The sequence below is a fragment of the Mastigoproctus giganteus genome, chromosome 11 (assembly GCF_048544385.1).
Source record: "Mastigoproctus giganteus isolate SK-2022 chromosome 11, ASM4854438v1, whole genome shotgun sequence".
Lineage (NCBI taxonomy): Eukaryota > Metazoa > Arthropoda > Arachnida > Uropygi > Thelyphonidae > Mastigoproctus > Mastigoproctus giganteus.
Genome location: NC_143585.1, coordinates 81,102,879 through 82,236,540, shown reverse-complemented (window position 1 = coordinate 82,236,540; position 1,133,662 = coordinate 81,102,879). Strand labels below are relative to the sequence as shown.

The 1,133,662-nt window shown below is 37.2% G+C and overlaps 4 protein-coding genes across 8 annotated transcripts; 2 read left to right on the top strand and 2 right to left on the bottom strand.

Moving 5' to 3' along the window:
• Positions 1–48,494: 48,494 nt before the first annotated feature.
• LOC150078194 (3'-5' RNA nuclease TATDN2-like) lies at positions 48,495–81,837 on the bottom strand. The gene is made up of 5 exons (XM_090384764.1): positions 81,251–81,837; positions 75,788–75,957; positions 68,642–68,771; positions 60,761–60,973; positions 48,495–48,696 (listed from the first exon to the last, which is right to left on the bottom strand). The coding sequence occupies exons 1-5, from the start codon at positions 81,707–81,709 to the stop codon at positions 48,556–48,558; spliced, it is 1,113 nt and encodes a 370-aa protein (XP_090240890.1). The 5' UTR covers positions 81,710–81,837; the 3' UTR covers positions 48,495–48,555.
• Positions 81,838–117,710: 35,873 nt separating this feature from the next.
• On the top strand, positions 117,711–284,799 carry LOC150078193 (G-patch domain and KOW motifs-containing protein-like). Its single transcript, XM_090384635.1, has 10 exons — positions 117,711–118,087; positions 145,100–145,260; positions 153,836–154,040; positions 183,754–183,931; positions 197,009–197,141; positions 199,448–199,622; positions 223,926–224,028; positions 248,346–248,415; positions 250,360–250,445; positions 284,661–284,799. The coding sequence occupies exons 1-10, from the start codon at positions 117,927–117,929 to the stop codon at positions 284,793–284,795; spliced, it is 1,407 nt and encodes a 468-aa protein (XP_090240761.1). The 5' UTR covers positions 117,711–117,926; the 3' UTR covers positions 284,796–284,799.
• Positions 284,800–304,649: 19,850 nt separating this feature from the next.
• LOC150078192 (uncharacterized) lies at positions 304,650–398,559 on the top strand. 3 transcript variants are annotated; one of them, XM_090384933.1, is made up of 6 exons: positions 304,650–304,741; positions 343,285–343,367; positions 361,023–361,067; positions 371,205–371,240; positions 382,167–382,354; positions 398,456–398,559. In XM_090384933.1, exons 1-5 carry the CDS (start codon positions 304,687–304,689, stop codon positions 382,308–382,310), a joined length of 363 nt encoding a protein of 120 aa, XP_090241059.1. In that variant the 5' UTR covers positions 304,650–304,686; the 3' UTR covers positions 382,311–382,354; positions 398,456–398,559. The 3 variants fall into 3 exon arrangements, with proteins under 3 accessions (XP_090241059.1, XP_090241058.1, XP_090241060.1); XM_090384932.1 differs by lacking the exon at positions 398,456–398,559 and having other exon boundaries at positions 382,167–382,401; XM_090384934.1 differs by lacking the exons at positions 371,205–371,240; positions 398,456–398,559 and having other exon boundaries at positions 382,167–382,401.
• A 52,491-nt stretch (positions 398,560–451,050) lies between these two features.
• Positions 451,051–1,114,717, bottom strand: LOC150078191 (voltage-dependent calcium channel subunit alpha-2/delta-2-like). Of its 3 annotated transcripts, XM_090384688.1 has the most exons (37): positions 1,114,652–1,114,717; positions 1,066,917–1,066,976; positions 1,050,839–1,050,974; positions 1,050,180–1,050,311; positions 1,034,801–1,034,861; positions 1,029,415–1,029,465; positions 986,418–986,517; positions 973,595–973,663; positions 957,184–957,273; positions 943,506–943,625; positions 929,177–929,255; positions 918,663–918,712; positions 914,542–914,625; positions 900,473–900,529; positions 886,596–886,670; positions 862,087–862,161; positions 860,549–860,635; positions 834,735–834,806; positions 820,151–820,212; positions 798,547–798,614; positions 762,623–762,668; positions 739,694–739,782; positions 727,827–727,920; positions 707,501–707,563; positions 683,950–684,053; positions 657,262–657,354; positions 639,057–639,151; positions 632,796–632,870; positions 615,779–615,849; positions 597,833–597,905; positions 570,765–570,823; positions 556,468–556,494; positions 523,148–523,306; positions 508,652–508,767; positions 503,188–503,285; positions 462,501–462,639; positions 451,051–451,328 (listed from the first exon to the last, which is right to left on the bottom strand). In XM_090384688.1, the coding sequence occupies exons 1-36, from the start codon at positions 1,114,700–1,114,702 to the stop codon at positions 462,502–462,504; spliced, it is 2,979 nt and encodes a 992-aa protein (XP_090240814.1). In that variant the 5' UTR covers positions 1,114,703–1,114,717; the 3' UTR covers positions 451,051–451,328; position 462,501. The 3 variants fall into 3 exon arrangements, with proteins under 3 accessions (XP_090240814.1, XP_090240815.1, XP_090240816.1); XM_090384689.1 differs by lacking the exon at positions 914,542–914,625; XM_090384690.1 differs by lacking the exons at positions 451,051–451,328; positions 462,501–462,639; positions 503,188–503,285; positions 508,652–508,767; positions 570,765–570,823 and having other exon boundaries at positions 523,214–523,306.
• Between the last annotated feature and the right edge of the window lie 18,945 nt (positions 1,114,718–1,133,662).

Here is a 1,133,662-nt window from a genome sequence, read left to right as displayed (position 1 = left end):
CTTGTTTAGTCACCTCCTTGTACCTGTTGGCAAAATTCCTGTATATCATTGACAAAACAACATAAGCTCTGCATGTCTGTACTGCTAAGAGAAATGTCTTATTGTACAGTTACCTCCAGGTCTTTTTTGTTCTCCACTTTGAGTGTGATCCTACTCGTTCGGTAAGTTATTCTGGTATTACTGCTGCCTGTATGCAGTACCTTGCAGGCGCCTCCATAGCCAGGTGGGAAGGAGCAGCAGTGCTTAGCACACGCTTTTTGATTAGACTGGGGTTCGAGCCTGTCACCACCAAATACGGAGGATGCGGAAAGTTCAGGGAATGACCACCGCATATCCCGGAGCAATATGGCCTTAGTTGCTAATGCTCCTAAACAAAAACAACAGCAGTACCTTGCATATGTCAATGTTAAACCTCAAATGCCACTTTTCAGTTCTCTGATTCCTGGCAATTAATGTGGTATTCCTACCTTGCATTTGTCAATGTTAACCCTCAAATTTCACTTTTCAGTTCTCTGATTCCTGGCAATTAATGTGGTATTCCTGCCTACCGTTATAAGTGATATATTATAAATGGTATTCTTGCCCACAATTTATATATGCATATAAATGTACAGTTGCAGTTTCACCTATTCCCAAAGTAAAATGTTGAAACCTTTAATTATTTATCTAAATTAAATAAGTGAACAATATATAATGTATTAAATAACATTTTTAAAATTATGATTATAAATTAAATCATAATAAAATTTTATTATGATTAAAGTTTGATATTGTGGGTCTTGTTTAGAGGTAGGAAACTGAATAAAATGAGCACACCGACAATAAATTTTGGATTTCCTCATTGCATTTTGTTAGGATACTGTATATTTACTAAAATTAAATTGAGTCTACTTTGGCAACATCATTCATCTGAGAAATAGAAGAAATATGATTCATTATGTGAAAGAGAATTATTAAAAATAATTATTAAAATAAAATAAAGCTTTCTAAAACTTATAACTGGGTGTCATTGCATCATTAGCTATATGGTAGGTTTCATTAGTAGCTGTGCTGTGCCTTTCTTTATCTGGTAAAAGCTGAAGTGAAATGATTGTGGTATAGCATATCTATAGCAATGTTTTTTTGAACATTACTGCAGATATGCTATGCCCCAAGTTGCAACTAGGCAGGCAGGCAGGCACTGTGGATGGAGGCAGGAAAGGCTGTCATGGGAAGAGCTACCACACACCCCCACCATATGCCTTTTGAGTTAAATACAAAAAATGTTAAATTTTAACACTTTAGCTGGTGTACACTATTGTTTACAAGTATGCGCAAGATATTCAAACCCCATTATAGGACAATTATAAATCAGGCATGCACCATTAACACCTGTATTAATAGTGCATGGCTGTCTTATAAACATGTACATAAACACCTGAGTGTGTAATACTATAATGTTAATTCATGCTTATTCTCCGAACCATGCTGTCTGATGTGTGTGTGTCGGGGGGGAAGAGATCTGAGTTCACAAACTGGAGGAATTCTTCTCTTTAAATGGAGCCAGAGTTAAGCAATGTTGGGGAGGAAATGAGATTTTTCCTTCATGAGTTATTCTAGATTTTTCAGTTTGCACAACATGCAAATTGACCTATCAGTCCATACTTACTTGTAGACACATAATACACAACCAAAGATTACATCATTGAATTGATGCACCATGACTAGAACAGTCAGTATGCCAAGGAGCCCTCGAGACAGCCTTATCCACTAATGTATCAAAGGTTTAGTGTCAGACAATGTTAACTACAAAATCATTTTGTAGTAAACGTTTTTGTAATTAATCAAAAAAAGTCATTTGAAATTTTCTTGGTTTACTGAAATGTGCTTTAAAACCAATTTGGTTTAATGGAACTTTTTGTCAAACTGGTAAGCCATGTAGCCCTCAAATGTTTTTTTGCAGTTTAATGGTTGTCGACTTTTACAGGTTCACAGTATGTGAAAATAATTGTGAATTGTGATACTTAAAGGAGATATACTAATATAAGATTATATATTTTTTTTAATCAAAAAATATAATTTTAAAAAATTGAAGTTTCATAAATTGCTAGCCAGGAGATTGTGTTGTGCGAGGAGAAATATATAAAAATACAAGGTCAAAAACAAAAGGCAATTCAAAAATACCAAAAGAATATATTTATATTTCTTTAATAATACATATACTGGTATGCATGCTAGTGAGAACTGTGAGCTGTTGGTACAGCTCATACCCGTCCACCCCAAGAAGCATCTTTATGGCCGATAAGCACTTATGAGCTTGACACTGCTACGCTAAAAGACTTATAGGAGATAAAACTCTATAATGGAGTTTACTTTTTAACCATATCGCATAAGTCATATTTGGATTGTTTCGATTCGTATTATACATTTCTGTGTGCTGAGTCGTTTAAGTAGAAATATGCTTTGCATCCAATTATCATTCACTGATCCTAGGACATACTAGAAATTTTCAATTCAAATGGAATTTGTTTATCTAATCTAGATCAAATATTGATTGAATTTTACCCTAACCTTTTCTCGGTGTTTCATTTTGTTCTTCCATCGTTTTGAGGTATGCAGCAGCCATGCAATGGAATTGCCATGTGCATTATCCAGTGATTGTGTCTATACTGGTCAATTTTTTTAGACATAGCAATCATGTTGGAAGGTGGGGGGGGGGGAGAGAGAGAGAGAGAGAGACCCTTTGGTATATTGTAATTCAACAAAGCATTGCGTGCCTTGCTACCATTTTTAAAAGTTATGCTTGGTGAACGAGTCACAATAAATTCACTTTTCACATTAATTATGCTTGGTCAATTGATTTATAAACTAGTGGTGTTTTTTCTTTCTTTTTTTTATTTATTTTATTATTATTTTTTTTATTAATACTGTGTATAACTTTGTTTTCGACTAGAATTTGTTTGCTTAATTTTTTTTTACTTAATGTGACTCATCCATCCTCCAGATATTTTGTTTTTACAAGGAATTACCCTTTGGTCTGGAAATAAGCTCTGCATAATTTTGGAAAACATATATTTAGAACTCTTTAAATGGTACTGTAGAAAAGTGTATTATATAAATATAAGTCTTTATTGGCATATTTGTGCTAGTATATGTAAATTTAATCTTTGCTTAGGGTGACAAAACTGAATGCACTGTATTCCGTATTTATGAAACTAACAGAGAGAAAATGTGAAAACATTTTGTGAAACATGTGAAAATTATCAAAAATAGCTGAGTGAATGTGTGATATTAAATATATAATCCTTAAATAATTTTAGCATTCTTTCAAAAATTGCTTTAGGAAGTACTGTGGCCATTGAATCAAAAATTCACTATGCATAGCATATTTATTATAAAACTGAATCAAGCTATGACAAATGGAATTATTGTTTTTAAAGTATGTTGAAGTTGACTATAAATTTGTTTGTTGGCAAGCAGCATATTAAAATATTTTATGCTTAATAATAGGGGAAAAGGTAGTCATCTAAATCAATGAAAGATCAAATGAAGCTCCTAAGTCTCTGTTGCAGATGCTTTAAATAACTAAAATTAAATTATCTTGAATATTTAGCTGGGTCTATCAACATTATAATGTAACACGTTAATATTTATTTTCAAGCATGATGAACAAGTTGTTCTTAGTCATGCAAAGATCATCTGAACAATGTTGAGAAATCTCCTTGTTATGAAGTTAAAAGAAATGAGTTTTGTAATATATGTTTAAATTGGTCAGATATTTTATTTAGTAAGAAGTCTTGAACACAATCAAGAAATAAAAAAAACTTAACTCACTTGTTTTGTGGCAAACAGGAATTTTTAGATGGAATGATGATTATGTTAATTTTGTAGATTAAATATTTCTCTATTTTTCTGTGATCCTTTCTTAAAACTCTTAAGTTTCTCTTTTATAGAAATTTACCAAAGGATGAAATCCTTCATTTACTCATGAGTTTCATGAGAGAAAAAAATAAACTTTATTTTAGAGTATGCAATGCTTTCAATGTTGTCTTCATTTCATTCCTCAATAAAAATGAATTGCGATTATTTGATTAAGTGTAATTTAGATGGAAATAAACATACTAGTGAGTAATTAAAACTCTTCATATCTTTTACAACTGTAATAAGGTTTTCCTTCTTTCCTCTAAAAGCCATAAATTAAAACATTTGAACAGAAAATGTACTTATTGGTTATTTGTTCAATGTTTAATATTAAACAGTAAAATAAATATGTATATATCTCCAAATATTTGGGTAATCTCCCTGACGTGTTGATACTGGTCTTGAGAGTTACTGGACAGGCAATTTGGATCAAGGCAGGAATGAAATTTTAATGAGTAGCTGTCAGACCCCCCCCATGCATACTCTTGGATTAAAAAAAAAAGTTACATTTAACTTTTAGATGGTGCACACTATTATTACCAAGAATGCACAAGATTATATATTTACTCAACTACTGATAAATACAGGGCATTCATAAAAGATTTACATAATTTTAAATTGTAATAAAAAATAAAAGCTAGATATGATAAGAAAATAGTTTAGTAATATCGTACAACCAATCAAAAAGTTTTATTTACATAGTCAGTACTCTTCAACATGTGCACCCTTGGTTATACATATGACACCTAATCAGTTTCTCTCCATGTGCATTTCAGAGTTACCATTGACAATTGGTGCAGCATTTCACTTCATGGTTATTTGATATGCAAAAGTTTTATCTGGTATGGAAAATCTTTATGAACCTCTACAGGAAAAAAAATTCAGAGGTGTGTGATGTCTGATGACTACGGTGCTAAGGGATAAGACTATCATGATCAACATGGGAAATTTTTGTGAAGGAAGGACTGTGCAGACTGTTGCAGTCCAGTGCAGTGGTTCTCTATATCTGTGGAAACAAAATGCTTCAGCGTATCTTGATATGCTGATATGCCTCAGCATATGAAGATAACAGTGGAGGTAACAGTATTTTCAGTGAAAAAGGGGATGGATGACAAGATTATGCATCAGGCCATATCAGATTTTGAGGACTGCATGGAAATTTTCTGAAAGTGCAAACATTGTCAGTTTACCATCAACAATACAGTACATGAAAAATTGCTTTATTAGAGAACAGAATATGTTGCAGAAACTGTCATCACTTTAGTTCAAAATGTTTGCAGAAAAAGACATCCACTTAGGCTTTTCGTCTGGTTTCAGCACTTGCACAAGCTGAATCTTATAGGCATGTATTCTTAGTCACTTGTGTAAAGATGTTTTTCCAATTCATTCCACTTTTGAGTTGAATTGAAAACTTTTTCAGTTACTGCATTATGTATGTCAAATAAATATATTTTTTTTTTATCATATGTAGTCTTGCAGGATTAGAACATCTTAATTTTTCGTATCTCTTGTGAATGGTGAGAAATAGCCTAAGTGCTATATTTCTCAGTAGTTAAGGCAAAATACATTTAGAATGAAGGATTTCTTTAATGAAGCTATTTTGTAGTAGTTTTTTTTTTTTTTTTATTATTTTATAATTCATCATTGCAAATTCTATGCTGATAATAGAAAAATTCTTGTGTTGTGGGTCTTATGGGTATTACATAAGGTATATAGTACCCTACCATTCTTGCAATTTACAGTGCAACCTCAAAATAATGTGCATGTCTGGGTACAGGAATGTAGCATGCATTACACAGAAACTTATATAACAAAGACTTATATGATGAAAAGTCGCTGAATTTATCGATCCAACTATTCCCTCTTGCAACAAAATTACAAACCATTATCAATAAATCAAAATCTTTTAATGATGACGTTTTGTAGAACAATTTTTTTATTATTATTCATTTTTATAATTCATTTGCCATACACAAACTTCAGTACTGGAAAGATACTTCCATCAATTTATGATGGACTTACGATTGTCTCTGACTGGACCACGCGATCCTCTCATCCAATAGCAGCATTTGTAAAACCTTGGCTGCGTGTTTTGTTTTTGCATCCTTTAATTGAAGTGATTTTTTTGTGTTGTGCTTTAATCAATGTATTCGTTTTAATCAATGTGTACAATTTTCATTATAAAAATCACCTTTTAGAGAAATAAATAGCTTAGTTATAAACTTCCAAGGTCTTGGAACGAATTGCTAAAAAACAATGTTATTGGGTTCGCATTACAATATTTTCATGATACAATGGTGTCTCTGGAACAGATTAGTGTTGTAAAGCAGGGGTCCACTGTATTCACTGTGATAATCTTTTGAGTTCAACAGTACTGTATACATTTCTCTTTGAACAGTTTCACCTGCAATATACCAGTAATGGTGGTATAGTGAGTCACATTATTTTGAGCTTGCACTGTATTAAAAAAATGTAGCTAATAAATTTGTGTATTAAGCTATCTGTCATTTGCCACATAAATTTCGCATTTTTAATTCAGTAGAAATATTTGTGTTAAAATACTACATGGATTAAATGCAGCACTGCAAAGTGAGTTTTGGCAAAACAATTTTATCTGTTTATAAATAGCATTATTAGTTAAAATTTAGTGAAAATCATGGAAATGTACAGTAAATAACAATGTTTTGTCCTCTGAGACGTACAGTATGCCATTTTGAAATACTAACTAGTACTACCGTTCTCTAGTAGAAAATTAAAATTTAAAAGAAGCACAATCAAAGAAATGATTATTTTTGTTACATGTACAGATGTGTGACCAATATGCAAGTTAAATAGGAGGCTAAGAATTCCTATAAAATTATGGAAATAGAATACCTTTTTCATATGTTAATGTTGAATTAATTCGAGTGAGTACATACTGAAACTTAATTTATTAACAGCAAAAGTCCTCTTTCTGCCATTAATATGTGCTACCTTTTCTAAATTTATTATTAGTGCAATGATTGTGCCTACTTATATGTTGGTAGTTTATTGAAGCAGTAATTCTCACCTATGCAGAGAATTATTTTTCACGAAACAGCTTGCAGAATTCAAAAATAAAAGTGACCTGAACCCTGTGTTTAGCTGGTTAAAAAAAAGTTATACTTTAGGCATAAACTTACATAATGTAAATTTTAGTCGAGGCCTGTCTTTGGACTAAAAATATAAAAATTTAAATGAAGTTGAGAATTAAGCATTCTTGTAGCAAAACATTGAGTAGCAATAAATTACATATAAAATGCTGTTAAAGGGTGATTATAGTATCCTATATACCTGCCTGTGTGTTAACAACTCTTCATATTAATGTTTAAATCTTTCTGCAGTTCTCAAATGTATTTGATTCATATTATTCTGATGAATAAGGGAAAATTGGGAAAGGTGTTTAAGAATAACTTTATAAAATTACTGAATATTTGTATAAATCAAACCACGACAGATGGAACCATGGTACAAGTGATGCTACAGCACCATTTCAACTGAAGTGGTTGGAAGTGCCTTCGTGTAACATAATAAATATACCATTCTGCCTACCTTTTGATAATGAATTTTTTTTTTTATTACTCATGCTAAGTTTTTTTTTTGTTTTGTTTTGTTTTGTTTTTTGTTTTCCTTATAATATTACATTTTTAATGTATTGGTCTTCCTGTTTATTTTAAATGTCATTTTAGTTCATGATATATATATATATATTCCATTTTTTTCCAAATGGAAGTTGGAATATATTCCATAAGTTCCAACTTATGGAATATATTCCAATATATTCCAACTTCCATTTTTTCAGGCTACATGGTGTCCAGAAGTACAAATCAAGTTTAGAATTTTTTCCTGTATCATTTAGAGGAATTGTGATATAACTAGTGTAATTTGGGGTGGGGGAAGAGCTTTTAGGTTGCTGTTAAAGGAAATGTTGATTAAATTTATTACTAAAAAATTGGGCATAATGACAAAAGGTTAATTTTTCTTTCAACTGTGGATACATGCTGACTAATATCACTTACTGGTAATAAGGCTAATGTTTTTCACTTGATTTGATATTTGAAAACAGCTACATATTGTTGTTAATTATGTTTAGTGCTTCCATTTTAAAGAAATGTTGATAATGATCAACATTTCTTTAAAAAAAGTGGCTACGAGAAAGTATTCTACATCTGCTCCCCCCCCCCCCCCCAAAAGCATGCATAGAAGGCAATATTTGCTGAAAAAGGCAATATATCTGGTTTTTGAAACTTAAATAAGCATGAGTTGTTTTCTTCATGACACTCCATATATGTATGAACTTTCTGGAGTGTTGAGGTGGGAGTGAGAAATTCTTCTTTTAATATTAATATAATATTCATATGTGCAAAGAAGCTAGACTTTGCTGCCTCAGCCAAAACATAATTATTAATAATAATAAAAAAAAAATTGTGTGTGCCAAGCAGAAGTTAAGTGAAACTTCTTTAGGCGAACATTTATCACTTGACCAAGGATCCCATATTGACCATATGAATGCCACAGGTGACGAATCCACATGAATGGGAGCCTCGGAGATATGACGTTCCATTACCTACCAAATCTAGTTTCGGCAAGTGCTGTGGCATCGGTTGATATTTAAAACCATTTTACTTCAATAGAGCTCCAATCACTTTGTTCTTGAGAGGAGCCATGACAGCTGTTGCAGGCTGCCATTTGACTTATATCCTCATTTTGAAATGCTTTTTAAAGAAGAGTGTGATCTCGAGATCATGCTCTTCTTCAAACACTAGCTTCAATAATGTGAAGCTAGTTTGTGATCGGCTGAAATCCGATCACACATGGAAAAGACTGAACCGAAATCATTATCCAGGAATGTACAGTTTAAACTGTGCGTGGATGCTTCGGTGTTTCTTAAAATCCTGTTACTGCTCCAGCTGTGTATTACGTGTTGAACGATTTGATAGAGTACTTCTGGCAGTCAGTTTTGGCTTCTTCACTTTTCGTTGATGACTGGGCTTCGAGGACTCTTCATCGTTTTCATTGCAGTATCAACTTCCATGACTCCTTCCAAATTCACTTCTAACATTTCATGGGAAATGTAAGACTTTCTCCGATTTCTTTGTTCAACTCCATTGCTCGCTGTAATTTCTTCCGCTGTAGAAATAGTTCGGATCTCTCCATTGTACTCACTGGAGGTGGTTTCGATGGTTGCATTGCACGTATACATGCTCTATATGCCTTACAACACTCACTATTAGTCTTCCACATGTTGAATTATAAATTTTTTCCATCGATTTTTTATTAAATATGTTAGAGAATGACGAAAGAAATAGCATGATGCAATCGGTAGGGGTACTGATTGGGCCATGTGTCACTTGTGCCTGGTATGGAATGGTACAATGGTGTAGGGGGGAGGTTCACTGTATGGTCAAATCACGTTACGATGGACACTCCATAATAAAATACCATTTGCTATACGATGTGTATCCTTATATCCTCATTTTGAAATGCTTTTTAAAGAAGAGTGTGATCTCGAGATCATGCTCTTCTTCAAACACTAGCTTCAATAATGTGAAGCTAGTTTGTGATCGGCTGAAATCCGATCACACATGGAAAAGACTGAACCGAAATCATTATCCAGGAATGTACAGTTTAAACTGTGCGTGGATGCTTCGGTGTTTCTTAAAATCCTGTTACTGCTCCAGCTGTGTATTACGTGTTGAACGATTTGATAGAGTACTTCTGGCAGTCAGTTTTGGCTTCTTCACTTTTCGTTGATGACTGGGCTTCGAGGACTCTTCATCGTTTTCATTGCAGTATCAACTTCCATGACTCCTTCCAAATTCACTTCTAACATTTCATGGGAAATGTAAGACTTTCTCCGATTTCTTTGTTCAACTCCATTGCTCGCTGTAATTTCTTCCGCTGTAGAAATAGTTCGGATCTCTCCATTGTACTCACTGGAGGTGGTTTCGATGGTTGCATTGCACGTATACATGCTCTATATGCCTTACAACACTCACTATTAGTCTTCCACATGTTGAATTATAAATTTTTTCCATCGATTTTTTATTAAATATGTTAGAGAATGACGAAAGAAATAGCATGATGCAATCGGTAGGGGTACTGATTGGGCCATGTGTCACTTGTGCCTGGTATGGAATGGTACAATGGTGTAGGGGGGAGGTTCACTGTATGGTCAAATCACGTTACGATGGACACTCCATAATAAAATACCATTTGCTATACGATGTGTAGTAAATGCTGGTCATTGTGACCGTGTTTACGATTTGAATTTTAATTCTGTTAATGGCAATTCTAATAAGCAAAAACAGGAGGAATATTATCCACTGGCTATAAAAGTAAAGCTATAAAGCACAGATTTAGACTTTATTATCTTACCAATTAACAAAATTAAATGATATGCAAAAATTGGAAGAATATTTTCCACAGGTTTAAAAAAAAGAAAAAGAAAGGAAGGCAAAGTCAACTAAGCAGTATTCTCAGGTGGTCGCCTTCCCATTTACTAACTGGGCCTAATGCTAGTACAATAGTTGGCTTTTCAGAATGCCTATAATCCGTGAATGCAAGTTACTCCCATCTAAAAACTGCCTGGAGCGTGCCTAAAGAAGTTTCACTTCAAAAAATTACTTGTCCATATAACTTGTATCCCCACCACAAGATGAATACAGCTGGTCCTTGAATTTTATCAGCCTTTCGACCTTAACCACTCAGGAAAGCAGCCTATATCAGTGGGCAACAGGCACATTGACTAAATGTAAATTTCCTGAGGTCTGATCTGCTAGTTTTTCCTCAACTGTTTATATTTATTCCCCTCACATTGCTTTACATACTTCAGTCAACCTCTCCCCAAAGATGCCTAGTTTCCAAGCTCCTACATTTTTGTATTCTCTCATGTGGACATCCCTTTGCTATGCTCACTAAGCAAAGGACTTTAGAATCTATCAAGCTCATTGTCTATTTTACATGAGGCCACCAAACCTGAAAACAATATCTAAAATGCAGTCTTGCCATCTATTTGTATAATATAACTATAACCTCTTTCTCCTTAGTTGTAACCTTTGTTTCTGATTGTATCATAACACCCACAGTTTCTCTTCTTATTTACATCCTTAAGCTTTACTCCACCTAGTGTATAAGTTATTCTCATGTTGACAAGTAGTAAAGGTTGCAGGGTTATATTTCAACACAGGCTGTGAAATAATTTAAATTATTTCAAAGTATTCTCAGGTTATTATTTCTCAAATATAGAACTTTAAATTTGGCTGACCATTTGTGAAGCTTGTTCAAATTATTCTAAAGCTCACCCTGATTTGCATCGGTCTCGTGTTCTTCAGCAATCCTTCATTCAACCTCAGAATCATAACCCTGGGTTATGAAATAACATGCCATGGTCACCAATTTCTATGTGACCATGGCATGTTATTTCATCAGGTTGGCCATTGCAAAAAATTATATAAAAAGAACATTGTACTTTTAAAAATGATCCATCCATCTTTGACCACTGACTCCATGACCTTCCCTGCCACTGGGGTCAAACTGACTGGTCTGTAGTTACCCGTCTCATCCTTAGCCATCCCACCTACTTTATGGATGGGCAAAACTTTATCACCATCGAAACCAAAGGGAGCTTAAATCCAATAATGTTGAACTTAAGGATTACCCTATACTCTTTTGCATCCTCTTTCAGTATGGCCTAGTAAGTGCCATCAGTATCTAGGGTCATGCCAATTTTCAAGCTTAATAGTTTGCTGGTGGACTCTCCTGTAATATCACTATCGCATACCGTATAGCTCAGGTTTACTAGCACAATATCCGAGTCCAAAAAGGACTTTCTGCTGTGATGATTGATACAAAGTATAGTCAACTCGTCAGTGACATCAGCTGGATTACCTAGAATTTTGCAATTTGCACTGAGCAATGGTCCTCTTTGCTTTCTTCTTTGTATTTGCATACAAATATAACCCCTTGTTCCCATACTTGGCTCTCTTAGCTGGTGATTTCTCATACTCAGAATTTGCCTGCTTTAACCACTCTGCAGTTGTACTAAAAATCACTGTTTTTTATATGAATCTAATGTGTGCTGCCATCTGTTAAATGTACTAAATCCGTTTTCTAAAAAGGGATTTAGGAGGCTGCCCTCATCTTGGCAGCCTCCTTATGTAGCCCCTTAATGGAGGTAGTATATAAGGTTTTGATGATGATGAAAGAGACTTGACTTGTTAATTCAAATAATTTAACTGTACTTTCTTTCTTGTATATTTTGTCTCAGTTGATGGGCTCTGAGAAAGCCCTTTGTCATCATCTACTTTTAACATACTATGGAATTTTCTGCTAACAGTTCCTGAGTAATATTTGTAATATTACTCAGATTTCTGGTGATGACCAGATCAGGGATATCAATGTTCTTATTTTTTGACAAAAAAGATAAATCATTAGGTTGGTTCCAAAAATGTTCCCTACAGATCAAGTTACCAGGTTATGATATCCAGTTTGTGAGTGGCAAGTTGAAATTTCATATAAAAAACACTCAGACTTATCCATTCAAGTTGCATGTAAGACTTATTGTACTCATCACTGTCAGCAGTCTGTAGGATAATCTTGCTGTCAACTCTTCCTTACCACGAACTGTTACGACACACAGACTTTAATGCTCTCTTGAAATTGTTCTGAATCAGGGTATAATCCTACCGCATTTAGTCAGAAACATATCCCCTCTCCCATCCTCCTCTGTTTCTGTTTATTCCTCTTACACATTGTATGTTCCAAAATGACTTCTTCTATATTAGGATGGCAGCAAGTTTCAGCTTTACTAGCACAATACTGATATATTCCTTATATAATCATGGAAATGTCCTATTGCTTGTCTGTTGTACATTGATTTTGCCATATTCTTTCACATATTTAACTGACTAATCATCACCCATGGACCTTCGAGACCATATTTTAACCTTGACCATGGAAGTTTCTTATTCAGACCCTCAAGGAGTGTAAATGCAACCTTTACCCATAACCACTAACTAATTGCATATCTGTGCCTACTTCATTCTCTCTAACAACAGCTCCTCTGAACCATTTAAGCCCCTTCAATGACACTGGCAAAGACTGTTGTGCCTCCTCTGTTCAAATGTTACCATTGGTCCAATGGCAGAAGGAGTTTATATTATGATATAAACTCCTGCCAACTAGGGTTAACCCCTCCTCCTCTCAAAACCTTATAGGCCCTCAAGCCTACAGTTATCAACAAAGCATAAAATCTCTCCCAATTTTCCTGGTCAAGATTGCAGACATAATTACATTTTGCTCTAATGCCTTAATATTTATTTTGTTAATCATATGAGTTTTAATGATTTGCAATAAAATTTTCATATTTGGCTTAATAGAGATGCTGTGTTGTGGAGACTGTCAGTGGTATTAGGTGACCATTTGTTAAAAGTAGTGAGAAAGCTGATTGACTTGAGTCTCATCCTACCCACAATCTAATTTAATTAATAAAAAATTAAAAATATTAAAAGTAATGTCCAAAAATATAAAAATTTAATATTTATAATTGATATATTTACCAATTCTTCTTTCACGAAAGTCGCTCGTTGTGACTATTGGCTTCACCTTGTTCTCATATTAATATTTTATAAATGACAACTAGGGACGAGGTAGTGCACTTCTTCCCTGAGCAAATTTTAATTACAGGTTTTTAACAATTCCGTCTTTATTTTAACTTATTTTAAACTTCATTTCCACTTCAATACCATGTAACTAAGCAGATCAATTGAGGTGAATACTGTCTAAGCTCTTATTGCTATTATTATTAAGTCAATTACATAACGGTACATTAAGAAGCTTTATAAATCAGCTAAATTGATATATTTATAATTGATGTGAATTTAAAATATTTACCTTTAAAAGACCAAAAGTTATGCGTAATGAATGTAATTTATAAATAAATGACAACTTTGGTGTTCAAATTAAACAAGTTTACCTATTACCAGTATTCCTACATAGAGAGCTGGGTACCAGATATGGATGTGAAGTATAGTATCCTCTAAAATATTTGAGAACTAATGTTGAAGAAAATAGATTTTTATTAAATAATGGAAGTTTAAGCTAGTTTTTAGTAGTAGCTTGCTGAAATTGGACTCATTCCTCCAATAGGGAAGTAAATGTATCTGTATGTCCTCCGTAGCCGAGTGGTCAGGAGCGGGAGTGCAGTAGCGCACGCTCTTTGAGTAGACCAGGGTTCACGCCCCTGACTGCTGAATACGGTCAATCTGCCAACCCGCACTGGACCAGCGTGGCAGATTATGGTCCATTTCCCTCAGCATGAATTGTTGAGGAGGCTTCCATCCTGCAGTGGGTTGATAATGGTTGCACTTTACCTTTATGTCCTTGCTCCGATGTTGAGGGCAGGGACAAATAATTCGGTAAACCCAGGAATGATCACTGGGGAAATAGTTCCTGTGTCTGAGATCAGCTAACTATAGCTCCAGCAGTTGAAAGCCCTTTAAGAATTCTTCCAGTCCCAAAGAGAGCATGCAACATTTGTCTTTATCTAGGATTTCAATATATTGGCCTTTTTTCACATTGAAAAATTTTCCCTTTACATTTGGCTTTCAGTGAATGATACATTAACTTGCTGCAGCAACAGTGAACTTGACACCCATGTATACTTTTTAGTTGTCCCATAGTAAAACCTAATTACCATCCATACACTCTTCTGATTAGAATAATTCTCTCAATCAAAGGTTTGGATTCAAAGAGCCTGTAAATTTCCAGTAGATGAAAGAGGCCATATAAAGTTTAGTTGCACTGGCCTTTATGATATCTGAATGTATAAAGGCAGACAAACTTTATTTATGACTTCTGCTATAATTAAGGTTAACAAGCCACAAAAAAAAAAATGTATCGTAGCTTAAGAGAAGTGTAGTCCCATGTTATAGAGGGGAGTAAGCCATGTTAACATGCTTACTTTCTCATTTAGGGGAAGCATTCAAATTTAACAGATTGATTAGAGTCTCACTACATTAAATATATAACTGAAAAGAAAAAGTTTGTAGTTTCAGAAATATGATAGGTCATGAAATTATTGCTGTGAATGCAAGTGGGTTGGTTTCACTTGAATGGTACCTCTTAGCATAATGCATTATTCAGCTAGACCTTGAACGTTTCAAGGTCTATGGCCTGTTTGCTGACCATGTTTTCCTGCCTTAAGAAATTTTATGCCTTAGTTATAAGAATTCAAACTATGCAATGTGTTGAAATCGTATTATTAGAAAAATGTTTTGTGAAATAGGCAATGCATTTTGAATTAATGCAAATCAGAGTATTATCTGCCACACAGCCACTTATTTTATTATGAAATTGTTCATTGTGTAGATCATGTATTATCTCCATTTTTAAATGTTTAGGCTTTGGTCATGTTTTGCTATTTTGCAGTGCATACATTAAGATTTTGTTGATTTAGTTTTTATTTGTAATACATTTTATATATACATGAATTTTAAGCAATCTTAATGGTGCTAGGCATTTGTTTTTTGTTAAATAGTAAGGTTGCTATTATTTTTGTATATGTGGACAGTTTTTTTTTTTTTGGTATATAACACACACAGCATTCTTAAAACACTACTGCTTTGTGCTTGGTCTAGTTTTATTTACTCTTCTTTACTGTGTTGGTATTACATTATTTCAGTCTGTTTCTTCAGTTATATATAATGAACATGGAGTTTTAGAGAAGAATGGGAGAGTTAGTAGAATGCTGTTATATTATGGCAATATTTGTCAGTTATACACTTAAATATGCACAGGTTTTTTGTTTTTATACCCTGCATATACATTACAGGACTTGCCAAACTGGCTGATTTATCTCACTAGTCAACCTAATTCTGGTTGTTATTTGGTTTTTAGGAGCATTAGCAACTAAGGCCATATTGCTCCGGGGATATGCGGTGGTCATTCCCTGACCTTTCCGTATTTGATGGGCATTGTGCTCGAACCCCAGTCTAATCAAGAAGTGTGTGCGGCTGCTCCTGCCCATCTGGCTATGGAGGTTCCCCCCCCCATTCTGGACTTTCAGCTGTATGCTGTCATCCAATTGCCATACATAATTATAGGATTATTAAGCATAGTAATACATATATAGTACTATGTTATTATTACATTATATATAATATAGTAATCCAGTGGATAGAAAATCCTTCCCCACTTATAGACAATTTCCCTGTACCTTTACTAGTTTGGACATGTGGTTATGCTAACATAATGCCAGATTCCAAACCGTATACCACTTCTTTAATAAGCTTTTAACTTTATATGTAACATTATCAATAATTGAAATCAAGTGCATTTCCAGCTATAATTCTTCTGCAGTTTTTGCTTCTTTAGCTATAGCTTTAGCCTTCTGATCTATCCATTTTCTTAACCCACATACCTGCAGTTTTACAGGGCCATCACTAACATGGATGGTAAGTTATAGCCAGATACAGACTTCAAAACTTTCTTTTACTTTAATTTACTGTTATCTATTAATTTTAGTGCTCTGGCCATTAGAGAAACTCTAATGCACGTGTCTATTTCTGTCTTAAATTGTTTAACTGTTTTTGCCTTCATCCCGTGGAAATAAAAACTTAGATTAAAGAGTAAAAATTAGAGTAAAGAGTAAGATAAAAAGAGTAAAATTATGCGTGTGTGTGTGCATGCACGCACACATACACGCATAAAAAATCTCCATTACTTCACTTATTCATTGCAAATATATGCTAGCAAAATCTAGTCCTTGCTGCTTTGCAGAGGTTAGTGTCTGTTTTGTTTCTCTATTTCTGCAGTCTTTTATTTCATGTTTTAAGTTATATACAGGTAGGACTCAGTTTACACCGGGGTTAGGTTCCTGAGATTCCCTGCGTAAAATGAAGCAAAAATATAATGCCGTTTAAGAAAAATTCTTTTCTGATGTTATAGTATGGCTGTAGAACTGTTTCAATTCCTCTCTTAACGGTTGAGCTCCGCTCGTAAATTGAAGCAAAAATATAATGGGAACATATGTAAATATTAGATTCCACTCCAAGATTTTCAGTAATCAAGACAAAATACTTGAAAAATGTTTTATTTTGAAATTTACGTTTAATTTGAAAATTGTATAATGTTTAAGAAAAAGAAAGAAATTACTGCTTTAAAAATGATAGAATATGTCTGTTTGATTTCTTCTTTTCTGATAATAAGTTATAGTATGGCTGTAGAACTGTCTCAGTTTCTCTCTTAATGGTTGAGCTCCTCTCCCAGTTGGGGTCGTTGCTACAAAAGATCTCACATCCCTTATTAATAAGAGCAATAGCCTCTTGCATTGATTTTACTGTTAGTGTCCTAACCGGCATTGCAGAGTCAGCTTCACTTTCCTGTGTCTTCTTTGGACAGTTGTTCAGCTAACTGTTCTAAATCTTCCATTGAAAGCTCTTCTCCATGACTCTCAAGGAGCTCATTTATGTCACTAACTTCCATCATGTAGTCCTATAAGCTGATGCCATTTGTACATGATTTTGACACTTCCTCCATGCTGCTGAAATGTTGGAGATCCCTTTCATGACTTCCAGTAGTCTCATAGATATTATTGGACACTTGCATAACCTGAGAAATTCCCTTGAGTCCGTAAGTAATAAGCCTTGAAGGTGGATATTGCTCCTTGATCCATGGGTTGTAAAAGTGAGGTTGTGTTTGGTGGAAGGAAGGCAATCTTGTGATCTCTAGGCCATTGGTATTAAAATCACTGAAAATTGTTTGTGTAGCCCAGGCCTTTTTGTTGGAATGCCAGAAGACAGGAAGCAGTGTTTTCACGATTCCCTTCATAGCACGTGGGTTTTCTGAACGGTAAACTAACATAGGTTTTAATCTAAAAGTTCCTGAAGCATTGCCACCCAATAACAAAGTTAAACGGTCCTTGGCTGCCTTGAACCCAGGGGCAGAACATTCTTCATGAGCAATGAAGGTACAATTGGGCAGCTTTTTCCAGTAGAGGCCCGTTTCATCTACATTAAAAACTAAGTCTGGGGTAAGCTTTTCTTCATCGAGTTTTTGAAAATAAATTGGAAATTTATTTGCAGCTGTAATATCAGCACTAGCTGCTTCTCCTGACATTTTAACATTGTGGATTTTTGTTCTGTTCTTGAATATAAAAAACCATCCTCTACTAGCATAAAATCATTAGAACCATCCTCTTCACCACTTAACTCATCAAAGATTTTGCTTTATACCTGATAAGTGCTTCTGTTAGAGGAAGATGATGCTGGGTCATGTCATCAATCTACAGGACAAGCAGCTTTTCCGTTTTTTCAACTGTTTTATTCTGGGAATAGGTGTAGTAAGAGGGTCCCACACCAATATTGACTGCTGACTGGGAAGATTGCTTTGTGGTCTCAGCATTTTTCATTATAGTTGTTGCAGCTGATGGTGCTAAATTGAAAGCATAACACACATCTGACTGAGTTTCACCTTTCTCCATTCGCCAAATAACTCCCAATTTTTTTTCTTTGATTGTCAATGATTTATCTCTTGTCCAGACGCACTTGATAACACACGTTTAGGGGGCATGGTGGTAAATATGTACGGTATCTGTAATATTTGAAAATACGTATTAATAAAAAGAAGACTGCAAGAACTGAAACATGAACACCAGTTCATGTTTCAGTTCACGAAGTCCGTGGTTAATGTAATTTGCTTTTTCTCGTCGCATTTTATATTCTGTTTTTTTGTTTAATTATTTATATTTTAGGTCGTAGTTTATCATTTAGTAGTATAGTTTTATTACAATGTCGGGAGCATCTGTGTCTAGGAAGTCTGGCAGAGTCACGACTCGTCATCCCCTCCATTCGTGATCTATGAGAGGCACAAAAGTGAAGTGCCGTAAAAGAGTCCTGCCTGTATACATATAAAACAAAAGTAGAATATGTAAATAAATACGTTAGCAGAATGGTAAGCATTGGGAATAGTATGTTGCAGAAAGAATGTTCCTAAAATAATTAAAAGAAGAAAATGCCAGGTAACATAAATTTAGTTATGTTACCTGGCATAAATTTAGTTATGTTACCTGGCATAAATTTAGTTATGTTACCTTGATGACACCATGGCTTAAATTGTATGAAATATCACTATAAATGAAAACGAAAAACCAACCACATCACCATTACTGTGAAACAAATTAAAATAGACTGACCAGTGAGCCCCCATCTCACTGGAGGCACAAGGCTAATAGTGGCCATGAAATCATGGTACTTTAAACAAATCAGTGCATTACTGATATGACAAATCATTAGCTTGCTAGAAATAAGTACCTATGGCCCTTATGCAGTGAGAAATTATAAAATAACAGATCAGCAATACCAAACTGCTAACAAAGGAAAGAAAGGTTAAATAAGCATAAAATAAGAACCTATAAGCTACTATCACATTTTTACATTTCTTTATTCCTTCCTTTCCTTTGCTGTTTATTCAATTAAATTTTTATACATACACATTATTAGATATACCCACCCTTTCATGAAATGGAGTATTCCTTCAGTAGCCTCATGTGTTTGTACCATGCAGTATAAAGCTGAGAATTTATAGTGAGACGGTATGTGTGCAATTCAGTGCAAGAATGAGCAAGGCAAAAGTGATGAGACTTTGAATGGCATGGTAGTTGACACCAGATGTGCCGGTATGATTATATTGGAAACTGCAACCCTTCAGAGGTTTCACGTTCATCTAGTGGTAATTGTGTGGTCAGAAACAGTTCATCGATATAAGAGGCTAGTGGAACCTGTTATGACTTGTACAGTTAATGGAAAGGCTAAAGTCAGTCAAATAACCCATTACAACAGTAGTAACCAAAGAGGCATTTCAGAATACACAATTTGCCATACCATGTTTGCAAAAAAAAAAGTATGGTGGGATCAGGAAAGACACTGGACAGTGAGGGAATAGAAAATGTTTTGGCACTGTTTCACTCTGATGGGAGGATCAGGAGCTACAACAGCATGAGTCATGGATTCCATTTACCAGTTATGAGTCTTATCAGCATGGATGCTGATAGGGGGGGGGGGGTTGGCTCAATACTTTTAAGAGTTCAAAATGAAAGTTATTATACAGTAGTGCTACTACATAAACCACATAGGTAAAAATGAGTTTTTAGCAACGTGCTTTAAATGCATATACATACAAATCTTTGTTTTGTATGTAAAATAAAATATTTATTTTACATACAAAACAAAGATTCATAGTTGCTAGAAGGCTATAATTGTTTTACTATATATATATATATAGTAAAACCTGCACAAGAACATTTTATTATATATATATATATATATATATTATCGCTTTTTACCGACAATCTAGATGACTTCAACTGGGGCCAACCACCCAGAATGAAGGCAAAAAACGACAAGAAGTTCTCTGTTTCTGTGATGATCAATATATGCTAAGTAATTTAAATCTAACCAAATATAAACCAGAATAGGCCGGATGTAAATCGAATATAAATAAATCGAAAGAAGATAATAAAAGTTAAAAAAATTTAGAAATATTAGAATCAAAGGTAAGAAATATAAGTAAAATATAAATGTAAGCATATATTAATCATTTCTAATATTTTACTTATATTTCTTACCTTTGATTCTAATATTTCTAAATTTTTTTAACTTTTATTATCTTCTTTCGATTTATTTATATTCGATTTACATCCGGCCTATTCTGGTTTATATTTGGTTAGATTTAAATTACTTAGCATATATTGATCATCACAGAAACAGAGAACTTCTTGTCGTTTTTTGCCTTCATTCTGGGTGGTTGGCCCCAGTTGAAGTCATCTAGATTGTCGGTAAAAAGCGATAAAAAATATATATATATATATATATATATATATTTTTTTTTTTTTTTTTTTGCGTTTTCTTAGATCCCTGATGGTATTATTATTGGATTGATTTACTTATTCTAATTGTTCTTTATATTATCCTTAATAATATATATATATATATAAAAACCTGCACAAGAACATTTTATTATTTTGTAGTTTTAGAAAAATATTTTTGAATAAGTAGTGGCAAATGATTGCAAGGAAGCAAGCTTATATAGCAAAAAAAAAAAAAAAAACCCTACATTATTTGTCAATCTCGTCAAATGATTTTTCTAATCCTTAAATTTATTCAAACTACCCACTTCCACAACACCCAGTTGAAGTTTATTCTAGCAGCCAATTACTCGCTGACTAAAAGTGAATTTTTACATCCGCAACCATCCTCTTTCATTGACTTATGGGCACCATTAGAGAAAAGGTGAATGGATAGAGTAAACTAAATGTTATCAGCATTTAGTTTACCCAGTCCATTCACAGCCTTAAATCCTTAATTGAGATTTCCTTGCAGGTGTAGTTTTCAGAGACTACAATTTACAAATTCGAGTCTCTTTTTGAGAATACTCCTTTCTTGACCCTGATTGATCTTGTTACTCTTCTCTGTATCTGTTCTAGCAGATGCAGAGAAGAGTAACCCACATCCTTTTTAAAATGAGGCTACCAGACTTGTATGCAGTGCAGGTGCTTGCTGGTAGCTTCATTTGATGTTGCCATTGCCTTATACAACAAGATAATCACCTTATCCCTACTGGCAAAGTTATTCTTGTATATCATTGACAGAGCCCCATGAGCTGCTCTGGCATTTTGTCTGTACTGCGCAGAGAACTTCATATTGGACTAGACAATTACTCTTAGTTCGGTTTTGTTCCCCACCATCTTGAGAGTGGTAGCACCCAATTGGTATGCTATTCTAAGATTATTACTACCCCTATGCAGTATTTTGCATTTATCATCAGTGTTAAACCGCTTCTCAGCTTTTCTGCCTAATTTGTCTAGGTCTTATTGCAATAGTATGCCGTGATTCCTCTCGTTAACCACCTTGCCAACTTTATAACATCTGCAAACTTAAGAAGCACTGCAAGAATCAGTTTAAAGTCTGCTTGTGGCTGCTGTCGAACTGTCTGGTCTGCATTTCATAAGCATAAATTCAGTTCCTGAACTTGTTAAACGTCTGTTGTTAAATATGAACCTGAAAATAAATAAAATTAACATGTTCATATTTATTGTTATATTGAATATTATTTTCCTAACATAAAATTGTATGCTGCTGTTGCTGTCTGTAATTCAACTGGATATTTGAATATAAAAATTGGGATTTATGTGTTATAACTGAAAGCTGTAAAACGATTTCCAGAAGTTGAACTTTGTACAGAATAATATTAATTTAATATATTAATCAAAAATCTGGCTCAATGTTTCTGCTTAGTTTTTTTTTTACATATTTAAATAAATTCATAACTGTCAGAAAGAACCATCATAAATTAAGTATAACTTAATTGTTTTATACTCTGACGTGATTTTTCTGTCTCCTTCCACCTCTGATTTTAGTAAGAGTAATCGGCCTTTTCAAATAGTTTGTCAAATAAGAGAAAATGTATGTTCCCCCCCCCCTTTAGATAGTTTGAATTTAATAACATTACTTGGGCTTGCATGTCTACCATAGTCATAACTATGTAATAAAGTTGTGTGCTATCTTAGTTTGTGAAAATTCTCTGTACACTTGATTAAGATTTCCACTCAGCTGCAACATTAAGAAAAATTTATTTTTAATAGATATATTTTGTTAAGAGTTTATTTTAATTTTTTTTTTTTACCTTAGATTAGTTGCCTAAGGTAAAACTGGAAATAAAAATTTGCACTTACAAGGAAAACAGATTGCATCACTTTCAAGTCTCTAAGACAGTAATGTCTGATTTCTTGACAATGGTTAACATAGATGACTCTCATCAACCAGTGTAATACCACGACTTTGCTTATTTGGAGGCTTGATTTAGTCACCAGAGCAAAGTTTCCGGCATCATCTCCATCAACCCATACATGGTACTAAGTACAATAGGTTTGATACCTTTCGTGTTTGGGGTTTTCATATATATATATATATATATATATATTTAAAAAAAAAAAAAAAAAAAAAAAAATCCATGATCAAAAACGATGTGGGGGCTTTTTCAGGTAGCACAGTGTTGGTTGAATCAGTCTTTACCACACCAGGTGGTAAAGACCTGAGTTCGAATCCTCTTGATGACTGAGGAATTTTTATGGGTTTTTTTCACAACGGGGGGTGAGGGTAGTCTCAGGTGAGGATAGCGGTTTTCCTCCAGGAAACTTGGGTTTTTAATCCAGCAAAACTGTCAGTTTGCTGTTTTGCAGGAAAAAATAGAGATATGACACATGCCATTTGCTGATGTGCTTAATATCCTACAACAAACAAAATTGAAAAGGTGGGGGTAGATTTTGTAGTAATAAGACATTTTGCAACACTATGGGAATTTAAACATTAAGCAGTTATTAAAATAGTAGGCTTTTAGAGTTGAAACTTCAGAGATTGTAAAAATTTCCTTGCCATAATTATTGAAATTCCTTTTGTAAATTAGGTAGAAAATAAGGTGCATGTGAGTTATTTCACTTGCTTGAATTTCATTGCTGTACCATAACCAGGAATATTAAATAAAATTAATTCTTTGTGAAGGAAAATTTTAAATAGTTGAGGTGGAAGTTTCCTATTTCTAAAATTGAAAGCTCTCCTTGGTGTATCATTAGTTACAACTGGATGTGCATTTTTTGATTATAAAAATTTCTGTAATTAATAAAAAAAAAAAAGTGAAATCACAAAATATGACAAATTTTTAGTCTTAAATCATGCAAATATGCATAGCACACTTTTGTGCCTCAGTTATTCCTTGGGAAAATTGCTCAACGTAGTTATGAAACAAGAGTTGCGAGAATAATAATAGCAGGTATAAAAAGTTCTCTGCCCTTGAATTTATTAACATATGATAGGATTAATTTTATACAACTTTTTTTTAAAGCAGAAAGTACTCATGTTTGTATTTTCTGACAACTTAAATGAGAAATAAAACTAAACATGAAGTTTGAGAACATTCCATGTTTTTCCAAAAGTAAAGCATCTTTTTTAGAATGTTTATGTTTAAAACAATTTTATTAAATTAGATTTAATAAATTTATCAGAATTCAGTGATAGATCCTCTAGCATTAGTATATATTCACAATCAAAAAATTAAAATTGCTGTTATTTCTGTTAAATTGCTGTTAATATAAATTCAGTGAGAATTTTAGTATTTCTACAGATTGGTCTGTAGTTGTTTCAATATGTATCATTAATTATTTTTGAATTGCAGAAGTCTATTGGACTATTTCTGTACAAAATGTGATGTGTGCTTGCTTCTAATATTGATTTTATGGTTTTGGCTTTCTTTTTCTGAATTTCTGTGCTAGAAGTGAGATGGTAAAGGAAGAAATATATATATATATATATATATATATGTTGTTTTTTTTCTTTTTTTTTTTATAATGAGACTGCTGAAAAAAAATGAAAGATTATTTTCTATTATCTCAGGGTAAAAAAAAAAAAAAAAATTAAGTGCATCATTTTACTATTTCTTCCGTCCCCATTTTTTTCTGCAAAAATATTAAAGTGGTGTACGGAATGCACCGTGACACTTTTTTTTTTTTTTTGATAGATCCACTGGAGAATTTTTTTTTAAATTATAAGCATTTACTATTTTACTCTGAAACATTTTTCTCCTGTTCCATTTTGATTAAATACATGAACTTTTATTACAGATGGATATTGATGTTATAAAATAAATTAAAACTGTTGCTTTGTTATTCCAAATATAATTGGAACTTCATGTTTAAAATGTATTTCCAAAAGTTCATGGGGGAAAGATAGTAATCTTTCTCTGATCTCTGTTCAGTGGTTTCTTAAAATCTTTTAAGTGTTCATTGAATTAAAAATTTGAGTACTGCCAAAATATGTAAGCTGTTTTGTTTTGTTTTGTTTTTACTTGGATTGTTATTACTGAATTTATTGATGTGCCTAAAATTTTCTTTAAAATTCAAATTTTATGCTGTTTAGCTATTTAAATTATTCTTGAGTGCCTATGCATATATTCTTGTGAACCAAGAAAGTATGATTACCCAGAAATCCTAGAAGTGTATGAAACATTTTTAATTTCTTATTTTATTGTAATCTTTTGCTTTTTAAGGTACTTTTCATATGTAATGAGGAAATTGTGGGTAATGCAATATTTTTATTAAGTGAAATATAATGAAATTAAATTATGTAAAATTTTGTATTTAGTCTCTTGAAGTTTTGCTGAAAGTGGTGATAATGACAATTATGCATTGCCTTGATCTGTTACTTTTTACCACATCTGTATATAAATATTATACCTGTTTATTGATAAAGAAGTAGTGTCCTTCCAAAGGATAAAAAATATTCTGTAAATTATAAAAACTGCTACTCAAATGTGTTTGTCTTGTTGAGATTTGAGTAGGTTCAAAAACAAGACATATCAATACAGCTTAAGGCTGTACTGCTCAGGTGTGATTTTGAAAAATCAAGCCATTGTTCCCTATTAAGACAAGTCCAGTTCATACAGATATTGGGCATATTTACTTCTTTGTACATAGTTAATAAAGTTTAAACATGGACACTGTTTTTTGTCTTCTTGAGATATCTTTTTACCTTTAGGCTGAAATTTAATTTATAAATAATATATAAAACAACATCAGATAATTATAACATTTAATTTTCTGCTTTAAAAATTCTAAAGAAATATTCAACATGTGAACTATGCCAAAGCACTTCAGAGAAATCCCCACAAAGTTCAAGCCACATCGACTGTGTCCCAGTGTATTAAATTTTCTATTAGTCTTCACTTGCTGTTTCCTTACAATTTGGGCAATGCTTCTTATGATATAACAGTAGTTTTTTTTTTCTTCATGTTTGTTTTTCCTTAAATTAAAACATCAGTGCAAGTACTATATCTGCCTAATTTAATTTTCCTTTACTGAAGAAAAATTAACACTTTAGATATCACATTCTTTTGTAATCCAAATGCCAGATCTAATCGACTAGCCTAGTTGCCTTCAGTGATGCTTCTGTGCCATTGCTTCTAATGCCTGGGCCCCTCAACAACAGCAAGCTTTTCAATCATATCATCCAAATTTGATTTGATAAAATGAGTGTGAAAATTGTAAAGGTTTAGAGATATTCTTTACTGTTCAAAGTTTCAGTTCTTTACAGTATCTGCTCTTGCTGTTGCTTAGAGACCCATGCATTAGAAGCCTAAAGTTCTGTCAGGTATTCTTTTCAATAACAATTTTTATCTTCCACTTTTTAAGATGCCATCTTGTGCTTAACTTGTAGTTTAGTGAATGATTCCTTTCACTTTTGCTTCAGACAATTTTGGAAGCAATAATTGAATAACACTTATGACCAGAAGTATTCAAATGTCTTGTTGAGATTGGAGTAGACTCAAAAACAATACATCAATACCTTCCACTCTGCTACTGTTGTGTATTGTGACTACTTACATGTGTATCAGCTCAGACATAACTAGTATAAATGTGGATCTGGGATCAAAATATAGATCTTCAGTATGTGATAGTGATTGGATGTCGCATTACTAACTTGTCTTAACCTCCAAAAATCTATTGGTGGATGGTATTCAAAGATAGACTAGGTGATACCACAATGAAAAACAAAAGTCTAAAAATCCTTACAAACCCTCAGACATTTGATGTTTTATAAAGAGGATTAGTGCCTCATGTGTAGTTTCCAAAAACATCACAATGCAGGTCCAAGAGGCATATGCAGTTAATGTACGGTTAGTCCCTGACTTAAATAAGCCCGAGTTGCGTAACTTTGGACTTATGTTTGTTATTTGGTTTTTTGGAGCATTAGCAACTAAGGCCATATTGCTCCGGGGATATGCAGTGGTCATTCCCTGACCTTTCCGCATCCTCCGTATTTGGTGGTCATGGGTTCGAACCCCAGTCTAATCAAGAAGCTGTGCTATACACTGCTGCTCCTGGCTATAGAGGTGTCTCAGACTTATGTAAAAAAATTTGGTAAAATTGCAAAGATACTGTATAATTTTTAAGAGTTGAATGAAGGAACAATAGGTATAAGTTTTTATTTTCATTCCCATACAAACTATGTTGGATACCTGCAGCGTAACTAGAATCTAGATAAATGACTAGAGTAAACATTTAATTTTCTGCTTTAAAAATTCTGAAGAAATATTCAACATGTGAAAGAGACAGGTGAACTATGTCGAAGCACTTCAGAGAAATCCCCACAAAGTTCAAGCCACATGGACTGTGTCCCATCGGCTATTTCTTCGGAGAATTACACTCTAGCTCTTCGTCTCTACATCCTTTCTTTCTGAATTGTAGAGCCAGTTCAGTTTTGTTTGAGAGCAAAGTGGGAGCTTTTGTTTGCATTTTGTATGTAATATCTGTTACACATGTCAGGTTATTGTGGTGAAGTAGATATTTACATTGTCCTACCATTTTCAACCATTTCACCTCAAACTCTCATTGTGTAGTGCAGGGTTCATTCGGATGTTGTAAGGTGTGACAGCATCACTTATAATATCCCTGTGAAGTTCTTTACAGAAAATTTCATTTTGACTGTTAGCATGGTGCCAATAAGTATAATTTTTTATTTTTCATGATTGTATTGATCCATGAGAGAATGACAGCGGTACTAATAAATCTACCAAGAAAAGGAAAGCAATCGATTTGGATCAGAAAATTAAAATAATAAGCATGTATGAAAATGGTCTAACATTTAACAAATATCGTGTGGAATTTAGATTTGTCAGTGTCAACAGTGGACAGAATATGTGAAGGGATTATCACCAATGAAGTCAATTATAATAATCAAGGCTAGAACAGCACTAATCAGCGAGATGGAAAAGTTACTTATTGTTTGGACGGAAGACCAGAATCAAAAATACCCTTAAGCCTCCGCCTCATCAAAGCAAAGGCTCATGCCATTTTTGAGGATCTTAAGAAGAAGAAGAGTGATGATACTGAAACCACCTTTATTGCAAGTCATGGTTTGTTTGATAGGCTCTGCAAGAGACGTGGATATCATAATGTTGCCATAAGTGGTGAAGCAACAAGTGCAGATGGTGGGACTGCTGAAAAATTCAAGGACAAATTGGATGAGATAAGAGGTAGTTATTTTCAGCAACAAATATTTAATGTTGATGAGATGCCTTTCTTGGAAAAAAAAATGCCTAGTATTTTTTTCCAAGGACATATTTCTATTGAAGAACAGTTGATATCTAGATTTAAAGTTTCCAAAGACAGTAATGCTCTTAACTGGGGGTAACATGGCAGGTTATAAACTTAAACCTTTAGTGGTTTATCACTCAGAAAACCCGCAGGCTTTTAAGGGCACCAACAAGAAATCGCTTCCTGTACACTTCAACGCTAACTCAAAGGCCTGAGTGACATTGTCCATGTTCGAAGAATGGTTTCTAAATGTGTTTGTCCCTGAAGTTGAAAAATATTGCTTATATTGTCAGTGCCTTTTAAGATATTGTCCATGACAACGCTCCTGTCATGGACAATGTCTAGGTGATGTGCACAACGTCAAGGTGATATACTTCCCTCCAAATACAACAGCTTTGATTCAACCAATGGATCAGGGAGCTATTGGGGCATTCATAGCTTATTATGTATGGAGAACATTGTCTGAGGCTGTAAATGCAACAGAGCAAGGGAAGATGGATATGGCAATTTTGGAAGACAACATTCTTGATAGAATATGCAACATTTCAAGAGCCTGGAATGATGTGACAACTTGTATGAGCGGAGTTTGTGGGGGGCGGGGGGTTCTAAAACCTTCCGAACTTAACAAGGAAGATAAGCTGATGTCTTCTGTTACCAAAGAAATTGTAAACTTAGCCCAGGAGTTGCAGTTGGTCCTGGAGGACGAAGATGTAGATTTAACAAGGGAGAGCTGAATCTATTGAGGAATCAAGGCAACCCAAAAAGCAGTTCAAATTAAAAGAAATAGCAGAAGCATATCATGAAATTCAGGAAGGTTTGATGGAATAGATGAGAACACCGAACATTTCTTGGAAATAGAAGAAAAGTTCAAGATTGCTTGTTGCAAAATTTATGAAGGGGGGGAAGCATACGAAACAGATGAAGATCGAAGAGTTCATATCACGTACTATCTCCCTGACCTCTACTCAGCCCACAGCACTCTGTGATTAATATTTCTTATTAATGCTTCAGGTTCATTTTAAGTTACATGAAGTGTTTAGACTTTGATTCATTGTGTGTGTTTTAGACTAATTTTTTTTAATTAAGTACACTTTGGTTTTGATTCCCTTATAAAGCTTACACCATGTACGAAATACATATCGGTTTTTACAGTACAATACCATGCATTTTTCTTCCTTTTATGTAGTAGTGGCATGTGATGCAAGAAAGCAAGTGTATGAGCTTATGCAGCATCAGCCAAAAAAAAAAAATTTACAAAACAATTCCCTCTAAATGTTTGTCCAGTTCATCCTTAAATTTATTTAACCTATCAACTTCCACGACAGATGGAAGTTTGTTCTAGCAATTAACCACCCGCCGGCTAAAGGCAAATTTCTGCACATCTATTCTACATCTGTCTTTCCTCAATTTCAATTTATGCCCCCTTAGGTTCGTAATCTGAACAAGTGGAAGAATCTTATCAGAATTCAATTCAGCATGCTCAACCCATTCAAGGCCTTATACACCTCAATCAGATCACCTCGCAGGTGCTTAGTCTCCAGCCACTGTAATTTGCACAACTTAAGCCTCTCTTGATAAGAGGATCCCTTCATTCCCCTCACCAGTCTTGTTGCAATTCTCTGTACACGCTCAAATCTATATCCTTCTCCTAAAATGAGGCCTCCAGACCTGTACACAGTACTCAAGTCTTCAGCTTGAGGCAATGGCTTGACCATTGCATTATACAGAGGGACAATCACCTTTTCCCTGCTAGCAAAATTCCTGTATATTTCTGACAAAACCCCATGACCTGCCCTGTCTGCATTACTCAGAAAACTTCATATCTGACTGAACAATTGCTTCCAGGTCTTTCATTTTCTACCACCTTAAGTGTAGTACCACACAGTTGGTACGTTTCTCTGGGGTTACTTCTACCAATATGCAGTACTTTGCATTTGTCAATGTTAAACTTCAGTTGCCAGTTCTCAGCCCATCTGCCCAAATTTTCTAGATCCTATTGCACTGGCACACTGCCATTACTGTCTTTAACAACCCTGCCAACCTTTGCATCATCTGCAAACTTCGACCTGATATACCTTCATCAATATCATTGATAAATATACAAAACAACAGTGGACCCACACCAAACCCTGTGGGACTCCACTAATAACATTAGTGCATGAAGAGCAGCACCCATTGATTACCACAGTCTTCTCCCACTCAACCATCCTTTTATCCATTGTAGCAACTTACCCTTAATACCATTCTGCTCCAATTTGTACAGTAGTCTTCCATGTGCAACAGTGTCAAAAGCTTTCCTGAAATCCAAGTATGTGATATCAAAAGTATTTTTTGCATCCAGTTCCTTTGTAACCACATCATAATATCCTATAAAATTTGTCAGACAAGACTTTCCCTTAACAACCCATGCTATGTCTGAATTATTGCTGCAGTCTTGTCTAGATAATCCTGCAATGCATCTTTAACCAGTGACTCCATTCTTTTACCTGGAACAGAAGTTAAACTAACTGGTTTGTAATTATTCGTATCGCCCTTTGATCCCCCTTTGTGAATTGGGGATACATTTGCACATCTCCAGCCCGTGGAGACCTTCCCTGAGTCCAAGGATGCTCTCATAATTATGACTAAGGGTTTGCTTACTTCCTTTGCCACCTCCTTTAATATAACTGGATGGATCACATCCACCGCAGGTGACTTTCTTATGTTTAATTTCAACAATTTCTCCTCCACTTTGGAGTTATTACAAAATCGCTAAGCTACAATTTGATAACCTGGTATTTTCAAACCTTAATAACTCCACATGTGTGAATGTAGTGCAAAATACTCATTCAGTTTGTTTGCTATCTGAGCAGGATCATTTTCAACAGTCGAACCATCGATATCAATTGGATCAATCAGATTCATCCCCTTCCTTTTAGAGTTTATATAAGTAATGAAATCCTTGCTGTTTTTCTTAGCATCCTTTGCCAAAGATTTCTTGTAATCTGCTTTCACCCGTCTAACATCCTTTGTGACTTGATTACAGACTAGCTTATATCTGCCATAGGCTTCTGTGTCGCCTGATAATTTATATACATCCCATGCATTTTTCTTCTCCACCATGAGTCTCAGTTCATTTAACAACCATTTAGGCCTAAGCCTAACCTTGAACAATATTTCTTAATAGGTATGAAACTTTTAGTAGCTTCAACGATTAATTTCTTGAATGCTTCCCACTTAGAATCTGCTGTTGGTAACACCATCAGTTGATCACACTGTACAGAATTTAAAAACTGTCTGAGACTACTGTAGTCACCTTTACGTTTTATTTTCTTATGTGCCACTCCTGCTACTTCGCTGCTCTCCCCAGATAAAGATTTTAATTATTATGGTATATAATTTTTCTGGGGATATGTTTTTTTTTGTAATTTTGGTATATCAGGGATATAGTAGCAAAAATTTTATTAATCATTCCCAAGTTACGTAAAAATCTACTTATGTAAGACGTCCTGGAACGTCAGGGACAGACGGATGTTCCTTGGGTTCAGTGGTAGAGGCACTGCAAAAACCCAATGTTATGGTCATCAATGCAAAACAGCATGTGGAATGCTGTCATTCCTGATGTTCATAGACTAGCACACTGAGTGAGAAATCTTTTTACACAATGAATTGTTCTAGTAGGGTGTTTGAGTGAAGAGCTTGCATGGAAAGTGCTTCCTGCCAATATATCATCTCGATCATGAAGTTTGAAGGAGGTCAGCTAATATAGGACTCACTTGGTTTGGACTTAAATTTAGTGATAATGCCTGAAACCATGAATTCCATTATCAACTTGGAGTTACTCACCACCTACACAGTCCTTGCACGTAGCCCGGTGGTTATAATCATCCCATACTGGGTGGAAAAAGGTTAATCCCATTAGTGACACAAGGAACTTTATTTTGTTTTTTTTTTTAACTGAGTGGCTGAGTTAGTTGTTCTCATGTGAGGATAGCAAGGTGTTTTCTCATGGAAACTCGCCCCCCTTCGGAAAAACAGGCAAACTAAGCAGAGACCACATGCAATTTATGGACATAATATGCAAGGGTGAATGAGTTTGTTCACAAGTAACCGGTGGGGGAACTACCTATACTGACTTGAGAAAACAGGCCCTGTTAGTTCAAAAATGATTTAACTGTTTATATGCTAGAACACCTATATAAGGTTAGATAATATATCATAATGACAAAATGATGCAAGAAAGCAGACTTCTTTGCATCTACCAAAAGAAAAATTTTCTATCTTGCCTTACCCATCAGCAAAAAGTCGCTATCAAAACTATTCACCTTGCCAGGTAATTCATTCCAGCCATCTGCTACCTTCCAAATATATTTTCCAGTGAAAATATAATTCCCTCATTCATTTTAATGATTTTGTTCAGATCCCCCCTCTTCTAAAACGTCTATTTGCCAAGCTTGTAGTCTGCACCTTCTAAGTCATTCTTCATATGGACATTGATTAGTGCCCTAAACAAATCTGTATGCTTTTTTTTTTTTTAAACGATTCCTAGAAGCTCTGTCTCTTTTCTCAAGTGTGGCCGCCAGAGCAGAACACAATATTCTAAATGTAGTCTCACCATCTTATAGTGACAATAACATCTTTTCCCTACTTGCGAAGATCCTACGTAGCAGACAGGACACTATAGATTCTATTGCATTTACATTCACATGATGAATCCTTTAGGAGTGGGGATAATGTCATGAAGAGACTAAAATTTTCCCAATGGCATGGATTCAAGAGAAAAACTTTGTTTTTTATATATCCTCATGAAAAATATTCATTGATTGAGAATGGAGGAATTCTATAGTCGTCCTAACCCACCACTATGGATTCAACAAAAGCGCTCTGTTAAATAATGATAGGAAAGTTCTCATGCAAAAGAGACAACATAATCATGACTGTGTGTGACCTTCCTCCATATTATTAAGACTGACTGCAATTTCACATCAGGACTTGATAGATTTTAAAAGTATATTAAATAACTGTGATACACTAAAAATGTAAAGAGTTTAACAGCAACACATTATTTCTTTTAATATTTAAAAGTGTTCTCTATGTGGCTAAAGAGACAGAAATGTTATAAAAAAAAAAACTGTAATGTTTGCATAACTGTTGACATATTAACTTGCATGTCAATAACTCAATTTTACTCTCTCTTTCTATGCCATACTTTCTAAGGGACATGAACAGGTAAAACCAAAAACATGTAATTCAAAGTTTCTTCCATATCTCACTTGAAGTTAAAAAAAAAAAGTTAGTAATGTATGTGACTGTGATAACTGAAAGGAAAGTGGAAGAGGAATTGTTGAAGCTGAACATAAAAGGGTGATCAAAAGGTGACATGAGTAACTGAAGACCTGTTAGCTTAATGTATTTTTCAGTGAAAATAATGGAATCACTGGCTAAAGAAGAAATGCAGGCCATCTGAACAAGAATGCAATTATACTGCAGTCACAACATTGATTTTTAAAGGGCAGTCTTGTCTAATCAATCTGATAGGTTACTATGATGCAGAGAACAAGGAACTGGAGTCAAAAAAATAACTTTGATATCATATGCTTGGATTTCAGGAAGGCTTTTGAAGACTTTTGTACATAAGACTGCTGTACAGACTGGAGCAATATGACATTAAGGGCAAGTTACTGCTATGGATAAAGGGATGGTTAAGTAGAAGACAAGGGAGTGGTTGTCAATGGGCACTGCTCTTTGTGGACTAATGTTATTAGTGGAGTTCCCCTGGGTTCAGTACTGGGCTCATTGTTTTCAGTATTTATTAATGATACTGATGAAGGTATATCAGGCTTAATGTCCAAGTTTGCAGAATGATACAAAGGTTGGCAGGGTGGTTAATGACAGCAATCAGGGTGAGCTACTGCAACAAGGTCTAGGAAAATTGGATCAGTGGGCTGAAAAATGGCAGTTGATGTTTAACATTGACAAATTCAAGGTACTGCACAATATGGGTAACAGTAATCCCAGAATAACTTATTAACTGCATGATCTACACTCAGGGTAGCAGAAAATGAAAGAGATGGGAGTAACTGTGCAGTCAGATATGAAATTTTCTGAGCAGTGCAGACATGCTGCCAGGATAGCTCATGGGGTTTTGTCAATGATATATAGAAACTTTGCTAGCAAGGATAAGGAGGTGATTGTCCCTTTGAACAAGGCCATGGTTAGGCCACATCTTGAGTATTACATACAGGCCTGGAGATCTCAGTTTAGGATGTAAATCTGCTGGAATGGGTGCAGAGAAGTGCAACCAGATTGGTAAAGGGAATAAAAGGGTGCTCTTACCTATAAAAGTTTCCACTCTACAAATTGCAGCAGCTAGAGGCTAGGCACCTGTAGGTTGATCTGATTGTGGTGTTTAAAGCCTTGAATGGATTGAGTAAGCTGAATGCATATGGCATTCTTCCTCTTGCTGAGACTACATCAGGGGACATAAATTTAAGTTGAGGAAGGAATGGTTGCAGGGTAGATGTGCAGAAGTTTGCCTTCAGCCAGTGGGCAGTTGATTGTTGAAACAGGCTTCCATCTGTTGTTGTGAAAGTGGATACTATGAATAAATTAAGGATGAACTAGACAAAATCTTGGATGGGTGAAGTGTGTAGTGTTTTTTTTTTTTTTTTTTTTCTCGCTGCTGCTGTATAAGCCTGCTTTCTTGCATCATTTGCCACTACTACCACCATATGCCTTTCCTAGCTGCCTGTTTACACATCATGGAAAATTTAATCTGACTGAATTCTAACCCTTGAATTAATGTGTCCCTAAACGCAAAATCTTACATTTAGAAGCATTAAAGTTTAGTTGCATTTTTCAGATATTTTTGCAACCAATCTAAATCATTCTGAAACAAAATGGCCTGGTTCTGGTTGTTAACTACCGTTCCTACATTTAAGCCACAGGCAAACTGACAATTTTCATTACACCCTCCATTAATGTCATTAAAGGTAGATGAGAAACAGAAGTAGCCCCAGTAATAATCCCTGAAGTGCTCTGCTTGCTACAGTGGTCCACCCTAAGCAATGTATCCCTGTGTCGTATCTTTTAGACATCTGTGAATCCACAAAGGAACTTCCAATAATGCTCCATTGTATATAATAGCCCTTTGTGGGAAACCATATTAAGCTTTACCAAAGTCAAGGTAAATAATGACAGTTATTTGTTGTATCCAGCTGTGTTATGATTTCATAATTAATAGATTGGGCAGGCAGGACTTCCTTCTTCACAAACCCATGCTCTAGTCCATTAAGGGTACCATTCTTATCAAAATGGTTCTGTCAAAGATTCCACGATCTTGCTTATCATGTGTTAAGATCATGGAAATCTTTTTGGATTTCTACAGGGCATCCTAAAGTCTAATGATCTCATTAACACCCCAAAGGGAATGATGCACTCATATGTTGCCTTTTTCAGCATAACAGGATGCGTACCATCCATTCTTTTTCATATAATCGCTATATCACTTAATTTAACAATAGTATAACTCTTTACCACTGTTCCCTTGTGGTTTGAATATGCATGTTACAGCATAGCAGCTGAGGCGGCAGTATATTGCATGTACTCTTTGATCAGTCTGCTGAACAAAAAAACTTGAGAAACCATGCAACCCTTGTCTTGAGACTTACCAACTCAACCATATTGTGAAAAAGCCAAAAAAATTCTTTGTATCAGGAATGGGATTTGAATCTGAGCATTTTCCAGGAAGATGGTGATTGTGTTCGCTATAATAACTGCAAGGGGTGGTTCGAAGTCATTTCAAAGTTTTTTTGCCGCTTCTGCTAAGATTTCTGTGGCTTTTTTTTCAGTCTAATAAAGTAGAGTAATCAAGTATGCTTCACTCCTTTTTGTAATTACATGTGAAAAGAACTGTCAGTTTTTAGCTCTTACTTATCAGTGGTTTTGCTACACATATGTGTATAATACTCATAAATTAGGATAATAGTGTCTCTTGCTTTTTTTTTCTTTTGTTCAATTAAACTCAACCTCCCTGATGCTTGGAAATGTTTATTTTGTGAAACCTCTCCACTGGAACAAATGCACTGGTGGGTACTGGGATAAATCCCTTGAATACTTCCCATAATAAACTCATGTCCAACAGCTTATAGTTGTCTCTAGTAATAAAGCCCATAACAGAGCCCAAGATATATCTCAATCCACTAAAATCTCCTCTTTTGAAACTGAAGCCTTACCCTTTGAGTAAAAAAATCTCTTTGGATGCTACCCATTTTATGATGTGGTGCTAACCCCTCCCTATGCCTCCTAAATATGTTATACTCACTCCCTCTCTAGATAGCACTGTCTCTGTTAGTCCTGTTATTTCAGCATTGGTTGATCTAATCAAAAGCTGAAATTTTTTTTACTTTCAGTACTTTTGGAAATCTATATAGACAAATTTACCCACATGGATTACCATACACCCTTTATTACTCTTAAGGACAGACCTGTCCTTAAGAGTTGCATTTTTGCACCTGGTGGAAATGCTCTTCTGTTCTATTTCTATTTATTACAAAATATATATATCTGCAGCATGATAAATAAGGATCTCAGCTTGACATCATCTGCAACATTTGAACCCCAAACAAAAGGGTTAGTCTGTCCTTTCTTGGTGTAAAACCTGCACTATTTTTTCTTTCTGGTTAGGGTAAAGCAGGAAGGAAAATGTAAGATGGGATGTTCTGACAATGCCAAACAGCTAATAAAAATAAACCAACCACTTCTCAAAAGAAGGCCAGTTTGCTTGGACTGGAACTTCAAATAACAGAAAGTTATCTTTTAATATAACCTTGAGTTCTCTGGTGTTTAACAGCATGATAAACAAAGATCTCGGCTTGAAAATCATTTGCAACATTTGAACCAAGGAAATGAGTTTATTCTGTCCTTTCTTGGTGTAAAACCACACCCTGATTTTTTCCCCCCTGGCTAATGAAGAATCTTCCAAGTGCAGTCTCATTGACAATTGAAGCCTTGTCTAAAATACTAAAACATTCTTCAATGATTTTTGCCAGTTTCTTGGGAATATCTTCAGTCCTGTTCATTAGCACTACTGCTTTGAAATGCATATAGGCCCTATAAAAGAGGGAGTCATGAACCTAAAATATGAAGTCTATCTGTCACAGTGCCTGTATGTTTTCTTATTACTATTGATTGCAATGAAACTGCACTTTTAATTTCAGCATTAATTCTGATCTTTAAGAATTGGTTGCACAGTTGTGCACTTGATTATTCTTTACAACTCCACCAGACCATCCAAATATTATCACTTTTGGTGTAATGACCTTTCTACTATATTTCTTTACAACAGCATCATCACTTAGATACTTGTCCAAAAGAAAACTGACTAAAAGTTTATCCCATCATCATCATCATGGGAGTACTAGCATCCCTCACAGCTTCTCCTCCAGAGCTTTTCATACAATTCTGTATGAAAAGCTCTGGAGACATACCCACACTACTACTTTACAGTTAAAACTCTGTTCCTCCAAAAAAATTTGTCTGAAAAGAAAATCTGGAGATTTGATTGAACTGTGAGGTTTGTTGGGGACAAAAATTCAAGATTCCCACATGGTGTTGAGTATTGTGATGTTCTGGTAGTATGACATTGAGCATTTTTGAATTCTATTTCTTGACCTTTTTTGTGATGCTTTTTTTCCTCAATGCTACTTTCACCTGTGTTCTTAGGAAATTGGTGTGATATTGGGTCTTCTCCATTCCAAGGTAAACAGAAAGATCATGTCAATCTTCCAGCAATACTTCCCTTAACAAGGTTATTACAAAATAACACTACATTATCCAGAAGTCAGTTCCAAAGTTCTAGAAGATTGGATCAAGATTTATTTGTATCAATATATAAAAAGTGAATGAAAATTAGATATACTCCTTTGGGTACTAGTTAGTCTATGCAAAGTTTAGAGAAGAGTATTAGAAGTGTTGTTAATTATAACATCGGAGAACAGTTGGGATTTAGGCCAGACAGGACACGGTAGGATCAAATATTCAGTATTCAGACTAAGGCAAATTATATAGAAAATCAGGGAGACAAAATACAGGCAGTCCTCGTATAACACGATAGTAGTGTTCCTAGAAACCCTCATGCAACATAAATAACAGGCCTTATGGGGAAAAATAGAGTTAGGTGACGACGACCCAAGATTGAACACGCTTGTAATCAAAACATTACCAAACACAATACAGCAGGCCCTCGTTATAATGCGGTTCGCTCTACGCTGTTCTTATATTATAACCCATATCTCACTAATGCTGTCACAACTCACTATAACGCTCTTTTACCAGTGTACAGATTAAATTTTTGGCATGTTTAATGAAAACATTTCATCCGATGTAGTCGATAGCTTGAAAATGAATAGCAAAACAGCATTAAAAAGTTTCCCCATGCTGACTTGCAAAATTTTCTTCCATGCTAATTTAATTGCAGTATGGTGGCTTGTTACATAGTTCCGAGATCAACATTTAAAAAAATGATCAAGCATATTGCTTGTAATATTTGCATTATATGCATTTATCTGAAGTCTAGTCATCACTTAGTACAGTGTTAGGTAACAGACAGTTTACTCAAACATTGTGTAATAATTAAGCCTACTAAGGTAAGAAAAAGACAATTTGAAAATTAAATTATACGTTTTAAAGCGAATCGATTCCATTCAATGACAAGATGTGTGCAATCATTTAGGAATGGCAGATTCAACTATAAGAACAATTATAAAAAATAAAGAATTAATTTTAGCAGCAGGAAAGACAGCCGTTCCACTGCAAACAACTAAATTGGTTATGGCTAGGCCGGCTATTATAATTGAAATGGAGAGACTTCTAAATAATTTTATTGAAGATAACATCCAAAGCACAATTCTGTTAAGTTAAATATTATTAAATAAAAAGCAATTAGCCTATATGATGATCTGAAGAAAGCTCACCTTAAAAAAAAAAAAAAAAAAATGCAGAACTATTTAAAGCTATTAAGGGCTGGCTAGTTCAATAGATTTAAAATTCAGGGAGAAGTTGTAAGTGCAGATCAAGGAGCCGAAACTTGCAAAAGAGAACTTGAGAGTTGCTACATTTCTCAAGTTTTTAACATAGATGAAACGGGACTGTTTTTGGAAATGAGTGCCTAAAAGAAGTTTCATATCGAAAGAAGAAAAAAACATGCCAGGCTTCAAAGCAGCGAAGGATCGGTTGACTTCATTGTTGAATGGTAACGCTGCAGGGGAATTTCTAAAAACCTCTTAGTTTACTAGCAAGAGGGCCAAAGTACAACTCAAAATCGACCAAAGATATGAAAACTTGACAGCCCAGGACCATCGGATTCATGATTTTAATTGGCATTTTAAGTTTAATTTTGATACATAATGTAGTTATTTACCACATAATTACAATAGACTCTCGATTTTCCAGGATAGATGGTAAAAAACAAATTCCAGATAATCGATTTACCGATTAATCCAAAAATACAAGTCCCTGGTATACGTAAGAGATACGTTCCAGGACTTCTTACTTTGTGGAGCTCGGGAATGAGTAATAACATATTGCTACTATATTATTATTGACAAATCTGAATTCTGCGCAATACTTGTTAATATCTGGCCATTTTCATACATACTTATTAGTTTAATTTTCTGATCCAAATCAATGGCTTTCCTTTTCTTGGTAGATTCACTAGTACCGTTCTCTTAGTCGGCACGGCCAAAATGAAATATTCTGAAAATAACTTCACAGGGTTAAGGAGGGAAACACACTATTATCACCTCATGCGAACTCACATGTTACTAAAGCACATTTCTGGAAGTCACTGCATTTAAACAATTTGCACCTTCCGGGTTACTGGGCATTTCTGTTCATGCATCTAATTATAAACGGGTAGTAAACTCGATCTTATTGCATTTGCAATAATACCAATAGCTGGAATTGCGTGGGTTTTTATGTTATTATGGTGAAATGTTTGCCCTTCACTGAAATCTTCATTTATATTAAAAAAAAAAAAACCATAAATAAATTGTAAGAATTTTCTCCTCTTTCCTATTTTTTTGCTTATTACTCCATATCTCATTGTTTTTTTTTTTATTTATTTTTGCTTATTTTATTTATTTATTATTTTTGTTTTAAATTTTACAATCCTTAAAAAAAAAATTTACGTAAATCCATAGTTGCGTAAGTCGGGGACTTACTGTATCGAAAAATGTTCAGCAACCTATGTAAAAAATGAAAAACTTACCACGCACTACTCGCATGTCCAATACGATGCGCCTTATATTTTTTTACAATGTCGCGTATGGTTTGGTTCACCAACATAATGGTTCTTTAGAGATGTAACAGATGCACTAATCATTTTTTTTTTTTTTTTTAGCTGCAGGTGTGAAGACAGCAGGGATTGCAAGATAATAGGTACACTAATCTCCCAATGACAACTATAATGCTACTTGTCGCTTATTTACGACTTGCAAAATATCTGTTTATACCTATTCTAGTTATTTGAATTTTATGATTTCTGGTTGATTTTTTTTTTTTTTTCCCCTTTTTAAATTTGAAGTGTTCCGGTTAATCGAGAGTCTGCTGTATATACATATGTAATGGAGAATATTTTATATGTACAGATTTGCTATCTTTTCACTGCCGATTATTATTTGTGAGTTGCTTTTTTTTTTGGTTTTTAGGAGCATTGGCAACTAAGGCCATATTGCTCCAGGGATATGCAGTGGTCATTCCTGACCTTTCCGCATCCCTCCGTATTTGGTGGTCACGGGCTCAAATTTGTGAGTTGCGTTGGTATAGACAAATACATGTTACATTATGGGAATATGGCACTCCCTTAGTACTGATTCACTTTTTTCCGGAACGAATTATCAGCATTTAAGCAGAGGCCCCCTGTAAATAATCATAATAAAATATTTTGCATTTTATTACCCAATAAAATATTGCTAATGCTTTAGCTTCTATCATAGATAAACTTGTTCTTCGTTTGATCTTCTATCCAAACAGATGACAGACATTCCATCTCATCCAATTCTTTGTCTTGATCTAAAGAATTTTGTTACACTGAGTTGTTCCTGTTATGAAAGTTATTTTCTCTGCATTCTTTCTAATTGTTCTCAGCATTGCCTCATTTAGGCCTGTAGCACGTGCAATATCACGTTCTTTCATTTTGCTCAAAGCGTTTCACAATTTCGTATTTTTCCTCTATCAACATAGGCAGACTGGACTGGCTTTACTAGGGAAACCCCATTTGGCCAGTGTGATTTTGGCCATAAATGCTAGTATGAGGTGGCTACAAGTTTTCCCCAGTAAGAATTTTTTACCAAGTCTTCCTCTGTCTACCAATATTGCTTTTCTTTTTCTCTCTAAATGTGTAGTATCTTCACCAGGATACTTCCTTTTCAAGTATTTTACACATTTTTAGGGAATGAAGCACAATTACAAAATGAGGAAGCATGCTTGATACACATAAACAAAGCTGTGCACATGTAGCAACTGAATAAACAACACCCTAAAGGCAGAAACACTGCATCACCTCACTAGCACACATTTTACTAAAGCACATTTCTGGAGGTCACTACTATAAAACAATAAAAGCAATTTCCAGTTGCATTTCTACTAGTGAAATCTGTTATAAACAGGTAGTAAACCCGATCTAATTGCATTTGCGATAATACCAATAGTTGGAATTGTGGGTTTTTACGTTATGGTGAAATGTGTTTCCTCTTCAACCATAAAAAACAAATACATTTTCAGAATCTTCTCTTCATTCCTGTTGTGTTGCGTTCAGTTGGGGGTGATTCCCGCGTTCGATTGCCATTTCTTGTCAACACAAAGGCGAATCATGCATAAGCGAATTCAGTTCGTGTTATATACGACATTGTGAATGATCGAATTCATGTAGTGTAAATGTGTTATACAAGGACTGTCTCTGTACAACGAAATCTGTTATTCAAATTGTAGAAAAATATAACATCAAAGATAATCTTTTAAAGGGAATAAAAAGTTTGTATAAAAATGTACAGTGAAGCAGGGGTTAAAGTTTTTGCCACTCCTTTTTATAATTTTCATGGACCATTTATAAACGTTTCTGACAAAGCTAGAGGAGAGGTGCAGGAGATGTAAAAATTGAATGATTATTATGTGAGTGATACTATGCTGTTAAACAGTAGCCTGCATGATCTTCAAGAATGTGAATAAATTAAAGATTGAGAGAATTTGCCAAATTCTCTAGAACCATAAAAATTAGTTGCACAAAAACAAGTTATGAAAGCTGGGAGAAACAAGGAAAATTTATATTGTACACTAAAAAAAAATTGGAACAATTTTATGTAGTAGGTGTGGCAATAAAGCTCCTGGACTGGTGCTAAAATAAAGAACAAAGTGAAAGAGCTCAAAAATAGTTTTATTTTTATTCAAAGCAATCACCACCTGATTGAATGCACTTACAAAGGGTACTAGGAAAGTTTTGCAATATGACGCAACAATGAATCACAGGAAGCTGCTTGTTGCTGCATGTTGAGACATGTTCATACGTGCATAGTAGCTGCCGCGCCAAGTCGATGGGCTCAGTTATTCATTAGTAGTGAGAGTGTAAAGTGCTTGCGATGGCATCGTGGTCACGAAATGAGATAAGGACAGTTTTGCGGTATAATTTCGTGCGTGGTTTAACCATAGACCAGTGCTTAGAAGAAATGACTCTTGCACTAGATGATGATTGTCCACATCGTACAACGATATTCAGGTGGTATAGAGAATTCCAAAGGGGAAATTTCGCTCTGGAGGATTCTGAGAGGCTGGGAAGGCCACGAACGTCAGTTACAGAGGAAAACGTTACTGCTGTGAGGAAAATGCTTGACGAAAACAGGCGAGTGACCTACCAACAGATAGAGGATACTTTGGGCCTAAATGCACCAGCAATTCGTTCGATTCTGCAAGATCATTTGCACGTGAAGAAACTTTGTTCTCTCTGGATGCCGCATCAACTGACTGAAGAGCAGATGACATGACGTGTGACTTGGTGCCGGGAGATGTTAAAAAAGTTTGATAAGGGACAATCTCGGTATGTGAACAACATCGTGACAGGTGACGAGACTTGGCTGTACTATTACGATCTGCCGACCAAGGCTCAAAACAAAGTTTGGGTCTTTGATGATGACGACACACCCGTAATTGTCAGAAAATCCCGATCTGTAAAGAAGAAAATGATAGCTGTATTTTTCAAATCGAGTGGAATTGTGGAACGTGTCGTTTTCGACACGCAGAAGACAGTCACAGCTAAGTGGTATACTGAACAATGCCTGCCTAAAGTCATTGGATCTATGAAGAACCTGCGGCCAAAGTCAAGAATGGACACCTGGTACCTCCATCACAATAATGCTCCAGCTAACCGCGCCAAAGCCTGCACCGAATATTTGACCACGACAGGACTGAAACTTCTCGAGCACCCTCCCTACAGACCAGACCTTGCTCCCTGTGACTTTGCACTGTTCCCGCATGTGAAAATGAAGCTAAAAGGGAGGCGGTTTTCCAGTGATGAGGACCTTCTACGGGCTTGGGACAACGAGTGTGCTTTACTCCCTAGTGAAACTTAGCAGAACTGGTTTAAAGATTGGTTTCGGAGGATGGAGAGGTGTATTGAATGTAGAGGAAATTACTTTGAAAAAATTAAATAAACAAAGCTGTATTGCAAAACTTTCCTAGTACCCTTTGTACTATACCATTCCAAAAGTTTTCTGAAAAGTCAGCAAAGACGTCCAAAGAGATGTTCAGTTTGGCAGTTACATTTTTCTTATGTCCCCAACATCCTGAAATCTCTTTCCTTTGAGAACAGTTTCGACCTTGGGGAAGATGTCCACTGGTGCTAAGTTATAAGATTGTGATTGATCTGCACAATGCCATGTTTTGTCAGAAATGTGTTCTCAACAAATATAGAATGGGCAGCAGCATTGTCATGCAAAAAGAACCAGCTGCCCTTCTCTCGAAATTGTGGCTTAGCCTGGGAAATGTGCTTTGAAGCACCTGTACATGGGATGCAACACTGACTTTCTCCCCTCTAGGTACAAATTCTACGTGAATCACACCGTTTGTTAAAAAACATAATCAGCATTATCTTGATCCTGGATGTCTGTAAATGAAACTCTGTGGGCCTTGGTGATGATTTTGAAGTCCACTGTGTGCTCTGATACTGTCTCTGGGTTATACTGAAACACCCAACACTCATCTCGAGTGACAATACAGTCAAGGAAATGAGGATTGTCCTGACAAGCGTGGAAAGTCTTTGAATGATGACACTCTTCATTGCTCCTGCTCATCCACGAGGCACAAATTTTCACAGACCTTTTTCCCTAAATCTTCATGCAGAATTTGATGAATGTCTCCTTATTCAAATACAATTCATCGGCCATCATTCTGAGGGTCAAACAACAATCTCTTGCCACAATTTCCTGAACTTTTAGAATTCTGTCCTTGCTTTGAGAGGTTGACAGATGCCAACTTTTGGATCATCATGACATCCTCACATCCTTCTTTGAACTGCTTATACCATTCAAACACACTGGTATCGCTTAATGTTTCATCACCATAAAGTATTTCACATGTCTGTTACAGATTTTCCTAGTTTAAAGCAAAATCTGGTATTTGTTTATTGCTCCATTGCAAATTTGTGACATGGAATGTTAACGCTACTAAAGAAACTGGTTGCTATTTGCAACCTGTCAGCGTATTGGACAACCTCTGTGTCACCATCTTCCATTTATTTTCAAACTCAAACATAACCACAACAGTACAAGTTGAGGAACTTTATTGCCATACCTCATATATAAAAATAGTCTTGAACAAAGGTGGAAAATTAGACATGGAAGTGAGCAATAGAATAAGGGAAGTATAAGAAATTACTTAAATTCATTTGGAGCAGAGGAGAATTAGTAAAAAGACAAAATTAAATGTTTATAAGTTTTTAAACCTAATTTAACTTACAGAGCTGAGTAGGAAAAAGGAATTAATCAAATCAGTTAAAATAAATAAATGGAATTAACTGATCAAATCAATAGCAAGACCATTATGGGTATCTTTCCCCTTCCTCTAATAAATTAGAGACTGGGAATATGACATGGGGAAAGATTTTGAGCCATCTCCATGATTATTTATTACACATCAGAAAAAGTACAAGGAGATCATATCTTCAAATTGATTCTCACCAAGGATCCAAACTGTATCCAATATTTGACAGTGCAGAATCAAAAGCAAGTAGCAACCAGTGTCATAAAATGAGTAGCATCAAAAGAAAATTCTGTGGTCAAAGTGGAGGGCTTCAATTTCAAGATAGAACTATTGTGGATTAAGGTATTTCTTGGGCTCTATTAGCTGGATAGACAACTGTGCTGTTGGATGAGTTCATTATGGCAATTCTTCAAGGATTTATCCTGGAAGCTATAAACATTTGTTCCAGTGAAGTTTCACATGAAAAAAGGAAAAATGCCCAAGTGTGAGCAAAAGATGATGATTTTATGTTTTATGGTGCATTGGCAACCTAAGCTAACATAGTGGCAAAAGAAAAAGGCATGGGGTAGTCATAGGCTATCATGAGTATTAAAAGTGTTATGTAACAAAACCACTGATGGGGTAAGTCAAGCAAAAGCAGAGTATGAGAGATTACTGGCAAAGGTAGCTTAAAATGGATCTGCTAAGCCCCTTAGTTAACTGAATTAGAAAACCCACAGACAGCCCAGCAGAAGTGGCAGATGAGATGAATAGATGATATGATACTTTTTGGATCTTTTCAGTTGAAAGGCCATTCACAAACCATGCAGGATTAGTGACAAGACTGAATCAGACAGTTGTAAATCCCAACATCCTACTTATTTAAAAAAAAAAAAACTGCATGTGAGTCTGTCATTCTTTTTGGGGATATTAACAAGATCATCATTAGACTCCCGAATTATTTACCTAGGCTGGAGAAGCACTCTCTCCCCAATCTATAAAGGTGCAAAAGATATGATGGTCAACTAGACCAGTAAGTGTGACTTCAGTTGTGTGCAAGGGTCATGGACCTGATATCTTTAATGGATCACAGCATGAATTTGTTAAAGGGAAGTCTTGCCTGACCAATCTACTTAAGTATTATAACAAAGCTATAAAACACTTAAATGTAAGAAAACTGACATTATTTAAAAATCTATCACGTCTTCACTAAGACTTGGTAGTTTTCCATAAAAGAGTATTATATAAACTAGCAAATAGGGATTACCAAACAGATGCACTCATTGGATCAAGGGCTGACTAAAAGATTGGAGATAGAATAGTCATAAATGGATATTCCTCAGGGATCAATATTGTGCCACTTCCATTTCTCATCTTCCTTAAACAACGTTGATGAGCGATTAGGGGTGAGTTGAGAAATAGTCTAAAAAAATAGCAACAGATTTATTTCTTCTAAATGTAAGGTTTGGCACCTAGGGAACAGAAATCTAGGAGTTGATAAGCTTGGGAGTGTGTAAAGATGGTTTGGGATAAAAGAGAATTAAGGGTTACAATTCAGTAAAACAAGTGGTCAGGAAGGCACAAGGTGTCTCATTTATGATATACAGGACCTTTGCATGTAAGGAAAAGATGTCATGTCCTTTCTCTTTTCAATTCTCTTTTATCCCAAACCATCTTTACACCCTCCCATGCTTATCAACTCCTAGATTTCTGTTCCCTAGGTGCCAAACCTTACATTTAGAAGAAATAAATCTGTTGCTATTTTTTTAGACTATTTCAGCATTTAGAATATTGTGTTAGGTCTCCAGGCCACACTTGAAGAAAAACAGAGTATCTAGAAAGGGCAACCAGACCAGTAAAAAAAAAAAAAGGCAAACTGCAGCCATTATTAACCCACTGCAGGATGGAAGCCTCCTCAACAATTCATGCTGTGGGAAATTGACCATAATCTGCCATGTCCAGAACAGGGTGCAAACTGCAAAGCTTGGCAACTAGACATCTTAGGGGAAACCTTAGAGGGATACAAGGTCCTGAAAGGAATCAGTAAAAATGAATGAGGGAGGTATATTCTCAATGGTAGAAGAATGAAGAACCAAATTACATAAATGCAAAATTTTGAGAAGTAACAGAAGACTGGATCTCATGAAATTTACTTTTGGGCGGTGTGTTATGTGCCAGTGTAATGTATTGCAATGTTATGACTCATTGGAATGAATTGTCTGCCATGGTGGAGATTTTGGTTACATTCAAAGTTAAATTGTATAGCCACTTTTCAGTGACAGAAGGTATGAATAATAGAAAAATAATGTTTCCTTACATCATTTAGCCATTACAGTATTAAATACTAGGTGAGGAAATGAGAAAAATCTTGGGGTAACAAATTTCTAATCAAAAATAAGAAACAAACTTAAAATAGCATGAACATGTAGGAAGAATGAGAAGTGAGATTAGCTAAACATATATTCAAAGAAAAAAATGAGGTAATAGGATCAGTGGCATCAGGGATCAGTTGATGCCACTGATCCTATTAACTATTTAAAAGAAGGCTAGGGCTAAAAATCTAATAGGAAATAGGATAGCATGGAAGAAAACAGTGAATGGAAGGACAATGGTCCAAGACTGATTTATACACAAGCGGCCTGTACACCCACTGGAATTAGTTATTTGGAGCATTAGCAACTAAGGCCATATTGCTCCAGGATATGCGGTGGTCATTCCCTGACCTTTCTGCATCCTCCATATTTGGTGGTGACGGGCTCTAACCCCAGTCTAATCAAGAAGTGTGTGCTATGTACTGCTGCTCCTTCCCACCTGGCTACGGAGACGCCTAATACACCCACTGGATATAAGATTTGGATGATGATGAAAATTTGCACTTGATTTTCAAAATAAACTGATATTAATAACAGACATTAGTGATAGCTAGATAAGAGATACACATTGATCAGATACTAGAATGTTTTTATTTGTTATATTAATGTTTATTACAAACATACCAGAATAGCTAAAAGTTATGCCATTGTACGATGTACCAGTACATATGAAGTGATACATATACAGATGAAGATTTTTTTATGCAGTAATTATAGTGCACAGAAAAATATACAAGTAAAAAAATATTAATCAGATAACATAAGGATCTATTAGAATTCCCTCTAAAATTAAGAGTTATGTTTTTGCAATGCTGATAGCAAATTTATTTATGAATTCATGCTGAAAAAGAATTCCATACAATATTCATTTTGCACAAAGCAGTAATCTCTCCTCTATAAAATACAACACTGAGATTTTAAAATCATTAACAAATCACATGTGATCAAAAATGTTTCTCTATCCATAAACCATCATACTTTTGTTTTTAAAAAAAAAAAAAAAACTGAACAAAAATCTACACTACACATTTCTCACATTTTATACAAATGTAATGAAATATTCTAGTACCCTTGTCTATACAATTAATTTTTTGGATTAACATATCATATTGGCAATATTCATTATAAAATACAAAATCATATACCATAAATTCTCTGTGTATTCTTCCTCGAAGCAACCAAAACTTCTTCTATAGAAACCCCAGATTTCAGTACGGCTATCTGTGCAGCAACATGTATTGCCATTCCAGGATGTGATGACCTTAGTTCATGGGGCATCTGAAATGCAAACCAATAAATAGTAATTATTGTGCAAATAAATAGTAATTATATTTAGAATTCAGAAGCAATTCTAAACATCCACAGAATTATTTTTTTATCCTCCATCCTGGTGACAATCATTAATACAGTGGATTCTGGTTATTTGGGCCACCAGTTAATCGGGGCAAATCTTAAAAAACAGAAACCAATCGAGAAAATAGCCAGGGTTTACTTCACTTAATTGGGACAGCATGCCGTTTAATCGGGGCAGGAGACCGCAGCACTGGAGATTACCCTACAATTGTCTCCGATGATACCTCGTGGTTCGGTCGAAATTCTGGAGGTCACAACCATAAAACAATTAGCAGGCACCTGTTTATTGGGCTTTTCTGTTATTGAAATCTATCATAAACGGACAGTAAACTCAATCTTACTGAATTTGCGATAATACCGACAGCTGGAATTCCCCACCCACAAATGTCGGTGAGCAGAAATGTCAACTAGTTAGTGTGTACACATTACAGTACTATTAATTATTCTGATTATCATGTATATTCTTCCGATTTTCACGTATCATTTAATTTTAATTGGCAAGGTAATCAAGGGTAAATTTGTGTTTAATATATCTTTACTTTTATAGCCTGTGGATAATATTCCTCCTATTTTCTCTAATTAGAATCGCTGTTTAATAGAATTAAAATTAATTTCACAAACTTGATCACAATGACCGGCGCTTACTGCACATCATATAGTGAACGGTACTTTACTATGTTGAGTTCGTCGTAACGTGATTTGATTGTACAGTGAACCAGTTGTAAGGGGGGGGGCATTTATGTAAGAATTTTCTAGGTCTAGAAATCTTCACAGGTGTTGCTAATCTTATGTGTGTTTCCTTTCCAAGTAGATAGTGGTAAGAAAATAGCTTTAAAACTTTGTCTGATTTGAGTACATGAAATCTGAAATTGAATAAACGATTGGGAATTCTGTTCTATAAGTTGAAACTGATTCTTGTGATACATAAGTAGATGAAGAGGATTACTACATCAAAAAAATAAAATAAATAAAGTAACAAACAGCTTATTTTTTTTTTTTCATGATTTGATTTATGTCCAACAGAATAATTTCAATCTTGATTTCATTATTTTTGATATTGTCTAACATTAGAATAATTTCGCTCTATTGGACAATTGCCAAAATAAGAGAAATTAATGTTTAAAAGGTTATGTACAATGTGTTTATTTTAAAATGATGAGCTTGGGCATGTTGAAAAACTCACTTGTAAAAGGGTTAAATATTTATTCAGTAAAGCTAGTCCATAAATTCATAATACATATATATTTTAATACTTTGTATACATATATTCTTTCAAATCCTCTGTTGTCTGATACTCTGTGTTTATGCATATTGAAAAGTTGTAAAAGAAGGTTGTAAGTGTAAGGAACAAACTAATCTATGGTATACCAAAAAATAATTAAAAAAGTGTCATATCTAGTCAATCACTGAAACTGTGAGAAAAGACAGCAATGTGTAGGTCTCTGTCTGACATAAATGTTGTGCAAATAAATAGTAATAATATTTAGAATTTCTAAAATAAGTAGGGTTAAGGCCAAAAACACTTACAAAAGGAGAATATGTTGCTTGACAAAATGAACAGAACACGTAAACGAATGCAGCTTGCATTGAAGCAGGACAAAATTTGGTATGGTAGTGTACCATAGAATAACAATGAAATGAGGAGACAGCAAGTAACTTCAGACAGGTATAAGAGGCATTTATAGGAGTTGTATAAGAATTACCAAAAAGGTCAAATTACAGAAGTTAATAAAAGATGCTTGAAAATATGATCACATGACATCAGTGTGGCATCTGATCCCCTCCAATGGCTAAACAGGCCTGACAGCTGTGAAACATGCTTGATATAAGATTCTGTGGCAACATATCCCATTCTTCCACCAGTGCAGACTTTAGCTCACCAAGTGACCAAGGAATTGGCTATAAACATGCAATGCAACATCCCACACATGTTTGATCAGATTTAAGTTCAGTTTCTGATGGATGTCTTGTTTCGAGGTATTCCTCTTTAGCTCTGTGCAATGACATGCACCTTTTATTTAAAATAACTCCCTAAAATTTTGGTGCATCTTGTACACCGGAATAAACAGAGCATGGTACAAATTAAAAAAAGAAAGAAAAAAAAAGATAAATGCTGACAGTGCCACACATTTTTACTTATTCCCCCCCATGTTGTTTAAAATGATAATTGATAATTATAAACATTAAAAAAACAAAAATCATAATTTTCATTTAACTTACATTGGAATGAAAAATCTTAATTTTCATTTAATTTACTTTGTTCATTCATACATTGTTTCCTTTTCTGTGCTGGACTGTATTTATCATGAACTTAATATGCATTAACACACTCTTATTTCCGTTTTCTTCTCGAATTTACTGATTACTCCTATTTTCTCTGCTTGAGGTTGTTATAGTCTTCTCAGTTTAGGTGCTAATATTTCTTACATTTTTAGATATATCTTTGACATTAGAAATAGTAGGTTCTTTTTATTTATTTTTACTTATTCTGTTTGCTCTTCTTTGGATCAACTGTAAACCATATGCTTGTTTTTAATAGTACACTGCTCGACAGAATTAACGGAACAATGTTTTTCATAAATATTTTATTGTGAATAGTGTCGCTGAAGGCGAATATTTGAGATAATAGGCATCCTGGCATGCAAATTCCGAGCATCCAATAGAAATCAATCTAACAACTTACAAAGATGCACACAAATTATTCATGCCTATAAAATCATGGGTTGCGACCACGTCACTTCATACTCATTTTTTGGCTTTCTCAGTGGGATAGCCGCATCTCCAGTACTAAGAATGGCACTTCGTTGTCATTTAGATGATTCTTTGAGATTGCGAGCCAGTGGACGACTTGAAGCCAGGCAGTCGCAGGCAGAAGTGGCACATTGGCTGAATATGTCACACAGTATCATCTTGCTGGCCAAGGTCACCTTAGGGCTTTTGTCAACCAGAACAGACCACTATCTGGCTCTAACAAGAAGAGCCAGATAGTGGTCTGTTCAACAAGAAGAGCATGGAATCCAAGATGTCCTGTCAACTGTCTCTTGAGATTGCTGCGGCCACATGAAGACATTTCCAACTGGACTGTGTTAAGAAGGCTCAATTCAAATCGACTCTATGCAAGGAAGCCAGTGGTTTTCTATCCCATTAACCCCAAACCACTGCAGAGACCATCGAAATTGATGTCATGAATATGTGACTTGGAGCCCTGACAATTGAGGTATAGTTTTATTCTGTGATGCAGACCGGCTAGCCAGGTGGGTAAAGTGCCTGCCAAGCACCCAAAGGTCACGAGTTCGAATCCTGCCTCGGGTTTGGATCAGAGTAAAATGCAAAAACTTTGGGAAGTGCATTATGGCCACAGAAATCGATGCGCCAACAACTAACAAAAAAAAAAAAAAAAAATTTATTCTCTGATGAATCCCATTTTAGCCTTCAAACAGGTTCTAGACATTTCATCAGGAGACGAGGTATATGGTACCATCCCTCCAACATCAGAGAAAGGGCCACTTATGGTTTAGACAGTGTTCTCATGTGGGGTGGAATAATGATCAATGGCCACACCCCTCTTCATGTTTTTGATAGGGGTACCATAACTGCACAGAGGTACCACGAAAATATGGTATTCAGTATTCTATATAAAACTAATACAATTTCTATTCTAAAAATCACCTTTTATAGAGATAAATAGCTTAGTTATTCAGCAAAAATTTCAACTTCTGAGGACTTGGAACGAATTATCAAAAAACAGTGTGTTATTGGGTTCACATTACAATATTTTCACAATACGGTGGTATCTTTGGAACAAATTAATATCATAAAGAGGGGGTCCATTGTATCATTTATAAGATGAAAAAGATGTCTGGACTTAAAATTCAAAGGTATAAATGATCCTATGTAAGGTAAGTATTATGTTTAACACTGAATAATACATTACGTATAAATTATACATAGATGCAATTATTATCCCAGTCTTTAATTGTATGAACAAAATTACCTACTGCAAATATGTTTGTATTTTTATTTTTATTATTTTATAAGAGCTATTATTTTTAAGTTTGATAAGGAAATAGGTCTCAATCTTGTCACTTGAGTCACACTTAAAAGATGAATTAAAATTAAAAGATGAATATTCATGGCACACCTAAATAGTGATTGCCATTGAACTCAATGGTGTTTTCCATAATTTTGTAGCACACTTTAGCATTAGTAGAGGCATTTGATGCAAGAAAGCAAGCTTATGCAGCATCAGCCAAAAAAAAATAAATAAAATAAATAAATAAAAAATAACCACTTCCACTTCACCCCTCTGTTCATTCGAAATACCTGTCCAGCTGAGCCTTAAACTTATTTAGGCTATAAACTTCCACGACAAGGGATGGAAGTCTGTTCCACCAACCAACAACCCGCTGGCTAAAGGCAAATTTCCTCACATCTATCCTACATCTGTCCTTCCTCAATTTGAATTTATGCCCTCTCAGGTGATTATTCTGAGCAAGAGGAAGAATCCCATCAGTATTGAGCATGCTCAAACCATTCAAGGCTTTATACACCTCTATCAGATCACCTCGCTAGTGCCTAGTCTCCAGACACTAATTTGCAAAACTTAAGCCTTTCTTCGTAAGAGCACCCCTTTGTTCCATTCACTAATCTTGTTGCCCTTCTCTGTACTCGTTCCAGCATCTCTACATCCTTCTTGAAATGAGGCCTCCAGACCTGTATACAGTGCTCTAGGTGTGGCCTGACCATTGCCTTATACAAGGGAATAATCACCTCCTTATCCCTGCTAGAAAAATTCCTATATATCATCATGAGCTACTCTTGCAGCCCGTCTGCACTGCTCAGAAAACTTCATATCTGCCATACTCCCAGGTCCCTTTCATTCTCTACCACTGTCAGGGTAGTACCACAGAGTTGATACGTTGCTCTGTGGTTGCTGTTTCCCATATGTAGTTCTTTACATTTGTCAATGTTAAACTTCATTTGCCACCTCTCAGCCCATCTGCTCAACCTTTCCAGATCCTGTTGCAGTAGCATAGTGTCAGTAGTGTCCTTGACAACCCTGCCAACTTTCGTATCGTCTGCAAACTTGGACATTAAGCTTGATATACCATCATCAATATCATTTATAAATACAGAAAACAATAAGGGACCCAATACTGAACCCTGAGGGACTCCACTAATAACATTAGTCCACGATGAGCAGTGTCCATTGATTACCACTCTGTCTTCTCCCGCTCAACCACCCCTTTATCCATAGCAGCAATTTGCCTCCAATGCCACTCTGCACCAATTTGTGCAGCTGTCTTCCATGAGCAACAGTATCAAAAGCCTTTCTAAGATCCAAGTATATAATATCAAAGATATTCCCTGCATCCAGTTCTTTTGTGACTGCATCATAGTATCCAATCAAATTGGTCAGGCAAGACTTCCCCTCAACAAAACCATGCTGTGTCTGAGCTATAACTGAAGTCTTGCCTAGATGATCCTGCAGTGCTTCTTTAACTAGTGCCTCCATTAATTTTCTGGGACAGAAGTTAAACTAACAGGTCTATAATTACTTGTGTCGCCCTTTGATCCTAATTTGTGAATTGGGGTCACATTTGCACATCTCCAGTCCATGGGTACTTCCCTTAGTCCAAGGAAGCTCTCATAATTATGGCTAAGGGTTTGCTTACTTCCTTTGCTGCCTCCTTTAATATAACTGGATAGATCCCATCCACCCCAGGTGCCTTTCTTGTATTTATCTTCAACAATTTCTCCTCCACTTTACTCACAGTTATTACAAGATTCTCTAACTTACCCTAGCTTACTGCCAGAGTTGAATACACCTCTGGCATTCCCCTCGCTGAATAACTCCTCATGTGTGAATGTCGATGCAAAATATTCATTTAGTTTGTTAGCTACCTGAGCAGAATTATCAACAGTTGATCCATTGATATCAAGTGGACCAATTGATTCATCCCCTTTCTTCTAGAGTTTACATAAGGAAAGAACTCTGCTGTTTTTCTTTGCATCCCTTGCCAAAGATTTCTTGTAATCTGCCTTCGCCTGCCTAACCTCCTTTGTAACTTGGTTACAGATCAACTTGTATCTATCATAGGCTTCTGTGTCATGTGTTAATTTGTATGTATCCCATGCATTTTTTTTTTCTGCCATATGTCTCATTAGTTCATCTGACATCCACTTAGGCCTAAACCTTGAACAATATTTCTTAGTTGGTATGTAAAGCCTAGTAGCTTCCAAGATAAGTTCTTTGAATGCTTCCCATTTTGAATTTGCTGTTGGTAACATCGTCAGTTGGTCCCACTGTATAGAATTTAAATACCGTCTCAGTCCATCGTAGTCGCCTTTACGAAAGCAATAACCCTTCCCTTTACCCCTAATGGTAGCTACCTCCTTGAGTAAATCCCACTTCAGCACACTGTGATCACTGCCACCTAGTGGTTCATTTACCTGCAGATTCTTAATGCATGAAGAATCACTACTGATAATCAAATCAAGAGTATTACTCCCTCTAGTTGCCTCCCGAACATGCTGATGTAGAAAACAATCATCCAATAAATCCACAAAAGCCTTGCTAGTGTGTGAGTGACCAGCCCCCAAATTCCAGTCAATATCTGGGAAATTAAAATCCCCCATTATAAGACTCTCTGATTTACTGGCCCACTATTTCCCCGTACAGTTTCTTATTATACTCATCAGAGTCATTAGGCCTATAGCACACTCCTACTCTCAATTTTGATCTCCCAATGCTTATGTCACACCAAACTGACTCGACACTGAACTGTCCAGCAATGTCGACTGGCTTCACTTCCTTGGATTTTATGTATTTCTTAACTAATAGCATAACCCCTCCTCCCTTCCTATCCTGTCTGTAGACATTGTACTCCCCAAATTCCAGTTCTGCATTCCTTATATCTGTGTGACACCACGTCTCTGAAATCCCCACTATATCTGCCTTTGATGTTTTGAGCAATACCTCAAATTCATCAAATTTATTTACTAAACTCCTAGCATTGGCATACACGCAAGTATACATGCACCTGTTCTTTTTCTTAACTACCCTAACACAACCGATGTGTTTATTTGTACACCAATGATTCCCAGCAGTCTCTGAAATATCCTGCATTTTATTTTCCAGGCTGCGGCTCATTCCAGTAGAAGCAGTGCAAGAATCACTTTCACCTCTGCCAGTGGCTACTGTTAATCTATTAGTCCTTGTATCCCCCCAATCTAGCAGTTTTCCGACCCACCTAACACTGCCTCGATAGCATCAGCAAACATTCTTGCACCCTTTCTATTTAAGTGTATCCCATCCCTGTAGAAGCAGTCTCTCCTGTTAACAAGTACAGACCAGGCTGAAAAAAAAAATCTACCACTTGATATGTTGTTGTTGTTGTTGTTTGTTTTTTAGGAGCATTAGCAACTAAGGCCATATTGCTCCAGGGATATGCGGTGGTCATTTCCCAACCTTTCCGCATCCTCTGTATTTGGTGGTCACTGGCTCGAACCCCGGTCTAATCAAGAAGCGTGTGCTATGCACTGCTGCTCCTGCCCACCTGGCTACAGAGACACATGGCACACTTGAAAGGGCTACTAGTTGAGATACAGTGATAAGGAATTTAACCAGTTTGAAATTTGTCATGTATACAAATATCTAATATATTAGTAATAAACTTATGATTAAATTTGTTGTTAAGTCCATATGGGTTGGGTATAAGGATTTAAATTTAACATAAAAGCTCTTCCTAACTTATTCTCATTTTTATTGTTACTATTAATATGCACAGTACTATTAATATGTACACCTGTATATATGTATACATAAAAATAAACTGTAAATAAGTAATATAGAAAATAATAAAGGAAAGAAAAACAGAAGAAAAAGAAAGAAAAGGATGTCAGTAGAATAACCATCATCAGTGGCTGCAAAGTATTACCTACCACAATGCAAAGATATAATTAGAATATAAAATAGGTTAGTCTTATGGAAGACTAAGTAAGTGATGAATAGAAAGTAAGCCAGTATGTAACTACAACAACGGGGGGGGGGGGGATAAATCAAAATAAGGGTGTTGCAAAAGGGATGCAAAATTTTTTGCAAAATTCAAATTTAGTGGCACCCCCCCACCCTTGATGGCAACTGGTCCAAATTAAATGAAATATCACTATAAATGGAAATGAAAACCAACTACAAAAACGTGACCAATAGCATGAAACAAAAATAAATAAAATAGACCCACCATTCTGCCCCATTTCATCAGAGGACCACAAAGCTAAGAATAGTTGGGGAGTCACTGCATTTTGAATATTAAACAAATCAATGTACCGCCAAACTGAAAGACATACTAATCAACCTGCCAGTGCAAAAGATATGAATAATGGTGGTCCTCATGCAATTAAAATTAATGATAACAGCAACGCTAAACTACTGACACAGAATAACAGTTAAATAAAAATACATTCAAAAGAAATTGAACTATACATGGCAGTATGAGTGGTGAATTAGCATTACTCACTACTAACCATGCAACATAAACTTTAAATAAATAAATAATAAAGGAACAAGTAATATAAAAAAAAAATTAAGTCAATTCCTAATTAGGTCAACAAAGAAAAATTTTATTTTAGTTACTTTTTATTAAATAATTACAATTAATATAAATATGTATATACATATGACAGAATCACAATATTAAATGGCAAAATAGAAAGCCAATTTCCTTGCAATTTTCCATTTTCCTTTCTATATATGGTGTTGGACTATTATTTTTATTCACATGTTTCATTTTCCATTTTGTTCCCTCCTTGACTCAGACTAGAACCCAGAATGAAAAAAGAATCTGAAAAAGAAATTTTTTTCCAGCGATCTACACGCTTCGCCACTGACGGTATTTATTCCTAAATTTATATCCTGCTAAATATCTTATAGAAGAGAAATTTTTTTCTCCCATATAAAACTAAAATTAATTAATGAATTAATATTTGAAAAAACTGTATTAACATCAAGTGTCATCCACTACAAGTTTAAAAAAATGTATCTGAACTTGAGTTACAGAATAACAAAAATTTATCAAAAAATTATTGATTTTCGCAAGAATTGAACTCGCATTCTTCACCTTCACGTGAAAAATACTGAAATCCTTGCATTTTACCGATTGAGCTACTGCCTCTTGATTTCAATTTTATTCCTAAATTTATATCCTGCTAAATATCTTATATAAGAGAAATTTTTTTCTCCCATATAAAACTAAAATTAATTAATTAATATTTGAAAAAACTGTATTAACATCAAGTGTCATCCACTACAAGTTTAAAGAAATGCATTTAAACTTGAGTGGATGAATAAAAAGTATTTTATTAACGATTGAAAATTTGAACAAGATATAAAAATATATATGTAGGGAGAGTGTGAACTAATAGTAGGAATTGAAAAATAGGAAGAAAATCAGTATAACAAGCACTAATGATATTTCAGGCAATTTGAACCATTGAAAGGTACCACTAAATTTGAATTAATTGGGATTTTTTAAAAAATTTTTTAGCACATTCCTTCTGCAGCACCCTTTATCTTGATTTATTCCCCCCTGCTTCAGTTACATATTGTTTCACTTTCTATTTGCCACTTACTTGGCCTACCATACAACTGGAATACAGCCACTCCCTGGCTTACGTAACACTAGACTTACGGAAATTTGACTTTACATGTTTTTGCTGGACGGTGAAACCTTAAAAAAATTGTGGAAACATTTTGCATCCTGTAGGAATAAATGGAGGTATCAGGAAAATATCGTAATATCAACCCAATAACGTTTTTTTTTTTTTTTTTTTTTTTGGTAATTCGTTCCGAGACCTCGTAAGTTGAAATTTTTGCTATATAACTAACCTATTTATCTCTCTAAAAGGTCATTTTTATAATGGAAATTGCACTACAACATTCATCATTATCATATATTCCGTTATAAGAATCAATTTTGAACGCCTTTTGATATTTTTCAAAAACACGTTTCTGGAGGTCACTACCATAAAACAATTTGCACTTTGTGGTTTATTGGGCTTTTCTGTTAGTGCAATCTATTATAAACGGGTAGTAAACTATCTTATTGCATTTGCGATAATACCGATAACTGGAATTCTGCCGGATCTTACATTACAGTATTATGGTGAAATGAGATCCCCTTCACCGAAATCATATAAAAAACAAATAAATTTTCAGAATCTTCTCTTCATTCCTATTTACTTATAACAATGGTGAAGGGAAAGGGACCAATGGAAAGTGCAAGTGCTGGCAGTGCTAGGAAACTAAACAAAATTGATTTAGAAAATGAAGATGATTCATGAAAACAAAGCAGGACAAAGTTTGTCATCTATTGTACGGAATTAGGTCTCACTGCTTCAACAGTGAATATTATTTTAAGGGACAGTGCACGTATAAAAGAACATGTTAAAGAATCAACGCATTTAAGATCAACAGTGATCACAAAACAGTGTTCAGGTGCTATATCGAAGATGGAAAAGCTATTAATAATATGGATGGAAAATCAGATTCAGAAGCAAGTGAACCTGAGCCCAATGGCCATTCCATTCAAGCAAAAGCAAGAAGTGTTTATGAAGATATTAAGGATAAGTACAGCGAACCCCAAGCCAAGTTCATGGCAAGCAACGGGTGGTTTGATAGGTTCAAACATTACGCTGGTTTCCAAAACATTAAAGTATGTGGTGAAGTCGCCAGTGCTGATTCTGTAGCTGCAGAGAAATTGTGATGTGTTGGAAAAAACCCCTTCTAAATCTCCACAGCCCACAACTTCCGTAGCGGTGTGCTTATTTATCAGCTGGAGACGCTGATTCTGGCAACAATGCTCAAAAGGTAAAACTTGCTGATGTTTTGCCTGTCTCCTCTCTCTTTTTGTAATTTTATAATTTTGAAATTTTTGTAATTTTGTACACTTTTGTAATTTTTCCTGCACTTGAGATTAAAAAAATTGAATAAATTCTATATCTGCAATAAGGCCTCTAAGGTTGGGATTATTCATACCACAAATTTAAACATATACACCAACCGTTTATAACTGATTTAAAAATAAAATAAAATGATACAAAAGACTAATATAATATTTGCAAAAAATATAATTATTTACAAAAAATTAATTTACAACAAAAATAAAATAAGTTAAAATGCATTAAAATATAAATTTAAAATCGATAAAAACACTATTAAAGCTTTCGGAGGTGTCTACCTCCGTCCTCAGCAATAATGAATATTTAAGCGACACATCCTTAAGTACCAGGTTCACGGCACACGTGGATGACCAGGTGCATATTTACATGTTCGTCAAACATTTCTTTTTTGCTTCAATCAAATTTGCGAGTGCTGCATAAGCATTTAGGGAAATTCCGACTTATATAGAGTTCCACGAAATGCAACCCTTACGTAAGTTGGAGAGTAGCTGGGCCAAATTCAAATTATAGGAAAGAGGTTCAGACTGGTCTGAGGAAATTATTTTAGCTAGAGAGTTGTTAATTACTAGAAGAAAAATTGTCTTTGGGGATGGCTGAGGCTATCCAAGGTGAACTGGATAGGTACCTACATGGAAAGGGAATCACAGACAATATATACATATTTTTTAATTTTAATTTAATTAATTTATTTACTTTTTATTTTTTTTAGCTGGTGTAGAAAAAATTTGGGCTTCCTTGCACCACATGACTAATACCAACTTGATTAACATCTATAACTCTGGCACATATTAAATGAAACATTCCTAAGGTTGGTAAACTGCTTAACGAAGAAATGAAGTTTGTAAAATTTTATTTAAATCCATGCTAATGTCCTTGAATCTCATCTGGAACCCTTTTAGTGCCCCTCCCATGTGTGCATGCACATACATGTGAGGGGGAAGTGTTAGGAATTAAAATGAAAAATCTTATATACATTTTATTGCACTATAACTTATTTTCATTAACAGTAAAAAAAAAAAAAAATACTTACAGCTCTAGGAAGAAAATAAGGTGCATCTGTTTCTAGCAACAAACGATCCAGAGGAATCTGCCTAATGACTTCATGAATCTGTTTTGCTGTTGGAAAGGAAATTACATTTGTAAAGCCTAGACAGAGACTTGGAAATGCTTCTAACCAAACTTTAGCCTCTTGCCAATTTCCAGTAAAGCAATGCCTGTGGATACGATAATTTTTGGGGACAAGCTATATTTTCAAAAAGAAAAGCAAAAATTAGTCTTATTAAACTTAAGTTATTTAAAAATTTTTAGTTTTTTTTTTTTGATTAGCCAGGCAGTTTGCAAATAAAATATTAAATTAAAAACCAGTTTGGTTAAATAATGTCTTAAAACAGATAACTTTTTTTTTTGGGGAATTCAATCTAATCAACTTCTTATAATAAGGGTTCCGTTTAGGAAGCCTGTCCTTAAGTCAAAATTTCACGTAATTGGGAAACCAACCAAAATCTGTATATAAACACAAACTTAAGTTCCTGATTTAAAAAATCACTATGTCTTACAGCATTTGTATATTACAATTACACACTCATAACATGTGCATTCAAATATTATTTAAAAAATAAAACTTTTAAAGCATGTATACATCAACTTATTTCTGGTTTGTGTGTGGGGGGGGGGGTATATACGACACTGATATTAGTTGGAGGAGGAGGATGAGGCTCAATAGGGAGCTATCCACATTGTCAATATCAGACTCGTCTTCCAGCTCTAAAAAGCTAAAGAAGTAGAAGGCCCGTAGAAGTATAGTGCAGAAGATGGATATGGCAAAGAAGTTGGAGTCAAGAGAATCTGCAAGTTGAGGAGGTTGCTCTCTCACAAATTTATCGAGGGAGGTTTGAACAAATGCCTTCTTTTTTCTCACAGTAGACTTTAATAAAGGCTAGGAACTTTTTTCATGTTCTTTTATTAATTTCATTCTCTATCTTTTACTATTGTATTCAGTGGATGTTGCCAGCCTTAAATCACGTGAAATGGTCATTATTGTTTTGCCACCTTCATACATTTTCACAATTTCTAATTTTTGCTCTAACATAATTGTATGCTGCTTTTTCAAAATACTGAGAATTCCAGGTCTGCTCACATGCTTTCCTGCCATACTGACTAGGATAACACACAAAAATAAAAAAATAAATAAAATATTGTGCGAGGCAGGGTAGTAGTTCACTGACAATTTAACATCTTCAATTTGAAGCCAACATTTAAGAAAATCTCTTCTGCCTTGTGCCCATTTTATTACAACTACAAATTAAAACTGCTGTAATCATGAAACAGAAATATGAACTATCAAACAGATGTTTTCCTCTCCCCACTATTCATTAATTTATAGAAAGGGTTACTGATTCTTGAAAGTCACAGATAAGGCCAATTAAATTATTACTAATGCCAGTAACTCAAGGCTGATCACACTGCTTATTGTTACAGATGTAGATCTCACTGGGAAGAAGCAGGGAAAGTGAGATGGGGATTGGTGTCTCATATACTTGAAAGGCAGAGCTACATGATAATTCCATGTAATTCTTTCTAGGAAAAAGAATTCTAGAAGGAAGTAGAGTTTGTTTGTTTTTTTCATTGAAATAAAGGAAGAGTGTTCTAGTGAGGCATATAAGATTTCACTTAAATATTCTAAGCAATAGCCAGGGGTGGCCAACCTTTTCCTACAGTGTGCCACATGCTACCTGCATGCACCAAGTATTTGTTTGGACCATAAGGTGCAGGGGAACTTTAGGCAATGTTTTACAGTTTAAAAAAAAAAAAAAAAAAAAAAAGCATCTTATGGCCAGGCAAAAACTGCAATTCCTTCTATCCATTTTTTACTGGCAACCTCATAGTGGGTAATTATATTAGCCAGACATGATCTGCCCCTAAAGCCATATTGCAATTCCCTTATAATTCCATACCTGTCCAGATAAGTTTCTATTGCACCCTTAAATAAGGACTCCATAATCTTCCCTGGCACAGAAGTCAAACTAACAGGTCTGTAGTTACTCATTTCACCATCTGAGCCACCTTTGTGAACAGGAGACACATTTTATACCTCCAATATATATATATATATATATTTATAATTATATTAGTGATAAAAAAGGAAAGAAAGTTAAAACGACAGTAACTGTAACTAATAATAAAACTGCTGTAATCATGAAACAGAAATATGAACTATCAAAAGATAGTTTTCCTCTCCACTATTCATTGATTTATAGAAAGGATTACTTCTAGTGACTTTCTTGAAAGTCACAGATAAGGTCAATTAAATTATTACTAATGCCAGTAACTCAAGGCTAATCACTATATATATATATATATATATATATATATATAGGGACACTGCCCAAAATCAAAAATGCTCTCACTATGACAGTGAAATGTTTGCTTGAATCTTTTGATGCTTCCTTAGTATATATAACTGGATATATATATATATAGGGACACTGCCCAAAATCAAAAATGCTCTCACTATGACAGTGAAATGTTTGCTTGGATCTTTTGATGCTTCCTTAGTGTATGTATATATATTCTGTCAGCTCTTGGTACCTTGTTCTTTTTAATTGTAATGACTTCACTTCTAGTCTCTTCACAGTTATCATAAAATTATTAAAATCCTAATTAGCTAGCCCACTGGTATCCTTAACTTTAAAAACTTCCTCACAAGTGAATGTGGATGCAAAATATTTATCCAGCTTATCAGCAACCAGTTCAGGATCACCATTACCACAGATATTGAGTGGACCAATATGATTGATTGCTTTCCTTTTACTATTAATATAAGTGAAGAATGATTCTATAATTACAGGCATACCTCGATTAACGAATAGGATGCGTTCCACGAAATTACTTCGTTAAGCGAAACTTCGTTTTCAGAGGTAAAAATACTATGGCCAGAATAGGGATACGTTCCTACGTAAAGAAAATGAAAAGCTTTTTTTCCAACAAAGAAAAGTTTTATTAAATAAACAGTCAACTTACATACAAAGTGAAATCTCATTTTAAAATATGAGGTTAAAGTTGATTGTTGTGCTTTTTTTCTCTTTCATTTAACAATTGCCTATACGGAGTTATTGCATTTAACACTGATCGCTTAACTATAACACTTCTTCCTAAATCAGGATCATTTTCATTAAAAAAATTTAAAACGTTTTCAATGTCATTTAAGCACCTTTTTAAATCTTTGGTTGTTAACACTTTTTCGGCAGGAACTTCTTTAACTTCACCTTCATTATCTTTGTCTTCGTTGCTAACAAGGTTTTCTAAATCTTCCACTGAAAAACAATCATCTTCTGGATTCAATAAATTTCTAACATCCTCTTCATCGACATTTTCGAAACCTATTGATTGAGCCATCTGGATAACTTCATTTCTAATTTCTTGGATGTTATTTTCTTCTTCTAGTACAACTTCTGGTCATATTTTGCGCCAAACTCCATTTAAGCATTTCTTAGTGACTTCTTTCCAAGAACTATCAATGTTTTCAATTGTGTTTTTAATGGTGTAGTTTTTCCAAAAAATTTTAACTGTCATTTCCTCTTTATCCTCTACTTCAGTTAAATTGCTTAATATTCGACGCAGATAATAAGCTTTAAACGATGCTATTATTCCCTGATCCAATGGTTGAATCAGGGAAGTTGTGTTTGCTGGAAGAAACACAACTTTGACAGGAATGCATGTGTCCAACGTGTTAAGATCAGTAGGATGTCCCGGAGCATTGTCTAACAACAAAAGAGCTTTTTCTTCAAAGTTGTTTTTTTGACAATACCGTTTTACTCCAGGACAAAAGTGGTTAACAAACCAATCAGTAAATAACTCCTTGGTAACCCAAGCTTTTCTATTTGCTTTCCATATTACAGGTAAATTCATTTTTATGTTACCTTTTAACGCCCTCGGATTTTCTGAATGGTAAACTAATAACAATTTTAATTTATAATCGCCAGAGGCATTTGATCCAAAGAGTAACGATAAACGGTCTTTGGCTGCTTTGAACCCAGCAGCTGATTTTTCTTCAATAGAAATGAAGCGTTTTGTTGGTAGCCGTTTCCAGAACAAACCGCTTTCGTCAACATTGAACACCAAATTTGGTGGAAAATTTTCACGTTCAATTATTTCCTTTAGTTTTTCTGGAAACTTATTTGCAGCTTCAACATCTGCACTTGCAGCTTCTCCTGTTAATTTTACACTATGAATCCTGGCCCGTTTTTTAAATTTCTCGAACCAACCACAAGAAGCCCCAAAGGTTTCCGTAATTTCTTCAGTTTGTTTAGATTTCAGGTGATTAAACAAAAATAATGCTTTTTCTTGAATCACCATTTGACTTAAAGGCATATGACATTGTGACACAAACTTAACATTTTCTCCATTTTTTCTAAAATTGGATTCCTTAAGCGAGTTAATTTTGCCGCTGTAACATCTGTACAATTCTGAGCAGACTGTTTTATTTTTTCTGATTGACTTAGTATGGTTGTTAAAGTTGATTGCGCTAATCCTAAAGAATGTGCCACATCAGATTTTCTTTCGCCGCTTTCAACACGTCGTACGATATTTAGTTTAGTTTCCAAAGAAATTGCTTTTCTTTTCTTTGATTCTGACATTTTAATTAACTAACACAAAAATATTTCCAATAAAATTTACAAAATCTACGTTATGTAATGCTACAAAGAACCTACGTCAATTATTGCAATGCGCCACACTGAAACAACGTCAATCATGTAAATAACAACTAAATTAAGCTATTGACGTGCAAAACTGTTATAACAGACACGCCCACAGCTCGGGAGCACTCAGGAATACGTAACGAATCGCCGTCAGTCACCAATCGGATGATTGTCAGGCGTTGGCATTAAATTGGAATATTTTTTTATGTTAAATGGGGCCTTGAAATTGCGGACTTCGTTATATCGAGGCTTCGTTATCAGAGGTAACGTTAACCGAGGTATGCCTGTATTCTTTAATTTTTTTTTTTTATCCATTGTGCTTCTATAACTTGAACAAAGGAAAATGTTTAAGGAAGCTATCATTTGGTCTTACTTAAAAGAACTTAATTGTCTACAACCATTGTAATCCCCCTACGAAAACAAAAACACTTTCCCTTTCCTTTGACAGTAGTTACTTCTTTAAATAGATCTCACTTCAATTCAAATGTGATCACTGCTTGTCAGTGGTTACTTTATTTGAAGGTTCTTAATATCTGACGGAGCCTTACCAATGACCAGATCAAGATTATTTCTCTCTCTCTTGTGGCATCTCCAACATGCTGCTTAAGAAGCAGTCATCCAGCAGTTCCAGAAAGGCCTAAATGCTAGGTGAATGACCAATCCACAATTTCCAGTCAATCTCTGAAAAATCAATGTCTCCCATAATAAGACATTCTGATTTGCTGGCCCATTCTATTTATCTGAAGATGTTCACTGTAGTCAAACACAGCAAGACAAGTTGCTGTGTTTGACAAGTTGCTGTGTTTCACACAGCAAGACAAGTTGGTGGAGAAGGATTTGCCAAGATGCTTGATGAAGAAGTGGAAGCACATATTGAAGGCCATCGAGAAGTGTTAACAAATGAGGAATTGGAAGAACTTGAGTCATCTACAGAAGAAGATGAAGTAACTGAAGCTGAACCAGCAATGTGGGCATTACCAAAATTTTCCGAAGTGTTTCTGATTTCACAGACATTAAAGGGCAAAATTATGGAATACGATCCTCAGATGGAAGGAAGCATTAAAGTCACCCATATGATCACTGAAGGATTGCAACCTCAGCAGCAACACTTTGACGAGTTAAAAGGAAAGACAACTTCCAAAAGGCTTCGGCATCCTCCTCCTCATCCTGCCGTATCGTCAGGTCAATAGTAGCCTAATGCTACATCACAATGCCTACGTCATTCACCTCACTTCATCTCATCATGTAGGCTTGTATCATAATCACAAGAAGGGTGAGTACAGTACAATATGATATTTTAAGAGAAAGAGAGACCACATTCACACAACTTTTATTACAGTATATTGTTATAATTGTTCTATTTTATTATTAATTATTGTTGTTAATCTCTTACTGTGTCTAATTTATAAATTAAACTTTATCATAGGTATGCATGTAGTAGTTGTTGTTATTTTGGTTTTTAGGAGCATTAGCAACTAAGGCCATATTGCTCCGGGGATATGCGGTGGTCATTCCCTGACCTTTCCGCATTTGGTGGTCACGGGCTTGAACCCCGGTGTAATCAAGAAGCGTGTGCTATGCACTGCCGCTGCTGCCCACCTGGCTACGGAGGCGCCTATGTATGTAGAGAAAAAAAACATAGTATATATAGGGTTCGGTACTATCCGCAATTTCAGGCATCCACTGGGGGTCTTGGAACGTATCCCCCACGGATAAGGGGGGGAACTACTGTATTTTTTTCTAAACAGCTCCTTCTATACAAATCACAAATCTGCCCTAACGTGGAATACTGTTTCCACATCTGGAGTGATGCCCTCAAATTCCTTGACTCTATCCAAGAGAGCAGTTCAAGTTGATTAATGATCTTCTCTAGCTTGCAAACCCATGCCACTTTCTATCACAGATGTTTAGTTTCGGTTGTATGCTTTTTTTTTAACAAATATTTAAAAGACACTGCTTGTCTCAACATCTGTAATTACACCCTTTTTTTCCAAACTGGTCACCTTCACCTTTCTTTTTCTGTATTTTCTGAAAATCACAATCTACAAAAATTCAAGTTCAATATCAACAAGTACCTTTTGTTTTCTCAACCTTCATTCCATACATGGTACTAGAATATTAAAAGTTTCAATAACTCTCTATATTTGGAAAAATATTGTTCATTTTTTTAGCTTGCATGACCACTTGAGTTATGAAAATTTAAAAATAAATTTTCCGGTGATGATATATGTCATATTCTTAATAGCAGTAGTTGGTGGGGATTAGCATTAGTAGAGGCATACAATGCAAGAAAGCAAACATCAGCCAAAAAAAAAAAAAAAAACACTCCCAATTCATCCCTCCATTAATTCCAAATACCTATCCAGCTTAGCCTTAAATTTATTTAGGCTATCAATTACATACATAGGGCAATATTAAAAGCTTCTAAAGTAGGGAAAAGACACACCCCCAGTGGAATAATTAACAGTATGTAGCTGCATACATTTATTTAAGAATTAAGGTAGTGCAGTATTTAACAGACTTCTTTACAGAAGGTAAACATTAATATAGATTTGCTGATGCATCTTGTGATGGTTCTGTTTCATAACTAGTATTAAATAAAATGAAATTAGGAAGAAAGACATTAACCATGAAGTAAATTTTATATCAAACTTAAGATTAAAAAAAAAAAAAAAAGCGCAGCTAATATGCAGTGCATTACATTTCTTCTTAAATTAACTGAATTTTCTTTTTCTGTGATTAATAGAATGGAAAACTTATCTCCTTTCCAATCAATTACAAAGATTATAACTTTATAGAACACTTAATAAAACTATGGTTTTATATTCACTAAACTTAACAGTTCAGCTTAATTACAACTGTATAATATTTATTATTCTTTGCCATTAATGTCTTTTGTTTTCTTTAAATTTTCTCTCTCTCTCTCTCTCTCGCTCTCTCCACAAGCAACACCATGTTCACAAGTCCTACATAACATACATGGGCTGTGTAAAGCTAACAATACTGCATTGAAATTACATTTAATCCATGAAAATCTCTTTGCTGGAACTCAAGCTGTTACATGCAGGTGGACACACATGGTAAAGACAATAGGCACTTATGTCTTTATATATGCAAACACACTTAAAAAGCAGCAGATTCTAAACAATAAACATAAAGGGAAAAAGAATGGCAGTCAGATAAAATTAAAGGATAAATCTTTAGCTACTTACTTCCTTGAGAATATTTAAGCAGTCCTCATGAGCATCTCGACAATGAATTACTAGGGGAAGGCTCCGATGCAATGCAATCTTTAGTTGTTTCCGAAGTACCAACTGTTGAATCTTTCTGTTGCAGGAATTTCTAAAAAAATAATGATAAAATAGACAATTCAAAGAATAATTAAATCCACAATTAAAATTAAATAAATTTCCTGTAAAAATAAAAAATAAAATATATATATATATATATAATTTTGATATTTGCTTATATAAACCCCTGGCAACATTCCCATATTTACTTATATTAACTGCTGGCAACTCACCGTGGTGGGTTGTCAGACCTTGGTTGAGGATTTTGAGCACTCAGGTATTGTATGACTGCAAGCCAAATTTCTGGAATGACCAAATGGAGTGCAAATCACATGTAGTATAATAGTGCACCATTAGATACTGCTGAACTAATTCAGTGTGAATAAGTTCAATGAGTTACATGCCAACAGGACGATATGCTTTTGTTCAATTGGTGCATGTCTTAATTTTTGTAGACAAGATGGCAAATACTAAGGAACAGGAAATTTACATCAAATTTTATCGTAAACTTGGGAAAAGAGCTTTGGAAACTTAAGAAATGCATAAATAAGTATTTGGTGATTCAATGATATTTGCATTTACAAGGCAGCCAAACCTCTGTTGAGGATTTTGAGCGCTCAGGTTATTATTCATCATCAGACCTGATGAAATTGTTGGAAAAGTGCATCAAGAAAAAGTTCATGATGAAATTGTCAAAAAGGTGCATCCAGTCAATCAAGAGGCCAGATGGCATAAGATTAATGATATTTGTAACACTGTTGGCCCATTGAATGGTATGTGCCAAGCATTTGTAATGAAAATTTAAACATGAAGCAGACTGCTGCAAAATTTGTGCCCAATTTGCTGAGTGATGAACAGAAACAAAACAGGCTTTCTATTTGCAGAGACCTGCAAGCATAGGTCAGAAAGTGCAGAAACTTTGTTTTCAAGGTCATAACAGAATGAAAGCTGGGTTAGTGATTATGACCCAGAAACAATAAAGTAGTGGAAAAGTCCATTATCGCTGCAAAAAAGGCAATGCAGCCAGATCAAGCATCAAGAGCATGCTGACTGTTTTATTCAACAATGAGAGAACTGTTCATCAGGAGTTCCTTCCATCAGGCCAAACTGTAAATCACCAGTTCTACATTGGGGTTCTGCAGAAAACACCCAGACAAATGCCACACTCAGGATTGGTTTCTGCAGCATGATTGTCATGATGCAGAAACCAATCCTGAGTATGGTATTTGTCTGTGTGTTTTCTGCTGATATCCTTCCTTAAATGCCTTAGCCAAGAACAAAAAGGTAATGGTCCCACGTTCTCCTTGTTCTCCCAACTCGGTCCCCTATGACTGCTTCCTGTTCCCCAAAATGAAAATACAATTAAAAGGATGAAGTGATTCAAGCAGAGTTGCAGAAAGTGTTGGGTAGCATCACGAAACGAGAGTTGCAGAGATGCTCCACACGCCTCCGTAGCCGAGTGGGCAGGAGCGGGAGTGCAGTAGCACACACTCTGAGTAGACCGGGGTTCAAGCCCCTGACTGCTGAATACAGTCGATCTGCCAACCCGCACTGGACCAGCGTGGCAGATTATGGTCCATTTCCCTCAGCATGAATTGTTGAGGAGGCTTCCACCCTGCAGTGGGTTGATAATGGCTGCACTTTACTTTTTTACTTTTTCACACGGTGGAAGAAGTGCTGGGATTAATATATAAACTCTTGGGATGGGGACAACTTTGAAGGGAATACATCAACAAGTAAATAACCTAAGTCAAAATTAATTTTACTGCCCCAGTCTGGAAACTTTTGGCTTGCATCTTGTATCTTCCATATCTTTTACATGCAGTAAAGCTACACTTGCATATTTTAGCACTCCTCATTTTTATCAGGAATGATTTCTGTAAGGAGCATAAGAACAGGACAAGAAAAAATTCAATTGCATCTGAACATAAATACATTACTTCTCTACAAACTGTTTTCTTTTTTCATTTTAAATCATCTTTGCAGTAATTCTGTACTGTAAAAAACTGTTCTCAATAAGATTATGATGAGAGCCTCTACATGCAAATGGAATAAGCAAGTAAGCGTGAATGTCTTATTGTGAGTGATTTTAATTTGCCTCTAACTGATTGGAGAAAATGGGAAGGAACCTATATGGGAGACAAAATTGTTAACTAGATCAGCATTCCCAACCTTTTTTGACTCAGAAACCATATAATAGTTCTGAATTTTTATTATAAAATATTTTCTGTACTACGTTTTTATAAGTGATATTGCATAAAAATATAAAATTATTAAGTATGGTCTTACATAACAATGGTCTTTGATAATGAAAAAAAATTTAGTATGGAAACATTTATTTAACACGACATACTCTAAGATAGTAAACTAGTTTTATAATTAATTGTGGAAGATGTGGTATCTTTCGTTAGCAATTCTTTACTATTTTGTAGTTTACAAAAATATATCTATGTAAATCTAAGCAGACACCATTACAGAATTTTTAGTATGGCTCTCCCTGGAACATTTTTGCAAACCCCTAGGCGAACCACCGGTTGGGAACTGCTGAACTAGATTTGTATCAACATGCCAGGGAAAAGAATATTCTAGAACCGATCATCACCCATGATTGTTGGTGGTGGTTGTTTTTTTTTTTTTTTTTTAGGAGTATTAGCAACTAAGGCCATATTGCTCCGGGGATATGCGGTGGTCATTCCCTGACCTTTCCGCATCCTCCATATTTGGTGGTCATGGGCTCAAACCCCGGTCTAATCAAGAAGCGTGTACTACACACTGCTGCTCCTGCCCACGGAGGCGCCATCACCCATGAACCAGATGACATAATAGGACTGATAGTACAGGAACCAGCAGGTTCCTGTACTATCAGGTAGAACAGAACTAGCAGGAAATGATAGCAATAGTTAAAGGCAAAGGAATGGCTTATAATTTCAGGAAAGGAAAGGAAAGGAAATTGACAGCTTAAGTGCTACATGGCCTCCATTAACTGGGTAGATATCTCACAGAGAGGGAATGCAACTGAATTATGGTATACCTTGAAAACATTAATCACAGAAGCCTTGAATGCCTATATACCATTAATAAAATACTCCATGAGGAGGATTCCAAGTTGGCTGAAGTTGGCTGAATAAAGAAGTTGGCAGATTACTTGTGCAAAAAAAGACGGCATGCATGGAAAAGTTACAGAGAAATAAAAAGTACTGAAGCCTAAATTGCTGGCAAAGAGTGGGGATAAGGAATTCTTCATATATAAATGTAAAGAAGAGAAGGACAAATCAGATCAGATCTTTGTGTAATGGATGTGGGATAGTATTAGATACCCCAGCTCTTGCAGATGAATCAACAGTTACTTTGCATCTATATTTACAGAAGAAAACCCTTTATGTCAATGGGAAATTACAGGAGTGAAGTTGAAAAATATGTAATTAATGATATTGAAATTTCACATGATTATTTAATGAAAAAACTTTCAAGCCTAAAGACGAGTAAGGCTCATGGAGGTATACCCTATGATTTTAAGGGAGGTGGCACGTGAGTGCACTGAACCATTAAAGCTAATTATGAGAGCATCATTGGACTCAGGATACATTCCTTTGGATTGGAAAAGTGCCAACGTATCGCCAATACATAAAGGCAGTTCTAAGAGTGTAGTGGGAAATTACCAACCAGTCAGTCTAACTTCAGTAGTAGAGAAAATCATGGAGGCAATAATCAAGGGTGGAATTCAGGACCATTTAGATAGAAATGGAATTGTGAAGGACATACAGCATGATTTTGTAAGAGAAAAATCATGTTTAACAAATCTGGTTAGCTATTTTAACAGGGTCACTGGTGAGCTGGATTTAGGGAATAATTTCAACATTGTTTATTTTGATTTCAGCAAAGCATTTGACTCAGTTCCACATGAGTAGTTACTTTATAAGCTGGAACAAGTTGGAATCACAGAGAAAAATCCTTAAATGAATAGCAGGATGGCTTCAAGGCAGGAGGCAGAAGGTTGTGATAAATGATTATTCTTCAGATTGGGTTAAGAAGTGCAGTTCCCCAAGGATCAGTATTAGGACCACTGTTGTTTTTGATTTTCTTAAATGACATCACATTGATGAAGGGAATAGAGGGCATGATGTCTAAATTTTCAGATGATGTAAAGAGTAGTAAAGTAGTTAATGATCACTGCCAAGCAGAGCTTATTCAGAGTGACCTAGATAGACTTCAGGGATGGTCAGAAAAGTGGCAGCTATGCTTTAATTCAGCAAAATGCAAGGTCTTACACCTGGGGAACAGCAACCCCAAAATAACTTACACTTAGTGGAGTTGAACTAAAGTCAGTAGTAGAAGAAAGGGACTTGGGAGTTACAATACAGTCAGACATGAAGTTCTCCGAGGATTATAGACAGTTTGCATGGAAGGCCCATGGTGTCCTATCGATGATTTATCAAACATTTTCTAGTAGAGATAAGGATGTCAAAGTCCCTTTATATAAGGCTATTGTTAGACCACACTTGGAATACTGTGTTCAAGTGTGGACACAGCATCCAAAAAAAAAGACAGAGCTTCTTGAAAGGGTCCAAAACAGATAACTCATGTGGTGAGATCGGCGAAAGGGCATCCATATGAGGAAAGATTTCGAATATGTGGGTTACACAGCTTAGAAACTAGGCACCTTAGAGGACACTGGATTGAAGTGTTTAAGGCTTTGAGAGGCAAAAGTAAAATGAATGAAGATGAAATTTTCAAGTTTATAAATGATTCTAGAACTACTGGCCATAAATTCAAGTTACGGAGGAAATGTTTAGACTGGATTGCAGGAGTTTTATTTTAGCCAGCAAGTTATAAATTACTGGAATAAGTTACCTACATGGATGGTTGAGGCTGAGTTTGGGGAGCTGGATAGTCAAAGGTCAGCTGGATAGTCACTTATGGGATGAGGGAAATGCTTAGGTTATCTATTTTCTTTTCTTTTATTATATTTCATTATTATTATTTTGCTTTTTTCTTCTTTTTTTTGCTGGTGCAGCATAAGCCTTAGGCTTCCTTGCACCATATGGATATGTCAGTAAATGTTGACCAAGGCATCATGGCACAGCTTGTTTACAGGGAGAATCTACTCAAGAAACTGCTGTTATAGAGTTTTGACTATTACTAGACTGCTGTTTCTCAGGGATTTTTTTGGTGCATCAACTACTTTGCACTGGTTATATGATTTATGGAGTTTATGGAGTATCGTGTCTTAACAAGTGTGTTCACTAGGCAATGTGATAATGTATGCTTATTGTTTGTCATTTTGAGTTCCAGTAAGGAAACTAAGGCCATGAGGTATCTGTATAGTGTATGTATTATATGGTTAGTTTGACTGTTTTACTGGCTAAAAAACCAGAGGGCTTACAGAAGAAAAGTATGTGCAACTCTCATCCAAGATTAACTCAGCCACAGTCTGAAAAATGCCCATTAAAGCTCCTCCTATTGAGATAAGATTCAAACCTTTGCCACTTAGTGAAGAAGGACAATGATTATAATCACTGTGTTAGCCACAAGAAGTACAAATTGAAGAATTTATCCAGTCTAACAAGATTTGAACCCAGATTTCTTCAAATGAGCAACAGCAGCGAACCAACTATCATAGGCATCACTATTAGAGACACTACTAATGTCCAACATTACACATCACTTAACCAATGACCACTGTTCTTTTTGGTTCTTTAATACAGTTTATGCTAATTCTGGTATCCAGGATTTTGAGTAACAGACATGACAACAGTGATGAGCATGTAATCCAGAAGGGCCAGGCTACAAAGGTTTCATACAGTTCCAGAGCCAAAAACTTATTGGTGTGAGATCAGACAGAAGTGGCTGAAGTTACTATGGTACACAACATGCTTCTTTCCTGTGATACCGGCACAACATTATGAATATGTACACATCTGCAGTCTCTTGATGCTGTTCTACATCAAAGAACATAAGATGAATCATATTGATGCCATCTGTACAGTTGCTTTAGTATTTGCCCTGATAAATATATTTGGTCCTCCTATAATGTGAATTCAATAGAGCATGGTTTGTTTTTTAGAATATCAAAACTTCAAAGGCAGATTATAAGTTGCATTAATCCTTTCACACATGAATGTTCCTGAATGTGTGGTGTGAGCTTTCAGCAGTGAATTTTTGATAGGGATAGAAAGTTTATGAAATTTTTGTTAAAATGAAAACTTTGTAAATAAATGCTTTTAAAGATTAATTTCATTTTATTTTGACTTGATTGCTCATCACCAAAGTAAAATTACTGAAAATAAAACAATAAAAAAAAAATTATCAGCACTGTTTTTTCCCTGAAGCAATAACACCTACACACAATGGCCAAAAAAATATGAACCTTTATTCAATAATGAATCAGGCCACTTTATTATCAAATAACAGCGTGTGTGGTGTGGCATGGATTCTATAAGGCATTATAGTTTTGGTCTAATTATAGCCAATTTTCTAGCAAAATATGCAGCTGCAACAAAGTTAAAGGAAGATGACTTTGTTGCCGAATAGATCTATCCAGCATCTCCCACACATTCTCAATAGAATTGAGATCAGGTGAATGTGGAGGCCAAGGTAAGATGCTGGAAATCCATTTCATGTTTTCAGAACCATTTTTACATGATTCTGGCATGATGCACTATTATCCATAAAATGGCCATCACTTTTGGGATAAAGGTGTAACATTGCACCTTTATCCCACTGGTATATTTCCTAAACCATAGGCTACTGTTAGCTAATTGATAAAGCAGCAACAAGAAAAAGGGCAAAAGAGTGCCAGGATTACTAACAAAGTCCACATAAAATGGGCAAAAAAAAAATACCCCTTCAGTGACCAGGTAGATCAGATCCTACCTGGTCACTGAAGGGTTGTCACTGTATTCTCACCAAACAGGATCTGATTCCAATGCAAAACACTATATAGAGATGTTCAAATAATTTAAGTCAGGTCTCTCTCTCTCTCTCTCTCTCTCTCTCTCTCTCTCTCTCTCCCCCCCACACACACACACACACACACAACAAAGAATGAAATTATTCAAAATAGCTTACCTTGATGAGTAGTCTAATCCAATTTCTCCAAAAGCAATAACACTAGGATGATTAAGGGCAGTCTCAAGAAATCTCTCTATCTGAGAAGTGTATTTCTCAGCCATATGGGGATGGCAACCAAATGCACCCCATACACCTTTTTCATTTAAAATACCGTCCCATATATGTTTCTGAAAAAAATAAAAAAATGGAACAAATCTAAAATCCATACAGAAATTAAAATATATACTGAATATACCAGAAATAACATTAACATTAGTAAATGTGTGCACAGCCATTTATATTTTAATAATAAATATATATTATTTATATATATATACACACTGAAATTTCACGATTATTTAATGCAAAAGCTTTTGAGCCCACAGGCAAGCAAGGTTCCTGGGGTTGATGGCATATACCCTATAATTTTAAGGGAGGCTGCAAGTGAGTGCATAGGTTATCTACAGTAAACCCCCGCTATTCGCGGGGGTTACGTTCCTGAGAAATGTCGCGAATACCGAAAACGCAAATACTGAGTTATGGCGCCCATAGTAATAAAGGGGTTCTGTTCCAAAGTATGAAATATAAGAAAAACTAGTCTAAAATTTTGTCTATGTATGTATTATATGTACCTTCATAATATGACTATGTACATAGACAGTACATAGTGAAATGCAAGCATACGGCATCGAAATGAAAATAAGTAACAATTTAATATTAAATGTAATATTTATTAGAAATTTCAAACAAATCTTTCAAACCAGCACCTTTCCTAGCAAAAAAAAAAAAAAAAAAAAAAACTTATCCCGCCAGTGCTATCACCAGTTTCACTAAAGTGTTGATAAAGGAGTTTTGCCTTTTCACGAATGATGAGTAAACTTAATGGAATTTTATTTTGAGTTCGGTCTTCTATCCACAGATTTAAAGCGTTTTCCATTTTTTCTAATTTAACATCACGAATTACAGAGCAAATTTTTGAAGCAATTAGCACATTTTCACGGACACTACAGCAGATTTTTTCTTCTGATTTTTTGATTGATTGTACCATTGACTCATTGATTTTATAATGTTTTGCCACTGAGGAGACACTTTCACCATTAGAAATTTTGTCTAATAACTCAATTTTATTCGCTAATGTCATCACCTTCTTTGATATTTTCACATTTCCCTTGTTATTGGTAGCCACATTTTTGTACGGGTTAGAAAGAACTTGTCCACAATAAAGTCACTTTCATCCGTTAACACTCGAAAAAGTCTATTTTACACTGCAAAACGGTAGATTTATCACTTTTTTAAGCATATCAATTTATAAATTGATAAATTTATTCAATTTATAAGCATATAAATTAAAAGCAAACGACGAAAACTTCCATTACAAGCGCATAACACATACTGAACAAGGATTAGTGAAAAACATCCATGCTCGCGATTTTGTCACCCCTCTCCCCCATCCACTGAGCGCTGTTTTGACCAGGAAAGATAATTTTAGCCCATGATTTTTTATGGCGGATAATATTCACAGCGCTTTAAAATTCACATTTTTTTAGGTTTCATTTTATATTAAATCAGCGATCGCGAATACAAGAAAACCGCGAATAGCGGGGGTTTACTGTATTTCCTTTTCTCTTATTATATATTTTATTTTATTTTATTTTTATTTATTTATTTTTTAGCTGGTGCAGCAGCATAAGCCTTAGGCTTCCTTGCACCATATGGCCATTACTAATATTAATACTAAATACATATATATAAATATGTATTTGAACTTGTACTTATTGTATATGAATATATACAATAAGTGCAGATTTTAATAACAAATACAGTAAACCCCTGCTATTCGTGGTCGCCGATTTAATATAAAATGAAACCTAAAAAAAAATGTGAATTTTTAAGCGCCGTGAACATTTTCCGCCATAAAAAAACATAGGCGTGGCTAAAATCATCTTTTCCGGTCAAAACAGCACTCAGTGGGTGGGGGGAGAGGGGTGACAAAATCTTTTTTATGCGCTTGTCATGGAAGGTTTTGTCGTTTGCTTTTAATTTATATGCTTATAAATTTAATAAATTTATCAATTTATAAATTGATATGCTTACAAAAGTGATAAATCTGCTGTTTTGCAGTGTAAAACAGACTTTTTCGAGTATGTTAACGGAAGAAAGTGACTTTATTGTGGACAAGTTCTTTCTAACCCATACAAAAATATGGCTACAAACAACAAGGGAAATGTGAAAATATCAAAGAAGGTGATGACATTAGCGAATAAAATAGAGTTATTGGACAAAATTTCTAATGGTGAAAGTGTCTCCTCAGTGGCAAAACATTATAAAATCAATGAGTCAACGGTACGATCAATCAAAAAATCGGAAGAAAAAATCCTCCACAGTGTCCGTGAAAACGCGCTAATTACTTCAAAAATTTTCTCTGTAACTCGTGATGTTAAATTTAAAAAAAAATGGAAAAGGCTTTAAATCTGTGGATAGAAGACTGAACTCAAAATAAAATTCCGTTAAGTTCACTCATCATTCGTGAAAAGGCAAAACTCCTTAATCAACACTTTAGCGAAACTGGTGATAGCACTGGCGGGATAAGATTTATTTGAAATTTCTAATAAATATTACATTTAATATTAAATTGTTTCTTATTTTCATTTCGATGCCATATGCTTGCAATTCACTATGTACTGAATATGTACATAGTCATATTATGAAGGTACATATAATACATACATAGACAAAATTTTAGACTAGTTTTTCTTATATTTCATACTTTGGAACGGAACCCCTTTATTACTATGGGAGCAATAACTCAGTATTCGTGGCATTTCTCAGGAACGTAACCCCCACGAATAGCGGGGGTTTACTGTATATTTACATTTTAGTTCCTACTATATAGAGTCAAAATTACTGGCAAATACAGTATATATAAAATATACTTTTACTTCAAGAGATAAATAATAATATATAATGATATTAATATAATAATAATAAATAAAGTTAGACAGATGAATGATGGTTACTCTATACAGTAATGAAACAATCTCTATTTTGTGGATGTCATAGAATTATGCATTATTTTATAACATAAACAGTAATCATACTACTCTGCATTTTGAAAAAAAATTCACTAATGTTTGCCCAGAAAAGTTTCCTGAATCATTTTCTAATGCTGATTTCAAAAATGACTTCTGTTTGTTTCCAGCATGTCAGGTTTCTTCAAAAATCACACAAGAAAATTGATTTTTCACTAATTTTTATTAATTTTGGCAGAATTGGTGCATTTCAAATTATAACAGAATTCTACTTTTACTAGGCTTTTATATATTTAAATACAAACAGTAATCATACTACTCTGCATTTTGAACAGTAACGAAAATGTTTTCTACATGTATTTAAATACATGTAGAAAACATTACTTTACTAGGCTTTTATATATTTAAATACAAACAGTAATCATACTACTCTGCATTTTGAACAGTAACGAAAATGTTTTCTACATGTATTTAAATACATGTAGAAAACATTACTATAGAATTATAACAAAATTCTACTTTTACTAGGCTTTTATATTTAAATACATGTAGAAAACATTATTAAAAAGGGTAGTGTAGTAGAAAATCCACTAAATGCTCGCCTCTCATTTCAAAAACTGATCTACAATGGGTCAAATTTTGATTTTCTTGCAGATCCTTCTGCTTTACTGTCCCCCTTCAGTATCCAGCAATAGTCAGCCATTCCACCTCCCCTGGTACCTCATCTCCATGTCTTTATTGTCCTGGTGAAACTTCTCACCCTGTTCTTTAATAAGGCTTCCTAAAGTTTCTGGGAAGTAGTCAATGTGGTAGTGTAAAAAATGTACTTTGGCACTTATGTTGCAGCCCAGTTTATTGAAATTTGCCAATGTATTTTCAATTATATTCTTGTATACTGGATCCTTGTTGTTCCCTATGAAGTTCTAGACAACAGACTGGAAGCTAATCCATGCCTGTTTTTCTCTTTTATTCATAGTTCCTTCAAAATCTTGGTCCCTGATCAGTTTTCAAATCTGAAGTCCAAAAAAAAAAAAAAAAAACCCTTGTTTTAGCTTCTCTTGGGTGATTGATGAGAATTTAGTACAAAAGCAGTTGAAGCAGGGACCTTCCTGAGGTAAAGATTTCATAAACTGTTTCATCAAACCCAGTTTGATGTGGAAGGAGGACAATTTGGAGTCTACCAGTGGTTTATGAACTATGTTCTTTGATCCAGGCAACAAACTGCCACTCTTTGGCCAGACCTCAACACCCCAGTGTTTAATCCTTGCCCGACTGCCCCACTCACACAAAAAGCAAGGCATTTTTGTGAAGCCAGATTGCTTCACAGACCAATCATGGTTGATTGGTCATCACAGACCATGTTCTTCATACTTAATATTACAACTTCTTGAAGTTCTCAGAGGTTTCTTTCAAATGCACAGAGTGAGCTACTAGACTTGACCCATATTTATTTCCATTCTGGAGCAACAAACCTTTGAGACTCCTCTTTGATGAGTCAAAAAGTCACCACTGTGTAGGACTGTAACTAATTCCTAATTATTCATTGTCATTTATATTACTGCAAAACACTATAGAATCATCCTCAGAAAAGTAGGGGATTAGTTATCATTCTGTGTCTGCACCATAAGGAAAAACATCCCATGTGCTAGATTTTTTGACTTAAGTCTAGAACCAAGGAGTTCTGCAGATTCCTTTGGTAAATGTAAATCTCTTAACAGATCACTGAATACATGCTGAGGGCTGGATTCAATATCTACAGGCATGTTATTTCAGCTTCATCTTCAGAAGCTTCACTTTCAGCACTCTGCTACTACATTCTCCAATATAAGTAGAGAGCATGGAATAGGCAGGTTATCTTCATGTGGCTGTTTAAGGTGGATGGTATATTAAGATATACAATGCCCTTCTTACTCTTTACATTGTATCCCTCTACATTAACTAAGCAAAACACAGTCACAATGTTTTGCAGGCTCCCACCAAATCATGGAAATTGCAAATAGCACAGATTTCTTTTTACCATTTTTCCACAATCTCAATGCTTCAACACAGGTTTGGCAAACTTTATGTGGAGCCCATTGTTTACCTTGGCCACTGAGTTTCACTCCAAAACAAACACAATACATATTTTTTTTTTACAAATTCTGTAATATCTTGTCTTTGCTCAAAGACTATACAACTTCTACGAATACAATAAAATAAGTTCAGATTGTTCAAATACTTGTGTGAAAACATTTACCCAATTTGTTCTTTAATTCACACTGTGTGGCTAGTTACTGATTTTTGTTCACAGTTTGTGTAGTGTCATTACTCCATAAAAGAAAGTACTACTGTGTCTCTACTCCTTATAATAAAGCTTTTACTATAGTTAATTTTTTGTTACTGCTTCCAAGAAAAATTTACAAATTCCAAACAGCTGAAAAAAATATAATAATAAAAAAAAAAAAAAACTTACCATTTGAAAAGTTTCAGGATCACAAAAAATTGCAATACACCCTTCGTAGCATTGTGGATATGTGTCTGCATGCAAAGTTCTGTACTCTGAATAGGTCCCTTTGAACTTTTCTTTGCGAAAAAGAAAGTCTATATGGCAGTGGGTATCAACAAGTCCAACACCAGGTTTAATAGTTCTAAGGCTTGTAACATTATATTTTGGAAGGAATGTTCTACTGAATATTCTGTTTACATTTGGCTGAGGTGTTAAAAATACAGGTATATTTTCACTTCTTAGTGAACCACCTGACCAAGTATAACTTTTCTTGTGAAAGGAATGTTGATTTTGGTAAGAGGGAGATATACAATTTGAAGACTGATTAGTTATCTTATGAGCAATACTATTCAATTTTTGCCTTTTCACATCACAGTGCTCATCAAAAGGATAAGACGTTCTTGTATTCTTGGAAGTAGAAGGCATGGAAAAACCTAATTGAGAATCATAAATTTTTCTCTTACGTACAGAACTATTAGGTGTGACAAAACTTGATGGAGAATTATTACCAATTTCCCTTTTATGTATGGGAGTAGAAATTGTATTTGTATTACTTGTGGTATGATTATCACTCAGATGAGAAAGGATCATTTTAAAAAATTTTTGATCTCTGGATATTTGTGGAGATGTATCATATCCGTGTGAACTGCTTCCAGGAGAAGATTTAATTACATTTGGCTGGATAGAATAATATCCAACTTTGGAACTGACTATGTTTTTGTTCAAACATATGTTTTTTTCAAGGGAAATATCTCCAGTCTCTTCTCCTATATCTTCCTCTTCCACTGTGCTCTCTCCTTCTGTCTCTCTCCCTTCCACTGTACTCTCTTCTCCTGAACTGTCTTCTGTCTCTTCTACTGTACTCTCTTCTGTCACTCCCTTCTCTCCTTCCATCACAGTCTTCTGTGGTTGAACTGCTTTAGTATCCAAGTGGATACAACTTTTGTATAACAGGTGGAAGCTTCAAAAGAGAGTTCCTGAAAATTAGGAAATAAAAATAAAGCTGGATTCATTAAACTTTAAATCATAATATAATAACATTTTAGACCAATAAAGAATACCTTGTGTCTAATAAAACAATTTTACTATTTATTACTATACTTGTTAGTAATATATAATTTTATAGTTATTTTTTAGCAGTATATAACACAAATAATTCATTATTTCCATATAAATAAAGATCAATTTAGTAACATAAAATAAGTACAGGCCAGGTTAAGCATTACTATTACACAACTCATTAATATGTTCAAGATAATAATATTGTGAGTTCAACAGATGTCACTCCTTTGGAAAGGTCTGGGTTTGTATTCCATTTGAGATTACAGGAATTCTTAGGCCTCTTCAATTGAGGCTGCAGTTAGTCAATTTTGGGCAAAAGTAGAGGTTTAGCCTGATGGCTATTCCAGGAAAGGCATCTAAATGTGAGAGTGGTAGAGGGGAACTAACAACTTGAGGTATAGGAGTAAAGAGTATTTACACATAGACCATACTGACTCTAGATTTACTGGGCAGTAAATGTACCACTAAACCATCAAAAAATACTATATCAACGTACGCTGAATAATATATCAAAATTCTGAGAAAAAGTCCATTATCTTGTCTCTCTTTTCATTCATGAAAACAAAGATAGGGGCATTTCTTGCCTCTGTTATTTCCCATGAAAAATTGGCAATTCTGAAAATTTTATTTGCAGCTGCATGATGTTGAAAAGATGCATAGCTGGTCAAATTGCAGTTAACAAGGGCCAGAAATTCTACTCTTGAGGTATAACTTTTATTTAACCAAGTCCTTGAAAACAACACTGTTACATAACCTTTGTGGTGTGAAAAATCCATATGCAACCTACAGGTTTTGAAAGTTTAAAGAATTAATGCAGTAGCCACGTTATTTGCTATTATCGAAAATGATATTGTATTTTAATTTTATAGTGCTTAGCTTATGCAGTATCACTGGCCATAATTTTTTTTTTTTAAATTAAAGAAATATTCATAAAAATATCTGTAAATCTTCTAATTCTGGTGATTAAATTAACCTTTGAATGCCTCTAATGTTAAAAAAAAGGGCAAAAAAAATTCACGACAGATGAAAGTCGAGGCTAGTTGAGTTAACTAGACTATTTCAATAATTCCAGCAATAGCCTTAATTTTTTTTTAACTGCTGAACCTTCAAGCACCTTTTATTAATGGTCAACCTTGCTATTGATGGAAAACATTCATTCGTTTATATATATAATGGAAACTCAAGGTATGTAGGCAAAAAAAAAAAAAAAAAAAGAGGGTGTCACTGAACTCAGAGGAGAAACCTTTGGATTGGAGAGGTGCCAACTTATTGTCAATCCATAAACATGCTTCAAAGAACAAAGTGAGTAACTACAGACCATTCAGTCTGACTTCAGTCTTAGGGAAAAAGCAATCATTAAGAACGCAATACAGGAACATATAGGTATTCTAAAGGAAACACAGCAGTTCCAAAAATGGAAAATGAATGTCATTCAACTCGTGAGTGAAAGAGTCAGTTGTGAGCTAGATGTAGAATATAATTTTGGCACTTTAATATTAGTAGTGGAAAATTATGCAAGAATGCAAGCTTATATAGCAACAGTCAAAAAAAAAAAAAAATTCAATTTCACCCAATCATCCTCACCAACGGTTTTGTCCAGTCCTTCCTTGAATTTATTCAAACTATCTACTTCCAAAATGGATGGAAGCTTGTTCCAGCAATCAACCACCCATTTGCCGAATACAAACTTCTGCACATCTATTCCACAACCATCCTTCCTGAATTTATATTTACGCCCCATCCATGTGCATAGCATTAGTAGAGGCACGTGATGCAAGAAAGCAAGCTTATAATACAGCATCAGCCAAAAAAAAAAAAATAGTCTGAACAAAGGAAAAATCCCATCAGCACAGAGTTTGCTCAAGCCATTCAAAGCCTTAAACACTCAATCAGAACCCTTTGCAAGTGCCTAGTCTCCAGACACTGCAATTTGCAAAACTGAAACCTTTCTTGGTAAGAGCCCCCATTTGTTCCCCTCACAAATCTTGCCATTCTCTATACCCATTCCAGCAGCTCTACATCCCTCCTAAAATGAGGCCTCCAAGACCTGCATGCAGTATTCAAGTTAACTTGAATCTGACTTTGACACTCATGAGACATTATTATTAATGAAGGAACATACTGACATTGTGAGTACAATCTTTAGTGGATTCTGGAATGGCTAGGAGATAAATAAACACAGTTGTGCCTCCGTATCCACTGATTCAGTTACCCGTGGTTAACCACAGAAAAAAAATGAAAAAACTTAACACGTACTACTCGCATGTCTAATACGATGATTCCCTTTATTTTTTTACGATGTCATTTTAAATCCCTTTATTTTTTATTTTACAATTTCCCTTTATTCCCTTTATTTTTTACAATGTTGCGTATGGTTTTGTCGCCAACATTATAATGGTTCTTTAGAAATTTAACGGATGCACCGTTTTCAAACTTTTGAATAATTTCAAGTTTTTGTTTAATTTGACAGCACAACTCTTAGTGTTTGCCCTTCATTTTTGCGATTTCTAAAAAAAAAAAAATCCGACATCCCTGATAATTTGACCTTTTTTGCAGTGCAAAATCACAATCGACATGATGCACTAAATCAAACTAAACATTTGGTCTCTTTTTGTTTTGAGAGGTAGGTGTGAAGACAGCAGGGTTTTCAAGATAATAGGTACACTAATCTCCCAATGACGACTTATAACGCTGGTTTTTGTCGCTTATTTACAACTTGCAAAATATTTACACCTATTCTAGTTATTACTTGAATTTTATGATTTCTGGTTGATTTTTTTTTTTTAATTTGGAGTCTTGAAGTGTCCCAGTTAATCCCATCCCAATAAATAGAGTCTGCTGTACTTATTGTATTTAATGTCTTACTGTGTGTTTATAATTTATCAATTAAACTTTATTATACATATGTATGTAAAAGAAAATCACTTTATATATTGGGGCAGGTGTTTGCTTATATCCGTGGTTTCAGCCATCCACGATAAGTCTTGGAACATATTCCCCGTGGATACAGGGGTCCTACTATATATATAATATTATTATAATGGCACTGAAACATTTCCATCTGTGCATTTGCCTCTAGCAGTATGTATACGTTGCAATCAAAAAGTTCTGGGACAGGCACCTCGGTAGCCAGGTGGGAAGGAGCAGCAGTGCGTGGCACACGCTTCTTGATTAGACCGGGGTTCGAGCCCGTCACTACCAAATACGGAGGATGCGGAAAGGTCAGGAAATGACCACCACATATCCCGGAGCAATATGGTCTTAGTTGCCAATGCTCCTAAAAACCAAATAACAATTAGGGCCTCACTAACACTATCCCCAGCAAGCTGCTTTTAATTAATCCAAACTAATCAGCTTGGATTAATCAGCTAATTTTTCTACTTCTTCTAACACTTGAGACCTTTGCTTCGTTAACATAGTCACTCCTTTAGCCACATCAGCCGTCTTTAGCACATCTTTGTTCTTTAAGATAGTACAGATCGTAGATTTAGCCATGTCGTACTGTTTGGCAAGATCAGAAACATGAACACCATTCTCATGCTTAGTTATTATTTCCTTCTTCGTTTCTACTGTAATACGCTTAGGCTTCTTTACACCACTGTCACTAACACTTTTCACTTTCTTGGGAGCCATAATGAGGGTTAATTTAATGCAAAAAGCAAAAAAAAAAAAAATTGTATCAAGAACAACGCAATGACAAATAATGTTCACAGCGCACAAACCTTAGTACAACTGATGCTGTTCGCGAGCCAAAAACATGGCACCAAAGCCATGTTTGTGCGTTCGTGCACCTAGGCATTGTTCGCGGGTCGAGTCAAAATTTGTTCGGAAATTGTGTTCGCGGGCCGATTTGTTCGTGACCCGAGGTACCACTGTATATATATTCATTTTTAAATTAATTTGTTTTTAATGCGATGGATGTGCTTGTTTATTAGCACAAAGTTTATCAAATCTAGGTGTCATTGAGGAGAATGCTACTCGTAGCTCTTTTTCTATTACTAAACGGGCTCGATATTTGGATTTCATTGCAGCTAATGCAGAAAATCCCGTTTTGCATATGATGTTACGAATGGCAGCAATACTTGCATTGCTTTGCTTGACAAAGTATTATATTCTTCACTTCGATTCAACCAAAATTGAACTAGGGTTTCACTCTGAAATTTTTGTTTCAATAAAGTATCGCATGATAATGCGATCAATTTTTCCTTTTCAAATAGTTGTCAATCCAAATTCATCATCTTGTTCATCGGCAAATGGATTCTATATCCACGCGAACTTTGTAAAATCAAGATCTTCGAAATAATGTGAAAAGTGCTTTAGCAACTCATCCAAGTGTTCAGTAAATAGATTTTTGTTTGCTTCAATATTAACTCTGGTACAGAAATCATTTAAAAGTGGAAACATGTTAAACTTATTTTTTTGTAAATCTGATTTCCACAGCTCCAATTTTTTTATGAATGCTTTCACTTTGTCTTTTTGAATCAATGAATGCATTTGTGGTCCTTGCATTGGTTTATTCAAAACACTCAATTTTCCAAAAATTTCAACCAAATAGGCAAGTTTAACAATAAAGTTATCATTCCTAAATAAATTTGCCTCTTCATTATGATTTTAATCAAGAAAAATTGCAATCTCTTCTTTGAGTTCAAACACCCTTTGAATCACTTTTGCACGAGATAGCCAGCTTCACAATAGTATAGAAGTGAGGTAATTAGCTTCCATATCTTCACACAGCTTTGCAAACAACCTAACTTTTAAAGGATTGTTTTTTATGTAGTTTATAACTTTTGTAAAAATGTTGTTAAGTTCCTCACTCATATTTTTTGACACGAGAGCTGCTCTGTGAAGCATGCAGTGCGCCCAGATAACTTTGGGTGCTTTCTTTTTAAGCAATGCTTGAAGACCTGCCTTGTGTCCTGACATTGACTGTGCTCCGTCAGTACAGAGTCCAATGCAGTTATTCCACTTTATGTCGTTCTCATCAAAAAAAGTGTCAATTATATTAAAAATTTCATTGGATGTGGCCTTTCCAGGAATGGGTTGCAAAATAATATATCTTCCATTATATTAGTTTCTGCAACCTATCGAACATATGCAATTAAATGAGCATCTTTAGCTACATCAGTTGCCTCATCTACTTGTATAGCGAATTTCGAAGTACGCAGTCGAGAAACTAACTGATCGCAAAGACTGGATATATCATCGATTCTTCTGTCAACTGTATTATCAGCAAGCGGTATTTGTCGCATATGATTCGCCGAACATTATTTTAACCATATCAATAGCTGCTGGAAAAACTAGAGTTTCTCCTATTGTATTAGTTTTTTACATTTCGCAATTCTGTATAAGAAACTTGGTAACGACGCTAGCAATGCATTTGATGGAACAGAAACTATGTTTTTTGAATGTTTGCTTTTGTTTATTAAACTCATCTAATTTTCTTTGAAAAAATTCTTTGGGCTTACCAACGTATTCAGAATGCATAGTTTTAAGGTGCCGTTTTAATTTGCCTGGTCTCATACTATCTGCAGCCAAAACTTTCGTACAAAACAAACACATTGGTTTTTCCAAGCCATCTATAATAACACTTGTGAATCCTAATGATAAAAAGGATGAATCGTATTTTCTTGTCTTGGGAGTTCTACCTCCTTGTTGCTTGTATTCCCACTACCTTTACTTGTATCAGCATCAGTATCTTCATTATTAGTGGATTTTCTCTTATAACCAGTCAAAACGTTATCCATTTGTCTAAATTTAGGATTAAATTTATATTCTTAAAAAATACAACTTCTAAATTACTAACGATTATTATCAGTAAGTAATCACGCCAAAAACAATAAAAAAAACAATCGCATACCGCTGAAACCATATTTTCAACCATGCAGCTAATGCTATACTATGCAATCTACTTATATGTCATACATAGTACTCACTAAATTATATATATTACATTACATCATATCAATCATAATTCATCAATCCATTTCAGCAAAATATTTTTTTTCCAAATAAATGTTTATCTCATGTTTATATCAAAGTTAGAGTGAGATAGGTGGCAGTAAATGCTTGAAAAAATAGGTTATAAGATTTAATGTTATGTTATGAAAGTTTATTTATATGTATATATTTTTTTTTATTTATATGCTATGTTATGAAAATTACATTTCTGTTAAACTTTTTGCGCCTCCTTTTGCACTAGTCCACGCCTCCCAGTTTGGAAATTGCTGATCTATACTATCTAAACCAGCATTTCCCAAACTTTTTTAGTCACAGAACACATACGAAAAACAAGCTTAGCGGGAGCCAAAGAACTGTTTATAATATTTTATTATATACGACACATTGTGCATCAGGAGCATCTTTATTTCCAACACATGTAAAGCTGAAATTCAAATAACTGTCTTCATACTTTAGTTTTGGTCTTTTATTAGTTGGTTCCTGTTTTTTCACTTTAATTTTTTGGGGAACAAAAGGCTGCAACTGTTCATCCTCACTTTGAAGTGAGACAATATTGTGTTCGTTTTCCTCGACCATAGTTGCAATACTAGAAGTACTTGCTTCTCATTTTAAAGTTCCTTTTTTCAACCACAAATCCATGGTCATTTATTTTAATGATATTTCGAAATACTGATAATTATCAAAAAAAATTTATACAAGGAAGTAAGTTTAGTTATGATATCAGTTCGCTTCCCCATCTCCTTCAACCCATGTACTCCAGGCTAAATCGCATACGAATAGCACATTAGATCACTACATTGCTACCTTTTCGTAAATGCCATTACCTGTACGCATACTTCTCTATGCAAAGCCCACCAAAATAGCGTTCCGCGGTCTATTTGATTATTAGTCTATGCCAGTATATTAATAACCAAAAAATAAATAAATAAAGTTAAAAATTATGAGACAAAAGTGGTGTCCGCCACAAATATGCAAAATTTATTTATTTTATTTTTTTAATTATTAATTACGATTTTCCATGGAACACTAGTGTTCCACTGAACACAGTTTGGGAAATGTTGATCTAAACTAACATTAAGATATATCTGCTGTACTATGAATAAATTACTTTTTTTTATGAGTTATGATTTGCAAATGTTTATGTAACTGTATTGTATAATTCAGATGTTTCAGTAATTCTGACTACCCCTATCTAGACTGGAGGGAAGGCTTCCAAGACTTCTTATTAAAAAAAAATTGATAAAATGTTACTGAATATTTTAACCATTTAATCCTTAGCTGAAATTCTTCTCAATCCCCTTGTTAAAAACAGTTTTGTCCAAATTACTCAGGTTTTACTGTACATTTGTTTTCATATTTTCTGTTAAAGTGATGGCATGGACAAAAGGAAAAATACTGTTATTAATACAGCTAATTAGAGAAAGTAATGTTTGGAATACTAAAAACAAGTTAATCACTGTACACAAGTGGTGTACATTTCAGGGCACATTACAAAATAATAATCCATGTTTTGTAATGACAATAACTAATAAATAAAAACTAGCAAAAAAAAAAATCTTTATATGCAAACTGAGAACATCTTGTATCTGTGCATCTGCCATATTGCCCATTCATTCCTCCAAGCACCACACAGCAACAAACATTATCTTGTGCTTCAGCTGCAATATACATTGTATGGATATCACTTAGGCTATCCACATACCATATATGGTACATGGATAGCCTATGTGATACGTATGAGAAAAAGGAAATAAGGCAAAGGTAAAGAAAGCCTGCACGAGAAGCACACAAAAGTACGATGAAATTTACCAGTAAAAAATTTGCATCATTGCTCGCTCAGTAAACAGACAGTGGGTGTTATCAATCTCACATGGGATTCAATTTCTATAGGAGTAGAAATTGAATCCCATGTGAAATTGAAACCCTCCCAAAGTGGAGGGGGTAACCCGACCTTTTTTCTTTAGAATCACTGGTGGACTAGTGGATAAACTGTTTATTAAGGAAAAAAAAAGGCAAAGGAAACCATATTTTCAACCATGCAGCTAATGCTATACTATGCAATCTACCTATATATGTCATACATAGTACGCACTAAATTATAAATAACACAGTTTAAACATAGTTTTCAGGTGGACAAGTTAATTTATACCAAAAATTTTGGAAAGTAGATAATTCTAGATTTCAAATAAGTCTACACCTGACAGAACTAGTGATTAGTCAATATACACAAAATATATAAATAGAATACTAGAAACAGAATATATAAATATTGAGAGCCAAGAACAAAAGTGCCTTTTCCATAGGTCTCAAAAACCACACTGTTTGCACTTTTGACATCTTTCGGAACATAATTTCTGTCCCCCAGCAACCAGTAAGTTTCTCCTAAATATCAAGGGGCGCCATATTTTTCAGACTATCTCCTCCACCCAAGATGCATGGTTCTTTTTTTTATGCAACAATACTGCTCATGCATTACATAAGTCATTTCCTGATTAAATATCAATCAGTACATTTCGACAGGTGTCGTACATAAAAGATTTCACTTACTCTATCGTACCTCTACATTTTATGTAGAAATATGTAGCATGCGAGTTCGCGAGCAAGGGGCGAAGCTCCTTAGTTATTATTATTTAAATATTGACCTTGCTTGAAGATGAATTGTCCAAAATTGAATTGTTAGTTTTTGGTGTCTTACAGTTTAATCTTTCAAAGAAAAATTGTGAGCATTCCTTTGGGAATCTCCTTATCTTTCTTATTTGCTTCTTTAACCATTCAGCAGTTGCGTGACATTTCATAACTTTTTAGGGTGTGGATAACTACTGTCCTCCAGTTTAAAGTTCATTTTTTTTTAAAATTGTGGGTTTTTTTGTCGCTTTGTAATTTCATAATAAATGTTCTTATTTATCTATTCAGAGACATTATAAACTGGTTTTAGGTTTCTGGAAGAAAAGGATGCCCATAAATAATCATCTAATGCTAAACATTGATAGAATATTTGTAATGAGCATCAATGGGGAATATTTTATCAGTAATGATAGAAATACTGAATATTTGTATCGATTATGATTATTCTATCAATAGGTAGTTTACTATTTATAGAAAGTTCATCATGAAATAATCTGATGCTCGATGCTAATAGAATATTTATTACTATTTCATGTGCGTTAAACACAGTAAAGATATTGGTTTCCATGATATGTGTATTGGTTTCCGTGATAAAATATTATTGAGAAATATAATATTTTATTAAGGTAATAAAAATATACAGAACATTTACTGTACTGTATATATAGACTTATTTATCCACTAACAATTGTACAAGAGAGCATAATCCAAACTAATAGAGACCGGGGGTGGTTCGGACTTCCAATTTACTTAGATTTTTGAACTTATCAAAAATATTGTTCTGGAGACTAAAAAAAAAAAAGTTTAGTAAGTCTAGAAATAAAAACACTAAGTTGTACTTACGTATTTTTATTCATAGGTAATAAAACAAATGGAACTTGCCACAATAGCATATGTATAGGCCTTTAACAACAATAATTACTTATTTTTTGCTGTACCTTTTTCAAACTTTGTTTCTATGCTGCTAAATCTCTCACTCTTTTCAGCAAGAGTAGTTGAGTCGGATGGCATTCAGTTTGTAAGTTTTCATGTATTATTTAATTTTGTTAATTGGTAAGGTAACACAAGTTTACATTTATGCTTTATACCTTCATTTTTTATAGCCTGTGGAATAATTTTCCTCCAATTTTCACTTATTAGAATTATCATTTAATAGAATCAAAATTCAATTCACAAATGTGATCACAATAACCAGCGCTTACTGTATTTATTTTATGGCACCAGCATAAAAAAAAAAATTAATGCTGGCTCGTTCAGATTATTGACTTTCAGATTTTCAATGCTCTACCATACCTTCATTCTCAATTACTAAACTCACCTATTCAAATTCTTTTAGAATAAAAGATGGCAAAATCTACTTACACAAATAAAATAGGAGCAAGAAAGGCATCTGAGCTGTAAAATCTAAGCAAAAACTGAATAAAATAACTGTGGGAATCAATAGTGCACCAGAATGCAGCGATATAAAATGGAGAGTAGAATTGTAACATGATTAGTCACGTGAACAACTATTGTCCTCCAGGCCAATTTGCACGCAAAGTACTAAGAAAACTAACTGCCAGCTGACTTTGATTCACACAGAAATAAATTAGATTAAGATAGGAAGGTATTGAGAGCTGCGCAGCTGCAAGTGTAATTACCATTTATTGACACCAATTTAAAATTCCGTGGATGGCTATTGTCACCCTGTCACCCACTACTGAAGGGCTAAAATGGTTTTAGGTTTTTAACAATTCACTTCATCTCGATCCATAGTTTGTTCTATAGTTTATTTCTCACTGCATAAGGACCACCGCTATGCAAATCCTCTGCATTTGTGGATCGATCGGAGGATGGAGTGGTGGTTTGCCAATCAGTTTGCCTTTGCGACAATTTGTCTAGCGATTGAAATGCAGCGATTCCATGACCATTATTGGCCTCATGGTCCTCCATCGATATGGGACACAATGGTCAGTCTATTATTTTGTTTTGTTTTATTTTAGTAGTTCGCTTTAGTCCTGTTTTGGTGATATTTCACATCTCTCAGAACTGGTACTTGAGGGGTGCCGCTAAATTATTATATAATTGGCTTTATATTTTAAATGGATTTATTATTATTAATTGGATTTAATTCAACTTCTAAATTATTTGAAGACATTCGGCTACAGTTTCAGTCTTGTTACCTTTACTTTCCCCCTCCCTGTTGATTTAATTGTTATGTTAATTTTTCGCTCTACAGTTTTGCCGTGCTACTGGCATATGTATTAATTTGATTTTTATTTTAATTATCTTTTTATATTAATTATGTGTGCATGTATTTTTTATATTAATTGTGTGTGTGTGTGTGTGTGTGTGTGTGTGTGTATTGTTTTAGAAAGGAATATGGTAGAAGAAAGAGTAGGCTTGTATTGAGGCGAGGCAGTCAGTGGAATCCCTGCAAGTCAGTGGAGTCCCTGAAAAATTAAAGAAAAAATGTCTATTTCTGGTTGTTGAGGGAGCACCACCAGTTGAGCGTAGGTAATAGGGGTGACATTAAAGGGGAAAGGAAATAAATGCTTTCAGAGTAAACTGCGGCATACATAGTAAACATGAGAATTAAAACCTTTGGGCTAAATGGTACCTTCTGAGGACCTTCAAGCAAGGAAAGTATTAGGTAGTACAGTGGATTCCAGTTATTTGGGCCACCGGTTAATCAGGGCAGCCGTTTATTTGGGGCAAATCCTAAAAAACAGAAACCAATTGAGAAAATAGCCAGGGTTTACTTCGCTTAATTGGGACAGCATGCCATTTAATCGGAGCAGGAGACCGCAGCACTGGAGATTACCTTACAATTGTCTCCGACGGTACCATGTGGTTCAGTCGAAATTCTGGAGGTCACAACCATAAAACAATAAAAACAATTAGCAGTCACCTGTTTATTGGGCTTTTCTCTTAGTGAAATCTATTATAAATGAACAGTAAACTCGATCTTACTGAATTTGCAATAATACCGACAACTGTAATTCTGTGGGTTATTATGGTGAAATGTGTTTACACTTCCATGAAATCTTCAATCATAAAAAAATTAATTTTAGGATCTCTTTATTTGTATTTTTAAAGCTTTGTAACTCGTTACTCGGTTCCACTTGCGCATATTGTGTTACTTGCAATTTGTGTGTGCAGTGTTCTTTGTTATTAGCATTAGTAGAGGCATTTGATGCAAGAAAGCAAGCTTATGCAGCATCAGCCAAAAAAAAATAAATAAAAAAAATAAATAAATAATAAATAAATAAAAAATAACCACTTCCACTTCACCCCTCTGTTCATTCGAAATACCTGTCCAGCTGAGCCTTAAACTTATTTAGCCTATCAACTTCCACGACAAGGGATGGAAGTCTATTCCACCAACCAACCACCCGCTGGCTAAAGGCAAATTTCCTCACGTCTATCCTACATCTGTCTTTTCTCAATTTGAATTTATGCCCTCTCAGGTGATTATTCTGAGCAAGAGGAAGAATCCCATCAGCATTGAGCATGCTCAAACCATTCAAGGCTTTATCCACCTCTATCAGATCACCTCGCCGGTGCCTAGTCTCCAGACACTGTAATTTGCAAAACTTAAGCCTTTCTTCGTAAGAGCACCCCTTTGTTCCATTCACTAATCTTGTTGCCCTTCTCTGTACTCGTTCCAGCATCTCTACATCCTTCTTGAAATGAGGCCTCCAGACCTGTATACAGTGCTCTAGGTGTGGCCTGACCATTGCCTTATACAAGGGAATAATCACCTCCTTATCCCTGCTAGAAAAATTCCTATATATCATCGACAATACACCATGAGCTACTCTTGCAGCCCGTCTGCACTGCTCAGAAAACTTCATATCTGCCTGCACAACCACCCCCAGGTCCCTTTCATTCTCTACCACTGTCAGTGTAGTACCACAGAGTTGATACGTTGCTCTGTGGTTGCTGTTTCCCCATAGGTAGTACTTTACATTTGTCAATGTTAAACATCATTTGCCACTTCTCAGCCTATCTGCTCAACCTTTCCAGATCCTGTTGCAGTAGCATAGTGTCAGTAGTGTCCTTCACAACCCTGCCAACCTTCGTATCGTCTACAAACTTGGACATTAAGCTTGATATACCATCATCAATATCATTTATAAATACAGAAAACAATAATGGACCCAATACTGAACCCTGAGGGACTCCACTAATAACATTAGTCCAGAGCAGTGTCCATTGATTACCACTCTGTCTTCTCCCCCTCAACCACCCCTTTATCCATAGCAGCAATTTGCCTCCAATGCCACACTGCTCCAATTTGTGCAGCAGTCTTCCATGTGCAACAGCATCAAAAGCCTTTCTAAGATCCAAGTATATAATATCAAAGTTATTCCCTGCATCCAGTTCTTTTGTGACTGCATCATAGTATCCAATCAAATTAGTCAGGCAAGACTTCCCCTTAACAAAACCATGCTGTGTCTGAGCTATAACTGAAGTCTTGTCTAGATGATCCTGCTGTGTTTCTTTAACCAGTACCTCCATTAATTTTCCAGGAACAGAAGTTAAACTAACAGGTCTATAATTACTTGTGTCGCCCTTTGATCCTCCTTTGTGAATTGGGGTCACATTTGCATATCTCCAGTCCATAGGTACTTCTGCTGAGTCCAAGGAAGCTCTCATAATTATGGCTAAGGGTTTGCTTACTTCCTTTGCTGCCTCCTGTAATATAACTGGATAGATCCCATCCACCCCAGGTGCCTTTCTTGTATTTATCTTCAACAATTTCTCCTCCACTTTACTCTCAGTTATTACAAGATTTTCTAGCTTACTGCCAGAGTTGAATACACCTCTGGCATTCCCCTCGCTGAATAACTCCTCATGTGTGAATGTCGATGCAAAATATTCATTCAGTTTGTTAGCTACCTGAGCAGGATCATCAAGAGTTGACCCATCGATATCAAGTGTACCAATCTGATTCATCCCCTTCCTTCTAGAGTTTACATAAGGAAAGAACTCTGCTGTTTTTCTTTGCATCCCTTGCCAAAGATTTCTCGTAATCTGCCTTCGCCTGCCTAACCTCCTTTGTAACTTGGTTACAGATCAACTTGTATCTATCATAGGCTTCTGTGTCATGTGTTAATTTGTATGTATCCCATGCATTTTTTTTTTCTGCCATATGTCTCATTAGTTCATCTGACATCCACTTAGGCCTAAACCTTGAACAATATTTCTTAGTTGGTATGTAAAGCCTAGTAGCTTCCAAGATAAGTTCTTTGAATGCTTCCCATTTTGAATTTGCTGTTGGTAACATCATCAGTTGGTCCCACTGTATAGAATTTAAATACTGTCTCAGTCCATCGTAGTCGCCTTTACGAAAGCAATAACCCTTCCCTTTACCCCTAATGGTAGCTACCTCCTTGAGTAAATCCCACTTCAGCACACTGTGATCACTGCCACCTAGTGGTTCATTTACCTGCAGATTCTTAATGCATGAAGAATCACTACTGATACTCAAATCAAGAGTATTACTCCCTCTAGTTGCCTCCCGAACATGCTGATGTAGAAAACAATCATCCAATAAATCCACAAAAGCCTTGCTAGTGTGTGAGTGACCAGCCACCAAATTCCAGTCAATATCTGGGAAATTAAAATCCCCCATTATAAGACTCTCTGATTTACTGGCCCACTATTTCCCCGTACAGTTTCTTATTATACTCATCAGAGTCATTAGGTCTATAGCACACTCCTACTCTCAATTTTGATCTCCCAATGCTTATGTCACACCAAACTGACTCGACACTGCACTGTCCAGCAATGTCGACTGGCTTCACTTCCTTGGATTTTATGTATTTCTTAACTAATAGCATAACCCCTCCTCCCTTCCTACCCTGTCTATCCTTTCTGTAGACATTGTACTCCCCAAATTCCAGTTCTGCATTCCTTATATCTGTGTGACACCACGTCTCTGAAATGTCCACAATACCTGCCTTTGATGTTTTGAGCCATACCTCAAATTCATCAAATTTATTTACTAAACTCCTAGCATTGGTGTACACGCAAGTATACATGCACCTGTTCTTTTTCTTAGCTACCCTAACACAACCTATGTGTTTATTTGTACCCCAATGATTCCCAGCAGTCTCTGAAAGTCATCTTATTTTCCAGACTGCGGCTAATTCCAATAGAAGCAGTGCAAGAATCACTTTCACCTCTGCCAGTGGCTACTGTTAATCTATTAGTTCTTGTATCCCCCCAATCTAGCAGTTTTCTGACCCACCTAACACTGCCTCGATAGCATCAGCAAATATTCTTGCACCCTTTCTATTTAAGTGTATCCCATCCCTGTTGAAGCAATCTCTCCTGTTAACAAGTACAGACCAGGCTGAAAAAAATTCTACCCCTTGAGCCTTGCACAATCCTTCCAGGGCCGAATTGATCGACAGGGCTCTCATCATATACTCCCTCCTATCGTGTCTGGGCAGAATTGCAGACATTTTCAAATTCAACCCTAATTCACGGCTTGTTTTCAACAGTGACCTGTACTTGGTAACTAATTCCGCCGGTCTCCTACTCTTAATATCATTAGTGCCAACGTGTACAACTATATCACCTTTTGTGCCCTTAAAAGATGATATCTGCTCTACAACGTCATCAACCTTTGCCCCTGGCAGACATACCCTGGTCCTGTTCCACCTATCCTTTTTACAAAGCATGTTTCCCTGACAATAGAGTCACCAACAACTACTAGTTTCTTTGGGACCAGTGCATTCTGCCTTGGGGGCTGCCGCTGTGTTGCGTGATGACCAAGTGCAAGCTCTGGCATTGGTGTGGTCAGCTGAGAGCTTGATGGGCCCCTCACTTTTAATCCTTCGAGGGCATCCACCCTGTCCTTCAAGCTCTCATATAGGCCCATAACAATGCTGAGTTGTCGCCTGATTTCCTTACACTCCTTGCATCGCGCACAAACAAAGACATCCCCCATGGCAGTATCATGTCCCGTACCTGACTGCTCCACAAACATCAAGCAAGTGGTGCATTTTAATAGGCTGTGATTCAGAAGGCAACTGCCCCCCCTCAGTTCTCCCCTGAGCCACAGCACTCCCATTAGCTTGAGCCTTTTGCTTTGCTGCTCTGGTCAGAGTCATGATTTCGATTTAATTTCAATAAAATTTCAATTTCAGTACAAAATTAAAAACTCTAAACTTATATCTCAACACAGTTATAACGCTATATTTATGTTTCAGTATCGAGTGTTATCTACGAAATCCCTTTATATAACTTCCGTATCAAGTTAAGTATTAATTATTTATTTTTTACTAATTATTTATGTTACGTAACCCTAGTCGTTATATGTATAGTGAAAAGTACAATTTAATTGACAATGAAGTTCAACAAGATTAATTTACAATATTATGTACTATTCTATACTATATTAAGCTTATGCTATCTAGTTCGAGATATTTTGTATCGCGTTACAATGGCGGCTATTTACGAACAGTAAACACGTGGATTTGATACCCTTTCCGATACTAAGCAATACCTACTAAATCTCTATCTAAGTTACTTTAATCCAAGTATCGTAAATAAGAATATAAAACTACTCCAGAAAATAAGTTAATATGCCAATTTAAGCTAATAAAACAGAAAATAAATGAGAAAAAACTTCTCTGTTCCAGGAGCGGCAAAAATGTACGTTCGCTTGATTGCTTATGTTTTTACTGTTTTAAATTTTAACCCCCACCCACAAATGTCAGTGAACAGAAATGTCAACTAGTTTAGTTAGTATGTACATATTACAGTACGTATTAATTATTCCCATTATCACGTATCATTTAATTTTTTAATTGGTAAGGTAATAAATGGTAAATTTGTGCTTAATATATTTTTGCTTTTATATCCTGTGGATAATATTCCTCCTATTTTTGCTAATTAGAATCGTTTAATAGAATTAAAATTCAATTCATAAATGTGATTACAATGACCGGTGCTTACTGCACATCGTATAGTGAACGGTACTTTACTATGTTCAGTTCGTCATAACGTGATTTGATTGTACAGTGAATCAATTTACCCCCACCCACAAATATCAGTGAACAGAAATGTCAACTAGTTTAGTTAGTATGTACATATTACAGTACTTGGAAAATTAAATGCACTAGGCATAATCCTTATGGGTTTTGATAATTAACTGTATAATATCGGTGTAAATACACCATAGTTAACCCATAGATTTGAGCTATGATTGTAGCGTAGAAGGCATCGTTTTAATTGTATCTCATAATGTGGTTGCCTTCACAACAAGATAGCTACTATTGAATTACTTCAAATAAATAACGCTTCTCTAGTAGAGAAGACTACTGTTATTTATTTTCAGCGTACCACCACCCAGACGATTGTTTCGAAGCTTTTTGGCTTCGTCATCAGTGGGCAGGTAGGTAATACAACAAGCCATCTCAGTTGCGAAGTTATATCCACATTATGAGAGATGCCAGAAGGGTGTGGTGGTAATGTATTTGGAAAATTAAATGCACTAGGCATAATCCTTATGGGTTTTGATAATTAACTATATAATATCGGTGTAAATACACCATAGTTAACCCATAGATTTGAGCTACGATTGTAGGATTTGAAGTAATTCAATAGTAGCTATCTTGTTGTGAAGGCAACCACATTATGAGATACAATTAAAACGATGCCTTCTACGCTACAATCGTAGCTCAAATCTATGGGTTAACTATGGTGTATTTACACCGATATTATATAGTTAATTATCAAAACCCATAAGGATTATGCCTAGTGCATTTAATTTTCCAAATACATTACCACCACACCCTTCTGGCATCTCTCATAATGTGGATATAACTTCGCAACTGAGATGGCTTGTTGTATTACCTACCCGCCCACTGATGACGAAGCCAAAAAGCTTCGAAACAATCGTCTGGGTGGTGGTACGCTGAAAATAAATAACAGTAGTCTTCTCTAGTAGAGAAGCGTTATTTATTTGAAGTAATTCAATAGTAGCTATCTTGTTGTGAAGGCAACCACATTATGAGATACAATTAAAACGATGCCTTCTACGCTACAATCGTAGCTCAAATCTATGGGTTAACTATGGTGTATTTACACCGATATTATATATTACAGTACGTATTAATTATTCCCATTATCACGTATCATTTAATTTTTTAATTGGTAAGGTAATAAAGGGTAAATTTGTGCTTAATATATCTTTGCTTTTATAGCCTGTGGATAACATTCCTCCTATTTTTGCTAATTAGAATCGCTGTTTAATAGAATTAAAATTCAATTCACAAACATGATTACAATGACCGGTGCTTACTGCACATCGTATAGTGAACGGTACTTTACTATGTTGAGTTCGTCGTAACGTGATTTGATTGTACAGTGAATCAATTGTAAAGGGGGGTACATTGTATTTTTAACAATTTACGTGAAACTTCGGATAATTGGGGCAGCCGCTTAATCAGCCCAAAATGCACTAGTACCGATGTGTCCCAAATAACCGGAATGGACTGTATATGAAAATAGTGAAAACAAAACGAAACAAAAGAGACCAAGCAATTTCAAATTATAACATAAATATGCTTTTTTTTTTTTTTTTTTTAAGGAGCATTAGCAACTAAGGCCATATTGCTCTCTGGGATATGCGGTGGTTATTCCCTGACCTTTCCGCATCCTCCGTATTTGGTGGTGACGGGCTCAATTCCCGGTCTAATCAAGAAGCGTGTGCTACGCACTGCTGCTCCTTCCCACCTGGCTACGGAGGCGCCTCATAAATATGCAAAAACCCCCTACTACACTATCAGAGTGTAAATCTATTAGACAGAGAGGTCTACAGTGGGGAACCTTTGTTCTCGAGCTTCGGGGTACGGTGGTGATATGTTGAAAATGACAGATAAAAGGAACTGCTAACGAGTGTTGCTAGTTTGCTAATAGTGCTAGCAAATGAAAGAAATGAAAAATAAAAATAAACAAGTAAATACCCCACTGTTTTAATGCTATTTTGCTATTCGTTCTCATGCTACTATTGACTACATCAGATGAAATATTTTTTATTAAACATGCCAAAAAGTTAAATCTGTTATAAAACTTCATATGGAATCTTGCATTGCCAATCACAGAAATAAACATTCCATGCAAGGCAAAATTCCAGATTGACCAACATGTGAAAACAACATCGCACATTATGGCCATGCAAAGGAAAAATTTCCAGAGCAGTCACTTTAAATCAAGTCACATAACTTCAAAAGAAGATAAAAGTGATTTTCAAAGGATTTGTCTCACCCTGGCAATATCCCTTTCAATAAGTTAAGCAATTAAGTCTTCAAGCAATTTTCAAAAATTGCTTGAAGACTTAATTGTATAAATCAAAATATTCCAGACAAATATACCTTCAGAAAGCATTACCTTAACACTATTTGCAAAATTTGTCAAGATATTATAGAAAACTACATTTGGATGTCTGTTGATGAAATAACATGTTTGTGGTGGCTATATTGCCGGAAAATTAGATGCAGAGCCATCACATTCGAATTTACTTGCTTGTAAAGCCTTCGAAAAAGTGAATTACTCTACAATAGCAAAATTTTGTAACAATTCTTTGCAGTTATTATGGCCAGAATCAACCCATAACAAGTCTGCATTTTTGTTAGCAACTGCTTCATATATGGTAAAAGCTGCTTCTGCATTACAAGTTTTCTATACAAATCTGATCCATGCTACTTGCTCAGCACATGGCTCACATAGGTTGACAGAGGTGAATCAGGAGAATTCTGGTAAAATTAACAAACTAATTTCTATTATAAAAAAAGGTTTTGTCAAAAGTGCCATCAAGAATGACAACTTACCTACTCAGCCTCTCCCACCTGATCCTGTTCTCACAAGATTGGGAATATGGTTACAAGCAGCATCATTTTATGCTAAAAATTTTGATCAGCGGCTATTGGTAGTGATAAAGCAATGCTTTCCAATTCTTTGGCTAGAAACCATTCATTGACCATCAAGACCCATTTCAACTGATTACCTAGTTGTATAACTGAACTTGAAATGTGGCATTGCAATTAGAGAGATGGGAAAAGTTCAATTCCAAATTTCAACCATGCCTGAATACATAGAAGAAATAAGAAAATACAATGTTTTAGAAAAGAACTCAGGATTTCACACTAAGGAAAATAGGCGAATTCATAAGTGAGAAAGGAAATGAACTTCCATTTCGAGTAGAGGCTTCAAAAGCTCATTTTTAAATAGAGCCCAGTAGCCTCCATACAAGTAGAAAGATCATCCCCTGCATATAAAATAATCTTGGACGATAAACAACAAATTTGCAATGGATCATTTTGAGAAATTTATTATTCTGTATTGTAACAAAAATTATTCTAGGTGTGAGTTTGAAAGTTAAAACTTTTCATAAACTGTTTTCTTGCTTTAGCACATTGAATACAAAGAAATTGTGGCTCAATTAATTGTAATAAACAATAAATGTAAAAATTGTAGTGCATATTAGTGTTTCGGTGCACATATTTTAGCCCATATAATCCGATGTCTATTGATTATAAAGCAGTAAACAAAGAACAGACAATATTGTGTGTATTCTTTCCTATCGAGTTTTAGTGACCCCTAAAACATGATATAAAGGTGATTTTAAGAGACCATAATTAGCATAGTGTTTCGGCAACCTCAGTTGCAAACTCTACATCCTTCCTAAAATGTGGCCTCCAGACCTGTACATAGCATTCAAGGTGTGGCCTAACCATTGTCTTGTACAATGGGATACTCCGTGACCTGCTCTGGCAACCCGTCTGCACTGCTCAGCAAACTTCATATCCAACTGCACAATTACCCCCAGGTCTTTTGACTTTCCTGAGTGTAGTACCACACAGTTGGTATGTTTCTCTTTGGTTACCCATATGCAATACTTTGCATTTGTCAATGTTAAACTTCAGTTGCCCCTTCTCAACCCATTTGCCCAATTTGTATGAGTGATACTCAACACATCCTTATCCCTGCTAGTAGATTTTTGCTATATATATATATATTAGTATTGGTTATATAATACAAGGAAGCCTAAGGCTTATGCTGCATCAGCCAAAAAAAAAAAAAAAAAAAGAAAAAGTAAAATAATAACAATAATAAAATTAAAAATAAATACATAAATAATAAAAGAAAATGAAAAAGACAACCTATGCATTTCCCTCCTCCCACAGGTAACTATCCAACTGACCTTTCTCCAAACTGTCAGCCTCAACCATGCATGTAGATACCTTATTCCAGTAATTTATAACTCGCTGGCTAAAATAAAACTTCCTGCAATCCAGTCTAAACATCTCCCTCGTAATTTGAATTTACGGCCCTAGTTTTAGAATCATTTATAACTGAAATTTTCGTCCTCATTCATTTTACCTTTCTCTCAGAGCCTTAAACCACCTCAATCAAGTCTCCTCTAAGGTGCAAGTTTCCAAGCTGTGAAACCCGAAGTTTTTCCTCATAAAGACGTCCTTTTGCCGATCTCACGAGGCTCTGCACCCTTTCAAGAAGCTCGATGTCTTTTTTTAGGTGCGGTCTCCCCGCTTTAAGGCAGTATTCCAAGTGTAGTCTAACAATAGCCTTATATAGTGGGTTTATTACGTCCTTAGCTCTACTAGCAAATGTTTGATAAATCATTGATATATACATAAAGTACACAATTCTTAACACAAATAAATTTAAAATCAATGACGTCTCATTCATCAAAAAAGCTACTCAAAATTCACATTTGCAAAATACATTCAAATCGCTATAACTTACCAGAAGAACCTTCACATCCGTTAAATACCCCGCTAATGTTCTTAACCTCGGTAACAATTCTAATAATAATAGAGGGCAGGGCGAGAATTTTCTACATACCGAGCGTTACGAAATATATATTCAGTAATCAATCAGATATAAATATTATATGAATTTAATTATCTATTAAATATCATGTTATGTGAAGTTGTCCTTGTTGCTGTGATTGGATTTTAGGAGCATCAGCCATTAAGGCCATATTAGTCCTTATATACTGTCTGTAATTTCCATGTGTTAGGTGGTCAATTTTTTTTTGCGAAAGGAAAAATCGCGTTTCCGGGAGAAAAATCATTTGCACTCGCCGGAGACGATTAACTCAGCCACTTTGTGAAAAGGCCCATTAAAATTCTTTACGACATTGATAGAACTTTATGGGTCTCTTCTACACGGTATGAGGGAAGACAGCGATTCTACAAAATGTGCTGCCCACGATGGCAACACGTGAAGTAGAAAGTTCTATTAGTATTTGTATTAATATTAATAGCGGCAAATGATACAATAATTCAAGCTTCAAGAACATCAGCTAAAATTTTTAAAAATTTAAAACATCCCTGTGCATCGTAAATTTTGATATCATATACTTGGATTTCAGGAAGGCTTTTAATACTATTGAACAGGGAGACTACTGGTGCAGTAGTCTTCCATGTAGAAGTAGCAGTAGCAGTAGTGAACTAATTGGAGCAGTATGGCATTAAGAGAATGTTGCTGCCATGGATAAAGGGGTGCGTTAGTAAGGAAAGATAGCGAGTGGTTATCAATAGACACTGCTCTTCTTGGATTAATATTACCAGTGGAGTCCCCCAGGATTCAGTGTTGTGCCCATTGTTGTTTTGTATTTTTATCCATGATATTGATGAATTTTTCATGCTTAATGTCCAAGTTTGCAGATGATGCAAAGGGTGGAAAGGTTGTTGACGATAGTAATGAGAGCATACTACTGCAAGAGGATCTAGAAAAGATGGGCAGATGGGCTGAGAAGTGGCAACTTAAGTTTAACATTAACAAATACAACGTACAGAACATTGGTAGCGGTAGCCCTCACAGGAACGTACCAACTGTGTACGCTCAGTTAAGCGGAAATAAAAGAGACCTGGAGAAATTGTGAAGACAGGTATGATTTTTTTCTGAACAATGCAAACAGGCTGACAGACCTGGTCATGAGGTCATGTCAGTGATATAGAGGATTATGGCTAGTATGGAAAAGGAGGTGGTTATCCCTATGCATAAGACAATGGCCGGGCCGCGCCTTGAGTACTACGTACAGGTCAGGTGGTATCATTTTAGGAAGGAAGAAGGGTTGCTAGAACGAGTACAGAAAAACACAAGATTAGTGACAGGAACAAAAGGTTGCTCTTATCAAGTAAGGCACTCTGCGCGAGCAGAACAGTGGTATCATCACCGTTCTCCGCACACCGGGTGTGCGGGGATGGGATCTATCCAGTTATATTAAAGGAGGCAGCAAAGGAAGTATGCAAACCCCTAGCCATAATTATGAGAGCTTCTTTGGACTCAGGGGAGGTACCCATAGACTGGAGATGTGCAAATGTAACCCCAATTAACAAAGGAGGATCAAAGGCTGACACAAGTAATAATAGACCTGTTAGTTTAACTTCTGTTCCAGGTAAACTCGAGAAGGAAAGGGATGAATCAGATTGGTCCACTGGATATTGATGGTTCAACAGTTGAGGATCCTGCTCAGGTGGCTAACAATCTAAACGAGTATTTTGCATCTACATTCACGCATGAGGAGTTATTCAGGAAGGAGAATGATGTAGGTAAAGTAAACATTGGCAGTGAGCTGGATGATTTTGTAATAACTGAGAGGAAAGTGGAGGAGAGATTGTTGAGGATAAACATAAAAAAGGCACCTGGGGTGGATGGGATCTATCCAGTTATATTAAAGGAGGCAGCAAAGGAAGTATGCAAACCCCTAGCCATAATTATGAGAGCTTCTTTGGACTCAGGGGAGGTACCCATAGACTGGAGATGTGCAAATGTAACCCCAATTCACAAAGGAGGATCAAAGGCTGACACAAGTAATAATAGACCTGTTAGTTTAACTTCTGTTCCAGGTAAATTAATGGAGGCACTGGTTAAAGAAGCACTGCAGGATCATCTAGACAAGAATTCAGTTATAGCTCAGACGCAGCATGGTTTTGTTAAGGGCAGGTCTTGCCTGACCAATTTGATTGGATACTATGATGTAGTCACAAAAGAACTGGATGCAGGGAATAATTTTGATATTATATATTTGGATCTTAGAAAGGCTTTTGATACTGTTGCACATGGAAGACTGCTGCACAAATTGGAGCAGTGTGGCATTGGAGGCAAATTGCTGCTATGGATAAGGGGATGGTTGAATGGCAGAAGACAGAGAGTGGTAATCAATGGACACTGCTCAACGTGGACTAATGTTATTAGTGGAGTTCCTCAAGGTTCAGTGTTGGGTCCATTGTTGTTTTCGGTGTTTATGAATGATATTGATGATGGGATATCAAGTTTAATGTCTAAGTTTGCAGATGATACAAAGGTTGGCAGGGTCGTTAAGGACACTACTGACGCTATGCTGCTGCAACAGGATCTGGAAATGTTGAACAGATGGGCTGAGAGGTGGCAAATGAAGTTTAACATTGATAAATGTAAAGTACTACATATGGGTAACAGTAACCCCAGAGCAATGTATCAACTCTGCGGTACTACACTGACAGTGGTGGAGAATGAAAAGGACCTGGGGGTAATTGTGCAGGCAGATATGAAGTTCTCTGAGCAGTGCAGACGAGCTGCAAGAGTAGCTCATGGTGTCTTGTCAATGATGTACAGGAATTTTTCTAGCAGGGATAAGGAGGTGATTATTCCCTTGTATAAGGCAATGGTTAGGCCACATCTTGAGTACTGTATACAGGTCTGGAGGCCTCATTTCAAGAAGGATGTAGAGCTGCTGGAACGGGTACAGAGAAGGGCAACAAGATTAGTAAATGGAACAAAGGGTTGCTCTTACGAAGAAAGGCTTAAGTTTTGCAAATTACAGAGTCTGGAGACTAGGCACCGGCGAGGTGATCTGATAGAGGTGTATAAGGCTTTGAATTGTTTGAGCATGCTCAATGCCAATGGGATTCTTCATCTTTCTCAGAATAATCACCTCAGAGGGCATAAATTCAAATTGAGGAAGGACGGATGTCTGATAGATGTGCGGAAATTTGCCTTTGGCCAGCGGGTGGTTGGTTGGTGGAACCGACTTCCATCACTTGTTGTTGAAGTTGATAGCCATAACAAATTTAAAGCTCAACTGGACAGGTATTTCGAACGAACGGAGGGGTGAAATGGGAGAGGGTTTTTTTTTTTTTTTTTTTGGCTGATGCTGAATAAGCTTGCTTTCTTGCATCATGTGCCTCTACTAATGCTAAATGCTAATGCTAATGAAGGGTGCCTTGCTTCTTCTTGTTTCCGCCAGGTACACATGGTCCTGTCCGCTCAAAAAAAAAAAAAAAAAAAAAAAAGGAAACGGGACTCATCGGACCAGGAGACCGGCCTGCAATCATCCAAGATCCAGTGCCGATGTGCTTTCGCCCAGTTGAGGCATAGAGTCCAATGTCGTAGTGTTAGCAATGGGACTCTGATAGGTTGTCGGCTTTCATAACCTATTGTGGCTAATGATCGCCTGATAGTCTTGGGGGAAACGTTTCTGCCACCTCCCTCGTTGAAGTCGGCAGTGATGTATGCCAGTTTCACTCTCCGGTTGGCTAATATAATGCGAGACAGATGTCGACGGCCACTTTCATCCTCCTCCGCCTTTCTCCGCTCGCAGCTGGCCACGATGAGATGTTATTCCGGAAATGCTTATTCCTGATACGCTCTTGATACTGTCGAACGTGGATAATACAATTTCTGTACAACCTTCGCTTGAGTGACCCATGCGTCGGGAACCGTTTATCGTCCGTCTTCCAAACTCGGTTAACTCACGACGTTTATCCATACTGACATTGAATTACCGTGTACGTGAATGCAGTGATGCAGTGTACCTATATATACCTGTCAAGGGGTGGGTTCGTCCACTACGAGAGGAGTGACAGCGTCCTGTTGTCAAGGAACCATGTGTCCCATGAGTTCTGTCCTTTCAGTATATTATGTCTTGAGCATATATATTTTATTTCAGTATTCGCCCCAATCGTTTGTCCAATTCTTCGTTGAATTAATTTAATCTATCAATTTCCACAGCGACATTACCGGAACATTGGACGTGTGTTCCGGTAATCAACCACCCGCTGGCTATAGGCAAATTTCCACTCATCTATTCTACAACTGTTTTTCTTCAATTTGAATTGTGCCCTGTCAAGTGAGCAATCTGAGCAAGAGGAAGAATGCCGTCTGCATGGATCTTTCTGAAACCTTTCAAGGCCTTATAAACTTGAATCTTATCATCTCGGAGGTGCCGACTCTCTATACGCTGCAATTTATAGAACTTTAGCCTTACTTGATAAAAAAAAAAAAATCAAATTATTATATTAAACTTATCCATAATTGATTACATAAACCCGAATTTGTGTGTTGTCTGGTCGATTTGCCCGTTTTTCTAGACGAAAAAATCACAATCTGTGAAAGCGAAAAAAATCTTGCTCTCTTCTCCTGAGACCGACTAACTCGGCCAGGGAGGGAAAAAAGGCCTATCAAAGTTTCTCGCGCCATCGACGGGATTCGAACCCGGCCCTTTCACCCGGTAAGGGCCCAGGTAAAGTGTGTTTACGGTCAAACGGCAACAGAGGTTTCCCCCATCTCCGCGTGGTATAAATTGTATTGGGATACAGAACTGTCTAAAGGCCAGAGGTTATTTTTTCCATTCCATTCCATTTATTTACACACACAATTTTATGTACATTCTCATGATATAAACAATTTATATACAAGATTATATACAGTTTTATAGACATTATCATATATATATATATATCCATTCTATATCATGGTATCAAGGTACTGTGTGTGTTTGCATGTGTGTTCTTATATCAGGGTGGCTCCTAGGCCTTAGCCCATCTCCACCTTTGTACTCTGTTATGGTGCAGAAACTCTGCATAATGGGCCTGAAAAGTGTCAGTGTATGTATGTTGCTTTGTTTGTGACAGGCTATTATGCCACCAGGGTGCAGCCAACGTATGGGCAGCTGCTGCCTGGTGCCCATCCCTAGCACCGGGCCTGGGTTAACAGTCCTTCTATACCGGTGTTATTACCACCGAAAATCTCGCACCCGCCAGAGGGAGTGCAATACTGGCGAGTGCCTGCAATCCCTCTCCCAGGTTGCCCTTACCGGAGAGCCAGCTTAAAAAAAAAAAAAAAAAAAAAAACTAGTAGTTATATACATGATGTTCTAGCAAAACAATTGTAACAATTATATTAACATATATACATGATTTCCTAGTCTTAGTCTTTTTCACCACAGTTCATTTATTGTCAGTACATTTTCTTATTTCAAATGAAGTCACAAGTTGAACTGTCCAGTTTGATTTCATTCAAGAAAAAGAAGTCAGTTCCAGTAGTCTTCCCCGGATTTCAGCTGGTTGGAAGTCTCAGATTGGATGCCTCGATAGAACTCTAATGGGAGGATATACAGGGACCCTCGGGTGTTAACAGGATTCTCATAAGAATGTTGATTGATTCTGGGGCGTTACACCTGAAATCAAAAACTAAGGAACTAGATGGAAACATAGTTTACAAGCACAACCTCCTCTGAAACTTTTGGAGTTATACCTTGTGTGGTCTTAAGTTACATCTAGATCTGTGACCATATAGATATGAACTACATTCTCTTACCCATGGACTGTCACTGGAATTCCAAATCATACACAAGTTAGGACTCTCGGGAAAAAGAATAATTAGAAGTCTTCAGCAACTAGAAGAGAACTACCTAAAGAAGAGTTTTAAGAGATGGTGGCACAGAACGGAGAAGACCACCTGGACTTTATTAATTAATCTGTACATCCTACATCTAATTTCCTCGAGGGTGAAGGGATCTTATTTCTAGTCTACTTTTAAAAACAGTCGCTGAAAATGTCTGTAAAGCATTAAAATTCCTACAGCTTTCTACCAAGGGACTTACGTTATCTTCTGTCAGATCCGATACACTGCTAAACAACACTAAACGTGCCTGAAGATACTGTGGGCAGTGAAATAAAACATGAGACCAAGTTTCCACACCCCCACAAGTGCAGTAAGGGTCTGGCTCAAGTCCACGTTCATGTAACTTGGCTCTAAGGGATCCATGTCCCGTTAATAAGTATGTTGTATTCATCGAAGGAGCAAACCAAGGATTTATTTCCTTGGCGGCAGTAAAATCCACTTTGGTTATAAATTGCCTCGTAACTGTTCCATGTTCGCTGGCATTCCACCGATCCTGCCACACAGATGTCAGATGTTCCCACAATCTTTTCTTTTCTTGTTTGACCTCGTTCACTGGATCAGATGTTATTCCCATTAGTTCCGAAGCCAAACCTTTCCTAAGCCGACCTGTCATCCCCTTGAATACGATATACAGATCCAGGGGAATGGTTCCTGCTAAGACTTGTAATGCGTTGTTTGATACAGTTCTGGGAGAATTTAAAACAGATAATAACATGGATCTTTGAAGAGAAATAAGTTTCATTTTCATTGTAACCGTTATGACTCTGTGATACCAAATGGTTGTAGCATATGAGACTATTGGCAGAAATATTGTTTTATAATATAAAAACAAGATTCTTTTACTAAGTCCCCATTCTTTCCTTGATATTCTTATGATTGAGGCAGTAAAATTCCTTATTTTATCTCTAAGTTGACATACATGTGGCAGAAAGCTTAATTTATCATCGATTAGGATGCCTAAATATTTGTTTTGGGATACATATGGGATTTGAGAGTTGTCTATCAAGATCTTAGGAGGTCGATTATAGTTAAAATGAGCTTTGAAGGTCATAAATTTGGTCTTTGTTGGTGATATTTTTAGTTTGTTAAGTTTGGTCCATACAAATAGATCATTTAATATATTTTGCATCTTTTCCTCGAGTATCCTCCTCGAACAGCCCTCTACAGCAATTACTAAGTCGTCGGCATAAGCGATTTTCATAGCCTCCTCGTGGTATTTTGTCATCCACTGATCTAAGACTGCGTTCCAGAGGAGAGGCCCCAGTACCGACCCCTGAGGGCATCCTCTGGAAACAGTAGCTGAATACACTAGGTGTTTTGCACAAATTCTGATGGATCTGTCTTGGAAGTAGGACCTGATGATTCTATAAGTATAGTTGTCACATCTTCCCAAGCGCAGTGACACAAGGACACTCTCCCACCATACCGTGTCAAAAGCCCCCTCAAAGTCAATAAACACTGCCAACACGTACTTAGCTTGGGAGTTTTCTACATAGTTCTTGAGGGTGGCAATGGCAACTTCTGTTGAAGAGCCTTTTTTAAACCCGAACTGATTAATTGAACATAGATGGTTATCCTGTAACGTTTTTTGTATTCTTGGAGAGAGCAGCCTTTCAAAAAGTTTCCCCAAGTTTGCCAATAGGGAGATTGGTCTGTAAGCCCTGGGATTAGATGTCGACTTCCCAGGCTTATGTAAAACTTTAAGTAGGGCAATCTTCCACGGTCTTGGAAAGACTCCCTCGATATAACACTTGTTCATGAGATTGAGGAGGATATTGGGAAATAGGTCATAAAATTTGACTATTATCTGGTTTTCTATCAGATCCATCCCTGGACATTTTTTACTGTTTAGTTTGGAGACAGCTGTTCCTAGTTCAACAAGAGTGAAAGGATTGATGTCACATGTTCCAATATATTGTTGATTGTCTCTCCTAATTTCTGCTTGTTCGGGAGAATCATCCTCTGAATTGTCTTGAGGAAAAAGCTTATTTACAATAGTACCAACAGTAGAGTACCAGTCGGTAGTTTCTTGTCCGTCCACTATAACAGTGTTATATATGTCTCCGCAGATTAACTTGTTCCTGGAAATCTTGTACACTAGACCCCATGGTTCGGTGTTTCCCGTGTTACGAACAAAGTTTTGCCAACATTCAATTTTTGCATCTGCGACGGCTTTATGTAGCCTTTTCCTGAGATTATAAAAGAGGTTATAAAACATATGGGTATTGTTTACGCGTAATGTTGTACCGTTGTTCCTCTGGCCATTTAGCGAAGAATAACTTGACTGCACTGTACCGCCGCCTTCCTTGATAAGAGCAACGTTTTCTTCCTGTCACCAATCTTGTTGTCTTTTTCTGTACTTGCTCTACCTTCTGCGTGTGTAGCACAGTTATCGTGCTACACACTTCGTCACCGTCCTCCCCCCAACAGTTGGAAAAGGTCCGGGTTGAATCCCGTCTATTACGAGAGGAACTTTAATGGGCTTTTTTCACTTCGTGGCTCATTTAGTCTCAGGCGAAAGTAGCAAGGTTTTTCTCCACAGAAACTCAGGTTTCTTCGGCCAGCAAAACAGGCAAATCGACCTGAGAACACACCCGATGTACAGACACAAATACGGGTTTATACAGGGTGATTCACTACCAGTGCGACAAACTTGCAGGAGGTGTAGGGGGCAAAAAAGACGAATCGGATTCACAGCATTGCAGGATCCGAAATGCCTTCGTCATGCGGTAGAGGACGTTGAACGGGAGGTCGCGTGAACAGCTATCCCTCTGGAACCGTTTCTGTTGAAGAAACCAAGTAGCAAAAGTCCTCCGGAGTGGATTATCCGCAGGCTCCAATGATTGGACGCGTTGTAGATGGTATGAACTCATTTAGTTTGTTGACAGTATCCTCCATACAGCGGATTGGGAAATAACCAATCGCTTGCCTATCGCTCGAGTTATCGTACTCGGATTGTCTTCTGCAAGACGTAGGACATCCTGCTCATTGTCTGGCGTCCTCGTCGTTCGCTCTCGATTCATGGTACCTCTCGTGAAACAACCAGTCTCACGTAACCTTCTGTGCACACGTGCGAAAATCGTATAATGAGGAGCACGCCTGTACGGGACATGTTCCTGGTACAAGCGCAGAGCGGCGCGCCCGTTACAGTCCGCAGCTCCATAAGCGAGGTGCATGTCGGCCAGTTCAACGTTTGAATACTCGTCCATCCTACTGCCTCGGGAACCGGTTCGCAAATGCTGACTTCCAGTGGAATCGCTGTTCACACGACTTCCCGTTGAACGTCCTCTACCGCATGACGAAGGCATTTCGGACCCTGCAATGCAATGTGATTCCGATTCGTCTTTGTACCCCCTACACCTCCTGCAAGTTTGTCGCACTGGTAGTGAATCACCCTGTATAGTCAATTACAGGTGGCCCTAAAATAATAATTTGATTTTTTTGTATTCGTTCTAGCAACTCTACATTCTTCCTAAAATGAGGCCGCCAGACAAGTACGCAATACTCAAGGAGAGGCCTGACCATTATCTTATACATAGGGATATTCACCTCCTTTTCCCTAATAGCAAAATTCCTGTATATCACTGATAATACCCCATGACTAGCTCTGGCAGCCTGTCTGCACTGTAAGAAAAATTAATATCCTCAGTTCGTTTTCATTCTCTACCACCCTGAGTGTTGCACAACAGAATCATTACGTTTCTCTGGGTTTATTAATAACAATATGCAGTACTTTGCATTTGTTAACATTAAACTTCAGTTGCCACTTCTCGACAGATCAAAGTGAACGAAGAGCAACAATTTATTCTATTCAATAATCTTGTTGCCCCTCTCTGTACTCGTTCCAGCAGCTCTACATCCTTCTTCAAATGAGGCCTCCAGGCCTGTATACAGTATTCAAGGTGTCTCCTGACCATTGCCTTATAAAAGGGAATAATCACCTCCTTATCCCTGCCAGAAAATTTCCTGTATATCATTGACAAGACACCATGAGCTACTCTTGCAGCCCATCGGCACTGCTCAGAAAACTGAATATCTGCCTGCACTATTATCCTCAGGTCCTTCTCATTCTCTACCACTGTCAGTGTAATACCACAGACTTGATACGTTACTCTGGGGTTGCTGTTTCCCATATGTAGTACTTTACATTTGTCAACTTAAACTTCATTTGCCACCTCTCAGCCCATCTGCTAAACCTTTCCAGATCCTGTTGCAGCAGCATAGCGTCAGTAGTGTCCTTAACAACCCTGCCAACCTTTGTATCGTCTGCAAACGTGGACATTAAGCTTCATATACCATCATCAATATTATTTATAAATACAGAAAAAAATAATGGACCCAACACTGAACCCTGAGGGACTCCACTAATAACATTATACCACGATGAGCAGTGTCCATTGATTACCACTCTCTGTCTTCTTCCCCTCAACCATCCCTTCATCCATAGCAGCAATTTCCCTCAAATGCCAAACTGCTTCAATTTGTGCAGCAGTCTTCCATGTGCAACAGTATCAAGAGCCTTTCTAAGATCCAAGTATATAATATCAAAGTTATTCCCTACATCCAGTCATTTTGTGACTGCATTATAGTATCCAATCAATTTGGTCAGGCAAGACTTTCCCTTAACAAAACCATGCTGTGTGCGAGCTGTAACCGAAGTCTTGTCTAGATGATCCTGCAGTGCTTCTTTAACTAGTTCCTCCATTAATTTTCCGGGAACAGAAGTTAAACTTTATGACTATAATTACTCTTGTCAGCCTTTGATTTTCCTTTGTGAATTGGGGTGACATTTGCACAACTCCAGTCTATGGGTACCTCCCCTGAGTCCAAAGAAACTCTCATAGTTATGGCTAAGGGTTTGCCTACTTCCTTTGCGCCTCCTTGAATATAACTGGATAGATCCCATCCGCCCCGGGTGCCTTTTTTATGTTTATCCTCAAAAATTTTTCCTCCACTTTTCTCTTAGTTATTACAAAATCACCTAGCTCACTGCCAGTATTTACTTCACCTCTGGCATTCCCCTTCCCGAATTACAGGAAGGGGAATGCCAGATATTACAAAATCATCTAGCTCACTGCTAAAATTTACTTCACCTCTGGAATTCCCCTTCCTGAATAACTCTTCACGTGTTAATGTGGATGCAAAATACTCGATTAGTTTGTTTACCACCTGAGCAGGATCATCAATAGTAGAACCATCAATATCCAATGGACCAATCTGATTCATCCCTATCCTTCTAGAGTTTACATAGGTAAAAAACTCTTTTCTGTTTTTCTTTGCATCCTTTGCCAAGGATTTCTCATAATCTGTCTTTGCTGCATAATCTCCTTTTTGACTTGACTTGGTTACAGACCAGCTTATATCTATCATAGGCTTCCATGTCACCCATTAATTTATATGTATGCAATGCATTTTTCTTCTCTGCTATATGTCTCATTAGATCATTTGACCTCCATTTAGGCCTAAACCTTGAACAATATTTCTTAGTTGGTATGTAAAGCTTAGTATCTTCCAAGATAAATTCTTTGAATGCTTCCCATTTTGAATTTGCTGTTGGTAACGTCGTTAGTTGGTCCCACCGTATATAATTTAAATACTGTCTCAAACCACCGTAGTCACCTTTACGAAAGCAAAAACCCTTCCCTTTACCACTGATGGTAGTTACCTCTTTGAGTAAATCCCACTTGAGCACACTGTGATCACTTCCACCTAGTGGTTCCTCTATCTGCAGATTCTTAATGCATGAAGAATCACTACTGATAATCAGATTAACGGTATTACTCCTTCTAGTTACCTCCCGAACATGCTGATGTAGAAAACAATCATCCAATAAATCCACAAAAGCCTTGCTAGTGTGTGAGTGACCAACCCACAAATTCCAGTCAATATCTGGGAAATGAAATCCCCCATTATAAGACTCTCTGATTTACTGGCCCACTCTATTTCCCTCTATAGTTCCTTATTATACTCATCAGAGTCATTAGGCTCATTGCGTACTCCTACTCTCAATTTTGATCTCCCAATGCTTATGTCACACCAAGCTGACTGTACACTGCACTGTCCAGCGTTGTCGGCTGGCTTCACGTCCTTGGATTTTACGTGTATCTTAACTAATAGTTTAACCCTTCCTCCCTTCTTATTTTGTCTATCCTTCCCCTACACATTGTACTCCAAATTCCAGTTCTGCATTCTTTACATCTGTGTGACACCACGTCTCCGATATCTCAACAATATCTCCCTTTAAGGTTTGGGGCAATACCTCAAATTCATCAAATTTATTTACGAAACCCCTACATTGGTGTACATGCAAGTATACATGCACCTGTTCCTATTCTTAGCTACCCTAACACAACCCATGTGTTTACTTTTACTGCAATGACTCACAGGAGTCTCTGAAGTACCCTGCATCTTGTTTTCCAGGCTGCTGCTCATTACAATAGACGCAGTGCAAGAATCACTACAATTGAGCAGTGAAAGTACAGGTCACTGTTGAAAAAAAAGCCGTAAATTAGGGTTGATTTTGAAAGTGTCTGCAATTCTGCCCAGACACGGTAGGAGGGAATATGTGATGCGAGCCTTGTCGATCAATTCGGCCCTGGAAAGATTGTGCAAGGCTCAAGGAGTAGAATTTTTTTCAGCCTGGTCTGTACTTGTTAACAGGAGAGACTGCTTCTACAGTGAAGGGATACACTTGAATTGAAAGGGTATAAGAATATTTGCTGATGCTATCGAGGCAGTGTTAGGTGGGTCGGAAAAATGCTAGGTTGGGGAGATACAAGGACTTGAAGTAGCTTGAAGTCTTCGTCAAGCTGCTCAAACCACTCGCGGACAATTCTCGTGACATGGCATGGTTCATTGTCTTGCTGATATGACTTGGCTCAATGTCTTGCTGATAGATACAATCGACCCCAAAGAACACAGTCAACATGTACGGGTGTACCTGATCGGCTACGGTCGATAGATTAACATTTGCGTTTAGGGTGCCGTCCAGAGGTATCAGGGGACCGAAGCTTGCCATGAAAACAATCTCCAGACCATAACGCCGCCCCCACCAGCATGCCTTCTGACGACAATAGTGTCCGTATGTCTGTTCTCGGAATTTGCGCGTTTAGTACAGTGATATCGTCACCGTCCTCCCCACACCGGGTGGAAAAGATCCGGGTTCGAATCCCCTCGATGACCCGAGGAACTTTATTGGTCCTTTTTCATTCTGTGGCTGAGTTAGTCGGTCTCAGGCGTAGATGGCAGGGTTTTTCCCCCTAGACCAGGGATTTTTTGTCCGGCTAACACAATAAAATCGACCAGGGCACGCACGCAAATTTATAGACAAAACAAATATGGGTAGATGTAATTATTAACAGGGGACGCAAAGGTCATATATTTTTTTTTTTTTTGCATTGTTAGAGACCTTTTTGGTGGCTCCACGGTTCATTTGGTCGGCGATTTGAGCAACAATAGCACGCCGATCCGTCCTGACCAACAGTTTCAGACGACGTTCACCTCTGGGTTCAATAGCCCATGTGGCTTTACATTTGGCACATCGGGTCGTCAAAACTGTCCCATACGTCCAGGCTCGAAACACTTTCACCACTGTAGCACGTGAGCATTTCACAAAGTCCGCTGTTTCGGAAATGCTGGCACTCCTGGCCTGATTGCTGATGTTCATGCCTTTTTCCAGGTCTGATGTGTCGCGTGCTTTGATCATGACAAAGGCTGTTACTATGTTCACTGATGCCGAACAGCGAGCCTTATATGCTTGCGTTGTGTGAACTTGACACGTGCGCTATATGGTTCGCAAGGCGTGTGTGATGGCTGCATTGGGGAGAGTAATAATATTGTGACTAGACTCTATATATTTTTTTTTCATTAGAGACACAAGAGCTGCCTTTACGACCACTGACAAACTTTACGGATTAAGCATTGGTAGTTATGGGTTGTAATACAAGTAGACCAGCTGGTGTGCCGCCGCCTAAAGAGCCGCGATGACTTTGGGCTGGATGTGGCGGGTTTCTTGATGATATCGCATAAATCTTTCACTTCGCAACCAGACGTGTTCTTGTGTGCATTGCTATAGAACTATTGCTCTGTACTTTTGATTTTTATAGTATAATAATCATTTTCGTTTATATATGTATATATGGTTAATTTAGTGGTCTTGGTTAATTTTTTCATTTAATCCTGCATTATTAATGAGCCATGTGGTGTATTTATCTTTCTATACCATGGTGTTTTGATGTGTGAAATTTAAGTTTGGTGCAGTTAGACCGACCGATCATTTATATCTGCATGTAGTTTTAAAGGGACAATGAGTAATAGGGTTGAAGATGAACGGAAAAACATTAGTTTCAAATTTATAAAAAAAATTGAGTTGCCTAAGTTTGGTGACAATGTACTGAATGAAGAGCCTATAGAAGACAGCAAGTCCGAGGGTTTTGAACCCGTGAAAGATACTACGACGATTTTAAGGTATATAAATCACATTTTATTTATAAATTTATTTACATTACTTCTAGCCGAAGTGTATATATACATTAATAAACAATGCTGCAAATTAGTTAGCTTTTCTCATACAAACAGCGAGTTTTTAAGTTTCGTTAAGGATTTGTTCTGTTTGGTTAAGGATTACAACAGAGATATGTACCTAGTAGGCTGTAGAATATAATTACCCCCACCTGTCTTCTTCAGGTTAGGTGCGTCGCTTTGCAGAGGTTGGCCGTCATCTTCGCAGTGGACGAACGTGAGGTCGAAGCCCTAAACAAACTCTCGTTACTCTGATCATACCACTCTCTGAGGTTTGCTGATCAATATTTCCTTCTTTTCCCTTGACTTCTTTTTCCATTGATCTTTCTCTGGATTATCAGTTGCAACATCTTATATTTGTCATTCCTCATCAAATGTCCAAAATATTTTAGCTTCCTCTCCTTAATGGTATTAGTTATTTCTGTCTTTTTCTTCATTCGTCTTGTGATCTCATTATTCTTTATCTTATCAGTCCCTGACACTTAACATTCATCTGTAACACCACACCTCAAAAGCATTTAACTTATTCTGGGTCTTCTTTGTCAGTGTTCGGGCCTCAGCTCCATAAAGGAGGACAAAAAAGACAAAACATCCTAATTTCTTGTTCTTAAAGGAAGCATAAGAACACAGTGTTATAGAAGATCCTTTATCTTAAGGAAGGCTGCACATGCTTGTTCAATTCTTGAGCATACTTCAGTAGAATAGTCCCAGTCCTCACCCAGCATTTATTCAAGTTAGCAATAACTTTTAACTCTTTCCATTTTTTTCATTAACGATTGTAATTTTTGTTTTGTTTTGTTTTCTTGATGTTTAATTTCAGACCAAAATTTTCACTTATTCTATTAACTCTATCCATTAATGCTTGTAAATCCTCAGAGCTGGCCAGCAATATAGTATCATCTGCATATCATATGTATTATATTGCCATTAATCTTTCTCCCTTCTGTACATCCCTCTAAAACTTCTTGAAAAATTTCTTCAGTATACACATTGAACAATATGTGATAGAATACAACCTTGATGAACTCCTCTCTTTTTCTATCTTTTCCGATTCTACTCCTTCTCTGCATACCTTTAATGGGTTGGCCAGCCCCCCCCCCCCTTAAGGGTGTGCACGGGTCCTGCGTGGGGATGGTGCAAAAAAAAAAAAAAAACTATGAGAACAGCTAATGACCCATCCCTCGAAGATGCCGTTTATTTGTAGTTCACACAGAGATGAAGTTTAGGAGAACTCATATCTGGATCTTTATTGTGTGAAAAGCTGCTGGATTTTAACAAAAAATGAGGCGATCCCTCAGATTTTAAAGCCAGTGATTTTATTTCTAAACTTATTAAACTTTTTTTTAGTCTCCAGAACAGTATATTTGATAAGTTCGAAAATCTGAACAAATCGAAAGTCTGAACTATCCCCAGTCCCAGTTAGTTTGGATTATCGACGCTCTGCTGTATTTGTTTTTCATCATAAAATGTTAGAACATAGCTGCAGTTTTTTTTAATTCTAAAATGTATTTTGTTATGTGTTCATTGATCATTACAAAATATATTAAAATACTCTTGACAATTATTTGTGTTCTGTTTTTTGGGGGAGGTAGGCACCAATATAACTTTGCACAACAATGTCTCATAAGCACATGGCATTCCTGGTTCTGGCTTTGAATTTCATTGATGAATGGAGGAATAGTATTAGTAATGGAGGCATGTGATGCAAGAAAGCAAGCATATGAGCTTATGTAGCATCAGCCAAAAAAATATATAAAAAAAATATATAAACATTTGTCCCGTTCCTCCTTGAATTTATTTAAGCTATCAACTTCCACAATGACAGATGGAAGTTTGTTCCAGCAATTAACCACCCACTGGCTAAAGGCAAATTTCCACACATCTATTCGACAACTGGCTTTCCTCAATTTGAATTTATGTTTCCTCAGGTTCGTAATCTGAGCAAGCAGAAGAATCCCATCAGAATTCAGTATGCTCAACCCATTCAAGGCCTTATACACTTCAATCAGATCACCTCGCAGGTGCCTAGTCTCCAGCCACTGCATTTTGCAGAACTTAAGCCTTTCTTGGTAAGAGGACCCCTTCGTTCCCCTTACCAATCTTGTTGCCCTTCTCTGTACATGCTTGTGCAACTCTACATACTTCCTAAAAATAACGGCACCTTTCCATCCTTTCCATGAAGGGTTAAATTGCTGGTCTGTGGTGGTGATTTCTGCTGAGGTCTTGTTTTTCTATTCCGCAAATGTCCCATGAACATATGTGTACAGAGTTTTTTCATTTTAAAGGAAACCATACATTAAGTGGTTTGAAAAATGCTAATTTTAATTTTGAAATTTTATACAGATGTATGTGAGTGAATCATTCTGTTATAAGTGGTGATGAAACAAATGCAGGTTCTGAAAATTGATCCTGCATTTGTTTACTAGTTCTTATTTTGTTGTTGAGCATTCCAAACATTTTTTCTGAAAAAGGTGGTGTGTAATAAGTCCACACCATATCATAGTTTGATAAGTAGTTTTTGAATGATTGGTAGCATTCATGGCAACACACACACACACACACACACACACACACACACACACACACACACACACACACACACACACACACACACACACACACACACACAGCTATTCTAAATCAGTGTAAATGGTGGAAAAATTAAACATCAAATTACAGTGAGTATTCTTCAAAAAAGTCAATAAGTAAGCTGGAACAGCAGTGTCAGTTGTTATGTGGGCATGCTTGTATGTAGAAGAATAAATAAAAAAAATCAGGCTTGAATGCATATTGCATTCTGGTGGTCTATGAACTCAATGAAATGGACAAAGGTGCAATAATGCAACTGACTACATAATTTTACCTATAACAAAAGCTATACCCTAAACTGTTTTTTCTCTGACAAGTTTCATTTCTGGTTATAGAAATGGTCAAAGTAATGTTATCTGGAGTTCTGCAAATCTCCATACCAAAATTAAGTTAACATCTTTAAGTAAATCTCACATCCCATACACTCTGTTCTCTGCCACATAGTGGTTCTTATATCTGGTCCCCCTTGACATGGGCACCTGGTGTGGTGAGGGGACTCCCAGTGATGCTGCTGAACTCCCAGTAATGCTCCAGTTAGCATCATCAGGATCCAACACCCACAGCCTAGGTTCCAGGCTAACATCATAGGAATATGGCATTTTTGCTGCACATTATGACCCATGTAAGTTTGGAAAGGGAGATACTGGAGGTTGAAGGGCCCAGCTTCAGCACACTACTTTGGCCCCTGCTTTGAGAAAAGATGAGTGGTCCTGGATGGCTCAGCCAGGATCAATTGGCTAGTGGGTTCCCCTGCATAGGTCAACCGCATCAATGCCATGCCCCTGCCTCATGGTCCAAGGGACAGGGTTCAATCTGGGTGGTCCTGGTGTCCCATTCCTGAGCACATTTATTGCTTTGCCAGGTAGTGGGCATCTCATTTTGGCTCTGTGGTGAGTGGGGAGCCTGGGCACTGAACCAAAACAAAATCTCCTTGAATCTTGATAAAATAATTTCTTCTGGTGCCCCAACCCAGTCCCTTTCTACAACCCAGACCCAGATAATGTCATTTCTGGAAAGGAAACAAAGAACTGAAGAAATATCAAGTCTAACACCTCGATTCCTGATAATTCACTCCACTAGTGAGAAGCCCTTAGGAAAAGTGTCACCCTTCTTTATCCAGAAGGGTTTGGATTGGGTGGCAGGCTGTCTTAAATCAGTCAAATGGCTTTGCTCAGGTGACATACTTGTAGAGACCAGAAGTGACAGACATTCAGAACAGCTCCTCTGAGCCACATCTATCGGGGGAATGCCTATCATGTTACCCCCTACAAGACACTTAACTCATGCTGTGGTGTCATCTCCAAATTGGATCTAATGGAAGTGTCTGAAGAGGAAATCTGTTCTGAATTAAAACCTCAAGGAGTGACAGCTGTGAAACAAATATTCATGTGTAGGGATGGAAAACTTCCCATGTTGAACATTAGGATGTGATGTTCCCACTAGAAACATCACATCCTAATGTTCAATTCAACAACATTTCCTAATTAAAGCTGGCTCTATCAACTGTCCAGTGCATCCATATGTCCCAAATCATTTCAGGTGCTTTTAAGTGCTAGAAATATGAACAATCACAAATGACCTGTTGTGGAGCCCTGCATGCACTTGATGTGTTGAAAAGGACCGTGAAACCACATCATGTTCAGCTACAAAACCCACCTGCATTAACTACCAGAGAGAACAACCTGCTTACTCACAGCAACCAGAGGTGGAAAGAATAAAAATAAATCCAAAAATTTAAGACAGAGTTGAACATATATCAGAGGCAAGAAAGCAGTCAAACCTATAAATACAAACAACCCTATCTATGTTCAGAAGGTAGCAGGGAGGTGCTCCATTGGAACTCAGACTGAAATTACGATCCCACCAACAGAGTCATTCAGTCCCACTGCATGCTACCAGTTTAAGTAAGTGTGGGTTAAGTTCAACTTAACCCACACAGAAGGATCAATCAGTTGCCACTACCATATGCATGGCGCACTATGGCCATAGTTGCCGATGCGCCCAATAAATTCCGAAACAAACAAACAAACAGTTGCCACTCCTGTATTTGTACCTCCTAACACTCCACCAGTAACAAAAAGAAATTGCTGGAGAAAAGAATAAGCCTGAAGTACTCCCTAGTTCCCATGAAGATGTGGAGGAGGAGGAGGTACCAGATTATTCAGTCTTGGAACTCTTTGTGGAAGAAGAAATGGACACAGGACAGCATCCATACATCCCCAAAAGAGAAGAATCGCAGACTGAGAAAAGTAAGCTCTCAGCATGTCAGAAGCCACCTGATGGACCCACCCAGCCAAAATAATGGCTAAATTCCTAGAATGGAATTGTTATGAATTCAGAAAAATACTGACATCTTGCAAAAGCATGGACCAGTTTGCTTTTGCTTGTAGGAGACATATTTGAAGCAAATGAAAACCCATCATTTCATAATACAGTGAAACTTCTCCTAACGGACACCTCTCTTTAACGGACATCTCTCTACAACGGACATTTTCAAATTCCCCAACTCTCCTCTATTGGTTTTAACGTGTTTTCAGCTTCTGTCTAGCGGACATTCTCTGTAACGGACATGGACAGGCAATCTGCACTGTTTCGTTTAGATTAGCACTTAATTTGATCTCCCAATAATGGACAGCAGGCAAGCTCATGGCCCTTTTTCTAGGAACGTTTCTTCCACGTATTGCCTCAATTGTGTGTTTATTTTCTATTTCCGATTCTCTGAATTTTATCAAGGTTTACGTCACGGTTCTAAACCCTTTGTCAAGAATCCCGGGGGGGGTGGATTTTGTCAGCCTTTCGTCTTTTGAGTTTGAGTTTTCAGTTTTGTTCAGTGTCGTGTGAAGTGCACAAAGTCGAACTCATTAATGCATATGATCGGCAAAAAAATAGTGTTCACAATCTTGCTGCAAAATTCAAAATCGGGAAGACGCAGGTAAACGACATCCTAAAGAAAAAAAATGAACTGCTCAAACAATTTTGGCAACACATAAATGATCAGGTTCAAAAATCATTCCCGAAAACTGTTGGACTTCAAATTGACAATGTTACGTATGAGTGGTTTTGTCGCGTATGTGCTAAACAAATTCCCATTAATGGGCCTATTATTAGGGAAAAGGCTTTGGAGGTTGCGAAATCTATGGGAGTAAATGAGTTCAAAGCTTCTGTGGGATGGCTAGACAAGTTCAAAACTCGGCATAAAATTTCTTGGAAAACCGTAAGTGGTGAAGGTCCACTCTGTTACAACCACAGGATCTGTTGATACTGGGGTTGTAACAGAGTAGACCATCAAATTGGAAGATTTATGTTGTGATTTTGAAGATAAGGATATTTACAACTGTGACGAAACAGGGTTGTTTTTTAAAGCTCTTCCTGAAAAAACAATGAGTCTAAAAAACGAAAAGTGCCAGGGCAGAAAAATTTCTAAGGAACGCTTGACTGTACTATTGTGTACAAATATGCTGGGAGACTTTGAACAACCTCTTGTTATAGGAAAACCACAAAATCCTCGTTGTTTCAAGAGCATAAAGTTGAATCTTTTGAATGTTGACTGAAAGTCTAATAAAACAGCGTGGATGACACGAGATATCATGAGCGAATGGATAAGTCACTTTAACCAAAACATGATTCGTCAAAACAAAAAAATTATTCTTTTCATGGATAATGCTGCATCTCACCCACACATTGAATTGTATCATTCAAATCGTTTTTCTGCCACCAAACACATCTGCAGAGTGTCAGCTCGTGGATCAAGGGATAATAAAAAATTTTAAACTTCACTACAGAAAACGTGTTTTAAGGCATCTCATTGCAAACATGAACGATGTAACATGTGCGAATGACCTTGCAAAGACACTCAGCATCCTAGATGTGATTCAATGGATTTCCTCTTCAGTAAACGCAATTAGAAAACAAACTGTCGTGAACTGTTTTGTAAAGTCTGGCTTCTCAAACGCAAAAATTGAAGTTGTGAACAGCAATGTGGAGCACCAAGAAGAACAAGAACTTCAATATCTATTGATAATGTACGATACTTCCGCTACAAGTGACCCTGGCTACAAAGATATAGACTCGAACCGCACTATAGAAGATGGTGCTCTAGATATCAATGACATTATCATCGATATTTTTCAAGAAGTTCCTCATGAGGATGAAGAAATGGAAGGAGGTCATTCTGTCAAAGAATATATTAACGACGAACCACCAATGAAAATAGAAGTGCTCATACAAATCAACCGTTTAAAAATATTTTTCGCCACTGAAGAAGATACTGAAGGACTTTCGATGGTTTCTTCACTCCAAACAAATGTTGAAAACAAAATTATCAGCCGGAAGAAGGTGCAGAAGAAAATAAGTGATTACTGTATGTATTTTTCTTAAGATAAAGTCATAATATGCATAGCACAATTGTATGTATATTATTTACAAAAGTATTGTGCAAAATCTGTATATAATTTAATTTTAATTTTACATTAAACGTTTAACAATTTTTCTTTATCTCTTGTGTATGTAATTGTATATTATTTACAAAAATATTGTTCAAAATCTGTATATATTTTAATTTAATTTTACCTTAAACGTTTAACGATTTTTCTTTCTTTCTTTTTTTTTTCTCCCTCAGACTTCTTGTTAGCGGACACTTCTCTCTAACAGACACATTTTCGTTCCCCATGGCTGTCCGTTAAAGGGAAGAATTCCCAGTTCTGTCCTTATCATACATAAGGACAGAACTGGGAATGGACCTACCCATTCCTCCTCTTGTGGGCAACCAGACCCCATTCCAACCTGTGCCACTTTCCACTAACTTAATCGTGTGCAGTAAAGCAGTAGCAATTTGCCTTAAGGTTGGGTTTTTATTAACAGTCTGTTTTGATTTATTTTCCACCTGGGACTGACATCTTCCAGACAGACCTTGATGATATCATTGTGCAGATGCTCATTCCTATCTTACTCCTTGGACATTACACCCTATGGGGTTAGTGTCGACATTAATGGCAGGGGACGTGGCATAGAACATATGCTCACCAACAATGAGCTTTCCTTCCTAAATATCGGAACTAGCACCTTTTTCCAGACACTTACCCATACATTCTCTGTTCTTGATCTTTCTTTCTGATCTGCCTTCTCTACTCCCTTCATTTGCTTGGGAGGTACAGGAGAATCCCTATGAAAGTGATCACTACCCTGCTTAGTGGGGCACTGTGTCTTCCTTTTAGGGTACTGAGGTGGAGGATTGATCATGCTGACTGGATTACCTTCTTACATCTGGCAGAGTTTAATATCACTCCAGTCAGCGAGCAGCCTTTCAATGATGCAGTAGCGTACATCACAGAAAACGTCTACTCGGTTCCCACCATTTCCCAAACCTTTGTGCAGTAGAGAAAACAAAGCTTGAGGGATATTTTGAAGATGCCCTACATTGGCTAATCTCTCAGCATTTAAATGTGCATGCACTAAAGCTCACTACATACACCATCAGAGCCGGAAGGAATCGTGAATCCACTTTGCATCTGCTATTACCCTGTCAACCAGCACTAAAGCTGTCTGGGACAAGGTCCGAGACAAAATCTGGAAAATGAAAGGAAAATATACATCATATTCTTCATCAGTCCTGGAACATAATAGATGTGTTATTGCAGACCCAACTGCAGTAGCCAATGCTCTTGGAGATACCTTTTCTACAACCTCTTCATCATCTTCTTACTCCCCAGAATTCCTTTTTTTTTTTTTATGAAAACCCCAAACACGAGAGGTATTAGAACCTACAGTACTTAGTACTGTGTTTGGGTTGGAGGTTGAGAAGACGAAAGGAGATATTTGTTGACATTAGACTTGAACTTCTGTAGACTGTAATATTCAGGAAATACGTATGAAGGAAGGTTGTTCCAGAAATTGGCAGCTGAATGAATAAACGAGGAAGATGAAAAGTTGGTTCTGTGAGTTGAAGTTGGAACCGTAAATGGATGTTGGGTGGTGGCGGCAAGTGTTCGGACTGTTTTAAAAGAGTGGGAATTATAGAAGCCAATTCAGAAGAACAGTGCCCATGGAAGTATCTGTTGAAAAGGCATGCAGCAGAAACAGTACATCTATGAGACAGCAAGTGGAGAGACTCTGTTCCTGGTCCCGAAACAAAAATGAAAAACAGCCAATTAACTTAGATCTAAGGATTCCCTTCCTTACAATAGGTCTTTTACTATACAAGAGTTAAAAACAGCTCTAACTCTTACAAAGGCAAGTGCTTTTGGATAAGATCCAGTCCAAAAACATCGCATCTTATCCATTATGAAATGATCACTACCACAGAAAAATCCACGAACCACCTGTTCTTTCTGTATATTAAAATCTTCCTAGAGGAGAAGTTTCCAGATTCTTGACAAAACAAAATCTTTCTTGCCTTTCCCAAGCCAGGAAAAGATCCCAAAGTCCCAACAAACTACTGACTAGGATCCTGTGCTCTGACTAGCACAGGATCCTGGAGAGAATGATCAATGTCTGCCTTATATGTATTTGAAGGCAAATGGGCTCTTCTCCAGAGGTGCAGTGTGGCTTCCGAAGGAACCGGTCCACTCTGGACCGTTTAATTAGACTGGTAAAATCCATCTGGGATACTTTCCTAAAACTGGAATATCTGGTGTCTGTATTTTTTTATATGGAAAAATTGTATGACACAATTTGGAGATTTGGCATCTTAAAAGACATAAACTCAGTCTTAGTGGGCATCTACCTGTTTTTATTAAAAATATTTTAGCCAATTGGTCTTTCCAAGTTCATGTAGGATCCTCACTCTCTCATCTCTTTTTCTAAGAGGAGGGAAAGGGGCTACCTTAAGGATCAGTATTCAGTATGCTTTTTGTCATCAAAGTAAATGCCACACAGAACAGCTTACTCCAACTGTAAACAGCACCACCAATGTTGATGAGAAAATGACTTTAGCATTATTTTCTGAGTCATACAACATGAAGGTTGTATTTAGCATTATTTTCTGAGTCATACAACATGAAGGTTGTATGACTCAGAAAATAATGCTAAAGTCATTTTCTCATCAACATTGGTGGTGCTGTTTACAGTTGGAGCAAGCTGTTCTGTGTGGCATTTACTTTGATGACAAAAAGCATACTGAATACTGATCCTTAAGGTACCCCCTTTCCCTCCTCTTAGAAAAAGAGATGAGAGAGTGAGGATTCTACATGAACTTGGAAAGACCAATTGGCTAAAAAAATTTTAATAAAAACAGGTAGATGCCCACTAAGACCGAGTTTATGTCTTTTAAGATGCCAAATCTCCAAATTGTGTCATACAATTTTTCCATATAAAAAAATACAGACACCAGATATTCCGGTTTTAGGAAAGTATCCCAGATGGATTTTACCAGTCTAATTAAACAGTCCAGAGTGGACCGGTTCCTTCGGAAGCCACACTGTACCTCTGGAGAAGAGCCCATTTGCCTTCAAATACATATAAGGCGGGCATTGATCATTCTCTCCAGGATCCTGTGCTAGTCAGAGCAATAGAGCAGTAGTTTGTTGGGACTTTGGGATCTTTTCCTGGCTTGGGAAAGGCAAGAACGATTTTGTTATGTCAAGAATCTGGAAACTTCTCCTCTAGGAAGATTTTAATATACAGAAAGAACAGGTGGTTCGTGGATTTTTCTGTGGTAGTGATCATTTCATAATGGATAAGATGCGATGCTTTTGGGCTGGATCTTATCCAAAAGCACTTGCCTTTGTAAGAGTTAGAGCTGTTTTTAACTCTTGTATAGTAAAAGACCTATTGTAAGGAAGGGAATCCTTAGATCTAAGTTAATTGCAACTGCAACAAGCCCTCAATTGTTTTAATTCTTGGGCACTTGCTAATGGATTTAGGTTCTCGCCTCAAAATGCCGATGGCCACAGAAGCCGATGCGCCAACAACTACCAAATCAAAATGCTGTTTGCGTACATTTTTGCCATAAGCCTAATCTTCATCCTGAACCTGAATTGAGGCTCTGACAAAATGTAGGCGCCTCCGTAGCCAGGTGGGAAGGAGCAGCAGTGCGTAGCACACGCTTCTTGATTAGACCGGGGTTCGAGCCCGTCACCACCAAATATGGAGGATGCGGAAAGGTCAGGGAATGACCGCTGCACTGGAGCAATATGGCCTTAGTTGCTGATGCTTCTAAAAACCTAAATAACAAATAACAATCTGACAAAATGTTATTCCAGTAGTGATAAATACAAAATTCTTGGGACTTGTATTTGATAAAAATTTGACCTTTCTCAGACATATCTGTCAACTCTGTACAAAGTGCACAAGAAGCTTGAATGTTCTCTATGCTCTGGCCTCTACATCTTGGGATGTGGACTGATGCACCTTACCACGCATCTACCATGCACTTGTGCGATCTAAACACGATTACTGGTCCCAGGTATATGTCCCAGACAGAAACAGTGTACTTTGATGGCTGGACCTGATCCATCATTGGGCTATCCATATTGCTATTGGAGCATTTCAGGCATCTCCTATCCAAAACCTCTATGTAGAAACAAATGAAGAATCATTATCACTCCAACATGAGCAGTTGTCTCTAAAGTATGCTTTAAAACTAAAATCCCTGCCAGACCATCCTATATGGACATCAGTTTTTCAGTCGCATTGGGAAATTTTGTGTCACGCCTGCCAGACTGCCAGTTGTCCTTTCGGTATTCGTGTCTAAGAGTTACTCAGTCATCCTTTTAGTATTCGTGTCTAAGAGAGTAACATCATGGTAGACAAGGTTTCCCAACCACCAAATCAATCCCTTCCACCCTGGCATGCTCAAATACCAACATGTGACTTTTCCTTACGAACTGGGTGGCACCTCCTTAGCCAGGTGGGTAGGAGCAGCGGTGCGTAGCACACACTTCTTGATTAGACTGGGGTTCGAGCCAGTGACCATCAAATACGGGGAATGTGGAAAGGTCAGGGAATGACCACTGCATATCCCCAGAGCAATATGGCCTTAGTTGCTAATGCTCCTAAAAACCAAATAACAACAACCTTATGAACTGGGCAAAGTATGATGCTCCTTCATCTGTCTACCTGCAGCTCTATTCAGCACACTGAGCTGAACATTCTGACTTCTTGCCAGTCTACACAGATAGCTTGAAGTCGGAATCGTATGTAGGATCTAGTATCTGAGCAGATTCTCCCCGAATGCAATATATTTACTGTTAAACTGCACGGTATGGAGTTATCCTTGGACCACATCAGTAATTGCCAGCACCACTACTTCAGTATATACTCCGATTAATTGAGTGTCTTGTAGACTTTTTATTATTATTAGCCATATGATACAAGGAAGACTGAGGCTTATGCTGCACCAACCAAAAAAAAAAATTTTTGAGTTACTCTGAGAGAGAGAGAGAGAGAGAGAGAGAGAGAGAGAGAGAGAGAGAGAGAGAGAATGAATCACCAAGAAAGAGAATGATGATGATATCCAGCTCGGGACCTTGGGTGTGCCAAGCCCATACTCACCAGATGTGAGCTGGTAACTTTATCATCAATGAGATATATCTCTCATCCAGTCCTATCTCAAGTTCAGCAGATGATTCACTCTCTCTCAGAGCATGAATGTGATATCTGCTACTTTTATCTATCCGATTGAGCCTCATGCACTCAGTGAGATGCTTTTAAATTTTTAATATTAATATTTAGAAATATATATAGTATTGAGCATTTATTATTACTTTTATTATTTTTTACTGCAGTATATATATTTACATATTTTTGACATTGTAATCTTTCTGAAAAGTTACAAAAAACATTTTTTCTCCTTTTATTCTATGGCGTGGTAATGGCACATCATAGCCCCAGTCATGTGCCAGTATATTCTAAACCAAACCATTCGTCCTTGAGGTTGTCACAGACATTCTCTCAGACATGCCGGACAAGCTGTACTTGTTACCTGGGAGTCTTAAATGCTGATGGAACTGATATTCAGGTGACATTGAAGTCAAGTGGACCCAATTTCAGCAAAGTACAGATGGTCTGTGACAGCCAAATCCTCTGCTTGCACCTTCACGATGGTTAAACTGTTAGTAACACTGGGTATAACCACCATGCACATGCACACTGTGGGTGACCACCCAGGTGTGAACCAACGTAAGTAGGGGTCAAGGTGTGGCGCCCACACCACATGGAGGAATGCCACCCCTCTGTGTTACCAGGCAATACTAGGTGGTAGATTACTCTCTTCAACTGGTGAAATACCACCACTTTGCATATTGGAGGCTTGAAGTGGTGGAACCCATGTTTAGTCTCCAGAGCTAAGTTCTGGTCAACCCTTCCCCATCTCTTCCATCATGCAGTATGACTGATGACTTTCGAGGTTATGACGAACATTATGGCGAGATCTAATCTTCCTTACATTTCGAGGGTACAGCTCTAAAACAGTATTTGCAAGCTAGCCGCTAGTTAGTACACCGGACCGAACCTATTGGTAACTCTTTAGGAGGCTTCCAGATCAGCTAGTGTATAATCTTGCTACCTTTACTCTGCCAGATAATGACTAGAGGAAGTCCGAGTAGTGTGTATGCAGGGGACATTGTCAAGGCCATGTTATGTCAAGGATCTGGGTATATTCTTACCATATGTATGCCATATCCAAAAATTTCATTACTTCATACAGCATGCCCCCCCCCCACTTTTTCTTACCATCGAATACACCATAAATTGTCAAACTAATAGAGTAAGCTTATCTGTGAAAAAATCTAAACCTCCCAAACACTTGCTAGTTCATTTCACAAATACACGTGGTCTCAATTCTAATCTCAACGATGTCCATTTCCACTTGCAGTCTGCCTTCTGACAGAATCTCAGTTATTGGTTGATTCAACTACTGCTCATCTCAGTTGCCCAAATTATTCGCTGTATGATTCCTTTCGCCTCAAAGGTGGTACTTGTGCATATGTCCGTTCTGATATTCCCTGTCAGAGACTTGGTAATTTGGAATCTCGTTTCGATCTTCTCTGGCTTAAAATCTCTCCACCTCATTGTGTAAAATTCATCTGTGGCAACTTGACTTTCTCCAGTCCAACTTTCCTAACAGTGTGATAATTTTCCTTCGTGATTTTAATGCTCACAACTAAAGCTGACTTCCATTTTCTAGTCACACTGACCCAGCATTCTTGTAGATAAATGAACAATGAACAGATTGTTCATTTATCTACAAGAATGCTGGACAATCCTAACCATACAGCCAACACGCTTGATCTTTTTCTCACAAACAACCCTTCTAAGTACACGGTTGAAGTGAGTGGTCTGTTAGGCACCTCAGATCACAACTTGGTGATTGTCTCTTCTCCAGTGGAACCTTTATCTCATGGCTGTTCCCAACCTCGTATTGTTTGGCATTACAAGAATGCAAAATGGGATGACCTGCGAGATTTCTTTTCTTCTTTTCCTTGGTCGGATTACTGTTTCAAAACTTCTGATGTCACTGTTTGCTCAGATCGTGTCAGTGAAATTATTCTTGTAGAAATGGAATACTTTATTCCACACTCCGCTTTAAAATCTCGTCCTTTATCTAAACCTTGGTTTTCCAATAAATGTGCTAAGGCTGTTCAAGAGAAGAACATTGCATATCGTAATTGGCTTGTTTCCAAATCATCAAATTCATTTTCTGCCTACACCAAAGCTCGCAAAAATTGTAAAGCAGTTATTAATCAGTCCAAACTAGATTTTGAACAGGCTAAGAGTAGAAAACTTGCTTCTTGCCCTAATGGTAGCCAAACATTGCCAAAGCTATTGGCCAGATAGTTGTGTTGTCATTTCAGCCAAATATAAAGCTGACCTGTAGCATCCCATTTTTCTTCCAACTCCTGTATCAGTGATCTTGGTAAAACACCTCTCACCATTCCCAACATTCTCCATTCAGTGCGTGCTGTGGTTTTCTGTCAAAAGGATGTCAGAAGGATTTTGACGAATCTTGTTGCTAAGAAAGCTCCAGGTCCTGATGGTATTTCTCCACTTGTTCTCAAAACCTGTGCTTCTGAACTTACTCCTGTTCTTTGCTGCCTTTTTTCACGTTCTTATTCCAAAGGTGTTTTTTTTCCTTCTGCTTGGAAATTTGCTCATATCCAGCCAGTTCCTAAAAACGGTGACAAATCCCTCCCATCCAATTATCATCACATTGCAGTTACTTCTCTTTCTAAAATAATAGAGAAATCAATTAACCGCCAACTATTAAACTGCCTATAAACCTTCTGTCTGATCAATGATCGCCAGTATGGATTCCGTCAGTGTCAATCCACTGGTGATATTCTGGCTTATGTTACCCATTTATGGACAAATTCAATGGAAAAGTATGGGGAAACACAGGCAGTTGCTCTTGACATCTCAAAGGCTTTCGATCGTGTTTGGCATATGGATTCCGTCAGTGTCGATCCACTTCTGATATCCTGGCTTATGTTACCCATTTATGGACAAATAAATGCTAATTGCTCTTGACATCTCAATGGCTTTCAATCGTGTTTGGCATAAAGATCTCCTAAACAAACTTCCATCTTATGGTTTGCCAACTGTTTTTTGCAATTGGTTGTTCAGTTTTCTCTCTGATCGCTGACTGAGGGTGTTGGTAGATGGCTCTCTGTCTTCTAACTTTTCCACTAATGCTGATGTCCCCCCAAGGTTCAGTTCTTTCCCCCACTCATTTCCTTTTGTATATTAATGACCTTCCATTGACTGGAAATTCTATCCATAGTTTTGCCGACGATAGCATGTTACATTCTACTTTCCATCTTGAGAAACCTTGCCCTGCTCAATCAACTTCAACTTCTCGAATATCTGCTCCCAATTCCTTAAATGCCGATCTCCAGGTAATTAGTATTAGTAATGGCCGCATGGTGCAAGAAAGCCTATGGCTTATGCTGCACCAGCCAAAAAAAAAAATAAATAATAATAAATAATAATAGAAATGGAAATTAAACCTATCATCCTATGCGTTTCCATCGCCCGAAGGTACTATTCAGATGACCTTTGAATTTCCCCAAATTGTCAACCTCTATCACCCATGTAGGCAACTTATTGCAGTAATTTATAACTCGCTGGCTAAAATAAAACTTCCTGCAGTCCAATCTAAACATTTCCCCCTTAACTTAAATTTATGTCCCCTAGTTCTAGCATCATTAATATAATCTTGAAAATTTCATCCTCATTCATTTTACTGATGCCTCTCACACGAAATTATTCCCTAATTCCAGCTCGTGGGTGACCCTTTCAAAATAGTGAACCAGATTTGTTAAACATGATTTTCCCTTTACAAAACCATGCTGAGTATCCTTGAGAATTTCAATTCGATCCAGATGATCCTGAATTCCACCCTTGATCATTGCCTCCATGATTTTCCCTACCACGGAAGTCAGACTGACAGGTCGATAATTTCCCACTTCACTCTTAGAGCCACCCTAAGCCACCCTAATTCTCCAGTGGGGTAAAGACAACTTAGTTGATTTCAATCCTTCTAAAACTCATTCTTGTCTTATATCTCGCAAAAAGGATTCTTCTGCTCATATGCTTATCTTTGGTGACACTCCAGTTTCTAGGCAAAATTATGTATCTCTTTTGGGGATTACCCTGACTTCTAATCTCTCTTGGCACAAGCACATTACAAATATTGCTTCCTCTGCATGCAAAAATCTTGGTTTTCTCTTTCGCTCTCTGCATTACTTTTCTTCCAAACAGCTGTTCTCTGTACAAATCGCAAATCCGCCCTACCATGGAATATTGTTCCCACATCTGGGGTGGTGCCCCTAAAACCTCTCAGGCTTCTAGATTCCATTCAGAAGAAGTCAGTTAGGTTAATTAATGACTCCTCTCCACTTGCTGTCTCATAGATGTACTGTTTCTGCTGCATGCCTTTTCTACAGATACTTCCATGTGCACTGTTCTTCTGAATTGGCTTCTATAATTCCAGCTCTCTCTCTTTCAAAACAGTCTGAATGTGTGCCGCCACCAGCCAACATCCATTTACTGTCCAGCTTCAAACTCACAGAACCAACTTTTCATCTTCCTCGTTTATTCATTCAACTGCTGTTTTCTGGAACAACCTTCCTTCGTACGTATTTCCTGAAAATTACAGTCTACAGAAGTTCAAGTCTAATGTCAACAAATATCTTCTTTCGTCTTCTCAACCTCCAACCCAAGCACAGTACTAAGTACTATAGGTTCTAATACCTCTTGTGTTTGGGGTTTTCATAAAAAAAAAACATTATATCTGCACTTTATTAATGCATGTAGTCAGTGTTGATTATCAGAACAAGAGCTTTGTCTCATTGCCTCTGTCACATTGTGAAAGTTCCAGTCAATATATGGGCTATTAAATTGCCCATTATAAGACATTCTGATTTACTGACACACTATATTTATCTGTATAGTTGCTTGTTATGCTTGTCACAGTTTTTTAGCCTATAATGCACTCCTACTCTCATTTTTGTTTTCTTGGTGCTTATATCACATCAAACTAACTCAGTATTGCACTGGTCACCTATTAAATGGATGCGCTGCCTTAAATTTTGTTTCTTAACTAGAGCATCACTCCCCCTTCTGACCTTTTTGTACACTTTGTGGTCCTGTTCACATTCTGCATCCATTGTCTAGGGTACAACATGTTTTCAATATTCCTACAATGGCTTCATATGATGATTTCAGCAATTCATCAAATTTATTCATTGTGCTCATTTTATTAGTGTTCATGGATAATCATGCACCTGTTTTTACTGTTAGTAATCCTAACACAGCCCATGCATTTTCTTTTTTCAGAGAACCCCAGGCAGGCTTCAAAATCCCCAATATTTTGCTTTCTGTGCTGCTCCATGTATCAATAGAAGCAATGCATGAATGACTTATACCTCTGTCTGTGGCTGCTATTTATCTATTAGTCTGTGTATCCCCCTTCCAAGCTAGCAGTTTTATGATCTACTTAACACTGTCTGAGAGCATCAGGAAATATTTGTGCATGCTATCTATTTAAGCATATCCCATCCCTGTAAAAACTCCTGTTAACAACACAGACCATGCTAAGAAAAATTCTACTTCATAGGCCTTGCACAGTCTCTCCAGTTTTGAAATGATTGACAAGGCTTCATCATGTATGCCTTCCTATTGTGTCTGGGCAGAATTGCAGATAATTTCAATCCTAACTCACAACTTTTTCTTAACATTGCCCTATACTTTTCAAGTAAATCATCAGATCTTTTGATATCATTATGGTCGAGAGAAGTGCTACAGGTGCATCAAGGCCACTCGTTAGGTCCCTCCTCTTTCTTTATGTATATCTTTCACATGCATAATTCATTGTGCCAGCTGCTGGAAGAAAAGATGGTCATTTTTAAACCAAAAGTTTTTTACTGGGTAGATTGTAACCTTCCCCCACAATGTGTATATTTTAAATATGTTTAAATTACTGCACTAATTTCTCTTAAAATAGTTAGAAACAAATATAATTATAATCGTTTACAGAATTCCAAAAATTATGATGTATAGTATTGTCGTAGTGTTCTTTTTATTTTTGCATTTGCTTTAGCACAAATCCTTTGATTGAAAGGGTTTGTGCTGAAGATATGATTTCATTAAAAACTCTCCTAATGTCATCACAAGTGTAAAGGTCTTTTAGAAATAGCAGTAGTAGAGGCAAGTCATACAAGAAAGTAAGCTTATGTAGCATCAACCAAAAAAAAACACTACACACTTCTCCTCTCCATACCCTTCAAGAATTTGTCTAATTCTTCCACGAATTTATTCAGTCCCACTTCCACAACAGATGGAAGCCTGTTCGCAAACTTTCGCACATCTATCCTGCAACCATCTTTCCTCAACTTAAATTTATGTCCCCTCATTTGTATACTCGGTTAGGATAGGAGGAGGAGGAGGAAGAATGCCATTCACATTTAGCTTACTCAATTCATTCAAGACCTTAAACACCCCAATCAGATCACCCTGTGGATGCCTAGTCTCCAGAAGCTGCACTTTGCAGAACTGAAACTCTTTCTAGGTAAGAGCACCGTTTGATTCCCTTTGCCAATCTTGTTGCCCTTCTCTGCTACCATTCCAGCAGATCTTCATCCTTTGTAAAGTGAGGCCTTCAGACCTGTATACAATACCCAAGATGTGGCCTAACATGACTTTGTACAAAGGGATAATCACCTCCTTATCCCTTCAAGCAAAGTTTCTATATATCATTGAAAAATATTCTGGTAACATGTCTGCACTGCTCATAGAATTTCATATCTGACTGCACAGTTAACCCCAGCTCTCTTTTAATTTTCCACTACTCTGAGATTACTGCTATCCATATGCAGTACATTGCATTTGTCAATGTTAAACTTCATCTGCCATTTCTCAGCCAATTGACCCAGTTTTCTTAGATCTTGTTCCAGTAGATCACCCAGATTACTGTCATTAACCAACCTGTCAACCTTTGTATTATCTGCAAACTTTGACATTAAGCCTGGTATACCTTCTTCAGTATCATAATAAATATTGAAACCAACAAAGGGCCTGCACTGAACCTTGGAGGACTCTACTGATAACATTAGTCCATCAACAGCAGTGCCCATTGATAACTACTCTGTCTTCTTCCACTTAATCATTCCTTTATCCGTAGCAGTAACTTGCCCTTAATGTGACATTGCTCCAGTTTATACAGCATTCTTTATGAGCAACAGTATCAAAAACCTTCCAGAAATCAAGTATATGATATCAAAATTATTTTTTGCATCCAGTTCCTTAGGCACTGCATCATAGTAATCTATCAGATTGGATAGACAAGACTGCCTTAACAAATCCATGCTGTGACTGCAGTAATGTATGTCTGTACAGATGGTCCTGCATTACTTCTTTAACCATAGACTCCTTTATTTTCCCCAGAACAGATGTTAAGCTAACAGGTCTGTAATTACTCATGTCATCTTTTGATTCCCCTGTATTAATTCGGGATACATTCACACATCTCCAGCCCATAGCAACCTCCCATGAACTGAATCCAAGGATACCCTTATAATTATGGCTAAAAGCTTGCTTATCTACTTTGCTGTCTCTCTTAATATGATTGGATAGTCCCACCCACCCACCCACCCACGTGCCTTATTTATGTTCAGCTTCAACAATTCCTCTTCCACTTTTCTTTCAGTTACCAAAAAGTCATGTAGCTCACCATTGAAGTTTGTTAAACTTCTGGTATCCCCCCCCTAAATAATTCCTCATGTGTAAATGTTGATGCAAAATACCTGTTCAGTTTGTCTGAAACTTGAGCAGGGTCATCAACAGTTAACCCATTGGCATCAAGTGGCCCAATGTGATTCAGTCCCCTCCTTCTACTCATAATATAAGCATAAAGTGTTTGCTGCTGTTCTTTTCATTCTTTTCCAAAAGCTTCTCATAATATGTCTTATCTTGCCTAACCTCCTTTGTGACTTGATTACAGACTAATTTATTTATATCATAGGCTTCTGTATCACCTAATAATTTATATGCATCATATGCATTTGTTTTCTCTGCAATAAGTCTCATCAGTCGAAATGACATCCATTTGGAGCTAAACCTTGAACAGTATTTCTTTAAAACTCTGAGAGCACTGTAGTCATCCTTGCAAAAGCCTTTCCCTTTACCCTTGATAGTAGTTATGTCTGTAATTAAATTCCACATTAGTACTTTGTGATTACTGCAACCCAGCAGGTCTTTTACCTGCAGATTTTTAATGGATGTAGAATCACTGCTGATAACCAGATTAAAAGTATTGCTTCTTCTTGTTGCCTCTCTAACATTCTGCTGTAGAAAACAGTTATTCAAGAACTGTCAAAAGTCTTGCTGGTGTGTGAGCGACCAAAGCCATAAATTCTAGTCAACATCTTGAAAGTTAAAATCCCTTATTATAAGACATTCTGATTTACTGCCCCCTCTATTTTGCTATAATTTATATGCATTGCAATATAATTTCTTTTGACTTATGTGAATCATGATCAGAAGGAGTGGCTGTAGGAGGAGTACATTATAGCATGAATGTGTAGTGTAGAAGCCACTGAGTGACCTAGAAGTGCCTGTAGATTTTCTCTCGACCATTGTACCAATGTGTACAACAGTATCACCTTTTATGTGCATAAGAGATGACACCGTAGCCTGTTTTTTTTTTTTTTTTTTAACTATCCATTTTACAAATCATATTTCTAGCTTTTCTGACAGTAGAGTCTTCGATAATAGCTACCTTAAGTAATAGTAATAGTATTCGCTATATAGTGCATGGAAGCCACAGTCTTTTGCTGCTCTGACAAAAAAAAACCAAAAAAAAAAACCACGTAGATAAGAAAATACAAATTATATGATTCCCTACTTACACAGTTAAATGATCCAGTTGACCTTCGAATTTATTCAAACTGTTAGCCTTAGCTACCTGTGAGAGCAACTTATTCCAACAATCAACAACTCACTGGCTAAAAGAAAACTTCCTACAATCTAATCTAAACCTCAAACCCTGTAATTTGAATTTATGGCCCCTAGTTCTGAAATTCTTTATAACAGTGAGAATTACACCTTCATTTATTTCACTAATCCCTCTCAGATCCTTATGAACCTCAATTAGGTTATCTCTGAGATGCCTGGTTGCCAAGCTCTGTAGCCCACATAATTAGTCTTTCCTCATACGGTCGTCCTACAATCGCACCATTCGAGTTGGACTCATTTAAGAAGCTCGATGTCTTTTTTTCATATGAGGTCTCTATACTTGAACACAGTATTCCAAATGTGATCTTACGTTTGCCTTAAACAGTGGAATTATGACCTCCCTATCTCTACAGGATAGCATTCGATAAATCAAAAGGACACCATGGGCTTTCCTGGCTGCCTGCTTACACTATTCAGAACACTTCATATCTGCCCAATTGTAACTCCCAGAACCCTTTCCTTCTCCAATGTTTTTAATTCAAACCCACCAAGTGTATAATTTATTTGTGAGTTTCTATTCCACAAGTGTAAGACCTTGCATTTAGCAGCATTAAAACATAGCTGCCACTTCTCTGACCATTTTTGAAGTCTATTTAAGTCATCCTGAAGGAGTGCTGCTTGGCACTGATCATTAACTACTCTGTCAATCTTTACACCATCTGCAAATTTTGACATCATGCCGTCTATCCCTTCATTGATGTCGTTTATGAGAATGAGAAATAACTGTGGTGCAAGAACCAATCCTTGAGGAATCCCACTCCTGATGTTACACCAATCTGAATAATATCCATTAGTCACAACCCTCTACTTTCTGCCTTGCTATCACCGAGCATTCCATCTTAGAATCTTACCAGTAATCCTAACATGTTCAAGCTTATACAGTAACCAGATGGGGAGCAGCAGTGCGTAGCACACGCTTCTTGATTAGACCGGGAATCGAGCCCGTGACCACCAAATACGGAGGGTGTGTAAAGGTCAGGGAATGACCACTGCATATCCCCGGAGCAATATGGCCTTAGTTGCTAATGCTCCTAAAAACCAAATAACAATATTATACAATAACCTCTCATGAGGGGCTGACTCAAATGCTTTGCTAAAATCCAAATAAATTTTTCTCCAAATCCAGCTCATGAGTAACCGTGTCAAAATAGCCACTAAGTAGGTTAAGCATGATTTTCCCTTAACAAAGCCATGCTGTGTGTCCTTCAGAAGACCATATCTATCTAAATATCCCTAGATTGCACTCTTAATCACTGCCTCTAAGATTTTTCTTACCATTGAAGTCAGACTAACCAGTCTGTAGTTACCAACTTCACTCTTAGAGCCACTTTTATTTATTGGTGATATAGTGGTACTTCTCCAATCCAAAAATGCCCTCATAATTAACCTCAATAGTTCAATCCACTCCCTATCAGTCTCCCTCAAAACTACATGGTCTATGCCATCAACTCTGGGAGCCTTACTTGCCTTTATGCCGAAAGATTTTTCTAACAAAATATCATATAATTACGACATCATTAATTTCATATGGCTTAGCCCTCACTCGCACAATGTCTTTTCAGCGTGAAGAGTTCTTCATCAGTAAAGACCAATGCAGAGTACCTGTTAAATTTGTCCGCAACATCATCTAGGTTATCTAAGCCTTTCCCACACCCAGGGTCCATTCTGATTAGCTTTCTTCATCGTTGTATTCATATACATGAAAAATTCTTTGTTCCATTCTTTACTCTCTTAGCCAATGCTTTCTCATATTCAACCTTGGCCTCCCTGACCTGGCGCCTCCGTAGCCAGGTGGGAAGGAGCAGCAGTGCGTAGCACACACTTCTTGATTAGACCGGGGTTCGAGCCCGTCACCACCAAATACGGAGGATGCAGAAAGGTCAGGGAATGATCACCGCATATTCCCGGAGCAATATGGCCTTAGTTGCTAATGCTCCTGAAAACCAAACAACAACAACAACCTCCCTGACCTTATTTGTGGTACTGTTACAGATTAACTTACCTGTTGTAGGCTTCAGTACTTTTCATTGCTCTGTAACTCTCCCATTCTATCTTTTTCTGCTCTATTTGACCAGCCAGCTCCACAGTCCTTCATTTCAGCATCCTCCTCCCGCAATATTTTTCTAAATTTATGTATGTGTTCATGGCTTCTGTGATTTTTTTTCTTTAAAACTATTATATAATTCAAATGTATTCGCCAACCCTCAGATTGGCAAATACATTTGAATACTACCTGTTGTTAGGCGTCAGTGCTTTTCATTGCTCTGTAACTGCCCCGTGCTGTCTTTTTCTGCTCTATTTGACCAGCCAGCTCCACAGTCATCCATTTCAGCATCCTCCTCCTGCAATATTTTCTTAAATTTATGTATGTGTTCATGGCTTCTGTGATTTTTCTTCTTTAAAACCATTATATAATTCAAATGTATTCGCCAACCCTCAGGGATCCACCCAATTCACAGGTGACATATAGTGCCTTAAACTGTCACAGTCCCCTCTTCCGAAGTTAAAAACTGTGCCTTTAACTACTGCTACATCTTTCTTCATCATCCAACTGACGATTGCATGATCACTTCCTGACAATGGTTCCTGTACTTTTAGCCCTATGATTTCATCTGTTTCATTAGTTATAATGAAACAGATGAAATCATAATAATCACCTAGTTTGTTTAAAAAAAGTTTCTCCCCCATTGTGAGTTTCCCTTCAACTTATTCCATTCAATCTTGGGCAGATTAAATACCTGTAATAAGACATTCATGCTTGCTTGCCCATTCATCTGCTTGTAAAGACTCTTGTAAAGATTCTTCACAATATTCTGGTCTGTAGATTATTTCCGCTCTTATTGTTCCTTTTCTTCCAACTAACTCACACCACACAGATTCTATGTTGGCAGATGTAACTTCAGACTCAGCAGAAGCTCTTTTCGCACTTAGGCTGTTTTTGATAAGAAGCATGACCCCCTCCACCCCCTCTGTCTTTCCTAAATACATTATACATATCTTAGTGGAACTCATCATCGCCAATTTCCAGGAATCGTCACGTTTCTGTTAGCCCTATTATATCAGCATTAGTAATCCTAACCAGGATTTCAAATTCATCTATTTTATTGACAACACTCCTGAAATTACTGTAGACACAATTAAGACTAAGAAATCTTCTATAGTTCACTACCCTGATACGCCCCTTGAAGTTATTTAGGTTTGTGTCCCAAGCTTTAACTTATCAACATCAGCTGTTGTGGGAACAAACAAGAATTCATTAAGTGATTGCAAGCATAACTTTGACCTGTATCATCAGATAAATGCGGATCTAAATTACCTTTCTTCTCCCCCCATTAGCAGTTTCCCCGAACCCTTGGGGTATACTTAATTATACCAGCAAAAATTCTTGCACTACCTATGTTAAAATGAATACCATCTCTATAAAATAGATCCCTTTTACCTACAAATGCAGGCCACCCTGATAAAAATTTCTTCCCTAGAGCCTTGCAGATTCTCTTAAGAGAATCTGTAAGGCTCAGGGGAGAAATTTTTAAATCCATCCTATCGTGTCTAGGCAGAATTGCAGACACATACACATTCTGACCTAACTCACAACATTTTTTTCAGCATAGTCCTATATTTATCCAACAGATGGTCAGGTTGTGTACATTTAATACCATTAGTCCCCGCATGAATAATAATTCTCTATGTGCCTCCCTTGAAATTTGACAATCTGTTTGTAACGTCATCAGTTGTTGGGTCCAGGCAAACACACTCTGGTTCTGGACCACCTGTCTTTATTACAGAAAATGTTGCCTGTTTCCCTGACAATAGAATCTCCCAATAAAAGTACAGTAGATCACCTTCAACCAGAGCAGTGTGCACTTGAGTATCCTTTTCTGGGACCTGAATTGGGGGTGCATTACCTGGCAGGTCAGGAGATCCTTAAGTCTCTGACGAGCTTCCAGTTACATTTGTTTCTAGGGCAAACACTCGTTTCTTCAGTGACTCAGATTCTTTTCATAACGCACCAAGTAATTTGTAATTTGAGATTGGTACACTCCTTACATCAGTTGCAAAGAAAAGAATCATCAGTTGAGCTAGGTCTGTCTACTAGACCAGCCTTAGAATACATACTGCAGGCTATACAAATGACGAAGTCATGACACACACCAGGAATGCCCACAGGCATTTCCATTTGAATCCCAATATCCCTGGACATTGTATTGTAAGTGGATCTTGTAGCAACCATAATTTAAGTAAAATTTGAATTTTAGAAAGATTACTAAATTTAAATTTACAGTATATTACTGAAATGACATTAACAAAATATTGTAGAAATTAAGCTGTTGACTTAAATTACTAAAGGAGTTAAATTTAAGCTACCAAATGAAAGTTAACAGAATTCCTGCAAAAATATCGGGCTATCTGAATATTAAGCTGTAGCTTTCCAAATACTTTGCAAATTTAAACTTACAATATACTGCAGAATTAAAATTAGCAGAGTATTACAGAAATTATGCTGCTGACAAAACTTTTAACCACTAGCGAAATTAAATTTAAGCTATCCAACAAAAGTTACAAAATTTCTGCCAAAATATCGATAGCAAAGGCTATCGATATTTTGCTGTAGCTTTCCAAATACTTATCAAAATACACAAATAAACTAACCTATGTGACCACAGGAATTCAGACTATATATTAACTACAGTTTAGTATATAGCGTATTAGTCCTACAGAAGGTGGGACTAACACATACTTCTGTGGAAGGATATCGTACTTGTGTTGCACTAGTGTAGTCTCCATTGTGTTGCATAGCTGAGTGCTTTCAGGGTCTCTCTTTTTAATTTCATAGAGGTACAAAAAGGCCACAGTTAGCATAACAAATGTAGCTATAATTGCAAGAGAGCCACCATCAACATTTCCCTCCTGAGCCAAAACATTCCAACTACTTTGAGTACTTTTTGCTCTAATGCTAGTGTTTGAGACATGATTCTAGTCTAAATTTAATATTTAAAATTACCACACACAGAGAGACAGAGAGAGAGAGAGAGAGAGAGAGAGAGAGAGAGAGAGAGAGAGAGAGAGAGAGAGAGAGAGAGAGAGAGACGCCACCGTAGCCAGGAGCAGCAGTGCATAGCACACTCTTCTTGATTAGACCGGGGTTTGAGCCCATGACCACAAATATGGAGGATGCGAAAAGGTCAAGGAATGACCACCGCATATCCCTGGAGCAATATGGCCTTAGTTGCTAATGCTCCTAAAAACCAAATAACAACAACACAGAGAGAGGGGGAGGATAAGAATATAACAACACATACTGTTACCAGATTTTTTTACATATTAAGCAATTGTGTTTTACATAATGCCATTGCCTTTCTAATTTATTAGCTAAAAACAAAAAAAAAAAAAAAAAAAGCAGCCTGCATGATCAGAACCTTCAAGCTACTTATTTACTACAATTATTGCTACTGTACACTACACTATGCTAAGATTTACTAATTTGTTTAAAAATTACCAATAACAAAGGCTCTATGAATATCAAAAAAGCTAAATTAGCTAAATTTTTCACTAGCTAAATTTAAAAATAAGCAATGTGAACTAGGACTATTAAAACTGTTTATTGAACATAATTGTATGTTAAGTAAAAAATGGTAGAAGTTTTCAAAAAAACATCCATTTTCAAGAGCTCAATTTTTCAGCTGCACTGTTCATAGCGTCAAACCACATTTGTGTTGTTTCATTGTTTTGTTGTTAGTCTTTTTGAAAAAAAACATTTCTTACCTTTACTGTTAATGCAATAATTGGAGTTAACATATACTACAACTCAATGTACTACTTAATGTATTATTATAATAATTACCCTACCTAGGACCACCTGATAATTGCTAATTCACTGTCATGTTTTAAGTCTATGTATCTTTTTTTTTTTTCTTTAATTAGTGCAAAAGAAGAAAAGGAGGAACTTATTATACCACTCATTAAAAATGAATGGAAAATAACTAAGAAAACACTTTTAAATAAAGCACAGGATAAAAAAGGTGAAAAAGTGGATAAACATGAAATGTCATTGGATGAATTAGCAACTAAGGAATTATTGCAAGGTAATTTTTAGATTTTTTAATTATGATAAATGTTGTAGATCATAATACTTATGCAATTTACTTATTTTTTATTTCATAATTCTTATTTAATAGATAGGATTCATATTCATATATTCAGTAATAATATAATTCATATCATTAATCATTGTGTGACACCTGTGTTTAATATACATGGGGGGGGGGGGATTCCAAAAAGATTTGTATTCACCCAGAAGTAGTTGTGATAGAAAAATAATTTTTTTATTCATTTATTTTTTTTTTCTATACATTAAAATAATTTTCCTCCTAGTGATATTTATTCAGCCAACGGAAGAAGAGGGATGCAGATTACGTGATAATACGCAACAGAAGTTTGTTTTACGGTGGTAAAACAAGCTTCTGTTTAAGTGTGTTCATGCTAGATAAACCTTGTGCACGCTCTTTGTCTAACATGATCACGGGGTACCATTCTTGATTTCCACATGTAATGTATTTATGTATTCATGGCTAAGGAAGAGATGGATAAATTATGGATAAGACTGCCCAGGTTAGAGTGGTGTTGTTGTTGTTGCACATTGGTATAAATAACTCAAATTGTAGAAGAACCTCAGTGCATGATGAAGAAATCCCAGGATGCCCAGCAACTGCTGTAACAGAAGAGTGTTGCAAAAATTGAGGAATTAATCCTCGAAGATTTCTCTATTAGCATAAAAAAAAAAAAACTAGCTACAGAGCTCTAAATTAGTGCAAGGTCTGCAGAGAACATCATCCATCAATGGTTGCATATGAATAAAGTGTCTGCTAGATGGGTTACCAGACTTCTGACCCCTTGCCAGAAGAAGAAGGAAAGGGCACAATGTGCACACGAAATGAGGTCATTATGCCAGCAAAAGCAAGAGGAGTTTTTTTCATGTCTAATCACTACAGATGAAACTTGGATCCATCACTATGATCCTGAAACTAAACAAATGTGAAAACATTGGAAGCATGCAGAATCACCACTACCCCAAAGAGGCAAAAGTTAAACCAAGTACTGGCAAGGTGATGCTGTCAGATTTTTGGGATCAGCATGGTGTAATACTAACAGATTACCTCCAAAAGGCCTGTACTGTGATGACAAAGTATTGTTCTAAACTCTTACTGTGTTCTGTTATAAAAGAAAAAAAGATGGGAAAAGCGTGCACCTGCTTCAAGATAATGCCCCTGTACCTTCCTTGCATGCTGCAGTGAGGTGTGTTTGAAATATTGCTAGATCCTGCTTATTCCCCACACCTTTCAACCTTGGATTTCTTCCTCTTTCCTGACCCAAATCTTTTCTTCGTGGAAAACATTTTGCTGCTGATGATGAGGTGATTTCTGCTCTCGAGGCATGGTTTGAAGGACAGTCAGAGGACTTCTACAAAACTTGCCTGTAAGTGTATTGATAGGTGGAAAAAAGTGTTAATTTGTATGGTGACTATGTTGAATGTAATACGTGGTGTTTCTTTCAACCTTCTATCAGAACTACTTCTGGGTGAATACAGACCTTTTTTGAACTCCCCTCATACAGTGGACACCACTTATTGTGATCTTTGGGACTCAACTAAAGTGATTACAATAACCAGTAGAATAAGAATAAAGTTGTTTGCTGATGCAGAATGGAAATGTATGCATAAAAATGATGGAAGTGGACAAAAGGGAAGTGTGAAAAACAATATAAAACACTTTAATTTGACAGTCCATTTTTACAAGAATAAAATTTAATTTGACAGTTCATTTTTACAAGAATAAAAATGAAACTGTTATTATGTTTCTGTAAATCTATACAAACAATTAAAAACTGATAGAGAAAATATTCAAATCAAGAATTAGAAAAGGTTTATTGCTCTACTGTAAAACAGCAAAATTGGTAGGAATAGATATACAGTACGGATGACTCCCGCCGAGCGTGGCTTCACTGTGTGCGGATTCACACTTACGTAGAAGTCTGTGCGACATGGCCCAAGATTTACAGTAGCACGGTGTATCTGACTTAGCCATGCTACCTTATTACATAGTTTGTAGTTGCTTTTGCGTGATTGAATTTATAGTGTCATCGATTTCATTCTGAGTGACTTTGTTATCAGAGACAGCTGTTTTGTGGCACTTTGCAGTTTCACGATCAATTAAAAATTTAGCCTCTCTACATTGTATCTACTTTTTTATTACAATATATTTTTCATTATGTATCTTTCAACTCAGCAGTTCTCAGAAATAGGGTGACGTAATACTTAAATGACCCCTTAGTTGGCTTGAGTCTTTGCTGTGACAATGTCAGTGTGAGTTTCCGAATTGAGTGAAAAGTGACTTCATTGTGTGTGTTTTGAGTTGAGGGTATTTATATTTTATTTCAATAGTAACCCTAGCATAATGGCTTAAAAGCTTGTCTCTACATCTGAATATGATTCCGGGAATAAAAAAATCCAGAAAATTTCTGTTATTGCATGAGAAAATGATTATTTTGGGGGAAATAGAGCAAGGAAGAATGTATGCATCTTTAGCTAAAGAATATGAGTGCAATAAATCATCGATACGAACAATTAAAAAGCGTGGGGACAAAATTAAAGCAAGCATTAGGTTGGCAACAAACTCTGCAAGTGAAAAATTCACCTTTGTTAGTTGACGTGATACGCTTACTGAGAAAATTGAACAGTTGTTGAATGTTTGGATCGAAGACCAAAGGGATAGAAATGTGCCTCTCAGTTCTAATATGATTAGGCGCAAGGCCCAACATATTTATCATCACAAAGTCTTATGCTGCTAGTGCAAATGGTGAATCAAGTTTCATTGGATCCAAGAGATGACCAATAGATTAAAAAAATGAGCAAATCTACACAATATTAAAGTTGTTGGTGAGATTGCTTCTGCTGATATGGAGGTAGTGGAAAATTTTTTACCGGAATTGAAAAATGTAATAGAAGAGAGGTGATACATGGCAGATCAGATTTTTAACTGTGATGAAATTGGGACTCTTTTGAGGAAAAAATGCCTGACAGGACATATTTATCTAAGGAAGAATGAGTTGCACCTGGATTCAAAAGTGTCAAAGGACAGAATCGCTCTCCTATTTCGTAGTAATGCTTATAAATGTAAGCCTTTATTAGTGTATCATTCAGAAAACCCAAGGGCTTTGAAAGGCAAAAATAAATCCTCTCTTCCCAATAACTGGCAATTGAATAGAAAAGCATGGATGACTGGCTCACTGTTTAGTAACTGGTTAGAGCATTGTTTCTTACCTGAAGTTGAAGGATATCTGAAAAATAAGAATTTATCATTCAAGGTGCTCCTTATCTTAGACAATGCTCCAAGTCACCCAGTGTCACTTCTTGATTGCATTCCAAATGTAAAACTTGTGCTTTTTCCTCCGAACACAACATCAATTTTACAGCACTTGAACCAAGGGATCATTTCGAATTTTAAATCTTATAATATAAGGAGAAGCTTGGCAAATCTTGTTGATAAAATCGAAAAATTTCCAGATAAAAACGTGTCCATTTTGGGCTGAATTCACAATACTAACCGGTACTGAAATAATTGAACAGTTGTGGACTAAAATGAAGAAGTCAACTTTGAAGAACTGTTGGAAGAAGCTACTCCCTAAAACAGGAAGTGACTCACAAGACTTCAATATTATTCAGACAGAAGTTGAGAAAATTATTAAACTTTCAAACATTATTGGAGGTGAGGCATTTAATGATATAGGGCAGGAAGAAATTTTAGAACATTCATTCCCATCAGGAGGAATTAAAAAATGAGGAGTTAGAAGAACTACTGGACTCTAATAAAGATGTTTGTTGTTATTTGGTTTTAAGGATCATTAGCAACTAAGGCCGTATTGCTCCGGGGATATGCGGTGGTCATTCCTTGGCCTTTCCGCATCCTCCATATTTGGGGTCACGGGCTTGAACCCCAGTCTAATCAAGAAGCGACCGGGCTAGCCGAGTGGGTAAAGTACCTGCCCGTCAACCCAAAGGTCGCGGGTTCGATTCCCGCCTCGGGCTTGGATCAAAGTACTGCAAAAACCTTGGGAGGTGCAATATGGCCACAGAAGCCAATGCGCCAACAACTACCAAATCAAAAAAAAATCAATAATCAAGAAGCGTGTGCTATGCACTGCTGCTCCTGCCCACCTGGCTATGGAGTCGCCAAGATATTTGTGAAGGAGAAGAAGAAAATGAAGAGCAGAAGAAACCTGAACTAACAAACAAGGGTATATATACGAGATTCTAAAAGCAGCCGGGTTCCTGAAGAAGAAGATTATGCAGGAAGATCCCAACCTGCATTGGAGTATGAAAATTAAGAGAGGCATTGATGATATTATGGTTTCTTATGTTGACATGAGAAAGATTGTTACAAAACAGTGCCAGACAAAAATTACGGATTTTCTAAGTAAGTCAACTTCAAAAGCATGTTGTTGTTGTTATTTGGTTTTTAGGAGCATTAGCAACTAAGGCCATATTGCTCTGGGGATATGCACTGGTCATTCCCTGACCTTTCCGCATTCTCCGTATTTGGTGTTCACGGGCTCGAACCCCGGTCTGATCAAGAAGCGTGTACTACTCACTGCTGCTCCTACCCACCTGGTGACGGAGGCGCCTCAAAAGCATGTTCACCCTCTGCTAGCAGTTTCATCAATTGAACGTTTCTTTAAATGTACTGGTAAGTCATGGTCAATTAAAAGTTTTATTTCATTGCTTTACTGTGTGCAGTTTTATTGTAAATTTAGGTAGGAATTCGTTTAGATTCCATAATGGAAGCATATACCTGATTAAATTTCTGTTTTTTCCATGATTTAGTTTTGTTTTTTTTGGGATTTAGTTTTCTTTCATTGTGTTTTCTTTTAACATAGGAGCCCTTTACATTTATGTTAGGGACACGAACTCGCTGTCACTCAATTGGATCAATGGAATGAGAGATGAGAAATTATGCAGGAAGTCAGTCTTGCCATTCATTTTTGAAATCCCCATCCCAGTAAAAATTAGCATAGAAAAGTATTACTTCCATATATTTTGTGATGTTTTTAGTTGGAATACATATTAAATTATAAAGTAAAATTGTTAATTTCTTTTAAAAATAAATTATACAATTTTTAACACAGATTATGGTTTTAATTTCCTACATAAAAAGTTTCAGAACCTAACCCTAGTTTTTCCATAACAACAGTACCCCGCTGAACACAGCATCGCCATGCACGGAAGTTGGTCAGAAAGTAACCCTCTGCCCTCGGTGGGGATCACCTATACTTTCTTTCACACAGTGACTAGCTACACAACATGTTGTAGTTCAAGAACAAATTGGGATGTTACTTAATCACTTCCACTGCACATGTGTAAACTACAGTAAGGCAAAAAGGTGATAATATAAACTGAAGCCTGATTACAGTGAACAGCATTTTTCTCTGTATTCGTATACATCTGTCAGGACTTCATAAAACTGTAACATTATCTGAATGATAACATCATCCATGATTACAATAAGCAGCATGAATTTTATATATTTGACACATTTGTTAGTAATACAAGATTGCATCATTATTGCATTCCAACAGCTAGAAGGGATTGTTTAAATTAAATCCATCATCAGATGGATTGTTTAAATCCATCATCAGTTTCTTTTGTTTCTTTGAAAGTTGTTTCTAGTTTGATAAGAGAACCAGGTCTACTAAAAAGTTGATTCTTTTACACTGTTTTCAAATTCAGTTCTGGTGCCCATCTTTTTTTGTATTAGAATGGCTAAATGATGCAGGCAGGTAGATTTTTCTGCATCTATCAAAAAAAAAAAAAAAAAAATCTCCAGTCAGTCACACTTTCCCCAGCTGCTATAAAATGACAGTCCAGTTATACTATGATCTTTATAAAGTTCTCTGCCTCAACAACCTTGGCAGGTAATTTATTCCAGTAATCAAAAACACACTACCCAAAAGCAAACTTCATGAAGTTGAGCTTTCTGTTATTGCCTAAGATTTTATATTTATGCCTCCTTGCTCTTAGCTCTCCTCCATTGTTCATTTTACTGTCAGTGTCACTTAAGAAAATCAGAAACAATGTGTCCCAATACTAACTCCACTTCTAACCCCAGTCCAATTTGAAGAGTTGCCATTGATTGCAACCCTCTGCTGGGGTTGCGATTAATGGTTACTGCTGCTATCCTGCAACTCATCTAAGTACTCTGATACCAACATGTTTTCCTTCTTAAATAGTACAGAACTTGTGTGGAACAGAGTCAAATGCTTTGATCAAGTCCAATTAAAATAAAAATTATTTTCTACATCCAACTCAAGTGACTTAAATTAGCTAAAATTTGAGTTCTCTTTTTTTGTAGTCTATGATGAAATGAACCAAAAAATTAAAAATAAGTAGGTTCAAAATAAGTTGTTGTTTTTTTGGTTCGTTTCACCACAAACAATGATCTCAAAAAAAGAGATTGTAATGGTTTTAAACTTGAATGTAGGATTCAGAATTTACGTTTAATGTAAACTGAACCTTTTTTCAAAGTGTTAATGTTTTTGACCTGAAATTTTAGTAATATATTTTTTATTGCACACAGTCAAATGATTTCTTTCCACATGGATTGACGTAGTGGTATACTATATTGATGGGACATTTTAAGTAGTGCATACTTACTATCATTAATGGCTAATTAAATGACACTTTTCCACATGGGTAAATGAGAAAGAGAGAGATGGGTGGGGAGTTGTTAATGCAATAGAAGAACTATCCTGCTGAGCTTAAAATTAAATTTATACATAGAGAATTTTCTTCTGGGACAATTAGATATGATAACATTTGTTTTAAAGTTAATAGGCAAATAGTTTAGATCTTTTTTTCAGCTCTTAAAAAATTGCAGATTAAAAATTTCTAATAGTTTACATGATTAGCTGTTGTTTGTTTGTTTGTTATTTGGTTTTTAGGAGCATTAGCAACTAAGGCCATATTGCTCCGGGATATGCGGTGGTCATTCCCTGACCTTTCCGCATCCTCCGTATTTGGTGGTGACGGGCTCGAACCCCGGTCTAATCAAGAAGCGTGTGCTATGCACTGCTGCTCCTTCCCACCTGGCTACGGAGGTGCACATGATTAGCATCACCTGATGGGAAAACATGGTTTGTTCCTGTCTTCATCTGAAGAAAGGGTAGCATAAAATTGTAGATCCAAAAGATTGTAATGGAACTGTGCATATTAGTGGATTTATGTCATGTCATGTGGTGTGGGGCCATATGTCTGGGTTGTACTTTGGCCTACTTTTGGGTGGCTGCCCTTCTAGCCACAATCCTTTCAGATCTTTTAAGGCAGATGGGCACTGGTGGGAAAGAGAGAGACTTATTGCAATTGGAGCTGAGTTATTGTATTTGATTGTAAAATGCTATTTGATGTATCTAAAAAGGGTAGCCAGCGGTATAGAGAATGGTGTCATTGTTTCTATTTATATTGGTTCCTGGGTTATGTTAAATGGTTCCAACCTCCTTGAAAATGTTTCTTTTTGCTATGCCATTGTATGATTAGAATACTTGACTGCTTTAAGTTGAATAGGTGTCCTCTGTTGATTCTGTAGGGAAATCAATGTCACCTCCTTTCATGTTTTCAAGCTGGCATCACTGCTGTGTTCACCAGTTCATTCATTAGATTAACTACTGTGTATAGATAATATTTTGGAATGGTGGATGTAGATAACATTTTAAAATTTTTTTCTCCTTATTTTAATTCATTTCCTTGCCTTAGTATTTTATTTTTTCAGTACTTGGTGAAAAATGTGTCAGTATTATAAGTATTTAAATTGGATCAAAATGTCCTTCCCTTTCCTTCATGCTACTACTACTAGTATTAACAGTTTTGTGTGCTGTTAACTGGTGAAGTACTGCTTATTGAATTCATTGGAACAAGAAATTCCAATATATATATATATATATACATGTGAATACTACAAACTGTTTAGCATTTAAAGGATTGTTTTCTGTCAATTTCCTTTAAAAATCTTTCCCACTAACTCAACTGATAATTTCTTTCTCTTTTATGAACTCTAATATTGTGATTTCAGCTCTTATTTTTAGCATATTTTCATCAAGCATGTTTATGATTTTAGTTTGTTTATCTATACAGGTGGATTCATCAGTTGAAATATTTAATTTAGAAAGATTATAAAAGTGCATAAAAATAAACATAAAAAATAAAAAAACTGATTTTTGATTTGGGAGAGGTGGAGAAAATGAGGGCTTATTTTTTAAATTGATGTTTCTATCTCTTATCTCAATGGCAGGCATATGCAGGATCCTGGTGAGAGCTTAGTGGTATGAGGATTTAGAATGTTTCTTGCTCAGAAATTAAGTTCTTTATTTTATTGATCATTTGACTCTATACCTTTTTAAGGACACTGAGGATTGGTTAGCTAGCAAAAGACTGAACCAATTAGCAAATATGCTATTCAAGCAGCAATTGATGGAAGTTCAAGAGGCACCACCAGCATTCTGTATGCTCAGTTATATACCTTTTCATAATTTTTTATTTTTATTTTTTTCTTGGTGGTTCCTGATTAAAAAAAATACTCTGTCTTCTTACTTGTATAATTTTTTTTTTATAAATAGAATCCTCTGAAGCTAATAAGTTATGGAATGAAAGAGATAATAAAGGTGGTGAATCTTTATCAGTTTCTCTACCGACCAAAAGTGGACCTGATGCTGATGCATCAAGTTTAGCTGATTATGAAAATATACCAGTTAATGAGTTTGGACTTGCTGCACTTAGGGGAATGGGCTGGAAACCAGGAAACAGCATAGGATTAAGAAACAAGTAAGTTCAAATAATGTCTTGAAATAGCTGCAAGAAAACTTAATGTGTTTTCTTATTATTGGTGAACATGGTAATATATATTACTAGGCAAAACTTATATGCACAGGGACTGTGCATATAAGGTTTGATTTTTTTTTGACAGCAAGCCAGGAATATTTCCCACATCTAGCAGTGTATTTAGAACAAGTCTGTAATACCTTATGCTTGGCCATGCGCCATTAAACCTCAATACAAACAAACAAACCTTATGCTTGTTATCCTCTTGGACCATTGATAAAAATTAGTGAGCTCAGTTTCTGAATTTATGCTACAAAGTAAATGTGATTCTCGCTGCTGGTGACAGTGGTGTGCAACTTATGGAAACATATATGGGCAGTATAACTAAGCTGCCAGATGGAAATGTTTGTACAGTTGTCTCAAGATTTATGCAAAACAAAGAGCTCCAACAGCAGATATTTTGGTTTGGTAATTTACACATTCAACAGAGGCTGCCATGAATAATGATAGCTATGTAAAAACTAATATGTCATATCCTAGCAGCCTGTTAGGTTATCTCTATCTGGTTGATGAGCAAGATGATAAATTGATCTGCAAAGTGATTCAGACCAATGAGCATATAGCAAGAAGCAAGGCAATGGAGATTTCCAGGAGTCATAGTGGAACTAATAAATACATGGGCTGTGTTAAGGTAACTAAGAGTAGAAACAGGTGCATGTACAGTCAGTCCTCGTATAACACGTGTTTACACTACACGAATTCGATCATACACGATTTATAAATAGGGGAACGATATCTTATATAACACGAACCGAATTCGCTTATGCACGATTCACCTTTGTGTTTACAAGAAATGGCAGTCGAACGCAGAATTACCGCAACTGAATGCAGCATGATAGGAATGAAGAGAAGATTCCGAAAATGTATTTGTGTTTTATATCAGTGAAGGGGAAACAAATTTCACCATAATAACGTAAAAACCAACACAATTCCAGCTATCAGTATAATCGCAAATGCAATTAGATCGAGTTTACTACCAATTTATAACAGATTCCACTAGCAGAAACGCAACTGGATTTTTATTGTTTTATGGTAGTAACCCCTAGAAATGTGCTTTAGTAAAATGGTAATAGTGTAACTCTGCCTTTACAGTGTTGTTTATTCAGTTGCTACACGCGCGCAGCTTTGTTTATGTGTATCAACCGTGCCTTGCCTCCTCGTTTTGTAATTGTGCTTTATTCCCTAAAAATGAGTAAAATACTTAAAAGGTGTGAAAAGAAAGCGTCCTGCTGAAGACACTGCAGATTCAGAGAGAAAAAGAAAAGCAATATCGATAAACAGAGGCATACTGGGTCAAAAATTCTTACCTGGGAAAATTTATAGTGGCCTCATACTATGGTTTATGGCCAAAATCACACCGGCCTCCGGCCCAGCGGAGTTTCCCCGGTAAGGCTTATGGCAAGTCCGCCTCTGTTGAGAGAGAAAAAATATGAAATTGTGAAACACTTTGAGCTAAATGAAAGACCATGTGATATTGCATGTGCTACAGGCCTAAATGAGGCAACGCCGAGAATTAGAAAGAACACAGAGAAAATAAAAACAACTTTCATAGCAGGAACAACTCAAAGTGTAATTAAAATCCATTAGATTAAGACGCAAAGAATTGGAAGAGATAGAACGGCTGTCATCTGCTTGGATAGAAAATCAAACAAAAAAACAAGTTTGCTTACGATAGAAGCAAAAGCATTAGCAATATTTTTTTATGTAATAGTCGTAATAAAATACTTACGTATTTTATTACGATTTTTTATTGTGTTTGGTAATGTTTTGGTTACAAATGTGTGTTCAATCGTGGGTGGTCAGCACCTAACCCTATATTTCCCATAGGGCTTGTTGTTTATATTGCACGATTTTGCATTGCACGAGGGTTTCTAGGAATACAACTATTGTGCTATACGAGGACTGACTGTACACCAATGCTAGGAGTATAGTTAATAAATTTGATGAGCTTGAGCTAGTCAAGACATTAAAGGCAAATATTGTTGGGATATCAGAGACGTGGTGTCACACAGATATAAGCAGTGCAGAATTGGAATTTGGGGAGTACAATGTGTATAGAAAGGATAGACAGGACAGGAAGGGAGGAGGGGTTATGCTGTTAGTTAAGAAACACACAAAATCTAAGGAAGTGCATCTAACTGATGTTGGTGGACAGTGCAATGTTGAGTCTGTTTGGTGTGACATAAGCACTGGGAAAGGAAAATGAGAGTAGGTGTGTGTTATAGGCCTAATGAATCTGATGAGTATAATGAGCAATTGTGCAGAGAAAATAGAGTGGTCCAGTAAATCAGCATGTCTTATAATGGGGGATTTTAACTTCCCAGATATTGACTGGAACTTGTGGTTTGGTCACTCGCACGTTAGTAAGAGTTTGTGGATTTATTGGATGATTGTTTTCTGCAGCAGCATGTTCGAGAGGCAACCAGAGAAGATAATACTCTTGATCTGGTTATCAGCAGTGATCATTCATGTATTAAGAATTTGCAGATAAAGGAACGGTGGCAGTGATTACAGCGTACTTATGTGGGATTTACTTAAAGATATAATTACCATCAAGGGTAAAGGAAAGGGTTTTTGCTTCCGTAAAGGTGATTACAGTGGTCTCAGACAGTTTTTAAATTCTGTACAGTTGGGACCAACTGTGATATTACCAACAGCAAATTCTAAGTGGGAAGCATTCAAAGAATTAATTGTGGAAGCTACTAAACATTTCATACCTATTAAGAAATATTGTTCAAGGTTTAGGCCTAAATAGTTGTCAAATGAACTAATGAGACTCGTTGTTATTTGGTTTTTAGGAGCATTAGCAACTAAGGCCATATTGCTCCGGGGATGTGCGGTGGTCATTCCCTGACCTTTCCGCATCCTCCGTATTTGGTGGTGACGGGCTCGAACCCCGGTCTAATCAAGAAGCGTGTGCTACACACTGGTGCTCCTTCCCACCTGGCTACGGAGGCGCCACAATGAGACTCGTGGCAGAGAAGAAAAATGCATGGAATGCATTATCAGGCGACACAGAAGCCTATGGCAGATATTAGCGAATCTGTAATCAAGTCACAAAAGAGGTTAGGCAGGTGAAGGCAGATTATAAGAAATCTTTAGCAAAGGATGCAAAGAAAAACAGCAAAGAGTTCTTTACTTATGTAAACTCTAAAAGGAGATGAATCAGATTGGTCCACTTGATATGAATGTTTTGACTGTTGATGATCCTGCTCAGTTGGCAAACAAACTGAATGAGTATTTGCATTCACACGTGAGGAGTTATTAAGGATTGAAAATGCCAGAAGGTTATCAAATTGTACAGGCTGCTTAATGATTTTGTAATAACTGAGAGAAAAGTGGAGGAGAAATTGTTGAAGTTAAACATAAGAAAGGCATCTGGGGTGGACGAGATCTATCCAGTTATATTAAAGGGGGTGGCAAAGGAACTAAGCAAACCCTAATTATGCCATAATTATGAGAGCATCCTTGGACTTAGGGGAGGTCCCCATGGACTGGAGATGTGCAAATGTATCCCCAATTCACAAAGGGGATCGAAGGGTGACAAATGTAATTACAGACCTGTTAGTTTAACTTCCATTCCAGGTAAAATAATAGAGTCACTGGTTTAAGATGCATTGCAGGATCATCTAGACAAGACTGCAGCAATAATTCAGACACAGCATGGGTTTGTTAAGGGAAAGTCTTGTCTGACAAATTTAATTGGATATTATGATGTGGTTACAAAGGAACTGGATGCAAAAAATAATTTTGATATCATATACTTGGATTCCAGGCAATCTTTTGACACTGCGCATGGAAGACTACTGTACAAATTGGAGCAAAATGGTATTAAGAGTAAGTTGCTAATGGATAAAAGGATGGTTGAGTAAGAGAAGACAGAGGGTGGTAATCAATGGGCACTGCTATTCGTGGACTAATGTTATTAGTGGAGTCTCACGGGGTTCGGTGTTCGTTCCACTGTTGTTTTGTATATTTATCAGTGATATTGATGAAGGTATATCAGGCTTAGTGTCGAAGTTTGCAGATGATACAAAGGTTGGCAGTGTTGTTAATGACAGAAATGACAATGTGTTACTGCAACAGGATCTAGATAATTTGGGCAGATGGGCTGAGAAGTGGCAACTGAAGTTTAACCTTGACAAATGCAAAGTACTGCATATGGGTAGAAGCAACCCCAGAGGAATGTACCGTGTGGTACTACACTTAGGGTGGTAGAAAATGAAAGGGACCTGAGGTAATTGTGCAGTCAGATATGAAGTTTTCTGAACAATGCAGACAGGCTGCAAGAGCAGATCATTGAATTTTGTCAACGATATACAGGAATTTCGCTAGCAGGGAAAAGGAGGTGATTGTCCTCTGAATGGTCAGGCCAAACCTTGAGTACTGCATACAGGTCTGGAGGCCTCATTTTAGGAAGGATGTAGATTTACTTGTGCATGTACAAAGAAGGGCAACAAGATTGGTGAGGGGAATGAAGGGATCCTCTTACCAAGAGAGGCTTAAGTTCTGCAAATTGCAGCGGCTGGAGACTAGGCACCTGCGAGGTGATATGATGAAAGTGTATAAAGCCTAGAATGGGTTGAGCACGCTGAATTCTGATGGGATCCTTCCACTTGTTCAGATTACGAACCTTAGGGGGCATAAATTCAAGTTAAGAAAAGACAGATGTAGATTGGATGTGCGGAAATTTGCCTTTAGCCAGTGGGTGGTTAATTGCTGGAACAAACTTCCATCTGTCGTTGTGGAAGTTCATAGGTTGAATAAATTTAAGGAGGAACTGGACAAACATTTAGAGGTAATGATTGTGTGAATTGTGTTTTTTTTCGGCTGATGCTATATAAGCTCATACACTTGCTTTCTTGCATCACATGCCACGATTACTATTACTACTATTGATGACTTTTCAAATGATGGAAGAACTACTTCACATTAATAGAGAAACACTGAAATGATATTAATAGAGAAAAATGCTGACAAGATGAATAACCTCTCTCTCTCTCTCTCTCTCTCTCTCTCTCTCTCTCTCTCTCTCTCTCTCTCTCTCTCTGTGCTGCAACAAAGTAACTGACCATCACAAATCATTCAAAGGCAACTCTCTGAAAGTTTCCATATTAAATAGGGCATGCACAAGAATTGGAAAAATTCCATCTCACCCTTGAACAGAATTGCCTCCTTCCAAGCTATGAGGAATGGAAGGAGGCAATAAAACTTCACTTAGAGGCCACCATAAATAAGGGGAGGCCCTTTCATTGAAGCCAACCTGAGGATGCTGTTAACCCACTCTATTTTAGCAGTTAGATTGACTGTATAACTAGGTTCTCTGATCAACCAGAATTCACTACACCAGTAGAATTTCTGCTCAATCCTATTTTAATAGACTCCACAAATTCCGCTCACCTTGCCAAATTCCACCTGATCAATGCAATAAATAGCTTAACAACCCATGCCCACATCTGGAGCTGATGGGATTCTTCAGTTTATGCTGAAATGCCGGAGTACATTTTTTGTTGATCCAATCCTGTAACTGTTTAATAAGGTCCTTCATCAAAACCTTTTCCCTCCTATATGGCATGTCTATCTGTTAAGACCACCAGCTTAAATTTGTTTTACTTCCAAACTCATTCACTTCTGCCCAGTTTCTTCTGCATGAAGCCTATTAAAACTCTTTGAGAAATCTCTGCTGAGAATGCTAATGACCCAAATACTGCCACAATAGTTACTGCAGGTTCACTGTGCTACTCGGTCAAGATTGTAGTAGTAGTAGTAGCAGTGGCATTTGATGCAAGAAAGCAAGTGTATGAGCTTATGCAGCATCAGCCAAAAAAAAAATATATAAATAAAAAATATCACACCATTCCCTCCAAATGCCTGTCCAGTTCCTCCTTAAATTTATTCAACCTATCAACTTCCACAATGACAGATGGAAGTTTGTTCCAGCAATTAACCACCCGCTGGCTACAGGCAAATTTCCGCACATCTAATCTACATCTGTCTTTTCTTAATTTGAATTTATGCCCCCTTAGGTTCGTAATCTGAACAAGTGGAAGGATCCCATCAGAATTCAGCGTGCTCAACCCATTCAAGGCCTTATACACCTCAATCAGATCACCTCGCAGGTGCCTAGTCTCCAGCCACTGCAATTTGCAGAACTTAAGCCTCTCTTGGTAAGAGGATCCCTTCATTCCCCTCACCAATCTTGTTGCCCTTCTCTGTACACGCTCAAGTAAATCTACATCCTTCCTAAAATGAGGCCTCCAGACCTGTACGAAGTACTAAAGGCGTGGCCTGACCATTGCCTTATACAGAGGAATAATCACCTCCTTTTCCCTGCTAGCAAAATTCCTATATATCATTGACAAAACCCCATGACCTGCCCTGGCAGCATTAGCATTAGCATTAGTAGAGGCATATGATGCAAGAAAGGAAGCTTATTCAGCATCAGCCAAAAAAAAAAAAAAAAAAAAAAACCAACCACTACTCCCATTTCACCCCTCCGTTCGTTCGAAATACCTGTCCAGCTGAGCCTTAAATTTATTTAGGCTATCAACTTCAACAACAAGCGATGGGAGTCTATTCCACAAACCAACTGCCCGCTGGCTAAAGGCAAATTTCCGCACATCTATCCGACATCCGTCCTTCCTCAATTTGAATTTATGCCCTCTCAGGTGATTATTCTGAGCAAGAGGAAGAATCCCATCGGCATTGAGCATGCTCAAGCCATTCAAAGCCTTATACACCTCTATCAGATCACCTCGCCGATGCCTAGTCTCCAGGCCCTGTAATTTGCAAAACTTAAGCCTTTCTTCGTAAGAGCAACCCTTTGTTCCATTCACTAATCTTGTTGCCCTTCTCTGTACTCGTTCGAGCAGCTCTACATCCTTCTTGAAATGAGGCCTCCAGACCTGTATACAGTACTCAAGGTGTGGCCTGACCAATGCCTTATACAAGGGAATAATCACATCCTTATCCCTGCTAGAAAAATTCCTGTATATCATTGACAAGACACCATGAGCTACTCTTGCAGCTCGTCTGCACTGCTCAGAGAACTTCATATCTGCCTGCACAATTACCCCCAGGTCCTTTTCATTCTCTACCACTGTCAGCGTAGTACCACAGAGTTGATACATTGATCTGGGGTTACTGTTTCCCATATGTAGTACTTTACATTTGTCAATGTTAAACTTCATTTGCCACCTCTCAGCCCATCTGCTCAACCTTTCCAGATCCTGTTGCAGCAGCATAGTATCAGTAGTGTCCTTAACAACCCTGCCAACCTTGGTATCGTCTGCAAACTTGGACATTAAGCCTGATACACCATCATCAATATCATTTATAAATACAGAAAACAACAATGGACCCAACACTGAACCCTGAGGAACTCCACTAATAACATTAGTCCACGTTGAGCAGTGTCCATTGATTACCACTCTCTGTCTTCTGCCACTCAACCGTCCCTTTATCCATAGCAGCAATTTGCCTCCAATGCCACACTTCTCCAATTTGTGCAGCAGTCTTCCATGCGCAGCAGTATCAAATGCCTTTCTAAGATCCAAATATATAATATCAAAGTTATTCCCTGCATCCAGTTCTTTTGTGACTACATCATAGTATCCAATCAAATTGGTCAGACAAGACCTGCCCTTAACAAAACCATGCTGTGTCTGAGCTATAACTGAATTCTTGTCCAGATGATCCTGCAGTGCTTCTTTAACCAGTGCCTCCATTAATTTTCCTGGAACCAAAGTTAAACTAACAGGTCTATAATTACTTGTGTCAGCCTTTGATCCTCCTTTGTGAATTGGGGTTACATTTGCACATCTCCAGTCCATGGGTACCTCCCCTGAGTCCAAAGAAGCTCTCATAATTATGGCTAGGGGTTTGCTTACTTCCTTTGCTGCCTCCTTTAATATAACTGGATAGATCCCATCCACCCCTGGTGCCTTTTTTATGTTTATCCTCAGCAATTTCTCCTCCACTTTCCTCTCAGTTATTAGAAAATAATCTAGCTCACTGCCAATGTTTACTTCACCTACGACATTCCCCTTCCTGAATAACTCCTCATGTGTGAATGTAGATGCAAAATACTCGTTTAGATTGTTAGCCACCTGAGCAGGATCCTCAACTGTTGAACCATCAACATCCAGTGGACCAATCTGATTCATCCCTTTCCTTCTTGAGTTTAAATAGGTAAAGAACTCTTTTCTGTTTTTCTTTGCGTCCTTTGCCAAGGATTTCTCATAATCTGCCTTTGCCTGCCTAATCTCCTTTGTGACTTGGTTACAGACCAACTTATATCTATCATAGGCTTCCATGTCACCCATTAATTTGTATGTATCCCATGCATTTTTCTTCTCTGCCATATGTCTCATTAGTTCATCTGACAACCATTTAGGCCTGAACCTTGAACAATATTTCTTGGTTGGTATGTAAAGCCTGGTAGCTTCCAAGATTAGTTCCTTGAATGCTTCCCATTTTGTATTTGCTGTTGGTAACATCATCAGTTGGTCCCACTGTGTAGAATTTAAATACTGTCTCAGACCATCATAGTCGCCTTTACGAAAGCAAAAACCCTTCCCTTTGCCTCTGATGGTAGTTACCTCCTTGAGTAAATCCCACTTCAGCACACTGTGATCACTGCCACCCAGTGGTTCCTTTATCTGCAGATTCCTAATGCATGAAGAATCACTACTAATAATCAGATCAAGAGTATTACTCCCTCTAGTTGCCTCACGAACATGCTGGTGTAGAAAACAATCATCCAATAAATCCACAAAAGCCCTGCTAGTGTGTGAGTGACCAACCCACAAATTCCAGTCAATATCTGGGAAATTAAAATCCCCCATTATAAGACTCTCTGATTTACTGGCCCATTCTATTTCCCTGTACAGTATCTTATTATACTCATCAGAGTCATTAGGCCTATAGCACACTCCTACTCTCAATTTTGATTTACCTATGCTTATGTCACACCAAACTGACTCGACACTGCCCTGTCCATCAATGTTGACTGGCTTCACTTCCTTGGATTTTATGTGTTTTTTAACTAATAGCATAACCCCTCCTCCCCTCCTGTCCTGTCTATCCTTTCTATACACATTGTACTCCCCAAATTCCAGTTCTGCATTCCTTATATCTGTGTGACACCACGTCTCTGATATCCCCACAATATCTGCCTTTGATGTTTTGAGCAATACCTGAAATTCATCAAATTTATTTACTAAACTCCTAGCATTGGTGTACACGCAAGTATACCTGCACTTGTTTCTATTCTTAGCTACCCTAACACAACCCATGTGTTTACTTGTATCACAATGACTTCCAGCAGTCTCTGAAATATCCTGCATCTTGTTTTTCAGGCTTCTGCTCATTCCAATAGAAGCATGTCTGCATTGCTCAGAAAACTTCATATCTGACTGCACAATTACTCCCAGGTGTTTTTCATTTTCTACCACCTTAAGTGTAGTACCACACAGTTGGTACGTTTCTCTGGGGTTACTTCTTCCCCTATGCAGTACTTTGCATTTGTCAAGGTTAAACTTCAGTTGCCACTTCTTAGCCCATCTGCCCAAATTATCTAGATCCTGTTGCAGTAGCACACTGCCATTACATTAACAACCCTGCCAACCTTTGTATCATCTGCAAACTTCGACATTAAGCCTGATATACCTTCTTCAATATCATTGATAAATATACAAAACAACAGTGGACCTAACACCGAACCCTGTGGGACTCCACTAATAACATTAGTCCAAGAAGAGCAGCACCCATTGATTACCACCCTCTGTCTTCTCCCACTTAACCATCCTTTTATCCATTGTAGCAACTTACCCTTAATACCATTCTGCTCCAATTTGTACAGTAGTCTTCCATGCGCAACAGTGTCAGAAGCTTTCCTGAAATCCAAATATATGATATCAAAATTATTTTTTGCATCCAGTTCCTTTGTAACCACATCATAATATCCTATCAGATTTGTCAGACAAGACTTTCCCTTAACAAACCCATGCTGTGTCTGAATTATTGCTGCAGTCTTGTCTAGATGATCCTGCAATGCATCTTTAACCAGTGACTCCATTATTTTACCCGGAACAGAAGTTAAACTAACTGCTCTGTAATTACTCGTGTCACCCTTCGATCCCCCTTTGTGAATTGGGGATACATTTGCACATCTCCAATCTGTGGGAACCTCTCCTGAGTCCAAGGATGCTCTCATAATTATGGCTAAGGGTTTGCTTAGTTGCTTTGCTGCCTCCTTTAATATAACTGGATAGATCCCATCCACCCCAGGTGCTTTTCTTATGTTTAACTTGACCACCACAAATTTTGTGACCACTGATATCAAGATCCTTCAGGCCTTTGAGCATGGTTCTGAGGTCACAGTTATGATGTCTATGATGTCTATGTCCAGGCTGTATTTCATGCCATATCTGTTCATATGCTGAGAAGCTTACTACATGAGTATTACCTCATTGGCTGAGACTTGGGATGGTAATCAGAGCTGCACTAGGACAATTACAGCTGGAGTTCCACAAGGTGGGGATCCTGTCTGGTGTCTTCTTCTCAGCTGTTCTTGTGCCTTTTTGTGATGGGCTGGACTGGCATCATTACCTTTGCCGATGATATAAAACTGTTCACTCTCATCAACTCTGTGAAAACTGCTGACTATATCAGTGTCTTGATCCAATAAAAAATCCAGAACTTTGAGGCCTACCTGTCCAGTTTTTGTCTCTGCATCAATCTTGTTAAGTCTAAACAGTTGACTTTCTCACTTAAATGCAATCCAACAATGGTGCAATCCATTTTAAGGGGATCCATAATCTCTGTGCCTTGCTGAAGTGACTAACCAACAACATGATGATTTGAGGATTATTTTTTTTTGACCAAAAGAGGCCTCCATAGCCGAGTGGTCAGGAGTGAGAATGCAGTAGCACATGCTCTTTGAATAGACTGGGGTTCAAGCCCCTGACTGTCAAATATGGTCGATCTGCCAACCCACATTGGACCCATATGACAATTTTCTTCAACATGAGCAGAAGAGGAGACTTCCATCCTGCAGTGGATGCAGTTTACCTTTTTTTTTTTTTTTTTTTTTGGCCAGAAGCTTTGCTGTAAATCAGGTTCTGCTGACTCCAGTGGTTAGTAAGGAAAGCAAGACTTTCATATGCCCATGACCAAGCTGTTGGTTGCAAATACATTAATACCTATGTCTATACCAGCATTTCCTAAACTTTTTTAGTCATGGAACACTTTTCATCTCACAACATATTCACGGAACACTTATGAAACACAAGTTTAGCAAGAGCCAAAGAAACGTTGCTAATATTTTATTACATATGGTGCGCTGTGCATCAAGAGCATCTTTATTTCCAACACACGTAAAGCCAAAATTCAAATAACTGTCATCATACTTTCATTTTGGTCTTTTATTAGTTGGTTCCTGTTTTTTCACTTCGGATTTCTGAGGAAACAAAAGGCTGCAATTGTTCATTCCCACTTTGAAGTGTTCGTTTTCATTGACCATAGTTGCACTACTAGAAGTACTTTGCTTCTCGTTTTAAAGTTCCGTTTTTTCAACCACCAATCCATGATCACATATTTTAATAATAATATTTCGAAATACTAATAATTAACCAAAAAAAATGTATACAAGGAAAAGTTTAGTTATGATATCGGTTCACTTCCTCTTCTCCTTTAACCCATGTACTCCAGGCTAAATCGCATACGAATGGCATACTAGATCACCACATTGCTACTTTTTCGTGGTGTCATTAACTCTACACATACTTCTTTGTGCAAAAGCATGCCAAAATAGTGTTCCGCGGTCTATTTGATTATTAGTCTATGCCAGTATAGTATATTAATAACTGAAAAAAAATTATGTTAAATATTATTATAATGATACAAAAGTGGCATACACTACAAATATGCAAAATTTATTATTATATTTTTTAAAATTATTAATTACAATTTTTTGCGGTACACTTGTTCACATCTCTCGGAACACTGTTTGAGAAACGCTGGTCTATGCTGCCATTCTTTATGGCACCAAAGTCCGGACATCTACTGCCACGATGCACTTAGATGGATATTCTCGTAGGAATTTTGGCTGTTGAGTGGGCTATTTGGAAATTTTGGCTTCCCACAGCACTAAAGATCATCCAGATGACAGCTACTCTTATCATCAGATGTCTTTTGGCTTTCATTCATGAGAGATGGCTTGTCTTTGCTGTCAAAGCGATTGTCAGAATTATTTCTGACAATCATTTCAGTGATTTCTGGTCTCACAATAACAGGAGGATTCTGGTCCCAAGCCTTAGGGCCAACCCAGTTCTTCAGGCCACCCAAACCAGTTAAGGTTACCTGATTGATTCCTACCCATGCAGGTGCTATGGTACATAGACTCTCTGGATGGTAATTTCTAGAAGTTCGCAGTGGATAAAAAATATAGGCAGACTCTACTCCACAGATTTCCTTCCCAGACCTATGTCACAATGCAGTCAAAACCTGCTCCTGAGTACTTTTTCATAAATGCCACAGTTACATCATTCTAGTGATTAGCATTAGCATTAGTAGAGGCATTTGATGCAAGAAAGCAAGCTTATGCAGCATCAGCCAAAAAAAAAACCCACTTCCACTTTACCCCTCTGTTCGTTCAAAATACCTGTCCAGCTGAGCCTTAAACTTATTTAGGCTATCAACCTCCACGACAAGGGATGGAAGTCTGTTCCACCAACCAACCACCCGCTGGCTAAAGGCAAATTTCCGCATGTCTATCCTACATCTGTCTTTCCTCAATTTGAATTTATGCCGTCTCAGGTGATTATTCTGAGCTAGAGGCTCAGAATAATGCTCAATGCCCATCAGCATTGAGCATGCTCAAACCATTCAAGGCTTTATACACCTCTATCAGATCACCTCGCTGGTGCCTAGTCTCCAGACACTGTAATTTGCAAAACTTAAGCCTTTCTTCGTAAGAGCACCCCTTTGTTCCATTCACTAATCTTGTTGCCCTTCTCTGTACTCGTTCCAGCAGCTCTACATCCTTCTTGAAATGAGGCCTCCAGACTTGTATACAGTACTCTAGGTGTGGCCTGACCATTGCCTTATACAAGGGAATAATCACCTCCTTATCCCTGCTGGAAAAATTCCTGTATATCATTGACAATACTCCATGAGCTACTCTTGCAGCCCATCTGCACTGCTCAGAGAACTTCATATCTGCCTGCACAACCACCCCCAAGTCCCTTTCATTCTCTACCGCTGTCAGTGTAGTACCACAGAGTTGATACGTTGCTCTGGGGTTGCTGTTTCCCATGTGTAGTACTTTACATTTGTCAATGTTAAACTTCATTTGTCACCTCTCAGCCCATCTGCTCAACCTTTCCAGATCCTGTTGCAGCAGCATAGTGTCAGTAGTGTCCTTGACAACCCTGCCAACCTTTGTATCGTCTGCAAACTTGGACATTAAGCTTGATATGCCATCATCAATATCATTTATAAATACAGAAAACAATAATGGACCCAACACTGAGCCCTGAGGGACTCCACTAATAACATTAGTCCACGATGAGCAGTGGCCATTGATTACCACTCTCTGTCTTCTCCCCCTCAACCACCCCTTTATCCATAGCAGCAATTTGCCTCCAATGTCACATTGCTCCAATTTGTGTAGCAGTCTTCCATGTGCAACAGTATCAAAAGCCTTTCTAAGATCCAAGTATATAATATCAAAGCTATTCCCTGCATCCAGTTCTTTTGTGACTGCATCATAGTATCCAATCAAATTGGTCAGGCAAGACTTCCCCTTAACAAAACCATGCTGTGATCCAACCTTTCTGTGCCTTGCTCAGATGAGTGGCAACCAAAGTATGACAGTTCATGGCTACCTTTGCTTTACCAGACATAAACTGTTCATATCTGTGCCTGTTTGGATCCCATGATAAATAGCTGTGAAAGTAAGAGTAAAGTATTAAAGATCGACAGACTGGTATTGGATTGTTGCCACACAGTGAGTCTACAAATGGGCTTTACCCAAGATAATAATTGGGCAGCTGTTTATTTGGGGCAACAGAACCCAATTGAGAAAATAGCCAGGGTTTACTTCGCTTAATTGGGACAACATGCTGTTTAATTGGGGCAGGAGACCGCAGCACTGGAGATTACCCTACGACTGTCTCCAACCGTACACGTGGTTCGGTCAGATTTCTGGAGGTCACAACCATAAAACAATTAGCAGTCACCTGTTTATTGGGCTTCTCTGTTAGTGCAATCTATCATAAACGGATAGTAAAGTCCATCTTATTGAATTTGTGATAATACCGACAGCTGGAATTCTCTGGGTTATTACGGTGAAATGTGTTCAGTGTATTCCATGGAATCTTCAATCATATAAAAAAATTAATTTTCAGAATCTTCTCTTCACTCCTATTTTTAAAGCTTCGTAACTTGTTACTCCATTCTCACTTGCACGTATTGTGTTACTTGCAATTTGTGTGTTGTGTTCTTTGTTATTGATTGCTTACCTTTTTATTGTTTTAAATTTTAATCCCCACCCCACAAATGTCAGTGAACAGAAATGTCAACTAGTTTGTATGTACATATTACAGTACGTATTAATTATTCCGATTATCACGTATATTCTTCCGATATTCACATACCATTTAATTTTTTAATTGGATTGGTAAGGTAAGGTAATAAAAGGTAATTTTGTGCTTAATATATCTTTACTTTTATAGCCTGTGGATAAATTTCCTCCTATTTTTGCTAATTAGAATCGCCATTTAAGAAAATTAAAATTCAATTCACAATCGTGATCATGTAAACCCCTAGCTTGTAGCCACGAAGGGTGTTATGTACAGTGATGTGCCTTATGCATACAATAAAGGGTTTTTCTTCTTCAATTCATACAATTCTGATAGAAGATTTGGGCAAGAATGTGAACTCTATCAGTTTTTTGCATTGCTTGACTGATGGATTTCAAAGATTTGCTCATGTTCAAAGCATGTGAAGAGGGATCCCTACTTTCTCAGTTCATTCAATCATAACAGGTGAGTCATGGTTTTTCAAATAGAATCTACTACCAAAGAGACAAAGCATGAAATTGAAATCAACGTGCTTTTCAAGATGCAAAAAGTTTTATTTTCTAAAATAAAAAACAAAGTGATCACTTTCTTCTATAATAGGGGAATCGTTCACATCGAATTTGTTCCACAAGGTAAGACAATGATAAAGAGTACTATACATAAGTTTTCGATTGTTTGGTTAAAATAATTCTCCTGTTTCAAGAAAAAGGAGCTATTTCCTGTTGTATGAAAATGCTCTGTCACTGCACCGATTATCAAATTTTTGGCAAATTGTGAGACTGTAGTGCTAAATCATTTCCCCCTTTTCCTCCTAATTAATTTCCTCCAGACTATGTCTTGTTCCCCAAAATCATATTCATGCTAAAATGACAAGTTTGGTATAGGAGACGATAAAAGAAATGTGACATTGGATTGGATGCAATCAGCCCAAGTTCATTTAAAAAATGTTTCCAACAAGTGATGCATAAGTGTATAGCTGCCTAACTTTAAAAAATGTTAAAGGTCTATTTTATTCTAATATCTGGTTTTCTTTAAATTGATTCGGTTCTGGAACTTAATTGCCAAATTTTTATATATGGTATGGGTCAGCCCCTTCAACCAATCATAAATTGTGCCAAATATTTGCAAGATATAGACACTGCAATCATAAACCAAATTTCTATATTCAATCATGTTACCTAAAAATCCTGTTCCTAATGCTTTCTTGTCTCCACAGCAAATTTTTTTTAGGTGTCATTGACTACTCAGAATATGTCTTACCTTAGGTAGTAGTAAATCTTGTTTATACACTGGTGTGCAAAATTTAAGGACCTGTCAGATTTTCACTTGTAGCTTCTCATAGGAGTGGCCTGGATATGAGAAAAGCATACCAAAGGAACCTCGTGAAATACAGAAATGAAGGAAATAACACCGACACAGCAATGGAAACAAAATGGTACAGAGGGACTTTATTGAAAAATGGCAACATAGCACTGGCTGCCATGATACAGATGCATCACTGCCAAAGCTGGAACAAAGGGAAGAGGTGTTCCTCAGTAGGAGATGTGGCCATCCCTAATGTCGATGCAGGCTTTGCACCGCCTATCCATACTTAGAACAATGTTGTTAATAAGTTCTTGTGGTAACGTCATCCATTCCTCTGTCAGTGCCATTCAGCTGGTGAACATTTTCTAGTGGGTGTGGACGTGCCACTAGGCATCTCCCCATAGCATCCCATGTGTGTTTGATGGGATTTAGATTGGTGGAATGGGCAGGCCAATCCATATGAACAATGTCCTCACTTTCCAAAAGCATATCAACAGCTGCAGTGCGTTGGGGTGTGGTGTTATCATCCATAAACACGAACTCGGGGCCAATGGCAGTGCAGAACAGATGCACATGGGGAAGGATTACTTCAGTACAGTAGTGTGCACCGGTAACAGTACTGCCTTCCAGTATCTGCAGTTGTGTACATCCATCCAAAATAATGCCTCCCCAGACAAGAACACCTCGACTGCCATATTGAACCCTTTCAGTGATGTTTGCAGGGTGATACCATGTACCAACCTCTCGCCAGATTAGCTGACGTCCAGAATCACTGCTGAGACTGAATTTACTCTTATCAGTAAAGAGTATCTTAAGTAAAGATTTTGTGGTTGTAACCTTTAGAAATAGTGTTGGTCCTTAAGTCTTGGTCCAGTGTAGTAAGTTGAGAGAGCAATGTCTAAATCAGCTCTTTTCAAATGTTTTTTGTCCAAAGAACCCTTTTGCAAATATAAATATTTTGAAAACCCTGATATCTTTAAAACCAATAATAATTAACAGTTAATGAAAAACAGTAATACATGCATGGTAATTAAAATAATAATAATAAAAGTTAATATTAATAAAAAAAAGATTAAATTGTGATTTTTTTTTTTTTTTTTTTATCCGTTACTATGCTGATTGTCCAGAAAAAGAAGAGTTTTGAGCCTTTTGGCAGTCTTCTGCTATGAATCAGCAGCTGAGTGTGCTTTATAGTAAATTTGACCCTTTTTACCTTTTCACCTTTTTAGCTGTTTCTAATTTGAGAATTTTCTACTGAATATGTTCAGAATAAAACCCTCAGTGATAATATCTTATATCAACAGGTTAATATTTTTTAACATTTTGAGTATATTCAATCATGATTATAATTACATTTCTGATGTTATTTGCTCAGTGCTAAGTACCCTCAGCACTGAATTGCACTTTCTAAACTTAATATAGACTAGATTTACCTATTAATACTGGAACAGAATTTCAAAATCTATACAGAATAACTTTTGTACAGGTTTTTTGCAAAACTTGGGTACCACATCATACAGTGTTGGGTGGATTTTAGAGGCTTCAAAGTTCTCATGGACTACTGTATGGAACGTCATGTGGAAGTAGAAAACTCAAGGAGATGTGAAAGTTGAATCATGAAGCTGTTAATTATATATTTAGACATAAAGTGGCCTCAGAACAGTGTTGGGTGGATTTCAGAGGCTTCAAAGTTCCCATGGACTACTGTATGGAACATCATGTGGAAGTAGAAAACTCAAGGTGATGTGAAAGTTGAATCGTGAAGCTGTTAATTATATATTTAGACATAAAGTGGCCTCAGAACAGTAAAATGTGTTGCCAGACAAAATGACTTAGGAGATCCAGGAGCATACAGGATAGACTATCGATGTGATGAACTGTAGTACACAAACCGAGGATAAAAAAAAAAGTCAGTGCTCAGCAGCAGTTATACCATGGTGCTGTATGTGCAGAAACTTGATGCTGTAGTGGAAATGCCTTCTGTATAATAAAAAGTGTTGCTTCAATTTTGTATAGACGGGGAGATTCTTCTATAGACTGCACACCCCCAACTATGAACTACAGTGATGGTGCAGATGCACCATCACTGGCATTGGACTCCTGATTTTTATTGACAGTATAATGAATAAAATGTCTCACCATTATATTCTAGACCAGTGCTTTACGTACTTTTTTTTTTTTTTTTTGCTGAACTGTAAATATAAGAAAGAATCCTTCCCTAGAATCCTTTTACAAATTTAAAGTTTCTGTGGAACTTTAATATCTTTAAAAACACTAATAATTAATAATAAATTTAAAACAATGATACCTGTGTACAAATTAAATAAATAAAGAAAAAAATTAGCAGAACATATGTAGCTTTTCAGGAAACCTAGGGTTCTGTAGAACACACTTTGAAAACTACTACTCTGTGTAGCTCCATAGTTGCCAACTCTGAGTTTACAGTGGCGCCAGTTATTTTGACCCATTTTCCTGTTCATCATTTTTATTTATTGAACAGCTTTCATCTTTATCACAAAAACAAAAAACTGTAAAAATGTGGCTTCAGCGTTAAATTTAGAATTTAAAAAATTTCTGTATGAAATTTTGTGTTTGTCTAGATTTATTCAATTAACCATCAAGTTTGCTAGTGTGTGTTATATAAAATATGTGGTGAATATGCAAAGTGAAATGACAGATGTGCTGTAAAGCTAAATTTTATTTAACAATGTCCTTCAGTAAGATTTCAAATAATAAGACATAATGTTTAAAAGATCCCAAACTTTTCCATGTATAAAAAATCTGGAAAAGGTAACGTATAATGTTTGCTTTGTGTACTGTATGTAGGTGTAATTTTTTTCAGTTTCAAGGGGAAATGCTGTAATCGGATATTTGTGAACAAATAAGCATAATGTGCAGCACATTGAAAGAAATAAAAAAAAAAAATAGATCTAGTGTTGCAAAGTGAAGGTGATAGTATCATACATGTTGAAAGCTTATTCACATTATTTATCCTAGAGTATAATCTTCTGATGAGCTCTGCTGATCAAGTAGGTGTAGTGTTCAGAAATTTGTTTCTAATGAAATAGCTAAAACAATGGATGTGGAAAAACAGAAACAGTAAGCATTGTAGGTAAAATTGTACAGAGAGGAAAAGAAGTAGTGGTTGATGTGAATGGTTTTGAAAAATGTGCCATTTTTGATTGCTACAGATGGCAGTAATCAAAATGATTCCAAGATTTATCCCATTACAATGATATTTAATTTTTAAAAAAATCAAATTAAAAGACGCTTGCTCTCAGTGCCAATTGGAAGGGGACTTTACACTGTACAGTATTGGGCATCATCATTTTGACCAACCTGAAAGCATGTAAGCTTCTTTGAGAAAACTATCTGGTACTTCCCAATGTACCTCTTCAGTCAAATGTGTCCCATCAATACTGTGGTCATTACACCTTGATTTGTTGAAGAAGTGATGTGCAGTTTGACCAGTGATTGTTAAATCTTCTGCTTCCCTTTTGGAAATTTATTACCATATCAGAATTAATCAGAAGAATGATTGTGACATAGTTGTAGGTTAGCTCTACTGCCAAGGTTGTTGAGAGTGAAGGAGAGAAGGCGATTTTGTTCAATGAGGAAATAAGTTTATTGCTTCATGTGACTACATAGCATACAAGTTCCCACTGAAAAAGATGTTCCTACAGATGTGGTGGTAGTACAGATTTCATTTGGCAGTGTATCATTTTAAAATTTGAAATTTTCTGTGAGCAGGTTTTCAGTGCTTCTTAGTTTCAATGAAGATAAAGAAATGGAGCAGTAAATGTTTTGCAGTATCAGTTTTGTTTATTTTAACGTGTGAACCCATCAGAAGCTATTATGAAAGAAGAATGAATTCAGGACACTGGAAATATAGCTAGTTTCTGGTGATATTTTGCATTTTAACAATTCCTCATAGCAATGTTGAATGTGAGGAATATTCAACCAGGTGAAAAAACAAAAGCTTAGTAGTTCAGATCTCATTCTGAGAAACTTTAGAAACGTCCTTTACAGCCAAATCTAGACTGCAGGGCCATTGTTATTAACAAAATTTTGGTGCAGCATTGCTGAAAAGGGACAGAGTATGAATATTAACCTCCTTGAAGAAATGATAATCAGTTAGTGGTGTTTAGCAGGAGATCCAAGATAGATGTGTGAAAGCATACTGTACTGCTAAACAGTTCTATGGCTATATCTATATAAAATATGTATGCTGACAGTGAAATTTAAATTCTGCAAAAGCTTGTTGGGATCCATGAAATTTTTAATGATGGTGAGGTGATTTCACAGCTCTCTCTCATGAAAGAGGAGCAGATAATGTAGAATCAAAAATCTTATATCTGGATTTTCGAAAGTTGTATTGTGTTCCACAGGACCCTGGGGTTCTGTAAAGTGATCCCAGAGGTTTTGTTAATATTTTATTTCATGATATACGTGTATTACTGTTTTTAATATATTGTTAATTATTACTGTTTGGCTTTTTTTTTTTTTATTTTATTTTTTTTAAGATATTAGGGTTCTGCAGAAGGTTTTTTTTTATTTTATTTTTTTTTATGTGAACCCCAAACACAAGAAGTATTAGAACCTATAGTACTTAGTACCGTGCTTGGGTTGGAGGTTGAGAAGACGAAAGAAGATATTTGTTGACATTGGACTTGAACTTCTGTAGATTGTAATTTTCAGGAAATACGTATGAAGGAAGGTTGTTCCAGAAAACGGCAGTTGAATGAATAAATGAGGAAGATGAAAAGTTGGTTCTGTGGGTTTGAAGTTGGACAATAAATGGATGTTGGCTGGTGGTGGCACATGTTCGGACTTTTTCGAAAAAGAGAGAGTGGGAATTATAGAAGCCAATTCAGAAGAACAGTGCCCATGGAAGTATCTGTAGAAGAGGCATGCAGCAGAAACAGTACGTCTATGAGAAAGCGAGTGGAGAGACTCTGTTAGAGATGAATCATTAATTAACCTAACTGCCTTCTTCTGAATGGAATCAAGAAGCCTGAGAGAGGTTTTGGGGGCACCACCCCAGATGTGGGAACAATATTCCATGGCAGGGTGGATTTGCGATTTATACAGAGTGAGAAGCTGTTTGGAAAAAAAGTAACGCCGAGAGAAAAAGAGAAAACCAAGTTTTTTAGATGCAGAGGAAGCAATATTTGTAATGTGCTTGTGCAAAGAGAGATTAGAAGTCAAGGTAATCCCCAAAAGAGATATATCATTTTGCCTAGAAATCGGAGTGTCACTAAATATAAGCATAGGAGCAGAAGAATCCTTTTTGCGAGATATAAGACAAGACTGAGTTTTAGAAGGGTTGAAATCAACTAAGTTGTCTTTGCCCCACTGGAGAATTATCTGAAGATCGGCATTTAAGGAATTGGTAGCAGATTTTCAAGAAGTTGAAGCTGATTGAGCAGGACAACATTTCTCAAAATGGAAAGTGGAACGCAATGTGCTATCATCGGCAAAACTATGGATAGGATTTCCAGTCAATGGAAGAAGGTCATTAATATACAAGAGGAAAAGAGTGGGGGAAAGAACTGAACCTTGGGGGACACCGGCATTAGTGGAGAAGTTAGAACACAGAGAGCCATCTACCACACCCTCAGTGAGCGATTGGAGAGAAAACTGGAAAACCAATTACTAAAAACAGTTGGCAAACCATAAGATGGCAGCTTGTTTAGAAGACCTTTATGCCAAACACGATCAAAAGCCTTTGAGATGTCAAGAGCAACTACTTGTGTTTCTCTGAACCTTTCCATTGAATTAGTCCATAAATGGGTAACATAAGCCAGAATATCACCAGTGGATCGACACTGGCGGAATCCATACTGGCGATCGTTGATCAGACGGAAGGTTTCTAGGTAGTTTAAGAGTTGGCGGTTAATTGATTTCTCCATTACTTTAGAAAGAGTAGAAGTACAGTAAACCCCCGCCATTCGCGTATTTGCGATCACTGATTTAATATAAAATGAAACCTAAAAAAAATGTGAATTTTAAAGCGCCGTGAATATTTTCCACCATAAAAAACATGGGCGTGGCTAAAATTATCTTTCCCGGTCATAACTGCACTCGGTGGGTGGGGGGAGAGGAGTGGCAAAATCGCAAGCATGGATGTTTCTTGCTAATCCTTGTTCAGTATGTGTTATGCGCTTGTCATGGAAGGTTTTGTCGTTTGCTTTTAATTTATATGCTTATAAATTGAATAAATTTATCAATTTATAAATTGATATGCTTACAAAAATGATAAATCTACCGTTTTGCAGTGTAAAACAGACTTTTTCGAGTGTCTTAACGGAACAAAGTGACTTTATTGTGGACAAGTTCTTTCTAACCCCTACAAAAATATGGATACAAATAACAAAAGAAATGTGAAAATATCAAAGAAGGTGATGACATTAGCAAATAACATTGAGTTATTAGATAAAATCTCTAATGGTGAAAGTGTCTCTTCAGTGGCAAAACATTATTAAATCAATGAGTCAATGATACGATCAATCAAAAAATCGGAAAAAAAAATCCGCCGTGTTTCCGTGAAAACGCGCTAATTGCTTCAAAAATTTGCTCTCTAACTCATGATGTTAAATTAGAAAAAATGGAAAAGGCTTTAAATCTGTGGATAGAAGACCGAACTCAAAATAAAATTCCGTTAAGTTCACTCATCATTCGTGAAAAGGCAACTCCTTTATCAACACTTTAGCAAAACTGGTGATAGCACAGGCGGGATAAGTTTTTTTAGCTAGCAAAGACGCTGTTTGAGAGATTTGTTTGAAATTTCTAATAAATATTACATTTAATATTAAATTAAATTGTTTCTTATTTTCATTTCGATGCCATATGCTTGCATTTCACTATGTACATAGTCATATTGTGAAGGTATATATAATACCTACATAGACAAAATTTTAGACTAGTTTTTCTTATATATTTCATACTTTGGAACGGAACCCTTTTATTACTATAGGAGCCGTAACTCAGTATTCGCGTTTTCGGTATTCGCGACATTTCTCAGGAACGTAACCCCCGCGAATAGTGGGGGTGTACTGTAATTGCAATGGGACGATAATTGGATGGGAATGATTTGTCACCATTTTTAGGAACTGGCTGGATATGAGCAAATTTCCAGGCAGAAGGAAAAACATATTTCAAATAAGAAAGTGAAAAAAAGGCGGCAAAGAACAGGAGTAAGTTCAGGAACACAGGTTTTGAGAACAAGTGGAGAAATACCATCAGGACCTGGAGCTTTCTTAACATCAAGATTCATCAAAATCCTTCTGATATCCTTTTGACGGAAGACCACAGGAGGCATTGAATGGAGCGTGTTGGGAATGGTGCGAGGTGTTTTACCAAGATCATTAGTACATGAGCTGGAAGAAAAATGGGATGCTAGCAGGTCAGCTTTATCCTTGGCTGAAGTGACAACAGAACCATCTGGTTTGGACAGAGGTGGGAGCAGAGATGGGCAAAAGTTGCGGCCAATAGCTTTGGCAAGAGACCAGAATGCTTGGCTACCATTAGGGCAAGAAGCAAGTTTTCTACTCTTAGCCTGTTCAAACTCTAGTTTTCACTGATTAATAACTGCTTTACAATTGTTGCGAGCTTTGGTGTAGGCAGAAAATGAAACTGAAGAATTAGAGACAAGCCAATTACGATATGCAACATTCTTCTCTTGAACAGCCTTAGCACATTTATTGGTAAACCAAGGTTTAGATAAAGGACAAGATTTTAAAGTGAAGTGTGGGATAAAGGATTCCATTCCTGCAAGAATAATTTCACTGACATGATCTGAGCAAATGTTGACATCAGAAGTTTTGAAACAGTAATCCGACCAAAGAAAAGAAGTCTCGCAGGTCATCCCATTTTACATTCTTGTAATGCCAAACAATACGAGGTTGGGAATAGCCATGAGATAAAGGTTCCATTGGAGAAGAGACAATCACCAAGTTGTGATCTGAAGGCCGACCGGGCTAGCCGAGTGGGTAAAGTACCTGCCCGGCAACCCAAAGGTCGCGGGTTCGATTCCCGCCTCGGGCTTGGATCAAGTACTGCAAAAAACCTTGGGAGGTGCAATATGGCCACAGAAGCCGATGCGCCAACAACTACCAAATCAAAAAAAAAAAAAAAATCAGTGATCTGAAGTGCCTAAAGGACCTCTCACTTCGACCATGTACTTAGAAGGGTTGTTTGTGAGAAAAGGATCAAGCGTATTGGCTGTATCATTAGGATTTTCCGGTATTCTTGTATGTAAATGAACAATCTGTGCTAGGTCATTAGTAATTGCAAGAGCCCCAGCATCTCGACCTGCTGGGTCGGTGTGACTAGAAAACGGAAGCCAGCTGGAGTTGTGAACATTAAAATCACCAAGGAAAATTACCTCACTGTTAGGAAAGTTGGACTGGAGAAAGTCAAGTTGCAAAGAAAGGAAGTCAAAAAGCTCCAAGTGATTAGTGGAGTTGGGAGAATGGTAGAGACAACAGATGAATTTGACACAATGAGGTAGAGAGATTTTAAGCCAGAGAAGATCAAAGAGAGGTGATTCCAAATTGCCAAGTCTCTGATAGGGAATATCAGAACAGACAAATACCACCTTTGAGGCGAAAGGAATCATACAATGAATAATATGGGCATCTGAGATGAGCAGTAGTTGAATCAACCGATAACTGAGATTCTTTCAGAAAAAGTACATGGGGTTTGGCAGACTGCAAGTGGAAATGGACATTGTTGAGATCAGAATTGAGACCACATATATTTGTGAAATGAATTAGGAAGTGCTAGGGAGGTTTAGATCTTTTCGCAGATAAGCTTGCTCTATTAGTTTGACAATTCATGGTGTATTCAATAGTAAGAAAAGTGGGTGGGACATGCTGTATGAAGTAATGAAATTTTTGGATATGGCGTACACGTGGTAAGAATATACCCAGATCCTCGACAATGCTTCCTGCATACACACTACTTGGACTCCCTCCAGTCACTATCTGGCAGAGTAGAGGTAGCAAGATTAGCTGATCCGGAAGCCTCCTAGAGAGTTACCAATAGGTTCAATTTGGTGTACTAACTAGCGGCCGGCCTGCGAACACCGTTTTAGAGCTGTACCCTCGAAATGTAAACAATATTGGATCTCGCAACGATGTTCATCATAACCTCAAAAGTCATCAATCATACTGCATGATGGAAGAGATAGGGAAGGGCTGACCGGGACTTAGCTCTAGAGACTAAACATGGGTTCCACCCATGTTTAGTCTCTATGTTTAGATTTAGATTTGCAAATACAAATCTAAATCTCTTGCACTGAGAAGAATGTTTTGTTGATTTTAAAGTAATAGCTCCACCTAACAGTATATCAAGAAAGGTTTTATTAGACAATTAGTAAAATGAAAACACCAATCACAATCAGAAATAAAACACCTGGGAAATGTTAGAGTGCTGACCAAGAACAATTATAGTCTATTTACTGCAAAGTCAAAATGATCAGTGTCCATTATTTCATAAATATTGAATACCATTTTTCATTGTTCAGAATTGCTGGCCAATTGGGGAGAAGCAGTATGAATGATATGGTCATTCACTGATGATGGTATATCAGGCTTAATGTCGAAGTTTGCTGATGATACAAAGGTTGGCAGGGTTGTTTATGACAGTAATGGCAGTGTGCTACTGCAACAGGATCTAGATAATTTGGGCAGATGGGCTAAGAAGTGGCAACTGAAGCTTAACCTTGACAAATGCAAAGTACTGCATGTGGGTAGAAGTAACCCCAGAGAAACGTACCAACTGTGTGGTACTACACTTAAGGTGGTAGAAAATGAAAAAGACCTTGGAGTAATTGTGCAGTCAGATATGAAGTTTTCTGAGTAATGCAGACAGGCTACCAGGTGTTGCGGGTGTTGATGATATACAGGAATTTTGTTAGCAGGGAAAAGGAGATGATTGTCCCTCTGTATAAGGCAATGGTCAGGCCACGCCTTGAGTACTGTATGCAGGTCTGGAGGCCTCATTTTAGCAAGGATGTAGATTTGCTTGAGCGGTGTACAGAGAAGGGCAACAAGATTGGTGAGGGGGAATGAAGGGATCCTCTTACCAAGAGAGGCTTAAGTTCTGCAAATTGCAGTGGCTGGAGACTAGGCACCTGCGCGGTGATCTGATTGAGGTGAATAAGGCCTTGAATGGGTTGAGCATGCTGAATTCTGATGGGATCCTTCCACTTGTTCAGATTACGAACCTAAGGGGGTATAAATTCAAATTAAGAAAGGACAGATGTAGAATAGATGTGCGGAAATTTGCCTTTAGCCAGCGGGTGGTTAACTGCTGGAACAAACTTCCATCTGTCATGGAAGTTGATAGGTTGAATAAATTTAAGGAGGAAAGTGGACAGGCATTTGGAGGGAATGGTGTGTTTTTTTTTTTTTTTTTGGCTGATGCTGCATAAGCTGATACACATGCTTTCTTGCATCACATGCCACTACTACTACTACTACTGGATTCAGCTGCTTTTGTAAAAAGGTGGAATATTCCTATAAGATTGATAAAGATATTAAAAGTCGCAAAAGAATAACCACTTTTTTATCAGCATGAATCTTATTTCGGTTCATACCAATCAGTAGCTGTAACTTCAGGGGGGGGGGGCATTCAAGTATACCTAAAAGTGTTAATGATCTGAAAGGATTGTATGCTGATCTTCCAGTAAAGCAGTAAGCAAAACTAGCAGTTTAAAACAATTCTGCTCAAATGCTGAGGCAAGAATGTTTTTGAAAATTTGTCTTTACAACCAACAGGAAGGAACAGACACAAAGAACTTGATGACAAATGTGTTCATTTAGAAGATTATTCACCATGAATATTTATTTATATATACATATATATATATATTTTTTTTTTTTGTGAAATTGTTTATTAAATTTTGGTGTCAGTTTATGAAATGCATCATGTTTTATATTAGTTTATTAAATTTGTTGCATTTTGTGCCATTTGGTTAAATTTTTTCAATAGGTGATTTAAGTATACAGTAAACCTTCATTAATCTGGATTAATTGGGGGGAGAATAAAAAAAAATCACTGTAGAGCCTTTATTTAAAAACTATAAAAAGGCAATACATATCCATTGATAGATGGATAAATGTATTGTCTTTTTATACATTTCTCAAGTGGCGCTGGCATTGCATGCCAATGCCACTTGATCGTTGCTGTGAATACCACTTAAATACAGCTTCTTCCAGCAACACTTCTTTTGGCCTTTTTTAATGTCTGTCTATTTGATGCACTGCTTTTATTACTTTCCATGTCGAATTTTGAAGAAAATGTCTTTATAGATTCTTTTTGTTTTTTAATATCTGACGCAGTCTATTAGCCAATACTAAATTCGTCAGCAATTTTTTCTCCAGGAATACAATTTTCAAGTTGTTCTATCACTTTGAGCTTGTTAATGATAGCGAAAGTAACATGTTTTCTTTTTATTCCACTTTTAAATTCTTTAGATCCCATACTTGTATAAAATATGTTAAGTTATGTACATACAGGGTGTCCCAGGATGAAAGGTCAATATTCCAGGAGGTGAAAGGATAGGTCATTTTAAGCAAAAAAAGTTTATATAAACATGTGCCCTATCCTGGATGGTTTCCAAGTTAGAGGTATTTGAATATTTATTTTTCAAGTGACAAATTTGGAACAGTTTATAATAAATTTTCAATAATGCCACCATCAACTTCATTGCACTTTTCTACTCTCATGAGAACACGGCATGTTGCTTGTCTAAGTGTATCTTCACTTTCCTTTATAGGAGCAACAACATTCATTATTCAACCTAGCAGATCATCTCTTGTTCATTATTCAAGCTAGCAGATCACCTTTCTTCTGTACACTTCACTCTTCATCCAACCCCATAAACAAAAATCTAATGGGGTTAGGTCTGGAGATCTTGGTGGCCAGTTAATGGCACCACCACTACCAATCCACCGATTAGGGAAAATTCGGTCCAGATGTTGCTTCACATGCCTGATAGAATGGGAAGGGGCCCCATCATGCTGAAAGCACATAGCACACCGTGTGGCCAAAGGAACGTCCTCTAGTTGTTCACCTAATGTATTTTGCAAAAACTGAAGGTAATTGTGTCCTGTCATTCGATGTTCTAAAATAACGGGACCTATCAACAGGTTATCGATCATACCGCACCACACATTGATTGAGAAACGAACTTGGAAATTTGTTTCCACTGTACCGTGTGGATTCTCGTGCAACTATTGATGAGTGTTACGTGTGTTGTTGATTCCATTCTGGGTAAACGTGGCTTCATTAGTAAATAGTATTGATGGAAGCACTTCACGATTGGCATTTAACCAATAACAAAATTCAAGACCCGTGGAACTGTCCCCTATGTGAAGATTTTGCACACGCTGTGGGCGAAATGGGTACAAGTTCTCTTCATGTAGTGTTTTCCCTACACATGTTCGTGAAACACCGAGACATGCAAATAGTCTCTGCATGCTAATTGTAGGACTACGCTGAACCATGTTCAGAATGAGTTCCCGTTCCTGCACATTTTCTTGACGTCCTCGTTCAGATGAAACATGAGTACTAGGAAGCATACCACTTTCACCAGTGTGTTGAGAACTTTGGAAAACACTATGATCCAGAATTCGACGTGTAGGAAAGCGCTGATGCTACTCACACTGATTCACTTCTACAGTCATAACAATCAACTGATAACTGGCAACTGACAATCAAATGGTGCAGTCTGATGGGAGGGAAGGAAAATATTGCGCGCCAATTTCAAAAGAAATGTACATTAAAGTAGCTCTATCTCGGAAACCATTTGGGATACATCACATGTTTATATGAACTTTTTTGCTTAAAATGACCTATCCTTTCACCTCCTGTAATATTGACCTTTCCTCCTGGGACACCGTGTACATACGTATAAAGAAGTATGCAAATGAAGCGATATAAGCAATAACATCTGGCCGACTCGAAGTCAACAACGATACTGAACAACATGCAAGACAACGTAATGTATGTTCTGTCTCACTCTCTGCGTAATCAGAGTGATTCATCTGCCTTCCTAAATCCCATGTCTTTCAAAGTACCCAAATGCGAACAGAATTTTTCATATTTCGATCCGGATTAGCAAGGGTTTACTGTACTTGAAATAATCGAGTTAAGTCAAAATCTCTTGTTCGTAGGCAATAACATTCAGAATCGTGAATCTTGGACAGAAAAAAATTACATTATTCACTTCTACAGTCTTAACAATCAACTGATAACTGGTTATTTTTCAATCAAGATTTTATTATATATGTAGTAAAAAATGTCATTAAGTTTCAAGCAACAAGTTTGAACAGTTTGTTTTTTGAATTCTGGAAACTACTCTCTAGTGACTGATTGTTCCTCCTGTGCTCTTCAAATGGGTTCTGAAACTGTGTATAACAAAAAGTTTGAAAATCTTTGTTATAGAACATTGTGCTTCTGCACTTATGGAATTTATATTGAAGAGCTGTGGACACATCAATGCCACAAAGTTTAATAAGTAATAATGTGGTTTTAGGAGAACAGATGAAATAACCATTTTAGAACATAGGCATTAAACCCATTGGGAATCTGTGAGATGAATTGGAGAAGTCTGTAACATTGACCATGCGAATTGACTGCAAAGACTGTTTTAAAATATTAATGTCTCTAGGCGTCCCAGTACTTTTGATAACAGTGTGTGTGTTTGTTTGTGTTGATGTCTATGTTTTATATGACTTTTTTAAAACTCTTGACAGGCAATTTGAATATAGAGAAGTAATACCAAGGCCTCAGGGTCTAGGACTGGGAGCAGATAAAAAAACTCTAGCGAAAGTACTTCAAAAAGATAATAGAGAAGAAGAAAAAGAATCTGCACTTGCAAAAGGAGCTTACGTCTATATTGAACAAGGTTTGAATAAAGGAATGTATGGTCAGGTATGTTATTTTAATAAGTATGGTACCAATCAGAGATATGGGTGTCATTTTATATGAAATATGTATAACATTAATATAGATATTTCATAATCTTTTAAACAACAGAAAAATTTTTCTCTGCGTTGTAAAGGAAATTAATTTTTTTATTTTTATATGTAGAACTCACATAAGAAACACAGTGCTGGTACTGATAACTGTATGGAAAAAAGTAAAATAACCTGTGCAAACTGGTAAAATAACCATTACATAGATTAATGACTTTTCTAATAGTGATGAAAAGAGGCAAAATTTGTGTTATTGTTGTTGAGCACAAGGGTATGTTTTTTAGAGTAAAATCCAGGGGTTCACATCTGGTGAGTATGGGCTTGGCACACCCAGGGTCCTGAGCTGAATATCATTATTCTTCTCTTTCTTGGTGATTCCTCTCTACCTCTGACTCTCTCTCTCTGTCTCTTCTTTAAAATCCTGCTCACATTCATGCAAACTGTATTGTTATAATGATCAAGAATTTTAATAACAAAAAAAAAAAAAAAAATTAACAGAGTACTTAGCCATGATAAAAGACAGAAACAGTCTTTCTTCTGTTTACATTGCTATATATTTAAACTTGCAATTAGAAAGATGTTTGTTAGTCACCACTGTTAGCTTTAATTCAAATAATATAAATTCTAAATTGGTTTTTAGATATTTTGTAATTTTAAATTTTATTTTGAAAGAGATTACAGAATCGCCTAGAAAAGTTAGTCATAATATGCCAAATAATATTGACTAATAGCAGAATTTCCACTGGTGATTCTCCTGTGAGTTATGGCCTTTATCTTGCACTCATTGTTGCACGTATGCTGATCTGTCTGTAGCTGATGGAGAATCATTTCTTTGTACAAGATGTCAAGGGTGTATAAGGAACTGAATTCAAAACTCAACATGCTGCTAGGCATGGTTGCATCTTTGAAGAAGCAAGTTGATGCTCTGCAGCAAATTCAATCTGGGAGATCATCAGTGACTCAAGTGTTTGATGTTCTGTTGGGTTCTGTCGGCCCAGAAATGGAGCAGCTGGTATAAAATATCAGGTTATAATGTTTATTGTCAAGCAACACCAGGAGTCTCCCATAAAACTGCATAGTATACTCTGTGTCGCAGTAAAAATTGTAGATGTCAGAAATAGTGAAAATTTTGGTGTTGGTCTGTTGTACCTCTGGCATTGAGCTGTGGGATCCCAAGTTATTGATTCACTGTCCCAAGGAGGCAGCTGGTTATAGTAGGAGATAGATATGGTCTCTGGGCTTGCTCAGGTATTTGAGCAAGCCCAGAATAATATTATTATTTTTATTTTTTTGTCTTTTTATGAGAACTCCAAGCATGAGAGGTATTCAAACCTTATAATATGTAGTACCATGCAGGGGTTTTGGTGGGGAGGGGAAGCTCTGGAAGATGAAAAGAGAATGGGAGAGATAGTGAAGGTAGGAGGGAACAGGTAAAGATAAAGAAGTTGGATGATAGGAAGACTGTCCACCTGTAAATAGGAAGTTGTGGGGATAGAGGGGGCACTCATGTAGAAGGAGCCCATTCTCTGTACAGGGAAGGGGATTGTCAAGAACAGTAAAAGTTTTGTGGTGGTAGAGTCCACCAGGTGAAATGTATGGTTGGGGAAGGGATATGGGATTGGTTGGCAGTAAAGTCATAGGGCCAGGGCACTCTATGTAGGGGGGTGGAGATCGCACAGTGGCTCTCTGTATGAGACCCCACATCAGCCAGACCAGCTGGAGCCAGTGTCAGCAGTTCCCATACCATGTCTCAAGGAGGGAAGAGGCATGATGTCAGCATGGCAGGAAGGCTCCTATTAGGTTGTCCCTACTGCAGTCTAATTTGGGAGTCTGTTAGAACACATACTCCACATATATTCGTCCATCTATATATCAGTCGCATATACATATACACATGCACTTTTTATATATATATATATATATATATTAACTTTTTAGGGGCAGACTGAATAGTAGCTTGCCCATTCCAGGACGTATGGAATGGGCAAGCAATCGTGAGTGTCTTATTATGGGTGACTTTAATCTGTTCCAGATTGATTGGAATAAGTGGGAGGGAAACTCACGATGGGTAAAAAAAATTTTTTTATATAAACTTTATTATTTGCACCAGCATGTTAGAGAAAGTATTAGGGGTGAAAATATTCTTGACCTCATCATTACTAATGAATCAGATGACATCACAGAGTCAGATGACATCACTTAATGTAGGAACCATTATCAGGAAGTGATCATGCAGTTGTCAGTTGGAAGTTGTAGAAAGATGTTGCAGTAGTTAAAGGTAAAGGCATGAGTTTTAGCTTCAGAAGAGGAAACTTTGACAGTTTAAGGCACTATGTGCCATCTGTGAATTAGGCAGATCCCTGAGGGATGGCAAAAACATTTGAATTATAGAATAGTTTTAAATAAAATATCACAAGCCATGAACACATACATACCTTTAAGAAAATATTGCAGGAGGAGGAAGATGCCGAAATGGATGACTGTGGAGCTGACTGGTCAAATAGAGCAGAAAAAGATAGCATGGGACAGTTACAGAGCAATGAAAAGTACTGAAGCCTACAACAGGAAGTGAAGCCTACTACTACAGCAAGTGATCTGTAACAGTACCACAAATAAGGTCAGGGAGGCTAAGGCTGCATATGAGAATGCATTGGCTAAAAGAGCAAAGAATGAGACAAGGAATTTTTCATGTATGTGAATACAAGGAAGAAAAGGGTGAATCAGATTGGACCCTTGTGCACTGGGTGTAAGAAAGTCATAGACAACCCAGCTGATGTTGCGGATGAATTAAATAGGTACTTTGCATTGGTCTTGACTGACAAAAGGCCCTACATGCTGAGAAGCTCTGCAAGTGAGGCTGAGCCATATGCAGTTAGTGATGTTGTAATTACAGATGATTGATTATTATAACAACTTTTGAGCATAAATGCAAGTAAGGCTCCCAGAGTTGATGGCATATACCCTTTAGTTTTGAGGGAGAGCATAAGGGAATGTATTGAACCATTCAGGTTAATTATGGGGGCATCTTTGGACTTGGGAGGTTCCTTTGGATTGGAGAAGTGTCAATACATGAAAGTGGCTCTAAGAGTGAATTTGGTAACTACTGTTTAGCCTGACTTCATTGGTAGGAAAAATCTTAGAGCAGCAATTAAGAGTGCAATCCAAGGAATTCAGATCAATATAAAGATTTTTCTGAAGAACACACAACATGGCTTTGTTAAGGGTAAATCATGTTTAACCTACTTAGCATTAGCATTAGAAGAGGCATATGATCCAAGGAAGCAAGCTTATATATCATCAGCCAAAAAAAAAAAAAAAAAAAAAACCCCTTCCTGTTTCACCCATCATTCACAACAAAACTTTGTCTAGTTCAGCCTTGAATTTATTTAAGCCATCAACTTCCACGACAGATGGAAGCTTGTTTCAGCAATCAACCACCCACTGGCTAAAGGCAAATTTCTGCACATTGATTCTACAAGTCTTTCCTTAATTTGAATTTATGCCCCCTCGTGTGCGGAATCTCACAAGAGGAAGAACGCCATCAGCATTGAGCTTGCTCAAACCATTCAAGGCCTTATATACACTTCAATCAGATCACCTCGTAGATGCCTAGTTTTCCAGATGCTGCAATTTGCAGAACTAAGTCTTTCTTGGTAACAGTAACCCTTTGTTCATTGGTAAGAAAAAATCTTAGAGGCAATAATTAAAAGTGCAATACAGGGAATTTAGCATTCTGATAGATATGGCATTCTGAAAGACACAAAACATGGCAGTCTACTTAGTAGGCTATTTCAACACAATTACTTGTGAGCTGGATTTAGAGAATAATTTGATATAGTTTATTTGGATTTTAGCAAAGAAATTGACTTGGTCCATCACTGAGTGGTTACTGTATAAGCTTGAACAGGTTGTAATTACTTTTAAGATTCTAAGGGGGATTGCTGGGTGGCTGCAGGGCAGAAGGTAGAGGGTTGTGATTAATGGATATTCTTCAGATTGGTGTAACGTCAGGAGTGGGGTCCCTCAAGGATCAGTTCTTGGACTACTGTTTCTCATTTTCATAAATGGCATCAATGAAGTAATAGGATGTGTGATGTCAAAATTTTTTGTAGATGACGTAAAGATTGGCAGAGATGTTAATGATCAGTGCCAAGCATCACTCCTTTGGGATGACTTGAACAGACTTCAGAGATGGTCATATACTAAATTATACACTTGGGTTGTATAATTTAGTATAATTATACACTTGGGTTGAATTAAAAACAGTGGAGGAGGAGGAAACGATCTGGGTATTACAATATGAAGATATGAAGCTTTCTGAACTGCGTAAAGAGGCAGCCAGGAAAGCCCATGATGTCCTATTGATGATTTATCGAATGCTATCCTGTAGAGATAGGGTAGTCATTATCCCACTGTATAAGGCAATTGTAAGACCACATTTGGAATACTGTGTTCAAGTATGGAGACCTCATGAAAAAAGACATCGAGCTTCTTGAAAGGGTCCAGAGACGGGCAACTCAAATGGTGAGATCGGCAGGAAGATGACCATATGAGGTAAGATTCCAATTATGTGGCTACCAATCTTGGCAATCAAGCACCTCAGAGATGACCTGATTGAGTTTTATAATGCTCTGAGAGGGATTAGTAAGATGAATGAAGAGGTAATTCTCATTATTCTAGAGAATTCCAGAACTAGGGATCATAAATTCAAATTATAGGGCTTAAGATTTAGATTAGATTGTAAGAAGTTTTCTTTTAGCCAACAAGTCATTGATAGTTGGAACAAATTTCTCTCGCAGGTAGGTGAGGTTGACAGCTTGAATAAATTCAAAGGTCAATTGGATACTTACCTGTGTGAGGAGGGAAGCACATAAAGACAATGATGATTCTCTAGCCTCCATATACAGCAAGTGCTGCTCCTTAAACAAAGAAAACTTACCTTTATTAAAAATTTGACAGTGGGAAACCAGTAGCAGGCAGTGACCATAATATCCTAAAATGGGCTGTACCTGAATAAGCCTATGTGATCAAAGGTAAAGGTGCAAACTTTAATTCCAAGAAAAGGGGCCATAATGGATCGATATTTCTTGAGCTTGATTAATCAGCATTCTGCCATGAGCAGATCCAATCAGCAACCACATTTCTATATTTACTGTCTTCAGCCTTCCTCTTCATCTTCCCATAACTGCCATGCTCCCTCTCAATTCATCCGTCATAGTTTTCCCCAAATTTTGCCTCTTCCACTCAACTTTTCCTTCCATCACATTCTTCTTCAGTCCCTCACTTCACAACACATGACAAATTCAATTTGTCTTCATTGTTCTGATTATTTCAAACACCTCTTCTCACCCACCATTCTCAAAGCCGCCTCATTTCCTAGTGTACTGACCCATCTTATCTTTTCTATCCTCCTCCTCCATACTCACATCATTCCATTAATATCTTTCACTCTCACTGTCTATGTCTCTGTTCCATAAAGTGTCATTTTCTATATTAGAGATTGAGCAGTCTTTTATTCCAATTCCTAATTTCCCACATATTCTTCTTCTTCACTTTTCAGAAGCATTTTTACCAATTGCTATTTTTATTCTTATTTCTCTGTTGCTCTTTGCAAAAACCATTTGCAAATATCAGTATTTATGCTCATTTCAATCCTGTCACAACTTTTTTTAGCCTATTAACTAATTTCTGCATTCCTTCCTCAGAATCTCTGACAAATGCTATATCATCTGCAAATCTAGCACTCACTGACCTTTCTTCCTATCTTCACCCCATACAATTCTCCCTTATCCATATTTACTTTATCAAATACCTCCTTAACCATTTCTTCAATAAATGCCGGTGTGAAGTGTAGCATGTATAGCGCCATGCACTGTGACCAGTGGATGTCCTGGTGATTTAGTATTAGTAGTGACAAATGATGAAAGAAAGAAGCATTAACCAAGAGAAAAAAAAAAAAAAAAAAAAACACATCACCCATCCATACCCTCCAAGAATTTGTCTAGTTCTTTTGTGAATTTATTCAAACTACCCACTTCCCCAACAATGGATAGAAGTTTGTTCCAACAGTCAACCACCCGCAGCCTGAAGGCAAACTTTTGCACATCTATCCTGCAACCGTCCTTCCTCAACTTGAATTTGTGCCCCTTCATGTGTGTAGTCTCAGAAATAGGAAGAATGCCATCAACATTAAGCTTACTTAATCCATTCAAGGCCTTAACCAGCTCAATCAGATCTCCCTGCAGGTGCCTAGTCCTAGATGCTGCAATTTGCAGAACTGAAGCCTCCCTTGATAAGAGAACTGTTTTGTTCCCTTCACCAATCTGGTTGCCCTTCTCTACACCCATTCCAGCAGATCTACATCACTTCCTGAAGTGAGGCCTCCAAACCTGTATACAGTACTCATGATGCAGCCTAACTGATCTTGTACAATAGGATAATCACCTCCTTATTCCTGCTAGCAAAGTTTCTGTGCATCATTGACAAAACCCCATGAGCTGTCCTGGCAGCCTGACTGCACTGCTCAGAGAACTTCATATCTGACTGCACAATTACCCTCAGATCTTTTTCATTTTCCACTACTCTGAGTGTAGTACCACACTGTTGGTATATTAATTTGGGATTATTGCTACCCATAAGCAGTACCTTTCATTTGTCAATGTTAAACTTCAGCTGCTATTTCCCAGCCTATCAACCTAATTTTCCTATATATTGTTACAGTAGCTCACCCAGATTACTATTATTTACCCCCATGCCAACCTTTGTATCATCTGCAGACTTAGACATTGAGCCTGATATGCCTTCATTACTATTATTAATAAATATTAATAACACTGATGAGCCCATTACTGAACCCTGTGGGACTCCTAATAACATTGATCCACAAAGAGCAGTGCCCATTGATAACAATTGTCTTCTCCCACTCAGCCATCCCTTTATCTGTAGCAGTAACTTGCCTTTCATTCTTCATTCCTCCAGTTTGTACAGCTGTTGTATGTACAACAGTATCAAAAGTCTCCCTGAAATCCAAGTATATATCAAAATTATTTTTTGCATCCGGTTGTTTGGTCACTGCATCATAGTAACCTCTCAGATTGATTAGACAAGACCGCCCATTAACAAATCCATGCTGTGACTGAAGTATAATTACATTAATTCCCAGATAGTCTTGCATTACTTTTTTGACCTCTTTGACCAGACTCCATTATAATTTTTCCCTGGAACAGATGTTAAGCTAACGAGTCTATAATTGATCATGTCATCTTTTGATTCCCCATTGTGAATACATTTGCACATCTCCAAATCATAGGGACCACCCCTGAATCCAAGGACACTCTTATCTTGTTTGCTTACCTCCTTTGCTGCCTCCCTTAATATAATTGGATAAAATCCATCCACCTGAGCCATATTTTTTATGTTTAGTTTCAAAAATTTCTTTTCCACCTTCCTTTCAATTATCACAAAATCATTTAGCTCCCCATCAGTGTTTGATAAACTTCTAGCATCTTCTTCCGTAATGAATTCCTCATGTGTGAATGTAAACGCAAAACAGCTATTCAGTTTCTCAGAAACCTGAGCAGGGTCATTAACAGTTAACCCATTAACATCAAGTAGCCCAGTGTGATTCAACCCCTTCCTTCTACTGTTAATATAAGCATAGAGGTTTTTGCTGATGTTCTTTGCATTCTTTTCCAGAAACTTTTCATAATATGCCTTAGCTTGCCTAACCTCCTTTGTGGTTTGATTACAGACTAATTATTTATATTATAGGCTTCTGTAACACCTAATAATTTAAGTACATCCCCTGCATTTTTAACTCTGCCATAAGTCTCATCACTTGATCTGACATCCATTTTGAGATAAGCTTTGAACAGTACTTCTTTGTTGGTATGAAAAGCCTAATAGCTTCTGTGATTTTTACCAACAGCAAATTCTAAATTTGCTGTTGGTAACATCATCAGTTGGTACCACTGCATAGGATTTAAAAACTATGAAAGCAAAAGCCTTTCCCATTACTTTGACAGTAATTATGTATTAAATTAAATTCTACATTAGTACCTATAGAGTCGCACACTATATCTTTTACATTCCAGATTTTATTAAATCTCCTTACATGGGAGCTGTTCTTCTTTTAAAAAGTATTTGAAGAGAGCAATAACTAGACATGCTCTGATCTGGAAGCCACTGATAAAGACCGTGAGACTCCTCAACTGAAAAAGATAATAAAAAGTGACATCTTTTTGACCAGATGTCTCCCCCCTCCTTTCTGATACTTCATTTCTGGGCACGTTGCCCCTAAATAAACATTCTTACAAAGAAAATCGTTAGGAATTCTCTCAGATGTATGAACTATGATAATGCTTGAGCTGTTGTGATTTTCTATTACCAGATCTCAAAAAAAAAAAAAAAAAAAAAAAAAATGACTGCCCTGCCTCCCGATGTCATTCAGTTATGTTAATCTTTCCAAAGACAGAAAAATTCTTCTTACTCATAATTCTAGGCCAGTTTCATTTACTTCTTGCTTATGCAAAATGGTATATTGGAGGCTGATGGAAAAAACTTGTGAGAAAAAAAAATCTAGAAATACATAGTAGTAGTAGTGGCATGTGATGCAAGAAAGCAAGTGTATGAGCTTATGCAGCATCAGCCAAAAAAATTACAAAACAATCCCCTCGAAATATTTGTCCAGTTCCTCCTTAAATTTATTTAAGCAGGAACTGGACAAATTCAAGGCCTTATACACCTCAATCAGATCACACCGCAGGTGCCTAGTCTCCAGCTGCTGCAATTTGCAGAACTTAAGCCTCTCTTGGTAAGAGGATCCCTTCATTCCCCCTCACCAATCTTGTTGCCCTTCTCTGTACACGCTCAAGCAAATCTACATCCTTCCTAAAATGAGGCCTCCAGACCTGCATACAGTACTCAAGGCGTGGCCTGACCATTGCCTTATACAGAGGGACAATCACCTCCTTTTCCCTGCTAACAAAATTCCTGTATATCATTGACAACACCCCATGACCTGCCCTGGCAGCCTGTCTGCATTGCTCAGAAAACTTCATATCTGACTGCACAATTACTCCCAGGTCTTTTTAATTTTCTATCTCCTTAAGTGTAGTACCACACAGTTGGTACGTTTCTCTAGTGGACCCAACACCAAACCCTGTGGGACTCCACTAATAACATTTATCCACGAAGAGCAGCACCCATTGATTACCACCCTCTGTATTCTCCCACTCAACCACCCTTTTATCCATTGTAGCAACTTATCCTTAATACCACTCTACTTCAATTTGTACAGTGGTTTTTCATGCACAACAGTGTAAAATGCTTTCCTGAAATCCAAGTATATGATATCAAAATTATTTTTTGCATCCAGTTCCTTTGTAACCACATCATAATAACCAATCAAATTTGTGAGACAAGACTTTCCCTTAACAAACCCATGCTGTGTCTGAATTATTGCTGCAGTCTTGTCTAGATGATCCTGCAATGCATCTTTAACTAGTGACTCCATTATTTTACCCAGAACAGAAGTTAAACTAACTGGTCTGTAATTACTCATGTCACCCTTCGATCCCTCTTTGTGAATTGGGGACATATTTGCACATCTCCAGTCCGTGGGGACCTCCCCTGAGTCCAAGGATGCTCTCATAATTATGGCTAAGGGTTTGTTTAGTTGCTTTGCTGCCTCCTTTAATATAACTGGATAGATCCCATCCACCCCAGGTGCCTTTCCTATGTTTAACTTCAACAATTTCTCCTCCACTTTGTTCTCAGTTATTACAAAATCATTAAGCACCCTGTTACAGTTTGATAACCTTGTGGCATTTTCTAACCTTAATAACTCCTCATGTGTGAATGTAAATGCAAAATACTCATTCAGTTTGTTTGTTATCTGAGCAGGATCATCAATAGTCGAACCATCGATATCAAGTGAACCAATCAGATTCATCCCCTTCCTTTTAGAGTTTATATAAGTAAAGAAATCCTTGCTGTTTTTCTTAGCATCCTTTGCCAAAGATTTCTCGTAATCTGCCTTCGCCTGCCTTTTGTGACTTGAATAGTAACATATTCTGAAGTAAGAAAACAAATCTTGATGGTAACTGCCATGTATGCTCACATGGATTTGCTATCAAGAGCTATGGAACTGATGATCCATGCAAAAGGTGACGTGGTTAAAAACCACTCTGATTTTCCAAAGAAGGAAATATAATTTCACTTCCTGTGAAAAACAATCAGGTGAAACAAAAAAAACAGTAATGTAGGCCTTGGTACAGTGGAATTGACATGATTTGTGCAACAGTAGAGATGAGTTAGATATGATGACTTCTATGAGGTCATATCTAGCTTGCCTACAAGATGTGTCTCTACAAGAACCTTACCTCAACTCCAGGCATTTCTTTCCAATCTCGGAACTATACCATTTATAAATATGATATAAAGTTATAAAGGCGCCTCCGTAGCCAGGTGGGAAGGAGCAGCAGTGCGTAGCACACGCTTCTTGATTAGACCGGGGTTCGAGCCCGTCACCACCAAATACGGAGGATGCGGAAAGGTCAGGGAATGACCACCGCACCGGAGCAATATGGCCTTAGTTGCTAATGCTTCTAAAAAAAAAAAAAAAAACCAAACAAACAATAAAGTTATAAGTTTGCACAGGAGCTGATGTTTTTGTTAGGTATAATATCCCCTCCAGATTTATGTTTCTTCTAACTGCCTTAGAAGTATTGGGATTGATTTAATCATAGCCTATATGTTCTACCAAATTTTTTAAGTCCACATAGTGATCTTGATCGTGGAGTAGTTTAACTCAAATCTCCATTTTCTATCATAGAATATCTGATTAGCCACTATTCATTATGGTGACCCCCCTTATATGGATACCAGGAGCCAACTAACAGAACCTTTACTTGATGATTATCGGCTTATGCTGCTGAATGGTGGGATCTCATACCTATATCCATTTACCAATAGCTACTGCCTCTGCTCTGTCACTCAATGCTCTTCATCTGTATGTCTTAGTATGGAATGGTCAGTGCTGAGTGATCCATGCAACAGTGATCACTTTCTTTAAAATTCAAATACAGTTAATTCTCTTGCCTGACGAAAGTTGCATTACCTGTAACTTTCATAAGGATGATTGTAATGAACAAATTGTTTGGCCCTTCCTCATTGAAGATGTTACTGTACATATCACCAATCAAATATTAGCAGCTGCTACTGTGGCAGTACCAAAATTGTGAAGAGATAGACTAGTCTGTGACAATTGGTCAAATAGAGACCCCTCACTTGCAAAATCGGGGAGATTAAAGCATGGAATCAGTTCTGTAAATGTCCCACTAGAGTTAACCAATATATATCCAAGGCTAATATGGAGATGAGTACAGGCTTTGAATAGCAAATATTAGTGGACTCCCTTACCAACCCTTCACTGGAAAAGTATTGATCTATCCACCTCCCTGCTAAGATAAACAGAAGCACTAGTCAATTTTCTCTCTAATATATCTCTGATATATTTTTTTTGCACATAATTCATATTTGCAGAATGTTAAAAGTTGTGCTGAGTGGCTTAAGGTAAGTTTTGTTACTACCACTTTCTATTCTTGTAATAAACCTTTTACAACAGTTAACTCTGCTGGTAGTGCTGCAGGACCAGGTGGCATCTGTTACATCATTCTGAAACACCTAAATGATAATGCTTTGAGCTACCGTTCTTATACTGCCAGATCTTTAACAGAAATGACTATCTGTCCACTCTTCTAGTGTCATCTGATTTCATTAACATTTTCAAAACCAGTGAAAGATGCCTCTTTACCATGTAATCATAGGCCAATCTCATTTACTAGCTGTGCTGCTTTTGGAAAAATAGTACACTGGAGGTTGATCTTAGAATCACAAAACAAGATTGAGCATCAGTATGGTTTTAGAAAGAACAGATTCACTTTAGATATCCATATCAGACATCTGAAACAAATTTGTAAAGAGAGAACATCTGGTATTGGTATTTCTAGATATTGAAAAGGCCTTTGATATCAAATGGAAATATGGTATTCTTCACGACTTTCATAATATAAGGCTTAAGAGGATACTTGCCACAACTGATCTAAAACTTCCTCCATATCAGAACTTTTAAGGTCCATTACCAAATCCTGTTATGCTCTCTTGCGTGTTCTAGTGAAGAATATCATGGGGGTCTGCTCTCGGTGCAATCTTATTTGTCATGGTGGAAACATACCTGTATGCAGATGACCTTACTGTCTCCTGTTTCGCTCAGAACATGAATACCATAGAAAGACAGATCCAGCTTGTGATAAGTAAGTTAGAATGTTGACTCTGCAAAATGGCTATTCAATTTTGAGCAAAAATCCACTTCCATCCATTTCTGAAAGTGATGTGTACTCCTGATCCCAAACATATGATAAAGAACAATCTGATTCCAGTTTCAAATACCATTAACTTTTTGAACTGATAATGGACAAACAACTTCAGGCATGTATGATGTCTGCACTACTTGCTTATAGAAACTCGATATCTTTTCATTAGTATTGGCAACATCATGGAGTGCAAACAGAGATTCAATATTACAATTATACAAAGCATTAATGAGATTGTGGATAGATTATGATTTCCCAGTATGTACCTTGGTTAGGAAGCATTTTACAATGTCTTAATGTCAGTCAATATATTGGATAATAATTGAGCTTTAGAGTTTGCGTATAGTGGAAATTAACCCCACAATATTTCTCAGGAGACAAACTGTCTTATATCTATGTGTCCAAAACTTGTACAAAAATACAAACTATTCCTATACATCCAGCTGGAAATATCTGAAGCTCTGTTAATTCTTTCCATGTGCTCATCATTTGGCAGACATGGTTGAAATGAATTCTGGGCTAATATTTGGTATATTGCGTATTTTGTAGTTATCAATTTCCAATGGCTTTCATGTGGGACTTAAAAGCCTCTGTTTTAAATAATTATGGCAAAAATATTATTTATTTTCATTTCTTTTATATTTTTCTCTGTTTAATAGGTTGAGGGATTGGATGTTGAAAATGCCAGAGTTTATGTAAAACTTATCAATACTGGACAAATTTTAAACCTGTCGGAACTTTTTGTACGAGTGGTTAGCCAGAAAGAAGTCAAGAAAGATGGTATATTAATAAGTAAGTGTTTTTTATATATTTTTATAGTAATTATTTTTTCAGATAGCTGGATAATGGTTAAGTTGGATAGCAAATTAATTGATGATATTGCTTCACAAGTATATTGATGTATACAAGGTGTCATTCAGCTTTCCAATCTGTGTTGAAAATTTTTTATGGCATGATGTAACAAACTTTGATCACTCATTCTGATTCCTAGTGGAACCTTCCCTCTTAACTTAGTGATATTTGAAGCCCAATAATAAGAAATTCTTACCTTCAAATAACTCTGCAGGAAAATGTCATTTGCATTGAGGCCATGCAGTGTTGCCAGATCTTGAAACAACAAGATTAGAAAACACATTACTTAAGACTTGAATAGTGGCATGAGAAGTGTGAGCTGTATGTAGTCTTGTTGGAAATAAAGTGCTGCTCTGGTCTAGTCTTAGGTCTTCATGACTCATTTTGTAAAAAAATTCTGCAATAAATTAATGTAGCACCCTACATTTGCTATTACCTTTAGATTTTCCTTTTTTTAGAAAATATAGTCCTTTGATTCTAAGTGTTACAACCCACTGTACTGCAACCTTTGGAATGTGTAATGGTTTTTTATGCTGGGATTTCTTTCAGACCAATTGGAATGATAGGAACAGCTGAAAGAGAGAGTTTTTTTATGATTGACTTCTGAATATCACTGAATTAAAAATTATAAGAGAAGATTCCACAAGAAATTGGGATGATTGATGAAAACTTGTAATATCATATCATATCATGGAAAATATTTGGCATAGATTAGAAAGCTGAGTGACTAATGGGGAGCACATTTACCTGAACTTGGTTTTTAAGGACTAAAATTGCAATATTTGTACTGTTAAAGTTCCCCCCCACCCACACACTAAATTATGTCAATTCGTTAAATTATATTTCAAAATATAATAATTACATCCTATATAATAAAATATATAGGATGTGGTGCTTCAATAATTTGCAGCACTACATATTATATATCCTGTAGTGGATGATTTTAGTATGTAAGAGAAGCCTTTGAAATTTCAAGAAAATGTTGCTTAACTTTTAATATTATTTTGAGAGGAGAAAATAAAATTAACTTTGTTGAGAAGAATAAAACTGTAACATCTAATAATATATTTGAATTGTTTATTTTAGTTTTATTCTAACCAATAAATATTGTATTAAACACTGAATATTAAGATAATGCTCTTTTTCAAAATTCTTACCCATTGCCAACTGCAAGACTTGAAAATACTGAAATCTTTTCGTAAGGCTTAGTTCTTGTATATTGGAGCACTTTAAAAAGAGTTAGCCTGATATTGTAATATTTTTAAATTAAACAGCACATCTCAAAAGAGGAGTATTTGCTATTTATTAAAAGGTGGATGTTACCATCACAATTGCTGCCTTTTCAGGACAGTGGGCACCAGTTACTTCAAGCCTGACAAAACAGTCATAAAAGAAATTATTGTATAACCGATTCTGTGTAGTGTTTAAAACCTACACTTTAAAGAAAGCTGCTTTTTGGCTTACATGATATGTTAAACTGGTTAAACTTAGGAATATTAGCATAATGATGTCCTCTTTAGCACTTCTGATCTGATACAGACTAAAGAATTAAAAAGATTAAGATGTTTATACACAGACTTTTCATTGCCACTTTGTCACTGAACTCTACCTATTAGAATTAGGTAGATTAGTTACTTGAATTCTTCATCCATTGCTTCAACCTTTTTGAGCAAATACTGAAATTCTTTAAAATTTAATGTTGCTGTTCAGATGGTTTCAGTTTTGTCCTACTCTTTAGCTGCAGATGTCTATAACATGTGCATGCGTGCGTGTGCGCGTGCACACACACACACACACATTTTATGTAAAAAAGTTATAAAATTGTGACATCAAGGTTATGATTTCTTGTTGTTTTTAATAAAATGTCAGTTTTATTCTCAAAAAAATTTGTTGCTGTGATAAAAAAAATTAATATTATTTTATCATTTTCTCATGCAGTTAGTCATATATTGTTTTAAGGTTTGATTTTCTAGGAAATAAGGCTAATTTTATAGATATAATTCGATTTGAAAATGAAATTGACATTCTAAAGAAGGTTTTAATTCAAATTTAGTTGATGATCTAAATTTGACTTAAAGCTAAAATCATCAAACAAAAATAATTAAAAAGAAGTAGAGAAAATTTCAGCAATAAATAACAGTGATCATTTTGTATAATATAATGAGAATATGGGGAGGACTCTAAGTTACTTAAAAAGAACATAATAATCCTGGGTTTCAACAAAAGAAAAAGTATTTTTGCTTTAGATAAGGAAACATATATGGAGGGCTGCAAAAGGGAAGAAAAAAAAAGGGAGAGAGAAATGTCTAAAGAAAAAAGTCACACAGCAAGATCTGAAAAGTGTTCCAAAAGAAAGGATGTGTTTAAAGATCCCACAGATTTAGAGAGCCATGTAAAAAAGACATGCAAAGATGACTTCGAGTAAGTCAGTTTTTGTTAATGTTATTTAATGTTTATTATATTTTTTCTTTACTTAAAAGAGAAATTAGAAATTATTAAAGAATATTAGATGATTTTATATCATAAACATCCAGTATAGTGGATTTTTTTTTTTTTTTTTTTTAATATTATACAAAATATTTAAAGGTGGTCTAGAGGTCATTCTTAAATCTTCATTCTCCAAAAATACTGCCATATGTTGCACATATATTTATATTACATTGATATTTATATAGTGAATTATCTTGTAAGATATTTTGCATCTTATCTCTCTCTCTCTCTCTCTCTCTCTCTCTCTCTCTCTCTCTCTCTCTCTTTGTGTGTGTGTGTGTGTGTGTGTGTGTGTGTGTGTGTGTGTGTGTGTGTGTGTGTGTGTGTGTGTGTGTGTGTGTGTGTGTGTGTGTTATTCATGCCCAATTTGCATGTTCAGTGGGCTTAAAGTACTCAGATTACACATAGGAAAACCATACCCCTTCTGTTTAGGTTGGCTTGCTACTCAGTTGATATAGATGAACAGTGCACTATTGAGTCAGTTTGGTGTGACAAGCACTGCGAAAGCAAAAATACGAGTAGGAATGTGTTAGAAGCCTAATGACTTGAATGAGTCATTAGACCTATAATATAATTAGGCCTTAGCCATAATTATGAGAGCATCCTTGGACTCAGGGGAGGTTCCCACAGACTAGAGATGTGCAAATGTATCCCCAATTCACAAAGGGGGATCGAAGGGTGACACGAGTAATTACAGACCAGTTAGTTTAACTTCTGTTCCGGGGAAAATAATGGAGTCACTGGTTAAAGATGCATTGCAGGTTCATCTAGACAAGACTGCAGCAATAATTCAGACACAGCATGGGTTTGTTAAGGGAAAGTCTTGTCTGACAAATTTGATAGGATATTATGATGTGGTTATAAAGGAACTGGATGCAAAAAATAATTTTGATTTCATATATTTGGATTTCTGGAAAGCTTTTGACACTGTTGCGCATGGAAGACTATTGCACAAATTGGAGCAGAATGGTATTAAGGGTAAGTTGCTACAATGGATAAAAGGATGGTTAAGTGGGAGAATACAGAGGGTGGTAATCAATGGGTGCTGCTCTTCGTGGATAAATGTTATTAGTGGAGTCCCACAGGGTTCGGTGTTGGGTCCATTGTTATTTTGTATATTTATCAATGATATTGATGAAGGTATAACAGGCTTAGTGTCGAAGTTTGCAGATGATACAAAAGTTGGCAGAGTTGTTAATGATAGCAATGGCAGTGTGCTACAGCAACAGGATCTAGATAATTTGGGCAGATGGGCTAAGAAGTGGCAACTGAAGTTTAACCTTGACAAATGTAAGTACTGCATATGGGTAGAGGTAACCCCAGAGAAACGTACCAACTGTGTGGTACTACACTTAAGGTGGTAGAAAAGGAAAAAGACCTGGGAGTAATTGTGCAGTCAGATATGAAGTTTTCTGAGCAATGCAGACAGCCTGCCAGGGCGGGTCATGGGGTTTTGTCAATGATATATAGGAATTTTGCTAGCAGGAAAAGGAGGTGATTGTCCCTCTGTATAAGGCAATGGTCAGGCCACGCCTTGAGTACTGCGTACAGGTCTGGAGGCCTCATTTTAGGAAGGATGTAGATTTGCTTGAGTGTGTACAGAGAAGGGCAACAAGATTGGTGAGGGGAATGAAGGGATCCTCTTACCAAGAGAGGCTTAAGTTCTGCAAATTGCAGTGGCTGGAAACTAGGCACCTGCGCGGTGATCTGATTGAGGTGTATAAGGCCTTGAAGGGGAACAGGTATCCTGTGTGTTATCAGACACTCAGCCTAATACACTGATGGATTCAATATATCTCTATTACAGAAGATTTAGGAGAAGTCCGGTTGGCCTGCCTCCCTTAAATCCACTCATGCACACCTTCTCGATGGTAAGCCTGTTACGTCACTTAGGTGGCAACGAACGTGTAGAGTGGTTCTCTTCAAGATGCCTGGTCAGCATGAAGAGGAAGAGACCAAACCCTCCAGCATATGACAGCATGACAAAACAAATGGCCCTCAGTCCCCAGCGGCTTTCACTTACCCTCTTACAGCAGCGAGAGGACCAGAGTGGAAGCAGAGGTTGCTAAGAATCTCTGGGTACGACCAGTCTGCCATGCACGGAAACTGAATTTGGCCTGTTACAACGTAAGATCGCTCATCGGTGAAGACAGGATATTAGAGCTGGAAAAGGAATTGGAATATCATCGGTTTGGCTGAAACAAGAAGAAGAAATGAATCACTTATAAGTTTATCAAGTGGAAATCTGCTGTACACCAATGGAAATAGTGAAAGGGGTGAAGGTGGAGTTGGGTTTCTGGTCCATAAAGATTTTAAAAACAACATTTTGGAATTCAAAAGTACATCACCAAGGGTATCAAGACTAATACTCAAGATTTCTAAGAGGTACAAGCTAAAGATTATAATGATTTATGCACCAACATCGAGCCATGATGATGAAGAGTTTGAAGAAATGTACACCGAAATTTAGAGTCTTCTAGATGAGCAGAAAACCCACTACACTATACTTAAGAGGGACTTCAATGCTAAGGTTGGAAAAAGGCAAAACAGTGCAGAAAGGGGAACTATAGGAAATTTTGGAGTTGGTGAAAGAAATGAAAGAGGTGAAAGACGTGGAATTTGCAGAATCTCAAGGACAGTCAGTAATGAACACTTTTTTCAAGAAAAGGGTGAACAGAAAGTGGACATTGAAGAGTCCAAATGGATTAACTACTAATGAAATCGATTTCATCCTCACTAACAGAAGATATATTGTGAATGATGTTACCGTCCTGAATAAGGTAAATGTTGAAAGTGATCACAGACTGGTAAGATGTACACTTGATATAGATGTAGGAAAGGAAAGGAAAAAACTGACTCGAGTAAATAATACAAAGGTCTTTGAGATAACAGAAGAGGAGAAAAAGCAGTATGTACTGGAACTTAAGAACATGTTTGAGCTTCTGCAGACTGCCCAGGACCAAGATATCGACGAGAAATATTACAACTTTCTGAAAGTGATAAAGCCCAAGAAACCTACAGGGAAAAAGAAATCCAAAGAAGAAAAAATTAGTCAAGAAACACTTGTCATGATGAACCAAAGACGACAAATGAAAAGCAAGAAAAACACTGACAGGGAGAAAATTGAGTATACTGAGTTATGCAAAGCCATTAGAAAGAGACTCAGAGAGGACATAAGAAGATTTAACACAAGAAAAGGTGAATACGCATTAAGGGAAAACAAAGGATTTAAATCAGCAGCCATGAGCAGTAATACAGAAAGACAAATGATACTGAAACTAAAGAATAGCGATGGTGTACTTATAAACAGCAGAGAAGGCATAATTCAAATAGCAGAAGACTACTATAGAGAATTATACAAGGAGCGAGGGAATGATGCCAGTAGTGGGGAAGATGGATTGCAAATTACCAACACGTATGACATACCCGATATTCTTCCTGATGAGGTAGAACATGCGTTGAAGAAAGTGAAGAATCAGAAAGCCCCGGGGGAAGATGAAGTTACTGTAGAGTTGTTAAAATTGGGAGGAAGAGACATAACACAAAAACTGGCAAGGCTCTTCACAAAGTGCATTAGAAAAGGTGTGATGCCTATTGCAGTGGAATAATGCAATCATAGTTTTGCTGCATAAGAAAGGAGATAAATTGGAAATTATAGACCAATTAGCTTGTTGTCCCACATCTACAAGTTCACAAGGGTCATTACTAACAGATTTGAAAGAATACTTGATGAGAATCAACTGAAAGAGCAAGCTGGCTTTAGGACAGGATTCTCAACTATGGATCACCTTCACATAATATCACAGCTAATGGAGAAAGCAAATGAATATAAAACACCATTATGCCTGGCATTTGTGGATTATGAAAAGGCATTTGACTCCATACAGCATAAGGCAATGTTTTGGACACTGCAAAGACAAGGCATAGACACCCCATATATTATGATTTTTAAGAAAATATATGAGAGTGCTACCTCCTTTATTAGACTAGACAAAGACTGTGGGAAATTTAAAATTGAGAAAGGAGTTCGACAAGGAGACACAATATCTCTGAAGCTATTTACTGCTGCCCTTGAGGAAGCTTTCAGAAGATTTGACTGGTCACAGAAAGGAGTCAATGTCAAGGGAGAGTACCTAAACCATTTACGATTTGCAGATGACATTGTGGTCATAAGCCACGATCCCAAAGAATTAGAGGAAAATCTTAAGTTATTCACAATTAGTAAAGACTTTGGACTAAAGATGAATACGGTTGAAACAAAAGTAATGATGAACAAGTATGCCACAGAAAGGGACATATTGATTGAAGGAGCAGTAATCGAAAAGGTGGAGTCATATATTTATCTGGGACAAGTTATTAGCTGTAATAATGATAAATGGCTGGAAGTCAAGAGAAGAATAAATTTTGGATGGATTGCATTCAGGAAATATAGTCACATACTGAAGAGCAATATCCCTGTTTATGTGAAATGTAAAGTAATGAACCAATGTATACTCCCCACCATGACTTATGGAAGTGAAACTTGGGCACTCACCAAGAAGCTGAGAACTACACAGCGAAGAATCGAACGAATTATATTGGGAATCAGACTGTTAGATAAGAAGAGAAACACATGGATTAGGCAGCAAACTCAAGTAAAGGACATTCTTATCAAAACTAAAGAACTAAAATGGTCTTGGGCAGGACACATAGCTCGAAGACATGACAGATGGACTAAGAAAATAACAGAATGGTACCCAAGAGGAGCTAGAAGAAAACCTGGAAGACAACAGCGGAGATGGATAGATGAAATTCATGAGTTTATGGGTAGAAAATGGATGGCCATTGCACAAAACAGAAGGAACTGGAAAGTTGCTGGAGAGGCCTTCATCCTGCAGTGGATTGAAAATGGCTGATGATGATGAAAATGTCATGTTGTGTGAAACCGTGTTATATGGGACTAAGAAAACGTACAAAAAGGAAGGGGATTATGTTCCAAAAGTTAGCAAAAATACACTATTTCGTTAACAAAACTAACAAAAATATGCCATTCTCGATTTCGTGTATCTGCTGCTCTCTTTAAAAAATCAGTAATCTGTGTTCGTTTGCTTAATAAATCTTTGTGAATTTCATCATACAGAACTAAGCATTTTTGAAGCTCCTTTTTGAACTTTGGGCTCCTTTCATTCAAGAATCTACATTCAAAAAATAAGATTCTAATTGCTCGGCTAACTTTGCCTTTTAGTATAAAATTTTGAAGTTTAGAATTTTCATGTGTACTATCATCCTCAGAATTGATTTAGTTTTACCTCAAATGCCATTTCCACCAAATCTGCTTCTCCAGCCTCTTTTTCTGCCAGTAATTCTTTAATGTCTTCAGTAATCATATCTTTATTTATTTCTTTAGGAACATCAGTGACTAAGGCCATGTTACTCTGTGTATATTGTCTATAAATTGCATGTGTCCTGAGGTTAATTTTCTAGTTTGCTGGATGAAAACCATGCTACCCTCGCCTGAGCTCTACTAACTCAGCCATGTTGTGAAAACGACCCATAAAAATTTTTATGGGTCGTTTTCACAATTCGAATTCAAACTCAGGTCTTTTCCACCTGGTGTGGGGAGGAGGGCGATTCTATCAACTGTGCTACCTGGAGGGCTTCAGTAGTCATATCATCAAAACCTACCCCTCGTACTGACGTAGCAAGTTCTACTATTGCACCGATTCCATTTTCTGCCAGTTCAACCATATTTCCTGAATGAACCGACTCTGGCCATACATTTTTCCACATGAATTTAATGTTGATTGTTTTACTTCTTTCAGCGATAAAGCTATGATTCTGATGCGGTCCACAAATGAGATATGTTTCTATACCTCCATTACTTCAATAGATTTGGAATAAATTTTTTCCAAAATCCATTGTAACGATTTTATGATGTAATGAGTTTTAAAGGTGGATTATAATGCCTTGATCTAATGACTGAATTATAGAAGTTTTATTAACCTAGTACAACTGTGGTGGCAGGAACATAACTTCAACGTTTGTATGACTTAAATCTTTTGGATGGCCTGGTGTGCTATCCTTATAATAAAACTTTGAAATCTAGATTTTTCCACACGTTCGATAGCACAGGTTGTAACACAAGGATTGCCCAACAAAATAAAATACAGGGATTTCTCAATAATTTTTTTTTGACTCAGTCAACAGCGGGAATTCAAAAAGAGTGGAAATGTTGAAAAATTACATCCAACATAATAGTAGGATTTACCCCACACAAAAGCTCAAAAATACCCTGTTGGGCAAGGTTTAATCTCTTCTCGGCCTTTTGGCTAAGATCAAAGTGTAATGCGAGGTTTACCGAAATTCTCTAACTGTGTTATGTAAGTACCATGTTGTGTGAGGATTGCTGCAATTTATCAATTGTGTTAGAGTGAAACCATGTTGTAGAAGTACCATGTTATATGGGGGTTGCCTGTAGTCAATCCTCATATAGTTGAAATTATCATCATAAGATAGGCTGTGAAGACTACTTTTATGCTCCAAATCCTTTATATATGGGTCCAGAGGATTATGGAGCACACTGAAATTACCTTGCCTTTAGACCATAGCAGATATACTTTGATTACTCTCCTAAGATCTGGAATGTCAGAAAGGTTAAATGCAATTACTTTTAGCAGTAACAAACAAATAAAAATATGTTGAAAGTCCTTCAGGAATTTAGTTTGTATATTCAACAGTATAACCTCAGTCAGTTTTAAAACAGTCCCCACTGATCTCAAAGAATTCCTTCAGAAGGAGAACTGAGTAGTCAGTCCTGAGTAGTTGTCATCATAAAATAGGCTTTGAAGACTACCTTTATTCTCCAAATCTAGACCAGCAGTTTCTAAACTACTGAGATCTACGGACCCTTTCAAAAATCAAAAAAAAGTTTGCGGGCCCCCTTCAAAAATAAAAAAAGTTTGCAGAACCTACATCTATATATATATATATATATATATGTGTGTGTGTCAAACAACTTGACGTTATTATTATTTTTACATAGAATGAATAATTTGAAATATGTATACAATTAAAGGTAAAAAAATAATAAAAATAAAGATATAAAATAAATTACATATATAACAAATACAATTAACACTTCAACTAAATATGTTCATATTTATAATTTTTTGTATAAATTTAACTAATGAGAAGGATGATGCTGTTTAAAGAAACCAGTTCCAAAATATTGGCTCAATGGTATTAACTTGTACTCTCAAACCAGGTTCTAAGTTTAACTAATCCTGTATTTTGATTTTGTGTATAAGAGAGCAGAGGATGTCTTTTCACACAAATATGTTGTGGGAAAGAGTATTGAATGTTTGAGTCGCTTCAGTCTGCAAGTCACAGAATAACTCTGCAAGCTGTTTTCTATTAGCTGACCACGTCAAGGATTCAAATATGCACTGGTGGTGGGGATTGAACTCCCTCTGTTAGGGAAGTGACTTGTATATACTAATCGTATTGAAAATAAGTAATGGTCTATATTGAAACTCATTGTGATTCTATCAGTATATTTTTAAAAAAAAAAAATGCATTACTTGATAGCTTCTGAACATTTCGTGGATCCTCTGGAACTGGTCTACAGACTTCCAGGAGTCCGTTAACCTTAGTTTGGGAAATGCGGCTTTAGACCATAAGGGATATACTTTGATTACTCTCCTAAGGTCTGGGAGGCAAAAAAAGTTAAAAGGAAGTAATTTTAGTGGTACACAACTAATAAAAATTTGTTGAAAGTTCTTCAGGCAGTTAGTGTGTATATTCTTTGGGGCAGGTAACACCCTGTAACCTAACCATTCGTTAGAGATATAGGCAGAAGTGATTGTCTGATTAAACAGGATAACTAGAGTATCGAGCACCCAGTAACTAGTCATTGTATCGTGAACTAGAACTTTTGTCCTCTCCCACAAAACTTCTGTTGGTAACTTATCATATTATAATACTGTTCAAAAAACATTTTGTTCATACTTCTCTAACAGAAGTTGCAAATTCTAAAGGAAATTACCACTGATTTCAAAAATACCAAGATTGTATCTGTCATGCCTCTCTTGAAAAGTATACTGAAATTTTAGTAATTAACAACTAGTTTGAAATATCATAACTATAATATATATTCTATCTTAAAAATGAGTCTTATTCATTTTAAAATACTTTAATCAAACATATAATGTACTACATATATTCTGTTTTTTTGTAAATGTTTACCACCCAGAGAGTTTTTTGTATAGTCCATTTTGCTTTCTCTTTTAAGAAACCATCAATCTCCCATTATGTCAGTATCCCAGCAACCTTGGTACAGCTTTTCCATTGTAGATATGTCCCTGTGAAAGCATTCCCCTTTGCTCATCATTAACATCTCCCAAATTTTGAGGGAAAGTCTGAGTTGGGAATGAAGAAGATGAAATTTCAAAGACATTCAGCAACCCATATCTTTATAACATTGCAGTAAGTTGACATCAGAGATTCATAATTACCTTATTTCATTCTTCCAAGAAATCCATGTACATCTTCAAACAATTGCCACACTGCTAGTCAGTATCCTGTAGCTTTGGTTCAAATACATCATCTTTGAAGAACTTCTTTATTTGAGGTTTCTTCATTTATTATCACTGAAAATTCCTTATTTCAGTTTTCATTTGTGAAATTGTGAAACACTTTCCTTAGATAGCAGAATTCACTTTCTTCTTTATCCAGAGCAATAACAAAATTCTTCATTAATCCAAGCTTTATATGCAAAGGTGAAAGAACTTTTTTTTTTTTTTTTTTTGTTTAGCTAGTGGAACACATTTTACATTATTTCTCTCTGGTAAAAATTCCTCTTTTTCACTACTACACAATATAATGCTTCTCTGTTGTACAGCTGTCACAAACATAAACAACAGCATTTTGTGAAAACTTACTGTAGACCATTGAGTAATCCAATTACCTTAATTCAACAGTGGTGGCACCCAAAATGTAGCAAAAATGGTCAGGTCACTTAACAGGTGCCTAATTTTTTGAAAATGTTTTTTTTTTTTTTTTAAATTTATTTGTACTTATTATATGTACTTTGAGTTTTTGTTATCAGTCATCCACATGTAGCCGAAATTGTCAAGGTGATTCATATGCTCCTTTTCTTCTGCCTAAACATTTTAACAATACAAAATTTAAAAAAAATACAGAAGAAATAAATAATATGCAGTAGGTAAGCAGATAAACTGTACATGGACTCACACTACAGCTCTCTTCTTTACTGAAAGAGAGATGGGGAAGAGGGATGTTGTCTGGCAGTATCAGAGTTTCTCCTAACTCCACGATGTTTTTCTGTGACACAATATTCTGTGAAGGCCAGATTGTGTAAGTTGCGTGTCGTTTGTGTATGTAATGCAGGGCTGGTATGTTTTTCATCTGGCCACTTAGCCATGAGGCCCATGGAATACTGCTGACCTCTAGTTACGGTCCATTGGTGCGGGGAGCCGGGCCAAGTAAATAGGGCAGTTTTGTGGTAGGCTGTCCCCAGAGTGACCTGAACTTTGGGGAGATCCAAAAAAATCAGATTTTTATTGAAATAGAGTGCAGGGGGGATAGGTTTAGGGTTGGGAGGTGGAAAGGCTAGAATATACAGGTGGATTGGAGGACAAGTCACCCATCAGGCAAAACAAATATAGGGGTCCCCTAGGATAGGAGTAAAAGGGCAAAGTACCTTACATAAAAAAGAAAAAAAGATAAGGTGTACATGTACTCATATTACAACTGTCTTTCCATTACCGAAAGAGAAAAAGAAGCGGGACAGAAAAAGTTTAACATGTTATCCCTTATTGCTCATTTTGAAGCTAGTAAAAGAAACGTGGAACATGGCTGAAAACAATAAGAACAATTGTAACTGATGAACACAAATATAAATGTTCTGAAAAATTAGCAGGTACCAATGACACAATTAAATGTTTGTGAACCTGAGAAAATATTTTGCCAGAAGTGAACTTATTATTGATTTTATTTGAGATGAGGAAGCTAAGGGAATTAATGTAATTTCCATTTTTATAAAGAAGACTTAAGAGTATTTGAAACATTTTCAAGGTAGTCAAAGAAAATTGCAGGTAGTATTTTCCACAATAAGGGCTTGTTCAAAAATGTAAATTAAATATTGATAAGATTGCTATTGGAATATTGTGTTCAGATCTGTAGGCCGCATCTAAAGAAAACATTGAGCTCCTTGAAAGGTCCAAAGATGGACAGTTCATTTGCAAAGAAACTACAAAGGTATTGTTACAGAGAGGGGGAAGGGAGGATTAGGCATAATTTTGGAGGAATCTGATTGAGATTTGTTTATATTTATGTCCCCAAAAAATCTGGGGACATAAATATAAACTGGAATAGAACACTTATCTGAAATAGTTGGAATGGAGGGTTTTTCAGATCATTGGGGTTTATTTTTATTTTTTGAACAGTCAAGTCTTATGTGTTCTATCTACATATAAAAGGGAAGTGAAGAAAATTAATGAGAGAAAATTACAGTAAATTATATATATATAATTTACTGTAATTTTATATATATATATATATATATACTATCATTGAATTATATTAAATAAAGTTAAATTATAATAAAATGAATAAATAATTAAGCATTCATTAGAGGCAGCGACATGCAATTCCTCCATATGAAGCTGAAATACATCCATTATTTTAAATTAAATAAAACATAAGCCAGTAGTATGGCAAAAACTGTAGAGCGAAAATTAACATAAAAATAACCCAAATAAACAATCGAACGAAAAGAAAGAATAGATATAAATAGTAGCCCAGAAACCCTAGTATAATTTCGATCTTTAAATCCAATTAAAAAAAACTATACAAATTTTAGGATAATGCCAATTAGTTATTAATTTAGCGGTACCCCCCCGAGAGGTACCAGTTCCGAAAGACGTGAAATATCACCCAAAGAGGGTTAAAGGAACTACCAAACGATAACAAAATCAAAATAAACTAAAATAAAATAGACTGACCATCATGCCCCATATCGACAGAGGACCACGAGGCCAATAATGGTCATGGCCTCGTGGTCCTCTGTCGATATGGGACATGATGGTCAGTCTATTTTATTTTAGTTTATTTTGATTTTGTTATCGTTTGGTAGTTCCTTTAACCCTCTTTGGGTGATATTTCACGTCTTTCGGAACTGGTACCTCTCGGGGGGGTACCGCTAAATTAATAACTAATTGGCATTATCCTAAAATTTGTATAGTTTTTTTTAATTGGATTTAAAGATCGAAATTATACTAGGGTTTCTGGGCTACTATTTATATCTATTCTTTCTTTTCGTTCGATTGTTTATTTGGGTTATTTTTATGTTAATTTTCGCTCTACAGTTTTTGCCATACTACTGGCTTATGTTTTATTTAATTTAAAATAATGGATATATATATATATATATATATATCATAGTGTCTTCTCTTCATTTTCGTAAAAAGTTTGGATGTGTCTGTACATAGCACAAAACAATTAGAAATGCCAAAATCAGAAAATAACCTAGAAGAAGAAATTTCCGTACAAGAATTAAATGAAATATTAACAAGTTTTAAGAACAAAAAATCACCACTAGAAGATGGTATCAACATAGAATTATTCAAATATACTGACTATACTTTAAAATTAAGACTTAAGAATTTCCTGAACCAAATATGGCATGGTGAAGCCCAACCAGAATCTTAGCCGAAAGTCATAGTCATTCCAATATATAAAAAAAGGCAATTGCAAAGACAATAAATTACAGAGGAATAAGTCTCCTTAATAATAGCTACAAAATATTTGCAAAAATAACAAAAAAAAAAAAAACAAACAAAAAAACAAACTAGAGAGGTACTAAAGTGATAAAATTAGAGAAGAACAAAATGGATTTAGGAAAGTTAGATCTTGTGCAGATGGGTTTTTCCTCTGAAATTACTAATTGAAAAACACAAGGAGTTTAATAGACAAACACACATAGCATTCATTGATTATAAGAAAGCCTTTGATCTTATGGAAAGAAATAAACTTTTAGAAATACTAGCTGATGACTAAACTCCCATTCAAATAATAGTCACAATCTATAATGTATATATAGACAGAATTCAATCATAGTTAAATTGGGAACAGAAATATCAAACTGGAAACCAATAAATTGTAGCATCTGACGAGATTGTCCCCTGTCTCAGCTAAATTTCAACATATACATCAATGTCATTGTCAGACACTGAAGTATTACATTCCAAAATGGTAATCACCTTAACACTTTACTATGTGCTGACAACCAAGTGCTCCTGGTTAATAATGAAGATGAGTTACACCATTGTACTGCAAAAAAATTTAACATGGAAATATCAACTGCAAAAACAAAAATCATGGCTTTTCAAGGAAAGGAACCCATCCAAAGTGAAATTTGTATGGCAATACAGTTCTTGAACAAGTAAATTGATTTTAAATATCTTGTGTACAGCCTGACTTATGAAAAAGAAAACAGTATTAGTAACAAAATTCAACACTATGACAGAACACTTAGAATAATCAATCGAGTTTTTAATCCAACAAAAATGCAGAGATATACCGGAATAAAAGTATACAAGACAATTAGCCAGACCAATACTCATATATGGAAGTGAAGCCTGGACAATTAGAAAACAAGATGAATGCCGAATCACTTCAGCTGAAATGAAATTTATGAGAAAAACTACAGGATTTATGTTGGTAGACCACGTAAAAGACAAGAACATACTAAAAATAACATCCATAACTGAATACATCCAGCGGCACAGACAGAAATGGCTACAACATGTGAAAAGAATGGATAAAACCAGGATACCTTGTCAGACTCTCCAATGCATCCCTATAGGAAAAAAAAGTAAAAAAGTAAAGTGCAGCCATTATCAACCCACTGCAGCGTTGAATCCTCCTCAACAATTCATGCTGAGGGAAATGGACCATAATCTGCCACACTGGTCCAGTGCGGGTTGGCAGATCGACCGTATTCAGCAGTCAGGGGCTTGAACCCCTTTCTACTCAAAGAGCGTGTGCTACTGCACTCCCGCTCCTGCCCACTCGGCTACGGAGGCCCGTATATAGGAAAAAGAATGCCAGAAAAGCCAACCAACAAATGGCTGGAGATGATAACAGGCCAATTAGGCCTACTACCTTATAGGATGATGATATAAATTTTTATTTGCAGTAATCATGTCATCTTGTTTTGTTCTTTAATGTCTTATGTTATATAATGTTATTTAATACCTCTTATCTGTAAACCCTTGGCTTTTTGGCCGTGAACAGAAAGTACAAAACTATCTATTTAACCTTTTAATCAGTTACAATCAAAGGCTGTTGCAATAAAAATTTTCTCTCTCTCTCATGTGATTGTAATTGTAGCTTTGCTTTTTTTTCTTCTTTTTCTTTTTTCAGAGTGAACTTTTTAGTCATCATATCAATGTGGTTCGGTACAGAAGTAAAGGATGAAGTTCATTCTGTGTGCATTATATAATGCAATCATTATTTTATTATATTCATTTGATAGTTTCTCTTCTTAAATATGCAACATGTTGGTTTCTTTGAGTGAAATTAAGGGAAGAAATAAAAACAACAAAAAAAAATTTGAAAATTTTTTTAGTAATTGAAATTCTAATACTGGGGAACTAACAAAGTGGCCAGCATGTTATTGATTACTGGAATAAATTGCATCACTGAGCGATTGATATTGAGAGTCTGCCAAAATTTAAAATACAACTTGATTGGTATCTTCTGAAGGTGGGAAGAGTATGAGTGGATAAGGTGGTTTTTTTTTTTTTTTTTTTAGCCGATTCAGCAAAAGAGATCATTGGTAATGCTCTGTGTTATTGTTAAACTAGTTTTAATTGGGTGTTTGTCTGAAAACTGAGTTTAGTGCACAAGTTTATGATCCCATGAACCACTTATAACATATGAGTTTATTTCTCCACATCCATCACACTTTTAAGGAACCAATTCATCCCAGAAGTTCTTTGTAGGATTGAGATAAGGGCTCTGAGCTGACCAGCCCATTACAGCACTAGCAGTACAACATAGAACATTGTTCTGCTGATACAGAGAGTCTGATGTGTTGCCGCAACATATGTATTGCATTATTGTCCAGGATGTCTCGACAGACCTAAACATTCATGATTTTATCCAAAACAACCACAATGGTTCCAGGCCACACCATAAAAAATAGTCCCCGAATTGTGCTGCTTCTTCCAAACCATGTCGGGATGATACAGTCAGGCAGGTAGTTTCTCTGGGCATCTGCTACACCTAGGCACAACCTTCAGACTGGTGTACCATGTATCATGACTCATCACTCCAAAAAACAGCATTCCATTGGTCTATCAGTGCTGACCTATGTACCAATCATCTCACTGAGAGTCTGTCTGTGTTGTGCTGTGAGCATTGTCAACTTTGGAGGTTTTCTAAATCATTTCAAGATGGTTTCAGCACTAGTTCACTTCCATTTATGGATATCACTTCACCATTTGTCAGCCTAGAGATCTTCAGTGCAGTTAATGTCACATTAATGTTATGTGGCATCCTGTGCTGCAAGTTTAACTCTGTTGATTTTAGCATCTTGCATTCACAGTAAGACTGTATTTATATACCTATGCAGTATATAGTATATAAATATTTATATATTTGTTATTAGACTATAAAATATTTGTTATTATTATTTAATTTTTGTCTGGTGCAGCAAAATCATGTGACGTCCTTGCACTATATGGCTAATGCTAATTAGAATTAGTAATTCTAATAATTATGAAGGTTGAAAAAATTTCTAATTTTTAGTCATTAACTCACAGTTAATGCAGAATTGTTATTTTAGAGGGTCACCTATGTTATGATCCACAACTATTGGGTTAACTTTAGCATATAGAAAACATAATGTTTCTGATCTGTTCATAAAGAGGGAACCCTAAACCTTACAATGAGCAGTTTTTACTTTATATTTAAAGAAAATGATTGATTATTTTATTAAATAGTTTTGTCTCTTCTATAAAATATTTAAGAGCAAAGGCCTCATGCTACGAGGTAGAATGACTAACGTATGGTTAGTGCAAAAGCATCATTTTAACGTAGCCATCTACCAAAGTAGTTAAATTAATTAATTAAATTGGCATCATTTTGGTTATATGTCATATTGTGAATGCCTTCACGAGTTGCCATGGTATTGTACTACCTCGAATAAGTAACACTTCACCAGTGGAGAAGACTACTGTTACTTATTCTCAGTGGATACCACCACCCAGGCGGCACCGTTTCAAAGCTTGTTGGCTTCTCCTTGGTGGGTGGGCAGGTACCATGGTGTTGCAATAGTGAAAACCCAGTTATGAAGTATAACTTCACAATATGAGAGATACCTGATGATGTGCAGTGATATAGACTATAAAATATTTAAGGGCAAAGGCCTCATGCTACAAGGTAGAATGACTAGCATATGGCTAGTGCAAAAGCATCATTTTAACTTAGCCATCTACCAAAGTAGTTAAATTAATTAAATTGGGTACCAAAATTATGTAAATTTGGGTGCATCATCTTGTCAGTGAGAGCAGCATAGTATACTATGCTGCTCCATGTAGTTAAGTAGACTCATTAAAACTGACACTTCAGCACCTTTTTCTTGTTCTGAAGTTTTGTTCATTAGAAAGAACAGAAAAATTCTTTTCTGTTTTATGTTTCATGTTAAATGGAATATTCTTTTCCATTTTAACTTATTGGATACACGTGAATCCAAATTTAAAAATCTTTAAAACAAGATAATAGGCTCAAAAACTCAAAAAAACTAGTTTTTTGAGCCTAAAATATACTGTTTTTATAGCCTATACAAAGATTGCACCCAAAATTAATAAAATAATTTTTATAAATTAAATTATTATAATAACATAAATTCCACACTAAAAAGTTATGAAATAAGTTTTGTTTTTTGTTATTATTTGTTATATGGTTTATTATTATTGTTATATATATAATATCAAAATTATAATTATTAAAGTTTAAATTAAAATTATTATCATTATAAATTATATATATATATGAGATAAAAAAGTAGTATGCCATGCTTTGGGAAATATAATATTTGTATTTTGCAACTTTCTAACAATGCATTGCATTACTTGATTAAGCATGCCATAGCAAAATGATTAGAATATATTAAAAATTAACAAATCAGTAAATCTAATTTATTTAATTATAATAATAATTAATAAATAAAGTGAACATATTGATATTTATATTTAATCTGAGATATTTTTATCCATTAAATCCACTTAAGTTGATCTTGTAGCAGCAAATTTCCATGTTTAAACCTGTAAATATAAAATATTAATAAAGTTAAATCAATATTTAATAAAACTTATATTTCAAAGAAATGTCAATAATTATTTAAGACCAGAGATAATATTTTACAGATCATGATTAAACTATTCTCATATTTTAATTATTTGTGTAATATTTTTTGTAATACATTAATAACTTTATTATTTTATATCTTATATATCCCATATAAATATGCAAAATATATTTCTTCCATAGATCTATCTCAACTTAATGCTACTTATGCTTGACCTCTAGCAAATAGTGATCGATCTAAATTAATAACAGCTTTATCAATGGTGGTATCTTGCAACTTATGAATTGTTATTTCCCAACAATGTGTAATTAGATTCATATACCATGATACAGTGCCAGAATTTCTAATGGCATCAGATTGAACAGTTATTATAGGTTCAATTATGAGTGCCAATTCCATTATCAAATTCAATTTCAATATTAGGCATTGAATGGGGATCAAGTTGCATTTTTTTGTCTAATATTACATTTTATCTCTTTTGTGCCAGTGTTACCATTTATCAATCCCTTTACAACATTCACATTCCGGTCAACCCTTTCCCACCTCTTCCATCACGCAGTATGACTGATGACTTTTGAGGTTATGATGAACATCATGGTGAGATCCAATCTTCATTACATTTTGAGGGTATAGCTCTAAAATAGCATTCGCAGGCCAGCCACAAGTTAGTACAGCGGACTGAACCTATTGGTAACTCTTTAGGAAGCTTCCAGATCAGCTAGTGTATAATCTTGCTACCTCTACTCTGCCAGATAGTGACTGGAGGGAGTCCAAGTAGTGTGTATGAGGGGATGGGGGGGCATTGTTGAGGCCACATTATGTCAAGGATCTGGATACATTCTTACCATGTGTACGCCATATTCAAAAATTTCATTAATTCATACAGCATGTCCCCTCACTTTTTCTTACTATTGAATACACCATGAATTGTCAAACTAATAGAGTAAGCTTATCTGCGAAAAGATCTAAACCTCCCAAACACTTCCTAGTTCATTTCACAAATATATGTGGTCTCAATTCTAATTTCAACGACGTCCATTTCCACTTGCAGTCTGCCAAACCCCATGTACTTTTTCTGACAGAATCTCAGTTATCGGTTGATTCAACTGCTGCTCATCTCAGTTGCCCAAATTATTCGATGTATGATTCCTTTTGCCTCAAAGGTGCTACTTGTGCATATGTCCATTCTGATATTCCCTGTCAGAGACTTGATAATTTAGAATCTCCTCTTTTCGCTTAAAATCTCTGTACCTCATTGTGTCAAATTCATCTGTTGTCTCTACCATTCTCCCAACTCCACTAATCACTTGGAGCTCTTTGACTTCCTCTCTTTGCAACTTGACTTTCTCCAGTCCAACTTTCCTAACAGTGAGGTAATTTTCCTTGGAGATTTTAATGTTCACAACTCCAGCTGGCTTCCATTTTCTAGTCACAATGACCCAGCTGGCTTCCGTTTTCTAGTCACACCGACCCAGCTGGTCGAGATGCTGAGGCTTTTGCAATTACTAATGACCTTGCACAGATTGTTCATTTACCTACAAGGATACCGGACAATCCTAACCATACAGCCATACAGCAAGGTTGATCTTTTTTCTCACAAACAACCCTTCTAAATACGTGGTCAAAGTGAGTGGTCCTTTAGGCACCTCAGATCACAACTTGGTGATTGTCTCTTCTCCAATGGAGCCAATATCTCATGGCTATTCCCAACCTCTCATTGTTTGGCATTGCAAGAATGCAAAATGGGATGACCTGCCAGATTTCTTTTCCTTGGTCGGATTACTGTTTCAAAACTTCTGATGTCAACGTTTGCTCAGATCGTGTCAGTGAAATTATTCTTGTAGGAATGGAATCCTTTATTCTACCCTCCACTTTAAAATTTCGTCCTTTATCTAAACCTTGGTTTTCCAAGAAATGTGCTAAGGCTGTTCAAGAGAAGAACGTTGCATATCGTAATTGGCTTGTTTCCAAGTCTTCAGTTTCATTTTCTGCCTACACCAAAGCTCGCAACAATTGTAAAGCAGTTATTAATCAGTCCAAACTAGATTTTGAACAGACTAAGGGTAGAAAATTCGCTTCTTGCTCTAATGGTAGCCGAGCATTCTGGTCTCTTGCCAAAGCTATTGGCTGCAACTTTTGCCCATCTCTGCTCCCACCTCTGTCAAACCAGATGGTTCTGTTGTCACTTCAGCCAAGGATAAAGCTGACTTGCTAACATCTCATTTTTATTCCAACTCATATTAATGAACTTAGTAAAACACCTCCCACCATTCCCAGCCACCCCATTCAATGCCTCCTGTGGTCTTCCATCAAAATGATTTCAGAAGGATTTTGACGAATCCTGATGCAAAGAAAGCTCCAGGTCCTGATGGTAATTCTCCACTTGTTCTCAAAACCTGTGCTCCTGAACCTACTCTTGTTCTTTGCTGCCTTTTTTCACTTTCTAATTCAAAAGGTGTAAATCCCTCCCATCCAATTATCATTCTATTGCAATTACTTCTACTCTTTCCAAAGTAATGAAGAAATCAATTAACCACCAACTTTTAAACTACCTAGAAACCTTCCGTCTGATCAATGATCTCCTGTATGGATTCCATCATTGTCGATCCACTGGTGATATTCTGGCTTATGTTACTCTTTTATGAAAAATTCAATGGAAAAGTATGCTGAAACACAAGCAGTTGCTCTTGACTTCTCAAAGGCTTTTGATCGTATCTGGCATAAAGGTCTTCTAACGAAGCTTCCATCTTATAGTTTGCCAACTGTTTTTTGTAATTGGCTATCCAGTTTTCTCTGTGATCGCTCACTGAGGGTGATAGTAGATGGCTCCTGTCTTTAACTTCTCCCCTAATGCTGGTGTCCCCCAAGGTTCAGTTCTTTCCCCCACTCTTTTCCTCTTGTATATTAATGACCTTCTTCCATTGACTGGAAATCCTATCCATAGTTTTGCTGATGATAGCACATTGCATTCCACTTTCCATTTTGAGAAACCTTGCCCTGTTCAATCAGCTTCAACTTCTTGAATATCCACTACCAATTCCTTGAATGCCGATCTCCAGGTAATTCTCCAGTGGGACAAAGACAACTTAGTTGATTTCAATCTTCTAAAACTGAGTCTTGTCTTATATCTCGCAAAAAGAATTCTTCTGCTCCTATGCTTATCTTTGGTGACACTCCAATTTCTAGGCAAAATGATATATCTCTTTTGGGGATTACACTGACTTCTAATCTCTCTTGGCACAAGCACATTACAAATATTGCTTCCTCTGCATCTAAAAAACTTGATTTTCTCTTTTGTTCTTGGCGTTACTTTTCTTCGAAACAGCTGTTCACTCTGTACAAATCGCAAATCTGCCCTACCATGGAATATTGTTCCCACATCTGGTGTGGTACCCCCAAAACATCTCTCAGGCTTCTAGAATCCATTCAGAAGAGGACAGTTAGGTTAATTAAGGACTCCTCTCTAACAGAGTCTCTCCACTTGGCTCGTAGACGTAATGTTGTTTCTGCTGCATGCCTTTTCTACAGATACTTTCATGGGCACTGTTCTTCTGAATTGGCGTCTATAATTCCCCTCTTTCTTTCAGAATAGTCCAAACACCTGCCGCCACCAGCCAACATCCATTTACTGGTCAACTTCAAACTCACAGAACCAACTTTTCATCTTCCTTTTTTATTCATTCAACTGCCGTTTTCTGGAACAACCTTCCTTCATACTTATTTCCTGAAAATTACAGTCTACAGAAGTTTAAATCTAATGTCAACAAATATCTTCTTTCATCCTCTCAACCTCCAACCCAGTTAGTTAGTTATTTGGTTTTTTTAGGAGCATTAGCAACTAAGGCCATATTGCTCCGGGATATGCGGTGGTTATTCCCTGAATGACCTTTCCGCATCCTCCGTATTTGGTGGTGACGGGCTCGAACCCCGGTCTAATCAAGAAGCGTGTGTTACGCACTGCTGCTCCTTCCCACCTGGCTACGGAGGCGCCCCTCCAACCCAAGCACGGTACTAAGTACTATAGGTTCTAATACCTCTCGTGTTTGGGGTTTTCATAAAAAAAAAAAAAAAAAAACTTACTAAGTATTACCCTAAAAACTTATCTTTGATGATTTCAATGATTTTTGTAGGTTTAGATGAGAACAGTCTTCATCATCATCTTCATTTATCTTTACTTTTTTCTTCTTCTTGGTTTCATCTTTAAGGGTTACCTCATCTTTAGCATTAATTATAAATGTAGGCACTTTTTTTTTTGCATATTTTATGATAATCTAATACACAATTATTATATTCATCAACAAGGTGATTAAACCTCCAAATAACTCATTAGAATTTTTAAGGTGCTTCAATCTCATATCTGTCTGTGTGAATATTTTATATGAAACTATAGAAATCTCATCTTTGCTAATAAATTTAATTGAGTGCCCTCTTCCTCTGGGTTTTTCAAGAAACTCACCATACAAGACTGCAAAACCTGCAGATCATCTATTATTTTTCAATTGGCATCTTTAAGAGGGAATGGAGCATTTAGCTTTTTATTTTCTGTTTATGTACCACCTGTAGGCATCGGACCATTTTACAATTAACTAACAAAGCTACGACTCCTGTATGTGCAGTAACCTTGACAAATATGGCATCTGAATTAGACCAAAGGTAACTTTTTTTGTACCATTTCTCAGATCATTTTCAAGGTAAATGTTTTACCGGTTCTAGCTCTGCCTGTAATAAAAAGTCTCTTAGTTTTCATTTTCTCTCTCAGCTCTTATAAGCAAATATATGTTTTAATAACTCTTTTTGACCAAAATTGGCATTTTTACATTTTTTTTTTTTTTTTTTTTTTTTCAATGTCCATTCTTACATTATATGCCTGGTTTTCTGGAACCTCAAAGTTTTCAACAGGTAGATCTTCTATCTTGTCATCACCTTCCATTATAGCATTCAAATAGTTAATGGCATTAGTTAAAACTTTGTCTAATTCTACTATTCCAACAAACTATTTCTTCTAAGAATATCTTCCTTGGCTTCAAATGATTCATTTATAGTCACAAAACCATCTGTTAATATATTTTCATTGTCGAACAGACAGAAGAGAATTAAGAATTGTAAAAGTCGGGTTCAAGATCTCGTCTAGCTGAAAATAATGGAGTTCTTATAATAGCTGCATGAGATCTTTTTCTCATTCTTGAGAAAAAGATCTCCAACCCTGGACCTCCTGCACGCCCCGGCATCCCATCCCTGGGCTGCACTCAACACAGCCCCAGATTTATTGCCACATGTATATCGGCAACTGACTGGACTGGGCAGGCATCTGAATACTTGCCCAGAATAGATGCTTAATAATTGCAAATTATGCTTTGAAGTAATCATTTTGTAATGTTCATGAAAGTTGGATTAACAGACATGAGGAGGAGAATTTTTTATTATCTTATTATTGTTGGTAAAGTGCCTCTTTAGAAAAATTAATTTTTTAATACAGTCAGTCCTCGTATAGCACAATAGTTGTGTTCCTAGAAACCCTCGTGCAATGCAAAATCGTGCAATATAAACAACAGGTCCTATGGGAAAAATAGGGTTAGGTGCCGACCACCCAAGATTGAACACACATTTGTAACCAAAACATTACCAAACACAATAAATAATCGTAATAAAATACGTAAGTATTTTAGTACAACTATTACGTAATAAAATATTGCTAATGCTTTTGCTTCTATCGTAAGCAAACTTGTTTTTTGTTTGATTTTCTATCCAAACGGATGACAGCCGTTCCATCTCTTCCAATTCTTTGTGTCTTAATCTAATGGATTTTAATTACACTTTGAGTTATTCCTACTATGAAAGGTATTTTTATTTTCTCTGCATTCTTTGTAATTCTCAGTGTTGCCTCATTTAGGCCTGTAGCACGTGCAATATTACATGGTCTTTCATTTCGCTCAAAGCGTTTCACAATTTCATATTTTTTCTCTATCGACAGAGGCAGACTGGCCATAAGATTTACCGGGGGAAACCCCGGTGGGCCAGTGTGATTTTGGTCATAAACCATAGTATGAGGCCACTGTAAATTTCCCCGGGTAAGAATTTTTGACCCAGTCCGCCTCTGTTTATCAATATTGCTTTTTTTTCTCTCTCTCTCTGAATCTGCAGTGTCTTCGCCAGGACGCTTCCTTTTCACACCTTTTAATTAAGTATTTTACTCATTTTTAGGGAATAAAGCACAATTACAAAACGAGGAAGCACGCATAAACAAAGCTGCACATGTGTAGCAACTGAAGGAACAACACTGTAAAGGCAGAGATACACTATTAACACCTCACATTTTACTAAAGCACATTTCTAGGGGTTACTACCATAAAACAATTTCCAGTTGCGTTTCTACTAGTGGAATCTGTTATAAACTGGTAGTAAACTCGATCTAATTGCATTTGCGATTGTACCAATTGCTGGAATTGTGTTGGTTTTTACATTATTATGGTGAAATGTGTTTCCCCTTCACTGATAGAAAAAACAAATACATTTTCAAAATCTTCTCTTCATTCCTATCGTGTTGCATTCGGTTGGGGTGATTCTGCGTTCGACTGCCATTTCTTGTAAACACAAAGGCGAATCTTGCATAAGTGAATTTGGTTCGTGTTATATAAGATGTTGTTCCCCTGTTTATAAATTGTGTATGATCGAATTCGTGTAATGTAAACACGTGTTATACGAGGACTGACTGTATTTTAATAATTTTTTACTCTGCTGTTTGGGCATTTTTTTTTACATTCCATTGTTCTACACAAAAACAATAATTTATTTATTTACTACATTAATAATAATAGAACAAACAGCATTGCAAAAATCAGCCATAGAGCTGATTTTTGGAGGATTACTGAAATTTGACTTGAGTGAGCAAGTAGTCAGAAAGCAAAGGTAGGAATGAGGTCACTGAAAAAACAGGAACATTCCAAAATGTAAACAAACAATACTAATAGATTTCACATATGTCTTTTTGTTATTTAGCTTAGACTGATTTAGACTTCTGTGCTGTACAAACCCTAACACTAGTACAAGTCCTTTAGTTTACGTAAGGCACAAGATTTTATTTCACTTCCAAAATATAATACTGTACTTGCAATTTAAGCATGTTATATAAAGATGAAAATCAGTAATTGGCATTTTATTCTAAAGCCTAATGATGCTATTCAGCAATCCAAGAGTAAAAGTCTATTGTTTATCTGTTATTGAGAAGCTTCTTTTGGCCTGTTTTTAATTTGCCACTGCCACACCACTACTCTTGGTAACTGCTGTTTATAGGTCATGAACAACATTTTTTAAAAAGCAGCAAATGCCTGTGTTTATTGTTATTTTAATCCTGGATGCAAAGCATGCATATGCACTAACAATTTCACCCCATTTTAATTAATTGATGTTACTGGATGTGTCCATCATGACACCCAGTGTGTAAGTCAAGACTACTCTGTACAGGTCTCACTACCTGTACCGTAGTGTAATCTTGAGAGATGTATTAGTAATGGCCAATAATGCAAGGAAGCAAGCTTATCATCAGCCAAAAAAAAAAAAAAAAAAAAAAATTACCCACTCCATCCATCTATCTAAAAATTTGTCTAATTCTTCCTTAAATTTATTCAAACTACCTACACTATCAGATATAAGCTTGTTCGAAACATAAATCACCCTCTGGCTAGAAGTGAATTTTTGAATGTCTAATCTGGAAGCCATATGTTTTCAATTTTGTGTTCAATATGTTGAGGGAAAGTGTATCCCTGATGATCACGTTTCATTCATATCCTATTTATATAAAGCAAATATAATCCTTTCCCAATTAGTTTTTGAGAAGAAATTTTGCATCTTATTTGTTACAGAAAGCATTTAGAGAAAAAGAGAGATTCTCAATGGGTTACATCTGAACTTCGGGTTCGTTTTATTGATGCAAATTTCAAGAAAGGAAAGTACTTCAACAAAAAGGTATTTTATTATTATTTTTAGGTTCTTGTTTTAAATAAATAATTTTACTTGGAAATTAATTGAACTTAAGATGAACTAGATGGAGCAGAAAATATACAAGTGTGGGCTGTTGCTCACTGCATTACTGCAAAGGGAGATTTAAAAGCAGAGATGGTTTTTTATGATCCTTGTGAAATACCAATACCAGATGCTTTCCACAACCTGTAGGCAACTGCAGCCCCAGTTTTCTCAAGATGACAGCTCCAATTCCTCTTCCTTCATCACATACATCGCTGTTCAGATCAACAGTAATTGTGACTGGAAATCTTTCAAAGACTTATTTCTGGTTGGAAATATTGCTAATCTTCTAAGTAATGCCACAGGTAGCAAAGGAAGCAAAAAGTCATTGTTTGCATTGTTCCATTATCCGTGGAAGTCAGCCAAGAATATCAGTAGCTTTCTCCCCACGTGTGCACACCTCCTCCAGACTCAGATACTTGTTCCCATCCTTCACTGAGAAAGTGAAGGAAGGGAAGTAATTTCTGTTTCCCACAAATGTGAATTTATCATGTTATTTGTGCTCATTAGAAGTTTCTGAAGTTAACTAAATCAATTGTGTACTTTAATGTCTGTTCTCTGCAGTTTTTGATGTGGAGTACTTCAATTGTTTGGCCATCCATTTAGGTTGAAACACTGAATATGGTTAGTAGTGTACAGAATTATTGTCCACAACAATTTTCATTTAGCATGTTTATTTCCTAGAAATTTCAGGCTTTTCTCATTGAATAAAACTCAAATGATGTCTATGGTGAATATGAGGGAGGGGGTTCAAAAAAAGGTTTGTATTTGCCTAAAAGTAGTTGTAATAGAAGGTTGAAACAAACACTATGTATTACACATTTTCAACATAGTCACCAAACAAAATGGCACTTTTTTTCAACCTCTCAATACCTACTGCAGGTAAGTTTTGCAGAAGTTCTTTGACTGTCCTTCAAACCACGACTCAGCAGCATTAGAGTGCTTTCCATGAAGAAAGGACTTCAAGACAGGAAAGAGCAATATATCCAAGGGTGCAAGGTCCAGGGAATAAGTAGGATGCAGCAATATTTCAAACCCGCATTTGTCGGCACATCTCACTGCAGCATGTGAGGAATGTGCAGGGACATTATTGTAAAGCAGGCACACTTTTTGACAGTTCCCCATCTTTTTTTTTTTATAGCAGCTCTATGAGGATTGGAATAATACTGCATTGTCATAGTGCAGCCCTTTTGAAGGTAATCTGTTAGTATTACACCATGCTGATCCCATAAAACTGATAGCATCACCTTGCCAGTACTTGGTTGCACCTTTGACTTTTTGGGGGTGGTGGTGGTGTTTGATTCTGCATGCTTCCACTGTTTTGACATTTGTTTAGTTTCGGGATCATAGTGATGGATCCAAGTTTCATCCATGGTGACTAGCCATGAAAAAACCTCCTAGCTATTCCTAGGACATCAACCACATTTCATGTAGTAGTAGTAGTAGTAGTGGCACATGATGCAAGAAAGCAAGTGTAGGAGCTTATGCAGCATCAGCCAAAAAAAAAAAAAAAAAATCACACCATTCCCTCCAAATGCCTGTCCAGTTCCTCCTTAAATTTATTTAACCTATCAACTTCCACAACGACAGATGGAAGTTTGTTCCAGCAATTAACCACCCGCTGGCTAAAGGCAAATTTCCGCACATCTATTCTACATCTGTCCTTTCTTAATTTGAACTTATGTCCCCGTAGGTTGGTAATCTGAACAAGTGGAAGGATCCCATCAGAATTCAGCGTGCTCAACCCATTCAAGGCCTTATAGACCTCAATCAGATCACCATGCAGGTGCCTAGTCTCCAGCCACTGCAATTTGCAGAACTTAAGCCTCTCTTGGTAAAAGAATCCCTTCATTCCCCTCACCAATCGTGTTGCTCTTCTCTGTACACGCTCAAGCAAATCTACATCCTTCCTAAAATGAGGCCTCCAGACCTGTACGCAGTACTCAAGGCGTGGCCTGACCATTGCCTTATACAGAGGGACAATCACCTCCTTTTCCCTGCTAGCAAAATTCCTATACATCATTGACAAAACCCCATGACCCGCCCTAGCAGCCTGTCTGCACTGCTCAGAAAACTTCATATCTGACTGCACAATTACTCCCAGGTCTTTTTCATTTTCTACCACCTTAAATGTAGTACCACACAGTTGGTACGTTTCTCTGGGGTTACTTCTACCCATATGCAGTACTTTGCATTTGTCAAGGTTACAAAGGGCACAATGTGTACATTGTGCCCTTTCCTTCTTCGGGTAAGGGGTCAGAAGTCTGGGAAACATTCTAGCAGACACTTTACTCATATGCAACTGTTGATGAATGATATTCTCTGCAGACCCTGCACTAATTTGGATCTCTACAACTAGTTCTTTAACAGTAATAGGGTGTTAAAGAACTTTCAGGATTAATGCCACAATTTTTGTGGCATTAATCCTGAAATTACAGCAGTTGCTGGGTGTCCTGGGATTTCTTCATCATGCATTAAGGTTCTTCCACAATTTGAATTGTTTGTACCAATGTGCAACAACACCATAACCTGGCAGTCTTCTCCATAAACAGCAACCATTTTTTTGTGGATTGTTTTGGGTGTTTTCCCTAGCAGAAAGAGGAACTGAATCACCGATCTGTATTCCACTTTTCCATGATGCTTCACGTCATTCAGGGAAAAACAAAGAAGGGAAAAAAATTAACTGTCACATCAAAACCAAAATTTGTGTGGTTATTATAGAGATTTCAAGGTATCAAACAAAAAAAAAATTCATATTTCTATCACAACTACTTCTGGGTGAATACAAAACTTTTTGAAACCTCCCCTCCCCCCATACATAACCATATACAGTGGGGGGCCACAACATCTGATGGTAATTCGTTCCACAAAACCCATTGTATGTTGAAAATATTGTAAGTTGAAACCAATAATACATTGATTTCCTGTAATTTGTTCCCCAACGACACATAAAATAGGTATTTCTTACATGTTATACTTCATTTTTACATTAAAAATTAGGGTTTTTTTAAAGATTATTTAATAAATAGTCAAAAAAAATCTTAAAATAAAATAAAAAAATTATGTACCAGGTATATAATGAGTTGCTGCCACTCTACTCTGAGACAGATAGTGTCACTGATAATGTCACAGCGGCAGCTTAAAAAATGTCTTTACTGCAGGAACTCATTATGAAACTGGTACAGTAAAATAAATAAAAGTATTGCTGCATTATTTTTATTGAAAAAATTATTTCATTGTACTAGTGTACCGTGAAATAATTCGTATAAAATATATTATAATAACACTAAAATTATTGGTCTATGGTAACTGAAATAAGATATATAATTTTGACACTCAAATGATTTTAATTCCCGAGTGAATACTCCATCGATTGTCGTTCCATTATGTGTAGTATTTACTAAAGTATTTGACTTAATATCTAAATTGAAAACATCTTTCATAAATTTACAAAACTTCTTTTCAGCCTCAGAATTTAATTCTAGATTGAAATCACCAACGAGAACTATAGGTATACGATCCAGTGGCACTTCCAATAATTTTGCACCTTTAATGGAATATGTCATCAAATTCTTGTTTATGAATTTTTGAGTTATATCTAATGACATCCCTGGAGTGATGTATATGGCAACGATGAAAATAGATTCACTATTGAATTTGCACAAAGATCCACAAATGTCTCCAATTTCATCTGATACCGCTGTTGCATTGCTATTATGTTGTGCAAAGATATGTGGTGTACTGATGATAGTTGAACCTTCACGTTGATATATCACAACACTTCCACTACGAACATCCGACCTTTTAAATTGAGTCACACATTGGAATGGTTTAAGCAATATATGTTCATCATTATCCAACCACGTTTCACTTAATGTCAATATTTTGGATTGCTGTAAGATTGTGTCCATTTTGATATCTCGAACATGGGCCCATAAACTTTGTACGTTCATTGATGATATAGATATTTCATTTTGTATGAAATCTTGCAGTTCGTCCTGTAGAGATGGTAGCTTATTATTTTTCAAGTGATCTAGTTCAGCACGAAGTTCTATATTACTAGTAGCTTTGCCATGCGAAATGTGAAATCGTTGTGGGGATTTGTAATATATAAACCTTGCAATAAGGTCACTCAAGATAACGCCACATATACAAGTTGCTGTTGATGATCTTTCTCATAATTATATACAACTTTGTTATGTATAATCAAAGCACAAGCACATACTAAAGGAAATTGTGTACGTCTACATGTTAATTTCCTATTGTTCTTGAATGGAATCATAGTTGATCGTGTTATAATAGATACAGATTGACTAGTTAAATGTTCATCTTTCACATATTGTTTATAATGAGATTGAAGGTTATGTCCTATTTTTGACTCAGGAAATTTCATCCATACTTGTTTAACTGTTTCGTCGTCCTCAAATTCTAAATATACTAAAGTACCGATTGCACCATTTACCAATCCATTGACCACATCTATATTTGTAGTAATCACATACAGTTTTCCTTTCAATAATGGTAGAATGTATGGAAGTCCTGCAGTTTCAGACACTGACATTTTATGAATTTTATTTCGCATACTTGCTAATTGTTCTTCAGAATGATATCCGTGGTATAAATCTTGTGCAACCCCTTCATGGGTTTCATCTGCAACTAAAGCATTTATATTATAGGTGTTTACATCACTATTTCTTAAAAATAGTCGAATCCCTTGCGGACATAAATCTCGATTCTATAATTTTAAGTTCTGGTAATAATGCTTCTCCATTGCCTATTTTTGTAAGAATTTTAGAACATGTACTATCAGACTGTCGAACAACTTATCTAATTCATGAAATTGTAGTGAATGCCATAATTCTGGAGCAATCAATGAGTTCTTCAGGCATTTATATATAGGTGTAGCACGCACTGAAGGCAATTGCCGTAAATCTCCAATGAAGTATATATTCATACCTCAAAATGATATTTCATGAACACCAGTTATCTGCTTTAAACACATATCTATAATCGATAATAGTTCTGCACTAATCATACTAACTTCATCGATTATAATAGTACATATGTATTGAAATGCAGTTCTATATTGTTGAAGAATTTCATTACCAAGTTGAAGATTATTTTAGAGATATATATGGAAAGCAGAATGCACTGTTGTACCATCGATTGCCACAGCGGCTTGCCCGTGAAGACACAAGTAACATATGCATCATGAATATTTAATACATTACAAAAGCAATTATACATTTCCATCACTAATTTAAGAGTAATAAATTAATTTATTTTTCTTCTAATGGTGCATAGGGTGCATTGTTCATCCATAATAATATATGTGCATGTGGACTTCCTCGATGTTCAAATTCAATGCATTTAAAGAAATTCACAACATAATATTTCCCAAAAGGACTATAGGTTTTCAATTTTAAAATTGAGTATACCCTCAACAATTTTATTAAAGTATATGGCACACGTTACAGGGTCTTAATTTATTAGTGTAGCTCTTTCCATGTAAGGTAGATCCATAACTTCATTAGTTGTAATTTCTCATTTATATCTGAATTTGTATAACATACGTAGTAATATGGGCCATGTTGGTTCACACGCACTCAATGTCAAGAACGTTGTAGGTTTTCCTAATTGACGAATCATGGCAAACACATCTTGTTTACGTTGACTCCAATAATATGCTGAATTGCAAATTGATTTTAGAAATGCCAAGTTAAGACTAATGATTTGTTTATAAATTTTTTCGATTCCAATATAGAACTAGTAATGTTAGCTATTATTCCTACTGATTTAAATGCAATTTGCAAATTTTCTGCGGTACGCATTTGCATAATTTTCATTGCCATATATAGCAAATGTTGGGGAGTTACTCCACGATGATCAGATCTACGAATTTCACTCGATGCCATCATAAAGGGAGTCATTTTCAATCCATTTTTAAATTTTCGTGCATGTCCCAAATATATAGTTGGAAAAGAAAGTTCTTCTGCATGTATATCAAATATGAAACTTGGAGATGATTTCTGACCCGGTGCTATTCATAAATATTTATCTTCAGACTATAATGTTTGTTGTGGAATTACAATAGTTCATCATCATTTTTGACAGGTTCCTCAATTTCATCTGAATGTTCCTGTTAACTATCATTATTTGTCTCCAAGAAATCGTCACTCACTTTTATGCCGTAGAATTTATACAAAGGTGAATTTATCAAATACCATAACCATATTTTCACTATTTTCTTCTGCACACATCCTTGTAGATATGATGTTTTATGTATGAGTCTTTGTTTTATATATACATTAATGGCATAATCATCATCTAATTCTCTAGATAATTGATGAACCATCGTATTTACATTAACTGATACATTTATTACTTGTCCAATGATCCCATATTGTCAATGTTCATAATGTAAACAACCAATTTGCATAAAGGGTAATCAAACGCTCAGCTACAATAGCCAGTGGAGCCAAATGAGTAGGATATGTTGGATGTGTAATCCATTTGACGTGGCTATAGTTGGTATCTGTCCCTCTTTTTAATGAAGTATGACATGTAATTACACTCACTTGTGAATGAAATTCATTTTGAAGTAATTCATATGAAGTTCATTGGAAGTGGTTTCAATATAATTGAAACTATAAACGATCACAAACATTACAACTAAATCCAAATGGGTTTTTGTACACTAGTTTTTCAAACTCACTGTCAGTTCGTGTAGACACTATAGGGATGTAATCAGGAATCTCATTATTAGCCATTTCTAATTTCGCTTTTTTTCGTGCATGATATTCCTTCATTCGTTCTGCTGGAGCTTTAGATTCCTGATAAGTATCAGGCATAGTATAGAACTCTGTGGTTGAATTTCATTATGATTCGGAATAGTTTAAATTTCTAATTTCCTTTTCTTCCATTCATGGTATTCCTTCATTATTTCAGCTACAGTTTTTTTGGGTGCAGTTTGAGTTTTGAGAACCCCCCAGGCATAACAAAAACACTCTTGTTGAATTTCATCTGAATTCACATTTCTGTCCAACTTCCCTCTCTTTCTTTCACGATATTCATTCGACTGCTGGGCTTAGATTTTGGCACATTCACTCGCGTATTAATCATTGTACTGATATAATGGTATAATGTAGCGCGTCACTGCTCAATTGTACTTGTGTCACTGCAACTTGTTGCATCACTGCACTTGTTGCGTACAATTGAGTTTTCTTGGATGCATGCATTGTACTTGTTGCATCACTGCACAAAACAAGTATAGCACATGCACATCAGGTTTTGTGACGATTTCTAGGTAACATAACACTTTTTTCCAAATAACACCGGTAAAAACATTTTTAAAGTCAAAAACAAACAATCAATTTACCTTAGACTTGAAGTGCAGAGCTGATGAAATCAATGGTGGCATAGTGGTGGTGGGACTATATCAAGCATCAAGTGTCTTTTCAGTCCAAAGAAACTGTCCAAAGTGGACTGTTTTTACGACTTTTTTTGTAGCTTCCTGAAATAAGAAATGACTTTGTCTTCCATTTTGCACATCATGAGTTCAGTGTTTTCAATGTCTGGGTTTTTTTACTACTTCTCCTAAACACTCTCAACAAGAAATGACAGTCTTGAACTCTTCAGCTGACACTTTTTGGGTGTCTTTTTCTTCCTCTTCCTCTCCAGTGTCACTCTTTGTAATTTTCTCCAACTCTTGTAGCTCCTCTGTTGTTAGCTCATATCCATGAGCGTCAATGAGGTCCTCCACATCCTCTTTGCCAACCTCAAGACCCATTGGTTTACCAAGAGTAACCTAATCTAACCTCAGGGGCTCACATCTTGTGAGTATGGCTTGGCACACCCAGAGTCCTGAGCTGGATATCATCATTCTTCTCTTTCGTGGTGATTCCTTTCTACTTCTTTCTCTCTCTCACATGCGTGCAGGGTAACTCAATTTTTTTTGGCCTGTGTAGCATAAGTCTCAGGCTTCCTTGCACTATATGGCTAATAATAATTTGTTGTCAAAGCACCATAATCTTCAAATCTGTCAATATTATGGATAATTAAAGGCCAGATGTTTTTCAAGGCTGAATTTAAGCGCCTGGTGAAAACATCATTCCAAGAGCTTACAATCTGCCTCACTCAATCCAGCATGTTGAACTTGACCTCCAAAAATCTTTGATGGTGACAGCATTTTCACCAGCGGTCGCTGCAAGGCAACTTGCAAACATTTTCGTGGTGTAGATTTTCTTGAAGTTTGCAATCACTTGCTGGTCTATTGGTTGAAGAAGAGGAGGTGGTGTTGGGTGGCAAAAATTTGACTCAATCAAAGTCAAATTGCGCCCTCGAGATATCGAACAAAGTTGGGAATATGGCCTGGTGCATTATCTAGCAGGAGCAGTGCCTTCACAGGAAGCTTATTTTTCTCAAGATAATTCTTCACTGAAGGACAGAAAACTTCACGCTCTCATTCATAGAAGACATATCCTGTAACCCAGGCCTTCATGTTACTGTGCCAAAATACTCCCAGCATGCCTTTGTAAACCTTTTGTTGTTTAAATACTCTGGGGTGTAAGTGATACACAAGCAAAGGCTTCAGCTTAAAATCCCAGCATGCCTTTGTCAACCTTTTGTTGTTTAAATACTCTGGGGTGTAAGTGATACACAAGCAAAGGCTTCAGCTTGAAATCTGAAGAGGCATTGGCACCCAACAAGCAGAGTGAGCCTACCATTCATAGCTCATATGCCCAGGTAAACTAGCCTCATCCTTAGTGATGTGCATTCTCCTGGGCATTTGCTTCCAGAAGAGGTCGATTTCGTCAATGTTAAAAACCTGCTGGGGAAGATAACCCTCCTGATCAACAAATTCTTGGAATTCAATTTTAAAGGTCTCAGCTGCTTTTTATCAACACTGGATACCTCCCCATGCCTTTCAACACTTTTGATATTCGTCTTTTTTTGAAGTGCTTGAACCAGCCTCTGCTGGCTTTAAAGTCTTCAGAGTGCACAGCATTAGCAAAGGCACATGATGCAAGAAAGCAAGATTATATAGCATCAGCCAAAAAAAAAAAAACTCTTCTCATTTCACCCATCCACTTGCTCCAAATGTTTGTCTAGTTCTGCCTTGAATCTATTTATGACTATCAACTTCTACATGACAGATGGAAGTTTGTTCCAGCACTCGCTGGCTAAAGGCAAACTTCCGCACATCTATCCTACAGCTGTCTTTCCTCAATTTGAATTTATGTCCTCTCAGGTGATTATTTGAAGCAAGAAGAAGAATTCCATCAGCATTGAGCATGCTCAAACCATTCAAGAATTTATACACCTCAATCAGATCACCTAGCAGGTGCCTAGTCTCTAGACACTGTAATTTGCAAAACTTAAGCCTTTCTTCGTAAGAGCAACCGTTTGTTCCATTCACTAATCTTGTTGACCTTGTCTGTACTCGTTCTAACAGCTCTACATCCTTCTTAAAATGAGGCCTCCAAACCTGTATAGAGTACTCAAGGTGTGGCCTGACCATTGCCTTATACAAGGGGATAATCACCTCCTTATCCCTGCTAGAAAAATTCCTGTATATCATTGACAAGACACCATCAGCTACTCTTGCAGATCATCTGCACTGCTCAGAAAACTTCATATCTGCCTGCACAATTACCCCCAGGTCCTTCACTCTCTACCACTGTCAGTCTAGTACCACACAGTTGATACATTATTCTGTGGTTACTGCTTCCCATATGCAGTACTTTACATTTGTCAATGTTAAATTAGAACATTAAGCCTGATATACCATCATCAATATCATTGATAAAGACGGAAAACAGCAATGGGCCCAACGCTGAATCCTGGGGGACTCCATTAATAACATTAGTCCACGAAGAGCAGTGTCCATTGATTACCACTCTCTGTCTTCTACCACTCAACCATCACTTTATCCATAGCAGCAATTTGCCTCCAGTGCACACTGCTCCAATTTGTGCAGCAGTCTTCCATGTGCAACAGTATCAAAAGCCTTTCTAAGATCCAAATATATGATATCAAAATTATTCTTTGCATCCAGTTCCTTTGTGACCACATTATAGTATACAATCAAATTGGTCAGACAAGATTTCCCCTTAACAAACCCATGCTGTGTCCGAGCTATAACTGAAGTCTTGTCTAGATGATCCTGCAATGCTTCTTTAACTAGTGCCTCCATTAATTTCCCTGGAATAGAAGTTAAACTAGCAGGTTTGTAATTACCTGTGTCTCCCTTTGATCCTCCTTTGTGGATTGGGGTCACATTTGCACATCTCCAGTCCATAGGTACCTCCCCTGAGTCCAAGGAAGCTCTCATAATTATGGCTAAGGGTTTGCTTACTTCCTTTGCTGTCTCTTTTAATATAACTGGATAGATTCCATCCACCCCAGATGCCTTTCTTATGTTTATCTTCAACAATTTCTCCTCCACTTTACTCTCAATTATTACAAGATTATCTACCTTACTACCAGAGTTTAATACACCTCTGAAATTCATCTCCCTGAATAACTCCTCATATGTGAATGTAGATGCAAAATATTCATTTAATTTGTTAGCTACCTGAGCAGGATCATCAACAGTTTAATCATTGATATCAAGTGGACCAATCTGATTCATCCCCTTTCTTCTAGAGTTTACATAAGTAAAGAACTCTTTGCTGTTTTCTTTGCATCCTTTGCCAAAAATTTCTCATAATCTGCCTTTGCCTGCCTAACCTCCTTTGTGACTTGGTTACAGACCAGCTTATATCTATCATAGGCTTCCGTGTCACCTGTTAATTTATATGTATCCCATGCATTTTTCTTCTGTCACATGTCTAATTAGTTCATCTGACATCCATTTAGGTTTAAATCTTGAACAATATTTCTTAGTTGGTATGAAAAGCTTAGTAGCTTCCAAGATTAATTCTTTGAATTGTTCCCATTTTCAATTTGCTGTTGGCAACATCATCAGTTGATCCCACTGTATACAATTTAATACTGTCTCAGACCACTGTAGTCATCTTTACGAAAGCAAAAACCCTTTCCTTTACCTCTGATGGTAGTTGCCTCTTTGAGTAAATCCCACTTCAGCACACTGATCACTGCCAACTAGTGGTTCCTTTGTCTGCAGATTCTTAATGCATGAACAATCTCTACTGATAATAAGATAAAGAATATTACTCCTTCTAGTTGCTTCCTGGACATGCTGCTGTAGAAAACAGACATCCAATAAATCCACAAAAGCCTTGCTAGTGTGTGAATGACTAACCCACAAATGCCAGTCATTATCTTGGAAATTAAAATCCCCAATTATAAGATACTCTGATTTACTGGCCCACTCTGTTTCTCTGTGCAGTTGTTTATTATACTCATCAGAGTCATTAGGCCTATAACACACTCCTCTCAATTTTGCTTTCCCATTGCTTATGTCACACCAAACTGACTCAACACTGCACTGTCCAACCATGTCGACTGCTGTACTTCCTTGGATTTTGTGTTTCTTAACCAATAGCATAACCCTTCCTATCCTTCCTGTACACATTGTACTCCCCAAATTCCAGTTCTGCATTCCTTATATCTGTTATTTCAGCAATATCTGCCTTTGAAGTTTTGACCAACACCTCAAATTCATCAAATTTATTTCCCAAGCTCCTAGCATCGGTGTAACACAGAAGTATACATGCACCTGTTTCTATTCTTAGCTACCCTAACATAGCCCATGTATTTACTTGTTCCACAATGACTCCCAGCAGTCTCTAGAATCCCCTGCACCTTGTTTTCCAAGCTGCTGCTGTTCATTTCAATAGAAGCAGTGCAAGAATCACTTTCACCTCTGCCAGTGGCTACTGTTACTCTATTATTCCATGTATTCCCCCCCCAAGCTAGCAGTTTTCCGACCCACCTAACTCTGCCCCTATAGCATCAGCAAATATTCTTTCACCCTTTCTATTTAAGTGTATCCCATCCCTGTAGAAGCAGTCTCTCCTGTCAAAAAGCACAGCCCAGGCTGAGAAAAATTCTTCCCCCTTGAACCTTGCACAATTTCTCCAGTGCCGAATTGATCGACAAGGCTCTCGTCATATACTCCCTCCTGTCGTGTCTAGGCAGAATTGCAGACACTTTCAAATTCAACCCTAACTCATGGCTTTTTTTTAACATTGAAAAAAAGGTCTCCTACTCTTAATATCATTAGTGCCAACATGTACAATGATATCATCTTTTGTGCCCTTAAAAGATGATATCTGCTGTACATCATCAACCTTTGCCCCCTGGCAGGCATACTGTTAATCTATTAGTCTGTGTATCCCCCCCCCAAGCTAGCAGTTTTCCGACTCTCCTAACTCTGCCTCGATAGCATCAGCAAATATTCTTGCACCCTTTCTATTTAAGTGTATCCCATCCCTGTAGAAGCAGTCTCTCCTGTTAACAAGCACAAACCACTGCCACTGGTTGATGGAGTTTTAAGTTTCAGATCATCATAGATCTGAAACAATCGTACAAGTGATGTTCCGTGCACCACGCATTGAACAATAAAAAGACGCTAATTGGTTGAGAACAATCATGCGAGTAATTTTTCCGTGCGCTGCTTGTCTGAAAATTTTCACCCATGTATCATTCCAGCTACATCGGAAAGCCATCACTGCCTGCAAATATCATTAGTCCTTAAAATAAAAGATCATATGGAAGGTATATCGGTTCCTGAGAATATTGGATGTCGATGTCATCATAAGTCGAGGCCCCACTGTACTTTAGATCAGGGGTCGGCAACCTTTTTGAGTGAAGAGCCATTTTTGATCTAAATAAAAAAAAGAGAGAGAATCTGAAGATCCACACTTTTTTTAAGAAATGGAGTGGGAAGGTGTTTTGTTAAAAAAATATATTTTTTGAAATATTTATTAATAATATTTCTAATTAATGTGACTTTTGCTGCTGAACTTCTTGAGCGAGTCTCTCAACATCAGGGAAGTATGCTGTAATTTTCGCCTTTAAGCATGCTGAGCGACTCACATTGTTCAGATGGTTTTTTTATTTATTTTTAATATAGTTAATGTTCAGAAATATTTTCTCGCAGAAATACGTAGAACCAAAAACTGAGAGAAGTCCAAATGCAAATATTTTCAAATTTATATACGTGTCCGGTAAGCTACCACGTATCTAACACAATTTGGTCTTGCTTTTTCAACTCATCTATCGGCATCCATTTATGTAGAATTGCAAGGGCAGCCTTTTGCCTCTCCAAATCCTCAATTTCAGTTTTAAGGCATTTTAGTCTTGCACTCCACATGTCCTTGATTTTTAAGTCCTCTAACTCCATTTCAAAATTTGCTTCATGTGGGCTTCATGTTAAAGAGCTGTAGTTACATGCTCAAAGAGCTGCATGTGGCTCCTTATGAGTGAAGAGCCATTTTTGATCTAAATAAAAAAAGAGAGAGAATCTGAAGATCCACAGGTTGCCAACCCCTGCTTTAGATGTTGGTTGAGCGGCATGAGGTAATATGAAACTTATCAAAGGAGGAATAAAGCACTTCACTTGTGTCAGAATATCTGTTTATTTCAAGTTGGAAATTACAGAAAGGCATCAGATGTTTCTTGGGATATTCTTACCACTTCATCAGTGACTGAAAGGATACCAAGTGAAAGGTTATGAGTTACTGTAATACAATGAAATAATATAATTTAATAATTTGAGATTATCATTTTAAGACTATGTGGTTTTTAAAAAATTAGATCTACAGTAATTTTAATTACTGTAGATCTAATTTTTACAGATTGGATAGATTTGCATTAAATTTGATAAGTTATGTAAAGGATACGAATTAAATGTGTGGAAAATGTATACTTGCTTAACTGTAATTAATCTTATGTAGATCAGAAAAGCCAAAAGTTTGACTTATGAACTAACATAGTTATTTGGCACACACACACAGGTTTTAAAATATTCTTAATATCACTTTGTTGTTTGTATATTTATATAAATATATATATATATTACATGTGCTAACAGTTTATATACATATATATAAAACTTAGTACATGTAACAACTCGACTACCAGTGGACATATTTTCATAAAATTTGATATTTAGTTATTTTTAAAAGATTTGTCGAACCATCCTAAATTTCATTAATATTGGACAAATAGAAATCTAGTAATTATTATTATTTTTTTTCCATACAATTTGTATGAAAAAATAAATAAATTCATAGGTTTGACGTAGTTTTAATTCACTATTGTTAGCTTTAGACAATCTGTGCACACTTTGCATGCATTTGTTATGTAATTCATGAATGTGGTATGTATTGCTTGTGAAGAGGTACATATATATATATATATATATATATAGAGAGAGAGAGAGAGAGAGAGAGAAAAGAGATTAAAAAAAAAAAGGGTGTATAGGAGAAGAGTAATAAATATACACTTGTAATTAAACTGAATGGCTAAGTTTAGAGACTATAGAAGTGTAGTTTTATTAAGTGTTCTATAAAGTTATATTCTTAGTCATTAATTGATAAAGAGATAATTGTATTTACTTTACACTTCTATTAATCATAGAAAAAGAAAAAAAACAATTTAAGAAAAAAAATGATCACCCCTGCAGTACATTACGTTAACTTGTTAATTTTGTATCCTGAGAATCATTTTAATCTTGTTTTTACTAGGGGACTAGTAACTGTTAGCATTCTTTATGTCATTATCAGAGGTTTGTCCAAATACTGCAGAGAAGTTTGCTTTCTAACCTAATTACCAAATGTATCAGTAATTCACAAAGGGGGATCAAATGGTGACATGAGTAATTACAGACCTGTTAGTTTAACTTCTGTTCCAGGTAAAATAATGAGTCCTTGGTTAAGGAACCATTGCAGGATCATCTAGACAAGACTGCAGTAATAATTCAGACACAGCATGGGTTTGTTAAGGGAAGTCTTGTCTGAGAAATTTGATTGGATACTATGATGTGGTTACAAAGGAACTGGATGCAAAAAATAATTTTGGTATCATATACTTGGATTTCAGGAAAGCTTTTGATACTGTTGCACATGGAAGATTAGAGTACAATTTGCAGCAGTATGGTATTAAGGGCAAGTTGCTACAATGGATAAAGGGGGGGGGGGAGGTTGAGTGGGAGAAGACAGAGTGCTAATCAATGTATGCTGCTCTTTGTGCTCCACTAATAACATTAGTCAGTGTACGCTGACTAATGTTATTAGTGGAGTCCCCTAGGGTTCGGCATTGTGCCCACTGTTGTTTTGTATATTTATCAATGATATTGATGATGGTATATCAGCCTTAATATCCAAGTTTGCAGATGATACTAAGTTTGACAGGGTTGTTAATGACAGTAATGGCAATGTGCTACTGCAACAGTATCTAGAAAGGTTGGGCAGATGGGCTTAGAAGTGGCAACTGAAGTTTAACATTGACAAATGCAAAGTACGGCATATGGGTAGAAGTAACCCCAGAGAAACATACCAACTGTGTGGTAGTAAACTTAGGGTGGTAGAAAATGAAAAAGACCTTTAAGTTTTCTGAGCAGTTCAGACAGGCTGCCAGAGCAGGTCATGGATTCTTGTCAATGATAAACAGGAATTTTGCTAGTAGGGAAAAGTAGGTGATTATCCCTTTGTATAAGGCAACGGTCGGGCCACGCCTTGAGTACTGCGTACAGGTCTGGAGACCTCATTTTAAGAAGGATGTAGAGTTGCTTGAGCAAGTGAGAAGGGCAGCAAGGTTGGTGAGGGGAACGAAGGTGTCCTCTTACAAAGAAAGGCTTAAGTTCTGCAAATTTCAGCATCTGGAGACTAGACACCTGCGAGGTGATCCAGTTGAGGTGTATAAGGCCTTGAATGGATTGAGCAGGCTCAATTCTGATGGGATTCTTCCTCTTGCTCAGATTACACGCCTGAGGGGGCATAAATTCAAATTGAGGAATGAACTGGCAGATATATCTACTAAAAATCTGTCAACTGTAGATTTGACCTCTGTCTATATTCCATCCTCTGACTATAATGTCATTATACAAGCAGCATGCCTTCCACAGTTGAAAGACCTTTGTCACACCCAAACCAATAATAAAGTTTTTCAGTTGAAACAGGACCCAAAATTTTGGCACTCAATCATTCAGACGAGACGAGAAGTAGTAGTACTTACATGGGCAAGAATAGGACATACTCGTCTGACTCACCTCCATCTACTCACAGATGATGATCTTCTTCACTCTCCACACTGCTCAGCCCATCTAACAGTCAGACATTCTTATTGACTGTCATGTACCAACAGGACAGAATTGGCCCTGACTAATCTTCAAGAACCAATAACACAAGAGAATATTATTGGCAGTGAAGCAAATATTAATGAACTTTTCTTAAAAAAATTGGAATATGTCATCGATTCTGAATAGGTTTCTAAAATGAAATTGAAGTGGTATCAATTCTGAATATTTCCTAACATATTCCTACGAATAGGCACACTATAGCCAGTGCAGTCTATTTATCTGCACAATTGCTCATTATACTCATCAGATTCATGAGGCCTATAACACAGACCTATTCTTATTTTTCCTTTCCCAGTGCTTATGTCACACCAAACAGACTCAACATTGCATTGTCCACCAACATCAATTGGATGGCTTCCTTAGATTTTATGTTTCTTAACTAACAGCATAACCCTTCCTCCCTTCCTGTCCTGTCTATCCTTTCTGTACACATTGTACTCTCCAAATTCCAGTTCTGCACTGCTTATGTCTGAGAAACCATGTCTGTGATATCCCAACAATATCTGCCTTTGATGTCTTGACTAGCACTTTAAGCTCATTGAATTTATTAACTATACTCTTAGCATTGGTGTACATGCAAGAATAGTACAGCCCATGTATTTACTTCTTCCACTATGACTCCCAGCAGTCCTGGAAATTCCCATTACCTTGCTTTCCAGGCTGCTGCTCAATTGCATTTCAATGGAAGTAGTGCAAGAATCGCTTTTACATCTGCCAGCATCTACTGGTAATCTATTAGTCCATGTATCCCCCCCAAGCTAGCAGTTTTCCGACCCACCTAACTCTTTTTTTTTTTTTTTTTTTTTTTTATGTAAACCCCAAACACGGAAGGTATTATAACCTATAGTACTTAGTACCGTGCTTGGGTTGGAGGTTGAGAAGATGAAAGAAGATATTTGTTGACATTGTACTTGAACTTCTGTAGACTAATTTTCAGGAAATATATATGAAGGAAGGTTGTTCCAGAAAACGGCAGTTGAATGAATAAATGAGGAAGATGAAAAGTTGGATCTGTGAGTTTGAAGTTGGACAGTAAATGGATGTTGGCTGGTGACGACATGTTCAGACTGTTTTGAAAGAGAGAACAGGAATTATAGCATTAGCATTAGTAGAGGCATATGATGCAAGAAAGCAAGCTTATTCAGCATCAGCCAAAAAAAAAAAAAAAAAAAAAAAAAAACACACACCACTCCCATTTCACCCCTCCGTTCGTTCGAAATACCTGTCCAGTTGAGCTTTAAATTTGTTTAGGCTATCAACTTCAACAACAAGTGATGGAAGTCGGTTCCACCAACCAACCACCCGCTGGCCAAAGGCAAATTTCCGCACATCTATCCGACATCCGTCCTTCCTCAATTTGAATTTATGCCCTCTGAGGTGATTATTCTGAGCAAGATGAAGAATCCCATTGGCATTGAGCATGCTCAAACCATTCAAAGCCTTATACACCTCTGTCAGATCACCTCGCCGGTGCCTAGTCTCCAGACTCTGTAATTTGCAAAACTTAAGCCTTTCTTCGTAAGAGCAACCCTTTGTTCCATTCACTAATCTTGTTGCCCTTCTCTGTACCCGTTCCACCAGCTCTACATCCTTCTTGAAATGAGGCCTCCAGACCTGTATACAGTACTCAAGATGTGGCCTAACCATTGCTTTTACAAGGGAATAATCACCTCCTTATCCCTGCTAGAAAAATTCCTGTATATCATTGACAAGACACCATGAGCTACGCTTGCAGCTCGTCTGCACTGCTCAGAGAACTTCATATCTGCCTGCACAATTAGCCCCAGGTCCTTTTCATTCTCCACCACTGTCAGTGTAGTACCGCAGAGTTGATACGTTGCTCTGGGGTTACTGTTTCCCATATGTAGTACTTTACATTTGTCAATGTTAAACTTCATTTGCCACCTCTCAGCCCATCTGTTCAACCTTTCCAGATCCTGTTGCAGCAGCATAGCATCAGAAGTGTCCTTAACAACCCTGCCAACCTTTGTATCATCTGCAAACTTGGACATTAAACTTGATATCCCATCATCAATATCATTCATAAACACCGAAAACAACAACGGACCCAACACTGAACCCTGAGGAACTCCACTAATAACATTAGTCCACGTTGAGCAGTGTCCATTGATTACCACTCTCTGTCTTCTGCCACTCAACCATCCCCTTATCCATAGCAGCAATTTGCCTCCAATGCCACACTGCTCCAATTTGTGCAGCAGTCTTCCATGTGCAACAGTATCAAAAGCCTTTCTAAGATCCAAATATATAATATCAAAGTTATTCCCTGCATCCAGTTCTTTTGTGACTACATCATAGTATCCAATCAAATTGGTCAGGCAAGACCTACCCTTAACAAAACCATGCTGCGTCTGAGCTATAACTGAATTCTTGTCTAGATGATCCTGCAGTGCTTCTTTAACCAGTGCCTCCATTAATTTACCTGGAACAGAAGTTAAACTAACAGGTCTATAATTACTTGTGTCAGCCTTTGATCCTCCTTTGTGAATTGGGGTTACATTTGCACATCTCCAGTCTATGGGTACCTCCCCTGAGTCCAAAGAAGCTCTCATAATTATGGCTAGGGGTTTGCTTACTTCCTTTGCTGCCTCCTTTAATATAACTGGATAGATCCCATCCACCCCAGGTGCCTTTTTTATGTTTATCCTCAACAATCTCTCCTCCACTTTCCTCTCAGTTATTACAAAATCATCCAGCTCACTGCCAATGTTTACTTTACCTACATCATTCTCCTTCCTGAATAACTCCTCATGCATGAATGTAGATGCAAAATACTCGTTTAGATTGTTAGCCACCTGAGCAGGATCCTCAGCTGTTGAACCTTCAATATCCCGTGGACCAATCTGATTCATCCCTTTCCTTCTTGAGTTTAAATATGTAAAGAACTCTTTTCTGTTTTTCTTTGCATCCTTTGCCAAGGATTTTTCATAGTCTGCCTTTGCCTGCCTAATCTCCTTTGTGACTTGGTTACAGACCAGCTTATATATATCATAGGCTTCCATGTCACCCATTAATTTTTTTGTATCCCATGCATTTTTCTTCTCTGCCACATGTCTCATTAGTTCATCTGACAACCATTTAAGCCTAAACCTTGAACAATATTTCTTAGTTGGTATGTAAAGCCTGGTAGCCTCCAAGATTAGTTCCTTGAATGCTTCCCATTTTGAGTTTGCTATTGGTAACATCATCAGTTGGTCCCACTGTAAAGAATTTAAATACTGTCTCAGACCATCATAGTCACCTTTATGAAAACAAAAACCCTTCCCTTTACCTCTGATGGTAGTTACCTCCTTGAGTAAATCCCACTTCAACACACTGTGATCACTGCCACCTAGTGGTTCATTTATCTGCAGATTCTTAATGCATGAAGAATCACTACTGATAATCAGATCAAGAGTATTGCTCCCTCTTGTTGCCTCAAGAACATGCTGATGTAGAAAACAATCATCCAATAAATCCACAAAAGCCTTGCTAGTGTGCGAGTGACCAACCCATAAATTCCAGTCAATATCTGGGAAATTAAAATCCCCCATTATAAGACTCTCTGATTTACTGGCCCACTCTATTTCCCTGTACAATATCTTATTATACTCATCAGAGTCATTAGGCCTATAGCACACTCCTACTCACAATTTTGATTTCCCTATGCTTATGTCACACCAAACTGACTCGACACTGCCCTGTCCATCGATGTCGACTGGCTTCACTTCCTTGGACTTTATGTGTTTCTTAACTAATAGCATAACCCCTCCTCCCCTCCTGTCCTGTCTATCCTTTCTATACACATTGTATTCTCCAAATTCCAGTTCCGCATTACTTATATCTGTGTGACACCACGTCTCTGATATCCCAACAATATCTGCCTTTGATGTTTTGAGCAATACCTCAAATTCATCAAATTTATTTACCAAACTCCTAGCATTGGTGTACACGCAGGTATACATGCACCTGTTTCTATTCTTAGCTACCCTAACACAACCCATGTGTTTACTTGTACCGCAGTGACTCCCAGCAGTCTCTGAAATATCCTGCATCTTGTTTTTCAGGCTTCTGCTCATTTCAATAGAAGCAGTGCAAGAATCACTTCCACCTCTGCCATTGGCTGCTGTTAATCTATTAGTCCTTGTATCCCCCCCCCAACTAGCAGTTTTCCGACCCACCTAACACTGTCTCGACAGCATCAGCAAAAATTCTTGCACCCTTTCTATTTAAGTGTATCCCATCCCTGTAGAAGCAATCTCTCCTGTTAACAAGTCGGGTCCAGGCTGAAAAAAATTCTACCCCTTGAGCCTTGCACAATCCCTCCAGGGCCGAATTGATCGACAAGGCTCTCATCATATACTCCCTCCTATCGTGTCTGGGCAGAATTGCAGACACTTTCAAATTCAACCCTAATTCACGGCTTTTTTTCAACAGTGACCTGTACTTGCTAAGTAATTCCGCCGGTCTCCTACTCTTAATATCATTAGTGCCAACGTGTACAACTATATCACCTTTTGTGCCCTTAAAAGATGATATCCGCTCTACAACGTCATCAACCTTTGCCCCTGGCAGACATACCCTGGTCCTATTCCACCTATCCTTTTTACTAAGCATGTTCCCCGTTTCCCTGACAATAGAGTCACCAACAACTACTAGTTCCTGTGGGACCAGCGCATTCTGCCTACGGGGCTGCCTCTGTGTTGCCTGATGACCAAGTGCAGGCCCTGGCGTTGATGTGGGCAGCTGAGAGCTTGATGGGCCCCTCAATTTATTTCCTTCGAGGGCATCCACCCTGTCCTTCAAGCTCTCATAAAGGCCCATAACAACGCTGAGTTGTCGCCTGATTTCCTTGCACTCCTTACATCATGCACACACAAAGACATCCCCCTTGGCAGTATCATGTCCCGTACCCAACTGCTCCGCAAACATCAAGCAAACAGTGCATTTTAAAAGACTGTGATTCAGAGGGCAACTGCCCCCCCTCAGTTCTCCCCTGAACCACAGCACTCCCATTAGCTTGAGCCTTTTGCTTTGTTGCTCTGGTCAGAGTCATGATTCCGATTTAATTCAATAAAATTTCAAAACAAAAATTAAATCCTTAAGTTATATCCCAAAACAGTTATGTTATATTTTTTTTTTCGGTATCTAGTGTTTTCTACGAGTTCCCTTTATACAACTTCCGTATCACGTGTACCACTATAGTTATGTATTAATTATTTGTTACGATTAAGTCGTTATATATATATATAGAGTTAAAAATACAATTTAATTGACAATAAAGTTTATCAAGATTAATAGATTTACTGATTAATTGACAATATTATATTATGCACTATACTACACTAAGCTTATGCTATCGTGTAAAAATGGCGGGAATTCTCGAACGGTACTTCTACGGACTCGTAAGTATTGATTAGCTTCCAAATCTCGCTATCTCAATTTAGAATAAACTAAGGATCCTGACCAGGTCTATAATCTCCTTATAGAAGATAATTTGATATAACAATTGGTTAATAAATCGACTAAATTTGGTTAAAAAAAAAGACCTCTTGTTCAATTTGTAACACGTGGATTTGATACCGTTACCGATATTAAGTAATACCTACAAAATCTCTGAGTATTGATTGATTAGTATTGATTAGCTTCCAAATCTCGCTATCTCAATTTAGAATAAACTAAGGATCCTGACTAGGTCTATAATCTCCTTATAGAAGATAATTTGATATAACAATTGGTTAATAAATCGACTAAATTTGGTTAAAAAAAAAAGACCTCTCGTTCAATTTGTAACACGTGGATTTGATACCGTTACCGATACTAAGTAATACCTACAAAATCTCTGAATAAGTTACACTTTAAACTAAGTATCGTAACTAGGAATATAAAGCTACTCTAGAAAATAAGTAAATATGACAATTTAAGCTAATAAATCAGAAAATAAATCAGGAAAAACTTCTGTTCCAAGAGCTTCAAGGAGCTCCGTCCGCACAGGCTAACCTCGCACCCAGACTCTGAGTTTTAGAAGGGTTGAAATCAACTAAGTTGTCTTTGCCCCACTGGAGAATTACCTGAAGATCGGCATTTAAGGAATTGGTAGCAGATTTTCGAGAAGTTGAAGCTGATTGAGCAGGACAAGGTTTCTCAAATTGGAAAGTGGAATGCAATGTGGTATCATTGGCAAAACTATGGATAGGATTTCCAGTCAATGGAAGAAGGTCATTAATATACAAGAGGAAAAGAGTGGGGGAAAGAACTGAACCTTGGGGGACACCGGCATTAGTGGAGAAGTTAGAAGACAGAGAGCCATCTACCATCACCCTCAGTGAGCAATCAGAGAGAAAACTGGATAACCAATTACTAAAAATAGTTGGCAAACCTAAGATGGAAGCTTCTTTAGAAGACCTTTATGCCAAACACGATCAAAAGCCTTTGAGACGTCAAGAGCAACTGCTTGTGTTTCACCGAACTTTTCCATTGAATTAGTCCATAAATGGGTAACATAAGCCAGAATATCACCAGTGGATCGACACTGACGGAATCCATACTGGCAATCGTTGATCAGATGGAAGGTTTCTAGGTAGTTTAAGAGTTGGCGGTTAATTGATTTCTCCATTGCTTTAGAAAGAGTAGAAGTAATTGCAATGGGACGATAATTGGATGGGAGAGATTTGTCACCCTTTTTGGTAACTGGCTGGATATGAACAAATTTCCAAGCAGAAGGAAAAACACCTTTGGAATAAGAAAGTGAAAAAAGGCGGCAAAGAATAGGAGTAAGTTCAGGAGCACAGGTTTTGAGAACCAGTGGAGAAATACCATCGGGACCTGGACCTTTCTTAGCATCAAGATTCGTCAAAATCCTTCTGACATCCTTTTGATGGAAGACCACCGGAGGCATTGAATGGAGCGAGTTGGGAATGGTGGGACTTGTTTTACCAAGATCATTAATACATGAGTTGGAAGAAAAATGGGATGCTAGCAGGTCAGCCCAGCTGACCTGCTAGCATCATGCCCAGCTGACGTTTGCTATTGTAACCATCAATATATACTGAAGTACACCATTCACCGACTAGCTGATGAAGAGGCGCTTCGTCTCGAAAGCATCTATGTATTTTAACACTTTTATCTCTGTTTAATCTTATGTATATATCATTTATTTATTTTAATAAATTTATTTTAAACATTTAGTCGGTCATTGGGTTGATATGCAACCCGACGTGCAAGGCCTGTTTTCTAATATATTAGAGTAATGATAATGTATTTTTAAGTGAGATCTATAAGCACAGGGAGAAGCAGATATAGATTTTAATTGAAATGAACTATTTCTCTGTCAAAAATTCACATTTTGCTTTACAAAAATTCACTCGTTTCCAATACAAAAAGAAAAAATGCGTATCTTTACTTTTCATTAGCTAGGCAGTAGATTAATCCAGTTTTTACTGGAATATTGCTGATGAATGACGAAAAACATCAGAACCTGTCTCTACAGGTGACACCCAGTCACTCTATATAATGAAATCAAATTGCTGTCATAACTTTGTGGGCCGACCGGGCTAGCCAGGTGGGTAAAGTGCCTGCCTGGCAACCCAAAGGTCGCGGGTTCGATTCCCGCCTCGGGCTTGGATCAATGTACTGCAAAAACCTTTGGAGGTGCATTATGGCCACAGAAGCCTATGCGCCAACAACTACCAAAAAAATAAAAATAAAAAAATAACTTTGTGGCAACACTTTATAAACTGTGTGACCATATGTAGGGGGATGTGTTTAACAATTTTCTTCCCCCACACCACACCACCTGCAAAATGGTTGTAATATTCTCATCTGAATCCCGATTTCAGAAGCTTTTAAATCTTCCTTGTATGTATAAGTATTTGTTGTGAGGTCTGTCTTATCACATATGTGCTTAAAAAAATTACTTTAAGTATTAAAGAGTATTTAATGATTTTATGACTTTGTTTTACGATGTACTTGTTTTTGTTTTCACTTTTAGATGATTATTCATGATGTCTCCAACTATAATTCCTGTATCTGCCAGACAGATAGTGGAAAACTTATAGATGGTATATATTTGTTTATTTTCTCTTCATTTAAAAGTTTATACCAAAAAAATATTTAAGAAGTGATAACTAGTTGCTTTTCTGAAATTTTCTGTTTTTAATTCTTTAAAAATGAACAGTGTGAAGAGAAATTCTTTACGAACACAAAAATAATGAATAGAATTAGATATTTTCATTTCGTTAAAGCATAAGTATTGTCATATTTCAGATTATCTTCATTGGTCCAAGTGTGATCTTGTTTGTGTTTTATTATGTTCAGGCTACTTCTCATGATTTTTAGTCTGCATATTAATTTTCTCATTTTTTATTTCTTTGTGTTATTAACCCTAATGTTTCATCAAAATACCTGAATAGCAATTGGGATCATTTTTAATTGACTCAAGTCCTTGGTAAATTTCAGATGTAAGGAATATAAATATTATAATATTGGTGTATTAAATAAGAATTGAGAAACCATATTATAATGAAACAGTTGAAATAGAGGGCAGTTCAAAATTAGCCTCACAACTTTGTAAGCCTATGACTAGTGTATTTTTGATCTTCATAAAACAACCAAGAACTGAATGAAATATGGTCTTGTAATTTTTATTGGTGATTAGTAGTTTCACCAGTAGTTGGCATGCATGTAGTGTAAAAAGCAAAATCATTCATTGGAGCAGAATGAGTGTTATACATTTTCCCTCTTCAACCAATCCAAGTCCACCATGCAAGTTCAATGAATTTGCTATAAATGGTACAGAAAATAGCTTCCCAATAGATATTCCATTTATGGCTGATGTGGGAAATTTTGTTCATATAGCCTGTTCTTTTCTATGTGCCAAAAAAAATTGGAAGACTACGTGTGAGTGATGAAACTTTGGAAAACCTGAGGATGGCTTTTGTTTGAGGTTCTAGAAAATCAGCAGAAATGTAGCGTACATGTAATGAACTGGTGAAACGCCTTGTGGGGGGGGGGTGAATCCTCCCCCAAATTATATGGACTGATAGAGCTTAGACAGATGTGTGAATTGCACCTCTGAGGACCCACTCTGTTTAAAACATGCCTTAAATGAATTTTGGCAACAGTTTTGCCAACATTATTTTGCTCCATGCATTTCCTATAATCACATTCTTAGAAAAATTTGTTAATTTTTTCTGGACTATACAGGTGAAAACTTACCTTTCTTCAAGACCAGCCCCCAGGGCTGCAACAAAGTTTCCTCTAGCAGCTAACAAAGGATCATGAATCCAGCTCCCAAACTTAAAATTTGCACTGTCTCCCCCCACTCTCCACCTATGCTACTGTATATCAACCTTAATAAACTCTCAGTACTTCATCCTGCAATATGGAGAATTTTGAGAAAATGGTAGTGCTTGGATTAGGTTCATCACCTACCATTATTAGCAGATTTACATGATTTAAAGAACAGAATCAGAATCGCTGCTGATCGTGTACTACCTGAGTTATTGTGACTAGACATTGACTTGTGTTGAAATGTATGCAGTATGGATCGTGGTAGTCAGTTGAGTACTATATTCATCAATATTTTGGTTTTCGTTTAGTGCTTTGAGTGTTTTATTAATCTGAAATACGTGAAGTTTTCTTAAAAAGTTGTTAAGCTGTTTTTGAATTGCCCTGTAGTTTGAAATGCAATAGCTGGAAATTTATATACTAAAAGTAATATTAACTTACCTTTGCTATGCTTAAGCCGTAATTTCAATGCGCCATAATTCTTACCTTCAGACAACTGGTGCACATTTACTAAAAACAGAATAGGTTCAGTTTAAGAAATCTGTCCTTGTCCCCCCCCCCCATAACCGGTGAATTTGGATTATCTATGACAAGAGGTGGAAGAGAGAGATAATTTGGCTTGTATACTACTGAAATATTTTATGTAATATGCTAATATGCTTTAAGTTTAATAAATGTGCACATCTCTAAAATAAACTGAAATTTCTTATCCACAGATGTTCATCCTAAAATGTTAGAAACAGTTATTCCACGGAAAGAGCCAGGATATGTCATGATTGTGAGAGGAAAGCATAAAAGACAGGTACTAGTAAAAACTTAGTTGCTTAAATTTCATAACACTTACATTTAAACACTGTGTGGTGACTGTACTAACCGGTAATTGGAATTCTGGTGATGGGAGTAATCTGTCATAACACAGTACATCGAACTCTGCTGAAAATGGGGCTGGGTAACTGCTCTAAGTGCCCATGCTAGTGATATTTGAACATCAGTTAAAACAGAAGTCAGTATAAATTATTGCCTGTTACTTTAGTTATCTTGTATCCAAATATGACATAAAATTCATATTATCATACCCTTGTTTTGTTGTTCTTTATGTTGGAAAAACAGTAATAAATGGTTCCAGGTAAAGGTAATCAAACAGAATATTCTAATTTCCCATCTTCATTAAAGACCATTTCTTAATATACATAATTGATAATTTCTTCCAATTTTCATTCCTTTTGTTTTATGTAATTAATTTTCAGGGCAAATTTTTTACAACCTTTGTCATTTTAGTTCACTTACTGCCTCATTATTAATATACATAATTGATTTCTATCTCACTTAACATTAAATATAACATATAACAATTATAATTATTTTAATTAATGGTTTATGAAAATTATAAAAAGATTTGGTACAGTCTGCCTCACTCTAAGTTTAACCTTAAACCACTTTCTAATGCTTTCTTCTATCCTCAGTGCAGATTTGTCATTTTTTATACAAACTTTTTTTTTCAAAAATTGGGAAATCCTAAATATAGGTTTTTGTTTTAGTACAAATATTTGATCCCATTATCTCTTGTTTGGCCTAAAATGATTTTTTTTCTCCCAAGTTTACATTCAATAATACTTCTAACCATGAGCACCAGCAGCATATTTTGAAAGATGGTGCAAAAAAAAAAAATTTAGTACAACGTTGATTATCCGAACCACCGCCTCCCCCAAAAAAAATTACAGTATCTATTTTTAGTGAACTGGTTATGCTGAAAAAGGTTGTTATTACTCCTGCAGCTTGATGCATTCGTTTCCGATTATTTATTTGAAGATATACCGATGAGCCAAATCATTATTACCAGCAAGTCGTTATACAAATCGAAGCAACTGCAGGTGAACTATGGCATGCGTTGGGACACAGTATAAAAAGCACCTGATACTGAGCTCTGTTAATCAGTGTTACTCTTGTTCTTCAGATGGAAAAGGCAGCAGACTTAAGCGAATTTGACAGAGGCCAAATTGTAATGGCCAGACGACTGGGTCAGAGCATATCTGAAATGGCACAGCTGGTGGGATGCTTACAGTCAGCCATAGTTAGTACCTACTGAAAGTGGTCCGAGGAGGGGGAACCCATGAATCGCTGGCGAGGTGTTGGACGACCACGGCTCATCAATGCTCGAGGTGAGCGAAGGCTCTCCTGGATAGTAAGTGGCAACAGAAGAGTGACTGTGGCGCAACTAGTCGGTAATTGGAATGCTGGTGACTGGAGTAATCTGTCGCAATACAGTACATCGAACACTGCCAAAAATGGGGCTGCGTAACCGCTCTGAGTACCCATGCTAACCATGGTTCAATGCACATCATTTGCTGTGGGGATCTCCAACAATTGACAAGAGAGGTAAGCTAATAAAATCCTTTCTTGATGCTTATAAACTCACCATTTGAAATACTGGTGAGCCAACCTACATTCATTTTTCAACTGGATCCATGAGTTCAATAGATCTGTTCTCCCTCCATATATGCTATTATGGAGTGGTCTGTTCTTGAAAATCCACTGAACAGTGATCACCTGCCAATTCTTTGGAAATTCCGTAGGGCACACTGGAGTGAATAAAATAATACAATCTCAGACCATAGAAAATGTCACGAACACATTACTAGTCAAATATTACTAGCTGCTACCTTGGCGCCTCTGTAGCCAGGTGGGAAGGAGCAGCAGTGCGTAGCACACGCTTCTTGATTAGACCGGGGTTCGAGCCCATCACCACCAAATACGGAGCATGCGGCAAGGTCAGGGAATGACCACCGCACCGGAGCAATATGGCCTTAGTTGCTAATGCTCCTAAAAACCAAATAACAACAACAACAACTAGCTGCTACCATTCCAATACCAAAATCTTTACCGGGGAAATGGAAACACAGTAACCACTGGTGGAACCAAGATTGTATGCATGCGAAACAGGAAAAAACTAGATCTTGGAATTTATTTCGTAAATTCCCCACAAATAGTAACCTAATTAACTTCAAAAGACTGAAAGCCAAGTTCCATAAAATAAGAAGAAATGCAAAGAAAGAAGCGTGGATTAGATTTTCCTCAAGTATAAATAAGGACACATATAGTAGATAGGACACAGACCAGATACATCCTTTCATTGCAACAGTCTTCCCTCTGGCAGTGCCGTCTTTCAGCAGGATAATATGCCATGCCACACCGCGACCCAGTCTAGGAACATGAGGAAGACTTCCAGGTATTGCCCTGGCTTCTAAATTCTCCAGACATCAATCCCATCCAGCATCTGTGGTTTATGTTGGAACAGCAACTGTGATCTGCGGCGTCTCAACCACAGACCCCTACAGGAATTAAAGGATCTGCTGGTTACATGTTGGTACCAGATACCACAAGACACATTTAGAAATATTGTAGCATCCATGCCTCGCTGTGTACGATTGTTTGGGCTGCATGTGGAGGACCAACATCATATTAGGTAGGTGTTCATAATGTTTTGACTCATCGGTGTATGCAGTATTTCATGGAAATAGTCTTAATTTGTTGTTACAGGAGTTAAAAATCAAATGTTGGCTTTAACTACTGTGTGGACCAGATAATCTCCCGTGACCTTGTTGCTTCATTCTGTTGTACCGTTCTGAGTGCGGGAGTATGGTGGTGGTGGAGGTTAGCTTTCACTCAGTCTGCTGCGAGCCACTGCAGTGTGAGGTTATTTCAGGTGTTTTGTTTCTAATCACTCAATATGTGAGTTTTTGTTTGTGGCTATTTCAAAGTGAAATACTGTGTCATTTTGCTTTTTAATTTTAATACTGCTGCCCCTTTGTGTTAATAACGGCACCTACAGGCAAAAGAAACTGCAATGGTTACAATGAAACTGTCAATAGAAGACAAGATAACAATTATTAATAGATTGGAAAGGGGCAAAACTGGTGTATCTCTTGCTAAGATTTTTAACGGTGGTAAAGCAGCCATATATGACATAAAGAGCAGAAAAAAATGAAAATTTGAAGTTTTCTTCAAAGTTAGACAATGAATATGGCTGTTAAAAAAGGAAAACTATGAAAAAAGCTAGTGATGAGAAATTAGAAGACGCTGTTTATTTATGATTTCTACAAAAGAGAAGTCAAGATGAACCTAGATGGACCTCTGTTATGCAAAAAGCATTACAATTGAATCTGAATTTAAAGCCAGTACAGGATGGCTGAAAATTTTCAAATCTCACCACAGTATAAGAGAGCATGAAATTCGAGGAGAAGCTTTATCAGGTGATGTCCTGGAAGCAGAAGCTTTTAAAGAGCCTTTTCTGAAAATGACAAAGAACGAAGGTTTTCAAAGGATGACGTTTACAATGCAGATGAAACTGGTATTATTTGGAAGTTCATCATCATCAGCCATTTTCAATCCACTGCAGGATGAAGGCCTCTCCAGCAACTTTCCAGTTCCTTCTGTTTTGAGCACTGGCCATCCATTTACTACCCAAAAACTCATGAATTTCATCTATCCATCTCTGCCTTTGTCTTCCAGGTTTTCTTCTAGCTCCTCTTGGGTACCATTCTGTTATTTTCTTAGTCCATCTGTCATCATATCTTCGAGCTATGTGTCCAGCCCAAGACCATTTTAGTTCTTTAGTTTTGATAAGAATGTCCTTTACTTGAGTTTGCTGCCTAATCCATGTGTTTCTCTTCTTATCTAACAGTCTGCTTCCCAGTATAATTCGTTCCATTCTTCGCTGTGTAGTTCTCAGCTTCTCTTCCATTCTTTTGGTGAGTGCCCAAGTTTCACTTCGATAAGTCATGGTGGGGAGTATACATTGATTCATTATTTTACGTTTCAGGCAAACTGGGATATTGCTCTTCAGTATGTGACTATATTTCCTGAATGCTATCCATCCAAAATTTATTCTTCTCTTGACTTCCAGCCATTTATCATTATTACAGCTAATAACTTGTCCCAGATAAGTATATGACTCCACCTTTTCAATTACTGCTGCTTCAATCATTATTTCCCTTTCTGTGGCACACTTGTTCATCATTACTTTTGTTTTAGCCATATTCATCTTTAGTCCAAAATCCTTACTAACTGTGCATAACTGATTAAGATTTTCCTCTAATTCTTTGGGATCGTGGCTTATGACCACAATGTCATCTGCAAATCGTAAATGGTTTAGGTACTCTCCATTCACATTGACTCCTTTCTGCGACCAGTCTAATCTTCTGAAAGCTTCCTCAAGGGCAGCAGTAAACAGCTTCGGAGATATTGTGTCTCCTTGTCGAACTCCTTTCTCAATTTTAAATTTCCTACTGTCTTTGTCTAGTCTAATAAAGGAGGTAGCACTCTCATATATTTTCTTCAAAATCATAATATATGGGGTATCTATGCCTTGTCTTTCCAGTGCCTGAAACATTGCCTTATGCTGTATGGAGTCAAATTCCTTTTCATAATCCACAAATGCCAGGCATAATGGTGTTTTATATTCATTTGCTTTCTCCATTAGCTGTGATATTACGTGAAGGTGATCCATAGTTGATAATCCTGTCCTAAAGCCAGCTTGCTCTTTCGGTTGATTCTCATCAAGTATTCTTTCTAATCTGTTAGTAATGACCCTTGTGAACAACTTGTAGATGTGGGATAACAAGCTAATTGGTCTATAATTTCCAATTTCTGATTTATCTCCTTTCTTATGCAGCAAAACTATGATTGCATTATTCCACTGCTTAGGCGTCACACCTTTTCTAATGCACTTTGTGAAGAGCCTTGCCAGTTTTTGTGTTATGTCTCTTCCTCCCAATTTTAACAGCTCTACAGTAAGTCCAAATCCCCCGGGGCTTTCCGATTCTTCATTTTCTTCAATGCATGTTCTACCTCATCAGGAAGAATATCGGGTATGTCGTATGTGTTGCTACTTTGCAATCCATCTTCCCCACTGCTGGTATCATTCCCTCGCTCCTTGTATAATTCTCTATAGTAGTCTTCTGCTATTTGAATTATGCCTTCTGTGCTGTTTATAAGTACACCATCGCTGTTCTTCAGTTTCAGTATCATTTGTCTTTCTGTATTACTGCTCATGGCTGCTGATTTAAATCCTTTGTTTTCTCTTAATGCTTGTTCTACTTTTCTTGTGTTAAATCTTATGTCCTCTCTGAGTCTCTTTCCTAATGGCTTTGCATAACTCAGTATACTCAATTTTCTCCCTGTCAGTGTTCTTCGTGCTCTTCATTTGTCGTCTTCGTTTAATCATGACAAGTGTTTCTTGAATAATTTTTTCTTCTTTGGATTTCTTTTTCCCTATAGGTTTCTTGTGCTTTATCACTTTCAGAAAGTTGTAATATTCCTCTTCAATATCTTGGTGCTGAGAAGTCTGCAGAAGCTCAACCTTCTTCTTAAGTTCCAGTACATACTGCTTTTTCTCCTCTGTTATCTCAAAGACCTTTGTATTATTTACTCGAGTCAGTTTTTTCCTTTCCTACATCTATATCAAGTGTACATCTTACCATTCTGTGATCACTTCCAACATTTACCTTATTCAGGACGGTAACATCATTCACAATATATCTTCTGTTAGTGAGGATGAAGTCAATTTCATTAGTTGTTAATCCATTTGGACTCTTCCATGTCCACTTTCTGTTCACTCTTTTCTTGAAAAACGTGTTCATTACTGACAGTCCTTGAGATTCTGCAAATTCCACAAGTCGTTCACCTCTTTTATTTCTTTCACCAATTCCAAAATTTCCTATAGTTCATCTTTCTGCGCTGTTTTGCCTTTTTCCAACCTTAGCATTGAAGTCCCCCATAATAATAGTGTAGTGGGTTTTCTGCTCATCTAGAAGACTCAATTTCAGTGTACATTTCTTCAACCTCTTCATCATCATGGCTCGATGTTGGTGCATTAATCTTTAGCTTGTACCTCTTAGAAATCTTGAGTATTAGTCTTGACACCCTTGGTGATGTACTTTTGAATTCCAAAATGTTGTTTTAAAATCTTTATGGACCAGAAACCCAATTCCACCTTCACTCCTTTCACTGTTTCCATTGGTGTACAGCAGATTTCCACTTGATAAACTTATAAGTGATTCATTTCTTCTTCTTCTTGTTTCAGCCAAACCGATGATATTCCAATTCACATTTTCTAATTCCTTTTCCAGCTCTAATATCCTGTCTTTACCGATGAGTGATCGTACGTTATAACAGGCCAAGTTCAGTTTCCGTGCATGGCAGCCTGGTCGTACCCAGAGATTCTTAGCACCCTCTGCTTCCACTCTGATCCTCTCGCTGCCGTAAGAGGAAGAGTGAAAGCTGCTGGGGACTGAGGGCCATTTGTATTGTTGTGCTGTCATATGCTGGAGGGTTTGGTCTTTTCCTCTTCACGCTGACCAGGCGTCTTGAAGAGAACCACTGTACACGTTCGTTGCCGCCTAAGTGACGTGACAGGGCTTACCATCGAGAAGGTTTGCATGAGTGGATTTTAGAGAGGCAGGCCAACCGGACTTCTCCTAAATCTTCTGTAATAGAGAGATATTGGATCCATCAATGTTTTAGGCTGAGCGTCTGATAACACACAGGATACCTGTTTCCTTCTAAGCCCCTTAAATTACTTGCATTACGACAAGAAATGGCTGCTCCTTGTTTAAAAGCTAACAAACAGCATGTTACAGTTATGATTTGAGCAAATGCAAGTGGACAGCATGTTTTACCTATGTTGGTGATTGGGAAATCCAAGAATCCAAAATGCTTAAAAGGTGTAAAGTGCTTACCAGTACGATATAAAGGACAGAAAAATGCTTGAATGAATTCCAACTTTTTTTGGATTGGTTTAGACAAGATTTTATTCCAAGTGTGAAAAGGCATAGAGAAAATCAGGGTAAAGCTGGTAAAGTTTTGTTTATTATCAATAATGCACATTCCTTGGATCCTTGAGGCTGTCGCAGACATTCTTTCAGATATGCCAGACAAGCTGTGCTTGCTACCTGGGAGTCTAAAATGCTGATGGAACTGATATTCGGGTGACACTCAAGTCCCCTAATTTCTGTGAAGTCTGGTCTGTGACAGCCAAATCATATGCTTGCACCTTGGTGGGACTGTTAGTTGTTGTTGTTGTTGTTGTTGTGATGGGGGTTTAATGGCGCACGAGCTGCTGGGGCTATAGTGCGCCTCGGGGACTGTTAGTAATCCTGGGTATAACCCCATGTGCAAGCACACTGTTGGTGACCACACAGGTGCGAACCAATGTAAGTAGGGGTTGTGGTGTGCCACCCACACTACACGGAGGAATGCTATACTAGGTGGTAGATGACTCCCATCAACTGGTGCAATACCACCTCTTTGCTTATTGGAGGCTTGAAGTGGTGGAACTCATGTTTAGTCTCCACAGCAAAGTTCCAGTCAACCCTCCCTCATCTCTTCCATCATGCAGTATGATTGATGTCTTTTGGAGTTATGACGAACACCATGGCAAGATCCAAACTTCCTTACATTTTGAGGGTACAGCTCTGAAACGGTGTTCGCAGGCCAGCCCCTAGTTAGTACACTGGAACGAACCTATTGTTAACTCTCTACGAGGCTTCTGGATCAACTAGTGTATAAGCTTGCTGCCTCTACTTTGCCAGATAGTGACTGGAAGGAGTCCGAGTAGTGTGTATTCGGGGGGGGTGGGTCATTGTCATGGCCACATTACGTCAAGGATCTGGGTATATTCTTACCATGTATAAGCCGTACCCCCCTACTTTTTCTTACTATTGAATACACCATGAATTGTCAAACTAATAGAGCAAACTTATCTGTGAAAAGATCTAAACCTCCCAAACACTTCCTAGTTCATTTCACAAATATATGTGGATGCAGTTCTAATCTCAATGATGTCCATTTCCACTTAAAGTCTGCCAAACCCCATGTACTTTTTCTAACAGAATCTCAGTTATCAGTTGATTCAACTACTACTCATCTCAGATGCCCAAATTATTCTCTGTATGATTCCTTTCGCCTCAAAGGTGGTACTTGTGCATATGTCCGTTCCGATACTCCGTGTCAGAGACTTAGTAATTTGGAATCTCCTCTTTTCAACCTTCTCCAGCTTAAAATCTCTCTACCTCATTCTGTCAAATTCAGTTGTCTCTAATGTTCTCCCAACTCCACTAATCACTTGGAACTGATTGGCTTCCTCTCTTTGCAGCTTGACTTTCTCCAGTCCAACTTTCTTAACAGCGAGGTAATTTTAATGTTTACAACTCCAGCTGGCTTCCATTTTCTAGTCAGAGAGACCCAGCTCGTCAAGATGCTGAGGCTTTTGCAATTACTAATGCCCTTGCAAAGATTGTTCATTTACCTACCAGAATACTAGACAATCCTAACCATAGAGCCAACGCGCCCAATATTTTTTTCACAAACAACCCTTCTTAGTACATGGCTGAAGTGAGCGTTCCTTTAAGCACCTTAGATCACAACTTGGTGATTGTCTTTTCTCCAATGGAGTGTTTATCTCATGACTGTTCCCAACCTCATGTTGTTTGGCATTACAAGAATGCAAAATGGGATGACCTGCGAGATTTCTTTTCCTTGGTCGAAATACTGTTTCAAAACTTCTGTTGTCGATGTTTGCTCAGATCGTGTCAGTGAAATTATTCTTGAAGGAATGGAATCCTTTATTCCACACTCCACTTTAAAATCTCATTCTTTATCTAAACCTTGGTTTTCCAATAAATGTGCTAACGCTGTTCAAGAGAAGAATGTTGCATATCATAATTGATTGTTTCCAATTTTTCAGTTTCATTTTCTGCCTACGTCAGAGCTCGCAACAATTGTAAAGCAGTTATTAATCACTCCAAACTAGATTTTGAACAGGCTAAGAGTAGAAAACTTGCTTCTTGTCTTAATGGTAGCCGAGCATTCTGGTCTCTTCTTACCAAAACTATTGGCCACAACTTTTGCCCATCACTACTCCCACCTCTGTCAAAACCAGATGGTTCTATTGTCACTTCAGCCAAGGATAAAGCTGACCTGCTAGCATCCCATTTTTCTTCCAACTCATGTATTAATGATCTTGGTAAAACACTTCCCACCATTCCCAGCATGGTCCATTCAGTGCCTCCTGTTGTGTTCAGTCAAAAGGATGTCAGAAGGATTTTGATTAACCTTGATGCTAAGAAAGCCCTGGGTCCTGATGGTATTTCTCCAATTGTTATCAAAATGTGCACTCCTGTTCTTTGCCGCCTTTTTACACTTTCTTATTCCAAATATGTTTTTCCTTCTGCTTGGAAGTTTGCTCATATCCAGCCAGTTCCTAAAAAGGGTGACAAATCCCTCCCATCCAGTTATTGATCCATTGCAATTACTTCTATTCTTTCTACAGTAATGGAGAAATCAATTATCTGCCAACTCTTAAACTATCTAGAAACCTTCCATCTGATCAACGATTGCCAGTATGGACTCCATCAGTGTCAATCCACTAGTGATATTCTGGCTTATTGTTACCTATCTATGGACAAATTCAATGGTAAAGTTTGGTGAAACACAAGCAGTTTCTCTTGACATCTCAAAGGCTTTCGATCGTGTTTGGCATAAAGGTCTTCTAAACATCCATCTTATGATTTGCCAACTGTTTTTTGTAATTGTTTATCCAGTTTTCTCTCTGATAGCTCACTGAGGGTGATGATAGATGACTCTCTGTCTTCTAACTTCCCTGCTAATGCTGGTGTCCCCCAAGTTTAAGTTCTTTCCCCCACTATTTTCCTCTTGTATATTAATGACCTTCTTCCATTGACTGGAAATCCTATCCATAGTTTTGCCAATGATAGCACATTGCATTCCACTTTCCAGTTTGCGAAACCTTGCCCGGCTCAATCAGCTTCAACTTCCCGAACATCCGCTACCAATTCCTTAAATTCTGATCTCTAGGTAATTCTTCAGTGGAGCAAAGACAGCTTAGTTGATTTAAGTCCTTCTAAAACTCAGTCTTGTCTTATATCTTGCAAAAAGGATTCTTCTGCTCCTACACTTATCTTTGATGACACTCTGATTTCTAGGAAGACGATATATCTCTTTTGGGATTACCCTGACTGCTAATCTCTCTTGGCACAAGCACATTACAAATATTGCTTATTCTGCATCCAAAAAACTTGGTTTTCTTTTGTGCTCTTTGCGATTTGTTACTCTGTACAAATCGGAAATCCACCCTACCATGAAATATTGTTCCCACATCTGGGGCAGTGCCCCCAAAACCTCTCTCAGGCTTCTAGATTCCATTCAGAAGAGGGCAGTAAGTTAATTCATGACTCCTCTCTAACAGTCTCTCCACTAGCTGTCTCGTAGATATACTGTTTCTGCTGCATGCCTTTTCTATAGATACTTCCATGGGCACTGTTGTGAATTTGCTTCTATAGTTCCCGCTCTCTCTCTCTTTCAAAACAGTCTGAACACGTGCCACCACCAGCCAACATCCATTTACTGTCCAACTTTAAACTCACAGAACCAACTTTTCATCTTCTTCGTGTATTCATTCAACTGCCGTTTTCTTTCCATATTTCTCCAAAATTACAGTCTACAAAAGATAAGTCTAATGTCAACAGATATCTTCTTTCATCTTCTCAACCTCCTACCCTAAGTACTATAGGTTCTAATACCTCTCGTGTTTGGGGTTTTGTAGAAAAAAAAAAAATCCCACCCTCTCGAAAAAATGAATTCAATTGATGAGAACTTCATTGTCAGGTTTTTACCGCTAACTGTTATAGAAAAACTAAAAAAGATGTACAAAAAGCAAGTCTTGCATCGTTTGCTGATACCAGAGGAATAGGAAGAAAGCTTGGTTGAGTTTTCAAAGAAGCTCAACATTAAGGATTGTTGATACATGTTAGCAGATGCCTGGAACATGTTGTCAGAGGGAAATCTGAAAAAGGAATGGTATAAACTTTGAGGTGCTCCCAAAGAGACAGTCACACAGTGCAAGATTTGAATGAAGATATACCCTGGAAAACTGTGGAAATAAAGTTATAATCTCGCGTAGGTGAGATTGTAACTTTATTTCCAGGGTTTTCTGAGAGTGGGCAAGATGATGCAAAGGCATGGTTAAATAATGATGCTGATGATCCTGGTTATCCATATTTTAACCGAAGAAGAAATTGTTGCATTAGTCCAGGATGAAGAATGTACTGATTTTAACCAAAGCGATTCTGATGAAGAAGAAGAACAGGGAGCCGCGAGATTGGCTCATGCGGGGGCCTTCAGTGGCTAGAAAGTGCAATGGCATCATGTGAGCAACGTCTGAATGCAGTTTTACAGAGATATTGCTATTAAAGAGGGTGAGAGACCTCGCTACAAAAAAAAGATAATCTCGCATGGTTCAAAGAAAAAGTGACAATTACATATTTTAAAAAAATAAACCTTCTCAAGATTCCTTATACAGCAGACCCTCTTTATAACGCAGTTTGCTCTATGCTGATTTGCTATAACGCCGCTGTTCTTATATTACAACCCACATCTCACTCTAATGGTAGTAGTAGTAGTGGTAGTAGTAGTAGTAGTAGTATTGGCATGTGATGCAAGAAAGCAAATGTATGAGCTTATGCAGCATCAGCCAAAAAAAAAAAAAAATCACACCATTCCCTCCAAATGCCTGTCCAGTTCCTCCTTAAATTTATTCAACCTATCAACTTCCACAACGACAGATGGAAGTTTGTTCCACCAATTAACCACCCACTGGCTAAAGGCAAATTTCCGCACATCCAATCTACATCTGTCTTTTCTTAATTTGAATTTATGCCCCCTAAGGTTCGTAATCTGAACAAGTGGAAGCATCCCATCAGAATTCAGCATGCTGAACCCATTCAAGGCCTTATACACCTCAGTCAGATCACCGCGCAGGTGCCTAGTCTCCAGCCACTGCAATTTGCAGAACTTAAGCCTCTCTTGATAAGAGGATCCCTTCATTCCCCTCACTAATCTTGTTGCCCTTCTCTGTACACGCTCAAGTAAATCTACATCCTTCCTAAAATAAGGCCTCCAGACCTGTACGCAGTACTCAAGGTGTGGCCTGACCATTGCCTTATACAGAGGGATAATCACCTCCTTTTCCCTGCTAGCAAAATTCCTATATATCATTGACAAAACCCCATGACCTGCCCTGGCAGCCTGTCTGCATTGCTCAGAAACCTTCATATCTGACTGCACAATTACTCCCAGGTCTTTTTCATTTTCTACCACCTTAAGTGTAGTACCACACAGTTGGTACGTTTCTCTGGGGTTACTTCTACCCATATGCAGTACTTTGCATTTGTCAAGGTTAAACTTCAGTTGCCACTTCTTAGCCCATCTGCCCAAATTATCTAGATCCTGTTGCAGTAGCACACTGCCATTACTGTCATTAACAACCCTGCCAACCTTTGTATCATTTGCAAACTTCGACACTAAGCCTGATATACCTTCATCAATATCATTGATAAATATACAAAACAACAGTGGACCCCAACACCGAACCCTGTGGGACTCCACTAATAACATTAGTCCAAGAAGAGCAGCACCCATTGATTACTACCCTCTGTCTTCTCCCACTTAACCATCCTTTTATCCATTGTAGCAACTTACCCTTAATACCATTCTGCTAAAATTTGTACAATAGTCTTCCATGCGCAACAGTGTCAAAAGCTTTCCTGAAATCCAAATAACATTTGGGGAGTACAACGTCTACAGAAAGGATAGACAGGATAGGAAGGGGGGAGGGGTTATGCTATTAGTTAAGAAACACATAAAAACCAAGGAAGTGAAGCCAGTCGACATCGCTGGACAGTGCAGTGTGGAGTCAGTTTGGTGTGACATAAACATTGGGAGATCAAAATTGAGAGTACGAGTGTGCTATAGGCCTAATGACTCTGATGAGTATAATAAGGAACTGTACAGGGAAATAGAGTGGGCCAGTAAATCAGAGTGTCTTATAATGGGAGATTTTAATTTCCCAGATATTGACTGGAATTTGGGGGCTGGTTACTCACACACTAGCAGGGCTTTTGTGGATTTATTGGATGATTGTTTTCTACATCAGCATGTTCGGGAGGCAACTAGAGGGAGTAATACTCTTAATTTGATTATCAGCAGTGATTCTTCATGCATTAAGAATCTGCAGATAAATGAACCACTAGGTGGCAGTGATCACAGTGTGCTGAAGTGGGATTTACTCAAAGAGGTAACTACCATTAGGGGTAAAGGGAAGGGTTATTGCTTCCGTAAAGGCGACTACGATGGTCTGAGACAGTATTTAAATTCTATACAGTGGGACCAACTGATGATGTTACCAACAGCAAATTCAAAATGGGAAGCATTCAAAGAACTTATCTTGGAAGCTACTAGGCTTTACATACCAACTAAGAAATATTGTTCAAGGTTTAGGCCAAAATGGATGTCAGATGAACTAATGAGGCATATGGCAGAGAAGAAAAATGCATGGGATACATACAAATTAACACATGACACAGAAGCCTATGATAGATACAAGTTGATATGCAACCAAGTTACAAAGGAGGTTAGGCAGGCGAAGGCGGATTACGAGAAATCCTTGGCAAGGGATGCAAAGAAAAACAGCAAAGAGTTCTTTACTTATGTAAACTCTAGAAGGAAGGGGATGAATCAGATTGGTCCACTTGATATTGATGGGTTAAGTGTTGATGATCCTGCTCAGGTAGCTAACAAACTAAATGAATATTTTGCATCGACATTCACACATGAAGAGTTATTCAGCGAGGGGAATGCCAGAGGTGTATTCAACTCTAGCAGTAAGCTACAGAATCTTGAAATAACTGGGAGTAAAGTGGAGGAGAAACTGTTGAAGATAAACACAAGAAAGGCACCCGGGGTGGATGGGATCTATCCAGTTATATTAAAGGAGGCAGCAAAGGAAGTAAGCAAACCCTTAGCCATAATTATGAGAGCTTCCTTGGACCCAGGGGAGGTACCCATAGACTGGAAATGTGCAAATGTCACCCCAATTCACAAAGGAGGATCAAAGGCTGACACAAGTAATTATAGACCTGTGAGCTTAACTTCTGTTCCAGGAAAATTAATGGAGGCACTGGTTAAAGAAGCACTGCAGGATCATTTAGACAAGACTTCAGTTATAGCTCAGACACAGCATGGTTTTGTTAAGGGGAAGTCTTGCCTGACCAACTTGATTGGATACTATGATGCAGTCACAAAAGAACTGGATGCAGGGAATAACTTTGATATTATATACTTGGATCTTAGAAAGGCTTTTGATACTGTTGCACATGGAAGACTGCTACACAAATTGGAGCAGTGTGACATTGGAGGCAAATTGCTGCTATGGATAAAGGGGTGGTTGAGGGGGAGAAGACAGAGAGTGGTAATCAATGGACACTGCTCATCGTGGACTAATGTTATTAGTGGAGTCCCTCAGGGCTCAGTGTTGGGTCCATTATTGTTTTCTGTATTTATAAATGATATTGATGATGGTATATCGGGCTTAATGTCCAAGTTTGCAGACGATACAAAGGTTGGCAGGGTTGTCAACGACACTACTGACACTATGCTGCTGCAACAGGATCTGGAAAGGTTGAGCAGATGGGCTGAGAGGTGGCAAATGAAGTTTAACATTGACAAATGTAAAGTACTACACATGGGAAACAGCAACCCCAGAGCAACGTATCAACTCTGTGGTACTACACTGACAGTGGTAGAGAATGAAAGGGACTTGGGGGTGGTTGTGCAGGCAGATATGAAATTCTCTGAGCAGTGCAGACGGGTTGCAAGAGTAGCTCATGGAGTATTGTCAATAATATACAGGAATTTTTCCAGCAGGGATAAGGAGGTGATTATTCCATTGTATAAGGCGATGGTCAGGCCACACCTAGAGTACTGTATACAGGTCTTGAGGCCTCATTTCAAGAAGGATGTAGAGCTGCTGGAACGAGTACAGAGAAGGGCAACAAGACTAGTGAATGGAACAAAGGGGTGCTCTTACGAAGAAAGGCTTAAGTTTTGCAAATTACAGTGTCTGGAGACTAGGCACCAGCGAGGTGATCTGATAGAGGTGTATAAAGCCTTGAATGGTTTAAGCATGCTCAATGCTGATGGGATTCTTCCTCTAGCTCAGAAAAATCACCTGAGAGGGCATAAATTCAAATTGAGGAAAGACAGATGTAGGATAGACGTGCGGAAATTTGCCTTTAGCCAGCGGGTGGTTGGTTGGTGGAACAGACTTCCATCCCTTGTGGTGGAGGTTGATAGCCTAAATAAGTTTAAGGCTCAGCTGGACAGGTATTTTGAACGAACAGAAGGGTGAAGTGGAAGTGGGTTTTTTTTTTTTTTTTTTTTTTGGCTGATGCTGCATAAGCTTGCTTTCTTGCATCAAATGCCTCTACTAATGCTAATGCTAATGCTATTATTATTTATTAGCATTATAATGCTAATGCTAATAAAATAACAAAAACATCAGATGAAAACGTTCCATCTGATGTAGTTGATGGCTTGAAAATGAATAGCAAGACAGCATTAAAAAGTTTTCCATGCTAATTTAATTGCAGTATGGTGGCTTGTTACATAGTTCTGAGATCAACATTTTAAAAAATGATCAAGTATATTGCTTGTAATATTTGCATTATATGCATATATCCAGTCTTATCATCACTCAGTACAAAGTTAGGTAACGGACAGTTTACTCGAACATTGTATAATAATTAATGCAACACAGTTACATTTTCGAAGATGAATAATGGTGGATAAGAATTAAAAAGCGACGTCTGGACGTGGTATGAAGCCTACTAAGGTAAGAAAAAGACTGAATTTGAAAATTAAATTATATGTTTTAAAACGAATCGATTCTGTTCAACAACAAGTAGATGGATGCAATTATTTAGGACTGGCAAATTCAACTGTAAGAACGAATATAAAAAATAAAGAATTAATTTTAACAGTGGGAAAGACAGCGTTCCACTCACTGCAAACAACTAAATTAGTTATGGCTAGGCCGGCTATTATAATTGAAATGGAGAGACTTCTAAATAATTTTATTGAAGTAATATCCAATGCACAATTCCGTTAAGTTAAATATTAAATAAAAAACGATTAGCCTATATGATGATCAGAAGAAAGCTCACCTTAAAAAAAAAAAAAAAAAAAGTGGAACCATTTAAAGCTAGTAAGGGCTGGTTCGATAGATTTAAAATTCAGGGAGAAGCCATAAGTGCAGATCAAGAAGAAGCTGAAACTTTCAAAAAAGAACTTCTTAAAGTTATTGAAGAGAGGTGTTATATTTCTCAACAAGTTTTTAACATAGATGAAACAGGACTTTTTTTGGAAATAAATCCCTAAAAGAAGTTTCATATCGAAAAAAGAAAAAAACATGCCAAGCTTCAAAGCAGCAAAGGATTGGTTGACTTTATTGTTGAGTGGTAATGCTGTGGGGGAATTTAAAGTAAAACCCCTTTTAGTTTACCAGGAAGAGGGACAAAGTACTACTCAAAATCAACCAAAGATACAAAAACTCGACAGCCCAGGGCCATCGGATTGATAAATTGATTTTAATTGGCATTTTAAGTTTAATTTTGATACATAATGTAGTGACTTACCACATAATTATATATGTTATGTAATGGAGAATATTTTATATGTACAGATTTTTAATATTAAATATTTTGACCGACATTTGGCGTCTTTTCACTACTGTTTATTATTTGTGAGTCGCGGTGGTATAGACCGTGACTCACAAATACATATGCTACATTACTGGAATACGTCGCTCGCTTAGTGCTGATTCACTCATCGCTCTGTTTTTCTGGAACGAATTATCAGCGTTAAGCGGGGGTCAGCTGTACTCTTATTTGTGTGCAATTACTTGATGGTTTTTTTTTTTTTTTTTTTTTTGTAGTTGTTGGCACATCGGCTTCTGTGGCCGTAATGCACCTCCCAAAGTTTTGCATTTTCTACTCTGATCCAAGCCCAAGTCGGGATTCGAACCCGCGACCTTTGGGTTGCCAGGCAGGCACTTTACCCACCCGGCTAGCCTGGTCGGCGCAATTACTTGTGTTTGTTTATTTCTGTTTATGTAAAAAAAAAAAAAATAAAATGTGTAATTTATAGTTCAAACCATGTAAAACAATTAGGTAAGTTCAAAATAAGCTTATTATGTAATATACATTGTTTCTTCAAAACATTTTGGTTATTATTTACAAACCATTTCCTAAATCAGTTAATTTTTATACTTCATATTTCAAAATACAGTAGCAATAACCTTGTGTACAATAATTTAATTGTAGGCCTAAATACACTTTGTTTCGTATAAACTGGGTATTCTAATATATGTTTGATTATCTGAACTATTTGATTAACCAAACCAACCTTGGTCCCAATTAGTTCGGATAATCGACATTCTACTGTACTACATTGGAGTCACCCGGTAAGTTATTACATATACTTATGTGTATTGTGTCTGTAAATTGCCTGTGTTCTCTGGTTGATTTGCCTGTTTCGCTGGATGAAAAAAACTGCTTGTGGGTAAAAACTTTGCTATCTACACCTGAGACCGACTAACTCAGCCACACAGTAAAAAAAAGCCCATAAGAGTTCCTCGTGTCAACAATGGGATTCGAACCCGGGCCTTTTCCACTCAGTGTGGGGAGGACGGTGACGATACTACTGTACTACCCACGCAGACTGAAGGTGGTGCATGTGGGGAATAAATGGTTTGTTCGACAAATTTTCGAATATATGCAATATTTCAATTAAGTCAGTTTGACTGATTTACGTGTACAGTGGAGCCAACGTTTCGTAATCAGTGGGGAAAAGTACTGTGCAAACTGAACACATTTGGGCAGAGTGAGAAAGAAAAAGGCACAAAATTTCATCATTGGCAATGAAGATTTTATGAACGCAACTAATAACCTTGTGTACAATAATTTAATTGTAGGCCTAAATACACTTTGTTTCGTATAAACTGGGTATTCTAATATATGTTTGATTATCTGAACTATTTGATTAACCAAACCAACCTTGGTCCCAATTAGTTCGGATAATCGACATTCTACTGTACTACATTGGAGTCACCCGGTAAGTTATTACATATACTTATGTGTATTGTGTCTGTAAATTGCCTGTGTTCTCTGGTTGATTTGCCTGTTTCGCTGGATGAAAAAAACTGCTTGTGGGTAAAAACTTTGCTATCTACACCTGAGACCGACTAACTCAGCCACACAGTAAAAAAAAGCCCATAAGAGTTCCTCGTGTCAACAATGGGATTCGAACCCGGGCCTTTTCCACTCAGTGTGGGGAGGACGGTGACGATACTACTGTACTACCCACGCAGACTGAAGGTGGTGCATGTGGGGAATAAATGGTTTGTTCGACAAATTTTCGAATATATGCAATATTTCAATTAAGTCAGTTTGACTGATTTACGTGTACAGTGGAGCCAACGTTTCGTAATCAGTGGGGAAAAGTACTGTGCAAACTGAACACATTTGGGCAGAGTGAGAAAGAAAAAGGCACAAAATTTCATCATTGGCAATGAAGATTTTATGAACGCAACTAATAACCTTGTGTACAATAATTTAATTGTAGGCCTAAATACACTTTGTTTCGTATAAACTGGGTATTCTAATATATGTTTGATTATCTGAACTATTTGATTAACCAAACCAACCTTGGTCCCAATTAGTTCGGATAATCGACATTCTACTGTACTACATTGGAGTCGCCCGGTAAGTTATTACATATACTTATGTGTATTGTGTCTGTAAATTGCCTGTGTTCTCTGGTTGATTTGCCTGTTTCGCTGGATGAAAAAAACTGCTTGTGGGTAAAAACTTTGCTATCTACACCTGAGACCGACTAACTCAGCCACACAGTAAAAAAAAGCCCATAAGAGTTCCTCGTGTCAACAATGGGATTCGAACCCGGGCCTTTTCCACTCAGTGTGGGGAGGACGGTGACGATACTACTGTACTACCCACGCAGACTGAAGGTGGTGCATGTGGGGAATAAATGGTTTGTTCGACAAATTTTCGAATATATGCAATATTTCAATTAAGTCAGTTTGACTGATTTACGTGTACAGTGGAGCCAACGTTTCGTAATCAGTGGGGAAAAGTACTGTGCAAACTGAACACATTTGGGCAGAGTGAGAAAGAAAAAGGCACAAAATTTCATCATTGGCAATGAAGATTTTATGAACGCAACTAATAACCTTGTGTACAATAATTTAATTGTAGGCCTAAATACACTTTGTTTCGTATAAACTGGGTATTCTAATATATGTTTGATTATCTGAACTATTTGATTAACCAAACCAACCTTGGTCCCAATTAGTTCGGATAATCGACATTCTACTGTACTACATTGGAGTCACCCGGTAAGTTATTACATATACTTATGTGTATTGTGTCTGTAAATTGCCTGTGTTCTCTGGTTGATTTGCCTGTTTCGCTGGATGAAAAAAACTGCTTGTGGGTAAAAACTTTGCTATCTACACCTGAGACCGACTAACTCAGCCACACAGTAAAAAAAAGCCCATAAGAGTTCCTCGTGTCAACAATGGGATTCGAACCCGGGCCTTTTCCACTCAGTGTGGGGAGGACGGTGACGATACTACTGTACTACCCACGCAGACTGAAGGTGGTGCATGTGGGGAATAAATGGTTTGTTCGACAAATTTTCGAATATATGCAATATTTCAATTAAGTCAGTTTGACTGATTTACGTGTACAGTGGAGCCAACGTTTCGTAATCAGTGGGGAAAAGTACTGTGCAAACTGAACACATTTGGGCAGAGTGAGAAAGAAAAAGGCACAAAATTTCATCATTGGCAATGAAGATTTTATGAACGCAACTATATCAAACTATATTCGCAGAGAAGCCAAGAATATTGTAATTTTTATTTAAAGATAATGACGAAAATTAATGGGGTCTAATTCTGTTTTGCAAGAGTTATTTTAATTTTGTTCTTGTTTTAATAAATTAATGAGAATATTAAAAATTGTTTATTACTTCGACATCCAATGGTGGTGCACTTGCGCCACCATGCTGCAGGCGCCCATGCTTTTCTCTTCTATAAAATCTATAAAATGTTTGCATAAATTTTACTACTACACTAAGGAATGAGATTCCTTTCTGACTGCCATATTCAGCTTTATATCTCTTGTTTTGAATGTCCCAAATATATATGTGCACATTTCCATCATAAATATTTAATCATGTATTTATTTTGTTTGATTAGTTTGTTTTGCTAATAAAAGAGAGTATTAGTTGTTAAAACAAAATAAAAATTATACCTGTAATGCAAAGTGTAAACAGCATACTGGATGGATGTTTGGCACTCAAACAGTGCAAAGCAATTTTAAAATAGTACTGAAAATCCAAGAATGGGTGTGAAGTTTAAAGACAGTGGATTTACTAAAAAAACACCATTACGAAGAACAATTTCAAGAATTCGTGATAATTTTGAGATGTGTAATACTGGGCAAAATTTGTCAAACAAAAGAATTAGGAAACCCTGCCCATCAGTGGGTGAGGAAAATTCTAATATGGTATTGTAACAGTTTGCGCAATCACCATGAAAGGTTGTAAGGTGAGCTGCTTGCTAGTCTGGATTCAGCAGAGCACATGTGCACTGCATTCTCAAAGAGCTAAGTGTAATTCTTATGTCCCAAGATTGTTATGTGATATGAAGAGGATGCAAGATTTTTGAACAAGATTGATCGATCGATCAGATGAGCCAGCATTCAAGCTCAGTGGTACAATGAGCAAGCATAATTGTGTACATTGTTCCCATGGTAATCTAAATATTCATGTAAAAATGGCAGTGAATTTAACAGAAGTTACAGTCTTGCATGGCATTCCATCCAGGAGAATTATTGAACCATATTTTCAATGAACTAATTACCAATTTATGTATCTCTACATGCTTAAGTATATCCATTGTGCCTGCTAATTATAAGCCATATAGAGATGAAGTGGTTTACTGTCAATGGAATAGGATGCCATTACATTATCATATCGGGGTGTATCTTGAAAATTATTTTACAGACCAGTGGATAGGTCAATGCGGAAGCATTGAGCACCCTCTCTGTGTTCACCTGATTTAACACCACTCCTACTTGTGGGACTACCTGAAAAATATAGAGTATGGTAAAAAAAAACTAGCCACACTTCAAACTATTGAAAGATGAAATTAAACAAGCACGTGATGCTGTCTCAACACTCACATTGGACAATGACAAACATTCTCCAATGGTGTTTCTGAATGCTGAACATTCTCTGAAGTTGTTTGCTGCTGAGAACAGTACTTAGAAGCAAATGGTGGATACTGTGAACATCAGTGCTAGTTCACCATATGCCACAATTGCTTCTTTGCACACCCTGTAATAATAGTTTCTAAGATTTGTGATTAATTTTATTTATTTCCTAAAATGTGTACACATCTTTGAGATAACCCATATAGTTGGTACTGTTAAATACCTTGCAAAAGTTTTCTGAACTTTTTCTTTGGAAAATGATTTCTGGACAATGTTGTAATAACCACTATGACTCTCCCCTCCCCCACTTTTGCAATTTCATGGCTTATTTTATTTACACTTGCTACTTTCAATACTTTCCATATTTTACATGCTACTTTCAATACTTTCCACATTTTACATGAACTTTTTTTACCTCAACAGAAATAGTATCTAAAGTTCAGTGAACTTTAGATTTCAATTTCTCCCATTTCAATCTTTTCTTCCTGTTTATTGATTTCTTGAGCTCCTTTGTTCAGCATAAAATTGAAGTATCTGTTGATGATGAAGACATGATCTACCGAATTGAAAACTTCTGTGTTTTAACACTTCTGTGCAATTTGCTTATAAGAGAAGGTTTCTTGCAAAACTAATATCCAGGTACATACAATTCGCTAAACTGTCACATTTGACTAAAATAATCAATTCCAGATAATAATTAATTAAACATATTTAATAATGCAAAGTTACTATTTATGTAAAATAGGAATAAACTGGAATTGAGATGTAGAGCCTGTTATTGAAAGTTTAGCTTTAAAATTAGCTCACTTCAGCATCCAGTATTGTGTTGCTAAGAATTGTGTAATGTTGGCTTTACTAGGAATAGCCCAGATCTGAGGGACTGTGTAATTTAGTACAGTCGGTCCTCGTATAACACTTGTTTACATTACATGAATTCGATCATACACGATTTATAAATAGGGGAACAGTATCTTATATAACACGAACCGAATTCGCTTATGCACGATTCGCCTTTGTGTTTACAAGAAATGGCAGTCGGACGCGAAATCACCCCAACCGAACGCAACACGATAGGAATGAAGGGAAGATTCTGAAAATGTATTTATGTGTTTTATATCAGTGAAGGGGAAACACATTTCACCATAATAACGTAAAAACCAACACAATTCCAGCTATCGATATAATCGCAAATGCAATTAGATCGAGTTTACTACCAGTTTATAACAGATTCCACTAGCAGAAACGAAAGTGGAAATTGTTTTTATTGTTTTATGGTAGTAACCCCCAGAAATGTGCTTTAGTAAAATGTGGGGTGTTAATAGTGTATCTCGGCCTTTACGGTGTTGTTTATTCAGTTGCTATACGAGCGCAGCTTTGTTTATGTGTATTAAGCGTGCCTCCTCGTTTTGTAATTGCGCTTTATTCCCTAAAAATTAGTAAAATATTATTTAAAAGGTGTGAAAAGGAAGCGTCCTGGCGAAGACACTGCAGATTCAGAGAGAGAGAGAAAAAAAAGCAATATCGATAAACAGAGGCGGACTGAGTCAAAAATTCTTACCCTTGAAAATTTATAGTGGCCTCATACTACGGTTTATGGCCAAAATCACACCGGCCTCCGGCCCACCGGGATTTCCCGGGTAAGGCTTATGGCCAGTCCGCCTCTGTCGATAGAGAAAAAAATATGAAATTGTGAAACGCTTTGAGCGAAATGAAAGACCATGTGATATTGCAAGTGCTACAGACCTAAATGAGGCAACGCCGAGAATTACAAAGAATGCGGAGAAAATAAAAACAACTTTCATAGCGGGAACAATTCAAAGTGTAATTAAAATCCATTAGATTAAGACACAAGAATTGGAAGAGATGGAACGGCTGTCATCTGTTTGGATAGAAAATCAAACAAAAAACAAGTTTGCTTACGATAGAAGCAAAAGCATTAGCAATATTTTATTACGTAATAAAATACGTAAGTATTTTATTACGTAATTATTTTATTACGACTATTTTATAAATATTTACGTATATAAAATATGTATTTTATTACGACTATTTTATTTAATATAATTTTTTTACGAATAAAATACGTATTTTATTCGTAAAAAATACTTTTTTAGTATTAAAAATACTAAAAATACTTTATTATAATATAATAAATAATAAAAAATATTTATTATATTATAATAAAAAATATATATTATATTTTTATTACGTAATTCAATCGTTATAAAATACATAAGTATTTTATAACGATTAAAATTACCCGATTATTTATTGTGTTTGGTAATGTTTTGTTTCCAAATGTGTGTTCAATCTTGGGTGGTCGGCACCTAACCCCACTTTTCCCATAGGGCCTGTTGTTTATATTGCACGATTTTGCATTGCACGAGGGTTTCTAGGAACACAACTATCGTGCTATATGAGGACAGACTGTATTACATAAAGATTGATATATTTCATAATGGTAGTCTTTAACAAAAAAAAAAAAAAAAAGTCGATTTTAAGTAAGGGAAGCTGGCAATGTTTTTATTCTCACATAATTGTAAATAAAGTGGACCCATATTTTACAATTGGTTCACTATACAATATGTAGTAAGTGCTGGTCGTGATCACGTTTGCAAATTGAATTTTATTAAATGGTGATTGTAATAAGAGGAATATGATCCACAGGCTATAAAAATAAAGATATAAAGTGCAAATTTACACTATTACCTTACGAATTAACAAAATTAAATGATACATAAAAATTGGAAGAATATTTTCCACAGGTTAGCAAAATAAAAATAAATTTACGCTTACGTTCATATCTTAATTATACTGTAACGTATGTGCTAACTAACTGATATTTGTGTTCACTGACTTTTCTTTTTCTTTTTTTTTTTTTTTTTGTAAAATTTAAAACAGTAAAAAAGATAAGCAATCAATAACAAAGAACGCGGCACGCGCAAATTTCAACTAACACAATATGTGCAAGTGAGATACGGAGTAACAAGTTTACGAAGCTTAAAAAATAGGAATGAAGAGAAGATTCTGAAAATTTATTTACATTTTTCATGTGATTGAAGATTTCATGGAAGGGGAAACTGTGTAATCACATTTAACTGTGTGATCACAATAAACTGTGTAAACACATTTCACCATAATGACGTAAAAACTGACAGAATTTCAGCAATCAGTATTATCACAAATGCAATAAGATCAAGTTTTACTACCCGTTTATAACAAGTTAAAAGAAAAGCCCAATAAATCAGAAACTGCAAATTGGTTTTATTGTTTTATGGTAGTGCCTTCCAGAAATGTGGTTTAGAAAAATATCACAAAGGCATTCAAAATTGATTCTTATAACCGAACATATGATAATGATGTGTAGTGCATTTTAATGATTTGAATTGATTTTTTGAAATTTGATTCTATGAAGGGGCTGCTTCTACTAACCAGTAACACTGTTAATCGGCACCTACTTATTTCGCTTTATAATGGGCTTACGATTGTCTCCGACCAGACCATGTGATCCTTCCTCTCAGCCGATAGCTGCATTTGTAAACATGTTGGCCGCATGTTTTGTTTTTGCATCCTTTAGCTGAAATGATTTTTTTGTTGTTCTTGTTTCACATAAATTTACTGTACTGAATTCATGTACATACAACATTTTGTAAACTGATAAATCACCTTTTAGAGAGATAAATAGCTTAATTATATAGCAAAAATTTCAACTTTCAAGGTCTTGGAACAAACTACCAAAAAACAATGTGTTATTGGGTTCACCTGATATTTTCACGATGCGATGGTATCTCTGAAACGGATTAATATCAGGGGTCCACTGTACTGATTATATGAAAGCTTAGGGTATAATCTAAATCTAATAAGCTTGATTTTGGATACAGGAGCTGAAATACTATTGCCAAACTGCAAATCTAACAAGGACTGTGAATTGGTTATTAAAAAAAACAATATAAATGCGTAGTTTTCTTCGTATTATGAATATTAAGCTGCATAATTAATAAAGAGCTGTAATTCTTGCTGAACTTTTGCTAAGACATTCATCTCCTTTAAAACTATATTATTCTTTACCTTAAAAGGGGAATGCTATGTCATTGGCATATGATTATGAAGGGTTCACATCATAAAAATGGAAGAAAGGTAGCCTTTGATTCATACTCTCCTATTACATAAATGAGAGCTTATAATAATGCAGATAGTGAACCTCCACTTGCCTTCATTTAACTTTAGACATATAGTCTAATACTTCATTCCACTAGGACAGCAGTTTCCAAACTGGTGTCTGCAAACCCCTGGGGGTCTGTAGACCAGTTCCAAGGATCCACGAAATGGCCCTTGGAACTGGTCAAATTATTCATTCTGTGTATAGACGAATGAATAATTGAAAAATTGATGATAAATAAAGTTATTATTATATATTTATGTAAAAATAAGAATAAGGTTGAGTTGTTTTAAACATAAAACTTTGAATTTTCTTTTCAGAAAACGCAGTGCTCATACACACACAGAAACATATGCATATATATATATATATAGGGCATCCACGAACTTTTTTTCATTTTTAAAGGAGTCCGTAAGTCTCAGTAGTTTGGGAACCACTGCACTAGGGCATAGAATATGGAGATATAACATATTTCCTAGCCACCTACATAATTAGAAAAAAATTTTATGGTAGTTGAATTTCCAGCAGCACATCCCAGGTAAACATGTGAAATAATAACATTGCTAAATCACAGTTTTTGTGGAATGAACTTTTTTTAAATTCCTAAGTCTACCAAATATGTATGGTTCACTGAGACATGATGGAAAATGTTACCCTGAAATATGGGGAGTGGGATTTCTTCCTGCAAACTCGTAGCATCAGGAATGTTATTTAACTTTTTGCACAGAAAGGTTTCTATATTTGATAGTTGTTGTTGGCAAACCTCGATGCATTTCTATTTTTGTCCCAGATGATGGTCTGACTCAAAAACACTAATACCCATATAATTATACATGGTAATCTCTATGCTCATGAATATTTTATTAAGCACATTACAGGCACCTCCGTAGCCAGGTGGGCAGGAGCAACAGTGCATAGCACATGCTTCTTGATTAGACTGGGGTTTGAGCCCGTGACCACCAAATACAGAGGACGCGGAAAGGTTAGGGAATGACCACTGCACATCCCCGGAGCAATATGGCCTTAGTTGATAATGCCCCTAAAAACCAAACAACAACAACAACAACAAGCAAATTACAGTTTCACATAGGAAGGATGTCAATCATAATGCAACCAAAAAAAATAAAAAGTAATTGACAAATTAAATCATTAAACAAAGAATTGTCATTATGAGAGTGAAGACTGAATCCTTTGATCAGAATAATAGATTGTGCTTACAAAAGTATTGGCTACTTTTCAACCAATTGAAAAATTCAGTTAAGGTATCAGCTTTTACAATGACAAAATAACAAAGCACGACATTTAAGTAAGATGTTCAAAACAACCTTAATTTTAATAGCTAACACATAAATCTGAAATGACAATGTCCATACTTTCAGCATTAAATATATTTGATGAATGAACATATCCTTTCCCCCCCCCTTTTTAGTTGCTGCCACTTTTCAACTGGAGGCAGCTACAAAACTATAGTTGAATTTAGCCCTGCAAGAGAACTTAAAGAGAAGTTAAGTCAAAGGGAAGCCCTGAATAGCTTTACCATATCTTAGTAGTCCACTGTCAGTATGAGTTCTATGAAAAGTATGGTCTAATTCTGATTGTATATATGGTCTAAAATAGTAGAAACAATTCAGATGAACAAGTTGCATTATAGGGATTTGAATTCTTTGATTCATACTCTCCTATTACATAAATGAGAGCTTATATAAGCTCAATTTTTCTTACGTTCTATTAATATTTCAGAAATAAACAAGAAGTTACCTTTTATTCAGTCAGTAGGATTTCTTCTTTACCAATTCTCCTTATTCGAATAAATTACGAAATGATACGTTAAAACCAGATTACATAATTTAAAACTGATAATATGTTCCTCACTATTGACACACGGGCAGTCCAATACTCCAGGATCACAGTGATCAACCCCACCCCAGAAATATAAAAACCCCCATGCAACCTTTAGTGAAGGAAGACGTAAACACGAATTTGAAATACGAAAGAAATACTATTAAAATGAGATAAAAGTATGATAAAACAATGAATTTAAAATGCACTAAAAATTCCTCCCTTTTTTTTAAGCGGACTAAAACTTTTCAACAAGCGCCATATTCACAGGGTGGAATGAAACTAACGAACCGTGTGTGTTCGGAATCTTATAAATAGGAGTGCGGACTGATGCTTCATGTTGCTTAACTCTTGAGTTTAAAATACATCTGGTAGATCCACAATCCTTACATGAAATGTGGTAGACAAGGTCATGTGTTTGTTAGGAAGATTTTCAGTTTGCCTATGGGTTTAAACTTGAACGGCCTAATATCGGAGTTGTATTTAGATAGATTAGAAAATATACATTTAACAGTTTTTACCAAAAATCACATATTATGGAAGATACCTCTAGGGTTAAGCAATATGAAGCATCAGTCCGTACATCACGTGTGAATGCATCGGAACTAGCATTCCATGTGATAAATGAAAACCACACATTCCTGTTTAATGAAGCCAAAATTTTAAATATTCAACATAATTATACTAAGTTATTGATTGCTGAAACTTTAGAAATGAAATTACAAAAAGACTCTATTAACATTCGACGTCCATTTCTCTTATCTGATTCGTGGTCATTCGAACGCATGCTTAACAAAGACTAATCTCCTATTTATAAGAGCAACATTATAGCTTTAGTTGCTAATGCACCAATAAAATCCAAATCAAATCCTATTTATAAGATTTTGAACACACACGGTTCGTTAGTTTCATTCCGCCCTGTGAACATGACACTTGTCGAAAAGTTTAGTCCGCTTAAAAAAAAAGGGAGGAATTTTTAGTGCATTTTAAATTCATTGTTTTATCATACTTTTATCTCATTTTAATAGTATTTCTTTCGTATTTCGAATTCGCGTTTATGCCAAAATGTCTTCCTTCACTAAAGGTTGCATGGGGGTTTTGATATTTCTGGGGTGGGGTTGGGGTTCACCACTGTGATCCTGGAGTATTGGACTGCCCATGTGTCAGTAGTGACACATGGGCAGTCCATGGACTGCCCATGAGTTAGTTTTAAATTATGTAATCTGGTTATAACGTATCATTTCGTAATTTATTTGCATAAGGAAAATTGGTAAAAAAGAAATCCTACTGACTGAATAAAAGGTAACTCCTTGTTTATTTCTAAAATACTCTTCTATAAAAACTTTCCTGTTTTTCTTATTACCCCCCAACCCAATTTCTAAATAGGTGAGTTTACATGACAGAGCATATAGTGGTGAGGAAAGGCTGATAAATAGAATGAAATGATAACAGAATAAAATTCAATAACAGTAGTAAAATTTACACAATTTCAACTCCCCTTGTCATTTTTAACTACAGCCACTCCCTGACTTATGTAAGGATTGCGTTCCGCCGAATTCTACATAAGTCACAATTTTCCTAAATGCTTATGCAGTACTCGCAACTATGTGCACTGAATTTGATTGAAGCAAAAAAGAATGTTTGACGAACATGTAAATAGAATTATTTATAGGCTGGCCAAAACGAGACAAGGAGAAGAAATGTCGTTCGGAAAAGGCAGAAAAATATATTCAACAAAATGTTTTTAGGTTAATGTTTTTATTTTGTCAATGTTAAACTTCAGTTTAACCCCAAAGAAACGTATCAACTGTGTGGTGCTACACTCAGGGTGGTAGAAAATGAAAAAGACCTGGGAGTAATTGTGCAGTCAGAAATGAAGTTTTCTGAGCAATGCAGACAGGCTGCCAGAGCAGGTCATGGAGTCTTATCAATCATATACTTGAATTTTGCTAGTAGGGAAAAGGAGGTGATTATCCCTTTGTATAAGGCAGTAGTCAGGCCAAGCCTTGAGTACTGCATACAGGTCTGGAGTCCTCATTTTAGGAAGGATGTAGAGCTGCTTGAACGTGTACAGAGAAGGGCAACAAGATTGGTGAGGGGGAACGAAGGGGTGCTTTTACCAAGAAAGGCTTAAGTTCTGCAAATTGCAGCTTCTGGAGACTAGGCACCTGCGAGATGATCTGATTTGAAGTTGTATAATGCCTTGAAAGGGTTGAGCACCTGAATCCTGATGGCATTCTTCAGCTTGCTCAGATTACAAACCTGAGGAGGCATAAATTCAAATTGAGAAAAGATAGTTGTAGAACAGATGTGTGGAAATTTGCCTTTGGCCAGCAGGTAGTTGATTGCTGGAACAAACTTCCATCTGTTGTTGTGGAAGTTTATAGCTTAAATAAATTCAAGGATGATCTGGACAAATTTTTAGAGAGAATGGATGTGTGTATTTTTTTTTTTTTTTTTTTTTGTTTGGCTGTTGCTACATAAGCTCATACGTTTGCTTTCTTGCATCACATGCCTCCATTACTCCTTGCATCACATGCCTCCACACCGACTGCTAGGTCGGTGTGGAGAATATTTTTCGGATGAATATATTTTGTGTAACAAGTTTTGATCTTGTTGTAAAACTGATTACGCTCCATATTACAATTTTGCTTTATAAATAACATGGCTTTCAAGGTTTCAACATTTAATCTGGATTTCTCCTTCGACCACATGCTATTCATTATGGAAAGATACTCTCACCACGGAAGCTGTATTTCCAGCTGCCTCTGCCTGTGCGAATGACTACTACCTACGATGGCAGGTAGCCATCCTGTAATATAATCAAGATTATAGATTATATTGCACCAGTATTTAAGCATTTTTTAATGTTTTTATTTAAAAACTGGACAAAAATGACTGGACAGCGGGGACATAAAAAAAACGGCACTGGCCCGTTGAAAATGGGATGTATGGTCAGCCTAATTATTTATTAAATTTTTTTTATCTTGTGCGCGGAAAAAATGACAAAAGTGTGCTTTGAAATGTACATTAAAAAGATTAAGACAAATGCCAGTACAAACATCTGAGGTGCGTTCACTTCTGAATCCAATTTTCCATCCTTGTTAAAAGCTTTCCCATCTCCGATATTATTATTAGCCATATGGTGCAAGGAAGCCTGTGGCTTATGCTGCACCAGCCAAAAAAAAAAAAAAAAAAAATTCTGAATTACCCCGAGAGAGAAAGAGTCAGAAGTAGAAGGGAATCACCAAGAAAGAGAAGAATGATGATATCCAGCTCAGGACCCTGGGCTGGATATCATCATTCACAGCTTGGCACACCCAGGGTGCTAGGTATATGCTATGGGTAGCGTATACCCTATAATCTATATGCCACTGCGCGAGCCATATAGCATGGCTCGCGCAGGCTTGTAGTGCAGCTCTTATGCGGATATATTTTGATTTTTATTTATATCAAAATTTTATATTAGCACTGATTAAAGTTTAAAAATAATGACCATTTTTTAAGTAAGCATATTTCTTGTTACAAAGTTTTTTTTCAAAACGATAAAAAAGATACACAAATTTCTCAAAATATTAATTCTGATAGACAATACTTTACAGAAGATATTTACATATTAAGTTTGCTTTTTGATGCTTTATGGGTGTTGTCCATCTTAGCAGTTAGCTCTTGAAAGTTTGGTTGATGACTTGTTAGGGTAGTATGTACAAGCTCATCTTAATGCTCATCGAGCAACCACTTCCTTTTAGTTGTTTCAATCCTTCATCCTCTTGGAGCTCCAGTAGTTCCAACTTTACAGCTGCTGTATCCCCAGCCATTCTTCATAATGTCAACAAGAAAAGGATTTTCCAAAAATGCAAATGATGGTTTACGTGCTTTTAAATCACGAAATCTATTATTATCTTCTGCCAGCCCGTGTAACTTGCATGCATAACCTCTAGCTATTATTTCAAATCTGGATAGAGTTTGCAAAGTTTACTCAAATGTGTGAAATGAGTAAAGGTTTTAGAAACCAGGTCCTTCCACAACAAACTTTCCAGTTTGTTGTGGAAGGACTTGGCATATTCAGCTTCCACAACAAACTTTCCAGTTTGTTGTGAAAGCTGAACACGCTCTGTGCTAGATCAGAAATAAGTTTTACTTGTTCTTGCAGAGATACATTTAATGATTGTAAATGCTGAATACATCTGTGAAAAATGCCATATCTATTAACCACTGGGCATCCTCAAGTTGAGGGAAAGATTTCCCCTTTTCTTTGACAAATTGTTTGATTGGCTCCATCAAGTGAAAGAACTTTGTTAGAACATTGCTTACTGAGAGCCACCATACTAAACAGAGCCATGACACGCCATCTGGAAGCTGATCGTTGTCTATTTCTTCCATGAAGGCTCTGAACTGTCGATGTGTTTTGGTGCTTGAGCATATGTAGTTAACAATTTTCAGAGCTACTTCCATAACATGTTCATATTTAAAATATTTAGCTGCTAGATGTTCCCTATGAATAATGCAATGGACAGGATAAATCAGGAAATGCGTCAGCAGTTAAAAATCTCACAAGCCCGGGGCGCCATCAATTGCAACACTGACTATCTTCTTAATTGGTACAGAAGCTTTGCCAAGCTCAAGATCAAGAGATCTTTTTATGTCTGAAGCTCGAGTCGTATCCTTCAAAGCAATCAGATCTAATAGTTCTTTCACAACTAGATTATTTGTTACAAAACGAACAAATATGGCTAGTTGTGGTTTATTTTCAATGTCTGTAAATTTGTCCAAGGCCAGACTCAGTGCTGAGCAATTCTTTAAATCATGTTGCAAGTTATTTTTGATGTCAGCACTGTTTACAGAAATTCGTCTTTCCACTGTATGTCTGGATGTAGGGATTTGTTCAATCATTTTGTGCAGTTTTCTATTTTCTGGGTCTAAAACTGAAATTATTTGAGCATATTTTTCTTAATGAACTCTCCTTCCGTGTAGGGGCGCTTTGCCTGAGTGATATTAAAGGCCAAAATAAATCCAGCCTCTGTTGTTACATCTGCTTCTTTAATAAATTTTGACATACCTTGGTTTGACTATTAAATTTTTCTTTTAAAGACAATATTTTAGTTCACCTTAACATGGAACGAGCAGGAAATTGTTGGATGAAAGAACTGTGATTCGTTTCATAATGCCACTTAAGATTACTGGTCTTGAACTGTGACAGTGTTACTTGACACAAAAGACACATTGGTTTACCATTTCTTTCCACAAAAACAACTTCTCTTCCCACTCTGCCTTAAATCCCCTATTCTTGTCTTCATATTTACATTTTCCAGACAGCATAATAACTTTTAATGGGTCTCACTTTAAAAAAAACTAATAATATTCACACAAATTAACTTGTGCACTGTAAAAAGCTGATTGAACCACACATACGTCTAAAGCATTTTATCATAGAGATGCTACACACAACAGATGGAGCCATCGGCTCGTGGAGACGTACGTGCGTGTTTTAATATATAGCTCTTTCCAATATGCCTTCCACTATTTTGGCTCCCAAACTTCATCAAGCTGGCCACTCCTGGTATATGCCATCACCCCCAGGAGCCTTACTGGCCTGTAGGCCCAAAAGTTTTTTCATTAAATAACCATGTGAAATTTCAATATCATTAATTGCATATTTTTCAACTTCACTCTCATAATTTCTCTTTGACATAAAGGGTTTTTCTTCTGTAAATATCAATGCAAAATAACTGTTGAGTTCATCTGCAACTTCAGATGGGGTATCTAATACTATCCCACGTCCATTATATAAGGGTCTGATCTGGTTTGTCCTTCTCTTTGCATTCATATATGTGAAGAATTCCTTATCCCCAATCTTTGCTGTCTCTTTGCCAGTGATTTCTCATAATCTGCGTTTGCCAGCCTACCCTTTTCTATGGCACTATTACAGATCACTTTGTAGCTGTTATAGGCTTCAGTACTTTTTATTGCTCTGTAACTTTTCCATGCCATCTTTTTCTGCTCACGTAATCTGGTAACTTCACTATTCATCCAACTTGGAACCCTCCTCGTGGAGTATTTTTTTAATGGTAAATACGCATTCAAGGCATCTGTGATTAATGTTTTAAAACCATACCACAGGTCAATTGTATTCATTCTCTGTGTGATATCTACCCAGTTAATAGAGGCCATGTAGCACCTTAAGGCATCGTAATTTCCTTTTCTGAAATTATAACCCATTCTTTTTCCTTTAACTACTGCTACCTCTCTCTCTCTCTCTCTCTCTCTCTTTTCATCACCCACCATAAAACTTCGTGATCACTTCCTGCTACTGGTTCCTGTACTGTCAGCTTTATTATGTCATCTGGCTCATGTGTGATGTCTAGAATATTCTTTTCCCTAATATGCTGATACAAATAGCAACTATCTAATTGATTTAAAAATTTTGTGTCCCCTTGTCGAGTTTCCTTCCCATTTTCTCCAATGAATTAGAGGCAAATTAAAATCACTCATAATAAGACATTGATGCTTACTTGCTCATTCCATTTGCATGTAAAGGCTCTCATCATTATCTTCACAATCACCTGGCCTGTAGATTACTCCCACTTTCACTGATCTAGTTTTTCTGCTAATTCCACTTCTTTGCCACTTAAACTTCCAACATTGCAAATCTATACTATACTACTATGCAGAGCCTATACTGAGAAAATTAAAATTTTTTTTGTAATTTATTCTCTTGTAAAAATTTATCACTTAGTTTTGAATATCAGTAAACACTATTTGACATGATATTTGAGATGAGAAGAAAAGTCACCAACTAATTTTTCTTTTATAGATTGGAGTTATTTTGAAGAGAGACAAGGTCAATTGTATTGCCACAGTTCAGCTGCTTTCTGATCGGGATAACATATTAGAATTAGATTATGATACAGTTTGTGAATATTTAGGTGATGTAACACAATATGAATAGCCGTTACCTGTATAAATATTTTATTTTTGTATATACATAAATATATTATGTAATTGATCATGGATACTTGTTTTTATAAAGAATTTGTAAACTTTAAATTATGGATTTTTTTTTTTTTTTTTTTTTTTGCCTGTGCCATAAAAAATCATTTAAAACAAATTTTTTTTCATCTGATTTTCAGATTATTTTAATTAAAGATTATGCACCACAGCAAGGTATGAATGAGAGAGTTAAAAAAGAATTTTGGTTTGAGTTTGATGAAATACTGCAGAAGATAGCAAGAGTCTGAGTGGATTACTATGGGGTGATTTAAATGGTTATGTGGGGAAGAATAGGTGATTTATTAGAGTATGTAGTTAGTAGACAGGGATATGGGAATCAGAATGAAGAATGAAAATCTGAGAATACTTGTTTCACAGATTTTCCTTTGTAATTAGCCACTGGCTCTTATAAATACATTCTACCAGAAGACAAGCATAAAATAACATTCAAAATTGGTTCAGGGATGTCACAAATAGAACACTCACTAATTAAAAGAGAGGAATTTAGGGATTGTAAGGTAATACCAAAGCCAATAATACCAGGTTATTAGTTTTGGATATGTTCATGGGAGAATAGGGGAGAGTAACAAGGCATGTAGAAACATAAAGTGATGGAAATTGCATGCAGAAAAGAAGGTAACTTTTAGCAAAGAGGTATTACAAAAAGCAAATTGGAATTGCAATGGGGATGTGAGGTATAGAAACAGATCACTGAAGTAATAAGGCATTGTATGAAAGAAGAGGTAGGGTAACAAAGCAATGAATATATCACTGAAAGGAAATATGGTGGTGGAATGAGGAAGTTATGAAATAATTTTGGAAAAGGTGGTTTTTTTAGAAATGCCAGAGGATTTCTAAAATGCTAGAGAAGAGACAGATTGGGAAGTGAATAAGAGTGTTAATTAAAAGGCCCAAAAAAAAAAAAAAAAAAAAAAAAAATTGTAAGAAAAAATTGAAATACAGTAAAATCTAGTTAATTCAAAGTTTTCAAGGAACCAAAATATGTCTGCTTTGATTTAAATGTGAACCCATTTCTGTACAAGTTCAAAACATGCTAGTACTAATTAATCAGGAGAAATTTTAGTCAGGTACTCTTATTAACACTGCAGAATTTTTGTAATCTCATTTAAAATATTAATAATCTTTTAGTTTTGTTGTGGTAAACATTCATGAACAGACAGTTAACATTTTAATTTAGTCAATATAAGAAAGAATAATTGTGCTGTGAAGAAATTCAGTAATTTTTTTTGCACATGATAAAAGGATTGCTTTAAGTTTCATTTAAGGCCACAGTTCAGCTGCTTTCTGATTGCCACAGTTCATATACATTGAGCTGTATGTTAAAACAGGTGCTGTGTTGTTTGTTATGTATAATTATAGATACCTCTGGGACTCTCCCAGAGGTAGCTATAATATTCTCTCTCTCTACAGAGAGAGAGAATGCATAATTTGAGATATTATTTGCTATTTAATATTTTTAATCCAGAAAAAAAAAAAAAAAGGTTGCACTTCTCGCTGTTTTATATTATCACTTTGAATAAACTTTATCATTAAGTGCAAACTACTCTTGCGACACATGCCAGTGACTAGCTTGAGAGCACTTTAAAACTGCTAAGAGTGACAGATAGAAAATACCTTGTGTCTGAGTACAACTGACAAAATGTTTGATTACAGTTGCAAAGTTTTACCTTGTTTGTGGAATAAAATGTTGATATTTTTTGATCTATTAAATTGGCTTGGAAAATTATATACAATAAACAATGCAGTACTTTTTTAAATATACAGCTCATATACATCATTACATGACTATTATGGCAGCAAAAATTAAACACTTTTTTCTCACTAAAGTGCATTTATTATCTTTCTCTAAAATTAGCATTAGCATTAATTACCATCAGGGGAAAGGGAAGGGTTTTTGCTTCCATAAAGGTGACTACAATGGAGAAAAGGATAGTTGAGTGGGAGAAGACTAATATTTTTAGTAGAGTCATGCAGGGTTCGGTGTTGAGCACACTGTTGTTTTGTATATTTATCAATGATATTTCATTATTAGCCATATGGTGCAAGGAAGCCTGAGGCCTTTGCTGCACCAGGCAAAAAAAAAAAAATTTCTGAGTTACCTGAGAGGGGGGGGGGACAGGGGAATCACCAAGAAAGAGAAGAATGATGATATCCAGCTCAGGACCCTAGGTGTACCAAGCCCATATTCACCAGATGTGAGCCCCTGGGCAGATTGATGAATGTATATCAGGCTTAATATCAAAGTTTGCAGATGACACAATGGTTAGCATGGTTATTAATGACAGTAATGGCAGTATGCTACTGCAACAGGATCTAGAAGATGGGCTGAGAAGTAGCAACTGAAGTTTAACGATAACAAATTAAAAGTACTGCATATGGGTAGAAATAACCCCAGAGAAAAGTACCAACTGTGTGGTACTACACTTAGGGCGGAATAAAATGAAAAAACAGTGGGAGTAATCGTGCAGTCAGATATGAAGTTTTCTGAGCAATGCAGACATGCTGCCAGAGCAGGTCATGCATGGGGTATGGTCAGTGATATACAGGAATTTTGCTAGTAGGGAAAAGGAGGTGATTATCCCTTTGTTTAAGACAATGGTCAGGTCACACCTTTCACACCTTGAGTACTGCATACAGTTCTAGAGGCCTCATTTTAGCAAGGATGTAGAGTTTCTTGAGGATGTACAGATAAGGGCAACAAAATTGGCCAGGGGAATGAAGTCATTCTCTTACGAAGAAAGGATTAAGTTCTGCAAATTGCAGCAACTGGAGACTAGGCACCTGTGAGGTGATCTGATTGAGGTGTATAAGGCCTTGAATGGGTTGAGAACGTTGAATTTTGATAGGGTTTTTTACTTGCTCAGATTACGAACCTGAGGGGGAATAAATTCAAATTGAGGAAAGACAGTTGTAGAACAGACGTGTGGAAATTTGCTTTTAGCCAGCGGCGTCTCCGTAGCCAGGTGGGAAGGAGCAGCAGTGCGTAGCACACGCTTCTTGATTAGACCGGGGTTCGAGCCCGTCACCACCAAATATGGAAGATGCGGAAAGGTCAGGGAATGACCACCGCATATTCCGGAGCAATATGGCCTTAGTTGCTAATGCTCCTAAAAAAAAAAACCAAAAACCAAAGCTTTTAGCCAGCTGGTAGTTAATCGCTGGAACAAACTTCCATCTGTTATTGAAGAAGTTGATAGCTTAAATAAATTCAAGGAGAAACTGGACAAACTTTCAGAAGGAATGGATGTGTGAAATTTTTTTTTTTTTTAATGCTACATTAGCTCACATGTTTGCTTTCTTGCATGACATGTCTCCATTAGTACTACTATTATTAGCATTAGTAGAGGCATATGATGCAAGAAAGCAAGTTTATACAGCATTAGCCAAAAAAATCATCCTTTCCCATTTCACCCATCCATTCACTGCAAATGTTTGTCTAGTCCTGCCTTGAATTTATTTAAGCTGTCAACTTCTATGAGAGATAATACGATTAATCTGGGCAAGAGGAAGAATCCCATTGAAGGCCTTATACACCTTAATCAGATTACCTTGCAGGTGCCTAGCCTTTCTTCGTAAGAGCAATCCTTTGCTCCATTCACTAATCTTGTTGCCCTTCTCTGTACTCATTCCAGCAGCTCTATATCCTTCCTAAAATGAGGCAATGGTCTTGTATATCACCATGAGCTACTCTTCCAGACTGTCTGCACTACTCAGAAAACTCCATATATGACTGCACAATTACCCCCAGGTCTTTTCATTCGCTATCACCCTGAATGTAATACCAGACAGTTGATACATATTTATCTGGGGTTACTGCTACCCCATATGCAGTACTTTACATTTGTCAATGTTATACTTCAATTTCCACCTCTCACCCCATCTGCTCAACTTTCCTAGCTCCTGTTGTAGTAGTGTACTGTCATTAGTGTCATTAACAACCTTGCCAACCTTCGTATTGTCTGCAAACTTAGACATTAATCCTATTATACTTGCATTTATAAATGCAGAAAACAACAATGGACCCAACACTGAATCCTGGGGGACTCCACTAATAATGAAGAGCAGTGTCCATTGATTACCACTCTGTCTTCTCTCACTCGGCAGTAGATGATTCTCATTAACGAGTACAATACCACCACTTTGCTTATTGGAAGCTTGAAGTGGTGGAACCAATGTTTAGTCTCCAGAGAGTTCTGTTCAACCCTCCTCCCCATCTTCCATCATGCAGTATTATTGATGTCTTTTGAGATTATGATGAACACCATAGCGAGATCCAAACATCTTTACATTTTGAAAGTACAGCTATAAAATGATGTTTGCAGGAGAGCCCCTAGTTTGTACACCAGACTAAACCTATTGGTAACTCTCTAGGAGGCTTCCGGATCAACTAATGTATAAACTTGCTGCCTCTACTCTGCCAAATAGTGACTGGAAGGAGTCCGAGTAGTGTGTATGTGGGGGCATTCTCTAGGCCACATTATCTCAAGGATCTTAGTATATTCTTACCATGTGTATGCCAAATCCAAAAATTTCATTACTTCATACAGCATGCTCCCTCCCACTTTTTCTTATTATTGAATACACCATGAATTGTCAAACTAATAGAGCAAACTTATTTGCAAAAAGATCTAAACTTACCAAACACTTCCTTATTAATTTCACAAATATACGTGGTCACAGTTCTATTCTCAATGATGTCCATTTCCACTTCCAGTCTTCCAAACCCCATGTACTTTTTCTGACAGAATCTCAGTTACCAGTTGATTCAACCACTGCTCATCTCAGTTATCCAAATTATTCGGTGTATGATTCCTTTTGCCTCAAAGGTGGTACTTGTCCATTCCAATATTCCCAGTCAGAGACTTGTTAAATTGGAATCACCTCTTTTCAATCTTCCCTGGCTTAAAATCTCTCTTCCTCATCTGTCAAATTCATCTGTTGTCTCTACCGTTCTCCCAACTCTACTGGAATCACTCGAAACTGTTTGACTTCCTGTCTTTGCAACTTGACGTTCTCTGTCCAACTTTTCTAAGAGCAAGTAATTTTCCTTGGTGATTTTAATGCTTACAACTCTAGTCATTCCATTCTCTAGTCATACAGACCCAGCTGGTCAAGATGCTGAGACTTTTGCAATTACTAATGACCTTGCACAGATTGTTCATTTACCTACCAGAATACTGGACAATCCAAACTTCATCGCTTGATCTTTTTCTCACAAACAACCTGTCTAAGTACAGGGTCGAATTGAGTGGTCCTTTACGCACCTCAGATCACAACTTGGTGATTGTCTCTTCTCCAATGAAGCCTTTATCTCATGGCTATTCCCAACCTTGTATTGTTTGGCATTACAAGAATGCAAAATGGGATGACCTGAGAGATTTCTTTTCCTTGGTCGGATTACTGTTTCAAAACTTCTTATGTCAACATTTGCTCAGATCGCCTCAATGAAATTATTCTTGTACGAATGGAATCGTTTAATCAATCCAAACTAGATTTTAAACAGGCTAAGTGTAGAAAACTTGCTTCTTGTCCTAATGGTAGCCGAGCATTCTGGCCTCTTGACAAAGCTATTGGCCACAACTATTGCCCATCTCTGTTAAAACTCTATGGTTCTATTGTCACTTCAGTCAACGCGATTGAAGCTAAAACTGACTTGCTAGCATCCCATTTTTCTTCCAACTTAAGTATTAATGATCTTCGTAAAACATATGCCATTCCCAGCACACTCCATTCAATGCCTCTTGTGGTCTTCTGTCAAAAGGATTTTGACCAATCTTGATGCTAAGAAAGCTCCAGGTCTTGATGGCATTTCTCCACTTGTTCTCAAAACCTGTGCTCCTGAACTTACTCCTGTTCTTTGCCGCCTTTTTCCACTTATTCCTAAGGTATTTTTTCTTCTGCTTGGAAATTTGCTCATATCCAGCCAGTTCCTAAAAAAGGGTGACAAATCCCTGCCATCCAATTATTGTCCCATTCCAATTACTTCTATTCTTTATAAAGTAATGGGAAATAAACTAACTGCCAACTCTTAAACTTTCTAGACACCTTCCTTCTGATCAACAATCACCAGTATGGATTCCATCAGTGTTGATCCACTGCTGATATTTTGGCTTATGTTACCCATTTATGGACAAATCCAATGGAAACGTTTGGTGAAACACAAGCAGTTGCTCTTGACATTTTAAAAGGCTTTTGATCGTGTTTGGCATAAAGGTCTTCTAAACAAGCTTCCATCTTATGGTTTGCCAAATGTTTTTGTAATTGGTTATCCAGTTTTCTCTCTGACTGCTCGCTGAGCATGATGGTAGATGGCTCTTTGTTTTCTAATTTCTCCACTAATGCTGGTGTTCCCCATGGTTCAGTTCTTTCCCTCTTGTATATTAATGACCTTCTTCCATTGACCAGAAATCCTATCCATAGTTTTGCCGATGATAGCACATTGCATTCCACTTTTCAATTTGAGAAATCTCACCCTGTTCAATCAGCTTCAACTTCTTGTTGAATATCTGCTACCAATTCCTTAAATGCCGATCTCCAGGTAATTCCTCCAGTGGGGAAAAGACAACCTAGTTGATTTCAATCCTTCTAAAACTCAGTCTTGTCTTATATCTCGAAAAAATGATTCTTCTGCTCCTCTGCTTATCTTTGGTGACACTCCGATTTCTAGGCAAGATAATATATCTCTTTTGGAGATTACCCTGACTTCTAATCTCTCTTGGCACAAGCACATTACAAATATTGCTTCCTCTGCATCTAAAAAACTTGGTTTTCTCTTTCGTTCTCGGGGTTACTTTTCTTCCAAACAGCTGTTCATCCTGTACAAATTGCAAATTCGCCCTACCATGGAATATAAGCCTGAGAGAGGTTTTGATGGTGCCCCCAAGACCTCTCTCAGGCTTCTAGATTCCATTCAGAAGAGAATAGTCAGGTTAATTAATGACTTATCTCTAATAGAATTTCTTCACTCTCTGTCTCATAGACGTTCTGTTTCTGCTGCATGCCTTTTCTACAGATACTTCCATGGGCACTGTTTTTCTGAATTGGCTATTATAATTCCTACTCTCCCTTTCAAAACAGTCCAAATCCATTTATTGTCCAACTTCAAACTCACAGAACGAACTTTTCATCTTCCTCGTTTATTCATTCATTTGCCATTTTCTGGAACAACCTTTCTTCATACGTATTTCCTGAAAATTGCAGTCTACAGAAGTTCAAGCCCAATGTCAACAAATATCTTCTTTCGTCTTCTCAACTTCTAATCCATGCACAGCACTAAGTACTACAGGTTCTAATACCTCTCGTGTTTGGGATTTTCATATAAAAAAAAAAAAAAAAAAACTCAACCATCCCGTTATCCATAGCAGCAACTTGCCCTTAATGCCATGCTGCTCTGATTTGTTCAGCAGTCTTCCATATGCAACAGTATCAAAAGTCTTCCTAAGATCCAAGTATATGATATCAAAATTATTCTTTGCGTCCTAATCATAGTATTCAATCAAATTGGTCATACAAGGCTTCCCCTTAACAAACCCATGCTGTTTCCGAACTATTACTGCAGTCTTGTCTAAGTGATCCTGCAGTGCTTCTTTAACGAGTGCCTCCATTAATTTCTCCAGAACAGAAGTTAAAACTAACAGGTCTGTAATTACTTGTCACCCTTTGATCCTCCTTTATGAATTGGGGTCATCTACAGTCCACGGGTACCTCCCCTAAGTCCAAAGAAGCTCTCATAATTATGGCTAGCGGTTTGCTTACTTCCTTTGCTGCCTCCTTTAATATAACTGGATAGATCCCATCCACCTCGAGTACCTTTTTTATGTTTCTCTTCAACAATTTCTCCTCCACTTTCCTCTCAGTTATTACAAAATCATCCAGCTCACTGCCAGAGTTTAACTCACCTCTGGCATTCCCCTCCCTGAATAACTCCTCATGCGTGAATGTAGATGCAAAATACTCATTTAGTTTGTTAGCCACCTGAGCAGGATCACCAACAGTTGAACCATCAACTGTTGAACAATTTCAGTAGAAAAGTGGACCAATCTGATTCATTCCTTTCCTTCTAGAGTTTACATAGGTAAAGAATTCTTTGTTGTTTTTCTTTGCATCCTTTGCCAAGGATTTCTCATAATCTTCCTTTGCCTGCCTAATCTGCTTTGTAACTTGGTTACAGACCAGCTTATATCTATCATAGGCTTTCATGTCACCCATTAATTTATATGTATCCCATGCATTTTTCTTCTCTGCCATATGTCTCATTAGTTCATCTGACCTCCATTTAGGCCTAAACCTTGAACAATATTTCTTAGTTGGTATGTAAAGCCTAGTAGCTTCCAAGATAAATTTTTTGAATGCTTCCCATTTTGAATTTGCTATTGGTAACATCATCAGTTGGTCCCACCGTATAGCATTTTAATACTATTTCAGACCACCGTAGTCACATTTACGAAAGCAAAAACCCTTCTCTTTACCCCTGATGGTAGTTACCTCTTTGAGTAAATCCCACTTCAGCACACTCTGATCACTGCCACCTAGTGGTTCCTTTATCTGCAGATTCTTAATGCACAAAGAATCACTACTGATAATCAGATCAAGAGTATTACTCCCTCTGTTTGCCTCCCGAACATGCTGATAGAAAACAATCATCCAATAAATCCCCAAAAGCCTTGCTAGTGTGTGAGTGACCAACCCACAAATTCCAGTCAATATCTGGGAAATTAAAATCCCCCATTATAAGACTCTCTGATTTACTGGCCCACTCTATTTCCCTGTACAGTTTCTTATTATACTCATCAGAGTCATTAGGCCTATAATACACTCCTACTCTCAATTTTGATCTCCGAATGCTTATGTCACACCAAACTGACTCGATACTGCACTGTTGAGCGATGTCGACTGGCTTCACTTCCCTGGATTTTTTGTGTTTCTTAACTAATAGGAGGGGTTTTTTAACCCCTCCTCCCTTCCTATCTTGTCTATTCTTCCTGAACACATTGTACTCCCCAAATTCAAATTCTGCATTCCTTATATCAGTGTGACCATGTCTCTGATATCCCAACAATATCTGCCTTTGATGTTTTGAGCAGTACCTCAAATTCATCAAATTTATTTACCAAACTCCTAGCATTGGTGTACATGCAAGTATACATGCACCTGTTCCTATTCTTAGCTATCCTAACACAACCCATGTGTTTACTTCTACCGGAATGACTCCCAGCAGTCTCTGAATACCCTGCATCTTGTTTTCTAGGCTGCTGCTCATTCCAATAAAAGCAGTGCAAGAATCACTTTCACCTCTGCCAGTGGCTACTGTTAATCTATTAGTCCGTGTGCCCCCCAAGTTACAGTTTTCCGACCCACCTAACTCTGCCTCGATAGCCTCAGCAAAGATTCTTGCACACTTTCTATTTAAGTGTATTACATCCCTGTAGAAGCAGTCTCTTCTGGTAACAAGTACAGACCAGGCTGAAAAAATTTTACCCCTTGAGCCTTGCACAATCTCTCCAGGGGGCCGTATTGATCGACAAGGCTCTCATCATATACTCTCTCCTATCGTGTCTGGGCAGAATTGCAGACACTTTCAAATTCAACCCTAATTCATGGTTTTTTTTCAACAGTGGCCTGTACTTGTTAAGTACTTCTGCCGGTCTCCTACTCTTAATATCATCAGTGCCAAGGTGTACAACAATATCACCCTTTGTGCCCTTAAAAGATGATATCTGCTCTACAACGTCATCAACCTTTGCCCCTGGCAGACATACCCTGGTCCTGTTCCACCTATCCTTTTTACATAGCATGTTCCCCGTTTCCCTGACAATAGAGTCATCAACAACTACTAGTTCCTGTGGGACCAGCACATTCTGCCTTGGGGGCTGCTGCTGTGTTGTGTGATGATCAAGTGCAAGCTCTGGCGTTGGTGTGGGCAGCTGAGAGCTTGATGGGCCCCTCAATTTAGATCCTTTGAGGGCATCCACCCTGTCCTTCAAGCTCTCATATAGGCCCATAACAATGCTGAGTTGTCGCCTCATTTCCTCACACTCCTTACATCGTGTGTGCACACAAAGACATCCCCCTTGGCAATATCATGTGCCGTACCTGATGCTCCACAAACATCAAGCAAGCTGTGCATTTTAAAAGGCTGTGATTCAGAGGGCAAATGCCCCCCCCCCTCAGTTCTCTGAGCCACAGCACTCCATTTAGTTTGAGCCTTTTGCTTTGTTGCTCTGGTCTGAGTCATGATTCAGATTCAATTTCAGTAGAAAATTATAACTCTAAACTTGTATCCCAATGCAGTTGTAACACTATATATCTATATATATTTTTTAAGTGTCAAGTATTATCTTCGAGTTTCTTTATATAAGTTCCTTATCAAGTTATGTATTAATTAATTATGTTACATTCGTAAAATCTAAGTCGTTATATGTATTTAATTAAAAGTACAATTTAATTGACAATGAAGTTCAACAAGATTAATAAATTTACTGATTAATTGATAATATTATATACTATCCTATACTAAGCTAATGCTATCTAGTTCGGGATATAATGAATCGTTTAACAATGGCGGCAAGTTACGAACGGTAAATCTATGGACACTTAAATATTAATTAACTTCCAAAATCTCGCTGTCTCAATTCAGAATAAATCAAGGATCTTGCCTAGGTCTATAAGCTACTTACAGAAAATAATTTAATATAACAATTGGTCAATAAAGTGGCTAACTATAGCTAAAAAACTTCCGGTTTGCCAGCTCTGCAAAATTTGTAAAACACGTGGATTGGATACCCTTACCGATACTAAGTAATAACCTACAAAATCTCTATCTACATTAAAATTTAAACCAAGAATCGTAACTAGAAATATAGAGCTACTCTATAAAATAAGTTAATATGCCAATTCAAGCCAATTTAAGTTAATAAAACAGAAAAAACTTCTATGTTCCTCAGCCGTAAAAACTTGTGTGCATCTCACACACAGCCGTCTTTGAGATGCCCTTGGGCATCACAATGCACACCGACAGCCAACTCCTCAGTCACTTGGTGAACTAAGGTCTGCACAGTGTAGTAACATATCTTATTTCTCTGTGGGTGGAAGAACCATGCCCTGTTATAATACATGGTTTGAAAAGACTTGGTTGAAATCAATTTTGATTATTCTTATTGAGGACAAATGGTAAATCTGGAAAAAAACGTTTTGGTTACAGTTCCCTTTTGGCTATCATTCCATCAAATTTGCCATTGCATAGTAAGTTATTTCCAGCATCGAACCTTTTCTTTGGTGGGATCAACAGCATTATCAATTATTATATTTGTATCCCTGGAAGAACTGATCTGTTGGGCGGCTCATGCATGAGACCAGTAGATCAGTTTTTTTCTGAGTGAGACTTTATATGTTATTATTGATTAGAAAACATTGAAATGAAAAAATAAGGGCTATAAAAAAGTGGATGTTTGCTAATTTGCAGTGGTTATAAATTTTCTTCCGCCCAATTGTCGGGCATTTTTGAAGAATTATTGTTTTTCAAATTTTATCATTCCAGAAATGATATTTTGAGTATTTCCACAGTTTTTAAATTTGTGCAGTCATCATCAGGAGGTGTGACCTGACCATTGCACAGATGGCATCATCTCAAGTTTAACCCCTTCAAGATTTCTATTTTCATGCTTAAGGGGAATGGTTGGATGCGAATCAAAGAAAAGTCCCTGTGTCAATGGATTTTCCACAGTATATTTTTGTTGTAATGTTAATATTAGCAAAATGATGAAGGAAACAAGCTTACACAGCACCAGTAAAAAAACTGCCATTTGTTGCAAATGTTTAATAATTATTTAATCCTTTAAATTTATGCCTTTGCATGCCATTCAAGAAACAGAACACCCAACGTTAAATTTAACAGTATTATAACAGTTGAAACTATAAATTGCCGTTTAGAACTTCTTGTTCATGTCCACCACTGCCGACTGCTAATTATTTGATATGAAATTAATTGAATGATTTGCTATAAGTTTAGTCAACCCATTTAAAGCCATAAACATTTCATCCAGACTTCAGCCTAATTTCCATATAATGAAATTTACAGGATTCAGGTCTTTCTTAATGATATTACCCTTTGGTGCCCCTGCTAACTTGTTGCTCTTTGCACCAATTGCAATCCAACCCTATATATTAATCAAAAGATATGGTCAAATTATTGTTTTATGCAACAGGATAATCCCTTGTCACTTTCATTTTCTTGTGCAGTGAGACATGCATCTAAAAAATACTTATAATAAGTATAGAACCCGAAAGAGTTCCTTAAAAAAACAATGCCAAATTTTTTCGTTTGATTTTAATGAAATTTGGGCTGTTCCAACAAAGCTTTCTAAAAAGAACCAAAAATTTAACGAAAATCAAATCTCCATTTGCAATCGAGTTAATCCGTCCGTCCGTATGTTGTAGTTTAATGGTGCATTGGCCATCATTGTGAAGATAGGAGGCACTGTGCGCATTTGCACACGCGCTTAAAAAAGTTAAAGGACACACCTTAAAGTTTAATTTGAATTGAATAAAATTATTGAGAACAATTTCTCAAAGAGTAACAGATTCGGAGCAATATGCTCCTAGTTGCTAATGCTCCTAAAAAAAACAAATACCAATAATAACAAACAGTAACAGATTACTCATTCAACGTGCGTACCGAGAGAATTGTTACTACTCGAGATGTTAACGAAGTAAATCTAATTACTAACTATAATCGAATGTTTAGTGCAACTGCTACATTTGGAAAAGGATCTATAAAATCGTTTTTAAAAATATATTGTAACGATTCAAATGGAGTAATATTATCTTTAAGGGTAGCGAAGAAGAATTTCTTCATACAACTTAAGGGTAGTGAAGAAGAATTTAAGATGCATTAAATATGAATTATTAGTTTTGTTCACTGTGTTTGGTTTTTTTTTTTTTTTTTTTTTGTCTAACCTGCCGTTTGCTCACTCTCAACCGAGATTCTGGAAATTACCGATGTCAGAGGCCCAATTACAATCAGAACTTGTGAAGCTAATAATTATAAAACAATTTTATCAAGTAGGGAATTTGTATACGGCGTTGAGTGCACCTTCACAAAGTTCTATGTGTGCCGTATTCCAACATCCAAAACCACATCTACATGCACAGACCTACAGGTCTGTGCAGGGCAATATCTGTCGTTGCTCAAATTTACACAGACCGGGCCAGACGGCCATTCAGGCGGCCTGCGCTATATACACACACTCCGGTTTGACTGCACAAACTTGGCCTGTGCAGGCAAGCCGGAGGAGCGTCTGTAGGTACCCAATGCATAGGCCATTGGTAGTATTACCACCAAATTTGGATCCACTAAAACTGCGAATGACAGAGTTTATATTACCAAATCAGCCTTCATGCTAATTATTCAGCCAGAGAACTCAGGCAACATTCGCATTCCATATTTATAACACTCAAACAGATTCTGCAGTGATATCAACAAAACTGAATTCCAGTTATAAACTATTATTAACACATGAAGCTTCAGTCATTGAATGATTTTCCGACTGAACCTCGCAGGATAGCATCCTTAAAACATGTAAAATTTCCGGCGTGCGCGCGCTAACCATGCACGAGTTAACCCTAGTTAACTCGTGGAGGTAAAAAGGTAAAGTGCAGCCATTATCAACCCACTGCAGGATGGAAGCCTCAACAATTCATGCTGAGGGAAATGGACCATAATCTGCCACGCTGGTCCAGTGCGGGTTGGCAGATCGACCGTATTCAGCAGTCAGGGGCTTGAACCCCAGTCTACTCAAAGAGCCTGTGCTACTGCACTCCCACCCCTGACCACTCGGCTACGGACTCGTGGAGGAGCTAGAGTTAACCTTTATAACACTCAGAATTTCTTTCCCGATTAAAACTGATGACGGAACTCTGAAGCTCCAACGTTAGGACTCTTTGTTCTTCTCATTCATAGTTTCATAATCGTTAATTTTTATATATAACGATCCAAGCGGAAAAGAGTGCACTTTTTTCCCCTCGGGGAATTTTTTCATATTTTTAATTTCTCCATTATATTTTAACCATACGGATTAGGAGGTAAGTTTCGTGATATTTATAAGCAATGCTAAAAAATTGAAATAGTATATAAAGAATCGAAGCTATAAGTATCTAACAAATAAGTTGTACATGGTAAAACTACATAACACGGTAACACAAAAAATACTTACCCAGAGAAAAAATTAAAATACAGTATATAGTACGGTCAGTCCTCGTATAACACGTGTTTACACCACACGAATTCGATCATACACGATTTATAAATATGAGAACGATGTCGTATATAACACGAACCGAATTGGCTTGTGCACGATTCGCCTTTGTGTTTACAAGAAATGACAGTCGAACTCGGGAATCACCCGAACTGAAAAAAGAGAAGTTTCTGAAAATGTATTTATGTTTTTCATACGATTGAAGATTTCAGTGAAGGGGAAACACATTTCACCATAATAAAATAAAAACACACAATTCTAGCTATCGCCTTTATCGCAAATGCAATTAGTTCGAGTTTACTACCCGTTTATAATAGATTCCACTAGCAGGAACGCAACTGGAAATTGTTTTTATTGTTTTATGGTAGTGACCTCCAGAAATGTGTGTAGTAAAATGTGAGCTAGCGTGAGGTGATAATAGTGTTTCTGTCTACTGCTTTGTTTATTCAGTTGCTACACGCGGACAACTTTGTTTCTGTGTATCAAGCGTGCCTCCTCATTTTTGTCCTTTTTATACTGTAATTGTGTTTCATTCCCTGAAAATGAGTAAAATACTTGAGAAAAATATGAAAAGGAAGCGTGCTGGTGAAGAAACTACAGATTCATAGATAAAACGAAAAGCAGTATCGATAGACTGACAAAACTTTTGTAGCGGCCTCATACAAGTGTTTATGGCCAAAATCACACCGGCCTCCAGCCCACCGGGGTTTCCCCGGTAAGGCCAAAATAAAAAAAAAAAAAAAAAATCAAATTATTATTTTAGGGTTGCCTGTAATTAAATACATTTACCCGTATTTGTGTCTGTAAATTGCGTATGTTCTATGGTTGATTTGCCTGTTTTGCTGGACGAAAAAGATCCCAGTTACTGGGGAGAAAAACCTTGCTATCTACGCCTGAGACCAACTAACTCAGCCACGGAGTGAAAAAAGCCCATAAAGTTCCTCGCGTCATTGACGGGATTCGAACCCAGGCCTTTCTCACACGGTGTGGGGAGGACGGTGACGATACCACTGTGCTGCCCGCACAGACTCCCCGGTAAGGCTAGTCCGCCTCTGTTGATAGAGGGAAAAAAGCGAAATTATTAAACGCTTTGAACGAAATGAAAGAACATATGATATTGCGCTTATCGCTAAATAAAAAAATTTCGCTATAAAGAAGTTCATTAATTAAACAAAGATCCTACATGTATATGTCAAAAGTTTTTTTGGTGCCCTCTTCAACTGCCGCCCGTAAGCGACGCTTACCTCGCCTACCCATTTGCGGCAGCCCTGGCCAGGACACACAATAGAACCCGACATAATACGACGTCTTCAACACAACAGTTTTCTGGCATTACAGCGTCCTGTAAGCTTTAGCTTACTAGTAATGAAAAAAAAAAAAATATATATATATATATACAGTATATATAAAATATAGAAAATTAATAAATATCTTATGTAAAGTAAACTAAACAAGAACTGATTAATGCCATCTATACATATCTAGATAGAACATTACATCAGTCTTATTATATATATTTTTTTGTATAGTTTTAAGTAAAATTAGTAAAATAGGTAAGATATAGAATAAATATATTTCATATTGGATAAGCTGGTAGCTACTTAAGTAGCTACCAGCTTATCCAATATGAAATATATTTATTCTATACCAGCTTATCCAATATGAAATATATTTATTCTATATCTTACCTATTTTACTAATTGTACTTAAACTATACAAAAAAAAAAAAAAATAATAATAATAAAAAATAAAAAAAAAATATATATACGTATAACATTGGAATATTACAATTTGATTTAGCAAATATTTAATTGATTAAAAATAAAAATGTAAGTGAAGGCAAGGAGAAATTCCCAGAAAAGAAAGAGAACTTTGACCGTGAGTAGATCAAGACCGTTTACCTCGAAAAAGGGTTAGAGGAGAATAAAGGGAGGGAAAAAGGGAAACGGTATACATATATATATATATATATATATATATATATATATATATAAGGAGAAAGGCGCGAATTTCAGGTGTCTTTTGCTTTTTTTCATTGTGTAGAGGTGTAGGGTGGTATGTAGTGAAGGAGTTGTACGTGTGGAAGTTTTTTTTGGAGTAATGGGGTAAAAATTCTGAGGAAGGGAAAACCGCTAGCTGGGAAACAAAGCCGAAGGGTACTGGAAAAAAAAAGGATTTCAAGGAAAAGAAGCTTGAAAATAGAATTCTGTACCATCAGAGGAGAGCGGTGATATCCAGGACAGATTAATTTCGGAGGAACTTTTAGCAAGTTGATCAGGAAAGTAAGTTACCAATTTTCCTTTATAATGTCCCCACCCTAAATTTATTTGGACTAGAAAGATTTAGTATCAACTGGAACTCCCTGAAGGCATTGTGTTCCTGAGAAATAATGTCTTCATAAGACTATTGTAAAGGATAAAATATTAACTCTTTAGAGAGCGGTGTTTAATATTGAGATTGTGTTTTTCCCGGAGATGGGATATATAGTTTGAATTGTATCTGGTATGTTCTAGTAATTTTTAATAACTGTGAATTCCCCTCTTGCAAAGTGTAGATGTAGAAATGTTCATGTTGCTCAGGGAGACTGTATTTTATATGTATGTGTTAACTGATGAGTATTTTGTCTTATAAGGTGATATGTATGATTTAGACCTAACAATATTAATGTGTCGGGAGTAAATTTTGTTTTCAGCCTACGCTGTATACCAAAAGGACATGGAGTGTTCCCTGTAGGCAGAGGCCCTAACAGATTTAAAATAAAGTAGGACAGTAGACATTACACGGTAGTGCTTGTGTTAATTGTTATAGGTCCCAGTATATGATATCTAAATTTTGATATCATATACTTGGATTTCAGGAACGCTTTTGATACTGTTGTTCATCGAAGATTCCTATACAAATTGGAACAGTATGGTATGAGGGGTAAGTTGCTACAATGAATAAAAGGGTGGTTGAGTGGGAGAATACAGAGTAGTAATAAACGGACGCTGCTCTTCGTTGACTAATATCATTGGTGGAGTCCCTCAGGGTTCGGTGTTGGGCCCACTTTTGTTTTGTATATTTATCAATGATATTGATGAATGTATATCAGACTTAATATCCAAGTTTGCAGATGATACAAAGGTTGGCAGGGTTGTTAATGACAGAAAAGGCAGAGTGCTACTACAACAGGATCTAGGAAATTTGGGCGGATGGACCGAGAAGTGGGGACTGAAATTTAACATTGATAAATGCAAAGTACCGCATATGGGTAGAAGTAAACTCCAGAGAAACGTACCAACTGTGTGGTACTACACTTAGGGTGGTAGAAAACGAAAAAGTTCAGGAAGTAATTGTACAGTCAGATATGAGGTATTCTGAGCAATGCAGACAGGCTAGAGCAGGTCATGGGGTATTGTCAATGATACACAGGAATTTTGCTAGTAGGTAAAAGGAAGTGACTATCCCTTTGTATAAGGTAATGGTAAGACCATGAGTGAGAGACCATGAGACCTTGAGTACTGCGTACAGGCCAGGAGGCTTTATTTTAGGAAGGATGTAGTTGCTTGAGCTTTGTGCAGAGAAGGGCAACAAGATTGGTGAGGGGAACGAAGGGGTCCACTAACCAAGAAAGATTTAAGTTCTGCAAATTGCAGCGGCTGGAGATTAGGCACATGCAAGGTTATCTGATCGAGGTGTATAAGGCCTTGAATGGGTTGAGCACGCTGAATTCTGATGGGATTCTTCTGCTTGCTCAGATTACAAACCTGAAGGGGGCATATATTCAAATTGAGCAAAGACAGTTGTAGAATAGATGTGCCTAAATTTGCCTTTAGCCAGCGGGTGGTTAATTGCCGGAACAAACTTCCACCTGTCGTTGTGGAAATTGATAGCTTAAATAAATTTAAGTAGGAACTGGACAAACTTTTAGAGGGAATGGATGTGTGAAATTGGTTTTTTTTTTTTTTTTTTGGCGATGCTACATAAGCTCATACTTTGGCTTTCTTGCATCACATGCGTCTATTACTATTACTACTATTATTATTATTATTATTATTATTAGCCATATGGTGCAAGGAATCCTGAGGCTTATGCTGCACCGCCGAAAAAAAATTTTCAGAGTTACCCTGAGAGAGAGAGAGAGAGAGAGAGAGAGAGGAATTACCAAGAAAGAGAAGAATGATGATGATATCCAGTTGAGGACTCTGGGTGTGCCAAGCCTATACTCCCCAGATGTGAGGCGATGGAGTTAATATTAGTTCCGGATAAACAAATGGTTTTAATGTGCAAAAACTTGCGCTGTAGTTTGATTTTGAAACTCTGAGTTCGCTAACAGCTTTGTGCACATCACTCGAAGATTTTACAGAAAATTACCAACACATGAAAACAGATGAGTAATAAATAACATAAATAATAAAAATTTCTGTTTATAACAATAATATAAATAAGAAAAAGATAACGCAAAAAAAAAAAAAAAAAAAAAAAAAAACATTTCCAGTGCATTTTAGATCCACGTAACGGTCTTTTAAAAATAATACGCTCCCATTAATTTTGATTGTCTTCATTTAGGAAATAATAATTTTTTCTTAAATTCTTGTCACGTCGCTTTCAATCTGATTATCTAGGAACGTTCGAAAGATGAAGATAACAATAACAGAGAAAACCAATATGATAGTTATTGCAATCGCCAAGGCAACTGGTGAATTCAGCTTATCAAAGTTTTCATCGCGAAAGAAGCTGATATTTTTTGTTCACTTCGTTAATGTATAGCTTGATTCGAAGACTGAAGAAAAATACTGGTATATTATTATTAGCCACATGGTGCAAGGAAGCCTGAGGCCTATGCTGCAACAGCCAAAAAAAATTAAAGTACCCTGAGAGAGAAGTAGGAGGGAATCACCAAAAAAAAAAAAGAGAAGAATGATGATATCCAGCTCAGGACCCTGGGAGTGTGCCAAGCCCATACTCACAAGATGTGAGCCCCTGGGGTTACTTTAAGCGTATTAATTTTTATTATTAAGGCTATTGTTAATAAATTTTATAAAAAGTGAAGACATTCTTATCTTCAAAAATATTTGCCAGGCTTTTGGATGTGTTGTAAAATTTTCTTGTTTCTTTATATTTTGTTTTGAATTTCTTTTCTCAGTTATCTGCAAAATTCTAAACAAAAGGAACAGAGGGTATTACTTACAGCCACATTGGCTGGAGACAGTGTTATACAGCTGCATTTGCGGAAGATATGTTTTCAGTTTCTTAAGAACGAAAAGGCTATTATTCTTTCGTTTTTTTTATGCTTTTTCTTTTCATTTCATTGTATCCGAATGAGCGGAGATGGGGGAAACCACTGATGGCGTCAGACAACTAACACACTGTATCCGAATGTGTGGGTTCTGAATGCCATTAGAAATGCTGTATCACCTGTACTGCAGGTGCGTAGAAACAAAAGGATTGACCCACTGACTATGTAGATCTAAAGCGCATGTAGTCTGCTGAATAAATACATCTGAATTAATATATAACAGAATGCTAAATTTCATTTATTTTCCTGTTATTCTGAAAACTGAAACTTCTGAAGATTCAACCCAAGAAGTCGCAGCAATGAGGTCCTATTTGTTTTTGATTGCAATTTTAGCCCTGCTGTCTACCGTAAAAGGTATGTATCATTTTGAAATGGTATGGTACATTTAGATGAGGAAACACTGTTTCTCATATAAACTGAATTCTGAGACAGTATTTCTCGATTTATTTAATAAAATAAAATTATAAGTACAGCAAAATTCCGATGTCGGAGATAAGGCCTGTTCGCAAATCCCTTAAAACGCTAATTCCATTAAAACGCGATAGAAATACATACAGTCGCCGACGTTGATAGATGATGAAATAAATTTAAGGCTGAGCTAGACAGGCATCTGGAGTGAATGGATGGGTGAAGTGAGAAGGGTTTTTTTTTTTTTTTTTGGCTGATGCTGCATAAGCTTGCGCTCTTGCATCATATGCCTCAACACATGTTAAGTCTGAAGAGCTCTCGAGTACCGTCTCCGGAGACGCAGATGATTCCTACTGTGTCCCACACACACCATAACTGATCTCCAGTGCCAGACTAAGGCACGAACCAACAGAACCCTTGCCTGGGGCGCTACATTTTACAAATCATGAAAAAAAAAAAAAAATATATATATATATATATATATATATCCCTAGTAAAGGGACCCCAAAAAATCTTTCTGCCCGAGGCGAAAAAATACCTTGGTCTGGCACTGCTGATCGCAGGTGATGTTAAGAAAATTCTGGCGCTCTGCTTTATTTTAATGATATTTCAATAAATAGTGTCTGAGGCAATTTCTCATCTCATCTCAGTTGCCCAAATTCGCTCTATGATTCCCGTCGCCTCAAAGGTGGTACTTGTACATACGTCCCTTCCGATATTCCCTCTCAGAGACTTGGTAATTTGCAATCTCCTCTTTTCGATCAGCTGTGGCTTAAAACTCTCTTCCCCGTTGTGTCAAATTCATCTGTTGTCTCTACCGTTCTCCCAACTCCAATAATCACTTGGAGCTCTTTGACTTCCTCTCTTTGCAACTTGACTTTCTCCAGTCCAACTTTCCTAACAGTGAGGTAATTTTCCTTGGTGATTTTAATGTTCACACCTCCAGCTGGCTTCCATTTTCTAGTCACACCGACCAAGCTGGTCGATATGCTGAGGCTTTTGTAATTACTAATGACTTTGAACAGATTGTTCATTTACCTACAAGAATACCGGACAATCCTAACCATGCAGCCAACATGCTCGATCTTTTTTTCACAAACAACCCTTCTAAGTACACGGTTGAAGTGAGTGGTCTTTAGGCACCACAGATCACAACTTGGTGATTGTCTCTTCTCCAATGGAGCCTTTATCTCATGGCTATTCCCAATCTCGAATTGTTTGGCATTACAGGAATGCAAAATGGGATGACATGCGAGATTTCTTTTCCTTGTTCGGATTCCTCTTTCAAAACTTCTGATGTCAATGTTTGCTCAGATCGTGTCAGTGAAATTATTCTTGTAGGAATGGAATCCTTTATTCCACACTCCATTTTAAAATCTCGTCCTTTATCTAAACCTTGGTGTTCCAATAAATGTGCTAAGGCTGTTCAAGAGAAGAATGTCGCATATCGTAATTGGCTTGTTTCTAATTCTTCAGTTTCATTTTCTGCCTACACCAAAGCTCGCAACAATTTAAAGCAGTTATTAATAAGTCCAAACTAGATTTTGAACAGGCTAAGAGAAGAAAACTTGCTTCTTGCCCCAATGGTAGCCGAGCATTCTGGCCTCTTGCCAAAGCTATTGACCGTAAATATTTCCCATCTCTGTTAAACCCACTTGATTATGTTGTCACTTCAGCTAAGGATAAAGCTGACCTGTTAGCATCCCATATTTCTTCTAACTCCGGTATTAATGATCTTGGTAAAACACCTCCCACCATTCCCGACACACTCCATTCAATGCATCCTGTGGTCTTCCATCAGAAGGATTTTGACGAATCTTGATGCTATGAAAGCTGCAGGTCCTGACGGTATTTCTCCAGTTGTTCTCAAAACCTGTGCTCCTGAACTTACTCCTGTTCTTTGCCGCCTTTTTTCACTTTCTTATTCCAAAGGTGTTTTTCCTTCTGCTTGGAAATTTGCTCATATCCAGCCAGTTCCTCAAAAGGGTGACAAATCCCTCGCATCCAATTATTGTCCCATTGCAATTACTTCTACCCTTTCTAAAGTAATTGAGAAATCAATTAACCGCCAACTCTTAAACTACCTAGAAACCTTCCGTGTGATCAACGATCGCCAGTAATATCACCAGTGGATCGTCAGTGTCGATCCACTGGTGATATTATGGCTTATGTTATCCATTTATGGACAAATTCAATGGAAAAGTTCGGTGAAACACAAGCAGTTTCTCTTGACCTCTCAAAGGCTTTCGATCGTGTTTAGCGTAAACAAACTTCCATCTAATAGTTTGCCAACTGTTTTTTGTAATTGGTTATCCAGTTTTCTGCCTGATCGCTGACTGAGGGTGATAGTAGATGGCTCTCTGTCTTCTAACTTTTCCACTAATGCTGGTGTCCCCCAAGGTTCAATTCTTTCCCCCACACTTTTCCTCTTGTATATTAATGACCTTCCATTGACTGGAAATCCTATCCATAGTTTTGCCAATGATAGCACATTGTATTCCACTTTCCATTTTGAGAATTGGAAATATCCGCTACTAATTCCTTAAATGCCGATCTCCAGGTAATTCTCCAGTGGGGGCAAAGACAACTTAGTTGATTTCAATCCTTCTAAACATGAGTCTTGTATCTTGCAAACAGGATTCTTCTGCTCCTATGCTTATCTTTGGTGACGCTCCAATTTCTAGGCAAGGTGATATATCTCTTTTGGGGATTATTCTGACTTCTAATCTCTCTTGACACAAGCACATTACAGATATTGCTTCCTCTGCATCTAAAAAACTTGGTTTTCTCTTTCGCTCTCGGCGTTACTTTTCTTCCAAACAGCTGTTCACTCTGTACAAATTGCCAATCCGCCCTACCATGGAATATTGTTCTCACATCTGTGGCGGTGCCCCCAAAACCTCTCTCAGGCTTCTAGATTTCATTCAGAAGAGGGCAGTTAGGTTAATTAATGACTCCTGTCTTATAGTCTCTCCACTCGCTGTCACATCTAGATGTGACAGCGAGTGGAGAGACTAGATGACTGTTATTTGTATCAACATGTCAGGGAAAGTACTAGAGAAAAGAATATCCTAGACCTCATCATCACACATGAATCAGATGACATAACAGGGCTGACAGTAGAGGAACCAGTAGCAGGAAGTGATCACGGAGTTCTACGGTGGATGATGACGAGAGAGGTAGCAGAAGTAAAAGGCAAAGGAATGGGTTTTAATTTCAGAAAAGGAAATTACGATGCCTTAAGGTACTACATGGCCTCTATTAACTGGGTAGATATCGCGCAGAGAATGAATACAATTGAACTGTGGTACGCTTTTAAAACATTAATCACAGATGCCTTGAATGTGTATATACCATTAAAAAAATACTCCACGAGAAGGGTTCCAAGTTGGATGAATAGTGAAGTTGCCACATTACTTGAGCAGAAAAAGGTGGCATGGAAACGTTACAGAGCAATAAAAAGTACTGAAGCCTATAACAGCTACAAGGTGATGTGTAATAGAGCCACAGAAAAGGTTCGACAGGCAAAGGCAGTTTATGAGAAATCACTAGCAAACAGAGCAAAGAGGGGGGGATAAAGAATTCTTCACATATATAAATGCCAAGAAGAGCAGGACAAACCAGATCGGACCTTTACGTAAGGGAAAGGGGATAGTAATAAATACACCAGCTGCCGTTGCAGATGAACTCAACAGTTATTTTGCATCGATATTTACAAATGAAAAGCCTTTTGTGGCAATGGGAAATTGTGGGAGCGAAGTTAAAAAATATGTAATTAATGATATTGAAATTTCGCAAGATTATTTAATGAAAAAACTTTCAAGCCTACAGACTAGTAAGGTTCCTGGAGTTGATGGAATATACCCTATAATCTTGAGAGAGGCGGCAAGCGAGTGCATTGAACCACTGAGGCTGGTTATGCGAGCATCACTAGACTCTGGGGAGATTCCCTTGGATTGGAAAAGTGCAAATGTATCTCCCATACATAAGGGTGGCTCTAAAAGTGAAGTTGGAAATTATCGACCTGTCAGTCTGACTTCAGTAGTAGGGAAAATCATGGAGGCATTGATCAAGGGTGGAATTCAGGATCATTTGGATCGAATTGAAATTCTCAAGGATACTCAGCATGGTTTTGTAAAGGGAAAATCATGTTTAACAAATCTGGTTCGCTATTTCGAAAGGGTCACTCACGAGCTGGATTTAGGGAATAATTTCGACATTGTTTATTTAGATTTCAGCAAAGCTTTTGACTCAGTCCCACATGAGCGGTTGCTTTATAAGCTGGAACAGGTTGGAATCACTGGGAAAATCCTTAGATGGATAGAAGGATGGCTTCAGGGCAGGAGGCAGAGGGTTGTGATAAATGGCTATTCTCAGATTGGGTTGATGTAAGAAGTGGGGTTCCCCAAGGATCAGTATTAGGACCACTGTTGTTTTTAATTTTCATAAACGACATTGATGAAGGGATAGAGGGCGTGATGTCTAAATTTGCAGATGATGTTAAAATTGGTAGAGTAGTTAATGATCACTGTCAAGCTGAGCTTCTTCAGAGAGACCTAGATAGACTTCAAGAATGGTCAGAAAAATGGCAGCTGTGCTTTAATCCAACAAAGTGTAAGGTATTACACCTGGGAAACAGTAATCCCAAAATAACTTATTCACTTGGTGGAGTTCAACTAAACCCAGTACTGGAGCAAAGGGACTTGGGTGTTACGATACGGTCAGACATGAAATTCTCTGAGCATTGTAACCAGGTTGCAAGGAAGGCCCATGGTGTCCTATCGATGATCTATCGAACTTTTGCAAGTAGAGATAGGGACGTGATAATCCCATTATATAAGGCCTATGTTAGACCACACTTGGAATACTGTGTTCAAGTATGGAGACCGCACCTAAAGAAAGACATCGAGCTTCTTGAAAGGGTGCAAAGAAGGGTAACTCGCCTGGTGGGATCGGCAAAAGGGCGTCCTTATGAAGAAAGACTTCGAATATGTGGGTTGCAGAGTTTGGAAACTAGACACCTTAGAGGAGATTTGATTGAGGTGTTTAAGGCTCTGAGAGGCATCAGTAAAATGAATGAGGACAAAATTTTCAAGATTACAAATGATGCTAGAACTAGGGGACATAAATTTAAGTTACGCGGGGAAATGTTTAGATTGGACTGCAGGAAGTTTTATTTTAGCCAGCGAGTTATAAATTACTGGAATAAGTTGCCTTCATGGGTGGTAGAGGCCGACAGTTTGGGGAAATTCAAAGGTCATCTGGATAGTACTTTCGGGTAAGGGAAGCGCATAGGATGATAGGATTAATTTCCTTTTTATTTAATTTTTAATTTCATTTTATTATTTTTATTTATTTATTAATTATTATTATTTATTTATTTATTTAATTTTTGTTTTTATCATTGTTTTGTTCGGATTTTTTTTTTTTTTTTTTTTTTTTTTGGGTGGTGCAGCATAAGCCATAGGCTTTCTTGCACCATACGGCCGTTACTAATACTAATACTAATACATAGACGTACTGTTTTTGCTGCATGCCTTTTCTACAGATACTTCCATGGGCACTGTTCTTCTGAACTGGCTTCTATAATTCCCGCTCTCTCTTTCAAAACAGTCCGAACACGTGCCGCCACTAGCCAACATCCATTTAATGTCCAACTTCAAACTCACAGAACCAACTTTCATCTTCCTTGTTTATTCATTCAATTGCCGTTTTCTGGAACAACCTTTGTTCGTACGTATTTCCTAAAAATTATTCTACAGAAGTTCAAGTCTAATGTCAACAAATATCTTCTTTCATCTTTTCAAACTCCATCCCAAGCGCGGTAACAAGTACAATAGGTTCTAATACCTCTCATGTTTAGGGGTTTTCATTAATAAAAAAAAAAGTTACGTCAACGAGCCCTATACGGCCCTTAAGCTCGATTTAATGTACAGTGTCGTTAAAGCCAGGGTTTACTGTAAATAAAACCTGAAAAAAAAAAAAAAAAGTTAATAAATAAATACAGTATACTGTGTATATATTATTATTATTATTATTATTATTAGCCATGTAGTACAGGGAAGCCTGAAGCTCTTACTGCACCAGCCAAAACAATATTTCCGAGTTTCTCTGAGAGAGAGAGAGAGAGAGAGAGAGAGAGAGAGAGAGAGAGAGAGAGAGAGAGCAAAAAAGAGTCAGAAGTTGAAAAGAATTACCAAGAAAGAGAAGAATGATGATATCCAGCTGAGGACCCTGGGTGTGCCAAGCCCATACTCACCAGATGTGAGTCCCTGGGGTAATATATATATATTTATATGAATTTATTTTACAATACTTTCTCAGCGATGTTTAATGCAGACCTCATCACCGAGGTTTTTTGAAGATTTATCGATAAAGTGAACGCTCAAATTGTGAAGAACCTATCTTGCTTACCAGTTAGGGGGGCAGCTGGCTACCTCCTAGCGGTGTCTGCGGGCAACGTGAGGTCCCACCAGGGGCCCTGCTACCAAATGCCAGGACACCCAACAGGACCTAACGCAATATGTCATATACAACAGACAACACTTTTCTGGCATTAGTAGTCAGGAGTGGATTATGGTCGGTTGAGGCCCCGGGCGCAGAAGAAAATATTGGGTCCCTTAAAAAAAAGAGAGAGACAGGGAAAATAAAAATACATGTTAACCATTCTTTTAAATAAATAAAAAATATTATGCACTATTAATGTTTTATTTCCAATAAAATTTGAATATAATATATGTATAATATAATTAATAATAGCATAATAATAATCACAAAGTTTTGAACTAACAGTTGAACATATTAGTTTAACTATTAGTTGAACTAATATATTCAACTAATTTGTTGGGGTTTTGCGTGGGCCCTTCAGAAGTCGGGGCCCAGGGCGCGCGCGCCCCGTTAAATCCGCCTCTGTTAGTAGTTCTGTATTTCTTCACAGCGTACATATGGCGCAGATGTGAGAAATCACAGGTGGCTCCTGACCCTAACACTATGCACATTATTACCAGTTAGGGGCAAGTGATCCCCAAAAGAACCCGATAGGTAGTGGCATGCATTATAATAAATCGTAAACTACTCTTTAGGAGAAAGTGTACGTTTATATTTTGATGCTGGGGACACTTTTTGTGAGTAACACAATATGTGAGATTGATTGCAATACAATTTTCATTTTGGTATTTTTTTCGCGTTATACCGGAATTTTAAACAAGAAAAAGTATACGAAATGAAATATATATAAACATGTAAAGTTATATGATATTATATAAGATATCAGCTTAGCAGCTCTCTCGAATCCCAGAAACCAATACGAATAAGCTCGTGGTTCTCTCGACATCATCTGCTAAGCTTTCCTCTAGTACGACAAAATTCATTTGCTACGTGTGTGGGAGGGGATAAGTACACATACCCATGCTTCTGTAATCAAGAGACACACCGATATTATATAGATATTAAACTCTTAATGTATTATGCCTTGCGCAATTAATTATTTTAAATATTGTCTTTACACACCTTTTGGCATCTCTCATATTGTGTGATTATCTTCACAACTGGGTCGTCATGTCTGCAATACCAGGGTCCACCCACTGATGATAGGCCAATAGCCTTGAAACATGTCTGGGGAGCCTGATATTCACGGAGTTTCAGAGAATGGGTAACAACAGTCTTCTCTACTTGGGAAGCGTTACCCATTGGAGGAATTTGAGTTTTTGAGTGGTGTGAGTTGAAGAGTTACTGTCCCTTTCATTCTTCGACATGTTTCTTTTCCTCTTCCACTACTGCTATTACTTTCCCTCTACCTTTTTGCTTTTCTAAGTCTAATAGGGACAAATGGTTTGAATTTTATAATTCATTTGTTTGATTTAATAGATCTGGTCCAATGGGTTTTTTTTTCACATTAAATTCACAATAGCCCTGAAACATGTCTAGAGGCTAGTTTGTGAACTGTTTCGTTCATTGGTGTTCTCGTTCTGAAGGTTGAAGAAAGTGTCCGATCGCATCAAGAGGTTAGCGGCGGTCCTTTCAGCTAAGGTTTCCCCGTTGTGGGGAACCTCCTTTAGGAGGGTAGTAAGTGATTGATTTTCTTTTGTTTTACGTTTCTTTGCAATTTATTTTTGCCAAGTTAGATATTTTCTTTTTTCGTTTTGCTGGTGTCAGGCAGGACACGGGATTTTTTAACTATTCATTTTCCTTAAGGAACCGAGATTAATTATGGCACAGTTCTTCTTTAGAGAAAGAACAGTGGAGTTTCAGACTACAGAGGTTTGTCCAATTAGAGAGGTAATGCGAGGAGTGACTCAGGTTGTTTCGGTTCACGAGATAAAAGGATTAACTCCATTACCGAGGCAGAAATATCAGTTGGTCTTGAAAACAATAGAGGCAAGAGAAAAGGTTTTGAAAGGGTTTTCTATTAGAAACGTAATGATCAAACCTGTGCAAATTGGTAACATACGCAAAGTGGTTACTATTGACAGGTTTCCGGTAGAAATGTCTAATAGTCCTGTCGAGAGTTTTTTTAACAAGTTTGGTAAGGTTGTTAAGATTCATAGGAAAGAATATGAGGAATGGCCAGGCGTGGAAACAAGTACGGTGCAAATTCATATTGACATGAAAACGCCCGTGCCAAACATCATCGATTTGATGGGTCATAGGTTATTAATAAATTACCCAGGAGTTCAGAAAGTTCGTTTGAGGTGTGGAGGTAAAGACCATTTGGGAGCAGAATGCCAAAAATCACGTTGTTTTAATTGTAATGGCACCGGTCATATTACGGCCTACTGCCTTAATAATTGTAAAAAATGCGGAGCTTCCACACATAAATTCATTCAATGTCCGGAACGCACATTTGCCGAAAGAGTTGCTGGTGGGGGAGGACAGCAGAAAGCGGGCGAGCCGCTAAAAGATATGCCTAACGCTGAGAGCGCGGAAAATATAGTAGCGCAGAGGGGTGAGACGCAGATTAAAGAAATCGCACCAACGTTTATAATAGCGTACGATATGTCGGTAACACAATCGGAACACGCAGAACTAACCGAGGATATGGAAGCGGAAAACACAGTACAAAATGTACATAAACGGGGGGAGAAGGAAGAAATAAGCGGTAAAACTAAAAGAGCAAAAGGGGAAACAGAGGAAATTCAAGAAGAGACCGAAATAAAACAAACAGAGGGGGAAGATATATCAATTTTGTCAGGCGGTAAGAAAGATTGCAAAACACTTTCGGGGTCTGATTCGGATTCAGATGGCATACAAACGAGGGAATACGAAGGAATAGAATGGTTAAATGTAGTAGGAAACACAAAATAATACAGGGAATATAGGCGAAGCTTGGCGGAAATTGTTAAAACTCGAGGAGAATCGAATTTTCTTTGGAATGAAAACGAGGAGGGTCAGGTAGTTAATATTCAGTTCAACTGGGGCGATTTCGTTATTTCCAATATTAAAAACAAGAATGTTGGAGATCTCACTGTGTTGCTCACCAGTAACAAATTAAAGTTAAATGCCGAACATAGGAATATCTTAGCAGAAGTTCTAGTAAAGTTCTGCTCATAACCATTGAGCAGAACCATTGAGGCTAATTATGCGAGCATCATTAGACTCTGGGGAGATTCCCTTGGATTGGAAAAGTGCAAATGTATCTCCCATACATAAGGGTGGCTCTGAAAGTGAAGTTGGAAATTATCGACCTGTCAGTCTGACTTCAGTAGTAGGGAAAATCATGGAGGCAATGATCAAGGGTGGAATTCAGGATCATTTGGATCGAATTGAAATTCTCAAGGATACTCAGCATGGTTTCGTAAAGGGAAAATCATGTTTAACAAATCTGGTTTGCTATTTCGAAAGGGTCACTCACGAGCTGGATTTAGGGAATAATTTCGACATTGTTTATTTAGATTTCAGCAAAGCTTTTGACTCAGTCCCACATGAGCGGTTGCTTTATAAGCTGGAACAGGTTGGAATCACTGGGAAAATCCTTAGATGGATAGAAGGATGGCTTCAGGGCAGGAGGCAGAGGGTTGTGACAAATGGCTATTCCTCAGATTGGGTTGATGTAAGAAGTGGGGTTCCCCAAGGATCAGTATTAGGACCACTGTTGTTTTTAATTTTCATAAACGACATTGATGAAGGGATAGAGGGCGTGATGTCTAAATTTGCGGATGATGTTAAAATTGGTAGAGTAGTTAATGATCACTGTCAAGCTGAGCTTCTTCAGAGAGACCTAGATAGACTTCAGGAATGGTCAGAAAAATGGCAGCTGTGCTTTAATCCAACAAAGTGTAAGGTATTACACCTGGGAAACAGTAATCCCAAAATAACTTATTCACTTGGTGGAGTTCAACTAAAGCCAGTACTGGAGGAAAGGGACTTGGGTGTTACGATACGGTCAGACATGAAATTCTCTGAGCATTGTAAACAGGTTGCAAGGAAGGCCCATGGTGTCCTATCAATGATCTATCGAACTTTTGCAAGTAGAGATAGGGACGTGATAATCCCATTATATAAGGCTTATGTTAGACCACACTTGGAATACTGTGTTCAAGTATGGAGACCGCACCTGAAGAAAGACATCGAGCTTCTTGAAAGGGTGCAAAGAAGGGTAACTCGCCTGGTGAGATCGGCAAAAGGGCGTCCTTATGAAGAAAGACTTCGAATATGTGGGTTGCAGAGTTTGGAAACTAGACACCTTAGAGGAGATTTGATTGAGGTGTTTAAGGCTCTGAGAGGCATCAGTAAAATGAATGAGGACAAAATTTTCAAGATTACAAATGATGCTAGAACTAGGGGACATAAATTCAAGTTACGGGGGGAAATGTTTAGATTGGATTGCAGGAAGTTCTATTTTAGCCAGCGAGTTATAAATTACTGGAATAAGTTGCCTTCATGGGTGGTAGAGGCCGACAGTTTGGGGAAATTCAAAGGTCCTCTGGATAGTACTTTCGGGTAAGGGAAGCACATAGGATGATAGGTTTAATTTCCTTTTTTATTTATTTTTTATTTTATTAATTATTATTATTTATTTATTTTTTTTTTTTTTTGTTTTTATCATTGTTTTGTTCGGATTTATATTTTTTTTTATTTATTTTTTTTTTATTTTTATTTTATTTTTTTTTTTTTTGGCTGGTGCAGCATAAGCCATAGGCTTTCTTGCACCATGCGGCCGTTACTAATACTAATACTAATACTACTAATAATGTCAGGAATAACATTTATGTCATTAAATGTACAGGGTCTTTCCATTTTTTTTTTTTTTCCATTTATTTGTACACACAATTCTTTACATTTTATATACAAGAACTTACAGAGAAGATATATATACAATTTTATATACATTAGCATTATCATTCTCATTATACCTATATATATACTATATTATATATGAACACGTGTGTGTGTGTGCGTGTGTGTGTGTGCGTGTGTGTGTGTTTTACCTGTATCAAGGGTGGCTCCTAGGCCTTAGCCCATCTCCACCTTGCACGTCTGTGGTGGTGCAGAAACTCAGCAAGCTTTTTATCGCTTGTGTATGTCCACCCTGCCATCAGGGAGCAGCCAACACCCAGGCAGCCGCTGCCTGCCCCCAGGCACAAGCAGCCAAGCCTGGGTCTGCTATTACCTTAAGTGCCATGGGCACAAATCCCACACCCACCGGAGATAGTGCAATACCGGTGGGTGCAATGTACAGGGTCTTTTTATTTTTTATTTTTATTTATTAACACACAACTGTATATACATTCTCAAGATATCTTAATCAATTTATATACAATATTAATCAATTTATATACAATATTTATATACAGATTTTATATACAAGCTCTTATATATACTGTAGTCTTTCTGTACATTGATTGTGTGTGTCCTGATATGAAGGGTGGCTCCTAGACACAAGCCCATCTCCACCTTTTACTCCTGAGAAAGCTCAGAACGTCTGCAAAACAGGCCTGAAAAAAAGAGCATTATGTCAGGCCATTTCGCCACCAGGGATTAACTAACACCTGGATCCACCATTCTCTATGTGTGCTGTAATGCACAAATCCTGCACCTACCGGAAGTAGTGCTATACTGGTAGGTGCCAGCAATCGCGCCCCCAAGGCTGCCCAAACTTGGAGGCCAGCGAAAAAAAAAAAATAATAAAATAAAAAATAAATAAAATAAAAATTTTCCAACTTATCTACATGTAAATAGCAAATACATACACTTAGAATGACATTGACTTAACACTTAGAAACATTAACATTAACATTATCTCCACTTTAGAGTCCATCCACAAATGCAAGCCTGCAATTGGGTGTCCAGGAGCAGAAGATCATCTCGCTGTAAACAAGAAACATCCTATAAAGATGACATTACACGAAGTGTTCTGTCGTCAAATGTGCAGCACTTCCCTTAATTGGTATCCTGCAATAGATTTCTTAGCTCCTGTCTTCTTTTAAAAACTTTGGCCGAGAATTCCTGAAGCAAAGCAAAGATGTCCCACCTCTGAACCAAGAGAGGTAAATTATTCTCCGTGAGGTTTGGCAACCTATTTAGTAATTCCTGCCTGTCTGAAGTATACAGCCCGCATTCAAGGATGACATGTCTCCAAGATTCCACCTCACCGCACGAACAGTAGGGGTCAGGTTCTAATCCTCTTTCAAATAGTTTGGCCCTTAAGCCATGTCCAGTGATTAAGTAACTCGTGGTCATGGTGGGAGCAAACCAAGACAACACCCTCCTGTCCATTGCAAAGCTTACGGCTGGAATGAAGCCTCTTGTAATGGTGCCATACTCACTCAAATCCCAACGTTGCTGCCAGCAATTCACAAGCTCGCCCCAAATTCTACGTTTTTCCTCCTTTATGTTGTTATTTGGATTAGAGGTGATATTCAATATTTGTAACGCCCTTCCCTTCTTTAAGTTATATACAATACCTCGGAAAATAATGTGTAAATCCAAGGGGATGGTACCTGCAATAACCTGTAAGGCATTTGTCGACACTGTCCTTGGAGCGCGTATTACTGTAAGCAACATTGTACGTTGCAGGGACAGAAGCTTGGCTTTAGTTGTAACCTTGGTAGCAGCCGCAAACCAAATACCAGCACCATAATCTACAATGGGAAGAAATATCGTCTTGTAGTACAATACCAGAGTTTTTTTGGATAAACCCCATTCCTTACGGGAAATTCTAACAACTGCAGCTACGAACTTTTTGATTTTTTCATTGATTTTAGTGACATGTACATGAAACCTGAGACGATCATCTAAAGTTAAACCCAAATACTTGGTGTTCTGTACATATGGAATTTGAGTACCATATAGGGTTACCTTTGGCGGCCTTCCATAATCGAAGTGGTGTTTAAACACCATGAAATTGGTCTTGGTGACAGAAATCTTTAGTTTATTCAAACCCGCCCATGCCACTAAATTATTCAAAACTGACTGAATTTTTTGTTCGAGAATTTGTCTTGATCCTCCCTGCACCGCCACTACCAAGTCATCTGCATATGCAACTTTGATGAACTCATCGCTGTCCTTCGTGAGCCACTGGTCTAGCACTGCATTCCAAAAGAGAGGTCCCAAGACTGAACCCTGAGGGCATCCTCTTGAAACGGTAGTCGCGTATGATAAATGCTTTGCACATACTCTAATTTGTCGATCCTTAAAGTAAGATCTGAGGACTCTGAACAGGTAGTCATCACACTTTGCCAGTTGCAGTGACCTGAGAGCACTCTCCCACCAAAGGGAATCGAAAGCGCCCTCAATGTCAATAAAAACAGCAAGAACATATTTGCTGTTTGCCTCCTGAATGTAAGTCAGCAGGGTTGAGATTGCGTCCTCAGTGGAACGTCCTTTTTTGAATCCAAACTGGCAATCAGAGGAGAGTTTATGTTCTGTAAATAATTTAAAAATCCTTGGGGCAATCATCCTTTCAAATAATTTGCCAAGATTTGCCAATAAAGAGATTGGCCTGTATGTTCTGGGGTTTGTTTTTGGCTTTCCCGGTTTATGCAAGATTTTTAAGAGCGCAAGCTTCCATTCGAGAGGGAAAAGCCCTTCTAGCAAGCATTTATTAAATAAGTTTAATAAAATCTCAGGGAAGAATTCATAAAATTTTTCAATTACTTGATTCTCAATGAGGTCAATGCCAGGACATTTTTTATGGTTCAATTTAGCTACTGCAGCACCTAGCTAAAGCATATTAAAAATGGCAGTTTCGGTTGTCCCCTTATATTCACGATTACTGCGTCTAATTTCCGCTTGATCAGGGCTGTCCATAAACGGCAAATCTTCCGGAAATAGGCTACTCACTATCCCTTCGACTGTAGATTCCCAGTCCGAAGTTTCTTGATTCTCTCTAATTATCGTGTTGTAAATTTCACCACACAAAAGTTTATTTCTTGAAAGCTTATAGATTATACCCCAAGGGTCAGCATTTCCTGTTTCCTTCACCAGACGTTGCCAACAATTTTGCCTGCTATCAGGAATTGCTTTATGGTACCTCTTCCTCAAGTCTCTGTAATCATTTTTCAAAGCCTGAGTGTCTGCGTCCGATAGATGCCTATTCCTTTGGTATGCTTTTCGTGCTTGTTGAGTTTGTTGTCTCAATTCAGCTAGTGCCGAAGACCACCATGGGACAGAAGTTCTTCCTGTCTGTTTTCTTTTCGTCGAGTAGGCCATTGCCTGATATAAATGATATTGAACCAGAAAAACATATTCTTTTGCTGTTAAGGTGTTAATGATTACTTTGTCATCTCCATTAAAAATTGTATTCAGATATTCACGAAACTTGGTCCAGTTCACCCTGTCCATCCGAAAACGCCTTAAATCCCTTATTGTTATATTCACTTGCCTATCCTCCGGTAAAATCGAGAAGGTGATTGCTCGATGGTCACTATTAATTAGATACGGATTGACGTCCCAATTTTGCACCCTATCCACCAGATTAATGGAGGTTAAAGTAGCATCTATATTAGATTCACCATTTGTCGTCGAGAATGTATATGGTTTATTTGGCAAGTTCTTTACACAGAGATTATGATCCAAGATCAGATCAACCAACTGCTCGCCTCGAGCATCAGAAAAGCCGCTGTTCCAAAGTGCAGACTTAGCGTTGAAATCTGCTGTAATTAGTAAGTTTTTAGCTGAAAATCTGCTACATACCCTGTCAAGTCTGTGTAAAGCTGGCTGAATATCTTCTGAAGGAGGAAAATACTGGGAAACCAGATAAAACGACTGGTCCCTGGAGGAAACCAGGATACAAACTGTGGTAGCAGAACATTCACTTGAGATAGTTGTTATTACTAGTTCACTGTTAAAGATAATTATGGCGGCCTTGGGTCGATCGTCACTTGAGGCAATAATCCTTGCCGAAATTGGATATCCTATAACTTTATACGCTGAACCCCCCTACCTGAGAAGAGTAATACGGTTCTTGCAAGCATACAATATCAAACCCCAGATCATCAGCAGCTTTCCTAATCTCGTCCGCCGCTGCACGAGATCTTTGGCCATTAATTTGAATAATTTTATTTCGCCGTATTGCAGGTTAACACTTGTTGAATCAATTACCGTTGTATTATTCATGTCTGGTTCTTCGGTCTGTCAATTCAACAGCTTTAAGATACTCAGGGCATTTATTATCCCTGACCGAGTGATTACAATCCCTACCTCTACGTTTACAATTAACACACTGAGGTGGTTCCTCCTTGTGAATACAGTCAGAAAAAACATGGCCTCCACCCCCGCAGTGGCCACAAGATGCAGCTTTATGGGAACAGAACTGCGCACTGTGACCATATCCCAGACATCTGAAGCATTTGCTTACAAGTGTAAACTTACGAAATCTGTGTGACGTAAACCTAGATAAATTTTGTCACTCTGAATCACGTGTCCCATAAGGCGTGGGCTGAAACCAATAACCCAATTGGTCACTCTGGTTCCGGTGCCAGAGTTAAATCTGAATGTAATCTCATTCTTAACTTCCTCCTGGCTAAAACCAAAGTCTTTTAAATTTTTATTAATTAAATCCTCCAAAATATCCTCCTTAGAATATTCCTTCGGGACACCGTAGATCAAAATTGTAGGATCGGACAATCTGGGTTTTTCTATTGATAATCCTGCTTTTTTTAATGCAGAAGCACTTGAGATCTTCTTGGCATCATCAGGATTTGTTGTCTCTAACAACACACCTTTATTTCTCAAAAGACGTACACCCTTGATTTTCATGTCCTTGTGATCTTTTTTAATCACTTCAGTAACTGCCTTCCTGATATCCTGGCTAGACGCCTGGGAAGATTCTGCTGAGGGCCTAAGTATTAGTATGTTTTCGGAATCAGAGATCCCACTTCCGGAATCCATCCTATCTTCACCAGCAATTGGTCTGCCCGAAGAAGCTGCCACCTCCACTGAAGACGTTAGCAGTGGAATCTCTGTTATTTCAGGAGTCTGTCTATTTCGCTTTGTACCACCACGAACAACTTCCGTAAAAGTCTTATGAGGATGTAGATCACGTTGGATCTGTATCATCTTGTCCAAAAGACCTGCTCTGATTTCCAATTCAGATGCTTTGGTCTTAAGTCGTTCATTGTCAATTAAGATTGCGGTGGTAACTGCCTCTAGATCTGCCCATAGACTATGAATGCGGTTAGAGGCAGACTTAGTTATCTTGCTAGAATCCTTTGATAGAAACTCTCCCAGAGCTTTCCTGATTTTGGCAACCGTCGCATATACAATTGAAGCATTCAAAGACCCACCCAGGTCCAATCCCTCTGTTAGAGAAAGCTCTTCAGAAGATTCCGTTGGAATCGAGTTACTATCGACAATGACCATCGGCGGCTCAGAAGCCAACGAAACAGAGGGACTCTCCTCCACCACAATGTTTTTATCTCCTCGAGCTTGAGTAATTCTAGGAGTTTTGGGAGTTTTCTTCCCCCTGCACCCCTTTTTTTTCTTAGATGAATCCGTAGACTCTGATCCAGAAGAATTCTCAATGTCAATATCTTGTGTCAGTATCCTAACTTGGTCATGGTCCAAGTCAGTATCCATGTCAGATAAGTGCAGGAAAAAAAAAAAAAAAAAAAAAAGGGTCTGAGAGCGATTAACAAACAACGGATGATATGGCAAATTATGATGAACATGGGGGTGAAGATTTGGTTTCTACAAGAAACCCACTTCGCCAGCTTAGCAGACATCCAGCAGTTTCAAAACAGATACCGGTTGTTAGGATTTTGGAGTTTTGGGACAAATCGATCCACAGGGGTGGGAATAGTAGTGGTTCCTCCAATTTTAGGGACTGTACGACTGGCAGGTAGGGATACAGAAGGTCGGGTTGTAGCAGTGGATTGGAGTTATGGGGGACGCACAATTAGACTAATCTGTGTCTATAGTCCAAATTCCACTTTAGAAAGGAAAACTCTGTTTCAGGAGCTGGGCAACTATATGAAGGGGGTGCAGTGGATTATAATGGCAGGGGACTGGAACTGCGTTCCTGACCCCATTATGGACAAAATTCTGGCGGGTTCCCGCATCATGGTACAGGGGGGGGGGGGGTTCGTGAATTAATCGAGGTTTGTACTAAATTAGACTTGGTAGACGTCTGGAGGGAAAAAAATCCGGGGAAACGAGCGGCCACGAGAATAGCCAATAATATAGGAACTAGGATAGATCGCATTTATGCAACAAGTCAGTTGAAGGATAAGATAACAATGATACGGCATGTGAAATTTGCGAGAGGTCGACAAGTTTCAGATCACATGGCAGTAATGTGGAAGGGAGATTTATTTACGAACGTTAGTCTGAGTAATGGCTATTGGAAGCTCAACCCAGCAGTTCTGGAGAGAGAGAGAGAGGACTGGGACTTTACAACAGTTATTAAACAGATAGTAGAGCAAGGTAGAAATGAGTGGGAAATGTTGGCAAAAATTAAAGAAAGTGCTAAATCATTTTATTACTTCAAAATTAAGGAAAGAAACGAACAATGCAGAAATAGACTGAAAGATCTCCTACAAGAAAAAAATAATTTACCACCGGTGCAGGGATGAAAGTGCAACAGCGGAAGTACAAGCGATTATTGACGGTATAATATTGGAAGAAGAGAAAGAAAAGGCGCGAAAAATACAGCTGAAATTTAGGGAGGCTGATAGTCCTTCAGCTGCGTTTTACCAAAGAAGAGTAAGGCTAAATAATTTAGCCAAAACGGTTCAGGAAATTAAAGACGATGACAACACACATTCAACAACGCTAACTATTATGAATAGTTTTGTAAATTACTATGAAAAAGAGCTTGCTTTGCAAAAAAAAGAGAGAGACAACTCCATTTGGACGATTGGACAATTCACACCCGAGCAAAAAGCATTACAGGACAGTGAAATAATTATGGGGGATCTAACTGTGGCTCTAAAAACATGTAAATTACGACGCGTGCCGGGACCGGATGGTTTGGGGTTTGAATTTTATAAGAAATTTTGGAACTTGTTAGCGCCTATTCTTCTGGCCGTCTTTAACAAATTTTTTCAGGAAGGGGTTGTACCCGAAGGCTTTTTAAATGCCTATACTACTTTCATTCCGAAGCATGGACGGGATTTAACGAAAATTGCTAACTGGAGACCTATAACGTTGGCTAATTGTGACTATAAAATATTTGCAAAGATTTTGATAACTAAGTTAAAACGCGACGTAACCCAGGTAGTTAGAAGCACACAGTGCTACGGTATACTGGGGAGGCGGATAGAATATAACCTTTGGCTATTAAAAGATATATTAGGATATCGGAAACGAAAGAGTTACAATTTAGCGATAGTGGCAATCGACCTAGAAAAGGCTTTCGATAGAATCGACCACGACTACCTTTTCTCTATAATTAAAGATACGAACGTAGGATCTCAGTTGTTTACAGTCCTGAGAAATCTATATACACGTAGTAGCATGTGACTTTTGGTAAATGGAGAAATTTCGAAAAACATTAAAATTGATAGGGGAGTAAAACAAGGATGTCCGCTTAGTCCTTTGTTATTTACGTTAGCACTGGAACCACTACTGGGAAGAATAGATAGAACTGAAGTCATTCAGGGGATACTGTTGCCAAAGCCGGCAGAGCAGTTTAAATGTATAGTGTATGATGTTACCGACACTCTCACTACGAGTTATGCTGTGGAAGAATTTATGTCACTCGTTACTACTTTTGGTAAGAAGTCGGGGTTAAACGAAGACAAGACTAGGATCAAATTGCTAGGGGAATGGGTACATCGGCCTTTACCACAACGAGAAGTGGAGTCGGATAAATCGATCCAAATATTGGGAGTTCCGTTTAGAGAGAGTCCCACTACCCGTAGGAGGGCTCACCACTAAAATACGGTAAAGTTTAAAAGAGTGGGAAGTGGGACAATTTTCTTTTGAGAACAAATCCATTATTGTCAGAACCGTAATTCTTCCTATGATCTTATACAAGGTGTTTATAACAGGAATCACAGCTAGGACAATGAGACGATTTTACGTTCCAACATTTCAGTTTCTATGGGGAGGAAAACGGCAAGAGATAGCGCAGAAATTTTTATTTTTACCGTGGGAAGATGGGGGAATAAGTATTCCAAAAATTAATTTGAGGTTGTGGGGGGGGAATGGGTTTAAATTGTATATTATATATTATTTATATTATTCCCCTACCATGACAACTCCCCTTTATAATATCTCCCCACTTGCGCATCTGACTATACAACTTCACAGAAGACTTCAGGTTTTGGGGGGGAAACTTCTAGATGTATTTTATTCCCTTCGGATGGGCTTGTGTCCAGTACAACAAATAATTACACAAATGTTACACAAAAAAAACAAGTTTATTATGCATATTTACAGTTAAATCATAACAAATCTCATTAAGAATAGAATTTCACTGTTTCAACACCAAGGTACTTACAACATATCCAGTCTCTTCCTATCTAACAGGCTCCTTTACAGACTTGACTTTTTTTTTATCTCACCTTTCTCATTATGCATACACAGGTTAAATAGTTACACTCTTTATATGCTCACCTTATTTCTGCTCCTATTACAACACAATCAAATCATACCTCATAGGTGTCAATAACATTTTTTTATCATTAAAGTTAAATATATCATTGATCATATTACTTTTATGTATCATCATAACTACCAATTTATTCTTTAATTCCCTATTCCTCTTTCTTATATATTTCTTTAACCATTGTCAGTTACAGAACTTGATCACCAAAATACAATGTCACATTCAAACACACCTTTAAGGGTTGTCAATATACATAAATTTTATCTCCACACATTTAATATTTCTATTTTTTACTACAATTCCTTCGGTTAACTTTTTCATCTACATTACTATCCTCCTTATTCCAAATTACTGCCTAAACCAACCATAATTGCCTTAGAGTAGAATTTACTCCTATTTGGTTCACCAATCTAATCTTATCTTTATCATTAAATTCCCCAATTATCGCACTAGTCCTTTCTCTAGCAGTTAACTTACAGTATTCTCAAATTAACTTTCACTTACTTAATTTCTGTGAACAGGTGTCTTTATAAGGGCCTTCTATCCTATCCTTATCCAGAGCTGCTATCTTCTGCTATCCAGGGCTATATCTTCCAGCTTCCAGGGCATTATCATACGGCATTCACAACTGCTACTCCGCTTTCAGGATCTGCTACTTTTTCCTGTCAGGACGGCTACCTTTGCCTTTCAAGACTATATCAGGATTTATCGCCTTCCTCGGTGGACTGGGTGTTCTAAGGGAATCTTCTTCTCTCATTCTCAGTTTGCAGAACTTCCTTTTTACTACCCCTTTCCAGTTCATCTCCTAATTTCTCACCCACTACATTACTGATAACCCCACTTCGACTTTTTTCGTCGGCTATTTCTTCATCATCCTTCAAGCTACCTCTTCTCGACTCACCCTTTCACTAGCACCGCTCAAAAGGTTCTCCCCTCTCCTTCTCTTCCTTTTTTCACTCTCTCTCCCCTTGTGTCCATATCCATCCACAATTTTCTCCCCAGTGTTTTCTTCCAATCACTCTTTCTTTTTCATTTTTTCTTTCTTTTCATTTGTTGGAAGGCCTAATTCAGCCTGCCCCGTAGCACTAGCACGTGATTCTCTATACCCCTTTCTTTACAACCTGTTGACATGTGTTCTTTGATGTCGGCCGAATACTCCAAAACAACTCTTTCTGTCTCATAACAGCTTGTCTCTATTGCACTAAAAAAACCACAAATTGTGACACTGGAGACATAGCGTCTATTTTTAGAAACTAGTGTGTGTTGTACAGAATACGTTTCCGGTGTGCGACCCCTCATAAGCCTTAAGTTGTTTTTGTAGCGCCGGACCCCCTGGTGGGTTTGCCATAGTGTCAGTTCCCTGTCCTAACGGAAGTAAAGCTAATGGCTCTGTTTTCGTTCCTACTACTCTTTTAATTTTTATACCTCTTACCAGAATAATTCTTATTTCTGAAACTGCATATATTACCCATTTATCCTATTAATGGCAAGAATCAAAGGAAAACTAACTTTCAAAGTCTTAATAAAAATATTTTATTTTTGTAAGATTTTCAAATCTTACAAGGTGTAGCTGTAAGAGACTGCTGGATGTGGCTAATATGGTGCAATCTAACCATTCAGTAGAGGTACTGATAAAATATTTTATGAGATTTAATACATCCTTAATTAAAGGCGGCAATTATCTAGGGCCAAAATCAGAGACAATTCCTATATATTACAAAAAAATTCGGGATATGTGCACGCAGTTAAGGGAGAAAGATATAGATCCTTTTAAGGGTGGTTTAAAACGACTCTACTGGACACTGTTTAACTCAGAAAATCCAGAAAAGCCAAATTTAGGAAACCATAATGCACAATTGTTTTTTAAAAATCTAAAAATTGGCGGAAACTACCCATCGCGTATTGATTTTTCGTGGAGGGTTGGTTACGGAAATATACCAGTGAACGATATTACGTACAACGAATTTTGTACCGAAATTGAAACTGTACCATTTGTTTTATTACTGTCGATTCGCGCAGGAAGTTTGGAAAAGAATTTGTAGATTTTTGAGGATAAGACAGTTCACACTAGAGGAGGTAATTTACTTGCAATTCGATCATCCCTAGGGCAAGAAAAAAATGTTCACGATATTTTTAATTACAGAGGCAAAATATCATGTGTGGAAGCTTCGAAAACGGAAAAGGTTTGGGACCTTTAGGGGATATCTTTGGGACTTGAAACAAACAATGTCTGCTTCCATGCAAAGGTTTTTAAAGTTGGAAAAATGGCGTTTAGGGTCTGATAAGTTTCCGAAAAGGTGGGGAGAGCCACCTCTTCTGTGCAGTTTGGATGGAGATGAGATTCATCTTAAGTACTGGTTTTAGTTATTTGGGAAAAAAAAAAGTTTTTTTCGTTTATTACAAAATTCAGTTTTCTTGATAAAAATGTAGATCTCTTAGGCTTTCATCAAAACAGTTCCATGATATAGGTATAAATTTTATAACTCATTTGTTTGGTTTAATAGACCTGGTCCAATGGATTATTTTTCACATTAAATTCACAAATAGCTTTGAAATGATCGTCTGAATTAAGATTTTTCATGATTTAGGTTTGGATTTTATAATTCATTTGTTTGATTTAATAGATCTGGTCCAATGGGTTTTTTTTCACATTAAATTTACAATAGCCTTGAAACATGTCTGGGTGGTGGTACTCACTGAGAATAAGTAACAATAGTCTTCCCTATTAGTGAAGAAATGAATTTTGCGAAATGAATTTTGATTCCATTCAACGGTAATTCTAATAAGCGAAAATCGGAGGAATATTGTTCACAGGAATATTGTTTAAAAATGAAGATATAAAGCACAAATCTACACCTTTTTTCCTTTACCAATTAATAGAATAAAATGATACGTGAAAATCTGAAGAATATTATTCCACAGGTTAACCAAATAAAAATAAATTTACGCTTGCATACATAGCTTAATAAATATACATACAGATGATACAGTAATAAGTAAACATAACACTGTAATCTGTTATTCAACACACCTTGTAATCTAATCTGATTTTTCTGTTCACTGACATTTTTTTTTGGTAGGTTGTAAAACCAAAACAGTAAAAAAAGATAAATGTCAATCGAAAACAAAGAACGTGGCATGCAGAAATTACAACTAACGGTAACCGGTAAAAATGGATTGATTGTACAGTCGAATTTTGTGATTCGGTGAAGGCGAGAGCGTTTTCTTTCTGATTGATTTGTGTCGTCGAGGGGGGTGGGTCTTAGCAGAGGTAGGGTGTTTTCCCCCTATCCATATGTTTTAAAATCGGTAAACGAGTTCGTGATTTAAAAATATTGTCAAGTGGGGAGAAACACCCTAGGCTAGGCGCCCCGGTAAAAATATCCTCCCGGAAAAAATAATTTTGAGATATTTTTTCCGGGATTCACAACTAACATGATACGCACAAGTGAGATCCGGACTAAAAAGATTCTGAGTACAGTTTTATTTTACAGTACTGTAGTTTTCTTCATCTTTTAAAAGGAAACAGAAATTTTTAATGTTTGAATAGAAGATTGAGATTTTAAAGGGACTTCGTTAGCAAAATTTTACGAGGTTGGAAAGTCAACCATAACAGACATTAAAAACAAGGAAAATTTTTTTAAAGTTCTCATCGAAACTTGACTCAGATGGTGAAAAAAAAACAAAAAAAAAAAAAAAACCTATGAGAACAGCTGATGACCCAGTCTTCGAAGATGCAGTTTATTTGTGGTTCACAGAGACGAAGTTTTAGGGAATCCATATCTGGACCTTTGTTGTGATTGTATGGAAAGGCACTGGATTTTAACAAAAAATTAGGCGGTCCCTCAGATTTTGAAGCCACTACTTTTATTTCTAAACTTACTAAACTTTTTTGATTAAAATTTATTACCCCTTCCCATTTATCGTTGCGAGTAACAGATTGAAATGTCTAGTCCACTATGATTGTATGAGGGTGTTTACCCCCCCTCTTGCCGCTGTTTTAAAAATTGGAACTCGTTTTCCAATTTTAAAACAGCGGCAAGGGGGGGGGGACATAACTGGTTAGGCATGTCGATTACTGCTACTCGCAACGATCAATCGGAAGGGGTACCGCTTGTAAACATTAACCCTTTTTTTTAAAGCCTCCAGAAAAGTGTTTTTGATAAGTTCGAAAATCCGAACAATCGAAAGTCCGAACTACCACCGGTCCCAATTAGTTCAGATTATCGACGCTCTTCTGTGTAATGTAAATATAACTTTACGTAGCATGTAAACACAGTTAATACTTGCATCGGTTGAGGAATCATGATAGCATGTTACATATTTTTTTTCATTTTTATTTTCTATATCGTTGTGTACCTTTAGTAAAATTGGTTAGAAGCATGGGCTCCGACAGGATATTTTGAAAGGTGGTGCAAAAAACACAAACAACAACAAAAAAAAAAAAAAACTATAGTAGAACCGTTGATTATGCGAACCGCCAATTATCAACACGCCTCCCCCCCAAAAAATTACAGTGCACTGGTTATCCTGAAATATTACTCTTGCTGGATTCGTTTCCGATTATTTATTTGAAGATATATGCAGTATAGCATAGAAATAGTCTTAATTTGTCATTACAGAAGTTAAAAATCAAATGATGGCTTTAGGTATTGTGTGGACCCAGGATAGTCTTCTGTGACCTTGTTGTGTCATTGTCTGTTGTACGCTATGAGCGCTGGAATACGGTGTTGGTAGGCACAGAGTAGGGGGGAAGTTAGCTTTCATTCGGTCTGCTGCGAGCCACAGCAGTGAGGTTATTTCAGGCATTTTGTTTCTCTAATTGCTCACTGTTCGAGTTTTTCTTCATGGCTATTTCAAAGTGAAATATTGTGTCTTGCTTTTTAATTTTAACACTGCTGCCCCTTTGTGTTAATAGTGGCGTCTACAGGCAAAAGAAACATTTTTTCCATTTATTTGTACACACAATTCTTTACATTTTATATACAAGAACTTACAGAGAAGATATATATACAATTTTATATACGTTATCATTCTCATTATACCTATATATATATATACTATATTATATATGAACACGTGTGTGTGTTTTACCTGTATCAAGGGTGGCTCCTAGGCCTTAGCCCATCTCCACCTTGCACGTCTGTGGTGGTGCAGAAACTCAGCAAGCTTTTAATCGCTTGTGTATGTCCACCTTGCCACCAGGGAGCAGCCAACACCCAGGCAGCCGCTGCCTGCCCCCAGTGGCAAAAGAAACAGCAATGTGTTATCAGTACAAGACAAAATAAAAATTATTACCTTATTTGGCTAAAATTTGGTATATGGTGCACCCTCTCTATACTCGCCGATATGGTGCTGACTCCGCCCAGTGTCACGTGATCTCTCGAACATACGGAAACATCTGGCACGAGTGCCACGCCGTGCGTGTCACCCGTGTCATGTTTCCGTATGTTCATGTTAGGAACTTGGCTGTTAGAAATGTCACGTGGTGTTAACATTTGTTTAGCCGATTATTTAATTTTATCGATGCGTAATTAGAAAAAACAAAAAGGCTGAATGATACGTTTTTCGGGGGTGTGGGGGCAGAATTTGGTTTTGGAAAAGGCTGAAAAAAAATAAAAAATAAATAAAATAATCCCCCTATTTGCGTATTCGATTATTAGTGACTTACTTTTTGGTTTCCCTTGGTTGAGACGGATGTCTGTTGTATTTGGTGATTTTTTCCTGCGAAATATTAGTTCGAAAATGTTGGGTTGTTTAGAAAATACAATTCGATTGATGAGGTGAGTGGTTTTCTGTCGTTTTAGCATTTCTGTTGACGGGCATCGGCAATTTTCAGCGTGAAATCGTGTAGTTATCACCAATCTTGTTGCCCTTCTCTGTACACGCTCAAGATGTAGATTTGCTTGAGCGTGTACAGGGAAAGGCAACAAGATTGGTGAGGGGAATGAAGGGATCCTCTTACCAAGAGAGGCTTAAGTTCTGCAAATTGCAGTGGCTGGAGACTAGGCACTTGCGCGGCGATCTGATTGAGGTGTATAAGGCCTTGAATGGGGTTGAGCACTGAATTCTGATGGGATCCTTCCACTTGTTCAGATTACGAACCTAAGGGGACATAAATTCAAATTAAGAAAAGACAGATGTAGAATAGATGTGTGCGGAAATTTGCCTTTAGCCAGCGGGTGGTTAATTGCTGGAACAAACTTCCATCTGTCGTTGTGGAAGTTGATAGGTTAAATAAATTTAAGGAGGAACTGGACAGGCATTTATTATTATTATTATTATCCTCCATATGATGCAAGGAAGCCTGAGGCTTATGCTGCACCAGGAAAAAAAAAGTTCCCGAGTAACCCTGAGAGTGAGTGAGAGTCAAAAGCAGAAGGGAATCACCAAGAAAGAGAAGAATGATGATATCTAGCTCAGGACCCTGGGTGTGCCAAGCCCATACTCACCAGATGTGAGCCTCCGGAGTTTGGAGGGAATGGTGTGATTTTTTATTTTTTTTGGCTGATGCTGCATAAGCTCATACACTTGCTTTCTTGCATCACATGCCACTACTACTATTATTCGATTGCTTGTGATTTACTTTTGCTTTGCCTTGCTTTTCAATTGGATGATTTATTCCTGCAAAATATTAGTGCGAAAGTGTTGGATCGTTTAGAAAACATAATTCAATTGATAAGGTGAGTGATTTATGTCCTTATAGCATTTCTGTTGACGGGCATCAGCAATTTTCAGTGTTGCACGTGGTGTTAATTTTTGTTACAAATAATATGCTAATTACTTGTTTTTTCATGTTCGGGCAGAAAAGCAGGGGATCGGCATCCCTTGTCCCCCGTCTAGTAATGTACGGGCGAGAAGAATCAGGGGTTGCACGTGGTACGAATTTTTTTTAAAAAAATTGCTGTATAGCCTTTTCTTTTTCTTCATTTCAGCCCCGATTTTGTGGGGGGGAAAGCGGAGGTTAGGGGGCTGCAGCCCTCACCAAAAATTAAAACAAAAAAGGCATTTGTTCACTCGCATCAGCAATTCTCGTTGTTAATGCTCGCGAAACAGTCTAGTAATGTACGGGCGAGAAGAAGCAGTGGTTGCATGTCGTGTGAATTTTTGTTACTTGTTTTTAAAAAAATTGCCGTTTTTCGTTTTCTTCATTTCAGCTCCGCATTTGTGATGTCTCGTGACATATTGCAGTCCCCAATAACGTGCATTTTTTTACTTTCTTTTTAAAAGATTGCCATTTTCCGTTCGTTCTACTTTTATTTTTGATTTGCCACGTTGTTGATCTACAATAAAAATTGATTTGCTTTTCCATTTCTATCGTGAAATTTCCTTAAAAATTACTGTTTTGTCTTTTTTTTTTTTTTCTTTTCAACCAATCACATTTTTAATGCTCATAAAATATAGGGCCATACTCCAATATACGGTGCCCCCTTGTAATTGGCTGTCAGAATGGGGGAAGCAGTGACTGACAGGTTTTGATTCCGCCTACTGACTGCGTCCCCTCTTCGTTTCACGTGGATGGCACGTGACACGACGTCACTGGAGCGCTAAATGCGAAATTCGTTGCGTGTTCTTTCTTTTGAATGTTGGTTTTTAGTGCGTACGGTGCTGAGCTGTTACTTCTCTGGTTATTGCCTCGTGGTTTTCATTTTGTCGTTATCCCGTTCCATCCTGCTGGTAAACTGTTTCTTTGTTTTTTGCTGCTGTGAGGTGAGTTTAGTTTGTCTTGTATTTCTGTGTTATTTTCACGTATTATTAACGTAGTAGTGTGTCCGTTGCGTTTTTTTAAAAAAAAAAGAAAAAATTGTATGTTGCCATTTTGTGCTTATGCAAAGAGCAATTTTGGCAGAGATTCAGAAACGGGTACCCCTTTCAAAATGGCGGCGAGACGGCCGTGATTGATGCGTGTTGACTCCGCCCATTGTCACATGATCTCCTTAACACACGGAAACAGCCGGCATGGGTGGCACGCACTGTGTGCCAGCCGTGTCATCCCAGTGCCACGTACCTAACGGCACTGGAAATACGAGGCACGCTAAGGTAAACCCAATAAATTTAAAAGTTCAAGTTACAAAAATGTCACGTGACATTTGAATAAGTCGGATATAGCTGAAAAGGGGAGAAGGTAATTTAAAAGGAAATTTCGCGAAAGAAAAGGAACGGCAAATCAACAAAATTTAAAAATAAAACATTATTTCGCGAGCATTAACAACGAACTGAGACGAAGAAAAACCACTCACCTCATCGGTCGGGTGAAATTTCAACGACTTTGAACGGTCCGATGCTTGACAATTTAATTTTAAGTTACTTAATTCTTTACTTTCATTTTATTTTGTTTCTTCTTTCGTTTTAATCTTTAAAAACATAGTGGACGTGGAAATGCCGATCATTAACAATTCCACTGCCAACTGAAAGTCACTCCTTCTACTGATGTTCTTTTTTCTTTTTTTTTTTTCTAACCTCCGTTCTTCACTGTTTCCGGGTCCTACCGTAGAACTAGGAGCAGCCTTGGCTCCCCCTTTCTTCTTTCTCACTCTGTGCAAGATAGATAACCACTCTCCCATTTTTTTTTTTTTTTTCATTCTCTCTCTGCTGGCACCCGACTTACATCTTCCTCTTCAATGTAGCCAGGGTGTGGCATTAAAATTATTTATTTATTCTTTAATTATTTTTATTTATTTTTTTTTTCAATTTACTTAAGCTTAATATTTTTTTTTTCTCTAACCTGCGTTTTGCACTGTTTCCGGATCCTGCCCTGGAACTAGGAGCAGCCTTGGCTCACCTTTTCTACTTTCTCACTCTGTGCAGGATAGATAACCACTTTCCCATTTTTTTTTTTTTTTTTTTTCTTACTCTTTGTCTGCTGGCACCCCGACTTACATCTTCCTCTTCACTGTGGGATTAAAATTATTTATTTATTCTGTGATTATTACTATTTATTTATTATTTATTTTTTTTTCATTTACTTTGGTCCTTGTGTCCCCCCAAGCTAGAGGTTTTCCGACCCACCTAGCAGTGCATTGATAGCATCAGCTATCAATGCACTGCTAGGTGGAATGCACCTTTTCTATTTGTGTCCCGTTCCTGTGGGGGCGGTCTCTTCTGTTGACAGGTGTAGACCGGGCTGAAAGGGGCATAACCCCTTGAGCCTTGCACCATCTTTCTAGGGCTGAGTTGATCGACAGGGCTCTCATCATATATACCTAAATGCAATATTAAGCGATTGAGTTTATGTTATGCTATACTGCTAAATTTGTAGCATTTTAAATTAGTTATAGCCTTACTAAAAGTAAAATTTCTTAGTTAAAAATAAAAAATATATGCCAACCTATGTGATTAGAACCTTCTAGTTACTTATCTATCAAAATTAAAACCCTATAATCTAACTACCATGCACTACATTAGTTATGTGCTACAATATTCACACCAAATCACCGATAGATTAAGTTGAAAATTTCTAGCTAAATTTGAAAATAAGCTAACACATGTGAGTAAGACTATTAAACTATTTATTGAACAATTTAATATGTTACTTAAGTCCAAAAAAAAAAAAAAAAAAAAATGATAAAATTTTCCAGAAAAACTTATCCATTCCCAGGAGCTTAAAATCCTTACTTTGCACAGTTCCTACCCTCAAACCAATTCCAGTTGTTTATTCTAAGTATTGATTACACTTTAGCTGAATGCAAATTTCAGCATATGTAATCTACAACCATCCTTTTCCAATTTAAATGTTTGTTCCCTTTTGTGTGTCATCTGAGAAAGTGAAAAGATGATGTTAACATTTATTTTAGTTAACTGCTTAGTGTTCAACTAGGTCACCACACAGATGACTAGTTTTCAGACTTCAATTTAAGGAAACCCAGTCTCTCTCGATAGGTGTACCTTTTTTACTTTTCTTTTGTTTCCATGCACAACAAACCTTGTTGTGCTTCTCTGCACCCTTTCTGGATCTACATCCTTCCTAAAATGAGGTTTTCAAACCTGTATGTAGTAACCTTCAATACTGTTTCTTACATTTTTATTTTGAATTTTCTTACCTTCTTACTTTGAAATTATTAGTTATCTAAGGATACTGAAGATGTTTTTACCTCATTTTGCATGTACTTGTTTACCACTTTTTCACAATTTTCTTTATTAATTATAATAATTTTCTTTTCTTTACAAATTGAAGTTGGGCATTTACACTTTTACAGCTTGCCTGAATAATTCATCTTGTTAGTATTTATTTTTATGCAGGAAACTGCATATCTTAATTTTTGTGCTTGAGTATTTCATGGTTATACACAGTATGGCAAAAATAGTAATGATTGAATTCAAATAATGCAAAATTTGAATAAGGAAATATTTTCTTACTCATCTTCCTCCCCAGGGAACTAAATACATTTGTTACAGTGGTTTAAATCATTTGTTAGCATTACTTGCTTGTTCAATGTTACTCAGCAGTCACTTGCTAATAAATTGTACACATTCCACCAATTTGGGACTCTAGGGATTTTTTCTCAGGATAGAGCTTCATCACCATAAGCTGTTTGTAATGTTTCATGTGTTTCAGTGGGACTCTTCTCCAGCTTTACAAAAAACTTGATGTTGATTCTTTGGTTTCTGATGATGTTAGACACAATGCACAGAGGACGTTCATACAAAAAAACAATGTAAGGCTAATTGGTCTGGATTGTGGGATTGACAAGGTCACACTTCTGTGCTTTTCCAGCACCCTCTCTGGAGCAATACGTACTCACATTAGGTATTTTTTAAAATTCAGCTTCATTACTTTTTTGCTGCTGTCCTTTTTATTTTCCAACTTTATAACATGGCATTATATATACAACCAATGTTTATTATTAGTTTTTTATTTCATAACATTGTGACTACTTTCAAAACATTTGAAAATATCTGTTGAACATTAAAATGCTATATTCCAAATGAAAAGCATAACTGCAGTTCCTGCAAAGATTATATATTTTAACTTATTTTGAGACACTGGTATTAATGTTTTTGACCTGCCCAAGTTTGACTCAGATATTTGCTTGCTACAAGATTTTTTCCATCCTTATCTTTACACATTAATACTAGTATAGTGGATCTGTTTCATATTACTTTTTACACTGTATGTTTGTATTGCTTTATGCTGTTTGCTTTTATTAATTTATAATATTTTATTTCAGTTGCACTTGGTAACTGATATGAAGACACATTATACTTTTTTTCACACTATCTTCTTTTCACTAATTTAGTTATTTATATACTATTAACAGCTGCTTTGCACTTGAAGGTCTAGTAATATATCCTTTTACAATTTTCTATCTCATACAGTTAGTGGTTTGTTACAATGATCTGAAAACACTGATTTCAGGCATTTTGATCATATTACACGGTAATCGTCTTTAATGAAAAGGGGCAGTTAGGAGAGTTGGAAAATCTAATTTGGGTACTTTATACCACTAATGCATACATTAGTGGTTTTAAATTCATAATGTACACTGGTAATGCACACACAGTATGCATACACTGTATGCATATTAGTGGTATTAAACACCTTGTAAACTTCCATAATGCAGAATGAGGATTTTCACTTAATCAAGACATATCTTCCTTTAATGAAAAGGGGCAGTTAGGAGAGTTGGAAAATCTAATTTGGGTACTTTATACCACTAATGCATACATTAGTGGTTTTAAATTCATAATGTATACTGGTAATGCACACATATTAGTGGTATTAAACACCTTGTAAACTTCCATAATGCAGAATGAGGATTTTCACTTAATCAAGACATATCTTCCTTGCATAATGTTGTACCAATAGTTCAAAGTAAATGCTTCTGAGTTTATCAAGTCTTCACTTTGGCCCTGTGGAAACATGGATTTGAATACATTACATTATAAACTGTGGGAAGAGTTAGAATACATGTTCTGCTAGCTAACAGAACAGCTGCTACCACTGATAACTAGCCTGCTCATTGGGGTAGGAGGATTATGTAAGCAAAAGAACAAACCCAGAGTCCTGAGCTGGATATCGGCATTCTTCCCTTTCTTGGTGATTCCCTTTTACTTTTCTCCCTCTCTCTCTCTTAGGGTAACTGGGGAATTTTTTTTTTTTTTTTTTTTGGCTGGTGCAGCATAAGCCTCAGGCTTCCTTGCACCATATAGCTAATAATAATAATCTCACTTGAAAATTGCCCCCCCCCCACTGAGAGAAACTAATAATTTCTACTCAATTTACAAAATTGAAACTCTCAATATACATAAACAGAAGTATATTATTTAATTTCCTACTTTTAGCGTTCAGCAAAAACTATTAATTCACTCGAAAACAGCAAAAATGTACGATCATAATATCAATTTAGGAATTATTAGTTCGGCAAAACGGCGCTCGAAGCCATATTAGTAATAGTAATTAGCCAATCACAATGTGATTGGCTGATTACTATTGCGCCATTTCCAGGCTCCGGCGGTCATTTTTAGACAGTATTTCAGTTGTGCGGGTGTCCTGTTAATCTCCTTTTTCACAGGTTTTGTTGCTGTGTAATCTCCTTTTTCACAAGTTTTTTTCTTTGTTTCTCTCCGTTCAACCTCTCATTTTCCTTTCACACCGAAAACATTTGTACTTACACGCAATCAAAATAAATTTGATTGCGTGTGAGTACAAATGTTTTCGGTGTGAAAGGAAAATGAGATTGGTGTTTCTTGATGTAGAGCGCGCGAATTTCTTTTTACAGAGAGCTAATTTTGAACTAATGCCCTAGCGCGTTTCATCTTCAAAGTTTCGAGCGTCGTTTTACCGAAGTAATAATTCCTAAATTGATATTATGATCGTACATTTTTGCTGTTTTCGAGTGAATTAATAGTTTTTGCCGAACGCTAAAAGTAGGAAATGAAATAATATACTTATAGATATATAATATAGATTTTCAGTTTTCAAGTGGTATTTCTTCGTCTCAGTTCGTTGTTAATGCTCGCGAAATAGTCTAGTTATGTATGGGCGAGAAGAATCAAGTGATTGCATTTCGCGTAACTTTTTGTTTTATTTTTAAATTTTGTTGATTTGCCGTTCCTTTTCTTTCGCGAAATTTCCTTCTCCCCTTTTCAGCTATATGCCACTTATTTAAATATCACGTGACATTTTATTATCGCGAAAAAACGTGCATTTTGGTAACTTGAACTTTTAAATTTATTGGATTTATCATTTGTTTTCAGCCGCCATATTTGTTGCTGTGCCAAGTGCCGTCCGCGTGTCAGTTGAAATCCATCGGGCGAGGAGAGGAGGGGGAACGCAGTGAGTGGGCGGAGTCACAATCCGTCAATCACTGCTTCCCCCCCCCTCTCCTCGCCGCCATTTTGAAAGGGGTACCCGTTTCTGAATCTCTACCAAAAAATGTATATTGGGAATTACGTTTTTAATTGTCTTTCGTTTGTGTTTAATTAAAAATGGTAGGTTACCTTTTTTGCGGGGCTTCGCGAGTTATTTGTCGAAAATTGGTCGTTTGCTGCGTCTCATTGTATTTTTTTCGTTTTGAAGAACGTTTTTGAATTGGGAGTTACGTTTTTAATTGTCTTTCGTTTGTGTTTAATTAAAAATGATAGGTTACCTTTTTGCGGGACTTCGCGAGTTATTTGTCGAAAATTGGTAAAATATAGCTTAGAAAAATGTGCATTTTTGTTTGTTTTATTTTTAATAATTATTCATTTGCCGTTTCTTTTCTTTCGCGAAAATTACCTTCCCCCCCCCTTTTTTTTTTTCCCTTCTTTTCGGCTCCATCCGACTTATTCAAATGTCACGTGACATTTTGTGATCCACGAAAAACGTGTATTTTTGTAACTTGAATTTTTAAAATTATTGGATTTATCCTTTTTCAGCCACCGTATTTGTTGCTGTGCCATTTGACATCCGTCGGCCTAGCCAGAACACAGTGAGTGGGCGGAGTCACAATCCGTTAATCACTGCTTTTCCCATCTTCTCCTCGCCGCCATTTTGAACGGTGCACCATGAACTAAATATATACCAAATTTTCAATTTTTTCTCCTCTTTACTTCTGATATGGGGTAAAGATTTAGTTTATGATAGTTAGACAATGAACATGGCCCTAAAAAAAGGAAAACTCTGAAAAAAGCTACTGAGAGAAATTAGAAGACGCTGTTTATTTATGGTTCCTACAGAAGAGAATTCAAGCAAACCTATTTCTGGACCTCTGTTATGCGAAAAAACATTACAATCGAATCAAGATTTTAAAAGCCCATCTGAATTTAAAGCCAGTACAGGATGGCTGAAAAATTTCTACTCTCACCACGGTATAAGAGAGCTTGAAATTCAAGAAGCTTTATCAGATGATGTCCCGGAAGCAGAAGCTTTTAAAGAGTCTTTTCTGAAAATGGCAGAGGAAGAAGGTTTTCCAAGGATGATGTTTTTGCAATGTAGATGAAACTGGTCTTAATTATGTCACTCCTTCGTAAATCACTTGCATCATGAAATAGCAGCTCCTCGTTTCAAAGCTAACAAACAGCATGTTACAGTTATGGTGTGTGCAAATGCAAGTGGACAGCATGTTTTATCATTGTTGATGATTGGGAAATACAAGAATCCAAGATGCTTTAAAGGTGTAAAGTGCCTACTAGTATGATATAAAGGAGAGGAAATGTCTTATTTTTGTTTTTTTTAAACCATATTTTTGACAAAAAAAAAAATGTGAATAAAATAGTTCTCCCTGCAAGTGACAATTAGTGTAGGGGCAGTGATAAACTGGTTTTCACATAAAATATAGTATCTGATGGGTGGAGCTAAAACTGTAAGGCCAAGATTGCCTTGAACAGTGCAGTTACTGTTGATCCAGAACTTCTCCCACTATGTTATTTTTAGCTCCTCAAAAATACAAGATGCACCAGAGCCTCACTATCTAAATCTGACATCGCCTTTAAGATACACTGCGAGGAAGATGATAAAAATAAGTATTTTAGTAGTTTTTGTTTAAAATGTTATGTTTAATTAGGATTAGTAGAGGCATATGATGCAAGAAAGCAAGCTTATGCAGCATCAGCCAAAAAAAAAAAAAAAAAAACATCCACTTCACCCCTCCATTCGTTCGAAATACCTGTCCAGCTGAGCCTTAAATTTATTTAGGCTATCAACTTCCACAACAAGGGATGGAAGTCTGTTCCACAAACCAACTACCCACTGGCTAAAGGCAAATTTCCGCACATCTATCCTATATCTATCTTTCCTCAGTTTGAATTTACACCCTCAGGTAATTATTCTGAGCAAGAGGAAGAATCCCATCGGCATTGAGCATGCTCAAACCATTCAAGGCTTTATACACCTCTATCAGATCACCTCGCCGGTGCCTAGTCTCCAGACACTGTAATTTGCAAAACTTAAGCCTTTCTTCATAAGAGCAGCCCTTTGTTCCATTCACTAATCTTGTTGCCCTTCTCTGTACTCGTTCTAGCAGCTCTACATCCTTCCTGAAATGAGGCCTCCAGACCTGTATACAGTACTCAAGGTGTGGGTAATCACCTCCTTATCCCTGCTAGAAAAATTCCTGTATATCATTGACAAGACACGATGAGCTACTCTTGCAGCCCATCTGCACTGCTCAGAGAACTTCATATCTGCCTGCACAATTACCCCCAGGTCCTTTTCATTCTCTACCACTGTCAGTGTAGTACCACAGAGTCGATATGTTGCTCTGGGGTTGCTGTTTCCCATATGTAGTACTTTTCATTTGTCAATGTTAAACTTCATTTGCCACCTCTCAGCCCATCTGCTCAACCTTTCCAGATCTGTTGCAGCAGCATAGCTTCAGTAGTATCCTTAACAACCCTCCAACCTTTGTATTGTCTGCCAACTTGGACATTAAGCTTGATATACCATCATCAATATTATTTATAAATACAGAAAACAATAATGGACCAAACACTGAAACCTGAGGAACTCCACTAATAACATTAGGCCACGATGAGCAGTGTCCATCGATTTCCACTCTCTGTCTTCTCCACCTCAACCACCCCTTTATCCATAGCAGCAATTTGCCTCCAGTGCCACACTGCTCCAATTTGTGCAGCAATCTTCCATGTGCAACAGTATCAAAAGCCTTTCTAAGATCCAAGTAAATAATATCAAAGTTATTCCCTGCATCCAGCTCTTTTGTGACTGCATCATAGTATCCAATCAAATTGGTCAGGCAAGACTTCCCCTTAACAAAACCATGTTGTGTCCGAGCCTCCTTTAATATAACTGAAGTCTTGTCTAGATGATCCTGCAGTGCTTCTTTAACCAGTGCCTCCATTAATTTTCCTGGAACAGAAGTTAAACTCGCAGGTCTATAATTACTTGTGCCAGCCTTTGATCGTCCTTTGTGAATTGGGGTCACATTTGCACATTTCCAGTCTATGGGTACCTCCCCTGGGTCCAAGGAAGCTCTCATAATTATGGCTAAGGGTTTGCTTACTTCCTTTGCTGCCTCTAATATAACTGGATAGATCCCATCCACCCCCAGGTGCCTTTCTTGTATTTATCTTCAACAATTTCTCCTCCACTTTACTTTCAGTTATTACAAGGTTATCTAGCTTACTGCCAGAGTTGAATACCCTCTGGCATTCCCCTCGCTGAATAACTCCTCATGTGTGAATGTCGATGCAAAATATTCATTTAGTTTGTTAGCTACCTGAGCAATATCATCAACAGTTGAACCATCGATATCAAGTGGAGCAATCTGATTCATCCCCTTCCTTCTAGAGTTTACATAAGTAAAGAACTCTTTGCTGTTTTTCTTTGCATTCCTTTCCAAGGATTTCTCGTAATCTGCCTTCGCCTGCCTAACCTCCTTTGTAACTTGGTTAAGCATTCAAGCATTCAAAGATCTTGAAAGCTACTAGGCTTTACATACCAACTAAGAAATATTGTTCAAGGTTTAGGCCTAAATGGATACATACCAACTAAGAAATATTGTTCAAGGTTTAGGCCTAAATGGATGCCAGATGAACTAATGAGACATATGGCAGAGAAAAAAATGCATGGGATACGTATAAATTAACACATGACACAGAAGCCTATGATAGATACAAGTTGATATGTATCTATCATAGGCTTCTGTGTCATGTGTTAATTTATACGTATCCCATGCATTTTTTTCTCTGCCATATGTCTCATTAGTTCATCTGGCATCCATTTAGGCCTAAACCTTGAACAATATTTCTTAGTTGGTATGTAAAGCCTAGTAGCTTTCAAGATCTTTGAATGCTTCCCATTTTGAATTTGCTGTTGGTAACATCATCAGTTGGTCCCACTGTATAGAATTTAAATACTGTCTCAGACCATCGTAGTTGCCTTTACCAAAGCAATAACCCTGCCCTTTACCCCATGGTAGTTACCTCAAAGAGGTAACTACCATCAGGACTCCTATATGGCAGTGAGTGATCACAGCACACTGTGATCACTGCCACCTAGTGGTTCCTTTTATCTGCAGATTCTTAATGCATGAAGAATCACTACTGATAATCAAATCAAGAATATTGCTCCCTTTCTAATTCATCCCCTTCCTTTTAGAGTTTACATAAGTAAAGAACTCTTTGCTGTTTTTCTTTGCATCCTTTGCCAAAGATTTCTTGTAATCTGCTGTTGCCTCCCGAACATGCTGATGTAGAAAACAATCATCCAATAAATCCACAAAAGCCTTGCTAGTATGTGATTGACCAACCCACAAATTCCAGTCAATATCTGGGAAATTAAAATCTCCCATTATAAGACTCTCTGATTTACTAGCCCACTCTATTTCCCTGTATCCAGTATAATAAGAAAATACATTTTCTTATTATACTCATCAGAGTCATTAGACCTATAGCACACTCCTACTCTCAATTTTGATCTCCCAATACTTATGTAACACCAAACTGACTCGACACTGCACTGTCCAGCAATGTCGACTGGCTTCACTTCCTTGGATGTTATGTGTTTCTTAACTAATAGCATAACCCCTCCTCCCTTCCTATCCTGTGTATCCTTTCTGTAGAAGTTGTACTCCCCAAATTCCAGTTCTGCATTCCTTATATCTGTGTGACACCAGTTCTCTGATATCCCAACAATATCTGCCTTTGATGCTCTGAGCAATACCTCAAATTCATCAAATTTATTTACCAAACTCCTAGCATTGGTGCCACGCAAGTGTACATGCACCTGTTCCTATTCTTAGCTACCCTAACACAACCCATGTGTTTACTTGTACTGCAATGACTCCCAGCAGTCTCTGAAACATCCTGCAACTTGTTTTCCAGGCTTCTGCTCATTCCAATAGAAGCAGTGCAAGAATCACTTTCATCTCTGCCAGTGGCTACTGTTAATCTATTAGTCCTTGTATCCCCCCCCCAAGCTAGCAGTTTTCCAACCCACATAACACTGCCTCGATAGCATCAGCAAGTATTCTTGCACCCTTTCTATTTAAGTGTATCCTATCCCTGTAGAAGTAGTCTCTCCTGTTTAAATATGCTGATTTCATTTTTAATTTTTCAGGTTGGGACAATTTCTTTAAAAAGAACTGCAGTGAAAAGGACATACAACTCGATAAGTGTATTGCGAAAAAATTCAGCGAAGAGGTGAGTCCTATATCTTATTAAATAATGGATATTGATCAAACATTTTCATATTTATTATAGAAGAAAACAAGTGTCTCATGATTCCTCTAAAGAAATATGTGAGGGCGAGTTAATTAGTGAGTGAAGACAGACAGTGGTAATCAATGGACACTGCTCTTCGTGGACTAATGTTATTAGTGGAGTCCCCCAGAGTTCAGTTTTGGGCCCATTGTTGTTTTGTATATTTATCAATGATATTGATGAAGGTATATCAGGCTTAATGTTCAAGTTTTCAGATGATACAAAGGTTGGCAGGGTTGTTAGTGACAGTATGCTACTGCAACAGTATCTAGAAAATTGTGCAGTGAGTTGAGAAGGGGCAACAAAAGTTTAACATTTTAACAAATGCAAAGTACTGCATATGGGTAGAAGTAACCGCAGAGAAACATACCAACTGGGTGGTACTACACTCAGGGTGGTAGAGAATGAAAAAGACCCAGGGGTAATTGTGCAGTGAGATATGAAATTTTCTGAGCAGTGCAGACAGGCTGCCAGGGTAGGTCATGGAGTCTTGTCAATGATATACAGGAATTTTGCTATTAGGATAAGAACGTGATTATCCCTTTGTATAAGACACTGGTCAGGCCATGCCTTGAGTACTGTGTACAGGTCTGGAGGCCTCATTTTAGGAAGGATGAAGAGTTGCTAGAATGAGTACAGAGAAGGGCAAAAAGATTGGTGAGGGAAATTTCTCTCACCAAGAAAGGCTTAAGTTCTGCAAATTGCAGCATCTGGAAACTAGAAACCCTCAAGGTGATCTGATTGAGGTGTATAAGGCCTTGAATAGGTTGAACAGGCTGAATGCTGATGGGATTCTTCCTCTTGCTCAGATTACAAACCTGAGGGAGCATAAATTCAAATTGAGGAAAAACTGTTGTAGAATAGATCTGCGGAAATTTGCCTTTATCCATCGGGTGATTGATAGCTCACATCTGGTGAGTATGGGCTTGCCACACCCAGGGTCCTGAGCTGGATATCATCATTCTTCTCTTTCTTGATGATTCCCTTTTGACTCTCTCTCTCTCTCTCTCTCTCTCTCTCTCTCTCTCTCTCTCTCTCTCTCTCGAGTAACGCGGGAATTTTTTTTTGGCTGGTGCAGCATAAGCCTCAGGCTTCCTTGCACCATAAAGCTAATAATAAATAAATTCAAGGAAGAACTGGACAAACTCTTAGAGTAAATGGATGTGTGAAATGGGATTTTATTTTTTCCCTGATGCTGTATAAGCTTGCTTTCTTGCATCATATGCCTCTACTAATGCCAATTCTAATTATTTATTGACTTATCCTTGCATGGTTGTACTACAGAGTCAAATATTTCTTATTGCCACATACCTTTATTCGTGCATGCCATTTGGGTAATTATACTTTCCATGATATAAATTTAACAATATTGGAAATGACAACCATTTTTTAAAAATGGCAGCAGCAGCTCGAGAGAGAGAGATATTCAAAATTAAATGGCTATGAAAATTTTTATTAGGTGTGGCAATAAAGTTCCCAAACTGGTGCTGTTGTAGTCATGTTTGATGAGCTTGAAAATAAACAGAAGTGGTATATTGTAGTTCAAACTTCCTCCAACAGGTGGTACAGAGATTGCCCAGTAGGCTGAGTTGCAAGTAACAACTAGTTTCATTAGTAATGTGAATGTTTCTTATCACAATTTTGAAATGGAGCAATGAATGAATATTAAATTTTGCTTTAAACTTGAAAAATCTACAACAGAAACATATGAAATGTTAAAAACTGTTTATCGTGATGAAATGTGACATCGTTCCAGTGTGTTTGAATGGTATAAGTGGTTTAATGTTAGCATTAGTATTAGCATTAGTAGAGGCATTTGATGCAAGAAAGCAAGCTTATGCAGCATCAGCCAAAAAAAAAAAAAAAAAAAACCCACTTCCACTTCACCCCTCTGTTCGTTCAAAATACCTGTCCAGCTGAGCCTTAAACTTATTTAGGCTATCAACCTCCACCACAAGGGATGGAAGTCTGTTCACCAACCAACCACCCGCTGGCTAAAGGCAAATTTCCGCACGTCTATCCTACATCTGTCTTTCCTCAATTTGAATTTATGCCCTCTCAGGTGATTTTTCTGAGCTAGAGGAAGAATCCCATCAGCATTGAGCATGCTTAAACCATTCAAGGCTTTATACACCTCTATCAGATCACCTCACTGGTGCCTAGTCTCCAGACACTGTAATTTGCAAAACTTAAGCCTTTCTTCGTAAGAGCACCCCTTTGTTCCATTCACTAATCTTGTTGCCCTTCTCTGTACTCGTTCCAGCAGCTCTACATCCTTCTTGAAATGAGGCCTCCAGACCTGTATACAGTACTCTAGGTGTGGCCTGACCATCGCCTTATACAATGGAATAATCACCTCCTTATCCCTGCTGGAAAAATTTCAGTATATCATTGACAATACTCCATGAGCTACTCTTGCAGCCCGTCTGCACTGTCAGAGAACTTCATATCTGCCTGCACAACCACCCCCAAGTCCCTTTCATTCTCTACCATTGTCAGTGTAGTACCACAGAGTTGATACGTTGCTCTGGGGTTGCTGTTTCCCATGTGTAGTACTTTACATTTGTCAATGTTAAACTTCATTTGCCACCTCTCAGCACATCTGCTCAACCTTTCCAGATCCTGTTGCAGCAGCATAGTGTCAGTAGTGTCCTTGACAACCCTGCCAACCTTTGTATCGTCTGCAAACTTGGACATTAAGCTTGATATACCATCATCAATATCATTTATAAATACAGAAAACAATAATGGACCCAACACTGAGCCCTGAGGAACTCCACTAATAACATTAGTCCACGATGAGCAGTGTCCATTGATTACCACTCTCTGTCTTCTGCCACTCAACCATCCCCTTATCCATAGCAGCAATTTGCCTCCAATGCCACACTGCTCCAATTTGTGCAGCAGTCTTCCATGTGCAACAGTATCAAAAGCCTTTCTAAGATCCAAGTATATAATATCAAAGTTATTCCCTGCATCCAGTTCTTTTGTGACTGCATCATAGTATCCAATCAAGTTGGTCAGGCAAGACTTCCCCTTAACAAAACCATGCTGTGTCTGAGCTATAACTGAAGTCTTGTCTAAATGATCCTGCAGTGCTTCTTTAACCAGTGCCTCCATTAATTTTCCTGGAACAGAAGTTAAGCTCACAGGTCTATAATTACTTGTGTCAGCCTTTGATCCTCCTTTGTAAATTGGGGTCACATTTGCACATTTCCAGTCTATGGGTACCTCCCCTGAGTCCAAGGAAGCTCTCATAATTATGGCTAAGGGTTTGCTTACTTCCTTTGCTGCCTCCTTTAATATAACTGGATAGATCCCATCCACCCCGGGTGCCTTTCTTGTGTTTATCTTCAACAGTTTCTCCTCCACTTTACTCCCAGTTATTTCAAGATTCTGTAGCTTACTGCTAGAGTTGAATACACCTCTGGCATTCCCCTTGCTGAATAACTCCTCATGTGTGAATGTTGATGCAAAATATTCATTTAGTTTGTTAGCTACCTGAGCAGGATCATCAACAGTTGACCCATCAATATCAAGTGGAGCAATCTGATTCATCCCCTTCCTTCTAGAGTTTACATAAGTAAAGAACTCTTTGCTGTTTTTCTTTGCATCCCTTGCCAAGGATTTCTCATAATCTGCCTTCGCCTGCCTAACCTCCTTTGTAACTTGGTTGCATATCAACTTGTATCTATCATAGGCTTCTGTGTCATGTGTTAATTTGTAAGTATCCCATGCATTTTTCTTGTCTGCCATATGCCTCATTAGTTCATCTGACATCCATTTTGGCCTAAACCTTGAACAATATTTCTTAGTTGGTATGTAAAGCCTAGTAGCTTCCAAGATAAGTTCTTTGAATGCTTCCCATTTTGAATTTGCTGTTGGTAACATCATCAGTTGGTCCCACTGTATAGAATTTAAATACTGTCTCAGTCCATCGTAGTCGCCTTTACGGAAGCAATAACCCTTCCCTTTACCCCTAATGGTAGTTACCTCTTTGAGTAAATCCCACTTCAGCACACTGTGATCACTGCTACCTAGTGGTTCATTTATCTGCAGATTCTTAATGCATGAAGAATCACTGCTGATAATCAAATCAAGAGTACTACTCCCTCCAGTTGCCTCCCGAACATGCTGATGTAGAAAACAATCATCCAATAAATCCACAAAAGCCCTGTTAGTGTGTGAGTAACCAGCCCCCAAATTCCAGTCAATATCTGGGAAATTAAAATCTCTCATTATAAGACTCTCTGATTTACTGGCCCACTCTATTTCCCTGTACAGTTCCTTATTATACTCATCAGAGTCATTAGGCCTATAGCACACTCCTACTCTCAATTTTGATCTCCCAATGCTTATGTCACACCAAACTGACTCAACACTGCACTGTCCAGCGATGTCGACTGGCTTCACTTCCTTGGTTTTTATGTGTTTCTTATCTAATAGCATAACCCCTCTCCCTTCCTATCCTGTCTATCCTTTCTGTAGACGTTGTACTCCCCAAATTGCAGTTCTGCATCCCTTATATCTGTGTGACACCACGTCTCTGATATCCCAACAATATCTGCCTTTGATGTTTTGAGTAATACCTCAAATTCATCAAATTCATGTTGGACATGAGGATGTTCGCAATGACCCAAGAAGTGGCATCTGTCAATTTCGAAATGAGGATAGAGCTGCAAAAGTTTGGGAAACTGTGGCAAGAGATCATTTGATCCTCAGAATGATGCCTGACTTGGATATTCATAAAGAGACAATTTGTCAAATTCTGCATGAAGATTTATGAAAAAGGAAGGTCTCTGAAAAATGAGCCATACAGCACAGATGAGAATAAGCAACAAAGAGTACCATCATGTGAAAACTTCATCCAGACTTTTGAAGACAATCCTAATTTCCTACTACTGTATTTTCAGTGGAGATAGGGGTTGGTTGTGTCAGTATGATGCAGAGAAGAAATTTCAAGGCCTGCAGTGGACTTCAACATCATTATCATGGCCCAAAAGTTTCATTTATAGAAATCCAGGATCAAGATTATGCCGATCATGTTTTTTGACAAATGGTGTGATTCACAAGGAATTTGTACCTGAGGAGAGAGAATTAATGCTGTGTTCTACAAATTTGTGAAAATATACTTCACAGACTATTGAAGCACATTTTCTGGGTGAGTATTAAGTATTTTCTTAAGTACTTTGAAAGTATAAACTTTCAAAGTATTAAACACTACAGTTGATCTGCTTTCAAAGCCTCAGTTGGATCTACTCCAGGCAATGTAATTTTCAGGACAAACCTTTCCTGGTATAAGCACCCTTTTGTTCCTCTCTATAATCTCATTACTGTTCTCTACATCCTTTCCAACTGCTCTACATTTTTCCTAAAATGAAGCTTCCAGAACTGTATGCTGTTCTCGAGATGTGGCATAACCATTGTCTTATACAATGGGATAATCTCCTCCTTATCCTTGCAGGAAAAATTCCTGTATGTCATGAAAAATAACATGAGCCTTGGCAGCCTCTGCACTTCAGAGAACTTCATATCTAGTTAGACAATTAAATCCATATATTTTTCATTTTTCACTACCCGAGTGTAGTACCACACAGTTGGTACATTAATCTGTAATTATTGCTACCTGATACCTTGCATTTGGCAATGCTAAACTTGAATTGTCACTTCTCAGCCCCACAACCGATTAATTTTTCTAGATCTTGTTGCAGCTGAACACCCCGATTACTGTCATTAACGATCCTGCCAACTATTATATCATCTGCAAACTTAGAAACAAACCTTAAAATTTAGAGAATTCCCCTAATAACAGTAGTTCAAGAAGAGAAGCGTCCATTGATAACCGCTCTTTGTCTTTTCGTCCACAATTATTCATTTATCCATAGTAGGAACTTGGCCTTAATGCCACACAACTCCAATTTGTACAGCATTTTTTATGTGCAACAGTATCAGAAACTTTTCTGTAAATCTCTTTAAAAAATCTAAGCTGCTACTGCAATTTAACTGCATTCCTGCCTAGGTAATCTTATGTCACATAATTTGTATTACTCTTATTATTATTATTATTATTATTATTATTATTAATAGCCATATGGTGCAAGGAAGCCTGAGGCTTATGCTGCACAAGCCAAAAAAAAAATCCCGAGTTACCCTGAGAGAGAGAGAGAGAGAGAGAGAGAGAGAGAGAGAGAGAGAGAGAGAGAGAGAGAGAGAGAGAGAGAGAGAGAGAGAGAGAGTCAGAAGAAGAAAGGAATCACCAAGAAAGAGGAGAATGATGATATCCAGCTCAGGACCCTGGGTGTGCCAAGCCCATACTCACCAGATGTGAGCCCCTTGTAGCCTCCTTTCTGGATTGGGGATACGCTCCCACATCTCCAGACCATAGGGACTTCTCCCAATCCAAGGATACTCTCATAATTTTGGCCAAAGGCTTCCTTACTTTGTTTGCTGACTCCTTTAATAAAATTGAATAGGAGGGGATGCCAGACATTTATCAAACGTCTGGCATCCCTTCCCTAAAGAATTCCTCCTGTGTAAATGTAGATGCAAAATACAACATACCTATTCAGTTTGTCAGCAACTTTAGAAGGATTATTAACAGTTTAAACCACTGGTATCAAGTGGACCAATCTGATTCATCCCATTCCATCTGATGTTTATGTGAATAAAGAAATCTTTGCTGCTTTTTTGCATTCTTTCATAGAGACTTCTTGTAATCTGCCCTAGCTTGCCTAACCTTCTTTGTGACTTGATTGCGGATTAGTTTATATCTGTTGTAAGTTTCTGTGTCACGTAATTTTATATTTACATGCATCCCATGTATTTTTCTTCTCTGCCACGAGTCTCATTAGTTTGTTCTCATGAGTTAGGCATTTATGTCTAAGCCTAGTTTATGATTATTTTATGATTACTTCTCTGAATGCTTCTGGTTTAGAATTTGTTTTTGGTAACATCATTAGTTGGTCCCATGTATAGAATTTAAAAACTATCTGAAAACACAGTAGTCTCCTTTACTTAAGCAGAAACTCTTCCCTTTACTCTTGATGGTAGTTACTTCTTTAAGTAAATCCCACATCAATGCACTGTGATCTACCACTTAGTGTTTCTTTCATTTGCAGCTTCTTAATGCATGAAGAATCACTGCTAACAATCAGATCAAGAGTGTTGCTTCCTCTTGTTGCTTTTCTGACATGTTGTTATAGAAAACAGTCATCCAATAAATCCACAAAAGTCTTGCTGGTATGTGAGTGACCAACTCTCAAGTTCCAGTCAATGTCTGGAAAAATAAAATCTCCCATTATAAGACATTCTGATTTACTAACCCACTCTATTTCGCTGTACGGCTGTTCATTGTACTCTTCAGAATCATTAGGTCTATAACACACTCCTACTCTCATTTTTGCTTTCCTAGTGCTTATATCACATGAAACTGACTCAACATTGGACTGGTCATCCATGTTGACTGGATGCCCTGCCTTAGATTTTGTGTGCTTCTTAACTATGAGCATAACCGCATCTTAACTATGACAACCCCTGTCTGACCTTTCTGTACCTAAGATATCCATATACAGGCCCACACAGAGGAAAAATCTTTAAAAGACTAATTTGAAGCTTTTCTTTGCACATTATTCATATAGCTTGTAAGTTGAGGGTTTTTCCCTTTTATTTAAGAATATGACATAGTGACTGGGGGTAACTTTGATTATTGCCTTCTGCTCTTTCCTCCAAATAATAGGGAACAAGCATGCGACATCTACAATCACGATTCCATTTTGTGCATCATAAAATGTGTAATAAAGCCACTGATAGTAAGACAGGCAAAAGCTGATTATGAGAGAGAGAGAGAGAGAGAGAGAGAGAGAGAGAGAGAGAGAGAGCTAACAACGGGGATAAGTTCTTCTTATATGTGAATATGATAAAGAAAAGATTAAATCCAATAGGTACGGTGCCTCCATAGCCAGGTGGGCAGGAGCAGTAGTGTGTAGCATACTCTTCTTGATTAGACCGGGGTTCGAGCCCGTGACCACCAAATACGGACGATGCAGAAAGGTCAGGGAATGACCACTGCATATCCTCCGAGCAATATGGCCTTAGTTGCTAATTCTCCTAAAAACCAAAATAACAACCAATAGGTAGTTGCAGTGGAAGGTCCATAGAAAGCACATAGAAATGGCAGATAAGTTGAATAGATACTTCTCATAGATATTTACAGAAGAAAGCAAGCTCAAAGCTTTATGGAATGTTAAGGTATTGGTCTGTTATGAAATAGATGATATAAAAAGGGAGGGAAAGGCTTCAGGGGAAGATGGTTTATATTCAGTTGCAATTAAAACATCACATACAAGTGTATTAGAGTGTTGGGAACGTTAATGAAAGTCACTGACCCCGAGAACATACTCTTGGACAGGAGAAGTGGTAATATTTCCCCAGTCCACAAAGGTGGTGCCAAGGAGGATGTAGGGAATTATAGGTCAGTGACTTTGGTTGAGGATGACATTCAGGACCATCTCATCAAGGATGGTGTGTTGAATAGATCCCAGCATGGGTTTGTTAAGGGGAGTTCATGCCTGACCAATTTGGTAACTTCCTGTGGTCTAATTTATCAGCATTTGGATGCAGGCATTTTGATATTATACAAATTTACGAAAGCTTTTGATATGGTTCCTCATGGAAGGCTGTATATAAACTTGAATAAAGTGGATCCTACTGGGAAAGACAGGAGACAGAGGTTAAATGGTCGATATTCAGGGTGGATCAATGTAATAGGTGGGATCCCTCAGGGCTCAGTGTTCAGTCTCTTCCTCTTCTTAATTTATATATATGATATTTCAAAGTTTTTTGATAATTTGAAGATGGGAAGGGAGTTAACAATTCAAGCTAGGCCACATTGCTTCAAAAAGACTTGGATTGGTTATATATATAGTTTGAAAAATGGCAAGTAAAGTTTAATGCTTCTAAATGAAACCTATAAGCTAGAGGGGAGAGGAGAGAAGCTAAAAGTGGTTCAAGATCAAAAAGACAGGTATTATGATTCAATCTGTCATGAAATTTTCCATGCAATGTAAGGAAGCAGATAGGAAGGCACTTGGTGCTCTATGATTTATGGGCTTTTGTTAGTAGGGATAAGGGCATCATTACCCCTTTTCTAAGGTGATGGTTAGACCACATCTGAAAAATTGTATTCAAATCTGGAGACTGCACCTAAAAAAAAAAAAAAAAAAAAAAAAAAAAAAAAATGCCAGAACTTCTGGATAGGGTTCTGTGAATGGTGACCAGATTGGTGATGAGTGCAAAGTGATGCACATATGAAGAACAGTTCAGAAGGTGTAGACTGCAACTTTGACAGATAGATATATGATGGGAGATTGAGTAAAATGATTGAGGAAAGTCTGTTCTCCCTCATGGGTTAGATAAGAATCAGGAGGCACAGATATAAAATCTCCATTAATAACAGAAGATTGGATCCCATGAAGTTCGCCTGTGGGTAGCAGGTTGTTGAGCATTGGAACGTTGCTGCCCAGTGTGCTGGAGATAGTAAGTTTAAAGCAGAATTGGATGATTACCTTGTGGAAATGGAAATAGTATGAATATTCTGTTTTATTTAGTTTGATGGGAGGTTAAATTTTCTGAAAAGCTAATTAGAGATTTTCCTTCCTTGCATCATTTGGCCATAATAATACTAAAAGTTTTGGAACATGTCAGTTTCACCCTGATGCCAGTGCCACTCATTTTAGTAGCATGTGGTAGAGTATAGTAGATTCTTGATTTTCCAGGATAGATGGTAAAAAAAAAAAAAAAAAAATTCCCGGATAATTGATGTCCTGGTTAATCCAAAAATACAGTGTCTTTGACATACGTAAGAGATATGTTTCAGGACTTCTTACGTAAGTTTAGTTTTACATAACTCTGGAATGACTAATAAAATATTGCTACTATTTCCCTGATATGCCAAAATTACAAAAACTATGTGATATCCTTAGAAGAATGAAGAAAATAGTTATATATTTTTAATTAGTTCAATTAAAAATTTTATCTGGGGACAGTGGCGAAGTAGCCAGAGTGGCACATAAGAAAAGAAAACATAAAAGGAAGAAAAAATGCATGTTATTGTATTGTAAAAACTGATATGTATTTCATAGCCCTGGTTATTATAGTTGACTTCATTGGTGCCGATTGCTTCTCGTATTGTGTCTTTCTCCTTTATTGTGTTCACCATTGCCACTGACAAATCTGAATTCCTCAGGATACCTGTTGATGTTTGGCCACTTTCATACATACTTATTTTAATTTTTTTTTTTCTGTTTATACTCCGGGACGACCAAACGGTCAGAGGAGTTCACAAGATAGACAGAATACAAGAAGCAGCACCATATTCAGCAGTCACGGGCTTGAACCCCAGTCACTCAAGGCACGTGTACTAATGCACCCGCGTGCCTGACCACTAGGCTACGGCAGTGATCCAACTCAATTGCTTTCCTTTTTTTGAAAGATTTACTAGTACCGCTGTCACTTATTCTCTTAGTTGGCACCATGATAACAGTCAAAATTAAATTCACAGGGTTAAGGCAAAAACTCACTATTTATGATCCCATGTGAGCTCACATTTTACTAAAGCTCATTTCTGGAGGTCACTGCCATAAAACAATAAAAATAATTTGCACTTTCTGGGTTATTGGGCTTTTCTGTTAGTGCAATCTATTTTAAACGGGTAGTAAACTTGATCCTGTGCATTTGCGATAATACCGATAGCTGGAATTCTGTGGGTTTTTACGTTATTATGGTGAAATGTGTGTCCCCTTCACCGAAATCTTCAGTTATATAAAAAAAAATATAAATAATGTAATGTAAGTCGGGGACTTACTGTATCTAAAAATGTTCAGCAACCTACGTAAAAAGTCCACAGAAAAACGAAAAAAACTTGCCACACACTACCCGCATGTCCAATTCGATGCTTCCCTTTATTTTTTCAATGTCGCGTATGGTTTTCTCACCAACATTATAATGGTTTATTAGAGATTTAACAGATGCACTGTTTTCAAACTTTTGAATAATTTCAAGTTTTTGTTTAATTGAAAGCACAATTCTTGTTTGCCCATCATTTTTGCGATTTCTAAACAAAAAAAAAAAAAAAAAAATAGTTACTTTAAAAAAAAAAAAATCCGACATCCCTGACATAAATAACGCAAAAAAAATTTGTCCTTTTGCTGTGCAATGGAGCACAAAATCGATGCAACACACTAAAACAAACTAAACATTTGGTCTTTTTTTTTTTGAGTGGCGGGTGTGAAGACAGCAGGGGTTGCAAGATAATAGGCACACTAATCTCCCAGTGATGACTTATAACGCTGCTTCTTGTTGCTTATTTACGACCTGCAAAACATCTGTTTATAACTATTCTAGTTATTACTTGAATTTTATGATTTCTGGTTGATTTTTAAAAAATTTTTTTTTATTTGGGGTATTTAAGTGTCCCGGTTAATCTGATCCCGGTAAATCGAGAGTCTGCTGTATATCAGAGCAGCCTCCTTTGGTTGCTGTGGCATGCACTACCTGCCTGGGTTAGCTTTTCACCAATGATGGACTATAGCAGTTATATTTATCACTTGAGCTACTGGTCTGGCCCTCACCTGTTATTTCAGTTCATTCCATAGGTTTTCAGCAAAGACTGAAGGAAGGGGATGAATCAGGTTGGTCCACTTGATATTGATGGTTCGACTGTTGATGATTCTGCTTAGATAGCTAACAAACTGAATGAGTATTTTGCATCTACATTCACATGAGGAATTCTATAGGGAAGTGGAGGACAGAAGCTTATTAAACTAACAGGGCGCTTAATGATTTTGTAATAACTGAGAGTGAAGCGGAGGAGAAATTGTTGAAGTTAAAAATAAGAAAGGCACCATAGAGTCCAAATTGGCACTCTGTGATGGCCAGTCCAACTTTTGTACATTCATGTCCAAGAACTATTCTCAAACAGCAATGGCAGTACGACATGGAGAATTAAACTGTTGAAACAAACAAGAATCTGTACTAATTGTTAAGGCAGGCATCGGCATTCATGCTTTCTAACACAACCACCATGGCATGCGAAGCATGGCAAGTCCTAGGCATGAGAAACAGCTGCACAACATGTTCACTACCCTGAAAACTTCATCGTTGACATAATGCACTCTGTCAGCAGACATTTTCTTGTCATCCTCCCCTCCCACACTCACCCAGCTGGTCAACAGATGCAGGGAGATTAGTCACTTCATAGAACCGGTTTACATTGGTCAATAGACTAATTATGGCATTTGCTGCACCACGCAAACTGAGACCACTGACTGGTGATGTTTGGCTTATGCACCATCACTCTTCTCTGAAAATCAAGTTGAGGCATGTACAAATGCATTTGTACATGCCTCAACCCCGCCAATGCCTTATACTCCTGGTTGATGCTTTGTAGGGATGCTAGACAACATATGTACTATATTTGCTTTTATGTGGGTGCATGATGTCCCCAGGCACCTCCGTAGCCAGGTGGGCAGGAGCAGCAGTGCATAGCACATGCTTCTTGATTAGACCGGGGTTCGAGCCCGTGAGCCACCAAATACGGAGGATGCAGAAAGGTCAGGGAATGACCACCGCATATCCGTGGAGCAATATGGCCTTAGTTGCTAATGCTCCTAAAAACCAAATAACAACAACATGATGTCCCCATGAAGACCTCTGTTCTACTTATGAACTATTTGATGTCGATGCCTGCAAATAAAAACTAAATGATTATTTTTTACTCTAAAAATCTAAGTGGTTATTTTAGTGATGGGATTAATCATATGTTAGTAATAGGCAGATTTCAATAATTGAAACATTCATTGGTTAAAAATCATCTTTAAGATCATTTGATATTTCAAGTGATAAACTTCTACTGGCTAGTTTATCGAAAAGTTAGGTAATGTACTCAGTGCATTACATTTCAGGCCTTGTCGACTTTTATTTCTTAAATTAACTGCATTTTGAATGTTTCAATTATGAAATCTGCTTATTACTAACATATGATTAATCCCATCACTAAAATTTGCTTTTCTTTCAATTTTATTTTTAGCACTTTTAGAAAGATCTAAGTCATTCCAAATTTAATTAAAATTGAACAAATATAAATCCAGCAGTTATTACTATTTTCTGTTTTCATTACATATCATAATATGCTATCCATATACCATAAATTATAGCTGAGGTACTAAATATTATGTTTGCTGCTGTGGGCTGTTCAGAAGAATGAATGGGCAGTATGTGGATTAGCAGAAAAGAAATTTTCTTGGTTTGAAAGAGCTCATTTTTTGGTTATCTGTTTGAAATATTAAATCATGAATTATTACTATGTGATTATTATATTAATCACAGCGGGAATATGATTTATGAGTTGTATTTCAGGTGTTAAATCCAGGGGGGGAAGATAAGTAAAGTACATTACAAAAATGTTGACTATATACAATGATATCTGAGGTATGCGTTGCTATTTGTTTATTTTATTAAATCACAGAAGATATATGTTGCATTTCAAATGATTTTCATAATCAAATGAATTGCCTTTTGCTTATGCCCATCACTAGTTTATCATTCTGTGATAACTGTAATAATCTTAGAAGCATTACCAGGTGAAGGCAAAGTAGGTGGGAGTGTGGGTAAAGAAATAACTTTTTTTTTCAGACATGGTTTGGCCACATCAATTCTTTTGTAATCACAAGTGAGGGGGTGTAAATAATACCCTGAATAATTGCATTGAATTAAGAGGTAGATTAAGCTGAAAAATAATAATGTTCAGGAAACAAAATAGGAAAAAAACCCTTTGTTCTGTTCACTAATCTTGTTGCCCTTCTCTGTACTCGTTCCAACAACTACATCCTTCTTAAAATGAGGCCTCCAGACCTGTATACATTACTCAAGGTGTGGCCTGACCATTGCCTTATACAAGGTGATAAACACCTCCTTATCACTGCTAGAAAAATTCCTGTATATCATTGACAAGACACTATGAGCTACTCTTGCAGAACCGCCTGCACTGCTCAGAAAACTTCATATCTGCCTGCAAAATTACCCCCATGTCCTTTTCATTCTCTACCATAGAGTTGATACGTTACTGGGATTACTACTTCCCATATGTAGTCCTTTTCCTTTGTCAATGTTAAACTTCATTTGCCACCTCTCAGCCCATCTGCTCAACTTTTCTAGATCCTGTTGCAGCAGTGTACTGTCATTAACCACACTGCCAACCTTTGTATTGTCTGAAAACTTGGACATTAAGCCTGATATATCATCATCTGTATCATTTATAAATACAGAAAACAACAATAGACCAAACACTGAACCCTGAGGGACTCCACTAATAACATTAGTCCATGAAGAGCAGTGTCCATTGATTACCACTCTCTGTCTTCTCCCACTCAACCACCCCTTTATCCATAGCAGCAATTTGCCCCCAATGCCACACTGCTCCAATTTGTGCAGCAGTCTTCCATGTGCAACAGTATCAAAGGCCTTTCAAAGATCCAAATATATGATATCAAAGTTATTCTTTGCATCCAGTTCCTTTGACTACATCATAGTATCCAATCATATTAGTCAGACAAGACTTTCCCTTAACAAACCCATGCTATGTCCAAGCTATAACTGAAGTCTTGTCTAGATGATCCTGCAATGCTTCTTTAACAAGTGCCTCCATTAATTTCCCTGGAACAGAAGTTAAACTAACAGGTCTGTAATTACCTGTGTCTCCCTTTGATCCTCCTTTGTGGATTGGGATCACATTTGCACATCTCCAGTCCATGGGTACCTCCCCTGAGTAAAGGGAAGCTCTCATAATTATGGCTAAGGGTTTGCTTACTTCCTTTGCCGCCTCCTTTAATATAACTGGATAGATTCCATCCACCTCAGGTGCCTTTCTTGTGTTTATTTTCAACAATTTCTCCTCCACTTTACTCTCAGTTATTACAAGGTTATCTAGCTTACTGCCAGAGTTTAATACCCCTCTGGCATTCCCCTCGCTGAATAACTCCTCGTGTGAATGTAGATGCAAAATATTCATTTAGTTTGTTAGCTACCTGAGCAGGATCATCAACAGTTGAACCATCGATATCAAGTGGACCAATCTAAATCATCCCCTTCCTTCTAGAGTTTACATAAGTAAAGAACTCTTTGCTGTTTTTCTTTGCATCCTTTGCCAAAGATTTCTTGTAATCTGCCTTTGCCTGCCTAACCTCCTTTGTAACTTGGTTACAGAGCTTATATCTATCATAGGCTTCTGTGTGCATATTAATTTATATGTATCCCATGCATATTTCTTCTCTGTCACATGTCTAATTAGTTCATCTGACATCCATTTAGGCCTAAATCTTGATGCATGAAGAATCACTACTGATAATCAGGTCAAGAGTATTACTCCCTCTAGTTGCCTCCCGAAGATGCTGCTGTAGAAAACAGTCATCCAATAAATCCACAAACGTATTGCTAGTGTGCGAGTGACCAACCCACAAGTTCCAGTCAATATCCGGGAAATTAAAATCCCCTATTATAAGACACTCTAATTTACTGGCCCACTCTATTTCTCTGCACAGTTGCTCATTAAACTCATCAGATTCATTAGGCCTATAACACACACCTACTCTCATTTTTCCTTTTCCAGTGCTTATTTCACACCAAACAGACTCAACACTGCATTGTCCACCAACATCAATTGGATGCACTTCCTTAGATTTTATGTGTTTCTTAACTAACAGCAAACCTCTCCTCCCTTTCTATCCTGTGTATCCTTTCTGTACACATTGAACTCCCCAAATTCCAGTTATTAACTGCTTACGTCTGTGTGACACCATGTCTCTGATATCTCACAAATATCTGCCTTTGCTGCATTGACTAGCACTTCAAGCTCATCGAATTTATTAACTATACTCCTAGCATTGGTGTACATGCAAGTATACATGCACCTGTTTCTACTCTTAGTTACCCTAACACAGCCCATGTATTTACTTGTTCCACTATGACTCCCAGCAGTCCTGGAAATCCCCATTGCCTTGCTTTCCAGGCTGCTGCTTAATTGCATTTCAATAGAAGTAGTGCAAGGATCAATTTTACCTCTGCCAGTGGCTACTGTTAATCTATTAGTTTGTGTATCCCCCCAAGCTAGCAGTTTTTCGACCCACCTAACTCTGCCCCGATAGCATCAGCAAAGATTCTTGCACCCTTTCTATTTAAGTGTATCCCATCCCTTTAGAAGCAGTCTCTCCTGTTAACAAGCACAGACCAGGCTGAGAAAAATTCTACCCCTTGAGCCTTGCACAATCTCTCCAGGGCCGAATTGATCAACAAGGCTCTCATCATATACTCCCTCCTATCGTGTCTGGGCAGAATTGCGGACACTTTCAAATTCAACTCTAACTCACGGCTTTTTTTCAGCATTGACTTGTACTTGTTAAGTAATTCCGCCGGTCTCCTACTCTTAATATCATTAGTGCCACCGTGTACAACGATATCACCCTTTGTGCCCTTAAAAGATGATATCTGCTCTACGTTATCAACCTTTGCCCTTGGCAGACGTAGCCTGGTCCTGTTCCATCTATCCTTTTTGCACAATATGTTCCCCTTTTCCCTGACAATAGCTACAACAACTAGTTCCTTTGGGACCAGTGCATTCTGCCTTCGGGTTTGCTACTGTGTTGCTTGATGATCAAGTGCAAGCTCTGGCATTGATGTGGGCAGCTGAGAGCCTGATAGGCCCCTCAATTTAAATCCTTCGAGGGCATCCACCCTGTACTTCAAGCTCTCATATAAGCCCATAACAATGCTGTGTTGACGCCTGATATCCTCGCACTCCTTACATTGTGCACACTGAAAGACATTCCCCTTGGCAATATCATGTCCCGTTCCTGATTGCTCCACAAAAATCAAACAAGCAGTGCATTTCAATAGACTGTGGTTCATAGGACTACTGCTCCCCCTCAGTTCTCCCCCTTGAGCCACAGCATTTCCATTAGTGTGAGTCTTTTGCTTTGCTGCTGTGGTGCGCCTCCGTAGCCAGGTGGGAAGGAGCAACAGTGCGTAGCACACGCTTCTTGATTAGACTGGGGTTGGAGCCAGTCACCACCAAATACGGAGGATGCAGAAAGGTTAGAGAACGACCACCACATATTCCCGGAGCAATATGGCCTTAGTTGCTAATGCTCCTAAAAACCAAATAACAACAACAACAATGCTACTCTGGTCTGAGTCATGATTTCTATTCAAGTTCAATAAAATTCCAATACAAAATATAACCTTAAACTTATGTCCTAATGCAGTTATAACACTATATTTATATATGTATTTCGGTATCGAATGTTATATCCAAATTATGTTATATGACTTTCTTATCCACCGTCAACTTATATGTATTAATTTATGAAGTTACGTTTGTAAAAACTAGGTCGCTATATTTATTTAGTTAAAGTACAATTCAATTGACAAGGAAATTTAATAAGATTAATAAATTTTACTGATTAATTTATACTATAATTGATACTGATTAATTGAAATCATATGAGATTTCAAGTTTTAACTCTAAGTTTTATTTTTCAATTACAGTTGGAGCTGATAAACAAAGAAAATGAGTGTTCTAAGCATAATATGGTAAGCTTATCTGAATGATTGCTTTATTTGATATTGACACAAGCTATTCATATTTCTAATCATTAAAATTATAATTGAAAAGGTTTCATTCTAAGATGGATTGAGTTGCCAAAAGCATATGCTAATAAATGCAGCAAATCTAAGCAATTGCACTACACTACTCAAACTTATGAGACCACCCCCCTCCTCCTCCTCCTCTGTTTGCAAGAAGCTGTGTGTGTATGTGTCTACAAAATATGCAAATATTTTAGCCTAGAAAGGTGATGAATGGTTAGCCCAGAATTCATTTGAAAGATGTATGCCGAATGATGAGCATCTGGAAAGAGTTAACAGAGTTTCAGAAGAAAATGATAGTTGGATGTTGCTTGGGGAAAATGTCTGTGTGTACTATCACTCAGCAATTAAGCATTCCCAGTTGGCAGTGTGCTGAAGAAAATTAAGTTTAGGGATGATACTCAGCCAAAGGTAACAGAAGCCAATGCTCCTTGATACTTAGTCCACATCTTGCCATCAGATCTTAAAGAAACTATTTGGAGCTGTGAATGGGGACAAGCAAAACTATGTTTCCGCTTAAGTAGAGAGAATTCATGCTATAAATTTTTATGAAGAAGCTACAGCCCATAAGCTGGGTGAATTTAAAAAAAACATTCACCTAGTACACACATTTAAATGGTTGCATGCACACCGAACCTGCTCTTTAGATCAATCAAATCTGTCCTGAAAAGCCACATGATCAAGTGCTGCTCTTAGCATTAGAAAAGGCACATGATGCAAGAAAGCAAACTTATATAGCATCAGCCAAAAAAAAAAAAAAAAAAACCACCCTTATTTCACCTATCCACTTGCTCCAAATGTTTGTCAAGTTCTGCCTTGAATCTATTTAAGCTATCAACTTCTACAACGACAGATGGAAGTTTGTTCCAGCAATCAACCATCCGCTGGCTAAAGGCAAACTTCCGCACATCTGTCCTACAACCGTCTTTCCTCAATTTGAATTTATGCCCTCTCAGGTGATTATTCTGAGCAAGAGGAAGAATCCCATCAGCATTGAGCATGCTCAAACCATTCAAGGCTTTATACACCTCAATCAGATCACCTCGCAGGTTTGCAAAACTTAAGCCTTTCTCTGTAAGAGCAACCATTTGTTCCATTCACTAATCTTGTTTCCCTTCTCTGTACTCGTTCCAACAGCTCTACATCCTTCTTAAAATGAGGCCTCCAGACCTGTATACAGTACTCAAGGTGTGGCCTGAACCATTGCCTTATACAAGGGGATAATCACCTCCTTATCCCTGCTAGAAGAATTCCTGTATATCATTGACAAGACACCATGAACTACTCTTGCAGACCGTCTGCACTGCTCGGAAAAATTCATATCTGCCTGCACAATTACCTTCAGGTCCTTTTCATTCTTTACAACTGTCAGTGTGGTACCACAGAGTTGATACGTTACTCTGGGATTACTGCTTCCCATATGTAGTGTACTTTTCATTTGCCCATCTGCTCAACATTTCTAGATCCTGTCATTAACCACCCTGCCAACTTTCGTATCGTCTGCAAACTTGGACATTAAGCCTGATATATCATCAACAATATCATTTATAAATAGAGAAAACAACAATAGACCAAACACTGAACCCTGAGGGACTCCACTAATAACATTAGTCCACGATGAGCAGTGTCCATTGATTACCACTCTCTGTCTTCTCCCACTCAACCATCCCTTTATCCATAACAGCAATTTGCCTCGAATGCCACACTTCTCCAATTTTTTGCAGCAGTCTTCCATGTGCAACAGTATCAAAGGCTTTTCTAAGATCCAAATATATGATATCAAAGTTATTCCCTGCATCCAGTTCCTTTGTGACTACATCATAGTATCCAATCAAATTAGTCAGACAAGACTTCCCCTTAACAAACCCATGCTATGTCCAAGCTATAACTGAAGTCTTGTCTAGATGATCCTGCAATGCTTCTTTAACCAGTGCCTCCATTAATTTCCCTGGAACAGAAGTTAAACTAACAGGTCTGTAATTATCTGTGTCACCCTTTGATCCTCCTTTTTGGATTGGGGTCACATTTGTACAACTTCGGTCCATGGGTATCTCCCCTGAGTAAAGAGAAGCTCTCATAATTATGGCTAAGGGTTTGCTTACTTCCTTTGCCGCCTCCTTTAATATAGCTGGATAGATTCCATCCACCCCAGGTGCCTTTCTTGTGTTTATTTTCAACAATTTCTCCTCCACTTTACTCTCAGTTATTACAAGATTATCTAGCTTACTGCCAGAGTTGAATACACCTCTGGCATTCTCCTGCCTGAATAACTCCTCATGTGTGAATGTCGATGCAAAATATTCATTCAGTTTGTTAGCTACCTGAGAAGGATCATCAATAGTTGAACCATTGATATCAGGTGGATCAATCTGATTCATCCCCTTCCTTCTCGAGTTTACATAAGTAAAGAACTCTTTGCTGTTTTTCTTTGCATCCTTTGCCAAAGATTTCTCGTAATCTGCCTTCGCCTGCCTAACCTCCTTTGTAACTTGGTTACAGACCAGCTTATATCTATCATAGGCTTCTGTGTCACATGTTAATTCATACGTATCCCATGCATTTTTCTTCTTTGTCACATGTCTAATTAGTTCATCTGACATCCATTTAGGCCTAAATCTTGAACAATATTTCTTTGTTGGTATGAAAAGCCTAGTGGCGTCCAAGATTAATTCTTTGAATGCTTCCCATTTTGAATTTGCTGTTGGTAACATCATCAGTTGGTTCCACTGTATAGAATTTTAAATACTGTCTCGACCACCTTAGTCACCTTTACGAAAGCAAAAACTCTTCCCTTTACCCTTGATGGTAGTTACCTCTTTGAGTAAATCCCACATCAGCACACTATGATCACTGCCACCTAGTGGTTCCTTTATCTGCAGATTCTTGATGCATGAAGAATCACTACTGATAATCAGGTGAAGAGAATTACTCCCTTTAGTTGCCTTCCGAACATGCTGCTGTAAAAAACAATCATCCAATAAATTCACAAAAGTCTTGCTAGTGTGTGAGTAGTGACCAACCCACAAATTCCAGTCAATATCCGGGAAATTAAAATCCCCCATTATAAGACACTCTTATTTACTGGCCCACTCTATTTCTCTGCACAGTTGCTCATTATAGTCATCAGATTCATTAGGCCTATAACACCACCTACTCTCATTTTTCCTTTCCCAGTGCAAACAGACTCAACATTGCATTGTCCACCAACATCAATTGGATGCACCTTCTTAGATTTTATGTGTTTCTTAACTAACAGCATAACCCCTCCTTCCCTCCTGTCTGTCCTTTCTGTACACATTGTACTCCCCAAATTCCAGTTCTGCACTTCTTATGTGTTCATGTCTTGACTAGCACTTCAAGCTCATCGAATTTATTAACTATACATTGGTGTTTATTAGTACTAGTAATGGCTGCATGGTGCAAGAAAGCCTATGGCTTATGCTGCAGCAGCCAAAAAAAAAAAAACCCCGAATAAAACAATGATAAAAAAAAAAAATAATAATTAATGAAAGAAAAAGAAATTAAACCTATCATCCTATGCGCTTCCCTCACTCGAAGGTACTATCCAGATGACCTTTGAATTTCCCCAAACTGTCAGCCTGTACCACCCATGTAGGCAACTTATTCCAGTAATTTATAACTCGCTGGCTAAAATAAAACTTCCTGCAGTCCAACCTAAACATTTCCCCCCATAACTTGAATTTATGTCCCCTAGTTCTAGCATCATTTATAATCTTGAAAATTTCGTCCTCATTCATTTTACTGATGCCTCTCAGAACCTTAAACACCTCAATCACCAAAATACATGCACCTGTTTCTACTCTTAGTTACCCTAACACAGCCCATGTATTTACTTGTTCCACTATGACTCCCAGCAGTCGTGGAAATTCCCATTGCCTTGCTTTCCAGGCTGCTGCCCAATACCGTTTCAATAGAAGTAGTGCAAGAATCACTTTTACTGCTTCCAGCGGCTACTGTTAATCTATTAGTCCGTGTATCCCTCTAAGCTAGCAATTTTCCGACCATCTTACTCTGCCTCGATAGCATCAGCAAATATTCTTGCACCCTTTCTATTTAAGTGTATCCCATCCCTGTAGAAGCAGTCTCTCCTGATAACAAGCACAGAACAGGCTGAGAAAAATTCTACCCCTTGAGCCTTGCACGTGTTTGTGTGTGTTGCAGATCCCTGGAAAACACTTGCTACCTGCTTGTGTCCCATCTGTGAAGCTGGGTAGGTGTGCATGATTCTCATGGTATGGATTTGATCCACTGGTAGAAGTGCATGGAATCATGAATGCTGCTGTATATATTGATGTTCTGTATACCCCGCATGCTTTTATGGAAGTGGCTCTTACACCGTTTAACCAGTCAGAATTCTAAGGCACAAAGCAAGGATTGTAAATGCTGTTTGAACAGAATAACATCGGACCACTGGTGTAACTAGCTTGGAATGCCAACCTCAAACCTAAATAAAGTATTTGGGATGAACTGCAACACAAAACAAGGAAAGGCCAGAATGACCCTCTTTGTTAGCGGGTTCACTAATGCTTTTTTTTTTTTTTGTGATATTAGTAGCTTTCAAACAGAAATTAGTAGAAATTCTTTCACAACACATTGAAGCAATCATTGCAGAAAGTGGGCCAGTGCTATTAATTTCTTTAAATAAATAGATGTTTTGTTCATAACTACAAGTAGCCCATGATTTTTGGCAGGATAATGTAAATTAATGCCTTTGCACTGCATGCTGTCGGTTGAAGTGTTGTGTCACTCTTCAACCGTTTGGAAGTGTCTGGGCTAGACTGCTCTTGCACTGAAGTGTTCTGATACCATTAGTGACAAGGAAAAACTTCTAAATAACTACTCAAATGGGTCAAGGTAGCCTTGAGTTTTTTCATTTTGAAAACAGGTAAATCGACAAGAGAACAGAAAAATACACTGTATTGCTAAAAGTAATTGGACAACTACATGTTATGACGAACCTTTTATCAGTACAATATTTAATGACACATTGACTTACCTTTGGTCTTATTTAGATTCTGAAGTTTCTGTTGAGAGGAGGGCAGTATTTTGATTCATATCTCCTTCAGCACAGTGATCAATTTAGTTACTAATTGCGGGTGTGTTGACTTTTTTTATTTTTTTTATTTTCTAATTTCAACAAGCTGTTGTCTGTAAACTCTGTCCGCTTATGTCCTTTGCGTTTGTAGACCTGTTTTGTATTTATCTTTGTTTGGCAATAAATGCTATTACATGCCTGGCCTGCAGTCAACCTTTATTTCATTTCAAAGTTGTTCAGTTAAGGGTGGAGTTCTGGGAAGGCCAGTGAAGCTTTTCCATACCTGTGTGTTCAAGCCACGTCGTTACAAGCTGAGCAGTATGATATGGTGCATTATCATGCTGAAGCAGAAAAGAACCCTCTCTGCATTACTACCCAAGTGTAGGAAGAGTGGAATTGTCCAAAATGACAATATACCACATGGCATCCATTGTTCTAGGAATGAATGACAATCAAACCACAAAAATAATTCCAGATGGTGGTAGTACTTCTAGCATTGCTTTGGGGCAACACCATGGGTGCAGTGTGTCTGCTGTATTAATTTATTTATTATTGCACATACTTCTGTTTTAACTTACAAAAATAAATCTAGTTTCCTTTAATTTTTGGTAATGTTTGACATGAGTAGTAATTAAACTTAATAATTTTAACTGATAATAGTGGAATAATGAATTTCTTGGGGGGTACCAATATATTGTTACAGCCTCCCCTCCTTGGTTGTGTACTGGATGAGATACTTTGGTAAATAATTCTTTGAGCATCTGCCAGACGAATATACAGCCATCAGAAAAACATAGTAGTATGTCATTATTCATTTCTCCATAGAACTGTTTACCAACGTTCTATGGCAATTACGAGTAGTACATTAGGCAAGTCAATACTGCACATTGTGTGCTACAGTTCTTCAGTAAAATCTGCTGCCATGCAGTTCCCTACATATCAACCTTGTACTAATATCAGTTCCTTGGTCTTTGTGAACTCCTGGTTGACAGTATCCGATGAGGACTGATGGGATCTACATACCAGTCTTCTGAGTGACCCCCAATCCTTTTCTGTCCATCTATGGTTTGTCTGGAAGTTTCCCCTACTGTAATAATACCTTCATATTTCCATTTGATGATTACATCAGCCACCATTGAACTAGGGTATTGCAGCTTTTCTGTAATGGCATGAACAGATTGATTACTAATACGGTCCTATGATAACTTCTTAAAAGTGGCTAAGCTCAATGTCTCAATCCATCTACTGTATTTAGTTGATCTGCTTCAGTCTAGCACGAAGGCAGTTGTGCATACCCATTTCTAACATATGGATGGCGGTATAGTTAATTTTTTTCAAATCTCACAGGTGTCTGGATACTTTTTTGGAAGTATAGCATATGTGATGGCTGTTCAATTAAAGCATGTTTAAGGTTTTAAAACAAATTTTTTTTGAAAAATACAATTAGCATTTAAATTATGAGATCTGGTCTTTACATTTTGTGGGTGTAGCTCTAAACAGGCAGACTACTAGATAGTCCACTGGACTGAACCTTTTGGTAATTCTCTAGGAGGCATCTGGATTGGCTAGTGTATAATCTCATTGACTCTAGTCTGCCAGACAGTGACTTGAAGGGAGTCCGAGTAGTGTGTATGTGGGGTGGGGGAGGCAGTGTCGAGGCTACGATGTATTAAGGGGCTGGGTATATTCTTGCTGTGTGTATGTCATACCCAAAAATTTCCTCATTCATTTCACAAATATATGTGGGCTCAGTTCCAATCTCAATGATATCCATTTCCACTTAGTCTGCCAAACCCCACTTCCTTTTTTTGACAGAATTCCAATTATTGATTGATTCAACCATAGCTCATCTCAGTGTGCCTGTGGGGTGGGGGAGGCAGTGTCGATCTGATTATTCGATGTATGATTCATTTTGCTTCAAAGATGGTACTTGAGCATATGACTGCTTCGATATTCTCTGTCAGAGACTTAGTAATTTTGAATTTCCTCTTTTTGATCTTCTCTGGCTTAAAATTTCTTCATCCTATTCTGTCAAATTCATCTGCTGCCTCTATTATTCTTCCAGCTTCACTAATCACTTGGAACTCTTTGACTTCCTCTCTTTGAAACTTGACTTTCTCCAGTCCAGCTTTCTTAGCAGTGAGGTGGTGCCTCCGTAGCCAGGTGGGAAGAAGCAGCAGTGCGTAGCACACACTTCTTGATTAGACCGGGGTTCGAGCCCATCACCACCAAATACGGAGGATGCGGAAAGGTCAGGGAATGACCACCGCATATCCCGGAGCAATATGGCCTTAGTTGCTAATGCTCTTAAAAAAAAAAACCAAAAAAACCAAAAAAAAAGCAGTGAGGTAATTTTCTCTGGTGATTAATGTTCATAACTCTAGCTGGCTTCTGTTTTCTAGTTATTTGGACTGAGCTGGTCAAGATGCTGAGGCTTTTGCAATTACTAATGACCTTGCACAGACTTCATTTATCCAAAGAAATACCAGACAATCCCAAGCACACGTCCAACACTTGATTATTTTCTCACTAACAGCCATTCAAAGTACATGGTTGAGGTGAGTGCTCCTCTATTTTAATTTCAGTCCTTCCAATGCTCTGGCCTGTCCTACATCTCTCAAAGAGGAACCCACAGCTCCTATGCTTATCTTTGATGACACTCAGACTTCTAGACAAGATCACATATCTCTATTATTTTTGCTGTTACTTTTATTCTAAACAGTTACTCTCTCTGTAAATCTCAAATCTACCCTACCATGGAATATTGTTCCCATATCTGGGGTATTGCTCCCAAAACCTCTCTCAGGTTTCTAGACCTTCATTTAAAAGAGGGCAGTTAGGCTAATTAACGACCCATCTCGTACAAAGCCTCTCCACCCTTTATCTCATAGATGTTCTGTTTCTGTTGTATGCCTTTTCTGTAGTTACTTCCATAGGCACTGTTCTTGTGAATTGGCTTCTATAATTCCCTCTGTTTCTTCCAAACCAGTCCAGATATGTGCCACAAGCAGTCAACATCGATTTACTGTCCAACTTCAAACTTATAGAACCAACTTTTCTTCCTTGTTTATCCTTTAACTTCAGCATCCCAGAACAACCTCTCTTCACATGTATTTCCTCAAAATTACAGTCTACAGAAATTTAAGTCTAATGTCAACAAGTATCATCTTTTGTCTTCTGAACCCTCAACCCACACGTTACTAAATACAGGCAACCCCCTTATAACACGGTATTTCTGCAACACAGTTTCACTCTAATACAATTGATAAATTGTGGCAATCCTCGCACAACACAGTACTTAAATAACACAGTTTCGCTCTAACACAGTTAGAGAATTTTAGTAAACCACGCATAACAGGGTATTTTGTGCTGGAGAAACCCTGCTATTATGTTGGATGTAATTTTTCAACATTTCCACTCATTTTGAATCCCCGCTGTTGACTCACTAGTCAAAAAAATTTATTGAGAAATCCCTGCATTTTTTTTGTTGGGAAATCCACATGTTACGTTCTGTGCTATTGAACTTGTGGAAAAATCTAGATTTCAAAGTTTTATTACTATTGGATAGCACACCAGGCCGTCCAAAAGATTTAAGTCATCCAAACATTGAAGTTATGTTCCTACCACCACAGTTGTACTAGATTAATACAACTTTCATTCAGCCATTAGATCAGGGCATTATATCCACCTTTAAAGTTCATTACTTCAGAAAATCATTCCAATGGATTTTAGAAAAAAATTGATTCTGAATCTATTGAAGTAATGGAGGCATGGAAACATTTCTCAATTGTAGATTGTACCAGAATCATAGCTTTATTGTTGAAAGAAGTAAAACCGTCAACGTTAAATGCGTGTGGAAAAATGTATGGCCAGAGTCAGTTCATTCAGGAAATATGGCTGAACCGGCAGAAAATGGAATCAGTGCGATAGTAGAACTTGCTACGTCGGTAGGAGGGGAAGGTTTTGATGATATGATTACTGAAGTCTTCATGGGTAGCACAGTTGATAGAATTGCCCTCCTACCCACACCGGGTGGAAAAGACCTGAGTTTGAATTCCGTCAGTGATGGGGGAATTTTTATGGTCTTTTTCATAATGTGGCTGAGTTAATTGGGCTCAGGTGAGGGTAGCATGGTTTTTTCTCCCAGAAACTTGGGTTTTTCGTGCAGCAAAACAGAAAATCGACCTCAGGACACGCAATTTATAGACAATATACACAGAGTAACATGGCCTTAGTCGCCGATGCTCCTAAAAAAATAAAAAAAATATATGACTACTGAAAACGTTCAAGAATTACTGGTAGAAAAAGAGGCTGGTGAAGCGGATTTGGTGGAAATAGCATCGGAGGCAAAACCAAATCAATTCAGAGGATGATAGAGCAGATGAAAATTCTAAACTTCCAAATTTTACGCTAAAAAGTGTACGGGAAAGCATAAAGTTAGCTGAGCAATTAGAATCTTATTTTTTGAATGCAGAGTCTTGAATGAAAGGAGCCCAAAGTTCAAAAGGGAGCGTCAAAAATGGTTAGTTCCATATCAAATTCACAAAGATTTATCAAGCAAAAGCAAATAAACCTAGATTACCGATTTTGTAAAGAGAGTAGAAGATACACGAAATCTAGAATGATGTACTTTTGTTCGTTTTGTTAAACAAACAAAACGAATAGTGCATTTTTGTTAGCTTTTGGAAAACATAACCCTCCTTTTTGTACTTTTTCTTAGTCCCATATAACATGGTTTCGCACAACATGACATTTTAGAGGAACCTAACTACTGTGTTATACAAGGGTTACCTGTATTATGGGTTCTAATACCTTTCACATTTGAGGTTTTCATTAAAAAAAAAAGAAAAATAATAAAATATACATCCATTACTTCACTAATCTATATTTTATTTTTCTATGAAAAATCCCTTTGGTTCATAATAGTAAAATAGAGCCTTAATAAAATGTGGACATTGTCAGAAATAGCCATTTCATTATAATTAAAATAGTATTTTTAACATAATTTTAAAAAAATGTATTCCTAGGTACTAATTCCCAGATTGCTATTCAAATCTTTAATGGTAAGTAATTACTTTACAGTTTCTTTTCATTTAAAGTGATTTAATATTTGTAATAACTGTGTGAAAATACTCTACAAATTTATGTTATTTATTTAGATCAGGGGTAGCCAACTTGCTGCACACCATTCACTCGTGGTCTGCACAGCTCTTGTTAGGATGCTTAATGTAGAATGCAGATTGACCAGAGCCTATTGTCTACAGAACTCATGTTAATCTGTAAAAGATTAACATGTGTTCTGCAGTGTAACTTACTGGTTATTGGCAGATAAAGAAGTGACTAGCATATGTTGTCAATTCCCAGAACTTGTGTTACTTGAAGTCATCATATGTGCTAGTCAGTGGTATGTACACATACAGGTATGGTTGCTAACTTTGAAAAAATCTGTAATTATATTTTTAAAAAGGCTGATCATCGATTAACAATAACTACCGGAGAAAGCACTTACGTGAGCCGACAACATTTTGTGTCTGCACACCCACTGTATTGCCGACTCACAGCAACCACCCATTGCTTCAGCCGTTGACAACCAGCAAGCTTAAAGTAACATTCATTCCAATAAGCAGGTGGATTGACACCACTAGCGATGACTGGTCCTGACACACAGTTATCATGTGCTCTCCTGTTAACTTATGTGATTCATTTAAGCTGCTTGAAGGTGCTGGGCACCTGTGTTCTATGAGTAAGCACCTGCCAGCTGATGTGAAAAAAATAATATAAAAAATTGTACAACTGGTTTGAAAAATCAGAAATGTAATCAATCATATACAACATATTTTTCAAAGTGGGTGTTGGGTCATGTCACAAAAGGGTATCACCAAATTTGGCATCATTTCAGCATTGTTTTCATTCAGATTTATATTGATGGATTGATATAATTGATTGAATAAATTCAATTACAGTATTGATTAATACACAAAAAAATTTACAAAATTTATTTCTTCACATGCTTCATACTTGGTCAACAAGCTCTGGACATGTTTTTCTCTTTGAAAGCTAATGTCCGACCTAGATGATTTCTAAATATCCTTGACGATGCTCGTCCTTGGAAATGCACATCATTCCCCTCTCTCTCTCTATTGCTTACAGGTTTTTGGTATAAAACAAAGGAAATTGCTTACTGTTGCATTTATCTACCAGTGACTGCCATAACTGAGTGGTCAGGAGTGAGGATGCATAAGTATATGTACGTTGAGTGACCTGGATTTGAGCCCGTGACTGATAATATAGTACTGTTTCTTGTATATTCTCTCTCTCTCTCTCTCTCTCTCTCTCTCTCTCTCTCTCTCTCTCTCTCTCTCTCTCTCTCTCTCTCTCTCTCTCTATTTTGTGAATTCTGTCTGTGTGGTCATTCTGGAGTATAAACAGAAAAATTTGTTTGTTATTGTTAAATTTTTAAATTTTGTTATTGTTTGTTCTTTATTGTTAAATAAATTTAACAATAAAGAACAAACAGCTGTGGGGTCAAATTATTTTTGGACACTCATAGTATGTTGGGGTAAAAAAAAAAAGTTTGAAAAGCCCTAACATACATGTTAAATTCCACTTTATTACCAGAAATTATAATCCAGGTTTCAGCTTAATGAGAACCTTATTTACCGGCTCCTATTTACTGCCTTTTAACTTTAATTTAAGGCAGATAAGTATTGGGGGTGCTAGTGAACTTCCCATGGTGTCTATAATTTATAAGAATGAACATTAATTTTTTCACCTACATTAAACTTATTTTATAGACATAGAATTTTTTATTATTTTATTACAAGTGCTTTGCATAAAGTTCCTTTTGACTGTGCAAGTTTAGCTGAAGATCTCAAAATTTGTTAAATCAATGGGAGGGTATAATATCAGTAAAACTACCACAATGTATTAACAACTGCTGAATGATGAAGCAAGCATGGATGTGTATTCATGTAATGAAACCTAGTATTTAGTAACTGTAATGGCAGTGCCCTGCATTTCTTGAGCATCATAATGTAATAACTAATAGTTCTGTGAGTGACTCTGTGCAAGTTTCAAACTTGCACAGTGACTCTATGCATTTTTTAAAATATTTGTGTATTAAAAGTATAAATTGAAATTTATCTGGGTTCCTCATGTATTCCTAGTTGAAGAACCCACTTCACAATTTAATTGTAAGTTTGAACAAAAGGTCAAAACAGTTTAACGGATGTTGGTTGACTTGTCTTGAAGAGCTAATAAATTTTGTGTTTAAATCATCTTCTACTTTGACTTTTAGTTCATATTGTATTTAAATTTCTTGAAATCATTTTTCATTGATTTTTTTTTTTTTTGATCGGGAAAAAAGAAATGTAATAAGAAATATCTATTTGCAGCTATTTAAATCAGCTTATGTGCTGATATGATGTATAGTTATGATTAAACATATAATTGCTGTTTCTGTTATAAAATATATTCTTTTTTTTTTTTTACATAGGTTTATGCTGTTGTGTAAATGTTTATACTCCTTATCAAGTGCTAACACTCTTTATATTGAGTTCATTCACTTCCAACATATTTCAAAGCAAAAAAAACCTATTATCTCTACTGCTTCTCATGGTTTTAATCTGTCATTTATAGCCTGCCGGTGAGTTATTTGGTCCATAACCTGGATGGTGATTGGGGATGTCCATGGGTGACAGCATCAGTTAACTGTTCTATGATCTTGTCCAACATGAACAGCAATTTTTAAATCTCAAATTTTCACTCCAGACTCTTGGAGTTTGACTGCTATCTTGTTCAAACTTATATATAAATTATGTATATACACTCACTGTTAATATCCATCCAGACACCCCTCTGTTTATAGTTGGTCCTATCCTACCTTTTTTTTTTTTTTTTTTTTTTTTTTAATTAAAACCCCAAACACGAGAGGTGTTAGAACCTATAGTACTTACTACCGTGCTTGGGTTGGAGGTTGAGAAGATGAAAGAAGAAATTTGTTGACATTAGACTTGAACTTCTGTAGACTGTAATTTTCAGGAAATACATATGAAGGAAGGTTGTTCCAGAAAACAGCAGTTGAATGAATAAATGAGGAAGATGAAAAGTTGGTTCTGTGGGTTTGAAGTTGGACAGTAAATGGATGTTGGCTGGTGGCGGCACATGTTCGGACTGTTTTGAAAGAGAGAGTGGGAATTATAGAAGCCAATTCAGAAGAACAGTACCCATGGAAGTATCTGTAGAAAAGGCATGCAACAGAAACAGTACATCTATGAGACAGCGAGTGGAGAGACTGTTAGAGAGGAGTCATTAATTAACCTAACTGCCCTCTTCTGAATAGAAGCCTGAGAGAGGTTTTGGGGGCACCACCACAGATGTGAGAACAATATTCCATGGTAGGGTGGATTTGCAATTTGTACAGAGTGAAGTAACGCTGAGAGCAAAAGAGAAAACCAAGTTTTTTAGATGCAGAGGAAGCAATATTTGTAATGTGCTTGTGCCAAGAGAGATTAGAAGTCAGGGTAACCCCAAAAGAGATATATCATCTTGCCTAGAAATTGGTGTGTCACCAAAGATAAGCATAGGAGCAGAGGAGTCCTTTTTGTGAGATATAAGACAAGACTGAGTTTTAGGATTGAAATCAACTAAGTTGTCTTTGCGCCACTGGAGAATTACGTGGAAATCGGCATTTAAGGAATTGGTAGTGAATATTCGAGAAGTTGAAGCTGATTGAGCAGGGCAAGGTTTCTCAATATGGAAAGTGGAATACAATGTGCTATCATTGGCAAAACTATGGATAGGATTTCCAGTTAATGGAAGCAGGTCATTAATATACAAGAGGAAAAAAGTGGGGGAAATAACCGAACCTTGGGGGACACCAGCATTAGTGAAGAAGTTAGAAGACAGAGCCATTTACCAACACCTTCAGTGAGCGATCAGAGAAAACTGGATAACCAATTATAAAAAACAGTTGGCAAACCATAAGATGGAAGCTTGTTTAGAAGACCTTTATGCCAAACACGATCGAAAGCCTTTGAGATGTCAAGAGCAACTGCTTGTGTTTCACAAGCAGTTGTGAAACAACTTTTCCATTGGATTTGTCCATAAAATAGTAACATAAGCCAGAATATCAGCAGTGGATTGACACTGACGAAATCCATACTGGCAATCGTTGATCAGATGGAAGGTTTCTAGGTAGTTTAAGAGTTGACGATTAATTGATTTGTCCATTACTTTAGAAAGAGTAGAAGTAATTGCAATGGGACGATAATTGGATGAGAGGGATTTCTCACCCTATTTAGGAACTGGCTGGATATGAGCAAATTTCCAAGCAGAAGGAAAAACACCTTTGGAATAAGAAAGTGAAAAAAGGCGGCAAAGAACGGAGTAAGTTCAGGAGCACAGGCTTCGAGAAAGTGAAGAAATACCATCTGAGGCTTTCTTAGCATCAAGATTCGTTAAAATCCTTCTGACCTCCTTTTGACAGAAAACCACAGGAGGCATTGAATGGAGCATGCTAGGAATGGTGGGAGGTGTTTTACCAAGATTATTAATACATGAGTTGAAAGATAAATGGGATGCTAGCAGGTCAGCTTTATCCTTGGGCTGAAGTGACAACAGAACCATCTGGTTTTGACAGAGGTGGGATCAGAGATGAACAAAAGTTGTGGCCAATAGCTTTGGCAAGAGACCAGAATGCTCGGCTACCATTAGGGCAAGAAGCAAGTTTTCTACTCTTAGCCTGTTCAAACTCTAGTTTGGACTGATTAATAACTGCTTTACAATTGTTGCAGGCTTTGGTGTAGGCAGAAAATGAAACTGAAGATTTGGAAACAAGTCAATTACGATATGCAACGTTCTTCTCTTGAACAGCCTTAGCACATTTATTGGAAAACCAAGGTTTAGATAAAGGCGAAATTTTAAAGTGGAGTGTGGAATAAAGGATTCCATTCCTACAAGAATAATTTCAGACATGATCTGATCAAATGTTGACATCAGAAGTTTTGAAACAGTAATCCGACCAAGGAAAAGGAGGTTGGCAATAGCCATGAGATAAAGGCTCCATTGGAGAAGAGGCAATCACCAAGGTGTGATCTGAGGTGCCTAAAGGACCACTCACTTCGACCGTGTATTAGAAGGGTTGTTTGTGAGAAAAAGATCAGGTGTGTTGGCTGTATGGTTAGGATTGTCCGGTATTCTTGTAGGTCAATGAACTATTTGTGTAAGGTCATTAGTAATTGCAAGAGCCTCAGCATCTCGACCAGCTGGGTCGGTGTGACTAGAAAACGGAAGCCAGCTGGAGTTGTGAACATTAAAATCACCAAGGAGATTACCACACTGTTAGGAAAGTTGGTCTGGAGAAAGTCAAGTTGAAAAGAGAGGAAGTCAAAGAGCTCCAAGTGATTAGTGGAGTTGGGAGAACGGTAGAGACAATAGATGAATTTGACTCAATTAGGTAGAGAGATTTTAAGCCAGAGAAGATCGAAAAGATTTCAAATTACCAAGTCTCTTACAGGGAATATCAGAACGGACATATGCACAAGTACCACCTTTGAGGCGAAAAGCATCTTACAGTGAATAATTTGGGCAACTGAGATGGGCAGTAGTTGAATCAACGGATAACAGATTCTGTCAGAAAAAGTATATGGGTTTTGGCAGACTGCAAGTGGAAATGGACATCGTTGAGATTAGAACATATATTTGTGAAATGAACTAGGAAGTGTTTGGGAGGTTTAGATTTTTTCGCAGATAAGCTTACTGTATTAGTGTGACAATCATGGTGTATTCACTAGTAAGAAAAGGTGGGGGAGACATGCTGTATGAAGTAATGAAATTTTTAGATATGGCATAAGCATGTTAAGAATATACCCAAATCCTTGATGTAACGTGGCCTCGAAAATGCCCCCCCATACACCACTCGGACCCCCTCCAGTCACTATCTGGCAGAGTAGAGGTAGCAAGATTATACACTAGCTGATCCGGAAGCCTTCTAATGAGTTACCAATAGGTTCGCACCGGTGTACTAACTAGCGGCCGGCCTGCGAACACCGTTTTAGAGATGTACTCTCGAAATGTAAGAAGATTGGATCTCGTCGTTATGTTCATCATAACTTCAAAAGTCATCACTCATACTACATGAGATATGCATCACATGTCAGACACAATTATAAATATGCTCAAAGATGCTGCGATCAACAGTGTTAACAGACTTCCAGCATGGAATGCACATAAGCAGTTGGAATTTACATGATATTTCAACTGCTTTGAAGATTGGTGATGTGGTCGGCAAATGGAAGTGGACTGGTGCTGAAACTATCAGAAAACCTTTCAAGCTGACAGCTGAAACTGTCACAAAACAACCCAGAAACCTTCCAAGCTGACAGAATATGACAAGGGGAGCCCTGCAAAGAATTGTCCACTTGGAATGCAGCCCACGTTGTCACAGCACACACACACACACACACACACACACACACACACACACACATAGAAGCACTCAGTGAGATGATTCAAATACATACCAACAGTAGTACAGTGCACAGGATGATGTACAATATGGGTTACCATAGTTGCACTGCCGTCTAAAAGCCATTAATGATCCCGACTAATCCTAGATGCTGTCGAGCATGGAACATACAGCAGTGGAAAGCTATTCTTTGGAGTAACAAATTATGGTATAGGTATTTAAGTTTGATAGTCTTATCTGGGTGTGTGGCAGATACCTGGAGAAAGCTATCTGCCAGACTATCATCTTGACAATGAAGTTTGGAAGAGTCAGCATTTTCATACTTTGGCCTGAGGCTGTTGGTTGTTTTGGACAAAACTATGACACTGTGAGGTCTATCTTGACCTCCAAGCTGACAGAATATGACAGGGGAGCCCTGCAAAGAATTGTCCACTTGGAATGCAGCCAATGTTGTCACAGCACACACAGAAACACTCAGTGAGATGATTCAAATTCATACCAACAGTGTATAGTGCACAGGATGGAGTACAATATGAGTTACCATAGTCGTGCTGCCGTCTAAAAGCCATTAATGATCCCGATTAATTCAAGATGCAGTATAGCATGGTGTAAAGCCCGCCATCCTTGGACCATACAGCAATGGAAACCTGTTCTTTGGAGTAACAAGTCATGGTACTTAAGTCTGATAGTCTTATCTGGGTGTGAATTTTAAGATGCCAAATTGTGGAAAATATCAGAGGACATTTAAAAAAATTGGTGGAGAGCATTCCACAGAGACTTGAGGTTGTCATAAAGGCTAAAAGTTTCAGTACACTATTAGTTTTCCTGAAAATAAAGGTTATTTGTAAAGCAATTGTCTGGCTGTTAATGGTAGGGCAGTGTATACGCTGCTCATAAGCATAGTTTGAGCACCTCAAAAGCTTTTCTGACAAACTGATCCACTAATATTCCCTATTTTTCTTTTTTGTAACTAATAGTCATTTGTGTTATAATGACTTCAGTGACTGCATCTTGCTTATTTTCGCTTCCAACTTAACAGTTTCCCTGCTCTGTACTGCACTGGAATTTTCATAATTAGATTTAATTCTCAATGCTTCTCCTTTATATTTCCTATTTTGTCGTCGTTTGTTCAGTTTCCTTCAGTGCTAAAGAAACATCAAATCGATTGTATTCTTACCCTGCCTGTATTTAAGAAGTTATTCTTTACTGTTTCATTAAACTCATCAAATTTTGCAAAAATTTTGATGTGGTTAATGAAATTTTATCTTCTAAACTTTGTCATCTGAGTTTTAAGAGGCTACATGCTTCGTGTTTGAGAATAGATTTCAGATAGTTCCATTTTGTGGCTTATCATCACGAGTTTTGGTCTTAGTGGAATGTAGTTCATTATGTAATTTTGGCTGTCTTTCTTTCCTTTTGGGCCATCCCAATAAGCCCTGCCTGCAGTATAGGATGATATACCACTGATTAACTCTCTCAGGGCAGGAAAATTTTTCTGGCAATTGTATTTGAAAAGTAAAGCTTTTTTTTAAAAAAAATATATTGTAAAAAAAAAAATCTTTTCCTATTATGAATGAGGGTGAATTACTTATTTCAGAATTGACACGCCTGTCGTCAGTCTGGAATTCTTTGTTATTTTCTGAAATATCCATTTCATGATTTGGATTATTTTCTGAAATATATCTATTTCAGAAAATAATCCAAAACTGTTAAATTTTTTTCAGAAAATTTCCCAGCTCTCCATTCAGCTACTTACTGCTCCTGTTTCGAATACTTGGAAGCTGCCCAAAATAATTTTCAAAGGCATTTTATTTAATAATATTGACGATTGCAATTAAAATTCACTTTTCAGATTGAGTCATTTCGAAATCTCAATAGTTTCGATTTAACTGCATTTAACATATTTGTTAATAAATACTGAAATAGATTCTTTATAAAATGTCACAAATTCAGAAGAAATATGCATGACACTACCACAAAATATCACAAACTGAATAAAAAAAAATGAAGAAACAGTGTTAAAAACACAGAGGTTGAAATTTTTAATGGTCATTTTTATATACAATCCTCATTAGTATTAATCAAGTAGTGCAAGGAAGCCATAGGAATTTGCTGCACTGGCAAAAATAAAAAAAAAAATATCAAAATAAAAAAAATTAATAAAGATAAAAATAGCTTGCTTTCTCTTTCATATTCATGAAGAGAAAAACAGCCTGTATTTTTGTCCTCTTCACGTAGGTTACCAGCATCTCTCAATTTACCCAAGCTGTTGGCCTTAACTAACCTCCCTCCCCCAAGGTAACTTTTCCAATAATTAGCAATATGCAGGCTAAAAGAAAATTTCATACAATCCAGTCTAAATCTCTCTAATTTGAATTTATGTCCCCTGGTTCTGGAATCATAACAGTGCAAAATTTTGCCCTCATTTAAACTCCCCCCCCCACTCAGAAGGAGGGGGTAAATGATAGAGCTTAATCAGGTTTTCTCTAAGGAGCATGGTCGTCAAGCCCTATTGTCCAGATATTCAAAATTCTTTCTTCATACTGTAGTCCTTTTGCAGATGTCACCAAGTGGGGTTGCCTCTCTCTGGACCTTTTCAAGAAACTCAGTCTTTTTTTTTAAGTGCAATCTCCATTCCTGCACACAGTATTCCAAGTGAAGTCTTACAGTTACCTTATACAGTGGGATTACGACCTCCTTATCTCTGCAAAAAATGTTTAATGAATCATCGATAGAATCCCATGGCCTTCTTTGCCCACTGTACACATTGCTTGGAGAACTTTGTTTTACCATATCGTAATGCTCTTTGTTCTCTTTGTTCTTTCACAGTTTTTAATTCAACTGTATGAAATGTATAAGTTATTATGATGTTGCTACTCCGTAAGTGTAAGGTTTTGCATTTTTCCTCATTAAAACATAGCTGCCATTCTTCAGACCAACCTCCAAGCCTGTCCAGGTCATCCTGAAGGAGTGCTACTTGGCTCTAATCATTAACCACTCCCGATCTATAAATTTACTGCAAATTTTGATATCATGCTCTATTCCTTCGTTGATGTCATTTATGAAAATCAAACAACAGTGGTTTTGAAACCAATCCTTGAGGGATGGCACTTATAACACTGTATCAGTCTGAAGAGTAAACATTAATCACAACTCTCTACCATCTGTCCTGCAGCCACCTAGCAATTCATTGTAGAATCTTACCTGTGATTCTGCGTTCCAGCTTATACAGTAACATCTCATTAGAGATTGAGTGAAATGCTTTGCTGAAATCCAAATAAACAGTGTCAAAATTATATGTTGCATCCAGCTGATGAGTAACTGTCAAAATAGTTAACTAGATTAGTTGAATATGATTTTCCTCTTTACAAAATCATGTTGTGCAGCCTTCAGAATTCCATTTCTATCTAAATATCCTTGGATTGCACTCTTTATCATTGCCTCCATTATTTTTCTAGCACTGAAGTCAGACTAACCAGTGTGTAGTTACCCACTTCACTCTTATAACTGCCTGTATATATTGACAATACATTGTCTCTTCTCAATGTATACAGGCAGTTATAAGAGTGACAATACATTGACTCTTCTCACATTCAGAAGAATCTCCTGATCCTGTGATGCCTTCATAGGTAACCCAAATGGTTCATTGCATTCATTCTCTTGATGCCTCCAGAATTACTGGTTCAGAAATTCAAGTCTAATGTCAACAAGTATCTTCTTTCATCTTCTCAACCATCAACACACACAGAATAGGTTTTGATTTCTTTCGTGTTTAGGGTTTTCATTAAAAAAATGCCATTGACACCAGGAACTTTACTTGCTTTTAGGCATTATTATTATTATTTTTTAAAATAAACACTCATCTGCAATTTCAGTATCCATAATTATATACTGCTCAGCCTCTCCTTGCTCTGATGGGTCTTTTGTCTGTAAAATCCGATGCAATGTGCTGTTCAACTATCAGCAACATCAGCTTGGTCATCTAAGACTTTTCCACAACCACTATGCAAAAGTCCGATCTGATTCATTTTCTCCTTTGTATTCGCATACATGAAGAACTTTATGGCTCTGTTGTTTGCTCTCTTGGACAGCAATTGCTCCTATTTAGCCCTTGCCAACCTCACCTGGATGAGCTATTAGGTGTCAACTGTTATGGATGAGCTATTAGGTGTCATAAGCTTTGGTACTTTTTATTGCTCTATAACTGTCCCATGCCATCCCAATATGTACTCAATGAAAGTGATCACACCCCTCAATCCCTTACAAAAAAAATGTAACTTCTTACCTTTAAGCAGAACCTATTATATTTTATATTTCACTACAATTAAACGAATATTTTAAAAATTCAAGTAATTGTACTGAAACAAAAGATGTTTTAGTTTCTATGACATTGGTGAAGCTATTCAGTAACTCTGCACTGCAGGAGTTTGAGGCTTCTGCTGCTATGCTACTGAATATATGTAATTTTTATGTTTAATCATTTGTGTTGTATTTTTACTCATGCACAAATTTTATTTTTCAGTACTGTTCAAAAGAGATGAATATAACAAATGGTACTTCAGGCAAATTTATGTCATTTTCTGATCCTGAAAAGATGGGAAATATTAAAAAGAAAATAGAAAATGTTTTTGAAAAGATTGCAAACTTTTTTAAAAAGGAAGAATAAATGAGCTAAATGGACTGACCTGTATGAAGCAATTTATTGATGAAGTAAGTAGCTAAGTTGATAATTGACTAGGAAACCCAGCCTACACAGGCAGTTTTTGCTTATATAAAAGTTTTTAGTTGTTCCCTGCTTCTATCTTCAAACTGCTTTTGTGATAGTGACCCACTGCCACTTAGACATGATTTGTCAAATAATTATTTTGTGCAAATTTTTATTCATTGACCCGAAGCCTGATTTGATAGGCAAGTTGTGCAAAAGTGATTGACGTATTGGAGAAGTGTTTTGACTTTTTGTCCCGATTATACTACATAGAAGCAAATACCAAGTGTTCTCCAATCCAAATGGATGTATGCTTGACACATTTGTGCATCAAAGTTCTGGCAGGCACTTGAAATTTGCAATAGTTTGATGCCAGACAAAATTAAAATAATATACCAGTACTTGTCTTACCAACACATAACTTGTAAATCGTTAATGAATTTGAAAAATTGTCTTACCCTGCAGTGAAACTGACAAAACATACATACATTTGGATATATTCAGAAGATAAAAAAGATATATAAAACTATTCATTTCACTAACCAATAAAATATATTGAAACAGTGTGCTGGCTTTGTTTCGAAAGCTTTTTTTCAGAAATATTTTCAATAAAATTGTGTCAAAATATTAACAACTGGAATGCTAATATTTTGCAATTGCAACAAAAACAAATATTTTTTGCCAATATCTCACGCACACAAACACGACACAGCAGTTCTCATTAATTCTGACATTCAGATATTATCGTTAATTAACAACAAAACCCCTGGCAGCATGCTGTGATATCTTTACATACAACAAAGATTATATTACATTAACATATCCGAACTTGTTTTTAGCAATGGCAGTCTTTTAATGTTTTAGAAAAAAAATTTAGAAGTTTTAACAACTTAAATGCTTTAAGTGAATTTAAAAAAAGTAAACATCAGTTTGGAGGCCCCATTCAAGTACTAACTGTAGGTGTCATTTATTTGAAGGGATTGTTTTTTGCAAAGCAGCATACACAGATTAATTTACAAATTACAATTAACAGCTTCTTCACTGATAAAATAATTTTAGAAATACTTCGGTGCTTATAAGTTATGATACAAACATTAATAATTTTTTAAGTTATTTTGGGGGCTCAATGAGGTAAGTGCACACATTAAGGATGAGATTACTAAAAGTATATGATGTTAGGCAAACCAGCTAAATTAAATATGGTGACTAATAAAGAAAGTGGGAATTCAATCCATTTGTGGAAATAATGGCCAACTTCATACAATGGAGTTGCCCTTGGATTCTGAATTAGCCAAATTCATACAATGGAATTGCCATGGATTCCGAAGGAATGTTGATGACATCAAGGCCCTCCTCCATAGGCAAAAGCAACCTGTTCACAATGAAGTTGCTATCCTAGTGGGCAACCATACTCCTTTCCAAGTAATTCCTCTTACAACTATCACCATAGAGGCAGTTGCCATTTGCATCTTAGTATGGTTTCTTCTAACGGTTTGTTCAGTATATTTGCCACCTGGGATCAACATCTCCTAGATAAAGAGACTTGCTGCAGACAGGTTGCTTTTGCCTATGGAGGTCATGAACGTCATGAACAGGTTGCTTTTGCCATAGGCAAAAGCAACCTGTTCATGACGAAGTCACTATCCTAGTATACTCTTTTCCAAGTAATTTCTCTTACAACTATGAGTGTGGATGCTATATCTGGGTGGAAGATAACCCTCATTATACAGTGCAGTATGATTACTTTGCTTGCTGCAAACATGAAGTGGTGAAACCCATATTTAGTCTCCAGAGCAAAACTGGCAACTCATCTCTTCTATCATATGGAATAATGTCTTTTGATGTTAAGATGGGCATCAGGGCATTATCCAATATTCTTTACAATTTGAGGGGACAGCTCTAAAATAGTTTTCACAAGTTAGCCATTCAATAGTCCACTGGACTGAGTCTATTATTAACTCTCTAGGAGGTGTCTGGTTATGCATTAGCTGATCCAGACACTTCCTGGAGAGGTGTCTGGATCAGTCTTTTGAGTAGTAGTAGTCAGAGTAGAGGAAGAAATTAGCATAGTACAGTGTCCATACTTCCCAAAAAAAGATAAATCCAAGACTGAAAAATGCTTCCAAAGTGCTGAGGGCACCTTGGAAGCTATCCAATGAATCCACAAAGCCCAAATAATGGCTAAATTCATACAATGGAATTGCCGTGGATTCTGAAGGAATGTTGATGACATCAAGGCCCTCCTCCATAGGCAAAAGCAACATGTTCACAATGAAGTCACTATTCTAGTGGGCAACCATACCCCTTTCTAAGTATCACCATAGAAGCAGTTGTCATTTGCATCTTTGTAGGGTGTCTTCTAAAAGTTTGTTCAGTATATTTGCCACCTGGGATCAACATCTCCAAGACAGACATTGATCTCATTGTGCAACTGCCTGCTTCTATTTTATTAGATCTTAATGGATATAATACCCTCTGGGGTAGTGTAGGCACTAATGTGAAGGGATCATAAAATAAAGCACATGCTAAAAAATAATGAGATCTCCTAAATGGGAATGAAATCATTTTTGCACATGTTTACTGCCATTGATCTCTATATCTGTTCCCCTTTTCTCCATTTGTTCACATTGGTGATTGAAGAAAATCCTTATGAGAGTGACCACTTCCCTGTGATATCTCTTCTGACTGAAACAAGACCATGTCAACTATCAAGGATATCTCAGTGGAAGTTTGATAAGGCTGATTGGAATGCCTTCAGACATCAGGCACAGTCTGACATTACAAGAGTCAGCCAGAACCCGTACTCTACTCTGATAAAATAATGCAGTTACGTGCATTATAGAAGGTATTGTCCATGCAGCAGCAGCAGCAGCAGTTGCAGTTCAAAAAACATCTACGTGGTTTCCACCATTTCCAAAACCTTTCACAATGCACATTAGCAAGAAAAGCCCAAAACAAAGCATGGGGGTATATTCTGCCAGTATCCCACCACAGAAAATTTAATATCCTTTAAATGTGCCCCTCTATAATGCAGGCTGCTAGCTAAAAGTAATCTGGGATAAGAATCAGAAAATGAAGGAAAAATATCTACCATACCCTTCAGTGATCCCTAGAGTGCAAATGGATGTCCAATTGCAGATCAAATGCAGTTTTTAATACTCTAGGAGAAACACTTTCAAAAATCTCTGCAATAACATCATTCCTCTCAGAGTTCTTGGCCCTAAAAGATTTTTTTTTTTTTGTTTTTTTGGTTGGTTTTTAGGAGCATTAGCAACTAAGGCCATATTGCTCTGGGATATGCGGTGGTCATTCCTTGACCTTTCCACATCCTCCGTATTTGATGGTGACGGGCTCGAACCCCGGTCTAATCAAGAAGCATGTGCTGCACACTGCTGCTCCTTCCCACCTGGCTACGGAGGCACCACACCCTAAAAGAGAAACCTTCATTAAACTTCTCTTCAAAAGGACTTGAACCATATACCTTTACACATGAAGAGGTAAGTAAAGAACTCTTTCTTACAAAAGCAAGTGCTGTCAAGCCAGGTGATGTCTTATGATAAAACACATCTATCTTATCACAAACTAAGGCCCATTTTTAAATTTTATTTAATAGACTCTTTTTTTTGACAAAGAATTTCCGAATTCCTGGCAAAAGGCAATTATCCTTGCCTTCCCAAAGCCAGGGAATCCCTACACTGGGTGAAAAAGACCCGAGTTTGAACCTTGTTAACGTGAGGAAATTTTTTGAGGGTCTTTTTCATGGTGTGGCTGAGTCAGTTGGTCTCAGGAGAGGATAGTATGATTTTTTTCTACAGGAAACTCAAAGTTTTTCATTCAGCACACTGACCATAGGACACATAGTTTACAGACCTTATATATGGTGCAATATGGCCTAAGTTGCTGATGTGCTTAAAACCCTACAATGACAAGAAAAGGATCCTAAATATCCAAGTAACTATCATTCCGTTGCTCTGATAATGTCTGTGCAAGATCCTGGAAAGAATGACCAATGCTCACCTTATGTGGTATTTAGAAACAAATGACCTCCTTTCTAGGACACAGTGTGGCTTCCAAAGAACTTAATTAAATGACCCATTTTGGATAATTTAATTAGATTAGAAATTTACTTTCATGATGCTTTTATAAAATCCAAGCATCTGGTAGCAGTTTTTTTGATATTGAAAAAGCTTGGCGATTTGGCATATTGCAAAGACCTCTATAACTTTGGTCTCGGGGTAACCTTCTGTTTTTATTAAAAACTTTCTTTCTAATTGATGATTTGAAGTTCATCTAGGATCCACACACACTCAAGTGTTTTGCCAAGAAGAGGGAGTCCCACAGGGATCTGTTCTGTCATACTTTTGCTATCGAACTATCACAGTCCAACTTCCATGAACAGAAGACGAACCGAGCCCTCTACAGTGATGATTTTATGATATTTTTCATTCATGTGATATGAGGATCATTGAAAGGCAACTACAAAAATCAGTTGATCACTTTACATCTTGGTCATTGGCTAATGAGTTCAGATTTTTTTCACAAAAGGTTGTTTGTGTGTTCTTTTGTTGCAAATATAATTTTGATCCTGACCCAGTACTAAGGCTTGGTGAAAACAACATCCAGTGGCGTACTAAGGCTTGGTGAAAACAACATCCAGTGGCAGCAGAAGTCAATTTCCAGGACTTATTTTTGACAAGAAGTCAATTTCATTTTTACAATATATTTGTCAATATTGTAACATTTTTACAATATATTTGTCACCTAAAGGCAAGGGGCTTAATATTCTAGTCTCTTTTGTCAACTTCATTAGATGCAGATTGCTGTACCTTACTTCATGTAATCGGCACCTCCATAGCCATAGCAGCAGTGTGTAGCACACGCTTCTTGATTAGACCGGGGTTTGAGCCTGTGACCACCAAATATGGAGGATGCGGAAAGGTCAGGGAATGAGCACCACATATCTCCGGAGCAATATGGCTTTAATGCTAATGCTCCTAAAAACCAAATAACAACAACTTCATGTAACTCAACTTTGATTCCCAGATTTATGCTTCTGATAGAGATAGTGCATTTCAATGGATCCAGTTCAATGGATTAAGATCCAGTCCAGTGGATCCAGTTCAATGGATTTAGATCCAGTCCACATCCACACTGTCACTGGAGCATTCCATACATCTCCCATCCAAAGGCTCTATGTTGAAGCTACTGAGCTGTCTCTTTCTCTGCAGTGTAAACAGTTGTCTGTGCATTACGCTTTTAAATTAAAGTCCTTGCCTGATCAGCCCACGTGCAGATGTCTTTAAGCCACGATGGCAAAATCCCTACAACTGACCTTTTTGGTATTCGAATCCAAGGGCTGTTAATTGAACTAAACACGTTAGACAACAATGTTTAGTCATCAAGGTAATTCTTCCACCCTGGCATGCCCATCTTCCAACTTCTCCCTCAAGGTCTGGAAGAAGGCTGCCATACAACTACCTGTTTTCCAGCAAAGATTTTCTGGTAGACAGCTGGTGGTGTTGCAGTGTACACAGATGGCTCTAAGTTAGAATCATGTAGAAAGACAGCAGCTTACCTGGGGGTAAGCTGCTGTCTTTCTACATAATTCTATCCAGTTTCCATGAGGAAGTAGCATTTATACCACTGAGATGGTTGCAATAGAACTAGCCTTGGATCTTATAAAAGCAATGATAAAATATATATGATATACACCAATTTATCAACAGTGAGGTATAATTCTCATCCAGTCCTGTCTTGGATTCAGCAGATGCTTTATTCCCTTTTCAAACTTGAATTTGATGTCCACTTCTGCCAAATCTGGAATGGGGGAAATTATTATTATTATTATTATTAGACATATGGTGCAAGGAAGCCTGAGACTTATGCTGCACCAGCCAAAAAAAATTCCCGAGTTACCCTGTGTGTGTGTGTGTGTGTGTGTGTGTGTGTGTGAGAGAGAGAGTGAGAGAGAGAGAGAGAGAGAGAGAGAGAGAGAGAGAGAGAGAGAGAGAGAGGGGGGGGGGAGGGGAATCGAATCACCAAGAAAGAGAAGAATGATGATATCCAGCTCAGAACTCTGGGTGTGCCAAGTCCATACTCACCAGATGTGAGCCTGCCCCTGGGGTGATTTAGATGGTAACACTGCAAATTCAGCAATCCCCTTACATAATAAATTATACTGCCAGTGGCAAGATTCTTGGCATAGACAGGTCACAAATAAACTAAAGCAGATTATGCCTGTAATTAAGCAAGAGCAGTTAAGTCTGAAGAGAGGGTGTTGTTCTTGTGTAGCTCATAGGTCAGTCATATGACACTCTTTTCTGCTGAGGGCAGATGACCAACCTATTTGTGAGGGAGAACTGTGAAAATATTTTAACTATTCATACTTTTATGGAATGTCCTGTTTTTACCATTGCATAATGCTTATGTTTTACAGATTTTATCAATCTGGCTGAATACATTCATCCAGATTTTAGATGACAGAGACAATATGTCTGACATTTTTAAGTTTTAGTGTATTAATTTATATACACATATTAATTTATCCCTTTATGTTTTTTCTATATGTTTAGCTCTTTTGACATGGTCACTTGTTTAGAGGTTAGCAAATATATTTTTCTATGTTTGTTCTTTATCTTGGCTTGGTGTTATGGCCTTAGTTGCCAATGTGTCAACCTTGAATTTATCAAACCTACCCACTTCTACAACACCAGACGGAAGTTGATGCGCCAATAAAATCCAAATCAAATCAAACCAGATGGAAGTTTATTTTAACAATCGCCTACCTACCTACTGACTGAAAGCAGATTTCCTTCCATTTGTCTTGCAACCATCCTTTCCCAAATCAAGTTATGTCATCAGCATTGAACTCACTTAATCCATCTAAAGCCTTAAACACCTCAAACATATCCTTGCAGGTGCCTAATCATACACTGCAATTTGCAGAATTGAAGCCTTTCTTGGTAAGAGCATCCCCTTTTGTTTCCCTCACTAAGCTTGTTGTTCTTCTCTGCACCCATTCCACCAGATCCATATTCTTCTTCAGTATTAACAGGTATCTTTTATCCTCTCAGCCTTCAACTCATGCGTTGGGATTCTATAAAAAAAAAAACAAACAAATTCCTTGTACAAATTGAAAAAAAAAAATTATTTTACTATTTCTTTATTTAACAGGGTTGAGCCAGCTAGCCTATTTTTAAAGTCAGCTTTTTTAAAAAAATTATTAAAAACTATTGGTTTAAAAAAACCCAAATTTTTAGTATATAGGATATCTCTTGTATTATTGTATCATGTGTACGTTTGAGCTCACCACTTAATGCCATAGCAGAAAGGCCACAGCTCCAGCATTGAGCGCTTCTGTGTTCTAGAGAATATCCAAAGAGCTTAATATATAAAAAAGAAATCTTAAAATGTAATTGTATTGAAATATAGGACTGCTGTGACAGTATTGGTTTTTTCACATCACTTGTTTGGAGAAGTTTGGGTTCGCATCCCACCAGAGACTAGAGGGGTTCTTAAAGGTCTTTTCAGTCAGGGCTATAGTTAGTGATTTCCCCCCCCCCTAGTTTTTCCCAATTTTTCTGCCTGCACAACTTATAATACTACATTGTTCACTCCTAGAGACATAATCACTGGTGCAGTATGGTCTGAAGGTGCGATGAACATCTGTGTGTATGACCAGTGATGCCGATGCACTGTAAAGTCAAATAAAATACACTGATGAGCCAAAACATTATGGCTAGTGAGTTGTTATGCAAATTGAGGTAACAGCAAGTGAACTACGGCGTGTGCTCGGGTCGGGACATGGTATAAAAAAACACCTGATACCGAGTTCCATTAATCAGTGTTACGCTTGTTCTTCGGATGGGAAAGGCAGCGGACTTAAGCGAGTTTGACAAATACCAAATTGTAATGGCCAGATGACTGGGTCAGAGCATATCCGAAATGGCACGGGTGGTGAGATGCTCATGGTCAGCCGTGGTTAGTACCTACCGAAAGTGGTCCAAGGAGGGGAAACCCACGAACCGCCGGTGAGGTATTGGGTGACCACGACTTATCGATGCTTCAGGTGAGTGAAGGCTCTCCCGGATGGTACATGGCAACAGAAGGGCGACTGTGGCACAACTCACCGGTAATTGGAATGCTGGTGACAGGAGTAATGTGTCACAACACACAGTATGTCGAACCCTGCTGAAAATGGGGCTGCGTAGCTGCAGGCCTCTCCAAGTGCCCATGCTAATCACGGTTCACTGGCAACGGTGCCTACAATGGGCACGTGAGCATTGAAATTGGACCTTGAGTGATTGGAAGATGGTTTGGTTTTTTTTTTTTGGGAGCATTAGCAACTAAGGTCATATTGCTCCAAGATATGCGGTGGTCATTCCCTGACCTTTCCGCATCCTCTGTATTTGGTGGTGACGGGCTCGAACCCCGGTCTAATCAAGAAGCGTGTGCTACGCGCTGCTGCTCTTTCCCACCTGGCTACGGAGGCACCTAGTGATTGGAAGAAGGTCAGCTGGTGCACACGTACCACATGATGCCAGGTACGTGTGCATCATTTACCTGGGGAAGTGATGGCACCTGGATACACCGTGGGACGAAAACAAGCTGGTGGCAGCAGTGTCATGCTTTAGGTGATGTTCTGCTGGGATACCCTGGGTCCAGTCATCCATGTGCCGGGCACTCTGACGTCTACCACCTACCTAAACATCATTGCTGACCAGGTACACTCTTTCATGGCAACGGTCTTCCCCTCTGGTAGTGCCGTCTTTCAGCAGGATAATGTGCCATGACATACCACCTGGATTGTTCGAGACTGGTTCATGGAACATGAGGAAGATTTCCAGGTATTGCCCTGGCCTCCAAATTCCCCAGACATCAATCCCATCGAGCATCTGTGGATTGTGTTGGAACAGCAACTCTGATCTGCGGCATCTCAACCACAGAACTTATAGGAGTTAAAGGATCTGCTGGTTACGTGTTGGTACCAGATACCACAAGACATTTAGAAACCTTGTAGCATTCATGCCTCACCGGGTACGAGCTGTTTTGACTGCACGTGGAGGATCAACATCATGTTAAGTAGGTGGTCATAATGCTTTGGCTCATCGGTGTATAGTAAGTTTCACTTAAAGATAAGAATGTACATTTCTTTTCTCAAGGTGGATCAGTTTTGTGAAGGTTATCTCTTGATTTTCTGCCATGCAGCTATCATCACTTTTTGTCTCCATTATGAGAACTACCACTGGCTTGCAATGCAGTTTTATGTTTCGTCAACCGCCAATGCACTTAAACAAATTCAGAATGTACACTGGAAAATGCTGTTCTGGTTTGTTATAGGCATCGGTTATGTCATAATTACACATTAACTACTTTGTGCTAGTGCTACCTAGATAAGGGCTATGTATCTAGAATTTGAATGGATTGTTCTGCCATGTCTTCCATATGATCCCGATCCTATGCCATCAGAGTTTCACCTGTTTGGTTGCACCAAACAGGTGAAACCTGTTCTATGCAGGATGACATTCATGGAGGAACACCTCACCAATGACGATGCTGTCGCTGTGGCCATCTAGAAGTGGCCCTTGCAGGCTGACAGCAACTTTTACAAGGGTGGATGTAGGTCCAGGTTCACTGGTGGAGAAAATGTATATAAAGTGGTGATGAATATGTAATGAAAAAAAAATTCAAGTACAGGTGACCCTTGTATAACACAGTACCTATACAACGCGGTTTATAAATTGTGGCTATCATTGTATGACACGATCGTGGTTTCGATATAACGCTATCTACAAATTGTATTGCTTCTTTTCACACACTTTTACCACGTGACTTAAAAATCAAACTTTATGTTCGTTAAATTTGCGTCTGCTTGTATAATGGGTGTAGTTGCCAGAACCGAATTTATATAAGGGTAAACGCATACTTACATACATACATATTTTTTTGTGTAGTGCTAATTTTTTACCTTATAAAGAGTTAATTGTTGCGCAAGTAGTTATAAATAGTGAATTTATTCGGGGAATACCCCTTGGCAAATAAAAAAATTATTTTTCATAGTAATGGCCACCAAAACTGCAAAAGAAGGAAGAAAACCAACATTGAAAAGAAAATTCATTTCTCTTGAAGGAAAAATTAAAATCTTGGATAGGTTGAAAAATGGAGAAAAACAAGGAGTTGTTGCAAGGACTTTGAATTTAAATGAATCAACAATTCGTACAATCAAACAAAATGAGCAGAAAATAAGAGATAGTGTTATTGCTGGGTCAATGATAAGTGCAAAGCGCGTTGCTCGTGATATGTGATATTTTAATGGAAAAAATGGAAAAATCTCTAATGGTTTGGATTGAAGATTGCACTCACAAGAAAATCCTTTGAGTGGAAACCTTATTAAACAAAGAGCCCTCAAAATTTATCAATATTTAAAAGAACTTGAACAAGATTTTTCAGAAAAAAGCTCTCACCATGAATTTTGTGCCAGTAAGGGCTGGTTTGAAAATTTTAAAAAGCGATTTTCTTTGCATAATCTTCAGCTCCAAGGAGAATCAGCATCAGCAGATGTAGATGCTGCTTGAAAATTCCCAGAAGAACTTTTAAAAATCAATGAAGAAGGTAGATATAGTGCAGACCAGGTATTCAATGCAGACGAATTTGGGTTAAACTGGAAAAAAATGCCAAAACGCACTTATATATCGAAAAATGAACAAAACAGCTCCTGGATTCAAAGTTTCTAGAGACAGAATTACTCTACTGTTTTGTAGTAATGCGTCAGGTGATTACATGACAAAACCAATGTTAATTAACTGACCTTTAAATCGCTATGAAATTAAAATTAAATCGCTACAACAATTGCTATGAAAGCGATTGACAAGTCCACCCTCCCTGTTTATTGGTGAGCAACAAAAAGGCATGGCTTACAGCTAGCATATTTGAAAATTGGTTTTTTATTGTTTTGTTGTTTTTGTTTTTTAACTGTTTTGTGCTTGATATAGAAAGATACATAAAGAAAAAGAATATAGACTTTAAAATTTTACTAATTTTAGATAATGTGCCAGGGCACTCAAAAAATGTAACCCATCCGAATATTAAAATAATTTATTTGCCGCCTAATACAACGTCATTTATTCAACCCCTTGATCAAGGGATAATTTCAACATTTCAAGCGTATTATATTCGTCAAACATTCGAATTAATTTTGGAAAAAATGGAATCTAATCCAAACATGACACTGCCTCAAGTGTGGAATGAGCTTTCAATATTTAATTGTGTAAAAATTATTTCTCTATATGTAAAGGAGTTAAAACCCTCTACACTGAAAGGTTGCTGGAAAAAAATATGGCCTGGTGTCGTCCTTAATCAAAATTTCGTACCTCCCGCAGATGCTGAACTAAGTCGTATAACAAACATGGCACACATTTGTGGTGGCGAGGGATTTTCCAATATGGTTGAAAATGAAATTTGTGAATTAATTGATGAAGAAACAGATTTAAATGAGGAGGAATTGGTTCAATTAATAGAAGACGGTAAACCAAATACAAATGGCGAGAAAGTTCTACTGAAGATTCTGATTGTGCTGAGTCTTAAAGAGTTCATTCTAAAGAAATTAGCAGAAGGATTAAATTTGGCACAAAAGTTAGGAAGTTATTTTACGGATAATGATCCCACAACAGAGTGCTCTGAAAAATTCAGAAGGACAATTGGACAGTTGTTTAGCTCCATATTATGAACTTAATAAAAAAATTGCAGCATAGTGGTAAGCAAGGTCTTATTACCGACTTCTTGATAAGAAAACCAGCTGAAGTACCCAGTGAGAATTATACAAATGATGTTGAAGAGATTTCAGGTGATAACGACATCTGGCCACTCGTAAATGAAGGATATCTACGAAATATTTTTTCTGAAGACAGTGATGACAATTAAAATATCCATTTCTTTAATTTTGAAATTTATGCGTTATGTGAAATGAAATTTATGCACAATTCCTAATTTTATGCTATGTATTTGTTAAATAGTTATATGAATTCTTGAATGAATAAAATATGTTTTTGTTGAACGTCATTGTTGTTTTTATAATTAAAAAAAACACTACGGAACATAACCCTACATTTTGTATGAAACCTGAACCTCATATAACGCATGATATTTCTGGAATCTAACCTCCGCGTTATACAAGGGTTACCTGTATTTAGGAAAATGAAGTATATAGCATACAGTTTAAATTGGCATATCTGCAGTGATATCCAAGAATAAAATTTGGAAGTATTATTTTAGAGCAACTCTTGTATTTATTATCTGTTGTAGGTTTTACTTATGTCACAAAGAATAAAATCTTAACATCATATAAAAAGTGCCATTTAAAATGACACTTATGTTGTAAATTCATAGGCAAGGTGTTTCCTCCGTTCTCTGAAGTTTTTGAATCTCCTTAGAGACTGGAGGGATTTTTAAAGGCTTCTTCAACTGGGCCGTAGTTAGCTGATCTCATGATGACCAGTTGTCAGAGGGAGAATAGTTCTACTGAGTTATTCTGGGTTTTTCAGCCCCCCCCTCCTCCCACAACATGTAAGTTAGCTTGCAAACACACACACCTGTACTGCCAATAATACACTGGTATACAGTTGGTTTTATAGTATATCAATCTAAGATAAAATCAGTGGAGACCATTGAAGTAACTCACTCTGCTTATATTCATTTGGAAGTAATACCTACATTATAAAACTCAGATTTACTTTATTGGTGAAGGCCTCGTCAACATCAGATTTTTTTTTATTGTGATTGTCAGTAATTCCCTCCCCACAACGTACTGCATACTGTATATATTGCATACTGTGTATTCTATGTATTGCATACTGTATATAAAGATATGGTAAACTGAGAATTCTCATTTTGAATAGAAAAGAAGGATGCATCAACGTTTTTTTTCTTTCTTTTTTTTGTAGGGAAAACATTAAAACAGTGTCTAACAATACACATGATCTATATGCATAATTTCTTTATTAATACATTGCAGGAAAAGATATTACCTCACAATCTGTAATAATAATATATTTTAACAGCTGTACAAACTTTTATATTAGATTAAAATATTTAACAGCATAATCATTTGAAAGAATGCTTTGCTCTTATGGAGTGAAAATATAGACATAATAGTGATGCATTTGGCATAGTTCTTCTGAGCAAGTAAAAATTATTTTTATAAATAACATTTTTAAATATTTTAGGTTTAGAGGAATGGAGTGCATCAAAGTAGACTCTGAAATATTAGATTAATTATAAAATGGAAGAGTGGTGATTCAGGAATCCAATGGGAGGTATGCATCTTCTATAATGATTTAATCATTATTACATCAGTAAAACCTTAAAAAAATAACCACAGATACAATAAATACAACAACAAGCGAACCAAAGGAGGAGTACTTTGGAAGAAAAACTTGCACATCAGAATATGCATATTTTATATAATATTAAAGTACACTTTGTGTAACTAGTAGAAATTACTTTTAATAATTTTCCTTGTGTGTGATAAATTAATTACTACTAAATTTGGATATGGTTGTTAAATTCCTCAAATAAAAGCATACTTGCATGATTGTTTTCTGTCTTGAATATTTATTTGAATTTTCAATTTCTTAAATATAATTTTTTTTAACAATGATAAATCACTTCTTTATACTGCTTGCTTATTTGAAATTCCATGTGGGAAAGAAAAAAAAAATATATATAATAAATAAAAAAAAGTGAGAGGAAATTGAGGAATGGAAAGGAACATGTCTCATGTCTGTGAATTGCATCTTCTTTGAGCATGTACCTCACCATGAGAATAAAGAGGGGTGAATTAACTTCAAAAGTAAAGCACTGAGAAGAGGACTGGTCTTTTTGAGATCATTTTCAGTCACTGTGCAAGGGTGGGCTTGGGAGAACAATGGTTATTAAAGGCATAGGGCAACTGCATGAACTGGTGAGTCTGTGCTGGACTGGTGATTAGTGAATTTGGTTTTATCTTGGTGCCACAGTCCCAAAAAATTTGACAGAAGGGTGTAGGATTTAATGATCTTGTTTATATTCTGGATTGATCACCAAGGTCAGAGGAGTTTACAATAAATTATAAATCAATCATTAATCATATTTAGTTGTTATGTTACTGCATTCTCACTCCTGACCACTTGGCTATGTCAGGTCTATGTGGGGATACCCAAGTTTGTATTTGGTTATGGCTAGTGCTTCCATGGTTTGTAATTTGTAGTCACTGTTTTCAGTGTTATCAAAATTTTGGCTTCATATATTAGAGGCATGTGAGCATGGAGATCTCTGTGGGCAAAGATCCACTGCGCCTCCGTAGCCAGGTGGGAAGGAGCAGCAGTGCGCAGCACACGCTTCTTGATTAGACCGGGGTTCGAGCCCGTCACCACCAAATACGGAGGATGCGGAAAGGTCAAGGAATGACCACCGCATATCCCGGAGCAATATGGCCTTAGTTGCTAATGCTCCTAATAACAAACAAACAAACAAAGATCCACTGTATATGCTATAGGTATGGAAGTAAGCACATGTGTTGGGGGACATCACTGCTGCCATATCTGACTGATGTACTTTGCTGGGCAGCCACAATAAGATTTATGTTGTTTAACTCACCGATGTCCTAACTAGTTTTTAAGGAATTTTTAAATAGCCAGTGGTGACAGAAAGAAAACCTACTTTTATATCAGTTTATTTGAAGATGTTTTTAGTTCTGTGGGCCAAGGAACTGAAAGGACACAATAGTGGAAGGTTAAACTCATGTGGCATGGAGGGCAGTTTGATGGAATGCAAAAACGACCTCATTTATTACTGGGCAGGGGAATAGCTCCTAGTACAGAAGAAAGAGTGCAAATATCATAGCTCATGCTCAAAGTTAGATTCTACAGAGAAGTACTTCTTAGCATTTAACACCTGTATGAATAAGACATCTTGTTACTTGGAGGAGGGGGGGGAAGATGGTGTGAACCATAATGAAGGAACTGACCTAAATGTCTGTTGATGCAGGAGTAGAGAGAAGAACCACTGTTTTTCAGTGGTAAGATTCAAAATGTTTATGCTGCCATTGGACTCAATATCTTGATAACTTCAAGGGGGTACAGCAGTCTGGGATGAAAGGAATTAGATTCTGTTAGGAGGTGGACTAGATACTATGATAAGAATGTTGTCTGCATATCTGGCAAATAGTTTGATTTTGAATCTGCAGTGTGGGGACACATTCAGATCAGTTTCTTCATTATGATTCACACCATTTTCCCCAAATGTAAAAAGATCTCTTATTCACAAAGTAATATTGCTCTATAGAAGCAAATTTGAGCATGAGCTCTGATATCTGTGCTTGTCCTTCCACGTTAGTGGTTGCCCCCCATAATAAATAGGGTCATTTTGTATGCCACTGAATCACCCTCCACACCACATACATACCTTCCAAGAAACTGGCATTATTGTGTCCTTTCCCTTTCACAGCATCTTGGTCTGCAGAACTAAAACATCCTCAAACAAACTGATAAAAAAAAGTAGATTTCTCTTCTTATGCTATCATTGGCTCTATGTTTAACAATCCCTTCAAACCTAGTTACAACATCAGCAAGTTAAAAAAATGTGGTATATCTTATTTTCAGCAGGGCTGCTTGGAAAATTAAGTCAGTTCAACATTGATCAGATATGGCCACAGTGACAACTACAACATGTGTGCTTCTTCCACACCCACAGCTTGCACAATGGATCTTCACCCACAGTCCACACATGCTCAACTCCATACTCATGCGCCTGTAATAGACAAAGTCAAAATTTTGATAAATATTAACAGTGACTACAAATTATGAACCATGTAATCCCCCCCCCCCCCATGGTGGCAGGTACACACTCCAGTGAGTTGCATTTAATGGACATGCACTTTTCCATTTGTCAGTTTCCTCTCTCTTTTATTTTTATTAGTTTCCCTTCCCACATGTATTTGAAATAAGCAGTATGTAAAGAAGCTTTTATTTTATTTTATTTTTTTTTTATGATCGTTGTTTGGATAATTAAAGTATTTTCCATTTCTTTAAATCTTTATGTAATCCAAAATCAGAAATCACATTCTGTTTTAGGAGGCCTTGTTTACCTTGTCAAGATTAATATTAGAAAAATGTCTGAAGATGATTTTCCAGTGAATGCAATCACCCTTAGAGCACACTTGTAATATACATTCCTGCTAGCTGTACTGCTTGTATGATAATCATATAACTAGGCAATAAAAATGAAAATTACTTTATATTTTCTACAGAATTCTGATATAATAATAATAATAAAATCAGTTTACTTCAATTACAAATGAAATACATTAAATAATGTAAATAATATACCAAAAACAGTTACATCCCATTTTCTATGTACAAATAAAAACTGCTAGAAAGAAATAATAATGAAATAAACAAGCCATATCTAATAATGCTCAAGTTAAGAGATTGTGTTACAGGAAAGCTTTGTGTTAATACACATATCTTGGAAATTATTTTCCCATATAAAATAAGGATTATGTTCTAAATCAGGCATGAATACCCCTCCCCCACCACCCAACAGATTCAGTTCTTCATATTAATGTTTTGCAGTATAAGTATTTTTAATTAGAATGATTATAATTACATACAAAATCATTTAATGTCTTATATATATGTACTGTATGTACTAAATACAGTAATAACCAATCGTGCAGTTAGTTTTATTTTCATTATATGAACTAGAATTCACGACAACTTAAAATTATAAAACATTATTAAGAAATCAGTTTGTTTTAAGCAAAACATCACTTAACATAAATAACAAAACCAAAATGGTCCTTGAGTTCTTACGTGTGCCATTACAGAAAGAGAGAGATGTTAAAGAAACTTTTTAACTTGATCAAGATTAATAGTGATTGACTTGGAGTGTCATTTTGTTTGTACTATATATATTTAGATATTAATGTCATAGTTATTATGTGACTGCATATCTATAATTAATAATTAGCATTAACATTCGTAGAGGCATATGATGCTTATATAGCAAAAAAAAAAAAAAAACCCTTCCTGTTTCTCCAGTACATTCATTCCAAAAGTTTGTCTAGCTCAGCTTTCAATTTATTATTTAAGCTGTCATCTTCCACAATGACAGATGGAAGTTTGTTCTACCACCTGCTGCAATCAACCACCCGCTGACTAAAGGGAGATTTCTGCACATCTATTCTACAACTGTCTTTCCTCAATTTGAATTTATGTCCCCTCAGGTGATTAATCTGTGAAAGAGGAAGAATTCCATCAGCATTGAGCTTCCTCAAACCATTCAAAGCCTTATACACCACAATCAGATCACCTAGTTTGCAGCATCTAGTCTCTAGATGCTGCAATTTGCAGAACTTAAGCCTGTCTTGGTAACAGCAATCCTTTGTCCCACTCACTAATCTCCTTGCCCTGCTTTGCACTCATTCTAGTAGATCAACATTTTTCATAAAATGAGTCATCCAGACCTGTATGCAGTAGTCAAGGTGTGGCCTAACCATTGCCTTATACAAGTGGATAATCACCACCTTATCCTTGCTAGCAAAATTCCTATATATCATTGACAAAATTCCATGAGCTACACTTGCTGCCTGTCTGCACTGCTCAGAAAACTTCATATCTGACTGCACAATTACCCCCAGGTCTTTGTCATTCTCCACTACCCTGAGTAGTACCGCACAGCTGGTATATTACTCTGGGGTTGTTATGTTGTTATTTGGTTTTTAGGAGCATTTAGCAACTAAGGCCATATTGCTCCGGGAATATGCGGTGGTCATTCCCTGACCTTTCCGCATCCTCCATATTTGGTGGGCACGGGCTCGAACCCCGGTCTAATCAAGAAGCGTGTGCTACGCACTGCTGCTCCTGCCCACCTGGCTATGGAGGCACCACTCTGGGGTTACTGCTACCCATATGCAGTAAGTACTTTGCATTTGTCAATGTTAAACTTCAGTTGCTACCTCTCATCCCATCTGCTCAACTTTTCTGTTGCAGTAATGTACCATCCTTACTGTCATTAACAATCCTACTAACCTTCGTATCATCTGCAAACTTGAACATTAAGCCTAATAAATCTTCATCAATATCATTGATATATGCAGAAAACAACAATGGGCCCAACACGAACCCATGGGGAACTCCACTAATAACATTAGTCCACGAACAGCAGTGTCCATTGATTACCACTCTGTATTTTCTTGCGCTAGTAAAATCAAATCAAAAATCTGTCTTCTCCCACTAAACCATCTTTTTAACCATTGTAGCAACTTGCCCTTAATGCCATACTGCTCCAATTTGTACAGTAGTCTTCCATGTGCAACAGTATCAGAAGCTTTCCTAACATCCAAATATATCCAATCAAATTGGTCAGACAAGACTTCCCCTTAACAAACCCATGCTGTGTCTGAACTATAACTGCAGTCTTGTCTAGATGGTCCTGCACTGCTTCTTTAACCAGAGACTCCATTATTTCCCCTGGAACTGGAGTTAAACTAACAGGTCTGTAATTACTCGTGTCACTTTTCGATCCTCCCTTTGTGAATTGGGGATACATTTGCACATCTCCAGTCTGCAGGGGCCTCTCCTGAGTCCAAGGATGCCCTCATAGTCATGGCCAAGTGCCTGCATACTTCCTTTGCTGCTTCCTTTAATATAACTGGATAGATCCCACCTGCCCCAGGTGCCTTCCTTATGTTTAACTTCAGCAATTTCTCCTCTACTTTGCTCTCGGTTATTACAAAATCATTTAACTCCCTGTTAGAGTTTGATAAGCTTCTGGCCTCCACCTCCCTACAGAATTCCTCATGTGTGAATGTAGATGCAAAATACTCATGCAGTTTGTCAGATATCTGAGCAGAATCCTCAACAATCGAACCATCGATATCAAGTGGACCAATCTGATTCATCCCCTTCCTTCTAGAGCTTACATAAGTAAAGAAGTCTTTACTGTTTTTCTTTGCCAAAGATTTCTCGTAATCTGCCTTTGCTTGCCTAACAATCTTTGTGACGATTACAGACTATCTTATATTTACCATAGGCATCTGTGTCTCCTGATAATTTATGCTTCCCATCCATTTTTCTTCTCTGCCACGAGTCTCATTAGTTCATCTGACATCCATTTAGGCCTAAACCTTGAACAATATTTCTTAATTGGTAGGAAGAGCATAGTAACTTCCAAGATTAATTTTTTTAATGCTTACCATTTAGAATTTGCTGCTGGTAACATCATCAGTTGGTCCCATTGTATAGAATTTAAAAACTGTTTGAGACCACTGTAAGAAAAGAAAAACCCTTCCCTTTACCCCTAATGGCAGTGACATCTTTAAGTTGGTTGGTTGGGTTTTATTGGCACATTAGCAACTAAGGCTATAATGTGCCAAAACCTGGTCATAAAAAAATAAATGAATTAGGTCACTAAGTCAAGGTATAAAAACAAGTATAAACTGTAAAAGACAAATATCAATAAACAAGTAACAATAACAAGGTAGATTTTTTAAATATGAGTAAAAAGGTTTACTGATTTCAAAAAGCTAAAAATAGCAGACACATGGTCATTGTTGGATAAAATCTGAGTGTATATGGCTCAGTCAGATGGTTAAAAGTGGTAAAATGTATATTGCTAAAAACTGGACAGTCAATTAAAATGTGTATGATGGATAAAATTGTGTCACAGGACTCACACATAGGAGGATCATCAGCCCTCAGCAAATATGAATGTGTCAAATGACTATGTCCTATGCGGGTCCGGGCAAGAACAACTTCCTCGTTACGATTTCCTGCGCAGACTAGACTGCCACGATTCAATTACACGCTTTATATATATAATTTATTCGTAGTCTGTCTATTCCACGAATCCTGCCATTGGGAGTGTATCTTTTGGTGTATTATTTGCCTGTAGTCTGTATAAGGGACTGACAGGCAGCGATTATTATTGGGAATTGCTGATTTGGCTGCAGTGTCAGCCAAATCATTTCCCCTAATCCCAATGTGGCTGGGATTCCAGCAGAAGCAGATATCATATTCACGTTCATGGAGAAAGTGAATCTTCTGCTGAATGCAAGACAGAACCGGTTGAGAATTATATCTCACAGTTATTAAAGCCTGCAACATGCTGAGAGAGTCTGAATATAAAATGAACCGTTGGTATTGGCATTTACTAATGTGATCCAAGGCTAACTCTAGCGTGCAGCTCTGCAGTAAATATGCTGCATTCGGGGAGAATCTGCTATGATATGGTGGTGTCCGGAAAGACAGTAGCAGATTCTGACTTCGATTCCGACTTTGAGCCATCTGTGTAAACTGTCACAAAGTCAGAATGTTCAGCTTGGTGTGCTGAATAAAGCTGCAGGTAGACAGATGATGGAGTGTCCGACTTTCCCCAATTTTTAAGGGACAAGTCATGCTGGAACAGAACATTCCAGGGTGGAAGGGATTGCTTTGGTGTTTGGGCAACCTTGTCTACCTTGATCTTAAGTTCTTTGAGTAGCTGTTGGAGACGAATACCAAAAGGACGATTGGCAGTGTTAAGGGTGTTGTACAAATTTCTCCATCGTGGCTCAAAAACGAATGGCCACGTAGGATGGTCTGGCAGGGATTTCAGTTTTAAAGCATACTTTAGAGACGACTGCTTGTGTCGGAGCGATAACGGTGGTTGTGGTTCGTTTGCTTCGACGTATAAGCTCTGGACAGGAGATGTTTGATATGCTCCAATAGCGATGCGGAAAGCCTGATGATGGACAGGATCCAGACATCGACGTACACTGTCTCTGGCTGAATTGTATACCAGGGACCTGTAATCTAGTCTGGATCGTACAAGCGCACAGTAAAGCCGTAGAGAGAGCCTCCGCTCTCTCTCTCTCCAAGATGTAGAGGAGAGAGAGAGAGAGAGCGGAGAATATTCAAGCTTCTTGTGCATTTTGTACGGAGTTGATGGATGTGATCCAGAAAGGTCAGCTTTTTATAAAATAAGAGTCCCAAGAATTTTGTGTCCGCCGCTACTGGAATAGCATTTTGTCCAAGCCTTAATTCAGGTTCAAGATGAAGATTACGCTTACGACAAAAGTGTATGCAAACGGTCTTCTGCAGCCAGAACCTGAATCCATTAGACAGTGCCCACGAATTTAGGCGATCAATGGCTTTTTGCAGTTGTCTTTCAATAACCCTCATGTTGCATGACTGACAAAATATGCTAAAGTCATCAAAATAGAGGGCACTGTTTACAGTTGGAGGAAGTTGTTCTGTGATGGAATTTACTTTGATGGCGAAAAGTGTGACACTTAATACTGATCCTCATGGTACTCCCTCCTCTTGGCTGAAGGAACAAGAGAGTAAGGATCCCACGCGAACTTGGAAAGATCAAAAAAGTTTTTAATAAAAATGGGGATGAGTCTTAGAGGATGTCCTCTAAGACCAAGGCTATGCAAATCTTTTAAGATGCGGAATCTCCAAGTTGTGTCATACGCTTTCTCCATGTCAAAGAATACAGACACCAAATGTTCACATTTTAGGAAAGCATCCCGGATGGATGTTTCCAGTCTAATAAGATAGTCCAGAGTGGACCGGTTCCTTCAGAAGCTGCACTGGATGTTGGAGAGAAGGTTATTTGATTCTAAATGCCATATTAAACAAAAATTAACCATTCTCTCCAGGATTTTGCACAGACAGCTAGTCAGAGCAATAGGACAATAATTAGTAGTGACTTTTGGATCCTTTCTTGGCTTAGCAAAGGCAAAAACGATTGCCTTGAGCCAGGAATCCGAAAACTGCCCTTCAATAAAGATTCTGTTATATAGAAGGAACAGATGATCCATAGATTTTGGTGAAAGATGCTTAATCATTTCATAATGGATGCTATCTGGTCCAACAGCACTTGATTTGGAAAGAATGAGAGCTCTTTTCAGTTCCTTGTATAGTGAATGACCCGTTGTAGGGATAGACACTCTTAGACTTAAAATTAAGTGCCTATTTTTCGATTTTGTTTCAGGACCAGGAACTCTGGGGAATACAATGATGCCGCAGAGATGTTAGAGAATGTTTCCCCAAGAGAATTGGCTATTGCAGTTGGATCTGCAATAGTGCATCCATTATAATCTAGCATTGAAGAAGTGTGGGATGTATATTTTCCCTTTATTTTCCGGATTTTATCCCAGACCAACTTAGTACTAGTTGACTGAGTAATTGATGAAGTAAAATGGATCAATGATTCCTTTTGACTCTGACGGCGGATGTAGCGTGCTTGGGCTCGTGCGCGTTTAAAGGCTATAAGGTTGGTCATGGTAGGATATCAGCGGCATATCCCCCACGCTTTGTTTTGAGCCTTTTTTGCTGCTGTGCATTGTGAATTCCACCATGATTTCGGAAATAGTGGAAACCGGGCAGATGTTTTTGGGACGGCATTTGCAGCTGCTTGGACAATAATTTCTGTGATGTACATTACTGCATCATTGATAGGCTCCTGACTGATGGTACTGAGGTCAAAATTTGCCTGATGCTGGAAGGCAGTCCAGTCAGCCTGATCAGTCTTCCACCGTGGTAACCTTAAAGGAAGACACAGTCTCCCACTGTGTAACGAGGTTATCACAGGGAAGTGATCACCTCCGTATGGGTTCTCCTCCACTTCCCAAGTGAGTGAAGGGAGTAGAGAAGGGGATGCTCGATGGGATTGATATCTGGGGAATTTGGAGGCCAGGGCAATACCTGGAAGTCTTCCTCATGTTCCGCGAACCAGTCTCAAACAATCCAGGTGGTGTGTCACGGCATATCTTGCTGAAAGATGGCACTGCCAGAGGGGAAGACCGTTGCCATGAAAGGGTGTACCTGGTCAGCAATGATGTTTAGGTAGGTGGTAGACGTCAGAGTGCCTGGCACATGGATGACTGGACCCAGAGTATCCCAGCAGAACATTGCCCAAAGCACGACACCACCGCCACTGGCTTGTTTTCGTCCCACGGTGTATCCAGGCACCATCACTTCCCCAGTAAACGACACACGCGTACCAGGCAACCTTCTTTCAATCACTCAAGGTCCAGTTTCGATGCTTGCGTGCCAATTGTAGGCACTATTCCTGGTGAACCGTGGTTAGCATGGTCACTCGGAGCAGCCTGCAGCCCCATTTAAACAGGGTTTAATTTACTCTGTTGTGACACATTACTCCCATCACCAACATTCCAATTACTGGCGATTGCGCCACTTTTGTCCTTCTGTTGCCACGTACTATCTGGGTGAGCCTTCAAGCATCGATGAGCTTGGTCATCCAACAACTCGCCAATGGTTCATGGGTTCCCCTTCCTCTGACCACTTTCGGTAGGTACTAACGACAGCTGAATGTGAGCATCCCACCAGCCGAGCCATTTCGGATATGCTCTGACCCAGTCGTCTGGCCATTACAATTTGGCTTTTGTCAAACTCGCTTAAGTCTGCTGCCTTTCCCATCCGAAGAACAAGCGCAACACTGATTAACGGAACTCAGTATCAGGTTATACTGTGTGCCGACCCGTGCATGCTCTGTAGTTCACCTGCAGTAGCGTCGATTTGCATAATGATTTGCTGGTCATAAAGCTTTGCTCATCGGTGTATTTCAACAATAAATAAGGTCACTGGAGTAACTGTTCTGCCTTTTGGTTTGTACTCTATATAAGGAATAACTCATGGGGGAATCCTACTTCTTTCTTAAATCAGTTAATTATAGCCTCAACAGAAGAGACTTACAGAAAATGAGTGTAGGTTTTTTTCTTTCCTAGTCAACAATTAAGTATTGTGTTGATTCAGAAATCAAAGGTTTTATTAGACCAGTTTATGAACAATGTTTTGTTTATGGTCTGATCTGTTGCTGAAATTACAACATTGCAGATATTAGATAGGTTTTTAAATAAGGACTCTGTGTCGTGTTTATTTAATATAATTTATGATACTAAATAAAAATGAAAGTACAGTCCGTCCTTGTATAACATGTGTTTACACTACATGAATTCGATCATACACGATTTATAAATAGGGGAACGATATCTTATATAACACGAACCGAATTCGCTTATGCACAATTTGCCTTTGTGTTTACAAGAAATGGCAGCTGAATGCAGAATCACCCCAACTGAACTCAACATGATAGGAATGAAGAGAAGATTCTGAAAATGTATTTATGTTTTTTATATCAGTGAAAGGGAAACACATTTCACCATAATAACGTAAAAACCAACACAATTCCAGCTATCGGTATAATCGCAAATGCAATTAGATAGGTTACTACCAGTTTATAACAGATTCCACTAGCAGAAACGCAACTGGAAATTGTTTTTATTGTTTTATGGTAGTAACCCCTAGAAATGTGCTTTAGTAAAATGTGAGGTGTTAATAGTGTATCTCTGCCTTTACGATGTTGTTTATTCAGTTGCTACACGAGCGCAGCTTTGTTTATGTGTATCAAACGTGCCTCCTCATTTTGTAATTGTGCTTTATTCCCTAAAAATGAGTAAAATACTTAAAAGGTGTGAAAAGGAAGCGTCCTGGTGAAGACACTGCAGATTCAGAGAGAAAAAGAAAAGCAATACTGTATTGATAAACAGAGGCAGACTGGGTGAAAAATTCTTACCCAGGAAAATTTATAGTGGCCGCATACTATGGTTTATGGTCAAAATCACACCGGATTTTCCCGGTAAGGCTTATGGCCAGTCCGCTTCTGTCGATAGAGAAAAAATATGAAATTGTGAAACACTGAGCAAAATGAAAGACCATGTGATATTAGCATTAGTAGAGGCATTTGATGTAAGAAAGCAAGCTTATGCAGCATCAGCCAAAAAAAAAAAAAAAAAAACCCACTTCAACTTCACCCCTCTGTTCGTTCAAAATACCTGTCCAGCTGAGCCATAAACTTATTTAGGCTATCAACCTCCACTACAAGGGATGGAAGTCTGTTCCACCAACCAACCACCCGCTGGCTAAAGGCAAATTTCTGCACATCTATCCTACATCTGTCTTTCCTCAGTTTGAATTTATGCCCTCTCAGGTGATTATTCTGAGCTAGAGGAAGAATCCCATCAGCATTGAGCATGCTCAAACCATTCAAGGCTTTCTACACCTCTATCAGATCACCTCGCTGGTGCCTAGTCTCCAGACACTGTAATTTGCAAAACTTAAGCCTTTCTTCGTAAGAGCACCCCTTTGTTCCATTCACTAATCTTGTTGCCCTTCTCTGTACTCGTTCCAGCAGCTCTGCATCCTTCTTGAAATGAGGCCTCCAGACCTGTATATAGTACTCTAGGTGTGGCCTGACCATTGCCTTATACAAGGGAATAATCACCTCCTTATCCCTGCTGGAAAAATTCCTGTATATCATTGACAATACTCCATAAGCTACTCTTGCAGCCCGTCTGCACTGCTCAGAGAACTTCATATCTGCCTGCACAACCACCCCCAAGTCCTTTCATTCTCTACCACTGTCAGTGTAGTACCACAGAGTTGATATGTTGCTCTGGGGTTGCTGTTTCCCATGTGTAGTACTTTACATTTGTCAATGTTAAACTTCATTTGCCACCTCTCAGCCCATCTGCTCAACCTTTCCAGATCCTGTTGCAGCAGCATAGTGTCAGTAGTGTCCTTGACAACCCTGCCAACCTTTGTATCGTCTGCAAACTTGGACATAAGCTTGATATACCATCATCAATATCATTTATAAATACAGAAAACAATAATGGACCCAACACTGAGCCCTGAGGGACTCCACTAATAACATTAGTCCACGATGAGCAGTGTCCATTGATTACCACTCTCTGTCTTCTCCCCCTCAACCACCCCTTTATCCACAGCAGCAATTTGCCTCCAATGTCACACTGCTCCAATTTGTGTAGCAGTCTTCCATGTGCAACAGTATCAAAAGCCTTTCTAAGATCCAAGTATATAATATCAAAGCTATTCCCTGCATCCAGTTCTTTTGTGACTGCATCATAATATCCAATCAAATAACAAAACCTTAACAAAACCATGCTGTGTCCGAGCTATAACTGAAGTCTTGTCTAAATAATCCTGCAGTGCTTCTTTAACCAGTGCCTCCATTAATTTTCCTGGAACAGAAGTCAAGCTCACAGGTCTATAATTACTTGTGTCAGCCTTTGATCCTCCTTTGTGAATTGGGGTCACATTTGCACATTTCCAGTCTATGGGTACCTCCCCTGAGTCCAAGGAAGCTCTCATAATTATGGCTAAGGGTTTGCTTACTTCCTTTGCTGCCTCCTTTAATATAACTGGATAGATCCCATCCACCCCGGGTGCCTTTCTTGTGTTTATCTTCAACAGTTTCTCCTCCACTTTACTCCCAGTTATTTCAAGATTCTGTAGCTTACTGCTAGAGTTGAATACACCTCTGGCATTCCCCTCGCTGAATAACTCCTCATGTGTGAATGTCGATGCAAAATATTCATTTAGTTTGTTAGCTACCTGAGCAGGGTCATCAACAGTTGACCCATCAATATCAAGTGGAGCAATCTGATTCATCCCCTTCCTTCTAGAGTTTACATAAGTAAAGAACTCTTTGCTGTTTTTCTTTGCATACCTTGCCAAGGATTTCTCGTAATCTGCCTTCGCCTGCCTAACCTCCTTTGTAACTTGGTTGCATATCAACTTGTATCTATCATAGGCTTCTGTGTCATGTGTTAATTTGTAAGTATCCCATGCATTTTTCTTCTCTGCCATATGCCTCATTAGTTCTGACATCCATTTTGGCCTAAACCTTGAACAATATTTCTTAGTTGGTATGTAAAGCCTAGTAGCTTCCAAGATTAATTCTTTGAATGCTTCCCATTTTGAAGTGGGACCAACTGATGATGTTGGTAACATCATCAGTTGGTCCCACTGTATAGAATTTAAATACTGTCTCAGTCCATCATAGTCGCCTTTACGGAAGCAATAACCCTTCCCTTTACCCCTAATGGTAGTTACCTCTTTGACTAAATCCCACTTCAGCACACTGTGATCACTGCCACCTAGTGGTTCATTTATCTGCAGATTCTTAATGCATGAAGAATCACTGCTGATAATCAAATCAAGAGTATTACTCCCTCTAGTTGCCTCCCGAATATGCTGATGTAGAAAACAATCATTCAATAAATCCACAAAAGCCCTGCTAGTGTGTGAGTGACCAGCCCCCAAATTCCAGTCAATATCTGGGAAATTAAAATCTCCCATTATAAGACTCTCTGATTTACTGGCCCACTCTATTTCCCTGTACAGTTTCTTATTATACTCATCAGAGTCATTAGGCCTATAGCACACTCCTACTCTCAATTTTGATCTCCCAATGCTTATGTCACACCAAACTGACTCAACACTGCACTGTCCAGTGATGTCGATTGGCTTCACTTCCTTGGTTTTTATGTGTTTCTTAACTAATAGCATAGCCCCTCTCCCCTTCCTATCCTTTCTGTAGACGTTGTACTCCCCAAATTCCAGTTCTGCATCCCTTATATCTGTGTGACACCACGTCTCTGATATCCCAACAATATCTGCCTTTGATGTTTTGAGCAATACCTCAAATTCATCAAATTTATTTACTAAACTCCTAGCATTGGTGTACACGCAAGTATACCTGCACCTGTTTCTATTCTTAGCTACCCTAACACAACCCATGTGTTTACTTGTACCGCAATGGCTCCCAGCAGTCTCTGAAATATCATGCATCTTGTTTTTCAGGCTTCTGCTCATTCTAATAGAAGCAGTGCAAGAATCTCTTTCACCTCTGCCAGTGGCTACTGTCAATCTATTGGTCTTTGTCTCCCCCCAAGCTAGCAGTTTTCCGACCCACCTAACACTGCCTCGATAGCATCCGCAAATATTCTTGCAAATATTGCACATGCTACAGGCTTAAATGAGGCAACACCGAGAATTACAAAGAATGCAGAGAAAATAAAAACAATCTTCATAGTAGGAACAACTCAAAGTGTAATTAAAATCCATTAGATTAAGACACAAAGAATTAGAAGAGATAGAACGGCTGTCATCTGTTTGGATAGAAAATCAAACAAAAAACAAGTTTGCTTACGATAGAAGCAAAAGCATTAGCAATATTTTATTACGTAATAGTTGTAATAAAATACATATTTTATTATGATTATTTATTGTGTTTGGTAATGTTTTGGTTGCAAATGTGTGTTCAATCTTGGGTGGTCGGCACCTAACCCTATTTTTGCCATAGGACCTGTTGTTTATATTGCACGAGGGTTTCTAGGAACACAACTATCGTGCTATATGAGGACTGACTGTACTGCATCATTTGTAATATAACATAACTGGTTGTCATCTGAAAAACATTCAGCACTACCTCAGGAAAAGCATAGTAACTTAATTCTTCCGTGAATTAATTATTTCTTATGACACAAGTAATTCTTGTATCATAAGAAATATCTAGGGAAAAAAGGTAACTCAAAAAGTAATGGTAATTTATAACTAAAATGGCACTCATTGACAAAAAAAAAAAAATAAAATTTTTTGTCATTTAATATTAAACAGAAATCAAAAGAAAAATGTTTTTTGGCAACTTTAGAATTGAGCATGCATGGCATGAGTAGTTATTCATACAGATGATATCCTTCTAAGTTACACCCAGGGGCTCACATCTGGTGAGTATGGGCTTGGCACATCCAGGGTCCTGAGCTGGATATCATCATTCTTTTCTTTCTTGGTGATTCCTTTTTATTTCTGATGTGCTCTCTCTTTCTTTCTCTCAGGATAACTCAGAAAATTTTTTTTTGTCTGGTACAGCATAAGCCCCAGGCTTCCTTGTACTATGTGGCTAATAATAATAATATTGAGTAGCACGTGTAATTCATTTCTGGCCAGATTTGGAGGTTGTAAATTCAGATATCTAAAGAAGAATGAAGCAACAGGTGAAGCATATATATTGCTGAAAGATAAGTTTATGAAGAAAAATTTGTTATGCTGAATAAAGACAAATGCTAGTCAGCATATGTCTTATAAAATTGCTGATACCATTACAAAAATTGGATTTGGTATCTTGGAACATTCTTTATTATAGCCTGATCTGGCTTCTTTGGATTTTTAAACACATACAAAAATAAATAAATAAATTATTGAAAGAGCCATCAGTTTCATGAAGATAACCATGTGGTGCAAACCTGAGTAAATGTACAGAGCAAAGAGTTCTTGCAGGAAGTAAAAACTTTTGTAGATTTTTAACTCTTGTACCAAAAATAACAGAAATCGCACTGAAAATTAATAATCATCAATTGCATTTCTTCTATCTAATGTATCGATTTCTTTTATGATAAAATTACCATTACTTTTGAATCAATGTAAATTTCAATTTTATTAATAATGGAAGTAGATACTGATGTCCACATTTGTAATGTTCTATTATAATTTATTTCTGTAACTTAAAAAAAAGTGTATACTGATACTATTACCTTAAGTTTTTTTAATATACATATCTTTAGTGCTTTCCAAATTTTTTTACGCTTATAACACTATGTATGTGTTATCAGTGTAACTTTCACTTGTTCAGATTACAAACCTAAGGGAGCATAAATTTAAATTGAGGAAGGACAGATGTAGAATAGATGTGCGGAAATTTGCCTTTAGCCAGCGGGTGGTTAATTGCTGGAACAAACTTTCATCTGTTGTTGTGGAAGTTGATAGGTTAAATAAATTTGAGGAACTGGACAAATATTTATTGGGGATTGTTTTGTATTTTTTTTTTTTTGGCTGATGCTGCATGAGCTCATACGCTTGCTTTCTTGCATGCCACTACGTGCCAAAAACATAGTTCGATAATCCTTCCCAGAATTTTGTAATTATTAGACATCCCAGCCATTTTGCCCTTATTTTAAAGTTGATGATAAATGCAATGGCACAGAACTTCCTTTGTTTCAGACCTAAAACATGTAGACAAGAGAGGTGTGGTACTAAGCTCAAGCATCACTAGCTAATGTCAACTATCAGTTATCAGCATTCATTGAAGTGTCCAGAGGTCACACTGATTATGAAGCATGTGAAGAAATAAATGTCATAAATTTTTAATATAATATTCAATATTCTATTTTGATCAATCAATTATATCAAAATATGTAGTGAAACAAAATCAGAGAGTAAACAGTGCTGATGTTATATCTTGGTGTTGCAACACCCACTTTGGAAAGCCTCTCTGTAAGATGAAATTTGTCATTTAGGGTAATGAATGAACTATTTTAAATGAATAATTTTTATTTTCCCAAATTTGACATGTCATTAAGTCTGCCATTATGCCTACAAGTTTTCATTATCTACAGTTATCTATCTAAAGAGATCCTTTTTTTTGGATTTCTGTAGAAGGATGATACACTTTACAGTGGTGGTTTGGGAATCACGCTTATTACATAGTCAAATATTGTGTGCAAATTGGGGTTTAGGAACATGACAATTTAAAAGTGGGTTTTTGTAATTTACTCCTGACATCCGGAATAACTGATTTATGTGTGGGATATTGCCTACTCTTAAAAAATAGTTATTGTGTACAGGGAGGGAGGGTTTTTTGAAGACTGTGCACAGACACAATGAAGTGTGACCACTATGCTGGTTGCAAACAGCAGATCACTCAATGATATTTTCTGCCAACTTCAAAAATAGCATGACTGTAGAAATACAGTAAGGCAATGCCTACTTTAAGAAAAAATAGTGCGTAATCTTCATTTATTGACACGATTAATGCCCATTTATCTGCATTAAAGGTGATGCTGAAAATAGAATCCATGAGCTGTGATGCACTGTATACCTTCTGAGAAGATATGAGGAAAATTTCTTCCTAAATTCTTCCCAATGCATGAAGTTATCTGTGCCTTACATTCTGAAAGCCCCTGTGGCACCTCAGTTGCGATGAGAAGGTGCCACATGTTGATTTCATATTGTCTCCCCACCTCTTTTTCTCTCTGCACCTTCTTATGATTGAGCGAACACAGTGATGAGTGATGTGCTGCTTGCCAGAAGCATGTCATCGTCCCTGTGTACAGTTCTCAAAATTCTTCCTGTACGTTATTTTACTTCAGTCAGGGAAAGAATGGAATGACTTTCCATTTATTTTGCTAATCATTACTATGAATACTGAAGTGGCTTAAAAACTTACAACTGAAATAATTCCATAAACTAACTTTGGAGCTATTGTTTCAAATATAATACTTGCTATTTTGTGATGTGAAAAATACTTTTATATCAGTGGCATATAATATTATATTAAACTATAAAATATCAGAAAGTTTACTACTTGGTATTATTAAGTAAATTAGTATTATAAAAAATTTACATTTGTAAAGGAAACAATTCTAAAAAGATGCTGCAAAGATAAGTGGGAGTGTCTTATGCATGCTGCTATAGCATGCGTATATATATTACAATCTACAATAGTATAACACCCTACCACATTCCTCCATATTCACGAGTAGTACATTCCTGGGATGACTGCGAACAGCATCACAGACTGAAATATATTCTTTTAATGAATTACATATGCAGGGTTGGCAAAACTTTAATGAAATTTGTTTCAAAATAAAATAAAACTTTAAAACAATCTTCACTTGCCAATACAATAATATAACTAGAACCCCCTATTGATATTTGGGGTTCCAATGATCTTTAAGTATGGAGCTTTCAACTTGGTGGTTTGTCATCATTGCAATACATTATGTGATACTTATAATTAAATATATTGAGAATATATTTAAAAAATAAGATTATAACACATAAATGAAAAGTGAAGTATAATTTTTAATAATTCAATAGAAATTCAATCAGATGCCAAACGAATTATCCAATAATTGGATTTTCTCTGTTGATCACATCTGTAGAATCAGACTGATTGATAATGGTTGATAGGAATCCAGTCTTCTAGTATCCCCTGGTTCTTAGCATTAGGCTTACATAAGGCATTTCCTGAATGCCACACACAACCTTTTACAACTTTCACAGTAGTGTGCCATGCCAAGTTTGGGAATAACATTAACACAAGAACTTTCATCCAATTATATGCAGCTGGGAGAACTGCCTTGTCCTTTACTCAGGGTAGCAATGTTTCAAACAAGTGGAAAGATAAAGATAGGAAAACAAGCTTAAATAACTTCAAGGTTGTGTTAGGGTAGTAAACTATAGAAGAATACTTAGTCTTAACTGTCTACAATAATGTCAGAAATGTTGTCAATAAAATTGCTGAATTCAAACTCCGGGTTAGGACAACTAATGCTTACATAATACGGCTAACAGAAACATGGTTTACAACCTTCCGGAAATTGAAGATGACAAGTTCCATTATGGCATGTATTTAGGGAAAATGGAAGGGGTGGTGGGGTCATGTTACTTAACAAAAGCAGCTTGAGTGCAAAAAGAGCTTTTGCTGAGTCAGAAGTTACTTCTGTTAGCATAGAATCAGTGTAGTGTGAGTTAGTTGGAAGCAAAGGTATAATGAGAGTGGGAGTAATCTAGACCATAAGAGTATGATGACCGTCTCTATACACAGATGGAATGGGCAAGCAAGTGTGAATGTCTGTCTTATGGGTGATTTCAATCTGCCCCTAACTGACTGGAATAACTGGGAGGGAAACTTACCATGGAGAACAAAACTTTTAAATAAACTTGACAATAATTATTTGTACCAGTATGTTAGAGAAAATACCAGGGCTAAGGATATTCTAGACCTCATCATTACACATGAATAAGATGACACTGTAGGACTTAAAGTACAGGGACCATTGGCAGGTAGTGATCAAGTAATTGTTATTTGTCAAACGAAGAAAGATGTTGCAGTAGTGAAAGGTAAAGGACATGTTTTAATTTCAGAAAAGTGAACTATAGCAGTTTAAGGTACTACATGGCATCTATTAATTGGCTGGATTTCAGAGGGAGGGAAAATACATTAGAATCATGGAATTATCTTCAAAGCAATAATCATGGAAGCCACAAATGCATATATACCATTAAGAAAATACAGCACGAGGAGAATGCTGCGATGGATGATTACTAAGCTGGCCAGTCTAATAGAGCAGAAAAAGACAGCATGGGAAAGGTACAGAGTGATGAAAAGTACTGAAGTCTACAACGGTTACAAGTTGATCTATAATAGTATCACAGATAAGGTTAGGGAAGCCAAGGCATTTTTGTGTACATGAATATGTGAAGAAGAAGAAGAAAAATTGGATCAGACCCTTGTGCACTGGGTGTGGGAAAGTCTCAAATAACCCAACTGATGTTTTAAATAGGTACTTCGCATGGGTCTTTACTGATAAAAGACCATTTATGCTGAGAGGCCGAGCCATCTGAAATTAGTGATTATGAATTATAGATGACTGTTTATTAAAAAAAATTGAGCATAAAAGCAAGTAAGGCTCTTGGAGTTGATGGCATATATCCAGCAGTTTTGAGGGAGGGCCAGAAAGCACATTGAGGTTAATTATGAGGGCATATTTGGACTCGGGAGACATTTATTTGTACTGGAGAATTGCCAATATATCACAAATACATAAAGGCAATTCTAAGAATGAGGTTAGTCTGACTTCAGTGGTAGGGAAAATCTTGGAGTCAATGAAATGGCATTCTGAAGGAGACACAACAGTTTTGTCAAGGGAAAATCAAGTAACCTGTTAAGCCAATTTGACAATTACCCATGAGCTAGATGTAGGAAATAATTTTGATATAATTTATATAATGCAAGGCATTGGACTCAGTCCCTCATGAGAGGTTACTGTATAATCTGAAACATGTTGGGATTACTGGAAAGATTCTAAGGTGGATCATAGGGTGACTGCATGGCAGAAGGCAGAGGTTTGTGATATTGGATATTCTTCAGATTAGTGCAACATAAGAAGTGGAGTACCGAAGGATTGGTTCTTGGACTACTGTTGTTTCTAATTTGCATTAACAACATCGATGAAGGGATAAAGGGTCATCCCATGATGTCAAAATTTGCAGATGTTGTAATGATTGAGAGAGGCGTTAATGATCAGTGCCAAGCAGAGTTCCTTCAGGGTGACTTGAACAGGCTTCAAGAATGGTCGGAAAAGTGGCAGCTATGTTTTAATTCAGCAAAATTTAAGGACTTAACAGTTGGGAAATAGTAACCCCAAAAAAAACTTATATACTTGGTGGGGTAAAATTAAAAACAACAGATGAAGATAGGGATGTGGAAGTTAAATTATGGCCATATATGACATTTTCTGAGCAGTGTAAACAGGCAGCCAGGACAGCTCATGGTGTCCACTGATGATTATTGAACAATATCCTGTAGAGATAGGTTATAATTCCACTGTAAGTGGAATTATAACCTATTGTAAGACTGCATTTGCAATACTGTGTCCAATTACGGAGATTTCATCTGAGCTTCTTGAAAGGGTCCAAAGAAGGGCAACTCACATGGTTGAGATTAACAAAAGGGCAACTGTATGAGGAAAGACTTATGCAGGCTACAGAGATTATGCAGGCTACAGAGCTCTTGGCAACTAGGCACCGTTTGAGGTGACCTGATTGAGGTTTATAAAGCTCTGGAGGGGGTTAACAAAATGAATGAAGGTGGAATTTTCACTGTTATAAAGAATTCCATAACTAGGGGCCATAAATTCAAATTACAGGGGAGAGGTTTAAACTACATTGTAAAATGTTTTCTTTTAACCAGCAAGTTGTTAGTTGTTTGCTGGCGCAACTGCTTTCGCAAGTAGTTGAGGCTGACAGTTTGAAGAAATTCAGAGGTCAATTGGATAGTTACCTGTGTTAGGAGGTAAGTGCATCATTTGTATTTTCTTATCTAATTTTTTTTTTTTTTTTGGCTGGTGCAGCTAAAGACTTCCTAGTGGCTTCCTTGTACTATAGGGCTGTACTAATACTTCTGCAGCCAGCAGGATTTAAACTGTCTAGTTAATGCAATGATTTGTTCTGCAAATGGCAGAACAAACATTTGTGTTCATGATTAATTGCTCTGGTATATTACTTTCAAACAATTGGCATTGCCGTAGTGGCTAAACCATCACTATCAGGTCTGTCCCTATGTGGGGGCCAAACAGCTGATTTGGGGTGATCATTAAAGGGCACATTCAGAAATCTGGCACGAGGGTCCAGAATTATGGTTATATTTATAGTTATGCTTCTGATTAATTTCCTTTATTTAAAAGAGGCCACCTAATATCTTTGTGACATGTCTCATCTTTTAAATATATGGCAGAATAATATATACAGTTGTGCCCCTGTATCCACTGATTCAGTTACCCATGGTTAACCACAGAAAAAAAACGAAAAAATTTAACACGTACTATTCGCATGTCCAATACGATGCTTCGCTTTATTTTTTACGATGTCGATTTTAAATCGAATAGCTTCCCTTTGTCATGTATGGTTTGGTCACAAACATTATAATGGTTCTTTAGAGATTTAACGGATGCACCATTTTCACTTTTGAATAATTTCAAGTTTTTGTTTAATTTGAAACCACAACTCTTGCATCTGCCCATCATTTCACAATTTCTAAACAAAAAAAAAAAAAAAAAAAATAGTTACTATAAAAAAAAAAAAAAATTCCGACATCCTTGACATAAATAATGAAACAAAATTTGTCCTTTTGCAGTGCGACAGAACACAATAATCAATGTGATGCACTAAAACGAACTAAATATTTGGTCTCTTTTTTTTTTTTTTTTTTTTTGTTTTGTTTTGTTTTGAGTGGTAGGTATGAAGACTGGGGTTTGCAAGATAATAGGTACACTAATCTCCCAATGACAACTTATAATGCTGGTTCTTGTCGCTTATTTACAACTTGAAAAATATCTGTTTATACCTATTCTAGTTATTACTTGAATTTTATGACTTCTGGTTGATTTGGGTTTTTTTTTTTTTTTTTTTAATTTGGAGTCTTTAAGTGTCCTGGTAAATCGAGAGTCTGCTGTACTTTATTATTACTGTATTTAATGTTGGTAATGTCTTACTGTGTGTTTAATTTATTAATTAAACTTTATTATACATATGTATGTACAAGAAAATCACGTTATATATGGGGTCAGCAGGTGTTCACTTATATCCGTGGTTTCAGCCATCCACGGTAGGTCTTGGAACGTATCCCCTGTGGATATGTTCCAATTTAATATTTTAAATATATGGTGATATCTTTTTTTTTTAAAGTAGTGCAACATGAGGGCAACTCATGGTGAAGGCAACATTTGTTTTGAAGTGAACTAGGCAGTTTAAAATCTAAAACATATGAAAGGACATGACAGACTTCCCAAGGCCAAATAGCATTAGTTGTTTCATAATTTTGAAGATTTAGCTGTATACAATTTTCATTTATGTAAAAATATTCAAAATCAAAAATTTATACTCTATCCTTTGTTTTGCATTCAAACAATGAGGCACATGCTGTTGTAATGTAGTGTGAGATAGTTATAACTCAAAAGCAAGCTCACAACTCCTGTGCAGAAGATGAATTTTGGTACTGAAGAGTCCTTTTTTCAAAAAGGACTCTTCAGTCCTTTTTCAAATAAACAAGTGTATGAATATGGAGGGTAGGGTGTGTGTGTGTATAAAAAAGTGCAAATATTTAATATAGATTCTGGACAATTTTGTTATGCCAAAATGTGAAACATTATTCTTAGTCGTACTCATTATATGGTGTGGCTGTTTGTTTGTTATTTGGTTTTTAGGAGCATTGGCAACTAAGGCCATATTGCTCCGGGGATATGCGGTGGTCATGGGCTCGAACCCCGGTCTAATCAAGAAGCGTGTGCTACGCACTGCCTGCTCCTGCCCACCTGGCTACGGAGACGCCAATATGGTGTGGCAGTAAAGTTTCCGTACCAGTGCTGTATCATTCTTGTTCAATGAGTTAGAAAATAAATGGAAGTGGTATGATGTAGTTCAAATTTTCTCCACCAGATGGTGGTACAGAGACTGTCCAGATGCTGACAGGTTGTAAACAACAACCACATTTGTTAGTAGCATTAATATTATGTGTTACATTTTGCAATGGATGAATATGAAATTTTTCATTAAGTGGGAAAGTCCCTAACTAAATTAAAAGAGAGTCAGCGCCCTAAAGAGGGTGCTGACTCTTTAAAAATTACAGCTGTGAATTACGGCTCCGAAAAAGCGATGTGTCTGCCTTTTTATTTACCTAATTGTTATTTTATATTGTACTTCAAACGCAGTCTTATAGTGATTGTTATGCTGTTTATTTTTATTTTAGATAAAGAGTTTTTGTAGATTACTACTAAATATACGTAAAACCGTTATTTTGTTTGAATCTTGCAGCCATTGTTTTTGTAGAGTAGTAGGAAATTCAAATTTTTAATTATTTAACTAGACAGCTCTAAAGTATAATTATATAGCGTAATACGCATCACTGCATTTAGGATTCTGTTAGATAGCATAGTATTGACAATTAATTAATTAAATTTATTGATCTTATTAATTTAAAATATCATGCCTCAGACTAGAGCAGCAAAGCAACGGGCAAAAAGTGGCAGGAGTGCTGTGATTCAGGGGAGAACTGAGGGGGGGCAATTCTCCATTGCATCACAGCCTAAAAAATGTGCAACTTGTGAAATGTTTGCCAAATTCTTTGGAACAGAACATGATCTAGCCAAGGAGGATGTCTTTGTGTATGCCAGGTGCAGAGAGTGTCTAGAAATTAGGCATCAACTCAACGTTCTACTGGGCATCTATGAGAGCTTGAGGTGTAGGGTAAATGCCCTTGAAGAAATTAATATGAGGGACTCGTCAAGCTCTCAGCTGCCCAACTCAACGCCAGAGCTCACTCCTGGGCATCAGGCAACACAGTGGCAATCTCCAAGGTAGAATGCGCTGGTCACAAAGGAACTAGTTATTGTTGGTGACTATTGTCAGGGAGACGGGGAATATGTTGTGTAAAAAGGATAGATGGAACAGGACCAGGTCTGCCAGGGGCAAAAAGTTGATGATGTTGTAAAGCATATATCATCTTTTAAGGGCACAAAAGGTGAGTGATATTGTTGTACACGTTGGGACCAATGACACTAAGAGTAGGAGATCTGCAGATTTACTTAACAAGTACAGGTCAGTGTTGCAAAAAAGTCGTGAGTCAGGGTTAAATTTGAAAGTGTCTGCAATTCTGCCCAGACACGATAGTAGGGAATACATGATGAGAGCCTTGTCAATCAATTTGGCCCTGGAAAGATTGTGCAAGGCTCAAGGGGTAGAATTTTTTTCAGCATGGTCTGTGCTTGTTAACAGGAGAGACTGTTTCTACAGGGATGGGATACACTTAAATAGAAAGGGTGTAAGAATATTTGCTGATGCTATCGAGGCAGTGTTAGGTGGGTCAGAAAACTGCTAGCTTGGGGGGAGTCACAGACTAAAAGGTTAAAAGTAGCTGCAGGCAGAGGTGAAGGTGATTCTTGCAAGCATTCAAAGAATAAGTAGCGACCTGGAGCGAGGGGTGCTGGGGGTTTCAGGGATTGATGGCAGTCATCGTGAAACAGGTGGGTATATGAGATGTGTTAGGGTAACTAAGAATAAGAATAGGTGCATGTATACAAATGCTAGAAGTATAGTAAATAAATTTGATGAATTTGAAGTGGTGGTCAAGACATCAAAGGCGGATATGGTTGGGATATGCAGAACTGGAATTTGGGGAGTACAATTTGTACAGAAAGGATAGGAAGGGAGGATGTGTTATGCTGTTAATTAAGAAAAACAAAATCAAAAGAAGTGCATCCAGTTGATATAGATGAACAGTGCACTGTTCATCTATACCAACTGGATGTACTCATCATCAGTTTGGTGTGACATAAGCACTGCGAAAGCAAAAATAAGAGTAGGAGTGTGTTATAGGCCTAATGACTCGAATGAGTACAATGAACAATTGTACAGAGAAATAGAGTGTGCTAGTAAATCAGAATGTCTTATAATTGGAGATTTTAACTTTCCAGATATTGACTGGAACTTGTGGGTTGGTCACTCACACACTAGTAAGACTTTTTTGGATTTATTGGATGATTGTTTTCTGCAGCAGCATGTTCGAGAGGCAACCAGAGAGGGTAATACTCTTGATTGGGTTATCAGCAGTGATCATTCGTGTATTAAGAATTTGCAGATAAAGGAACCACTAGGTGGCAGTGATCACAGTGTACTGATGTGGGATTTACTTAAAGATAAAATTACCATCAGGGGTAAAGGAAAGGGTTTTTGCTTCTGTAAAGGTGAGTACAGTGGTCTCAGACAGTTTTTAAATTCTGTACAGTGGGATCAACTGACGATGTTACCAACAGTAAATTCTAAGTGGGAAGCATTCAAGGAATTAATTGTGGATGCTACTAAAAGTTTCATACCTATTAAGAAACATTGTTCAAGGTTCAGGCCTAAATGGTTATCAAATGAACTAATGAGACTCGTGACAGAGAAGAAATGCATGGGATGCATATAAATTATCAAGCGACTCAGAAGCCTATGGCAGATATAAGCTAGTCTGTAATCAGGTCACAAAGGAGGTTAGGTAGGCGAAGGCAGATTACGAGAAATCTTTGGCAAAAGATGCTACGAAAAACAGCAAGGATTTCTTTAGTTATATAATCTCTAAAAGGAAAGGGATGAATTTGATTGGTCCACTTGATATCGATGGTTCCACTGTTGATGATCCTGCTCAGATAGCAAACAAACCGAATGAGTATTTTGCATTTACATTCACACATGAGGAATTATTAAGGTTTGAAAATGCCACAAGGTTATCAAATTGTAGCAGGGTGCTTAATGATTTTGTAATAACTGAGAGCAAAGTGGAGGAGAAACTGTTGAAGTTAAACATAAGAAAGGCACCTGGAGTGGATGGGATCTATCCAGTTATATTAAAGGAGGCGGCAAAGCAACTAAGCAAACCCTTAGCCATAATTATGAGAGCATCCTTGGACCACGGGAAGTCCCCACGGACTGGAAATTTGCAAATGTATCCCCCAATTCACAAAGGGCGATCGAAGGGTGACAAGTAATTACAGACTAGTCTGTTTAACTTCTGTTTCGGGTAAAATAATGGAGTTACTGGTTAAAGATGCATTGCAGGATCATCTAGACAAGACTGCAGCAATAATTCAGACACAGCATGGGTTTGTTAAGGGAAAGTCTTGTCTGACAAATCTGATAGAATATTATGATGTGGTTACAAAGAATCTGGATGCAAAAAATAATTTTGATATCATATATTTGGAGTTCAGGAAAGCTTTTGACACTTGCGCTTGGAAGACTATTGTACAAATTGGAGCAGAATGGTATTAAGGGTAAGTTGCTACAATGGATAAAAGGATGGTTGAGTGGGAGAAGACAGAGGGTGGTAATCAATGCCTGCTGCTCTTTGTGGAGTAATGTTATTAGTGGAGTCCCATAGCGTTCTGTGTTGGGTCCTCTGTTGTTTTGTATATTTATCAATGATATTGATGAAGGTATATCAGGCTTAGTGTTGAAGTTTGCAGATGATACAAAGGTTCGCAGGGTTGTTAATGACAGTGTGCTACTGCAACAGGATCTAGATAATTTGGTCAGATGGGCTAAGAAGTGGCAACTGAAGTTTAACCTTGACAAATGCAAAGTACTGCATATGGGTAGAAGTAACCCCAGAGAAACGTACCAACTGTGTGGTACTACACTTAAGGTGGTAGAAAATGAAAGAGACCTGGGAGTAATTGTGCAGTCAGATATGAAGTTTTCTGAGCAATGCAGACAGGCTGCCAGGGCAGGTCATGGGGTTTTGTCAATGCTATATAGGAATTTTGCCAGCAGGGAAAAGGAGGTGATTGTCCCTCTGTATAAGGCAATGGTCAGGCCACGCCTTGAGTATGCGTACAGGTCTGGAGGCCTCATTTTAGGAAGGATGTAGATTTGCTTGAGCGTGTACAGAGAAGGGCAACAAGATTGGTGAGGGGAATGAAGGGATCCTCTTGCCAAGAGAGGCTTAAGTTCTGCAAATTGCAGTGGCTAGAGACTAGGCATCTGCACGGCGATCTGATTGAGGTGTATAAGGCCTTGAATGAGTTGAGCACGCTGAATTCTGATGGGATCAGATTACGAACCTAAGGGGGCATAAATTCAAATTAAGAAAGACAGATGTAGAATAGATGTGCGAAAATTTGCCTTTAGCCAGCGGATGGTTAATTGCTGGAACAAACTTCCATCTGTCGTGGAAGTTGATAGGTTAAATAAATTTAAGAAGGAACTGGACAGGTATTTGGAGGGAATGGTGTGTTTTTTTTTTTTTTTTTTGGCTGATGCTGCATAAGCTCATACACTTGCTTTCTTGCATCACATGCCACTACTACTAACTGAAAGGTATGAAACGTGAAAAACTGCTTATGGTGATGAAACATTTAAGTCATATCAGTGTGTTTGAATGGAACAGGTGTTTCAGAGGCAGATGTGAGGATGTTTGCAATGACCCAACTAGAGGGTGTCTATCAACCTCTCGAAATGATAACAGAGTTGCAAAAGTTTGGGAAACTGTAGCAAGAAATTGTTGTTTGGCCCTTAGGGAAGATGACTGATGAGTTGGATATGAATATGGAAATGATTTGTCAAATTCTGCACAAATAATTTAGAGAAAAGGAAGGTGTGTGCAAAATATTTGGTGCACAGCCTCATGGATTGAGCAGAAGCTATGAAGAGTCATCATGCAAATTTGTCAAGATAATCCCAATTTTGTCAACTGTATTGTCACGGGAGATGAGAGTTGTGAGTTTTAGTCCAACCCAAAGACAAAGTGTCAGAGCATACAATGGACTTCAAAATAATCATCAAGTTTTGTTTGTTTAGAAGTTCAGGATCAAGATGAATCTGATCGTGATTTTAGACAAACAGGGTTTGACTCACAAGGAATTTTTATCCGAAGGGGAGAGAGTCAATGCTGTATTCAATGCACAGATGATTCAAAAAACTGCTGAAGCAGTTTTCTTGGGTAAGGTTACAATTTTGAGAGAAAGACAGCTGCTTCTTGTTGCATGACAATTCCCCACCCATTCCACACTTGTGAAGATATTTCTGAAGAAAATGTTCTACAGCTAAACCATTCACCCTACTCTTCTGATCTAGCACCAGCAGACTTCTTCCTCTTTCCCAAGTTGAAAAACTGCCCTCAAAGGAAAGAGATTTTAGGATGATGAGGGCATAAAAGAAAACTGTAACTGCCAGACTAAACATCCTTGTGAGTCAATCCCTTTGGATGCCTTCGTTGATTCTTTTCAGAAAAATTTAACACAGTGTAATAAGTGCATTCAATCAGGTGGTGATTACTTTTAATAAAAATAAAACCATTAAGCTCCTTCACTTTGTGTTCTTTTTATTGCACCAGCTGAGGAATTTGATTGCCACACCTCTTATTTCACTTGCATCACAAGGAATACTTCTGTTTACATTTTGAGAGTGAAACAGCAAGATAATTCATAACCAGCATTAATTAAATGGCATTGAGTTTTACTACATAAAACTTTAACTTTATAATAATAGGTTTTTTACAGATACAAAACAGTTGTATAAAGTTAATATTTTTATTTTAATCTATGAAGTTAATGGTTATTATACTCAGTTTGGATAACTGGATTTTATCCAGAAAGTCTAGATGAGTATGCAGTGGTTTCTAATTATTGGTTCGCAAATTAGTAAACGTTCATGACAAGATTTTTTGAAACACTTCTTGGGCACAAATATATCAGTTCTTAACCTATACAGTCAGTCCTCGTATAACACGTGTTTACACTACACGAATTCGATCATACACGATTTATAAATAGGGGAACGATATTTTCTATAACATGAACCGAATTCGCTTATGCACGATTCGCCTTTGTGTTTACAAGAAATGGCAGTCGAACGCGGAATCACCCCAACCGAACGCAACACGATAGGAATGAAGAGAAGATTCTGAAAATGTATTGTTTTTTATATCAGTGAAGGAGAAACAGATTTCACCATAATAACGTAAAAACCAACACAATTCCAGCTATCGGTATAATTGCAAATGCAATTAGATCGAGTTTACTACCAGTTTATAACTGATTCCACTAGCAGAAACGCAAATGGAAATTGTTTTTATTGTTTTATGGTAGTAACCCCTAGAAATGTGCTTTAGTAAAATGTGAGGTGTTAATCTCTGCCTTTACGGTATTGTTTATTCAGTTGCTACACGCGCGCAGCTTTGTTTATGTGTATCAAGCGTGCCTCCTCATTTTGTAATTGTGCTTTATTCCCTAAAAATTAGTAAAATACTTAAAAGGTGTGAAAAGGAAGCGTCCTGGTGAAGACACTACAGATTCAGAGAAAAAAAGAAAAGCAATACCGATAAACAGAGGCGGACTGGATCAAAAATTCTTACCCGGGAAAATTTATAGTGACCTCATACTATGGTTTATGGCCAAAATCACACCGGCCCACCGGGGTTTCCCCAGTAAGGCTTACGGCCAGTCCGCCTCTGTCGAAAGAGAAAAAATATGAAATTGTGAAACGCTTTGAGCGAAATGAAAGACCATGTGATATTGCACGTGCTACAGACCTAAATGAGACAACGCCGAGAATTACAAAGAATGCAGAGAAAATAAAACCAACTTTCATAGCGGGAACAACTCAGTGTAATTAGAATCCATTAGATTAAGACAAAGAATTGGAAGAGATGGAACGACTGTCATCTGTTGGGATAGAAAATCAAACAAAAAACAAGTTTTCTTACGATAGAAGCAAAAGCATTAGCAATATTTTATTACATAATAGTTGTAATAAAATACATAAGTATATTATTACAACGTAAGTATTTTATTACGATTATTTATTGTGTTTGGTAATGTTTTGGTGACAAATGTGTGTTCTAACCCTATTTTTCCCATAGGGCCTGTTGTTTATATTGCACGATTTTGCATTGCACGAGGGTTTCTAGGAACACAACTATCCTGCTCTACGAGGACTGACTGTATTTAAAAATATGGTATGATGTAAAAAATGTCAGCTCCTGATAGTAATAATGTCTTCTCAATTTTTGTTTCCTTCTGGTCTGTTCAAAACAAACTTTGGAGACTGCTGTTAATTTACTCAATTTTTTAAGCAATATATAATGAATCTTATCTTTCAGATGTAATGATTACAAAAATAGAGGAACCAAATGAATGCAAGAACTACAAAAAATAAATAACAAAACACCAGTCATGCATTACATTTTTCACATGGCTGAATAATGAAAACAAACCTTTTATTGTTTAAATTTAGAAACAGTAGTAGCAATTTTTCCTATGAAAAATTGCTACTACTATTGTTACTATGGAAGTGTTAAGAAAAACAAAGTCTGAAAATAAAATCAACTATATATGCCAATTTACACTGGCCAATGCACATTAGTAAAGTTTTTTGATTGATAAAAAAAGGGAGGGAAATAAAAAGGATCAAAACATTCATTTTACATTTGGAAAAATGGAGTGAAATCTGATTTCATCATTCTTCATACAGATATGTTGGTTCCATTAAAGTTTAATGAAAATAAATCCAAAATATACTACAAAAGTTTGTAATTTTTTTGGATTTAATGAAAATATTCAATTAATACAGTGAATTTAAAATTTTTGAGAGAACTTTTAACAACAGATTATGGATCACATAAAGAGTACAACAGAATTGTAAAACAAAACTTTCTTCTCTACAGAAATGTATGAAATGGAAGATAGATGTGATTTGTAAATACTGCAGTCAGTTAATTATCATATTTTTTTAACATAAAAAAAATCTAATTATCTGTAATATTGTTTGTACACATTTAATTCATTTGAAACTTCTACTACTAATAATATCAGATATAAAGAAATCTGCTTACTTTAAATGTAACCATAAAATGATAAAAAAAAAAAAAAAAGATTCTGTAACCTTTTGAAACCAGAGGGCCAAAGTCGGTCATATAAACCACTGATCGCTGCATTAAGATATCTTGCACAATTGATATAATTTTCTAATTAAAAAATGTGTCAGTTTTTCTTCTGATAGGAATAAAAAAAAAAAAAAAAAAAAGCTGATGCACATTCTGCTGCAGAATGTTTCATTATCAATTAATAGCAGTGTTGTGTTTCACAAAGCTTGGCCATCTGTCAACACTGGAAAACTATTTTCAGTGCTTGCTCTCCTTCACTTTGCAAATTATGAGTACAGTCTGGGAATACTAGACATAAAATAAATGTATCCTATCTATCTCTCTCTTCAAATATTTCCAACAGGTTGCAGGAAAGAGAGCATCAAAGGCCTCAGGCATCTCATGGGCCTGGGTTTGCACAGCTCTGGCCTAAAGTATGATCATATGAATAAAAAGGACTTAATTTTTTTGATAGGGCAGACATACAAAACAGAAGAGATTTCTTTATATTTTATTGTCATTCACAAATAAACTGCACTTATTATAAAGTTAAGATAAATAACAGTCTTATATAGATTTAATTTTTTTCTCTCATTTCCTATATGATATAGGTGGACAATTTCAGTTATTTTTCTTAGAATATTTTTTTGATGACAGAGCATCACTCCTATCTTATTTCTTCTAGAATATGAATAAAATGTTACAAAGAATATTTTTCAAAAACATTTACATTGATCATCAAAATACAATCTTGTTTTGAATTTAAATCATGGTGGAATATTATTTCTAGATATCAGGACTAACATTTATAAAATTCATTTATTACATACAATGGTTCCGAATGGTTAGTTACTCTAAAATGCCACAGCTTAAAAAAATAGCATTCATCTATGAGGCACAGAGAAAGTGGGCAAAGAATGATGAGAGAAAAAAAATGTAGCTAGCTATACATATATCATATGAATATTATGCAGTTTCATATTATTATAATATTATAACTTTTAATCTTAGACAGCAACAGTATTTAATCCGGATGGCAAATAGCAATAAACTGCACTAGGTGTTAAAAAGTAAAATAGAAAAAAAAAAAAAAAAATATATATATATATATATATATATTTTCAAAATTAGATGTAAATAATTTATGTAATTTTCTTTCAGGTATAAAATATCTGAATATTTTAGGTTACATATTTGAGGTTATGTTACAGGATGTTTCAATTAAAAGGCATTGGAGTATATTTCACTTATTTGTCTTCTGATCTTTTCTGTCATATTTGGGCTGAAATTTTTGAAACTGATGCTAAAATTAAACTAAATTATTACCATTTTGAATTTATGACATCTAAATTTAAAATGTGCCTAACCAACTGTTTTTTCTTTAATGGGGAAGTTGTTCCTTTTAGTCAGTTTAGTCTAAATATTCCATAGGTGTATTTTTGAAATTAACTTAAACTCATTTTATTTGAATAAAAAGAAAAAAATACAACTGAGTGTGAGGAGGCATGCATGAGGAGATGTTTAACTGCAGCTGTATGCTTGTTTGTTTGTTTGTTTGTTTGTTATTTGGTTTTTAGGAGCATTAGCAACTAAAGCCATATTGCTCCGGGGATATGCGGTGGTCATTTCCTGACCTTTCCGCATCCTCCATATTCGGTGGTGACGGGCTCGAACCCCGGTCTAATCAAGAAGCGTGTGCTACGCACTGCTGCTCCTTCCCACCTGACTACGGAGGCGCCTCAGCTGTATGCAGTTAAATATCTATACAAGAACAAACATCATATAAGCCTGTTGTTTATATTTTTTCCCCCTATCTCTCTTCAAATAAAATCAAATTTACGTTTGCTTACACTTCCAAAATGATTCTTCATGTATTAGGAACCCCAGATAAAATAAATACTAGATAGCAGAGAACACAGTGTACTGATGTGGGATCTACTTAAAAAACAGAACTGTCAAAGGTAAACAGGAGGGATTTTTGCTTTTCTAAAGGTGACTACAATGGATTTAGACAGTCTTTAAATTCTATTCTGTGGACCAACTACAGCTGTAAATTCTAAATAGGATGCAATCAGGGAAGTAATTGTAGAAGCTACTACTTTTTTTTGTACCAACTAAGAGAGATACTGTTCAAGGCTTATATCTAAATGGATGTCAGATGAATTGATGAGACTAATGGCAGAAAACCTAATCTAGGCATCTGCAATCAAAGTTCAAAGGGGTTAGGCAAGCTGAGTTGAGAAGTTTCTGAAAAAGAAGAGTATCCCAGACTTTTTTTTTTACTTATGTTAATATTTAGAAGCACAGTGATGAATTACACCAAACCATTATTTATAAGTAGTATAATTCATGAGTAGTAGTATGATAGCTTGCAGGATTTTATCAATTATATACAGGAATTTTGCCAGCAGATAATGAGGTGATTATCCTGTTGTATAAATAAGGCAATGAGTAACCTTTGCAGTCCAATGTCATGTCAGATGTGCCTTTCTGTTTTGCTGATTATATAGCTTGTTCTCCTGCTCTTCTGGTGTAATTATTGAACTGCCTTCTATTTATACTTCACATAAACAATTTGATGAACATAAATACACAGTGACCAAAGTAGTAATTAAAGTATTCCAAAAACTGAAATTGAATATTTTCAGCTGTTTTTTTACTGATTTTTTGAAAAAAATTTAAGTGAAACAAATAATTATGCCAAAGAAATTCTTTCAAATAAGCTACTTTCTAATTGTTCTATATGGCCTGACTGGGTTTCATTTTCAATAAATGAACTAAAGGCTTTGTTTTGGTGTGATTATTAACATGGGACTGAATAAAAAAAACTTCTATAAAGGAAGCAAGTGGGAATGGTGGAAGAAAAGTAACAGTTTGGTAAAGAAACAGACATGCTCCAGAAAACCATTATTGCATCCCGGTTAATGTTTCAAGAAATACCACACTAAAATCATATAAATAATAAATATTTAAAATGTCTAAAACATTTTCATAATGTTTTATCAATAAATTATACACTGTATATAATAACTTATGTAAAATATATAATAACTTATGTAACCTTGCAAATAAATAATTTTTGAAGAGCTCATATTCAGTATTCATTTTTTTTTTTTTCATTTTTCAGCTGAACCAGAACGGGAAGACAGAAGAAATAATGCTGGCTCACACTGGGTAGGGTTAAGCCACATTACTGCATACAGGTCTGGAAGCCTCATTTTAGGTAGGATGTAGATCTTTTGGAACGGGTGCAGATAAGGGAAATGAGATTAATGAGGGGAACATACCAAGAAAGACTTTCTAAGTCTTTCTTGGTATGTTCCCATCTGAAAACTAGGCACCTGTAAGGAGATCTGATTGAGGTGTTAAGTTTAAGGCTTTGAATGAATTGAGTAAGCTAAATGTTGATGGTATCTTATTCTTGCTGAGACAACATACATAATTAGACATAAATTTAAATGATAAAGGATAGATATGTGGAAATTTGCTTTTTTTTCTGCCAGAGGGTAGGTAGTTGACTATTGAAACAAACATCCATCTGGTGTTGTTGAAGTGGGTAGTTTTAACAAATTTAAGGAAGAATTAGGCAAATTATTAGAGGAGATAGGCAAACGATGTGGAAAGTATTTCTTTTTTTTTTTTTTTTTTTTTTTTGATGATGCTGTATAAGCTTACTTTCTTTGCATCTTTTGCCACTTCTAATGCAACACTGACAACATTTTTAGAATAAATTGAGTATGGGGGACAACTTCCCCACTGATGGGATAAAAAAAAAGCAACATTATTTGCCTAATAAAATTATTTGATTAGGCAAATATTAAATTTAAAAACTGTAAAATTTAGATTGTGATACTTAGTTCAATTTTAACATCTAATTAAAAAATTTGTGTCTCAAACATGACAAAAAAAAAGCAATCCTAAAAAGAAGCAAGATAGACTCTGGGACCTTTTAATTGAAACAGCTATATATGTTGGATTTTAAGAAAAAAAAAATAAAAAAACATTATGATTAATGAAATAGTTAACATTTTAGAGTAATATGATGGCAAGAAAATTTTAGGAAGCTATTTCCTGATTTCAGAGAAATTTTATTATTCATTTGATAATGTGGTAAGACAAAAGTGATCATGAATTATAATTTTTTAATAATAAAAAAATTGGTCCTTTTACTTTCTTGGCATTTCCAGTCTGAAAATGCTTTTGTAACTTATAAAAGTTTGAATATAAATATTTTTCTCTTTGTTAAAGAGAAAATTATTTTCTCTTTTGTTATTGTTTGGCATATATAAGTGCAAAGCACTACTAATTTAGACTGCCTCTTTCATTTATTTCCAATTACTGTAATTGCAAAATATATAATGTTTGGAAGCGATACTAATTTTCACAGATGTAGCCATGGGTGGGCTATGTGTGTGAAAATACAAAAAAATTTGAACACTGTTCAAATGGCCATCCTGGAGTATAAGCAGGATTTAGTTTATTAATTACTGTCAAACACCAAATTAACTTTAATAGAGACAAAACCACAAATATATATCTTAAAAATTCAAAATTAAATAAGTCATTACATGTTGATTTTGATTTAACTTATTTAGAGATATAAAATGCTAAATAAATAATATAATTTGAATTTAAACATTAAAATTCTGTGACAGCAAACTTCTTAAGAGGCACATAAATCATTTTGTACTGAAATTTCATTTAAATGAATACTGCTCAAATTTATTATTTTGAAGCCAAAAATGTATATTTTCATTTATATATATATATATATATATATATATATACATTTTTTCATATGCATATAAGTTGGCTTAAACTTGTTTTTATCCGTCACTCCAGTGCAATATACATATAAGACATTATATACAGTACCTATTACTATATATATATATAAGAAAATATATCGTCTAAGATTTTGATAAAGTACAGAAGTACAATACTATAAACATAATTTATTGTTAATTTTCATGTATTAATTTTTGTTTCTAATGTTTTAATTTTATTTTTTGCTTAATAATAATAATAGCAACAAAAGCTTAATTGATGGTACTCACCTCAATTGATCTGCTTAGTATTGAAGTGGAAATGAAGTTTAAAATAAGTTAAATTAAATAAAGATGGAATTGTTAAAAACCTGTAATTAAAATGTGCTCAAGGAAGAAGAAGTGCACTACCTTGTCCCTGGTTGTCATTTATATTAATATTTTGTAGTATGAACCAGAGCTGTAATTCTCAATATGTTCTACGTTGATATCAATATTTGTAAAATAATAAGAAGTTTACCTCAATATAGTATGTAGCACACTTCCGTATGATACTCTCCAGAAATTAAAACGAAAAAATTGAAAATCTTACATTAGAGTAATAAACAATTAAAAATTAATTTGACTTAATAGTGTGAATAGCAGTAAAGCTTAATAGACGGTACTCAACTTGACTGAACTGCTTATTTACATGAAGTTGGGGGTGGAAATGAAGTTTAAAATAAATTAAAATAAGTTGAAATCCTTTAAATACATGGTTTCCCTCTTTCTTATCACTGCCAACCGATGACATTTAATATCCATCCCTTGTTGTGGAAGTTAATAGCCTAAATAAATTTAAGGCTCAGCTGGACAGGTATTTCGAACGAACGGAGGGGTGAAGTGGAAGTGTTTTTTTTAATTTTTTTTGGCTGATGCTGCATAAGCTTGCTTTCTTGCATCATATGCCTCTACTAATGCTAATGCTAATATGAAAGTCACTCATGTGACTATTGGCCTTGCTTATTTCATATTATTTTAAATTTCAATTTTTCAAATGACAACCAGGGGCGAGGTAGTGCACTTCTACCTTCCTTGAGCAAATTTTAACAATTCCGTATTCATTCAATTAACTTATTTTAATTTATTTTAAACTTCAACTTAAACTTCATTTCCACCCCAACTTCATGTAAATAAGCAGTTCAATCAAGGTGAGTACCGTCTATTAAGCTTTACTGCTATTCACACTATTAAGTCGATTATACAACGGTACATTAAGAAGCTCTATAAATCATCTAAATCAATTTAACCTATATTGTTATTTAGTTAAATTGATTTTTAATTATTTATTACTCTAATGTAAGATTTTCGATTTTTTTGTTTTAATTTCTGGAGAGTATCATACGGAAGTGTTCTACGTACTATATTGAAGTAAATTTCTCTTATTATTTTACAAATATTAATATTTTATATAATTAAAATTTGCTCAAGGAAAAGAAGTGCACTACCTCGTTCCTGGTTGTCATTTATATTATTATTTTATAAATATTTATATTTATATTAATATTTTATAAATGACAACCAGGGACGAGGTAGTGCACTTCTTCCTTGAGCAAATTTTAATTACAGGTTTTTAACAATTCTGTCTATTTATTTAAATTTATTTTAAACTTCATTTCCAATTGAATACCATGTAACTAAGCAGATCAATTGAGGTGAGTACCGTAAATTAAGCTCTTATTGCTATTATTATTATTAAGTCAATTACATAACAGTACATTAAGAAGCTCTATAAATCAGCTAAGTGTTTTATTTTTTGCTCATTAATATGAAAAGTCAATTTTAGTGCAATCTAAGATGTACAATTTCAGACTGTGTTAAAATCAAATAAGGCTGCCAATTCTAATGATTTTTCTGCCTAATGAGTGGACTGCTTATGGGAATGTGTCTAGAAATTTCTAGAGCAAAGACATGCAATTATGAAAAAAAAAAAAAAAAAAAAAACACGGCAAGTCTCTTTTGTTATGCTTCCATTATCATCTTCTTTTTTTCTTTTTTTGAGTGAAGTGATTTTTTCTTTTGTTCTGTAGAAAGAAGAAAATATTAGTATGTGCTGGTATAAAAATTTGCCATTTCAAAGACTGGGTCATCACACACCATCCATTTATTCTTTCAAAACTTCTATATTTTTTTTCTTTGAGCAAATGCTGTTTTGTTTCTTTATATTTCTTTCTTAGCCACATTTACAATATAGGGTGCACTGAATACAATGCTCTAGATAATGAGTTGAGTTTTGGAAATACATTTATTTCCAAAAAAAAAAACCAAGGTAGTATTTACTTGTTCCTAACCTAGCCATTCATGATTTTTCACACACAATTTTCTTTATTTGAAAACCAATACCAATAGGTTTTTTTTTTTTTTTTTTTGGCTGATACTGTATAAGTTTGCTTTCTTGCATCATACACCACTACTAATGCTAATACATTTTATGAGTAAGGTGGACTGAAAATGATTCATTGCACTGAATTTTTTTTCTGAACTACTTCATTCAAGCAAGATTTACAAAGCACTAATAATAATGTGGAGGGTTGCCTGGAACCAAGAAATATTTTTGTTATAGGCAAATTTTCATTAGAACAGTATTCACTGTAATAGGATTTTACTGTGCTTCAAAATTATAAAATAGCTAAAGCTATCTTGGCTTTAGCTAAATACAAATAATTTTGTTATTCTGTTAAGAAGAATAAATTATTTATTATTAAATAAATTAGCTTATGAATAATTTCTTATCCATACATGCATTTTTTTGTGTTCTAAGCTTCAAACCATTTTTTTACAACTTTGTTATTTTTTTGAGGAGGAGAGGAGGGGGGGGGAAATAAGGACTACCACCACTTAAGATTGGCTGTAGTCAGATTGAAGAAGACTTCAAGAATTCCTGCAGTTTTTGCCAGGATTCAAACCCAGATCTCTTCAGAAGAGTGAAAAGCAATAAAACCACTATACTATCACAAAGGACTTGGAGAATATATAGTATACACTAATTATGTTAAGCAATTAAAGGTGCTAATTTTTTGGTCCAAAACATGAGGTGTCTTGGTGAAGCTAAAGGAAATTCAGTTGCATTAAATGACCTTTAGCAGAATAATATCTTCATTATTGAATCCTTAACCACAAAGCATTTAACTGCAGTAGGAACAGTTCCTACTGCAGTTAAGGAGGGACATTCATTTTTTCCTTAATACTTAGTTAACAGAGGGCCACATCACTGCTGCATCACACCATTAAAAAAGAATATCTGAAATTAGCTGAAATGAAAGAAGTCTCTGGTTTCCTGCCATGACAAGCATAATGTACCTTTTACTTTGTTATTTACTGGCTATGGTACATTCAATAAAGATTTATTTATTTATTTAGCTAGCACAGCCAACTAATTTCAAACATCTCCTACTTTAACAGGCGCAAGCTTTCAAAAACAATCCACTGCAATAGCTATAATTATACCAGTGGATTCTTCAGCAACATGGAACAGATCCACTCTTAATGGAAACAGGAGTTCTGTTTAAGAGAAGTAGAATCATGATAATAATAATATACATATATAGGAGTATAAAATCCAAATTATACAGGATCTATGTGGCACCAGTGGTGCTTTTCAGTCAGTGTGGTGTTAAAAAATAAGTGCCACTTCCACTGCACTATGTTCTCCTGTCTCACAGGGAATGCTATTCTTTGATGAATTAATGTTTTAAGAATTACAGCACAAATTTCTGCAATCAGATTGACAAGGATTTTTGAGTGCTATACTCAACAATGGATAGGGTGAGATAGTCCTTTTCATGTCCCCAGAAGACCTAAATCCTGCGTACTTTTATTAAGTATGTCTTGGCAAGCAGGGGACACCTTCAGCACTTGTAATATAAAAAAAATTACAAGTTAAACATTTTAGTGATTATTAATGTTGTTTTCATAAAATTCCCCATTTACTGATTTTGTCCAATAAATAAAATAACTTCTTGACATGGCTGAGGCCAGATAGTTAAGGTGGCTATATCTCAGTAATTCAAGATGTAAGGATTTATTTATATAAACTTGTTTTTCATTCCTTGGCTGGCCAAAAATATGTAAAAGCATGCAAATAAGGTCTTCTAATTGTGTCAAGCAATTATAAAATACCCTGCAAATCTTTTTCAATGAAGAGCAGAATAAATATTTCCTTTACATGCAAGGAAGTTTTTGAAATTCACTTCTAATGGTTAATCAGAATGGTTAAGCAGAATGTGTGAATTTTTTTTTTTTTTTTTTTTTTGATTTGGTAGTTGTTGGCGCATCGGCTTCTGTGGCCATATTGCACCTCCCAAGGTTTTTGCAGTACTTTGATCCAAGCCCGAGGCGGGAATCGAACCCGCGACCTTTGGGTTGCCGGGCAGGTACTTTACCCACTCGGCTAGCCCGGTCGGCAATGTGTGTATTACTTTCATATGTATGTATCACTAAATTTAATAAATTTAAATGACTGATAATTTGCTTCACTGATTTTCTTTGATAAATAAGAAAGCAAAACTCTGGGAAAATTCTTATAAAAAGTTGGTTTAAATTCTACACCTTTTCATTATTCAAAATTATAAAATAGCTGATGCTATTCTGCCTTTTCAAAATTATGAAAGTACAAGAATCTCCTTATCTCAATTTTTTTTTTTTTTTTTTTTTTTTGCAGTTAGCAGAGTTTACACTGCTTAGTAAGTGCAATGGTCTTTGTGCTCATAGCAGAACAAAATATGTTTTAATAGGCTGATTTGTATATTGTGTAGGTGAAAAATACAGAATGGCTTTGGGAGGCCCTACTTTTTTTTCTCTTTCTCTCTTTACCTCAGATTAGTTAACTATAGCACTAACTAAAGATACCATTAATAATTCCTCCAGGTCAACAAGCAGAGATGAAAGATAGAAGATATGATTTGAATGCAATGAGGAACCAAGACTGAGTACTAAATTCAAGAAATTGCTATTGAGATCTGAGAGAGTGAGAGTGTGTTTTTTTTTTCTTTTTGATTTGTCTGTAAAAGTGAAGCAATTTACTGGAGACCCATAAAGTGTGTTAGGATTCAGTACCTTACTGGCGATCAGTCTTGAGTCCTGCTGCAGACTGGTTTAGGCACAACTATGGTCTGAAATATTCAAAACATTAAAGGTGTAATAGGATTTCAAAGCATATTCATTCAATGGAAAAAAAAATCATTTATTTAAATAAGGAAGATTTGAGAAGAAGAGCAATTCCAGTCAAAGAATAAAATAATCATGAAAATATTCAGAATATAATGTTCAACAGCAGCTGCCCTTCAAGATTCTCAGCAGCATATGAGATAATCTATCCCTGTTGAAAGCAATATGTAAGAAAGTAAATGTAAAGCTTTTGTTAAAATAGAAGGAGCCTTCTTTTTATAAACCATTTTGGCTTTTTCTTGAATGAGTCTGTACTTAAGTAGAAGAGTACTTAAAACTGAGTTTAAAATGCACGGCATAAGCACATTATTAGAGCTATGAATATTTGACTTATATGCAACAATGCCGACCGGGCTAGCCGGGTGGGTAAAATTCCTGCCTGGCAACCCAAAGGTCGCGGGTTCGAATCCCGCCTCGGGCTTGGATAAAAGTACCCCAGAAACCTTGGGAGGTGCATTATGGCCACAGAAGCCGATGCGCCAACAACTACCAAAAAAAAAAAAAAAAAAAAAAAAAAAAAATGCAACAATCAATGCAAAAATATTAAAAAGGTCATGTGGTGTGCGTGTCATGTGCAATAGTGTTATAAAGTCATGTAACCAGACTAGTGCCAAAACCAATTCACTACTAATGGGAATGAGCAGAATTTCACAGACTTCCAAAGAGGTATGAATGCTAGTGCATGTTTAAAGTCACATAGAGGAAATAGCTGAATTTGTTAAGTTCAACGGCTAGTGGAACTCGAGTATTTAATAATTGAAAAAAATGCCTAGAAAACATTGAAGAATTGACATAAAATGTGCCAAAAATGTAAGATGGTAGAGAAGATGAAAGAAAATTAAGTGCAATCATTGACAAACGATGAAAAGCTCTACATGTGGTAACATCACTAGGCATCAGAATTGCACCGTGATAAGAACCCTACAAAGAATGCATTCAGGAGTAGGACACCATGGAGGCCAGTGGTCTCAGGGATCAACCAGAAAATACAATTGCATTAGTCAAGGAATGCAAAGGATAGGCATAATGGAGGATTAAATGCAAGTCATATGGTCTGATGAAAAGCTATAAATGGAATTTATAGAATTTTATCAGACAGGGATACTTTCAAGATGGCAGCACAACCACCAACCATGCCAAATATGTGAAAGAGTGCTTTGAGGAACATAATGAAGACCTCAAGAATCTATCCTGGCCAGCCCTGTCTTCAGATTTAAATCCCACTGAGCAACAGTAGGATGAACTGGAAGGACATTTAATCATTAGAATCATCTGTTCACACTGTTCCAAGAATTGAGGACAGTTTTACTAAATGAATGGTTCAATATTCCTTATATCACTTTTTAATATCTTGTTCATTCAGTGCCACATCATGCTGAAGCAGTGATTCCAATCAGTGGTGGTCAACATGATATTAACTCATAATCCTAATAAAGTGACCAGGTAGTGTAGGTTACTCTCAGGGTGTGTGTGTGTGGCTGAACATGGTTATAATGTAGTTATTCAAGGAATAGACCAATGAAACATTTGTTAAATCTGTTACTTGAAACCAATTTTAGCACTTTTCTAAAAGATGATTAAGTGTTAGCCAGTAAAATAATTTAATTACAAATAGATACTGAATATCTTTGATTACAAATAGATGCTGTAGCTTTCAAGACAAATCGTGCCTCTTTTTCAACAGAAAAATTTAAACTTAACGGACACAGTTATGCGTGCAGTGAGGTGTGCGAAGGCACAAGGTAGGTCATTCAATCATTAAACTGGTGTTCATTGTTGCTGCACGGACGTGCGCAGTTTTTCTCCAGCACTTGTCCAGACATAAAATGGTTGTCTCTAAGATGGGGTGTAGTCTCATGCCTTTGCAGCGGTTCATGGCTCTCGAATTGCTCAATATATTGAGTGACTCTAACCAGAGGCGGTGGCGAAAGTGCCGGGAGTGGTCTATTATTTCATAGTCCCGCTTGGGATTGAGGTCGTGGTGGGTAGTCCAGAAGTGCTCTGCGATTGCTGACTGGTTGGTCTCGACAAGGCGAATTGCTCTGCCGTGTTCTGCAAGGCGGTCTTGAAGTCTCTCCTATGTAGCAGCTGTCACAGTCTTTGCAGGCTATGCGGTATATTACACTGCTGCGTAAGAGAGGGGTGACAGGGAAACTAGAGAACATAAGCTTCTACCAGGCAACTGCACGCATTTTATGCGGTATTCTCTGAGGATTTTCGAGATCCAGCCTGACATGCCTGGATAGTAGGGAACATAGGCGGTAGGTATATTGGCCTGGGTTGTCTAGTACATGTGTTGGGCAGCCACAATTGATTAAGTCTGTCCTCACTCGAGAAATCTCGTTGCGCCTAGCTTCATCTGTGCTGGAATGGGTCCAAGCTCTGGAGAATAGAGTGGGGGCAGTGCTGTTGAGATGACTGGGAACATGGCCGGATCTGTAGTTTGTGAACTGTCCGCACCACATAGGCTTACGGTATACTGAGGTTTCTAGATATGTGCCCACGCATTTTACCAGGACATTCAGGAATGGTTGTTATTTGGTTTTTTTTAGGAGCATTAGCAACTAAGGCCATATTTCTCCGGGAATATGCGGTGGTCATTCCCTGACCTTTCCGCATCCTCCGTATTTGGTGGTGACGGGCTCGAACCCCGGTCTAATCAAGAAGCATGTGCTACGCACTGCTGCTCCTTCCCACCTGGCTACGGAGGCGCCATTTAGGAATGAGAGAGATCCATTAACCTCTAACTCTAGAGTGAACTGGATGAACACAGACAAGGAATTGAGATATTCTAGAATTGCTGTTTCAGAGCCATGTGGGATGACGGTGAAGATGTCATCAACATATCTGCACCATGTTGTAATAGGTACTGGTGGGTTCAGGAATATCTGTTCTTCCAATTCTTCCATGGTGATGTTGGCTACTATGGAACTGAGGTGCCCAGAGCAGTGCCATGTACTTGCTGGTATACGGTATCCTCAAAGGTAAAGATGCTGCTTGACAAGCACGGGTTGAGGGCGGTACGATGTCGTCAGTAGACGGTGATGTTCTGTTTGGAAGGTTTTAGTCATTCTCAAGGAGCCTCTTGGTGCAGTATACGGCCTGTTGGACAGGGACTGATGTAAATAGCGACACTACATCAAATGATGCCATAACAGCGTTGTCAGGAATTGAGAGTCATTCGCCTTATTAAAGCCCTGGCCCTCCTACAAGACCCCAACGTATATGAACCTGTGACAGATCCACCCATTAAGATCTTAAGACATCTGGAATCGCGCGTCAATAAACTTGTCTATGCATAGATTAAAGAAAAGAAAATCTCTACTCCAACTTGGCGGCTTCTTCATGCCATGGGCTGCCAACTGCCACAGTTTTATGGGTTACCAAAAATCCATAAGCCAGGTGTTCCTCTCAGACCTATAGTGTCCTGCTGCAATGCATCTACATATGAACTGTCCAAATATATTGCAAGACTCCTCACACCTCTTGTAGGAAATACCACCCACACCATCAATAACAGTGGCCAATTCAAAGACTGTGACAGCTGCTACATAGGAGAGACTTCGAGACATCTTCAAGACCGCCTTGCAGAACACGACAGAGCAATTCGCCTTGCTGAGACCGACCAGTCCGCAATCGCAGAGCACTTCTGGACTACCCACCATGACCTCAATCCCAAGCAGGACTATGAAATAATAGACCACTCCCGGCACTTTCGCCACCGTCTCTGGTTAGAGTCACTCAATATATTGAGCAATTCGAGAGCCATGAACCACTGCAAAGGCATGAGACTACACCCCATCTTAGAGACAACCATTTTATGTCTAGACAAGCGCTGGAGATAAACTGTGCATGTCCGTGCAGCAACAACGAACACCAGTTTAACGATTGAATGACCTACCTCGTGCCTTCGAGGTAGGTCATTCAGTGCACGCATAACTGTGTCCATTTCAATTTTTAAGTTTCAATTTTTCTGTTGAAAAAAGAGGCATGATTTGTCTCGAAAGCTACAGTATCTATTTGTAATTAAATTATTTTACTGGCTAACACTTAATCATATTTCACCATGGATCCCAGTACAACAGGCCCATTTGTCCTCACTTTTCTAAAAATTACAAAAAGAGTGGAAGTAAAAAGCACTGCAAAACAAAGCAAAATCAACTGCTGGTTATATACACCCCCAGAAGCTTTGCCACAACTTAAAGAAGCAGTGAGTTTCCTAATATCAATCAAACCATGTCGATATGACTGGGAAATGCATTGACAATCTAACTTTTTTGATGCATGTCTCTCATATGTTGCTCCTAAATGTGAAGCATTTAGGAGCAACATATGAGAAGCAATTATTGGTAATTGCTTCCTAAATGTGAAGCAATTACCATTGTTCAAATGTACATCAAATAAACTTAAAAGGGAAGCAGTTATTCATTATTTATTTATTTATTTTTTAAATTCAAGGTTTAGAATGTGGTTTAAATTCAAGGCTTAGAAATTTTGATAAATGAAGTTAGTTTGATAATTCTTTGGTAACTTCACTGCAGGTTCCTTTCTTAATTTTGGGTATGTTTCTGCTGCACACTGCAAGATCAATTTTGATCAACAGCCCAAAAGGGAAACTCCATGAATGGAGTTTCCCTTTTGATGAATGGAAGTGACAAAACTGCAATTGAGACATGAAATTGTACCACCCAGAAAGGAAACATTTCACATTTGGAAACATTTCATATCTGGAAACTGCCCAGAAAGGAAACATTTCACATTTGGGAACAAAAATTAAAGACTTTTAAATTTCTTTATATGATGGATATTTGCCATGCAGTTTGCAAGAAGAAGAAGAACCAAACTCATCTCCTTGCCAACAGAGCTAACTGTTATTCTGTTACATCAAGCCAAGTAAACATCAGCAGCATTTATTAACTTCAATGTCAATAATAGCAGTGCATATTGTAACTCTGAGGGCAGATAAAATTTAGTTTATTTTGATAATTTAAATATTAATAGAATGTAACCAGACCTGCAGAAAATATAACCTAATTTCATTTAAAAAATACTACCCAATAAAATTATGCACAAAATAATTTGATGAACAAGTGGAAATTGCAATAATTTGGTTCCATACACGCATGGAGTTTCCAAAGTGATTGACAGCATTATATATTCTGATATTGCCATATTTGAGTGCCAATATGACTTTATTGGAAAAGATTGAAATGATCACATTCATACAAATCAAGTTTGTTCATTTTTTTTTTTTTTTTTTGTTATTTTCATTTAGTTCACAATTATCTTACTCATTACAAGCAAGAAATTTCACAAAATACACCGTAAACACATCTGGTGAATTCTATTCTTTTTGCTCCCTATAGCTGTGAACTTGTTATATCCATTTTCATTATAATGAATTCATGTGTATTCACACACAAATGTTATCGCACACATGCATATGTGTAAGTGAGAAATTCAAATTCCAGAAGTAAAGTTAATTTACATATTAAATAATCATAACAGTCAGAATATGTTCTTGTGGACATCAAGCATATAACAAACCAAGGCAAGCTTAAACATGATGTTTGGTTGCAGTAAGTTTAATTTGTCTTGCACTACTACAGCTTGAGTGTGCTGGCTCTGCTTTTGGATTGCATAATGTTTGAGCAATTGTGCAGTATTTTGATTTTTGTAAACTGAGGGTGTAAAACACTCTTAGACTACACATTTCATGAGTTCAATAATGTATACAAAAGGCTGCAGTTCACAACAGAAAATGAAAAACAACAGTCTGAACTTCTTAAATTTAACACCAACAAGAAATGCTGCCAAAATCAACACAAAGATATATCATAAACCAACAAATAAGGGTAATTATTTGCATTATAATAGCTATGGATCCCTTTCCCACAAAAAAATCAATTTTAATAGCCCAGTTCAGCAATACTTTCAAGTCTTCATCTATAGAGAATTATTGTAAACAGGAAATCGAATCACTTAAGGTCAGATTCTCCAACTGCGGTTACCCAAAATGGCTTATACATAGTGCCTTAAATACTGCTGAATAAATTGCAAAGGAAAACCAAAATTAGAAATGATTAAAAAACAATGGATAGGCCTCCCATATGTTGATACATACAGTCAGTCCTCACATAACATGTGTTTACATTACACGAATTCGATCATACACGATTTATAAATAGGGGAAAGATATCTTATATAACATGAACCGAATTCACTTATGCATGATTCGCCTTTGCGTTTACAAGAAATGGCAGTCGAACGCAACACAATAGGAATGAAGAGAAGATTCTGAAAATGTATTTATGTTTTTTATATCAGTGAAGGGGGAACATTTCACCATAATAACGTAAAAACCAACACAATTCCAGCTATCGATATAATTGCAAATGCAATTAGATCGAGTTTACTACCAGTTTATAACAGATTCCACTAGCAGAAACGCAACTGGAAATTGTTTTTATTGTTTTATGGTAGTAACCCACAGAAATGTGCTTTAGTAAAATGTGAGGTGTTAATAGTGTATCTCTGCCTTTACGGTGTTGTTTATTCAGTTGCTACACACGCGCAGCTTTGTTTATGTGTATCAAGCGTGTCTCCTCATTTTGTAATTCTAAATGTCATCCTGGTGATGACACTGCAGATTCAGAGAGAAAAAGAAAAGCAATGTTGATAAACAGAGGCGGACTGGGTCAAAAATTCTTACCCGGGAAAATTTGTAGTGGCCTCATACTATGGCTTATGGCCAAAATCACAACGGCCTCAGGCCCACCGGGGTTTTCCCAGTAAGGCTTATGGCCAGTCCGCCTCTATCGATAAAGAAAAATATGAAATTGTGAAACACTTTGAGCGAAATGAACGACCATGTGATATTGCACGTGCTACAGACCTAAATGAGGCAACGCCGGGAATTACAAAGAATGCAGAGAAAATAAAAAAAAATTTTCATAGCAGGAACAACTCAAAGTGTAATTAAAATCCATTAGATTAAGACAAAGAATTGGAAGAGATACAACGGCTGTCAACTGTTTGGATCGAAAATCAAATAAAAAACAAGTTTGCTTACGATAGAAGCAAAAGCATTAGCAATATTTTATTACGTAATAGTTGTAACAAAATACGTAAGTATTTTATTACGATTATTTATTGTGTTTGGTAATGTTTTGGTTACAAATGTGTGTTCAATCTTGGGTGGTCGGCACTTAACCCTATTTTTCCCATAGGGCCTGTTGTTTATATTGCATGATTTTGCATTGCACAAGGGTTTCTAGGAACACAACTATCGTGCTATATGAGGACTGACTGTACCAACAATCTTTGAAAAAAATATTCAAATATTTGGGAGTAAACCTAGCCTTTGGCAGCTCCAAGAAACTATTTGCATACCTTAAAGTTTAAGGTTTAACAGATTTTAAACAATAAACAAATAGAGCGTATGCAGTTCCTTGCACACCAGAATGTGTGCAACATGGGAAATTCGTTACATATGAGAATCCAAAAGCACAAAAGTAGTTTAAAAGCAGGTTAAAAAAATAGACCGGACAGAAAAAATTAGTTCTGAGTTGGTAGCTCACCACTTAGACACAGGATAATACCCATCCTTTGAAAACACTATAATATTAGACAAACAAGACACAAAATTCGAGTTAGAAACCAGTGAGACTCCAGCAGTAAGATCAACAAACAAGTCAATAAATATAAACAGACCTGTAATAATTTCTGAGGAGTGGGATCTTAAACAAATATCCTATAAGTTTAGATTTAACAACAAAATATAAAACCTCCCGCCCATCCAGGACCTCTACTATAGGGGACGAGTAGGCATGCACCCAGATTTCTGAGTGGAAACATTTATACCCTTTCCTCCATAAAACCTTTAGGATGTTCTAAATCTCTAAATTTTCAAATACCCAAACTATTAGTGAAATATGAGGTAGGTAGGGGGATTTTTTGTTTGCCTACTTACTCCCCCCCCCCCAAATTTGGATTACTACAGTGGAACATATGCTGGGGTCATATACGTTCACTTGCTCTGTGAAGATGGTATAACGAAAAGCCCTCATCAAGCTTCAGATAGTTAGCTCTCTGTATACTTCTAGTATTAGTCATGCAAGGTTTTAAGGGGAAATAATTCTTTTGTCCTGTCACAAGGTTCTTCTCTCAAAAATTTTGTAGCATACTTTAGGCAGGTTTTTCAAATACAAATTCCATCTATGTCAATTAATTAATTTAATTCTACAACTGAATTATGTGCAGTTTCATACCGTACCTTGAAGCAGTTTTTTTGGATTCCCTTTTCCTGAAGAACTGAACAAAACTTGAAAATCTCAGGTAAATCGAGCTAACATTCATTTATGAATCTTGAAGGGTTTTACTCCCTAACACTATAGTAATGAAGCTGTTGAGTGCAGAGACATCAGTTAAAATGCCCTATTATGTTGTGGAAATGAACTCAGCAAATCTGAATGTAGAGAGCATTTAAATGTTCGGAGGACATAGGTATGGACTTAAACAACAGATTTTGGAGTTTTTCAACATTTTGACACTTCCTGGAATACTGTGTGCAAGTTGAAGGCAGTAGGCCATGTCAGAATTGACCATCAACTGGGGGGGATCTGCATATCAACAACAGGTTGCTCTCATTGGGTTTTAGGAGCATTGGCAACTTAGAAATATTGTGCCACAATGTGTTGTGTCTGTAAAGTGTGTGTATTCAGGAGCCAATCTTCATGTTATGTGGGCTAAAAAATACCAGCTAACACAAGGATCCCTCTGCCTAAGACTGGCTAACTATAGTTTGACTGAAGAAATTTCTCCAGTCTATGATGGAACTTTAACTCAGACTTCTCTAAGCAAGTGACAAAGCTATTGACATCACTGTGAGCAGAGCACTGTATAAACAGATTTCATGGATGAACACCTGCCTACAAGTCTTTCATTATGAAAAACTAATTGTGGCACAATATTTCTAAGTTGCCAATGCTCCTAAATGGGTGCACAAGAGCAGCTTGTCTCTGGAGGCCAGATGCTCAAAGTACAACATCACTGCATTCAGGTGTGGTGCCAATCTGGAGAAAGTTTTTTAAAAGTACTGCAGATCCAAATTGTGACACATGATGGTGGCATCTGTTACCTTTCAAAGGAGCAAGATTGTGGCATTCCTGATAATGCCATTCTTCTAACATGGCTGTAACTTTATGGTGCTTTTGGTACCAGCACATATTAGTAAAATGCTTTAAAAGAAAAGTTTTTCAGTTTATATTATTACCACTGTTCTTGAATTTAGTAATTAATCTGCTTACTAGATAACAAAAAATAATAAACAATAAAAACAAACAAACAATAAACAAGTAAAAACAATAGCAAAAACACTTAATGTAGGTTTTCTTAATTTTTATAAATTTGTACTTGAAATGAATACCATCAAATAAGCGTGTGTGTGTGTGTGTTAAATTATCAAGGCAACAGGCTATGAGGAGCCAATATATTGTGTCTGTAATCGTGTATATTCTTCAAATCAAGGTGAAAAATCTGAGTTTTCATGAGAAAAATCATACAACTCTTCACTGAGACCAATTAATTCAGCCAAGTTGTGAAAAAAAGCCCATAATTCTTTGCATGACTGTTGGGATCTGAACCCAGGCCTTTTCCATGGTGTGGGAGGATGGTGATTAACCACTCTGCTATCTACAAGAGCAACATCAAAAGACAATATATACCAATATGGAATCTTTAAAGATCAGAAATAAATTAGTATATAATATTAATCAATGCTCCCAATATTTCAAACCTATCCTAATATAACACAAGTGCCTATATGACTGTTTAAAAGTTCATTTGAAGTAATAAAACTTTGTAAATTTTCAAACAGATTATCTGTGCCTGGACATCATTTATGAATGTCAAAAATATTTTCATTTGTGTACACTCACATTTTCTTTCTCTCTCTCCCTCCCTCTCTCTCTCTCTCTCTCTCTCTCTCTCTCTTTTTAAAATTTTTTTTTTTTATTTTAGGCTGGCATATTCTTGAATTTTATATTTTAACAACAGATATCTAAATGCTTCCTTCTACGTATACATTCATATTTCAATCAGCTCCAATAATTAATATTTACATTGCATGGATTAGATTAAGAGTCTATTCAACTGAATAATCTAAAATATATTCTATGTTTGAAGATATGAATTGTATCTTCCAACATGCATTAGTAATCTGTTTACAAGAAAACATGGCCCATATTTTCTGCAAGGGACATCAAAGAATTTAGAGTAACCTAAGCCTTCTGTGATATATGTTTCTTTTCCTTAATAATACTATAAATCTAAGGGCAACAAAGGCCCAATATATCCTATGTTTTAATCAAATTTAAAATTATAAAAGAATTACCTCAATCTCTTCATAGGGCGATTTCTATACACAACTCTCCTAGAGCAACTTATTTAAACCCAATTTAAAAATGATTAAAAATATATAAAACTTCGTTAAAATTCAATTAAATGAATTCAATCCTCTTAGTCCATGAATAAACAGACATCCCCAAAATCATAGTTGAAAGCCCCAACCTGACTCCAGACCTATCCAATCCACCACAAACCTCGAGTGACTGAAGACATCATGTCAGAAATTACAAATAAATGCCATTAAAAATATGGAATATACTAAAACTTTGTTGATGAAAATAAATTACGATGAAACCAATTTTCTAAAAAAAATTTTTCTAAAAAAGTTTATAAAATTAGAGAATATGATTAAATTGATTTTCTACAAAAGTTTTTTAGAAAATTGGTTTCATTGTAATTTATTTATTTTTGTCAACAAACTTTTGGTATATTCCACATATATTTTTAACACCGTTTATTTTTAATTTCTGACATAATGTCTTAAGTCACTCAAGGTTTTCGGTGAATTGAATAGGTCTGTGGTCAGGTTGAGGCTTCCGATTATGATCCAGGGAATGTCTGTTCATTCACGAACTAAGAGGATTGAACACATTTAATTGCATTTTAATGAAGTTATGTATCTTTAATTATTTTAAAATTGGGTTTAAATAAGTTGCTGTAGGAGAGTTGTGTATAGAAGTTACCCTATGAAGAGATTGAGGTAACTCTTTTGTAATTTTAAATTTCCTTAATAATGGAATCATAATTTTAGGAATAAAGTAAACTGTTGTGCTCATTCTTATATAGTGAGCTTTGAAATATTAACTTCTGTTCACAAAAAAAAAAAAAAAAAAAAAATTTATACTGTTACAATAAAAAAAATACTAGTTAAGGAATATCACTTAATTAAAGTAAGAATCTGTGTCTATTTCAGCAATATTACAGAAGCATAGTATTTTGAAAAGCAAATGAGACACATTAATCATATTAACAAAAGGTAGCGTTAAGAATATGACCACATTTGCTCCAGAAATTTTATAACTTATTTCAACTGACAGACATAGTTAAGTCTAGGAAAAAGAATCTCAAGATGTGGAAGCTATATAAAGTACATGTTGGGTACAGCCTCTTTCTCTACATAGCTATGAACAAATTGGGTTTGCCATTTAATGTGTCAACCACATATTGTGGAGGCACTTCACTATGAGTTTCCATGGTATTGTGCTACTCTAAATAAAAGACACTGCTCCAATGGAGAAGTATATTACTTTTCATTTAAAGTGGATGCCACTACCCACAAATGGGTGGCAAACCTAATTTGCTCAACTAAGTACAGACAGTGGCTATGCTCAGCATTTACAATGACTTTATATAGATTTCTTGCTTCAGGCTTTGGCCCTAGCCTTAATTATGTGTACATTACTTACTACACCATTTTGCATCTCACACATTATGGATATCTTATCACTGGATTGCTCAGGGTGCAGATCTAATTTATAACTGTTTAAAAATAACAGCATGACAGGATCAGGCTGTTATTCTTAAACCAATTTGTAAATTATAATATTATTTCTGAAATGTATTTTAATGCCAAGTACTATTTATTATAAGTATATAGTTCAGTGGTGCTCCATATAATGCAATGGAGGAAAACTGATCAGAAAATGCATTAGGCTAGGCATCACATCTGTGTTGGGCTGGGTTTCTAATTGCAGGTTTAATAGAAGATGCCAGAATCTATCTCACTTATTTTTAGATTTAAGCCAGTTTTTGTCATTTTTAGGCTGAAATTTTTGAATCTGATGTTAAAATTAGACTAAGTATTATGGTTAAGATTTCACAATTTATAAATTTAAAATTTTCCCAATCAACTACACTCTCTCTCTCTCTCTCTCTCTCTCTCTCTCTCTCTCTCTCTCTCTCTCTCTCTCACACACACACACACACACACACACACACACACACACACACACACACACACACACACACACACACACACACACACACACACACACAGTTGTTCCCCATTTTTGGTTTAGTCTAAAAACATACTTTTGGAACAAATGTTAATCAATTTTGTTAGAAGAATGGGAAGAAAACAAACAGAATAACTGTATGCATGATGAGATGCAAGAAATAACTGCTTTCATACAACTAAATGTGCATACTGAAGAGCAAACATCATATGAAAGCACTGTGTTTTTCTTTTCTTCTTTAAATAAAATCAGTTTAAGTTTAATAAGTTTCTTCAAATAAAATAAGAAGTAAATGATGGTGTTTTTAGACTAATCTGAGGATAGGAACAACTTTCTCACTGAGAAGAATAAGTCAATTAATTAAAATTTAAATTTAGAAATCTTAAGCTGTGCGGTAATAGTTAGTTCAGTTTTAACATCAAATTTGAATCTGTTGATTAAGAAGTTCATATAAGAAGTCCTTTAGAGAGCACATAAACATACATGCGCTGCAAAATTGGATAAATAAAAGTAACTGTTTTTGATTAGTTAGTTACTATAACTGTTTATGTGTATCCACATTTGTCACAATTTGTGAAAGATATTTTGTGATGGTAATTTTATTGTATCTAGCAAGAGTTAAGTTTAAGAAAGTAAGTGAATCTGATTAAACAAATGCTATTATCAAATGATGTCAAATACAGTATCCCAGTTTTTCATTTCAGCACAGAATATAAAGACTTGCTAATGAACACATGGTATTAAGCATGTCAAATTTTTCACTTGAAAATTCAAAAATATTTTCATGCCATCACTATAAAATTTACTTAATCTAATTGTGTAATAAAAAACAGTTATGTAATAAAGTTCTTGTAAAATAGGATTTGCAAAAAGGAAGACTAAAGTGAAATATGAATTTTATATATGCATTCAGTAAAATGCTATAACATACTCAAATGACTTTATTTAAATATTTAACTCTAATAGTTTAATGCAAATGGAAGCACTTCTATAATATGTGAAGATCACATTTCATGGTCAATTTGTATTTAGTATTAAAGAAGAGATTTTTCAGCATTAGATAAATTTGGCCCAATGTCTTTGCTTATAAGGTAATATATGGTAGTTAAGAATTCAGCATCTTCAAAAATAATTTTTTTTAATCTTAATATCACTAAAGATAAACAGTATATTAGGGCAGAAAATAAAACATTATAAATGTAACTACTGAAAATATATAATACTAAAAGGAAGAGAAAAATAAGATCAAAAAGAAGAAAGTTTTCTACTTTATGTACAAGCTGTTGCACAACATATTGAAATTTGTAAAACATAGCCCAGTTTCTACTTCATTTTATATATTTCTTATAGACTTTCTTGTATGTACATTTCTAACTGTGGCTTATAAATCAACACATTCAACTACATTTCTGTTATTTCTCAAGCTATCTCTTATCAGCTAATCCTTTTAAATACCATGAAAATTACATTTCTTATATATGCACTTAGATTTTTCAGTATTCACATTCCTAGTGTCTATCTCTAGATGTACAGAATAGTTCCTTTAATATTTTGCTAACCTTACTCTCCAAAACTAGTTCTGTGCAGCACATGCTAGCCATTCTGTAATTTTTTTTACACTATCTACATCACAAAACAGTCAGTACTGTGCACTGTAGATTGGGTAGATTTTTCATTTGGCCTTATAAAGTTTATGGACAGTAGAGTGGAGGACAAGTCTGGACCCTGACATATCAGTATATCTGAGATAACTACAGTTGAGGTACAGAAAGAATCAACATCTGAAATGAGAAATGCTAACATGACTAATTTCACAGATGAATAAGCTCTTTATTAAAAAGAACAAAAAACAACAACCTTTTCTTACTAATTACAAATTTCCTGTCCAACTTCATTTAATATTCTATAAAAATCACTAGTAATTATTTTTAATCTTTTCTAAAAAAATGAACTACTTAACAATATCTGTATGTATTAAATTGTATATAAATATATAAAATCATATATTTTATATATTTATATAAAATATATATTTTATATATTTATATATAATTGTATATAAATATATAAAATCATAAATCAGAATCAACCTGTCATAAATCTGGCTGCAAAATTAAGAAATGATAACATTTTTTTGCAAGCAAAAAAAAAATGTTATCATTTCTTAATTTTGCAGCCAGATCACTATGATGTTTGTGAAAATTTAAATTTAGAATATGAATTTTTGACAAAAGATTCACATTTACATGCTTATTTACCTATTTCAAATATCACAACTAAATTCAAAAACACATTTTTATTTTAAACATTTTATAGGGAAACTTTTGTGAACTTTCTTCAAACTTTCTGACATATTTTCAGAATATTCTATTTGGGGAAATCGTTATTTGTGAATGACATCGTGTATGATAACTGAAATGCCACACTGGTGTGTTATCATTAGGTCTCCACATGTCTGCTATGCATAGTGTGCAGTGACACTTAGAGAACTGTTGAATGGAAAAATTAAATGTATGCCAATAATATGACAGGAACAAAATGACCATTCTGAGAACTGTTACTTTTGTTTAACCATGACCGCTAGCTTTTCATTTTTAAATAAGGGTACATATTCAATAAACCAGTCTGCATTCAATATCTCAATTTGCAAGCAGCCAGCAACTAATTCTTTATTTCTCCTCCTTGGCCAGATCATGTCCTGTTCCAGAGAGTTCTGCAAACATTTCACAAGCTGCACACATTCTTTTAGGCTGTGATGCATTGGAGAATCGCCCCCCCCCCCTGGTTTTCCCCCAAGTCACAGCTATTTTTATTAAATTCTGATGACATGCCAAATCCTTAGCCTCCTCAAACATGGAAGTGTCTTACAATAAGGAAAATATATACCAAACTAAGAGAGTCAACCTCATTTGATTACTCAAGTGGAACTGAACGATCTGATTTAAGATTTAAATCTCAAAGAGTCAAGCTGAACACAGGGATGGAACTTGCTTGTGCAACACAGTCTAAATAAGGTGATGCCATGTTGCTTCTATGTGAGCAATTGCCTGAGCAACAGAGATAAGCTTTTGCAGTATAGTTCTTTTAACAAGACATTGCATAATAAAGAATTTTCTAACTTTTAATGCATGTAGAGATGATGAATTCTTGCTGTAGGTATCTGAAAAGAGCTTAAAAGTTTCACATAACCTGTGCCACAGAGTAGTAAAATATAGAGTGGACACTCTCACAGGTGATATGTTAATTCCTTTTACATGTTAAAGCACATAGAAAGTGGAGCCACTATTGTATGAACATAGAAATAGGCCACAACACTGCGAAGAGTTCCTGGAGAATATTCTAGGAGTGTTGTAATTGCGATGGACAATATGTCGATTCACTACTTATCAGTATGAGATATTAACAATTATTTTTCCAATACAAAAAAAGACGCTATGAGAGACAGAATGAATAGCAAAATAAAAACATAAGTAAAGATTTCGAGAACACTATTATTATGGTTATAATAGCCACGTGGTAACGTTGAACAAAGCCGTTTTATCCTTCTTCATTTTATTTTACCCCGCCCCATTTTTTTCTCCTTTTTATACTTTAAATTCATTTCTCCATTGTAATATGGTAATTTACTTATATTTTCACATGTATATAACAATTTAACAAGTAATATTTTTAAATATTTTGAATGGTTTTTATAATATAATGGCCACACATTGGCTAAAATGTAGCCTAGAAGGAAATTAAGATAGTCATGTGTGCCAGTCATCTTAATCTCTTTCTAGGCTGCATTTTAGAACCCAACAATGGCGGTTAGCTGTGATAGTTGCTATTATATGTGCTCTTGTTAAAAGTGTTTATAAATATAGTTTTAAAGTGCTTACTTTAAATACTCTTGTGATACACAGATATACTCTGATAAGGTCTACCCAGTTTGATGATTTTTAATCAAGGAAAAGTAATATTCAAGCTAGATTTACGATAAGTCTGTTTTGGCATTTAGGGCATTCTCTGTTCTAACTGTCAGTTCCAGCTGCCTATGCTTTAGCATAGTGCTGGTACTTCAAAATTTGAAGAGCTACTTTTTAAAATCTGCAAGGTATGGATGAAGGGGATATCTGGCTGATTAGTTTCATCTAAGTTTGGAACAAAATATCTTCTTAGTGGAAAAGATATATAATTTTAAAGAATTTTAGATTTAGACAGTAAAGGCCTATACAGCCATTGTTAATGAAGGAAGAAGACTGGTAGTGCCCCCTATACGGTTATTAGCATCCTCTCATAATAATAATAAAAAAAAAAAAAAAAAACTGTTTATCAAATGGAGTCAGATACACACAGGGTTGATATCACATGTGAAAAAATTTGGGGTGTTGAATTGAAAGAGGTTGCAGGTTCTAAGATTCTTGAAAGTGATGCTAAGGAGTCTGACTGATCTCACTGTTGTTACAAACCACTAAGTCTGCAAATTTCAAACATAGATTAAGGAAGAATTGGAATTCTTCACGTAAGCTAGAATTTCAGGATCCAAGTATATCTCGAGGTAAACTGTCAATGAGTCAAAGCAAAGAATCTTCTGAGGTCTCTATCTCTGGAGGTTAGGTGAGAAGATGTTGGAATGGGAGGAGGTTCTCTCGGGTAATGCCATCATGTTAGCAGAATTGGATAGTGAGGATAATAGTGATGATAAGGACATTGCACTTTTGACACCACGTAGATCTCCTGAATATTCCATCAAAACACGGCGTCAAAGGCGGTTATGCTATGGTGGGGAAGAAAGTTCCATTGGATCACTGTGTTCATCATGCAATGGGTCTCCTGTTTTAAGACAATATAATAAGAGGAAAGTTAAGGGCAACGCACCTAAAAATGATTACGGTGGGGAAGAAAGTTCAGTTGGATCACTGTGTTCATCATGCAGTAGGTCTCCTGTTTTAAGACGATATAATAAGAGGAAAGTTAAGATCAATGCACCTAAAAATTATTGGGAAAAAAGCTCCCATTTCACCCCTCCATTCGTTCCAAATACCTGTCCAGCTCAGCCTTAAATTTATTTAGGCTATCAACTTCCACAACAAAAGATGGAAGTCTGTTCCACCAATCAACTACCCGTTGGCTAATGGCAACATCTATCCTACAATTGTCTTTCCTCAATTTGAATTTATGCCCTCTCAGGTGATTATTCTGAGCAAGAGGAAGAATCCCATTAGCATTGAGCATGCTCAAACCATTCAAGGCTTTATACACCTCAATCAGATCACCTCATAGGTGTCTAGTCTCCAAACACTGTAATCTGCAAAACTTAAGCCTTTCTTCGTAAGAGCAACCCTTCGTTCCATTCACTATTCTTGTTGCCCTTCTCTATACTCGTTTCAACTATATCCTTCTTAAAATGAAGCCTCCAGACCTGTATACAGTACTCAAGGTGTGGCCTGACTATTGCCTTATACAAGGGGATAATCACCTCCTTATCCCTGCTAGAAAAATTCCTGTATATCATTGACACGACACCATGAGCTACTCTTGCAGACCATCTGCACTGGTCAGAAAACTTCATATCTGCCTACACAATTACCCCCAGGTCCTTTCCATTCTCTACTACTGTCAAGTGTAGTACCTACACTTAAGTTAAGAAAAATGTTCAGAGTGATATGGATTTGGCTGAGAAAAATGAAAATTCTTCAGCTAAAACTGAGATAGGGAACAACACTGAAGCAAGTATTTTTTCATCGTGTTCAAAATAAATTAGGAGCGAAAACATGAATTTTAATCCTATTGTCAAAAAACATGACTTCTGAGGAGAGAAACTGTCTTGCACAGATGGTGATTTTGGAGGAGTAATACTCTCTCGGGTAATAGAGAAATAGCATACAGAAATACAGAAATAGCATTTAAATTAAGCAAAGATTTGGAAGATTTCCTTTTTGCCAAGGAGAGTGGTATCAATCGGAGTTCAATCAGAGGGATCTTCTTGAAGCCATTGTTTTGGAACTTGTAATACAGAATGAGAAATTTAAGAAACAGATACAATATATGCATGAATCTGCTCAGAATTATAGGCAAGATACGGATAACCGACAAAATCTGAAACTTTATAGTGATGTAGTTAAGAGTGACATAACTTCTTTTGCAAACGACGTGGGCTTGAAAGTGAGTTCCTCAGACGATGAAGTGACTAGATCATATGATGATGAGCATGTTTTATTAATTCAAGCTAATGACGACTCTGTACTTAAAAGTAGTGAAGATGTCTGAATTGCTGTGGATAAGGAAATGAGAAGCTCGTTGAGAGGGGGTCAGGATACGGAAGGTAAGAAAAGTATTTGATTATGTCATTGTTTTAGAGACGCAAACTAAAAAATACATAGAAGAAATAAAAAAAGTGCAAACAATTGACTTGGCTTGGATTAGCTTTTGGATTTCCCAAAAGACCTTGAATGAAATTAATTGTGTATGACATTAGTAAGGAAGTTCAGAAGGACGATCTTCTACGTGACATGTATGACATCCATCCCAAATGTAAAAATCTTTTACATTTGGGATTGATGAAAGAGAAGATGGTTGCTGAGGTCACCGTTTGCTTCATAAGTAGAAACAGAAGTGATTCCAGGAATAACTGGATTTTGGAGGTTACACAAAGAATTAGAACGTTTCTAATGCAACAGCAGCACTTGTTTGTTGGACTGATGTCATACAGGTTAAACGATTTCTATCTTGTGACTGTATGTTACAATTGTCAGGGTTTTGGGCATACTACCAAATACATCAGCTTACGACGAGATCCTATATGCAGCCATTGTGCTGGGAAAGGCAATACATATAAAAATTGCAAAGATATTAACAATGAGGCCACGTGTTCGAACTGTATTGCTAGAAATCATATGGGAGACCATTCTCTGTTTGTGACAAAAAGTGTCCAGAATATCAAAGAGTACTTAAACTAATTAAACTGCATATGCCCGATTCCTTTCGTAACTATGGCCAATAGTCCGAATTACTGTAACTCAAATCAGTACACATACAATATAAGTTCGTTTAAAGGTTTGAAAATAATGCAGCTGAATGCGCATCATTCTCAATCTGTCGCGAATGAAATAAAAATTGTATGTCAATGAGAAAATATTGATGTTGATTGCATCCAAGAACCTTATTATGTGAAAGATAAGATAGTTGGTTATCCCCATTTCCTGTAGGGTCATATATAATCCTTGTCCAGAAGTGAGAGCTGCAATAATTGTTTTTAATTCTGATTTGGTATTAACCAAAATTGAATCCTTATGTAGCAGTCATACAGTTTGTGTTAACATTCAGTCTACTGTTGGTGCATCTGTATTTGTTTCAATATATTTTAAATACAACTCTGGCCAAATGTCAGAGTTATATTTTAAATACAACTCTGACATTTGGCAATATTTAGTTTATATGGATAGTGTTCTTGATAAGCTAGGAGATTTGCCTGTATTGTTTGCAGTTGATTCTAATGCCAAGAGTTCACTTTGGTTCAGTGGCACTACTGATGATAGAGGGAAGGCTTTAAATGATATGATAGTGGAGTGGAAGCTTATGATTCACAATCAACCCTGGGGAGGAGTCCGCCTTTTGGACAGTAAATGGTGAATCAAACATAGACGTAACCCTTAAAAACTCAATTGGTGCTAGATTTGTCTGTGGATGGAAAGTCAAATCTGACTGGGTATTGAGTGATCATTGTGCTATATTTTATGAAATCAATACACATAGGGAAAACAGTGTTGGCTTGAATAAATTACGGCACTTTTCTGTTAAGCATGCAAACTGGGATAACTTTGAGAGAAGTCTTCAGTGGGCCATGATTGTGATCTCTGAGTTATCTAACATGACAGGTGAGAACTCTGGGGTTTTTGCAAAAACTTATCTATGATGCGTGTGTAGCTGCTATGAAACGGAAACAGATAAAACATAGACCAGTTAAGTGGTGGACGCCTCAGCTTACTCTATTGAAAAAAACAGGTTAACAAGGCCAGGAAGCAATTTCAAAAGAGAAAACATAGGGAAAGTGCCTTGGAAGTTATTTGATTAAAGAAAGACTATCAAAGTCTTCGTAATAAGTATGTCCATACTACTGCTAAACAGAAATATGACTGCTAGAAAATGTTGGTGAAAACAGCAGGAAATAATGACCCTTGGGGATTGGTTTATAAAATTTGTAAAAATTGGTTTATAAAACTGAGACATGTAGTTGGGAAGATTCTATGAGCGCAATCTTAGATCATCGTCACATGCAGGCATTGAATGAGCCGTACAGTAACGACATTGAAGAATTACTACTGGAGGGAGAGGTAATCAAAAAGTTCTCTAATCTTTATTTGAACGAATTGTTACAAGTTTTTAATAACTGTCTAAGAGATGGTGTATTTCTGTCTCCTTGGAAGGATGCACTGCTCAAGATTATCTTAAAATCTCCAACCAAGTCAACCAGTTCACCTGCTTCATATAGACCTATTGCATTGCTTCCTGGTGTTGGTAAAGTTTATGAGAAGCATTTAGCCATGCGGATTGCTATCTACCAAAGAAGTAATATTGGCGTTTCTAACAAAAATATGGTTTCACTCCTGGTGTAGGTACTGAGGATGCGCTTCACTCTAGTTCACAATGTTCAGGAATCGAATTATAAATATACCTTGGGAATTTTTGTAGACTTTGCTGATGTCTTTAATTCCATTAGTTGGGACAGTGTACTGATGATGTTGCATATGGCTAAATGTTCTTTTAATATTTTCTCTATAATTAAAGATTACTTTAGGGATTGCATAGTAATAGTTAAGTCGAATTTTGGATCAATTATTCATCGTGTGACTCGAGGCTGTTCGCAGAGATCTGTCTTTGGTCCTTTAATGTGGAACTTAGTTTTGGAAGATTGGCTCAAGAGGGAATTTGACCACTCACACACACAACAGCTTATGCAGATGATATGGTAATACCTGTGCATGGAAACACCAGAAAGGAGCTTGAAATGAGGTCTGGTTGCATATTGAAATAATTATGCATATGATGTAATTTACATAGGCTGACAATTTCTACATCCAAAACTAAAATCATGATGTTGAAGGGTAAATTGGCTCTTAGCAGACCTCCGCTCGAAAGGTTAAATGGTATTTCCTTACAGCAGGTGTTAATGATTAAATACTTGGGAATATGTATTGCTAGTGGCTTGAACTTTATTCCGCATATTAATTATATATCAGAGAAAGTGAAAAAATTTGTTGCAATGATCTCAAGAATAACGTGGGTGGAATGGGGGATAAAGAGGAAAGCACTCCATTTGATTGCATTTTTCTGCTGATTGTTATGTGTGGTGCATCAATCTGGGTTGGCCATATAATCAAAGTAAGCAACAGAAAGCTCTATTCTATACTCCGAGTTATGTTGCTCAAAATGGTTATGGCCTGCAGAATGGTTTCCACAGAAGCTTTGCAAGTGTTAGCTGGCAAAATGCCACTTGATTTGCAGTTAGTGTTTAGAAGCCTATCCTTTTATTTGAGAAGAGGTATAAAATCCGAGCTGCTGGACATTGAAATTAACACTTTAAATGATTTGAGAAATGAAAAGAAGAGGATCTGGGAGCTCCTTTTACAAAAATGGCAAAACAAATGGAATTGTTCGGAAAAAGGTAGAATAACATTCAAAATTTTCCCTTATGTTAATGGTGCGAATTATATTAAACCAATCTGGTTAGTACCAAATCTACATTGTACATTCTTACTAACAAGTCACAGATCATTTTTTGCTAAACTGAATAGTCTTGGAATCATAGCAAGATGCAACTGTATGTGTGGTGATCTGGAAACATGGCAACATGTTGTGTTTAATTGTCTGGAATATGCTGATTTGCATTTGGATTTAGTGAATAATGTTGATAATGTAACTCGTCTGGTGGATAAGATTTAGCCATTACTTATTAAAACAAGGGAAAATTTTATTGCTTTTCAAAATTTTGCAAATTCAGTTTTCATGAGAAGGAATATACTTTTGCAATTGGAAGTGTTAAGGTTGAATGATGGATGAATTGGTGGACTGTACCCTCTTCTATTTACATGGAATAGTATGTTATTTTTTATACAGGAACAGAATTTTGCAGAGAAAATTCTTTGCAGAGGTAGACAGGATGTTGGTACTCTGTTTCCTTAATGGGTGGGTGTCCACTTCTGCTCCTGAGTTGTTTTTCTTGGATTTGATCCTGCAATAACACTCTCTTCCAGCTTGGTTTTGCTGGTTAATATGAGTAATTTCTGTTAAGCTCTCTAGCTGCTGGTAGATGGCTGTTCATTGAACTCTTTGTCTTGAAGAATACTGGCGATGATCAATCTCTAGGATGTGATGCTTGTGCTCACTGTGAAAGTGTCTCTTCATCGGTTTCTGTTGTAGCCTACTTGTCCAGCTCATTGTGATAATCAGTCTCTGGGATGTGATGCTTGTGCTCATCTATGGACAGTGTCTCTTCATCGGTTTCTGCTGTAGCTGAGGGGATGACCATTGCACAGTACAGTTGATTTGTAATGTGAATGTGAAAATGTATTGTAAATAATTGTATACTGTACTATACTATGTCTATATGTATGGCAGATTTGCCAGATTTTTTTTTGGCTAGGGGCTGCTTTACTCAATAAATGAAAAAAATAAAAAATAAAATAAAAATAGGTTGCATTTTTGCCAATGTTTGGCAAACCTTAACTCCATAAATTTACATCTGGTCACTTTGACTAATCTCAACTCTTGTTTTAGGTTTCAATATAATGAATTGAACTCCTTTTGACTTTGGTTTTAATTTTTATTTAATTATTTCCCTTTATTTATTTATTTTTTTAGGCCTGTAATCTTAAGAAATGAACACTGCATCATTTAGTTGCAAACCAGAGCCACTAATAATTTTTTTTTCGTACACCACACAAAAATACAAAGAATCTGGAATCAATGAAAAATTTGGAAGACAGTTATCTGTGACTAAATTTTGACTGCTTTATTTCTGAGTTAGTTATTTTATTTAACAAAAGTAATTTAGCATTCTTTCATTTAGATCACTATTGAAAATTAATTAATTGAAATTCTTAATTTATGCAGTTTCTCATTACACATGAAAGAATTTTGCATTGCATGTAGTCTTCTGTAAATTGAAATAGTAATATCATCACATGAACTGTCCCGTAATATATAAAAAAAAGCATGTTGATTTGTTATAAAATTAAAAGCAAGACTAAAGACATATGCTCAGTACAAGCAACAAAACTAAATAAATTAATAATAAAGCACTGCGTCACAGTCTTCAGACAATCCTTGATTTCATAAACTGTAAAAATGCTATGACATATATTCCATGCTGTTACTGGGAGATAAGCTTTGCTTCTATGTCCAGTACAAGCAACAGACTTATATGCTGAGTACAAGCAACAAAACTAAATAAATTAATAATAATTAAGCTAAGCTATACATACGATCTAATAGTACAGTAGTAATAATAAAGCACTGTGTCACAGTCTTCAATACAACCTTTGATTTCATAAACTGTAAAGATGCTTATGACATATATTCCATATTTTAACCCCGGGGGCTCACATCTGGTGAGTATGGGCTTGGCAAACCCAGGATCCTGAGCTGGATATCATCATTCTCTCTCTCTCACACACACACACACAGTGGGGTATCTCGGGAATTTTTTTTTTTGGCTGGTGCAGCATAAGCCTCAGGCTTCCTTGTACCATATGGCTAATAATAATAATAATAATACTTTGCTTCCTTGCTAATACAAATATCAGTATCTTTCTTACAACTCTAGCATCAAAATTCTTATAATTTTGATACTGGAGTTTTAGAAAGATACTGATACAGATAAAGAACCTGAAACATGCTTATGACTTTCTTGTGGACAGTTCACTAGAGTAAAACAAGCGGGAGCTGCCATCTTCTAGAAATATCTATAAATTTAAATTATTTAATTATTCGATAAACTATTACTTCCATTAACATCAATACACTATTCATATTAATTAATGTAATAAGTTATGCTATTCAGTAGGTTTTTTTTTTTTTTTTTTTTAACATTTCATTAAATATTTCCGAATAGTCAATTATGGTAAATTACCTTAAATTTTCTTTTGGAAATCAGTGGAATCACACTCCAGATTTGTTAAAAAATAAACATTTATTTCTGTCCATGAGGTCAGTAAACAAGTAATTATTATAATAATTATATATACACAAATAATTATAATTATAATAACATAAAAGAGAAATGTAAATCGAACTTGCTATGCTAATTAATACTAATCAAATTAAAATACAGTACTAGCTTTATTAGCATTGGGTATGCATGTTAGTACCGTGTGGGTTTTGATTGCTGTGTTAGTTCCATGTTCATACAATGATGCTGCTGGGAGTAATTGAGCAAGTGACCACTGTGTATCTTACTCCTCTGTGACCTGTGCTTTCACGTCATAACAAGGTGACTGAATAAATGCCACTGCTCCAGCACAGACTGTTACTCTCAAACTACTGTTCACCTAGTGAGCTGCTCAGAAATTATCACTGTTATGGAATTATGGAGAGAAAGACACTAGGGTTAAAAACAGATGTTTGAAAGTAGGATGGTAGTTAAAATCATAAAAAATCAATTTTTTATGACTTGCTATGCTAATGTAATTTTTTTTTATTTTTTTAAAAGGTTTACAATATTTGTTTTGATTTTTTTTTTTAGTAAATTGAATTGAATCTTAAAAAATTTAAGTTGTTTCTTAACAGGAACAAAATTAATATTATGAAGTTTTAAATTTATTATATGAGATGGTTTAACAATATGCATTTTTTTTTGTCTAGATTCTAGATACATCTTTAAAAAAAAAAACAAATTAAATTCAATGCAAATCAAAAACATGTACATTAACAAAGAAATCCTAACTACTGGATATATAAATTGATATGATCATTACCTCAACTGATGAAACATGACTCTTGGGAAACGGACTGTTGAGTAAATACTTCCATTAAAATTAAACAGAGAAGCTCTGTCATGATGGCTATATATGGTAACGATAGACCTGATACTGATCCACAATCAGTATAGTCCTCCTAAATGATAAGATTACAGTTCTAACTTCAGTTTAAATGAAAAATTGAAATGTATTTACTATTAAATTTATTTTAATTAGTATAAATCAGTTGCCTACATATTTGAGTTAAGATTGTTATTTGCCTGAAGAATCAGATAATTCTAAAAACACCTTATACAAAGGTTGGTCGGATTGGAATTTTTATACTGGTGCATTAGCAGCAGTATACAAAGGCAGGTTGAAATTAATTTGAAATTAATGAATAATTCTCCAATCACTTAATGAATAGTGCTATGAATGCTATAAAACATTACTGTAAGTGGTGACCAAAGCCATTTTTCTTATGTACCATTGAGCAAACTATGTTTGCTGCTTAGGACACTGATCTCATATTGTGGTGGCACCTTTGCCATGAGTTGCAGTAATTAAAAAAATTCATATAACTTTTTCAATTCTTTAGCATTAACTAAATATTGACATCACTAGCTTTAGGTTTTAGGTGATTTTTCAAACAAATGCAATGAATTAAAGAGTCGAAAAATCTAAATCTTGTTAATCAGCCTCATTTTAGAAACAAATCTGATTAAAAAAAACAAAAAAACAAATTTAATAAAATAAATGAATGGAAATAAAAAAAGAGTACGGTACAGGTATATTTTTAATATTCAAATCATAAATGTTTTTTAAATTCAAAAATTAACAAACAGAACAAAGTTATATCAAATGTTACAGGATAACACAGTAGCATAACACAACATATGAAGCGATGAAAATGAAAATATATACAAACAGTTCTGCTATAATGTGCATTTTGGCAATGCAAATTTGCTTCAATGCAACTGATATATATTAGAGTAAAATGCAGGTATAATGTGATTTTCGTGTTGGCTCATGTGTGATTTCGTCTGCAAGTAACATCATGTGAACGCAAAACCCGGCACCAAGCTGAACATAGTGACCTGTGCAGCAATACGTACAAGTTTACGAAGCTTAAAAAATTTGTGAGAGCTATATTTCCCATTTACTGTACATGTATTGGTCGGAAACACACTATTGTCATTCACTATATTCCCAACTCATGTTTTCAGTATTTTCAGTTCGAACAGAAATTTAGCATCACTAGCATTAGCAAGGGCACATGATGCAAAGAAGCAAGCTTATATAGCATCAGCCCAAAAAAAAACCCACCCACACGCTCCAAATGTTTGTCTAGTTCTGCCTTGAACTAGATAAACAGTTTAAGCTATCAAATTCTATGATAGATGAAAGTTTGTTCCAGCAATCAACCACCTGCTGGCTAAAGGCAAACTTCCGCACATCTAACCTACAACTGTCTTTTCTCAAATTGAATTTATGCCCTCTCAGGAGATTATTCTGAGCAGGAGGAAGAATTCCATCAGCATTGAACATGCTCAAACCATTCAAGGTTTTATACACCTCAATCAGATCACCTCACAGGTGCCTAGTCTCCATACACTGTAATTTGCAAAACTTAAGTGTTTCTTCATAAGAGCAACCCCTTATTTCATTCATTAATCGTGTTGCCTTTCTCTGTACTCGTTCCAACAGCTCTACATCTTTCTTAAAATGAGACCTCCAGACCTGTATACAGTACTCAAGGTCTGGAGTACTTATACATTGTCTTATACAAGACCTTGTATAAGACAATGGCCTGACCATTGTCTTATACAAGGGGATAATCACCTCCTTATCCCTGTATATCATTAACAAGACACTATGGGCTACTCTTGCAGACCGTCTGCACTGCTCAGAAAACTTCATATCTGCCTGCACAATTATCCCCAGGTCCTTTTCACTCTCTATCTCTGTCAGTGTAGTACCACACAGTTGATACGTTACTCTGGGGTTACTGCTTCCCATATGCAGTATTTTACATTTGTCAATGTTAAACTTCAGTTGCCACCTCACAGCCCATCTACTCAACTTTTCTAGATCCAGTTCCAGCAGCCTATTGTCATTAGTGTCATTAACAATGCAGCTGACCTTCATATCATTTGTAAACTTGGATATTAAGCCTGATATACCATCATCAATATCATTAATGAATACAAAAAACAACAATGGACCCAACACCGAACCCTGGGGAACTCTACTAATAACATTAGTCCACGAAGAGCAGTGTCCATTGATTACCACTCTCTGTCTTTTTCCACTCAACCATCCCTTTATCCATAGCAGCAATTTGCCACTAATGCTACACTGCTCCAATTTGTGCAGCATTCTTCCATGTGCAACAGTATCAAAAGCCTTTCTAAGATCCAAATATATGATATCAAAATTATTCTTTGCATCCAGTTCCTTTGTGACTATCATAGTATCCAATCATATTGGTCAGACAAGACTTCCCCTTAACAAACCCATGCTGTGTCCGAGCTATAACTGAAGCCTTGTTTCGATGATCCTGCAGTACTTCTTTAACCAGTGCCTCCATTAATTTCCCTGGAACAGAAGTTAAACTAACAGGTCTGTAATTACCTGTTTCTCCCTTTGATACTCCTTTGTGAATCAGGGTCACATTTGCACATCTTCAGTTCATGGGTACCTCAATTTTAGTCCAAGGAAGCTCTCATAATTATGGCCAAGGGTTTAATTACTTCCTTTGCTGCCTCCTTTAATATAACTGGATAGATTCCATCCACCCAGGTTCCTTTCTTATGTTTATCTTCAACAATTTCTCTTCCACTTTACTCTCAGTTATTAAAAGATTATCTAGCTTACTGCCAGAGTTTAATACACCTCTGGCATTCCCCTCCCTGAATAACTCCTCATGTGTGAATGTAGATGCAAAATATTCATTTAGTTTGTTAGCTACCTGAGCAGGATCATCAACAGTTGAAACATCGATATCCAATGGACCTATCTGATTCATCCCCTTTCTTCTAGAGTTTACATAAGTAAAGAACTCTTTGCTGTTTTTCTTTAATCCTTTGCCAAAGATTTCTCATAATCTGCCTTTGCCTGCCTAACCTCCATTGTGACTTGGTTACAGACCAGCTTATATCTATCATAGGCTTCTGTGTCACCTGTTAATTTATATGTATCCCATGCATTTTTCTTCTCCGCCACATGTCTAATTAGTTCATCTGACATCCATTTAGGCCTAAATCTTGAACAATATTTCTTAGTTGCTATGAAAAGCCTAGTAGCTTCCAAGGTTATTTCTTTGAATGCTTCCCATTTTGAATTTGCTGTTGGTTACATCATCAGTTGGTCCCACCATATAGAATTTAAATTCATAAAGATGACTACGGTGTCCCAGACCACTGTAGTCATCTTTATGAAAGCAAAAACCCATCCCTTTACCGTTGATGGTAGTTACCTCTTTGTGTAAATCCCACTTCAGTACACCACTATCACTGCCACTTAGTGGTTCCTTTATCGGCAGATTCTTAATGCATGAAGAATCACTACTGATAATCAAATCAAGAGTATTACTCCCTCTAGTTGCCTCCCGAACATGCTGCTGCTGCTGCTGCTGCTGTAGAAAATAATTATCTAATAAATACACAAAAGCCTTGCTAGTGTGTGAGTGACCAACCCACAATTTCCAGTCAATCTCTGGGAAATTAAAATTCCCTATTATAAGACATTCTGATTTACTGGCCCACTCTATTTCTCTGCACAACTGCTCATTATACTCATCAGCTTCATTAGCCCTATAACACACACCTACTCTCATTTTTCCTTTTCCAGTGCTTATGTCACACCACTATGTCACAAACAGACTCAACATTGCATTGTCCACTAACATCATTTGGATGCACTTTCTTAGATTTTATGTGTTTACCCCCCCTCTCTTCCTATCCTGTCTATCCTTTCTGTACACATTGTACTCCCCAAATTTCAATTCTGCACTGCTTATGTCTGTGTGACACCACATCTCTGATATCCCAGCAATATCTGCCTTTGATGTCTTGACTAGCACTTCAAGCTCATCAAATTTATTAACTATACTTCTAGCATTGGTGTACAAACAAGTATACATGCACCTGTTTCTACCCTTAGTTACCCTAACACAGCCCATGTATTTACTTGTTCCACTATGACTCCCAGCAATCCTGGAAATTCCCATTGCCTTGCTTTCCAGGCTTCTGCTCAATTGCATTTCAATAGAAGCAGTGCAAGGATCACTTTCACCTCTGCCAGTGGCTACTGTTAATCTATTAGTCCGTTTATCCCCCCAAAGCTAGCAGTTTTCCGACCCACCTAACTCTACCTTGATAGCATTGGCAAATATTCTTGCACTCTTTCTATTTAATTGTATCCCATCCCTGTAGAAGCAGTCTCTCCTGTTAACAAGCAGATACCAGGCTGAGAAAAATTCTACCCCTAATTTCGTGAGGTGTGATAGCATGAGCAGAGGAGCACATTTCTGGAGGTCACTACCATAAAACAATAAAAACAAATTTCAGTTCCTGGTTTATTGGGCTTTTCTGTTTAGTGTAATCTAATTATAAATGGGTAGTAAACTCAATCTTATTGCATTTGTGATAATATGGATAGCTGGAATTCTGTGGGGTTTTTACTTTATTATGATGAAATGTGTTTCCCCTTCTGTGAAATCTTCAATCAAATCAAAAACATAAATAAATTTTCAGAACCTTCTCTTCATTCCTATTTTTTTAGCTTCGTAAACTTGTTACTTATTAGCATCAGCATTAGTAGAAGCATATGATGAAAGAAAGCAAGCTTATATAGCATCAGCCAAAAAAAAAAAAAAAAAAAAAAAAGTTCCTGTTTCATCCATCCATCCATTCACTCCAAAAATTTGTCTAGTTCAGCCTTGAATTTATTTATGCTGTCAACATAAATGTTGTTATTTGTAGAAGAATAAGAGAAATTAACCTTTCTCTTATTCTTCACATTCAACACTCTTAGTTACTTCCTTCCATTTTCAGGCTTATTTCAAATCTCATTCCTTTCTGTAAAATTTAAAATTACATTATGCTTCTTCTTGCAGAGCAGTAGCCATTTTGGGAGAATACTCAGTTTTCTTTTATTGTCTCTATGTTGTTTTTTAAAGGTTTTTTAAACCTTTAAAAAACAACTAGCATAAGGAAGATGTTTTCTGACCTAATAAGAGAGGAATAACAAATAACCTGAAACCATGTCACCACTTGCCTGGTACCATGCCATTCTTCACACAAAATCCAAATAGATGTGAAAACAGTAGCAGGGCACCTGATGGGTTAACTCCAAAAAAATTTCTATTCTTGTCCAGTTCCTCCTTGAATATATTTGGAAGTTTGTTCCAGCAATTAACTACACGTTGACTAAAGGCAAATTTCTGCACATCTATTCTACAACTGTAGAATAGAGTAGGAGTGTGTTATAGGCCTAACAGTAGCAAATCATTTCAGAAACTATTATAGTAAATGTTTTGAGTTAATTTATGAAGCCACAAAAATTTTTACATTTTTAATCAGTGATTAACAGTTAATGTGGAACGTTATTTTCGAGGGCCACCTATGACTTGCCATGCCAATGCTACTTTTAATTATTTAAATATTTTCAAGAATAATTTTAAAAAGGCTAAAAACATCTTTTTAATACACTTTTTATTAATTATTAATGAAATCAAGATAAATTTTCTAACAATGCTAGCATATGCATGAATTTGATGAAAGTGCAAATGAAGATTTTAATGCTAGTCACCTTGTTCACATCCTTTTCGGATGTGAATAGGGTACATGATACAAAAATGAAACCACTTCCAAGTGACAGGGATATCTTCAAGCAACCAGAAAAGTGTGCTCTGCAGCAGATGGGCAGCATAATTGTAAAACTGTAATCACAGCAGTATTTACCAAGCATGAGAAAGCAGAGTGCATACTTTGGTTCAAAGAGATATAGTCTGCCACTGCTGTTATGTATAAATTTTGAACACAGTTTAAAAAGAAGCCACTGAGTAGACTCGTGCAATCATCCAAGCAGGGGTGGCAGTTAAACAAAAAGTCAGTGAAGACACAGAGAAACCAGTTCAAAGACGTTTTACTAAGAACCCAGGTAAATCCATATGATATGTTAGTCAACAGTGTGTAACACATTGCATCAACGTATGAGAATGAAACCATGAGGATAAAAGTTTCTTGGTAAATTTCTCCATAATTACACTTTTGCAATTATGCTGCTATCTACTGCAGCACACACATCTTCTGACTGTTGAACAAAGACTTAAAAATATCATCTCACTTGTACAATTTGTGCAAGCCGTGTTCATCATTATTGACTGCTTACCTTTTTTACTGTTTTAAATTTTACAACCAAAAAAAAAAAAAAAAAAAGAAAGAGTCAGTGAACAGAAATATTAATTAGTATGTATATATATTACAGGCGCCTCTGTAGCCAGGTGGGCAGGAGCAGCAGTGCGTAGCACACACTTCTTGATTAGACTGGGGTTCGAGCCCGTTACCACCAAATACGGAAAGGTCAGGGAATGACCACTGCATATCCCCAGAGCAATATGGCCTTAGTTGCTAATGCTCCTAAAAAAAAAAAAAATATATATATATATATGTCCAAATTATATAAGTTATAGTGTAATGTAAGTACTTCCATAGTTTGAAAATCGATGTAACCACTGGCCAACCGTACCTCGAGTATACATGAAAAATTACATGAAAAATATAAAATATTAGGTTAATTAACATAATAAGCCTTACATGGGAACCCATTTTGCAAGAGACTTTGTCGAGGGCTAAACCCCTACAAAATAAAATCCCATGTTAGACCCATCGGTTTCTGTTATCATATGCCTGTATACCAAATCCAATATCCATTATTATGGATATTGGATTTGGTATACAGGCAGATCTGTTTTGGGTGATCTGTCCATATCCCTATTTTTGCCATAAGTCCTGTTGTTTTTAATACAGGAAATGCGATAACAATCTTCCTTCACACACATTTTTGGTAAATGTGTGTGAAGGAAGATTGTTCCAGTGAAAAAAATTAGAGGGAATAAATAAAGAAGAGAAAAAATTAGTTCTGTGAATTTGGAGTTGAACAGAGAATGGATAGGTGAGTGTTCAGACAGGCCTGGAAGAGAGGTGGAATTACAGAATAACTGAATATCTCAATGATGGAGACTAGAGAGAATTTGTAAGGGATGAGTAGTAGTAGTAAGGGAGATATGTGATGCAAGAAAGCAAGCACATGAGCTTATGTGTAGTATCAGCCAAAAAAATCAATTTCACACATCCATTCCCTTTAAATGTTTGTCCAGTTCCTCCTTGAATATATTTGGAAGTTTGTTCCAGCAGTTAACTACATGTTGGCTAAAGGCAAATTTCTGCACATCTATTCTACAGCTGTAGAATAGAGTAGGAGTGTGTTATAGGATTAACAGTAGCATAGCTACCCTTTTTGGGGCTTGGAGGCAAAGAACTTTTTCAGGCCTCTACTTAATTAATGAAAATTGCAAAAAGAAGAGACAGCCAATTGCCTTGCCTGCCTACATGGTAGCTATGCCACTGAGGCCTAATGATTCTGATGAGTATAATACACAACTGTACAGAGATATAAAGTGGGCCAGTAAATCAGAATGTCTTATAATTTCCCAGATATTGACTGGAATTTGTGGGCTGGTCACTCACACACTAGCAAGGCTTTTGGGGATTTATTGGATGATTGTTTACTACAACAGCATTTTTGGGAGGCAACTAGAGGGAGTAATACTCTTGATTTGATTATCAGTAGTGATTCTTCATGCATTAAGAATCTGCAGATAGGAGAAACCACTAGGTGGCAGTGATCACAGTGTGGCTGAAGCGGGATTTACTCAAAGAGGTAACTACCATCAGGGGGTAAAGGGAAGGGTTTTTGCTTTCGTAAAGACAAAACCTGAGACAGAATTTAAATTCTATACGGTGGGACCAACTGATGATGTTACCAACAGCAAATTCAAAATGGGGAGCATTCAAAGAATTAATCTTGGAAGCTACTACGCTTTTCATACCAACTAAGAAATATTGTTCAAGGGTTAGGCCTAAATGGATGTCAGATAAACTAATGAGACACGTGGCAGAGAAGAAAAATGCATGGGATACATATAAATTAACAGGTGACACAGAAGCCTATGAGTAGATATAAACTGGTTTGTAATCAAGTCATGAAGGAGGTTAGGCAGGCAAAGGCAGATTACGAGAAATCTTTGGCAAACGATGCAAAGAAAAACAGCAAAGAGTTCTTTTAAACTCTAGAAGGAAGGGGATGAATCAGATTGGTCCACTTAATATCAATGGTTCAACTGTTGATGATCTTGCTCAGGTAGCTAACAAACTAAATGAATATTTTGCATCTACATTCACACATGAGGAGTTATTCAATGAGGGGGAATGCCAAAGGTGAATTAAAATCTGGCAGTGAGCTGTATGATTTTGTAATAACAGCAAAGTGGAGGAGAAATTATTGAAGAAAAACATAAGAAAGGTACCTACAGCTGGATGGGATCTATCCAGTTATATTAAAGGAGGCAGCAAAGGCAGTAAGCATAATTATGAGAGCTTCCTTGGACTCAGGAGAGGTACCCATGCACTCGAAATGTGCAAATGTAACCCCAATTCACAAAGGAGGATCAAAGGAAGACAGGTAATTACAGACTTTTAGGTGGTAGATGACTTTCATCAACCGGTGAAATACCACCACTTTGCTTATTGGAGGCTTGAAGGGGTGAAACCCATGTTTAGTCTCTAGAGCAAAGTTTTCCGGCATCCCCCTCCTCCATACTTCTCCTTCAACATATGCACGGTACGAAGTACTATAGGTTTTGATACCTTTCGTGCTTGGGGTTTTCATAAAAAAAAAAAAAAACCTGCTAGGTTAACTTCGGTTCCAGGGAAATTAATGGAGGCACTGGTTAAAGAAGCACTGCAGGATCATCTAGACAAGACTTCAGTTATAGCTTGGACACAGCATGGGTTTGTTATGGGGAAGTCTTGTCTGACCAATTTGATTGGATACTGTGATGTGGTCACAAAGGAACTGGAGGCAAAGAATAATTTTGATATCATATATTTGGATCTTAGAAAGGCTTTTGATACTGTTGCACATGGAAGACTGCTGCACAAATTGGAGCATTGTGGCATTGGAGGCAAATTGTCGTATGTATAAAGGGTTGAGTGGGAGAAGACAGAGAGTGGTAATCAATGGACACTGCTCTTCATGCATTAATGTTATTTGTGGAGTCCCTCAGGGTTCAGCGTTGGGCCCATTGATGTTTTCTGTATTTATTAATGATACTCATAATGGTATATCAGGCTTAATGTCCAAGTTTAAGACAATACGAATGTCGACAGGGTTCTTAATAACACTAATGACAGTACGCTGCTGCAACAGGATTTAAAAAAGTTGAGCAGATGGGCTGACAGGTGGCAACTGAACTTTAACATTGACAAATGTAAAGCAGTAACCCCAGAGTAATGTATCAACTGTGTAATACTATGCTGACAGTGGTAGGGAATGAAAAGAACCTGGGGGTAATTGTGCAGGAAGACATGAAGTTTTCTGAGCAGTGCAGATGGTCTGCAAGAGACAGTCTGGAGGCCTCATTTTAAGAAAGATGTAGAGCTGCTGGAACGAGTACAGAGAAGGGCAATAAGATTACTGAATGGAACAAAGGGTTGCTCTTACAAAGAAAGGCTTAAGTTTTGAAAATTACAGGAGACTAGGCACCTGCGAGGTGATCTGATTGAGATGTATAAAGCCTTGAATGGTTTGAGCATACTCAAGGCTGATGGTATTCTTCCTCTTGCTCAGAATAATTGCATGAGAGGGCATAAATTCTAATTGAGGAAAGACAGTTGTAGGATAGATAAGCGGAAGTTTGTCTTTAGCCAGCGAGTGGTTGCTGGAACAAACTTCCATCTGTCGTTGTAGAAGTTGATAGCCTAAATAGATTCAAGGCAGAACTAGACAAACATTTCAAGCGAATGGTGGGTGAAATTAGAAGGTTTTTTTTTTTTTTTTTTTTTTGGCTGATACTATATAAGCTTTCTTTCTTGTATCATGTGCCTTCACTAATGCTAATAATCTGAGAAAGCAGAAGAATCCCATCAGAAGTCAGCTGTCCAACCCATTCAAGGCCTTATACACCTCAATCAAATCATCTCTGCCTAATCTCCGCCACCAATTTTCAGAACTTAAGCCTTTGTTTGTAAAAGGAACCCTTCACCAATCTTGTTGCCCTTCTCTGTACATGCTGAAGCAACTCTACATCCTTCCTAAAATGAGGCCTCCAGACCTGTATGCAGTACTCAAGATGTGGCCTGAGTATTGCCTTATACAAAGGGATAATCATCCCCTTTTCCCCACTAGCAAAATTCCTGTATATCATTCACAATACCCCATTATCTGCTCTGGCAGCCTGTCTACATGCTCAGAAAAATTCATATCTGACTGCACAATTATTCCCAGATCTTTTTCATTTCTACCACCCTAACTGTAGTATCACACAGCTCGTACGTTTCACTGTGGTTACTTCTACCCATATGCAGTACTTTGCATTTGTCAATGTTATTTTTTGGTTACCGCTTCTCAGCCGATCTACCCAAATTTTCTAGATCCTGTTGCAGTAGCACACTGTCATTACTGTCATTAACAATCCTGTCAATCTTTGAATTATCTGTAAACTTTGACATTAAGCCTCATTAAGCTTCATCAATATCATTGATAAATAAACAAAACAACAGTGGGCCCAACACTGAAGCCTGGGGGACTCCACTAATAACTTTATTCCACAAAGAGCAGTGTCCACTGATTACCACTCTCTGTCGTCTCGCACTTAACCATCCTTTTATCCATTGCAGCAACTTACCCTTAATACCATACTGCTCCAATTTGTCTTCCCTGCACAACAGTGTCAAAAGCTTTCCTGAAATCGAAGTATATGATATCAAAATTATTTTCTACATTCAGTTCCTTTGTAATCACATCATAGTATCCAATCAAATTTGTCAGACAAGACTTTCCCTTAACAAACTTGGGATATCAGAGACGTTGTGTCACACAGATATAAGGAATGCAGAACTGGCATTTGGGGAGTACGATGTGTACAGGAAGGATCGACAAGATAAGAAGGTAGGAGGGGTTATACTATTAGTTAAGAAACATATAAAATCCAAGGAAGTGAAGCGAGTCGACATTACTGGAGAGTGCAGTGTGGAGTCAGTTTGATGTGACATAAGCATTGGGAGATCAAAATTGAGAGTAGGAGTGTGTTATAGGCCTAATGACTCTGATGAGTATAATAAGGAACTGTACAGGGAAAAAGAGTGGGCCAGTAAATCAGAGAGTCTTATAATATGGGATTTTAATTTCACAGATATTGACTGGAATTTGTGCGTTGGTCGCTCACACACTAGCAAGGCTTTTGTGAATTTATTGGATTATTGTTTTCTACATCAGCATGTTCGGGAGGCAACTAGAGGGAGTAATACTCTTGATCTGATTATCAGTAGTGATTCGTCATGCATTAAGAATCTGCAGGTAAAGGAACCACTAGGTGGCAGTGATCACAGTGTGCTGAAGTGGGATTTATTCAAAGAAGTAACTACCATCACGGGTAAAGGGAAGGGTTTTTGCTTTCGTAAAGGTGACTACGGTGGTCTGAGACAGTATTTAAATTCTATACGGTGGGACCAACTGATGATGTTGCCAACAACAAATTCAAAATGAGAAGCATTCAAAGAATTTATCTTGGAAGCTACATACCAACTAAGAAATATTGTTCAAGGTTTAGGCCTGTTTGAGAACGAGCGTAGCCTGTGCTGACGTAGCTTTTTGCTGCTCCTGGAACAGAGAAGTTTTTTCTGATTTATTTTCTGTTTTATTAGCTTAAATTGGCATATTAACTTATTTTCTGGAGTAGCTTTATATTCCTATTTACAATACTTAGTTTAAAGTAACTTAGATAGAGATTTTGTAGGTATTACTTAGTATCAGTAAGGGTATCAAATCCACGTGTTCACTCGTAATTGCCGCCATTGTTACGTGATACAAAATATCTCGAACTAGATAGCATAAGCTTAATATAGTATAGTACATAATATTGTCAATTAATCGGTGAAATCTATTAATCTTGTTGAACTTCATTGTCAATTAAATTGTACTTTTAACTATACATATAATGACTTATGTTACGTAACATAAATAATTAGTAAAAATAAATAATTAATACTTAACTTGATACGGAAGTTATATAAAGGGATTTCGTAGATAACACTCGATACTGAAACATAAATATAGCATTATAACTGTGTTGGGATACAAGTTTAGGGTTTTAATTTTGTACTGAAATTGAAATTTTATTGAAATTAAATCAAAATCATGACTCAGACCAGAGCAGCAAAGCAAAAGGCTCAAGCTAATGGGAGTGCTGTGGCTCAGGGGAGAACTGAGGGGGGGCAGTTGCCCTCTGAGTCACAGCCTTTTAAAATGCACTACTTGCTTGATATTTGTGGAGAAGTCGGGTACGGGACATGATACTGCCAGGGGGGGGGGATGTCTTTGTGTGTGCTCGATGCAAGGAGTGTAAGGAAATCAGGCGACAACTCAGCATTGTTATGGGCCTATACGTGAGCTTGAAGGACAGGGTGGATGCCCTCGAAGGATTAAAAGTGAGGGGCCCATCAAGCTCTCAGCTGCCCACACCAATGCCAGAGCTTGCACTTGGTCATCACGCAACACAGCGGTAGCTCCCAAGGCAGAATGCGCTGGTCCCAAAGGAACTAGTAGTTGTTGGTGACTCTATTGTCAGGGAAACGGGAAACATGCTTTGTAAAAAGGATAGGTGGAACAGGACTAGGGTATGTCTGCCAGGGGCAAAGGTTGATGACATTGTAGAGCAGATATCATCTTTTAAGGGCACAAAAGGTGATATAGTTGTACACATTGGCACTAAAGAGTAGGAGACCGGCAGAATTGCTTAACAAGTACAGGTCACTGTTGAAAAAAAGCCGTGAAATAGGGTTGAATTTGAAAGTGTCTGCAATTCTGCCCAGACACGATAGGAGGGAGTATATGATGAGAGCCTTGTCGATCAATTCGGCCCTGGAAAGATTGTGCAAGGCTCAAAGGGTAGAATTTTTTTCAGCCTGGACTGTACTTGTTAACAGGAGAGATTGCTTCTACAGGGATGGGATATACTTAAATAGAAAGGGTGCAAGAATATTTGCTGATGCTATCGAGGCAGTGTTAGGTGGGTCGTAAAACTGCTAGCTTGGGGGGAGACAAAGACGAATAGATTAACAGTAGCCAATGGCAGAGGTGAAAGAGATTCTTGCACTGCTTCTATTGGAATGAGCAGAAGCCTGAAAAACAGGATGCAGGATATTTCAGAGACTGCCGGGAGTCATTGCGGTACAATGACTCCCGGCAGTCTCTGAAAGTCATTGCGGTACAAGTAAACACATGGGTTGTGTTAGGGTAGCTAAGAATAGAACTAGGTGCATGTATACTTGCATGTACACCAATGCTAGGAGTTTAGTAAATAAATTTGATGAATTTGAGGTATTGCTCAAAACATCAAAGGCAGATATTGTTGGGATATCAGAGACGTGGTGTCACACAGATATAAGAAATGCAGAACTGGAATTTGGGGAGTACAACGTCTACAGAGAGGATAGACTGGATAGGAAGGGAGGAGGAGTTATGCTATTAGTTAAGAAATATATAAAATCCAAGGAAGTGAAGCCAGTGGACATCGCTGGACCGTGCAGTGTCGAGTCAGTTTGGTGTGACATAAGCATTGGGAGATCAAAATTGAGAGTAGGAGTGTGCTACAGGCCTAATGACTCTGATGAGTATAATAAGAAACTGTATAGGGAAATAGAGTGGGCCAGTAAATCTGAGAGTCTTATAATGGGAGATTTTAATTTCCCAGATATTGACTGGAATTTGGGGGCTGGTCACTCACACACTAGCAAGGCTTTTGTGGATTTATTGGATGATTGTTTTCTACATCAGCATGTTCGGGAGGCAACTAGAGGGAGGAATACTCTTGATTTGATTATCAGCAGTGATTCTTCATGCATTAAGAATCTGCAGATAAATGAACCACTAGGTGGCAGTGATCACAGTGTGCTGAAGTGGGATTTACTCAAAGAGGTAACTACCATTAGGGGTAAAGGGAAGGGTTATTGCTTCGTAAAGGCGACTACGATGGACTGAGACAGTATTTAAATTCTATACAGTGGGACCAACTGATGATGTTACCAACAGCAAATGCAAAATGGGCAGCATTCAAAAAACTTATCTTGGAAGCTACTAGGCTTTACATACCAACTAAGAAATATTGTTCAAGGTTTAGGCCTAAATGGATGTCAGATGAACTGATGAGGCATATGGCAGAGAAGAAACATGCATGGGATACATACAAATTAACACATGACACAGAAGCCTATGATAGATACAAGTTGATCTGTAACCAAGTTACAAAGGAGGTTAGGCAGGTGAAGGCAGATTACGAGAAATCTTTGGCAAGGGATGCAAAGAAAAACAGCAAAGAGTTCTTTACTTATGTAAACTCTAGAAGGAAGGGGATGAATCAGATTGGTCCACTTGATATCGATGGGTCAACTGTTGATGATCCTGCTCAGGTAGCTAACAAATTAAATGAATATTTTGCATGAACATTCACACATAAGGAGTTATTTAGCGAGGGGAAAGCCAGAGGTGTATTCAACTCTAGCAGTAAGCTAGAGAATCTTGTAATAACTGAGAGTAAAGTGGAGGAGAAATTGTTGAAGATAATCACAAGAAAGGCACCCGGGGTGGATGGGATCTATCCAGTTATATTAAAGGAGGCAGCAAAGGAAGTAAGCAAACCTTAGCCATAATTATGAGAACTTCCTTGGACTCAGGGGAGGTACCCACAGACTGGAGATGTGCAAATGTGACCCCAATTCACAAAGGAGGATCAAAGGCTGACACAAGTAATTATAGACCTGTGAGTTTAACTTCTGTTCCAGGAAAATTGATGGAGGCACTAGTTAAAGAAGCACTGCAGGATCATTTAGACAAGACTTCAGTTATAGCTCGGACACAGCATGGTTTTGTTAAGGGGAAGTCTTGTCTGACCAATCTGATTGGATAATATGATGCAGTCACAAAGGAACAGGATGCAGGGAATAACTTTGATATTATATACTTGGATCTTAGAAAGGCTTTTGATACTGTTGCACATGATAGACTGCTGCACAAATTGGAGCAGTGTGGCACTGGAGGCAAATTGCTGCTATGGATAAAGGGGTGGTTGAGGGGGAGAAGACAGAGAGTGGTAATCAATGGACACTGCTCATTGTGGACTAATGTTATTAGTGGAGTCCCTCAGGGTTCAATATTGGGTCCATTATTGTTTTCTGTATTTATAAATGATATTGATGATGGTATATCAAGCTTAATGTCCAAGTTTGCAGACGATACAAAGGCTGGCAGGGTTGTCAAGGACACTACTGACACTATGCTACTGCAACAGGATCTGGAAAGGTTGAGCAGATGGGCTGAGAGGTGGCAAATGAAGTTTAACATTGAAAAATGTAAAGTACTACATATGGGAAACAGCAACCCCAGAGCAACGTATCAACTCTGTGGTACTACACTGACAGTGGTAGAGAATGAAAGAGACCTGGGGGGTGGTTGTGCAGGCAGATATGAAGTTTTCTGAGCAGTGCGGACGGGCTGCAAGATTAGCTCATGGTGTCGATGATATATAGGAATTTTTCTAGCAGGGATAACGAGGTGATTATTACCTTGTATAAGGCAATGGTCAGGCCACACCTAGAGTACTGTATACAGGTCTGGAGGCCTCATTTCAAGAAGGATGTAGAGATGCTGGAACGAGTACAGAGAATGGCAACAAGATTGGTGAATGGAACAAAGGGGTGCTCTTATGAAGAAAGGCTTAAGTTTTGCAAATTACAGTGCTGACGGGATTCTTCCTCTTGCTCAGAACAATCACCTGAGAGGGCATAAATTCAAATTGAGAAAAGACAGATGTAGGATAGATGTGAGGAAATTTGCCTTTAGCCAGCGGGTGGCTGGTTGGTGGAACAGACCTCCATCCCTTGTCGTGGAGGTTGATAGCCTGAATAAGTTTAAGGCTCAGCTGGACAGGTATTTTGAACGAACAGAGGGGTGAAGTGGAAGTGGTTATTTTTTATTTATTATTTGTTTTTTTTGGCTGATGCTGCATAAGCTTGCTTTCTTGCATCAAATGCCTCTACTAATGCTAATGCTAAAGAACTCTTTGCTGTTTTTCTTTGAATCCTTTACCTAAGATTTCTTGTAATCTGCCTTTGCCTGCCAAACCTCCTTTGTAACATTGTTACAGACCAGCTTATATCTATCATAGGCATATGCATCCCATGCATTTTTCTTCTCTGTCACATGTCTAATCAGTTCATCTGACATCCATTTAGGCCGAAACCTTGAACAATATTTCTTAGTTGGTATGTAAAGCCTAGTAGCTTCCAAGATAAGTTCTTTGAATGCTTCCCATTTTGAATTTGCTGTTGGTAACATCATCAGTTGCTCCCAATGTATAGAATTTATATACTGTCTCAGACCACCGTAGTCACCTTTACGAAAGCAAAAACCCTTCCCTTTACCCTTGATGGTAGTTACTTCTTTGAGTAAATCCCACTTCAGCACACTGTGATCACTGCCACCTAGTGGTTCCTTTATCTGCAGATTCTTGATGAATGAAGAATCACTACTGATAATCAGATCAAGAGTATTATTACTCCTAGTTGCGTCCCGAACATGCTGCTGTAGAAAAAAATGATCCAATAAATCCACAAAAGCCTTGCTAGTGTGTGAGTGACCAACTCACAAATTCCAGTCAATCTCTGGGAAATTAAAATCCCCCATTATAAGACACTCTGATTTCCTGGCCCACTCTATTTCTCTGCACAATTGCTCATTATACTCATCAGATTCATTTGGCCTATAACACACACCTATTCTAATTTTTCCTTTCCCAGTGCTTATGTCACACCAAACAGACTCAACATTGCATTGTCCACCAACATCAATTGGATGCACTTCCTTAGATTTTATGTGTTTCTTAACTAACATAACCCCTCCTCCCTTTCTGTCCTGTCTATCCTTTCTGTACACATTGAACTCCCCAAATTCCAGTTATTAACTGCTTACGTCTGTGTGACACCATGTGTCTGATATCCCAACAATATCTGCCTTTGATGTCTTGACTAGCATTTCAAGCTCATTGAATTTATTAACTATACTTCTAGCATTGGTGTACATGGTAGTATACATGCATCTGTTTCTACTCTTATTTACCCTAACACAGCCCATATATTTACTTGTTCCACTATGACTCCCAGCAGTCCTGGAAATCCCCATTGCCTTGCTTTCCAGGCTGCTGCTCAATTGCATTTCAATAGAAGTAGTGCAAGAATCACTTTTACCTCTGCCAGCGGCTACTGTTAATCTATTAGTTCATGTATCCCTGCAAGCTAGCAGTTTTCCCACCCATCTAACTCTGCCTCGTTAGCATCAGCAAATATTCTTGCACCCTTTCTATTTAAGTGTATCCCATCCCATCCCTGTAGAAGCAGTTTCTCCTGTTAATAAGCACAGACCAGGCTGAGAAAAATTCTATCCCTCGAGCCTTGCACAATCTCTCCAGGGCCAAATTGGTCGACAAGGCTCTCATATACTCCTTCCTATCGTGTCTGGGCAGAATTGTAGACACTTTCAAATTTAACCCCTACCTGTTTATAACAGATTGTACAAACAAAAAGCCCAATAAACCAAACTGCAAATTGTTTTATGGTTGCGACCTCTAGAATTCTTTGTGACCTTCATAAATGTGCTGTTGAAAAATATCACAGAGACCACTGGGTTTTCTCGGAAACCATGAGTGAATTTCGGATTAGATTAGCTCCTGATTTGTTAAGAATAATATCAGCTCAAAACTGTGCGATTTATTATTTTTTTTAATTTTAAAGATAAAATGTGAATGAAAAGAAAACACATAGTTTTAACATTGCAACAAAAAACGGAAATTATTAATAGAATTAGAAAACGTGAAAATTTAGGAAATCTCTCCAAAGAGTTGAATGTGGGGATTTCAACAATTTACATCAAGAAAAATCCCAAAACTATAACAGAATTTGTATTGATTATGGATAGTGAAGGAGGATCTAGAAAGAAAAAGACAATGTCGAAACCTGAAAATGCTGCTTTAGAGAGTGCACTTTATTTGTGGTTTCTTCAAGTGAAGTTTAAGTGCACCAGTGTCTGGCCCAACATTGTGTGAAATTTCAGTGGATTTTAATCAGAAATTAAGAGGTAACGAAGATTTTAAGGCAAGTATAGGCTACCTGAAAAACTTTAAACAGAGACACGTTGTATACGTGAACTAGATATTCAAGGTGAGAAACTTTCTGCAGACGAATCGGCAGCGGAGTCCTTTGAAAAGTAAGTCTGCTTCAGTTATAGTAAATTAAGAGAAAGAAAATGTTTATAATGTTGATCAGATGGGCTTATTATGGAAAGCATTACCCAGAAAAACCCTAGCCGCTAAAAGAGAAATGCTTGCACCAAGTTTTAAGATGAGAAAAGAGCGAGTTACAATTTCTATGTGTGCAAATGGCACTGGAACGCACAGATTGTCCGTGCTCATTATCAGCAAGTCGAAAAAACTGAGAGAATTTAAAAATCTTTCTAATTTTCCTGTTTTGTATAAAAATCATAAATGTGCCTGGATGGATGTTTCTGTTTTCCAAGATTGGTTTATAATTTTTTTTATTTAATTAATCTTATTTAATTTAATCACAAGGTAAGATTACATTTGTTTAATCTTACCTTGTGATTAAATTAAGATTAAACAAATTTAAGATTAAATTTGTTTAATCTTACCAGAAAAATTATCTGGAAAATTTTCCGGTTCAATTATTCGGAAAATTTGGCTATCGGGAAGAGGTCTGACATCAATTATTCCAGATAACTGATGCTCTACTGTACTATAAATTCAAGTTAAAATTAAACACTTCTTGCACACGTAAATACTGAGAAAAAATTCTTTGTTTATGGAATTTAAGTGATAATTAAAAAAGAGATTCAATTAACTTAATATTCCTGCACAAATTTAGGATATGTTACTGCGTTAAGTATAAGACTGGGAAACATATTGCTCCATCAAATGATCAACACCAAAACTTGGTACTAAAGCTCCATCAAATGATCAACACCAAAACTTGGTACTAAAGCTTGGTCTTATGTTTAACTTAGAGACAAATACCACTATTCGTGGTTCTGCCAAAGCTGTTAATAACACTAGCCAACATGATTTTTACCTCCAAGAACTTAAATGCTGTTTTTAACCAATTTTTATGTGTAGATTTCAAAAATAAATTTACAATTTGAAGAGAGCACAGTGTTTTTGGTTAGGATTTTTGTAGGCTAAGCCAAGGTTTTCCAAGTAGGTTCTAGGTTACAGCAGTGGAATATACTCACAGCAGAAACAAATATTTCAGTGTTTCGAAAAATACATGAAAAGTTTTCTAAATATAATTTTGCTATGGAGGCCAGTATGTGTTTTTGCAAAGACATTATTGGACTCCTGAAAGAACCAGGTGTCATGCATAAGTCAGACGAACGGCATTTATTCATAGACGGCTCAAAATTAAGTTTAACAGCAGTTTTGCTTCATAAATGGCAATGAATTTCCATTAGTTCCTGTGTTTCATTCAGTTGGAGAAAGTCATGAAAGCATGTTTAAAGTTCTACATGCTATAAAGTTGTTTTCCAGAGGAGTTTCACAAAATGTTTTTTGTGTTTGTGAGACAGCCATGTGACAGAAGAACATTATGTGTTGTGTAACAATTGGACAAGCGGGATGAGTTCATACTAGGACAATGTAATGTAAAATATATTCCTTTAGTGCAATCAAACAAGGTTCTTCTTCCACCCCTGCACATAAAACTTCTTTTGATGAAAAATTTCGTGAAAGGACTAGATAAAGGAGGTAACAGATTTGCATACTTGAGAAGTGTTTCCTAATTTAACATGCCAAACTTAAGAAATTTTCGTACGACCACAAATTAGGAAACTCCTGAGAGACAATGTGTTTGAAACTCAGTTAAAGGAGGTTGAATTGGCAGCTTGATGATCATTTAAGGTGGTAGTAGATAGTTTTTTGGGTAATAGGAAAGAAGAAAACTATGAAATAATATTGGTGTCTAATTTACTTGAGTGCTATAAAAATACGGGCTGTCGAATATCATTGAAAATACATTTTTTTCATTTCCCATCTTGAATTTTCTCCCAAAAATCTGGGAGATGTGAGTGATGAACAAGGGGAGTGGTTTCATCAAGATATTTCGATGATGGAAAAGCAGTACAAGGTTGCTGGGATCCTGTAATGATGGGGTTTTACTGCTGGTTCCTCCTGAGGGAGAGGAGGAAGGAATACAAGAAAAAAATCCATCCCTTAGTAGCAAACACTTCTAAGGTATGCTGATTATATATTATTGAAATATAACTATTTTGCAATGATTTATGATATTTTTTCCAAAGTTAAATGAATTATAGAGAAGTATAATATTTTTTTTACACTTGTAATACAAACTTGAATTATATGTATATATCCCTTTATTTTATTTAATTAAAATGTATTTTAAAAGTTGGCACATCTTTTGATGTAGATGTGATAGACTTTTTATGGTGATTTTCAGAATCAGTGCATTTATTTTCTCCAGAATATGACAAAAAATATTTTTTGTCAGCTAATGTAATCTTTTTAAACTGTATAATCACTTAATACATCCCAAATTTTATTTTCACTCCTGAATTGAATTATCTCTCAAAATACTACTTTTACAAAATATTACAAATTGGAGTAGTATGGCATTAAAAAATATGGGATTAAAAACAGCCACAAACAATTCAGAGAAAATAATGGAGTCACTAGTTAAAGAAGTAATGTGGGACCATCTGGATCAAATACAATTATATTGCAGTCACAGCATGGATTTGTTAAGGGGTAGTCTTTTCAAATCAATCTGATTGGATACTATGATGCATAGTATGATGACTTTTTATATTGTTGCACATAAAAGATTGCTGTACAAACTGAAGCATTAAGGGCAAGTCACTGCTATGGATAAAGGGATGGTTAAGTAGAAGATGACAGAGAGTGGTTATGAATGGGCACTGCTCTTCATGGAATAATGTTATTAGTAGAGTCCTTCAGGATTCAGTGCTGGGCACATGTTTTCAATATTTATTAATGATAATGATGAAGGTATATCAGGCTCAATGTCTAAGTTTTCAGATGATACAAAGGTTGGCAGGGTGGTTAATGAAGTAATCAGGGTGAGCTACTACAACAAATTCTAGGAAAATTAGGTTGATGGCCTGAGGAATGGCAGTTGAAGTTTAACATTGACAAATGCAAGGTATTGCATATGGGTAGCAGTAATCCCAGAGTAACTTTTCAACTCTGTGGTATCAATGTTCAGAGCAGTGGAAAATGATAAAGACCTTGGAGATAATTGTACAGTCAGATACGAAATTCTCTGGGCAGTGCATACATGCTGTCAGGACAGCTTATGGGGTTTTTTTAAATGATATACAGAAACTTTGCTAGTAAGGATAAGGAGGTCATTATCTCTTTGTATAAGACCACAATTAGGTATCCATCTTGAATACAGGTCTGGAGACCTCACTTTAGGAAGTGATGTAGCTCTGCTGAAATGGATGCAGAGAAGTGCAACCAGATTGGTGAAGGGAACAAAAGAGTGCTCTTGCCTAGAAAGGTCTGAGTTCTGCAAATTGCAGCATCTGGAGATTAGGCACCTGTGTCTAAGGCCTTGAATGGATGGAGTAAGATAAATATTAATGGCATTCTTCCTCTTGCTGAGACTACACACACATGAGGAGACATAAATTCATGTTGAAGTAGGATGATTGCAGGACAGATGTGTGGAAGTTTGCCTTCAGCCAGTGGGTGGTTGACTGATGGAACAAACTTCCATCTGTTGTTGGTTGTGGAGGTCTGAATAAATTCAAGGAAGAACTAGTCAAATTCTTGGTGGGTATGGATGGGTGAAGTGTGTAGTTTTTTTTTTTTTTTTTTGTTGATGCTATATAAGCTTGCTTTCTTTTGCATCATTTGCCACTACTACTACTACTCTCATCTCCTCCCATGTCTGTTGATCATTGTAATACTTACCTACGACCATTGTACTTAACAATGTGTAATGTGGGTAGTCTGAAAAATAGTTGCATTACACATTGCTTGATAAAGAGAGCAGTCCAGCATGTTGTATAACAAGGTGAATCTCATATTGTGACATGTTAGTGGTTCCTCGTTGATAAGTAGTCATAGATATAAAATGTATATACAAGGTGTGGCTATTAAATAACAAGACAGTACAGTCAGATACGAAATTCTCTGGGCAGTGCATACATGCTGTCAGGACAGCTTATGGGGTTTTTTAAATGATATACAGAAACTTTGCTAGTAGGGATAAGGACTTAACAATGTGTAATGTGGGTAGTCTGAAAAATAGTTGCACAGCCACTATGCGCCAAGAAACAAAGGCACAGCAGTTGATCATGAAAGTAATGTTCCAACATGCTCATTTGCTTTGCAGTGAGACAGCTTTTCATTACTTTGTGTTTTTGCAGTTTTTCAGAAAAATGACAGACAAAAAGAACTGAACAATGAATCAACTTCAAATTTTTAACAAAACTAAAAAAAAAAAAAATTACCAATTGAAAGTTAAGTTATTATGTCAAGTTTATGGAGAAGACTCACAAGAGAGAGAGAGAGAGAGAAAATGTGGAATGTGATGAATGACCAGGCTGTCCAGTATTCATGAAAACTGATGAAATGTGAACTGGGTAAGGATGTTGATTATAAGTGACCTTCACTTAAGCATTACAATGGTTGAATCAGAACTCAATATGGACATAGAAACAGTTAGACAAATTTTAGCTTAAAATTTAGGCATGACAAAAGGGAGTGCCAAGATAGTGCCAAAAATTTTGAATAAAGATCAGAGAATGAGAAGACTCCAAGTTTGTGAAGCTGTTTTTAAAAAAAAAATTGAAAATCCAGACTTTGAGTACTGTAATTATCTGTGACAAAAGTTGACTTCCAGTATGTTTTCACAAGGTAGATAAAACTTTGCAACCACCGATGTTTGCTTTACTATTTTTTATTTTCCTTTTCCCTTCTTATTTTTCTTTATTATTGATTTAATTAAAATTTACTTTCTTGTATGTTACAAGGTCAGTTGTGAGTTGAGATGCTAATGCACATCTTAAATTTCCATCTATATTCATTTTCTTTTCTTGTATTCTCATTTAATCTGTATTCTTTGTCAGTGGTTTCACATTGCCTTGCAAGTGCTCTTAGCTGTTAACATAATTTTTTCACTGCATAAGGGACACCATTAGTCACATCCATTGCATTGATGGGTTGATTAGTATGTTTGTCAATTCATTGATGCATGGATTTTTTTGATGAACAAAATGCAGATTCCACAAGATATTAGCCTTGTGGCCTTCCAAAGAGATGGGGCTCAATTGTCTGTTGTTTATTTATTTTTGTTTCACTTATGGCCACACTGTTGTGGTTTGTTTTCATCTATATGGATATTTCACATGATCTCAACCTGGTCCCATCAAGGGAAGCCACTAAATGTTAATTAATTGTCATTCTTATAATTTATATTAATTGGTATGTTTTATTAATTGCCAATTCTGAATATTTTTAGAATGCATTCTAAACATGTGTGTACACACACACACACACACACACACTCGACCCTCCATATGCACAAATTCAAATTTGAACGAATTATTTTTAGATACTCAAATTATATGCGAATTTTATAAAAAAGCGGCAAATAAAATTGTTGTTAAAAAATTGTCTGTACACAATATATATAATCTTTATGTAAATTATTGTGTGCTGCTTGAAAATATGTAGTGACTAGTACTGTCATACTAATATGCTATAAGAAAATAGTATGTGCTGTGCAGACGTCTGGTGTGCAGTTGAATGAGAGACAATGCATTATGTACTTGCTTAGTTCACTGGTTTATGATTGATGTCAACATTTTAAGAGTCATAAAAACAGTCATTAAAATTGTCAATGGAGGGTCTAGTCTGGTAATTGTTGAGCATTCCTATCATAAGCATTTTACCTTTGAATCCATGTCTACTGTTTAAAACTGTTATACATAATTTCTGCATCTAGTAAAAATTGCAGAAGCGCAACTATGCCTGAAATCATGAAGGAGTAAAGGAAGATGAGCTTGGAGAAAAAGCTTGAAATTATCTCAAGGACTGAAGCCGGAGAAAGTGTGTCGGCCATAGGATGTGCATTTGGAATCAACGAATCCACAGTGCACACTATTCAAGCAAAGAAAGATGCCATAAAATCATCTGCAGCATTCAAGACCTCTGGCTGCAAAAACCATTATAAATATATGCAAAACACATTGTTAATGCAAGTGGAATCATTGTTGATGACATGGATAGAAGATAATAATCAAAAGCACATCCCAGTTAACGAAAACATCATCAAGCAAAAGGCCAAAAATACCTTATAGTAATTGCAACTCAAGAATATAGTAGTGAAGTCCTGGAGTTTTCGGCTAGTAAGGGATGGTCTGACAAGTTTCACAAGTGCTATAATATGCACAACATTAAGCTTAGTGGCAGAGCTGCAAGTGCCAACCAGCCTGCAGCCAACCGACACCTTGCTGAATTGTTATAAATTTAATCCAGAGGGAAAGTTATTTGTCAAAGCATGTACATAATGCAGATGAAACAGGGCTGTATTGGAAGAGGATGCCAGCAAGAACCTTTATTTCTAAGGAAGAAGCGAAGGCACCAAGATTCAAGGTCTCTAAAGATTGGTTAACTCTGCTATTCTGTGGAAATGCAGAAGGAGGTTTTAATTGCAAGCTCCTTTTAATTTTTAATTCAGAAAATCCCACAGATTTGAAAAATGTAACAAAAAAATAGACTACCTACCTATCCAATGGGGGTTCAATAGCTGAGCGTGGATGACAGGACAAATGTTCAACGACAAATTTGTAAAGGACTTTTTGCCCAGAAGTTGAACATATTGTAAAAGGCAGAAATTGCAATTCAAGGCATTGTTATTAAATGATAATTCCAAAGTCATTTGCAACACTTAAATCACAAAAAAAAATTTTAAAGTTGTGTTTTTGTCCTCTGAACATGACTTTGTTGATTCAGCCAAGTAAATTTGGAAATGATTAAGGCATCATTTCCAAATTTGAAATATTATATTTAAAGAGAACCTTTAATGAAATGTTCAATGTCTTGGAAAATCCAGAGGTAAATCCTCATGACTTTTTGAAGTCTTATACACCCACAGATGCAATTAACAACATTCAAGGCATGTGGACAGACATAAAATAATTACTATGAATGTTTGGAAGATACTGTGGTCAGAATGCATTCACATGCAGTAGTCAGCAGTGGATATCCAAGAGGTAGCTGGGGAAGACATTTCTGATGAATTGGGAGATGGCTTGGTGGTGAATGCTTTGATGACCTTCAGCCTGATGACATCATAGAAATATTAAACAGTCATGAAGGGGAGTTGTCTGTAGAAGAACTGTTAGAGTGTGGAGGCAAAAAATGAAGAGGAGAAAGAAGAGGATGATATTGCACCTGTGCCATCTATGAACCTCTTAACCATTTCCAACCTACAAATGGTGCTAAAGATGTTCCAAGATAGTACTGACTTTTTGCAGAATCTTGATGGCGACTATGCTCATTGAAATTCAGTGAGAAGATATGCCAACAGCACACTGTCTCTGTATAATCTAATGTTGGCTGAACTTAAGAAAGCCTGACAACCAATGCTTCTGAACTAGTAACTTCTGGTTCAGTATTCCCATTAGCGATGGACTCTGAATAAATGAGTTTATTCTAAACTTTTGTTTTTATCATTTCCTATTTGTATTACTTTACTTAATTAATATTAAAACAGAAGTTTGAAATAGATCTTAGAACTAACCCCCTATTTTCTATTGTTTCTTAAGTTCCTTTGTGCAAATTTCAAGTGCACAAGGTTTCTGGAACCCTTGCAAATGGAACCTGGTCTATTGTATAATGCATCCAGTACAGTCTTGATGTATGCAAGGGTTAGGTTCTCTCATAAGTGAGAATTTGTGTAAGTTGTGGCTTCCCCAATGGAAAACTATTGTACTAAGGTAAAACTAGGTGAATTCCTACAAACAACGCATGCATGCATGTACATAAACTTTATTTGTGCAAATTGAGTGCACATAGATCTTGTACAGTCAGGATGAGTCCATTCTCATAAAGGGTAAGCCTTTAGGAAACAGGCCATGTTTAATCTTTACGATAAACACATCATCCTTATAAATCCATAAGATATTATCTAGTTCAAGTAATGGAATTCTTACTCGTCTGAACGAAAATCTGATGATATGCGCCTGCAATGATACTGATCTTTGCTTTTCCATTCTTTCTCTTCCCTCTCATGAGCCATAGACTTCCAGCATAAAATGGACATGCTATAACTACAAGCAATGAACATAGTACAAATCAAGAGGTCCATCTTTATGATAAACACATCATCATCATCCCTATAAATCCATAAGGCATTATCTAGTTCAAGTAATGGAATTATTACTAGTCTGAATAAAAATCTGATAATATGCATCTGCAATGATATTGACCTTTGCCTTTCCATTCCTTCTCTTCCCCCTCATGCACAAGTGGCATACACTCTGAGTTTGCATATACTTTGAGGCCTTACATATAATCTTTATTGTATGTGCCAGCTAGTTTCTACAATAGCCTTTAATGGCCTCTTGGCCTGTGGTTTACATTTATGAGCAAAATGCTTTTGTTGCTCAACATCCCACATCAAGATTCAGTATTAGTATGGTAAATGAGGCAAGCTTGTATAAATAGGCCAATAAATAAAAAAAAAAAATAAAAAATAAAGGGTGAGAGGAAGCCAAGATGAATAACATTTAACATTGACAAATAAAGCGTTTGGGGCTGGCTTTATAGTCTAAACACATCATACACCATCAGGCATCTCTCATATTGTGGAGTTATACTTCGTAACTGTTTTGCCATCATTGCATCACTCGGGTACCTACCCACCCACCGAAGAAGGGCTAAATAGCCCTGAAACGGTGCCGTCTGGGTGGTGGTATCCATCTGAGAATAAGTAACATTAGTCTTCTCCTCAGGTGAAGCGTTTTAAGTTATATCTCATATTGTGAATACCTTCACAACGAGTTGCCATGTTATTCGAAGTACAGTAAACCCCCGCTATTCGCGGTATCTGTATTCGCGGTTTCGCGTATTCGCGATCGCTGATATAAAATGAAACCTAAAAAAATTTGAATTTTAAAGCGCCGTGAACATTTCCCACCATAAAAAAACATGGGCATGGCTAAAATTATCTTTCCCGGTCAAAACAGTGCTCAGTGGGTGGGGGGAGAGGGGTGACAAAATCGCGAGCGTGGATGTTTTTCGCTAATCCTTGCTCAGTATGCGCTTGTAATGGAAGTTTTCGTCGTTTACTTTTAATTTATATGCTTATAAATTGAATAAATTTATCAATTTATAAATTGATATGCTTACAAAAGTGATAAATTACCGTTTTGCAGTGTAAAACAGACTTTTTTTTCGAATGTGTTAACGGACGAAAGTGACTTTATTGTGGACGAGTTCTTTCTAACCCGTACAAAAATATGGCTACGGATAACAAGAGAAATGTGAAAATATCAAAGAATGTGATAACATTAGCGAATAAAATTGAGTTATTAACACAAAATTTCTAATGGTGAAAGTGTCTCCTCAGTGGCAAAACATTATAAAATCAATGAGTCAACGGTACGATCAATCAAGAAATCGGAAGAAAAAATCCGCCGTAGTGTCCGTGAAAACGCGCAAATTGCTTCAAAAATTTGCTCTGTAACTCGTGATGTTAAATTAGAAAAAATGGAAAACGCTTTAAATCTGTGGATAGAAGACCGAACTCAAAATAAAATTCCGTTAAGTTCACTCATCATTCGTGAAAATGCAAAATTCCTTTATCAACACTTTAGCGAAACTGGTGATAGCACTGGCGGGATACGTTTTTTAGCTAGCAAAGGCGCTGGTTTGAAAGATTTGTTTGAAATTTCTAATAAATATTACATTTATTATTAAATTGTTTCTTATTTTCATTTCGATGCCATATGCTTGCATTTCATTATGTACTGTCTATGTACATAGTCATATTATGAAGGTACATATAATATATAAATAGACAAAATTTTAGACTTGTTTTTCTTATATATTTCATACTTTGGAACGGAACCCCTTTATTACTATGGGAGCCATAACTCAGTATTCGCGTTTTCGGTATTCGCGACATTTCTCAGGAACCTAACCCCCGCGAATAGCGGGGGTTTACTGTAGTGCAATATCATGGCAACTCGTTGTGAAGGTATTCACAATATGAGATATAACTTAAAACGATGCCATTTTGCTAACATTCTGTTAATTCAGATTTGGCTATGTATTATTGATGCTTTTGCACTATACTTATACATTGACAAATGCAAGCTATTGCATAATGGCTGCAGTAATTTCAGAATAATATAACAACCATGCAGTACAACATTGAGGGTACTGGGGAACAAAAATAGATCCTGAAGTAACCATGCAGTAAGACATGAAGTTTTCTGTGCAGTGCAGATAGGCTCCTCGGGTAGCTTATGGGGTTTTTTCAGTGATATACAGAAAGTTTTCCAGTAAGGAGGTAATTATCCCATTGTATAGGGTATCCATAAATTATGGATCATATTACAAATGATTATTAAGCACAAACTAGAGCTAATATATGAATAATGTTTATGTTATTTGAAAGAGCCACTTAAAGAATTTTACATGGCATCATGTAGATGTACTAGTGTTGATAACAGTTGTGCCTCACAATGACCATTTAAAAGCAGATCTGCTGGCTTGAAAGAAACATAAGAAAGTATGTCTAAGATCCAGAGTGCAATAAAGTACCATGATTTTGCTAATTGGAAAATGTCTGTGGTGTTCTTAAGAATGGATTTATCACTGGTCTATAGGGAGGGTTTGCAAAATACTGTTATTTTCTATATATTTGTGGGATGTAGAACAACATGAAAACATTGTACAGAAGTAGGAAAAGAGGGAAGAATTTTTACAAGGAAGAAGTAATATAAAAATATATTCCACTGGTTGAGGAACCGAAAAAAACTGTTCTTCACCTTTGCATATAAAGTTTGGATAAATTAAGCCTTTTGTTACGGTTCTGAATAAAGAAGAAATTAGATTCTGCTACCTAAGAGAAGTAAATCCCAATTTAACAAATGCAGAACAAATGTAATTTAAAAGATGAAAGAAGGAATTTTTACTGGGCCTCAGAGAGAAACTTCTTGAGATGATATATTTGAAATTAAGTTACAGGGCACTGCAGTAGCAGCTTGGCAATCATTTCAAGCAAATTTGCATGGATTTCTTAGAAGGAAAGAAGATAATCATGAATCTCTGAAGTCAAAATTTGGGAGATGTAAGTGATGAGCAAGGGAAATGCTTTCATTAGGAAATATCGACAGCGGATATGACCTCATGAACATATTCTCTGAGAAAAAGCAGTACCAAGGTTACTGGAAATACTGCTATGATGGGAGTTTATTGGTTTCTTATGAGGGAAAGCAAAATAGACTGACTAGTAAGAAAAACCCTCTGAGTAGGAAACATTTCTAAGGAAATAGAAAGTAAATTACATGTTTCATTAAAATAATTTAAAATGAATAGGACTCTCTGTTAAAATAGTGTATGTTATACTGTATATTTTGAAAAGTTCCTAAAATTTCAGCATATCTTTAAATGGAGATGTTATAGAGTGAGTAATTCTGATATTTTCAGAATCAGAAAATCGATTTCTTTTAGAATCTGCAACTTTTGGTCCAGAGATTTTTTTTTTGTTAGCTAGTATACTTTGTCTAATACCTCCTTAAATTTATTCAATCCATCAGCTTCCAAAACACCAGATGGAAGTTTGTTCCAAAAATCAATTACTTTCTGGCTGAAAATTTTCTATGCTATCCACTGCATCATATTCTACGTCTCAACCAGTATTCATCTGGGAAAAATATTTCAATAATTGTGGCAGCTGCTGATGACAATTTTTGCACTATAGAGTGCATCTGATTAAATTATTCTATATAGATTTCTCCTATCTTAAGATCATAATTATGCAAGAGGTTGTTTGGTACTCTATTTTAGTTGTAGGTTCTTGATGTAGAGGAATTGTATGGTTTGCAAAGGCAAGTTTTTCATCAAAAATAATTCAGCATCTCTGTGATTAGAGATTTTTGAGATCAGTTTGCTGGTGAAATTTGAAATAGTTTTGGCCTGTGTAAAAAGATAATGTATGATAATTGCTTGGCTTGATTGCAATTAAAAACTACTGCTGATGTAATACAAGATTATATTATCAATATTCAACTCATAAATAATCAACTTCAAGTTAGTTATTTATGTCTATGGTTATTGTACTTGGGTCTTCTTTACAATGAATGGTATGCATTATTTTGATATCACTGGCATAAGAGGCTACTTTGTTTTTTTTTAGAAAGGATAGATAATTGCTGTGGCATCCTACCTACCTTCAGTTGTGCATGAGTATTCTTTATTATTACTTTTAAAGGGAAAAATACAGTGAGAATAAAAATAGTTATAGACAATAAAATATTAGAGCAAGTAAAACATTTTAAATATCTAAGATGTGATATAACATATGATGTCGAAGAAGATACAAACTAGAAATTGGCGAAATTTCAAAATATATGTGGAACAATAAAAAGAACTGGCTAAGAAAACAAGGAAAGAAACACAATTGAAATTTTGCAAAGTACAGTAAACCCCCGCTATTCGCGGTCGCTGATTTAACATAAAATGAAACCTAAAAAAATGCGAATTTTAAAGCGCCGTGAACATTTTCCGCCATAAAAAAACATGGGCGTGGCTAAAATTATCTTTCCCGGTCAAAACAGCGCTCAGTGGGTGGGGGGGGAGAGGGGTGATAAAATCGTGAGCGTGGATGTTTCTCGCTAATCCTTGTTCGGTATGTGTTATGTGTATATGTTTTTAAAATTTGAATAAATTTATCAATTTATAAATTGATATGCTTAAAAAATTGATAAATCTACCATTTTGCAGTGTAAAACAGACTTTTTCGAGTGTGTTAACAGAAGAAAGTGACTATATTTGGACAAGTTCTTTGTAACCCGTACAAAAATATAGCTACGAATAACAAGGGAAATGTGAATGTGGAATTATCAAAGTTGATGACATTGGCGAATAAAATTGAGTTATTAGACAAAATTTCTAATGGTGAAAGTGTCTTCTCAGTGACAAAACATTATAAAATCATTGAGTCAATGGTACGATCAATCAAGAAATCGGAAGAAAAAATCCACCATAGTGTCCGTGAAAACGCACTAATTGCTTCAAAAATTTGCTCTGCAACTCATGATGCTAAATTAGAAAAAACAGAAAAGCTTTAAATCTGTGGATAGAAGACCGAACTCAAAATAAAATTCTGTTAAGTTCACTCATTATTCGTGAAAAGGCAAAACTCCTTTATCAACACTTTAGCGAAACTGGTGATAGCACTGGCGGGATAAGTGTTTTAGCTAGCAAAGGTGCTAGTTTGAAAGATTTGTTTGAAATTTCTAATAAATATTACATTTAATATTAAACTGTTTCTTATTTTCATTTCGATGCCATATGCTTGCATTTCACCATGTACTGTCTATGTACATAGTCATTATGAAGGTACCTATAATACATACATAGACAAAATTTTAGACTAGTTTTTCTTATATATTTCATACTTTGGAACGGAACCCCTTCATTACTATGGGAGCCATAACTCAGTATTCGTGTTTTCGGTATTCGCGGCATTTCTCAGGAACGTAACCTCCCGCGAATAGCGGGGGTTTACTGTAATGGCAATACCAACACTTCTTTATGGTTCTGAAACATGGATAGCAAAACAAAGAGACATTAACAGAATACAAGCTGCAGAAATGAAATTTTTAAGATATGTTAAAGGATGTACAAAATTAGATAAAATACCAAACGTAAATATTAGAAAGGAATTAAAGATTTACTCAATTAATGGAAAAATTATAGAATATAGCCAAAGATGGAAAGAACATGTAGAAAGATTGGAAGATAATAGATTCCCTAAATTAGCTTATACATATAGATCAAAAGAAAAAAAGAGACAGAGGAAGACCAAAAAAAAGATGGGCAGACCTCTTCGAGATTGGAATATTTGATTTGATTTGATTTGATTTTTTATGGCGCATCGGCAGCTAAGACCATAATGCGCCAAGTCACATTTAAAATACTACTAAAAATTTTGGTAGCCAAGGCTACCACGTCAGGCAATTAGTTTTTAGGTAAAAGAGGTAGTAATTAAAAGTATAAAACTTATATCTTTGTATAGAAATTAATAGAATGTAAAAAGTTAAAAACGTCAGACATGTTGTCTCTGTCGCCTATTAACTGACTGAGTGTAAATGGCTCAGTCAAATTATTAAAAGCGGTAAAACACAAGCACCGTGCTTCAATAAAAGTAGGACATTCTATTAAAATATGACTGATGGTTAAAATGACATTACACATCTCGCACATAGGTGGGTCATCCGCCCTCAGCAAGTAGGAATGGGTTAGATGACTATGACCTATGCGGAGCCGAGCAAGAAGAACTTCCTCTCTTCGGACCCTGCGTAAACTGGACAGCCATTGCGTAATTACAGGCTTAATATGACGTAGTTTATTTGTGGTCTGTCCGTGCCAAGAATCTTGCCATTGGGAATATAATCTAGAGCGTATTATTTGCCTGTAGTCTGTATAGGGGACTAACAGGCAATGACTATCCAGGGAAATGGCTGATTTGGCAGCGGTATCAGCTAGTTCATTTCCCCGAATCCCAATGTGGCTTGGGATCCAGCAAAAGCGAATATCAAACTCCAATTCTACAAGAGAAAATAGAATGTGCCGGATCCTGGACAGGATCGGATGAGGGTTATACCCCACCGATACTAGAGCCTGTAACACGCTTAATGAATCGCAATAGATCATATACCTCTGGTAGTCGTGATTTTTAATGTGATCTAGGGCTGTTTCTATAGCACGCAACTCCGCAGTATAAATGCTACTTTCATGTGGGATCTTATAAGACAATGTTTTGTGAGGGAACACAACAGCAGATCCCACATAACATTCTAACTTTGAGCCATCTGTATAGACAGGCACAAAGTCAGAATACTGCTGTCTATGTGATGCAAAGAGTTGCTGGTAGACAGATGGCGGTGTAGTAGCCTTCTCCCAGATCTTAAGGGAGAAGTCACAAGTTGGAAAACAGGCATGCCAGGGTGGAAGGAATTGCCTTGGTGACTGGGCAACGTTGTCTACCGTCAAGCCTAGTTCATTCAACAGCCCTTGAATTCGAATACCAAAAGGTTTGTTGGCTGTCCGACGCGTGTTGTAGAGGTTTTCCCAGCGCGGCTCAAAAACGGATGGCCACGTGGGATGATCGGGCAGGGATTTTAATTTGAAGGCGTACTGTAACGACAACTGCATACGACGAAGACACAGAGATGGTTCATTTGCTTCAACGTAAAGGCTTTGGACAGGAGATGTGCGAAATGCTCCAGTGGCTGTCCGGATGGCTTGATGGTGGATTGGATCTAACCACCGAAGTGCACTATCTCTAGCAGAACCATAAACCTGAGACCCATAGTCGAGTTTGGAACGGACGAGTGCTCGGTAAAGGCGAAGAAGGGTAGAACGATCTGCGCCCCACGAGGTTGACGAAAGGGCACGAAGGATGTTAAGCCCTTTGACACATCTTGTCCTCAGCTGACGAATGTGTTGTAAAAATGTCAGCTTTTTGTCGAAAATAAGTCCAAGGAATTTGAATTCTGCTACAACTGGGATGTTATTTTGCCCAAGCCTTAATTCTGGGTCAGGATGAAGATTACGTTTGCGACAGAAGTGTACACAAACGGTCTTCTGTGATGAGAATCTGAACCCATTAGCTAAAGACCAAGCTGTGAGACGATCAATGGTTTTCTGCAGTTGCCTTTCAATGACCCTCATATTGCATGAATTGCAAAATATAGCAAAGTCGTCTACATAGAGGGCATTGTTTACAGTGGGAGGAAGTTGTTCTGTGATAGAGTTTATTTTAATTGCGAAAAGCGTAACACTTAGAACGGATCCTTGTGGGACTCCCTCTTCCTGAGAGAAAACTCGAGAGAGGGTGGATCCTAAACGGACTTGAAATTGGCGATTCGAAAGAAAGTTTTTAATAAAAACAGGAAGGTTACCTCTAAGACCAAAGTTATAGAGGTCTTTTAAAATTCCAAATCGCCAGGCTGTGTCGTACGCTTTTTCAATATCAAAGAAAACTGCTACCAAATGCTCGGATTTAATAAAAGCATCACGAATGGACGTTTCCAATCGGATTAAATGATCGAGAGTGGATCTATTTCTTCGGAAGCCGCATTGTGTCCTGGAAAGCAAACCATTTGTTTCTAAATACCATACGAGGCGTGCATTAACCATTCTTTCCAGGACTTTGCACAAACAGCTTGTCAGAGCAATAGGACGATAGTTACTTGGATTGCTGGGATCTTTTCCTGGTTTTGGAAAAGCAAGGACGATAGCCCTTTGCCAGGAATCCGGAAATTGTTTCTGAATAAAAATTCTGTTAAACAGAATTAAAAGGTGATCCTTAGATTGTGGTGAAAGGTGTTTTAACATTTCGTAGTGGATGTCATCGGGCCCTACAGCACTTGCATGCGTGAGGGCAAGTGCTGCATTTAACTCTTCATGTAAAAAGGGCTTGTTATACGATTCAAGCCCTTTTGAAGAGAAGTTCGGTGGGTTTTTCTCAATTTTCTTTTTCAGGGCCAAAAACTCCGTGGGAAAAGATGTTATCGCAGAGATTTTTGCAAATGTTTCCCCTAGACTGTTTGCAACTGCAGTTCGATCTGCAATTGGACATCCGTTGTGTTCGAGGATCACTGAAGGGCATGGTGGATATTTTCCCTTCATTTTCCGGATCTTATCCCAGACTACTTTTGAGCTAGCAGCCTGAGTTATGGAAGATGTAAAACGAATCCAAGATTTCCTTTGACTCTGACGTCGTACATAACGTGCTTTTGCACGTGCACGTTTGAATGATATTAAATTTTCAGTGGTGGGATATCGGCGGAATATCCCCCACGCTTTGTTTTGTGCTTTTTTTGCTGCCGTGCATTCTGAATTCCACCAAGGTTTGGGGAATAGTGGGAACCGGCTGGATGATTTTGGGATTGCAATTGCAGCTGCTTGGACAATCGTTTCTGTGACATACATGACTGCCTCATTGATTGGCTCCTGACTGACTGTAGTGATGTCAAAGTTTGCCAGATATTGAAAGGCATTCCAGTCAGCCTGATCAATCTTCCACCGCGGTAAACTAAATGGCAGGCAGGGTCTACCACTAGTTAGGGTTGTTATCACGGGGAAGTGATCACTTCCATATGGATTTTCTTCTACTTCCCAAGTGAGTGAAGGAAGGAGAGAAGGGGAGCAGATAGAAAGATCAATGGCAGAGAATGTACGGGTAGGCATGTGGAAGAAGGTGTTTGTTCCCACATTTAGGAGGGAGAGATCATTGTCAGTGAGCATATGCTCTATGACTCGTCCCCTTCCATTGATGTCAGCACTACCCCACAGAGTGTTATGTCCATTGAAATCCCCAAGAATTAAACAAGGGGAAGGCAATTGCATGATAAGATCATCAAGGTCTTTCTGGGGGATGTCAATCCCAGGTGGCAAATAAACAGAGCAGACAGTTAATAAGGACCCCACTGTAAGGCGAATTGCTACAGCTTCAATGCTAGTTGTAAGCTGCAAAGCCTGAAATGGGATCTGGTTGCCGACGAGGATTGCGACTCCTCCGTGGGCAGAACCATCCACAATTCTATCCTTACGAATGATGGTAATGTTATGCATGGTGGGGTCATCATTTGCCTTTAAATAAGTCTCCTGTAAGCAAAAGCAAACTGGTTTGTGCTTTTGCAGGAGTGCCTTGATGTCGTCAGTATTTTGCCGGAATCCACGACAATTCCACTGTAGGAATTTAGCCATTATTTGGACTTGGTGGGTCCATCAGGCGGCTTCCGAGGTGCTGAGGGCTTAATTTTGTCAGTCTTGGATTTATCTTTCCTGGGGAAGTACGGACGCTGTCCTGTGTCCATTTCTTCCTCAGTGAAGAGTTCCAAAACTGACTCATCATGTACCTCCTTCTGCTCGACATCCATGTTTTCCTGGGTACTAGGTGTTACTTCCCCTTTCTTATTCTTTTCTTTTGCTTTTGTTACTTGTGGAGCATTAGGAGGTATCGATATAGGAGTGGCAGCTGACTGGTCCTTTTGTGCAGGTTTTTGGGAGCTTAAAAGATAACGTGCAATGGGAGTAAATGATTCTTTTGGAGGGACAGACATGTCCGTCTGAGTCCCAATCGAACATCTCCCTGCTACCTTCTGGGCGTAGGTAGGTTTTTTGATGTTAAGAGGTTTCACTGCTTTTCTTGCCTCCTGGTACGATATGTTTAGCTCTGCCTTCAGCCGTTGAATCTCTTTTTCTTCTTTCCACCTCTGGCATGCCCTTGAATAGGCCGGATGTTCTCCCTCACAGTTAATGCAGGTGGGTTTAGTGGCTGAACATGCTGTTGTTTCGTGGTCCTTTGCACCGCACCGGGCGCATGCAAGGACTCCACGGCAGGCCATTTGAGAATGTCCATACTTCTGACATTTAAAACACCGTAAAGGGTTCGGAATGTATGGACGTACTGGACAGTTGATGTATCCAGCTTTAATCTCATCAGGAGGTTTGGGAGAGTTAAAAGTCAGGATAACACTCCTGGTTTTAACAATTTTCCCATCCCTTCGCGCAGTGATTCTCTTGACGGCAGTAACTCCCTGTGGTTGTAATTCGGAGCAGATTTCCTCCTCGGTGACGTCGAGAAGGTCCCACTCCGAAATGACACCTCTCGATGAATTTAGTGTTCTGTGTGGTGTCACTGTTATGGGTATACCTCCGATTGATGTTACTCGGAGTAGATGTTCAGACTGCCCGTCATTTTTTGTTTCAATCAAGAGGTCCCCAGAACGGAGCCTCTTAACTGACTTGGGTGTACCTACTAACCCATTCAACCCTTTTTGTATAAAAAAGGGCGACATTTTACCAATCGGTGTTTCATTGGTGGAATGCATTATTAAGAACCTTGGGACAGGCCCTGATGGTAGTTCGGTTCGCTGCCTCTTTGTAGCAATAATGCTATCTGCCTCTCCGTCGTTATTTTCAGATAGGGACCGGGTTGGGGCCCCTGAAGGAATACGTTTATCAGGATTCATGGAGTTTTTTTAATTGTTCAGTGCCCGGGCTCCCCACCCACCACGGAGCCCAAAGGGACGCCCACTACCCGGCATGCAATAAATGCGCTCGGGAGTGGGACGCCAGGGCTACCCAGACACTATACCCGCACCGCCGCCAGCCTGAATCCTGTCCCTCGGACCATGAGGGTAGGGGCGTGGCATTGACACGGTTGACCCTCGCAGGCGAGCCTACTAGCCGATTGATCTTAGCCGGGCCTTCCAGGACCACCCGTCTTGTCGAAGCAGGGGCCAAAGTGGTGTATTGAAGCTGGGCCCCTCAACCACCAGGATCCCCCTTTCCGAATTTCCACGGGTCGCAGCGCACGGCAAACACGCCGGATTCCATTGATGTAAGCCTGGAACCTGGGCTGTGGGCGTTGGATCCCAGTGATGCTAGTCTGGGAGTCCAGCAGCGTCACTGGGAGGTCCCCTCACCACGTACAGGTGCCCACGTCGAGGGGTCGAGATTGGAATAGGCAGATCGCCTAATCCATGAAGGAAGATAAGAAGATAAGATTATTATTGCTCTTATATTATTTCTCCCTGATTGGGGGTTCCACCTCGTGACGGGTATTGCTACCAAGTACACAGAGGTGGTTGTTTGTTATGTCTGGTGTTACTGTTGGTCGAAGAACTCTCCGACTATCCTACAGGTGTTCAGGATTGCAACTTTCTGGAGTTCCTTGTAGGTGTTCGCTGGGAGACCTATTGCTGCTAGGCTGTTATGTAGGGTCTTTGGCACCATACCGATGGTTGACACGATTATTATTATTATTATTATTATTAGCCATATGGTGCAAGGAAGCCTGAGGCTTATGCTACACCAGGCAAAAAAAAAAAAAAAAAAATTCAGAATTACCCTGAGAGAGAGAGAGAAGTAGAAGGGAATCACCAAGAAAGAGAAGAATGATGATATCCAGCTCAGGACCTCGGGTGTGCCAAGCCCTTACTCACCAGATGTGAGCCCCTGGGGTTAAATTTTCAATTATAATGGATAATTTTCTTTTTTTGCAAGCAATATGGAAAGAAGGATTTTCTCTGATGTAAGGAAGACAGTGCATTTTATTTTATATTGTAGTAGTGTTTGAATAGGTTTAAGAGAGTGTATTAATATTTGTTGAATCAAATGCTGCTTAGATATCTTTACAGCAGCATTTGATTTTGAATATTTTGGCGATATTGCAGTTTCATTATTATTTTCAAAGTGCTATTGGTGGTCTGAAGCAAAGTCATTATAGTGATCTGTTTTTGGAGCATAACAAATTTGCAGTGGTCCCAATGGGAGCAGATCACTGTGTAAGCTCGTAATAATATTTTATGGAGTTTAAGAAGCTTGAAGACTTTGGCAATATTCTAATATATGTCCAATACACAATCCTGCAAGAATGACTTCTCCATGTCTATCCTTTCAGAAGCTTGATTTCCAAGGTTGTGGGTCCTGCTTTATTTACAGTAACTTATTATTAATTTGGCATTTTCAGAAATGTATCCATTTTTCTCTCTAGACCTTTGAAATAAGAGGAACATAACCCTAATATGGAACCTGACATGCTGATACAGACTATAATATTGCATTTTTTGATGCTCTTATTTGCTTTCTTCTGAAATATGCCATGCAGGTCTCGATTTGACTTATCTCTGGGGGGGGGGGGATACACAAACCAAATATCTTAAATACTACTGATTTAAAAGATAATAGCTATGTATATGAATTTCATGGAGAGAAAGTAGAAGGAAACCTATTCAATAAGTCTAAGTGTTATTTCTTAATTGAAAAGGGAACTGTAATGCATATCCTATTGAAAAGACAAATTTGTTCATGTCTAAGGATAAGTTTAACAAAAACTCTAAAATGATTTTGATTGATCACTAATATATAAAATGAAGCATATTTTATGAAAGATATTCTGCACTACCACAGAATTTTTTTTTATTTGTTTTATTAATGGATATAGTATCAAATTTCTGACTCTCTAATCAACAGTTTTTAATTCAAAATATTCAGCAGTGTATTTTTTTTATATATACAAGCACTATAAACAGAAACTATATTATCTGGATTTTAAAGTTTCTGCAATTTCTGTAATTTCTTAAAATGTCACTTTCAGTTTAAAATTTGTTTTAACGATATTTTATAGTATCAAATCATGGCCAAGTACATACCTATACACATTTGGAAAAGAATGCTTCATATACTAATTCAATATAATTATGTGTAAAATCCAACACAAAACACCATGTGAAGTGAAAATATGAGATTTTAATCTATGGCACTGGACATAGGACAGTATTAAAAGTTTACTAAAATCAAGAATTTAATGGGTGGCAATGGATGGCATGAGACTTTATACTGAAAAATATATTCTAATGCAGGATCAAAATAAAATGAAAAGAATAACTGGTGAAAATAAATGGTATGCTGCTGAATAAAATCCTGGGCAGCCAAATATTGTTTCCATGGATCTTCTATTTTTCTGATGAAAAATAGAAGATCCATGGAAAAAAGACTTGGTTGGTTTTTTTTTTTTTTTTTAGGAGCAGTAGCAACTAAGGCCATATTGCTCCGGGAATATGCGGTGGTCATTCCATGACCTTTCCGCATCCTCTGTATTTGGTGGTGACGGGCTCGAACCCCAGTATAATCAAGAAGCGTGTGCGCACTGCTGCTCTTTCCCACCTGGCTACAGAGGCACCGAAAAAAGACTTAAAGAGACAGTTTGTTTTATTCTGGAGCGTACGTGTTCTTTATTATCAAATCCTGTTTTTGTCATGCACTAATGTTGATTTCCCCATTAAATCTGTTATTCACTGGCTGCTAAATGTGAATGCTGACTGTAAATGTGAATCCTGTAAGTACTTCTTTGTATGCTATTATGTTCCCTCTATCATGGCTGTGGATTTAAATCTTATTATTTTCAATCCAAGTAGTATTTTTTGTTGAATTCTACATTCAGTTTTGTTGAGCTAATTAATAGCCAAGTTATGACATTTATAAACTATGTACACTATTTACCTGTAGATGGTAGGAAAAGCACTTAGAGGACCTACGCCGGTATTTCAAAGAGTATTCACAGTGATTGTCAGGAGCTGCATTATCAGAAAATGACACATCTAAAAATAATACATTAACACTTTAAGAATGATATTTAATTATTTGCTACTGAAGCATGAAGCTTCAAAACTTTTTCTGTTCCAATTTTCCAACACAAAGTATGAAATTGTGGTTTTATTCATTTGGAAAAAATTGGAAATTGGAAAAAAGTTGTTTTGTGATACATTAAAAGCTCTTGTATCCAGCATATTTACATTCTAGAACAGGATCAGAAATTACAATAGTTTCCCTTGACCATATTATAAAAAATGGAATTCAATGCAGTCTGGATTCTTTTATGGAATAAAATTAATAAAACATCAATTAAATATAATGATAATAATTTATTTCCTTTTATTACAAAATACTTACTTATTAGGTGTTATAGAATGCAGAGTACATTCAGTATACATGACTGATTTTTTAAATGCCACACATACACACCAATCAAGGAAACTTACAGAAATGCAAAACTAAAATAATTACTGCTTGGGAGTTCTTATTTTATAAAGAGTTCGTTTGGTCTTTACAGTTGGCTTGTGAGAGTTAAATGCTATAGTTCAGAGTTGGCCAACAAGTCAATCGCAGCTTTAATTTCAGTCGATCACGACAAATTTTAAATATACAGTCATTCCTCGATTTGCGCAGTCAGGTATGCTACCAAAATTTTATATTGCACAGCGGGTTTCGCTATCTGTGTTATTTTTTTTATTTATTATTATTATTTTTTTTTTTATGAAGCTTCAAAAGTAGGAATGAAGAGCAGATTTTGAAAATTTATTTTTGTTTATTTTTGCATAATTGAAGATTTCATTGAAGGAGAAACACATTTCATCATAATAACATAAAATACCACAGAATTCCAGCTGTCTGTATTATTGCAAATGCAATAAGATTGAGTTTACTACCCATTTATAATTAGATTGCACTAACAGGAAAGCCCAATAAACCGGAAAGTGCAAATTGTTTTTATTGTTTTATGGTTGTGACCTCCAGAAATAGCTTTAGAGAAATATCACAAAGGCATTCAAAACTGATTCTTATAATGATATAGCCAAACAGAGCCATAAATGGTGGTGTGTTTGTCCGGTTATTTTGGAAACAATTTCCTCATTCTGGAATCCTCTTCATCAATTATCCTACGTTAGATGTTCAGACAGAATATTTTTCCGGTTTGTGCAACTTAAAGTGTTTTAATCGGTAAGCATTGCTTTTGCTGATTTAATAACTGGACTGGACAGTACTTATATGTTAATTTAATACCTTTTGATTTAAAATGAATACCACAAAAAAGAGTAAAATGTATAATTTTCATCAAGAGTGGGAACTATAATACTTTTTTGTAATGATAAAAGAAACATGTTTTCAATGCTTCCGTGGCTATACCCAAAAAAAAGAAAATTTAGAAAGGCACTTCAAAGTACTCCATGGTAAATACCAATCGGATTTTCTGCCAAACAGTGACCTTAGAAAAAATAAATTAGAAGAACTTAAATCTAGATTATTCGCGCAACAAAATTTCTTCATGACATCTAATTTACAATCTAAAGCAATAACTGTAGTTTCATTTAAAGAGAGTCATTTTTCTTGCAAAAAAATGCAAATCATTTTCTGATGGTCAATTCATCAAAGATGCATTTTTAGAAATAACAGATTCTCTTTTTGAAAATTTAAGAACAAAAATGAAATTAAAAGTGCCCTTCAAGATCTGCAGTTATCTCAAAATACTGTGATGCGACGCATCGAAAAAATTAGTAAAAACGTGAGCGAACAATTGCATGCTGATACTGCTAATTGTGTGATTTTTTTTTTACAATTGGATGAATCTACAGATGTCAGTGATATAGCTCAGTTGCTCGTTTTTATTCGTCTGGTTTTCGACTCATTCAAACATTTTATTGAAAAAATTAAATTACCACTATTTATGCTCGTATCAGTAACAACAGATGGAGCTAAAGCAATGACGGGGCATCTTAACAGATTCATCGCATTGTGCCAAAAGGATGATGAATTCCCAGATTTTTTGAGTTACCACTGTTTCATCCACCAACAAAGTTTTAGCCAGCAAAAAATTAAATACTAAAAGCATTATGGACATCGTTTTCAAAATCGTGAATTCCATCAGAGGACAATCTCTTCAAAGGAGACTTTTAAAAATGCAACTCGATGAAAAAGAACCAGATCTGATATTACACACAGATGTGAGGTGGCTGAGTTGGAGTAAGTTTCTACAGAGATTTCGAAATTTGCTGAATGAAATTAAAAAATTTGTTGATCAAAGATGATTATCAGCAGCTACAAGATATGGAGTGGTAGTGCGATCTGGCTTTTTTGGCAGATTTTACCAGTAAATTAAGTGATCTGAATTTGGAATTACAAAGAAAAAATAAAAATGTGGGTGACATGATTAGTAATATTTCTGCATATAAATATCAATTTTTGGCAATGGCTAAGGATCTCAAAGAAAAAAAATTCGACCATTTTGCAAATATGCAAGATCATTTGCAAAAATATTTTTGCAAATGATCTTGCATATCCCTATTTTTGAATTTAATAGTGAGAAATATGTTTCTGAAATTGAGAATGTTGTGGACGATTTTGAAACCAGATTCAGTGATTTTAAAACAACTGACGACATCGTTCAATATATTTCTTATCCATTTAATGTCGACTTAGATACAAAACAAATTGCAGGAAAAGTTACTGTGATTTTTCACATGGAGAAAATATTACTTGAAAATGAAATTATTACATTGCGAAATGATATCTTCCTAAAAGCCAGATCATCAGAAAAAGAGTTTTGGAAATATGTTTGCTGAGAAAAGTACCCAAATGTAAAAAAAATGCAGTGAACTTTTAAATTCCTGTTTTGGTTCCACATATCTATATGAATCGGCCTTTTCGTATTTGAAACAAACAAAGAATTGCTGTGCTCTTACGGACTTACATACAGAAGATTCTTTACGGTTGGCCTTATCACAGTATATCCCCAATTTTGAAAGCTTGGCAGATGACATGAAGACACAAACTTTGCATAAATTAAAATTTTAAATATATATGAATTTAAAATAAGAATTCTGAAATGTATTGAATTTAAAAATTTATGAACATTTTTCAATATGTGTTGATTAACTTTTTTAACCTTATGCAATGAAATTTTTGAGATGGTAGATTGGGGCACATTTTGAAGGAAAAAAGTAGATTGCATCACAAATTAAGTTGGCCACCCCTACTATAGTTACTTGCATTTTTCAGTTACATCTTCTATATATACAAGTACCCATAACACTGATCAAGAGAATGAGTAAATGTTTGGTTTGAACTGATATTACAGCACTGTGCAATGATTAGTTTTATAAATGAAATAAGGTTAAAGTTTACTTGTTTTGAATACCCTATACATACTAGGTACAATACAGTTTTTAGTGGTATGGTACCTATCCAAAAATTTAGCTTTATTGTTGTTATCTATTGGTTTTTCCTGGGTTCATGGGATGCTAAAATAACTAAATAATTTAGATAATTGCAATACCCTAATGTTGCAGATAATAAAGATAACCCCCACATGTTGCAGATAATAAAGCTTTTACTGCACAAATTCAAGTATACTTACATGGTAGATAAAGTCACTAAGCAATGTGATATGAAAACATATTTCGAGGTATAAAAATGCTTTGAGCAGTATTCACTTGCTGTTTGGTTGTCCTAAACTCAGATTAGCTGACTTCATAGAAGTTATGAATTTGCACAGTTGCATAAATATACTTTTTGTACAAAGTATATTTATGGGACTGTGTAAGATCTCATAGATATACTTTTGTACAAAAGATGAGGATAATTATTAAAACTAGTTTTCTACACAGTCAGTAGAATGAAGTCCATGCTGTTGACTTTATTCCAGATATTATAACCTTTCCAGAATTCCTTTAAAGTAGGTCCACCTTCCTTGTCAGCTGCCCTGATAGCCTGGATGATTGTTCACCTCGTAGTACCACATGAAGGTAGCTGAGACTCTCTGACCCACAGAATAAATATCACAGGAGGTATCTGGAAGCATAGACACAAGTTTAATTTCTGGATAAGGATCTTCTAATGAGTGGAAGTCAGAAATATTGTCCTAAATGAATCACAATGCCTTGAATGCTAAATCATTCCTGCTGCAATACTGTCTAATTGCTGTAACAAAATGAAGATTAAACCAATAATAATTTCCCCCAACCACAAACAATTTTGGCAATTTTTTTAAAAAAATTTTAGCATGGCTTTTTTATTAATACTAGCACGTTCTTTAATTAATAATATTGCTCAACTCAGCTGTAATTTTGAACCTATTGAATCAGCCTTTGCTTGCACAAAATTCTGAAGCATTAACGGCATTCTGCCCATTCTTCCAATCATCATACAAACTTATAGTCTTACCTCGAATTACTGAAAGCATTTTTATATGCTGGTTCTCCATCTATAATTTTAAAAATCTTTTAAATTTCATCAATCATGGTACCTTGCCTTTTTGACATATCAATTGCATATTTACAATATTTAATACAGTGTTTAATTTTTTCTATTTCTTTCACAATTGAATATACATGTAACTGTATGTCTTAACTGACTTACATCTGATCACCCAAATGAGTTTAAATCTTTGTTGCTTTCAGCATGCCTAATTATTTCAACCCTTGATCTCAAATTTTATTAAGTTTTTAAGACCCACACTTCTAATCACTATTATTAGCACTTTCATTTTTCCTTTTTCCACTCGTTTTTATAAAATAATAAGGGCTAATGCACTAACACTGTTAAATAATTGCAGAAACTGGTAGGCTGTGCAGCCTGCAGCTGACACTGATATGCAGGCTGCATGACTAATCCAGCCTGCCTACCAGTGTCACCATCTTGGATTGTATCTAAAAGTCAAGGACTGTGTATGATTCTAATATTACTGCACTCACTGCCTTTAAAAGGTGCCTGATAACTTTATGCCTGATAACATTGGCGCAAAATTTTCAAACAGATCCATCCACTCCATGTAAGTGGGTTTATTTCAACAACAAACAGTGTAAATGGCAGCATAAAGAACTGGAAAACTAAGCATTTTATGAATTTTATTACACTTTTGTGAAACTATAAGTGCAAAGAATTTGAGAAATATCACAAAGGCATGAAATAAAATAAATTCTGGTCATCTTATACCTAAAGAATTAATTCTTATTTTTAGTATTTAAAATTCAGAAAATAAATATTTAAAAAATATACTTATGAATTATAAATGAAATGATATATTGACTTTCTGTGAAATAGAGAGAGAAATTGTGCAGACTGCAAGAGATTAAATGAGGGATGCATCCCCATAAATTCCAAAACAGAGTAATAATAAAATAACTTTTACCTTCTATAGGGGCATGGATGAGTTGTGGGACTGGCTCACATAACAATGGTGAGCAAGGCAGTGTAGCTACTATTAACAAAAGGTTAGTTTGCCCAACCTTTGCTAAAGAATAGTATCTAAGAAAAAAAACAACAGTAAAACCATAAATAAATAAATAAATATACATTACTATTAAATCAGATAAAACAAAACAATTCCTTATACTACATTACACATTTGAACATATAACAAAGAACAATATGACTAGTGTTGATTCAATGGAAAACTGCTTAATTCTAAATTTCTATACTGGAGATATGTAACTCGACTGGAATTATAAATACAGAAATTTATGATGATACCGTGATTTATTTTTATAAATAAATAAGCCTAAGGCATTCAAAATGATCAACTTACACAGTTCTTCAATGCTGAAAATAAATCTTCATGGTTTTACGATATGAAAAATTTTTTTTTACCAACTTGCTCCAGCAGACACGTTATAATAGCACTAATATACTTTTATGCAGATTTTTGTGAAAATAAACTAACTAATATATATTTTTTATTTATTGTACTAAGAAGTCCCAGCCAGCTTTCCTGCACAGCCACCTATTTACAATACTGTACAGATAATTAATGACTTACAGCCACTAATTAATACCTGCTCCATTATAAGACATTCAAGTTCTGCAGGTCATGTACCCACTCCATTGTAAGGCATTGAAGCTCTGAGGTTCACATAATGTGAATTTGAAGTCCCTGCCATGAAAAGCAGCTAGTGAGAAACTGCAGTTAGTTCATGCAATCTCATTTTGATGTCCATCCTGGGAAAAAAGTCTTTTTAATAAATGAAATATAATCTTGAAAGAAAGCTGAACTTGAAAGCTGAACAATTTACTGATGAGAATACTTCCATACCATGGAAGTATTCTCATCAGTAAATTGTAGTAAGAAGAAAGGAACATCATCTTTATGATCCTTCAAATATTCTTAGTTAGGCATTGATGTTTCCAATGGGCCTGTTGAGTACACTAACTTGACAGACATCAGTGTTAATCTGTAGGCTAAATGAAAAGTTTATAAATTTCTGTGAAATGGTTGTGTGCATGTGTACATATATTCTTAAGCAGTTGTAATAGTGGTGCCACTTTTGGCAGTGGCATTCAATTAAAAGTAATAGTAATATAAAATTAATAGATAACAATTTCCTTTCAAAGTTCACTGTCTATTTCATTGCTTGCATTAAAATAAAAAATCTATTCTTTCTTACATTTTCATCTATATAATTTTACAAGGATTTCTTTAGCTAAATATAAAATGTTTTAGAAAGTACACCTTTCTTCTGAAAGTACAAGGAGCTACTTTATTTAAACACATTGATATGCGTGTGTACACACACACTTCTCTACTATTAATATCTGGATGCCCTCTCCACATAAGTATGCTTGTAGAAAACCGTGAGGAGACAGTAATATGATCATGAATGCAAGATGCTGTGAGTGATAGAGTTAACAGATTTCTAGTGCAGAATGGTAATATGGTGCCACATAAGCAATCAGTATGTAGTTGACATTTCAACAGCCCCAAAGATGCCTAGGTCAATGACTGGTGATATGATCTGACTGGAAATAAAATGGTGCTCAAACGATCACAAAACAATCCTGAAAAAATCTGAAGCTGATAACGTGACAGGAGAGTCCTGCAAAGAATTATCCACTTGGAAAGTAGGCTCACATTGTCACAGCACACATAGGACCTCAGATTCAGAGGGCCACCATGGGTTACCATGATCGCACAGCTATCCATAAGCCACTAATCACCCAAACTAATGGCAGACACTGTTTGGCTTGGTGTAAGGCCTACTCTTTTTGGACACAGACCAATGGAAAGCTCTGATTTGCAGTGACGAGTCATGGAACATGATCTATAAGTCTGAGGGTCATGCCTGGAGAAAGCACCTGCCATATTCTATCGACACAACAATGAAGTTTGGAGGAGACACCATGATGATCCAGGGCTTTTTTTTTCATGTTCTGGTCTGGGACAATTGGTTGTTTTGGACAAAACCACGAATGCTAAGATCTATCTAAGCATCCTAGACAATAATGAGTTACCTGCATTGTGGTAGCAGAGTGGAGAAAGACTATACCTGTATCAGTAGGACAAAGCTCCACGCTCATGTTGTGGCAGACTAGTTTGTGGACATTAGCAGTGAAAAGTAGGACTGGCCAAACCAGAGCCCTAATCTCAGACTTACAGGGAACCTCTGGGATGAACTGGATTGTGAGGTGCATGTGAGGAGAGCCTGCCTTAAACACACAGCTGGCTTGGTTGCTGCTTTGAAGGCTGAATGGTGGAAAATTTTGGAGGACATTTACAAAAAAACTGGTGAAGAGTTCCATGCAGACCAGAGGCTCCATAAAGATGTTTCAGCATATGTTATTAGATTTCCTGTAAATAAAGATTATTTGTAGATATGCAAATGTTCAGATATTAATGGTAGAGAAGTGCATGTATATATGAGGTGTGGCAATAAAGTTCCTGGACTGGTGCAATAAAAAGAACACAAAGTGAAGGAGAGCTCAAAAATGCTTTTATTTTTATTCAAAGTAATCACAACCTGATGGAATACACTTATTATATCATTATAAAAGTTTCTGAAAAGTCAAGCAAAGGTGTCAAGAGATGTGTTCAGTTCAGAAATTACATTTTCTGTATATCCTTAACATCCTGAAACCTAGTTCTTTTGAGGACAGTTTTCGCCTTGGGAAAAAGAAAAAAAAATCTGTTGGTGCTAGACTGTGAAAGCAGACTGGATGGTTTATCTGTATAATGTCATCTTTCAAATGTCTTCATAACGAATGTGGAATGGGCAGGGACACTGTTGTGCAACAAGAACCAGCTGCCTCTCTCTCTTGAAATTTCCACCTAACCCAGAAAATATACTTCAACGGTCTTTGAAGCACTTATACGTAGAACACAGCATTGACTCTCTCCCCTTTAGGTACAAATTCTTTGTGAATCACAGAGATCCTGTTTGTCAAAAAACATGGTCAGCATCGTCTTGATCCTGGACTTCTGTAAATGAAACTTTTTGGTCCTTGGTGATGACTTGAAGTCTACCTGCTCTGACATTTCATCTCTGGGTAGTACTGAAACACCAAAAACTCATTTCCAGTGACAATATAGTTGAGGAAATTAGGATTGTCTTTACAGGTCTGGATGAGATCTTTGCACGATAACACTCTTCATTGCTTCTATTCATCCATGTGAGGCTGTGCAGCACAAACTTTGCACAGACCATCCTTTCCTTAAATCTTCATGCAGCTCACTTCAAATCGGATCAGCTCCTTGATCACCTACAACTCATAAGCCCTCAATTCTAAGGTTCATATGATGATCCATGCAACAATTTCCTGAACTTCTGCAATTCTGTCCTTATTTCAAGAGGTTGATGTACACCCGCTTCTTGGGTAATTGTGAACATCTTAACTGCTTGTACCATTCAAACATACGAATAAAACTTAATGTTTCATCATCATCACAAACATTTTTTAATATTTCATATGTTTCTGTTGAAAATTTTCCCAGTTTAAAGAAAAATTTGATATTCATTCATTGCTCCATTGCAAAATCATGACATGGAATATTTATACTGCTAATGAAACTGGTTGTTACTTGTCAGCCTACTGAACAATTTCTATACCACCATCTGTTGGAGGAAATTTGAACTACAATATACCACTTCTGTTTATTTTCAAACTCATCAAACATAACTGCAACAGCACCAGTCTGGGAACTTTATTGCCATACCTCATATATATACATATATATTTTTTTTGGAAATTACACATGCATTAACCCACTAGAAAATAAAAAAATTATAAGGAACCTGAATGCTCTTCAATCTGGCAGAAAAGGCAATTACATCACTATGTGGATTAGGCAAGCTAATGCAGATTATGAAAAGTCTCTGGCAAAGAATGCAAGAAAAAAAGTAGCAAAGGCTTCTTTACTTATGTTGTCTGAAGGAAAGTGATGAACCACAGCAGACCACTAGATACAAATGGTATAACTATTGATCATCCTGTTCTTATTGCTGACAAACTGAATTAATGTTTTGATCTACATTCATAAGTGGGATATATTTTAGGGATGGGCATGCCAGAAGTACATCAAATTCTAAAAGGTAGCTCAATGATTTTAAAATAACCGAGAGGAAATTGGAAGAGAAATTGTTAAAATTAGAAGTAAACAATAAACCTTGGGTGGATAGATTCTATCTAATTATATAAAAAGAGGAAGTAAAAGGGAAAAGCAAACTTTTAGCCATAATTATAAAAGCATCCTTGGAATCGGGAGGTCACAATGGATAGTTCATATGCAAATGTCTTGCCAAATCAAAAATGGGGTATTAAAGGGTGAAGTAAGAATTACAGGTCTAAAATCTAATATACTTAAATTTCAGAAAAGATTTTGATATTGTTCCACATGAATGATTGTTGTACAAATTAGAGCAGTGTGGCATAAGGGGCAAGTTACTGCTATGGGTAAAGGGACAGCTGAGTGGTAGAAGACAGGAGGTGGTTACAAACAGATGACTGCTCTTCTTGGACTGTTCTTCTTCTTCCATGTTATTAATGGTTCCTCAGGGTTCAGGACTGGGCCCTTAACATTTTCAAAATTTATTAATGATACTGATAAAGGCATATTCAAGCTTGTCGTCTAAGTTTGGCAATGATGCAAAAGTTGGCAGGGTAGTTAAAGACAAGAATCAAGATGTACTACTGCAAGAAGACCCAGAAAAATTAGGCAGATGAATTGTGAAGTGGAAATTGAGGTTTAACATGGATAAGTACAAGATAATACATATGGACAGTAGTAATCCCAGAATAACATACCATTTAGGTGATATACCACACTCATAACATTACTGTGTCAGGCACAATTTAGCCTTAGTTGCCCTTGTGCTAATAAACTTCCATTAAAACCAACCCACCAGCACTCATAGCTGTAGAGAATGAAAAAGAAAAATATCTAAGAGTAATGCAGCCTGATCAAGTTTTTGAGCATATATTATATTATATAAAATCTAGTACTTGCACTAGAAAGACACTAGTAAACAGCATTAGGAAAATCGCTTGGAAACTATTGCTTTTCACTTACAGTTGGAATGTATAGAAGAAAGTGAAGTATCTGGATCACTGGAAATCTTTGATTTCTGACGATCCAGGTACTTAGCCAAAACAAATCAATAATAATAACAGACTTCACTCAGTTTATCAGAATTGTAAGTTGTAGCAAAGACTAGCTTACAAGCACAGCATTGTCACATTACAGAGTGTTTATACAACTGAAAATGTTGAGAACTAAAATAAACAGCTGTGTAATTTTTTGAATGTGTGGACATAGCTAATGTTTTTTATTGGTAGATTCTTGTTATAATTGAATTTATTATGGATTGATTTATTGGTGAAGTGAAAACAATTGTTATCAGCACATTTGCAAATTTGATAAAAGGTACAGCAAGGTCAAGCATCAGAATATTTGGCAAGAATAAATGAATTCTAAGATCAATGTGACTGGATGGCTGAGGTTGGGAAGGGAGGATAAATGTATTTTTTTGTACATTTAAAAATAAGTGAAATTAATTTTACATGTAAGTCAAGAGATATTCCCTCATTAATATTAATAGAGTACTTGATCTTATCCAACTTTTATTTTAATATAATTACCGAAATTAGATTGTTCCTGTTTTTAATTTGAGACAGCCATTCATGCTTAATTACAACAGTATTTTCTGATTTTTAAATTATAAAAGCCATTTTATTAATCATTTTCTTATTATTACTATTTACTTATTACATTTTATATAATTTTATTAATAAGAGATCCTTTCATAGATTTTAACCTCATCTAGCTTTCAAAACTAATAATTAGATAGGAATTGACACAATACCTCTTTTTAGTCTCAAAATTTCATCAGCAGAGAGAGAGAGAGAGAGAGAGAGAGCTCACTCACCTCTACAACAAAATACTCAAACAGGCACAGATGCCTTCAAGCTGGTTGATTTACAGAGTTGTGGCAGTTCCAAAAAAACTTCATGTGAAATCACCTGCAGACTTCAGCCAATATCAATTGCATCTCCCTTCCTGAAATGCCTCAAGAAGTGCATCTATAATGATGTTGCACTTGCAATCTTTGCACATAGGCCTAAACATACCCATTGTGCCATGCCAAATAGATTTACTATAACCTGTTTACAGTCCTTATTACAGAAAATACTTCACACATGGAATGACAATGAAGATCTCCACACTATTTTTCTGGATACAAAATTTGCTTTCGACTCAGTCCAAATCACACCTCCACTTGCTTTACTCAAAATCCGCTAGGAGGACGATTGTGTCCGGCTGTTTGTATGATGTGCTCCGTAAACTTTTCTTTTTTTTGTGTGTTTTTTTTAATTAAAGTATTAAGTTCCTATTAGTGCCACCACATAAGGATAGACCCTTGGATTGCCAGGTGCAAGTACTTTATTATTTGAACAGACAACATATAAGTATTAAATGAATTTCTGCATGTTCATTCTGCTACTCTATACAAGCGCTTTCAGCCATTATCTTGTAGTTCAACTTATACATGTGTCCAACAGACACTTGACCTCGACCAGGCATTAGAGTTTCGCATAGCCGCTCTGCTCTTCCCTCCCTACTTAGACCCCTGCTACCTGTGGATTTCACTGCAAGACAAGTAAGGCGCCCGGCTGGTCACAGTGCCAATTGCTTGCAAAACCACAACTGGTGGTGATATTAAATTGTCTAGTAACACTACAGTAACTGAATTCAATATGACAAATACTACCTTCTGTCCTGTGGGACCAGCTCTGACCCCATTGTCCAATGTATTGAGTGTAAGCAATTAATATGCAACGACTGTACCCAATCTGACCTGAAAAAAAATTAAATAAAAGTCGTCGGAAATCATTCTGTTGTGATAGATGTCGACTCAGAAATTCTCAGAAAAGCCCTATAACTGTTGCAACGCAAAACAGCACGGAACCTGAGACACTTTCCTCCTCTTCCGCTAATAAAGTTGAAATGCCCTACTTTAGTTCATTTGAGACAAATATGCCAATAACTAGAAATACTGACTCTGAATCGTACGTGGCTGAAGCCTCTAATCCTTCTTTGTTGTCTTCGGGGTCGCATCAACTTTCAGATGCATCAACTCAAACACATATATCTGTGCTGTCAGAAGATCTCAGCGCTAACTCCCTCCCTACTGAAACTCTGAATCCAACCTTTTGTATTCTGCAATCAACTGAATTCCAGGAACTACTCTTTAATACTATGCAGAAAATCCTCATTCAAACTCAGCTAATCAGCGTACCTCATACTGCAAAATCTGATATTCCCCTGGATTCTAATACACTCAATGAAGGAAACTGTGAGCTATCCACGGAGATTCATGGTATAAAAACAATATTAACTAATCAACAGGCTGAAATTTCTGACATTAACACCCAAATTAAAAATCTCAAGTCAATTATGTCTTGCCACTTAAGGGAAGCTAGGAAGAATTCTGAACCTACTCTTGAAACTAATGGGCTCAAAGTGAATAGGAATTCTTCATTACCTGACGATGCCCTTAGTATTGAGACCAGATCTTCATTTTCCACCGGCCTCAATACTCCTACTGCTGCAAATATTAATTTGCCAAAGCCTACTAACATTCATGATTCAAGTCATTCAACAGAGCAATTCATTGCCAAACAGACTATCAGATGATTCTTCTGATGTAAATCGAACCACTCCTACCACCTGCTCTCCTCTGCGGAACAGTTCTGTCTGTACCTCTATTTTACAAGCTCAGAGTCACCAAGTGGAATCCTCTTCAACATCAGTTAAGGCAACATATGCAAAAATAACTGCTGCCACAGTGAGTAAACCTGTTTCTGATTGCCAGTCTCAAATATCACACCAAAGATCAAAACAGAACAAACCTTCAGAAAATGTTAAAGCCTCTATATCTCAAGATACTTCCTCCAAGCTTCCAGCCAAAACTCATCAAACACAGAATGTAACTACTGCAGAAAAATCTCAGTTACTCAACCATAAGTACAATATCACAATTATTCCCACAAAAGACCGAATTTTTGTTTCTAGGCTTGGACCCGCCACTAAATCTGAAGATCTTATCAACTTAATTAAAGAAGAATATGGTTTCGGTGTAGATGTCCGTTCTCTGAATACACGGTGTCCTGCCTACTCATCTTTTATAATAACATGCCTTCCATCACAAACAGAAAAAGTGCTGAATCTAAGATCCCTCTTGTCAGGAGCTCTAGTAAAAAGCTTCACAGACAGACCATCAAGGGAGTCCAAAATCTCTTCTCCACAGGCATGGCAATCAGAGACCCTGCTATCTACACATACTCCTCTCGTCATAGAATCCCCAGATCCAAACTGTTCAGTGTTTACCTTCAGAATTGCAGGAGTATAATTAGCAACCTAAACCACTTTAGAGCAATCCAAGGCTCACATATTTACGACATTTACCTGCTCACTGAAACCTGGCTCTCCATAGATATCGATGATCAGGAGATTATAGATGGGCAATTTACAATCCATAGAAAGGACAGAGGATCTCGTGGAGGCGGAGTAGATATTATACATTCTAACCATATACTCTGTGAAATTGCATCAAATTTCACAAATATTGAATCAGTATACTGCCTTCTTCATCTTGGCAAGTTAAAAGTTTTAATCGTATTGCTTTATTTTCCACCTCCCTTAACTAATATCGACCTCCAGTATTTAGAAAGCTCGCTGGAATCTATCTTCCCACTAATTCAATCTGCCGACATAGCAATGGTTTTGGGTGACTTTAACTGTCAACTGGCCAATTTAGGATCTTTTTCTCCATCACTGCAGACTAGGGCTCTCTTTAATATGCTTCACAGCTATGGTCTTGAACAAATTTACAATTTTCCAACCAGAGAAAATGCCTACTTGACCTAATATTTTCCTCTACTCATACAGATGTTTACAATGACAACCCTATATTTCACTCGGATCATTCGCCAATAACTTTTGACATCACAGTGACTTCTCATAACTTCAAATGCAGCTCCCATTCTCCACGATTCAATTTCAGAATGGCTGACCGGCCTCTGCTCAACCTAGCTCTCAGCAACATAGACAAGCAGCTCACTGACGCTATGGATGACATCGATGTGCTCACCAGCAACCTGATCAACTGTGTCCATTCAGTTATATCTGACATTGTTCCTCAATCCCATCTGACTGCACGCTCTATCTACCCGCACTGGTATAATAGCAAACTAATACATAAAATTAAATCCAAAGAATTCTACAGAAACAAGTATAAGCAATCAGGTGACAATCAATACTATGAAATATTCAGCCAACTCCGCAAAGAAGTGAAAACGCTCATATTAAACTCTTACAATATGTATACAGAGTCAGTTCAGGATAGTCTGCTTACTCACAGAGATATCAAACCATTCTGGAATTACATGAAGCATAAGAATATAACCAGTAGAAAGTTACAACTCCATAACGCAGATGGAATTCTCTTATTGGATGAATTCAGTATTGCTCAAGAGTTTGCCAAACATTTTTCCAGAATTCAAACAAATGATACATTGAGACCTGCCTCATTTCTTGACTTCACACCTGTTAAAGATGATACCCTCATTAACCTCTTTATCACTGATGAAGATTTAAATTCGGCATTAAAAAGCATAAGAAATGACTATACTAGAGGCCCAGATGACATTCCAGGCTTATTTTGGAAAATGACTGTCACTACCTCAAAACCCCCTCATACTGCGGATCTTCAACTTGTCTCTCAGGCTGGGGAAGTATCCTAAGCACTTTAAGCAGGTCAATATAGTTCCTATTTTCAAAAAAGGTGATAAAAATGATGTAACTGATTACAGACCCATAACCTTGCAAAACAGCCTGGCTAAACTCTTCGACACAGCAGTACACAAAAATCTCTTTGAATTCTTCAGGCCTTTCATTGATCAGAATTAACATGGTTTCTGCAGTGGCAAGTCAGTAGTCACAAATTTACTTCCTTTCTGGCAATACACCTCTGAAGCTCTTGATAACTACCTACAAGTTGATGCAGTCTACACAGACATATCTAAGGCATTTGATAAAGTCCCGCACGAACAACTTCTGGAAAAACTTATGCTATATGGTATCCGCGACCCTTTGCTCTCATGGCTACGCAGCTATATTACGCATCGTTCCTTGAGCGTTATCATCAATCAAGTGAACTCAGACTGTTTTATACCACTAAGTGGAGTACCACAAGACTCCCCCTTAGGTCCTCTTCTCTTCATTGTTTTCGTAAATGATCTTCCTTCTTCCATCTACACCTCCAATGTTCAAGTTGCTCTCTATGCAGATGATCTTAAGATCTACTCAGTAGTGAAGTAGATTACCGATTCTCAACAGCTTCAATGTGCTCTCAATAAATTCTCTCTGTGGCTATCTCTGAATGGCTTGTCTGCTAACCCCTCGAAGTGCAAAGTAATCTCTTTCTCATCCAGCAGATCTCCACAACTAATAAATACCGAGTACAGTATTAACTCTGTGATCATCGAAAGGTGTGACCAAGTTAACGACTTGGGGATTCTCTTCTCCAGCAGTGCTAAATTCGATGCTCATGTCCTTAAAATCACCAGCAAAGCATTCAAAACACTGGGATTCATCAAACAGAACACATACAAGTTCAAAAAATACAGATATGCAGTTATCCTTTATAAAACTATTGTTCTGCCAATCCTTGAATTCAGTTAACCCATCTGGAATCCTCACACAAAGACTTTAACTAACAAAATTGAAGCAGTCCAAAAACATTTTGTCCGTTACCTTACGTACCGCAATCCTCTATTCTATCACTCAGTGTATTATGATTCACTGTGTGATTACTTTCATCTGAGGCCTCTGTGCACAAGAAGAGTTACTGCTGACATCACCCTTCTAGCCAAAGTAATCACTGGAACTTATGAAGCATCTGATATCCTCACTAAAATCAACTTCAATGCTCCTTGCAGACAAATCAGGAACCTTACACCGTTTCACTTCGAATCTGCCACCACGGACTTTATGAAGTTCAGTCCACTGAACAGAATCAGCAAATGACTCTCTCATTGACTTCTTTGACAACTCCCAGTCACTGATGAACTCCATCCACAAGTTTGCCTCTTCTCTTAAACTGCAAAATGACTAGCTCTGATCTAATTATTGTAGTTTATGTGTTTTATTATTTTTCTATTCTCTAACTGATTAATTATTACTTGTTTTACCGGTAACTTAACTTAATACAATCCTCTTTTGTACATATGATTTTAATGTTTGAATCTATATCAATGTTTATCTTCCTGTTGGATTTCATATTATTGTTATTATGTTTATTGTTCTGATCTCAGATACACTGTTAATGGTTACCTGTTGTGTATCTTGTTATTAATAAAAATAAAAAAAAAGCTTCTATGGGTTATTCGACAATATACTCGAGCTCCTTAAAAATCTTCTCTCTAGGAGAATGCTTCACTTCACCGATAATAATAGTACAGTCTGTAGAAGCATGGATGTAGGTACCCACAAGATTTTTCTCTCTCAGCCCTGCTATTTGCTGCAATATTTGTTCCACTCATGGATCAGGTCCAGAATTTTTATCATTTGCTGATGTTATTTTGTGTTACTGCCATGCAAGCGCCAGATTGGTGATTCACAAGCAAGATAAACATCCTCAGAAATTGTAAACAGCTACCTTAATACATTCTGCGAGTATGCTAAATTTTTTGGCCTGTCAGTCAACCCAGAGAGGTCAAGCTATCTCATCTTTACTCCAAGCCGGATGATGCCTGCTGATATTGCATCATCCTTACTTCCGAAATTAGCAGGCAATGTTCTGACTCCACAGACTGTCAAATTCACGGGGGTAATCCTGGATGCAAACCTCACTTATAAACAACAAATTCAAGTTCAGTATTCCAAAGCGTTGAGAACATTCTGGGGAATGAAAATAGATATGTGCAAAACTCACAATAAACAAATAATCAAGAAATACCTCGCAACAATTTCAGTAGATTGTGCTTCTATGCTGTGAAAGTATGGTTTGCTGCACCTCCTACCAGCCTAGAAACTATGGGGTCTCAAATTCTGGGTGCTGAAGTGGGCCTTATGGTCTCACCAGATCTACACAACATCCAAATCTGCACTCTGCTCCAACCTTTCAATACACACCCACAGTACACAGAGCCCATGTGCTAAAAATAAAGGCATTCCTTCATCTGTGCTCATCTAAACATGATTACATGAATATCTGGAACACAGTTGGTTGGCATTTACAAGGAAGACACCGCCGCAGTACCCTCTCCTTGTGTTTGAAGCTCCACAGGTTACAGAGTTTCAACAGACACTTCCCAAATGAGATTCCAGACATTCTCAACTCGCTCAACATCGACACTAACCTGTGATCTATTGACAAGTCATATTGAGATAACATCTTGGCCTATCTTTCTGTATACAATGGACAGGTGTGTAAGTGCCAGGCCTAGTATGCTGACATCATGTTGTGTTGCTCAATTTGTAATCTTGTTTGTTCTACATCCTATTGATCCTGTTTTCTGATATTTTTGACTTGTGTTTACTTGGTATTAATTTATTTATTTTTTAAATTTATTTTTTTGCTTAATTTTGTAATGCAACTGTACTTTGTATTTCTGTATTTAATCACTTGTTTAGACAATGCATTGTTAGATTCCTCTGGTTATCTGTTTATGGAATCATGTATGTATATGATTTAGTCAATAAAGAAACATTATTATTTTAAAGAAATGAAAAATATGAGGAAAGAAAATGAGAAAAATTGCTAAAGCAATTATTATAATAATTGCTCCAACAATTATTATAATTAACTCAAAGTTCACTGATGTCAGTTAACAAATAATTTTTGAATTAAATTATTTGAATGAACGTCTTGTTAGGATGAATTAGAAACAGAAGAAACATGACATTGGAAAGCAGTAAAAGAGAAATGTGTAGAAGAAAGTGAGGTACTTTGACCATTGTAACTCTTCACTGATTTTGGATGATCCAAGTACTAGATCAGAATAAATCAATAATAACAACAGACTTTATTTAGTTAAAATTGGTCCTCATTAAAAACAAAAAGTTAATTTCACTAAAGGTGATTCCAACAGAATTTTTTAGTTCATACCATTACAAATTAAAAAATATTGAAGAAAAAGTCTTAAGACTTTAGTTAACATATATTCAGAGTGAATATAATTTTGTGTGCTGTTTTTCATGAAATATTTGATTGTGGTATTCCCTTAGCAAGTCAGGGAGGTTTTAAAGTTTGGAAACATTTAAATAGACACAAAAATAAATAAATAAATAAAATTTCCATAGATTTTTTAAAAAAATGGATATAATCAATAACTTCTTTTTAAAAACTGGAAAAGCAGTCAATAATTTAATTCAAAAATTAATTGTACAAGAAAAAAAAAAACAGGTGACATGGCTTACCAAAAACAGTCATTTATATAATTCAATATTTAGTCATTTATATAATTTAAAATTTTATTAGTTTTTAGAGTAACTAATAAAAATTTTATGGTAGTGCTAATGTGTAGCTGTGATGGTTGCTTTTATGTGTTCTTGCTAAATAGTTTATAAATATGGTTTTAAAGTGTTTATTTATTCCAGCTGCCTATGCTTTAGCATAGCACTGGTATTTGAAAGTTTGAAGAGCTGCTTTTTAAATTCTACAAGCTATGGATGCAGGGGCCTTTAATTAGGTGGAGGGATTTGTTACATTGATTAGTTGTATCTAATTTTGGGACAAAATTAGATACATTGTAACTCTTCACCTGATCGGAAAAGATATAGATTTTAAAAGACTGAGTTTTAATTAGCCATATAATGGCATGTTATACAGCCATATATAACAAAGCCACCGATTGAGAAAGACATGGTGACCTACTCCAGTATTTTTCACCGGAAAACTTTATGAATGAGCTCAAGAAGAAATCAATAATGCTAGGAAAGGTCAGTGGAACAAGGAGAAAAGGTCGGTAAAGAACACAATGGCTTGACACCATCAAGAAAACACACTGGCACGAGCATGAAGGACTTGAAAGAAGCTGTTGAAGACTGGACAACATGGAAGCAGCTTGCTCATAAAGTCTCCAAAAGTTGGCTGCAACTGAACAGAACAGGTGACACAAACAAACAATAAAAATTTTATGAAAACAGTAAAGGAAATTTTTTAAAAATTAATAGAAGTAACCAAAATTTTTTTTTGCACACTGGCAAAAGAATACCTCTGCATGGGTCTAACTGCTTGCTACAATATTTGTATAAAATTATACTTATTTGTTAGGGTTACAATACTTTTGATAAAAATATATTAGTACCATGATCACATCTTAATATTTGTATATTATGATGTGTATATCTTACCTACTACAGTTATTGCAGTGATATTCTCCATCAAAGTTAGTTCCCCAATTACCAAAATAATATTTGGCTTCTTGAGTTGTACAAATCCTTGTGTCTGATGATTCTGTAAGAAATTCTGGTAATCCCATAGATCCTGGCCAAATATATGATGAAAACAGACTGAAAAAGCAAGAAAAAGAGGATTGCTCTGCTTATTTTTTGGGAACAATTATTTTACTTTAAAAAAATTTAACTTTTACTTAAAACTTAAGAAAAATCAACATTACCAGCCAATAAAAATCATTGTTTAGCTACCTTAAATATTTCAGTTTATGCTAAAATTTACGAGGATTGGTCAAAACAATTAATGCCCATTTTGTTATAAGTTTTATTGCAGCTATATTTTTGGTGATGGATATATACAAATACAATAAAAAGAAAGTTATTCAATAAAAATGGAAACTATATTATTCAATATAGTCTCCATTTTTAATATATTTTTGCCAATATTATTTCCATGCCACAAATACAGTGGCATAAAAGTCTAGCTTATGACTTTTAAGGCAATTTGTTGCAGCTTTCTTTACTTCCTTATCAGCAGGAAATGTTTTTAACAAGGAAGGTATCTTTATGTGTCTATATAAAAAATAGTCAGAAGATGCAAGGTACAGAGTATAAGGAAGTGGTTCTTTCATATTCCACCTCATATTGGCACTTTTCTTTTTGATTTGTGAGCTGTATGGGATCTTGTATTATCATGGTGCACTGTGACAGTGGATAATTTCCATTTTTCTTTAAATATAGGCAGCCTCCGTATAACACGGTACTTCTACAACACGGTTTTGCTCTAACACAATTGATAAACTGCAGAAATATTTGATATAAATAGTGGCAAACTTTGCCACTATTTATATCAAACATGGTTTATATAACTTTGCCACTATTTATATAACATGGTTTCACTTTAACATGGTTAGAGAACTGCGACAAACCTTGCATGATATTCTGTGGGAAAACCCTGCTATTATGTTGGATGTCATTTTTCAACATCTTCATTTTCATTCTTTTTTGTGAATCCCTGCTATTGACTTGCTAGTTTTTATTATTAAAAAAAAATTATTGGGAAATCCTCATATTTTATTTTGTTAGGAAATCCCCATGTTAGGTTCTGTGCTATTTAACTTGTGCTTGTTTGAGACCATAAAAAATTGTGACTTCAAAGGGTGTGCAGTTCATGACTTTTAAGGTTTTTGTAAGGTTATTTTGGTTTTTATTTGATCGTTTATAAATTTTTCAAGGTATGTATTACTAAAGTTTAAAAACAGTATTGATATAATTTCTTTGTTGTGAATTAAATTCCAGCCCTAAATTATGTCTAAAGAAAGTAAAAAAGCACTGCTCAAATGAACCTCTATTTCTCTAGAATCAAAGATACAAACTTTGGACTGTCTCAAAAAAGGGGAAAAGGTATCATACGTTGCAAAAAGTTTAAATTTAAATGAAGCAACAATTCGGACTATAGAGAAAAATGAACAGAAAATTAGAACTGCTGTTGCTGCAGGATTTTTCATTTCTGAAAATATGACAGCTCGTCCCCAAGCAATAATTGAGAAAATGGAAAAAGCATTCAGTATTTGGATTGATGATAGTAGTAAAAAACAGACCCCATTAGATGGCAATGTAATTAAACAAATGGCACTAAAAATTTATAATCATTTAAATGAAAATGAATAATCTTTTGTTAACCCAGAGTTCATTGCCAGTAAAGGTTGATTTGAGCAATTTAAAAATTGCTTCTCGTTACATAATATAAGAATTAAAGGGGAAAGTGCATCGGCTGATAATGAAGCTACCAAGAAGTATACAGAGGAATTTCAAAAAATTATTGAGGAGCACAGATACACATCAAGTTTTCAATGCCGATGAGACAGGTCTTTGGCAGAAAGAAATGCCCAACAGAACATTTATTTCAAAAAAAGAGAAAACTGCACCAAGTTTTAAGGCATCAGGTGATTACATGATAAAACTATGCTAGTTTATAGATCCTCTAATCCTTGTGCAATGAAAGGTGTAAATGAAAACGCGTTATCAGTATACTGAAAAGCAAATAAAAAAGCTTGGGTAACTGCCGATTTATTTAAAGAATGATTTCTAAATTGTTCTGTGGCAGATGTGGAAAACTATTTAAAGTGGAAAAATCTAGATTTGAAAGTTTTATTATTATTGGATAATGCACCAGGCCATCCGAAAAATTTAAGTCACCCAAACGTTGAAGTAATGTGCCTACCACCTAATACAACTTCTTTAATTCAGCCATTAGATCAAGGCATTATATCTACCTTTAAAACTCATTACATTAGAAAATTGTTACAATGGATTTTGGAAAAAATTGATTCCGAATCTATTGAATTTCTGTGCCTCCATCACGGAGGCACAGAAACATTTTTAAATTATGGACTGTATCGGAATCATAGCTTTATTGCTCAAAGAAGTAAAACTGTCAACATTAAATACATGTTGGTAAAATGTATGGCCAGAGTTAGTTTATTCAGGAAATATGATCAAACTGGCAGAATACGGAATCGGTGTGATAGCAGAATTGGCTAAGTCGGTAGGAGGAGAAGGTTTTGGTGGAAATGGCATTGGAGGTAAACCAAATCAATTCAGAGGATGATAGCACAGATGAAAATTCTGAAGTTACAAATTTTACACTAAAAAGCATACGGGGAGACATAAACTTAGCTGAGTAATTAGAATCTTATTTTTTGAATGCAGATCCTTCAACTGAAAGAAAAAAAGTTCAAAAGGGAGCTTCAAAATCAAAAATGCTCCATACCATGAAATTTACAAAGATCCATCAAGCAAAACCAAACAAACTCAGGTTACTGATTTTTTAAAGAGAGTTAAAGATACACAAAATCCAGATGCTGCAAAAGAAAGTTCAGAAGATATTCTGCAAAAGATAAAAAAAAGTCCTCATTTGATTGTGCTTAGCAGCAATGAGAAGGAAGAAAATTAAATGAATGTATATTATCTGACATATGTATCCCAGTTTGTAAGACATTTGTTCAGTTATTACTAATTTTAATAAAAATTAAGTTTCCGATAGTTATAAAAAATGGTGTATTTTTGTTAGCTTTTGGAATGTAACCACCCTTTTTACTGGTTCTTAGTTCTGTATAACACTGTTTTGCACTACATGAGGGTTATCTGTACTTTGTTCAATTTCATTAATGTTTCGATATATTTTTCGAATATATCAAAAAATATATCGACTGTTGATCCATTTTCAAAGAAATCACAAAATACAGCAGTACTATAATTTATTTTCATCTAACTGTGAAATCCTTGGCTTTCTCTTTGTTGGAAAAGTTTGGTGCCTCAATTCCATGGGCTGACATCTGATTAAAAGATCATAATAATAATAATAATAATAAAAAAAAAAAAAGTGTCTCGTCACCGTTTCTGCATTCTGGATGAAGTCAGATTCAGAGTCCTTGCAAGTCTTAGCATACTGCTTTCTATGTTGCATTCACTTCAAAGTCAGGATGTTAGAAACCAACAAATACATATTTTCTGATAGCCAAAGCTGTCTAAATATTGTTAAATGCTCTATTTTTAACATTAAAGCCAGCTTTTTCATCAAACTGTGTTGTTATTGTCAAGTCTTCTTACAAGGATTTTTCGACAGTAGCCTTATTTTCATTATTGCATATAGACTATACTTTACTACTTCGTTAGTGAGAAAGCCATCTTCTAATATCACTAACATCAACAGTGTCCTCTTCACTTGGCTTTAACCAGTCTTTAATGAACAGAAGTGGATGTCAATAAAATAAATTTGATCACCTTGGATCTCTCTCTCTCTCTTTTGGAGCAATATCTTTATATTTATAAGAGAGAGAGAGAGAGAGAGAGAGAGAGAGAGAGAGAAACAAAACTCTCTACAGTTACAAACCAATGTTTCCATAATATTTAGTTTAAATTTTATTCCATGATGTACTATATTTCACAATTTAGAAATTAACAGGCAATACTCAACAATAGTCATTGGCCCTTAAGGCTCGCTACCCGGGAGTCTAAGACGCTAATGGAACTGATATTCGGGTGACTGGGCTGAACTTTGGTGAAGTCCGGTCATTTTTTGACAACCAAATCTTCTGCTCACACCTTCACAATGGCAGGACTGTTGACAACCTTGGATATAACCCCTGTAGGCATGTTGTGAAATACTATACCTAGTATGCTGGAGGTTACCACTAAGGTGTGAACCAAAGCAAGCAGTGGTTGAGGTGTGGTGACCATACCATGATGAACCTAGATAAACAAAAAACTCATTACACTATCATTATGGGGGATTTAAATGCTAAGGTTGGAAAGAGACAAAACAGTGCAGAAAGGGGAACTGTAGGAAATTTTAGAATTGGTGAAAGAAATGAAAGACTTGTGGAATTTGCAGTATCCCAAGGAATGTCAGTAATGAACACTTTTTTTTTCAAGAAAAGGGTGAACAGAAAGTGGACATGGAAGAGCCCAAACGGATTAACAAATGAAATCGACTTCATCCTCACTAACAAGATATATCGTGAATGACTTTTAGTGTCCTGAACAAGGTAAATGTTGGAAGTGATCACAGAATGGTAAGATGTACACTTGATATTGATGTAAGAAAAGAAAGGAAAAAACTGACTCGAGTAAAAATACAAAGGTCTTTGAGATAACAAAAGAGGAGAAAAAGCAGTATGTACTGGAACTTAAGAACAAGTTTGAGCTTCTGCAGACTTCCCAGGACCAAGATATCGATGAGGAATATTACAACTTTCTGAAAGTGATAAAGCCCAAGAAACCTATAAGTAAAAAGAAATCCAAAGAAGAAAAATTAGTCAAGAAACACTTGTCATAATGAACCGCAGACGACAAATAAAGAGCAAGAAAAACACTGACAAGGAGAAAATTGAGTATACTGAGAAAATAGTTATGCAAAACCATCAGAAAGAGACTCTGAGAGGACATAAGAAAATTTAACACATGGAAAGTAGAACATGCATTAAGGGAAAACAAAGGATTTAAATCAGCAGCCATGAGCAGTAATACAGAAAGAAAAATGATACTGAAACTGAAGAATAGTGATGGTGTACTTATAAATAGCAGAGAAGGTATAATTCAAATAGCAGAAGACTACTATAAAGAGTTATAGTAGTAGTAGTAGTGGCATGTGATGCAAGAAAGCAAGTGTATGAGCTTATGCAGTATCAGCCAAAAAACTCCCTCTCCCTCCAAATGCCTGTCCAGTTCCTCCTTAAATTTATTTAACCTATTAACTTCCACAACGACAGATGGAAGTTTGTTCCAGCAATTAACCAACCGCTGGCTAAAGGCAAATTTCCGCACATCTATTCTATTCCGCACATCTTAGTGTCTAAACTTTGACACTAAGCCTGATAAACCTTCATCAATATCATTGATATACAAAACAACAGAGGACCCAACACCGAACCCTGTGGAACTCCACTAATAACATTAGTCCATGAAGGGCAGCACCCATTAATTACCACCCTCTGTCTTCTCCCACTCAACCATCCTTTTATCCATTGTAGCAACTTACCCTTAATACCATTCTGCTCCAATTTGTACAATAGTCTTCCATGCACAACATTGTCAAAAGCTTTCTTGAAATCCAAATATATGATATCAAAATTATTTTTTGCATCCAGTTCCTTTGTAACCACATCATAATATCCTATCAAATTTTTCAGACAAGACTTTCCCTTAACAAACCCATGCCGTGTCTGAATTATTACTGCAGTCTTGTCTAGATGATCCTGCAATGCATCTTTAACCAGTGACTCCATTATTTTACCTGGAACAGAAGTTAAACTAACTGGTCTGTAATTACTCGTGTCCCCCTTCGATCCCCCCCCCCCCCCTTTGTGAAATGGGGATACATTTTTAGCATTAGCATTAGTAGAGGCATTTGATGCAAGAAAGCAAGCTTATACAGCATCAGCCAAAAAAAAAAAAAAAAAAAACCCCACTTCCACTTCACCCCTCTGTTCGTTCAAAATACCTGTCTAGCTGAGCCTTAAACTTATTTAGGCTATCAACCTCCACTACAAGGGATGGAAGTCTGTTCCACCAACCAACCACCTGCTGGCTAAAGGCAAATTTCCGCACGTCTATCCTACATCTGTCTTTCCTCAATTTGAATTTATGCCCTCTCAGGTGATTATTCTGAGCTAGAGGAAGAATCCCATCAGCATTGAGCATGCTCAAACTATTCAAGGCTTTATACACCTCTATCAGATCACCTCGCTGGTGCCTAGACTCCAGACACTGTAATTTGCAAAACTTAAGCCTTTCTTCGTAAGAGCACCCCTTTGTTCCATTCGCTAATCTTGTTGCCCTTCTCTGTACTCGTTCCAGCAGCTCTACATCCTTCTTGAAATGAGGCCTCCAGACCTGTATACAGTACTCTAGGTGTGGCCTGACCATTGCCTTATACAATGGAATAATCACCTCCTTATCCCTGCTGGAAAAATTCCTGTATATCATTGACAATACTCCATAAGCTACTCTTGCAGCCCGTCTGCACTGCTCAGAGAACTTCATATCTGCCTGCACAACCACCCCCAAGTCCCTTTCATTCTCTACCACTGTCAGTGTAGTACCACAGAGTTGATACGTTGCTCTGGGGTTGCTGTTTCCCATGTGTAGTACTTTACATTTGTCAATGTTAAACTTCATTTGCCACCTCTCAGCCCATCTGCTCAACCTTTCCAGATCCTGTTGCAGCAGCATAGTGTCAGTAGTTTCCTTGACAACCCTGCCAACCTTTGTATCATCTGCAAACTTGGACATTAAGCTTGATATACCATCATCAATATCATTTATAAATACAGAAAACAATAATGGACCCAACACTGAGCCCTGAGGGACTCCACTAATAACATTAGTCCACGATGAGCAGTGTCCATTGATTACCACTCTCTGTCTTCTCCCCCTCAACCACCCCTTTATCCATAGCAGCAATTTGCCTCCAATGTCACACTGCTCCAATTTGTGTAGCAGTCTTCCATGTGCAACAGTATCAAAAGCCTTTCTAAGATCCAAGTATATAATATCAAAGTTATTCCCTGCATCCAGTTCTTTTGTGACTGCATCATAGTATCCAATCAAGTTGGTCAGGCAAGACTTCCCCTTAACAAAACCATGCTGTGTCTGAGCTATAACTGAAGTCTTGTCTAAATGATCCTGCACTGCTTCTTGAACCAGTGCCTCCATTAATTTTCCTGGAACAGAAGTTAAGCTTACAGGTCTATAATTACTTGTGTCAGCCTTTGATCCTCCTTTGTGAATTGGGGTCACATTTGCACATTTCCAGTCTATGGGTACCTCCCCTGAGTCCAAGGAAGCTCTCATAATTATGGCTAAGGGTTTGCTTACTTCCTTTGCTGCCTCCTTTAATATAACAGGATAGATCCCATCGACCCCGGGTGCCTTTCTTGTGTTTATCTTCAACAGTTTCTCCTCCACTTTACTCTCAGTTATTTCAAGATTCTGTAGCTTACTGCTAGAGTTGAATACACCTCTGGCATTCCCCTTGCTGAATAACTCCTCATATGTGAATGTCGATGCAAAATATTTATTTAGTTTGTTAGCTACCTGAGCAGGATCATCAACAATTGACCCATCAATATCAAGTGGACCAATCTGATTCATCCCCTTCCTTCTAGAGTTTACATAAGTAAAGAACTCTTTGCTGTTTTTCTTTGCATCCCTTGCCAAGGATTTCTTGTAATCTGCCTTCGCCTGCTTAACCTCCTTTGTAACTTGGTTGCATATCAACTTGTATCTATCATAGGCTTCTGTGTCATGTGTTAATTTGTAAGTATCCCATGCATTTTTCTTCTCTGCCATATGCCTCATTAGTTCATCTGACATCCATTTTGGCCTAAACCTTGAACAATATTTCTTAGTTGGTATGTAAAGCCTAGTAGCTTCCAAGATAAGTTCTTTGAATGCTTCCCATTTTGAATTTGCTGTTGGTAACATCATCAGTTGGTCCCACTGTATAGAATTTAAATACTGTCTCAGTCCATCGTAGTCGCCTTTACGGAAGCAATAACCCTTCCCTTTACCCCTAATGGTAGTTACCTCTTTGAGTAAATCCCACTTCAGCACACTGTGATCACTGCCACCTAGTGGTTCATTTATCTGCAGATTCTTAATGCATGAAGAATCACTGCTGATAATCAAATCAAGAGTATTACTCCGTCTAGTTGCCTCCCGAACATGCTGATGTAGAAAACAATCATCCAATAAATCCACAAAAGCCCTGCTAGTGTGTGAGTAACCAGCCCCCAAATTCCAGTCAATATCTGGGAAATTAAAATCTCCCATTATAAGACTCTCTGATTTACTGGCCCACTTTATTTCCCTGTTCAGTTCCTTATTATACTCATCAGAGTCATCAGGCCTATAGCACACTCCTACTCTCAATTTTGATCTCCCAATGCTTATGTCACACCAAACTGACTCAACACTGCACTGTCTGGCGATGTCGACTGGCTTCACTTCCTTGGTTTTTATGTGTTTCTTAACTAATAGCATAACCCCTCCCCCCTTCCTATCCTGTCTATCCTTTCTGTAGATGGTGTACTCCCCAAATTGCAGTTCTGCATCCCTTATATCTGTGTGACACCATGTCTCTGATATCCCAACAATATCTGCCTTTGATGTTTTACACATTTGCACATCTCCAGTCCGTGGTGACCTCCCGAGTCCAAGGATGCTCTCATAATTATGGCTAAGGGTTTGTTTAGTTGCTTTGCCGCCTCCTTTAATATAACTGGATAGATCCCATCCACCCCAGGTGCTTTTCTTATGGTTAAATTCAACAATTTCTCCTCAACTTTGCTCTCAGTTATTACAAAATCATTAAGTATCCTGCTACAATTTGATAACCTTCTGCCATTTTCAAACCTTAATAATTCCTCATGTGTGAATGTAGATGCAAAATACTCATTCAGTTTGTTTGCTATCTGAGCAGGATCATCAACAGTCGAACCATCAATGTCAAGTGGACCAATCAGATTCATCTCCTTCCTTTTAGAGTTTATATAAGTAAAGAAATCCTTGCTGTTTTTCGTAGCATCTTTTGCCAAGGATTTCTCATAATCTGCCTTCGCCTGCCTAACTTCCTTTGTGACCTGATTACAGACTAGCTTATATCTGCCATAGGCTTCTGAGTCGCTTGATAATTTATATGCATCCCATGCATTTTGCTTCTCTGTCACGAGTCTCATTAGTTCATTTGATAACCATTTAGGCCTAAACTTTGAACAATATTTCTTAATAGGTATGAAACTTTTAATAGAATCCAGGATTAATTCCTTGAATGCTTCCCACTTAGAATTTACTGTTGGTAACATTGTCAGTTGATCCCACTGTACAGAATTTAAAACTGTCTGAGACCATTGTACTCACCTTTACGGAAGCAAAAACCCTTTCCTTTACCCATGATGGTAATTATATCTTTAAGTAAATCCCACATCAGTACACTGTGATCACTGCCACCTAGTGGTTCCTTTATTTGCAAATTCTTAATACATGAATTCTTATACAAGGAGCAAGGGAATGATGCAGCAGTGGGGAAGATGGATCGCAAATTAGTAACACATACAACATACCTGATATCCTTCCTGATGAGGTAGAACATGCATTGAAGAAAATGAAAAATCAGAAAGCTCCGGAGGGAAGATGAATTTACTGTAGAGTTGTTAAAACTGGAAGGAAGAGACATGACACAAAAACTGGCAAGACTCTTCACAAAATGCATTAGAAAAGGTGTGACGCCTAAGGAGTGGAATAATGCAATCATAGTTTTGCTACATAAGAAAGGAGATAAATCAGAAATTTTAAATTATAGACCAATTAGTTTGTTATCCCACATCTACAAGTTGTTCACAAGGGTCATTACTAACAGAAAGAATACTTGATGAGAATCAACCGAAAGAGCAAGCTGGATTTAGGACAGGATTTTCAACTATGGATCACCTTTCTGTACAATGTGTACAGAAAGGGCAGATAGGATAGAAAGGGAGGAGGTGTTATGCTGTTAATTAAGAAAAACATAAAATCAAAAGAAGTGCATTCATTTGATATAGATGAACAGTGCACTGCTGAGTCAGTTTGGTGTGACATAAGCACTGCGAAAGCAAAAATAAGAGTAGGAGTGTGTTATAGGCCTAATGACTTGAATGAGTACAATGAAGAATTGTACAAAACAGAGTGGGCTAGTAAATCGGAATGTCTTATAATGGGCGATTTTAACTTCCCAGATATTGACTGGAACTTGTCGGTTGGTCACTCACACACTAGTCAGACGTTTGTGGATTTATTGGATGATTGTTTTCTGCAGCATGTTCGAAAGGCAACCAGAGAAAGTAATACTCTTGATCTGGTTATCAGCAGTGATCATTCGTGTATTAAGAATTTGCAGATAAAGGAACCACTAGGTGTCAGTGATCATAGTGTACTGATGTGAGATTTACTTAAAGATTTAATTACCATCAGGGGTAAAGGAAAGGGTTTTTGCTTCCATAAAGGTGAGTACAGTGGTCTCCGGCAGTTTTTAAATTCTGTACAGTGGGATCAACTGACGATGTTACCAACAGTAAATTCTAAGTGGGAAGCATTCAAGGAATTAATCGTGGATTCTATTAAAAGTTTCATACCTATTAAGAAATATTGTTCAAAGTTTAGGCCTAAATGGTTATCAAATGAACTAATGAGACTTGTGACAGAGAAGAAAAATGCATGGGATGCATATAAATTATCAAGCGACTCAGAAGCCTATGGCAGATATAAGCTAGTCTGTAATCAGGTAACAAAGGAAGTTAGGCAGGCGAAGGCAGATTATGAGAAATCCTTGGCAAAAGATGCTAAGAAAAACAGCAAGGATTTCTTTACTTATATAAACTCTAAAAGGAAGGAGATGAATCTGATTGGTCCACTTGACATTGATGGTTCGACTGTTGATGATCCTGCTCAGATAGCAAACAAACTGAATGAGCATTTTGCATCTACATTCACACATGAGGAATTATTAAGGTTTGAAAATGGCAGAAGGTTATCAAATTGTAGCAGGATACGTAATGATTTTGTAATAACTGAGAGCAAAGTTGAGGAGAAATTGTTGAATTTAAGAAAAGAAAAGCACCTGGGGTGGATGGGATCTATCCAGTTATATTAAAGGAGACGGCAAAGCAACTAAGTAAACCCTTAGCCATAATTATGAGAGCATCCTTGGACCCAGGGGAGGTTTCCACGGACTGGAGATGTGCAAATGTATCCCCAATTCACAAAGGGGGATCGAAGGGTGACATGAGTAATTACAGACCAGTTAGTTTAACTTCTGTTCTGGGTAAAATAATGGAGTCACTGGTTAAAGATGCATTGCAGGATCATCTAGACAAGACTGCAGCAATAATTCAGACACAGCATGGGTTTGTTAAGGGAAAGTCTTGTCTGACAAATTTGATAGGATATTATGATGTGGTTACAAAGGAACTGGATGCAAAAAATAATTTTGATATCATATATTTGGATTTCAGGAAAGCTTTTGACACTGTTCCCCATGGAAGACTATTGTACAAATTGGAACAGAATGGTATTAAGGGTAAGTTGCTATAATGGATAAAAGGATGGTTGAGTGGGAGAAGACAGAGGGTGGTAATCAATGGGTGCTGCTCTTCGTGGACTAATGTTATTAGTGGAGTCGCACAGGGTTCGGTGTTGGGTCCACTGCTGTTTTGTATATTTATCAATGATATTGATGAAGATGTATCAGGTTTAATGTCGAAGTTTGCAGGGGTGTTAATGACAGTAATGGCAGTGTGCTACTGCAACAGGATCTAGATAATTTGGGCAGATGGGCTAAGAAGTGGCAACTGAAGTTTAACCTTGACACATGCAAAGTACTGCATATGGGTAGAAGTAACCCCAGAGAAACGTACCAACCGTGTGGCAATTAATTTTCTACTACACTTAAGGTGGTAGAAAATGAAAAAGACCTGGGAGTAATTGTGCAGGCAGATATGAAGTTTTCTGAGCAATGCAGACAGGCTGCCAGGGCAGGTCATGGGGTTTTGTCAATGATATATAGGAATTTTGCTAGCAGGGAAAAGGAAGTGATTGTCCCTCTGTATAAGGCAATGGTCAGGCCACGCCTTAAGTACTGCGTACAGGTCTGGAGGCCTCGTTTTAGGAAGGATGTAGATTTATTTGAGCGTTTGTTATTTGTTATTTGGTTTTTTTTTAGGAGCATTAGCAACTAAGGCCATATTGTTCCGGCATATGCAGTGGTCATTCCCTGACCTTTCCGCATCCTCCGTATTTGGTTATTTGAGCGTGTACAGAGAAGGGCAACAAGACTGGTGAGGGGAATGAAGGGATCCTCTTACCAAGAGAGGCTTAAGTTCTGCAAATTGCAGTGGCTGGAGACTAGGCACCTGCGCGGTGATCTGATTGAGGTGTATACGGCCTTGAATTGGTTGAGCACGCTGAATTCTGATGGGATCCTTCCACTTGTTCAGATTACGAACTTAAGGGGGACATAAATTTATATTAAGAAAAGACAGATGTAGAATAGATCTGTGGAAATTTGCCTTTAGCCAGCAGTTGGTTAATTTCTGGAACAATCTTCCATCTGTCGTTGTGGAAGTTGATAGGTTGAATAAATTTAAAGTGGAACTGGACAGGCATTTGGAGGGAATTGTGTCATTTTTTTTTTTTTTGGCTGATGCTGCATAAGCTCATACACTTGCTTTCTTGCATCACATGCCACTACTACTATTACTACTACTACCTTCACATAATGTCACAGCTAATGGAGAAAGCAAATGAATATAAAACACCATTATGCTTGGCATTTGTGGATTATGAAAAAGGCATTTGACTCCATACAGCATAAGGAAATGTTTTGGGCACTGGAAAGACAAGGCAATAATACCTCATATATTATGATTTTGAAGAAAATACACGAGAATACTAGCTCCTTTATTTGACTAGACAAAGACAGTAGTAAATTTAAAATTGAGAAAAGAGTTTGACAAGGAGGCACAATATCTCCGAAGTTGTTTAATGCGCCCTTGAGGAAGCTTTCAGAAGATTAGACAGGTTGCAGAAATGGGTCAATATGAATGGAGAATACCTAAAACATTTATGATTTGTAGATGACATTGTGGTCATAAGCTAAGATCCCAAAGAATTAGAGGAAAATCTTAATCAGTTATGCTGGTTAGTAAGGATTTTGGACTAAAGATTAATATGGCTAAAACAAAAGTGATGATGAACAAGTATGCAACAGAAAGCAATATAATGATTGAAGGAGCAGTAATTGAAAAGGTGGAGTCATGTTTATCTGGAACAAGTCATTAGCTGTAATAATGGTAAATGACTGGAAGTCAAGAGAAGAATAAATTTTGGATGGATAGCATTCAGGAAATATTGTCACATACTGAGGAACAATATCCCAATTTGTCTCAAATATAAAGTAATGAACCAATGTATACTCCCCACTATGACTTGACTTATGGAAGTGAAACTTGGGCACTCACCAAAAGAATGGAAGAGAAGCTAACAACTACACAGCAAAGAATGGAACGAATTATATTGGGAATCAGACTGTTAGATAAGAAGAGAAACACATGGATTAGGCAGCAAACTCAAGTAAAGGACAATCTTATGAAAACTAAACTAAAATGGTCTTGGGCAGGACACATAGCTCGAAGACATGATGAGAGATGGACTAAGAAAATAACAAAATGGTACCCAAGAGGAGCTAGAAGAAAACCTGGAGGACAACAACGGAGATGGACAGATGAAATTCACAAATTTGTGGGTAGTAAATGGATGGCCATTGCACAAAACAGAAGGAACTGGAAAGTTGCTGGAGAGGCCTTCATCCTGCAGTGGATTGAAAATGGCTGATGATGATGACCATACCACACAGATGCTGCAGCCCTTCCAAAAAATCTATTTGACTGTGTAAAGTCCTATCTCACTGACAGGGAAGTGCAGATCCTTGCACCCTTTTCCAGCCTATTGCGTGCAGTTCCCAGGGGCTGCCCCCAGGGTTCTGTCCTGGGGCCGCTCCTGTGGAACTTTGTCCTTGATGACTTTCTCTGCAAGGACCTGGGGGAGGTTGAGGCCCAGGCCTTTGCCGATGATTTACTTTTAATCTCAGTGGCTGATTCAAGAGCCAACCTTGAAAAACAAGCAAACAGAGCGCTGCAAATCCTACAGGATTGGGTTAAACTAATTAACCTAAAACTATCACCAGAAAAGACCAACTCGATCCTCTTGAAAGGGAAACTAAATTTAAACAGGTCACCACAAATCAAAGTAGAAGGAATAACAGTAAAATTATCAAATGAGATAAAATACTTAGGAATTATCATTGACAGCAATCTCTCATTTAAACCGCACTTAAACTACCTTAGGAAGAAGATACGCATATACACAGCACTTATAGCAAGAATCATGCATAAGGACTGGGGCTAAATAAAAAGACCCTCTCCCTATATTACAAAACCCTCTTCATCCAGGTAATTATGTACGGATCGCCAGTATGGATGATGAAAACCAGCACAGTAACAAACAGGAAAATTCTTGAAACAATTCAGAGGAACATACTACTTACACTCACTAGAGTGAGTAGCACAGTTAGTACAGCGGCGCTCCAGGTCATTGCAGGTGCACTACCCCTTGACTTGGAAGTTGCTTGCGTGGGACTAGTTGGTTGGTTGATATGTTGTTTAATGGCACAAGGGCTGCTAAGGCCACATTGTGCCCGATTCTATTCGGTAGTGCAATTACCAGTTAAAATCTGTAAAATAATATCCCGTCTGCTTTAAGAAATAAAAGAACTCAGCTAGATTTGCACTGAAACCGATTTGAAAATTTTGTTTCGATAATTATTATAATGATTGCAATTTATTAGAATATGCCTCACCGTAAGTGTAGTCTGACAAAATGTACAAATAGGCGGATCTTCCCCCTTGAGCAGATAGATATGGGTTAAATACGTATGCCCAATACGTGTCCCAGCCATGATCACATCCTCTTGCCTATTTGATCGCATGCTTGATGGCCACAACTTAGGTTCCTGTTTAAGTTGAAGCAGTTTATTGCCGCACTGAGCCTGCACAGACTCTTCACACGTTTTTTATGACTGATTTGTAGTCTGTATATGGCACTTGGTAGTTAGGAGATGTTGCAGTGATTGGATGTTTAGTGGCTTGATCTGCGTATTCATTTCCTTTGATGCCTACATGACCTGGCATCCAACAGAAACTGACTGATTGGTTGGTTTACAGCTTGTAACGCAATAATCTGTGATCTAATTTGCTTCAAGATGGGGTGGATTGGTTTGGATGGATTTTTCAATGATTTTATTGCACTCAGAGAATCAGAGTAGATCATAATTCGCTTCCTGGACAGATTAATCACGTGATCCAGAGCTATTTTAATCACCCACAGTTCAGCAGAATAGATGCTGCATTCCTTTGGAAGGGACACAGAAGTAGAAAAGATAGAAGAAACTGCCGCTGCGCCCACTGTCGTACTTGTTTTCGAGCCATCGGTATATATTTGAAGACACCGAGAATTTTCTGCTACATGTGCAGCATGAAGTTTCCTGATGGTAAGGTCTGCTGCTTGCTTTTTCCCCCATTGTTGGAATGAGAAGTCACAGACCCGTGTATAATCAGACCAAGGAGGGTCGTGATTGCTCAGTTCCTGAAAGACATTACCCATGTCTAGATTCCACATTGTGTTAACTGTAGCAACCTTATCCCAATAGGCTTGTTTTCGTTAGGTTTGTTTTGATAAAATGTGGTCCATTGGGGCTCAAATAAGTATAGGGAGATAGGATGAAAAGGAAGACTCCGTATTTTTGCTGCATAGTTGAGGATCAACATTTTCCTCCGAAGATGGAGTGGAGGTTCGTGTGCATCTATATATATATAGACTCTGTACAGGGGATGTTCTGAATGCTCCCAAAGCAGTTCTTAGGGCACTGTGATGGATAGTGTCTAGCCGAGTTAGTGCTCTTTTCCTGGCAGAGCCATAGATTGGAGCTCCGTAATCCAAGCGAGATCGGATTAATACCCGATATAGTTGAAGCAGAGTGTATCGGTCAGCACCCCATGTCAATGAAGATAGTACTCGGAGGATATTTAATTTTTTTAAGCAAATGGTTCTCAGATATGTGATGTGTTGTGAGAAGTTTAATTTATTGTCCACGATTAGGCCAAGAAATCTGATACTATTGGAAAGAGGTATGGTGAAATTTTTAAGATGTAGTTCAGGCTCAGGGTGGATCTTAGGTTTTTTACAGAAATGAATACAGTTAGATTTTCGTGCTGATAAGCGGTAGCCATTGCGAGACATCCACTGCTCAATTTTGTTAATTGAGATCTGAAGCTCTCTCTCAATAGAATTCATAGATTTTCCTTGGCACGAAATCATGAGGTCATCTGCACAGTCATATAATTCTACTGTGCTTGGAATTCATGGAGAATATTGTTTATTCTTATTAAAAATAGCGTAGGACTCAAGATAGATCCTTGAGGGACCCCCTCCTCCTGTATATGAATTCTAGAAAGAGCACTTAGATGACTAACCTGAAAGGTTCTGCCCTGGAGAAAGCTCTGAATAAACAAAGGAAGCCTGCCTCGTAGACCAAAGGTGTAAAGATCCCGTAGAATACCGAAATGCCATGTTGTATCAAAGGCCTTTTCAAAATCGAAACTTACCATAACGAGGTGGTCATTTCTGACAAAAGCATTTCTGATGTTTGATTCTGCTTTGGTCATCATATCTAATGCAGATCTATTTTGCCGAAAGCCATACTGATTTTTATGTAAGATGTTATGTGACTCAAGAAACCAGGTGAGGCACTTGAGAACCATTTTCTCCAGTGTTTTCCCCAAACAACTAGTTAAGGAAATTGGACGATAATTTCCTGGATTAGAGAGGTCTTTTTCTGGTTTAGGGATGGCTAATACAAGTGAATGTTTCCAAGAGCGAGGATAAACATGTTCCTCAAAAATTCTGTTAAAAAATATTAAAAGAATTTGTAAAGCAGTATCATTCAAGTGTTTTAGCATAATATAAAATATACCATTAGGGCCAGCTGCACTATTGGGTGCTCTGTTAAGCGCATCCATTAACTTGGATATAGTAAAAGGCTGATTATATGGAAGAGACAGACTGGTGTTGAAATTTAACTTATACCTTTCTGTTACCACTTTAATTTGTTGGAATGAAGTATCATATGAATTTGTTGCTGAAATTTTTGCAAAGGCTTTAGCAAAAGCATTTGCAATGTCTTTGGAGGAAGACAGTTCCTGTCCATTACAGATCAATATTGGAGAGGATGACAATGGATATTTTCCATTCAGATGTTGGATTTTTCTCCAGATTAATCTAGTATTGGTGTTTTTGGTGATAGTGGAAGCAAACTGAATCCAAGAATCTTTTTTGGCTTTCCTTCTTATTTGTCATGCTTTAGCATTTAGTTTCTTGTAATTTATAAGGTTAATAATAGTGGGATGCTTGCAGAAAATATTCCAAGCTTTGTTCTTTTCTTTTTTTGCTCTATTACATTCATCATTCCACCAGTAGTTTTTGCACCTGCGTGGATGAGTCGACGACTGAGGAATAGCTTTGTCAGCTGCTGCTAGTATCCTTTTAGTAATATGGTCATTAGCTTCATCTATTGACTGGTTCAGAATGAAGTTTTTATCTAAAACTGTACTTAAGGAAAATTTTTCCCAGTTTGCCTTTGTAAATTTCCATCTTCTGCGAGTTTCCGGATAGGTGGTGGGGGTAGTTTGGAATTTACAAGTAATTGGAAGAGGATCACTATTGTGGGGATTATCCAATACCGCCCAATGTATACTTGGGTACAGAGCGGGGGGAGCAGATACACAGATCTATGGCTGAAGTATTTCCTGAGGGAAAATGAACATGAGTATGTGCACCGGTGTTCAGCAGAGTTAGATTTTGTTTGTCCAGTAATGTTTCTATTAGCTGCCCTCTTTTATCCATATGGAGACTTCCCCATAACGGGTGGTGTCCATTAAAGTCACCCATCAAACAAAAAGGAGGGTATCTGGGCAAGGAGCTCATCAAAGTCTCTGAGTATGTACATTTGGTTTGGTGGAAGATAAATAGAAACATGAGATAAAGATATTCCAATTTCTATTCTTATAGCAACAACTTCTAAATTAGTTTTTAAGGGGATTTGTCTAGACGGATTAGTAACGGATACCAAAACCGCTACACCTCCATGGGCTGCAGTTGCTGCATTCCTGTCACGCCTGTACAAAATATATTTCTTTATTGAGGTGGTCACTTGTGGAGTTAAAAATGTTTCCTGTAAAATGCCTGCTGGATTGAAATCTCGGATTAGGTCATAAAGTTCATCTGTATTAGTACATAGTCCTCGACAATTCCATTGTAAAATGCACTTCATTATTTAGTTTTAGTGGTAGGATGATCTGGTTGCCTTTTAGAGGCAGTAGGCTTATTGCGATCTATTTTAATTTTATCTTTTTTAGGAAAGGTAGGCCGTCCAATGTCCATAACTTCTTCGGCATGAATTTCTAATATAGGTTCTTGTTGAGTTTTGTCATCTGTATCCATTTCTGCAGTATTAATTTGGGTTTTAGTAGAAGATTCAGCTTTTGTCATCCTGGTCTCACTTTGTGACTTGATGCCACTAGTGGTGGGGATGGAAATTGGAGTATTACAAGTCTGGTCTTTGTTGTTTTGCTTCAAAGATGGCTGAGGAACTGAAAGCTGAGCTCTAGCCCATTCAGCAAGTGATATGTTCGGTGGAACTGAGTCATTGGTTTGTGTAGCAATTGAACGATATTTCTTTGTAACATCTGCATATGTATGTGCAAGAGTATCTTTCAGTATTTGTCGTCTCGCTTCCTGATAAGTCACTTTATTTTCAACATTAAATTTCTGTATTTTTTTTTCCAACTTTCCATAACTCTCAATTTCTAGAATATGCAGGATGATCTTCCTTGCAGTTAGGGCAAACTAGAGATGTAGCAGTACAGTCTGTTTGAGTGTGATCCTGGGATCCACATTTTGGGAATATTGTGTTTCCTCGACATGTTGCCTGAGAGTGTCTGAACTTCTGACACTTATAATACCGTATTGGATTTGGTATATATGGCTGGATACGGTAATTTAGATAACCAGCTTTTACAGTATTTGGTAAGTTTGGAGTATTGAATGTGAGAATTACATTGCGGGTTGAAATGAGATTGCCATCTCTACGAGTCAAAATTCTCTTAGCTTGTATGACCTTTTGGTCTTTAAGTTCTTGTACAAGCTCCTCTTCTGTTACATTCAATAGATCCCACTCAGAGATAACACCTTTGGAACTATTTAGGGTTGAGTGGGGAGATATTTTAACAGGGATACCACCAAACGTTGTCATCTTTAACAACAATTCTGAATGTTTCGACTGCGTAGTTTCCACAAGCAAATCCCCTGACTGTAACCTTTTGACCATTTTAGGTGATCCAGCAGCATTTTCTAGAAATCTCTGTATAATAAATGGAGAGAGTTTGCTCACTGGTTGACTATTTAAGGAATGGATAATCAGGAAAGTTGGATACTCAGGTTGATGATTATCTATTTTTAAGTGCTTATGTTGCGCACTACCTTCATCAGAGTTATACCAATCTATGGTATTTGAGCGTGAAGGCTCTATGGATAATTTTCTTTATCCATGTCGGCTCCCTTTTGCCCCGGGGGATTAGCTTTTCTACACAGGTTACCGGCCCCACCACGGGGAGGCAGGAACAGTGCCGCTTGTGGCCAAGCATAGGAGTTAGTACGGTTAGTACTATACTAACTATACAATAAAGGTACTTTCCTTTTTCTGGCTCTCTTTCTATACTTTTAAAAAGTAGAGCTAATCAACAGAAAGACTTATGAACGAAATAAAACAAGGAAAAACTCAGTCGCTTTAGGAAGCAGTACTATTTAGCAGAAAATCGCTTGGCCTCAAGAATCGCTTGGCACCCGGGGCCCGCGGGACTAGTGTACTATCATAAAAAGCGATCCCAATTACAACCTGTGGCATAACCCTTGACGTGACAAGTGGCTGGAAGAGGGAACAAAAAAAGGATAGATGAATTCCTAACAGAAACTTGGCAAAGAAGGTGGAATGAAACCACCAAAGGAGCAATAACCCATAAATTTCTTCCACTAGTGACAAAAATGCACCCAAAAGCTCCACCGTGGTTCTTCCCGGGCCGTATCTACTAATGGGCCATGGCCCGTTTAAGGAAAAACTAAACATGCTAGGCATAACAGAAGATAGAAATTGTACTTGCGGAGAACCCGAATCATGGACTCATGTCATGCATGAATGTGAAAATTATGACGACATAAGAGCGAGCCTCATTACAAACATCCCGTACAATCCAATTAACCAAGAATCCCAACTCCTGAATACACAAGAGGAGTTTGTAGCTTTTATCACCTTTGCAACTCAACTATTTACAAGAAGGAAAACAATTATTGCACTACAACCTGTCCAGCAGGAAGACAACAACACTCAACAGAAAAGCCTAAACTTAGAAGGAATGGATGAACCAGAACAACGGAGAAACTCAAACAAACCAGAATCAAAGAAGAAAATTCAACAGTACAGAAAAATGCACCATTATCGCCTAAAAGACTAATCAAAGTTGCTCACAGGAAAAGGAGAAAACAACTATCTTGAGGGAAACTACCCCAGACAAGACAAATTCTTGTCACACTGACGAATTTCCTGAAAGAGACCACCACTAAAGCGTACCAGAGCTAGAGTAGAGCGCCATCTGGCTCTCAGATCCTGCACCTGCAGGAGCCTCTTTAAACCCCATTTCCTCACAGGGGTGAACCCTCTTTTCCCCTTGGCACCCTTCTTTCCCTCTGGTGAGGCATGGGCATGCTCCACTGAAAAACGGGGGGGGGGGGGGTCATCTTCTCGATGGACTCTTTTGCTTCCTACTTCCATCCCCAGTCTTCTGCCTCCCCACCCAAAACTGTCATCTTACATAGCGATCAGCCCAACATCAAAATTTAAGACACACCAAAATTTATGCCCGACCTTTTAGGATTTACAGACTTTCAGCATAAACCCCAAACAATGTTTAAAAGAACCTTAACTAACTAAAGTACACTCATGACTTCTCTAATTTATTTTATTTTATTTTACACACACACACACATATATATATATATATACTGTATATATATATATATATATATATATATATATATATATACATACTGTATATAAAAAAAATATATATATATATATATATATATATTTTTTTTTTTTTTAGGTCCTAGCCACTGAAATCTCAGGAAAGTAAGTGGCAGGGTGTGGAAACGTCAGGTCCCACTAGGGGCCTGGCGGCTAATAGACTGAATGAACACAGGGCACAACACACCACATAGCACATGAACCATATATTTTTTTAATAAAAAAAAAAAATCTCAGGCTTGCCCGAAACATAGAAAATATGCAGAGATGGAGGAAACCCCAGGAGCCGTTAGATCCTCAACACACCTTACACCTTACCACACAGAGAAATGCCACTCCAATATGTTACCAGGCAATACTAGGTGGTAGATGACTATCATCAACTGGTGCAATACCACCACTTTGCTTATTGGAGGCTTGAAGTAGTGAAACTCATGTTCGTTCTCCAGAGCAAAGCTCCAGAAACTTCCATCTCTTCCAACAACACCTTTTAGAGGGTATGCTCTGAAAGGTAGTTTGCAGCCCTGCTGACACTCCATCGGACCAAAAATATTGATAAATCTGTAGGAGGCATCTGAATCGACTAGTGTATATCTTGCTGCCTCTACTCTGCCAGGTAGCAACTGGAAGGAGTCCAAGTAGCATGTATGTGGGGAACATTGTTGAGTCCACGTAATGTCAAGAAACTGGATGTATTCTTGTTACATCTTCCTAAAATCCTCCATTATAAGACATTCTGGTTTATTGGCTTTGCTCTATAGATGTTTGTAGTATAGTCATTTGATATACTCATCACATTCCAGGAGAAAAATTTCCCTCCCCTAAAATACTTAAAAAAAAAAAAAAAAAATGTATTAAAAAAAATATATTTAAAATACATTTCTGGTACACATTTTAATAAAGTTAAAAGGATGACAAAAAATAAAATAAAAACTGATTACAGTGATTTTTATTCTCATAAGCAGTATTTATTATAAATATATAACAGATTATTTATGCATCATTCATTTCAAAAATTATTTAATCTTTCTTTTGGCGCAAGAGGCAAGAGCCTCATTTGCCTCACCCTTGGCACGGCTCTGTTACAGTCACTTGGCCTATAACATACTCCAACTCTCATTTTTGTTTTCTCAGTGATTATGTCACACCAAACACACTCAACATCGAAGTGGTCATCTATGTCAACTGGATGCACAGCCTGAGATTTTATGTGCTTCTTAATTAAGAGCACAATTCCCCCTCCTATCCTGTCTGTCTTTTCTGTTCATATTGTACCCCACCCCATATTGAAATTCTGCATCCCTTAGTCACAGCGACACCATTCTCTCTCTGATATCCTTAATGATGTCTGCATTAAATGACATTACCAGTACTTCAAATTCATCAAATTTATTCACTATGCTCCTAGCATTAGTGTACATGCATGCAAATACACATACACTTGTTTCTACTCTTAGTAACCCTAAACACAGCCCATGTATTTGCTTGTTTCATGAGGGCCTCCAGCAGGCCTTGAAATCCTAAATACATTCCTTTTCAGGCTGCTGCAGTTTAAAATCATTCACACCTCTGCCTATCTGAGTATTCCCCCTTCCCCACAAAGCTAAGTTTCCAACCCAAATAACATTGCCTTAACAGCATTAGGAAATATTCTTGCACCTCTTCTATTTAAGTGTAAAAACAGTCTACTGTTAACAAGCACAGACCATGCACTCTGAAAAATGTTACCCCATGAGCCTTGCATAGTTTCTCCAAGGCTGAATTAATTGACAAGGCTCTCATCAAGTACTCCTTCCTATCATGTTTGGGCAGAATTGCAGACACTTTCAAATTTAATAAACTCAACTTTTTTTCAATACTGCCCTGTACTTGAAGGATTTCCTACTCTTAATATCATTGGTACCAATGTGTACAACAGTATTAACTTATCTGCCCTTAAAAGATGATAGCTGCTCTACAATGTCATCAACTTTTGCCCCAAGCCCATATACCATAGCCCTACTCCACCACTCCTTTTACCAAAGCATATTTCCCCCTTTCCTTGGCCAGATGATGCATCTCTCCTGTGGGATGAGTGCACTCTGCCATGGAGGAATTCATTTCCTGTGTTGCATGTTACGATTCTAAAAAATGCAAAACTCTTTTTAAGTCCTAATAAAATAGCTAACTGACCACAGGCTGGAAAACAAGGGGACATGGAATGGATAGATACATATTTATTTATACAGGTAACTAACCCTCTTATGATATGGTAGTTAGGTTCCTATAAGATCTTGTGTAGTGTGAAACCGTGTTAGGGATTAAGAATCAGTACAAAAGGGAGAAGGATTATGTGCCAAAAGCTAACAAAATACACCTTTTTTTTTTTTTTTATAGATATCGGAAACTTAATTTTGATTAAAAATAGAAATATCCAAATCCATCAATCCAAAGCCTAAATGTTTTTCCATTTTCTCAATTATTAGTGCTCAGGGATGAACTGTCATATTTATGGAAATGAAAAATTCTGCAGCAACAGCAGTTCAAATTTTCTGTTCATTTTATTTTATGGTCCAGATTGTTGCTTAATTTAAATTTAAACTTTTTGCAATGTATACCTTTCCCCCTTTTTAAGACTTTCCAAACTTTGTATCTTTAATTCAAGAGAAATAAAGTTTTTTTTTGAGTGGTGCCTTTTTACTTTCCAGAGGCATAATTTAAGGCTGGAATTTAATTCACAACAAAGAAATTATTCCAATACAGTTCTTAAGAACAAAGTTTAGTAATATATATCCAGAAAAATTTATAAACAATCAAATAAAAACCAAAATAATATTACAAAAAACTTAAAAGTCACACTTTGAAATTTTGATGGTCTCAAACAAGCACAAGTTCAATAGCACAGAACCTAACGCGAGGATTTCCCAACAAAATAAAATAAGGGGATTTCCCAATTTTTTTTGTTTTGCATAACGACTAGTGAGTCGACAGTGGGGATTCACAAAAAGAACGGAAAACTGCTCACACAAAATCTCAAAAATACCACGTTAAGCAATGTTTGCCGGAATTCTCTAACTGTGTTATATAAGTACCGTACTGTGTGAGGACTGCTGCAATTCATCAATCGTGTTAGAGCGAAACCGTGTTGTAGAAGTACCATGTTATATGGGGGGGTTGCCTGTATATACACACATGCACACATTTTACAACCATAGCAATCTTGATTCACTGCATGACAGTTTGGTTGTATGGTATTACAGAAGGAACAGCTGATTTTTGAACAGTTCAGTGTATGAGACAATATGATGCACGACATTTTGCTGTATGTGTTAATTTGGTGGGCACGATGATGCTGCGAATTCTGTGTGAGAATTTGGTTTATGAAAAAGCAAGACAAAAAGTGCAAACTTATGTGGCATGTGATTAATTTAGTGACCATACTTTCGTGAATTCAAATATTATACACCGAGCTGCTGTAGCCAACAACTGTCTTTCACCAAATTATCAAATATATAACAAAATTAATCTGCCAAACTGTCTTGTACAGGTAACCAACTTAGCATAAATAGACAGATAAATACATGGGCATAAGATGCAAGAAAACAAACTTATATAGCATCAGCCAACAAAAAAAAATCAGCTTCCCATTTCACCCACCCATTCACTCCAATTGTTTGTCTAGTTCTGCCTTGAACTTATTTAAGTTGCTGACCTCCACTACAATAGATGGAAGTTTGTTCCAAATATCAATTGCACGTTGGCTAAAGGCAATTTTCTGCACATGTATTCTGCAATTATCTTTCCTCAATTTGAATTTATACCCCCTCAGGTGAGTAATCTGAGCAAGAGGAAGAATTTTTGGCAAAGCATGCAAAGAAAAAACAGCAAAGAGTTCTTTACTTATGTAAACTCTAGAAGGAACGGGATGAATCAGATTGGTCCACATGATATCAATGGTTCAGCTGTTGATGATCCTGCTCAGGTAGCTAAAAAACTATATGAGTATTTTGAATCTACATTCACACATGAGTAGTTATCCAGTGAGGGGAATGCCAGAGGTGAATTAAACTCTGGCAGTGAGCTAGAGAATCTTGTAAAAACTGAGAGTAAAGTGGAGGAGAAATTGTTGAAGATAAACATAAGAAAGGCACCTAGGGTGGATGAGATCTATCCAGTTATATTAAAGGAGGCAGTAAAGGAGGTAAGCAAACCCTTACACGTAATTATGAGAGCTTCCTTGGACTCAGTGGAGGTACCCTTGGACTGCAGATGTGCAAATACACATCTCCAGTCCAGATGTACCTCAATTCACAAAGCAGGATCAAAGGGCAACACAAGTAATTACAGACCTGTTAGTTTAGCTCATATTCCAGGGAATTCAATGGAGGCACTGGTTAAAGAAGCACTGCAGGATCATCTAAACAAGACTTCAGTTATAGCTTGGACACAACATGGGTTTGTTAAGGGGAAGTCTTGTCTGACCAATCTGATTGGATACTATGATGTGGTCACAAAGGAAGTGGATGCAAAGAATAATTTTGACATCATATATTTGGATCTTAGAAAGGCTTTTGATACTGTTGCACATAGAAGAATGATGCACAAATTGCAGCAGTGTGGCATTGGAGGCAGACTGCTGCTATCGGTAAAGGGATAGTTGAGAGGGAGAAGACAGAGTGGTAATTAATGGACACTGTTCTTTAGCATTAGCATTTAGCATTAGTAGAGGCATATGATGCAAGAAAGCAAGCTTATGCAGCATCAGCCAAAAAAAACCAAAAAAACTTCCACTTCACCCCTCTGTTTGTTCGAAATACCTGTCCAGATGAGCCTTAAATTTATTTAGGCTTATCAACTTCCACAACAAGGGATGGAAGTCTGTTGCACCAACCAACTACCCGCAGGCTAAAGGCAAATTTCCGCACATCTATCCTACATCTGTCTTTCCTCAATTTGAATTTATGCCCTCTCAGGTGATTATTCTGAGAAAGAGGAAGAATCCCATCAGCATTGAGCATGCTCAGACCATTCAAGGCTTTATACACCTCTATCAGATCACCTCGCCGGTGCCTAGTCTCCAGACACTGTAATTTGCAAAATTTAAGCCTTTCTTCGTAAGAGCAACCCTTTGTTCTATTCACTAATCTTGTTGCCCTTCTCTGTACTTGCTCCAACAGCTCTACATCCCTCTTGAAATGAGGCCTCCAGACCTGTATACAGTACTCAAGGTGTGGCCTAACCATTGCCTTATACAAGGGAATAATCACCTCCTTATCCCTGTTAGAAAAATTCCTGTATATCATTGACAAGACACCATGAGTTACTCTTGCAGCCCGTCTGCACTGTTCAGAAAACTTCATATCTGCCTGCACAATTACCCTCAGGTCCTTTTCATTCTTTACCACTGTCAGTATAGTACCACAGAGTTGATACGTTGCTCTGAGGTTGCTGTTTCCCATATGTAGTACTTTACATTTGTCAATGTTAAACTTCATTTGCCACCTCTCAGCCCAACCTTTCCAGATTCTGTTGCAGTAGCATAGCATCGATAGTGTCCTTAACAAGCTTGCCAATCTTCTGCAAACTTTGACATTAAGCTTGATATACCATCATCAATATTATTTATAAATACAGAAAACAATAATGGACCCAACAGTGAACTCTGATGGACTCCACTAATAACATTAGTCCATGATGAGCAGTGTTCATTGATTACCACTCTCTGTCTTCTCCCCTTCAACCACCCCTTTATCCATAGCAGCAATTTGCCTCCAATGCCACACTGCTCCAATTTGTGCAGCAGTCTTCCATGTGTAGTAGCAGTATCAAAAGCCTATCCAAGTATATAATATCTATACTTCTATTAGAATGAGCAGCAGCCTGGAAAGCAAGACAATGGAGATTTCCAGGACTGCTGGGAGTTATAGTGGAACAAATAAATACATGGGCTGTGTTAGGGTAACTAAGAGTAGAAACAAGTGCATATATACTTGCATGTACATCAATGCTAGGTGTATAGTTAATAAATTTGATGAGCTTGAAGTGCTAGTCAAGACATCAAAGACAGATATTGTTGGGATATAAGAGACATGGTATCACACAGACATAAGCAGTGCAGAATTGAAATTAGAGGAGTACAATGTGTACAGAAAGGATAGACAAGACAGGAAGGAAGTTGGTGGACAATGCAATGTTGAGTCAGTTTGGTCTGTTAAACACTGGGAAAGGAAAAATGAGAGTAGGTGTGTGTGTCATAGGCCTAATGAATCTGATGAGTATAATGAGCAATTGTGCAGAGAAATAGAGTGGGCCAGTAAATCAGAATGTCTTATAATGGGGGATTTAACTTTCCAGATATCTACTGGAACTTGTGGGTTGGTCATTCGCACACTAGCAAGACTTTTGTGAATTTATTGGATGACTCTTTTCTATAGCAACATGTTCGAGAGGCAACCAGAGGGAGTAATACTCTTGATCTGATTATCAGCCGTGATTATTCATGCATTAAGAATTTGCAGATAAAGGAACCACTGGGTGACAGTGATCACAATGTGCTGATGTGGGAATTACTTAAAGATGTAAATACCATCAAGGTTAAAGGGAAGGGCTATTGCTTTTGTAAAAGTGAATACAGGGATCTCAGACAGTTTTTAAATTCTGTACAGTGGGATCAATTGATGATGTTATCAATGTTGAATTCTAAATGGGAAGCCTTCAGGAATTAATTTTGGAGGTTACTAGGCTTTTCATTCCAACTATGAAATACTGTTCAAGGTTTAGGCCTAAATGGATGTCACATAATGAGGCTCATGGCAGAAAAGAAAAATGTATGGTATGGATATAAAGTATCAGGTGACACAGACGCCTATAGCAGATATAAACTAGTCTGTAATCACGTCACAAAAGAGGTTAGGCAGTCAAAGGCAGATTATGAGAAATCCATGGCAAAGGATGCAAAGAAAAACAGCAAAGAGTTCTTTACTTATGTAAACTCTAGAAGGACAGGGATGAATCAGATTGGACCACTTAATATAGATGGATGGGTTGACTACTGATGATAATGCTCAGGTGGCTGATAAACTAAGTGACTATTTTGCATCTACATTCACAAATGAGGAGAGTGCCAGAAGTTTATCAAACTCTAACAGGGAGCTAAGTGATTTTTAATGACTGAGAGCAAAGTGGAGGAGAAATTGTTGAATTTAAACATAAAAAAAGGCACCTGGGATCTATCCAGTTGTATTAGAGGCAGCAGAAGTTTATCAATGATATTGATGAAGGTATATCTGGCTTAATGGCAAAGTTTGTAGATGATACAAAGGTTGGCAGGGTTGTGATTGACATAATGGCAGTGTGCTACTGGAACAGGATCTAGAAAATTAGGGCAGATGGGCTGAGAAGTGGCAACTGAAGTTTAACATTGACAAATGTTAAACTTCAAATGTTTGCATTGACAAATGTAAAGTACTGCACATGGGTAGAAGTAATCCCAGAGGAATGTACCAACTGTGCGGTACTACACTTAGGCTGGTAGAAAATGTAAAAGATATGGGAATAATTGTGCAGGCAGATATGAAGTTTTCTGAGCTATGCAAACAGGCTTCCAGAGCAAGTCATGGGGTATTGTCAATGATATAGAGGAATTTTTCTAGTAAAAGGAGGTGATTATCCCTTTGTATAAGGCAATGGTCAGGCCATATCTTGAGTACTGCGTAGAGGTCTGTAGGATGTTGAGGGGAATGCAGGGGGCCTCTTTCCAAGAAAGGCTTAAGTTTTGCAAATTGCTGTGGCTGGAGACTATGCACCTGTGAGGTGATCTGATTGAGGTATATAAGGCCTTGAATGGGTTGAGCATGCTGAATTCCTAATGGGATTCTTCTGCTCTCAGATTACGAACCTAAGGGGGCATAAATTCAATCGAGGAAAGACAACCGTAGAATAGATATGCGGAAATTTACCTTTAACCAGTGGGTGGTTAATTGCTTGAACAAACTTCCATCTGTCGTTGTGGAAGTTGATGGCTTAAATAAATTCAAGGAGGAACTTCACAAACCTTTCGGGGGAATGTGTGAAATTTATTTATTTATTATTATTATTTTGGCTGATGCTACATAAGCTCATACACTTGCTTTCTTGCATCACATGCCTCCAATACTACTACTACTACTACTATTGTGGGGTTAATACCCATATGCAATATTTTACATTTGTCAATGTTAAACTTCAGTTGTCACCTCTCGGCCCATCTGCTGAACATTTCTAGATCCTTTTGTAGTAGTGTTTTTTTTTTTTTATGAAAACCCCAAACAGGAAAGGCATCAAACCTATAGTATTTAGTACCATGCATGGGTTGAAGGAGAAGTATGGGGGGAGGGGGATGCCGGAAACTTTGCTCTAGAGACTAAACATGGGTTTCACCACTTCAAGCCTCCAATAAGCAAAGTGGTGGTATTTCACCGGTTGATGAAAGTCATCTACCACCTGAATGGTGGTAGATGACTTTCATCAACCGGTGAAATATCAACCAGTAATGATAGTGTACTATCATTACTGTCATTAACAACCCTGCCAACCTACGTATCATCTGCAAACTTAGACATTAACCTTGATATGCCTTCATGAACTTCGTTGATAAATACTGAAAACAAGAATGGGCCCAACACAGAACCCTGGGGCACTCCACTAATAACATTAGTCCATAAAAAACAGTGTCCAATGATGACCACTCTCTCTGGCTTCTCCCACTCAACCATCCTTTTATCCATTGTAGCAATTTGCCTTAATGCCATACTGCTCCAATTTATACAGTAGTCTTCCATGTGCCACAGTATCAAAAGCTTTCCTGAAATCCAAGTATGTGATATCAAAATTATTCTTTGCATCCAATTTCTTTGTGACCACATCATAATTGTTATTTTGGATTTAAGGAGAATTAGCAACTAAGGCCATATTGCTCCGGGGATATGCAGTGGTTATTCCCTGACCTTTCCACATCCTCTGTATTTGGTGGATCACGGGCTCGAATCCCGGTCTAATCAAGAAGCATGTGCTACATACTGCTGCTCCTGCCCATCTGGCTATGGAGGTGCCCCACATTATAGTAACCAATGAAATTTGTCAGACAAGACTTCACCTTAACAAACCCACATTGTGTCTGAACTATAACTGCAGTCTTGTCTACATGATCCTGCATCACTTCCTTAACCTTTGACTCCATTATTTTACCCGGAAAAGAAGTTAGACTGACAGGTCTGTAATTACCTTTGTCAGCCTTTGATCCCCCTTTGTGAATTGGGGACACATTTGCACAGCTCCCATCCATGGGGATCTTCCCTAAGTCCAAGGTAGCTTTCAAAATTATGGCTATGTGTTTGCTTACTTCCTTTGCTGCCTCTTTTAATATTACTGGATAGATCCCATCCATCCCAGGTGCCTTCCTTATGTTTAATTTCAACAATTTCTCCTCCACTTTGCTCTCAGTTATTATTAAAAAATCACTTAGCTCCTTGTTGAGTTTGATAAATTTCTGGCCTTTCCCTCCTTGAATAACTCCTCATGTGTGAATGTAAATGCAATATACTCATTTAGTTTAATCAGCTACCTGAGCATGACCATCAATAGTCAAACCACGTATGGTATGTGGACCAATGTGATTAATCCCTTTCCTTCTAGAGTTTACATAAGTAAAGAACTCCTGTATGTTTTTCTTTGCATCCTCTGCCAAAGATTTCTCGCAATCTGGCTTCGCCTGCCTAACCTCCTTTGTGACTTGATTACAGACTAGCTTATATCTCTCTTTTTTTTTTTCTTTTTTTTTTTTAATGAAAACCCCATACAAGAGAGGTATTAGAACCTATAGTACTCAGTACAGTGCTTGGGTTGGAGGTTGAGAAGCCCAAAGAAGATATTTGTTGACATTAGACGAACTTCTGTAGACTGTAATTTTCAGGAAATACGTATGAAGGAAGGTTGTTCCAGAAAATGGCAACTGAATGAATAAACGATAAAGATGAGAAGTTGGTTCTGTGAGTTTGAAGTTGGACAGTAAAATGGATGTTGGCTGGTGGTGGTAAGGCTTCTGTGTCACCTGATAATTTATATGCATCCTATGCATATAAATGCCTTGTACATACACCAAACTGCCACTTGCCGAATTTTTGTGCACTGAATTGTCAGTCATAAAATAAAATGTCTTGCACTTAATTAACATTATTCTGATTTTTTTAGCAAGCAATATGCTGTTCTTGAATGTAATTTTCTTGGGAATGCTACTGATGCCTCATTCCTACAGTTAGAGTGCTTTTTTGTGCATGTAAAGCTAGTTATACGAAGGGTACTAGGAAAGTTTTGCAATATGATGCAACAATGAATCACAGGAAGCTGCTTGTTGCTGCATGTTGAGACATGTTCATACGTGCATAGTAGCCGCCCCGCCAAGTCGATGGGCTCAGTTATTCATTAGTAGTGAGAGTGTAAAGTGCTTGCGATGGCATCGTGGTCACGAAATGAGATAAGGACAGTTTTGCGGTATAATTTCGTGCGTGGTTTAACCATAGACCAGTGCTTAGAAGAAATGACTCTTGCACTAGATGATGATTGTCCACATCGTACAACGATATTCAGGTGGTATAGAGAATTCCAAAGGGGAAATTTCACTCTGGAGGATTCTGAGAGGCCGGGAAGGCCACGAACGTCAGTTACGGAGGAAAACGTTACTGCTGTGAGGAAAATGCTTGACGAAAACAGGCGAGTGACCTACCAACAGATAGAGGGTACTTTGGGCCGAAATGCACCAGCAATTCGTTCGATTCTGCAAGATCATTTGCACGTGAAGAAACTTTGTTCTCTCTGGGTGCCGCATCAAGTGACTGAAGAGCAGATGACACGACGTGTGACTTGGTGCCGGGAGATGTTAAAAAAGTTTGATAAGGGACAATCTCGGTATGTGAACAACATCGTGACAGGTGACGAGACTTGGCTGTACTATTACGATCTGCCGACCAAGGCTCAAAACAAAGTTTGGGTCTTTGATGATGACGACACACCCGTAACTGTCAGAAAATCCCGATCTGTAAAGAAGAAAATGATAGCTGTATTTTTCAAATCGAGTGGAATTGTGGAACGTGTCATTTTGGACACGCAGAAGACAGTCACAGCTAAGTGGTATACTGAACAATGCCTGCCTAAAGTCATTGGATCTATGAAGAACCTGCGGCCAAAGTCAAGAATGGACACCTGGTACCTCCATCACGATAATGCTGCAGCTCACCGTGCCAAAGCCTGCACCGAATATTTGACCACGACAGGACTGAAACTTCTCGAGCACCCTCCCTACAGTCCAGACCTTGCTTCCTGTGACTTTGCACTGTTCCCGCATGTGAAAATGAAGCTAAAAGGGAGGCGGTTTTCCAGTGATGAGGACCTTCTACGGGCTTGGGACAACGAGTGTGCTTTACTCCCTAGTGAAACTTGGCAGAAATGGTTTAAAGATTGGTTTCGGAGGATGGAGAGGTGTATTGAATGTAGAGGAAATTACTTTGAAAAAATTAAATAAACAAAGCTGTATTGCAAAACTTCCCTAGTACCCTTTGTATTAATTTAGTTAGGAAGTTTATGAATAATGTTTTATCAGAGCATAAGGAAATTTCTTCTCAACCCATTAAATAATTTCTACTACTTTCCCAAAATAATAGTGGTATCCATACAAGTATAATACATTTGCAGCATTTTTAGTAAATGCTGAAAATATACTTACTAAAAGAGAACAGTTTTTCATCTCCTAATAACTGTTAATAATCTCTTGTTAAATAATGAATCACTTGTTAAATGTTAAAGGAAAGGCTTTAACATTTTCCTATGATTTGCAATGGAAGCCAGTTAAAACGATTATAGCTGGAATTATTAGCTGTAGTGATTATAGAAAGTCAGTAATAAATTTAAATGTACTAGCACATACACATATTTGGCAGAAAAATATCAACTGATAACAATAACCGAGTAACTGTATTCATACCTGTATATCCAAAATTTAATCTGATTCCTGAAATGGAGAAAAAAAAATGTAAATGTTAATATTAGAAGCCAAACTATACCTGAAAGAAATTAATACCCTGTAAGTTTATCTTAAACATGTTTTAAAACAAAACTACCAGTGAACAGCAAGAGTTTTTTTTTATATATATATTTATAAAAGTTTTTTATAGTACTGATTATATCACTGAACAAAATGTATTTAGGAAGCAAAGTTCCTGTATTAATCCAGCTTTTACATTAAAAATTTTAATAGAGAAAAGCACAGAGAATATAATATTGAAACACATTTCACAAAAGCTTTCATGGGCTTGGCACACCCAGGGTCCAGAGCTGGATATAATCATTGTTCTCTTCTTAGTGATTCCTTTCTACTTCTCTCTCTATCTCTCTCTGGGTAACTTGGAAATTTTTTTTTAGCTGGTGCAGCATAAGCCTCAGGCTTCCTTGTACTACATAGCTAGAAGTAATAATATGGTTTCTAGAGGAAGATTATGGGAAATTTTAAAACAATTAAATGTCCCTAATCAATTATTAAATGCTATAGTGGATGTCTATCATAATAACAGAATTTCAATAAAGTCTAACTCTGGTATAACTGAATGGAAAGTAATCAATCGAGAAGTTCATCAAGGATGCCCAATGTCACCATCTCTGTTTAATATTCATATAAATGCAATAGTCAAAGAATGGAAAAATATGGTGGTTTTAAAATTGATAGAGTAACTAAATTAAATACTTTATTAGTTGTGGATGATCAAATAATAATAGCTCAGAATGAAGATGAACTCCAAAAATCAATTTTTACCTTGAACAACATTGCTAAAACATTTGGAATGAAAATTTAAAATGAAAAGACTAAAGTTATGGCATTTAAAGGTAATCCAATCAGAAGTAAAACAGTAATAGAAAATAGTAACAAGAAATTTTTGGAACAAGTAAATTCATTCAAGTATCTTGGATGTTATCTTTCTTATGTTGAAGAAAAAGATATAGAATTAAAACTTTCCAATTTTCTAAAAGTTACAGGTTTAATTGACAATATCCTAAAACCAAACAAAGTTCAAAAGCATACAAGGATTAAAGCTTATAAGGTGATAGTAAGACCCACTTTACTCTACGGAAGTGAAACTTGGACAATTAAATCAAAATATGAGAAAACTGCTAAAATGAAATTTATTTGCCGAACCAGTGGCTATAGATTATTGGACAAGAAGAAGAAAAGTTCTGAGATTCGTAAAGAATTAGGTATTGATCCAATAATAGATAGAACCTACAAATACAGAGGAAAATGGATTAATCATTTGGATAGGATGCATCCAGCAAGATTACCAAAGAAGATTATGAAATATCGGCCAGTTGGAAGAAGAGATCCAGGACATTCAAGGAAAAGATGGACTGAGACCGGAACAGGCCATCTGGCCTAAATTCTTGAGATGATGATGAAGATTATTATAAAAATAAATGTGAAATTACCATATCATGTACTGTTATTTAAAAAAAGCCCTATTTTTCTTTTTTTTTTCATAAAGTGGTTTTATTTATGCAGAAAAACAAATTTTGTGCACTATGAATATGAAATTAAATATGATTTTAAAAAATCATTTTAATATTATTTTCTTAAAAAAAATTTTTTTTTTGGTACATTGTTGTTTATAAAGTACACATGACGTTTCTCTAGTTAACTTCTCTTAGCTACACTTAATGGGATTTTATGGGATTAGCTACACTGATGGGATTCTGCCTCTTGCTCAGAATAATCACCTGAGAGGGCAAATGGAGGAAAGACAGATGTAGGATAGATGTCCAGAAATTTGTCTTTAGCTAGCGGGTAGTTGGTTGGTGGAACAGACTTCCATCCCTTGTTGTGGAAGTTGATAGCCTAAATAAATTTAAGGCTCAGCTGGACAGGTATTTCGAACGAACAGAGGGGTGAAGTGGAAGTTTTTTTTTTTTTTTTTTTTTTCTGGCTGATGCTGCATAAGCTTGCTTTCTTGCATCATATGCCTCTACTAATGCTAATCTCCAAAATGCCACATTTGTAGATGAAATGATTTTTTAGCATACACTAGCATCCAACTTTTATAACTCTGGGCCATTCAATTAAAACTATGGACTGATTTGCTTTGCAGATACATCAGGCATATGGTTCACATGGAAAATGGCAACATTATTCAATTTTTTGATGATTTATCCACAGGACGTGTATAGATTATTATTGACATTAAAAACTACTATATGAAGAAAAGCTGTAAACACACATTATCAAATAAAAGGAAATGGTTTATTTTATTTGAAATGATAGTTCAAAAAGTTTCCATACAGACATAGAGGCCTGATGTAGCCGAGTGGTCAGGAGTGCAAGTGCAGTGCCACATGCTCTTTGAGTAGACTGGTGTTCAAGTCCATGACTACTAAATATAATTAACATTCGTATTGACTGATTTATTGTAAACTCCACTGACATGGTGGTCGTGCTGGAGTATAAACAAGAACATTAATAGGTTTCCACATGGGCTATATCTGAGGCCTGGAAGATGACAAAATAATATTCAATTCCATTCCAACTGATTTTTTGTACCGTAGAAGGAACATCTACAGTACAGAAAACCACTGAAGCATATCCAGATAATTAGCACTGCTGAATGTCTTTCATGAAAGGAGAAAAGAGCGAATCACTCTGGGACAAAAAAATTTTGCATCACACATTCAACTTGGAACTATCCCCTCAAATGACATGAATTTTCACTGTCCAGAATTCTGTAGGTGTGTATATTAGTAACATTGTCCAAGTAACCAGTGTCATTTTCAATCCAGTGGGGCCTGTCTGCATGTCTTTTAGCTTGGATGCTCACTTAGTTTCAGCACTTGTGCACTCTGAATTTTATATGCTTAGAGTTTCAAATGAACATGGAAAATCTTCTGATTTAATGGGCCAAATGAAGTTCATTATTTATTGGGGCAATTAAGTTCATGGATTATTAAAGCAAATAAAGTTTTTTGCTGATCCCAATGTGGGACCTCTTAAAAAACTTCATAAACCTTACAAATGCCCCAGCAGCAACAGGGGACATACCATTTCTTGAAATTGTTTTGACCATCACTGGTTGGACTGTCTTCTTCATCACATTTTACTCCAGGGGCTCACATCTGGTGAGTATGGGCTTGGCACACCCAGGGTTCTGAGCTGGATATCATCGTTCTTCCTTTTCTTGGTGTTTCCTTTCTACTTCTGACACTTGCTCTCTCTCTAAGGTAACTCAGGAATTTTTTTTTGGCTGGTGCAGCATAAGCTTCAGGTTTCCTTGCCCTGTATGGCTAATAATAATAATAATAAATAACATTGCAACTGTTAATGTCTTTGCCATTTATGACCGATTCATTTCAAATATCACGCACACACACACACACACACACACACACACACACACACACACACACACACACACACACACACACACACACACACACACACACACACACACACACACACCTGTTGCCACCTAGTGGTTTCACTCATTTGGTCTGGACTTGAGTACCATCATGGACTGGAGGAAGTTCTATAGGCCTCTTTAATTGGGGCTGTAGTTAGCTGATCTCAGGAGGAAATAATAAATCATATCTATGGGATTTTATATATTACAGTGTGCAAAATCCCATCTAATTGAAAAAAAAAAAAAAATATATATCTTGGAATTATATAAATATATAATTATATATAAAAGAAATGTAATGAAATTAATTCCAAAGCTAAAATAATAACAGATATTTGGGCTGAAAAATACTATATTAAGCTATAAGAAGTAAAACTGTCACCAAAATATACACAGTAAAATCGGATTCATGTTTGGTACAGTCCAGAGGTTTTCAAAATTCTGATTTAATGACCCAAATTTTTGGGGAATGGACAGAAAGATAAGGAATTTCAAGTTTAAAAGAATTCCTGTCTCTCATGGCTGCCAGAACACTGATTTGTCTATTCTAGAGTTCTAATTATTTATTTCTTATATTATTTATTGACATTTATTATTTACTCCCTGGTCGAAAGAATGTCCAGAAAAGACAGTTTCTGCTTCACTTAAATTTCCATTTTAAATATTTGTGGGTATCATTTGCTGAGCTTGATAAAAAATTCTTGTAATTTCTCTGTGGAGTGGCTCCAAATGGAGAGAACAACATACTCAAAAACTTAGGAGCAGAATTGATTTGTTTTAGGAAGTTTCAATATTTTTTTGAATATTTTTGACAAAAAATAAGACAAAGGACAGCCCATTAAGCTTGAGATCTCAATGAAAGGAATCTTAGGAGATGAATGCTTTGCCCACTGACAGATCTATAAGTAAAGTAAATCTGTGATACACATCAGTCTCATAAAACTCATAACAACCCTTTGGTGAATGATTTTGTTCAATTGCTTCTTCAGAGGAACAGATGTAAGCACAGAGTTAGCATTAAATACATGAGTATGTCTTTTGGTTCTACTTGCTCTAGTTTTTTGATAAGGTCATCTGATATTTTAAATAGTTGAGTTTGAGGGTATAACCTGTTTTAATGTTCTGACCAGACCGAATTCAGCTTATCATGGGGGGTTAGCTGAAAAACCATCCTTTTGAATTTTAATATTAGCAGATATAGGGAGTATTCAAATTGTTGGAGTTCAGATCTTCAACGATTTAACTGTTGTCCAAGAGTTACTTCAGTTTTATTTTGATGTTAAGGGTAACACTTTTTTTTAAAAAATATCTTTGTAAGTTTCTGTGTCCATCATGAGGTCTTCAATTTTGTTAATGCAACCTCTGCATTAATACTACAGTAATGTACCCTTTAACAGCTGTAGAAATATGGATGCCTTTGTATTTTTTGTGAACTGTAGCCAGTGCTTTTTAATTCTTTCATAAGATTGTCTTTTATGATTTTTTTTATTGTAAATCCTGTCATAGTTAACATTTCTTAGCATCTGCATAACTTATTATTAATGGTGTTCTTTTGCCTGTGCAAACCAGAATGAAGGTGAGCAAGGAAATCTAATAATGTAATTTCTTTTGCTTAAAAGTTAGACTTGTCTTTAAAAAATTAAATTCCATAACTGAAATTTTTTTGTTGCTAAGATTGACTACACTGGAGAAAGGAATCAACTACGGAGTTTGATGAATCACCGAAATTAAATTGTATGTTTGTGGTTGAAATTGCGAAGGATGGTATGTCGTCATTCAGAAACTTGGGGAATTAACAAGGAGTGCATTGTGTTCATATGGGTATTACCATTCTGATCATCTAAAATCTGATCATGAGAAACTATAGGGATTTGATTATGAGTGGTATGATTAAAAACATAACTGTGTCTATGACAAAATCCAAGGAAGTACAGCCAATCGACATGGCTGGACAATGCAGTGTCGAGTCAGTTTAGTGTGACATAAGCACTGGGAAAGCAAAATTGAGAGTAGGAGTGACTCTGATGAGTATAATAAACAACTATACAGAGAAATAGAGTGGGGCAGTAAATCAGAGTGTCTTATAATGGGGGATTTTAATTTCCAAGATATTAACTGGAATTTGTTGGTTGGTCACTCACACACTAGCAAGACTTCTGTGGATTTAATGGATAATTGTTTTCTACAGCAGCATGTTCGCGAAGCAACTAGAGGGAGTAATACTCTTGATCTGATGATCAGTAGTGATTCTTCATGCATTAAAAATCTGCAGATAAAGGAACCACTAGGTGGCAGTGATCACAGTGTACTGAAGTGGTATTTATTCAAAGAGGTAACTACTATCAGAGGTAAAGGGAAGGGTTTTTGCTTTCATAAAGGTGACTACGGTGGTCTGAGACACTATTTAAATTACATGATGCTGTTACCAACAGTAAATTCAAAATGGGAAGCATGTAAAGAATTAATCTTGGAAGCTATTAGGTTTTTCATACCAACTAAGAAATAAATGTTCAAGATTTACACCTATATGGATGTCAGATGAACTAATTAGACATGTCACAGAGAAGAAAAATGCATGGGATACATATAAATTAACAGGTGACACGGAAGCCTATGATAGATATAAGCTGGTCTGTAACCAAGTCACAACAGAGGTTAGGCAGGCAAAGGCAGATTACGAGAAATCTTTGGCAAAGGATGCAAAGAAAAACAGCAAAGAGTTCTTTACTTATGTAAATTCTAGAAGGAAGGGGATGAATCATATTGGTCCACTTAACATAGATGGTTTGACTACTGATTATCCTGCTCAAGTAGTTGATAAACATAATGAGTCAGCAGGGTTGTTAATGACATTAATGAGAGTACACTGCTGCAACAGGATCTAGAAAAGTTGAGTAGATGGGCTGAGAGGTGGCAACTGAAGCTTAACATTGACAAATGTAAAGTACCACATATGGGAAGCAGTAACCCCAGATTAACGTATCAACTGTGTGGTACTACACTGAGAGAGGTAAAGTGAAAAGTACATGCGGTAATTGTGCAGATGGATATGAAGTTTTCTGAGTAGTGCAGATGGTCTGCAAGAGTAGCTCATGGTGTCTTGTCAATGATATACAGGAATTTTTCTAGCATGGATAAGGAGGTAATTATCCCCTTGTATAAGGCAATGGTCAGGCCACACCTTGAGTACCGTATACAGGTCTGGAGGTCTCATTTTAAGAAAGATGTAGAGCTGTTGGAGTGAGTACAGAGAAGGGTAACAAGATTAGTGAATGGAACAAAGGGTTGCTCTTATGAAGAAAGGCTTAAATTTTGTAAATTACTGTGTCTGGAGGCTAAGCAACCTGCACCATTGAGAATCCCATCAGCATTCTCAATGCTGATGGGATTCTTCCCTTTCTTCATAATAATTGCCTGAGAGGGCATAAATTCAAATTGAGGAAAGACAGTTGTAGGACAGATGTGCAGAAGTTTGCCTTTAGCCAGCGGGTGGTTAATTGCTGGAAAAACTTCCATCATTGTAGAAGTTGATAGCTTAAATAGATTCAAGGCACGACTAGACAAATATTTCGAGTGAGTGGATAAATTTTATGTTAGGATAAAATGAGGTTTTTTTTTTTTTTTTTTTGATTGATGCTATATAAGCTTGCTTTCTTACATCATCTGCCTTTACTAATGCTAATGTGTCTATACACTTTTCTACAGCTATCAGACAGACAGGTAAATTTTCTGTAAGTATCTGTACCTGTTTTTGGTTCATGTAATGAAATTTTATGTTAGGGAGAGAAGTTAGGTTACTGAAAAAGATTCTTTGGATTATTTGTTTATGTAACCAAATTTTATGTTAGGGAGAGAAGTTAGGTTACTGAATTATTTTTTGCGAAGACTTCTCTTTTAATTTACAGTAATACCTCAGTTAACAAATCCTCTGGTAACGAAGCTCCTTTATAACGAAGTCGGCAAAAAACACCTACAGCGCATGCAAAAGTTTGTAGCAGGGATTTTTGATGTACCTAGAACTCACTTCATGATATACAGAGCTGTGTTAATTGTCATTGATATCATGCATACCTACTGTATGCATGATATGAAATTATTAAATAATAATTATTAAATGAAATAAATAATAATTTCCCAGTATGTCACAAAAACATAAAACAATATCTTTAGAAACCAAAATGCAGATTATAAGGAGGATAGAAGCTGGAGAAAAGAAATGCCATGTATTGCAATCATTGGGGTTAACCACAATCAACTTTAAAAACAATTTTAAATCAAGCTGATAAAGGTAAGCAGTCTGTGCTAAATCAGTCAGTGACATTACCGCATCCAAAAGTAGCATTATAAAAAACATGGAAAAAATGATAAGTGTTTGGGTAGATGATATTGAAACATAGTCATATGCCAGTCACCCAGGCGATAATTCAACACAAAGCATTCAACTTATTTTACCATTTAAAGGCCCAGGAAGCTGAGGAAACCACCGAGACTTTTGTGGCTACTCGTAGTTGGTTTGAGAAATTCAAAAAATGTGCAAGAATTCATGGCATTAAACTGATGGGCCAGGCCATAAATGCCGACATCCAGGCAGCAGCAGCAGCAGAATTTCCTGCACAACTGCAAGCCGTAGTAGGACGAGGAAAATACCCACAGAATTTGGTATTCAATGTGGATGAAAGCAGGCTATTCTGGAAACACTTGCCCTCCAAAACTTTCATCTCCTGAGATGAGAAAAGAGCTTCTGGGTTTAAAGAAGACAAGGACCGATTAACACTGTTGTTGGGTGCGAATGCATCTGGGGATATGAAGCTAAAACCAATGCTTGTTTACCATTCCGAAACGCCTCGAGCTATGAAAGGATCCTCCAAACCTAATTTGGCGGTAACATGGAAATCGAATGGAAAGGCCTGGGTGACATGGCTTTTTACCCATTGGTTTGTCAACTATTTTTGTCTGCTGTCCAATGTTATTTTGAACGAAATAATTTCAAACCCAAGGCACTTTTGCTACTGGACAATGCACCAGGTCAACCTTCAAATCTTGGCTCACTTCAAACATGCACAATTTAGTGCTGTTACTCATGCCAAACACAACTTCGCTGTTACAATCAATGGATCAGGGCATTATAGCAATCTTTAAAGCCTACTATCTGAGATGCACTTTTAGTCAACAGATTGAGGCTAATGATGAAATACAACAGTCGATCAATGATTTCTGGAAAAATTACAACATTATGAAAGCAATCAGCAATATCAAAGAAGCCCGGGATGAAGTGACAGATCAGTGTCTTAATGGTGTTTGGTGACAAATATGGCTCAATGTTGTTACAGAATGAAATGGAGTAGAATGTGAAATTCCTGCAATTAGCACAGAAGCAGAAGTCAGCATTAGTATTAGCAAGGGCACATGATACAAGAAAGCAAGCTTATATAGCATCAGCCAGAAAAAAAAAAACAACAAACAGACCCTTCTCATTTTACCCATCCACTCGCTCCAAATGTTTCTGTAGTCCTTGAATCTGTTTAAGCTATCAACTTCTACAGCGATAGAAATGGAAGTTTGTTCCAGCAATCAACCACCTGTTGGCTAAAGGCAAACTTCTGCACATCTATCCTACAACTGTCTTTGATCAATTTGAATTTATGCCCTCTTAAGCAATTATTCTGAGCAAGAGGAAGAATCTCATCAGCATTTGAGCATGCTCAAGCCATTCAAGGCTTTATACACATCAATCAGATCACCTCGCAGGTGCCTAGTCTCCAGACATTGTAATTTGAAAAACTTAAGCCTTTCTTCATAAGAACAACCCTTTGTTCTATTCACTAATCTTGTTGCCATTCTCTGTACTCCAACAGCTCTACATCCTTCTTAAAATGAGGCCTCCAGACCTGTATACAGTACTCAAGGTGTGGCATGATCATTGCCTTATACAAGGTGATAATCACCTCCTTATCCCTACTAGAAAAATTCTTGTATATCATTGACAAGACACCATGAGCTACTCTTGCAGACAGTCTGCACTGCTCAGAAAACTTCATATCTGCCTGCACAATTACCCGCAAGTCTTTTTCACTCTTTACCACTGTCAGTGTAGTACCACACGGTTGATACGTTACTCTGGGGTTACTGCTTCCCAATTGCAATACTTTACATTTGTCAATGTTAAACTTCAGTTGCCACCTCTCAGCCCATCTACTCAACTTTTCTAGATCCTGTTGCAGCAGTGTACTGTCATTAGTGTCATTAACAACTCTGCCGACTTTTGTATCGTCTGCAAACTTGGACATTAAGCCTGATATACCATCATCAATATCATTGATGAATACAGAAAACAACAATGGACCCAACACTGAACCCTATGGGACTCTACTAATAACATTAGTCCAGAAGAGTAGTGTCCATTGATTACCACTCTCTGTCTTCTCCCACTCAACCATCCCTTTATCCATAGCAACAATTTGCCTCCAATGCCACACTGCTCTAATTTGTGCAGCAGTCTTCCATGTGCAACAGTATCAAAAGCCTTTCTAAGATCCAAATATATGATATCAAAATTATTCTTTGCATCCAGTTCCTTTGTGACTACATCATAGTATCCAATCAAATTGGTCAGACAAGACTTCCTCTTAACAAACCTATGCTGTGTCTGAGCTATAACTGAAGTCTAGATGATCCTGCAATGCTTCTTTAACCAGTGGCTCCATTAATTTTCCTGGAATAGAAGTTAAACTAACAGGTCTATAATTACTTGTGTTGCCATTCGATCCTCCTTTGTGAATTGGGGTCACATTTGCACATCTCCAGTCCATGGGTACCTCCCCTGAGTCCAAAGAAGCTCCCTGAATAATTATGGCCAAGGGTTTGCTTACTTCCTTTGCTGCCTCTTTTAATATAACTGGATAGATCCCGTCCACCCCAGGTGCCTTCTTTATGTTTATCTTCAACAATTTCTCCTCCACTTTACTCTCAGTTATTACAAGATTATCTAGCTTACTGCCAGAGTTTAATTCACCTCTGGCATTCCCCTCCATGAATAAATTGGGGAGACATTCGCACCCCTCCAAAGAAACCTCCCCCGAATCCAAGGATGCTCTAATAATCATGGCTGAAGGATTGCCTCCATTTTGCTTCCTCTCTCTTAATATAATTGGATAGATCCCATCGGTATAGTCTCACTTTCCTTAATTCACATTCTCTAATCCCAGAAGCAGTAATGGTCACTTGCCATAATCACATATCCCATAATGAATGCTTGGCATAATGGTGACCTGCCCCAACCACATCCCAATGGTAAAGGGGGGGGTGCTACTGTCAGTTGTGCTAAGTAAGAGATAATTGCATACCTGCAATCCCTTTCACTCTATGGGCTTTTACAGGGGGTTGATGAGCAAGCGAGGTAATGCCCCTCTACATCTGTTGACCTAAGAATTTGTTCAAATAGTAGCCAAACATCAGCATGAGGCCAATGTTTCCATTCTTTATATTCTTATTCCAGATAAGTCCAAATCACTTACAATCACATGGTCCGATTAATTCAACAGAAAGCACTGCAACAGTTCAATCAATAAAATTCCAATTTGATTACGAAAGTGCTTTCATCGGATCCATAGAAGAAACATTTTCTGATGCTGATATTAAGGGCTGTTTATTTCATTTCAATCAAGCAATTTGGTGGAAAGTACAATATTCAGGATTACAACTGGCATACATTGAGGAACAAATTGTCGGAAATTTAGTGAAGTCAATGGTGGGATTGGCATTTGTTTCTTTAGATGAACTAGAGGAAGCTTGGGAAGGAATCATTCGAGAATGTCCACCACCAGAACATCCTTCATATGAAAAGTGCGAAGAGCTTATAAAATACTGTAAATACGAGGGCATTAATAAGAAATTAATGAAATTAACAGCAGATAGACAAAACGGATACATGATTTACACACTTTTGTGCAAGCAGTTGGTTACTTTCTTCCACTAAATGATTAATGTTCAATGATTAATGATCAACTGAAGTTTATAACATTGACAAATGCAAAGTACTGGATACGGGTAGCAGTAACCCAAGAGAAATGTACCAACTATGTGGTACTACACTCAGGGAAGTGGAAAAGACCTGGGGGGTAATTGTGCAGTCAAATATGAAGTTTGCTGAACAGTGCAGATGGGCTGCCAGAGCAGGTCATGGAGTCTTGTCAATGATATACAGGAATTTTGCTAGCAGGGACAGGGAGGTGATTATCCCGTTATACAAGACAATGGTCAGGCCACACCTACAGTACTGTGTACAGGTATGGAGGCCTCATTTTAGGAAGGATGTAGAGTTGCTAGAACAAGTAGAAAGAAGGGCAACAAGATTGATGAGGGGAACAAAGGGGGGGTGCCCTTACCAAGAAAGGCTTAAACTCTGGAAATTGCAGCACCTGGAGAGTAGGCACCTGTGAGGTAATCTGATTGAGGTATATAAGGTCTTGAATGGGACGAGCAAGCTGAATGCTGATGGGATTCTTCCTCTTGCTCAGATTAAGAACCTGAGGGGGCATAAATTCAAATTGAGGAAAGACGGTTGTAGAATAGATGTGCAGAAATTTGCCTTTAGCCATCGGGTAGTTGATTGGTGGAACAGACTTCCATCTTTTGTTGTGGAAGTTGATAAGCCTAAATAAATTTAAGGCTGAGCTCTACAGGAATTTGGAACAAATGGAGGGGTGAAATGGGAGTTTTTTTTTTTTTTTTTTTTTTGGCTGATGCTGCATAAGCTTGCTTTCTTGCATCATATGCCCCTACTAATGCTAATGCTAATATAATTTAAACTTTAATAATTCTTATTTGTATTTTAAACCTGTGTTTATTTATTTATTTGATATCAAGACTATATCAATTTCTCTTTGTATTTTAAACATAATTTGTATTTGTAAAAATAAAATAAATTGATTATTATTTTGATTTTATATTTGTTTATTTTTTTTGTTATGTTTTTGTGAACAGGTTTTGTGAAATGTGAATTCACAAAACCATTTCATTATGTTTTTTTGAAATGTGATTAGGGTAAGTGGGACACAGAGCATGCACTTTTGGGGCAAGTGGGAAATAGGGTTTAAGCTATTAGGGCATATGAATTAGGGCAAGTGGGGTAATGCCGATCCCATCTGCCCCAGTACCTTATTTACTTTTACCTTCAAGAATTTCTCTTCTAATTTCCTCTCAGTTATCACAAAATTGTTGTGCTCCCTGTTAGAATTGCATACTTCTGGCAACCCATCCCTAAAAACCTTTTCATTGCGAATGTAGATCAACCATCAATTCAGTTTGTCAGCAACTTGAACAGGATAATCAACAGTTATAACATTTATACCTAGTGGGTCAATGTGACTCATCCCTTTCTTTAAGTGTTAACATAGTAAAGAAGTCTTTGGTACTTTTCTTTGCTGAAGACTTTGCATAATTTGCCTAACCTCCTTCATAACTTGATTGCAGACTAGTTTATATCTATTGTAGGCTTCTGTATCACCTGCTAATTTATATGCATTCCATGTATTTTTCTTCTCTGCCACTAGCCTCCTCAGTTCATCTGACATCCATTTAAGCCTCAGCCCTGAACAGTATCTCTTTGTTGGTTTAAAAAGCTTAGCTGCTTCTATTATTACTTCCCCGAATGCTTCCCATTTAGAATTTGCAGTTGTTAACATCATCAGTTGGTCCCACTGAACAGAATTTAAACTGTCTGAAACCATTGTAGTCACCTTTATGAAAGAAAAATTCTTCCCTTTACTTTTGAAAATAATTATGTCTTTAAATAGATCATACATCAATACAATATGATCACTACATCTAGTGATTCCTTTATCAGGAGTTTACTAATGCATAAAAAGTCACTGCTGATAGTCATGTCAAGAAGTTTGCTTTCTCTCATTGCTTCTCTAATATGCTATCATAAAAAAACAGTCAACCAACAAATCCAGAAAAGTCTTACTACTGTGTAAGAGACCAACCCACAGGTTCCACTCAATATCTGGAAAGTCAAAATCACACATTATAAGACATTCTGATTTACTAGCTCACTGTATTTATCTTATGGTGTGGTTATAATATCATTGAGTACAATATTTTTATATTATAACTGTTAATCCTCAACATTCTATGTTTCTATTAACAAGTTATTGTGTAATGGTTTTTAGTGAGTGAAAATCGGGCCAGGGAAGCAGCTATATAGTCAGCTAAAGAAAATTGTAATGAATGTTTATGTCCAATTAATAGAACATTACTTTAAGAAGTGAGGTCATGAAATTGTTGAATTAAATGGCGAATTTAATCGTGTCTTAAGACACGATTAAATTCGCCATTTAATTCGAATTACAGAGTGAAGAGAGAAGTAAAAACAAACAGGCATTACAGATCAGTTAAGAGGGTACTGTACGGAAATTTCACAAAAACAGCAGCTGCTCTTGGAGAAGTTCACACCTACTTTTTTGTTATAAAAGTACTACCATAAATCTTCTATGACAATGATGAATTACCTACGTTATCATGAGCAACAGTGTATCGTTTATTGCATGATCTTAGCTTTTTACAGTATATAATATCTAAGTCATAATATACAATAGATTTTATTATTTGAAATACAACACCAACAGACAATAAATGATGATTTAGACATTCTAAAATATATACTGGTGGTTAGCTCTTAGGAAAGTTTGATGTTATAGTAGACGTATGCAACTCTGAAATTGTTTTAGCCCAGGTAAAGTCGTGCAATTCATATGGAGATTTTTTAACTCAATTAACTGTGACATTATAGTCAAGTTCTCATTATTTTCAAGGTTGTACACTTTATACCTTATAAAACACTCACCAAGCAGCACCATCAAATAGCCATTTCAGGTTAAATGCGTGAAGAAGACTTTGAATTGGCTACAAAAAAAAAAAAAATAATAAAATAAATAAATAAATAAATAAAAATAGCTACATACATACATTTGACTACTTCACAAACAAACAAACAAAAAAAAATATAATAATCTATTTTCAATAACTAGAAGGTATTTCATACATCTTTACTCAAGGGATACTGTATTGCAGCAACAGATATTAGAACTGCATGCCATGATTTTGTTTAAGCTATCAACTTCTACAGCGATAGAAATGGAAGTTTGTTCCAGCAATCAACCACCTGTTGGCTAAAGGCAAACTTCTGCACATCTATTTAAGAATGGCTAATCTAAATTTTCATTGTTTAATTGGGAGTAATTTCAATGAGGCTATTCTTAATCAAATGTCTTAATTTTCAAGATTAAATTTCCTTAATTTCCCTCATCTTTACCAGTGAACAATATTTTGAATTTCTCATCTTTAATCTTAATCTGCCATCAGCGTTATATTTACAATAATTTTGCCAGCAAACTTAGGAAATGAACAGGAATTGCTCTAAGCAATTTCAGCTCAGTGTTTGATTTCCACTATTGGCACTTCTTGCCTCCAAAAATGGTTGCTCCTAACAAGTTTCCCCGTCAGGGGAACCTCTCTTAAACTGTTTTGTCTCCCTCAAATAGGTGCTCTGTTTTCAATCATGGTTTCCAAATAATACAGATTTTCATGTGCTCCATTCTGTCTTTTCCAGTGGTTTCTGTTAATTAACATTTATTGACTATAAAGGCTGGTTTGTTTGTTTGTTTGTTTGTTATTTGGTTTTTAGGAGCATTAGCAACTAAGGCCATATTGCTCCGGGATATGTGGTGGTCATTCCCTGACCTTTCCGCATCCTCTGTATTTGGTGGTGACAGGCTCGAACCCCAGTCTAATCAACAAGCATGTGCTATGCACTGCTGCTCCTTCCCACCTGGCTAAGGAGGCGCCATAAAGGCTGGAAGGTTCTAATCAAGTTCTTCAAGTTTACTCAAGATACTTTAATTTCCAGAGCAGAATGGAGATTATATCTTGCATTCAACCAGTGCATGTAATACATGCTTTATTTAATTAGCATAGAATTCCAATTTATGAGAGTGGCATTCCCTAATTTTTTTCCATTAGATTAAACATACACTATATTTGCAGCTTACCATAGTTTTTGCAATATAATATAAATTTTGCTGGAATCTTGCTATGCTATATAACTTCTACTGGGACACAGACATGAAGTATGTAAATTTTTTAAATGCATTATATTGATTATATTTCTTTTATTTTGGCAAAAAGTAGTGGCAGAAATAATAATATTATTATTATTATGGATCACACCGAGAACAGACAGGATGATCCCACATGATTGACCAGATATGGCCCTCAATGGTAAGAAGGAGCACTACTTCTGGTGGGTGCGGGATTTTTGTGCATGAGGCACTGTTAAAATAGAAGACCAAGCCCAGTACCAAGTGACTATGGATGGCCATTAGGGTCTCTTCGCCACCAGGGAGTGGCAGTGCAGGTGCTCCCTGGTGGCGAAGAGACCTGCCATACAGGTCTGTTTTGCAGAGGTTCTGCACAAATTCAGGTTATCAGGTGGAGATAGATGGAAGTCTAAGTGCTACCTTAAAAAAAAAAAAAAAAATGGTAAGAAGGAAAAGACTACCTACTTGATCAACACAGTAGTGCCTAACACAAGCAACCTCCAGAAAACCTACAAAGAAAAGATCAGGAAGCACACAGACCTTAGACAGGAAATTAAAGAGATGTGGCATAAGGAATAAGTAAAGACCCTCTCGATCACCGTGTCATCAAGGTGCCAAAGAGCCTACATAAGAGCCTTGCAGCAAAAGGGCTTCCCAGAGAATGCCGACAAGGAATTCTAAAAAATCGGAAAATCTGAAAACTGTATGGATAGTATGTATTATTCCTCAACCAATAATAATAGCTGGACATAACCACCCTGTGCTCCTGGTACCAGTACTCGTCACAGGGAAGGGGAACCCATAAGGAGAAGAAAGGAAATAATAATATTAATTTTTTTTTTTTTTTGACTGATGCTATATAAGTTTGCTTTCTTGCATCATGTGCCTTTGCTAATGCTAAAGGCAGAAGTCACGGCTGAGGCAGAGAGTGGCACCATCTTGTGTTGCTCCCAATAACTACTATGCACCACTGGATGCAAAAAGCCAAAGCTAAACAGGTCTACCTTTTTTTTTTTTTTTTATGTGAACCCCAAACACGAGAGGTATTAGAACCTATAGTACTTAGTACCGTGCTTGGGTTGGAGGTTGAGAAGATGAAAGAAGATATTTGTTGACATTGGACTTGAACTTCTGTAGATTGCGAGTGGAGAGACTCTGTTAGAGATGAATCATTAATTAACCTAACTGCCCTCTTCTGAATGGAATCAAGAAGCCTGAGAGAGGTTTTGGGGACACCACCCCAGTTGTGGGAACAATATTCCATGACAGGGCAGATTTGCGATTTATACAGAGTGAACAGCTGTTTGGAAGAAAAGTAACGGCGAGAGCGAAAGAGAAAACCAAGTTTTTTAGATGCAGAGAAAGCAATATTTGTAATGTGCTTGTGCCAAGAGAGATTAGAAGTCAGGGCAATCCCCAAAAGAGATATATCATTTTGCTTAGAAATTGGAGTGTCACTAAAGATAAGCATAGGAGCAGAAGAATCCTTTTTGGGAGATATAAGACAAGACTGAGTTTTAGAAGGGTTGAAATCAACTAATTTGTCTTTGCCCCACTGGAGAATTACATGAAGATCGACATTTAAGGAATTGGTAGCAGATTTTCAGGAAGTTGAAGCTGATTGAGCAGGACAAGGTTTCTCAAAATGGAAAGTGGAATGCAATGTGCTATCATCGGCAAAACTATGGATAGGATTTCCAGTCAATGGAAGAAGGTCATTAATATACAAGAGGAAAAGAGTGGACACACCGGCATTAGTGGAGAAGTTAGAAGACAGAGAGCCATCTACCATCACCATCAGTGAGCAATCGAACCAATTACTAAAAACAGTTGGCAAACCATAAAATGGAGCTTGTTTAGAAGACCTTTATACCAAACACGATCAAAAGCCTTTGAGATGTCAAGAGCAACTACTTGTGTTTCACCAAACCTTTCCATTGAATTAGTCCATAAATGGGTAACATAAGCCAGAATATTTGTGAAATGAATTAGGAAGTGCTTGGGAGGTTTAGATCTTTTTGCAGATAAGCTTGCTCTATTAGTTTGACAATTCATGGTGTATTCAATAGTAAGAAAAAGTGGGTGGGACATGCTGTATGAAGTAATGAAATTTTTGGATATGGCGTACACGTGGTAAGAATATACCCAGATCTTTGACATAATGTGGCCTCGACAATGTTCCCCGCATACACACTGCTCGGACTCCCTCCAGTCACTATGTGGCAGAGTAGAGGTAGCAAGATTATACACTAGCTGATCCGGAAGCCTCCTAGAGAGTTAATAATAGGTTTGGTGCGGTGTATCAAAAGCCTTCTCTATATCTATGGAAACCATTACTAGATGTTCATGCTTAATAAAGGCATTACGAATGGCAAATTCAGCCTTAACCATAAGATCCAGGCATGACCTGTTTTGACGAAAGCCATAACAGGTCATGACTATTGCTAATTAACTGTTCTGACTCAATGATCCAGACGAGTCTACAGTGGACAATTTTTTCTAGAATTTTGCTGAGGCAGCTTGAGAGGGATATTGGTCTATAGCTATGGGGATTGGTTGGATCTTTTCCAGGTTTTAGGAATGCCAAAACAGTAGAATGATGCCAAGAAGTTGGATAGACATTTTCTAGAAAAATACGATTGTAAAAGAGCAGAAGGAGATGCAAAGCTCTGTCATCAAGATGTTGTAGCATGACGTAATAGATTCTGTCTGGTCCGGCAGCACCATTGTGGGCTGTTCTGATAGCATGCAAGAGTTCGGAATACTGTAGGGGTTTGTTATACGGCAGAAGGAGAGCAGTTTGGAAGTTAACAGAGTGCTGTTCTGCAGTGTTTTTAATTCTCTGGAAAAGTGGAGTATAAGCTTCTGTCGCTGAGATTTCAGCAAATGTGTTGCCCAAAGCATTTGCGATATCTAAAGGACTAGATAGATCTTGCCCATTACAGGACAGAATTGGTGAAGGTTCGGTAGGAGACTTACCAGAAAGCTGTCTAATTTTTTTCCATATTATTTTGGTGTCAGTGTTTTTGTTAATGCTTGATGCAAAACAGATCCAGGATTCTTTCTTGGCTTGCCTTTGTATGAAGCGTGCTTTTGCCTTTGACTTCTTATAATTTATTAGATTGGGTGTTGTTGGATATTGCCGAAACAAATTCCAGGCTTTATTTTTTGCTTTTTTGGCTTTTGTGCATTGCTCATTCCACCAATAATTATAATGCTTACGAACCGAAGGATTTGATAGTGGTATTGTTTCTTTAGCCGCATTTAGGAGATGTGACGTGATGTATTGTGTCACATCATCAATAGGCTGGAGACGGATTTTTTCCTCATCAAAAGATATTGATGACCGGAATTTTGCCCAGTTTGCTCGGGCAAATTTCCATTCTCTACATGGTTGAGCTGGAGGAGCCTGTGCTATTAATAGGTTGCATACGATTGGGAAGTGATCACTACCCATTATATCATTTAAAACATACCACTCTCTATGGTCGGGACCAGTAATGGAGAACAAATGGAGAGATCTATGGCTGAGGTATGTCCATTTGGGAGCTGAACGTGAGTGTGTGTGCCAGTATTGAGTATAGTGAGGTTTGCTGCCTCTATTAGACTCTCAATGAGTCTACCTCGTCTATCTAATTTAGGATCGCCTCATAAGGGGTGGTGCCCGTTGAAGTCCCCTAACATACAAAGAGGTGGAGGTATAAGGAGATCTTCAAGATCTTTTAAACAGTAGGTACGGTTTGGCTGTAAGTAGATTGATACTAATGTTATTTCAATATGGAGCGTTATACGCACAGCAACAGCTTCTATGTCAGTTTGAAGTGGAATATGTTTAGTTGGGATCACTGAATTTATCAGGATTGCTACACCACCATGGGCAGCATTTGCTGTATTACGATCCCTTCGATAAAGGCAATAGTTCTTTATCGAAGGAGAAATTTGCAAAGTTAAGTAAGTTTCCTGAAGACAAAGGGCAACTGGAGAAAATCGATTTATTAGATCTTGGATATCGACTGTATTGCAACGAAAGCCTCTGCAGTTCCATTGTAAAATACAAGGCATTATTTGTGTTTAGTTGATGGAGCTGATTCTGACTGCTTTTTTAAAGTGATTGGTTTATGGCGTTCCAATTTGTGTTTGTCTTTTTTTTGGAAGACTGGCCGACCAGTGTCCATTTCTTCTTCTTCGGCATGGATCTCTAAAAGAGGATCTTCCTCTATAGATGTGCCATCTGTGTCCATGGTTGTGTCTCGAATATTTTTGATTATATTTGAATTTGTAATACATGGTGTGGTAGGACTCATTGAAGGAGGAGATTCTGCTGGTATTGTAAGAGGAGTATTATTTGCTTGGTCTGAGAGTTTGGGTTGTTGTTTACGTACATTTGGTTTTTCCTCAGAGAGGACAGTTCTAGCCCAATCTGAAATTGAAATATTAGTAGGAACTGTTACATTGGTTTGAGTAGAGACTGTTTGGTATTTTTTAACTGCATTAGCATAGGAAATATTTTTATTCATAGTAGGTGCCACTAGTCTTCTTGCTTCTGGGTAACTCACTTTGTTCTCGACCTCGTATTTTACAATTTGTTTCTCCGTTTTCCATTTTTCACAAGTTCTGGAATAGGCAGGATGATCACCTTTGCAATTTGGACAGGTCATTTTTGTAGTCGTACAGTCACTTTGTATGTGATCCGAGGAACCACAGTTGGGGCAGACAGGAACTCCTCTGCATACAGTTTGTGAGTGGCCATACTTTTGACATTTAAAACATCTTAAAGGATTGGGAATGTACGGACGGATACGGCAAAGTAAATAACCTGCTTTTACAGAGGAGGGTAAGTTGGGCGTATTGAACGTGAGAATAATGTTTCTGGTTGGGATAAGTTGATTATCTTTTTTAGTCATTATACGTTTGGCTTGAATTACATTTTGTCCCTGCAGCTCTTGGGTAATTTCTTCCTCTGTGACATTTAACAGGTCCCAACTGGATATGACACCCTTAGATGAATTTAGGGTTGCGTGAGGAGATACTTTTACCGGAATGCCCGCAAAGTTTGTTAACTGTAAGAGTTTCTCCGAATGCCTGTGGTTCGTAGTTTCCACTAGCAGGTCTCCTGATTGTAATCTCTTGACAGTCTTAGGGGATCCTGCAATACCTTCGAGATGTTTTTGTATTACGAAGGGAGACAGTTTGCTCATTGGCTGACTAGTAAGCGAGTGGAAAATTAAAAAGGATGGGCAGGGTTGCTCCATCTGATTAGTCTTCTGTCTCTTTGGATGATCATTTTCTAAGTCGTGATTGGGGTCATGAGTGTCTGTTCTTGAGCTCGAAGGCTCTAACGGTGGATAATTATTTTTATCCATAATGGCTCCTTTTCGCCCTGGGGGTTTCTCCTTACCGCCCAGGTTACCGGCCCCGCCACGGGGAGGCAGGAGCAGTGCCGCTTTATGGCCAAGCGTAGAGTTAGTTAGTACGGTTAGTAAATCTAAATTAAAGAAAAAGGTGATTTCCTTTTTCTGGGCTCTCTTCTTATTTCTTATAAGAGACTAGAGCTACTTAACAGAAAATTTAATAAATGCAAGAGAAAACAAAGGAAAACTTAGTCGCTGGGAAGAAAAACGGTCGATATACGCACAATAATCACTTGGCCACGGAAACGCTTGGCACCCGGGGCCCCCAGTACTAATGTACTTCTTCTCAGGATCACAGATTGGACTAACATCGAGCTGGAGGAGATTATGAGTTTTACCAGGATAATGATGACCAAGAGCTGCCAACACCACCTGAAGTTGGCCATCGAGAGACTAATAAAGAAGGTGATTAAGAACCTGCAGGATTACTTCCAGGTAAACACGGCATCAATCTATCAGGCCATAAGAATGCTAGACAAATGGTACACAATGCTCAACCTCAACAAGGAGACTACACCACACTCACAGAAAGATGGGCAAAGAAGACACTCCATGGCTGGCATTACAATGACCTCCATCAAGACTACATAGATAAGATGGCTTCCAATGCTTGGCTCACATGGAATGCTCTTCCGTGAGAATGAAGGATTCATGCTCATCATCCAAGACCGTAATCAACACCAGGAACCATAGGAATACATCGCCAAGGACCCTGGAGTACCAGATGACACATCATAAATGCCATCTGGACTCAGAAACAATTCAGCACATCACCATGGGATGCAGGGAGATCATCCAGACAGGGTACACTCACAGCAGGTCGTCAGGATAATATATCAGAAACTAGTGCAAAAATACATGCCGATCAAGCAAAGTTTACCATATTACAAGTATGAGCTTCAGACCATACTATATACCTCTACTCACAGACTATACATTAGAAACTAGTGCAAAAATACATGCCGATCAAGCAAAGTTTCCCATATTACAAGTACGAGCTTCAGGCCATACTATATACCTCTACTCACAGACTATACTGGGACTGTGCCATTATAACAGACAAGATGATTCTCCACAACATACCAGACATAACCCTTATCGAGAAGAAGGAAATGACTACCTATCTGATTGATATAGTTGTGGTCAACACCATCAACCAAGCATACAGGGAAAGATCAGTAAGTAGTCAGATCTAAGACAGGATGTCAAAGAAATGTGGCATATGGGACAAGTAATGACAATCCCGATCACTGCATCAACCACCGGCATGGTGCCAAAGAGCTACCATAAGAACCTAACAGCAACAGACTTTCTAGAGACTTACATGGAACTCCTCTAGAAAGGTGTGATTCTGAACACTTGTAAGACAGTACAAGAGCTCCTTGATGAACAGTAATAATAACCGGACACAACCAACCACCCCATGCAATTAATACCAGTATCTGTCATAGGGTGGAAAAAATCCCATAAAGGAAAAAATATTTTATAATAACACTATCGTGGAGGGGTGGTAACTGAAACTGTCAGGGACATTCAGAGTAAATGTGATGCAGTTATGCTGATAACTTCCTTCAAAGGTTCATGTCTTGCAAGTCAGATTTATAAACTACAGATTTTAAGTATCTCCCAAAGGAAGTAGTCTATTGGAGATAATGCAAGCACTGACTTATTTGGATATAAAATGTAAAATTTTATAGTGCATATAAAATTTTTGATTATGCAGCTTGCTGACTTCTACCACATATATGAAGAAGGACCAACTCCACCTTCTCCCTACATGTATGTTCACCTCTGAATTACCTGCAACAATAAGTAACTAATATTACTAGATTAACTGTACTATATACCTTTGCAGTGTGTTCATTATTTTTTATGGCAATGCAAACACAAGAGGTTACTGAAACCTACAATACTCTAGTACCATGAATTGTTTGAGAAGCCACAACAAACTCGGTAGCAAGGGATCTTATGTTTTGTAGGTTATAATTTTCAGGAAATACAGAGGAACATTGGTCCAGAGAACAGAAGTAGAATAAATGATTGATTGATCTGTTTATTACTGAAGAAACCATATAGCACACATTACAAGTTTTTTAGATGCAGAGAAAGCAATATTTGTAATGTGCTTGTGCCAAGAGAGATTAGAAGTCAGGGCAATCCCCAAAAGAGATATATCATTTTGCTTGGAAATTGGAGTGTCACTAAAGATAAGCATAGGAGCAGAAGAATCCTTTTTGGGAGATATAAGACAAGACTGAGTTTTAGAAGGGTTGAAATCAACTAATTTGTCTTTGCCCCACTGGAGAATTACATGAAGATCGACATTTAAGGAATTGGTAGCAGATTTTCAGGAAGTTGAAGCTGATTGAGCAGGACAAGGTTTCTCAAAATGGAAAGTGGAATGCAATGTGCTATCATCGGCAAAACTATGGATAGGATTTCCAGTCAATGGAAGAAGGTCATTAATATACAAGAGGAAAAGAGTGGGGGAAAGAACTGAACCTTGGGAGACACCGGCATTAGTGGAGAAGTTAGAAGACAGAGAGCCATCTACCATCACCATCAGTGAGCAATCGAACCAATTACTAAAAACAGTTGGCAAACCATAAAATGGAGCTTGTTTAGAAGACCTTTATACCAAACACGATCAAAAGCCTTTGAGATGTCAAGAGCAACTACTTGTGTTTCACCAAACCTTTCCATTGAATTAGTCCATAAATGGGTAACATAAGCCAGAATATTTGTGAAATGAATTAGGAAGTGCTTGGGAGGTTTAGATCTTTTTGCAGATAAGCTTGCTCTATTAGTTTGACAATTCATGGTGTATTCAATAGTAAGAAAAAGTGGGTGGGACATGCTGTATGAAGTAATGAAATTTTTGGATATGGCGTACACGTGGTAAGAATATACCCAGATCTTTGACATAATGTGGCCTCGACAATGTTCCCCGCATACACACTGCTCGGACTCCCTCCAGTCACTATGTGGCAGAGTAGAGGTAGCAAGATTATACACTAGCTGATCCGGAAGCCTCCTAAAGAGTTAATAATAGGTTTGGTGCGGTGTACTAACTAGCGGCCGGCCTGCAAACACTGTTTTAGAGCTGTACCCTCGAAATGTAAGGAATATTGGATCTCGCCACGACATTCATCATAACCTCAAAAGTCATCAATGATACTGCATGATGGAAGAGATAGGGAAGGGTTGACTGGAACGTAGCTCTAGAGACTAAACATGGGTTCCACCACTTCAAGCCTCCAATAAGCAAAGTGGTCGTATTTCACCGGTTGATAGTCATCTACCACCTAGTACTGCCTGGTAACATAGAGGGGCAGCGTTCCTCCATGTGGTGTGGGCGCCACACCTCGACCCCTGCTTATGTTGGTTCACACCTGGGTGGTCATCCACCATGTACTTGTGCATGGAGGTTATACCCAGGATTACTAACAGTCCCACCATCATGAAGGTGAAAGCAGAGGATTTGGCTATCACAGACCGTCCGGACTTCACCGAAATTAGGTCCACTTGACTTGAGTGTCGCCCGAATATCAGTTCCATCAGCGTTTTAGACTCCCAGGTAGCAAGTATAGCTTGTCTGGCATATCTGAGAGAATGCCTGTGACAACCTCAAGGACCTCCATAGCTGGATGAAGATGAGAAGTAGAAATACTGAACATGCTGCGAGTGTGGTGCAGGATAAAGTCACTCACGTTCAGGCCTCAGGCAGAGGAGTCGATTCAAAGAGTGGGAGACAGTCACCAGTGGAGGTCTCATATGGCTGTAACAAGTGAAGGACAAGACCACCCAGCCCAACCAACTGGCAGTATTTCCTGTGTAAATGCACTAGTGACCACCGAGGAAGAAAATTGGAAATGGAGCATAAAAACAAATATGTTCACCATGAAGGATACTACAAAGTAATGAAACTAGAGCAAGGCACAACAATGTACAGGATGAAACTACACACCAAGTGGTTGGAACGGTTCCTGACTGTTCATGTCACCAAACAGCGAATAGCAAACCAGAGACAGACCATCGTCATGAAGAACCTGATAGCTCCTGCAATCTTGAAAAAAAAATCAAGCAGGATGTGAGCAATCAATTACAAAGAATAATGAATATGGACACAATGGAACCAGAACTGGAGGAGGAACAGCAAGTATAAGGACTACAACCCAGAGCAGCAGTGAAAAATCGCACTCAAAGAGATAGAAGAAATAAAGACAGAAAGATGGGCAAAGAAGGCACTCCATGGCAGATACTACAATGACTTCCATCAAGTCTACATAGATAAGATGGCTTCTAATGTTTGGTTCATGAACAGGAAGCTCTTCTCCGAGACAGAAGGCTCCATGCTCGCCATCCAAGACTAGGTAATGAACACCAGGAAATACATCACCAAGGACCCCAGAGTGATAGATTATTCATGGGAATGATGCCACATGGCACCAGAAACAATCCAACACATCACCATAGGATGAAGGGATCCAGACGGTACATTCACAGACACGACCAGGTCGCCAGGATAATACATCAGAAACTAGAGAAAAAATACCAGTTTATCAAAGAAAGTTCACCATATTACAAGTTTGTTTGTTTGTTTGTTTTAGTTTTTTATGGCGCATTAGCATCTAAGGCTATAACCATATTACAAGTATGAACCCCAGGCAGCACTAGAGACCACTACTCACAAACTGTACTGGGACTGTGCTATAATAATGGACAAGATGATCCCGTACAACAGACCAGACATAACCTTCATCGACAAGAAGGAAAGGGCTACATAACTGATTGACACAATGGTGCCAAACACCAGCAAACTTCAGAAAACCTACAAGGCAAAGATCAGGAAGCATACAGACCTAAGACAGAAAGTTAAAGAAATGTGGCATATGGAACAAACAATGACCATTCCCAATCACTGTGTCAACCAGCGGCATGGTGCTAAAGAGACTTCATAAAAACTTAGTAGCAATAGGCCTCCCAGAGAACATTTGCATGGAACTCCAGAAAGCCAAAATCCCAAACATCTGCACAATAGTAAGAGAGTTCTTGAATGACCAACAGTAATAATAACAATAACTGTAACCGGACACACCCAACACCCTATGTATTTGGTACTAGAACCCATCACAGGGCAGAAAAAATCTCATAAAAGGAGAATACATTTTATAATAATAATAATAAAGATACCACAAGCCTGGAAAAGTACAGCCAATCACTTGCCTCCCAACAATGTACAAGATCCTAATCAGGCACATAACTAAGAGGATATCAGAAAACCTGGAAAGCCATAACGTCATGGCTGAGCAGAAAAAAAGGGATGTAAGCAGATGAGCAAAGGATGCATGGAGCAATTGACCATTAATGCTACAGTTATGGGGAGCAAGACTACAAGAAGCACTGCAACCTATACACAACCTACATCGACTACCACAAGGCCTTCAATTCCATGCCCAATCACTGGTTGCTAGAGACACTGAAGAGCTACAAATTCAAACTGACACTGACACTTCCTAGAGGCAACCGTGTCTGGTTACTATTATTATTGTTATTATTACTGTTGGTTGAGGAATTCTCTTACTATCCTACAGGTGTTAAAGATCATGGCTTTCAGGAGGAGTTCCACGTAAGTGTTCTCTGGAAGGCCTATTGCTGCTAGGTTCTTATGGCAAAATGGAGGGCTACTATCAAGGTTGAGAACATCACGACCATACATATAGCTATCAGAAGGGGAATCTTCCAGGAAGCTGCCCTGAGCCCACTATGGTTCTGTCTAGCACTCAACCCACTGTCCACCATGCTCAATAACAGCAAGTACAGATATACCCTAAAAGAAGGGATTATTATCAATTAGCACCTCTTTAGCACTGTCTGTTGCAATTTACAGTAATTCTTAAGGTATAATAATGTTTAATTTACATTTTTATTAATCAAAACTATGTTTCATGCTTACTCTGCTACCTACTACAAATACATATTATCAATACAATCATTCTTATATTCTTGCAAAAACTAGAATGTTATCACTCCTGCTGATACTGTAGTTGAGTTGCTTCTGGTAATTTCACTCTAATGAAACAAATCTCTCAATCAAACCCTGATGTCATCAGTAAACTAAAATTTAGTGGTTTGGAATGATGGGTCTTTACATCTTGAGTTAATTTCCTATACACAGATAATACATATTTAAGTACAGTGAAACTTCTCCTAACGGACACCTCTTTAACGGACATCTCTCTACAATGGACATTTTCAAATTCCCCAACTCTCCTCTATTGGTTTTAATGTGTTTTCAGCTTCTGTCTAGCGGACATTCTCTGTAACAGATGCAGACTGGCAATCTGCACTGTTTCGTTTAGATTAGCACTTAATTTGATCTCCCAATAACGGACAGCGGGCGAGCTCACGGCCCTTTTTCTAGGAACATTTCTTCCACGTATTGCCTCAATCGTGTGTTTATTTTCTATTTCCGATTCTCTGAATTTTATCAAGGGTTACGTCGCGGTTCTAAACCCTTTTTGAAGAATTTTAAGGCACACGTAAAACTTCTGATGAATTCGGTGTGTGCAGGGTGGGGATTTTGTCGGCCTTTCGCTTTTGAGTTTGAGTTTTCAGTTTTGTTCAGTGTCGTGTGAAGTGCCCGTCTTCTCGTAAACATTTAACTTTAAAAGATAAAGTCGAACTCATTAATGCGTATGATCGGCAAAAAAATAGTGTTCGCAATCTCGCTGCAAAATTCAAAATCGAGACGACGCAGGTAAGCGACATCCTAAAGAAAAAAAATGAACTACTCAAACAATTTTGGCAATACATAAATGATCAGGTTCAAAAATCATTCCCGAAAACTGTTGGACTTCAAATTTGTCGCATACGTGCTAAAAAAATTCCCATTAATGGGCCTATTAATAGGGAAAAGGCTTTAGAGGTTGCGAAATCTATGGGATTAAATGAGTTCAAAGCTTCTGTGGGATGGCTAGACAAGTTCAAAACTCGGCATAAAATTTCTTGGAAAACCGTAAGTGGTGAAGGTGGATCTGTTGATACTGGGGTTGTAACAGAGTGGACCATCAAATTGGAAGATTTATGTTGTGATTTTGAAGCTAAGGATATTTACAACTGTGACAAAACAGGGTTGTTTTTTAAAGCTCTTCCTGAAAAAACAATGAGTCTAAAAAACGAAAAGTGCCAGGGCGGAAAAATTTCTAAGGAACACTTGACTGTACTATTGCGTACAAATATGCTGGGAGACTTTGAACAACCTCTTGTTATAGGAAAACCACAAAATCCTCACTGTTTCAAGGGCATAAAGTTGAATCTTTTGAATGTTCACTAGAAGTCTAATAAAAAAGCGTGGATGACATGAGATATCATGAGCGAATGGATAAGTCACTTTAACCAAAACATGATTCGTCAAAACAGAAAAATTATTCTTTTCATGGATAATGCTGCATCTCACTCGCACATTGAATTGTCCAACATTCAAATCGGTTTTCTGCCACCAAACACATCTGCAGAGTGTCAGCCCTTGGATCTAGGGATAATAAAAATTTTTAAACTTCACTACAGAAAACGTGTTTTAAGACATCACATTGCAAACATGAACAATGTAACATGTGCGAGTGACCTTGCAAAGACACTCAGCATCCTAGATGTGATTCAGTGGATTTTCTCTTCAGTAAACGCAATTAGAAAACAAACTGTAGTGAACTGTTTTGTAAAGTCTGGCTTCTCAAATGCAAAAATTGAAGTTGTGAACAGCAATGTGGAGCACCAAGAAGAACAAGAACTTCAACATCTATTGATAATGTACGATACTTCCACTAAAAATGACCCTGGCTACACAGATATAGACTTGAACCTCACTACAGAAGATGGTGCTCTAGATATCAACGACATTATTATTGATATTTTTCAATAAGTTCCTCATGAAGATGAAGAAATGGAAGGAGGTCATTTTGTCGAAGAACATATTAACGATGAACCACCGATGAAAATAGAAGAAGCGCTCATACAAATCAATCGTTTAAAAATGTTTTTCACCGCTGAAGAAGATATTGAAGGACTTTCGATGGTTTCTTCACTCCAAACAAATGTTGAAAACAAAATTATCAGCTGGAAGAAGGTGCAGAAGAAAATAAGTGATTACTGTATGTATTTTTCTTAAGATAAAGTCATAATATGCATAGCACAATTGTATATATTTTAATTTAATTTTACATTAAACGTTTAATGATTTTTCTTTCTTTCTTTTTTTTTTCTCCCTCAGACTTCTTGTTAGCGGACACTTCTCTCTAACAGACAGATTTTCGTTCCCCATGGCTGTCCGTTAAAGGGAAGTTTCACTGTATTTGTAGGAGGTGAGAGTTATGCCTGAAACCATCATATCTTAACTATTTTCCAGATTAGTACTAAATTCTTAAATTCTCGAATTTATGGATTTTCTTTGACTAAGAAAGAAAGAAGGTGACAGAAAGCAAAAAGGATTACTACATTTAATAATTTAATGGGAAACTGGAATGCACTTGTGGGAGACAAAAGAGAAGGAAATATCTTTGGAGATTTTGGGCTAGGAGCAAGAAATTTGAGGGGACAATGACTAATTGATTTCTGTAGTCAAGAAAGTTTGTAGTTGCCAACACTTGGTTTCAGCCGCCACTGTTACTGTTACTGTTTGGTTTTTAGGAGCATTAGCAACTAAGGCCATATTGCTCCGGGATATGCGGTGGTCATTCCCTGATCTTTAGCGTAAAAGAAAATGCTAAACATTTCTCTGTTCCATCTATCTTGTTCGCCAGGCAAGTTATGGAATGCACCTTATTGATGGTTACCCACTAGAAACAGATTCGCTGAATATTGCATCAAATTTCAATCGTAGAAAGTTTTTTGCTTCTTTATTCCTATTAAATTTGCGATCAAATGTTCTCCAAAAAGCAGCTTTACCAAATTTAGCTTTTATGTAATTTTGAAAATACAATAGATTTAATTGGGGGGAAAAATTGCAAGTAAATAAATAAAAAATTTCTTTCGTGAAAATTTTGAAACTTGCCTCGTTTAGACTCTTCATTCAGTGCTTGCAGGAGTGACGCATAGTATTGTGCCTTTGTTGTCTTCAATATTTTTATTTAAAATTGTCAGTGATATAAATTCCTACTAATTAATATTTATTACTCTTAATATGTCTAAGATGAAATCAAATGTATGGAATTATTTTGCTTGAAAAAGCAGGCACCTCCGTAGCCAGGTGGGAAGGAGCAGCAGTGCATAGCACATGCTTCTTGATTAGACCGGGGTTCGAGCCCGTCACCACCAAATACGGAGGATGATGAAAGGTCAGGGAATGACCACCGCATATCCCGGAGCAATATGGCCTTAGTTGCTAATACTCCTAAAAACCAAAATAACTAACTAGCTTGAAAAAGCAAAGATGAAGCACAATGTTCAAAATGTCAGAAGATAATGAAGTCGTCTGGAGGATCTACATCATCTTTGATGTTGCATTTAAAGAAAATGCATCAGATTGACATTAAACAAGATAACAGTGAACCTCCCGTAAAAATGGTAAGAACATTAGAAAACTTTATCGTTAAAAAATCTATGGAAGAAGAGATTTCAAAATTAGCTGCTTTAGATGGATTTTCTATTAATTCAGTTGCCAAGAGTGAGTTTATACAATCAAGCCTTCACCTTCAGAGAAATAAATACGATAAATTACCACCAGCCTCAGTGAATGGAATTAAAAATATGGTTCTGAATTATTATAAAACTAAGAAAGAAGAACTCATTCAGCATTTCAAAAATTCATTGGTTTTGGGTGCACGGTATTCATTGACTCTAGACGAATATACGTCTATACAAAATAAAAGGTATATGAATATAAATGTGCATTCAAAATACAATCATTGGTCGTTAGGTCTTATTGAGATTAATGGTTCACTTGATAGCACAAGAACTGAGCAAATTGTGAATGGACACTTTGAAGGAATTTGGTTTGAACTTGGATGAGGATATTGTTGCCTGCACCACCGATGGAGCAGCAATGATAATTAAGTTTGGCAAGCAAATTATGCCTAATCATCAACAATGTATAGTCCATTGTATACATCTGTCAGTTATAGATGTACTTTATGAAAAAGCAATCAATTATGGTGCCACAGTCTCTGAGTCTCCCAAAGACAATGAAGAAAATGAAAATAATGAAGAAAGTAGTGATGATGAAGAAGTTGAAGAAAGACAGCAAGGCATGCTTTATCAAACCAACTTTACTGATGAGCTCATTTATTTCTTCAATCCAATGGCCAATATTGCGCAAACTATTAACAAAGTCAGAAAAATTTGCAAGCTTTTTCGAAAATCGCCTACCAAAAATGACATATTACAAAATTTTGTTAAAGCAAAATTTAATGGGAAAGAATATAAACTTATATTAGATTGCAAGACTAGATGGGATAGCACATTCTATATGATTGAGAGATTTTTGAAATTGAAAAATTGCATTCCAAATGCTCTATGTGCAGTACTGTCAACTGAAGCTGTGTCTGACAATGACTGGAAAACACTTGAATTGCTATGTGAAACTTTGCGGCCGGTTGAAATGATTCTGAAGGCTATAACCTCAGAAGATACAGACTTACTTAAAGCAGAGTCTTCAATAGAATTTCTGCTTGCTAAGCCTTGATACAGCAGAAAACCCATTTGCTTTAAAGTTTCACCAAAGCCTTTTGCAGCGTTACAATGCAAGATGAAAGTGCCAAACTGTGGCTTTGCTGAGCTATCTACACAACCCCAAAAAGTTTAGGAAAGAAGATTCAGGTTCAAGAACTTTTGATTTTCCAAGTAAGCAAGTTTTGAAAAAGCATGCTGAAGAGATTTATCAGAGATTATTTGCAAAACATTCCAAAGGAGTCTTAGCGTTGAATGAAGAAACTGAAAATAAACGAACTGTTCTTTTAGAAGAAAACAAAGACTCTTCTAGTTCCGATGTTGGGGATATACTCATGCGAGAGTATGATAGTGTAATAAAAAGATTAACTGAAGAGCCTTCAAAATATCTGAGTGAATTGGAAATCAGCAAAGAATTTAAAATTTTGAAGGCAACTAGCAGTAGAAGTGAAAAGGTGGAGAAAGTTTATAGAGCACTGCTGACCATTAAACCAACAAGTGTCCAACACAATCTGAGAGAGTGTTTTCGATCACTGGTCTCTTTAACGCAAAAATAAGGTCAAGTCTATCAGGAAAAATGCTTAATATACTGTGTTTTTTAAAGGATCATTTTCAGAAAAAAGCTGAGCAATAAATAGTAAAGTAATTTCCCCAAGCTGTTTTTTTTCACATTATTTTTATTTATTTATTATTATAGGGCTTATTATTTTTTTGTTTACTATACGATAAGATAGTTTTTATTCAAAGGATTTGAATACAATTTGTTATTTTTTTGGAGCACTTTAATTTTTTTATTTTTTTTACTATAAGAGGTGATAGATTTTGTTTAAAAGATTTGATTACAATTTGTACAATCTACCCAAGATAAAATAAATACCTGTGTTATAAACTTTTAATTATTTTCCCTAAGTCTGAGAAAATCGGTTTTAAAACCGGTTTTAAGAGTAAACTTTGGTTAAACTCAGTTTTGAAATTTCTCGGTTTTATGTAAGCCCTAGTGGATGATGTTAAAGATATACCCTTGAAGATGACGGCTGTGACATTAACTTGTTTCTCTCAGGTGCATAACTGATTGAGCAGAAGTAAAACAGCAAACAATGTCCTTGGAAGATAAATATACCAATGGTATAGCGTACGATGAAACAAAATAAATTTCTCCATCCAAAAGTACTCTGTTTATTCTCTAAAGAGAATAAACAGAGAATTTTTGGATGGACTTCTATCAGAATAGATTACAAAGTAAATGTTATTCAATTTTATAACCAACAAATTTTTCATAAAATTGTGATGATAAAAAAATTGTCCCTGTTGAATTATCAAAAAATGTTGCCAACTATTTTCCATAAATAAATAAATAAATAGTGAGCCCTGGGTATCCGTCGTCAACTACTCAATCTTATTATTCTCATATCTGTCGGTGGTTCTCTTATTTGTCATTATGTAAACTTTGAATCGTTCAGTTATATTGAATTGTTGAGGAGGCTTCCATCCTGCAGTGGGTTGATAATGGCTGCAGTTTACCTTTTTTTTATGTAGCAGTTTTTTTTTATTGAGGGTTAACAGTGGCACGGGGAATATGAGTTAACCTATTGACATTAGGTTCCTAAGAAACATTCTAAATAAGTCCTGAAATTTTGAAAAGAATTAGCTGGAGAAATGTATTTTTTTTTGGAGCAGGGGAACTGGCGATTATGAAACTGGAATTGGATTTAAACTTCCTTGGCAGAGAATGGAAAAGATTATATGGACAGAAAAAAAAAAAATGAGTAATAACGTGGTTTTACAATGTGTAGGAGAAGAAAGAGAATTGCTAACAAGAATTATGGCCAAGATCATAGCATGTGGTTAAAATAACGAAACCAAGCTGAAAAAGTGCATGTGGAAGCCAAATAAAATGTGATGGTTAAGTAGGAAGTTGACGAATATTTCATAGCCAACCCGAAGAGACCAAAAAAAAGAAAATATTGCAATCTAAAAAGGGAATTTAGAATGGACCAAGACAAAGAAAGACAACTTACTGCGGTTCCAAGCAGGTATCGGGAAGATGGATGGAGGGGAGTAACCATCAAGTTGAGCTGCACTGGTGTACAAAAGAATTAGCAAATTAGTATTTATAACATGTTATATGTTGTTGTTATTTGGTTTTTAGGAGCATTAGCAACTAAGGCCATATTGCTCCAGAGATATGCGGTGGTCATTTCCTGACCTTTCCACATCCTCCATATTTGGTGGTCATGGGCTCAAACCCCGGTCTAATCAAGAAGCTTGTGCTACGCACTGCTGCTCCTGCCCACCTGGCTACGGAGGTGCCTATAACATGTTATAGCGACCCCAAGTGTTGTAGGGGAGAGGCTGTAAGTAGGTAAAAGTTAACTTTTACCTATTAATGTCTTTACTTTGTAATACTAATGTACCAACTTTGTAATAGTATTACAAAGTAGGTACATTTGTAATACTAATGACCTTCTTTATCTTGGTCCTTCATTCTAAATTCCTCTTCTTTAGATTGCAATATTTTCTTTTCTTTCCTTTTTTATTTTTTGGTTAGATAAAATTATAGGCTGAATTATAAAGCCAATTAGAAAAGAGTGACCTGTACAGTAAAAATGATAAAAAAATTAAAGTTACAAATAAATAAAAGTAATGGTAGCTAGCATCAGATAAGGGTATATAAATTTGGCAATATTCAAAAGGGGGTAGAGTAAATATGTAATAAAGTCTGAAGCAAAAGTGAATATTGATACATGATCAGGTATTTCATCAGGGGACTAAACCTGATCATGCATCAAGGACTGTGTTTCTATACTTGTCCATAAATGTGAAAGAGAAGAAATTTAATAATAAATTGAGCGGGATCGAAAGTATTATAACTCTCACAAAGTATGGACGAGGTAGTCCCAACACAGTGTATGTTGTATAAAATAATTAAGTTAAATTAAAATTAGTTGTATATTGTAAGTACAAACTCAGATTCAGGTAGCAAATACAAACAGAAGTTAGGTAGATATAATTTGTAGAATTTATAGATTGCAAATGGTATAAGGTTGGGGAGTGAATTGAGGATAAGAAAGGGATAAAAGTGTATCTGAATGAGATAAAGGTGAAAATAGGAGGAGATTAAAGATAGTAGGAATGTTTGTATCACCCTCGTATTGCACTAATAGCTTTATGAACGGGAAAAAATAGAGGTAGAAAGTATAAAGATAAAAGTTAAGAAAAGAAATTATAAGTACTGGGTAAGTTGGGGTTGTAAAGCCCATCCTTTTAGTAAGGACCCTAGTTATGTAAGTATTAGTATGAAAAAGAGATTACTACCAAATGCATGCATAGTGGAAATCGAAAATAATGCAGAAAATGGCCAAGATCTAAATACGGAAATGTAACAGGTTGCTAAAAAAGCATACAAATGATACCTGGAATATTCAAGCAGTGCGTGGTAGCGAAAATAAGCGGGAAATGACAGTGCGAACATATATGGTTGAGACAATACTGTAACTAAAGCAGCAGTATATATGGACAGTCCTTAGAGCTCATATTAATTTATAGTGAAGAAGCTGACTTGAAAGAGAGCTGCTAAAAATTGATAATTAGTGATCACTAAAGTCATTTTTGATAAGTAAGTATAAAGAGATATGCTAACAAAGCACTGACAAGGAGAAAGCATATCTATATAGGTAAACCTTGATGCAGATATGTATAATTGTTGTTGTTTGGAGCATTAGCAACTAAGGCCATATTTCTCCGGGATATGCGGTGGTCATTCCCTGACCGTTCCGCATCTTCCGTATTTGGTGGTGACGGGCTCGAACCCCGGTCTATATCAAGAAGCGTGTGCTACGCACTGCTGCTCCTTCCCACCTGGCTACGGAGGCGCAGATATGTATAATAAACAAATTTTGCAGACAGATAAATACATGGAAGACAGGAATGTAATACTCCAAAAATGAAAGTGTAAATAGCAATTTTAAAGGTACTGAGAACAGTATTTGAAAAAAACATTTAAAGAAGTAATAAAATGACTACGAAGTGTCCAAACGTAAAAGTTTTATATAAAATAAATGTGTGTCAAATGCATATATCCAAGCCCAAATCCATGTTAATAAAGCATCAAAAAAGAATAGAGTATGTATAAGCAATGCTTTGTAACATTACACATACATCAAAGTAATAGTCTGCAAACTTCACCGAGCAACATGAAATCCTTGGTTGGACAGAAATTACTTCAAATATCTAGCCTGAAAAAAACTAGCCTGAAAAGCCTGTCCAATTGGAGAAGTTACATTATACAGGGTGATTCACTACCAGTGCGACAAACTTGCAGGAGGTGTAGGGGGCACAAAGACGAATTGGAATCACATAGCATTGCAGGGTCCGAAATGCTTTCGTCATGCAGTAGACGATGTTGAATGGGAGGTCGCGTGAACAGCGATCCCGCTGGAAGTCAGCATTTGCGAACCGGTTCCCGAGGCAGTAGGATGGACAACTATTCAAACGTTGAACTGGCTGACATGCACCTCGCGTATGGAGCTGCGGACTGTAATGGGCATGCCGCTCTGCGCTTGTACCAGGAACGTTTCACGCACAGGCGTCACGCAAATGCTGATGAGACCAGCTTATTTTGGAAGTATATGCCAAGTCGAACATATATTTCAAAGGAAGAGAAACCGCCCCAGGTTTCAAAGCTGCAAAAGATAGGTTAACACTTTTGTTATGTGGCAATGAAGAGAGTGACTTTAAGTGTAAACCGTTGCTAATTTATATGTCAGAAAATCCTTGTGCTTTTAAAGGAAAATCAAAAAACTCCTTACCAGTTCATTGGAAATTGAGCAAAAAAGCCTGGATGACAAGCTAAAATCTTTGAGGATTTGTTTTTAAATTGCTTTTGCGTCAAAAAAAAAAGATATTGCCTGAAGAAGAAGAACATAGCATTCAAAATCTTGCTCATTCTTGACAATGTGCCCAGTCGTTCTGCACATTTGTCTGATGTGAAAGTTACCGAAATGTGAAAGTTACACCTTTCTTCCAGCAAATACAAGTTCGTTAATTCGGCCAATGGACCAAGGTGTTATAGCTTTCTTTAAACTTTACTACCTAAGAAGATCTTTATTACGATTGGTAGAAGCTACTAATGGAATAAGCAGTCTTTCAATTCGAGATTATTGGTGGGATTATAGCATTCTTGATGCTGTAAAAAATATTGAATTTGCGTGGGGTGAAGTTAAGAACTCAACAATGAATGCAGCGTGGAAAAAGCTTTGGCCACAAAGCTGCACTAAAGAAGCGGCTGGAGGAAGTCGAGACTGTGAGAATTGGCAAAATGATTAGCGGAGAGGGATTTGAAGAACTAGAATCAGTGGACGATATTTTTTCGCAATGTGAAGAAGATGACAAAAATGATAAAAATGAAGAAGATGCACACAAAAATTTAACCACGAAGAGACTAGCTGAGATTTTAAGACTTGCAAATCAGCTTAGCCAAGAAGCAGCTCTGGATATGGATAGTAATTTGGAGAGGAATTTAAATTTTCGCAGAACTTTATCATTAGCTCTAGTTCCTTATGAAGAAATTTATAGAGAAAAACAGCGTGCTTCTAAGCAAACAATTTTAATTATCTTTTTCAAAAGTGCTGGATACAGTTGCAAGTTTATCACAGGAAAACAGTGACGAAGAAGCAATGAATTTAGATTAAAAATCTAGAGGTAAGTATTAGCAAGATTAATTTTATGGACATGTTTCTAATCTTTTTCTTCTTTTATTCCAAATGAAGACAATTTTTTTCAATTTAATCTTTCTTGCACTTTTTTTTTTTTTTTTTTGTGTGTACAGGTAAGTTCCGGAAATGCTTGGTTTCCGAGTTTTGAAGGTCTGTATATGACACTTAACTGTTCACATCACCTTATAGTAATTGTTCAAAATGTCCACCTTCTGCCTGAATACAGGCCTCACAACGGCATCTCATGGACTCACGAAGATGATGCCAAATTCCTGACATGTTTCATATTGTCTCACAACCTGCCACAATTCGATTGCGGAGAGTTTACACATCAGCTACCAGAGTCAAATACACCAATGACTTTAAATGGCCCCACAAGAAGAAATCTAGTGGGTTTAAATCAGGTGAGCGTGGAGGCCAGGCAGTTGGTCCACTTCTATCTATACACTGACCAGGAAACCTTCAATTCAGGCTAGGTGGCTGAAATATGTGGGAGCACCATCGTGCATGAAGTGTGCTTGTTGACAAATGATCAGTGGCATGTCATCCAAGAAATCAGGCATGTTGTTTTCCAGAAAGTTTCTGTACGCCTGCCCTGTGAGTTTGTTTGGAAGTACATGGGGCCCAAATAACTTATCACCAAAAACACCCGCCCAGATATTGAGGCTGAACCGCTGTTGGTGATGTGATGGAAGAATTGCATGTGGGTTTTCCTCAGAGCACACGTGCTGATTGTGAAAGTTCTCGTGTGAACTGTGCTCCATCTGTGAATATCACTAAGGCAGGAAAGTGAGGAGTTGTACCACACTACTGCAAGAACCACTGGCAGAACATTACACGCGTAGGGTAATCTGCTGGTGACGAGGCCTGTACCCATTGCAGATGGTAAGGATACAGTTGGTGTTCGCCAACACTCTCCAAATAGTTGAATGTTGAACAGCCAGTTGCACTGCTATTCTGCGTGTGCTAATTCCAGGAGTGGCATGCACAACATCCAAAATCTTCTCCTCTACTTCAGGAGTCATAGATCTTGGTCGTCCTCTGTCAGCAGCACGAGGTGTAAAGGTCCCATGTTCACAAAGGCGACGACAGATACCTTCAAACACTTTCCTGTTTGGACATCTTCGTTCTGGGAACCTTTTGTGGTACAAACAACGAGCCTCCAGAGCATTGCCATCCGCCAAACCATACATAAAGTGCATATCTGCTTGCTCCTGATTTGAGTACATGGTCGGAATGGAAAACCACCAGATTCTGTCAGTACCTTGTAATGAAGGAAATCACCTGCAGGAGATAAGAGATTTCGTTTAATAACTCTGGAACCAAGCATTTCCGGAACTATGTTGATATAAAATATTTTTATTGTCTACATATGAGGAACTCATTCCTGAAGTTATGCCATGTATTTTTGAGACACCCTGTATATCTAATATTAAAAAAAATTGTTATATGATAGTTATTATAATAATACAATTATAAACAAAATTACAATTCATAGTACAAATTATATATACTCAGTGCTTTTTTTGTGACGGTACGCAACGGTATGGCGTACTGGCACCTTTATTAACAGTGATGTGTGACATTTGGATGCAATGCACTTCAAAATTTATAATATTCCGTAAATTTTTTCACATGTTTACCTACTATTCAAATAAGCTTAAAATGATTTAACTAAATTTGCATTTTTTACTGTCTATTGCTAAGATATTTTCTATATAAAACTGTATAACCATTTTTATAATTCTAACAATTCATAGTACAAATTATATATACTCAGTGCTTTTTTTGTGACGGTACGCAACGGTATGGCGTACCGGCACCTTTATTAACAGTGATGTGTGACATTTGGATGCAATGCACTTCAAAATTTATAATATTCCGTAAATTTTTTCACATGTTTACCTACTATTCAAATAAGCTTAAAATGATTTAACTAAATTTGCATTTTTTACTGTCTATTGCTAAGATATTTTCTATATAAAACTGTATAACCATTTTTATAATTCTAAATTAGTCAGTCGGACCTCTGTTTAATTATTTTGAATTCCCCTTGGAAGTTACATTTAAAATAGTTTCGGTTGAGGGAAGAAAATTTTCATACAGCAAACAGATTAGGAGAGAATTAACTTGGTATGGCTTGTTCGCATTTCTGGCTTTCAGGCAATTAGTGCTGCTGTGTGAATTAAGAGAGCTAAAGTGATTAGTATTGTATAACTTAGCGGTACCTGGTAAAACCTATCCGACCGCCTGTTCCACATACAGAGAAGTCGCGCTGGTCAAGAGTGAGCAGATCAAGGGGTATTCACAATGGGCTCTGGCCCACCTTCTACTGCAGTAGTGTCCAACCTTTTCCAGTACCGGGGCCATATTCAAAAAAATTCAAAGTTTCTTTAGTGTGTTACATTTTCGATATCTTATTGCATGTAAAAGTAAAATTGAAAATATTCAAAAATTTAATTAAGTACAATACACAATTACATTTACTGAACAAAACATTTAATGAGAAAAATTTTTTGATAATAAAATTTAAAATGCTGTTTTAGTTCACTTTCCTCGCGGGTTGGACACCTTTGTGAATCAACTGTAAGCGCCCTGTTCGAAAATTAGAAAAGTGATTTTCTTTTACCCCATAAATAATCATCTGTTATTTCGTGGAAGTGTGTTATCCACATTTTTCCGAAAATTTTCCCTGTCTCTGTTTACACTTTACTTTACCTGAATATCTGAATGATACCGATATTTTGGACAGTTTCAAAAAAAAAAAAAAAAAAAAAAAAAAAAAAGAAAGAAAGAAAGGAAAGAAAAGAAAAAAATTTAAATTTAAGAACTAGTGACAATACCAATGATGAGAGAAGGAAAACAAGGACGAGGACAGTTAAGGTATTAAATCTTCTAAACATGAATTGTTGGATTTGGTGAAAATGAAGTTAGAAAATTGTCAATTAGAATTAAATGCAATTCATGGATACGTAATTGATAGAAGGTTTACGAAGAATTGAAGCATATGATGAATGCTCTGAGTACAATACCAATTTCATTCAGTGAATGTTAATGAGAAGTTTCAGAAATAAATCTGATCAGCAACCAGTTGATGACAAAAACAGTTTCTTCACTACTGTTTCTTAAAATTGTGGGCCGTCTGTTGACCTGCTGCGATCCAGCAAAAATATGTCGATTCGTGGCTGCTTCGGAAACATCATTCAGCAACCGATACAAAGAGCAGGAAAATAAGTCAGCATAGGGTTGGATGAGAACTTAATAAAAATTTGGAATATTCTACAAAAACTTTATTATGAAATTATTTTTACTTATTTTACTAACATTTTACTTATTTTTTTATATACTTGAATAATAAATTTATGCTTAATAAACTGTGTTAATATACTTAATTTCTTGTTCTTATTCTAAAAAAAAAATTACTACTAAAGTAACAATATGGGGGGGGGGAGAATTAGAGTACTTTTCATATCCTTTTAATTTTCAATTTTTCCCGATAGCAAAGAATGAGTACAGGCACCTACTTTTGTGCACAACTTTTTATAATGAAAGAAATATATAAATTTAAAAAAAATAAAAAGTTTAAGTAACTTAAACCCAAATTACATGGCACCCCGGTTTAAAACCACTGAACTACTGTCTGAATACAGATGCACACAATGTTTTTTTTTACAGTGACTTACTAACACCCTATGATTATGCCAGTCGTTTCTGCCAAATTCTTCATTGCATCTAGTCATTTCCTATCAAATTTGAAAAACAATCACTGAATGTTACTATATGAGTGCATTCAATGCAAAATTTTTGTGCTCTATTTCTCTTCAGTTTTTCAAAGCATCCTTAGATGTCAGAGAGATGCATACAGTATTTTATCTTACTGCTGGAAAAAAAGTTTGTACAATGAGGGCATTAAAAAAATAAATAACAGCAGACATTTTTAAGATCTCCTAGTTTACATTTATTTATAATAAACACATATCATTAATGATAATAACATGTTTTTTTCCCCATAATAAAAATGCCTTTTACCTCACATACCCGATTTGCTGAACTGACTTTCTTTTCTTTAAGACAACGTCCATCATAATTCAGTTCCTCCACCCTATAAAAATATTGCATCAATGGATTTAAAAGATGCCTTGCAAAGAAAATAATAAATTAATTACAACAGTATCCTAAACTTAAGCATATGTGCGCGTACACACACACACACACACACACACACACACACACACGGCTAAATTTAAATTTAGGCCTCAAAGGCCTTTTACTTAAAATGGAAGTTTCTGTTCATTACCATCAACGAAGTCATGTATTTTCATTAAAATATTTAAATATAAATTTCTTTATTAAAATATTATTAAAATTTTCTTTTTCCTTTGTCTCCAGGAATTGTTGAAATTTCAAACTGCTCAAAGAACATCCCCATGTTTTAAGTTCCTATATAAAATTAGGCTACCATGTGAAATGAGTCTCAATGCACAGTAAATGTTTTCTAACCTAAGAACTGGAAAGAACTGCCTTAGCAACATCGATAGGTACTGAATCTACAGCATCCAAAGCATCAGCAACTTTTTTTTACAGAAAGTTTTTGGCATGTTCTCACCTTGTCAAAATAGTTTCTAGTGAAAGAGGAAGGCCAGATTTCATATTTCTGTAAATAGCTATGCATGTAGGGGCTTTTGCAAAGATATTTTTTTACACAAGAATTAACTTTATTAACTTTGCCAAAATTCTCACGAATTGCTACTGAAAGCTTATGTAAGCCATGGGCTAAGCACGTAATATGTATTAGGTTTGGACAGAAAATATGTAACACAGGAGCTATTTTTATCTTATACAGGGCAATATCACTAAAAAAATGCAGCTTTTTTTTTTACCATGGATTAAATCTTGTTCTGGGTATCAACTGCAAATATTCATTCAAAAAATATCTTGCATTTGTGGAGTGATTCGCACTTTCGAGAACCTTACAAGCAAGGAAATATGGATGAGAAGGTAATCCAAATAATTTCCCATATACAGCTGCAAGCATCTGCCACTTTGTCAGCAGACAACCAGATACACTTTCCAATATCTTGACAAATTTTGCAAATAACATCATCATAAATACCATTAAGAACATTCGAGACAAATCTATTTTCTCAAAGTAGATTTGTCTCGAATGTTTTGATTTATGCAATATTTTTTCAAAAATTGTTAGTTGAGCATTCTGTCTCTTGCCAAAGCTATTGGCCACAACTTCTCCCATCTGCTCCCACCTCTGACTGATGGTTCTATTTCCACCTCAGTTAAAGTCAACTTACTAGAATCCTACTTTACTTCTAACTCTTGTATTCATGATCTTGGTAAACTACCTCCTATCATTCCCAGTACATTCCACTCAATACCTTCTATGGTCCTCCATCAAAACGATGTCAGAAGAAATTTGAATAATGTTGATACCAAGAAAGCACCTGGTCCTTATGGTATTTCTCCAATCATTCGCAAAACTTATGCTCCTAAGCTTACTCTTGTTCTGTGTTGCCTTCTTACACTTTCTTATTCCACTGGTGTTTTTCCTTCTGGTTCCATTAACTGTCAATTCTTGAAACTTTCCACCTGATCAAAGATCGCCAATATGGATTCTGTCAGTGTCATTCTACTGGTGATATAATGACTTATGTTACTTTATCTATGGACAAATTCGATGGAAAAGTTTAGTGAAACTCATGCAGTTGTTCTTCACATTTCAAAGTTTTTTCATTGTGTTGAGTATAAATGTCTTCCATCTTATGGACTATCGACTGTTTTACTGTAATTGGGTATCTAGTTTCCTCTGACTGCTTGCTGCAGGTGATGGTAGAAGGTAACAACCTAGCTGAAGGGGATGGTATAGACCAATTGAATTTGTGAAGCGATCTAACATCTCAAGAATTTTATTGCACATGGTTAAAAAAGTTAATCAACACATATTGAAAAATGTTGTTTATAAATTTTAAAATTAAATACAATTCAAAATTCTTATTTTAAATTCATATGTATTTAAATTTTTAATTTATGTGAATTTGTGTCTTCACGTCATTTGCCAAGCTTTCAAATGTGTCTTCATGTCATCTGCCTTCATTTGTGTCTTCATGTCATCTGCCAAGCTTTCTTCTGTATGCAAGTCCGTAAGAGTAGAGAGAGTCTTCGTCTTTGTTTGTTTCAAATACGAAAAGGCCAATTCATATAGATATGCGGAACCAAAACAGAAATTTAAGTTTATTGCATTTTTCTCCATTTGAATACTTTTCTCGGCAAACATATTTCCAAAGGTCTTTTTCTGATTATCTGGCTTTTAGGAAGATATCGTTTTGCAATGTAATAATTTCATTTTCAAGTAATATTTTCTCCATGTAAAAAATCTCAACGATTTTTCCTGCAATTTGTTTCGTATCTAAGTCGACATTAAATGGATAAGAAATATATTGAACAATGCAGCTGCTGATAATGATTTTGCACATTTGCAAAATGATCGAATATTTTTTTCTTTGAGATCCATAGCCATTGCCAAAAATTGATATTTATATGCAGAAATACTACTAATCATGTCACTAATTCCAAATTCAGATCACTTATTTAACTGGTAAAATCTGCCAAAAAAGCCAGATCACACAACCACTCCGTATCTTGTAGCTGCTGATAATCATCTCCTCCCTTTTCATCAACAATTTTTTTTAATTTCATTCATCAAATTTCAAAATCTCTGCAGAAACTTACTCCGATATCCTGGAAAAGGCCTCTGAGATTGGGCAAATTCATATCTTAGCAATAAATAAACTCATACACCAACCATAAGAATAAGTATTTTACTGTAACTGAAAATTTACAAATTAAAATAAAATAAATAAAATTACTACACTGTATTTACAAAAACTAATATTATAATAAATTAAATTATGTACATTGTGAAAACATTAAAACTGTAATAAAATCCTTGCAATAAAATATACTAAAATAAACCAGATTAAAAGCAATAAAAACCTGGAGCTTTTGGAAGCATCGGCTTCCTTCCTCAGCAGTAACAAAACTTCCTGCAACACTTCCTTATATAACAGGCTCACGGTACTTATACACGTGGTTCAGTCGGCGCATGGTCTGAACTGGAAGCGGAAACAGCTTGGGAGCGTGTGAAGCAAAACCGTTCATCCGTACTTAGGACGGATGTTGTTGTTGGATGAACAGATTTGTAAGCTCTCGAGCCATTTATGGTCCCAGAACCCATGCACTTGATCCACAATAACCGCATCCTCTGGGGAGATTTGATGCTCGACCACAGCAGACTTGTTGTAATCAGCGGTTTTTATAGCATTTGCATGCTCTCCCAGATGATCCTTGAGCTGTCGTTTTGTTTTGCCCACATAACATTCCCCACAATCCAGGCATTTTATCTTGTACACCACTCCACTACTCAGGTCCTTTGCTATTGGGTCTTTTACTTGGGACACAACTGTGTGCAAACTCCGCCCGGGAAGCTGCACACGGCGTGTTTTATAACCACGCAAAATTCTCGCTAGATGCTCAGTAATGCCCGGATAGTAAGGAATGTATGCGGTAGCCACAGGAACAAACGGTTCCTGACGGTTGGACTCTGCTCCTCTACTAAATCTGTCTATGATCCTCTGGGGGGGCATCCACATTTTCTAAGGTCTGCTGTGACTCGTCTAATTTCACATTCTTTGTCCTCAGAGGTAGTACAGTGTGACCCTGCTCTATCTAGTAGAGCTTTTACCACGCTATTCTTATGTTGTCTAGCTTGTGCTGAACTATAATGGGTGTACTGGCCTCTGCACATAGGTTTTAAGCCTAGGGCCTATCCTAGAGACCAGTACATCCAAGAATGAAAGGATACCTCCTGTCTCCACCTCTGAGGTAAATTGTATAAATTGGGAGAAGCTATTAAGCCAATGGAGTGCATCATCCTCTCTCATCCATCGTATCATTTATAGGAAGCCCCACATATGCTTTGTCGGGGTACTTGGCTAAACTGATTTCGCCTATAGTGAGTCAGTCCAACTATGTCATAAAAGACAGCAAAGAATTTGTGGGTTTTGTGAAATATTTGATTGTAAATGAAAATGAGAGCATGATTCCTTTTGATGTTGTGTCACTATTCCCATGCATTCCAATTAAACATGGAATATTTAACATGGTTGGTAGAACAGACTGTGATCCCTTGTGGTGGAGGTTGATAGCCTAAATAAGTTTAAGGCTCAGCTGGACAGGTATTTTGAACGAACAGAGGGGTGAAGTGGAAGTGGGTTTTTTTTTGGCTGATGCTGCATAAGCTTGCTTTCTTGCATCAAATGCCTCTGCTAATGCTAATATATTGTGTTATAAAAGCATTGAGTAATGATGTCTCTTTGGGTAATAGATCACTTTTAAATGTAGAGGATATTTGTTCTGGTGTGGAACTTTGCCAGCGCCACTATGGTGTACCAAGGTGTTATGTACAAACAGGTTCACGGTACAGCCATGGGATCTCCTATTAGCACCATCGTGGCCAATTTGGCCATGGAGGAGTTAGAGGGCAGGGTTTTTGATGGATGTCAAAAAGAAATGGAAGAGGTACGTTGATGATACCTTTACCGTGGTCGAGAAGAAGAGAGAGAGAGAGAGAGAGGATGATGCACTCCATTGGCTTAATAGCTTCTCCCAATTTATACAATTTACCTCATGGAGACAGGAGGTACCCTTCCATTCTTGGATGTACTGGTCTTTAGGATAGGCCCTAGGCTTAAAACTTCAGTGTATAAAAAACCTATGTGCAGAGGCCAGTACACCCATTATAGTTCAGCACAAGCTGGACAACATAAGAATAGTGTGGTAAAAGCTCTACTAGACTTGTTGTTATTTGGTTATTTGGTTTTTTTTTTTAGGAGCATTAGCAACTAAGGCCATATTGCTCCGGGATATGCAGTGGTCATTCCCTGACCTTTCTGCACCCTCCGCATTTGGTGGTGACGGGCTCGAACCCCGGTCTAATCAAGAAGCTCTACTAGACAGAGCAGGGTCACACTGTACTACCTCTGAGGACAAAGAATGTGAAATTAGACGAGTCACAGCACACCTTAGAAAATGCGGATACCCCCAGAGGATCATAGACCAACCATCAGGAACCATTTGTTCCTGTGGCTACCGCATACATTCCTTACTATCCGGGTGTTACTGAGCATCTAGCGAGAATTTTGCGTGGTTATAAAACACGCTGTGTGCAGCTTCCCGGGCGGAGGTTGCACACAGTTGTGTCCCAAGTAAAAGACCCAATAGCAAAGGACCTGAGTAGTGGAGTGGTATACAGGATAAAATGCCCGGATTGTGGGGAATGTTATGTGGGCGAGACAAAACGATGGCTCAAGGATCGTCTGGGGGAGCATGCAAATGCTATAAAAACCGCTGATTACAAGTCTGCTGTGGCCGAGCATTTTTGGGAGAGGCAGCATCAAATCTCCCCACAGGATGCGGTTATTGTGGATCGAGCACATGGGTTCTGGGACCATAAATGGCTCGAGAGCTTATGAATCTGTTCATCCAACAACAATATCATGAATAGGGACAGAGGTATGCATACCTCTGTTTGAAACCACTGTCCTAAGTACGGATGAACAGTTTTGCTTGACATGCTCCCGAGCTGTTTCCGCTTCCAGTTCTGTGAGCCTGTTATATAAGGAAGTGTTGCAGGAAGTTTTGTTGCTGACGAAGGAAGCTGATGCTTCCGAAAGCTCCAGGTTTTTATCCCTTTTAATCCAGTTTATTTTAGTATATTTTATTGCAAGGATTTTATTGCAGTTTTAATGTTTTCACAATGTACATAAATTTAATTTATTATAATATTAGTTTTTGTAAATACATAATGTTGTAATTTTATTTATTTTATTTTAATTTGTAAATTTTCAGTTACAGTAAAATACTTATTCTTATGGTTGGTGTACGAGTTTATTTATTGCTAAGATAACTTACTCCGACTCAGCCACTTCACATCTGTGCGTAACATCAGATCTGGTTCATTTTCATCAAGGTGTATTTTGAAATGTCTCGTTTGATGAGGTTGTCCTTTGATGGAATTCACGATTTTGAAAGCTATGTCCATAACACTTTTTAGTATTTAATCTTTCACTGGCTAACACTTGTTGGTGGATGATACAATGGTAACTCAAAAAATCTGGGAATTCATCATCTTGGCACTATGCGATGAATCCGTTAAGATGGCCCGTCATTGTTTTAGCTCCATCTGTTGTTATTGATATGAGCTTAAATGGTGGTAATTTATTTTTTTTTTCAATAAAATTTTTGAATGCATTAAATATATCAAGACCTCTAGTTCTTTCTTTTAATGAAACCATACCCAGCAGTTCTTTTCTAGTGGCAGAATCATCGAAAATCATACAAAGAAAAACAAGCAACTGAGCTGTATCACTGACATCTGTAGATTCATCCAGTTGTAAAGAAAAGGAGACACAATTAGCAATATGAGCATGCAACTGGTATTTACCATGGAGTGCCTTTCTAAATTTCCTATTTTGGGTATGCAATTGTTCGCTCACATTTTTACTAATTTTTTTTGATGCATCGCATCACAGTATTTCGAGATAATTGCAGATCTTGAAGAGCACTTTTAATTTCATTTTTGTTCTTAACATTTTCAAAAAGAGAATCTGTTATTCTTAAAAATGCGTCTTTGATGAATTGACCATCAGAAATGGTTTGCATTTTTTTGCAAGAAGATGACTTACTTTAAATGATGCTGCAGTTACCACTTTAGATTGTAAATTAGGTGTCATGAAGAAATTTTGTTGTGCGAATCTGAATTTAAGTTCTTTTAATTTACTTTTTTCTAAGGTCACTATTAGGCAGAAAATCTGATTGGTATTTACCATGGAGTTTTGAAGTGCCATTCTAAATTTCCTATTTTGGGTATAGCCACGGAAGCAATGCAAATGAAACTAACATTTTTCTTTTATCATTACAAAAAAGTACTCTAGTTCAAACACTTCATGAAAATGATACGTTTTACTCTTTTTTTCATAGTATTCATTTTAAATCAAAGGGTATTAAATTAAAGTATTAGTACTGCCCAGTTATTAATATTAAGTAAGCTAAATAAGAATTCGACATTATGCTCTCCACAATGTAACTGCGTGAATTTTAACAAGAGGCCCTAGCTGGCTGCGCCCAACAGGAGTAGTCACGTTTAACGGATTTGTAATAAGTGTATGCTGTGGGGCACATAATAATAATATTTAGATTTTGACTAATATATTTTTTATATATATTTAAAATTTGTTGTGATTGACCAAAATTAAAGCCGCAATCGACTTGTTGGCCACCTCTGGTATAGACTGCTCTGTCTTCTAATTTCTCCACTAATACTGGTTTTCCCCAAAGTTCAGTTCTTTCTCCCACTCTTTCCCTCTTGTATATTAATGATCTTCTTCCACTGACTGGAAATTCTATCCACAGTTCTAATGACAGCACATTGCATTCCACCTTAAAATTTGAGAAAACTTGTCCTGTCTAAACAGCTTCGACTGTTTGAATATCCACTATCAATTCTTTAAATGCTGATCTCAATGCAATTCTCCAGTGGGACAAAGATAACTTAGTTAATCCTTCTAAGACTCAGCATTAGCATTAGCATTAGTAGAGGCATTTGATGCAAGAAAGCAAGCTTATGCAGCATCAGCCAAAAAAAAAAAAAAAAAAAAAAACCCACTTCCACTTCACCCCTCTGTTCGTTCAAAATACCTGTCCAGCTGAGCCTTAAACTTATTTAGGCTATCAACCTCCACCACAAGGGATGGAAGTCTGTTCCACCAACCAACCACCTGCTGGCTAAAGGCAAATTTCCGCACGTCTATCCTACATCTGTCTTTCCTCAATCTGAATTTATGCCCTCTCAGGTGATTTTTCTGAGCTAGAGGAAGAATCCCATCAGCATTGAGCATGCTTAAACCATTCAAGGCTTTATACACCTCTATCAGATCACCTCACTGGTGCCTAGTCTCCAGACACTGTAATTTGCAAAACTTAAGCCTTTCTTCGTAAGCGCACCCCTTCGTTCCATTCACTAATCTTGTTGCCCTTCTCTGTACTCGTTCCAGCAGCTCTACATCCTTCTTGAAATGAGGCCTCCAGACCTGTATACAGTACTCTAGGTGTGTCCTGACCATTGCCTTATACAATGGAATAATCACCTCCTTATCCCTGCTGGAAAAATTCCTGTATATCATTGACAATACTCCATGAGCTACTCTTGCAGCTCGTCTGCACTGCTCAGAGAACTTCATATCTGCCTGTACAACCACCCCCAAGTCCCTTTCATTCTCTACCACTGTCAGTGTAGTACCACAGAGTTGATACGTTGCTCTGGGGTTGCTGTTTCCCATGTGTAGTACTTTACATTTGTCAATGTTAAACTTCATTTGCCACCTCTCAGCCCATCTGCTCAACCTTTCCCGATCCTGTTGCAGCAGCATAGTGTCAGTAGTGTCCTTGACAACCCTGCCAGCCTTTGTATCGTCTGCAAACTTGGACATTAAGCTTGATATACCATCATAATATCATTTATAAATACAGAAAACAATAATGGACCCAACACTGAGCCCTGAGGGACTCCACTAATAACATTAGTCCACGATGAGCAGTGTCCATTGATTACCACTCTCTGTCTTCTCCCCCTCAACCACCCCTTTATCCATAGCAGCAATTTGCCTCCAATGTCACACTGCTCCAATTTGTGTAGCAGTCTTCCATGTGCAACAGTATCAAAAGCCTTTCTAAGATCCAAGTATATAATATCAAAGTTATTCCCTGCATCCAATTCTTTTGTGACTGCATCATAGTATCCAATCAAGTTGGTCAGGCAAGACTTCCCCTTAACAAAACCATGCTGTGTCTGAGCTATAACTGAAGTCTTGTCTAAATGATCCTGCAGTGCTTCTTTAACCAGTGCCTCCATTAATTTTCCTGGAACAGAAGTTAAGCTCACAGGTCTATAATTACTTGTGTCAGCCTTTGATCCTCCTTTGTGAATTGGGGTCACATTTGCACATTTCCAGTCTATGGGTACCTCCCCTGAGTCCAAGGAAGCTCTCATAATTATGGCTAAGGGTTTGCTTACTTCCTTTGCTGCCTCCTTTAATATAACTGGATAGATCCCATCCACCCCGGGCACCTTTCTTGTGTTTATCTTCAACAGTTTCTCCTCCACTTTACTCCCAGTTATTTCAAGATTCTGTAGCTTACTGCTAGAGTTGAATACACCTCTGGCATTCCCCTTGCTGAATAACTCCTCATGTGTGAATGTCAATGCAAAATATTCATTCAGTTTGTTAGCTACCTGAGCAGGATCATCAACCTGTCTTATATCTTGCAAAAAGTATTCTTCTTATCTTCAATGACCTTCTCAGGTTTCTTGACAAGATCACATATTTCTATCAGGACTGGCATAAGCATATCACAAATATTGCTTCCTCTGCATCTAAAAAAAATTGAGTTTTCTCTTTTTCCCTCAGTGTTACTTTTCTTCTAAACAGCTACTCACTCTGTACAAATCTCAAATGCACCCTATCACGAAATACTGCTCTCACACCTGGAGTGGTGCTTCCATAATCTCTCTCAGGCTTCTATATCCCATTTGAAAGAGGGCAGTTAGGTTAATTAATGACCCATCTCTTACAAAGTCTCCCCCCCTGCTTCATAGGTGTTTTGTTTCTGCTGTATGCCATGCCTCTTCTATAGATACTTCTATTGGCACTGTTCTTCTGAATATGTTTCTATAATTCTCCCTCTCCCTCTCTCTCTCTCTTCCAAACCGGTCTGAACTTATGCAATTAACAACATCAACTTACAACTCAACTTGAAACTTACAGGACCAACTTTTCTTCTTCCTCATTTATCCATTCACCCTTATGTTTTCTGGAACACTCTCCTAAAATTTCCTGAAAATTTCAATCTACAGAAGTTGAAGTCTAATTTCAGCAATTATCTTATTTCAATTTCTCAACCGTCAATCCATACATAGTACTAAGTAGTATAGGTTTTAATACCTTTCATGTTTGGGATTTTCATAAAAAAAATAATAATAATAAATCTATTATCTTGTGATAGCCATCAATATAGCTCTGAGTGGTAATACTGCATTGTACCTCTCTTATGAGAATAGGTGTTCATATATCGTGGAATAAGTGAGAAAACCTGCAGCAATAACACTAATATGACGACAATTCACAATCATTAAGATACTAAACTAAATTAGCATTAGTAGAGGCATATCATGCAAGAAAGCAAGATTATACAGCACCAGCCAAAAAACAAAAAAAAAAACTTCTTCCCATTTCACCCAACCATTCGCTCCAAAACTTCGTCTAGTTCTCCCTTGAATTTATTTAAGCTATCAACTTCCACAACGACAGATGGAAGTTTGTTCCAACAATCAACTATCTGCTGGCTAAAGGCAAATTTCTGCACATCTATTCTACAACTGTCTTTCCTCAATTTGAATTTATGCCCCCCCTCAGATTTATAATCTGAGCAAGAGGAAAAATGGAGTCACTGGTTTGAGCCTGTTCAAACAATTCAAGGCCTTATACACCTCAATCAGATCACCTTGCAGGTGCCTAAGTCTCCAGGTGCTGCAATTTGAAGAACTTAAGCCTTCCTTGGTAATAGGACCCTTCCGTTCCCCTCACCAATCTTGTTTCACTTCTCTGTACTTGTTCTAGCAACTCTACATCCTTCCTAAAATCAGTACTCAGGGCGTGGACTGACCACTGCTTTATACAAAGGAATAATCACCCCCTTTTCCCCTACTAGCAAAATTCTTGTATATCATTGACAAGACCCTATCACCTGCTCACTGTATGCAATGCTCAGGATCTTCATATCTGACTGCACAAATACCTCCAGGTTACCTTTTTCAGTGATATTAATTAATACCTTCATCAATATTACCGATAAGGTTAAATTACTAAATAAGCACTAAAATACCAAATAACATTTAAGATACTATTTTTATCTTCTCCCCCGATGGTATTCTCCACTTTGTCACGGTGGGGGCTTGCGTGTCCCAATGACCCGGAGAGCTAAGTCGGCGGTAGCTTAGCTACTGGTAGGGCCTCATAAGCCGGACAGGTCAAAGGGTAGGGGCCAGACTAAGAGAGATACCACAGCCCTCCATGTTGGGGGTTGCTGCAAAGGGCAAGCTCCTCGTTCAGTGTAAAAAATACACAAATGCTAAACGACCTACAAGTGAAAATGAAAATGGACTGCACCTTCGGAAACGACTCAGCAAATGGAAAAAGGACTACGATTTTGGGATGCTGGAATATTCAAGGCCTTTCAACTAAAAGAAACTTTCTTTCGGATGAACTGCAAAAATTCAAGTTAGACATCGTCGTGTTATCAGAGACAAAGAAAAAAAGAAAAAGGGATGTGGAGAGGAAATAATGGGAGAATACTACCATTTTTGGAGTGGAGTTGATAAGAGTGAAAGAACAAGAGCAGGAGTTTCTATTGCTGTTAAAAAGAAATTGAGACACAACATAAAAAACTGGCAATTTATTAATGAAAGAATGATCTCATTGGAGAAAATATACGGGAGAGAAATATGTATTTTGGGAGGATCTGAGAGAACTAATAGAAAAAATTCCTAAGAACAAAGAGATATTTCTAATGGGAGATTTCAATGCACGAGTAGGAACTGAACAAAATAGCAAAGTTATTGGAAGATTTGGAGAGAAAGAGAGGAGATAGGCTATGCAATCTTTGTGAACAGTTCGACTTGAGAATAAACAACACATTTTTCCAACACAAGGATATCCATAAATATACTTGGTCACAGGAGAAAGACAAATTAGATCAGTTATATATTACATTATTTCAAAACATTCAGGGACATATGTATTGAAAGATGTCAGAGTTTATAGAGGAGCTGAATGCGGATCTGACCATTTTCTTATTAAAACAACACTGAGGTGGAACTGGATTAAGAAACTAAGTATGGACAACCAACAATGCAGGGAAGGAGAAATGCTACAATGGATCAATTTAACATTGACCTACTCCAGGACGACAGCATTAGAAACAACTTCACCCAAAGACTGGATGCTGCAATTGACATAGAGATAAAAGGTAATACTGAAGAAATCTACGAATATTTAAAAAATACTGTTAAAAAAATATAGCTCATGAAATCCTAGGCAAAAATTGAGATTTGCACAATCCTAGGATTGTGCAAGGCTCAAGGTTTAGAATTTTTTTCAGCCTGGTCTGTACTTGTTAACAGGAGAGACTGCTTCTACAGGGATGGGATACACTTAAATAGAAAGAGTGCAAGAATGTTTGCTGATGCTATCGAGGCAGTGTTAGGTGGGTCGGAAAACTGCTAGATTGGGGATACAAGGACTAATAGATTAACAGTAGCCACTGTCAGAGGTGAAAGTGATTCTTGCACTGCTTCTATTGGAATGAGCCGCAGCCTGGAAAATAAGATGCAGGATATTTCAGAGACTGCTGGGAATCATTGGGGTACAAATAAACACACAGGTTGTGTTAGGGTAGCTAAGAAAAAGAACAGGTGCATGTATACTTGCGTGTACACCAATGCTAGGAGTTTAGTAAATAAATTTGATGAATTTGAGGTATTGCTCAAAGCATCAAAGGCAGATATTGTGGGCATTTCAGAGATGTGGTGTCACACAGATATAAGGAATGCAGAACTGGAATTTGGGGAGTACAATGTCTACAGAAAGGATAGACAAGATAGGAAGGGAGGAGCGGTTATGCTATTAGTTAAGAAATACATAAAATCCAAGGAAGTGAAGCCAGTGGACATCGCTGGACAGTGCAGTGTCGAGTCAGTTTGGTGTGACATAAGCATTGGGAGATCAAAATTGAGAGTAGGAGTGTGCTATAGGCCTAATGACTCTGATGAGTATAATAAGAAACTGTACAGGGAAATAGAGTGGACCAGTAAATCAGAGAGTCTTATAATGGGGGCTTTTAATTTCCCAGATATTGACTGGAATTTGGGGGCTGGTCACTCACACACTACCAAGGCTTTTGTGGATTTATTGGATGATGGTTTTCTACATCAGCATGTTCGGGAGGCAACTAGAGGGAGTAATACTCTTGATTTGATTATCAGTAGTGATTCTTCATGCATTAAGAATCTGCAGGTAAATGAACCACTAGGTGGCAGTGATCACAGTGTGCTGAAGTGGGATTTACTCAAAGAGGTAACTACCATTACGGGTAAAGGGAAGGGTTATTGCTTTCGTAAAGGCGATTACGATGGACTGAGACAGTATTTGAATTCTATACAGTGGGACTAACTGATGATGTTACCAACGGCAAATTCAAAATGGGAAGCATTCAAAGAACTTATCTTGGAAGCTACTAGGCTTTACATACCAACTAAGAAATATTGTTCAATGTTTAGGCCTAAGTGGATGTCAGATGAACTAATGAGACATATGGCAGAGAAGAAAAATGCATGGGATACATACATATTAACACGTGACACAGAAGCCTATGATAGATACAAGTTGATCTGTAACCAAGTTACAAAGGAGGTTAGGCAGGCGAAGACAGATTACGAGAAATCTTTGGCAAGGGAAGCAAAGAAAAACAGCAAAGAGTTCTTTACTTATGTAAACTCTAGAAGGAAGGGGATGAATCAGATTGGTCCACTTGATATCGATGGGTCAACTGTTGATGATCCTGCTCAGGTAGCTAACAAACTGAATGAATACTTTGCATCGACATTCACACATGTGGAGTTATTCAGCGAGGGGAATGCCAGAGGTGTATTCAACTCTGGCAGTAAGCTAGAGAATCTTGTAATAACTGAGAGTAAAGTGGAGGAGAAATTGTTGAAGATAAATACAAGAAAGGCACCTGGGGTGGATGGGACCTATCCAGTTATATTAAAGGAGGCAGCAAAGGAAGTAAGCAAACCCTTAGCCATAATTATGAGAGCTTCCTTGGACTCAGGGGAAGTACCCATGGACTGGAGATGTGCAAATGTGACCCCAATTCACAAAGGAGGATCAAAGGGCGACACAAGTAATTATAGACCTGTTAGTTTAACTTCTGTTCCTGGAAAATTAATGGAGGCACTGGTTAAAGAAGAACTGCAGGATCATCTAGACAAGACTTCAGTTATAGCTCGGACACAGCATGGTTTTGTTAAGGGAAAGTCTTGCCTGACCAATTTGATTGGATACTATGAGGCAGTCACAAAAGAACTGGATGCAGGGAATAACTTTGATATTATATACTTGGATCTTAGAAAGGCTTTTGATACTGTTGCACATGGAAGACTGCTGCACAAATTGGAGCAGTTTGACATTGGAGGCAAATTGCTGCTATGGATAAAGGGGTGGTTGAGGGGGAGAAGACAAAGAGTGGTAATCAATGGACACTGCTCATCGTGGACTAATGTTATTAGTCCACGAGTCCCTCAGGGTTCAGTATTGGGTCCATTATTGTTTTCTATATTTATAAATGATACTGATGATGGTATATAAAGCTTAATGTCCAAGTTTGCAGATGATACGAAGGTTGGCAAGGACACTACTGACACTATGCTACTGCAACTGGATCTGGAAAGGTTGAGCAGACGGGCTGAGAGGTGGCAAATGAAGTTTAACATTGACAAATGTAAAGTACTACATATGGGAAACAGCAACCCCAGAGCAACGTATCAACTCTGTGGTACTACACTGACAGAGCAACGTATCAACTCTGTGGTACTACACTGACAGTGGTAGAGAATGAAAGGGACCTGGGGGTGGTTGTGCAGGCAGATATGAAGTTTTCGAAGCAGTGCAGACGGGCTGCAAGAGTAGCTCATGGTGTATTGTCGATGATATATAGGAATTTTTCTAGCAGGGATAAGGAGGTAATTATTCCCTTGTATAAGGCAATGGTCAGACAACACCTACAGTACTGTATACAGGTCTGGAAGCCTCATTTTAAGAAGGATGTAGAGATGCTGGAACGAGTACAGAGAAGGGCAACAAGATTAGTGAATGGAACAAAGGGGTGCTCTTACAAAGAAAGGCTTAAGTTTTGCAAATTACAGCGTCTGGAGACTAGGCACCGGTGAGGTGATCTGATAGAGGTGTATAAAGCCTTGAATGGTTTGAGCATGCTCAATGCTGATGGGATTTTTCCTCTTGCTCAGAATAATCACCTGAGAGGGCATAAATTCAAATTGAGAAAAGACAGATGTAGGATAGACTTGAGGAAATTTGCCTTTAGCCAGCGGGTGGTTGGTTGGTGGAACAGACTTCCATCCCTTGTTGTGGAAGTTGATAGCCTAAATAACTTTAAGGCTCAGCTGGACAGGTATTTTGAACGAACAGAGGGGTGAAGTGGAAGTGGTTATTTTTTATTTATTTATTTATTTATTTTTTTTTTTTGGCTGATGCTGCATAAGCTTGCTTTCTTGCATCAAATGCCTCTACTAATGCTAATACTAAAAAAGAAGAGCCAAGGACCAAAAAAGACCTGGATTACAGAGAAAGTAAGAGCTGCTGTAGAGGAAAAGAAACTTGCATATCAAAAATGGCTGGGTGATAGGAATGATGCATATAGGAACATTTATGTTGAAAAAAAGAAAATAGCCAATCGGTTGGTAGTAGTGGCGAAAAATGAAGAATGGGAAATGAAATGCGCAACTATTAATAGCAAATTGGGCTTCAACCATCAGCGGAATCCTGGAAGGTCCTTAAAGACTTGAGAAAACAGAATAAACACAATGTTGGTTTGTAATTAATACTTTTGAAAGACTGGACGGAGTACTATGAAGGACTTTTAAAAGAAGACCGGGAAGAGTTCAAGATGATGGAGGATTTTGGTGTAGAAGACTCAGGCTTAAAAGTTTCTGTTAGGGAAGTGGAACTCCTGCTAAAGGAAGGAATGGCAAATCACCAGGACCTGGAGGAGTTTACATGGAACTTCTGAAATATGGAGGAAGAGGAGTGGCTGTTCTGATACAAAAACTGTTAAATAGTATACTGAGAGAAGAAGAAATACCGAAAGAAATGATAACAGGATATATTACATCAATTTATAAGAAGGGTGATCGGAAAAGCTGTTCAAATTACAGAGGAATATGCGTCCTGAACCCGCTGTTAAAGATCCTTGGAAAATGGATTAGGAACCATTTAGGAGCCCGAATCGAGGTATCAGAAGAACAAAGTGGTTTTTCAGCTGGGAGGTCATGTATAGATCATATCTCAACAGTACGACAGATCCTTGAAAAATGCCAATCAAAAGGAAAAAAAATCTTTATGATTTTCATTGACCTTCAAAAGGCATATGACAGTGTTCCAAGAAAACTCTTATGGGAAGCACTGAAAGAGACAAATATTGATGGACAACTGATTAACATTATTAAGGCAATTTACAGGAATAATAGAGACAGAATTAAAGTGGGATCAGCTTTGTCACCCGAATTCCACACTTCAAAAGGCTTATTACAAGGTTGTTGCATGTCACCAACACTTTTCAAAATTTATATCGAAATCTGCCTAAGATCCTGGTCAAAAAAATGTAATAAAATGGGATTGCCAATTAATAAGAACACCTATATTCACAATTTACTTTTTGCAGATGATCAGGTGGTGATAGCACAAGACTTAGAAGATGCAAAGTATGCATGTCGTCAATTGTTTGAGGAATATAAACAATAGGGTCTAAAAATCAATTTTAGTAAGACTGAAATGTTATCTTCAGGGCCAGGACACGTTCTAAATATTGCAGGTTTTAAAATCAAACAAGTCGATAAATTCAAATATTTGGGATCAATCTTACAAAGTGATGTATCATCCCAAGCAGAGATCAATAAGAGAATTACAGATGGCAGAAAGGCTATCGGCATGTTAAACTCTGTTCTGTGGAGCAAAAATATCCTTAATAAAACAAAGAAACTTATATTTCAAACGATTGTACAAAGTCTTCCATTGTATGGAGCGGAAACCTGGACATTGAATAGGCGAGCGGAAAACAAATTGCTCTCCACAGAAATGGATTTTTGGAGACGCTCAGCAGGAACTTCTAGAAGAGAGAGAAAACGGAATGAAGACATAAGGAAAAAATGGAAGTGAAAAAGACTATTATTGACACCATCAAAGAAAAGTGTCTAACATGGTATGGACATGTAAAATGGATGCAAGAAAACAGATATCCAAAGGCTATCCTGGAATGGATACCTCCTGGAAGAAGGAGAAGAGGAAGACCTAGGAGGACATGGATGGATGGGGTACGGGAGTGCAAGACAGCCCGAGGCTTAACCAACCAAGACACCTTGAACCGCACTTTATGGCGGGAAAAAATTCCTAACAAGAAATAACTTGTAGGCTGAGGAAACCCATTGTAAATGGAAACACTCCTCTTGAAGAAGATTTTTATCTTAACTCTAATTTTATAACTAAATAAGAGTAATAGCATATTAGTATAGTGTGTCTGCATTTCATCCATGCTTGTCCTTCCCTAACCAAATATATAATATAACTAAAGTCTAGTGAAGAACTTTCAGATATAAAAATTATAACGGAAAGTAACGATTCTTCTGGAAAAGGTTCCTTGAATTTAGCTATTTCTCTGTTTAATATTATTTACTTTATTCACTAAGCAGAACATCAGTTCATGCAAAAATTTCAATGGATGTATGGGAATTTTTTTTTATTACTGTATCTAGTAAAGATGAAAATTAATACTCTATTATAGAAAAGATGAAAATTAATACTCTATTATAGAAAAGAAAGAAATATTTGAAAAATGTTTACTGTATACCTCACCCAAAAAACCAACTTGGGTTTCAAATGAAATAATAATAGATCTAAATATTTTCATTTTTTTTCCACCTTTACAGTGAAAATGGGATGAAATAAAAAAAAATATATTAAGAAAAGAGCCAGATCAGTAAAATTAAATCATTCCCACCTGAGATAAATTTGTTCACTGTACAGCTCTTGCATTAATTCTGCATCCATTTCTGCTAAGAACTTTCCCAGCTGAAATTAAATGCATAAATACCATAAAAAAGTAAACAGTAATTTTGATAAATAATTCTGCCCTTTTCTGTAATTATTATTCATAATTTTATATCTGGGATAGCATTTTATATTCAATCTCCATAAATGTAAAAATGTATCTAGTGTTAGGTTTCAGAACTTTATTTTTAATATAGTTACCAGAGGACATTATGTAAAAGCTTTAGAAGCCACAAAAAATTTAAGGAGACACTTTACCAACATTGACTCCTCAGTGGGACTCTCCTTAAGGCCAAAGTCGGGGCAAAATTAAAAAAATTAAATATATTTCTATAAACCTATTGATTGTTTGTTTGTTTGTTAGTTATTTGGTTTTTAGGAGCATTAGCAACTAAGGCCATATTGCTCCGGGAATATGCAGTGGTCATTCCCTGAACTTTCCACATTCTCCGTATTTGGTGGTGACGGGCTCAAACCCCGGTCTAATCAAGAAGCGTGTGCTATGCACTGCTGCTCCTTCCCACCTGGCTACGGAGGCACCTATAAATCCTATTGAGGGTGTATACAATACTATAGGTGTGAAGACATGGCCTTCTGGAGCTGCTCCAAACAGATAAGTTTTCTTTGAAATTTTATCATATTTTTGATTAGTTCATATATTAATTTGTGTTTTACAAATAGATTAAATAGGCTTAGTAGCATTCGTCAGCTTATTTTTAAATTTAGCTAGTGATTTTGTAGGTTACACCACTACTCATACTGCTGTTATATCGGTGTTTTCGAAGGAATATTATAGCGTAACCAGTAGTACAGAAGAATAGTAGGGTTTTAATTGTAATAAATAAGTTTAATGAAGGTTTTAATCACTTTTTGGGCATATATATTTTGTATTTAGCTAAGGATATAACTAATTTAATATCGTGATCGTTACGGTATAGCGTAACTTGATAGGCACATATCTCGAACTTGTTAGCTAAGGTATAACGTAAAACTACATAGCAGAATACGAATAACTACTGTATTAGCTTAGTATAGTATTGTACAGTCAAGTATAGCATAGTATATTAATCAATTAAATTTATTAACAGTATTAATTTTCATTTTTAATTAATTACATTGTATTTAAATGGAAATCATGCCCCAGACTAGAGCAGAAAAGCAATGTGCACAAAGCAGCGGGAGTGCTGTGGCTCGTGGGAAAACAAAACCGGCAATTCTCCAATGCATCACAGCCTTGAAGGAAATGAAATGGAAGGCCCATCAAATTCTCAGCTGCCCAACTCAACGTTGTTTCTGTGTATCAGGCAACACAGGGGCAACCTTCAAGGTAGAATGCACTGGTCCCAGAGGAGCTAGTTATTGTTAATGACTCTTTTGTCAGGGAGATGAGAAATATATTGCGCAAAAAGGATAGGCGGAATAGGACCAGGGTAAGTCTCATAGGAGCAAAACTTGATGTTGTAGAGCAGATATCATCTTTTAAGGGCACAAAGGGTAATATTGTTTTACATGCTGACATTAATAACAGTAATAGCAGGAGATCTGCGAACTTAATTAACAAATACAGGTCAATGTTGAAAAAAAGTCACGCGTAGGGTTAAATCTGAAAGTGTCTGCAATTCAGCCCAGACACGATAGGATATTATGAGAGCCTTGTCAATAAATTCGGTCCCGGAGAGACTACTTCTATAGGGATCAGATACACTTAAATAGAAAGGGTGCAAGAATATTTGCTAATGCTATCGAGGCAGTGATAGGTGGGCTGGAAAACCGCTAGCTTGGGGGGATTCACAGACTACAACATTAACAGTAGCATAGGCGAAAGTGATTCTTGCACTGCTTCTATTGGAATGAACAGCAGCCTAGAGAGCAAGTTGCAGTGGATTTCAAGAACTGCTGGGAGTCACCATGGAACAAGTAAATACATGGGCTGTGCTAGGATAACTAAGAATAAGAACAGATGCATGTACACTTGCATGTACACCAATGCTAGAAGTATAGTAAATAAATTTGATGAATTTGAAGCTGATCAAGGCATCAAAGGCAGATATCGTGGAAATATCAGAGACATGGAGTCACACAGATATAAGCAATACTGAATTGGAATTTGGGAAGTACAATGTGTACAGAAAAGATAGCATTACCAAAAAAAAAAAAAAAAAAAACACCCTCTCATTTTACCCCTCCATTCATTGCAAATGCTCAGCCTTAAATTTATTTAGGCTATCAACTTCCACAACAAAAGATGGAAGTCTGTTCCATCAATCAACTACCCGCTGGCTAAAGGCAAATTTCTGAAAATCTATTCTACAACTGTCTTTCCTCAATTTGACTCTATGCCCCCCTCAGGTTCTTAATCTGAGCAAGAAGAAAAATCCCATCAGCATTCAGCTTGCTCAACCCATTCAATGCCTTACACTTCAATCAGATCACCTCGCATGTGTCTACTTTCCAGGTGCTGCAATTTGCAGAATATAAGCCTTTCTTGGTAAGAGCACCCCTTTGTTCCCCTCACCAATCTTGTTGTCCTTTGTACTCGTTCTAGCAACTCTACATCCTTCCTAAAATGAGCCCTCCAGATCTGTACACAGATCTGTTCACTCTTTGTGAATTGGTGATACATTTGCACACCTCCAGTCTATGGGGACCTCAACTCAAGGTGTGGCCTGACCATTGTGTTGTACAATGGGATAATCGCCCCCCCCACCCTGGCTAGCAAAATTCCTATATATCATTGACAAGACACCATGACCTGCACCCTGGTAGCCCATCTGCACTGCTCAAGGAACTTCATATTTGACTGCACAATTATCCCCCCCCCAGTCTTTTTCACTTTCCACTTCCCTGAGTGTAGTACCACACAGTTGGTACGTTCCTCTTGGGTTATTGCTACCCATATGCAGTACTTTGCATTTGTCAATGTTAAACTTCAGTTGCCACTTCTCAGCCCATTTTCCCAACTTACATAGATCCAGTTGGAGTAGCATACTCTCTTTACTGTCGTTAACAACCCTACCAACCTTTGTATAATCTGCAAACTTGGACATAAAGCCTCATATACCTTCATCAATATCATTGACGAATACAAAACACAACAATGGGCCAACACCGAACCCTGGAGAACTCCACTGATAATATTCAACCACAAAGAGCAGTGTCCATTGATTCCCATTCTCTGCCATCTCCCACTTAACCATCTCTCTATCCAATGCAGTAACTTGACCTTAATGCCATATCGCTTCAATTTGTTCAGCAGTCTTCCATGTGCAACGGTATCGTATCAAAAGCTTTCCTGAAATCCAAGTGTATGATATCAAAGTTATTTTTTGTATCCAGTTACTTTTTGACCAACCACAGTATCCAATCAAATTGGTCAGACAAGACCTCCCTCTAACAAGCTGTGTCTTAACTATTTAACCAATGTTTATTTAACCAGTGATTCCATTATTTTACCCAGAACACAAGTTAAACTGTTTGTTGTTGTTGTTTGTTATTTGTTTTTTAGGAGCATTAGCAACTAAGGCCATATTGCTCCGGGGATATGCGGTGGTCATTCCCTGACCTTTCCGCATCCTCCGTATTTGGTGGACAAGTTAAACTAACAGGTCTGTAGTTACTAGTGTCACCTTTTTAACTCTGTGAATTGGTGATACATTTGCACACCTCCAGTCTATGGGGACCTCAACTGAGTCCAAGGAAGCTCTCATAATTATGACTAAGGGTTTGCTTCCTTCCTTTGCTGCCTCCTTTAATACAATTGGATAGGTCCCATCCACTCCAGGTGCCTTCCTTATGTTTAAATTCACCAATTTCTCCTCCACTTTGCTCTCAGTTATTACAAAATCACTTAGATCCCTGTTAGAGTTTGATAAATTTCTGGTATTCCCCTCCTTGAATAACTCCTAATGTGTGAATGCAGATGCAAAATACTCATTTAGTTTATCAGCTACCTGAGAATGATCATCAATAATCAACAAATCTATGTTAAGTGGTCCAATCTGATTGATCCCTTTCCTTTTAGAGGTTCACATAAGTAAAGAACTCTTTGCTGTTCTTCTTTGCATTCTTTGTCAAAGATTTCTCGTAATCTGCCTTTGCCTGCCTAACCTCCTTTGTGACTTGATTACAGACTATTTTATATGTGCCATCGACTTCTGGGTGACCTGATAATTTATATGCATCCCATACATTTTTTTTATCTTCCACGAGCCTCATTAATTCATCTGACATCCATTTAGGCCTAAACCCTGATAAGTGCCTGAAGGCTGGCTTCCCATTTAGAATTCAACGTTGGTAACACCATCAGTTCATCCCACTGTATAGAATTTAAAAACAGTCTGAGACCCCTGTAGTCTCCTTAATGAAAACAAAAGCCCTTCCCTTTACCCCTGATGGTAATTATATCTTTAAGTAAATCCTACAACAGTACACTGTGATCACTGCCACCCAGTGGTTCCTTTATCTGCAAATTCTTAATGCACGAATAATCACTGCTGATAACGAGATCAAGAGTATTACTCCATCTGGTTGCCTCGCGAACATGTTGCTGTAGAAAACATGTAATCCAATAAAGATAGGCAGTGTAGGAAGGGAGGGGCGGTTATGCTGTCATTGAAGAAACACATAAAATCTAAGGAATTGCATCAGTTGACATGGGTGGACAGTGCAGTGTTGAATCAGTTTGGTGCGACATAAGCACTGGGAAAACCAAGTTGAGAATAGGAGTGTGTTATAGGGCTAATGACTCTGGTGAGTACAACGAACAACTGTACATAGAAATAGTGGGCCAGTAAATGCAGTGGGCCAGCACCCACAAGGTGATCTAACTGAGGTGTATAAGGCCTTCAATAGTTGAAGCAATTGTCTTATAATGGGGATTTCAACTTCCCAGATATAGACTGGAACTTGTGGGTTGGTGACTTACACACTAGGAGGACTTTGGTGGATTTATTGGATGATTGTTTTCTACAGCAGCATGTTTGAGATGCAGCCAGAGGGAGTATTTCTCTTAATCTGATTATCAGCAGTGATTATTTATGTGTTAAGAATCTGCGGATAAAGGACCACTAGGTGGCAGTGATCACAGTGCACTGATGTGGGATTTACTTAAAGATATAACAACCATCAGGGATAAAGGGAAGGGTTTTTTGCTGTTACCAAGAGCAAATTCTAAATGGGACAGGAGATGTATCTACAATTCACAAATGAGGAATAAAGGATGACACAAGTAATTACAGACCTGTCAGTTTGACTTCTGTTCCAGGGAAAATAATGGAGTCACTGGTTAAAGAAGCAAAGCAGGATCATGTAGGCTAGACTACAGTAATAGTTCAGAAACAGCATGGGTTTGTTAAGGGGAGGTCTTGTCTGGCTAATTTGATTGGATACTATGATGTGGTCACAGAGTAACTCAATGCAAAAAATAATTTTGATATCATATACTTGGATTTTAGGAAAGCTTTTGACACTCTTGCACATAGAAGACTACTGTACAATTTGGAGAAGTATGGCATTAAGGGCAAGTTACTACAATGGATAAAAGGATGGTAGAGTAGGAGAAGACAGTGAGTGGTAATCAATAGACTCTGCCCTTCGTGGACTAATGTTATTAGTGGAGTTCCCCCGGGGGTAGGTGGTGGGCCTATTGTTGTTTTCTGTATTTATCAATGATATTGATGAAGGTATGTTAGGCTTAATATCCAAGTTTGCAGGTGATAGGAAGGTTTGCAGGGTTGTTGATGACAGTACACTACTGCAACAGGATCTGGAAAAGTTGAGCAGATGCCTGAGAGGTTGCAACTGAAGTTTAACATCGACAACTGTAAAGTACTGCATATGTTTTGCAGTAACCCCAGATTGCAGTAATGTACTAAGTTGGTGGTACTATACTCAGGGTAGTGGAGAATAAAAAGGACCTGAGGATAATTGTGCAGTCAGATATAAAGTTTTCTGAGCATTGCAAACAAGCTACAAGAGTTGCCCATGGTGTCTTATCAATGATATACAGGAATTTTGCTAGCAGGGATAAGGATCTGATTGTCCACTTGTTTAAGGCCACACCTTGAGTACTGCACATAGGTCTGGATGTCTCATTTTAGAAAGGATGTAGAGCTGGTGGAACAAGTACAGAGAAGACCAATGAGGTTGCTGTTACCAAGAGAGGCTTAATTTCTGCAAATTGCAGTGTCTGGAAACGAGGCACCCACAAGGTGATCTAACTGAGGTGTATAAGGCCTTCAATGGTTGAAGCAAGCTTAATGCTGATGGGATTCTCCTACTTGCTCAGATAACTCACCTGATGGAACATAAATTCAAACTGAAGAAAGACAATTGTAGAATATTAGTGTGGCAATTTGCCTTTAGCCAGAGGGTCATTGATAGTTGGAACAAACTTCCAACTGTTGTAGTGATGGTCAACAACTTAAATAACTTGAATACAGAACTAGACAAACGTTTGACGTGAATGGATGGATTAAATGGAAAGGTTTTTTTTTTTTTTTTTTTTTGGCTGATGCTATATAATCTTGCTTTCTTCCATCATATGCCTCTACTAATGGAAATTATAAAATTATTTACATCTATCATGTGCTGTACATATGATCTGATTATCAGTAGTGATTCTTCATGATATAGTGTACTGTGCTTCTGCAGGGATCGAATACAATTAAATAGAAAGAGTGCAAGAATATTTCCCGTTGCTATTGAAAGTATTATGATGGTCGGAAAACTGCAAGTTTGTGTGAGACACAGAATAACAGCATTAGAATTAGTAGAAGCATATGATGCAAAAAGGAAATCATGCAGCATCAGCCAAAAAAAAAAAAAAAATTCCAGAAAATACTCTGCATTTCACTGATCCATTCCCTCCAAAAGTGTGTCCACATGTTACTTGAATTTATGTAAGCTATTAACTCTCACAATGGCACCTGGAAGTTTGTTCCAGCAATCAACTATCTGCTGGATAAAGGCAAATTTCCATACATCTATTTCCGTACTACAACCATCTTTCCTCATTTTGAATTTATGTTCCCTCAAGTGAGTAATCTGAGTAAGAGGAAGAATCTTCATAGTATTGAGCTTGCTCAACCCATTCAAGGTCTTATACACCACAATCAGATCACGTCACAGGTGCCTAGTATTATCCAGATGCTGCAATTTGTAGAACTTGAGCCTTTCTTGGTAAGAAGACCCCTTCATTTGCCTCAACAATCTTGCTTCCCTTCTCTGTACAAGCTCAAGCAACTATACATTCTTTCCAAAATGAGACCTCCCAACTTGTATGCAGTAATCAAGGTGTGGCCTGACCATTTCCTCATACAAAGGGATAGTCACCTCCTTTTCTGTACTAGCAAAATTCCTATATATCATTGACAATACCCCATGACCTGCTCTGGCAGCCTGTTTGCACTGCTCAGAAAATTTCATATCTGACTGCACAATTACCCCGAGGCCTTTTCATTCTCCACTAATATGAGTGTAGCACCACTACCCATATGCAGTACTTCGCATTTGTCAAGTTAAATTTCAGTTGCCACTTCTCAGCCCATCTGCCAAACTTTTCTAGATCCTGTTGGAGTAGCATACTGTCATTAACAACTCTGCCAACATGTTGGGTATCCACGTGTGGGACAAGACTTTGCGGCTCCAGAGACCGCTAAGTGTTTAATTATATTTAGCTGTTTTATTGACTTAATTGTTATATTAAATTATTTTCTATAAGTAGCTTATAGTCCTAGTCAAGCTCCTTGGTTTATTTTGAATTTAGATATGATTTTGAAAGTTAATACTTAGTGTCCGTAGATTTACAGTTTGAAACTTTCTGCCATTGTTGTACGATACGGAATAGCATAATGTATATCCCGAACTAGATAGCGTAAGGTTTAATGTAAAACTAGATAGCGAAACAAGTCGCACTGTATTAGAAATCTGTTATCTTAGTATAGTATAGTATTATCAATTAATCAGTAAAATTTATTAATCCTTTTAAATTTCATTGTTAATTAAATTGTACTTAAACAGAATCATGACCGAGACTTGAGCAGCAAAGCAATGCTCACATCAGCCAGAGTGCTGTGGCTCAGGGGAGAACCGAAGGGCATGATTCTCCAATGCATCACAATTTAAAAAAATGAGTGAAATATGAAATGTTTGCGGACCTGTCTAGAACAGGGCATGATCTAGCCAAGGAGGATGTCTTTGTGTGTCCAAGGTGCAGAGACTGTGAGGAAATTAGGTGCCAAATCAACGTTCTGATGGTCATCTATAAGAGTTTGAGGTGTAGGGTAGATGCCCTCAAGGAAATAATAAGATGGGCTCATCAAGCTCTCAGCTCCTAACTCAATGCCAGAGCTTACTGCTGTGCATCGGGCAACGTAGTGGCAAACTCCAAGGCAGAATATTCAGGTCCCACAGGAACTAGTTATTGCTGGTGACTCTATTGTCAGGGAGATGGGGAATATATTATGCAAAAAGGATAGGTGGAACAGGACCAGGGTATGTCTGCCAGGGGGAAAAATTGATGCCGTTGTAGAGCAGATATCATCTTTCAAGGGCACAAAATGTGATATTGTCGTAAAAGTTGCCACTAACGACCTTAAGAGTAAGAGATCTGCAAAGTTTAATTAACAAGTACAGGTTCAATGTTGAAAAAAAGTTGCAGGGTTGAATTTGAAAGTGTCTGCAATTCTGCCCAGACACAATAGAGGGAGTATATGATGAGAGCCTTGTCAATCAATTCAGCCCTGGAGAGATTGTGCAAGGCTCATGGGATAAAATTTTTTTTTTGTTGTTGTCTGTGCTTGTAAACAGGAGAGACTACTTCTACAGAGATGGGATACACTTAAATAGAAAGGGTGCAACAATATTTGCCAATGCTATCGAGGCAGTGGTATGTGGATCGGAAAACTGCTAGCTTGGGGTGATTCCCATACTAAAAGACTAACATTAGCCACTGGCAGAGGCAAAAGCGATTCTTGCACTGCTTCTATTGTAATAAGCATCAGCCTAGAGAGCAAGTTGCTAGGGATTTCAAGAACTGCTGGGAGTCATCATGGAACAAGTAAATACATGGGCTGTGTCAGGGTAACCAAGAGTAAGAATACAGGTGCATGTATACTTGCATGTACACCAATGCTAGAAGTATAGTAAATAAATTTGATGAATTTGAAGTGCTTATCAAGGCATCAAAGCCACATACTGCTTTTACATCAGACATATTTGACACAAATATAAGAAGTGCAGTGCAGTGCAGCACTGGAATTTGGGGAGTACAATGTGTACAGAAAGGATAGACATGGTAGGAAGGGAGAAGGGGTCATGCGGTTAGTTAAGAAACATAAAATCTAAGGAAGTGCAACCAGCTGACTTGAGCGTACATTGCAATGTTGAGTCAGTTTGGTGTGACATAAACACTGGGAAAGGGAAAATGAGAATAAAACTGTGTTATAGGCCTAATGGCTCTGATGAGTACAATGGGCAATTGTGCAGAGAAATAGAGTGGGCCAGTAAATCAGAATGTCTTGTAATGGGGGATTTTAACTTTCCAGATATTAAACTGGAACTTGTGGATTGGTCATTCGCACGCTAACAAGACTTTTGTGGATTTATTGGAGGATTCTTTTCTACGGCAACATGTTTGAGGGGCAACCAGATAGCATAATACTCATGATCTGATTATCAATAGTGATGACTCATGCAACAGGAATTTGCAGATAATGGAAACACTAGGTAACAGCAATCACAGTATACTGATGTGGGATATACTTAAAGATGTAACTACCATCGAGAGTAAAGGGAAGGGTTTTTGTTTTCGTAAAGGTGACTACAGTGGGATCCACTGATGATGTTAAAAACTGAATTCTAAATGGGAGGCATTCGGGGAATTAATCTTGAAAGCTACTAGGATATTCGTATCAACTAAGAAATACTTAGGCCTAAATGGATGTCAGATGAACTAATGAGGCTGGTGGAAGAGAAGAAAAATGCGTGGGATGTATATAAATTAGCACATGACACAGAAGCCTATGGTTGATATAAGCTAGTCTGTAATCAAGTCCCAAAGGAAGTTAGGCAAGTGAAGGCTAATTACAAGAAATTCTTGGCAAAGGGTTCAAAGAAAAACAACAAAGACTTCTTTCTTATGTAAACTCTAGAAGGAAGGGGATGAATCAGATTGGTCCACTTGACGTTGGTGGTTTGACTGTTGATGATCCTGCTCAGATAGCTGACAAACTGAATGAGTATTTTGCATCTACATTCATACATGAGGAATTCTGTAAGGAAGGGGAGGACAGAAGATTACTAAATTCTAACAGGGAGATAAATGATTTTGTAATAAGGGAGAGCAACGTGCAGGAGAAATTTTTGAAGTTAAACACAAAAAGGGCCATCTAGGGCAGATTCCATCTGCCCTAGATGCCCTTTATGAGAGCATTTTTAGAGTCAGGGGAGGTCCCCATGGACTGGAGATGTGCAAATGTATCTCCAATTCACAAAGGTTCAAAGGGTGATGCAAACAATTATAGACCTGTTAGTTTGATTTTTGTTACTGGGAAAATCATGGAGTCACTGGTTAAAGAAGTGATGCAGGATCACCTAAACAAGAATGGAGTTATAGTTGAGACACAGCATGGGTTTGTTAAGGGCAGTTTCTTGTCAGACCAATTTGACTAGATACTATGATGTGGTCACCAAGGAACTGGATGCAAAAAATTGTCATATATCATATCCTTGGATTTCAGGAAAGCTTTTGATACTGTTGCACATGGAAGATTGCTGTACAAATTGGAGTAGTATTGGAAAAGACTGCAGAAGACTGATGTACAAATTGGAGCACTAAGGGAAAGTTTCTGCAACAGATAAAGTGATGGTTGAGTGGGAGACGGCAGAGAATGGTAATAAACGGACACTGCTCTACGTGGACTAATGTTATTAGTGGAGTCTCCCAGGGTTCGGTGCTGGGCCCATTTTTGTTTTGTGTATTTATTAATGATATCGATGAAGGTATATCAGGCTTAATGTCCAAGTTTGCAGATGATACAAACGTTCCGGGTTGTTAATGATAGTAAAGACAGTATGCTACTGCAACAGGATCTAGAAAAGTTAGGTAGATGGGCTGAGAAGTGGCAACTGAAGTTTAATATTGAGAAACGCAAAGTACTGCATATGGGTAGCAGTAACCCAAGAGAAACGTACCGACTGTGTTGTTCTACACTCAGGGACGTGGAGAATGAGAAAGACCAAGGGGTAATTGTGCAGTCGGATATAAAGTTCTCTGACCAGTGTAGATGGGCTGCCAGAACAAGTCATGGAGTTTTGTTAATGATATATAGGAATTTTGCTATTAGAGACAAGGAGGAAATTATACCTTTGTATAATGCAATGGTCAGGCCACACCTTGAGTACTGTGTACAGGTCTGGAGGCCTCATTTTAGGAAGGATGTAGAGTTGCTAGAACAAATACAAGTTTTTTTTTTTTTTTTTTTTTTGGTAGTTGTTGGCGTATCGGCTTCTGTGGCCATAATGCACCTCCCAAGGTTTTTGCAGTACTTTGATCCACGCCCGAGGCGGGATTCGAACCCGCGACCTTTGGGTTGCCAGGCAGGCACTTCACCCACCTGGCTAGCCTGGTCGGCACAAATACAAGTATAACAATAAGACTGTTAAGAGGAACAAAGGGGTTCTCCTACCAGGAGAGGCTTAAGTTCTGCAAGTTGCAGCATCTGAAGCTTAGGCACCTGCTAGGTGAGCTAATTGAGGTGTACAAGGCCTTGAATGGTTTGAGCAGGCTCAATGCTGATGGGATACTTCCACTTGCTGAGATTAAGAACCAGAGGGAGCATAGATTCAAATTGTGGAAAGACTGTTGTAGAATAGATGAGCGGAAGTTTGCATTTAGCCAGCGGGTAGTTGATTGCTGGAACAGACTTCCATCTGTTGTTGTGTAAGTTGATAGCTTAAATAAATTTAAGGCTGAACTAGACAACATTTGGAGTGACCAGATGGGTGAAATGGGAAGGTTTTTATTTATTTATTTATTTTTATGTGCTGATGCTATTTAAGCTTGTTTTCTTGCATCATATGTCTCAACTAATGCTAATTACTAATGCTAACTTCGACATGAAGCCTGATATACCTTCATCAATGTTGCTTTGTATATTTATCATGTAAATAAATATACAAAAGACAATGGGCCCAATACCGAATCCTCGGGGAATTCTACTAATAACACTGGTACACATGTTCATTGATCACCACTCTCTGTCATCTCCCCCTCAACCATCCTTTTATCAATTGTATCAACTTGCCGTTAATGCCATACTGCTCCAATTTTACTGTAGTCTTCCATGTGCTATAGTAACAAAAGCAATAGATTAACAATAGGCGCAGGCAGAAGTGAAAGTGATTCTTGCACTGCTTCAGAGTCCTGGAAAGAAAGGTACCAGGCATTCCAAGGCCATGCATTTCCTTGTTCCCTGATGTGTGGGAACAAGGAACTATATGTGCTATGTTGGGGTAACCAAGAGTAAGAACAGGTACATGTATACTTGCACATACAACAATGTTAGGAGCATAGTAAATAAATTTGATGAATCCGAAGTGCTAGTCAAGTCATCAAATGCAGACATTGTGGAGATATCAGAGATGTTGTGTTACTCAGATATAGGTAATGCAAAATTTGAATGTGGGAAGTACAATGTATACAGAAAAAACAGAGAGCACAGGAGGTAGGGAGGGGTTATGTTCTTAGTTCAGAAGCACAAAATCTAAAGCAGTGCATTCAGTTGACATGGGTGGCCAGTGCAATGTTATCATTAGCAGTGGCAAATGATGCAAGCTGACCGGGCTAGCGGGTGGGTAAAGTGCCTGCCTGGCAACCCAAAGGTCGCGGGTTCGAATCCCGCCTCTGGCTTGGATCAGAGTAGAAAATGCAAAAACTTTGGGAAGTGCATTATGGCCACAGAAGCCGATGCACCAACAACTAACAAAAAAAAAAAAAGTTTGTTCCAGCAATCAATGACCTGCGTTGAGTTAGTTTGGTGTGATATAAAAAGTGGGAAAACAAAAAAAGGAGAGTATGTGTTATAGGCTGAATGACTGTGATGAGTACAGTGAACAACTGTACACAGAGAAATAGAGTGGGCCAGTAAATCAGAATGTCTTATAAGGGGATATTTTAACTTTCTAGATATTAACTTGAACTTGTGGGTTCTTCATTCACACACTAGCAAGTGTTTTATGGATTTATTGGATAACTGTTTTCTATAGCAGAATGTTAGAGGAGTATCAAGAGAGAACAATACCCTTGATCTGATTATTAGCAGTGTTTCTTCCCACATTAAGAATCTGCAGATAAAAGAACCACTAGGCGGCAGTGATCACAATGCATTGATGTGGAATTTACTTAAATATGCAACTACTATCAAGGGTAATTTTTTTATTTTTATTTATTTACATAAATACAAAAATACATAACACTCTCTATTTACAATCATTTTCTTACACAGGTTCTCTATTTTGTACCTGTGTAAGAAACCCCAGCAGAAAGTGGAGCTTTCTCTTACAAAATTGTAAAACACAACAAAACTCTCAAGACTCAAGTAAAAGAAATGCATGTATGCACACTCACTGACATTTGTGTATTCGTGTATGTATGTGGCTAAAGAGAAGGGTTTTTTTCTTTTGTAAAGGAGAGTATAGTGGTCTCAGACAGTTTAAATTATATACAGTGGGACCAATGACAAATTCCAAATGGGAATCATTCAGGAAAATAATCATAGATGCTACTAGGCTTTTCACACTAACTAAGAAATATTGATCAAGGCTTAGGCCTAAATGGATGGCAGATGAACTACTGAGACGTGGCAGAGAAAAAAAAAACACCTGAGATACATATATATTATTCAGGTGATACAGAAGCCTATGATAGATATAAACTAGTCTGCTATCAAGTTACAAAGGAGGTTAAGCAAGCCAGGGCAGAACATGGGAAGTCTCTGGGAAATAATGCCAAGAAAAGTCGCAAAGACTTCTTTACTTATATTAACAGAAGAAGGAAGGAAGAAAGGGGTAGAAAGTAATGCATATCCCCCTCCCTAAAGAATTCCTCCATGTGTGAATGTAGTTATTAGCAGGCTGAACAGGTATTTTACATCTATATTCACACGAGGAATTCTTTAGGGAGAGGAATGCCAGAAGTTTATAAAACTCTAACAGAGAGAGCTGAATGATTTTGTATTAACTGAGAAGAAAGTGAAAGAGAACTTGAAGTTAAACATAATAAAGGTGCCTGTGGTGGATGGAAACTATCAAATTATATTAAAGAAAACAGCAAAGGAAGTAAGAAAACCCTTAGCCATAATTATGAGAGCATCTTTGGATTCTGTGGAGGTCCCTGTCGTCTGGAAATGTGCAAATGTGTCCCCAATTCACAAAGGAGGATCAAAGGGGTGATATGAATAATTACAGTCCTGTTAGCTTAACTTCTATTAACTGCTGTTGTAATGCAGTACCATCTAGACAAGAGTGCAGTTATACTTCAGTAACAGCATGGAATTGTTAAGGGGAGTTCTTTTCTGACCAATCTGATGGGATACTATGCAGTTACATTCTAATTTATTGCCACTATATTTCTCTATATACAGTTGTGCATTGCACTCATCACAGTCATTCAGCCTATAACACAATCCTGCTCTCATTTTTGTTTTCCCAGTGCTTACATCACCAAACTGACTCAACATTGCACTGGCCACCCATTCATCTGAATGCATTGCCTTGACAAATGAACTTTATGATAGCAAAAAAAAATTTGATATCATATACTTGGATTTCAGGAAAGCTTTTGATAATGTTCCATATAAAAGACTGTTGTACAAATCGGAGCAGTGTTGCACTATGGGAAAGTTACTGCTATGGATAAAGGGATGGTTGAGTAGGAGACGATAGAGAGTGGCTATCAACGGAGTCCCACAGAGTTCAGTGCTGGGCACATTGTTTTCGGTATTTATTAATGATACAATGCCACACTGCTCCAAAAATTGGAGCAGTGTGGCACAGGAGGCAAATCGCTGCTATGGATAAAGGGATGGTTGAGTTGGAGAAGACAGAGTAGTAGTCAATGGATACTGCTCTTCATGGACTAAAAGGACCTGGGGGAATTGTGAGGTAGATATGAAGTTTTCTGAGCAATGCAGATGGTCTGCAAAAGTAGCTCATGGTGTCTTGTCAATGATATACAGGAATTTTTCTAGCAGGGATAAGGAGGTGATTATCTCCTTGTATAAGGCAATGGTCAGGCTAAACCTTGAGTACTGTATACCGGTCTGGAGGCCTCATTTTAAGAAGGATATAGAGCTGCTGGAATGAGTACAGAGAAGAGCAACAAGATTAGTGAATGGAACAAAAGGTTGCTCTTATGAAGAAAGGCTTAAGTTTTACAAATTACAGTGTCTGGAGACTAGGCACCAGTGAGGTGATCTGATTGAGGTGTATAAAGTCTTAAACAGTTTGAGCATGCTCAATGCTGATGGGATTCTTCATTTTGCTGAGAATAATTGCTTGAGACGGCATAAATTCAAATTGAGGAAAGACAGTTGTAGGATAGATGTGTGGAAGTTTGCCTTAGCCAGCAGGTAGTTGATTGCCGGAACAAACTTGCATCTGTTGTTGTAGAAGTTGATAGCTTAAATACATTCAAGGCAAAACTAGACAAATAAACATTTGGAGTGAATGGATGGGTGAAATGAGAAGGTTTTTTTTTTTTTTTGGCTATGCTATATAAGCTTGCTTTCTTGCATCATGTGCCTTCTAATGCTAATGATAATAATGAGGTAAAACAAAAGAGTGATGAGGGTATATTGGTCTTAATGTCTAAGTTTGCAGTTGGTAAAAAGGTTGGCTAAGTGGTTAATGACAATACTGAATGTATGCTACTGCAACAAGATCTAGAAAATTCAGGCAGATATGCTGAGAAATGGCAACCGAAGTTTCAACATTGACAAATGCAAGAAACTGCATATGAGTAGCAGTAATCCCAGAGTAACGTACTGACTTTTGTACTACACTCAGGTAGTGGGAAGTGAAAAGGACCTGGGGTAATTATGTAGTTTTATATGAAGTTCTCTGAGCAGTGTAGGCATGCTGCCAGGAGAGCTCATGGGGTTTTGTCAATGATATACAGGAATTCTGATAGCAGGGATAAGGAGGTGATTATCCCATTGTATAAGTCAATGGTTGAGCCACATCTTGACTACTGTAGGTGGGCTCAGTTTAGGAAGGCTGTAGAGCTGCTGGAACAGGTACAAAGAAGGGAACAAAGGGTTGCTCTTACTAAGAAAGGCTTCAGTTCTGCAAACTGTAGCTTCTGGAGACCAGGGACCTGTGAGATGATCTGATTGAGGTATTTAAGGCTTTAAATGGCTTGAGCAAACTCAGATGGGTTTCTCTCTCTTGCTCACATTATGCACGTGACTGGGGCATAAATCCAAATGAGGAAGGATGGTGGGTTGCAGAATACATATGAGGAAGTTTGCCTTCAGCTAATTCTGGGAACAAGGTTGCATCGGTTGTTGTGGAATTGGTAGTCTGAATAAATTCAAGGAAGAACTAGGCAAACTATTGGAGGGTAGGTGAAATGTTTTTTTTGGCTGATGCTGGAATACTAAAATTACTGACATTTATACTTTCCTGAGCATGCACCAATTATTATATTAATTTATATGCACCAATTATTATATTATATTTTATTTTTTTGAAATGAATAATTAGGAAAAGAAAATTAAACTTTTATTATTATTCAGACTGGTTATACTTTGGCATTAAGGGAAGTATATGCAAAAGAACTAAGTTATAGTATCCTAATTTAATAAAATGTAGTTTAACATGTCTATACTTGTACAAATGAGACTAATTCAAACTTTACAGTTGAGGTTTTTATTACATTAAAAAAAAAATTTTTTTTTTTAACTTACCATTTGAAAGTGGTTTGGTTGATTGGAAGAAATTATGAAGCCACCATCATCCACAAGGTAGCAGACCACTTCATCCTCAATAAAAACAAGAAATATTTATTATTGTAATCTCCTTTATCAAAATAAGAAATAAATAAAGCATTAAACAATGATATATTCTCTCTCTTTCATTCTGTACATGAACGTATACTTGCCCACACATACATTATCAAACAACTGCTTCAAATTTTTAATAAACTTAATAACAATTACTGAAGTAACTAAATTGTAGCAAAGTTATTCAATTAAAGTCAACAACAAGCAGATATAATCTAATATATTCTAGTTTAATGCTTCAAATAAATATTTTTTTTTTACTATCCTTTATATATTTAATGAGAGAAACCATCCAAGAATTTTTTGTTCACTGTAAAAAAAGTTTGTATGTGGGTATGGCAATTAAAAAATAAACAAGATTCAAGCATATTATTTCATAAGTACCTTTGATTTCAATGCTATATATGAAGTTGACCTTTAAAAATAGCTTCAACAGAATAGTGTAGAGCAATACTTGTAAATTAGAAGAATTAGTTGTAGAATTCTACAGAATTTTTTCTAAAAGGTAGACTAGCTTAACATGAAGGCTTTTATTTTTATGTTAAATCTATTTTTCAGGGATTAATGAAAGATATCCTAAGATGAAATAAACAGGCTAATTGCTTATTTATAACAGATAACTTAAAAATTAAAAAAGGATCTTGATTCTGTATAAAAAGTTCTAAATACCAAATATCAACTGATTAAGATCACAAATATTATAGAGAAAAATCTCACATTTCTTTAGAATGCCAGTAAGATCAATCCAGCTTAATATGGTAAAAATTAAAAAAAAAAAAAAAATCAGAAGAAATAATTGGACAAGCAAAATGCGCATATATGAGGTGCGATCACAAGGTTTGAGGATTGAACTAAGATAGCTCTCCTTCAAAATGGTCTCCCTAATGTATTTAAGGCTACACTGATTCCAATGCTTTTGAAAACTTCTAGCTAGAAACAATCCAGAGAGGCTTCTTTTGGAACTGGTAGCAATTCCTGAGCAAAGCCCATGCTCACATCTGGTGAGTATGGGCTTGACAAACCCTGGGTTCTGGGCTGGATATCATCATTCCTCTCTTTCTTGGTTCCCTTCTACTTCTGACACTCTCTCTCTCTCTCTCTCTCTCTCTCTCTCTCTCTCTCTCTCTCTCTCTCTCTCTCTCTATATATATATATATATATATATCAGGATAACACAGGATTTTTTTTTTTTTTTTTTTTGGCTGGTGCAGCATAAGCCTCAGGCTTCCTTGCACCTTATGGCTAGTAATAATAATCTTCTCAGTAAATCTGGGATCTTTCAAGCTTGGGGGGGGGGGAGCTAAACTGGGTAAGTATGGCAGAATGGGAGACCACAATTAAGTGACCACAGTTGAGACCACCATAGGGCTGCTTTGTAGCCCTATGGTGATTGCACACTCCTGGTTTGCTGGTTGACCACGTGGGATAAATTCATAACAAACAATTCCTAATGAGTCAAAAATATCACAAGCATGATTGAGATTGCCTTGCTTCTTCGAGCTTTAGAGAAGACTTACGTTAAGAAGACTGGACTTTTGGTTCTGGGTCATAGCCATACTCCTACGATTTGACAGTAATAATGGAAGAAACAAACATGAGTTAACAGCAGTATGTTGATGAAGATCCTGAGAGAACTCACTACTCTCTGTAATCATCAGTGAGGATGCAAGGTACAAATTTGATAGAAATGTGTCCCATTCCAAAACCTTGTATGAAAATTGATATTTCCCACAAGAGGCAGTAATTTCACTAGTATCTTCATGGATAGTTAAAATGTCAATCACTGTGCATCAGGTCACAACATGAGTGATTGAATAATTAGTTTCCAAAGACCAGGGTCAGCTAGAGCGAGCTGACCTCCTTAAAAATTTGTGAAACATTCAAACATCATCATATGACAACAGAATCTTCCCCAAAAGCTGTTTTTAGAATTATGTGCATTTCTTCTGCACTTTCCTCTAATTTGATAATTCACTGCTCAGGAAATCACTTATTTTAAAATGCAACAAATTACATTAAACACCTTCTATTCAAATTTATTCAGATTGATTGCAGATGAACGGGTGATTCATACTATGTTTAGATGAGTGACCAAACACTTTCTAAGCAAATATCATATATTGTGAATATGTCGAATGAAACAACTAAAGGCACTGACTGAATTAATAAAATAAATACAATTACAAACTATGCACAGTACAACTATCAGTAATTTTAGATATAATCATCACTAACATAAATCACTAAAACCAATAGGTAGTAAAACAGTTATAAATTTTGGCAGTCCCAGTATAAGCATGAAAAATAATATTTCCATGGCAAAAGAAGTGGGAGAGTAATGTTTTGTAACATTTCCACAATTTAACTGTATATAGTCTGAAATGGATTTTGATTTTGCAGAACATATAGGGCCTTCATTGGGGCCTTCCAAATATTTATATTTATTTTTATATAAATGAATTAACAATAAAAAATAGGCTACAAACTCTGAATTAAAGTAAATAATATATGTTAATCTATAGTCCAGCTATTTTGCCACTGTTACTATTGAGCAGTACTTATGGAAAAGTGCCAGTTTTTGAATAATATTTTAATTACTCAAAAAATGGTCAGTACAAAAAAATTGATGTATGTATTTTTTTAAAACTATTTTTTTGAGATCATGTTGTAGGAATAGCACTACTAATATACCAAAATAAAATTTTTTACATAAAATAATGCACTCTGTTTAATGAACTAATTAGTGCAGTGTTTCAAAACATATTGCATTTTTTAATGTTTGCAAAATTACAAACTCTGTAATTTTTGCATACTTAGAGCTAGAGAGCAACTGAATTCACTCTTTGAACTGAAAGAAATATTTAGCATATTCCTTTTATTTGGGAAAGATAACAAACTCTCCAAGTTCAAGATTAACCATTATAAACAGTAGCAGCAGTTGAAGCATTCTTTAACATTCAGAGTGAAATATTCCCAACGGTAGGAAGGAAGAGTGAAAATAAAAGGAAAAATGATCACTTTTTTTCCTTTTGACTTTTTTTCTTTCTAATTGTTCATTAGACAACAAAATGGCATATATTTCAAAATGTTGTGCTAACTAGTTCTATATCTTCATAGAATAAAGTAACTGTGCTAGTGCTGTGGTATAATACTGGCATTCCTGAATATCCGCTGAAAGGTCCAAGCTGTCATTCGCATTCATCATGATTTCCAACCAAAGAGTTGGAAAACACAATGAATGTGAATGACAACTTGGTTGTAGCACCATCCTAACTATATAAAAACTACATCATAAACCTTTCAGGAAATTAATGCATCTCTTTCTATGTCTACAAGTCTACAAGCTCCATCATGCCTGTCTTAATATCTGGCACTGTGAGGCACCAGCCTAGATGTGATGGAAAGATCCTTCTTTCCTTCTTTCATGGTGCAAGTCATCTGCTTCCAGAATCTGCAGAAACCAGATATGTAGTCTCCACTATTCAGCATATCTGATAATCATTATTTCAAAGATAATGATGTACAGCAAAGCCTTATTGTGCACGAAAATAAGTAACTGAGATAATTTCTTACAATAAGAGTAAGTAACAGGTCCTATTATTTGTGAATCCATAGAATTGATGGTATTAATAGGACTATGGATGGTGATCAAATACAGACAACTCCCCAGATCCATGCCCATATTAATGCTTTAATAATTCTGACATTGTACTCTCTCTGTCTACACACACACACAAAATAATGTACTCTGTTTAATGAACTGATTAGTGCACTGTTCCAAAACATATTGCATTATTTAGGTTTCAAAACAAAACATTGCATTACACACACACACACACACACACTATTTAGGCACCTTCAGAATTGCATAGTTACTCTCAGGTTAGCTGTTAGAACTATGAGTTTGATGTGTACTCTACATGTTCTGGCCATATGCTGTGTGGCCAGAACGTAGGGAAAAATGAGATGACTACCATTTTGATTGATGCCCAATCTGCACTGGATGCAACTATGTGCAATATGGTATGGTTAATGATGTGAACAGTATAATGACTGGATCACATGTAGCATCAGATTCTGTTAATTTCTTCTTTTTGTTCATGATTCATAATTATAGTATGAGAGGGCTCCTGCTGGACTGAATGCTGCTCTTCATACTGGCCAGTATGTCATTTTTATACAGTAGTAGAAAAGAAAAGACAGTAAATTATCATGGGTGAAATTTATCACAAAAATTAAAGAGTTACATATTAAATTAGAGAAATTAGAGTTGCTTCCCTTCTTCTGAGACTTTTGGGAGCCACTGTGCTCCTAAGGAAGCATAACAGCAAGGTGGTATGTTTAAATATGTCACTACTATACTTGTAAGGAGAATCAGAAACACGCCAGCTACACACATTTTCTGTACTGGATATATTTCAGGATGTGAATTTCATTCAGATAGTGAAGAAGCTGTTCTCATCTAGAGCTCTGCTGGTTCATTTCATAGCTGTTTGGGTAGACATGGAAGTGTAGTCTCCACTATTTTTATAGTATAGTATATTTTGTAGTATAGTAGGTTATAGTATATTTTGACATTATTTTTTGACAAAAATAATGTTCAAAATATACTATAACCTCATATGTTTCTAGTCTACTTTTAGACAAATTCCCAAACTCGATACTGTTGGTAACAGTACTGGATGCCCTGGATAAGGTGTGATGATCAGTGTGACATACTTAGACCAAAACTTAAGCAAATGGGTACCTGATGAGTGCAACTTGTGGTAAGCAGATGACAAGAATCTAAAAATTATGAAATTATGCCTGAAAATTCAACAGAAGCAACCACAGATATTGGAAGTTGGTGTGCTTATACTCCATAATAATGTAACTTAACCTTCACAGTCTGTACAGCTTGTTTTCACTTTCAAGCAGGAAGCATGACCTCACCCCTTATAGTACTAATACGAGTAATTACTAACTATTCCTGAAGCTCAAGGAACCATTGCATGGATAAAGATTTCTGTCTCTAGAAGTATTGAGTGCAGAGCCATGATCCAACACATCAGACAGCTTAACTTCAACATGTTTAACTTCAGTGTAGTCTCATTCATGAAATTTACATTATCCAAGTTCTGCATTACTTCTTGAACCAGTGACTTCATAATTTTCACTAGAACAGAAGTTGAGCTAACAGGTCTGTAATATCTCATGTCAATGTTTGATCCCCCTTGTGAATAGGAGAGACATTTGCACATCACCAGTGTATAGGGTCTTTCCCTGAATCCAAAAATGCTCTCATAATTATGGCTAAGGGTTTGCTTACTTCCTTTGTTGCCTCCCTTAATATAATTGGATAGAACCCATCCATTCCAGGTGCCTTTTTTTTTTTTAATATTTAGCTTCACATCTCTCTTCCACTTAGTTATCACAAAATCACTTGTTAGAGTTTGATAAACTTCTGGAATCTCCTTCCCTAAAGAATTAGGGAAGGGGACTGCATCTACATTCATATGTAAATACAGATGTAATATACCTATTCAGTTTGTCAGCAATCTGAGTAGCATCATCAACAATTAAATCATTCATATCTAGTGCATAAATGTGATTCATCCCAATCTTTTCTGTTTATATAAGAAAAGAAGTGTTTGATGCTTTTCTTTGCATTCTTTGCGAGAGACTTCTCATAATCTATCTTAGCTTGCCTAACCTCCTTTGTGATTTGATTGCAGACTAATTTATATCTACTGTAGTCTATTGCTAGTCTATAAGCCTATAATTGCTTACTTCAAACTTTGAAACACCCCCCCCAGTCCCCTTTCTTAACATGAATGACATTTGTGAATCGCTTGTCTATAGGGATATCCTGAATCCTCTAGGGCTACTGTTATTGAAACAAATAACCATTGTTTTGGTAATCAATCATATTAACTTCAGATTATAAAATTTTTATCATACTATTATAATTATTTCATGTATTAAAAGAGTTGTTGCTTACATATGAAAAAGAAAATGTCCCATGATTTGTAGTTCACCTTGTTTATTTAAAAAATTACTATGGAAAGTGTAATGACTGGATAGACCTAACCTTTTTATAAATAAAATTAGTGTTTATTTGAAGATAAAATAAGGAATCATTGTAATTAATAATGAATGAAATATTATATAATTTTTAATACTTACTGCAACAGCACAACTTACAGGAACTTTACCAGGACTGCTAGGAGTAGATTCTAAATATGGTTTAAACCAAAGGGGATCTACTTGTACACCAACCACTGGAAAAAAAATATATAATAAAATAAAAAAATAAATAAATTACAGATATGCATACATTTAACTCAGAGATGTTTAATCCACAGCCCATTTCTTCATACTGCATGGCCCCTGACCATACAGTAGCTCTATAAGTGTTATGCTCCTGTTCAAACTTAAAACAAGTAGCATATTACAAAATATAGTTTCACGCTGATTTTTGAAAATATCTATTCTTAGCAATAGTTGATTTTTCTTCATTGCTTTCTTATGATGTTTTATGCATCTTCCTCAATATTTAACTATAAATCATGTAATAAGAATATTATTAGGGTCTCAAAAACTGTTTTAGATTCTCATATTTAACCCTTTAGCAGGCACTTGCTAAAAGTCACATTGACAGATGCATCTGAATTCTACATGGAAATGTTTAGAATAAAGGCTGTTGTTGTTGTTTGGTTTTTAGGAGCATTAGCAACTAAAGCCATATTGCTTCGGGGATATGCGGTGGTCATTCCATGACCTTTCTGCATCCTCCGTATTTGGTGGTCACGGGCTCGAACCCCGGTATAATCAAGAAGCGTGTGCTATGCACTGCAGCTCCTGCCCACCTGGCTACGGAGGTGCCTAAAATAAAGGCAATCAATAATTTAAAATTAGGCACTTCTTAATGTATTCATTATCTTTACAGTAAGAAGAATATATATTTTTTAATTATTAATTTACTTTTTTTTTTTTTTTATAAATTAACATCAAACATGATTATAAATCATCACAATAGATAGTTCAATAAATCAGCAAACAAAATTGACAATTTGGATGCTTATGTAAAAATAAAAGTTTATTATTTTATTTTTTCAGTATTATGGACAATTATGATGGGTGCATACAGAATTGAAGTGTCAATACATTCAGAAATTTTGCATCATATCAGCAGACCACTAGTAATGGCTATATTTTGTGTGCCAGTCTGTGCAGCTTGAAAGAGCTTAAATTAAATAAATTTGGAAAAGGCCATACACTGCAACCTGATCTTACATGTCACTGGTGACAGTGCAGTGATGACCTAAAGAATCTTGGTAGTATACCCTGCATAACCACTGTTGTGTAGGGTCCAACACAATATTTTCATGATTTAAGCTTTGTTAAATTCATTTTATTTCAATTTTGTTGTTTATTTTAAAAATACTAAATTTTAGTTAATGCAATCTCTTTCAAGTAATGAATTAATTTTTAATATTGTGCATCAAAACTGTTTATTATTTCAGTTCCATTGACCTGCACATCAGTTTTGACTTTCTAACAGTTATGTTAGAAATCAATATTGAATTGTTACATAACCTAATTAGATTACATAACCCTTCATTAGATTACATTACATGATAATTATGTTCAAGGCAAAAGCCTTCTTATATCCACTTCCAGTGCTTTTTTTTGTGACGGTATGCAACGGTACGGCATACTGGCACCTTTATTAACAGTCACGCGTGACATTTGGATGCAGTGCACTTCGAAATTTGTAATATTCCGTAAATTTTTTTCACATGTTTATCTACTATTCAAATAAGCTTAAAATTATTTAACTAAATTTACATTTTTCACTCTATTGTTAAGATATTTTCTATATAAAACTGTATAACCATTTCTATAATTCTAAATTACTCAGTCGGACCTCTGTTTAACTATTTTGAATTCCCCTTGGAAGTTACATTTAAAATAGTTTCCGTTGAGTGAGAAAATTTTCATATAGCGCACGGATTAGGAGAGAATTAACTCGGTATGCACTGTTTGCATTTCTCGCCTTCAGACAATTTAGGCAGTTAGTGCTGCTGCTGCACGAATTAAGAGAGACGAAGGGATTACCATTCTACAACTTAATGGTACCTGGTAAAAACTATCCGACCATCTGTCCCACATACGGAGAAGTCACGCTAGTCTGCAGTGAGCAGATCAAGGTGTATTCCCAATGGGCTCTGTTCCACCTTCTACTGCAGTGGTGTCCAAACATTTCCTGTACAGGGGCCATATTCAAAAAAATTCAAAGTTAGATTTCTTTAGTGTGTTACATTTGCCATATCTTGTTGCATGTAAAAGTAAAATTTAAAATATTCAAAAATTTTATTAAGTACAATACACAATTATATTTACTGAACAAAAACATTTAATGAGAATTTTTTTGATAATTAACAAAATTTAAAATGCTGTTTTAGTTCGCTTTCCTCGCGGGCCATATGTTGGACACCACTGTGAATCAACTGTAAGCGCTCCCTTCGAGAATTAGGGGAGAGTGATTTTCTTCTACCCCGACAAATAATCATCTGTTGTTTCGCGGAAGTGCATTATCCACATTTTCCCATAAATTTTCCCTATCTCTGTTTACATGGTCACAGTACCTGAATATCTGAATGACACTGACATTTTGGACAGTTTCAAAAAAAAAAAAAAAATTCAAATTTAAGAACTAGTGACAATGCCGATGACGAGAGAAGGAAAACGAGGACAACGAAGGCATTAAACCTTCTAAGTATGAATTGTTGGCATTTGGTGAAAATGATTAGAAAATTGTCAATTAGGTTACAGTTAAATGCAATTCGTGGATTTTGGGGGTACCTAATTGAAAAGATGGTTTCGGAAGAATTGAAGAATTTTATGGACGCTCTGAGTATGATACCAATTTCATCGAGTGAATGTGAACGAGGATTTTCACAAATGAATCTGACTGTCAGCCCAACCAGAGCTTCGTTGATAACAAAAACAGTTTCCTCACTACTGTTTCTTAAAACTGTATGCCCACCGCTGAGCTGCTTCGATCCATAAAAATATGTCGATTCGTGGCTGCTTCGGAAACGTCAATCAGCAACCGACATACACAAAGAGGAAGTAAAGAAGTCGGCATAGGGTGTCGGATGAAAACTTAATAAAAATTTGGAATATTCTACAAAAACTTTATTATAAAATTATTTTTACTTATGTTATTTATTTTTACTTATTATTTTTAGGGGCCATGGTCTAACGAAGGACCCTTAAAATGTCACTCGGATGTCTGCCTGTCTGTCACAGCATTGTATCTCTGGAACCACTCAACCTACTAACTAGAAATTTTGCATGGGTTTGCACATCAAGTGGACCAACATAACGCCATACTGATCGTTGTTGAAAAAAATGTCTGAGAATTGGAGGGGAGTTAAAATGTGGGGGGATAAAAATGTTGTCGACAGCCTATATATATACTTGAATAATTAATTTATTCTTAATAAACTGTGTTAATATACTAAATTTGTTAATTGCTAAACTGTGTTAATATACTAAACTAGAAACTTTTTTTCAGTTACCAAAAAGCTCTCTATTTGAGATACTACAATAACGACCATTCGTATCATCCTGAGTGCCTGGCACTCAGTAGTTGACCGATTTATTTACTTATTTTATTCACATTTTACTTATTTTTCTATATATACTTGAATAATTAATTTATACTTAATAAACTGTGCTAATATACTAAATTTGTTGTTTTTATTTCAAAAACATTACTATGAAAGTAACAATATCAGGAAAAAAAAATTTTTAGAGTTCTTTTGATATCCTTTTAATTTTCAATTTTTCCTGATAGCAAAGAATGAGTACCTGCACCTATTTTTTTACAAAAAAAGCACTGTCCACTTCACTTGCTCATCATTTTGTATTCTGGATATATTTTGTCACTGAGCCATTCAGGTCTTCACAATGACCATCTACCCACTGACGAGATCCCAAAAGAATTGAAGCCTATGTCTGTATAGTGGCTGTCCGTTTGAGAATTTATTAGGTGTATCAGCATCTGTGGCATATACACCGATGAGCCAATACATTATGACCAGCGAGTCATTATTTGAATTGAAGCAACTGCAGGTGAACTACAGTGCTTGCGTGGGTCGGGACACAGTATAAAAAACACCTGATACTGAGCTCCGTTGATCAGTGTTACTCTTTTTCTGCAGATGGGAAAGGCAGTGTACTTAAGCGAGTTTCACAAAGGCCAAATTGTAATAGCCAGACGACTGGGTCAGAGCATATCCGAAATGGCATGGCTAGTGGGGTGCTCATGGTCCCTGGTTAGTACCTACCGAAAGTGGTCTGAGGAGGAAAAATCCACGAACCACCGGCGAGGTGTTGGATGATCACGATGCTCGAGGTGAGTGAAGGCTCTCCCGGATGGTATGTGGCAACAGAAGGGCAACTGTGGCGCAATTCGCCAGTAATTGGAATGTTGGTTGTTGTTGTTTGTTTGTTGTTTGTTTGTTATTTGGTTTTTAGGAGCATTAGCAACTAAGGCCATATTGCTCCAAGGATATGCGGTGGTCATTCCCTGACCTTTCTGCATCCTCCGTATTTGGGTTGGAATGCTGGTGATGGGAGTAATGTGTGACAACACACAGTACATCGAACCCTGCTGATAATGGAGCTGCTTAGCCACAGGACACAGGCCACTCCAAGTGTCCATGCTAACCACGGTTCACCGGCAACAGCACCTACAATGGGCATGCGAGCATCAAAGCTGGACCTTGAGTGACTGGAAGAAGGTTGTCTGGTCTGATGAATCACGTTTTCTGTTGCACCATGTGGACAGCCGGGTACGTGTGCGTCATTTACCTGGGGAAGTGATGGTGCCTGGATGCACCATGGGATGAAAACAAGCCAGTGGCAGCTTGTTTGAGACTCGTTCACGGAACATGAGGAAGACTTCCAGGTATTGCCCTGGCCTCCAAATTCCCCAGACATCAATCCCATTGAGCATCTGTGGCTTGTGTTGGAACAGCAACTCTGATTAAAAGATCAGGAAGGTACCTGCATGATAATGGAATCATACAATGGTACTTTATTTAATTTTATGGCTGGTGAACCAAAGCTCAGTGCTTTCATGCACCATATGGCTAATACACAGATAGCCATCCATATGAGGAGAGAGTCAAAGAGGTAGTTCATTTAATTTTTATATTTTTTCTGTTATTATTTTCTTTAATTTATTGTAATTGTTTTTATTATTTATTTGTTTTCTTGGCTGGTATAAAGAAAGCCTGTAGTTTCCTTGCACTATAATACAAATACAAATGTTAAATTCATATTCATAAATATGCTGAATAGCATTAGCATTAGTAAAGGCTTGTGATGTGAGAAAGCAAGCTTATATAGCATCAGCCAAAAAAAAAAAAAACAAAAAAAAACACACCCTTCTCATTTCACCCATCCACTCACTCCAAATGTTTGTCTAGATTTGCCTTGAATCAATTTAAGTTATCAACTTCTACAATGACAGATGCAAGTTTGTTCCAGCAATCAACCACCCTCTGGCTAAAGGCAAACTTCCACACATCTATCCTACAACTGTCTTTCCTCAATTTGAATTTATGCTCTCTCAGGTGATTATTGAGCAAGAGGAAGAATCCCATCTGCATTGAGCCTGCTCAAACCATTCAAGGCTTTATACACCTCACATTATAGTGTCTGGAGACTAGGCACCTTGCAGGTCCCTAGTCTCCAGTCTCTATAATTTGCAAAACTTAAGGCCTTTTTTTTGTAAGAGCAACCCTTTGTTCCATTCACTAATATTGTTGCCCTTTTCTGTATCCGCTCCAGCAGCTCTACATCCTTCTTAAAATGCGGCCTCTAGACCTGTGTGCAGTACCCAAGGTGTGGCCTGACCATTGCCTTATACAATGGGATATAATCACCTTCTTACCCCTAGAAAAATACCTGTATATCACTGACAAGACACCTGAGCTACTCTTGCAGACCCTCTGCATCGCTCAGAATACTTCATATCTGCTTGCAAAATTACCCCCAGATCCTTTTCATTCTCTACCATTGACAGTGTAGTACCACACATTTGATAGTTATTCTGTGGTTACTGCTTCCCATATGCAGTACTTTACATTTGTCAATTTTAAACTTCAGTTGCCACCTCTCAGCCCATCTGTTCAACTTTTTTAGATCCTGCTGAAGCAGTGTAAAGTCATTAGTGTCATTAACAACCCTACTGACATTTGTATCATTTGCAAACTTGGACATTAAGCTGATAAACACCATCATCAATATCATTAATAAATACAGAAAACAATGGGCCCACCACCTACCCCCGGGGGAACTCCACTAATAACATTAGTCCACGAAGGGCAGTGTCTATTGATTACCACTCGCTGTCTTCTTCCACTTAATCTCCATAGCAGCAATTTACCTCCAATACCACACTGCTCCAATTTGTGCAGCAGTCCCCCATATGCAACAGTATCAAAAGCCTTTCTAAGATCAAACTATATGACATCAAAATTATTCTTTGCATCCAGTTCTTTTGTGACCACATCACAGTATCCAATCAAATTGGTCAGACAAGACTTCCCCTTAACAAATCCATGCTGTGTCTAAGCTATAACTGTAGTCTTGTCTAGATGATCCTGCAGTGCTTCTTTAACCAGTGCCTCCATTAATTTCCCTGGAACAGAAGTTAAACTAACAGGTCTGTAATTAATTGTGTCACCCTTTGATCCTCCTTTGTGAATTTGGGTCACATTTGCACATGTCCAGTCCATGGGTACCTCCCCTTCAACAATTTCTCCTGCGATGAAATTGTTGAAGATAAACATAATTTCATTTCATTTGAAATGAAATTATGTTTATCTTCAACATTTGAAATGAAATGATTTAATTTTTCTACATTAAAATGCCTTTTAACTCAATTTCTTTTAATATATATTAGTAAGTAATGAATATCTGTTGTGAATGATATCTCTTGTTGCATTCATATGCAGCCAATCATTATCACTGACACGAAATGCTGTTGTGTTGATTTTTCTTAGGGAACTTGTGACATCTCCTCCTGTAGTAAAAGAATGCCAAAAATATTATCCTTGTTTTTAATATTCAAAATGAGGAGTTTTAAATCCAGTAGTGGTGAATAAAAGACAGATACAGCATTTCTATTCAATAAATTTAAATAATCTCGTGCAAGCATGTGTGCATATGCACACTTCACTGAACTATGAACACCTCTACCTTTATGTTTGGTATGTGGTTTAAAATTGTTGAATGAATCAATGGTGCCATACATATAATAATATGTTGGGCCCCACGAAATTTCATAATGCCGAGGTTCAAAACAGCTTCCATGTATACTTTTATAAAATTTATCAACTAATAAGATTTTAGCTTTCTTACAATCAAAAAGGCATTTCAATCCAATGTAATGTGAGGCTGGATCACACCTGGAGGTCTTGACAAATTTAATGTCACCTCAGGATTTATACAGGCGAGTTTTTAAACAATGCTATTTATGTCTCTAAAGTAAGCTTGTTCATATTTACTGGACATATCATAGAATGTTGATATTTTCTTCATTCAGAACCATGGCAATGACAACCTACACTTTTTCCACTCTTTGCTGAACTCAACTCAATGTCAAAAGTAGAAAAACAGAAGCAACTGTCATTCCTGAATATGTCACAAACTCAGACAGATCCACCATCAACACTGGTGCACTAAAACTGATTCCAGTTTTATCCTCCAACAGTTCCTACCATCTATCAATAAAAGTAAAATACAATATCTTTCAGTCCTTTAACCACTGAGCATTTCTGACTGCTTAGATACCTGCTTAGAATGTTGATATTTTCTTCATTCAGAACCATGGCAATGACAACCTACACCTTTTCCACTCTTTGCTGAACTCAACTCAATGTCAAAAGTAGAAAAACAGAAGCAACTGTCATTCCTGAATATGTCACAAACTCAGACAGATCCACCATCAACACTGGTGCACTAAAACTGATTCCAGTTTTATCCTCCAACAGTTCCTACCATCTATCAATAAAAGTAAAATACAATATCTTTCAGTCCTTTAACCACTGAGCATTTCTGACTGCTTAGATACCTGAGGATATTTGCAATGAATTGCATCAAATCACATATGAATGAATATGTAATATGAAATTATGATAGTTTCAGAAAGTTTTTAATTCTTTTCAGTGGGTTACACTAATGTCATCAGCTGAAAATTCTAAATGGGAAGCACTCAGAGAAGATCACAGAAGCCACTAAGTTTTTTATCCCAAGAGATGTGGATTAAGGCAGTGTTTCTCAACCTGTGTGCCACGAGTATGCTTCGGTGTGCTGCGGAAAACGCAAATATAAAAAATTAATAAATCCAAGTTTTATAATAAAAATGAATTCAAATAAAACAAAATTTATTTACACTCCACCAATCCCAGCCCCCTTCCAGCGGTCAATGGACACCACATTTTGATTCCTAGTACCAGATCTGTTCACCTTTATTCACCTTTTGATTCCTAGTACCAGATCTGTTCACCTTTATTCACCTTTTGATTCCTAGATCTGTTCACCTTTATTAAGCCATTCTTATCATTTGAGAGACTTTCCCAGGCACTCTGCAGTTGTATAAGTGCAACTTGTCAGCAGCATAGTAAGAAAGTTCCTGTGTTTTAAAATTACTTTTTGTGTTTTTATATCTCTAAAACGTCATATTCAGTTAATTTGTATAGAACAGATATTTTCAATTTACTGTATTAGTATATTTTGGAAGTAATTTTAATTTTTTTAGAAATGATTAGTGATGGATAAATTTTTAGTGTAAGGAAATCAGAAGAGGCAAATTAATAACAACGAGCTTGTAGAAAATGACAAAAACAAAAAAGAGCAACCATTAACATCAAAAAAGAAGAAACGTCGTAAATATGATGGTGATGGAATTTTTGTATCTGGTAACAAAGATTGTCCTCTACCTTTATGTTTGGTATGTGGTTTAAAATTGCCGAATGAATCAATGGTGCCGAGTAAATTGCAGCGTCATTTTTCTATGAAACACGAGAATTTATTGTCCAAAACTATGAAATATTTTAAAAGACTGCTCTACTAGAAAACAAGGTACAGAATTTTATAGTATGGCTAAAATATCTGATAAAGTGCAAGAAGCCAGCTATTTAGTAGCTGAACTGATGGAAAAAAATAAAAATAATAAAAAATAAAATAAAGAAATATTGCCTGATTGCAGAAAGGCTAATTTTACCAGCATGTGGGGTAATCGTGAAAAGTATTTTGGGAGAGGAAGCTGAAAAAATATTATGTCAGTACCACTTTCAAACAGCACAATTAGCAGAAGTATAAAAGAAATGTCTGACGATATTGAAGAACAAGTTGTTCAACATATTAATAATTTTGGGCAACTGTTTGCATTGCAACTAGATAATTCTACAGATATTAGGGGGAAAGCCCAAATAATAGCATTTGTCAGGTTTATCGAAAACGACACAATTATGCGGTGGTCATTCCCTGACCTTTCCGCATCCTCCATATTTGGTGAGATAGGCTCGAACCCCGGTCTAATCAAGAAGTGTGTGCTATGCACTGCTGCTCCTTCCCACCTGGCTACGGAGGTGCCTTGCAGAACTAGGGTGAAGAGTTTTGCCACATCCTGCATATAGAACAGACTTGTCCCCCATATGATTTTTTTTTTTTTTTTTTTTTTTTAATATTTGGAGATATGAAAAGTTATCTTCATGGAAAACACTTTTTGACTGAAGAGGAGCTCAAAAAGACAGTAATAAGCTGGTTTTAACAGCAGTGTTCCTAATTTTACAACAATGCATGTTCAAACTCACAACAAATTTACAACTGCAAGTTAGAAAGAATTATGGAAAAAATGTACTGATAAACAAGGAGGATAAATAAACAAGGAAGTAAGCAAACACTTAGTCATAATTATGAGAGCATCCTTGGACTCAGGGGAGGCCCCCCATGGTTGAGAGATGTGCAAATATGTCCCCAATTCACAAAGGGGGATCAAAGAGTGACAACAAGTAATTACAGAGCTGTTAGCTTAACCTCTGTTATAGGAATAATGGAGTCACTGGTTAAAGAAGTGCTGCAGGATCATTTAAACAAGACTGCAGTTATAGTTCAGACACAGCTTGGGTTTGTTAAGGGAAAGTCTCGTCTGACCAATTTGATTGGATGCTAGCTTGGGAGGAATACAAGGACTAATAGATTAACAGTAGCCACTGGCAGAGGTGAAAGTGATTGTTGCACTGCTTCTATTGGAATGAGCAGCAGCAATGAAAACAAGATGCAGGGTATTTCAGAGCCTGCTGGGAGTCACTGCAGTACAAGTAAACACATGGGTTGTGTTAGGGTAGCTAAGAATAAGAACAGATGGATGTAACTTGCATGTACACCAATGCTAAGGGTTTGGTAAATAAATTTGATGAATTTGAGGTATCGCTCAGAACATCAAAGGCAAGATATTGTGGGGATATCACAGACGAGGTGTCACACAGATATAAGGAATGCAGAACTGGAATTTGGGGAGTACAATGTGTACAGGAAGGATAGACAAAATAGGAAGGGAGGAGAGGTTATACTATTAGTTAAGAAACACATAAAATCCAAGAAAGTGAAGCCAATTGACATCGCGGGACAGTGCAGTGTCGAGTCAATTTGGTGTGACATAAGCATTGGGAGATCAAAATTGAGAGTAGGAGTGTGTTATAGGCCTAATGACTCTGATGAGTATAATAAGAAACTGTACGGGGAAATAGAGTGGGCCAGTAAATGAGAGAGTCTTATAATGGGGGATTTTAATTTCTCAGATATTGACTGGAATTTGTGGGTTGGTCACACACACACACTAGCAAGGCTTTTGTGGATTTATTGGATGATTGTTTTCTACATCAGCATGTTCGGGAGGCAACTAGAGGGAGTAATACTCTTGATCTGATTATCAGTAGTGATTCTTCATGTATTAAGAATCTGCAGATAAAGGACCCACTATGTGGCAGTGATCACAGTGTGCTGAAGTGGGATTTACTCAAAGAAGTAACTACCATCAGGGAAGGGTTTTTGCTTTCGTAAATGTGACTATGGTGGTCTGAGACAGTATTTAAATTCTATATGGCGGGACCAACTCATGATGTTACCAAGAGCAAATTCAAAATGGGAAGCGATCAAAGAATTTATCTTGGAAGCTACTAGGCTTTACATACCAACTAAGAAATATTGTTCAAGGTTTAGGCCTAAATGGATGTCAGAAGAACTAATGAGACATGTGGCAGAGAAGAAAAATTCATGAGGTGCATATAAATTAATGGGTGACATGGAAGCCTATGATAGATATAAGCTGGTCTGTAACCAAGTCACACAGGAAATTAGGCAGGGAAAGGCAGATTATGAGAAATCCTTAGCAAAGGATGCAAAGAAAAACAACAAAGTTCTTTATCTATGTAAACTCTAGAAGGAATAGGGATGAATCAGATTGGTCCACTGGATATTGATGGTTCAACTGTTGGTGATCCTACTCAGGTGGCTAACAAACTGAATGAATATTTTGCATCTACATTCACCCATGAGGAGTTATCCAGGGAGGAGAATGCCAGAGGTGAGTTAAACTTTGGCAGTGAGTTGGATGAATTTGTAATAACTGAGAGGAAAGTGGAGGAGAAATTGTTAAAGATAAACATAAAAAAGACACCCGAGGTGGACGGGATCTATCCAGTTATATTAAAGGAGGCAGCAAAGAAGTTGTTGTTGTTGTTGTTTGGTTTTTAGGAGCATTAGCAACTAAGGCCATATTGCTCCAGGATATGCGGCGGTCATTCCTTAACCTTTCCGCATCCTCCGTATTTGGTGGTGACGGGGTCGAACCCCGGTCTAATCAAGAAGCGTGTGCTACGCACTGCAGCAAAGAAGTAAGCAAACACTTAGCCATAATTATGAGAGCTTCTTTGGACACAGGGGAGGTACCCATGGACTGGAGATGTGCAAATGTGACTCCAATTCACAAAGGATGATCAAAGGGCAACAGAAGTAATTATAGACCTGTGAGTTTAACTTCTGTTCCAGGAAAATTAATGGAGGCACTTGTTAAAGAAGCACTGCAGGATCATCTAGTCAAGACTTCAGTTATAGCTCGGACACAGCATGGTTTTGTTAAGGGAAAGTCTTGCCTGACCAATTTGATTGGATACTATGATGTGGTCAAAAAGAAACTGGATGCAGGGAATAACTTTGATATCATATATTTGGATCTTAGAAAGGCTTTTGATACTGTTGCACTTGGAAAACTGCTGCACAAATTGGAGCAGTGTGGCATTGGAGGCAAATTGCTGCTATGGATAAAGGGATGGTTCAGTGGGAGAAGACAGAGAGTGGTAATCAATGGACACTGCTCATCGTGGACTAACGTTATTAGTGGAGTCCCTCAGGGTTCAGTATTGGGTCTATTGTTGTTTTCTGTATTTATAAATGATATTAATGATGGTATATCAAGCTTAATGTCCAAGTTTGCAGATGATACGAAAGTTGGCAGGGTTGTTAAGGACACTAATGACAGTACTGCTGCAACAGGATCTGGAAAGGTTGAGCAGATGGGCTGAGAGGTGCAAATGAAGTTTAATATTGACAAATGTAAAGTACTACATATGGGAAGCAGCAACCCCAGAGTGACATATCAACTCTGTGGTACTACACTGAGAGTAGTAGAGAACGAAAAGGACCTGGGTATAATTGTGCAGGCAGATATGAAGTTTTCTGACAGTGCAGATGGTCTGCAAGTGTAGCTCATAGTGTCTTGGCAATGATATACAGGAATTTTTCTAGCAGGGATAAGGCGGTTGTTGTTATTTGGTTTTTAGGAGCATTAGCAACTAAGGCCATATCGCTTCAGGGATATGCGGTGGTCATTCCCTGACCTTTCCGCATCCTCCGTATTTGGTGGCTCACTGGCTCGAACCCTGGTCTAATCAAGAAGCACGTGCTACGCACTGCTGCTCCTGCCCACCTGGCTATGGAGGCACGAGCCAGGTGAGCCAGGATAAGAGCATTGCCTTATCCCCTTATATAAGGCAATGGTCAGGCCAAACCTTGAGTACTGTATACAGATAAGAGCAACAAGATTAGTGAATGGAACAAAGGGTTGCTCTTACGAAGAAAGGCTTAAATTTTGCAAATTACAGTGTCTGGAGACTAGGCACCTGTAATGTGATGTGATTGAGGTGTATAAAGCCTAGAATGGTTTGAGCATGCTCAATGCTGATGGAATTCTTCCTCTTGCACAGAATAATCATTTGAGAAGGCATAAATTCAAATTGAGAAAAGACAGATATAGGATAGATGTGCGGAAAATTGCCTTTAGCCAGTGGGTTGTGGAAGTTGAGAGCCTAAATAAATTTAAGGCTGAGCTGGACAGGTATTTCGAATGAACGGTGGAGTGAAATGGGAGCGTGTTTTTTTTTTTTGTTTTTTTATTTGGCTGATGCTACATAAACTTGCTTTCTTGCATCATATGCCTATACTAATGCCAATGATGTGATCACAAAGGAACTGTATGAAAAAAATTAGTTTGATATCATATACTTGGATTTTAGTAACGTTTTTGATACTGTTGCACATGGAAGACTACTGTACAAATTGGAGCAGTAATGGCAAGTTTCTGCTTTGGATAAAGGGATGTTTGAGTGGGAGAAGACAGCGAGTGCTAATCAATGGCAATTGCTCTTCATGGCCCAATGTTATTAGTGTAGTTCCCTCCGGTATGGTGTTGAGCCCATTGTTGTTTTGTATATTTATCAATGATACTGATGAAAGTATAACAGGGTTAATGCCCAGACAATACGAAACTTGGCAGGGTTGTTAATGACAATATGCTACTGAAAGAGGATCTAGAAAAGTTGAGCAGATGAGTTGAGAGGTGGTAACAGGCATTCTGTGTGTTATCAGAAACTCAGTCTAAAACATTGATGGATCCAATATCTTTTTATCTCAGAAGATTTGGGAGAAGTCCGGTTGGCCTGCCTCCCTAAAATACACTCGTGCACACCTTCTCGATGGTAAGTCCTGTTATGTCACTTAGGTGGCAACGAACGTGTAGAGTGGTTCTCTTTAAGACACCTGGTCAGCATGAAGAGAAAAAGACCAAACCCTCCAGCACATGACAGCACAACGAAACAAATGGCTCTCAGTCCCCAGCGGCTTTCACTCCCTCCTCTTACAGCAGCGAGAGGATCAGAGTGAAAGCAGAGGGTGCTAAGAATCTCTAGGTATGACCAGGCTGCCATGCAAGGAAACTGAATTTGGCCTGTTACAAAGTAAGATCGCTCATCGGTGAAGACAGGATATTAGAACTGAAAAGGAATTTGAAAATGTGAATTGGAATATCATCAGTTTCGCTGAAAGAAGAGGAAGAAATGAATCACTTATAAGTTTATCAAGTGGAAATCTGCTGTATACCAAGGGAAACAGTGAAAGGAGCAAAGGTGGAGTTGGCCTTCTGGTCCATAAAGATATAAAAAAACAACATTTTGGAATTCAAAAGTATATCACCAAGGGTGTCAAGACAACTACTCAGGATTTCTAAGAGGTACAAGTTAAAGGTTATAATGATTTATGCACCAACATCGAGCCACGATGATGAAGACGCTGAAGAAATGTACGCTGAAATTGAGTCTTCTAGATGAGCAGAAAACCCATTACGCTATTATTATGGGGGAATGGAATGGTTGCAAAGAGACAAAACAGTGCCGAAAGGAGAACTATAGAAAATTTTGGAATTGGTGAAAGACTTGTGGAATTGCAGATTCTCGAGGATTGTCAGTAATGTACACTTTTTTCATGAAAAGAATGAATAGAAAGTGGACAAGAAAGAGCCCAAATGGATTAACAACTAATGAAATTGACTTCATCCTCATTAACAGAAGATATATCGTGAATGTTAGTGTCCTGAACAAGGTAAATGTTGGAAATGATCACAGAATAGTAGTAGTAGTGATGCATGTGATGCAAGAAAGCAAGTGTATGAGCTTATGCAGCATCAACCAAAAAAAAAAAAAAAAAATCACACCATTCCCTCCAAATGCCTGTCCAGTTCCTCCTTAAATTTATTTAACCTATCAACTTCCACAACGGCAGATGGAAATTTGTTCCAGCAATTAACCACCCGCTGGCTAAAGGCAAATTTCCGAACATCTATTCTACATCTGTCTTTTCTTAATTTGAATTTATGCCCCCTTAGGTTCGTAATCTGAACAAGGGGAAGGATCCCATCAGAATTCAGTGTGCTCAACCCATTCAAGGCCTTATACACCTCAATCAGGTCACCGTGCAGGTGCCTAGTCTCCAGCCACTGCAATTTGCAGTGGCTGGGACTAGGCACTAGGAGAAGTAAGATCCTCTTACCTCTCTTGGTGAGAGGATCCCTTCATTCAAAATGATGCCTCCAGACCTGTATGCAGTACTCAAGGCGGGGCCTGACCATTGCCTTATACAGAGGGACAATCACCTCCTTTTCCCTGCTAGCAAAATTCCTATATATCATTGACAAAACCCCATGACCTGCCCTGGCAGCCTGTCTGCATTGCTCAGAAAACTTCATATCTGCCTGCACAATTACTCCCAGGTCTTTTTCATATTCTACCATCTTAAGTGTAGTACCACACAGTTGGTACGTTTCTCTGGGTTTACTTCTACCCATATGCAGTACTTTGCATTTGTCAAGGTTAAACTTCAGTTGCCACTTCTTAGCCCATCTGCCCAAATTATCTAGATCCTGTTGCAGTAGCACACTGCCATTACTGTCATTAACAACCCTGCCAACCTTTGTATCATCTGAAAACTTCGACACTAAGCCTGATATACCTTCATCAATATCACTGATAAATATACAAAACAACAGAGGACCCAACACCGAACCCTGTGGGACTCCACTAATAACATTAGTCCACGAAGAGCAGCACCCATTAATTACCACCCTCTGTCTTCTCCCACTCAACCATCCTTTTATCCATTGTAGCAACTTACCCTTAATACCATTCTGCTCCAATTTGTACAATAGTCTTCCAGGAAAGTGAAAAAAGTTTATGACATAGAAAAGGTGCAAGCTCTAGAATACAGATTTTGAGAAGAAGTACAGAAATGCCATCTAGGCCGAGGCTTCTTGGCATCAAGATTTTTAAAAATTTTTCTAATGTCCTTATGTCTCTCTGGCTGACAATGCAACAGAACTATCAGTTTGTCACAGAGGTGAAATATAGATGGACAATTGTTGCAGCCAATAGCTTTGGCCAGAGACAATTACAAGGCTGGACTATCATGTGGAAAAGAAGTTTCCCATCCTGTTCAAAATGAGTGTGGATTAATTAATAATTTTTTTTGCAACTTTCAAAAGCTTTTAGTGTATGCAGAAAATGATACTGGAGATTTGCATACCAGTCAATTGCAATATACTATGTTCTTATCTTTAACAGAATTAGTACATATTGGAAAACCAATATTTCGATATAGTTTGATGAAGTTTAGAATAAACATGTGATGGAATCGTAAAACAAGTAATGAGAGTGAGATGGGTGTTAGCTGAGGCAATCAATAATTGAGATTCTGTCAAAAAAAAGAAATGGAGCATAGCAAGCTGTAGGCAGAAATAGACATTGTCGAAACCGAAGTTGTGACCACATATATTTGTGAAACGAATGAGGAAGTTTTTGGGAGGCATAAATCTTCATGCAGATAAATTGGTTCCATAAGTTTGACTAATCATGACGCTTTGGCATAGTTGGCGGGGGAGGGGGGGACATGCATGAATTGATGAAATTTTTGAACATGGAATACACACCACAAGGATATATATTTAGCTTAGTGACATAATGTGGTCTTGGCAGTGTACTCATCAGATATACACTACTCAGACTCCCTCTAGTGAAAAACTGGCACAATGAAGTCATTGAAATTATATAGCAGACAATCCAGATGCCTCTTAGAGGGTTTATCACCTGGTTTAGTCTGATAGACTATTTAGTGACCAGCCTGCAAAAAAAATTAATTGCACTTCTTGAAACATAAGTAACATTGGATATGGAGGATATGATTCACACTGCATAACTGTACAGATGTAGAAATATTAGGACACTACTGACACTATGCTGCTGCTGCAACAGGATCTGCAAAGGTTGAGCAGATGGGCTGAGAGGTGGCAAATGAAGTTTAACATTGACAAATGTAAAGTACTACATATGGGAAACAGCAACCCCAGAGCAACGTATCAATTCTGTGGTACTACACTGACAGTGGTAGAGAATGAAAGGGACCTGGGGGTGGTTGTGCGGACAGATATGAAGTTCTCTGAGCAGTGCAGACGGGCTGCAAGAGTAGCTCATGGTGTATTGTCAATGATATATAGGAATTTTTCTAGCAGAGATAAGGAGGTGATTATTCCCTTGTATAAGGCAATGGTCAGGCCACACCTAGAGTACTGCATACAGGCCTGGAGGCCTCATTTCAAGAAGGATAGAGCTGCTGGAACGAGTACAGAGAAGGGCAACAAAATTAGTGAATGGAACAAAGGGGTGCTCTTACGAAGAAAGGCTTAAGTTTTGCAAATTACAGTGTCTGGAGACTAGGCACCAGCGAGGTGATCTGACAGAGGTGTATAAAGCCTTGAATGGTTTGAGCATGCTCAATGCTGATGGGATTCTTCCTCTTGCTCAGAATAATCACCTGAGAGGGCATAAATTCAAATTGAGGAAAGACAGATGTAGGATAGATGTGTCGAAATTTGCCTTTAGCCAGCGGGTGGTTGGTTGGTGGAACAGACTTCCATCCCTTGTTGTGGAAGTTGATAGCCTAAATAACTTTAAGGCTCAGCTGGACAGGTATTTCGAACGAACAGAGGGGTGAAGTGGAAGTGGTTATTTTTTATTTATTTATTTTTTTGGCTGATGCTGCATAAGCTTGCTTTCTTGCATCAAATGCCTCTACTAATGCTAATTAGTGCTTCACCCTAGCAAGTAAACATGGTTTTCAGCACTTCAAAACTCTGATAAGCAAAGGGGTGATATTGCATCAGCTTATAAGTATTGGAAATGCCATACCTTCATCCCTGCTTATGTTGGGTCACATCTGTGTTCAGCTAAATATACTAGGTGTGGTGCTTTTGATCAACTTTGATGAAATTTGGCCACAAGTGAGACCAGAATATTAGCTCCACCAGCATTTTAGATTCCCAGTACACAGCCCTGTCATAATGTCATAACTATATCAAACCAAAATAAACTGGAATAATTAAACTTCCTACTAATTAAAGATTACTGATTAAATCAGAACTAACCTGCAGGTTTATATGTGGTTCCACGTCTTGTTACAGAAACTGCTTTTACAGCTGTTGTTACCACTTCTCTACTCTGATTAGGTGAAAGACCCTCTAAAATGGCAGAAAGAGAGAGAGAGATTAATGTGTGAAAACATTTGCCATGATCAATTATAAAATCAATACAAAGGTTTTTAAATGAGCTGAAATTTAAGTATCTGATAGCTTCCAATACATTTATTCATAGTTGTCAACTTTTGGATTTTGAAAATCTGGAGATGAAGTAACTATAAGCAGGAGGAAAATGTGTTTTGGCCAAAACAGCAAAAAAAAAAAAAAAAAAAGGAAGAACAAACAACCTTCTCCACAATGTGATTGTGACGTTCCCAGACAGACAATTTACCACACTGTAAATGACTGCAAGCTGCATGCCTATCACGGTGACTGGTATGATTTCCTGCAGACGACTCTAGAGGCATCAACTTGGATTTGGACCTGGATTTATAGTGATATGTTTAAAACTATTTTGGTTTCATGGAGCAAAAGCTGCTTCAGTTATATTGCACCTATTCAAGTTTTGCTTTTACCAGTTAGGTTGTTACTGATGTTGGTATTAGATGCAGTTGGTAAGATTTATTAAATTGAGGGAAGAAAGAGTTCATTTACATCTGATTGTTCTCCGAGGGTAAGTTGAAGAGTTAATGGTTCATATGCACATGATTTGAAAGCTGACTGGTGGGCTATTTGGTATCGTGAGCACTCTGTGATTATGTGCTTTACTGTGAGTTGGGAATAACAATGAGGTCATTCTCGAGGATCATCTTTCATTAGGAGGTAAGAGTGTGTTAAATGTGTGTGTGTGTGTCCAATACAAGGCCAGGTGAGGATAACCTTTTCATGCCTATTTGAATGAAAACTTGATTTCTGGCATTTCAACTGTTGTTTGATATGATATGATTTGTTGCTGTTTGGGACCGCCAAGTTTATTTCCATATGTTTTCAGATGTTTTTCGAATGACATGGGTAAAATCACTGTATGGGATGTTATGCTTGAGAGAATTTACATTTGACGGATGTTTAGCAGCTTGGTCAGCACACTCATTGCCCAGTATTCCAGAATATTCAGGAATTCAAGGAAATCAAACAATTTGTTGTTTTGTTCTGAGGTGAGATAATCAAGGAAGAATTTTCTCAGATATGGATGAGTAGGATGATTTTCTAACTGTAAGGCCTTTATTACATTTAACGAGTCAGTAAAAATAACTTTTTGCAAGGGAAGTTTTGTCGCGATCCAATGTGAGACTTATGGCAAACAATTCTGCACTACATATACTGTAATCTATGGGAAGAGACTGAGAAAGTATGCTGTTTGCCGAGACCACTGCTGAACCTATGTGTGTCCTTTTGGAGACATCAGTGTGCATATGAAACTAATCAGAGAAATTCATTGCATAAGCAGAATGCAGTTGTTTCATAGATGTTGTGGGATTGCGATTTGTTTCCATTTTGTGAGATCCATGTCACAATCGACTGAACATATTTTCCAAGGCAGAAGGGATGTGGAATTATCTTGATAAATTTTATCTACACTTAAGTTGTTGTTGTTGTTGTTATTTGGTTTTTAGGAGCATTAGCAACTAAGGCCATATTGCTCCGGGGATACGCGGTGGTCATTCCTTGACCTTTCCGCATCCTCTGTACACTTAAGTTCCATTATGAAAGTAATTCTTTTAGTCGAATTCCCACCAGTTTGCATATGCTATAGGTTTATTATTATATAGGGTGTCCCATTTTGAATTATACAGATATTGCCATGTTGGATGTTCAGGAATGCTTTCAATTTTTATGGTATAGTTCAGAAGAAGAACTTGTCTATGAATTTGGAGTGGGAGTTCATGGATCTGTTTGTATAAACTGCAGACAGGTGATGCATGAAATGCTCTGGAAACAACATATAACATGCTATGATGAATAGAGTAACTGATTTAGGACAATTTTCCTAGCTGAAGAGTAGATGGGGAACCGTAATCTAATTCAGATCTTATCATTGCACAATAAATATGCAGGAGTGCATAACGATCAGCTCCCCATGTTATGGTAGATACTGCTTGGAGAATGTTTAATTTATTTAGACAGACTGTACATAGCTTTTTTTATGTGTTCTAAGAAATTTAATTTGTTATCCATGATTAATCCTGGAAGTTGGATACTATGTTTGAGTGGAATTTGTTGATTGTTTATTCTCAGTTCTGGATCAGGATGCATCTTTCATTTTCTGTAGAAGTGTAATGCTGCTGTCCTTTTTATTAAGATTCAACATCCATTATATAAGTGGGCCACAACTCTATTTTATTTATAGCACATTGGAGCCATCTCTCTATTGTCCACACATTCTGTGAGTGACATGAAATGGTGAAGACATTGGCATATGGATATGTTTCTATTGTTTCTGGAATATCTTCTGTGACAGGATTGATTTTGACCTTCTTGATTGAACTTTTGAGAGAGAATACGATGGTAGTGGACTTAGAAAGTTCTTTTACACATGAAGTTCTTGATGAACTTTGACAGATGGCCTCACATTCCTAATTTGTGCAATCCATGCAGGATGCCATATGTCCAGGTAGTAACGAAAGCCTTCTCAATGTCAAGACATATCATAAAAAGGTGTTCATTTCTGAGAAAAGCATTTTGTATATTTGCTTCTTGGTTCAGCCATTGTCATTATATCTAGTGTTGACCTGTTTTTCAAAAAACATATTGGCTTGCGCTAAGGAGATTACGTGAATCAAGGAACCACATTAATGAGTCATTCACCATTTTTTCTAAAGTTTTACCGAGACAGCTAGTGAGGGTAATTGGGCGATAGTTATTTGGATTTTGTGTGGTTCTTCCCTGATTTAGGAAAAGCCAGCCCAAACGAGTGCTGCCAAGCGTCTGGATATGTGTCCTCAAGATATATTCTATTATAAAGAAGCAAGAGCATGCATAAGAACTTTTTGGTGAGATGTTTAATCATTTGGTAATGGATTCCATCTGAACCTGCTGCACTCTGTTTTGATTTGGCTAAGGCTTTGTGCAATTCATTTAAAGTAAAGGTTTGACTGCATGGTAACTCGTGGGTGGAATTTAATTTTTGTATTTTTAAATTTGAGCTTTATATTTTTGAAAGAATGGTTTGTATGATGATGCAGCTGCCAATTTCACAAAAGTTTCTCCTAACAGGTTTGCAATTTTTTCTAGTTCGGTTATATCTTGACCTTTCCAGCTCATTATTGCCACAGGAGCTGTTGAATATTTGCTTGAAATTTGTCAAATGTTATTCCAGATGATTCTAGTGTCTGTATTTCTATTAATTGTGCAGGAAAATGATATCCAGGACTCTTTCTGACATCTCCTCCATATGTAAGAGGCTTTTGCTTTGGCTTTCTTATATTTTATAAGCTTGCTAGTAATCGGGAACTTTCTGAACTGATTCCAGGCCTCAATTTTTAGTTTTTTCTTTGCCTCCAAGCTTTCTCATTCCACCACTGTTTGTAATGTTTATGTATTGGTTAGTTGTCTTTGGTATTGCAATATTTGCTGTAGAGATTACTTGATCAGTGATGTAAGCTATTGATATCAGAATACATTACAGCTTGCTCATCTAAAGAATTGGCACATTAGTATTTTTATCTAAATTGCTTGGTGAAATTTCCATTTTTTTTTTATCTCTTATAGTTTGCAGTATGTTATTTGTTAACAGGCAACAAACAACTGGGTAATAATCAGTTATAGGGATCATTTGAAACAGACTAGTCAAGAATAGGAAAGAGGGCCGGGAACAGATGGTAAGATCAACTACAGAAGTCCCTGTAGGCAAGTGCACATGGGTATGCATACTTGTGTTTAAGAGTGTTAAGTTCCTGCCATCTAGAAGTTTTTCAATCAATTGTCCTCTTTTATCTTTATGGAGAGAACTCCATAGGGAATGGTGCCCATTGAAGTCCCCCATCAAACAGAATGGAGAGGGTAATTGGTTAACTAAATCTTCTTGTCTTTTGATGCATATACTGTATATGATTAGGCGGGTAGATAGAGTGAGACTATTGTAAAGGTAATTCTCATTGTGATGCAGACTACGACTGCTTCTACGGGTGTTTGCTGGTGAATGTTTGGTGGGATTTTAGACTCAACCAAAATAGTGACTCCCCCACGAGCAGTTGTATTTTTACAATCTTGCCTATATATACTGTAGTGCTTGATTGTAATGCTTATGTGCAGAATTAGGTTTGTTTCTTGTAAACAAACACTTGCAAGATTATGGACAGAAATGAGATCTTTGATATCATTAAGATTACAGTGAAGCCCATGACAATTACATTGAAGGAGTGTATGCATTATTTGGTCTTAGTTATTGATTCCAATGATCAATGATATGCTGCCTATTTGAACCAGTTTGTTTTGAATTTTTATTTTGTAGGAAAAGTTGCTCCACCACCAGTGCCCATATCAGTTGCATATAGTTCAAGGATTGGTTCATCATCTTGCTCCTGTTCATCAATTTTCATAGTTTTTCCATTTGTTTTCTAGAGGTTTGGTGGTATTTTTATTGCTTGATAACAGTGTTAGGTCTTCAGCATCTGGGGAGATAATCATGGGTGCGCAATTCACCTGGTCAACTTTTGGTTTCTTTTGAGAGAGGAGTGTGTGCACTCAGTCCACTATTGAGATGTCAGTTTGTGTTCCAATGACTTGTTTTCTGAACTGCTGTTGCTGCACCATATATTCTCATTACTGGGGGTAACAGTATCTGCTTTTTTGCTTCTTGGTATGTAACTTTATTTTCACCTTTATATTTCTGAATTTTCTTTTCTCTTTTCCATATACTGCAGTCTCTGGAAAAAGCAGGGTGATCTCCTTTGCAGTTCATGCAGCAAGGAGATTGTGTGTTGCATTCATTATTAGAATGTTTGTTTGAGCCACAGGTGGCACAAACAGCTATTCCTCTGCATACTGTTTGGGAATGTATGGCTTTACCTGGCAGTTCAGGTATATTAGAAGTAGCTCTGAATGTCGGCAATTTGTAATTTCTACAAGTAGGTCACCTGATTTCAAGTGGATTAGCTATAATGTTCTAAACACCTTTGTACGACAATGATAGAACGTTTACTGACAGATTATTCTGTTAAAGAGTGAAGAATCAGAAAGAGTGAAGAGATGGTATGAGTCACATCTTTCTTTTGTCTCTTGCCAGATGGATTCTCATCCATCTACATTTTGTTGGAGATTTGCTGTTTGGTCCTTAAGGTTGTCACAGACATTCTGGCATATCTCATTCTCTCAGATATGCCAGACAAGCTGTACTTGCTACCTGGGAGTCTAAAACGCTATGGAACTGATATTCAGGTGACATTCAAGTCAAGTGGACCCAATTTCAGTGAAGTCCAGACAGTCTGTGACAGCCAAATCCTCTGTTTGCACCTTCACGATGGTGGGACTGTTAGCAATCTTGGGTATAACCTCCATGCACAAGCACACTGTGAGTGACCACCCAGGTATGAACCAACATAAGCAGGGTTCGAGGTGTGGCACACACACCACATGGAGGAATGCCGCCCCTCTGTGTTACCAGGCAATACTAGGTGGCAGATGACTCTCATCAACTGGTGTAATACCACCACTTTGCTTATTGGAGGCTTGAAGTGGTGGAACCCATGTTTAGTCTCCAGAGCTACGTTCCGGTCAACCCTTCCACATCTCTTCCATCATGCAGTATAGGTGATGACTTTTGAGGTTATAATGAACATCATGGCAAGATTCAATCTTCCTTACTTTTCGAGAGTACAGCTCGAAAACGGTGTTCGCAGGCTGGCCGCTAGTTAGTACACGGGACTGAACCTATTGGCAACTCTTTAGGAGGCTTCCGGATTAGCTAGTGTATAATCTTGCTACCTCTACTCTACCAGATAGTGACTGGAGTTAGTCCAAGTAGTGTGTATGTGGGTGGCATTGTTGAGGCCACATTATGTCAAGGATCTGGGTACATTCTTACCATGCGTACGTCATATCCAAAAATTTCATTACTTCATACAGCATGTTGCCTCCACACACTTTTTCTTACTATTGAATAAACCATGAATTGTCAAACTAATAGAGTAAGCTTATCTGCAAAAAGATCTAAACCTCCCAAACACTTCCTAGTTAATTTCACAAATATATGTGATCTCAATGATGTCCATTTCCACTTGCAGTCTGCCAAACCCCATGTCCTTTTTCTGACAGAATCTCAGTTATCGGTTGATTTGACCACTGCTCATCTCAATTGCCCAAATTATTCGCTGTATGATTCCTTTCGCCTCAAAGGTGGTACTTGTGCATATGTCCGTTCCGATATTCCCTGTCAGAGACTTGGTAATTTGGAATATCCTCTTTTTGATCTTCTCTGGCTTAAAATCTCTCTACCTCATTGTGTCAAATTCATCTGTTGTCTCTACCATTCTCCCAACTCCACTAATCACTTGAAGCTCTCTGACTTCCTCTCTTTGCAACTTGACTTTCTCCAGTCCAACTTTCCTAACATTGAGATAATTTTCTTTGGTGATTTTAATGTTCACAACTTCAGCTGGCTTCAGTTTTCTAGTCACACCTACCCAGATGGTCGAGATGCTGTGGCTTTTGCAATTATTAATGACTTGCACAGATTGTTCATTTACCTACAAGAATACCAGACAATCCTAAACATACATCCAACACGCTTGATCTTTTTCTCACAACCAACCCTTCTAAGTACATGGTTGAAGTAAGTGGTCCTTTAGACACCTCAGATCACAACTTGGTGATTGTCTCTTCTCCAATGGAGCTTTATCTCATGACTATTCCCAACCTCGTATTGTTTGGCATTGCAAGAATGCAAAATGGGATGACCTGCGAGTTTTCTTTTCTTTTGCTTGGTCGGGTTACTGTTTCAAAACTTCTGATGTCAATGTTTGCTCGGATCGTGTCAGTGAAATTATTCTTCAAATTCATTTTCTGCCTACACCAAAGCTCGCAACAACTGTAAAGCAGTTATTAATCAGTTCAAACTAGATTTTGAACAGGCTAAGAGTAGAAAACTTGCTTCTTGCCCTAATGTTAGCTGAGCATTTTGTTCTCTTGCCAAAGCTGTTAGCTGCAACTTTTGCCCATCTCTGCTTCCACCTCTGTCAAAACCAGATGGTTCTGTTGTCACTTCAGCCAGGGATAAAGTTGACCTGCTAGCATCCCATTTTTCTTCCAACTCGGGTATTACTGATCTTGGTAAAACACCTCCCACCATTCCCAACACTATGAAAAAATATTAAATAATACCTGACGAAAAACAATAAAACTGTTATTTAAGATATTTCCTACTACTCATGCAATTTTATGCATAAGTAGTAGGAACATATTATGCAATTTTCTTCACTTTTATCCGAGCATCATCGGCTGAGTGATTTATCCTTAACCATCCTTTCACTGTAGGAGTAGGATCCCATTCCTTTAGAAGTAGGCCGATTAGACTAATAGTCATTGTGCTTAATATATATTAGAAACAGTTAGGTAACTTCACTTCTCTGAACATATTATGTTCATCTTTGAAAAACCCCTTTCTGCTTCTGCTGAACTTACAGCAATTGTTCTGACAATATTTTTGGCTCTTTGAACACTTTCAGGAATTACATAATTCTGGGAATTTTTTAAAATGTTTTCCACGAAATCTCGATAATCATTAATATCAATTTGGTAATTAAAAATGTCATTAAATACGAGCAATTGTCCTTCAGCTGCTTCTATGGAACTAGTACTTCTTCAATATTCCAGTAATCTGGCTCCCAAAAATTGAGAAATTGTAATTTATTCCTATCTTGAAATTGGCTACAACTTGCTTTTAAATGTTCACAATCCATTAGTTTTTTTTTCAAATTCGTTACGATGTTTTCTAAAAGTGTTTCCCGAGGAAGCCCGAAAAATAGATGATTTTCTACAAATTTTATATTTTTAAAGTTTTCTGAAGTAATTAATTCATAAACCTTTTTTTTTTCGTATGGACCCTTTTCCTTTCCAAGCATTTGAAATGCTTTAATAGATCTTATCACAAGTTTTTCAGCCTTTATTATGTCTGTATTTCTTGCTTGCAGCGCATTTGAAAGAAGAGAAATTTAGTTTAAAATATCAATCATCAATGCCAAATCAGTTATAAAATATATATTTTCAAGACTGAAAATGGTTTACATCTTTTTGCCAGGCTGTAAACTGTATTAAATACTCTACAAGTAGCACCTAAATATTTTTCATTCATCGTATTTATTACTTTTTTTATTGAATCCTGCTCACATTGCTTTAAGTTCTCTTTACAAATGTTATGAGCTTTTGATGAAAAATGTTCTTTCATTTTTTTACTTAGAGAAGCTTGTTGTACCTCTTTATTTTTCCCTGATGCCTCAATCTGAAAACATTTCTATTCTTTTGACAAATGAACGCTTTTCTCTTTTATAAAGTCATATTTTGCCCAATACTCGCAACCTAACTTTTTGTTAAAAATTACCAGTCCTTCATATTTTTCTTTAAAATTGTTATATTGTTGCACTGTCCAGCATTCAGAAAGATTATTTTCAATTTTGGAGTTATCGTTTTTTATTTCAATAACTGACGTGCTGCTTTCTTCAAGTTTGAGTGCATTGTGCTTGTGACTGTTTTGTACCATCCAAGGCCAATTCTGATACAACAAATTCTGATTTTGGTTTCTTATTGAAAAAAATCTGTCAAACTCTGATGCCTTTTCATCCTTTTAAGGGCTACTGCTAAAAGTTTAAAAATGTTTTATTTTAATATATTATAGAGCAGGAGCGGTTATGTGCCTATATATTTGAATAATTTTTACTGGTTCTGTCCACGTTGGTCATATCATAAACTTTTATAAACAAAGCACTGTGCTTATACCATTGATAAACATCAGTCAGAACATACTTTTTCTTCATTTTATCGATACTAAACGAAAATTTCTTGCTGAATTAATAAATGGCACAGACTATGCAAATTAAATACGATAGACATGTTTGTCACAGGAAAGTTGTGATAAAAACGTCTTAATTACCACGTGCTATTATTATTATGTTATTTTTGGTTTTTAGGAGCATTAGCAACTAAGACCATATTGCTCCGGGAATATGCGGTGGTCATTCCCTGACCTTTCCGCATCCTCCGTATTTGGTGGTGACGGGCTCGAACCCCGGTCTAATCAAGAAGCATGTGCTACGCACTGCTGCTCCTTCCCACCTGGCTACGGAGGCGCCTATTACCACGTGCACACTGGCATAAGGATTCCAACATGGAAGAACATTCTTCCGAAATGGGCGATAAGATAACCCTTGAAATCTATATTTCTATTGGTTCGTTGTGTCCTAGCTTCCTATTGTTTTTATTGTCGGGGAACACAAACGCACTCATAATATCTCGTGTGAATTTAGGGCGTAACACAAAGCTGAAACAAATGACAGTATGTCACCCCCTGGTTGTTTACGTTATGTTTGTTTACTTAAGTAACAAACACGAGGGAATAAAAATGTAGTATTTCATCGAAGGTATAATGAATTTTATGAAATGAATAAATAAATATTACAAGCATAGTTCCGTCTAATTTTTTTCACCTATGGACGGAATGAACATTACTACGGGCACTTGGAATACGTTGTTGCATAGATGAATGTTAAAAAAAAGTAAGGAATGTAAATTTCCACATTGGGTGGCTGCCCAGGTGCCCATCTTAGAGAGAATCCTGATCACAAGTGCCATTTTAACAACCGGTTCGCCGAACTCAACAAAAAATTAAGTATCGGTTCTTCCGAACCGGTGCGAACCGGCTGAATCCCACCACTGAGTCTATGTCAGTAGAACTGAAGAAGCTCTGCTTGGCACCGATCATTAATTATTCTACCGATCTTAACATCATCTGTTAATTTTGATATCTTGCCATCTATCCTTCACCGATGTCATTTTAGAAAATCAACAATAACACACGGCTCATTACAGACCTGGGGAATTCCACTTCTTATATCAGTCCATTCTGAAGAGTAACCATTAATTACAATTCTCTATCCCATGACCTACAGCCATTCTGTAATCCATCTAATGATTTTCCCTGTGATTCTAACACATTCCAGCTTATATAGTATTTGCTCATGTGTGACTGAGTCACATGCTTTGCTGAAATCCAAGTAAACAATTAAAATTATTTCTTACATCCAGCTCATGAAACTAAAAATAGCTAACAAACTCAGATAAATGATTTTTTCTTTACAAAACAATGCTGCATGGTTTCTTTCAGAATTCAATTTCTTATCTAAATAAACCTGTATTGCACTTGTGATCCTTGCCTTCATGATTGTCACTACCTCTGAAGACAGACTGACAGGTCACTAGTTGCTACTTAGAACCACATTTATATATTCTGCTGATACAGAGGCACTTCTCTAATCCAAGGAATGCCCTGAGTCCAGTGATGCTCTCATAATTAACACTAACGGTTCACACCTGGGTGGTAACCCACAGTGTGCTTGTGCATGGAGGTTATACCCAGGATTACTAATAGTCCCACCATCGTGAAGGTGCAAGCAGAGGATTTGGCTGTCACAGACTGTCCGGACTTTGCCAAAATTGGGTCCACTTGACTTGAACATCACCCGAATATCAGTTCCATCAGCGTTTTAGACTCCCAGGTAGCAAGTACAGCTTGCCTGGCATATCTGAGAGAATGTCTGTGACAACTTCAAGGACCAAAGCATAAAGTAATGATTCAAGATTTATGCATCGAGAGGCTCAGAACACAAGCCGGACTCGACTGCAAAAAGTGGCCAGGGAGTGGTTGAAATGTAACCACCGAAGCCGTGCGACTTATCCTTGAAGTGGTCAACTCGACTGCAAAATTTTTTCTCAGTCGGGCAATTTTTCATCTATCTTGCCTTGCAGGGAGGAAGAAATATTACACAATCAATGAATAGTTTGAAGAATACTTTATTAGCAAAGAAGGAGAAATTCCATGGCAATATACAAAAATATAAGAAATTTGGACCTGCATTTTCCCTGAAGTAAAAGTTTTGGACTTAAATTTTAAAAAAATATAATTATAAGTAAACAAATTTGTGAAATTTATTAAAATTTTCAGCAAAAATCTATTATTTTTGAACCACTAGAAAACATTTCTTTTGTATTTTTTTTTTTTGATTTTTAGTGCAAAATCGAATAAAAAAAAAGTTTGATTTTTTAAATTTTCATTGTCATTCTGTTAATAAAAATTATAATTATTTATCTGTTTCAATCTTCTTATTATTCAGTTCCTTAAAATTACTAGAAAAAACTTCACATATTTTCATAGGCATTTTTCTTCTCTATTTTATCACTGTATTCTGCACTTGCATAGTTCCAATAGTAGGTTTGGTTTGTATTTCAGTAATGAAAATATCAGTGTTGAACGTCTCCATGACAAAATGATTCTGCAAATAATGAGACAAAACTATGAGTGTGCCTCAAAAGTGGTTGTGTGCACTCTGAGAGAACTCTGATGTTGATTGCATGGATTGGCAACTAAACGTTGGATAGCAGTAAGGAAAACACTTGTGTGTGCAGGTTCAGCAATTCCTTGTGTAATACAGTGGTGACCGCAGCCCAGCCACAAGCAAGCCTGCAACTTAGCCACTTTTTTTTTTAGTTGAGTTCAGCCACAAAAAGTTGCTCTTGTGCAGAGGCCCTAAATGTTGTTTCCACTCTCTAACCTTTTTCTTTCATGAAATAATGACTCCCCTCCAAAAGTATCCCTCCCTGATTTGGTTGTTGCATTTTTTTATATCGCTTTCGTTGTCCAGCAAAGATGAGAAAATTTGATGATGTATTGTTCCAATGAATATTGAAATTCACTCAAAAGAGGTATAAAAAAAAAAAAAAAAAAAAAAAAAATCAAAATGGTATAAAAATTAATTTCTTCCACCCCAGAAACTGGGGGGGGGAGAAAGGTTGACAATGTGCTGCTTCATCAGCTTTATGGATTAATTAGTTCTAGATACACAAATAGTTGTAATGTGAAAAAACTTGTGGTATAGTGGAATTTTGAAACTCAATTCTCTAACAGCTTTGTACACACCACTCGAAGATTTTATGGAAAGTTACTAACACATGAAAAACACACGAGTAATAAATAACATGAATAATATATTTTCTGTTTATAACTAATATAAATAAGATAGAGATAATAATAAAAAGAAAACATATTTCCAGTGCCATTTTAGTTCCATGTAACTTTCTTTTTAAAATAAATATGCCCATTAATTTTGATTCTGTCTTTATTTAGGGAATAATAATATATGTATATTTTTAAAAATTCTCATCATGTAATTTTCAATGTGATTATCCAGGAACATTTGAAAGATGAATATTACAATAACAGAGAAAACCGATAGGATAGAGTTATTGCAATTGCTAAGGAAACTGGTGAGTACAGCTTATCCAAGTTTTCAACATTTGGAAGAAGCTGATAATTTTCTTCACTGTCATTAAGGGAATATATAGCTTGATTCGGAGGTTGAGGAAAAATAACGATATACTTTGGACATTACATTAATATATTATTAATAAATTTTATAAAAAATGACATTTTTATCTTCAAAAATATTTGCCAAGCTTTTGGATGTGTTGTAAAATTTGCTTGTCTCTTTATATTTTGTTCTGAATTCCTTTTCTCAATTATCTGTAAAATTCTAAACAAAAGGAATATAGACAATGTGGCTATATTATCTATAGCCACATTGTCTGGATACAGCTGTATCTGCAGAGGATAGGTTTTCAGTAGTTTCTTAAGAACGAAAAGGTTATTTTTTAATTTATTTTTATGCACTTTCTTTTCATCTCATTGTATCTGAACGTGTGGATTCTGAATGCCATAAAAATGCTATATCACCTGTACTGCAGGTGCGTGGAAACACAAAAGGATTGACCCACTGACTATAAGGTCTAAAGCACATGTAGTCAGCTGAATAAATAAATCTGAATATACAGGATGTTTCAGTTAAACGTTTCAGAACTTCTAAGAGGGGTAGGGTACATCCTGACAACTCGAAATCATATAGCAATGTGGGGTCGGAAATGCTTTCCTGAAGCGGTGTTGTACACAGAAGCACCATAAAGAAAAGAGACCGTAAGTGAGAAATCGTTTTAATAATACATGAAAAGAAGCAAAAGGTACATGGATTACCGTAGGTACATGGATTATCAAGTAGATAGGTCTAACCGGACCTATCTACTTGATCTTTCTGCAGCAAGTACTGCCACAACTTTTGAGGGATGAACAGATTTCTGCATCGACGCAACAGACAATGTGGTTCCAACACGATGGAGCCCCTGCCCATTATAGCGGAGATGTTCGTAACTACCTGGATGTCACATTTGGTCAACAGTGGATCGGACGTGGTGGTCCCGTGCGTTGGCCTGCTCGGTCACCCGACCTATCATGTCTTGATTTTTATTTCTGGGGTCATATGAAATCGCTAGTTTGTGACACCCCTGTTGACAATGCTGAGGAGCTGGTTGCAAGAATCGCAGTAGCTGCCGAATAAATTCGAAATTCGCCTGGAGTATTCCAGAATGTTCGGATGTCCATGCGTCGGAGATGTGAGGCGTGCATTGTAGCCCGTGGAAGAAACTTACTTCGAACACTTACTTTAATCCATGTACCTTTTGCTTCTTTTCATGTATTATTAAAACGATTTCTCACTTACGGTCTCTTTTCTTTATGGTGCTTCTGTGTACAACACCGCTTCAGGAAAGCATTTCCGACCCCACATTGCTATATGATTTCGAGTTGTCAGGATGTACCCTACCCCTCTTAGAAGTTCTGAAACGTTTAACTGAAACACCCTGTATATATCTATATATAACATAATGATATGAATTTCATTTATTTTCCTGTTATTCTGAAGACTGAAACTGAGAATTCTAAAGATCCAACTCAAGAAGATTGCAGCAATGAGGTCCTATTTGTTTCTGACTACAATTTTAGTTCTGCTGACTACCGTAAAAGGTATATATCATTTTGAAATGGTATGGTATGGTATATTCAGATGAAGAAACACTGTTTCCCATATAACCATATCAAATGACAGTATTTCTCGATTCCAATAATGGAGATAAGGCCTGTTTGTTAAGTCTATCTGTTAAACACAAAAGAAATACATATAGTCGCTGAAGATGATAGAATATTAAGAAAAAGTGCTGCACTTTTATGAAATAAAATTTTAACTGTTGTAATAGCATATTTTATTCCCGTCTTTTATTCATAAGTGTAATAGAACTTGTGTAGATTTTATTAATTTATTTATTTTTATTTGTTGGTGTGTGCACGGTCCCTACCAAACTATAGCAACTCCGTTTATGGTGTGTAGATACTGTACAGATAAAGGCCAACAGTGTAGTGGCTTAAATGTATTGTAGTTAATAAGAAGATTGCTCAATGCTGATGGGATTCTTCCTCTTGCTCAGAATAATCACCTGAGAGGGCATAAATTCAAATTGAGGAAAGATAGATGTAGGATAGCCGTGAGGAAATTTGCCTTTAGCCAGCGGGTGGGTGGTTGGTTGGTTGGTGGAATAGACTTCCATCCCTTGTCGTGGAAGTTGATAGCCTAAATAACTTTAAGGCTCAGCTGGACAGGTATTTCGAACGAACAGAGGGGTGAAGTGGAAGTGGTTATTTTTTATTTATTTATTTTTTTTTTTGGCTGATGCTGCATAAGCTTGCTTTCTTGCATCAAATGCCTCTACTAATGGTAATGCTAATGCTAGTGTAGTGTCGGGTTGTGTCGAGTGATGGCCACACAGTCTAGCTCATCGCAATGTGCTGCCACCATAAGAATATCCTTATGGTGGCGGTGATCCTACACACATCATAGCTGATAGCAGGTGATGTTAAGGAAATTCTGGTGCTCTGCTTTATTGTGGAGATACTATTTATTAAAATATCATCACTTTTTAAATGTGATGATATTTTAATAAATAGTGTCTGAGGCAATTTACATCACCGAGCTCTATATGGCCCTTAAGCCCGGTTCAATGTACACTGTCGTTAAAGTGAGGAATTACTCTATATGAAACCCGAAAAAAAAAAAGTAATAATAAATATATACAGTATATAGAGCAAAGTTTCCAGCATCCCCTCTCTCAACCCATGCACAGTACTACTAGTACTAATAGTAACTAGTACCACTACTAATACTAATATAAAATAGCAATAATAATATAATACTATAATGTAATACTTATATGTACTAATACGTAATCAAAGGTGGTAGATAACTCCCATCAACTGGTGCAATACCACCACTTTGCTTAGGCGCCTCTGTAGCCAGGTGGGAAGGAGCAGCAGTGCGTAGCACACGCTTCTTGATTAGACCGGGGTTCGAGCCCATCGCCACCAAATACGGAGGATGCGGAAAGGTCAGGGAATGACCACCGCATATTCCCGGAGCAATATGGCCTTAGTTGCTAATGCTCCTAAAAACCATATAACAACAACAACCACCACTTTGCTTATTCTTCTTTCTTCTTCTTTGGTCCTTAGCTGGCAGCTGGGGGAGGCGGTTGGCCACGCAACCAGTATGCTGCTGTAGGTGCCGCAGGGTTTTGGACTTGCTCTGTGATGTTCTTCCATACCTTACGATCCATGGCTTCAGTCCTGGCCTGGTTAAGTTCGAGACGTCGGCTCTTCAAGTCATCTTCCACTTGCTTGGCCCACGTTTTCCTAGGCGCGGTCCATTGGATGCTCCATTGGGTGGGTCGTTGTCTCCAAAGGAGTGTGGATGGTATTCTGTTCGTGCCCATTCTACATACGTGGCCAAACCATCTGAGCCTTCGCTTCTGGATTTGGTCGGCAATGGTTGGTTGCTGTTGGCATCTGGCGCGGATGGTATCATTAGTGATGCGGTCGCGAAGAGAGATGCCCAAGATCTGCCGCAGGCATCGCATTTGGAATACCTCAAGTTTGTTCAAATCTAACTTGAGACAAATCCATGTTTCCGATCCGTAAAGAAGAATGGGCAGGATCAAAGTCCGGAAGAGTCGGATTTTAGTCTTTGTGGAAATGTTGGTCCTCTTCCACAGACACCATTTGAGCGAGGCGAACGCAGTGGCCGCCTGTCCAATTCTGCTGTGGATTTCCATGGTGGATGCAACTTTCTTCTCCTGGACCAGCGACCCAAGGTATTTAAAGTCCTGCACTTGCTCGATCTGGACGCCTTCGAGATAGATGGTGGCTTGCGACCCATCTGTTGTCAGGGCCTTTGTCTTACCAGCATTGATCTTCAAACCGTATGGCCGGGCAATGCGGGCAATGTCGTAGAGGATGTCCGTGGCTTCAGCGTCGTTACCGGCAAGGATAGCACTATCATCAGCAAACATCAGGTCAGTCACATAGTGATCCTTGTCATATTGTATGCCCTGTCTGTTTCTGAATGCTTGCCTCATAATGGCGTCGACCACGATGTTGAAAAGCAACGGGGAGGCTACATCCCCTTGGCAGACTCCAGTTTGGATGGTAAATTCCTCAGATAAATCGTTCTGGATGCGCACCTGGCTGGTTAAATCGTTGTATGCAGTTTGGAGGAGTGTGATGACTTTTCGAGGTACATGTTCAACCTCTAGTAGTTTCCATAAGGCAGGCCGGTGAACACAGTCGAAAGCAGACTTAAAGTCAATGAAAACAATGACGGTTCGCTGTCCACACCGGATCCTCTCCTCCATCAGCTGACGAATGGCAAAGATTTGATCACAGCATCCTCGCCCGGGTCTAAATCCTGCCTGTTCTTCTCGACTGGTTTGCTCGCGATGTTTTTGCAGTCTTGACTGGATGATCTTCATAAAGACCTTTCCAATGATGGAAAGGAGGCTGATGCCACGGTAGTTCTTGCAGTCCCGGTTATCACCTTTCTTGTGGATCGGTACGATAATGGCTTTCCTCCATGTTAACGGAATTTGTTCAGTGCACCAGATGGTTTTGAGGAGTGAGTGTAGTCGGCGAAGCAGTACATCTCCCCCGGCTTTGATCGCTTCTGTGGTGACTTGGTCCACTCCTGGTGCCCTGCCATTCTTCAGGGATTGTATGGCTGCTTTCACTTCTTCTACTGTAGGCTCAACATCGACCATGGAGACCTCAGGGGGGTCGATCGAGAGTGCTGTTGCTGGCGGTCCCTGAGGTGGGTCGTGATTATACAAAGCTTTGAAGAATTCACTCCACCGTTGCAGGCGTTCGGATGGTGATCGCACGAAGGTCCCATCAGCATTCTTGATGTTGTCACTAGTCAATTTGGTCTTTCCACTCAGACATCTGAGGGTGCGGTAGAGAGTGCGGTACTCGTTTTTGGATGCCGCCACTTCAAGATCGTCTGCCACTTGGTTCCAGTATGCTTCTCTTTCTGCTGTCATTCTTTGTCGGACTTCTCGGTTTAGCTGCCGGTACCGTTCAAAGTCGACCAACTTTGCCTGTTTCCGTTTGTCCACGAGGTCGAGGCACTCGTCTGATATCCATGGTTGTGTTCGACGTCGGGCAGGTGGACATAGGGGCTTGGCACATTCCAGGATGGCATCAGAGATCTGCTTTTCTTCTTCATTTATATCCTCGGGCACAGCCAGCATCTCGAAGCGGTTGGATAGGGCGATCTGATATGCCTGTTTGTTGGCAGCATTCATTAGCTGCCTCCAGTCCAGCTTGGCTGACCGAGATGATCTTTTTGCATGCCGTAATTTGAGCTGCACCTTAGCCCGGATGAGGTAGTGATCAGATCCGCAATCAGGTCCCCTCATGGCACGAACGTCCATGAGTGATGAGCGAAATCTGGCATTGATCAAAATGTAGACCAGGATTGCTGAGTCCTTGCCAGATGGATTTCGCCATGTAAGTTGATGTTTTTGAGGGTGCTGGAAATGGCTGTTTCCAATGATCAGGTTGTTAGATGCGGCAAAGGACAACAAACGTAAGCCGTTGTCATTGATCTTCCCATGGCCAAACTTGCCCATTGTTGTTTCCCAACCAGATCTGTCCACGCCAATATGGGCATTAAAGTCCCCTGCGAGGATGATCACTTCTGTCTGCGGAATTGAATCCAGCGTATGTTGGAGCTGGTTGTAGAAGTCATTCTTGGTCGGGTCCAGGCTAGTCTCAGTTGGCGCATAGGCGGAGATAATATGGGTCTTGATGGTGCCCTTGACAATAAGGACTGCCAGGCGGTCCGATATTGGTTGGAAAGCGATCACACTACTGGTGGCCTGAGCATCGACCATAAAGCCCACTCCTGCTTCTCGTTTCTCACCACCAGAGTAGAATAGCATAACCGCTTCATTAGGTGCTGGTGGTTGGATGATCATCGTTCCAGACCCGGTGAGTCTTAATTCGGATAATGCCGCGATTGATATCTTGCACCTAAGTAGTTCTTGGGCAATGATTTCCTTTTGTCCAATGTGGTGCCCCGTTCGAACATTCCATTCGCCAATGTTAATTGTCCTTTTTGGCGTAGTAAGCTTATTGCTGTGGCCAGTGATCCACTTCACACCAGCACCCTGGGTCCCCAGTGCTGGCGCATCGGCTACCCCGGATGCGGTAACATTGTTATAACAGCTTGTTCTGTGGCCAGTGGTCCACTTCACACCAGTACCCTGGGTCCCCAGTGCTGGCGCATCGGCTACCCCGGATGCGGTAACATTGTTGTAAGAGCTTGTTCCGAATTTCATGCGGTTTCTTGCCTAGTTTCCCCGGTTTCCCGGTTCTGGTCATTTCGGCAGGATGACCACCCTCCTCCTTTCGCAGCCGGGCTTGGGACCGTCCATGGCAAAGTTTCGGCATCCTCTCCCTGCCAGTCTCCTTCAACCCGTGCATGGCACTAAGTACTATAGGTTTTGATTCCTTTTATGTTTGGGGTTTTCATAAAAAAATAAAAATATGACTAATACTAATATTAATTTTTTCTTCTTGGTAAGTTCTCACACTGAAACTGAAAGATCAGGTACCACAAAAGATCTATTGTTTCATCTATTTCTTTAACATTAATGACACCAAGAAGTAAAGACAACTTGCCCACAAAAAATTTCAAATTTGAAAATTCACTGCTAACTGATGAAATTTGTGCTACTTCAGCATTTATAAGACATCATTTCTCAATGGAACTGTATATCATGCAGTCACATACAGCAATAAAGTAGTTACTCACTGAATAAAAGTAAAATATCTTTCCCCTCTTGTTTTAAAGACTCTTAATGACCTTTGCAGAAGAGATGCCAATAAGACAATTAGAATTATCCTTCCCATTTAGCCTGCTCTGTAATCAACTTTCAAAATGGCAGCGTACAATTCAAAAACTGTTGATAGAACAAGTTCACAATAACATTCTTCAACACACCCAGGAGTAATAACCCCAGTACATAGATGATAGGTAAAAAAGTAAAGGTAAACTGCAGCCATTATCAATCCACTGCAGGATGGAAGCCTCCTCAATGATTCATGCTGAGGAAAATGGACCATAATCTGCCACGCTGGTTCAGTGTGGGTTGGCAGATCGATCGTATTTAGCAATCAGCTTGAACCCTGGTCTACTCAAAGAGCGTGTGCTACTGCAATGGTGCTTTTGACCACTCAGCTACTGAGGCTGGCGGATGTTAGGTACTGTGGATTAGTAAGTCATGCTCTATGATATGTTTGTATTTTCAAATGTTGGTATAACATTTAAAAGAAACACAGAAAATTGCTTTATTCATGCCAGAAAAGAGGAGCATCAACAAACTTTCTACATGATGTTGTTGTTTGTTGTTGTTGTTAGCCAATGCACCGAGTTGTTGGTGCATTGGCTTCTGTGGCCATAATGCACCTCCCAAAGTTTTGCATTTTCTACTCTGATCTCTTGTAATTGCAGTTCAAATTAATACCTGATTAAAAATTATTCACAAAATATTTGATGGAGAGGGAGTTTGACTGCATGTATTGATTTGCAGTGACTTTTGCCTTTTAAATCTGATTATAAAAGCCTATTAATTTTAGATAGCGTCACACACTAGTCAAACGTTTGGGGATTTATTGGATGATTGTTTTCTGCAGCAGCATGTTCGAGAGGCAACCAGAGAAAGTAATACTCTTGATCTGGTTATCAGCAGTGATCATTCGTGTATTAAGAATTTGCAGGTAAAGGAACCACTAGGTGGCAGTGATCATAGTGTACTGATGTAGGATTGACTTAAAGATTTAATTACCGTCACGGGTAAAGGAAAGGGTTTTTGCTTCCGTAAAGGTGAGTACAGTGGTCTCCCACAGTTTTTAAATTCTGTACAGTGAGATAAACTGACAATGTTACCAACAGTAAATTCTAAGTGGGAAGCATTCAAGGAATTAATCGTGGATGCTACTAAAAGTTTCATACCTATTAAGAAATATTGTTCAAGGTTTAGGCCTAAATGGTTATCTAATGAACTAATGAGACTCGTAACAGAGAAGAAAAATGCATGGGATGCATATAAATTATCAAGCGACTCAGAAGCCTATGGCAGATATAAGCTAGTCTGTAATCAGGTCACAAAGGAGGTTAGGCAGGCGAAGGCAGATTACGAGAAATCCTTGGCAAAAGATGCTAAGAAAAACATCAATGATTTCTTTACTTATATAAACTCTAAAAGGAAGGGGATGAATCTGATTGATCCCCTTGACATCAATGGTTCGACTGTTGATGATCCTGCTCAGATAGCAAACAAACTTAATGAGTATTTTGCATCTACATTCACACATGAGGAATTATTAAGGTTTGAAAATGGCAGAAGGTTATCAAATTGTAGCAGGAATGATTTTGTAATAAATGAAAGCAAAGTGGAGGAGAAATCGTTGAAGTTAAACATAAGAAAAGCACCTGGGGTGGATGGGATCTATCCAGTTATATTAAAGGAGGCGGCAAATCAACTAAGCAAACCCTTAGCCATAATTATGAGAGATTCCTTGGACTCAGGGGAGGTTCCCACGGACTGGAGATGTGCAAATATATCCCCAATTCACAAAGGGGGGTCGAAGGGTGACACGAGTAATTACAGACCAGTTAGTTTAACTTCTGTTCTGGGTAAAATAATGGAGTCACTGGTTAAAGATGCATTGCAGGATCATCTAGACAAGACTGCAGCAATAATTCAGACACAGCATGGGTTTGTTAAGGGAAAGTCTTGTCTGACAAATTTGATAGGATATTATGATGTGGTTACAAAGGAACTGGATGCAAAAAATAATTTTGATATCATATATTTGGATTTCAGGAAAGCTTTTGACACTGTTGCGCATGGAAGACTATTGTACAAATTAGAGCAGAATGGTATTAAGGGTAAGTTGCTACAATGGATAAAAGGATGGTTAAGTGGGAGAAGACAGAGGGTGGTAATCAATGGGCGCTGCTCTTCGTGGACTAATGTTATTAGTGGTGTCCCACAGGGTTCGGTGTTAGGTCCACTGTTGTTTTGTATATTTATCAATTATATTGATGAAGGTATATCAGGCTTAATGTCGAAGTTTGCAGATGATACAAAGGTTGGCAGGGTTGTTAATGACAGTAATGGCAGTGTGCTACTGCAACAGGATCTAGATAATTTGGGCAGATGGGCTAAGAAGTGGCAACTGAAGTTTAACCTTGACAAATGCAAAGTACTGCATATGGGTAGAAGTAACCCCAGAGAAACGTACCAACTGTGTGGTAATTAATTTTCTACTACACTTAAGGTGGTAGAAAATGAAAAAGACCTGGGAGTAATTGTGCAGTCAGATATGAAGTTTTCTGAGCAATGCAGACAGGCTGCCAGGGCAGGTCATGGGGTTTTGTCAATGATATATAGGAATTTTGCTAGCAGGGAGAAGGAGGTGATTGTCCCTCTGTATAAGGCAATGGTCAGGCCATGCCTTGAGTACTGCGTACATGTCTGGAGGCCTCATTTTAGGAAGGATGCCGATTTGCTTGAGCGTGTACAGAGAAGGGCAACAAGATTGGTGAGGGGAATGAAGGGATCTTCTTACCAAGAGAGGCTTAAGTTCTGCAAATTGCAGTGGCTGGAGACTAGGCACCTGCGCGGTGATCTGAATGAGGTGTATAAGGCGTTGAATGGGTTGAGCACGCTGAATTCTGATGGGATCCTTCCACTTGTTCAGATTACGAACCTAAGGGGGCATAAATTCAAATTAAGAAAAGACAGATGTAGAATAGATGTGCGGAAATTTGCCTTTAGCCAGCGGGTGGTTAATTTCTGGAACAAACTTCCATCTGTTGTTGTGGAAGTTGATAGGTTGAATAAATTTAAGGAGGAACTGAACAGGCATTATGAGGGAATGGTGTGATTTTTTTTTTTTTTTTTTTGGCTGATGCTGCATAAGCTCATACACTTGCTTTCTTGCATCACATGCCACTACTACTACCTCTTGTATATTATCTTCTTCACTTAATGTTTTTCGAAGTAGGAGCGCCTTGAATTTTAGTTACAGATTTAACTGTTTTTCTTTTGTTTGTAAAGGCTGGACATTCTAGTAGCAAATGTTTAACTGTTTGTTGTACATGGCACTGATTACACTGAGGCGGTTCTTCGGCTCTAAGTAGATAGGAATGAGTAAGATATGTACGTCCTATCCTTAACCTGGCAAGGATTACTTCTTCTTTTTGGACATCTCTTTCGCTGGGATTAATTTCTATCAAATTAAACCAGATTTCACTGCTTTAAATCTGGTTTACTTTGATAGAGTTTATTATAAGTTTGCTCGCTCCATATTTTTTGCCACCGTTCCTTACTGTTTGCTTTGATGTTATGCCTATAGTCTGCATATGGTACTTTCGTGGTTGAAGAAAGGGTGCCAAGTTGCCGTTTTTGCCGCATGGTTAGCTTCTTCGTTCCCTTTAATTCCTGTATGTCCAGGCATCCTATACGAATAAGAATAACATGACTGGGTTATCAGCTGGCTTGGAATTTTTGAGGGTTGCTTTCAGCAGAAGTTTGCAATACAGCAATTATTTTTTTCAGCAGTTCATTAATTTGTCTTCTTTCAAATCTTATTTTTTATGATGTACTGGATTTGGATGAGTTAGTGTCACTCAATTACTTTTCAATTTGGTAACTATGAAAAGTACTTATATTGCTTTTCTCATTACTTTTTAAACTCTTCTTTAAATATACTTCCCACTATTCTGCCAGTCTAGTTAAATGCTTAACATGTAAACATATACTTCAAAATGTTTATTATTATTATTACTTGAATAGTGTGCATTACTTAAAACTGATTAGATCTATCTTTCTTTTAGTATTTCTTTCTAGATAGTGGTAAAGGTTCACCAAATGTTTCCACTTTCAAAGGAAGACATGTCCCCTTTTCAGCATATAAATTATGATAATATAGGAACAAACTATTACCATGAAGTGCTCAATCTCCTCTTTTAATGCTACCTATTCCAGTTTTTAGGCCTATCATAACAAAGGCATTATCATCATTAAGGAAGATACAGCTTTTTTGACAAGAATTCCACTTGCATTCAGGTTGTTCAGAAGATGCCAAAAGTAATGTAATGTTGTACCCTGAACATCACTTTCCAATGCTGAGAGGGAGAGGGGGCTGCTTTTGATGTGAATTTTCTTTTATTACAAAAGAACATCAGAATGGGATATATCTTGATTAATGCCATCTGTGGCAATTGAAAATGGCACATTTTTCAGAGCCCCTTTAGTACCTTTTCTTTTACTCTCTGTGCAATTCACTTAACAAAACCTAATCTTTTTTGTTTCCCTGGCCATTATATTTTTATTATTATCACTACGAAATGCTACAACTATTTTTGCTCATATTTCTATGACAGTATATTTTCTTTATGTTTGTTTATATAAATATGTCCTATTACATCACTATTCCTATCACTTGGAAATCAAAATATCACATCTAAGTATAGTAAAACAAAAGCTTGCCATGTTTTTCAAATTTCACAAAACATGGAAAGTCTTACATATATATCTTCTAAAATTTTATGTCATATTTCTGATAGCAAACAGACTGGTGGGTAATCTTATTACCTTAAGATCACCATAAATATTCCAAGCAAAGTCATAGTACTTTATTGCATTCAGGATTTTTGAAATACTTTCACATTTCTTTTAAGGCAATAGCACGAAATAGAGGAACTGATGGGAATACATTTTCATTGTGCAGCAAACTGCCTTTAAACTTAATTTTGAGCACTTCATTTGGAAGACCACTAATATCTTTACAGATACACACTGTCCTCCATAATATTTTTAATTTTTTCCAAAATATTTTAAGACTTTGTGGCTTTTCTGATATACTGTAATTTTAGTTCTTGCCTCAAGTAACTTCCACTATTGTAACCTAGAACCAAGGAGCTCTGCTCACTCTTTAGATAAGTTTAAATGGCAAAATAAGTCATCGAACTCTTCTTGTTTAGTTAAATGTGACATGTTATAATTTTCTATGTTATAGTGCCAAGCTGCCACTTCAACAGATTTGGTAGTCCAAATCTGCTGAAATGGACAGATCGGAAGAGTTGGCAATACAAGAATTCTAACTATATTCATCACTGCTTCCTTTTTCACATGATTTTGAGGAATCTGCTACCAGCTGGTCTTCATTATGTGAAATAGGCCTTCTTACAGATGATATGTTATGATATTTGATGCTGTGCTTGCTTTTTTCTGTACATCCCTGATATTCTGTCTTATAGAAATAGCCTGAACAATATGTTGTGTGGTTTTTGCTGCACTACTTGAACAGTAAAAGGCATATCTTTAAATTTTCCAGTTAGCTACATGCTGCAATTTGTGGTGCAGGTAATACAGCATCTATGTGGAGCCCAAGTTTTGTCCAGATCAATCTTTAACCAAAGTACAAAGAACATGCACATTTACTAATACTGTAGATTTTCTTCCTCTGAGTTTTGTTGTAAAGCATTCACACACACATAGCAGAAACTGTCAGAGTGATTCAGACACTTCCTTTGGTTCTGTTAAAAGATTTAAACAATACAATGCTAAGCTTGTTTTTTTTTTTTTTTTTTTAGGAGCATTAGCAACTAAGGCCATATTGCTCCGGGGATATGCAGTGGTCATTGCCTGACCTTTCTGCATCCTCCGTATTTGGTGGGCACGGGCTCGAACCCCGGTCTAATCAAGAAGCATGTGCTACGCACTGCTGCTCCTGCCCACCTGGCTATGGAGGCACCACAATGCTAAGCAAAACACAGAAGAAATAATCAATTTGCTGTAGATATGCCAATAAACTGTATATATTCACACTATAACTGTCTTTCTGTTATTGAAAGAGAGAGGTGGGATGCAGATAGAGAAGACTGAACATGTTAACGCTCCTCAATATTACTGCCATCTATGAGCATATGCAAACATTATTATTTGTTTGCAGCTAATACAATAAATCAATGTCACATTGACTTCCCTAAATTTTAGTAAGATATATGTATTATGGGTAACACTAATTCCTTTACATCTAGAAATTGAAATATCAAATTTTAAGAATGAGTTTTAAAATCTACACATAAAAACTGACTGCAAGCGTAATCCTTATCATAGTGGCACCATGTCTCCAATATCCTTATGTCTGTGAGATGACATACTAGTACTCCAAATTGAACGAATTTGTTTAGCATACTCACAGCATATATATATATATACTAAATCTTTCTTTAATAATATGTTATGGATTTCTTTGCATAACTTAAATAGCAGTTCAGAGCAGTAGGCAGCAGTTGGTAACCACAAGTTGACTCTCCCATTAATTAAATGTGTGTCTCTTAAAATAAAATTTGGAGTAGTAATTATCAACCTACGACTCAGAGAAGACAGAAAATACAAACAAATTCAAATCAATTTTTTTTTAAAAACTGTTAGGATAACAGAAAATATGAAAATAGAAAAAACTGAATATCCAGAAGCTATTTTAAAGCAATCACAACAATTTTCAGGGATGGAAATGATATGGTTACCAAACTTTCTATAAGTTGATGAGAAAACTAAGCTATGGCAAGTGTTTATGAAGGTAAATGGATATATAGCATCAAATGAGTATGTAATGTATAAACACGAGATGCCAAGTATACAAAGCACTCAATAGAGTGAACTATGCTGAAATTTAATCAATTTCAGCATAGTTTGCTAAAAATAACCAATAACATATTGCACAAGTGTTTTATATATACCTACAATTAAAAAGTTTGCTAATCACTGATACAGTGCCAGAAGACTATATTTACTGAGGTGCAGTGGCACAGTTGCTCCAGGCTTCAAAGTTGGGGCTGGACCTGGAATGACACAATTAGTGTTGTCCAGGGCCCCAGCATACCTAAATCCAACATTGTATTAAGCCATCATAAAAACCATAAACTTGAACTCATGAGCTTTACAGATCAATAGACTTTCAACATTAAGATATAAATCAAATGTGAGTTTATTTTTGATAAATAAAATACAAGTGTCCTACCCAATCAGAGGAGCTGGGAATTGGAGATGTAAGAATATATATATATATAAATACTCATATATGTATACCACAAAATTTATACTACATGCATATTCTCCCAATTAAGAGAAAATAACCTTGTTAAGACAATCAGTTTTACTTGGAAGAAACTTGCATAAGTTTCACTAAATATATGTAATACTTGCCTGGTATAGTGGGTGGTATAAAGACATAATCAGCTCCAAACACAGCCCTCTGGAAGTACAATGATTTTGGAGGGTTAACTTCTTCAGAAATCAGGTAAGATTCTCTGAAAATAAAAATAAACAGGATATTGTTTGAAGCTGGCTGGTTGTTTTGGAGCACCAACTACCTTGGTCTTTTGCATCTGTTTATATGGAATACAGCATAGCTGCTAATCTCAACTTTTGGGAAGCAGGAGGATCTTTTTTTAAATACAGAATTTGGCCTTGAAATTAAATCTAACTGAAAATATACACATTTTATATTAAGATACAGTCATAAAACTGTTTATCAGTATAGTATGCTTTCACACATTAGTTTATCCAGAATTTTTCTAGATGTGAATTTTTGTCTTGGACTCTATATCATATTTCCTAAAGGAAATTTTCATAAAAATTTGTTTATAACAATTGTGCTGTTGCCTAGAACTGGCCGTAAAGAGCAGCATTTCTAAAGTTTCATCAGAGAGAAAAGATCCAAATTAAATTTTTGTTGTTTTCAATTGGCTGAATTCTTCTCATACTCAACACTGTTAATAAGCATTAAAATTACAAGTATGACTTTGGAGATAATCTGTTATATATCATGCTGGAGATATGTTATACAGAGTGTTTCAAAATTGCATGGAACAAATGTAGGAGCATATTCTAAAGCTAAAAAAAAAAAAAAAAAAAAAATTCCAATAAACATGTCTCAAAAGTCTTTATTTCTTAGATATTAAACAGTATTCATAAAGAAAACTAAATAAACTTCTAAAATGTAAACATCTAAAGCAGCAGCTGTTCAAAGCCCCTCCATTTTGTTCAATGAATGTTTATTCAGAACGACGAATCTGCTATTCCCAAGCATGTCTCACCATTTCAGGGTTATTCTTAATGGTTTCAAAATGCAATTTCTCAGTTCATCTTACATAGTAATACGTGCAGAATAAATCACAGATTTCACGTAACCCAAACCACAAAATAATCTGAGGGTATGAGATTAGGAAATCAAGATGGCCAATGTACAGGACTATTTCAAACAATCCATCAGTTATTGTACTTTATACTTAAAAACTTTGAGAGAAAAGTAGGCTAATGCACTGTTGTGTGTAAAAATTACCACCTCCACTGATTTTTAAGGGGTGTCTTCCTACAAACTGTGTTGCAGAAAATGTAGGTACAAGGTGTGGCAATAAAGTTCCCAGATTGGCTCTATCATGGTCATACTTGATACGTTTGAAAATCAACAGAAGTGGAATGATGTAGTTCAAACTTCCTCCAACAGATGGTGGCCCAGAGATTGTCCAGTAGGCTAATAGGTTGCAAGTAACAACAGTTTCATTAGTAGCATTAAAGTTCTGTGTCACAATTTTGCAATGGAACAATGCAATGCATGAATACCAAATTTTAATTTAAACTGGAAAAATCTGCAACAGAAACATAGGAAATGTTAAAAGCTTTTTATAGTGATGAAACATTAAGTCATACTAAGTGTATTTGAATGGTATAAGTGGTTCAAAGATGAACATGAAGATGTCACAATGACCCAAGAGGTGAGCATCCATCTACCTTTAATAATGAGGACAGAGTTGCAAAAGTTTGGGAAATTGTGGCAAGAAAGAGTCGTTTGACCTTCAGAATAATGGCTGATGAGTTGGATCTGAATAAGGAGATGATATCAAATTCTGCATGAAGATTTAGGGAAAGGGAAGATCTGTGTAAAATTTATGCCACACAGAATCAAGGATGAGAAGAAGCAAAGAGTGTCATCATGCAAATATTTCATCCAGACTTGTCAAGGTATTGTCACTGGAGATGAGTGTTGGGTGTTTCAGTATGAAAAATCATCACCAAGGCCCAAAAAATTGTTTTTATAGAAGTCCAGAATAAAGACAATGCTAATCAATTTTTTTTTACAAATGGTGTGATTCACAAGGAATTTGTACTTGGAGGGGAGAAAGAGTCAATGCTGGATTCCAATGTACAAGTACTTCAAAGACTGAAGTGCACTGCCTGAGTGAGGCCTCAATATTGAGAGAAATCTTGTTCCACAATTCCCCTGCCAATTCTGTGCTTGTTGTGAAGACATTTTTGACAAAACATGGCACTGTATAGATCAATACCATGTATTGATCTATACACCCACCTACTATCCTGATCTAGCACCAGTGGACTTCTTTCTCTTTCCCAAGGTGAAAACTGCCCTCAAAGAAGGAGATTTCAGGATGTAATAGTAATAGAGGCATATGAGCTTAAGTAGCACCAGCCAAAAAAAAAAAAAAAAATTTCACACAACCATTCCATCTAAAAGTTTGTCCAGTTCCTCCTTGAGTTTATTTAAACTATCAACTTCCACAATGACAGATGGAAGTTTGTTCCAACCAAGTGTATTTGAATTGTATAAGTGGTTCAAAGATGAACATGAGGATTTCGCGATGAGCCAAGATGGTCATCATGACTTATACACCTCAATCAGATCACCTCGCATGTGCCTAGTGTCCAGCTGCTGCAATTTGCAGAACTTAAGCCTCTCTTGGTAAGAGGATCCCTTCATTCCCCTCACCAATCTTGTTGCCCTTCTCTGTACACACATAAGCAAATCTACATCCTTCCTAAAATGAGGCCTCCAGACCTGTTCGCAGTACTCAAGGCGTGGCCTGACCATTGCCTTATACAAAGGGATAATCACCTCCTTTTCCCTGCTAGCAAAATTCCTGTATATCATTGTCGAAACCCCATGACCTGCTCTTGCAGCCTGTCTGCATTACTCAGAAAACTTCATATCTGACTGCACAATTACTCCCAGGTCTTTTTCATTTTCTACAACCCTAAGTGTAATAGTACCACACAGTTGATACATTACTCCGAGGTTACTGCTTTCCATATGCAGTACTTTACATTTGTCAACGTTAAACTTCAGTTGCCACTTCTCAGCCCATCTGCCCAAATTTTCTAGACCTTGTTGCAGTAGTACATTGTCATTAACAACCCTGCCAACCTTTATATCATCTGAAAACTTCGACATTAAGCCTGATATACCTTCATCAATATCATTGATAAATATACAAAACAACACTGGGCTGAATACCACAGCCACAGACTAATGATATTAGCAGTGGGGGACTCTGCTAATATCATTAGTCTGCGAAGAGCAGCATCCATTGATTACCACTCTGTCTTCTCCCACTCAACCACCCTTTTATCCATTGTAGCAACTTATCCTTAATACCATTCTGCTCCAATTTGTACAGCAATCTTCCATGTGCAATGGTGTCAAAAGCTTTCCTTTTTTATGTTGATTACATAAAGAAAAATGTAACCACTAAACTGAACATTATTGGATGCCTTCGCTGACTCTTGTCAGAAACTTTTAGAATGGTATAATAAGTGCATTCAATCAGGTGGTGATTACTTTGAATAAAAATAAAACCATTTTTGAGCTCCTTAACTTTGTGTTCTTTTACATTGCACCATTCCGGGAACTTTACTGCTACACCTCGTACGCAGTTGCTGAAAGCCTTCTTGATATAAACAAGAGGACCAATAAAACTGTCCCCAATAACACCACCTCAAGGTGAAAACTGCCCTCAAAGAAGGAGATTTCAGGATGTAATAGTAATAGAGGCATATGAGCTTAAGTAGCATCAGCCAAAAAAAAAAAAAAAAAAATTCATACAACCATTCCCTCTAAAAGTTTGTCCAGTTCCTCCTTGAGTTTATTTAAACTATCAACTTCCACAATGTCAGATGGAAGTTTGTTCCAACCAAGAGAACGAAAAGATAAGGCAATCATATACAGTGTTTGGGTTTTCTGTAGCCCAGGTATGAGTGTTTCAATAGTTTAGAATTTCATTTATTGTAAAACATGATTTATGTATAACCAGAACATGGCTAAGACATTGAAGATGACATATATTGTAAAATTAGCAACCAACAAAAGTTTTTGTTTATTCATATCTTATGACAGCAATTCTTGTACAGGTGTACTGTGAAATGTATACAATAACTGTTCATGTAACTCCGTAACTGTTCACCATTCTCCCACTATGATGGCAGAAGAAACATTTACGTGACCTGACAACATTCTGGTACTTATGGTAGGAGATACTTGAACAGCACAGAGTATTTGCTCTTCAACATTTTCAGTTCAGTGAAATCTTCCGCTACTGGCATTTTAATCAAAATGGTTTCAGTGTACCTGTTCCTCTAAGTCATTTCCTGCCCATACTTAGCAGCAATAAAGATAATCTCTCCACAGCAGCAAATGTTTTATGATTTGGTATCTGTTGTGATGAAAATTTTTCAGCATATCTGCAAACAACACCTACAGAATTCTAATGAATCCCATAATTTAATTCTAGAAAAACACACAGATTTGTAGTCTCCTATATCAGTTTAACAAAGCTATTCCGTAAGCAATGATGCAGTTGCCATGGTACTTGAAACTGAAGAGGGTGGTGCTGATAGTATGTACTTTGCAACTCTGGTTACTCGCAACAAAAAGTTTCATGCCAAGAATCATGAATCACATTAATTACTTTGTGCATCTGAGTAATTGGTATGTTTCCATGTAGTACGTAAACAAACATTTTGTACTGGTGCATATGTTTTGTACTATTTAAAGACCATTTTACACAGTCACATTTTAAGCCAAATTTTAACATAAAAATGTTTTGCTGTTTTACAATTTTATAATTAACATTTAATTAGCATTAGCAGATGCAAGAAAGTAAGCTTATACAGCATCAACCAAAAAAAAAAAAAAATCCAATTTCACCCATCCATTCGCTCCAACAAACATTTATCCACTTCCTCCTTGAATTGGTTTAAGCTATCAATGTCCACAACGACAGATGGAAGTCTGTTCCAGCAATCAACTATCTGCTGGATAAAGGGAAATTTCTGCACATCTATTCTACGACTGTCTTTCCTCAATTTGAGTTTATGCTCCCTCAGGTTTGTAATCTGAGCAAGAGGAAGAATCCTTTGAATGGGTTGAGCTTGCTCAACCCATTCAAAGGATTCTTCCTCTTGCCATTCAAACCTTATACACCTCAATAAAATCACCTCGCAGGTGCCTAGTCTCCAGACACTGCAATTTGCAAAACTTAAGCCATTCTTGGTAAGAGCACCCCTTTGTTCTCCTCAGCAGTATTGTTGTCCTTTGTACTCATTCTAGGAATTGTACATCTTTCCTAAAATGAAGCCTCCATACTTATACGCAGTACTCAAGGTGTGGCCTGACCATTGCCTTATACAAGGGGGATAATCACTTCCTTATCCATGCTAGCAAAATTCCAGTAAATATCACTGACAAGACCCCATGACCTGCTCTGGCAAACTGTCTGCACTGCTCAGAAAACTTCATATCTAGGAATGTCAAACCGGTTATTTGAGCAAATTTATAACAATTCAACAACCGGTTATTTCCTTTTTTTTGGTGCATTATAAAATTTGAATGGTACTCTACTGCATAATTGACAAGATTGTAGTTTTTAATAACATAATTTTCTGAAAGAGTGCATATTTTATGTTATACTGCCGTTCAATGCTACAAGTTTCACTGTCATGTTTCAATATCTTTTAAGATATAACAAATAAAAAAATAAGTAATCAAATGAAAGCGAATATTTATACACAAAAACAGATCTAAAATTGTTTCTTTGTTTTATGTTTATAATGATATATGACACGGGTGGCCAACAAGTCGATTGTAATCTATCAGTTGATCGCCACTTTAATTTCGGTCAATCACGATGAATTTTAAATATATATGAAAAATGGATTAGTCAAAATCTAAATATTATTATTATGTGCTCCACTGCATATGCTAATTACAAATCCTTGAACTATGCAACTACTCTTTTTGTCGTGCAGCCACTAGGCTTGTCTAATGAAAATTCATGCAGTTATGTGGTGGAGAGCACAGTGTATGTGTTGAATTCTTATTTAGCTTACTTAATATTAATAACTGGACAGTACTTATACATTAATTTAATAACCTTTGATTTAAAATGAATACTACAAAAAAGAGCAAAATGTATCATTTTCATCAAGAGTGGAAACTAGAATACTGTGTTTTGTAATGATAAAAGAAAAATGCTGTTGTTTGATTTGCAATGCTTCTGTGGCTATACCCAAAAAAAGGAAATTTAGAAAGGCACTTCAACGCACTAATTAGTAGTATTTTTGCATATAAATATAAATTTTTGGCAATGGCTAAGGATCTCAAAAGGAAAAAAATCCGATCATTATGCAAATATGCAAGATCATTTGCAAAAATATCCTGTTTTTGAATTTAATATTGAGAAATGTTTCCGAAATTGAGAAAGTTGTGGATGATTTTGAAACCGGATTCAGTGATTTTAAAACAATTGAAGACATTGTCAATATATTTCTTATCCATTTAATGTTGACTTAGATATGAAACAAATTGTTGAGACAAATGGAGAAAATATTAGTTGAAAATGAAATTATATTACATTGCAAAACGATATCTTCCTAAAAGCCAGATCATCAGAAGAAGACTTTTGAGAATGTTTGCTGAGAAAAGTACCCAAATATAAAAAAATGCAGAGAACTTATAAATTCCTGTTTTGGTTCCACATATCTATGTGAAACGGCCTTTTCATATTTTAAACAAACAAAGAATCCGCTCTACTCTTACGGACTTGCATACAGAAGATTTTTTACTGTTGGTCTTATAACGGTATATCGCCGATTTTAAACTCTTAGCAGATGACATGAAGACACAAACTACCCATAAATTAAAATTTTATGCCTCATTAGTTCATCTAACATCCATTTAGGCCTAAATCTTGAACAATATGTCTTAGTTGGTATGAAAAGCCTAGTAGCTTCCAAGATTAATTCTTGGAATGCTTCCCATTTTGAATTTGCTGTTGGTAACATCATTAGTTGGTTCCACCATATAGAATTTAAATACTGTCTCAGACCACTGTAGTCGCCTTTACGAAAGCAAAAATCCTTCCCTTCACCCCTGATGGTAGTTACCTCTTTGAGTAAATCCCAATTCAGCACACTGTGATCACTGCCACCTAGTGGTTCCTTTATCTGCAGATTCTTAATGCATGAAGAATAACTACTGATAATCAGATCAAGAGTATTACTCCCTCTAGTAGCCTCCTGCACATTCTGTTGTAGAAAATAATCATTCAATAAATCCACAAAAGCCTTTCTAGTGTGTCTGAGCGACCAAACCACAAATTCCCGTCAATATCTGGGAAATTAAAATCCCCATGATAAGATACTCTAGTTTACTGACCCACTCTATTTCCCTGTACAGTTGTTTATTATACTCATCAGAGTCATTAGGCCTATAACACACTCCTATTCTCAATTTTGATTTCCCAGTGCTTATGTCATACCAAACTGACTCAACACTGCACTGTCAGTCCATGTTCACTGGCTGTACTTCCTTGGATTTTATGTTTCTTCACTAATTGCATAAACCCTCCTCCCTTCCTGTACACATTGTACTCCCCCAAATTTCAGTTCTGCATTCCTTATATCCGTGTGACACCACGTCTCCGTTATCCCTACATTATCTGCTTTTTTTTTTTTTTTTTCAAAAAGGCCTCTAAGGTTGGGAAAGTTCATGTTCACAATATTAAATTAATACACCAACCGTTTATATTAATATAGTTTAATATTTACAAAAATAATGGATATTATAAAATAATCTATTTACAATGACTGACTTACTATACATTATAATAAAATACAAGAAAATAAAATAAAAATAAAAAATATAAAAAAGTTAAAATACAATAAAATATAAATACTTAAAAGCTTTAAAACTGTGAAATTGTAGCTTTCGGGGGCGCCTGCCTCCTTTCTCAACAACACATCCTTAAGTATCAGGTTCACGTCACACGTGGTTGACCAGGCGCATGAGCAGTATTTTCTTCGTGTGAACCAGAACCGGAAGTGGCTCGGGGGCGTGGAAGGCAGAAACGCTCATCTTTTGCGAGGATTACAGCCTCGAAAAGGGGGTGAAGCCGAACACCCCTATCTCTATTAGCGCATTAGTTAGAAGCATATGATGCAAGAAAGCAAGCTTATGCAGCATCAGCCAAAAAAAAAAAAAAAAAAAACACCCTTCCACTTCACCCCTCCGTTCGTTCAAAATACCTGTCCAGCTGAGCCTTAAATTTATTTAGGCTATCAACTTCCACAACAACGGATGGGAGTCTGTTCCACCAACCAACTACCCGCTGGCTAAAGGCAAATTTCCACACATCTATCCTACATCTGTCTTTCCTCAATTTCAATTTATGCCCTCTCAGGTGATTATTCTGAGCAAGAGGAAGAATCCAATCGGCATTGAGCATGCTCAAGCCATTCAAAGCCTTATACACCTCTATCAGATCACCTCGCCGATGCCTAGTCTCCAGACTGTAATTTGCAAAATTTAAGCTTTCTTCGTAAGAGCAACCCTTTGTTCCATTCACTAATCTTGTTGCCCTTCTCTGTACTCGTTCCAGCAGCTCTACATCCTTCTTGAGATGAGGCCTCCAGACCTGTATACAGTACTCAAGGTGCGGCCTGACCATTGCCTTATACAAGGGAATAATCACCTCCCTATCCCTGCTAGAAAAATTCCTGTATATCATTGATAAGACACCATGAGCTACTCTTGCAGCCCATCTGCACTGCTCAGAGAACTTCATATCTGCCTGCACAATTACCCCCAGGACCTTTTCATTCTCTACCACAGTCAGTGTAGTACCACAGAGTTGATACGTTGCTCTGGGGTTGCTGTTTCTCATAACACTGACAAATGTATTTACATTTGTCAATGTTAAACTTCATTTGCCACCTCTCAGCCCATCTGCTCAAACTTTCCAGATCCTGTTGCAGCAGCATAGCTTCAGTAGCGTCCTTAACAACCCTGCCAACCTTTGTATCGTCTGCAAACTTGGACATTAAGCTTGATATACCATCATCAATATTATTTATAAATACAGAAAACAACAATGGACCCAACACTGAACCCTGACTGACTCCACTAATAACATTAGTCCACGATGAGCAGTGTCCATTAATTACCACTCTCTGTCTTCTGCCCCACAACCATCCCTTTATTCATAGCAACAATTTGCCACCAATGCCACACTGCTCCAATTTGTGCAGCAGTCTTCCATGTGCAACAGTATCAAAAGCCTTTCTAAGATCCAAATATATAATATCAAAGTTATTCCCTGCACCCAATTCTTTTGTGACTACATTAGCATTAGCATTAGTAGAGGCATTTGATGCAAGAAAGCAAGCTTATGCAGCATCAGCCAAAAAAAAAAAAAAAAAAAAAAACACCCACTTCCACTTCACCCCTCTGTACGTTCAAAATACCTGTTCAGCTGAGCCTTAAACTTATTTAGGCTATCAACCTCCACCACAAGGGATGGAAGTCTGTTCCCCCAACCAACCACCCGCTGGCTAAAGGCAAATTTCCACACGTCTATCCTACATCTGTCTTTCCTCAATTTGAATTTATGCCCCCTCAGGTGATTTTTCTGAGCTACATCATAGTATCCAATCAAATTGGTCAGGCAAGACCTTCCCTTAACAAAACCATGCTGTGTCTGAGCTATAACTGAATTCTTGTCAAGATGATCCTGCAGTGCTTCTTTAACCAGTGCTTTCATTAATTTTCCTGGAACAGAAGTTAAACTCACAGGTCTATAATTACTTGTGTCAGCCTTTGATCCTCCTTTGTGAATTGGGGTTACATTTGCACATCTCCAGTCTGTGGGTACCTCCACTGAGTCCAAGGAAGCTGTCATAATTATGGCTAAAGGATTGCTTACTTCCTTTGCTGCCTCCTTTAATATAACTGGATAGATCCCATCCACCCCAGGTTCCTTTCTTGTATTTATCTTCAACTATTTCTCCTCCATTTTACTCTCAATTATTACAAGATCATCTAGCTCACTGCCAGTGTTTACTTCATCTATGGCATTCCCCTTCCTGAATAACTCCTCATGTGTGAATGTAGATGCAAAATATTGATTTAGTTTGTTAGCTACCTGAGCAGGATCATGAACAGTTGAACCATGGATGTCAAGTGGACCAATCTGATTCATCCCCTTCCTTCTAGAGTTTACATAAGTAAAGAACTCTTTGCTGTTTTTCTTTGCATCCCTTGCCAAGGTTTCTTGTAATCTGCCTTCGCCTGCTTAACCTCCTTTGTAACTTGGTTGCATATCAACTTGTATCTATCATAGGCTTCTGTGTCACATGTTAATTTATATGTATCCCATGCATTTTTCTTCTCTGCCATATGTCTCATTAGTTCATCTGACATCCATTTAGGCCTGAACCTCGAACAATAGTTCTTATTTGGTGTGTAAAGCCTAGTAGCTTCCAAGATAAGTTCTTTGAATGTGTCGCATTTTGAGTTTGCTGTTGGTAACATCATCAGTTGGTCCCACCCTATAGAATTTAAATACTGTCTCAGACCATCGTAGTCGCCTTTACGAAAGCAATAACCCTTCCCTTTACCCCTGATGGTAGTTACCTCCTTGAGTAAATCCCACTTCAGCACACTGTGATCACTGCCACCTTGTGGTTCCTTTTATCTGCAGATTCTTAATGCATGAAGAATCACTACTGATAATCAAATCAAGAGTATTGCTCCCTCTAGTTCCCTCCCAAACATGCTGATTTAGAAAACAATCATGCAATAAATCCACAAAAGTCTTGCTAGTGTGTGAGTGACCAACCCACAAATTCCAGTCAATATCTGGGAAATTAAAATCCCCCATTATAAGACTCTCTGATTTACTGGCCCATTCTATTTCCCTGTACAGTATCTTATTATACTCATCAGAGTCATTAGGCCTATAGCACACTCCTACTCTCAATTTTGATTTACCTATGCTTATGTCACACCAAACTGACTCAACACTGCACTGTCCAGCGATGTCGACTGGCTTCACTTCCTTGGATTTTTATGTGTTTCTTAACTAATAGCATAACCCCTCCTCTCTTCCTATCCTGTCTGTAGATGTTGTACTCCCCAAATTCCAGTTCTGCATTACTTATATCTGTGTGACACTACGTCTCTGATATCCCAACAATATCCGCCTTTGACGCTTTGAGCAATACCTCAAATTCATCAAATTTATTTACCAAACTCCTAGCATTGGTGTACATGTAAGTATACATGTACCTGTTCTTTTTCTTAGCTACCCTAACACAACCCATGTGTTTACTTGTACCCCAATGACTCCCAGCAGTCTCTGAAATATCCTGCATCTTATTTTCCAAGCTGCTGCTCATTCCAATAATAGCAGTGCAAGAATCACTTTCACCTCTGCCAGTGGCTACTGATAATCTATTAGTCCTTGTATCCCCGAATCTAGCAGTTTTCAGACCCACCTAACACTGCCTCGATAGCATCAGCAAAAATTCTTGCACCCTTTCTATTTAAGTGTATCCCATCCCTGTAGAAGCAGTCTCTCCTGTTAACAAGTACAGACCAGGCTGAAAAAAATTCTACCCCTTGAGCCTTGCACAATCTTTCCAGGGCCGAATTGATCGACAGGGCTCTCATCATATACTCCCTCCTATTGTGTCTGGGCAGAATTGCAGACACTTTCAAATTCAACCCTAATTCACGGCTTTTTTTCAACAGTGACCTATACTTGTTAAGTAATTCCGCCGGTCTCCTACTCTTAATATCATTAGTGCCAATGTGTACAACTATATCACCTTTTATGCCCTTAAAAGATGATATCCGCTCTACAACGTAATCAACCTTTGCCCCTGGCAGACATACCCTGGTCCTGTTCCACCTATCCTTTTTACAAAGCATGTTTCCCTGACAATAGAGTCACCAACAACTACTAGTTCCTTTGGGACCAGTGCATTCTGCCTTGGGGTTGCTGCTGTGTTGGGTGATGCCCAAGTGCAAGCTCTGGCGTTGGTGTGGGAAGCTGAGAGCTTGATGGGCCCCCTCACTTTTAATCCTTTGAGGGCATCCACCCTGTCCTTCAAGCTCTCATACAGGCCCACAACAACGCTGAGTTGTCGCCTGATTTCCTTACACTCCTTGCATCGCACACATACAAAGACATCCCCCACGGCAGTATCATGTCCTGTACCTGACTGCTCCACAAACATCAAGCAAATAGTGCATTTTAAAAGGCTGTGATTCAGTGGGCAACTGCCCCCTTCAGTTCTCCCCTGAGCCACAGCACTCCCATTAGCTTGAGCCTTTTGCTTTGCTGCTCTGGTCTGAGTCATGATTTCGATTTAATTTCAATAAAATTTCAATTTCAGTACAAAATTAAAACAATAAACTTGTATCCCAACACAGTTATAACACTATATTTATGTTTCAGTATCGAGTGTTATCTACGAACTCCCTTTATATAACTTCCGTATCAAGTTAAGTATTAATTATTTATTTTTGCTAATTATTTATGTTACGTAATCTAAGTTGTTATATGTATATAGTTAAAAGTACAATTTAATTGACAATGAAGTTCAACAAGATTAATAGATTTACTGATTAATTGACAATATTTTATTATGTACTATACTATACTAAGCTTATGCTATCTAGCTCGAGATATTTTGTATCGCGTAACAATGGCGGCAAATTACGAACGGTAAATCTACGGACACTTAAGTATCGATTAACTTCCAAATCTCGCTGTCTCAATTCAGAATAAACTAAGGATCCTGACTAGCTACTTACAGAAAATAGTTTGATATAACAATTGGTTAATAAATCGGCTAAATATGGTTAAACAAAAAAAACCTCTCGTTCAACGGAGCTGCAACTTCTAACACGTGGATTTGATACCCTTACCGATACTAAGTAATACCTACAAAATCTCTATCTAAGTTAAACTTTAAACTAAGTATCTTAACTAGGAATATAAAGCTACTCTAGAAAATAAGTTAATATGCCAATTTAAGTTAATAAAACAGAAAATAAATCAGAAAAAAATTCTCTGTTCCAGGAGCGGCAATAAGCTACGTCTGCACAGGCTACGCTCATTCTCAAAAAACGAGAGTAGCCTAATACTATTCATAGTATTATTTTCAGATGAACCAATCCACAAGCTCTCAAGCCACTTACGGTCCCAGAATTTATGCGCCTGGTCAAGGATGACAGTATTCTCTGGGGAGACCTGGTTTTTTTTTTCCCAAAAATGCTCGGCAATAGCAGACTTACTAAGCTCTGCGGTCTGTATAGCCCTCGTGTGGTCTATGTACCTGGATAAAGATAGTAAAGAATTTGTTAATTTTGTGAAGAGCCAAACTATACGGGGGGGGGGGGGATGAGACTATGATTTCATTAGATGTAGTGTCATTATTTACATGTATCCCCTATAAATCATGGAGTCCAATGTGTTAAAATGGACCTGCAGAAAGATGACACTTTTAAGTACTAGGTCTCATTTAAATATGGAGGATATCTGCTGTGGCGTAGAATTGTGCCTCTCAAGTACCACTATGGTATTTCAAGGGGTGATGTACAAGCAGGTTCACGGCACAGCTATGGGTTCTCCTATCAGCGCCATTGTTGCAAACTTAGCTATGGAAGAATTAGAAAATAGAATCTTTGAAAGATTGGAGTTCCCTATGAGGAAGTGGAAGAGATACGTGGATGACACGTTCACTTTTGTTCAGAAGGGGAGAGAAGAGGATGTGCTTTGTTTTCTCAATTGTTTCTCTCTGTTCATAAAGTTTACCTCAGAGGTAGATGGTGCCCTCCCATTCCTGGATGTAATGGTGTACAGAGAAGGCTCTAGACTTAAGACCACAGTCTATAGGAAACCAACGTGTAGGAGCCAGTACACCCAAGTTGGCACAGACTTTACAACATAAGAACAGCGTTGCTAAGGCACTTCTGGATAGGGTTGGGACACATTGCAGTACTCCTGAGGAGAGAGAAAAAGAAATCAGACAAATCTTGGCGGACCTTATGAAATGCAGTTACCCCCAGAGGATCTTAGATAAATATAGTAGGGGTGCGGAGCCTAGTCATAGAGTGCCGTCCGTTCCAGTCACCACAGCCGACATGCCCTACTATCTGAGCCTTTCAGAACGTATTGCAAGGATATTCCGTACTCATCAGGCACGCTGTGTGTTTGCAGCTTCTGGGGTTGGAGGTTGCACACAATAGTGTCGGAGATTAAGGACCTCCATTGCAAGGGATTCCAGCAGTGGGGTCATATACGAGATCAAATGCCCAGATTGTGGGGGAAACAGGACAACAGCTCAAAGATCATCTGGGGGAACACACGAGGGCTATACAGACCGCAGAGCTTAGTAAGTCCGCTATTGCCGAGCATTTTTGGGAAAAACAACACCAGGTTTCCCCAGAGAATGCTGTCATCCTTGACTGGGTGCATAAATTCTGGGACCGCAAATGGCTCGAGAGCTTGTGGATTGGTTCATCTGAAAATAATACTATGAATAGAGATAGGGGTGTTCGGCTTCACCCCTTTTCAAGGCTGCAATCCTCGCAAAAGATGAACGTGTCTGCCTTCCATGCCTCCGAGCCGCTTCCGGTTCTGGTACACACGAAGAATATACTGCTCATGCGCCTGGTCAACCATGTGTGCCGTGAACCTGATACTTAAGGATGTGTTGCTTAATGTGCTGTGTTGTTGAGAAAGGAGGCAGGCACCCCCGAAAGCTACAATTGCACAGTTTTAACACTTTTAAGTATTTATATTTTATTTTATTTTATTGTATTATAATGTATAGTAAGTCAGTCATTGTAAATATATTATTTTATAATATCCATTATTATCTGCCTTTGATGTTTTGACCAACACCTCAAATTCATCAAATTTATTTACCAAACTCCTGGCATTGGTGTACATAAAAGTATACATGCACCTGCTCCAATTCTTAGCAACCCTAACACAACCCATGGGTTTACTTGTACCACAATGACTCCCAGCAGTCGCTGAAATCCCCTGCGTCTTGTTTTCCAGGCTGCTGCTCATACCAGTAGAAGCAGTGCAAGAATCACTTTCACCTCTGCCAGCAGCTACTGTTAATCTATTAGTCCGCATATTCCCCCCCAAGCTAGCAGTTTTCCAACCCATCTAACAGCCTCGATAGCATCAACAAACATTCAAAAAGTTAGGCAGATGGGCTGAGAAGTGGCAACTGAAGTTTAACATTGACAAATGCAAAGTACTGCATATGAGTAACAGTAACCCAAGAGGAATGTACCAACTGTGTGGTACTAAACTCAGGGAAGTGGAGAATGAAAGAGACCTGGAGGTAATTGTGAGGTCAGATATGAAGTTCTCTCAACAGTGCAGATGAGCTGCTAGAGCAGGTCATGGAGTCTTGTCAATGATATACAGGGTGTTTCAAAAATGATGGTCAATAATTTAAAGATGAAAAGTACAAACGTCCCAGTGAACATCGGGCAGCAAATGAACCGTTTTCGAGTTAATGCACATTTTCTGTTAAGAGATCCGCCACTGACTATGGGAGCTCTAGTTTAGAGAAAAGCTGTGAATCCTTTCCTAAGGGTGGTTTTATTAAACATAAGATAATACATTTTTAATTTTTGGTTTCAACACCACAGGATTTTACAGATATTACATGTTACAAAAGGTGTTCAAAATGCTGTCCTTGCATCTGTATGTAGTCTTGCTTTGTAGTCTTCTCTGCATTGAGTTGCGAATCCTCTCAGGCATTCACAGGTCATTTCTGATTTGCTGAAAGGCTCCTTCAACCTGACGCTGCAATTCCTCAACTGTGTTAATGTCAGAAGTGTACACCAAGCTTTTTGCATGACGCTAGATACAAAAATTCATAGGATTTAAGTCTGGTGAACTGGGAGGCCACATTACAGGCCCATCTCTACCTATCCACCATTGACCATACCTTCTAGTTCGATACTGAGCCACAACTCGAGCAAAATGTGCCGGTGCACCATCATGCATAAACGACGTCTGGTGTTGCTGAAGTGGAACATTATCATCATCAAGGAGGTCTTGGAAGAACATTCTTCAGGAACTGAAGGTACAGCTCCCCTGTTAGCCTGTTTGGTAAAAAGTGTGGTCCAATTAGATGGTCTCCTAGTAGTCTTGCCCAGACATTCAACGAGAAATGTTGCTGATGTCGTGATTCGTGAATTGCATTAGGATTTTCGTTGGACCAAACGTGACAGCTATGAAAATTAAAAATACCACCATGAGTAAACCCAGCTTCGTCAGTGAACAAAATGTTATTTAAAAATTGTGAGTTCAGGACACACTGTTGTTGCATCCACTGGCAGAAGTTTACTCTGGGAGGGTAGTCTGTGTTGCTGAGACCTTGTACACGCTGGATATGGTAAGGGTACAATAATTTGCTATGTAAAATTTGCCATACACTGCTATGACTCAGTACACGCTCTTGCAGAGCAACCCTCCTTGTCGAAATTCCTGGATTTTGTTCTATTCTTTCTAACACCCTTTCCTCAACATCAGGTGTTATGCTTCTGGGCCTACCTGCTTGTACTGCATGTGTGAAGTGCTCATGTTCTCTAAGGCGTTGATGTACCATGATGGCTGTGCACCTGTTGGGCTGCCTTCAGCTGGGAAATGCTTTTTGGTACAAACGTGCAGGCTCGAGTGCACTTCCGCTTGCTTTACCATACAGACTTCCATCCCTTGTTGTGGAAGTTGATAGCCTAAATAAATTAAAGGCTCAGATGGACAGGTATTTCGAACGAACAGAGGGGTGAAGTGGAAGTGTTTTTTTTTGGCTGATGCTGCATAAGCTTGCTTTCTTGCATCATATGCCTCTACTAATGCTAATGGCGCCTCCGTAGCCAGGTGGGAAGGAGCAACAGTGCGTAGCACATGCTTCTTGATTAGACCGGGGTTCAAGCCCGTCACCAGCAAATACGGAGGATGAGGAAAAAGTCAGGGAATGACCACCGCATATTCCCAGAGCAATATGGCCTTAGTTGCTAATGCTCTTAAAAATCAAAAAATAACAATAATAACTAATGCTAATGAAGTGCATATCAGCATACTCTTCATTGCTGTAACCTCTTTCCATGTTGACTATCCTTTGACAAGTACTAGTATGCCTGCTACGTCTCAGAGCATTGAGAGAGGTGAAAGGGATAGAATGAGCATAACCTAACCTAAACAAACAAGTCAGTGGTGGATCCCAACTAGAAATTTACAATATCTTGAAAACGATTCACTTAAGGACCCATGTTTACTAGGTTTTTTTGGCATATTGTAGCCTGTACAGTTCATCTTTAAATTATTGACCATCACTTTTGAAACATCCTGTATAGGAATTTTGCTAGCAGAGACAAGGAGGTAATTATCCCTCTGTATAAGGCAATGGTCAGGTTACACCTTGAGTACTGCATACAGGTCTGGAAGTCTCATTTTAGGAAGTATGTAGTTGCTAGAATGAGTACAAAGAAGCACAACAAGATTGGTTAGAGGAACAAAGGGGTATTTTTACCAAGAAAGGCTTAAGTTCTGCAAGTTACAGAATCTGGAGACTAGGCACCTGCGAGGTGATCTGATTGAGGCGTATAAGGCCTTGAATGGTTTGAGCAGGCTGATGGGATTCTTTCGCTTGCTCAGATTATGAACCTGAGGGGGCATAGATTCAAATTGAGGAAAGAGTTGTAGAATAGATGTGTGGAAGTGTTTGTTGTATTTTGTCATTCGTTGTCTCCCTCTTATGATGTTTAGTGGTGCTTTCTGTTTTTCCCCTTTTCTTTCGGCCATCTTACTTTTCCTATGGTACTTATATTGAATGAGGTGTTCATCCTGGTTAGGACAGTCTTTGGTAGTCTGGGTTTGTAGACCATTGACACTGCAGCATCTGATTTGCGTTGTGATTAAATTGAATAGTCACTAAGACTTATTCAACCCTGCTTAACCCTTTACTGGTTCTTACTTATTTCTTCTGGTGTATTAGAATATTGGCAGTGATTATGAGATATGAAATAACACATAACATTTAAGTAAAGCAAACATGTATACAGAACTTCAAGAGTTTAATCAAGTATTTTCATAGTAATGTACAATTCCACCTTCCAGAAATATTCATTCCTTGACCATGTTACTTACAAAATTGCTATAAGCTGGATAAACTATAATGTTCAGAAAGCACCGTCATATTTTGCATATTTTAGAAATAAGAGGAATATTTGGTGACCACACCTCAGGTGTCCCTGTCACCTCTTATTAAATATTCTCATTATACTTACAGGACTAATGTCTGTCCATATATCATTCTTTTTACCCCTTTTTGACATTTAGTTTACTATGAAAACCCTCCAGGTACTTTAGACAATCATAGCTATTTCGCATATGATTGAATTAACAAGAAGTTCAAGTAATAGTAATAGTAGCATGTGATGCAAGAAAGCAAGCATATGAGCTTATGTAAAAAACTGCAGCCACCACAATCCACTGCAGGATGGAAGCCTCCTCAACAATTCATGTAGAGGGAAATGGACCATAATCTTCCACGCTGGTCCAGTGCAGGTTGGTAGATCAACCGTATTCAGCAGTCAGGGGCTTGAACCCTGGTCTACTCAAGGAGCATGTGCTACTGCACTCCCGCTCCTGACCACTTGGCTATGGAGGCCTCGGAGCTTATGTAGCATCAGCCAAAAAAAAAAAAAAAAAAATTCACACAACCATTCCCTCTAAATGTTTGTCCAGTTCCTCCTTTAATTTATTTAACCTATCAACTTCCACGACAGATGGAAATTTGTTCTAGCAATTAACCACCTGCTGGCTAAAGGCAAATTTCCGCACATCTATTCTACAGCTGTCTTTCCTCAATTTGAATTTATGCTCCCTTAGGTTCGTAATATGAACACGTGGAAGAATCCCATCAGAATTCAGAGTGCTCAATCCATTCAAAGCTTTATACACCTCAATCAGATCACCTCGCAGGAGCCTAGTCTCCTGCTGCTGCTGCTGCTGCTGCAATTTGCAGAACTAAAAAAATCAGGAAGGAAGCAATCAGTTGTATCTATTAATGTTATTTCCGACATTTTCATTCTCATTCACATGAATGGAATAGTTTGCTTACCGATTAAATCAGTTACTCCAAAGCAGGTTACGAGACCTCCTTCTCTCTGTTGGAAACTAGGGTGTGGTCCTCTCTGAGCCTCAAGACTTTTGTTTCAGCTTCTCGATCTTTCTTAAGGCTTCAACTACTGCAACCCACTGGAACAATACCGACTGCGAACTCCTCCTTGCACATTGTCAAGGTACTTCTTGATCAACTCTGTGTTACTTGTCTCCTTCTTCTCTGCCACTTTTCTGTTACTTGCCCTTTGGTGCCTCCCAGAATGCTTTAAATACACTCGTTTTCTTGCTCTATGTCACAGAGACTAAGTCATCCCAGATTGCCCATTTTTAAAGTGACGCTACCTATTTTGGTAATTTTCCCGCAAAAACATATGGACATCCTGTCTCTACTGTAGCAATAAAACCCTTTTCAGTACCCCTGTGGGCGTGGGAACTGAGGAGCTCTCCTCTTCTTCTGCTATGTTGTTGAGAGGCCCACGACAGCGAACTAGAGTGAGAAATTGTGCAATATCTGTACATACACTCTCTCTCCCTGGAAAATAAGTTTCCTTTCTCTTATTTTACTAAACTGTGGGTTCCAAAGAAGTGCGGTTTTCGCCATTTTATCACAGATATCCGAAGATATGGTTTTAGCGATAGAATAATTAATTAGATCTGCCTGATCATCAAAACGCAAGGATTCTCGGTCTCACAGTGTGTCTTTAGCCAGTGGGTGGTTGATTGCTGGAATAGCCTTCCATCTGTTTTTAAGTTTGAACTATACAAACATTTGGAGCAATTGGATGGGTGAAATGGAAAGGTTTTTTTTTTTTTTTTTTGCTTACACTGTATAAGCTTGCTTTCTTGCATCATATGCCTCAACCTATGCTAATGCTAACTGCGAGAGTAAATTTTTATCCTCTCCCCCTAGATTTTTTTTTTTTGCTCTAAAACTACTCTGTTCAACTAGAAGTACCTTTCAAGGTAAGTTTAGGTCTAATTTTGTTAAAAATTCAATCTGAAATATATATATAAATCTTCACTGGAAAGGGTAAAAGTGATCTTCATGAACTTATAAGTTAGGTTAAAAAAAAAGTCACATTTGAAACTGAGCTACATAAATAAACATATCCAGATTTTCTGGAGAAGTCCTTTTTTTTTTTGTGTTCAAAGAAATACGTACAATCCCAGAGAGAGGGGGGGCATGAATAATATAACACTAGAAGGCTGTTTAAGCTGCAGGGACTTTGGGATCATCAATTACTTTTATGTCATATATGGTTTTTTTTGTATTATGTTACCACAAGTTTGTGAATTTACAGGCTAATGTGCATATTTTTCGATTTCAAAAATCTGGAATAACTCAAGAGGCAGCAAATCAGCCAACAACAGCACCAATTGAAAAAGCCTTTTCAGAACTCCTCTAGCCTTTGATGGGATTGGAACCCTGACTTCCCCAAATAAGTTACAAACTGTGACCCAACTATAATGTCACAGAGGAGTCTTAAACTGCATAACTCTTTGTCCTATATTTAATTAGCTGGTGCTGATTAAAACATTTTAAAAATTATCAACTCAGAGTTTGTCTCCTCTTTGTATTATAAAAATAACAATGTATCTTTTGTACATCATGATGGACAGAAATCAATAACAAATGAAACAATCCATCACGAGTCTCATAATCAGACTTCATTATCTTTGTGGAATTCTTTGCAGACTTCATATTCTGCAAATGTAAGTTTAGTGTTTTAAGCTTATTCTCTGTTGTCCAAGAATATACTTGTAAGAAATGAAATTCTCTGTATGAGTAATCTGTTAAATCTGAATGTGATGTGCATTTGGCTCCATAACTAAGGTAGGCCACTGTGTTTTGGGATATGCACATTTACAAAAAAAAAAGAAAAAAAAAAAGTTATTCAGTTCTTCTCGTCACAGTTAATTACTCAATTACAAAAATCCAGTCAGAGGCTGCCAGTGCTATACCAATTTCAATAAGGTTAGTGTAAACAAATACACCTGTGCTTAAGAAATGCTTTTCTGCTGACATCAAGAATTTCTTAAAATTGTTTATACAAAAAAAAAAAAAAAAAAAAAATGTATTGCATTGTATCCAAATTGTAATTTTTTTTTTTTTTTTTAATGCAGTGGTAGGCATTCATCCCTTTTCTTTGAAGCCAAATTATTTCTTCTTTTACTTCAATTTTTTGGGCCTACCACAGCAGGCACATTATCAGAACTTAATGGTAACAGTTTCAAACAGAAGACATTTTATGAGGCACATTTTCTATCAAAAGATTGGAATACTGTGACCAATAACGTCCTTCTCTAATATTAAAAACTTCTAATAAGCAGTTGTATCACTGTCACCAGCAACAAATGCATGGTTCCGTGTTTTAATGTCTGAACTATAGTAGTACTACTATTCCAAGACAAGACTGCAGCAATAATTCAGACACAGCATGGGTTTGTTAAGGGGAAAGTCTTGTCTGACAAATTTGATAGGATATTATGATGTGGTTACAAAATAACTGGATGCAAAAAATAATTTTGATATCATATATTTGGATTTCAGGAAAGCTTTTGACACTGCTGCGCATGGAAGACTATTGTACAAATTGGAGCAGAATGGTATTAAGGGTAAGTTGCTACAATGGATAAAAGGATGGTTAAATGGGAGAAGACAGAGGGTGGTAATCAATAGGTGCTGCTCTTCGTGGACTAATGTTATTAGTGGAGTCGCACAGGTTTCGGTTTTGGGTCCACTGTTGTTTTGTATATTTATCAATGATATTGATGAAGGTATAACAGGCTTAGTGTCGAAGTTTGCAGATGATACAAAGGTTGGCAGGGTTGTTAATGACAGTAATGGCAGTGTGCTACTGCAACAGGATCTAGATAATTTGGGCAGATAGGCTAAGAAGTGGCAACTGAAGTTTAACCTTGACAAATGCAAAGTACTACATATGGGTAGAAGTAACCCCAGAGAAACGTACCAACTGTGTGGTACTATACTTAAGGTGGTAGAAAATGAAAAAGACCTGGGAGTAATTGTGCAGTCAGATATGAAGTTTTCTGAGCAATGCAGACAGGCTGCCAGGGCAGGTCATGTTGTTGTTGTTATTTGGAGCATTAGCAACTAAGGCCATATTGCTCCGCGGATATGCGGTGGTCATTCCCTGACCTTTCCGCATCCTCCGTATTTGGTGGTAACGGGTTCGAACCCCGGTCTAATCAAGAAGCGTGTGCTATGCACTGCTGCTCTTTCCCACCTGGCTACGGAGGCGCCGGGGCAGGTCATGGGGTTTTGTCAATGATATATAGGAATTTTGCTAGCAGGGAAAAGGAGGTGTTGTCCCTCTGTATAAGGCAATGGTCAGGCCACGCCTTGAGTACTGCGTACAAGTCTGGAGACCTCATTTTAGGAAGAATGTAGATTTGCTTGAGCGTGTAAGGTTAGTGTACGCTTCTTGATTAGAACCCCGGTCTAATCAAGAAGCGTGTGCTATGCACTGCTGCTCTTTCCCACCTGGCTACGGAGGCGCCGGGGCAGGTCATGGGGTTTTGTCAATGATATATAGGAATTTTGCTAGCAGGGAAAAGGAGGTGTTGTCCCTCTGTATAAGGCAATGGTCAGGCCACGCCTTGAGTACTGCGTACAAGTCTGGAGACCTCATTTTAGGAAGAATGTAGATTTGCTTGAGCGTGTACAGAGAAGGGCAACAAGATTGGTGAGGGGAATGAAGGGATCCTCTTACCAAGAGAGGCTTAAGTTCTGCAAATTGAAGTGGCTGGAGACTAGGCACCTGTGCAGTGATCTGAGTGAAGTGTATAAGGCCTTGAATGAGTTGAGCATGCTGAATTCTGATGGGATCCTTCTACTCGTTCAGATTATGAACCTAAGGGGGCATAAATTCAAATTAAGAAAGGACAGATGAAAAATAGATGTGCGGAAATTTGCCTTTAGCCAGCAGGTGGTTAATTGCTGGAACAAACTTCCATCTGTCATTGTGGAAGTTGACAGGTTGAATGAATTTAAGGAGGAACTGGACAGGCACTTGGAGGGAATGCTGTGATTTTTTTTTTTTTTTTGGCTGATGCTGCATAAGCTCATACACTTGCTTTCTTGCATCACATGCCACTACTACTACTATTACTACTACTTTTCCACGGCCTTTGCAATTTCACTCAAATACAACAATATCCTAAAAGACTAATATATATAATCAGCACAGATTGGAACTGAACTGAATTTTTAGTTTATGCCAAAGAATACACAGGCATAAACTAAAAATGTTCATGTTATATTACAGTATGAACTTAATGGCAGCAGTTAAGGGTTAGCTAATACCATTTTGTAGTTTATAAGAAAAATCCACACAATTGATGTGAGATGTTTAATTCATATTTTGAGAAGTAGAATCCTAGAATCTTTCAACCTTATATTTCAGTATTAAATGTCAATTATTTAAACTGTTTACCTTGATGGATAAATTCTCGTCAAACCGCCTTCAGTAGACACAAACGTAGAAACTACACCTTCTCTGTGGAAAAAAAAAAAAAATAAATAAATAAAATGATAATATTTTTCTATTTTTCTTAATTAATTAAATTGAGGAGAGAGAGAGAGAGAGAACAAAAATTAGATATGAATGCTGGAAAAATAAAGAAAAAAATTCCCAAACCCAAATAATAAAAGGAATTTAATGATGGATAACATTAAAAATTAAAAACAATATCAGCATAAATATTGCTTTTAACAACTCTGGAGGTGGGGTGGGGGGGATACGTGCGTATATTAAAAAAGAAGCTTTTTAAAATTTATATTAATAAAATTACAAAAAAACCCCAATTAACAAATTTAACTCCAATGAAAATCAACAAAAGTGTCAGTGTAAAATAAAAAAAAATCTTTAATTCAGATCGTAATCATTAAATTTTTTACATGGAGTATTTAAAATGTTTATGGCCTAAGTATAAAGGCTTTATTTGAAAAGTCTGGTAATATGTTAACTTTTCCAACAGAGTCCCTTTTGGAGTCAATACACTTTTTCTACTGATGTTGTAATGGGTTGATTTCAGCTGTGAAGAAGTTTTCTCTTGGGCCCCACAAGAATGTATACACTGCAGCAGTACCATCGCTGTTGGTGGGAAAATGGATACCAGCCAGGTATATTTTCAATTTATTATCTCTCTATACATTAAAAAATTTTTCCTCCTGGTGATATTTATTCGACCTTGAGAATGCCACGTGGTATGGTGGGGTAGTCAATGCGAGAAGAGGGATTTGATTCATGTGGAACAAGTGGGCGGGGCAATTACATCACTATGAATGCACAGGTAAATAATTACATAGGTCATTTCCTGATTAGATATCGACCAGTGCATTTCGGCAGGTGTCTGGAATCCGTGATGTTTGATTTGCTAACGTAGTAATTAACACAATGCTGCAACTTAGATTGGCAAACACTGATTCCGAGAGAAAATGAAATGATGATGCCATCAGGAGTCTGCACGGAAATATAGAGAGAAACATGGTGAAAGGTTATGAACTAACCAGAGAATAAGTTCAATGACAACAGAGCAAGTGGAAAAGCAGGTAGCTAATATGGACAAAGAACAGGCCAAAACTCAGTGAACTGTTAATGGCTCAGACGTAATGTAAGATCTTCACAAGATCCTGATAACAAAGAAATCACTTAAAAATCAAATTGCGATTTAGGTTATTTTATTTATTTTTTGGTTTTTAGGAGCATTAGCAACTAAGGCCATATTGCTCCGGGGATATGCGGTGGTCATTCCCTGACCTTTCCGCATCCTCCGTGTTTGGTGGCTCACGGGCTCGAACCCCGGTCTAATCAAGAAACGTGTGCTACGCACTGCTGCTCCTGCCCACAGAGTCGCCAATGCGATTTAGGTGATATGGTAGATGAATGTCAACATTGTGGGGGGATTCCAAAGAGGCAAACTCCAAAGAGCCACACATTCGTGTTGTCATGGAGGAAAGGTATGTTTGCCGATGGCAGATACTTATCCAGACGTTTTAAAGACTTTGTTGTTTGACAACACAGGGAGACACTTCTGAGAAAACGTCTACAACAATCTTTACACCTTCACGTCTTTTAATGCTAAAAACATGAACTTTCAAGGTGGCGGCGGCCCTTATACGATGCGAATATGAGGAGGTGCCATGGTGTTGTAGACAGTTGTAGAATGGATGTGCAGAAATTTGCTTTTAGCCAGTGGGTGGTTAATTGCTGGAACAAACTTCCATCTGTTGTTGTAGAAGTTGATAGCTTAAATAAATTCAAGGAGGAACTGGACAAATTTTTAAAGGGAATTGATGTGTGAATTGGGTTTTTTTTTTTTTTTGGCTGATGCTACATAAGCTCATACACTTGCTTTCTTGCATCACATGCCTCCATTACTACTACTACATTTTTAAAGTGGGTAGTTTGAAAAAATTCAAGGAAGAATTGACTGGATAATCTGTTACAGGGGAGAGACAGGTGATAATTGAAGAACTGGTTTTTTTTTTTAAGGAAATTGGTGAAAGCCCAATGGTGCTAGATCTGATGAATATGGTGAATGGTTCTAGATTTCAAAATCGCACTCATACAGTGCAGCCATGCTAATGACAGACGTATAAGCAGGCATGTTGTCCTGGAATTTTTCACTGACTGTTCCTTAGCATTTGTCTTTGATGTGAATGCCTCACAAGCTCTGCATAATATGCCCCAGTGACTGTCTGGTCTTTCTGAATGCAATCCACTAGCAATACTCCATCAACATTTAAAAAAAAAAAAAAAAACTGATGCCATTGTCTTGGCAGCAGAAGGAATTGACTTCCATTTCTTTGGCAAGGAAGAAGAGTGTTTGTTTTTTGACTGTTTGGATGGCTGCGTTGTCTCTGGCTGAAAGTGATGGCCCAAGTCTCATCCATGGTCACAAAATATGGAAGGAAATTTGCTGGACCTGCTTGAAAATTGTGCAAATTTTCACTTGACTTGACAACTCTTGTGCATTTTTGACCTCCTGTTAACAACTTCTAGACCCATTGAGCTGACACCTTTTCATAGTGAGAAGCTCTGTTATTATGTGGAACACATGCTCAGATGAGACACTGGCAATACAGCAAACTGTCACTCACTGTTCACTAGATCATGCACACTGTCAACTTCTGGAGTAACGGACAATGAAAGTCTTTCATAGTGCGGGCCACCTTCTGGTCTCCTCCCTCCTACTTCTTAACCATGGAATGGGAAGGGGCATCCTCTTCAATGTTAAAATCATATCCCCACGAATTGCCTTTGGTGTTATTCCTTTTTTCCCAATTACTGGATGACTGCATTGTGACTAACTTTGTCCATTTTCCTTCGTTCAGACAACTTTTTTTACTTCATTCGCAGCTTGAGGCTTTAAGCCCTAATACATCAGAGTCAGGACCTGTAACTTAAAAAAGATGTTATTAAAACTGCATAAAACTTGGCAGGTTATTATTTGAAGTGTTATACACCAAGTACAAAAATTGCTAACATTGTACCACTATCCTTTCATACTCAGGTCAAAAACTTTTCAGACACTCCTTGTAAGTGCAAGATTACTAGAAATTATTTTTCTCCATATCAAAACTTCAATTTTCATTTCCAAGCCAAATTAACATCACTGATTGTTCATCACGTTTTTGCTAATTAAATTTCTAGTTATTTTTGAGAAGTTGTGTAATTTCATCAAGAAAATAATTATATGTTCTTTTAGAAAAAAAAAAAGAATAAACTCTGTATTTGTTGTTTTGAATTATAAACTGAGAACATAAGATTAAGACTTTTTATGACACACTCATAGGCATGCACAGCCTAAAACAAGAAGGGAGCCAACCACATCCCCCCCCCCCATAAAAATAAATATTTTATTTTTAAATAAATATATTTTTATAAATACAATTTTGTATTTATATTAAAACTTTTATTTATTTAAAAAATAAATTTATATAATAATTTATTTAAAAATATATACATTAAAATACATTATAATATTCATTTATTTTAATTCTTTAGTTATAAAATGCAACAATGTTTTTTTATGATTTAACAAAAATGTTTGACACGTGAGGCTATGAGGGACCCCTTCAAGATTTCAGGGGGACATCACTCCCCTGCACACACCTATGGACACACTGGTATCTAGCCAAGCATTCTGAAAATAGACAGTACACCTAATTCTGTTTTTGCACAAACTTTTTTTACACGAATTTGATTTAACAGGAATTCAAAATAAATATTTCATTCTCTTTTTACGCGAGTCATTTTGATTTAACATGATTTCTATGAATTTTTTTTTGCCTAAATTCTAAGAAAAATTTTTTTTATTTGTGGCATATTAGTATCATTTCTATATTACATGCACCAATAGATTGGATAACAGCTAGTGTGTGCGTTTTGAAACGTGTGCTTTTGTTTACCAAAGTGTACATCTAGGTATCTATGAATCACCAATGTTTTTATTGAATTTGGTGCACATCTACGGTATTCGTGCATTGTATCTTCGGAAGACATTTAGTAGTAAGCTCTATTTCAAAGTGAAAGAATCTTTAGTGAAATTTGTGCACATATAAATATTAATTTTGCCAATAGTCAATAAATTGTAAGTTTACAAATTTTTCATACTTTTTTTTATTAATTATAACTGAGATATTTTTCGGTAGCCCTTATATAATGTCGAATAATTCGCCTATTACCAAAATGAAAAGGAAAGCGATTTCTTTGGAACTTAAAATTCAAATTTTAGATCATCTGTAGGAAAGCATTTTGGTGTACATGAAGCTACCATAAGAACTATTAAGAAAAATGAAGCTGCAATTAGGAAGTCGGTATGTTCTGGAACAAAAGTAAGTGTTAATTCATCATCATCATATACAAGAGATATTGTTAAGAAAAAATGGAAAAGGCTCTGGTAATATGGATAGAAGATCAGTCACAAAAAAAAAAATAGAGTACCAGTATATGGAAATGCCATCAAGCAAACAGCACTAAGAATTTACAGACAGATTAAAGAAAAGGAGCCAAGCACTTCATCTCAGTTAAACAGAAAATATGAATTTTTTGCGAGTACAGGTTGGATGACAGTGTTTCTTAAAAGGAATGCTCTTCATAATATAAAAATTAAAGGTGAAACTGCATCTGCAGATGAATTGGCTGATAAAGTATCCCCGCAGGAACTTGCAAAAATTATTGATCAGTTTGGTGTGACATAGGCATTGGGAGATCAAAATTGAGAGTAGGAGTGTGCTATAGGCCTAATGACTCTGATGAGTATAATAAGAAATTGTACGGGGAAATAGAGTGGGCCAGTAAATCAGAGAGTCTTATAATGGGGGATTTTAATTTCCCAGATATTGACTGGAATTTGTGGGCTGGTCACTCACACACTAGCAAGGCTTTTGCGGATTTATTGGATGATTGTTTTCTACATCAGCATGTTCGGGAGGCAACTAGAGGGAGTAATACTCTTGATTTGATTATCAGTAGTGATTCTTCATGCATTAAGAATCTGCAGGTAAATGAACCACTAGGTGGCAGTGATCACAGTCTGCTGAAGTGGGATTTACTCAAAGAGGTAACTACCATTAGGGGTAAAGGGAAGGGTTATTGCTTTCGTAAAGGCGACTACGATGGACTGAGACAGTATTTAAATTCTATAGGGTGGGACCAACTGATGATGTTACCAACAGCAAATTCAAAATGGGAAGCATTCAAAGAACTTATCTTGGAAGCTACTAGGCTTTACATACCAACTAAGAAATACTGTTCAAGGTTTAGGCCTAAGTGGATGTCAGATGAACTAATGAGACATATGGCAGAGAAGAAAAATGCATGGGATACATACAAATTAACATGTGACACAGAAGCCTATGATAGATACAAGTTGATCTGTAACCAAGTTACAAAGGAGGTTAGGCAGGCGAAGGCAGATTACGAGAAATCTTTGGCAAGGGATGCAAAGAAAAACAGCAAAGAGTTCTTTACTTATGTAAACTCTAGAAGGAAGGGGATGAATCAGATTGGTCCACTTGATATCGATGGGTCAACTGTTGATGATCCTGCTCAGGTAGCTAACAAACTGAATGAATATTTTACATCGACATTCACACATGAGAAGTTATTCAGTGAGGGGAATGCCAGAGGTATATTAACTCTGGCAGTAAGCTAGAGAATCTTGTAATAACTGAGAGTAAAGTGGGGGAGAAATTGTTGAAGATAAATACAAGAAAGGCACCTGGGGTGGATGGGATCTATCCAGTTATATTAAAGGAGGCAGCAAAGGAAGTAAGCAAACCCTTAGCCATAATTATGAGAGCTTCCTTGGACTCAGGGAAAGTACCCATGGACTGGAGATGTGCAAATGTGACCCCAATTCATAGCCTAAATAAGTTGATAGCCTAAATAAGTTTAAGGCTCAGCTGGACAGGTATTTCAAACGAACAGAGGGGTGAAGTGGAAGTGGTTATTTATTTATTTATTTATTTTTTTTTGGCTGATGCTGCATAAGCTTTCTTTCTTGCATCAAATGCCTCTACTAATGCTAATGCTAATGATACACTCCTGATCAAGTGTGGAATGCAGATGAAACTGGTTTCTTCTGGAAACAAATACCGAACAGAACGTATGTAGCCAAATCGCGAAAAACTGCTGGTGGTTTTAAGGTAGCTAAGGATTGTGTGACATTATTTTCCTCCAACGCTTCAGGAGATCGTATGTTGAAACCACTGCTGGTAAATCGACCCTAAACCCACGTTCAATGAAAGGTGTAGATAGCAATAAACTGCCTGTTCACTGGATGGCAAACAAGAAGGCCTGGTGGACCACTGCTATCTTTACAGAATGGTTCAACAAATGTTTCGTCTCAGAAGTCAGACGTTATATGAATTTGAAAGGTCTCGAATTTAAAGTTCTTCTGATTCTTGACAATGCACCTGGCCATCCTATCTTGGAACACCCAAACGTACAAATTTTATTTCTGCCACTTAATACTACATCTTTGATAGAACCGCTAGACCAAGGTATAATTGTGACAATTAAAACATACTACGTAAAATAAACATTCCAACACATTTTGGACAAACTGAATGATGAAACACTAACAGTCATTGATGTGTGGAAGAAATTCTCAATTATGGATTGTATCAATCAAGTTGGATAAGCGTTAACTGAATTAAAACCAGCAACTTTAAATGCGTGTTGGAAAGCGGTTTGGCCACAATGGGTAAAAAGCAAAGATCCCATTATCCCTAATACGACCGAATTTCCCAACATAATTACAATGGCACACAAAATTGGTGGAGAAAGATTCAATGATCTATCGTTTGAGGATATTGATGAATTGTTAACTGACAAAGCCCTAAGCAAAGATGAAATATTAGAGGTTGTCCTTGGGACTCCTTATCTCACAGAACGTAATGATAATGAAGAAAATGATCCTGTTCAAAATGCAGATTTAATAAAAGGTCTGGAACTGGCCAGAAAATTAGGTAATCATTTTGTCAAACATGACCCTAATGAGGAACGTGCTGGGAAGTTTCAACGTGAACTGAAGTTGTTGACAGCCTCTTACAGAGAATTATATAACGGCCTAACCAAAACACGAACACAACGATTAATAACTGAATTTGTTTGTAAAACCGGTGAAACATCAGCATCAGAGGAGACTCGTGCTGATTTTGCTCAAGAGATCACAGAAAGAAGTTCATTAATAGAGGAAGGAGAAGATGTCCACAACATTTCTAGTGATAGCAGTGATATTCCAGTCGTATGCAAACGTATGCGCCATTTATTATCAGAAAGTGAAAATGAATAAAATCTTGTTATGTGTAAAACAGATTTTTTTTTGTTCATGAAGAATTTTTTTCATTTAATATGCATACAGATTTACTTTAATACATTTTCATTACATATTATTACATGTGTATTTTGTTGAAATAAAATAATAAGCTTAAAACGAATATTTTTATGTGTTTTTTTTTTTAATTATTTTTACTGATTTTTTAGATCTGGAACCAATCTTCTTTTCTTCCATGTCTTTTTTTACACAAATTTTTTTTACATGTATTTTTCAGGAACGTATCTATCGTGTAAAAACAGAATTAGGTGTAATATGATTACAATATTATAACATAATATAATTATTATACAAGGGAGAGCATTTATACAAGGTATGAAAGATGACAGTAAAGGGATAGGATATTAAAAAAAAAAAAAAAAAAGATGAAAATGTAGAAAGAATATGGACAAAAATTTTGAGTATTTTAAATAAAAGGTAAAGATACCAAAGAATTAATGCCCAATATAGAATAAATTTAGACTGGTGCCCATTGATCACACTGAAGTCAAATCATGTGAAATATCATGATAAAGAAACCATAAATTATCAACAAAGAAATGAAACTACAAAAACAGAGAGCAAATAAATGAAACAATCAAAAATAGAGAATAGACAACCAACAATGTGTCCCTCATCATCCGAAGGCCACAAGACAACAATAGTCAAATAAAATTACTGCATTTCAAATATACAAATCTATGTAACAAACATTGCATTTTATCAGCAGGTTAATGTTAGTTTCCCAATTCTATTCATTACATAGATTTGTATAACGTGTTTAGGCCCAGTGATAAAGTAAGGTGGTAACCTGACTTTATCACTGGGCCTAAACATGTTCGGTGGTAACCTGACTTTATCACTGGGCCTAAACTTAAATCCATAAGACATTCCTCCCTTAATTCTTGCTTTTCGATAATTTCCAGGTTTCCAGCAATTACATGCTTATAGTGTGGGTCAACAAAAGCATCATATATAGAACCCTAGGGGCTCACATTTGGTGTGTATGGGTTTGGCACACCCAGGGTCCTGAGCTGGATATCATCATTCTTCTCTTTCTTGGTGATTCCTTTCTACTTCTGACCCTCTCTCTCTCTCTCTCTCTCTCTCTCTCTCTCTCTCAGGGTAACTCGGAAATTTTTTTTTAGCTGGTGCGGCATAAGTCTCAGGCTTCCTTGCATTATATGGCTAGTAATAATAATATTTTACACTACTACAATTACAGTCAGCAATCTCCTCATTTGCCAAGTTAGTAGACTCATGCTTGTAGTTACATGCTAGCAGTTCAAACAGTTTATTGTAAGTATGCCTGACTTTAATGTTAATCTGCTTAGTAGTCAAAGTGACTAAGCAGATTAACATTAAAACATCGATTTCAAAAATTTAATAGGCATTCTAATTTGCTATTAATAAACTTATATGCACCCAATTTAAATTTGTAAGTAAATGTTTTTAAACTATATGATTATAGTTTTAATATTAATTGTTTTGCTATCCCATTTATCACTTAATAATTTAAAATCACCTAATTCATCTAAATCACTTTTGTTTTTACAATGCTATTCATTTTACTGGTATTTTAATCGTAAGTTAATTTATTTACAGGTTGCTTACATGTTATGGAGTGGTTGTTTGAACCTGCAATTCTTACAGATATTTCTAGTCATTTAAATACTCTTAATTTAAAACTACAAGGGAAAGGAAAATTGGTCTCTGAGCTACTTATATATGTCCCATTTTCCAAATTCTGAATGGGACATATACAAGCAGCTAGCAACACTAGAAGAAAAGCAGGTCCAACAAACACCCATAAACCTGGTAGTGGAATATATATGTAACCAAATACTGCAGGAATTTTATAACCATCTGAAATATAGTATACAAACGTTGGCCTTGTGAATTATATGCATTATACATGTGGCATCTGCCAATGAACTATTGTTTAATTGATATGAACAGTTCTTGGGCTGATACCAACATCAAATTGCGACATTTTTTGAAATTATCTATGGCCTCAAGTACTATTCATCTCATCTGTCCTAATTATTTAATGACTGAATCTTTGTGCTTTAAAGATGGTACTTGCTCATATGACTGTTCTGATATTCTTATCAAGACCCTAATCTGGAATCTCCTCTGTTTGATCTGCTGTAGCTTAAAATCTCTTTAAACCATTTTGTCAAACTAATAGAGGTTCTATATGAGGGGGATCAAAAACAATTTGTATTCATCAAGAAGTATTTGTGATAGAAAGATGATTTTTTTTTATTTGATACCTTGAAATCCTATAGCAACCACACAAATTTTGTTTTTTATCTGATAATTAATTTTTTTTTCTTTGCCGCACTGAATGAAGTAGTCTCACAATGGATAAAGTGGAATACAGATCAGTGATTCGGTTCCTCTTTTTGCAAGGGAAAACACATAAAACAATCCACGAAGAAATGGTTGCTGTTCATGGAGAAGACTGTTGAGATTACAGTGTTGTTGCACACTGGTATAAACAATTCAAATGTGGAAGAACCTAAGTGCACAATGACGAAATCCCATGATGACCAGCAACTGTTGTAACAGAAAAGAGTGTTGCAAAAATTGAGGCATTGATCCTGGAAAATTGCTGTATTAGCATCAAAGAACTAGATGCAGAGTTCCAAATTAGTATAGGGTCTGTGGAGAACATCATCTATCAACAGTTGCATATGAGTAAAGTGTCTGCTAGGTGGACTCTCAGAATTCTGACCTCTTACAAGAAGAAGGAAAGGGCAAGTGTGCATATGAGATGTTGATGTGCCAGGAAAAGCAAGAGGAGTTTTTTTTTTTCATGGCTAGTCAACTTGGATGAAACTTGGATCCATCACTATGATCCTGAAACTAAACAAATATCAAAACATTGGAAGCATGCAGAAACACTATCACCGCCAAAAAGGCAAAGTTGCAACCAAGTGCTGGCAAGGTGATGCTGTCAATTTTTTGGGATCAGCATGGTAATACTAACAGATTACCTTTAAAGGGGTTGTACTGTGATAGCAAAGTATTATTGCAACCTCTTCATAAAGCTATGTGTTGCAATAAAATAAAAAAGACAGAGAAAGCTGTCAAAAGGGGTGTACACCTGATCCATGATAATGCCTCACATTCCTCACATCTACAGTGGGGTGTGCCCATGAATGTGGGTTTGAAATATTGCTGCATCCTGCTTATTCCCTGGACCTTACACCCTTGGACTTCTTCTCTCCTACCCTGTTGTTGTTGTTATTTGGTTTTTAGGAGCATTAGCAACTAAGGCCATGTTGCTCCGAGAATATGCAGTGGTCATTCCCTGACCTTTCCGCATCCTCCGTATTTGGTTTCCTACCCTGAAATCCATTATTCATGGAAAACACTTTGCTGCTGATGATGAGGTAATTTCTGCTGTCGAGTCAAAATCTGAAGTACAGTTAGAGGACTTTTACAAAACTGGCTTATAGGAGTGTATTATTAAGAGGTGGCAAAAACGTGTCATTTTGTCTGGTGACTACATTTAAAAAGTGTAATACATGTTTGTTTCAGCCTTCTATCACATCTACTTCTGGGTAAATACAAATCTTTCTTAAACCCCTTACGAATCACTCAGAACTATGACTGTATTTGAAATTCTACTTTCTCGAAACAAACTTTCCTAGCAGTGAAGTAGTGTTCTTCAGTGATTTTAATGTTTATAATTCTAGATGGCTTCAGTTGCAAGTACTCAGCTGGCAGATATGCTGAAGCTTTGCTTTGACTAATGACCTTACACAATTTATCATTTACATAACAGAATACTGTACAATTCTAACTGCACAGCTAACATCCTTGATCTTTTCTTAACCAACACCACTTCAAATTCAAAGTATACAATTAATGTTAGTAGTCCTATAGGTACCTCAAATCACAATTGGTAATAGTCTTCTCCAATGAAACATCTCCCCCTTCTCAATCTTGTGTCATTGGGCATTACAAGAATGCAAAATGAGATGATCTGTGTGATTTCTATTCCTGTTTTCCAAGTTCAGACTACCATTTTAAATAATCTGATTCTACTGTTTGCTCAGATTGTGTTGGAAAAATTATTCTTGAAGAGATGAAATCCTTTATTTCTTATTCAACGTAAACTTGATTTTTAGCAGGTTAAGAGAAGGAAACTAGTTTCTTGTCTATTGGTAGTCAAGTCTCCTGGTCTCTGGCCAAAGCTAGTGGCCTAAACTTCTTTTCATCCATACATCCACTCCTGATAATTCTAATATCTTTTCATAAAGCTGACTTATTAGTATGCTATTTATTCTCTGATCACTATATATCATACCAAATACATTTCGTTCAATGACTCCTGTGATTGTCCATCCAAAGAAAGGAGGCGCCTCCATAGCCAGGTGGGAAGGAGCAGCAGTGCGTAGCACACGCTTCTTGATTAGACAGGGGTTCGAGCCCATCACCACCAAATACGGAGGATGCAGAAAGGTCAGGGAATGACCACCGCATATTCACGGAGCAATATGGCCTTAGTTGCTAATGTTCCTAAAAAAAACCAAATAACAAACAAATAACAAAATCCAAAGAAAGGACAACATTACAATAAATAAATCTTAATGCCGAGAAGTCTTCTGGATCCAATGTAATTTCTCAACTTGTTCACAAAATCTTATTACTGTTTTGCGTCGCCTTTTTACACCCTCTCTTTCTGTTGGTATCTCTGATACTTTTCATGTAAACATGCTCATGTAAAGCCAAATTCCTCCCTTCCAATTATTACATTTACCTCAACTCTTTCCAAATCAATAAAGAAATCCATCACCTGCCCTTTTTATGCTACTTCAAAAATATCCATATGACCAATAGTGGTCAATATTGTTTAAATCACTGTCAATGAACTGGTGGTCTTGGTTTATGTCATTCAAATTTGGATAAATTCAATAAAAATTTCAGCAAAACCTAACGAGTTTCTTTTGACATTTTTAAAGCTTTTGATCATGCATGGCATAAAGGTCTTGTAACAAGTTCCAATCTTATGGACTACCAACTGTTTTTTGTAATTGAGTATCCAGTTTTCTCTCTGATCACTGACTGTGGTCAATGGTAAACAGCTCTATTTTCCAATGTCTTTACTAATCCTGGTAGTCTCTCCAAATTTCAGTTTTTTCTCCCACTCTTTTCCTCTTTATAAATAACCTAGGTCAACTGATTGAAACCTTGTCTACAGGCTTCCTGATGATAGCACCCACACTACATTCCATCTTTCAATTTGAGAAACCCTGTTAGCAATAAACAGCATTATCTTTTTGAATATCTTCCAAAAATTCCTTAAATGCCAATCTCCAGGTAATTTTCCAATGGAATCAAGAAAACTTAGTTAAGATGCATTTAGGGCTAAAGCCTCAAGCTGGAAGCAAATTTGCCACCTTATAAATATTCTGTTCATTCAGATATGGCTGTGTATTAATGATGCTATTGCACTTAATATATACATAGTCTAAATTTGCTCACAGCTTGAGGCTTTAGCCCTAAATGCACCTTAGTCTAAATACATCATACACCATCAGGCATCTCTCATATTGTGGAGTTATACTTCATAACTGTTTTGTCATCATTGCATCACTCGGGTACCTACCCACCCACCGAAGAAGGGCCAAATAGCCCTGAAACGGTGCTGTCTGGGGGAGCCTGATGGCCACTGAGTTTCCTCGAATAGGTAACAACAATCTTCTCCACTGGGGAAGTGTTGCCTATTCGAGGAATATATGAGCTTTGAGTGTGAGTTGAAGGAGCTGAGTTTCCTCGAATAGGTAACAACAGTCTTCTCTACTGGGGAAGCGTTGCCTATTTGAGGAATATATGAACTTTGAGTGTGAGTTGAAGAAGCAACTGTCCCTTTCTTCCTTCTATGGCATTTCCTTCCTCTCCCTCTCCTACTATCACCTTCCTACATCTTTATCTCTTTTCTAAGTCTAATAGGGATAGTATGAGGATAACCGAGAACTTTATCCCATACCATATTTCAAAACGGTGCTATCTGGGTGGTGGTACCTATCTGAGAATAAGTAACATTAGTCTTCTCCTTAGGTGAAGCGTTACTTATTCGAAGTAGTGCAATGTCATGGCAACTCGCTGTGAAGGTATTCACAATATGAGATATAACTTAAAACGATGCCGCCTTATAAATATTCTGTTCATTCAGAAAACTTAGTTAACAACAGTCCTTCTAAAACCTGTCTTATTTCTCCCAAAAGAAATCTGCTGCTGCTGAAATGCTCATGTTCAATTATACAGTATTACTATGTTGAAAGTAAGTCTAAAAAAAGACACCCAAGGTGGCTGGAATCTATCCAATTATATTAAGGGAAAAAGCAAAGATAATAAGCAAATCTTCAGCCACAACGATGAGAGCATCCTTGGATTCAGGGGAGCGCCCAAAGAATTAGCATTAGCATTAGCATTTTGAATTTATGCCCTCTCAGGAGATTATTCTGAACAAGAGGAAGAATCCCATCAGCATTGAGCATGCTCAAACCATTCAAGCCTCAATTAGATCACCTTGCAGGTGCCCAGTCTCCAGACACTATAATCTGTAAAACTTAAGCCTTTCTTCGTAAGAGCAACCATTTGTTCCATTCACTAATCTTGTTGCCCTTCTCTGTACTCGTTCCAACAGCTCTACATCCTTCTTAAAATGAGGCCTCCAGACCTGTATACAACACTCAAGGTGTGGCCTTATACAAAGGGATAATCACCTCCTTATCCTGCTAGAAAAACTCCTGTATATCACTGACAAGACACCATGAGCTACTCTTGCAGACCATCTGCACTGCTCAGAAATGACAAAATGGGTATAGCAACAAATGGGTTGCTATACCCATTTTTATTAACATATTTTATTAGCATACTTCTTGTAAATTCCTACACAGTTTTTAACATACATCTTGTAAATTCCTACACAGTTTTTAACATACATCTTGTAATTTACAACACATGTAATGATATAAACACATCAATTCATTTATATTGGTTCCTTCCGACATCAGAAGCAAACCTCCCCCACTAGCACATATATAAACTCACCCATGGCTTTCAAAACACTCGCACTGACATAGGATATATTGCCTACAGCAATTTCACCATCACACCATAATATACAAAAGGCGCGACTGCGCAGTATAATCTTATCAACATATAAAACAACCAGAAGGCGGGAATTTACCCCCTTTTCAGTCTGACCACCACCACAGCACAAGACGGAAGTAAGAACTTTTCTCATTTATTCTGATACATACCCATTGGGCTTTGTGTCACCTATCCCAATTTGCTATTTCAGACAATACGTAGGCAAAATTTAAAATTAAAAAATTTATGTAAACTAAACTTATCATCCTATCTCATTGATTTTCTATCAATTTAAATTTAATACTAGTATTTAAAAATTTATAACTGGCAAAACCATGGGGACAACAGAAACAGGTAGGTATGAGACATTCCTTTAGTCTGGCTATCATTCTGCTCAAAGTCCCCGATGAAGTAGCAGATTGATGGCCAAGTGAGGGAATGCTATTACAATTTATTTTGTTCATTTGCATTTTTTGTTTATTTGCATTTAAATTGTTATTTTTATCGTTATTTTCATCATTTAGCATCATATTATTTTTAATACTATTACATTCATATAACATTTATAGGCCTCCCAGACTAAAGTTAGTTTACATTTGGTAGCTTGGTAACCTGATCCATATACACTTAATTGCCTACAGATTAATAACATTTAATTAAACAAAATCAATCAATATAATTTCATGCACGTATAATGTCTAATTGCCCTTTATACAATAGCATTAACGTTGCACAACTGGCAAAACTCCTAACACTGTAAAATTGACTAGATATCATTATCGTAACCATTATTAAGAACACAATATATATATATATATACATATATATATATATTTTTTCACTTCTGCCAATCACAGTCCACACCGGAAGATATCTGCGCATGTGCAAGGCAATGCCAATACATTGACCTGCTGCCATGTTTCTTATTTTGAGTTGACAAAGAGGCATAACACCTTGAAAGCTTCTCATAAGAATATTAGTTTTGTGTATTTTATTTTAGTTCATTGTATAAAGTTTTTAGTATTTTTATTTATACAATTCTCAGTCTTTAATTTTATATCATATGTATATGTAATTAAAATCCTCAGATTAAAGTTATATATTTTTAAACAGTTTGCTGGTTGGTAAAATATTATTTCATTATACATGTATTTCCTAAATATTACAATCTATAGAAATTCAAGTCCAATGTCAACAGGTATCTTCTGTTTTCTCAACCTTTGACTCATACATGGTACTGAAGTGCTATAGGATCTAATACCTACTGTTTGGTTTCACGGTACAAAATAAAAAGTTTTGAGGGTTTTTTACCCAACACAGCAGGAAACAGATGACAGAATACATGCAATTTATAAACAAGATTTTTACAGTGCATCATGGCATTGTAAAAGTGCCATGATGCAATGTAAAAATCTCAGCATTGTAAAATTCTCAGCACAAATTCAGAACCACTTCAATCTGAACAATACAACATACACCTGCAACATTTAAAAGGAAATCTTATGGATAATAACTAACTATCAACATATGTAACTAACTATTAAATATCGGTGTAGATATACCATAGATAGCTCTTAAACAAAAACTACATTCATAATGTAAAGGCATCATTTTAGTTGTATCTCATATTGTGTTCATCCTTCACAACGAGTTACCACGTACTGTACTATCTCGAATAAGTAAACTTCTCTAATAGAGAAGTCTATTGTTACTTTTTCTTGGTGGGCACTACCACCTAGACGGCACTGTTTCAAGGCTAGTTGGCCTTCCATCGGATGTGAAGGATGATCAAATATGAGTTTCAACTAAAATGATGCCTTTACACTATGAATGTAGTTTTCGTTTAAGAGCTATCTATGGTGTATCTACACCAATATTTAATAGATAATTTTAAGCTCTTATAGTATTATGCCTTGTTGCATTTATATTTATTACATGTAACTAACAAATGTATAATAAGGGATTTAATAATAATAATAATAATAATATAATAATATGCAGTGGGTGATACAGGCAAGATTCATTCAATATTCCCAACCACAGTAGGCTTTTCTTCTTTCTAAAAAAAAAAAGATGGGAGGGAGGAAGAAAACTTCCACAAGATATTTTAATAACAGATGCATTTTACATAACAAAACATGATCAACCACCACATAATCTGTTCAAACCTACTGGGGTAGCTTACCAGTATCATTTTGATTACTTGACATTCTGAATAATCAGTTCTACGATCTAGTCAGTGTTTTGAACTGTGCCAATTTGATCCTGTGAATTTTGAACTATGAGTATTTTCACGTTGCCATTTTTATTTTTTGCATTTTGGTTGTTAGTAATATGAGCTAGCGTCCCCCCACAACCAAGTGGAAGGTTTGATCCACTGTGTTGTTTGAAATAGGCAGAAGCAGTGCTTTGCAATTTTTTTTTTTTTTTTTTATAAGTTTCTTCCCTCTTTTCAAATTCAATTAAAACACAACACTTAGCCATCATTACTGCACTTCACACAATACAATGGAGACAGGTCTGCTTATTACAGCACTGGTGTTTGCCTTTATATGATCAGTGAGTAACTATATACTATACATATTTATTAGAACATATTTATAAATAAATACATATTTATTTATTAATATCTATTTATTAGATATTAGAACTGGAAAAGGAATTAGAAAATGTGAATTGGAATATCATCGGTTTGGCTGAAACAAGAAGAAGAAATGATTCACTTATAAGTTTATCAAGTGGAAATCTGCTGTACACCAATGGAAACAGTGAAAGGAGTGAAGGGGGAGTTGGGTTTCTGGTCCTAAAAAAAAATTTAAAAAACAACATTTTGGAATTCAAAAGTACATCACCAAGGATGTCAATACTCAAGATTTCTAAGAGGTGCAAGCTAAAGGTTATAATGATTTATGCACCAAGTTCGAGCCATGATGATGAAGTGGTTGAAGAAATGTACACCGAAATTGAGAATCTTCTAGATGAGCAGAAAACCCACTACACTATTATTATGGGGGACTTCAATGCTAAGGTTGGAAAAAGACAAAACAGCGCAGAAATGGGAACTATAGGAAATTTTGGTATTGGTAAAAGAAATGAAAGAGGCGAAAGACTTGTGGAATTTGCAGAACCTCAAGGATTGTCACTAATAAACACTTTTTTTTCAAGAAAAGGGTGAACAGAAAGTGGACATGGAAGAGTCCAAATGGATTAACAACTAATGAAATCAACTTCATCCTCACTAACAGAAGATATAAATGTTGGAAGTGATCACAGAATGGTAAGATGTACACTTGGTATAGATGTAGGAAAGGAAAAAACTGACTCGAGTAAATAATAGAGGTCTTTGAGATAACAGAAGAGGAGAAAAAGCAGTATGTACTGGAACTCAAAAACAAGTTTGAGCTTCTGCAGACTGCTCAGGACCAAGATATCGACGAGGAATATTACAACTTTCTGAAAGTGATAAAGCCCAAGAAACCTATAGGGAAAAAGAAATCCAAAGAAGAAAAATTTAGTCAAGAAACACTTCCTATGATGAACCGAAGGCGAAAAATAAAGAGCAAGATAAACGCTGACAAAAAAAAATTGAGTTTACTGAGTTATGCAAAGCCATTAGAAAGAGACTCAGAGAGGACATAAGAAGATTTAACACAAGAAAAGTAGAACAAGCATTAAGGGAAAACAAAGGATTTAAATCAGCAGCCAGGAGCAGTAATACAGAAAGACAAATGATACTGAAACTGAAGAATAGCGATGGTGTACTTATAAACAGCAGAGAAGGCATAATTCAAATAGCAGAAGACTATTATAGAGAATTATACAAGGAGGGAGCGAATGATGCCAGCAGTGGGGAAGATGGATTGCAAATTAGCAACACATACGACATACCCGATATTCTTCCTGCTGAGGTAGAACATGCATTGAAGAAAATGAAGAATCAGAAAGCTCCGGGGGAAGATGAAGTTACTGTAGAGTTCATAAAATTAGGAGGAAGAGACATAACACAAAAACTGGCAAGGCTCTTCACAGTGACGCCTAAGCAGTGGAATAATGCAATCATAGTTTTGCTGCATAAGAAAGGAGATAAATCAGAAATTGTAAATTATCGACTTTGCAATGCTATTTGTCTTCTGCTATTTGAATTATGCCTTCTCTGCTGTTTATAAATACACCATCGCTATTCTTCAGTTTTCAGTATCATTAGTCTTTCTGTATTACTGCTCCTGGCTGCTGATTTAAATCCTTTGTTTTCCCTTAATGCTTGTTCTACTTTTCTTGTGTTAAATCTTCTTATGTCCTCTCTGAGTCTCTTTCTAATGGCTTTGCATAACAGATATTGTAAATTGTATCAACTGAAAGAGCAAGCTGGCTTTAGGACAGGATTCTCAACTATGGATCACCTTCACGTAATATCACAGCTAATGGAGAAAGCAAATGAATATAAAACACCATTATGCTTGGCATTTGTGGATTATGAAAAAGGCATTTGACTCCATACAGCATAAGAAAATGTTTTGGGCACTGGAAAGACAAGGCATAGATACCCAATATATTATGATTTTGAAGAAAATATACGAGAATGCTACCTCCTTTGTTAGACTAGACAAAGACAGTAGGAAATTTAAAATCGAGAAAGGAGTTCGACAAGGAGACACAATATCTCCAAAGCTGTTTACTGCTGCCCTTGAGGAAGCTTTCAGAAGATTAGACTGGTCGCAGAAAGGAGTCAATGTGAACGGAGAGTACCTAAACCATTTACAATTTGCAGATAACATTATGGTCATAAGCCATGATCCCAAAGAATTAGAGGAAAATCCTAATCAGTTATGCACAGTTAGTAAGGATTTTGGACCAAAGATGAATATGACTAAAACAAAAGTAATGATGAACAAGTATGCCACAGAAAGGGAAATAATGATTGAAGGAGCAGTAATTGAAAAGGTGGAGTCATATACTTATCTGGGACAAGTTATTAGCTGTAATAATGATAAATGGCTGAAAGTCAAGAGAAGAATAAATTTTGGATGGTTAGCATTCAGGAAATATAGTCACATACTGAAGAGCAATATCCCAGTTTGTCTGAAACGTAAAAAATGAACCAATGTATACTCCCCACCACGACTTATGGAAGTGAAACTTGGGCACTCACCAAAAGAATGGAAAAAAAGCTGAGAACTACACAGCGAAGAATGGAACAAATTATATTGGGAATCAGACTGTTAGATAAGAAGAGAAACACATGGATTAGGCAGCAAACTCAAGTAAAGGACATTCTTATCAAAACTAAAGAACTAAAATGGTCTTGGGCAGGACACATAGCTTGAAGACATGATGACAGATGGAGGAGCTAGAAGAAAACCTGGAAGACAACAACGGAGATGGACAGATGAAATTCACGAATTTGTGGGTAGTAAATGGATGGCCATTGCACAAAACAGAAGGAACTGGAAATTTGCTGGAGAGGCCTTCATCCTGCAGTGGATTGAAAATGGCTGCTGATGATGATGATACATATTTATTAATACATATGTTTTTTAAAAGACACTTTTACTGCATTACTAAAAGCACACATACAACTATATGTTATATTTAACAGCTATCTTTTTAAAGTAGTTATTTTATAAACATTCATAGTATCTGCAAATTTTTTCACTTCCTCTGTACACTTTATTTTTTAATTATAAAAGAAATGACATACTAAATATAATGAAAACAGGCATGCTTGGAGAATTTCAATCAAGTGGGATAAACGTATTAAACCACTACGATGGAACTTAAAAAATTAACATAGCAATAATTAGAACAAAATTTTCCCTTCACCTTTTATTGTCAATGTCTTCAGTACGCCAAAAATGAACAATGTCCTCTGTTTTTCTAATATCCCACATCAATCTTTGAATGAGTGTGCTTTGACCTACAAATAAAAATGAAATTATTTGAAAGGTAATTTTTATCCTAACAAGTTAACATATATGACAATGTTCCCTAAATTCTTTTCATTTTGTTACTTTCCCTTCTGAATTGATTAAAATTTGTTGTTTGTTTTTGTGAAAAAAAAACAAACAAAGCATTACTGATTTGGAATAAATTACAAATTGGGTGGTTTGCAGACATTTAATGTCTGTTTCTATCTGAATTTAACTTTAAAATGTTAGAGCTTTTCCAACTGACAATGGTTTCTGTAAATCTGGGAGTAATAGGTATTCAATGGTTTTTAGAGATTACATCACTAGAGACACACATTTAAATTTACTCTTGTAAAATTAAATGTACAATGATGGTTATAAGATGGAACATGTTAGGATCAGAGGGTGGCTGCAGGACAGGAAGCAGGAGTTGTGATTGATGGTTACTTTTCAGATTGGTCTAACATTAGAAGTGGGGTCTTCCAAGAGTTGTTTCACAGAAAGCAGTTGTTTCTGATTTTCGGAGATGACATCGATGAAGGGATTTGAAAATTGGTACAATGGTTAATGATTAGAACCAGCGGGACTCCATGAAAATGACTTGGATAAACTTCAAGGATGGTCAGAAAAGTTGTTTTGATGCAGCAAAATGAAAGGTTTTATACTTCGGGAATACCAACTGCAAAATAACTTCCTTTTTTTTTTTTTTTTTTTTTTTTTATGTGAACCCCAAACACGAGAGGTATTAGAACCTATAGTACTTAGTACCGTGCTTGGGCTGGAGGTTGAGGAGACGAAAGAAGATATTTGTTGACATTGGACTTGAACTTCTGTAGATTGTAATTTTCAGGAAATACGTATGAAGGAAGGTTGTTCCAGAAAACGGCAGTTGAATGAATAAATGAGGAAGATGAAAAGTTGGTTCTGTGGGTTTGAAGTTGGACAGTAAATGGATGTTGGCTGGTGGCGGCACGTGTTCGGACTGTTTTGAAAGAGAGAGCGGGAATTATAGAAGCCAATTCAGAAGAACAGTGCCCATGGAAATATCTGTAGAAGAGGCATGCAGCAGAAACAGTACGTCTATGAGAAAGCGAGTGGAGAGACTCTGTTAGAGATGAATCATTAATTAACCTAACTGCCCTCTTCTGAATGGAATCAAGAAGCCTGAGAGAGGTTTTGGGGGCACCACCCCCAAATGTGGGAACAATATTCCATGGCAGGGCGGATTTGCGATTTATACAGAGTGAGCAGCTGTTTGGAAGAAAAGTAACGCCGAGAGCGAAAGAGAAAACCAAGTTTTCTAGATGCAGAGGAAGCAATATTTGTAATGTGCTTGTGCCAAGAGAGATTAGAAGTCAGGGTAATCCCCAAAAGAGATATATCCTTTTGCCTAGAAATTGGAGTGTCACTAAAGATAAGCATAGGAGCAGAAGAATCCTTTTTTGCGAGATATAAGACAAGACTGAGTTTTAGAAGGGTTGAAATCAACTAAGTTGTCTTTGCCCCACTGGAGAATTACCTGAAGTTCGGCATTTAAGGAATTGGTAGCAGATTTTCGAGAAGTTGAAGCTGATTGAGCAGGGCAAGGTTTCTCAAAATGGAAAGTTGAATGCAATGTGCTATCATCGGCAAAACTATGGATAGGATTTCCAGTCAATGGAAGAAGGTCATTGATATACAAGAGGAAAAGAGTGGGGGAAAGAACTGAACCTTGGGGGACACCGGCATTAGTGGAGAAGTTAGAAGACAGAGAGCCATCTACCATCACCTTCAGTGAGCGATCAGAGAGAAAACTGGATAACCAATTACTAAAAACTGTTGGCAAACCATAAGATGGAAGCTTGTTTAGAAGACCTTTATGCCAAACACGATCGAAAGCCTTTGAGATGTCAAGAGCAACTACTTGTGTTTCACCGAACAAACCGAACCTTTCCATTGAAGTAGTCCATAAATGGGTAACATAAGCCAGAATATCACCAGTGGATCGACACCGACGGAATCCATACTGGCGATCGTTGATCAGACGGAAGGTTTCTAGGTAGTTTAAGAGTTGGCGGTTAATTGATTTCTCCATTACTTTAGAAAGAGTAGAAGTAATTGCAATGGGACGATAATTGGATGGGAGGGATTTGTCACCCTTTTTAGGAACTGGCTGGATATGAGCAAATTTCCAAGCAGAAGGAAAAACACCTTTGGAATAAGAAAGTGAAAAAAGGCGGCAAAGAATAGGAGTAAGTTCAGGAGCACAGATTTTGAGAACAAGTGGAGAAATACCATCAGGACCCGGAGTTTTCTTAGCATCAAGACTCATCAAAATCCTTCTGATATCCTTTTGACGGAAGACCACAGGAGGCATTGAATGGACCGTGTTGGGAATGGTGGGAGGTGTTTTACAAGTTCATTAATACATGAGCTGGAAGAAAAATGGGATGCTAGCAGGTCAGCTTTATCCTTGGCTAAAGTGACAACAGAACCATCTGGTTTGGACAGAGGTGGAAGCAGAGATGGGCAAAAGTTGCGGCCAATAGCTTTGGCAAGAGACCAGAATGCTCGGCTACCATTAGGGCAAGAAGCAAGTTTTCTACTCTTAGCCTGTTCAAACTCTAGTTTGGACTGATTAATAACTGCTTTACAATTGTTGCGAGCTTTGGTGTAGGCAGAAAATGAAACTGAAGAATTAGAAACAAGCCAATTACGATATGCAACATTCTTCTCTTGAACAGCCTTAGCACATTTATTGGAAAACCAAGGTTTAGATAAAGGACGAGATTTTAAAGTGGAGTGTGGGATAAAGGATTCCATTCCTGCAAGAATAATTTCACTGACACGATCTGAGCAAACGTTGACATCAGGAGTTTTGAAACAGTAATCCGACCAAGGAAAAGAAGAAAAGAAGTCTCGCAGGTCATCCCATTTTGCATTCTTGTAATGCCAAACAACACGAGGTTGGGAATAGCCATGAGATAAAGGTTCCATTGGAGAAGAGACAATCACCAAGTTGTGATCTGAAGTGCCTAAAGGACCTCTCACTTCGACCGTGTACTTAGAAGGGTTGTTTGTGAGAAAAAGATCAAGCGTATTGGCTGTATGATTCGGATTGTCCGGTATTCTTGTAGGTAAATGAACAATCTGTGCTAGGTCATTAGTAATTGCAAAAGCCTCAGCATCTCGACCTGCTGGGTCGGTGTGACTAGAAAACGGAAGCCAGCTGGAGTTGTGAACATTAAAATCACCAAGGAAAATTACCTCACTGTTAGGAAAGTTGGACTGGAGAAAGTCAAGTTGCAACGAGAGGAAGTCAAAGAGCTCCAAGTGATTAGTGGAGTTGGGAGAACGGTAGAGACAACAGATGAATTTGACACAATGAGGTAGAGAGATTTTAAGCCAGAGAAGATCAAAGAGAGGAGATTCCAAATTGCCAAGTCTCTGACAGGGAATATCAGAACGGACATATGCACAAGTACCACCTTTGAGGCGAAAGGAATTATACAGCGAATAATTTGGGCATCTGAGATGAGCAGTAGTTGAATCAACCGATAACTGAGATTCTGTCAGAAAAAGTACATGGGGTTTGGCAGACTGCAAGTGGAAATGGACATCGTTGAGATTAGAGTTGAGACCACGTATATTTGTTAAATGAATTAGGAAATCCTTGGGAGGTTTAGATCTTTTCGCAGATAAGCTTGTTCTATTAGTTTGACAATTCATGGTGTATTCAATAGTAAGAAAAAGTGGGTGGGACATGCTGTATGAAGTAATGAAATTTTTGGATATGGCGTACATGTGGTAAGAATATACCCAGATCCTTGACATAACGTGGCCTCGACAATGCTCCCCGCATACACACTACTCGGACTCCCTCCAGTCACTATCTGGCAGAGTAGAGGTAGCAAGATTATACACTAGCTGATCCGGAAGCCTCCTAGAGAGTTACCAATAGGTTCGGTCCGGTGTACTAACTAGCGGCCGGCCTGCGAAAACCGTTTTAGAGCTGTACCCTCGAAATGTAAGGAATATTGGATCTCGCCACGACGTTCATCATAACCTCAAAAGTCATCAATCATACTGCATGATGGAAGAGATAGGGAAGGGTTGACCGGAACTTAGCTCTAGAGACTAAACATGGGTTCCACCACTTCAAGCCTCCAATAAGCAAAGTGGTGGTATTTCACCGGTTGATGAGAGTCATCTACCACCTAGTACTGCCTGGTAACATAGAGGGGCGGCATTCCTCCATGTGGTGTGGGCGCCACACCTCGACCCCTGCTTACGTTGGTTCACACCTGGGTGGTCACCCACCATGTGCTTGTGCATGGAGGTTATACCCAGGATTACTAACAGTCCCACCATCGTGAAGGTGCAAGCAGAGGATTTGGCTGTCACAGACCGTCCGGACTTCGCCGAAATTGGGTCCACTTGACTTGAGTGTCACCCGAATATCAGTTCCATCAGCGTTTTAGACTCCCAGGTAGCAAGTACAGCTTGTCTGGTATATCTGAGAGAATGTCTGTGACAACCTCAAGGACCACTGTGTCCAGGTATGGACATAGTATTCTTTAGAGAGAGAGAGAGAGAGAGAGAGAGAGAGAGAGAGAGAGAGAGAGAGAAATACCAAGTTACTTCAAAAAGGTTTAAAGGTAGGGCAACCCACTTGGTAAGACCTGTAAAGGGGTGACCAAATGAGAAAAGACTCATTCTTTGATTCCTGGGTTGAATCAAAAATAGTAGAGAAAGAAAGGGATTGGGAGTTATGGTATGGGTGGATATGAAGTTTGGCAAGCAGTACAGACAAGTCTTAAGGAAAGCCCATGGTGCACTCTATTGATGATTTATTGAATATTTGCTTGTAGAGATAGGGTGGTTATAATTCAACTGGAAGACTCCACTGTGTCCAGGTATGGACATAGTATTCTTTAGAGAGAGAGAGAGAGAGAGAGAGAGAGAGAGAGAGAAATACCAAGTTACTTCAAAAAGGTTTAAAGGTAGGGCAACCCACTTGGAAAGACCTGCAAAGGGGTGACCAAATGAGAAAAGACTCATTCTTTGTAGCAATTCTTATATACTGCAGGAAATGGTGGTTTATCAGGGTGACTAATTTAGACATTTGCTGGCAGCACAATGACAAATGTTGATTTTATACTCATATGTTTACAGGATCACCTCCAATGATAGTATCGGTGGATTTAGAGGTTATGAAAGATTTAAAATATTGTATAAAAAAGAATATCCCCAAAGTTTTTGAAGGCATAGCAACAGGTATAACTGAGGAAATCTTTAACAGTGAGATGATAAGGTTGGAAAGTAAAGGACTGATGAGAGATACAATAAATGGAAGTTTTCAAAAAATAGCAAGAGAAGCTGGAGAATAGTAAGTTGGAATAAAAGGTGGTAGAGTGACCTTTCAGTTTCTATATCAGGTAGATATCTCGGGCAGATAAAGAAAACTCTGGTTGGACATAGGATTTCAATTCATTGTGCTTATTATGGACTCAGAGAGAGGTTTTTTCCAGATTCAGGCTGGTGGAGACAGACATATGCTGTTGTGATGCCAAGGATACTGCCTACAATGTTTATATTGAGAAATGAACCATTTTAAACTACCACCAATATTTTTTTGACAGGAGACCTCTATGCTGCTTAAGAACATTGCAAAGAAGGCATATGGTAGTAGAAAAGCTCTACTACATGCAAACTAATTCCAGTTTTTAAAATTTTTTTAAAAGTTTTTCGTGTTTTAAGTGGTGTAAATTGAACTAACATGAGATAATTTAGAAGTTAATTTGAAAACTGAGTATCAGCAAGTTTCGTGTTATTGTTGAAGAGTTGGTACTATCCATAAATCAAGTGCTAACCTAGATAGGGAGTCCACCTCCAAATGGCAGCAATGGTAATCCTGGAAGGAGGGTTGTGTTTTCTTTGTTTCTCTCCTTCCACAGTTAAGAGAGCAGAGGAGCACTGGGAAGACAGTGTGAAAACCATTCAAGAGCACTTTGAATTTGATGTTTAAAGTTTCTTTTTATGGGGAAAAAAAAAACGAAAATTTAATAATGAATAAAGTGTAGATAGGCATTGCCTAGGAAAAACTCTTGTCAAATGGTCTGTATGAATGAAATGAAATACAGAAGTGTGTCCTACAGGCCAATCTAAATTTTGTACAGGTTTAAAAACCATGAATAACTCATCAGAGAAAACCTACTCCACCCACCGACAACGACTAACTACTGTCAAATTAACTACAACCTTGCCTGAAAAGGATTTTTGATATTCCTCCAGACTTCAAGGAATCAAACTCAGACCTTTTCAATTAATGGCAGACAGTGATATATACAACAAGCCAAAACATTATGACCAGCGAGTCGTTATGAAAATCAAAGCAACTGCAGGTGAACTACGTGGATCAGGACAAGGTATAAAAAACACCTATTAATCAGCTCCATTAATCAGTGTTGTTACCCTTGTTCTTCAGATGGGAAAGGCAGCGGACTTAAGCTGTTATGTTGTTGTTATTTGGTTTTTTAGGAGCATTAGCAACTAAGGCCATACTGCTCCGGGGATATGCGGTGGTCATTCACTGACCTTTCCGCATCCTCCGTATTTGGTGGTCACGGGCTCGAACCCCAGTCTAATCAAGAAGCGTGTGCTACGCACTGCTGCTCCTGCCCACCTGGCTGACTACGGAGGCGCCTGCGGACTTAAGCGAGTTTGACAAAGGCCAAATTGTAATGGCCAGACGAGTGGGTCAGAGCATATCCGAAACGGCATAGCTGGTGGGATGCTCATGGTCAGTGGTGGTTAGTATTTACCGAAAGTGGTCCGAGGAGGGAAAACCCACGAACCGCCAGTGAGCTGTCGGATGACCACAGCTCATCGATGCTCGAGGTGAGTGAAGGCTCTCCCAGATGGTACGTGGCAACAGAAGGGCGATTGTGGCACAATTCGCCGGTAATTGGAATGCTGGTGACAGGAATAATGTGTCACAACACAGTACATCAAACCCTGCTGAAAATGGGGCTATGTAGCCGCAGGCCGCTCCAAGTGTCTATGCTAACCACAGTTCACCAGCGACAGTGCCTACAATGGGCACGCGGGCATCAAAACTGGACCTTGAGTGATTGGAAGAAGGTCGTCTGGTCCGATGAATCACATTTCCTGTTACACCATGTGGACGGCCAGGTATATATGCATTGTTTACATGGGGAAGTGATCGTGCCGTGGGATGAAAACAAGCTGGTGGCTGTAGTGACATGCTTTGGGCAATGTTCTGCTGGAATACTCTCGGTCCAATCGTCCATGTGCCGGGCACTCTGACATCTACCACCTACCTAAACATCATTATGCCTGTCTCCACGTGCCTTGGGACGGGCATCAGGCAGCAGTTGCTCAGGAGTTGGCAACTCACATTTCAGGCCCTGTTTACACAGATTCTATAGTCAAGCCAGAGACATTTGTGGAGATGGACCCAGGTACTGGAGCCGCTACAAACAGGTCATATACATAAATGTCACTGAGTGGCATACATGTATTTCTTTTACTTTTGATCTTTGAGAGTTTTGTTGCATTTTACAATTTTGTAAGTGAAGCTCCATTTTCTGCTGTAGTTTCTTACATAGGTTCGAATGATTGTAAACAGAGAGTGTTTATGTATTTTTGTGCTTATGTAAATAAATAATAATAAAAAAAAAATACCTAATCATCATTGCTAACCAGGTACACCCATTCATGGCAACAGTCTTCACATCTGGCAATGCCGTCTTTCAGCAGAATAATGCACCATGCCACACTGCCCGGATTGTTGGAGACTGGTTCACAGAACATTAGCATTAGTAGAGGCATATGACACAAGAAAGCAAGCTTATGAAGCATCAGCAAAAAAAAAAAAAAAAAAAGAAGAAAACTGCTCCCATTTCACCCCTCCGTTTGTTCCAAATACCTGTTCAGCTCAGCCTTTAATTTATTTAGGCTATCAACTTCCACAACAAAGGATGGAAGTCTGTTCCACCAACTAATACCTGCTGGCTAAAGGCAAATTTCCGTACATCGATCCTACAACTGTCTTTCCTCAATTTGAATTTATGCCCTCTCAGGTGATTACTCTGAGCAAGAGGAAGAATCCCAGCAGCATTGAGCATGCTCAAACCATTCAAGGCTTTATCCACCTCAATCAGATCACCTCACAGGTGCCTAGTCTCCAGACACTAATTTGCAAAACTTAAGCCTTTCTTCGTAAGAGCAACCCTTCGTTCTATTCACTAATCTTGTTGCCTTTCTCTATACTCGTTTCAACAGCTCTACATCTTTCTTAAAATGAGGCCTCCAGACCTGTATATAGTCAAGGTGTGGCCTGACCATTGACTTATACAAGGGGATAATCACCTCCTTATCCCTGCTAGAAAAATTCCTGTATATCATTGACAAGACACCATGAGCTAATCTTGCAGATCACCTGCACTGCTCAGAAAACTTCATATCTGCCTGCACAATTACCCCCAGGTCCCTTTCCTTCTCTACTGCTGTCAGTGTAGTACCACAGAGTTGATACGTTGCTCTGGGGTTACTGCTTCCCATATGTAGTACTTTACATTTGTCAATGTTAAACTTCATTTGCCACCTCTCAACCCATCTGCTAAAACTTTTGTAGATCCTGTTGCGGCAGCGTACTGTCATTAGTGTCCTTAACAACCTTGCCAACCTTCGAATCATTTGCAAACTTCGACATTAAGCCTGATATACCATCATCAATATCATTTATAAATACAGATAACAACAATGTACCCAACGCTGAACCCTGAGGGACTCCACTAATAACATTAGTCAACGATGAGAAATGTCCATTGATTACCACTCTCTGTCTTCTCCCATTCAACAATCCCTTTATCCACAGCAGCAATTTGCCTCCAATACCACACTGCTCCAATTTGTGCAGCAGTCTTCCATGTGCAACAGTATCAAAAGCCTTTCTAAGATCCAAATATATGATATCAAAGTTATTCCCTGCATCCAGTTCCTCTGTGACCACATCATAGTATACAATCAAATCGGTCACGCAAGGCTTTCGCTTAACAAAACAATGCTGTGTCCGAGCTATAACTGAAGTCTTGTGTAGATGATCCTGCAGTGCTTCTTTAACCAGTGCTTCCATTAAATTTCCTGGAACAGAAGTTAAACTCACAGGTCTATAATTACTTGTGTCGCCCTTTGATCCTCCTTTGTGAATTGGGGTCACATTTGCACAGCTCCAGTCCATGGGTACCTCCCCTGAGTCCAAGGAAGCTCTCATAATTATGGCTAAGGGTTTGCTTACTTCCTTTGCTGCCTCCTTTTATATTACTGGATAGATCCCATCCACCCCAGGTGCCTTTCTTGTATTTATCTTCAACAATTTCTCCTCCACTTTCCCCTCAGTTATTAACAAATCATCTAGCTCACTGACAGAGTTTAATTCGCCTCTGGCATTCCCCTTCCTGAATAACTCCTCATGTGTGAATGTAGATGCAAAATACTCATTTAGTTTGTTAGCCACCTGAGCAGGATCATCAACAGTTGAACCATCAATATCCAGTGAACCAATCTGATTCATCTCTTTCCTTCTAAAGTTTACATAGGTAAAGAACTCTTTGTTGTTTTTCTTTGCATCTTTTGCCAAAGATTTCTCATAATTTGCCTTTGCCTGCCTAATCTCCTGTGTGACTTGGTTACAGACCAGCTTATATCTATCATAGACTTCCATGTCACCCATTAATTTATATATATCCCATGCATTTTTCTTCTCTGCTATATGTCTCATTAGTTCATCTGACATCCACTTAGGCTTAAACCTTGAAAATATTTCTTAGTTGGAATGTAAAGCCTAGTAGCCTCCAAGATAAATTTTTTGAATGCTTCCCATTTTGAATTTGCTGTTGGTAACATCATCAGTTGGTCCCACTGTATAGAATTTAAATAATGCCTCAGACCATGTCTCATTTGGGGAGTACAATGTGTATAGGAAGGATAGACAGGATATTAAGGGAGAAGGGGTTATGCTATTAGTTAAGAAACACATAAAATCCAAGGAAGTGAAGCCAGTCGACATTGCTGGATAATTCAGTGTCGAGTCAGTTTGGTGTGACATAAGCATTGGGAGATCAAAAATTGAGAGTAGGAGTGTGTTATAGGCCTAATGACTCCAGACCACCGAAGTTGCCTTTACGAAAGCAAAAACCCTTCCCTTTACCCCTGATGGTAGTTACCTCTTTGAGTAAATCCCAATTCAGCACACTGTTGATCACTGCCACCTAGTGGTTCCTTTATCTGCAGATTCTTAATGCATGAAGAATCAATACTGATAATCAGATCAAGAGTATTACTCCCTCTAGTTGCCTCCCAAACATGCTGATGTAGAAAACACTCATCCAATAAACCCACAAAAGTCTTGCTAGTGGATGAGTGACCAGCACACAAATTCCAGTCAATATCCGGGAAATTAAAATAACCCATTATAAGACTCTCTGATTTCATGGCCCGCTCTATTTCTCTGTACAATTTCTTATTATTCTCATCAGAGTCATTAGGCCTATAACACACTCCTACTCTCAATTTTGATCTCCCAAGTCACACCAAACTGACTCGACACTGAATTATCCAGCAATGTCGACTGGCTTCACTTCCTTGGATTTTGTGTGTTTCTTAACTAATAGCATAACCCCTTCTCCCTTAATATCCTGTCTATCCTTCCTATACAAATTGTACTCCCCAAATTCCAGTTCTACATTCCTTATATCTGTGTGACACCATGTCTCTGATATCCCAACAATATCTGCCTTTGATGTTTTGAGCAATACATCAAATTCATCAAATTTATTTACCAAACTCCTAGCAGTGGTGTATATGCATGAGGAAGACTTCCAGGTATTGCCTTGGCCTCTAAATTCCCCAGACGTCAAACCCATCGAGCATCTGTGGTTTGTGTTGGAACAGCAATTCCAATCTGCTGCGTCTCAACACGGCCTTTACAGGAATTAAAGGATCTGCTGGTTATGTTGGTACCAAATACCACAAGACACATTAGAAATTGTGTAGCATCCATGCCTCGCCCGGTATGAGCTGTTTTGGCTATACACAAAGGACTAACATCATATTAGGTAGGTGTTCATAATGTTTTGGCTCATCGGTGTATCATGCTGACTAAACTCTATAGGAGGACTAGTCATCAAAGGCAACATGCAAAATATTTATCTAGAATTTGATAACTACTTTTCTTATATCACTTGCAGCTCTCACCACTAGGTTCTCAGCTGTAGGCCATGCATTTTAACTCTGGCCACAATTTTTAATCTAAAGAGCTCAAATCAGGACTGCCAGACAGAAGACAAATCTGAGGCACTGGTCAACTCAGAAATGCTATCAGCAGCGACTCTGTATAGGTGTTCCCATGTGAGCTGGAACAGAACCTTGCTGGAATAGCTTACCCATTAAACACTGTATTGCTCAGGGGCTTTCTTGCCTTCTTTATAGTGTTTGTCGGTATGATTTAAATTTTTTTTTTTTTTTTACATCATGAAAGTTGCTGCCAAATCATGACTGACGTAGGACGGCAAACTTTAACTTTGTTTATGATCCAAAACAGCAGCTTAATGAGAGCAATGATCACTGATGCAGCAATTTTACTATTAAAATTGTTCTTTGGCAAAGAATTTTTATTATAAATATTATAATAAATATATATAAAAGGTAAAAATACAATACAATATATAAATGGAAATTTGAATGTATAAAGGAATCAACAAAGAAAAAATTACTCACAAAAACTGGGATCTTTAATAAGTGTTGAAGAGATATTTTTCACTACAACAGAGGTATTTCCATTCAGCACAGTGTTATGACAATATTTCCTGTATATAAACAATTATATTATAACTGTTCATGCATCTACTAAATGTATATTAATAAATGTATAATACTGACTAATTTACATTAAAAATGCATAATGTCTATTAATTGAAATTAGGAATTACAATAAACTGATGGCATCTTTGCTTACCTTACTTTTCTCAGAGGAAATACACACACACACACACACACACACACAAGAACATAAATTTAAAGTGGAAAATGATGGCTGCAAGACAGTTTTGCCAGAGAGTAATTGATTGTTGGAACAAACTTCCATCAGGTAACGAAATGCAGTATCTACCATTTATCAATGTTAAAGATCAAATGGCATTTTACCTATCTACCTAATTTACCCACTTATTAGAGTAGCATATCCCGATTAATGTGAATAACTACCCCAACCAATTTTGTATCGACAACATACTTAGATATTAAGCTGAATATGCCGAATACACACCGACATTGTTAATAAACTGAAAACATGAAGGGGAGCCCTAACACTTAACCCCGAGAGACTCCACTCATAATATTACTCTAACATAAGCAGCGGCCATTAATAACCATTTTCAGTTCTTTAGCCACCGAACCATCCCTTTATCCATAGCAGTAACATGTTCTTTTAATGTCACATTGCCTTTAATTTGTACAGTAGTTGTTTATATGAAGTATCAAAAGTTTTATTGAAACCTAACTACAGGAACTCCGACTTACATAATACTCGACTTACGGAAATTCAACTTTACGTAAGTTTTTGCAGGCCGGTGCAAACTTAAAACATTTGTGGAAACGTATTCTGCATCCTGTAGGAATAAATGGAGGTATCGTGAAAATATTGTAATGTGAACCCAATAACACTTTTTTTTTTTTTTTTTTTATTTGTAATTCACTCCAAGTTCTTGGAAGTTGAAAATTTCATTATTTTACCAAGCTATTTATCTCTGTCTAAAAGGTCATATTTATAATGGAAATTGCACTAACCTTTCATCGTTGTCATATGTTCCCGTTAAAGAATCAGTTTTGAACGTCTTTGTAATATTTTTCTAAAGCACATTTCTGGAGGGCATGACCATAAAACAATAAAAACAATTTGCACTTTCCGGTTTATTGGGCTTTTCTGTTAATGCATCTAATTATAAATGGGTAGTAAACTCGATCTTATTGCATTTGCGATGATAACGATAACTGCAATTGTGTGGGTTTTTACGCATTATTCACTTCACCTAAACCTTCAATCATATAAAAAACAAATTTTAAGAAACTTCTCTTCATTCCTATTTATGTATTACAATGATGAAGGGAAAGCGACCAATGAAAACTGCAAATGGTGGTAGTGGCAGGAAACAAAACAAAATTCATTTAGAAATGAAGATGAAAATGATTAAGAAGTACAAAGCAGGATAAAGTTTGTCATCTATTGAATTAGGAATTAGGTCTCGCTGCTTCAACAGTGAATACTATTTTATAGGACAGTGCCTGTATAAAAGAACATGTCAAAGGATCAATGCACTTAAGATCAACAGTGATCACAAAACAGCGTTAGGTGCTATATCGAAGATGGAACAGCTGTTAATAATATGGATGGAAAATCAGATTCAGAAGCGAGTGCCCTTGAGTCTAATGACCATTCAAGCAAAAGTAACAAGTATTTATAAAGATATTAAGGATAAGTACGGCGAACCCCAACCCAAGTCTGTGGCAAGCAATGAGTGGTTTAATAGGTTCAAGCATTGCGCTGGCTTCCACAACGTTTAAAGTATACGGTGAAGTCGCCAGTGCTGATTCTGCAGCTGCAGAGAAATTTTGTGATGTGTTGGAAAAAAATATTGATGAAGGCAGCTATTCAACGCATCAAATTTTTAACACTGACGAGACTGCTCTGTATTGGAAAAAAATGCCAGATCGAACATACATTGCCAAAGAGGAAAATACAATACCAGGTTTCAAGGCATCGCAAAAGATAGGGCCACACTCTTGCTTGGGCTAATGCTGCAGGAGATTGCAGATTAAAACCACTGCTTGTGTACCATTCTGGAAATCCTTGTGCATTTAAGGGAATCAATAAAGCCACCCTACCCGTGCATTTCTGATTGAACCAGAGAGCATGAATAACAATATTTAAAGTGACAGTATTTAAATTCTATACAGTGGGACCAACTGATGATGTTACCACAGCAAATTCAAAATGGGAAGCATTCAAAGAACTTATCTCGGAAGCTACTAGGCTTTACATACCAACTAAGAAATATTGTTCAAGGTTTATACCTAAATGGATGTCAGATGAACTAATGAGGCATATGGCAGAGAAGAAAAATGCATGGGATACTTACAAATTAACACGTGACACAGAAGCCTATGATAGATACAAATTGATCTGTAACCAAGTTACAAAGGAGGTTAGGCAGGCGAAGGCAGATTACGAGAAATCTTTGGCAAGGGATGCAAAGAAAAACAGCAAAGAGTTCTTTACTTATGTAAACTCTAGAAGGAAGGGGATGAATCAGATTGGTCCACTTGATATCGATGGTTCAACTGTTGATGATCCTGCTCAGGTAGCTAACAAACTAAATGAATATTTTGCATCGACATTCACACATGAGGAGTTACTCAGTGAGGGGAATTCCTGAGGTGTATTCAACTCTGGAAGTAAGCTAGATAATCTTGTAATAACTGAGAGTAAAGTGGAGGAGAAATTGTTGAAGATAAACACAAGAAAGGTGCCTGGTCTGGATGGGATCTATCCAGTTATATTAAAGGAGGCAGCAAAGGAAGTAAGCAAACCCTTAGCCATAATTATGAGAGCTTCCTTGGACTCAGGGGAGGTACCCATAGACTGGAGATGTGCAAATATGATCCCAATTCACAAAGGAGGATCAAAGGCTGACACAAGTAATTATAGACCCGTGAGTTTAACTTCTGTTCCAGGAAAATTAATGGAAGCACTGGTTAAAGAAGCACTGCAGGATCATCTAGACAAGACTTCAGTTATAGCTTGGACACAGCACGGTTTTGTTAAGGGGAAGTCTTGCCTGACCAATTTGATTGAAAACTATGATGCAGTCAAAAGAACTGGATACAAGGAATAACTTTGATATTATATACTTGGATCTTAGAAAGGCTTTTGATACTGTTGCACATGGAAGACTGCTACACAAATTGGAGCAGTCTGGCATTGGAAGCAAATTGCTGCTATGGATAAAGGGATGGTTGAGTGGGAATAGACAGAGAGTGGTACTCAATGGACATTTCTTATCGAGGACTAATGTTATTAGTGGAGTCCCTCAAGGTTTAGCGTTGGGTCCATTGTTGTTATCTGTATTTATAAATAATATTGATGATGGTATATCAAGCTTAATGTCCAAGTTTGCAGACGATACAAAGGTTGGCAGCGTTGTTAAGGACACTACTGATGCTATGCTGCTGCAACAGGATCTGGAAAAGTTGAGCAGATGGGCTGAGAGGTGGCAAATGAAGTTTAACATTGACAAATGTAAATACATTTGTCAGTGTTATGAGAAACAGCAACCCCAGAGCAATGTATCAACTCTGTGGTACTACACTGACAGTGGTAGAGAATGAAAAGGACCTGGGGGTAGTCGTGCAGGCAGATATGAAGTTCTCTGAGCAGTACAGACGGGCTGCAAGAGTAGCTCATGGTGTCTTGTCAATGATATACAGGAATTTTTCTAGCAGGGATAAGGAGGTGATAATTCCCTTGTATAAGGCAATGGTCAGGCCACACCTTGAGTGCTGTATACAGGTCTGGAGGCCTCATTTCAAGAAGGATGTAGAGCTGCTGGAACGAGTACAGAGAAGGGCATCAAGATTAGTGAATGGAACAAAGGGTTGCTCTTACGAAGAAGGGCTTAAGTTTTACAAATTACAGTGTCTGGAGACTAGGCACCTGCGAGGTGATCTGATAGAGGTGTATAAAGCCTTGAATGGTTTGAGCATGCTCAATGCTGATGGGATTCTTCCTCTTGCTCAGAATAATCACCTGAGAGGGCATAAATTCAAATTGAGGAAAGACAGATGTAGGATAGATGTGCAGAAATTTGCCTTTAGCCAGTGCGTAGTTGGTTGGTGGAAGTTGATAGCATAAATATATTTAAAGCTCAGCTGGATAGGTATTTCAAACGAACGGAGGGGTGAAGTGGAAGTTTTTTTTTTTTTTTTTTTTGGCTGATGCTGCATAAGCTTGCTTTCTTGCATCATATGCCTCTACTAATGCTAAATGCTAATATCTCTCTTTGAGGATTGGTTTAAATGTTGCATCATTCCTGAGGTTAAAAAATATTGTAAAGACAACGACATTGCTTTCACGATTTTGCTTCTATCAGATAATGTTCCTGGACATCCTACGCATCTAGATTATTTCAATTCTAACATGAGAGTCATATTTCTACCGCCAAGCACAACTTCACTCTTCCAAACTATGGATCAGGGTGTTATTTCAAATTTAAAAGCAAACTATTTACGCACGTTTGCTCAGGCATTGCCTGCAGTAGACGATGAGAAAAATTTTACGTTAAGAGACTTTTTTGAAATCTTACAATATTTACCATGCCATCTTAAACATTAATAAGGCCTGGGGAGAAATTATTAAAAGTTGTTTAAATGGCGCATGGATGAAAAAATGCCCACGGCACGTAAAGGGCTTCGAAGGATTTGAAAAATACGAATCATATGAGAAGGTCATAGATAAGATTGTAAAGGTTGCAGAGCTACTTCAGTTGGAGGTTGATACCAAAGAGATAAGATTGTAAAGGTTGCAGAGCTACTTCAGTTGGAGGTTGATACCAAAGACATGGAGGAGCTAACAGAGGAAGAAGAGAAGGAATTATCTAACAAATAAGATATTGACTTGCAGGCAGCAATACTGAAAGAAGAAAATGTTGACGAAGCTCAAGATGAACCAAATGAACAGCCGAGATGCTTCATCGCCAGAGAGATGCAATTTCGCAAAATTGCATCAGCAATGGCGAGGTTTGAGAAGATGGATCCTGACAGCGAATGATTCTTAAAAATTAACAGAAGGGTGAATGATATGCTTGCTTGCTACAAAGAAATCTACAGTGAAAAAAAAAAAAAAAAAAAAAACCACCGTCCATTCATCCAATAATATGTTATTTCGTAAGGTCGAGTGGCCGACCCCTTCTAAATCTCCATAGCCCTCAACCTCCGCAGCAGCGTGCTTATCAGCTGAAGATGTTGAATTCTGGCAACAATGACGAGAGGTAAATCTTACTGATGTTATGCCTGTCTTCTCCCTTTTTTTGTAATTTTATAATTTTGAAAATTTTTTTAAATTGCATGCTTTTGTAATTTTTCCTGCGCATGAGATAAAAAATTGAATAAATACAATAAATAATTCTATTTACCTGTTCGTTGAACATTTCTTTTTTGATTCAATCAATTCAGCGAGCACAGTGGCGAGTGCTGCACAAGTATGGGGGAAATTCTGCGACTTATGTAGCGTTCTGCGGAATGCAACCCTTAAGTAAGTCGGCGAGTTCCTGTACATGATGTAAAACTAATTTTTTGTTATCCAGTTCCTTTGTGACTACAAATTTGATTAGCTGCTATGAGTGACTAATCAGATTTGTTAAAAGGGGAAGAACCCCCTTAACAAATCTAAACCATGATTACTGCATAACTGATATATGTGCATGTGTGTGTGTATATATATATATATAAGTAATGACATTAAAAAATAAAATAGATAAATAAGAAAATAAACATGAAGTAGTGATTAGAGGCAAAAAATACAGATCCTCCACGTGATACGCAATATATTACTGAAATTATGTATTGAAAAATTAATACAAATTAATACGTAGTACGGCAAAACTGTAGAGCGAAAATTTAACGTAAACCTAACAATTAATCGTAATTGGGAGGGTAGAGGAAAGGGGTAACAAGACAGAAACTGTAGTCGAAAGCCTCCAAATAATTTAGAATATAATTTAAATCCAATTCAAATAAATCCATTTTAAAATTTAAAATATAGAACCTATTGTATAACAATTTGGCAGCACCCCCCCTAGTAAGGTACCAGTTCCGAGAAATGTGAAATATCACCAAAAGAGACTAATCAAACTATAAAATATATTTTCTGTATCTATATAAGCTGGTTATAGCTGGTTAAGCTTTCAGTATGTCCGTGGTGTGGCTTTGCTCTGGAATGCTGATCTGTTCTGTTGTTTATTTTTTGCTGCATAAGGATAACCACTGTACAAATCCTCTGCATTTGTGGCTCAATCGGAGGAAGGAGGGGTGGATAGGTCATTCGATCGTTTCGCCTATGCGACGATTTGTCTGGCAATTGAAATGCAGTGATTCCATGACCATTATTGGCCTCGTGGTCCTCTGTCGATATGGGGCATAATGGTCAGTCTATTTTTATTTTTTGTTTTGGTAGTTTGATTAGTCTCTTTTGGTGATATTTCACGTTTCTCGGAACTGGTACCTTACTAGGGGGGGGGGGGGTGCTGCTAAATTGTTATACAATTGGTTCTATATTTTAAATTTTAAAATGGATTTATTTTAATTGGATTTAAATTATATTCTAAATTATGTGTAGGCTTTCAACAACAGTTTCTGTCTTGTTACCCCTTCTCTACCCCCCCAATTATGATTAATTGTTAGGTTTATGTTAAATTTTCGCTCTACAGTTTTGCCATACTACGGGCATTTGTATTAATTTTGTCTGACGATTGAATTAGACATAATTCCAATATATATATATATATATATATATATATATATATTGGAATTATGTCTAATGACAATTGGATTTAAATATTAAATTTTTTAAATAGCACAAATGAGGGTATTAGCTCCTACATTAATGCTATTGTACAGCAGTGACAATTAGACATTATACATACATGGGTTATATATGTACTTAACTTATTTATACTACAAACCTGATGCTCCCAAGTAGTACCATGATTTTAAGAAGTAATAATGTATAAATAAGTTAAGTACATATATATTACCCATTAGAGGGGCTTATAGGGGGAACAGGTATCCTGTGCGTTATCAGACACTCAGCCTAAAACACTGATGGATCCAATATCTCTCTATTACAGAAGATTTAGGAGAAGTCCGGTTGGCCTGCCTCCCTAAAATCCACTCATGCACACCTTCTCGATGGTAAGCCCTGTTACGTCACTTAGGTGGCAACGAACGTGTAGAGTGGTTCTCTTCAAGACGCCTGGTCAGCGTGAAGAGGAAAATACCAAACCCTCCAGCATATGACAGCACAACAATACAAATGGCCCTCAGTCCCCAGCAGCTTTCACTCTTCCTCTTACGGCAGCGAGAAGATCAGAGTGGAAGCAGAGGGTGCTAAGAATCTCTGGGTACGACCAGGCTGCCATGCACGGAAATTGAACTTGGCCTGTTATAACGTACGATCACTCATCGGTGAAGACAGGATATTAGAGCTGGAAAAGGAATTAGAAAATGTGAATTGGAATATCATCGGTTTGGCTGAAACAAGAAGAAGAAATGAATCACTTATAAGTTTATCAAGTGGAAATCTGCTGTACACCAATGGAAACAGTGAAAGGAGTGAAGGTGGAGTTGGGTTTCTGGTCCGTACAGATTTTAAAAACAACATTTTGGAATTCAAAAGTACATCACCAAGGGTGTCAAGACTAATACTCAAGATTTCTAAGAGGAACAAGCTAAAGATTATAATGATTTATGCACCAACATCGAGCCATGATGATGAAGAGGTTGAAGAAATGTACACCGGAATTGAGAGTCGTCTAGATGAGCAGAAAACCCACTACACTATTATTATGGGGGACTTCAATACTAAGGTTGGAAAAAGGCAAAACAACGCAGAAAGAGGAACTATAGGAAATTTTGGAATTGGTGAAAGAAATAAAAGAGGTGAAAGACTTGTGGAATTTGCAGAACCTCAAGGACTGTCAGTAATGAAAAAGGGTGAACAGAAAGTGGACATGGAAGAGTCCAAATGGATTAACAACTAATGAAATCAACTTCATCCTCACTAACAGAAGATATATTGTGAATGATGTTGCCGTCCTGAATAAGGTAAATGCTGGAAGTGATCACAGAATGGTAAGATGTACACTTGATATAGATGTAGGAAAGGAAAAAACTGACTCGAGTAAATAATACAAAGGTCTTTGAGATAACAGAGGAGGAGAAAAAGCAGTATGTACTGGAACTTAAGAACAAGTTTGAGCTTCTGCAGACTGCTCAGGACCAAGATATCGACGAGGAATATTACAACTTTCTGAAAGTGATAAAGCCCAAGAAACCTATAGGGAAAAAGAAATCCAAAGAAGAAAAAATTAGTCAAGAAACATTTGTCATGATGAACCGAAGAAGACAAATGAAGAGCAAGAAAAACACTGACAGGGAGAAAATAACTCAGTATACTGAGTTATGCAAAACCATTAGAAAGAGACTCAGAGAGGACATAAGAAGATTTAACACAAGAAAAGTAGAACAAGCATTAAGGGAAAACAAAGGATTTAAATCAGCAGCCATCAGCAGCCAAAGTAATACAGAAAGACAAATGATACTGAAACTGAAGAATAGCGATGGTGTACTTATAAAAAAGCAGAGAAGGCATAATTCAAATAGCAGAAGACTACTATAGAGAATTATACAAGGAGTGAGGGAATGATACCAGCAGTGGGGAAGATGGATTGCAAAGTAGCAACACATACGACATACCCGATATTCTTCCTGATGAGGTAGAACATGCATTGAAGAAAATGAAGAATCGGAAAGCCCCGGGGGAAGATGAAGTTACTGTAGAGTTGTTAAAATTGGGAGGAAGAGACATAACAGAAAAACTGGCAAGGATCTTCACAAAGTGCATTAGAAAAGGTGTGATGTCTAAGCGGTGGAATAATGCAATCATAGTTTTGCTGCATAAGAAAGGAGATAAATCAGAAATTATAGACCAATTAGCTTGTTATCCCACATCTACAAGTTGTTCACAAGGGTCATTACTAACAGATTAGAAAGAATACTTGATGAGAATCAACCGAAAGAGCAAGCTGGCTTTAGGACAGGATTCTCAACTATGGATCACCTTCACGTAATATCACAGCTAATGGAGAAAGCAAATGAACATAAAACACCATTATGCCTGGCATTTGTGGATTATGAAAAGGCATTTGACTCCATACAGCATAAGGCAATGTTTCGGGCACTGGAAAGACAAGGAAAGACAAGAGAAGAATAAATTTTGGATGGATAGCATTCAGGAAATATAGTCACATACTGAAGAGCAATATCCCAGTTTGTCTGAAATGTAAAATAATGAATCAATGTATACTCCCCACCATGACTTATGGAAGTGAAACTTGGGCACTCACCAAAAGAATGGAAGAGAAGCTGAGAACTACACAGCGAAGAATGGAACGAATTATACTGGGAATCAGACTGTTAAATAAGAAGAGAAACACATGGATTAGGCAGCAAACTCAAGTAAAGGACATTCTTATCAAAACTAAAGAACTAAAATGGTCTTGGGCAGGACACATAGCTCGAAGACATGATGACAGATGGACTAAGAAAATAACAGAATGGCACCCAAGAGGAGCTAGAAGAAAACCTGGAAGACAAAGGCGGAGATGGATAGATGAAATTCATGAGTTTTTGGGTAGTAAATGGATGGCCAGTGCTCAAAACAGAAGGAACTGGAAAGTTGCTGGAAAGGCCTTCATCCTGCAGTGGATTGAAAATGGCTGATGATGATGATATTACCCATAGTAACAAATCTTATTTTTGTTTCTGTGGGTAAAAAAAAAGGTAAAGTGCAGCCATTATCAACGCACTGCAGGATGGAAGCCTCCTCAACAATTCATGCTGAGGGAAATGGACCATAATCTGCCACGCTGGTCCAGTGCGGGTTGGCAGATCGACTGTATTCAGCAGTCAGGGGCTTGAACCCTGGTCTACTCAAAGAGCGTGTGCTACTGCACTCCCACTTCTGACCACTCGGCTATGGAGGCGGGTAACATATTTTTAAATTTATGTATATATATACATATAAATTTAAGACAAGTTACTTTGAGTGACTAATCCTAAATTTGTTAAGAGAGGAAGAATCTCTTTACAAATCTAAACCATGATAGTAATTGACAGAATATATATAATATCCCATCAAGGTGATCCTACACTACTAAGTATTAATATTGGTAGTGGCAAATGATGAAAGAAAGCAAGCAAGCTTATTTGGCTAATTTGGTAACAAAAATAAGCAGTATAAAAAAATAAATAAGTTGCAAATTTTTTTTTAAAAAAATTCCAATTTTAACATAATTTATTTTTTGTAAAAAGATGAAGGAACTCCTTGTCACCAACTATATTATGGCAAGATGGGGAAGGGATCAAATTAAGCAAAAACAAATGTCTTCACATCATCAATCCAGAGAGTTGGAGCCATGCACTAGTCTTATCAGTTCATCTGATAACCATTTAAACCTAAATCTTGAACAATATCTCTTAGACAATTATTTCATTGAACATTTCCCATTTAGAATTTCTAAACAACATCAGGTGATCCTACTGAAAAGGATTTCAAAACCATCTAAGACTGTTTCTTTGTTACTTTTTTTGTGAAAGCAAAATCTCTTCCCTTTATCCTTGACAGTAGTAACATCCTTATATAAATCACAAATCAATACACTATGATCACTGCTGATAATCAGATCAAGAGTACTGTTTTCTCTTGTTGCCTCTCTAATATGGTATTATGGAAAACAGTCATCCAGTATATCCAGAAATGTCTGGGGACTGAGTGAGTTTAGTGGCCCACCATATTTGTTCGTATAGTTGTTCATTATATTCATCACAGTCAGTTTGTCTGTAACATACTTCTACTCTCATTTTTCTGTTTTACCAGTGTTTATGCCATACTGACTTGATATTGCACTGGCAAACTGTGTATTGAGTGTACTGTTTTAGAATCGATGTCCTTAACCAAGAGCATAATTTCTCTTCTCCCATCCCCTCCTGTCTGCCTTACTGTACACATAAAACACAACTAATTATGCAAAGATGTTCATCACAGAAACACAAGGTAACAAGGTCAGATAACCATTTGTTAAAGGATAGTATATATTTAGTTATAATTAAAATTATATGTGAGGGTATCAAACTATTTGGGAATGTTAATAAAAAAGTCATTAGACTTGGGGAAGATTTCCTTAGCCTCAAGAAATGCTAATATCCCCCAGTGCACAGAGGTGGTGCTAGAGAAAGGTTGATTAATTATACTTCTGTGGTAGATTGTGGAAGTCTGAGGAAAAGGTTGTCATTCAGAACCATCTCAACAAGAATGGTATCTTGAATAGATCCCAGCATGGGTTCACTAAGAGGTAATGTCTGACCAATCAGTAAATCACTATGATGTAGTCATTAAACAGTTAGATGCAGTTAACAATTTTGACATTATATATATACCTAGAATTCAGTAAAGATTTTGATAGTGTCCCATATACAAAGCTGCCATGCAAACTGGAAGAAACTTGAGTTACTAGCAAGAACCTACACTGGATTACAGGATGGCTAAAAGATAGGAAACCGAGGGTTCTCATAAATGGTAAGCAGTGGACCAGTGTAACAGGTAGAGTCCCTCAGGCTTTAACGATGATGGGTCCCCTCCTATTTGCAATTTTCATAAATGATATTGATGAGGGTATGCAATAGAAGCTGTCAAAGTTTCTGATGATTTGAATGTGGGAAGGATGGTTAACATCACCACCAAATACGGAGGATGCGGAAAGGTCAAGGGAATGACCACCGCATATTCCCGGAGCAATATTGCCTTAGTTGCTAATGCTCCTAAAAAAAAAAAAAAAAAACAAACAAACAAGGATGGTTAACAATTTGAACCAAGCCACGTTGCTTCAAAAAGAACTGGATCGGTTGCATAAAAGGTCCAGAAAATGGCAACTAAAGTTTATTGCTTCTAAATGTGAGGCTTATGAACATATCAGCATTAGTTGAGGCATATGATGCAAGAAAGCAAGCTTATACAGCATCAGCCAAAAAAAAAAAAAAAAAAAAAAAAAACCTTCCCATTTCACCCAGATGGGTGAAATGGGAGGGTTTTAACCACTGCCACTCCAAGTGTTTGTCTAATTCAGTCTTAAATTTATTTAAGCTATCAACTTCTACAACAGATGGAAGTCTGTTCCAGCATATCAACTACCTGCTGGCTAAAGGCAAAATTCCACACATATATTCTACAACTATATTTACTCAAATTTGAATCTATTAGACTAAAAACCCACCCAGGTTGTTAGTCTGAGCGAGCAGAAGTATACAGTCAGCATTGAGCCTGCTCAAACCATTCAAGGCCTTATACACCTCAATCAGATCATCTCGCAGGTGTCTAGTTTCCAGATGCTGTAACGTGCAGAACTTAAGCTTTTCTTTGTAAGCGTACTGATTTGTTCCTCTCACAAATCTTGTTGCCCTTCTCTAGCAACTTTACATCCTTCCTAAAATTAGGCCTCCAGACGTGTACATAGTACTCAAGGTGGCCTGACCACTGCCTTATACAAAGAAATAATCACTTCCATGTCTCTACTAGCAAAATTCCTATATATCACTGATAAAACTCCATAACCTGCTCTGGCAGACCATCTGTAATGACAGAAAACTTCATATCTGACTGCACAATTATCCCCAGGCCTTTTTCATTCTCCACTATCCTGAATGTAATATCCCACAGTTGGTACGTTACTCTGGGGTTACTGCTACCCATATGCAGTATTTTAAATTTGTCATGGTTAAACTTCAGCTGCCACTTCTCAACTCATCTGCCTAACTTTTCTAGATCCTGTTGCAGTAGCATACTGTCTTTATTGTCATGAACAACTTTGCCAACCTTTGTATTATCTACAAACTTGGACATTAAGTCTGATATAACCTTCATCGATATCATTGATAAATACACAAAACAACAATGGGCCCAGCACTGAACCCTGGGGCACTCCACTAATAACATTAGTCCATATGTAGAGCAGCATCCATTTATTAACACTCTCTGCTGTCTCCCACTCAACATCCCTTTATCTATTGCAGCAACTTGCCCTAAATGCCATACCGCTCCAATTTGTACAGCAGTCTTCCATGTGCAACGGTATCAAAAGCTTTCTTGAAATCCAAGTATATGATATCAAAATTATTTTTTGCATCCAGTTCCTTTGTGATCACAAAGGAACTGGATGCAAACCATTAACAAATCCAAACTAATGCAAATGGGGAACAGAAATAAATCCTGGAGTCATGTATACACTAGGGGGAGATGACTTAAAAGTGGTTCAAGATGAAAAAGACAGGTGTTATGATTCAACCTGAGAAGAAATTTTCTGTACAGTGCAAACAGGTTTACTAGGAAGGCATATTTTGTCTCCATGATTTATAAAACCTCTGCTGGTAAGGAGAAGGATGTCATCATCCCTCTATATAAAATCGTAGAGTGATTTGGAATATTGTATTCAGGAGACCATATCTAAAAAGACAAATTCTGGAAAGGATTTAAAGAAGGGCAACAAGATTAGTGATGAGTGCATGCAAAATGATGCACGTAAGAAGAACAGTTTAGAAGCTGTGGACTGCAGACATCTAAGAGGGATTTAATTGAGGTGTGTAAGTGCTGAAAGAATCGAGTAAAACAAATGAGAAAGGTCTCGTCTCCCTCAAGGTGGAGAGAAGAATCAGGGGAAAGAAATATAAAATCTCAGAGAATAACAGAAGACAAGATCTCGTGAAGTTCATTATGGGGTAGAGGAATAAGATGCTTCACAATGTGTCAGTGCATCTGACTAAGTTCAAAGCATAATGGAATGGCTACCTTGTGGATACAGGAACAGTATGAATTTAATCAAGTCTTTAAATGAGATTTCTTTGTCGGTCTAATCCCCACAAAGAAAATGTCAATAGGTCAGGTTAAGAATTGGATCCTGGCCCTTAGTCACAGGGTGAGAGAATATTTTGAGCATTTGAACTGTATTTTTATTGGTTATAGTGCTTATCGTTTCAGAAGATATTACCTGACCACAATGTGTTATCAATATCTATAGTATGGACACACTGCTGAATGTTGCTACTCACAGCAAAAATTTGTTTGCATTATGCAAGAAGTGGACATTCTTATGCTGATTGCTCATACAGGAATGCAACACTGACTTTGGAAAAATTTTTAGCTGCAAATCACTGTGTGACTCATTCTAGTCCAGAGTGCTCTTTGTCCTTCATTTCGGAAAGATCGCAGTTTGTTAGGAGCAAGACAAATTGTGATAGTCTCTCCTGAAAACTGGATTAAGTATGGATGTCATGGATTAAAATTCTGTTTCTTTTTCTCTTCCCTTTGTTTCTGTTATCTTGCTTTATACTAGTACTTTCTCTTCTCTCTCTTTTTTTTTTTTTTTCCATTTTACTCTGCATACATTGCCCCACTCCAGTGTTTTTCTGATCTGTATGCTGGCCAGATGGGTACGATGTCATCTATACTAGACAGTAGATTCCTGGCCTGGCTCCAAGTGCCAGGGATGGAAACTAGCTTGTGGTAGCTTGCTGCGATGACCTAGGCTAAGTGGCTAGTCACTCAACACAAACCGACACTACACTATGATACACTTATGCCACTACACTGACTGGCCTTTATCTGTACAGTATCTACACATCATAAACATGGAGTTGCCATAGTTTGGTAGGGGCTGCATGCACACCAACGAATAAAAAAAGTGGGTGTCATTCATCATGAAATAAACTATTTGAACAATTTACAACCACAATAAATATATTTAATAAATGAGTACCACATTACAAACCCTTTAGAGGGTTCTTGTTCACATGCATAATGAGTCACAACAAAGGATTACGGCACCTCCGTAGCCAGGTGGGAAGGAGCAGCAGTGCGTAGCACACGCTTCTTGATTAGACCAGGGTTCGAGCCTGTCACCACCAAATACGGAGGATGCAGAAAGGTTAGGGAATGACCACCGCATATCCGCAGAGCAATATGGCCTTAGTTGCCAATGCTCCTAAAAACCAAATAACAAACAAACAAACAAAGGATTACATATTAGCCTTTAAAAAAATGTAAATTATTTTTCATATTTTATAAAGTGTTTGAATATTTTATTTCTTCATTCTTAACAGTATGAATATTCTGTTTTATTTTATTTTTATTATTATTTTATTTGGCTAATGCAGAAAAAAAGTCTGCTTCCTTGCACCATTTGACCTTACAATTACAAACAATGGCTGACAGGCATAATCTCCTCCTCCTCCAATTTTAAATGCTATTTTCATGCTGCCACTGCCACCTATTATAAACTGTACCTACAACTATTCGGATCACAAATAAGAGACAGTAGGACTTACTGGAAGACATCGTAAAAACAATTTAGACATAAAGAGACACATTACTTGAAATGTACCCGAAACAATCTTGAAAAATATATACAAGCATGAACTCCTCACAGCCCACATGTAAAAAAAGTATATACAGTAAACTCTCCTTATAACAACTCTCATTTACATCGCTATCCCACTTTTAATGTTCTTTTCTTCTGGTCCCATGGTCACACCTATGAAATATGTATTTTTTAGTTGGCGCAGCATTCCTGCTTACACATTTTCCTGTTCATTCACTCATTTTAAGGTTCCAAGAAGGAATAAATCCAGACATGCAGTCCTCCTTTCCCCTTGAATTTTTTCTTTGGGAAAGGTATGATAGAGACCAAATTCTAGATATCATTAATCATGCACTTTATTTACTTCAGAGAAATTGTACCAATGCAGATGACATTTATTTCATATTTAACTCAAACCTCTGAAGGTAAGTAGGTGATATTCTTTACAACTCGGTGTCTAGCTATTCATCATTGCATTTTCCCACTCTCCTCAGCTTTTTTTAATTCAACAGTTTTAATGAAAGAATTATTTTTAATAATGCTTTCAATTTGATAATTAAAGCATTATCAAAATTTTTATACTTTTTAAAAAAAGTATAAAAATTTTATACTTCATAAAAATATAAAAAAGCAAAAAAAAAAAAAAAAAAGGGGGCCCAGGCTGAAGATGATAATAAAGCAAGTGTAGTACCAGAAATATTCAGGTTTTAAATATTTCTGGTACTACACTTTTAAAAACACAATAAAAAAAAAAAAAGGGTGCCTCCATAGCCAGGTGGGCAGGAGCAGCAGTGCGTAGCACATGCTTCTTGATTAGACCGGGGTTCAAGCCCGTGACCACCAAATACGGAGGATGCGGAAAGGTCAGGGAATGACCACCGCTTATCCCCGGAGCAATATGTTTTTAGGTTTTTAGGAGCGTTAGTTGCTAATGCTCCTAAAAACCAAATAACAACAACAACTATAAAAAAAAAAAAAAAAAAAAGTCAATATTATTTTGCAAAATATAATATTGAAGAAACATGAAAAATAACCACCAAAAAGGTAGGTCCCACTTATATCACTCTTTGGGACCATTCCCTTTGAAAGTGCTATAATGAGAGTTTATGTGTATACGCTGGAAAAGAGTTAAAAATGGCTTCTTAAACAGCAGTTCTACTAGTAATGCTATATATGTTGGGTAAAAAAGTAAAGTAAAGTGCAGCCATTATCAACCCACTGCAGGATGGAAGCCTCCTCAACAATTCATGTTGAGGGAAATGGACCATAATCTGCCATGCTGGTCCAGTGTGGGTTGGCAGATCGACCATATTCAGCAGTCAAGGTCTTGAACCCCGGTCTACTCAAAGAGCGTGTGCTACTGCACCCCCGCTCCTGCCCACTCAGCTATGGAGGCCGTTATGTTGGGTAATTCAATGCTAAGTTAGTATCCAGATGTTTTGCTAGTTTATCTGAATTTTATTCTTTTTTTTTTTTACAGAAAAATGGGATGCTGCAGTCTAACAAGTCTAAATAGTCAGAAAACTTGTGACTACAGTCAAACTTGGTTATAATGAGCATCAAGGGACCGACAAAATTTCCTTGTTATAACCATTACTCACTATATCAGCGATAGCAGAGATGGGGAAACCCTTGAGGCCATTAAACAATGAACACTTTATATCAGTGGAGTTAAATCTACCTCCTATTTTTTTAAAATTCTCAACTTGATAAAAAGATAGATTCAAAAAACAAAAGAAATATTAGAGAGAAAAATATAATATTGTCATATTTGCGCATATGAGCGCCATCAAGGGAGCCTTTGATTTTCTTTTTCACCAACACATTTTTCCCCTTTGAATTTAAATGTATTGTAAGGTGTCAAATTATAAAAAAATCCTGTTTCGTTGGTGTTGTAGATGTCTTCGTCATTGAAATCTTTCCTGATTTCTGCCCAAACATGGTCAATCCATTCATTTGCCATTACTGGATCTGCAGATCAAGATTCTCCACTAATTTTTGCATAAACAATGTTACGTCGGTTTTTAAATCGATTCAGCCAACTGCTGTTACACATAAAATCATCGCATCCAAATTGTTTAGCAAATTTTTCCGCAAGATCCGACCAGGGCTGTGCAAAGGTACTGGGGGCCCGGATGCAAAAGGGGTTAAGAGGATTTGTTTATTTATGTTCAGACTTAGATGGCTCCTTCGATTGGGGGCTCTGGTGTGGCACATCCAGTGCGTCCCCCCCATTTGCATGGCCCTGGATTGGACCATCTATTGAAAATCCGGCACTTCTTTGTGGGTAGATTGCGTTTAGTGTCAAATAGCACCAGGATAATTCAATGATTTGGTTTCCCACATCTCCGTGTACTATACATTGTGGGTGTGAAACAACACTGTCAATGTCAGAGGTTTAAAGGTGTACGGATTTTGTATATGTGTAGTGTCGACTTCTTTGTGTGGTGAACCACCGAAGCAATGCTTCATCAACGTTTGTAACCTCGCCCTTTCTAAATTATTTTTTTTTCCGGTTATGTTCTTTTCCAGTGCCGATATGTAAACATCTCTATTCTTCCACAATGTAGATACACATGAAGAGGACAAAGAAAACTTTTTACACAACTTTTAACTTTTTCGCAAATTCAGAGACACTGTCTTTTGTCGGTAGACATGTTTCCGAAGGAAGGGTTCGCTTCTAACTGATTTTATTTTAAAATGATAAAGTGATCTGCATACAAAGTTCTTAGAAGTCTCGAAATGCATACAAAGTTCTTGGGAGTCCCATTTCCAAAATTCTTAGGAGTCCTGAAATAAATTTATGGTTCAGTGAATACAAGACAATCTGTAAATAGTGTAATGTGACAAGCGGAACACCAATGCACTATCGTATAGCCCCATTCCCAGAATGATAAGGTCATAAATTGGCCACAAATCTGATGTTATTGTTATTTGGTTTTTTTAGGAGCATTAGCAACTAAGGCCATATTGCTCCGGGAATATGCGGTGGTCATTCCCTGACCTTTCCGCATCCTCCGTATTTGGTGGTGACGGGCTCGAACCCCGGTCTAATCAAGAAGCGTGTGCTACGCACTGCTGCTCCTTCCCACCTGGCTACGGAGGCGCCCCCACAAATCTGATGCAGGTAATCATAAAGCTAGTGAACTCCAAAAAAGTCTGCATTTCGACATGTGAGCGGTGGTAAGGGAAAGTTTAAGGGTATTATAATATTAAATCTGACGGATCGTTTTGAAACGGTAAACGTACTACGACCTTCTAAGATTCAAGTATATAATATCAAAGTTATTCCCTGCATCCAGTTCTTTTGTGACTGCATCGTAGTATCCAATCAAATTGGTCAGGCAAGACTTCCCCTTAACAAAACCATGTTGTGTCCGAGCTATAACTGAAGTCTTGTCTAGATGATCCTGCAGTGCTTCTTTAACCAGTGCCTCCATTAAAGGAACTGTCAGCAGCAAGACCAGACAAAAGTCGAAAACAAACAGCAATGAAATTTGCTGCGTGAAATAGGGGCTTTAGCCAGCGGGTAGTTGGTTGGTGAAACAGACTTCCATCCCTTGCTGTGGAAGTTGATAGCCTAAATAAATTTAAGGCTCAGCTGGACAGGTATTTCGAACGAACGGAGGGGTGAAGTGGAAGTTTTTTTTTTTTTTTCTGGATGATGCTGCATAAGCTTGCTTTCTTGCATCATGTGTCTTTACTAATGCTAGTGCTAAGTCGTCTATTCCAAGAATTGGGTTTTTTTTGACTACCCGAGTAATTAAGAATGTTTGCATAGTTACCAAAATTTGTTTGGTATATCAGTGTGGTACACCCGTTATAACAGTGAACAATTGTATGGGAATACATTTATATTAAAATCATTATGGCTTTTTGCTCGTTACAGTCATGATCTCGTTATTTCTGTGCTTGTTATAACCAAGTTCGACTGTATTTAGAATCAAGAGAAGCTAAAAAAAACAATTCAAGCAGATTTTTCTGGAGCAAAAGTTATTACTGCAGCAAAAAAAAGACATGATACCAAGAAGAATACTGTCCAATAATTTATTTATGAAAATAAAATATTAGGAATTCAGGAGGGAACTCAACCCTTAACAATTATTAGGAAACGAAACTTACACAAAAGACATATCACTAATTTGTTTATCAGCACCACACATTTTGAATAGCAAGATGCATCAGTTTTGTTGGGTAAGGCTGATAGAAGATGGGTTGAGGCTTCATGCTTTATCAACCATCTCTGTATGATTGCCTGAACCATTCAGTTAATGAGCACTCAATGAGATTTAACAAAGAAATACTTCAAAGATATTCATATAGGAAGTAATTGAGTTCATCAAGTTCACCAGTGAAAGCAACCATTTATCTTAATTATACTATAAGTTACAGTTACAATGTACAACAAATTTTACGATTCTGAATTTTTTATCTCTTGAAATATGATATATCTCATGGATTTTGATGAGCTGAATCCAAATGTGAAGTCAGATATGGCCTGGCACCCACAGATTTAGAGAGGAATGCAGGTTATTATTACTGAAATATTTAATGAAATTTTAACAAGTATAATTTACCAAGTTTATTTTAACAATAAATAGTGTACAAATACAGTAAATTAATTTTTTTCCTGTTTGCTTTTTCCCTTTGTAATTATCAGGGGTCTCTCTGATTGATGTCCAGCAACTGTCAGCCATAGCCCAGGATACTGGGCTCTCAGCTGCCCAACTCAATGCCAGATCTCATTTTTGTGTATCAGGGCAACACAGTGGCAACCTTCAGGGCAGAATGAACTGGTCCCATAGGAGTTAGTTATTGTAGATGACTCTTTTGTCAGGGAGATGGATAATATATTATGTAAAAAGGATAGGTGGAATAGGAACAGGGTATGTCTGCCAGGAGCAAAAGTTGATGATGTTGTAGAACAGATATCATCTTTTAAGGGCACAAAGAGTGATTTGTTGTAACTTTGGCACTAATCACATTAAGAGTAGGAGATCTGCAGATTTACATAATAAGTACAGGTTAATGCTGAAAAAAATTGTGAGTTAGGGTTAAATTTGAAAGTGTCTGCAATTCTGCCCAGACACGATAGGAGGGAGTATATGATGAGAGCCTTGTCAATCAATTCGGCACTGGAGGGACTGTGGAAGACTCATGGGATAGAATTTTTCTCAGCGTGATCTGTGCTTGTTAACAGGAGAGACTGCTTCTACAGGTATGGGATACACTTAAACAGAAGGGGTGCAAGAGTGTTTGCTGATGCTATTGAAGCAGCATTAGATGGGTCAGAAAACTGCTAGTTTGGGGGATTCACAGATTAAAAGGTTAATAGTAGCCATAGGCAGAGGTGAAAGTGATTCTTGCACTGCTTCCTCTGTATTTGGTGGTCATGGGCTTGAACTAATCAAGAAGCGTGTCTAATCAAGAAGCGTGTGCTATGGACTGCTCCTGCCCACCTGGCTACGGAGGCGCCTAAGGATAGGTGCATGTATACTTGATGTACACCAATGCTAGAAGTATAGTAAATAAATTTGATGAATTTGAAGTCAAGACATCAAATGGGCTGAGAAGTGGCAACTGAGGTTTAACATTGACAAATGCAAAGTACTACATAGGGGTAGAAGTAACCCCAGAGAAACGTACAAACTGTGTGGTACTACACTTAGGGTGGTAGAAAATAAAAAAGATCTGGTAGTAATTGTGCAGTCAGATATGAAGTTTTCTGAGCAATGCATACAGGTTGGTAGAGAAGGTCATGGGGGGGGGATTGTTAATGATATACAGGAATTTTGCTAGTAGGGAAAAGGAGCTGATTATCCCTTTGTATAAGGCAATGGTCAGGCCATGCCTTGAGTACTGCTTACAGGTCTGGATGCCTCATTTTGGGAAGGATGTAGATTTGCTAGAATGAATACAAAGAAAGGCAATAAGATTGGTGAGGGAAACAAAGGGGTGCACTTATGAAGAAAGGCTTAAATTCTGCAAATTGCAGCGCCTGGAGAGTAGGCACTTGCGAGGTGATCTGACTGAGGAGTATAAGGCCATGAATGGGTTGGGCACATTGAATTCTGATGGGATTCTTCCACTTGCTCAGATTACAAACCTGAGGGGGGCGTAAATTCAAATTGATGAAAGACAGTTGTAGAACAGACATGCATAAATTTGCCTTTAGCCAGCGGTTTAATTGCTGGAACAAACTTCCGTCTATTGTTGTGGAAGTTGATAGCTTAAATAAATTCAAGGAGGAACTGGACAAACTTTTAGAGGGAATGGATGTGTGAAATTATCATTTTTTTTTTTTTTTTTTTTTTTGCTGATGCTACATAAGCTCATAACACTTGCTTTCTTACATTACATGTATCCATTACTACTACTACTAACCCAGTGCAGGATGGAAGCCTCCTCAATGATTCATGCTGAGGGAATGGAACATAATCTGCTGTGCTGATCCAGTACGTGTGGGCAGATCAACCGTATTTAGCAGTCAGTGGCTTGAACCCTGGTCTACACTAAAAGCATGTGCTACTGCACTCCCGCTCTTGACCACTCAGCTACAGAGGCCTTTAGTTCAGTCTTAAATTCTGCAGCTCAGCTGGAAATAGCAAGCAGTACAGTTGTTCAGAAAAATTATGATCATTCTTTACTAACAGCCCTCGTATCTCCTTTGATTTTGGCACCATTAATATGTGGAAACTTTAGTTTCAAATACTGAAAGCCATCTTCCTGTTTGTTGCTTTTATGAAATTCTTCAATAGCCTTCACTTCATGTGAAGTAGTGCTAAAAATATGTTTGTCTGGTATACTGGTGGCTTACAGATGACATTTTTCTTTCCAAGTACAAGATTCGCATGGGGAGACCAAACCTTAGTTTTGTAATGGTTTTGGCTCAACTGTCTCATTCACACAAAAAAAGCAACAATATTTTGTATAGTCAGACCATAACTTAAAAGATCCACAGTCTGATCAAAGAATCTGCTGACCAGCACAACAAGATCTAGAAAATTCCTAACTCCAGAACCTCCCAATCAGCAGTCTAATTAATAGGAATAACAGAGAGACCAAAATCTAAAGTCTGTGTACTAAAATAAGAAATATCCTGTGAACTGGGGCATGAGGGTAAAACGGCATGCATTTGCATAATCCCTTCATAATCATCATTAAACATACTCAAGTTTGCTATATTTCTATTGAAACAATTTTTTATCATCGTTTAGTATTATTAGCTCATTCAATGAAACGGTCAACTTAAATACATATTTTCAATAGAAATTTTATTACATTAAAATAACAGCAATTCAGAAGTAAAGCTGGCATGGTTAAGTTTATAATACTAGTTATGATTTAATTAGCTGTGCAATATTTATATTTCTAAATATATTTAAATAGAAGCACATAAAAATATATTTACCATGGGGCTAAAAAAATACCTTCAACATCATCTTCTAAACCAAGTCCTAAATATAAATAGAGAACAAAAAACAAGACAATGCCATTATCAATATAAAATCATTTTCATTGATTTCTAATATTTATATAATTTTGCTTACATGTGCACACGTAGTGTATAATAAGGTTTTTTTCATGCATACCAAACTATAATAGTTTCTAAGGGACCAAATAACAATGAATAAATTTTTGTCAGAAAAAAACCTTTTCTCATCAGATCCTTGAAAAATATTTTAAACACACGTTATTAAGGATCAACACAAAACAGTGCTAGTCCTTTATATTTATTATTACATCTTATACATTTACTCATCAATGAAATTAAAACTTACCTAATACTATGTTGGGACAGTATCTTGACCCACTTGTGGCTTAGACAGCAGAGATGATATATTATCCAATCTCTAACCTATCATGATTTACACTCAATGATTTTTTTTTTTTTTTTGGCTGGTGCAGCATAAGCCTCAGGCTTCCTTGCACCATATAGCTAATAATAATAATAATCACTGAATGACCATCTACCTAATAACATGCTGGGTCACTGTTCCCACAGATAATAGCCACTATTTGCCTAAACATCAACTCCACCATATGTCTGAAAATGTCCATAAGGATCTGGACATCTTCGGACATATGGTGATCTATTCTGATACCATGGAAAGGATGATGGTTGTGTGTCCATACACTTAACTTCCCATTTCAAAACATCCCAGAGGTGTTCAATTGGACTGAGTTCATGCAATGGAGGCCAACCAAGATGGGTGATATCTTCATTGTGTTCCTTGAACCACTTGTGCCCAGTGCGAGCCCAATGACATGGTACATTATTATCTTGGAAGATCTCATTTCTGTCCAGGAAAACATGCAACATGTCAGAGTGCAAATGGTCTCCTAAGGGCTGCTGGCAGAACTTTCCAGTGAAATATTGGTCAATAAGTTCTATTTCTTGCCAACAAAATATACCCCATATTAAGCAACTACTGCAAACTGCCCGGATAGCGGGCAGCATGCACAATGGTCCATGGACTCGTGTTGCTTGTGCCACACATGAAGGCATCTGTCAGCATGTTGCACCAGAGGGTATCTCTTGGGTTGTCTGCTGGAACCCCTTATGTCTGAGTGTGCAGCATGTCATTATTTGGGATATTATTCTCTTATTCCCCATACTGTATTGCAATGTCATTTGTTGCATAGTGACCTGCCGTTGAGTCCATATATGCGGCACTCTTTGTTCACCACAAATATCCACTTTGTGTAATCCTTTACAGTTTTGGGAGGGTGATGGTTTGACCCATTCACATCTGGAACTAGGGTGGAGCAAGCAGGGCTCCAGCCGAAGGTGCAGCATTTTAAGGGTGCAATCGATCAGTTATATATTTTAAAATTGCTCCATTTTTGATTATATTACAGTCGGACCTGTGTTTAATGAACTTCTTTATAGCAAATTTTTTGAATTCCTTTTGGTAATTACATTTAAAACTTTCTGTAGAATGAAGAAAATTTCCATATAATGAAATGATTACGAGAGACTTAACTTTGTACGCTTTGTTTCCACCTCTGACCTTTAGGCAATTTAAGCAGAAAGCACAAATTAAGGGTTAAAGGGATTACCATTCCACAATGTAAGTGGAACATACCAATCCCATATACTGAGAACTCATGCTAGTCAACTGCTTTCTATAGCCAGTCAAAAGATTAAGGCGTATTCCTGACACAGATTATAGCTACTTATTTTTTTTTTTTATTTTTTTTTTTATGTGCACCCCAAACACAAGAGGTATTAGAACCTATAGTACTTAGTACCGTGCTTGGGTTGGAGGTTGAGAAGACGAAAGAAGATATTTGTTGACATTGGACTTGAACTTCCGTAGATTGCAATTTTCAGGAAATACGTATGAAGGAAGGTTGTTCCAGAAAACGGCAGTTGAATGAATAAATGAGAAAGACGAAAAGTTGGTTCTGTGGGTTTGAAGTTGGACAGTAAATGGATGTTGGCTGGTGGCGGCACGTGTTCGGACTGTTTTGAAAGAGAGAGCGGGAATTATAGAAACCAATTCAGAAGAACAGTGCCCACGTAAGTATCTGTAGAAGAGGCATGCAGCAGAAACAGTACGTCTATGAGAAAGCGAGTGGAGAGACTCTGTTAGAGATGAATCATTAATTAACCTAACTGCACTCTTCTGAATGGAATCAAGAAGCCTGAGAGAGGTTTTAGGGGCTTGTTATTTTTTTGTTATTTGGTTTTTAGGAGCATTAGCAACTAAGGCCATATTGCTCCGGGATATGCGGTGGTCATTCCCTAACCTTTTCGCATCCTCCGTATTTGATGGTGACAGGCTCGAACCCTGGTCTAATCGAGAAGCGTGTGCTAAGCACTGCTGCTCCTTCCCACCTGGCTACGGAGGCGCCACGGTTTTAGGGGCACCACCCCAGATGTGCGAACAATATTCCATGGCAGGGCGGATTTGCGATTTATACAGAGTGAGCAGCTGTTTGGAAGAAGAGTAATGCCGAGAGCGAAAGAGAAAACCAAGTTTTTTAGATGCAGAGGAAGCAATATTTGTAATGTGCTTGTGCTAAGAGAGATTAGAAGTCAGGGTAATCCCCAAAAGAGATATATCATTTTGCCTAGAAATCGGAGTGTCACTAAAGATAAACATAGGAGCAGAAGAATCGTTTTTGCAAGATATAAGACAAGACTGAGTTTTAGAAGGGTAGAAATCAATCAACTAAGTTTTCATTGCCCCAATGGAGAATTACATGAAGATTGGCATTTAAGGAATTGGTAGCAGATTTTCGAGAAGTTGAAGCTGATTGAGCAGGACAAGGTTTCTCAAAATGGAAAGTGGAATGCAATGTGCTATCATCGGCAAAACTATGGATAGGTTTTCCAGTCAATGGAAGAAGGTCATTAATATACAAGAGGAAAAGAGTGGGGGAAAGAACTGAACCTTGGGGGACACCGGCATTAGTGGAGAAATTAGAAGACAGAGAGCCATCTACCATCACCCTCAGTGAGCGATCAGAGAGAAAACTGGATAACCAATTACTAAAAACAGTTGGCAAACCATAAGATGGAAGCTTGTTTAGAAGACCTTTATGCCAAACATGATCAAAAGCCTTTGAGATGTCAAGAGCAACTACTTGTGTTTCACCGAACCTTTCCATTGAATTAGTCCATAAATGGGTAACATAAGCCAGAATATCACCAGTGGATCGACACCGACGGACTCCATACTGGCGATCGTTGATCAGACGAAAGGTTTCTAGGTAGTTTAAGAGTTGGCGGTTAATTGATTTCTCCATTAATTTAGAAAGAGTAGAAGTAATTGCAATGGGACGATAATTGGATGGGAGGGATTTGTCACCCTTTTAGGAACTGGTGGGATATGAGCAAATTTCCAAGCAGAAGGAAAAACCCCTTTGGAATAAGAAAGTGAAAAAAGGCGGCAAAGAACAGGAGTAAGTTCAGGAGCACAGGTTTTGAGAACAAGTGGAGAAATACCATCAGGACATGGCGCTTTCTTAGCATCAAGATTCATCAAAATCCTTCTGATATCCTTTTGACGGAAGACCACAGGAGGAATTGAATGGAGCGTGTTGGGAATAGTGGGAGATGTTTTAATACATGAGCTGGAAGAAAAATGGGATGCTAGCAGGTCAGCTTTATCCTTGGCTGAAGTGACAACAGAACCAACTGGTTTGGACAGAGGTGGGAGCAGAGATGGGCAAAAGTTGCGGCCAATAGCTTTGGCAAGAGACCAGAATGCTCGGCTACCATTAGGGCAAGAAGTAAGTTTTCTACTCTTAGCCTGTTCAAACTCTAGTTTGGACTGATTAATAACTGCTTTACAACTGTTGCGAGTTCTGGTGTAGGCAGAAAATGAAACTGAAGAATTAGAAACAAGCCAATTAGGTTATGCAACATTCTTCTCTTGAACAGCATTAGCACATTTATTGGAAAACCAAGGTTTAGATAAAGGATGAGATTTTAAAGTGGAGTATGGGATAAAGGATTCCATTCCTGCAAGAATAATTTCACTGACACGATCTGAGCAAACGTTGACATCAAAAGTTTTGAAACAGTAATCCGACCAAGGAAAAGAAGAAAAGAAGTCTCGCAGGTCATCCCATTTTGCATTCTTGTAATGCCAAACAGCACGAGGTTGGGAATAGCCATGAGATAAAGGTTCCATTGGAGAAGAGACAATCACCAAGTTGTGATCTGAAGTGCCTAAAGGACCTCTCACTTCGACCGTGTACTTAGAAGGGTTGTTTGTGAGAAAAAGATCACGCGTATTGGCTGTATGATTAGGATTGTCCGGTATTCTTGTAGGTAAATGAACAATCTGTGCTAGGTCATCAGTAATTGCAAAAGCCTCAGCATCTCGACCTGCTGGGTCGGTGTGACTAGAAAACGGAAGCCAGCTGGAGTTGTAAACATTAAAATCACCAAGGAAAATTACCTCACTGTTAGGAAAGTTGGACTGGAGAAAGTCAAGTTGCAAAGAGAGGAAGTCAAAGAGCTCCAAGTGATTAGTGGAGTTGGGAGAATGGTAAAGACAACAGATGAATTTGACACAATGAGGTAGAGAGATTTTAAGCCAGAGAAGATCAAAGAGAGGAGATTCCAAATTGCCAAGTCTCTGACAGGGAATATCAGAACGGACATATGCACAAGTACCACCTTTGAGGCGAAAGAAATCATACAGCGAATAATTTGGGCATCTGAGATGAGCAGTAGTTGAATCAACCAATAACTGAGATTCTGTCAGAAAAAGTACATTGGGTTTGGCAGACTGCAAGTGGAAATGGACATTGTTGAGATTAGAATTGAGACCACGTATATTTGGGAAATGAATTAGGAAGTGCTTGGAAGGTTTAGATCTTTTCGCAGATAAGCTTGCTCTATTAGTTTGACAATTCGTGGTGTATTCAATAGTAAGCAAAAGTGGGTGGGACATGCTGTATGAAGTAATGAAATTTTTGGATATGGCATACACGTGGTAAGAATATACCCAGATCCTTGACATAACGTGGCCTCGGCAATGCCCCCTGCATACACACTACTCGGACTCCCTCCAGTCACTATCTGGCAGAGTAGAGGTAGCAAGATTATACACTAGCTGATCCGGAAACCTCCTAGAGAGTTACCAATAGGTTCGGTCTGGTGTACTAACTAGCGGCCGGCCTGCGAACTCCGTTTTAGAGCTGTACCCTCGAAATGTAAGGAATATTGGATCTCGCCACGACGTTCATCATAACCTCAAAAGTCATCAGTCATACTGCATGATGGAAGAGATAGCGAAGGGTTGACCGGAACTTGTGTTAGTCAACGTGTGTTCTTTGTTTAAAATAAAAATAAAAAATTTATTAAAAGAAATACTGCTTTATTTTTGTATGTGCTACTTATGATTCCAGAAATTTTTGTAACTTTGTGAGATTGAAAAAAATTATAAATTCGGAATTTATAATCATTTATGGAAAAAAATATCAGGGAGGAACAGTGTTTTACAAATTTCTAAAATAACAGAGAAACTCCAATTACAAACTTCCTTAAAGTATGGCCCATTTTGTGACATCACACCTCTGATCTTTTTGGTTTGTCCTCCAGTGCTAACCATTGGAGGTTAAACAAAATTTTTTAAACATCTGTTGATATTTCAACAGATATTTGAAAAATATTGTTTATCAATTCTGCAGGATATAAAATCTGTAACCCCTTTACAACTTCTCCAATTTGTTCATGAGCATTGTCTAATAGAATCTTATCTAAATATAGAAATAGCACTATGAATTTTTCTTACCCTGCATGTAACAGTAGCTTCTTGTGAAAGGTCCTTCAAAGCGAGAAAAATTCAATTAAAAAATACACCTTCACTGCATATTTTTAGTTTATGTTATAATGTTAAAAGTACTATATTTTGCAATACTTTGTTTCTATGATTTTATACCAGATATATAAACAAACTATCTGGTTCTCTAATTTCTTTGTAGTTATATGTATTTTCTTTCTAGTTTATATAGAATTAAATTCTCTGTAGATATAAACAAATATTTGTAAGTTTCTTTTTCTTTGATATTTTTGTTTTGTTATATTCATTGTATTATTTAAATTATTTTATTAATAAATAATACAAATTGCAGACTGTTGGAATAGTAATTTTTATAAATTCATAAAGATTGCAGAGGTGTATCAAGGGGGTGCAGAGGGGAGGAATTTCCCCCAGGCACTGAGCTTCAGTGGTGCAAACAGAAGGAATTATCTATCACAATCAGGGGAGCTAGGAAGACATGTTTTCCCCAGGCATCGACAACCCTAGCTATGCTATTGAAAGATTGAGTACCTGCATATAATGGGGACGTACTTATAACACTTTTGCCCCAGGCATAGGATTGCTTAGTTCCGGCTCTGGATCCATTCTACACCATTCTTTGTACACCTTAACCACACTGGGCCATGAGCAACCAATAAGACATGCTGTTTGCAATATGGAAGCACCCAATGTACGAGCACCCACAATGATGTCCTCTTGAAACTCCATGATTTACTAGGTCCCATAACTGCTACTTTAACACTTTTATTTGCACAACCAGATGCAAATTACTACTACTATAGTATACAAAGCTGTTCAGCTTTGTATACTGTGAGCTATGTGGTACAGTTCATTTTGAATGAGGTGGTCATAATTCAATGATCATTAACTGTAAGAGGCGCCTCCATAGCCAGGTGGGCAGGAGCAGCAGTGCGTAGCACATGCTTCTTGATTAGAACGGGGTTCGAGCCTGTGCCCACCAAATACGGAGGATGCGGAAAGGTCAGGGAATGACCACCGCATATCCTGGAGCAATATGGCCTTAGTTGCTAATGCTCCTAAAAACAAAATAACAAACAAACAATTAACTGTAAGTCAAGCAACTGTTTCAAATAGATTACAGGAATTCTGTAAACTTCTAGCAAGTTTCTAGGAAGTCTGGAAAGTTATAGAGGTTAGTCAAAAAGAAGTAAAATGTTTCAAAAAAATTACAGAAATTAAAATTGGCATTTATCATTATCGGAACTATACAGATAGACAGAATCTCAAATACAGATGGACAGATTCAAAAGTCCATTTTATCCTACACTTTTGCCAGTATACCATTGCCTTAGTGATCCTGCATTTTTTTTTTTTTTTTTTTCCCAGGAATGTCTTTCGGCAACAATGGCACAAATTTTGTTCTGTTAATTTTATCAAGTGGTGTATAATAAAATACTAATATTTACTAGTACTAATACTAACACCAGGTGGTAGATAACTCATATCAACTGGTGCAATACCACCATTTTGTTTACCGGAGGCTTGAAGGGGTGAAACCAATGTTAAGTCGCCAAAGCAAAGTTTCCGGCATCCACCATCTTCATAAAATAACACTAATAATACAATACTATAATACAATATAAAATTAATACTAACACTAGGTGGTAGATGACTCTCATCAACTGGTGCAATTGTTTGTTTGAGTGTGGGCTTTACGGCGCAAGAGGAACATGGCCATAATGCGCCTAACTTTGGTAAAGTTTGGTGCTTTTTTTTTTTTTCTTTCCAATTGCAGTTAAAGTTTACAGTGTGTTATACAGTTCTATCTCTTTAAGGAAAGTGAAGATTTTGTCTACATGTGGCGTATCTGCTAAAAGATGGACAATACTCAGATTATTGGGAGGGCACTGACTCTCTTTAAAAATTACAGCTGTCAGTTGCAGGCTCCGAAAAAAACGATAAGTATTTGCCTTTTTATTTACATAGTTGTTATTTTATATTGTACTTAATACATAGTCTTATAGTTATAGTTACGCTGGTTATTTTTATTTTAATTTAGATAGACAGTTTTTGTAGATATACAGTAATACATACGTAAAACCATTATTTCGTTCGAATCTTGCAGCCATTGTTTTTGTATATAGTGGTAGGGAATTCAAATTTTTAATTGAGGTAGTTAGGTAGCTCTAATGTATAATTTAGAGTAATACGCTTCACTGTTTCTATTAGATAGCATAGTATTGACATTTAATTAATTTAATTTAATGATTTTATTAATTTAAAGTATCATGCCCCAAACTAGAGCAGCAAAGCAACGGGCACAAAGTGGCAGGGGTGCTGTGACTCGGGGGAGAACTGAGGGGGTGATTCTCCAATGCATCACAGCCTAAAAAAATGTGCAACTTGTGAAATGTTTGCCGAACTCTCTGGAACGGAACATGACATTGCCATGGGGGATATCTTTGTGTGTGTGTGCGCGATGTAAGGAGTGTAAGGAAATCAGGCGACAATTCAGCGTTGTTATGGGCCTATATGAAAGTTTGAAGGACAGGGTGGATGCCCTCGAAAGATCTAAATTGAGGGGCCCATCAGGCTTTTAGCTACCCACATCAACGCCAGAGCTTGCACTTGGTCATCACACAACACAGCGGCAACCGCCAAGGCAGAATGCACTGGTCCCACAGGAACTAGTAGTTGTTGGTGACTCTATTGTCAGGGAAATGGGAAACATGCTTTGTAAAAAGGATAGGTGGAACAGGACAAGGGTATGTCTGCCAGGGGCAAAGGTTGATGACATAGAGCGGATATCATCTTTTAAGGGCACAAAAGGTGATATAGTTGTACACGTTGGCACTAATGATATTAGGAGTAGGAGACTGGCAGAATTACTTAACAAGTACAGGTCACTGTTGAACAAAAGCCAAGAATTAGGGTTGAATTTGAAAGTGTCTGCAATTCTGCCCAGACACGATAGAAGGGAGCATATGATGAGAGCCTTGTCGATCAATTCGGCCCCAAAAAGAATGTGCAAGGCTCAAGGGGTAGAATTTTTTTCAGCCTGGACTGTACTTGTTAACAGGAAAGACTGCTTATATAGGGATGGGATACACTTAAATAGAAAGGGTGCAAGAATATTTGCTGATGCTATCGAGGCAGTGTTAGGTGGGTCAGAAAACTGATAGCTTGGGGGATACAAGGGCTAATAGTTTAACAGTAGCCGTAGGCAGAAGTGAAGGTGATTCTTGCACAACTTCTATTAGAATAAGTAGCGACCTGGAGCGTGGGGGGGATTCAGGGACGGATGGCAGTCATCCTGAAATAGGTGGGTATGTGGGATGTGTTAGGGTAACTAAGAATAGGAGTAGGAGCATGTATACCAATGCTAGAAGTATAGTAAATAAATTTGATGAATTTGAAGTGTTGGTCAAGACATCAAAGGCGGATATTGTTGGGATAGCAGAGACGTGGTGTCACACAGATATAAGGAATGCTGAACTGGAATTTGGGGAGTACAATGTGTACAGAAAGGATAGACAGGCTAGAAAGGGAGGTGGTGTTGTGCTGTTAATTAAGAAAAACATAAAATCAAAAGAAGTGCATCCAGTTGATATAGATGAACAGTGCACTGTTGAGTCAGTTTGGTGTGACATAAGCACTGCGAAAGCAAAAATAAGAGTAGGAGTGTGTTATAGACCTAATGACTCGAATGAGTACAATGAACAATTGTACAGAGAAATAGAGTGGGCTAGTAAATCGGAATGTCTTATAATGGGGGATTTTAACTTCGTGGATATTGACTGGAACTTGTGGGTGGGTTGGTCACTTACACAGTAGTCAGACTTTTGTGGATTTATTGGATGATTGTTTTCTGCAGCAGCATGTTCGAGAGCCAACCAGAGAAAGTAATACTCTTGATCTGGTAATCAGCAGTGATCATTCGTGTATTAAAAATTTGCAGATAAAGGAACCACTAGGTGGCAGTGATCACAGTGTACTGATGTGGGATTTACTTAAAGATTTAATTACCATCAGGGGGGGTAAAGGAAAGTGTTTTTGCTTCCGTAAAGGTGAGTACAGTGCTCTCCGACAGTTTTTAAATTCTGTACAGTGGGATCAACTGATGATGTTACCAACAGTAAATTCTAGGTGGGAAGCGTTCAAGGAATTAATCGTGGAAGCTACTAAAAGTTTCATACCTATTAAGAAATATTGTTCAAGGTTTAGGCCTAAATGGTTATCTAATGAACTAATGAGACTCGTAAGAGAGAAAAAAAATGCATGGGATGCATATAAATTATCAAGTGACTCAGAAGCCTACGGCAGATATAAGCTAGTCTGTAATCAGGTGACAAAGGAGGTTAGGCAGGCGAAGGCAGATTACGAGAAATCCTTGGCAAAAGATGCTAAGAAAAACAGCAAGGATTTCTTTACTTATATAAACTCTAAAAGGAAGGGGATGAATCTGATTGGTCCACTTGACATCGATGGTTCGACTGTTGATGATCCTGCTCAGATAGCAAACAAACTGAATGAGTATTTTGCATCCACATTCACACATGAGGAATTATTAAGGTTTGAAAATGGCAGAAGGTTATCAAATTGTAGCAGGATACTTAATGATTTTGGAATAACTGAAAGCAAAGTGGAGGAGAAATTGTTGAAGTTAAACATAAGAAAAGCACCTGGGGTGGATGGGATCTATCCAGTTATATTAAAGGAGGCGGCAAAGCAACTAAGCAAACCCTTAGCCATAATTATGAGAGCGTCCTTGGACTCAGGAGAGGTTCCCACGGACTGGAGATGTGCAAATGTATCTCCAATTCACAAAGGGGGATTGAAGGGTGGCACAAGTAATTACAGACAAGCTAGTTTAACTTCTGTTCCGGGTAAAATAATGGAGTCACTGGTTAAAGATGCATTGCAGGATCATCTAGACAAGACTGCAACAATAATTCAGACACAGCATGGGTTTGTTAAGGGGAAAGTCTTGTCTGACAAATTTGATAGGATATTATGATGTGGTTACAAAGGAACTGGATGCAAAAAATAATTTTGATATCATAAATTTGGATTTCAGGAAAGCTTTTGACACTGTTGCGCATGGAAGACTATTGTACAAATTGGAGCAGAATGGTATTAAGGGTAAGTTGCTACAATGGATAAAAGGATGGTTAAGTGCGAGAAGACAGAGGGTGGTAATCAATGGGTGCTGCTCTTCGTGGACTAATGTTATTACTGGAGTCCCACAGGGTTCGGTGTTAGGTCCACTGATGTTTTGTATATTTATCAATGATATTGATGAAGGTATATCAGGCTTAATGTCGAAGTTTGCAGATGATACAAAGGTTGGCAGGGTTGTTAATGACAGTAATGGCAGTGTGCTACTGCAACAGAATCTAGATAATTTGGGCAGATGGGCTAAGAAGTGGCAACTGAAGTTTAATCTTGACAAATGCAAAGTACTGCATATGGGTAGAAGTAACCCCAGAGAAATGTACCAACTGTGTGGTACTACACTTAAAGTGGTAGAAAATGAAAAAGACCTGGGAGTAATTGTGCAGTCAGATATGAAGTTTTCTGAGCAATGCAGACAGGCTGCCAGGGCAGGTCATGAGGTTTTGTCAATGATATATAGGAATTTTGCTAGCAGGGAAAAGGAGGTGATTATCCCTCTGTATAAGGCAATGGTCAGGCCACGCCTTGAGTACTGCGTACAGGTCTGGAGGCCTCATTTTAGGAAGGATGTAGATTTGCTTATGTGTGTACAGAGAAGGGCAACAAGATTGGTGAGGGGAATGAAGGGATCCTCTTACCAAGAGAGGCTTAAGTTCTGCAAATTGCAGTGGCTGGAGACTAGGCACCTGCGCGGCGATCTGATTGAGGTATATAAGGCCTTGAATGGGTTGAGCACGCTGAATTCTGATGGGATCTTTCCACTTGTTCAGATTACGAACCTAAGGGGGCATAAATTCAAATTAAGAAAAGACAGATGTAGAATAAAATAGATGTGCGGAAAATTTGCCTTTAGCCAGCGGGTGGTTAATTGCTGGAACAAACTTCCATCTGTCGTTGTGGAAGTTGATAGGTTGAATAAATTTAAGGAGGAACTGGACAGGCATTTGGAGGCAATGGTGTGATTTTTTTTTTTTTTTTGGCTGATGCTGCATAAGCTCATACACTTGCTTTCTTGCATCACATGCCACTACTACTACTACTATTCGTTGCTGAAAAAGAGGCAAATAGAGTTTGACGCTCACTGTTATAAATCAGGCAGTCAATGAGTATAGGTTGGACTGTAAGTTGGGCTTTGCAGTTTGTGCAATGTGGTGGATCAGCGGCTGTAAGTAGATAGAGATGTGTCAGGTGTGTGTGTGTGACCCATCTGTAATCGGGCTAATACAACTTCTTCATGTCGGTTCTCATGAATACTAGACTTCCATGGTTTGATTGAGATCTTTTTTAATGCCGAGTAATTGGTTATTGGCCTGACTCTGCCAGATTGGTTGGTTGGTTGGTTGGTTTTGATTTTATTGGCGCATTAGCAACTAAGGCTATAATGCGCCAAGACCAGCACTCTGCCAGATGTGTTGCCATTGTTCAATACATTGTTTCTTTATAATGTACTTGTAGTCAGATGCAGGTGTAGTAAAGGCTTGGGCTATAGGATTGGTAGCAGTTTTGGCAGCTAGGTCGGCCTGTTCATTTCCAGAAATTTCAGCGTGACCAAGGATCCAACAAAACAGAACTTGTTGTTTCTTCTGGTTTAACTTAGTCAGAGTATTCGAGATCTGTCTAAGTAGGGAGTTATCATTCTTTGGGTTTTGTTTATAGTTTGGATAGCACTAATGGAGTCTATATATATAACACTGTGCAATATGGTTTTTGAGAGTGCATAGTTTAAGGCTATGTGGATAGCACAAAGTTCTGCAATATAGCTGCTACATTCCGTAGGGAGTTTCTTGGATATAGTTGTGTTGGGAAATACTGCGGCTGCACCAACATGATTGTCAGTTTTAGACCAGTCTGTGTAAATTGGTGTGTACTGGCTGTGCTGGGTTCTCAGTGCGGCGTATATTTGCAGTATATTCTGTTGGGATAAGGTGTTTGTTTGTTTGTTTGGTTTTTTAGGAGCATTAGCAACTAAGGCCATATTGCTCTGGGATGTGCGGTGGTCATTCCCTGACCTTTCCGCATCCTCCATATTTGGTGGTGACGGGCCCGAACCCCGGTCTAATCAAGAAGCGTGTGCTACTCACTGCTGCTCCTTCCCACCTGGCTACGGAGGTGCCTTGGGATACGGTGTGTTTTCCCCAGGCTGTCAATGAAAAGTCACACGGTGGTATACAGTATGTCCAAGGTGGGACTGTATGGGAGGCAGTGGGCTGTATCTTACTAAAGTCATTTTGTCAATCGGCCTGCAATGAGCAAAGATGTATCCCGGTTGGTGGATTTATTGATGGATAGGCTCGGTATAGGTTTACCCATTTAGGAAAGAAAAGTCCGTTCCAAGTGGGATGGTTTGGATGCCCTTTGAGTTTTGCTGCATAGTGTAATAAAAGCATTTGTCTGCGTAGCTGCAGGGAGGTTTCATATGCTTCAGCACATAGGCTGTGGACAGGTGATGTATGGTACACCCCCCAGTGCAAGACGAAGAGCACTGTGGTGCACAGGTCAAGCCAGCATAAAGCACTTTGTCCAGCAGAGCTATAAACTACAGAAGCATAGTCTAGACATGAACGTATTAGTGCATGGTACAAGTGTAATAGTGTGTATCAGTCAGCTCCCCATGTTGTGCCTGATAGAACTCTTAAGATATTTAGCTTTTTAAGACAGGTAATTCTGAGTGTTTTTATATGTTCCAGGAAGGTGAGTTTTTCGTCAAGTATCACACCAAGAAAGCGGACACTAGAGACAACTGGTATGATTTGATTTTTTAGTCGAAGTTCTGGGTGTGGATGTAGGTTACGCTTCCTGCAAAAGTGTATACTGACAGTCTTTTGGGTTGACAGGCGAAAACTATATTAGGAAAACCATATTAGCATATTAGGCGAATGGCAGGCAATACTAAAGTCATCGGCACACATGGTAGTGGATATTGTTTGTGGCAGGTCCTGTGTTATTGAATTCATTTTTATATTAAAGAGGGTAGCACTTAGCACTGATCCTTGTGGCACTCCTCCTTCCTGTATGAACTTTGAAGATAAGTGGTTGTGAAATCGAACTTGAAATGAGCGGTGTTGTTTTTTTTTTTTTTTTTGATTTGATAGTTGTTGGCGCATCGGCTTCTGTGGCCATATTGCACCTCCCAAGGTTTTTGCAGTACTTTGAACCCGCGACCTTTGGGTTGCCGGGCAGGTACTTTACCCACTCGGCTAGCCCGGTCGGCTAGCGGTGTTGTAGGACGTTTCTTATAAACTGTGGTAGGTGTCCGCTTAATCCCAGATCGTATAGATTTCGCATTATACCATATCTCCAAGCAGTGTAAAACGCTTTTTCAATGTCAAATAGGACCATCGAAAGATGTTCTTTGCATACGAAGGCATCATGGATGTTTATTTCTGTCTTAATCAAAAGGTCAAGAGTGGATCTACCTTCACGAAAGCCACACTGCACTGGATTCATAAGGTTATTTCGAGCTAGAAACCAGGATAGCCGGGCATTGATCATTTTTTCCATTACTTTGCATATACAGCTGGTGAGTGCAATAGGTCAATAATGCTGTGGATTTGTAGAATCTTTTCCAGGTTTTGGAAATGCTAAAACATAAGTATGCTGCCATTTGTCAGGGAAAGTGTTTTCTTTGAATATTCTGTTGTAGAGCAGTAATAGTGTCTTGAGTGCGGGTTCAGTAAGTTTTGCTATCATGATGTAATGTGTTCCATCTGGCCCTGCTGCACTGAGTTTAGTGGAGGCTAGAGTATGATGTAATTCTGACATTGTGAAAGGGAGATTATATGCAGCACTGGATGTTGATTCAAAATTAATTGAGTGTTTTTCAGCTTATGCTTTGTGTGTCTGGAATTGTGGCGAGTATAATGTCACAGGTGATATTTCCATGAAAGATCTACCTAGGGCGTTTGCACTCTCCTCTGGTTTTGTAATATCAGAGCCACTTACATTGAGCATGGGACAGTTGTCACTTGGATGTTTTGCATACATATGCTGTATTTTGGCCCAAATTGTTTGGGTTTTTGTCATTTTTGTAATTGTGGAAGTGAAACGCCTCCATGCTTCCCTTTTGCTGCCCTTTTAAAGCAGATGAGGTTTTCTGTTGTTGGGAACTTTCTGAATATGTTCCATGCTCTGTTCTCTTTTTTTGAGGCACTACATTCATTATTCCACCACACTTTAGAGCGGGCCGATATTTTAGTGGATCGTTTCGGAATTGCTTTGTCCGCTGCTTATGGTATTTTGCTAGATATATGTTCTACTGCCAAGTTTATGGGTGTTTGTTGGACCTGTTTTTCTTCTAGTGTAGCTAACTGCTTGTACCTGTCCCATTCAGCTTTGGAGAATATCCATTTCGGAATTCGGTAAAAAAATATGGGTAACGCTTGTATCAATGCGGCATCTCACAGGGTAATGATCACTGCCAGTGGGTTGCTGTGAATAGTCCATCCGAACAGAGGGTATATGGTTGCTGAGCATAAAGAGACATCGATAGCTGAGGTAGATCCTGTAGGAAGATGCGTATAAGTGTGCGCTCCATTATTGAGAGTTATCAGATTGTGTTGATCAAGTAATTTTTCGATAGTTTTTCCACGCTTGTCCAGGTTATGGTTTCCCCATAGCGGATGGTGACTGTTCAGGTCTGCTAGGATACAATAGGGTTTGGAAAGCTGGATCACTAGTTCTTCTAATTCAGCATAGCTTATGTTTTGGTTAGGTGGTAAGTATAATGAGACTGGTTAAATCAAAGTTAACATTAATTCGTGCAGCAACTGCTTCAAGATTTGTCTTTAGTAGGATTGCTTTTGAGGGTATCTGGGAGTTGATGATCAGCACTACTCCTCCATGTGCAAGATTGTTCACATTGTGTGCAACACGATGTATCATGTATTTCTGAAGGGAAACAATTATATTTGGTGTTAGATTGGTTTCTTGTAAACAGAAAGCAATAGGATCATATTGCAAAAGGAAATCTCGGATGTCAGCCAAATTACTACGATAGCCTCTACAGTTCCACTGTAAGAAAGTAAGCATTATTTTAGTTTAGCAGAGCCCTCGATTTGTTTTTGATGTACAGAAGGTTTAGATCACTCAAGTTTACCTTTTTCCTTCTTTGTGAAATAAGGTTTTGGTGTGTTCATCTCCTCTTCAGTAAACAGTTCTAAAACTTGTCCATCTTGGTTTGAATTATCTTCTGAATCCATGTAGTCTGTTTGGTTTGAGTCGGGAGTGGTAGAAACTGTAGTATTCTGCTGTTGAGTGGCATCTGGTTGTATTGTGATCGGCATATTTATTGCTTTGCTTTGTTTGGGGTGTTGGTACTGGGGACAATATTGACCTTGCCCATTCAGCTAGTGGCTTTGTTGGTGGTATGGTATTGGTATTGGTATTTCTGGCGCAAGGGCTACTAGGGCCATATTGCGCCTATCAAAGGTATGGAGTTCAGACATTGTGATTATAGAATCATATCAGATGCGATCATATAGTTGTATCTCTTTGAGGAAGGAGAAAAATTCTTGAAGATTTGCATCATTGCCTATAATATGACGAAGTGTTAAAGGTTCTTGAAGATTTCGTATAATACTGAATGAGGATTTTCGGGCGTCACTGTATAGGGTACAATCAATGAGAATGTGTTTGATTGTGAGAAAAGCGTTACAGTGCGTACACTTAGGAGGATCGTCTCCTGTGAGTAGATAAAGATGGGTGAGGTGACTGTGACCGATTCGCGCTCTGGACAGGAGCACTTCTTCCCTTCTGCTTACACGGAAACTGGAAGTCCATAACTGTGGTTCAGGTTTTATTTGCAGGAGCTTGTTCTGCGGTTGAGCTTGCCATAGAAGTGTCCACTGTTCCTTACATACATGTCTTATATAGGATCTGTAGTCAATGTATGGAACGTAGTAATTTGTAGATGTTATGTTGGATGATTGTTTTGCTGCATAATCCGCTTTTTCATTACCTGATATCCCCATGTGGCCTGGGATCCAACAAAAGATGACTACTTGCTGGTGCTCTTGGATATGCGTCAGCCGAGATTTTATTATTGCTATTACAGGATGTGTTGGCGAGGAGGAATTTTGCAAGGCTATAAGTGCGCTCTGTGAGTCTGTATATATCACAGTTTTTTGGATGGACAGATGGAGGATATTTTCTAAGGCAAGGTTGATGGCCCATAATTCTGCTGTGTAACTGCTGCATTCAGTGGGCAAGGAAACAGAGATGGTGTTATAGGGAAAGACTGCTGCAGCCCCGACTCCACTTTCAGACTTTGATCCATCAGTGTATACTTTTGTAAAATGTGGATAATTTTGTGTGTGAGCAGTATGAAGTTGCTGTATATTGATATTAGCAAGCGAATGTTTTCCCCAGTTTAGGAAATAGCTGTCACAGGATGCTTTAATAGAATACCATGGAGGATCTGCACTGTTTGAATTTTGGAAGACTTTGTCAAGATGTATATTCCAGGTTTGCAATAATGCTTGCAATCTGATACCAGTAGGTTGAACTGCTCTAGGTTTGTTTCTATAGTGCATAGAGAACTGTGGATCATTAAGTATTGACCGAATGGGGTGAGTAGATACACTTTGAATTTTGGCAGCATAATTTAGGAGTAACATCTTTCTCCTGAGGCTGAGGGGAGGTTCATGTGTTTCAATATAAAGACTTTGTACTGGCGATGTTCTATAAGCACCTACAGCAATCCTGAGGGCAGAATGTTGAATAGGGGCAAGTCGTGCTAACACGCTTTCCCTAGCAGAATCATACACCGGGGCACCATAATCAAGGCGAGATCTGATTAGGGCTCTATATAAGTGAAGTAAGGTGCAACGATCTGCACCCCACGATGTAGAAGAAATAACTCTTAGTATGTTCATTTTTTTCTGGCAAACAGTCCGTAGATGATTAATGTGTTCTTTAAAGTTCAATTTATTGTCAAAAATCACACCAAGAAGACGAACGTTGTTCACAACAGTGACAGGTTGGTTTCTTAAGTGTATTTCAGGATCTGGGTGCATCTTTCGTTTGTTACAAAAGTGAATGACACTAGATTTCTGATAAGATAGTCGGTAACCATTCTGTGTCATCCATAGTTCGATATTATTTATTGATGTTTGAAGTTGCCTCTCAATATAACTCATGTTTTGTGAACTGCAAGAGACCGTCAGGTTATCAGCATAAAGGTATGAATTCACTGTATTGGGAATAACTTTAGTCAACTGGTTTATTCTTATTGCAAACAAAGTTGCACTAAGAACAGAGCCCTGAGGGACTCCTTCTTCTTGTATAAATGTTTTGGAAAGGACTTGCCGGTAGCGAACTTGAAAGGTCCTCTGCTGTAGGAAATTCTGTATGAAGTAAGGTAAGTGACCTCTCAGATCCAGGGAATGAAGATCTCTCAGTATGCCAAAACGCCAAGTGGTGTCAAAGGCTTTCTCTATATCGAGACATGCCATGACGAGATGCTTATTTTGAATAAATGCATTCCTAATATTTGCTTCTGCTTTGATCATAAGATCCAGTGATGATCGGTTTTTCCTGAAACCAAATTGGTTATCAGATATCATGTTTTGGGAATCAAGGTACCATGTCAGTCTACGGTGTATTATTTTTTCTAGGGTTTTACTTAAGCAGCTGGTGAGAGAAATGGGTCTATAATTATTAGGCATAGAGAGATCTTTCCCTGGTTTGGGTATTGCCAGTACAAAAGAGTGACGCCAGGAACTGGGGAATGACTGTTCCATGAAGATGCGATTATAGAATGTCAGAAGGGAAGATAGCGATTTATTATCTAGATGTTGTAGCATTATGTTGTATATTCCATCAGGGCCAGCAGCGCTGTTCCTTGCAGTGGATAGAGCCTCTTGAAGTTCTAGCATAGTGAGTGGTTGATTGTACGGTAGAGACGATTTGGTTCTGAAATTAAGCTGGAATTTTTCAGCTGAAGTCTTAATCTTCTGAAAAGATGGTTCGTATGCCGTTGATTGAGATAACTGTGCAAATACTGCGCCTAGGGCATCTGCAATCTCTGCAGGAGTAGACAGTTCCAGCCCATTCCAGGTGATAAGTGGGGAGGACAATGGGTGAAATTTTCCATTTAATTGCCTGATTTTTTTCCATATAATTCTGACGTCAGTATTTTTATTAATTTCAGTTGCAAATCGAATCCAAGAGTCTTTTTTTGTTTTCTTCCTAATATGTCGGGCCTTAGCTCTAAGTTTTTTGTAGTTTATCAGATTAGCAGTGGTAGGGTATTTGCGGAATAAGTTCCAAGCACGGTTTTTTTCTTTTTTTGCATTTCTACAGTCCTCATTCCACCAGTAGTTTCTGCTTCTACGGATGCTTGTCTGTGTTTGTGGAATGGCAATAGATGCAGCTACTAGGATCTGTTTTGTAATATGGTTGGCAGCCTTGTCAATTGGATGATATTCAATGGTCTGGTTGTCAAAGGATACGTGGGAAGCATACTTTGTCCAATCTGCCTTAGAAAATTTCCATTTTGTGCTGGTTTCTGAAGTTATGCAGAGTGAAGTTTGTATTTTACAGATTATTGGGTAGTGGTCACTACTGAGTGGATCGTCCAGAGCAGTCCACTCAATACTAGGAAAGAGGATAGGAGAGCAGATGGATAGGTCTATTGCAGAGACTGATCCGGTTGGGAGATGAAAATATGTTGGTGAGCCTGTATTTAATATGGTTAGATTTTGTCTGTCAACAAGCATTTCAATGAGCTGTCCTCGGGCGTCTATGTTCGGAGATCCCCACAATGGATTGTGTCCATTGAAATCGCCCAGTAAACAGAAAGGGGTTGGCAGCTGCGCAATGAGATCTTGAAGTTCTTGAAAGGTACAAGGATAACTGGGTGGCAGATAGATAGAAACTAGTGTTAGGCTAATGCCAATCGCTATTCGCGTGGCAACAGCTTCAATCGTAGTTTGTAGTGGAATGCGTTTACAAGGGACTCGTGAATCTACGAGTATGGCTACCCCTCCATGAGCATTTGTGGTTGTAGGTCTGTCTTGCCGAAAGAGAGTATAATTTTTTATCGAGGGAGACAACTGAGGTGTTAAATATGTCTCTTGTAAGCAGATTCCAATTGGATTATGGTTCATGATTATTTCGTGGATGTCGTCAATATTGCTGCGAAAGCCTCTGCAATTCCATTGTACGATGTTTTTCATTGTTTGGATTTATATGGAGTAGCTGCATCTGTCTGTTTTTTGGAAATCTGTTTCAGGCGGTCAGCTTTTATTTTCTCTCTCTTTGAAAAAACAGGTCTGGTTTCTATTTCGTCTTCTGGATGGATTTCCAGAATGGTTTCATTTTCTTCTTGATTGCAAGCCTCATTTGTGTCCATAGCAGAAGAAGATTCAGCATGCTGTTTATTAATGGGGTCAGAATTTTCTCTTTGAGCAGGTCTTACGGAAGCTGAAGCAGCAACAGGTGGTATCGTGACTGGCGTGTTACTAGATCTGGTTGAAGTCTGTTGCTTTGAGGACTGTGGTACTGAAGAGAGTATAGATCGTGCCCATTCAGAAATAGAAATGTTTGGTGGTATTGATGTTTCAGTCTGAACGGATATTGTGTGAAATCTTTTGGTAGCATCAGCATATGTATGTTTTGGTATCACTTGCTGTATTTGTTTCCTTGCTTCTGAAAATGAGACTTTTTTTTCTACCTTGTATTTCTGGATTTTCTTTTCATACTTCCATTGGTCACATGTCTTAGAGAAGGCTGGGTGGTTGCCTTTGCAGTTAGGGCAGAGTGAGGACTGTGATTTGCAATCAGCTTGGGCATGCTCCTTCGAGCCACAGTTAGGGCATACCGCATCACCTCGACAGACTGTTTGGGAGTGTCCGAATTTCTGACATTTATAACATCTTAATGGGTTTGGAATATACGGGCGAATGCGGCAGTTCAGATACCCAGCTTTCACCGATGTTGGTAGGTTTGGTGAACTAAATGTCAGTATGATGCTGCGAGTTGGGATAAGTTCGCCATCCTTCTTCAGCATAATTCTTTTCGCCTGTATGACCTTCTGATCTTGCAATTCATTTACAATTTCCTCCTCTGAGACATTGATTAAGTCCCATTCTGAGATGACACCTTTGGAGGTATTGAGTGTAGCATGTGGTGACACCGTGACTGGAATTCCACCAAATGTGGATATTTTCAGAAGGGAATCAGAGTGTTTGGAGCTGGTGGTCTCAACCAGTAGGTCGCAAGATTTAAGACGTCTCACCATTTTCGGGGAACCTGCTACACTTTCCAGACATTTCTGAATGAGAAATGGAGATAGATTGCCTATGGCTTGATTTGTTAAAGAATGCAAGATCAGAAACGTTGGATGATCTATTCTGCAAGCATCCGTCTTCAGTCTCTTTCTGGTGTTTTTGTCATCATCGGGATGGTGCAAATCCATTGAATTAGGATTTGCTGTCTGGATCGGGGGAAAGTTGTCGAAATCCATGTTTTGCTCCTTTTGGCCCTGGGGGTTTGCTTTACCACCCAGGTTTCCGGCCCCGCCACGGGGAGGCAGGAGCAGTGCCACGAGGTGACCAAGTGGCTGTGTTAGTAGTTAGTACTAATAGAAAAGGAAACAGAAAGGTGATTTTCCTTTCTGGGCTTCTGCCTACTTCTTGTAGTGCGAGAGAGCTACTCTAATATATATAAATTAAGAAAACGGTGTTTGAAACTAAAATATGAACTGATTGCTTAAATTCTCTTTTTAGAAAACGCTTTCAGAGACGCACTATAATCGCTTGGCCACGGAACGCTTGGCACCCGGGGCCTGGTGGTATGGTTACCTCTGTTTGGGTAGCAATTGATATGTGATTTTTGGTTATTTGGGCATAAGTTGGCTTGTTAGCATTTGGAACTGGTAAGGATTTTTTAGCTTCTTGGTAGGTTACATTATGTTCAGTTTTGTATTGCTGTATCTTTTTTTCGCATTTCCAAAGGGGACATTCCTTCGAATATGCCGGATGGGCTTCTTTACAGTTAACGCAGTTTGGTGTTGTGGTAGTGCAGTCACTAGTAGTACGTGCAGTGGATCCACATGTGGCACAGGCAACTGCTCCTCTGCAGACCGTCTGTGAGTGCCCAAATTTCTGGCACTTATAGCAGCATAATGGATTCGGCATGTATGGTTTAACTCGGCAGTTAAGGTAACCGGCTTTGATCAATGTTGGTGGTTTAGGATTATCAAAAGTAAGGATTATATTCTGGGTAGGAACTAATACATTATCCTTCTTCGTGAGAATTCGCCTTACATTGATGACTCCTTCTCGTAATTCTTGTTTGAGTTCTTCATCTGACAAATCGATGAGGTCCCACTCAGTGATGACACCTCTTGACGTGTTCAGGGAAACGTGCGGTGAAACGGTGACTGAAATTCCACCAAAGGATTGTAATTTTCGTGGTTGTTCAGATTGAAGTTGTCTGTTTTGAAGTTGTTGAAGTTGTCTGGCAGTGACAACTTCAACCAGTAGGTCTCCAGATCTTAATCGACAAACTGTCTTGGGAGTACCTATTATGCTTTCTAGGCATTTTTGCACTAGGAAAGGGGAGAGTTTTCCAACTGGTTGTTCTTGAGTTGAATGCATAATCAAAAAAAAAAAAGTTGGGGTTCGGATTCTGCCTACGTCAGTCTTTTGACGTTTGCTGCGACAGAACCGGACTCCTCTTGTTCTTGCCTTGTCAGGGTTTCTTAGCATTAGCATTAGTAGAGGCATTTGATGCAAGAAAGCAAGCTTATGCAGCATCAGCCAAAAAAAAAAAAAAACCCACTTCCACTTCACCCCTCTGTTCGTTCAAAATACCTGTCCAGCTGAGCCTTAAACTTATTTAGGCTATCAACCTCCACCACAAAGGATGGAAGTCTGTTCCACCAACCAACCACCCGCTGGCTAAAGGCAAATTTCCGCACATCTATCCTACATCTGTCTTTCCTCAATTTGAATTTATGCCCTCTCAGGTGATTTTTCTGAGCAAGAGGAAGAATCCCATCAGCATTGAGCATGCTTAAACCATTCAAGGCTTTATACACCTCTATCAGATCACCTCGCTGGTGCCTAGTCTCCAGACACTGTAATTTGCAAAACTTAAGCCTTTCGTCGTAAGAGCACCCCTTTGTTCCATTCACTAATCTTGTTGCCCTTCTCTGTACTCGTTCCAGCAGCTCTACATCCTTCTTGAAATGAGGCCTCCAGACCTGTATACAGTACTCTAGGTGTGGCCTGACCATTGCCTTATATAATGGAATAATCACCTCCTTATCCCTGCTGGAAAAATTCCTGTATATCATTGACAATACTCCATGAGCTACTCTTGCAGCCCGTCTGCACTGCTCAGAGAACTTCATATCTGCCTGCACAACCACCCCCAAGTCCCTTTCATTCTCTACCACTGTCAGTGTAGTACCACAGAGTTGATACGTTGCTCTGGGGTTGCTGTTTCCCATGTGTAGTACTTTACATTTGTCAATGTTAAACTTCATTTGCCACCTCTCAGCCCATCTGCTCAACCTTTCCAGATCCTGTTGCAGCAGCATAGTGTCAGTAGTGTCCTTGACAACCCTGCCAACCTTTGTATCGTCTGCAAACTTGGACATTAAGCTTGATATACCATCATCAATATCACTTATAAATACAGAAAACAATAATGGACCCAACACTGAGCCCTGAGGGACTCCACTAATAACATTAGTCCACGATGAGCAGTGTCCATTGATTACCACTCTGTCTTCTCCCCCTCAACCACCCCTTTATCCATAGCAGCAATTTGCCTCCAATGTCACACTGCTCCAATTTGTGTAGCAGTCTTCCATGTGCAACAGTATCAAAAGCCTTTCTAAGATCCAAGTATATAATATCAAAGTTATTCCCTGCATCCAGTTCTTTTGTGACTGCATCATAGTATCCAATCAAGTCGGTCAGGCAAGACTTCCCCTTAACAAAACCATGCTGTGTCTGAGCTATAACTGAAGTCTTGTCTAAATGATCCTGCAGTGCTTCTTTAACCAGTGCCTCCATTAATTTTCCTGGAACAGAAGTTAAGCTCACAGGTCTATAATTACTTGTGTCAGCCTTTGATCCTCCTTTGTGAATTGGGGTCACATTTGTACATTTCCAGTCTATGGGTACCTCCCCTGAGTCCAAGGAAGCTCTCATAATTATGGCTAAGGGTTTGCTTACTTCCTTTGCTGCCTCCTTTAATATAACTGGATAGATCCCATCCACCCCGGGTGCCTTTCTTGTGTTTATCTTCAACAGTTTCTCCTCCACTTTACTCCCAGTTATTTCAAGATTCTGTAGCTTACTGCTAGAGTTGAATACACCTCTGGCATTCCCCTTGCTGAATAACTCCTCATGTGTGAATGTCGATGCAAAATATTCATTTAGTTTGTTAGCTACCTGAGCAGGATCATCAACAGTTGACCCATCAATATCAAGTGGACCAATCTGATTCATCCCCTTCCTTCTAGAGTTTACATAAGTAAAGAACTCTTTGCTGTTTTTCTTTGCATCCTTTGCCAAAGATTTCTCGTAATCTGCCTTCGCCTGCCTAACCTCCTTTGTAACTTGGTTGCATATCAACTTGTATCTATCATAGGCTTCTGTGTGATGTGTTAATTTGTAAGTATCCCATGCATTTTTCTTCTCTGCCATATGCCTCATTAGTTCATCTGACATCCATTTTGGCCTAAACCTTGAACAATATTTCTTAGTTGGTATGTAAAGCCTAGTAGCTTCCAAGATAAGTTCTTTGAATGCTTCCCATTTTGAATTTGCTGTTGGTAACATCATCAGTTGGTCCCACTGTATAGAATTTAAATACTGTCTCAGTCCATCGTAATCGCCTTTACGGAAACAATAACCCTTCCCTTTACCCCTAATGGTAGTTACCTCTTTGAGTAAATCCCACTTCAGCACACTGTGATCACTGCCACCTAGTGGTTCATTTATCTGCAGATTCTTAATGCATGAAGAATCACTGCTGATAATCAAATCAAGAGTATTACTCCCTCTAGTTGCCTCCCGAACATGCTGATGTAGAAAACAATCATCCAATAAATCCACAAAAGCCCTGCTAGTGCGTGAGTAACCAGCCACCAAATTCCAGTCAATATCTGGGAAATTAAAATCTCCCATTATAAGACTCTCTGATTTACTGGCCCACTCTATTTCCCTGTACAGTTCCTTATTATACTCATCAGAGTCATTAGGCCTATAGCACACTCCTACTCTCAATTTTGATCTCCCAATGCTTATGTCACACCAAACTGACTCAACGCTGCATTGTCCGGCGATGTCGACTGGCTTCACTTCCTTGGTTTTTATGTGTTTCTTAACTAATAGCATAACCCCTCCCCCCTTCTTATCCTCTCTATCCTTTCTGTAGACGTTGTACTCCCCAAATTGCAGTTCTGCATCCCTTATATCTGTGTGTCTCTGATATCCCAACAATATCTGCCTTTGATGTTTTGAGCAATACCTCAAATTCATCAAATTTATTTACTAAACTCCTAGCATTGGTGTACACACAAGTATACCTGCACCTGTTTCTATTCTTAGCTACCCTAACACAACCCATGTGTTTACTTGTACCGCAATGGCTCCCAGCAGTCTCTGAAATACCATGCATCTTGTTTTTCAGGCTTCTGCTCATTCTAATAGAAGCAGTGCAAGAATCTCTGCCAGTGGCTACTGTCAATCTATTGGTCTTTGTCTCCCCCCAAGCTAGCAGTTTTCCGACCCACCTAACACTGCCTCGATAGCATCAGCAAATATTCTTGCACCCTTTCTATTTAAGTGTATCCCATCCCTGTAGAAGCAATCTCTCCTGTTAACAAGTACAGTCCAAGGCTTCTTCTGTGTACCCAGTGTTTTTCTGGGTTTTATTTTGCTCATTTTGCCCTGGAAGGGAGACCTTTCCCCCTCCAGGTTACCAGCCCCGCCACGTGGAGGCAGGAGCAGTGCCACCTTTGTGACCAAGCGGTAGTGGGTTAGTAGTAATATGCAAATAAAAGGGGAAAAAAAGAAAGAAGGTTACTTTTCCTCCTGTTCAAGTAAAGTGATTTCTTTACTGAAGCTTATTTAATTGATTGTTAGTGTAACGCTGTAAATAAAGAAGATGATTTTACTTATTCAAGAGAGTGCAATTCATTGGCAAAGACACTTGATCACAAAATCGCTTGGCACCTGGGGCAAACTGGTGCAATACCACCACTTTGCTTATTTGAAGTGGCAAAACCCATGTTTAGTCACCAAAGCAAAGTTTCTGCCATCCCATGCCTCCTTCAACCTGTGCATGGTACTAAGTACTATAGGTTTTGATACCTTTTGTGTTTGGGGTTTTTATAAAACAAAATAATAAAAATAAAAAAAAACCAAGCATAATTTACACGGTCAAGCAAAAAGAAGTCACAATGGTTTTAGTCTGGAGACCCGGATAAGGGGTGGCACCACACATCATCCTCTTTAGTACCTTGTACCATGTACTGTGAAGGAAATGTATTAACCAGATATTCTTACACACCTACATGAAAGTGAGGAGGCACATTTTGCTAACATTGGAACTAACAAGACTTAAGGAACTGCATGGCTTACAAGAAGTTTTTTGCAGCATGACCAGTCCTGACAGAAGGAATCTTTTTATAAATATTGAATTCATTTGAATAGAGGTGCAAAGGATTTTTTTAATGGTTCAGGGAAACTATTGATTGGGAGAGGGGTTATGCAAATTGCAGGAATGATGCAGGTTAGGGGAACTGGCCAAAATTATTTGCACTCTCCTGAAGAGTATTTGTGTATGACCTAAAATTATTTGCACTTATGCACAGAGATATTGAAATTAGCACAAAAACCAAACAGTTGCTGAAAACAGGGACAAATGTGCTTAAGCTGCTATAAGGGATGTGTCATGATCATAAAAATAAATTAAAAAAAAAAGTCTATATAGTCAAGAGCATTATAAATAAATGAATATGAGACTTTTGTTGGGTAAATTAATGTTGATATAGTAGGGCTAATTGAGAAATCATATAATTCAGATTTAGGTGATAAAGAATGTCATTGTGGCAAGTACAGTTTATTCAGGGGAGATAGGGAAAGTCAAAGGGGAGGGGTCTCCTTCCTATCGAAAACTCCTTGAAAGTGAATATACTGTTCCCAAAGTTAGATCAAATTCAGATAGATAATGATCTCTGTATGAAATGAATTAAAGTAAAGGGAGGATTACAGTGGAGGTACGCTATAGATCTAATGATTTTGAGGAGTACAACACAAATCTCTGCGGGAAACTTGAATGAGCAATGTGACTAGTAACGTCAACCTATCTATTATACATTGGAAATCACAGACTGGCAATACATTGTGTGGAAACAACTTTTGAACCATCTCAATAATTGTTATTTATTCCACACAGCAAAATAAAGATGCCAAAATGGAAGATAGAAAGGCATGCAACAGTTACAGACTTGTTAGATTATTATTATTATTAGCTATATGGTGCAAGAAAGCCTGAGGCTTATGCTGCACCAGTTAAAAAAATTCCCAAGTTACCCTAAGAGAGAGAAAGAGAGTCATAAAAGGGAATCATCAAGAAAGAGAAGAATGATGATATTCAGCTCAGGACCCTGGGTGTACCAAGCCCATACTCACCAGATGTGAGCCCCTGGGGTACCAATTTATACGAGTATTATAAGAATACATGTAACAAAACTACTGATGGGGTAAGACAGGCAAAAGATGAATACGAAAAATCACCAGCAAAGAGAGTTAAAAAGGGTACAAGGAGTTCTACTCATATGGATGGTTTGGTTTTTTTTTTTTTTTTAGGAGCATTAGCAACTAAGGCCATATTGCTCCAGGAATATGCGGTGGTCATTCCCTGACCTTTCCGCATTCTCCGTATTTGGTGGTGACGGGCTCGAACCCCGGTCTAACTCATATGGAAGGATAAAGAAGAGAGCGAATGAGGCTCTCTTACTTTACTGAATTGGAAGAATCACAGAAAGCACAGCAGAAACCACAGATAATTGCTTGAAAAGGTATTTCCAATAATATTTACAGTTGAAAGAACCAAGGACGAATTGTGACAAGAAACCACACTGCTGTAAAACAGGTGACAATTTTTTTTGGAAAAGAGTCTATAAGGAAATATAAAGAAGTTAAGGAAAAGTAAGTCTCCAAGGGTGGACAACAGTATATAAAGTTTAATCAAACTGGTTGGTAAATGATTTTATAAATTCTTGAATGTAACAGTAGCTAAAAGATTGTCGGTGGGACTTACAACTATCTGGGAATGAGCTAATACAGGAACAGTATCCAAACTCTTCTTAACAGACAGATGCCATATCTTGTACTGATCCCAAAATTTTTTTTTTTTTTTTTTTTTTTTTTTTTGGTTTGGTATAGGAAACATCAATTTGGAACACTGAGGAATGAAATACCTATAATCATTGTTCTTGAGAAGTGTCTTTTTTTTGCTTGAACATTTTTCTGGAGTGGTCTTATGCCATCTTTGGCAATATTGTGTCTCAGACAATTTACTTCTAATAAACATGCAGTTTGAACATTTAAGATGCAGATTAGTTTCAAGTAATGCAATTCTAAGGTGTTGGAGTAAATAAGGTCACCCTGAAAACAAATAATGTTTTCTTATAATAACATCAATCTGGAACATTGAGAAGCACTCCAAGAAGTTCTTTCATCACTTTGTTCATTAAACATCAGAAGCTTTTTGAAAAATTCTTGGTGCCTTGGGGCATGCAAGTTAATTGATATTTAGAATAATCTCATGCCAAACACAAACAGATTTTTTTACTTTGGTCTTAGTGGTATCAGTACCACTATTCAAGTCTAACTTTGAGAACAGTATTGCTTCATTCAAACAAGATAAAATCACTTCAGTGTTATTCAGAGGAAATGTTGTTGTTGTTATATTGTAGTTTTAAATGTTTTTCACCAACCTTATGTAGAAATAAAACACAAAGAAAATGAAAACTGGAATCTTGATAACTATGTATTTATAATAAATAATATTTGCCTGTATTTACAATAAATTATATTTAACTTTACAACTAAAATATATGAAATATACATATAAAATATACATTAAAATATACTGGGTTAAGAACAATAAAATACATTAAAATATACTAAATTAAAAGCGATAAAACCATAGCTTTCGAAGGCTCCTGCCTTCTTCTTCACTGCTGAAGAAGAAGGCAGGAGCCTTCGAGAGCCTTCTTAACCCAGTATATTTTAATGTATATTTTATATGTATATTTCATATATTTTAGTTGTAAAGTTAAATATAATTTATTGTAAATACAGGCAAATATTATTTATTATAAATACATAGTTATCAAGATTCCAGTTTTCGTTTTCTTTGTGTTTTATTTCTACATAAGGTTGGTGAAAAACATTTAAAACTACAATATGAATATACCCAACCTCAGAGGCCTGTTTGAAGAGTTGTTGTTGTTATTTGGTTTTTCTGGAGCATTAGCAACTAAGGCCATATTGCCCCAGGGATATGCGGTGGTCATTCCCTGACCTTTCCGCATCCTCCGTATTTGGTGGTCATGGGCTCGAACCCCGGTCTAATCAAGAAGCGTGTGCTACGCACTGCTGCTCCTGCCCACCTGGCTACAGAGGCGCCATTCAGAGGAAAGTCATTGGGCAATGTTACCTTGTTGACAGCTCGAAGGTGTAACATGAACCTAAGTTCACCAGTAGATTTTTCCATAATTATAAAAGGGGAATTCTATAGAGACATAGAGGTCTGAATAATTTCAGCCTTTTCACATCACCCAAAAGCTGACAAAGTTTATCTTTAAATTTTAGGGTGTTTCTCTTATATTGATGAACATGAACTGATTTGTCTGTGGTTACCCGAACTGAATGTTGTACATTAGTTGCTTCTTTCAAGGCAAGGGTTTTCTCTGAAAAAATTTGAGGCATGTTTCATAAATTTTATAGAGGAAATTTTTCACCTTACATTTGTTTAGCTTTGGACTTAACCTCTACAATGTATTATCTAGAAGGTTTTTTAAACTGTTCATCTTCATTTGGCCAAAGCTTTCCTTCAAGGGTTTGCAGGATTCATGCTACCTCAGTTGTATCGAGATTTAACTACAGAGATTTTACATCTCAGAAGTTATATTAGTAAAAATATAGGAAAATCCTGTGAAAAGTTTTTAAATATCTTCCTGTTGAAATTAAGTTGTGATCCAGTTTCTAAAGGAAGTCATGCCCTAAAATTAAATGTATATTTATTGTTAACTGGCTTTTCTATCACATGCTCTATAAATAACAATTTAATATGACAAGTGAATTTTTAGAGGTATTGTTCTAGTGATAAATCTTGTATTTTTCCAGGTTGACTTAAACGTTAATTAGGACCAAAGGAAAGAAGTTCATTAGAAATTAATGATCATTGTGCTCCAGTGTCAAGTAAAGCCAGAAATGGGGTTCCACCTATGGTAATCAACAAACAGCTTAATAAATTATTAGAAGTTGTTTTTGAGTAAGCAGGAGAAAATGACACTTCTTCCTTAGTCTGAGATTAGTTTCCTTAGTTCAGCCAAATTATAATCATCAGAGATTCTTATAATGCAATTTATTACATTTCCACTCCAACCTTGCTTTGCTGTTATTTGAATTTGATCTCTCACTTAATGCACTCATATGAACACCTTGATCACCCTGTTGGGCTGAAGGAAGCGCCAATCACTTAGGTTGAAGTTCTGAAATTTAATTCCTATTTCTGTAGTCTGCAATTTTTTTGCAAAATACCGAGCTCTTCCACATAAAAAAAGCCTCAAAATCTTTCTTTTATTGATAGATTCTTCCTTAGGTTGTGACAGGCTATGATGTTCAGATGATTAGCTTTGAAATGAAAGATGTTTTGCGCAAGTCAGTATTTCTTGCTGGTCCTTTTTTCATAGCAGCTATCTCCTTTGAAAGCTAATTTTTCAATGATTCTTTCCCTCTCATGTATTTAATACAAAAAATTTTCATCACTCAAGCCATCACAATCCTCAGATTCTTGCATCCTAATCACAGGTTTCCTTTTAGCACTGATTTTTGCATCAATGGACAGAGTCATCTAAGTGCTTGTTCAATATTTCTTAAACCTTCATTAGTTCCTCTGATGAACATAGAAAATTAATCTATCCACAAATTGTTCATCTTCTTCTGGTAATTTGATTACAGAGTGTTCGATACCTTCTTTGGTCTCTGGCAGCATTCAAAGAACTTCCAAGGTAAAATGTTATTCTCAACCTTTTTTTGAGAACTCTTCTAAGAGCCCTTCCTTTATAACCTAATATGAGTTGATTGGTTTTAATATTGGTTTTAATTTTTCACAAAACTACTTATGGTACACTCTTTATCGTCAACCAAAAAACTATCTAAAAGTGAAAAGTTAAAGAATATAGATATGATGTTTGCATTTTTACCATTATATTCTACTGTATTTGAATTTGTTGCTTCCATTTTAAATATCATACTTATTAATTGCCATTAAATTTTAGATAACAAAATATGCAAATGAAAAGCAAGGCTATGTAACAAAACACTTCTCATAAATGAAAAAATAATACATGCGCACTACAAAATTGGCATCCATGAGAATTTTTATTTTCTTAGCTTAAAATTCTAAAATGGCTATAATAAACTAAAACTAGAGAACTTAACTAATTTTATAAAGACTTCAGTTAACTTGAACATTAGCGATTTCATTGATTTTCACAATGAAATAAATTTTTTTTTTTTCAAAATGTCTGATTTACTTTAGCCACCTTTCCTTTAAATAGAATTGCTCTTTAGATTCAAGTTTTTTCTTGGAAGGAAATTAACATATGCTCTCCTACCTGAGATTTTTTTAACAAAACAAAACTTCAGGTATGCCATACAACACTTCATATAAAAACATCTTTTATTTTGTGTCCTAATGCAACTGATGGTTGAAGACAATAGCACTATATTCCTAACTTTTAAGAACATATACAGCTAAATATTTAACAACATTTTTGAGTTGTAAGCAAGCATTGCTTCATATTGATCAAGCACAGCTTGCTTAAAACAATTACTGGATTAACTTTTGAAAATTTCTGTATTACAAAAATATTATAAAAATCTTCTTCAAATTGCATCAACTTTTATAAACACTTTAAAACATAAATTATTATTATAGGTTTTTCTTGTAGACAACTTATAACAATTAACACATATATAAACATATTTATCTGAGTCAGTCAGTCAGATTAAAATTTCTTTTTTTTTTAAAGGCTTCACTGGCAGAAGTCCAAATTTTATCCTGGGATATGTTTCACTTTCACCAACACACTAATATATCCACAGTGAAGCAATAAAAATTGTGAAGAAAAAAAAATTAATATAGATGAATATTTCACAATTACATTAAAGAAATAAGCTCACTGAATTATTTAAATTATCAATAAAATGAAGCTTAAAGAAATAAGCTCACTGAATTATTTAAATTATATATAAAATGAAGCTTTTTCAAATTTGAATAAAAAGATATAATCAAAGTGTGAGGTTAAGTATGGGGAATACAATTTGGTCCCTCATGGATATTTTCATGGGAAGTTTGAAGAGGATTAATGTACACAACAAGAACATCAATTTCTTATTGTGTACATTACCATTCTCTGATGTGCAAGTAAACAAAGAGCAAAAGAGAAGAAACTGCTGTTGAAGTATGTAGGAAGAAAACAGATTCCTAAACATATATAAATTATATGTCAAATCGCCCCTCGAATATAAAAAATTCGACACTCTCAATTACTCCCTGAATAAATAAATAAATAAAAAAAAAAAAAAAAATCAGCACTCAATTACCCCTCAAATATAATTTAAAACATTAACATATCAGACCATTAATATATGTGATCCAAATAGTTGAATATTCTTCTGAAACAGAGGAATATTCAAATAAATATACACCATATGTGAATATGGTATCATAATGTGATTCTAACTGTATTTTCTTTATTTCCAAACAAAACCAAAAAGCCTAGAGCAGATTATTCCAGGCAATCAGAAATAGAACACAGCTGTCTATTATGACAGATTTTAAGAGAGCATCTCTTAAATACATTTAAGGATGTATTTCTTGTGCTTTTATTAGAGGCTGCTTCTTCCATTTTTTCAAGTTCCTTACATGGATTTCAAGAAAATCCTGAAATTCATGCTAGGTAAGAGAATTCAGTGAATCCTGAATTTTCTCTTCATATAAAAGTACTGATTTATAAAAATGTTTTAGAAAGCTTATCTTTCCTTTGACTAATTATGAGGCTATTTCATTTAAACATATTAATTAAAACTAATTAACAATTCATGAATTATGAAGCTCCTTAACAAAAGCAGATATGCATGGAGAAATAACACATGCACCAAACTTGTTTTCAGTCATACCTCTAAAAAGTCATGAATGGGAACCAGTGTGATCTGACACTCCAGAGATAATAACATGTAAAGCTTTAAAAGTGCTACCACCTTGAGCTACAAAAGACAAGTCAAAGCTAAAATTATTTGATCTCTTGATCTATTCTGCAGCTAAACATAAAGCAGAAGTGTCAGAGAACATGAGTTGCTGGTCATTTTATAGCTTGTTAGGGGGATAAATAAATACATATCAGTATTTATAAATAAATAAATACATATAAGAGTGAGAGTATACAGGGTACTTCCAACTTATGACTCATTCTCTTTAATACTATTTGTATTAAAGAGGATATCTTTTTTTTTTTTTTTTATGAAACCCCAAACACGAGAGGTATTAGAATCAAATAGTACTTAGTACTGTGCATGGTTTGGAGGTTGAGAGGATGAAAGAAGCTATTTTTTGACATTAGACTTGAACTTCTGTAGACTGTAATTTTCAGGAAATGTGTATGAAGGAAGGTTGTTCCAGAAAACGGCAGTTGAATGAATAAATAAACGAGGAAGATAAAAAGTTAGTTCTGTAAGTTTGAAGTTGGACAGTAAGTGGATTTTGGCTGGTGGAAGTATATGTTTGGACTGTTTTGAAAGAGAGAGGTAATTATAGAAGGTGCCCATGGAAGTATCTGTAGATAAGGCATGCAGCAGAAACAGTATGTCTATAAGACAGAGAGTGGAGAGACTGTTAGAGATGAGTCATTAACCAGGCATTTGGTGCCAAATGCCTGGCATTGGCTTTGTCACCAGGGACATTAATCACTAATATGTGATTATTGGAACACTGTCAAAATGGAACATTAATCACTAATATATAAAAAATCAAATTTAGAAATTCTTTAGATTTGTCATATTTTATAGTGTCATATGTATCATAAAAATAAAGTAAAATTATATATGAAAATAAGACATTGTTTTTGTTTACAGAAGGAAAGGTCCCACTCTAAAAATCTGAATAAAACTATAGTAATACTTACTGTATAAGTGCTAATACTGTTGAAGGTACAAGTTTAATAATTGAGCTTTAGGTCTAAGTCTATTAAAAAAAAAAAAAAAAAAAAGATACCAGAATGACAGAGGGAAAAAAAAACAAACCTTTTAATATTTAATTTTCAATTTTCAAATTAACTGTCTCGATCAGAGCAGCTACATACCAACTTTGTGAAACTGTTCACAGATCCACTGAAAATATATTTCAAATGCATTTTAAGTCACTCCCAATAATTCCTTTGTCATATTTCTTTTATTGACCCCTAAACATCATCATCCTGTAAGTATGGATTTGATTTTGGAGAACAAGTAGTAGCAAGGAGAGACAAATCAAGAGAATTTTGGGGGGGGGGGGGGAGGTAGTTTGAAAATTCGCACCCTGCCAAAAAAATCTGTGATGATCAATGCAAAATGCAGCTTAGCATTTCCAAAATTATTATACTTAGGAACTAGCTTCCTTTTTCTCAAAATTGAGGCCTTACTTGGTGAAATTTTTTTAACCAGACAATCTGCCATTCCATGTTTTTTTTTTTTTTTTTTTTTTTATTTCCATTTGGAATCATACCTGAAACACCAGCCTAATCACTTGATATGACCAAATCAAGCAAGGAGGGATCATCATCAAGAGCTTGAATGAATTCTTTGCATGTTCAAGTCTGCACAACAGCTTTTTTACATCAGTAAAACAGTGCCAACCCTTTCTTAGGATTCAATGCATTATTGAACATCAAAAGAGCTCTCAGTCTTCCAGACACTCATGCCTATCCTGAAACCTTGAGAACTAGTGAAAAACATGAATGAGACAGGATATCATTACCACAGACTTGTTTTACCAATGCACAGGTTAAAAAAAACTAACGTTCACTCTGTTCCATTACTTAAAAAATTGATGCTTTTAACACAACAATTTGATAAAACTGTGTGTGACTTAGGATATATGCAGCTGTATTACAGCATATGATATACAGATAACCTTGTAGGAGAAAGCAGAAAGCAGTCATGTAAGTCAGCTGAAATGTGCCTTGGCAACTGGGCTCAGTCCTGAAAACCTTAACTGTAAAATGCTGTATTCAGCTCACAGGGAAGAGACTACTTCAGAGGAGATAAGTATGCAATAATAAAGATATGGTGCCTCCGTAATCAGGTGGAAAGGAGCAGCAGCAGCGCTTAGCACATACTTCTTTATTAGACCTGGGTTCGAGCCCGTCACCACCAAATACGGAGGATGCGGAAAGGTCAGGGAATGGCCACCGCATATCCTCGGAGCAATATGGCCTTAGTTGCTAATGCTCCTTGTTGTATCCATTGCCAATACCAATATTCTTTTTAGGGCTTTTTATTTATAATAACAAATAACAAACACAAACAATAAAGATATGTTTATCATAAAACTAGTTTCATTACAGGTTTACTTTGTATAAGATGTTAATATATATATATTTAATACCTACCTTCAGAAGTATCCATTCCATCTACCGCTAAATAGTGTGTCCTATCCGAAGATGTAACCAAGCCAAGACTACAAATCAAAGAAGGGGAAAAAAAAAGTTCATACATAATGTCTCGCAATATAAACCTAAAAAGATAATAATTAACCTGGAGGTGTCCCCAGGCACCTGGCAGGTATCTCTCTAAAATAAAAATTTCACAATAACTGCATTTTAATCAACGATTAAAAACTTGAATTATTTTTACCTTCCTAAATATAGTCAAATTATTTCCTTGGTATGGTTTTTGAGGTGATTTTTTTTTTTTCCCCTCAGGGTAACTGAGCAAGAGAACCCGTCAATATTCTCTGACCACCCCCAAACTAGTTGAAAATTCAATGGTGGGGCACTGCTGATGCTATGAAGTTTTGAATTTCGCAATGTGGCATTTGTTTACAGTTCAAGGTTACTTGCTTTTTTCAGTTAATCTTTACAAGCGGGTAATCCTTCTGTGGATCTTTGTGACAAGTGTAACTCCTCACATTTATTACTCTGGCAGGCTGCTAATTACTGGTGGTTTGCATTAGAGTGAATGCATGCTTTCCACTGACTAAATGCTTGCAGGTTTGCATTAGAGTATATGGAAACACGGGGTACCTTTTCTGTTTGTTTGTTTGTTATTTGGGTTTTAGGAGCATTAGCAACTAAACAGCGTGCTCAACCCATTCAAGGCCTTATATACCTCAATCAGATCACCGTGCAGGTGCCTCGTCTCCAGCCACTGCAATTTGCAGAACTTAAGCCTCTCTTGGTAAGAGGATCCCTTCATTTCCCTCACCAATCTTGTTGCCCTTCTCTGTACACGCTCAAGTAAATCTACATCCTTCCTAAAATGAGGCCTCCAGACCTGTACACAGTACTCAAGGTGTGGCCTGACCACTGCCTTATACAGAGGGATAATCACCTCCTTTTCCCTGCTAGCAAAATTCCTATATATCATTGACAAAACCCCATGACCTGCCCTGGCAGCCTGTCTGCTTTGCTCAGAAAACTTCATATCTGCCTGCACAATTACTCCCAGGTCTTTTTCATTTTCTACCACCTTAAGTGTAGAACCACACAGTTGGTACGTTTCTCTGGGGTTACTTCTACCCATATGCGGTACTTTGCATTTGTCAAGGTTAAACTTCAGTTGCCACTTCTTAGCCCATCTGCCCAAATTATCTAGATCCTGTTGCAGTAGCACACTGCCATTAACAACCCTGCCAACCTTTGTATCATCTGCAAACTTCGACATTAAGCCTGATATACCTTCATCAATATCACTGATAAAATACAAAACAACAGTGGACCAAACACCGAACCCTGTGTATCAGTACATAAATACTAATAACTAATAACATCTAATAACATTAGTCCACGAAGAGCAGCACCCATTGATTACCACCCTCTGTCTTCTCCCACTTAACCATCCTTTTATCCATTGTAGCAACTTACCCTTAATACCATTCTGCTCCAATTTGTACAATAGTCTTTCATGCACAACAGTGTCAAAAGCTTTCCTGAAATCCAAATAGATGATATCAAAATTATTTTTTACATCCAGTTCCTTTGTAACCACATCATAATATCCTATCAAATTTGTCAGACAAGACTTTCCCTTAACAAACCCATGCTGTGTCTGAATTATTGCTGCAGTCTTGTCTAGATGATCCTGCAATGCATCTTTAACCAGTGACTCCATTATTTTACCCGGAACAGAAGTTAAACTAACCAGTCTGTAATTACTCGTGTCACCCTTCGATCCCCCTTTGTGAATTGGAGATACATTTGCACATCTCCAGTCTGTGGGAACCTCCCCTGAGTCCAAGGATGCTCTCATAATTATGGCTAAGTAATCCTTTAACTCAGGAGCAATGGCACAGAATCTAACAGGAACACCACTGAAATAACTATAGAACATTATTTGCCAATGTGAGATTAGTGGCTGATCTAAAATCTAGCTTCCTAAATATACACAAGTTTTACTTCACTAGTTTAGTATTAGTATTAATACTAGCAAAATGATGCAAGTAAGCAAAGCTTATACAAACAAACAAATAAACATAATAAAAAAAAAAACTCATTTCATCTGCCTAATATTTATTTAACAAAAAAGGGAATGTTATAGGACAGATAACTATAATTAGTATAATGAAGAGTGGTCCAGTAAATCAGAATGCTATAGAACAGGTGATTTTAACATGCTATTAATATGTTCTTAATTTTTATTACTTTATAATCATTCCAATAAATATGTAACATTGAGAGGTGGTTTATAGTATTTTTCATTGAACTACTTTTTTTTTTTTTTTTTTGTAGTTGTTGGCACATCGGCTTCTGTGGCCATAATGCACCTCCCAAGGTTTCTGTAGTACTTTGATCCAAGCCCGAGGTGGGATTCGAACCCGCAACTTTTGGGTTGCCAGGCAGGATTTTACCCGCCCGGCTAGCCCGGTTGGCATTGAACTACTAATATCATTTGCTATGGAATGGTATGTACCATTCCCTTTTCAAATAATTAATGGAGGATTTTAATTTCCAAAGTACCAACTGCAATTTGGTTAGTCACTCAGAATTGCAGACTTTTCTGGATTAAATCGATCACTATTTTCTATTACAGCATGTAAGAGAGAGGGAGGGAACCTGAGAAGGCAAACTCTTGATCTTATTATTAGTAGTGACCACAGCATATTGATGTGGGGCCTATTTAAAGATATAACCATTGTTAAGGGCAAAGGGAAAGGATTTTACTTTTGTAAGGGTGACTAAAATGGTCTATAGAGAGAGAGAGATTTTATATTCTCTTCAATGGGGCCAACTAATGATATTACCAACTGCAAATTCTAAATGAGAAGTATTCAGAGAAGCAATCATAGAAGCTACTGATCTTTTTATACCAACTATGAGATACTGTAAAAAGTAAAGATCTAAATAGCTGGAAAAAAATAAAAATACATGGGATGCATAGAGATTATCAGGGGACACAGATTGCCTGCATTACATATAAATTGGTCTACAATCAAATCACTTAAAGGGGTTATGCAAGCTAAAGAAGATTACAAGACGTCTGTAATTAAGAATGCAAATAAAATTAGCAAAGACTTCTTTGCTTATGTTAACACTAGTGAATAATATTGGATGGCATAACAGTTGATGATTCTGTTCAGATCGCTGATAAACAATAAATATTTTGCATCTACATTCACATGTCAAAAAGCATACAGAAATGGAGATAATATTCTAACTGGGAGCTAAATACTTTTGATAGCTGAGAAAACTTTGGAACCCAAATTTTTGAAGCTTAAAGTAAAGAAGGTACCTAGGGCTGATAGGATATATCCAGTTATATTAGGGAAGACAGCAAAAGAGGTATGCAAATGTTTAGCCATAATTATGAAGGCATTCTTAAATTCAAGGGAAGTTTCATCAGATTGGATTTGTGAACAAGTTTTCCCTATTAACAAAGAGGATCAAAGGGGAAAGTAAGTAATTATGAACTTGTAAGCTTGGCTTCTGTTGCAGAGAAAATAAATTTTTTTTTTTTTTTTTTTTTTTTTACGAGAACCCCAAACATGAGAGGTATTTGTTGACATTGGACTTAACATCTGTAGACTGTAATTTACATGAAAGCTGGTTCTGTGAGTTTGAAGTTGGACTGTAAATGGATGCTGCCTGGTGGTGGCACGTGTTCGGAAAGTTTTGAAAGAGAGATAGTGGGAATTATAGAAGCCAATTAAGAAGAACAGTGCCCATGAAAGTATCCGTAGCAAAGGCATGCAGCACAAACTGTACATCTATGAGACAGCGAGACTGTTAGAGATGAGTCATTAATTAACCTAACTGCCCTCTTCTGAATGGAATCTAGAAGCCTGAGAGAGGTTTTGGGGGAACCGCCCAGATTTGGGAACAATATTCCATGGTAGGGCGGATTTGTGATTTGTACAGAGTGAACAGCTGTTTGGAAGAAAAGTAACGCTGAGAGCGAAAGAGAAAACCAAGTTTATTAGATGCAGAGGAAGCAATATTTGTAATGTGCTTGTGCCAAGAGAGATTAGAAGTCAGGGTAATCCATAAAAGAGATATATCATCTTGCCTATAAATAGGAGTGTCATCAAAGATAAGCATAGGAGCAGAAGATTCCTTTTTGTGAGATTATTATTATTATTAGCCATGTGGTGCAAGGAGAACTGAGGCTTATGCTACCCCAGCCAAAAAGAAAAAATAAATTCTGAATTACCCTATGTGTGTGTGTGAGAGAGAGAGAGAGAGAGAGAGAGAGAGAGAGAGAGAGTCAGAAGTAGAAGGGAATCATCAAGAATGAGAAGGATGGTGGTATCCAGCTCAGGAGCCTGGGTGTGCCAAGCCTGTACTCACCAGATGTGAGTCTGTGGGGTTATACTGGTGATATACTGGCTTATGTTGCCCACTATGAACAAATTCAAAGAAAACGTTTGGTGAAACTCTTTGGGGTTAATAAACTAAGGGGTTAATGAACTAAGTTGTCTTTACCCCACTGGAGAATTCCCCGGAGATCAGCATTTAAGGAATTGGTAGCAGATATTTGAGAAGGTGCAGTTGTTGGAGCAGGACAAGGTATCTCAAACTGAAAAGTGGAATGCAATGTGCTATTGTCGGCAAAACTATGGATAGGATTTCCAGTCAATGGAAGGTCATTAATATACAAGAGGAAAAGAGTGGGGGAAAGAACTGAACCTTGGGGTACACTAGCATTAGTGGAAAAGTTAGAAGACAGGGAGCCATCAACCATCACCCTCAGTGAGCGATCAGAGAGAAAACTGGATAACTAATTACAAAAAGCAGTTGGCAAACCATAAGATGGAAGCTTGATTAGAAGACCTTTATGCCAAACATGATCGAAGGCCTTTGAGATGTAGAGAGCAACTACTTGTGTTTCACCGAACTTTTCCATTGAATTTGTCCATAAATGGGAAACATAAGCCAGAATATCATCAGTGGATTGACAATGTCGGAATCCCTACTGGCGAACGTTGATCAGATGGAAGGTTTCTAGGTAGTTTAAGAGTTGACAGTTAATTGATTTCTCCATTACTTTAGAAAGAGTAGACGTAATTGTAATGGGACGATAACTGGATGGGAGGGATTTGTCACCCTTTTTAGGAACTGTTTGGATATGAGCAAATTTACAAGCAGAAGGAAAAACACCTTTGGAATAAGAAGCACAGGTTTTGAGAACAACTGGAGAAATACCATCAGGACCTGGAGCTTTCTTAGCATCAAGATTTGTCAAAATCATTCTGATATCCTTTTGATGGAAAACCACAATAGGCATTGAATGGAGCATGTTAGGAATGGTGGGAAGTGTTTTACCAAGATCATTAATACATGAGTTGGAAGAAAAATGGGATGCTAGCAGGTCAGCTGTATCCTTGGCTGAAGTGACAACAGAACCATCTGGTTTTGACAGAGGTGGGAGCAGAGATGGACAAAAGTTGCAGCCAATAGCTTTGGCAAGAGACCAGAATGCTCGGCTACCATTAGGGCAAGAAACGAGTTTTCTACACTTAGCCTGTTCAAAATCTAGTTGGGACTGATTAATAAAACTGCTTTTCAATTGTTGTGAGCTTTGATGTAGGCAGAAAATGAAACTGAAGAATTGGAAACAAGTCAATTATGATATGCAATGTTCTTCTCTTGAACAGCCTTAATGGATCAGTGGTCAGAGAAGTAATGCAGGATCATCTTGTCAGAAATGCAGTTATAGTATATGGTAATCACAGCATAGATTTGTTAAGGGAGATCTTGTCTAACTAATCTGTTTAGCTATAATTATGCAATAATAAAGGAGCTGGATACAAAAAATAATTCTGATGTAATTTTGACTTATATTTCAGTAAAGCTTTTGATACCATTCCACATGAAAGATTGATGTACAAACTAAAACCATGTTGCATTAGAGGCAAGTCACCGCTCTGGCTAAAAGGATGGTTATTAAAGGGCACTACCCTTATTGGATAGTTAATAACATTAGTCATCTCTCATTGTTTTCAATATTTATTAAGGATATCAATGAAGGCATTTAAAAAAAAAAAAAGATAAACTGCAGCCTTTGTCAACCCACTGCAGAATGGAAGCCTCCTCAATGATTCATGTTAAGGAAAATGGACCATAATCTGCCACACTAGTCCAGTATGGGTTGGCAGATCGATTGTATTTAGCAGTCAGGGACCGGAACCCTGGTCTACTCAAAGAGTATGCACTACAGCACTCCTGCCCCTGACCACTTGGCTAAAGATCAGCTTAATGTCTAATTCTGCAAAGACTGGCACAGTGGTTAATTGCAGGAATTGAGTATGCTACTGCACAAGAGCTAGAAAAATTAGGCAGCTCAGGCTGAGAAGCGGAAACAGAGATTTAACATTGACAAATGCAATGTATTACATATGGGTAACAGTAATCTCAAAATAGCATATCAACTGGGTGGTAGCACACAAAAGATAGTGGAAAACAAAAAATATCAAGGGGTAATTGTCCAACATGAAGTTCTGTCAATGACACACAGCAATTTTTTTGTAAGCAGGGACAAAGAGGTGATTATCCTTTTGTATAGGATAGTAGTAAGGCCACAACTTGAGCACTGCTGGTCTAGAACCCTCATTTTACGAAGGATGTGGATTTCTTGGAATGGGTCCAAAGAAGAACAACTAGATTAGTCGGGAGTACAAAAAGGTACTCTTACCAAGAAAAACTTCAGTTGTACAAATTGTAGCACAAATCTGAAAACTAAGCACCTGCTTAGGAGACCTAATTGAGGTGTTTTTAGCTCTTGCAATAAAAAATTTATTCAAAGTACTAACTTCCAAAAAAGAAGCTGACTTTATTGCAACAATTCCTCTCTGCAAATAAATCTGCAGGTAAATTTCCACTGGTCTATTCAGTAGCAGTCCTTTTTTATTTTTTTCCCCAATTTAAATTTTATATTTTTTAGTTTACTCGACCCAGTGAAAGCTTTGACACTACCATCAGGCTTACCTGAAGGTGCCTGAATTCCAAACACTGCAATTTACAGAACCAGTCATTTTTGGCAATACCCTTTTATGTCTTAACAAACAACCGATCTTGTTGCTCTACTCTGTACCCATTTCAAAAACTGACAACCAGCCTAAAATGTGGCTTTTAAACCTGTATACATATTCAAGATGTGGCCTAAATACTACCTTACAGAATGTGATAAATAATCTCTTTGTCACTTATAACAAAATTCCTGTATATCACTGAGAGAGTCCAATGAGCTGCCCTAGCTGCTTGTCTGCACTGCCCAAAGAACTTCATATCAGACTGTACAATTATCCCTATGTATTTTATATTCCCCCAACCTTTGGTTTGGCACTAGTATGTTAATATATAAATGAAGTAAATAGTATATTATTCTGGGATTAGTGCTACCTAAATGCCTTGCATTTATACAGGTAACCCTCGCTATTCGCGGGGGTTACGTTCCTGAGAAATGCCGCGAATACCGAAAACGCGAATACTGAGTTATGGCTCCCATAGTAATAAAGGGGTTCCGTTCCAAAGTACGAAATATATAAGAAAAACTAGTCTAAAATTTTGTCTATGTATGTATTATATGTACCTTCATAATATGACTATATACATAGACAGTACATAGTGAAATGCAAGCATATGGCATCTAAATGAAAATAAGAAAAGAAACAATTTAATATTAAATGTAATATTTATTAGAAATTTCAAACAAATCTTTCAAACCAGCGTCTTTGCTAGCTAAAAAACCTATCCCGCCAGTGCTATCACCAGTTTCGCTAAAGCGTTGATAAAGGAGTTTTGTCTTTTTACGAATAATGTGTGAACTTAACGGAATTTTATTTTGAGTTCGGTCTTCTATCCACAGATTTAAAGCTTTTTCCATTTTTTCTAATTTAACATCACGAGTTACAGAGCAAATTTTTGAAGCAATTAGCGCGTTTTCACGGACACTACGGCGGATTTTTTCTTCCGATTTCTTGATTGATCGTACCGTTGACTCATTGATTTTATAATGTTTTGCCACTGAGGAATTAGAAATTTTATCTAATAACTGAATTTTATTCGCTAATGTCATCACCTTCTTTGATATTTTCACATTTCTCTTGTTATTCGTAGTGATATTTTTGTAGGGGTTAGAAAGAACTTGTCCACAACAAAGTCACTTTCTTCCGTTAACACACTCGAAAAAGTCTGTTTTTCACCGCAAAACGGTAGATTTATCACTTTTGTAAGAATATCAATTTATAAATTGATAAATTTATTCAATTTATAAGCATATAAATTAAAAGCAAACGACGAAACCTTCCATGACAAATGCATAACACATACTGAACAAGGATTAGCGAGAAACATCCACGCTCGCGATTTTGTCACCCCTCTCCCCCCACCCATTGAGCGCTGTTTTGACCGGGAAAGATAATTTTAGCCACTCCCATGTTTTTTTATGGCGGAAAATATTCACGGCGCTTTAAAATTCACATTTTTTAGGTTTCATTTTATATTAAATCGGCGATCGCGAATATGCGAAACCGCGAATACAGATACCGCGAATAGCGGGGGTTTACTGTACATCCTTTTCTAGACCTCAATTACCACTTTTCAACTCATTTGCCTGATTTATTCAGGTCTTGTTGAAGTAGATTCATAATCATTCATAATAATCATACCCTAATTATTACTGATGACACTTTTGTATTATCAAATACTTATACATTAAACATTATATATCATTATTAATTAATATTAAAAATAATAAGGATCTCAAAATTAAACCCTGAAGGACTCCACTAACAACATTAGTCCAAAAAGAGGCAGAAGCCATTAAAATCCACTCCCTCTGTTAGCTAAAACTCAGCCATCCCTTTATCTGTAGTAGTGATGCCTCAAATGCTATTCTTACAATTTGTGGAGTCAGGTTGCATTAGAGTAAAGTTATTAAAGTTATTCACTCCAAATGTTTGTGTAGTTCTGTCTTGAATTTGTTTAAGCTGTCAACTTCCACAACAACAGATAGAAGTTTGTTCCAGCAAAAAACTACCCGCTGGCTAAAGGCAAATAATTTGAATTTATGTCCCCTCAGGCAACTAATCTGGGCAACAGGAATAATTTCATCAGCAATGAGCTTGCCCAAAACCATTCAAGGCCTTATACACCTCAATCAGATCACCTCACAGGTGCCTAGTTCCAAGACACTGTAATTTGCAGACCTTAAGCCTTTCTTGGTAACAGCAACCCTTTGTTCCATCCACCAATCTCGTTGCCCTTCTCTATACTCATTCCAGCAGCTCTACATTCTTCCTAAAATGAGGCCTCCAGATCTGTATGCAGTACTCAAGGTGTGGCCTGACAATTGCCTTATACAAGGGGATAATCACTTCCTTATCCCTGCAAGACACCATGAGCTACTCTTGCAGATTGTCTGCACTGCTCAGAAAATTTCATATCTAACTGCAAATTACCCCCAGGTCTTTTTCATTCTCCACTATCTTGAGTGTAATATCACACAGTTGGTACGTTACTCTGGGGTTACTGCTATCCATATGCAGTACTTTAAATTTGTCAATGTTAAACTTCAGTTACCACCTCTCAGCCCATCTGCCCAACTTTTCTAGATCCTGTTGCAAGTGCGTACTGTCATAGTGTCATTAACAACCCTGCTAACCTTCATATCATCTGAAAACTTGGACAACAAGCCTGATATACCTTCATCAATATCTTTAATAAATACAGGAAACAACAATGGGCTCAACACTGAACCATGGGGTTACTGCTACGCATATGTAGTACTTTAAATTTGTCAATGCTAAACTTCAGTTGCCACCTCTCAGCCCATCTGCTACATCCTGTTGCAAGTGCATACTGTCATAGTGTCATTAACAACCCTGCTAACCTTTGTATCATCTGTAAACTTGGACAATAAGCCTGATATACCTTCATCAATATCATTAATAAATATAGGAAACAACAATAGGCCCAACACTGAACCATGGGGTGGACTCCACTAATAACATTAGTCCATGAAGAGCAGTGTCCATTGATTACCACTCTGTCTTCTCCCACTCAACCTTTCCTTTATCCATAGCAGCAATTTGCCCTTAATGCCATAGTACTCCAATTTGTACAGTAGATTTTCATGTGCAACAGTATCAAAAACTTTCCTAAAATCCAAAGTATATGATATCAAAATTATTTTTTGCATCCAGTTCCTTTGTGACCACATCATAGTAAAACCATTCAAGCCACCCAATGTGGCTTATTTCCAGCCATTCATATATATAGTTAGTTGTTGGTGCATCGGCTTCTGTGGCCATAATGCACCTCCCAAGGTTTTTGCAGTACTTTGATCCAAGCCTGAGGCAGGATTCGAACCTGCGACCTTTGGGTTGCCAGGCAGCCATTCATATGGAGCAGTAACAAAAGCTTTATTGAAATCTAAGTATACTATTAATTATTTGTTACATCTAGTTCATCTGTGACTACTTCACAGCAGCTAACTAGATTGGTCACAAAAGTTATATCCTTAAAAAAATCACATAAGGGATTATGTGATTGCCATATATGTGATTTCTGTCAAGGTTATCTTTGTAGTACTTCTTTAACTATTGACTCCATTATTTTCACTGCTATGAACTTACAGATGTGTAATTACTCACATCACACTTTGAATTGCATTTGTGAAGTGGAAAGACATTTGCACATCTCCATTCTGTACAGAAATTATGAATCCAAAGATGCTCTCATTATTATAGCTAAAGGTATTATAGGTTCAGTTATAATAATTTTTTGCTGCTTCTTTTAATAAAAGAGGACAGATCCCATCAGCCACAACATATCTTATTTATATTCATCTTCAACAATTTCTCTTCCAGCTTCATTTAGTTATTATAAAATCATTCGGCTCTCAGAATTATATAAACTTCTGGTATCCCAGCCCTAAAACTTATTTCACATGTTAATGTAGATTCAAAATATTTATTCAGTTTGTCAGCAATCTGTACAGGATCAGCAACAGTTAAGCTATTCATATCCAGTGGACCAATGTGGCTTATCCCTTTTCCCTATATTGTTAACATAAGCAAAGAATTCTTTGCTACTCTTTTTTTTTCTTTCTTCTTTTGAATTCTTTCATAAGAATACTCCCTTAGGAGAAGGCAGAATTATTATGAAGCTCCCTCAGGGGCAGTCTTAGCTAATGACTGCTCCTAACCTGTCTTATCATACTTATCCTCCTTAATAAGTTGCCTGCAGGCTAGCTAATACTTACTATAGGAGTCTGTGACCCCAATAATTTATAACAAACCCGTGCATTTTTCTCCTCTGCCATCCATTGAAGTCTAAACCTTAAACAATATCTCTTAGTTGGTGTAAGAAGCTTAGTAGCTTCTATCATTTGTTACTTCCTTGAACACTTCCCATTTGGCATTTGTATCTGTTAAAAACATTGGTCTCACTGAAAAGAATTTAAAAACTGTCTAGGAAAGGCAAAGAGAAAATGAAAGACTGGAGACATATGGCAAACTATATTATATTGCCAAAAACTATTTGTGCAGAAAGGAAATACAATTCATGGAACACATATTTGATATGTCAACTGGTAACCTCATGTTCAATAAAGTAATGTTATGAAATTGGAATTCCTTATAGAGAGAGCGAAATTTAAGGATTATGCTGGTTTCAGTCACCTTCAGGATGTGTTTTATAAGTTTGGTGTATCTAATTAACTAAGGCTGCACATAATAAGAAGTGAAAGTGTAGTGACAATAGTATGCAATCTCTTGTAAATAGTAGTTGTATTGCCTATATATTTTTGCAGACATCTATTTTAGCACTGAATGAGACATACACTATTATTTAATTTTTGTGCATCGTGATTAGTGGAACAGTTCAAAACTTTTATGATATTGCCATGCAAAGCAAAGTTTATATCTGTATTATGAAAGCTCCTTTAGTATCAAGTGAACTGACTGTGAAATGGTAATGTAATGTAAATTTATACCTCAATCATTATGCTGTAATGTACTAGGATTCTGTTATGAATCCTAGTACATTACAAGAAAAATTTAGAAAGAAAATTTTTTTAATATACAAAATTTCTGAGTTAATATCATCAGGATTACAGGTACAACAAAATGAACACACAACCTGATTACAGAAGACCAATTTTTTTTTTTATTAGAAATCATAATAGGAATAATAAAGACACTGTTCCATACATGGTGATTTTCTAAGTATGTTGGTTAATAGGCAACTATTATTACTTGTTATTAAAAGATTTAAGAAATTTATATTGCAGTCCTCTAACTTAATCAAACTGTGATTGGTTATGAAAAGAGCTGAATCTATTAAATAATGCAAAATCATCTGGTGTATCAACTAAAAATGAGTCAGTGATGAAATGGATAAAAAGTTTGATAGTGGAAGGAAAAGATGTGAAAATATTTTGTTTAATGAAAGTAAGGAATAATTCTGCTCAGGAGGTGTACAGCCCACAACAGTTTGCACAGGTGAGTGTGTCATGAAAAGATAAGGTTCATACCATATTTTAGTAACTGGATTTTATTTTGTCAGTATGACTTGCAACTTCTGCACATGTTTGTTATTTGGTTTTTAGGAGCATTAGCAACTAAGACCATATTGCTCCGGGGATATGCGGTTGTCATTCCCTGACCTCTCCGCATCCTCCGTATTTGGTGGTCACGGGTTCGAACCCCGGTCTAATCAAGAAGCGTGTGCTACGCACTGCTGCTCCTGCCCACCTGGATACGGAGGCACCCATTGCAGATGAAGTACAAAAATTATGAGAAAAGCTCTTTGATAAGTTTTAATTTGTTGGCCAGACCTTATCTTTTAAGGTCTGGCCAACAAATTTTATTTTTTTGTCTATAAAAACATAAAAGTCGCTTACTTTTTTAATGGCCACACCAGACAACTGTTGTATTTAGAAAATATACAAAGGTTTCAAGGTTTATATAAATGGCTTTTTTTTAAAAAAAGGAAAATCCCAAACACAAAAGCTATTAGAAAATGTAGTACTTAGTCCCATGTATGAGTTGAAGGTTGAGAGGATGAATGAAGATACTTGTTGACATCAGACTTGAATTTCTGTAGATTGTAATTTTCAGGAAATATGTATGAAAGGCTGTTGTTCCAGAATCAGAAGTTGAAGGAATATATGAGGAAGAAGAAAAGTTGGTTCTGTGAGTATGAAGTTGGAGGGTAAAGGGATGCTGACTGATTGTGGCATGTGTTCAGACAGTTTAAGAGAATGTTCAGAAGACAATTCAGAAGAACAGTGCCCAGGGAAGTGTCTATAGAAAAGGCATGAAGCAGAAACAAAAAGTCTATTAGACAGCAAGAGGAGAAACTTTGTAAGAGATGGGACATTGATTAACCTAACTTCCACCTTTTGAATAGAATCTAGAAGAGTGAGAGGGGGTTATGAGGGCACTGCCATAGATGTAGGAACAATATTCCATGGTAGGGCAGATTTGAGATTTATACAGAGTGCGTAGCTATTTGGAAGAAAAGTAACACCAAGAGAAAGAGAAAAAACCCAGTTATTTTAGATGCAGCGAAAGAAATATTTGTGATGTACTTATGCCACAAGAGATTAGAAGTCAGAGTAATCCCTAATAAAGATATGTGATCTTATCTAGAAATCTGAGAGTCATCAAAGATAAGCATAGGAGCAGAAGATTCCTTTTTGCAAGATATAAGATGAAACTGAGTTTAAAGATTGAAATTATCTAAGTTATCTTTGCCCCAATAGAGAATTACCCAGATACTGGCATTTAAGGAATTAATGGATATTCAAGGAACTGTAGCTTGTGTAGGGCAAGGTTTCCCAAACTGGAAGGTGGAATGCATTGCTTTATCATCAGCAAAACTATGGATAGGATTTCCAGTCAATGGAAAAAGGTCATTAATATACAAGAGGAAAAGAGTGGGAGAAAAAACCGAACCTTGAGGAACAGCATTAGCAGAGATGTTAGAAGTGAAGTGTACAGAGTTTTGTTTAATGAAAGTAAGGAATAATTCTGCTCAGGAGGTGTACAGCCCACAACAGTTTGCACAGGTGAGTGTGTCATGAAAAGATAAGGTTCATACCATATTTTAGTAACTGGATTTTATTTTGTCAGTATGACTTGCAACTTCTGCACATGTTTGTTATTTGGTTTTTAGGAGCATTAGCAACTAAGACCATATTGCTCCGGGGATATGCGGTTGTCATTCCCTGACCTCTCCGCATCCTCCGTATTTGGTGGTTTCATTGTTACGTGAAAATTAATCAGTAAAATCTATTAATCTTGTCGAACTTCATTGGCAATTAACTGCCATTTACTGTCACCTAGCAAACTGTTAGAGAGAAAACTGGATACCCAATTAGAGAAATCAGTTGGTGATCCATAAGATGGAAGCTTATTCAGAAGATCATTATGCCAAGCACGATCATAAACTCTTGAAATATCAAGTTCACCTGTTTGAGTTTCACCAAACTTTTCCTTTGAATTTGTCCATAGTGGGCAACTTAAGCCAGTATATCACCAGTTTAACCCCAGGGACTCACATCTGGTGAGTATGGACTTGCCACACCCAGGGTCCTGCTCTTTCTCGGAGTAACTCAGAATTTTTTTGGTTTTGGCTGGTGCAGCAAAAGCCTTAGGCTTCCCTGCATCATATGGCTAATAATAATAAGTGGATCAATACTGACAGATTTTTTTTTTTTTTTTTTTGATTTGGTAGTTGTTGGCGCATCGGCTTCTGTGGCCATATTGCACCTCCCAAGGTTTTTGCAGTACTTTGATCCAAGCCCGAGGCGGGAATCGAACCCGCGACCTTTGGGTTGCCGGGCAGGTACTTTACCCACTCGGCTAGCCCGGTCGGCCAATACTGACAGAATCCAACCTGGCAATCACTGATCAGATGGAAGGTTTCTAGTTAGTTTAATAGTTGTTAGTTAATCGATTTCTCCTTTACTTTAGGAGTAGAAGTGCAATAGGGCAATAACTGGATGGGAGGGATTTGTCATCCATTTTACAAACTTGTTGGATATGAGCAACCTTCCAAGCAAAAAGAAAAAAACACCAATGGAGTAAGAAAGTGAAAAAGGTGACAGAGATCAGGAGTAAGTGCAGGAGCACAGGTTTTGAGAACAAGTGGAGAAATACTAGAGGACGAGATATTAGAGGACGAGAGTTTCCTGTGCGGACGTGCCTTTCTGCCGCTCTTGGAATAGAGAAGTTTTTTCTGATTTATTTTCTGCTTTATTAGTTTAAATTGACATATTAACTTATTTCTAGAGTAGCTTTATATTCCTATTTACGGTACTTAAAGTTAAAGTAACTTAGATAGAGATTTGTAGGTATTACTTAGTATCGGAAAGGGTATCAAATCCACGTGTTTACCGTTCATAAACAGCCGCCATTGTTACGTGAAAATTAATCAGTAAAATCTATTAATCTTGTCGAACTTCATTGGCAATTAAATTGTACTTTTAACTATACATATAACCACTTAGGTTACGGAACATAAATAATTAGTAAAAATAAATAATTAATACATAACTTGATACGGAAGTTATATAAAGGGATTTCGTAGATAACACTCGTTACTGAAACGCGATACAGCATATCCAGAATTCAATAGCATTAGCTTTGTATAGTATATTGCATAATATAATATTGTCAATTAATCAGTAGATCTATAAATCTTGTTAAACTTCATTGTCAATTAAATTGTACTTTTAACTATATATATATAACGACTTAGAGTACAAACGTAACAAATAATTAATACATACTTGATACGGAAGTTATATAAAGGGAACTCGTAGATAACACTCGATACTCGATGAAAAATAAATATAGCGTTATAAATGTGTTAAGATACAAGTTTAAGGTTTTAATTTTGTTCTGAAATTGTAATTTTATTGATATTTAAATCGAAATCATGACTCTGACCAGAGCAGCAAAGCAAAAGGCTCAAGCTAATGGGAGTGCTGTGACTCAGGGGAGAACTGAGGTGGGCAGTTGCCCTCTGAATCACAGCCTTTTAAGATGCACTGTTTGCTTGATGTTTGCGGAGCAATCGGGTACGGGACATGATACTGCCATGGGGGATGTCTTTGTGTGTGCACGATGCAAGGAGTGCAAGGAAATTAGGCGACAACTCGCCGTTGTTATGGGCCTATATGAGACCTTGAAGGACAGGGTGGATGCCCTCGAAGGAAATAAATTGAGGGGCCCATCAAGCTCTCAGCTGCCCACATTAATGCCAGAGCTTGCACTTGGTCATCTTGCAACACAGAGGCAGCCCCCAAGGCAGAATGCGCTGGTCCCACAGGAACTAGTAGTTGTTGGTGACTCTATTGTCAGGGAAACGGGGAACATGCTTTGTAAAAAGGATAGGTGGAACAGGACCAGGGTATGTCTGCCAGGGGCAAAGGTTGATGACGTTGTAGAGCAGATATCATTTTTTAAGGGCACAAAAGGTGATATAGTTGTACACGTTGGCACTAATGATATTAAGAGTAGGAGACCAGTGGAATTACTTAACAAGTACAGGTCACTGTTGAAAAAAAGCCGTGAAGTAGGGTTGAATTTGAAAGTGTTTGCAATTCTGCCCAGACACGATAGGAGGGAGTATATGATGAGATCCTTGTTTAAATAGGTAAAGAGTTCTTTACCTATTTAAACTCAAAAAGGAAAGGGATGAATCAGATTGGTCCACTGGATGTTGATGGTTCAACAGTTGAGGATCCAGCTCAGGTGGCTAACAATCTAAACGAGTATTTTGCATCTACATTCACACATGAGGAGTTATTCAGGAAGGGGAATGTCGTAGGTGAAGTAAACATTGGCAGTGAGCTAGATTATTTTCTAATAACTGAGAGGAAAGTGGAGGAGAAATTGTTGAGGATAAACACAAAAAAGGCACCCGGGGTGGATGGGATCTATCCAGTTATATTAAAGGAGGCAGCAAAGGAAGTAAGCAAACCCCTAGCCATAATTATGAGAGCTTCTTTGGACTCAGGGGAGGTACCCATGGACTGGAGATGTGCAAATGTAACCCCAATTCACAAAGGAGGATCAAAGGCTGACACAAGTAATTATAGACCTGTTAGTTTAACTTTGGTTCCAAGAAAATTAATGGAGGCACTGGTTAAAGAAGCACTGCAGGATCATCTGGACAAGAATTCAGTTATAGCTCAGACACAGCATGGTTTTGTTAAGGGCAGGTCTTGTCTGACCAATTTGATTGGATACTATGATGTAGTCACAAAAGAACTGGATGCAGGGAATAACTTTGATATTATATATTTGGATCTTAGAAAGGCTTTTGATACTGTTGCGCATGGAAGACTGCTGCACAAATTGGAGAAGTGTGGCATTGGAGGCAAATTGCTGCTATGGATAAAGGGATGGTTGAGTGGCAGAAGACAGAGAGTGGTAATCAATGGACACTGCTCAACGTGGACTAATGTTATTAGTGGAGTTCCTCAGGGTTCAGTGTTGGGTCCATTGTTGTTTTCTGTATTTATAAATGATATTGATGATGGTGTATCAGACTTAATGTCCAAGTTTGCAGACGATACCAAGGTTGGCAGGGTTGCTAAGGACACTACTGATACTATGCTGCTGCAACAGGATCTGGAAAGGTTGAGCAGATGGGCTGAGAGGTGGCAAATGAAGTTTAACATTGACAAATGTAAAGTACTACATATGGGAAACAGTAACCCCAGATCAACGTATCAACTCTGTGGTACTACGCTGACAGTGGTAGAGAATGAAAAGGACCTGGGGGTAATTGTGCAGGCAGATATGAAGTTCTCTGAGCAGTGCAGACGAGCTGCAAGAGTAGCTCATGGTGTCTTGTCAATGATATACAGGAATTTTTCTAGCAGGGACAGGGATGTGATTATTCCCTTGTATAAGGCATTGGTCAGGCCACACCTTGAGTACTGTATACAGGTCTGGAGGCCTCATTTCAAGAAGGATGTAGAGCTGCTGGAACGAGTACAGAGAAGGGCAACAAGATTAGTGAATGGAACAAAGGGTTGCTCTTACGAAGAAAGGCTTAAGTTTTGCAAATTACAGAGCCTGGAGACTAGGCATCGGCGAGGTGATCTGATAGAGGGGTATAAGGCTTTGAATGGCTTGATCATGCTCAATGCCGATGGGATTCTTCCTCTTGCTCAGAATAATCACCTGAGAGGGCATAAATTCAAATTGAGGAAGGACAGATGTCCGATAGATGTGAGGAAATTTGCCTTTAGCCAGCAGGCAGTTGGTTTGTGGAATAGACTCCCATCGCTTGTTGTTGAAGTTGATAACCTAAACAAATTTACGGCTCAGCTGGACAGGTATTTCGAACGAATGGAGGGGTGAAATGGGAGTAGTGGTTGTTTTTTTTTTTTTTTTTTTTTTTTGGCTGATGCTGAATAATCTTGCTTTCTTGCATCATATGCCTCTACTAATGCTAAAATGCTAATGCTAATACCACCAGGAGCTGGAGTCATCTTGGCATCAAGATTGTTCAAAATTCTTCTGCAACCCTTTTGTCGAAATATTACAGAAGGCATCAAGTGGAGTGTACTGGGAATGGTAGGAGGTGGTTTACCAAGATCAATACAAGAGTTAGAAAAAAAGTAGGATGCAAACAGGTCAGCTTATCTTTAGCTGAAGTAGCAACAGAACTATTAAATTTTAACAGAGGTGAGAGTATAGAGAGGCAAAAGTTGCATCCAATAGCTTTGGAAGGAGACAAGAGTGCTTGACTAGTGTTTGGAAAAGAAGCAAGTTTTCTACTCTTAGCCTACGCAAAATCTAGTCTGGACTGATTAATAAATGCTTTACAATTGTTGTGAGCCTTGGTGTAGGCAGAAAATGAACCTGGATATTTGCATGCAAGCCAATTGTGATATGAAACATTCTTATCTTGAACAGCCTTAGCAAATTTATTGGAAAACCAAGTTTTAGATAGAGTGTGGAATAAAGGATTTCATCCCTACAAAAATAATTTCATGAATGATATGGGAAGATTTAAAACGGTAATCCAACCAAGGAAAAGAACAGAAATCTGGGAGGTTACCAAACAACACATGGCCAAGAGTGGCTATGAGTGAAAGGATTCATTGGAGAAGAGACCATCACCGAGTTCTGATCTGAGGTATGTGGAGGAACACTCACTTCAACCATGTAATTGGAAAGATTGTTTGTAAGAAAAAGATCAAGTGTTGGTTGTGTAGTTACGATTGTGGTATTCTGATAGGTAAATGAAGGTCATTAGTGTCATTAGGTCTATGAGGTCATTAGTAATTGCAAAAGCCTCATTATTTTGATCAGTTGGGTTCCGTATGACTAGAAAATGGAAGCTAGCTGGAGTTGTGAACATTAAAATCACCAAGGAAAATTACCTCACTATTAAGAAAGTTGGACTATGGAAAGTCCAGTTTCAAAGAAAGAAAGTCAAAGAGTACCAAGTGATTAAGTGGAGTTGGGAAAATGATACAGGTAGATGAATTTAAAAGAATGGGTTAGAGAGATTTTCAGCCAGATAAAATTGAAAAGAGGATATTACAAATTACTGTCTCTGAAAGAGAATACCAGAGTAGACATATGCACAAGTATCACCCTTGAAGCAAATGGAATCATACAGCAAATAATTAGGACTGTCAGAAAAAGTAAGCAGGGCTTGGCAGACTGTAAATGGATATGGGCATCATTAAAATTCAAACTAAGACCACATATATTTGTGAAATGAATGAGGAAGCATCTGAGAGGTTTAGATCTTTTAGCAAATAAGTTTGTTCTATTAGTTTAACTATTCATGATGTACTGAGTAGTAAGAAAAGGTGAGGTGGACATGATGTATGAAGTAATGAAATTTTTGGATATGGCATACACATAGCAAATATATGTCCAGCCCCTTGATATAACGTGGCCTTGACAATGCCCCCCCCCACCCACACATTCACATTACTCAGACTTGCTCCAGTCACTATCTGGCAGAGTAGAGGCAATGAAATTATAAACTAGCTAATCTGGATGGCTCATAGAGAGTTATAAATAGGTTCAGTCCAGTGGACTATCTAGTGGCTGGAGAACACTGTTTTAGAGCTATATCCTCAAAATGTAAAGAAAACTAGGTCTTGCCATGATGTCCATCATAACCTCAAAAGACATCAATCATACTACATGATGGAAGAGATGGGGATTGCCAGAGCTTTGCTCTGGAGACCAAACATGGGTTCCACCACTTTAGGTCACACCTGTTGATCTAAATCATCTACCACCCTATTGCCTTGTAACAGAGAGCTGCCATTCCTCTTCAACATAAGAGGAATGCCAGCCTCGACCACTCAAAGTTCCGTATATCAGGACTTGCACACAGGGGTTATACCCAGGGTTACTAACAGTTCCGCCATCAATGAAGGTGCAAACACAGGATTTGGTTGCCAGATAAGAATGAAACAAAATGACTGGACTTTGCCAAACTTCAGTCCACTTGACTCAGTTTTCCCTGAATATCAGTTCCATCAGTGTTCTGGACTCCCAGGTAGCAAAGACCTAACTTGTCATAGCTGAGAGAACGTCCGAGATGATGACATTTCAAAGTGAAATATCATGTCAAAATAGAACAAAAGGCACTAAATATTTTCACAATGCCCTATGATTCTACTACAAATGTTGCCCCGAAACAAAATTTTTATTTTAAAATAAGTAGTTTCTTTAATCAGATATGATCACAGAATTTAGAAATTATGTGATGTTTAGAAAATTTGAAAATCCAGGGACTTCCTAATCCTTTTTTTGTGCTTGGCACTAACAAAGTTTCCTACTACCTAGTAAGGGAATGCTGTTTTTCTCAGTGAAAGAACAAACAAACCATGCTTCCAATTTCTTGTTGGTATTAAACTACTTTTAATCAAAGGACTACTCTTAAAAGGCATTTAATTAAAAGCTGAGATTCCCATGACAGCCGATTTCAAAACTTACCAATCTCGATTAGGCAGCAGAGGATCTCTAGACAATTTCCTGACAAAACAGTGGAAGTTGTTCAAGGGGAGCTGCTTGATAAAAACTGATAGCTATTTTGCCCTTTTTAAAATAATGAAAAATATAAGGGACTTCCTTATCTCTCTGTTGCAGTATTTGAGAAAGTGTTTCTCAGTTAGTACAACTTGTGAACACACAAAAAGTTTGCTATGAAAAATAAGACCATTGAATTTATTAAGCAGCAGAAAATTCTGATGGTCAACAAACAGAAATAAGGATGAGGAAGTTATTTGTACTTTTTATAATATCAAAAAGGCCAAACAGAATTAGCTATTTTTTAATGTCAGATGGGGCATTCTAATATAATATTAAAAATGGAAAGAAATCATAAATGCTGTATTTCTAAAGAAATATAGTATTTATGATTTCTACACAAATACACAAGACAACAATGAACAAAGTCAACACTTTATTTTCTATTACTTTTCACATTTAGGAAACTATTAACAAGAAATTTATAGTATGCATTAAAATAAAGAATATAAATGAAAAGTATTATTCACCTGAAAGAGGTCTTGTTTAAAGGAGTGTAAAAGTACTCCATTTTATGGCGAACTAAATGTTTCTAAAAAAAAGACAAAAAAATAGCAATGAATCAAAATATATATAAAAATTAATAAACTGAAATCAACTTACATTTGTAAGATATAAGTAAATGTAAATTTATTATTTATAAATTTACATTTACTTACATTCATAACAAGAAACAAACATTCTCTAATCTCAAAAGCTGTATACATATGAAATATTTACATTAAAGACATCTGTAATAGAAACAGTTAATTGCTGAAAATCAATTGTTTACTATTCAGGCTTAACTGGTGAGAAACAGGGTAACATTGTCACTATTATTTGTAGGATATACTGAATATGAAGGCTGGTTAGGGTTTATCTTTTATTTTCAATAGACAACAATCTACCATATGGTTGATTTAAACCACAACAATCAACAAATTTTTAGGAGAAAAACATTAATTGTGCTGGTCTTTGTATAGATCAAAATTAGCTGATCTTGGAGCATGGTTAAGCAGAGGTGACAAATCTTTTCCTTATGAGCACCATTTTTGTTCATTATAACTAAAAATCTTCATGTATGCCACTCGGACAGTTGTATACAAAATATATAAAAAGAGGAATGAATCACTTTTAACCTGCTGAGATCTAAGTATTTATATTTTTAGCTGGAAATTAAACAGAGATGGAAACCAAGCATTTCTCATAAAGCTGGCTTCAAAAATAGAAGAATAAAGAAGTCATTACATTTTATATATTATTAATTCACGTGTAACTGTTTTAAAGTAAGATCTATATGTTTTTAAAATGGCAGCAATTAATAAATTTATTAATTTACAGCTAAGAAAATATGTAATATTAACAAATATTGAAAAGAAATGACAAAATAACTTGGGTACTTTTTTAATTATTTCAGATAATTAAATATTGGTTGAGCAGTATGTTGTGTAGGTAACGTAATATACTGAGAAGGGATTAAGCCTTTTAGCTTAATGTGAGATCAAAATTAGCATTAGTAAAGACATATGATGCAAGAAAACAAGCTTATACAGCATCAACAAAAACAAAAAAAACCACATTTCCCATTTCACCCATCTATTCGCTCTAAAAGTTTGTCCAGTTCTTCCTTGAATTTATTTAAACTATTGATTTCCACAAATGGAAGTCCGTTCCAGCAATCAACTATCTGCTGGCTAAAGACAAACTTCCACATATCTATTCTACAACTGTCTTTCCTCAATTTGAGTTTATGCCCCCCTCAGGTTCTTAATCTAAGCAAGAGGAAGGATCCCATCAGCATTGAGTCTGCTCAAACCATTCAAGACCTTATACACCTCAATCAGATCGCCTCGCAGGTATCTAGTCTCCAGATGCTGTAATTTGCAGAACTTAAACCTTTCTTGGTATGAGTACCCCTTTGTTTCCCTCACCAACCTTGTTACCCTCGAGTAACAACCTTGTTGTTACTTGCTCTAGCAACTCTATATCCTTCCACAAATAAGGCCTCCAGACATGTATGCAGTACTCAAGTTGTGGCCTGACCTTTGCCTTATACATCATAAATATCTGTTTCTAGTTGGAAATTATGTACAGATGGAAACCAGAAATTTCATGCTGTTTCTGCCACTATATCAGTTGCTGCTGTCATTGCTATTTCATGTTAAAAAGAACAGATTGGACAGGGTTAAAAACACTTGATGTATTACTATTAGCAGAGGCATGTGATGCAAGAAAGTAAGCTTATAAAGCATCAACCAATAAAAGGAAAAAAAAACCCTTCTCATATCGCTTGTCCATCCCCCAATAATTCGTCTAGTTCTTCCGTGAATTTATTCAAACTACCCACTCCACAACAACAACAACAGCTGGAAGTTTGTTCCAATAATCAACCACCTAATGGCTGAAGTCAAACCTTTGCACATCTATCCATGATGTGGTTACAAAGGAACTGGATGCAAAAAATAATTTTGATAACATATATTTGGATTTCAGGAAAGCTTTTGACACTGTTGCGCATGGAAGACTATTGTACAAATTGGAGCAGAATGGTATTAAGGTTAAGTTGCTACAATGGATAAAAGGATGGTTGAGTGGGAGAAGACAGAGGGTGGTAATTAATGGGTGCTGCTCTTCATGGACTAATGTTATTAGTGGAGTCCCACAGGGTTCGGTGTTGGGTCCTCTGTTGTTTTGTATTTTTATCAATGATATTGATGAAGGTATATCAGGCTTAGTGTCGAAGTTTGAAGATGATACAAAGGTTGGCAGGGTCGTTAATGACAGTAATGGCAGTGTGCTACTGCAACAGGATCTAGATAATTTGGGTAGATGGGCTAAGAAGTGGCAACTGAAGTTTAACCTTGACAAATGCAAAGTACTACATATGGGTAGAAGTAACCCCAGAGAAACGTACCAACTGTGTGGTACTACACTTAAGGTGGTATAAAATGAAAAAGACCTGGGAGTAATTGTGCAGTCAGATATGAAGTTTTCTGAGCAATGCAGACAGGCTGCCAGGACAGGTTTTGTCAATGATATATAGGAATTTTGCTAGCAGAGAAAAGGAGGTGATTGTCCCTCTGTATAAGGCAATGGTCAGGCCACGCCTTGAGTACTGCGTACAGGTCTGGAGGCCTCATTTTAGGAAGGATGTAGATTTACTTGAGCGTGTACAGAGAAGGGTAACAAGATTGGTGAGGGGAATGAAGGGATCCTCTTACCAAGAGAGGCTTAAGTTCTGCAAATTGCAGGGGCTGGAGACTAGGCACCTGCGTAGTGATCTGATTGAGGTGTATAAGGCCTTGAATGGGTTGAGCACGCTGAATTCTGATGGGATCCTTCCACTTGTTCAGATTATGAACCTAAGAGGGCATAAATTCAAATTAAGAAAAGACAGATGTAGAATAGATGTGCAGAAATTTGCCTTTAGCCAGTGGGTGGTTAATTGCTGGAACAAACTTCCATCTGTCGTTGTGGAAGTTGATAGAATGAATAAATTTAAGGCCTTGAATGGGTTGAGCACGCTGAATTCTGATGGGATCCTTCCACTTGTTCAGATTACGAACCTAAGGAGGCATAAATTCAAATTAAGAAAAGATAGATGTAGAATAGATGTGCGGAAATTTTCCTTTAGCCAGTGGGTGGTTAATTGCTGGAACAAACTTCCATCTGTCGTTGTGGAAGTTGATAGGTTAAATAAATTTAAAGAGGAACTGGACAGGCATTTGGACGGAATGGTGTGATCTTTTTTTTTTTTTTGGCTGATGCTGCATAAGCTCATACACTTGCTTTCTTGCATCACATGCCACTACTACTACTACCCTGCAACCATCCTCCCTCAATTTGAATTTATGCCTTCTCATGTGCAAGAAAAAGGATGCATCAATATTGAGCTTACTCAATTCAAAGACTTAGACACCTCAATCAGATCTCCTTGCAATTTGGAGAACTAAAGCTTTTCTTGGTAAGACCACCTTTTTGTTCTCTTCAGTAACCTCATTGCCCTTTTCTGCACCCAATTAAAGCAGATCTACATCCTTCCTAAAATTAGGCCTGCAGACCTGCATGCAGTACTCAAGATGTGGCCTAACCACTGACTTGTACAATGGAATAATCACCTTCATATCTGTGCTAGCAGAGTTCCTGAATATCACTGACAAAATTCTACGACCTGTCTATACTGCTCAGAAAACTCCACATCTGATTGCACAATTACCCAAGGTCTTTCACATTTATCACTCTGCTGAGTGCAGTATCACACAGTTGGTATGTTAAACTGGGATTACTGCTACCAAATATGCAATACCTTGCATTTTTCAACATTATACTTCAACTGCTACTTCTTGCTCATCTGCATAATTTGATAATTCTTGTTGCAGTAGTTTACCTAGATTACTATCAGTAGCTACACTGCCAACCTTTGTACCATTTGCAAATTTAGATTTTTAAGCTGATATACCTTCATCCATATCATTGATAAATAGAGAAAACAACAATGGACCTAGCACTGAACCATGGGGGACTCCACTAATAACATTAAACCATGAAGACCAGGGTCCATTAATAAGACCTCTATGCCTTCTATCACTCAACCATCCCTTTATCCATAGCAATAGCTTACCCTTAATGCCACATTGCACCAATCTGTACAGCAGTCTTCTTTGTGAAACAGTATCAAAAGTCTTCCTGAAATCCAACTATATGATATCAAAATAATTTCTTTTTGCATTCAGTTCCTTTGTTATTGCATTACAGAATACAATCAAATTGGTCAGACAAGATTGCCACTTAATAAATCCATGTTGTGACTGCAGTATAATTGCATTCTTGTCTAGATGGTCCTGCATTACTTCTTTAACTAGTGACTCCATATTTTCCCTGCAACAAAAGTTAAGCTAACAAGTCCGTAATTACTAATGTCACCTATTGATTCCTGTTTATGAATTTGGGATATATTTGCATATCTCCAGTTCATAGGAGCCTCTCCTGAATCCAAAGATGCTCTCTTAATTGTGGCTAAAGTTTGCATACCTACTTTGCTGACTCCCTTAATATAAATGAATAGATTCCATCCACTAATGTTTAGTTTCAACAATTCATCTTGCACTTTCCTCTCAGTTATCACAAAATCATTTAGTTCACTCTTAGAGTTTGATAAAACTCTGGTATCCCTTTCCCTAAAGAATTCTTCATGTGTAAATGTAGATGCATGAAATATCTATTCAGTTTGTTAGCAATCTGAGCAGGAACATCAAGTGGACCAATGTGATTCCATCCCTTCCTTCTACTGCAAAGAAGTCTGCTACTTTTATTTGCATTGTTTTCTAGACTTCTCATAATATGACAGCTTGCTTGAATTCTTTGTGACTTGATTGCAGACTATTTTATATCTATTATAGGCTTCTGTATTATCTGATACTTTTTATTCATCCCATGCATTTTTCTTTCCTGCCACATCTCTCATCAATTCATCTGATATCCATTTATGTCTAACCCTTGAACAGAATTTCTTAGCTGATATGAAAAGCCTAGTAGCTTCTATGATGCCTTCACTGTTGGTAACATCATTAGTGGGTCCTACCACATAGAATTTAACAACTGGTTCAGACCACTGTATTCGCCCTTACAAAAGCAAAGGCCTTCCCCTTCACCTTTGTCCGTAGTTATGTTGTTAAGTAAATCCCACATTAGTATACGATGATCACTGCCGCTCAGTGCTCTTTTACCTGCAGATTCTTAATGAATGAAGAATTGCTGCCAATAATCAGATCTAAAGTACTGCTTCCTTTTGATGCCTCTCTAACAAGCTACTATAGAAAACAGTCATTCAATAAATCCACAAATTAATTGCTAGTGCGTGAGTGATCAACCCACAAGTTCCAGTCAATATCTGGGAAGTTAAAATCCATCATAAGATATGCTGCTTTACTGGCCAACTCTATTTCTCCATAGTTGTTTGTTATGCTCATCACTGTCCTACATCACAGGCCTATAGCACACTTGTATTCTCGTTTTCATTTTCCCGGTGCCCCCCCCCCTCCAGTCCTGTTTGTCCAATCTTTACACATTCTACTCCCCATGTTCAAACTCTGCATTGCTAATGTTTGAGTGACACTCTGCAATGTCTACATTTGATGACTTGATTAGTACTTCAAATCCATCAAATTTATTTACAATGTTCCTAGCATTGGTGTACATTCAAGTATACATGCACCTGTTCTTACTCTTAGTTACCTTAACACAGCCCATGTATTTATTTGTTCTATGGTGACCCACATTAGCAACTAAAATCCCTGACACCTTGCTCTCAATACTGATTGCATGGTCACGTTTTGATAGAAGCAGTGAAAGAATCACTTTCTCACCTGCCTATTGGTCTAGTTAATCTATTTGTCTGTGTATCCCCCCAAGCTAGCAGTGTTCTGAACAATGTAACACTGTCTTGAGAGCATCAGCAAATATCCTTGCACTCCTGTTTAAGTTTATCCCATCCCTGTAAAAATAATCTCTCCTGTTAACGAGCACAAAACACGCTGAGAAAAATTCTACCCCATGAGCCTTGCACAGCCTCTTCAGGGATGAAATGATTGACAAGGCTTTCAACATGTATTGCCTTCTATTGTATCTGGGTAGAATTGCAGACACTTTCAAATTTAATCCCAACTCAATTCCTTTTCCCATTATTGTCCTGTACTTCTTAAGTAAGTCCTTAGAGATCCTACTCTTAATATTAGTGCCAGTGTGTACAAGAATATTGCCTTATATGCCCTTAAAAGATGATATCTGCTGTACAATGTCATCTTCCTTTGCTCCCCCCCCCTCTGGCATACATACCCTTGTGCTATTCAACTTATCCTTTTTGCACAATGTATTTCTGATACCCTGACAACACAGTCACCAACAGTAATTAACTCCTGTGGGACCAGAGCATTCTGAACTGGGGACTGCTGCTGTGTTGCCTGATGCACAAGTGTGAGCTCTGGCACTGAGTTGGGCAATTGAGAGCTTGATAGGCCTCTATTTTAATTCCTTTCAGGGCATCCACCCTATTCTTCAAGCTCTCATAAACAACCATCAGAACACTGAATTCGTACCAAATCATGTACTCTCATGCTACTTTGAGCCTACTGCTTTGATGCTCTAATGTGACTTCATGATTTCTGTTTAAATTCAATTACAGTTGAGAATTCTATCCTAAACTAATAGATGAAATAATATGTATTATGCCATCAAGTTTCCATTGTATGTATTACACTATAGTGTTATTAGCTCAGAGTTTTAAATTAGTTCTTGCCTTATTAGAAATAGAATTTCTCAGCTGAAAACGAAACAAATATACCAATCTATGTGAGCAGAACCTATGAGCTACTTATTCATCACAATTAAAACCCTAAAATTTCAATACCATGCATTACATTACTAGTTACATTATATGATATTCATACCAAATCATCAATACAAAAACATCATAATATTCTGACTACAAATATTAAGTTATAACTTGGATAATCTCTAGCTAAATTTAAAAATAAGCAAGCTAACGAACATGACTAGGATTACTAAACTATTTATTGAACACAATTTAATTTGTTAATTAAGTAAAAAAAAAAAAATAAAAAGGCAAAATTTTCTAACTTATTCGTTTTCAAGTGCTCAAAAATTCTTTACAAATCCAGATGCCTCCTAGAGAGTTACCAACAGGTTTGGTTCTTGGCATGATGCCCAACATAATCTCGAAAGGCATAAATCACATTGCATGATGGAAGAGATGAGGTTGCATGTTGTATAGGTAATGTATATACATTGAAAGATAAATCAAAAATTTTTAACCTACTGTAAGATCTAAATATCTATATTTCCAGTTGAAAATTATGTACAGACGGACATCAGATATTTCACGGTATGTTCTTATGTTGAACCTTTTGCCATTCTGTTCTTTGGAATGGTGAAGTAACAACATTAATCGCTGATGAAGTGGTAGGAACATACCATGAAATGTCTGATTTCCATCTGTACATAATATCCAATTGGAAATACAGATATTTAAATTTTCTAATAAGTTAAAACTTTTTTATTCTTCTTTCAATATGCAACAATCCACAAGATCAGATAGTGGATAATCTGCCTGTACTCTGTCAGATAATGAGTGAAGGGATTCCAAAAGCATCCAAGGAACATTGTCAAGGCTACATTATGTCAAGGAGCAAGGTATATTCTTGCTGTGTGTGCCATATCCAAAAATTTCATTACTTCATACATGTTTCCTCCTCTACTTTTACTTTTCTAATGAAACATCATGAATAGTCAAACTAACAGAATAAACTTATATGCAAAAAGACTTAAACCTCCCAAACCTTCCTTGTTTATTTCACAAATATACATGGTCTCAGTTCCACTCTCAATGATGTTCATTTCCACTTGCAGTCTGCTAAGACCCACTTACTTTTTTCTGACAGGATAATTATTATCCAATTATTAGGATAATAATTATCCAGTGGCAAAATTATTATCCAATTATTAGGATAATAATTATCCTAATTATTCATTTTACAATTCTTTTCTGTTCAAATGTGCTAGTAGTATTTTAGCATTCTACTTTTATTCTATTGTTTGTTTGGGGATTTTTTGGGCGCATGGGCATCTATGGCCATAGTGCGCCATACATAGGTTAGTATTTATGCCATTTCTTTATGGATCGAGAGTCAGGAAACTGATTGTTGACAAGCTAAAGGAGGTGGTATACATTGATCGCTTTGAGAAAGGTAAAAATCTTTGAGACATCTGTTTTATTGCAAAAGTGAACTAAGCGTTAGTGGGTCTTCAGTTGTGGCTCGAGTGAAGTGATTCTGGAATTCTATTGCAAATTTCGTGCATTCCACAAGGATATGCTTCACTGAAAGCACTGTTTTACAGTGATCACACTGGGGATGAATCTCCCCTCTTAAAAGGTAACCATGAGTAATATTAGTGTGAACTATTCAGAGACGAGCTAGTATTACCTCCTGTTGTCGAATTGCACTGAGGCTTGAAGGCCATTGCTCAAAATTTGGCTTGATACTTCGAAGCTTATTTTCAAGTTGGTTTTGCCATGTTGATTGCCACTGGTACATGCATTTTTCCTGTATTATTCGTCTATAATCTTGACGTGGAACTCTCCACTGTACATCAGGTGATAAGTCGGCCGCTTTTGCGGCATTGTCTGCTAATTCATTTCCTGGAATTCCCATATGTCCTGGGACCCAACAGAAGTGTATGGTTCTTCCAAGCTCAGATAAGGTATATAAAGAGTTTGTTATTTCTTTTATGACTGGGTGGGTGATGTTCATGGTGTTTTCCAGGGCTTGAAGTGCACTTAGAGAATCCGAGAAAATTATACTGTTTTCAATATTGGAGGTCTCAATATGCTTCAGTGCAACCTGAACTGCCATTAGTTCGGCAGAAAATATACTGAACTCATATGGCAGTTGGTAGGCCAATGTTATGTTCGAGAAAACTGCGGTGATTCCAACGTGGGTGTCATTCTTTGACCCATCTGTATGAACTACAACAAAGTTTGGAAACTGCTCCACCACTGCAAGGTACAATTGCAAGAAATTTTCTTTATGTAGTGCAGATTTATCCCATTTATGAAGGTATTTATCACATAAAGGTGGAGTAATGCTCCACGGAGCAAGGAGTAGTGGAGGGGTATTTGAGATATTATCAAAACTCAGATTAAGTTCTTCTAGAAGATGTCTTATTCTTATACTTAATGGTCGGTTAGCAGTAAGGCGGTTATAGTATAACCGCCTTACTGCTAAAAGTGTTGGGGGGTGAAAAGTAATTCCCAATTTGGGTGTTCAGGTATAGATCTAATTTTATATGCATAGCGTTCAGAGGGGGTTCGTGAGCTTCGGCATATAGACTATGTATTGGAGACGTGCGATATGCTCCTAGAGCAATGCGTATTGCACTATGATGGAGAGGATCAAGCCAGCGAAGGACACTAGGCCTTGCTGAGCTATACACTGGTGCCCCATAGTCAAGTTTTGATCTTATTAAAGATCTGTATAGCCGTAATAAGGTAAGGCGATCAGCTCCCCACTTTGTTGCTGAGAGAACTCGGATGATATTTAATTTTTGTTGGCAGGATGTTCTTAGTCTTTTAATATGTTCCAGGAATGTAAGTTTATGATCTAAGGTGATTCCTAAGAATCGTATGCTGGGTTGAACTGCTATTGGTTGTCCATTCAGTTGTAGTTCCAGGTGTGGGTGCAATTTACGTTGTCGGCAAAAATGGATGCACAACGTTTTTTGAGAACAAAGCTGAAAACCATTGGTTTGTGCCCATGTACTGATCTTATTTATTGCTCCTTGTAACTGTCTCTCGATCGTATTCATGTTTTTCGCATGGCAAGAAATACTAAGGTCATCTACGAACAGTGCCTTATCGATAGTGTTTGGAAGTTGTTCAGCAATGGTGCTTATCGCAATTATAAAGAGTGTAGCACTGAGTACAGAGCCCTGGGGAACTCCTTCTTCTTGAAAAAATAGTTCGGACAACGAAGTTTTAAATCGAACCTGGAAAGTTCGCTTGTCTAGGAAGTTGTGTATGAAAATCAGGAGATGGCCCCGAAGTCCATGGCGATGTAATTTGCAGAGTATTCCATACTTCCATGTGGAATCATAGGCCTTGCTGATGTCAAAGAAAACCAATACATGGTGTTCCGATCTAAGGAATGCATTCCGAATGGAATTCTCTAGTCTTACTAGTATATCTAGTGTTGATCTGTTTTGTCGAATGCCGAATTGTGCAGAATGTAAGAGATTGAAATTTTCCAGGTACCATATCAGTCGACGGTTCACCATCTTTTCCAGAATTTTGCAATGGTCAAGGCAATGGGTCTATAGCTAGTAGGGTTTGTCAGGTCTTTTCCTGGTTTAAGGAAGGCAAGGACTGTAGCGTGGTGCCATTGTTTAGGGAATGTGTCTTCCCGGTAGAGCCTATTGAACAGATCAAGAAGTGACTGCAGTGATTCAGCACTTAGTTCCTGTATCATCGAATAATGGATATTATCTGGTCCTACAGCGCTACGCCTAGACGTTGACAAGGCTCTATGTAGTTCGTGGATAGTGAATGGTAAGTTATATTGTTCTTCTGCTTTTGAAGAAAAGTTTAACTTTTGTTTTTCTGAATTTGCTTTGAATCTTCTGAAGGCTGGTATGTAACTTTCTGTTGCTGATGTTTTGGCAAAAGTTTCCCCTAGTATATTGGCAATTTGGGTAGGGTCAGAAATGTTCTGCCCTCTCCATTCCATGATAGGCTGAGGTGTCGTTTGATATTTACCACTCATTTTCCTGATTGTTTTCCAAATTTTATGCGTGGGAGTTGCTTGATTGATGGTTGAAGTGAAGCGAATCCAAGCAGCCTTTTTATTACTGCATCTAACATACCTCGCTCTTGCTCTAACGCATTTAAACTGAATGAGATTAGCTGTGGTTGGATAGCGCCTAAAAGTATTCCAAGCTTTATTTTGGTCTCTTTTTGCTGCACGGCATTCGTCACTCCACCAGATTTTTGGGTGTTCGGGTAATTTTGAGGAGGATTTTGGTATAGCTTGTCCTGCTGCATGTAATATAGTTTTTGTGACATACTCAACTGCTTCCCTGGTTGGGGATTTTTGTATAATTTCAGGGTCCAGTTTAGCTAATTTTTTATACATCTCCCAGTCTGCTTTATCAATTAGCCACTGAGGAATTCTAGTAAGATGATAAGAGGGCTTATTCAGTAATTCAATTGTAATGGGAAAATGATCACTATGCAGTGGATCATTGTTTGCCGTCCACTTTAGAGTAGGATACAAAGTTGCTGAACAGAAGTCTATTGCAGTATATGTTGTTATCATAAGGTTGTTATCATCTAAACATTTTTCAATTAGTTTTCCTCTTTGGTTGATATTGTTGTTACCCCATAGTGTGTGATGACCATTTAAGTCTCCCAGAATGAGAAAAGGTGTGGGGAGTTGAGCTATGAGGTTGTTTAGATCATTTTGTTGGATGGAAAAGCTTGGTGGAATATATAAGGAGCAGATTGTAATATGGATGTCAACAGCTACGGACCACTTTTATTCTAATTCTCAAACTGATGATCCTAGTAAACCAGTTCGTACAATTCCCAATGCACTTCACTCATTGCCTCCTGTGTTCTTCCATCAAAAGGATGTCAGAAGAATTTTGAACAACTTTAATGGCAAGAAAGCTCCAGGTCCTGATAGTATTTTTCCACTTGTTCTCAGAACTTGAAATCCGTTAAATGTCAAAAGGCCAACTAAACTACCTCAAAACCTTCTATCTGATCAGTGATCATCAAATATAGATTCCATCACTGTCAATCCAGTGGCAATATACTGGCTTATGTTACCCATCTATGGAAAAATTTAATGGAAAAGTTTGGTGAAACTCAAGCAGTTGTTCTTGATATTTCTAAGGCTTTTGATCATTTTTGGCATAGTGGTCTTCAAAACAAGCTTCCATTTCATGGATTGCCAACCTATTTTTGCACTTGGGTATCTAGTTTTCTCTCAGAATGCTCGCTGCAGGTGATGGTAGATTCTGCCACTCTTTTTCCTCTTGTATATTAATGACCTTCTTCCATTGACTGGAAAACCTATCCACAGTTTTTGCTGATGATAGCTCACTGCATTCCACCTTCCACTTTGAGATACCCTGCAGATTCAACTTCTCCAATATCCAAGACAACTGAGTTAATTTCAACCCTACTAAAACTTAGTCCTGTCTTATATCTCATAAAAAGGATTCCTATGCTTATCTTCATTGGCACTCATATTTCTAGACAAGATCACATATCTCTGTTAGAGATTACCCGGACTTCTAATCTCTCTTGGCTTAAGCACATCACAATATTTTTCCTCTGCATCCAAATAACTCAATTTTTTCTTTCACCCTTGGTATTACTTTTCTTTTAATCAACCACTCACTCTATACAAATATTAAATCTGCCCTACAATGGAATATTGTTCCCACATCTGTTGTGGTGCATTCAAAAGCTCTTTCAGGCTTCTAGACTACATTCCAAAGATGGCAGTCATGTTAATTAATGACCTGCCTCTTATGTCTCTCCACTCTCTGTCTCATCAATATACTGTTGATGAGACTGCTATATGCCTTTTCTATGGATACTTGCATGGGCACTGTTCTTTTGAATTGGCTTCTGTATCTTCCCCTCATTCTTCCAAACACATGCTGCAACCAGTCATCGTCTATTTACTACCCAACTTAAAATTTAGAACCACCTTTTTTTTTTTCCCCTTCCTAATTTATCCTATTTCAACCTCCATTTTCACATTCAGAGTTTTCATATAAAAAAAAAATAATAAATACCCCATTTGAAGCCTATTTTGGCATTTATTTTCAATATGTATTAATACTGTAGAAAGCATAAGTAAAATATAAGTAAATAAGTAAAAGCAATGCCATCAGTAAATACTGGAAGCAATCATAAATAAGTGGGGGAGGAATTAAAATTTAGAGAATCCTTTAAGAAAAAGCAAAAAAAAAAAAATAATAAAATAAATAAATAAAGAAACAAAATTCAAAATTGTATTATTAGAAGACAAAAGTATTAGGAAACTTTTAAACTACTGATTGTTCAAATCAGTAGTATAATTTTTTATGTTATTTTTTACAAATTGAGAGCTGTGTCACTAACAAGAGAATATGTGCCACAGGTTGGCCACCCCTGGTCTACTTCATTCCTTATGTAACAGTTCAATGATGCTAATATTTTTCATCCATCATAACTAGTACTCCACTGGATATCACGAAAAGTAATTTTTTTTTTCTTTTCTGTATCAAATTTTGTGAAATTAATTATGGCTACAAGGAGAGCATTACCTTTCACAGTTCCATACATCAGAAAAATGCCTCCCCCCCCCCCACACACACACTCTGGTGAATAGAATCATGCTACTAATGTCAAACAGACAATATAATTTGTCTGTGCTTACATCCAGAGTCCCACAAATAATGTCACATTACTCCAGAACATTTAACTGCACAACTACATCCATACCAATCCTGGACAGACCTAAGCCTAAGGCAGAATTTTGTGAATTTTAATCATAATAGTTTTTTTTTGGAAAAACATTCAAAAAGATCTTCAAGAGCACCTGCACAAAACTTTCTTTCAAAAATTTGTCATCAGTAAATGGCTTCCCTTTTTGTACAATGCAGCTAACTTTGATGGATTTTTTTTGATAACTCGCAACACAAATTCTTAACATGTTTAACTCTATTTTCTTAATCCATGTGGAACAAGGATGTTTCATTTTAAAATGTCTTACAATACAAGAATGCAAATATTCCATCTGCCTTGTTATGCAAAGCCATACTTATTTTGCTATTTATCTTAAAATTTTCTTATCAGTTTTAATTTTGATGTTGTTTAAAGGTAAACGAGTCAGAAATATTTTTACTTTATGTGCAGAGGAAATGACACCACTTGTATTAACACTACTGCTCATCCAAACAAGCTTGATCTAATTCCCGATAAGTTTGTAGTGGGGATACTATTTCAATATTTGCCAATTTCTGGAGAATTTCACATAAAAAAGCCAGATAAAATACTTGAATCACTGATTTTTACTTTGGATGCAGCTAAATCTGTTAATTATAATAAAAACAATTTTTATATCTGTGACTTTGAGGCAAGTGCAAATCAAGTGATATGCAAAAAATTCTAACAAATGTGCGCAAGAAAGTGAAACTTTTTGTATGAGATCAACGAGAGCTTACAACAAAACAGATCTGAACTTGAATTTTATTAAAAAAAATTAATGTCCCACCAATATTATTTAGTGAATAAAATTTATCAATTTTGAACATAAAAAAATCACATTACACAAATACATTAAGGAATATTCACCAAATCATGAATATTAATTCAATATTTATGATTTATTCATTCAATATATCCATTCATTAGATTCAATATTCATTCATATGCAGCCAATTTCAGCCATTCTAAATGGTATTCACAAAATTTACTGTAAAAAAAATTTTTTTTTTTTTACTTACACCATCTGGCATCCTCACTAAAGTGACAATCGACTTATGATCAGTCTTAAGATCAATCATTTCCTCACGCAGCTGTCAAAATATATTTAAAAAATATAAATATAAATATAGAAAAGAACAATAAATTCTCAATGAATTATTTAAACATTAACTGTGCTTACAAATGCAAGAGTGCCTATTGCCTTCACCATGTTTATTCATCTACATGTAACAACCAAACCTCCAGTGAATAGATACTGTTGAAATTTTATATTGTTATTAAATCTTTAAGAAATATTTATCAAGCATCCTGAATATCAGTGAAATCACACCAATAGAAATCTAGTCCCCCCCAAACACTGGGAAGGTTCTCGGGGCGTTTTAGCTTAAGTTCCCAATTAGGCAGTCCCAAGTAATCTTTAAAAGTAGGAATCCCTTCCATGGACCTTTGTGACAAGCAATGATAGAGAAGTGTAGCTCCTCCAACTTACTGTGCTGACAGGCTGCTAATTACTGATGTTTTCCATCAGTGAATGCCATCTTTCCACTGACTAAAGCTGGCAGGTTTGTGTTAGAGTATAAGGAAACACAGGGTACCCTTTTCTAAAGATGCGACAGAATGCAGAGAGAGTGAATGCTGTCTTGGCACTGCTTTAAAATTAGAAAACGAGTTTCTCCACCCTGCCCTTTAAGCTGGTTTAAAATTGGGAAACAAGCTCCACCTTGCCCCTTAATGCTAATTTAAAATTGGGAAATGACCCCCCCCCCCACCTTGGTGCTGGTTTAAAATCAGGAAATTGATGGACTGCTAACTAATGGTGGTTTTGTTAGGTGAATGCCGTTTTGAATATGGAAACTCCCCTGCCCCACCAGTGCTGGTTTAAAATCGGAAAATAAATTTCTCCCCCTCCCAGTGCTGGTTTAAAATTGGGTAAGTCCTTCCCTAAGTGCTAGTTTAAATTCAGGTAACACATTCCATCTCCCCCCAATTTGAAATTGGGAAAATGGTTTGAACTCATTTACTGATTTTAAACCAGCACTGGGGAGGGAGGAGAAGACTTGTTTTCTGATTTTAAACCAGCACCAAGACAGCATTCACCCTTTCAGCATGCATTTACATCTTTAGAAAAGGGTACCCTGAGTTTTCATATGCTCTAATGCAAACCTGCCAAGGTGCAGTCTAGCATGTAGAAAAGGGTACTGCATTCTTGCTTGACTGCTTGTTGCTGAGATTGAAGGGAAAGCACTGGCATGGCAGCATAGATGTTATGTGACCAGATTACAAAGACAAGGCACAGTCTAGTAGTTCTTGGTTGGTTGATATGTTGTTTAATGGCACAAGGGCTGCTAAGGCCACATTGTGCCTCTAGTCTATTCTCCTGCCATACATGTCCTGTAACAAGTTTGGGGGAGCTATGCAGGCCTCCATAGCCGAGTGGGCAGGAGCGGGAGTGCAGTAGCACACGCTCTTTGAGTAGACCGGGGTTCAAGCCCCTGCCTGCTGAATACGGTCGATCTGCCAACCCGCACTGGACCAGCGTGGCAGATTATGGTCCATTTCCCTCAGCATGAATTGTTGAGGAGGCTTCCACCCTGCAGTGGGTTGATAATGGCTGCACTTTACTTACTTTACTTTATGCATGCCAAGTAGCCAGTCAGGGCAATACAAAAGAGTGGGAATAGCTACACTTGTCTATCTATTGCTGCGTGTCACAAAGATCCATGGTAGGGGTACCCACTTGTAAAGATTAACCACAACCCCTTCTAAAAAACTCTGCTATAAATTTTGAACAATAGTTACAATGCTGCTCAAAATTTCAGGGCTTATAATATTTTAAGGGATTAATTTCACATTAGGATTAACAGTGGCAAATGAAGCAAGCATATATAGCATCAGCGAAGAAAACTATCCACCTCAAATGTATATCTTCTTTAATAATTTGTGTAATCCTTCCTTAAAATTTATTCAAACTACCTACTTCCACCATTCCTTTGTGGAAGTAGGTAGTCTGAATTTCTTTAATTCAGAGAGTAACTGAATTGCTCTCTGAATGAAAGCAAATTTTCACATAGCTATCCTGCAACCATCCTTTTTCAATTTAATCCATCTTTTCTAAAATTAAGCTTCCAGGCTTGTTATGCATTACTAACCATTTCCTTATACAATGAAATAATCACCTTTTTCGTCCCTGCTGGCAAATTTCCTCTCATCAATGGAATCCCAATTGTACTGCCCTGGAAGCCTATCTGCACTGCTCAGAGAATTTCATGTTGGATTGTTAGGTTAGCTCATTTTTTCACTGTTCCCCCAACCCCAAAGAAGTAACACAAATCCCACTTCACAACAATATGTTGATAAATGCTCCTTAGCATTTATCAACATATTGCTTCTTAGATACAGGAGTTTTTAACCTCTAAGGTATATTATTTGATAAAAAAAAAAAAAAATCAAAAGTGCCTGAAATGAAATGCATTATGTCCATTAGCAACTTGTTTTATCCTTTCAGGAGGGGCTTGTTAATTAAATTTAATACAAAATCTAAATACAACTTTAGAGTAATTATTATCAAAAAGTAACTGATTTAAAATTGCTATTTGACCATTTGAAATCAGGATTCATTATTCCCTTTTTGAAGGTTCTATCTTTTCCCAGTTGTTAACTATTTTTGTTGTAATTCACTGTTACTTTTTTTTTTTTTTTTATGCAGTAGTATCCTCTACATCTACTCAGGTATAACATGATTCATTTTTGGCTTACAAGCCCACATCATTTCAAAACTCTATGAGTAAAATGACAATGACTGGAATGCATGCGATAATCAGTATGATATCAGCATACACTCCTATTCTGAATTTCAAAGCTATTTTTTGTGCAACCATCTATTGTATTAGATGATTGTAAGACCACATTTGGAATACTGTGTTCAATTATGGAGACCTCATCTGAAAAAAGATATTGAGCTTCTTGAAAGGGTCCAGAGATGGGCAACATGCATGGTGAGATTGACAAATGGGTGACCACACAAGGAAAGACTCTAAATGTGTGGGCTACAGAGTTTGGCAACCAGACAACCAAGGCACCCCAGAGGTGATCTGATTGAGGTTTATAAGGGTCTGAGAGGGGTTAGTAAAATGAGCAAAGAATTTTTACTGTTATAGAGAATTCCAGAACTCGTGGGCAAAAATTCAAATTACAGGGGAAGAGGTTTAGACTAGATTGTAGGAAGTTTTCTTTTAGCCAGTGAGTCACTGATCTTTGGAACATGCCTTCATGAATAGTTGAAGCTAACAGCTTGAATAAATTCAATGGTCAAATGGATAATTACTTATGTGAGGAGTAAAGCAAATAATTTGTATTTTCATATCTACTTTTTTTATTTTATTCTTTTTTATTTTTTGGCCAGTGGCCTCTGGCTTCCTTGCACTGTATGGCTATTACTATCGATTAACTGTGTCAACTATTATTTAAAAACACAGATAACAGATGGCAGCCCATTACTGAACAGTTTAGTGGATATACTCCTCACAAAACAAACTCCATTACATTGTAGTAACTCCATATACATATGTTTGCAACATATGTATATGGAGTTACTATAATGGGCCTACCTACGAACTTCTGTTCCAGAGAAAATAATGGTTAAAGAAGTAATGCAGGACCATCTAGAGAAGAATGCAATTGCACTGCGGTCATGACACGGATTTATTAAGGAGTGACCTTGTCTCTCCAATCTGACTGGATACTATAACACAGTTATAAAAGAATTGGATGCAAAGAATAATTCTCACATTATATACTTATTTTTCAGAAAAGCTTTTGACACTATTCCACATAAAAGACTGCTATACAAATTGGAGCAGTGTGGAATCAGGAGTAAGTTACTGCTATGGATAAAGAGATGGTTAAGTGGGAGAAGACAGAGTTGTTATAAATGGGCACTGCTCTTCTTGAACAACTATTATTAGTAGAATTCCCCAAGGTTTAGAACACGGCCCACTGTTGTTTTATATTTTTATTAATGATGATGATGATGATGAAGGCATATCAGTCTTAATGTCTACATTCACAGATGATATGAAGGTTGGCAGGGTGGTTAATGACAGTAATTAGAGTATGCTACTGCAACAAGAGGTCCAGAAAAATTAGATAGATGAGTGGCAACTGAAGTTTAACATTGACATGTGCAATGTACTGCCCATGGGTGGTAGTAATCCAAGATTAACATATCAACCTTGTGGTACCACACTACAAGTAATGGAGAATGAAAATGACCTGGGGATAACTGTGAAGTCAAATATGAAGTTCTCTGAGCAGGGCAGAAAGGCTGTCAGGACAGTTCATGGGGGGTGGTTGTCAATGATATACAGGAATTTTGTCAGTAGGTATAAGAAGGTGATTATTCTTCTGCATATAGTTAGGCCAAATCTTGAGTGCCACATACAGGGCTAGAAGCCTCATTTTAGGAAGGGTGTGGATCTGTTGGAATGGGTGCAGTTAAGAGCAATGAGATAAGTGATGAAAACAACAGAGTGCTCTTACCAGGAAAGTCTTCAGTTCTGCAAACTACAGAGTCTGGAGACTAGGCAACTGCAAGATCTGATTGAGGTGTTTAAGGCTTTGAACAGATTGAGCACTCAATGCTCGCATTATCCTTTCTCCTGATCAGACTATATACACGAGGAGGCATAAATTGAAAGTGAGGAAGACTGATTGCAGGACAGATGTGTGGAAGTTTGTCTCTAGCAGTGGGTAGTTAATTGTTGGAACAAACTACCATCTGGTATTGTATAAGTGGGTAATGTCAATTAAACAATGAAAACCGGAAAGGAAAAAATATTAGAGAGATACAGGTGATACTGGGAGTTTTTTTTTTTTTTTTGAGGGGGGGGGGCTGATGCTTATAAGCTTACTTTCTTGCATCATTTGCCACTGCTAATACTGAAGACATATATGTTTTCTCGAACTGTTACATACATATTCACAAAAGGATTAATTATTCACAAAAGGGAAATGTACACAGACTGGCATTGTAATTTATCTACACCAGAACAGCCCAGCACTAAATTTTCAATGGATCCACTTCCATTCTCTTATAGTACAATTCTAAAAATGGGACAAAAAGCTTATTTTGTTGAGAAGATTAAAGTTCTATAGGCATAAGACTATCGACTCTGGGACTTTGACTAACACACAGTATTACTCAGCTACAGAGTGAGGGTACTGCCTATTATATCATTTCCGAAAAACTTAAATCACATAAGGCCAATCTGTGTTATTATTTCTATTTATTGCTTTATTCCAGAATTTCCTAATATATTAAATATATTAAAAAGTAAGAGATTACCTCAATCTTTTTCGTAGAATGCTTCCAGTCAATTCTCTCAAAGATAACTAATAAAATAAGATGAAAAAAAGGTGAAAAAACATATTAATGAATTCCCTCACTCTGTAGCCAGGTGGGCAGGAGCAGCAGTGCATTGCACACATTTCTTGATTAGCCCGGGGTTCGAGCCCGTAACCACCAAATACGGAGGATGTGGAAAGTTCAGGGAATAACTACCGCATATCCCCGGAGCAAAATGGCCTTAGTTGCTAATGCTCCTAAAAACCAAGTAACAACAACAACACTCATAGAGATACGACCAAATCCAAAGCGCAATGGAATCAAAAGCCGAGAGCCGCAACCCGACCCCAAAACACATCAAACCACCGCAGCAAGACCACGAGTGCGAGAATACATTGTTTCATAATAGTAGGTTAAAACTGATTCTGATAATAAATAATTAAAATCACAATTAAAAAGATTAAAAACTATTAAAATTAAATTAATTAAAAGTTACGATTTGGATGAATACTCAAATTAAATGAAATGCACAACTGTTTCCCTTCCTTAAGCAGACCATACGTTTTGGTTGATCGCCGTGTTCACAGAATGGAAATATCACAAAGTGTTTGTGTGTGTATTTGACTCTGAAATACAGAGAGATTATTTATATTGGCGCATGTGCAAAAAAAGACCAGAAGACCAGAAATCCGAAATTAGATAAGGCCGTTGCACATTATTAGAATTTTTGTGTAGTTTCATTTCAAGCGTTTCAGCGATCAATATCAATAATTTTGTGTGATTGTGTTGTATATTTAAAATTACTTCTTCATTGAATAGGAATATTGAATAGGAACATGCATGAAAGGCCAACTCCGAGTGTTTACACACAACGGGCGGATGGAAGCAGCATGTTGCTTGACACACAACACCAATGTGTGGAACCCTCGTACAAAGAATCACACTAACTACACGAAATCTTGTACACAAGATCAGTTACCTAATACGTAGTCTTATAGTTCTAATTACGCTGGTTATTTTTATTTTAATTTATATAAACAGTTTTTGTAGATATACATAATACTTTATAAAACCGTTATTTCGTTCGAATCTTGCAGGCATTGCTTTTTGTATATAGTGATAGGGAATTCAAATTTTTTATTGAGGTAGCTAGGTAGCTCTAAAGTATAATTATAGAAACTGTAATACGCTTCACTGTTTCTATTAGATAGCGTAGTATTGACATATAATTTAATTTAATTTATTGATCTTATTAATTTAAAATATCATGCCCCAAACTAGAGCAGCAAAGCAACGGGCACAAAGTGGCAGGAGTGCTGTGACTCGGGGGAGAACTGAGGGGGGGGGCGATTCTCCAACGCATCACAGCCTAAAAAAATGTGCAACTTGTGAAATGTTTGCCGAACTATCTGGAACTGAACATGAAATTGCCATGGGGGATGTCTTTGTGTGTGCGCGATGTAAGGAGTGTAAGGAAATCAGGCGACAACTCAGCATTGTTATGGGCCTATATGAGAGTTTGAAGGACAGGGTGGATGCCCTCGAAAGATCTAAATTGAGGGGTCCATCAGGCTCTCAGCTGCCCACATCAACGCCAGAGCTTGCACTTGGTCATCACGCAACACAGCGGCAACCCCCAAGGCGGATTGCGCTGGTCCCAAAGGAACTAGTAGTTGCGGGTGACTCTATTGTCAGGGAAACGGGAAACATGCTTTGTAAAAAGGATAGGTGGAACAGGACCAGGGTATGTCTGCCAGGGGCAAAGGTTGATGACGTTGTAGAGCAGATATCATCTTTTAGGGGCACAAAAGGTGATATAGTTGTACACGTTGGCACTAATGATATTAAGAGTAGGAGACCGGCAGAATTACTTAAGAAGTACAGGTCACTGATGAAAAAAAGCCGTGAATTAGGGTTGAATTTGAAAGTGTCTGCAATTCTGCCCAGACACGATAGGAGCGAGTATATGATGAGAGCCTGGTCGATCAATTCGGCCCAGGAAAGATTGTGCAAGGCTCAAGGGATAGAATTTTTTTCAGCCTGGACTGTACTTGTTAACAGGAGAGACTGCTTCTACAGGGATGGATACACTTAAATAGAAAGGGTGCAAGAATATTTGCTGATGCTATCTAGGCAGTGTTAGGTGGGTCGGAAAACTGATAGCTTGGGGGGATACAAAGACTAATAATTTAACAGTAGCCGTAGGCAGAGGTGAAGGTGATTCTTGCACAACTTCTATTAGAATAAGTAGCAACCTGGAGCGAGGGGTGTTGGGGGTTTCAGGGACAGATGGCAGTCATCGTGAAACAGGTGGGTATATGGGATGTGTTAGAGTAATTAAGAATAAGAATAGGTGCATGTATACATGCATGTATACCAATGCTAGAAGTATAGTAAATAAATTTGATGAATTTGAAGTGTTGGTCAAGACATTGAAGGCGGATATTGTTGGGATATCAGAGACGTGGTGTCACACAGATATAAGGAATGTCGAACTGGAATTTGGGGAGTACAATGTGTACAGAAAGGATAGACAGGATAGGAAGGGAGGAGGTGTTATGCTGTTAATAAAGAAAAACATAAAATCAGAAGAAGTGCATCCAGTTGATATAGATGAACAGTGCACTGTTGAGTCAGTTTGGTGTGACATAAGCACTGCGAAAGCAAAAATTAGAGTAGGAGTGTGTTATAGGCCTAATGACTTGAATGGGTACAATGAACAATTGTACAGAGAAATAGAGTGGGCTAGTAAATCGGAATGTCTTATAATGGGTGATTTTAACTTCCCAGATATTGAGTGGAACTTGTGGTTTGGGCACTCACACACTAGTCAGACTTTTGTGGATTTATTGGATGATTGTTTTCTGCAGCAGCATGTTCGAGAGGCAACCAGAGAAAGTAATACTCTTGATCTGGTTATCAGCAGTGATCATTCATGTATTAGGAATTTGAAGATAAAAGAACCACTAGGTGGCAGTGATCACAGTGTACTGACGTGGGATTTACTTAAAGATTTAATTACCATCAGGGGTAAAGGAAAGGGTTTTTGCTTCCGTAAAGGTGAGTACAGTGCTCTCCGACAGTGTTTAAATTCTGTACAGTGGGATCAACTGACGATGTTACCAACAGTAAATTCTAAGTGGGAAGCATTCAAGGAATTAATCGTGGAAGCTACTAAAAGTTTCATACCCATTAAGAAATATTGTTCAAGGTTTAGGCCTATATGGTTGTCAAATGAACTAATGAGACTCGTAACAGAGAAGAAAAATGCATGGGATGCATATAAATTATCAAGCGACTCAGAAGCCTATGGCAGATATAAGTTAATCTGTAATCAGATCACAAAGGAGGTTCGGCAGGCGAAGGCAGATTACGAGAAATCCTTGCAAAAAGATGCTAAGAAAAACAGCAAGGATTTCTTTACTTATATAAACTCTAAAAGGAAGGAGATGAATCTGATTGGTCCACTTGACATCGATGGCTCGACTGTTGATGATACTGCTCAGATAGCAAACAATCTGAATGAGTATTTTGCATCTACATCATACGTGAGGAATTATTAAGGTTTGAAAATGGCAGAAGGTTATCAAATTGTAGCAAGATACTTAATGATTTTGTAATAACTGAGAGCAAAGTGGAAGAGAAATTGTTGAAGTTAAACGTAAGAAAAGCACCTGGGGTGGATGGGATCTATCCAGTTATATTAAAGGAGGCAGCAAAGCAACTAAGCAAACCCTCAGCCATAATTATGAGAGATTCCTTGGACTCAGGGGAGGTTCCCACGGACTGGAGATGTGCAAATGTATCCCCAATTCACAAAGGGTGTCGAAGGGTGACACGAGTAATTACAGACCAGTTAGTTTAACTTCTGTTCCGGGTAAAATAATGGAGTCACTGGTTAAAGATGCATTGCAGGATCATCTACACAAGACTGCAGCAATAATTCAGACACAGCATGGGTTTGTTAAGGGAGTCTTGTCTGACAAATTTGATAGGATATTATGATGTGCTTACAAAGGAACTGGATGCAAAAAATAATTTTGATATCATATATCTGGATTTCAGGAAAGCTTTTGACACTGTTGCGCATGAAAGACTATTGTACAAATTGGAGCAGAATGGTATTAAGGGTAAGTTGCTACAATGGATAAAAGGATGGTTAAGTAGTGGGAGAAGACAGAGGGTGGTAATCAATGGGTGCTGCTCTTCTTGGACTAATGTTATAGTGGAGTCCCACAGGGTTCGGTGTTAGGTCCACTGTTGTTTTGTATATTTATCAATGATATTGATGAAGGTATATCAGGCTTAATGTCAAAGTTTGCAGATGATACAAAGGTTGGCAGGGTTGTTAATGACAGTAATGGTAGTGTGCTACTGCAACAGGATCTAGATAATTTGGGCATATGGGCTAAGAAGTGGCAACTGAAGTTTAACCTTGACAAATGCAAAGTACTACATATGGGTAGAAGTAACCCCAGAGAAACGTACCAACTGTGTGGTACTACACTTAAGGTGGTAGAAAATGAAAAAGACCTGGGAGTAATTGTGCAGGCAGATATGAAGTTTTCTGAGCAATGCAGACAGGCTGCCAGGGCAGGTCATGGGGTTTTGTCAATGATATATAGGAATTTTGCTAGCAGGGAAAAGGAGGTGATTATCCCTCTGTATAAGGCAATGGTCAGGCCACGCCTTGAGTACTGCGTACAGGTCTGGAGGGCTCATTTTAGGAAGGATGTAGATTTACTTGAGCGTGTACAGAGAAGGGCAACAAGATTGGTGAGGGGAATGAAGGGATCCTCTTACCAAGAGAGGCTTAAGTTCTGCAAATTGCAGGGGCTGGAGACTAGGCACCTGCGCGGTGATCTGATTGAGGTGTATAAGGCCTTGAATGGGTTGAGCACGCTTAATTCTGATGGGATCCTTCCACTTGTTCAGATTATGAACCTAAGAGGGCATAAATTCAAATTAAGAAAAGACAGATGTAGAATAGATGTGCAGAAATTTGCCTTTAGCCAGTGGGTGGTTAATTGCTGGAACAAACTTCCATCTGTCGTTGTGGAAGTTGACAGGATGAATAAATTTAAGGAGGAACTGGACAAGATTTGGAGGGAATGGTGTGATTTTTTTTTTTTTTTTTTTTTTGGCTGATGCTGCATAAGCTCATACATTTGCTTTCTTGCATCACATGCCACTACTACTACTACTACTACCTGTGCCGAGCAAGAAGGAAGAATTGTGTGATTTTTAATATATTATGGAGCTTCTGCATGGGCCTGGCTATAATTTTGAATTCAGTATTTCTAAAGAGTTTATTAAACTGCCTGTACCATTGTTCAACGTACGGAATGGAAATAAAGTGTGTTTTATTGGTATTATTAATGGGTATCATATTTGCTGTTTTATTTTTAGCCTGTAATATAATCTGATTTGATTTAAAACGGAGTGAGGATAGCCTCTATTTAAAAACCTGTCGGTTAGTGTAACAATTTCTAAGTGTAAGGTGGGTGCAGACGTGGAATATTTGTAAGCTTTGAAAAACTGGTTAAATATAATAGATCTCTTATACGTGAATGGATGATAACTTTGGTAATGCAAGTACATCCTCGAATTGGTAGGTTTTCGGTAAATGCTAACTTGGATTTTTTGCATGTCATGTGTGAGCGTGAAATTTAAGAAAATTTTAGGGCTTTTGTTTCTATCTGTTCCTCCTCCAGTGTATAATGTAGTCTCGTGTGAATATTATTGAATACCCATAGAATGTCCTGAGTGGTGTTGTGATCTGTTATAACAAGTATGTCATCAATATATCTCCTATAGTAAGTAATGCGGGGAAGAAACGGTGTTAAATGAATGTCCTCGATATTGGCAAGATAGATTTCCACTAGAAGACCTCTCAGGTTCAAACCCATCGGTAAACTGGAAACCTGTTTGTATATAGTCTCTTTAAACGAGAAATAGTTAGCTTCAAGAAGAAGTTTGATTAATTTAAAATTTTCTTTTTTGGGTAATTTAGTGTATTTTATCGCAATAGAATCTTTGTTTAACAGTTCCCAAACTACATCAAGAGCATAGTCCACATTTACATTGGTGTACAAAGAGGTAACATCTAATGAAAATAATTTATCATGAATGCCAAGCGTAATATCTTTAATACTATTAAATAAAGTGTCATAATTTTTTATGTCAAGCCTAATCAACCGTCTAAATGGTTTAATGATCTTGTATAATGAGCAGCTAAGTGCGAAAATGCTGAATTTTTGTATGATACAATAGGAAATATGGGAAAACTGGGTTTATGAAGTTTAACCTGTTCAAAAAGTACCGGAATATTGTATGTCCTCGCTTTCAGCTCTTTTAATTGGACCATTGAAATAAAATCACTCTTACGATCTCAGGTTAAACTTCATAAACCCGGTTTTCCCATACGTGATATTGTATCATACAAAATTTCAGCGTTTTCATACTTAGCTGCTCACTTATATACTTAGTTTTCATACTTAGCTGCCATTTACATTGGTGCACAAAGAGGTAACATCTAATGAAAATAATTTATCATGAATGCCAACCGTAATATCTTTAATACTTTAAATAAAGTGTCATAATTTTTTATGACACTTCATTAAATTTGTATTACATAATTTACATAATTTACTTTATTACATAATTTACACTTGTAGGTAGAAAGAATTTGTTTTTTAGAGACGGGATACACTTAAACAAAGGTGGTGCAAAAGTTTTTGCCAGTATTATTGAGGATACCTTAAAGGTTCAGGGAAACTGCTAGTTAGGGGGGATGTGGGTAATACCGACACGCGTTTATCTGAAAATATTAGTTAAAGTAACTCTTGCACATACCTCAAGAGTTCTTATCTGTTACCCCAACTGGACATATTATCTAGATATTCTGGGCGCAGAAACGTTTCAAGTCAGCGGGTAGCTAATGCCAGGGAAGAGAGCCTAAAAAACTTCAAGGGTTGTGTTAGGGTAGTTAAATATACAAGAACAGTAAGTCTTAATTGTTTATATAGTAATGTTAGAAGTGTCGTCAATAAAATGAGTAAATTTGAACTGCCGGTTAAAACAAGTAATGCGGACATAATAAGGCTTACAGAGACATGGTGCCACCCAGAAATTGGGGTGGAGTTTCAGTACGGCTTGTATAATGTATTTAGGAAGGATAGGGTAGATAGAAGGGGTGGTGGGGTAATGCTTCTTATCAGAAGCAGCCTTAGTGCAATGATAGCTTTCCCAGATTTCACATGCCAGTATAGAATCTGTATGGTGTGAGATAGTTGAAAACAAAGGTATAATGCTAGTAGGAGTAATCTACAGACCAGGTGATTGTGAAGATTATGACAAAAGCCTCTACATGCAAACGGACTGGGGACATAAGTGTCAATGTCTTATTATGGGTGTTTTCAATTTGCCTCTAATTGATTGGAGTAAATGGGAAGGAAACTCGACATGGGGAACAAAATTTTTAAATCAACTAGATGACTGTTATTTGTATCAACATATCAACTAGAGAAAAGAATATCTTAGACCTCATCATCACCCACGAATCAGATGACATAATTGGCTGACAGTAGAGGAACCAGTAGCAGGAAGTGATCACGGGGTTCTATGGTGGATGATGATGATGATGATGAGAGAGGTAGCAGCAGTAAAAGGCAAAGGAATGGGTTTTAATTTCAGAAAACGAAATTACGATGCCTTAAAGTACTACACAGCTTCTATTAACTGGGCAGATATCGCACAGAGAATGAATACATTTTAACTGTGGTATATGCTTTTAAAACATTAATCACGGATGCCTTGAATGCGTATTTACCATTAAAAAAAAACTCCATGAGGAGGGTTCCAAGTTGGATGAATAGTGAAGTTGCCACATTACTTGAGCAGAAAAAGGTGGCATGGAAAGGTTACAGAGCAATAAAAAGTACTGAAGCCTATAACAGCTACAAGATGATCCATAACAGAGCCACAGAAAAGGTTCGACAGGCAAAGGTAGTTTATGAGAAATCACTAGCAAACAGAGCAAAGATGGGGGGGGGTAAGGAATTCTTCACATATATAAATGTCAAGAAGAGCAGGACAAACCAGATCAGACCTTTACTTAAGGGAAAGGGGATAGCATTAAATACACCAGCTGCCGTTGCAGATGAACTCAACAGTTATTTTGCATTGATATTTACAAATGAAAAACCTTTGTGGGAATGGAAAATTGTGGGAGTGAAGTTGAAAAATATGTAATTAATGATATTGAAATTTCGCAAGATTATTTAATGAAAAAACTTTCGAGCCTACAGGTCAGTAAGGCTCCTGGATTTGATGGAATATACCCTATAATCTTAAGGGAGGCGGCAAGTGAGTGCATTGAACCATTGAGGCTAATTATGAAAGCATCACTAGACTCTGGAGAGATTCCCTTGGATTGGAAAAGTGCCAATGTATCTCCCATACATAAGGGTGGCTCTAAGAGTAAAGTGGGAAATTATCGATCTGTCAGTCTGACTTCAGTGGTAGGGAAAATCATGGAGGCAATGATCAAGGGTGGAATTCAGGATCATTTGGATTGAATTGAAATTCTCAAGGATACTCAGCATGGTTTTGTTAAGGGAAAATCATGGAGACATTGATCAGGGGGGGGGATTCAGGATCATTTGGATTGGATTGAAATTCTCAAGGATACTCAGCATGGTTTTGTTAAGGGAAAATCATGTTTAACAAATCTGGTTCACTATTTTGAAAGGGTCACTCACGAGCTGGATTTAGGGAATAATTTCGACAATGTTTATTTAAGTTTTCAGCAAAGCTTTTGACTCAGTCCCACAAGAGCGGTTGCTTTATAAGCTGGAACAGGTTGGAATCACTGGGAAAATTCTTACATGGATAGCAGGACAGCTTCAGGGCAGGAGGCAGAGGGTTGTGATAAATGGCTATTCCTCAGATTGGGTTGATGTAAGAAGTGGGGTTCCCCAAGGATCAGTATTAGGACCACTGTTGTTTTTAATTTTCATAAACGACATCGATGAAGGGATAGAGGGCGTGATATCTAAATTTGCAGATGATGTTAACATTGGTAGAGTAGTTAATGATCACTGTCAAATTGAGCTTCTTCAGAGAGACCTAGATAGACTTCAGGAATGGTCAGAAAAATGGCAGCTGTGCTTTAATCCAATGAAGTGTAAGGTATTAACACCTGGGAAACAGTAATCCCAGAATAACTTATTCACTTGGTGGAGTTCAACTAAACCCAGTACTGGAGGAAAGGGACTTGGGTGTTACCATACGGTCAGACATGAAATTCTCTGAGCATTGTAAACAGGTTGCAAGAAAGGCCCATGGTGTCATATCGATGATCTATTGAACTTTTGCAAGTAGAGATAGGGACGTGATAATCCCATTATATAAGGCTTTTGTTAGACCACACTTGGAATACTGTGTTCAATAAGGAGACTGCATCTAAAGAAAGACATCGAGCTTCTTGAAAGGTTGCAAAGACAGGTAACTCGCCTGGTGAGATCGGCAAAAGGGCCTCCTTATGAAGAAAGACTTCGAATATGTTGGTTGCAGAGTTTGGAAACTAGACACCATATAGGAGATTTGATTGAGATCTTTAAGGCTCTGAGAGGCATCAGTAAAATGAATGAGGACGAAATTTTCAAGATTATAAATGATTCTAGAACTAGGGGACATAAGTTCAAGTTACGGGGCGAAATGTTTAGATTGGACTGCAGGAAGTTTTATTTTAGCCAGCGAGTTATAAATTACTGCAATAAGTTTCCTACATGGGTGGTAGAGGCTGACAGTTTGGGGAAATTCAAAGGTCATCTGGATAGTACCTTCGGGGTGAGGGAAGCGCATAGGATGATAGGTTTAATTTCCTTTTCTTTTATTAATTATTATTATTTATTTTATTTTATCATTTTATCATTGTTTTATTCGGGGTTTTCTTCTTTTTTTTTTTTTTTTGGCTGGTGCAGCATAAGCCATAGGCTTTCTTGCACCATGCGGCCATTACTAATACTAATACCTATACAACATCATTAAACCATATAGACAGTTGATTAGGTTTGGCATAAAAAATTATGACACTTTATTTAATAGTATTAAAGATATTAATTACGCTTGGCATTCGTGATAAATTATTTTCATTAGATGTTACCTCTTTGTACACCAATGTAAATGTGGACTACGCTCTCGATGTAGTTTGGAAACTGTTAAACAAAGATTCTATCGCAATAAATCACACTACTTCTTCTTCTTTGTCCTCGCCTTTTTCCCAAGTTCATATGGGGTCAGCATTCACTTCCTTAATTCTCTTCCTCCATTCCTTTCTAACCAGGGCTTCCTCTCTCTTTCAAATCCTCTGCCACCTTGTCCTTCCATCTCAGCTTAAGTCTCCCCCTCTTCCCTATCACCTCCAGCTTTTCACACCTCTTCCCTACATACTCCTCACTTCTTCGTTCCACATGACTAAGCCACCTCAACCTAGATTCCTGTATTTTTTTACTCAGAGGCGCAATAAATCACACTAAGTTACCCAAAAAAGAAATTTTTAAATTAATCAAACTTCTTCTTGAAGCTGACTATTTCGCGTTTAAAGAGACTATATACAAACAGGTTTTCGGTTTACCGATGGGTTTGAACCTGAAAGGTCTTATAGTGGAACTCTATCTTGCCAATATCGAGGACATTCATTTAACACCGTTTCTTTCCCGCATTACTTACTATGGGAGATATATTGATGATATACTTGTTATAACAGATCACAACACCACTCAGGACATTCTATGGGTATTCAATAATATTCACACGAGACTACATTATACACTGGAGGAGGAACAGATAGAAACAAAAGCCCTAAAAGTTTCTTAAATTTCACGCTCACACATGACATGCAAAAAATCCAAGTTAGCATTTACCGAAAACCTACCAATTCGAGGACGTACCTGCATTACCAAAGTTATCATCCATTCACATATAAGAGATCTATTATATTTAACCAGTTTTTCAAAGCTTACAAATATTCCACGTCTGAACCCACCTTACACTTAGAAATTGTTACACTAACCGACAGGTTTTTAAATAGAGGCTATCCTCACTCCGTTGTAAATCAAATCAGATTAGATTACAGGCTAAAAATAAAACAGCAAATATGATACCCATTAATAATACCAATAAAACACACTTTATTTCCATTCTGTACATTGAACAATGGTACAGGTAGCTTAATAAACTCTTTATAAATACTGAATTCAAAATTATAGCCAGGCCCATGCAGAAGCTCCGTAATATATTAAAAAATCACACAATTCTTCCTTCTTGCTCAGCATGGGTAAATAATCTTGTGTACAAGATTTCATGTAGTCAGTGCGATTCTTCGTACGAGGGTTCCACTCATTGCACGTTAGAGTTACGTGTCAAGCAACATGCTGCTTCCGTCTGCACGTTGTGCGCAAGCGCGTTGGAGTTGGCCTTTCATGCGATCAATGATGGTCACATATTCCTATTCAATGAAGCGGTAATTTTAAATATACAACACAATTACACAAAATTATTGATATTGATCGCTGAAACGCTTGAAATGAAACTACACAAAAATTCTATCAATGTGCAACGGCTTTATATAATTTCGGATTTCTGGTCTTTTTTGTGCATGCGCCAATATAAATAATCTCTCTATATTTCAGAGTCAAATATACACACAAACAGTTTGTGATATTCCCATTCTGTGAATACGGCGATCAACCGATAAGCGTGGTCTGCTTAAGGAAATGTGTGTGTGTGTGTGTGTGTGTGTGTGTGTGTGTGTGTGTGTGTGTGTGTGTGTGTGTGTGTGTTATGGGGGGTTTAGGGGCGCATAAGCCTGCCAGGGCTTTAGTGCGCCTACTTAAGGAAGGGAAACAGCTGTGCATTTCGTTTAATTTGAGTATTCATCCAAATCGTAACTTTTAATCCATTTAATTTTAATAGTTTTTAATCTTTTTAATTGTGATTTTAATTATTTATTATCGGAAGCAGTTTTAACTATCTATTATGACACAATGTCTTCTTGCACTCGTGGTCTTGCTGTGGTGGTTTGATGTGTTTCGGGGTCGGGTTGGGGCTCTCAGCTTTCGATTCCATTGCGCATTGGATTTGGTCGTATCTCTATGAGTTAGGGAATTCATTAATACGTTTTTTCATCTTATTTTATTCGTCACATATGAGAGAGAATTGACTGGAAGCATTCTACAAAAAAGATTGACGTAATCTCTTACTTTTTAATATATTAAAAAATCGTGGAAATTATTGAGCCCTGCAGTTCTGTATTTTTTACTAAGAATTTCCTAATGTACAAGGTGTAGCAATATATTTCTCGGACTGTTGCAATAAAAAGATACAAAGTGAAGGAATTCAAAAATGGATTTCATTTTATTCAAAGTAATCACCACCTGATTGAATGCACTTATTACACCATTCTAAAATTTTCTGAAAAGAGTTAGCAAAGGTGCCCATGAGATCGTGTTCAGTTCGGTGGTTATGTTTTTCTTTATATTGCTTTCCTTTGAGGACAGATCCCCCCCCCCCATTGCAACAGAAGAAGTCACTGCTGTTGCAAAATCATGACAAGGAATGTTAACACTACTAAAGAAACTAGTTGTTACTTGCAACCCATCAGTTTCCTGGACAACCTCTGTCCCATTATCTGTTGGGGGATGTCTGAACTACAACATACCACTTCTGTTTATTTTTAAACTTGAGTATTGACTGAAACAGCACCAGTCCAAGAACTTTATTGCCACGTCTCATAACAAAATACCATAAATTTGGTATTCAAAAATCTGTCAATCTTACACTGAGAGAGAAAAGCTTCACTGTGAGTCATAAAATTATATATGATCACAAAAACTTGCAGCTTTCCAACATAAATCAAACCCATGCTGATTTGAAAGATGATTTCTGATATTATGTTCCACATGGAGTAGAATGTAATGATGGGAAACATTTCCCAGCTGTGAATTTTGCAATCATATCATGCTGTTCATTTTCGAGAACATTCCTATGCTTGTAAAAGCAACAGTCATGGGAAAGTTTCTTGAGCATCAAAATTCTCTGACTTATCATAATTACTTTAAAATTTTTATGACATACAGCTTGAATGACAGTATTTACCAGATGTGATTAGGAACAACCAATAGACAATATACTTGAACATCATGGAGTTCGATTTTGAACAAAGTGATCAATCATAGTATGAATTTACTAATATCAGGACTAATGTACAAGGTAGTGCGCATTTGCATCTGTATAGCCAACTATATAAGTTGGTCATAAATTGGTATCATTAAGTATATCTCATATTGTGAATACCTTCACGAGTTGCCATGATATTGCACTACCTCGAATAAGTAACACTTCACCAAACGAGAAGACTATTGTGGATACCATCACCCATATGGCCCTGTTTCAGAGATTACTGGCTCCTCATCAGTGGATGGGCAGGTACCTGGTGTTGAAATGTTGCAATGATGACAATCCAGTTGCGAAGTATAAATCCACAATATGAGAGATGCCTGATGGTGTGAACTAATTTAGATTATGGTATAGTTTAGGGCTAAAGCCTCAGGTTACGTAAATAGTTTAACTAATGTACAAGTTAGTGCATTTGCATCCTTTCTGTACATAGCCAACTACATAAGTAGTCATAAATTGGTATCATTAAGTATAAAGTATCATTGGTATCATTCAGTATAAAGTATCATTGGTATCATTAAGCCCTAAACTATACCGTAATCTAAATTAATCCACACCATCAGGTATCTCTCATATTGTGGATTTATACTTCGCAACTGGGTTGTCATCATTGCAACACCAAGGTATCTGCCCACCCAGTGATGAGGAGCCAATAAGCTCTGAAACGGTGCTGTATATGGGTGATGGTGTCCACTGAAAATAAGTAACAATAGTCTTCTCCTATGGTAAAGCATTACTTATTCGAGGTAGTGCAATATCATGGCAACTCGTTGTGAAGGTATTCACAATATGAGATATACGTAATGATACCAATTTATGACTACTTATGTAGTTGGCCATGTTTAAATGATGCAAATGCACTAAATTGTACATTAGTTAAACTATTTACATAACCTGAGCTTTAGCCCTAAACTATACCATAATATCAGGATCTATGGCATTTTCTGTGGTTGTAATATAATCTATAATTACAGCAATAGTTTTTGGCAAAATCCTAGTATTCTGAACAATTATGGGAGATATACATAATACATACATATCAAAGCCTTATGGCCACAATTTACAGCTACTATTAGTAAGCCAGTGGGTCAATTCTGTAGCTGCTATAATGTTCTAGGATTCTAGACCACTACCGTGAAATAGAGTTCAGAATTCTTTAGTGATGTTTCTCTAATATGTTTATTCATTGCTCAGAAACTTCAAAAATGAAGACACAAGGCCAGTGATACACTATAATTGCCACAGTGGTAATGTTATTTTATTACCCATTAGAATTTTACATTGTTTATGAGGTTCTACTGTATAAGAGTCAACTTTTAATTCTTTTTATTTCTTATTATTTTGGTTGCATTAAAATTTATAGTTTTGAGATGTATTATAAGTCCCTAATGACATCAGGGCATGAACATGGGTTATTGTTAAGGGCGGCTTGTAGAATGTCAGTTCAAATATGCCTTGTATCACTGTAATTTTACAGACTTTGTAAAAATGGGCCAGATGTATAGTAATGTTATGTTTGTGTAGTAAGTGCATGTTGTGTTGTTTTGTTGTATACTCCTGGCTGTTTGGCTACCCAGAAGCAGCAATCACCTGGAAACTTGCTTCTGAGTACTCATCCACACCATGGGAAGGTGGGCCAGTTCCAGTAGGTTAGGGTCTCACTTTATGAGACTACAAAACTTAGGGTCCACTTAGGGTCTCACTTTATGAGACTACAAAAAAAAAAAAAAAAAAAACACCTATGGGAGCTCACTCTAGAGGGAAATGGGAGGGGGGGGGTAGAAAGAAAGAAAAGAAGAAGAAAAAAATAAAGGGGGTGGGAATTAAAAAAAAAAAGTAGAACTGAAAATTTTTAACACTTCCCTTCACTAAACTCTTATGCACTATCTTCATAAAGTATTTATACTATACATATTCTTATTCTTTATACAAATTATTAACTATCTATTCAATTTTTACAACGCACTAGAACTATCTAAAGCCATTTGTGTCAGTAGAAATTTTTGCATTTTAAACACCTAAATGGCAAGAACAGAAAGCATATTTAGATTAAAAGGAGTTTCAATAAGTTTAGTCTCAATAAGTTTAGCAGGAACAATTTATAAGTTTATAAATTGTTCCTGCAAATTACAGCATCCAGAGATCAGGCACCTGTGGGGTGATTTGATTACTGTGTTTAAGGCTTTGAATGGATTGAGTAAGCTGAATGTTAATGGCATTGTTCCTCTTTCTGAGAATATACATAAGAGGAGGCACAAATTAAGACTGAGGAAAGATGGTTGCAAGGATAGATGTGTGAAAGTTTACCTTCAGGTAGCAGATCGCTGATTGTAGGAACAGGACATCTGTTGTTTTGGAAGTGAGTGATTTGAATGAATTCAAAGAAGAACTAGACAAATTCTTGGAGGATATAGATGGGTAAAGTGTGCAGTTTTTTTGTTGAACTATATAAGCTTGCTTTTTTGCATCAGGTGCCACTACTAGTCCAAGAAGAGCAGTGCTCATTGATAACCATTCCTCTAACTATAGCAGTAATAATTTGCCCCGAATGCCATACTGCTCCAATTTGTACAGTAGTCTTATGTAGAACAGTGTAAAAACCTCTTCCGAAATCTAAGTACAGGCTGGCCTCGATTAATGTGATTAATTCATCTCACAAGCGCATCGTGCAAAACGGAAACGCATTAATCAAATATAATAATCAATAGGAAAAATTATGATTGGTCCGTGACCTTCAGGAATGTCCATAAACAATTTTAAACTTTTTAACTGTATACCATGTAAAAGATAATAAAAATAATTATAGAATTAAATGTTTATTGCATAAAATATATAATGAAGAAACTAACTATTTTCTAAGAAAATATTTGAATACAGTCATTTGAACAGTTTTGGCTTTTTTTTTTTTTTTTTTTTTTTTTTCATCATACAATTTCCGATAGCCGACAACAAGCTTATCTAGGCCCTGGCAAAATAATATGCTTCTTTCAATGTTAGGAGCAACATCCATTACCATTTGTTTAAGGTTCTCTGCGATATGAAAGATTTTGCCTAGTTCTTTTCCCATTATCTCCTTTGCGGTAACAATTTCATCTGGCTCACACTCATTTTCTTCAGCTTCTTCGTACATACACATGCTGTTCCTCTATTTGAAGGAGATCATTATCACTTAGCTGTTCTGAATGCAAATTCAGTGATTCTCAAACGTTAGCCATATCCAAGCCTTTGAAACCAAGGTTTCAATATTAGTTGAAACCAAATTAGTTATGTCTTCAATAACTTTCTGAACTGCATCTTTGAAGCCAATAAAATCGTTTGGGCAATGGGGTAAAAGATGCTTCCAAACTGCTCTCATATTGCAGGCTCACTTATTTCCATGCTGCATGAATGTTTTCAATGGCCACCCGTATGTTATATTTTTTTCAAAACACTGGTACAGAAATTGCATTGTCTCCTGTTGTAGCTTCAAGTTCCTGTGCAAATTTTCTATAGAGATAGTAAGCCTTGAAAGTTGCAATCGTCCCTTGGTCCATGGGTTGCAATAATGAAGTCGTATTCGCCAGTAAAAAAACAACTTTCACATTTTCATTTAAGTCACCAAGTAGTAGTAGTAGTAGTAGTAATAGTGGCATGTGATGCAAGAAAGCAAGCATATGAGTTTATGCAGCATCAGCCAAAAAAAAAAAATATATATATATATATATATATATATATATATATTCACACAACCATTCCCTCTAAATGTTTGTCCAGTTCCTCCTTAAATTTATTTAATCTATCAACATCCACAATGACAGTGGAAGTTTGTTCCAGCAATTAACCACCTGCTGGCTAAAGGCAAATTTCCATACATCTGTCTTTCCTCAATTTGAATTTATGCCCCTTAGGTTCGTAATCTGAACAAGTGGAAGAATCCCATCAGAATTCAGCATGCTCAATACATTCAAAGCCTTATACACCTCAATCAGATCACCTCGCAGGTGCCTAGTCACCAGCCACTGCAATTTTCAGAACTTAAGCCTCTCTTGGTAAGAGGATCCCTTCATTCCCCTCACCAATCTTGCTGGTGAGAGAAAGTGCAGAAGGAGATCCAGGTGTATTATCTAAAAGCAACAGAGCTTTAAAAGTAAGATTATTTTTCTTGCAATAGACTTCAACTGTTGGACAGAAATAAGACATAAGACTGGTTGGACAGAAACCAGTCTTCAAATAGGGCTTTGATCATCCATGCTTTTTCATTTGAATGCAAAATGACTGGAAAGTTCGATGGCTGTATCCTTTTAAAGCCCTAGGATTTTGTGTATGGTACACAAGCATAGGCTTTAATTTAAAATCACCTTCAGTGTTACCTCCTAATAAAAGCGTTAGTTGATCTTTTGAGATTTTATACCCAGGTTGGGATGCTTCATTTGCAGCCAAATAAGTTTTAGTTGGCATCTGTTTCCAAAATAGGCCCGTTTTGTCTACATCAAATATTTGCCGATTGCCGTATTCACCATCCTGAATGATTTTTTGCAATTCTGCAGGAAATTTGGCTGCAGCATCTTCACCAGCACTAGCAGCTTCTCCTGTTACTTTAACATTATGCTGTCCTGCTCGATTTTTGAAATGTTCAAACCACCCTGAACTAGCAACAAATGTTTCAGTCTCCCCTTGGTATTTTGTTTCTCTGAGCTTAGCAAAAATGTTAATAGCTTTGCTCCTTAGATAATGGAATCATTTTTTGATTGTAATCTTCTATCCAAATTGATAAAAGACTTTCCATTTCAATCATTATTGGAGTTCTGGTTCTGTTATTTTGTAAAACAAATGAAGTTGATGAAACTTTACCTTTCTCTTTATATTCATCTTTACAGCTCAAGATAGTTTGTACCGGAGACTCACTGTATCCTAGATCTCTTACAATTTTTGCATAGTTTGCATTCATGTTTTTTAATAACTTCAAGTTTTTCAGTTAAAGTAACAACTTTTCGTTTTTTTTTATTGCAATCATGTTGTTTTTCACTATTTCTTTTATCCATAATTAACAGGGGTAGAAAATTAGAATTTTTAAATATGTCTGCACATGACTTTATTAACAGGAGACAAACAAGTAAACACATCTACTTCTGATGGTTGATGGAATATGCTGAGGCGGACAATGTGCAAACGCTTGTTTATTGGCCGTCAGATGCTTAGTGTGAGATTCGAATCTTTTTCAACTATCATATAAAAAAGATCGCGTTAACTGGAAATTTGTATCACATAAAGTAAAAAGTGGTATCATTTTTTCAAATCATGGTAACTGAAAAGGATGTTAATCAAACTCGCGTTATGCGAGGACTGGCTGTATATAATGTCAAAATTATTTTTTACATGTAACTGCATTATAGTATCCAATCAAATTAGTGAGACAAGATAGACTCTTAACAAATCCATGTACTCTCGTTTTTGTTTTCCTGGTGCTTATGTCACACCAAACTGACAGAATTGTACTGGCCACCCATGTCAATTGGATGAACTGCCTTATATATTATGTACTTCTAAACCAAGAGCAATTACTACCTTAGATTTTATGTGCTCTGAACTATGAGGCCTGCAGATGGATGGACCCCCCCCCCCTGCCCTGCAGGCCTTGAAATCCCAGACACCTTGCTTTCTATCCTACTACATGTTCCTCTAGGAGCATGTGCAAGAATCATTTAAAACTCTGTCTGCAGCTGCTGTTAATCTATTAGTCTGTGTATTCTCCTAAGCTAGAGTTTTTCTTACCCACTACTAACACTGTCTCAAGAGTATCATCAAATATTATTCCATTTCTTCTATTTAAATGTATCCCATACCTGTGAAAACAGACTTTTCTGTTAGTGAGCACAGACCATGCTGGGGAAAATTTTACCCCAATGAGTGTGCACAATCTCCCCACGGCTTGAACTGACTGACAAGGCTCTTATCATATACTCCTATCATTTCTAGGCAAAATTGTAGACACTTTCATATTTAATCCTGACTCAGCTTTTTTCAACATTGCTCTATACTTAAGTAACCCCTGAAATCTATTCTTAACATCTTAGTACCAATGTGTACAATAATATCAATTTTTGTGCCCTTAAAAGATGGCTTTCTATGTTTTTAGTCCTTTTTAACAAAGCAAATTTCCCATTTCCTTGACAACAGAATCACCCACAACAGCTATCTCCTGTTAGACCAGCTCACTCCACCATTCAGGATTTTGTCCCAAAAGTTGCATGGTGTAGTCTCCAGAATTGTGCTGTGTGGTCATGAGTTTGAAAGGTCCATCTTTTTAATTTCTTCAAGGGCATCAACCCTATCCCTCAAGCCTCATGTAAGCCCATCAGAATGCTGACTTGGCACTTAAGATCCTCATGCTCTCTGAAATGAAACACACAAAGTCATCACCCTTGGCTGTGTCATGTTCCACTACAAGTAACTTTGCAAGAAGACCATTAGCTGAATGAACACAATTAGCTGAATGAATGTATCTACAATTTTCTCCGAAGCCAAAGCATTCCTTCTACTTTTTGCTTTTCTGCTCTCATCTGAGGCATGATATAGTCTAAATATAATTTAAAAATTAAAATAACTGCATAAACTAAGAGGTAAGAGTACATTGATGCCTGCTATGAACAGATTTTATTACACAGTATATACCAAGTTATTATTTCTAAATAACATTACTAACTTTCTAAATTCTTAGTTAAAACAAAAAAATGTGTCAATGTATGCGAAGGACAAAAATGTATGCCAATCTTTAACCTACTTATTTACAATTAAAACTCTATAATTACCACTTGTTTTGATTCTTATGCCAATTGATGGCATTTTACTTCTTTGAATGGCATTTTACTTCATCAAAAAAAGAAATTTTAGGTAAAATTTCTTTTTTCGCTACGATAACTTTAGATTAACTGGAACTCAGAATAAAAGACTCTACTTATTTATACAGGATGTGGCACTGAAACTAGTGATTTTCATTTTGTAATATAAGTAAAATAAACCTTTTAACAATATAAATAATGCAGTTTTACTTCTTAAAAACAAAATTCATTAAATGTGCTCCTTGACTAGTCACAAACTTTCTAATTTATGCTGAAAATTTTCTATGGCCAAATCAGTAAAGAAAAAATAATTGAAAACTTGATACATTTGTATCAGGTTTTAAATTATTTTTTCATTACTGAACGATTCAACTAGTCACTGAAAATTAATTCCTGTTTTTATTTAAATCAATGTTAAAAATTAACTTACTTGCTTTTTTGCTGGATTTGATACTTCCAAATCAAGGAAATCAGGATGAGGAGGATCATCCAAATAATCATAGTTGAGGAGTAAAAGCTAGAAGTTTAGATATCAAATAATATATTTCATAAACAATGGCAAATAACTTATGTTCTAAAAAATGAAAGTAATATCTGTACAAGAAGACTTATTTTCCTTTTAAATTACAAAAATTTAATTTATATTCTGCTTATCTGCTATTTTATATAATAACATAAAGTGATAAGTAAACAAAGAGTAAATAGACAGTAACATAAATAAAAATATAAAGAAGAAAAATTGGTTAAAATAACATCTATTAATAAAAATTGATATAAGTGAGATAATAATTCATATTTAGTACCCCCCCCCCACCTCCCCAGGTGATAAGCAAATATTTACACTGCCTCAGTGTTTGGAGACTTATCTCAAAAACCTGTGGAATAGTTGACACAAATACAATTTGAAATAGTTGACACGGCTAATGAAAATATTTGATTTTTACTAAATTCAAAAGCCAACAAGAGAAAGGACAAATTCAAGATTATTACTGACTTATCATTATATTCTGAGTAAGTTCATAGGTCAAAATCAGAATGGTAAGATACAGAAATATACCTATAAACCCACAAAATCATCTGCATAATAAAGATGAAGACAAACCAAACGGGAGGAGGAGGAGGGGGTTAAAAACAATATAATGAATAATCTGAGCACCCTGAACATAAAAATAAGCTATTCAACAAGAATCATTTATATAAATTGCAGCAAAGTAGCTACTCAGTAACAGCAGTGAAGGTTTATTTTTGCACAGAATAAAAAGCTGATGCAAGGTAAAATAAAAAAAAAAAAAAAAAAAAAGACTGGTTTTTGTCGCCAGCCATAGAAAATATCTGAAACTAAAGAATATCTGAAACTAAAGAATTTAAGATAATGTAAACTAGTTAAGTAATGATGGACAACCTCATGCCTAAAGGGAAAATTTCAAGTTTACAAAATTTTATAAAGTACATATCTCCAAGACATTAAGCAATATCACCTCAACTAAAATGGATGCAAGTCCTTGATATCAATGGAATTGGGAATGGGAATAATCGAAGATGTCAATCAAAAAAATGAGATATCTTTTATAATATGGAAATTATCCTACATGTCACAACAGCTGGTGGGAATATACCGTATTAGCAGAGCTTTATTTTAAAGGGCATCTAACAATATTTAAATAGAAAGCAGAAATTAAGCAAAACTGTTAGAAAACATCTACAATGTTCTTCAGCTATCTCTTTAAATAATAGAACAAGATTTATAACATTTTACAACTAATTACAGAATTCATATCATTAATAAATTACATACAATACTTCATTTGACATAATATTCTTAATAATTATTTCACAGAGGTTTAGGTTCAAGTAGTCACTGAAAATTAATTCCCGTTTTTATTTAAAAATGGGAATTAACTTTTTTTTTTTTTTTTATCAAGGAAAATGTTTCTTAATTATCAAGTGTTCAAAAGATATATACTATACCTGAAAATGCTCGTAAGGATGGAATACAACAAATCCATTTGAATTTATGGCAAATGAATAACCAGTTGGCCCAATCTGGAAAAAAAATAAATAAATAAAAAATATATATATGAAGTTATGTAAAAGAATACAAGAAATAGAAAAAGAAAGAGTCGCAGAACAGATTAATGCCATCAAATTTATGATTGTACATTACATCTGTCTGTATATAACAATTTTTTTTTTTTAGTTAATTATAATACCAACCAGATAAATTGGAGAATTTAGCAAAAGTATTAGGGGTGAAGGGGCTTAGAGGGGAACAGGTATCCTGTGTGTTATCAGACACTCAGCCTAAAACACTGATGGATCCAATATCTCTCTATTACAGAAGATTTAGGAGAAGTCCGGTTGGCCTGCCTCCCTAAAATCCACTCATGCACACCTTCTCGATGGTAAGCCCTGTTACGTCACTTAGGTGACGTAACAGGGCTTACGTCACTTAGGTGGCAACGAACGTGTAGAGTGGTTCTCTTCAAGATGCCTCGTCAGAGTGAAGAGGAAAAGACCAAACCCTCCAGCAATGAGAGCACAACAATACAAATGGCCCTCAGTCCCCAGCAGCTTTCACTCTCCCTCTTATGGCAGTGAGAGGATCAGAGTGGAAGCAGAGGGTGCTAAGAATCTCTGGGTACGACCAGGCTGCCATGCACGGAAATTGAACTTGGCCTGTTATAACGTACGATCACTCATCAGTGAAGACAGGATATTAGAGCTGGAAAAGGAATTAGAAAATGTGAATTGGAATATCATCGGTTTGGCTGAAACAAGAAGAAGAAATGAATCACTTATAAGTTTATCAAGTGGAAATCTGCTGTACACCAATGGAAACAGTGAAAGGAGTGAAGGTGGAGTTGGGTTTCTGGTCCATAAAGATTTTAAAAACAACATTTTGGAATTCAAAAGTACATCACCAAGGGTGTCAAGACTAATACTCAAGATTTCTAAGAGGTACAAGCTAAAGATTATAATGATTTATGCACCAAAAACGAGCCATGATGATGAAGAGGTTGAAGAAACATACACTGAAATTGAGAGTCTTCTAGATGAGCAGAAAACCCACTACACTATTATTATGGGGGACTTCAATGCTAAGGTTGGAAAAAGGCAAAACAGTGCAGAAAGAGGAACTATAGGAAATTTTGGAATTGGTGAAAGAAATAAAAGAGGTGAAAGACTTGTGGAATTTGCAGAATCTGCAAGGAATGTCAGTAATGAACACTTTTTTCAAGAAAAGGGTGAACACAAAGTGGACATGGAAGAGTCCAAATAGATTAACAACTAATGAAATTGACTTCATCCTCACTAACAGAAGATATATTGTGAATGATGTTACCGTCCTGAATAAGGTAAATGTTGGAAGTGATCACAGAATGGTAAGATGTACACTTGATATAGATGTAGGAAAGGAAAGGAAAAAACTGACTCGAGTAAATAATACAAAGGTCTTTGAAATAACAGAGGAGGAGAAAACGCAGTATGTACTGGAACTTAAGAACAAGTTTGAGCTTCTGCAGACCGCTCAGGACCAAGATATCGACGAGGAATATTACAACTTTCTGAAAGTGATAAAGCCCAAGAAACCTATAGGGAAACAGAAATCCAAAGAAGAAAAAATTAGTCAAGAAACACTTGTCATGATGAACCAAAGACGACAAATGAAGAGCAAGAAAAACACTGACAGGGAGAAAATTGAGTATACTGAGTTATGCAAAGCCATTAGAAAGAGACTCAGAGAGGACATAAGAAGATTTAACCCAAGAAAAGTAAAACAAGCATTAAGGGAAAACAAAGGATTTAAATCAGCAGCCATGAGCAGTAATACAGAAAGACAAATGATACTGAAACTGAAGAATAACGATGGTGTACTTATAAACAGCAGAGCTGTAATTCTACTTCACAATAAAGATTTATTTATTTAATTACACAAGGAGCGAGGGAATGATACCAGCAGTGGGGAAGATGGATTGCAAAGTAGCAACACATACGACATACCCGATATTCTTCCTGATGAGGCAGAACATGCATTGAAGAAAATGAAGAATCGGAAAGCCCCGGGGGAAGATGAAGTTACTGTAGAGTTGTTAAAATTGGGAGGAAGAGACATAATACAAAAACTGGCAAGGCTCTTCACAAAGTGCATTAGAACAGGTGTGATGCCTAAGCAGTGGAATAATGCAATCATAGTTTTGCTGCATAAGAAAGGAGATAAATCAGAAATTGGAAATTATAGACCAATTAGCTTGTTATCCCATATCTACAAGTTGTTCACAAGGGTCATTACTAACAGATTAGAAAGAATACTTGATGAGAATCAACCGAAAGAGCAAGCTGGCTTTAGGACAGGATTCTCAACTATGGATCACCTTCACGTAATATCACAGCTAATGGAGAAAGCAAATGAATATAAAACACCATTATGCCTGGCATTTGTGGATTATGAAAAGGCATTTGACTCCATACAGCATAAGGCAATGTTTCGGGCACTGGAAAGACAAGGCATAGATACCCCATATATTATGATTTTGAAGAAAACATATGAGAGTGCTACATCCTTTATTAGACTAGACAAAGACAGTAGCAAATTTAAAATCGAGAAAGGAGTTCGACAAGGAGACACAATATCTCCGAAGCTGTTTACTTCTGCCCTTGAGGAAGCTTTCAGAAGATTAGACTGGTCGCAGAAAGGAGTCAATGTGAACAGAGAGTACCTAAACCATTTACGATTTGCAGATGACATTGTGGTCATAAGCCACGATCCCAAAGAATTAGAGGAAAATCTTAATCAGTTATGCACAGTTAGTAAGGATTTTGGACTAAAGATGAATATGGCTAAAACAAAAGTAATGATGAACAAGTATGCCACGGAAAGGGAAATAATGATTGAAGGAGCAGTAATTGAAAAGGTGGAGTCATATACTTATCTGGGACAAGTTATTAGCTGTAATAATGATAAATGGCTAGAAGTCAAGAGAAGAATAAATTTTGGATGGATAGCATTCAGGAAATATAGTCACATACTGAAGAGCAATATCCCTGTTTGTCTGAAACGTAAAATAATGAATCAATGTATACTCCCCACCATGACTTATGGAAGTGAAACTTGGGCACTCACCAAAAGAATGGAAGAGAAGCTAAGAACTACACAGCGAAGAATGGAACAAATTATATTGGGAATCAGACTGTTAGATAAGAAGAGAAACACATGGATTAGGCAGCAAACTCAAGTAAAGGACATTCTTATCAAAACTAAAGAACTAAAATGGTCTTGGGCAGGACACATAGCTTGAAGACATGATGACAGATGGACTAAGAAAATAATAGAATGGTACCCAAGAGGAGCTAGAAGAAAACCTGGAAGACAAAGGCGGAGATGGATAGATGAAATTCATGAGTTTTTGAGTAGTAAATGGATGGCCAGTGCTCAAAACAGAAGGAACTGGAAAGTTGCTGGAGAGGCCTTCATCCTGCAGTGGATTGAAAATGGCTGATGATGATGATTAGGGGTGAAAACTATACTCATTAGTTCGAAGTGCCAAGTTTAGTTAACCTAAGTTGGATTTCTTTGTTGTACCCTATAAATAAACATATATAATAAAATGAAATAGTAAAATTAAAGTGATAATATAGCTAATTATAGATATATGGATACATTGAACAGAATGTTAACAAGGGCTAGCTCCCATCAATAATTAGCTGAGGCTATCTGTTTCTGTTTGCCATTTGCCAGTTTTTTTATGTTCAAATATACTGAGAATTTACTGTGAATATATAATCAAAGTGGCTTAATTACTTTAATATACCTTAAATTTAGCAGAAAACTTTCAGAATAACCGCTAGGCCGACAGATTACAGTGAAAATCAATAATAATGGAAGTGAATAATGAATAATATATATGAATACCAACTATTTGTTTATGTAGTGAAAAGGAAGGCTTATGCCTAAAATTAAGGTGAATATGAAGAGGATTAAGGATAGTAATAGACCTCAATCTCCCTCGAATTGCTCTAATAGATTTTGAGGTATAAAAAATTAGAGTTAGCAAGCAAAAAGCAAAAGCACAGAAACAGCATTTTATACAGGGTGTTTCAGTTAAACGTTTCAGAACTTCTAAGAGGGGTAGGGTACATCCTGACAACTCGAAATCATATAGCAATGTGGGGTCGGAAATGCTTTCCTGAAGCGGTGTTGTACACAGAAGCACCATAAAGAAAAGAGACCGTAAGTGAGAAATCGTTTTAATAATACATGAAAAGAAGCAAAAGGTACATGGATTAAAGTAAGTGTTCGAAGTTTCTTCCACGGGCTACAATGCACGCCTCACATCTCCGACGCATGGACATCTGAACATTCTGGAATACTCCAGGCGAATTTCTTCGGCAGCTACTGCGATTCTTGCAACCAGCTCCTCAGCATTGTCAACAGGGTGTCATAAACTAGCGATTTCATATGACCCCAGAAATAAAAATAAAGACATGATAGGTCGGGTGAACGTGCAGGCCAACGCACGGGACCACCACGTCCGATCCACTGTTGACCAAATGTGACATCCAGGTAGTTACGAACATCTCCGCTATAATGGGCAGGGGCTCCATCATGTTGGAACCACATTGTGTGTTGCGTCGATGCAGAAATCTGTTCATCTCTCAAAAGTTGTGGCAATACTTGCTGCAGAAAGATCAAGTAGATAGGTCCGGTTAGACGACACGGTAACAGGTAAGGTCCGATGAGGTGATCTCCCATAATACCGGCCCATACATTGACCGAAAATCGAATCTGTGCTGCACGACGTCGTATTGCATGCGGGTTCTCGACCGCCCAGATATGGTCGTTATGCGTGTTGAAAATTCCTTCCCTTGTGAAGGATGCCTCATCGGAAAACAACACTTCAGCAGGAAAAAGGGGATTTGTAGCACATTTTCCAAGGTACCACAGTGCGAAAGCAATACGAGGTGCATAATCCTCCGGTTGCTGTGTCTGGACACGCTGCCTGGAGTATTCCAGAATGTTCGGATGTCCATGCGTCGGAGATGTGAGGCGTGCATTGTAGCCCGTGGAAGAAACTTCGAACACTTACTTTAATCCATGTACCTTTTGCTTCTTTTCATGTATTATTAAAACGATTTCTCACTTACGGTCTCTTTTCTTTATGGTGCTTCTGTGTACAACACCGCTTCAGGAAAGCATTTCCGACCCCACATTGCTATATGATTTCGAGTTGTCAGGATGTACCCTACCCCTCTTAGAAGTTCTGAAACGTTTAACTGAAACACCCTGTATAGATACTTAGGATTTATCAGGAGTGTAACTGCCTGACCTTTTAGTAAGGATCCTGGAATTATAGTATGTAGTGATATTTGATGTAATTAGAAGAAAGTTTAGATACCTAATGTATTATAAATCCAATAATGATTAGAAAATTATCTGATATATTAGAAGTCTTTTGAATAAGATATAAAATCAAGCACAATAGAAAATACCTGATATATTAGAAAATATATGGATAAGATAAAAATATAGAAGCCATGGGAGCTTCTATATTTATGCTAAATTTAAGGTATACTAAAGTAATTAAGCCAATTTGATTATATATTCACAGTAAATTCTCAGTATATTTGAACAAAGAAAACTGGAAAATGGCAAATAGAAACAGATAGCCTCAGCTAATTATTGATGGGAGCTAGCCCTTGTTAACGTTCTGTTCAATGTATCCATATATCTATAATTAGCTATATTATCATTTTAATTTTACTATTTCATTTTATTTTTCTTTTATTATATGTGTTTATTTATAGGGTACAACAAAGAAGTCCAACTTAGGTTAACTAAACTTGGCACTTTGAACTAATGAGTATAGTTTTCACCCCTAATACTTTTGCTAAATTCTCCAATTTATCTAGTTGGTATTATGTACTATTAAGTGCAATAGCATCATTAATACACAGCCATTTCTGAATAAACAGAATATTTATAAGGCGGCATCGTTTTAAGTTATATCTCATATTGTGAATACATTATGGAGTTATACTTCATAACTGTTTTGCCATCACTGCATCACTTGGGTGCCTATCCATCCACCGAAGAAGGGCCAAATAGCCCTGAAACGGTGCTGTCTGGGTGGTGGTACCTATCTGAGAATAAGTAACATTAGTCTTCTCCTTAGGTGAAGCGTTACTTATTCGATGTAGTGCAATATCATGGCAACTGGTTGTGAAGGTATTCACAATATGAGATATAACTTAAAACGATGCCGCCTTATAAATATTCTGTTTATTCAGAAATGGCTGTGTATTAATGATGCTATTGTACTTAATATATACATAGTCTAAATTTGCTTGCAGCTTGAGGCCTTAAATGCATCCTAATTGGTATTATAATTAACTAAAAAAAAAAAAATGTTGTGTGTGTGTAAAACCAATATCATACACCATTAACAGATATCCAAACCTTACCTTGCGGTGTCACCTTTTGTCTGTAATTCAGCCTATACACATCTTGACATGGACTCCACAACTTGTGGAGTCCATGTGGTAGTGCTACCCATGCATTGCGCAATGTGATCAGTAATGGGTGCAGATGTCAGGTAGACAGTCATAACATCAAATTTCCACTTACAGTAGATCCTGAGTATATTGAATTGGGTTGATATCAGGTGAGGTGGGTGGCCATGAGAGGATGAAGAATTCACTGTCAAATCCTAGAACCAGACAGCAACATGCCAGACCTTGTGGCATGGTGCAGTCTTGTTGATAGATGCTGGAGTTGTATGGATACACTGCCATCATGAAGAAGGTGTACTTAGTCAGCAATGATAGAAAGGGAAGCACTCCCATCAAGCCATGATTAATGATGATCAGAGGGCATGCTACAAAAACAGTTCCCATAACACCACTTCCTTCAGTATGCAAGAGTTGGAAAATGGATTCATCAGAGCAAGCGACAGATTTCAGCATGTCAGTGGTCCAGTGCTAGTGCTGATATGTCCATGCAAAGTGCAATTTCATGTGTCTTGCAGTGAGCATGACAACCTGTAACAGCTGACACTTGTCATAGCCTATATGAGTTAGTATCGGGCACAGCAGTCCACTGGATATCGTGGACTGCTGTGCTTGCTATTACTATGTGCTATTACTATGAACATTACAATTATATGTATTACTGTGTCTTGCTATTACTATGTTATACTGGGTGGTTAGCTGGTCACTATGCCGCATCACTGATGACAAGAGGAGATACGATGCTCACCAAAGGCATTAATCACATGTAGCTGGCCCATGTGTACTTTGGGTTAGTTGTTTGACCACTGTTCAGCAGCCCCCAGAATAGGAACACTTAACCATGTTGTTTGGCCATTGTCAAGGTATTGGAACCTGCACATCTTGCCCCCATAGTCATTCCATGTTCGAAGTCGGAAAGACCAACTTCGAACATAGAACCTGAACATGAAAGACCAGTTTCAATTACATATTGGCCATTCCTGACTTTGAGCCTTCACCAAAATCACAGACCAGTCCATTCCTACACAATGGGGTTTTGCTAATGCAATGCCAACTGTGTGACTGTTACTACCCTTTAATTATAAATTTATTTATAATGTCCAATAAAATAGCTTTTTTTTTCATACTTAAATTTCTCATTTTTGGACCTAATTTAATATACTCATTTTCTAATTTTCTAATATACTCATTAAACCTAATTACCATTTCATTTTTTTCATACGTCTCGATTTACTCTATTAGGTTAAATTTTTATAAATTTTCATAGCCTTAAAAGTCAATTTAAAAATATAGCACCCAGAGGCAATGGCAGTCTCAAGTGCCAAAGGGGTTACTATAATCCCTCCCCTTATAAATTTTCTTATAATCAAAATAAAATTCTGATTCCCCAGAAAACTTCTTTAGCCTACCACCCTCTCTTCTCCTCCCCAAAAAAATCCTGGGATTGCCAGTGCACAGAGGTGAAACTATAAATTCTGGGCTTTTCACATCTGCCAGATTGCTGGATGACCATGTGCCCCATGTGCTATGGGGATACACGTGAATAATGATATGACATCTAATGACATCATCATCTCGTCCTCTCCGATATCTTGACTCCTTACAAAGTTCACAAATTCCACACTATCTCCAATAACCAACGCGGACCGACCCACAACTGGAGAAATCAGCTGCGCCAGATATTTATATAGAGCATACGTAGGGCTACCAATGAAGGAAACTATGGGCCGTAATGGAACATTCTCCTTGTGCATCTTAGGTAACCCATAAAATCTGGGCAGCCGACACCCTGTTGCATGCATGGACCAATACTTGTCCTTTGGAATCTTTTCCATTTATAGCCAGGAAAGTAGCATCTTATTTACATGCTGTTCTAAGCTAGCCAAGGGGTTTCTATGGATAATCTTATAAGTACCACTATCACCTAATAAGTCTAACACTTTCTTGTGGTAATCTTCCTTGCTTAATACCACCATTGATCTGCCTTTGTCTGCTGGTAGGATTATAATATCTTCGTCCCGTTTAAGTTCTTCTAGTGCTTTCTTCTGTTTCGGGGTAAGATTTGGAGCAACCGTTTTTGCCTGGCTCAGAATGGCAACAGCTTTAACATGAATTTGATTGGCAATGTGTTCAGGTAATTTGCTAATTGCCCTCTCAATGCCCATAGATGTTTCGGTGATTGGAGGTTTGGGGGGCAGCAATGCAAACTTAGGTCCAAGAGCCAATAGTCTCTATTGTTCTTGGGTTAAAGGTTTGCCACTTAAGTTCTGAATAAAGTTAGAATGGTTACTACCCCTAAATACAGTGAACTGCTCCTCTAATAACGTGTTGAACTTCTTAATATGTCTCTGTTTATATGAATAGGTAATCCTATTCGTTCTCTCCAAAACTAACCTCTTCACACCCATCAGGTGTAGGGGGACAATCTACTACTAATATCACCTAATGCTACATCAATCAATCTCCTACTATGTCTCAAGTCATCATGAAGTTTCTGGATCCATGTATTCAAAACCTTCTTTTGGTACCACGTGATAATCCTGGACAAACGGGCATCTTTGAATGGTGCCTTGATCTTAAATCCATGTAGAATAAGATTATGATCCCTGCAACGGTAGGCAAACCTTAAGTGCTGTTGCTGTTTGGACTCACCTATACTGTATCTTTGGAACCTTTGGATGTGCCGCAGAACTGTATGGCCATAAACATTAACTATATCTGCAATAAGGCCTCTAAGGTTGGGATTATTCATACCACAAATTTAAACGTATACACCAACCGTTTATAACTCATTTAATAGTAAAATAAAATAAAATAAAATAAAATGATACAAAAGACTGTAAAATAATACAGGCATACCTCGGTTAACGTTACCTCTGATAACGAAGCTTCGCTATAACGAAGTCGGCAATTTCAAGCCCCATTTAACATAAAAAAAATATATTCCAGTTTAATCACCTGAAATCTAAACAAACTGAAGAAATTACGGAAACCTTTGGGGCTTCTCGTGGTTGGTTCGAGAAATTTAAAAAAACGGGCCAGGATTCATAGTGTAAAATTAACAGGAGAAGCTGCAAATAAGTTTCCAGAAAAACTAAAGGAAATAATTGAACGTGAAAATTTTCCAAATTTGGTGTTCAATGTTGACGAAAGCGGTTTGTTCTGGAAACGGCTACCAACAAAAAACTTCATATCTATTGAAGAAAAATCAGCTGCTGGGTTCAAAGCAGCCAAAGACCGTTTAACGTTACTCTTTGGATCAAATGCCTCTGGCGATTATAAATTAAAATTGTTATTAGTTTACCATTCAGAAAATCCGAGGGCGTTAAAAGGTAACATAAAAATGAATTTACCTGTAATATAGAAAGCAAATAGAAAAGCGTGGGTTACCAAGGAGTTATTTACTGATTGGTTTGTTAACCACTTTTGTCCTGAAGTAAAACGGTATTGTCAAAAATCAACTTTGAAGAAAAAGCTGTTTTGTTGTTAGACAATGCTCCGGGACATCCTACTGATCTTAACACGTTGGACACATGCATTCCTGTCAAAGTTGTGTTTCTTCCAGCAAACACAACTTCCCTGATTCAACCATTGGATCAGGGAGGAAAAGCATCATTTAAAGCTTATTATCTGCGTTGAACATTAAGCAGTTTAACTGAACTAGAGGATAAAGATGAAATGACAGTTAAAACTTTTTGGAAAATACACCATTAAAAACGCAATTGAAAACATTGATAGTTCTTGGAAAGAAGTCACTAAGAAATGCTTAAATGGAGTTTGGCGCAAAATATGGCCAGAAGTTTATTTATTTATTTATTATTTAAGTTGTACAAGAAGAAGAAAATAACATCCAAGAAATTGGAAATGAAGTTATCCAGATGGCTCAATCAATAGGTTTCGAAAATGTCGATGAAGAGGATGTTAGAAATTTATTGAATGCAGAAGATAATGGTTTTTCAGTGGAACATTTAGAAAACCTTGTTAGCAATGAAGACGAAGTTAAAGAAGTTCCTGCCGAAAAAGTGTTAACAACCAAAGATTTAAAAAGGTGCTTAAATGACATTGAAAACGTTAAATTTTTTTAGTGAAAATGATCCTGATTTAGGATGTTGTTTGTTTGTTTGTTATTTGATTTTTAGGAGCATTAGCAACTAAGGCCATATTGCTCCGGGATATGCGGTGGTCATTCCCTGACCTTTCCGCATTCTCCGTATTTGGTGGTGACGGGCTCGAACCCCGGTCTAATCAAGAAGCGTGTGCTATGCACTGCTGCTCCTTCCCACCTGGCTACGGAGGCGCCCCTGATTTAGGAAGAAGTATTATTGTTAAGCAATCAGTGTTAAATGCAATAACTCCGTATAGGCAATTGTTAAATGAAAGAGAAAAAAAGCATAAACAATCAACTTTAGACTCGTATTTTAAAATGTGATTTCACTTTGTATGTAAGTTGACTGTTTATTTAATAAAACTTTTCTTTGTTCGAAAAAAAAGCTTTTCATTTTCTTTACGTAGGAACGTATCCCTATTCTGGCCATAGTATTTTTACCTCTGAAAACGAAGTTTCGCTTAACGAAGTAATTTCGTGGAACGCATCCTATTCGTTATTCGAGGTATGCCTGTATTTACAAAAATATGATTATTTACAAAAAAACTAATTTACAACAAAAATAAAATAAAACAAAATAAGTAAATAAGTTAAAATGCATTAAAATATAAATTTAAATTCCCTACTATCCGGGCCTGTCAGATTGCATTGCGAAGATGCTTCGCGATTTTCAGACACGCTGTGTGCAACTCCCGGGCCAGAGGTTGCACACAGTAGTGTCACAGGTCAAAGACCCCATTACTAGGGATTCTAGTAGTGGGGTCGTATATGAGATCACATGCCCGGATTGTGGGGAATGTTACGTGGGGGAGACAGGACGGCGTCTCAAGGACCGTCTGGGGGAATATTCAAGAGCGATACGGACCGCAGAGCTCAATAAATCCGCCATTGCCGAGCACTATTGGGAAAAACAACACCAGATCTCCCCCGACAACACTGTCATCCTTGACCGGGCACATAGATTCTGGGACTGCAAGTGGCTGGAAAGTCTGTGGATTGGATCCTCTGGCAACAATAGAATGAACAGAGACAGGGGAGTTAGGCTTCACCCCCTTTTTGAGGCGGTGGTTTTTGCCAGAGATAAATGTTTTAGTTTTCCACGTCCCCAGACCACTTCCGGTTCTGGTACAAGTGAAAGGAATACCGAGTATGCGCCTGGTCATCCACGTGTGCCGTGAACCTGGTACTTAAGGATGTGTCGCTTAAAATTTTCATTATTGCTGAGGAAGAAAGCAGACACCTCCGAAAGCTTTAATAGTGTTTTTATCGATTTTAAATTTATATTTTAATGCATTTTAACTTATTTACTTATTTTATTTTATTTTATTTTATATTTGTTGTAAATCAGTTTTTTTGTAAATAATCATATTTTTGTAAATATTATTTTACAGTCTTTTGTATCATTTTATTTTATTTTACTATTAAATCAGTTATAAACGGTTCGTGTATATGTTTAAATTTGTGGCTGGGTGTAAAAGGCCTGGGTTCAAATACCAACAATGATACAAGGAATTTTTATACACTTTTTTTTTCACAACTGCCGAGTTAGACAGTCTCAGGCAAGGGTTACATGGTTTTATTTACTGGAAACTCAGATTTTACATCGAGCAAACATGCATATCAACAAGAGAATACATCAGTTTACAAACAAGTTACATGTGGGGTGTATGAATTACCACTTGGATAACCAGCAACTTAAAATGTTTGTTCTGTCCGACCTTTAATGCCACATCACTATTGAATGAAATGTTACCACTGCTGCTGAAGACATGTTGCTTATGGTCTGTCAAGACTGCCGACTTCAAACATTACACTGTGCTTGCACATTTTGATTCTGCAGTCCACCAACTGCTGGTTATGGCATATCCAGGGAAATTAACAGGATGTGATAATGCTATTCCTGGTTGCCAAAGTCTCTTGACCTTAATTCTCTGGATTTTTTACTCTTGTGACATTTGAAGCAGCTAATGTAGTATATTTTGGAGCCACATAATTTGCAGGAACTTGTTGCAAGATTATGAAGCAATCTTAACCAATGATAGAAATATGCTGTGATATGTCAAAGTCAATATTCATAGATGTGCCTCTGTCTGCAGTGTTTTGCATGCCTCTCACTTCAATGAGCACCTTGCATAATAAGTGCTCAAGAACTTATTGAGGCTGGAACTGAAACCACATATGGATGTCAGATGAACTAATGAGGCATATGGCAGAGAAGAAAAATGCATGGGATACTTACAAATTAACACATGACACAGAAGCCTATGATAGATACAAGTTGATATGCAACCAAGTTACAAAGGAGGTTAGGCAGGCGAAGGCAGATTACGAGAAATCCTTGGCAAGGGATGCAAAGAAAAACAGCAAAGAGTTCTTTACTTATGTAAACTCTAGAAGGAAGGGGATGAATCAGATTGGTCCACTTGATATTGATGGGTCAACTGTTGATGATCCTGCTCAGGTAGCTAACAAACTAAATGAATATTTTGCATCGACACTCACACATGAGGAGTTATTCAGCGAGGGGAATGCCAGAGGTGTATTCAACTCTAGCAGTAAGCTACAGAATCTTGAAATAACTGGGAGTAAAGTGGAGGAGAAATTGTTGAAGATAAACACAAGAAAGGCACCTGGGGTGGATGGGCTCTATCCAGTTATATTAAAGGAGGCAGCAAAGTAAGTAAGCAAACCCTTAGCCATAATTATGAGAGCTTCCTTGGACTCAGGGGAGGTACCCATAGACTGGAAATGTGCAAATGTGACCCCAATTCACAAAGGAGGATCAAAGGCTGACACAAGTAATTATAGACCTGTGAGCTTAACTTCTGTTCCAGGAAAATTAATGGAGGCACTGGTTAAAGAAGCACTGCAGGATCATTTAGACAAAACTTTAGTTATAGCTCGGACACAGCATGGTTTTGTTAAGGGGAAGTCTTGCCTGACCAATTTGATTGGATACTATGATACAGTCACAAAAGAACTGGATGCAGGGAATAGCTTTGATATTATATACTTGGATCTTAGAAAGGCTTTTGATACTGTTGCACATGGAAGACTGCTACACAAATTGGAGCAGTGTGACATTGGAGGCAAATTGCTGCTATGGATAAAGGGGTGGTTGAGGGGGAGAAGACAGAGAGTGGTAATCAATGGACACTGCTCATCGTGGGCTAATGTTATTAGTGGAGTCCCTCAGGGCTCAGTGTTGGGTCCATTATTGTTTTCTGTATTTATAAATGATATGGATGATGGTATACCAAGCTTAATGTCCAAGTTTGCAGACGATACAAAGGTTGGCAGGGTTGTCAAGGACACTACTGACACAATGCTGCTGCAACAGGATCTGGAAAGGTTGAGCAGATGGGCTGAGAGGTGGCAAATGAAGTTTAACATTGACAAATATAAAGTACTACACATGGGAAACAGCAACCCCAGAGCAACGTATCAACTCTGTGGTACTACACTACCAGTGGTAGAGAATGAAAGGGACTTGGGGATGGTTGTGCAGGCAGATATGAAGTTCTCTGAGCAGTGCAGACGGGCTGCAAGAGTAGCTCATGGAGTATTGTCAATGATATACAGGAATTTTTCCAGCAGGGATAAGGAGGTGATTATTCCCTTGTATAAGGCAATGGTCAGGCCACTCCTAGAGTACTGTATACAGGTCTGGAGGCCTCATTTCAAGAAGGATGTAGAGCTACTGGAACGAGTACAGAGAAGGGCAACAAGATTAAGGAAACAAAGGGGTGCTCTTACGAAGAAAGGCTTAAGTTTTGCAAATTACAGTGTCTGGAGACTAGGCACCAGCGAGGTGATCTGATAGAGGTGTATAAAGCCTTGAATGGTTTGAGCATGCTCAATGCTGATGGGATTCTTCCTCTAGCTCAGAATAATCACCTGAGAGGGCATAAATTCAAATTGAGGAAAGACAGATGTAGGATAGACGTGCGGAAATTTGCCTTTAGCCAGCGGGTGGTTGGTTGGTGGAACAGACTTCCATCCCTTGTAGTGGAGGTTGATAGCCTAAATAAGTTTAAGGCTCAGCTGGACAGGTATTTTGAACGAACAGAGGGTGAAGTGGAAGTGGGTTTTTTTTTTTTTTTTTGGCTGATGCTGCATAAGCTTGCTTTCTTGCATCAAATGCCTCTACTAATGCTAATGCTAATATTTGAGAAACAAATGAAGAATTTTTGGAAGTTTTAGATCTTTTTTGTAGATAAGTTTGTTCTATTAAGCTTGGCTATTCATGATGTATTCAGCAGATAGAGTAAAGGTGTGTGGGAGGGAAAGCGAAATAAATAATTAATTTTTAGATATGCATAGAGGCAGCAAAAATATACCAAACTCTTTAACTATACTTGGAGTCTGTGAAAAATTTTAGCTCCAGCAAATGGGTAAGTATTTTTCATATTTTTATTGTATTCTTGATTAATTAAAATATTAAACTGTGTTTTACAAAGATATTAAATAAGCTTATTAGCATTCATTAGCTTATTTTTAAATTTAGCTAATGATTTTTTGTAAGTTACAGCTCACTGTTCATACCGCTATTGTATCAATGTCTTTGGCACGAATATCGTAGAATGTAACCAGTAGTGCAGAGGAATAGTAAGGTTTTAATCATGATAAATAAGTAGTTTTGAATCACTTGTTGGGCATATATCTTTTGTATTTAGTTTAAGGCTATAACTAATTTAACATTGTGATCGTTACATTATAGCATAACTTGATAAAGCATATATCTTGAACTTGGTAGCATAAGGCAGAGGTTCCCAAACTTTCTTGGCTCACGGCACCCTTAGTGTCTCAGCAATTTTTTCACTGTGCCCCTAGGCGAAAAGAAATACACTGGTGTTCATAGAAAGTGCATCACCTAGGAATTTCACATTTCTAACCCTTTGTTATGATGGTATGTTATATTAATGACTAGCATCACAAACAGAAATATAAACAAAAGATATTTATTTAATAGTTAAAGCAAAGTAATATTTGACAGGTGCTCTCAAAATATTCCAAAATGAGCATTTGCAACCTTTATACAACAGTTTTGGTAAACACGTTTTGAAATGTTATCAGAAGCCTTCAATTTGCTTCAGTTTATCATTTTAAATGGAAAACAAAATGAAAAGTTTACCAGGTGCAAACTAATATTTAGTTGAACTACCTCTGGCCCTGACGACAGCAGCATATCATCGAGGCATTGACAAGATCAATTTCTGTAGATAATCAACTGATAGTTTGTGGTTCCAAACATGAATTATGGCTTCCTGAAGTTCACGAAGGGTCTTTGGTTTCTTTCTGGCAACTTAAGATTCCACACGACACCAACAGTTCTCTATAGAATTCAGGTCTGGGCTGTTTCCTGGCCAGCTAAGAGTTGTAATGGACACTTTTTGCATGATGACAAGGAGAAGAATCATCCTGAAAGATGCAGTTACTTGGCAGGTTGAAATGGTCTCTAATGGTTGGCATTGGCATTTATGGAACCTTTTATAAACTGCAGGTGACCTACTTTGCGATGCGAAATGCACCCCCATATCATTTGGCTGGTAGGGGATTTCACTGTAGACACCATACAGTCTGGATGGTATTCTTCACTATGTCTATGGCAAATCTTTTGTCTCCCATCAGAGCCATGCAGGTTAAATTTCTTCTCATCCGAGAAAATAACTGACTTCCACTGCTCGGGGGTCCATTTGACATGCTCCTTACACCAAATTAATCGGACCTTTTTTCATTTTTTGTATGAGGAGAGGCTTCTTCTTGGGATGATGAGCTACAAGTCCATTTTTGAACAGGCATCTTCTGACTGTTACTGCACTTGTTACCACTCCTGTATGTTCTTCCCATTCTCTTTACAGCTCAGACGAAGCTTTACAGTTTTTAAGGCATAAGCACTTCAAAACGCGGTCCTGTCTTGGCATAGAGACTTGTTTGCGTCAGGTTCCTTTTTTCCTATCAGCAGAACCAATATTCTTAAGTTTGGAAAGAAATCTACTCACTGTCAACTGATTACAAGACACTCTATAAGCAATATGATGGGAAGAACATCTTTCCTCATGTAAAGCAACAATAGCACTCTTTCTTCATGGCGTCAAATGCACATAACTCGCCATCCTGACTCCAACTCTTGCAGACCATCCTTATATAGCTGAAAGTAATAGCTGATAGCTGATGCAATATTACGTCATCACCTATGCGTGTCAATCTTATTTCATGCAATCTGTAAGAAATATTGCCATATACTTACATTATTTGGATGACAATTACAATTTTAAGGGGTGATGCATTTTCTTTGAACACCAGTTTACCTAATATAGTAAACCCTCATTAAACCGGACTAATAGGGGTTGAGAGGTGTCCATTTTAATGAAAGTCCGGATTATATGAAATACGCTTTGTAATGTGGGTAAAGCTTATTTGAACAACATAATGTACGTGGATAACAGTAAAAACATGTTTATTTTGCATTAAAAATATGTATGTATAGAGTCAAAAATATGTAATAAATATATGTATGTATGTACATACTGTATTTACATTAAAAATACATAATGTCCATAATCACTTAGAACAAGATTACACTAGTTCATCATTACTTACATCACTTGCCACATTCACTGGTTTGAAAATGTTACTTATTTTTTTTGTGATTGTTTGCAGTTTATTTCCTTTACTACCAATTCGTGTAGGTGTCTTAAGTGTTCATAATAGGCAGATTCATTTTCATTTGTTGATTGTTCAATGTACTGAATTACAAAATTCAAGTGGTCTTTCACTTTGCTTACCTTAATTTTTGGCTGTGAGTTGTTGCTCACTTCATCTTCTTCCTTGTCTGAACTTTCTGCTGATCCCATTGCACTATCTACGATCTCCTCTTCGGTCATGTGGTAGCCAGGATCATCTTCATCTTCTTCCATCCACGACTATCTCTTCTAAGGACACAGCTTTTTCCCCTCCTCGTTGTAGAGTCTCATGAAAGTCTTCTGTCTCACAACCATCTATTTCTGGATTAGCCTCTTTATTTAAGAGAAGTTTTTTCCATGAGTTCGCCAAATTTTTTGAATTGATTTCTTTTGCAGCATCAGCAAAGTTGTAAATCATAGATCTTACGTTGTAAGACTTTAAATTTTTCAATGTCCTCTTCTGTCTTCTTCACCAACTAGTGGTTCCTCGACTTCTAGGACTTCACTCAAAAACTTCTTTCTGTAGAGCCACTTTGCCGTGTAGATCACCCCTTGGTCCTTAATCTTCTTATTTCGAATGAAGAGTTTTTCAACGTCGGGTTGGGTTAGTGCATTATTTAGCAAAACCAAGGCCTTTACTTCGTCTTCTGGGATTTTCAAATCTTCGATTTGATGTCTTCTGATTTCTGGCACGGCTTTCTTGTGGAACCAATCCATTGTTATTTCCGTGGTAAACCATGCGTTGCGGGAATTGTAGTAGTGTACCGGTAGATCGTCCATTACTACAATGTTTTTAAGGGCACGTTGGTTTTTTGCTTTTCTCAACAATGACAGTTTTTAACATATGGCTTCCATCGGCATTTGCACACAGCAATGCTGAAACACATTCCTTGCTTATTTTTCTTACGGGCATGTTTTCTCAGTGTTTGACGCTTGTGTGTTTTCAGGCAGAGCTCTCCAAAACAGTCCCATCTCATCAAAGTTGTACACCTGGTTCAATTGATAACAATCCTTTTGAATAAAATCATTCAGTTGTTTCCTGAAAGGCTCAACAGCTTAAAAATCAGCAATGAAAATTTCCCCACACATTTTCTTGTTTGAAATGTTATGCTGTCATTTAAATCTAAAAAGCCAACCTGAGCTTGCTTTAAATTGTTCAATTCCTAACTGTTTAGCCAGTCTCTCCACCGCTGCTTGAATTTCTATTCCTCGCACAGCCAAACCAGACGAACGAAGTTGGAAAAACCATTTGTACAGCATCATCTAGTGCTTTATCAGTAGGTATCCGCATTCGTTTAACTTTACTTTTTTCTTTCTCCATGTTAGAACTTGAGAACAAAATTATGAATTTCACTTTTTTCCTTTTTAATGTCCGACACTGTTTGTTTTGCGATGCCATACTCAAGACAGATGCTGGACACTGAAGCTCCTTTTTCAAGTTTTTCTATCACCAATAGTTTATCGTGAAGAGAAAGCGTTTTATGCTTACACTTCTGTCCTACACTAGGCTTACTTAAAGACATTGTTTAACTGCACAGCACAAATGACAAAAGACAGAAGCGCGTAACTGCGGAGCAAACGACAAACAACTGTCTGAACTGCAGCCAGGAACCAGGTTGTTTGTGCAGCATGAGTCATCATGGCCCAATGACCTCTAACACAAAACATATGACCTTTGAGCCTGATCGTAGTTTGACTTTTACACTTTTAAATTTTTTTAGAGCTGTCTGGATTAAGCAACGTACCGATTACCGGGATCTGGATTAATGAGGGTTTACTGTAGTTCAGTTTATTAAGTAGTTAGGTCCAAGCAACTTAATAAGTAATCTTGAAACTATGATAAAGTTGAAACTGTGAACTACCTCAAGCTAGTAGTTTGCTCGGTGTCTGGCAGACGTTGAATATTGCTGTGGTTCCCTTGAAAATTTAAAATATCCCACCCACCCCTCTGAGTTCGCAGTGGCGCACAGTTTGGAATCTGCTGGCATAAGGTGTGATGTAAGAACTAGATAGTGTAAGGTATAATGTAAGAATTAGCGTAAGAAATAATGTAAGAAATAGGCAGCGTAATACGTATTACTGCATTAGCTTAGTGTAGTATTGTTGATTAAATTTATTAACCTTATTAATTTTCAATGTTAATCAATTAATTGGTATTTAAATGGAAATCATGCCCCAGACTAGAGCAGCAAAGCAACAAGCACGAAGTAGTGGAAGTACTGTGCCTCGGGAGAGAACCGAAGGTGGTAATTCTCCAATGCATCACAGCCTAAAAAAAGTGCAACTTGTGAAATGTTTGAGGACCTTTCTAGAACAGGATGTGATCTAGCCAAGGAGGATGTTTTTGCATGTGCCAGGTACAGAGAGTGTCAAGAAATTAGGCTCCAACTCAGTGTTCTTATGGGCATCAGCTATGAGAGTTTGAATATTAGGGTAGATGCCCTCGAAGGACTAAAAATGGGGGACCCGTCAAGCTCTCAGCTGCCCGACTGAACACCAGAGCTTAGCCTTGTGCATTAGGCAACACAGCAGCAATCTTCAGGGCAGAATGTGCTGGTCCCACAGGAGCTAATTAATTATTGTTGGTGACTTTATTATCAGGGAGATGGGAAATATATTGTGCAAAATGGATAGGTGAAATAGAACCAGGGTATCTCTGCCAGAGCAAAAATTAATGTTGTAGAGTAGATATCATCTTTTAAGGGCAAAGGGTAATAATCTTGTACACATTGGCAATAATGACATTAAGAGTAGCAGATCTGTGAACTTACATAACAAGCACAGGTCTCAATGTTTTGAAAAAAAGTCACGAGTTAGGGTTACATTTGAAAGTGTCTGCAATTTTGCGCAGACACGGTAGGTTCTTGTCATATCAATTCAGCCCTAGAGAGAGAGAGATTGTGCAAGGCTCATAGGGCAAAATTTTATAGGGATAGGATACACTAAAATAGAAAGTGAGTGACATAAGCATTGAAAAAGCAAAATTGAGAGTAGGAATGTGTTATAAGACCTAATGACTCTGATGAGTACAGATGAACTGTACAGAGAAATAAAGTGGGCCAGTAAATCAGAGTGCCTTATAATGGGGGATTTTAACTTCCCAGATATTGACTGGAACTTGTGGATGGGTCACTCAAATGTGGCACCAAATGTGCAAATATGTCCCCAATTCACAAGGGGGGGGGGATATCAAAGGGTGACACAAGTAATTACAGAGCTGTCAGTTTAACTGCTGTTCCAGTGAAAATAATGGAGTCACTCATTGTAGAAGCACTGCAGGATCATCTACAGTGGACAAAAAAGCTGCATTACTTGTGAATTTTGCAAATAATGTGTTTTGCACTGCATTGTCGGTTGCAGAAATGTTAAAAATGCATTTGTTAGATGGGATATATAACTCTGTGAATGAAATCCAATAAAAAGACTTCACCTGATATACCTAATTGCCATAAATATCTTCCCAAAGGGTAAAATGCATAATTAATGGAAATATGAAAATTGGAAATCATGACAACCAAACATACATTTTATTGCATTTACGTGTACAAACTGAAATGACAAATTAACGTAATAGTATTATGTACTGTAAATCAGCAAAATAAGTCCTGAATATTTTGTGATTCCTCCTTGAGCTGCAATTACAGCATGCAGTGATCTGGCATAGAGTTAATCCACTTCTGAATATACGGTTGCCCAATTTCATGGTACCACACTCTTACAATGCTCTCCTGCAGCTGAATCTTACTTGTCTTCTTCTGAGCAAGTTTAGACTACATTATGCACCAGCAATTTTCAATAGGGTTCAAATCTGACTGTTGCCAGGCCAGTCCAACACTGTAATGCCAGCATTTCTGAGGTATGACTGCACCTTAAGGGAGAAAATTGAGGGAAAACATTGGAGCAAATATGTTTTAAGTCTTGTGAGATAAGAAGACAAACTCATCATTAAATCTAAATAGCTTAAAATGTGTTGAGTCCTGTTGAAAAATGCAGTTCTGGACATCTGGGTAGTGATCCCTAATAACAGATTTCAGGCATTCCTCCAAGATAGCAGTGTAGGTTTCTGCATTCACCGCTCTGTTAATGAACTTAATTTACTGCACCCCTTTGCTTGTTATGCATCCCCAGACTATCTGACTGGTGGGGAACTTTACAATCGGTGTTATGCAGTCAGGATGGTATGCCTCTGATTTTTGTCTTCTGACATATCGCTTCCCATCCAAGCCATGCAGGTTAAATTTTGATTCATCAGAAAATATAACAGTGTCCCATTGCCTTTTTATCCATGAAACATGTGTTTTAGCCCAAGCAAGTCACTTCTTCTCATTTGTTGGGTCAACAAAGGCTTCTTCTTGGGCCAATAGGCATGCAGACCACATTCTGAAAGCTGTCTTTGGATAGTTCGTGCACTTGTTTCAACACCAGAAGCCATCTCAAAGTCCAGTTTTAGATCAGGAGCACTAGCATAGTGATTACGAAGGCATAACCATTTCAAATATCGACCTTGGGAAGGTGTAGTCAGTCTCTAATTTCAGCACCCGGTGTACTGTTGACTGGTGGCAGCCTATTTTTTTTTTACTTTTTTTTCTAGGTGTCAACTGAACATATGGAGTCATGCTTACACCTCTGCAAAACAGGATACTAATTAACATGTATGCCCTTCCAATGCCATATTTATAGAAACAGCTGATGCAGTACCTTGCAATTACTGTCTAATACAATAAAAGCATTATCTGACACAATACCTTTGCTTTGCAACAAACAAAATGATTGTAATCAAACATATCTTATATGTTTCACTATAAATGTTACTTTTTTTTTTTTTTTTTAAGGTGATGCAGTTTTTTTGTCTGACACTGTAGACAAGACTGCAGTTATAGTTCAGACACAGCATGGGTTTAAGGGGAAGTCTTGTCTGACAAATTTGATTGGATAATAGGATGTAGTCACAAAGGAAATGGATGCAAAAAATAATTTTGATATCATATACGTGGATTTTAGGAAAGTTTTTGATACTGTTGCACACAGAAGACTACTGTACAAATTGGAGCAGCATGCCATTAAGTGCAAGTTGCTGCTATGGATAAAGGGATGGTTGAGTGTGAGAAGACAGTGAGGGCTAATCAATGGATACTTCTCTTCATGGACTAATGTTATCAGTGGAGTCTCCCAGGGTTCATTGTTGTGCTCCTTGTTTTCTGTATTTATCAATGATATTGATGCTAGCAGAAATAAGGAGGTGTATCAGGGTTAATGTCCAAGTCTGAAAATGGTGCAAAGGTTGGCAGTCTTGTTAATGACAGTACACTACTGCAACAAGTTCTAGAAAAGCTGAGCAGATGGCCTGAGAGATGACAACTGAAGTTTGACAAATGAAAAGTACTGCATATGAGTAACAGTAATCTCAGAGTAACATACCAGCTGTGTGGTACTACCCTTAGGGTGGTGGAGAATGAAAAGGACCTGGCAGTAATTGTGCAGTGAGATATGAAGTTTTCTTAGCAGTGCAGACAGGCTGCAAGAGCAGTTCATGGTACCTTGTCAATGATATACAGGAATTTTGCTAGCAGAAATAAGGAGGTGATTTTCCCCTTGTATAAGGCAGTAATCAGGTCACACATTGAGTATTGCATATAAGTCTGGAGGCCTCATTTTAGGAAGGATGTAGAGCTGTTGGAACGAAGAAGGGCAGTGAGATTGATGAATGGATCAAAGGGTTGCTGTTACCAAGAATGGCTTAAGTTCTGCAAATTGCAGCGTCTGGAGACTTGGCACCTGTGAGGTGATCTGATTGAGGTGTATAAGGCCTTGAATGGTTTGAGCAAACTCAATGCTGATGAGATTCTTCTTCTTGCTCATATTATGTACCTGAGGTCCCATAAATTCAAACTGAGGGGAAAAAATTGTAGAATGGACGTGTGAAAATGTGCCTTTAGCCTGCAGGTGGTTGATAGTTGGAACAAACTTCCATCTGTCGTAGTGGAGGTCAACAACTTAAATAAGTTCAAGGCAAAACTAGACAAACATTTGGAGTGAATGGATGGGTGAAATGGAAAGGGTTTTTCTTTTTCTTTTTTTTTTTTTTGGCTGATGCTATATAAGCTTGCTTTCATGCATCATATGCCTCTACTAATGCTAATTCTAATACCTCCCATATACACTGCTCAAGTCACTGCTCTGTTCATTTGCTTGCAGAATACAGCCAATGAACCTAAACTATTGGTAACTTTTTAGGAAGTTTTGTATCTGGTTAGAGAGAAGAAGGGCACTTCCTGAGAGGGCAGTTTCTGTTTTAGAGACCTGGAACTTGCAACTACCAAAAATATACCCTCAAAATATAAGGAATGGTGAATCTTTCCATGATACCCATCATAACCTGAGAAGACATCACTCAAACTACATGATGGAAGAGATGGGGGGTATCTAATCAAAAATAACTGATAGCTGGCATAATAAAACTGAATATCAAAACTTCAACAGTTTATTTATATTTAAAAGCTTAGTGTGATATATTAGAATCCTTCACAAGCTTTGTTAGGAATCATTATCTCAATTGTAATCATTAGAAATCATAGCATATTATTTGCTCTAGGAAACTTGATGGCAGCCACAAGAAAGTTTCACAAGAATCACAAAATAAATTTTATTTTAAGAGGAAAAAAAAAAGCTGCATTTGAAGTTTATGTGGGCTATAGTTTGATGAAAATAAGTCAGTCATGATTAGGAGCAACTAATAATTATATCACACTATTAGGTTTAACAATTTTGAAAGCTACAGAAACATTTGCCATGGATATGTAAGTAAAAATTGACAATATGACACTTTTTTTTAACTGTGTTAAGGTCAAAAATCCAGAATTTTCAAAATTATAGATCTAATATTATTGGATTTATTAGTTTCTACAGTATATAATGAAAAATCATTGAAAATATGAGTTACTGTTGATGCAGGTAATTAATATCCTTTATCTCAATACAGTTTGCATGTCAACCTCCAGAAAATTAAGGGCAGCATCTTGAATTAAGCAAGGGAATGGAGGTTAATTCCAAATGATGCTATCTTGTTATATTAATAAGAATAATTACAACACCATGTCAATTTCTTCTGCACTTTAATTTTCATGTCTAGAGTTTATATTAACACTAAAAAATTTTTACAACACCATGTAATCGTTACATACCTCATAAGTTGGTTCTTTATCTATCATTTCATTCAAAGTCACATCCACTCCCACAACTCCGACTATTGATTGGTTCTAAAAAAAGAAAAATAAATACAAAACCTGCTTTACTTTTACTAAGTTATTTACTGGTGATTAATATGTATGTATTAGATACATGTTAAACAACTTTAAAATAAATTCATTAGAATTTTTTTTTATAAAGCTTTCTGCTTAAATGCCTTAAGTAATCAGCCCTCAGTAAACTGAAGTGTGTATACAGTCAGTTCTGCTATAATGTGCATTATCGCAATGTGAATTTGCTCCAACACAACTGATATATTAGGGAACAATGTGAGTATAATGCAATTTTCATGTTGGCTCATGTGCGATTTCATCTGCAAGTAACAACAGGTGAACACAAAACACGCACCAAGCTGAACGCAGTGACCTGAGCATACAAGTTTACAAAGCTTAAACAATGTCAAATGTGTGAGATTTTCCATATTTCCCATTTACTGTAGTTGTATTTTCAGTGACACACTGTTATCATTCTTATTATTATTATTATTATTATTAGCCATATGGTGCAAGGAAGCCTGAGGTTTATGCTGCACCAGCCAAAAAAAAAATTCTGAATTACCCTGAGAGAGAGAGAGAGAAATAGAAGGGAATCACCAAGAAAGAGAAGAATGATGATGACATCCAGCTCTGGACCCTGGGTGTGCCAAGCCCATACTCACCAGATGTGAGCCCCTGGGTAACAGGTGATATTGTAGGCTGACTCACGTTTTAGAAGCTCACATTTTTCTGTTTGAACAGAAATTTCGTGAGGCGGGATAACGTGAGCAGAGGAGCCCATTTCTGGAAGTAACTACCATAAAACAATAAACAATTTGCAGCTCCCAGTTTATTGGGCATTCCTGTTAGTGCAACCTAATTATAAATGGGTAGTAAACTGGATCTTATTACATTTTTGATAATAACGTTAGCTGGAATTCTGTGGGTTTTTACGTTATTATGGTGAAATGTGTTTCCCCTTCATTGAAATCATATAAAAAACATAAGTAAATTTTCAAAATCTTCTCTTCATTCCTATTTTTTAAGCTTCATACTTTGTACTACATATCTCACTCATGCAATTTGTGCGTGCTGTATTTGTCATTATTGATTTATCTTTTTTACTGTTTTAAATTTTACAATACAAAAAGAAAAAAGTCGGTGAACAGAAATATCAATTAGCATGTATATTTTACAGTGCAATATTTACTGTAATATTTATTTATTTACTTATTAGAAATTTAAGATGTTTAAACTTGTGTTAGCAATTTTATTAGGTTTCTAACTTTTTTTTAGTGTTTTACTTACCAAACTGAACATTTTTTTTTTTTTTTAAGTGCTCTGCGCCTATCCCTAGTTTTTCCATAAGCCCTGTGGTTTTTAACGTGGGAAATACTGTAAAGCGGAGATTTTTAGTAACGCATGTACTGCGTTATTGCAGAACTGACTGTACAATATATACGAGCAATTCAAAAATAGAAGTCAATATTTTACAGGGATTTTATATACAAAAATACTAACTAAAAATGTCTCTAAATAATTTTGGATTAAATTATTCTTATTGTTATATAACCCCAAACTTTGAACATCATTTCTGTTATCAAAGATACTTGCATGAAGTGCTGTCATTTTTGTGAAGATGACACTTTGCATTTTGCTGACGTTTCTAAGACAACAAAAAAATTGACTACAGCAGGCCCTCGTTATAATGTGGTTCGCTTTACGCTGTTCTTATATTATAACCCGTATCTGATTATAACGCTGTCACAAATCACTATAACACTCTTTTACAGATTTCATTTTTGACATATTTAACGAAATCATTTCATTTGATGGAGTCGACAACTTGAAAATGAATAGCAAAACAGAATTAAAACGCTTCCCACGCAGACTTTAGAAATTTTTTCACGCTCAGTGTTTGTATCCCGAGATCAGCATTTTAAAAAATGATCAAGTATGTTGCTTGTAATATTTGCGTTATATGCATTTATACAAAGTCTAGTCACTCAGTACAGTATTAGACATCGTGTGTAATGGACAGTTTACTCGAACGTTGTATCATAATTAATGCAATCAACACAGTTACATTTTCAAAGAGTCAATAATGGCAGATAAGAATGAAAAAGCATCAACATCTGGACTCAGTACGAAGACTACAAATGTAAGAAAAAGACTGAAATTGAAAATTAAATTTGACGTTTTGAAGCGAATCGATTCCGGGTAAAGACAAGCAGTTGTGTGCCATAATTTAGGCCTGGCAAGTTTAACTTTAAGAACAATTAAAAAAACATAAAGAATTAATTTTAGCAGCGGCGGGAAAAACAGCTGTTCCACTGCAAGCAACTAGGGCTGGCCAGCTATTAGGATTGAAATGGAGAGACTTTAACTAATTTTATTGAAGATAATATCCAATGCAGAATTCAGTTACTGTATTTCCCCATGTATAAGAAGCACCTTTTTTCAAAAAAATTGGGGTCTAAAAACTGGGTGCGTCTTATACAGTGGTTGTAGATTTTTTTTTTACTTGCATTTCCCACTTTTTTGCGCTTGTTGTCTTTGCACTCATTGTTTCGCACTTATTACCAGTATATTAGGTTACGTTTTGCCATTTCTGCCCAGAAATGGCTCAGCAAAAGATTTTCGTACAGTGCTGAATTCAAGTTAAAAGTGATCCAGTTTGCAAAAGCGAATGGAAATCGTGCTGCTGAATGTAAGTCTGGTGCTCCTCCAACTGAGAAAACAATCCGAGGCTGGCTACGGGAAGAAGAAACCCTACTGAAAACGCCACGGCAGAAGAAGGCCATTAGAGGCAAGTCAGCAAAAAGGCCTGATTTAGAGAGGGAATTGAAGATATGGATTGAAGAGCAAAGGGCAATTGGAATTCCTGTGTCCACAAAGATTGTTCAGCATGAGGCAAGAAGAATTGCTGATGAAAAAGAAGGTACTGATATCAAAGGAGGACGCAATTAGTACTTCAGGTTCATGAAACGGAATGGACTAAGCATGTGTACACGCACCAGACTTGCCCAAAGGATGCCTGAAAGCTATGAGCAGAAGGTCCTTGAATTTCATCGTTTTGTCATTCAATGTCGGAAGACACATCAGTTTGAGTTGGGACAGATTGCAAATATGGACAAAGTCCCCCTTCAATTTGATGTCCCAAGTAAGAGAACTGTTGATAAGAAGGGGGTGAAAACTAACTATGAAGACAAGTGGACATGAAAAGAGTCATTATACAGTTGTTCTAGCTTCTTGTGCCGACGGAAACAAGTTGCCTTCTATGCTGATTTTCAAACGCAAAACAATGCCAAAAGAAGACATTCCTCAAGGAGTGATTCTCCACGTTCATTAGCATTAGCATTAGTAGAGGTATTTGATGCAAGAAAGCAAGCTAATGCAGCATCAGCCAAAAAAAAAAAAAAAATAAATAAATAAAAAATAACCACTTCCACTTCACCCCTCTGTTCTTTCGAAATACCTGTCCAGCTGAGCCTTAAACTTATTTAGGCTATCAACTTCCACGACAAGAGATAGAAGTCTATTCCACCAACATACCACCCGCTGGCTAAAGGCAAATTTCCTCACGTCTATCCTACAACTGTCTTTTCTCAATTTGAATTTATGCCCTCTCAGGTGATTATTCTGAGCAAGAGGAAGAATCCCATCAGCATTGAGCATGCTCAAACCATTCAAGGCTTTATACACCTCTATCAGATCACCTCGCTGGTGCCTAGTCTCCAAACACTGTAATTTGCAAAACTTAAGCCTTTCTCTGTAAGAGCACCCCTTCGTTCCATTCACTAATCTTGTTACCCTTCTCTGTACTCGTTCCAGCATCTCTACATCCTTCTTAAAATGAGGCCTCCAGACCTGTATACAGTACTCTAGGTGTGGTCTGACCATTGCCTTATACAAGGGAATAATCACCTCCTTATCCCTGCTAGAAAAATTCCTATATATCATCGACAATACACCATGAGCTACTCTTGCAGCCCGTCTGCACTGCTCAGAAAACTTCATATCTGCCTGGACAACCACCCCCAGGTCCCTTTCATTCTCTACCACTGTCAATATAGTACCACAGAGTTGATATGTTGCTCTCGGATTGCTGTCTCCCATATGCAGTACTTGACATTTTTCAATGTTAAACTTCATTTGCCACCTCTCAGCCCATCTGCTCAACTTTTCCAGATCCTGTTGCAGTAGCAACAGGATCTGGAAAAGTGTCAGTAGGGCCCTTGACAACCCTGCCAACCTTCGTATCGTCTGCAAACTTGGACATTAAGCTTGATATACCATCATCAATATCATTTATAAATACAGAAAACAATAATGGACCCAATATTGAACCCTGAGGGACTCCACTAATAACATTAGTCCACGATGAGCAGTGTCCATTGATTACAACTCTGTCTTCTCCCCCTCAACCACCCCTTTATCCATAGCAGCAATTTGCCTCCAATGCCACACTGCTCCAATTTGTGCAGCAGTCTTCCATGTGCAACAGTATCAAAAGCCTTTCTAAGATCCAAGTATATAATATCAAAGTTATTCCCTGCATCCAGTTCTTCTGTGACTGCATCATAGTATCCAATCAAATTGGTCAGGCAAGACTTCCCCTTAACAAAACCATGCTGTGTCCGAGCTATAACTAAAGTCTTGTCTAGATGATCCTGCAGTGCTTCTTTAACCAGTGCCTCCATTAATTTTCCAGGAACAGAAGTTAAACTAACAGGTCTATAATTACTTGTGTCGCCCTTTGATCCTCCTTTGTGAATTGGGGTCACATTTGCACATATCCATTCCATGGGTACTTCCCCCGAGTCCAAGGAAGCTCTCATAATTATGGCTAAGGGTTTGCTTACTTCCTTTGCTGCCTCCTTTAATATAACTGGATAGATATCATCCATCCCAGGTGCCTTTCTTGTATTTATCTTCAACAATTTCTCCTCCACTTTACTCTCATTTATTACAAGATTCTCTAGCTTACTGCCAGAGTTGAATACACCTCTGGCATTCCCCTCGCTGAATAACTCCTCATGTGTGAATGTCGATGCAAAATATTCATTCAGTTTGTTAGCTACCTGAGCAGGATCATCAACAGTTGACCCATCGATATCAAGTGGACCAATCTGATTCATCCCCTTCCTTCTAGAGTTTACATAAGTAAAGAACTCTTTGCTGTGTTTCTTTGCATCCCTTGCCAAAGATTTCTCGTAATCTGCCTTCGCCTGCCTAACCTCCTTTGTAACTTGGTTACAGATCAACTTGTATCTATCATAGGCTTCTGTGTCACGTGTTAATTTGTATGTATCCCATGCATTTTTCTTCTCTGCCATATGTCTCATTAGTTCATCTGACATACACTTAGGCCTAAACCTTGAACAATATTTCTTAGTTGTATGTAAAGCCTAATGGCTTCCAAGATAAGTTCTTTGAATGCTTCCCATTTTAAATTTGCTGTTGGTAACATCATCAGTTGGTCCCACTGTATAGAATTTAAATACTGTCTCAGTCCATCGTAGTCGCCTTTACGAAAGCAATAACCCTTCCCTTTACCCCTGATGGTAGTTACCTCTTTGAGTAAATCCCACTTCAGCACACTGCGATCACTGCCACCTAGTGGTTCATTTACCTGCAGATTCTTAATGCATGAAGAATCACTACTGATAATCAAATCAAGAGTATTACTCCCTCTAGTTGCCTCCCAAACAGGCTGATGTAGAAAAAAATCATCCAATAAATCCACAAAAGCCTTGCTAGTGTGTGAGTGACCAGCCCCCAAATTCGAGTCAATATCTGGGAAATTAAAATCCCCCATTATAAGACTCTCTGATTTACTGGCCCACTCTACTTCCCTGTATTAGTTTCTTATTACACTCATCAGAGTCATTAGGCCTATAGCACAATTCTACTCTCAATTTTGATCTCCCAATGCTTATGTCACACCAAATTGACTCGACACTGCACTGTCCAGCAATGTCAACTGGCTTCACTTCCTTGGATTTTATGTATTTCTTAACTAATAGCATAACCCCTCCTCCCTTCCTATCCTGTCTATCCTTTCTGTAGACATTGTACTCCCCAAATTCCAGTTCTGCATTCCTTATATCTGTGTGACACCACAATATCTGCCTTTGATGTTTTGAGCAATACCTCAAATGTATCAAATTTATTTACTAAACTCCTAGCATTGGTGTACACACAAGTATACATGCACCTGTTCTTTTTCTTAGCTACCCTAACACAACCTATGTGTTTATTTGTACCCCAATGATTCCCAGCAGTCTCTGAAATATCCTGCATCTTATTTTCCAGGCTGTGGCTCATTCCAATAGAAGCAGTGCAAGAATCACTTTCACCTCTGCCAGTGGCTACTGTTAATCTATTAGTCCTTGTATCCCCCCAATCTAGCAGTTTTCCGACCCACCTAACACTGCCTCGATAGCATCAGCAAACATTCTTGCACCCTTTCCATTTAAGTGTATCCCATCCCTGTAGAAGCAGTCTCTCCTGTTAACAAGTACAGACCAGGCTGAAAAAAATTCTATCCCTTGAGCCTTGCACAATCCTACCAGAGCCAAATTGATCGACAGGGCTCTCATCATATACTCCCTCCTATCGTGTCTGGGCAGAATTGCAGACACTTTCAAATTCAACTCTAATTCACGGTTTTTTTTTCAACAGTGACTCTTTCACTCTAATGATCCTTTACAGAGGGTTGATGAGCAAGTGGGGTAATAGTAGTAGTAGTAGTAGTAGTAGTGGCACATGATGCAAGAAAGCAAGTGTAGGAGCTTATGCAGCATCAGCCAAAAAAAAAAAAAAAAAAAAAAATCATCACACCATTCCCTCCAAATGCCTGTCCAGTTCCTCCTTAAATTTATTTAACCTATCAACTTCCACAACGACAGATGGAAGTTTGTTCCAGCAATTAACCACCCGCTGGCTAAAGGAAAATTTCCGCACATCTATTCTACATCTATCCTTTCTTAATTTGAACTTATGTCCCCGTAGGTTCGTAATCTGAACAAGTGGAAGGATCCCATCAGAATTCAGCGTGGTCAACCCATTCAAGGCCTTATAGACCTCAATCAGATCACCGCGCAGGTGCCTAGTCTCCAGCCACTGCAATTTGCAGAACTTAAGCCTCTCTTGGTAAGAGAATCCCTTCATTCCCCTCACCAATCGTGTTGCTCTTCTCTGTACACGCTCAAGCAAATCTACATCCTTCCTAAAATGAGGCCTCCAGACTTGTACGCAATACTCAAGGCGTGGCCTGACCATTGCCTTATACAGAGGGACAATCACCTCCTTTTCCCTGCTAGCAAAATTCCTATATATCATTGACAAAACCCCATGACCTGCCCTAGCAGCCTGTCTGCATTGCTCAGAAAACTTCATATCTGACTGCACAATTACTCCCAGGTCTTTTTCATTTTCTACCACCTTAAGTGTAGTACCACACAGTTGGTACGTTTCTCTGGGGTTACTTCTAGCCATATGCAGTACTTTGCATTTGTCAAGGTTGAACTTCAGTTGCCACTTCTTAATCCCATACTGGTGTTCCCATCTGCGTTTATCAACCAAAGAATTCGTTCAAATTGTAGCCAAACATCAGTATAACATTTGCTCTTTACAGAGTGGGATAATACCTATTAAGGATATTATTATATTGTAATTAAAATTATTTTTATATTATAATATTAATATTATAATTTATGGTTGGTGTGCCAGCTGCTTCAGGATCTTACCAATACCTATCATCAGACCATGCTGCAGCTGTCAAGTTTTTATCCTTGATCCAGGGTTTTTGTGTAGTATGAACAGAGGTCAAATGTTTCCATTTCTTTATATTCTTTTTCCAGATAAGCCCAAATCAACTTACAAATGCATGTTCCGATTAATTCAACAGAAAGCATTTCAAATCGGGGCAACTTTTCAATTAGGAAAATTCCAAGTTGAGTAGTAGTAGTAATGGAGGCATGTGATGCAAGAAAGCAAAAGTAAGAGCTTATGTAGCATCAGCCAAAAAACCAATTTCACACATCCATTCCCTCTAAAAGTTTGTCCAGTACCTCCTAGAATTTATTTAAGCTATCAACTTCCACAATGACAGATGGAAGTTTGTTCAGACAATTAACCACCCGCTGGCTAAAGGCAAATATCCGCACATCTATTCTATTACTTTCTTTCCTCGATTTGAACTTATGCCCCCTCAGGTTGTTAGTAATATGAGCATTTGCTCAACCCGTTCAAGGCCTTATACACCTCAATCAGATCACCATGTAGTGCCTAGTCTCCAGCCGTGGCAATTTGCAGAACTTAAGCCTTTCTTGTTAAGAGGACCCTTTCATTCCCCTCACCAATCTTGTTGCCCTTCTCTGTGCACACTGAATCAATTCCACATCCTTCCTAAATGAGGTCTCAAGACCTGTATGCAGTACTCAAGGTGTGGCCTGACCACTGCCTTATACAAAGGGATAATCACCGCCTTTTCCCTACTAGCAAAATTCTAGTATAGCATTGACAATATCCCATGACCTGTTTATATTGCTCAGAAAACTTCATATCTAACTGCACAATTACTCCCAGATATTTTTCATTTTCTACTACCCTAAGTGTAGTACTACACAGTTGGTACAGTTTCTCGGAGTTACTTTTACCTATATGCAGTACTTTGCATTTGTTAATGTTAAACTTCAGTTGCCACTTCTCAGCCCATCTGTCCAAATTTTCCAGATCCTATTGCAGTAGCAACACTGCCATTACTGTCATTAACAACCTTTGTATCATCTGCAAACTTCAACATTAAGCCTGATATACCTTCATTGATATCAGTGATAAATTCCCAAAACAACAATGGGCCCAGCACCAAACCCTGGGGGACTCCACTAATAACATTAGTTGTTGTTGTTGTTTGGTTTTTAGGAGCATTAGCAACTAAGGCCATATTGCTCCGGGGATATGCGGTGGTCATTCCGTGACCTTTCCGCATCCTCCGTATTTGGTGGTCATGGGCTTGAACCCCGGTCTAATCAAGAAGTGTGTGCTACGCACTGCTGCTCCTGCCCACCTGGCTACGGAGGCGCCTAATAATAATAATAACATTAGTCCACAAAGAGCAGTGTCCATTGATTACCACTGTCTTTTCCCACTCAACCATCCTTTTATCCGTTGTAGCAACTTACCCTTAATACCATACTGCTCCAATTTGCACATTAGTCTTCCATGCACAACGGTGTTAAAAGCTTTCCTGAAATCCAAGTATATGATATCAAAGTTATTTTTTGCACCCAGTTCCTTTATAACCACATCACAGTATTCCATCAAATTTGTCAGACAAGACTTTCCCTTAACAAACCCACGCTGTGTCCAAATTATTACTGTTGTCTTGTCTAGATGATCATGCAATGCATTTTTAACCAGTGACTCCATATTTTCCCTGGAACAGAAGTTAAATTAACTGGTCTGTAATTACTCATGTCACCCTTAGATCCCACGTTGTGAATTGGGGATACGTTTGCACATCTCTAGATTACAAAAGTGTTGTGTTCAGACCCAGAGAAGAAATATTTTGTGATGCTGATGTTAAGGACTGTTTATTTCATTTCAATCAAGCAATTTGGCAGAAAATACAACATTTAGGATTATGATTGGTATACATTGAGGAACAAATTGTCAGAAAGTTAATGAAGTCAATGGTGGGATTAGCATTTGTATCTTTAGAGCAAAGAGACAATTTGAGAACATCCACAGCCAGAACATCCTTCATATGAAAAGTGTGAAGAGTTTATAAAATACTTCGAAACAAATTGAACTGGATCCACTGCACACTTTCCGCCATCATTGTGGAATCATTATGTTTTGTCTGAGAGCCACTAATTTTGGCCCTCGGACAATCATGTGGAAGTATGGTATTATACCTTAAACAAATCTGTTGGGCACCATCATGTTAATATATGGAAGCAGATTACCCATTTAAAAAAAAAAATAGCAAGCTAACTTTAAGAGAATACTAGGATTTGAAAATGTTGGAAATCTTTCACCTCGTAAAAACCATAAATACAAGAGCATTAATAAGAAATTAATGAAATTAAGAGCAGACAGACAAAAAGGGAACATCGATTTACAGTTTTATTCAAGCAGTTGTTTACTTTCTTGCACTAAATGATTAGCATAATTTAAACTTTATAATAATTTGTATTTGTATATTATTCCTATGTTTATTTCTTTATTTGATATCAAAACATTTCTATTTTGAACATAATTTGTATAAAGAAAATAAATTATTATTTTGATGCTATATTTGTTTATATTTTTCATTGTTTTTGAAGTCCATTCTCATATTTTTATCACACCAAAAAAATAGGATATGGTTACACACAAACACTCACACAATAGAAATGTGATTAGAGCAAGTGGGACAATGCCGTATGTATAATGTATTTATGAAGGATAGGGAAGACAGAAGGAGGTGGCGGGGTCATGCTTCTTATCAAAAGCAGCCTGAATGCGACGAAAGCTTTAACAAATTCAGACATTTAACAGGCTAGTATAAAATCTGTATGGTGTAAGATTTTTTTTTTATGAAAACCCCAAACACGAGAGGTATTAGAACCTATAGTACTTAGTACCATGCTCGGGTTGGAGGTTGAGAAAACGAAAGTAGATATTTGTTGACATTAGACTTGAACTTCTGTAGACTGTAATTTTCAGGAAATACATATGAAGGGAGGTTGTTCCAGAAAGCGTAGTTGAATGAATAAATGAGGAAGATGAAAAGTTGGTTCTGTGAGTTTGAAGTTGGACAGTAAATGGATATTGGCTGGTGGTGGCACGTGTTTGGACTGTTTTGAAAGAGAGAGCAGGAATTATAGAAGCCAATTCAGAAGAACAGTGCCCATGGAAGTATCTGTAGAAAAGGCATGCAGAAGAAACAGTACGTCTATGAGACAGTGAGTGGAGAGACTCTGTTAGAGAGGGGTTTCTACTCTTAGTCTAAAGGAATATTGTTCCCCAGATGTGGGAACAATATTTCATGGTAGGGCGGATATGTGATGTGTACAGAGTGAAAGAAGAAACGTAAAAATGAGAGCAAAAGAGAAAACCAAGTTTTTTAGATGCAGAAGAAGCGATATTTGTAATGTGCTTGTGCCAAGAGAGATTAGAAGTCAGGGTAATCCCCAAAAGAGATATATCATTTTGCCTAGAAATTGGAGTGTCACTAAAGATAAGCAGAGGAGCAAAAGAATTCTTTTTGCGAGATATAAGACAAGACTGAGTTTTAGAAGGGTTGAAATCAACTAAGTTGTCTTTGCCCCACTGGAGAATTACCTGAAGATCGGCATTTAAGGAATTGGTAGCAGATTTTTGAGAAGTTGAAGCTGATTGAGCAGGACAAGGTTCCTCAAAATGGAAAGTGGAATGCAATGTGCTATCATCGGCAAAACTATGGATAGGATTTCCAGTCAATGGAAGAAGTTCATTAATATACAAAAGGGAAAAGAGTAGGGGAAAAAACTGAACCTTGGGGGACAAAAGCATTAGTGGAAAAGTTAGAAGACATAGAGCCATCTACCATCACCCTCAGTGAGTGATCAGAGAGAAATCTGGATAACCAATTACAAAAAACAGTTGGCAAACCATAAGATGGAAGCTTGTTTAGAAGACCTTTATGCCAAACACGATTGGAAGCCTTTGAAATGTCAAAAGCAACTGCTTGTGTTTCCCCAAACTTTTCCACTGAATTTGTCCATAAATGGGTAACATAAGCCAGAATATCACCCGTGCATCAACACTGACGAAATTCATACTGGTGATCTTTGTTCAGACAGAAGGTTTCTAAGTAGTTTAAGAGTTGGCTGTTAATCAATTTCTCCATTTCTTTAGAAAGAGTAGAAGTAATTGCAATGGGACGATAATTAGATGGGAGGGATTTGTCACCTTTTTAGGAACTGGTTGGATATGAGCAAATTTCCAAGTAGAACGAAAAACACCTTTGGAATAAGAAAGTGAAAAAAGGCGGCAAAGAACAGGAGTAAGTTCAGGACCACAGGTTTTGAGAACAAGTGGAGAAATACCATCAGGACCTGGAGCTTTCTTAGCAACAAGATTCATCCAAATCCTAACATCCTTTTGACGGAAGACCACAGGAGGCATTAAATGGAGCATGTTGGGAATGGTGGGAGGGGTTTTACCAAGATCATTAATACATGAGTTGGAAGAAAAATGGGATGCTAGCAGTTCAGCTTTATCCTTGGCTGAAGTGACAACAGAACCACCTGGTTTTGACAGAGGTGGGAGCAGAGATGGGCAAAAGTTGTGGCCAATAGCTTTGGCAAGAGACCAGAATGCTCGGCTACTATTAGGGCAAGAAGCAAGTTTTCTACTCTTAGTCTAAAGGACCACTTACTTCGACCGTGTACTAAGGGTTGTTTGTGAGAAAAAGATCAAGCATGTTGGCTGCATGGTTAGGATTGTCCGGTATTGTTGAAGGTAAATGAATAATCTGTGCAAGGTCATTAGTAATTGCAAAAGCCTCAGCATCTCGACCAGCTGGGTCGGTGTGACTAGAAAATGGAAGCTAGCTGGAATTGTGAACATTAAAATCACAAGGAAAATTACCTCACTGTTAGGAAAGTTGGACTGGAGAAAGTCAAGTTGTAAAGAGAGGAAGTCAAAGAACTCCAAGTGATTAGTGGAGTTGGGAGAACGGCAAAGACAACAGATGAATTTGACAGAATGAGGTAGAGAGATTTTAAGTAAGAGAAGAACGAAACGAGGAGATTCCAAATTACCAAATCTTTGACAGAAAATATTGGAATGGATATATGCAAAAGTACCACCTTTGAAGCAAAAGGAATCATACAGCGAATAATTTGGGCAACTGAGATGAGCAGTGGCTGAATCAACTGATAACTGAGATTCTGTCAGAAAAAGTACATGAGGTTTGGCAGACTGCAAGTGGAAATGGACATCGTTGAGATTAGAATTGAGACCACGTATATTTGAGAAATGAACTAGGAAGTGTTTGAGAGGTTCAGATCTTTTCGCAGAAAAGATCTAAACCTCCCAAACACTCCACTAATATAATGTGTCACAACACACAGTACATTGAACCCCTGCTGAAAATGGGGCTGCATAGCTGCAGGCCGATCCGAGTGCCCATGCTACCCATGGTCCACTGGTGATGGAGCCTACAATGGGCACGCGAGCATCAAAACTGGACCTTGAGTGATTGGAAGGTCATCTGGTCCGATGAATCGTGTGGACGGCCGGGTATGTGTGTGTGTTGTTTACCTGGGGAAGTGATGGTGCCTGGATGCACTGTGGGACAAAAACAAGCCGATGGTGGCGGTTTCATGCTTTGGGTGATGTTCTGCTGGGATACCCTGGGTCCAGTCATCCATGTGCCGGGAACTCTGACGTCTACCACCTACCTCAACATCATTGCTGACCAGGTACACCCTTTCATGGCAACAGTCTTCTCCTCTGGCAGTGCTGTCTTTCAGCAGCATAATGTGTCATGCCACACCACCCAGATTGTTCACGGTATATGAGGAAGACTTCCAGGTATTGTCCTGGCCTCCAAATTTCCCAGACATCAATCCCATTGAACATCTGTGGTTTGTGTTGGAACAGCAATTCTGATCTGCAGCATCTCAACCGTGGACCTTACAGGAGTTAAAGGAACTGCTGGTTACGTGTTGGTACCAGATACCACAAGACACATTTAGAAATCTTCTAAGTGGTCATAACATTTTGGCTCATCGGTGTATAACTTGAGCAATTACATAAAATAGGTTAAAACTTCTTAAATAATTGGAAATACTTACTCCACCCTCAGTTTTGTTAAATACAGGTAATGTTACTGTTGTCATCATTCCTAGTCCCTGAATAATAGAAAACAACTTTTTAAATAAATTGTAATTTTAATAATTTATTATTAAATATTAAAATCAAAATTATTAAAATGATCAAAGCAAACTTTTACAGCATGTAAGATATATATTAAGTTTATATTGCTTCTGAAAGTAGTACAAATATAACATGAGGAATAAAAAAACAGCAAAGAATTCTAAAAGTATCATGAAGTCAAACTCTTGTAATTGGTTCTGAATAGGGCTTATAATGAAGGGCTTGATGATGAAGAGGTTGAAGAAATGTACACAGAAATTGAGAGTCTTCTAGATGAGCAGAAAACCCACTACACTATTATTATGGGGGACTTCAATGCTAAGATTGGAAAAAGGTGCAGAAAGAGGAATTATAGGAAATTTTGGAATTAGTGAAAGAAATAAGAGGTGAAAGACTTGTGGAATTTGCAGAATCTCAAGGACTGTCAGTAATGAACACTTTTTTCAAGAAAAGGGTGAACAGAAATGTTTTGGGTGAGTCCAAATGGATTAACAATTAATGAAATCGACTTCATCCTCACTAACAGAAGATATATTGTGAATGATGTTACCGTCCTGAATAAGGTAAATGTTGGAAATGATCACAGAATGGTAAGATGTACACTTGATATAGATGTAGGAAAGGAAAGGAAAAAACTGACTCGAGTAAATAATACAAAGGTCTTTGAGATAACAGAAGAGGAGAAAAAGCAATATGTACTGGAACTTAAGAACAAGTTTGAGCTTCTGCAGACTGCTCAGGACCAAGATATCAACGAGGAATATTACAACTTTCTGAAAGTGATAAAGCCCAAGAAACCTATAGGGAAAAAGAAATCCAAAGAAGAAAAAATTAGTCAAGAAACACTTGTCATGATGAACCAAAGACGACAAATGAAGAGCAAGAAAAACACTGACAGGGAGAAAATTGAGTATATTGAGTTATGCAAAGCCAGTAGAAAGAGGCTCAGAGAGGACATAGGAAGATTTAACACAAGAAAAGTAGAACAAGCATTAAGGGAAAACAAAGGATTTAAATCAGCAGCCAGGAGCAGTAATACAGAAAGACAAATGATACTGAAACTGAAGAATAACAATGGTGTACTTATAAACAGCAGAGAAGGCATAATTCAAATAGCAGAAGGCTACTACAGAGAATTATACAAGGAACAAGGGAATGATGCCAGCAGTGGGGAAGATGGATTGCAAAGTAGCAACACATACGACATACCCAATATTGTTCCTGATGAGATAGAACATGCATTGAAGAAAATGAAGAATCAGAAAGCCCCGGGGGAAGATGAAGTTACTGTAGAGTTGTTAAAATTGGGAGGAAGAGACATAACACAAAAACTGGCAAGGCTCTTCACAAAGTGCATTAGAAAAGGTGTGACGCCTAAGAAGTGGAATAATGCAATCATAGTTTTCCTGCATAAGAAAGGAGATAAATCAGAAATTGGAAATTATAGACCAATTAGCTTGTTATCCCACATCTACAAGTTGTTCACAAGGGTCATTACTAACAGATTAGAAAGAATACTTGATGAGAATCAACCGAAAGAGCAAGCTGGCTTTAGACAGGATTCTCAACTATGGATCACCTTCACGTAATATCACAGCTAATGGAGAAAGCAAATGAATATAAAACACCATTATGCCTGGCATTTGTGGATTATGAAAAGGCATTTGACTCCATACAGCATAAGGCAATGTTTCGGGCACTGGAAAGACAAGGCAGAGATACCCCATATATTATGATTTTGAAGAAAATATATGAGAGTGCTACCTCCTTTATTAGACTAGACAAAGACAGTAGCAAATTTAAAATCGAGAAAGGAGTTCGACAAGGAGACACAATATCTCCGAAGCTGTTTACTGCTGCCCTTGAGGAAGCCGTCAGAAGATTAGACTGGTCGCAGAAAGGAGTCAATGTGAACGGGGAGTACCTAAACCATTTACGATTTGCAGATGACATTGCGGTCATAAGCCATGATCCCAAAGAATTAGAGGAAAATTTTAATCAGTTATGCACAGTTAGTAAGGATTTTGGACTAAAGATGAATATGGCTAAAACAAAAGTAATGATGAACAAGTATGCCACAGAAAGGGAAATAATGATTGAAGGAGCAGTAATTGAAAAGGTGGAGTCATATACTTATCTGGGACAAGTTATTAGCTGTAATAATGATAAATGGCTGGAAGTCAAGAGAAGAATAAATTTTGGATGGATAGCATTCAGGAAATATAGTCACATACTGAAGAGAAATATCCCAGTTTGTCTGAAACATTAGCATTAGCATTAGTAGAGGCATATGATGCAAGAAAGCAAGCTTATTCAGCATCAGCCAAAAAAAAAAAAAAAAAAAACCACTACTCCCATTTCACCCCTCCGTTCGTTCGAAATACCTGTCCAGCTGAGCCTTAAATTTATTTAGGCTATCAACTTCAACAACAAGCGATGGGAGTCTATTCCACAAACCAACTGCCCGCTGGCTAAAGGCAAATTTCCGCACATCTATCCGACATCCGTCCTTCCTCAATTTGAATTTATGCCCTCTCAGGTGATTATTCTGAGCAAGAGGAAGAATCCCATCGGCATTGAGCATGCTCAAGCCATTCAAAGCCTTATACACCTCTACAGATCACCTCGCCGATGCCTAGTCTCCAGGCTCTGTAATTTGCAAAACTTAAGCCTTTCTTCGTAAGAGCAACCCTTTGTTCCATTCACTAATCTTGTTGCCCTTCTCTGTACTCGTTCGAGCAGCTCTACATCCTTCTTGAAATGAGGCCTCCAGACCTGTATACAGTACTCAAGGTGTGGCCTGACCAATGCCTTATACAAGGGAATAATCACATCCTTATCCCTGCTAGAAAAATTCCTGTATATCATTGACAAGACACCATGAGCTACTCTTGCAGCTCGTCTGCACTGCTCAGAGAACTTCATATCTGCCTGCACAATTACCCCCAGGTCCTTTTCATTCTCTACCACTGTCAGCATAGTACCATAGAGTTGATACGTTGATCTGGGGTTACTGTTTCCCATATGTAGTACTTTACATTTGTCAATGTTAAACTTCATTTGCCACCTCTCAGCCCATCTGCTCAACCTTTCCAGATCCTGTTGCAGCAGCATAGTATCAGTAGTGTCCTTAACAACCCTGCCAACCTTGGTATCGTCTGCAAACTTGGACATTAAGCCTGATACACCATCATCAATATCATTTATAAATACAGAAAACAACAATGGACCCAACACTGAACCCTGAGGAACTCCACTAATAACATTAGTCCACGTTGAGCAGTGTCCATTGATTACCACTCTCTGTCTTCTGCCACTCAACCATCCCCTTATCCATAGCAGCAATTTGCCTCCAATGCCACACTTCTCCAATTTGTGCAGCAGTCTTCCATGCGCAACAGTATCAAAAGCCTTTCTAAGATCCAAATATATAATATCAAAGTTATTCCCTGCATCCAGTTCTTTTGTGACTACATCATAGTATCCAATCAAATTGGTCAGACAAGACCTGCCCTTAACAAACCCATGCTGTGTCTGAGCTATAACTGAATTCTTGTCCAGATGATCCTGCAGTGCTTCTTTAACCAGTGCCTCCATTAATTTTCCTGGAACCGAAGTTAAACTAACAGGTCTATAATTACTTGTGTCAGCCTTTGATCCTCCTTTGTGAATTGGGGTTACATTTGCACATCTCCAGTCCATGGGTACCTCCCCTGAGTCCAAAGAAACTCTCATAATTATGGCTAGGGGTTTGCTTACTTCCTTTGCTGCCTCCTTTAATATAACTGGATAGATCCCATCCACCCCTGGTGCCTTTTTTATGTTTATCCTCAGCAATTTCTCCTCCACTTTCCTCTCAGTTATTAGAAAATAATCTAGCTCACTGCCAATGTTTACTTCACCTACGACATTCCCCTTCCTGAATAACTCCTCATGTGTGAATGTAGATGCAAAATACTCATTTAGATTGTTAGCCACCTGAGCAGGATCCTCAACTGTTGAACCATCAACATCCAGTGGACCAATCTGATTCATCCCTTTCCTTCTTGAGTTTAAATAGGTAAAGAACTCTTTTCTGTTTTTCTTTGCGTCCTTTGCCAAGGATTTCTCATAATCTGCCTTTGCCTGCCTAATCTCCTTTGTGACTTGGTTAAAGACCAACTTATATCTATCATAGGCTTCCATGTCACCCATTAATTTGTATGTATCCCATGCATTTTTCTTCTCTGCCATATGTCTCATTAGTTCATCTGACAACCATTTAGGCCTGAACCTTGAACAATATTTCTTGGTTGGTATGTAAAGCCTGGTAGCTTCCAAGATTAGTTCCTTGAATGCTTCCCATTTTGAATTTGCTGTTGGTAACATCATCAGTTGGTCCCACTGTATAGAATTTAAATACTGTCTCAGACCATCATAGTCGCCTTTACGAAAGCAAAAACCCTTCCCTTTGCCTCTGATGGTAGTTACCTCCTTGAGTAAATCCCACTTCAGCACACTGTGATCACTGCCACCCAGTGGTTCCTTTATCTGCAGATTCCTAATGCATGAAGAATCACTACTGATAATCAGATCAAGAGTATTACTCCCTCTAGTTGCCTCCCGAACATGCTGGTGTAGAAAACAATCATCCAATAAATCCACAAAAGCCCTGCTAGTGTGTGAGTGACCAACCCACAAATTCCAGTCAATATCTGGGAAATTAAAATCCCCCATTATAAGACTCTCTGATTTACTGGCCCATTCTATTTCCCTGTACAGTATCTTATTCTCATCAGAGTCATTAGGCCTATAGCACACTCCTACTCTCAATTTTGATTTACCTATGCTTATGTCACACCAAACTGACTCGACACTGCCCTGTCCATCAATGTCGACTGGCTTCACTTCCTTGGATTTTATGTTTTTTAACTAATAGCATAACCCCTCCTCCCCTCCTGTCCTGTCTATCCTTTCTATACACATGGTAATCACCAAATTCCAGTTCTGCATTCCTTATATCTGTGTGACACCACGTCTCTGATATCCCAACAATATCTGCCTTTGATGTTTTGAGCAATACCTCAAATTCATCAAATTTATTTACTAAACTCCTAGCATTGGTGTACACGCAAGTATACCTGCACTTGTTTCTATTCTTAGCTACCCTAACACAACCCATGTGTTTACTTGTATCACAATGACTTCCAGCAGTCTCTGAAATATCCTGCATCTTGTTTTTCAGGCTTCTGCTCATTCCAATAGAAGCAGTGCAAGAATGTCTTTCACCTCTGCCAGTGGCTACTGTTAATCCATTAGTCTTTGTCTCCCCCCAAGCTAGCAGTTTTCCGACCCACCTAACACTGCCTCGATAGCATCAGCAAATATTCTTGCACCCTTTCTATTTAAGTGTATCCCATCCCTGTAGAAGCAATCTCTCCTGTTAACAAGTACATTCCAGGCTGAAAAAAATTCTACCCCTTGAGCCTTGCACAATCTTTCCAGGGCCGAATTGATCGACAAGGCTCTCATCATATACTCCCTCCTATCGTGTCTGGGCAGAATTGCAGACACTTTCAAATTTAACCCTACTTCACGGCTTTTTTTCAACAGTGACCTGTACTTGTTAAGTAATTCCGCTGGTCTCCTACTCTTAATGTCATTAGTGCCAACGTGTACAACTATATCACCTTTTGTGCCCTTAAAAGATGATATCTGCTCTACAACGTCATCAACCCTTGCCCCTGGCAGACATACCCTGGTCCTGTTCCACCTATCCTTTTTACAAAGCATGTTCCCCGTTTCCCTGACAATAGAAACGTAAAATAACGAACCAATGTATACTCCCCACCTTGGGCACTCACCAAAAGAATGGAAGAGAAGCTGAGAATTACACAGCGAAGAATGGAATGAATTATATTAGGAATCAGACTGTTAGATAAGAAGAGAAACACATGGATTAGGCAGCAAACTCAAATAGAGGACATTCTTATCAAAACTGAAGAACTAAAATGGTCTTGGGCAGGACACCTAGCTCGAAGACATGATGACAGATGGACTAAGAAAATAACTGAATGGTACCCAAGAGGAGCTAGAAGAAAACCTGGAAGACAAAGGCGGAGATGGATAGATGAAATTCATGAGTTTTTGGGTAGTAAATGGATGGCCAGTTTGTTTGTTGTTTGTTATTTGGTTTTTAGGAGCATTAGCAACTAAGGCCATATTGCTCCTGGATATGTGGTGGTCATTCCCTGACCTTTCCGCATCCTCCGTATTTGGTGGTGACGGGCTCGAACCCCGGTCTAATCAAGAAGCGTGTGCTACGCACTGCTGCTCCTTCCCACCTGGCTAGGATGGCCAGTGCTCAAAACAGAAGGAACTGGAAAGTTGCTGGAGAGGCCTTCATCCTGCAGTGGATTGAAAATGGCTGATGATGATGATGATTAGGGCTTATAATACCGGGATCCCGGTAATTTTTTTCTGGTATTGAAATACCGGTATTGATACAAAAAAACACCGGTTTTCCGGTACTAATTTTAAAAAAATAATTGCTTATAATTTAATCACATAAGGTTATAAAATCATTTTTATGTGGTTATGACGTCATTATCACTACGTCGTTATCCTACCGATAAATCATCGATAGGACACCACGCAACATTGCAACCTGTCCACAATTCTCGGACAACTTCATGTCTGACCGTATCGTAACTCCCAAGTCCCATTCCTCCACTACTGACTTTAGTTCAACTCCACCAAGTGATTAAGTTATTTTGAGGTTGCTGTTCCCCAAGTGTAAGACCTTGCATTTTGCCAAATTAAAGCATAGCTACCACTTTTCTGACCATCCTGGAAGTCTATCTAGGTCACTCTGAAGAAGCTCTGCTTGGCAGTGATCATTAACTGCTCCGCTGATCTTTACATCATCTGCAAGTTTAGACCTCACGCCCTCCATCCCTTCATAGATGTCATTTAAGATAATCAAAAACAACAGTGGTCCCAATACTGATCCTTGGGGAACCCCACTTCTTACATTAAGGAATAACCCCAATTCCCCATTTTGAGGAATAACCATTTATCACAACCCTCTGCCTGGTGCCCTCAAGCCATTGTGCTATCCATCTAAGGATTTTCCTTTTACAAAACCATGCTGTGTATCCTACAGAATTCCATTTCCATCTAAATGATTCTGAATTCCACCCGTGATCATTGCCTCCATGATTTCCCTTATTACTGAAGTTGGACTGGCCGGTCGGTAATTTCCCATTACACTCCTAGAACTGCCTTTATGTTCCAATTTACACCAATCCAACGGAATATCTCCTGAGCAGCAATGCTCTCATAACCAGCCTTAATGGTTCAATGCACTCACTTGCCACCTCCTTTAAGATTATAGGATATATGCTATCAACCACAGGAGCCTAACTTGCCTGTAAGTGCAAATGTTCTCATTAAATAATCATTTGAAATTTCAACATCATTAATTACATTTTTTTCAACTTCACTTCCACAAAGGTTTTTTTTTTATGTACATATCGATGAAAAGTAACTGTTGAGTTCATCTGCAAGTTCAGCTGTGGTATCTAATACTGTCCCACATCCATTACATAAGGGTCTAATCTGATTTGTCCTTCTGTTCTCTGCATTTATATATGTGAAGAATTCCTTAACTGCACTCTTTGCTCTCTTTTTTATTCATTATTCACACTCTTTGCTCTCTTTTTTATTCATTATTCACACTCTTTGCTCTCTCCCAGACTCAGTAAAGATCTTCTTCCAGTCACATATGAGTAGAAGCAACCCCAGAGAAACGTACCAACTGTGTGGTACTACACTTAAGGTGGTAGAAAATGAAAAAGACCTGGGAGTAATTGTGCAGTGAGATATGAAGTTTTCTGAGCAATGCAGACATCAATGATATCAATGATATACAGGAATTTTGCTAGCAGGGAAAAGGTGATTGTCCCTCTGTATAAGGCAATGGTCAGGTCACGCCTTCAGCTAAAACGAGGCCTCCAGGTCTGGAGGCCTCATTTTAGCAAGGATGTAGAGTTGCTTGAGCAAGTACAGAGAAAGGCTACAAAATTGGTGAGGGAAACAAAAGGGTACTCTTACTAAGAAAAGCTTAAGTTCTGCAGATTGCAGCATCAGGAGACTAGGCACCTACAAAGTGATCTGATTGAGATGTATAAGGCCTTGAATGGGTTGAGAATACTGAATTCCGATGGGATTCTTCCACTTGTTCAGATTACAAACCTAAGTGGGCATAAATTCAAATTGAGGAAAGACATATGTAGAATAGATGTGTGGAAATTTGCCTTTAGCCAGCAGGTGGTTAATTGCTGGAACAAGCTTCCATCTGTCATTATGGAAGTTGATAGGTTAAATAAATTTAAGGAGGAACTGGACAAACATTTAGAGGGGATTGTTTTGTAATTTTTAAAATTTTTTTTTTGGCTGATGCTACATAAGCTCATAACACTTGCTTTCTTGCATCACATGCCGCCACTACTACTACTACTACATAGTTCTCTGAGGAGCTGTTGTGGCCACCAACAAAATCCTCCAACTGCATCGATCATATGCTATACAAGAGGCACTGCAAAATGTCATGCCCAAAAGTTCACTGATCTCATCCTTCCACCTAGTTGCAGGTCTTCCTTTAACAGCAGTTTTTGGAGTTGGTTTTGTTATGGTCTCTGTGGCATCAGATAATGTGGTGGTATGCTATTGCCTACCACATGGCTGATTTTGAAAGGGGCCGGCTTTAATCATAGGAAGAGTCATCATGTATCCCACAAGATGCTCTTTAAGAGGAAAGATGACTACAGCAGAGCCCCACTTAGTGCCCACCATTATTTTTTTTTTAATCTTCAGTGAGGTGCTGCATTATCCCTCTCTTCCTCTCTCAATCTCTAGCTAATAATGACCAATATATTAATGATTTTTAGATAGTATGAATCAGAGCTGTATTACTCAATATGTTCTACGTTGGTAATAATATTAGTAAATACTAATATTCACGATAGTTTGTACAGGCTTAGTCCCATTGAATAAATTTTAAATTATAGCCAGATAAAATGTTAAGTATTTATGCGATGCTATAACATAGGCAAACAATCAGCTGACCATTAGAACTTTTTTTTTTTTTTTTTTGGTAGTTGTTGGCGCATCGGCTTCTGTGGCCATAATGCACCTCCCAAGGTTTTTGCAGTACTTTGATCCAAGCCCGAGGCAGGATTCGAACCCGCGACCTTTGGGTTGCCAGGCAGGCACTTTACCCACCCAGCCAGCCAGGGTCAGCCAATTAGAACTAAGAACGTTCCAACTGTGAAATAAATGCATATCTATAAGTAGTTGAATACTACCTGATATGGTGCAAAAACACTCAATCCTAACTACAATGCAACTCGTTAACAAGGTGATCACTAAGAAAAATCAAATAACTCTTCTTAATATCACATTTTAACCTAAAATCCAGGAGCACACAGTAACTGCATTAAGATACTATAGTGAAAGTTATATTTTGCTTAATAAAACGTCTTTCTCTTTCAGAAAATGATGAACATAATTCAACCATGGAAGACCAACATCGAACAGAACATCAGTGTTTTGCAAGTTCTTTCCAAAATAAGAAATTGCCCGACTCCAATGAGATTTTAAAAGATGAACTTGAGTCAGAAATTAATGAAATACTTTTAACTATTTTTGCTAAAAAAGTTCAAAACCTAGAAAATATGGACTGGGATTGTCTACAATTATCTCAGTACAATAGTACCAGAATAGAATCCGAAAGGGTGTTTTCTGCAGTTTTCTGACATGGATCTGGTTCCAATCCATTCTCTTTTTGAAGAGACTAAAAACAAATTAAATCTGTCATTACTATGACGAACAATGACAATGGGAAAACAAATTTAGGCATTTTATCGTTTTACAAAATTCCAAACACTCCAACAATACTGATGAACCTAGTCTAGTCTGCATAAGATTATCATCTATTTTGACCGGGAAATACTCATCTCAAGAGTTGTAAACTGTTTCTGCACTTCATTCTTCATCTCACAAACAATCCTCCTAAATGCATTAGACCACTAAATGAAAAAACATCTGGTTAGGAAAAAAAAAAGTATGACCTAAACTTGGCTTTAATAATATCAACTGCCCTCTGTGAGAACTTTCTAAAAGTTTCTAGTATGTGAAGAAGAGAATCTTGCTCCATTCCTTCTGTAAGGCTACTGGCTAGTTTGTTGTTTGAACTAGCTAGTTTGTCTTATTCAGGCTTTCCAGTTCTCTTCCAAAATATCCCAAAGGTTCAAAATTGAATTTTATGTGGATTCCGAGCTGGAAATGGCAAGCTTACCAAATTACTTTTCTTAAACTGTTGTTGCACTGACTGTGCTTTAGGAAGAGGAGCACTGTCATGCTGATACAATACATAGCTGCATTTCTAGTTTCACTGAGGGAAACCAGCAAAGTCCAAACCATGTAAAACTTTTTTTTAAAGAGTTTTACATGGTTTGGACTTCATTTACATATGGTTTGAACCTTTGCCAGCAATTTCTCATAATCTGCCTTTGCCAGTCTAACATTTTCTGTGGCACTTCTTCTTTTTCTTCTTCCAGTCACATAGCTCCCTGAGGAGCTGTTGTGGCCACCAACAAATTCCTCCAACTGCATTCATCATGTGCTCTACGAGCAGCATTGCAGAGTGTCATGCCCAAAAGTTCACTGATCCCATCCTTCCACCTAGTTGCAGGTCTTCCTCTGCACCTCTTCCCCTTGATTTTTCCTTCCATTATATTCTTCAACAGAAAGTTTTCCCTTCTTACTATATGACCAAAATACTTGAGTTTTCTTTTGTTCATGCTATATTGATCTGTGGCACTATTACAGATCAATTTGTAGCTGTTATAGGCTTCAGTACTTTTTATTGCTCTGTAACCTTTCCATTTTTTTTTTTTTTTTTTTCTGCTCAAGTAATCTGTCAAATCATCCAACTTGGAATCCTCCTCATGGAGTATTTTTTAATGGTATATACGCATTCAAGGATTCTGCGATTAATGTTTTAAAGGTATACCGTAATTCAATTGTATTCGCTCTCTGTGAGATATCTACTCAGTTAATAGAGGCCATGTAGCACCTTAAACGACCATGATTTCCTTTCCCGAAATTATAACCTTTCCTTTAACTAATGCTACCTCTCCCTTCATCGTCCACCATAGAACTCTGTGATCACTTCCTGCTACTGGTTCCTGTACTGTCAGCCCTATTATTTCATCTAGTTCATGGGTGATGATTGGGTCTAGAATATTCTTTTCCCTAATACTTTCCCTGACATGTTGATGCAAATAACAATTATCTTGTTCAGCTGTTCCAAAAATACTGAGATTTACAGACCCCTTCAAAAAAGTTTGCAGACCCCTACATATATACATATGCACATGTTTGTGTGTATATATGTATGATATAATATCGGTGTAAAATACACCACAGTTTACCCATAAATTTAACTACATAAGTAGTGTAACGGCATCGTTTGATTTTTATCTCATATTGTGGCTACCTTTACAACAAGATACCAGGTATTGCACTACTTCGAATAAATAATGCTTCTCTAGTAGAGGAGACTACTGTTATTTATTCTCAGTGGTCACCACCACCCAGATGCATTTTGGACCTTGTTGGCTCACTCATTGGTAGGAGGGCAGGTACCCTGGTGATGGCATGTCTGCATTATCAGGGTACCCGCCCTCCTACTGACGAGTGAGCCAACAAGCTCTGGAATGCATCTGGGTTGTGATGCCCACTGAGAATAAATAACAATAGTCTCCTCTACTAGAGAAGCGTTATTTATTCGAAGTAGTGCAATACCTGGTATCTTGTTGTAAAGGTAGCCACAATATGAGATAAAAATCAAATGATGCCATTACACTACTTATGTAGTTAAATTTATAGGTAAACTATGGTGTATTTATACCGATATTATATAGTTAATTTCACCCATAACATATTATGCCTTGTGCATTTAGTCTTCAAAATATATGTATGAACACTGGGTTTTCTGAAAAGAAAATTCAACATTTTATGTGTGAAACAACTCAACTTTATTCTTATTTTTATACAGATATATAATAATAACTTTATTTATCATCAGTTTGCTATACATAGAACAAATAATTTGAAATATGTATACAATAATCGTATAGAAAATAAATAATGTTCTATAATGAAATTCATTGTGATTCTATCAGTATAAGTATACTTTTAAGAAAATAAACACATATTACATGATACCTTCTGAACATTTTGCAAACGCTCTGGAACTGGTCTATGGACCCCAGTTTGGGAAACACTGATCTAGTTGATTTAAAATTTGTCCCCATGTAGAGTTTCCTTCTCATTTGGTCCAATCAATTAGAGGCAAATTAAAATCACCCATAATAAGAATGTCTTATCATGGGTGATTTTAACTTGCCCATTCTGTTTGCATGTAGAGGCTCTTATCATAATCTTCACAATTACCTGGCCTGTGTATCACTCCCACTCTCATTATACCTTTTCTTCCAACTATCTCACACCATACAGATTCTATACTGGCAAAAATTCTCAATCCGGGAAAGCTTTTGTTGCGCTTAGACTGCTTTTGATAAGAAGCATGACCCCCACTACTCTTTCTATCTGCCCTATCCTTCGAAGCTAAATACATTGTACATACCATACTAAAACTTATCATCCCCTATTTCCAGGTGGCACCACATTTGCGTTAGTCCTATTTATTTCAGCGTTACTTGTCTAACCAGTTTGTTTGTTTGTTTAGTTTTTTTTAGGAGCATTAGCAACTAAGGCAATATTGCTCCAGGGATATGCGGTGGTCATTCCCTGACCTTTCCGCATCCTCCATATTTGGTGGTCACGGACTCAAACCTCGGTCTAATCAAGAAGCGTGTGCTACGCACTGCTGCTCCTGCCCACCTGGCTACGGAGGCGCCGTCCTAACCAGTATAGATTCACTCATTTTATTGTTGACACTTCTGACATTACCATATAAACAATTAAGACTGTGTTCTTGTATAGTTAACTACCCTGACACACACCTTTAAATTATTTAAGCTTGCTTCCCTCGCATTACTACCCACTCATTTGAAAGTTTTCTGCCCTCAGAACATCTTGCTAATACAATCTGTTGCAGTAACAAACAAGAATTCTTGAGGTATATGCAAGTTCAGAATATGTATATGCATTTGACCATATCATCAGATAAACACATATCTATATTACCCTTGTCACCCCTAAACCTTTAAGGTATCCTCAATGATACTGCTAAAAACCTTTGCACCACCTTTGTTTAAATGTATCCTGTCTCTACAAAACAGATTCCTTCTACCTAAAAATGTGGGCCAAACTGATAAAAATTTCCCCATGCAGAGTCCTTCAAGTCTTGAGTTAATCCACAATGCTTTCAGCATGTAATCACTCCTATTGTGCCTGGGCAGAATTGCAGTCACATAGACTTTCTGACATAACTCACAGCATTTCTTCAGCATTAAATGAAGGAGGACTGAATTGATTGACAAGGCTCTCACCATGTACTTCCTCTTATTATGTCTGGGCTAAATTCCAGACACTTTCCAGGAAGATAGAAATGAAGGTTGATATGCTATATTAAAATTTACACTTGAAAGTGTCTTAATGCTATCCCAAAAAAAAAAATAAATAATGCTGGCATAGTATTAAAAAATCGTGTATATTTATATTAGTAATTTTTTTAAAAGCATATGTCAAATTTTATGCCATATACTTATTTTTTAAAATGAGTATATCTTTAAATTTTTGTAAAAATTAATTTTGCTGATATATTTCCTAAAAGATTAAAAACATGATACTAAATATGATAATATGAAGAAACAATGATATTTTAAGTGTCCATGCAGATTCCAACACAAATACTTATAAGGCTTCAGGCTTTCATATTCTGTGTGGAAAATATGTAATAATGTGTATTTTTTACCATTGCATCCATGTAAAAGTTTGTCCACTGAAATTCTTTTTCTCCGTGCAACACTAAGGGCCTTCCCAGAACTTTCATGTAGTCCTATTTTAAAAAAGAAATCACAGTAAGATAAATTTATTATAGCATCCAACAGTGAACCATCAAAACATTTCTATTTTTTTTTTTTTTTTTTTTTTTTTATCTTGTACAGAATTCTTTCCCTGTGTTATCAGCAATTAATTTAATGTAACTGCATAATATTTATTAGGAAGTAATAATAAAGAAGATGTTTCTGCTAATAACTGTTCCAGCTTTATTCCATAGAGTAACATATAATATTATAGAATAATAAAATATTAGCATTAGTTGAGGCATATGATGCAAGAAAGAAAGCTTATACAGCAACAGCAAAAAAAAAAAAAAAAAAAAAACCTCTTCCCATTTTACCCACCTGTTCACTTCAAATGTTTGTCTAGTTCAGCCTTAAATTTATTTAAGCTATCAACTTGCACAACAACAGATGGAAGTCTGTTCCAGCAATCAACTACCTACTGGCTAAAGGTAAACTCCGCACATCTATTCCACAACTGTCTTTCCTCAATTTGAATCTATGGCCCCTCAGGTTCTTAATCTGAGCAAGCGAAAGAATCCCATCAGCACTGAGCCTGCTCAAACCATTCAAGGCCTTGTACATCTCAATCAGATCACCTCACAGGTGCCTAGTCGCCAAACACTGAAATTTGCAGAACTTAAGCTTTCTTGGTAACACCAACCCTTTGTTCCACTCACCAATCTCATTGCCCTTCTCTGTACTCATTCTAGCAACTCTACATCCTTCTTAAAATGAGGCCTCCAGACCTATACGCAGTACTCAAGGTGTGGCCTGACCACTGCCTTATAAAAGGGGGTAAACTCCTTATTCTGCTAGCAAAATTCCTATATATCATTGACAAAACTCCATGACCTGCTCTGGCAGCCAGACTGCACTGATCAGAGAACTTCATATCTGACTGCACAATTATCCCCAGGTCTTTTTCATTCTCCATCTCACTGAGTGTAGGACCACACAGTTGGTACATTTCTTTTGGGTTACTGCTACCCATATGCAGTACTTTGCATTTGTCAATGTTAACCTTCAGTTGCCACTTCTCAGCCCTTCTGCCTAACTTTTCTAGATCCTGATGCAGTAGCAAACTGTCTTTAGTGTCATTAACAACCCTGTCAACCTCTGTGAACTTGGACATTAAGCCTGATATACCTTGGACATCATTGATAAATACACAAAACAACAATGGGCTCAGCACCGAATCCTGGGGGGGGGGGGACTCCACTAATAACATTAGTCCAATGTAGAGCAGTGTCCATTTATTACCACTCTCTGCTGTCTTCCACTTAACGATCCCTTTATCCATTGCAGCAACTTGCCCTTAATGCCATACTGCTCTAATTTGTGCAGCAGCCCTCCACATGCAACAGTATCAAAACTTTCCTGGAATCCAAGTACAGTAGAGCATCAGTTATCTGGAATAATTGATGTCGGACCTCTTCCAGATAATCGAACCGGAAAATTTTCCGGATAATTTTTTAAACTAAATTGAATCTTACTTTATGATTAAATTAAATAAGATTAATTAAATTAAAAAAAAAATTATCAACCAATCTCGGAAAACAGAAACATCCAGCCAGACACTTTTTATGATTTTTATACAAAAAAGGAAAAGTAGAAAGATTGTTAAATGCTCTCGGTTTTTTTGACTTAGAGATAATGAGTATGGACAATCTGTGCATCCCAGTGGCATCTGTACACATAACAATTGTAACTTGCTCTTTTCTCATCTTAAAACCTGATGCAGGCCATTTCTCTTTTAGTGGCAAGGGTTTTTCTCAGTAATGCTGTCCATAATAAACCCATCTCATCAATACTATAAACATTTTCTTCTCATAATCTGCTATAACTGAAGCAAACTTACTTTGAAAGGACACAGCTGCTGATTTGGAGACCACAGCACTGGAGATTACCCTACGATTGTCTCTGACCATACCTCGTGGTTTGGTTGAATTTCTGGAGGTCACAACCATAAAACAATAAAAACAATTAGCAGTCACCTGTTTATTAGGCTTTTCTGTTAGTGCAATCTATCATAAACAGATAGTAAACTCGATCTTATTGAATTTGCGATAATACCGACAGCTGGAATTCTGTGAGTTATTATGGTGAAATATGTTTACACTTCCATGGAATCTTCAATCACATAAAAAAATTAATTTTCAGAATCTCTTCATTCCTATTTTTAAAGCTTCGTAACTTGTTACTCCATTTTTTTTTTCACTTGCACATATCGTGTTACTTGCAATTTGTGTGCCGTGTTCTTTGTTATTGATTGCTTATCTTTTTACTGTTTTAAATTTTAACTCCCACCCACAAACGTCAGTGAACAGAAATGTAAACTACAGGAAACCCTTGATCAGTGCGGTTAATGAATCCTTGAAATATACCGCACATATTAAAACCGCACTAATCAAACTTAAGAAACAATGGGAATAATTATAATGAATCCTTGAAAATTATGAAATTGTAAAAATATATTTTTTCTTACTCAATACATACCTATAATGCACTGCATAGTTCTTAAATTATTAAGGAATAAATTTAAAAAAAGATAGTATGATTTAAATTTTATTTTTTGCAAAAAAAACTTATCTAACTTCAATTGAACAGTGGTGGCTTTCTTCCTTTCCTCCATGATTTTGCGATAACAATCAATTTGCTTATCTAACCCTCAACGAACGTTCATGCTTCTCTCTGCATCTGGATCAATCTCTAGTATGAGTTCTTTTGCTTTTTAAAGTGTATTAAATAGTTCAAGTTTTTCGAATGAAATTTCTTTGGGAGCAAATTGCTTTTCTTTTGCTTCATTTTCGTCTTCTTCCTCGTATGCATGTTGATGCTCAATTTCAAGATCGTCGTTACTTAAGTCTTTTGAATGCGATTCCAATAATTCTCTAACGTTTTCTGAATCTACTTCCTCAAAGCCGAGGTCTTTTCCAATTGTAGTAATTTCATCAATAACTTTGTTGACAGGATTAATGAAACCGCAAAAATCATTTGCGCATTCAGGCAAAAGATTCTGCCAGACAGCTCTCATGCAGCTGTTCGTCATTTCTTCCCACAATTTGTGTATGTTCTCAACTGCTTCTTTAATATCATAATATTAAAGAAGTTTAATATTAATAATAAAATAATAAAAGAATATGAGTTACCAGAGCAAATTTCAATTTCAGAGTGGTATGGGGGTGCTGCTGTCGAGCATTTTGGAGTCGATTCCCATTCATTTAAGTTAGAAGACCCTGGTGAGTGCGTGTCACGTATTTGCCGCTTTAGGCGCCGTTGTGAGTTGCCAAGCACCGCAAGAAAAAAACAGCGCACTAATCAAATTTGATAACGCATATATTAAGGGGATAGTATCAAAAAAATTTTTCGCACTAATTAAAACCGCATTGTTCAAAACCGCATTAATCAAGGGTTTCCTGTAATTAGTATGTACATATTACAGTACGTATTAATTATTCTAATTATCACGTATATTCTTATAATTTTCATGTATCATTTAATTTTTTAATTGGTAAGGTAATAAAATATAAATTTGTGATTGATATATTACTTTTATAGCCTGTGGATAACATTCCTCTTATTTTCGCTAATTAGAATCGCTGTTTAATAGAGTTAAAATTCAATTCACAAACATAATCACAATGACCAGCGCTTACTACACATCCTATAGTGAACGGTACTTTACTATGGTGAGTCCATCGTAACGTGATTTGATTATACAGTGAACCAATTGTAAAGCAGGGGTCAACTGTATTTTTAACTATGCATGTGAAACTTTGCATAATTGGGGCAGTTGCTTAATTGAGCCAAAATGCACTAGTCCTGATTTGTCCCAAATAACCAGAATTGACTGTATAATCAAATCGAGGCTTATCTAACACTAATGCCATCTCGTAATTATAGTTTTCAATATAAATTATTAAAAAATTTTAAAGATAAAACAACTATTTTTAGAGAGACATAATAATCAGCATTTTGTTTATAAATAGCATTCAAAAGTACTGCTAAGTGCCATCACAGAACTCACTTGAATTTTTGTCCTTATAGCTCCCATGGAAGGAATAGGGGTAAAAAAACCTGAAATATTAAAATATTTGGTTGATAAATAATGATGATAAAAAAGCTTTACTTAGTATAACTTCAGTCTTATTCTAAACAGGTCAGTAAAATTTATGATATATCATAAATAGGTGCATTCCACATATTTAACTTGTGCAGACATTTTATTACAAATAATACTAAAATCAACATGCAAAATGGAATCCAATGTTATTACAGAATCAAAAAAAAACATTCTCACACACAAAAACCAAAAATTGATTCAGTACTTTGGCTGAACTTTAATTTTATATAAAGTGGGGTAAGAAAATTAGTAATTTTGGGATTGGGAGGATGTCAGATAACAGAAATGCTAGTTAAAGTGAATAAATAAAAAAAAAAAATAATAATAAAAAAAACAACTGGTAATAAATAAATAAAGTTCCCACAATAGATTTAATTTGTATTTCCTTCCTAAGAAATCTATGCAAAAACAGATTTCATGGTATGGTTCTCTACCACTTCTGCAGTATGACACAAGCTAAGTAATGCATGCAGCACATTCATTTCAAGCACATTAATAAATAGTGAAAATTCATGATTTATAACAAAATAATTCAACCCATCAATATGAAAATTTGTTACAAAGATTCCTAAAATATTCCAAGTAAGCACTAAAATTTTGGAATGGATCAGAGTTCCTGTTCCAAATATAATTACAATAATATTTCTGTAGAGGGAAACTAGGGAGAGAAGATTATGAAATCAGGAATTGAACTTAGAACCATCCTGGGGTCCAACAGAATATATATTGAAAATTTGATAGCAATCAGCATTTTTCTTGATGGTTAATGCAAAAACATACTTTCATTTATGCTGATTTTTGTAGGGGGTAGGGAACGAGGACTGCAAAATCATAACTAGACCTGAAATTTTCCCAAGGACCAACAGAACATAGATTGAAAATTTAGTCTCAATCTGAATTTTCGTTTTAGAGTAATATGCAAAATAGACTTTCATTTATGTGCACAGCTTTCTATGGTCAGGGAGGTGTGTGGGCAGAGAGGCCATGATTGATCTCAAAAGCTCGCCAGACCAATGAAACATACACTCAAAATGTGATATCAATTGACCTTTTTTATTATATATTGTCTAAACATCCAATATCATACTTCCATTACAAGTAGGTAATGTATGAATGCATTACATTTTGGGTGCATTCTAATTTTTTCCTAAAATTAATTGAATTTTTTTCTTTTTCTGTGATTAACTGAAGTGAAAAGTAAATATAGTTATCTTCTTATCAATTAATTACTAAGATATAACTTTATAGAATGCTTAATAAAGCTCTGTAGTTTGCATTCTATAAACTTAGCCATTCAGTTAGCATTAGCATAAGTAGAGGCATACGATGCAAGAAAGCAAGCTTATGCAGCATCAGCCAAAAGAAAAAAAAAGAAAAAAAATTTCCATTTCACCCGTCCATTTGTTCCAAATGCCTGTCCAGCTCAGCCTTAAATTTATTTAGGCTATCAACTTCCACAACAAAAGATGGAAGTCTGTTCCACCAACCAACTACCCACTGTCTAAAGGCAAATTTCCGCACATCTATTCAACAACTGTCTTTCCTCAATTTGAATCAGTGCCCCCTCAGGTTCTTAATCTGAGCAAGAGGAAGAATCCCATCAGCATTCAGCTTGCTCAACCCATTCAGCTTGCTCAACCCTTATACACCTCAATTCACCTCACAGGTGCCTACCTCCAATTTGCAGAATTTAAGCCTTTCTTCATAAGAGCACCCCTTTGTTTCCCTCACCAATCTTGTTGCCTTTCTTTGTACTCGTTCTAGCAACTCTACATCCTTCCTAAAATGAGGCCTCCAAACCTGTACACAGTACTCAAGGTGTGGCCTGACCACTGCCTTGTAAAACGGGATAATCACATCCCTGTTCCTGCTAGCAAAATTACTATATATCATTGACAAGACTCTGTGACATGCCTGGCAGCCTGTCTGCACTGTCAGAGAACTTCATATTTGACTGCACAATTACCCCCAAGTCTTTTTTCACTTTCCACTTCCCTGAGTGTAGTACCGCACAGTTGGTACGTTTCTCTTCGGTTATTGCTGCCCATATGCAGTACTTTGCATTTATCAATGTTAAACTTCAGTTGCACCTTCTCAGCCCATTTGCCCAACTTATCTAGATCCAGTTGGAGTGGCATACTGTCCTTACTGTCGTTAACAACCCTGCCAACTGTTGTATCATCTGCAAACTTGGACATTAAACCTGATATACCTTAATCAATATCATTGATGAATGCACAAAACAACAATGGGGCCAGCACCAAACCCTGGGGAACTCCACTAATAACATTTGTCCACGAAGAGCAGTGTCCACTGATTACTACTCTGTCTTCTCCCACTCAACCATCCTTTTATCCATTGTAGCAACTTACCCTTAATGCCATACCTCTCCAATTTGTACAGCAGTGTTCCATGTGCAACAGTATCAAAATATTTCCTGAAATCCAAGCATATGACATCAAAATTATTTTTGGCATTCAGTTCCTTTGTGACCACATCATAGTATCCAATCAAACTGGTCAGACAAGACCTCCCTTTAACAAATCCATGTTGTGTCTTACTGCAGTCTTGTCTAGCTGATCCTGCAATGCTTCTTTAACCAGTGATTCCATTATTTTCCCCGAAACACAAGTTAAACTGACAGGTCTATAGTTACTTGTGTCACCTTTTGAACCCCCTTTTTGAATTGGTGATACATTTGCACACCTCCAGTCCATGGGAACCTTCCCTGAGTCTAAGGAAGCTCTCAAAAATATGGCTAAGTGTTTGCTTACTTCCTCTGCTGCCTCCCTTAATATAACTGGATAGATCCTGTCCACCCCAGGTGCCTTTTTTATGTTTAACTTCAACAATTTCTCCTCCAGTTTGCTCTCAGTTATTACAATATCACTTAGCTCCCTATTAGAGTTTGATATAGTTCTGGCACTCCCCTCATTGAATAACTCCTCATGTGTGAATGCAGATGCAAAATACTCATTCAGTTTATCAGCTACCTGACCACGATGTAGCCGAGTGGTCAAGAGCCAATTGTGGGGTCAAGCTCATGACTATTAAATATGGTAAACATTTGCATTGGCACTCCCCTCATTGAATAACTCCTCATGTGTGAATGCAGATGCAAAATACTCATTCAGTTTATCAGCTACCTGACCACGATGTAGCCGAGTGGTCAAGAGCCAATTGTGGGGTCAAGCTCATGACTATTAAATATGGTAAACATTTGCATTGACGTTCGGTTAAGGAAACACCAAAATAAAACCAAGCATGTCAGGCCTGGCCAGCCAGCTTGTAAAAATTCGGCTGGGCATATCAACATGGAGGAACAACAACCATTCCATCCATGTCGCTGACCCTTAACCTGGACAAACAGCGTGGATAATTTTTTTTTTTAACTTGCTGTGATACATTCTAGATTTGCAAATAATTTTTGATTTTTTTTAGAAATGATTTACATACTTGATAAACTAATTCTTCTTAGGAAATTCAATCAAAGTCAGCTAAATTGCCTTCTTTTCATCACAAAAATTCTTGCAGTAAGCAGTAACATGATATATAATGCCCCTCGCAACATTACTGCTTCTTTCAATATTGGGATCAGGATTGTCTATTACTCCTATTGTCTCTTTAATTTTATTATAATTTCTCTTAAACTTTGGAGGTTCAGGTGTTTTGAACGGATAGTGGAGATTTTATTATTAAATCAAACTGAAACACAATCAAATTGGTAGTCACGATATTTTCTCTATGAATGAGTTTCTATGAGGCCCATTCACATCTTCAGTATCCACTTCCAGGTAAAGATGTTTTGCCATGTCTAAAATTTCCAGTGACATTTTCTTGAATTTCTTGGGGGGGGGGACACACAGGTAAACTGTGGGAAAAACTTTCTCCAAAAATCTTCATAGTTGATTAGCAGATTTCTTGATATCAGTTTGCAGCAATGTTTCTCACTGCCATAAAGAAATTATACAAGCAAGAGGAAGAATCCCACCAGCATTCAGTCAATTTTAGACAAATAGTATTATTATGGAATGTCCTAATCATTATATATAGAGTAACTGAGCATGAGTTGCATGTTTGTGAGTTTGTGTGTATGAAATGTGCTAGTTTCAGTCAATTTTATTTTTCAATAAAATGTTCTTGCACTTCAATGCATTTATTCATTTTTGCTGCAGGCTTATATCTGTTCAATAAAAAACTTTCTCCTAAAAAGTTACTGACAAGTTACTAAAAAGTTACTTGACTGCATTACCATCTAAAAACCTGTTCAAATGAAAGGTTACATATTAAAATCTGGGCCATTCATAATTAGCTATTCATAATGATAATCTTTAATGACTTTCTGAACAACTCAATATTGGCCAGACCAATATTTATTAACAATACCCATGAAGGCATATCAAGCTAATTTTCTAAGTTTGCAAATAATACAAAGGTTGGCAGACTGGTTAGTGACAAAAATCAGAGTATGCTACTGCAACAAGACCAAGAGAAGTGGCAATTGAGGTTTAACACTGATTAACTACAAGTAAGATACACTGATAAACTGATAAGCAAGGTACAATGATAAACTAAAAAGCAAAGCACAATGACAAACTAAAAAGCAAGGCACAATGATAAACTAAAAAGCAAGATACAACATATGGGTAGGAGTAATCCTAGAATAACATACCAATTGGATGTTATCACACTCAAGGCAGTGGGGAAAGAGAAGAACTGGGGGTAATTGTACAGTCCAATGTGAACTTCTCTGAACACTGCAGATAGGACAGTGCAAGGGGTTCTATCAGTGATACATAGGGGTTTTGCCAACAGGGACAAGGAGCTGATTATCCTATTGTATAAAATAATGGTCAGCCCACCTTGAGTATTGCATACAGTACTCAAAGATGTGGCCTAACCATACTTGAGTACAAGTTCTCAACGTGCACTCAAGTATGGTTAGGGTAGATATTTCTAAATGTGCTCTAGTAATATAAACACTACCTTTGGCATGTTCTGCAAAATTATAAATAATACATTTTGTCTAAGTGAACAACTAAGCAGCACTAGGAAGTAAAACCTCCATTTAAAAGCATACTGTTATGTTTATCTTAGTTGTTGCATTTTTAAATGAAAGTTATACTTCCATGCACCACTTAGCTGTTCACGGTTTGGGTTCACAGTTTGCTAATAAGAATTATCCACCAGATTAAAAGCATGTTTGAAGACTAAATTTCTTCTGGCCAGACCAATACCCAGATCTCAATCTCCTAAGTATCTTATATGATGAAATGAAAAGGTGTTCATGAGCATATTCCTCTGTCCAATGCCACTCCAGAAACTGAGGATAGTTTTTATATGAATGATCTAATATTCCTCATATCACTTTTCAACACCTTGATAGCTTCACGCCATATCATGTCACACCAACAATGGTCCAACACATTATTAGCTCATGGTTCTAATAAAGTAACCAGCCAGCCAGAACATACATTTATATATATATATATATATATATATATATATATATATATGATATAAAATATAGAAAATTAATAAATATCTTATGTAAAGTAAACTAAACAAGAACTGATTAATGCCATCTATACATATCTAGATAGAACATTACATCAGTCTTATTATATATTTTCTGTATAGTTTAAGTACAATTAGGTAAGATAAAATTAGGTAAAATAGGTAAGATATAGAATAAATATATTTCATATTGGATAAGCTGGTAGCTACTTAACCCTACAATAGCCATAACTGGTCCACGAGGCCAAACCTAGTAAAAGATGATCATTAGTCAAAGTAAAAGTAAAAATAAAACAATTAATAAACATAATAATAACATATATATAGTCAATTATATGTCATGGGACACATTGAAAGGGACTTTTTCAAGGGCTAATCCTTTCAATATGTCCCCCTACAATTAACCCAGCTATCAGTTTCTAATATCATCTGCCTGTTTAATGCGGTCAAAAGGTAATTTATGAGATAAATGGATAAGTATAATTAAAGTTAGAAAATAATTTAGTTGTTAACAGACTGGATGACTTTAGCCCGACCAATAGCTAAGATACATAGAAAAACTAGCAAAAGCAAATATTAAGGAAGAAGAGTAATAAAAGAGAACCAATATCCTTCAATTAATATCATATTAATAAGTATCAAAGGAGCAAACGCTAAAATAAGGAGAACGGATTCAAGGTTTAAGAATAGCAATAGTACTTCAGTCCCCCTCGAATTACTCTAATAGTTCATGAAATAAGAAAAATAGAATATGATAGTAAAAAGTTAAAAGAAAAGGAAAAGCTATAATGCAATTGTACGTTGGATTTTACCGGGAGTGTAACTTCCCGTCCCTTATAGAAAGAGATCCTGGTATATCATAAGTATAATGAAGCAAAATAGGATAATATAATGGATAATATAAAATGTATATTAGGGAAAAGAAGCGGAGGTGGAAAGGCTAATTCCTACATGCTCTAATCGTGGTTTAACGGTACGTTAAGAATAACAAACTAGTTAGGTAAAATCAAACTTACCACGAAAATGAAATATAAGAAAGACTGTTGCAGAGCACGTGTTATTTTATATCCAATGTTAGTAGGTGCCAGCGCCCTCACAGTTCTGACATATACTGCTTTGCATGCAACAATACTGGAATGACTTAATAAATCTTTGCATTTTCAATAGCCTTTTTTTTTATGTGAACCCCAAACACGAGAGGTATTAGAACCTATAGTACTTGGTACCATGCTTGGGTTAGAGGTTGAGAAGACGAAAGAAGATATTTGTTAACATTGGACTTCAACTTCTGTAGATTGTAATTTTCAGGAAATACGTATGAAGGAAGGTTTTCCAGAAAACGGCAGTTGAATGAATAAATGAGGAAGATGAAAAGTTGGTTCTGTGGGTTTGAAGTTGGACAGTAAATGGATGTTGGCTGTTGGCGGCACATGTTCGGACTGTTTTGAAAGAGAGAGCGGGAATTATAGAAGCCAATTCAGAAGAACAGTGCCCATGGAAGTATCTGTAGAAGAGGCATGCAGCAGAAACAGTACGTCTATGAGAAAGCGAGTGGAGAGACTCTGTTAGAGATGAATCATTAATTAACCTAACTGCCCTCTTCTGAATGGAATCAAGAAGCCTGAGAGAGGTTTTGGGGGCACCACCCCAGATGTGGGAACAATATTCCACGACAGGGCAGATTTGCGATTTATACAGAGTGAGCAGCTGTTTGAAAGAAAAGTAACGCTGAGAGCGAAAGAGAAAACTAAGTTTTTTAGATGCAGAGGAAGCAATATTTGTAATGTGCTTGTGCCAAGAGAGAGAGAGATTAGAAGTCAGGGTAATCCCCAAAACAGATATATCATTTTGCCTAGAAATCGGAGTGCCACTAAAGATAAGCATAGGAGCAGAAGAATCCTTTTTGCGAGATATAAGACAAGACTGAGTTTTAGAGGGGTTGAAATCAACTAAGTTGTCTTTGCCCCACTGGAGAATTACCTGAAGATCGGCATTTAAGGAATTGGTAGCAGATTTTCGAGTAGTTGAAGCTGATTGAGCAGGACAAGGTTTCTCAAAATGGAAAGTGGAATGCAATGTGCTATCATTGGCAAAACTATGGATAGGATTTCCAGTCAATGGAAGAAGGTCATTAATATACAAGAGGAAAAGAGTGGGGGAAAGAACTGAACCTTGGGGGACACCAGCATTAGTGGAGAAGTTAGAAGACAGAGAACCATCTACCATCACCCTCAGTGAGCGATCAGAGAGAAAACTGGATAACCAATTACTAAAAACAGTTGGCAAACCATAAGATGGAAGCTTGTTTAGAAGACCTTTATGCCAAACACAATCAAAAGCCTTTGAGATGTCAAGTGCAACTACTTGTGTTTCATATCTACAATGGTAACAATATATATATTGTTACCATTGTAGATATGGTAACAATGGTAACAATATATATATTGTTACCATTGTAGATATGAAACACAATGGTAACAATATATATAGGCAACATACTGGTATTGCTATGGGCGCGTGTAGTTCTTGCCTGGTTGCCAATCTTTACCTGCATTACTTTGAAATAAAAATTAATAAGGAAATAACCATGTACAGATACATTGACGATTTAATTGTATTTAATTATCCTAACTTTCTCACCAAAATTTGCAACTATTACCCGTCCGAACTAGAAATAGTAGCTACTAATAAACATAGTACTAAAATAGCCACATATCTGGACGTAAACATACAAGTACAAAATAAGAAAATAGATACCAATGTTTATGATAAACGTAATGCATTTGGATTTAAATCAGACCTAACCAATTGGCATTCAAATATCTCCATAAGGATTCACAAAAATATAATTTTGTCACAGGGTATTAGAAGAATTAAAATATGCAATAATGCAGATAATATAATCAGCACACTTATCGATTTTAGACATAAGTTAATCGACAATGGATTCCCGGAACGTTTTATTAATATAAACCTACATACAGCTATTTTGATAGCTTTAAATAAATACCATAATCATCTTAACTAGCATTACATTACATCTAAAGTTTTGCGGCATTAATATTTTACTCTCCTTATTGGTACTTATTCAACTACTGTATTGTTGACTTTTAGCGGTTAATTATGTACATATGTACATAATTAGGCACTGCCTCAGGAGCAATACTAATATAGCTTACGCTCATTGAAAAAGTTGTACTTATATTTGCTTCTGAGGTAGTAATTAATTCTTGGCTTCCCCCTTAGACTGCTTTTTCTACTGAGAACCTTATATCTAACTACTTTCTTCTTTTCGTCTCTTAATATAATACTAAATTTTTAGTGCCATACGCCTAATTATGCTATTGGGCACTTTTTGCTATTAGGCTTACTTATTTAATTATTTCTCAATTAATTACATGTCAGAACTGCAAGGGCACTGGCACCTACTAACATTGGATATAAAATAACACGTGCTCTGCAACGTGGTCTTTCTTATATTTCATTAGATTTTGCCTAACTAGTTTGTTATTCTTAAAAAAAAAAGTACCGTTAAACCACGATTTAAGCATGTAGGAATTAGCCTTTCCACCGTCCGCTTCTTTTCCATAATATACATTATATATTATCCATTATATTATCCTATTTTGCTTCATTATACTTATGATATACCAGGATCTCTTTCTATAAGGGACGGGAAGTTATGCTCCCGGTAAAATCCAACGTACAATTGCATTATAGCTTTTCCTTTACTTTTAACTTTTTACTATCATATTCTATTTTTCTTACCTCATTACCTATTAGAGTAATTCGAGGGGGACTGAGGTACTATTGCTATTCTTAAACCTTGAATCCGTTCTCCTTATTTTAGCGTTTGCTCCTTTGATACTTATTAATATGATATTAATTGAAGGATATTGGTTCTCTTTTATTACTCTTCTTCCTTAATATTTGCTTTTGCTAGTTTTTCTATGTATCTTAGCTATCGGTTGGGCTAAAGTCATCCAGCCTGTTAACAACTAAATTATTTTCTAACTTTAATTATACTTATCCATTTATCTCATAAATTACCTTTTGATATCAGAAACTGATAGCTGGGTTAATTGTAGGGGACATATTGAAAGGATTAGCCCTTTAAAAAGTCCCTTTCAATGTGTCCCATGACCTATAATTGACTTGATATATATTATTATTATGTTTATTAATTGTTTTATTTTTACTTTTACTTTGACTAATGATCATCCTTTACTAGGTTTGGCCTCGTGGACCAGTTATGGCTATTATAGGGTTAAGTAGCTACCAGCTTATCCAATATGAAATATTTATTCTATATCTTACCTATTTTACTAATTGTACTTAAACTATACAAAAAAAAAAATATATATGATATATATATATATATATATATGAAATTATAATTACTTGCTAATATTTAAGATACCGTGGATTTTTCAATGGTGATGTATAGGTTTGGCAATGCAAGTGTCCAAAGGCTGCTCAGGATAAAATGGTGATATGCATTATAGGTATATATGTACTTTCACGAGGGAATATGTACTAGAGAGAGATATGCACTTGTCAAGCTTTCTCTTACAATGCACTAGAGAAAGTAATTATGCTTTGCAAGACAGAGAGCAAGCAGAAGAAAAGGAAGACAACAGTTAAGATGGATGGAAAAGTTCAAAGAGATCACGGGACTGTCTTTACATGATCTGCAAAATAAAATGGAAGATAGAACAGAATGGAAAGCACTTGTTCACGTGAGCTGAAATCAACTGAATGAGACAGAAGCATTTATGAAGTAATACTTGGCTAGTAGCAATAATATCAGCAAAAACAATAAAAGCTTATTTTTTCTAAGCAAAACTTAACAAATTACTGGTACAAAAGAACTACAGTTTGTTTCTTTTTTTTAAGCTTACCTCGATTACTGCATGCAATCCCTTTTAAGGTGGCATATGGAATTGGATGAGGCCCAACAGCATACGTGAATACACGAATCTAGAGATAAAAAAAAAAAAAAAATGGGTATCAGAAGTGATGATATGGAATAACTTGACTTTCCAGCACCAAATGAAAAGACTACTGTAACCACAACAAAATGTCTGGCCATTCCATACATTTTCATATATAGTATGAATCAGAGCTGTACTACTCAATATGTTCTACGTTGATAATAATATTAGTAAAATAATAAGAGGAGTTTACCTCAATATAGTGTGTAGAACACTTCCGTATGATACCCTCCAGAAATTAAAATGGAAAAAACTAAAAAAATCGACAACTTACCGGTACATTAGAGTAAAAAATAAATAATTAAATAATCAATTTAACACAATTCAAATCAATTTAAAACAATTAAAAATCAAATTAACGCAATTAAAAGAATCTAACGAAAATATTCAAAACGATTTTCCTTCCTGAAGCTGACAACGCTTTTCGACCGTATGTCGTGATCACAGGAATGAAAATTAGTGAATCGGGTTAAACCTGATACTTAAATAGAGATTGTCTTCGCGCATGCGCGTAAAGGTCCACGCATCGGAGATCAAATATGGCTGCCGAACATTAACAGAATTCTCATGTAATTTAATTTCAACGGTCTCTGCAATTAATAGTCGCGTATAATTACGTTGAACGTTAAGTATTTTGGCCTCGTTAAATAAAAAAGTATGTTTTTCGTTAATGGCATGAAAGGCTAATTCTGCCACTCAGGCTCAAACCCATTGGTAATCCAAAAATTTGTTTGTACACCTTGTCTCGAAAGGTGATGTAGTTATAGCCTCAACTAACAGTTTAATTAAGTGAAAAATTTCCTTAATAGGTAGCTTCGTATAATTGATCGGTGTCGAGTTTTTATTTAACATATCCCAAATAATATCTAATGTGTATTCAACGTTTACATTCGTATATAATGAGGTAACATCTAGTGAGAATAAATTGTCATTGTCGCCAAGTCTACAGTCTTTCACGATAAGTGGATACCACCACTTATCGTGAAGTTGACCCCACACTGTTTACCAATTTGGTCAATCAATACAATAAAACGTTAACCACATATCGAAAAAATGACTACATTACTATGGTTCAGTTAAAGGAATTGAAGTCCAGAACATACAATATTCCTGCACTTTTCGGTCAGGTAAAATTACACAAGACTGGGTTTCCTATTCGACCTATTGTTTCCTACAGGAACTCGGCATTTTCATCCTTATCCACACATGTATATAACATTATAAAACCCTTTAGACAGGTAATACAATTTGGGATTAAGAACTACAATACATTATTTAATAAGCTTAAAGACTGTAGACTCGGCGACAATGACAATTTATTCTTACTAGATGTTACCTCATTATATACGAATGTAAACGTTGAGTACACATTAGATATTATTTGGAATATGTTAAATAAAAACTCGACACCGATCAATTATACGAAGCTACCTATTAAGGAAATTTTTCACTTAATTAAACTGTTAGTTGAGGCTAACTACATCACCTTTCGAGACAAGGTGTACAAACAAATTTTTGGATTACCAATGGGTTTGAGCCTGAGTGGCTTAATGTCAGAGATCTATCTCTCAATGATTGAGCAGATACATTTGACACCTTTTCGAACCCGTATCACATACTATGGGAGGTATTTAGACGATGTTCTAGTTATTACCGATAGTAATACTATCCAAGACATTTTACATTCGTTTAATAATATTCATTCTAGACTCAAATTTACATTGGAAAGGGAGGATATGGATACTAAGTCATTAAACTTTCTAAATTTCACGCTTACCCGGGACTCGAATAAAATACAATTTAGCATCTATCGAAAACCTACAAACACCGGTATGCTTCTACATTATAATAGCTATCACCCGTTCACCTACAAAAGATCGATTATCTTTAATCAATTTCTTAATGCCTATAAATATGCAACGACGGATTCTGCTTTGGACTCAGAAATACAAATATTAACTAGCAGATTCTTAAACAGGGGTTATTCCATTACCACAATAAACCGAATTAGGGTACAAGCTAAGGATAGGATACAAAATACTACACCAATCAACAATAGTAATATCAAAAAATACTTTATTTCTGTCCCATATGTTGAACAGTGGCACAAACAGCTTAACAGATTCTTTAAAGATACCGAATTTAAAATTGTAGCTAGGCCAATACGGAAGTTACACACTATACTGAACAATTGCTCGGTTCTTTCAGCATTCGCAACACAAATTAATGATCTGGTATGCAACATTTCTTGCGGTGATTGCAACTCGTCTTATCAAGGTTTGACCCGATTTTCTCTTAATATTCGTGTAAATCAACATGAAGCCTCAGTTCGTGCTTCTCGTTCAGCAGCGTAAGAATTAGCCTTTCATGCCATTAACGAAAAACATACTTTTTTATTTAACGAGGCCAAAATACTTAACGTTCAACGTAATTATACGCGACTATTAATTGCAGAAACCGTTGAAATTAAATTACACGAGAATTCTGTTAATGTTCGGCGGCCATATTTGATCTCCGATGCGTGGACCTTTACGCGCATGCGCGAAGACAAATAATCTCTATTTAAGTATCAGGTTTAACCCGATTCGGTAATTTTCATTCCTGTGATCACGACATACGGTCGAAAAGCATTGTCAGCTTCAGGAAGGAAAATCATTTTGAATATTTTTGTTAGATTCTTTTAATTGCGTTAATTTGATTTTTAATTGTTTTAAATTGATTTGAATTGTGTTAAATTGATTATTTATTTATTTATTTTTTACTCTAATGTACCGGTAAGTTGTCGATTTTTTTCGTTTTTTCCGTTTCAAAATTTCTGAAGGGTATCATATGGAAGTGTTCTACGCACTATATTGAGGTAAACTCCTCTTATTATTTTACTAATTTTCATATATAATAAATTAATCTCCCCCAATGGTATTCTCCACCTTGTCACGGTGAGGGGGGGCTTGCATGTCCCGATGACCTGGAGAGCTAAGTCGGCGGTAGCTTAGCTACTGGTAGGGCCTCCCAAGCCGGACAGGTCAATGGGTAGGGGCCAGACTAAGAGAGATACCCCGCCCCTCCAGGTTGGGGATTGCTGCAAGGGACTAGCTCCTCATTCAGTGTAAAAAAATGCACAAATGCTAAACGACCTACAAGTGAAAATGAAAACGGACTGCACTTTCAGCCACGACTCGGCGAATGGAAAAGGAATATTCAAGGGATGTGGAGAGGAAATAATGGGAGAATACTACCATTTTTGGAGTGGAGTTGATAAGAGTGAAAGAGCAAAAGCAGGAGTTTCTATTGCTGTTAAAAAGATATTGAGACACAACATCAAAAACTGGCAATTTATTAATGAAAGAATGATCTCATTGGAACTGAAAATGTTTGGGAGAGAAATATGTATTTTGGGAATATATGCCCCAACTAATGACACCGCCGATACCTTGAAGGATAAATTTTGGGAGGATTTGAGAGAACTAATAGAAAAAATCCCTAAGAACAAAGAGATATTTCTAATGGGAGATTTCAATGCAAGAATAGGAACTGAACAAAATAGCAAAGTTATTGGAAGATTTATAGAGAAAGAGAGGAACGACAACAAAGATAGACTACGCAATCTTTTTGAACAGTTCGACTTGAGAATAAACAACACATTTTTCCAACACAAGGATATCCATAAATATACTTGGTCACAGGAGACAAGACAAATTAGATCAGTTATAGATTACATTATTTCAAAACATTCAGGGACATATGTATTGAAAGATGTCAGAGTTTACAGAGGAGCTGAGTGTGGATCTGACCATTTTCTTGTTAAAACAACACTGAAGTGGAACTGGATTAAGAAAATATGTGTGGACAACCAACAATGCAAGGAAGGAGAAATGCTACAAGTGGATCAATTTAACGTTGACCTACTCCAGGATGACAGCATTAGAAACAACTTCGCCCAGACACTGAATGCTGCAATTAACATGATAAAAGGTAATACTGAAGAAATTTACGAATATTTAAAAAATACTGTTAAAAAAATGATTCATTAAATCCTAGGCAAAAAGAAGAGCCAACAACCAAAAAAGACCTGGATTACAGAGAAAGTAAGAGCTGCTGTAGAGGAAAAGAAACTTGCATATCAGAAATGGCTGGGTGATAGGAATGATGCATATAGGAACATTTATGTTGAAAAGAAGAAAATAGCCAATTGGTTGGTAGTAGAAGCGAAAAATAAAGAATGGGAAAGGAAATGCACAACTATTAATAGCAAATTGGGCTTCAAGCAATCAGCAGAATCGTGGAAGGTCCTTAAAGACTTGAGAAAACAGAATAAACATAATGCTGGTTTGTAATTAACACCTATGAAATACTGGACGGAGTATTACGAAAGACTTTTAAAAGAAGACTGGGAAGAGTTCAAGACAATGGAGGATTTTGGTGTAGAAGACTCTGGCTTAAAAGTTTCTATTAGGGAAGTGGAACTCCTGCTAAAGGAAGGAAGGAATGGCAAGTCATCTGGACCTGGAGGAAGAGGAGTGGCTGTTCTGATACAAAAACTGTTAAATAGTATACTGAGAGGAGAAGAAATACTGAAAGAAATGATAACAAGATATATTACATCAATTTATAAGAAGGGCGATCGGAAAAGCTATTCAAATTACAGAGGAATGTGCATCCTGAACCCGCTGTTAAAGATCCTTGGAAAATGGATCGGGAACCATTTAGAAGCCTGAATCGATATATCAGAAGAAAAAAGTGGTTTTTCAGCCAGGAGGTCATGTATAGACCATACTCAACAGTACGACAGATCCTTGAAAAATGCCAATCAAAAGGAAAAAAAACTTTACGATTTTCATTGACCTTGAAAAGGCATATGACAATGTTCCAAGAAAACTCTTATGGGAAGCACTGAAAGAGGCAAATATTGATGGACAACTGATTACCATTATTAAGGCAATTTACAGGAATAATAGTAGTAGTAGTGGTATCTGATGCAAGAAAGCAAGTGTATGAGCTTATGCATCAGCTCATACACTTAAGCAACAGCCAAAAAAAAAAAAAAAAAACACACCTTTCCCTCCAAATGCCTGTCCAGTTCCTCCTCAAATTTATTCACCCTATTAACTTCCACAACGACAGATGTCATTGTGGAAGCAATTAACCATCCGCTGGCAAAAGGCAAATTTCCGCACATCTATTCTACATCTGTCTTTTCTTAATTTGAATTTATGCCCCCTTAGGTTCGTAATCTAAACAAGTGGAAGTATCCCATCAGAATTCAGAGTGCTCAACCCATTCAAGGTCTTATACACCTCAATCAGATCAACGTGCAGGTGCCTAGTCTCCAACCACGGTAATTTGCAGAACTTAAACCTCTCTTGGTAAGAGGATCCCTTCATTCCCCTCACCAATCTTGTTGCCCTTCTCTGTACACACTCAAGCAAATCGACATCCTTCCAAAAATGAGGCTTCCAGACCTGTACGCAGTACTCAAGGCATGGCCTGACCATTGCTTTATACAGAGGGACAATCACCTCCTTTTCCCTGCTAGCAAAATTCCTATATATCATTGACAAAATCCCATGACCTGCCCTGGCAGCCTATCTGCATTGCTCAGAAAACTTCATATCTCACTGCACAATTACTCCCAGGTCTTTTTCATTTTCTACCACCTTAAGTGTAGTACCACACAGTTGGTACTTTTCTCTCAGGTTATTTTATCCATATACAGTACTTTGCATTTGTCAAGGTTAAACTTCAGTTGCCACTTCTTAGCCCATCTGCCCAAATTATCTAGACCCTGTTGCAGTAGCACACTGCCATTACTGTCATTAACAACCCTGCCAACCTTTGTATCATCTGCAAACTTCGACATTAAGCCTGATATACCTTCATCAATATCATTGATAAATATACAAAACATCAGTGGACCTAACACCGAACCCTGTGGGACTCCAGTAATAACATTAGTCCACGAAGAGCAGCACCCATTGATTACCACCCTCTGTCTTCTCGCACTTAACCATCCTTTTATCCATTGTAGCAACTTACCCTTAATACCATTCTGCTCCAATTTGTACAATAGTCTTCCATGCGCAGCAGTGTCAAAAGCTTTCCTGAAATCCAAATATATGATATCAAAATTATTTTTTGCATCCAGTTATTTTGTAACCACATCATAATATCCTATCAAATTTGTCAGACAAGATTTTCCCTTAACAAACCCATGCTGTGTCTGAATTATTGCTACAGTCTTGTCTAGATGATCCTGCAATGCATCTTTAACCAGTGACTCCATTATTTTACCCGGAACAGAAGTTAAACTAACTGGTCTGTAATTACTCGTGTCACCCTTCTTTGTGAATTGGGGATACATTTGCACATCTCAAGACCATGGGAACCTCCCCTGAGTCCAAGAATGCTCTCATAATTATGGCTAAGGGTTTGCTTACTTTCCTCTGCTGCCTCCTTTAATATAACTGGATAGCTCCCATCCACCCCAGGTGCTTTTCTGATGTTTAACTTCAACAATTTCTCCTCCACTTTGCTCTCAGTTATTACAAAATCATTATGTACCCTGCTACAATTTGATAACCTTCTGCCATTTTCAAACCTTAATAATTCCTCATGTGTGAATGTAGATGCAAAAATACTCATTCAGTTTGTTTGCTATCTGAGCAGGATCATCAACAGTCGAACCATCGATGTCAAGTGGACCAATCTGATTCATCCCCTTCCTTTTAGAGTTTATATAAATAAAGAAATCCTTGCTGTTTTTCTTAGCATCTTTTGCCAAGGATTTCTCGTAATCTGCCTTCGCCTGCCTAACCTCCTTTGTGACCTGATTACAGACTAACTTATATCTGCAAGGGACTAGCTCCTCATTCAGTGTATAATTTATATGCATTCAGTGTATAATTTATTCAGTGTATAATTTATATAATTTATACTCTTGATAATTTATATGCATTCCATGCATTTTTCTTCTCTGTTATGAGTCTCACTAGTTCATTTGATAACCATTTAGGCCTAAATCTTGAACAATATTTCTTAATAGGTATGAAACTTTTAGGAGCATCTACGATTAATTCCTTGAATGCTTCCCACTTAGAATTTACTGTTGGTAACATTGTCAGTTGATCCCACTGTACAGAATTTAAAAACTGTCTGAGATCACTGTACTCACCTTTACGGAAGCAAAAACCCTTTCCTTTACTCATAATGGTAATTAAATCTTTAAGTAAATCCCACATCAGTACACTGTGATCACTGCCACCTAGTGGTTCCTTTATCTGCAAATTCTTAATATACGAATGATCACTGCTGATAACCAGATCAAGAGTATTACTCTCTCTCTGGTTGCCTCTCGAACATGCTGCTGCAGACAACAATCATCCAATAAATCCACAAAAGTCTGACTAGTGTGTGAGGGACCAACCCACAAGTTCTAGTCAATATCTGGGAAGTTAAAATCCCCCATTATAAGACATTCTGATTTACTAGCCCACTCTATTTCTCTGTATAATTGTTCATTGTACTCATTCGAGTCATTAGGCCTATAACAAACTCCTAACCTTATTTTTGCTTTCGCAGTGCTTATTTCACTTCAAACTGACTCAACAGAGCACTGTTCATCTATATCAACTGGGTGCATTTCTTTTGATTTTATGTTTTTTTTAATTAACAGCATAACACCTCCTCCCTTCCTATCCTGTCTATCCTTTCTGTAGACGTTGTACTCCCCAAATTCCAGTTCTGCATTCCTTGTATCTGCATGACACCACGTCTCTGCTATCCCAACAATATCTGCCTTTGATGTCTTGACCAACACTTCGAATTCATCAAATTTATTTACTATACTTCTAGCATTGGTATACATGCAAGCATTCATGCACCTATTCCTATTCCATCTAACACATCCCATATACCCACCTATTTCACGATGACTGCCATCCGTCCCTGAACCCCCCCTCGCTCCAGGTCACTACTTATTCTAATAGAAGTTGTGCAAGAATCACCTTCACCTCTGCCTACAGCTACTGTAAACTATTAGTCCTTGTATCCCCCCAAGCTAGCAGTTTTCAGACCCACCTAACACTACTTCGATAGCATCAGCAAATATTCTTGCACCCTTTCTATTTAAGCGTATCCCATCCCTGTAGAAGCAGTCTCTCCTGTTAACAAGTACAGACCAGGCTGAAAAAAGTTCTAACCTCCTTGAGCCTTGCACAATCTTTCCAGGGCCGAATTTATCGACAAGGCTCTCATCATATACTCCCTCCTATCGTGTCTGGGCAGAATTGCAGACACTTTCAAATTCAACCCTAATTCACGGCTTTTGTTCAACAGTGACCTGTACTTCTTAAGTAATTCTGCCGGTCTCCTATTCTTAATATCATTAGTGCCAACGTGTACAACTATATAACCTTTTGCGCCCTTAAAAGATGATATCCGCTCTACAACGTCATCAACCTTTGCCCCTGGCAGACATACCCTGGTCCTGTTCCACCTATCCTTTTTACAAAGCATGTTCCCCATTTCCCTGACAATAGAGTCACCAACAACTACTAGTTCCTGTGGGACCAGCGCATTCTGCCTTGGGGGTTGCCACTGTGTCGCACGATGACCAAGTGCAAGCTCTGGTGTTGATGTGGGCAGCTGAAAGCTTGATGGGCCCCTCAATTTAGATCCTTCGAGGGCATCCACCCTGTACTTCAAGCTCTCATATAGGCCCATAACAACGCTGAGTTGTCACCTGATTTCCTTACACTCCTTACATCACGCGCACACACACACGCACGCACGCACGTGCGCGCACGCGCACACACACACACACACACACACACACACACACACACAAATACATCCCCCATGGCAATATCATGTTCTGTTCCAGAGAGTTTGGCAAACATTTCACAAGTTGCACATTTTTTTAGGCTTTGATGCGTTGGAGAATCGCTCCCCCCCTCAGTTCTCCCCCGAGTCACAGCACTCCTACCACTTTGTGCCAGTTACTTTGCTGCTCTAGTCTGGGGCATGATATTTTAAATTAATAAGATCAATAAATTTAATTAATTAAATGTCAATACTACGCTATCTAATAGAAACACTGATGCGTATTACGCTATATAATTATACGTTAGAGCTACCTAGTTAACACAATTAAAAATTTGAATTCCCTATAACGGTTTTACGTATATTAAGTAGTAATCTATAAAAACTCTTTATCTAAATTAAAAATAACCAGCGTAACTATAACTATAAGACTACGTATAAAGTACAATATAAAATAACAATTAGGTAAATAAAAAGGCAAACACTTATCGCTTTTTCAGAGCCTGTAATTCACAGCTGTAATTTTTAAAGAGATGCAGAATTGAAGTGGGATCAGCTTTGTCACTTGAATTCCACACTTCAAAAGGCTTATTACAAGGTTGTTGCATGTCACCAACACTTTTCAAAATTTATATTGACATCTGCCTAAGATCCTGGTCAAAAAAATGCAATAAAATGGGATTGCCGATTAATAAGAATACCTATATTCACAATTTACTTTTTGCAGATGATCAGGTGGTGATAGCACAAAACTTAGAAGATGCAAAGTATGCATGTTGTCAATTGTTTGAGGAATATAAACAACAGGGTCTAAAAATCAATTTTAGAAAGACTGAAATGTTGTCTTCAGGACCAGGACATGTTCTAAATATTGCAGGTTTTAAAATCAAACAAGTCGATAAATTCAAATATTTGGGATCAATCTTACAAAGTGATGGATCATCCCAAGCAGAGATCAATAAGAGAATTGCAGACGGCAGAAAAGCTATCGGCATGTTAAACTCTGTTCTGTGGAGCAAAAATATCCTAAATAAAACAAAGAAACATATTTCAAATGATTGTACAAAGTCTTCTATTGTATGGAGCAGAAACCTTGACATTGAATAGGCGAGTGGAAAACAAATTGCTCTCCACAGAAATGGATTTTTGGAGATGCTCAGCAGGAACTTCTAGAAGAGACAGAAAATGGAATGAAGGCATAAGGGAAAAAAATGGAAGTGAAAAAGACTATTATTGACACCATCAAAGAAAGGCATCTAACACGGTATGGACATGTAAAATGGATGCAAGAAAACAGATATCCAAAGGCTATCCTGGAATGGATACCTCCTGGAAGAAGGAGAAGAGGAAGACCTAGGAGGACATGGATGGATGGAGTACAGGAGTGCATGACAGCCCGAGGCTTAACCGACCAAGACACCCAGAACCGCACTTTATGGCGGGAAAAAATTCCTAACAAGAAATAACTTGTAGGCTGAGGAAACCCATTGTAAATGGAAACACTCCTCTTGAATGAATGAAATAAATTAATTCCACAATTTTATGCCCACTATTTAAAAAGAAATGGTCAATAAATTTCATTTATAAATCAAAAATAGGGTGTCTGCATAATATAAAAAAATATATAAATATATATCCCCCCCCATAGCATTTCAGCTTACTATTTATTTTTGTAGGAGGGTATTTCCATACCTTATAAAGTAAAGTTTTAAAAAATCTGCAGAAATCAGGATGAGAAAACAAAACAAATTATATGATACAGATCAAAATTATAAGAAATTACTTCTTATAATTTTATGGTATAAAATTAGTATAAGTTATTAGTTTTTCAATAGGAAAAGTGCATTTTGGTGCTAGAGTAAACCACACCTTGTACACCTGCTAACAGATTAAACAACCTTTGATCTCTACAAAGTTCTTTAGTAATAACTGGCCGAATTCTTTATATCATTTCTTTCCTTTCTTTTCAATTAATGGGAAAAAATTTTAACCATGTAAGATTGAAACTTTATTAAGTACACCTAACCTTTTCAAGAAATGGAATGCGTCTTCAGTAACAGCAACACATGTTTTTACCATGAGATATAAAAAAGAAGATGGACAAATATAAGGATGCTGGATTTTCTGTAGTCAGAGGCTTTCGGCACAAACCTTTTTAGTATAGACATTTTGATATAATGGAAGTGACATATTGCAATTGTTTTGATCAATATCAATAATTGGTTAGGTCGACCACATTAAGCATTACGTTCTGATGGTTGTGAACAATTCTGAATTAATTAGTGGATTGTTGCTCTGTCTTATTGTAATTGTGACCTTTTAAGGTATGTTGAAACTCCAAAGAAGCTCATTCTTCCAACTCAGTAATGAGTTTAATGAACAGAATGTTAAGCAATTAGAAATCCTCAATTTAAAAATGTTTCCCATAGGCAGAGTAAAATATTTATAAATTCTGAAATAATACTTGAAAATTATCTTATTTCATTTATATTTGTGTAGTTAATATTTCATACCCTTAGGTCATCTTCCCTTCTAAGAAATTTTCCCTCGTAAGAAGTTCTAAACCTCCACTCCCTTGTAAACACCTCTTATCTGGGTTCTACTGTATATGTCTTCTTTGTGCATTACATTCATCAACCAAATATGATAGTTAAATTTACAAAATCTAACTTATAAGGTAATTTAAATTTACACTACTAACAACAAGTCTGCTCATGGAAATGTAATACTATGCAACAGAAATGGTGACCAGATAAATGCACAAATGAAAAAAGCCCACACAAAAATTCCGCATGGAAAAACCCTACTGTCATAAATGCTCACATGAAAAATACCCACACAGAAAATTGCTCACACGGATAAATGCTCACATAGAAAAATTCTCACATGGAAGGATGCTCACATTATTTTTAATTTACAAAAAACAAATTATTTCATATTTAAACGCAACAAAATGTTGAATTTATATATTTTATTTCTACTTCTTTTTGATGTATTTTAATATAATATTTGATATAAAACTTTTGATTTTAATATAAAATAGAATATTTGGATGTAAACGTTTGTAAGGAAAATTATAGGAAATAAAATGCTCTGGTTTTATTGCAACTAAAGCCTTTTATTTTATTTTAAAAATAAATTATTTTTTCTCTGTCTTACAAAGTGAACAGTCAACACTTTTTTGGTTTTTTATCAACAAACAACTAATTCAGACATATTTCAGTGATTCATTTATTTGTCAAGGATTTGAATAGAATTTTCATTACTGTAAGTTAGCCAATCTCTGCAAGTATTTCAGTTTGTCTTCTACCTACTCAAAAGTGATAACCAAGTCATGCAGTGCATCATATCTTCTCTTTTTCACCTCTAGATGGACCTGCCTGTGCATTAGCCAGTGTCAATCTTTAGCAAGCCAGGTCCCTCTTCAGTCCATCAAACAAACACCACACACTGGGATGACTGCAGTGGAATAGGGAATTAAGTGCATTGTGAAATCCAGCAGTTTGCAGTTTTAGGCGACCGTTCAAGAGCTGCATCATGATGATTCCATATTCTTATTGGAAACTGGGGATCTCTACATGCTGCACCCTCAATATATGTGGCAAAGAAGTACATGAGCACTTCATTATAGCTATCTTTGTCTGAAAATGTGGTGGCAAGCTCATCAAGGACACTCCTCACACCATGGACTGAGACAAAGGTTAATGCAGCAAGAGACTTCAGCTTGAGTTTTATATTTATATCAGTTTCAAATTCAGGCTTCAAGCTAACATTGCTGAGTTTCCTGATGAGACTGACACAGAAGGAAATAGCACCCTTTGACCTCTGTGTGTGGAAAGGCAATCATCATTGCATTCATGCAAGCCTTCTCAAAATCCACTAAAACTTTTTGAGGCACCAAATTTTGAACCAACAGCTTCATGATTTCAAACATTCTATTATAAGTATCCAAGTTCTTTTTCTGTAACAAAATGTAAATACATTACAGATATGAGTTACCCACCTTGGCATGCCATGTATACAGTTGGTAAAACATGTTTGGAACTTTATCAGAGGTGCCATCTCCATAAATTGTATCTTTGTTTAATTCAACCAAGAGTTCTTTATCATCTAAAACCAGAATAGAATTCTGTCTGGATCACTGACACCTGAATCATGAAGTATAAGTTGACAGTACTTCTCAGGAATGTCAAAATTTATTGTTGTTGGATTAGGCAAATGACCATCTTTTCTGTGATTGAGAAGATTTCTCACAAGGGTTGATTGTTTGGGCATATGGGCTAGTACATCATTACTCAACTCTGAAAACATATTCCCATCAGATTGCGAGGAGGAGGAGAACTAACTGTTCTCGTGTATTGCCTCATTTTGCTTCTGGCAACGTTGGCTTGTGCTTTTTGAGGACAGGAATCACGACAATGTGTTCAGTTGGTTGTTGTACTATGTTACCATCTTTTGCCTTCATAACTGAATGACAATTAAGGGTGCTGGAGGAAGAGATCCTCAGTTTCCAATAAGCATATGAAATCATCATGATGCAGCTCTTGAACTGTCGCCTAAAACTACAAACTGCTGTGAGGGATTTCACAATGTACTTAATTCCCTATTCCACTGAAGTCATTCCAGTGTGTGGTTTTTGTTTGATGGACTGAAGAGGGACCTGGCTTGCCAAAGATTGACCCTGGCTAATGCACAGGCAGGTCTGTCTAGAGGTGAAAAAGAGAAGATATGATGCACTGATGACTTGGTTATCACTTCTGTGCAGGAATATGAGTAGGTAGAAGATAAACTGAAATAGTTGCAGAGATTGGCTAACTTACAGTAATGAAAATTCCATTCAAATCCTTGACAAATAAATGAATCACTGAAATATGTCTGAATTAGTTGTTTGTTGATAAAAAACCAAAAAGTGTTGACTGTTCACTTTGTAAGACAGAGAAAAAATAATTTATTTTTATAAATAAAATAAAAGGCTTTAGTTTCAATAAAATCAGAGCATTTTATTTCCTGTAATTTCCCTTACAAACATTTACATCCAAATATTCTTCTTTATATTAAAATCAAAAGTTTTATATCAAAAGTTATATTAAAATACATCATATAGAAGTAGAAATAAAATATATAAATTCAACATTTTGTTGCATTTTGAAATATGAATAATTTGTTTTTTGTAAACTAAAAATAATGTGATAATTTTTCCGTGTGAGCATTTATGACAGTGGAGTTTTTTCTGTGCGGAATTTTAATGTGGGCTTTTGTCAGGGAACCAACATAAATTAGTTATATTATGAAGTATTATGTAAATTCAATATATTTGATGATTTTCAATAATGTTCTAATAAACAGTCTTTTCCTACAACTAATAAGTTGCCACTAATCGTTCCCAGTCTTCATGTTTAATTAAACAAAATATACTAACCTTTCTATCACTATTCCACTTTAATAGAACATCCCAAGCTTCTTCTGTTCCTCCATCACTAAATAGCATGATAACTTGATTGCAGCCTGCACCAGCCCATGATGTTTTATTTAAACGAAACTATAAAAATAGTTATTTTGTTTCTATTAAATTAATTTTGAATTATATTCAAAAACAAAAAAAACTATATATTCTGACAAAAGTAAATAAATAAATAAATAAATTTATTTATACACCAAGACAGCCACACAGAGTCAGAGGAGTTTATAAAACAGAAACTATATTTTGTGGTATTGAACATTCAAAAATGTAGCAGCATATCTATGTACTTGCAAATTGACCACTAGATCCCAGTAATAACTACTATAGAAGGAAGAATCCATGATAGGGCTTTTATTATACTTTATTTAATTAAATTGCATCTGACACTAGAAAACTGTAATCTTTACTCATCATTTAAAACAAAATTTAAGGAAATGCAAATTCATTGTAAGGTAACAACTATTAAAGTTTACTACTAAAAACATTGTTGATGAAAAGAAAACAAAATGCTATCTAAGAAAAAGTTTTTTTTTTCTAGTAACCTCAAACATGAAAGGTAAATAGAACCAACAGTACTCTGGTAATATATATATGGGTTGATGGTTGAAAGGACAAAAGAAATTTGTTTCAAAAGATATATAAGGTTATTCCAGTGAACAGAAGTAGAAGGAATGAATGAAAAACTAGATGCTCGCTAGTTTTATTTATTTATAAGTACCCATTCTGCAATAAAAATTAGTTATTTAATTCACTGGTCTTGACAAGATATGTTACATTAAAAACTGAATTAATTAAATGAATACTAATAAACTTAATGAACACAAATTCAAATATTTCAGGACACGTTTCTCCTAGTCACACTGCTAACTTCACCAGTGGAATACTAAAAAGCATTTATTACTTGTACAAAGGTAAATACTTATAAAAGCATTTATTACTTGTACAAAGGTAAATAGTACATAAACATCCATTTGTTACAAGTGAAAGGTACAGTGACTACTTCCAATCTCATATACCTTGGACAGCATAAGGCTAGAGAGCTTACACTATATAATCAAAACACCATTACAACCATTTACACATGGCTCAGCCATATATTTGAATGAACAAATTATAAAGGCTTCAATACAATACAACTAAATAACATAAAACAACAAGAGACAAATTGCTTTAGTTAATGTAGAGTATGTACAAGAAGAGGGCAGATACGTTGCAATGACAGTACTATGAAAAATTCTCATAATGCAGTTAAGAACCATATAAAATAAAATTAATAAATTCTTTCTATATACAATTGCATATAACACAGAGGGATCAATTTCATATCTGTTTATTACTGTCAAGGAAAGTCTATTTTCACATTATAAATGGACACTGCTCTTCTTGAGCTAATGTTATTAATGGATTCCCAGCTTGGTACAATATTGATGAAGACATATCGAGCTTATTATCTAAATTTGCCGATGATAAAAAGGTGGGCAGGATGAATGATGACAAGAATCAAGGCACACTGCGGCAACAAGACCTAGTATTAGTATTATCAATGGCCACATGGTGCAAGGAAGCCAATGGCTTATGCTGCACAAGCCAAAAAAAAAAAATTATAATAATGAATAAAAAAAAAAATAATAAGAAGAAGAAGAAAATTTTAAAAAATAAATAATTAATAAAAGAAAAGGAAATAGACAACCTATGTTCTCTCATCTGACGTGGGGTATCAGCAAGATGGCTGAAATGTCACCATAATGTATAGTGGTTTAGGTGATTAGCTTAATAAACTATATTATTAATTTCATGCAGTATATGAGTGGTATTAAATATAGCAATAATCATTTTCTCAATATTTTCTAGCATTATTGTTTTAAGGTTCGAGTAGTTCTTTGGTATGTAAAATCTTCACGTCGTGATTTGAGTAAACCAACAAAATCAACCTTCTAAACATTATCCAAGCTAACCCCTTTGGCAATCTTCACTGTTTTTTTTTTTGCACAGCCTGCATTGGCTTTCTCATTCCAATGTAGTTTCTGAATTCAATCATACCATAGTTTTCTCCAAACTCAATTCAAATCTGATTGACTTAACTTCCTTTTATGAATATTTTAAAAGAGTGTTTTAAAGTGAAATTAATAAATGAATTAACAAACATAGAATAAGTAAAACAGTATATGCAATACCATCAGCTTAATAAGTGGCACTTCAATTTGGTAGTAAATGTTGCAATTATTTATTTTTAATCAACTTGGTGCACTGATATTTGGCAGAGTATTCTTGAATGCTATTAAAAATGATTTTTTTCAGGTGTCTTTATAATTAAAATGTTGAGCGAAATGTAATTAAGTAAGGTATACCCTGTACAGCATTTGGAAAGCATTAATCCCATAATAACAACATTTGAGTAGTACCAAACTCAAGTAGTTGAGAATGAAAATGGCTGTAGGACTAATTATACAGTCCAATATGAAATTCTCTGAACAGTGCATACAGGCTTATAGGACAGCTCATAGAGTTCTGTCAATGAATTTTTCCAGCAGCGACAAAGGTGATAATCGCATTGTATAAGGCAAGTGTTAGATCTGTTGGAAAGGATGTGTAAAAGAATAACAGGATACTCATTCAGTTTGTCGTCTACTTGAGCAGGATCACCAATAGTCGAACAATTTATGTTAAGTGGACCAATCTGATTCATCCCCTTCCTTCTAGAGTTTACATAAGTAAACTCTTTGCTGTTTTTCTTTGCATCCTTTGCCAAAGATTTCTCGTAATCTGCCTTCACCTGCCTAACCTCCTTTGTGAATTGATTACAGACTAGCTTATGTCTGCCATAGGCTTCTGTGTCACTTGATAATTTATATGCATCCCATGCATTTTTCTTTTCTGCTACTAGCCTCATTAATTCAAATGACATCCGATCATTTAGGCCTGAACCTTCAACACTATTTCTTGGTTGGTATGAAAATCCTAGTAGCCTCCGAGATTGAGTCCCTGAATGCTTTCCATTTAGAATTCACCATTGGTAACATCATCAATTGATCCCACTGTACAGAATTTAAAAACTATCTGACACCACTGTAGTCACCTTTATGAAAACAAAAACCCTTCTCTTTACCCTTGATGGTAGTTACATCTTTAAGTAAATGCTTTTCTTCATGCATTAAGAATCTACAGATAAAGGAAACACTAGGTGGCAGTGATCACAGTGTGCTGAAGTGGGATTTACTCAAAGAGGTAACTACCATCAGGGGTGAAGGGTAGGGTTTTTGCTTTTGTAAAGGAGACTATGGTGGTCTGAGTCAGTATTTAAATTCTATACAGTGGGACCAACTGATGTTACCAACAGCAAATTCAACATGGGAAGCATTCAAAGAATTAATCTTGGAAGCTACTAGGCTTTACATACCAACTAAGAGATATTGTTCAAGGTTTAGGCCTAAATGGTCAGATGAACTTATGAGACATATGGCAGAGAAGAAATATGCATGGGATACATATAAATTAATGGGTGACATGGAAGCTTATGATTTTTTTTTTTTTTATGTAAACCCCAAACACGAGAGGTATTAGAACCTATAGTACTTAGTACCATGCTTGGGTTGGAGGTTGAGAAGACGAAAGAAGATGTTTGTTGACATTGGACTTCAACTACTGTAGACTGTAATTTTCAGGAAATACATATGAAGGATGGTTGTTCCAGAAAATGGCAGCTGAATAAATATATAAGGAAGATGAAAAGCTGGTTCTGTGAGTTTGAAGTTGGACAGTAAATGGATGTTGGCTGGTGGCAGCACATGTTCGGACTGTCTTGAAAGAGAGAGCGGGAATTATAGAAGCCAATTCAGAAGAACAGTACCCATGGAAGTATCTGTAGAAGAAGCATGCAACAGAAACAGTACGTCAATGAGACAGCAAGTGGAGAGACTCTGTTAGAGATGAATCATTAATTAACCTAACTGCCCTCTTCTGAATGGAATCAAGAAGCCTGAGAGAGGTTTTGGGGGCACCACCCCAGATGTGGGAACAATATTCCATGGCAGGGCAGATTTGCGATTTATACAGAGTGAGCAGCTGTTTGGAAGAAAAGTAACGCCGAGAGCGAAAGAGAAAACCAAGTTTTTTAGATGCAGTGGAAGCAATATTTGTAATCTGCTTGTACCAAGAGAGATTAGAAGTCAGGGTAATCCCCAAAACAGATATATCATTTTGCCTAGAAATCGGAGTGCCACTAAAGATAAGCATAGGAGCAGAAGAATCCTTTTTGCGAGATATAAGACATGACTGAGTTTTAGAAGGATTGAAATCAACTAAGTTGTCTTTGCCCCACTGGAGAATTACCTGAAGATTGGCATTTAAGGAATTGGTAGCAGATTTTCGAGAAGTTGAAGCTGATTGAGCAGGACAAGGTTTTGCAAAATAGAAAGTGGAATGCAATTTGCTATCATCGGCAAAACTATGGATAGGATTTCCAGTCAATAGAAGAAGGTCATTAATATACAAGAGGAAAAGAGTGGGAGAAAGAACTGAACCTTGGGGGACACCGGCAATAGTGGAGAAGTTAGAAGACAGAGAGCCATCTACCATCACCCTCAGTGAGCAATCAGAGAGAAAACTGGATAACCAATTACTAAAAACAGTTGGCAAACCATAAGATGGAAGCTTGTTTAGAAGACCTTTATGCCAAACACAATCGAAAGCCTTTGAGATGTCAAGAGCAACTACTTTTGTTTCACCGAACCTTTCCATTGAATTAGTCCATGTTGTTATGTTGTTTGTTATTTTGGAGCATTAGCAACTAAGGACATATTGCTCGGGGAATATGCGGTGATCATTCCCTGACTTTTCCGCATCCTCCATATTTGGTGGTGAGGGGCTCGAACCCCGGTCTAATTAAGAAGCGTGTGCTACGCACTGCTGCTCCTTCCCACCTGGCTACGGAGGCGCCTCAATTAGTCCATAAATGGGTAACATAAGCCAGAATATCACCAGTGGATCGACACTGATGGAATCCATACTGGCGATCGTTGATCAGAAGGAAGGTTTCTAGGTAGTTTTGAGTTGGCGATTAATTGATTTCTCCATTACTTTAGAAAGAGTAGAAGTAATTGCAATGGGACGATAATTGGATGGGAGGGATTTGTCAACCTTTTTAGGAACTGGCTGGATATGAGCAAATTTCCAAGAAGAAGGAAAAACACCTTTGGAATAAGAAAGTGAAAAAAAGGTGGCAAAGAATAGGAGTAAGTTCAGGAGCACAGGTTTTGAGAACAAGTGGAGAAATATCATCGGGACCTGGAGCCTTCTTAGCATCGAGATTCGTCAAAATCCTTCTGGCATCCTTTTGACGGAAGACCACAGGAGGCATTGAATGGAATGTGTTGGGAATGGTGGGAGGTGTTTTGCCAAGATCATTATACACGAGTTGGAAGAAAAATGGGATGCTAGCAGGTCAACTTTATCCTTGGCTGAAGTGACAACAGAACCATCTGGTTTGGACAGAGGTGGGAGCAGAGATGGGCAAAAGTGCCGGCCAAAAGCTTTGGCAAGAGACCAGAATGCTCAGCTACCATTAGGGCAAGAAGCAAGTTTTCTACTATTAGCCTGTTAAAACTCTAGTTTGGACTGATTGATAACTGCTTTACAATTATTGCGAGCTTTGGTGTAGGCAGAAAATGAAACTGAAGAATTAGAAACAAGCCAATTATGATATGCAACATTCTTCTCTTGAACAGACTTAGCACATTTATTGGAAAACCAAGGTTTAGATAAAGGATGAGATTTTAAAGTGGAGTGTGGGATAAAGGATTCCATTCCTGCAAGAATAATTTCACTGACACGATCTGAGCAAACGTTAACAACAGAAGTTTTGAAACAGAAATCTGACCAAGGAAATGAGGAAAAGAAGTCTTGCAGGTCATCCCATTTTGCATTCTTGTAATGCCAAACAACATGAGGTCCGGAGAAGCCATGAGATAAAGGTTCCATTGGAGAAGAGGCAATCACCAAGTTGTGATCTGAAGTGCCTAAAGGACCTCTCACTTCGACCGTGTACTTAGAAGGGTTGTTTGTGAGAAAAAGATCAAGCGTATTGGCTGTATGATTAGGATTGTCCAGTATTCTTGTAGGTAAATGAACAATCTGTGCTAGGTCATCGGTAATTGCAAAAACCTGAGCATCTCGACCTGCTGGGTCGGTGTGACTAGAAAACGGAAGCCAGCTGGAGTTGTGAACATTAAAATCACCAAGGAAAATTACCTCACTGTTAGGAAAGTTGGACTGGAGAAAGTCAAGTTGCAAAGAGAGGAAGTCAAAGAGCTCCAAGTGATTAGTGGAGTTGGAAGAATGGTAGAGACAACAGATGAATTTGACACAATGAGGTAGAGAGATTTTAAGCCAGAGAAGATCAAAGAGAGGAGATTCCAAATTGCCAAGTCTCTCACAGGGAATATCAGAACAGACATATGCACAAGTACCACCTTTGAGGCGTAAGGAATCATACAGCGAATAATTTGGGCATCTGAGATGAGCAATAGTTGAATCAACCGATAACTGAGATTCTGTCAGAAAAAGGACATGGGGTTTGGCAGACTGCAAGTGGAAATGGACATCGTTGAGGTTAGAACTGAGACCACGTATATTTGTGAAATGAATTAGGAAGTGCATGGGAGGTTTATATCTTTTTGCAGATAAGCTTACTCTATTAATTTGATAATTCATGGTGTATTCAATAGTAAGAAAAAGTGGATGGGACATGCTGTATGAAGTAATTTAATTTTGGGATATGGTGTACACATGGTAAGAATATACCCAGATCCTTGACATAATGTGGCCTCGACAATGCTCCCCGCATACACACTACTCGGACTCCCTCCAGTCACTATCTGGCAGAGTAGGGGTAGCAAGATTACACACTAGCTGATCCGGAAGTCTCCTATAGAGTTATCAATAGGTTCGGTCCGGTGTAGTAAATAGTGGCCGGCCTGCCAACACCGTTTTAGAGCTATATCCTCGAAATGTAAGGAATATTGGATCTTGCCACGATGTTCATCATAACCTCAAAAGTCATCAATCATACTGCATGATGGAAGAGATAGGGAAGGGTTGGTGAAAGAAAAAACAGTCACAAAGGAGATTATGCAGGCAAAGGCAGATTATGAGAAATCCTTGGCAAAGGATGCAAAGAAAAACAACAAAGAGTTCTTTACTCTAGAAGGAAAGGGATGAATCAGATAGGTCCACTGGATATTGATGGTTCAACTGTTGATGATCCTGCTCAGGTGGCTAACAAACTAAATCAGTATTTTGCATCTACATTCACCCATGAGGGGTTATTCAGGGAGGAGAATGCCAGAGGTGAGTTAAACTCTGGTAGTGAGCTAGATGATTTTGTAATAACTGAGAGGAAAGTGGAGGAGAAACTGTTGAAGGTAAACAAAAAAAGGAACCCGGGGTGGATGGGATCTATCCAGTTATATTAAAGAAGGCAGCAAAGTCAGTAAGCAAACCCTTAGCCATAATTATGAGAGCTTCTTTGGACTCAGGGGAGGTACCCATGGACTGGAGATGTGCAATTGTGACCCCGATTCACAAAGGAGGATCAAAGAGCAACACAAGTAATTATAGACCTGTTAGTTCAACTTCTGTTCCAGGAAAATTAATGGAGGCACTGATTAAAGAAACACTGCAGGATCATCTAGACAAGACTTCAGTTATAGATCGGACACAGCATGGTTTTGTTAAGGGAAAGTCTTGCCTGACCAATTTGATTGGATACTATGATGTGGTCACAAAGGAACTGGATGCAGGGAATAACTTTGATATAATATATTTGGATCTTAGAAAGGCTTTTGATACTGTTGCGCAGGGAAGACTGCTGCACAAATTGGAGCAGTGTGGCATTGGAAGCAAATTGCTGCAATGGATTAAGGGATGGTTGAGTGGGAGAAGACAGAGAGTGGTAATCAATGGACACTGCTCATCGTGGACTAATGTTATTAGTGGATTCCCTCAGGGTTCAGTGTTGGGTCCATTGTTTTCTGTATTTATAAATGATATTGATGATGGTATATCAAACTTAATGTCCAAGTTTGCAGATGATACAAAGGTTGGCAGTGTTGTTAAGGACACTAATGACAGTACGCTGCTGCAACAGGATCTAGAAAAGTTGAGCAAATGGGCTGAGAGGTGAAAATGAAGTTTAAAATTGACAAGTGTAAAGTACTACATATGGGAAGCAGTAACCTTAGAGTGACGTATCAACTCTGTGGTACTGCACTAACAATGGTAGAGAATGAAAAGGACCTGGGGGTAATTGTGCAGGCAGATATGAAGTTTTCTCAGGAGTGCAGATGGTCTGCAAGAGTAGCTCATAGTGTCTTGTCAATGATATACAGGAAACTTTCTAGCAGGTATAAGGAGGTGATTATCCCCTTGTATACAGCAATGGACAGGCCATACCTTGAGTACTGTATACAGGTTTGGAGGGCTCATTTTAAGAAGGATGTAGAGCTGTTGGAACGAGTACAGAGAAGGGCAACAAGATTAGTGAATGGAACAAAGGGTTGCTCTTACGAATAAATGCTTAAATTTTGCAAATTACAGTGTCTGGAGACTAGGCACCTGCGTGGTGATCTGATAGAGGTGTATAAATCCTTGAATGGTTTGAGCATGCTCAATGCTAATGGGATTCTTCCTCTTGTTGTTGTTGTTATTTGGTTTTTAGGAACATTAGCAACTAAGGCCATATTGCTCCGGGAATATGCGGTGGTCATTTCCTGACCTTTCCGCATCCTCCGTATTTGGCGGTGACGGGCTCGAACCCCAGTCTAATCAAGAAGCGTGTGCTACGCACTGCTGCTCCTTCCCACCTGGCTATGGAGGTGCCGTTCTTCCTCTTACTCAGAATAATCACCTGAGAGGGCATAAATTCAAATTGAGGAAAGGCAGATGTACAATAGATGGGCGGAAGTTTGCTTTTAGTTGGTTGGTGGAACAGACTTCCATCCTTTGTTGTGGAAGTTGATAGCCTAAATAAATTTAAGGCTGAGCTGGACAGGTATTTGGAACGAATGGAGGGGTGAAATGGGAGAGGTTTTTTTTTTTTTTTTTGGCTGATGCTGCATAAGCTTGCTTTCTTGCATCATATGCCTCTACTAATGCTAATGCTAAATCACACATCAGTACACTGTGATCACTGTCACCTGGTTGTTCCTTTATCTGCAAATTCCTAATGCACGCGTCATCACTGCTGATAATCAGATTAAGAGTATTATCCTCTCTGGTTGCCCCTCGAACATGTTGCTGTAGAAAACAATGCCAAAAAAATCCACAAAAGGCTTGCTAGCGTGCGGGTGACCAACCCACAAGTTCCAGTCAATATCTAGAAAGTTAAAATCCCCCATTACGAGACATTCTATTTCTCTGCACAACTGTTTATTGCACTCATCAGAATCATTAGGCCTAAAACATACTCCTACTCTTATTTTCTCTTTTCCAGTGTTTAGGTCACACCAAACAGACTCAACATTGCACTGTCCACCATGTTAATTAGATGCACTTTGTTGGATTTTATGTGTTTCTTAACTAACAGCATAACCCCTCCTCCCTTCCTACCCTATCTCTCCTTTCTGTACACATTGTACTCCTCAAATTCCAATTCTGCACTGCTTATATCTGTGTGATGCCATGTCTCTGATATCCCAACAATATCTGCCTTTGATGTCTTGATCAGCACTTCACAAATTTTATTTACTATACTTCTAGCATTAGTGTACATGCAAGTACACATGCACTTGTTCTTATTCTTAGTTACTCAAACACAGCCCATGTATTTACTTGTTCCATGATGACTACCAGCAGCTCTTGAAATCCACAGCAACTTGCTCTCTAGGCTGTGCTCATTACAATAGAAGCAGTGCAAGAATCACCTTTGCCTCTGCCTGTGGCTACCATTAATCTTTTATTCTGTGAATCCCCCCCCCATCTAACAGTTTCCCGACCCATCTAAACACTGCCTCGATAGCATTAGCAAATATTCTTCCACCCTTTCTATTTAAGTGTACCCATCCGTGTAGAAGCAGTCTCTCCTGTTATCAAGCACAGACCATGCTGAAAAAAATTCTACCGCCATGGGCCTTGCACAATCTCTCCAGCGCCAAATTGATTGACAAGGCTCTCATCATATACTCCCTCCTATCATCTGAATACTTATACATTAAATATATATTTTGTATATTTATAAATGACATTAAACAATGTCATTTATAAATATACAAAACAACAGCGGGACCAAACCAAACCATGGGAGAACTCCACTAATAACATTAGTCCACAAAGAGCAGATCCATTGATTACCACTCTCTGTCATCTTCCTCTCAACCACCCTTTTATCCATTCTAGCCACTTGCTCTTAATGCCATACTGCTCCCTTGTACAGTAGTCTTCCATGTGCAACAGTATCAAAAGCTTTCCTGAAATCCAAATATATAACAAATTTATTTCTTGAATCCAGTTCTTTTGTGATTCCACAACATAGTATCCAATCAAATTTGTCAGACAATTCTTTCCCCTTAACAAACCCATGCTGTCTTAATTATTACTGTAGTCTCCTCTAGATGATCCTGCAATTCTTCTTTAACTAGTGATGCCATTATTTTTCCAGAATAGAACTTAAACTAACAGGTCTGTAATTACTTGTGTCATCCTTTGATCCCCCTTTGTGAATTGGGGATACATTTGCACATCTCTGGTCTGTGAGGACTTACCCTAAGTTCAAGAATGCTCTCATAATTATGGCTAAGGGGTTTGCTTATTTCCATTGCACTCTAATATAACTGGATAGATCCCATCCACCCCAGGTGCGTTTCTTATATTTAACTTCAACAATTTCTCCTCCACTTTGCTCTCAGTTATTACAAACTCATTAACTCCCTGTTAGAGTTTAATAAGCTTCTGTCCTTCACTTCCCTAAAGAATTCCACATGTATAAATATAGATGAAAAATACTCATTCAATTTGGCAGCTATCTGATCAGGATCATCAATAGTTGAACCATAGATATCAAGTGGACCAATCTGATTCATTCCCTTCCTTCTAGAGTTTGTATAAGTAAAGAAGTTCCTGCTGTTTTTCTTGGCATCTTTTCCCAAAGATTTCTCGTAATCTGCCTTCACTTGCCTAATCTTATATACTGATAATTTATATGCATCCATGCATTTTTCTTCTCTGCCATGAGCCTCATTAGTTCGTCTGACATCCACTTAGGCCTAAACATTGAACAGTATTTCTTAATCGGCATGAAAAGCCTAGTAGCTTCCATGATTAATTCCTTGACTGCTTCCCATTTAAAATTTGCTGTTGGCAACATCATCAGTTAGTCCCACTATATAGAATTTTGAAAGTATGAGACCACTCTAGTCACCTTTATGAAAGCAAAAACCCTTCCCTTTAGCCCTGATAGTAATTATATTATTATTATTATTATTAATAATAGCTATATGGTGCAAGGAAGCCTGAGGCTTATGCTGCACCAGCCAAAAAAAAATTTTCTGAATTAAGAAGTAGAAGGGAATCACCAAGAAAAAGAAGAATGATGATATCCAGCTCAGGACCCTGGGTGTGCCAAGACCATACTCACCAGATGTGAGCCCCTGATGTAAAAACTGGTACCTAGTAGTTCCTTTATCTGCAAATTCTTAATGCACGAATAATCGCTGCTGGTAACCAGATCAAGAGTGTTACTCTCTCTCTGCCTCTCGAACATCCTGCTGCAGAAAACAATCATCTAATAAATTCACAAAAGTCTTGCTAGTGTGCGAGTGACCAACCCACAAGTTCCAGTCAATATCTGGAAAGTTGAAATCCCCCATTATAATACAATCTGATTTACTGGCCCATTCTATATCTCTGTACGATTGTTCATCGTACTCATTAGGCCTAAAACACACACACACACACTCTCTCTCTCTCTCTCTCTCATTTTTGCTTTCCCAGTGCTTATGTCACACCAAAATGACTCAACATTGCACTGTTCATTTATGTCAACTGGATGCGCTTCCTTAGATTTTATGTATTTCCTAATTAACAGCATAACCCCTTCTCCCTTCCAATCCTGTCTGTCCTTTCTGTACATATTGTAATTCCCAATTCCAATTCTGCATTCCTTTTATCTGTGTGAGACACCACATGTCTGATATGCCAACAATAACTGCCTTTGATGTCTTGACCAGAACTTCAAATTCATCAAATTTATTTATTCCTAGCATTGGTGTACATGCACGTATATATGCACCTATTCTTATTCCTAGATACCCTAACACAGCCCATTTATTTATTTGTTTCATGATGACTCCCACCTGAAACCCCGAGCCCTCCAGGCCACTGCTCATTCTAATAGAAGCAGTGCAAGAATCACTTTCACCTCTGCCTGCGGCTACTATTAACCTTTTAGTCTGTGAATTCCCCACAAGCTAGCATTTTTCCGACCAACCTGACGCTGCCTCAATAGCATCAGCAAATACTCTTGCATCCCTTCTATTTAAGTGTATCCCATCCATGTAGAAGCAGTCTCTCCTGTTAATAAGCACAGACCACACAGAAAAATTCTACCCCATGAGCTTTGCACAATCTCTCCAGGGCCAAATTGATTAACAAGGCTCTCATCATGTACTCCTTCCTATCGTGTCTGGGCAGAATTGTAGACTCTTTCAAATGTAACCCTAACTCATGACTTTTTTTCAACATTGACCTGTACTTGTTAAGTAAATATGCAGATTTCCTACTCCTAATGTCATTAGTGCCAATGTGTACAACAATATCACCCTTTGTGCCCTTAAAAGATATCTGGTCTACAATGTCTACTTTTGCCTCTGAAAGACATACCCTGGTCTTATTACATCCGTTTTACACAATATAACAATATATTACCCATCGCTAATATCTTTTTAAATTGTATAGCATCACCTGAATAAGTGAATCTGTTTAAAAAATTTCCTGACATTGTCTTAGGAAAACAGAGAAAATATATAAACGTATGGTGAGTGTATATGATAATATATACACTCACCAAACATATAAATAAATGTTCTGCAAAGTTACAAACAACAGATCTTATTACTAAATAACCACGGAGAACAGACATTAATGGCACATAACAATGGCAAAATAATCAAGGAACAAGACAATAATGCTGATTTATCACGCATGAATAATGATTCTTATCATTTGTTAATTATACTTCAAATTATACATTTATCTCAGCATATAGTTCTACCACCAGAAGAATGAATTCAAGGCACAGTTTATTTTAGAAGTAAAATATTTTGTGAAATAGGAAAAGAAAGTGAATGCAGATTTACTATTTTAAAACACAGTAGTATTAACAAAATAAAAATAGGATAAACAATACTGAAAGCTTTGTAATAATGCTAACTTTAAATAACTGAAGATCACTAAAGATAGAAGTTAGTCTCCTTTACACTAATAAGTTATTATATCAAGAATTCCTTTGCTTGTAAAGTAGACTGTGTCTAGTGGTGACCCTGAATTCATTCTCATGGCAGTATGTCTATACTAATTACCTAAAGCCTTTTTTTTAATTTAAATAAATTTAATTTTAATATAAAATTAAAACAACTAAATCACACACCTTTTGGAATTCTTCGAAGGCAAATTCAAGTCCTAAAGACAAGCTCGCCATATTTCTATCTTTTACATTATCTATACCTCTAAAGAGAATCTGAAGAGGAGAGGAGGGAAAAAAAACCAAAGAGATTAACATCTTTTTAAAATTGAAAATTAGTCTTTTAATATACAAAAATGAACAATTTCTACATAAAACTGGTTAGCATTTTAAGTCACTGAATTACTGTGAAAAGTTAAGTTTTTTTTTTCCAATGAAGTACAAAATACTCATGAATTGTAATACAGTTGCCATATACATAAACCCTTTGAATGTGTTTATAGTTGCACAGATGACTTTGAGCAGTGCATTCTGTATCAGTTATGGGTATGCTGTTGAAGAAAAAAGATAACTTTTCACAAGCGCAATATTCAACTTTCAGTATGCCAATTATACTGATGTATGACTATAAAATAATTTCCTTTATTTGAATTTAGCAATCTTCTACTAAATATTTTATGCAACTGTTTTCAGTCTCTCTTCACAAGAACTCTTACTACCATCTCTTCAAGTGACTAACAAATACTTTTTTGTGTTCACATATCCATAAATTTTAGGTACTGGTGCATTATTCTAGAGAAGAACATGTTTCTTTTAATTAGTATTTATTATTCATACTAAAAATTGTTATTATTAATTTTTTTTTCTGCCAATATTAACACTTTGTTGTGTCAAGATTGTCAGAAAAAAAATTAAGAATAACAATCCTGGATTCTCTTGTTCTGAAGAAATCAATGATATGCTATCTCAGCAATTACTATGAGACAGTGTGCAAAGAGCTATTTATCATCCAATATGTCTTTCTGTGGGGGAGAAGCAAGCAAAAAGCAATTTGAAATAAAAGTAATGCTTGTTATTTATTATTCTAATTTTTAATAAAATTAGTAATCCTGAAAATAGTTCCATGAGGGCACACAGTGTAGATTATGTGACACTTGACTTTTACTGCTATACTTCTTAAATTCTAAAATGATCAATGATGATATCAAAAGCCACAACTATGATAAAGGACTGAACTACGCACTGATGGCAGTTTAATATATAATTTAATTTTTAAAGTAAAATTTTTTTGTCATGCTTTATAATGGTGTACCTGCTGGATGGTTCTCCAACTTTCCTTAAATAAATGAACAAGATTGCTTGTTTCAGTAAAGTGGTGCAATTGCAAACTTCATAAAGATGAAGAAAGAATTCTCAAGTAGCTCATCATTTCTAAGAATTTTTGGATGTCAAGATCTCTTAATATATCTCCATCACTGCCTGAGGTCCTTTGTAATTTTGTATGAAACCAATATGAAGTGTAGTTAATGACTTCAATACTATAACTTTCTAAAAAAAAAAATATATATACTTGCTCAACAGTTTTTAATTATAGGAAATTCATTAATTACTCAATCAGTCATTGACATTGACTCTGAAAAGTACTGAAAGTTAAAGATGAATAGCTACTCTGTTTTCGACACACTATTGTAAATTATTTAAAAACATTTGGGTAACCAACATTCAACATCAAATTTCTTAAGCAATCCTTTTTCCTACCACAAAGCATTTGAATATTTGAACCATAAAATAACAAAACTTAAACTTTGGTGCTAATAACATTTCTGCAATTTTATTTATATTCAATTTCAAATTTGAGAGAAGAACTGTTATTTACATGCACAGCCAAAGCCATCTAGAACAAAAGCTAATTCTACATTTCTTCCTATCATTGACAATGGTGATTCCTATATTCTTCTATTTATAACTGTTTATATATTCTCCACAGATACATATATGTATCTGAAAGCCACTACTCAGATATTTTTATATTAGAGAAGTGTCTAAACTGATTTATGCCTTATAAAACATACATAGCATATCCTACAGAATTAAATGACTCCAAATTTCCTCCCTGCAAGATCTGCAGTGAAATCTCCTTAAAATTTAATTTTTATCAAGATAAAATTAATTAATTAGCTAATTATCACTATACACTGTTTATAGAAAACTTCATTTAGTTTAAATAATTAGATAAATAGCTGAATTTCACAGTTTTCTTTAAAAACAGTGAAACTACAACTGATAAATTGTTGGATTTCAACAGTTTTTTTTTTTAAAATAATGAAACTACAACTGATAAATAGTTAGATTTCAACAGTTTTCTTTCGAAATAGTGAAATTGCTATGCTACCTCCAAAAGTAATGGGACACTGTGTGGGGGGAGGTAGAGGTCACATGGTTTTAATAAAGTATAGGACATTTCTTGATCTGCAACAGAGAATTTTTTTTTCTTGTACATTTTTCAGCAATTTATGATATTTATCATGCTTAAATAAACCACTTCCTCTGTGAATTATTTCCTTGTACAACTAACTTCAATTATCAAAATAGTATACTTCAAGATGAAAATTATATAGTACTCCATGATATAATAATATATTTTTTTATCTTAAAGTATACTGTATTGACAGTTAAAATTAGTTCTAAATTTATTACAAGCTGACAGAAATATTTCTGTGTTTCTAATACATGTTTAATAACTGTTTAAGGGCATACTGACATACAGTTTAGTAGAACTAAAATAAATACTTCACATGATATACCAAAATTAATTCATTCTTAACTGTTCTGGGAAGATTACATTAATAGAATTCTGAAATATACTATGAAATAGGTAAATATGAATTCAGAAAAGGCTATAAACTGAAACCTGATCTTAAAGGTCTTCATCAATGGCAATACAATTGTCCAAAAAAGAAATAAACAACTTGCATACTGTCTACATCCATGTGCCTACTACAGTCCCACAGGAGTTTGGTTATGCACCTGTACTGAACAAGGTCTGTAATATTAGCTGGAAGGAGTAACAGAAAAATAAAATAAAGGAAAAGTCAAGCACAAAAAATTACCAATAAAAAAAGCTAGTCCAAAATTATGATGAGAGCAATATATCCCTATGTCATTAAGAATGTTGACTAAATACTTCCTAAATATTTCCAAAATGTTTCCACCATCTTTGTCCACAGAAAGAAGGGAGAAAAAGTGAAGGATAGAACCAAACATAACACTGTGCAAGAAATGGACAAATATTTTTAACTATCAGCCTGGTGATGTCAAGTGTTAACAGAGTAGATTTCAAATTGCCACAAGCATCCTTGTGGCCTTGCTCTAATGTGAGTGTTTAGCATTAGAAGAGGCATATGATGCAAGAAAGAAAGCTTATACAGCATTAGCCAAAAAAACCCTTTCCCATTTCCTCATCCATTCATTCCAAATGTTTGTCTAATTCTGCCTTAAATTTATTTGAGCTATCAACTTCCATAACGACATATGGAAGTTTGTTCCAGCAATCAAATACCCACTGACTAAAGGCAAATTTCCTCACATCTATTTGACGACTGTCTTTCCTCAATTTCACTTTATGCACCCTAAGGTTTGTAACCCGAGCAAGAGGAAGATTCCCATCAGCATTGAGCCTGCCCAAACCATTCAAGGCCTTATACACCTCAATCAGATCGCCGTGCAGGCACCTCGTCTCCAGATGCTGCAATTTGCAGAACTTAAGCCTTTTGTCATAAGGCCACCCCTTTGTTCCCTGACCTGTCTTGTTGCCCTTCTCTGTACTCTTTCTAGCAACTATACTTCCTTATGAAAATGAGACCTCCAGACCTGTAAGCAGTACTCAAGGTGTGGCCTGACCATTGCCTTATACAAGGGAATAATCACCTCCTTATCCCTGCACACAAAATTCCTGTATATCATTAACAATACCTCATGACCTACTCAGGCAGCCTGTCAGCACTACAGGGAAAACTTCATATCTTGCTGCACAATTATCCCCAGGTTTCTATCATTCTCCACTACCCTGAGTGGAGAATGATAGAGACTACTCTATCACTACTCTATTATTCTCCGCTACCAACACCACCCAGTTGGTATGTTACTCTGGGATTACTGCTACCCATATGCAGTACTTTGCATTTGTCAACGTTAAACTTCAGTTGACACTTCTCAGCCAGTCTGCCCAACTTTTCCAGATCCTGTTGCAGCAATATACTATCATTACCATTATTAACAACCATGCCAACCTTTGCATCACCTGAAAACTTTGACATTAAGCTTGATTTCATCAATATCATTGATAAATATACAAAACAACAATGAGCCCAACACTGAACCCTGGGAGACACACTTAGTCCACGAAGAGCCACTCTCTGTCTTCTACCATCCTTTTATCCATTGTAGCAACTTGCCTTTAATGCCATACTGCTCCAATTTGTACAGTAGTCTTCCATGTGCAACTGTATCAAAAGCTTTTGTGAAATCCAAGTATATGATATCAAAATTATTTTTTGCATCCGGCTCTTTTGTGATCATGTCATAGTATCCAATCAAATTGGTCAGACAAGACTTACCCTTAACAAACCCATGCTGTGTCTGAATTATTACTGCAGTCTTGTCTAGGTGATCCCGTATCACCTCTTTAACCAGTGACGCCATTATTTTCCCTGGAACAGAAGTCAAACTAACAGGTCTGTAATTACTTGTGTCACCCTTTGATCCCCCTTTGTGAACTGGAGATATATTTGTACATCTCCAGTTCGTGGAGACTTCCGCAAGTCCAGTGCTGCTCTCATAATTATGGCTAAGGGTTTGCTTATTTACTTTGCCACCTCCTTTAATATAACTGGATAGATCCCATCCACCCCAGGTGGCTTTGTTATGTTTAACTTCAACAATTTCTCCTCCACTTTACTCCTTTGTGACTTGATTACAGACTAGCTTATATCTACCGTAGGCTTCTGTGAAACCTGATAATTTATATGCATCCCATGCATTTTTCTTCTCTGCCACGAGTCTCCTGCACGCCTGCCTCCATAGCCAGGTGGGCAGGAGCAGCAGTGCGTGGCCCACGCTTCTTGATTAGACCGGGGTTCGAGCCCTTGACCACCAAATACGGAGCATGCAGAGAGGTCAGAGAATGACCACCGCATATCCCAGGAGCAATATGGCCTTAGTTACTAATGCTCCTAAAAACCAAATAACAACAACGTCTCAATAGTTCATCTGATGTCCATTTGGGCCTAAACACAGAACAATATTTCTTATTTGGAACAAAAAGCCTAGTAGCTTCCAAATTATTTTCTTGGATGCTTCCCATTTAGAATTTGTTGGTGTTAACATCATCAGTTGGTCCTATTGTATGGAATTTAAAAAATCTCAGAGACCACTGTGGTCACCTTTACAAAGCAAAAACCCTTCCATTCACCTCTGATGGTAGTTACATCTTTAAACACATCACATCACACATCAGTACACTGTGATTACTGCCACCTAGTGGTTCCTTTATCTGTAAATTCTAAATGCATGAATAATCCCTGCTGATAATCAGATCAAGAGTGTTAATCCCTCTGATTGCCTCTCTAAAATACTGCTGTAGAAAACAATCATCCAGTAAATCCACAAAAGCCTTGCTAGTGTGCGAGTGACCAAATCACAAGTTCCAGTCAATATCTAGGAAGTTAAAATCCCCCATAATAAATGCTCTGATTTATTGTCCCACTCTATATCTCTGTATAATTGTTCACTGTACTCATCAGAGCCATTAGGCCTATAACAAACTCTCACCCTCATTTTTGCTTTCTCAGCGCTTATGTCACACCAAACTGACTCAAGATTACACCGTCCATCTATGTCAACTGGATGCACTTCCTTAGATTTTATGTGTTTCTTAACTAACAGCATAACCCCTCCTCCCTTCCTATCTTATACTACCCCAAATTCCAATTCAGCATTCCTCATATCTGTGTGACACTATGCCTCCGATATCCCAACAATATCTGCCTGTGATGTCTTCATAAGCACTTCAAATTCATCAATTTTATATACTATACCCCTAGCATTGGTGTAAATGCAAGTATACCTGTACCTGTTCTTACTCTTAGTTACTCTATCACAAAACTGTGATCAAATCTTTGCCATTCGTCAGCTGATGGAGGAGAGGATCCGGTGTGGACAGCGAACCGTCATTGTTTTCATTGACTAAGTCTGCTTTCAACTGTGTCCACCGGCCTGCCTTATGGAAACTACTAGAGGTTGAACATGTACCTCGAAAAGTCATCACACTCCTTCAAACTGCATACAACGGTTTAACCAGCCAGGTGCGCATCCAGAACGATTTATCTGAGGAATTTACAATCCAAACTGGAGTCCGCCAAGAGGATGTAGCCTCCCCGTTGCTTTTCAACATCGTGGTCGACGCCATTATGAGGCAAGCATTCAGAAATAGACAGGGCATACAATATGACAAGGATCACTATGTGACTGACCTGATGTTTGCTGATGATAGTGCTATCCTTGCCAGTAACGACGCTGAAGCCACAGACATCCTCTACGACATTGCCCGCATTGCCCGGCCATACGGTTTGAAGATCAATGCTGGTAAGACAAAGGCCCTGACAACAGATGGGTCGCAAGCCACCATCTATCTCGAAGGCATCCAGATCAAGCAAGTGCAGGACTTTAAATACCTTGGGTCGCTGGTCCAGGAGAAGAAAGTTGCATCCACCATGGAAATCCACAGCAGAATTGGACAGGCTGCCACTGCGTTCGCCTCGCTCAAATGGTGTCTGTGGAAGAGGACCAACATTTCCACAAAGACTAAAATCCGACTCTTCCGGACTTTGATCCTGCCCATTCTTCTTTACGGATCGGAAACATGGATTTGTCTCAAGTTAGATTTGAACAAACTTGAGGTATTCCAAATGCGATGCCTGCGGCAGATCTTGGGCATCTCTCTTCGCGACCACATCACTAATGATACCATCCGCGCCAGATGCCAACAGCAACCAACCATTGCCGACCAAATCCAGAAGCGAAAGCTTAGATGGTTTGGCCACGTATGTAGAATGGGCACGAACAGAATACCATCCAGACTCCTTTGGAGACAACGACCCACCCAATGGAGCATCCAACGGACCGCGCCTAGAAAAACGTGGGCCAAGCAAGTGGAAAATGACTTGAAGAGCCGACGTCTCGACCTTAACCAGGCCAGGACTGACGCCATTGATCGTAAGGTATGGAAGAACATCACAGAACAAGTCCGAAACCCTGCGGCACCTACAGCAGCATACTGGTTGCGTGGCCAACCGCCTCCCCCAGCTGCCAGCTAAGGACCAAAGAAGAAGAAGAGGACTCTAACACAGCCCATGTATTTACTTGTTTCATGACTCCCAGCAGTTCCTGAAATCCTCAGCAACTTGCCTTCCAGGATGCTGATCCTTCCAATAGAAGCAGTGCAAGATTTATTTCCACCTCTGCCTGCAGCTACTGTTAATCTATTTATCTGTGAATCCACACAAGCTAGTAGTTTTCCGACCAATCTAGCATTGCCTTGATAACATCAGTAAATATTCTTGCACCCTTTGTATTAGTGTATCCCATCCCTGTCAAAGCAATCTCTCTTGTTAACAAGCACAGACAAAACTGAAAAAAATTCTACCCCATGAGCCTTGCACAATCTCTCCAGGGCCAAATTGATCGACAAGGCTCTCATCATATACTCCCTCTTATCGTATCTGGGCAGGACCGCAGACACTTTCAAATTTAACCCTTAACTCTTGACTTTTTTTTAAGTAAATCCGCAGATCTCCTACACTTAATGTCATTAGTACCAACATGTACAACAATATCACCTTTTGTGCCCTTAAAAGATGATATCTCCTACACATAATGTCATTGGTGCCAACGTGTACAACAATATCACCTTTTGTGCCCTTAAAAGATGATATCTGCTCTGTCTACCAGTGATTAGGACAAAAATGTTGTGAGCTAAGATTGGGAAACTACCAATGTTTGCGCAACTATATGATAATTGATTGTTCAGAAACTTTTTGGTCATAGTACACTAGTTTCTATGATTTACTGTGTATTATTTATCTCTGTGTTCACAGGTGCTGACACGATTGTGGTATGAAAACAGGGGTGTGTGCTGGTTATTTTTTAATAACCGGCTCTTTTTTTTTTTTTGTTAGTTGTTGGCGCATTGGCTTCTGTGGCCACAATGCACCTCCCAAAGGTTTTTGCATTTTACTCTTCTGATCCATGCCCTAGGCGGGATTCGAACCCACGATCTTTGGATTGTCAGGCAGGCACTTTACCCACCTGGTTAGCCTGGTCGGCCAACCGGCTCTCTAAAAGAAAGTAGGGGTACTGGTGATGTAAACCGATTTTAATTGTGGATGCAGCCACTAAGTGGCACTGCCTGTCTCCCACGATCCTTCTGTGTGGATGAAGTCATTGATCTCGTGACTTACCCCTCCTCCCAGACCTCAGTGTGTTTTCTTCGCCGGGGAGCTGGCTTCTTTCCATGATCCTTTGCACAACCATATGACTCTCTCCGCTCCATGCTCAGATATTTTTTCCAGATGGCTGCTTCTCATAATCCTTTGCACAGGTCAGACTCCAATTGTGTTTTTTTTTTTTTTTTTTATTTTGCTGCTGGATGGCTACATGTTTTTTCATAAAAATAATTTCATTTAGTGGAATTCGAACCTAACGTCTATTAGCTAAATGTGAATATTATGTGAAATTATAAAGTTTTGATATTAAATTCAATGAGATGAATTTTTAAAAATTCTAAGGAAAAATTAAAAGTTAAATGAAATTTCCCAACTGTGGTTAAAGTTTGAAAATAAATTTTCAATTTATTTGAAAAAAACATAAATTTCAGACCCACATCTGAAAATTATAAGGTAACATTGGAATTTCCAAACTGTATTTATAATATTCTTATTATTCTGGTTAAATTCAAAAATCTTCATTAAAGACAGTTTTAACTAATGTTCTCAATTCAGATAACATTCCATTATGAGGACAGTTCGTTCTTTTTTTCACTTCACATATGAAGTCTTCAAGTATTATTTGAGAAAGTGTTCATCACTTGTTTGCAGTATGGAAAAATTTTTGAATTCCACCTCGTGGCACCAAAGTAATTGTAATGTCATTAAAGATGGACATCTCCTCTGGTAAAACCTATGACTGCTTTTCAATGGATACTTTTCTTTCTTTCTCTCTCTCTCTCTCTCTCTCTCTCCTAAATTTTCTAAACCAATCTCTCCTAATTCTCTAACAGGGTGCTACTGCAAGCGCCCTGTTAGAGAATTTGAGAATACCCCTTGATCTGCTCATTGTTCACCAGAGCGACTTCTCAGTATGTGGGACAGATTGTCAAATAAGTTTTACAAGTAACACTAATTTTTGAATGGTAATTTTTAACTCTTTAGCTCTCTTAATTTGTGCTTAGCAGCAGCACTAATTGCCTAAATTGCCCAAAGGCCAGAAGTGCGAAGCCTTAAGTTTCTCCTAATCCATTTGTTATATGAAAATTTTCTTTGCCCAACAGAAATTATTTTAAATGTAATTACCAAGGGGAATTCAAAAAAATCACTAAATTGAAAAATTAGCTATAAAGGAGTTTTAATGAACTCCTTTATAGCTAATTTTTCTATTTAGCGATTTTTTTTCGGAGAGGTCCAATTGAGTAATTTAAAAAATTCTAAAAATGGTTATAAAATTTTATATAGCAAATATCTTAGGAATAGACAGCAAAAAATGCAAATTTAGTTAAATAATTATAAGCTTATTTGAATAGTAGGTAAATGTGTGAAAAAAATTTTACTGAATATTAGAAATTTCAAAATGTACTGCATCCAAATGTCAGCTGTCACTGTTAATGAAGGTGCCGTATGCGTACTGTCCCAAAAAAAAAAAAAAAAAGCACTGACTGTACCTATTGCTGTGGTATATCTGTAGATAGTGAAAACCTAACAGTACAATAAATAAGAAGAAAAGTTATTTTGTATTGTGAGTACAGAGAAAGTAGAAATTTGATATTGAATGTTAAATGTAAAGCATATTTTATTAATGGCACAGCACCTGTGACAAATGCTTCACATGAGCACCCCTAACTTTCGGTAACTTCCTGTTTGATTTTACCACAAGAGACTTTTTAGAAAAAAAAACACCTATTGCAACTGTCTTCACACCACGTGATATTATTTCCAGATGGAATACTGACAAGTACTTTCCATCCATTTGAAGCAGAAAACATTCTCCACTACCTACACTGTAATGGATTACATTTCGTGCAATAAAGGAGTTCTACTGTTCAGTGGCATAACCCCTTGGTAGGGTCAGCAGGGAATCCTGTAAAAAAATATCAATTTTCTTCTTATTATTATAATACTTAAGATTATTTAAGTATATTAAGATTATTATAATACTTAAAACGTTTGATTATAATTTATATGATATTTTTGCAAATTTTATTCTGTGATTTTGATATTATTAAATTGTGATTATTGTCAGTAATGTGGTTTTTGTGAACTGATGGTATTCTCTTAGTATTTAAATGTTAAAAAAATAAATATTTCCTTTTGTTTTCTATTTTGTTTTCTTATATTCTCTTATTACAGTGATGATACTATCAAAAATGTTTCACACAATTTTAAAAATGATGAATATTATAGTATAAATTCAAAAAAGTGAACAATTCGTAAATGGATTGATTTATACAGATATCTAATAACAACAAAACAGACAATTGCAATTATATATTTATTCAAATAAGAAAAAGAACGAAGCTACACATGGATAAAAAGAGACATTTAAATAAATGAAAGCATGAAATGATGATTCCAACCTTTGCATTGGTTGATAGTTGTTTCTTCATTCATCAACAAGGTAGAATCATGTACATTCCAAAGCACTGGAGATAAAAGAACAGAAATTTTGCAAAATTTTAAAAACCTGTGGGAAGTATTATTGTCTACTCATCTGAAAAGCCACTAATATATGTGCAATCAAAATAATCCACGAGATCAACAGCAGCAGAAGCAGACATAATTCTTCTTAAAAAATCCATATCACCGGAAACATCAGAAAGGGGCAAGAAAGCAAGACTGTCTAACGTGGTAATAGGAAAAAATATCAGTGAAAAAATATCCTTTTTATCATGTAATCAAACGAAACAGGCCCCAGGTTTTAACTTCGGTATTTTATAGTTAAGAAAAAAAAATTTAATATACTATTGCATGTGCAGTTATTTAAATCTTTCTTTCAAATGTACTAGGAAGAAAAGCGATTTTTTTTTGCTATATAATTTTCAACTAAATAATCAACCAATTTCGTTGCAGCTTTACTTTTGGGCTGAATTCTCCCTGAAATCAAAGACGAATCAGTTTTTGATAATTTAACGTAAAAGACAAACCAAACAAACAATGCATCCATTTTACACCTTGGCTGTCTTTATTTCTATATTGATTGCCAGTCCTTGATTTTCTATTTCCTTAAACCATGCTTGTCCCAGACAAAAGATGCAACCAATTATTGATGAATTTGGCCAGAACGCTAATAAGGCATTGTTAATGACTTCTCATGGTATGCAACTATCGATTTTGGAGAAAATTCTAAATGAAGTTTCAACACTTTTTTTTTTTCACCCACTAATAACAACAGTTTGTATGTTTCTGCTCTGTTTTTCAACTTGGTTTTGTTTTAGAGAAAAATTAATTAATTTAGATTTTTCTTGTTCTTTTTTTTGCTCAATAACTAACAATTTGCCATTATTTATTTGATTTTTCATTACAAGGTTTTTCATTTCCCATTTAACAAACATTTTATTGAACTCTCCTGTGATGTCATAACAGAACAGTCATTGATTAGGCTCTCCCCCTTTCCCCATAATTCCTTACCTCTTGCTAATCTTTCACCTAAAAATTGCTACACCTCCACTGAATGCCAAGAAGAGTTGGTCACAAGTAAACAACAAAACAAAGACACTATTAAGACAGTATTAAGGGTAAAAAGTAATCCACAACCATGAGTCACCAGGATTAAATATTTTCTCTCGGGTACTACCACCTGTAAATGCATCATGTCAACAAAAATGCAGATTTCCTAACAGTCATAGCAGCATTTGAAATTATATCGAGACTTCTTCCACCTTATTTGATAACAGTGTTGAATTCAGAGGGTGTACATCGGGGGATTAGAAACTTCGAGAGTACATGTAGGGGGAAAATATATATTTTTATTAATATTTAATATTAACAGCATATGTATATGTTTCAAACAATTCTGTATATTTATGAATATTATAATAAGAGAATATGAGAAAACAAAACAGGAAACTAAAGGAAATATTTATTTTTTAACATTTAAATACTAAGAGAATACCATCAGTTCACAAAAACCACATTACTGACAGTAATCAGTTTAATAATATCAAAATCACCGATTAAAATTTGCAAAAACATTATACAAATTATAATCAAACGTTTAGGTATTATAATAATCTTAATATACTTAAATAATGTTAAGTGTTATAATAAGAAGAAAATTGGATATTTTTTCCTGTTACTGTCAGCAGGTACACTGTACCCTCCTGATACCAAAATCCGGTTTTTTGTGGTACATTTTTAGAAAACTAATACCACGATATACATTGTACAACTTAAGTATTTATTCAGTGTTTTTAAAAATATTAACTTTTATATCTATAATTCATTGTTTATGTATTATTTTTGCAGTTCATTTTGTTTGATATGTTTATTTTCGCAATTGTATAGGTACTGCTTATATTTTACAACTATAGCATATATATGTAACAAATAGAAAAACGTACTAAATATATTAATAAAATAATCATTTATAAAATAGTTATTATTTATACGTTTAATATAATTTTTTTGTAATACAGCTAGGCCTGGCTAATGCGAGTTCGATTAATGCGATATTCAGTTAATGCTATTTGAAAAATGATACTACTTTTCACTTTACACGATGCAAATTTCCAGTTAACGCGATCTTTTTTTTTATGCGATAGTTGAAAAAGATTTGAATTGCGCGTTAAGCTTACCACGAGTCGTACGGTCAATAAACAAACGTTTGCCTGCTGCCCGCCTCGGTGTGTTCCATCAACCATCGGGGAGAAGAAGACGTGTTTGTCTCCTGCTAATAAAGTCAATGCAGACTTGCATTTAAAAATTCAAATTTTTAAATGAGCCAGATGAAAATGTTACCGCGAAGGAGATAATGGTAAAAGAATTAGATGAAATCTTTCGTATCGCATAGAACCTCAAACAAAAGGTTTGATGTTCTCTGCAATATTTATTTCGCCAGGGCTCAGAGAAGATTGTTGTCGGCTATCGGAAATTGATTGATGAAAAGAGAAAGTCAACACTGTTCAAATATTTCCGCAACAGTAATTTCTTCATTGTGAATTTTATGTCAGAGGTTCCCAAAGTTTCTCGGTTCATGGCGCCTTTAATGTCTCAGTAATTTTTTCAAGGTGCACCCAGACCAAAAGAAATACCTAACAGTTTTGTTTAGTAGTTAGGTCCAAACAACTTAATAAGAAATGCTGAAACTGTGAACTACCTCGAGCTAGTAGTTCGCGTGGTGTCCGACAGATGTCGAGTATCGCTGTGTTTCCCTTGAAAATTTAAAATATTCCGCAGCACACAGTTTAAGAACCGCTGTTTTATGCAATAAACATTTAATTCCATAATTATTTTCATTATCTTTTACATTATATACAGTTAAAAAGTTATTTAAAAGGTATAAAATTCTTTATGGACATTACAGAAGGTCAAGGACCAATTATAATTTTTCCTATTGGTTATTATATTCGATTAACGCGTTTCCGCTTTGTGCGATGCGCTCGCGGGACGAATTAATTGTGTTAATCGAGGCCCGCCTGTACAGACATATACAAATATTCAGGCACCTCTTATTTAAAACCAAAAATAACAGGTACATTAGCATTAGGCAATTCGCGCCTTTTTTTTTGAATGTCTGACAAAAAATCCTGGTTACGCCACTGCTACTGTTTGATTTTTCCGAATGTTAATGCAAAGTTCCTTTGACACCAGTTTTCAAAGTTTATAACGCAACTATCAATTGAAATATTTCCTAGAAATTTTGTTAGGAGAAAAAAACACATCCAGAAACTGTGCTGTACTGATATTGTTCCCTAAAACAATTACAATAAAGAAACTTTTCTTTTATTAAATGTACATTACAGTGTTAATAGTTTTCACCAGTTTTTTTCATTTCCAGTGTGGCTTCCGACAGATCAATTTCCTTGATTTTGTGTTAATAGATGCAATACACATTGAAAAAACAAAGTACGATCTTTTTGTTTTTAAGAAAAAATAATAATAATAATTCATTGCATTATTTAAAAATTTTTTTTTCCCCTATATCACACTCAGGTGTGACGGGGCCTTCTGTATCACTCACTACTACATGGAGCAGTGATTGACGGGGCCTTCTGTATCACTCACTGCTCCGTGTAGTAACTTAATTTGCTTTAGCCAGCAGCATAATGTGTGTGTGCACGCACACGCACATACACATAAATGGGAAATTCAAACATTCAGTGATGCTTTCTATAATCAAGGCAAGGTAGAAGTTGTCTGTGGATTTTTAAGCAATTACAAGGGCCAAGTAAAGAACAAATATGCCAAATCAATCAGGAAATCACAACCAAATACTACACTACTAAATTTAAATTAAAAGTTAGAGAATAATAATAATTTCAAATCAATAAATAAAGTTCCACCTAGTGGCTCCGAAAAAAATGTGTAGTTCTCTTAGCCTCATCAGCAGAATATTTATGTGAATACAAGGAAGAAAAACGCGAATCAGATCTGACCCTTGTACATTAGGTGTAAGTGTATTTAGGGTCAAGCGGCACCAGGGGTTTCCCCCATCTCTGTGTTGTTTACATTGTGGTGTGTTACAGTATGCTGTAAATGCCAGAGATTTAAAAGTGTGTGGGTCTTGGATTGTTTAGTGTCATGTACCGTTGTTCTTCTGGTTGTTTAGCCACTGGACCCCTGTTGGGGCCCAACGTTGCCCCACTTGTGCCCTATGGAGGCAGACCAGGAACCCAATAGCTTATATATGCCAAATAATTTCCTGAGATTTCAGTGGCTAGGACCAAAAAAAAAAAAAAAAAGTCCTCTAGGTTGGAGGCCGAAAGTCAACGGGCGAGGTTCAATTTGCACAGTTAAATTTTGATGTGTAGGGCATACGCTAGTGTATAGGCAGAGTGGGGGAGGGAGACCGACGGCTGGGGGAAGGAAAGTCAGAAGAATGGGTGCAATAGGGAAGATGCTCCCAGTTAGTGACAGTGAGGCAGGGCCATGCTCCACCAGAAAAAATTAGGTGTGGGAAAGTTTTAATAGGCCAGCTATTGTTGCGGATGAATTGAACAGGTACTCTCAAGCATTTACTGAAGAAAGAGCCTTCGTGCTGAGAAGAGGGTGTGCAAGTGAGGATGAGTGATATGAAATTAGTGATTTTGAAATTTTCTCTGGAATAATTAGAAAATGCATATTTGCTGTTTATGTGTTAATTAATAGATTTTTCTGAATTTTAAAGTTGGGACATCAAAGAAAACACTTCGGTTTATGCATATTGAGAGTTTCAATTTTGTAGATAAAATAGAAATTATAGAAATAATTAGTTCATTTCACTATGGTAATTTTCACCCCAGCGGACTAACAACACTTGAAAATGGGATGGGACTGAAGCAGGGTGTATATTGGAAATAATATTCCTGCAAAATTGCTAGCCAAGATAATCCCTACACACGCTGCCACATAGGGAAGAGGGTGGAAGAAAGGAAGCACAAAGGGTGCTGAAATAAGTGAGCCCCAGCTGGATTTTCAGTGTGACCATATACAAGCTTATCGCCCAAATACCGCTAGCCATTGTGGATTGAAGTGCATGTCGCTCTATGGTTTATAGCCATCGTCGGTTTAACAACTGGTTCACAAAATTCTTAAAAATTTAACAACCAGCTTGTGCAAGGTGGCTCCAGCACACCACTGGATGAAACCCCAGAATAAATCAGTAGAGATCCCATTCCCCATGCCTGAAATCAGCTAATTACAGCCTTGATTAACAAGTCCTTTAAAAATTCTTACAGTGCTCTAGCTTCAGTCTTCACTATAATGATAAGAAAGAGCAAGTTTTTATTTTACTGTCTGACTCCTTATTCATGTTTCATCTATATTTGGCATTTAAATATTGCAACCCAAGGTTATAATTACCAAGAAATTCTGCATGTACTGAGTGAAATTCAGCATTCAAGAAGTTGTTTTACATCAAAATAAATAATTCTGTGTTATAGGTAAAAAATATAAATAAATAATTCTGTGTTATGCATGACTTTTTTTTTTCTTAGTCTTTGATTTCCAAAATCTGAAAAGTAAACATTTTTTTTTCCCAATATCATCATATAAATTTTAAATGCATTAGACATACTTAGCACCTTAACAGTTGACTGAGTATTTTGAATCTAAGCTTACATAAACATAGTTACCTGCTTATTTCTCCGTGTTGCTTGAAGAAAGGTATGAAAACAGGAAACCCAATGGGCCTCATCGTTAAACTGTAAAACATTAACAGTTAGTACTCCTCACTTTAGTTTTATAAATTTCAAAAAAAAAACTGCATGCTTTTTCTTCTTTATATACATATAACAATAAATATAAATTAATTAAATTTAAGAGTATTAATGGACAATTCCTTTGAAATATGAAAAATTTTAAAACAGAGTACATATTAAGAGATACATTTGAGACCATTTGAGGGTAAGTTTGGCGGGTGAATTATTTCAACTGCATCAAGAGAGCAGGTTCAAAAAGATTTAATTTTATTGTGGGACTCTATTGCCAAGGACGTGCATAATTTTTTTTAAGGGAAATATGGGTTTAGTAGAACATGTCTTTCAAGTTCTAACACTGATGATGTTACCAAGAGGTTGGGCTTAACAATATTAATGATACACAAACTGATACCTAGTGGCTGTCAGCTCATGGTGAAAAATCCAGGAAAAAAAAAAATAAATAAATAAAAAAATTCTGTGAGTTACATTATAATAAGGACAATTAGATAGAAATGATATTCTGAAGAAAACAACAAGTTTGTTAAGGGAAAACCATGTTTAACTTGCCTGGTTAACTATTTTAACACACTTACTCGAGCTGTACAAATAATTACTCACCTTCATCCTTTGATTCCCCTTTGTGAAGAGAAGAAACATTTGCATATCTCAAATCGTTTCCTGAATTGAAGGATGTTCTCAGAAATATGACCAAAAGTTTGATTACTTCTTTCACAGCTACTTTTAAAAGAACTCTTTATTGCATACAAAACGCACATGCTGTACACAATACCCTTCACGGCTACAAGCCAGGGGTTAATATAATGGGATAGATCCCATTAGCTCCAGGCACATTGTTTACTTTTAGTTGCAATAGTTTCTCTTCCACTTCCTTCACAATTATCATAAATCTCCCATATCCTATGAACTCTCATGTCAGAATTAGATACACTTCTGGTATCCCCATCCATAAAAACACCTTCACATGTGAATGTAGATGCAAAATATTTATTCAATTTGTTGGTAACCTGAACAGGATCATGAATAATTATGACATTCATATCAAGTGGGCAAATGTAATTCATTTCCCCCCTTGTAGGTGTTAGCATAAGAAAAGAATTCTTTGCTACTTTTCTTTGCATTCTTAATCAAAGACCATGTAATATGGTTTTGCTTCCTAGTCCCCAATCCTCTTAGTAATTTTACTGTAGACTAATCTACGTGAACAATATTCCTTAGTTGATATAAAAAGCTTAGTAGACCTATAATTACTTCCCCGAATGCTTTCCATTTAGAATTTAGAGTTGTTAACCATCATCATCAGTTGGTCCCACTTTATTTTAGCCAGCGAGTTAAAATTACTGGAATAAGTTGCCTACATGGGTGGTAGAGGCTGACAGTTTGGGGAAATTCAAAGGTCATCTGGATAGCACCTTCGGGTGAGGGAAGCGCATAGGATGATAGGTTGAATGTCGTTTTGTTTTATTAATTATTATTATTTATTTATATATATATATTTTTTTTATCATTGTTTTATTCGGATTTTTTTTTTTTTTTTTTTTGGCTGGTGCAGCATAAGCCATAGGCTTTCTTGCACCATGTGGCCATTACTAATACTAATACTAAATACTAAAAAGAATTTAAAACACGTTTTAAATTCTTTGTGTGTCATTTCATTACATGTGAAAGCTCTGAATTGCAAGCTCCAAAAAAATCATAAAGTGTTTTGCCATTTTATTTACTTAATTGTCATATTATAACATAATTTAAAAGTAAATTAAATTAAAATATTTAATTTAAATATTTTAAAAACGAATTTTAAAAAGTGTAACTAGAGTTCTAGTTACACTCGTAGTTTTTAATTTAAATTAAGATAGAGATTTTGTAGGTTACTACTTAATACGGCAGACTTTTGATTTACCAGGATCAGATTAACCGGGACACTTCAAGATTCCAAATAAAAAAATAAAAAATAAAAAAATAACCAGAAATCATAAAATTTAAGTAATAACTAGAATAGGTATAAACATATATTTTGCAAGTCATAAATAAGTGACAAGAAGTGGCATTATAAGTCGTCACTGGGAGATTAATGTACCTATTATCTTGCAACCCCCTCTGCCTTCACACCCGCCGCTAAAAAAAAAAGAAGAAAAAAAAAAAGACCAAATGTTTAGTTTCTTTTAGTGCGTCACTTCGATTGTTGTGTTCCATTGCACCTCAAAAACACAAATTTTGTTTCATTATTTATGTCAGGGATGTCGAAATTTTTTTTATAGTAAATTTTTTTTTTTGTATAGAACTTGCGAAAATGATAGGTAAACGCAAAAGAATTGTGCTTTCAGTTAAACAAAAACTTGAAATTATTCAAAAGTTTGAAAATGGTGCATCCGTTAAATCTTTGATTAACCATTATAATGGTGACCAAACTATACAGGACATTGTAAAAATAAAGGGAAGCTATTAGATTTAAAATCAACATCGCAAAAAATAAAGGGATGCATCGTATTGGACACACGAGTAGTACGTCGTAAGTTTTTTCATTTTTTATCTATCGCCATATTTTTTACGTAGGTTTTTTCTGGGCATTTTTCGATACGGTAAGTCCCCGACTTAAGCAACTAAAGATTTACGTAAATTTGTTTTCACTCAATTTTTTTTTTTTTTTTTTTTTAGAATTGTAAAATTTAAAACAACAACAACAAAAAAAAATAATAATAATAAGCAATCAATAACGACGATCACGGCACACACAAATTGCACAAGTGAGATCGGAGTAACAAGGAAAAAAAGAGAAGATTCTTACAATTATTTATGGGTTTTTTTTTTTTTGGTTGTTTTTATATGACTGAAGATTTTAGTGAAGTAATAGATTGCGCTTACAGAAAAATAATAATAATAAGCAATCAATAACGACGATCACGGCACACACAAATTGCACAAGTGAGATCGGAGTAACAAGGAAAAAAAGAGAAGATTCTTACAATTATTTATGGGTTTTTTTTTTGTTTTTTTTTATATGACTGAAGATTTTAGTGAAGTAATAGATTGCGCTTACAGAAACGCTCAATAAAACGGAAAGTGCAAATTGTTTTTATTGTTTTTTGTTAACCTCCAGAAATGTGCTTTAATAAAATGTGAGCTCGCACTGGATAATAATAGTGAGTTTTCGCCTTAACCCTGTGAAGTTCTTTACAGAAAATTTCATTTTGACCGTTATCACGGTACCGACTAAGAGAATAAGTGACAGCAGTACTAGTACATCTACCAACAAAAAAAAAAAGTGATCGATTTGGATCAGAAAATTAAACTAATAAGAATGTATGAAAATGGTCAAACATTAACAAGTATCGCGGTGAATTCAGATTTGTCAATAATAATATAGTAGCAGTATGTTATCAGTCATTCCCGAGTTACGTAAAACTCGACGAAATAAGAAGTCCTGGAATGTATCTCTTACGTATGTCGGAGACTTCTGTATTTTTGGATTAACCGGGAAATCGATTATCCGGGATTTGTTTTTTACCATTTATCCCGGAAAATCGAGAGTCTACTGTATGTGTAAAACTGTTGTTTCTTCCAGCCATTGTTATAAATAGAGCGAGTGGTAGGGAATTCAAATTTTTAATTGTGGTAAATAGGTAGCTCTAACAAAAAACTAGATAGTGTAATATGTATCACTGAGCATATCCGAAACGGCACGGCTGGTGGGGTGCTCATGGTTAGCCATGGTTAGTACCTACCGAAAGTGGTCCGAGGATGGGAAACCCACAAATTGCTGGTGCAGTGTTGAGCGACCACAGCTCATCGTTGCTCAAAGTCAGCAAAGACTCTCCTGGAAGGATGACTGTGGCTCAACTTGCAGTTAATTGGAATGTGTCACAACACACAGTGCATCGAACCCTGCTGGAAATGAAGCTGCATAGCCGCAGGCCACTCCGAGTGCCCATGCTAACCACGGTTCACCGGCGACAGTGCCTACAACGGGCACGCGAGCATTGAAACTGGACCTTGAGTGATTGAAAGAAGGTCTTCTGGTCCGATAAATCAAGTTTCCTGTTGCACCATGTGGACGGCCAGGTACATGTGTGCTGTTTACCTGGGGAAGTGATGGTGCCTGGATGCACTGTGGGACAAAAACAAGCCAGTGGCAGCTGTGTCATGCTTTGGGCGATGTTCTGCTGGGATACCCTGGGTCCAGTCATCCATGTGCTGGGCACTCTGATGTCTTTCACTGCTGACCAGGTACACCCTTTCATGGCAACGGTCTTCCCGTCTGGCGGTGCCATCTTTCGGCAGGATAATGCGCCATGCCACACTGCCTGGATTGTTCGAGACTGGTTTGCGGAACATGAGGAAGACTTCCAGGTATTGCCCTGGCCTCCAAATTCCACAGACATCAATCCCATCGAGCATCTATGGTTTGTGTTGGAACAGTAACTCCAATCTGCAGCATTTCAAACATGGACCTTACAGAAGTTAAAGGATCTTCTGGTTACATGTTGGTACCAGATACCATAAGAGACATTTAGAAATCTTGTGGCATCCAAGCCTCACTGGGTATGAGCTATTTTGGCTGCACGGGGAGGACCAACATCATATTAGGCAGGTGGTCAATGTTTTGGCTCATCAGTGTATATATGTTAAAGAGAACAAAAACATGGTTATATCACTAAAGCTACTGAATTGAAACTAGGTATATGTGCATCGTTTACTTAGGGAAGTGATGGCACCTGGATACCCTGGGTCCAATCATCCATGTGCTGAAGACTCTGACGTCTACCACCTAAGGAAGTGCATCCAGTTGGCATGCCTGGACAGTGCAATACTGAGGCTGTTTGGTGTGACATAAACACTAGGAAAGGAAAAATGGGAGTAGGAGTGTGTTATAGGCCTAATGACTCTGATGAGTACAATGAACAGTTGTGCGCAGAGGAACAGAGTAGGCCAGTAAATCAGAATGTCTTTTAATGGGAGATTTTAACTTTTCAGATACTGACTGGAACTTGTGGGTTGGTCACTCGCATGCAAGCAAGACTTTGTGGATTTTTTGGAGGATTGTTTTCTACAGCAACACATTCAAGGGGAAACCAGAGTGAGTAATATTCTTGCTTATCAGCATTGATTATTCATGCATTAAGAATTTAAAAGTAAAGGAATCACTAGGTGACAGTGATTACAGTGTAGTGACATGGAATTTACTTAAAGATGTAACTACCATCAAGAGAAAAGGGAAGGGTTTTTTGTTTTCGTAAAGGTGACTACAGTGGTCTCAGAAAGTTTTCAAATTCTATACAGTGAGATCAACTGATGATGTTACCAACGGTGAATTCTAAATGGGAAGCCTTCAGGGACAATCTTGGAGGCTACTAGCCTTTTCATACCAACTAAGAAATACTCTTAAGGTTCAGGCCTAAATGGATGTCAGATGAATTAATGAAGCTCGTAGGAGAGAAGAAAAGTGCATGGGATGCATATAAATTATCAGGTGACACAGAAGCCTATGGCAGATATAAGCTAATCTGTAATCAAGTCACAAAGGAAGTTAGGCAGGCAAAGGCAGATTACGAAAAATCTTTGGCAGAGGATGCAAAGAAAAACAGCAAAGAGTTCTTTACTTATGTAAACTTAAGAATGAAGAGGATGAATCAGATTGGTCCACTTAACATAGACTACTGATGATCCTGCTGAAGTAGCTGATAAGCTGAATGAGTATTTTGCATCTACAAGGCACCTCCTTAGCCAGGTGAGCAGGAGCAGCGATGCATAGCACATGCTTCTTGATTAGACTGGGGTTCAAGCCCATGACCACCAAATACAGAGGATGCAGAAAGGTCAGGGAATGACCACCGCATATCCCTGGAGAAATATGGCCTTAGTTGCTAATGCTCCTAAAAACCAAATAACTAACAAACAAACAAACAAACAAACAAGGCATCTACATTCACACATCAGGATTTATTCAAGGAAGGGAAAGCCAGAGGTTTATCAAATTCTAACAGGGAGCGAGCTAAGTTGTTGTTGTTGTTTGGTTTTTAGGAGCATTAGCAACTAACGCCATATTGCTCCAGGGATATGCGGTGGTCATTCCCTGACCTTCCCGCATCCTCCATATTTGGTGGTCACGAGCTCAAATCCCGGTCTAATCAAGAAGTGGGTGCTATGCACTACTGCTCTTGCCCACCTGGCTATGGAGGCGCCAGGGAGCAAAGTGTTTTGTAATAACTGAGAGAAAAGTGGAGGAGAAATTGTTGAAGTTAAACATAAAAAATGCACCTGGGGCAGATGGAATCTATCCAGTTATATCGTTAGGAGACAGCAAGGGTAGTAAGTAAATCATTGCCCATAATTATGAGAGCATCCTTAGAGTCAGAAGAGGTTCCATGAACTAGAGAGGTGCAAATGTATCCAAAATTCACAAAGGGGATGCAAAGGGTGGCACAAATAATTACTGACCTGTTAACTTAACTTCTGTTCCGGGGGAAATAATGGAGTCACTGGTTAAAGAGGTAACACAGGATCACCTAGACAAGACTGCAGTAATAGTTCAGACAAAGCATGAGTTTGTTAAGGGGAAGTCTTGTCTGACCAATTTGATTGGATACTATGATGTAGTCACAAAGGAACTGGATGCAAAAAATAATTCTGATAAGTCTATCATATACTTGGATTTCAGGAAAGCTTTTAATACTGTTGCACATGGAAGATTATTGTACAAATTGGAGCGGTATGGCATTAAGAGCAAGTTGCTGCAATGGATAAAGGGATGGTTAAGTAGGAGAGGGCAGAGAGTGTAAATAAATGGACACTGCTCTATGTGACTAATTTTATTAGTGGAGTCCACCAGGGTTCTGTGGTAGGCCCATTGTTGTTTTGTGTATTTATCAATGATATCAGAATTAATGTCCAAGTTTGCAGATGATACAAAGGTTGGCAGGGTTGTTAATGACAGTAAAGACAGTATGATACTGCAACAGGATCTAGAAAAGTTAGGCAGATTGGCTGAGAAGTGGCAACTGAAGTTTAACATTGACAAATGCAAAATACTGCATATGGGTAGCAGTAACTCACAAGAAACATACCAACTGTGTGGTACTAAACTGAGGGAGGTGGAGAATGAAAAAGACCTGGGGGTAACTGTGTAGTCAGATATGAAGTTCTCTGGACAGTGCAGATGGGCTGCCAGAGCAGGTCATGGAGTCTTGTCAGTGATATTATAGCAATTTTGCTACCAGAGACAAGGGATTGATTTTCCTTTTGTATAATGCAATGGTCAGGTCACTCCTTGAGTACTGCATACAGCTCAGGAGTCCTGAGTCGGGATTAAATTTGAAACTGTCTACAATTCTGCCCAGACACGATAGGAGGGAGTACAAGATGAGAGCCAATTTGGCCCTAGAGAGGTTGTGCAAGGCTCATGGGGTAGAATTTTTCTCAGTGTGGTCTGTGTTTGTTAATAGGAGAGACTGCTTCTACAGGGATGGGATACACTTAAATAGAAGGGATGCAAGAGTGTTTGCTGATGCTATCGAGGCAGTGTTAGGTGGGTCAGAAAACTGTTAGCTTGGGTGGATTCCCAGACTAAAAGGTTAGTGACAGAGGTGAAAGTGATTCTTGCACTGCTTCTATTAGAATGAAAAGTGGCCTGGAGGGTGGGTTGCTAAGATTTTCAAGGAATGGTGGAAGTCATCATGAAACAAATAAATGCATGGGCCGTGTTAGGGTAACTAAGAATAGGTGCATGTATACTTGCATGAACACCAATGCTTGGAGTATAATAAATAAATTTGATGAATTTGAAGTGCTGGTCAAGACATCAAAGATGTGGTGTCACACAGATATAAGGAATGCAGAATTTGAATTTGGGGAGTACGATGAATACAAAAAGGATAGACAGGACAGGAAGGAAAGAGGGACTATGCTGTTAATTAAGAAACATAAAATATAAGGAAGTGCATCCAGTTGATATAAGCGGACAGTGCAATGTTGAATAAGTGTTGGTGTGACATAAGCACTAGGAAACAAAAATGAGTATGTGTATTATAGGCCTAATGACTGTGATGAACAATTGTACAGAGAAATAGAGTGAGCCACTAAATCAGACTGTATTATAATGGGGATTTTAACTTCCCAGATATTGACTGGAACTAGTGGATTGGTCACTCACACACTAGCAAGACTTTTGTTGTGGATTTATTGGATGATTGTTTTCTGCAGCTGCCAGAGACATCAGGGGGGGGCAATACTTTTGATCTGACTTTCAGCAGTGATTATTCGTGCATTAAGAATTTGCAGATAAAAGAACCACTAGATGGCAGTGATCACAGTGTACCGATATAGGATTTATTCAAAGATATAATTACCATCAGGGATAAAGGGAAGGGTTTTTGTTTTCATTAAGGTGACTAGAGTGGTCTCATACTTTTTAAATTCTATATAGTATGACCAACCGATGATGTTACCAACAGCAAATTCTAAATGGAAATAATTCAAGGAATTAATCATGGAAGCTACTAGGCTTTTAAAACCGATTAAGAAACACTGTTCAAGGTTTAGGCCTAGGTGAATATCAGATGAATTAATCAGACTCGTGGCAGAGAAGAAATATTCATGAGATGCATATAATTTATCAGGCAACATAGAAGCCTATGGTAGATATAAGCTAGTCTGTATTCAAGTCACAGAAGAGGTTAGGCAAGCAAAGGCAGATTACGAGAAATCTTTGGCAAAGGATGCTAAGAAAAACAGCAAGGATTTCTTTACTTATAAAAATTCCAAAAGAAGGAAGCAGATGAATCAGACTGGTCCACTTGATATCAGTGGTTTGACTGTTGATGATCCTGCTCAGATAGCCAACAAACTGAAGGAGTATTTTGCTTCTACATTTACATGCGAGGAATTCTTTAGGGAAGTGGAGAACAGAAGCTTATTAAACTCTAACAGGGAGCTAAATGATTTTGTAATAACTGAGAGCAAAGCAGAGGAGAAATTGTTGAAGGTAAACATAAGAAAGGCACCTGGGTGGATGGGATCTATCCAGTTTTATTAAAGCAGGTGGTAAAGGAAGTAAGCAAACCTTAGCCATAATTATGAGAGCATCTTTGGACTCAGGGAACTTCCCCATGGACTGGAGATGTGCAAATGTATTCGCAATTCACAAAGGTGGGATCAAAGGGTGACACGAGTAATTACAGACCTGTTAGTTTAACTTCTGTTCCAGGGAAAGTAATGGACTCACTGGTTAAAGAAGCATTGCAGCATCATCTAGAAAAGACTGCAGTAATAATTCAGACACAGCATGGGTTTGTTAAGGGAAAGTCTTGTCTGACAAATTTGATTGGATACTATGATGTAGTTACAAAGGAACTCAATGCAAAAATCATTTTGATTTCATATAATTGGATTTCGGGAAAGTTTTTCATACTGTTGCACATGGAAAAACTACTGTACAAATTGGAGCAGCATGGTATTAAAGGCAAGTTGCTACAATAGATATAAGTATGGTTGAGTGGGAGAACACAGAATGATGATCAATTGACACTGCTCTTCCTGGACTAATGTTATTAGTCAAGTCCCGCCCCCAGGGTTCAATGTTTGGCCCACTGTTGTTTTGTATATTTATCAATGATATTGATGAAGGTATATCAGGTTTAATGTCCAAGTATGTTACAAAGGCTGGCAGGGTTGTTAGTGACAGTAATGGCAGTGTGCTAGTCCAACAGGATTCATAAAAGTTGGGCAGATGGGATGAGGTGGCAACTGAAGTTTAACATTGACAAATGCAAAGTACTGCATATGGGTAGAAGTAACCACCAGAGAAACATAACAACTCTGTGGTACTACACTTAAGATGATAGAAAATGAAAAAGACCTGGGAGTAATTGTGCAGTCAGATATGGTTTTCTGAGCAATACAGACAGGCTGCCAGAGCAGGGGTATTGTCAATGATATATAGGAATTTTGCTAGTATGGAAAAGGAGGTGATTATCTTTTTGTATAAGGCAATGATCAGGCCTTGTCTTGAGTACTGCGTAATGGTCTGGAAGCCTCATTCCAGGAAGGATGTACAGTTGCTTGAGTGAGTACAGAGAAGGACAAGATTGGTGAGAGAAATGAAGGGGTCCTCTTACCAAGAAAGGATTAAGTTCTGCAAACTGCAGGCAGCTGGAGACTAGGCACCTGCAAGGTGATCTGCTTGAGCTGTATAAATCCTTGAATGGGTTGAACACGCTGAATTCTGATGGGATTATTCCGCTTGCTCAGATGATATAATTACTGTCTGAAGTAGAAGTAACTGATGTATCAGACACCAGTTTATTTATTATCATTTGATTCCATTTTTTCAACTTCTAGATAAGAATTCCAGACAATTTATTCTAGAATTTTTTCAAAATTTCCACAGGATTTTTGGTTCAGCTCACACAGCTTCAGGCTAAAAATTGCAATCTTCTCCTCCTCCTCTGATTTTCAAAGCTATTTGCATGCTGCTATCTATTAATATTTTATCTATTATTAGTTGAAAACACAGATAAGAGGTAACAGCATATGCATTAACATACACATCATTTGAAACAACCTTCAAAAAGCAATCAGCTGAATCCCAATAGAGTTTCGCTCTTTGTTTACTGCAATTTAACCAGTATATGCCTAGCATTTGCTGATAATTTTTGGTAAAACTTTGTCCTAAGCAAGTTTTATCATAACGTGTAATCTTCCCTTGCTCACTTTAATGGACTTAAAATTCTCCTTACATGCTCAATCTCATTAACAATGTCATTAAGAAATCTAGCTGTACAATGTGGTATGCACAAAAAGTGAAAGTTCAGTAACATCGGGCTATACCAAACATAATTTAATGCTTATAGGTGCATTTTTACCGAAGTCTCTGGCAAACACTGTTTAGTGGGGAGAAGAGGAATGACACTATATAGACGGTTACGCAATGTTAATATAATACAAAAATTACAGTTCACAGACGTTCATGGGTACTAAGTGAGGGTAGCACTATATTGGGGTGGACTATATCAAGATGTGAATATATATGAATTTCAGCATAAACTAAATAAGCCACAGCTTGGGGTGTCACTATCAGTGGAGGTGCTCAGAAATGTAAATATCTTGCCCCATTAAAATTGCAGTATGCAATAAAATAATGCATACCATTAAGTGTGATTTATATAGTATATTAGCATCTAAGGTCAGACTGTACTGTGTATGTTTATAGATCATACCTGCATGTTATGCACATTAAAAAAAAAACTGGAATAACACATGGGGGCACTTACTTCCTCTGCCTAAGATTGACTAATAGTCCTGGCATAAGTCTTTAAGAATCCTTCCAATCTCCAAAGGAATTCAAACCCAGACTGAACAAATAGATTTAAACCTAGGCCTCTCTCAACAAAATAATTCAAACACAAACCAAAAAAAAAAAAAAAAAACTATACTATTGCAAAGAACACTGAATCCTATGATTTTTGTATTTCAGTATTTTATCAACCACACATACACTATGTAGAAACAGTGAGATGAATGGCAAAAGGGTTGAAAAAAAAAACTAAGGAACTATGAGAAAAGCAAATTGCAAAATTTTGAAAATTAAATATATTAAAAAGATTATTGTTACAAATATATTAAAATTTTAATATATTTGTAAATTATATATTAAAAATATATATACTATTATACTTTTACATTTGTTAATTTTTGTGATTAGCCATTCCTTAATTGACCTCATGATCATCCCTATGACCCAAACAAGATTTTTCATTTACAAATCTGTATTGTGATCTATTTAGAATATTATACTTCTGAAGATCTTTTCATGCATTTTTGACCACAGACACCATGAATTTTCCCTGCCACTGAGGTTAAACTAACTGGTCTACAGTTATTCATCTGATCTGTAGACAATGCTCTTCTCCCCCTGTGTACTGATGAGATCTTGGCACTTCTCCAATTCAAGAGAATTACCCATGAATCTAACAATAACCTTGTAATTAATCCTAAAAGTTTGGCATATTCCTCTGCAGCCTCTTTCAATATGACTTGGTAAAAAATATAAATACCTGAGGTAAAATTTTACCAAGTCATTTTACCAATGACTTGGTAAAAAATATAAATACTTACCCATTTTCAAATTCAGTATGTTTTCTTAGTCTCTCTCTCTCATGTAATATATTCTACAATGCCTGGGTATATTAACACAATATTTACACTCCAAAAGGAACTTTCTGCTGTGAAGATCAATAGAAAGTATCTATTCCACTCACCAGTGACATCTGCTGGATTTTCTATGATTATGTATGATGCTTGATTATGTGCAATTCTTTAGGATTTTCTAGAAATCTTTGTAATTTTCTTTTTTTTCTTATCCTTGCCTTATAAGCTATAATGGACTTCGTGTACTACAAGTCTATTGTAGATGTAACCTAATTATAGTGCTTAGTGTCTCATACAGTAAAGATTATATATATATAATAATTTTAATCATATTTGTTATATGAATTAAAAATTCAGTTATATTGAGTCTTTTCTTTAATTTCATTCAAGGCAGGGTGAATGTGGCCAGGTTTACCATTTACCATACCCAGGTTCACAATTTACCACACCCTAGTTACAAACATCTATTATTAACAAATACAAACGTATAATTGGTAATCGATACATAGATCAAAATCACCTGGAAAGAATTTTAATTTCATTAAAATGGAGTTATTCTAATACATAATTACACAGAATGGATAAAATTTTTACATACCCATGCAACATTCACATAATCATTCTCTCCTAGTGTAGTCAGCAAGGTTTTAACTGCAATTTTCATAAGTTGCATTGTCTGTCCATGCATACTCCCACTCCTTAAAAATGAATTAAATAAATTAATGAGACGAAAGAAAAACTTATTAATTAAAATAAAAGATTATAAACATTCCTAAAATTCCTTCCAAGTTGTCACCACAAGATGGGCAGTCTCATTCTTTTGGATGGTATGAAATCACTTCCCTTTCATCTTCATTTTTAACTTCTCAAATAGATAGAATACCAGAGCCATATCTGATGACTGGGGAGTGACCTTAGTAATAAACTTTTGCAAAAGAAATCTTTGAACAATTAATGGGGAATGGCAAGTCGTGCAAAAAAATCACTTTTTTTTCCCATTAAAAGTCTGGTCTGACCCATAAAATTCTTTGTGACAATCATTCCAAAACTTTTAAATAAAATTTGCATTTGTGGTTCTTCCTTCTGGAACAAATTCCATGTGAATGATTTCTACAGTATTGAAAAAAAAAATTATAACATAGTTTTGCTTTTCAATTTTTGGAACTGAAATTTTTTTGATCAAGATGACTGTGCTCTACTCACAGCTTTGATATTCAGTCTGTGGGTTGTATTCAAAACACAAACTCATCTTCAGTAAAAATCAAATGAATCTAAAAAAATACAAGGATTAGCTATTAGCCATTTCCAAAAAAAATTTACATTCTGGTGTTTTTAATTTTCCATTAATGAATGTGGTACAAATTGTTTATTCATTCAAATTATCTGCTAAAATGGTCCTTATCATGTCTTTTCCAATATCAAGCTTGATTGCCAATGTTTGAAGACCCAAACAGTGATCTTCAAATTAAATGATGAATGCGATCAACCATTTCTGTCATTTTTGCAACAACAACAAGTCTACCACTTCTTGGTTCATTTTCTCAGTAATCTTGATCCTCTTTAAATCAATAACAACAATAAACTGGTGTTCAGGATAAATGCTCATTATTATAAACAGTTTTTAATGTGTTCATTCCCACCAGCACTTTTTACAAGCTTAATACAAAATTAATATCATAATGCTGTTCCATTGTGAACTTAAGATGTTTTTTACATGCTTTTACAAATCTGGGGATGGCAATTGTAAGGGAAATGCATTCAAAAGAGGGAATATCAATGCTTCACATGGGGGATGTCTAAAGCATTTTATTAAAAAATAAAATATCCATAAAACAAAATTATACATTTTGAACAATTAAACTTTACACCAGCCGGTATTCAAATAAACAAATTCCAATCCTGTAACTAAAACACTTTATTTACAATAAAATAAAATAAAATATATAGTAGTCTAAAACTGATGTGATTTAATTTACAATAAAATACAAAATATATAAAATATGATGATAAAAGCGATAAAAACAGTAATAAAATACCGTAACAACTGTAGCTTTCGGAGATAGCGATCTCCTTTCTCAACAGCATATTTCTGCTGTGCGGCAACATCCTTAAATAGCAGATCCACGGCACTTGTCACATGGCCTCGGGAGTAAGGCGGAATTTCCCATTTATGTACCGGAACAGGAAATGGCTCGGGAGCACGCTAGCTGAAACCGTTCATCTCGCCCAAAAACCACGGTTTCAAAGAGGGGATGTAAGCGTACACCCTTGTCTCTATTAATGGAATTGCTAACTGCCCCAATACATAAACTCTCAAGCCATTTACGGTCCCAGAACCCCTGTGCATGATCCGTGATGACAGCATCCTCCGGGGAGATTTGATGTTGCTTCTCCCAGAAATGTTCTGCCATGGCAGACTTCCCATAGTTTGCGGACTTTATTGCATTCATATGCTCCCCTTGTAAACTCCTCTGACATTGCAGTTGTCCCAGAGTTTAAACAGAAAATGAAGGAATAGAAGGGGAGCATATGAATTCAATAAAGTCTGCAAACTATGGGAAGTCTGCCGTGGCAGAACATTTCTGGGAGAAGCAACATCAAATCTCCCCGGAGGATGCTGTCATCACGGATCATGCACAGGGGTTCTGGGACCGTAAATGGCTTGAGAGTTTACATATTGGGGCAGTTGCCAATTCCATTAATAGAGACATACACTTACATCCCCTCTTTGAAACTGTGGTTTTTGGGCAAGATGAACAGTTTCAGCTAGTGCGCTCCCGAGCCATTTCCGGTTCCGGTACATAAATGGGAAATTCCGGCCTTACTCCAGAGGCCATGTGACGAGTGCCGTGGATCTGCTATTTAAGGATGTGCCGCACAGCAGAAATATGCTGTTGAGAAAGGAGATCGCTATCTCCGAAAGCTACAGTTGTTACGGTATTTTATTAAATGTTTTTATCGCTTTTATCATCATATTTTATATATTTTGTATTTTATTGTAAATTAAATCACATCAGTTTTAGACTACTATATATTTTATTTTATTTCACTTAATTTAATTTTATACACTCACATTTTATTTTATTTTATTGTAAATAAAGTGTTTTAGTTGCAGGATTGGAATTTATTTATTTGAATACCGGCTGGTGTAAAGTTTAATTGTTCAATATAATGAGACATATGGCAGAGAAGAAAAATGCATGGGATACATACAAATTAATGGGTGACATGGTAGCCTATGATAGATATAAGTTGGTCTGTAACCAAGTCACAAAGGAGATTAGGCAGGCAAAGGCAGATTATGAGAAATCCTTGGCAAAGGATGCAAAGAAAAACAGAAAAGAGTTCTTCACCTATTTAAACTCAAGAAGGAAAGGGATGAATCAGATTGGTCCACTGGATGTTGATGGTTCAACAGTTGAGGATCCAGCTCAGGTGGCTAACAATCTAAACGAGTATTTTGCATCTACATTCACACATGAGGAGTTATTCAGGAAGGGGAATGTCGTAGGTGAAGTAAACATTGGCAGTGAGCTAGATGATTTTCTAATAACTGAGAGGAAAGTGGAGGAGAAATTGTTGAGGATAAACATAAAAAAGGCACACGGGGTGGATGGGATCTATCCAGTTATATTAAAGGAAGCAGCAAAGGAAGTAAGCAAACCCCTAGCCGTAATTATGAGAGCTTCTTTGGACTCAGGGGAGGTACCCATGGACTGGAGATGTGCAAATGTAACCCCAATTCACAAAGGAGGATCAAAGGCTGACACAAGTAATTATAGACCTGTTAGTTTAACTTCGGTTCCAGGAAAATTAATGGAGGCACTGGTTAAAGAAGCACTGCAGGATCATCTGGACAAGAATTCAGTTATAGCTCAGACACAGCATGGTTTTGTTAAGGGCAGGTCTTCTCTGACCAATTTGACTGGATACTATGATGTAGTCACAAAAGAACTGGATGCAGGGAATAACTTTGATATTATATATTTGGATCTTAGAAAGGCTTTTGATACTGTTGCGCATGGAAGACTGCTGCACAAATTGGAGAAGTGTGGCATTGGAGGCAAATTGCTGCTATGGATAAAGGGATGGTTGAGTGGCAGAAGACAGAGAGTGGTAATCAATGGACACTGCTCAACGTGGACTAATGTTATTAGTGGAGTTCCTCAGGGTTCAGTGTTGGGTCCATTGTTGTTTTCTGTATTTATAAATGATATTGATGATGGTGTATCAGGCTTAATGTCCAAGTTTGCAGACAATACCAAGGTTGGCAGGGTTGTTAAGGACACTACTGATACTATGCTGCTGCAACAGGATCTGGAAAGGTTGAACAGATGGGGCTGAGAGGTGGCAAATGAAGTTTAACATTGACAAATGTAAAGTACTACATATGGGAAACAGTAACCCCAGATCAATATATCAACTCTGTGGTACTACGCTGACAGTGGTAGAGAATGAAAAGGACCTGGGGGTAATTGTGCAGGCAGATATGAAGTTCTCTGAGCAGTGCAGACGAGCTGCAAGAGTAGCTCATGGTGTCTTGTCAATGATATACAGGAATTTTTCTAACAGGGACAGGGATGTGATTATTCCCTTGTATAAGGCATTGGTCAGGCCATACCTTGAGTACTGTATACAGGTCTGGAGGCCTCATTTCAAGAAGGATGTAGAGCTGCTGGAACGAGTACAGAGAAGGGCAACAAGATTAGTGAATGGAACAAAGGGTTGCTCTTACGAAGAAAGGCTTAAGTTTTGCAAATTACAGAGCCTGGAGACTAGGCATCGGCGAGGTGATCTGATAGAGGTGTATAAGGCTTTGAATGGCTTGAGCATGCTCAATGCCGATGGGATTCTTCCTCTTGCTCAGAATAATCACCTGAGAGGGCATAAATTCAAATTGAGGAAGGACGGATGTCGGATAGATGTGCGGAAATTTGCCTTTAGCCAGCGGACAGTTGGTTTGTGGAATAGACTCCCATCGCTTGTTGTTGAAGTTGATAGCCTAAACAAATTTAAGGCTCAGCTGGACAGGTATTTCGAACGAACGGAGGGGTGAAATGGGAGTAGTGGTTGTTTTTTTTTTTTTTTGGCTGATGCTGAATAAGCTTGCTTTCTTGCATCATATGCCTCTACTAATGCTTATGCTAATGCCTTGTAGGCCTATTTAGAGATATCCAAAATTAGACAAACAAACCTGACTGACATTCTAATGCATGGTTTATTTTTCTTTTATTGTGTGTTTTTAACTATAAATGAATTTATTTGTAAATTTTCTGTTTAAACTCTGGGACAACGGCAATGTCAGGAGTTTACAATTGAAATTTAATATTAGAAGATTGCTTTTTTTTTTTTGTCAGATGGATTTGAACCAAAGTCAATTCAAATGCATGGCATTCTGGAACAATGTTAACCAAGTTTACACTGCAGCAGAGTGTTAACCAAGTGAATGGTGCCTGAAATAGCTGACTCAGCTATTTCAGTTATCATGCAGTATCATGTTGTGCCTTCTCTAAATTAAATTTTTAAGAACAATTACAGACTGCTATTTTGATTACTGTAATTTTAGCCAAAGTACAGTATAGCTCATCACATTCCCCAGCAAATGATGGGAGAATTTCCCTCTATTAGAAATAAATGAATAAAAACAAGTTTTTTGTTTATATTATAGGATAACCAAAGAGGGGTGGAGGATTTTAAGATAAGAGAATACAGGAATATTATATTTTGTGGTATCATGCGTATTCAAATTGTGGAATTGGTTGTATTTTTGAAACAATGGTCAACTTGAAAGAAACCATAAAATCCGACTGTAGTAAAGGGGGTGGAAACTGTGCACTATCACTTGTTACAGCATGCAGTTTTAAAAATAAACTCTTTGAAACACAAACCTGGAAGGCAGTGGTGCTAATGTCACTGAATGGATGAGACTGTTCCTATACAGGTGATGCAGAAGTCTACAAGGAGCAAAGGCAAAAAAATTAACAGCAAAATATATATCAATATAGCACACACTGCTTTGGAAAATAGAGGATCATAGAATCTAAAAGGTAGGATAAAAGTAAAGCATATGATTTGAGCCAACAGAAAGATAATGGAAAAATCACCAGAGAAGGTGACTGTCATGCTAATAGTTACTGGAGTACATGTAAGAAAGTCCTAGGGTATCCTGATGAATAATAATACTGTATTTCTATCCAACATCTTGAAACAATACCTAAAAATTCTATTATCACCATGTTGTAAGAAGGGGAAAGTAGGCATTATCATTTTGACTTCAAACTTCTTGTTACTATATACACCATAATTTATATTTATTTATAATGGTGTTAACAGCTAGGAGGGAATGTGATGATGGCTAGCTTCATTCTAAGGCTTACAACAAGTAACAATAAATAATATGAAACAAAGAAAGTTGCTTTCATATTGCTTTGCTTGTTTAGTGATCTCTATATGAACCCTACATTTTATATATCTCCACAACTAGAAATACAATGGTGTTAAAATCCAGAAAATGTGAAGCACAAACACATCATGGAAAAAAGTAATGGGAAAATACCTTGCTTAAAACCAGTGTAATTCTAGTTATGAGGATGCTAAAGTCCAGAATATATACAGGGAATCCTACAACACTACCAGAAATGAAAGTAATTTGTTACCTTTTAAATTAAAGACATAGCAGAAAGAAAGGGTGACATCACAGGCAGATTGCTTTTAATATCTGCTTCAGTGCTAATTACTTCAGTTTTGGTCATATCAAAGTAAGGAAGTTTTCTAACAATCATTTTTTTGATTCAGTTTATTTGTCCTAATAATAGTTATCCAAAAACGTTTGTGAAGAATCTCTTTGACATGGTAGCCAATGAGCGGACCACTGTTTTGCTTGATGATAAACATTCCTACTTCTTGTCACTTTGTAGAGATGGCATAACTTTGGTAAGTAGAATTCATGGGGTAGAATTTTTCTCAGCATGATGTATGCTTGTTAACAGGAGAAACGGCTTCCATAAGGATGGCATACACTTAAATAAAAGGGGAAAAAGAATATCTGCTGATGCTATCAAGGCAATGTTAGGGAGCTGGAAAACTGCTAGCATGGAGGGGGATACACAGATTAATAAACTAACAATAACTTCAAGCAGAGGTGAAAGTGATTCTTGTACTGCTTCTATCGGAACATGCAGCAGCCCGGAAAGCAAGGTGATGGGGATTTCACAGCCTGATGTGGATCATTCTGGAACAAGGAAATACATGGGTTGTGTTAGGGTAACTGAGAGTAAGAATAGATGCATATATACATCATCAATATAGATAGATGCATATATTGATGCATATATTGATGTATATATATAGATGCATAGATGCATATATAGATGCATCATCAATATCATAAATGATATTGATGATGGTATATCAAGCTTAATGTCCAAGTTTGCAGATGATACAAAGGTTGGCAGGGTTGTTAAGGACACTACTGATGCTATGCTGCTGCAACAGGATCTGGAAAGGTTGAGCAGATGGGCTGAGAGGTGGCAAATGAAGTTTAACATTGACAAATGTAAAGTACTACATATAGGAAACAGTAACCCCAGATCAACGTATCAACTCTGTGGTACTACGCTGACAGTGGTAGAGAATGAAAAAGGACCTGGGGCAGATATGAAGTTCTCTGAGCAGTGCAGACGAGCTACAAGAGTAGCTCATGGTGTCTTGTCAATGATATACAGGAATTTTTCTAGCAGGGATAGGGATGTGATTATTCCCTTGTATAAGGCATTGGTCAGGCCATACCTTGAGTACTGTATACAGGTCTGGAGGCCTCATTTCAAGAAGGATGTAGAGCTGCTGGAACGAGTACAGAGAAGGGCAACAAGATTAGTGAATGGAACAAAGGGTTGCTCTTACGAAGAAAGGCTTAAGTTTTGCAAATTACAGAGTCTGGAGACTAGGCATCGGCGAGGTGATCTGATAGAGGTGTATAAGGCTTTGAATGGCTTGAGCATGCTCAATGCCGATGGGATTCTTCCTCTTGCTCAGAATAATCACCTGAGAGGGCATAAATTCAAATTGAGGAAGGACGGATGTCGGATATATGTGCGGAAATTTGCCTTTAGCCAGCGGGCAGTTGGTTTGTGGAATAGACTTCCATCACTTGTTGTTGAAGTTGATAGCCTAAACAAATTTAAGGCTCAGCTGGACAGGTATTTCAAACGAACGGAGGGGTGAAATGGGAGTAGTGGTTGTGTTTTTTTTTTTTTTTTTTTTTGGCTGATGCTGAATAAGCTTGCTTTCTTGCATCATATGCCTCTACTAATGCTAATACTTGCATGTATACCAATACTAGGAGCATAGTAAATAAATTTAACAAATTTGAAGTTGTGGTCGAGTCATCAAATCCAGACACAGTGGGGGATATCAGAGACATGGTGTTACTCAGATATGAGGCAGAATTTGAATATGGGGAGTACAATGTGTACAGAAATGACATAGTGTATACAGTTTTGCAGCACTAGGGGATTCCCCCCCCCAGTGTATTGATAAATGCAAGGTACTGCATATGGGTAGCTGTAATCCCAAAGTAGCAAACAAACTGTGTAGTACTACATTCAAGGTAGTATAAAATGAAAAGGATCCGAGGGTAACTGTACAGTCAGATATGGTTTTCTGAGCAGTGTACACAGGCTGCCAAGTCAGCTCATGGGATTTTGTTAATGATATACAAGAATTTAGCATTTCTAGCAGGGATAAAGTGGCAATTATCCCATTGTATAAGAAAATGGCCAGGCCACATCATGGACACTGCACACAGGTCCGGAGGCCTTATCTTAGAAAAGGTGTAGAAGAGCTAGAATCGGTATAGAGAAGGTTGAGATTGGAAAATGGAACAAAAGGGTGCTCTTATCAAGAAATGCTTCAGTTCTGCAAATAGCAGCATCTGGAGACTAGGCATTTGTGAGGTGATCTGACTGACGTGTTTAAGGCTTTGAATAGCTTGAGCAAAATTAATGCTAATGGGATTCTTTTTCTTGCTCAGACTATGCACATGAGGTGGCCATAAATTCAAATTGAGTAATGATGGTTGCTGAACAGGTGTGCAGAAGTTCTCTTTCAGCCAACAGGTGGTTGATTGCTTGAACAAATTTCCATTCTTGTTTTGGAAGTGGATAGTTTGAATAAATATAAGAACTAGAAAAACTATTAGAGGAATGGATAGCTGAAATTATTTTTTTTCCCCCCTGATGCTGTATAAGCTTGCTTTCTTGCATCATTTGCCACTTCTAATATTACTATTACTACTGTGGTTTCATGTATTTTAACTTCAATAACCCGATTAATGTTTGGATTGTTCCAAGTATTATTTAACCCCTCTGATATTTTACTTGCTTTTTTGTTCTTCTACCTTTTTTTTTTAGTTATTTCTTAACTATTTATCTGTATTCATCAGTAATTAAATTTCATTACTCATTCTACCTTCTAATTCTAATTTACATCTCAGTTGTTAGGCTCTTTGTTTTCCCCTATAGATATATTCACATTATATGCTCTGTCTATTTTACTAAAATAATGTAGAATTCTTTGCAAATTATTTTCATTTACTACATTAGTAGTGCATCACCTACATAAGAGATTATATTTAGTATTTTTTATTCTAATTTTTTTATTTACTTCATTAATTAATTCATCCATTATCAAACCGAAGAGTGTAGGACTCAGCAAGTCTCCTTGTCTTATTCCTTTAGTTATTTCCAGTGCTTTTTTTTTGGGACAGTATGCAACGGTACAACGTACCGGCACATTTATTAACAATGACATGTGACATCTGGATGCAGTGCACTTCAAAATTTGTAATATTCCATAAATTTTTTTCACATGTTTACCTACTATCCAATAAACTTAAAATTATTTAACTAAATTCATATTTTTTACTGTCTATTGTTAAGATATTTTCTATATAAAACTGTATAATCATTTTTATAATTCTAAATTACTCAGTCGGACCTCTGTTTAACGAAGTCCTTTCATAGCAAATTATTTTGAGTTCCCCTTGGAAGTTACATTTAAAATAGTTTCCATTGAGCAAAGAAAATTTTCATATAGCGAATGGATTAGGAGAGAATTAACTCGGCATGCACTGTTCGCATTTCTGGCCTTCAGGCAATTTAGGCAATTAGTGCTGCTGCGCGAATTAAGAGAGCTAAAGCATTCTACAACTTAGTGGTACCTGGTAAAATCTATCCGACCACCTGTCCCGCATACAGAGGAGTCACGGTAGTCAAGAGTGAGCAGATCAAGGTGTATTCCCAATGGGCTCTGGCCCACCTACTGCATTGGTGTCCAATCTTTTCACGTACAGGGACCATATTCAAAAAAATTCAAAGTTAGATTTCTTTGGTGTTACATTTTCCATATCTTGTTGCATGTAAAAGTAAAATTTAAATATTCAAAAATTTTATTAAATACAATACACAATTACATTTACTGAACAAAACATTTAATGAGAATTTTTTTGATAATTAACAAAATTTAAAATGCTGTTTTAGTTCACTTTCCTTGTGGGCCATAGGTTTGGACACATTTGTGAATCAACTGTAAGCACCCAGTTCGAGAATTAGAAAAGTGATTTTGTTTTACCCCAACAAATAATCATCTGTTGTTTCACGGAAGTGCGTTATCCACATTTTCCCATAAATTTTCCCTATCTCTGTTTACATGGTCACAGTATCTGAATATCCAAATGACACCAACATTTTGGACAGTTACAAAAAAAAAGAAAAGAAAAAATTCAAATTTAAGAACTAGTGACAATACTGATGATGAGAGATGGAAAACGAGGACAACAAAGGTATTAATCCTTCTAATTATGAATTGTTGGAATTTGGTTAAAGTGAAGTTAGAAAATTGTCAATTAGGTTACAGTTAAATGAAAGGGATGAAATGTGTGGATTTCAGGGATACCCAATTGATAAGTAGGTTTCAGAAAAATTGAAGAATTTGATGAACACTCTACTCTGAGTATGATATCAATTTCATCGAGTGAATGTGAACGAGGATTTTCACAAATGAATCTGATCGCCAGCCCAACCAGCGCTTCGTTGATGACAAAAACAGTTTCTTCACTATTGTTTCTTAAAATTGTAGGTCCACCGCTGATCGCTTCGATCCAGTAAAATATTTCGATTCGTGGCTGCTTCGAAACCGTCATTCAGCAACTGACACACAAAGAGGAAGAAAAGAAGTCAGCATAGGACAGGGGTTGGCAACCTGCGGCTCGCGAGCCACATGCAGCTCTTTTAACATGTAACTGCAGTTCTTTACAGCTCACATGAAGCACAATTTGCAATGGAGTTAAGAGGACTTAAAAATCAAGGACATATGGAGTGCAAGACTAAAATGCTAAAATGCCTTAAAACTGAAATTGAGGATTTGGAGAGGCAAAAGGCTGCCCTTGCAATTCTACACAAATCGACAGCAATACATGAGTTTAAAATGCAAACCAAATTGTGTTCGATGCGTGGAGTAGCTTGCCAGACCCATATATAAATTTGAAAATATCTGCATTTGGACTACTCTCAGTTTTTGGTTCAACGTATTTCTGCAAGCAAATAATTTTGAACATGAACTATATTAAAAATAAATCAAGAAACCGTCATCTGAACAATGCGAGCATGTTTAAAGCTCAGCATGTTTAATTACGACATACTCGCATGATGTTGAGAAACTCGCTCAAGAAATTCATCAGCAAAAGTCACATTAATTTGTACCTAATTGGATGTTTGTTAAGTTTTTTAAGTATTAATAAATAATATTTCAAAAAAAATATATTTTTTTTAATAAATACCTTCCCACTCTATTCCATTTCTTAAAAAACTCTCACCTCCCCCCTCCTCTTCCCAGTGTGAGCTGAGGTGCGGCTCTTCGGATTCTCTCTCTCTCTTTTTTTTTTTTTTTTTAATTAGATCAAAAATGGTTCTTCACTCTAAAAAGGTTGTCGACCCCTGGCATAGGATGTCAGATGAGAACTTAATAAAAATTTGGAATATTCTACAAAAACTTTATTATGAAATTATTTTTACTTATTTTACTCACATTTTACTTATTTTTTATACACATGAATAATAAATTCATGCTTAATAAACTGTGTTAATATACTTAATTTGTTGTTCTTATTCTAAAAACATTACTACTAAAGTAACAATATCAGGGAAAAAAAAAATTTTTAGAGTAATTTTCATATCCTTTTAATTTTCAATTTTTCCTGATAGCAAAGAATGAGTACCAGAACCTATTTTTTTTTTACAAAAAAAGCACTGGTTATTTCTATTTCCTCCATCCTTATTTTTTTATTTTTATTTTTTTTTTTTTTTGTTTATGAAAACCCCAAACGTGAGAGGTATTATAACCTATAGTACTTGGTACTGTGCATGGGTTGTGGCAAGAATATACTCAACTCCTTTACATAATATGGCCTTGACAATGCCCCAGCATACGCATTATTCGAACTCCCTCCAGTCACTATCTGACAGAGTAGAGGCTGCAAGATTCTACACTATATGATCTAGATGCCTCCTAGAAAGTTATCAACAGGTTTGGTCTGGTGGACTATCTCTGGCTGGTAAACACCATTTCAGAGTTGTACTTTTGAAATATAAGGAAGATTGGATATCACCATGATGTCCATCATAACCTCAAAAGCCATCATACTGCATTATGGAGCTGCCGGAGCTTTGTTCTGGAGACTAAACACTTAGGACATTTGGGCCTCCAATAAGCAAAGTGGTGGTATTGCATGGGTTATGATATACCTGTTGATGAGAGTCATCTACCACCTAGTATTGCCTTGTAACACAGAAGGGTGGTATTCCTCTGTGGTGTGGGTGCCACATTGCGACTCCTGCTTATGTTGATTCGCATCTGGGTGGCCAAACTCCCGTATACTAGATGCCATATTTTAGGACACTTTACACATGGAGGTTACACCCAGGGTTACTAAGAGTCCCATCATTGTGATGGTGCAAGCAGAGGATTTGGCTGTCACAGACTGACCAGATTTCGACAAAATTAGGTCCACTTGAATTGGGTGCTACCTGAATATCAGTTCTATCAGCATTTTAGACTCCCAGATAGCAAGCCCTGTTTGGTATACCTGAGAAAAATGTCTGTGACAGCCTCAAGGACCAAAGGATATGTTTTGGTTATGTATTTAGTGTCTATATTTGTATAACTATGATTACTTCTATTAATTGATGGGGAATTTTGCAGAGCTATAAGATTTCTGTTGCATCTTTTATTTTAACTCTATAAAAAGCTTCTGTTAAATCTATAAAATACATTAATGGCCTGTTATACTGTAATGATTTTTCTATTAACTGCTTTATCATAAATATTGCATCTATTGTTCTTATCCCTTAGTTCCCCTCACCAATTTGCAAATTGCAGCATCTAGAACGTAGACACCTGTGAGGTGATCTGATTAAGGTGTTTATAGCTTTGAATAGCTTCAGAAAACTCAGTGCTGATGGGATTCTTCCCCTTACTCAGACTAGGCACACATGGAGGCATAAATTAAAAAAAAATTAAATTGAACAAGCTTCCATCCATTGTTGTAGTGGATAGCTTGGAGGGGATGAATAGGTAAAATGGAGGGTGGGTATTTTTTTTTTTTTTTTTTTTTTTCCTGATGCAGTATAAGCTTGCTTTCTTGCATCATTTACTACTACTAATAATAAGCATGATATACAATTTAGGTCCTTAACAACTCCTTAAAAAAAAAAAAAAAAAAGTACAGGCCAAGGATGAAATGAAAAGTAAAGAAACAAACAAAACCGCCATTTTCCTATCCTGAAGGGAAATCTGATGAGTGGAATTCTAACAAAATGGCATAATTTCATGTGTTCATATTATCCAACACAGTAAAGTGTGCTTAATCTGACCATAGAGTTACTGGACCAATTCCTTATCATCTTTAACTTGGCAAGAAATTAGAGTGCAAAATAAAGATTTGTGATGTAATCATCTGCTTGAAAAGATCGAACCTGAAGGATCTTATACAAAAATATTCTAGATACTTTATGAAGAGCTTCCATACTGTGGATACAGGCACCTCTAACTGATGAAAATATCATGCACCCTCACAGTACCTTTTAGGATTTCTGCTATTCTGCTGTAGCAGAAACAGCAATAGTTTCCAGCCCATCATATCAATAATTTCTTTATCAAACCACCCACAGCTCTATAATCTGAAACACAGACCATGGTGGAGAATAAGCAAACATTAATATTGTCATAGGGTAACTTCAGCATTGCATTTCTGCATGTACCAATGCTAATGCTAACCCACCACACTGATATACAGGAATTTTTCTAGCAGGGATAATAAGGAGGTGATTATCCCTTTTTGTAAAGCAATGGTCAGCCACACCTTGAGTACAGCAAACAGGTCAGGAGGCCTCATTTTAGAGCTACTAGAACAAATACATGAAGGGCAACGAGATTGGTGAGTGGAATGAAGGGTCCTCTTATCAAGAAAGCATTAGCAGAGGCATATGATGCAAGAAAGCAAGCTTATTCAGCATCAGCCAAAAAAAAAAAAAAAAAAAAAAAAACAACCACTACTCCCATTTCACCTCTCCGTTCGTTCGAAATACCTGTCCAGCTGAGCCTTAAATTTGTTTAGGCTATCAACTTCAACAATAAGTGATGAAAGTCTATTCCACAAACCAACTGCCCGCTGGCTAAAGGCAAAATTCCGCACATCTATCCGACATCCGTCCTTCCTCAATTTGAATTTATGCCCTCTCAGGTGATTATTCTGAGCAAGAGGAAGAATCCAATCGGCATTGAGCATGCTCAAGCCATTCAAAGCCTTATACACCTCTATCAGATCACCTCGCCGATGCCTAGTCTCCAGACTGTAATTTGCAAAATTTAAGCCTTTCTTCGTAAGAGCAACCCTTTGTTCCATTCACTAATCTTGTTGCCCTTCTCTGTACTCGTTCCAGCAGCTCTACATCCTTCTTGAAATGAGGCCGCCAGACCTGTATACAGTACTCAAGGTGTGGCCTGACCAATGCTTTATACAAGGGAATAATCACATCCCTATCCCTGCTAGAAAAATTCCTGTATATCATAGACAAGACACCATGAGCTACTCTTGCAGCTCGTCTGCACTTTTTTTTTTTTTTTTATGAAAACCCCAAACACGAAAGGTATCAAAACCTATAGTACTTAGTACCGTGCATGGGTTGAAGGAGAAGTATGGGGGGAGGGGGATACCGGAAACTTTGCTCTAGAGACTAAACATGGGTTTCACCACTTGAGCACTGCTCAGAGAACTTCATATCTGCCTGCACAATTACCCCCAGGTCCTTTTCATTCTCTACCACTGTCAGCGTAGTACCACAGAGTTGATACGTTGATCTGGGGTTACTGTTTCCCATATGCAGTACTTTACATTTGTCAATGTTAAACTTCATTTGCCACCTCTCAGCCCATCTGCTCAACCTTTCCAGATCCTGTTGCAGCAGCATAGCATCAGTAGTGTCCTTAACAACCCTGCCAACCTTTGTATCGTCTGCAAACTTGGACATAAGCTTGATATACCATCATCAATATCATTTATAAATACAGAAAACAACAATGGACTCAACACTGAACCCTGAGGAACTCCACTAATAACATTAGTGCATGTTGAGCAGTGTCCATTGATTACCACTCTGTCTTCTGCCACTCAACCATCCCTTTATCCATAGCAGCAATCTGCCTCCAATGCCACACTGCTCCAATTTGTGCAGCAGTCTTCCATGCGCAACAGTATCAAAAGCCTTTCTAAGATCCAAATATATAATATCAAAGTTATTCCCTGCATCCAGTTCTTTTGTGACTGCATCATAGTATCCAATCAAGTTGGTCAGGCAAGACTTCCCCTTAACAAAACCATGCTGTGTCTGAGCTATAACTGAATTCTTGTCTAGATGATCCTGCAGTGCTTCTTTAACCAGTGCCTCCATTAATTTTCCTGGAACTGAAGTTAAACTAACAGGTCTATAATTACTTGTGTCAGCCTTTGATCCTCCTTTGTGAATTGGGGTTACATTTGCACATCTCCAGTCTATGGGTACCTCCCCTGAGTCCAAAGAAGCTCTCATAATTATGGCTAGGGGTTTGCTTACTTCCTTTGCTGCCTCCTTTAATATAACCGGATAGATCCCATCCACCCGGGTGCCTTTTTTATGTTTATCCTCAACAATTTCTCCTCCACTTTCCTCTCAGTTATTAGAAAATCATCTAGCTCACTGCCAATGTTTACTTCACCTACGACATTCCCCTTCCTGAATAACTCCTCATGTGTGAATGTAGAGGCAAAATACTCGTTAAGATTGTTAGCCACCTGAGCAGGATCCTCAACTGTTTAACCATCAACATCCAGTGGACCAATCTGATTCATCCCTTTCCTTCTTGAGTTTAAATAGGTAAAGAACTCTTTTCTGTTTTTCTTTGCATCCTCTGCCAAGGATTTCTCATAATCTGCCTTTGCCTGCCTAATCTCCTCTGTGACTTGGTTACAGACCAACTTATATCTATCATAGGCTTCCGTGTCACCCATTAATTTGTATGTATCCCATGCATTTTTCTTCTCTGCCATATGTCTCATTAGTTCATCTGACAACCATTTAGGCCTGAACCTTGAACAATATTTCTTAGTTGGTATGTAAAGCCTGGTAGCTTCCAAGAGTGGTTCCTTGAATGCTTCCCATTTTGAATTTGCTGTTGGTAACATCATCAGTTGGTAACACTGTATAGAATTTAAATACTGTCTCAGACCATCATAGTCGCCTTTACGAAAGCAAAAACCCTTCCCTTTACCTCTGATGATAGTTACCTACTTGAGTAAATCCCACTTCAGCACACTGTGACCACTGCCACCTAGTGGTTCCTTTATCTGCAGATTCTTAATGCATGAAGAATCACTACTGATAATCAGATCAGAGTATTACTCCCTCTAGTTGCCTCCCGAACATGCTGGTGTAGAAAACAATCATCCAATAAATCCACAAAAGCCTTGCTAGTGTGTGAGTGACCAACCCACAAATTCCAGTCAATATCTGGGAAATTAAAATCCCCCATTATAAGACTCTCTGATTTACTGGCCCATTCTATTTCCCTGTACAGTATATTTCCCCCCCATTCTATTTCCCTGTCTTATCATACTCATCAGAGTCATTAGGCCTATAGCACACTCCTACTCTCAATTTTGATTTACCTATGCTTATGTCACACCAAACTGATTTGACACTGCCCTGTCCATCGATGTCGACTGGCTTCACTTCCTTGGATTTTATGTGTTTCTTAACTAATAGCATAACCCCTCCTCCCTTCCTATCCTGTCTATCTCCTGTCTATGCTTTCTGTAGACGTTGTACTCCCCAAATTCCAGTTCTGCATTCCTTATATCTGTGTGACACCACATCTCTGATATCCCAACAATATCTGCCTTTGATGTTTTGAGCAATACCTCAAATTCATCAAATTTATTTACCAAACTCCTAGCATTGGTGTACACGCAAGTATACATGCACCTGTTTCCATTCTTAGCTACCCTAACATAACCCATGTGTTTGCTTGTACCGCAATGACTTCCAGCAGTCTCTGAAATATCCTGCATCTTGTTTTTCAGGCTTCTACTCATTCCAATAGAAGCAGTGCAAGAATCTCTTTCACCTCTGCCAGTGGCTACTGTTAATCTATTAGTCTTTGTCTTCCCCCAAGCTAGCAGTTTTCCGACCTACCTAACACTGCCTCGATAGCATCAGCAAATATTCTTGCACCCTTTCTATTTAAGTGTATCCCATCCCTGTAGAAGCAGTCTCTCCTGTTAACATGTACAGTCCAGGCTGAAAAAAATTCTACCCCTTGAGCTTTGCACAATCTTTCCAGGGCCGAATTGATTGACAAGGCTCTCATCATATACTTCCTCCTATCGTGTCTGGGCAGAATTGCAGACACTTTCAAATTCAACCCTACTTCACGGCTTTTTTTCAACAGTGACCTGTACTTGTTAAGTAATGCAATTTGCAGAACTTAAGCCTTTCTTTAACTTGTTAAGTTAAAGAAAGGCTTAAGTTCTGCAAATTGCAGCAGCTGGAGACTAGGCATCTGCAAGGTGATCTGCTTGAGATATATAAATCCTTGATTTATACATCTCAAGTTCTTTAATTAATGTCTGATGATGTCTGATCTCAATCTTTAATTAATGTCTGATGTCTTCTACATCATAGGGTTGCTGTTACCAAGAAAGGCTTAAGTTCTGCAAATTGCAGCATCTGGAAACTAGGCACCTGCGAGGTGATCTGATTGAGGTGTACAAGGATTGAAGTGGTTTGAGCATGCTCAATGCTAATGAGATTCTTCTTCTTGCTCAAATTACATACTTGAGTGGGCATAAATTCAAACTGAGGAAAGGCAGTTGCAGAACAAATGTGTGGAAATTTGCCTTTAGCCAGTGAGTGGTTGATTGCTGGAACAAACTTCCATCTGTTGTTTTGGAAGTTGATAGGATAAACAGATTCAAGGAGGATGTGAACAAACTTATGGAGCAAATGAAATGGGAATGATTTTTTTGGCTGATGCTGTATAAGCTTGCTTTTTTGCATCATATGCCACTACTAATACTAATTGCACTCTTGGCAGTGTCACTGTGGATAAATTAGTGCTTTACTCTTTGCAAACATTGATGAATAGTTATCCTATAACTGGCAGCACAAACTGGAACTACACAATTATGCAAAGCACTGGAAATCTCAGGTGTTTGTCTAATATATGAATATCTCACAATTTCAATTCTACACAATAGATATTTTGAGAAATATAAATCTCCAAACCCTGGAAGTTATATTATAACCACTGTACACATTGAACAAGGCAGCAGAGAGAGGAATGAATATGTCAGGAGTTTGCAGTGACATCAATAAAAATATCAGAAAAACTGAGAGAATATATGAGTGGTTCAAATCTGGTCCACACATGCAAGTCCAGGATAATTATGAGTGTACTGAGACAGATCATACTTAATGTTTTTCACAGTTCCCTTTTTTTTTTTTTGTCAAAGCACAGCTAACCGCAGGTTTCAAACACCTTGATATCAGTCTTGAAATATTCTATATGTTAATGTCAGTCAGTCATACATCTCATTCTTCCCTTCATCACTGACGTAAAACTTGTCACTTCTGAGGTGAGAAGAGTAACAGAGGAACAAGTCCGGACAACAGGAAGGGAATTCATCTATTGCAATACTGTGGCAATCACAACCACCATTTGAATAGGTGCAGTTTCCTAAATAAAACACACTCTTTGTCTCACTAAATCACAATGTTTCCTCAATACAATTTTGAAACAATTCCACACAATAACACTAGCAGGCATCAATTGCAGCATGAATGATGAGTATGGAGTTAGGTTATGACAGAGTATGCTTTTGTGAATAGTTGTAAGCAATCCTGCATATCTTTCTTAGCATTATTTCAGAATTTGTAATTTGTATTAGTAAAAAATCTCACAACAATGCAAAGAAGCAAAGCCTATATATCGTGTGTTATAAAACTAAATAGATAAATAAATAATGTGATAAAAATGTCGTCCAAACTTCATACCTTATCTAATTGTTCCAAATATTTATCTAATCTCACTTTAAATCTATAAGCTCTCATTTTCTACACGGTTAAATGATAACTAGTTCTAGCATTTTTTGGCTACAGGTAAATTTATTTATATTCGGTCCACAATTATTATCTTATCTTAGGTTAAATTTACATCCCCTTGTTTACATCATCCTCGAAAGCAAAAATATGCCTTCATCATTAAGTTTGATAAACCTTTTTATTGCCTTAAATACTTTAAGCAGATTCTCATCTAGATGAATAGGTTCAAACTTTGCAGTTTACAGAACTAGTCTTTCTGTATGGGTATACTTTCAAATCCATAATTATTCTTCTCACTTTTTGTCCTCTTTAAAGCAAGTCAATATGTTCACTGAAATGAGCCATCCAGATCTATATACAGTACAATGGACCCCCACTTTTCAGTGACAGAGGAACTGGTAACGATTGGTTAATAAAATTCCTTTAAAATGGATTCACAATATGATATGTAGTAAGTGCGTTATTGTGATCACATTTGCAAATTGAATTTTAATTCTATTAAACGGTAATTCTAATAAGCAAAAATAGGAGGAATATTATCCACAGGCTACAAAAGTAAAGATATAAAACACAAATTTACACTATATTACATTACTAATTAAAGAAAGTTAAATGATACGTGAAAATCGGAAGAATATTTTCCACAGGTTAGCAAAATAAAAAATAAATTTATGCTTTTTGGGTTGCAAAATTTAAAACAGTAAAAAAGATAAGCAATCAATGACAAAAAACACGGAATGCACAAATTGCGACTAATGCACAAGTGAGATATAGATTGCACAAATTGCAACGATACTTGCAAAGTGAGATACAGAGTAACAAGTATGCGAAGCTTAAAAAATAGAAATCAAGAGAAGATTCTGAAAATTTATTTATGTTCTTTATATGATTGAAGGAGCTTAGAGGGGAACAGGTATCCTGTGTGTTATCAGACAATCAGAAACTCTCCCCATACCCTTGTTTAAAAATTGAAAAAGTGAAAAGCAGGAAATTGTCATTTCTTATCTTATCACACTGTCTGATTACCTTTTCTCTTCTTTTTAAGGAAAGGCACACGGGGAGAATATTCAGTATATTTGGAATATATTATTATTATCAGCCATATGGTGCAAGGAGGAGAACAGTTATCCTGTGTGTTATCAGACACTCTTTAGACATTATTATTAGCCATATGGGGGCTTAGAGGGGAACAGGTATCCTGTGTGTTATCAGACACTCAGTCTAAAACACTGCTGGATCCAATATCTTTCTATTTCAGAAGATTTAGGAGAAGTCCGGTTGGCCTGCCTCCCTAAAATCCACTCATGCACACCTTCTTGATGGTAAGCCCTGTTACGTCACTTAGGTGGCAACGAACGTGTAGAGTGGTTCTCTTCAAGACACCTGGTTAGCGTGAAGAGCAAAAGACCAAACCATCCAGCATATGACAGCACAACAAAACAAATGGCCCTCAGTCCCCAGCAGCTTTCACTCTCCCTCTTACGGCAGCGAGAGGATCAGAGTGGAAGCAGAGGGTGCTAAGAATCTCTGGGTACGACCAGGCTGCCATGCACGGAAACTGAACTTGGCCTGTTACAAAGTAAGATCACTCATCTGTGAAGACAGGATATTAGAGCTGGAAAAGGTTACAAAGTAAGATCACTCATCGGTGAAGACAGGATATTAGAGCTGGAAAAGGAATTAGAAAATGTGAATTGGAATATCATCGGTTTGGCTGAAACAAGAAGAAATGAATCACTTATAAGTTTATCAAGTGGAAATCTGCTGCACACCAATGGAAACAGTGAAAGGAGTGAAGGTGGAGTTGGGTTTCTGGTCCATAAAGATTTTAAAAACAACATTTTGGAATTCAAAAGTACATCACCAAGGGTGTCAAGACTAATACTCAAGATTTCTAAGTGGTACAAGCTAAAGATTATAATGATTTATGCACCAACATCGAGCCATGATGATGAAGAGGTTGAAGAAATGTACACCGAAATTGAGAGTCTTCTAGATGAGCAGAAAACCCACTACACTATTATCATGGGGAACTTCAATGCTAAGATTGTAAAAAGGTGCAGAGAGAGGAATTATAGGAAATTTTGGAATTAGTGAAAGAAATAAAAGAGGTGAAAGACTTGTGGAATTTGCAGAATCTCAAAGACTGTCAGTAATGAACACTTTTTTCAAGAAAAGGGTGAACAGAAAGTGGACATAGAAGAGTCCAAATGGATTAACAACTAATGAAATTGACTTCATCCTCACTAACAGAAGATATATTGTGAATGATGTTACCGTCCTGAATAAGGTTTGTTTGTTTGTTATTTGGAGCATTAGCAACTAAGGCCATATTGCTCTGGGATATGCGGTGGTTATTCCCTGACCTATCCGCATCCTCTGTATTTGGTGGTGACGGGCTCGAACCCCGGTCTAATCAAGCCTGAATAAGGTAAATGTTGGAAGTGATCACAGAATGGTAAGATGTACACTTGATATAAATGTAGGAAAGGAAAGGAAAGGAAAAAACTGACTTGAGTAAATAATAATACAAAGGTCTTTCAGATAACAGAAGAGGAGAAAAAGCAGTATGTACTGGAATTTAAGAACAAGTTTGAGCTTCTGCAGACAGTTCAGGACCAAGATATCGACGAGGAATATTACAACTTTCTGAAAGTGATAAAGCCCAAGAAACCTATAGGGAAAAAGAAATCCAAAGAAGAAAAAATTAGTCAAGAAACACTTGTCATGATGAACCGAAGACAACAAATGAAGAGGAAGAAAAACACTGACAGGGAGAAAATTGAGTATATTGAGTTATGCAAAGCCAGTAGAAAGAGGCTCAGAGAGGACATAGGAAGATTTAACACAAGAAAAGTAGAACAAGCATTAAGGGAAAACAAAGGATTTAAATCAGCAGCCAGGAGCAGTAATACAGAAAGACAAATGATACTGAAACTGAAGAATAACAATGGTGTACTTATAAACAGCAGAGAAGGCATAATTCAAATAGCAGAAGATCACTATAGAGAATTATACAAGGAGCGAGGGAATGATGCCAGCAGTGGGGAAGATGGATTGCAAAGTAGCAACACATATGACATACCCGATATTCTTCCTGATGAGGTAGAACATGCATTGAAGAAAATGAAGAATCAGAAAGCCCCGGTGGAAGATGAAGTTACTGTAGAGTTGTTAAAATTTGGAGGAAGAGACATAACACAAAAACTGGCAAGGCTCTTCACAAAGTGCATTCGAAAAGGTGTGACGCCTAAGCAGTGGGATAATGCAATCATAGTTTTTCTGCATAAGAAAGGAGATAAATCAGAAATTGGAAATTATAGACCAATTAGCTTGTTATCCCACATCTACAAGTTTTTCACAAGTGTCATTACTAACAGATTAGAAAGAATACTTGATGAGAATCAACCGAAAGAGCAAGCTGGCTTTAGGACAGGATTCTCAACTATGGATCACCTTCACGTAATATCACAGCTAATGGAGAAAGCAAATGAATATAAAACACCATTATGCCTGGCATTTGTGGATAATGAAAAGGCATTTGACTCCATACAGCATAAGGCAATGTTTCGGGCACTGGAAAGACAAGGCATAGATACCCCATATATTATGATTTTGAAGAAAATATATGAGAGTGCTATCTCCTTTATTAGACTAGACAAAGACAGTAGGAAATTTAAAATCGAAAAAGGAGTTCGACAAGGGGAGACAATATCTCTGAAGATGTTTACTGCTGCCCTTGAGGAAGCTTTCAGAAGATTAGACTGGTCGCAGAAAGGAGTCAATGTGAACGGAGAGTACCTAAACCATTTACGATTTGCAGATGACATTGTGGTCATAAGCCACAATCCCAAAGAATTAGAGGAAAATCTTAATCAGTTATGCACAGTTAGTAAGGATTTTGGACTAAAGATGAATATGGCTAAAACAAAAGTAATGATGAACAAGTATGCCACAGAAAGGGAAATAATGATTGAAGGAGCAGTAATTGAAAAGGTGGAGTCATATACTTATCTGGGACAAGTTATTAGCTGTAATAATGATAAATGGCTGGAAGTCAAGAGAAGAATAAACTTTGGATGGATAGCATTCAGGAAATATAGTCACATACTGAAGAGAAATATCCCAGTTTGTCTAAAATGTAAAATAATGAACCAATGTATACTCCCCACCATGACTTATGGAAGTGAAACTTGGGCACTCACCAAAAGAATGGAAGAGAAGATGAGAACTACACAGCGAAGAATGGAACAAATTATATTGGGAATCAGACTGTTAGATAAGAAGAGAAATACATGGATTAGGCAGCAAACTCAAGTAAAGGACATTCTTATCAAAACTAAAGAACTAAAATGGTCTTGGGCAGGACACACAGCTCGAAGACATGATGACAGATGGACTAAGAAAATAACAGAATGGTTATTTCAGATGGACTAAGAAAATAACAGAATAGGAGCTAGAAGAAAAGCTGGAAGACAAAGGCGGAGATGGATTGATGAAATTCATGAGTTTGTGAGTAGTAAATGGATGGCCAGTGCTCAAAACAGAAGGAACTGGAAAGTTGCTGGAGAGGCCTTCATCCTGCAGTGGATTGAAAATGGCTGATGATGATGATATGATTGAAGATTTTATGGAGGGAGAAACACATTTCACCGTATTAACATAAAAACCCACAGAATTCCAGCCAATGGTATTATTGCAAATGCAACAAGATCAAGTTTACTACTCGTTCGGCGCCTCCGTAGCCAGGTGGGCAGGAGCAGCAGTGCGTAGCACACGCTTCTTGATCAGACCAGGGTTCGAGCCCGTGACCATCAAATACGGACGATGCGGAAAGGTCAGGGAATGTCCACTGCATATCCTCAGAGCAATATGGCCTTAGTTGCTAATGCTCCTAAGAACCAAATAACAAACAAACTACTCGTTTATAATAGATTAACTGGAAATTGCAAATTGTTTTTATTGTTTTATGGTTTTGACCTCCAAAATTATGCTTTAATAAAATATCACAAAGGTATTCACAAAATTGATTCTTATAACTGAACATATGATAACGATGAAACTGTAGTACATTTTAATGATTTTAATTGGTTTTTTGAAATTTGATTCTATAAAGTGGCTGATTCTACTAACCAATGATCATGTTAACTGGCGCCTACTCACTTCACTTTACAAAGGACTTACGACTTTCTCTGACCAGACCACATTGATCCTTCCTCTCTGCCAATAGCAATGTTTGTAAATGTATTGGCCGTGTGTGTTTTATTTTTTCATCCTTTAATTGAAGTGATATTTTGTGTTGTGCTTATTTGACACAAATTTAATGTATTGAATTTGAGTATGTACAACATTGTGTAAACTGATAATACAGTCCCTAAAGAGTGCAGTAAGAAGAAAATTTCAACTTCCAAGGTCTTGAAATGAATTACCAAAAAACAATGTGTTATTGGGTTCACATTACAATATTTTCATGGTACGATGATGATGTCTTTGGAAAAGATATCATAAAGCAGTGTCCACTGTATTCAAGGTGAGATCTGACCACTGATCCGTGCAGCATAGTAATTAGCATTAGGCAAATTTCCACACATATATTCTAAAACTCTTTCCTCAATTTGAATTTGTCACCTCAGGTGCGTATCTGAACAAGAGGAAGAATCCCATCAGCATTCAACTTGCTCAAACCATTCAAGGTCTTGTACACCTCAATCAGATCACCTTGTAGATGCCTAGTCTCCAGACACTGCAATTTGCAGAACTTAAGCCTTTCTTGGTAAGGGGAAACCCTTTGTTCCACTCACCAAATCTCACTGCCCTCCTCTGTACTCATTCCAGCTGTTCTACATCCTTCCTAAAATGAGGTAATTACCTCTTTATCTCTACTGGTACAATTCCTATATATATCATTGACAATATCCCATATGATTCCCACACCAGTTTACTATACTGTCTAATGTCAACAAATATCTTCTTTCATTCTGTCAACCTCCAACCCATGCACAGTACTAAGTACCATAGGTTTTAATACCTCTCGTGTTGGGGTTTTCATAAAAAAAAAAAATAAATAAAAAATACTGCTGAGAGAATTCATAAATCAATTTGCATCAAAGTTCCAATATCCTTTTCATCTTCAGCAGTGTTGAGTGTGAAACTAAACTTAAGATCAGTGGCATAGCTACCATGTGGGCAGGCAAGGCAACTGCCTCCAGGCCCGGGCCCTTTAGGGGCTCAGCATCTTTGGCTGTCTCCTCTTTTTGCAATTTTCATTAATTAAGTAGGGGCCCAAACATGTTCTTTGCCTCTGGGTCCCAAAAAGGGTAGCTACGCTACTGCTTAAGATTACTGTGAAACAGATTCAGAACCTTGCGTTTAATAGCATTAAACATTAATAGCCATTTTTTAATCAGTTATCTAAGTCTTGTTGCAGCAATATTCCCTGGCAGCAATATACTCTGTCAACTTAATATCAACAAATTCTGCCAGGAAATTTGTGATACCATTATCAATATCATTAATGAAAATCAAAAACAAGTGACTCAGCATAAAACCCTGAGGGGCCCCACTCATAATATTGGTCTATTCAGAGCACTGCCAATTTATAATCACTTGTTGTCTTTATTCAGTTAACCATTCCTTTATCCACTAAAAATACCCTACTCCTAATGCCACCCTTGTACAACTTATGCACAAGATGTTCAAGTGATTATCAAAAGTTCAGTAAATTATATCAAAATTATTCCCTGCACATTGAGTTCATTTTTTGTGATTAGTTCATAATAACTTACCAAATTGATCAGACAAGGTCTTCCCTTAACAAAATCATGTTGTGACTTCTATAATATCATTACTATCAAGGTGGCACTGCACTGCATCCTTATTTGTAAAGTCTAACTTTTTCTGCCATAGAAATCAAACTTACAAGGCTAGAATCCCTTTTATTATGAGAAAGATATTTACATATTTCCAATTTCTGGAACTTCATCTGGTCTTAGGGTACCTTCCATTATTATAGACAAGAGTTCAGTGATCACTTCAGCTATTCCTATACCAGAATAGATACAAACCAGCTTTTTGTGTGCATTCTTTCAGGTAAATAATTTATTATCCAGAACTTTACACTTTTATGCATATGCATTTAATGCTGAATTGACTACTATCTGAGTTAACAGTCTTCTCCTCTTAAAAACCATATTCTTGCGTGAATACAAATACAAAGAAATTGTTCAACTCATCAGGTGAATCATTTTCTGTACTGATCTAGTAGTGAACAAATATGATTCATTCCTTTCCCATTAGTGTTAACATGCTGTAGTCATTCACTTGACTTTTCTACTTTGTACCATGTCTTTTTTAAAAGTAATAAAACAGTATGTAGCACCGAGAATTATTTTCTGAAACATTTTCTACTTATATGCCTCCCTTAGGAATTCAACCGCTCTCACTGATTTAAACTCAACTGATGTCTAAAGCCAGTACAATCAACTTAAAAAATTTTAAATTCTTCCCTTTAGCCTTAATAGCAATAATATCCTTGGATACTCACCACACCAAAATATTATATCACTGCCAGCGACTGGCACCTCACCTTGAAGATTTTAATGGTTGATGAACCTTTAGTAGCATCATAGTCAAGATCAATGCAGATGGGCTGAGAAGAGGCAATTGCAGTTTAACAATGTAGTAGTAGTAGTAATGGAGGCATGTGATGCAAGAAAACAAGCGTATGAGTTTTTTGAAGCATCATTCACCAAAAAAAAGGCCAATTTCACACATCCATTCCTTCTAAAAGTTTGTCCAGTCCTTCCTTGAATTTATTTAAGCTATCAACTTTCACAATGACAGATGGAAGTTTGTTCCAGCAATTAACCACCTGCTGGCTAAAGGCAAATTTCTGCACATATATTCTACAAGTGTCTTTTCTCAATTTGAATTTATGCTTCCTTAGGTTTGTAATCTGAGCAAGTGAAAGACTCCCATCAGAATTCAGTATGCTCAACCCATTCAAGACCTGTCTAGCCTCCAGCTGCTGCAATTTGCAGCTTAAGCCTTTAAAGAACTTAAGAACTTAAGCCTTTCTTGGTAAGAGGACTCCTTCGTTCCCTACCTCTTCACTAATCTTGCCCTTCTCTGTACACGTTCAAGCAACTCTACATCCTTCCTAAAATGAGGTCTCCAGATCTGTACACAGTACTCAAGGCATGGCCCGACCATTGCCTTATACAAAAGGATAATCACCTCCATTTTCCCTACTAGCAAAATTCCTGTATATCATTGATAAAACCCCAAGACCTGCACTGGAAGCCTGTCTACATCACTGAGAAAACTTCATATCTGATTGTACAATTACTCCCAGGTCTTTTTCATTTTCTATCACCTTAAGTGTAGTATCACACAGCTGGTACATTTCTCTGGAATTACTTCTACCCATATGCAGTACTTTGAAATTGTCAAGGTTAAACTTCAGTTGACACTTCTCAGCCCATCTACCCAAATTATCTAGATCTTGTTGCAGTAGCACACTGCCATTACTGTCATTAACAACCCTGCCAACCTTTGTATCATCTGCAAACTTCGACATTAAGCCTGATATACCTTCATCAATATCATTGATAAATATACAAAACAACAGTGGATCCAACACCGAACCCTGTGGGACTCCACTAATAACATTAGTCCACGAAGAGCAGCACCCACTGATTACCACCCTCTGTCTTCTCCAACTCAACCATTCTTTTATCCATTGTAGCAACTTACCCTTAATACCATTCTGCTCCAATTTGTATAGTAGTTGTCCATGCGCAACAGTGTCAAAAGCTTTCCTGAAATCCAAGTATACGATATCAAAATTATTTTTTGCATCCAGTTCCTTTGTAACCACATCATAATATCCAATCAAATTTGTCAGGCAAGACTTTCCCTTAACAAACCCATGCTGTGTCTGAATTATTGCTGCAGTGTTGTCTAGATGATCCTGCAATGCATCTTTAACCAGTGACTCCATTATTTTACCCGGAACAGAAGTTAAACTAACTGGTCTGTAATTACGCAAGTCACCCTTCGATCCCCCTTTGTGAATTGAGGATACATTTTCACATCTTCAGTCCATGGGGACCTCCCCTGAGTCCAACGATGCTCTCATAATTATGGCTAAGGGTTTGCTTACTTCCTCTGCTGCCTCCTTTAATATAACTGGATAGATTCCATCCACCCCAGGTGCCTTTCTTATGTTTAAATTCAACAATTTCTCCTCCTCTTTGTTCTCAGTTATTACAAACTCATTAAGCACCCTGCTACAATTTGATAACCTTCTGCCATTTTTGAACCTTAATAATTCCTCATGTGTGAATGTAGGTGCAAAATACTCAATCAGTTTGTTTGCTATCTGAGCAGGATCATCAACAGTCAAACCATCGATATCAAGTGGACCAATCAGATTCATCCCCTTCCTTTTAGAATTTATATAAGTAAAAAAATCCTTGCTGTTTTTCTTAGCATGCTTTGCCAAAGATTTGTCATAATCTGCCTTCACCTACCTAACCTCCTTTGTGACTTTATTACAGACTAGCTTATATCTGCCATAGGCTTCTGTGTCACCTGATAATTTATATATTTATATGCATCCCATGCATTTTTCTTCTCTGCCATGAGTCACATTAGTTTAATTGACAACCATTTAGGCCTAAACCTTGAACAATATTTCTTAATCAGTATGAAAACCCTAGTAGCTTCTACGATTAGTTCCTTGAATGCTTCCCACTTAGAATTTGCTGTTGGTAACATCATCAGTTAGTCCCACTGTACAGAATTTAAAAACTGCTTGAGACCACTGTAAAATGACAGGTACTGCCTATTTGCAGAAATGAAAGATCCTACAGCAACAGCTGTTCTAATATTCTGTTCATTTTTCTTTATGGTATGGATTGTTGCTTTAAACCTTTTTCAAAGTATGATACCTTTTCCTCTCTTTTAAGGTGATCCAAAATTTGTATCTTTGATTCTAGAGAAATTGTTTCCTTCAAGCAGTGCTTTTATTATTTTCCTTAGGCATAATTTACGGTTGGAATTTAATACATAACAAAGAACTTATTCCAATATGATTCTTAAGAACAAAGTTTGGTAATACATACCCGGAAAAATTTATAAATGATCAATAAAAACCAAAATAACCTTACAAAAATCCTTAAAAGTCACAAACTGCACGCTTCGAAGTCACAATTTTTTAACGGTCTAAAACAAGTACAAGTTGAATAGCATAGAACATGGGGATTCCCTAATAATTTTTTTTGCATAACGACTATGCAAGTCAACAGCAATGATTCCCAAAAAAAAAAAAAAAAAAGAATGGAAATGTTGAAAAATTACATCCAACAATAATAGCAGGGTTCCCCCTGCACAAAAGCCCAAAAATACCTTGTTATGCGAGATTTGCTGCAATTCTTTAACCGTGTTAAAGTGAAACTATGTTATACAAGTACAGTATTGTGCGAGAATTGCCACAATTTATCAATTGTGTTACTGCATAACCATGTCATAGAAGTACCATGTTATATGGAGGTTGCCTGTAAACAGGAATTTTGCCATTGGGGATAGTATTAAATAAATATACAAAACAACAATGGGTCAAAAATTGAACCCTGAGGAACTCCACTAATAACAGAAGCACAAGAAGAGCAGTGCCCATTGATAACCACTCTGTCTTCTCCCACTCAACTATCCCTTTATCGGCAGCAGAAACTTCCACCTAATGCCACACTATTCCAATTCTTTTATGTGGAACAGTGCCAAAAGCTTTTCTGATATCTAAGTATATGGTATAAAAATTATTCTTCATTCCATGTTGTTGTTGCCTACCTGATTATTCCTTTGTTACTGCATCACGGTAGCCATCACACTGGTCAGACATGATCTCCACTTAACAAAAGCATGTTGTGACTGCAGTATAACTGCATTTCAGTCTAGATAGTCCTACATTACTTCTTTAACCAGTAACTAAATTATTTTCCTTGGAACAGAAGTTAAGTTAACAGGTTTGTAATTATTCATGTCACCCTTTGATTCCTCCTTTGTGAACTGGGGATACATTTGCACATCTCCAGTGCACAGCGCCCTCCCCTAAATCCAAAGATGCTCTAATAAATATGGTCAAAGAAGTTTGTTTACCTCTTTTGCTGCCTCCCTTATTATAACTGAATAAATCCCATTCACCACGGGTGCTTCTTTTTATATTTAGCTTCAACAATTTCTCTTCCACTTTCTTCTCAATTATCACAATATCATTAGCTCCCTGTTAGAATTTGATAAACTTCTGGTATCCCATCCCTGAAAAAAAGGTTCATGTGAAATTTGGATGCAAAATATCTATTTAGTTTGTCAGCAACCTGAGCAGGATCATCAATTGTTAACCCATTCATATCCAGTGGCCCAATGTGATTCATTCTCTTCCTTCTGTGTTTACATAGTAAAGAAGCCTTTCTTTGCTGCTTTTCTCTGCATTCTTGACAGAGACTTCTCATAATCTGCTTTAGCTTACACCGAAAGGAGAGAATTCATGGGATACCTGGTTCCTGGGTAACACGACACTGTCACCCCTCTCGTTAGTGGACGAACCCACCATTTGGCAGGTATATAGGTATGGATAAACGTCATGAATTAACCAACTTTGAAAGAGAGATGATAGTAGGTGCCAGACACACGTGGGTCACTCTATCATGGAGATGGTACAGAAATTGCATTAGCCCCATTCAACAGTATCAAGAGTGCATCAGAAATATGCCATTTCCGGAATAACATCTCATCTTGGACTGTGCTGTGAACAGAGAAAGCTGGTGGATGAACATGGCCGTCTAAGTCTGTCTCACATTGTTTCAGCCAACTGGAGAGCGACAGTGGAACAAATCACCACTGACTTCAACGAGAGAGGTGCCAGAAACATCTCCACCAAGATCATCAGGCAATCATTAGTTGCAATAGGTTATGGGAGCCGCCAACCCACCAGAGTCCCATTGCTAACACCACGACAGGATTCTACACCTCAACTGGGCAAAAGAACGGTGGACTGGACTGGACCTTGGATGACTGGAGATGGGTATCCTGGTCTGATGAGTCCCGTTTTCAGTTATTTTGAACGGATGGGAGGGTGCGTGTCTGGCGTAAACTGCACGAAGCTATGCACCCGTCGTGTCAACAAGGAACTGTTCAGACAGATGGATGGTCAATAATGGTCTGGAGCATGTTCAACTGGCACACGTTGAGACCTCTGGTACGTCTAGATGCATCTGTGAACGGTTCAGGTTATGCATCCATCCATGTAGACCATCTGCATCCCTTCATGTTCATCATGCACCCACAGGGCAATGGACTCTTCCAGCAGGACAATGTGCCTCCCCCACAGAACCGTGGTGACTACAACATGGTTCAAAGAGCATTCTGCAGATTTTACCATCATGGAATGGCTTCCCTGTTCACTGGACATGTACCCTGTGGAGCATCTTTGGGATGATGTGGAAAGGGCTGTTCGAGCTTTGGATACTCCACTCAGGAATGCGATGGAATTATGGACAGCGGTGCAGCTAGCATGGATGGAAATACCTGTAGAATGTGTTCGTGAACAAGTGGACTCAATGCCTCACTGTATGACTGCCCTTATTCGGGCAAAAGGTGGGCCTACCAGTTACTAGGTAGGTATCCGATTATTTCTGTCCATTTAGTGTTACTAACTTCCTTTTGTGACTTGACTGCAGACTACTTTTTATCTACTGTAGGCTTCTGTATCATCTGATAATTTATACACATTCCATGTATTTTTCTTCTCTGCCATCTCATCAGTTCATCTGACATCCATTTACGTCTAAGCCTTGAACACTATTTCTTAGCAAGTATAAAGGTCTAGTTCTTCTACAGTTACTTCTCTGAATGCTTCCCATTTAGAATTTACTGTTGGTAACATGATCAGTTGGTCCCACTGCATAGAATTTACAAGCTGTCTGAGACCATTGTAGTCACCTTTCGGAAACCTACTCATTTTTTTCCTCAGTGCTTATGTCACACTGAACTGACACAACACTGAAGTGGCCACTTGTGTCAAATAGATGCACTGCTTAGATGAAAAATACTTATTTAGTTTGTCAGCAACTTGAGCAGGTTCATCAATGGTTAAATCAGCAGTTGCCAAACTCTGTGCTGCAGCACCCCCAGAGAGCCACAGCGAATTGACAGGCACGGTGCAGGATATATTAAATTTTCAATGAAACGCAGGGATACTCAACATCTGTCGAACACCGTGCGGACTACTAGCTCTAGGTGGTTCACAGTTTCAACATTACTTATTAAGTTGTTTGGACCTAATTACTTAATAAATGGAACTGTTAGGTATTGCTTTTGGCCTAGGGGCATCGTAAAAAAATTACTGAGACACTAGGGGCACCGTGAACCAAGAAAGTTTGGGAATCTTTCTTGGTTCACGGCGTTAAACTATTCGTATCCAGTGGCTCGATGTGATTCTTTCTCTTCCTTCTGTGTTTACATAAGTAAATAAGTCTTATGTGCTTCTTAACTAAGAGCATAACCCCTTCCTATCCTGTCTATTCTTTCTGCATACAGTGTACTCCATATACTCAAATTGTGCATCTCTTATGTTTGAGTGACACCATACTTCTGATATCCTTACAATAGCTGCCTTTGATGACATAACCAGCACTTCATATTCATCACATTTATTCACTAAGTATTTGCATGTACACTAGCATTGGTGTACATGCAAGTGTATGTGCACCTGTGCTCACTTCTAGTAACCGTAACACAGTACATGTATTTTCTTGTTTCATGACGACATTTATTTACTAAGTAATTGCATGTACACGAGCATTAGTGTACATGCAAGTATATGTGCACCTGTGCTTGCTTTTAGTAACCATTACACAGTACATGCATTTTCTTGTCTCATGATGATTCCAGCTTGTAATTGTCAACACCTCGCTTTTCAGACTGCAGATTGTTTTGATACATAGAATGCAAGCATTACTTACACCTCTGCCTGTCGCTATCGTTACTCTATTAGTCTGTTAATGTATTATGCATATAATATGCAAACCTTTTCCATGAGCAATATTAATTCAATCCAATATCTATTTATTCAGTTTTCTTTTCTCTGGCTGATAATGCATTTCTTTGCAAAAACTGCTCACTCAATTTATGTTTAACTACAATTACTTTCTAAATTCCTTCTCTCTTTTGATTAGCTTAGACTTTTTTTTTTTTTTTTAAGTAGAATCTATAAAAGATTTAGAACTCAAAAATTCCATTATAAAGAAATACAAAAATACAAAAACAAAATAAATAAACAAATCCAAAAAAACACAAACAAATAAATCCAAAAAACCATATAAATAAATTCAAAAATAAAATATATATATGTTTTTTTTTAGTCCTTAAGACAGATTTTTTTCTTACTGTAGGTAGATTTGGTGTTCCTCCACCAATACAGAAACTGAATGAACCATGTATGGTGTCCAGCTATCTTTTTACCCATTCCAATGTGTTCCTTTATTCAATGTTGAAAAACACTACATTAGGTTAATACTGCATATAGTATTAACCTAATGCAGTGATAACTACAGCATCTCCTATGACCAGTGAAGAATAAATTAGACGAGTGGCGCATAATGGCCTTTAGTTGCCATTATGTACCATCCATATTTTTTTTTTTTTTTTTTTTACACATATGTAAACAGTGTATTTAAACAAACTACAGCATTAGCCATTTTGTTTTAAGAAATAAATGCCACATGTTTCTCAAAACTGATTAAATTTTCATTGATTAAACTGATTTGATTTTCAGTTGTTACTAATTAAGAAATATTATGTTGACAACAAAAGCAAAAATATGATTTTCTTTACTCACAATAGTTAAATTCGATTATTCTCTTTCTGCTATTCATTATATATTATGTTCCACACTACTTTTTAAATCATAAAAAAAATTTATTACCATACCTTTTTTAGTAATTGTAAATGAGAAGTGTATATACAACCTTCAAATATATACAGCATAGTTCATCTGGTTTCTTCTGCTTGAAAGTAAAGTATACATGCAGTTAAACAAAATGAAGTGTTAATAAAGAAAAGAAAAGAAAAGAAATGAAAACAAAACAAAGCAAGTAATATGGTATTATGGTTAGTGTTTTTGAAGCCTTAAAAGAGTATATCAAATAAAAAAAATGCAAATCCAAATCATGCATATAAAGATATGGAATTTTTAAAATGAATATAAATGTGATTTAAAGAAGAAATGTGAAAGAAAAATGAAACTAACTGAAAAAGCTTTAATTTAATATAAAATATTATAAATAAATAAAAATAAAATAAAGATAAAACTATAAGCAGAAATTATCAGCTTTAAAACAAGATGATGAATCATAGAATTTTACTGTTTTATAAAATATTAAGCAAAATGAATTGTAAATTGACACTAATGTAACAAAAACAAAAAAAAATTCATGCTACAGTGGCATTTCACAAAAGGAATATGAACAGAAATTGCATTGTAATCAGCTCTGAACTTCCACACAGTCCAACCCATCTCTTTTGTCCTCAGTCTAATTTCTGGGGCCTTATTTTAATGCTCTGGATCTCAGATTTATTTTTTCTTACCATTATTTTGTATGATATACAGTTTTAAGTTCTTTATTACAAGTATTGTTTGAAAAGTCCAGAGCAATAGAAACATTTTCCTTTTCAAAATAGTGGCCTTTATAAGTAATACGCCCCTTGAAAATTATGCCACTTCTCAAATGTGAGCAATGTGCCTAAAAAAGCCATAGTGCTACACTAAAGAGCATGTTGACAAACATGCTCTTTAGTGTAGCAGCTATGGCTTTTTAGGCATATTTGCATATATGTGCAACTATTGCTTTACCATATCTGTCTGTCTGTAACAACTTGATTTAAGGGGACCGATTTTCATAAAATTTTATATTTACCTCTTCTATAATTTATCAGGCCATCCAAAATTTGAATGAAATCAGGCAAACAGAAATTCAGCAATTATTTCTTTCTTTCTTTTTTTTTTCCATACATATCATACACATATTGCGTGTTATCATATCAAGCCATCCCAAATTTGAATAAAATCAAACAAACAGAAATTCAACAATTATTTCTTTTTTTTTTTATATATATATATATATCTATCATACAAATACTGTTTGTTGCCATTTTCCATTTAGAAGAATCTATAGACAATTTGGCAGATGTGCATAAAAGAAATGGTCTTAGTTTGCACTCATGAAGTGGTTGCTTTTTGATGAGCTCTTTTTTTTGTTATCAGTTATATTATATTAATTACAGGAAAAATGAAAAATATGTGTAATCTTTCAATAGTTATTTAAAAAAAAAAAAAAAAAAAAAATGTGGAAATAAGTAAAGTACATCTAAAAAATGTTGACTGTATACTATAACCTAAGGTTCATGTTGCTACTTGTTTATTCTATTAAATCACAGACGATCTCTGAAATAAGTGTTGAATGTCAATTTATATTCAAAATCAAGAAAGAAAATAAGTAAAATATATGGCTAATAATATTTTAGGGCAGAAAGTGTCAAACTGCATAAAATTCAAACTATGGCATTAGTACATTTGCATCATTACTACACAGTTGAATTTTTTATACAAACCAAGGTTTGTATGGCATAATTATTTATAATATAATATCGATGTATATACACCATAGTTAACCCATTTTCAGAAGATACCAACCACCCACTCTAATGGGTGGTGGTATCATCTGAAATTAAATAACAGTAGTCTTCTCTACTAGAGAAGCGTTATTTATTTGAATTAGTGCAATACCAGCTATCTCGTTGTGAAGGCACCCACAATATGAGATACAATTAAACGATGCCTTTTACACTACATATGTAGTTCAAATTTATTGGGTTTTTTTTTTTTTTTTTTTATGTGAACCCCAAACACGAGAGGTATTAGAACCTATAGTACTTAGTACCGTGCTTGGGTTGGGGTTGAGAAGACGAAAGAAGATATTTGTTGACATTGGACTTGAACTTCTGTAGATTGTAATTTTCAGGAAATACGTATGAAGGAAGGTTGTTCCAGAAAACGGCAGTTGAATGAATAAATGAGGAAGATGAAAAGTTGGTTCTGTGGATTTGAAGTTGGACAGTAAATGGATGTTGGCTGGTGGCGGCATGTGTTCGGACTGTTTTGAAAGAGAGAGCGGGAATTATAGAAGCCAATTCAGAAGAACAGTGCCCGTGGAAGTATCTGTAGAAGAGGCATGCAGCAGAAACAGTGTGTCTATGAGAAAGTGAGTGGAGAGACTCTGTTAGAGATGAATCATTAATTAACCTAACTGCCCTCTTCTGAATGGAATCAAGAAGACTGAGAGAAGTTTCGGGGGCACCACCCCAGATGTGGGAACAATATTCCATGGCAGGGTGGATTTGCGATTTATACAGAGTGAGCAGCTGTTTAGAAGAAAAGTAAAGGCGAGAGCGAAAGAGAAAACCAAGTTTTTTAGATGCAGAGGAAGCAATATTTGTAATGTGCTTGTGCCAAGAGAGATTTGAAGTCAGGGTAATCCCCAAAAGAGATATATCACTTTGCCTAGAAATCGGAGTGTCACTAAAGATAAGCATAGGAGCAGAAGAATCCTTTTTGCGAGATATACGACAAGACTCAGTTTCAGAAGGGTTGAAATCAACTAAGTTGTCTTTGCCCCACTGGAGAATTACCTGAAGTTCGGCATTTAAGGAATTGGTAGCAGATTTTAGAGAAGTTGAAGCTGATTGACCTGGACAAGGTTTCTCAAAATGGAAAGTTGAATGCAATGTACTATCATCGGCAAAACTATGGATAGGATTTCCAGTCAATGGAAGAAGGTCATTGATATACAAGAGGAAAAGAGTGGGGGAAAGAACCGAACCTTGAGGGACACCGGCATTAGTGGAGAAGTTAGAAGACAGAGAGCCATCTACCATCACCCTCAGTGAGCGATCAGAGAGAAAACTGGATAACCAATTACTAAAAACATTTGGCAAACCATAAGATGGAAGCTTGATTAGAAGACCTTTATGCCAAACACGATCAAAAGCCTTTGAGATGTCAAGAGCAACTACTTGTGTTTCACCGAACCTTTCCATTGAATTAATCCATAAATGGGTAACATAAGCCAGAATATCACCAGTGGATCGACACTGACGGAATCCATACTGGCAATCGTTGATCAGACGGAAGGTTTCTAGGTAGTTTTGAGTTGGCGATTAATTGATTTCTCCATTACTTTAGAAAGAATAGAAGTAATTGCAATGGGATGATAATTGGATGCGAGGGATTTGTCACCCTTTTTTAGGAACTGGCTGGATATGAGCAAATTTCCAAGCAGAAGGAAAAACACCTTTGGAATAAGAAAGTGAAAAAAGGCGGCAAAGAATAGGAGTAAGTTCAGGAGCACAGGTTTTGAGAACAAGTGGAGAAATACCATCAGGACCTGGAGCTTTCTTAGCATCAAGATTCATCAAAATCCTTCTGATATCCTTTTGATGGAAGACCACAGGAGGCATTGAATGGAGTGTGTTGGGAATGGTGGGAGGTGTTTTACCAAGATCATTAATATATGAGCTGGAAGAAAAATGGGATGCTAGCAGGTCAGCTTTATCCTTGGCTGAACTGACAACAGAACCATCTGGTTTGGACAGAGGTGGGAGCAGAGATGGGCAAAAGTTGCGGCCAATAGCTTTGGCAAGAGACCAGAATGCTCGGCTACCATTAGGGCAAGAAGCAAGTTTTCTACTCTTAGCCTGTTCAAACTCTAGTTTGGACTGATTAATAACTGCTTTACAATTGTTGCGAGCTTTGGTGTAGGCAGAAAATGAAACTGAAGAATTGGAAACAAGCCAATTACGATATGCAACATTCTTCTCATGGACAGCCTTAGCACATTTATTGGAAAACCAAGGTTTAGATAAAGGACGAGATTTTAAAGTGGAGTATGGGATAAGGATTCCATTCCTGCAAGAATAATTTTACTGACACGATCTGAGCAAACGTTGACATCAGAAGTTTTGAAACAGTAATCCGACCAAGGAAAAGAAGAAAAGAAGTCTCGCAGGTCATCCCATTTTGCATTCTTGTAATGCCAAACAACACGAGGTTGGGAATAGCCATGAGATAAAGGTTCCATTGGAGAAGAGACAATCACCAAGTTGTGATCTGAAGTGCCTAGAGGACCTCTCACTTCAACCGTGTACTTAGAAGGGTTGTTTGTGTATTGGCTGTATGATTAGGATTGTCTGGTATTCTTGTAGGTAAATGAACAATCTGTGCTAGGTCATTGGTAATTGCAAAAGCCTCAGCATCTCGACCTGCTGGGTCGGTGTGACTAGAAAACGGAAGCCAGCTGGAGTTGTGAACATTAAAATCACCAAGGAAAATTACCTCACTGTTAGGAAAGTTGGACTGCAGAAAGTCAAGTTGCAAAGAGAGGAAGTCAAAGAGCTCCAAGTGATTAGTGGAATTGGGAGAACGGTAGAGACAACAGATGAATTTGACACAATGAGGTAGAGAGATTTTAAGCCAGAGAAGATCAAAGAGAGGAGATTCCAAATTGCCAAGTCTTTAACAGGGAATATCAGAACGGACATATGCATAAGTACCACCTTTGAGGCGAAAGGAATCATACAGCGAATAATTTGGGCATCTGAGATGAGCAGTGGTTGAATCAACCGATAACTGAGATTCTGTCAGAAAAAGTACACGGGGTTTGGCAGACTGCAAGTGGAAATGGACATCATTGATATTAGAATTGAGACCACGTATATTTGTGAAACAAATTAGGAAGTCCTTGGGAGGTTTAGATCTTTTCGCAGATAAGCTTGCTCTATTAGTTTGACAATTCGTGGTGTATTCAATAGTAAGAAAAAGTGGGTGGGACATGCTGTATGAAGTAATGAAATTTTTGGATATGGCGTACACGTGGTAAGAATATACCCAGATCCTTGACATAATGTGGCCTCGACAATGCTCCCCGCATACACACTACTCGGCCTCCCTCCAGTCACTATCTGGCAGAGTAGAGGTAGAAAGATTATACACTAGCTGATCCGGAAGCCTCCTAGAGAGTTACCAATAGGTTCGGTCCGGTGTACTAACTAGCGGCCGGCCTGCGAACACCGTTTTAGAGCTGTACCCTCGAAATGTAAGAAATATTGGATCTCGCCACGACATTCGTCATAACCTCAAAAGTCATCAATCATACTGCATGATGGAAGAGATTGGAAAAGGTTGACCGGAACTTAGCTCTAGAGACTAAACATGGGTTCCACCACTTCAAGCTTCCAATAAGCAAAGTGGTGGTATTTTACCGGTTGATGAGAGTTATCTACCACCTAGTACTGCCTAGTAACATAGAGGGGCGGCATTTCTCCATGTGGTATGGGTGCCACACCTTGACCCCTGCTTAAGTTGGTTTCACACCTGGGTGGTCACCCACCATGTACTTGTGCATGGAGGTTATACCCAGGATTACTAACAGTCCCACCATCGTGAAGGTGCAAGCAGAGGATTTGGCTGTCACAGACCGTCCGGACTTTGCTGAAATTGGGTCCACTTGACTTGAGTGTCAAGTGGACCCAATTGACACTCAAGTCAAGTCCACTTGACTTGAGTGTCACCAGAGTACTTGGGGAAATGGAGAAGCGTGTGTGTGTGTGCCACATCTTCACCAAGAGGGAGAGTGCTTGTGGTCAATCAGATGGTGGCAAATGTTCTCTGGCACACCTTCAAAGTTCTCACTCCACCTGTTGACTTCCTCCACCAAATCCAGGCATCTGACCAAAGCTCCCTTTGGAACAAAACCAACTGGATGTGCTGTTCCAAACTCAGTCAGCTGCTCACTCACAGGGATAGGTCTCTCTTGATGACAAAATCACAGCATTCCAGATCACCTTTCTCCTTAAGATACTCCAAACAAAATACCCACATTCTGGCACTACGGATAAACTACTAGCAACAGCCTTTAGAGAACTATCTCTTTTAACAATATTGAGAATATATATGACATCAGCATCACTCAAACTACCGCCCTTCTATAAAGATGCACTGTACTGCTGGAAAAAGCTAAACCTTCACCATACTCTTGAGGGAACATCCCTTCCCACAATACTTTCAGCACCGCTCTTCTAAATTAAAAGAATAATAGACCCTGCAACTGATGATATTCTCTTCTTTCCTATGTGGAACTGGGCAGGAATAAGAACCAAAGGCGACCTCCTGACACCAAGCCTTGAATGGAAAGAATCAGAAGATTTGACCATTAAAACCATAAATGCAAACGGCAATACAGATGTCTAAAATCAGCGATCGCACAAGCTCTTCCAGACATCACTACAGCTAAAGGGATTGGGAATGTGACTGGATTTTCACCCTACACCAACCTTCATCATCATCACATCACTAGAAGACATGGTACCTCTGTCTCCTGCACTCTCCAAAAAAGTCTATCAACTAATCATGTCTCGCCATACAGCCAAGCTGTCCCTGTACCCCTCACCACTCACCACATGCCACCATCTAACTTTCAGTGGAATCTCCTGTACAGGACGAAATGCTCCAAATCGAATGGTGACATCCAATGGAGACTGTGACGCAACATCCTTCCTACCCCAGTCAAGCTACAAATTTTCAGGTTACACACCTCAAACTACTGCATCTTCTCCGCCACTCCAGGTACCCTGGAACACACATACCTGGTGTGCCCTGTGTGAACAAGGAACTGGTCGAGTATGATTTGGATGTAGCAAAGCTTGTCTGCAACCATGCCCACACTTTGGAGGACTGCTGGTTCCTGCTTCACTCTGAGCAGACAGCATACACCACTTGCAAGTTCTTATTCATTGCTTCCAAGGCCGTCATTTACAACTTCTACTTGAAGCGCATGAGAAGCAGTGACAAAAGTGTACAAAATTATAAAATAACAAAAAAGAGAGAGGAGACAGGCATAAAGTCAAAATTATAAATTACAAAAAGAGAGAGGAGACAGGCATAAAGTAAAAATTATAAATTACAAAAAGAGAGAGGAGACAGGTATAACGTCAGCAAGTTTTACCTTTTGAGCATCATTACCAGAAGTAATTCTCCAGATGATGAGCACGCCATTGCAGAAGTTGAGGGCTGTAGAGATTTATAAGGGGTTTTCACCAACACATCACAAAATTTCTCTGCAGCTGCAGAATTGGCACTAGCAACTTCACCAAATACTTTAATGTTTTGGAAACCAGCACGATGCTTGAACCTATTAAACCACCCGTTTCTTGCCACGAACTTCGCTTCGGGTTCACCGTACTTATCCTTAATATCTTCATAAATACTTCTTGCTTTTGTTTGAATGGCCATTGGACTCAAGGACATTTGTTTCTGAATCCGATATTTTCCATCCATATTATTAACAGCTTTCCATCTTCAATATAGCACCAGAACCCTGTTTTGTGATCACTGTTGATCTTAAATGCATTGATCCTTTAACATGTTCTTTTATATATGTGCACTGTCCCTTAAAATAGTATTCACTGTTGAAGCAGCGAGACCTAATTCCACACAATATATGACAAAATTTGTCCTACTTTGTATTTCTTAATTAATCGTTTTCATTTCTAAATCAATTTTGTTTCGTTTCCCAGCACTGCCAGCACTTGCACTTTCCGTTGGTCCCTTTCCCATTGCAATAAGTAAATAGGAATGAAGAGAAGATTCTGGAAATTTATTTATGTTTTTTATATGATTGAAGATTTCAGTGAAGGGGAACTCATTTCACCATAATACCGTAACGTAAAATCCCACAGAATTCCAGTTATTGGTATTATCTCAAATGCAATAAGATCGAGTTTACTACCTGTTTATTATAGATTGCGCTAAAAGAAAAGCCCAATAAAACAAAAAAGTGCAAATTGTTTTTATTGTTTTAGGGTAGTGACTTCCAGAAATGTGCTTTATAAAAATATCACAAAGGCATTCAAAATTGATTCTTATAATGGAACATATGATAATGATGAAAGTGTAGTGCAATTTCCATTATAAAAATTACCTTTTAGAGAGATAAATAGCTTAGTTATATCACGAAAATTTCAACTCCCGAAGTCTTGGAACGAATTACCAAAAAAACAATGTGTTATTGGGTTCACATTACGATATTTTCACGATACCTCCATTTATTTCTACGGGATGCAAGATACGTTTCCACGATTTTTTTAAGTTTGCACTGGCCAGCAAAAACTTACGCAAAGTCGAATTTCCATAAGTCGAGTATTACGTAAACCGGGGAGTGCTTGTACATATAACTATAAATCTTACACATATTGTGCTACAGCATTTTTTAAACTTACTCCGTATGTCCACACTTTTTATTGCAAATACTGTATATGGTAATAAATAAATCTCAAACCTCCGCAAAAAAAAAAAAAAAAATAGGTTTTTATTACCCAATATTCTGTTATCTGGAGCAGCCTCAATCCTCATAATAATCAATGTCCCACTGTATATTTTAATTACAAATTAATACCGCATTTAGCAAAAATATCAGCAAACCGTGCTTTACTAAGATTTTTCTCTTATTCACTACATCAGATAATAACAATTAGTGAAATTGCTATACTATTAGTTCTTTCTATGCTGCTTTTATAAAATTATCCTTTCTGCTTTTATAAAATTATACCTTTCAAGGAACCTTGAAATAGTTTTTGATTTTTGATTCAAGTAAACCTGAATAACAGAAATAAATATATTTGCTTTTAAATATATCATTAAAGTTGAATACATAAATTACAGTAATTAATTAAAACATATTTAAGCCTGTGGAAAAGGCCCAATAACTAAATTCACTGTTTTACTGTACTTACGCATCCATTAATATCAATACATCTTTGGGAGAACTGGAAGCATGAACATACCTGAAAAAATATTTATGACATATCTTAAACTACTTATTTTTAAAGAACTTAAATTAAATAACAAATATGAAACACTAGCAACTGTACTAACTCTAGCCCCCTCAGGGACCCTGCAAAGCTTTCGGGGGAAGCTTTTAATCAGCATGACCAGTCCTGGTAGGTTTAGAAGGAATCTGTTTTGTAGAAACTGAATACATTTGAAGAATGGTGACAGTGTAAGAGTCATTGACAATATCACTACGGAGGCTGTAAGAGTTCAGATAAATACCAGTTAGGTAGTTGGTTGTTGTTGTTTGGTTTTTAGGAGCATTAGCAACTAAGGCCATATTGCTCCGGAGATATGCGGTGGTCATTCCCTGACCTTTCCGCATCCTCCATATTTGGTGGTCACGGGCTCGAACCCCAGTCTATTCAAGAAGCGTGTGCTATGCACTGCTACTCCTGCTCACCTGGCTACGGAGGCGCCCCCAGTTAGGGAGGTGGAAAGGAGTAATACAGTCATGTGTTTATTTAATTCAATATAACAATTGCACATCTCAAGAATTCTTGTAAAAAACTACAAGTTCTTTTAATATTATTAGAAGACCTTGTAGTAACACCTTCATGATAGGTCTGTTAGTAAACCTGTGTATAACACTCATGTGCAAGCGCTGAAATGCGGCACCTAACATACTGGAGCTGGCCACCCAGTGTGAACCAAAGTAAGTAGGGGTTGAGTTGTGATGCCTACCTACACAGAGGAATGCTGTCCCTCTGTGATACTGGCAACACTAGGAGATATACGACTCTCATGAACTGGTAAAATACCACCACTTTGCTTAATGGAGGCTTGAAGTGATGAACCCCATATTTAGTCTCCAGAGAAAAGCTCTGGCAACCCCCTATCCCTTCCATCATGCAGTATGATTGATGCCTTTTGAGTTTATGAGCATCATGATGAGTTCCAATCTTGCTTATATTTCAAGGGTACAGCTCTAAATGGTGTTTGCAGGCCAGCTGCTAGATAGTCCACCCAACCGAACCTACTTGTAACTCTCTAGGAGGCATCCAGATCACTATATCAAAAAATTTCATTATTTCATACATGTCAACCCCGCACCTTTTCTTTACTGCCGAATACATCATGAATAGTCAAACTAATGAAACAAAATTATAGGTGAAAAGGTCTAAACTTCCCAAACACTTCCTCGTTCATTTCTCAAATATATGTGGTCTCAGTTCCAATCTCAATGATGTCCATTTCCACTTAGAGTCTGCCAAGCCCCACTTACTTTTTCTGACAGAATCCCAATTATTGGTTGATTCAACCACCGCTCATTTCAGTTGCCCCAATTATTCACTGTACGATTGCTTTTGCTTCAAAGGTGGCAGTTGTGTATGTGTTTGCTCTAATATTCCCTGTCAGAAACTTTGTAATTTGCAATCTCCTTTGCTTAAAATCTCTCTATTTTGTTATGTCAAATTCATCTGTTACTTCTATTGATCTCCCAATTCCACTAATCACTTGGAAACCTTATGGACTGCCGATTGTTTTTTTTTTTTTTTTTTGCAGTTGGGTATTCAGTTTTTTGTCTGACAATTTGCTACAGGTAATCAGAGATGGATCTCTGTACACGTCTAACTTCTCTACTAATGCTGGTATTCCCCAAAGTTCAGTTCTTTCTCCCAGTCTTTATCTCTTGTATATTAATGACCTTCTTCCATTGACTGAATATCCTCTCTGTTGTTGCTGACGATACTACATTGCATTCCATTTTCCAGTTTCAGAAATCTTACCCTACACAAACAGCCTTCAACTTCTTGAAAATTCACTACCAATTCCTTAAATGCTGATCTCAAGGTAGTGTGACAAAGACAACTTAATTAATTTCGATCCTTCTAACATTCATGTTGCTCTTTGATTCTCTTTTGTGAATTGGAGATTGTTCATCTCCAATCAATAGGGACTTCTCATGAAGCCAAGGATCTCTTGGGTTTATTTACTTTCTCTGCTGCCTCCCTTAATATAAGTGGATAGATTTCTTCCACACCAGGTGCCTTTCTTACATTTAACTTTATCAATTTCCTCTCATTTATTACAAAAACAAATTAGTTCCCTGGAAGAGAAGTTAAACTTCCGACATCCACTTCCCTAAAGAATTCCTCGTGCGTGGATGTAGATGCAAAATACTTATTCAGCTTGTCAATCTGAGCAGGATCATTAACAGTTGAGCCATTGATATCAAGTGGACTGGAATCATTCTTCCCCTTCCTTCTAGTGTTTTCATGAGAAAAGAAGTCTTGGCTATTTGTCTTTGCATCCTTTGCCAAAGATTTCTCATAATCTGCCTTGGCCTGCCTAACATCCTCTGTGACTTGATTGCAGACTAGTTTTTGCAGACGTCACTGGATTTCCTTATCCTCATTCAACACACTCTCTCTGCTAGATCCTACCTTGGAATTGTTTCGGATCAAGTTTGCTCTGTGTGGTGACCATGTATTCAAATGGTGCCAGACTTTCAACTAGACACCACCCATCTTACAAGGTCTGCATTGTGCTGGAATGGGTCTAGGATCGTGTCCTAGACCCATTATGTGTCCTTCGCTGGCCACTATATTCCCCCAACATTAATCCCATCGAACATTTGTGGGATATAGTGGAACGCAGTATTTGCCAGTCAACACTAGTGTCTTGCTCTTTTGCTGAACTGTGGGATGCCTTATCCAGCTAGTGAATAATACCTGAGGAAACCTTCCATGATCTTGTGGGGTTGATGCTATGCCAGTTGCAAGCAGTTTTCATGGCAAAAGGCAGCCTAACATGCTATTAGGTAGGTAGGTGGTCATAATATTTTGGTGAATGTAGTGTATATATGTCTCCTCATAGTCTCCTTCCTGAAATTAAAACCCATGCCTTTGTCTTTAATAACCATGACCTCTTTCTCCCCCCACCCCTATTATTCAACCTAGAACTCTGTTATGTACTCTCAGCCCTGTGATGGCATCTGGTTCATGAATGTTGATCAGGTCTAGAATATTCTTGCCTCTAATACTTTCCTTAAAATGCTGTTAATAAATAATAATCAATTAGTTGATTTAAATATTGATCCACCATAGTGGGGTTCCCTCTCATTTGGCTCCCACCAGTAAGGGGAAAGTTGAAATCATCCATAACAAGTCATCGACATTGTCCATTCCATCTGCATGTAGAGACTCTTTTCATAATCTTCTGAGTGGTAGCATATCTACGCTGTCATCTTCCCTTTGCTACCAACTGCCTTACTCCACAATTTGTTCGATATGTAAGTTCATGAAACTGGGAATTCTTTTCTCACGTTGTGCCTACTGTAGCATCAGGATTTTTTTTGAATATTTATTTATGAAAACCCCAGACATGAATGGTAGTAGAACCTTTAATACTTAGCACCATGCATAGGTTGAAGGTTGAGAAAATAAAAGAAGATACTTGTTGACAATAGACTTGAATTTCTATAAATTATAATTTTCAGGAAATATGTGTGAAGGGAACTTGTTTCAGAAAACAGATGTTGAAGGGATAAATGAGGAACCAGAGAAGTTTGCTCTGTGAGTTTGAAGTGGGACAGTAATTGGATGCTCAGTGGTTGTGGCAGATGTTTGGACTGGTTTGGAAGAGAGAGAGAGAGAGAGAGAGAGAGAGAGGTGGGGGTGGATTATAGAAGCCAATTAAAAAGAATAGTGCCCATGGAAGTATCTATAGAAAGGACAGGCAGCAGAAACAGAACATCTATGAGACAGAGAGTGGAGAGCCTTTGAAAAGATGGATCATTAATTAACTTAGCCCTCTTTTGGAATGGAGTCTAGAAGCTTGAGACGTTATAGGGGCACTGCCCCAGATGTGGTAACAATATTCTATGGTAGGGCAGATTTGGGATTTGTACAGAGTGAGTAGCTGTTTAGAAGAAAAGTAATTTATATTGATACTGGATAAAACACTTCCATTTAAAGGTGAGAAATGTAGTGGCAGAAAAAAGGCTAAACAACAGATTATCATTCTCCTAGCAGCAAACATATCTGGCACACAGAAGCTTCCTCTTTTAATCATTGGGAAAGCCCAGAAGCCTCCATGCTTTAAAGGTTTGAAGACATTACAGACTACGTATCAAGCAAACCAAAAAGCATGAATGACATCACAGATCTAAGAAGAATGGATCAGAAACTTAGACAGACTGCAGAATGAGTGAGAAGAATAGAATAATTTTTCTGTTTGTAGATAACTGTACTCCTCATTATCATGTAAAACAACTTACGTGCAATCACTGTCAAGTTTTTTTTTTTTTTTTTGTCCTTGCCTTTTCCCATTATATATATGGGGTCAGCGCTTTTTTTTATATTTTTTATATAAATGATGTCAATTCTTCAGCCACTTGATCAATGTATAATTCAATGTTTTATGAAAAACTATTAAAATCCCACAGGCAGTGTTTTTCAGCATGGGATGAAGTTGATGAAAAAGTGTCACCAACTGCTTCAAATATGCTGGATTTACCGCCTTAAATGATGCAATGTGTAAAGTTTCACATGCTTCTTCCTCTATTAATTGTGAAGAACAGTTCGATAACAGGGAAGAAATATTTGCTGACATAATGGAATCTTCTGAAATTTCTAGTGATGAAGATGAGGAACCTACTGTGGTTGAACAAGAAATTTCAGTGAAAGATGCTCATCGAGGACTAGAACTTGTACGTCAATTATTTCAAGCGCAGCCTAACTGCAAAAGTGAAATAACTGCTATTGCACACCTTCATAAATCTCTTTTAAAACATGCTCTACCGTTGAAACAGCACAATTTTACAGATTATTTTAAAGTACAAAACAATTCTCTTGTTAGGTCCTGATAGGTGTGTTGCCTATGTAGTGAAATTTAGAATTTATTGTAACCTAATCCCACACTGAGAAGATTGGACCACTGCACTCTATGATCAATGCAAAATTTACAATCATAATTGTCTTGTTTAATTTAATGCATGTGTAGTACATATTATAAATAAGGTTATACTATATTGTATTAGTAGAATTACATTAAATGTTCAAGCTTTTACTTGTTTTGTTACTGATTTTATGAACAATCGACATAACATACTTCCGATATAATGACCACTTTTCTCCTTCCTCAGGAGGGATGTCGCTTTGACTGTAGATATCTATGACATGAACACTTGACCTTTGACATGGTTAAGGGTTCATGTCATAGAGTGGAATACATATTTAAATTTGAATACTAGTATTCTTTTCTGAAAATCTTATAGATTAATTAAAATCATATCTTAGAAACTAATCCTCTTTATATTCTTCCTTATTCTACTGTTATACTTACCATGGCCTTAATCTAACATCATAAAGATCTGGAATTCTTGGAATGAGAACCCATTTACTGGCTAGACAGGACATAAAAAAAAAAATTTTCACAAAAATAGCATTATAAATTTTTATATCAAAAATTTTAAAGATAATTTTTCAATTAAAGATTAGTAATATTCCAGGTTACAAATAAACAAAAAATACGATTTGTGCAAAGGAAATTTTCTGAAACCAAGTTTTTTTTTTTTTTTTTTTTTTTTTTTTGCTGTTGTTTTTGGGTACTAGATAATTCCACATTTCATCATTAGTTACAATTCTTGAAATAAACTCTTCTGAATATGATATGTATAAATTTTCCTCATAAATCTGAGCCCAGAACTGTTCCTGAAGAGGTGTGAGAATTCTTGGCACTCAACAAGAAGTAACCTCTGCTATGATAAGGTGTTTGTGGAAGAGGGTCAGCACTGAACCCTCAGAAATATATTCTCTGACTATTAGCATCATCAGTGGTAAATGATGCAAGAAAGCAAGCTTATACAGTATCAGCCAAAAAAATAAAAAAAATAAAATAACCCTTCTCATCTCACCCATCCATTCCCTCCAATAGTTTGTCAGGTTCTTCCTTGAATTTATTTAAGCTATCAACTTCCACAACAGACAGAAGTTTGTTTCTGCAATCAACTACCCACCAGCTAAAGGCAAAAATATCATACATACTTTGATACATCTATCCTGCAAAACTATATCTTCCAGTTTTTGACACAATTCCGGTCACTTCTATTGAAGAGAAATCCTGGAACTACATCCTATTGTCCTGCCCTAACTACCAAGAACAACGGACAACACTTAAAAATAAGGTTCAGAACATCTCAGAAGTCAATCTTAAAGACTTAATCGAAAATGAGACTAACTTTCAAGCCCTTCAAATCTTCACCAACATCTTCAGCGGAAGAATGCAGATGCTTCACCACACTGAATAATTCAACAAGCTCTTGATAAACTGTTCCCTGTGTCACCTACCAGTCATTATGGACTTGAATTCTTTTGATCTCTGATGTTGTTCAGAGAGATGTCAACCACTGGTGTTTTGTTTTGTTTTTTTTATTATCATATTTATTTATTAATTTTAATTTATACATTTTATTTATTTATTTTTTAAAATTTTATTTATTTTTATTATTATTATTATTTTTCCATGCTGCATCCTGAGTATGGGATTGCTGGCATCCACTGGTATTGCACAACCTCCAGTGGATGCGGGATTTTAGCACACTACCGAACCGCAGATAGTAGATTATGTCTGGCTCCACGTGCCTTGGGACGGGCATCAGTTGCTCAGGTGTTGGCTGCTCACATTTCACGTCCTGATTACACAGATTCTGTAGTCAAGATAGAGAATTTGCGGATATAGATCCAGGTTCTGGAGTCACTACAAACAGGCCATATACATACACAAATAGATAAATATCCTTCAGTTTGCATACATGCATTTCTTTTACTTTTGAGTCTTGAGAGTTTTGTTGTGTTTTACAATTTTGTAAGAGAAGATCCATTTTCTGCTGGAGTTTCTTACACAGGTTCGAATGATTGTAAATAGAGTGTTTATGTATTTTTGTATTAATGTAAATAAAAAAAAAATATATATATATATATTAGTCATTCCAAGCAATGTTATCTTCTATGGATTCCTGACCCCATTTAAACTACTTAGAACAAAACTTTATCTGATAATCAAAAGGAGTAGCATCACCATATAAAGTTTTCATGTGTTCATGAAATTGTCCAATTCCTTCTTTTCACAAAAATTTATGACAGCCTGAATAAGCTGGGTCATAAATTTTTTACAAAAAATTTATAACCCAGTTTCATGACATCGGTGTTTTCCTTTGAATCTCTTCTGTTCTTCCATACGTCAATATATTGAGCACCTTGAGGTTGTCACAGACATTCTCTCAGATATGCCAGACAAGCTATACTTGCTACCTGGGAGTCTAAAACGCTGATGGAACTAATATTCGGGTGACACTCAAGTCAATGGAACCAATTTCAGCAAAGTCCGGACAGTCTGTGACAGCCAAATCCTCTGCTTGCACCTTCACGATGGTGAGACTGTTAGTAATCCTGGGTATAACCTCCATGCACAAGTACATGGTGGGTGACCACCCAGGTGTGAACCAACGTAAGCAGGGGTCGAGGGGTGGCGCCCACACCACATGGAAGAACGCCGACCCTGTATGTTACCAGGCAGTACTAGGTGGTAGATGACTCTCATCAACCGGTGAAATACCACCACTTTGCTTATTGGAGGCTTGAAGTGGTGGAACCCATGTTTAGTCTCTAGAGCTAAGTTCCGGTCAACCCTTTCCAATCTCTTCCATAATGCAGTATGATTGATGACTTTAGAGGTTATGATGAACGTCGTGGCGAGATCCAATATTCCTTACATTTCGAGGGTACAGCTCTAAAACGGTGTTCGCAGGCCGGCCGGTAGTTAGTACACCGGACCGAACCTATTGGTAACTCTCTAGGAGGCTTCCGGATCAGCTAGTGTATAATCTTGCTACCTCTGCTCTGCCACATAGTGACTGGAGGGAGTCCGAGTAGTGTGTATGCGGGGAGCATTGTCGAGGCCACGTTATGTCAAGGATCTGGGTATATTCTTACCACGTGTACACCATATCCAAAAATTTCATTACTTCATACAGCATGTCCCACCCACTTTTTCTTACTATTGAATACACCATGAATTGTCAAACTAATAGAGCAAGCTTATCTGTGAAAGATCTAAACCTCCCAAGCACTTCCTAATTCATTTCACAAATATACGTGGCCTCAATTCTAATCTCAATGATGTCCATTTCCACTTTCAGTCAGCCAAACCCCATGTACTTTTTCTGACAGAATCTCAGTTATCGGTTGATTCAACTACTGCTCATCTCAGATGCCCAAATTATTCGCTGTATGATTCCTTTCGCCTCAAAGGTGGTACTTGTGCATATGTCTGTTCTGATATTCCCTGTGAGAGACTTGGCAATTTGGAATCTCCTCTCTTTGATCTTCTCTGGCTTAAAATCTCTCTACCTCATTGTGTCAAATTCATCTGTTGTCTCTACCATTCTCCCAACTCCACTAATCACTTGGAGCTCTTTGACTTCCTCTCTTTGCAACTTGACTTTCTCCAGTCCAACTTTCCTAACAGTGAGGTAATTTTCCTTGGTGATTTTAATGTTCACAACCCCAGCTGGCTTCCGTTTTCTAGTCACACCGACCCAGCAGGTCGAGATGCTGAGGTTTTTGCAATTACCAATGACCTAGCACAGATTGTTCATTTACCTACAAGAATACTGGACAATCCTAATCATACAGCCAATACGCTTGATCTTTTTCTCACAAACAACCCTTCTAAGTACACGGTCGAAGTGAGAGGTCCTTTAGGCACTTCAGATCACAACTTGGTGATTGCCTCTTCTCCAATGGAACCTTTATCTCATGGCTATTCCCAACCTCGTGTTGTTTGGCATTACAAGAATGCAAAATGGGATGACCTGCGAGATTTCTTTTCTTCTTTTCCTTGGTCGGATTACTGTTTCAAAACTTCTGATGTCAACATTTGCTCAGATCGTGTCAGTGAAATTATTCTTGCAGGAATGGAATCCTTTATCCCACACTCCACTTTAAAATCTCGTCCTTTATCTAAACCTTGGTTTTCCAATAAATGTGCTAAGGCTGTTCAAGAAAAGAATGTTGCATATCATAATTGGCTTCTTTCTAATTCTTCAGTTTCATTTTCTGCCTACACCAAAGCTCGCAACAATTGTAAAGCAGTTATTAATCAGTCAAAACTTGAGTTTGAACAGGCTAAGAGTAGAAAACTTGCTTCTTGCCCTGATGGTAGCCGAGCATTCTGGTCTCTTGCCAAAGCTATTGGCCGCAACTTTTGCCCATCTCTGCTCCCACCTCTGTCCAAACCAGATGGTTCTGTTGTCACTTCAGCCAAGGAGAAAGCTGACCTGCTAGCATCCCATTTTTCTTCCAGCTCATATATTAATGATCTTGGTAAAACACCTCCCAACATTCCCAACACGCTCTATTCAATGCCTCCTGTGGTCTTCCGTCAAAAGGATACCAGAAGGATTTTGATGAATCTTGATGCTAAGAAAGCTCCAGGTCCCGATAGTATTTCTCCACTTGTTCTCAAAACCTGTGCTCCTGAACTTACTCCTATTCCCTGCCGCCTTTTTTCACTTTCTTATTCCAAAGGTGTTTTTCCTTCTGCTTGGAAATTTGCTCATATCCAGCCAGTTCCTAAAGAGGGTGACAAATCTCTCCCATCCAATTATCGCCCCATTGCAATTACTTCTACTCTTTCTAAAGTAATGGAGAAATCAATAAACGCCAACTCAAAACTACCTAGAAACCTTCTGTCTGATCAACGATCGCCAGTATGGATTCCGTCAGTGTCGATCCACTGGTGATATTCTGGCTTATGTTACCCATTTATGGATTAATTCAATGGAAAGGTTCGGTGAAACACAAGTAGTTGCTCTTGCCATCTCAAAGGCTTTTGATCGCGTTTGGCATAAAGGTCTTCTAAACAAGCTTCCATCTTATGGTTTGCCAACTGTTTTTAGTAATTGGTTATCCAGTTTTCTCTCTGATCACTCACTGAGGGTGATGGTAGATGGCTCTCTGTCTTCTAACTTCTCCACTAATGCCGGTGTCCCCCAAGGTTCAGTTCTTTCGCTCTCGGCGTTACTTTTCTTCCAAACAGCTGTTCACTCTGTATAAATCGCAAATCCGCCCTGTCATGGAATATTGTTCCCACATCTGGGGTGGTGCCCCCAAAACCTCTCTCAGGCTTCTTGATTCCATTCAGAAGAAGGCAGTTAGGTTAATTAATGATTCATCTCTAACAGAGTCTCTCCACTCGCTTTCTCATAGATGTACTGTTTCTGCTCCATGCCTTTTCTACAGATAAAGTGTAAAGTGTAAAGTGTAAAGTGTGTTTAGGGTCAAACGGCACCAGGGGTTTCCCCCATCTCCGCGTAGTTTACATTGTGGTGTGATACAGTTCACTGTAAAGGCCAGAGATTTAAAAGTATATGGATCTTGAGGTGTGTGATGTTGTGTACCGTTGTTCTTCTGGCCATTTAGCCGCCGGACCCCAGCTGAGGCCCAACGTTGCCCACACTTCGCCCCGTGGAGGCAGACCAGGTACACTAGTATTACAGTTATTTACTCTGGCAGGCCCTGCCACCTAGTTTCCTGAGATTTCAGTGGCAAGGACCTAAAAAAAAAAAAAAAAAAACGTTTGCGTGGGTTGATCGCTAGATTGAAAGACCGAAATGTGAGCGAACTTAATTTGGAGCTATTAAGTTTTGACCTGTGGGATATACGCTGGTGAGCAGGTAGAGAGGGAGAGGAGACTGAAGACTGGGGGGAGAAAGACAGAAGAAATGGGGTCGATAGAGGAGGCGACCCCATTAAAAGTCAGTGGGGCATGCCCATGCCCTACCAGGAGGAAATATGGGTTGGCGAGTAGGGGAGAAGGCAGGAGGGGAAAAAAAAAAAAAAAAATCCTGTCTCCTCCCCTACCGCCGAGGGAGGGGGTAAGAAAGATGGGTCCAGCAAGAGCGCCGGCACCGATTGCCATTATGGCTGGCATATGCAGAAAGCTCTGCGGTCTCATTGGGCTGGTTGGAATTCAGCTGGATAGAAAGTCACTCGTGAGGCTGTGTCCTGTCCGAAGGTGGTCCACATATCATTTCATGGTTGTTGTTGTGGTGGTGGATGCGGGAAAGTCCGCCTTCTTGTGAAGAGGTCTTGCGCATATTGAGTGAAGGCACTATAAGTATCTTTTTCAGTTAGTATCAGATATTCCTGGTCTCTTAGCATTATTTGGGTGGTGGTTATAAATCGGCAGCGGAGATCCTCGTACAGTGGGCAGTCGTACATCAAGTGCCCCCATGTCTCGCGTAGTCCGCAGTGGCATAGGGGGGGTGTCACTTTCTACAGATACTTCCATGGGCACTGTTCTTCTGAATTGGCTTCTATAATTCCTGCTCTCTCTCTTTCAAAACAGTCCGAACACGTGCCGCCACCAGCCAACATCCATTTACTGTCCAACTTCAAACCCACAGAACCAACTTTTCATCTTCCTCATTTATTCATTCAACTGCCGTTTTCTGGAACAACCTTCCTTCATACGTATTTCCTGAAAATTACAATCTACAGAAGTTCAAGTCCAATGTCAACAAATATCTTCTTTCGTCTTCTCAACCTCCAACCCAAGCATGGTACTAAGTACTATAAGTTCTAATACCTCTCGTGTTTGGGGTTCACATAAAAGAAAAAAAAAAAACCTTGCACAAATAAGACAAACAGTTCAGAGAATATGATAAAACTAGAGTTTTTTTTTAATAAGATGCAGAGCATATTTATAGTGAAGGCAAATTAACTTATTGAATGCTCCCTTATACTACATATTTATAAAGGATGACTGAAAAGTTAACCAACCCATCCACATCTATTAGCATTAGTAGAGGCATACAATGCAAGAAAGCAAGCTTATGCAGCATCAGACAAAAAAAAAAAAAAAAAAAACGCTATCAACTTCCACAACAAAAGATGGAAGTCTGTTCCACCAATCAACTTCCTTCTGGCCAAAGGCAAACTTCTGCACATCTATCCTACAACTGTCTTTCCTCAATTTGAATTTATGCCCTCTCAGGTGATTATTCTGAACAAGAGGAAGAATCCCATCAGCATTGAGAATGCTCAAACCATTCAAGGCTTTTACACCTCAATCAGATCACCTCGCAGGTGCCTAGTCTCCAGACACTGTAATCTGCAAAATTTAAGCCTTTCTTCGTAAGAGGAACCCTTTGTTCCATTCACTAATCTTGTTGCCCTTCTCTGTACTCATTCCTGCAGCTCTATGTCCTTCTTAAAATGAGACCTCCAGACTTGTATACAGTACTCCAAGTGTGGCCTGACCATTGCCTTATACAAGGGGATAATCAACTCCTTATCCCTGCTAATAAAAATTCCTGTATATCATTGACAAGACACCATGAGCTACTCTTGCAGACTGTCTGAACTGCTCAGAAAACTTCATATCTGCCTGCACAATTACCCCCAGGTCCTTTTCATTCTCTACCACTGTCAAGTGTAGTAATTTTGACCCAAAATATCTCAATCCAGATCAACACCAACAAAAAGTAACGCAGCTTATAACTGAAGAAGCAAATATGGCCATCAGGAAGAAGAAGCCCATTCCCAAAGCAGTCCACTGGCGGTCACCGGAACTCCAGGCAATAAGACAGTGAGTGAATAATGCCCGAAAAAGGTTCCAAAGGGCATGCAGATCTTGGTCCCAAACAGAGGTTGACATACGCAGACAGCAATATTGGGAGGTCAGGAACCAATATACAGCTCAAATTAAAACAAGAAAGAGACGCTCCTGGGAAGACCTTGTATCTACAGTGGGAAATGCAGACCCCTAGGGAGTGGTATATAAAATCAACATCAGTAAATTCCCCAGGGGAGAAGTCGTTGCTGCCACCTTAACACCTCACGGGACATACACCGGATCCTGGCACTCTTCGATTAATAATATATTGGACCATATCCTCCTACCTTCAATAATTCCACACACGCAGGAACAGAGAACTCTCTGCGAGGGAAATGATAAATACTCCACCCAGACAGTGGAGCTCCCTTTCACGATAACGGAACTCAACATAGCTGCAGCCAAAATGCAAAACAGGAAAACTCCCAGCAAAGATCAAATAGAGCCTAAAAAAAGGCAGTGGAAATTATACCGGATACTATATTAAACCTAGCAAATCAATGCCTCACGGAGGGTTTCTTTCCAACTTCGTGGAAGACAGCCCGAGTCAGACTTATCCTGAAAAACCCCAGGACATGCCAGGCTCATACAGGCCTATCGCTCTGCTGTCGATGCTGAGCAAGCTCGTTGAGCGACTCATCTACCACAGAATTGAAAACCGTTACCAGAATGCTTAATTGATGTCAAGAAACCAATTTAGTTTCAGGAGGGGATGCTCCACCACTGATGCCCTCGAGAGGATCATTGATGCAGTCAGAAACTGTAACAGGAAATATTTCCTCCTCATCTCAATTGACTTCGCTGGAGCCTTTAACTCCCTCTGCTGGCCCAGTGTTCTGGCCAGGCTCCGACAGGCTCAAATCCCATTAAATCTATTTTGCTGCATGAAATCTTACCTGGAAAACCGAAGAATCACAGTCAGCACTCCCTTTACCTCTGTATCCAGACCGGTTTGCAGGGATCCGTCCTGGAGCCGCTCCTGTGGAACCTGGTGCTTCATGAGTTTTTAAATCTGGATATTCCAAATGTCATTACACAGGCATACGCTGATGATCTGATTATGATGCTTCAAGCAGACAGCAGGGCTCAACTGGAGGCCATAGGCAATCATGCCACACACATGCTACAGGATTGGGCCAAGAGGAATCTTCTAACGATCTCAACCGAAAAAACAAACTCAATACTCCTCAGGGGTGCTCTTGACCCTGGTAGACCTCCACTAATCAAAATAAATGGAGCGACCATCAAACTCAAACAGGAACTAAAATACTTAGGAATAATACTGGACCGAAACTTGAACTTCACATCTCATCTCTGTTATCTCAGAATGAAAACAAGGAAGCTCTCGGCCTTGGTAACCAAAATCACCAGGAGGGACTGGGGAATAAAGAAGAGGGCCCCTCTCCCTTCTATACAAAGCTCTCTTCATCCCCATCCTTGCCTATGGTGCAGGCGCATGGTATCAGAAAGCAAACACAGCAGTCAACAAGAAAAAGCTGGAGTCGATACACACTATTGACAACAACTAGAGCCTGCTGCAAAGTGAGCACCCATGTGTTCCAGATCCTGGCGGGCTTCCTTCCCCTGGACCTGGAGATTGTGCACTGTGGGCTGCTACACCAACATTTGAAAGGAAGAACCACAACTTATCTAGACTACACAATAGATCCACAGAAAAGCAAATCCTCAGAAAATAAGAGGTTAACGGAACATCTGCAATCTATCTGGCAAAATAGATGGAATCTTACCACAAAAGGGCAAGTCACCAAAAACTTTATACCCAATGTCAGTAGGGTATATCCTATCTCCCCGTCCTGGTTTTCCCCTGGCTTGCACACCACCTTCCTTCTTATGGGACACGGAGAGGAAAACTCCATGAGCTGGGAATCTCCGACAACCCGAGCTGTAACTGCGGTCAGGAGGAAATCTGGGAACATCTTATCCATGACTGTGACAACTATGAGGACCTCAGATGTCAGCTGTATATACACGCATCAACTCCTTGCTAAGAAACCAAGAAGAAAATAATTACCGGGCTTTCACCATCTTTGCCCGTGAACTCTTTGAAAGACAAAGATCCCTGCCACATCATCACTAACCTATGAAAACACAGACGTAACTACCTGAGGTGACTGCGAAACTCTGAACTAGTGACCACCTGAAGTAAATACAACACACAAACGTAACGAACTGGACCTGACTTCTGGACTTGGACCTCCACTGGACTAATGCAAAGACGAAGATTGCAACTTGGACTTGGACCTCCGAAGGACCCAAACACAAAGGTGAAGACTGCATCTTATGATGCCATATAGCACCCCGGCTCTGTCTACTCATCTTTTTACTTTTTACTCATCTTTCCCTAGGGGGGGGAGGGGACGGCCTGCTGTCTCCTGCCACCCCTCTTTCTCCTCTGGTGGGGCATGGGCATGCCCCACTATTTCAACAGCGGTCATCTTCCCTAAAAAATAAAAAAGGTGAACTGCAGCCCTTATCAAACCACTGCAGAATGGAAGCCTCCTCAACAATTCATGCTGAAGGAAATGGACCATAATCTGCCACGCTGGTCCCGTGTGGGTTGGCAGATCAACCGTATTTAGCAGTCAGAGGCTTGAATCCCGGTCTACTCAAAGAGCGTGTGCTACTGCACTCCCGCTTCTGACCACTCCACTACAGAGGCCTTCCTGCCACCCCTCTTTCTCCTCTGGTGGGGTACCCACTATTTCAACAGGGCATCTTCCCTATAGACCCCTTACTTCCAATTGCCAACCCCCCAGTCTTCCACCTCCCCTCCCCACCAGACACAGCACCTGCCCCACACGTACAAATATAAAACAACAAAATTCATGCCCGACCTATTAGGAAATCTTATCACCTCCAACGCTTATCCCTTATAGCCCCTCTACGCAGCATATAATGTACCATCTGTGCCCAAAAGAAAAAGAAGAATTTTATTTTTTATTTATTTTATTTTTTTTTAAGCCCTAGTCACTGAAATCTCAAGAAAATAGGTTGTAGGACCTGCCAGAGCAAACTTTCATGGCAGAATACGTAAACGACAGGTCCCATCTGCGGCCTGGTGGCTAACAAACCAGAGGAACAAGGGGCACAACATATTACACAACACATGACCCACACAATTTTAAACCTCTGGCCTTGACAGCGTACTGACCTAGATACAAAGAACATATGCGGAGATGGGGTAAATCCCTGGTGCCGTTAGACCCAAAAATACTCTGTAAAGTGTAGTACCACAGAGCTGATACGTTACTCTGGGGTTACTGCTTCCCATATGTAGTACTTTACATTTCTAAATGTTAAACTTCATTTGCCACCTCTCAGCCCATTTGCTCAACTTTTCTAGATCCTGTTGCCGCAGCATACTGTCATTAGTGTCCTTAACACCCCTGCCAACCTTTGTATCGTCTGCAAACTTGGACATTAAGCCTGATATACCATCATCAATATCATTTATAAATACAGAAAACAACAATGGATCCAACACTGAACCCTGAGGAACTCCACTAATAACATCAGTCCATGAAGAGCAGTATCCATTGATTACCACTCTCTGTCTTCTCCCATTCAACCATCCCTTTATTCATACCAGCAATTTATCTCCAATGCCACACTGCGCCAATTAGTGCAGCAGTCTTCCATGTGCAACAGTATCAAAAGCCTTTCTAAGATCGAAATATATGATATAAAAGTTATTCCCTGCATCCAGTTCCTTTGTGACCACATCATAGTATTCAATCAAATTGGTCAGACAGGACTTCCCCTTAACAAAATCATGCTGTGTCCTAGCTATAAGTGAAGTCTTGTCTAGATGATCCTGCAGTGCTTCTTTAACCAGTGCCTCCATTAATTTCCCTGGAACAGAAGTTAAACTAACAGGTCTATAATTACTTGTGTCGCCCTTTGATCCTCCTTTGTGAATTGGGGTCACATTTGGAATCTCCAGTCCATGGGTACCTCCCCTGAGTCCAAGGAAGCTCTCATAATTATGGCACCCATTAATTTATATGTATCCCATGTATTTTTCTTCTCTGCCACATGTCTCATTAGTTCATCTGACATCCATTTAGGCCTAAACCTTGAATAATATTTCTTAGCTGGTATGTAAAGCCTAGTAGTTTCCAAGATTAATTCTTTGAATGCCTTCCATTTTGAATTTGCTGTTAGTAACATCATCAGTTGGTCCCACTGTATAGAATTTAAATACTGTCTCAGACCACCGTAGTCACCTTTACGAAAGCAAAAACCCTTCCCTTTACTCTTGATGGTAGTTACCTCTATCCCACTTCAGCACACTGTGATCACTGCCACCTAGTGGTTCCTTTATCTGCAGATTCTTAATGCATGAAGAATCACTACTGATAATCAGATCAAGAGTATTACTCCCTCTAGTTGCCTTTTGAACACGTGAGTTGCCTCACGAACAAGAGAGTACATTATGAGAAATGCAGGAAAATCTGTCACTGAGGGATTGGTTTCAAACCTCTCGGGTTGCAACATGTCACATTCGGTTTCTGTGTCTCGCCGAGAGCTTGTTGGCTCTAAAGGCAGAAACACATTAGGATCCATATTTACTCCTTTTGGCCCTTGGCAATTTAACTGTTCTGCGAAGGTTCCATACCAGGAGCAGTGCCTGGTGTGACAAAGTGTAAGGTAGTAAGTGTTATTAATAGAAATATGAAAAATAAAGAAAGATGGGTTTTCTTTCTTGCTCTGTACAAGTACTTTTGTAACAGGAGCTGTTATTCAATAAATAAATTTCTTAAGTATAGGAACTTAAAAGAACTATAAATCACTTTTAAACACTCATACTTTAAGCACAGAGAAAATGCTCGATCACAATCACTTGGCACCCGAGGTCAACAGAAGTTAAACTAGCAGGTCTTTGAATTGGGATAGATATGCCGACCAGGCTAATCGGGTGGTAAAGTGACTGCCTGGAAACCCAAAGGGTGCGGGTTCGAATCCTGCCTCGGGCTTGGATCAGAGTAGAAAATGCAAAAATCTCGGGAGGTGCAATATGGCCACAGAACCCGATGCGCCAACAACTAACAAAAAAAAAAAAAAAAAGAATTGGGATACATTCACACATCTCCAGTCTGTGTGGCCCTCCCCTGAATTCATTTGCAAACAAAATCATTTGCCTCCTTGTTACAGTTTGAAAAACTTCTGGCCTCCACTTGTCTAAAGAATTCCTCATATGTGAATATAGATGCAAAATACTCATTCAGTTTGTTAGCAACCTGAACAGGCTCATCAACAGTCAAACCATCGATAACAAGTGGACCAATCTGATTCATTAGTGTTTACATAAGTAAAGAAGTCTTTGCTGTTTTTCTTTGCATCCTTTGCCAAAGATTTCTCGTAATCTGCCTTCACTTGCCTAACCTCCTTTGTGATTTGATTACAGACTATTTTATATTTATTTTTTAATTTTTGTGTCGCCTGATAATTTATATGCATCCTGTGAATTTTTCTTCTCTGCCATGAGGTCTCATTAGTTCATCTGACGTCCATTGAGGCCTAAACCTTTAACAGTATTTCTTAGTTGGTATGAAGAGTTTAGTAGCTTCTATGATTAATTTCTTGAATTCTTCCCATTTAGAATAGGTTGATGGTAACATTATCAGTTAGTCCCACTGTACAGAATTTAAAACTAGTCTGAGACCACTGTAGTTATCTTTACGAAAGCAAAAACTGTTCCCTTTACCTTGATGATAGTTACATCTTTAAGTAAATTCCACATTAATATACTGTGATCAATGCCACCTAGTGATTTTTTATCTGCAGATTTTTAATGCATGAATAATCACTACTGATATTCAGATCATAAATATTACTCCCTCTAGTTGCCTCTCTAACATGCTGCTGTAGAAAACAATCAAACAATCATCCGATAAATCCACAAAAGCCTTGCTAGTGTGTGATTGACCATCTCACAAGTTCCACTTAATATCTGGAAAGTCAAAATCTTCCATTATAAGACATTCTGATTTATTGGCCCACTATTTCTCTGTACAGTTGTTCATTGTACTTATCAAAGTCATTAAGGGTATACACTCCTACTCTCATTTTTGCTTTCCCAATGCTAATTTTACACCAAACTGGCTGAACATTGCACTGGCCACCCAGGTCAACTGGATGCACTGCCTTAGGTTTTATGTGCTTCTTAAGTAAGAGCATAATCCCCCCCTCCAATCTTATCTGTCCTTCCTGTACACATTGTACTCCCCATATTCAAATCCTGCATCCCCTATATAGGAACTCCGCGACTTATGTAAGGGTGCGTTCCACGAGACGCTACGCAAGTTGGATTTTACCTAAGTCGGAATTTCCCCCATGCTTGTGCAGCACTCGCAACTGTGCTCGCTGAATTGATTGAATCAAAAAGAAATGTTTGACGAAATGTTTTTTTATCTCATGCACAGGAAAAATTACAAAAGCATGTAATTTAAAAAAAATTTCAAAATTATAAAATTACAAAAAAAGGGAGGAGACAGGCATAACTTCATTAAGTTTTACCCCTCGCGCATCGTTACCAGAATTGATGTCTTCAGCTGATAAGTATGTCGCTGCGGAGATTGAGGGCTGTGGAGATTTAGAAGGGGTTGGCCGCTCAACCTTACGAAAGAACATATTAATGGATGACTGGACTGTGGCTTTTTTCTTTTCATCGTAGATTTCTTTGTAGCAAGCATATCATTCATCCCTCTGTTAACTTTTAAGAATTGTTCGCTGTCAGGATCCATCTTGCTTGAACCTATTAAACTACCCGTTGCTTGCCACGAACTTGGGTTGGGGTTCACCATACTTATCCTTAACATCTTTATAAATACTTGTTGCTTTTGCTTGACTCAGGGACACTTGCTTCTGAATCTGATTTTCCATCCATATTATTAACAGCTGTTCCACCTTCGATATAGCACCTGAATGCTGTTTTGTGATCATTGTTGATCTTAAGTGCGTTTATCCTTTGACAATGCATGTATAGCACATTGTCCTTTAAAATAGTATTCACTGTTGAAGCAGCGAGACCTAATTCCCTTGCAATAGAGGGCAAACATTTTCCTGCTTCGGACTTCTTAATCATTTTCATTTCTAAATCAATTTTGTTTTGCTTCCTGGCACTGCCAGCAGTTACACCTTTCGTTGGTCGCTTCCCTTCATCATTGTAATACGTAAATAGGAACGAAGAGAAGTTTTTGAAAATTTGTTTTTTATATGATTGAAGATTTCAGTGAAGGGGAACATGTTTCACCATAATAGCATAAAAACCCACAGAATTGCAGTTATTGGTATTATCACAAATGCAATAAGATCAAGTTTACTACCCGTTTATAATTAGATGCACTAAGAGAAAAGCCCAATAAACCAAAAAGTACAAATTGTTTTTATTGTTTTTGGGTTGTGACCTCCAGAAACGTGCTTTAGAAAAATATCACAAAGGCATTCAAAATTGATTCTTATAATGGGAACATATGATAATGATGAAAGGGTAGTGAAATTTCCATTATAAATATGACCTTTCAGAGAGATATTAGTTCAACTTCCAAGGACTTGGAACGAATTACAAAAAAAAAAAACAAAAACAAAAAAAAAACAAAAAAAACCACAATGTGTTATTGGAATTACGATATTTTTCACGATACCTCCATTTATTCCTACATGATGCAAAATACGTTTCCAGGATTTCCTTAAGTTTGCACTGGCCGGCAAAAACTTACGTAAAGTCGAATTTCCATAAGTCGAGTATTATGTAAGTTGGGGAGTTCCTGTACATAGTTCTAATACATCACTAAACAGTTACAACTGAAAAGAAACCAATAAGAAACCATTAAGTATAATTTGTCACACAGCTTTGTATAAATATTTGGATTTGTATACCACATCTAGATTTTAAATTACATCATTGCAGATCTCACTTTCCAATTTGCCCTTGCAGTTCTAGACCTGAGAGAACAGTATGGAAAACCTAGAATTAATAAAAAAAAAACACGATTAACTGACAGAGTAAACAATATCCTACCTGGATAACTCCTCATAAAACCAGTCTGGCTACCAAAATGTTGCCAGTACAATTCTGGATCATTCTGAAGGTTCTCAATAAAAACTTTATCCAGAGCTTTTGACCACTGTATTCCATTCAAAATTTCTGGATCTATAAAAATAAATAAATCACTAACCACTATAAGTGTAGAATACTGCAATTATTATACAACAGCACACAATAATATGAAATTATTTTTCTTAGTATTAAACAATTATTTTTCCTAGTTTACAAACAAAACATAATAGCCTTATAGCTAACATATTCTGCTTTTCAATAAAAATGAGGTGGTTGCAGATTTAAAAAAATATATAAAAAAATCTATATTTTGCAAGCATTTAATTTAAGTTCAACAAGTTTTAAGAAAATGTTAATACTCTTGTCTATATTATAAGGTGAACCTATAAAATCCACTATATTATTATTTAGACAGCAACAGGAATGCAACATTAGGAATAATAACAACAAATAATTAAAAGTCACTTTGCTATTTAACAAAAAACATCTCAAATAATATAGTTATAGCTAAAAATATGACATATTAATCAAAAATATTTAGATATTTCTGAACTTATCTTATTAAAAAGAAAAAAGCAATTCTTTGCCATGTAAGCATATTATCGAAATTAGAAACTTACAACCCTCATAAATTTCCAAAGGAACATGAACACCAGAGTATGATAAGTTGATGCCTTTTTTAAATTTTTCACTGTAGATAAGCCTGGAATCATTATCTGAGAAGTTCTTCATGTTAGTCCATTCCACTTTTTCTTTCTAGAAAAAATAAAGTCAGTGTAATAAATCTTTAATATATTATATTAATAATTTATTAAATATTCAATAATGTTCAGTGCAGAGCAGTTAGAGTATAATACATTATATAATAACAGGTGCATGTATACCTGCGTGTACACCAATGCTAGGAGTTTGGTAAATAAATTTGATGAATTTGAGGTATTGCTCAAAACATCAAAGGCAGATATTGTTGGGATATCAGAGACGTGGTGTCACACAGATATAAGGAATGCGGAACTCGAATTTGGGGAATACAATGTGTATAGAAAGGATAGACAGGACAGGACGGGAGGAGGGGTTATGCTATTAGTTAAGAAACACAAAAGTCCAAGGAAGTGAAGCCAGTCGACATCGATGGACAGGGCAGTGTCGAGTCAGTTTGGTGTGACATAAGCATAGGGAAATCAAAATTGAGAGTAGGAGTGTGCTATAGGCCTAATGACTCTGATGAGTATAATAAGATATTGTACAGGGAAATAGAGTGGGCCAGTAAATCAGAGAGTCTTATAATGGGGGATTTTAATTTCCCAGATATTGACTGGAATTTGTGGGTTGGTCACTCGTACACTAGCAAGGCTTTTGTGGATTTATTGGATGATTGTTTTCTACATCAGCATGTTCGTGAGGCAACAAGAGGGAGCAATACTCTTGATCTGATTATCAGTAGTAATTCTTCTTGCATTAAGAATCTGCAGATAAATGAACCACTAGGTGGCAGTGATCACAGTGTGTTAAAGTGGGATTTACTCAAGGAGGTAACTACCATCAGAGGTAAAGGGAAGGGTTTTTGTTTTCGTAAAGGCGACTATGATGGTCTGAGACAGTATTTAAATTCTATACAGTGGGACCAACTGATGATGTTACCAACAGCAAACTCAAAATGGGAAGCATTCAAGGAACTAATCTTGGAGGCTACCAGGCTTTACATACCAACTAAGAAAGATTGTTCAAGGTTTAGGCCTAAATGGTTGTCAGATGGACTAATGAGACATGTGGCAGAGAAGAAAAATGCATGGGATACATACAAATTAATGGATGACATGGAAGCCTATGATAGATATAAGTTGGTCTGTAACCAAGTCACAAAGGAGATTAGGCAGGCAAAGGCAGACTACGAAAAATCCTTGGCAAAGGATGCAAAGAAAAACAGAAAAGAGTTCTTTACCTATTTAAACTCAAGAAGGAAAGGGATGAATCAGATTGGTCCACTGGATATTGATGGTTCAACAGTTGAGGATCCTGCTCAGGTGGCTAACAATCTAAACGAGTATTTTGCATCTACATTCATGCATGAGGAATTATTCAGGAAGGAGAATGATGTAGGTAAAGTAAACATTGGCAGTGAGCTGGATGATTTTGTAATAACTGAGAGGAAAGTGGAGGAGAGATTGTTGAGGATAAACATAAAAAAGGCACCTGGGGTGGATGGGATCTATCCAGTTATATTAAAGGAGGCAGCAAAGGAAGTAAGCAAACCCCTAGCCATAATTATGAGAGCTTCTTTGGACTCAGGGGAGGTACCCATAGACTGGAGATGTGCAAATGAAACCCCAATTCACAAAGGAGGATCAAAGGCTGACACAAGTAATTATAGACCTGTTAGTTTAACTTCTGTTCCAGGTAAATTAATGGAGGCACTGGTTAAAGAAGCACTGCAGGATCATCTAGACAAGAATTCAGTTATAGCTCAGACACAGCATGGTTTTGTTAAGGGCAGGTCTTGCCTGACCAATTTGATTGGATACTATGATGTAGTCACAAAAGAACTGGATGCAGGGAATAACTTTGATATTATATATTTGGATCTTAGAAAGGCTTTTGATACTATTGCACATGAAAGACTGCTGCACAAATTGGAGCAGTGTGGCATTGGAGGCAAATTGCTGATATGGATAAGGGGATGGTTGAGAGGCAGAAGACAGAGAGTGGTAATCAATGGACACTGCTCAACGTGGACTAATGTTATCAGTGGAGTTCCTCAGGGTTCAGTGTTGGGTCCGTTGTTGTTTTCGGTGTTTATGAATGATATTGATGATGGGATATCTAGTTTAATGTCCAAGTTTGCAGATGATACCATGGTTGGCAGGGTTGTTAAGGACACTACTGATGCTATGCTGCTGCAACAGGATCTGGAAAGGTTGAACAGATGGGCTGAGAGGTGGCAAATGAAGTTTAACATTGACAAATGTAAAGTACTACATATGGGAAACAGTAACCCCAGAGCAACGTATCAACTCTGCAGTACTACACCGACAGTGGTGGAGAATGAAAAGGACCTGGGGGTAATTGTGCAGGCAGATATGAAGTTCTCTGAGCAGTGCAGACGAGCTGCAAGAGTAGCTCATGGTGTCTTGTCAATGATATACAGGAATTTTTCTAGCAGGGATAAGGAGGTGATTATTCCCTTGTATAAGGCAATGGTTAGGCCACATCCTGAGTACTGTATACAGGTCTGGAGGCCTCATTTCAAGAAGGATGTAGAGCTGCTGGAATGGGTACAGAGAAGGGCAACAAGATTAGTGAATGGAACAAAGGGTTGCTCTTACGAAGAAAGGCTTAAGTTTTGCAAATTACAGAGCCTGGAGACTAGGCATCGGCGAGGTGATCTGATAGAGGTGTATAAGGCTTTGAATGGCTTGAGCATGCTCAATGCCAATGGGATTCTTCATCTTGCTCAGAATAATCACCTCAGAGAGCATAAATTCAAATTGAGGAAGGACGGATGTCGGATAGATGTGCGGAAATTTGCCTTTGGCCAGCGGGTGGTTGGTTGGTGGAATCAACTTCCATCACTTGTTGTTGAAGTTAGCCTAAACAAATTTAAGGCTCAACTGGACAGGTATTTCGAGGGAACAGAGGGGTGGAAATGTGAGTGGTGTGTTTTTTTTTTTTTTTTGGATGATGCTGAATAAGCTTGCTTTCTTGCATCATATGCCTCTACTAATGCTAATGCTAATAATAACATATATTCATTTGCAGGAGTTGAATTAGAAAAGGTATGGAGTAGGGGCTTAAAAGAGAACAGGAATTCTGTGTGTTATCAGACACTCAATCTAAAACACAGATGGATCCAATATCTTTCTATTTCAGAATATTTAGGAGCAGTCAGGTTGGGTTGTCTCCCTAAAATCCACTCATGCACACCTTCTCGGCGGTAAGCCCTGTTACGTCACTTAGGTGTGTACAGCACGACGAAACAAATGGCCCTCAGTCCCCAGCGACTTTCACCCCCCTCTCTTACGGCAGCGAGAGGATCAGAGTGAAAGCAGAGGGTGCTATGAATCTCTGGGTACGACCAGGCTGCCATGCACGGAAACTGAACTTGGCCTGTTACAAAGTAAGATCGCTCATCGGTGAAGATAGGATATTAGAGCTGGAACAGGAATTAGAAAATGAGAATTGGAATATCATCAGTTTGGCTGAAACAAGAAGAAGAAATGAATCACTTATACATGTGGAAATCTGCTGTACACCAATGGAAACAGTGAAAGGAGTGAAGGTGGAGTTGGCTTTCTGGTCCATAAAGATGTAAAAAACAACATTTTGGAATTCAAAAGTACATCACCAAGGGTGTCAAGACTACTACTAAGGATTTCTACGAGGTATAAGCTAAAGGTTATAATGATTTTTGCACCAACATCAAGCTATGGTGATGAACAGGTTGAAGAAATGAGCACCAAATTTGAGAGTCTTCTAGATGAGCAGATAACCCACTACACTACCATTATGGGGGATTTCAATGCTAAGGTTGGAAAGAGACAAAACAGCACAGAAAGGGGAACTATAGCAAATTTTGGTATTGGTAAAAGAAATGAAAGACTTGTGGAATTTGCAGAATCTCAAGGATTGTCAGTAATGAACACTTTTTTTTTCAAAGAAAAATGAACAGAAAGTTGGACATGGAAGAGTCCAAATGGATTAACAACTAACAAAATAGATTTCACCTCACTAACGGAAGATATATCATGAATGACATTACCGTCCTGAACAAAGTAAACATTGGAAGTGATCACAGAATGGTGAGATGCACACTTGATACAGCTGTAAGAAAAGAAAGGAAAAAACTGACTCAAGTAAATAATACGAAGGTCTTTGAGATAACAGAAGAGGAGAAAAAAGCAGTATGTACTGGAACTTAAGAACAAGTTTGAGCTTCTTTTTTTTTTTCTTTTTTTTCCGGTAGTTGTTGGTGCGTCGGCTTCTGTGGCCATAATGCACCTCCCAAGGTTTTTGCAGTACTTTGATCCAAGCCCAAGGCGGGATTCGAACCCGCGACCTTTGGGTTGCCAGGCAAGCACTTTACCCACCTGGCTAGCCCGGTCGGCGTTTGAGCTTCTGCAGACTGCTCAGGACCGAGATATCGACGAGGAATATTACAACTTTCTGAAAGTGATAAAGCCCAAGAATCGTATAGGTAAAAAGAAATCCAAAGAAGAAAAAATTAGTCAAGAAACACTTGTCACCATGAACCGAAAACGACAAATGAAGGGCAAAATAAACCCTGACAAGTAGAAAATTGAATATACTGAGTTATGCAATGCCATTAGACTCAGAGAGGATATAAGAAGATTTAACACAAGAAAAGTATAACAAGCATTAAGGGAAAACAAAGGACTTAAATCAGCAGCCATGAGCAGTAATACAGAAAGACAAATGATAGTGAAACTGAAGAATAGCGATGGTGTACTTATAAATAACAGAGAAGGCATAATTCAAATAGCAGAAGACTACTATAAAGAATTATATAAGGAGCGAGGGAATGATGCCAGCAGTGGGAAAGATGGATTGCAAATTAGTAACACATTCAACATACCTGATATCCTTCCTGATGAGGTGGGCGCCTCCGTAGCCAGGTGGGAAGGAGCAGCAGTGCATAGCACACGCTTCTTGATTAGACCGGGATTCGAGCCCATCACCACCAAATACGGAGGATGCAGAAAGGTCAGGGGAATGACCACCGCATATCCCGGAGCAATATGGCCTTAGTTGCTAATGCTCCTAAAAACCAAAATAACAATAACCTGATGAGGTAGAACATGTGCTGAAGTTTTTTGAGACCATAAAAAATAATTGTGACTTCGAAGAGTGCAGTTCGTGACTTTTAAAGAGAGTAGAAGGTACACGAAATCTAGATGCTACAGAAGAGATTGTACTTAGCAGCGATGAACAGGAAGAAAATTAAATGAACATACATTATCTCACATATAAGTATCACAGTTTGTAAGGTAAGACGTTTGTTCAGTTATTACTATTTAAATTACTACTATTATAAAACTTAAATTAAAATATTAAGTTATTACTACTATAAAAATTAAATTTCCGATAGCTATTAAAAAAAAAAAATGGCGTATTTTTGTTAGCTTTTGGAATGTAACCCCCATTTTTGTATTGGTCCCATATAACACAGTTTCGCATTATACGAGATTTTGTAGGAAGTAAACTACTGTGTTATAGGAGGGTTGCCTGTATACTAATCTAACAGATTTCTAATACAGTGCTATGTATTTTGCTATTTAGTTTTTGCTAAACCTTATGCTATGAAGTTCGGGATTTACGTTAAGCTATTCCATATCGTATAACAATGGTGGCAAGTTACGAACGGTAAGTTCTACAGACACTAAATATTAACTTTCAAAATCGCCATCTAAATAAAATAAACCAAGGAGCTTGACCAAGACTATAAAGCTACTTATTGAAAATAATTTTGTATAACAATTAAGTCAATAAAGCTAAATATATATAAAAACTTAGCATCCTTGGCACCGGAGCTGCAAAAATCTTAGCCAACACAGTAATAACCTCATACCCAGGGATTCACTGATAAGATTATAACAATTAGGTTGGCATTAAATTACAGTAATGACAGTACACTACTGCAACAGGTTCTGGAAAAGTTGAGCAGATGGGGCTGAGAGGTGGCAACTGAAGTTTAACATTGACAAATGTAGAGTACTGCAAATGGGTAGCAGTAACACCAGAGTAATGTACCAACTGGGTGGTACTACACTCAGGATAGTGGAGAATGAAAAGGATCTGGGGTTAACTGCACAGTCAGATATGAAGTTTTTTGAGCAGTGCAGACAGGCTGCAAGAATAGCTCATGGTGTCTTGTCAATGATATATAGGAATTTAGGCCTGACCATTGCCTTGAGTACTGCATACAGGTCTGGAGGCCTCATTTTAGCAAGAATGTAGAGCTGCCGGAATGAGTACAGAGAAGGGCAAAGAGATTGGTGAGTAAAACAAAGGGTTGCTGTTACCAAGAAAGGCTTAAGTTCTGCAAATTGCAGCATCTGGAGACTAAGCACCTGTGAGGTGATCTAATTGAGCTGTATAAGGCCTTGAATGGTTTGAGCAAGCTCAATGCTGATGGGATTCTTCCTCTTGCTGAGGGATAATCTGAGCAAGAGAAACAATTGTCCTTCCTCAATTTGAATTTAATCATAAATTCAAATTGAGGAAGGACAATTGTTGAATAGATGTGCAGAAATTTGCCTTTAACCAGCGGGTGGTTGATAGGTGGAACAAACTTCCATTTGTTATAGTGGAGTTCAACAACTTAAATAAGTTCAAGGCAGAACTAGACAAACATTTAGAGTGAATGGATGGATGAAATGGGAGTGTTGTTTTTTTTTTTTTTTTTTTGGCTGATACTATACAGGGTGTTTCAGTTAAACGTTTCAGAACTTCTAAGAGGGGTAGGGTACATCCTGACAACTCGAAATCATATAGCAATGTGGGGTCGGAAATGCTTTCCTGAAGCGGTGTTGTACACAGAAGCACCATAAAAAGAAAAGAGACCGTAAGTGAGAAATCGTTTTAATAATACATGAAAAGAAGCAAAAGGTACATGGATTAAAGTAAGTGTTCCAAGTTTCTTCCACGGGCTACAATGCACGCCTCACGTCTCCGACGCATGGACATCCGAACATTCTGGAATACTCCAGGCGAATTTCGAATTTCTTCGGCAGCTACTGCGATTCTTGCAACCAGCTCCTCAGCATTGTCAACAGGGGTGTCATAAACTAGCGATTTCATATGACCCCAGAAATAAAAATCAAGACATGATAGGTCGGGTGACCGAGCAGGCCAACGCACGGGACCACCACGTCCGATCCACTGTTGACCAAATGTGACATCCAGGTAGTTACGAACATCTCTGCTATAATGGGCAGGGGCTCCATCGTGTTGGAACCACATTGTCTGTTGCTTCGATGCAGAAATCTGTTCATCTCTCAAAAGTTGTGGCAATACTTGCTGCAGAAAGATCAAGTAGATAGGTCCGGTTAGACGACACGGTAACAGGTAAGGTCCGATGAGGTGATCTCCCATAATACCGGCCCATACATTGACCGAAAATCGAATCTGTGCTGCACGACGTCGTATTGCATGCGGGTTCTCGACCGCCCAGATATGGTCATTATGCGTGTTGAAAATTCCTTCCCTTGTGAAGGATGCCTCATCGGAAAACAACACTTCAGCAGGAAAAAGGGGATTTGTAGCACATTTTCCAAGGTACCACTGTGCGAAAGCAATACGAGGTTGAAGAAACTTCGAACACTTACTTTAATCCATGTACCTTTTGCTTCTTTTCATGTATTATTAAAACGATTTCTCACTTACGGTCTCTTTTCTTTTTATGGTGCTTCTGTGTACAACACCGCTTCAGGAAAGCATTTCCGACCCCACATTGCTATATGATTTCGAGTTGTCAGGATGTACCCTACCCCTCTTAGAAGTTCTGAAACGTTTAACTGAAACACCCTGTATAAGCTAACTTTCTTGCATCATATGCCTCTACTAATGCTAATGCTAACACAATTTTGGCTGTGGGTAAGGAAGCAATTCTGCTTCTTTTTGTAGTTATTCCCCACTTTATCCCTCTCCTACATTGGGTGACTAATCCTAAAACAGACTACGCATCTTCTGTTGGTACAATGTGTAAGTTCAAAGACTGATTTGCATGATGTGGAGACAGAAAAACTGGTATAACTCACAGGTTCCTCTGCCTGAGGTTGGCTAACTACAGTACCAATTGAAGAGGCTTAAATAATTCCTTTAATTGCAGGTGGTATTCAAACCAAGACCTCTCCAAATGAGTAGCAGGTGGCAATGCATCTTGCCAACTAAGCTGCCAAAGAGAACATATTCATGTAAAATATGTAAAGAATAAGCTTCTCAAGAAAATCAATATGGTTACACTAAAGCCAAATAACCAGTTATTTTGTTTGTGCAATAGGTGTCAATGCTAACTACAGATGTTTCAGCAATGCATATTGTGTGCATGAAAAGATTATGATTTGGTGTTTCATGGCACACTGGTAGCAGAGGCTTTGATGTTCTAAGTCCAGTGTGCAAGAAATGTTGAAGTGCACATTTTAAAATTACAATTAGCTAATGCTATCCTAGCCTTTTCAAAATTGTGAAAAGTAGGAGGATTTTCTCATCTTCTCTTATTTTTTTTGAAGCCAGTAGGATTTAAACTACCTTTAACACAATATTCCTTGGTATTTCAATATAGAGTAATCCAAAAGTGGGTATTCTGCTGCTTTTAAACTAATGACTTCATTCATGGGTATTCAACCACCTGTCTCAGAAATTATCTATACTAAAGTTTAAAAGGATAGATGGAATATGACCAGGATATGTGTATCGTGGGTAAAAGTAGATAACATTTTAGAGAAGTATCATCTTTTAAGGGTGCAAAAGGCAATATTGTTGTACACATTAGCACTAATGATATTAAGAGTAGAAGATCTGAGGACTTACTTAATAAGTACAAGGCAATGTTAAGAAAAAGTTGCAAGTTAGGATTCAATTCCAAAGTATCTGCAATTTTGTTCAAACAAATTAGGAGGGAGTATACGTTGGGCACCTTTTCAATCAATTCGACCATGGAGAGAATGTGCAAGGCTTATTAGGGCAGAAATTTTCTCAGCATGGTCTAAGCTTGTTAACAGGGGGAGTGTTTTTATAGGGATAGGATACCCTTAAATAGAAGGGGTGTAAGAATATTTGTTGATGCTATCAAGGCAGTGATGAGTGGGTCGGAAAACTGCTTGCTTGGCAGGATACACAGACTAATATATTAATTAGAGCTGCAGGCAGAGGTGAATGTGATCCTTGCACTTCTTCTATAGGAACATGCAACAGCCTGGAAAGCAAGGTTTGGGGATTTCATTCCTTTCTGTGAGTCATCACAAAAAAAATAAATACATGGATTGTATTAGGGTAACTAAGAGCAAGAACAGGTGCATATATACTAATGACTGGAGCAATGAAAATAAATTAGATGAATTTGAAGTACTCATTAAATCATCAAATGCAGACATTATAGGAATGGTGGAGACATGGTACTACTCAGACATAAGTGATACTGAATTTGAATACAAGGAGTACACTGTATATAGGAAGTGGAGGCAGGGTTATGCTCTTAGGTATGAAGCAAATTAAATCTAAGGCATTGCAGCCAGTAAACATGGGTGGCCAGTGCAATGATGAATCAGTTTGGTGTGACATAACCACCGGGAACACAAAAACAGGGGAGCAGAAGTTACTATAGGGCTAATAACTGTGATAAGTATACCAAATAACTATACAGAGAAATAGAGTGGGTCAGTAAATCAATGTTTTATAATGGTGGATTTCAACTGCAATTTGTTGGTTGGTCACTCACAAAACAGCAGAACTTTTCTAGATTTATTGGAGGACTGTTTTCTGCAGCAGCATGTTAGAGAAGCAACAAGAGGAAGCAATACTCTTGATTTACTTATCAGCAGTGATTCTTTGTGAATTATTAAGAATCTGCAGGTAAAAGACTGACTTGGTGGCAGTAATCACAGTGTACTAATGTGGAATTTAATTAAAGACATAGCTAATGTCAAGGGTAAAGGAAAATGTTTTGTTTTTGTACAGTCTCAGTGATCTCAGACAGCTGTTAAATTCTATGCAGTGGGATCTGCTGATGATGTTGCCAATAGCAGATTTTAAATGGGAAGCATTCAGGGAAGTAGCCGCAGAAGCTATAGGCTTAGAATTAGTATTCTTAGGATTAGCAAAGCCACATGATGCAAGAAAGCAAGCTTATATAGCATCAGCCAAAAAAAAAAAAAAAAAAAAAACCTTTATTTCACCCATCCACTCGCTCCAAATGTTTGTCAAGTTCTGCCTTGAATCTATTTAAGCTATCAAATTCTACAACGACAGATGGAAGTTTGTTCCAGCAATCAACCACCCTCTGGCTAAAGGCAAATTTCCTCACATTTATCCTACAACCGCCTTTCCTCAATTTGAATTTATGCCCTCTCAGGCAATTATTCTGAGAAAGAGGAAGAACACCATCAGAATTGAACATGCTCAAACCATTCAAGGCTTTATACACCTCAATCAGATCACCTCGCAGGTGCCTGGTCTTCAGACACTGTAATTTGCAAAACTTAAGCCTTTCTTCGTAAGAGCAACCCTTTGTTCTATTCATCGTTCTATGCCCTTCTCTGTACTCATTCTAACAGTTCTACATCCTTCTTAAAATGAGGCCTCCAGACTTGTATACAGTACTCGAGGTGTGGTCTGACCATTGCCTTATACAAGGTACAAGAGGATAATCACCTCCTTATCCCTGCTAAAAAAATTCCTGTATATCATTGACAAGACACCATGAGCTATTCTTGCAGACCATCTGCACTGCTCAGAAAACTCCATATCTGCCTGCACAATTACCCCCAGGTCCTTTTCATTCTCTACCACTGTCGGTGTGGTACCACAGAGTTGATACGTTACTCTGGGATTACTGCTTCCCATATGTAGTACTTTACATTTCTCAATGTTAAACTTAATTTGCCACCTCTCAGCCAATCTGCTCAACTTTTCCTGTTGCAGCAGTGTACTGTCATTGGTGTCAACCCTGCCAACCTTTGTATCATCCGCAAACTACGACATTAAGCCTGATATACCATCATCAATATCATTTATAAATACACTGGCACCTGCGCGGTGATCTGATTGAGGTGTATAAGGCCTTGAATGGGTTGAGCACGCTGAATTCTGATGGGATCCTTCCACTTGTTCAGATTACGAACCTACGGGGACATAAGTTCAAATTAAGAAAGGACAGATGCAGAATAGATGTGCGGAAATTTGCCTTTAGCCAGCAGGTGGTTAATTGCTGGAACAAACTTCCATCTGTCATTGTGGAAGTTGATAGGTTAAATAAATTTAAGGAGGAACTTTTTTTTTTTTTTTTTTGATTTGGTAGTTATTGGCGCATCGGCTTCTGTGGCCATATTGCACCTCCCAAGGTTTTTGCAGTACTTTGATCCAAGCCCGAGGCGGAATCGAACCCGCGACCTTTGGGTTGCCGGGCAGGTACTTTACCCACTCGGCTAGCCCGGTCGGCTAAGGAGGAACTGGACAGGCATTTGGAGGGAATGGTGTGATTTTTTTTTTTTTTTTTGGCTGATGCTGCATAAGCTCCTACACTTGCTTTCTTGCATCATGTGCCACTACTACTACTACTACTACTACTACAGAATACAACAATGGACCGAACACTGAACCCCGAGGGACTCCACTAATAACATTAGTCCATGAAGAGCAGTGTCCATTGATTACCACTCTGTCTTCTCCCACTCAACCATCCCTTTATCCATAGCAGCAATTTGCCTCCAATGCCACAATGTTCCAATTTGTGCAGCAGTCTTCCATGTGCAACAGTATCAAAGGCTTTTCTAAAATTATATTAAAGTTATTCTTTTCATCCAGTTCCTTTGCAACTACACCATAGTATCCAATCAAATTGGTCAGACAAGACCTGCCCTTAACAAAACCATGCTGTGTTTGAGCTATAACTGAATTCTTGTCCAGATGATCCTGCAGTGCTTCTTTAACCAGTGCCTCCATTAATTTTCCTGGAACCGAAGTTAAACTAACAGGTCTATAATTACTTGTGTCAGCCTTTGATCCTCCTTTGTGAATTGGGGTTACATTTGCACATCTCCAGTCCATGGGTACTTCCCCTGAGTCCAAAGAAGCTCTCATAATTATGGCCAGGGGTTTGCTTACTTCCTTTGCTCCCTCCTTTAATATAACTGGATAGATCCCATCCACCCAGGGTGCCTTTTTTATGTTTATCATCAACAATTTCTCCTCCACTTTCCTCTCAGTTATTAGAAAATCATCTAGCTCACTGCCAATGTTTACTTCACCTACGACATTCCCCTTCCTGAATAACTCCTCATGTGTGAATGTAGATGCAAAATACTCGTTTAGATTGTTAGCCACCTGAGCAGGATCCTCAACTGTTGAACTATCAACATCCAGTGGACCAATCTGATTCATCCCTTTCCTTCTTGAGTTTAAATAGGTAAAGAACTCTTTTCTGTTTTTCTTTGCATCCTTTGCCAAGGATTTCTCATAATCTGCCTTTGCCTGCCTAATCTCCTTTGTGACTTGGTTACAGACCAACTTATATCTATCATAGGCTTCCGTGTCACCCATTAATTTGTATGTATCCCATGCATTTTTCTTCTCTGCCATATGTCTCATTAGTTCATCTGACAACCATTTAGGCCTGAACCTTGAACAATATTTCTTGGTTGGTATGTAAAGCCTAGTAGCTTCCAAGATTAGTTCCTTGAATGCTTCCCATTTTGAATTTGCTGTTGGTAACATCATCAGTTGGTCCCACCGTATAGAATTTAAATACTGTCTCAGCCCATCATAGTCGCCTTTACGAAAGCAAAAACCCTTCCCTTTACCTCTGATGGTAGTTTACCTCCTTGAGTAAATCCCACTTCAGCACACTGTGATCACTGCCACCTAGTGGTTCCTTTATCTGCAGATTCTTAATGCATGAAGAATCACTACTGATAATCAGATCAACAGTATTACTCCCTCTAGTTGCCTCCCAAACATGCTGGTGTAGAAAACAATCATCCAATAAATCCACAAAAGCCTTGCTAGTGTACGAGTGACCAACCCACAAATTCCAGTCAATATCTGGGAAATTAAAATCCCCCATTATAAGACTCTCTGATTTACTGGCCCATTCTATTTCCCTGTACAGTATCTTATTATACTCATCAGAGTCATTAGGCCTATAGCACACTCCTACTCTCAATTTTGATTTACCCATGCTTATGTCACACCAAACTGACTCGACACTGCCCTGTCCATTGATGTCGACTGGCTTCACTTCCTTGGATTTTGTGTTTCTTAACTTATAGCATAACCCCTCCTCCCTTTCTCCCTTCCTTCCTATCCACACTTCAACACACTGTGATCACTGCCACCTAGTGGTTCCTTTATCTGCAGATTCTTGATGTATAAAGAATCATTACTTATAATCAGATCAAGAGTATTACTCCCTCTAGTTGCCTCCCGAACATGCTGATGTAGAAAACAATCATCCTATAAATCCACAAAAGCCTTGCTAGTGTGTGAGTGACCAACCCACAAATTCCAGTCAATATCTGGGAAATTAAAATCCCCCATTATAAGACACTCTAATTTACTGGCCCACTCTATTTCTCTGCACGATTGCTCATCAGATTCATTAGGTCTAGAACACACACCTACTCTCATTTTTCCTTTCCCAGTGCTTATGTTACACCAAACAGACTCAACATTGCATTGTCTACCAACATAAATTGGATGCACTTCCTTAGGTTTTATGTGTTTCTTAACTAACAGCATAACCCCTCCTGCCGTCCTGTCCTGTCTATCCTTTCTGTACACATTGTACTCCCCAAATTCCAGTTCTGCACTGCTTATGTCTGTATGACACCATGTCTCTGATATATTCCAACAATATAAAAGGGTTTATAAAAACCCTTCCCTTTCCCCTGATGGTAATTATATCTTTGAGTAAATCCTATATCGGTACACTGTGATCACTGCCACCTAGTGGTTCCTTTATCTGTAAATTCTTAATGCATGAATAATCACTGCTGATTATCAGATTAATAGTATTACTCCCTCTGGTTGCCTCTCGAACATGTTGCTGTAGAAAGGTCATCCAATAAATCCACAAAAGTCTTGCTAGTGTGCGAGTATCTGGAAAGTTAAAATCCCCCATTATAAGACATTCTGGTTTACTGGAACACTATTTCTCTGCACAATTGCTCTTTATACTTATCAGATTCACTGTCAATTGGATGCACTTCCTTAGATTTTGTGTTTCTTAACTAACAGCATAACCCCTTCTCCCTTCCCGTCCTGTCTATCCTTTCTGTACACATTGTACTCTCCAAATTCTAATTCTGCACTGCTTATATCTATGTGACACCACGTCTCTGATATCCAACAATATCTGCCTTTGATGTCTTGACCAGCACCTCAAACTCATCAAATTTATTAACTATATTCCTAGCATTGGTATACATGCAAGTATACATGCACCTGCTTCTACTCTTAGTTACCCTAACACAGCCCATATATTTACTTGTTCCACTATGACTCCCAGCAGTCCTGGAAATCTCCAGCACTTTTCTATCCAGGCTGTTGCTCACTGTAATAGAAGCAGTGAAAGAATCGCTTTTGCCTCTGCCTGCAGCCACTGTTAATCTTTTAGTCTGTGTATCCCCCCAATGTAGCAGTTTTCCAACCCACCTAACACTGCCTCAATAGCATCAGCAAATATTCTAGCACCCTTTCTATTAAGTGTATCCTATCCCTGTAGAAGCAGTCTCTCCTGTCAACAATTAATGATATTAATTGTTGTCATATGAATGATATTTTGGGAGTTGTGAAAGAAATATAAACTGAAATTATTAGCAATTGAGGAGAGTCTATTCATAGGATTTTATTTCTTGAGAGCACTCCTGGATTGATGCTTATGGAAAGTCTGTTGATGTCTATTCTGTTAGCATATAGATGTCTATTCTATTAGACATCAACTGATTTTGATTGCTTTAAAAAGATACTTTTGCAGACTTTGCCATCTTCAGAAATGCTGAGTCAAAGTTTTATTCACAGTAATGGACTTGCTGTTTAGACCTAGTAGTAAGAAACATTTCCAAAGATTCACCAGAAGAGAAGATCTGAACTCACTTATTTTTTCCTCACCTGGCTGAATATTCGCTAATGCTCAGCAGTGTTACAGAAATTATCAAAATGCTAAGCATGACTTGGGAAAATTTATTACATTTCAAGCTTCCTTCTGCACTTAGTTCTGTAACATAGGACTAGTGAACATCAATTCTTTTTTATTTCATAATAGCAACTGTCTGGTTCTCACAATGAAACTGACAGAACTTATGTCACAAAACATCTATTTCTTCATCATTAACCTGGTGCACTGATGCAAAGTGAAAATGATGCAATGCCAATTGATGAAATTTGTGCTACTTCAACATTTATAAGAACACAATTTTAGTTACTGATTAGTTATTGATACAAAGAAGCATTCCATTCTTTTCAGTTTTTGGGTTGCAAATTTTCAAAACCAGACATCTACATGGCAACCTGAAATCTTTTAATGCTCTGATAGGCTTCAGTAAATGAAATGAGAATATCTTTTTTCTTTCATGGGGGCACAAACTAGATAAAATACACTTAAATTAAGAAAGTACAGTTGAAGCCTATAAGAAACTATTTTAGCCAATGGTTATTAACTGGTGGAATAAACTGCCACTTAATCTAGTTGGACTGGAGAGCCTATTTAAATTTAAGAAATGGTTGGATGGATACATGGATGGAAATAGTTAATATTTTTTCTTTTTTCTTATCTAAGGCCAATACTGGATAAGCCTGGCATCCTTGCATCAACTTGCCTTCATTACTAATACTTTTCATTTAGTCAAATTTACTAATAGATAGTAAAATTACGAGGATATCACTCATTTTTATTCATATCCAAATTTTTATAAGAAATTAAAATTATTACTTTATATATTTTTAATAGTACACAACAAATATACTTACAGTAATTGCACTATCATATGTATATTTTTTAACAGCAATTTCAGCAGCATCAGCAAGTCTCTGAAAAATGAATGAACTAAATCAGAATTCAATAACTACTTCAAGTGCTTTTAAACTACTTTAATTCTTTACTAAACATCATTACATTCACTCTCATTACACTACAGATATCTATCTGGAGTGGTGCTAAGATATTAAAACTTCAAAATATTATGACTATTCATCTTAGAAGAGAAAACCAGGATATTTACAAAGTGGTCAACCACATCTAGGTTTGTATTGAGGATGGGGGGAAGCTATTCCAATGATACCTTAATCTGGCAACCTGATGACCATGATGTAAGCTGACTATATCATTCCAACCAGCTTGTTAACTGTTTCTTAGTGAAAGTGATAGTGCTCATCATTCGCAGGTATGTCACTCATAATATCAAGAACGGTTTCAAAATGTGTGAAACCTTTTTTTTGTAAATATATAGCTGGCAAATTCTGACTTTTGGAAAGCAGGAGGTTAATAGTTGCAAAAATGGTGCCATGATAGGTATCAGAATTTATTTGCTATGCAAAAATCAACAAAAAAATTCAGCAACTGTTGCAGTAAAAGTTTGATTATACATAGAAAGCTAGAAAAAATTTCAGATTTTTTATAATTAATCAGAGGGTAACATGGGAACATTATTTTTGAGAGGCACCTGTCAGGTCCTGGCACCACCACCACCGAAAGGTTAAGCATCAACTGATGATGACTACTTCACGAAAGATACCGTTGCAGATGTCTTCTTTGTAAATGCTGAGGATTCAAAGTCTTGTTTATGACAATGGCCCTGTTGTATAGACTTGGCTGGTAACAGAATTTCTATAGTCTTATCAGAAAGAGAAGACTGAACTCAATTTTTGTTTTTTCCCCTGCCTGAATATCCTCTCACACTCAGCACTGCTATGAAAAACTGATAAAATGCCAAGCATTACTCAAGATAAATTTCTCTAAACAACCACTCATTCTGTGCAAAAATGAAATGTGCACTATCATGGAATACTGTTTCCACATCTGGGGGTGGCACATCCAAAACCTCTCTTAAGCTTCTAGACTCTATTCAAGAGGGCAGTCAGGTTAATTAATGACCTATCTCTTGCAAAATCTATCTTCACTCTGTCTCATGGATATTCAGTTTGTGCTGCATGCCTTTTCTATAGATACTTCCAGGGGCACTGTTCTCCTGAAATCGCATCTTTAATTCCCCAACTCTCTTCCAAACTGGTCCAAAATATGCCTCAACCAGTCAGCATCTATTCATTGTCCAACTCCAAACTCATAGCATGAACTTTTCCTCTTCCTCATTTATCCCTTCTACTCCTGTTCTCCAAAACAACCTCCCTTTGCATATATTTCCTGAAAATTACAATCTACAGAAATTCAAGTCTAGTGCCAACAAGTAACATCTTTCTTCTCAGCCTTCAGCCTATACACAGTGCTAATTACTATAGGTTCTAATACCTTTCTTGTTCAGAGTTTTTATAAAACAAAAAAAATTACATACATAAATTACTGCATATAAAACTTAATGTAATAGTCAATTAGAAATTTTATTTTTTTCCAGTAAAGTGTGCATCACATTAGTGTGCTGATATTATATAAAAGTTGCATATATAATCTACCCACCTGCTTGACTTTTTTTCCTCCCACACATACAAATTTTATTGTATGTGTCTCTTCTTTTTTTTTTATATATATGTCTTGTTCTTTAAATTTTTATTTTTATAGTCCTTCAATTTAACTTTTCATAGGAATTTTCTCTATACAGTATGATGAACTCTATAATAAATTCTTTAGACATTTTAACATATATATTACAAAAATAGCCTGTGAAGCATTTAATACCAATCAGAACACTACTATTATACAGGCTGAATCGCAAAACCAACTGACTGTAAACTAAGTTAAGTGTTTGTGAAATGGTATGAAAATTTAAGTTCTATAAGCATATACAGTATATGTGTATATAATAAATGCAAATTAATGCAATCTTCTCTTGTTAAATTTTTTTCTGCTTCCCTTTCATATGTAGATACAGTAGGACCTCGACTTACGATTACGCCAACATCCGATGTACCATCCATACGATCTTTTATTTTAAGTACCGATCATATTTGCAAGTACCAATTGCTTTCTGACATAGCTGGAACAATACATGGGTGGAAAGTTTCAGACGTGTGCCGCACGGAACATCACTCATATGATTGTTCTCAAACCAATTAGCATCTTTGTTATTGTTCAACGTGTGGCATGCAGAACATCACTCGTACAATTGTTTCAGATCTATGACGATTTCAAACTTCAAGCTCCACCAACCAGTGGCAGAGCTGTGCTCTTTGAAGACTTTAAAGCCAGCAGGGACTGGTTCGAGCACTTTAAAAAAGAGGTGAATATTAGTAGAGGCATATGATGCAAGAAAGCAAGCTTCTGCAGCATCAGCAAAAAAAAAAAAAAAAAACATCCACTTCACCCTTCCGTTCGTTCGAAATACCTGTCCAGCTGAGCCTTAAATTTATTTAGGCTATCAACTTCCACAACAAGGGATGAAAGTCTGTTCCACCAACCAACTACCCGCTGGCTAAAGGCAAATTTCCGCACATCTGTCTTTCCTCAATTTGAATTTATGTCCTCTCAGGTGATTATTCTGAGCAAGAGGCAGAATCCCATCAGCATTAAGCAGGCTCAAACCATTCAAGGCTTTATACACCTCTATCAGATCACCTCGCCGGTGTCCAGTCTCCACTGTAATTTGCAAAACTTTAGCCTTTCTTCGTAAGAGGAACCCTTTGTTCCATTCACTAATCTTGTTGCCCTTCTCTGTACTCATTCCAGCAGCTCTATGTCCTTCTTGAAATGAGGCTTGTATCCTCCAGACCTGTATACAGTACTCAAGGTGTGGCCTGACCATTGCCTTATACAAGGGAATAATCACCTCCTTATCCATGCTAGAAAAATTCCTGTATATCATTGATAAGACACCATGAGCTACTCTTGCAGCTCGTCTGCACTGCTCAGAGAACTTCATATCTGCCTGCACAATTACCCCCAGGTTGCTGTTTCCCATATGTAGTACTTTACATTTGTCAAGGTTAAACTTCATTTGCCACCTCTCATCCCATCTGCTCAACCTTTCCAGATCCTGTTGCAGCAGCATAGCGTCAGTAGTGTCCTTAACAACCCTGTCATCTGCAAACTTGGACATTAAGCTTGATATACCATCATCAATATTATTTATTAATACAGAAAACAATAATGACCCAACACTGAACCCTGAGGAACTCCACTAATAACATTAGTCCAAGATGAGCAGTGTCCATTGATTACCACTCTCTGCCTTCTCCCCCTCAACCACCCCTTTCTCCATAGCAGCAATTTGCGTCCAATGCCACACTACTCCAATTTGTGCAGCAGTCTTCCATGTGCAACAGTATCAAAAGCCTTTCTAAGATTCCTTGCATCCAGTTCTTTTGTGACTGCATCATAGTATCCAATCAAATTGGTCAGGCAAGACTTCCCCTTAACAAAACTATGCTGTGTCCAAGCTATAACTGAAGTTTTGTCTAGATGATCCTGCAGTGCTTCTTTAACCAGTGCCTCCATTAATTTTCCTGGAACAGAAGTTAAACTCACAGGTCTATAATTACTTGTGTCAGCCTTTGATCCTCCTTTGTGAATTGGGGTCACATTTGCACATCTCCAGTCTATGGGTACCTCCCCTGAGTTCAAGGAAGCTCTCATAATTATGGCTAAGGGTTTGCTTACTTCCTTTGCTGCCTCCTTTAATATAACTGGATAGATCCCATCCACCCCAGGTGCCTTTCTTGTGTTTATCTTCAACAATTTCTCCTCCACTTTACTCACAGTTATTACAAGATTATCTAGCTTAATAACTCCTCATATGTGAATGTCGATACAAAATATTCATTTAGTTTGTTAGCTACCTGAGCAGGATCATCAACAGTTGAACCATCGATATCAAGTGGACCAATCTGATTCATCCCCTTCCTTCTAGAGTTTACATAAGGAAAGAACTCTTTGTTGTTTTTCTTTGCATCCTTTGCCAAAGATTTCTCGTAATCTGCCTTCGCCTGCCTAACCTCTTTTGTAACTTGGTTACAGATCAACTTATATCTATCATAGTCTTCTGTGTCACATGTTAATTTATATGTATCCCATGCATTTTTCTTCTCTGCCATATGTCTCATTAGTTCATCTGACATCCATTTAGGTCTAAACCTTGAACAATATTTCTTAGTTGGTATGTAAAGCCTAGTAGCTACCAAGATAAGTTCTTTGAATGCTTCCCATTTTGAATTTGCTGTTGGTAACATCATCAGTTGGTCCCGCTGTATAGAATTTAAATACTGTCTCAGACCATCGTAGTCACCTTTACGAAAGCAATAACCCTTTCCTTTATCCCTGATGGTAGTGACCTCTGAGTAAATCCCACTTCAGCACACTGTGATCACTGCCACCTAGTAGTTCCTCTATCTGCAGATTCTTAATGCATAAAGAATCACTACTAATAATCAAATCAAGAGTATTACTCCCTCTAGTTGCCTCCCGAACATGCTGATGTAGAAAACAATCATCCAATAAATCCACAAAAGCCTTGCTAGTGTGTAAGTGACCAACCCACAAATTCCAGTCAATATCTGGGAAATTAAAATCCCCCATTATAAGAATCTCTGATTTACTGGCCCACTCTATATCCCTGTACAGTTTCTTATTATACTCATCAGAGTCATTAGGCCTATAGCACACTCCTACTCTCAATTTTGCCCTCCCGATGCTTATATCACACCAAACTGACTCAACACTGCACTGTCCAGCGATGTCGACTGGCTTCACTTCCTTGGATTTTATGTGTTTCTTAACTAACAGCATAACCCCTCCTCCCTTCCTATCCTGTCTATCCTTTCTGTAGACGTTGTACTCCCCAAATTCTAGTTCTGCATTCCTTATATCTGTGTGACACCACGTCTCTGATATCCCAACAATATCCGCCTTTGATGCTTTGAGCAATACCTCAAATTTATCAAATTTATTCACCAAACTCCCAGCATTGGTGTACATGCAAGTATACATGCACCTGTTCTTTTTCTTAGCTACCCTAACACAACCCATGTGTTTACTTGTACCGCAATGACTCCCAGCATTCTCTGAAATATCCTGCATCTTGTTTTCCAGGCTTCTGCTCATTCCAATAGAAGCAGTGCAAGAATCACTTTCACCTCTGCCAGTGGCTACTGTTAATCTATTAGTCCTTGTATCCCCCCAAACTAGCAGTTTTCCGACCCACCTAACACTGGCTCGATAGCATCAACAAATATTCTTGCACCCTTTCTATTTAAGTGTATCCCATCCCTGGTTACAAAATTATAACAGAAGCAGTCCCTTCTACTGTTAACAGAAGGGACTGCTTCTGTTAAAAATTACAGACCAGGCTGAAAAAAATTGTACCCCTTGAGCCTTGCACAATCTTTCCAGGGCCGAATTGATCAACAAGGCTCTCATCATATACTCCCTCCTATCGTGTCTGGGCAGAATTTCAGACACTTTCAAATTCAACCCTAATTCACGGCTTTTGTTCAACAACAGTGACCTGTAATTCTTAAGTAAATCTGCCGGTCTCCTACTCTTAATATCATTATTGCCAACGTGTACAACTATATCACCTCTTGTGCCCTTAAAAGATTATATCCGCTCTACAACGTCATCAACATTTGCCCCTGGCAGACATACCCTGGTCCTGTTCCACCTATCCTTTTTACAAAGCATATTCCCCGTTTCCCTGACAATAGAGTCACCAACAACTACTAGTTCCTGTGGGACCAGCACATTTTGACTTGGGGGTTGCCGCTGTTTTGCGTGATGACCAAGTGCAAGCTGTGGCGTTGATGTGGGCAGCTGAGAGCTTGATGGGCCCCCTCACTTTAGATCCTTCGAGGGCATCCACCCTGTCCTTCAAACTCTCATATAGGCCGATAACAACGCTGAGTTGTCACCTGATTTCGTTACACTCCTTGCATCACGCACACACAAAGACATCCCCCATGGCAATATCATGTCCCGTACCCAATTGCTCAGCAAACATCATGCAAGCAGTGTATTTTAAAAGGATGTGATTCAGAAGGCAACTGCCCCCCTCAGTTCTCCTCTGAGCCACAGCATTCCCATTAGCTTGAGCCTTTTGCTTTGCTGCTCTGGTCTGAGTCATGATTTCGATTTAATTTCAATAAAATTTCAATTTCAGTTATAACCCTAAACTTGTATTCCAACCCAGTTATAACACTATATATATTTTTCAGTATCAAATATTATCTACAAGTTCCATTTATATAACTTCCATATCAAGTTATGTATTAATTAATTATGTTACATTTGTAATCTAAGTCGTTATATGTATTTAGTTAAAAGTACAATTTAATTGACAACTAAGTTTAACAAAATTAATAGATTTTGCTGATTAATTGACAATATTATATTATATACTATACTATACTATATATATTATACTATACTAGTTCTAGTATAGTATAATATACTATACTATACTAGCCATCTAGTTCGGGATATAACGTATCGTATAACAATGGCGCAAGTTACGAATGGTAAATCTACGGACACTTAAGTATTAATTAACTTCCAAATCTCGCTGTCTCAATTCAGAATAAACTAACAATTCTGACTAGGTCTATAAGCTACTTATAGAAAATAATTTGATGTATCAATTGGTCAATAAAGCGGCTAAATAGGGCTAAAAAACTTCTCATTCAGCAGAGCTGCAACTTGTAACACGTGGATATGATACCTTTACCGATACTTTTATGCAATTACAAGGCCAAGTAAAGAATAAATACACCAGATTAATCAGAAAATCTCAAAATAATGCTATACTACTAAATTTAAATCAAAAGTTTTAGAAAAACAATAATTTCAAATCAATATATAAGAAAATCCACTTAGCGGCTTTGAACATGTCTGGCTCCCATATCAAACATGTTTAAAGGCATGGGGAGGCATCCAGTGCTGACAATAAAGCAGCTGAGACCTTTAAAACTGATTTCCAAGAGTTACTTGATCAGGAGGGTTATCTTCGCCAGCAGGTTTTTAACATTTATGAAATCGGCCTCTTCTGGATGCGAATGTTCAGGAACACGTACATTACTAAGGATGTGCAAGTTTACCTAGGCATAAGCCTATGAAAGACAGGCTCACTCTTCTGTTGGGTGCCAATGCCTCTTGAGATTTTAAGCTGAAGCCTTTGCTTGTGTATCACTCTAATACCTCCATAGTATTTAAACAACAAAAGGTCGACAAATGCATGCTGGGAGTGTTTTGGCACAGTAACAAGAAGGCTATCCATTGTATAAGGCAATGGTCAGGCCACACCTAGAGTACTGTATACAGGTCTGGAGGCCTCATTTCAAGAAGGATGTAGAGCTGCTGGAACGAGTACAGAGAAGGGCAACAAGATTAGTGAATGGAACAAAGGGGTGCTCTTACGAAGAAAGGCTTAAGTTTTGCAAATTACAGTGTCTGGAGACTAGGCACCAGTGAGGTGATCTGATAGAGGTGTATAAAGCCTTGAATGGTTTAAGCATGCCCAATGCTGATGGGATTCTTCCTCTAGCTCAGAAAAATCACCTGAGAGGGCATAAATTCAAATTGAGGAAAGACATGTAGGATAGACGTGAGGAAATTTGCCTTTAGCCAGCGGGTGGTTGGTTGGTGGAACAGACTTCCATCCCTTGTGGTGGAGGTTGATAGCCTAAATAAGTTTAAGGCTTAGCTGGACAAGTATTTGGAACGAACAGAGGGGTGAAGTGGAAGTGGGTTTTTTTTTTTGGCTGATGTTGCATAAGCTTGCTTTCTTGCATCAAATGCCTCTACTAATGCTAATGCTAATGCTTGGGTTACTGGATATGTCTTCATTAAATGGGAGCTTGAAGTTTTCTGTCCTTCAGTGAAGTTATCTTGAGAAAAATAAGATTCCTGTGAAGGCACTGCTCCTGCTGGATAATGCACCAGGACATGATCCCAACCTTGTTCAATCTCTTCAGGTACATTTGACTTTGTTCAAGTCAAATTTTTGCCATCCAACACCACTCCTCTTCTTCAACCAAACCAGAAAGTGATTGCAAACTTCAAGAAAATCTACACCACGAAAATGTTCGCAAGTTGCTTTGCAATGGTCTCTGGTGAAAATGCTCTCACCCTCAAAGATTTTTGAAGGTCAAAGTTCAACATGCTGGACTGTGTGGCTAACTGTCAGTTCTTGGAATGATGTTTCCACAAGGTGCTTAGATTCAGCCTGGAAAAAGATCTGGGCCTTTAATTATTCATAACATCTACAGATTTGAGGATGATGGTGCTTTGAAATGATGTTGTCACTCTTGATAAATCAATGGGTCTGGAGGTTGGCGAAGAGGATGCGGAGGACCTTACCGACGCTCATGGATGTGAGCTAACAACAGAGGAGCTACAGGAGTTGGAGAAAATTAAGAAGAGTGACACTGGACTTCAGGAAGCTACAAAAAAAAGTCATCAAAATCAGTCCATTTGGACAGTTTCTTTGCCAGTAACAACAAAAGACACGTGATGCTTGATATAGTCCCACCACCACCACTACACCACCATTGATTTCATCAGCTCTACACTTCAAGTCTGTTTTTTTTATTATTATTATTTTAAGATGTTTTATGACTATTTATTAATCTTCAAAAAAAAAAATTTTTTTTTTAATGTAAAAATGAAGTGTTTTATGTGTTGTTGGGGAACGTATTACAGGAAATCAATGTATTATTGGTTTCAACTTACAATATTTTCAACATAGAGTGGGTTTTGTGGAACGAATTACCATCTGGGGGCCCACTGCATAGTGCATGTAAAAATTAGTTATCCAAACAACTCAACTACCCGAAATACTCTTCATCCCAACTGTTTCGGATACCCAAGGTGATACTGTATTGAAATTACACAGCATTAAAAGATCTTTATCAAATCCAAATATTCACAACATAGCATTATGGTAAAAGACTAAAATTCAGCAAATCCAAGGATTTTTCAAAGTTATCTGGTAAGAGTATGGAACATTTCTCTTCATTCTGATCTTTTACTGTTCTGATATGGTAAACCTTAGTATTTAACAGTTCACACTGTTTAAAAGCCTATCTGATAATCACATTTGCAAATTATTTTCCATTATGACTGAAGTTCTGTATATTAGGTGCTCCGAATATAGTGAATACGTCATACGTGCAACTTTGCAGGGACAAGAGAAACATGCCCCCCATGCCGTTCTTTAAAAATGGAAAAAGTAAATGAAGCAAGAAATTATCACTGCTTCCCCTTCATCCATTGTGTGGGATTATCTCTTTTCCCATTTTAAACAAAGACATAGGGAGGAATATACACTATATTCAGAATACAATGAATATACTACTCAGACACCATTTCAAGGACAGCAGATATAAACCTCCCCCAATGGCCTTTTTTAAAAATTGAAAAAAAAAAAAGGATAACTGGACAGTGCAAAAGAGAAGCAATGGTAATTTCCTGATTCATTCACTTTTCCAATTTTTAAAGAAGAACACGGATTGAATTTACTATATTCAAAATACAGTGAATATGTTACCCAAACAACCTTGCAGGGATATCAAATACATCCCTCCATACCCTTGTTTAAAGCAGGAAAAGTGAGTGAAGCAGAAATTATCACTGCTTTACTTTTTGTAATGTTTGAAATGTAATGCAACTCTTTTCCAATTTTTAAACAAGGGTGTGGGGGGGATACATCTGCTATCCCCACAAGTTTGTATTGGTAACACATTCACTATATAATGAAGTTTCCAGATTACTTAAACAGAAAAAGACAGCATGGTAAAATTACAGAGCAATAAAAAGTACTGAAACCACCAGTGACTTGCTGTAATTAGTCACCACGCATGCTTTACTGGCAGAGAGGGAAAAAGAACAGGGCTCACATCTGGTGAGTATGGGCTTGGCACACCCAGGGTCCTAAACTGGATATCATCATTCTTCTCTTTCTTGGTGATTCCTTTCTACTTCTCTATCTCTTTCTCTCAGGGTAACTTGGAAATTTTTTTTGGCTTGTGCAGCCAAAAAAAAATTTCCAGGGAAGCCTGAGCTGGTGCAGCCTCAGGCTTCCTTGCACCACCATCATCATCAGCCATTTTCAATTCACTGCAGGATGAAGGTCTCTCCAGCAACTTTCCAGTTCCTTCTGTTTTGAGCACTGGCGTCCATTTACTACTCACAAACTCATGAATTTCATCTATCCATCTCCGCCTTTGTCTTCCAGGTTTTCTTCTAGCTCCTCTTGGGTACCATTCTGTTATTTTCTTAGTCCATCTGTCTATAACTGTGCATAACTGATTAAGATTTTCCTCTATTTTTTTGGGATTGTGGCTTATGACCACAATGTCATCTGCAAATCGTAAATGGTTTAGGTACTCTCCGTTCACACTGACTCCTTTCTGCGACCAGTCTAATCTTCTGAAAGCTTCCTCAAGGGCAGCAGTAAACAGCTTCGGAGATATTGTAGTAGTAGTAGTGGCATGTGATGCAAGAAAGCAAGTGTTTGAGCTTATGCAGCATCAGCCAAAAAAAAAAAAAAAAATCACACCATTCCCTCCAAATGCCTGTCCAGTTACTCCTTAAATTTATTCAACCTATCAACTTCCACAACTACAGATGGAAGTTTGTTCCAGCAATTAACCACCTGCTGGCTAAAGGCAAATTTCCGCACATCTATTCTACATCTGTCTTTCCTTAATTTGAATTTATGCCCCCTTAGGTTCGTAATCTGAACAAGTGGAAGAATCCCATCAGAATTCAGCGTGCTCAACCCATTCAAGGCCATTGTGTCTCCTTGTCGGACTCCTTTCTCGATTTTAAATTTCCTACTGTCTTTGTCTAGTCTAATAAAGGAGGTAGCATTCTCATATATTTTCTTCAAAATCATAATATGTGGGGTATCTATGCCTTGTCTTTCCAGTGTTGTTGTTGTTTTGGTTTTTAGGAGCATTAGCAACTAAGGCCATATTGCTCCGGGAATATGCGGTGGTCATTCCCTGACCTTTCCACATCCTCCGTATTTGGTGGTGATTGGGCTTGAACCCTGGTCTAATCAAGAAGCGTGTGCTACGCACTGCTGCTCCTTCCCACCTGGCTACAGAGGCACCCTCCAGTGTCCTAAACATGGCCTTATGCTGTATGGAGTCAAATGCCTTTTCATAATCCACAAATGCCAGGCATAATGGTGTTTTATATTCATTTGCTTTCTCCATTAGCTGTGATATTACGTGAAGGTGATCCATAGTTGAGAATCGTGTCCTAAAGCCAGCTTGCTCTTTCGGTTGATTCTCATCAAGTATTCTTTCTAATCTGTTAGTAATGACTTGTGAACAACTTGTAGATTTGGGATAACAAGCTAATTGGTCTATAATTTCCAATTTCTGATTTATCTCCTTTCTTATGCAGCAAAACTATGATTGCGTTATTCCACTGCTTAGGCATCACACCTTTTCTAATGCACTTTGTGAAGAGCCTTGTCAGTTTTTGTGTTATGTCTCTTCCTCCCAATTTTAACAACTCTACAGTAACTTCATCTTCCCCCAGGGCTTTCTGATTCTTCATTTTCTTCAATGCATGTTCTACCTCATCAGGAAGAATATCGGGTATGTCGTATGTGTTGCTACTTTGCAATCCATCTTCCCCACTGCTGGCATCATTCCCTCGCTCCTTGTATAATTCTCTATAGTGATCTTCTGCTATTTGAATTATGCCTTCTCTGCTGTTTATAAGTACATCATTGCTATTCTTCAGTTTCAGTATCATTTGTCTTTCTGTATTACTGCTCATGGCTGCTGATTTAAATCCTTCGTTTTCCCTTAATGCTTGTTCTACTTTTCTTGTGTTAAATCTTCTTATGTCCTCTCTGAGTCTCTTTCTAATGGCTTTGCATAACTCAGTATACTCAATTTTCTCCTTGTCAGTGTTTATCTTGCTCTTCATTTTTCGCCTTCAGTTCATCATAGCAAGTGTTTCTTGACTACTTTTTTTCTTCTTTGGATTTCTTTTTCCCTATAGGTTTCTTGGGCTTTATCACTTTCAGAAAGTTGTAATATTCCTCGTCGATATCTTGGTCCTGAGCTGTCTGCAGAAGCTCAAACTTGTTCTTAAATTCCAGTACATACTGCTTTTTCTCCTCTTCTGTTATCTGAAAGACCTTTGTATTATTATTTACTCAAGTCAGTTTTTTCCTTTCCTTTCCTACATCTATATCAAGTGTACATCTTACCATTCTGTGATCACTTCCAACATTTACCTTATTTAGGACACTAACATCATTCACAATATATCTTCTGTTAGTGAGGATGAAGTCGATTTCATTAGTCGTTAATCCATTTGGACTCTTCCATGTCCACTTTCTGTTCACCCTTTTCAAGAAAAGGGTGAACAGAAATTTACTGACATTACTGACAATGCTTGAGATTCTGCAAATTCCACAAGTCTTTCGCCTCTTTCATTTCTTTCACCAATTTCAAAATTTCCTATAGTTCCCTTTTCTGTGCTGTTTTTTCTTTTTCCAACCTTAACACTGAAGTCCCCCATAATAATAGTGTAGTGGGTTTTCTGCTCATCTGGAAGACTCAATTTCGGTGTACATTTCTTCAACCTCTTCATCATCATGGCTCGACATTGGTACATAAATCATTATAACCTTTAGCTTGTACCTCTTAGAAATCTTGAGTATTAGTCTTGACACCCTTGGTGATATACTTTTGAATTCCAAAATGTTGTTTTTTAAATCTTTATGGACCAGAAACCTAACTCCACCTTCACTCCTTTCACTGTTTCCACTGGTGTACAGAAGATTAATTAATTTCTTCTTCTTGTTTCAGCCAAACCGATGATATTCCAATTCACATTTTCTAATTCCTTTTCCAGCTCTAATATCCTGTCTTCACCGATGAGTGATCTTACTTTGTAACCTTTTCCAGCTCTAATATCCTGTCTTCACAGATGAGTGATCTTACTTTGTAACAGGCCAAGTTCAGTTTCCGTGCATGGCAGCCTGGTCGTACCCAGAGATTCTTAGCACCCTCTACTTCCACTCTGATCCTCTAGCTGCCGTAAGAGGAGTGAAAGCCACTGTGGACTGGGGGCCATTTGTTTTGTCATGCTGTCATATGCTGGAAGGTTTGGTCTTTTCCTCTTCACGCTGACCAGGCTCAGATGAAGAGAACCACTCTACACGTTCGTTGCCACCTAAGTGACGTAACAGGGCTTACCATCGAGAAGGTGTGCATGAGTGGATTTTAGGGAGGCAGGCCAACCGGACTTCTCCTAAATCTTCTGTAATAGAAAGATATTGGATCCAGCAGTGTTTTAGACTGAGTGTCTGATAACACACAGGATACCTGTTCCCCTCTAAGCCCCCATATGGCTAATAATAATGTCTAAAGAGTGTCTGATAACACACAGGATAACTGTTCTCCTCCTTGCACCATATGGCTGATAATAATAATATATCCCAAATATACTGAATATTCTCCCCGTGTGCCTTTCTTTAAAAAGCAGAAAAAAGGTAATCAGACAGTGTGATAAGATAAGAAATGACAATTTCCTGCTTTTCACTTTTTCAATTTTTAAACAAGGGTATGGGGAGAGGATGCTATTTTCACTTTATTCAGAGCATCTAATAACACAGTACTCAAGTCAGATGATAGAAAAGAACTCACAAATGTAATTATACCGATACAATAAATCCAAATGCCAGAATTTACCTTATCTGAGCAGTAAAAGTCTGAAATAAAGTGTAAAGTATTAATTTTTCTGTTTATACTCTGGCATGACAACCAAGTCAGTAGAGTTTACAATAAATCATTGATACAAATATTTATCATATTTAGTAGTCATGGGTTTGAACCCCAGTCCATTCAAGGAATGCATGATTTTTGGTTTCAACACCATAGGATTTTACAGATGTTATGTTACAGGATGTTACAAAAGGTGTTAAAGTATTAATATTTTGGACTTTTATCAGTGCAAACTTGTAAATCATAGGATTTACCAAAATGCTTTGTGAAAGTCTGAATTTTGGGCTTTTACAGTAACATATACAAACCTGAGATTACATTTTCAGAGTTATTTTCTATAAAAAATTAAATTAACAAACATTCTGCTTGTATAATATTCAAACCTGTATTTCCACTCTTAACAAATAAACTGTTATATTCTTGACAATTTATGTTGCAAACATGTTTTGCATACTTCCTATACATCCCTTACACTCAAAAAATAATGGGCTGTTTTTAGCAACTAATGTAATAACAGCCATAACCACACTATTCACAAGCAAAAACAGAAATTAACACAATAATGGCATATTAACCAGAGTATAAATAAAGGGTGGCAAGTATATGAGTGGGAGAACCAAGACTATGTTAAAAATGCTCCTTTCCCCCTAAGCTAAAATAGATATAAAGGGATGAAAATGTTCTTTTGTTTTATATGTATAATATAATACAGGGTGATAAGTACCACAGTACTAGAGAACTGTTGTCTCATCTAGTAAAAATTACAAATATGAAGTTCATTTTAAAATATAAAGATAGTTACATATTTCCTGAAATTCTGTGTGCTGCTAATCTAATCTCTGGGTAGCATGCACCTCTAATCAAGAAACATGCAATATATTTGCTATAAAATCTGGTATCATTAAGTAGGTAGCATGGAAATATGCCCAATTTCCCATTATTCTACCCAGATCACAGCTCCATGAGAAATTTAATTCCTCCATCATTACACACTATTCTGTGATTAAATCAAGTAATTAAATCAACTTTATGGTTAGAAATGACAGGATAATTAGATCACATTAACATATATTAATGTTGATATTGCAGCTCTGACAGCCTATCTTCCGAATTCACCTAAGAACCCAAGCCATTAAATAGACTACTGAAATTTTATCACTGTTATTGATTAGCTTTATCACAATAAAGCTAATCAATAACCCCTTGATCTTGATGTGCAGTAGTGGTCACACAACAAAGAATACAGACATATTCATATAAGAAAAAAACGTTACATAAAAACTGTGGCATAACTTTCCGTAAACTTAATGATTAATCATTGAAATTATTAATTTTGATGTGTTGTTATCTTTCCTCATATGTAAAAGTTCTGCTGGTCTTTATTCCAGAAGGCTTCCCATTGACCTCATGTGCTCAACATGGGATTATTATTATTATTTACCAACTTTAAAATTTTAAAACTCTGATTTTATTAAATCAGGGATATGAAACTTTAAAAAATGACAGAATATATATCCTAAAGCTTACAACTGTTCAATGTGTGCTGCTCTTGTAACATGGCAAATATTTAAATGGTATATTTTGGTCCATTTACTATATGGTTTGTATAAATAAAATTTTCAGCTCTTCAACATAAGGAACTCTAACACTGCTAGGACATCTTCAATATTACAAAAGGAGTGCATATAGATCAGTTGAAGATGTACTCTGTCACTGGTTGCAAATTTTACATTACTACTATTACCTCAACTATTCTAATTTTCTAAGTTGTTAAGTAAACTTATATGTATAATAATATAACAGTACACTGCATAGGATGAAGACATTTAAAAGAAATTGTAAGACTTAGCATATTGGTAAAAAATATGCTATGACCTGTACCTTGATCTTCTCAGTAAAAATTTAAATTTAACTATGTAAAAAAAATCATGATATGCAAGTGACAAGCATGCAAAAATAACATTAAAACAAGTTAGTTAATGTATGCAATGCATTACATTTCAGGTGCATTAGCAAATAGCAACAATTCATGATTTTCAGCAGAATAGGTCAACCCATTGACATGAAAATTTCTTAGATTCATAAAATATTCCAAGCACCAAAATTTTGAAATAGATCAGTGTTCCTGTGACAAATATAATTACAGTAATATTTCTGTAGGGAAAACTGAGGAGGGAATGCTATGAAATAGGAACTAAACTTAGAACTATCCTAGGGGCCAACAGAATATAAGTTGAAAATTTGACAGCAATCCACATTTTTCTTGTTGATTAATGTAAAAACATACTTTCATTTATGCCAATTAATGAAAGTATGTTAGGCTGTGAAATCATAACTAGAACTGAAATTTTCCCAAGGACCAAGAGAAGAACATCTGTTCAAAATTTGACCACAATCAGACTTTTCATTCTAGAGTAACATGTGAAATAAACTTTCATTTATATGAATAGATTTCTGTGGTTGGGGGCATGACCACCACAAGTGAGTAGGCGAAATAGGCATTGCCTATGGGCAGCAGTTGAGGACAACGACAAAAAAATTTTTGACATTGCTTTCTGACTGGTTAATGTTTCTCGGTATTCAATATTTAGGGCAGCAAATTTTATTTCATCTACTAGTGGCACATAAGGCCACAGCAATAATGGGCAGGGGAGGCTATGATTGATCTTAAAAGCTTCCCAGGGAGCAATGAAACATGCTGAAAAGGTGATATCAACTGAACGTTTTCTTATTAAGTAATGTCTAATCATTTGATAACATAATTCCAGTATAAATTAGGTCAGTGTTTCTCAATCTGTGTGTGTGGAAAATGCAAATTTTAAAAAAAATTAATAAATCCAAGTATTATAATAAAAATTAATTCAAACAAAAAATTTAGTTTATTTATACTGCCCCAATCCGAGCACGTTCCGTTAGTCAATGTAGCATCAAGTTTTGATTCCTAGTACTAGATCTGTTCACCTATACTACACAAATAATGTGTATTATTAAATATACCAAACAGAAATAACTTCCCGTTTGTGAATATATGAGTATAGTAGTGATTGTAGTGTAGTGTTCTGCAAAATTTTAACATCTTTAAGTGTGTCACAGCAATGGAAAGGTTGAGAAACACCGAATTAGGTAATGGGTGCAGTGCATTACATTTCAGGTATATTCTAATTTTTTTTTTCTGTGATTAACTGAAGTGGAAAGTAAATATAGTTATCTTCTTATCGATTAATTACTAAGATTATAACCTTATAGAGCATTTGATCAAGCTTTATAGTTTTACATTCACTAAACTTAAATGTGCATTTTAATTACAACTGTATCATATTTATTACTCCTGTTTTTATTTTAAGTGTATTTTCACAAATGAACCAATTTTAACAAACCTTACATAACAATACATGTAAAGCATGCCAGAATGCCTAAAGCTAACAGTACATCATTAAAATTACATTTAATCTACGAATTTCTTTTTTTACATACAAATTGTATGGAATAAAGAAATAATAATACCAGATTTCTATTTGTCCTATTTTAATGAAATTTGGGATGGATAGACAAATCTTTCTCTACGAACCAAATATAAAATTTCATGAAAATCCGTCCATTGGAAGTTGAGCTATGTGCAGGCAGACGGATGGATAGCGAGATTGACAATGTGAAGACAATAGGCACTTATGCATATATACAAATGTGCCTAAAAACAGAATTAAACAGTAGTAGTAGTGGCAAAAGATGCAAGGAAGCAAGCTTATATAGCATCAGCCAAAAAGAAGAAAAAAAAAAACAATAATGGAGTCACTGGTTTTAAAGAAGTAATGCAGAACCATCTGGATAGGAATGCTATTATACTGGAGTCACAGTATGGATTTGTTAAGAGGTGGTCTTGTCTAACCAATCTGATAGGTTACTACGATGCAGTGAGGAAGGAATGGATGCAAAAAATAATTTTGATATCATATACTTGGATTTCAGGAAGACCTTTAATACTGTTGCACATAAAACTTGCTGTTGCTGTATAAAAGCCGTGAATTAGGGTTATTGAAAAAAAGCCGTGAATTAGGGTTGAATTTGAAAGTGTCTGCAATTCTGCCCAGACACGATAGGAGGGAGTATATGATGAGAGCCTTGTCGATCAATTCGGCCCTGGAGGGATTGTGCAAGGCTCAAGGGGTAGAATTTTTTTCAGCCTGGACTGTACTTGTTAACAGGAGAGATTGCTTCTACAGGGATGGGATACACTTAAATAGAAAGGGTGCAAGAATTTTTGCTGATGCTGTCGAGGCAGTGTTAGGTGGGTCGGAAAACTGCTAGTTGGGGGGGATACAAGGACTAATAGATTAACAGTAGCCACTGGCAGAGGTGGAAGTGATTCTTGCACTGCTTCTATTGAAATGAGCAGAAGCCTGAAAAACAAGATTCAGGATATTTCAGAGACTGCTGGGAGTCATTGCGGTACAAGTAAACACATGGGTTGTGTTAGGGTAGCTAAGAATAGAAACAGGTGCATGTATACCTGCGTGTACACCAATGCTAGGAGTTTGGTAAATAAATTTGATGAATTTGAGGTATTGCTCAAAACATCAAGGGCAGATATTGTTGGGATATCGGAGACGTGGTGTCACACAGATATAAGTAATGCGGAACTGGAATTTGGGGAATACAATGTGTATAGAAAGGATAGACAGGACAGGAGGGGAGGAGGGGTTATGCTATTAGTTAAGAAACACATAAAGTCTAAGGAAGTGAAGCCAGTCGACATCGATGGACAGGGCAGTGTCGAGTCAGTTTGGTGTGACATAAGCATAGGGAAATCAAAATTGAGAGTAGGAGTGTGCTATAGGCCTAATGACTCTGATGAGTATAATAAGATATTGTACAGGGAAATAGAGTGGGCCAGTAAATCAGAGAGTCTTATAATGGGGGATTTTAATTTCCCAGATATTGACTGGAATTTGTGGGTTGGTCACTCGCACACTAGCAAGGCTTTTGTGGATTTATTGGATGATTGTTTTCTACATCAGCATGTTCGTGAGGCAACAAGAGGGAGCAATACTCTTGATCTGATTATCAGTAGCGATTCTTCATGCATTAAGAATCTGCAGATAAATGAACCACTAGGTGGCAGTGATCACAGTGTGTTGAAGTGGGATTTACTCAAGGAGGTAACTACCATCAGAGGTAAAGGGAAGGGTTTTTGTTTTCGTAAAGGCGACTATGATGGTCTGAGACAGTATTTAAATTCTATACAGTGGGACCAACTGATGATGTTACCAAAAGCAAACTCAAAATGGGAAGCATTCAAGGAACTAATCTTGGAGGCTACCAGGCTTTACATACCAACTAAGAAATATTGTTCAAGGTTTAGGCCTAAATGGTTGTCAGATGAACTAATGAGACAGGTGGCAGAGAAGAAAAATGCATGGGATACATACAAATTAATGGGTGACATGGAAGCCTATGATAGATATAAGTTGGTCTGTAACCAAGTCACAAAGGAGATTAGGCAGGCAAAGGCAGACTACGAAAAATCCTTGGCAAAGGATGCAAAGAAAAACAGAAAAGAGTTCTTTACATATTTAAACTCAAGAAGGAAAGGGATGAATCAGATTGGTCCACTGGATATTGATGGTTCAACAGTTGAGGATCCTGCTCAGGTGACTAACAATCTAAACGAGTATTTTGCATCTACATTCACGCATGAGGAGTTATTCAGGAAGGAGAATGATGTAGGTAAGGTAAACATTGGCAGTGAGCTGGATGATTTTGTAATAACTGAGAAGAAAGTGGAGGAGAGATTGTTGAGGATAAACATAAAAAAGGCACCTGGGGTGGATGGGATCTATCCAGTTATATTAAAGGAGGCAGCAAAGGAAGTAAGCAAACCCCTAGCCATAATTATGAGAGCTTCTTTGGACTCAGGGGAGGTACCCATAGACTGGAGATGTGCAAATGTAACCCCAATTCACAAAGGAGGATCAAAGGCTGACACAAGTAATTATAGACCTGTTAGTTTAACTTCTGTTCCAGGTAAATTAATGGAGGCACTGGTTAAAGAAGCACTGCAGGATCATCTAGACAAGAATTCAGTTATAGCTCAGACGCAGCATGGTTTTGTTAAGGGCAGGTCTTGCCTGACCAATTTGATTGGATACTATGATGTAGTCACAAAAGAACTGGATGCAGGGAATAACTTTGATATTATATATTTGGATCTTAGAAAGGCTTTTGATACTGTTGCACATGGAAGACTGCTGCACAAATTGGAGCAGTGTGGCATTGGAGGCAAATTGCTGCTATGGATAAGGGGATGGTTGAGTGGCAGAAGACAGAGAGTGGTAATCAATGGACACTGCTCAACGTGGACTAATGTTATTAGTGGAGTTCCTCAGGGTTCAGTGTTGGGTCCGTTGTTGTTTTCGGTGTTTATGAATGATATTGATGATGGGATATCAAGTTTAATGTCCAAGTTTGCAGATGATACAATGGTTGGCAGGGTTGTTAAGGACACTACTGAAGCTATGCTGCTGCAACAGGATCTGGAAAGGTTGAACAGATGGGCTGAGAGGTGGCAAATGAAGTTTAACATTGACAAATGTAAAGTACTACATATGGGAAACAGTAACCCCAGAGCAACGTATCAACTCTGCGGTACTACACTGACAGTGGTGGAGAATGAAAAGGACCTGGGGGTAATTGTGCAGGCAGATATGAAGTTCTCTGAGCAGTGCAGACGAGCTGCAAGAGTAGCTCATGGTGTCTTGTCAATGATATACAGGAATTTTTCTAGCAGGGATAAGGAGGTGATTATTCCCTTGTATAAGGCAATGGTTAGGCCACATCTTGAGTACTGTATACAGGTCTGGAGGCCTCATTTCAAGAAGGATGTAGAGCTGCTGGAACGGGTACAGAGAAGGGCAACAAGATTAGTGAATGGAACAAAGGGTTGCTCTTACGAAGAAAGGCTTAAGTTTTGCAAATTACAGAGTCTGGAAACTAGGCACCGGCGAGGTGATCTGATAGAGGTGTATAAGGCTTTGAATGGTTTGAGCATGCTCAATGCCAATGGGATTCTTCATCTTGCTCAGAATAATCACCTCAGAGGGCATAAATTCAAATTGAGGAAGGACGGATGTCGGATAGATGTGCGGAAATTTGCCTTTGGCCAGCGGGTGGTTGGTTGGTGGAACCGACTTCCATCACTTGTTGTTGAAGTTGATAGCCTAAACAAATTTAAAGCTCAACTGGACAGGTATTTCGAAAGAACGGAGGGGTGAAATGGGAGTGGTGTTTTTTTTTTTTTTTTTTTTTGGCTGATGCTGAATAAGCTTGCTTTCTTGCATCATATGCCTCTACTAATGCTAATGCTAAACTGGAGCAATGTGACATTAAGGGCAGGTTACTGCTATAGATAAAAAGAAGTTAAGTGGAAGAAGACAGAGTGTGTTTATCAATGGGCACTGCTGTTTGTGGACTAATATTATTAGTGGAATTCCCCAGAGTTCCGTGCTGGGCCCATTGTTGTTTTCAATAACTGTTAATGATACTAATGAAGGTATATCAAGCTTAATTTAAAGTATGATACAAAGGTTGGCAGGGTGGTTAATGACCGTAACGACAGCTGAAGTTTAACATTGACAAATGCAAGGTACTATATATGGATAGCAGTAATCTCAGAGAAACTTATCACTGTGTGGCACTACACTTAGGGTAAGGTAGAAAATGAAAAATCCCATTGATAAGGAATTGCATTTTAAATTTATGATGTTGTTCCTGCTAAAATCACAGCTGAATAGTGGGAACATAGCCACAGTCATAAACACTTACACAGTCTCAGTACTAATGTACTCTTTTGGGATCATAGATTGGACCAACATTGAGCTGGAGGAGATTATGAAATCGACTAGGATAATGATGGGCAAGAGCCGACAGTACCACCTAAGGTCGGCCATTGAGAGACTGACCATAGTGCATAAATAAGGAGGGAGGAGGAAACTGATTAACCTCATTGAACAAGAGAAATAGGCAATTAAGAAAATGTGGGAATACTTACAGGAAAATACAGCAACAATCTACCAAGCCATAAGAAACATAGACAAATGGCACACAACAATGAACCTCAACAAGGAGACCACAGTCACACAGACATAAGAAACAGAGACAGAAAGATGGGCAAAAAAGACATTCCATTCCATGGCAGACACTACAGTAACCTCCATCAACACTAGGAACTACATCGCCAAAGGTCCCGGCGTAACAGACAACTTTTCTACTTTTCTACTTTGGTACATTATGTGAATGCTAACAAAAGACAGGGAAATTAGACTGTGCACCAAACTGTTTTCAACAATGAAAACAAGGAAGAGGCATTTCCAAAAATTTCAACCAGTCTTCATCTGTGATTGAATTAATTGAACAGTCATTGATGCCACCTGCCCTCAGAAACAATCCAGCACATCACCCAGATGGAGTACTCACAGACATGACCAGGTGACTAGAATAAATACATCAGAAGCTAGTGCAAAAATACCAGTTGATCAAAGCAAGTTTACAAGTACAAGCCTCGGGCCATACTAGAGATCTCTACTCACAGACTATACTGGGATCGTGCCCAACAATGGATGAGACAATTCTGAACAACAGACTAGACATAACCCTCATCGACAAGAAGGAAATGGCTACCTACAAGATCAACGTAGCAGTGTCCAACACCACCAATCTCCAGAAAACATGAGATAATAATAATAACAACAAAGAATGAAGGCAAGCTAGAAGAAATAACAAGTGCAGTTTAAAAAAAAAAAGTAATAGATATGTAACAGACTATGTTTAATCCAATCGACAAAGTCCTATTGGGAGTATTGTTGTTTAAACTAATCGATAAAGACTTTGTCAATTAGATTAAACATTACCATGCAGTGCATATAATATTCTAGAAGCCACCACTCAAATTGAGAGCAGGGGTTGGAAATGTGAAAATTTAAGAAGATATAAATAAAATCTGCTTTTGCATAAAGTGAATTTGGTGCTTGAAGAAAGGACAACTATAAAATGTCAGTGAGACAGTTAAGTCTCTTTTCATAAATAAATTTATCAGACAAATTTTTTCTAAATCAATTACATAATTGACTAGAAAAGAATATTCAGAAGTGAAAAACTCTGGAGAACCAGCAATACAGTAGACTTTCAGAATACGGCACCTTCGGGGATTCAAGATGCCATTATTTCGATTTTTCCTTTATCTAGAAAGTTTTATTTTAAATATATTTAATGAAAAAATAATGTGGCTAAAAAAGAAATAGAGAGATTAAGAATACAATTTTATTAACTAAACATAACCATGTTGATGATCCAGTATTATACTCTGCCATTAATACACTCCTACTTATGCCCGTTCTGTTTTCTATTTTTATATCAAGTCTGTCACTAAGCCTTAATGTTCTTAATTATTCTTCATTTCTGCTCTGTATGAGGTTTATTAACATTAGGAGCCATAATGAAGGGTTTTTAGTTTAAAATAAATGTAAAACAGCATATAATCCATGATATCAGTACAGAATTCACTTTCAAATTGGCAAACTTAAACAAATACACAGTAATCATGTGACTTGTTGTTTTCTTTTTTCGGCACCAATCTCAGCGTGCTGTTATTTCAACTGTGTACTGTACGTTTCCTTTACCCACAAACTGAATTTTGAAAAAAAAAAAAAAAAAAGACCTAATGGAGTGGAAATTGGGTTGTGTGACCAATATAAAGAAAATGGCAAAATATACCTGAGAAAAAAGTAGAAAAAAAAATTTGGCTGCCAACACCTTATCTTTCACGGAAAGTTATACAAGGCATTGCAGCAGGAGAAGGAAGAACCTAGTATTTCAATTACTGTGAGTATAATGATAGCATAGCAACGTAAACAACTTCAGTTTTCACATTTTTTTTGAATACTTGCAATGGATTACATTATTTAGAACAAATTTAGACATATTAGATTATAAATGTGATTAAGATAATTAAAAAAAAAATCTAAATCAAATGAAAACAGAATATTTTTCTACTTTGGTACATTATGTGAATGCTAACAAAAGACAGGGAAATTAGACTGTGCACCAAACTGTTTTCAACAATGAAAACAAGGAAGAGGCATTTCCAAAAATTTCAACCAGTCTTCATCTGTGATTGAATTAATTGAACAGTAACTTGAACAGTAAATTGAACAGGAAATCTTTGAGCAGTTACTGAATGCAATGAAGATATTCAAGTCAACTCCAAATTCAAAAGAGTTTCCAAAATTACCTATATATATTTCTTCTACACATTACTGAAATGGCCATACGTCCTCTGTAGGTACAAACGAGATTTAAAGAACCTGAGCGTATTTTGAAGGGAGGGAAGGAGATTGAAACACATAATAGACACAAACGGGTTCAAAAAAGATTTTTATTTGCCCAGAAATAGTTGTGATAGAAAATTGAAACAAACACCAGGTATTACAGTTTCTCAACATGGCCACCAGACATAACTTTGCCATCTCTCAATACATTTCCACAGGCCAATTTTGTAGAAGTCTTCTGATTGTCCTTTAAACCACTACTCAGCAGAGCAAATCACTCCATTATCAGCAAAGTGTTTTCCACGAGGAAAGGACTTCAGGGCAGGAAAGAGGAAGAAATCCGATTGTGCAAGGTCGGGGAATAAGCAGGATGTGGCAATATTTCAAAACCACACATTCATGAGCACACTTCACTGAAGCATGCGAGGAATGTGCAAGGGCATTATCATGGAGCAGACATACCTTTTGACAGCTTTCTGTCTTTTTTCTTTTATTGCAGCATGCAGATTTATGAGGAGGTTGGAATAACTTTGCTGTCACAGTGTAAACTATTGATGGATGACGTTCTCCACAGACCCTACACTAATTTGGACATCGCCTTGCTAGCACTTGGTTGCACCTTTGCCTTTTTGGGGGATGGTGATTCTGCATGATACCACTGTTTTGACATTTGTTTAGTCCTGGGATCATAACAACGGATTCAAGTTTCATCTGTGGTAACTAGCAGTAAAAAAAAAAACCTCTTGTTTTTCCTAGAAAAGGGAGTCAGAAGCCTGGGGACCCATCCAGCAAACACTTTACTCATGTGCAACTATTGATGGATGACATTCTCCACAAACCCTACACTAATTTGGAGCTCTACAGCTAGTTCTTTGATGCTAATACAGCAATCTTCGAGAATCAACGTAATTTATGACATATTCTCTTCTGTTACAACAGTTTCTGGACATCCTGGGATTTCTTCATCACACAATGAGGTTCTTACACATTTAAATTGTTTATATCAATGTGCAACAACACTGTAATCTATTTATATCAATGTGCAACACTGTAATCTATTTATATCAATGGGCAACAAACTAATCTCCACAAACAGCAACAATTTCTTTATGCATTGTTTTGGGTGTTTTCCCTTGCAGAAAGAGGAACCAAATCACTGATCTGTATTCCAATTTATGCATTGTGACACTTCGCTTCATTCAGTGCTGCAGAGAAAAAAATGAATTGTCATGTTGAAACCAAAATTTGTGTGACTGCTATAGAGATTTCAAGTTATCAAACAAAAAAATTATCTTTCTATCACAGCTGCTACCAAATGAATTTTTTTTTTGTTTTTTGAACCTCCCTCATAACAGGATATGTTAGCATTAGCATTTTAGCATTAGTAGAGGCATTTGATGCAAGAAAGCAAGCTTATGCAGCATCAGCCAAAAAAAAAAAAAAACCCACTTCCACTTCACCCCTCTGTTCGTTCAAAATACCTGTCCAGCTGAGCCTTAAACTTATTTAGGCTATCAACCTCCACCACAAGGGATGGCAGTCTGTTCCACCAACCAACCACCCGCTGGCTAAAGGCAAATTTCCACACGTCTATCCTACATCTGTTTTTCCTCAATTTGAATTTATGCCCTCTCAGGTGATTTTTCTGAGCTAGAGGAAGAATCCCATCAGCATTGAGCATGCTTAAACCATTCAAGGCTTTATACACCTCTATCAGATCACCTCGCTGGTGCCTAGTCTCCAGACACTGTAATTTGCAAAACTTAAGCCTTTCTTCGTAAGAGCACCCCTTTGTTCCATTCACTAATCTTGTTGCCCTTCTCTGTACTCGTTCCAGCAGCTCTACATCCTTCTTGAAATGAGGCCTCCAGACTTGTATACAGTACTCTAGGTGTGGCCTGACCATTGCCTTATACAATGGAATAATCACCTCCTTATCCCTGCTGGAAAAATTCCTGTATATCATTGACAATACTCCATGAGCTACTCTTGCAGCCCGTCTGCACTGCTCAGAGAACTTCATATCTGCCTGCACAATCACCCCCAAGTCCCTTTCATTCTCTACCACTGTCAGTGTAGTACCACAGAGTTGATACGTTGCTCTGGGGTTGCTTTTTCCCATGTGTAGTACTTTACATTTGTCAATGTTAAACTTCATTTGCCACCTCTCAGCCCATCTGCTCAACCTTTCCAGATCCTGTTGCAGCAGCATAGTGTCAGTAGTGTCCTTGACAACCCTGCCAACCTTTGTATCATCTGCAAACTTGGACATTAAGCTTGATATACCATCATCAATATCATTTATAAATACAGAAAACAATAATGGACCCAACACTGAGCCCTGAGGGACTCCACTAATAACATTAGTCCACGATGAGCAGTGTCCATTGATTACCACTCTCTGTCTTCTCCGCCTCAACCACCCCTTTATCCATAGCAGCAATTTGCCTCCAATGTCACACTGCTCCAATTTGTGTAGCAGTCTTCCATGTGCAACAGTATCAAAAGCCTTTCTAAGATCCAAGTATATAATATCAAAGTTATTCCCTGCATCCAGTTCTTTTGTGACTGCATCATAGTATCCAATCAAGTTGGTCAGGCAAGACTTCCCCTTAACAAAACCATGCTGTGTCTGAGCTATAACTGAAGTCTTGTCTAAATGATCCTGCAGTGCTTCTTTAACCAGTGCCTCCATTAATTTTCCTGGAACAGAAGTTAAGCTCACAGGTCTATAATTACTTGTGTCAGCCTTTGATCCTCCTTTGTGAATTGGGGTCACATTTGCACATTTCCAGTCTATGGGTACCTCCCCTGAGTCCAAGGAAGCTCTCATAATTATGGCTAAGGGTTTGCTTACTTCCTTTGCTGCCTCCTTTAATATAACTGGATAGATCCCATCCACCCCGGGTGCCTTTCTTGTGTTTATCTTCAACAGTTTCTCCTCCACTTTACTCCCAGTTATTTCAAGATTCTGTAGCTTACTGCTAGAGTTGAATACACCTCTGGCATTCCCCTTGCTGAATAACTCCTCATGTGTGAATGTCGATGCAAAATATTCATTTAGTTTGTTAGCTACCTGAGCAGGATCATCAACAGTTGACCCATCAATATCAAGTGGACCAATCTGATTCATCCCCTTCCTTCTAGAGTTTACATAAGTAAAGAACTCTTTGCTGTTTTTCTTTGCATCCCTTGCCAAGGATTTCTCGTAATCTGCCTTCGCCTGCCTAACCTCCTTTGTAACTTGGTTGCATATCAACTTGTATCTATCATAGGCTTCTGTGTCATGTGTTAATTTGTAAGTATCCCATGCATTTTTCTTCTCTGCCATATGCCTCATTAGTTCATCTGACATCCATTTTGGCCTAAACCTTGAACAATATTTCTTAGTTGGTATGTAAAGCCTAGTAGCTTCCAAGATAAGTTCTTTGAATGCTTCCCATTTTGAATTTGCTGTTGGTAACATCATCAGTTGGTCCCACTGTATAGAATTTAAATACTGTCTCAGTCCATCGTAGTCGCCTTTACGGAAGCAATAACCCTTCCCTTTACCCCTAATGGTAGTTACCTCCTTGAGTAAATCCCACTTCAGCACACTGTGATCACTGCCACCTAGTGGTTCATTTATCTGCAGATTCTTAATGCATGAAGAATCACTGCTGATAATCAAATCAAGAGTATTACTCCCTCTAGTTGCCTCCCGAACATGCTGATGTAGAAAACAATCATCCAATAAATCCACAAAAGCCCTGCTAGTGCGTGAGTAACCAGCCCCCAAATTCCAGTCAATATCTGGGAAATTAAAATCTCGCATTATAAGACTCTCTGATTTACCGGCCCACTCTATTTCCCTGTACAGTTCCTTATTATACTCATCAGAGTCATTAGGCCTATAGCACACTCCTACTCTCAATTTTGATCTCCCAATGCTTATGTCACAAACACATAATGCTTATGTGTATACAAAGTTTTGTAATGAAAATATTCAAGTCACTTTAAGGAGAAAGGAATTCTTGCATGACAATACCAAAAATGGGAATACAAAAAAGATATCTCTATGATTATGATTCAGACATGGTGCAAACAGATTCCCATTTGTGTGAAGGAATCCATGTGTTCGAATTCAAAGAGGAACGAGTGAATTATTAAAATCCAATTAAGAGCAGTTTGCTAATCATTTTTAGAATACAATCATTAACCACATTTAGCAGTCACACGTTCTCAAATTACAGCCAACCACTGGCCAGCTATGCCCCAATTATGAAAATTTTACCAAAAAAAGTACCACCACCCACCATTTTTCTGATTTCTTTGGAAAAAAAAAAGGAAAAGGAAAACAAAGTCACATCTCACAAAGATTCAGCTTAGAAACTGAAAAAGTATGTGGCATAGTTCCATCTAATTATTTTGCTCAGTGCATGAAATGAGTACTGTATTGCTTTGCATGCTTACCTCATGCTGTTGCATGGTTGGTCACCATACAAAAATAATTAGTGTTATTATGTGATTATGATTTTTTTTAAATGTGAATTAGAAAATAAACAATTTAATCACAGATATTTATAACTATTAGATTAAGTATATTTTACAAATATAAAATTAACATTATGAACATCATTCTTGACTGATTTTAACAAACTTTATAAACTACAGGGTGAATGGTTGGAAAATATTTTTGAATCGCATAATAAAATAGCAGTTACATAAAAGTGCCCCGTAGTCTCAAATCAATGATCCCTCATGTTTGAGCACATTACTGAAATGAGTTCCTTATCCAAACAACAATGAAATGTGTAGCATGTGGTTTCAAGTTCAGGGTACTGCTCCTAGTCCTTTGGACCACACCATTGTCATGCCAGAGATTGACATATTTTTGAATCTAAATTATTCCAAGTTAGGCAACTTAATTCTTGCTTACACCTGTCAGTGTTGAAGTATAATGTGATCTAATTAATTGTATATTACATAATAGAAATATACTGTTGTCTGTCTAGTGGCACTGGTGGTTGCCCACAACTGCACTTTTGTTTCTCTGTGAAGCATACAGAACTCTGTAAAGGCCAGAAATAACTCAAAGACTATTATTGCTTATTTCCAGTAACAAAATATTTAATTATACTTTTTGACAAGCAAGCTTGTTGGGTTTTAAAATAAAATTACTGAAGAATATTCCACCTATTAAGCACAAAATTATTGAGATTTTTAACAAAAACTAAGAACAGAATATACATATGAATCTTTCCTCCTCTGTTTGATAAATATTTTCGCTGATTTTATTTTATAAAAAAAAATCGTTTTATTGGCATATTTTAGAAGTTTTACACATGCACACACAGAGATTCATTAGGAAATAAAATTATGTACAGAAAAGTCACTACATATAAAAGAACATTTTTGCCTACAATTTTTTATTCACAAAATTTACAAAGAGAATTAATTTATTTTAAAATTAAAAATAAGTAAATAAAAATTACAAGTAATGATTAAAAACCATACACAACCCCAGGGGCTTACATCTGGTGAGTATGGGCTTGGCACACCCAGGGTCCTGAGCTGGATATCATCATTCTTCTCTTTCTTGGTGATTCCTCTCTCTCTCTCTCTCTCTCTCTCTCTCTCTCTCTCTCTCTCTCTCTCTCTCTCTCTCTCTCTCTCTCTCTCTCTCTCTCTCAGGGTAACTTGGAAATTTTTTGGCTGGTGCAGCATAAGCCTCAGGCTTCCTTGCACTATATGGCTAATAATAATAATAATAATAACAACAATAATAAAATTATGTATATGAAAGAATCATTTATTTTTAATTACAGTACTACTTGAGGTAGATGATTCCTGATTTAGATTTTTTTTCAATAAGATAGACTTTTCCATGAAAAATAATTTTTTTGAATTGTTTGTGCTGTGGCTCTTCCACGTTTTCCTGTACATACAGTGGCAGAAAAAACTGCCACTGCATCACTTGTGAATTTTGCAAATAATGTGTTTTGCGCTGCACTGTGGGTTGCAGAAATGTTCAAAATGCATTTCCTAGATGGAATATATATTTCTGTGAATGAAATCCAATAAAAAGACTCCACCTGATATACCTAATTGCCATTAATACCTTCCCAAAGGGTAAAATGCGTAATTAATGGAAATATGAGAAATCATGCAAATGGCAATCATGACAACCAAACATACATTTTATTGAATTTACGTGTACAAACTGAAATGACAAGTTATAGTATTATGTACTGTAAATCAGCAAAATAAGTCCTCGATATTTTGTTGTTCCTCCTTGAGCTGCAATTACATCCTTGCAACGATTTGGCATAGAATTAATCAACTTCTGGATATACGGTTGCCCAATTTCATGGTACCACACTGTTACAATGTTCTCCTAAAACTGAATCTTACTTGTTAGCTTCTTCCGAACAATTTTAGACAACATTATGTACCAGAAATTTTCAAATCTGGACTGTTGCCGGGCCAATCCAACACTGTAATGCCAGAATTCCTGGGGTATGACTGCACCTTAAGGGAGAAAAATGAGGAAAAACATTGGTGTAAGTATGTTTTAAGTCTTGTGAGACAAGAAGATAAACTCATCATTAAATCTAAATAGCATAAAACTTACCAATTTTGCTGTGTGGCAAGGTGCTGAGTCCTGTTGAAAAATGCAGTTTTGTATGTCTGCGTGGTGATCACTAATAATGGGTTTCAGGCACTCCTCCAAGATAGCAGTGTAGGTTTCTGCATTCACCTTTCCATTAATAAACTTAATTCGACCCACCCCTTTGCTTGTTATGCAACCCCAGATCATCTGACCGGCGGGGACTATACAGTCGATGTTATGCTTCCGATTTTCATCTTCTGACATATCGCTTCCCATCTGAGCCACGCAGGTTGAATTTCAATTCATCAGAAAAGATGACAGTGTCCCATTGCTCTTTTGTGAATGAAACATGTTTTAACCAAAGCAAGTCGCTTCTTCCTCATTTGTTGGGTCAACAAAGGCTTTTTTCTTGGGCTGATAGGCATGCAGACCACATTCCAAAAGCCACCTTTGGATAGTTTATGCACTAGTTTCAACACCACAATGCCATCTCAAAGTCCAGTTTTAGATCTGGAGCATTAGCATGGCAATTACAAAGGCATAGTCATTTCAAATATTAACCTTGGGAAGGCGTAGTCACTCTCTTATGGCTTGATCCAGGTCTTCTCTTCACATCACTGGTTTCACGCTTTAATTTCAGCACCTGTTGACTGGTTATTTATTGTTATTTGGTTTTTAGAAGCATTAGCAACTAAGGCCATATTGCTCTGGGGATATGCAGTGGTCATTCCCTGACCTTTCCGCATCCTCCATATTTGGTGGTCACGGGCTCAAACCCCGGTCTAATCAAGAAGAGTGTGCTATGCACTGCTGCTCCTGCCCACCTGGCTACAGAGGCGCCACCGTTGACTGGTGGCAGCCTATTTTATCAGTGATAGCACACGTAGAAAGCCCTTCCTGGGACAGAGCAACAGCTACACTTTTTTTTCTTGGTGTCAACTGAGCATATGGAGCCATGCTTACACCTCTGAAAAACAGGAAACTAATGAGCATGTATACCCTTCCAATGCTGTATTTATAGAAACGGCTGATGCAATATCTTGCAATTACTGTCTGATGAAATAGAAGTGTTATCTTTTATTATTATTATTATTCGTTTATTAACCACAAGAAACTGTGCATCACCCTGGGATGGCAGTGTGCCAGGAGGGTGTGAGATTTACATACTGAGGTGCGAGGAACCACACGTACAATGTACAAGAGTACATGTATGCTCAACCCGATATATTTACAGAATTGAACTTACATACGCTTGAAATAAAAACAAAGTTTATAGCAATAGATATCAGAAGTAAAAAAAATAATAAAAAAAAAAAATGCAGCAGGCAAAAAGACCAGATGTAGGCGATTGTCACAGGTTCAACAGTTGGTAGCAGTTCTTGAGGCATTCCTTTCTGTAGAGTTTGTCCTCACATAACTTATCAGGGTTGATGCCCAGTTTGTTGTAGATTTGGAGGCAGTTGACCGGAAACATGTCCCTAAGGGAATCAGTTTGTAAGTGTAAACTGCAGAGGATAGCAGGAGTCGCGGCATTCACCTCTTGTCTTCTTTGGGCCAGAGATTAACAGGGATGCAGATGGAGCATCAATTCGGCCTGTGATAAGCCGTGCTAGCATGAATGCATTTCTTGTCATGATGAGAAGTCTCCATGGAGTGGTCCCTAGATTAGCTTGGAGGATGGATCTAGAGATAGTAAAAGGGTGACCCATCACCCTGTTCATCCATGAGCAACCAATATTCTAGATTGAGGTACTTTTTTTTTTTTTAGGTGGGAGGCAGGAGCAGATGACCAAATTTCAGATGCGTAGAGAGGGATGGGGTAATGCACCTCAGGATGTACCGACAAAGCAGCGCTGGCTGATGCACACCAACGAGTTCCTGATGCACTGCCCACAGTGCCACGTATGTCTTCTGTCTCGTCCTGACAAAGTGAGGCTGGAAGGTGAGTCCAACATCCCAGGTGAGGCCTAGGTCTGTGTAGGAAGTTACCCTTTGCACCCTTTCCCCTGCCAACGAAATTTTTAACATAATTTTTAACTCTTTTTTTTTTTTTTTTTTTTTTTTTTTTGTTATCGGTAGTTGAGCAGATTTGGAAGGGTTCAGATGCAACCCAATTATGGCTAGATAGTTTTCTAGTTTCATTATCTGTGTAGAGGCCTGTTGGTTAATATCAAGGATCTGATCAGGATGGCTTGAACTCATGTAGAACTTCAGATCATCGGCATAAGAGAAAGTTAGAATTACATATACTAGGAAAGGTTGCAAAACTACTGCGAAGAGGATTGTTGAAAGCACACTCCCTTGCAGGATGCCTCTTGTGATGTCGAAAGTTACTGGAAGTTGTTGACAGTAATAGACAGATGTCTGAGAAGTAGGATGGACTTCAAGATTTGTAGAGGTATCTGCCAGACCAAAGTAGTGCTTCAGAATAGTAAAGAGAGTTGGTAGGTATATTCTATCATATGCCGATTTAATGTCCAGGAAGATAATGTCGATCTGGGATTTGTTGTTGATGGCCTGTTGGATTCTGAAGAGAGTACCTAGAAGATTGGTAGTTGTTGATCTCTTGTGCAGAACGGTATGAAGGTATTCGGGCCTGTGACCAAAGCAGTGCTGGGCAATTGCTGGCTGAATCACTTTCTCAAAGATTTTAAGTAAAGAGCAACTGATGGAAATTGGTCGCAGACCTTTCGGAGATTTAGGTTTCCTAATCTTTGGAATAGGCTTGACATGGTAAGATCTCCAAATCGATGGAACGATTCCAGATTGTAAAATTCGTCTGAAAATGTGGAGTGGAAGGTAAACGATGTATGTGCTACATATTTTTACTATGAATAATGGGAAACCATCTGGTCTTACAATAGCTTTGTTAGGTAATTTGTTGATGACATCAATCAGGATAACTCTAGATATTTCTATGTCATTCATCTGTGCACTAGATAACCAGTCCTCCTGTGAGAGAGAGGAATCTGGATCTGGAAAATCTGCCTGCAGGAGGTTGCACTGTACCCATTCCTGGAGAAGCTTTTGATCAATGATATGATGGTTTGTCTGGTGTGATAGAATCCTTCTACTCCTCTTTAACCTATCAAGAACAGCTGGATTTAGGACTTGTCTTTTCTTTTTTAGGAAGTAAGCTCTTTCTTTCTTAAATATGGTGAGGTCTGAGGAAATTTGAGATTTCTGCCATTTCCAGTAATCCTTCTGCTTCCTGATGAAGGCCAACTTGGTTTATTTATTAAAACACCGATTCGACTTGCTACAAATCCTAACTTAAGATCCTAATCCTAAGATTCGAGTGTTGGCATTCAAGGTGAGCGGACGTGCTTTGTCAGGGCTCCTCAGTTAAGTGGATTGGATTACTGTTGATTAGTGCTTTTAAATATTTGATTTATTTAGATATTGTTGGATTATTTTGTTATAGGTTTTCCTGTAACAGTTTGATTTTAATAACATTATAGATATAATTTTTTAAAGTTAATTTTCTTTGATATTTAGCTAATTTTATAATGGTAGTTACGAGATCTGCCTTAAACACGTCACAGGATATTGTGACTCACGGAAATAGCCGATGGCGATTTACGGGTGAGTCATGATTTAATCTGCTGCGGAACCTGTGGAATGTTTTCCAAGGTCGACCTGGTGACTAATCATAGCTCACCTGGGGATTCTCTTCTTTGTGATCAATGTAAGGAGTGTGCACCAATCTTAAATTACAATTTAGTGCACTGATGGAACAATTTGAGTCCCTGAAAAAACGGGTACTTGCCCTCGAGAATAATCTGGGAGCTCGTCAGGGACTCAAAGACTCCAGCAATCTACCAAGTGATGCACACCCGATTCGAGCCTCAAAACAGAAAAACCAAGTTCAAACTACTCTGGTTAAAAAGGACATTATTTTATTAGGAGACTCCATTGTCAGGGAAATGGGGAATATTTTTTGTAATAAGGATAGGTGGAGTAGAACCAGGTCTGGCAGGAGAAACTATTAATGATGTCACCAACAGATTGTCAGATTTTAAGGGGGGTAAAGAGAATATTATTATTCGTGTGGTGACTAATGACATTAAATGTACACGATCTGACGATTTGTTGGAAAAATACAGGACCGTGCTGAGGAAATGCCGCGAGCTAGGCCACAATGTCTATGTGTCTGCAATTCTGCCCAGACATGATAGGAGGGATTATATATTAAAAGCCTTGTGGATTAACTCAAGACTTGAAGGACTCTGCAAGGCTTTAGGGGGGAAATTTCTATCAGCATGACCCACACTTGTAGGTAGAAGGAATTTGTTTTGTAGAGACGGGATACACTTAAACAAAGGTGGTGCAAATGTTTTTGCTAGTATTATTGAGGATACCTTAAAGGTTCGGGGAAACTGCTAGTTCAGGGGGGATGTGGGTAATATTGACACACGTTTATCTGATAATATTGGTCAAAGTAACTCTTGCACATGCCTCAAGAGTTCTTATCTGTTATCCCAACTGGCCATATTATCTACATGCTCTGGGGGCAGAAACATCTCAAGTCAGCAGGTAGCTAAATCCAGGGAAGCGAGCCTAAAAAACTTCAAGGGTTGTGTTAGGGTTGTTAAATATACAAGAACAGTAAGCCTTAATTGTTTAGATAGTAACGTTAGAAGCGTCGTCAATAAAATGAGCGAATTCGAAATGCTGGTTAAAACAAGTAATGCGGACATAATTGGGCTTACGGAGATGTGGTGCTACCCGGAAATTGGGGATGCTGAGTTTCAGTATGGCTTGTATAATGTATTTAGGAAGGATAGGGTAGATAGAAGGGGTGATGGGGTAATGCTTCTTATCAGAAGCAGCTTGAGTGCAACGATAGCTTTCCCGGATTCAGACGTTTCACATGCTAGTATAGAATCTGTATGGTGTGAGATAGTTGGAAACAAAAGGTATAATGCGAGTAGGAGTAATCTACAGACCAGGTGATTGTGAAGATTATGACGAAAGCCTTTACATGCAAATGGAATGGGCAAGTAAGCGTCAATGTCTTATTATGGGTGATTTCAATTTGCCTCTAATTGATTGGAGTAAATGGGAAGGAAACTCAACATGGGGAACAAAATTTTTAAATCAACTAGATGACTGTTATTTGTATCAACATATCAACTAGAGGAAAGCATATCTTAGACCTCATCATCACCCACGAATCAGATGACATAATTGGCTGACAGTAGAGGAACCAGTAGCAGGAAGTGATCACGGAGTTCTACGGTGGATGATGAGAGAGAGAGGTAGCAGTAGTAAAAGGCAAAGGAATGGGTTTTAATTTCAGAAAAGGAAATTACGATGCCTTAAGGTACTACATGGCCTCTATTAACTGGGTAGATATTGCACAGAGAATGAATACAATTGATCTGTGGTATGCTTTTAAAACATTAATCACAGATGCCTTGAATGCGTATTTACCATTAAAAAAAATACTCCACGAGGAGGGTTCCAAGTTGGATGAATAGTGAAGTTGCCACATTACTTGAGCAGAAAAAGGTGGCATGGAAAGGTTACAGAGCAATAAAAAGTACTGAAGCCTATAACAGCCACAAGAAGATCTGTAATAGAGCCACAGAAAAGGTTCGACAAGCAAAGGCAGTTTATGAGAAATCACTAGCAAACAGAGCAAAGAGGAGGGATAAGGAATTCTTCACATATATAAATGCCAAGAAGAACAGGACAAACCAGATCGGACCTTTACGTAAAGGAAAGGGGATAGTATTAAATACACCAGCTGCCGTTGCAGATGAACTCAACAGTTATTTTGCATCGATATTTACAAATGAAAAACTTTTGTGGCAATGGGAAATTGCGGGAGCGAAGTTGAAAATATGTAATTAATGATACTGAAATTTCGCAAGATTATTTAATGAAAAAACTTTCGAGCCTAAAGGCCAGTAAGACTCCTGGAGTTGATGGAATATACCCTATAATCTTAAGGGAGGCGGCAAGTGAGTGCATTGAACCATTGAGGCTAATCATGCAAGCATCACTAGACTCTGGGGAGATTCCGTTGGATTGGAAAAGTGCCAATATATCTCCCATACATGAGGGTGGCTCTAAGAGTGAAGTGGGAAATTATTAACCTGTCAGTCTGGCTTCAGTGGTAGGGAAAATCATGGAAGCAATGATCAAGGGTCAAATTCAGGATCATTTGGATCGAATTGAGATTCACAAGGATACTCAGCATGGTTTTGTAAAGGGAAAATCATGTTTAACAAATCTGGTTCGCTATTTTGAAAGGGTCACTCACTAGCTGGATTTAGGGAATAATTTCGACATTGTTTATTTAGATTTCAGCAAAGCTTTTGACTCAGTCCCACATGAGCGGTTGCTTTATAAGCTGGAACAGGTTGGAATCACTGGGAAAATCCTTAGATGGATAGCAGGATGGCTTCAGGGCAGGAGGCAGAGAGTTGTGATAAATGGCTATTCCTCAGATTGGGTTGATATAAGAAGTGGGATTCCCCAAGAATCAGTATTAGGACCACTGTTGTTTTTAATTTTCATAAACGACATCGATGAAGGGATAGAGAGCGCGATGTCTAAATTTGCATATGATGTTAACATTGGTAGAGTAGTTAATGATCACTGTCACGCTGAGCTTCTTCAGAGAGCCCTAGATAGACTTCAGGAATGGTCAGAAAAATGGCAGCTATGCTTTAATCCAACAAAGTGTAAGGTATTACACCTGGGAAACAGTAATCCCAAAATAACTTATTCACTTGGTGGAGTTCAACTAAACCCAGTACTAGAGGAAAGGGACTTGGGTGTTACAATACGGTCAGACATGAAATTCTCTAAGCATTGTAAACAGGTTGCAAGAAAGGCCCATGGTGTCCTATCGATGATCTATCGAACTTTTGCAAGTAGAGATAGGAACGTGATAATCCCATTATATAAGGCTTTTGTTAGACCACACTTGGAATACTGTGTTCATGTATGGAGACCGCACCTAAAGAAAGACATCGAGCTTTTTTTTTTTTTTTTTTTTTTTGGTAGTTGTTGGCGCATCGGCTTCTGTGGCCATAATGCATCTCCCAAAGTTTTTGCAGTACTTTGATCCAAGCCAGAGGTGGAATTCGAACCCGCAACCTTTGGGTTGCCAGGCAGGCACTTTAGCATTAGCATTAGCATTAGTAAAGGCATTTGATGCAAGAAAGCAAGCTTATGCAGCATCAGCCAAAAAAAAAAAAAAAACCCACTTCCACTTCACCCCTCTGTTCGTTCAAAATACCTGTCCAGCTGAGCCTTAAACTTATTTAGGCTATCAACCTCCACCACAAGGGATGGCAGTCTGTTCCACCAACCAACCACCCGCTGGCTAAAGGCAAATTTCCGCACGTCTATCCTACATCTGTCTTTCCTCAATTTGAATTTATGCCCTCTCAGGTGATTTTTCTGAGCTAGAGGAAGAATCCCATCAGCATTGAGCATGCTTAAACCATTCAAGGCTTTATACACCTCTATCAGATCACCTCGCTGGTGCCTAGTCTCCAGACACTGTAATTTGCAAAACTTAAGCCTTTCTTCGTAAGAGCACCCCTTTGTTCCATTCACTAATCTTGTTGCCCTTCTCTGTACTCGTTCCAGCAGCTCTACATCCTTCTTGAAATGAGGCCTCCAGACCTGTATACAGTACTCTAGGTGTGGCCTGACCATTGCCTTATACAATGGAATAATCACCTCCTTATCCCTGCTGGAAAAAGTCCTGTATATCATTGACAATACTCCATGAGCTACTCTTGCAGCCCGTCTGCACTGCTCAGAGAACTTCATATCTGCCTGCACAACCACCCCCAAGTCCCTTTCATTCTCTACCACTGTCAGTGTAGTACCACAGAGTTGATACGTTGCTTTGGGGGTTGCTGTTTCCCATGTGTAGTACTTTACATTTGTCAATGTTAAACATCATTTGCCACCTCTCAGCCCATCTGCTCAACCTTTCCAGATCCTGTTGCAGCAGCATAGTGTCAGTAGTGTCCTTGACAACCCTGCCAACCTTTGTATCATCTGCAAACTTGGACATTAAGCTTGATATACCCTCATCAATATCATTTATAAATACAGAAAACAATAATGGACCCAACACTGAGCCCTGAGGGACTCCACTAATAACGTTAGTCCACGATGAGCAGTGTCCATTGATTACCACTCTCTGTCTTCTCCCCCTCAACCACCCCTTTATCCATAGCAGCAATTTGCCTCCAATGTCACACTGCTCCAATTTGTGTAGCAGTCTTCCATGTGCAACAGTATCAAAAGCCTTTCTAAGATCCAAGTATATAATATCAAAGTTATTCCCTGCATCCAGTTCTTTTGTGACTGCATCATAGTATCCAATCAAGTTGGTCAGGCAAGACTTCCCCTTAACAAAACCATGCTGTGTCTGAGCTATAACTGAAGTCTTGTCTAAATGATCCTGCAGTGCTTCTTTAACCAGTGCCTCCATTAATTTTCCTGGAACAGAAGTTAAGCTCACAGGTCTATAATTACTTGTGTCAGCCTTTGATCCTCCTTTGTGAATTGGGGTCACATTTGCACATTTCCAGTCTATGGGTACCTCCTCTGAGTCCAAGGAAGCTCTCATAATTATGGCTAAGGGTTTGCTTACTTCCTTTGCTGCCTCCTTTAATATAACTGGATAGATCCCATCCACCCCGGGTGCCTTTCTTGTGTTTATCTTCAACAGTTTCTCCTCCACTTTACTCCCAGTTATTTCAAGATTCTGTAGCTTACTGCTAGAGTTGAATACACCTCTGGCATTCCCCTTGCTGAATAACTCCTCATGTGTGAATGTCGATGCAAAATATTCATTTAGTTTGTTAGCTACCTGAGCAGGATCATCAACAGTTGACCCATCAATATCAAGTGGACCAATCTGATTCATCCCCTTCCTTCTAGAGTTTACATAAGTAAAGAACTCTTTGCTGTTTTTCTTTGCATCCCTTGCCAAGGATTTCTCGTAATCTGCCTTCGCCTGCCTAACCTCCTTTGTAACTTGGTTGCATATCAACTTGTATCTATCATAGGCTTCTGTGTCATGTGTTAATTTAAATGTATCCCATGCATTTTTCTTCTCTGCCATATGCCTCATTAGTTCATCTGACATCCATTTTGGCCTAAACCTTGAACAATATTTCTTAGTTGGTATGTAAAGCCTAGTAGCTTCCAAGATAAGTTCTTTGAATGCTTCCCATTTTGAATTTGCTGTTGGTAACATCATCAGTTGGTCCCACTGTATAGAATTTAAATACTGTCTCAGTCCATCGTAGTCGCCTTTACGGAAGCAATAACCCTTCCCTTTACCCCTAATGGTAGTTACCTCTTTCAGTAAATCCCACTTCAGCACACTGTGATCACTGCCACCTAGTGGTTCATTTATCTGCAGATTCTTAATGCATGAAGAATCACTGCTGATAATCAAATCAAGAGTATTACTCCCTCTAGTTGCCTCCCGAACATGCTGATGTAGAAAACAATCATCCAATAAATCCACAAAAGCCCTGCTAGTGTGTGAGTAACCAGCCCCCAAATTCCAGTCAATATCTGGGAAATTAAAATCTCCCATTATAAGACTCTCTGATTTACTGGCCCACTCTATTTCCCTGTACAGTTCCTTATTATACTCATCAGAGTCATTAGGCCTATAGCACACTCCTACTCTCAATTTTGATCTCCCAATGCTTATGTCACACCAAACTGACTCAACACTGCACTGTCCAGCGATGTCGACTGGCTTCACTTCCTTGGTTTTTATGTGTTTCTTAACTAATAGCATAACCCCTCCCCCCTTCCTATCCTGTCTATCCTTTCTGTAGACGTTGTACTCCCCAAATTGCAGTTCTGCATCCCTTATATCTGTGTGACACCACGTCTCTGATATCCCAACAATATCTGCCTTCGATGTTTTGAGCAATACCTCAAATTCATCAAATTTATTTACTAAACTCCTAGCATTGGTGTACACGCAAGTATACCTGCACCTGTTTCTATTCTTAGCTACCCTAACACAACCCATGTGTTTACTTGTACCGCAATGTCTCCCAGCAGTCTCTGAAATACCATGCATCTTGTTTTTCAGGCTTCTGCTCATTCTAATAGAAGCAGTGCAAGAATCTCTTTCACCTCTGCCAGTGGCTACTGTCAATCTATTGGTCTGGGCTATCAACTGGGCTACCCACCCGGCTAGCCCAGTTGGCTTTGATTGGATACTACGATGTGGTCACAAAGGAACTGGACGCAGAAAATAATGTTAATATCATATATTTGGATCTTAGAAAGGCTTTTGATACTGTCGCACATTGAAGGCTGCTGCACAAATTAGAGCAGTGTGGTATTGAAGGAAAATTGCTGCTTTGGATAAAGGGATGGTTGAGAGTGGGAGAAGACAGAGAGTGGTAATCAATGGACACTGCTCTTTGTGGACTAATGTTATTAGTGGAGTCCCTCAGGGTTCAGTGTTGGGTCCATTGTTATTTTCTGTATTTATAAATGATATTGATGATGGTATATCAGGTTTAATGTCCAAGTTTGCAGACAATATGAAGGTTGGCAGGGTTGTTAAGGACACTAATGACAGTACGCTGCTGCTGCAGCAGGATCTAGAAAAGTTGAGCAGATGGGCTTAGAGGTGGCAAATGTAAAGTACTACATATGGAAAGCAGTAACCCCAGAGTAACATATCAACTCTGTGGTACTACACTGAGAGTGGTAGAGAAAGAAAAGGACCTGGGGATAATTATGCAGACAGATATGAAGTTTTCTGAGTAGTGCAGACGGTCTGTAAGAGTATCTCATGGTGTCTTGTCAATGATATACAAGAATTTTTCTAGCAGGGATAAGGAGGTGATTATCCACTTTTATAAGGCAATGATCAGGCCACACCTTGAGTACTGTATACAGATCTGGAGGCCTCATTTTAAGAAGAATGTAGAGCTGTTGGAACGAGTACAGAGAAGGGCAACGAGATTAGTGAATGGAACTAAGGGTTGCTCTTACAAAGAAAGGCTTAAGTTTTGCAGATTACAGTCTGAAGACTAGTCACCTGCGAGGTGATCTGATTGAGGTATATAAAGACTTGAATGGTTTGAGAATGCTCAATGCTGATGGGATTCTTCCTCTTGCTCAGAATAATCACCTGAGAGAGCATAAATTGAAATTGAGGAAAGACAGTTGTAGGATCGATGTGAGGAAGTTTGACTTTAGCTAGCGGGTAGTTGATTGGTTCCAAATACCTGTCCAGCTCAGCCTAAATAAATTTAAGGCTGAGCTGGACAGGTATTTGAAACGAATAGAGGGTGAAATGGGAGCAGTTTTTTTTTTTTTTTTTTGGCTGATGCTGCATAAGCTTGCTTTCTTGCATCATATGCCTCTACTAATGTTAATCCTAATAAGAAATATCAATTTCATTAGCAACTTTGTGGATAGTTAAACATTGATCACTCCTGATGAGAACGAAAACACAAGCAACTGAATATAGGTTTTTGAAACTGAAGGGTGGTGGGCAGAGCAAAGATCATCTTTGATAGATGAGCAACTCTCTTTAAACTTTGAACCACTGAAAAGTCTTCAGTAGTCCAAAGGCATCTCTTGGAATCTTATCCAAAAGGTGAATTTAATATTTTGTAAGGTTCTGTTTCACTTTTTCCTAATCTGAAACAAAATTTGTTGCAAATTCACCAATCCGTAAAATCACTCATTTTGAAATACAACAAAACACAAAAAACATCTTATATTCAATGGACACTAAATCAGAACAACTGTAGATAAACGGGTAATTCACAAACTACTATGTCTAGATGAGACAAATTATGTCCAACAAGTTAAAACTCATTACAATGTCACAATTCAATTTCAATATACAGAAAGTCAGTCCACAAACTTTTTTTTTTATCATATTTAATGTTGTGCATAATCCCAAATGAATCAGAATTATTAACAATTATATTGTTAATAATTCTGATTCATTTTGTTATGTGCATTAGAGAAATGACTCTGAAATCACAAAATAAGTGTTTACTCTACCAATTAAGAAGTATGTGTGATATACTTTGGGTGCAAGCTGGAAAATCTGGACAAAAGCATACTTCTCCTACTAGTTGCAGTTCACATGCAAGGTCACTGAGAAGATGATTAGAGGATTTGCATTCATCGATGCCATTTATCTGAATGGTCAAGCACAAGGGTATGCAAATACACACAATAGGGTGACTGCAGTTCAATCCTGCATAACTACTAAATACAGTAATGTTCTTGTATCTCTATAATTTTTCAACTCCTCTGGCATTATGTGGTTGTCCTGAAGTAAGAAATGCAAAATTCATTTTATTTACTCCTGTTTGACTTGTATATTTGGATTTTCTTCAAAGTCAAAATATTTCACAAAATAGTCAAACTTGCTACCTGTTATGTAACCTACCTCAGCCACCTAAAATACAAACTTTGAAAGAAAAAGAATCTAGCATTGACTCAGACAGTGAACTGATCGCAAAATATGAATTCAAGGATATGGACTTTCATCCAATTTTTTTTAATGAAAATCCAAAAAGTGAAAGGTAATATAACCTATAGTACTTAGTACTCTGCATGGGTTGAAGATTTAAAAGACAGAAGATACTTGTTGACATCAGACTTGAATTTCTGTACATTATAATTTCCAGGAATAACATGAAGGACGGTTGTTCTAGAAAACAGAAGTTGAAGGGTTAAATGAGAGAGAGAGAGAGAGAGAGAGAGAGAGAGAGAGAGAGAGAGAGAGAGAGAGAGAGATACCAATTGAGAAGAACAGTGCATGAATGAATTTTCTGTAAACACAGAAAAGGCATGCTACAGAAACAGAATGTCAATAATACAGAGAGTGGAGAGACTTTGTAAGAGGTGGATTTAATTAACCTGACTGCCCTCTTTTGAACACTCTCTAGAAGCCTCAGAGAGGTTTTAGGTGCACCACTCCAGATATGGGAACTATATTCCATGGTAGGATGGATTTGAGATTTGTATAGAGTGAGAAGTTGTTCAGAAGAAAAGTAACGGTCACAGCTAAAGAGAAAACACAGATTTTTAGATGAAGAGGAAGCAGTATTCGTGATGTGCTTATGCTAAGTGAGGTTATGAGTTAGAGTAAACCCTAATAGAGATATGTGGCCTTGTCTAGAGATCCGAGTGTCCATCAAAGATAAGCATGGGAGCAAAAGACTCTTTTTTTGCAAGATATGAGAGAGGGCTAAGTTTTAGGACTGAAATGAATTAAGTTATCTTTGCTCCATTGGAGAATTACTTGGAGATCAGTATTTAAGGAATTGGTGGTGGCTATTCAAGAAGATAAAGCTATTTGTGCAGGGCAAGGATGCTCAAACTGCAAGATGGAATGTAACATGCTACCACCTGCAAAACTATGGATAGAATTTCCAGTCAATGGAAGAAGTTCATTAACATACAAGGAGAATAAGGGTGGGAGAAAGAACTGAATCTTGGGGAAAACTAGCATTAGCAGAGAAGTTAGAAAACAGAAAGCCATCTACCACTAGCTGCAGTCAGTAGTCAGAAAGAAAACTGGATAACCAATTTCAAAAAACAGTCAGCAATCCATAAGATAGAAGCTTATCTATACAGCTTTTATGCCAAATGCAATCAAAAGCTTTAGAAATGTCAACAGCAACTGCCTAAGTTTCACCTGACTTTTCCATTGAATTTGTCCATAGAGGAGTAACACAAGCCAATAAATCGCCAGTTGATTGAGATGATGAAATCCATATTAGCAATCATTAATCAGATGGAAAGTTTTGTGATAGTCTAAACTTTATTTAATTTAATTTTGTTTTCGTAATCAAAATTAAATAACCTTGTTAGTGAACTGAATTTATCGAAAAATAAGGGCAACATAGGTTCCTGATTGCAAGGATCAAACCTAGACAAACACACCAAGATATGTACTATGTGACTTGGTACTTGTACCATGTTTACAAGTGCCAAGTCACAAAAACTTTGAACTCATAAACAAAGAAAATACATAAAAAAATAGTCAATGTCAATTTTCTAGGTAATTAGAGAATAGAAAATTATGATGATATTGTCAAGAAATGTTGGATGCCTTTAAAAAAATGGATTGCAATAAGTCCTTAAAGATACATTTCCTGCATTTTACAGTATTTTATATCAGATCTGGGTGTTGCTGGATGAATATGCCAAAACATAATCCCATACAGAAAAGCACCAACAAGGAGAGTGGAATGTAAATAAGCTAGCTGTCTACTAATGGATGTTAATCAGAGAAGTTACAGATGTCAATTATTTTAAATAAAAATATAACACAATATAATAATTTTTTTCAATTAAATTTATTCATAATTTAAATCAATTAATAAATTTAATGATACATTAAACAAACCAGATGTTTTGGAGATCCTAGCCTTCTTCCATAGTAAAAAATATACACTGTCCAGTCAAAACATTATGATGACCTCTGTTCTAGCAATCAGCTGTTCTTCCCTGCCTGGCGGCATGCACATCATAGTGAGAATCAGTAAATATGATACTGCAGGTTCATGGAATGTAATCCACATGAAGTTTTTTTTTTTTTTTTTTTTTTTGGTAGTTGTTGGCGCATCAGCTTCTGTGGCCATAATGCACCTCCCAAGGTTTTTGCAGTACTTTGATCCAAGCCCGAGGCGGGAATCGAACCCGCGACCTTTGGGTTGCCAGGCAGGCACTTGGCCCACCCGGCTAGCCCGGTCGGCCCATATGAAATACTTGACTGACATGGGCAAGGGACATGATCTGACAGACTTTGAAAAAGGGATGGCTGTTGGGTGCTGGTTGAAGAGTTGTAATATTACAGAAACTGCATATCTTTTAAACTGTTTTCAGAGTGTTGTAGTTAAGGTGTTCCGAGAGTGGACATAGTGCATTTGTAACATGGTGCCAATAGTTCTCCACAAAACCACACTTAGTGGCACTGTGAAGATGCAAGATTGCAAAGCCAGATGAGTGTGAGTTGTGTTGGGTACCACATTACAAGAGTGGTGAGTCTTGGAGAGAGCAACAATCATGGACAAAGGCAGGTCCCCACCACCTTGTGGATGGTGGTGAACCCAGGCTGTCCCACCTTGTGCAAACTACTAGATGAAAAATGGTGGAACGGCAGCTGACCATGGACTTTAATCAAGAAATGATCAGTGGTATTTCCAAGACCACAATCCAATGAACCCTCCTTCATATGGGCCTGCAGAGTAGGTGCCCAGTCAAGATAGCCATAGTTACAGCAACCCATGCCAATGATGCATAAATTTTTGTCATCTGATCAATTGCATCACTGGACCACTGATGGCTGGGAAAATGTTGCCTTTTCTGATGAATCATGTTTCCTACTGTGCCATGTGGATGGAAGGTACAGTGACAAACTGCAGAGAGGAATCACTCCAATGTCTTTGTCCAACAGAAACAGGCAGGCGGCAAAAATGTTTTGTTATGGGCGATGTTTTCCTGAGAATCTCTCTGAGACCTTGTACCCTTATGCTGCACTCTGAAAGCTAAAAACTACCTATCCATTGTGGCTAATCAGATACACCCTTTCATGATGACTGTCTTCTCAGATGGTACAGGCATGTTCCAGCAGGATCATGCACCCTGCCACATTGCCTGTATTGTTCAAGAGTGATTTGCTGAACATAACTTCCAGGTGCTACCTTGATTGCTGAATTCATTAGATATGAATCCCAAAGAACATCTCTGGGATTATGTGGATCAACAGATCCAACATTTGAATCTTCCACTATGACCTATCACAGATCTACGGGATGGGATGCAATCCTAGCAACATGGTACAACATACCTCCTGCAACATTTACAGGCCTTATAGAGTCCATGCCTCTCCATGTGGCAGCAGTACTCATGGCAAGAGGAGGATACAACCCAATATCAGGGAGCTGGTCATAATATTTTGACTGACTGGACAGTATATATCTCATCAATAAAGCATGCAACATGGCAATGTTCACTGAATGTCTGGGAGCGGTGTCTGGGAGCGGGTGTTTGCTCTGGCTGCTTAAAATTGACTGATAGACATGTCTGCTGTTGCTTTACTGATTGACGAATTACTGATCAAATAACTTTACAAGTTCATAAAAGCAATAACAGACATTAAGACAGCTTGAAGCAACCAGTGTGGGCACCCACAGCAATCCCCCACTCCTGCAATGCTTCTTAAACTTCTAGAAGCATTCCTGACACACTTCTTTTGAAATTGCTCACAGTTCCTATGTCACATTCCAAATAATTTTCTTCCAGAAAATTATTTGGAACGTGACATAGGAACTCCAAATAATTTTCTGGAAGAAAATTATTTGGAACGTAAAACAGGAGCTTTCTCCCACTGACTGTCAGGCATATCTCATTTAAAGATACTGAATAACAGAATAGAACGCCAGTCTATCCCATCACACACATGACAAGTGGCCCAGAATTCCCTTTGAACCTTTCCAATATGTTCTTTGTACCAACTGGAAGATGTAATACCTTCTCACTGAATCTTATTTATGTTTTATTATCGAGGAATATATTTTTTACCATAGAAGGAGGCCAAGACCTCCGAAACATCTGCAAACTAATGTCTGCATTATTAGATTTATTAAATTAATCCAAACTATGAAATGCAGTGTAGCATGTGTTTATTTATCGTATTGTTTATCCTTGAGGTCACCATTACGTCCTTCAACTTCTATGTTTTAAATGTCAGCTTAAGTTTTAGAAAGACAAGACCACCATGGAAAGTACTATGCCACCAGGTTTGCCACAATAGGAAGGTTCAAAGAATCAAGCAGTCCAACAACTAAACCAACGTACAAGGGTTGTCCAATTTAATTTTGATTCTTTAGTTACTTTAAAATAATACATTATTTCCTAAAAGTACAAAATATACATACCTGCAAGGCATTCAACTTATGTTCTAAACTCTTTGTTAAATCAAAAGACATTTTATGGATCAAGAAGCTGCCATCTACAGAAGTCAGTCTTGCTTTTCTTAAATCATCATAGGTCTAAAATTACAAATTACACTGTGATATATTAATTAACATATACTCTCTTTGTTTTGACTATAAAAAAAGCAAAAAAAAACCAGATATATGAATTGTAGTTCAGTTTCTAAAGAAGCAAATATTTATACAGCATCCAATAAATTTAGTAAATTAAAAGAAATAATTTGATTTTATACGATTTTTTTCTATATGACATTTAGCAAAATGTTCAATTAAAAAAATAAGAAACTGTTTATAATTTACTGCTAGGTAACTTATACCTGAAAAAAAAAAAAAAATTCAAGTCAGTATTATACAATACAAAAAAATTATATCCACACTTCAGAATTATTTTGTAAACAACAAATGTGGAATTATATAAATATGTTATATAATTTATTTAGGTCTTAATTCAAGATGCTCTTGACATCTCAAAGGCTTTCGATAATGTTTAGCATAAAGGCCTTCTAAACAAGCTTCCAACTTGCTAAACGTTTTTTGTAATTGGTTATCCAGTTTTCTCTCTGATCGCTCACTGAGGGTGATGGTAGATGGCTCTCTGTCTTCTAACTTCCCCGATAATGCTGGTGTCCCCCAAGGTTCAGTTCTTTCTCTCACTATTTTCCTCTTGTATATTAATGACCTTCTTCCATTGACTGGAAATCCTATCCATAGGTTTGCCAATGATAGCACATTGCATTCCTCTTTCCAGTTTGAGAAACCATGCCCTGCTCAATCAGCTTCAACTTCCCAAACATCCGCTACCAATTCCTTAAATGCTGATCTCTAGGTAATTCTCCAGTGGAGCAAAGACAACTTAGTTGATTTCAATCCTTCTAAAACTCAGTCTTGACTTATATCTCGCAAAAGGATTCTTCTGTTCCTATGCTTAGCTTTGGTGACACTCTGATTTCTAGGCAAGATGATATATCTCTTTTGGGATTTACCCTGACTTCTAATCTCTCTTGGCACAAGCAGATTACAGATATTGCTTCCTCTGCATCCAAAAAACTTGGTTTTCTCTTTTGCTCTCAGCACTACTTTTCTTCCTGTTGGTTGGTTGATATGTTGTTTAATGGCACAAGGGCTGCTAAGCCATATTGTGCCTGATTCTATTTGGTAGTGCAATTACCAGTTAAAATCTGTAAAAATAATCCCGTCTACTTTAAGAAATAAAAGAACTCAGCTAGATTTGCACTGTCTCCAATCAGATGGGGTAATGTCAAAGGTTCTTGCAGATGTGAAAGCGATTTGAAAATTTTGTTTCTATAATTATTATAAGGATTGCAATTTATTAGAATATGCCTCACCGTAAGTGTAGTCTGATAAGATGTACAAATAGGCGGATCTTCCCCCTTGAATAGATAAATATGGTTAGATATGTATACCCAATACGTGTCCTAGCCAGAATCACCTCCTCTTGCCTATTTGATCGCATGCTTGATGGCCACAACTTAGGTTCCTGTTTAAATTGAAGCAGTATATTGCCGCACTGAGCTTGCCAGATTTGCAACCATAGCTCTTCACACATGTTTTTTATGACTGATTTGTAGTCTGTATATGGCACTTGATAGTGAGGAGATCTTGCAGTGATTGGATGTTTAGCGGCTTGATCTGCATATTCATTTCCTTTGATGCCTACATGACCTGGTATCCAACAGAAACTGACTGATTGGTTTACAGCTTGTAACACAATAATCTGTGATCTAATTTGCTTCAAGATGGGGTGGATTGGTTTGGATGGATTTTTCAATGATTTTATTGCACTCAGAGAATGAGAGTAGATCATTATTCGCTTCCTGGACAGATTAATCACATGATCCAGAGCTATTTTAATTGCCCACAGTTCAGCAGAATAGATGCTGCATTCCTTTGGAAGGGACACAGAAGTAGAAAAGACAGAAGAAACTGCCGCTGCACCCACTGTCGTACTTGTTTTCGAGCCATCAGTATATATTTGAAAACACCAAGAATTTTTTGCTACATGTGCAGCATGAAGTTTCCTGATGGTAAGGTCTGCTGCTTGCTTTTTCCCCCATTGTTGGAATGAGAAGTCACAGACCCGTGTATAATCAGACCACGGAGGGTCATGATTGCTCATTTCCTGAAAGACATTACCCATGTCTAGATTCCAACATGGTGTTAACTGTAGCAACCTTATCCCAATAGGCTTGTTTTCGTTAGGTTTGTTTTGATAAAATGTTGTCCTTGAGGGCTCAAATAAGTATGGCGAGATCGGATGAAAGGGAAGACTCCATATTTTTGCTGCATAGTTGAGGATCAACATTTTTCTCCAAAGATGGAGTGGAGGTTCGTGTGCATCTATATATAGACTCTGTACAGGAGTGTTCTGAATGCTCCTAAAGCAGTTCTTAGGCACTGTGATGGATAGTGTCTAGCCGAGTTAGTGCACTTTTCCTGGCAGAGTCATAGATTGGAGCTCCGTAATCCAAGCGAGATCGGATTAATACCTGATATAGCCATGTTCACTCTGTACAAATCGCAAATCTGCCCTACCACGAAATATTGTTCCCACATCTGGGGCAGTGCCCCCAAAACCTCTCTCAGGCTACTAGATTCCATTCAGAAGAGGGCAGTTAGTTAATTAATCTCTAACAGTCTCTCCACTAGCTGTCTCATAGATGTACTGTTTCTGCTGCATGCCTTTTCTACAGATATTTCCATGGTCACTGTTCTTCTGAATTGGCTTCTATAATTCCTGCTCTCTCTTTCAAAACAGTCCGAACACGTGCAGCCATCAGCCAACATCCATTTGCTGTCCAACTTCAAACTCACAGAACTAACTTTTCATCTTCCTTGTTTATTCATTCAACTGCCGTTTTCTGGAACAACCTTCCTTCATGTCTTTCCTGAAAATTACAGTCTACAGAAGTTCAAGTCTGATGTCAACAAATATCTTCTCTTGTCTTCTCAACCTCCAATCCAAGCACGGTACTAAATATTATAGGTTCTAATAACCTCTCGTGTTTGGGGTTTTCATAAAAAAAAAAAAAAAAAAAAAAAAAGAAAAGTATGCTTCATCAGTTACAATCAATATAACTGACAAGTCAAAAAATTTTTAATTTCTGATTAGAAGGGGTCTACATTTTTATGGAATTTAGTAATTCTTATAGTACTCTTATATTTCAACTGAAGATAAACTCTGATACTGAAGTCTATTAATATCATTTGATGATTACAAAAAAAAATTGATTATATGAATTTTTAATTAGCATTCTGCATTACTAGAAGTATACAAAAAATAATAACAGATATGGCTTTTTGTGTGGATTATTATCAGTTAGAAGCAAAGTTGCTATATTAATTTCCTGTTATCGGTATTTTAATTTTCAAGGATTTTTTTTTTTTTTGAAAATTTTCTTAAGGAACAAAGATATATTCTTTACATAACAACTAGAAATATATACTGCTACTTTTTTTATTATTACTTTTTTCAACTTCCAATGACACAGCAAGCTGCTTTTGAATTACCTTCTTTTTTTTAACAAGAGGTCAATGGGATACAATGGGATACAGTAATACCCCGAAGTTACGCGATAGGTGGGTCCGACGAAAATCGCGTAAGTCGAATTCGCGTAAGTCGGGGTACAACTTTGCATATAAATACATATAAGTTTTGCTTAATTGGGACCAAGGACTAACAAAAACACTAGTTTAGAAGAAAAATATTAATAAAATTGCAGTTCTTTATACATATTAATACAAAATATGTATTAAAAAAACAAATGACTTACGTTAAAAAGTTATTTCGATGTCGATGGCTTCATAAAATCTAACAAATTCGTCTGACGACACAGCACGTTCTTTTTTTCACGCAGAATTTCTTCGTAGCAAGCTAATAATTTTTTTATTCCTTGCTTTGTAGCTATAACGCGTTCTTCGTTGGAGTCTATGTTTTCTAAAATTTTTAAGCCCTTTACAATTGAGCCCTTTTCAATTTTCAACCTGTCAAGTTTGCAATTGTCATGTACTTTTCGCCGTTGCTTCATTTAGGCCTGCAGCACGTGCAATATCACATGGTCTTTCATTTCGCTCAAAGCGTTTCACAATTTCATATTTTTTCTCTATCGACAGAGGCGGACTGGCAATAAGCCTTACCGGGGAAACCCCGGTGGGCCAGTGTGATTTTGGCCATAAACCATAGTATGAGGCCACTATAAATTTTCCCGGGAAAGAATTTTTGACCCAGTCCGCCTCTGTTTATCAATAATTGCTTTTCTTTTTCTCTCTGAATCTGCAGTGTCTTCACCAGGACGCTTCCTTTTCATTTTTAGGGAATAAAGCACAATTACAAAACGAGGAGGCACGCTTGATACGCATAAACAAAGCTGCGCGCATGTAGCAACTGAATAAACAACACCATAAAGGCAGAGATACACTATTAACACCTCACATTTCTAGGGGTTACTACCATAAAACAATAAAAATCCAGTTGCGTTTCTGCTAGTGGAATCTGTTATAAACTGGTAGTAAACTCGATCTAATTGCATTTGCGATTATACCGATAGCTGGAATTGTGTTGGTTTTTACGTTATATTATGGTGAAATGTGTTTCCCCTTCACTGATATAAAAAACATAAAAGCAGCAAAGTTGAATTTTGTTCATATTTCGCTCTCATTCTCCGCCGTCGCACCGTATATCGATAATATATGAAAAACGACCTTGAAGATAGTGGGCGGCAGCGTTGCCAAACGAAAAAATCAGGAACCGCGTTACTCCGAGTTCGCGTAAGTCAGGGTAGCGTAAGTCGGGGTATTACTGTATAGTCCAAAATTGCTCTGATTACACTCATCTGCAGCAATTGAAAATGACCCATTTTTAAGAGACACCACATCCTCTACTTTCTCTGTCTGTGCAATTTCACTAAAAATGCCTGTTTTTGTTCTTGTCCATCATATTTTTTTATTGTTTCACTATTCAGGAAACATATTTCCATGTGTCTGTAAGGTCAACACAACTCAGAGGAAGATTATGTTCTATGAAAAAAGATTCAAATAAATATTAGGCATGGTTGTCATCATTGTCATTATGAAATGTTACACATGTTTTTACATTTTTTTCTATATAATATCGGTGTAAATACACCATAGTTAACCCATAGATTTGAGCTACGATTGTAGCGTAGAAGGCATCGTTTTTCACATTGTATCTCATAATGTGGTTGCCTTCACAACAAGATAGTTACTATTGAATTACTTCAAATAAATAACGCTTCTCTAGTAGAGAAGACTACTGTTATTTATTTTCAGCGGTACCACCACCCAGACGATCGTTTCGAAGCTGTTTGTATGTATGTATGTGAATATCTACTCGATTATCCACTTGTCCCTATTAGACTTAGAAAAGCAAAAAGTAGAGGGAAAGTTATAGTAGGAGCGGAAGAGGAAGCGAAACGATGCAGAAGAATGAAAGGGACAGTAACTCCTTCAACTCACACCACTCAAAAACTCATAAATTCCTCGAATAGGCAACACTTCTCCAGTAGAGAAGACTGTTGTTACCTATTCTCGGAAACTCCGTGATTATCTGGCTCCCCTAGCGACCGTTTCAAGACTCTTGGTCTATCATCAGTGGGCGGGCAGGTACCCAGGTAATACAACAAGCCATCTCAGTTGCGAAGTTATATCCACATTATGAAAGATGCCAAAAGGGTGTGGTGGTAATGTATTTGGAAAATTAAATGCACTAGGCATAATCCTTATGGGTTTTGATAATTAACTATATAATATCGGTGTAAATACACCATAGTTAACCCATAGATTTGAGCTACGATTGTAGCGTAGAAGGCATCGTTTTAATTGTATCTCATAATGTGGTTGCTTTCACAACAAGATAGCTACTATTGAATTACTTCAAATAAATAACGCTTCTCTAGTAGAGAAGACTACTGTTATTTATTTTCAGCGGTACCACCACCCAGACGATCGTTTCAAAGCTGTTTGGCTTCGTCATCAGTGGGCGGGCAGGTACCCAGGTAACACAACAAGCCATCTCAGTTGCGAAGTTATATCCACATGTATTTGGAAAATTAAATGCACTAGGCATAATCCTTATGGATTATGCCTAGTGCATTTAATTATATAATAATTAAATTTTAATTATATTTTAATTATATAACTATTATTTTAATTATAGTTTATATAGTTATATAATTATATTATATAGTTATATAATTAAAATATAATTATATTTTAATTATATAACTATATAATATCGGTGTAAATACACCATAGTTAACCCATAGATTTGAGCTACGATTGTAGCGTAGAAGGCATCGTTTTAATTGTATCTCATAATGTGGTTGCCTTCACAACAAGATAGCTACTATTGAATTACTTCAAATAAATAACACTTCTCTAGTAGAGAAGACTACTGTTATTTATTTTCAGTGGTACCACCACCCAGACGATCGTTTCGAAGCTGTTTGGCTTGAGATGGCTTGTTGTATTACCTGGGTACCTGCCCGCCCACTGATGACGAAGACAATTAAAACGATGCCTTCAACGCTACAATCGTAGCTCAAATCTATGGGTTAACTATGGTGTATTTACACCGATATTATATAGTTAATTATCAAAACCCATAAGGATTATGCCTAGTGCATTTAATTTTCCAAATTTTTTTCTATGCACTGCATGCTGTCATTATGCTTATTTGTTTCCAAATACAGTATTTAATTACATCATGTTTTCTACTGCTTGAATTAAAAAATAACATCTACATATGGTACAGGAAGCAGACAAGTTAACTTTTTCATATTTTACAACACATAAAAAATCTTGCACATATGTCTTCTGAAATTTTACTTCATATTTCTTTGGCATCTTACTGAAAGGCTGCTAATTAGTTTTAACTACACAGGTACTATGAAATGACTACACATAACAGAACAATGCTATTATATCATTATGGTTCTATTTTGCAAAAACTAGCACAGCATACTTTGTTAATAAAATATGCCAATATAAAACAGTTAAAAAAATAGCCAATTTGTTAACAAAAAGTAAGCAGAACTTCTCAAAATAAAAAAAATAAAAAAAACCAATTTTAACATAGTTTTATTTTTGTGAAAAGAAAAAGATGCAGAAAAACTGAGTTTTTGGAAAAAAAGACAGCCTTTGTCACTAACTATATAATGACAATGAGACAGAGAAGCATCAAACTGAATAAAAATATGGATTCTCCATCATAAATCCTGAGAGTTGGTAGCAATGTACTGATAACAGAGTCAACTGAATTATGATTTAGAGCAATAATACCCACCACCATTTTTGCAACTATTTGGAAGTTTCTTGAAGCAGCTTTTTGGTGGAAGTAGCAGAGCAATACTCGAAAAGCACCAACACTCAGTTTATTTAAAGTTTTAGGTTACTTGTTTTTCTTCTCCCACTACTTCAATAAACATTTGTCTTGCTCTAGTTGTCTTTGAAAGATTTATTATTGTTTTCACAGAGTAAAAACAGTGATACAAGACCTAATATGGCCACTACACTGGGGGAAGCAAGACATAATTTTCAATTTTGAGCACTGTGAGGTAAGCCTGTTTTGAAATGAATTTTAAAATAAACCTGACAATGGAAGTAACTAATAGCATCAAATATATATGTTTTTTTTTTAACTTTTAGTAATATTTTTTTATATAATAAGAATAAATATATGCACATTTGAAATTTTGAACACTTAAGTCTTTTAAACTGGAAAATGGATAAGAATCAGAGATTAATGTTTCTATTTTATGTCTACAACATTTTTTCAATTTTCAGAATTAATTGTTTTGTTTTTTATGAAAACAAAAGGTGCAAAACAAACAGCATGTTTTTAATTTTTTTTATTAAAACTTAAGTAGATACAATAAGCACTGCAATCCATTAAGAAAAGAAGATAAAATATTGGCAGTTAAGCAGAATTCAAAAAAATCTAAAATATTTTGAAAAAATTAAATCAAAAGTTGGGCACTGTTACAGGTGCCCAATTTTGTTTTAATTTTTTTAAAACAGTAGCAGGTGATCTACTACTGTTTTAATCTGTTTTTACTATATTTTGGGTGCCACCACCATCGGATTAATATATTAATCACAATTTCACTTGCCTGTAATTATAATGGCCTATTCAAAACTGATTTTAATGTTACAATCTTTCTGCAGATATTACACTGTAGCACACAAAAATTTATATTTACATATGAAATTCAAACCAAATTTCTGTTCGAACAGAAAATCCTGTGAATACATTGAATGATAAGTTTGATAACAGTGTCTCTGAACAATAAAATTACAGTAAATGGGAAATATAGCTCTCACATATTTGACTGACATTTTTTAAGCTTTGTAAACTTGTATGTACTACTACTACATAGGTCGCTACGTTCACCTGCTGTTACTCGCAGATGAAATCGTGCATGAGCCAACACGAAAATCACGTTATAGTCGCATTGTTCCCTAATACATCAATCGCATGCATTGGAGCAAATTCGCTTTTAGAAAATGCACATAATAGGAGAACTGACTGTATCAGGTTTTAACAGAGGTAACTGTAGAGATGGGAAAAAACAACAGCAGATAACTGTGGCAAGAGACCAGAATGCTCGACTACGATATGGACAGGAAGTAAGTTTTCTACTCTCAGCCTGTTTGAAATCTAGTGTAGTCTGGTATATAACTGCTTTACAATTGTTGCGAGTTTTGGTGTAAGTAGAAAATTAACCAGAAGATTTGGATGCAATCCAATTGTGATATGCAACATTCTTATCTTGAACAGCCTTAACACATTTATTGGTTTAATTATTTAATTAAGGTTTAAATAAAAGATTTGATTTTAAGGTGGCGTATGGAATAAAGGATTTCATCTATACAAGAATAATTTCACTGACATGATCTGAGCAAACACTGACATCAGAAGATTACCACTAGCATTAGTAGAGGCATACGATGCAAGAAAGCAAGCTTATGCAGAATCAGCCAAAAAAAAAAAAAACGCTCATATTTCACCCCTCCGTTTATTCCAAATACCTGTCCAGCTCAGCCTTAAATTTATTTAGGCTATCAACTTTCACAATAAAAGATGGAAGTCTATTCTACCAATCACCTTCCCAGTAGCTAAAAGCAAACTTCCGCACATATATCCTACATCCGTCTTTCCTCAATTTGAATTTATGCCCTCTCAAGTGATTATTCTGAACAAGAGGAAGAATCTCATCAGCACTGAGCATGCTTAAACCATTCAAGGGTTTATACACCTCATCAGATCACCTCGCAAGTGCCTAGTCTCCAGACACTGTAATCTGCAAAACTTAGGCCTTTCTTCGTAAGAGCAACCCTTTATTCCATTCAATAATCTTGTTGCCCTTCTCTGTACTCATTCCAACAGCTCTACATCCTTCTTAAAATGAGGTCTCCAGATCTGTATACAGTATTCAAGGTGTAGCCTGACCATTGCCTCATACAAGGGGATAATCACCTATTATCCCTGCTAGAAAAATTCCTATATATCATTGACAAGACACCATGGGCTACTCTTTCAGACCGTATGCACTACTCAGAAAACTTCATATCTGCCTGCACAATTACCCCCAGGTCATTTTCATTCTCTACTATTCTCAGCATAGTACCACTGAGTTGATACATTACTCTGGGGTTACTGCTTCCCATATGTAGTACTTTACATTTGTCAATGTTAAACTTCATTTGCCACCTCTCACCCCATCTGTTCAACTTTTCTAGAACCTGTTGCAGCAGCATACTGTCATTAGTGTCCTTAACAACCCTGCCAACCTTCGTATCTTCTGCAAACTTAGACATTAAGCCTGATATACCATCATCAATATCATTTATAAATACAGAAAACAACAATGGACCCAAAACTGAACCCTGAGGGACTCCACTAATAACATTAGTCCACGAAGAGCAGTGTCCATTGATTACCACTCTCTGTCTTCTCCCACTCAACCATTCCTTTATCCATAGCAGCAATTTGCCTCCAATGCCACACTGCTCCAATTTGTGCAGCAGTCTTCCATGTGCAACAATATCAAAAGCCTTTCTAAGATCCAAATATATGATATCAAAGTTATTCCCTGCATCCAGTTCCTTTGTGACCACATCAAAGTATCCAATAAAATTGGTCAGACAAGACTTCCCCTTAACAAAACCATGCTGTGTCCGAGCTATAACTGGAGTCTTGTCTAGATGATCCTGCAGTGCTTCTTTAACCAGTGCCTCCATTAATTTCCCTGGAACAGAAGTTAAACTAACAGGTCTATAATTACTTGTGTCACCCTTTGATCCTCCTTTGTGAATTGGGGTCACATTTGCACATTTCCAGTCCATGGGTGCCTCCCCTGAGAAGGAAGCTCTCATAATTATGGCTAAGGGTTTGCTTACTTCCTTTGCTGCCTCCTTTAATACAACTGGATAGATCCCATCCACACCAGATGCCTTTTTTATGTTTATCTTCAACAATTTCTCCTCCACATTTCTCTCAGTTATTACAAAATCATCAGTTCACTGCTAGAGTTTAATTCACCTCCGCGAATAACTCCTCGTGCGTGAATGTAGATGCAAAATACTCATTTAGATGCGTATTAGATGCAAAATACTCATGCTCATTATTCCAATAAATTATTGGAATAATTTACGTACATAAGGTGGTAGAGGCTGACAGTTTGGAGAAATTCAAAGGTCAGCTGGATAGTTACCTACAGGAGGAGGAGGGAAATGGATAGATTGTCTTTGCTTTTTTTTAATTGTTTATTATTTATTTGTTTTATTTAATTTTTTTATTATTATTTTACTCTTCTTTTTTTTTTTGGCTGGTGCAGCATAAGCCTTAAGCTTCCTTGCATCATATGGCCATTACTAAAATATGTTATAGTGTTAACTTTGTCCCCCCCAACCTGATTACTGTTAAGTAATGACTGAAATTACCATATCCTTGTCACCCTAGATACTTTTCAAAATTTCACTTTATTAATAACCTAGAGTTTCACCTAAGGAGAAAAAATGAATTAAATATCATTTGTAAAGATATTTTATTCATTTTTTGTAAAGTGTGTTTTGTAAAGAAGATGGCAAAATTATTCACTATAACTGTGCAATAGAGATGTGTCTTAAAAGCCTACAGCTGTAATCAAGTAACAACTATTTCGGTTTGGCGCTTACAAGTTCAAAGGATTATATTTTTATAAACATCGGAAGGTTCCACTCAGGTCAGAATATGAATGCAGGGATAAGAAAGGGGGTGAGAAACTGTGATTCTCACGTGAATAAATATCTGAAATACCTCTCAGCCTATGCAAGGTATGCGCAGATGTATGCTATAGCTTTACATTTACCTAAAAAGAAGATATGGAAGAGTGTGTTTGTGCATTACAGGTATATTTGATATGTGGTGTGATGGGGGAATAACTAGTTACCCCCTTTGACTAAAATTCCATTATGTGCCAACCGAGTGTCTGAAGGTTTGGATCCCTTTCTAAGACCCAATGAGAACTAAGTGTTAGATAAACATTTTGGGAGAATTTGGGACATAAAAATGGGTCCTCAGGAGTCCCAGAGGAGGAGCAGACAGTGAGAAAAGGTGTGAAGAAGACCACAAGTTTCAACAAGGAGATCAAGTGAGCCCCACCCAAAGAAGAAGTCACCTTCTGATGAGACAACACTGATAGCTGTCTAACTTACAGAGGGATCGCTCGCTGATTGAGGCAGCGCCTATCTTAAGCTGGTGAGTGAAAATTATATAAGTATGAAAGTGTCTGCATGCATAATAAAAATAATAAAATGGTTTCTTTCTATTAGATTATAGCATTTGTATGTTAAATGTCTTCTTAAGATTTTATATTTGCAATGATCAAATACTTTAGATATGGAGTTCTCATATAAAAATGTTTGCATTAAAGTAAATTTCATGAGAGGAAACTTAACTGATAACAACATTAATGATTAAATTTATGGTAATTACATATATGTAATATGGACACATAACGGGAAGGGTTTACATTTTCAATGTTTTGTGTTTCTTAATATTTTGTGAAGCTAGTATATAATGTGTTCTTTATATTTAGTATATTTTTGGTAACCTGATAAATCAGACAAAGGATTTGATGGCTAATGGCATTAAGTTGCCATTAGCCGTCAAATGGCAATAATGACAATTATAATAATAGTGACAATATTTATTATAATTGTCATTATTGCCATTAATAATTACAATTATTTTGGAGGAGAGTATTAAAGTATATATACAAACGAATTATTAGTTTCATAGATCACTTTGATATTTTACGCACACAAAGTGTCATATTATGCTTATATTAAAAGTGTGGAGTATGTGTGTTCTCTCTATTAATAAATGATGTTACATTTTTAAAGATGTTTCTCTCTTTCTGCCAAAACCTCTCATTCAACCAGAAAGCAATAGACTTAGTGTTAAAGGATATTTAAAAGTTTATTGCAGAGTTGAGTAAATTATTTGCATAATTACTCGATGTTAATCACAATGCTTAAATCCAAACTGCAGGGTGGAGAGGGGAAGTGAATTTCTCCTCCTCTATTCTGAGGATATATGAGATTTTGTCCTATAATACCACTAGACAAATAGAAGAGCAAAATTGTTGCCAGATAATACCATTAGATGAACATGTTAAGTTATTCAATAATAAGGAAGCCAAAAATGCCATAAACTACGCTAGGAACAAAAAAGTGTTTAGTTACACCTAAACAAGTGTCTATCCAGCCACACCCTAGACACCCTAGACACCAAATAGCAAAGCGCCTTAAAGCAAATAGTGATGCACCATGATCAGGCAAGCATCCAGGCTAATGCCAAAGGTGTCAGGGTGACAACTAACTAAACTAAAACTATTCATGATATATTCAGTAGTAAGAAAAGGTGGGGCAGACGATGAAATTTTTGGGAATTTAATGAAATTTTTGGAAATGGCATACATATGGCAAGAATATACCCAGCTCCGTGATAACGTGGCATAGAATAGACAATGTCTCCCCCAGCATACACACTACGCGGACTTCCTCCTGTCACTATCTGGCAGAAGCAGCAGCAAGATTAAAGCTGATCTGGATGCCTCCTAGAGAGTTACCAATAGGTTTGGCCTTGTGAAATATCTAGTGGCTGGCCTGAAATCACCGTTTCAGAGCTGTATCCTTGAAATGTAAGGAAGATTGAATTTTGCCATGATGCTCATCATAACCTAAAAAGGCATCAGTTATACTGCATGATGTGAGAGAGATGGGTGGGGGGATTGCCAGAGCTTTGCTCTGCAGGCTAAACATGGGTTTCACCACTTCGAGCCTCCATCAAGAAAAGTGATGTTATTGCACAGTGTGATGAGAATCATCTACCACCTAGGTCACCTGGTATCACAGAGGGACGGCATTCCTCTCTGTGGTGTGAATGCTACACCTCGAACCCTTCTTTATGTTGGTTCACACCTGGGTGGTTGCCTCAAGTATACTAGGTGCCATATTTTGGAACCTGCATGTAGGTGTTATATAGGGTTACTAACAGTCTTACCACTGTGAAATTTCAAGCAGATAATTTGGTTGTTATAGATTTGTTTTGTTTGGTTTTTTTTTTAGGAGCATTAGCAACTAAGGCCATATTGCTCTGGGGATATGTGGAGGTCATTCCCTGACCTTTCCGCATCCTCCGTATTTGGTGGTCACAGGCTCGAACTCCGGTCTAATCAAGAAGCATATGCTATGCACTGCTGCTCCTTCCCATCTGGCTACGGAGGTGCCGATTGTCATAGAATAACTGGACTTCACCAAAATTTGGTCCACTTGACTCAAGTGTCACCTGAATATCAGTTTCATCAGCATTTTAGACTCCTAGATAGCAAGCCCTGCTTGTTATACCGTAGAGAATTTATGTGACAGCCTATTAGCATTAGTAGAGGCACATGATGCAAGAAAACAAGCTTATACAACATCAGCCAAAAAAAACAAACCCTTCCCATTTCACTGATGCATTCATTCCAAATGTTTGTGTAGTTCTGCCTTGAATTTATTTAAGCTATCAACTACCAGCTGGCTAAAGGAAAACTTCCGCACATCTATTCTACAACTGTCTTTCCTCAGTTTGAATCTATGCCCCCTCAGGTTTGTAATCTGAGCAAGAGAAAGAATCCCATCAGCATTGAGCCTGTCCAATCCATTCAAGGCCTTATACACTTCAATCAGATCACCTCGCAGGTGCCTAGTCTCCAGAAGCAGCAATTTGCAGAACTTAAGCCTTTCTTCATAAGAGCACCCCTTTTTTCCCTTCACCAAGTCTTGTTGCCCTTCTCTGTACTCATTCTAGCAACTCTACAGCCTTCTTAAAATGAGGCTTCCAGACCTGTACACAGTACTCTAGGTGTGGCCTGACCTGACCATTCCCATATACAAGGGGATAATCACCTCCTTATCCCTGCTTGCAAAATTCCTGTATGAAATAAATTTTCTGTTTATACTTCAAAATGACCACACGGTCAGAGGAGTTCACAAGGTAGAAAGAAAACAAAAGCACCATATTCAGCAGTCATGGGCTTGAATCCGGGTCACTCAAGGCACGTGTACTTATGCACCCGCATGATTGACCACTAGGCTATGGTGGAAATTGACAAACCCCCAGGACCTACTCTGGCAGTCTGTCTGCACTGCTCAGAAAACTTCATATCTGACAGCACAATTACCCCCAGATCACTTTCATTCTCTAATATAGCCTGAGAGTAACATCGCATAGTTGGTACATTTCTCTGGGGTTACTGCTACCCATATGCAGTGCTTTGCATCTGTCAATGTTAAACTTCAGTTGCCACTCCTCAGCCCATCTACCCAACTTTTCCAGATCCTGTTGCAGCAGCATACTGTCATTACTGTTATTAACAACCCTGCCAACCTTTGCATCATCTGCAAACTTTGACATTAAGCTTGATATACCTTCATCATTATCATTGATAAATATACAAAACAACAATGGGACCAACACTGAACCCTGAGGGACACCACTAATAACATTAGTCCATGTAGAGCAGTACCCATTGATTACGACTCTGTCTTCTCCCACTCAACCATCCTTTTATCCATTGTAGCAACTTGCCCTTAATGCCATACTGCTCCAATTTGTACAGTAGTCTTCCGTGTGCAACAGTGTCAAAAGCATTCCTGAAATCCAAGTATATGATATCAAAATTATTTTTTTGCATCCAGTTTATTTGTGACCACATCATAGTATCCAATCAAATCGGTCAGACAAGATTTCCCCTTGACAAACCCATGCTGTGTCTGAATTATTACTGCTGTCTTGTCTAGATGATCCTGCAATGCTTCTTTAACCAATGACTATTTTTCCTGGAACAGAAGTCAAACTAACAGGTCTGTAATTACTTGTGTCACCCTTTGATCCCCCCTTTGTGTATTAACTAAAATAATCAAAGAGCTAACTAAAATAAGCAAAGAGGATAAGCAGACTCAACCTATACACTGTTATATACATATTTTTTAATTTCTTTATGTGACTTGCTTGGATATCTCATGATCTGAAGAGTTTTTAAGTTAAAAAACAAGCTCAATAAGTACAATTATCCCAGGCTATTTGGTAGTTGGAAGTGTATAACAGGAATTGTAATTAGAATTCCTGTTATAATATTAGAATTCCTAACAGGAAGTGTATAACAGGAATTAATAACCAAGGAACTTTTCATTAATACATCATCATCGTATCAATTAATGAATTCATAGTAAATTAATTATTTCAACTCATGCTATAAGAAAAAGTTTCAACAATACTAGCCAGGTGTCTTGCTATTTTTCATGAGTCAAAATAACAAACAAACTCTTTTAATACACATTAACCAAATTCTGTAAGAAATTAATATATTTACATAGAATATATATTAATGTGATATACAGGTAGTTCCCGACTTTAGGAGTTAATTCGTTCCTAGTGAACACTCGTAAAGCAAAAACGCGTGGTGGGAAATTATTTCCCATAGACATAACGTTAAAAATAGGGGTTACATTTTCAACAATGAAAGTAGTTAGCTAATTAGTTTATATTTAAACAATAGTAGTAGTAGTAGTGGCATGTGATGCAAGAAAGCAAGTGTATGAGTTTATGCAGCATCAGTCAAAAAAAAAAAAAAAAAAAAAACCACACCATTCCCTCCAAATGCCTGTCCAAATTTATTTAACCTCTTAAATTTATTTAACCTATCAACTTCCACAACGACCGATGAAAGTTTGTTCCAGCATTTAACCACCCGCTGGCTAAAGGCAAATTTCCGCACATCTATTCTACATCTGTCTTTTCTTAATTTGAATTTATGCCCCCTTAGGTTCATAATCTGAACAAGTGGAAGGATCCAATCAGAATTCAGCGTGCTCAACCCATTCAAGGCCTTATACACCTCAATCAGATCACCGCGCAGGTGCCTAGTCTCCAGCCACTGTAATTTGCAGAACTTAAGCCTCTCTTGGTAAGAGGATCCCTTTATTCCCCTCACCAATCTTGTTGCCCTTCTCTGTACACGCTCAAGCAAATCTACATCCTTCCTAAAATGAGGCCTCCAGACTTGTATGCAGTACTCAAGGCACGGCCTGACCATTGCCTTATACAGAAGGACAATCACCTCCTTCTCCCTGCTAGCAAAATTCCTATATATCATTGACAAAACCCCATGACCTGCACTGGCAGCCTGTCTGCATTGTTCAGCTTGATTTATCCAAAGAAATGAAAACATAGCCTGTAAAAATCAAGCAAATTATAATAATAAAGAAATTATTTATGACTTACAAATGTTAAAGAATGTTTATTCTTCATCATCATCATCAGACTAAATGCACACTGATTGATCACTCATTATTGGCTCAGCACTCAACGAGTGCTGAGCCAATAATGAGTGATCAATAAAAAGTTGGTTTGTTGCACAAGGAGTCGTCTTCTTCAGGAGACACTTGTTTCCAAAATAATCTTCTCTTTTCTTTATAAATTTCAATAGCATGCATACGTATTTTTTAATGGAGCGCACAAATTGCAACTAACACGATTGTCACGGAGTAACAAGTTCACAAAGCTTTAAGAAAAAAAGGAATGAAGAGAAGATTCTGAAATTTTATTTATGTTTTTATACAATTGAAGATTTCAGTAAAGGGGAAACACATTTCACCATAATAACGTAAAAAATCACACAATTCCAGCTACTGGTATTTTCACAAATGCAATAACATGGAGTTTACTACCCGTTTATAATTGCTTGCAGTAACAGAAAAGCCCAATAAACCGGAAAGTGCAAATTGTTTTATGGTCATGACTTCCAGAAATGTGCTTTAGAAAAATATCACAAAGCCATTCAAAATTGATTCTTATAACAGAACATATGATAACGATGAAAGTGTAATGCATTTTAATGAGTTGAATTGGAAACTAATACAATTTACACTATAAAAACGACCTTTCAGAGAGTTATATAGCGAAAATTTCAACTTCTGAGGTCATGGAACGAATTACCAAAAAACAATGTGTTATTGGATTCACATCATGATATTTTCACGATACGATGGTGTCTCTGGAACGGATTAATATTATAAATTGGGGTACACTGTATTGCATAGATACGTGCGTGGTTTGAAATGCGGTATTTATGAATGTTTAACATTCATTTTTTGTAATTAATGTTCATGTTTTGATTTTGTTGATACTTGAAAAAAAAAAAAAAAAAAACAATTCATAAATCTGGGAACTTGTAAAGCAAAAACTCTTAAAGTGGGAACTGCCTATATCTACATAAAAAAGCTTATCCTTCTGCATGCATGGGAAAGTATATGCTTCTTACAAGTAAGAATTTTATATAAACAGAGTTTGTATTAAAGAGATTCATTCTACTATACATGCTTTTTTTTTATCCTAAATGTTTCATTTAGTATCACAATTATGCCATAAAAAATAGTCTCTAAACAACTACTATTTGTAATAAACACTCACTTTTTCTAAATTTCTGACTCCTGAAAATTTGTCTAATGCTGTTGTTAATCTTGACTCTAATAACTGAGCCCATTTTGATATCCTAAAACAATGGAAAATTCAATGGCTAGATTAATGTTATGTGAAATGCTCAATATATCATATGAACAAAACATTAAAAGATACAATAATGTTTGAATAACACTTAAAAATGGGACACATCTTAGTATGATAAATATGAAAACCACAAAAAATTATTTATTGTAGATTAATTATCAGCAGTGGCAGCTTGTTGGTAGGCACTATGGAACTGCAGCACCCCCAGCTTTTTAAATCTAAATATACAGTCAACGGAGTTATAAGAAATTTTGTGAAGAACAATGCAACGCAATGAATATTTTTATTAACAGGTCCCACATATTGTATACTCATTTCCAATAATCGTTTCAATAATAAACAATTAAACACAAAATCGTTTTCAACTTTGAAGTATAGCCAAAGGCAGAACTGTGCACTACACAGTTCCACATTTTAGTCCTAGTGGTTCAATCGATGCCTAGTTGGCAGGTTGCCAATAAGCATTTTTTTGAGGTGACAAAATGAGGCAAACAAACTGCGGAGTGAGCAGTGTCAATTTGAACAGTGCACCAAAATTGAATGAAAAAGTTATTAATTTATTTTCAACAAATAAAACCGAACAATGGATTTTATTTTTATGGTAAGTGTCCAGTTAATGCTTTGTAGTATTTTTATCTTGCTTATTATTATTACTATCTATGTCTACATGTCTTATAACCAAGGCAATTTAATGTAACTTTAAGAAGCAGCACCCCCATACATCAGAGTCACAAGCTACCACTGATTATCAGTAATCAACAACCATACGCTTAACCCACTAGTCTCTCTCAGTCTCTCTCTCTCTCTCTCTCTCTCTCTCT

Bases quoted from the DNA above. Each gene is read 5' to 3' on its own strand.
- LOC150078193 (XM_090384635.1), top strand. From the start codon at position 117,927: ATGAGTAATAGGGTTGAAGATGAACGGAAAAACATTAGTTTCAAATTT. The intron at 197,142-199,447 runs GTAAGTGTTTTT...TTTTTGCTTTAG, and splicing joins GAAAGATGGTATATTAATAA to ATAAGGAAACATATATGGAG. The intron at 248,416-250,359 runs GTATATATTTGT...TCTTATCCACAG, and splicing joins TAGTGGAAAACTTATAGATG to ATGTTCATCCTAAAATGTTA.
- LOC150078192 (XM_090384933.1), top strand. From the start codon at position 304,687: ATGAGGTCCTATTTGTTTTTGATTGCAATTTTAGCCCTGCTGTCTACC. The intron at 304,742-343,284 runs GTATGTATCATT...TTAATTTTTCAG, and splicing joins CCTGCTGTCTACCGTAAAAG to GTTGGGACAATTTCTTTAAA. The intron at 343,368-361,022 runs GTGAGTCCTATA...TTTCAATTACAG, and splicing joins CGAAAAAATTCAGCGAAGAG to TTGGAGCTGATAAACAAAGA.
- LOC150078191 (XM_090384688.1), bottom strand. From the start codon at position 1,114,702: ATGTCTTTTGATTTAACAAAGAGTTTAGAACATAAGTTGAATGCCTTG. The intron at 615,850-632,795 runs GTAAGTTAAAAA...ATTTAATTTCAG, and splicing joins AACCAAACCACTTTCAAATG to CTGGGAAAGTTCTTAGCAGA. The intron at 570,824-597,832 runs GTAAAAGGCATT...TTTTTTTTGTAG, and splicing joins CAGCAAATCGGGTATGTGAG to CCAATTCAAAGTCTTCTTCA.
- LOC150078194 (XM_090384764.1), bottom strand. From the start codon at position 81,709: ATGCCTTCTACTTCCAAGAATACAAGAACGTCTTATCCTTTTGATGAG. The intron at 60,974-68,641 runs GTAAGTAGCTAA...TTGAAAATATAG, and splicing joins GCTTAAATATTCTCAAGGAA to CTTGTCCCCAAAAATTATCG. The intron at 48,697-60,760 runs GTAAGTATTTTT...TTTGCATTTCAG, and splicing joins CTTATTTTCTTCCTAGAGCT to ATGCCCCATGAACTAAGGTC.